Source organism: Eurosta solidaginis, chromosome 3 (assembly GCF_040869045.1).
Source record: "Eurosta solidaginis isolate ZX-2024a chromosome 3, ASM4086904v1, whole genome shotgun sequence".
Taxonomy (NCBI): Eukaryota; Metazoa; Arthropoda; class Insecta; order Diptera; family Tephritidae; genus Eurosta; species Eurosta solidaginis.
Window position 1 is genome coordinate 151,220,933 of NC_090321.1, and position 1,153,433 is coordinate 152,374,365.

The 1,153,433-nt window shown below is 38.4% G+C and overlaps 6 protein-coding genes, 2 long non-coding RNA genes and 4 pseudogenes across 19 annotated transcripts; 5 read left to right on the plus strand and 7 right to left on the minus strand.

Annotated features, from left to right (window-relative positions):
* The first annotated feature begins 302 nt into the window (after positions 1-302).
* On the plus strand, positions 303-146,593 carry Ance-4. The gene is made up of 7 exons (XM_067773285.1): positions 303-455; positions 13,747-14,314; positions 144,879-145,573; positions 145,658-145,875; positions 145,936-146,058; positions 146,134-146,312; positions 146,381-146,593. Exons 1-7 carry the CDS (start codon positions 402-404, stop codon positions 146,389-146,391), a joined length of 1,848 nt encoding a protein of 615 aa, XP_067629386.1. The 5' UTR covers positions 303-401; the 3' UTR covers positions 146,392-146,593.
* LOC137246685 (uncharacterized) lies at positions 64,350-68,275 on the minus strand. Its single transcript, XR_010951644.1, has 4 exons — positions 68,140-68,275; positions 67,779-68,049; positions 67,264-67,552; positions 64,350-67,207 (listed from the first exon to the last, which is right to left on the minus strand). It is a non-coding gene; the product is annotated as an uncharacterized lncRNA (long non-coding RNA).
* Positions 142,550-143,659, minus strand: LOC137243335 (uncharacterized; annotated as a pseudogene).
* A 108,012-nt stretch (positions 146,594-254,605) lies between the features above and the next one.
* On the plus strand, positions 254,606-255,351 carry LOC137246686 (protein transport protein Sec24C-like). The gene is made up of 4 exons (XM_067777703.1): positions 254,606-254,685; positions 254,767-255,007; positions 255,069-255,184; positions 255,251-255,351. Exons 2-4 carry the CDS (start codon positions 254,935-254,937, stop codon positions 255,284-255,286), a joined length of 225 nt encoding a protein of 74 aa, XP_067633804.1. The 5' UTR covers positions 254,606-254,685; positions 254,767-254,934; the 3' UTR covers positions 255,287-255,351.
* Positions 255,352-255,359: 8 nt separating this feature from the next.
* Positions 255,360-258,668, plus strand: LOC137246687 (protein transport protein Sec24C-like). Its single transcript, XM_067777704.1, has 5 exons — positions 255,360-255,491; positions 255,555-256,004; positions 256,067-256,405; positions 257,474-257,852; positions 257,919-258,668. Exons 1-2 carry the CDS (start codon positions 255,393-255,395, stop codon positions 255,900-255,902), a joined length of 447 nt encoding a protein of 148 aa, XP_067633805.1. The 5' UTR covers positions 255,360-255,392; the 3' UTR covers positions 255,903-256,004; positions 256,067-256,405; positions 257,474-257,852; positions 257,919-258,668.
* A 33,714-nt stretch (positions 258,669-292,382) lies between these two features.
* LOC137244369 (putative sodium-coupled neutral amino acid transporter 11) lies at positions 292,383-798,464 on the minus strand. Of its 5 annotated transcripts, XM_067773289.1 has the most exons (13): positions 798,388-798,464; positions 798,206-798,317; positions 789,110-789,270; positions 727,888-727,947; positions 608,906-609,154; positions 608,651-608,765; positions 527,286-527,538; positions 437,385-437,455; positions 346,863-347,024; positions 343,711-343,823; positions 292,940-293,131; positions 292,559-292,851; positions 292,383-292,500 (listed from the first exon to the last, which is right to left on the minus strand). In XM_067773289.1, the coding sequence occupies exons 3-12, from the start codon at positions 789,164-789,166 to the stop codon at positions 292,579-292,581; spliced, it is 1,545 nt and encodes a 514-aa protein (XP_067629390.1). In that variant the 5' UTR covers positions 789,167-789,270; positions 798,206-798,317; positions 798,388-798,464; the 3' UTR covers positions 292,383-292,500; positions 292,559-292,578. The 5 variants fall into 5 exon arrangements, with proteins under 5 accessions (XP_067629390.1, XP_067629389.1, XP_067629391.1 ...); XM_067773288.1 differs by having other exon boundaries at positions 789,110-789,288; positions 798,206-798,447; XM_067773290.1 differs by lacking the exon at positions 727,888-727,947 and having other exon boundaries at positions 789,110-789,288; positions 798,206-798,447.
* Positions 504,054-507,673, minus strand: LOC137243360 (DNA-directed RNA polymerase II subunit RPB1-like; annotated as a pseudogene).
* LOC137243377 (protein RCC2 homolog pseudogene) lies at positions 595,290-596,273 on the plus strand (annotated as a pseudogene).
* Positions 798,465-930,386: 131,922 nt separating the features above from the next.
* LOC137246688 (protein CARMIL) lies at positions 930,387-931,588 on the plus strand. The gene is made up of 2 exons (XM_067777705.1): positions 930,387-930,789; positions 930,846-931,588. The coding sequence occupies exons 1-2, from the start codon at positions 930,387-930,389 to the stop codon at positions 931,586-931,588; spliced, it is 1,146 nt and encodes a 381-aa protein (XP_067633806.1).
* Positions 931,589-966,401: 34,813 nt separating this feature from the next.
* Positions 966,402-973,871, minus strand: LOC137246029 (uncharacterized; annotated as a pseudogene).
* A 102,552-nt stretch (positions 973,872-1,076,423) lies between these two features.
* Positions 1,076,424-1,085,398, minus strand: LOC137244370 (protein transport protein Sec24C-like). 8 transcript variants are annotated; one of them, XM_067773291.1, is made up of 10 exons: positions 1,085,249-1,085,398; positions 1,084,618-1,084,683; positions 1,084,079-1,084,556; positions 1,083,788-1,084,014; positions 1,083,498-1,083,727; positions 1,083,101-1,083,440; positions 1,082,551-1,082,992; positions 1,082,343-1,082,493; positions 1,077,674-1,077,998; positions 1,076,424-1,077,614 (listed from the first exon to the last, which is right to left on the minus strand). In XM_067773291.1, the coding sequence occupies exons 4-5, from the start codon at positions 1,083,931-1,083,933 to the stop codon at positions 1,083,556-1,083,558; spliced, it is 318 nt and encodes a 105-aa protein (XP_067629392.1). In that variant the 5' UTR covers positions 1,083,934-1,084,014; positions 1,084,079-1,084,556; positions 1,084,618-1,084,683; positions 1,085,249-1,085,398; the 3' UTR covers positions 1,076,424-1,077,614; positions 1,077,674-1,077,998; positions 1,082,343-1,082,493; positions 1,082,551-1,082,992; positions 1,083,101-1,083,440; positions 1,083,498-1,083,555. The 8 variants fall into 8 exon arrangements, with proteins under 8 accessions (XP_067629392.1, XP_067629393.1, XP_067629399.1 ...); XM_067773292.1 differs by lacking the exon at positions 1,085,249-1,085,398 and adding an exon at positions 1,084,971-1,084,988; XM_067773298.1 differs by lacking the exon at positions 1,085,249-1,085,398 and having other exon boundaries at positions 1,082,343-1,082,476; positions 1,082,551-1,082,660; positions 1,082,759-1,082,992; positions 1,084,618-1,084,929.
* A 64,232-nt stretch (positions 1,085,399-1,149,630) lies between these two features.
* Positions 1,149,631-1,150,257, minus strand: LOC137246689 (uncharacterized). Its single transcript, XR_010951645.1, has 3 exons — positions 1,150,212-1,150,257; positions 1,149,770-1,150,069; positions 1,149,631-1,149,689 (listed from the first exon to the last, which is right to left on the minus strand). It is a non-coding gene; the product is annotated as an uncharacterized lncRNA (long non-coding RNA).
* Between the last annotated feature and the right edge of the window lie 3,176 nt (positions 1,150,258-1,153,433).

A 1,153,433-nucleotide genomic window follows, 5' to 3' on the forward strand; every position in this document is an offset into this window, starting at 1 on the left:
TGATGACAATTTGTGATCGGTCGCAACTATTATGTGGGGCGAAACATTGCTACAACAACAACAATAATCCTAGGGCTTATGTCCTTGTCAATCATAGCTTGTTCGATAGCTTGATGTGTTGTGTTATCTACTCACTCAATACTTGAATCGTTCTATCACTAGCTATGTGAGGGTGTGCAAATTTTTCGTCTTAAAAAATGCAGTGGATACATATACTGCGAAAACCTGAACACTTTCATAGATAAGGAATGATTTATTTTAATGTCATCTTAATTCGATTTAAATTTCAATGCGGCCGAACATATTTAATCGCTGTAAAGTAAAGAAATGCTTAGTTCAATTTTAAACGCCGTGATTAATAGTAGCGTACAAAATTTATACAGTCACAAAAAACAACAAAGATGCGCTTGCAATCTTATTATTGTTTACTAATATCTGGCGTTTTTCATATCACCGTAAGTTGATAGTATTTTACGACCTATGAATTCAAAAGATCACGGAGACAACATTGCACAAACACATAGCCTAGCGCGCGTAGTGTAAGTGCGTGTAATGTTGTACCCATTTTATTTTTATATTTACTGCATGAATTACGAATAAAGCAAGCAAGAGTCTTCCAGCTGAAACTCTTAAGAGATATTTAAAAAAACCCTAAAGTCATAAACGAGTTCTTGAAAAAACTGGGGTGTAATATTTATTTATTTATTTAATTTAGTCAATGAAACATAACTTTCTTACAGAATAATAGGTACAAAGTTTGCTAATAATTAATACAAATACATTACAAAATAGTGTAAAGAAGATTTAAAAAAGCTTGTTTTGTCATAGTAAAATCAATGACAGTAGTTTCTGACAAATTATTAAATTCTCTCAAAGAGCGCACCAAAGGTGCATTTCCAGCAAATGTCGTTTTTACTTTGGGTAGATAAAATGGGTAAATACACGAAGGTTACGTCTGGGGACATTGAAACTAATTTTATCCAAGAGATATGTGCAATCAACGATGCCTTGAATTATGTTATACGTAAATGTTAAGGACAAGAGAGATCTACGGCTTTCAAGAAATTGCAAGTTTATCAGTTGAAGACGAGCTGTATAGGCCGGAACCGGGTTTTCAAAGTTCAGAGACCGTAAGGCAAATTTAAGGAAAACCTTTTGTACACGCTCTATCCGCTCTATCTATATAAGATGTGAGCGCACAAAGCTGATAAATAATAGTTTCAAAGTATATGGGTCTGAGAAATGTGTGCTGATACTCGTACAAAGCCCAGAACTGAATATGCTTTCGCGATAATGAAATTAATGTGGCTGTTGAAAGATAGTTTTGTGTCAAATATAACTACTAAGTTTTTAACTTCCTTAACATTCAGCAGAATGTCATTTGAAATGCTGTAAGACTTATTGCGTACATTCAAAGTTTTCGCAAAGGTCATTTTGAAATGTGAGTTTCTACACCATATATAGAGAGCATCAACATTCTGCTGCAGCCTGGCTTCATCTTAGACTACAGCAAATAACTTAAGATCATCTGCATAAATCAAAAACTTAGCGAATGAAAAACAGATACCAATGTCATTAATAAATAGGAAAAACAGTAAAGGTCCAAGAACGCTTCCTTGCGGGACGCCTGAAATGGCAACGAAAGATTCGGAACACACGCCGTCAATAGTAACAACGAAGCGTCTATTCAATAAATGGGATTTAATCCACTCCAAGAAGTAAGAATGAAAACCTAAACAAGCAAGTTTTTTAACTAGAATTTTATGCGACATTTTACCGAAAGCTTCAGAAATAGACGAATAATCATAGTAATCAATGCTTACAACTAAGGAAACATGATGTTTGTCACATGCAGTTATAGGAGATATACAATTAGATATACTGTAATTTAAATTGTCGCGTACAAATAAGAGATCTAAGATTTTGTTCAAAGAGTTAACAAATTTGTTTAATTGTTTCAAATCTAGACTGAGAATAGAATCAATAAAGTAGGACTCGTGAGAAGTCGTGAGATTATATGGAGTAAAATCTAAATTAGAAAATGTCATTTAATGTGTGAATAATGTTGTGCAACAAATTGTATTAGTACTTCAACCAAATAATTATTAATATTAATATCCCCAAAGAAGAAGACGTAAGGTAAACGTTGAAACGCGTCGGGATCAACAAATATACTCTGTTATAATTTATGGCCACAAATGCTCATTTTAGCAAAACTAAATTACAAAAACTGGAAGTCCAACGGACACTACTTAAGTTAAAACCACCAAAATACAAAGATTACCATCCGGAATATTATTAACCCCAAGAGATACAATATTATCCGCATGCATTTTATACAATTCAAACTCACTACTAGGGGAATGTAGGATGCAACAAGATACAATGAGCCGCCTTTAAGGACGTACCTATACATACATACAATTGATCCAGTAAAGAATTATCGTTCATAAGGGTGACGACGTAGGAGCGAAATTTGCGGCGTGTAGCGATAAGAACTCCCCTCCTCTAAAAGCGCCTGTTTTAGAAGGATCCCTGTCCTTACGGAACACATCGAAAAGATAAGGGTCAAAGAATTCGCTGTCACGACAGCCTGAATGCAACCAAGTCTCCACGATGACATAGTCCACTTGTGCACAAAATTAACTAACAATGTCAGATTTTGTTCTTAAATTGTTCTTAATATGTTTTGAAAGTATATTTTTAGACTACAGAGCTTATCATGAGATCGTTGCAAATAGTTTAGATCAGTTGTAATGGTATTGAAATTTACGTTTTTGCGTTATGGTCCTCCGCCTGTGAAAAAAATTGAAAAGGATGATTTTTGCATCCCTCGGCGATACCGAAGCATCGAGAACTTTATCATTATATTTTGGTGGACCACAAAGTTTAAAATTTATGCGCTTACGATTGTTTATTCCGGTTGGGTATTTTTTCTTTAATAATTTGTTGCAAAATAGTTTCAACATTGATGCCAGCGTGTTTAGATACATACTTTAATATGCCATCCTCAGTGATGGAAGGCATCTAAGAAGAGAGGTGAAACCATGAGTTGCGAGCAGCAACGCTGAGACCAAAAACAAAAGCAGACTTCGTTAAAGCATTATTAGCAGTGTTGCCAGGTTAGCTTTTTCGAGGCTAGATTTAGCCTTTTTTTTGCCTCTAGCCTCGAAATTTTGGGTTTAGCTTCGTGACTTTTTTCTAGCCTTTTTTAATCCGAATGTATTTTTAAAAATTTCTAAAATAAAATAATTTCAGTAGTTCCTGTGAACACCTAATACCTAATAATATGAGTTCTCTACAAAAGATTAATTCTTTTTCTGCTGAAAATTCGTTGAAAATTTCAAAGCCGGATGTATTTTCTTACTTTGAAAAAGAGAAGTATAGTTATTCTTCAAGTCAAATAGCATTAACAGAGCTGCAGTGGCGAAAACTTATAACTATACAATGTAAAAATGTACACTCCACCATGGAATTTTGGTCGGAAGTCCGAGATTATAAAAATTGTAGCATAAGTATAATTTAGTAGTATAACTATTTAACTTTAGTAGTATAAATGCTCGTTCAGTACTATTAGTTGTCAACGACAACCCTATTAACATAAAAGCACTACAAATCATTCCACAACATATGTTAGTTATGATACACAAAAAAAAAAATGTTCCACAATATATGTTAGTTACCATACACATATACACAACATTTAAAATTAGAATACACAAGCTCTTAATAGCAATTTAAAAGCTCAGCACCTGTTGCTATAAAAGAAGCGCTCTCAAGCGGACATCTTTCACTTTGCGATTTTCGTCAACTTGAGAGGTAAGATAAAATACTAAAGCGTCAAATACACGACACGAACATTTCCGCGAACATTCCGCAATCTTGTTCACAGCTTTGGCCATACACCATACGAACATTTGGCCGAATATTAGTTCTCTTTCAGACAGCGATGAATGCGGACAACGATTGTGCTGCAGCAATATTGCTCGCTGTGGCAATTAAGCGTAAAAAAAGAGAGCAGATTCAATAAATTCACTCAGAAATTTTTTATTGTCCATTTTACTTTTCCGCGCACGTCTGTTCCGTTCAGAAATTACTACGATTATGAGCTATTTCGCCATACACGCACGAACAGTTCGCGCAAATGTTCGCCAAAAATTCAAATATTTTGATTTTTGGCGAACATTTGCGCGAACTGGCAAACACCACCATACACGACAGAAAAGGTCGCAGAAACATGACATAACGGGAATGTTCGCGGAAATGTTCGTGTCGTGTATTTGGCGCTTAACGTATTTGCAATATTAGTTGAACAGTGATAAACTGGTCGCTAACATTGTTCATCATAAATAATTAATATTAACGGTGCTTAGTTGAACAGTGATAAACTGGTCGCTAACATTGTTAAATATAAATAAATAATATTAACAATATCTAGTTGAACAGTGACAAACTGGTCGCTAGAATTGTTAACAATAAATTAATAATATTAACAATATCTAGCTAATAACATTTTTAACACATACTATAACCCTACTTTTGTAATCCTTTTTATTTAAAGTTTTTTTTGTGTACTATACCACACTGAACTTAAACTCCCACAGCCACATCTAAATAAAAATCATTGTGAACCCAGTTCCTCCACTTTTATTTGGTATAAAATAACTTTTATAAAATGCATTAAACGAACCTCCTTTTTTAGAACTTGTCGAATTCATATTAGTTTAATATTACCACTCAGTAACGCGGAGGGTGAAAGAATTTTAAGTGGCATGAAAATTCTGAAAATTAAATTATGGAACAAACTAAAAATTAAAATTTTACTATTTTTATTTAGACCAATTTGAAACTATATGGTTTGCTGGGTAGAGCTTTTATGGTCGTTTTAATAAGTGTACTTTGTTGTTTTTGTATTCTTTGACGCGTTTCGACGCTTACTGCGTCATCATCAGAAAGCTATTTTTATTTGAAAATATATCAAATATATAAACATTAACTACTTTATCCAACAATAAACATGAAAATTTTATCTTGACAATTGTTACTTACATTGATTGTTTAACTAATTGTAATATCACAGTTTAAAAACACACATACATATTTACATATTATCAAGTAGCACTGATTTGCGCTTGTTTCTTTGCTCTTTGTACAACTGCGGTATAGATGTTGCTTATATTGTTAGCGTCCTCTTTGAAATTCATAACCTGGTGTATTTTTTGTTGTATTCTTAAGCTCTCCAAAGTTAGACGTGTTTTTTCTCTTTTTTCTATGTCTAATATTTGTGCATGGTCAAAATCCGCTGTATGGTTACTCTTTGTAAAATTTGCGAGAGCCGTTGTCATCTTCTTATTTTTCGCATCTGTTCTGTGTTCATTTAGCCGTATACCCAGTTGTCGTTTTGTTGTACCTATATAGTATTGATCACATTTTTCACCCACTTTGCCATTACATTTTATTTGATATACTACATTGTTCTGTTGCTCTTTTTCCACCGGATCCTTTGTTTTTGTAAAAATATTTCTTAGAGTGAAGTTTGGCTTGTGTGCATAGTTCACATTTTTAATTTGCATTATTTTATGCAGATTTTGGTTGTCCGTTAAACCCGGGATAAATGTTACTCCGATGTATTTTTGGTGAATTTCATCGGATTTTTGTGTTTCCTTTTTATCTTCGCGAATTTTATTTGTTACATTTTCTATTAATTTGTCAATAAGCTTGTGTGGATAGCTGTTGTTGTACGAAATTTTTTTAATCTTTTGTTTGTTTTCTGGCATAAACTCGTGGTCAGTGAGTAATATTGATTTTCTAATTAGGTTCTTCGTTGTGTTTAACTTTTGTTTCCACGAATGGTTCGAATGGTAATTAATTATTCTCCCCGATGCAATGGTTTTCGTGTACCATTTCGTTGTACATTTTCTATTTTTATGGATTACTTTTAGGTCTAGGAAGGCTATTTCATTTTCTTGTTCTATTTCCATTGTGAATTTTATTTTAGTATGCTGTGCGTTCAATATTTTCAAGATGTCTTCCGCGTCCTTTTTCTTTATAATTGCGAATATATCATCTACATACTTTTTTATGTATCTGATATATATGTCATTGGTTTTAAGTTCAGCTATGCTGTCGTCAAGTATTTTGTCAAGAACTATGTCAGCTATGGTTGGCGATAGGGGATTGCCCATGGGCATGCCGTATATTTGCTGATAAAAATTCGAGTTGTACATAAAATAATTATTTTCTCTTAGACAAAACTCGAGTATAGTCTGGAAACGTTTCTTTGAAATTTTTGTGTGTTTTTCCAACTCTGGCCACTTTTTCATTATTGTTTGTATTGCTAAATGTATTGGGATGTTCGTAAATAATGAAACTACATCAAAAGATATTAGAATTTCGTCATCTTCTATATGGATATTTTTGAGATTTTCTTTTAATTGAAATGAATTCTTTATATTATATTCTTCAGATATTATATTCTTCAGTACAACTCCAATATGCTTAGATAAGTTATAGCATGGTACTTTTGTCGACGATACAATTGGCCTTAAGGGCATGTTTTTCTTATGTATTTTTGGAAGACCGTATATTCTAGGAGCGATGGCTGCAACACTAGATAATTGAAATTTCTGTTTTAGCTCGATTTCGTTTTGCTTAAACATTTCATTTATAATTAGGTTGTTCTTTCTCATAAGCTGTTGTGTGGGATCTTTCTGTATCTTACTGACATGAAAAAAACTCATCAAAAAAAGCTTCAAAGGCAAATATTTAGCAACATTCAAAAGTTTGGGATCCGATTCAATGAAGACTGGTTCATTAATACTACGAAAATCGAAATACCGCAAGAATATCGTTGGATACTTTCGCTAGGCTATAAATTCTCACTACCGGTTTCAAACAAAAATTTCTCACCATTGCAAGTTATCGCGGAACTGGAACAAGGAGTACAAAAAATCGAAGATGACAGAACTAAGGACAGTGTAAGAAGCCACATCGCAATAAAGATAAATAATTACCAGAGTAGGCGCAACAATAACGCAAAAGATAAACTTTTGCTAAAAACTTTTGAGAACACAAAAGAGTTCATATCTAAATACAAAGATGAGATAGTTTTCACTCAGGCTGACAAAGGAAACAAGACAGTCTTGATGTACAAAAATATTTATGAGGAAAAAATGAAAAAATTGTTAGATGACCGTAATGTATACAAAAAGATACAGAAAGATCCCACACAACAGCTTATGAGAAAGAACAACCCAATTATAAATGAAATGTTTAAGCAAAACGAAATCGAGCTAAAACAGAAATTTCAATTATCTAGTGTTGCAGCCATCGCTCCTAGAATATACGGTCTTCCAAAAATACATAAGAAAAACATGCCCTTAAGGCCAATTGTATCGTCGACAAAAGTACCATGCTATAACTTATCTAAGCATATTGGAGTTGTACTGAAGAATATAATATCTGAAGAATATAATATAAAGAATTCATTTCAATTAAAAGAAAATCTCAAAAATATCCATATAGAAGATGACGAAATTCTAATATCTTTTGATGTAGTTTCATTATTTACGAACATCCCAATACATTTAGCAATACAAACAATAATGAAAAGGTGGCCAGAGTTGGAAAAACACACAAACATTTCAAAGAAACGTTTCCAGACTATACTCGAGTTTTGTCTAAGAGAAAATAATTATTTTATGTACAACTCGAATTTTTATCAGCAAATATACGGCATGCCCATGGGCAATCCCCTATCGCCAACCATAGCTGACATAGTTCTTGACAAAATACTTGACGACAGCATAGCTGAACTTAAAACCAATGACATATATATCAGATACATAAAAAAGTATGTAGATGATATATTCGCAATTCTAAAGAAAAAGGACGCGGAAGACATCTTGAAAATATTGAACGCACAGCATACTAAAATAAAATTCACAATGGAAATAGAACAAGAAAATGAAATAGCCTTCCTAGGCCTAAAAGTAATCCATAAAAATAGAAAATGTACAACGAAATGGTACACGAAAACCATTGCATCGGGGAGAATAATTAATTACCATTCGAACCATCCGTGGAAACAAAAGATAAACACAGCGAAGAACCTAATTAGAAAATCAATATTACTCACTGACCACGAGTTTATGCCAGAAAACAAACAAAAGATTAAAAAAATTTTGTACAACAACAGCTATCCACACAAGCTTATTGACAAATTAATAGAAAATGTAACAAATAAAATTCGCGAAGATAAAAAGGAATCACAAAAATCCGATGAAATACACCAAAAATACATCGGAGTAACATTTATCCCGGGTTTAACGGACAACCAAAATTTGCATAAAATAATGCAAATTAAAAATGTGAACTATGCACACAAGCCAAACTTCACTCTAAGAAATATTTTTACAAAAACAAAGGATCCGGTGGAAAAAGAGCAACAGAACAATGTAGTATATCAAATAAAATGTAATGGCAAAGTGGGTGAAAAATGTGATCAATACTATATAGGCACAACAAAACGACAACTGGGTATACGGCTAAATGAACACAGCACAGATGCGAAAAATAAGAAGATGACAACGGCTCTCGCACAGCACCTTACAAAGAGTAACCATACCGCGGATTTTGACCATGCACAAATATTAGACATAGAAAAAAGAGAAAAAACACGTCTAACTTTGGAGAGCTTAAGAATACAACAAAAAATACACCAGGTTATGAATTTCAAAGAGGACGCTAACAATATAAGCAACATCTATACCGCAGTTGTACAAAGAGCAAAGAAACAAGCGCAAATCAGTGCTACTTGATAATATGTAAATATGTATGTGTGTTTTTAAACTGTGATATTACAATTAGTTAAAAAATCAATGTAAGTAACAATTGTCAAGATAAAATTTTCATGTTTATTGTTGGATAAAGTAGTTAATGTTTATATATTTGATATATTTTCAAATAAAAACAGCTTTCTGATGATGACGCAGTAAGCGTCGAAACGCGTCAAAGAATACAAAAACAACAAAGTACACTTATTAAAACGATCATAAAAGCTCTACCCAGCAAACCATAAAAATTAAAATGCTTAATGCGCTGCTTAATATTAGATGCTCGTTAAAACGCTTATCTAAATGTTGTAATGACTTTGAAATTACCGATGATCCCATATCTATGGTAAATAGCCAAACTTTATACCCAGACTTAAGCTCTTCTGATTCTTTAGAAGGGGAATATATATATAAATAATTAGTTTGTAATATTTTTTTATGTATATACACATATGCAATCATTTAAAGTAATTCCATGTGCTAGTGAAGGAAAATGTGGCTGATATGTTTTGAAACAGGAAGTTATGCTTAAGTTATGTTTATAAGTTTTTATTTAAAAATGTGTAAACTAAAATATAAAAAAAATTTTATGAATTAACCAAAACATTTCTGGCCTTTTTTAGCTTCTTTAGTTTCTAAATTTAGCCTTTTCTAACCTTTTTTTTTGCCGATCTAGCTTCTTTTTTTTTGCATCACCTGGCAACACTGATTAATAGTTCTGCTATGCTGAATAGATTGAGCAGGCAAGAAATCTTCGGCAGCGACAGTGGAATATGTGAGAGAAGATATATTTCCGTTGTTGTTTTCTCTGGCATTTGCAGCACGCTGAGAACTATGGTTATCGTCATCAGAGATAATTTTAAAGTAGAGATGTTGCATGGACGAAAACTAGTGTGAAGCAATCTTCACAAAACTCTAGTAGGTCACATTCACCACTCACCATAGCAGAATGTCTTAAACTACCACTGCCTGTATTTATTATATAACAATTATTTGTACACTTTTTATTCAGCTAATGTGCTCTCTTAAACTACAATCAGTGTATTTTGTGTGCTTAAATTATGTTAAAAATTGTGTTAAAGTTTGTGGTGTGGTGGAAATGACCTACTAGAATTTTGTGAAGCTCCGCTGTTTTCCACTGAACAACATCTTTATCTTCAAAAAATTTTGTCGTCATCTATGTTTTGATTTTCATTTATGCAAACAATTTCAGCATCAGCATCATCTGTGGGAGTAGATTTGTTTGAGCAGGGCTCTCTTCTAAATGTTTTTGAGTTTGATTTTGGATTTTTAGGCAACGGTCGATTTCCATTAGAGGAAGAATTATCATTGTTTTCGTTGGTAATTAATGGTGAGTGAGAGCTAAGACTACAGGAAGGTGCATCGAACTTAGCTTTGGATCGGGGTATTATGGCGTTAGGTTGAACAAAGTTGTTGCTTTTAGATCTATTGTTATTTGCATTGCTATTGCTTGTTGAGTTGTTGTTGCTACGGCATATCGGTTAAAGTGGTATAGGTATATTTGATAACAATGATTGCTGCTTGCAGAACTGACGCTTGCATTCATCCAGTTGTGACTGTGCGCCTACACAATTTATATCGTTGTCACAGTATATACGCTGCGGTATACCACGTCTTTCAATGAAACGCTTTAAAGAAAGAACCAAGTTATTAGTAGATTATTCAGATTTGACGAAAAACAGACATATACGGCTATATACTTATGTCTTGTAAGGTGCTTTTCCGTGATTGCGATATGATGTAAAAAATGGACCGCATAGGTACACACCTACTAGCAGAAAGGGAGCTGAGCAAATAAGCGATCAGCTGGAAGATATTCCATTATTTGTTTACACCAACTTCTGCTTTTAGTGGTAGAAATACATGCAAGAGTTGACAGCTTTTCGAACCAAATCGCATGCATTTACTACCCTAATTAGAGAACGCATAGGGCTCTACAAATTTGTACGTAAATTTATGTTATTTTGGCAATACAGCAGGAAAGTTTGCATTGTATTCAATCGGTGTTGAATGGCCTTAGTATGAATGTCATCACCCTCAATATGCACCGGTACCATGAATACCTTGCAATGACACGTTTGATGATGTTATGATTACTGAAACCTACGCTACAGTTAAGAGTAACATGTTTTCTCTGTTCTATTTCGAGGATATTGGAAGAGATATTAGTCGGCTCCTTGGCCCATGATTCTGAGAGTCGCAAGAGAGAAACGTTGGTCTGTTGAACCACATTGTATTCGCCATACAGCACCTCGGATTTTGTTTGCTTGCTAGCAGTTAAGAGTGGATGAATGCATCTTCATCCACTGCAAAACTATGGTTGAATCGATCCAAAAATGAATATCTTTAATATATTGAAATAGTTTCAATTTTATTTCGTTCCATGTTGAACACAATAAAATAGCTGCGAACAAATCTAAGCGGGGGAGTGAGACTGCCTTTAGTGGAGCCACCTTTGATTTTGATATCAACAACGATGTGGTAAATTGACCGTTTATATTTGTACGAAGATAGATACAACAGCCGTATGCATGCTAAGACGCATCTGCAAACCAATATGCATCACATTTATAGGTTAAGGCGGATTGCACATACATGGGTACCTATTTCAATGTAGTTCAAATGTTGCAAGTCTGCCTCGATTAGCTTCCATTGAGTGATAAGCTCATTGGGTAGTGTCTCATTCCATCCAATGCGACGTATCCAAAGCTCTTGAACGAAGATTTTAAAGGGAACTGTCACTGGACTTACCAAGCCTAATATGTCATACAAACGGGCAACTGTAGAAATTATAGACCTTGTCGTTGAATACTCTATGACTGGCAAGTTATATTTAAAACAGGAAACATCATCCTGCGGTTTCCTAGGTCACTTCCATCACACCAAAAACTTTAACACAATTTTTAACATAATTTAAGCACACAAAATACACTGATTGGAGTTTTAGAGAGTAAAAAATAAAATTCGGAACAGATTAGCTGAATAAAAAGTGTACAAATAATTGTTAAATAATAAATACAGACAGTGGTAGTATAACAAATTCTGCTGTGGTAAGTGGTGAATGTGACCTACTAGAATTTTGTGAAGCTTGCTTCACACTATTTTTCGTCCCTGCAACATCGCTATCTTAAAATTGTCTCTGGTAAAAGTATTACTTCGCCGCCTTCGGATTATTGCTTCCGAAATTAAAACGCGTCATCTGACACCTCTCCCGAAATTTTTGGACATATTTTAAGAATCGACGCCTGTGGTAAATAATTCCTTCCATTGAATACTTATTTCTATTATTAATGCCAAAATCAATATAGGATGCTACTTTTTCCTCAAAAGATACTAAAATATCAAAACTCACAAATAGCTATGAATGCGGCATAATCTAAATTAAAGATTTCGCATACGTGGAGCCAATCGCACATTTCAAAATTGTGTAATTTTCGTCACACATATAATAATACGCATTCTAGCGATAATAATTTAGTTCCTGGCGTAATTTGCTTGTCGGGGAAGCCTTTTTCACTTCCATTTAAGTTTATCGTGTTTAAATAGCAAATTGTTTAATTTTTCGTAACTTTTGACAGCAGACCGCCAACTTAAAATCTATTTTAAAAAATTAAAATCGCGCACATGTCATTTTAAATTTAAAATACTTTTTTAGAGATAAAATAGTGTTTAAGTGGATTATAACAGACTTGAAATAATACTTAAAACCAATGTTTAAACCAATAAAACTCTATTTTATTTCGACTATGACTACGGGCCATTAAGATACATATTAATTAACGATCCTATTTAATAACAATTTAAATTTAGTTTTTGATAGAGAGGCTGGGCTGGGATATGAAATGAAATGCATTCAAGCAAGACAGAGGAATCAATAGCTCCACGAACTATGTAATAAACAAAAGAAAGTGATAGAATTACCCTTCTGGAATATAAAAATTGTAAGTTAATTAGGTGGCATCTAGCAGTGTACGAAGGTAATATATCATACCAAAAACCTACTAGTCTTAGGTAGCAATAAATATGCCAGGCGCGATAACCTCCGAGGACGGGCCGAGCTTCTCTTCCAATTTTAATCGTGCTCTTTTTAATTTTTCCTACAAATTGGCGGGACGAGACCTATATGTTTTTCGGCGACTCCGAACGGCATCTGCGAGGCAGATGAGTTTTCACTAAGAAAATTTTCAAGGCAAAAAAACACTCGGAAGTGTTTGGCAAATCACCACTGAGGGTCGACCCCGCTTAGAAAAACTCTTTTCTAAATGAAAAAACTTGTTTCTTACCTTTTGGTGTGCCTTGAACCCAGGAAGTTTGGTGTGATAGGCGGGGCTCGCGGAGGCCGCCAGTAGTAATAGTAGCTGTACGAACTGTATGCGGACCGCATTCAGCTGGAAGAAAGAAACCTTTTAAAATCCCTGGAAGTTACCAATTGGCGCCAGTTAGGCCTGCAAAGGGGCGACTGGCGGCCGACGTTTTGGGGGCAGCGTGCTCCACCTACCACATCGAAGGTCCTGGGTTCAATTCCCGGGCAAAACTACATTAAAAACTAAAAAAGAAAAATTTTCAATTAAAACCAAAATGTTTTTCTAAGCGAAGTAAAAATGCATATGCCTCTCAGATTCCGTTCGGAATTGTAGGTAAAATTAATACGAGCACGATACCAATTGAGAGAGAAGCTTGGCCTAAAGTCCTCGGAGTAAATCGCGACCAATATTTTTTTTAGAATCTACTGGTGCGTCTTGTGGGTCGGTCAATAAAGTAAGTAGTATCTCTTTGCCAACAAAGCCAAGACCCTGCAGGATTCTTTACACGAGGACCAATCATGCCTTGTGACCCGATCTGACCTTACCGGATAAAACCCCTCTAAATATTTATTTATCCTCAATTGCAGGCTATATTTTCAGCTGCAATTGATGAAGCGGATGCAAGGAGATTTATCGCCGATGCCAGTGTACATTATTATAAGTTGTATAATCAAATAGCCGAAGAAACGTATGCTTCAACCAATGATGAGGACTTTGATACTATTTTCTCGAAACTTGCAACGGTGAAAAAAATAGCATCAGAGCTAGTACAGATATCTGAGGAGTCAGCTGAATTTAATTTGGAGAGTATTCATAACGAAGAAGTAAAAGCGGCTTTGCGGAATCTACGTAGAGTAGGGGAGCTTTTTGTTCTCGGAGAGGATTATTTTTCCTCTGTGCTGATAAATTTTTCCGCTCTTAAGGAGCTTTCAACAGACAAAGATATTGAACAGTATTTGGGTGGCGCTTACATGCCCAACCAAGACGACAGTCCGTTGGCCTACTATCCTGATATTCAGAAAATTTTTCAAAAAAGCAACGATTCAAATGAACTTAAATATTACTGGGAGTCGTGGCGCGACAAAAATCTAGTTTGGTCTTCTGTAAACTTTTATACCATTATTGAGGCTTTTCAGAAAGCCGCAAAAATCCTGGGTAAGTGTAATTATTCACATTTATGCCTGGTTTTCGGTGCAAGTTAAAGTTGACTAGAGGAGAGGTTAACCTTGCCACTTTGTTCGATAACATGAAATGTTGCTGCACATCTCAGCTGAGGTGGCCGAAGTGGCAGAGTTAAACTCTAATCATCTTTAACTGGAGTTTAAACTAGCACTGAAAACTGGACCTTAAGGCGTTTATTTGTATAATACATTTTTTTTTTGTTTAACATGTTTATATTTGCAATGTATTCTAAGAACAATAAGCAAATTATTTAACATTTTTGAAATTTGTCTTACGGCCCGATTCTGTGCACTTGACAAATTGTCAATAAGTTGACAAGTAATCAAGATTTTTATCAAGTTGACAAATATTTCTATTCTGTGCATAACTTGATAACTCTAAAAAGCTCTACGACCTGTGCTTTTCACTATACTGTGGTGACCTGAATAAAGTAAACCGAAATCAGCTGTTTCGTGCAACAATCGCGAAATGGAATAAACGTAAGAATTAAATATTGTTCATTATTTTTTGTAACAAATACTAGCTTTACCAGGCGCACGTCGTAACGCCCGAGATCGAATGGATGTTGCGTTATTTTTTTTGTTTTGTTTGTATAATGTAATTTATTGTTCTGTAAATTGAATTGAATTTTGTACGCATATTTGGTGAAATTTTCTGATAAAACATTTTATTCTTGTATCTTATTTTATATTATTGTATTGTTCTTACCGCTGATGATTGTTGCTTTGATTACATTCCGAAGAAGCATGACTGGTGAGCCAATTTTCAAAGTTGATATATGCGCAGGCATTCCTTTTGGTTCTAAGGAGTATAGAAATTCATTTGGATAATTCACAATTTTATCTTCATCTGTAACTGTGTCGATCAATTTATATTTCGCCACTTCACCAGGAGATTGATTTTGAAAGCGATCATTGATTTTGTTAACATGATCATTTTTGGGAGCTAAGATAGTTCTTTCGCATAGCCAAAAAACAAAAACATTTAAATTTAAAATTCTTAATTCTGAAATATGAAAAACTTTCGTCTTGATCGAAGGAACCTCGAGCCAAAATTTGGTGATGATCGAAGTATAGCAAACACGTTTTCATAGGGAACACAGACACAGAATTTGATTTTTATAGAAGATGTATATAGACTGAAGCTAAACAATTTTTTTAACAGCGGCAGATTACTAAACGTCCAAAAGGCATAACAGCTAAACTCAACAATGCAGTCAAACTTTAGGTGTTAAAATAACTTAAGTTTGTACGGCAGCCATAGTTTTTCCCCATTCCACATTTTACTGGAGGTTTTAGGACTTAACGTCACATAGCTCCTTATCAATTTTAATTATCCTACCATTACGACATCCAGATATATGCAGTATAATATATTCCATTTGTATGGGAGGTGCCACGCCCCCTTTTTCCCAATTCCATATTTTCTTGGTGGTGTTAAGGATTGACCTCAAATAACTCCTTACTGAATTTCAATGTTCTGGCATGTATACCTTCAAAGTTATGCATTACTAAAGATTCCATTTGTATGGGAGGTGCCACGCCCCCTTTCTCCAAACTCCGCATTTTCTTGGTGGTGTTAGGGATTGACCTCATATAACTCCTCATTGATTTTCAATGTTCTGGCATGTATACCTTCAAAGGTATGCAGTACCAAAGATTCCATTTGTATGGGAAGTGCCACGCCTATTTTATATATCGAAATTATTTTTAGCCTAAAACCTTCCCGTTGATCGAAGGAACCCATAACCAAAATTTTGTGATGATTGATGTGTGGGAAATACGTTTCCATAGCGAACACACACACACACAGAATTTGATTTTTGTATATATATGGCTAAACCGATTTGGGATTTCAAAATCAACTAACCATCATCTCTTCTTCCTGTATCTTTCCTAAAATTTTCATGGCAATCTGTCGAGCCGTTCTCGAGTTATGGAGTGACAATCAAAATGTACACTTCTTTTTATATATATAGATTTTAAAATCATGGTTTTTCCAAGGAAATCAAAAGTGGAACGTGCTAGGCATGACCAATTGGAGCGATATGTCTCATTTTATGCTGCTAACCCCGAAATGGGAATAGGAAAAAATAATCCGTTTTGGGGACTCCCTCGGGGTAATTTGGGGGAAATTCCGGGATGGTTTTGGGGACTCCCTCGGTATAATTTGGGGGACATTCTGGGATGGTTTTAGTGACTCCTTCTGGGTCATTTGGGGGTCATCCTGAGATGGTTTTGGGGACTCCATCGGGTTCTCCCGCTATAATTTTGGGTACATTCTGGGATGGTTTTGGGGATTCCATTGGGTCGCCCCGGCGTTATTTAGTGGGCGTTCCCAGATATTTTTGGAGACTCTCTCGGGGTCATTTGGGGGACATTCCGGGACGGTTTTGGGGACTCCCTCGGAGTAATTTGGGGGACATTCTGGGATAGTTTTGGGGACTCTGTCGGGGCCATTTGGGGTAATTCCGGGCTCTCCTTGGGGACTCTCTCGGGGTCATTTGAGGGGCATTCCGGAATGGTTTTTAGGATTCCCTCGGGGTCAGTTGGGGGTCATTCCGGGATTTTTGGGGACTCCATCGGGTCCTCCCGGGGTCATTTGGGGGACATTCTGGGATGGTGTTGGGAACTCCCTCGGGGTAATTTGGGGGAAATTCCGGGATGGTTTTGGGGACTCCCTTGGTATAATTTGGGGGACATTCTGGGATGGTTTTGGTGACTCCTTCTGGGTCATTTGGGGGTCATTCTGAGATGGTTTTGGGGACTCCATCGGGTGCTCCCGCGATAATTTTGGGTACATTCTGGGATGGTTTTGGGGATTCCATCGGGTCGCCCCGGCGTCATTTAGTGGGCGTTCCCAGATGTTTTTGGAGACTCCCCCGGGGTCATTTTGGGGACTCTCCGGGATGGTTTTTGGGACTACCTCGGGGTAATTTGGAGGACATTCCGGGATAGTTTTGGGGACTCCCTCGCGCTAATTTGGGGGATATTCCGGGATGGTTTTGGGGACTCCTCGGGGTAATTTGGGGGATACTCCTGGATGGCTTTGGGGACTCCATCGGGTCGTCCAGGCGTCATATAGTGGTTATCCCAATCATCCCCCAATGACCCCCAAAATGACACCGAGGGAGTCCCCAAAAAGATCCCGGAATGACCCCCAAATGACCCCGAGGGAATCCTCAAAACCATTCCGGAATGTCCCTCAAAAGACTCCGAGATATTCCCCAAAGAGAGCCCGGAATTACCCCAAATGGCCCCGAGAGAGTCCCCAAAACTATCCTAGAATGTCCCCCAAATGACCCCGAGGGAGTCCCCAAAACCGTCCGGAATGTCCCCTAAATGACCGAGAGGGAGTCCCCAAAAACATCCCAGAATGTACCCCAAATTATACCGGGGGAGTCCCCAAAACCATCCCGGAATTTCCCCCAAATTACCCCGAGGGAGTCCCCAAAACCATCCCAGAATGTCCCCCAAATGACCCCGGGAAGACTCGATGGAGTCCCCAAAACCATCCAGGAATGACCCACAAATGACCCCGAAGGAGTATCCAAAGCCATGCCGAAATGACCACGAAAAAATGCCGCGGATTATTTTTTCCTATTCCCTTTTCGGGGTCAGCAGCATAAAATGAGACATATCGCTCCAATTGGTCATGCCTAGCACGTTCCACTTTTGATTTCCTTAGAAAAACCATGATTTTAAAATCTATATATATTAAAAGAAGTGTACATTTTGATTGTCACTCCATAACTCGGGAACGGCTCGACAGATTGCCATGAAATTTTTAGGAAAGATACAGGAAAGAGAGATGATGGTTAGTTGATTTTGAAATCCCAAATCGGTTTAGCCATATATATATATATATAAATCAAATTCTGTGTGTGTGTGTGTTCGCTATGGAAACGTATTTCCCACACATCAATCATCACAAAATTTTGGTTATGGGTTCCTTCGATCAACGGGAAGGTTTTAGGCTAAAAATAATTTCGATATATAAAATAGGCGTGGCACTTCCCATACAAATGGAATCTTTGGTACTGCATACCTTTGAAGGTATACATGCCAGAACATTGAAATTCAATGAGGATATATAAAAGGGGTGTGGCACCTCCCATAAAAATGGAATCTTTGGTACTGCATACCTTTGAAGGTATACATGCCAGAACATTGAAATTCAATGAGGAGTTATATGAGGTCAATCCCTAACACCACCAAGAAAATGCGGAATTTGGAGAAAGGGGGCGTGGCACCTCCCATACAAATGGAATCTTTAGTAATGCATAACTTTGAAGGTATACATGCCAGAACATTGAAATTCAGTAAGGAGTTATATGAGGTCAATCCCTAACACCACCAAGAAAAGGCGGAATTGGGAAAAAGGGGGCGTTGAACCTCCCATTCAAATGGAATCTTTGGTACTGCATAACTTTGAGTATACATGCCAGAACATTGAAATTCAGTAAGGAGTTATATGAGGTCAATCCCTAACACCACCAAGAAAATGCGGAATTGGGAAAAAGGGGGCGTGGAACCTCCCATTCAAATGGAATCTTTGGTACTGCATAACTTTGAAGGTATACATGCCAGAACATTGAAATTCAGTAAGGAGTTATTTGAGGTCAATCCTTAACACCACCAAGAAAATATGGAATTGGAAAAAAGGGGGCGTGGCACCTCCCATACAAATGGAATATATTATACTGCATATATCTGGATGTCGTAATGGTAGGATAATTAAAATTGATAAGGAGCTATGTGACGTTAAGTCCTAAAACCTCCAGTAAAATGTGGAATGGGGAAAAACTATGGCTGCCGTACAAACTTATTTTAGCACCTAAAGTTTGACTGCATTGTTGAGTTTAGCTGTTATGCCTTTTGGACGTTTAGTAATCTGCCGCTGTTAAAAAGATTGTTTAGCTTCAGTCTATCTACATCTTCTATAAAAATCAAATTCTGTGTGTGTGTTCCCTATGAAAACGTGTTCGCTATACCTTGATCATCACCAAATTTTGGCTCGAGGTTCCTTCGATCAAGACGAAAGTTTTTCATATTTCAGAATTAAGAGTTTTAAATTTAAATGTTTTTGTTTTTTGGCTATGCGAAAGAACTATCTTAGCTCCCAAAAATGATCATGTTAACAAAATCAATAATCGCTTTCAAAATCAATTTCGTCGACACAGTTACAGATGAAGATAAAAGTGTGAATTATCCAAATGAATTTCTATACTCCTTAGAACCAAAAGGAATGCCTGCGCATATATCAACTTTGAAAATTGGCTCACCAGTCGTGCTTCTTCGGAATGTAATCAAAGCAACAATCATCAGTGGTAAAAGCAATACAATAATATAAAATAAGATACAATAAGATACAAGAATAAAATGTTTTAACAGAAAATTTCACCAAATATGCGTACAAAATTCAATTCAATTTACAGAACAATAAATTAAATTATCAACAAACAAAACAGAAAAAATAACGCAACATCCATTCGATCCCGGGCGTTACAACGTCATAGTGTACAAGTACAAGTGTGTTGACTTCTTTCTGACAGGCACTCGGGAAAATATGGGTTGCCATTGTTGTTTCTGTTGAAAACGGTCAATTAGGGTTCTGTGCAGAGATGTAAAAGATTGAAAAAGCGTTTATGTAGTCACAAAAGTGTTGCTCCTGTTCCACAGCATTTTAATTTTATATCATGGCGAAAAGTCTTCAGTTCAAAGTTATTGATTTTCATTAAAAGTTTAATTTATTACGGAGGGTTAATCCTTAAGGTGTAAAAAGCAGAGAAAACGAGAGTTTTTCAAATTATTGTGAAAAACTTCTTAATTTGAATTTCTGTACCCAAGTTCACTATATTTGTGTAACACAAGAATCTGGAGGTCAATTCCTTAACTATGAAAAACTGAAAAATGTACACTTATTGAAAACTCATTTGCACACACAATTTACACTTTGAATTTAGTTGTGTTTTTATGCACAAAATTTAGAAACTAACAAAATTTTCATTTGTCCGAAAAAATAAAGGAAAAACGGCCTAATGCCAAAAACCCTATCGAAATACAAACTGGCTTGTTTGTTTTTAATGAACTACGTTGTATTTTTCTTGTATTTCGTTAGTTTTTTTAAATATAGTTCACACTCTTACTCTTGCACTTACAGCACCATTTTCTTTGCAGGAGACTTTCACAGCTACAAAAATTAAGGCGGATTTACACAGACGCTGTGGTTGTGTTGCATTCATTAATTCATCTGTCGTTCGAAGTATCGAAAAATTTACATAAATGCTTTGGTTGCGTGCCTATGCTTTGACAAGGCCATACGAAAAACAAGTAAGGAAGGCTAAGTTAGGGTGTAACCCAACATTACATACTCAGTTGAGAGCTATGGAGACAAAATAAGGAAAATCACCATGTAGGAAAATGAACCTAGGGTAACCCTGGAATGCGGTTGTATGACATGTGTATCAAATGGAAGGTATTAAAGAGTATTTTAAGAGAGAGTAGGCCATAGCTCTATGGTTGGACGCCATTTAGGGATATCGCCATAAAGGTGGACCAGGGCTGACTCTAGAATTGTTTGTACGATATGGGTATCCAATGAAAGGTGTTACTGAGCATTTTAAGAGGGAGCGGGCCTTAGGTCTATCGGTGGACGCCTTTTCGAGATATCGCCATTAAGGTGGGCCAGGAGTGACTCTAGAATGTGTTTGTACGATATGGGTATCAAATTAAAGGTGGTAATGAGTATTTTAAAAGGGAATGGGCTTTAGTTCTATAGGTGAACGCCTTTTCGAGAAATCGCCATAAAGGTGGACCAGGGGTGACTCTAGAATATGTTTGTACGATATGGGTATCAAATGAAAGGTGTTAATGAGTATTTTCAAAGGGAGTGATCCTTAGTTCCATAGGTGGACGCCGTTTCGAGATATCGCCATAAAGGTGGGCCATTAAGGTGGGCCAGGAGTGACTCTAGAATGTGTTTGTACGATATGGGTATCAAATGAAAGGTGGTAATGAGTTTTTTAAAAGGGAATGGGCTTTAGTTCTATAGGTGAACGCCTTTTCGAGAAATCGCCATAAAGGTGGACCAGGGGTGACTCTAGAATATATTTGTACGATATGGGTATCAAATGAAAGGTGTTAATGAGTATTTTCAAAGGGAGTGATTCTTAGTTCCATAGGTGGACGCCGTTTCGAGATATCGCCATAAAGGTGGACCAGGGGTGACTCTAGAATGTGTTTGTACGATATGGGAATCAAATGAAAGGTGTTACTGAGCATTTTAAGAGGGAGTGGGCATTAGGTTTATAGGTGGACGCCTTTTCGAGATATCGCCATTAGCGTGGGCCAGGGGTGACTCTAGAATGTTTGTACGATATGGGTATCAAACGAAAGGTGTTACTGAGCATTTTAAGAGGGAGTTGGCATTAGGTCTATAGGTGGACGCCTTTTCGAGATATCGCCATTAGGGTGGGCCAGGGTGACTCTAGAATGTGTTTGTACGATATGGGTATCAAATGAAAGGTGTTAATGAGTATTTTCAAAGGGAGTGATTCTTAGTTCCATAGGTGGACGCCGTTTCGAGATATCGCCATAAAGGTGGACCAGGGGTGACTATAGAATGTGTTTGTACGATATGGGAATCAAATGAAAGGTGTTACTGAACATTTTAAGAGGGAGTGGGCATTAGGTCTATAGGTGGACGCCTTTTCGAGATATCGCCATTAGCGTGGGCCAGGGGTGACTCTAGAATATTTGTACGATATGGGTATCAAACGAAAGGTGTTACTGAGCATTTTAAGAGGGAGTGGGCATTAGGTCTATAGGTGGACGCCTTTTCGAGATATCGCCATTAGGGTGGGCAGGCGTGACTCTAGAATTTGTTTGTACGATATGGGTATCAAATGAAAGGTGGTAATGAGTATTTTAAAAGGGAGTAATCCTTAGTTCTATAGGTGGACGCCGTTTCGAGATATCGCCATAAAGGTGGACCAAGGGTGACTCTAGAATGTTTGTACGATATGGGTATCAAACGAAAGGTGTTACTGAGCATTTTAAGAGGGAGTGGGCATTAGGTCTATAGGTGGGCACCTTTTCGAGATATCGCCATTAGGGTGGGCCAGGGGTGACTCTAGAATGTTTGTACGATATGGGTAAATAACGAAAGGTGTTACTGAGCATTTTAAGAGTTAGTGGGCATTAGGTCTATAGGTGGACGCCTTTTTGAGATATCGCCATTAGGGTGGGCCAGGGGTTACTCTAGACTGTTTGTATGATATCGGTAAATAACGAAAGGTGTTACTGAGCATTTTAAGAGGAAGTGGGCATTAGGTCTATAGGTGGACGACTTTTCGATATATCACCATTAGGGTGGGCCAGGGGTGACTCTAGAATGTGTTTGTACGATATGGATATCAAATTAGAGGTATTAATGCGGGTTTTAAAAACGAGTGGCCCTTAGATGTATATGTGAAGGCGTTTTCGCGATATCGACCAAAATGTGGACCAGGTGATCCAGAAAATCATCTGTCGGGTACTGCTAATTTATTTATATATGCAATACCACTAACAGTATTCCTGCCAAGATTCCAAACCCTGTTGATTTCGCCTTGTAGAACTTTTTCATTTTCTTCTACTTAATATGGTAGGTGTCGCACCCATTTTACAAAGTTTTTTCCAAAGTTATATTTTGCGTCAATAAACCAATCCAATTACCATGTTTCATCCCTTTTTTCGTATTTGGTATAGAATTATGGCATTTTTTTCATTTTTCGTAATTTTCGATATCGATAAATTGGGCGTGGTTATGGTCGGATTTCGGCCATTTTTTATACCAATATAAAGTGAGTTCAGATAAGTACGTGAACTAAGTTTAGTAAAGATATATCGGTTTTTGTTCAAGTTATTGTGTTAACGGCCGAGCGGAAGGCCAGACGGTGGACTGTGTATAAAAACTGGGCGTGGCTTCCACCGATTTCGCCCATTTTCACAGAAAGCAGTTACCGTCATAGAATCTATGCCCCTACCAATTTTAAGAAGCATTGGTAAATTTTTGTTCGACTTATGGTATTAAAAGTATTCTAGACAAACTAAATGAAAATGGGCGGAGCGACGCCCATTTTGAAATTTTCTTTTACGTTTGTATTTTGTTGCATCATATCATTACTGGAGTTGAATTTTGACTTAATTTACTTATATACAGTAGAGATATTAAATTTTTTGTAAAAATTTGAATTAAAAAATTTTTTTTTTTAAAAAGTGGGCGTGTTCTTCATCCAATTTTACTAATTTTTATTTAGCACATATATAGTAATAGTAGTAACGTTCCTGCCAAATTTAATCATGATATCTTCAACGACTGCCAAATTACAGCTTGCAAAACTTTTAAATTACCTTCTTGTAAAAGTGGGCGGTGCCACGCCCATTGTCCAAAATCTTACTAATTTTCTATTCTGCGTCATAACGTCAACCCATCTATCAAGTTTCATCGCTTTATCCGCCTTTGGCAATGAATTATCGCATTTTTTCGGCTTTTCGAAATTTTCGATATCGAAAAAATGGGCGTGGTTAAAGTCCGATATCGTTCATTTTAAATAGCGATCTGAGATGAGTGCCCAGGAATCTACATACCAAATTTCATCAAGATACCTCAAAATTTACTCAAGTTTTCGTGTTAACGGACAGACGGGCGGACGGACGGACATGGCTCAATCAAATTTTTTTTCGATACTGATGATTTTGATATATGGAAGTCTATATCTATCTCGATTCTTTTATACCTGTACAACCAGCCGTTATCCAATCAAAGTTAATATACTCTGTGAGCTCTGCTCAACTGAGTATAACAATGAAACACCGTACGTTATTTTTGCTTTGAAGCGACCAAAGCGTTTATATAATTTTGCCCTTATACATTTGTGTAAACAGCCTTAGAAGTGAAATTTTTCCATGTTACACGTGTGAAGCTTTATATTTTGACTCTCATTTAAATAAATTTTGCTTTCCGTATGTTTCCGCATTGTTGCAGGCTACAAATCTTCTAGTATTCTTATTTCCGCGGAAATATATGCAACTATTTCATCTGTAAATACTACAAAGTTTTATTAAACTATCAAATGCAACTCAGCTTGAAGTACTCTTACGTACCAAAAATGCAACTCTAGTCCTGAGATTTGTATCAGGTGAGCGAGGCTGTTTGTAGTTTTGACGTTTATCGCTTAGTAGACACACTTGTATAGGTACACTATGTACAACGTGCGCCTGGTAAAGCTAGTATTTGTTACAAAAAATAATGAACAATATTTAATTCTTACGTTTATTCCATTTCGCTATTGTTCACGAAACAGCTGATTTCGGTTTACTTTATTCAGGTCACCACAGTATGGTGAAAAGCACAGGTCGTAGAGCTTTTTATAGTTATCAAGTTATGCACAGAATAGAAATATTTGTCAACTTGATAAAACTCTTGATTACTTGTCAACTTATTGACAATTTGTCAAGTGCTCAGAATCGGGCCGTTAGTATCGTACAAAAGCGTACAGAGTCTGATGATTTTATTCAGTGCACGGACTTTACCACTTTATTGATAGATCTACCAACTTTTTATACCATTTTTATTTTCTACCACTTCTACCTCCAAAGCCCAAAAATTTACCAACATTTGCCTTGTAAGGGAATTAAGAAACGATTCAATTTCGAAGACGAAAAGTTACACCTTTTGGAAAATTTTGATGAAAAAAATATTAATTCTGGTCAAATAACAATGATTGTTTCCCTACTTAAAGCTTTTCCATTTCACAAGACTTCTATGGAAATTCTTAACAACGAATGGCGACCATTAATGTTATATGATAAGGAAATAACAGAAAATATATTTTCCGACGATATTCTTGAAGGATGGATAAAATTGGGAACTGAAAACAGTCTTCTAAAAGAAAATTTGAGTGAATAAATATGCTCCTTAGCAATATTACCACACAGTAGTGCAGCCGCAGAAAGGTAGTTCTCTATAATGAACGACATAAAAACCGCCAAGCCTCAGCTTTAATAAAAGAGTATAGTATAGGACGGACTTTATTTCAGACTCCAATTAAATTAATAAGATTTTATAAAAAATTTTACTTTGTAGAATGTGATTTTGTCCCTTGTATTTAATAACACCCATATGGAACTAGATTTTTCTTTTGTTTTTTCTGACAATTTTGTTTCTTGTTGAAAATTCGGTTTTTATTTTAAAAAATTTGTGCACGAATTCAAACAAGAAATAAATTTGTTTATGAAAGAAATTTAGTAAATGAGTTCGCAAATATTTTCCTGCGATATTTTCATCAGTTTTTATAAATAATTTTGAACGAAAATAAAAAAGTTTTCAGTAAACGATAACATGCCAAAGTCGGTTATTTTGTGGCAGAAAAATACTGGTACATTGGAAAATTGTTGTTGTAATGAGACGTATCGGTAAAGTTTGCTCAGTATTTCAAGCTCAAAGTATAGGAAAAAAAGCAAGTATGATATAGGCATAAGCTATGTATATATATACAAATTTACATGCATTTTTTTGTTTTCTTTACACATTTTTTTAAGTGTTATTTCCGTGGAATGTGCTTTATTTGTTTTACAATAAAATATGAATTGTTTTGTACAAATATAAAATGATAAAATGTAGCTATTGTTTTCTTAAAAAAAAAAATCGACCAAGTTCTACCACTATTTTAATTTTTCGTCTACCAACATTCTCTTTTTAAAAGTCCGTGCACTGATTTTATTACTTTCATCTAGTAATGTGATTGCCATTGGGTTGCCATGATAGCTGATTATGCGTAAATACGCTGTACTCTATCTTTTAATTTCATTTTTTATAAAAGAATTATTCAGGTATGAATAGATTGATTTATTGGTAATGAACCAGGGGCCATTTTTAATTAGTCTTAAAGTTTTGTAAGATTTCTATATTTGAAGTAGAGGCTGTGCCCCAAAGCTGTATGCCATAAGTCCATACTGGCTTTAATAAAGCTTTATATAATAAAAGTTTGGTATCGAGGTATAGACTTGAATTACGTACAAGCAACCAATATAGTTTTTTAGTTTTATTTTTCAATTGTTGATTTTTGGCTTGAATATGACATTTCCATGTTAGTAGCTTATCTAAATACAATCCTAAATATCTTACGCTTTCACGTTTTGGAAACGTATTTCCATTCATCCGATAAGGGGACAGTCATTTCTCTTACTGTAAATAGGACATGTACAGAGTTGTTTGTTTTGCCCTTCATTTTTCAATGGTTTAACCAAACCTGAATCTCATCCAGTTCTTCCTGCACTAAGTTCGTAGCTTCGATTGGAGACTGATTTCAGGCGAATAACGCGGTATCATCAGCATACGTATGATCACACGGCCGATTAAACAGTTTAATTAATGAAAGAAAATGTATTTAAAGATAATGAGTTTACAAAGTTTAAGTAATGATTGAAAAATTGATATGGGGTTGTTTGTCGCTAGGTTTTCGTGTTTTTGCTTTAAAATTCCGGCATCAACTAACTCCTGGGGCCCTATTCGCTAACTGTGATTTTTAAAGTGTACACAAGAAATTGTGTAAACTTTGAAATTCTGATTCTGTAAAGCAAAACTGTGAACAAAAAAACTCACTGATAAAAACTTCGTGAGTTTTCTTGGCAGCCAGTGTACACTATTCTGACATTCAAAACTCATACGCACTGTTGCAGAATGACTTTTTTGTTTTCATGGCGTTTGATGAATATTTTCTCACTGACATAAGACTTTTACATTCAGTGCTCATTCAGCAAAACAATCTACACGATAATTTACAGAATCGCATGAAAATTTAAAGTGTAAATTGTGTATGCAAATGAGTTTTCAATGAGTGTACATTTTTCAGTTTTTCACAGTTACAGAATTGACCTCCTGGTTCGTGACTTCGTTCACATGGTTGCCAGATTGTGTGTTTTAAGTATGTCGCCAGATTGGATGCTTTTAAGTATGGTTTTACGTATGTTGCCAGACATTCCCACAATTCGGCCATTCTGCTAAGCATTCGACTCGAATGCTTCATTACTGGCGTCGTTTTCACCAGGCTATGGTTTCTTGTACTCTGCGCCTGTCGTTGTTTTTTTCAGCACCTTCGCCTTCACCAATGCGGATAACGTCGTATGTATCTTTTGTTTTGACTTTGGTAACGAGGTAGGGCGCCAAAAATTTTGGTTTCAGCTTAAGCCCTCCCCCGAGTTGTGTGCGTTTGATAGCCACCATATCGTCGATTTTGTAGGTTTTCGGCGGTTTACGTCGAAGGTTGTATGACTTTCGATTTTCATTTTGTATTTTAAGAATTTGATCTTTTGCCGCTTTTCTCATATCTTCACGTTCATCGTCAAAACTTGCAATGATTTCGTCCACAATTAGCTTTTTAATATTATTGTCGTTTTTTGTACGGATTTCGATACCCCCTATAAGCTCAAAAGGTGTTCTGCCTATGCCTCTCATGTAAGTAGAATTTACTACTTGCTGTACATTATCAACGAAACGATACCACTTTGTTGGATCTTCAATGTTGAGTTTTGCCAAACCGTTGCTTATTGTCGCATTTAACCTCTCCACCTGAACTTTGGCACGTGGTAGGCCGGTCGTAACTTTATAGTGCATGATGTTTTCAGTTTCACAATACTTATTGAATTCATCGGAAGAAAATGCTGAGCCGCGGTCGGAAATAATTCGATCAGGGTTTCCGAAATTAATACTTTGCATCTGCAGCTTCGCAATGACTTCCTTAGTCGATGTCGTTTTGGTGGGATAGAGCCAAGCGAATTTCGTAAATGAATCAACTACAGCCAAAATGTGCTTATATTGTTTACTTGTTGACACTTATGGCCAAAAAAGTCAATATGGTACGTTTGCAGTGGGTGTTCCCGTTTATCTAACGGATGAAGCTCGCCTTCTTGTTTACCACGCTTACGATTTCCAACTACACAAGGTATACAGTTTGCGATATGACTAAGTATTTTGTCTTAAAGTTGGGGTATAAAGTACTCTTTGTTGACAAGATCTTTGGTTTTTTTAACGCAAAGTGACCTCTTTCATGGGCGTTTTTAATAATTTCTCTTTGCATTGCTTTTGGAACTACTAAAAGCTCGTCGTCGCCTAACATGTCAACCTAATAAAACCGCCCTGCGTTTTTTAGCGCACGCAGACAACCGGCGTTTTTGCCCTAACCCACATAAGCATGCGTTGCGACAATGTAAGGCATGTGTGCAAACGTCAAATCCAAATGTCACGCAGAACAAAAATTGGAAATCGAGTTAGGTTTTCACGCAGCAAAATCAATTTGGGTTGCTCTCATACAAGTTGTATGTGCATGAGACATGTTTGACAGAAAATGACTTGCGTGCGTTTATATTAGGTTGGCATGTAAGCCTTTATATAAAATGTTGTTTTTCGTATAGTAACCATTATATGATGGTTTATCTTTCAGTAAATTTCGTATTGTCTGTAGTTCTACATCTTGCGATTGCGCTCGTTGAATTTTAGGTAACACGTTATTGTCATTTACGATCATAACTGGATGCCTACTTAATGCGTCTGCGTGTCGAATTTGTGAGCCAGACCTGTGCTCTACTATGAAGTTGTACTCTAAAAAAAGGATCCATCTAGCCACCTCTGTGCTTAGGTCTTTTTTATCTAAAGTCTTCGTAAATTCCTTACAATCAGTCACTAGTTTGAAACGTAGTCCGAGCAAGTAAACCCGGATTTTTTCATGGCTTCGATAACGGCGAGAACTTCCAATTCGTAGCTTGTAAGTTTGCGTTCAGTTTCCGTCGTTTTTTAACTCATATAGTAAACAGGGTAAAGTTGCTTGTCTTCCGGCGATTTTTGCAGTAGGACGGCTCCATAGCCATCGATTGATGGGTCTGTGTGAACTTCGGTTTCGTAGGATTGATTAAAAATTCTTAATACCGGTCTTGTACTTAAAGGTTCTTTTAGTAAGTGGTTTTGCGATTGCTGAAAAATTAGGTATGAATTTTCGAAAGTAGCAAAGTTAGTCCGATAAAACTTTCTAACTCTTTTAAATTTTTTGGCATATTATACTTTATAAGGGATTCAACTTTACGCGGAGATAGATACATTTTTTGATTTTATGTTATATGCCCCAAAAATTATATTTTATTTTTAACGAAATTACATTTTTTGACGTTAATTTAGAGGCCATAGTCTTTACATAGGTTAGGTTAGGTTGAACTGGCCGGTCCATGAGGACCTCACATAGACTGATTGAGTCCGTAGTGTTACCAGAAATTTTTTTTAACGACCAAACTGAAAAACCCTATCAAAAACCAGGACCTATGTTATAAAATAAGTCAGTCCTCTTGGCAAATAGTAGAAGTTTCCTAGGACTTAAACCACTTGCTGCTTCTAGATCTGACAGCTGTATCACTCCTAATAGCTGGAGTCTTAGCCTGCCAAGTGCAGGGCACGAGCACAGAATGTGCTCGATCGTTTCCTCCTCCAACCCGCACTTCCTACATATGCTATCACTGACCAAGCCTAATTTAAAGGCATGTGACGCCAGAAGGCAGTGTCCAGTCAGAATGCCCGTCTTGAGTCTAAAGTCCTCTCTTTTTAATGATAGAGCAACTTTATTAGTCTAAGGTTGTAAAACCTACACATAATCTTCGACACTTTACAGCCCCGCGCTTGAACCCACGCCTTTCCCGCTTGGTCGATCATGTGCACCTCTCGCCTTCGCTTAATCTCGTCCAGTCTAATTGGGACGTCTACGGAGCAAGCTTCAAGGGATGCGCCCTTTTTAGCTAGTTCGTCCGCTTTTTCATTCACATCTATTCCCATATGCCCTGGGACCCAATAGATGTATGCTTCTCCCTGTCCCGATTCTCTCCAGAGAATGCTTACACGCATTTAGATGCTGTGCTATGCGTGATTATTGCCTTAATTGCTGGTTGACTGTCAATATAAAAGTTAACACGGTTGCAGCTTAAGCTATTCTCTTCCAGGGTTTCTACTGCTTTGGTTACAGCTAATATTTCCGCTTGGAAAACGCTACAGTAATTTGGCAGCCTGTAGGATCTGCTTATTTCCGGATCAGCACAGTATACCGCAGACCCTACTCCTTCCACTACTTTGGAACCATCTGTGTACACATTTATCGCCTCGTCCACCATTTGCGCACCCTTGCGCCAACCGTCCACCTCTATTGTGGCTTTAAGATCTCCCTCGAAGCGCTGATAGGGAATCAGATAGTCTGCTCGTCTTGTGACTGATGACGCTATACTACTATGGCCATATGGCCGGCGCTCAAGCTGCCCCGAGTCACCGAGCCTGATTGCGGTTGTTAATGCTATGTTCTTTGCTACCAGGTCTACAGGTGGAATGTGCAGAATGGCATACAGTGCTGCCGTCGGGGTTGTTTTTAGGGCTCCCGTAATGCTAAGCTTCGATAGCCTGCATACCCCCTCTAATTTTTTGAGGTATGTTGTTTTTTGTGCGGCTTCCCACCAAACAAGAACTCCATAGTATAAAATAGGGCTTACAGTCGCTGTAAAAACCCAATGAGAAAAAGAGGGCGATAAATCCCACATACACCCCAGCATTCTTTTACATGCATAAAGTGCCGTTGAAGCCTTCTTCATCCTCTCCTCCACGTTGAGCCTCCATGACAGCTTACTGTTTAGGATGATTCCTAGATATATTGTACAAGGTTTCTCCTGTAAGGTCGCCCCTCCTAACTTAGGTCTGGACCAATTTGGGACCTTGTACCTCTTTGTAAACAAGACCATATCCGTCTTATCCGCGTTGACTTTCAACCCGACATTTGATGCCCAGGTATGAATATCCCGAAGCGCCCAATACATCAAAGAACTAATCGTTGGAAGGCACTTTCAACTTATGACAACTGCAACGTCACCTGCGTAAGCCGTAAGTTTTACGGGTCCCTCATCGAATCGCCTGAGCAGTTGGTTGATGACCAGCGTCCACAGCAGAGGTGATAGTGCCCCTCCCTGCGGCGTGCCCCTGTCCACTGATTTCGTGGCCTCGTACAATCGCCATTGTGATGCAATCTTTCTGCAATTTAACGTGTAGCCTATCCATCCGATTAAGGCAGGATGTACTTTAATGTAATTAAGACCATCCATAATCGCCCATTTAGAAACATTATTGAAAGTCCCGGCAATGTCCAAGAAGACGCCTAGAGCATATATTCCAGGGATTTTTCTATGATTATTACCACCCTATGCAATGCAGTGTCTACCGACTTGCCTTTGGTGTACGCATGCATTGTTGTGGAGAGCAGCTTTTCATACACGTTCGACTTTATGTACACATCTATCAGCCTCTCAAAGGTTTTGAGCAGACATGATGTTAAGCTAATTGGTCTATAGTCTTTGGGATACACGTGACCGATCTTCCCCGCCTTTGGTAGGAAAGCTACACAAGCAGTTCTCCAAGGGTACGATACATGATTCAGCCTTATGCATCCATCGAATATTATTTTAAACCATTCCACGACCGCAATACTTGAAACTTGTAGCATGGCGGGAATATACCGTCTGGGCCCGGCGATTTAAACTTAGAAAACGTTTTCACTGCCCATTCTATCTTGGTATCGGTCACCAAGCCCGGCACTACTAGCTCCGTGATCGAAGTGTGAGTGATGTCTGCTGGCTCTTCTAAACCGTCTCCCGATGGGAAATGTGTGTCGAGAAGCACCTCAAGGGATTCCTCACTATTACGTGACCATTCCCCGTTCTCTTTCTTTATTAGTCCCTGGACTATGTTTCCCCTTGCTATGACTTTTTTCAACCGTGCTATTTTGCTGGAGCACTCTATGTCGTTGTCCTAGGGTTTCTAAAGGTTACTCCCTTTTCTACCCTCTTTAGGGGGATGCTGAAGCTGATATACGCTTGGTCAGAGTAGGATGGTCTATCAAGAACCATCCAATCATTCCTTGATATATCAGGCTCGGAGCTTAATGTAATATCCAGAAAATTGCTGGATGTTGGACCAATGTATGTAGGGACACTTCCCCTGTTGGCTATCTGCAAATTGATTTGCAGGATGTAACAAAATAGAGATTCGCCTCTCTCGTTCGTATCTGCTCCTCCCCACGCATTGTGGTGCGCATTTGCATCTGCGCCTATGACCAGCCGCCATTTGCGCCCTTCCTCCTGTACTAGCCTTTTGCACTCCATCGGTGGAACTTCCGCAGCATGGGCCATTTAGCAGGATGCTAGGTTAAATGCCTGCTTATTCTTTTGCTCAAAGGCCACCGCTACGAGGTCCTCAGTGGTGTAATTAAGCAGCGTATATGAATGCAGCTGCTTCCTTACCATTACTACAGCTCGCACCCGTCCTTCCGTTTGCGCGTAGTAAACGCCAAACCCGCGCGCGCTAATTCCAGAAACCTTTCCTCCCGATGTGAGCCACGGCTCCTGGATCAGCGCCACGTGAAACGAACCGTCCTCAAGTGTTAGGAAGAGTTCGCTCGAAGCCATTTTACTGTGTTGGAAGTTTATCTGTAGGACTCGCAGCACAATTGGGCTGTTTTCCCCCTCCAGCACCTTCGTCTTGACGTCGTTGTCCTCCCCTTGCCCTTTTGGTTTAGAGTATTCGAGGCGCCCCTCAGCCTCTCGTAACTGTTGCGCCATGTGTTCCTCTGTGCGAGTCACAGCACCATTAGGCGGTTGGTCTTCTTCTTCTGGTGACATGTCTTTTTTCCCTAAGCCTTTTGAGGTCCTTTTCGACTTCGCCCACCTCTACCGTGTTAAGATTTTTATCCTCGGGACTTCTTTTCCTGAGTCGCATGTAAATTTTGCCAGTGCCAAAGGACACTTTGACAAGCTGTGTGTACAAAATATCCTCCGCCTGCTTGGGTAGGCCCAGATACAGTAAGTAACTTCCAATTCTGTGTCGATATGTTCGGATTCTGATTCGGCAGAAGTCGCAGTGTATCCTCCGACTTCATCACGCATGGTATCCATACCTTAACTTTTGGTACTGTGAGGATTTGCGCTTTATCCACCACCTCAAACCGTGCGTTCGTGCCTTGCCTTTGGAGGTTTGGAACCACTTCCTCCAGCCCCCACAAGCTCGCGATATTGTCGCACGCTATCATTTTCACACCATTATACCATCCCCCGATTCAAAGGTTTGAAGAGGCTTACTTGGTTCTTCCCGCATCATCTTAAGCATTAAGCTAATAAGCTTTCTTTCCACAGATCTCCACCTTTCAGTAGTCATTTGTCCGAAAGGACTGCTACGATCAACCAGCGCCACAGCAGTGACTGCTTTGCCACATCACTCATCTTCTCGGGTAAAGACGGAGTCTTAGTGTTATCTCCCTTTGGCACCTCCGAGAAAGCCGGAGTCTTAGCGTTAACTCCCTTTAGCACCTCCGAGAAAGCCAGAGTCTTAGCGTTATCTCCCTTTGGCTTATCTCCTACTTCCGCAGTTGGATCTTCCCTTTGACTCGCAGCTTTCGAGGTAATTGCTAGCTCTATTAGGGCCCATCTGTCTTACAGCTTTGGGCCTACTTGTCTTGTGTATGCGACTGCCCTCCCTCGTGGCTCTAGGACTGGGTCCTTTCTGCCTCTTGAAAGCAGGCTTGTCGCCGTCCGCCGAACGTTGCCTCTTCATTCTGCCATTCGACGCTTCTTTCTCCTCGTACCGGTTGCAGAACCGAGGGTTTCTCGCAGCAAGCCTTTTGAACTGCCTTCGACCTACTTCTACCGCCTCATGAGCCCATCCCAAGCGCTAGATCTCCACTTCTGTTGGGTCGACCACTGCTCCCAAGCGTTGTACAATTCTTAGTACTGCACGGTACTGCGAGAGAGCTGTTTTACTTCCTCTGCTCCGTACCCATCTCCACTCTTCTACTCCGTTTTCATTTGTGTGCTTCTCCACCACGGAGTTCATTGAATCAGCACAACTCTCGCTCCCCGAGTCCGACGCATCGCTTAATGTGTATTTGTTGTCCTTGGCTTGCGACTCAGTACTCCTCTTATCATCGTCCTTATTACAATCAGTGGTCGTACGACCACCTTTCCGACAAGGCGGGCTCAGCGGTCCAGTATTATACAGTTACGGGGAAAGAACCGTCCACCACAGCAGTGCCCCTTACTGTGGTAAGGCCACTTCACGAGGTGGCCCGGTATCGGGAATGCTCCGTTCGAATACAGCCGAATTTATCCCCTGGCTGCAAATCGTCCAATAGGCACGGTCCGCATAACACCCTGGATTAGGGGGTTGGCACTTTTTGGTCACCGACTTCCCGCCGCCATCCTATGAGGCGAAACGGGGTAGATGTCAGTCCTAAACAGCTCCGCCTCATAGTCGGGCGTTATGGAGTTCGGCTAAGCCCTCACACCAACGACAAGGTGCCTACCCTAGTGAGGGTAGTCTTTACATAAGTTTAGCACTTATTCTAAATAGTTCAATGCTTCATTTTCGTTACTAGCAGGAATAATTATATCATCTATATATGGTAAAGCTATACCTCGTCGCGTTAGATATCTAAAAATTGTATTTATCTGCCGTTGGAATACACTTGGCGCGTTTGAAAGACCAAAAGGTACTTTTAAGAACTAATATTGTCCACTGTGCGTTACAAATGAAGTATATTTTCGACTTTCCGGTGCAACTGATACGTGAAAGGACCCATTTTTTAAGTCTGTAGTACTAAATATTTTTGATTTTTGTAGCCTGTCAAGTTGATCTTCGATAATCGGAAGGGCGAAACGGTCTTTTATAGTATTTCTGTTCAGTTTGCGCTAGTCCACACATAGTCTTGGAGTACCGTCTCGTTTTCGCACAAGTACAACTGGGCTACTAAACTCTGAATTAGACTCCTCAATAATACCGTCTTTGAGACATTGTTCAACTTGATCATCTACTATCGACCTTTCACTTAATGGTAGTCTCCGAGGTGTACAAAAAATTGGGGTTTCTTCTTTCAGCACAATATTTAACTGCACATTTGTGGATTTACATTGATTTATTTTGAAATTTTTTACAAGGTCTGCTATCTACTTTTTGTTTCGCATAGTTACTAGCTGATTCTCCAACATTTACACAGTCATCATTTGAGTTAACTTCAATATTCAACACAGAAAAAATTTCGCTTTCATTTTCATGCATTTTGCTCAGTTTCTTTATAATAAAACCGGAGGGGTTAATAATAACTTCGCATACTCATACATCGTCATCATCTGACTCTTCTAAATCAATGCCTTAGATTTGGCGCTAAAGGAAATTAGTGCTCTTAAATTTGAAAACTCACGCTTGGCTGATATCGTCAACTCTTTGCGAAATGAATGCAAAATACTCATTGAGCAGACTGGCGTGCTTAAAGCCGCTGTTCGCTCATTAGAAAAACAGCTTTGTTTAGACAAATATTATCGAAAATAAAGATATTGCAGGGACGAAAAATCGTGTGAAGCAAGCTTCACAAAATTCTAGTAGGTCACATTCACCACTTACCACAGCAGAATTTGTTAAACTACCACTGTCTGTACTTGTTATTTAACAATTATTTGTACAGTTTTTATTCAGCTAATGTGTTCAGAATTTTAAATTTTACTCTCTAAAACTCCAATCAGTGTATTTCTGTGCTTAAATTATGTTAAAAATTGTGTTAAAGTTTTTGGTGTGGTGAAAGTGACCTACTAGAATTTTGTTACGCTCCGCTGCTTTCCACCGAAGTTTGCGCCTGCCCATCTTTATTTTCGATAATATTTGGTTTAGATGAGCTGCTTTCTGCTATTGCTTCACTAGCCACTGAAGTGAAGGAAATGCAAAATGATAACAAATACAAGAACAACTGTTTGGACAATAATCATGCTCTAATGGTGTCGGGTAACTATCAAACCAGATTGACAGGGAGTTCTGCGGATGTCACTGTTTTAGACACACTTACAACTGGAACTACGTTATTAAATGGCTCTCTGCCTTCTGCTGGAGTCGGCGTCACCTATAATGCTGCCGCTCTCTCTGCTGTCTCCGCTGCCGCTAGTTCTAATAATTATTGTTCTTTGCCTTTGACAACACTATCCCCAACAATGCCAAATGGCTCTCTGTCATATGCTATTGTAGCTGCTCCATACACCAGTTCTGCAATCTCCTCTTCTGCTGCTTCATCTTCTGTTAGCAATAATCAGCATTCGTCAAATATTATTAATAACAATAATAACAATGTGACTCAGCTTTGTGCCGATTTGCAAAAGCCTTTGTCGTTGGGTACTGCTAAAAACTTGCCTTCGTCTGGTCAGTGGACCAAAGTTCAGCGAAAAGGACGCAAAAATAAAAAGCAAGATATCAATAAACCTTTGCTTACTGGAGTTAACAATGAATCCAAAATCTCCCCTAAAGATTCTGTAAGGGTAAATCATCAAAGCAAGACTCGCTCCTCCAATTTGATAAGCGGCGTTAGTGATAACACGGAACTTGACGTTGTTAGCTCTAGGAAATGGTATCATCTATCCTCCTTCAAACCAAGTGTTACTGCGGATGGTTTTATCGCTTTTGTTTCCAAAAACACTAACATTAGTGCTCATCATCTCACATGTTTTCCTCTGGTCAAAAATGACGCGGATATCAAAGATCTGACACGATTAAATTTCAAGCTTGGTGTATCGCATGCACTAGTAGATAAAGTTTTAGATCCCAAGCTCTGGCCGGCAGATGTTAAAATTAAGCCTTTCAAAAACCGTCGTAAAGTTGTTCAAGGTGGCGGTGGTGATACTTAGCAATCAGTAGTGCCAGACAAACATTTTCCTAGGCAAGTAAGAATTTATTTTCAAAATGTCTCTGGCCTTAGGACTAAGGCCAACTTGCTTTTTGATATGAGCTCGCATTTGGAATATGATATATTCGTTATAATCGAAACATGGCTCAACTCTAATTTTTTTGATGGTGAATTCTTTGATCCGAACTTATATAATGTCTACCACAAAGATCGTGACTACGGCAAAACTGGACTTTCTAGAGGTGGTGGAGTCTTAATTGCCGTGCGCCGTCATTTTTGGTCATCACTCGTGGACCTGTCTGACATGAATTCGGTGATCGACCAGCTTTGCGTCTCTGTTCAAGGCAGCTCGAAATTGTTTGTATGCGCTTCATATATTTCTCCGTCTAGTGCGGATTCTGTATATAAATCGCATGTTGACAATATTGTTAGTTTAATACATACACAGGATGGTAATAACTTTTGTATCTTAGGCGACTTTAACTTACCAAATATCGAATGGTCTGATGTTGACAATAACTTCGCTCTACTTCCTAAAAATGTAAATAGTTGCGCTGAAATTCTCCTCACTGATAATCTTTTAAGTGTCAATCTCTTCCAGCTTCAGAAATCAGTTATCAAGAACACTTGATCTTATATTTATTAACGATAATATTAATTATTCCCTAACTGAATGTCTGGGTCCACTGTCGTGTTCCGGTATTCACCATATCCCGTTTGTTTCGGGTGTTGAGTTTTATAATTTTGAAAGCATGGTTCCAGGTAATGCTACTCCTAGTTTCTCATTTAGGCGTGCGAACTTTGCTAATATTTTCCAAGAAGTTTCTCTAATTGATTGGGAAGCTATTTTTTCTGGAAGTGATCTCTCACGCTGTTTCAATGCCTTCAAAGGCCTTATCAATGAGATTTGTAGTAACAATATTCCAAGCAAAATTAAAAAGTCTTACAAAATTCCTTGGTATACTACTGGGCTCAAGCGGCTAAAGAATTTGAGGAATAGATTTTTTAAAAAATTCAAGACTACAAAGTCTTGGGTGTTTAAAATCAAGTACATTCGCTACAACAGGAAATTTAAAGTGTTAAGTAAGAGGCTGGGTATTAACCCATTAGTGCTCACACATAAAACCATTTGAGATAGGTGATTGAAATTTTCAGCAAATATTTTTGTTGACATTAAACGGCTAACTTTAGTTTTTCAAAAAAATATCTCAAACAAGTAAGGAAGGCTAAGTTCGGGTGTAACCGAACATTACATACTCAGTTGAGAGCTGTGGAGACAAAGTAAGGAAAATCACCATGTTGTAAAAAGAACCTAGGGTAACCCTGGAATGTGTTTGTATGACATGTGTATCAAATGGAAGTGGGCCATAGTTCTATAGATGGACGCCATTTAGGGATATCGCATAAAGGTGGACCAGGCCTGACTCTAGAATTTGTTTGTACGATATGGGTATCAAATGAAATGTGTAAATGATAATTTTAAAAGGTAGTGGGCCTAAGTTCGAGATATCGCCATAAAGGTGGACCAGTGGTGACTCTAGAATTTGTTTGTACGATATTGGTATCAAATGAAAGGTGTTAATGAGTATTTTAAGAGGGCGTGGGCCTTAGTTCTATATGTGGACGCCTTTTCGAGATATCGCCATAAAGGTGGACCAGGGGTGACTCTAGAATTTGTTTGTACTATATGGGTATCAAATAAAAGGTGTTAATGAGTGTTTTAAAAGGGAGTGGGCCTTAGTTCTATAGGTGGACGCCTTTTCGGAATATCGTTATAAAAGTGGACCAGGGTTGACTCTAGAATGCTTTTGTACAATATGGGTATCAAACGAAAGGTGTTAATAAGTGTTTTAAAAGGGAGTGGGCCTTAGTTCTTTGGATGGACGCCTTTTCGGGATATCGCCATAAACGTGGACCAGGGGTGACTCTAGAATGCGTTTGTACAATATGGGTATCAAATGAAAGGTGTTAATGAGTATTTTAAAAGAGCGTGGGCCTTAGTTCTATAGGTGGACTCCTTTTCGAGATATCGCCATAAAGGTGGACCAGGGGTGACTCTAGAATTTGTTTGTACGATATGGGTATCAAATGAAAGGTGTTAATGAGTATTTTAAAAGGGCGTGGGCCTTAGTTCTATAGGTGGACGCCTTTTCAAGATATCGCCATAAAGGTGGACCAGGGGTGACTCTAGAATTTGTTTGTACGATATGGGTATCAAATGAAAGGTGTTAATTAGTACTTTAAAAGGGCGTGGGCCTTAGTTCTATAGGTGGACGCCTTTTCAAGATATCGCCATAGAGGTGGACCAGGGGTGACTCTAGAATTTGTTTGTACGATATGGGTATCAAATGAAAGGTGTTAATGAGTATTTTAAAAGGCGTGGGCCTTAGTTCTATAGGTGGACGCCTTTTCGAGATTTCGCGATAAACGTGGACCAGGGGTAACTCTAGAATTTTTTTGTACGATATGGGTATCAAACGAAAGGTGTTAATAAGTGTTTTAAAAGGGAGTGGGCCTTAGTTCTATGGGTGGACGCCTTTTCGGGATATCGCCATAAACGTGGACCAGGGGTGACTCTAGAATGCGTTTGTACAATTTGGGTATCAAATGAAAGGTGTTAATGAGTATTTTAAAAGAGCGTGGGCCTGAGTTCTATAGGTGGACGCCTTTTCGAGATATCGCCATAAAGGTGGACCACGGGTGACTCTAGAATTTGTTTGTACGATATGGGTCTCAAATGAAAGGTGTTAATGAGTATTTTAAAAGGCGTGGGCCTTAGTTCTATAGGTGTACGCCTTTTCAAGATATCGCCATAAAGGTGGACCAGGCGTGACTCTAGAATTTGTTTGTACGCTATGGGTTTCAAATGAAAGGTGTTAATGAGTATTTTAAAAGGGCGTGGGCCTTAGTTCTATAGGTGGACGCCTTTTCGAGATTTCGCCATAAACGTGGACCAGGGGTGACTCTAGAATGTGTTTGTACGATATGGGTATCAAATTAAAGGTATTAATGAGGGTTTTAAAAGGGAGTGGCCCTTAGTTGTATATGTGAAGGCCTTTTCGAGATATCGACCAAAATGTGGACCAGGGTGATCCAGAACACCAACTGTCGGGTACCGCTAATTTATTTATATATGTAATACCTCGAACAGTATTCCTTCCAAGATTCCAAGGGCTTTTGATTTCGCCCTGCAAAACTTTTTCATTTTCTTCTACTTAATATGGTAGGTGTCACATCCATTTTACAAAGTTTTTTTCTAAAGTTATATTTTGCGTCAATAGACCAATACAATTACCATGTTTCATCCCTTTTTTCGTATTTGGTATATAATTATGGCATTTTTTTCATTTTTCGTAATTTTCGATATCGAAAAAGTGGGCGTGGTTATAGTCGGATTTCGGCCATTTTTTACACCAATACAAAGTGAGTTCAGATAAGTACGTGAACTGAGTTTAGTAAAGATATATCGATTTTTGCTCAAGTTATCGTGTTAACGGCCGAGCGGAAGGACAGACGGTCGACTGTGTATAAAAACTGGGCGTGGCTTCAACCGATTTCGCCCTTTTTCACAGAAAATAGTTATCGTCCTAGAATCTAAGTCTCTACCAAATTTCACAAGGATTGGTAAATTTTTGTTCGACTTATGGCATTAAAAGTATCCTAGACAAATTAAATGAAAAAGGGCGGAGCTACGCCCATTTAAAAATTTTCTTTTATTTTTGTATTTTGTTGCAACATATCATTACTGGGGTTGAATGTTGACATAATTTACTTATATACTGTAAAGATATTAAATTTTCTTTTAAAATTTGAATTAAAAAAAATTGTTTTTTTAAAAAGTGGGCGTGGTCGTTCTCCGATTTTGCTAATTTTTATTAAGCAGACATATAGTAATAAGGGTAACGTTCCTGCCAAATTGCATCATGATATCTTCAACGACTGCCAAATTACAGCTTGCAAAACTTCTAAATTACCTTATTTTCAAAGTGGGCGGTGCCACGCCCGTTGTCCAAAATTTTACTAGTTTTCTATTCTGCGTCATATGTTCAACTCACCAACCCAGTTTCATCGCTTTATCCGTATTTGGTAATGAATTATCGCACTTTTTCGATTTTTCGAAATTTTCGATATCGAAAAAGGTGGCGTGGTTATTGTCCGATATCGTTCATTTTAAATAGCGATCTGAGATGAGTGCCCAGGAACCTACATACCAAATTTCATCAAGATACCTCAAAATTTACTCAAGTTATCGTGTTAACGGACATACGGACGGACGGACATGGCTCAATCGAATTTTTTTTCGATACTGATGATTTTGATATATGGAAGTCTATATCTATCTCGATTCCTTTATACCTGTACACCCAACCGTTATCCAATCAAAGTTAATATACTCTGTGAGCTCTGCTCAACTGAGTATAAAAATGTGGGTTTGGTGGAGCGTATGATATATCATACATAAACGTATACGGAGAGCAGATTCTATGAAAATAAAGTAAAATCATTTACATGGGTTTTGAACTCAAATCGACATTTTATTTATAATAATATTAAGTGTTGATACATTTTAGATTTCTTAGAATTTGCATAGTCAATTGACATGATATTTGTAAAAACAATTATCTGGGTGCAATCCAAAATTGGATTTCATGCATATAAATTTTGTACACTTGCCACAGTTTTTGCATCGACGCTGAGTTTTTGAGTAATTCACGTAGTGCTCGACTCCATCGTACCTAGTCTCGTTTTCTCGTTTCCTCTTTCGTGCTGAAACTGGATGAAGTTCTATTGGTTTTGAAAGTATGCCTCTTGTGAGACGTCTTATGAATGCGAGAAGAGTTACTTGTGGATATGCTTTACGAAATAACATCCATAAGTTTACAATTGCGCCATTTAGGCAAAATCTGAAAATGGCCCAATACCACTTCCTTGACCTAATTCGAGTTCGGTAAGCTGCCCTTTGCTGGTCGAAGAGATCTACGCCACCCATGATGATTAGTGGTTGCATTACGTCTTGTCTGCGTTTTTGCTGCCGGTCATGTCTTTTGCATAGTCCGGTTGTAGTCGTTATGTTGTCGTTTTTGCAGTTTGTTGCTATGGTGACGTTATTATTATCATACCACCTAACTAAGGTATTATTTTTTGACTTAAATGATTCGCAAGCACCACGGATTTCACCTTTCATATTGCTCAAAGGAGCATTTTCTATACGGCCCGAGCGGATTGTTCCTACTACTGTTATATTTTTAGAATCAAACTCTTCTAATAATTTTAAACTATTAAAACAGTTGTCTAGAAATACAGTGCTGTTTTCGGGAACTATTCCATAGCATAAACTCTGTTGGGCGTGGTACATTAAGCGAAATCATGTATTTAATACTAATGGTCAATAATTGTAACCACAATCATACTTTTGCATACTAGTTATACCTAAGTACACATCATACTTTGCATACTGGTTATACCTATGTACACATCATATTTTTGCATCCTAACTATACCTATGTACATTTACCTTTTCATACATCTCAAGTAAGAGAGTACAATTTTCATACAGTTAGAGAGCAATCTAGCAGTATCATGTCATGAAATGTTAAATTGTAAGAATCATAGTTGTACTTGAACAAGCAAATAAAGAAGTCACAAAATTTAATTATCGTCGTTTTTACTTCTGCTTGCTTCACACGCGTCATTGGCGACCGTGACAGGACTTTTATTAAGTGTCCAAAAAAGTCAAAAGTTATAGTTTTCGTGATTTAACATACGATGAACGTCATTAAATCGAATTTTTAAACAAATTGTAATTTGACCAAACATTTCACTGAAGCGGTAAAATCAACAAACGTACTTATGTACATGGGCGAGCAGCTAACAACAAGCAACATTTACACCGTTCATCAAGTCTGGTGTTAAGCAAATCAAAGGGCGAAAGATTAAGCACATATAAATTGTAAGATATTACCAATATACAAACATATGTATTAGTAATCATATTATTATTATTTATTTGCTTATTACTGTGCTTAAAGTAAAATAGACGGTATAGTTTAATTGTTAGCACCCACCCAACATACAATACTCTCGTAATAATTTTTTGCAAAACTTCGTTTGGTAACGTTTTCTGCATCAGCGTGGAAAGTGAATCGAAGGTCAATCGCAGCTACAGTGTTTTCGTACCCTTATTTAGCATTTCTGCCGCTTACAAGGTAAAAATCTGGCAGTGAATCTCAATCGCCGTTAGTTTCTTATACTGTAGTCGCACTTGTTGGTTTTTGCTGGTCAATTCAATTATTAAGCCTTTGCGCGTCCACTTTAACTTGTAATACGATGGCGGGAGAAGACGAAGAACAATTATCGTCGCTCAAACAGCAACGATCCACTATGAAACGGAATATTAGCAATATGAAGGCCAAAATAGACAAGTTAGGGGAAACAACGGACCCCACAATTTTAGAATGTCACCTTCAAATCCTTGAGTCCTATTTTAAGCAACAATGCCATATTCAGGGACAAATTGAAAAACTTAGTCCAACAGACAGGGCCAGGAGTGATATCGAGGAGAGTTATATTACCGCAAAGGCAAGGATTATGCAATTGCTAAATAGCATTCGTCGTGCGAGTGCAGAGAAACAAGTTTTTTAAATACATCGACTACACTCAGTACATTACATCATACCCGTCTCCCTGCTCAAAAATTGCCTAAATTTGACGGCAAATATGCCGAGTATAAAAGATTTTCGCTTACGTTTTCTAACCTCGTCGACAAAGACCCTACAATTCCAACAATTGACAAATTCAATTATTTGTTGGGTTGCCTCTCAGGTCAGGCATTGTCAGTTGTGGAGCAGTTTCAAATCACTGAAGACAACTACACTAAAGCCCTAAAACGTTTGAAGGATCGCTTTGATAATAACACCTTAATCTTTCGCGACTACATTTCAACTTTGTTTAATATTTCACCCATGCAGAATGCAGATTCTAACTCGTTACGTCTCATCATTGATAAGGTTTCAGCTATACGTGCATCACTATTATCGTTGGGTTCAGAAACTGAAATTCTGAGTTCTATTCTCATTCACATCGTTCTTTCAAAAGTAGACAAGGGTTCTCAAGCATCCTATGAGGAAAAACAAGACTATGACTCGCTTCCAACTTGGGAAGCATGTTATAAAATTTTAAATAGGAGATGCCAATTCTTAGAGAGTCATGCAAAACCCACGGAGTCTACTGAGCATAATCGTGACTCGAAACAAAGGTTGCATTCAAAAAAGGCTTCACATACATTTGTGAATTCTCATTCAACGTGTGCTTATTGTCAAACAGCAGAACACACATTGGGAAATTGTACCTCGTTTTTAGCTTAACACAGGAAGCTGTGTCAAGTAGATTTGAATTTGTGAAGCGTTCAGGTCTTTGCATAAATTGTTTGCGAAAAGGCCACTCTGTAGCAAAATGCCCTTCCAAACTTAAATTTCGAGTTTGTAAAGGCATGCATCATACACACTTACATATATTTTCACCGAGTTCCGATGCAAAGCCTAGCACTGCTCAGCAGTCTTCTGAGTCAAATCCACCAGTCGCTATGGTGATACGATCACAAAAGAGAGCTATTATCCCAACAGCCATAATTCTAATGAAAGACAGTTTTGGGATTTTCCAACCCGTTCGGGCTCTGTTAGACTCTTGTTCCGAAGTAAACTTTATTACTAAAGAAACCGCTAAACGCTTGCAGCTGAAGCGACAAACATCTAATCAGGAAATCTCCGGAATCGGCGACGTTCAAACAACGTTAAAGCATGCAGTATATGCTACATTTCGCTCTCGTTTTTCAACTTTTGAACGTTCTACACAGTTTGCGGTAGCTAAGAAAATATCGTCAATGCAGCCTAGCGAATATATTTTTTCAAAAAATTGGACTATTCCCGAAGTAATTAATCTTTGACGGTGCGCGTAAAAGATTTTTTGCACTTGAACGCCGCCTCTATCTCAATCCTAGGCTTCATCAGTCGTACTGCGAATTCATGGCAGAGTATCAAACTTTAGGTCACATGACAGCAGTTTCAGATACTCAGCTTGATAGTCTACATTACGTTATACCTCACCATTGCGTGCTACGCCCCGAAAGTACCACAACAAAGCTAAGGGTGGTATTCGACGCTTCAATGCGTACTTCGTCGAATAAAGCATTAAATGAAATTTTAATGGTTGGACCAACCATTCAGCAAGAACTGATTTTAACCTTATTAACATTTCGTCTGCATCGGTACGCACTCACAGCCGATATAGTAAAAATGTATTGACAGTTTCTTGTTGAAGAAAACGATCGAAACTTCCAACTAATCTTATGGAGAGAAACTGCAAGTGCTCCCTTGCAATTATTTCAACTAAACACCGTGACCTACGGTATGTCATCTGCACCATTTTTAGCCATACGCTGTTTAGCCCACCTTGCTGACATGGATGGGAATCGCTATCCAGTCGGAGCAAGAGTGTTGAGAGAGGATCTTTACGTTGACGACCTATTGACTGGAGCCAACAGTGTAAAGGAGTTGCTAGAGATACAAGACGAAATTACTACTTTACTGGCACATGCTGGTCTACAGCTTGCGAAATGGAATTCAAATTGCCCACAACTAATCGAAAAATCAGCAGAAGAAATTCAGATAAAAGTAAGTGATGACAATGTTACCAAAACGTTGGGTATGGTATGGAAACCTATGAGGGACGAAATCTGCTTTAGCTTTGAATCCAATGAATGCTCTATTGCAACCAAACGAACAATCTTGTCAACTGTAGCAAAAATTTACGATGTTTTGGGTTTGCTAAGTCCTATTACAATTCGTTGCAAGATTTTACTTCAGGAGCTATGGATACAACACATGGATTGGGATGAACCACTCACACAGGATCTGTACTAAATGTGGTTGCAAATAAAAAATGATTTAAATTACATAAATGGTATACGAGTTCCGCGTTATGTATTCACGTGTCTTCAGGACAGTGGTCAAATACATGGGTTCGCAGATGCCTCATCTCGCGCATATGGGTGCGTCATTTACATTCGCCAATCATTCGCCGGAACTTTTAAAACCACTCTTCTCATCGCCAAGTCAAAGGTGGCACCAATTAAGGCTATATCCATACCTCGATTGGAGTTATGTGCAGCTGCGCTCCTCAGTAGGACATGGACAAAAATAAAATGTAAGATTTTGAAATACGTAAAGCACATTTATTTTTGGACAGATTCCAAAATCGTTTTACAGTGGTTGAAAATGCATTCTTCCACTTTGACTTGCTTTGTAGCCAATCGTATTTCTGAGTTACAAGACAATACCGCAGGAGTTGAATGGAGACATGTCCCTACAAAAGACAACCCAGCAGACATTGTTTCTCGCGGCCACAGCGCGTCAGAACTTGCCGGTACTATATGGTTTACAGGTCCAAGTTTTTTGCAAAAGTAAGCGGAGAACTGGCCTCCAGTCGAAAATCAAACTGAAACACAAACAGATCTCGAGCGCAGGCGAAAAATCGCATTCACATGCAACACAAGTAGTAGTACTGTGGACATTATTCAAAACATAATTGAAAACACTTCTTCGTTCTTCAAAATTTTAAGAATTGTTTCCTTTGTATATCGCACCTTCAACAAATTTCCTCCAAATCGTCATATTAACCCGAAAACCGTGATACACATTCCAGCCACCGAATTGGATTATATCTTTTGGATAATAGTATCTGATATACAACGAATTCATTTTAGCACTGAGATAAATTGCCTTAAATCGGGCGGTATTCTCAAATCGGATCTCCAACGTCTTTCACCGTTTCTACAACCAATAAGCACAAACGGCAACGTCAGATTTATTCTAAGAGTCGGCGGACGACTGAAAAATGCTGAGGTTCCCTATGATTGTAAGCATACCGCACTTTTACCCAAATCACATAGATTTACTCCTCTTTATATTGAATATTTGCACCGTAGCAATCTTCATGCCGGACCGAAAGTATTGCTTTCGTTACTGCGTCAACGAATTTGGATCGTGAATGGACGCGAAATCGTTCGCAAGGTTGTGCGCAAGTGTACGCACTGCTTTCATTACAAGCCCAACGTTATCGGTCAAATAATGGGTGACCTTCCTGCAGATCGTGTTAAGGCTCAACGACCATTTTTTGTATCAGGAGTGGATTTTTGCGGCCCATTTCTCACATCTTATCGCTTACGAGGCAAGCCACCCTACAAAACTTACGCTGCCATAGTTGTGTTTTTTTCATCGAAAGCTGTTCACATCAAATTGGTTTCAGATTTGTCAACCAATTCCTTTTTGCTTTGTCTTAAGCGCTTCATTGGTCGACGCGGCATCCCTTCACGTTTGTTTTGTGACAATGCAACTAATTTCGTTGGCGCTAGCTCGCGACTTAAGGAGTTTACTGAAAAATACTTAAATGACACGGCGTTGAACGAAGTGATCAGCTACAGTAACGAAATTGGGGTTGACTTTCGATTCATACCCCCACGGGCACCCCACTTTGGAGGACTTTGGGAAGCCGCTGTGAAGTCAGCTAAAACATAGTTGCTTAAGAATTTCGTTCAAGCTAATCTTACGTACGAAGAACTTCAAACTCTTTTCATCGAAATCGAAGCTGTGCTGAATTCTCGCCCGCTTACTCCAGTCTCAAATGATCCAAACGATACTGAGGCAATTACGCCTGCTCATTTCCTGATTGGAACGTCACTGAAGGCCTTGCCTGATATGCAGTTTGATGTTGATAAAAATATTTCATACTTAACATATTTTCAACGAATTACTTATATAAAAAATCAATTTTGGAAGCAGTGGACCCGTGATTATTTGCATACACTACAACAAAAAGGGAAATGGACCAAAGCTGAGCCAAATATAAAGATCGGGCAATTGGTGCTCGTGCAGGAAGATAACCTTCCCCCACAGCAATGGCTATTAGCTCGAGTTATCAGCGTACTTCCAGGGAAAGACGGCAAGGTGCGGGTAGCTGACGTACGCACGACTAAAGGTACAATTCGACGCACTATCCATCGACTAGCCCCACTACCGGAAACCGAAGACGTTTGAAAGGGAGCCCTTTCAACGGAGGGAGTATGTTGGGCGTGGTACATTAAGCGAAATCATGTATTTAATACTAATGGTCAATAATTGTAACCACAATCATACTTTTGCATACTAGTTATACCTAAGTACACATCATACTTTGCATACTGGTTATACCTACATATGTACACATCATATTTTTGCATCCTAACTATACCTATGTACATTTACCTTTCATACATCTCAAGTAAGAGAGTACAATTTTCATACAGTTAGAGAGCAATCTAGCAGTATCATGTCATGAAATGTTAAATTGTAAGAATCATAGTTGTACTTGAACAAGCAAATAAAGAAGTCACAAAATTTAATTATCGTCGTTTTTACTTCTGCTTGCTTCACTCGCGTCAAACTCTTTGTTACAGATAAACCTAATGGCTCTTTAGATCGAGTAGCACCTTTTATTTCGTATGGCCTTTTTAGAACCCCACGACCCAAACTGCCCAGTGTACCTTCTTCGTCTTCATCTGCGTCATCGCAATCGGATAACTCGTGTTCTTCAAGTAGGAATAAAGTCACATCGATTGAATTGGAATTATTGATGTTTTCTATAATGTCTGCATCGTCATCTTCATCAATATCATCCAGCCATCCAATTATTTCCTCAGTTGTTGCTTGTCTACAAACATATATTATATATTAGTTTCCAGAAAGCTAAAACTGGGCTAACGTTTACGTATGATAAAACATACATAATAATCTACAAACAGTTAAAACACTTGCCAAGGCAAATTTGTCAACGCATTTTGGTCGTAGTCGGTAGCTGGTGGCTTAAACTTTGAATTTATGTACTTTTAAGTTATCTAATTTTGTTAAATTAGTTTTTATAAATATATAAAACTCACCTGCGTGCTATTATTCACTTTTCCGAAAAATACTGCATAAATTAGCGCGAAAAACGTAAACAAGAGAGCTTTAAATGACTAATTAAAAGCTGCTCTTCAAGAATATGTCTTTTATCTCACTCACACTGCAAATAAAAAAATCCTTTATGTGATACCGGATTTTTGACAAATTAAAAAAAAAAGCCCTTTTTGCGTATAATGTATAATACTTTGTCATTAATGGGTTAATTTCACCCGAAACTTCGAATCTTGTATCAAAGATAACCCTAAAGCTTTTTGGAATTATGTAAAATCCAAGAAAGCTACCTCGAGTATTCCCTCGTCAGTTTTTTATAGTGGGTTTCATACCTCTTCACCTATGGAGTCGGCTAACCTTTTTGCAGACTTTTTTCACTCCAATTTCGTTACTCAGCCAGTTAGTGTTCCTGAGTCCTCCTCAATGGTAGACTCTCCCATCAACTTCGGGGCTCTTACTCTTTCTCTAGATGACATGGTTGATGGAATCCGGAACCTCAAGTCGTCTTCCCAGACAGATATTGACGGCTTATCGTCTTATCTCTTTCAAAATTGTCTGATTTTAGCCACCCCGCTTCTTGTAATCTTCAACAAATCTCTCGAGTGTGGTGAGTTCATTGATGCTTAGAAGATAACCTTCATATCCCCCATTTTTAAAAGTGGTAATAAAAACAATGTTGCCAACTATAGACCAATTGCGAAATTATATACTATCTCTAAACTTTTTGAGTATGTTGTAAAACAAAAAATTTGTTTTGCTGTCAAGCACTTAATTAGTGATAGTCAACATGGCTTCATGCCTGGTAGATCTACGGTTACAAACTTAGCAATTTTTTCTGAATTTTGCCTTGCAGCCTTCAACAACCGTCTTCAAGTCGACACGGTTTATACGGATTTCTCCAAAGCGTTTGATAAAGTCAGTCATCAAATCTTGATTTCCAAACTAGCCAGATTGGGCTTTCACTCTATATTTTTGTCTTGGATTAAGTCCTATCTTCACTCACTCAAATGTGTAGTTGTTTTTAACAATACTCACGCCAAGCCTTTTATTGCATCCTCAGGAGTACCGCAAGGCAGCATTTTGGGGCCACTGCTTTTTGTAATTTTTATTAATGACATTTCAGCCTGCTTTCAGCATCCCCATTTTTTGCTGTACGCTGATGATGCCTCTAACGCTCCCATTTTTAGAGCACTGAGGGAGTTCAATACGATCTCAAATTCTTTGGCCATTGACTTATCTTTGCCAAAGACAACCTTCAAATCTTTGTTGAGTGTAATAATTTTTTGATTGTATTGCTAAGGTCTGTATTTTTAAGTACAAACTCAAGTAGTCTGTAAGAACTGTTGGCAGAGTAAAAGTAACGACGATGTAATTCAATGTGTGGTTTATTCAGAACTAAAGAAATGTTTAGTTAACAATAATGAGAGTGATCAATATGAAGTGTAACTGTGTGTATACACATGGTTCGGTCTCACCTGGCTTAAATCCCATTGTGCGAAGTACACCGTCGAGGCGTTTATTCCACTCACGACCGCTTTGCTTCAACCGTACAATGCTTTGTGTAACTTGAGCACATGGTGAGGAAACTCTTCATTAATAAAACCCTCTGGTTGCTGCATGTAAACGGTTTCACTCAGTTCGCCATTTAAACATGCTGAAGACACGTCCATCTGATCAAGGTACAGCTCGTATTCTGTTGCCAAAGCAATAATCAATCTGATATTGGCGTATCGAACCACCGGAGAAAATGTCTCGCTGAAGTTCACACCTTCCACCTGGTTACACCCCTTTGTCACTAACCGTGATTTAAACCTTTCAACGTCGCCATTTTTATTTTTCTTTATATTAAAAACCCAACGACATCCAATCGCCTTCTGCCCTTCTGGCAGCTCAACCAGAGACCAAGTTTGGCTTGCAACTAATGCTTTATACTCCTCATTCATAGATGCTTTCCATTGTTCAGCATCTCTGCCTTTTAATGCTTCACTCACCGTATCTGGTTTGCCGTCTTTTTGCATTAGAGCACTTACTGTATTATAACGCTTTCTTGGACGCCCTGGTTTACCTGTGCGTTCTAATCTAGGCCTTCCCGGAGCTCTGTCGTCACTTTTTACAAACACATCATCGCGCAAGTCAACTTTCCCATTTATGCAATTTTCTTCTGCCTTCACTGTACTTATTTCGTCTACAATTGTAGTTTGTTCTGGTTTTTGATCTTCATGCGGTTGTTTTTCCTCACATTCTTGTTGTGCTTTTTGCTGTTGTTCAAGTTCACAGCTTACCAAGTTATACGACGGTTTCATCATATGTTCGAGGAAAACTACGTCTCTGCTAACGATAACCTTCTTAGTGCTTCTTTCAACTAAACGATACGCTTTGGACTGTTCTGAGTAGCCAACAAAAATCATCTCTTTACCCTTTGGTCGAAATTTGTGCTTCTCAGTTTTATCTAGGGCTATAGCCGGTGAGCCGAAGATTCTGAAATGTGACACTGATGGCCTTCTATTGTACCATATCTCAAATGGTGTTTTATCTACTAAAGTTTTTGTCACTGACCTATTACGTATGTATACTGCCGTCGTGATGGCTTCCGCCCAAAATGCTTCGTCCAATCCCGAATACACCAGCATACTTCTTGCCATTTCCACCAAGGTTCTATTCGCACGCTCTGCTACGCCGTTTTGTTGCGGCGTGTATGGTACGGTGGTTTGGCGCTTTATGCCATTCTCAGTTAAATACTTATCAAAGGCTTGGTTCACATATTCTCGTCCATTATCAGACCTTAAAATTTTTATATTATTTTCAGTTTCAAGCTCTACAGCTACTTTGAATGATTTAAACGCTTCAAAAACATCCGCTTTATTCTTTAATAAACGTACATGTATGTATCGCGACTTGTCGTCTATAAAAGTAACAAAATATTGGTAGCCACCAAATGATTTTTTGCTCATGGGGCCACAAACATCGCTGTGAATAATTTTTAATAGCCTATCGGCTTTATTCTCACACAACGCAAATGGTTTTACACATATTTTACTTTCAGCACAAGTTTTACATGGATCACTGTTGTTGCATTCACTTAAATTAAGACCATGTACAATGTGTTTATTCGACATCTCTTTCAGAGCTGCTATGTGTAAATGACCAAACCGATTATGCCATTTCATCACGTCGTTTTCTTTGTTTTTTACGGAATTACATATATTCTTATTATCCGACATATAACTTTTGTTGTCATTATCCGTCTTACATTCAAAAATGAAAATGTCATTTATTCGATTTGCTTTGAGTAAAACACATCCAATTTCGTTTCTTATAACCGCACCAGAATTAGAGAATTGCACTTTGCTTTTGCCTGATGTAATGCGACTAACAGACAAAAAATTATGCTGGAGCTCCGGTACATAAAGTACGTTATCTGCTGTTATTGTTGTTGCGCCAACCTTTATACGTATATCACCGCGACCGCTCGCTTCAACTGTGTTGTTGTCGGCTAACCAAACCGTTTCGGAGGTGGCTGAAAAAGAAGTGAAAAACTGTCTCTCACAACACATGTGTGTTGTTGCTCCACTGTCTAAGCACCACGAACTTCGCTTCAAATTAAAACTTTTTGCTGTTGCTGCTCCAATTAAGATGGATAGCCTGAAATCTTTTGATTTATCTGAATCTCTGCTGTCTCTTTTCTTCTTTTTACATTCAAATGCATAGTGGCCACGCTGCCCGCAGTTATAACATTTTAAGGTTTTCTTATCTTTTTTCTTGATATTACTAGCTTCCTCATTTGACTTCTTTGACCTTCCCACATAATATGCCATATTACCGTTGCTGGGATTAACATCACTTTTTTCCAATCGTCGCTCACCTTCTTCAATTAATTTCACCTTCAATGTACTGAGCGCTGGAAAGGATTCGCGTGCCTCAATTGCAACGACGAAATTGTCGTATGACTCTGGCAAACTAGACAACAAAATAATGCACAAAATCTCGTCCGTCAAAGTGGTGTCAACCTGGGCAAGCATTTCGACTATGTTAGTAAATTCATTTATATGGACAGACATACTGCCACCTTCCTGCAGTTTTAACGCCATTAGTTTTTTGAACAAGGTGACCTTTCTAGCCGGTGCTCTGCGTTGGTATATATCTTGAAGGGTATTCCATGCCTCAGCCGATGAATTGCTATGCTTTACGTGGTTGAGTTGCGATGCATGTAGGCACAATATAATTGTTGCTAGTGCCTTCTCGTCTTTGGCTTCATATGCGGCTTTTGATTCCTCACTCGTTTCATCCTTTATTAGCTTTCCAGAAACTACCGCCCAAAGTTCATTATGAATTAATACACTTTTCATCTGGACGGACCAAGATGAATAATTATTTTCATTTAACTTTTCAATCGCGTAGAGACCCGACGCACTCATCTTATTATATATTTTTTTTTTTTTGTGATTAAACGCGACTAACGCTTTTTATTTAATTAAATTACAAATTTTCGTTTCGTTCTTTTCCAATTGTATAATTTAAGTAATTGAGCAACGAACTAAAAAAAACACGAACTCTGGGTCCATAACCATTTGTTGGCAGAGTAAAAGGAACGACGATGTAATTCAATGTGTGGTTTATTCAGAACTAAAGAAATGTTTAGTTAACAATAATGAGAGTGATCAATATGAAGTGTAACTGGAGTTACACTGAGAGAAATATGTTGTATTGGATTTTAACAAGAACATTAGACTATTTTTGAAATTAAATTAAATAAATAAATAAATAAAACCACATTTGTGTCGGTAAACCGAGGCTTATCCAAAGCGTTATATATACTTATGACATTATGTTAACTTTACTGCCTGTATCAAAAAGCGTGTTACAATTAACATGGTCGATCACTATATTTTTTTGCATAACTTCGTCATTGCTTTCACTCACAATGCTTACACTTTTTGCAGAGCTACTATTTTGTTATACTGGACAATTCTTTGAAATGTGACCAAACTGCTGACAATTGAAGCATTTGATTCCTTTGTCCTTATTTTTACATTCACTGGATTTGTGCCCTTTCATTCCACAGTTAAAATACATTGATTCGCCTTTGAAATTTTTCTCAACACTGTTTGTTTTTTTCTCACCGTCTTTCTTTGTACTATTTTTCGTTTGCATTTGTTTGTTTTTCTCGCGGATAATTTAATAACACTTTAATTTAGTTTTAAACTCTTTTATGTTTGCCGCGCCATACAGTATGGTTTTATTGTCATTCAAATCTTTGATTCAATCAATTACGTATTGCATCAATGCACAATCTTCAACGTTACCGCGTGATGCTAAATCTTTCATATAAAAAAAATATTCTTGCACACTTTCATCTTTATTTTACTTTCTTTCAGTAAGAAGTTTATGCAACTGCGCGCTATTTGTATTTGTTTTAAATTCACATAATAAGCTGTCCTTTAACTTTTGCCACGACGTTATTCCCCTTTCTGTTGTTATAAATAGTTTTGCTAAACCTTTGAGTGACTTTTTGGCAAATATAAACTTTTAGAAGTCGTCCCAATACATTAGGGAAGCTGTCTTCTCTAACTCTTCTACTCAAATTTCACCACACGGCTTTTCAGTACCGTCAAATGATTTTATTGTATCTTCAACATCACGAAGATTTATTGCAAAACGAGGCACAATGTTTGCCGTCGCATTTCTTCTAGCCATCACTGTATTTTCATTCGCTGTATGTACACAATAATCGTAATTTCTTTTTTTGTTCCACGTTCGCCACTATGCATGCTTATTCGCTTATTTCTGTCGGCTTTGTTATTGCTAACAGAGGCTTCTGTATTTGAAAAACTCATTGCGCCTGGCACGTCATCATTGTGAATACATACAAGTGAAAAATATTTCTATTCTTCCATTGCCATACCTACCTCTCAAATAATAGCTAACAGGGAAAACGGCTGTCGCGAATGGCCAGAGAATGGAAGATGGGTTTGTTTTTTGCTCGCGGTTATTAAATGAGCAGCCCTGAATTGCCCATTTGTGTCTCAAATCAGCTTTTCTTTTAAATGTGTATACCGAAAATCAGACTACATATTAATATTAATTTCAAAAATCTAGTTAATAGATTAAATGTGAGGAGCCAGTTGAGCAAGCATTCTAAAATATGTAAATAATGCAATATACCAGTCGCCTACAAAAATGTTTAAAAAACACTATTGAGCAAATGATGTAAGTAATCGAACAGGTGATCAAGGCTGTTTACTATTGTGAACGTTTTTGTCAAACATTCGCCACTTGTATGAATTCACAATGCACGTCATCATCACTATTTACTACTTCGTTAGCCTTGAAAGATAAAAAGCAATCGTTTTCATTTCTTTGCTTCGGCAAACTCATGGCGGAACGATACAAGGTGGCAGCATGTGACAGCTGCTTATAACCATTTTTTATTTGATTTGATACATAAACTTCCGGCGCAGTACGATTTTGACATATGTCCATCGAATTTACAAAACCAAAGTACATGGAATTTTTATTTATGTTTGTAGGTATGTCACCATGCTGCCACCTTGTATCGTTCTGCCATGGGCAAACTGTGTGCTTTTGCTCGTCGATTTTTGCTGTTGTCGTTGGTTTGGATTACGACGCCGCTTGCACCGTCTATTCACGTCGTCGCCGTCGCTTTTAACTTCGTCTTCGTTTGAGTTCATGTACAGCAAATTACTTACTTACTTACTTAATTGGCGCTTAACCGTCTAAACGGTTATGGTCGTCCAAAAAGGCGCACCAGTCGCTCTTTCCCTCCGCCAACCGGCGCCAATTGGTCACACCAAGGGAGTTTAAATGGTTTTCCACCTGGTCCTTCCAACGGAGTGGGGGCCGCCCTCTACCTCCGCTTCCATAGCGGGGTTCCCATATAAACACTTTCTTGGACGGAGCATCATCTTTCATTCGCATAACATGGCCTAGCCAGCGCAGCCGCTGCGTTTTAATTCGCTGGACTATGTTGATGTCTGCGTATAGCTCGTACAGCTCATCATTAAATCTTTTTCGGTACTCGCCATCGCCATCGCGTAGAGGTCCATTAATCTTTCGAAGAACTTTTCTCTCGAACACTCTCAAAGCCGCTTAATCTGCTGTTGCCATGGTCCATGCTTCTGCCAATATAGCAGGACGGGTACGATAAGTGACTTGTAGGTATGCTTTTCATTCGCCGAGAGAGGACTCTTCTTTTCAATTGCCTACTTAGTCCAAAGTAGCAAGTATTGGCAATATTGATTCTTCGCTGGATTTCAGTGCTGATGTTGTTGCTAGTGCTGATGCTGGTTCCCAAATAAACGAAGTCTTTTACTATTTCGAAATTATGGCTGCCAACAGTAGCGTGGTTGCCAAGGCGCGTATGCGCTGACTCTTTGCTCGATGACAGCAGGTACTTCATTTTGTCCTCATTCACCATCAAACCCATCTTTACCTCTTCTTTTTCCAGTTTGGAGTAAGCAGAACTAACAGCGCGGTGTTTAGGCCGATGATATCAATGCCATCAGCATATGCCATTAATTGCACGCTTTTATAGACTATTTTTCCAGTGCGGTTAAGTTCTGCAGCTAGTATAATTTACAGCAAATTGCCTCTTCGCAAATTATTGAAAATATGGAACCCTAAGTTTTCTTCTTTGCAGCTCAAATTTAGCACATTACATATTGCAGCAAGATCACTTGCGCTTAAATTAGCGGCAACGTATTTTATTTTCGAGTGTTGTTGTTGTTGTAGCGATAAGGTTGCTCCCCGAAGGCATTGGGGAGTGTTATCGATGTGATGGTCCTTTGCCGGATACAGATCCAGTACGCTCAGGTAACACAGCTCCATTAAGGAATGTGCTCGCCCGACCATCTTGGGAACGATTTATATGGCCACATTAAACCTTCAGGCCATCCCTCCCTCCCCACCCCCAAGTTCCATGAGGAGCTTGGGGTTGCCAGCGCCTCGTCTGTTAGTGAAACGGGATTCGCCGCTCGAAGGTGAGGTTCACAATTGGGTTTGGAGAAACTATATATGGCACTGGCAACCTGAAAAGGTTGCGCTACACAACCCCTTGAATCTAGTATTTTAGTCGCCTCTTACGGCAGGTATACCTAACGCGGGTATATTCTAACCCCCTAACCCGCTGGGGGTTTTATTTTCGCGTCGTATTCCTCTGTAGTTTCTTCGAATTCGAAGCATACTCGCGGAGTCGTTTGCGATTGTTTCGGTCGCCTTCGTATTCAAAAACATATTTGTGCAGCGCCGCTATGCACTCTTTCTTACAGCGTTTTAAATTTTCGCGAACTTTCGGAAGTGTACCTAGCGACGTATTTTTACACCAACAAACGCGAAACACTTCATTAGTATAATTTTATTTCTTTTGGTTGAGCCCCCAATATTATGATCACACGGCCGATTAAACAGCTTAATTAATGAAAGAAAATGTATTCAAAGATAATGAATTTACAAAGTTTAAGTAATGATTGAAAAATTGATATTGGTATTTGTTGTTAATTGTTTGTCGCTAGGTTTTCGTACTTTTGCTTTAAAATTCCGGCATCAACTAACTCCTGGGGGTCAATTCCGTAACTGTGAAAAACTGAGAAATGTATGCTCATTGAAAACTCATTTGCACACACAATTTACACTTTATATTTTCATGCGATTCTGTAAATTATTGTGTACATTGTTTTGCTGAATGAGCGCTGAATATAAAAGTCTTATGTCAGTGAGAAAATATTCATCAAACGCCATGAAAACAAAAAAGTCATTCTGCAGCAGTGCGTATGAGTTGAATGTCAGAATAGTGTACACTGGCTGCCAAGAAAACTCACGAAGTTTTTATCAGTGAGTTTTTTTGTTCACAGTTTTGCTTTACAGAATCAGAATTTCAAAGTTTACACAATCTCTTGTGTACATTTTAAAACTCAGTTAGCGAATAGGGCCCCTGGTTCGTAACTTCGTTCACATGGTTGCCAGATTGTATGTTTTAAGTATGTCGCCAGATTGGATGCTTTTAAGTATGGTTTTACGTATGTTGCCAGATATTCCCACATATGTAGCAATAAATACGTTTTCATTTTCAGGCATGTCTGATCTAAAAATGGTATAAAGAAGAGGCCGAGTACACTTTCTTGCGGTACACCAGATTTGATATTTGTTATTGTAGAGGTTTCATCATTTACTTTCACATAAAATGATCTGTTAGTGAGATACGACTTGAGGAGTAAATAGATTGATGAGAAGACTTTTTCAGTTTATATAGCAGACCATGATGCCAAACTTTATCAAACGCTTGTTGTATGTCCAGAAAAACTGCTGAACAATATTCTTTCCGTTCTAATGAGTCAACAATGAAATTTACAACTCGGTGGCATTGTTCAGGTGTACCATGATATCGCCGAAAGCCAAATTGGTGTTCAGGTATTACGTTATTTTCTTTTAGTATTGGCGAAATTCTTCGTAGAAATATTCTCTCAAATATTTTTGAGAATAGTGCCAGTAAACTGATGGACCTATACGAGGTTATATCGTTTTCTGGTTTATTTGGTTTGGAAACCATAACAATTTCCGGACATTTCTCCTGTGTAGGGAAATGGTTTAACCTTAATATAGAATTGTATATTAGTGTCAAAAACATAATACATTTTTTTGGTAAGCACTTAGCTACTTAATCATCGATTTTGTCATATTCTGGAGATTTGTTTTTGTCAAGCTTTTCGATTTCATTGCGGATTTCTTTAGGTGTAATATGTTTGATTGGCAATGATAATTGACGTACTTCAGAATCGTTGCTATTACCAATTGTAAAGGGTGTGAAAGTATTTTCCAAATATTTCGCATATGCATTAACCTTGCTCTTATCAGTTCTACACCATAAGCCATATAGATCTTTCAAAGGTACATTTCTCTTTTTTGGGCGTTTCAGATATTTTGTAGATTTCCATATTTTATTATCATCGTTGTTATTATCATTTAAATTTTCAATATACTCTGAAATTGATTTATTTTCAAAGTCCTTAAATTTTTCTTTAAGTTCACTTGTAGCCCTATTTAGTAAACTCTTATCCATGGGGTTTCTATTATTTTGCCACTTCCGTCGTAACCTTCTCTTGTATCGAATCAATGCTATGATGTCTGCAGATACATGCATAAAAGCACGAGATCTAGTTATGTCGTTAGTGCGATTATTTTGGCAAGATGTCAAAGCTGCTTCATATTGTACGGAATTTAGTGCAATTCCGCTTATTTCAAACCTTCTACTAACGTTCGAATCACTAAACCAAAGAGAGTAGATAATAACAGGCACCAGCTGTGAATGTCGGGAAGAACTTCAATTTACCAATGTACCTATTTCTTGGGCTCGGCCATTCCGTCTCTTCCTATTTTTCGTAAATAGTTGTCTCATATTTTTTGTTTCGCCTGACGAAAATTAAGTAGAGAAGAAGTCAAAATGAATGACATTGAGTTATTTTCTGCATTTGAGGTTTTAGAAGTTTTGTTTACTTTTGTACAAATGCAATTTCATGCAAAATAGCATGTTAATACTTTTGTACAAATGCTTACAATATTTATGCACAATTTATGCAATATTAAAAGGTTTTATGACTTTAATTAAATAAATTATAGAATAGTACAATTTAATAAATCAGGGGGAGGTGTTGCGTTTTCCCGACGGCAAATCATAATTGTAATTGGTAATTAATAATTGGTGTAATTGTTCCTCCCACAAAATATCCCAAGGAAATTACGCCAAAAAAAGGGTCGTAGGCAAAAATAAAAAGTAAATCTTAGCGAAAAGTAGTAATGTGACTGAAAAATTGTTTTCAGTTTTTTATCATCAAAAGTGTTGTTATTCCCTTTGTTAATTTTTATAAAATTTTAAAATTTAATAATCCAAGTTATTCAAAAATGATTTCAAGAAGTGATCGAAAAATTATTTTCAGTTCTTGATCATTATATATACAAATTATTGTATCATTTATTAAAGTAACTAAAAAAATTATTTTTTTGGGTCTCAAGACCTTTATTATTATTTATTCACTAATTTAATTATAGGTCGTAAGACCCTACTTTCTTACTCACTAATTAAAACTGAAAGCTTACAACTGACTGACTTAAAATGGTAAATTAGTTCTAAATATAACTTAATTCTACCTGTGCCAGCATTATTTCGTTCGGCGCGTGGCGGATGTTGTTCCCAATTCAATTCCGGATGTCGTTCACAATATTTGTGTTTTTGCTGATTAGGCGTCTGGGCCTTTTCCTGTTTGCTTCAAAATTATTATTAAGTATTTTGAGCCATCAACTTGCGTATTGCTGACTAACCTCCTTACATTAGCGTCAACTCGAATGTTGACTTAGTTGGTGCTAACTTACATACCTACCTATGTATGTAAATTGTGTTTACCAACAAGAAAAAAAAAAACGATTTTCCAATTCGTTCCGTTGTGCAACAATGTCTACATATGCACATAGTATGTAAGTATGTACAAACGTACATTCAACATTATCAAATAAATATGGATATGTAATATGCAGATATCATGATAACACGATTGATAAGAGCATCTGCACATTCATATACCTAATTGCATTCATACATACATATGTACATACCTACATATGTACACAATTAAATTACGAACACACACTACATACATACATACATGAGTGGCATTATGATAACGAGATTGATAAAAACATCTGCAAATTCATATAATTCTCTGATATGTATCTACGCATGCGTGGTTGATAAATCAAAACAAACGCATGCCCTACATATCTACATAATAGCTGTATTTCTTTGCTAACTATTACAATTAAAACACTAGCTAGCTTACCGAATTGCATGGAAAGCAACAATAAAAAGTAATCGAGTTGCAGATTAACAAAAATAACAAAATAACAGCGTGGCGGCAGGGTGACATACATACAAAAAACAAACACACGTATTTCATGTATTTTGTTTTTGTAATTTGCTCGTTGAGTGTCAAAAACATACTGCGCTAGAAGTAGAAATGTCACAGCAGCTAAAAGAAGTAGCAATTAGCTGATAAACTTCCACCATCTGTATGGTTTTGGCATAATGAAACTGTTTAGCTAGTTGAAGCGTTTTTTTCAAGCTTGCTTGAAAAAAAAAACACCTCATGAATGTATGTTCAAATATTCTAACCATCCAGTGTTGTCACTCTACCACTATTTAGGCTAAAATCCGGATCTACCACTCCTACTACTTTTTTTTTAAATCTACCACTTTTTTATTTGCCTGCATTTGACTATGTTCTTTAAGTTGCTCACAATGACCTAAAATTAAAGCTGGAGTCATTGGTGCCGTTTGTCGTATCGCTGTAGTCGTATTCCTAACGTAATCAGCTATTTATCGTTACGACGGTAAAACAAACCCAATTGGTTAGCTACGATACGGTTACGACCTTAGCGGCACCAATAATCGATTGCATTGATTCTCATAAGGTTGGTCGAATCAGCTGTTAAAAGGTTAGCGATACGGTTACCGATAAAGCACCAATGTCTCCAGCTTAAAGCTTTTAAGTATGTTGAAAATTAAACGTAAAGTACACTCTGTATGAGTTTTTCAAATTTTCACCAAAGAAATGTTTGATTTTTATAATACTTACGTACCTTCGAGAGAACTTATACAATTTTATGTAAAATTTAACTTTATTGATGGGAAATTCGTGCCAAAAACTTTGTAATAATCTGATATTTCGACTGCTGAGTGGAATATCGCCGTATCTCTGCAGCCGTTTCGAAAACGCCCTATCCCAGAAAATTTTGGAATAACGCCCAATTTCAGAACTTGTTTCAAAAACGCTCTATCTTGGCTTAAATTTAATAAATTTGTGATATAAGCTGGGACGTTTATGAAAAACATTTTGGGCGTTCTTCAATCGAGTTCTGAGGTAGGTCGTTTTCAAAAGAAAAACTGAAATATACACCATATTTGAAAAACATTCTCAGATAGGGCGTTCTCGAACTGGCAGCCGAGATACGAGCGATACTCCACTCAGCCGTCGATTGCAGTATCCGATGGATGCCTTCGATGTCACGGATGTAAATTGTAAGATTTAAAAAATAAATTGTTTTAATGCACAAGCCTATTTCATTAGATTCGGGCTATTGGTATTCGTTGGATACCATTGAAGTAATTTGTTATTTTAAGGTTTCTTAGAAGTATTATTATATGTTTGAACTATGTGTTATGAAAAATGGAATATTTGGAGACTGTAAATTAACTTTAGTCGTATCCACATATGGTTTGTTAAAGTTATTGGTCGGTAGTTCACATTTGATTATCAGTTTCAGCTGTTAAGGTTTTTGTAGTAAAAAAATTTTCAAACTTTTAAGACTAGTTCCTTGATACTTATTACTACTGAACCGATTTTGAATTTATTTTGCACACCGTGTGTAGTTTGATCTAACTTGAGAGATAGGATAGGTTATATCTCAGTTTATAGTCGCAATATTATTTTGTTGCAAATTTTTTTATTTGTTTATACGTAACAATAAAATGTTAATTATACGCAGTGGCACTCATATTTTCAGGTGGTGCGGATATACTTCCGTGTAATTGCTTGGTGTTCAATAAAAAACCTGCTTATCAATAAAAAATACTATAGCGAATGATATCAAGTATAGCACATCACCAGGCCCGCCGAGGGGGTGGTGGGGGGGTTTCTGAGGGGGCCCGCGATTTAGAGGTACTATGACATCTTTTTTAATTCAGGAGAGTCTTTAGTTGTGTAGAGGGTAATTTTCATACCCCTGGGTGACTAGGGTGTCGAGATATAGGCCAAAACGTGGGCCAGTGAATGCCTAGAGAGTGTTTATACAATATGGATATCACATGAAAGCTGTTGATGAGTGCTTTAGTACAGAGTAATATATAATCCGGAGACGGACTGGGACTGGGATTAGGACTGGGACTTAGACTCTGAGTGGGACTGGGACTGGAATAAAATACATACCACCCTCTGGGACAGGCAATAAGGGATGCAGAAGAATGAGAAGAAATTGCGAGAAGAGAGAAGGAGATTGAGAAAGAGATAGAATGAGACGAAGATGGTGATAGATGAGGCGAAAAAGGCGGAGGGAGGAGTGAATAAAAGGATTAGGAAAAAGTGAAGAGGGGGGAGGGCAGAGTCAGACTGAAAAAGTTTATTAAAATGTATGCAGATAGGCCAAATTTAGGGCAGGACAACGTCTGCCGGGTCTTCTAGTCTTATGTATAAAATTCTCGTGTCACAATGTTCGCTTCCGTACTCCTCCGAGACGACTTGACCGATTTTTTGAAATTTGATGAGCATATTGAGTAGATCTGAGAATCGGCCAACATCTATTTTTCATACCGCTGGGAGGCTAGGGTCTCGAGATATAGCCCAAAGTGTGGACCCGGGTACCCCTAGAATGTGTTTATACAATATGGATATCAAATGAAAGCTGTTGATGAGTGCTATAGTACAGGATAATTTTCATACAACTGGGAGGCTAGTTTAATTATATTTTTTTATTTGATAAGGTCTAAAGCCTATACAGTATACACATACTCTTCATACAGATGTTTATATATATGTTGTTAATGCACTTGAAGTTGTTATGTTCGTTTTAATGGTTGAATAATAATAATTTGAAAACAATTTGTTTTAATGTTTTTGAAAATTCTACCACTATTTTTAGGAGATCTACCACCCTTTTTTTTGAAAATTTACCACTAAATAGATTTTAGAAGTGACAACACTGTAACCATCTGATCTTCTATACAAATACATATATGTATGTACGTTCGTTTGTTATTACACACAAAACTTCATCCTCGACGCTTTGACTAAAAAATAACAAACACACATTACACACATGTGTCTTGACATAACCCTGCAAAAAATGCGATTATTCTAGGATGAGTCCGGGATGAGTCGGAATAGAGCATGCGACCAATGCCAGTTTTGATCTCTTTGTATGAGTTCAACTGTTCCCTTTTGTTTGAGCATGTCCTATGAAGAGACTAATTGTACCCATTTATACCCGAAAGGGATCGATGGGACCAATCCCCTTTGTACACATATGGGAACATATGAGAGTAGTCCCTTTTCGGTCCAATAAGGACTCAAATACGGGCCAGTCGCATTTTTACCCCAATGGTAGTAAAATGATACTCACCGATGTAATCGATTTAAAAATAAAACAAAAATAAAAAATTTTTTTGTTTCATTTCCGGTTTATATTGAAATAAGCAAGTTGAAAAATTTGATCTTTTATAATTTGTATATTACTCAGGTACTACGTTAATGCTACTCATTAAAACAGTTCAAAAGCATTTTGTTAATTCGATTTTGGTAATTCCTGCCACAATTTAGAAAGTATAAATGTGAAACTCGGTGAAATATATTCTAATATATCATAGAAGATATCCTGAAAAAATCACTTTGATCGGAGGTATATATAGTATATAAACCATGCAACCGATCGTTCAGATAGAAAGGTTTTTGGCAATTTCTCCCTTAATTCCCAATATAAAAACGTTAAACTTGGTGATATTTATTCTTATTTATCATAGAAGATTTCCTGAAAAAATGACTTTGATCGGAGCTATATGTATATAGTATATACCTATCCAATACAACCGATCGTTCAGATAGAAAGATTTTTGGCCATTTCTCCCTTAGTTTCGAATATAAAAACTTGAAACTTGGTGATATATTCTTATATGTTATAGATTTCCTGTAAAAATCATTTCGATCGGAGCTATATATAATATATATCCCATTCCGATCGTTCAGATAAGGGGGTTTTTTGCCATTTTTTATTTTATATTTATCTTAAAAATCGTTTAGGTATGTACATCTTTTCACTATATATTTCTTATTTTATACATCCGATTATTTGGAGATTACGAACGGGATAAGATTATTGTTCAGCCCCATTCATGAAAGGTATGAAGTCTTCGGCACAGCCGAAGGCAGTCCCTTCCTTACTTGTTTTAATTAAAAATATACTCTTATCAACGCTGAAACTTGGCCAAATCTCTTTTAGCGTGGCTTGACAAAACTTTTTGATTTAATTTGGCCATTTAGTGAACATTTTAGCGCGTTCTTATTGTGTGCTTATAATTTGATGTGAAAGAACAAAAAATAATATGTTTGTAAATAAACGATTGCAATGAATTATTAGGTAATTCACAAGGTCTTACCGCTCATATCTGCTTTGTTGTTGTTTATTATATAAAATTTGGATAAAATCTACAATTATGTATATCAGATGCACTAAGTTATTGCCAAATAATTTTTTCTTTTTTAGTTTTAAAATTTCAAAGAATTTTCATTAATAAGGATAAGCGGTGACATATATTTAGATTTTTACAGGCTTTTTATAGATGACCCTCCTTACGGATATACTTAAATACGATCTACAACAGAATGTGGTGCTCACGAGAGTCGTATTTAAAAAGATAGTAGACAATAGGAGACCTAGTGAATTGACCATATAAATTATTTGCGAGTAACATTCTTGTGCCAATGCAGTAAATGTCAAGTAACGCGTCAAAGTTTTATCAGCCTCAAACTATTGTCCCAAACTTAATTGACTACCATATATGTAATACTCATATATTGCTACTTCAGGCTAGGCGCTCTCATAAATATCAGAGTGCCAATATATTGCAGTTTAAATGTTATAGTTTTTGTATTCAATAATCGAATGCACCTTAATTAAAATTATTTCTTGTCACACATATGCTGCCGCAGTCACACAAATTTTGTAGGCTGTATTGTTTTGATTTAACTGATAACTCATTGCGAGCATTTTGTATTAGCAATATAGGAGTATTATATATATGACTACGAAACTGTTTTTTAGTGTTTCTGTTTAAAATTTAGTATTTTGTTCTTGTTTACTATCTTTAGAAGATATGCATTTAATTCAGAGGTAATTTATATAGACAAATATGGAAAATTTTTAAATTTAATTAACTCAACCTTAAAGTTATATAAAATGATATATGTTTATTATATCGACTTCACACAGAAACTTAATGGAACACAATTTGGTATTATGAAATTTGATTGCCATTTGTTACATTGACAATAAAATCCGACCAGTTAAACAAAACGTACCAGAGTTTTGACTGCACTAGGCATTCAATAAAGCAATAATGAGATCATTCGGAATTTGCAGTTTGTACGGAAGATTGAGTTCAATAAAGGCTTTGTAATAAAGATTAACCTCCTGTGTACAATTTGCATTATGTACTTTGTTCTAGTATTTAAGAGTGGGCAATTTTTTTGTATTGAACAAGAACTTAAATAATTCACATATTAATTAAGTATATACATTGAGTATATAATAAAATCTTAGAAATAAACGAAAAATAATAATTCATAACACGATTTTTTGTTGCCTTAAATGCCTGTTGCTTTGCACAACTTTTGGACAAACGAAAGGTCCTAATATTATTATACTTTTTGTAAAATTATTGTATATCCTAAAACTAACTTCAGAGTTTTGGTCTCGAAACGCTAATTTTTGTGTTTAAAAAAATATGGTAGCGGCTTCTATAGTTATTATTTGAAAATGTATAGTAAAATTTACTCCGATTGTAGTAGAATTCAAATGCAGTTATGTATGATAGACAACCCTCTAAAATATGTATAGCGAACTTGTCAGGATAAGGTGATGGCAAAGCGAATTCAACCCAATGCAGAAGAGTGTCAAGTCAAAAGAATATATGCATTGACTTCGATCAACTGACATATTGTTGTACTAAGGCATTGTTATGATTGTGACCCGTTTTTTTTGTCGATGAAGTTTCTAAAATGTTTTGACTTGGCAAATTGCAATCCTTTTCGGAGCATATCCTCGGGGGTTAATCCCTTAAAAGGAATTGTAGAAACAGCTCCTAAAAATTTAAAAGTTTAAATTCTAAAAACAATGTATTTATATAAGGATTTATAAATATCTGCCAATGCGCTATACAAGTTTGGGAACGATTTCAGCCCAATCTTGCCATGAGTCCAAATTCAAAGTAATTATCACGTCTGTTTTTATAATTAGTGGTAAATTTTTCGTATTGTTGCATAATATTGATGCAATCGTAGATTCCTGTAAAATAAACAAAAATTGTTTAAAAAGTATATAATAGTTCATATTTAACGTACATATACATCTCTGTTGGACGATGTTTTTTTTCGTCCAATTGCTGCATCTCATGTACGTCACAAAGTGGAAAACACTTTACGACAGGTGTACTTTTTACTTCCTGACGAACTAACTGCTCGGTAGCAACTTTCAGCCCAGCTATGGCATCCGTGATAGCGGTAATTTGGGTATCAACTATCATTTGCAGCTGATCCAATTTTTCTAATTTCTTTTCAATTGATTGTAGTTGCCTCTCAAATATTTAACAATGGCTGCAGCATACAACTTCAAAAACGCATTGGGTGGCTTCTATAATAAGTTGAAAAACTATCATTAATAGTGCGAATCAATAATCCTGTAAGAACTGAATTAATTTCGATTGGCGTTTTTTTTGCAAGCTAGTGGAAATAAAACGCTAAGTAAATTTGCGATTTGCCTAGAAAGAACAACATGAAGTAACCTAGTTTAGTTGGGTAAACGGATTGGTAAAGCAGCTAAAAAAAGAGCCAATTAGCCGAATAGTGATTGAGCGCACCCAAAGTGTATAATTGTTCTAGAGTTAAGTTTCGGCGATATTTGTAGCCAGCACAACTTTCCTAACATTGGGTGGTGGAGGTTCGAAAATGGTTGTTGCATATCACTTGGTAGATTTACATCTGGTATGATGAGAAGTTCACGTATCTTTGGAGCCCAAATGCTTAACACGATGTTTTAAAACTTCTTGGCATGTTTCAATTTCATCTTGTATACGAAATATAGGCGCATCATCAAAGATTTTTGAAAATTTATCAGCATCCAAAGTTACACTGGAAATTAAAAACTTTAATTCTGGTCGGAAGCGTGCTATAACTTTAAATTAAATGTTTGGAAAATTTAAATTTGAGAAAATTACCTACCCTTTTTCAATTCATACGGCATGTAATAGCTCGTTATCCTTAACAATTCACGGCCTTTTTAATGTTTTTTCGCTACTTGTACTGATTGCTTTTTGTGTTCCCAAAAATACACAAAACGTTTGGCAAACAGTGTTTACATATGTTAAAATTAGAGGTGACCGATAAGAACGATACATTTACCGATACATTTACGGTTGAAAGCATTTTAATTAAACAATTATTCATTAAAATAAAAGGAAATTTACACAACAACATGTCAGGGGTGGATGTTCCCCGCGTTGGGCGTACCTTGTCCCGCTCGAGGGATATTAGATGGTATAAAAGGGCATAAAGCCGGAGGCCGCTCTCAAGAGTGTCACCGAAATTCACCTGAAAAAGACAAAAGAAAAGTACCCTAAAGTAAAAAGTTCTTATAAGCAGCGTGTAATTTATGTATGTATACTTCCCGTAAACTCAACATTCCAGGGTCCCAACACCTCGCCTCCTAAGCATCCTAGTTCCGCACTGGAAAAAAGCAAAAAGAACAAGAAATTAATTTAAATTAGTTTGGGCATAAATAGCGAAATCACTTATATAAGTGCACATTTTTTTCTGTTGGGTAATCAAACACTCAAAAGTACAACAACCAAATGCAAATTGCCCACCTTCACTATAAATATTCTTAATTAAAATTTTCACATTTATTACCTCTTATCATCATTCCTAAGGCTTCCGGTAACTGTTGGACTCTATTAGCAGTCCACCAATGCTCCAAACATGTAGTTTTTTTTTATATTCCAAGCCCGGGCGCCTGGGGACCATAAGGAGTAATTGTTCTTTCCTCAGCCACTTCAGGCACCGCAACCTAAACTATTTATTTGGCAAAGAAGAGCCACGTTGGTCTTCTTTCATAAAAATAACACTCGCGCACTGAAATTATTTAATTTAAACGCGAAATTTATTTTTTTTGGTCGCGGTATTTAACATGCACTCACGATACAAAAAGGTAAACAAACGAGAAACGTCAAATTAAAGATAATAGCAAAATTCCCAATATGGTGAAATTTGTAAAAGCTTTTTGGTGAGGGTTGCCGGACCGCAGCGAAAGGGATGATGAAGGAAAATAGGATCAGTCCAGGAAAAGGATGGATATAGGGTAAAGAAAGTGCGATTAAGATTGGAAATGAGGACAATAGGAAACGGTATGTGGAACCGGCGTTGCGGTTTGTTTCTGCTGGTATATATATAGGGCATGACTGTGGCAGAAGAAAAAGAAAGATTTTAACTGTGGGCATATGCACGTTGTGAGTGCGCGGTGAATTTTTTTTGTGGTGATAGTCCGTGAACGGCAAATAAAACTGTTTTCCCTGTGCGCGCAAAGTCCAGTAAGGACCAAATCCGTAGTGTTCAAAATCTGTATGTGCTGTGGGGCAGGATGCCCATAAATCTACAATAATCGGTCGTACAAGTCGAAATTAAAATCATTAATACCATTTGGAAATTTAAGCTCAGGACAACGAGCAAATCGAGGGGAGACCATAAATCTAAAGTTAAATGGTGATAAGTCATCGGAGCGAAAGTGGTAAGTCGATCAAGATCCAAAACCCATTGTTTAGGCCCTTTGCAACTTTTTGTTTTTGGCTTCGCGCCTTTTTGGTGATTCACGCCAACCCAATTTTCAAATTTGTGTCAACAAATTTTGCTAAAAATCCTGACCCAGCGCATTGCGTGTACAGGTGCAGATTTCTATGCAAAGTAAATTTCGATTCTCTCCCTGTTTTTTTTATAAAATGTTTTCCTTATTTTTTTTTGTTTTATTATTTCTCGGTTTAAATTTCCATGTCGCATTCATACATATATTTGCTTTTATAGCAATGTAATCTACCTAATCGATGAGGCGTGAATGCCAACTTGGCGCTCAGGCACACCATTGTACCTTATGGTAAATTGTACCTTTTTTTTCCGCTAGCTGGGATACCTTCTCCCATAACGAAAGCTCTGGCGAGCACAGGGGAATTCTTCAAGCCGACACACTAGTATTCACCAAACCATGCTATAATTTTCACCCATAATTCGTTCAAGAAACATTGCCATAAAACTATTGCGTGCCGGAAACCCAGCGAACAAACTACATTTGGAACCTCATTTGATCATATGTACATTTATATGTTTTATGTATATTTCGTTTGGTTATAAGATTTGTATTTGATTATAGTGTCAAAATATTAAATTTTTGAATATTAATTCGTGGCGGGCGTCCACGCGTCAACTCAAACGTTTATTCAAATATACAGTTTTTTTTTGTAAATAGCGGCGAGAAAGCCCAGCCCCTAGGAATCCCTTGACCACCAAAGAGAGCTCTTTTAGGTAGGATAGGACCCTGGTAGGGAATATAAAATTTTGTGCTCATATTGAGCGGTTCTAATGTTTGGTTTTTGGTAGCGTTGGCGGGAAGTCCCGAAGTAATTTGCGGAATTAATAATAATTAATAAATTTAAAAAATGATTTCGTGTAAGCCGAATAAGGCAAAGTAAAAATTTCCCAGAAATTCCATATTTTACTGATATATGTATGTAAGAAAATTTTTTTTGAAATAATCATGTGTGGTTGAGTCCATCATAAAGTTAAATTTTTTTTTATCTTTCAAATCGCCTGTCGTAAGCCAATTTTTATTGCAATTTTGAGTAAGCAGTAGATGTATGTATTTAGCTATATTTTATCTAATTAAAAATGTTATATTGAAGTGAAAAAGAAATTTAAGATGGCGTTCTAAATTAATAAGGTGGGGAGGGGGAAGATGAACAAAGGGTAGGAGGTTTGGAACGGAATGGAGCAAAGGTAAGATAAGGGGACCTGCAGAGTGATGCGAAGCGAGCGGTCCAAGGAAGGGTGGGCTTCTTGTGGGGTGAGGTGAGAGAGAAAATGATTAATGTGATTGTGACATCCGCCCCGCATCAAGGTGGAAAAAGGGTTCAGAACCGCGACTCCATGTACTGAGCTAGCTGGGGCAATTCCACCTTGTTTGCGCAAAGGGGCGGATCCACAAATGTACGTGTACGTGACAATCATAATTAATAATGGCGCCCAATTAAAAACATATAGAGGGGCCGCCATATTCTATTAATATGGCGCCCGAACAAAAAGTTTTTCTTTTAGTGATGACATTAGCGCGGGTTGAAATTGCCGCCCACGCATGAGTTAAAATGTAAATCTGATTACCGAGATCTAGTCAGCGAAATAGTGTTCAAAGCTCATTTTTTTGTACAAATTATATTTCAACCCCAAGCTAATGTACAATAGTTGCAGTCATTAAACCAAACGGTTCTGTCTTTGTGTGACCATCATTCCTATTCGGTGCCTTGTCTATGGTGTTAGATCCAAAAAGTCAATTGCACCGATAGTGGAGGTTGGGATCATAAGGACAGATCCCATCAATAGCCCATAAGATGACATAGCTAAACAATTTATGGTAAGCTATAAGCATCTGAATAATTTTTAATTTTCAACTAACTTAATTTTTTTTTTATTTTTTTTTTAATACCAGTTACGGAGCTGTCCTTGTGTAACCATCTCCCCTATCCGGTGACTTGTCCATGGTGTTAGATCCAAAATCAATTGCACCGATGGTAGAGTTTGGAATCACAAGGACAGTCTCTATCAGTAATCTGAGGATGGCATAGCCAAACAAGTTATGCGAGGCTATAAGCATCATACATAAATGTTTATATTGTTTTTAAAACCTATTTCGTTTTTTTTTTCAACACAAAAGAAAATTTTTTTTTGATTTACAATGAATAGAAGTCCTTATAGTACATTCGTATAAGACGCTTCTTATTGAAAATATAGCACTTATGGCCACAAGAAAGCCTCTATGCAATGCGTGTGTAGCATAAGTTGTTAGACATAATTAGTCAGATTTTTTTTTTTTTTTTTATTTTTCATAGATATATTCTCACCTCACCACAGGTGGTGCCCCGGGTGAGGCGTACCTTGTCCCGCTCGAGGGATATTAGATGGTATAAAAGGGCATAAAGCCGGAGGCCGCTCTGAAGAGTGTCACCGAAATTCACCTGAAAAAGACAAAAGAAAAGTACCCTAAAGTAAAAAGTTCTTATAAGCAGCGTGTAATTTATGTATGTATACTTCCCGTAAACTCAACATTCCAGGGTCCCAACACCTCGCCTCCTAAGCATCCTAGTTCCGCACTGGAAAAAAGCAAAAAGAACAAGAAATTAATTTAAATTAGTTTGGGCATAAATAGCGAAATCACTTATATAAGTGCACATTTTTTTCTGTTGGGTAATCAAACACTCAAAAGTACAACAACCAAATGCAAATTGCCCACCTTCACTATAAATATTCTTAATTAAAATTTTCACATTTATTACCTCTTATCATCATTCCTGAGGCTTCCGGTAACTGTTGGACTCTATTAGCAGTCCACCAATGCTCCAAACATGTAGTTTTTTTTTATATTCCAAGCCCGGGCGCCTGGGGACCATAAGGAGTAATTGTTCTTTCCTCAGCCACTTCAGGCACCGCAACCTAAACTATTTATTTGGCAAAGAAGAGCCACGTTGGTCTTCTTTCATAAAAATAACACTCGCGCACTGAAATTATTTAATTTAAACGCGAAATTTATTTTTTTTGGTCGCGGAATTTAACATGCACTCACGATACAAAAAGGTAAACAAACGAGAAACGTCAAATTAAAGATAATAGCAAAATTCCCAATATGGTGAAATTTGTAAAAGCTTTTTGGTGAGGGTTGCCGGACCGCAGCGAAAGGGATGATGAAGGAAAATAGGATCAGTCCAGGAAAAGGATGGATATAGGGTAAAGAAAGTGCGATTAAGATTGGAAATGAGGACAATAGGAAACGGTATGTGGAACCGGCGTTGCGGTTTGTTTCTGCTGGTATATATATAGGGCATAACTGTGGCAGAAGAAAAAGAAAGATTTTAACTGTGGGCATATGCACGTTGTGAGTGCGCGGTGAATTTTTTTTGTGGTGATAGTCCGTGAACGGCAAATAAAACTGTTTTCCCCGTGCGCGCAAAGTCCAGTAAGGACCAAATCCGTAGTGTTCAAAATCTGTATGTGCTGTGGGGCAGGATGCCCATAAATCTACAATAATCGGTCGTACAAGTCGAAATTAAAATCATTAATACCATTTGGAAATTTAAGCTCAGGACAACGAGCAAATCGAGGGGAGACCATAAATCTAAAGTTAAATGGTGATAAGTCATCGGAGCGAAAGTGGTAAGTCGATCAAGATCCAAAACCCATTGTTTAGGCCCTTTGCAACTTTTTGTTTTTGGCTTCGCGCCTTTTTGGTGATTCACGCCAACCCAATTTTCAAATTTGTGTCAACAAATTTTGCTAAAAATCCTGACCCAGCGCATTGCGTGTACAGGTGCAGATTTCTATGCAAAGTAAATTTCGATTCTCTCCCTGTTTTTTTTATAAAATGTTTTCCTTATTTTTTTTTGTTTTATTATTTCTCGGTTTAAATTTCCATGTCGCATTCATACATATATTTGCTTTTATAGCAATGTAATCTACCTAATCGATGAGGCGTGAATGCCAACTTGGCGCTCAGGCACACCATTGTACCTTATGGTAAATTGTACCTTTTTGTTCCGCTAGCTGGGATACCTTCTCCCATAACGAAAGCTCTGGCGAGCACAGGGGAATTCTTCAAGCCGACACACTAGTATTCACCAAACCATGCTATAATTTTCACCCATAATTCGTTCAAGAAACATTGCCATAAAACTATTGCGTGCCGGAAACCCAGCGAACAAACTACATTTGGAACCTCATTTGATCATATGTACATTTATATGTTTTATGTATATTTCGTTTGGTTATAAGATTTGTATTTGATTATAGTGTCAAAATATTAAATTTTTGAATATTAATTCGTGGCGGGCGTCCACGCGTCAACCCAAACGTTTATTCAAATATACAGTTTTTTTTTGTAAATAGCGGCGAGAAAGCCCAGCCCCTAGGAATCCCTTGACCACCAAAGAGAGCTCTTTTAGGTAGGATAGGACCCTGGTAGGGAATATAAAATTTTGTGCTCATATTGAGCGGTTCTAATGTTTGGTTTTTGGTAGCGTTGGCGGGAAGTCCCGAAGTAATTTGCGGAATTAATAATAATTAATAAATTTAAAAAATGATTTCGTGTAAGCCGAATAAGGCAAAGTAAAAATTTCCCAGAAATTCCATATTTTACTGATATATGTATGTAAGAAAATTTTTTTTGAAATAATCATGTGTGGTTGAGTCCATCATAAAGTTAAATTTTTTTTTATCTTTCAAATCGCCTGTCGTAAGCCAATTTTTATTGCAATTTTGAGTAAGCAGTAGATGTATGTATTTAGCTATATTTTATCTAATTAAAAATGTTATATTGAAGTGAAAAAGAAATTTAAGATGGCGTTCTAAATTAATAAGGTGGGGAGGGGGAAGATGAACAAAGGGTAGGAGGTTTGGAACGGAATGGAGCAAAGGTAAGATAAGGGGACCTGCAGAGTGATGCGAAGCGAGCGGTCCAAGGAAGGGTGGGCTTCTTGTGGGGTGAGGTGAGAGAGAAAATGATTAATGTGATTGTGACATCCGCCCCGCATCAAGGTGGAAAAAGGGTTCAGAACCGCGACTCCATGTACTGAGCTAGCTGGGGCAATTCCACCTTGTTTGCGCAAAGGGGCGGATCCACAAATGTACGTGTACGTGACAAACATCTTGTATTTTGTATAAAAACTATAGACCAGCATATCAGCTGTTCGCTCAAGGGTCTACTGTGACGTAGCTTCGCAGAACGAAGCAATTTTGGACTCGTGAATGCGCAATCTGGGTAGGTGATTTGTGTTTGATAACAAATCACAAACAGAAGATAGCGCATTCACGGCTTCAAAGTTGCTTCGTTCTGCGCATCTACGTCACACTTGACTGCTTAATCGAATGAAAGAAAGAGAGAAAAAACAAGAGCTGAAGGAAAATGACGCAAAAAAATTTCCCATAAAAAACAGCTGATCTTTTGTTTACATGTGCAATGCGCAATCTTGTGTGTGTGATTTGTGGTGTTTAATACCACTCCCAACATTCGACAGAAAAAAATCGATTGTTTTCTTAAAATTAAACTATCGATAGTGCCATCGTTAGTTTTGCAGCTCTTGATAACAAAAAACAGCTGTTATATCTTTTCCGTGCATGAAAACATTGAACATTAGTGTACGTCGGTGTTGTTGACATCATTTTATTGCAATGTTTATTATTTATTCTCTTCGTTTACTTCACCAAGACATAACTTGAAACATTGGGCCCACTTTGCGAAGGTGGCACTACAGCCACTGGAACTGACACCGCTGAGTTCAATAAATCTGCAGGTACTCCACCAGAAGCAATTGTTGACTCCTTTCTAACAGTCAGTATTATGTTAATTGGAGTTAATGGCAACCGAGAACAAATCACTAAACCTATTTCACGTGCTTCTGAGCTGCAAAAATATTTAGATCAACATTTTTTAGAGGAAACCCAGCAAGTGCGGTCTAAAGAGGTAAACCTGAGTGTTATAGCTCCAGATTTACATGGAGTTTGATCAGTGCTGAATATTTTTGCAGTATACCGGGTGAATGTATTGAAAAGCTAAAATAACATCCAGAAGATAATACAAAATTTGCACAAGAAGCGGAATTAATCGAAGAAAATATGATCTTAGCTATGAAGAGGTATGGTGAAATAAAATATAATTTATTCGTATCACTTGGGGATATGAATAAACGACTTCAGGCGGTTGGAGAAAAAATTTAAGCAAGGAAACATGCAGAAAGCTAATTGGATATTGCAGCACCAAAGAATAAATAAATGCTTGTTATTCTTTTATATTTTTGTGGGTACAAATATTTCCTTGGATGATGTGTACTACTTGGGATGATTGAGGTGAAATGATTCCACAGTTATTAAAAAATGCCAAAATTCAAAATATGGTTTGTATAAAAATGAAGTAGGTTAAGTTGGCAGTAGTAGAGAGTGGTGTTTATTTTTTTTAGTTAAAGGATCTTTAATAAAATAAATATACTTGATTTTCCTCAAAGGAAAAATTAGTCCTACTCTACAATTATGTACAAATTTACAAGAACATGAAATATATATGATCCTGTATATACTTCCAAAATAATAATAATAGTGTTTTTTCTCGGTAAATATCCGGGGAGAGTAAGCCCCCTTATCTTCCAATATGTGATGTGCTGTTTTTAATTGTTCCCATTGATTGGTTATCTTAAATGTTTTTACCCGACTCCGAACGCATGTGCTTAGGCAGATGAATTTCTTGCTGAGAAACTTTTCAAAAAGAATTAAAAACATTATCCGAAAATTTAACCATAACTTCGGCGTAGTCGTTAAGTCCTAGTAATTTAGGTTCGGTATAAGGCTCTGCATTTTTCTTAAATAATTCGATTCCTGTCTTAAAAAGGGCTTAAATCTGACTAATCCCAACTGCACCCAAAAGGGACTAAAGGGGATCAATTATGCCCAACTGTAGACAAAAGAGATTAATTGGGGCTCAATCTCTTTAGGGATTAATCGCACGTTTTTTTGCAGGGAAATAATAAAATATATAAACTATTATTTTTTATGGTCATTCATGTACATATGTATGTAGATATATGTGAATGTATGCGCTCGATATTTGCTAGACAATACAAAAATCAAAATTCAATTTGCCGCGACGATGGTCAATAGATTAATATGCAGACAGTTGAAGGCCAAGATTTTAAGAGGCCCGTCATGGCTGCGTAGCACATGCACTGCAAATATGTAAATCTCAAACCAGGCAAATGACAGCGCAAATGAGATATAAAGAGGGATAACTGCGATGGATGGTGGGATGCAATTGACCATAGAGGCCGCGGCATGTAATTCTACAAGACCGAAAATTGTATTCACCTTATACCTGTCCCAAATTTGTATTCCAATATGTACTTTACTATCGACTTTGACACTATTTTGCAATTTTTCTATAAAAGGATAGTGATTTTCAATATTCTTAAAACAGGTGCAGTGGTGAATTGCAGTTCAACAATTTCACACCTTCCACCCAAATTAAACCTACCTACCCACACTCCTACTTTTCCATCTATTACTGATTACTTTAATAGCAAAGTATCAATACAAGCATAATATGCATTAATAAAGGGGCCCAATAAGCGCCTTACAAAAACACTGACAAATCCCATCTAAAAATGGCAAGTTGTAGAAGCTCATAAGGGTGTTCATGCATAAGCGCCAACTTGAAATTTTGCATTTTGATGAATGTAGTGTAAAACTGTTAATGGAAAATGTCAAAACATATTATGCTATATTGCACAATGATTTTGAAGTTTCAGTTCTTGACGTTGCTATCATATAAATATGTAGAGTTACTGAGCATTAAAAAATTTGGGTTTTTGAATTTTTTCTCAAAAGTATGATGAAAAAAATGTAATTACCTATAACATACCTTAGGGCGAAACCACTAGTCTTAATGACTGATAAATTCAACCATGTATACGGTAAGAAAAATTCCTGATAGTTCTTTAGATACAAAAAAGGTCATTGTATTTGTGAAATTCACCTAGAGGATGGGGATTCATATACAATTTTTCACATTTAGCCGATAAATTTTGACTATATGTCTTTATAAGGCAAAGTCAATTAATTGCAGAAAAATTAACAAAACAAAAAAATTTCCTTTCATAAAGCCCAAATGTGTAAGTTACACTTGCGCATAGCGTGAATACCCCTAACTTTGCTCCAGACCAAAAATTTTAAAAATATAAAATTGTGATTCCTTCCAAGAGCTGTGTGGACACATTTCAGCTCGGTGTCTCAGAAAATGAGCTATGTTGCCAATTTTCACTTCAACAAATTTGCTTGATTTTTCGGATTTTTGTTGAAAGTTGAGAAGAAAACTTTTCTGATGGCATTTGCGAAGGGAATTATAAATGGAAGACTGGCTGGCGCCAATGAATATACATATGTCCATTTGTATGTTATTGGTTTGTATTTTGAGATTATTGCTTTTGATAAGCGATTGGCTTTTTCTACGGTGCAGATAATGGGTTGTTTTTTTTATACTCAGTTGAGCAGAGCTCACAGAGTATATTAAGTTTGATTGGATAACGGTTGGTTGTACAGTTATAAAGGAATCGAGATAGATATAGACTTCCATATATCAAAATCATCAGGATCGAAAAAAAATTGGATTGAGCCATGTCCGTCCGTCCGTTAACACGATAACTTGAGTAAATTTTGAGGTATCTTGATGAAATTTGGTATGTAGGTTCCTGAGCACTCATCTCAGATCCCTATTTAAAATGAACGATATCCGACTATAACCACGCCCACTTTTTCGATATCGAAAATTTCGAAAAACCGAAAAAGTGCAATAATTCATTACAAAAGACAGATAAAGCGATGAAACTTGGTAGGTGAGTTGAACTAATGACAAAGAATAGAAAATTAGTAAAATTTTGGACAATGGGCGTGGCACCACCCACTTTTAAAAGAAGGTAATTTAAAAGTTTGGCAGTAGTTGAAGATATCTTGATGAAATTTGGCAGGAACGTTACTCATATTACTATATGTACGCTTAATATAAATTAGCTAGATCGGAGAAGGACCACGCCCACTTTAAAAAAAAATTTTTTTTAAGTAAAATTTTAACAAAAAATTTAATATCTTTACAGTATATAAGTAAATTATGTCAACATTCAACTCTAGTAATGATATGGTGCAACAGATTACAAAAAATAAAGAAAATTTCAAAATGGGTGTGGCTCCGCCTTTTTTCATTTAATTTGTCTAGGATACTTTTAATGCCGTAAGTCGAACAAAAATTCAAAACAATCCTTCTCAAATTTGGTAGGGGCAGAGATTCTATGACGTTAACTGTTTTCTGTGAAAATGGGCGAAATCGGTTGAAGCCACGCCCAGTTTTTATACACAGTCGTCCGTCTGTCCTTCCGCATGGCCGTTAACACGATAACTTGAGCAAAAATCGACATATCTTTACTGAACTTAGTTCACGTACTTATCTGAACTCACTTTATCTTGGTATAAAAAATGAACGAAATCCGACTATGACCACACCCACTTTTTCGATATCGAAAATTACGAAAAATTAAAAAAATGCCATAATTCTATACAAAATACGAAAAAAGGGATGAAACATGGTAATTGGATTGGTTTATTGACGCGAAATATAACTTTAGAAAAAAATTTTTAAAATGGTTGTGACATACCATATTAAGTAGAAGAAAATGAAAAAGTTCTGCAGGGCGAAATAAAACACCCTTGAAATCTTGGCAGGTATTACATATATAAATAAATTAGCGGTATCCAACAGATGATGTTCTGGGTCACCCTGGTCCACATTTTGGTCGATATCTGGAAAACGAGTTCACATATACAACTACCACCACTCCCTTTTAAAACTCTCATTAATACCTTTAATTTGATACCAATATCGTACAAACACATTCTAGAGTCACCCCTGGTCCACCTTTATGGCGATATCTCGAAAAGGCGTCCACCTATAGAAATAAGCCCCCCGCCCTTTTAAAATACTCATTAACACCTTTCCTTTGATACCCATATCGTACAAACATATTCTAGAGCCACCCCTGGTCCACCTTTATGGCGATATCTTGAAAAGGCGACCACCTATAGAGCGAAGGCCCACTCCCTTTTAAAAATACTCATTAACACCTTTCATTTGATATCCATATCGTACAAAGTCTAGAGTCACCCCTGGTCCACCTTTATGGCTATATCTCGAAAAGGCGACCACCTATACAACTACCACCACTCCCTTTTAAAACTCTCATTAATACCTTTAATTTGATACCCATATCGTACAAACGCATTCTAGAGTCACCCCTGGTCCACCTTTATGGCGATATTTCGAAACGGCGTCCACTAATAGAACTAAGGCCCACTCCCTTTTAAAATACTCATCAACACCTTTCATTTGATACCCATATTGTACAAACGCATTCTAGAGTCACCCCTGGTCCACCTTTATGGCGATATCTCGAAAAGGCGACCACCTATACAACTACCACCACTCCCTTTTAAAACCCTCATTAATACCTTTAATTTGATACCCATATCGTACAAACAAGTTCTAGGATCACCCCTTGTCCACCTTTATGGAGATATCTCGAAACGGCGTCCACCTATTGAACTAAGGATTACTCCCTTTTAAAATACTCATTAACACCTTTCATTTGATACCCATATTGTACAAACGCATTCTAGAGTCACCCCTGGTTCACCTTTATGGCGATATCTCGAAAAGGCGACCACCTATATAACTACCACCACTCCCTTTTAAAACCCTCATTAATACCTTTAATTTGATACCCATATCGTACAAACAAATTCTAGGGTCACCCCTGGTCCACCTTTATGGAGATATCTCGAAACGGCGTCCACCTATGGAACTAAGGATTACTCCCTTTTATAATACTCATTAACACCTTTCATTTGATACCCATATCGTATAAACAAAGTCTAGAGTCACCCCTGGTCCACCTTTATGGCGATATCTCGAAAAGGCGACCACCTATACAACTACCACTACTCCCTTTTAAAACCCTCATTAATACCTTTAATTTGATACCCATATCGTACAAACACATTCTAGAGTCACCCCTGGTCCACCAATAGAACTAAGGCCCACTCCCTTTTAAAATACTCATCAACACCTTTCGTTTGATACCCATATTGTACAAACGCATTCTAGAGTCACCCTTGGTCCACCTTTATGGCGATATCTCGAAAAGGCGTCCACCTATAGAACTAAGGCCCACGCCCTTTTAAAATACTAATTAACACCTTTCATTTGATACCCATATCGTACAAACAAATTCTAGAGTCACACCTGGTCCACCTTTATGGCGATATCTCGAAAAGGCGTCCACCTATAGAACTAAGGCCCACTCCCTTTTAAAATACTCATTAACACCTTTCATTTGATACCCATATCGTACAAACAAATTCTAGAGTCACCCCTGGTCCACCTTTATGGCGATATCTTGAAAAGGCGTCCACCTATAGAACTAAGGCCCACGCCCTTTTAAAATACTAATTAACACCTTTCATTTGATACCCATATCGTATAAACAAAGTCTAGAGTCACCCCTGGTCCACCTTTATGGCGATATCTCGAAAAGGCGACCACCTATACAACTACCACCACTCCCTTTTAAAACCCTCATTAATACCTTTAATTTGATACCCATATCGTACAAACACATTCTAGAGTCACCCCTGGTCCACCTTTATGGCGATATTTCGAAACGACGTCCACCAATAGAACTAAGGCCCACTCCCTTTTAAAATACTCATCAACACCTTCCATTTGATACCCATATTGTACAAACGGATTCTAGAGTCACCCCTTGTCCACCTTTATGGCGATATCTCGAAAAGGCGACCACCTATATAACTACCACCACTCCCTTTTAAAACCCTCATTAATACCTTTAATTTGAAACCCATATCGTACAAACAAATTCTAGGGTCACCCCTGGTCCATCTTTATGGAGATATCTCGAAACGGCGTCCACCTATGGAACTAAGGATTACTCCCTTTTAAAATACTCATTAACACCTTTCATTTGATACCCATATCGTATAAACAAAGTCTAGAGTCACCCCTGGTCCACCTTTATGGCGATATCTCGAAAAGGCGACCACCTATACAACTACCACCACTCCCTTTTAAAACCCTCATTAATACCTTTAATTTGAAACCCATATCGTACAAACAAATTCTAGGGTCACCCCTGGTCCATCTTTATGGAGATATCTCGAAACGGCGTCTACCTATGGAACTAAGGATTACTCCCTTTTAAAATACTTATTAATACCTTTCATTTGATACCCATATCGTACAACCAATTCTAGAGTCAACCCTGATCCACCTTTATGGCGATATCCCTAAATGGCGTCCACCTATAGAACTATGGCCCACTCCCTCATAAAATAATCTTTAATAACTTCCATTTGATACACATGTCATACAAACACATTCCATGGTTTCCCTCGGTTCATTTTCCTACATGGTTATTTTCCCTTATGTTGTCACCATAGCTCTCAACTGAGTATGTAATGTTCGGTTACACCCGAACATAACCTTCCTTACTTGTTTATATATACATATGTATGTATGTATATATGTATGTCTTAGGACGGTTTAGAATTTTGACAGCATAGCTATGAGAAGTAGGGGTGGGACTATCCGAATAAAAATTATCCGAATAATAAACTCTTTTATCCGCCAGGTATTCGTAATCCGAATAATATTTATTCGGATTTTTTATTCGTTATTGCGTTCATGTTACGCTCATCGCTTGTGCAGATGAGCATGCACATATATTTATACGTACATATATTTATGTATGTATAGATGCATATATGCAAATATTTTTGTTTGTTTGGGGTTGCTTTGTTAATATTCATTTATTTAGTTACATATATTTACGTAACCAAAGTTGTGCTTGAGGCTTAAGCTAGAAATAGTTATCGGGGTCGTTTACAACTGTACTGATCATAGAACTTTGTTTATTAGTAAACAAATGTGGAAATGGTAATATGGTAGGGATTTTTGTTTCCCATATACATACATATATACATATGTACGTATGTAAGTTGTATGGAAAATTTTTGTTTCGATATCTTTTGGTTTGTATAAACATCTAATTGGTCACCATTAAAAAAATAAGTTTACATGTCATTGTCAAAATTGTTTGCGAAGTCTGATGGATCAAAAGTTATTTAAGGTCAATGTTAACTTAATGAAAACTTTGGAAACAGATTTCCTAAAATAAAGTTTGAAGCAATCCATTTTAAACGTAACAAAATTCTAGTGGAATTAGTGACTAGTTTCAAAAACGGCTGTCTGTCTGTTTTTGCCGCTCCTTAAAATTTTGATTGTTAAACGCTGTAATATAAATACCCAAATGTGCATATAAGCATATTCTAACATATGTATGTACATGTTGTATTCTTCCAAATTCCTTTGAATCTAATTTAAATAACTTTTGATCCATCAGACTTCGCAAAAAATGTTGACAATGACATGTAAAATTATTTTTTTAATGGTGACCAATTAGATGTTTATACAAACCAAAAGATTACAAAACATAAATTTTCCATACAACTTACATACATACATATGTATATATGTATGTATATGGGAAACAAAAATCCCTACCATATTACCATTTCCACACCTGTTTACTAATAAACAAAGTTCTATGATCAGTACAGTTGTAAACGACCCCGATAACTATTTATAGCTTAAGCCTCAAGCACAACTTTGGTTACGTAAATATATGTAACTAAATAAATGAATATTAACAAAGCAACCCCAAACAAACAAAAATATTTGCATATATGCATCTATACACACATAAATATATGTACGTATAAATATATGCGCATGCTCATCTGCACAAGCGATGAGCGTAACATAAACGCAGTGTCTTTTATTTTACTATTCGAAGTATCCGGATAGTGCGCACTATCCGGATAGTACTATCCGAATAAACGAATAAAAAATCCGAATAAATATTATTCGGATTATTTGAAACGAATAAATTTATTTGTTTATTCGAATAACGTTTATTCGGATATAATTCGAAAATAATCCCACCACTAATGAGAAGCTGTTGTTGGACGAAGTTTTGTTTACGAGCGCGCGTATATATGCATGTATGTATGTTTATGTATAGAGATCAGCTGGTTTGAACTTTGAATATCAAACAGGCGTGCGTATGAATTGGTTTGTTTTGATTTCACCACCATGCTTATGCTTACATACATATGTACATACATATTTAAGGGTGGAATTGATGCTTGTCAAGTGCATATATCTTTGACTGGGCTGATCAAACCTATCTTTGGAAAAAATACTTACCCCCCTCCCCCCCTCCAACCCACCCACCCATAGTCCAGATAAAAACCCAATATTACTTTATTTATTGTGTGTTTTAAAATTTCAATATTTGCTTTTATTTCTTCTGGCTGACACATGTGCATGGATTTAAATGCAGCCTTGCAACCACCCACAATCCCAATGAAAAGGCTTATTTCGTCTTGTTTGCGAATAAAATAATTACCTACATTTTTATTTCTTACACATACATACATACATATATAATTTATGTAATGTACCTACATAAGTAAATTTAGGTACCAAAAATATGGTTTGCCGTCGGCAAACGCCAATCTTGTAGACCTCCCCCTGATTAGTGAAAATGAAAGTTGTATAATTTATTATATATTTATTGCCAAAATACTGTGCATACATGTGTTAACATGCTATTTTGCATAAAATTACATTTACAAAGCATGTAAATTTTGGTTGCCATTATTATGATTTGCCGTTGGCAAAACGCAACACTTCCCTCTGATTAATTAAATTGTACTATTCTATAATTTATTTATTTAAAGTGATAAAAACTTTCAATATTGCATAAATATTGTACATAACCCAGCCAGTATTTTTTGAAATTTTTGATCATAAAATATTCAAATATCATACCCCAAGATGATTAAAAACGTTTAAATTTAAAAGTATTTTCTGTTCGAAAATTAATGTATCGTCGGGAGAAAAATGTACCATATACATATGTGATTATTCTTGAATAATCGTTTTTGATTCATGTTTCGAAACGCTTTTTATTCGTATTTGATATCATTGTAAAATTGAGCTTTAATTGTTTTAGAGTAATATTGGACTGCTTTTCACAGTCATTTTCTGATCATATTCGTGAACATATTTTTATCGTTTTGGTTGAGATTTTTGAATCATTTTTGAATGCAATTATTATTCATATCTCATTCAAAATTAGATACTACATAGTAATCTTATTTCATCAGGGGAAGAAAGAATGCGGAAGTGAGCTATTTGAACCACAGGGCACTCGCAAACAAACTTGACCGATATACACCTGCGACTACAACATCCAACATCAGCTTTGATCATCAATATCTTAAAATACGATAGGGTACGGGATGTTGAAGACATATCCAATTTAAATTGTGCATAAATATTGTAAGCATTTGTACAAAAGTATTAACATGCTATTTTGCACGAAATTGCATTTTGTAAGCATTTGTACAAAAGTAAACAAAACTTCAAAAAGCTCAAATACAGAAAATAACTCAATGTCTCAATGTCACTCATTTTGACTTCTTCTGTACTTAATTTTCGTCAGGCGAAACTAAAAATATGAGACAACAATTTACGAAAAATAGGAAGAGACGGAATGGCCGAGCCCAAGAATTGGTACATTGGCAAATTTCATACAAAACGCAGTCGTTTTTTGAAATAGCGATATGACGCCTCTTATTATCTACTCTCTTTGACTAAACTGTTGAATAAATAACTCCACTATTCAATAATGCAAAACGGTCTTTATTAAAGTACTTCACAGTAACACTTATACTTCGCAACTGATAGCTTGCTTAAATCAAACTGATTTTCGTGCCTCAACTGTTGCTACTTTTATACTGTTTGGTTTCCTCGTTGACATATCTCTAGGCGCTTCTATTTCTAGAATTGACTAGTTAGTCACCAGCTATAACTACGTTTATAGCTTCTCAAATTGCGCTTGTATATGTGAGTGATACTTGCACAAATTATTGCCTACTTTTGGGAGTATCTCAGATATAGGCATGTGTTTGTGCGTTGCTCTCCGCTGCTTGTATCGGCATATATATAGACATAATGATTGATTTATTGATGTGCATACAGGTCACAGCTTAGTATTGGCTTAGAGATGATAGTATCCCTTAGTGTTGCTAATGTTCGTCACACTGCCCTCCACCTAACCACTTCATTTCCACTTTCATTTTGGTTCGTCGTTTACCAATGGTTTGTATGCGGTAAACTGCATCGTTCATCCGTTTTACAACTTTGTTTGGGCCTTCCCAGTTACACTGCAATTTCGGGGACAAACCTTTTTTTCATTGTGGGTTGTATAACAGCACCAAATCTCCTTCCTGAAAACCTTCCGAATTAATTGTTTTATCGTATTTGGCTTTCATCTTGTCACTCATAATCTTTGTTCGTTTCCTTATCAGCTCTTCTTCCAAAACACCAGTGGATTTCTTGACATTTCTCTCCACATCGGCATCTATCCCAAACTTCAAATCAGCTGGCAGTCGAAGGCCATTGCCAAAAACTACTTTTGCAGGGGTTTGGCCCGTTATCTCATGCACTGCTGATCGGTAAGCCATCAAGAATAATGGTATGCGGGTATCCCACTCTTTATAGAACTTGTCCACTACTTTCCTTAAGAACTCCCATGTTCTATTAAATCGTTCCAACATACCATCGGACTGAGGATGCAATGCAGTTGCCCGTGTTTTTCGAATGCCCAATGATTTACACATTTCCTGGAATACAGCTGATTCGAAATTCCTGCTTTGGTCAGAATGTAACTCTATTAGTACACCATACCTTGCAACCAATTTGTTTATCAACACTTCTGCTACTGTTTCCGCTTCTTGATTTGGGATTGGGTATATCTCTGGCCATTTGCTGAAGTAATCCACAACCACCAGTACATATTTGTTTCCGCAGTTGATAGTAGGAAATGGACCTGCGACATCCATAGGGAGCCTTTCAAATGGCACACCTGAGTTATATTGCTTCATCTGGCCATGACTTCGGGTTTTGGGCCCTTTCGCTCTACTGCAAACCTCGCAGTTCGCAATCCATTCAGTGACCGACTGACGGCAACCAACCCAAATACAATTTCTGTTTAATCTTTTCGAGCGTCTTCGTGATTCCTAGATGACCTCCACTTGGACCATTATGCACCTCGCTGAGCACGTCAGGAATCCTCTTTCTGGGAACAACTATCAGTTTCTTCTTGCATTGACCATCCTCACTCTCCCATACTCGATGCAAGCAACCGGATATCAATTATAAGCTGTTCCACTGTGACTTCGGAATGTGACTCTCTGCTGACATATCCTCTCTATTTGGTCTTTCGTTTCGTTCGAGCCCTTACATAACATGTGACAGATCTGTATCTTCTAGCTGAGACTTCCTTAGTTGTTCCTTGTCCGATTCATCTGTACACATTATAGTCATTAGCCGGACATCTATAATGTCTTCTTTAGCCTCGGCCTTTGAACAGTGCTTGCATTCCAAACTATATGGTCTTTGTCACATTGCATCAGCATTTCCATGGGTACTACCTTTTCCATGCTCAAAGGAAAAGTCATAGCTTTGTAGTGGCTCGATCCACCGTGCCAATTGTCGTTCCGGATTACGGAACTGCAGAAGCCATTTCAACGCTGCGTGATCTGTGCTGACGCGGAATCGCTGGCCGTAGAGGTATTTGTGAAAATGTTTAATGCACTCTACCAATGCCAACAGCTCTCTCCGTGTAACGCAATAATTCCTCTCTGCTTTTCCAATCGAACGGCTGTAATATGCGACTACCTTCTCCTGTCCATCGACCAGTTGTGATAAAACGCCTCCTATAGCATATCCACTCTGTATCTAGAATAAATGTTGCTCCTGGAATCGGATATTCCAAAATTGGGGAATTGCACAAACGCTCCTTCTATGTTTGAAAAGCCACTTCTTGCTCCTTCTTCCATTCAAAAGCTTTATTTTTTCTTGTAAGCTCATGGAGGCTATGGGCTACGATGGAAAAGTTTGGTACAAATCGGCGGTAGTATGTGCACAGCCCAAGGAAACTTCTTAATTCATGCAAGTTCTGTGGTCTTGGCGAATCCTTTACTGCCTCTATCTTTTCATTCGCGGCCTTCTGTCGTTACCTTGTGACGCAAATAATTTACTTCCTTTTTAAACAGCGAACCCTTTATGGAACTTAGTTTCAGACCTACGCCAGCTATTCTCTGAAAAACTTCCTCCGAGTTCTTAAGATGTTAATCAAAGTTCTTTCCCAATACGATCATGTCGTCCAGGTACATCAAGCATGTTTTCCAATGTAGTCCTTTCAATACCTGATCCATGAGTCTCTCAAGACTAGCTGGTACCTTACAAAGTCCAAAAGGCATCACTGTAAATTGCCAAAGACCATCACCGACACTGAAGGCTGTTTTCTCTTTATCTTCCTCCTTCACCTCAACTTGCCAGTAGCAGCTTTTCAAGTCCAGTGTGGAAAACCATTTCGTACCAGATAGCGAGTCCAGAGTATCGTCAATTCTTGGCAATGGGTAGCTATCCTTTTTCGTGACGTCGTTCAACTTGCGGTAGTCCACGCAAAACCTCATTTTCCCATCCTTCTTCTTCACAAGTACCACCGGTGAGCTCCATGGACTAGATGATGGTTCGATGACGCCGCTATCGCCCATTTATTGTACAATTTGATTCACAACTTCCCGCTTCGCCAGTGGAACACTACGAGAAGCTTGACGTATCGGCCTCGCGTCTCCAATTTGATGTTTCACAACATTGCTGCGGCCTGGTTTGGAACCATCCTGGTCAAATATGTTTGCGTAGTATAGGAGCAGTTGCTTTGCCTTCCTCTGATAATATTGATCTAGCCCCTCCGTCCATGCCGTGATGTCATTTGAAGATCAGTGTTGCTGGTTGAAACGTGTTCCTGGAACTAATCACAGTTAATAACTACATCAGCCTCTTGGCATCTTCCCAATATAGCTCCTTTGGTCGGTTTGATTGGTGACTTGAACTCATTGAGTACTCCACATCCATCTTGTTTTGTCATAGCCAGGGTTTTTGCTACAAGTATGTTCGGTGTTGATTTGTTTGCTGCTTCGGCAACCCACAATTTGTTTTCCCACAATCTTCATCAACCTTTTCCCAGATGACGGCTTCGGATTTTGGTGGTATTTGCTGACTCTCTTCCACCAGCACTCGTTTACTGCTGTAGCCTCTCTCGTAGCCGAAATTAAGTGGCACATCCATGTTCTTATATCGCATCGTCTTGCTTTGCATATCGATCTTGATGCCTTGGTCGATTAAGAAGTCCACTCCAAATATGATTTCATCAACAATCTCTGCCACTATAAAATTGTGTAGTACCATGACTTTCCCAATTGCTACTTCACATGCTGCTTCTCTAATTACCTGGGTGCCTCTCCCGTGGCTGTACGTAAACTTGCTCCATGCAATGGTCTTATTTTCATGTTCACTAACTCCGCTAGAATGATGGAATGAGATGCACCCGTATCTACAGCCAGTAAACGTTCCTTTCCATCCACGTGTTCTCCGACAGTAAGATTATTTGACCTTCTTCCAATTTGCGGATAGAGATTATGCGGCATTCAATTGAGGGAGCCAGCTGTCGCCCCTTGCGGCTGACTCACTTTAGTTTAACGACTGAGTGGACTTGGAGATATGCTCATCTCCTTCAGCTCTGCGTTTACGGCCACCCATATTATTGGAACTGTTAGGGCCGGTGCTGCAATGACGTGCAATGTGCCCTGGCTTTCCTTACTTAAAGCATTTGACGGCACCATCGTTTTTCTGCTGCGTTCCTTTTAATGCTTCCAAAATTGTGTCTACCCAGTCTGGCCTTTCCACTTCCACGTGATGAGCATTGTATGCGGGCTTACTCAAAAGTGATGCTGTTTCCTGAGTCAGTGCATGGAATACCGTTTCGGCAAATGTTAGTATTGGATTCGCATATGTAGCTCGTTTCGTTTCCACATCCCGTATGTCATTTATAAAACTCTGAATCTTTACCCCTTCTGTGTATTCCACAGGTGCGTCCGCATTTGCAAGATGAGCCAATCTTTCAATGTCTGAAGCAAACTCCTGCAAAGTCTCGTTAGATTTTTGGTAGCGGTTTTGCAATTCTATTTGGTAGATTTGTTTCCTGTGTTCGCTTCCGTAACACCGTTCTACAGCAGCCATCAATGCTTCATAGTTGCTCCGCTCTCCTTCGGGAATCGTCTGTAGGATTTCTGCTGCTAGCCCCTTCAATGCTACGAATAGAGCTGCAACTTTATCTTCAGTATTACAGTTGTTCACTGTTGCGGTCTTCTCAAACTGAAGCTTAAACACCTGGAAAGGAACAGAACCGTCAAAGGATAGTGTTTTTACATTTGGATTACTCGCTGAAACAACTGGGCGATTTAGTTGTAACTGCTCCATACGACCCTTCAAATCACCGACTTCTGCATGAAATTGAGCGATTTTTTCATCCTGCGCTTCCAGTTTTGATGACACCCTTGCTTCCTGTTCTGACAGTTGCGAGGATATGCGAGTTTCTTGTGCTTTCAACTGCTCAGCCATATATGTATGTTTTCTGTTCTTCTAACGGTGTTTCCATCTTAGATGTAATCTGTGTCGACATTTCTGCAATACGCGTTTCTTGTTCTTCCATCTTGGATGTTATACGTGTCTCCTGTGATTCCAGTTGGGATGCTATACTTGTCTTCTATTCTGCCAGTTGAGATGTTGTATTTGTCTTTTGTTCTTCTAGTTGAGATGACATTTCGGTTGATATATGTTTCAAAACTGCTAGTATCGCGTTAGTGTCAACACTTGCCAATGGATTCGGAGTCTCTATCTTCTCCTCCATTTTAGTCGCTGGCTCTTCCACATCAGGATAAAAGAGATACTCGTCCACATCAATTCCTTCCAACTCCATTACCTCTCGTAGCCGTGATTGGAGTTCGATCTTATTGCCGGTTGCATTCAATCCACGGCTCTTCAACTCCTTCTTCAGTTGCTGGATCCTCAATTAACTCAACTTTGCCATGTCCAAGTTGTATTCGAAATCTTCAGAATTTATTCAACAATTCCTCTTCTGACACCAATTGTAACGAATTTAGTGCAATTCCGCTTAGTGCAATTCCGCTTACGTTGTTTGATATTAACAACAGTACTATAGTTTATAATAATTGGCGAGTGGTCTGAGCTTAGTTCTTCAGAACAGGCAATGTCTAGTAGTGGTGTTTGGATACCATTATATACTGCAAAATCTAGTAGATCCGGAATTTTTTGTGGATCACTTGGCCAATAAGTAGGCTCACCAGTGGACAGAGTTTTAAAATTATTTTTTACAATGCACTTATAAAGTTCTCTTCCTTTCGGGTTGGGAATACGTGAACTCCACCAGGGATGTTTAGAATTATAATCACCGCCTACCAGAAATCTGTTGCCAAGTGAATTAAAGAAATGGTCGTATTCAGGAGTTGTAATGCCATGTCTTGGGGGCGAATACAAGGCATATATATGCATGTAAATAAATATTATTACATTTTATTTTAATCCAGGCAGCTTTTATTGCCGGCGTTTTAAATGGTTCAAGTATATCATACTCCACACTGAAAGAAATGGTGCTAGTAAAATCAACAAATCGGTTCTGTTGTTCTTGAATTGAAATTGATCGAATTATGGTTAATTCGACCGAGCTCTTTGTCAAGCGAACAAATTACTTTAGTCATTTCTGATTTTTCTGTTAACACAACTGTCCTCACTGGTAATTTCAACTGCGATCAACAGTCAATACATGAGCAAATTTCAAAGAGAATTTTAAGCTCACTGCGCTCTCTACTTTGTACTTATGACGATGGTACCACTTGTTAAAAAAAAAACACCAAAATAAGAAAATCACCAAATCGAAAAAAATACACAAAATGGGAAAAAAACTAGTTTTGTAGTTATAAATACAAAACCAGAAACCCTTTTTTGAATTTACTGTGCAAAAAATTATGAGATACCGGGACACCTATTTAAGTTAGTAACATTTTGTTCAAGTTTTTACGAATTTTCACTCACGCGAACGAATCTAATAACATAATAAAAAACATCATTTTTTAATGTGGATGTTTTAGACTTTTATGATGTTAACTAAATAAACCAGTAAAATGGAATGCATAGGATAAAGAATAAAATCAAAAATTTTATTAAAAATTAAATTTAGTTCATTTCTCACAGAAGCAGGAAAATAATATTAGAGAATTTCAACATGGGTTGGTGGACAAAGATAGCACACCGCATTATGATAGCTATAGCTGGTTACAAGGAAGGAAAAGGAAACTCTGAAACATCAGAGAATAGAATAGTAAAATATGAGCTACCAGACCAAGTGGACACAAAAACCACTCCAAACATCTCAGACGTTTGGCTAGGTGCTTTAATATGCACGACAGGGGTATTAATAAATAAATATGTAGATGATATATTCGCTATAATTAAAACTAAGGACGTGGAAGAAATACTTAAAACACTAAATAACCAACATACCAAAATAAAATTTTCAGTAGAGAAAGAGAAAAACAACAAGTTGCCCTTCCTATATATCGAAGTTATACAATCGTACCAAACCCTAAAAACTAATTGGTATGCTAAAGCCGTATCATCATCTAGAATAATAAACTACCATTCAAATCACCCATGGATGCAAAAAAGAACACGGTCATAAGCTTTATAAAGAAAATCTACAATTTAAGTGAATAGGAGTTCATGACCAAAAATTTTAAAAAAATTAAAAATATTTTATATAAGAATGGCTACCATAATACATTAATAGACGCATGGATAACAGCAACAATTAGTCAAACCAACTGCGCGCAAAGAATCACTGAACAAAAGAATGTAAAAGAAAAGCAAATATATGCAGGCGTCAATTCCATACCAGGATTAACGGAAAACAAAACATTTTATAGCATCACACGCAACAACAATATAAAATTTGCGCATAAACCAAATCGAACTTTGAACATAATCTTTACACAAACAAAAGACAAAATCGACAAAGACCAACAACATAATGTGGTATACGAAATAAAATGTAATGGGAGCGCAGCAGAAACTTGCAAATCAAATATACATTGGAACGACGAAGCGATCGCCAAGTGTACGAATAAACGAACATAGACTAGACGCCAAAAATAGAAAAACAACAACAGCACTATGCGAACATTTGACCAACAAAGGACACACAGCGGACTTCGAAAACGCGAAAATATTAGACGTTGAGGGAAAGAACGAACACGAATGACGCTGGAAGCTCTACGAATACAACAAAAAATCAATGCTGCAATGAATTTCAAAGAAGACGTCAACAATATAGACTGCGCTTATATGACGGCATTATCAGCCAATGGACGAAGCAGGAAACATGAATGGAGGCAGTAAATTAAATGTAAAGTTTTGTTTATTTATGTGTTAAGCGCCAAATACACGACACGAACATTTCCGCGAACATTCCCGTTATGTCATGTTTCTGCGACCTTTTCTGTCGTGTATGGTGGTGTTTGCCAGTTCGCGCAAATGTTCGCCAAAAATCAAAATATTTTTGGCGTGTATGGCGAAATAGCTCATAATCGTAGTAATTTCTAAACGGAACAGACGTGCGCGGAAAAGTATAATGGACAATGAAAAATTTCTGAGTGAATTTATTGAAATGTATAAATCTTTGCCATCATTGTGGCAAGTAAAAAGCAAAGATTATTGTAATAGAATTAAAAAGAATAATGATTATGCGACTTTAATCGCAGCACAATTGTTTTCCGTATTCATCGCTGTCTGGAAGAGAACTAATGTTCGGCCAAAAGTTCGTATGGTATATGGCCAAAGCTGCGAACAAGATTGCGGCATGTTCGCGGAAATGTTCGTGTCGTGTATTTGGCGCTTTAGATGTTGAAAGTTTCAATGTTATAAATTGAATGTAAGTATTATGTTAACAACAAAGTGATGTAAATTGTGTAATTCTAACTAATGTGTTAATGTTTGTTTTGTTTGATGTCATATTTTATGGCAAATATACAGTCTCCCTGACGAAGATGAAAAAATTTCATCGAAACGCGTAGGAGGAAAAGAGAAACCTTGTGCTTTGTCTTTATTTTATCGGCCGAAAAGCTCCAAATAATTACAGGGCTATTAATCATTGCAATAGCCGATATACTCAGAAACTATATGAAAATCAAATATATACAATTAAAAAACGTTCAACAGCGCGTCTAAAAATTTTGTTTCTTCCCAAATTTCCAAACTCATAGCTGAGGAAGAGCAATAAATAATTCAAGTAAATCCCAAATAGTAAACTACAAAGTGTCGCAATCGACAGTGAAGGCAGCACCACTAACCCTGCCCAAATTGAATAGCAAATCAAGAATTTGCATAATTCACATTAAATACCACAGGAAGTCCTCTGGAAGTTATCAAAATCACACCCCTAAAGGCTGTCAAGGAAGAAGAGTTATACCACAGCCCTGATAAAATTCGTGTCAGTGGATGTATGCAAAATACAAAAACTATAAAACCAGTACATAACAGCAAGAATGAGGAAAAGTCACGAAGAGAAACTATAAACATATATAAAGCGCTATATAAATTTGAAGCAAAAAGATGTGTCGCGCTCATTTTCGTCTTAGGATAGAAAATGGTAGCGTAGGAAATAAAAGCAACCTGATTGTTAATGATAAGATTGACTTAGGACAATTGCTTATCAGGCTGTGCCTGCAACCTAGGACTTGTAAAGAATAAAAAACACAGTTGTCCTGAGGGAAAAATTGGTGAAAAATAATATATCTAATAGTACTCGAGTAGGCAAATTTAAAATAATAACAAGTAAGGACGGGACTGTCTTCGGCTGTGCCGAATACTTCATACCTTTCGTGAATGGGGCTGAACAATAATCTTATCCCATTCGTAATCTCCAAATAATGCGTTGTATAAGATAAGAAATATATAGTGAACAGATGTACATACCTAAACGATTTTAAGATAAATATAAAAAAATGATAATAAACCCCCTTATCTGAACGATCGGTTGTATGGGATATATATTATATATAGCTCCGATCGAAATAATTTTTACAGGAAATCTTCTATGATATATTAGAATATATATCACCAAGTTTCACGTTTTATATTGGAAACTAAGGGAGAAATGGCCAAAAATCTTTATATCTGAACGATCGGTTGTATGGGATAGATATATACTATACACATATAGCTCCGATCAAAGTGATTTTTTCTGGAAATCTTCTATGATATATTAGAATAAATATCACCAAGTTTAACATTTTTATATTGGAAATTAAGGGAGAAATGGCTAAAAATCTTTCTATCTGAACGATCGGTTGTACGGGATATATATTATATATAGCTCCGATCAAAATGATTTTTTCATGAAATCTTCTATGATATATTAGAATAAATATCACCAAGTTTAACGTTTTTATAGTGGAAATTAAAGGAGAAATTGCCAAAAAATTTTTTATCTGAACGATCGATTGTATGGGATATATACTATATATACCGATCAAAGTGGTATTTTCAGAAAATCTTCTACGATATATTAAAATATATATCACTGAGTTTCACGTTTATACTTTATAAATTAATGGAGAAATGGCCAAAAATCTTTCTATCTGATCGATCGGTTGTATGGGATATAACTATATATAGCTCCGACCAAAGTGATTTTTTCAGGATATCTTCTATGATATATTGGAATATATGTCACCGAGTTTGACGTTTATACGTTCTAAATTGCGGCAGGAATGACCAAAATCGTCTTATGTGAACGATTGGTTGTATGGGAGATATATGTTATAGTGGTCCGATCCTAAATCAAAATTTGAGGGACTAGTTTGCGTTCAAACAGACAGACGGGCGGACGGATAGACGGCCATGGCTATATCAACTCAGTTCGTCTCCCTGATCAATTCGGTATACTTAATGGTGAGTCTATCTTCTATATTTCTCAACGTTACAAACATCGAACCAAAGTTAATATACCATTTCATGTGCATGCAAGGTATAAAAAGGTACCCAAGTTCTCTAAGATCAAACAATTGCACTAACCCTAGAGGTAGTGAAAGTGAAAAAGCCCGGAAAAAATTAAGTATTTCTTCATAAATATCATAACGATTTTATTTTGGTGGCCGCCGCACATGGAGGTATTTGAGCAATCTGGGCGGCCAAAATTTTTGTTTGGCTTTAAATAGTTTAATTATGTTACTCATGGTGATTTCAGTTATATTTAACTATTTATTTCATTTTATTATATATACAGTGGTCCAAAAAAGTCTACGGACAGCAAAGTTTCTTAAAAAATCGTTGTTTTTTGCTTTAAATTCTTTAATTATATTATTCATAGTTATTTCAGTTATATTTAACTTTTTATTTTATTTTATTATATATATACAGTGGTTCAAAAAAGTATACGGACATTCTAGTACAATAATTCGTTCTAGTATAATAATGTACAACTTACAAGCGGATCGCACGTTTCGATGATTTTTGGCATTTATTTTTATATGCCTGGCATCGAGAATTCTAACACAATTTATTAAGTAATTATCAAAAAATTTAAGCCTGCGGAAAAATAGTGAATTTATATACATGCGGTATTACCAGACTAGTGAATAATCAATAAAAAAAAAAAAAAAAATAAATGTAAGGCGCGATAACCTCCGAAGAGATCTAAGGCCGAGCTTCTCTTCCAATTTGCGTCGTGCTCCTCTTGATTTTTCCCTACAAATTGGCCGGACGGGACCTACATGTTTTATGCCGACTCCGAACGGCATCTGCAAGGCAGATGAGTTTTCACTGAGAGCTTTTCATGGCAGAAATACAATCGGAGCGCTTGCCAGACACTGCCGAGGGGCGACCCCGCTTAGAAAAATTGTCTTCTAATTGAAAAATCTTATTTCTAAAATTTTGATGTTGCTTTGCCCGGGAGTTGAACCCAGGGCATACGGTGTGATAGGCGGAGCACGCTACCATCACACCACGGTGGCCGCCAGTGAATAATCAATACTAAAGCTAAAACTCGTATCCCAATCCGATACACTGTTATTTGTAACAGAAGTCCAGTCGCATGGTTAGTTATCATTCTTTGGGGCTCATCATCAGAGGGTATGTCAGGCAGGTTATCATCTTGGAGTTCAAACGATGTATGTCTCTTTCGAGTTTCAATGGTATATTTTTTTGAATAAGGTCCGAAGCTTAGAAGGTATTTTTCTAAACTGTTTAATTTCTCGTTAATACTTTCCGCATCTGATTTTTCATGTGATTGAATAATTCGTTACGGGTGATTACTCGACCAGAGAAACCACAATTAAAAAAATCTTAATACAGCTATACACAGAACATACAAAAACATGTTAGTCATCGATTGCAGTTGTTGGGGGTACATTGGCCAAATAGATCTAGAATTCGGTATCAGCACATTGATTCACCAAACAAGATCGAATTCTACAATTGCGTTTCTAAATGTGAAATTAACGTCCAAACTTAGTTTCATAAAAATCAGACATCTTTTAATATAACCGCCCACAATAGTAGGAGGCGTGGCACGGTACCAATCATCACCATATTGCTTATATATTCTTTTTATGCTACAACAAGATCACGTGCCGAATTTCAACAAAATTGGAGTACGTTTGCTATTTTTTATTGCTCACCCTATGGAGATGGCACCACTGTGCAACGCTCAAAATTACCAATTTTTTTTTTCAAAAATCGGAAATAAGCGGGACCAATCTTTCCACTATTTAAATTAATAAAACAGAGGCTTTCTAAAAAAATTGGAATCAATTCGGGGCAAAGCGGGGCACTAAAACAAAAACCTTTTGAAAAAAAAATTGGGGAAAAAATGTTTCCCCAATACATCACTTTTTAAAAATTGTATTACGAAGGCGGTAAGGACTATATAAATCTTAAAATTCATAAATATTATACACACTTACCCATTTCATAAGAATCCATGGTTTCTTTTTTATAAACTTCACTGAAACCCGTAAAAATATCAGTTTAAAATGTATATACTCTAAGAACGTGAAAAACTGCCGCAAGATACGCACAAATGGTCCAACTTTGAGTGGATGTCCACACTAGGCATTTGAATTGTGAAAATAAATAATTATTGATTCTAATACGCTATAGTATTGGCCTACTAAAAATAATTTTTTTTTATTTGCTGCGTTTTGAAAAATTGATTTTTGGCCGCCCAGATTGCTCAAACACATCTATGTGTGCCGCAGAAATCGCATGACACATATAAGATCAAAGATATTGCTGGAAAATACGAAAAATCCAAAAAGTATAAAGATATGAAAAATGTTATGCATCCACTGTACCGTCCATTCTAGCTGACCTACTACTACTAAAAACTACCTCGCTCTTACGTCAACAACTACGACTCCTCAATTGTTTATACAATTAGTTACAGATTTAACTAAATAAAATGAAAAAAAATCAAATGAAAAAAAAAATTTTTTTGTTTAAGAGGAATAATATGCGGAATTAGTTTACGAAAATAAAATAAATACAAACGTTTATTGGCCCGGGTTCATCCAGGAAAACCTCGCTTTTAGAGAGGTTTTAAATTTAAGAAAAATATTTTTTTTTCACTTTAACCCCCAGTCGAATAGAAAATATTTTTTCTTTAACCCATCTACAAAATAAGGAAATAAATTTAAGTCTCAGTTAGGAGTTAGGAAGCCTCGCCTTTGGGCCCTAAGTTAGATAATATATATAAGGGACAGTATAAGGTAAAGAAATTTGATAAAAATAACAATTTCACATTAATACCACATTGAGTAGAAAATAGTGATCGGAACAACAAAGATAAGGAAATAATAGTCCATAAGAATGGCTTAAATCAATATAAAACATCTGCTAACAACTCACATAATTTAACGAAAAAAGAAAACAGTTCCAACATAAGCATTCCACTTTACTTGCCAAACAAAAATCAGCACAATAGATACATAAGTAAAGAAAATGTAAACAACAAAAAACAAAGAACACATATACGTACAAATTCATGAATAATTTGTAAACGCAAGCGGATTTTAAGTGGGTCGACACACTTAGAAGTAAATTGTGTAAAACGAATTTCAATAGGTTATACTAGGTTCAAACACACGACAAATTGGCAATTTATACCATTTGGGCATTTTATTACGCAATTTGTCATATAATAAATTGTAATAATAAATTGCCAATTTAAAAAAAAACTGCGTAATAAATTGTTTCAAACTGCAAATGCAACATTGTAAAGTGTGTTTATTGAGTATATTTAAACGTCAGTAAAGCATGGCTGAACTATATGGTTGGCTCATCTCATCAGCTGATATTATGTCTTTCATTTAACTTGAGTAGGGATTGTCAAAAGAAGATGGCAAACTCAAAATGAAACCAAAACATTGAACACATTTTCTTACAACACACAAAAATTTCAAAGTTTTATGTTTTCAGTCCATTCCATTCACCTAATACCAACACGCACATTTTGACAGTCTCAACAAAGATATGTTGTTACTGTAGAGATGAGCCAACCAGCTATCAAATTACTATCGTATAAGCTATATAGAGTTGTATGAATACCACTCAATTTAAATCGAAATTGCCTTAATTTATTTTTCTGTTTGAACATAGTATAACACGAAACATTACTCATAATAATAAATATACAAACCTTTGAGAGGCTGATAGATGTGTACATAAACTCCAACGTGGATGAAAACCTGCTCTCCACAACACAGCATGCGTAAACCAAAGGCAAGTCGGTAGATGGGCGATTATGGATGGTCTTAATTACATTAAAGTACATCCTGCCTTAATCAGATGGATAGGCTGCATGTTAAATTGCAGAAAGATTACATCACAATGGAGATTGTACGAGGCCACGAAATCAGTGGACAGGGGCACGCCGCAGGGAGGGGTGCTATCACCTCTGCTGTGGACGCTGGTCATCAACCAACTGCTCAGGCGATTCGATGAGGGACCCGTAAAACTTACGGCTTACGCAGATGACGTTGCAATTGTCATAAGTGGAATGTGCTTTCCAACGATTAGTTCTTTGATGGATCGGGCGCTTCGGGATATTCATACCTGGGCATCTAATGTCGGGTTGAAAGTCAATGCGGAGAAGACGGATATGGTCTTATTTACAAAGAGGTACAAGGTCCCAAATTGGACCAGGCCTAAGTTAGGCGGGGTGAGCTTACAGGAGAAACCTTGCACAAAATATCTAGGAATCATCCTAGACAGTAAGCTGTCATGGAAGCTCAACGTGGAGGAGAGGGTCAAGAAGGCCTCAACGGCACTCCATGCATGTAAAAGAATGCTGGGGTGTACGTGGGGCTTATCGCCCTCTCTTTCTCATTGGGTTTTACAGCGACTGTAAGCCCTATTCTATACTATGGAGTTCTTGTTTGGTGGAAAGCCACACAAAAAACAACATACCTCAAAAAATTAGAGGTGGTATTCAGACTATCGATGTTTAGCATTACGGGAGCCCTGAAAACAACCCCGACGGCTGCACTGTATGCCGTTCTGCAGATTCCACCTGTAGACCTGGTAACAACCGCAACCAGGCTCGGTGTCTCGGGCAGCTTGAGCGCCGACCATATGGCCATAGTAGAATAGCGTCGTCAATCATAAGACGAACAGACTACCTGATTCCCTTTCTGCGCTTCGAGGGAGATCTTAAGGCCACAATAGAGGTGGACAGTTGGCGCAAGGGTGCGCAAATGGCGGACGAGGCGATACATATGTACGCAGATGGTTCCAAAGTAGTGGAAGGAGTAGGGTCTGCGGTATACTGTGCTTATCCAGAAATAAGCAGATCCTACAGGCTGCCGGATTACTGTATCGTTTTCCAAGCGGAAATATTAGCCGTAACCAAAGCAGTAGAAACCCTGGAAGAGAATAGCTTAAGCTGCAACCGTGTTAACTTTTATATTGACAGTCAACCAGCAATTAAGGCAATAATCTCGCATAGCACATCACCTAAATGTGTGTTAGAGTGTAAGCAGTCTTTGGAGAAGCATACATCTATATTGGGTTCCAGGGCATATGGGAATAGATGGGAATGAAAAAGCGGACGAACTAGCTAAAAAAGGCGCGTCAAGTGTCGAAGATTAGGTGTAGGTCTTACAACCTTAGACTAACAAAGTTGCTTCTATCATTAAAAAGGGAGGACTGTAGACTCATGACGGACATGTGATACAGCTGTCAGATCTAGAAGCAGCAAGTGGCTTAAGTCCTAGGAAGCTTCTAGTATTTGCTAAAAGGACGGAGTTATTTTATAACATAGGTCCTGGTTTTTGATAGGGTTTTTCAATTTGGTCGTTAAAACAAACTTCTCTCTCATGGACCGGCCAGTTCAACCTAACCTAAATATACAAACATAAAAAAAACAAGTAAGGAAGGCTAAGTTCGGGTGTAACCGAACATTACATACTCAGTTGAGAGCTTTGGAGACAAAGTAAGGGAAATCACCATGTTGTAAAAGGAACCTAGGGTAACCCTGGAATGTGTTTGTATGACATGTGTATCAAATGGAAGGTATTAAAGAGTATTTTAAGAGGAAGTGGGCCATAGATCTATAGATGGACGCCATTTAGGGATATCGCCATAAAGGTGGAGCAGGCCTGACTCGAGAATTTGTTTGTACGATATGGGTATCAAATGAAATGTGTTAATGATAATTTTAAAAGGGAGTGGGCCTAAGTTCTATAGGTGGACGTCTTTTCGAGATATCGCCATAAAGGTGGACCAGAGGTGACTCTAGAATTTATTTTGTACTATATGGGTATCAAATAAAAGGTATTAATGAGTATTTTAAAAGAGCGTGGGCCTAAGTTCTATAGATGTACGCCTTTTCGAGATATCGCCATAAAGATGGACCAGGGGTGACTCTAGAATTTGTTTGTACGATATGAGTATCAAATGAAAGGTGTTAAAGAGTATTTTAAGAGGGCGTGGGCCTTAGTTCTATATGTGGACGCCTTTTCGAGATATCGCCATAAACGTGGACCAGGGGTGACTCTAGAATTTGTTTGTACTATATGGGTATCAAATGAAAGGTGTTAATGAGTATTTTAAAAGGGAGTGGGCCTAAGTTCTATAGGTGGACGCATTTCGGAATATCGTTATAAAAGTGGACCTGGGTTGACTCTAGAATGCGTTTGTACAATATGGGTGTCAAACGAAAAGTGTAATAAGTGTTTTAAAGGGAGTGGGCCTTTGTTCTATGGGTGGATGCCTTTTCGGGATATCGCCATAAACGTGGACCAGGGGTGACTCTAGAATGCGTTTGTACAATATGGGTATCAAATGAAAGGTGCTAATGAGTATTTTAAAAGGGTATGGGCCTTAGTTCTATAGGTTGACGCCTTTTCGAGATATCGCCATAAAGATGGACCAGGGGTTACTCTAGAATTTGTTTGTACGATATGGGTATCAAATAAAAGGTGTTAATGAGTATTTTAAAAGGGCGTGGGTCTTAGTTCTATAGGTGGACGCCTTTTCGAGATATCTCCATAAAGGTAGACCAGGGTGACTCTAGAATTTGTTTGTACGAAATGGGTATCAAATGAAAGGTGTTAATGAGTATTTTAAAAGGGAGTGGGCCTTAGATCTATAGGTGGATGCCCTTTCGAGATATCGCCATAAAGGTGGGCCAGGGGTGACTATAGAATTTTTGTGTACGATATGGGTATCAAATGAAAGGTGTTAATGAGTATTTTAAAAGGGTGTGGGCCTTAGTTCTATAGGTGGACGCCTTTTCGAGATATCGCCATAAAGGTGGATCAGGGGTGACTCTAGAATTTGTTTGTACGATATGGATATCAAATGAAAAGTTTAAATGAGTATTTTAAAAGGGCGTGGGCCTTAGTTCTATAGGTGGACGTCTTTTCGAGATATCGACATAAAGGTGGACCAGGGGTGACTCTAGAATTTGTTTATACGATATGGGTATCAAAGGAAAGGTGTTAATGAGTATTTTAAAAGGGAGTGGGCCTTAGTTCTATAGGTGGATGCCTTTTCGAGATATCGCCATAAAGGTGGGCCAGGGGTGACTCTAGAATGTTTTTGTACGATATGGGTATCAAATAAAAGGTGTTAATGAGTATTTTAAAAAGGCGTGGGCCTTAGTTCTATAGGTGGACGCCTTTTCGAGATATCGACATGAAGGTGGACCAGGGGTGACTCTAGAATTTGTTTGTACGATATGGGTATCAAATGAAAGGTGTTAATGAGTATTTTAAAAAGGCGCGGGCCTTAGTTCTATAGGTGGACGCCTTTTCGAGATATCGACATGAAGGTGGACCAGGGGTGACTCTAGAATTTGTTTGTACGATATGGGTATCAAATGAAAGGTGTTAATGAGTATTTTAAAAAGGAGTGGGCCTTATGTCACGAGAACATACATACCTACCAAATGATAGGGCATATTTATGCTACCTATGACGTAGGCATATTATATGTATATTCATTTACACATATATATAAGTTCCACATATGCATTTACATTTACTTCATTACTCAATAAAGTCAGTCTTTAACTTGCACTCAGCGTATATAGTTATACGGTCAGTACTCTATCGTCACATGGTGCCCAAACCCGTTTCGAGAAAAACAAATAACTCGCAACGCAATAAAGTGCCAAAGACTCCCGTTGGAGTAGCGAATAAATTATATTAAAACTTATAAAATAAAAAATATAAGCAATATATACATAATTAAAATTCGCATAATTATTAAAAATAAATAAAACAAAATGGTAAAGCCACCAAAACCACTCCTAATAAATAGCGACCTGGATATGGCACGTGAATGGAGCGAATGGTTGGAAACCTACGAATGCTATGCCCTTGCTGCGAAGGTCAACAATGAGGAAGTCCCTGTCCAATTGGCAAATTTCAAAACTGTGCTAGGGCGAGAAGGTATTCGACTAATCAATAATTTGGGCTTAACCGATGCCCAAAAATCTGATTTAACCGAGTTAAAAAAGAAATTAAAGCAGCATTTTGTACCAACGCGTAATAAGACGTACGAGCGGTATAATTTTCATCACATCAAACAGCAAGAAAACGAAGCTTTTGACGATTTTCTACAAAAAATTCGAGAGCAGGTACGAAAGTGCGATTTTAACGATGACGATGAATTCCTAACTGACCAAATCGTTCTTGGTATCCGCTCTGATGATACCAGACAAAAGCTTTGGATCGAAGAACAGCTGTCACTGGCAAGAGCTATTAATGTGTGCCGCGCGGCAGAAAGAGCAACAAAACAAATACACGACTTGAACGAACCTAGTTCTGCAGTGAAAATTAATAAAATTGATAAAGCTTTTAACTGCCGTAGGTGCCTTACAACTCACGGGCCAAAAAGTTGCCCAGCATACAAAAAAGAATGCTCGCGTTGCGGTAAAAAGGGTCATTTTAAGGTCGCGTGTAAATCAAAAGCGAATAAAGAAAAATATTCCAAACCAAATCAAAAGAAAAAAACTAAAAAGAATGTGAACGCTATAGAAACCAATGCCGATAGTGATAGCGATAGTTCCGAGTTTAGGTTCGTAGGCAATATAAGAAATTCCGTTAGGCAAGCCGAAAACGAAGAAAAATGGACAGAAAAGGTGCGAGTTGGCGATTACGAGCTAAAATTGAGGTTAGATACCGGAGCTTTTTGTAATGTGCTACCAATCAAAGTTGCCAGAAAGCTCGGCGTAGAAATAAACCCCAGCGAAATTAAGCGCCTAAAAGCCTACGATGGCGGTTTTATTAAAGTAATAGGCCAAACAGAATTGATGTGTCGCACCCAGCGCACATACAACAACGTCAGAAAAAATGTATGCTTCAAAGTAATCGAAGAAAACTTGCAGGCGATTTTAGGAGCTGATGACTGCGAAAACCTAGGATTCGTGAAGCGTGTAAGCCAATTAGGATGCTGTAACAATTTCGAGTATTACATAGATTTTGTAGACAACCCAAAATTTAAAGTCATCCCAGCGAGAAAAATACCGTACGCAATCGAGAAAAGCGTACAACAAGAAATACAAAAAATGGTTAAACTCGGAGTAATAAAAAGCGTTAGTGAGCCCATACCGGCCGTTAGCCCAATGCTAGTTGTAAACAAAAGAAATAAGCTACGTGTATGCATGGACCCTACCGAACTAAATAAATATATTAAACGTCCGATCTACCCAATAAAAACTGTCGAAGAGGTAGCAGCAAAAATTCATGGTAGCAAATTTTTTACTAAATTAGATTGCCAAAAAGGTTTCTGGCAAATCAAAGTAACGGAACGAACATCAAAATATTTTACATTCTCTACACCATGGGGACGCTTCAGTTACCTTCGTTTGCCGTTCGGTATCAGCGCCAGAAGTTTTCTGCGGAGTAATGAATCGAACATTGGAGGGCATAGACAGGTGCGAAGTTGCCATGGACGACATTTTCATACACGCACCGACTTTAAGTGATCTACGAAAGACAACACAAAATGTAATTAAGTGATTGAATGATGCTCAATTTACGTTAAATTCCGAAAAATGTGAGTACGAAAAGAAGTCACTAAAGTTTCTAGGTCATATTTTCACCGAAAACGGGTACAAAGCAGACGAAGAAATGATAAAGGCAATCTGTCTACTCAAAAGGCCCACCTGCGTTAAAGAGCTGCAGCGACTTTTGGGAATGGTAACATATCTCGGTAAGTTTATAAAAAACTTGTCGCAATTGACAGAGCCATTGCGCCCACTGTTACGTAAAGAAAACGTGTGGAGATGGGAACACGAGCACACAAACGCTTTCGAAGCTATAAAACGAACATTAGCAACAACTCCCGTACTAGCTTATTACGACGTAAAGATACCAGTGAAGCTGTCCGTCGACGCCAGTAGTCAATCCATGGGGGCATGCCTAATGCAAGGCGGCCATTGGGATATGCCACAAAAGCATTCACCCAATCGCAACAAAAACAACCACAAATCAGCAAGGAAGCCTGGGCTATCCGTTTTGGATGCCAAAAGTTTCACGATTACGTTTACGGAAAGCAGTTAGAAATAGAAACTGACCATAAGCCATTGCAAACGATTTTCAGCAATCCGATCCAGAATGCACCTATACGATTGCAGAATGTGCTGTACGATATTTTGCAATATTCGCAGAAAATAACATACACAAAGGGAACGATGTTACCTATTGCAGATACCCTGAGTCGCGACTGCGAAACTACAGAAGTTGATAAAGATGAGCCAGTTCATTTAATTCACGCAATTTCTGACAACATGCGTGAAATTTTGATTAGAGAAACTGCATCCGACGTCGACCTACAAGCACTCAAAAAAGCGATCATGAAGAAATGGCCAGAAAATGACGCAGAAATACCGCACATCATTAGAAAGTACTCGGCTTTTAAACACGAAATTACTTATGAAGATAAATTGCTGTTAAAGGGTAACAAAATTATTTTGCCACATAATTTAATACAATCTGTCATTGCAGAAGCACATAAGGGCCACAGCGGTATCTCAACGACCATACATCGCCTACGCCAATCATTTTTTGGAACGGGCTTACAGTTGATACAAAAAACTTCGTTGAAAGGTGTGCGGTATGCCAACGAACACAACGAGCGAACTGTAAGGAACCTTTAATACTACGTGACATACCAGAATACCCATTCCAATTAGTATCAACAGATATTTTCAAATTTAAAGGTGATGATTATCTACTTATCGCCGATCACTACTCTGGATTTAATGACTTCCGAAAACTTAAATCTGCTACATCAATGGAGGTAATATATTTTTTGCGTCAGTGGGTCTCCGTACATGGAATTCCCGAAATACTCGAATCCGATGGAGGTCCACAATACAGTAGCCAAGCATTTAAAGAGTTCACGACAAATTGGCAATTTAAGCACAGAATTTCGTCTCCACATTACCCTCAATCCAATGGATTCGCAGAGCGCAACGTTCAAACCGTGAAAGGTATTTTAAAGAAGTGTTGGCATGATGGAAGCGATCCGTACCTAGCGATGTTACTGCTGCGAAATACTCCACGCAACGAAATACTAAAATCATCAAGCCAACGATTATTCAGCCGTCAAACCCGTACCACTCTACCGACTGAAAAATCTAACTTAATACCAAAAGTCGTAATTGGCGTCGCAGAAGAATTGCATGAACTGCGAAACAATCAGAAACGCTACGTCGATCGGGTCGCAATACCTCGCGCAGCGCTTAAAACAGGCGACAACGTCAGAATGCAAACGGGTCACCGCGAGTGGAAACCAGCCAAAGTGGTCGGGTTGACTGCAAGTCCACGCTCAGTCATAGTGGAAACTCCTGAAGGCAGAAAATATAGTAGAAACAGCAAGTAAAACCACACAACAAAAGCAAATATACCTTCAGACAACGCGCCCACTTTAGAATGTGAATCCAATAATGCTCGCGAGCCTGTATCAAACGAGCACAAGAAAACGACGCCTACCGAACAAGCGCCTACCCAAAAAAGCGGTACTAAAAGTCAGTATAGTGGTGATGGTACAGACCAGCAGGTCTCACGCTACGGACGCAAAATCAAACCGGTTGTAAAATACGATCCTTCAAATTATTAATACTAATCAAGATTTTTTTCTGTTTAAATTGGGATTAATAACTCATGTACCTTTTATTTTCTTTATAAACATATATATATATATGTATATTTGCATTTATGTAGTTTATGTATGCTCAAATTGACATCCAATATTGAGATTAAATAACTCATTGAACTAAATTTGTTTTCCTCTGAAAAGAGAGGATGTCACGAGAACATACATACCTACCAAATGATAGGGCATATTTATGCTACCTATGACGTAGGCATATTATATGTATATTCATTTACACATATATATAAGTTCCACATATGCATTTACATTTACTTCATTACTCAATAAAGTCAGTCTTTAACTTGCACTCAGCGTATATAGTTATACGGTCAGTACTCTATCGTCACACCTTAGTTCTATATGTGGACGCCTTTTCGAGATATCGCCATAAACGTGGACCAGGGGTGACTCTAGAATGTGTTTTTACGATATGGGTATCAAATTAAAGGTATTAATGAGGGTTTTAAAAGGGAGTGGCCCTTAGTTGTATATGTGAAGGCGTTTTCGAGATATCTACCAAAATGTGGACCAGGGTGATCCAGAACATCATCTGTCGGGTACCGCTAATTTATTTATATATGTAATACCACGTACAGTATTCCTTCCAAGATCCCAAGGGCTTTTGATTTCGCCCTGCAAAACATTTTCATTTTCTTCTACTTAATATGGTACGTGTCACACCCATTTTACCAAGTTTTTTTCTAAAGTTATATTTTGCGTCAATACACCAATAAAATTACCATGTTTCATTCCTTTTTTTGTATTTGGTATATAATTATGGCATTTTTTTCATTTTTCGTAATTTTCGATATCGAAAAAGTGGGCGTGGTCATAGTCGGATTTCGGCCATTTTTTACACCAATACAAAGTGAGTTCAGATAAGTATGTGAACTGAGTTTAGTAAAGATATATCGCTTTTTGCTCAAGTTATCGTGTTAAGGGCCGAGCGGAAGGACAGACGATCGACTGTGTATAAAAACTGGGCGTGGCTTGAACCGATTTCGCCCTTTTTCACAGAAAACTGTTATCGTCCTAGGAGCTAAGGCTCTACCAAATTTCACAAGGATTGGTTAATTTTTGTTCGACTTATGACATTAAAAGCATCCTAGACAAATTAAATGAAAAAGGGCGGAGCCACGCCCATTTTGAAATTTTCTTTTATTTTTGTTTTTTTGCGCACCATATCATTACTGGAGTTGAATGTTGGCATAATTTACTTATATGCTGTAAAGATATTAACTTTTCTTTTAAAATTTTAATTTAAAAAAAAATTTGTTTAAAAAGTGGGCGTGGTTGTTCGTCGATTTTGCTAATTTTTATTAAGCAGACATAAAGTAATAAGAGTAACTTTCCTGCCAAATTTCATCATGATATGTTCAACGACTGCCAAATTACAGCTTGCAAAACTTCTAAATTACCTTCATTTAAAAGTGGGCGGTGCCACGCCCATTGTCCAAAAATTTACTAGTTTTCTATTCTGCGTCATAAGCGCAACTCACCTACCAAGTTTCATCGCTTAATGCATATTTGGTAATGAATTATCGCACTTTTTCAATTTTTCGAAATTTTCGCTATCGAAAAAGTGGGCGTGGTTATTGTCCGATATCGTTCATTTTAAATAGCGATCTGAGATGAGTGCCCAGGATACCCCAAGATACCTCAAAATTTACTCAAGTTATCGTGTTAACGGACAGACGGACGGACGGACGGACGGACATGGCCAAATCGAATTTTTTTTCGATACTGATGATTTTGATATATGGAAGTCTATATCTATCTCGATTCCTTTATACCTGTACAACCAACCGTTATGCAATCAAAGTTAATATACTCTGTGAGCTCTGCTCAACTGAGTATAACAAGTAAGGAAGGTTAAGTTCGGGTGTAACCGAACAGTACATACTCAGTTGAGAGCTATGGTGACAACATAGGGGAAAATAACCATGTAGGAAAATGAACCGAGGGAAACCCTGGAAAGTGTTTGTATAACATGTGTATCAAATGAAAGGCATTAAAGAGTATTTTATGAGGGAGTGGGCCACAGTTCTATAGGTGGACGCCATTTAGGGATATAGCCATAAAGGTGGATCAGGGTTGACTCTAGAATGCGTTTGTACGATATGGGTATCAAATTAAAGGTGTTAATGAGTATTTTAAAATGGAGTAATCCTTAGTTCCATAGGTGGACGCCGTTTCGAGATATCGCCACAAAGGTGGAACAGGGGTGACCCTAGAATTTGTTTGTACAATATGGGCATCAAACGAATGGTGTTAATGAGTATTTTAAAAGGGAGTGGGCATTAGTTCTATAGGTGGATGCCGTTTCGAAATATCGCCATAAAGGTGGACCAGGGTTGACTCTAGAATGTTTTTGTACGATATGGGTGTCAAATTAAAGGTATTAATGAGGTTTTTAAAAGGGAGTGGTTGTTGTTGTATAGGTGGTCGCCTTTTCGAGATATCGCCATAAAGGTGGACCAGGGGTGACTCTAGAATGCGTTTGTACGATATGGGTATCAAATGAAAGGTGTTAATGAGTATTTTAAAAGGGAGTAATCCTTAGTTCCATAGGTGGACACCGTTTCGAGATATCGCCATAAAGGTGGACCAGGGGTGACCCTAGAATTTGTTTGCACAATATGGGTATCAAAAGAAAGGTGTTAATAAGTATTTTAAAAGGGAGTAATCCTTAGTCCCATAGGTGGACGCCGTTTCGAGATATCGCCATAAAGGTGGACCAGGGGTGACCCTAGAATTTTGTTTGTACAATATGTGCATCAAACGAAAGGTGTTAATGAGTATTTTAAAAGGGAGTGCGCCTTAGTTCTATAGGTGTGCGCCGTTTCGAAATATCGCCATAAAGGTGGACCAGGGGTGACTCTAGAATGTGTTTGTACGATATGGGTAACAAAAGAAAGGTGTTAATGAGTATTTTAAAGGGAGTAATCCTTAGTTCCATAGGTGGTCGCCGTTTCGAGATATCGCCATAAAGGTGGACCAGGGGTGACCCCAGAATTTGTTTGTGCAATATGGGTATCAAACGAAAGGAATTAATGAGTATTTTAAAAGGGAGTGGGCCTTAGTTCTATAGGTGGACGCCTTTTCGAGTTATAGCAATAAAGGTGGACCAGGGGTGACTCTAGACTTTGTTAATACGATATGGGTATCAAATGAAAGGTGTTAATGAGTATTTTTAAAAGGGAGTGGGCCTTCGTTCTATATGTGTTCGCCTTTTCGAGATATCGCCATAAAGGTGGACCAGGGGTGACTTTAGAATATGTTTGTACGATATGGGTATCAAATGAAAGGTGTTAATGAGTATTTTAAAATGGCATGGTCCTTAGTTCTATAGGTGGGCGCCTTTTCGAGATATCGCCATAAAGGTGGACCAGGGGTGACTTTAGAATTTGCTAGTACGATATGGGTACCAAATGAAAGGTGTTAATGATTGTTTTAAAAGGGAGTGGACCTTAGTTCTATAGGTGGATGCCTTTTCGGGATATCGTTATAAAGGTGGACCAGGGTTGACTCTAGAATGCGTTTGTACAATATGGGTGTCAAACGAAAAGTGTAATAAGTGTTTTAAAGGGAGTGGGCCTTTGTTCTATGGGTGGATGCCTTTTCGGGATATCGCCATAAACGTGGACCAGGGGTGACTCTAGAATGCGTTTGTACAATATGGGTATCAAATGAAAGGTGCTAATGAGTATTTTAAAAGGGTATGGGCCTTAGTTCTATACGTTGACGCCTTTTCGAGATATCGCCATAAAGGTGGACCAGGGGTTACTCTAGAATTTGTTTGTACGATATGGGTATCAAATGAAAGGTGTTAATGAGTATTTTAAAAGGGCGTGGGTCTTAGTTCTATAGGTGGACGCCTTTTCGAGATATCTCCATAAAGGTAGACCAGGGTGACTCTAGAATTTGTTTGTACGATATGGGTATCAAATGAAAGGTGTTAATGAGTATTTTAAAAAGGAGTGGGCCTTAGATCTATAGTTGGATGCCCTTTCGAGATATCGCCATAAAGGTGGGCCAGGGGTGACTCTAGAATTTTTGTGTACGATATGGGTATCAAATGAAAGGTGTTAATGAGTATTTTAAAAGGGTGTGGGCCTTAGTTCTATAGGTGGACGCCTTTTCGAGATATCGCCATAACGGTGGACCAGGGGTGACTCTAGAATTTGTTTGTACGATATGGGTATCAAATGAAAAGTGTTAATGAGTATTTTAAAAGGGCGTGGGCCTTAGTTCTATAGGTGGACGCCTTTTCGAGATATCGACATAAAGGTGGACCAGGTGTGACTCTAGAATTTGTTTATACGATGGGTATCAAAGGAAAGGTGTTAATGAGTATTTTAAAAGGGAGTGGGCCTTAGTTCTATAGGTGGATGCCTTTTCGAGATATCGCCATAAAGGTGGGCAGGGGTGACTCTAGAATGTTCTTGTACGATATGGGTATCAAATGAAAGGTGTTAATGAGTATTTTAAAAAGGCGCGGGCCTTAGTTCTATAGGTGGACGCCTTTTCGAGATATCGACATGAAGGTGGACCAGGGGTGACTCTAGTATTTGTTTGTACGATATGGGTATCAAATGAAAGGTGTTAATGAGTATTTTAAAAAGGAGTGGGCCTTAGTTCTATATGTGGACGCCTTTTCGAGATATCGCCATAAACGTGGACCAGGGGTAACTCTAGAATGTGTTTGTACGATATGGGTATCAAATTAAAGGTATTAATGAGGGTTTTAAAAGGGAGTGGCCCTTAGTTGTATATGTGAAGGCGTTTTCGAGATATCTACCAAAATGTGGACCAGGGTGATCCAGAACATCATCTGTCGGGTACCGCTAATTTATTTATATATGTAATACCACGTACAGTATTCCTTCCAAGATTCCAAGGGCTTTTGATTTCGCCCTGCAAAACATTTTCATTTTCTTCTACTTAATATGGTAGGTGTCACACCCATTTTACCAAGTTTTTTTCTAAAGTTATATTTTGCGTCAATAGACCAATAAAATTACCATGTTTCATTCCTTTTTTTGTATTTGGTATATAATTATGGCATTTTTTTCATTTTTCGTAATTTTCGATATCGAAAAAGTGGGCGTGGTCATAGTCAGATTTCGGCCATTTTTTACACCAATACAAAGTGAGTTCAGATAAGTATGTGAACTGAGTTTAGTAAAGATATATCGATTTTTGCTCAAGTTATCGTGTTAAGGGCCGAGCGGAAGGACAGACGATCGACTGTGTATAAAAACTGGGCGTGGCTTGAACCGATTTCGCCCTTTTTCACAGAAAACTGTTATCGTCCTAGGAGCTAAGGCTCTACCAAATTTCACAAGGATTGGTTAATTTTTGTTCGACTTATGGCATTAAAAGCATCCTAGACAAATTAAATGAAAAAGGGCGGAGCCACGCCCATTTTGAAATTTTCTTTTATTTTTGTTTTTTTTGCGCACCATATCATTACTGGAGTTGAATGTTGGCATAATTTACTTATATGCTGTAAAGATATTAACTTTTCTTTTAAAATTTTAATTAAAAAAAAATTTGTTTAAAAAGTGGGGGTGGTCGTTCTTCGATTTTGCTAATTTTTATTAGGCAGACATAAAGTAATAAGAGTAACGTTCCTGCCAAATTTCATCATGATATCATTTATCCGTCTTTGGTAAAAAATATCTCACTTTTTCGATTTTCCGAAATTTTCGATATCGAAAAAGTGGGCGTGGTTATAGTCCGATATCGTACATTTTAAAAATCTGAGATGAGTGCCCAGGAACCTACATACCAAATTTCATCAAGATGCCTCAATATTTACTCAAGTTATCGTGTTAACGGGCGGTCGGGCGGACGGACGGACATGGCTTAATCAAATTTTTATACTCAGTTGAGCAGAGCTCACCGAGTATATTAAGTTTGATTGGATAACGGTTGGTTGTACATATATAAAGGAATCGAGATAGATATAGACTTCCATATATCAAAATAATCAGGATCGAAAAAAAATTTGATTGAGCCATGCCCGTCCGTCCGTCCGCCCGTTAACACGATAACTTGAGTAAATTTTGAGGTATCTTGATGAAATTTGGTACGTAGGTTCCTGAGCACTCATTTCAGATCGCTATTTAAAATGAACGATATCGGACTATAACCACGCCCACTTTTTCGATATCGAAAATTTCGAAAAACCGAAAAAGTGCGATAATTCATTACAAAACACAGATAAACCGACGAAACTTGGTACATGAGTTCAACTTATGACGCAGAATAGAAAATTAGTAAAATTTTGGACAATGGGCGTGGCACCGCCCACTTTTAAAATAAGGTAATTTAAAATTTTGCAAGCTGTAATTTGGCAGTCGTTGAAGATATCATAATGAAATTTGGCAGGAACGTTACTGCTATCACTATATGTACGCTTAATAAAAATTAGCTAAATCGGAGAAGGACCACGCCCACTTTAAAAAAAAAATTTTTTTTAAGTAAAATTTTAACAAAAAATTTAATATATTTACAGTATATAAGTAAATTATGTCAACATTCAACTCCAGTAATGATGTGGTGCAAAAAAATACAAAAATAAAAGAAAATTTCAAAACGGGCGTGGCTCCGCCCTTTTTCATTTAATTTGTCTAGGATACTTTTAACGCCATAAGTCGAACAAAAATTAACCAATCCTTTTGAATTTTGGTAGGGCATAGATTTTATGACGTTAACTGTTTTTTGTGAAAATGGGGGGAATAGGTTGATGCCACGCCCAGTTTTTATACACAGTCGTCCGTCTGTCCTTCCGCACGGCCGTTAACACGATAACTTGAGCAAAAATCGACATATCTTTAATGAACTTAGTTCACGTGCTTAATTGAACTCACTTTATCTTGGTATGAAAAATTAACGAAATCCGACTATGACCACGCCCACTTTTTCGATATCGAAAATTACGAAAAATTAAAAAAATGCCATAATTCTATACCAAATACGAAAAAAGGGATGAAACATGGTAAGGTAATTGGATTGTTTTATTGACGCGAAATATAACTTTAGAAAAAACTTTATAAAATGGTTGTGACACCTACCATATTATGTAGAAGAAAATGAAAATGTTCTGCAGGGCGAAATAAAAACCCCTTAAAATCTTGGCAGGTATTACATATATAAATAAATTAGCGGTATCCAACAGATAATGTTCTGGGTCACCCTGGTCCACATTTTGGTCGATATCTGGAAAACGCCTTCACATATACAACTACCACCACTCCCTTTTAAAACTCTCCTTAATGCCTTTAATTTGATACCCATATCGTACAAACTCATTCTAAAGTCACCCCTGGTCCACCTTTATGGCGATATCTCGAAAAGGCGTCCACCTATAGAACTAAGCCCCACGCCCTTTTAAAATACCCCTTAACACCTTTCATTTGAAACCCATATCGTACAAACATATTCTAAAGTCACCCCTGGTCCACCTTTTTGGCGATATCTCGGAAAGGCGAACCGCTATAGAACGAAGGCCCACTCCCTTTTAAAAATACTCATTAACACCTTTCATTTGATACCCATATCGCACAAACAAAGTCTAGAGTCACCCCTGGTCCACCTTTATTGCGATACCTCGAAAAGGCGTCCACCTATACAACTAAGGCCCACTCCCTTTTAAAATACTCATTAAGTCCTTTCGTTTGATACCCATATTGCACAAACGAATTCTAGAGTCACCCCTGGCCCACCTTTATGGCGATATCTCGAAACGGCGTCCACCTATGGAACTAAGGATTACTCCCTTTTAAAAAACTCATTAACACCTTTCTTTTGATACCCATATTGTACAAACAAATTCTAGGGTCACCCCTGCTACACCTTTATGGCGATATCTCGAAACGGCGTCCACATATGGAACTAAGGATTACTCCCTTTTAAAATACTCATTAACACCTTTCTTTTGATACCCATATTGTACAAACAAATTCTGGGGTCACCCCTGGTCCACCTTTATGGCGATATCTCGAAACGGCGTCCACCTATGGAACTAAGGATTACTCCCTTTTAAAATACTCATTAACATCTTTCATTTGATACACATATCGTACAAACATATTCTAGAGTCACCCCTGGTCCACATTTGTGGCGATATTTCGAAACGGCGTCCACCTATAGAACTAAGGCCCACTCCCTTTTAAAATACTCATTAACACCTTTCGTTTGATGCCCATATTGTACAAACAAATTCTAGGGTCACCCCTGGTCCACCGTTATGGCGATATCTCGAAACGGCGTCCACCTATGGAACTAAGGATTACTCCCTTTTAAAATACTCATTAACATCTTTCTTTTGATACCCATATTGTACAAACAAATTCTAGGGTCACCCCTGGTCCACCTTTATGGCGATATCTCGAAACGGCGTCCACCTATGGAACTAAGGATTACTCCCTTTTAAAATACTCATTAACACCTTTCTTTTGATACCCATATTGTACAAACAAATTCTAGAGTCACCCCTGGTCCACCTTTATGGCGATATCTCGAAAAGGCGACCACCTATACAACAACCACCACTCCCTTTTAAAACCCTCATTAATACCTTTAATTTGATACCCATATCGTACAAACACATTCTAGAGTCACCCCTGGTCCACTTTTATGGCGATATTTCGAAACGGCATCCACCTATAGAACTAAGGCCCACTGCCTTTTAAAATACTCATTAACACCATTCGTTTGATGCCCACATTTTACAAACAAATTCTAGGGTCACCCCTGGTCCACCTTTATGGCGATATCTCGAAACGGCGTCGACCTATGGAACTAAAGATTACTCCCTTTTAAAATACTCATTAACACCTTTCATTTGATACCCATATCGTACAAACGCATTCTAGAGTCAACCCTGATGCACCTTTATGGCTATATCCCTAAATGGCGTCCACCTATAGAACTATGGCCCACTCCCTCATAAAATACTCTTTAATGCCTTTAATTTGATACGCATGTAATACAAGCACATTCCAGGGTTTCCCTCGGTTCATTTTCCTACATGGTTTTTTCCCTTATGTTGTCACCATAGCTCTCAACTGAGTATGTAATGTTCGGTTACACCCGAACTTAACCTTCCTTACTTGTTTTCTATACTGATGATTTTGATATATGGAAGTCTATAACTATCTCGATTCCTTTATACCTGTACAACCAACCGTTATCCAATCAAAGTTAATATACTCTGTGAGCTCTGCTCAACTGAGTATAAAAACGATCAAAAAGTTAAGTTGGTCATTAAGTCTCTGGAATAGCCATATAAAATTGTCTCTCATTATATATGACTATTTTAAGGTGGATGGTGTAGCATTAAGCATTATGCACTCCTATGTCAATGCGTTTGTTGCATTATGCATTCTGCTCTTCTATGCCAATGCATTTTTATGCAGACCACACATATTCATATTGCATTCATATTACAATATCGACCTATATATATTATATTAACCCGAACATAGCGGGATTTCAACATCACATACAAATGCCGACAGCAAGACCCATATCCGGTTACATTTAACTGGCGCATTGACCAATTCGTTAATAGCGTGACCAAACGTCAATGACAGTTTGTCAACGTGCCTGCCAAAATATTTATAAAATGACAAATTCTAAAATTAGGTCAAACTAATATGCTGACACAGAATGTATGTATTGTTACGAATATTAGCAAAACTAAGGAGTGCTACCAGCTCTAAGCCGATGCTAAGCAGTGACGTGAATGCACATCAATATTTCCATCATTATGTATCTACATAAACGAAACAATAACTGCGTCTACATATATGTACCATGTACGTATACGAGCAGCGGAGAGTCAATGCACTAACACATGCATATATCTGAGATACTCCTAAAAGTATGCAATGAGAAAAACTATAAAATTGTGCAATTGAAGTTACAGCTGAGAAGTTTGAGAGCTCATGGACAATGCTAGTAGATTCTAGAAAATGCGAACGAGGAAACCAAAGAGTATAAAAGGCGACAGATGTAGAGGCGCTGTAATTCAGTTTGATTTGAGTTGTCAAGCAGTTACGACTAAGACGATATCTAGCGAGCAATAGCAATATTATTTTGAAAGTCAGTTTCATTTAAGCTATCAGTTTGGTTTTTAAGCTATTCGTTGCACAGTTTGAGTGTTATTGTGAAGTATTTTAATAAAGGCCATTTTTCCATTATTCAATATTGGAGTTATTTATTCAACAGTTTAGCGATACGAACTTAGCAAAAGGGCAAATAAGAGGATTTGCAGCAAATTCGTTACAATTGGTGTCAGAAGAGGAATTGTTGAATAAATTCTAGAGGACAACAATGACATGGCAAAGTTAAGTGAATTGAAGATCCCGCAACTGAAGAAGGAGTTGGAGAACCGTGGATTGAATACAACCGGCATTAAACTCGAAACTCCGGCACGACTACGAGAGGCAATGGAATTAGAAGGAATTGACGTGGAAGAGTCTGTCTTTCATCTTGATGGCGATGAGACAACAAAATTGGAGGAGAAAAATGAAACACCGCAGACAATGGCGAACACAGACTTGAACATGATATTGGCTACAATATCGGCACAAATGTCCGAAATGTCATCACAAATATCCACCAACATGTCATCTGAACTGGAATCGCAAAAGACAGATATAACATCTAAGATGGAAACACAAGTAGAACAACAGAAAACGTATATGTCATCTCAACTAGAAGAACAGAAAACGTATATGTCATCACAGATGGAATCCCAAGAGACACGTATAACATCAAAGATTGAAGCACAAGAAACGCGTATTTCGGAAATGTCAGCACAAATTTCAGCACAGATATCATCTCAGATCTCCACACAACTAGAAGAGCAGGAAGCCCGTATATCATCTAAACTGGAAGCGCATATGGAAGAAAAACTAACCCAGTTTCATGAAGGCTTCAGTGGTCGACAGATCAAATCGAGGCCGATGTGGATACTTTGAGAGGACGTATCGAGCAGTTACAACTAAATCGTCCAGCAGTTTCAGCGAGTAATCCAAAGGTAAAAACACCATCCTTTGACGGTTCTATTCCTTTCCAGGTCTTTAAGCTACTGTTTGAGAAGACCGCAGCAGTGAAAAACTGGAAAGTGGAAGATAAAGTTGCCGCATTCTTCGTAGCATTGAAAGGACCATCTGCCGAAATCTTACAGACTATTCCAGAGTACGAACGGAACAGTTATGACGCATTGATGGCTGCTGTAGAACGGCGATACGGAAGCGAACACAGGAAACAGATATTTCAAATAGAATTGCAAAACCGCTACCAAAAAGCTAACGAGACTTTGCAGGAGTTTGCTTCCGACATTGAAAGATTGGCTCATCTTGCAAATGCGGATGCACCCGTAGAATACACGGAAAGAGTGAAGATTCAGAGCTTTATAAATGGCATACGGGACGCCGAAACGAAGCGAGCCACATACGCGAACCCAAAGCAAACATTTTCTGAAACGGTATCCCATGCATTGACTCAGGAAACGGCGTCATTTTGAGTAAACCAGCATACAAAGCTCATCGTGTGGAAGTAGAAAGGCCAGAGTGGGTAGATACAATTTTGGAAGCTCTGAAGGGATCACAACAGAAAAATGCCGGAGTTATGAAATGTTTCAAGTGCGGTAACCCAGGTCACATTGCACGTCATTGCAGTAGCAATTCCAATAGTTCCAACAATGTGGGTGGCCGTAAACGCAGAGCTGAAGGAGACGAGCAAATCTCCAAATCCACTCAATCGTTAAGCTAAAGCGAGCCAGCCGCAAGGGGCGACAGCTGGCTCCCTCAATTGAATGCCCCATAATCTATATCTCGCAAATTGGAAGAAGGTCAAGCAATCTTACTGTCGGAGGACATGTGGATGGAAAGGAACGTTTACTGACTGTAGATACGGGTCATCCCATTCCATCATTCGATCAGATTTAGTCAACAAGAAGATAAGACCATTGCTTGGAGCAAGATTACGTACAGCCACGGGAGAGGATGCACAGGTAATTGGAGAAGTAGAATGTGAAGTAGCAATTGGGAACGTCACGGTACTTCACAATTTTATAGTGGCAGGTATTGTTGATCAAATCATAATTGGAGTGGACTTCTTAATCAACCAAGGCATCAAGATCGATATGCAAAGCAAGACGATGCGATATAAGAACATGGATGTGCCACTTAATTTCGGCTACGAGAGAGGCTACAGCAGTAAACGAGTACTGGTGGAAGAGAGTCAGCAAATACCACCAAAATCAGAAGCAGTCATCTGGGCAAAGGTTGATGGAGATTGTGGGACAAACAAATTGTGGGTTGTCGAAGCAGCAAATAAATCAGCACTGAACATACTTGTAGGAAAAACCCTGGCTATGACAAAACAAGATGGACGTATTCCGGTGAGAGTACTCAATGAGTTCAAGTCACTATTCAATTTGACCAAAGGAGCTATTTATGGAAGATGCCAAGAGGCCGAAGTAGTTATTAACTGTGAACAGCTCCAGGAACACGTTTCATCTAGTAATACTGATCTTTCAAATGATATCACGGCATGGACGCATGGGCTAGAGGAAGCCTATCAGAGTAAGGCAAAACAACTGCTCATAAAATACGCGAACATATTTGACCAGGATGGTTCCAAACCAGGCCGCACCAATGTTGTGAAACATCAAATTGACACTGGAGATGCGAGGCCGATCCGTCAAGCTCCACGTAGTGTTCCACTGGCGAAGCGGGAAGTTGTGAGTCAAATCATACAAGAAATGAGTGACAGCGGCGTCATCGAACCATCAGCTAGTCCATGAAGCTCACCGGTAGTACTTGTAAAGAAGAAGGATGGAAAAATGAGATTTTGCGTGGACTACCGAAAGTTGAATGACGTTACGAAAAAGGAAGTTACGAAGTCATATTGGGCACAGTGGAACAGTTTAGAATTGATATCCGGTTGCTTGCATCGAGTATGGGAGAGTGAGGATGGTCAATGCAAGAAGAAACTGATAGTTGTTCCCAGGAAGAGGATTCCTGACGTGCTCAGCGAGCTGCACAATGGTCGAAGTGGAGGTCATCTTGGAATCACGAAGACACTCGAGAAAATTAAGCAGAGATTCTATTGGGTTGGTTGCCGTCAGTCGGTCACCGAGTGGATTGCCAACTACGAGGTACGCAACAGAGTGAAAGGGCCCAAGACCCGAAGTCATGGTCAGATGAAGCAGTATATTTCAGGTGCACCATTTGAAAGGATCGCCATGGATGTCGCAGGTCCATTTCCTACTAGCAACCGCGGAAACAAATACGTACTGGTGGTTATGGATTATTTCAGTAAATGGCCAGAGGTATACCCAATCCCAAACCAAGAAGCAGAAACAGTAGCAAAAGTGGTTAAAAACGAATGGGTTGCAAGGTATGGTGTACCAATGGAGTTACATTCTGACCAAGGCAGGAATTTTGAATCAGCTGTGTTCCAAGAAATGTGCAAGAAGTTGGGCATTCGAAAAACACGGACAACTGCATTGCATCCTCAGTCCGATGGTATGGTGGAACGCTTCAATAGAACATTAGAGGAGCATTTAAGGAAAGTAGTAGACAAGTACCATAAGGACTGGGATACACACATATCATTATTCGTGATGGCCTACCGATCGGCAGTACATGACACAACGGGCCAAACTCCCGCAAAGGTAATTTTTGGCAATGACCTTCGACTGCCAGCTGATTTTAAGTATGGGATATATGCGGATGCGGAGAGGAATGTCAAGAAATCCACTGGTGTCTTGGAAGAAGAGCTGAGAGAGATACACGATCTGGTAAGGCAACGAGCAAAGTTTATGAGTGACAAGATGAAAGCGAGGTACGATAAAGCAATTAATTCGGAAGGGTTTCAGGAAGGAGATTTGGTGCTGCTATACAACCCACAACGAAAAAAAGGTTTGTCCCCGAAATTGCAGTGTAACTGGGAAGGCCCATACAAAGTTGTAAAGCGGATCAACGATGTAGTGTACCGCATACAAACCATTGGCAAACCACGAACCAAAATGAAAGTGGTTCATTTGGAGAGGATAGCAGCGGTTAAATCGAGAGATTTGTCTAATCGGGACGATCAGACTTAGGTGGAGGGCAGTGTTACGAATATTAGCAAAACTAAGGAGTGCTGCCAGCTCTAAGCCGATGCTAAGCAGTGACGTGAATGCACATCAATAATTCCATCATTATGTATCTACATAAACGAAACAATAACTGCGTCTACATATATGTACCATGTACGCATACGAGCAGCGGAGAGTCAATGCACTAACACATGCATATATCTGAGATACTCCTATAAGTATGCAATGAGAAAAACTATAAAATTGTGCAATTGTAGTTACAGCTGAGAAGTTTGAGAGCTCATGGACTAGTAGATTCTAGAAAATGCGAACGAGGAAAGCAAAGAGTATAAAAGGCGACAGATGTAGAGGCGCTGTAATTCAGTTTGATTTGAGTTGTCAAGAAGTTACGACTAAGACGATATCTAGCGAGCAATAGCAGTATTATTTTGAAAGTCAGTTTCATTTAAGCTATCAGTTTGGTTATTAAGCTATTCGTTGCACAGTTTGAGTGTTATCGTGAAGTATTTTAATAAAGGCCATTTTTCCATTATTCAATATTGGAGTTATTTATTCAACAGTTTAGCGATACGAACCTAGCAAAAGGGCAAATAATTGGATTTGCAGCAAATTCGTTACAGTATTATGAATGAGATACTTTTGGTTTGAAAATATTAAAGTAAGTATGTATATGAAGAATAAGAAATTTTGTATAAAAAAAATGCATTTCTTTAATAAAGTCAATCATATTCTAACGCTACTCATCAGCGGGTATTTTCTTTTACGTTTTAACCTTTTAATTATAACTAAAATCTTTCTTGGACATTAAAGTTGAAATATAGCTTATCATATCGTTTATATTTACTACTCCAGGTATGATTAACGTGGGAGGTTTTGGAATATTTGGCATTGTTGCTTCATCTGTTTCTGTATTATTGCTCTCACTAGATTCCGGCACATCATCGTCGTCGTCACTCAATAGATCGAATCGATTTGGCTGTATTAAATAAAAAATAAATAAATGTAAGGCGCGATAACCTCCGAAGAGATCTAAGGCCGAGCTTCTCTTCCAATTTGCGTCGCGATCCTATTGATTTTCCCTACAAATCGGCTGGACGGCACCTACCTGTTTTATGCCGACTCTGAACGGCATCTGCAAGGCAGATGAGTTTTCACTGAGTGCTTTTCATGGCAGAAATACACCCGGAGCGCTTGCCAAACACTGCCGAAGGGCGACCCCGCTTAGAAAAATTCTCTTCTAATTGAAATACCTTATTTCTAAAATTTTTGATGTTGCTTTGCACGGGGTGTGAACCCAGGGCATACGGTGTGGTAGGCGGAGCACGCTACCATCACACCACTGTGGCCGCCTGTATTAGTACTGATTTTTTGTGTGAAGACGAACCAGGGGGCTCTTTGTTGTTACGCTTTCCATTTTTGTTTATAACCTTTTACCATTTGAAGAGAGAAATCTCTCCTTCTGCATTCATTTCGCAACTTTAAATATGTTGGATAGTTATTAGTATATTGATCACACTACTGTCCATTCATGTTAATTTCCACTAAGCACGTTAGTTCGCTAGTACAGTCGAAAAGAGACTTGATAATACGTGGGTAGAAAAGTCTTTTGAGTCACACCTAGATGGCGCCACTATAGTTAAATCCATATTAGTTTTCGAAAATATTGTGACGAATATTAGCATCACTAAGTTGATACTAAGTAAATAAAGGCACAACAACAATAAGCAAGCTCTTGTGTACATCAAATCAATCATCATTTACCACATACAAGGCATCGAAGAGATAACTCACACACAGATGTAGTCATCAGCCGAAGTGTTACTCACCCATACACACGCATATGGGGAAACATTATAAATTAAAATTAGGTATACATATATGTAGCTCAATTACCAAGCAGGAGATTCAGTAGTTGCAGAAAGCGAAACGTCTAGACTTTAGTAGAAATATGCGAATGAAGCAAAGGAGACCTCAGCGCAAGCTGAGGTTGGCATGCATCAGTTTTGATTTAAGTACGCTATTGGTTGTGAAGTATAAGTGTTATTGTGAAGTACTCTCAAAGTAGTGTAATAAAGACAAATTTGCATTTTTGAATATTGGAGTTATTTATTCAACAGTTTAGCGATTCGAACGTTAGCAGAAGGTTTGGAATAAGCGGAATTCTCTAAAATCGTTACAATTGGTGTCAGAAGAGGAATTGTTGAATAAATTCCGAAGATTTCGAATAGAACTTGGACATGGGAAAGTTAAGAGAATTAAGTATCCAGCAACTGAAACAGGAGTTGGAGAACCGTTGATTGAATACAACCGCCAATAAGATCGAACTTCAACCACGGCTACGAGAGGTAATGGAGTCGCAAGGAATTAATGTGGACGAGTATGTCTTTCATCCTGATGGGGACGAGACATTAACAAAATTGGAAGAGAAGAACGGAAGTCCGAGTCCAGTCTCAAGCGGCGAGAATAATGCGATATCGGCAAAAATGGTAACCCAGGAAACACGCATAACAGAAATATCCACAAGTATGTCATCCCAGCTGGAATCGCAAGAGACACGTATAACATCTCAACTGGAAGAGCAGAAGACGTATATGGTATCCCAACTGGAACCACAGGAGACACGTATAAAATCTCAATTGGAATCGCAGGAGACTCGTATAACAACCAAGATGGAAACATAGTTAGAAGAACAGAAGACATATGTGACTACTACTAAGAAACTAAAGAAATGCATTGTTTATCTTTAACAGCTGTTTCTCGCAATTTCTTTTTTGATTCATAGGCCACCTTTTCATAGACCGGGTCACATATATGGCTGAGCAGTTGAACACACAAGAAACTCGCATATCCTCGCAACTGTTAGAACAGGAAACAAGGGTATCCTCAAAACTGGAAGCGCAGAATGCAAAAATCGCTCAATTTCATGCAGAAGTCGATGATTTAAAAGGTCGTATGGAGCAGTTACAACTAAATCGCCCAGCTGCTCCAGCGAGCAATATGAAGGCAAAAACTTCATTTTTTGACGGTTCTGTTCCTTTCCAGGTCTTTGAGCTACAGTTTGAGAAGACCGCAGCAGTGAACAACTCGAATGCTGAAGATAAAGTTGCAGCTCTATTCGTAGCATTGAAGGGGCCAGCAGCCGAAATCCTATAGACGATACCGGAAGGAGAGCGGAACAACTATGAAGCATTGATGGCTGCTATAGAACGATGGTACGGAACACAGGAAACAGATCTACCAAATAGAATTGCAAACCGCTACCCAACATTTAAAGAGACTTTGCAGGAGTTTGTTTCAGACATTGAAAGATTGGCTCATCTTGCAAATGCGGACGCACTCGTGGAATACACTGAAAGGGTCAAGATTCAGAGTTTTTTAAGTGGCATACGGGACGTCGGAACGAAGCGAGCTACATACGTAAACCCAAAGCAAACATTTGCTGAAACAGTGTCCCATGCACTGACTCAGGAAACTGCCTCACTTTTGAGTAAACCAGCATACAAAGCCCATCGTGTGGAAATGGAAAGACCAGAGTGGGTACACGCAATTTTGGAAGCATTGAAGGGAACGCAGCAGAAGAATATTGATGCAGAAGTGTGGCAAGCCAGGGTTCATTGGACGTTATTGCAGTACCAACTCTAATAGTTTCAATTATGTGGCTAGTCGTAAACGCAGAGCTGAAGGAGATGAGCAAATCTCCAATTCCCCTCAATCGTTAAACTAAAGCGAGTCAGCCGCAATGGGCAGACTCCCGCAATTGAATGCCCCATAATCTCTATCTCGCAAATTGGAAGAAGGTCGAGCAATCTTTCTGTCGGAGGACATGTGGATGGAAAGAAACATTTGCTGACTATAGATACGGGTGCATCTCATTCCATCATTCGATCGGATTTAGTCAACAAGAAGATAAGACCATTGCATGGAGCAAGATTGCCTACAGCTACTGTGGAAGACACCCCGGTTCTAAGAGAAGTAACATATGAAGTCGCAATTGGGAGCATCACGTTACCACACCAAGGCATTAAGATCAACATGCAAAGCATGTTACTTGGTGTAATGCAAATTTTATGCCTCTCAACATAGAAAAATGTAAATCCATGTGATTTCACTTGGGAACATACAGCCAGCTTCTTACACAATTAATGGCCAAACTCTGGAAAGCGTTGATGCTTTTGTCGACTTGGGAGTTACAATGAATTGCAAACTTAGTTTCAACCCTCATATTAATGCCACAGTCAATAAAGTGAGAGGAGTTTTAGCATTTGTGAAAAGATGGGCAAAAGAGTTTAGTTATCCTTACGTTACGAAAACCATTTTTACATCATTGGTGAGACCGAGATTAGAATATGGATCGATAACTTGGAATCCGCGTTATCAAGTTCATGTGGATAGACTAGAATCAATTCAAAAACAGTTTTTACTTTTCGCCTTGAGAAATCTTCAATGGGACTCTTCGTATAATTAAAACTAATAAATCTTCCTACCCTTGCAAGTCGTGGAGAAATGCTATGTGTACTATTTATGGCTAGACTTTTAAAGAGATCGATTTCAAGCCCATTTCTTTTGAACGAAGGAAACTTGAATGTTCCAAACTTGAATGTTAAACCTATAATTCTTAAACAAAGCAGAAGCAATTTCCAACTGCACGAACCCTTTCTATGTAATTGATGTTTTGGACTCGCTCTTTGCCATAAAAAAGACGGTTCTATCTTATCTTAATAATTAAAAAATTATGTTTATACTTTTAATCTATTGTAATTTGTGAATCTATGTTTCTCAACTAATGAGTTTCTCTGTAGCTGAGCGGTTTTAGATCTCGGCGCTTAAGAAGCCACCGCCTCAAAGACTCGGTAACAAAAAAATTATAAATAACACATAAATAAGAATTAGGGTACAAAAAAAAGAAAAAGTATCTATGAATTAAAAAAAAAAACATGATTAGCCTGGTCTCATCGGTCTACTTGAGGGCAGTTCGCTGCCACAACGTCCGAAAAAAAAAAATAATTTCGACTACGAAAACGGTTACAGCAGTGAACGAGTGGTGATGTAGGAGAATCAGCAAATACCACCAAAATCGGAGGCGGTCATCTGGGCAAAGATTGATGGAGATTGTGGGACAAAAAAATTGTGGGATGTAGAGGCAGCACATAAATCAACACCAAATATACTTTTTGGAGGAACCATGGCTATCACAAAACAAGATGGACGTATTGCGGTAAGAGTACTCAGTGAGTTCAAATCAGCACTCAAACTGACCAAAGGAGCTATATTGGGAAGATGCCAAGAGGCTGAAGTAGTTATTAACTGTGAACGTTTCAACGAGCAAGATTTATTTTCGAATGGCATCACGGCATGGCTGGAGGGGCTAAAGAAGAATATCAGAGTAAGGCAAAACAGTACGCAAACATATTTGACCAAAATGGCTCCAAACCAGGCCGCACCAATGTTGTGAAACATCAAATTGACACTAGAGATGCGAGGCCGAAGTTGTAAGTCGAAGCGGGATGTTGTGAGTCAAATCATACAAGAAATGAGCGCACGAGGCGTCATCGAACCATTACCTAGTTCATGGAGCTCACCGGTGGTACTTATGAAGAAGAATAATGGAAAAATTGGATTTTGCGTGGACTACCGCAAGTTGAACGACGTTACGAAAAAGAATAGCTACTGGCAAGTGGAGGTGAAGGAGGGAGACAAAGAGAAAACAGCCTTCGGTGTCGCAGATGGTCTTTGGCAATTAACAGTAATGCTTTTTGGACTTTGCAATGCACCAGCTAGTCTTGAGAGGCTCATGGATCAGGTATTGAACGGACTACATTGGAAAACATGATTGATGTACCTGGACGACATCATCGTATTGGGAAAGAACTTTGATTAACATCTTAAGAACTTGGAGAAAGTTTTTCAGAGAATAGCTAGCGCTGGTCTGAAACTAAGTCCCAAAAAGTGTTCGCTGTTTAAAAAATGAACTAAGTTATTTGGGTCACAAGGTAACGACAGAGGGCATCTGCACTGTAAATGAAAAGATAGAAGCTGTAAAGGATTGGCCAAGACCCCAGAACCTGCATGAATTGAGAAGTTTCCTTGAGCTATGCACATATTACCAGCGATTTGTACCAAACTTTGTCAGCGTAGCCCATAGCCTCCACGAACTTACAAGAAAAAATAAAGCTTTTGAATGGAAGAAGGAGCAAGAAGTGGCTTTGCAAACATTGTAAGAGCGTTGTTGGCATATCCGATCCCAGGAGCAACGTTTATTCTAGATACAGATGCGAGCGAATATGCAGGAGGAGGCTTTTATCACAACTGGTCGATGGACAGGAGAAGGTAGTTCCATATTAAAGCCGATAAATTGGAAAACCAGAGAGGAACTGTTGCGTTACACGGAGAGAGCTATTGGCATTGGTAGAATTCATTAAACATTTTCACAAGTACTACTACGGGCAGCGTTTCCGCGTCAGAAAAGATCACGCAGCGTTGAAATGGCTCCTGCAGTTTCGCAATCCAGAAGGTCAATTGACACGGTGGATCGAGCGACTACAAAACTATGACCATTGAGCATCGAAAAGGTAGTGCCCATGAAAATGTCACGAAGACGATGTAGTTTCGAATGCAAACACTTTTCAAAAGCTGAGGCTAAAGAAGACATTATAGATGTACTGCTTATGTTTATAACGTGTACGGATGAATGGGACGAAGAACAATTAAGGAAGTGTCAGCTAGAAGATACAGGTCTGTCACATGTTATGAAAGGGATCGAACGGAACGAAAGACCAAATAGAGAGAAGATGTCAGCGGAGAGTCCTATTGCGAAATCATATTGGGCACAGTGGATTAGTTTAGAATTGGTATCCGGTTGCTTGCGTCGAGTATGGGAGAGTGAGGATAGTGAATGTAAGAGGAAACTTATAGTTCTTCCCATTATTACTTCCCATTATACGTTATTATTATATGCATTTAAAAACAAAGTCCCCCCCCCCCCCCCTAGAACGTAAAAAAGCAAGAAAAATTAAAAATTAGTAAAAATCCGTTTTGTGATAAGAAACTCCTATGTAGATTAGTATTATATACTTCATTACAGTCAATACAAAAAAAAGTTCCCCCCCCCCCCCCCCCCCCAGGAACCGAGCATGAGTATAAGTGTTATTGTGAAGTACTCTCAAAGTAGTCTAACAAAGACAATTTTGCATTATTGAATATAGGAGTTATTTATTCAACAATTTAGCGATTCGAACGTTAGCAGAAGGTTTGGAATGAGCGGAATTCTCTAAAATCGTTACAGTATGAAATTTCATGGCATTTCATTAATTTTTTTACAAGTTACAGCGCTTTAAGTGACGCAAATTTTGTTATTTTTGAAAACATGGATTGAAAGCTGTTTCGTGTGTTATCATTACAGTTTAAGCCCAGTAATGGCTTGAGAAGTCTTATGGGGACTCTGCTGCACCAAAATCAAGCATTTTTTTTGTATTGGTATGCTGAGTTTTAACGAGGCCGTACATTCACCGATTATGCACCACGATCGTTCAAATGAGGCAATTCCTCCAGAAAAATCTGAAAAATGTTCTAAATGATCATAAAATGGAATTGAAATTGCTGACATGGTAAAGATATCTAAAAAACTTGTGCGCCATTTCTTATACGAATACTTGGGATTAGAAAGCTGTTTTCCAAATAGGTGCCACGTTTGCTCTTTCACCAAGACAATGCACCGTGCCGCAAATCGTTCGTAATAATTTAAAAAATGTGTGATTTGAAGTTCGCACTGCTGCCACATCCACCGTATTCTCCAGATCGCGCTCCCAGCGTGGGTGAGATGGAGAAGTGATTGCCGAAACTGATGCGTATTTTGAGGGCCTCGACAAATGTTAGTACAAACAAGTAAGAAAGTCTAAGTTGGGGTGAAACCGAACATTACAAACCCAGCTGTGCACTTGAAACAATGTTGTTGTTTGCTTTGTGTTGTTAAGTGTTATAAGGCTGCGCAATAATAATGGTTCTATTTTGAACTCATTTTCATTCAAAAGAAGCAAAGAGGATACAGCCTTTGAACTTCAGCGGGCAAAAGTGAAGTTTTTATTCGGATATATGGATTTACCTTCAAAACCCGTTAATTTTAAAACAGTGGTCGCCAACTAGTGGAATAATTACACTGGATCACAAATTCCAATTTTTTTTCTGTACCAGAGACGCCATTATGAAATTCCTATGTAAAATCACCCCATAATTCCGAAAATCAAGATTATTTTTAATTCTATGGTAACGTTTTTGAGATATTTACGAATTACCGTTTTTTCAAAAAAAAAAAAAATAATAATAATTGGGTCCACTTAATCACATATATCTGAAGGACGAATTGAGCAATTCCAAAACGGTTTCAAGCTTTTAAAAGGAAGTAAAATTTGCTATAAACTGTGCATACAACACTTTTTGCTAGGCCCTGAAGATTCAAAGATAAAAGATAATATCTGTTTTATTACAAAAAAATAAGCTTTCATTGAACAATATTGATGGACTAATACAAAAAATATAAGCATTCAAGTAAATACATATATCCATTTAATACTTAAGTACCCTACTGGTACATATGTGTTAGTATTCGTATATTAGTTAGTTAGCAGGTAGATTTTCGAAGGGTTATTAGATACAAAAAACTTTTAGTGTCGTTTTCTCAAACCCAGGTACATTTCAAGCAAGAGCATATTTTTAAGGCAGGTAGTGTTTTCTTTGTAGAACTAGGGAACCTTTTTGTCTAGGTAGGCTTTAATTTTTACTTGATCTAAGTATAAATAATAGTACATGCGCCTTGTTCCTTCATAATATCTGCAAGGCTCGCCGGATACTGTTGAGTTTATAATTGCAGTTTATAACCCGTCATTTACTTAAAAATATAATATGGGTACAAGGTGCGAGAGTTTGAGTGTACAAATGATCCAGATATGTTCTGTTTCATCTGCGGTCAATTTATCGTTAAAAGGATGCGACGTGTATTTTCAAATCCTTTGAAAGTTACATACTACAAGTATTTTGGAATTGAGCCTAAAAACAATGAAAAAACATGGACACCGAATACTGTGTGTACCACATGTTGAGTCGAATTGGTTTTTTCGGAAACCGGAACAAAAAGGTGCGTTCTAAAATTTAGGAATTTGCTCCCTTTTAATGCATAGCTGACTAATTTCTGAAACTATCTATTTAGGCGACATATGAAATTTATTACACCAATGAAGTGGAGGGAACCAACTTGCCATTCAACGGACTGCTATATTTGTACTACAAAAGTACTTGGGGTTGGAAAGTCAAGAAAAGTAACCTATGTGAGCGTATCTACAGTGTCATTAGCAGAACTAAATTCAACGTAAGCTTCATTGCCAGAGTCAAATTTAACTTTAGTTCCGGCTCCAGTTTCATTGTCAGCAGCAGTATCTCATTACGCGGCATTATGTTGTACTGGATTTTAAACGGAAAACGAAAAAAAGTCTTTGTCACAAGCACAACTCAATGATTGGATAAGGGATTTGGAATTGTCAAAGGAAAAGGCCGAACTACACGCCTCTCGTATGTAACAATTTAAATTTATTTCATCCGATGTTAAGGTAACATACAATTTTCCAAGTACTATACGAAGGAGGACAGTGTTTGTTACTGCAAAGGCATTGCTGGTCTATTCAAATAATTTGGTGAATTATGATTTAAAAGAGTGGCTATTGTTCATAGACGGAAATAAATTAAGTTTAAAGGTCGTATTATTGCATATTGGCAGCCAAAAGCCATCTATCCCGATCACGCATGCAGTCAATACGAAGGAAACGTATGAGATAATGCAAAAATTGCTCAAATTAATCAAATACGAAGAACATGATTAGAAAATATGTGCCGATCTTAAAGTCGTTGGAATGCTATGTTGTCTACAAAGTGGATACACAAAATAATGTTGCTTTCTATGCAAATGGGATAGCCGAGCTCCTCAAGACCACTACATCATAAAGGATTGGCCAGAACGAATCGAGGTTCAAGTTGGGGTGGATAACATAAAATACTCCCCACTTATAAAGAAGGAAAAAATAATTCTACCTCGGCTCCACATCAAGTTCATCCTTATAAAAACTTTTTCAAGGCTTTGGGCAAAGAAGGCGAAGCTTTTTATCATTTGAAGACAATCTTTCCAGAGATTTCAGAAGTAAAAATAAAGGAAGGGAATTTTGTGGGACCGCAAATAAGAATAATTATGACCAATAAACATTTCGAAGAACTATTGTCACCAGTGGAGGCAGAAGCGTGGGAAAAATATCGAGAGAAATGTCAAAGGACGCGTTGTTGACCTCGATAACAATAATTCGAGGGCGGAAATAAAAATTTTTGCTCTTTCAAAAGATATTGACAAAAAACCGAAAAATTACCCCGGTTTGCGTTGGCGGCCTTCAGCCGAGCTTATAAAAAATTACCCTGGCCAGTCCACCAATGAGGTGGGATCAAAATTAAAAGCGTGCAAAATCCCTTTGTACACAAAATCTCACTCTGAGTGTGGATTTCGTTGCGAACGGTTGTGCGTTGAAGTTGCGGACGGTTGTAATAAAAATCTTGTTAAGTCCCATAAGTGAGTTTTAGTAGCATACACAAAGGGGCGGAAAAAACCTTTGTTGTTGTGAAGTGTATAAAGTGTTAGACAGTTGGAGCCCCAATTTAGCGGTCAGTCGAAGATCAATCTCCGGCGGAGCCCTAATTTTGTGCGCGTGATTTTGGTTGCTACCAATTTTCGCCCTAACCTCAAAGTGCCTGCACGTGGAGGTATACTTGTGTGTGCGCGCATTCAATCGGCTGTGAGTGAGTACCCAGTTGAAAACTTGTGTGTGACTACACACTGTTCCGCTTGGGAGCAGTGTTGGACTACTTGCTCAGTGAGCAATTGTGGACTACCTGTGTGAGGGGGCATAAACCCATACTTGTATCAGTGGCAGTATCAGCTGTAGCGTTTATAGTCTGCCCGTTCAGCTCGGCGTAGCTTTCGTGCCGGTCGACTCGTCCCCGATACGGGGAACAGTGTTCCGTCCGTCGGGGCGGTGGTAGTGACCACGTCAGCACTTTGCTGACAAACATCGTACGAGCTACGTCACCGCGCTATTGCTATAGCTGACGGGTTGGGCTGCTACTGCTGCTGACCACTGGTTCTGAGTGGTTATAGCCCTCTAACTTAGGGCAGCCTACATTCGCCCAGTGGGCATCGGTTTTCTCCTGGTGTTTACTTCCACATCCGTGTCGTGTAAGTGTGATCAAGTTTGTCTCTGGCGACAGGCGCTTTGAGGAAATGAGGGGCGGTGCAAAGAAGAGCCGGGGGCCGCGTTCCGTCGGAGGTCATTCTTCTACGGCCGCTGATGGGTCGACCTCGGGAGAGGACAAGGGTGTTAGTGCGCGACAATTTTTGAAGGCGAACTCAGGTAAGCCTGACGCTGTGCAAACCTCAACTCGCAAGGCAGAAGCCAGGTCGAAAAATGCGGGTATACCACCGGGGATATCGGTGGCGTCGGGGAAGGCGACCACCTCAAAAATCGCTGAGCAGGGGGGTAAGGGCGGGCCGAGTAAGTCCGCGAAGTCGGAGGATGAGGAGAGTATTCTCCCGAAATCCGACGACGACGCGGACTTACCCAGTCTGCCGGAATCCGGGCTATGTCCCTTAAGCTGGGACAAATCCGATGTAGCGGGGGGTGCCGGTTTCGTTGCTGAGTCCGTGGTGACTACTGTCGCTGACCGGACAAGTTAATGCCCCCCCCCCCCCCCCCCCCTGGATGCGGGCCGTTGCTACGTTAAATGGTTTTCCTTCCCGGATCAGCCAGAGAACCAAACCTACAGCTGCTTCCGTTGCCTGAGTTTTGATAACCAGGTGAGGGACTGTGGGTTGAGGGCTGCCGTCTGTCGGAGGTGCGGGCAGGAAGGGCATATTGAGGCAAAGTGCCCTAATGGGGTGCATTGCCGAAATTGCGCATTTAGGGGCAGACCCGCCGCACATCTTATGATGTTGGCGGAATGCCCGATATATGCTGCCGTTGTTGCCCGTGCACTCGCCAGACATTAATGGGTTTAGTTCTTCAACTCAACTGTCAGGGAGCGTACTCGGTTGTGTGTGAATTGGGGGCGCGTATGGCTGATGAGAGTTGCAGTATTGCCCTGCTCCAGGAACCCTACACTACCAATGGTGTGGTGAGAGGGCTTCCTGGAGGGTTTAGGTCCTTTTGTGACCTTTGGGGAAATGCTGCAGTTGTGGTGAATGAGCCTAGTTATGAATGCTTGTTGTTGAATGCTTCTGATTGGGGAGTGTGTGTGAGCATTGAGGGCTCTTTCGGTAGAGCCATCTTTGCATGCATATACTGTAAGTTTGGGGAACCCATGGAACCATATATCCAATACCTCGATACGGTGCTACTACTTGTGAGTAGCACGCCAGTTATCATTGGTATGGATGCCAATGCCGTATCCCCTATATGGTATAGCAAAATATCCAGGACTTCTCCTGGATATGCTAGTCATGGACGGGGAGAGGCGTTGGGCGAGTGGGTACTCACTTCTCACGTTCATGTTGTGAACGAACCGAGTGAGTGGTACACATTCGATGGGCCCATGGGCAAGAGTGACATTGATGTTACTCTCATGAATGAGCCAGCAGCGAGAGCGTTCAGGTGCGGATGGAGAGCAAGGGGGGGGGGGGGGGGGGGGTGAGGGGATAAGCGACCATAATCTCATTGAGATTGTGGTTGCTCCCCGTACTACCCCCGATATGCTTGGTACGCCTTCCGTAATGGGGTGGCGTACTGCCGGGGCAGATTGGACTCTGTACGGGTTATACGTCGAGCAGGAGGTGACTGCTTCACCCCTCGATGTATTTGCAGAGCTTCCAGTAGATCAGCAGATTGCCCTCTTGAATGCCTGTATCTGGCGGGTCAATGACAGCATGTTTGAAAGGTGGAAGAAGCAGCGATTTCAACGTGTCAGGTGGTGGACGCGTGAGCTAACCCAGAAGAGGAGATCTGTCAGTTTCAACGCGCCCGGCATATGGTCTGTCCCAGCTCAGAAGTCAATTAAGTGTGGAAACGCGTGAATATAAGAGAATGATTGTAGAGGTGAAAGAAGAATAATGTCAGACCCCTGGGGACAGGTCTATAAGATCTGTAGGGGTTGCCGCCAGACCGAAGTTAATTCCCTCCGTGTAGGCGAAAGAACAATATCAACATGGAGGGAATGTTCAGAGCTGCTTATCGAAGGGTTCTTTCCTAGGGCGGATGTTCAGGTAGCTCCCCTTGCACAGGATGTACCTGTACCTCCACTAGAAGTTGAAGAGTTGGAATATGCATTTGGCCTGGTTAGGTCTAAACGGTCTCCGGGTTTGGATGGGATAAACGGAGAAATGTGCAAGTGTTTGTGGAAGTTTATTCCGGAATACTTGGAAGCCGTTTATGATAAATGCATATAGGAGGGTTACTTCCCACGTGAGTGGAAAGCTGCTAGGGTTGTCGTTCTCTTGAAGTCGCCTGACAAAATAAGATCTGATCCTCGGTCTTACCGAGGTTTCAGCCTTCTTCCAGTGCTTGGTATAGTGCTGGAGAGGGTTATGGTTGAGCGGCTTCAGGAGCTAGTTTGGGGTAACCAGTCGGATAGACAGTTTGGATTCAGGAAAGGACGCAGCATTGAAGACACCTGGATGCATGTCTAAGACTGTGTTGAGAGAAGCTCCAATAAATATATCTTAGGCATATTTATTGACTTCAAGGGGGCGTTTGACTACCTGCGCTGGGATAGGGTTATCGAGCGGTTAGTGGAGCTCGGCTGCCCAGAAATTGCTTTGTGGCAGAGCTATTTCTTGGACAGACGAGCTACTATCGTTGGTGCCTGTGAAAGTGTGGAAAGGGAGGTGGCTCGAGGTTGTCCGCAGGGATCCATCTGTGGTCCATATATATAAAACATGATGATGGACTCCCTGTTAAGGCAACTCGAGCATCTTTGCAAACTCTGCGCCTATGCGGATGACCTCCTCTTATTAGTGGAGGGGGATTCTCGCGCCAGCATTGAGCGTACCAGTGAGTCCCTATGTCAAATAGTGGCTGGCTGGGGCGTCCATGTTGGCGTAGATATTTCGGTGGACAAAACTGTGATGATGCTGCTGAAAGGCAGATTGTCACAGAATCGCCCACCGGTTGTCCGCATCAGATATGTGACGAAAGTCAAATACCTGGGGCTGACAATGGGTGAGCGAATGAACTTCCTACCACACTTGGATGCTGTCAGGGACAAGATGCAGAATGTTTCGGGGCAGTTACGACGTATCATTCGGAGTGACTGGGGCCTGAGTCGCCGTGCCGTTCGCACAATATATCGTGGCCTATTCGTAGCATGTGCTACTTTTGGTGCCGCCATATGGTACCGAACGGTCATGACTGCTCATGGTTAGAGACGCGTGCTGAGCATACAGAGGTGCATGATGCTCCCATGCTTGCCCTTGTGTCGTACCGTTTCCACGGATGCGATGCAGGTGCTTCTTGGTGCACCCCCTCTCGACCTGGTGGTTATACAGCTCGATGTTTCCTTCAGGCTGAGAAGGAGGGCAAGTTTGCCGCTGTTGGAGGATGAATGGGCCGCCGACGATAATATGGAGAGTGGATGGTTGGAAAATAGGCGTCGATTAGAAGGGGTGGTTAGAGGGAAGTGGCAGGAGCGCTGGGACAATAGTCCCAACGGCAGGGTAACGTACGGGTACATCCGGGACGTTTCATTTGTGGCGGAAAATCCAGACTTCAGATTTAATCTGCTTACTGGTCATGGTCCTCTTAATGCATTCTTGCATAAGTGGAGCTTGAGCGAAACGGAGGGGTGTGTATGTGGGGCTGCATGTGAGCATTGGGTGCATGTGTTGTGCGAGTGCCCGGAGTACTCGGACATAAGGGATTTGGGTAGTTGTGGGGTTAATGTTGAAGAAGGTAGGGTTGATGTTAGTGGAGCGCTCTCCAATAGTCGGACTATTGATTTGCTCAATAGGTATGCTTTGGAGGTGTTTAGACGGAGGAGACGTGGTGGTGATCGTGGTGGTTAATTTGTGTGTGTGTTCGTGGATGTGGGGGGTTCTAACCCCACCTCACCCCTAGGCGGCCGGTCCGGAGTAGGTGGATACTCAACCGGAAGTGGCTTCGGCTGCGAAAGTCATACCAAGACCTTAAAGTGGTACCACGGGGAACAGATAGCCCGCGGAGCTTGCTCCGTTTCTGTTCGGTTGCGGTTGGCCCCTTTGGGAGCATCGTGGTGGCTGTGGTTGATATCCGAATGTGGTAGGAGTTGGTCAGCTCGAATGTGGAGTTGCATTGCAACCGGGTGCCATGACCCATAGAATGGAAGAGGTGTTAGATAGGCCTCCAACCCCACCAAGGTGATGATGTGTCCACTCACATTATCGATTGGTACCAAGGTAAGCCAGCCTTGGGGGCTGGTCAGACCTGCTTTGACCTGTGTACTTGGTACATACGTGAGGTTAGGTCTTCGAAGACAGGTACTCACGTAAAACCTACACTCGCTGTACACAAAATATTTTTCAGTGCACAAAAACATTACAACAATCTCATGAAAATTACCAACTTCAATTGCAAATATCTCCGGACAGAGATACAATTTTTCTTTTCCACCTTCGGATTATTCTTATCGAGGTCACCTCTTTACTTTTTTACCTTGGTAGAACCATTTTTACATGTAAGTATGTTTTGTAATAACTCTAATAATTAACTTTTAAAAGTTAAATATAATATAAATATAATATAATAATATAAGCTAAATATAAGTGAGTCTGCATAAACATATGGCTTAAGTCGCACAACATTAGGAGACAGAATAACAAAAATTAGCAAAAAAAGAGCTGAAGCACTTGATGACTCGGGAAATTCCTCGAACGACGAACCATTCCTCTTTTCTTCAAAATACAGCGCAACGCAAGTGTTCACAAAAAAACCGGAAAACGAGAAAGCAGATTACTTCAAGGTGTGCTCTAATCTCCAACATGGATTCACGTAAAGCGCTGCGCGGAAGTTTGTTTTCAATTATGCCCATGTGAACGATATAAAAACTCCTGTAACTTGGACAACTACCAAAACAGCAGGAGTTAATTGGATGCAAGCCTTCGTGAAAGGAAACAAAGACTTAAGCTTAAGGAAGCCTGAAAATACTAGCCTATCTCGTTGTTCATCTTTCATAAAAGCAGCTGTAATGGCATTTTTGGACAATATATATATTTTGTATAGTAAATATAAGGTTAACGGGGGTTCGAATGGCTGCATTGGAATTGCCGCTAAAAGTGGATGGATGTCTACGGAAGGTTTTTGTGAAGTGTTGAAGCATATCCAAAAAATACCCGATGCTCCACAGAAAGTCCGATTTTGCTATTTTTGGACAACTATTTGGCGACCTCGTACAATGATGTTCTTTTATCTAATCCTGGCCGGGCTATAACTATATACGAATACCTGAGCTCTCCAAAATTTCTTTGCAAAAGGCATTTGTATCTGAGAATATTTGCAAGGGTTTTGCTGCAGCCGGGATATGTCCATTTGACAGGCAAGTATTGTGAACCAGACACGGCCTGCGAATTTCTGTCTATGCCACCACCTAAAAAACTCCAGAGCAAGTTCTCCCGTTACCTAAACTCAGAATAACTCATAACTCTTCAAATCCAAGAAAGGGTTCATCTAAATTTCTTATATCCACTCCATCGAAGAAAGAAAAAGAAAGTACTGCATTGAAGAAAATACCACCGCGCAAAAGGGCTAAAAGGAGCCTGAATTTTTAAAAGCGTAAACCTTCGGATGAATCATCAGAGGATTCAGAACCTATAAGTTTAGCGGATACGGATAAATCAATTTGCTCGTTCACTGACACCGATAATTTGGATATAAATAACAATGTTCTTGTGCGTTGTGAAGGTCAAACAGATAAATTTTATTTTGGTCGAATTGTAGGTGAGTGGGAAGATTTATACGAAATTGAATTTCTACGAAAAACCAATATTGGGTATTTTTTGAACCATCTATTAAAGATGTTTCATACATACCCAAAACAGATATTGTACTCAAGCTTCCCGAACATATTCATCCACCTGGAACTTCTCGAGCTGCTGCAACATTTATATTTGAGTCCGATTTATCACAATTTAATAAAAATATGAACAGTGTACTTATTTCTTTTAAAATAATTTCATAGGTGGTGGCGATTGTACCCCACCCCCTCGGCGTATGTGCCCCATGAATGGGGCAGTTCCGCCAAATTGTGTAAGTTCATATAACGTTAAAAAAATACGAAGGCATTAAAAAAAGGCGACATACAGATACTGAAACGAAAACTGAAATGTGTATGTTCCCTGGGAAGAAAACTTAAAGCAAAAACAATTAGTGGTTTGATCTCCACAGCAATTCAACAAAAAAGCGGCGAATGTGCCCCTCCTACCCTACATTTCGTTATGGCATCTCCATTATTTACTAATGACATTTTACGTGAATCGATTTAATAGTCGAGGTTTTGACGTTGAACGATGAATTTTGAATTGTTTTAGGTTTCGTATATTCATAGGTTTACGAAAGTTCACGATTTCTTGGTGTCCTCACTTTTCATAAAACTACCTATGTTCAATGTTCAGCCATACTAATGGATCGAGGCATAGTTAATAAATTCACTCCAAAATAATAAAAAAAACTTTCTAAGGAATTATGCAGATCAGTACTTATCCGGTATTTATAAACTGATTGCTTCCTATTTCTACTACTAATATTTTTCGAAAATTCGCAAAAAAACAATGGACCTCTTGTGATTGAATCATGCTTATCCACAATGTGGGCTTTCCGCCCTAAACATTTTTAGGTAACCGCTATTCTGTTAAATACATATATGGAAAAACACAATGATCGTTCAGTATTTTGAGTGAAAACTAATATTTCAGTTTTATATTATTATTATTATAGTATTGTTAGGTCGCTTAATAATTCGGAAATATTTAAAACAAACATTAATTCAAACACGTTTTTTTCAAAACGTTTATAAAAACTAGAAAAGTTAAAAAAATTGTAATAAATATATTTGATAATCAAATTAGTTCTTAATTCGAATATTAATTAGTTATATAACATAAACTAAATACCAATTTTTTAAATAGAGTGATTCGTGTTCTTCTTGTGTGTTCATAATTCAAACGCATTTTTTTCAACACGTTTATAAAACCCATATATATGTATGTGGTACTCCTATATTGCTACTACAGGCTAGGTACACTCACAATCATCGGAGTACCGATATATTGCTGTTTAAATATTTTTATACCTTTAATGAAAATGAAATTCGTCACAAATCTCAAAATTGTAAGTCCTTAAAGGAAAATAGTATACCGAAATGATCAGGATAAGGAGCTGAGTTGATTAAGCCATGTCTGTCTGTCCGTCTGTCTGTTTGTACGAAAACTAGTCCCTCAATTTTTGAGATATCTTGATAAAATTTGGCGAGCGGGTGTATTTAGGTGTCCCATTAGACATTTGTCGGAACCGGCCGGATCGGACCCTGATAGCATGTATCCTCCATACAACCGATTTTTCAGAAAAAGAGGATTTTTGTCATATCTTCCTCAATTTATCAGATTGGATCTTCAAATTTCACGAAATGTTTACGTATATAGAGATCGGTGGTATATATGGAATATATCTCATACAACCGATTATTTTGATAAGAAACTTTTCGAAATTTCTGCCCCATTTTAACAGCTAGAAGCTTCAAATTTCACCAAATGCTTACGTATATAGCATACATTGTTATCTGAAAAAATCATAGAGATCGGTGGTATATATATTATGTACCCCATATAAACTGTCATTTATTTTTTAGGGCTAGTAGCTTCAAATTTCATCAAATACCTACGTTTACGTCACATATTGTTGAAATACGTAATTCGTAGTCATAGCTTTACATGCAGACCACAAAAAACGTGAAACTTTGCATCCTCACACAAAGTACCTACCTATTTTTTTAATTTTATATTTATCTTAAAAATCGCTTAGGTATGTACATGTGTTCACTATATATTTCTTTTCTTATATAGCCGATTATTTGGAGATTACGAATGTTTAGCCCCATTCATGAAAGGTATGAAGTCTTCGGCACAGCCGAAGACAGTCCCATTCTTATTATATTAAACCTAAGAATACATTTTAAAGGAGAGATGAAGGTCCGTTAAATTTTGAGCAAACGAAATTTCACTTATAGGCTAGTTGAGAAAGCGGTTCTTAAGCTAATATCAACAGCTTCCATTTGATACCCATATTTTACAAAGACATCGAGACCCTAGTTATCCATCTGTATAAACTCTGTACTAAAACACACATCAACAGCTTCTATTTGATACTCATAATGTAGAAACACATCCTAGGGTTACCCTGATCCACGTTTTGGCCTATATCTCGAGACCCTAGTCACCAAGAGGTATGAAAACTACCCTGTACTAAAGCACTCATCAAGAGCTTTCATTTGATATCCATATTGTATAAACACTGTCTAGGGGTACACAGGCCCACGTTTAGGCCTATATATCGAGACCTTAGTCACCAGGGGTATGAAAATTACCCTCTACTAAAGCACCCATCAACAGCTTTCATTTGTTATCTATATTGTATAAACACATTCTAGGGATAGATACCCGGATCCACGTTTTGGCCTATATCTCTAGACCCTAGTCAGCAATAGGTATGAAAACTACCATTTACTAAAGCCCTCATCAACAGCTTTCATTTGATATCCATATTGTATAAACACTAGGGGTATGACTTTTTACAAAAAAAATTATTTTACATGGCATCACATGATGAGGAATAGTGATAAAATGATAACTGCGTTTTTATTTTTTCATTTTATTCCAAAAACTTCACGCAGAAAGAAAAATTAAATTTGAATGTTATCTGCAAGCAAGAAGAACACAAATTTTCATATAGAACAGCGGAATGTTCAGGTTGTTTATTCAATAATTGTTTATAAATTTGTAGTTATTTATTTTCATATTAAAAAAAAATAAATGTAAGGCGCGGTAACCTCCGAAGAGATCTAAGGCCGAGCTTCTCTTCCAATTTGCATAGTGCTCCTCTTGATTTTTCCTACAAATTTGCCGGACGGGACCTACATGTTTTAAGCCGACTCCGAACGGCATCTGCAAGGCAGATGGGGTTTCACTGAGAGCTTTTCCTGGCAGAAATACACCCGGAGCGCTTGCCAAACACTGCCGAGGGGCGACCACGCTTAGACAAATTTTCTTCTAATTTAAAAACCTTATTTCTAAAATTTTGATGTTGCTTTGCCCGGGGTGCGAACCCAGGGCATACGGTGTGGTATGCGGAGCACGCTACCATCACACCGCGGTGGCCGTCAATTATTTTCATATTAGATGAGTTAAATTTAAGATTTAAAGTAGAATCAGATTTACGATTAGGGTATATTTCTTGTATGACTTTAATGGTTCTTTCAGCGCAGATATTAGTTCGTTTTAAATTCGCAATGACAGAATCTTCCTTTACCCAGTGTTTAAGAAAACACTTATGGCAGTTTAAATTGCTAAATCATTTATTTGGAAACGGTGATCAGAGAACCATACGTTATACCATGCACTGCATATGAATTGGCAAATTGGGAAAAGTTTTATTCTGTGTTCAGGAATGAGAATGAACATTAAAATCGCAAGAATATCTTTTGAATTCCAGCGAGCGTTGCTAAGCGATGGAAGAATTTGAATTTTATGGAAATTTGTTGTTTATCTCATAGTGTTTAAAACCTTGTCCTAGTACATATAAAATCTGCATATCATCACGCCATTTTATGGATTTTATTTCTTATTTATCTCCGGGTTGTTTGTAGTTTTGTTTCAGATTGTCGTAGGTTATTATCAATTCGGAAAAAATATCATAAGAGATGTTTGGCGATGTTGACTTTCCAACAAGTAACTCATCCATTACATGAAATCTAGCACGTGATTCTGGCAATTAATATACTGCGGCGAGGACAAACAAAACAAGTCTGTAGTGACTTTACAACTTCATTATTTTTTCCGGTATTAACGCTTGTTGTATCACAAACTAGCATTTTGACGGAATTCCACAGTTGAAATTTATCCAGGACATTCTTAATTGCTTCAAAATTTATAGAAAATGAATTAAAGCTTTAAAAATATATTATTAAATAGGTACCTTCAAAAATTGTTAAACTTTTTCCGTTTTCAAGAACCATGACCGCTACCCTTACTTTTTTGTTTCATTTGTCAACACAAAACTGCCTGCACTTCTTTTTTCCCAAATTTCTTGCCATCAAAATGAACACACCAAATACCATCTCTTAAGACAGTTTTATAATTTTCCTGCAAACGTTGTATTGTTTTTATCGATGCTTTGTAAATACCAGATTGTGACGGTCTTGCCAAATCAATTCCTTCTATTGCCAACTTGTTTGATTCTTGAAGGAGTTTGATATTCAGCAGCAGATGGGCTTTATGATTGCTGGATAGTTTCGGTTGATGATGTAGAACTGTCGAGTTCATTTTAATTAATACAAAAGGTGCTTTTAACATTTTCTTGATTATCGTTTTGTTTAAAAAGAGCAGCTTTGGAAAGATGTACATCAAGAGCTCTAGCTTTCGTGTACCCAACTTCTCCATTCGTAGATATTTGAAGTTGATATAACGCTTTGTCCTCAGTACTTAGCCAAATACCTTTTAAATTAGTTATATCACATAACTTGTTGAACCTGACATTCCTTCCACCCGCATATTTTAGAAATGTTGAATCCGTTGTCCGTTCTATAGATGAACGACTTATGCTTTGAAAGTTTAGTTTAGACCACAAATCAATAATTTCATTTGTAATAATCTGGCATCTTTTCTTTTTTAATTTTTCCGTTCTCGCTAATTCATTATACCTTCCTATTATAACGGTCTGTTTTGGAATCATGCACAGTTCTTTTATTCTTGGATTTTTCAAAGATGGTTAAATTATTTTTCTATTGCTATGAATTTTTTAAAACTTTTCATCACAACTTTTTTTAAAACACATTATTAAACAAGACACCTCGAATGCTAAGAGACCAAAAGTAAACTATATGTAATTGGCAAGTTGATGACACGCGCTTTGATTATTTCATAAGCCATTTGCTGTAATAACCGTTATGTGTTGTGCAGAAATACAAATAAAATACGAAAGACGAGCAAAACAAAACGAACAAAAAAAAAAAAAGAAAAAAAAACGCAAATAAGTTGATTGCCTTTTAATTTGTCAAATGTATGGAATTTGCATTCAAAATTTTACTTTTTGTTTCTGCGTGAAGTTTTTGCAATAAAATGAAAAAATAAAAACGCAGTTATAATTTTTTCACTAGTTGTCATGACGTGGTGCCATGTAAAATAGGTGTTAGAAAAATCTCATACCCCTAATAAACACTGTCTAGGGGTACACTGGCCCTCGTTTTGGCCTATATATTGAGACCATAATCACCCAGGGATATGAAAATTACCCCATAACAAAGAACTCAGAAACAGCTTCCATTTGATACCCACATTGTACAAACGCATGCCAGGATTACCCAGGTCCACGTTTTGATCTCAAGACCCTAGCCACCTAGCGAAAAAAAGGTATACGTTGACCGATTCTCAGACCTACCCAATATGCTTACAAAATTTCATGAAAATTGGTTTAGCCGTTTCGAGGAGTTATGCCTCTAACACCGTGACACAAGAATTTTATATATTGGATGTTACTACCAAAACTGGCGCTAAAGGCAATGTAATTTTTCCCAACTTTCAGAATTAAATTTATTGGCTCTTGAATGCTGACGACATAACTATTTACGTAATATTTTAAGCAAACATTTTGTAACTTTAAACCAAATCTTCAACTTTTCCCGACCCCAAACAATTAAAATTTTTTAAATTTATTTTTTTAAATACAAAAAAATTTCAGTGCACATATGTACAATTTTTTACATGTATTGTGATTTCCACTTCCATATAAAAACTTTTGAGCAGCACTGATCTTGATGAATAAATTCGAATTTTTCAAAAAAACAAAAAAACAAAAAAAAAAACATGTCTTATTAGTCCAAAGATTTTTCTACCCATTACATACATATATGTATTTAAATATATTCTTTTGTATGTTTCATGTACATTTGTAGATATTCCGATTCTTGAATTTTGGTTTCGTTGTTACAATAATCAACACTTCCTGCAGGAGATGAATAACGTGATGAAGGAAATCAAACCATCATATAAGGAACTTCACTCATTCATCCGAAGTGAACTTCATAAGAAGTACGGTGGTGATATTGTCAATCCAAGGGGACCTATACCAGACCATCTATTCCAGCAAGTTCGCGAACAAGCATGGCAAGAAAACAGTGTCATTGATCCATATTTTCCGAAAAAAAATCTGCCTCCATATGACAGTTTTGTTGAAGATTTCGATCCAAAAGCAATGATAGAGGAAGCCGAAAACTTTTATAAATCACTTGGATTTAGCCAGTTGCCTCAACACTTCTATGAGAAACAATTAAAACAGCAAGACGAGAGTGCCGAGAGTGGTGATTGCAAGGCTGATATTTTTGATTTGACGCCTCATGTTTACATGAAGTATTGCAAAAAGGTTGAGTTTCGAAAGTTCTTACAGAATCATGGCTACTTGGCTCGAGTTCACTATTCTATAGAAAAGCAAAACCTCCCATCGTACTTCTTTAGTTCATATGATTTGGAATATCCAGTGGGCGAGGCAGTAATTTTATCTACATCAACTCCCAAATATTTGCAGGCTATTGGTCTGTCAAAAGATTTCGAATTTGCAGAATCCACTTTAATGAATCGTCTTTTTCGAATGGTATGCGTAGTTAACCTTAAGTCTGCAAATATTTTTAAGGCCGCTTTAAAATAAAATTTTGGGAATTTTTACTATTTGCAATAGGGTATCCATACAATCCTAAATATTCCATTGTATTTCGTACATACAAAAGTAATGAATGATCTTTTAAATGGAACAGTTGGAATTGAAAGAATAAATAAACATTACTGGGATTTGATGGAGAAGTATGCCGGTGTTGAGCCACCTTCAGATCGAGCAGAAAACGCAATCGATTTTCCCTATAGTTTTTATATGGATATGGAGCAAAACCACCAAACCAAGTTTGTAGCTATTGACATTCGTATATATGCTAAACATGATATATGAACATTTTCACGTAGAAAGTTTGTGTCCGAAGTACTTGGCTATCAATTTTATCGCGCTTTTTGTCAACAGAGCAACCACCAAGGACCCTTGCATAACTGTGATTTTTATGGCAACCAATGTATAGGCAGTTCTCTGAAGTAGGAGTACTTATTCACTCGATACTTCTAAATTAACTACATTTGTACAAATGCATTTTTCTCTCATACTTTCAGGCCAATGATGTCCTTGGGATCTTCTAAGCCATGGAATGAGACTCTGGCCAAGGTTTTAGGAACCAATACGAGCCTAAGCGGTAGCGCCTTACTTGACTATTACCAGCCATTGTTTGATTGGCTGAAAAGGAAAAATCGAGAAACGAAAAGCAAATTAGGCTGGAATGCTAGTCATAAAAGTAAATATTTCCCAATACATATTTAACTTACTAAAAGTTACATTTACATATATACTTGATATTTTTAGAAATTCTTTGAGCTGAGAGTGGAGAACAGATCAATATTCGTACTATGTACCTCTAGTGAAAGTTACAAGTCGGGTATTAAACTTAAGTTACATTTAGTTACTTTCTTGATTTGTACAATATTCGTATTTTGTGCTATAAGCTATAATATGTGATAAACATTTAATATACTGAACGCAAAACCTGCTTAATACTGTTTTCACACAGAAACTTAATGATCTCATTTCACCTTCTAATGAAATCGTCAATTTTGTGCTTTCACACAGAAGTAACTGCTCGATTAGTATGAAGGATGAAATGTTAAGCGAATAAAATGACAATACTATATGGCAGACAATCATGGCGGAACGATACAAGGTGGCAACATGGTGACATACCTACATACATAAATGAGAATTCCATGTACTTTGTTTTTCTAAATTCGATGGACAAATGTCAAAATCGTACTGGTTATAATCAGTAAAAGGTTATAATCAGCTGTTCGATGCGGCCACCTTGTATCGTTTCGCCATGCAGACAATGACATTTACTTTGACAAATGACATTTTTAAGCACTGAACACACCAAAAACTAAGAAACTGAACGCTTCCAACAGAGTTGCATTGTGCTTTTGACTTCATTAAGCATTCGATTAGCTACTAATGAAATAATTATAGATTCGAATTTTGTAGAGAAGATTGAGCTCATTAAGCGTCTTACGCCCCAATTCTAGTGTGGTAACAACATTCTTCACCACGGTAACGAAATCATGTGGCAACTTTTACACCCTTTTGGTATTCTACCCGCGAAAGTAGCCGGAAAATTTTTTACCCACAAAAGTAGTTGGTTACATCGAAATAACCACACAACAGCTGTTGTTTAGAAAAAGGCAAAACTGAAAAATAAAGAATTGTAAGCGCAAATAAGTAAAGATAATAGTAAAAAAGTGTTGCCTCTTGTTATACATATTTGTTTATATTATGTACTTTCACAGAATAAATTACAATATACCTATGTAGAAACTCATCATGCATAATATGCATATACACAACCGTTTATTCGTTAACCTCGTATCCACAAGTGAGACATTTTCGGTAAAGCGAACACGGTTGCCACACCATGTTTTCATTTGGAACCAAAATTCATCGAAAAAAGGACCAAAATTTTGTTTTATTTCATTAGTATAAAATACAAAATTTTAGGATGTTTCCATATAAAATTTTACTAAACATAGTCAAGCCTTTCCTGTAATTCAAGCTGAACAAACAAATATATGTGCATGCAACCAAAAATGGTACTATATTTTGACATAGTGATGTGACATGTGAACCTAGTTTTAGTCACAAAGCTCTTGGTTCTAGCATTATGTTGTTGAATGCAATGAAATAAAATGTATAGTGTAGTTAGGTTTTAGTAAGAAACCGTTCAAAATTTGCGTTCTGGTGTTGCCGAACTATGTATGTTGAAAACTCAGTAAATCATAAATGAAACTAGGCAATTTTGTTAGTGCTATTTTTATAGATGCCTACTTTTTCCCTTGACGTTTAAACTTCATATCAGAGCCTAGATTCAGTAAGTGTGAGTTACCTCAGGCCTCAGGGGTTCTGCTAGCACCTACGGGAATAATTTTATACAAAACATTTCTTCCGAAATCAAATCTCTTCCTTCTGTCTTCGAGTTAAAATATTTCTTGTGCCAAGATACTAAGTTTTCAATTACCTTGCGTGGCTTAACACCACAATAGTCCTGGAATTCCTTGAACTCATTGAGCTGGGTGAGAAAGATTTAAATATCAACGTGCCAAACGAGAAGTAATGCATAGAATTTCTTTGTATAAGTTTTGAAAGTGTTAGGCTCACGGCAGAGTGCTCGCTTTAAGATATGCTAGGAGAGAAGCAATTTTTATTTTCATATATTTTACATAGTGTTGTATAACCGATCGAAATGTCTAGCCGTTATTAATCTATATATATAAAAAGAAGTGTACATTTTGATTGTCACTCCATAACTCGAGAACGGCTCGAAAGATTGCCATGAAATTTTTAGGAAAGATACAGGAAGGAGGGATGATGGTTAGTTGATTTTGAAATCCCAAATCGGTTTAGCCATATATATAAAAAATCAAATTCTATGTGTGTGTGTTCGCTATGGAAACGTATTTCCCATACATCAATCATCACCAAATTTTGGTTATGGATTCCTTCGATCAACGGGAAGGTTTTAGGCTAAAAATAATTTCGATATATAAAAAGGGCGTGGCACCTCCCATACAAATGGAATCTTTGGTACTGCATACCTTTGAAGGTATACATGCCAGAACATTCAAATTCAGTAAGGAGTTATATGAGCTCAATCCCTAACACCACCAAGAAAAGGCGGAATTGGGAAAAAGGGGGCGTGGAACCTCCCATTCAAATGGAATCTTTGGTACTGCATAACTTTGAAGGTATACATGCCAGAACATTGAAATTCAGTAAGGAGTTATATGAGGTCAATCCCTAACACCACCAAGAAAATGCGGAATTGGGAAAAAGGGGGCGTGGAACCTCCCATTCAAATGGAATCTTTGGTACTGCATAACTTTGAAGGTATACATGCCAGAACATTGAAATTCAGTAAGGAGTTATTTGAGGTCAATCCTTAACACCACCAAGAAAATATGGAATTCGGAAAAAGGGGGCGTGGCACCTCCCATATAAATGGAATATATTATACTACATATATCTGGATGTCGTAATGGTAGGATAATTAAAATTGGTAAGGAGCTATGTGACGTTAAGTCCTAAAACCTCCAGTAAAATGTGGAATGGGGAAAAACTATGGCTGCCGTACAAACTTAAGTTATTTTAACACCTAAAGTTTGACTGCATTGTTGAGTTTAGCTGTTATGCCTTTTGGACGTTTAGTAATCTGCCGCTGTTAAAAAAATTGTTTAGCTTCAATCTAGCTACATCTTCTATAAAAATGAAATTCTGTGTGTCTGTTCCCTATGAAAACGTGTTTGCTATACTTCAAATTTGGCTCGAGGTTCCTTCGATCAAGACGAAAGTTTTTCATATTTCAGAATTAAGAATTTTAAATTTAAATGTTTTTGTTTTTTGGCTATGCGAAAGAACTATCTTAGCTCCCAAAAATGATCATGTTAACAAAATCAATGATCGCTTTCAAAATCAATTTCCTGGTGAAGTGACGAAATATAAATCGATCGAGTTACAGATGAAGATAAAATTGTGAATTATCCAAATGAATTTCTATACTCCTTAGAACCAAAAGGAATGCCTGCGCATATATCAACTTTTAAAATTGGCTCACTAGTCATGCTTCTTCGGAATGTAATCAAAGCAACAATCATCAGCGGTAAAAGCAATACAATAATATAAAATAAGATACAATAAGATACAAGAATAAAATGTTTTAACAGAAAATTTCAATTGCGTACAAAATTCAATTCAATTTACAGAACAATAAATTAAATTATCAACAAACAAAACAGAAAAAATAACGCAACATCCATTCAATCTCGGGTGTTAAAACGTGCGCCTGGTAAAGCTATTATTATTATAAAACAAGTAAGGACGGGACTGTCTTTGGCTGTGCCAAAGACTTCATACCTTTCATGAATGGGGCTGAACAATAATCTTATGCCGTTCGTAATCTCCGAATAATCGGATGTATAAGATAAGAAATATATAGTGAACAGATCTACATACCTTAACGATTTTTAAGATAAATATAAAATAAACAAGTAAGGACGGGACTGTCTTTGGCTGTGCCAAAGACTTCATACCTTTCATGAATGGGGCTGAACAATAATCTTATGCCGTTCGTAATCTCCGAATAATCGGATGTATAAGATAAGAAATATATAGTGAACAGATCTACATACCTTAACGATTTTTAAGATAAATATAAAATAAAAAACAGGTAGGTACTTTGTGTGAGGATGCAAAGTTTCAGATTTTTTGTGGTCTGCGTGTAAAAAATATGACTACGAATCACGTATTTCAACAATATATGACGTAAACGTAACTATTTGATGAAATTTGATGAATTTTGAAGCTTCTAGCCGTAAAAAGGGGGCAACAATTAGAGTTTATATGGGGTATATAATATATATACCACCGATCTCTATGATTTTTTCAGGCAACAATATATGCTATATACGTAAGCATATGGTGAAATTTGAAGCGTCTAGCTGTTAAAAAGGGACAGAATTTGCGCACAGTTTCTTATCTGAACAATCGGTTGTATGAGATATATACTATATATACCACCGATCTCAATGATTTTTTCAGACAACAATATATGCTATACACGTAAGCATTTGGTGAAATTTGAACATATCTAAACGATTTTTAAGATAAATATAAAATAAAAAATAGGTAGGTAATCTGTGTGAGGATGCAAAGCTTCACGTTTTTTGTGGTCTGCATGTAAAAACTATGACTACGAATCACGTCTTTCAAAAACATATGACGTAAACGTAAATATTTGATGAAATTTGATGAATTTTGAAGCTTCTAGCCGTAAAAAAGGGGCAAAAATGACAGTTTATATGAAGTATATCATATATATACCACCGATCTCTATGATTTTTTCAGACAACAATATATGCTATACACGTAAGCATTTGGCTTATAGCTGTTAAAATGAGGCCGAAATCGCAAAAAAATATATATATACTATATATATATACTATATATACCATCATATATATATTATATATATCACCGATCTCTATGATTTTTTGACTCAACAATTAATACTATATACGTAAGCAATCGGTGAAATTTGAAGCTTATAGCTGTTAAAATGGGGTAGAAATTGCGAAAAGTTTCTTATCTGAACAATCGGTTGTATGAGATATATACTATATATACAACCGGTCTCTATGATTTTCTCAGACAACAATATTTGCTATATACGTAAGCAATCGGTGAAAGTTGAAGCTTATAGCTGTTAAAATGGGGTAGAAATTTCGAAAAGTTTCTTATCTGAACAATCGGTTGTATGAGATATATACTATATATACAACCGATCTCTATGATTTTTTCAGACAACAATATATGCTATATACGTAAGCAATCGGTGAAATTTGAAGCTTATAGCTGTTAAAATGGGGTAGAAATTGCGAAAAGTTTCTTATCTGAACAATCGGTTGTATGAGATATATACTATATATACATCCGATCTCTATGATTTTTTCAGACAACAATATATGCTATATACATATACGTAAGTATTCTGTGAAATTTTAAGCTTCTAGCTGTTAAAATGGGGCTAAAATTTGCGAAAATATATATATATATATATACTATATATATATACTATATATACCACCATATATATACTATATATACCACCGATCTTTATGATTTTTTCAGACAACAATATATGCTATATACGTAAGCATTCGTTGAAATTTGAAGCCTCTAGCTCTTAAAATAGGGCAGTAATTACGAAAAGTTCCTTATCTGAACAATCGGTTGTGGGGGATATATACTATATATACGACCGATCTCATCAATTTTTTAAGGCAACAATACGTGCAATATACGAAAGTATATGGTGAAGTTTGAAGCTTCAATCTGTTAAATTGGGTAAGATTTTACAAAATCCTCTTTTTCTGAAAAATCGGTTGTATGGAGGATATATGCTATAGTGGTCCGATCCGGTCGGTTCCGACAAATGTCTAATCGGACACCCAAATACACCCGCTCACCAAATTTTATCAAGATATCTCAAAAATTGAGGAACTAGTTTGCATACAAACAGACAGACGGACAGACGGACATGGCTAAATCAACTCAGCTCTTCAACCTGATTATTTCGGTATACTTAATGGTGGGTCTATCTATTTTCCTTTAAGGACTTACAATTTTCGGTTTCGTGACGAAATTAATATACCATTTCATTTTCATGAAAGGTATAAAAATAGGTAGGTAATCTGTGTGAGGATGCAAAGCTTCACGTTTTTTGTGGTCTACATGTAAAAACTATGACTACGAATCACGTCTTTCAAAAACATATGACGTAAACGCAAATATTTGATGAAATTTGATGAATTTTGAAGCTTCTAGCCGTAAAAAAGGGGCAAAAATGACAGTTTATATGAAGTATATAATATATATACCACCGATCTCTATGATTTTTTCAGACAACAATATATGCTATACACGTAAGCATTTGGTGAAATTTGAAGCTTATAGCTGTTAAAATGAGGCCGAAATCGCAAAAAAAATATATATATACTATATATATACTATATATACCATCATATATATATTATATATATCACCGATCTCTATGATTTTTTGACTCAACAATACATACTATATACGTAAGCAATCGGTGAAATTTGAAGCTTATAGCTGTTAAAATGGGGTAGAAATTGCGAAAAGTTTCTTATTTGAACAATCGGTTGTATGAGATATATACTATATATACAACCGGTCTCTATGATTTTCTCAGACAACAATATTTGCTATATACGTAAGCAATCGGTGAAATTTGAAGCTTATAGCTGTTAAAATGGGGTAGAAATTGCGAAAAGTTTCTTATCTGAACAATCGGTTGTATGAGATATATACTATATATACAACCGATCTCTATGATTTTTTCAGACAACAATATATGCTATATACGTAAGCAATCGGTGAAATTTGAAGCTTATAGCTGTTAAAATGGGGTAGAAATTGCGAAAAGTTTCTTATCTGAACAATCGGTTGTATGAGATATATACTATATATACAACCGATCTCTATGATTTTTTCAGACAACAATATATGCTATATACGTAAGTATTCTGTGAAATTTGAAGCTTCTAGCTGTTAAAATGGGGCTAAAATTTGCCACCATATATATACTATATATACCACCGATCTTTATGATTTTTTCAGACAACAATATATGCTATATACGTAAGCATTCGTTGAAATTTGAAGCCTCTAGCTCTTAAAATAGGGCAGTAATTACGAAAAGTTCCTTATCTGAAGAATCGGTTGTGGGGGATATATACTATATATGCGACCGATCTCATCAATTTTTTAAGGCAACAATACGTGCAATATACGAAAGTATATGGTGAAGTTTGAAGCTTCAATCTGTTAAATTGGGTAAGATTTTACAAAAATCCTCTTTTTCTGAAAAATCGGTTGTATGGAGGATATACGCTATAGTGGTCCGATCCGGTCGGTTCCGACAAATGTCTAATCGGACACCCAAATACACCCGCTCACCAAATTTTATCACGATATCTCAAAAATTGAGGAACTAGTTTGCATACAAACAGACAGACGGACAGACGGACAGACGGACATGGCTAAATCAACTCAGCATTTCAACCTGATTATTTCGGTATACTTAATGGTGGGTCTATCTGTTTTCCTTTAAGGACTTACAATTTTCGGTTTCGTGACGAAATTAATATACCATTTCATTTTCATGAAAGGTATAAAAATAGGTAGGTAATCTGTGTGAGGATGCAAAGCTTCACGTTTTTTGTGGTCTGCATGTAAAAACTATGACTACGAATCACGTCTTTCAAAAACATATGACGTAAACCTAAATATTTGATGAAATTTGATGAATTTTGAAGCTTCTAGCCGTAAAAAAGGGGCAAAAATGACAGTTTATATGAAGTATATAATATATATACCACCGATCTCTATGATTTTTTCAGACAACAATATATGCTATACACGTAAGCATTTGGTGAAATTTGAAGCTTATAGCTGTTAAAATGAGGCCGAAATCGCAAAAAAAAAATATATATACTATATATATATACCATATATACCATCATATATATATTATATATATCACCGATCTCTATGATTTTTTGACTCAACAATACATACTATATACGTAAGCAATCGGTGAAATTTGAAGCTTATAGCTGTTAAAATGGGGTAGAAATTGCGAAAAGTTTCTTATCTGAACAATCGGTTGTATGAGATATATACTACATATACAACCGGTCTCTATGATTTTCTCAGACAACAATATTTGCTATATACGTAAGCAATCGGTGAAATTTGAAGCTTATAGCTGTTAAAATGGGGTAGAAATTGCGAAAAGTTTCTTATCTGAACAATCGGTTGTATGAGATATATACTATATATACAACCGATCTCTATGATTTTTTCAGACAACAATATATGCTATATACGTAAGCAATCGGTGAAATTTGAAGCTTATAGCTGTTAAAATGGGGTAGAAATTGCGAAAAGTTTCTTATCTGAACAATCGGTTGTATGAGATATATACTATATATACAACCGATCTCTATGATTTTTTCAGACAACAATATATGCTATATACGTAAGTATTCTGTGAAATTTGAAGCTTCTAGCTGTTAAAATGGGGCTAAAATTTGCGAAAATATATATATATATATATATATATATATATACTATTTATATATACTATATATACCACCATATATATACTATATATACCACCGATCTTTATGATTTTTTCAGACAACAATATATGCTATATACGTAAGCATTCGTTGAAATTTGAAGCCTCTAGCTCTTAAAATAGGGCAGTAATTACGAAAAGTTCCTTATCTGAACAATCGGTTGTGGGGGATATATACTATATATACGACCGATCTCATCAATTTTTTAAGGCAACAATACGTGCAATATACGAAAGTATATGGTGAAGTTTGAAGCTTCAATCTGTTAAATTGGGTAAGTTTTACAAAAATCCTCTTTTTCTGAAAAATCGGTTGTATGGAGGATATATGCTATAGTGGTCCGATCCGGTCGGTTCCGACAAATGTCTAATCGGACACCCAAATACACCCGCTCACCAAATTTTATCAAGATATCTCAAAAATTGAGGAACTAGTTTGCATACAAACAGACAGACGGACAGACGGACAGACGGACATGGCTAAATCAACTCAGCTCTTCAACCTGATTATTTCGGTATACTTAATGGTGGGTCTATCTATTTTCCTTTAAGGACTTACAATTTTCGGTTTCGTGACGAAATTAATATACCATTTCATTTTCATGAAAGGTATAAAAATAGGTAGGTAATCTGTGTGAGGATGCAAAGCTTCACGTTTTTTGTGGTCTGCATGTAAAAACTATGACTACGAATCACGTATTTCAAAAATATATGACGTAAACGTAACTATTTGATGAAATTTGATGAATTTTGAAGCTTCTAGCCGTAAAAAAGGGGTCAAAATTACTGTTTATATGAAGTATATAATATATATACCACCGATCTCTATGATTTTTTCAGACAACAATATATGCTATATACGTAAGCATTTTGTGAAATTTGAAGCTTCTAACTGTTAAAACGGGGCAGAAATTGCGCAAAGTTTCTTATCTGAACAATCGGTTGTATGAGATATATACTATGTATACCACCGATCTCAATGATTTTTTCAGACGTCAATATATGCTAAGCAGTTGGTGAAATTTGAAGCTTCTAGCTGTTAAAATGGGGCCGAAATCGTAAAAAAAAATATATATACTATATATACCATCATATATAATATATATATCACCGATCTATATAATTTTTTGACACAACAATTCATACTATATATGTAAGCAATCGGTGTAATTTGAAGCTTATAACTGTTAAAATGGGGTAGAAATTGCGAAAAGTTTCTTATCTGAACAATCGGTTGTATGAGATATATACTACATATACAACCGGTCTCTATGATTTTCTCAGACAACAATATTTGCTATATACGTAAGCAATCGGTGAAATTTGAAGCTTATAGCTGTTAAAATGGGGTAGAAATTGCGAAAAGTTTCTTATCTGAACAATCGGTTGTATGAGATATATACTATATATACAACCGATCTCTATGATTTTTTCAGACAACAATATATGCTATATACGTAAGCAATCGGTGAAATTTGAAGCTTATAGCTGTTAAAATGGGGTAGAAATTGCGAAAAGTTTCTTATCTGAACAATCGGTTGTATGAGATATATACTATATATACAACCGATCTCTATGATTTTTTCAGACAACAATATATGCTATATACGTAAGCAATCAGTGAAATTTGAAGCTTATATCTGTTAAAATGGGGTAAAAATTGCGAAAAGTTTTTTATCTGAACAATCGGTTGTATGAGATATATACTATATATACAACCGATCTCTATGATTTTTTCAGACAACAATATATGCTATATACGTAAGCAATCAGTGAAATTTGAAGCTTATATCTGTTAAAATGGGGTAAAAATTGCGAAAAGTTTTTTATCTGAACAATCGGTTGTATGAGATATATACTATATATACAACCGATCTCTATGATTTTTTCAGACAACAATATATGCTATATACGTAAGCAATCGGTGAAATTTGAAGCTTATAGCTGTTAAAATGGGGTAGAAAGTTTCTTATCTGAACAATCGGTTGTATGAGATATATTCTATATATACCACCGATTTTTTTATGATTTTTTCAGACAACAATATATGCTATATACGTAAGCATTCGTTGAAATTTGAAGCCTCTAGCTCTTAAAATAGGGCAGTAATTACGAAAAGTTCCTTATCTGAACAATCGGTTGTGGGGGATATATACTATATATACGACCGATCTCATAAATTTTTTCAGGCAACAATATGTGCAATACACGAAAGTATATGGTGAATTTTGAAGCTTCAATCTGTTAAATTGGGTAAGATATTACAAAAATCCTCTTTTTCTGAAAAATCGGTTGTATGGAGGATATATGCTATAGTGGTCCGATCCGGTCGGTTCCGACAAATGTCTAATCGGACACCCAAGTACACCCGCTCACCAAATTTTATCAAGATATCTCAAAAATTGAGGGACTAGGTTGCATACAAACAGACAGACGGACAGACGGACATGGCTAAATCAACTCAGCTCTTCAACCTGATTATTTCGGTATACTTGATGGTGGGTCTATCTATTTTCCTTTAAGGACTTACAATTTTCGGTTTCGTGACGAAATTAATATACCATTTCATTTTCATGAAAGGTATAAAAATGGTAATCTGTGTGAGGATGCAAAGCTTCACGTTTTTTGTGGTCTGCATGTAAAAACTATGCCTACGAATCACGTATTTCAAAAATATATGACGTAAACGTAACTATTTGATGAAATTTGATGAATTTTGAAGCTTCTAGCCGTAAAAAAGGGGTCAAAATGACTGTTTATATGAAGTATATAATATATATACCACCGATCTCTATGATTTTTTCAGACAACAATATATGCTATATACGTAAGCATTTTGTGAAATTTGAAGCTTATAACTGTTAAAACGGGGCAGAATTTGCGCAAAGTTTCTTATCTGAACAATCGGTTGTATGAGATATATACTATATATACCACCGATCTCAATAATTTTTTCAGACGTCAATATATGCTATACACGTAAGCAGTTGGTGAAATTTGAAGCTTCTAGCTGTTAAAATGGGGCCGAAATCGTAAAAAAAATATATATACTATATATATATACTATATATACCATCATATATATATTATATATATCACCGATCTATATGATTTTTTGACACAACAATACATACTATATACGTAAGCAATCGGTGTAATTTGAAGGTTATAGCTGTTAAAATGGGGTAGAAATTGCGAAAAGTTTCTTATCTGAACAATCGGTTGTATGAGATATATACTATATATACAACCGATCTCTATGATTTTTTCAGACAACAATATATGCCATATACGTAATCAATCAGTGAAATTTGAAGCTTATAGCTGTTAAAATGGGGTAAAAATTGCGAAAAGTTTTTTATCTCAACAATCGGTTGTATTAGATATATACTATATATACAACCGATCTCTATGATTTTTTCAGACAACAATATATGCTATAAATGGGGTAGAAATTGCGAAAAGTTTCTTATCTGAACAATCGGTTGTATGAGATATATACTATATATACAACCGATCTCTATGATTTTTTCAGACAACAATATATGCTATATACGTAAATATTCGGTGAAATTTGAAACTTCTAGCTGTTAAAATGGGGCTAAAATTTGCGAAAATATATATATATATATATTTATATATATACTATATATACCACCATATATATACTATATATACCACCGATCTTTATGATTTTTTCAGACAACAATATATGCTATATACGTAAGCATTCGTTGAAATTTGAAGCCTCTAGCTCTTAAAATAGGGCAGTAATTACGAAAAGTTCCTTATCTGAACAATCGGTTGTGGGGGATATATACTATATATACGACCGATCTCATAAATTTTTTCAGGCAACAATATGTGCAATATACGAAAGTATATGGTGAATTTTGAAGCTTCAATCTGTTAAATTGGGTAAGATATTACAAAAATCCTCTTTTTCTGAAAAATCGGTTGTATGGAGGATATATGCTATAGTGGTCCGATCCGGTCGGTTCCGACAAATGTCTAATCGGACACCCAAATACACTCGCTCACCAAATTTTATCAAGATATCTCAAAAATTGAGGGACTAGTTTGCATACAAACAGACAGATGGACAGACGGACAGACGGACAGACGGACATGGCTAAATCAACTCAGCTCTTCAACCTGATTATTTCGGTATACTTAATGGTGGGTCTATCTATTTTCCTTTAAGTACAATTTTCGGTTTCGTGACGAAATTAATATACCATTTCATTTTCATGAAAGGTATAAAAACAGGTAGGTACTTTGTGTGAGGATGCAAAGTTTCAGATTTTTTGTGGTCTGCGTGTAAAAAATATGACTACGAATCACGTATTTCAACAATATTTGACGTAAACGTAACTATTTGATGAAATTTGATGAATTTTGAAGCTTCTAGCCGTAAAAAGGGGGCAACAATTAGAGTTTATATGGGGTATATAATATATATACCACCGATCTCTATGATTTTTTCAGACAACAATATATGCTATATACGTAAGCATATGGTGAAATTTGAAGCGTCTAGCTGTTAAAAAGGGACAGAATTTGCGCACAGTTTCTTATCTGAACAATCGGTTGTATGAGATATATACTATATATACCACCGATCTCAATGATTTTTTCAGACAACAATATATGCTATACACGTAAGCATTTGGTGAAATTTGAACATATCTAAACGATTTTTAAGATAAATATAAAATAAACAAGTAAGGACGGGACTGTCTTTGGCTGTGCCAAAGACTTCATACCTTTCATGAATGGGGCTGAACAATAATCTTATGCCGTTCGTAATCTCCGAATAATCGGATGTATAAGATAAGAAATATATAGTGAACAGATCTACATACCTTAACGATTTTTAAGATAAATATAAAATAAAAAACAGGTAGGTACTTTGTGTGAGGATGCAAAGTTTCAGATTTTTTGTGGTCTGCGTGTAAAAAATATGACTACGAATCACGTATTTCAACAATATATGACGTAAACGTAACTATTTGATGAAATTTGATGAATTTTGAAGCTTCTAGCCGTAAAAAGGGGGCAACAATTAGAGTTTATATGGGGTATATAATATATATACCACCGATCTCTATGATTTTTTCAGACAACAATATATGCTATATACGTAAGCATATGGTGAAATTTGAAGCGTCTAGCTGTTAAAAAGGGACAGAATTTGCGCACAGTTTCTTATCTGAACAATCGGTTGTATGAGATATATACTATATATACCACCGATCTCAATGATTTTTTCAGACAACAATATATGCTATACACGTAAGCATTTGGTGAAATTTGAACATATCTAAACGATTTTTAAGATAAATATAAAATAAACAAGTAAGGACGGGACTGTCTTTGGCTGTGCCAAAGACTTCATACCTTTCATGAATGGGGCTGAACAATAATCTTATGCCGTTCGTAATCTCCGAATAATCGGATGTATAAGATAAGAAATATATAGTGAACAGATCTACATACCTTAACGATTTTTAAGATAAATATAAAATAAAAAACAGGTAGGTACTTTGTGTGAGGATGCAAAGTTTCAGATTTTTTGTGGTCTGCGTGTAAAAAATATGACTACGAATCACGTATTTCAACAATATATGACGTAAACGTAACTATTTGATGAAATTTGATGAATTTTGAAGCTTCTAGCCGTAAAAAGGGGGCAACAATTAGAGTTTATATGGGGTATATAATATATATACCACCGATCTCTATGATTTTTTCAGACAACAATATATGCTATATACGTAAGCATATGGTGAAATTTGAAGCGTCTAGCTGTTAAAAAGGGACAGAATTTGCGCACAGTTTCTTATCTGAACAATCGGTTGTATGAGATATATACTATATATACCACCGATCTCAATGATTTTTTCAGACAACAATATATGCTATACACGTAAGCATTTGGTGAAATTTGAACATATCTAAACGATTTTTAAGATAAATATAAAATAAACAAGTAAGGACGGGACTGTCTTTGGCTGTGCCAAAGACTTCATACCTTTCATGAATGGGGCTGAACAATAATCTTATGCCGTTCGTAATCTCCGAATAATCGGATGTATAAGATAAGAAATATATAGTGAACAGATCTACATACCTTAACGATTTTTAAGATAAATATAAAATAAAAAACAGGTAGGTACTTTGTGTGAGGATGCAAAGTTTCAGATTTTTTGTGGTCTGCGTGTAAAAAATATGACTACGAATCACGTATTTCAACAATATATGACGTAAACGTAACTATTTGATGAAATTTGATGAATTTTGAAGCTTCTAGCCGTAAAAAGGGGGCAACAATTAGAGTTTATATGGGGTATATAATATATATACCACCGATCTCTATGATTTTTTCAGACAACAATATATGCTATATACGTAAGCATATGGTGAAATTTGAAGCGTCTAGCTGTTAAAAAGGGACAGAATTTGCGCACAGTTTCTTATCTGAACAATCGGTTGTATGAGATATATACTATATATACCACCGATCTCAATGATTTTTTCAGACAACAATATATGCTATACACGTAAGCATTTGGTGAAATTTGAACATATCTAAACGATTTTTAAGATAAATATAAAATAAACAAGTAAGGACGGGACTGTCTTTGGCTGCGCCAAAGACTTCATACCTTTCATGAATGGGGCTGAACAATAATCTTATGCCGTTCGTAATCTCCGAATAATCGGATGTATAAGATAAGAAATATATAGTGAACAGATCTACATACCTTAACGATTTTTAAGATAAATATAAAATAAAAAACAGGTAGGTACTTTGTGTGAGGATGCAAAGTGTCAGATTTTTTGTGGTCTGCGTGTAAAAAATATGACTACGAATAACGTATTTCAACAATATATGACGTAAACGTAACTATTTGATGAAATTTGATGAATTTTGAAGCTTCTAGCCGTAAAAAGGGGGCAACAATTAGAGTTTATATGGGGTATATAATATATATACCACCGATCTCTATGATTTTTTCAGACAACAATATATGCTATATACGTAAGCATATGGTGAAATTTGAAGCGTCTAGCTGTTAAAAAGGGACAGAATTTGCGCACAGTTTCTTATCTGAACAATCGGTTGTATGAGATATATACTATATATACCACCGATCTCAATGATTTTTTCAGACAACAATATATGCTATACACGTAAGCATTTGGTGAAATTTGAACATATCTAAACGATTTTTAAGATAAATATAAAATAAACAAGTAAGGACGGGACTGTCTTTGGCTGTGCCAAAGAATTCATACCTTTCATGAATGGGGCTGAACAATAATCTTATGCCGTTCGTAATCTCCGAATAATCGGATGTATAAGATAAGAAATATATAGTGAACAGATCTACATACCTTAACGATTTTTAAGATAAATATAAAATAAAAAACAGGTAGGTACTTTGTGTGAGGATGCAAAGTTTCAGATTTTTTGTGGTCTGCGTGTAAAAAATATGACTACGAATCACGTATTTCAACAATATATGACGTAAACGTAACTATTTGATGAAATTTGATGAATTTTGAAGCTTCTAGCCGTAAAAAGGGGGCAACAATTAGAGTTTATATGGGGTATATAATATATGTATATACCACCGATCTCTATGATTTTTTCAGACAACAATATATGCTATATACGTAAGCATATGGTGAAATTTGAAGCGTCTAGCTGTTAAAAAGGGACAGAATTTGCGCACAGTTTCTTATCTGAACAATCGGTTGTATGAGATATATACTATATATACCACCGATCTCAATGATTTTTTCAGACAACAATATATGCTATACACGTAAGCATTTGGTGAAATTTGAACATATCTAAACGATTTTTAAGATAAATATAAAATAAAAAATAGGTAGGTAATCTGTGTGAGGATGCAAAGCTTCACGTTTTTTGTGGTCTGCATGTAAAAACTATGACTACGAATCACGTCTTTCAAAAACATATGACGTAAACGTAAATATTTGATGAAATTTGATGAATTTTGAAGCTTCTAGCCGTAAAAAAGGGGCAAAAATGACAGTTTATATGAAGTATATAATATATATACCACCGATCCGTATGATTTTTTCAGACAACAATATATGCTATACACGTAAGCATTTGGTGAAATTTGAAGCTTATAGCTGTTCAAATGAGGCCGAAATCGCAAAAAAAATATATATATACTATATATATATACTATATATACCATCATATATATATTATATATATCACCGATCTCTATGATTTTTTGACTCAACAATAAATACTATATACGTAAGCAATCGGTGAAATTTGAAGCTTATAGCTGTTAAAATGGGGTAGAAATTGCGAAAAGTTTCTTATCTGAACAATCGGTTGTATGAGATATATACTATATATACAACCGGTCTCTATGATTTTCCCAGACAACAATATTTGCTATATACGTAAGCAATCGGTGAAAGTTGAAGCTTATAGCTGTTAAAATGGGGTAGAAATTGCGAAAAGTTTCTTATCTGAACAATCGGTTGTATGAGATATATACTATATATACAACCGATCTCTATGATTTTTTCAGACAACAATATATGCTATATACGTAAGCAATCGGTGAAATTTGAAGCTTATAGCTGTTAAAATGGGGTAGAAATTGCGAAAAGTTTCTTATCTGAACAATCGGATGTATTAGATATATACTATATATACAACCGATCTCTATGATTTTTTCAGACAACAATATATGCTATATACATATACGTAAGTATTCTGTGAAATTTTAAGCTTCTAGCTGTTAAAATGGGGCTAAAATTTGCGAAAATATATATATATATATATACTATATATACCACCATATATATACTATATATACCACCGATCTTTATGATTTTTTCAGACAACAATATATGCTATATACGTAAGCATTCGTTGAAATTTGAAGCCTCTAGCTCTTAAAATAGGGCAGTAATTACGAAAAGTTCCTTATCTGAACAATCGGTTGTGGGGGATATATACTATATATACGACCGATCTCATCAATTTTTTAAGGCAACAATACGTGCAATATACGAAAGTATATGGTGAAGTTTGAAGCTTCAATCTGTTAAATTGGGTAAGATTTTACAAAATCCTCTTTTTCTGAAAAATCGGTTGTATGGAGGATATATGCTATAGTGGTCCGATCCGGTCGGTTCCGACAAATGTCTAATCGGACACCCAAATACACCCGCTCACCAAATTTTATCAAGATATCTCAAAAATTGAGGAACTAGTTTGCATACAAACAGACAGACGGACAGACGGACATGGCTAAATCAACTCAGCTCTTCAACCTGATTATTTCGGTATACTTAATGGTGGGTCTATCTATTTTCCTTTAAGGACTTAGAATTTTCGGTTTCGTGACGAAATTAATATACCATTTCATTTTCATGAAAGGTATAAAAATAGGTAGGTAATCTGTGTGAGGATGCAAAGCTTCACGTTTTTTGTGGTCTGCATGTAAAAACTATGACTACGAACCACGTCTTTCAAAAACATATGACGTAAACGTAAATATTTGATGAAATTTGATGAATTTTGAAGCTTCTAGCCGTAAAAAAGGGGCAAAAATGACAGTTTATATGAAGTATATAATATATATACCACCGATCTCTATGATTTTTTCAGACAACAATATATGCTATACACGTAAGCATTTGGTGAAATTTGAAGCTTATAGCTGTTAAAATGAGGCCGAAATCGCAAAAAAAAAATATATATACTATATATATATACTATATATACCATCATATATATATTATATATATCACCGATCTCTATGATTTTTTGACTCAACAATACATACTATATACGTAAGCAATCGGTGAAATTTGAAGCTTATAGCTGTTAAAATGGGGTAGAAATTGCGAAAAGTTTCTTATCTGAACAATCGGTTGTATGAGATATATACTATATATACAACCGGTCTCTATGATTTTCTCAGACAACAATATTTGCTATATACGTAAGCAATCGGTGAAATTTGAAGCTTATAGCTGTTAAAATGGGGTAGAAATTGCGAAAAGTTTCTTATCTGAACAATCGGTTGTATGAGATATATACTATATATACAACCGATCTCTATGATTTTTTCAGACAACAATATATGCTATATACGTAAGCAATCGGTGAAATTTGAAGCTTATAGCTGTTAAAATGGGGTAGAAATTTCGAAAAGTTTCTTATCTGAACAATCGGTTGTATGAGATATATACTATATATACAACCGATCTCTATGATTTTTTCAGACAACAATATATGCTATATACGTAAGTATTCTGTGAAATTTGAAGCTTCTAGCTGTTAAAATGGGGCTAAAATTTGCCACCATATATATACTATATATACCACCGATCTTTATGATTTTTTCAGACAACAATATATGCTATATACGTAAGCATTCGTTGAAATTTGAAGCCTCTAGCTCTTAAAATAGGGCAGTAATTACGAAAAGTTCCTTATCTGAACAATCGGTTGTGGGGGATATATACTATATATACGACCGATCTCATCAATTTTTTAAGGCAACAATACGTGCAATATACGAAAGTATATGGTGAAGTTTGAAGCTTCAATCTGTTAAATTGGGTAAGATTTTACTAAAATCCTCTTTTTCTGAAAAATCGGTTGTATGGAGGATATATGCTATAGTGGTCCGATCCGGTCGGTTCAGACAAATGTCTAATCGGACACCCAAATACACCCGCTCACCAAATTTTATCAAGATATCTCAAAAATTGAGGAACTAGTTTGCATACAAACAGACAGACGGACAGACGGACATGGCTAAATCAACTCAGCTCTTCAACCTGATTATTTCGGTATACTTAATGGTGGGTCTATCTATTTTCCTTTAAGGACTTACAATTTTCGGTTTCGTGACGAAATTAATATACCATTTCATTTTCATGAAAAGTATAAAAATAGGTAGGTAATCTGTGTGAGGATGCAAAGCTTCACGTTTTTTGTGGTCTGCATGTAAAAACTATGACTACGAATCACGTATTTCAAAAATATATGACGTAAACGTAACTATTTGATGAAATTTGATGAATTTTGAAGCTTCTAGCCGTAAAAAAGGGGTCAAAATGACTGTTTATATGAAGTATATAATATATATACCACCGATCTCTATGATTTTTTCAGACAACAATATATGCTATATACGTAAGCATTTTGTGAAATTTGAAGCTTCTAACTGTTAAAACGGGGCAGAAATTGCGCAAAGTTTCTTATCTGAACAATCGGTTGTATGAGATATATACTATGTATACCACCGATCTCAATGATTTTTTCAGACGTCAATATATGCTAAGCAGTTGGTGAAATTTGAAGCTTCTAGCTGTTAAAATGGGGCCGAAATCGTAAAAAAAAAATATATATACTATATATACCATCATATATAATATATATATCACCGATCTATATAATTTTTTGACACAACAATACATACTATATACGTAAGCAATCGGTGTAATTTGAAGCTTATAACTGTTAAAATGGGGTAGAAATTGCGAAAAGTTTCTTATCTGAACAATCGGTTGTATGAGATATATACTATATATACAACCGATCTCTATGATTTTTTCAGACAACAATATATGCTATATACGTAAGCATTCGTTGAAATTTGAAGCCTCTAGCTCTTAAAATAGGGCAGTAATTACGAAAAGTTCCTTATCTGAACAATCGGTTGTGGGGGATATATACTATATATACGACCGATCTCATAAATTTTTTCAGGCAACAATATGTGCAATACACGAAAGTATATGGTGAATTTTGAAGCTTCAATCTGTTAAATTGGGTAAGATATTACAAAAATCCTCTTTTTCTGAAAAATCGGTTGTATGGAGGATATATGCTATAGTGGTCCGATCCGGTCGGTTCCGACAAATGTCTAATCGGACACCCAAATACACCCGCTCACCAAATTTTATCAAGATATCTCAAAAATTGAGGGACTAGGTTGCATACAAACAGACAGACGGACAGACGGACATGGCTAAATCAACTCAGCTCTTCAACCTGATTATTTCGGTATACTTAATGGTGGGTCTATCTATTTTCCTTTAAGGACTTACAATTTTCGGTTTCGTGACGAAATTAATATACCATTTCATTTTCATGAAAGGTATAAAAATAGGTAGGTAATCTGTGTGAGGATGCAAAGCTTCACGTTTTTTGTGGTCTGCATGTAAAAACTATGCCTACGAATCACGTATTTCAAAAATATATGACGTAAACTTAACTATTTGATGAAATTTGATGAATTTTGAAGCTTCTAGCCGTAAAAAAGGGGTCAAAATGACTGTTTATATGAAGTATATAATATATATACCACCGATCTCTATGATTTTTTCAGACAACAATATATGCTATATACGTAAGCATTTTGTGAAATTTGAAGCTTATAACTGTTAAAACGGGGCAGAATTTGCGCAAAGTTTCTTATCTGAACAATCGGTTGTATGAGATATATACTATATATACCACCGATCTCAATAATTTTTTCAGACGTCAATATATGCTATACACGTAAGCAGTTGGTGAAATTTAAAGCTTCTAGCTGTTAAAATGGGGCCGAAATCGTAAAAAAAAATATATATACTATATATATATACTATAGATACCATCATATATATATTATATATATCACCGATCTATATGATTTTTTGACACAACAATACATACTATATACGTAAGCAATCGGTGTAATTTGAAGATTATAGCTGTTAAAATGGGGTAGAAATTGCGAAAAGTTTCTTATCTGAACAATCGGTTGTATGAGATATATACTATATATACAACCGATCTCTATGATTTTTTCAGACAACAATATATGCCATATACGTAAGCAATCAGTGAAATTTGAAGCTTATAGCTGTTAAAATGGGGTAAAAATTGCGAAAAGTTTTTTATCTGAACAATCGGTTGTATGTGATATATACTATATATACAACCGATCTCTATGATTTTTTCAGACAACAATATATGCTATATACGTAAGCAATCGGTGAAATTTGAAGCTTATAGCTGTTAAAATGGGGTAGAAATTGCGAAAAGTTTCTTATCTGAACAATCGGTTGTATGAGATATATACTATATATACAACCGATCTCTATGATTTTTTCAGACAACAATATATGCTATATACGTATATATTCGGTGAAATTTGAAACTTCTAGCTGTTAAAATGGGGCTAAAATTTGCGAAAATATATATATATATATATATTTATATATATACTATATATACCACCATATATATACTATATATACCACCGATCTTTATGATTTTTTCAGACAACAATATATGCTATATACGTAAGCATTCGTTGAAATTTGAAGCCTCTAGCTATTAAAATAGGGCAGTAATTACGAAAAGTTCCTTATCTGAACAATCGGTTGTGGGGGATATATACTATATATACGACCGATCTCATAAATTTTTTCAGGCAACAATATGTGCAATATACGAAAGTATATGGTGAATTTTGAAGCTTCAATCTGTTAAATTGGGTAAGATATTACAAAAATCCTCTTTTTCTGAAAAATCGGTTGTATGGAGGATATATGCTATAGTGGTCCGATCCGGTCGGTTCCGACAAATGTCTAATCGGACACCCAAATACACCCGCTCACCAAATTTTATCAAGATATCTCAAAAATTGAGGGACTAGTTTGCATACAAACAGACAGACGGACAGACGGACAGACATGGCTAAATCAACTCAGCTCTTCAACCTGATTATTTCGGTATACTTAATGGTGGGTCTATCTATTTTCCTTTAAGGACTTACAATTTTCGGTTTCGTGACGAAATTAATATACCATTTCATTTTCATGAAAGGTATAAAAACAGGTAGGTACTTTGTGTGAGGATGCAAAGTTTCAGATTTTTTGTGGTCTGCGTGTAAAAAATATGACTACGAATCACGTATTTCAACAATATATGACGTAAACGTAACTATTTGATGAAATTTGATGAATTTTGAAGCTTCTAGCCGTAAAAAGGGGGCAACAGTTAGAGTTTATATGGGGTATATAATATATATACCACCGATCTCTATGATTTTTTCAGACAACAATATATGCTATATACGTAAGCATATGGTGAAATTTGAAGCGTCTAGCTGTTAAAAAGGGACAGAATTTGCGCACAGTTTCTTATCTGAACAATCGGTTGTATGAGATATATACTATATATACCACCGATCTCAATGATTTTTTCAGACAACAATATATGCTATACACGTAAGCATTTGGTGAAATTTGAACATATCTAAACGATTTTTAAGATAAATATAAAATAAAAAATAGGTAGGTAATCTGTGTGAGGATGCAAAGCTTCACGTTTTTTGTGGTCTGCATGTAAAAACTATGACTACGAATCACGTCTTTCAAAAACATATGACGTAAACGTAAATATTTGATGAAATTTGATGAATTTTGAAGCTTCTAGCCGTAAAAAAGGGGCAAAAATGACAGTTTATATGAAGTATATAATATATATACCACCGATCTCTATGATTTTTTCAGACAACAATATATGCTATACACGTAAGCATTTGGTGAAATTTGAAGCTTATAGCTGTTAAAATGAGGCCGAAATCGCAAAAAATATATATATATACTATATATATATACTATATATACCATCATATATATATTACATATATCACCGATCTCTATGATTTTTTGACTCAACAATACATACTATATACGTAAGCAATCGGTGAAATTTGAAGCTTATAGCTGTTAAAATGGGGTAGAAATTGCGAAAAGTTTCTTATCTGAACAATCGGTTGTATGAGATATATACTATATATAAAACCGGTCTCTATGATTTTCTCAGACAACAATATTTGCTATATACGTAAGCAATCGGTGAAATTTGAAGCTTATAGCTGTTAAAATGGGGTAGAAATTGCGAAAAGTTTCTTATCTGAACAATCGGTTGTATGAGATATATACTATATATACAACCGATCTCTATGATTTTTTCAGACAACAATATATGCTATATACGTAAGCAATCGGTGAAATTTGAAGCTTATAGCTGTTAAAATGGGGTAGAAATTGCGAAAAGTTTCTTATCTGAACAATCGGTTGTATGAGATATATACTATATATACAACCGATCTCTATGATTTTTTCAGACAACAATATATGCTATATACGTAAGCATTCTGTGAAATTTGAAGCTTCTAGCTGTTAAAATGGGGCTATAATTTGCCACCATATATATACTATATATACCACCGATCTTTATGATTTTTTCAGACAACAATATATGCTATATACGTAAGCATTCGTTGAAATTTGAAGCCTCTAGCTCTTAAAATAGGGCAGTAATTACGAAAAGTTCCTTATCTGAACAATCGGTTGTGGGGGATATATACTATATATACGACCGATCTCATCAATTTTTTAAGGCAACAATACGTGCAATATACGAAAGTATATGGTGAAGTTTGAAGCTTCAATCTGTTAAATTGGGTAAGATTTTACAAAAATCCTCTTTTTCTGAAAAATCGGTTGTATGGAGGATATATGCTATAGTGGTCCGATCCGGTCGGTTCCGACAAATGTCTAATCGGACACCCAAATACACCCGCTCACCAAATTTTATCACGATATCTCAAAAATTGAGGAACTAGTTTGCATACAAACAGACAGACGGACAGACGGACATGGCTAAATCAACTCAGCTCTTCAACCTGATTATTTCGGTATACTTAATGGTGGGTCTATCTATTTTCCTTTAAGGACTTACAATTTTCGGTTTCGTGACGAAATTAATATACCATTTCATTTTCATGAAAGGTATAAAAATAGGTAGGTAATCTGTGTGAGGATGCAAAGCTTCACGTTTTTTGTGGTCTGCATGTAAAAACTATGACTACGAATCACGTCTTTCAAAAACATATGACGTAAACGTAAATATTTGATGAAATTTGATGAATTTTGAAGCTTCTAGCCGTAAAAAAGGGGCAAAAATGACAGTTTATATGAAGTATATAATATATATACCACCGATCTCTATGATTTTTTCAGACAACAATATATGCTATACACGTAAGCATTTGGTGAAATTTGAAGCTTATAGCTGTTAAAATGAGGCCGAAATCGCAAAAAAAATATATATATACTATATATATATACTATATATACCATCATATATATATTATATATATCACCGATCTCTATGATATATATACTATATATACCACCGATCTTTATGATTTTTTCAGACAACAATATATGCTATATACGTAAGCATTCGTTGAAATTTGAAGCCTCTAGCTCTTAAAATAGGGCAGTAATTACGAAAAGTTCCTTATCTGAACAATCGGTTGTGGGGGATATATACTATATATACGACCGATCTCATCAATTTTTTAAGGCAACAATACGTGCAATATACGAAAGTATATGGTGAAGTTTGAAGCTTCAATCTGTTAAATTGGGTAAGATTTTACAAAAATCCTCTTTTTCTGAAAAATCGGTTGTATGGAGGATATATGCTATAGTGGTCCGATCCGGTCGGTTCCGACAAATGTCTAATCGGACACCCAAATACACCCGCTCACCAAATTTTATCAAGATATCTCAAAAATTGAGGAACTAGTTTGCATACAAACAGACAGACGGACAGACGGACAGACGGACAGACGGACATGGCTAAATCAACTCAGCTCTTCAACCTGATTATTTCGGTATACTTAATGGTGGGTCTATCTATTTTCCTTTAAGGACTTACAATTTTCGGTTTCGTGACGAAATTAATATACCATTTCGTTTTCATGAAAGGTATAAAAATAGGTAGGTAATCTGTGTGAGGATGCAAAGCTTCACGTTTTTTGTGGTCTGCATGTAAAAACTATGACCACGAATCACGTCTTTCAAAAACATATGACGTAAACGTAAATATTTGATGAAATTTGATGAATTTTGAAGCTTCTAGCCGTAAAAAAGGGGCAAAAATGACAGTTTATATGAAGTATATAATATATATACCACCGATCTCTATGATTTTTTCAGACAACAATATATGCTATACACGTAAGCATTTGGTGAAATTTGAAGCTTATAGCTGTTAAAATGAGGCCGAAATCGCAAAAAAAATATATATATACTATATATATATACTATATATACCATCATATATATATTATATATATCACCGATCTCTATGATTTTTTGACTCAACAATACATACTATATACGTAAGCAATCGGTGAAATTTGAAGCTTATAGCTGTTAAAATGGGGTAGAAATTGCGAAAAGTTTCTTATCTGAACAATCGGTTGTATGAGATATATACTATATATACAACCGGTCTCTATGATTTTCTCAGACAACAATATTTGCTATATACGTAAGCAATCGGTGAAATTTGAAGCTTATAGCTGTTAAAATGGGGTAGAAATTGCGAAAAGTTTCTTATCTGAACAATCGGTTGTATGAGATATATACTATATATACAACCGATCTCTATGATTTTTTCAGACAACAATATATGCTATATACGTAAGCAATCGGTGAAATTTGAAGCTTATAGCTGTTAAAATGGGGTAGAAATTGCGAAAAGTTTCTTATCTGAACAATCGGTTGTATGAGATATATACTATATATACAACCGATCTCTATGATTTTTTCAGACAACAATATATGCTATATACGTAAGTATTCTGTGAAATTTGAAGCTTCTAGCTGTTAAAATGGGGCTAAAATTTGCCCACCATATATATACTATATATACCACCGATCTTTATGATTTTTTCAGACAACAATATATGCTATATACGTAAGCATTCGTTGAAATTTGAAGCCTCTAGCTCTTAAAATAAGGCAGTAATTACGAAAAGTTCCTTATCTGAACAATCGGTTGTGGGGGATATATACTATATATACGACCGATCTCATCAATTTTTTAAGGCAACAATACGTGCAATATACGAAAGTATATGGTGAAGTTTGAAGCTTCAATCTGTTAAATTGGGTAAGATTTTACAAAAATCCTCTTTTTCTGAAAAATCGGTTGTATGGAGGATATATGCTATAGTGGTCCGATCCGGTCGGTTCCGACAAATGTCTAATCGGACACCCAAATACACCCGCTCACCAAATTTTATCAAGATATCTCAAAAATTGAGGAACTAGTTTGCATGCAAACAGACAGACGGACAGACGGACAGACGGACATGGCTAAATCAACTCAGCTCTTCAACCTGATTATTTCGGTATACTTAATGGTGGGTCTATCTATTTTCCTTTAAGGACTTACAATTTTCGGTTACGTGACGAAATTAATATACCATTTCGTTTTCATGAAAGGTATAAAAATAGGTAGGTAATCTGTGTGAGGATGCAAAGCTTCACGTTTTTTGTGGTCTGCATGTAAAAACTATGACTACGAATCACGTCTTTCAAAAACATATGACGTAAACGTAAATATTTGATGAAATTTGATGAATTTTGAAGCTTCTAGCCGTAAAAAAGGGGCAAAAATGACAGTTTATATGAAGTATATAATATATATACCACCGATCTCTATGATTTTTTCAGACAACAATATATGCTATACACGTAAGCATTTGGTGAAATTTGAAGCTTATAGCTGTGAAAATGAGGCCGAAATCGCAAAAAAAATATATATATACTATATATATATACTATATATACCATCATATATATATTATATATATCACCGATCTCTATGATTTTTTGACTCAACAATACATACTATATACGTAAGCAATCGGTGAAATTTGAAGCTTATAGCTGTTAAAATGGGGTAGAAATTGCGAAAAGTTTCTTATCTGAACAATCGGTTGTATGAGATATATACTATATATACAACCGGTCTCTATGATTTTCTCAGACAACAATATTTGCTATATACGTAAGCAATCGGTGAAAGTTGAAGCTTATAGCTGTTAAAATGGGGTAGAAATTGCGAAAAGTTTCTTATCTGAACAATCGGTTGTTTGAGATATATACTATATATACAACCGATCTCTATGATTTTTTCAGACAACAATATATGCTATATACGTAAGCAATCGGTGAAATTTGAAGCTTATAGCTGTTAAAATGGGGTAGAAATTGCGAAAAGTTTCTTATCTGAACAATCGGTTGTATGAGATATATACTATATATACAACCGATCTCTATGATTTTTTCAGACAACAATATATGCTATATACATATACGTAAGTATTCTGTGAAATTTTAAGCTTCTAGCTGTTAAAATGGGGCTAAAATTTGCGAAAATATATATATATATATATACTATATATATATACTATATATACCACCATATATATACTATATATACCACCGATCTTTATGATTTTTTCAGACAACAATATATGCTATATACGTAAGCATTCGTTGAAATTTGAAGCCTCTAGCTCTAAAAATAGGGCAGTAATTACGAAAAGTTCCTTATCTGAACAATCGGTTGTGGGGGATATATACTATATATACGACCGATCTCATCAATTTTTTAAGGCAACAATACGTGCGATATACGAAAGTATATGGTGAAGTTTGAAGCTTCAATCTGTTAAATTGGGTAAGATTTTACAAAATCCTCTTTTTCTGAAAAATCGGTTGTATGGAGGATATATGCTATAGTGGTCCGATCCGGTCGGTTCCGACAAATGTCTAATCGGACACCCAAATACACCCGCTCACCAAATTTTATCAAGATATCTCAAAAATTGAGGAACTAGTTTGCATACAAACAGACAGACGGACAGACGGACAGACGGACAGACGGACATGGCTAAATCAACTCAGCTCTTCAACCTGATTATTTCGGTATACTTAATGGTGGGTCTATCTATTTTCCTTTAAGGACTTACAATTTTCGGTTTCGTGACGAAATTAATATACCATTTCATTTTCATGAAAGGTATAAAAATAGGTAGGTAATCTGTGTGAGGATGCAAAGCTTCACGTTTTTTGTGGTCTGCATGTAAAAACTATGACTACGAATCACGTCTTTCAAAAACATATGACGTAAACGTAAATATTTGATGAAATTTGATGAATTTTGAAGCTTCTAGCCGTAAAAAAGGGGCAAAAATGACAGTTTATATGAAGTATATAATATATATACCACCGATCTCTATGATTTTTTCAGACAACAATATATGCTATACACGTAAGCATTTGGTGAAATTTGAAGCTTATAGCTGTTAAAATGAGGCCGAAATCGCAAAAAAAATATATATATACTATATATATATACTATATATACCATCATATATATATTATATATATCACCGATCTCTATGATTTTTTGACTCAACAATACATACTATATACGTAAGCAATCGGTGAAATTTGAAGCTTATAGCTGTTAAAATGGGGTAGAAATTGCGAAAAGTTTCTTATCTGAACAATCGGTTGTATGAGATATATACTATATATACAACCGGTCTCTATGATTTTCTCAGACAACAATATTTGCTATATACGTAAGCAATCGGTGAAATTTGAAGCTTATAGCTGTTAAAATGGGGTAGAAATTGCGAAAAGTTTCTTATCTGAACAATCGGTTGTATGAGATATATACTATATATACAACCGATCTCTATGATTTTTTCAGACAACAATATATGCTATATACGTAAGCAATCGGTGAAATTTGAAGCTTATAGCTGTTAAAATGGGGTAGAAATTGCGAAAAGTTTCTTATCTGAACAATCGGTTGTATGAGATATATACTATATATACAACCGATCTCTATGATTTTTTCAGACAACAATATATGCTATATACGTAAGTATTCTGTGAAATTTGAAGCTTCTAGCTGTTAAAATGGGGCTAAAATTTGCGAAAAAAAATATATATATATATATATATATATATATATATATACTATATATATATACTATATATACCACCATATATATACTATATATACCACCGATCTTTATGATTTTTTCAGACAACAATATATGCTATATACGTAAGCATTCGTTGAAATTTGAAGCCTCTAGCTCTTAAAATAAGGCAGTAATTACGAAAAGTTCCTTATCTGAACAATCGGTTGTGGGGGATATATACTATATATACGACCGATCTCATCAATTTTTTAAGGCAACAATACGTGCAATATACGAAAGTATATGGTGAAGTTTGAAGCTTCAATCTGTTAAATTGGGTAAGATTTTACAAAAATCCTCTTTTTCTGAAAAATCGGTTGTATGGAGGATATATGCTATAGTGGTCCGATCCGGTCGGTTCCGACAAATGTCTAATCGGACACCCAAATACACCCGCTCACCAAATTTTATCAAGATATCTCAAAAATTGAGGAACTAGTTTGCATACAAACAGACAGACGGACAGACGGACAGACGGACATGGCTAAATCAACTCAGCTCTTCAACCTGATTATTTCGGTATACTTAATGGTGGGTCTATCTATTTTCCTTTAAGGACTTACAATTTTCGGTTACGTGACGAAATTAATATACCATTTCGTTTTCATGAAAGGTATAAAAATAGGTAGGTAATCTGTGTGAGGATGCAAAGCTTCACGTTTTTTGTGGTCTGCATGTAAAAACTATGACTACGAATCACGTCTTTCAAAAACATATGACGTAAACGTAAATATTTGATGAAATTTGATGAATTTTGAAGCTTCTAGCCGTAAAAAAGGGGCAAAAATGACAGTTTATATGAAGTATATAATATATATACCACCGATCTCTATGATTTTTTCAGACAACAATATATGCTATACACGTAAGCATTTGGTGAAATTTGAAGCTTATAGCTGTGAAAATGAGGCCGAAATCGCAAAAAAAATATATATATACTATATATATATACTATATATACCATCATATATATATTATATATATCACCGATCTCTATGATTTTTTGACTCAACAATACATACTATATACGTAAGCAATCGGTGAAATTTGAAGCTTATAGCTGTTAAAATGGGGTAGAAATTGCGAAAAGTTTCTTATCTGAACAATCGGTTGTATGAGATATATACTATATATACAACCGGTCTCTATGATTTTCTCAGACAACAATATTTGCTATATACGTAAGCAATCGGTGAAAGTTGAAGCTTATAGCTGTTAAAATGGGGTAGAAATTGCGAAAAGTTTCTTATCTGAACAATCGGTTGTTTGAGATATATACTATATATACAACCGATCTCTATGATTTTTTCAGACAACAATATATGCTATATACGTAAGCAATCGGTGAAATTTGAAGCTTATAGCTGTTAAAATGGGGTAGAAATTGCGAAAAGTTTCTTATCTGAACAATCGGTTGTATGAGATATATACTATATATACAACCGATCTCTATGATTTTTTCAGACAACAATATATGCTATATACATATACGTAAGTATTCTGTGAAATTTTAAGCTTCTAGCTGTTAAAATGGGGCTAAAATTTGCGAAAATATATATATATATATATACTATATATATATACTATATATACCACCATATATATACTATATATACCACCGATCTTTATGATTTTTTCAGACAACAATATATGCTATATACGTAAGCATTCGTTGAAATTTGAAGCCTCTAGCTCTTAAAATAGGGCAGTAATTACGAAAAGTTCCTTATCTGAACAATCGGTTGTGGGGGATATATACTATATATACGACCGATCTCATCAATTTTTTAAGGCAACAATACGTGCGATATACGAAAGTATATGGTGAAGTTTGAAGCTTCAATCTGTTAAATTGGGTAAGATTTTACAAAATCCTCTTTTTCTGAAAAATCGGTTGTATGGAGGATATATGCTATAGTGGTCCGATCCGGTCGGTTCCGACAAATGTCTAATCGGACACCCAAATACACCCGCTCACCAAATTTTATCAAGATATCTCAAAAATTGAGGAACTAGTTTGCATACAAACAGACAGACGGACAGACGGACAGACGGACAGACGGACATGGCTAAATCAACTCAGCTCTTCAACCTGATTATTTCGGTATACTTAATGGTGGGTCTATCTATTTTCCTTTAAGGACTTACAATTTTCGGTTTCGTGACGAAATTAATATACCATTTCATTTTCATGAAAGGTATAAAAATAGGTAGGTAATCTGTGTGAGGATGCAAAGCTTCACGTTTTTTGTGGTCTGCATGTAAAAACTATGACTACGAATCACGTCTTTCAAAAACATATGACGTAAACGTAAATATTTGATGAAATTTGATGAATTTTGAAGCTTCTAGCCGTAAAAAAGGGGCAAAAATGACAGTTTATATGAAGTATATAATATATATACCACCGATCTCTATGATTTTTTCAGACAACAATATATGCTATACACGTAAGCATTTGGTGAAATTTGAAGCTTATAGCTGTTAAAATGAGGCCGAAATCGCAAAAAAAATATATATATACTATATATATATACTATATATACCATCATATATATATTATATATATCACCGATCTCTATGATTTTTTGACTCAACAATACATACTATATACGTAAGCAATCGGTGAAATTTGAAGCTTATAGCTGTTAAAATGGGGTAGAAATTGCGAAAAGTTTCTTATCTGAACAATCGGTTGTATGAGATATATACTATATATACAACCGGTCTCTATGATTTTCTCAGACAACAATATTTGCTATATACGTAAGCAATCGGTGAAATTTGAAGCTTATAGCTGTTAAAATGGGGTAGAAATTGCGAAAAGTTTCTTATCTGAACAATCGGTTGTATGAGATATATACTATATATACAACCGATCTCTATGATTTTTTCAGACAACAATATATGCTATATACGTAAGCAATCGGTGAAATTTGAAGCTTATAGCTGTTAAAATGGGGTAGAAATTGCGAAAAGTTTCTTATCTGAACAATCGGTTGTATGAGATATATACTATATATACAACCGATCTCTATGATTTTTTCAGACAACAATATATGCTATATACGTAAGTATTCTGTGAAATTTTCTAGCTTCTAGCTGTTAAAATGGGGCTAAAATTTGCGAAAAAATATATATATATATATATATATATATATATATATATATATATATATACTATATATATATACTATATATACCACCATATATATACTATATATACCACCGATCTTTATGATTTTTTCAGACAACAATATATGCTATATACGTAAGCATTCGTTGAAATTTGAAGCCTCTAGCTCTTAAAATAAGGCAGTAATTACGAAAAGTTCCTTATCTGAACAATCGGTTGTGGGGGATATATACTATATATACGACCGATCTCATCAATTTTTTAAGGCAACAATACGTGCAATATACGAAAGTATATGGTGAAGTTTGAAGCTTCAATCTGTTAAATTGGGTAAGATTTTACAAAAATCCTCTTTTTCTGAAAAATCGGTTGTATGGAGGATATATGCTATAGTGGTCCGATCCGGTCGGTTCCGACAAATGTCTAATCGGACACCCAAATACACCCGCTCACCAAATTTTATCAAGATATCTCAAAAATTGAGGAACTAGTTTGCATACAAACAGACAGACGGACAGACGGACAGACGGACATGGCTAAATCAACTCAGCTCTTCAACCTGATTATTTCGGTATACTTAATGGTGGGTCTATCTATTTTCCTTTAAGGACTTACAATTTTCGGTTACGTGACGAAATTAATATACCATTTCGTTTTCATGAAAGGTATAAAAATAGGTAGGTAATCTGTGTGAGGATGCAAAGCTTCACGTTTTTTGTGGTCTGCATGTAAAAACTATGACTACGAATCACGTCTTTCAAAAACATATGACGTAAACGTAAATATTTGATGAAATTTGATGAATTTTGAAGCTTCTAGCCGTAAAAAAGGGGCAAAAATGACAGTTTATATGAAGTATATAATATATATACCACCGATCTCTATGATTTTTTCAGACAACAATATATGCTATACACGTAAGCATTTGGTGAAATTTGAAGCTTATAGCTGTGAAAATGAGACCGAAATCGCAAAAAAAATATATATATACTATATATATATACTATATATACCATCATATATATATTATATATATCACCGATCTCTATGATTTTTTGACTCAACAATACATACTATATACGTAAGCAATCGGTGAAATTTGAAGCTTATAGCTGTTAAAATGGGGTAGAAATTGCGAAAAGTTTCTTATCTGAACAATCGGTTGTATGAGATATATACTATATATACAACCGGTCTCTATGATTTTCTCAGACAACAATATTTGCTATATACGTAAGCAATCGGTGAAAGTTGAAGCTTATAGCTGTTAAAATGGGGTAGAAATTGCGAAAAGTTTCTTATCTGAACAATCGGTTGTTTGAGATATATACTATATATACAACCGATCTCTATGATTTTTTCAGACAACAATATATGCTATATACGTAAGCAATCGGTGAAATTTGAAGCTTATAGCTGTTAAAATGGGGTAGAAATTGCGAAAAGTTTCTTATCTGAACAATCGGTTGTATGAGATATATACTATATATACAACCGATCTCTATGATTTTTTCAGACAACAATATATGCTATATACATATACGTAAGTATTCTGTGAAATTTTAAGCTTCTAGCTGTTAAAATGGGGCTAAAATTTGCGAAAATATATATATATATATATACTATATATATATACTATATATACCACCATATATATACTATATATACCACCGATCTTTATGATTTTTTCAGACAACAATATATGCTATATACGTAAGCATTCGTTGAAATTTGAAGCCTCTAGCTCTTAAAATAGGGCAGTAATTACGAAAAGTTCCTTATCTGAACAATCGGTTGTGGGGGATATATACTATATATACGACCGATCTCATCAATTTTTTAAGGCAACAATACGTGCGATATACGAAAGTATATGGTGAAGTTTGAAGCTTCAATCTGTTAAATTGGGTAAGATTTTACAAAATCCTCTTTTTCTGAAAAATCGGTTGTATGGAGGATATATGCTATAGTGGTCCGATCCGGTCGGTTCCGACAAATGTCTAATCGGACACCCAAATACACCCGCTCACCAAATTTTATCAAGATATCTCAAAAATTGAGGAACTAGTTTGCATACAAACAGACAGACGGACAGACGGACAGACGGACATGGCTAAATCAACTCAGCTCTTCAACCTGATTATTTCGGTATACTTAATGGTGGGTCTATCTATTTTCCTTTAAGGACTTACAATTTTCGGTTTCGTGACGAAATTAATATACCATTTCATTTTCATGAAAGGTATAAAAATAGGTAGGTAATCTGTGTGAGGATGCAAAGCTTCACGTTTTTTGTGGTCTGCATGTAAAAACTATGACTACGAATCACGTCTTTCAAAAACATATGACGTAAACGTAAATATTTGATGAAATTTGATGAATTTTGAAGCTTCTAGCCGTAAAAAAGGGGCAAAAATGACAGTTTATATGAAGTATATAATATATATACCACCGATCTCTATGATTTTTTCAGACAACAATATATGCTATACACGTAAGCATTTGGTGAAATTTGAAGCTTATAGCTGTTAAAATGAGGCCGAAATCGCAAAAAAAAATATATATATACTATATATATATACTATATATACCATCATATATATATTATATATATCACCGATCTCTATGATATATATACTATATATACCACCGATCTTTATGATTTTTTCAGACAACAATATATGCTATATACGTAAGCATTCGTTGAAATTTGAAGCCTCTAGCTCTTAAAATAGGGCAGTAATTACGAAAAGTTCCTTATCTGAACAATCGGTTGTGGGGGATATATACTATATATACGACCGATCTCATCAATTTTTTAAGGCAACAATACGTGCAATATACGAAAGTATATGGTGAAGTTTGAAGCTTCAATCTGTTAAATTGGGTAAGATTTTACAAAAATCCTCTTTTTCTGAAAAATCGGTTGTATGGAGGATATATGCTATAGTGGTCCGATCCGGTCGGTTCCGACAAATGTCTAATCGGACACCCAAATACACCCGCTCACCAAATTTTATCAAGATATCTCAAAAATTGAGGAACTAGTTTGCATACAAACAGACAGACGGACAGACGGACAGACGGACAGACGGACATGGCTAAATCAACTCAGCTCTTCAACCTGATTATTTCGGTATACTTAATGGTGGGTCTATCTATTTTCCTTTAAGGACTTACAATTTTCGGTTTCGTGACGAAATTAATATACCATTTCGTTTTCATGAAAGGTATAAAAATAGGTAGGTAATCTGTGTGAGGATGCAAAGCTTCACGTTTTTTGTGGTCTGCATGTAAAAACTATGACTACGAATCACGTCTTTCAAAAACATATGACGTAAACGTAAATATTTGATGAAATTTGATGAATTTTGAAGCTTCTAGCCGTAAAAAAGGGGCAAAAATGACAGTTTATATGAAGTATATAATATATATACCACCGATCTCTATGATTTTTTCAGACAACAATATATGCTATACACGTAAGCATTTGGTGAAATTTGAAGCTTATAGCTGTTAAAATGAGGCCGAAATCGCAAAAAAAATATATATATACTATATATATATACTATATATACCATCATATATATATTATATATATCACCGATCTCTATGATTTTTTGACTCAACAATACATACTATATACGTAAGCAATCGGTGAAATTTGAAGCTTATAGCTGTTAAAATGGGGTAGAAATTGCGAAAAGTTTCTTATCTGAACAATCGGTTGTATGAGATATATACTATATATACAACCGGTCTCTATGATTTTCTCAGACAACAATATTTGCTATATACGTAAGCAATCGGTGAAAGTTGAAGCTTATAGCTGTTAAAATGGGGTAGAAATTGCGAAAAGTTTCTTATCTGAACAATCGGTTGTATGAGATATATACTATATATACAACCGATCTCTATGATTTTTTCAGACAACAATATATGCTATATACGTAAGCAATCGGTGAAATTTGAAGCTTATAGCTGTTAAAATGGGGTAGAAATTGCGAAAAGTTTCTTATCTGAACAATCGGTTGTATGAGATATATACTATATATACAACCGATCTCTATGATTTTTTCAGACAACAATATATGCTATATACATATACGTAAGTATTCTGTGAAATTTTAAGCTTCTAGCTGTTAAAATGGGGCTAAAATTTGCGAAAAAATATATATATATATATACTATATATATATACTATATATACCACCATATATATACTATATATACCACCGATCTTTATGATTTTTTCAGACAACAATATATGCTATATACGTAAGCATTCGTTGAAATTTGAAGCCTCTAGCTCTTAAAATAGGGCAGTAATTACGAAAAGTTCCTTATCTGAACAATCGGTTGTGGGGGATATATACTATATATACGACCGATCTCATCAATTTTTTAAGGCAACAATACGTGCGATATACGAAAGTATATGGTGAAGTTTGAAGCTTCAATCTGTTAAATTGGGTAAGATTTTACAAAATCCTCTTTTTCTGAAAAATCGGTTGTATGGAGGATATATGCTATAGTGGTCCGATCCGGTCGGTTCCGACAAATGTCTAATCGGACACCCAAATACACCCCCTCACCAAATTTTATCAAGATATCTCAAAAATTGAGGAACTAGTTTGCATACAAACAGACAGACGGACAGACGGACAGACGGACATGGCTAAATCAACTCAGCTCTTCAACCTGATTATTTCGGTATACTTAATGGTGGGTCTATCTATTTTCTATTCTATTTTTTGACTCAACAATACATACTATATACGTAAGCAATCGGTGAAATTTGAAGCTTATAGCTGTTAAAATGGGGTAGAAATTGCGAAAAGTTTCTTATCTGAACAATCGGTTGTATGAGATATATACTATATATACAACCGGTCTCTATGATTTTCTCAGACAACAATATTTGCTATGTACGTAAGCAATCGGTGAAATTTGAAGCTTATAGCTGTTAAAATGGGGTAGAAATTGCGAAAAGTTTCTTATCTGAACAATCGGTTGTATGAGATATATACTATATATACAACCCATCTCTATGATTTTTACAGACAACAATATATGCTATATACGTAAGCAATCGGTGAAATTTGAAGCTTATAGCTGTTAAAATGGGGTAGAAATTGCGAAAAGTTTCTTATCTGAACAATCGGTTGTATGAGATATATACTATATATACAACCGATCTCTATGATTTTTTCAGACAACAATATATGCTATATACGTAAGTATTCTGTGAAATTTGAAGCTTCTAGCTGTTAAAATGGGGCTAAAATTTGCCACCATATATATACTATATATACCACCGATCTTTATGATTTTTTCAGACAACAATATATGCTATATACGTAAGCATTCGTTGAAATTTGAAGCCTCTAGCTCTTAAAATAGGGCAGTAATTACGAAAAGTTCCTTATCTGAACAATCGGTTGTGGGGGATATATACTATATATACGACCGATCTTATCAATTTTTTAAGGCAACAATTCGTGCAATATACGAAAGTATATGGTGAAGTTTGAAGCTTCAATCTGTTAAATTGGGTAAGATTTTACAAAAATCCTCTTTTTCTGAAAAATCGGTTGTATGGAGGATATATGCTATAGTGGTCCGATCCGGTCGGTTCCGACAAATGTCTAATCGGACACCCAAATACTCCCGCTCACCAAATTTTATCACGATATCGCAAAAATTGAGGAACTAGTTTGCATACAAACAGACAGACGGACAGACGGACATGGCTAAATCAACTCAGCTCTTCAACCTGATTATTTCGGTATACTTAATGGTGGGTCTATCTATTTTCCTTTAAGGACTTACAATTTTCGGTTTCGTGACGAAATTAATATACCATTTCGTTTTCATGAAAGGTATAAAAATAGGTAGGTAATCTGTGTGAGGATGCAAAGCTTCACGTTTTTTGTGGTCTGCATGTAAAAACTATGACTACGAATCACGTCTTTCAAAAACATATGACGTAAACCTAAATATTTGATGAAATTTGATGAATTTTGAAGCTTCTAGCCGTAAAAAAGGGGCAAAAATGACAGTTTATATGAAGTATATAATATATATACCACCGATCTCTATGATTTTTTCAGACAACAATATATGCTATACACGTAAGCATTTGGTGAAATTTGAAGCTTATAGCTGTTAAAATGAGGCCGAAATCGCAAAAAAATATATATATACTATATATATATACTATATATACCATCATATATATATTATATATATCACCGATCTCTATGATTTTTTGACTCAACAATACATACTATATACGTAAGCAATCGGTGAAATTTGAAGCTTATAGCTGTTAAAATGGGGTAGAAATTGCGAAAAGTTTCTTATCTGAACAATCGGTTGTATGAGATATATACTATATATACAACCGGTCTCTATGATTTTCTCAGACAACAATATTTGCTATATACGTAAGCAATCGGTGAAATTTGAAGCTTATAGCTGTTAAAATGGGGTAGAAATTGCGAAAAGTTTCTTATCTGAACAATCGGTTATATGAGATATATACTATATATACAACCGATCTCTATGATTTTTTCAGACAACAATATATGCTATATACATAAGCAATCGGTGAAATTTGAAGCTTATAGCTGTTAAAATGGGGTAGAAATTGCGAAAAGTTTCTTATCTGAACAATCGGTTGTATGAGATATATACTATATATACAACCGATCTCTATGATTTTTTCAGACAACAATATATGCTATATACGTAAGTATTCTGTGAAATTTGAAGCTTCTAGCTGTTAAAATGGGGCTAAAATTTGCGAATATATATATATATATATATATATATATATACTATATATATATACTATATATACCACCATATATATACTATATATACCACCGATCTTTATGATTTTTTCAGACAACAATATATGCTATATACGTAAGCATTCGTTGAAATTTGAAGCCTCTAGCTCTTAAAATAGGGCAGTAATTACGAAAAGTTCCTTATCTGAACAATCGGTTGTGGGGGATATATACTATATATACGACCGATCTCATAAATTTTTTAAGGCAACAATACGTGTAATATACGAAAGTATATGGTGAAGTTTGAAGCTTCAATCTGTTAAATTGGGTAAGATTTTACAAAAATCCTCTTTTTCTGAAAAATCGGTTGTATGGAGGATATATGCTATAGTGGTCCGATCCGGTCGGTTCCGACAAATGTCTAATCGGACACCCAAATACACCCGCTCACCAAATTTTATCAAGATATCTCAAAAATTGAGGAACTAGTTTGAATACAAACAGACAGACGGACAGACGGACATGGCTAAATCAACTCAGCTCTTCAACCTGATTATTTCGGTATACTTAATGGTGGGTCTATCTATTTTCCTTTAAGGACTTACAATTTTCGGTTTCGTGACGAAATTAATATACCATTTCATTTTCATGAAAGGTATAAAAATAGGTAGGTAATCTGTGTGAGGATGCAAAGCTTCACGTTTTTTGTGGTCTGCATGTAAAAACTATGACTACGAATCACGTATTTCAAAAATATATGACGTAAACGTAACTATTTGATGAAATTTGATGAATTTTGAAGCTTCTAGCCGTAAAAAAGGGGTCAAAATGACTGTTTATATGAAGTATATAATATATATACCACCGATCTCTATGATTTTTTCAGACAACAATATATGCTATATACGTAAGCATTTTGTGAAATTTGAAGCTTCTAACTGTTAAAATGGGGTAGAAATTGCGAAAAGTTTCTTATCTGAACAATCGGTTGTATGAGATATATACTATATATACAACCGAGCTCTATGATTTTTTCAGACAACAATATATGCTATATACGTAAGCAATCAGTGAAATTTGAAGCTTATATCTGTTAAAATGGGGGAGCTATTGCGAAAAGTTTTTTATCTGAACAATCGGTTGTATGAGATATACTCTATATATACAACCGATCTCTATGATTTTTTCAGACAACAATATATGCTATATACGTAAGCAATCGGTGAAATTTGAAGCTTATAGCTGTTAAAATGGGGTAGAAAGTTTCTTATCTGAACAATCGGTTGTATGAGATATATTCTATATATACCACCGATCTTTATGATTTTTTCAGACAACAATATATGCTATATACGTAAGCATTCGTTGAAATTTGAAGCCTCTAGCTCTTAAAATAGGGCAGTAATTACGAAAAGTTCCGTATCTGAACAATCGGTTGTGGGGGATATATACTATATATACGACCGATCTCATAAATTTTTTCAGGCAACAATATGTGCAATACACGAAAGTATATGGTGAATTTTGAAGCTTCAATCTGTTAAATTGGGTAAGATATTACAAAAATCCTCTTTTTCTGAAAAATCGGTTGTATGGAGGATATATGCTATAGTGGTCCGATCCGGTCGGTTCCGACAAATGTCTAATCGGACACCCAAATACACCCGCTCACCAAATTTTATCAAGATATCTCAAAAATTGAGGGACTAGGTTGCATACAAACAGACAGACGGACAGACGGACAGACGGACATGGCTAAATCAACTCAGCTCTTCAACCTGATTATTTCGGTATACTTAATGGTGGGTCTATCTATTTTCCTTTAAGGACTTACAATTTTCGGTTTCGTGACGAAATTAATATACCATTTCATTTTCATGAAAGGTATAAAAATAGGTAGGTAATCTGTGTGAGGATGCAAAGCTTCACGTTTTTTGTGGTCTGCATGTAAAAACTATGCCTACGAATCACGTATTTCAAAAATATATGACGTAAACGTAACTATTTGATGAAATTTGATGAATTTTGAAGCTTCTAGCCGTAAAAAAGGGGTCAAAATGACTGTTTATATGCAGTATATAATATATATACCACCGATCTCTATGATTTTTTCAGACAACAATATATGCTATATACGTAAGCATTTTGTGAAATTTGAAGCTTATAACTGTTAAAACGGGGCAGAATTTGCGCAAAGTTTCTTATCTGAACAATCGGTTGTATGAGATATATACTATATATACCACCGATCTCAATAATTTTTTCAGACGTCAATATATGCTATACACGTAAGCAGTTGGTGAAATTTGAAGCTTCTAGCTGTTAAAATGGGGCCGAAATCGTAAAAAAAAAATATATATACTATATATATATACTATATATACCATCATATATATATTATATATATCACCGATCTATATGATTTTTTGACACAACAATACATACTATATACGTAAGCAATCGGTGTAATTTGAAGCTTATAGCTGTTAAAATGGGGTAGAAATTGCGAAAAGTTTCTTATCTGAACAATCGGTTGTATGAGATATATACTATATATACAACCGATCTCTATGATTTTTTCAGACAACAATATATGCCATATACGTAAGCAATCAGTGAAATTTGAAGCTTATAGCTGTTAAAATGGGGTAAAAATTGCGAAAAGTTTTTTATCTGAACAATCGGTTGTATGAGATATATACTATATATACAACCGATCTCTATGATTTTTTCAGACAACAATATATGCTATATACGTAAGCAATCGGTGAAATTTGAAGCTTATAGCTGTTAAAATGGGGTAGAAATTGCGAAAAGTTTCTTATCTGAACAATCGGTTGTATGAGATATATACTATATATACAACCGATCTCTATGATTTTTTCAGACAACAATATATTCTATATACGTAAATATTCGGTGAAATTTGAAACTTCTAGCTGTTAAAATGGGGCTTAAATTTGCGAAAATATATATATATATATTTATATATATACTATATATACCACCATATATATACTATATATACCACCGATCTTTATGATTTTTTCAGACAACAATATATGCTATATACGTAAGCATTCGTTGAAATTTGAAGCCTCTAGCTCTTAAAATAGGGCAGTAATTACGAAAAGTTCCTTATCTGAACAATCGGTTGTGGGGGATATATACTATATATACGACCGATCTCATAAATTTTTTCAGGCAACAATATGTGCAATATCGGAAAGTATATGGTGAATTTTGAAGCTTCAATCTGTTAAATTGGGTAAGATATTACAAAAATCCTCTTTTTCTGAAAAATCGGTTGTATGGAGGATATATGCTATAGTGGTCCGATCCGGTCGGTTCCGACAAATGTCTAATCGGACACCCAAATACACCCGCTCACCAAATTTTATCAAGATATCTCAAAAATTGAGGGACTAGTTTGCATACAAACAGACAGACGGACAGACGGACAGACGGACATGGCTAAATCAACTCAGCTCTTCAACCTGATTATTTCGGTATACTTAATGGTGGGCCTATCTATTTTCCTTTAAGGACTTACAATTTTCGGTTTCGTGACGAAATTAATATACCATTTCATTTTCATGAAAGGTATAAAAACAGGTAGGTACTTTGTGTGAGGATGCAAAGTTTCAGATTTTTTGTGGTCTGCGTGTAAAAAATATGACTACGAATCACGTATTTCAACAATATATGACGTAAACGTAACTATTTGATGAAATTTGATGAATTTTGAAGCTTCTAGCCGTAAAAAGTGGGCAACAATTAGAGTTTATATGGGGTATATAATATATATACCACCGATCTCTATGATTTTTTCAGACAACAATATATGCTATATACGTAAGCATATGGTGAAATTTGAAGCGTCTAGCTGTTAAAAAGGGACAGAATTTGCGCACAGTTTCTTATCTGAACAATCGGTTGTATGAGATATATACTATATATACCACCGATCTCAATGATTTTTTCAGACAACAATATATGCTATACACGTAAGCATTTGGTGAAATTTGAACATATCTAAACGATTTTTAAGATAAATATAAAATAAAAAATAGGTAGATAATCTGTGTGAGGATGCAAAGCTTCACGTTTTTTGTGGTCTGCATGTAAAAACTATGACTACGAATCACGTCTTTCAAAAACATATGACGTAAACGTAAATATTTGATGAAATTTGATGAATTTTGAAGCTTCTAGCCGTAAAAAAGGGGCAAAAATGACAGTTTATATGAAGTATATAATATATATACCACCGATCTCTATGATTTTTTCAGACAACAATATATGCTATACACGTAAGCATTTGGTGAAATTTGAAGCTTATAGCTGTTAAAATGAGGCCGAAATCGCAAAAAAAATATATATATACTATATATATATACTATATATACCATCATATATATATTATATATATCACCGATCTCTATGATTTTTTGACTCAACAATACATACTATATACGTAAGCAATCGGTGAAATTTGAAGCTTATAGCTGTTAAAATGGGGTAGAAATTGCGAAAAGTTTCTTATCTGAACAATCGGTTGTATGAGATATATACTATATATACAACCGGTCTCTATGATTTTCTCAGACAACAATATTTGCTATATACGTAAGCAATCGGTGAAATTTGAAGCTTATAGCTGTTAAAATGGGGTAGAAGTTGCGAAAAGTTTCTTATCTGAACAATCGGTTGTATGAGATATATACTATATATACAACCGTTCTCTATGATTTTTTCAGACAACAATATATGCTATATACGTAAGCAATCGGTGAAATTTGAAGCTTATAGCTGTTAAAATGGGGTAGAAATTGCGAAAAGTTTCTTATCTGAACAATCGGTTGTATGAGATATATACTATATATACAACCGATCTCTATGATTTTTTCAGACAACAATATATGCTATATACGTAAGTATTCTGTGAAATTTGAAGCTTCTAGCTGTTAAAATGGGGCTAAAATTTGCGAAAATATATATATATATATATACTATATATATATACTATATATACCACCATATATATACTATATATACCACCGATCTTTATGATTTTTTCAGACAACAATATATGCTATATACGTAAGCATTCGTTGAAATTTGAAGCCTCTAGCTCTTAAAATAGGGCAGTAATTACGAAAAGTTCCTTATCTGAACAATCGGTTGTGGGGGATATATACTATATATACGACCGATCTCATCAATTTTTTAAGGCAACAATACGTGCAATATACGAAAGTATATGGTGAAGTTTGAAGCTTCAATCTGTTAAATTGGGTAAGATTTTACAAAAATCCTCTTTTTCTGAAAAATCGGTTGTATGGAGGATATATGCTATAGTGGTCCGATCCGGTCGGTTCCGACAAATGTCTAATCGGACACCCAAATACACCCGCTCACCAAATTTTATCAAGATATCTCAAAAATTGAGGAACTAGTTTGCATACAAACAGACAGACGGACAGACGGACATGGCTAAATCAACTCAGCTCTTCAACCTGATTATTTCGGTATACTTAATGGTGGGTCTATCTATTTTCCTTTAAGGACTTACAATTTTCGGTTTCGTGACGAAATTAATATACCATTTCATTTTCATGAAAGGTATAAAAATAGGTAGGTAATCTGTGTGAGGATGCAAAGCTTCACGTTTTTTGTGGTCTGCATGTAAAAACTATGACTACGAATCACGTCTTTCAAAAACATATGACGTAAACGTAAATATTTGATGAAATTTGATGAATTTTGAAGCTTCTAGCCGTAAAAAAGGGGCAAAAATGACAGTTTATATGAAGTATATAATATATATACCACCGACCTCTATGATTTTTTCAGACAACAATATATGCTATACACGTAAGCATTTGGTGAAATTTGAAGCTTATAGCTGTTAAAATGAGGCCGAAATCGCAAAAAAAATATATATATACTATATATATATACTATATATACCATCATATATATATTATATATATCACCGATCTCTATGATTTTTTGACTCAACAATACATACTATATACGTAAGCAATCGGTGAAATTTGAAGCTTATAGCTGTTAAAATGGGGTAGAAATTGCGAAAAGTTTCTTATCTGAACAATCGGTTGTATGAGATATATACTATATATACAACCGGTCTCTATGATTTTCTCAGACAACAATATTTGCTATATACGTAAGCAATCGGTGAAAGTTGAAGCTTATAGCTGTTAAAATGGGGTAGAAATTGCGAAAAGTTTCTTATCTGAACAATCGGTTGTATGAGATATATACTATATATACAACCGATCTCTATGATTTTTTCAGACAACAATATATGCTATATACGTAAGCAATCGGTGAAATTTGAAGCTTATAGCTGTTAAAATGGGGTAGAAATTGCGAAAAGTTTCTTATCTGAACAATCGGTTGTATTAGATATATACTATATATACAACCGATCTCTATGATTTTTTCAGACAACAATATATGCTATATACATATACGTAAGTATTCTGTGAAATTTTAAGCATCTAGCTGTTCAAATGGGGCTAAAATTTGCGAAAATATATATATATACTATATGTATATACTATATATACCACCATATATATACTATATATACCACCGATCTTTATGATTTTTTCAGACAACAATATATGCTATATACGTAAGCATTCGTTGAAATTTGAAGCCTCTAGCTCTTAAAATAGGGCAGTAATTACGAAAAGTTCCTTATCTGAACAATCGGTTGTGGGGGATATATACTATATATACGACCGATCTCATCAATTTTTTAAGGCAACAATACGTGCAATATACGAAAGTATATGGTGAAGTTTGAAGCTTCAATCTGTTAAATTGGGTAAGATTTTACAAAAATCCTCTTTTTCTGAAAAATCGGTTGTATGGAGGATATATGCTATAGTGGTCCGATCCGGTCGGTTCCGACAAATGTCTAATCGGACACCCAAATACACCCGCTCACCAAATTTTATCACGATATCTCAAAAATTGAGGAACTAGTTTGCATACAAACAGACAGACGGACAGACGGACAGACGGACATGGCTAAATCAACTCAGCTCTTCAACCTGATTATTTCGGTATACTTAATGGTGGGTCTATCTATTTTCCTTTAAGGACTTACAATTTTCGGTTTCGTGACGAAATTAATATACCATTTCATTTTCATGAAAGGTATAAAAATAGGTAGGTAATCTGTGTGAGGATGCAAAGCTTCACGTTTTTTTTTGTCTGCATGTAAAAACTATGACTACGAATCACGTCTTTCAAAAACATATGACGTAAACCTAAATATTTGATGAAATTTGATGAATTTTGAAGCTTCTAGCCGTAAAAAAGGGGCAAAAATGAATCGGTGAAATTTGAAGCTTATAGCTGTTAAAATGGGGTAGAAATTGCGAAAAGTTTCTTATCTGAACAATCGGTTGTATGAGATATATACTATATATACAACCGATCTCTATGATTTTTTCAGACAACAATATATGCTATATACGTAAGTATTCTGTGAAATTTGAAGCTTCTAGCTGTTAAAATGGGGCTAAAATTTGCGAAAATATATATATATATATATATACTATATATACCACCATATATATACTATATATACCACCGATCTTTATGATTTTTTCAGACAACAATATATGCTATATACGTAAGCATTCGTTGAAATTTGAAGCCTCTAGCTCTTAAAATAGGGCAGTAATTACGAAAAGTTCCCTATCTGAACAATCGGTTGTGGGGGATATATACTATATATACGACCGATCTCATCAATTTTTTAAGGCAACAATACGTGCAATATACGAAACTATATGGTGAAGTTTGAAGCTTCAATCTGTTAAATTGGGTAAGATTTTACAAAAATCCTCTTTTTCTGAAAAATCGGTTGTATGGAGGATATATGCTATAGTGGTCCGATCCGGTCGGTTCCGACAAATGTCTAATCGGACACCCAAATACACCCGCTCACCAAATTTTATCAAGATATCTCAAAAATTGAGGAACTAGTTTGCATACAAACAGACAGACGGACAGACGGACAGACGGACATGGCTAAATCAACTCAGCTCTTCAACCTGATTATTTCGGTATACTTAATGGTGGGTCTATCTATTTTCCTTTAAGGACTTACAATTTTCGGTTTCGTGACGAAATTAATATACCATTTCATTTTCATGAAAGGTATAAAAATAGGTAGGTAATCTGTGTGAGGATGCAAAGCTTCACGTTTTTTTGTGGTCTGCATGTAAAAACTATGACTACGAATCACGTATTTCAAAAATATATGACGTAAACGTAACTATTTGATGAAATTTGATGAATTTTGAAGCTTCTAGCCGTAAAAAAGGGGTCAAAATGACTGTTTGTATGAAGTATATAATATATATACCACCGATCTCTATGATTTTTTCAGACAACAATATATGCTATATACGTAAGCATTTTGTAGCTTCTAACTGTTAAAACGGGGCAGAAATTGCGCAAAGTTTCTTATCTGAACAATCGGTTGTATGAGATATATACTATGTATACCACCGATCTCAATGATTTTTTCAGACGTCAATATATGCTAAGCAGTTGGTGAAATTTGAAGCTTCTAGCTGTTAAAATGGGGCCGAAATCGTAAAAAAAAAATATATATACTATATATACCATCATATATATTATATATATCACCGATCTATATGATTTTTTGACACAACAATACATACTATATACGTAAGCAATCGGTGTAATTTGAAGCTTATAACTGTTAAAATGGGGTAGAAATTGCGAAAAGTTTCTTATCTGAACAATCGGTTGTATGAGATATATACTATATATACAACCGATCTCTATGATTTTTTCAGACAACAATATATGCTATATACGTAAGCAATCAGTGAAATTTGAAGCTTATATCTGTTAAAATGGGGTAAAAATTGCGAAAAGTTTTTTATCTGAACAATCGGTTGTATGAGATATATACTATATATACAACCGATCTCTATGATTTTTTCAGACAACAATATATGCTATATACGTAAGCAATCGGTGAAATTTGAAGCTTATAGCTGTTAAAATGGGGTAGAAAGTTTCTTATCTGAACAATCGGTTGTATGAGATATATTCTATATATACCACCGATCTTTATGATTTTTTCAGACAACAATATATGCTATATACGTAAGCATTCGTTGAAATTTGAAGCCTCTAGCTCTTAAAATAGGGCAGTAATTACGAAAAGTTCCTTATCTGAACAATCGGTTGTGGGGGATATATACTATATATACGACCGATCTCATAAATTTTTTCAGGCAACAATATGTGCAATACACGAAAGTATATGGTGAATTTTGAAGCTTCAATCTGTTAAATTGGGTAAGATATTACAAAAATCCTCTTTTTCTGAAAAATCGGTTGTATGGAGGATATATGCTATAGTGGTCCGATCCGGTCGGTTCCGACAAATGTCTAATCGGACACCCAAATACACCCGCTCACCAAATTTTATCAAGATATCTCAAAAATTGAGGGACTAGGTTGCATACAAACAGACAGACGGACAGACGGACAGACGGACATGGCTAAATCAACTCAGCTCTTCAACCTGATTATTTCGGTATACTTAATGGTGGGTCTATCTATTTTCCTTTAAGGACTTACAATTTTCGGTTTCGTGACGAAATTAATATACCATTTCATTTTCATGAAAGGTATAAAAATAGGTAGGTAATCTGTGTGAGGATGCAAAGCTTCACGTTTTTTGTGGTCTGCATGTAAAAACTATGCCTACGAATCACGTATTTCAAAAATATATGACGTAAACGTAACTATTTGATGAAATTTGATGAATTTTGAAGCTTCTAGCCGTAAAAAAGGGGTCAAAATGACTGTTTATATGAAGTATATAATATATATACCACCGATCTCTATGATTTTTTCAGACAACAATATATGATATATACGTAAGCAGTTGGTGAAATTTGAAGCTTCTAGCTGTTAAAATGGGGCCGAAATCGTAAAAAAAAAATATATATACTATATATATATACTATATATACCATCATATATATATTATATATATCACCGATCTATATGATTTTTTAACACAACAATACATACTATATATGTAAGCAATCGGTGTAAGTTGAAGCTTATAGCTGTTAAAATGGGGTAGAAATTGCGAAAAGTTTCTTATCTGAACAATCGGTTGTATGAGATATATACTATATATACAACCGATCTCTATGATTTTTTCAGACAACAATATATGCTATATATGTAAGCAATCGGTGAAATTTGAAGCTTATAGCTGTTAAAATGGGGTAGAAATTGCGAAAAGTTTCTTATCTGAACAATCGGTTGTATGAGATATATACTATATATACAACCGATCTCTATGATTTTTTCAGACAACAATATATGCCATATACGTAAGCAATCAGTGAAATTTGAAGCTTATAGCTGTTAAAATGGGGTAAAAATTGCGAAAAGTTTTTATCTGAACAATCGGTTGTATGAGATATATACTATATATACAACCGATCTCTATGATTTTTTCAGACAACAATATATGCTATATATGTAAGCAATCGGTGAAATTTGAAGCTTATAGCTGTTAAAATGGGGTAGAAATTGCGAAAAGTTTCTTATCTGAACAATCGGTTGTATGAGATATATACTATATATACAACCGATCTCTATGATTTTTTCAGACAACAATATATGCCATATACGTAAGCAATCAGTGAAATTTGAAGCTTATAGCTGTTAAAATGGGGTATAAATTGCGAAAAGTTTTTTATCTGAACAATCGGTTGTATGAGATATATACTATATATACCACCGATCTTTATGATTTTTTCAGACAACAATATATGCTATATACGTAAGCATTCGTTGAAATGTGAAGCCTCTAGCTCTTAAAATAGGGCAGTAATTACGAAAAGTTCCTTATCTGAACAATCGGTTGTGGGGGATATATACTATATATACGACCGATCTCATCAATTTTTTAAGGCAACAATACGTGCAATATACGAAAGTATATGGTGAAGTTTGAAGCTTCAATCTGTTAAATTGGGTAAGATTTTACAAAAATCCTCTTTTCTGAAAAATCGGTTGTAGGGAGGATATATGCTATAGTGGTCCGATCCGGTCGGTTCCGACAAATGTCTAATCGGACACCCAAATACACCCGCTCACCAAATTTTATCAAGATATCTCAAAAATTTAGGAACTAGTTTGCATACAAACAGACAGACGGACGGACGGACAGACGGACAGACGGACATGGCTAAATCAACTCAGCTCTTCAACCTGATTATTTCGGTATACTTAATGGTGGGTCTATCTATTTTCCTTTAAGGACTTACAATTTTCGGTTTCGTGACGAAATTAATATACCATTTCATTTTCATGAAAGGTATAAAAATAGGTAGGTAATCTGTGTGAGGATGCAAAGCTTCACGTTTTTTGTGGTCTGCATGTAAAAACTATGACTACGAATCACGTCTTTCAAAAACATATGACGTAAACGTAAATATTTGATGAAATTTGATGAATTTTCAAGCTTCTAGCCGTAAAAAAGGGGCAAAAATGACAGTTTATATGAAGTATATAATATATATACCACCGATCTCTATGATTTTTTCAGACAACAATATATGCTATACACGTAAGCATTTGGTGAAATTTGAAGCTTATAGCTGTTAAAATGAGGCCGAAATCGCAAAAAAAATATATATATACTATATATATATACTATATATACCATCATATATATATCACCGATCTCTATGATTTTTTGACTCAACAATACATACTATATACGTAAGCAATCGGTGAAATTTGAAGCTTATAGCTGTTAAAATGGGGTAGAAATTGCGAAAAGTTTCTTATCTGAACAATCGGTTGTATGAGATATATACTTGTTGGTAGGAATTTGGAAGGGGATTTGTATACTTGCGTGAATGTCCGGTACAATAAAAGAAAAGCACTTGTTAGTTCAACGATTTAATGAGGACTAAAAGATAAAATTCATGTGTACATATAGTTAACTCATCAATATATGTAATATGTCTTATTCATTCTAATTATTAGAAATATGTTCTCAATAGGAAATATTGAACTTAAAACTCCAAGTTATTATTTCAACACTCTTTCTTAAGTTAAATATTTCTTCAGTTAATTTTTAAGACCAAGCATTTGAACAAATTTTACATGTTTCTGTTTTTGCAGATTTTTTGTAAAAATATCAGAAACATTTTCATTTGTGGAGACGTACTCTAATTCTATTACTTTTTGTTCGACAACTTCTCGGATATAATGATATTTCAAATCTATGTGCTTGGTTCGCTTGTGGAACACAGGGTTCTTTGAAATTTGAATTGCGCTCATGTTGTTGCCTTTTAACTTAACAGGACCGATGTCGTGAATAAAACCAACTTCTTTAAGTAAGCGCCGCAGATATACAGCCTCTTTTGCTGCCGTACTTAAAGCGATGTACTCAGCCTCTGTGCTGCTCAATGCGACTACATCTTGCTTCTTTGCTTGCCAGGAAAAAGCGCTACCTGCCAAAAAGAACGAATAACCGGTGTATGACTTCCTATCTAAATTGTTACTCGCCCAATCCGCATCCGCATAGCCTTCTACCGGTTTACCATTTTTGCAGTAGTGTAACTTTAAATTGATGGTTTTTGATAAGTATCGTAGGACATGTTTTGCACCAGCCTCATGTTCGGTGTGGGGTTCTTGGTTTCTTTGTGCTAATAAACTTACTGCGTGCATAATGTCTGGCCGCGTTGAAATGGCCAAGTACATTAAAGATCCAATTAACGATTGATAGCTTGTTGCGTCTATTTTAGTGCACTTGTCATTTCTGCAGCTTACTTGAAAACCAGGATCTAGAGGTGTGCTTACCGGACGACATGATGTCACACCATACATACTCAATAACTCGTTTATATAGTTCTTCTGACACACAGAAATCGCACCTGTCTTACCCTGACGTTCTATTTCGAAGCCAAGAAAAAATGTCATTGCCCCGCTATCGTGTAGTTGAAATTTAGACGATAATGATTTTTTAATGCTCGCAATCTCTTTCTCGCTTGGACATGCTAAGATAAGATCGTCGACATAAACGGCGATGTAACTATAACTGCCATTGTATTGTTTGACATACAAACACGGTTCGCTTTTGCATGGGCTGAAACCCATATCTTTCAATGCTACATCAAGAGTACTATTCCAGTGTCGCCCAGACTGCTTTAAGCCGTAAATGGCTTTATTTAGCTTTAGAACTTTATTAGGATTTTTATTGTCTACAAATTCTTCTGGTTGTTTAAGGTAAATTTCTTCCGTAAGCTTACTATTGAGATATGCATTGGAAATATCGATCTGATGTAAGTGAAGCTCTTTCTCAACGGCAATAGCAAGTAGCATACGAATTGTTTCATATCGTATTACAGGCGAAAAATTTTCCCAGTAATTTAAACCCAGCTGCTGACTGCAGCCTTTTGCTACTAGTCTCGACTTGAACTTTTGAATATTGCCATCTTAATCACGTTTTATTCGAAAAACCCACTTCGATCCAATCGCTTTTTGACCATCAGGCAGATCTACTGCTGACCAAGTGTTGTTAGCAAGAAGCGCCGAATATTCTTCTTCCATTGATTTCTTCCACTCAAAGGAGTATTCGCTTGACAATGCTTCTTTGACCGATCGAGGCGTGTCTACATCTTCACCATATTGTAGATAATTTAGCATCTGATACTCTTTTTTGGGACGCCCTACTTGACCAGTGTGAATAATTTTTGGCCTACCTCGACCGCGACGTGATTCGTTTCCATTTCTATGAGACTCACCAATTATTTGCATTTCATCCGAAACGATTCCATTCTCTGCAACATTGCCTACATTTGCCTCTTCTACCTCTGTTTCGTCTTCGGTGCAACTTTCAAACTCTTCATCTTCTTTCCGCTCTTCTTCAACATGTTTACGATCGTCGATTTTTACAAAAATTGTAGCAATGTCATTTTCATCTCTGTTTTTGGTGTCACCTTCGGGCACAGCTAAGTTGACTTCATCTTCTAAAAATTTTACGTCACGCCTTACACAAATTTGCCTCGTTTCCTTATCATACAAGCGATAAGCTTTTGCAACCTCAGAATATCCGACGAACAAATACTCTTTGCCCTTTGCGCTGAATTTACCACGCTGCGTTTTATTTAACGCGAATGCGCGCGAACCAAAAACCCTGAAATGTTTTACCGACGGCTTTTTGTTGTACCAAATCTCATAAGGAGTGCAATCTCTAAGTAGTTTTGTAGGTGCGCGATTACGTAAATATACAGCTGTGTGTATAGCTTCACCCCACAATTCTTGTTCTATATTTGCATGCACCAGCAAACTTCTAGCCATTTCTACAATTGTGCGGTTAACTCTCTCTGCCACTCCATTTTGCTGGGGAGTATATGGCACAGTTAACTGCCTTTTAATTCCGCACTCATTTAAAAAATCGGTAAATTTATTGTTTATGTACTCCGTACCATTGTCACTTCGGAGCTTTTTAATTTTCTTCTGAGTTTGACATTCGACCATATTTTTGAATAATTGAAACTTTTCAAATACTTCGCTCTTTTCTTTAATACAATAAACAAAAATCATTCTCGAGAAATCGTCAATAAATGTGAGAAAGTATCGTGCACCACCTACTGATTTTACGTTTATGGGTCCACATACATCTGTATGCACAAGCTCTAATATTTCTTTTGACTCAATTTCAAATTTTTTTGGAAAAGGCATTGCACTTAATTTTGCTTTGTTGCATGTGTCACAATTTGTTTTTGTTTTCACATCTTTTGTGTCCATACCTCGCACTAAACCTTTGTCGGCAATTTTCTTTAAACTTTCGAAGTTTATATGACCATATCGATTATGCCACTTTAAATTATTTAAATAAATTTTTGAACCTTGTACTTGTGCATTGAATATAAACAAATCATTTTGTAATCTAGCTCTAAGCAATGTTAACCCTATAGAATTTTTTACTTCCACAACATAGTTTTTGAATACCACTGTATGTTTATGCTGCAGAGCTTTGTTAACAGAATAAAAGTTCATTTTCAGTGAAGACACAAACAATACATCACGTAGCTCTATTTCACATTCATTTGTTTTTATTTTGACCGTACCTATACCTTGTGAGTAAGTGAAATTATCTGCTGCTAACATAACTTTTTCTCGTTTTTCGATGAATGACACGAACATATTCTTGTCGCAACACATATGTGTTGTTGCACCACTGTCGACACACCAATTGTGTTTACTTCGTTCATCCCCCACAGCAGCAGCATATACAGCGTAAGAAAGCTCGTTAATTTTAGAACTTTGTTTATCTTCACGATCATATTGTTGTTTGCCCTTTCTTTTGCATTGTGAAGCCGTATGGCCACGCATGCCACAACTAAAGCATTTACCCTTGAACTCATTTGACTTTACATGACTTTTTGCTTTTGTATTTATTTTATTACCATTATGCGCTGATTCTCTTACACTTGTATAAACAGCTTGCGCAGGAGCTTTTTGATCTGCTTGTTGTTTCCTTCTAGCACCCTCTTCTAACAGCTTTACTTTTAAAGTACTGAAACTCGGCAATTCATCACGAGTCTCGATAGCTACCACGAAGTTTTCGTACTCGGACGGCAAACTAGATAATAGTATTATGACTTTTAGCTCTTCGTTTAACTCGATGTTCACTTCGGCTAATTTATCTACGACTTCGACAAACGAATTTAGATAAGTTGACATGCTTTGACCAGCAGACATACTGCAACCAAGCAACTTTTTATAAAGCGAGACTTTTTGTAAAGGTCCCCTCGGCACATGAACATCTCGAAGCCTCTTCCATGCTTCCACTGAAGTTTTACAAGCCTTAATATTGCTGAGTTGCGTCGGTTTTACGCATAAAATAATATTAGCTAGCGCTTTTTGATCATCTTGATCCCACTTTTCTGCATTTTCATCACTGCGCTTACAATCTTCATTAACGATGCGCCATTGGTCCATATTAACCAATATGCTGCGCATTTGCATGCACCACACATCATAGTTATTATCGCTCAGTTTTTCGATTTGCAAACTCGAATTCATTTTTAAAATTTTATTTTGTAAAACCCGATTAATTATTAAATTTTAAATAACTTCACACGCGATCTGGGACCATAACCTTTGTTGGCAGGAATTTGGAAGGGGATTTGTATACTTGCGTGAATGTCCGGTACAATAAAAGAAAAGCACTTGTTAGTTCAACGATTTAATGAGGACTAAAAGATAAAATTCATGTGTACATATAGTTAACTCATCAATATATGTAATATGTCTTATTCATTCTAATTATTAGAAATATGTTCTTAATAGGAAATATTGAACTTAAAACTCCAAGTTATTATTTCAACAATACTATATATACAACCGGTCTCTATGATTTTCTCAGACAACAATATTTGCTATATGTTGGTAGGAATTTGGAAGGGGATTTGTATACTTGCGTGAATGTCCGGTACAATAAAAGAAAAGCACTTCTTAGTTCAACGATTTAATGAGGACTAAAAGATAAAATTCATGTGTACATATAGTTAACTCATCAATATATGTAATATGTCTTATTCATTCTAATTATTAGAAATATGTTCTCAATAGGAAATATTGAACTTAAAACTCCAAGTTATTATTTCAACACTCTTTCTTAAGTTAAATATTTCTTCAGTTAATTTTTAAGACCAAGCATTTGAACAAATTTTACATGTTTCTGTTTTTGCAGATTTTTTGTAAAAATATCAGAAACATTTTCATTTGTGGAGACGTACTCTAATTCTATTATTTTTTGTTCGACAACTTCTCGGATATAATGATATTTCAAATCTATGTGCTTGGTGCGCTTGTGGAACACAGGGTTCTTTGAAATTTGAATTGCGCTCATGTTGTCGCCTTTTAACTTAACAGGACCGATGTCGTGAATAAAACCAACTTCTTTAAGTAAGCGCCGCAGATATACAGCCTCTTTTGCTGCCGTACTTAAAGCGATGTACTCAGCCTCTGTGCTGCTCAATGCGACTACATCTTGCTTCTTTGCTTGCCAGGAAAAAGCGCTACCTGCCAACAAGAACGAATAACCGGTGTATGACTTCCTATCTAAATTGTTACTCGCCCAATCCGCATCCGCATAGCCTTCTACCGGTTTACCATTTTTGCAGTAGTGTAACTTTAAATTGATGGTTTTTGATAAGTATCGTAGGACATGTTTTGCACCAGCCTCATGTTCGGTGTGGGGTTCTTGGTTTCTTTGTGCTAATAAACTTACTGCGTGCATAATGTCTGGCCGCGTTGAAATGGCCAAGTACATTAAAGATCCAATTAACGATTGATAGCTTGTTGAGTCTATTTTAGTGCACTTGTCATTTCTGCAGCTTACTTGAAAACCAGGATCTAGAGGTGTGCTTACCGGACGACATGATGTCACACCATACATACTCAATAACTCGTTTATATAGTTCTTCTGACACACAGAAATCGCACCTGTCTTACCCTGACGTTCTATTTCGAAGCCAAGAAAAAATGTCATTGCCCCGCTATCGTGTAGTTGAAATTTAGACGATAATGATTTTTTAATGCTCGCAATCTCTTTCTCGCTTGGACATGCTAAGATAAGATCGTCGACATAAACGGCGATGTAACTATAACTGCCATTGTATTGTTTGACATACAAACACGGTTCGCTTTTGCATGGGCTGAAACCCATATCTTTCAATGCTACATCAAGAGTACTATTCCAGTGTCGCCCAGACTGCTTTAAGCCGTAAATGGCTTTGTTTAGCTTTAAAACTTTATTAGGATTTTTATTGTCTACAAATTCTTCTGGTTGTTTAAGGTAAATTTCTTCCGTAAGCTTACTATTGAGATATGCATTGGAAATATCGATCTGATGTAAGTGAAGCTCTTTCTCAACGGCAATAGCCAGTAGCATACGAATTGTTTCATATCGCATTACAGGCGAAAAAGTTTCCCAGTAATTTAAACCCAGCTGCTGACTGCAGCCTTTTGCTACTAGTCTCGACTTGAACTTTTGAATATTGCCATCTGAATCACGTTTTATTCGAAAAACCCACTTCGATCCAATCGCTTTTTGACCATCAGGCAGATCTACTGCTGACCAAGTGTTGTTAGCAAGAAGCGCCGAATATTCTTCTTCCATTGATTTCTTCCACTCAAAGGAGTATTCGCTTGACAATGCTTCTTTGACCGATCGAGGCGTATCGACATCTTCACCATATTGTAGATAATTTAGCATCTGATACTCTTTTTTGGGACGACCTACTTGACCAGTGTGAACAATTTTTGGCCTACCTCGACCGCGACGTGATTCGTTTCCATTTCTATGAGACTCACCTATTATTTGCATTTCATCCGAAACGATTCCATTCTCTGCAACATTGCCTACATTTGCCTCTTCTACCTCTGTTTCGTCTTCGGTGCAACTTTCAAACTCTTCATCTTCTTTCCGCTCTTCTTCAACATGTTTACGATCGTCGATTTTTACAAAAATTGTAGCAATGTCATTTTCATCTCTGTTTTTGGTGTCACCTTCGGGCACAGCTAAGTTGACTTTATCTTCTAAAAATTTTACGTCACGTCTTACACAAATTTGCCTCGTTTCCTTATCATACAAGCGATAAGCTTTTGCAACCTCAGAATATCCGACGAACAAATACTCTTTGCCCTTTGCGCTGAATTTACCACGCTGCGTTTTATTTAACGCGAATGCGCGCGAACCAAAAACCCTGAAATGTTTTACCGACGGCTTTTTGTTGTACCAAATCTCATAAGGAGTGCAATCTCTAAGTAATTTTGTAGGTGCGCGATTACGTAAATATACAGCTGTGTGTATAGCTTCACCCCACAATTCTTGTTCTATATTTGCATTAACCAGCAAACTTCTAGCCATTTCTACAATTGTGCGGTTAACTCTCTCTGCCACTCCATTTTGCTGGGGAGTATATGGCACAGTTAACTGCCTTTTAATTCCGCACTCATTTAAAAAATCGGTAAATTTATTGTTTATGTACTCCGTACCATTGTCACTTCGGAGCTTTTTAATTTTCTTCTGAGTTTGACATTCGACCATATTTTTGAATAATTGAAACTTTTCAAATACTTCGCTCTTTTCTTTAATACAATAAACAAAAATCATTCTCGAGAAATCGTCAATAAATGTGAGAAAGTATCGTGCACCACCTACTGATTTTACGTTTATGGGTCCACATACATCTGTATGCACAAGCTCTAATATTTCTTTTGACTCAATTTCAAATTTTTTGGAAAAGGCATTGCACTTAATTTTGCTTTGTTGCATGTGTCACAATTTGTTTTTGTTTTCACATCTTTTGTGTCCATACCTCGCACTAAACCTTTGTCGGCAATTTTCTTTAAACTTTCGAAGTTTATATGACCATATCGATTATGCCACTTTAAATTATTTAAATAAATTTTTGAACCTTGTACTTGTGCATTGAATATAAACAAATCATTTTGTAATCTAGCTCTAAGCAATGTTAACCCTATGGAATTTTTTACTTCCACAACATAGTTTTTGAATACCACTGTATGTTTATGCTGCAGAGCTTTGTTAATAGAATAAAAGTTCATTTTCAGTGAAGGCACAAACAATACATCACGTAGCTCTATTTCACATTCATTTGTTTTTATTTTGACCGTACCTATACCTTGTGAGTAAGTGAAATTATCTGCTGCTAACATAACTTTTTCTCGTTTTTCGATGAATGACACGAACATATTCTTGTCGCAACACATATGTGTCGTTGCACCACTGTCTACACACCAATTGTATTTACTTCGTTCATCCCCTACAGCAGCAGCATATACAGCGTAAGAAAGCTCGTTAATTTTAGAACTTTGTTTATCTTCACGATCATATTGTTGTTTGCCCTTTCTTTTGCATTGTGAAGCCGTATGGCCACGCATGCCACAACTAAAGCATTTACCCTTGAACTCATTTGACTTTACATGACTGTTTGCTTTTGTATTTATTTTATTACCATTATGCGCTGATTCTCTTACACTTGTATAAACAGCTTGCGCAGGAGCTTTTTGATCTGCTTGTTGTTCCCTTCTAGCACCCTCTTCTAACAGCTTTAGTTTTAAAGTACTGAAACTCGGCAATTCATCACGAGTCTCGATAGCTACCACGAAGTTTTCGTACTCGGACGGCAAACTAGATAATAGTATTATGACTTTTAGCTCTTCGTTTAACTCGATGTTCACTTCGGCTAATTTATCTACGACTTCGACAAACGAATTTAGATAAGTTGACATGCTTTGACCAGCAGACATACTGCAACCAAGCAACTTTTTATAAAGCGAAACTTTTTGTAAAGGTCCCCTCGGCACATGAACATCTCGAAGCCTCTTCCATGCTTCCACTGAAGTTTTACAAGCCTTAATATTGCTGAGTTGCGTCGGTTTTACGCATAAAATAATATTAGCTAGCGTTTTTTGATCATCTTGATCCCACTTTTCTGCATTTTCATCACTGCGCTTACAATCTTCATTAACGATGCGCCATTGGTCCATATTAACCAATATGCTGCGCATTTGCATGCACCACACATCATAGTTATTATCGCTCAGTTTTTCGATTTGCAAACTCGAATTCATTTTTAAAATTTTATTTTGTAAAACCTGATTAATTATTAAATTTTAAATAACTTCACACGCGATCTGGGACCATAACCTTTGTTGGTAGGAATTTGGAAGGGGATTTGTATACTTGCGTGAATGTCCGGTACAATAAAAGAAAAGCACTTCTTAGTTCAACGATTTAATGAGGACTAAAAGATAAAATTCATGTGTACATATAGTTAACTCATCAATATATGTAATATGTCTTATTCATTCTAATTATTAGAAATATGTTCTCAATAGGAAATATTGAACTTAAAATTCCAAGTTATTATTTCAACACTATATACGTAAGCAATCGGTGAAATTTGAAGCTTATAGCTGTTAAAATGGGGTAGAAATTGCGAAAAGTTTCTTATCTGAACAATCGGTTGTATGAGATATATACTATATATACAACCGATCTCTATGATTTTTTCAGACAACAATATATGCTATATACGTAAGTATTCTGTGAAATTTGAAGCTTCTAGCTGTTAAAATGGGGCTAAAATTTGCGAAAATATATATATATATATATATATATATATATATACTATATATATATACTATATATACCACCATATATATGCTATATATACCACCGATCTTTATGATTTTTTCAGACAACAATATATGCTATATACGTAAGCATTCGTTGAAATTTGAAGCCTCTAGCTCTTAAAATAGGGCAGTAATTACGAAAAGTTCCTTATCTGAACAATCGGTTGTGGGGGATATATACTATATATACGACCGATCTCATCAATTTTTTAAGGCAACAATACGTGCAATATACGAAAGTATATGGTGAAGTTTGAAGCTTCAATCTGTTAAATTGGGTAAGATTTTACAAAAATCCTCTTTTTCTGAAAAATCGGTTGTATGGAGGATATATGCTATAGTGGTCCGATCCGGTCGGTTCCGACAAATGTCTAATCGGACACCCAAATACACCCGCTCACCAAATTTTATCAAGATATCTCAAAAATTGAGGAACTAGTTTGCATACAAACAGACAGACGGACAGACGGACAGACGGACATGGCTAAATCAACTCAGCTCTTCAACCTGATTATTTCGGTATACTTAATGGTGGGTCTATCTATTTTCCTTTAAGGACTTACAATTTTCGGTTTCGTGACGAAATTAATATACCATTTCATTTTCATGAAAGGTATAAAAATAGGTAGGTAATCTGTGTGAGGATGCAAAGCTTCACGTTTTTTGTGGTCTGCATGTAAAAACTATGACTACGAATCACGTCTTTCAAAAACATATGACGTAAACGTAAATTTTTGATGAAATTTGATGAATTTTGAAGCTTCTAGCCGTAAAAAAGGGGCAAAAATGACAGTTTATATGAAGTATATAATATATATACCACCGATCTCTATGATTTTTTCAGACAACAATATATGCTATACACGTAAGCATTTGGTGAAATTTGAAGCTTATAGCTGTTAAAATGAGGCCGAAATCGCAAAAAAAATATATATATACTATATATATATACTATATATACCATCATATATATATTATATATATCACCGATCTCTATGATTTTTTGACTCAACAATACATACTATATACGTAAGCAATCGGTGAAATTTGAAGCTTATAGCTGTTAAAATGGGGTAGAAATTGCGAAAAGTTTCTTATCTGAACAATCGGTTGTATGAGATATATACTATATATACAACCGGTCTCTATGATTTTCTCAGACAACAATATTTGCTATATACGTAAGCAATCGGTGAAAGTTGAAGCTTATAGCTGTTAAAATGGGGTAGAAATTGCGAAAAGTTTCTTATCTGAATAATCGGTTGTATGAGATATATACTATATATACAACCGATCTCTATGATTTTCTCAGACAACAATATATGCTATATACGTAAGCAATCGGTGAAATTTGAAGCTTATAGCTGATAAAATGGGGTAGAAATTGCGAAAAGTTTCTTATCTGAACAATCGGTTGTATGAGATATATACTATATATACAACCGATCTCTATGATTTTTTCAGACAACAATATATGCTATATACATATACGTAAGTATTCTGTGAAATTTTAAGCTTCTAGCTGTTAAAATGGGGCTAAAATTTGCGAAAATATATATATATATATATATACTATATATATATACTATATATACCACCATATATATACTATATGTACCACCGATCTTTATGATTTTTTCAGACAACAATATATGCTATATACGTAAGCATTCGTTGAAATTTGAAGCCTCTAGCTCTTAAAATAGGGCAGTAATTACGAAAAGTTCCTTATCTGAACAATCGGTTGTGGGGGATATATACTATATATACGACCGATCTCATCAATTTTTTAAGGCAACAATACGTGCAATATACGAAAGTATATGGTGAAGTTTGAAGCTTCAATCTGTTAAATTGGGTAAGATTTTACAAAATCCTCTTTTTCTGAAAAATCGGTTGTATGGAGGATATATACTATAGTGGTCCGATCCGGTCGGTTCCGACAAATGTCTAATCGGACACCCAAATACACCCGCTCACCAAATTTTATCAAGATATCTCAAAAATTGAGGAACTAGTTTGCATACAAACAGACAGACGGACAGACGGACATGGCTAAATCAACTCAGCTCTTCAACCTGATTATTTCGGTATACTTAATGGTGGGTCTATCTATTTTCCTTTAAGGACTTACAATTTTCGGTTTCGTGACGAAATTAATATACCATTTCATTTTCATGAAAGGTATAAAAATAGGTAGGTAATCTGTGTGAGGATGCAAAGCTTCACGTTTTTTGTGGTCTGCATGTAAAAACTATGACTACGAATCACGTCTTTCAAAAACATATGACGTAAACGTAAATATTTGATGAAATTTAATGAATTTTGAAGCTTCTAGCCGTAAAAAAGGGGCAAAAATGACAGTTTATATGAAGTATATAATATATATACCACCGATCTCTATGATTTTTTCAGACAACAATATATGCTATACACGTAAGCATTTGGTGAAATTTGAAGCTTATAGCTGTTAAAATGAGGCCGAAATCGCAAAAAAAATATATATATACTATATATATATACTATATATACCATCATATATATATTATATATATCACCGATCTCTATGATTTTTTGACTCAACAATACATACTATATACGTAAGCAATCGGTGAAATTTGAAGCTTATAGCTGTTAAAATGGGGTAGAAATTGCGAAAAGTTTCTTATCTGAACAATCGGTTGTATGAGATATATACTATATATACAACCGGTCTCTATGATTTTCTCAGACAACAATATTTGCTATATACGTAAGCAATCGGTGAAATTTGAAGCTTATAGCTGTTAAAATGGGGTAGAAATTGCGAAAAGTTTCTTATCTGAACAATCGGTTGTATGAGATATATACTATATATACAACCGATCTCTATGATTTTTTCAGACAACAATATATGCTATATACGTAAGCAATCGGTGAAATTTGAAGCTTATAGCTGTTAAAATGGGGTAGAAATTGCGAAAAGTTTCTTATCTGAACAATCGGTTGTATGAGATATATACTATATATACAACCGATCTCTATGATTTTTTCAGACAACAATATATGCTATATACGTAAGCATTCTGTGAAATTTGAAGCTTTTAGCTGTTAAAATGGGGCTAAAATTTGCCACCATATATATACTATATATACCACCGATCTTTATGATTTTTTCAGACAACAATATATGCTATATACGTAAGCATTCGTTGAAATTTGAAGCCTCTAGCTCTTAAAATAGGGCAGTAATTACGAAAAGTTCCTTATCTGAACAATCGGTTGTGGGGGATATATACTATATATACGACCGATCTCATCAATGTTTTAAGGCAACAATACGTGCAATATACGAAAGTATATGGTGAAGTTTGAAGCTTCAATCTGTTAAATTGGGTAAGATTTTACAAAAATCCTCTTTTTCTGAAAAATCGGTTATATGGAGGATATATGCTATAGTGGTCCGATCCGGTTGGTTCCGACAAATGTCTAATCGGACACCCAAATACACCCGCTCACCAAATTTTATCACGATATCTCAAAAATTGAGGAACTAGTTTGCATACAAACAGACAGACGGACAGACGGACATGGCTAAATCAACTCAGCTCTTCAACCTGATTATTTCGGTATACTTAATGGTGGGTCTATCTATTTTCCTTTAAGGACTTACAATTTTCGGTTTCGTGACGAAATTAATATACCATTTCATTTTCATGAAAGGTATAAAAATAGGTAGGTAATCTGTGTGAGGATGCAAAGCTTCACGTTTTTTGTGGTCTGCATGTAAAAACTATGACTACGAATCACGTCTTTCAAAAACATATGACGTAAACCTAAATATTTGATGAAATTTGATGAATTTTGAAGCTTCTAGCCGTAAAAAAGGGGCAAAAATGACAGTTTATATGAAGTATATAATATATATACCACCGATCTCTATGATTTTTTCAGACAACAATATATGCTATACACGTAAGCATTTGGTGAAATTTGAAGCTTATAGCTGTTAAAATGAGGCCGAAATAGCACAAAAAATATATATATACTATATATATATACTATATATACCATCATATATATATTATATATACCACCGATCTCTATGATTTTTTGACTCAACAATACATACTATATACGTAAGCAATCGGTGAAATTTGAAGCTTATAGCTGTTAAAATGGGGTAGAAATTGCGAAAAGTTTCTTATCTGAACAATCGGTTGTATGAGATATATACTATATATACAACCGGTCTCTATGATTTTCTCAGACAACAATATTTGCTATATACGTAAGCAATCGGTGAAATTTGAAGTTTATAGCTGTTAAAATGGGGTAGAAATTGCGAAAAGTTTCTTATCTGAACAATCGGTTGTATGAGATATATACTATATATACAACCGATCTCTATGATTTTTTCACACAACAATATATGCTATATACGTAAGCAATCGGTGAAATTCGAAGCTTATAGCTGTTAAAATGGGGTAGAAATTGCGAAAAGTTTCTTATCTGAACAATCGGTTGTATGAGATATATACTATATATACAACCGATCTCTATGATTTTTTCAGACAACAATATATGCTATATACGTAAGTATTCTGTGAAATTTGAAGCTTCTAGCTGTTAAAATGGGGCTAAAATTTGCGAAAATATATATATATATATATATATATACTATATATATATACTATATATACCACCATATATATACTATATATACCACCGATCTTTATGATTTTTTCAGACAACAATATATGCTATATACGTAAGCATTCGTTGAAATTTGAAGCCTCTAGCTCTTAAAATAGGGCAGTAATTACGAAAAGTTCCTTATCTGAACAATCGGTTGTGGGGGATATATACTATATATACGACCGATCTCATCAATTTTTTAAGGCAACAATACGTGCAATATACGAAAGTATATGGTGAAGTTTGAAGCTTCAATCTGTTAAATTGGGTAAGATTTTACAAAAATCCTCTTTTTCTGAAAAATCGGTTGTATGGAGGATATATGCTATAGTGGTCCGATCCGGTCGGTTCCGACAAATGTCTAATCGGACACCCAAATACACCCGCTCACCAAATTTTATCAAGATATCTCAAAAATTGAGGAACTAGTTTGCATACAAACAGACAGACGGACAGACGGACAGACGGACATGGCTAAATCAACTCAGCTCTTCAACCTGATTATTTCGGTATACTTAATGGTGGGTCTATCTATTTTCCTTTAAGGACTTACAATTTTCGGTTTCGTGACGAAATTAATATACCATTTCATTTTCATGAAAGGTATAAAAATAGGTAGGTAATCTGTGTGAGGATGCAAAGCTTCACGTTTTTTGTGGTCTGCATGTAAAAACTATGACTACGAATCACGTATTTCAAAAATATATGACGTAAACGTAACTATTTGATGAAATTTGATGAATTTTGAAGCTTCTAGCCGTAAAAAAGGGGTCAAAATGACTGTTTATATGAAGTATATAATATATATACCACCGATCTCTATGATTTTTTCAGACAACAATATATGCTGTATACGTAAGCATTTTGTGAAATTTGAAGCTTCTAACTGTTAAAACGGGGCAGAAATTGCGCAAAGTTTCTTATCTTAACAATCGGTTGTATGAGATATATACTATGTATACCACCGATCTCAATGATTTTTTCAGACGTCAATATATGCTAAGCAGTTGGTGAAATTTGAAGCTTCTAGCTGTTAAAATGGGGCCGAAATCGTAAAAAAAAAATATATATACTATATATACCATCATATGTATTATATATATCACCGATCTATATGATTTTTTGACACAACAATACATACTATATACGTAAGCAATCGGTGTAATTTGAAGCTTATAACTGTTAAAATGGGGTAGAAATTGCGAAAAGTTTCTTATCTGAACAATCGGTTGTATGAGATATATACTATATATACAACCGATCTCTATGATTTTGTCAGACAACAATATATGCTATATACGTAGGCAATCAGTGAAATTTGAAGCTTATATCTGTTAAAATGGGGTAAAAATTGCGAAAAGTTTTTTATCTGAACAATCGGTTGTATGAGATATATACTATATATACAACCGATCTCTATGATTTTTTCAGACAACAATATATGCTATATACGTAAGCAATCGGTGAAATTTGAAGCTTATAGCTGTTAAAATGGGGTAGAAAGTTTCTTATCTGAACAATCGGTTGTATGAGATATATTCTATATATACCACCGATCTTTATGATTTTTTCAGACAACAATATATGCTATATACGTAAGCATTCGTTTAAATTTGAAGCCTCTAGCTCTTAAAATAGGGCAGTAATTACGAAAAGTTCCTTATCTGAACAATCGGTTGTGGGGGATATATACTATATATACGACCGATCTCATAAATTTTTTCAGGCAACAATATGTGCAATACACGAAAGTATATGGTGAATTTTGAAGCTTCAATCTGTTAAATTGGGTAAGATATTACAAAAATCCTCTTTTTCTGAAAAATCGGTTGTATGGAGGATATATGCTATAGTGGTCCGATCCGGTCGGTTCCGACAAATGTCTAATCGGACACCCAAATACACCCGCTCACCAAATTTTATCAAGATATCTCAAAAATTGAGGGACTAGGTTGCATACAAACAGACAGACGGACAGACGGACAGACGGACATGGCTAAATCAACTCAGCTCTTCAACCTGATTATTTCGGTATACTTAATGGTGGGTCTATCTATTTTCCTTTAAGGACTTACAATTTTCGGTTTCGTGACGAAATTAATATACCATTTCATTTTCATGAAAGGTATAAAAATAGGTAGGTAATCTGTGTGAGGATGCAAAGCTTCACGTTTTTTGTGGTCTGCATGTAAAAACTATGACTACGAATCACGTCTTTCAAAAACATATGACGTAAACCTAAATATTTGATGAAATTTGATGAATTTTGAAGCTTCTAGCCGTAAAAAAGGGGCAAAAATGACAGTTTATATGAAGTATATAATATATATACCACCGATCTCTATGATTTTTTCAGACAACAATATATGCTATACACGTAAGCATTTGGTGAAATTTGAAGCTTATAGCTGTTAAAATGAGGCCGAAATAGCACAAAAAATATATATATACTATATATATATACTATATATACCATCATATATATATTATATATATCACCGATCTCTATGATTTTTTGACTCAACAATACATACTATATACGTAAGCAATCGGTGAAATTTGAAGCTTATAGCTGTTAAAATGGGGTAGAAATTGCGAAAAGTTTCTTATCTGAACAATCGGTTGTATGAGATATATACTATATATACAACCGGTCTCTATGATTTTCTCAGACAACAATATTTGCTATATACGTAAGCAATCGGTGAAATTTGAAGTTTATAGCTGTTAAAATGGGGTAGAAATTGCGAAAAGTTTCTTATCTGAACAATCGGTTGTATGAGATATATACTATATATACAACCGATCTCTATGATTTTTTCACACAACAATATATGCTATATACGTAAGCAATCGGTGAAATTCGAAGCTTATAGCTGTTAAAATGGGGTAGAAATTGCGAAAAGTTTCTTATCTGAACAATCGGTTGTATGAGATATATACTATATATACAACCGATCTCTATGATTTTTTCAGACAACAATATATGCTATATACGTAAGTATTCTGTGAAATTTGAAGCTTCTAGCTGTTAAAATGGGGCTAAAATTTGCGAAAATATATATATATATATATATATATACTATATATATATACTATATATACCACCATATATATACTATATATACCACCGATCTTTATGATTTTTTCAGACAACAATATATGCTATATACGTAAGCATTCGTTGAAATTTGAAGCCTCTAGCTCTTAAAATAGGGCAGTAATTACGAAAAGTTCCTTATCTGAACAATCGGTTGTGGGGGATATATACTATATATACGACCGATCTCATCAATTTTTTAAGGCAACAATACGTGCAATATACGAAAGTATATGGTGAAGTTTGAAGCTTCAATCTGTTAAATTGGGTAAGATTTTACAAAAATCCTCTTTTTCTGAAAAATCGGTTGTATGGAGGATATATGCTATAGTGGTCCGATCCGGTCGGTTCCGACAAATGTCTAATCGGACACCCAAATACACCCGCTCACCAAATTTTATCAAGATATCTCAAAAATTGAGGAACTAGTTTGCATACAAACAGACAGACGGACAGACGGACAGACGGACATGGCTAAATCAACTCAGCCCTTCAACCTGATTATTTCGGTATACTTAATGGTGGGTCTATCTATTTTCCTTTAAGGACTTACAATTTTCGGTTTCGTGACGAAATTAATATACCATTTCATTTTCATGAAAGGTATAAAAATAGGTAGGTAATCTGTGTGAGGATGCAAAGCTTCACGTTTTTTGTGGTCTGCATGTAAAAACTATGACTACGAATCACGTATTTCAAAAATATATGACGTAAACGTAACTATTTGATGAAATTTGATGAATTTTGAAGCTTCTAGCCGTAAAAAAGGGGTCAAAATGACTGTTTATATGAAGTATATAATATATATACCACCGATCTCTATGATTTTTTCAGACAACAATATATGCTGTATACGTAAGCATTTTGTGAAATTTGAAGCTTCTAACTGTTAAAACGGGGCAGAAATTGCGCAAAGTTTCTTATCTTAACAATCGGTTGTATGAGATATATACTATGTATACCACCGATCTCAATGATTTTTTCAGACGTCAATATATGCTAAGCAGTTGGTGAAATTTGAAGCTTCTAGCTGTTAAAATGGGGCCGAAATCGTAAAAAAAAAATATATATACTATATATACCATCATATATATTATATATATCACCGATCTATATGATTTTTTGACACAACAATACATACTATATACGTAAGCAATCGGTGTAATTTGAAGCTTATAACTGTTAAAATGGGGTAGAAATTGCGAAAAGTTTCTTATCTGAACAATCGGTTGTATGAGATATATACTATATATACAACCGATCTCTATGATTTTGTCAGACAACAATATATGCTATATACGTAAGCAATCAGTGAAATTTGAAGCTTATATCTGTTAAAATGGGGTAAAAATTGCGAAAAGTTTTTTATCTGAACAATCGGTTGTATGAGATATATACTATATATACAACCGATCTCTATGATTTTTTCAGACAACAATATATGCTATATACGTAAGCAATCGGTGAAATTTGAAGCTTATAGCTGTTAAAATGGGGTAGAAAGTTTCTTATCTGAACAATCGGTTGTATGAGATATATTCTATATATACCACCGATCTTTATGATTTTTTCAGACAACAATATATGCTATATACGTAAGCATTCGTTTAAATTTGAAGCCTCTAGCTCTTAAAATAGGGCAGTAATTACGAAAAGTTCCTTATCTGAACAATCGGTTGTGGGGGATATATACTATATATACGACCGATCTCATAAATTTTTTCAGGCAACAATATGTGCAATACACGAAAGTATATGGTGAATTTTGAAGCTTCAATCTGTTAAATTGGGTAAGATATTACAAAAATCCTCTTTTTCTGAAAAATCGGTTGTATAGAGGATATATGCTATAGTGGTCCGATCCGGTCGGTTCCGACAAATGTCTAATCGGACACCCAAATACACCCGCTCACCAAATTTTATCAAGATATCTCAAAAATTGAGGGACTAGGTTGCATACAAACAGACAGACGGACAGACGGACAGACGGACATGGCTAAATCAACTCAGCTCTTCAACCTGATTATTTCGGTATACTTAATGGTGGGTCTATCTATTTTCCTTTAAGGACTTACAATTTTCGGTTTCGTGACGAAATTAATATACCATTTCATTTTCATGAAAGGTATAAAAATAGGTAGGTAATCTGTGTGAGGATGCAAAGCTTCACGTTTTTTGTGGTCTGCATGTAAAAACTATGCCTACGAATCACGTATTTCAAAAATATATGACGTAAACGTAACTATTTGATGAAATTTGATGAATTTTGAAGCTTCTAGCCGTAAAAAAGGGGTCAAAATGACTGTTTATATGAAGTATATAATATATATACCACCGATCTCTATGATTTTTTCAGACAACAATATATGCTGTATACGTAAGCATTTTGTGAAATTTGAAGCTTCTAACTGTTAAAACGGGGCAGAAATTGCGCAAAGTTTCTTATCTTAACAATCGGTTGTATGAGATATATACTATGTATACCACCGATCTCAATGATTTTTTCAGACGTCAATATATGCTAAGCAGTTGGTGAAATTTGAAGCTTCTAGCTGTTAAAATGGGGCCGAAATCGTAAAAAAAAAATATATATACTATATATACCATCATATATATTATATATATCACCGATCTATATGATTTTTTGACACAACAATACATACTATATACGTAAGCAATCGGTGTAATTTGAAGCTTATAGCTGTTAAAATGGGGTAGAAATTGCGAAAAGTTTCTTATCTGAACAATCGGTTGTATGAGATATATACTATATATACAACCGATCTCTATGATTTTTTCAGACAACAATATATGCCATATACGTAAGCAATCAGTGAAATTTGAAGCTTATAGCTGTTAAAATGGGGTAAAAATTGCGAAAAGTTTTTTATCTGAACAATCGGTTGTATGAGATATATACTATATATACAACCGATCTCTATGATTTTTTCAGACAACAATATATGCTATATACGTAAGCAATCGGTGAAATTTGAAGCTTATAGCTGTTAAAATGGGGTAGAAATTGCGAAAAGTTTCTTATCTGAACAATCGGTTGTATGAGATATATACTATATATACAACCGATCTCTATGATTTTTTCAGACAACAATATATGCTATATACGAAAATATTCGGTGAAATTTGAAACTTCTAGCTGTTAAAATGGGGCTAAAATTTGCGAAAATATATATATATATATATTTATATATATACTATATATACCACCATATATATACTATATATACCACCGATCTTTATGATTTTTTCAGACAACAATATATGCTATATACGTAAGCATTCGTTGAAATTTGAAGCCTCTAGCTCTTAAAATAGGGCAGTTATTACGAAAAGTTCCTTATCTGAACAATCGGTTGTGGGGGATATATACTATATATACGACCGATCTCATAAATTTTTTCAGGCAACAATATGTGCAATATACGAAAGTATATGGTGAATTTTGAAGCTTCAATCTGTTAAATTGGGTAAGATATTACAAAAATCCTCTTTTTCTGAAAAATCGGTTGTATGGAGGATATATGCTATAGTGGTCCGATCCGGTCGGTTCCGACAAATGTCTAATCGGACACCCAAATACACCCGCTCACCAAATTTTATCAAGATATCTCAAAAATTGAGGGACTAGTTTGCATACAAACAGACAGACGGACAGACGGACATGGCTAAATCAACTCAGCTCTTCAACCTGATTATTTCGGTATACTTAATGGTGGGTATATCTATTTTCCTTTAAGGACTTACAATTTTCGGTTTCGTGACGAAATTAATATACCATTTCATTTTCATGAAAGGTATAAAAACAGGTAGGTACTTTGTGTGAGGATGCAAAGTTTCAGATTTTTTGTGGTCTGCGTGTAAAAAATATGACTACGAATCACGTATTTCAACAATATATGACGTAAACGTAACTATTTGATGAAATTTGATGAATTTTGAAGCTTCTAGCCGTAAAAAGGGGGCAACAATTAGAGTTTATATGGGGTATATAATATATATACCACCGATCTCTATGATTTTTTCAGACAACAATATATGCTATATACGTAAGCATATGGTGAAATTTGAAGCGTCTAGCTGTTAAAAAGGGACAGAATTTGCGCACAGTTTCTTATCTGAACTATCGGTTGTATGAGATATATACTATATATACCACCGATCTCAATGATTTTTTCAGACAACAATATATGCTATACACGTAAGCATTTGGTGAAATTTGAACATATCTAAACGATTTTTAAGATAAATATAAAATAAAAAATAGGTAGGTAATCTGTGTGAGGATGCAAAGCTTCACGTTTTTTGTGGTCTGCATGTAAAAACTATGACTACGAATCACGTCTTTCAAAAACATATGACGTAAACGTAAATATTTGATGAAATTTGATGAATTTTGAAGCTTCTAGCCGTAAAAAAGGGGCAAAATGACAGTTTATATGAAGTATATAATATATATACCACCGATCTCTATGATTTTTTCAGACAACAATATATGCTATACACGTAAGCATTTGGTGAAATTTGAAGCTTATAGCTGTTAAAATGAGGCCGAAATCGCAAAAAAAATATATATATACTATATATATATACTATATATACCATCATATATATATTATATATATCACCGATCTCTATGATTTTTTGACTCAACAATACATACTATATACGTAAGCAATCGGTGAAATTTGAAGCTTCTAGCTGTTAAAATGGGGTAGAAATTGCGAAAAGTTTCTTATGTGAACAATCGGTTGTATGAGATATATACTATATATACAACCGGTCTCTATGATTTTCTCAGACAACAATATTTGCTATATACGTAAGCAATCGGTGAAATTTGAAGCTTATAGCTGTTAAAATGGGGTAGAAATTGCGAAAAGTTTCTTATCTGAACAAACGGTTGTATGAGATATATACTATATATACAACCGATCTCTATGATTTTTTCAGACAACAATATATGCTATATACGTAAGCAATCGGTGAAATTTGAAGCTTATAGCTGTTAAAATGGGGTAGAAATTGCGAAAAGTTTCTTATCTGAACAATCGGTTGTATGAGATATATACTATATATACAACCGATCTCTATGAGTTTTTCAGACAAAAATATATGCTATATACGTAAGTATTCTGTGAAATTTGAAGCTTCTAGCTGTTAAAATGGGGCTAAAATTTGCGAAAATATATATATATATATATACTATATATATATACTATATATACCACCATATATATACTATATATACCACCGATCTTTATGATTTTTTCAGACAACAATATATGCTATATACGTAAGCATTCGTTGAAATTTGAAGCCTCTAGCTCTTAAAATAGGGCAGTAATTACGAAAAGTTCCTTATCTGAACAATCGGTTGTGGGGGATATATACTATATATACGACCGATCTCATCAATTTTTTAAGGCAACAATACGTGCAATATACGAAAGTATATGGTGAAGTTTGAAGCTTCAATCTGTTAAATTGGGTAAGATTTTACAAAAATCCTCTTTTTCTGAAAAATCGGTTGTATGGAGGATATATGCTATAGTGGTCCGATCCGGTCGGTTCCGACAAATGTCTAATCGGACACCCAAATACACCCGCTCACCAAATTTTATCAAGATATCTCAAAAATTGAGGAACTAGTTTGCATACAAACAGACAGACGGACATGGCTAAATCAACTCAGCTCTTCAACCTGATTATTTCGGTATACTTAATGGTGGGTCTATCTATTTTCCTTTAAGGACTTACAATTTTCGGTTTCGTGACGAAATTAATATACCATTTCATTTTCATGAAAGGTATAAAAATAGGTAGGTAATATGTGTGAGGATGCAAAGCTTCACGTTTTTTGTGGTCTGCATGTAAAAACTATGACTACGAATCACGTCTTTCAAAAACATATGACGTAAACGTAAATATTTGATGAAATTTGATGAATTTTGAAGCTTCTAGCCGTAAAAAAGGGGCAAAAATGACAGTTTATATGAAGTATATAATATATATACCACCGATCTCTATGATTTTTTCAGACAACAATATATGCTATACACGTAAGCATTTGGTGAAATTTGAAGCTTATAGCTGTTAAAATGAGGCCGAAATCGCAAAAAAAATATATATATACTATATATATATACTATATATACCATCATATATATATTATATATATCACCGATCTCTATGATTTTTTGACTCAACAATACATACTATATACGTAAGCAATCGGTGAAATTTGAAGCTTATAGCTGTTAAAATGGGGTAGAAATTGCGAAAAGTTTCTTATCTGAACAATCGGTTGTATGAGATATATACTATATATACAACCGGTCTCTATGATTTTCTCAGACAACAATATTTGCTATATACGTAAGCAATCGGTGAAAGTTGAAGCTTATAGCTGTTAAAATGGGGTAGAAATTGCGAAAAGTTTCTTATCTGAACAATCGGTTGTATGAGATATATACTATATATACAACCGATCTCTATAATTTTTTCAGACAACAATATATGCTATATACGTAAGCAATCGGTGAAATTTGAAGCTTATAGCTGTTAAAATGGGGTAGAAATTGCGAAAAGTTTCTTATCTGAACAATCGGTTGTATGAGATATATACTATATATACAACCGATCTCTATGATTTTTTTAGACAACAATATATGCTATATACATATACGAAAGTATTCTGTGAAATTTTAAGCTTCTAGCTGTTAAAATGGGGCTAAAATTTGCGAAAATATATATATATATATATACTATATATATATACTATATATACCACCATATATATACTATATATACCACCGATCTTTATGATTTTTTCAGACAACAATATATGCTATATACGTAAGCATTCGTTGAAATTTGAAGCCTCTAGCTCTTAAAATAGGGCAGTAATTACGAAAAGTTCCTTATCTGAACAATCGGTTGTGGGGGATATATACTATATATACGACCGATCTCATCAATTTTTTAAGGCAACAATACGTGCAATATACGAAAGTACATGGTGAAGTTTGAAGCTTCAATCTGTTAAATTGGGTAAGATTTTACAAAATCCTCTTTTTCTGAAAAATCGGTTGTATGGAGGATATATGCTATAGTGGTCCGATCCGGTCGGTTCCGACAAATGTCTAATCGGACACCCAAATACACCCGCTCACCAAATTTTATCAAGATATCTCAAAAATTGAGGAACTAGTTTGCATACAAACAGACAGACGGACAGACGGACAGACGGACATGGCTAAATCAACTCAGCTCTTCAACCTGATTATTTCGGTATACTTAATGGTGGGTCTATCTATTTTCCTTTAAGGACTTACAATTTTCGGTTTCGTGACGAAATTAATATACCATTTCATTTTCATGAAAGGTATAAAAATAGGTAGGTAATCTGTGTGAGGATGCAAAGCTTCACGTTTTTTGTGGTCTGCATGTAAAAACTATGACTACGAATCACGTCTTTCAAAAACATATGACGTAAACGTAAATATTTGATGAAATTTGATGAATTTTGAAGCTTCTAGCCGTAAAAAAGGGGCAAAAATGACAGTTTATATGAAGTATATAATATATATACCACCGATCTCTATGATTTTTTCAGACAACAATATATGCTATACACGTAAGCATTTGGTGAAATTTGAAGCTTATAGCTGTTAAAATGAGGCCGAAATCGCAAAAAAAATATATATATACTATATATATATACTATATATACCATCATATATATATTATATATATCACCGATCTCTATGATTTTTTGACTCAACAATACATACTATATACGTAAGCAATCGGTGAAATTTGAAGCTTCTAGCTGTTAAAATGGGGTAGAAATTGCGAAAAGTTTCTTATGTGAACAATCGGTTGTATGAGATATATACTATATATACAACCGGTCTCTATGATTTTCTCAGACAACAATATTTGCTATATACGTAAGCAATCGGTGAAATTTGAAGCTTATAGCTGTTAAAATGGGGTAGAAATTGCGAAAAGTTTCTTATCTGAACAAACGGTTGTATGAGATATATACTATATATACAACCGATCTCTATGATTTTTTCAGACAACAATATATGCTATATACGTAAGCAATCGGTGAAATTTGAAGCTTATAGCTGTTAAAATGGGGTAGAAATTGCGAAAAGTTTCTTATCTGAACAATCGGTTGTATGAGATATATACTATATATACAACCGATCTCTATGAGTTTTTCAGACAAAAATATATGCTATATACGTAAGTATTCTGTGAAATTTGAAGCTTCTAGCTGTTAAAATGGGGCTAAAATTTGCGAAAATATATATATATATATATACTATATATATATACTATATATACCACCATATATATACTATATATACCACCGATCTTTATGATTTTTTCAGACAACAATATATGCTATATACGTAAGCATTCGTTGAAATTTGAAGCCTCTAGCTCTTAAAATAGGGCAGTAATTACGAAAAGTTCCTTATCTGAACAATCGGTTGTGGGGGATATATACTATATATACGACCGATCTCATCAATTTTTTAAGGCAACAATACGTGCAATATACGAAAGTATATGGTGAAGTTTGAAGCTTCAATCTGTTAAATTGGGTAAGATTTTACAAAAATCCTCTTTTTCTGAAAAATCGGTTGTATGGAGGATATATGCTATAGTGGTCCGATCCGGTCGGTTCCGACAAATGTCTAATCGGACACCCAAATACACCCGCTCACCAAATTTTATCAAGATATCTCAAAAATTGAGGAACTAGTTTGCATACAAACAGACAGACGGACATGGCTAAATCAACTCAGCTCTTCAACCTGATTATTTCGGTATACTTAATGGTGGGTCTATCTATTTTCCTTTAAGGACTTACAATTTTCGGTTTCGTGACGAAATTAATATACCATTTCATTTTCATGAAAGGTATAAAAATAGGTAGGTAATATGTGTGAGGATGCAAAGCTTCACGTTTTTTGTGGTCTGCATGTAAAAACTATGACTACGAATCACGTCTTTCAAAAACATATGACGTAAACGTAAATATTTGATGAAATTTGATGAATTTTGAAGCTTCTAGCCGTAAAAAAGGGGCAAAAATGACAGTTTATATGAAGTATATAATATATATACCACCGATCTCTATGATTTTTTCAGACAACAATATATGCTATACACGTAAGCATTTGGTGAAATTTGAAGCTTATAGCTGTTAAAATGAGGCCGAAATCGCAAAAAAAATATATATATACTATATATATATACTATATATACCATCATATATATATTATATATATCACCGATCTCTATGATTTTTTGACTCAACAATACATACTATATACGTAAGCAATCGGTGAAATTTGAAGCTTATAGCTGTTAAAATGGGGTAGAAATTGCGAAAAGTTTCTTATCTGAACAATCGGTTGTATGAGATATATACTATATATACAACCGGTCTCTATGATTTTCTCAGACAACAATATTTGCTATATACGTAAGCAATCGGTGAAAGTTGAAGCTTATAGCTGTTAAAATGGGGTAGAAATTGCGAAAAGTTTCTTATCTGAACAATCGGTTGTATGAGATATATACTATATATACAACCGATCTCTATAATTTTTTCAGACAACAATATATGCTATATACGTAAGCAATCGGTGAAATTTGAAGCTTATAGCTGTTAAAATGGGGTAGAAATTGCGAAAAGTTTCTTATCTGAACAATCGGTTGTATGAGATATATACTATATATACAACCGATCTCTATGATTTTTTTAGACAACAATATATGCTATATACATATACGAAAGTATTCTGTGAAATTTTAAGCTTCTAGCTGTTAAAATGGGGCTAAAATTTGCGAAAATATATATATATATATATACTATATATATATACTATATATACCACCATATATATACTATATATACCACCGATCTTTATGATTTTTTCAGACAACAATATATGCTATATACGTAAGCATTCGTTGAAATTTGAAGCCTCTAGCTCTTAAAATAGGGCAGTAATTACGAAAAGTTCCTTATCTGAACAATCGGTTGTGGGGGATATATACTATATATACGACCGATCTCATCAATTTTTTAAGGCAACAATACGTGCAATATACGAAAGTACATGGTGAAGTTTGAAGCTTCAATCTGTTAAATTGGGTAAGATTTTACAAAATCCTCTTTTTCTGAAAAATCGGTTGTATGGAGGATATATGCTATAGTGGTCCGATCCGGTCGGTTCCGACAAATGTCTAATCGGACACCCAAATACACCCGCTCACCAAATTTTATCAAGATATCTCAAAAATTGAGGAACTAGTTTGCATACAAACAGACAGACGGACAGACGGACAGACGGACATGGCTAAATCAACTCAGCTCTTCAACCTGATTATTTCGGTATACTTAATGGTGGGTCTATCTATTTTCCTTTAAGGACTTACAATTTTCGGTTTCGTGACGAAATTAATATACCATTTCATTTTCATGAAAGGTATAAAAATAGGTAGGTAATCTGTGTGAGGATGCAAAGCTTCACGTTTTTTGTGGTCTGCATGTAAAAACTATGACTACGAATCACGTCTTTCAAAAACATATGACGTAAACGTAAATATTTGATGAAATTTGATGAATTTTGAAGCTTCTAGCCGTAAAAAAGGGGCAAAAATGACAGTTTATATGAAGTATATAATATATATACCACCGATCTCTATGATTTTTTCAGACAACAATATATGCTATACACGTAAGCATTTGGTGAAATTTGAAGCTTATAGCTGTTAAAATGAGGCCGAAATCGCAAAAAAAATATATATATGTTGAAATAATAACTTGGAGTTTTAAGTTCAATATTTCCTATTGAGAACATATTTCTAATAATTAGAATGAATAAGACATATTACATATATTGATGAGTTAACTATATGTACACATGAATTTTATCTTTTAGTCCTCATTAAATCGTTGAACTAACAAGTGCTTTTCTTTTATTGTACCGGACATTCACGCAAGTATACAAATCCCCTTCCAAATTCCTACCAACAAAGGTTATGGTCCCAGATCGCGTGTGAAGTTATTTAAAATTTAATAATTAATCGGGTTTTACAAAATAAAATTTTAAAAATGAATTCGAGTTTGCAAATCGAAAAACTGAGCGATAATAACTATGATGTGTGGTGCATGCAAATGCGCAGCATATTGGTTAATATGGACCAATGGTGCATCGTTAATGAAGATTGTAAGCGCAGTGATGAAAATGCAGAAAAATGGGATTAAGATGATCAAAAAGCGCTAGCTAATATTATTTTATGCGTAAAACCGACGCAACTCAGCAATATTAAGGCTTGTAAAACTTCAGTGGAAGCATGGAAGAGGCTTCGAGATGTTCATGTGCCGAGGGGACCTTTACAAAAAGTTTCGCTTTAAAAAAAGTTGCATGGTTGCAGTATGTCTGCTGGTCAAAGCATGTCAACTTATCTAAATTCGTTTGTCGAAGTCGTAGATAAATTAGCCGAAGTGAACATCGAGTTAAACGAAGAGCTAAAAGTCATAATACTATTATCTAGTTTGCCGTCCGAGTACGAAAACTTCGTGGTAGCTATCGAGACTCGTGATGAATTGCCGAGTTTCAGTACTTTAAAAGTAAAGCTGTTAGAAGAGGGTGCTAGAAGGGAACAACAAGCAGATCAAAAAGCTCCTGCGCAAGCTGTTTATACAAGTGTAAGAGAATCAGCGCATAATGGTAATAAAATAAATACAAAAGCAAAAAGTCATGTAAAGTCAAATGAGTTCAAGGGTAAATGCTTTAGTTGTGGCATGCGTGGCCATACGGCTTCACAATGCAAAAGAAAGGGCAAACAACAATATGATCGTGAAGATAAACAAAGTTCTAAAATTAACGAGCTTTCTTACGCTGTATATGCTGCTGCTGTGGGGGATGAACGAAGTAAACACAATTGGTGTGTCGACAGTGGTGCAACAACACATATGTGTTGCGACAAGAATATGTTCGTGTCATTAATCGAAAAACGAGAAAATGTTATGTTAGCAGCAGATAATTTCACTTACTCACAAGGTATAGGTACGGTCAAAATAAAAACAAATGAATGTGAAATAGAGCTACGTGATGTATTGTTTGTGCCTTCACTGAAAATGAACTTTTATTCTGTTAACAAAGCTCTGCAGCATAAACATACAGTGGTATTCAAAAACTATGTTGTGGAAGTAAAAAATTCCATAGGGTTAACATTGCTTAGAGCTAGATTACAAAATGATTTGTTTATATTCCATGCACAAGTACAAGGTTCAAAAATTTATTTAAATAATTTAAAGTGGCATAATCGATATGGTCATATAAACTTCGAAAGTTTAAAGAAAATTGCCGACAAAGGTTTAGTGCGAGGTATGGACACAAAAGATGTGAAAACAAAAACAAATTGTGACACATGCAACAAAGCAAAATTAAGTGCAATGCCTTTTCCAAAAAAACTTGAAATTGAGTCAAAAGAAATATTAGAGCTTGTGCATACAGATGTATGTGGACCCATAAACGTAAAATCAGTAGGTGGTGCACGATACTTTCTCACATTTATTGACGATTTCTCGAGAATGATTTTTGTTTATTGTATTAAAGAAAAGAGCGAAGTATTTGAAAAGTTTCAATTATTCAAAAATATGGTCGAATGTCAAACTCAGAAGAAAATTAAAAAGCTCCGAAGTGACAATGGTACGGAGTACATAAACAATAAATTTACCGATTTTTTAAATGAGTGCGGAATTAAAACGCAGTTAACTGTGCCATATACTCCCCAGCAAAATGGAGTGGCAGAGAGAGTTAACCGCACAATTGTAGAAATGGTTAGAAGTTTGCTGGTGCATGCAAATATAGAACAAGAATTGTGGGGTGAAGCTATACACACAGCTGTATATTTACGTAATCGCGCACCTACAAAACTACTTAGAGATTGCACTCCTTATGAGATTTGGTACAACAAAAAGCCGTCGGTAAAACATTTCAGGGTTTTTGGTTCGCGCGCATTCGCGTTAAATAAAACGCAGCGTGGTAAATTCAGCGCAAAGGGCAAAGAGTATTTGTTCGTCGGATATTCTGAGGTTGCAAAAGCTTATCGCTTGTATGATAAGGAAACGAGGCAAATTTGTGTAAGACGTGACGTAAAATTTTTAGAAGATGAAGTCAACTTAGCTGTGCCCGAAGATGACACCAAAAACAGAGATGAAAATGACATTGCTACAATTTTTGTAAAAATCGACGATCGTAAACATGTTGAAGAAGAGCGGAAAGAAGATGAAGAGTTTGAAAGTTGCACCGAAGACGAAACAGAGGTAGAAGAGGCAAATGTAGGCAATGTTGCAGAGAATGGAATCGTTTCGGATGAAATGCAAATAATTGGTGAGTCTCATAGAAATGGAAACGAATCACGTCGCGGTCGAGGTAGGCCAAAAATTATTCACACTGGTCAAGTAGGGCGTCCCAAAAAAGAGTATCAGATGCTAAATTATCTACAATATGGTGAAGATGTAGACACGCCTCGATCGGTCAAAGAAGCATTGTCAAGCGAATACTCCTTTGAGTGGAAGAAATCAATGGAAGAAGAATATTCGGCGCTTCTTGCTAACAACACTTGGTCAGCAGTAGATCTGCCTGATGGTCAAAAAGCGATTGGATCGAAGTGGGTTTTTCGAATAAAACGTGATTCAGATGGCAATATTCAAAAGTTCAAGTCGAGACTAGTAGCAAAAGGCTGCAGTCAGCAGCTGGGTTTAAATTACTGGGAAACTTTTTCGCCTGTAATACGATATGAAACAATTCGTATGCTACTTGCTATTGCCGTTGAGAAAGAGCTTCACTTACATCAGATCGATATTTCCAATGCATATCTCAATAGTAATCTTACGGAAGAAATTTACCTTAAACAACCAGAAGAATTTGTAGACAATAAAAATACTAATAAAGTTTTAAAGCTAAATAAAGCCATTTACGGCTTAAAGCAGTCTGGGCGACACTGGAATAGTACTCTTGATGTAGCATTGAAAGATATGGGTTTCAGCCCATGCAAAAGCGAACCGTGTTTGTATGTCAAACAATACAATGGCAGTTATAGTTACATTGCCGTTTATGTCGACGATCTTATCTTAGCATGTCCAAGCGAGAAAGAGATTGCGAGCATTAAAAAATCATTATCGTCTAAATTTCAACTACACGATAGCGGGGCAATGACATTTTTTCTTGGCTTCGAAATAGAACGTCAGGGTAAGACAGGTGCGATTTCTGTGTGTCAGAAGAACTATATAAACGAGTTATTGAGTATGTATGGTGTGACATCATGTCGTCCGGTAAGCACACCTCTAGATCCTGGTTTTGAAGTAAGCTGCAGAAATGACAAGTGCACTAAAATAGACTCAACAAGCTATCAATCGTTAATTGGATCTTTAATGTACTTGGCCATTTCAACGCGGCCAGACATTATGCACGCAGTAAGTTTATTAGCACAAAGAAACCAAGAACCCCACACCGAACATGAGGCTGGTGCAAAACATGTCCTACGATACTTATCAAAAACCATCAATTTAAAGTTACACTACTGCAAAAATGGTAAACCGGTAGAAGGCTATGCGGATGCGGATTGGGCGAGTAACGATTTAGATAGGAAGTCATACACCGGTTATTCGTTCTTTTTGGCGGGTAGCGCTTTTTCCTGGCAAGCAAAGAAGCAAGATGTAGTCGCATTGAGCAGCACAGAGGCTGAGTACATCGCTTTAAGTACGGCAGCAAAAGAGGCTGTATATCTGCGGCGCTTACTTAAAGAAGTTGGTTTTATTCACGACATCGGTCCTGTTAAGTTAAAAGGCGACAACATGAGCGCAATTCAAATTTCAAAGAACCCTGTGTTCCACAAGCGAACCAAGCACATAGATTTGAAATATCATTATATCCGAGAAGTTGTCGAACAAAAAATAATAGAATTAGAGTACGTCTCCACAAATGAAAATGTTTCTGATATTTTTACAAAAAATCTGCAAAAACAGAAACATGTAAAATTTGTTCAAATGCTTGGTCTTAAAAATTAACTGAAGAAATATTTAACTTAAGAAAGAGTGTTGAAATAATAACTTGGAGTTTTAAGTTCAATATTTCCTATTGAGAACATATTTCTAATAATTAGAATGAATAAGACATATTACATATATTGATGAGTTAACTATATGTACACATGAATTTTATCTTTTAGTCCTCATTAAATCGTTGAACTAACAAGTGCTTTTCTTTTATTGTACCGGACATTCACGCAAGTATACAAATCCCCTTCCAAATTCCTACCAACAATATATACTATATATATATACTATATATACCATCATATATATATTATATATATCACCGATCTCTATGATTTTTTGACTCAACAATACATACTATATACGTAAGCAATCGGTGAAATTTGAAGCTTATAGCTGTTAAAATGGGGTAGAAATTGCGAAAAGTTTCTTATCTGAACAATCGGTTGTATGAGATATATACTATATATACAACCGATCTCTATGATTTTTTCAGACAACAATATATGCTATATACGTAAGCAATCGGTGAAATTTGAAGCTTATAGCTGTTAAAATGGGGTAGAAATTGCGAAAAGTTTCTTATCTGAACAATCGGTTGTATGAGATATATACTATATATACAACCGATCTCTATGATTTTTTCAGACAACAATATATGCTATATACGTAAGTATTTTGTGAAATTTGAAGCTTCTAGCTGTTAAAATGGGGCTAAAATTTGCCACCATATATATACTATATATACCACCGATCTTTATGATTTTTTCAGACAACAATATATGCTATATACGTAAGCATTCGTTGAAATTTGAAGCCTCTAGCTCTTAAAATAGGGCAGTAATTACGAAAAGTTCCTTATCTGAACAATCGGTTGTGGGGGATATATACTATATATACGACCGATCTCATCAATTTTTTAAGGCAACAATACGTGCAATATACGAAAGTATATGGTGAAGTTTGAAGCTTCAATCTGTTAAATTGGGTAAGATTTTACAAAAATCCTCTTTTTCTGAAAAATCGGTTGTATGGAGGATATATGCTATAGTGGTCCGATCCGGTCGGTTCCGACAAATGTCTAATCGGACACCCAAATACACCCGCTCACCAAATTTTATCACGATATCTCAAAAATTGAGGAACTAGTTTGCATACAAACAGACAGACGGACATGGCTAAATCAACTCAGCTCTTCAACCTGATTATTTCGGTATACTTAATGGTGGGTCTATCTATTTTCCTTTAAGGACTTACAATTTTCGGTTTCGTGACGAAATTAATATACCATTTCATTTTCATGAAAGGTATAAAAATAGGTAGGTAATCTGTGTGAGGATGCAAAGCTTCACGTTTTTTGTGGTCTGCATGTAAAAACTATGACTACGAATCACGTCTTTCAAAAACATATGACGTAAACCTAAATATTTGATGAAATTTGATGAATTTTGAAGCTTCTAGCCGTAAAAAAGGGGCAAAAATGACAGTTTATATGAAGTATATAATATATATACCACCGATCTCTATGATTTTTTCAGACAACAATATATGCTATACACGTAAGCATTTGGTGAAATTTGAAGCTTATAGCTGTTAAAATGAGGCCGAAATCGCAAAAAAAATATATATATACTATATATATATACTATATATACCATCATATATATACTATATATATCACCGATCTCTATGATTTTTTGACTCAACAATACATACTATATACGTAAGCAATCGGTGAAATTTGAAGCTTATAGCTGTTAAAATGGGGTAGAAATTGCGAAAAGTTTCTTATCTGAACAATCGGTTGAATGAGATATATACTATATATACAACCGGTCTCTATGATTTTCTCAGACAACAATATTTGCTATATACGTAAGCAATCGGTGAAATTTGAAGCTTATAGCTGTTAAAATGGGGTAGAAATTGCGAAAAGTTTCTTATCTGAACAATCGGTTGTATGAGATATATACTATATATACAACCGATCTCTATGATTTTTTCAGACAACAATATATGCTATATACGTAAGCAATCGGTGAAATTTGAAGCTTATAGCTGTTAAAATGGGGTAGAAATTGCGAAAAGTTTCTTATCTGAACAATCGGTTGTATGAGATATATACTATATATACAACCGATCTCTATGATTTTTTTCAGACAACAATATATGCTATATACGTAAGTGTTCTGGAGGATATATGCTATAGTGGTCCGATCCGGTCGGTTCCGACAAATGTCTAATCGGACACCCAAATACACCCGCTCACCAAATTTTATCAAGATATCTCAAAAATTGAGGAACTAGTTTGCATACAAACAGACAGACGGACAGACGGACAGACGGACATGGCTAAATCAACTCAGCTCTTCAACCTGATTATTTCGGTATACTTAATGGTGGGTCTATCTATTTTCCTTTAAGGACTTACAATTTTCGGTTTCGTGACGAAATTAATATACCATTTCATTTTCATGAAAGGTATAAAAATAGGTAGGTAATCTGTGTGAGGATGCAAAGCTTCACGTTTTTTGTGGTCTGCATGTAAAAACTATGACTACGAATCACGTATTTCAAAAATATATGACGTAACTATTTGATGAAATTTGATGAATTTTGAAGCTTCTAGCCGTAAAAAAGGGGCAAAAATGACAGTTTATATGAAGTATATAATATATATACCACCGATCTCTATGATTTTTTCAGACAACAATATATGCTATACACGTAAGCATTTGGTGAAATTTGAAGCTTATAGCTGTTAAAATGAGGCCGAAATCGCAAAAAAAATATATATATACTATATATATATACTATATATACCATCATATATATATTATATATATCACCGATCTCTATGATTTTTTGACTCAACAATACATACTATATACGTAAGCAATCGGTGAAATGTGAAGCTTATAGCTGTTAAAATGGGGTAGAAATTGCGAAAAGTTTCTTATCTGAACAATCGGTTGTATGAGATATATACTATATATACAACCGGTCTCTATGATTATTTCAGACAACAATATATGCTATATACGTAAGCAATCAGTGAAGTTTGAAGCTTATATCTGTTAAAATGGGGTAAAAATTGCGAAAAGTTTCTTATCTGAACAAAAGGTTGTATGAGATATATACTATATATACAACCGATCTCTATGATTTTTTCAGACAACAATATATGCTATATACGTAAGCAATCGGTGAAATTTGAAGCTTATAGCTGTTAAAATGGGGTAGAAATTGCGAAAAGTTTTTTATCTGAACAATCGGTTGTATGAGATATATACTATATATACAACCGATCTCTATGATTTTTTCAGACAACAATATATGCTATATACGTAAGTATTCTGTGAAATTTGAAGCTTCTAGCTGTTAAAATGGGGTAGAAATTGCGAAAAGTTTCTTATATGAACAATCGGTTGTATGAGATATATACTATATATACAACCGATCTCTATGATTTTTTCAGACAACAATATATGCTATATACGTAAATATTCGGTGAAATTTGAAGCTTCTAGCTGTTAAAATGGGGCTAAAATTTGCTAAAATATATATATATATATATTTATATATATACTATATATACCACCATATATATACTATATATACCACCGATCTTTATGATTTTTTCAGACAACAATATATGCTATATACGTAAGCATTCGTTGAAATTTGAAGCCTCTAGCTCTTAAAATAGGGCAGTAATTACGAAAAGTTCCTTATCTGAACAATCGGTTGTGGGGGATATATACTATATATACGACCGATCTCATAAATTTTTTCAGGCAACAATATGTGCAATATACGAAAGTATATGGTGAATTTTGAAGCTTCAATCTGTTAAATTGGGTAAGATATTACAAAAATCCTCTTTTTCTGAAAAATCGGTTGTATGGAGGATATATGCTATAGTGGTCCGATCCGGTCGGTTCCGACAAATGTCTAATCGGACACCCAAATACACCCGCTCACCAAATTTTATCAAGATATCTCAAAAATTGAGGGACTAGTTTGCATACAAACAGACAGACGGACAGACGGACAGACGGACAGACGGACATGGCTAAATCAACTCAGCTCTTCAACCTGATTATTTCGGTATACTTAATGGTGGGTCTATCTATTTTCCTTTAAGGACTTACAATTTTCGGTTTCGTGACGAAATTAATATACCATTTCATTTTCATGAAAGGTATAAAAACAGGTAGGTACTTTGTGTGAGGATGCAAAGTTTCAGATTTTTTGTGGTCTGCGTGTAAAAAATATGACTACGAATCACGTATTTCAACAATATATGACGTAAACGTAACTATTTGATGAAATTTGATGAATTTTGAAGCTTCTAGCCGTAAAAAGGGGGCAACAATTAGAGTTTATATGGGGTATATAATATATATACCACCGATCTCTATGATTTTTTCAGACAACAATATATGCTATATACGTAAGCATATGGTGAAATTTGAAGCGTCTAGCTGTTAAAAAGGGACAGAATTTGCGCACAGTTTCTTATCTGAACAATCGGTTGTATGAGATATATACTATATATACCACCGATCTCAATGATTTTTTCAGACAACAATATATGCTATACACGTAAGCATTTGGTGAAATTTGAACATATCTAAACGATTTTTAAGATAAATATAAAATAAAAAATAGGTAGGTAATCTGTGTGAGGATGCAAAGCTTCACGTTTTTTGTGGTATGCATGTAAAAACTATGACTACGAATCACGTCTTTCAAAAACATATGACGTAAACGTAAATATTTGATGAAATTTGATGAATTTTGAAGCTTCTAGCCGTAAAAAAGGGGCAAAAATGACAGTTTATATGAAGTATATAATATATATACCACCGATCTCTATGATTTTTTCAGACAACAATATATGCTATACACGTAAGCAGTTGGTGAAATTTGAAGCTTATAGCTGTTAAAATGAGGCCGAAATCGCAAAAAAAATATATATATACTATATATACCATCATATATATATTATATATATCACCGATCTCTATGATTTTTTGACTCAACAATACATACTATATACGTAAGCAATCGGTGAAATTTGAAGCTTATAGCTGTTAAAATGGGGTAGAAATTGCAAAAAGTTTCTTATCTGAACAATCGGTTGTATGAGATATATACTATATATACAACCGGTCTCTATGATTTTCTCAGACAACAATATTTGCTATATACGTAAGCAATCGGTGAAATTTGAAGCTTATAGCTGTTAAAATGGGGTAGAAATTGCGAAAAGTTTCTTATCTGAAAAATCGGTTGTATGAGATATATACTATATATACAACCGATCTCTATGATTTTTTCAGACAACAATATATGCTATATACGTAAGCAATCGGTGAAATTTGAAGCTTATAGCTGTTAAAATGGGGTAGAAATTGCGAAAAGTTTCTTATCTGAAGAACCGGTTGTATGAGATATATACTATATATACAACCGATCTCTATGATTTTTTCAGACAACAATATATGCTATATACGTAAGTATTCTGCGAAATTTGAAGCTTCTAGCTGTTAAAATGGGGCTAAAATTTGCGAAAATATATATATATATATATATATATATACTATATATATATACTATATATACCACCATATATATACTATATATACCACCGATCTTTATGATTTTTTCAGACAACAATATATGCTATATACGTAAGCATTCGTTGAAATTTGAAGCCTCTAGCTCTTAAAATAGGGCAGTAATTACGAAAAGTTCCTTATCTGAACAATCGGTTGTGGGGGATATATACTATATATACGACCGATCTCATCAATTTTTTAAGGCAACAATACGTGCAATATACGAAAGTATATGGTGAAGTTTGAAGCTTCAATCTGTTAAATTGGGTAAGATTTTACAAAAATCCCCTTTTTCTGAAAAATCGGTTGTATGGAGGATATATGCTATAGTGGTCCGATCCGGTCGGTTCCGACAAATGTCTAATCGGACACCCAAATACACCCGCTCACCAAATTTTATCAAGATATCTCAAAAATTGAGGAACTAGTTTGCATACAAACAGACAGACGGACAGACGGACAGACGGACATGGCTAAATCAACTCAGCTCTTCAACCTGATTATTTCGGTATACTTAATGGTGGGTCTATCTATTTTCCTTTAAGGACTTACAATTTTCGGTTTCGTGACGAAATTAATATACCATTTCATTTTCATGAAAGTTATAAAAATAGGTAGGTAATCTGTGTGAGGATGCAAAGCTTCACGTTTTTTGTGGTCTGCATGTAAAAACTATGACTACGAATCACGTCTTTCAAAAACATATGACGTAAACGTAAATATTTGATGAAATTTGATGAATTTTGAAGCTTCTAGCCGTAAAAAAGGGGCAAAAATGACAGTTTATATGAAGTATATAATATATATACCACCGATCTCTATGATTTTTTCAGACAACAATATATGCTATACACGTAAGCATTTGGTGAAATTTGAAGCTTATAGCTGTTAAAATGAGGCCGAAATCGCAAAAAAAATATATATATACTATATATATATACTATATATACCATCATATATATATTATATATATCACCGATCTCTATGATTTTTTGACTCAACAATACATACTATATACGTAAGCAATCGGTGAAATTTGAAGCTTATAGCTGTTAAAATGGGGTAGAAATTGCGAAAAGTTTCTTATCTGAACAATCGGTTGTATGAGATATATACTATATATACAACCGATCTCTATGATTTTTTCAGACAACAATATATGCTATATACGTAAGCAATCGGTGAAATTTGAAGCTTATAGCTGTTAAAATGGGGTAGAAATTGCGAAAAGTTTCTTATCTGAACAATCGGTTGTATGAGATATATACTATATATACAACCGATCTCTATGATTTTTTCAGACAACAATATATGCTATATACGTAAATATTCGGTGAAATTTGAAGCTTCTAGCTGTTAAAATGGGGCTAAAATTTGCGAAAATATATATATATATATATTTATATATATACTATATATACCACCATATATATACTATATATACCAACGATCTTTATGATTTTTTCAGACAACAATATATGCTATATACGTAAGCATTCGTTCAAATTTGAAGCCTCTAGCTCTTAAAATAGGGCAGTAATTACGAAAAGTTCCTTATCTGAACAATCGGTTGTGGGGGATATATACTATATATACGACCGATCGCATAAATTTTTTCAGGCAACAATATGTGCAATATACGAAAGTATATGGTGAATTTTGAAGCTTCAATCTGTTAAATTGGGTAAGATATTACAAAAATCCTCTTTTTCTGAAAAATCGGTTGTATGGAGGATATATGCTATAGTGGTCCGATCCGGTCGGTTCCGACAAATGTCTAATCGGACACCCAAATACACCCGCTCACCAAATTTTATCAAGATATCTCAAAAATTGAGGGACTAGTTTGCATACAAACAGACAGACGGACAGACGGACATGGCTAAATCAACTCAGCTCTTCAACCTGATTATTTCGGTATACTTAATGGTGGGTCTATCTATTTTCCTTTAAGGACTTACAATTTTCGGTTTCGTGACGAAATTAATATACCATTTCATTTTCATGAAAGGTATAAAAACAGGTAGGTACTTTGTGTGAGGATGCAAAGTTTCAGATTTTTTGTGGTCTGCGTGTAAAAAATATGACTACGAATCACGTATTTCAACAATATATGACGTAAACGTAACTATTTGATGAAATTTGATGAATTTTGAAGCTTCTAGCCGTAAAAAGGGGGCAACAATTAGAGTTTATATGGGGTATATAATATATATACCACCGATCTCTATGATTTTTTCAGACAACAATATATGCTATATACGTAAGCATATGGTGAAATTTGAAGCGTCTAGCTGTTAAAAAGGGACAGAATTTGCGCACAGTTTCTTATCTGAACAATCGGTTGTATGAGATATATACTATATATACCACCGATCTCAATGATTTTTTCAGACAACAATATATGCTATACACGTAAGCATTTGGTGAAATTTGAACATATCTAAACGATTTTTAAGATAAATATAAAATAAAAAATAGGTAGGTAATCTGTGTGAGGATGCAAAGCTTCACGTTTTTTGTGGTATGCATGTAAAAACTATGACTACGAATCACGTCTTTCAAAAACATATGACGTAAACGTAAATATTTGATGAAATTTGATGAATTTTGAAGCTTCTAGCCGTAAAAAAGGAGCAAAAATGACAGTTTATATGAAGTATATAATATATATACCACCGATCTCTATGATTTTTTCAGACAACAATATATGCTATACACGTAAGCATTTGGTGAAATTTGAAGCTTATAGCTGTTAAAATGAGGCCGAAATCGCAAAAAAAATATATATATACTATATATATATACTATATATACCATCATATATATATTATATATATCACCGATCTCTATGATTTTTTGACTCAACAATACATACTATATACGTAAGCAATCGGTGAAATTTGAAGCTTATAGCTGTTAAAATGGGGTAGAAATTGCGAAAAGTTTCTTATCTGAACAATCGGTTGTATGAGATATATACTATATATACAACCGGTCTCTATGATTTTCTCAGACAACAATATTTGCTATATACGTAAGCAATCGGTGAAATTTGAAGCTTATAGCTGTTAAAATGGGGTAGAAATTGCGAAAAGTTTCTTATCTGAACAATCGGTTGTATGAGATATATACTATATATACAACCGATCTCTATGATTTTTTCACACAACAATATATGCTATATACGTAAGCAATCGGTGAAATTTGAAGCTTATAGCTGTTAAAGTGGGGTAGAAATTGCGAAAAGTTTCTTATCTAAACAATCGGTTGTATGAGATATATACTATATATACAACCGATCTCTATGATTTTTTCAGACAACAATATATGCTATATACGTAAGTATTCTGTGAAATTTGAAGCTTCTAGCTGTTAAAATGGGGCTAAAATTTGCGAAAATATATATATATATATATACTATATATATATACTATATATACCACCATATATATACTATATATACCACCGATCTTTATGATTTTTTCAGACAACAATATATGCAATATACGTAAGCATTCGTTGAAATTTGAAGCCTCTAGCTCTTAAAATAGGGCAGTAATTACGAAAAGTTCCTTATCTGAACAATCGGTTGTGGGGGATATATACTATATATGCGACCGATCTCATCAATTTTTTAAGGCAACAATACGTGCAATATACGAAAGTATATGGTGAAGTTTGAAGCTTCAATCTGTTAAATTGGGTAAGATTTTACAAAAATCCTCTTTTTCTGAAAAATCGGTTGTATGGAGGATATATGCTATAGTGGTCCGATCCGGTCGGTTCCGACAAATGTCTAATCGGACACCCAAATACACCCGCTCACCAAATTTTATCAAGATATCTCAAAAATTGAGGAACTAGTTTGCATACAAACAGACAGACGGACAGACGGACAGACGGACATGGCTAAATCAACTCAGCTCTTCAACCTGATTATTTCGGTATACTTAATGGTGGGTCTATCTATTTTCCTTTAAGGACTTACAATTTTCGGTTTCGTGACGAAATTAATATACCATTTCATTTTCATGAAAGGTATAAAAATAGGTAGGTAATCTGTGTGAGGATGCAAAGCTTCACGTTTTTTGTGGTCTGCATGTAAAAACTATGACTACGAATCACGTCTTTCAAAAACATATGACGTAAACGTAAATATTTGATGAAATTTGATGAATTTTCAAGCTTCTAGCCGTAAAAAAGGGGCAAAAATGACAGTTTATATGAAGTATATAATATATATACCACCGATCTCTATGATTTTTTCAGACAACAATATATGCTATACACGTAAGCATTTGGTGAAATTTGAAGCTTATAGCTGTTAAAATGAGCCCGAAATCGCAAAAAAAATATATATATACTATATATACCATCATATATATATTATATATATCACCGATCTCTATGATTTTTTGACTCAACAATACATACTATATACGTAAGCAATCGGTGAAATTTGAAGCTTATAGCTGTTAAAATGGGGTAGAAATTGCGAAAAGTTTCTTATCTGAACAATCGGTTGTATGAGATATATACTATATATACAACCGGTCTCTATGATTTTCTCAGACAACAATATTTGCTATATACGTAAGTAATCGGTGAAATTTGAAGCTTATAGCTGTTAAAATGGGGTAGAAATTGCGAAAAGTTTCTTATCTGAACAATCGGTTGTATGAGATATATACTATATATACAACCGATCTCTATGATTTTTTCAGACAACAATATATGCTATATACGTAAGCAATCGGTGAAATTTGAAGCTTATAGCTGTTAAAATGGGGTAGAAATTGCGAAAAGTTTCTTATCTGAACAATCGGTTGTATGAGATATATACTATATATACAACCGATCTCTATGATTTTTTCAGACAACAATATATGCTATATACGTAAGTATTCTGCGAAATTTGAAGCTTCTAGCTGTTAAAATGGGGCTAAAATTTGCGAAAATATATATATATATATATATATATATATATATATACTATATATATATACTATATATATATACTATATATACCACCATATATATACTATATATACCACCGATCTTTATGATTTTTTCAGACAACAATATATGCTATATACGTAAGCATTCGTTGAAATTTGAAGCCTCTAGCTCTTAAAATAGGGCAGTAATTACGAAAAGTTCCTTATCTGAACAATCGGTTGTGGGGGATATATACTATATATACGACCGATCTCATCAATTTTTTAAGGCAACAATAAGTGCAATATACGAAAGTATATGGTGAAGTTTGAAGCTTCAATCTGTTAAATTGGGTAAGATTTTACAAAAATCCTCTTTTTCTGAAAAATCGGTTGTATGGAGGATATATGCTATAGTGGTCCGATCCGGTCGGTTCCGACAAATGTCTAATCGGACACCCAAATACACCCGCTCACCAAATTTTATCAAGATATCTCAAAAATTGAGGAACTAGTTTGCATACAAACAGACAGACGGACAGACGGACATGGCTAAATCAACTCAGCTCTTCAACCTGATTATTTCGGTATACTTAATGGTGGGTCTATCTATTTTCCTTTAAGGACTTACAATTTTCGGTTTCGTGACGAAATTAATATACCATTTCATTTTCATGAAAGTTATAAAAATAGGTAGGTAATCTGTGTGAGGATGCAAAGCTTCACGTTTTTTGTGGTCTGCATGTAAAAACTATGACTACGAATCACGTCTTTCAAAAACATATGACGTAAACGTAAATATTTGATGAAATTTGATGAATTTTGAAGCTTCTAGCCGTAAAAAAGGGGCAAAAATGACAGTTTATATGAAGTATATAATATATATACCACCGATCTCTATGATTTTTTCAGACAACAATATATGCTATACACGTAAGCATTTGGTGAAATTTGAAGCTTATAGCTGTTAAAATGAGGCCGAAATCGCAAAAAAAAAATATATATACTATATATATATACTATATATACCATCATATATATATTATATATATCACCGATCTCTATGATTTTTTGACTCAACAATACATACTATATACGTAAGCAATCGGTGAAATTTGAAGCTTATAGCTGTTAAAATGGGGTAGAAATTGCGAAAAGTTTCTTATCTGAACAATCGGTTGTATGAGATATATACTATATATACAACCGGTCTCTATGATTATCTCAGACAACAATATTTGCTATATACGTAAGCAATCGGTGAAATTTGAAGCTTATAGCTGTTAAAATGGGGTAGAAATTGCGAAAAGTTTCTTATCTGAACAATCGGTTGTATGAGATATATACTGTATATACAACCGATCTCTATGATTTTTTCAGACAACAATATATGCTATATACGTAAGCAATCGGTGAAATTTGAAGCTTATAGCTGTTAAAATGGGGTAGAAATTGCGAAAAGTTTCTTAACTGAACAATCGGCTGTATGAGATATATACTATATATACAACCGATCTCTATGATTTTTTCAGACAACAATATATGCTATATACGTAAGTATTCTGTGAAATGTGAAGCTTCTAGCTGTTAAAATGGGGCTAAAATTTGCGAAAATATATATATATATATATATACTATATATATATACTATATATACCACCATATATATACTATATATACCACCGATCTTTATGATTTTTTCAGACAACAATATATGCTATATACGTAAGCATTCGTTGAAATTTGAAGCCTCTAGCTCTTAAAATAGGGCAGTAATTACGAAAAGTTCCTTATCTGAACAATCGGTTGTGGGGGATATATACTATATATACGACCGATCTCATCAATTTTTTAAGGCAACAATACGTGCAATATACGAAAGTATATGGTGAAGTTTGAAGCTTCAATCTGTTAAATTGGGTAAGATTTTACAAAAATCCTCTTTTTCTGAAAAATCGGTTGTATGGAGGATATATGCTATAGTGGTCCGATCCGGTCGGTTCCGACAAATGTCTAATCGGACACCCAAATACACCCGCTCACCAAATTTTATCAAGATATCTCAAAAATTGAGGAACTAGTTTGCATACAAACAGACAGACGGACAGACGGACATGGCTAAATCAACTCAGCTCTTCAACCTGATTATTTCGGTATACTTAATGGTGGGTCTATCTATTTTCCTTTAAGGACTTACAATTTTCGGTTTCGTGACGAAATTAATATACCCTTTCATTTTCATGAAAGTTATAAAAATAGGTAGGTAATCTGTGTGAGGATGCAAAGCTTCACGTTTTTTGTGGTCTGCATGTAAAAACTATGACTACGAATCACGTCTTTCAAAAACATATGACGTAAACGTAAATATTTGATGAAATTTGATGAATTTTGAAGCTTCTAGCCGTAAAAAAGGGGCAAAAATGACAGTTTATATGAAGTATATAATATATATACCACCGATCTCTATGATTTTTTCAGACAACAATATATGCTATACACGTAAGCATTTGGTGAAATTTGAAGCTTATAGCTGTTAAAATGAGGCCGAAATCGCAAAAAAAATATATATATACTATATATACCATCATATATATATTATATATATCACCGATCTCTATGATTTTTTGACTCAACAATACATACTATATACGTAAGCAATCGGTGAAATTTGAAGCTTATAGCTGTTAAAATGGGGTAGAAATTGCGAAAAGTTTCTTATCTGAACAATCGGTTATATGAGATATATACTATATATACAACCGGTCTCTATGATTATCTCAGACAACAATATTTGCTATATACGTAAGCAATCGGTGAAATTTGAAGCTTATAGCTGTTAAAATGGGGTAGAAATTGCGAAAAGTTTCTTATCTGAACAATCGGTTGTATGAGATATATACTGTATATACAACCGATCTCTATGATTTTTTCAGACAACAATATATGCTATATACGTAAGCAATCGGTGAAATTTGAAGCTTATAGCTGTTAAAATGGGGTAGAAATTGCGAAAAGTTTCTTATCTGAACAATCGGTTGTATGAGATATATACTATATATACAACCGATCTCTATGATTTTTTCAGACAACAATATATGCTATATGCGTAAGTATTCTGTGAAATTTGAAGCTTCTAGCTGTTAAAATGGGGCTAAAATTTGCGAAAATATATATATATATATATACTATATATATATACTATATATACCACCATATATATACTATATATACCACCGATCTTTATGATTTTTTCAGACAACAATATATGCTATATACGTAAGCATTCGTTGAAATTTGAAGCCTCTAGCTCTTAAAATAGGGCAGTAATTACGAAAAGTTCCTTATCTGAACAATCGGTTGTGGGGGATATATACTATATATACGACCGATCTCATCAATTTTTTAAGGCAACAATACGTGCAATATACGAAAGTATATGGTGAAGTTTGAAGCTTCAATCTGTTAAATTGGGTAAGATTTTACAAAAATCCTCTTTTTCTGAAAAATCAGTTGTATGGAGGATATATGCTATAGTGGTCCGATCCGGTCGGTTCCGACAAATGTCTAATCGGACACCCAAATACACCCGCTCACCAAATTTTATCAAGATATCTCAAAAATTGAGGAACTAGTTTGCATACAAACTGACAGACGGACAGACGGACAGACGGACATGGCTAAATCAACTCAGCTCTTCAACCTGATTATTTCGGTATACTTAATGGTGGGTCTATCTATTTTCCTTTAAGGACTTACAATTTTCGGTTTCGTGACGAAATTAATATACCATTTCATTTTCATGAAAGGTATAAAAATAGGTAGGTAATCTGTGTGAGGATGCAAAGCTTCACGTTTTTTGTGGTCTGCATGTAAAAACTATGACTACGAATCACGTCTTTCAAAAACATATGACGTAAACGTAAATATTTGATGAAATTTGATGAATTTTGAAGCTTCTAGCCGTAAAAAAGGGGCAAAAATGACAGTTTATATGAAGTATATAATATATATACCACCGATCTCTATGATTTTTTCAGACAACAATATATGCTATACACGTAAGCATTTGGTGAAATTTGAAGCTTATAGCTGTTAAAATGAGGCCGAAATCGCAAAAAAAATATATATATACTATATATATATACTATATATACCATCATATATATATTATATATATCACCGATCTCTATGATTTTTTGACTCAACAATACATACTATATACGTAAGCAATCGGTGAAATTTGAAGCTTATAGCTGTTAAAATGGGGTAGAAATTGCGAAAAGTTTCTTATCTGAACAATCGGTTGTATGAGATATATACTATATATACAACCGGTCTCTATGATTTTCTCAGACAACAATATTTGCTATATACGTAAGCAATCGGTGAAATTTGAAGCTTATAGCTGTTAAAATGGGGTAGAAATTGCGAAAAGTTTCTTATCTGAACAATCGGCTGTATGAGATATATACTATATATACAACCGATCTCTATGATTTTTTCAGACAACAATATATGCTATATACGTAAGCAATCGGTGAATTTTGAAGCTTATAGCTGTTAAAATGGGGTAGAAATTGCGAAAAGTTTCTTATCTGAACAATCGGTTGTATGAGATATATACTATATATACAACCGATCTCTATGATTTTTTCAGACAACAATATATGCTATATACGTAAGTATTCTGTGAAATTTGAAGCTTCTAGCTGTTAAAATGGGGCTAAAATTTGCGAAAATATATATATAGATATATATATATATATATACTATATATATATACTATATATACCACCATATATATACTATATATACCACCGATCTTTATAATTTTTTCAGACAACAATATATGCTATATACGTAAGCATTCGTTGAAATTTGAAGCCTCTAGCTCTTAAAATAGGGCAGTAATTACGAAAAGTTCCTTATCTGAACAATCGGTTGTGGGGGATATATACTATATATACGACCGATCTCATCAATTTTTTAAGGCAACAATACGTGGAATATACGAAAGTATATGGTGAAGTTTGAAGCTTCAATCTGTTAAATTGGGTAAGATTTTACAAAAATCCTCTTTTTCTGAAAAATCGGTTGTATGGAGGATATATGCTATAGTGGTCCGATCCGGTCGGTTCCGACAAATGTCTAATCGGACACCCAAATACACCCGCTCACCAAATTCTATCAAGATATCTCAAAAATTGAGGAACTAGTTTGCATACAAACAGACAGACGGACAGACGGACAGACGGACATGGCTAAATCAACTCAGCTCTTCAACCTGATTATTTCGGTATACTTAATGGTGGGTCTATCTATTTTCCTTTAAGGACTTACAATTTTCGGTTTCGTGACGAAATTAATATACCATTTCATTTTCATGAAAGGTATAACAAGAGTTTTTTTTTGATTAGTCGGTTATCTCATCAACAATTAACGACAATGTGTTTGCCAACACTTTTCTTTTTAATGCCTGGCATAAATTACTATATCCTAGGTGAAATATTATTGTTCTGGTACATTTTATTGACTGAGCAATTTTTAATGGTGAGAGTTCCATTGAATTAAATTCAAAATTATATGGGGGCTAACGAAAGTGTGGTGAATTTTAGGACAATATTGTGAATTTTTACCTGAGTGAAAAGAAAGAAAAGTACCAATCGTGGCTACTGCCTAAAAAGGACCAAAATTAAAGAAAAGGGACCAGCGGACTAAATGGGGTTGAAAGGGACCTTTTTTGGTCTAAATGGACCAAAGTAACAACCGTGAAACCGAAGAAAACTACCTTTCAAATTTCTCCACAGACACTGGTGAGTTTTCAGTGATGACAGCGTTACCACTTTGGCCAGAATCACGGATAAAAGAAGTGGTAACGATATTCGGTTACATAATGTTCTGGGTACTATTTTGCCGGTAACGCTCAGAATCGGGGCGTTAATGTAGAAAACTGCATTTATTATTCAATAAACCGTCTGTGTGAAAACAGTATAAGATATATGTATGTATTTTACCAAAATGTTAGTGGCTTAAACACCAAATTAACTGAACTGTTCTTAAAATCATTTAACTAAAGTTACGATATTATTCCTTTTACTAAAACCTAGCTGAAACCCGTGTCTTTAATTCAGAGATCCTCTGTAATGACTACCAAATATTTAGAAATGACCGTCTGAACAGAATTGGAGGTGGATTTCTGCTTGCTGTACACTCTTCAATACCATCTGAAGAGATTAGCGTACTCGCCATCGATACAATTGAGTTCTTGTGTACACGCACTCAGCTAGTAAATAGCCACATTTATTTGGCTATCTGTTATATCCCGCCATCTTCTGAACTATCCGTTTATACACATCACATTTCTTTGCTAAATACTGTTACTTCGATGCTAAAGCCATTATTGTCTTGGGTGACTTCAATGTGCCGCACATATCATGGTGCATCTCTGACTTCAATATCGTACCGGTTTCGTAAAAGTCTTTATTATTTGTGCACATTCCGATACAAGCCAAGTATGGTTCACCAAAGAGCTGAAAATTGTAAAATATACAAAGTCTCGGTCTTTCAAGTTGTTTAAGAAGACGGGTTTACATAACCATAACTACGCCATAAGTGTTTTCAATTGAACAAAGTGTTACAAAGCTTATCTATGCAAAAATGAAAAGAAATATAACTTACAATCCGAAGGCATTTTACAGCTTCGGAAACTCTTAGAGCAGGGTGAAATGGTTTCCATAATCCATCAAAGTCAACGATCAAGAGATTGCCGGTTTCTTTGCCGAACTTTTCAAATCAAATTACTCGATTGAAACCAACGTGTCGCCTACTAAATACCCATACCCCATATCATCTTGATTCATGTTATTTTTATTTTTTTTTTTTGTTTTTTTTTTTTGTGTTTCGTGGAAGGAGGAAATGCTTTATGCACTGACCGGGATATTAAGCCTCACTGCGAGACTCTCCGAGTGTAGGACTCCCTTCTTCCATTAAGGCCTACCCACTAAAACCTAACCTCCCACGACCCGCGCAAATCACCGTACCTGGGACCGCGTTTAGCATTACTTGGGGTACGGGTGCGCGCTACATGAGCTCTATGGCTACTCTCACGCTAATGAGCTAGGCATACGTCTTCTCGTTTACTGATAAGTATATGCCTCACATATGTGCTGACCGTATCCCATCTGTCTCTTCGATAGGTCATGTTATTGATGACACTGCCCGGGGATAGGTCGCCAAGTACCTCTTTTGCCCTCCTTCGCAGATCGGAGAAGTACCTGCATTCGAAGAAGGTGTGGCGTACATCGTCTATTTTCCCACAGGACAAGCCGCTCGGGTTATCAACCTTACCCATTCTGTGTAGGTAAAAAAAAAATAAATGTAAGGCGCGATAACCTCCGAAGAGATCTAAGGCCGAGCTTCTCTTCCAATTTGCGTCGTGCTCCTCTTTATTTTCCCTACAAATTGGCCGGACGGGACCTACATGTTTTATGCCGACTCCGAACGGCATCTGCAAAGCAGATGAGTTTTCACTGAGAGCTTTTCATGGCAGAAATACACCCGGAGTGCTTGCCAAACACTGCCGAGGGGCGACCCCGCTTAGAAAAATTTTCTTCTAATTGAAAAATCTTATTTCTAAAATTTTGATGTTGCTTTGCCCGGGAGTTGAACCCAGGGCATACGGTGTGATAGGCGGAGCACGCTACCCATCACACCACGGTGGCCGTGTGTAGGTATTTGCGGAATTAACCGTGTCCCGTTAGAAACTGGGTGAGGTAAAAGTCTACCTCTCCGTGTGGTCGCTTCAACCATGGATTCAGTTCAGGGATTAGTTCCCTAGTCCACTTTCCTACGATGCTGTTGCTCCACTGATCTTGCCAGCGTCGGATCGATTCTTCTCGCGCCTGCATGGCAACAGCAGCTCTACTTGCTTGCGATCCGTTGTCGTATATTGCGTTCGCCCAGATTTCTGCACCATATAAGAGTATAGAATCTGAGGCTGATGCAAGCAACTTCCTTGTGCATGGTTTTTGGGCCATCTGTGTTTGCTATTAATATACTCAAATGCTCTTTTGTGCGCGCAGCTTTTTCGCAGGCCCCTCTTATGTGATCCGAGAAGTTGAGTTTGCTGTCTAACCTCACTCCCAGATATTTCGTTGAAGCGAGTGTTTCTATTGGCTGATCTCCAACCATCATGTTCCTGGTAGTGGGAATACGTCTCTTTGTGAGGATGACGATCTCCGTTTTTGCTGTTGCTAACTGGAGACCGTGCTCAGCCATCCACCTATTTACATTACACATGGTTTAATTTTAGCTGTGCCAGCTCGCAGCTTGGTGCTGTTATCACAGCTGCCACGTCGTCTGCAAAGGCAACGAGGAAGGTGCTTTCTGGCATGTCTAATCGAAGAAGACTGTCGTAGGTTATATTCCAGAGATCGGGACCTAGTACCGAACCCTGGGCTGCTCCACCTGTTATTTTTACCTTTTTTTGACCGTGAGTACTTTCATATATTAGATACCTCTCTCTTAGGTAGTCCCTTAAAATTTCTAATAAATATTGCGGTACTTTGAAAGTGCTTTCTAGTGCCTCAAGCATGTCCTCCCACCTAGCTGAGTTAAAAGCGTTTTTGACGTCCAGCGTGACCAGCAACACTATAGGTCTTGCTCTGTGGCACGCTGTCTTGGCTTTCTTGACTGCGTCTATAACTTCTGCTATGGCATCGATTGTGGAGTGCCCCCTCCGGAAACCATGCTGTCTGGGAGACAGTCCCCCCGTCCTGTAACGCTCTGGTAAGGCGTTGCTTCACGAGACTCCCCATCAATTTCCCTGCTGTGTCCAACATACAGAGGGGACGGTAGGATGATGGGGAGTTGGGATCTCGTTTCCCTTTTGGAATGAGAACCAGTCATGCTGTCTTCCATATGGTGGGAAAACATAAGTTCTGGGCAGTTATTTGCAGCTAGCCTAATTGCCTCCGCGGGTATTCCGTCAGACCCAGGTGCTTTCCTAGGTTTCATAGTTCCCACGGCAGTTTTAAGCTCTTCTTCTTGGAATGTTTCCACGTTGCGGTCTTCGGGGGTAACGTACCCGTCCTCCCTAGGCAGTTGGGTGGGAAACAGGACATCCACAATGTTCCTTATTTGGTTCTCATCCATCAGCTGGTTTGGCGAACGGAACTTCTTCATTACTATCTTATATCCCTGCCCCCAGGGTTCTCGATCCACTTTCTCGCAAAGCGCTTTCCAGCACGTAAGCTTGCTATGCTTAATGGCAGAACTACGAGCTTTCTTCGCCCCTTTGTACGCTTCCGACTTTTCTAGAGCCTCAGGCCTGTCGCGCGCGCGAGTTGCTAGCCTTCGTATCCTGTGGCATATTTTCCGCAGCTCCGCGATTTCACTGTTCCACCAGTATACCTGCTTTTTACCCCTCCACACTCCTCTCCGTGGCATAGAGAGATTGCAAGCGTGGCGAAGACAGCTCATTGTCTTCTCAACCGTCTCTTCCGTCGCACTGCAGTTGTTGATTATCTGTCGGGTACCCGCCAGTACTGATGCGGAGAACGTGGCAGAGTCGACCTTGGATGCGTCCCATGCTATTGTTCTGCGTGGCCCGTTCGGAATCTGCCCCTGACCGGGATCGTTTAGGTGGAAAGTGATGTAGTTGTGATCGCTGCCGGTCAGATCCCCTATGACTCTCCATCCAGCAGCGGTCGGCAGCAGGCTTTCTGACACTAGTGTTTCATCGGGGATCGAGTATCCAAAGCCTGGCCGTCGGTATGTAGGGATCGTACCAGTGTTAAGCACGTTCAAACCGAGCCTGGCAGCCATCTCAAGGACTAGCATTCCACGGGTGGTAGTCTGCGGCATTTCCCATTCGACGGCTCTTGCGTTAAAGTCTCCCGCCACAACCAGGTTACTAGTTAAGTCCCTCAGGTCGTCTTCAATAAGTTCAAGCTTTTCCCTGAACGTTTGAATGGGATCATTCGGGGACAAGTAGCAGCTTACTATTGTGGTATTATTCGTAGTTAGGCGGACGTAGCCTTGTCCGGCAACACGATTCACAATATTGGCGTTTGCATCTGCCATCCAGATTGCGGCGGTGCCGGTGTTGTCTATGTGCCAATCATTTCGGGCTCTATAAGGTTCGCTGATGATAACGCAGTTAGCTTTATGGTCTAAGACCAACTGTTGTAGTAGCTCATCAGCAAGCCTGGTCCGGTTTAGGTTGCCTTAGATAAAACTAATCACTATTGAATTGAGATTTTGGCCTTTGCAACAGCAAGTGCCGCTCTGAAAATGCTACATGCTCCAGATCCAGGGACATGATCGAGCTTCTGTGTATTACACAGGTAACATTTTGGAGCTGCGGTACAGGCCGAAGCTTTGTGGCCACTTTGCCCACACTTCCAGCAGGCGTTACTCCTGTCTGGACCCATGCATTCAGCCTTCCGGTGACCCTAGCCGAGACACCTAAAGCAGCGTTGCACTTCTGCTCGCTGTCTGATTCGGCACTGTATCCATCCGATAGGAATTTTACCTCTTTTGAGTAGGACATTGCCAATATTCTCGTCCATTTCGACGACCGCCATTTTCTGTTCTCTTTGGTTTGCTGCGAACACAGAGACACGGAGAGGTCTAGTAATTTCTTCTTCTCCGACCTCGCTTCTTATTGCGTCTTGGATTTCTGTTTCAGTTGTGAGACAGTCCATGCCAAGTACTTCCAACTGCATCTTCTTGGAAAGCTGTTTTGCTTCACCGACCTCTCCTACTGCACTACCAATAGCTGCTCTGAAGGCCGTCTGGTCACTGCAGCGCGCCGTTTCAATCAGTACGTTACCAGATTTGGTTTTTCGTACTGACCGTACCACCGTACCTGTGTCATTAGGGCGGAGCTGGCCGCGTATGGCCCCTAGTACAAGCAAATTCTAGAGTCACGCTGGTCCATCTTTATGGCGATATCTCGAAAAGTCGTCCACCTATAGAACTAAGGCCCACTCCTTTTTAAAATACTCATTAGCACCTTTCGTTTGATATCCACATTGTACAAACGCATTCTACAATCACCCCTGGTCCACCTTTATGGCGATATCTCGAAAAGGCGTCCACCTATAGAACTAAGGCACACTCCCTTTTAAAATACTCATTAACACTTTCCATTGGATACCCATATCGTACAAACCAATTCTAGAGTCGCCGCTGGTCCACCTTTATGGCGATATCTCGTAAAGGCGTCTACCTATAGAACTAAACCCACGCCCTTTTAAAATATTCATTAACAGCTTTCATTTGATACCCATATCGTACAAACAAATTCTAGAGTCACCGCTGGTCCACCTTTATGGCGATATATCGAAAAGGCGTCCACCTATAGAAATAAGGCCCACTCCCTTTTAAAATACTCATTAACACTTTCCATTGGATACCCATATCGTACAAACCAATTCTAGAATCGCCGCTGGTCCACCTTTATGGCGATATCTCGTAAAGGCGTCTACCTATAGAACTAAGCCCACGCCCTTTTAAAATATTCATTAACAGCTTTCATTTGATACCCATATCGTACAAACAAATTCTAGAGTCACCGCTGGTCCACCTTTATGGCGATATCTCGAAAAGGCGTCCACCTATAGAAATAAGGCCCACTCCCTTTTAAAATACTCATTAATACCTTTCATTTGATACCCATATCGTACAAACAAATTCTAGAGTCACCCCTGGTCCACCTTTATGGCGATATCTCGAAAAGGCGTTTACCTATAGAACTAAGCCCACGCCATTTTAAAATACTCATTAAAACCATTCATTAGATAACCATATCGTACAAACAAATTCTAGAGTCAGCCCTGGTCCACCTTTATGGCGTCCACTCCTAGAACTATGGCCTACTCCCTCTTAAAATACTCTTTAATACCTTCATTCAACATCATCATTTGATACATATGTCATACAAACTCATTCCAGGGTTACCCTAGGTTCATTTTCCTACATGATGATTTTCCCATATTTTGTCTCCATAGCTCTCAGCTGAGTATGTAATGTTCGGTTACACCCGAACTTAGCCTTCCTTACTTGTTTTTCTTATTATTGCATTGTCATCGGGTTCTGAACTACATTCCAAGTTTCAAGCTTGTAGCTTATCGGGAAGTTACTTAAATTTCAATTACAAAATTCGTGTCGGCCGTCCACCCTGTCAAGTCAAGCTAAATAAACCCGTTTAATAAAGCGTCTTAAAAGTTTCAACTGTGTAATAACTGAACGGGATTACATGTAATTAGGTACGAGAAACTACTTAACAGTGTTGGGATTGAAGTTTACTGGGGTTCAGAAAGGAGCTGCGGGAATAATTTTACACAAAACTCTTCCGAAATCTAATCTCTTTTGCATGCTCCAAAAGCTGGATATAAAAATAAATTTTTTAATCGCAATCCGTTCCGCATTTATGAAGCTATCACTTTCAATAATTATTTCTGCCTTACTTCAAGTTAAATACTTCTTGTGCCAATATACCAAGTTTTCAAGTATCTTGAGTGGCTTAACACCGCAATAGTCCTGGAATTCCTTGAACTCATTGAGCTACTTTGAGCAGGGTGAGAATAACTTAAATATCGAAGTTCCACACGAAATTTTCTTTACTCTACTAGTCAAAAAAAATGTTTGATAACCGAACCAAATATCTAACAACTAAAACAAGACTTTTTTTTTTTTTTGATAAGTCCGTTGTTTCATCAAAAATTAATGACAATGTGTTTGCCCAAAGATTCAACACTTCTCTTTTTAATGCTCCGCCTAAATTATCTCCCAGATGAAAATGTCATTGTTACATTTTATTGACTAAGCAATTTTCGTGGTAATAATTCCATTAAAGTAAATTGAAAATTATATGTGGGTAATAAATTTGTAGCAAATTTTATGACCAGTATTTTGAATTTTTCTTTCAGTGAAAAATAAAGAAAAGTCCCAAAATCGTGGCTACTGCCGAAAAAAAGGCGGAAATTTAAAAAAAGTGACCAGCGGACCAAATGGGATTGGAAGGGACCATTTTTGGTCCAAATGGACCAAAGTGGCAACCGTAGTTCCGATATAAATCAATACATAACTTAGCTTATCACATTCCGTTCTAATCGTTTCGTCTGAGTGGACTTGCAGTGTCATCCTCGGCTCAACTAAAATTTTTTTCGGGCTTTTTTAGTTGAGCTGAAAATTAAAATAGGCCTAAAGGTTGGCTTCTGTGCTTCCTTTTGGCGTTTTGTCGGAGTTGGGAGATGCAATGCTTCCCTGACCTGGAGTTAGGGAGGTTTTTTGCACTCCTAGTAGGAATAAGTGAGATTTGAAAGCTGGCGTGGTGCCATTTAAAAACCAATATATACAAAACATAACGGAACATAACGGGATAGTAAAAAAAATATGGCAACAAGGCACATATTGAAACAACACACATATACAACATATTTAAAAGAAAATTCTACATAATTGAAAGGAACACATCTTTGTGCTACGGGTTTTTACTTTGAGACATGTGTTAGCTGCTTCCCTGCAAAAATCCTGTGACCAAAAACGCACACAGCCACACGAATTTTTGACAGGGGTGACGATTTGGAATGAAAAATTGTGCAAATGAAATAGCACGCTGACAAATTTTGCTTTCCCACAATGTATCGTGCTCTCTCGCCCCTATTATATTTATAGGCATAGCAAAATACGTCATTGTTGCGTGCAAACAAATTTTCTGCGAATCCGCCATTTTTTATTGAGCATCGAGAGAACAGCGGTGGAAAATTTTTGTAATTTCAATTTCAATTCATTAATTGGATAAAAAAACAATAATTAACACCCTTTCGGTAAGTCTATTAAATGAATCTGCTAACCTATCAGGTGCTCCTCCATATAATGCTACTCGCCAAAATGCTCTACCATTATCCAATAGACCATGAAATTACATGCAAGCGCAACAAGCAACAACAACAAGCAAAAAATAATTTTATAGCTGGTCAACAGCTAAGCCTCAAGCCAATCCTCTACAACAACCAGGTGCACCACGTGGTTACATGGGTCAAATGATGCCACCAACACAACCTGGACAGACGCCAATGCTCAGTCAACCACCCAAGCCATGTCAACCCCCAATACCCGGACACGTCCGGACGTCCTGGCTATAATTTATGCTAATACAACTAATAATTTACAAATTTGCTGATAATTATTTTTGTGTTATTTTCATTAGCAACCACCTGCACCTGTTCCTGGTAAATATCAACAGCCGCAAGAGTATGATCAAGCCCAACGCAATTATGTTTGGCAATTACATTGATCTTTCTCGTTTGCAGGTCCTCTTTGTATTGCTTACCTGCAACAGCTGATTTATTAAAAACAACAGCTTTGCCCTTTACGCTTACCATATCACCAATGGCACGCACGGTTGAAGGTGAATTTGAGCCACCCATTGTAATTTTTGTGAATTGGGTCCAATTAGGTGTAATCGTTGCAAGGCTTATATGTCACCGAATATGCAATTTGTAGATGCTGGTCGTCGTTTCCAATGTCTTATGTGTAAAGTAACAACAGAAGGTAAAAAAAATCTTTCACTTTTACTTACTTGTGTTCATTGATTCATGTGTTTTCTCAACAGTGCCAAGTGAATATTTCCAACATTTGGATCACACAGGACAGCGTGTCGATAAATATGAACGTCCCGAACTTGTGTTGGGTACATATGAGTTTTTAGCTACAAAGGACTATTGTCGGGTAAGCAGAACTTATAAAATAAATCTCATATAAGTTATTTACAAATTCCTTATTTTGTTGACACAGAATAATACACCCCGGAGCATTTGTATTTGTAATTGATGTATCTTATAACACCACCAAATCGGGATTAGTGCATTTATTATGCTCACAAGTGAAAGAAATTCTAAAACATTTACCCTTCGATCAGGGTCATGAAAAATCTAAAATGCGCATAGGTTTCATTACCTACAATAGTACTGTACATTTTTATAATATTAAAAGTAGTTTGGCACAGCCGCAAATAATGCTTGTAGGCGATGTGCAGGTATGTAGATGCATTGTTTAATATTACTTCAAAAGTTTACATGCACTTATTCATCTTAAATAGGATATGTTTATCTCTCTACTCGATCACTTCCTTTGTCAACCCGAAAAATCTGAAGCTTTAATAGATGCATTAATGGAACAAATACCCAAAATGTTTGTCGATACAAGAGAAACTGAAACTGTACTCTATCCAGCTATACAAGCTGGCTTAGAAGCTTTGAAAGCATCAAATTGTGCTGGCAAATTATTGGTATTCAATTCAACTCTACCCATCGTTGAAGGACGTGGTAAATTGAAGAATCGTGAAGATCGTAAATTGCTTGGTACTGAAAAAGAAAAAACCGTGCTCACGCCACAATGTGTCTCATATAATCAACTGGGTCAAGAATGTGTACAAAATGGTGTATAAGTCGATTTATTTTGTTTCAATAATTCATATATTGATATAGCAACACTGGGACAGGTGTGTCGTTTGAGTGGCGGTGAAGTCTACAAATATACATACTTTCAGGTAATAATAATTTTACATAGTTATTATAAATCGATAAATAAATTTTTCTTATTTTATAACAGTCTGATTTGGATGGCAGTCGTTTAATTGAGAACATTATTAAAAATGTTTCACGGCCAATTGCTTTTGATGCAGTAATGCGAGTACGCACCTCAGCCGGCATTCGCCCAACTGACTTCTATGGACACTTCTTTATGACAAATACAACCGATGTGGAAATTGTCATCAGTATCCTCTAACGGGAGTCCAAGGAAACTCGCAGTTTCAACAGGGGTGGACCATAATGTGAGGGGTGTTAGAGGCGTGGGTTCCACATTACAATTGATGAGATGGTTGGTGTCATGTGGGGACACATTGCAAGCAGGGCATACATTTTGTATGTCGGAGTTGATTCTGGATAGGTAAGAATTTAACCAGTTACAGTATCCAGAACGAAGTTGAGCTAGAGTGACTCACTTTTTCCTGGGGAGTATACGGTCCTCTTCCGCAAGTTTTGGGTACTGTTCTTTGAGTACTGGATTCACCGGGCAATTCCTAGCATAAAGGTCCGACGCCTGTTTGTGGAGTTCACTGAGGACCTGCATGTGTTTTTTTGCTTCATACGGCTGAGTTCTCAGGTGCTGTATTTCCTCATAATGCTTACGGAGATGACTCTTTAAGCCCCTAAGCGGTGTTGGATCATCAATCAGATGTCTGTTGGGATGCCCAGGTTTCTGGGTATTCTACAGAAACTGTTTGGTTAGCATTTCATTTCTTTCCTTTATTGGGAGTTTTTCGGTTCATTGTGCAGGTGGTGTTCTGAGGACATAAGAAGGCAGCTCCTAGCGGTTTTGGGGGCAGCATTTTGGCAGGCCTGTATTTTCTTCCAGTGAGTGACCTTTAGGATTGGCGACCATATCGGAGACGCGTACCATGCAAACGTCTATTTAAATTTACCCCAAGTACTGCCGATTTATCGAATTATATTAAATATTTGTTACAGCTCTGGATTTTCCTTACAATTGCTAGTTCATGCTCTCCAAAATGTAGATCCTGATCGGAAGTCACACCCAAGATTTTAGGGTGTAAGACAGTCGGTAGGGTAATGTCATATGGTCGACATTTGGCGCGGCCATGTTTTAAATAAGGTCACCGATGATTTGGTTGGTGACAATATCAAGTTTCGCGAGGCGACAAGGCGTAGAAGCAATAGTGACTCCTGGTGGGAAAGGTAGAAGTTAAACAGAAGTTTGAATATGAGTTTTTTTTTAAGTTATTGCAAAAAAAGCGTTGAGGATTTTTAATATCTTACCAGGTACCTTCGTACATGTTTCTAAGAATGAAGAATAAAACCTAATCAAACTCAATTTTCACCAGGACAAAGCCGCTGAGACTTCGCTATACTTTAACATACAATACTTTACCCCATTTTAGCACAATTATCATTTTTTGATTTTATTAAATTTTATAAAATGTTTTTTCGTCTACAGTTCCATTTCCGTATTGTATGGTAAATATGGCTTTCGCATTTTCTCCATCAATAACTGTGATAAGGTGGAAGAAATCTATGCGCGTAAATCGCAACATATTATCTTGGTCGATTGTTTCTTCAATATCTCTCTAGAGGTGATGGTGACAGCAGAGAAGCCCAACTGTTTACAAATGTTACACTAAAAAAAGAATCAAAATATCTGCCATTGCGTCTACGGCTCAAATACCCACAGTATATGAATGAATCGAACGCACTTAATAATCTGCCTAACTGATAGTATACATATTCATCATATCGAAAATATTGCACCAAACGAACTGGGTCTGAATACTGAAATAGTACACATATTCAAAATCGATGAGAAGGGTGTGATGATGGTAAAGGGTGAATTGTTGAATACCATACGAAAATCACTTTAACCCATCTATATATTTGCATTACAGCTAAAGCTTTACAAACAGCAAAAATTGCTGGTGCCAAGCAATTGGAAAAGGCAGTGAAGCATTCATCACACTGTACGGATGGTGAAAAGTTAGAAACTGCTGTTGTAACTGCTGTCACCGACACAACGGTCATCTCTACATCGCCGAGTAGCGGCTCGTCCGACTATCTATCGAACTGCTAGGTCGATTAACGTTTAAGGACGACCTCAGCAAATGCATAACCCTAACCCACAACAGATGCAAACAGAGGCGGTATTTAAAAAATAAGAAATAATTATTAGCTGCAGACGTGCGGTAATTTTGGAGCATGAAATATCATCATATCATCATATCGTTTGCTAACACAGATGAGCGATGTGCTTGCGCAGGACCGTGCCTTCGCTACTTTATGACTAAATTTAATTCCCACCAATGGCTATTGCATGAACATCAACAATCAATGGCTATTTAATGACCAACAACATGACAGAACGTTTGACTGCCGCAGCGAGAGCTTAAACAATTTTTGTTTGAGCATAAAAAGGATTACGCATTCTTTTACTGGTTTAGTGTAAGTTGTTGCGGCGGCGTTTGAAGTGTGATATTTATTAAAATTTCATTTTGACAGTAAATTTAAAACAAAAAATGCTAAAGCTTTGTAAGCATTTAATTATTATAAATATAATATATTGTAATATAACAATATTTTGCTATGTACAGTGCTGGCCACTTAGACGACACTACAAGGCAGTCGGTTCTATGTACCGGAGCGACTCGGGATTTTTCCCGACCAAGGACTGTCATTTCAGTGTGACCCCATTTAATTTGTTTCGTCCCTCCCACAAATTGTCATCCTCCCAGCAGCTCCTTGCAGCAGGACTGCTACATATTCTCTTACTCCGGGAAGGTATCGAACCCAATCCGGGTCCGTCTCCTGACCCCGGTCCTGAGAAATGGTTTTGCTGCATTTGCCAGAAAAGAATCTTTTTAGGACGGTCATACTCTGTTCAGTGTGTCTCGTGCAAGGGATGGTTGCATCGGACAGGTTGTTCTGGGCTTGATCCCAAAACCCGACGTCCACGTAACTTTTATAAATCTTTTGTGGCTCCTTGCTGCTCACGCCCAAGGGCGTCCCGTAGTCTACGCCTATGTGCCCCTCCACTACCTTCCAGCAGCCTCGCTGCTCAGCAAGCCACAACAAGTACCCGCTGCTGCTCGCGCCCCACAGCGCCAACAACTCATACCACTCATAACTACTACCTTCGTAGTAGAGCTGGTAGCAATGCTGAGCATCAGCCCCTGCCTCCGTCTTCTTCTCCCCCCTCTTTTCTGGCAGCAATCGTGCAGGTCAGGGAAACAGACTCTTAGTCCCTCCCTCCGTTTGCACCGTCTGCCAGCACAGAATATATAGGTTTGCGACATCCGCTCAATGCAGCTCCTGCCTTGGGTGGTGCCACTTTCCTAGATGTTCTGGTCTCCGCGACGGCAACCCCTCGACGGGTTTCATCGCGCCATGTTGCCAGGTCGCAAACCCAAATCATCTGGGTACCCCAATGCTTGCCCAAGGGCGCCCAGTCCCAAGGCCACAACAGCAATTGCGTCCTGGCCTTCCACAACCTAGGCGTCGTCACCCGTCACTTACCCCTAGAGTGGCGGCGTCACCCCTCATGCACTTCAGAATTCTGCAGTTAAACTGTAATGGACTAACTGGGAAGATTACGGAGATAGTCGATTTCATGAAGCGGCACAACATCCGCATTGCTGCGATTCAAGAGACTAAACTCACAGCAAGATCTGCTTTGCAGGCCTGCTCTGGGTATAATGTCCACAGGAAGGACCGCGAGAGCGGAAATGGAGGCGGCCTCGCGTTTATTATACACCACTCTGTGCAATATCATATATTTGATCCTGGCATCGACCGCAGGGACAATGTCTTAGAACGTCAAGGCCTATCTGTCCGGTCAGGCGATGCAAATCTAGAAATCATCAACATCTACATCCCTCCTGTCACCTGTTGCCCCAGTGGATACCGCCCTAATATCGAGGCCTTACTCACTGGCAACAATCGCATTATCTTAGGCGATTTCAATGCCCATCACGACCTATGGCATTCAAACTTGTGGGCGGACAGTAGGGGTGAGATGTTGGCGGATCAAATAGACGAAACAACGTTCTGCACAATTAACGGAGACGCCCCCACACGTATGGTAGGAAGCTGTCATAGCTCGCCAGATATCTCAATCGTGAGCGCAGAACTCGTAAACTGCGTCAACTGGCAGCCGATGGTAACATTGGCATCCGACCACCTGCCCATACTTATTTCGTTCGAGCGTACCGCCGACTTCATCGTCACCGAAAAACCCACTTTCATAAACTTCAAAAAAGGAAAGTGGGAAGAATATAAATCTGCAACAGACAGCAGCTTTGCTGCCCTCCCTATCCCGACTGATGCCCGCCAAGGGGAGCGTGCCTTCCGTAAGGTCATTGAATCCGCCTCGGCACATTTCATTCCCGCTGGGAGAATTCCCGAAATCCGGCCCCACTTCCCGGCGGAGGCCGCGAGCTTAGCGAGGGAACGCGACCTTATAAGACAGCTTGATCCAGGCGACCCCCAAATAAGGGATATAAACCAACGCATCAGATTGCTTGTGGGCGAACACAAGCGGGCGAAATGGGAAGAGCACCTAAGAGGTTGTAACCTCTCTACCGGTGTAGGTAAACTTTGGTCCACCGTAAAGACCCTATCGAATCCGACTAAGCACAAAGACAAAGTCTACATCGCCTTTGGCGATAAGGTGCTGTCGGATGCGGAAGAATGCGCGAGCGCTTTCTGCCGACAATATATAATGCATCCTACGGTCGACAAAGATAGACGGAGAGCCAATAGACACGCACATAAACACAAATGCAGCGCGTCACCAATCACCATCACCGCTAGAGAGGTTGAGGACGCCATTGGTCGCGCTAAACCATCCAAAGCAGTGGGCCCAGACGGCATAGCCATGTCGATGCTTAAAAACCTAGGGAAAGAGGGTTTCAAATATTTAGCGCACGTCTTCAACCTGTCTCTCTCCACCTTTGCCATACCCGATAAATGGAAAATGGCCAAGGTGGTCCCGCTACTAAAGCCTGGGAAACCAGCTAACGTAGGTGAGTCATATCGTCCGATATCTCTCCTATCGCCAGTGGCAAAGACGCTTGAAGCCATTTTGCTCCCTTATTTCCAAGCACATTTGCAGCTAGCCCCTCATCAGCATGGCTTCAGAAAACTCTATAGCACTACCTCCGCGCTAAATGTCATTAGCACCCAGATAAATTGCGGTTTGAATCAATACCCCCACCATAGAACAGTACTCGTAGCGCTAGACCTATCAAAAGCCTTTGATACGGTCAACCATGGCTCCTTACTGCAAGACCTGGAAGGGTCTACCCTTCCCCCATGTCTTAAAAGGTGGACCGCAAATTATCTGGGTGGTCGGCAGGCATCGGTGCAATTCAGAAACGAAACATCAAAACCAAGGAGAATTAAACAAGGGGTGCCACAGGGTGGTGTCCTATCCCCACTTTTGTTTAATTTCTACATAACTAAGCTACCTTCACCACCGGAAGGAGTCACAATCGTTTCCTACGCCGATGACTGCACAATAATGGCCACAGGCCCAGGCCCAGAGATCGATGAGCTATGCAATAAAATAAACGGCTATCTCCCTGATCTCTCCAGTTTTTTCGCCTCGCGAAACCTGGCATTGTCACCGACTAAATCTTCCGCGACCTTATTTACAACATGGACGCCCCAAATGTCGACCATATTGAACATCCACGTCGATGGCACTACGCTACCGACTGTCCTACACCCCAAGATCTTGGGTGTGACGTTTGATCAGGATCTACATTTTGGTGCGCACGCAACCGCAGTTGTTCCGAGAATTCAGAGCCATAATAAAATCCTCAAATCCCTTGCTGGCAGTACCTGGGGAAAAGATAAAGAAACGCTCATGACCACATACAAAGCAATTAGCCAGCCGATTACGTGCTACGCGTCACCCATATGGTCGCCAAGCCTAAAAACTACCCACTGGAAGAAACTACAGGCCTGCCAAAATACTGCTCTCATAATCGCCACGGGCTGTCTTCTTATGTCCCCAGAACACCATCTGCATAATGAGGCGAGAATACTCCCCATCAGGGAGAGAAATGAGATGCTGACCAAACAGTTTCTGTTGAATACCCAGAAACCTGGGCATCCCAACAGACATCTGATTGACGAACCGGCACCGCCTAGGGGCCTAAGGAGTCATCTCCGTAAGCATTTTTAAGAAATACCGCACCTGAGAACCCAGCCGTATGAAGCGAAAAAACACAAGCAGGTCCTTGGTGAACTCCATAGACAGGCGTCGGACCTTTATGTCGGGAATTGCCCGGTGAATCTAGTACTTGAAGAAAAATATCCAGAACTCGCGGAAGAGGAACGCATACTCCCCAGGGAAACGCGTGTCACTCTTGCTCAACTTCGTTCTGGATACTGTAACAGGTTAAACTCTTACCTATCCAGAATCAACCCCGACATACAAAATGTATGCCCCGCTTGCAATGTGTCCCCACATGACACTTACCATCTCTTTAATTGTAATGTGGAACCAACGCCTCTAACACCCCTTTCCTTATGGTCCACCCCTGTTGAAACGGCAAGTTTCCTTGGACTCCCGTTAGAGGATATTGATGACAATTTGTGATCGGTCGCGGCTATTAGGTGGGGCGAGCATTGCTACAACAACAACAACAACAACGACGCTACAGTAATATAGCTCAAAGCAATTAATATATTTTGTATGTTATTATTAAAATACTTACTTTTCTTTATATCAACTGTATCAATTTAAGTTACAATTTCATGTACATATATAATAAGGTATGCCGTGATACGATTGCTGTTGGAATTAGATTTGAAACCAATCAATACTCCTACTAAGGGTTGCAGAATTATTGCTTGAATGATTGAATTTAGAACAATAATAAGTCTGACTCAATTACTAGTCCTACATTTTTAAATTCATATTTTACTTTACTTTATTACTTTAAAATGCAAATACGACAGCAATCGGATTCCACGACAGCTTTGAATATTCTTGATCTGAAAAAAAGAGTAAATCTAATCTGTTGTGATTAGATTTAGAACAATAATAAGTCTGACTCAATTACTAGTCCTACATTTTTAAATTCATATTTTACTTTACTTTTTTACTTTAAAATTCAATTACGACAGCAATCGGATTCCACGACACCTTTGAATATTCTTCATCTGAAAAAAAGAGTAAATCGAATCTGTTGTTGAGTAAATTGATTCAAATAATTGGAGTTTTTTCTAAAGCTTAAATTTATTTTCTGCTCGCTTAGAAAAGATTTCAATTGGAAAACAAAAACCAATTAAGCGGGTTTATTTATTATTAAAGTACTTACTTCTTTTTTATATAAACTGTATTAATATAAGTTCCAATTTCATGTACACTAAATGTTGCAAGTACATATATCTTATAACTTTAAACGAGCAATTCTTGTCTGTTTGTATAGCCGAACGATCTCGGGAACGGCTCAACCGATTTAAATGAAATTTGGCACAGATATAATGTGTCACCTTCTAAGACCTTCTACCTAGGTGTTGCCACTCAGAATGCTTCACAAGGTTGCCACCTATTCGAAATTAAAAGAAAATTGCATAAGATATACCGATATGGGTATCAAACGAAAGGTATTTCACTCCGCATTACAATAGGGACATTTTTGAGTAGGGTTGCTATTTAGGGTTGCCACCTATTCGAAATTAAAAAAAATTCATGAGATATGCCGATATGGGTATCAGACGAAAGGTATTTCACTCCGCATTACAATAGGGACATTTTTAAATAGGGTTTCCATTTAGGGTTGCCACATAATCGAAATTTAAAAAAATGCATGAGATATGCCGATATGGGTATCAGACGAAAGGTGTTTCACTCCGCATTACAATAGGGACATTTTTGAATAGGGTTGCCATTTAGGGTTGCCACCTAATCGAAATTTAAAAAAAATGCATGAGATATGCCGATATGGCTATCAACCGAAAGGTATTTCACTCCGCATTACAATAAGGACATTTTTGAGTAGGGTTGCCATTTAGGGTTGCCACCTATTCGAAATTAAAAACAAATTTCATGAGATATGCCGATGTGGGTATCAAACGAAAGGTATTTCACATTTTTGAGCAGGGTTGCCATTTAGGGTTGGGGTAGTTAGACGAAATAGTACTCTACTTACTCATATTCTATTAAAGCTTTAAAGGAGAACTTTAAAGTTAAATATCTTCGTAAAAAAATCGTCCACACGATTCGACTTAATTTTTTTAATTTCACCATGTCAAATTCTAGCAAAATATATTTAAATGCATATTTTTGGCAAATATAAAATGAATAATTGCAATTTCTCACAGATTGCTATTAGAAAGATTTCTCACCATAGCATGGTAATTTGCTACCGTTGAACACTAGAGGCATATGTTCAATTTGAAAACGACATCTAACCATTTAACTACATACCAACAGATGGCGCTTAGGGAAGTAAGTTGAAATTTAATTAAAATATATCATAACTGACGGACCATTATCTCGTTGCAGCCAAAATACGCACCCGCCCCAACGCGGCTAAAACCAAGGAACAAAAAACACAAGGAAAGCTCGACGTCGAAAAGCTTCAATCACAACAGACTGCCAATGATTTCGCAACTCGACTCTCACACCTGCTCTCTGAGAGCACAATTCATCCTGAAGGAATACAGGAGCAGTGGGAGCATATCTCCAAAGCACTTCGTACTGCCGCCGAGGAAAAAATTGGTTACCGGCGGCCACGAAAAAACAACTGGTACGATGAAGAATGCCGCGTTGCAACCGAAAGAAAAGACGCTGCCTACAGGGCTACGTTAAAAGCGAGCGCGACAAGAGGAGTGTGTGAACGCTATCGTGAGTTGAAAAGGGAAGCGAGACGCCTTTTCAGGAAGAAAAAAGCAGAAGTTGAAAGGCGTAAGTGCGAGGAGCTTGAGCTGCTAGCCACCAGGAATAACGCCCGAAAATTCTACCAAAAAATACGGCGACAGACGGAAAGTTTTAAGACCGGGGCAAACTCCTGTAGGAATGAAAACGGCGACCTTGTAACTGATGTCCAGAGAGTGATTAGATTATGGAGGGAATACTTCTCTGCTCTCCTAAAGTGAGGCAGCAATTCACCGCGCAGAGATGAAGAAGTACGGCGGCGAGGAGTTGGTAAGGCGCATGCAGCAGCTTCTTAGCAAAATATGGCCGAGTGCATGCCCGACGGTTGGAATCTAAGTGTTCTTTGCCCAGTCCACAAGAAGGGGGATACTGCAAAATGCACCAACTATCGTGGAATCAGCCTTCTTAATATCGCATATAAGGTCCTTTCAAGTGTATTGTGCGAAAGATTTAAGCCCACCGTGAACCGGCTGATTGGACCTTATCAGTGCGGCTTCAGACCTGGTAAATCTACCATCGACCAGATTTTTCACAATGCGCCAAATCTTGGAAAAAATCCGTGAAAAGAGAATCGACACACATCACCTCTTCGTCGACTTTAAAGCCGCCTTCGACAGCATGAAAAGGAGCTCCCTATATGCCGCTATGTCTGAATTTGGCTTCCCCGCAAAACTTATACGGCTGTGCAAAATGACGTTGAGCAACACCATCAGCTCAGTCAGAATTGGGAAGGACCTCTCCGAGCCGTTCGAAACTAAACGAGGTTTCAGACAGGGTGACCCCCTATCGTGCGATTTCTTTAATTTGATGCTGGAAAAAATTATACTAGCTGCAGAACTTAACCGCACTGGAACAATATACTAAAAAAGCTTGCAATTACTGACATATGCTGATGACATTGATATCATCGGCCTAAACACCCGCGCTGTTAGTTCTGCTTACTCCAAACTGGAAAAAGAAGCGGAAAAGATGGGTTTGACGGTGAATGAGGACAAAACGAAGTACCTGCTGTCCAGCAAAGAGTCAGCGCATACGCGCCTTGGCAACCACGCTACTGTTGGCAGCCACAATTTAGAAATAGTAAAAGACTTCGTTTATTTGGGAACCAGCATCAACACTAGCAACAATATCAGCACTGAAATCCAGCGAAGAGTCAATCTTGACAATAAATGCTACTTTGGACTAGGTAGGCAATTGAAAAGTAAAGTCCTCTCTCGGCGAACGAAAATCATACTCTACAAGTCACTTATCGTACCCGTCCTGCTATATGGGGCAGAAGCATGGACCATAACAACAGCAGATGAAGCGGCTTTGGGAGTGTTCGAGAGAAAAGTTCTTCGAAAGATTTATGGACCTCTACGCGTTGGCGTTGGTGTGTACCGAAGAAGATTTAATGATGAGCTGTACGAGCTATACGCAGACATCAAGATAGTCCAGCGAATTTAAATGCAGCGGCTGCGCTGGCTAGGCCATGTTATGCGAATGAAAGATGATGCTCCGGCCAAGAAAGTGATTCTATCGGAACCTGCCTATGGAAGTAGAGGTAGAGGGCGGCCCCCACTCCGTTGGAAGGACCAGGTGGAAAACGATTTAAACTCCTTTGGTGTGACCAATTGGCGACGGTTGGCGGAGCGAAGGGGCGACTGGCGCGCCTTGTTGGACGGCCTCAACCGTTTAGACGATTAAGCGCCAATTAAGTAAGTAAGAATATCATAACTGATAGTTGTCATTCGTGAAATTTACAAGTTTTTGGAATGTAATAAAATTGTGAGACTTTCATAATGTATAACTAAAAAAAATGTTTGAAATTAATAATTCGGCGCATGAAGATACTCGAACTAAATAACTTAATTCTCGATTTCACTAATTGTCATAACAATCCCTTATACTATAGGCTGGAATTACCCATTTCAAATTTTTCATTCCAGTTCATTTTGCGGTTAGTGTTTGATATGTTTTTGAAACCTATTTTTAAGGAAATCAAATATTGGTAAGTAAGAATATATAATATATGTACATATAAAAAAAGTAGAGTTTGATTAATGATGACATGTATAATAAGGTTTGTTATGCGGTATTTGCTACGCAATCTTCGAGTCGCACAGGTACTTACCCTTATACGTTTGTTAACCTGGCGCATCAACAAACAAATTAAAAGTCCTCTTGCCAATAATTGGAATTGGAAGATTCAATTCCCAAAATGGAAAAAAATAACTTAGCTTATTATGACAGAATTTGAATTATATTCATATAATATCTCTTGGTCCACAAAACATGCTTGTATTTTTTAAGTAGCAGCTATTATATATGTATGTAGATAAATATTAGTTCTACTTAAAATTATTTGTTTCCCTAATGTAACTTTTTATTGAAAATAATTACAAATATGTATAATATTTGTAGTATTTGCACATTTGTGTGTTTTTGTAGGTATGTGTGTGTGTTTGTGTACATACTTATGGGTAGGTAATTTAGATAAAACACACAAATTCAACAAGTGCATGCATCGTTTTTGATTTAAAACAATTCTTCTGTGACTATGTTGATACGTTTGCAATGACAAGTCTGTATTCAGGTATTTTTTCCAAGATTTTCAAAAAAAATTCGTTTCTCGTGCTTTGTCTTTTTATACCTTTCATGAAAATGAATATTTACTTATATAGCATATATTGTTGTCTGAAAAAATCATAGAGATCGGTTGTATATATAGTATATATCTCATACAACCGATTGTTCAGATAAGAAACTTTTCGCAATTTCTACCCCATTTTAACAGCTATAAGCTTCAAATTTCACCGATTGCTTACGTATATAGCATATATTGTTGTCTGAAAAAATCATAGAGATCGGTTGTATATATAGTATATATCTCATACAACCGATTGTTCAGATAAGAAACTTTTCGCAATTTCTACCCCATTTTAACAGCTATAAGCTTCAAATTTCACTGATTGCTTACGCATATAGCATATATTGTTGTCTGAAAAAATCATAGAGATCGGTTGCATATATAGTATATATCTCATACAACCGATTGTTCAGATAAGAAACTTTTCGCAATTTCTACCCCATTTTAACAGCTAGAAGCTTCAAATTTCACCAACTGCTTACGTGTATAGCATATATTGATGTCTGAAAAAATCATTGAGATCGGTGGTATACATAGTATATATCTCATACAACCGATTGTTCAGATAAGAAACTTTGCGCAATTTCTGCCCCGTTTTAACAGTTAGAAGCTTCAAATTTCACAAAATGCTTTCGTATATAGCATATATTGTTGTCTGAAAAAATCATAGAGATCGGTGGTATATATATTATATACCTCATATAAACTGTCATATTGACCCCTTTTTTACGGCTAGAAGCTTCAAGATTCATCAAATTTCATCAAATAGTTACGTTTACGTCGTATATTTTTGAAATACGTGATTCGTAGCCATAGTTTTTACATGCAGACCACAAAAAACGTGAAGCATTGCATCCTCACACAGATTACCTACCTATTTTTATACCTTTCATGAAAATGAAATGGTATATTAATTTCGTCACGAAACCGAAAATTGTAAGTCCTTAAAGGAAAATAGATAGACCCACCATTAAGTATACCGAAATAATCAGGTTGAAGAGCTGAGTTGTTTTAGCCATGTCCGTCTGTCCGTCTGTCCGTCTGTCTGTTTGTATGCAAACTAGTCCCTCAATTTTTGAGATATCTTGATAAAATTTGGTGAGCAGGTGTATTTGGGTGTCCGATTAGACATTTGTCGGAACCGACCGGATCGGACCACTATAGCATATATCCTCCATACAACCGATTTTTCAGAAAAAGAGGATTTTTGTAATATCTTACCCAATTTAACAGATTGAAGCTTCAAACTTCACCATATACTTTCGTATATTGAACATATTGTTGCCTGAAAAAATTTATGAGATCGGTCGTATATATAGTATATATCCCCCACAACCGATTGTTCAGATAAGGAACTTTTCGTAATTACTGCCCTATTTTAAGAGCTAGAGGCTTCAAATTTCAGCGAATGCTTACTTATATAGCATATATTGTTGTCTGAAAAAATCATAAAGATCGGTGGTATATATAGTATATATGGTGGTATATATAGTATATATATATAGTATATATATATATATTTTCGCAAATTTTAGCCCCATTTTAACAGCTAGAAGCTTCAAATTTCACCGAATATTTACTTATATAGCATATATTGTTGTCTGAAAAAATCATAGAGATCGGTTGTATATATAGTATATATCTCATACAACCGATTTTTCAGATAAGAAACTTTTCCCATATAAAAAAAAAAAAAAACTTTTCACAATTTCTACCCCATTTTAACAGCTATAAGCTTCAAATTTCACTGATTGCTTACGCATATAGCATATATTGTTGTCTGAAAAAATCATAGAGATCGGTTCTATATATAGTATATATCTCATACAACCGATTGTTCAGATAAGAAACTTTTCGCAATTTCTACCCCATTTTAACAGCTAGAAGCTTCAAATTTCACCAACTGCTTACGTGTATAGCATATATTGATGTCTGAAAAAATCATTGAGATCGGTGATATACATAGTATATATCTCATACAACCGATTGTTCAGATAAGAAACTTTGCGCAATTTCTGCCCCGTTTTAACAGTTAGAAGCTTCAAATTTCACAAAATGCTTTCGTATATAGCATATATTGTTGTCTGAAAAAATCATAGAGATCGGTGGTATATATATTATATACTTCATATAAACTGTCATATTGACCCCTTTTTTACGGCTAGAAGCTTCAAGATTCATCAAATTTCATCAAATAATTACGTTTACGTCATATATTTTTGAAATACGTGATTCGTAGCCATAGTTTTTACATGCAGACCACAAAAAACGTGAAGCTTTGCATCCTCACACAGATTACCTACCTATTTTTATACCTTTCATGAAAATGAAATGGTATATTAATTTCGTCACGAAACGGAAAATTGTAAGTCCTTAAAGGAAAATAGATAGACCCACCATTAAGTATACCGAAATAATCAGGTTGAAGAGCTGAGTTGTTTTAGCCATGTCCGTCTGTCCGTCTGTCCGTCTGTCTCTTTGTATGCAAACTAGTCCCTCAATTTTTAAGATATCTTGATAAAATTTGGTGAGCAGGTGTATTTGGGTGTCCGATTAGACATTTGTCGGAACCGACCGGATCGGACCACTATAGCATATATCCTCCATACAACCGATTTTTCAGAAAAAGAGGATTTTTGTAATATCTTACCCAATTTAACAGATTGAAGCTTCAAACTTCACCATATACTTTCGTATATTGAACATATTGTTGCCTGAAAAAATTTATGAGATCGGTCGTATATATAGTATATATCCCCCACAGCCGATTGTTCAGATAAGGAACTTTTCGTAATTACTGCCCTATTTTAAGAGCTAGAGGCTTCAAATTTCAGCGAATGCTTACTTATATAGCATATATTGTTGTCTGAAAAAATCATAAAGATCGGTGGTATATATAGTATATATATGGTGGTATATATAGTATATATATATAGTATATATATATATATTTTCGCAAATTTTAGCCCCACTTTAACAGCTAGAAGCTTCAAATTTCACCGAATATTTACTTATATAGCATATATTGTTGTCTGAAAAAATCATAGAGATCGGTTGTATATATAGAATATATCTCATACAACCGATTTTTCAGATAAGAAACTTTTCCCATATAAAAAAAAAAAAAAAAAAAACTTTTCACAATTTCTACCCCATTTTACCAGCTATAAGCTTCAAATTTCACTGATTGCTTACGTATATAGCATATATTGTTGTCTGAAAAAATCATAGAGATCGGTTCTATATATAGTATATATCTCATACAACCGATTGTTCAGATAAGAAACTTTTCGCAATTTCTACCCCATTTTAACAGCTAGAAGCTTCAAATTTCACCAACTGCTTACGTGTATAGCATATATTGATGTCTGAAAAAATCATTGAGATCGGTGATATACATAGTATATATCTCATACAACCGATTGTTCAGATAAGAAACTTTGCGCAATTTCTGCCCCGTTTTAACAGTTAGAAGCTTCAAATTTCACAAAATGCTTTCGTATATAGCATATATTGTTGTCTGAAAAAATCATAGAGATCGGTGGTATATATATTATATACTTCATATAAACTGTCATATTGACCCCTTTTTTACGGCTAGAAGCTTCAAGATTCATCAAATTTCATCAAATAATTACGTTTACGTCATATATTTTTGAAATACGTGATTCGTAGCCATAGTTTTTACATGCAGACCACAAAAAACGTGAAGCTTTGCATCCTCACACAGATTACCTACCTATTTTTTATTTTATATTTATCTTAAAAATCGTTTAGATATGTTCAAATTTCACCAAATGCTTACGTGTATAGCATATATTGTTGTCTGAGAAAATCATAGATACCGGTGGTATATATAGTATATATCCCATACAACCGATTGTTCAGATAAGAAACTTTGCGCAATTTCTTCCCCATTTTAACAGTTATAAGCTTAAAATTTCACCGATTGCTTACGTATATAGTATGTATTGTTGTGTCAAAAAATCATAGAGATCGGTGATATATATAATATATATATGATGGTATATATAGTATATATATATAGTATATATATATTTTTTTTACGATTTCGGCCCCATTTTAACAGCTAGAAGCTTCAAATTTCACAAAATGCTTACGTATATAGCATATATTGTTGTCTGAAAAAATCATAGAGATCGGTCGTATATATATTATATACTTCATATAAACTGTCATTTTCACCCCTTTTTTACGGCTAGAATCTTCAAAATTCATCAAAATTCATCAAATAGTTACGTTTTCGTCATATATTTTTGAAATACGTGATTCGTAGTCATAGTTTTTACACGCAGACCACAAAAAACCTGAAACTTTGCATCCTCACACAAAGTACCTACCCGTTTTTATACCTTTCATGAAAATGAAATGGTATATTAATTTCGTCACGAAACCGAAAATTGTAAGTCCTTAAAGGAAAATAGATAGACCCACCATTAAGTATACCGAAATAATCAGGTTGAAGAGCTGAGTTGTTTTAGCCATGTCCGTCTGTCCGTCTGTCCGTCTGTCTGTTTGTATGCAAACTAGTCCCTCAATTTTTGAGATATCTTGATAAAATTTGGTGAGCAGGTGTATTTGGGTGTCCGATTAGACATTTGTCGGAACCGACCGGATCGGACCACTATAGCATATATCCTCCATACAACCGATTTTTCAGAAAAAGAGGATTTTTGTAATATCTTACCCAATTTAACAGATTGAAGCTTCAAACTTCACCATATACTTTCGTATATTGAACATATTGTTGCCTGAAAAAATTTATGAGATCGGTCGTATATATAGTATATATCCCCCACAACCGATTGTTCAGATAAGGAACTTTTCGTAATTACTGCCCTATTTTAAGAGCTAGAGGCTTCAAATTTCAGCGAATACTTACTTATATAGCATATATTGTTGTCTGAAAAAATCATAAAGGTCGGTGGTATATATAGTATATATATGGTGGTATATATAGTATATATATATATATTTTCGCAAATTTTAGCCCCATTTTAACAGCTAGAAGCTTCAAATTTCACCGAATATTTACTTATATAGCATATATTGTTGTCTGAAAAAATCATAGAGATCAGTTGTATATATAGTATATATCTCATACAACCGATTTTTCAGATAAGAAACTTTTCCCATATAAAAAAAAAAAAAAACTTTTCACAATTTCTACCCCATTTTAACAGCTATAAGCTTCAAATTTCACTGATTGCTTACGCATATAGCATATATTGTTGTCTGAAAAAATCATAGAGATCGGTTCTATATATAGTATATATCTCATACAACCGATTGTTCAGATAAGAAACTTTTCGCAATTTCTACCCCATTTTAACAGCTAGAAGCTTCAAATTTCACCAACTGCTTACGTGTATAGCATATATTGATGTCTGAAAAAATCATTGAGATCGGTGATATACATAGTATATATCTCATACAACCGATTGTTCAGATAAGAAACTTTGCGCAATTTCTGCCCCGTTTTAACAGTTAGAAGCTTCAAATTTCACAAAATGCTTTCGTATATAGCATATATTGTTGTCTGAAAGAATCATAGAGATCGGTGGTATATATATTATATACTTCATATAAACTGTCATATTGACCCCTTTTTTACGGCTAGAAGCTTCAAGATTCATCAAATAATTACGTTTACGTCATATATTTTTGAAATACGTGATTCGTAGCCATAGTTTTTACATGCAGACCACAAAAAACGTGAAGCTTTGCATCCTCACACAGATTACCTACCTATTTTTATACCTTTCATGAAAATGAAATGGTATATTAATTTCGTCACGAAACCGAAAATTGTAAGTCCTTAAAGGAAAATAGATAGACCCACCATTAAGTATACCGAAATAATCAGGTTGAAGAGCTGAATTGTTTTAGCCATGTCCGTCTGTCCGTCTGTCCGGCTGTCCGTCTGTCTGTTTGTATGCAAACTAGTCCCTCAATTTTTGAGATATCTTGATAAAATTTGGTGAGCAGGTGTATTTGGGTGTCCGATTAGACATTTGTCGGAACCGACCGGATCGGACCACTATAGCATATATCCTCCATACAACCGATTTTTCAGAAAAAGAGGATTTTTGTAATATCTTACCCAATTTAACAGATTGAAGCTTCAAACTTCACCATATACTTTCGTATATTGAACATATTGTTGCCTGAAAAAATTTATGAGATCGGTCGTATATATAGTATATATCCCATACAACCGATTGTTCAGATAAGAAACTTTGCGCAATTTCTTCCCCATTTTAACAGTTATAAGCTTCAAATTTCACCAATTGCTTACGTATATAGTATGTATTGTTGTGTCAAAAAATCATAGAGATCGGTGATATATATAATATATATATGATGGTATATATAGTGTATATATATAGTATATATATATTTTGTTTACGATTTCGGCCCCATTTTAACAGCTAGAAGCTTCAAATTTCACAAAATGCTTACGTATATAGCATATATTGTTGTCTGAAAAAATCATAGAGATCGGTCGTATATATATTATATACTTCATATAAACTGTCATTTTCACCCCTTTTTTACGGCTAGAATCTTCAAAATTCATCAAATTTCATCAAATAGTTACGTTTTCGTCATATATTTTTGAAATACGTGATTCGTAGTCATAGTTTTTACACGCAGACCACAAAAAACCTGAAACTTTGCATCCTCACACAAAGTACCTACCCGTTTTTTATTTTATATTTATCTTAAAAATAGTTAAGGTATGTAGATCTGTTCACTATATATTTCTTATCTTATACATCCGATTATTCGGAGATTACGAACGGGATAAGATTATTGTTCAGCCCCATTCATGAAAGGTATGAAGTCTTCGGCACAGCCCGTTCTTATTTGTTATATACATACATATGTTATTACATGTTTTTTTTAACTTTTTAATTTCATATTATCAAAGAGTTTTTTTTTGCTAAGAGCCGTCACTCGCCGTTTTTAGTATTAGTATTTTTCATTACCCACATTTCCTCGTTTGCCATTTTATCATATCTCTTTTATTTATTTATTTATCTACAGGTAGTCCTCACAGAGAGGTAACTATTAACATAATAATAATAACAGTAAAAATGAAAAATAACAAAGATAACAAATCAATTACAATAAAATTATATAATTACAAGATCACAATACATAGAACTCAATATAACAGATGCAGCGCATTGTATATGTACATTTATATATTTATCGGTCAACGAATCAAACAATTGAACTATTATACTGACCAAAAAGCAAACACTTAACTAAAGGATATAGGCGCATAGTCAAAGTCAAAATGAAATAAGTTTAAAATTTAGTGGCAGCTTTTATATGTCAGGCCACAGTGCTTAATTAAACGCTAAATATTCTCAAATTCATAAAGTATACAGAAGTTGAAAAGAAATTTAATACAGAGTTATAGGGGGTCGGAGCCCATGCCATTTGACCTACGTAAGGTAGTAAGGAGATATTTTTTATTTCTGAATATCGAGTCGCAAGAGTCTAAGTTTTTACAGTGTTTATTGACATCCTGTAATAGGCTACGAAGCGGTTCATGCATTTCAAAGTTTGATTTACAAATAATTATGTGCAGCCGTTGAAAATGTCTAGATGGTAGTTGAAAATGTATCAAAGGATGGTTTGAGCACCCACCATGATAAAAATGCCTTGTTGTTGTTGTTATAGCGATAAGGAGACTCCCCGAACGTCTTGGGGAGTGTTATCGATGTTGATGGTCCTTCGCCGGATGCAGATCCGGTACTTTCCGTTACCGAGCCCGACCATCTCGGGAACGATTTGTTATGACTACATGCGACCTTCTAGGTCATCCCGCCCTGTTGTTGTTGTTGTTGTTGTAGCGATAAGGTTGCTTCTCGGAGGCTTTGGGGAGTGTTATCGATGTGATGATCCTTTGCCGGATACAGATCTGGCACGCTCCGGTAACACAGCACCATTAAGGTGCTAGCCCGACCATCTCGGGAACGATTTATGTGGCCACATTAAACCTTCAGGCCATCCCTCCCTCCCCATCCCCAAGTTCCGAGGAGTTCGGGGTCGGCAGATAAAATACCTCGAAGGTATAACCGTTTCTGGCATTAATGACGTTTTTTTCAATGAAAAAATTTCTAATTTCCCAATTGCACACATATATTTTATGTTTTTTCTCAAACAAAAATATATGCATGTATTTGAATATTTTACTTTGTTTATTTTTTGATTCCCTTTTGTTTGGAGATGATTTTTAAATAATATATTGCTCAAAAACCATGGCGGAACTTATACAAGGTGGCAGCACGGGACAGCTGAGTAAAAACTTTTTTTATTTGATTGATACATCAACTTCCGGCGCAGTACAATTTTGACATTTGTCCATCGAATTTACAAAAACAAAGTACATGGAACTTTTATTTATATTTGTAGGTATGTCACCATGCTGCCACCTTGTATTGTTCCGCCATGGCAAAAACATCAAGCAAAAAAGTCATGACCGCCAAGAAGAAAGAACGGCTATACCATAACGCAAAATAATAAAAGTGATGTCAAGAACATAAGGGTGTGCAAAAAAAACTAGGATTTTTTTCTCGCTCTCAACCGAAAAGACAGAGTCCAAACAAAAAGTGCGTCAAAGGCGGAGCTCTTAATATTAATTTTTATGGTACTTTTTGAGCCGGAAACATTGTTGTTTGTTGTGATTCGAAAAATTTGTAAATGGGTGTTTCCATAAAAGTGTTAATCAAGAGCAAAAAAACAAATTACTGGCTAGGATAATTTTATAGGTGTCAATCCTAAACTGCATAAGTCGTCCTTCAAAAGAACAAACATTGCCCCGTTTTGTTGGCTGATATGGAAGATATTAACGGTTAATCAAATATACAGAATTAGCTAAAAAAAATGGATGGGCTAAGCTTCCACATATCGCCTTTAATATTGCCATAAAGCCATAAAACAACCAAGATTATCGATATGTATGTACATATGTTTAGCAAACACTATGTACTGTCAAACTGACTAATAAAAACTTTAAACAATTGGCGGGTTGAAGGCTGAGGTGTTTTTAAATAACGCGATATTTCACAAGCGTTCGGACGCAAAATATATTTCATGTTTAGAAAAAAGTCTTAGCAGTTTTTTACTAGGTTTTAGGAGTCCAAATTTTTAACTCAGAGGACATCTTGGAGTACCTTTATGTTTTCATTATTTGTTTTTCGAAAAGCATTAGTAGTCAACATTGTTAGGATGCTAAAAGAAGGAAGGTCTACTTAAAAAGTCATCTCTTATTTCTTTATAAATTTTATTTGAAACAGAATTTCTCATATCTGAGTGGTGAAGCTGAAAAATAAATTCTTTTACCATTCCTACAACATTTTCATGCAGCCGAAACCATTTCGCTAAATTCTAAGAAAATATTCAGACCAATTCTAAATATTCTCGCGAAATTTTGTTCTCGCCGATTTTTTTATTCCCGCGCAAAAATTCCTCCAATTCTGTTCTCCTAGGGAGAACAATAATTGGGGAACAGGAATTTCGAATTTTCGAAGTCAGCTGTTTTGTCAATTGAAATTTCGTTGCACATTTCTTATTTTGTTTAAAAGATTGAAAAGTTTAATAATTGTTGCAAATTTGTTGGAAATTAAGAAATAAAATATAAATAATGCACAGTATTAATTGCATTTCATGTGGTATTCACTGAAATTAATAATGAATTGGCGCCACAGCAACATCAATAGCGGAACATAAGAAGAAGAGGGCGCATAACACAAATCTGCCGGAGTTGCCGGCTTTCGTTCAGCAAATCAATTTTCTGGCGGCCAAGTTGAGTTGAATTCCTACTTCTTCATATGCCAAAATCTATTTAAGCCTTATTAAAAAATCCTTGCACAATTTCTGGATGGCTGCATCAAATATGTATACCAAGAGGTCTACCGTTGCTTATGATATACTTTTCGACTTAAAATAAATATTGTGGTTGTTGTTGTTGTTTTTGTTGTATTAACAGTGAGAATATTGGGGTAGAATGTAAATACATATTTTAGCACAAGTTTGTACAAATATGTGTTCTTTCTTAAAAGAACCAATTTCCTTTAACTATTTTGATGCATTCCCTTTAATTTAACTAGTGAAAAAACTCCTATGAAATGGTAGAGAAATCTCCCTCTCCCTCACATTCATAATACCTACTTTTCTCTCATAACCGGTTTCCGCTTTTTCGAACATTGTTCAGAATAGGATAAAGGGAGAAGTGAAAAAACTCACAAGGAATTTTTATTTAGAATACGAGGAATGGGAGAAGGGAAAAATCTCGCACGGAATTTTCGTTTAGAATTGGGCTGATTATGTCATCTTCCACTCCGTTGGAAGGACCAGGTGAAAAACGATTTAAACTCCCTTGGTGTGACCAATTGGCGCCGGTTGGCGGAGCGAAGGAGCGACTGGCGCGCCTTGTTGGACGGCCATAACCGTTTAGACGGTTAAGCGCCAATTAAGTAAGTAAGTAAGTAAATACGAGGTACGTTTTCGGAACGTCCGAGCAGAAACTTTAGATCGTTGCAAAGTAGCTGTGTGTCGCTTTCGGAAAATATTTGTAATTGCGTTTTATAGAGGTCAACGAATCTCGTTTAAAACAAAATACAATTTTCTGATCCGATTCCTAATACAGTTTTTATATCCATAAAAACGTTCGAGCATGGAACGCCCGAAACGTTGGAAACACCCATATGTATGTGTTTTGTGTCAGGCGTCACGTAAATACAAGAAACATGAAATTTAAACAATTTCAAGTTTAAATACATACATAAGTATGTATATGCAATATCGATGATGAAAATTTGGCTCGATAAATTTTATTTTTTAGAATTTAGTTCTGAATATGATCCATAATCCATTCATTCTATCAATATCCTCATACTTTGCAGGACAAAATTATGTTAAAAACCCTAGTCCCCTAGTGCTCTTTGGCCTCACTATAATGGGGTTTTTCCTGATGGAAACCCCTGTTGGTGGGTGGCTAGGCGAAGATTTCCGTAAAATGAGGGAGCAAGACGGTTTCCAGTGTCTTCGCTACTGGCGCAAGGAGTTATATCGGTCGATATGACTCGCCTTCGTAAGCCGGTTTACCAGGCTTTAGTAATGGAATTATCCTTGCCATTTTCCATTGTTCGGGAATGACAAAGAACTTCAGCGACAGGCTGGAAACGTGCGATAGGTAGTTTATTCCCTCAGTGCCAAGGTTTTTAGCATTGGTATGGCTATTCCGTCTAGGCCTATTGATTTAGAGAGCTTGGCCTTGTGGACGGCTTCTTCAACCTCTGTGGGCGTGAAGGTAATGGGTGGCAAGTCGTATTTGTGTTTATGTGCCCTTCTTTTTGCACAACGTCTGGCCTTGTCTACAGAAGAATGCATTATAAATTGTCGGCAAAAGGCGATCGCGTATTTCTTCGAATCAGATAAAGTTTTATCGTCAAAGGCTATGGATACTTTGCTATTGTGTTTGGTTGTATTAGACAAGGATTTGACGGTTGACCAAAATTTATCGACACCCACAGAGAGGTTGCAGTTCTTTAGATGCTGCTGCTGCATAATATCCAAGTTGGGACTCCAATATGGAGGTCTCTAAGGTCGAGTTGTCTCTCCAGGTTACGTTCTCTTGCTAAGTTCGCAGCTTCAGCCGGGAAATGCGGTATGATTTCAAGTACTTTACGGGCCGGAATAAAGCGTACAGGAGCTGAAGCGACATAGGTGGGGATGGGGAGAGCAACAAATGATTGATTTGTGAAGGTTGTGTAGCCTTTCTAGTTAGGTTTTTGAAATTAATAAAAGTCCGATTTTCAGTGGTGATAAAATTGGCTGGTCGCTATATTGAAAGGAGTATGGGCAGGTGGTTGTTGTTGTTGTTGTTGTAGCAATGCTCGCCCCACCTAATAGCCGCGACCGATCACAAATTGTCATCAATATCCTCTAACGGGAGTCCAAGGAAACTTGCCGTTTCAACAGGGGTGGACCATAAGGAAAGGGGTGTTAGAGGCGTTGGTTCCACATTACAATTAAAGAGATGGTTGGTGTCATGTGGGGACACATTGCAAGCAGGGCATACATTTTGTATGTCGGGGTTGATTCTGGATAGGTAAGAGTTTAACCTGTTACAGTATCCAGAACGAAGTTGAGCAAGAGTGACACGCGTTTCCCTGGGGAGTATGCGTTCCTCTTCTGCGAGTTCTGGATATTTTTCTTCAAGTACTGGATTCACCGGGCAATTCCCGACATAAAGGTCCGACGCCTGTCTATGGAGTTCACCAAGGACCTGCTTGTGTTTTTCCGTTTCATACGGCTGGGTTCTCAGGTGCCGTATTTCCTCAAAATGCTTACGGAGATGACTCCTTAGGCCCCTAGGCGGTGCTGGTTCGTTAATCAGATGTCTGTTGGGATGCCCAGGTTTCTGGGTATTCAACAGAAACTGTTTGGTCAGCATCTCATTTCTCTCCCTGATGGGGAATATTCTCGCCTCATTATGCAGATGGTTTCTGGGGACATAAGAAGACAGCCCGTGGCGATTCTGAGAGCAGTATTTTGGCAGGCCTGTAGTTTCTTCCAGTGGGTGGTTTTTAGGCTTGGCGACCATATGGGTGACGCGGTCAAGAGCGTTTCTTTATCTTTTCCCCAGGTACTGCCAGCAAGGGATTTGAGGATTTTATTACGGCTCTGAATTCTTGGAACAATTGCGGTTGCGTGCGCATCAAAATGTATATCCTGATCAAACATCACACCCGAAGATTTTGGGGTGTAGGACAGTCGGTAGCGTAGTGCCATCGACGTGGATGTTCAATATGGTCGACATTTGGGGCGTCCATGTTGTAAATAAGGTCGCGGAAGATTTAGTCGGTGACAATGACAGGTTTCGCGAGCGAAAAAACTGGAGAGATCAGGGAGATAGCCGTTTATTTTATTGCATAGCTCATCGATCTTTGGGCCTGGGCCTGTGGCCATTATTGTGCAGTCATCGGCGTAGGAAACGATTGTGACTCCTTCCGGTGGTGAAGGTAGCTTAGATATGTAGAAATTAAACAAAAGCGGGGATAGGACACCACCCTGTGACACCCCTTGTTTAATTCTCCTTTGTTTTGATGTTTCGTTTCTGAATTGCTCCGGTGCCTGCCGACCACCCAGATAATTTGCGGTCCACCTTTTAAGACATGGGGGAAGGGTAGACCCTTCCAGGTCTTCCAGTAACGAGCCATGGTTGACCGTATCAAAAGCTTTTGATAGGTCTAACGCTACGAGTACTGTTCTATGGTGGGGATATTGATTCAAACCGCAATTTATCTGGGTGCTAATGACATTTAGCGCGGAGGTAGTGCTATGGAGTTTTCTGAAGCCATGCTGGTGAGGGGCTAGCTGCAAATGTGCTTGGAAATGAGGGAGCAAAATGGCTTCAGGCGTCTTTGCCACTGGCGATAGGAGAGATATCGGACGATATGACTCACCTACGTTAGCTGGTTTCCCAGGCTTTAGTAGCGGGACCACCTTGGCCATTTTCCATTTCTCGGGTATGACATAGGTGGAAAGAGACAGGTTGAAGACATGCGCTAAATATTTGAAACCCCCTTTCCCTAGGTTTTTAAGCATCGGCATGGCTATGCCGTCTGGGCCCACTGCTTTGGATGGTTTAGCGCGACCAATGGCGTCCTCAACCTCTCTAGCGGTGATGGTAATTGGTGACGCGCTGAGTTTGTGTTTATGTGCACGTCTATTGGCTCTCCGTCTATCTTTGTCGACCGTAGGATGCATTATATATTGTCGGCAGAAAGCGCTCGCGCATTTTTTCGCATCCGACAGCACCTTATCGCCAAAGGCGATGGAAACTTTGTCTTTGTGCTTAGTCGGATTCGATAGGGACTTTACGGTGGACCAAAGTTTACCTACACCGGTAGAGAGGTTACAACCTCTTAGGTGCTCTTCCCATTTCGCCCGCTTGTGTTCGTCCACAAGCAATCTGATGCGTTGGTTTATATCCCTTATTTGGGGGTCGCCTGGATCAAGCTGTCTTATAAGGTCGCGTTCTCTCGCTAAGCTCGCGGCCTCCGCCGGGAAGTGGGGCCGGATTTCGGGAATTCTCCCGGCGGGAATGAAATGTGCCGAGGCGGATTCAATGACCTTACGGAAGGCACGCTCCCCTTGGCGGGCATCAGTCGGGATAGGGAGGGCAGCAAAGCTGCTGTCTGTTGCAGATTTATATTCTTCCCACTTTCCTTTTTTGAAGTTTATGAAAGTGCGTTTTTCGGTGACGATGAAGTCGGCGGTACGCTCGAACGAAATAAGTATGGGCAGGTGGTCGGATGCCAATGTTACCATCGGCTGCCAGTTGACGCAGTTTACGAGTTCTGCGCTCACGATTGAGATATCTGGCGAGCTATGACAGCTTCCTACCATACGTGTGGGGGCGTCTCCGTTAATTGTGCAGAACGTCGTTTCGTCTATTTGATCCGCCAACATCTCACCCCTACTGTCCGCCCGCAAGTTTGAATGCCATAGGTCGTGATGGGCATTGAAATCGCCTAAGATAATGCGATTGTTGCCAGTGAGTAAGGCCTCGATATTAGGGCGGTATCCATTGGGGCAACAGGTGACAGGAGGGATGTAGATGTTGATGATTTCTAGATTTGCATCGCCTGACCGGACAGATAGGCCTTGACGTTCTAAGACATTGTCACTGCGGTCGATGCCAGGATCAAATATATGATATTGCACAGAGTGGTGTATAATAAACGCGAGGCCGCCTCCATTTCCGCTCTCGCGGTCTTTCCTGTGGACATTATAACCAGAGCAGGTCTGCAATGCAGATCTTGCTGTGAGTTTAGTCTCTTGAATCGCAGCAATGCGGATGTTGTGCCGCTTCATGAAATCGACTATCTCCGTAATCTTCCCATTTAGTCCATTACAGTTGAACTGCAGAATTCTGAAGTGCATGAGGGGTGACGCCGCCACTCTAGGGGTAAGTGAGGGGTGACTACGCCTAGGTTGTGGAAGGCCAGGACGCAATTGCTGTTGTGGCCTTGGGACTGGGCGCCCTTGGGCAAGCATTGGGGTACCCGGATGATTTGGGTTTGCGACCTGGCAACATGGCGCGATGAAACCCGTCGAGGGGTTGCCGTCGCGGAGACCAGAACATCTAGGAAAGTGGCACCGCCCAAGGCAGGAGCTGCATTGAGCGGATGTCGCAAACCTATATATTCTGTGCTGGCAGACGGTGCAAACGGAGGCAGGGACTAAGAGTCTGTTTCCCTGACCTGCACGATTGCTGCCAGAAAAGAGGGGAGGAGAAGAAGACGGGGGCAGGGGCTGATCCTCAGCATTGCTACCAGCTCTACTACGAAGGTAGTAGTTATGAGTGGTATCAGCTGTTTGAGTTGTTGGCGCCGTGGGGCGCGAGCAGCAGCGGGTACTTGTTGTGGCTTGCTGAGCAGCGAAGCTGCTGGAAGGTAGTGGGGATACGCTTAGGCGTAGACTACGGGACGCCCTTGGGCGTGAGCAGCAAGGAGCCACAAAAGATTTATAAAAGTTACGTGGACGTCGGGTTTTGGGATCAAGCCCAGAACAACCTGTCCGATGCAACCATCCCTTGCACGAGACACACTGAACAGAGTATGACCGTCCTAAAAAGATTCTTTTCTGGCAAATGCAGCAAAACCATTTCTCAGGACCGGGGTGAGGAGACGGACCCGGATTGGGTTCGATACCTTCCCGGAGTAAGAGAATATGTAGCAGTCCTGCTGCAAGGAGCTGCTGGGAGGATGACAATTTGTGGGAGGGACGAAACAAATTAAATGGGGTCACACTGAAATGACAGTCCTTGGTCGGGAAAAATCCCGAGTCGCTCCGGTACATAGAACCGACTGCCTTGGGAAGCTGCAGGTGGTCAGATGCTAAAGTAAGCATCGACTACCATTCGACGCAGTTTATTAACCTCGCCGTTTATCGTGCAGAAAGTCATATTGTCTACTTGCTCTGCTAGCATTCTGCCTCAGCTGTAGAATGGAAATCTGGAATTCCAGAGGTGGTGGTGAGCGTTGAAATCGCCAAAGATAGGGCGGTTTTCGCCACAAAGTAACGTACTGATATCAGGGCGATAGCTACTTGGACAGCGGGTGGCAGGAGAGATATATATGTTAATTATTTCTAGGTCAACATCGCCAAACCGGGTGGTTATGCCTTGACTTTCTAAGGTTTGATACCTGTGAATGATGTTGGGTTGAAATACACTATATTGAACGGTGTGATGGGTGATAAAGTCAAGGCCCCCACCATTACCCCTTCTGCGATCATTCCTATCAATGTTATAGCCATCGCAATTTCGGAGGCGCGATCTGGCAGTTAGCTTTGTTTCTTGAATTGCGGCTATACGGATATTATTTTTATTCATGCAACTATCTCTGGGATCTTTCCGGTTAACCCTTTAAAATTAAGTTGCAGAATTTTGAAGTTCAACGGGGGGCAGTTGTCACTCTTTGAGTCAGAGATGGGTGAATGCACCTTAAAGGTATAGGCTTCGCCGAGTGTGCTGTCTGATCGGAGCTGGAGTACCTGGTGTCGATAAGTTGGTACTTGTGTTTGCATCGTCCAAGGCATGAACTGCATTGGACCGATGTCGCGATCATAAATATTCTTAGCTGGCATACGGAGCACATGGTATGAGGGACTAGGATTGATGACTCCTTCTTACGCGTGTGCGTGTGTCGGTAAAGAAGGGGAGGGACGGGGGTAAATTCTGATGTTCAGCATTGCTACTGTTCATGCTACGTAGATTGTAGCGATGGGTTTTGGCGATCGCGCGGAGGTACGCTTGAGAGTGAACCGCGAGACGTTCTTGGACGCAAACTGTAGGGAGCCATAAAGGTTTTGAAAGCCATTGGTGGGGAAAAAAATTCCGAGTCGCTCCGCTGCATAGAACCGGCTGCCGTGAGAAGTCCCACCAATTTGTAAGAAAAATTAAAAGAAGCACTGCGTATTTTTTTTTATACAGTAGGTGGTGAATTGCGTAATCTGGTGATCTGTAAAGCTTCAAAATTTCAGCCCCTCAAACATTTTCGGAGCACTCATAATTATGAGTCAGATAGGAGTCCAATAGAGAAATATGGGTTCCAGAGATAATAAAAAAAAAATTCAATCATAAAAGAAACATGTCGTCGCTGCGCTAACGAAAACAGTTATGTGTTTTTTTTCAAATTTTTTTTTATTGCATATTTTATTATCACTATATAGAGCCCAAATTTCTGCATATACCGTTTTTTTATATCTCTTTTGGTTTGAAGTGATCGAAAACAGTTTTGTGCTCGCAGTACTAGAAGTACTCTCAAAAACGGTTATGTACTTACTTGCTTACAGTTTTTTTTTAATCGATAGCGAAAATGCTTTGATTTCAATGTAAAAATAATTACAATCCATCTTGCTTCCCAAGGCAGCCGGTTCTATAAACCGGAGCGACGCGGGATTTTCCCGACCAAGGGCTGTCATTTCAGTGTAACCCCATTTAAGTTGTGCGTCCCTCCCACAAATTTGTATCCTCCCAGCAGATCCTTGCAGCGGGATTGCGCCATATTCTCCTGCTCCTAGAGGGTATCGAACCCAATCGGGGACCTGTACCTTACCCCGGTTCAGAGAAATGGTTTTGCTGCGTTTTCCGGAATATAATCTTTTTAGGACGGTCAAACTCTTGTCAGTGTGTCACGTGCAAGGGATGGTTGCATCGGACAGGATGGGGCTAGACCCCAAAACCCGAAGTCCTCGTATCTTTTATAAATCTTTTGTGGCTCCCTGCTTTTCAAGCCCAAGGGCGTCCCGTAGTTTGATCCTTAGCGCCCACACTACCTTCTAGTAGCCCTACTGCTCAGCAAGCCACAACAAGTACCCACTATTGCTCCCGCCCCACGGAGCCACCAGCTCATACGGCCGCTCCTACTCATAACTACAATCTCCGTAGTAGAGTCGGTAACAATACCGAGCATCAGCCACCGCCCCGTTTTCTTCTCACTCTCTGCCCGAAACTAGGCTTCGAGTAGGTCAGGAAAACAGACCCTTGGCCCCTGCCACCATTTGCCAACACAGAATATATATGTTTGCGATATCTGGCCAATGCGGATCCAGCCCTGGACGGTGCCACTTTCCTAGATGTTCTGGTCTCAGCGACAGCAACCCCCGAAGGGTTTCATCGCGCCTAGCTGCCAGGCCGCAAATCCAGCTACACCGGGTACCCAAATGCTTACCCACGAACATCCAGTACCAGGGCTACAACAGCAATTGCGTCCTGGCCTCCCTCTACTCAGACGTAGTCACCTATCACTTACCCGCAGAGTGACGACGTCTCCCCCGTGGCACTTCAGAATTCTGCAGTTAAATTGTATTGGGTTAACTGGGAAGATCATGTAGATAGTTGATTTAATGAAGCGGCATAACATCCGCATTGCAGCGTTCCAAGAGACCAAACACACAGCAACATCTGTTCTGCAAAGCTGCTCTGGACATAACGTCCACGGAATAGATCGCGAGAGCAGAAATGCCGACTGCCTTACACCCTAAAATCTTGGCTGTGACGTTCAATCAGGATCTACATTTTGGAGAGTATGCAACCGCAATTTTACCGAAAATCCAGAGCCGTAATAAAATCGTCAAATCTCTTTCCGGCAGCACTTGGGCTACGCATCTCCGATATGGTCGCCAAGCCTAAAGGTTACCCACTGGAAGAAAATACAGGCCTGCTAAAATACTGCCCTCAGAACCGCTACGGGCGGTCTTCTTATGTCCCCAGAACACCACGTACACAATGAGGCGAGAGTACTCCCCGTTAGGGAGAGAAATGAAATGCTAAACAAACAGTTTCTGTTGAATACCCAAAAACCTGGGTATCCCAACAGACATCTGATTTATGAAGCTACACCTCCCGGGGCTTAAGGGGTAATCTCCGTAAGCATTATGAGAAATAACGGCAAAAAATTCAGGCATTTCCCTACCACCAAAAGCTCACACATCAATAACATAATTTCCATAATATATTTAAAAAATACGGCATTTGCAAAATTTTGCAAATGGACACCAGAAATAAGTTTTTTTGACTCCTGAAAAGTTACTGAAAAACACACAACTGTTTTTGTGAGCGCAGCGACGAATATATAACTCCGTAAACGATGAAAATTAGGAGCCATATGCCAAGAGTGTAAAACTAAAAAAAGCAGCTGAGGAGCAAAATTATATATTTTTTGTTGGAATTTTTTGTTATTTCAAATGAAAATTTAATTCTATAGCTTATGCAAGATGTCGTTATAAAATTCAAAAACGTATGGTAACGTTGTGAAATAACATTGTCCCCGCTTCGTGTCTTTATCGTATTGCTGCTGTATACACAAGTGCAAGTTTTTTGCTTTATTTTTTGCTAGATTGCGACCATATAACCGATGTCAGGAATTAGCGGGTATGTCACTTTCTGTAGCTTCGTGTTGATTATGGCAACTCTTATTTAAAGGATTCTACCCTTAATATCTTTGCATCCAAAATCCGCTCTGAACGGGCAAATCCTATTCTCCAATTTAGGGCACATAAATGACTCCGAACATTCACATAAGAGACAAACTAGGAGCATTTTATGAGCATATTAGGAGTCTTTTTAGGCTCCTATTAAGACTTATATAATGTACATATGTAATATGGGCGACCATTGCAAGAAGGGAAATACAATAATTTCAGACTCATAAATGAGCTCATAATGAGCGTAGATGATCCGAATTAGGACTCCTTTCTGACTCTTTTGCTCCAATTGTTTGCTGGGAGATTTTTTATTTAAGTCACTAACATCTTCTATGTAGGTGTTCAATGTGAATTATCCCAGCCAGCATTTTTGGAAAATTTGATGAAAAAATATTTAAATATTTGATTAAAAACATTCAAATTTAAAAGCATTCATTATCTGTTCGAAAATTAATGTATCGTCGGGAGAAAAATGCACCTTAAATGTGACTATTCTTGAATAATTATTTATGATTCCTATTTCGAAACTCTTTTTATTCATATTTGATATCATTGTAAAATTGAGCTTTAATTATTTTAGAGTAATATTTGACTGCTTTTCACAGTCATTTTCTGATCATATTCGTGAACATATTTCAATCGATTTGGTTGAGATCTTTGAATCATTTTTGAATGCGATTATGATGCATTTATTCTTCATATCTCATTCAAAATAAGATACTATATAATAATCTTATTTCATCAGGGGAAAAAAGCATGCGGAAGTGAGATATTTGAACCACAGGTCACTCGCAAACAAACTTGACCGATATACACCTGCGACTACAACATCCAGCATTAGCTATGATCATCAGTTTCTTAAAATACGATACGGTACGGGATATTGAAGACATATCCAGGTACATACCTATGTACATATGTCAAGAGAGTTTCACTTAACTGGGGTTCAAATAGCTCACAACCTTTGTATTGTCCAACTATTATGTATTTTCTGGGAAGCCGAAGTTGGAGAAATGGTTGAGGAAGTCTTCGGTCACGAGCAGCATTTGCATTATATTGTGTTGAAGAATATCTTAATAATAAAATTTGTATATACATACAAACTTCATGACTGAAAAAGTGATCGAAAAATACTTTTCAGTTGTTGATCATCAAAAGTATAATGTCACGGATATTAACATCACTAAGTTATATCATCACTAAGGCGATGCCAAGGCCACGATAAGCAGTATTTACGTCAATAATCAAATCATGTATACACATATATAAGGCAGCCGAAAGATTTCACACACAGATGCATTTACTTATACGCCTATGTGCGCGCGAGAGACTGTAAACTACAAACATTCACATCAATAATTCAATCTTTATGTATCTACATAAACGAATAAATAATTGCGTCTACACATATGTACCATGTACGAATACGAGCAGCGGAGAGTCAATGCGCAAACACATGCATATAGCTGAGAAGTTTGAGAGCTCATGGACAATGCTAGTAGATTCTGGAAAAATGCGAACGAGGAAACCAAAGGGTATAAAAGGCGACAGATGTAGAGGCTCTAAAATTCAGTTTGAGTTGAGCTATCAATCAGTTTGATTAAGCACGCGATCTGTCGGCCAATAGTAGAGTTTCATTTGAGTTATCAATCAGTTTGGTTATTAAGCCAGCGAGTAGCAAAGTATACGTGTGATTGTGAAGTACTTTAATAAAGGCCATTTTTCCATTCTTCAATATTGGAGTTATTTATTCAACAGTTTAGTGATTCGAACTTAGCAAAAGGGCAAATAAGAGGATTTGCAGCAAATTCGTTACAATTGGTGTCAGAAGAGGAATTGTTGAGTAAATTCCGAAGATTGGGAATACAACTTGGACATGGCAAAGTTCAGTGAATTGAAGATCCAGCAACTGAAGAAGGAGTTGGAGAGCCGTGGATTGAATACAAGCGGCGTTAAACTCGAACTTCAGGCACGGCTACGAGAGGCAATGGAAGTAGAAGGAATTGATGTGGACGAGTATGTCTTTTATCCTGATGGAGACGAGACAACAACAAAAATTGAAGAGAAAAACGAAACATCGCAGACAATTACCAGCACAGACTTGAACCTGATATTGGCTGCAATAACTGCTCAAACATCGACAGTAACATCCAAGATGGAAGCGCAAGAGGCACGTATAACACAAATGTTATCACAAATATCCACCAACATGTCATCACAACTAGAAGAACAGAAAACGTATATGTCATCTCAACTAGAAGAACAGAAAACGTATATGTCATCTCAACTGGAATCGCAGGACAACCGTATAACATCGAAGATTGAAGCACAAGAGGCACGAATATCCGAAATGTCGGCACAAATTTCAGCACAGATATCATCTCAGATCTCCACACAACTAGAAGAGCAGGAAGTCCGTATATCATCTAAACTGGAAGCGCATATGGAAGAAAAACTAATCCAGTTTCATGAAGGCTTCAGTGGTCGACAGGATAAAATCGAGGCCGAGGTGGATGCTTTGAGAGGACGTATCGAGCAGTTACAACAAAATCATCCAGCAGTTTCAGCGAGTAATCCAAAGGTAAAAACACCATCCTTTGACGGTTCTGTTCCTTTCCAGGTGTTCAAGCTACAGTTTGAGAAGACCGCAGCAGTGAACAACTGGAATGCGGAAGATAAAGTTGCTGCACTGTTCGTGGCATTGAAGGGGCCAGCAGCGGAAATCCTACAGACGATTCCCGAAGGAGAGCGGAACAATTATGAAGCATTGATGGCTGCTGTAGAACGACGTTATGGAAGCGAGCATAGAAAACAGATATTCCAAATTGAGTTGCAAAACCGCTACCAAAAAGCAAATGAGACATTGCAGGAGTTTGCTTCAGATATTGAAAGATTGGCTCATCTTGCAAATGCAGACGCACCCGTGGAATACACTGAAAGGGTAAAGATTCAGAGCTTTATAAATGGCATACGAGATGTGGAAACGAAGCGCGCTACATATGCGAATCCAAAACTAACATTTGCTGAAACGGTATCGCATGCTCTGATTCAGGAAACAGCGTCGCTTCTGTGTAAGCCAGTTTTCAAAGCACGCCGTGTGGAAGTAGAAAGGCCAGAGTGGGTAGAAACAATTTTGGAAGCACTGAAGGGATCTCAACAGAAGAATGCCGGAGTTATTAAATGTTTCAAGTGCGGCAACCCAGGTCACATTGCACGTCATTGCGATCTTGGTCCTAATAGTTCCAACAATGTGGGTGGCCATAAACGCAAAGCTGGAGGAGATGAGCAAGAGCGAGTAAGAGGTAGAGAGCTAGATCCAGCTATTGAATGCCCTGTGATATCTGTGTCGCAAATTGGTAGAAAATCGAGCAGTCTTACCGTCAGAGGGAATGTGGATGGCAAAGAACGAGTACTGACTGTAGATACGGGCGCATCTCATTCCTTGATCCGATCTGACTTGGTCAACAGGAGAATAAAACCGTTATCTGGACAAAGTTGCGTACGGTCACTGGCGAGTATAACCAAGTTCAGGGAGAAGTGATATGTGAAGTATTGATTGGGAAGGTCATGGTTCTACACAAATTTGTTGAGGCGAAGATTGTTGATGAAGTTATATTGGAAGTGGATTTCTTGGTTGACCATGGCATCAAGATCGATATGCAGAGAAGGGTGATGCGTTATGAGAACCAAGATGTGCCACTTAACTTTAGTTTGGAAAAAGGGTTCAGCAGTAATCGGGTACTGGTGGAGAAGACTCGACGAAGGTCACGAAATTCAAAGGTAAAGGTTGATGGAACAAATGGGCCAAACAAATCAAAACCGAAGGTACCTGTGAGAGAAACACTGGCATTGAAAAGCCCTAACGGACATACTAAAACGAAGAAAGAATGCAAGGGTGGTTTCAAGCCAAGGCACACTACTGTTGTGAAGCGTCGGAACGATACTGATTATGCAAAGCAAATCCGTCCAGCGCAAGCTCTGCGAAGTAGTTCTTCATTGGCCGAGCAACAGAGTGCGAGGGAACGATCGAGGATAATGAGTAGTAAGATGAAACACAGGTACGACAAGGAAAATAATTCGGAAGGTTTCCGGGAGGGAAATTTGGTACTGTTATACAACTCTCACCGGCGGAAAGGTGTTCCATCCAAATTTCGGTGCAGTTGGGAAGGCCCGTACAAGGTTGTGAAGAAGATCAGTGATATCATCTACCGCATACAAAGCATTGAGAAACCACGGAGTAGAAGAGTGGTACATATGGCGATGCTAGCAGCGTTTAGATCCAGAGATTTGTCTGATCGGGACGATCAGACTTAGATGGAGGGCAGTGTCACGGATATTAACATCACTAAGTTATATCATCACTAAGGCGATGCCAAGGCCACGATAAGCAGTATTTACGTCAATAATCAAATCATGTATACACATATATAAGGCAGCCGAAAGATGTCACACACAGATGCATTTACTTATACGCCTATGTGCGCGCGAGAGACTGTAAACTACAAACATTCACATCAATAATTCAATCTTTATGTATCTACATAAACGAATAAATAATTGCGTCTACACATATGTACCATGTACGAATACGAGCAGCGGAGAGTCAATGCGCAAACACATGCATATAGCTGAGAAGTTTGAGAGCTCATGGACAATGCTAGTAGATTCTGGAAAAATGCGAACGAGGAAACCAAAGGGTATAAAAGGCGACCGATGTAGAGGCGCTAAAATTCAGTTTGAGTTGAGCTATCAATCAGTTTGATTAAGCACGCGATCTGTCGGCCAATAGTAGAGTTTCATTTGAGTTATCAATCAGTTTGGTTATTAAGCCAGCGACTAGCAAAGTATACGTGTGATTGTGAAGTACTTTAATAAAGGCCATTTTTCCATTCTTCAATATTGGAGTTATTTATTCAACAGTTTAGTGATTCGAACTTAGCAAAAGGGCAAATAAGAGGATTTGCAGCAAATTCGTTACAATAATATTTTGACATATTTGATTATTTCTTTTGTTCAATTGTATGATAACTCATTATTTAGTCAGAATGAGTAGTCAAATTGTATTGATATGTAGGGAAATTCAAAATTTAATCGCCTAAATGCTTAGTGGGATGTTTTCTCATGCTCAAAATATATTGAATTTGATAGGGTGAGATAGGGTGATACCCCCCCCCCCCCCGCAATCGGGGTGATAAAAAATAATAAAATTTTCAGTTAGAAATTAAAGACCGAATTAGTAAATATTTGGATTTTCATTAAAATATAAGTTTATATGTAGATAACTATGCGTTTCTGTTGCTCTTTTAATATATCTTAACACGCTTACAAATCTATTGTATTTCGGCAATTTTTCTGACGGCTATCTTTTTCATATAAAAATTACGTTCATAACATTTTGTGGACCATAATACGTTTGCTGAAATTAAAAAAAAATACCTTAACGCATGCTTAAATTGCTTAGTGTATAAATGTACTTCTCGATAACTTTAATAGCTTAGTTTACTATATTTTTCGTTTCCAAAGTAGTTACATTGATGCGGGTAGCTTCCGTAAACTCCTGTTTACAATAATCCAAAACAACATCTGTACGACAATCACCCATTAGTCCTGGGAGGAGTACAAGAACTCCCAATATAGTAACAGTAGTACCAAAAACCACCAAACCCAATGCAGGTAACTTTTCTCGACTGAACAACGAATGAGGCTCCATTTGTATATAAGCCAAACCAGGAAGTATATAAGCTAGAGGAATGGCCGCCAGTAGACCCTATAATTCCAAAAAATCAATTATGTACATATATTATACAAATGGAAGTATATATTTAAACAGTTAATGCATTTTATTTTTATCGTACATTTAATTCCAATACAGATCCCAAGCAATCTGTTAATGGAGAAATGACAAATGCAGTAAAAACTACAGCCAAAGTTATAGTTTTTGAATATTCATCAATATCAGCACCCTTTTCCAGACTAGGGTCTTTATCCCGCGTTAGCTCGCTGATAGGCTCTTTTAACACAAATCTATGTACTAAGGCACGTACAATCTGAAAATATAATAAAATTTTATATTGTATGTAAGAAAAACATTTCGCGAACTTAGATTAAGAAAGCATTAAACTCGAAAGCACGTTCGAAATATCGTTAGCCCATATACCCTTCAAAATACCAATTTTAGCAAGTCTTTTATATAAAATTAATGCTTACGATAACATAAATATCTTTAATTGTTAACAAATAATAAATTACATGACTGGCAATAAGTAAATAGGTTAATGATTACTAATAATTAATTAGGTCACGCGGTGTGCCTACATTGCATATTGTAACAAATTTAGTGTAATTCTGCTTATTTGCAACCTTCTGCTAACGTTCGAATCACTAAAATCTTGAATAAATAACTTCAATATTCAATAATGCAAAATGGTCTTTATTAGACACTTCTACTTCTCGACAGATAGCGTGCTTAAATCAAACTGATTGCCATGCCTCAGCTGCGCTCTTTTATACTCTGCGATTTCCTCGTTCGCATACTTCTAGGGCTTACTAGAATTTAACTTAGTTACCAGCTATAAAATTACCAGTTATAACTACAGACGCACGTAATAGCTTCTCATATGCGCGTGTATATGCCTACTTTTGTGAGCATCTCAGATAAGATAAATGCATGTGTTTTTGCGCTTCTCTCCGCTGTGTGTACGTACAAATTTGTAGACATAATGATTGATACAAGTGACTGCTTGTTTTATTGTTGTTGTGGCTTTATTTACTTAGTATCAGATTAGTGATGTGAGTATCACTTAGTGGCAGTAATATTCCTCACACTGCCCTCCACCTAAGTCTGATCGTCTCGACAAATCTCACGATCTAACCGCTGCTAGCCTCTAAAAATGAACCACCCTTCTATTTCGTGGTTTTCCAATTGTTTGTATGCGGTAGATGGCATCACTGATCCTCTTCACAACTCTGCACGGGCTTTCCCAACTTCACCAAAATTCGGATGGAACACTTTTCCGCCGGTGAGGGTTGTATATCAGTACCAAATCTCCCTCCAAGAAACCTTCCGAATTATTGTTCTTGTCGTACCTGCGTTTCATCCTACTACTAATTATCCTGGGCCGTTCCCTCACACTCTGTTGTTTGGCCAATGAACTACTTGGTAGGGTTTGCGTTTGACGGATTGGCTTCGCATAATCAGTATCGTGTTGACGTTACACAACAGTAGTGCGCGCTGGCTTGAAACCACCCTTGCATTCTTTCTGGAAAATTCTTTCAGTCATTTTAGTGCGTCCATTAGGGTTTGTCAATCCCAGTAATTTTCTCGCAGATACCTTCGCTTCGATTTGTTTGGCCCATTCATTCCATCAACCTTTGCCCGATTTACTTTCTTTGACTTTTGTGGTCTCTGTTGAATCTCCTCCACCAGCACTCGTTTACTGCTGAACCCTTTCTCCGAACTGAAGTTAAGTGATTAAGTGGTATATTCTGGTTCTTATAGCGCATAACCCTTTTCTGCATATCGATCCTGATGTCATGGTCAACTGAGAAGTCCACTCCCAATATGACTTCATCAACAATCTCCGCCACACCGCATTTGTGTAGAACCATGAACTTCCCAACTAAAACTTCACAGATCACTTCTCCTTGAACTTGGTTATATTCGCCAGTAACCGTACGAAACCTTGCTCAAGGTAATGGTTTTACTTTCCTGTTGGCCAAGTCTGATCGGATTAAGGAATGAGATGCGCCCTTATCTACAGTCAGTACACGCTCCTTGCCATCCACATTTCCTCTGACGGTAAGACTGCTCGAGTTTCTTCCAATTTGCGAGATAGATATCACAGGACATTCAATAGTTGGGGTAAGTTTTCGATATTAACATCTGACTCGCTCTTGCTTATCTCCTCCAGCTTTACGTTTACGGCCAGCCAAGTTGGAACTACCAGGACCGGTACTGCAATGACGTGCAATGTGCCCTGGTTTTCCACACTCAAAACATTTGATTGCACCATTATTCTTCTGTTGCGTTCCTTTTAAAGCTTCCAAAATTGCGTCTACCCACTGTGGCCTTTCTTCTTCCGGCATGCTTTGAAAACTGGCTTACCCAGAAGCGACGCTGTTTCCTGAATCAGAGCATGTGATACCGTTTCTGCGAATGTAGGTTTGCGTATGTCGCTCGCTTCATTTCGACATCCGGTATTCCATTAATAAAGCTCTGAATTTTTACCTTTTCGGTGTATTCCACGGGTGCGTCCGCATTCGCTAAATGTGCCAGCCTTTCAACATCCGAACCAAACTCTTGCAAAGTCTCATTAGCTTTATGGTAACGGTTTTGCAATTCTATTTGATATATCTGTTTCCTGTGTTCGCTTTCGTAACGTCGCTCGACAGCGGCCATCAATGCTTCATAGTTGTTCTGCTCTCCTTCGGGAATCGTCTGTGGGATTTCGGCTGCTGGCCCCTTCAAAGTTACGAATAGAGCTGCAACTTTATCTTCAGTATTCCAGTTGTTCACTGCTGCGGTCTTCTCAAATTGCAGCCTAAAGACCTGGAAAGGAGCAGAACCGTCAAAGGATGGTGTCTTTACCTTTGGATTACTCGCTGAAACTGCTGGGCGTTTTATTGCAACTCCTGCATACGACCTCTCAAAGCTTCTATCTCGGCATCCATTTTGTCCTTGAGCTGTACAATTTTTGTATTCTATGCTTCTAACTGCGAAGACATTTGTGCCACCTGCAGGGCCGTAGAGAGAAAATCCGGGCCCGGAACTAAACAATTTACTGGCCCCCTATAAAAAAGATCCACTAATACATTTGATTAATTTGAATTAATTACGTCTCATCCATGAATCACTATTGATGGATTACATCAAAAAAAAAAATTTTTGCCACATCAACTAAATAAATTTTAATTATTTAATATAGACGGTTCGGATATCAAAGAGTGGCTTTTCTTGCTTTTTGCGCTGCAAATTTTTTATAATAATATCAAAATTTAACTGTCTTGCCAAAACGGATTCAACACAAAGCGTGGCAAGTGCTGAAACTCGCTCTTGAGATGAACACGCTCTATGAAAGTTTTTGATTCTTGAAAGAACGCTGAAGGAACGTTCTGCGCTAGCTACAGTGACAGGTATAGTGCAAAAATACGTAAATCAACAGAAAAGTTGGGGAAAATTGTATACAGGATGAACATAGATGGAATTAGAAATTCCAATGGTGACAGACCTTTATCAAAACTTGCTTCGTAAATGTGTTTCAAGTGAATTATTTCGCATTCTTAGCTTTGGGAAACGTCCGACTTGTATTTTTCGACACAATTTGCTGCAATCGCCCGAACCGTAGTTTCATCAATGTCTTCAAATTACCACAAAAAGGAAAACGTCTCGTTCAAATTTCTCATAGCTGCAAATCGTTCAGTAATGCCAGTGATTACCGAATCGACGATCATCAAGAATGTATTGTTTTTAAAATCAGACTCTGGATCGGCCGTAATCATCTCATTTCCAATATCTTCAAAACGTCTTTTGGGTTTTATTTCTCGAATGACCGGAAACTTTGGCGAGATGTTCAATTTAATAGCAACTGTTTTGCATTCGTTTAAACTTGTTTCCCATTGGTTCCTGATCAACTTCAAATCAACTAATAAGACATATAGATGCCGGGGTGCCCCCCATAAATTCAGAAAACAAAAATTCAGGAACACATATTTTCAGAAAACATTAGTCAGTACCCTTTTTTCAGAAAGACAAAATTCAGAGATCAAAACTCAGAAGTCCAATCTCAGAAGTCAAATTTCAGAATTGAAAATTCAGAACTCAAAATTCAGAAAGTAATCAGACAACAAAAAAAAACATAAAAATTTTCTCAAAATTCAGACACGTTCATTTATTTGGAAGGAATTATGTATAAAATAAAAGTAGTAAAATCTAAAATTTTAAATGAATTCACAATATTAAAAAACGAAGTGTTTTTATTTTATCTAGTGTTTCCGATATGCCTCGCCTCCAGATGAAAATTGTTGCAGTTTTGTTTCTGTTATTGCATCTTAGTTTTTTATTTTATTTATGAAATTAAATATGTTAGCGTGTGTCCCAAACGCACTTCAAATGACGTTGTGCAACCCTTTGATAGAATTATTTGTACGGACTGTGAAGTAAGCACAGTTGATATTGGCCACGTCTTCTTTGAAGTTCACACAGTCTTTTATTCTTTGTTGTATTCGCAAGCTGCCTGATTATTTTCTGAATTCTGACTTCTGAAATTTGACTTCTGAATATTGATTTCTGAATTTTTGTTTCTGAATTTTTACTTCTGAATTTTGGCTTTCTGAAAAAAGGGTACTAACTAATGTTTTCTAAAAAAATGTGTTTCAGAATTTTTGCTTTATGAATTTGTGGGGCGAACCAGATGTCGGACCTCAACCTCTATGGTGGCATCTCTAGCTTGGAGTACGACGTTTCTTTCATTAATGGTGGTCAGTATTTTGAACCAAATTGAAGACAGCAATATACATTCGAACTTGTTGATGTACTTGAGAATGCCGGTAATATCGCCGTATGCTCGTGCAGTCAAATTTAGCTTAAGTAATACGTTTAGTGCTTGTGTTACCCCTAGAACCGAGAGGACTGATTGCCTCAATTTTAGCCGACCACCTAGTGCCTGAAAGACTGTGAAGAAAGCTCGGTAAATTTTTTTGAGGATGTCTCAAATTTTAAGGAAAAGGACTTTTCTAATTATTTTTCACACTTCACTATAGTATTGAAACGAAATGCAGATTTCGTTTCTTTTGAAATTCGGCTTAAAATTGCACATGGAACCACTAAAGGCTCGTTAATTAAACAAGTCTAGTACCTCTAAATCTCGGGCCTCCTCAGAAACCCCGGGCCCGGGGGAACCCCCTCCCCCCTCTCGCCGGGTCTGGACACCTGCAATGATAAGCGCTCCTCTTGTGCTTCCATCTTGGATGTAATCTGTGTCGACATTTCTGAAATACGCGTTTCCTGTGTTTCAATCTTCGATGTTATTTGTGACGACATTTCAGAAAAACGTGCTTCTTGTCGTATCTCCTGTGATTCCAGTTGAGAGTCCATATATGTCTTTTGTTCTTCCAGCTGTGATGAAATTTGTGTTTCCTGTGCTTCAATCTTGGCCGTTATACGGTTCTCCTGCGATTACAGTTGGGGTGCCACTGTTGATGTTTGTGCAGATACTGCAGCCAATATCACGTTCAAGTCTGTGCTGGTAACTGCCTGTGATGTTTCATTTTTCTCTTCAATTTTTGTGGTTGTGTGGTCCCCATCAGGATTAAAGACATCATCGTCCACATTAATTCCTTCCGTCTCCATAGCGTCTCGTAACCGTGCCTGAAGTTCGAGTTTATTGCCGGTTGTTTTCAATCCACGGCTCTCCAACTCCTTCTTCAGTTGCTGGATCCTCAATTCACTCAACTTTGCCATGTCCACGTTGTATTCAAAATCTTCGGAATTTATTCAACAATTCCTCTTCTGACACGAATTTAGTGTAATTCTGCTTATTTGCAACCTTTTGCTAACGTTCGAATCACTAAACTATTGAATAAATAACTTCAATTTTTAATAATGCAAAATGGTGTTTATTAGACTACAATAACATCTCTACTTCTCGACAGATAGCGCGCTTAAATCAAACTGATTGTCATGCCTCAGCTGCGCTCTTTTATACTCTTCGATTTCCTCGTTCGCATACTTCTAGGCGTTTCTAGAATTTAACTTAGTTACCAGCTACAACTACAGATGCACGTTATAGCTTCTCATATGCGCGTGTATATCTGAGTGATACTTGCACAAATGATTGCCTACTTTTGTGGGCATCTCAGATAAGATATATGCATGTGATTGTGCGTTTCTCTCCGCTGCGTGTACGTACATATGTGTAGACATCATTGTTGTTTCGTTTATGTTGATACAAGTGACTGCTTGCTTTATTGTTGTTGTGGCTTTATTTACTTAGTATCAGATTAGTGATGTGAGTATCACTTAGTGTCACTAATATTCGTCACAATATTTTACTATTTTATGCATGTGATTGCGGAATTTAATTTTATTGGTTTTTACTTATTATTACTGGTAGTGTATTATGCTTACGCTTACATTTCTTACCCTTTTGGTGACCCCGACGTGATCCTGCAAACAAGAGTCAGGATCACACAAGAAGACGCACCACCGTCATCAAAGGCTTTCATGACCAAGTTGCTGCTTCACATTGGCACCAACATCAACGAATACAATTATCCTGTAACAAGACACAGGGTCGTATTAGGAAAGGAACCTATAGAACGGCACAAATTCGCGCTATAACCCCATCAATTTTCCATTCTGACCAACGTCATGACCACTTTCGAAGAGCTTGCCGCTGCCCAGCAGAATACGGCAGACGAGATCGAGACCGTTATTCGGAATTTCAAGAAAGACCTGAGTTCAAGAAAAACTCAAGGGTATTATGAAGAACGTCTTCAACGCCTTGAAAATGCGTTGTCGAAATTTGAGAGCACGGACAATCGAATAAGATGTCACAGATCAGTATCTACGCATTTCAGGTATGACGATAAAATACAGGGAACTATTTGAGTCCGAAATGCTGCGAACTTTGAAATCAACAGATATTCAACGGAAGGAAGGCCAAGAAGGTGCATATAAGGAAAGGGAGCGGGAACCACGTGATGACACGCTGAATAAGGTTATTCGAAATCAGAAGGACTTAATACGTACCTTAAGTCGAAAGTAAGGATAAGGCCAATTAAGATCATCCTGAGTCACACTACACTACAAAATTAGCGCTTATTACCAAATATCTGCATGATTTTTATATCAACACGATGTATTATGGCAATCGACCACTAGTGAAGATATCGACGGCTATACACAGGATGTCTACTATGAATTAGAAGACCGAGCGCACAACATCCTCTCTGAATTACAGCAGCACACCGGTAATAACATCACAAGTAGGTTACCCAACCACAACGCAAATGAACAACACCTATTACGGCTGCCAAAAATCTAGATCCCAAAATTCAACGGAAGCTATCTCAATTGGGTAGCTTTCAAGGACCTCTATGTTCAGATGATACACAATTCACCAATGAGCCAGGTCCAAAAAATGTTTTATCTGGCAACGTACTTGTCGGACGAGCCAAAAAATCTGATAAGACACTTGCCGATTTCCACTGAAAATTATGAAATCGCATGGAACCTGTTACTAAACAGATGCGACAACAATGGGCTCATTGTGACGACACTAATGAACAACTTACTATCTCATTCAAAGATAAAGCACGAAACAGCGAAAGCCCTCAAGTGCCTACATGACCTTGCCAAGGAATGCATTCATGGGTTAAAGGCACAGGGGATTCCAGTGGACCAATGGGATGCCATAATAGTGCACTTATTATTAATAAAATTGGGTCATTCCACTGAAACACTGTTTGAACAATCTCTTAATGATAACAAGAGGCTCATAAACGTAAGTGAGCTGCTAAGATTCATAGAACATCGCTTCCAAGCATTGGAAACTCGTGGAAGGACCGTCAAAACTGGCTCGGTAAAGGACAAGGTCAAAACAACGGCAATTGCCTCGACCACTGCTTGTAAGGTTTGTGCATCAGTAGGCCATCCCATATATTACTGTGACAAATTTTTGAAAATGTCACTGAATGAAAGATTACAATGGACCCAAAAGAAGCGGTTGTGTGTCAACTTTAGGACGGACAATCGGAGCAAGGAATGCACGAGATGCTCCTGCTCCAAGTGCATGAAGAAGCATAGTACATTGCTACGTTTGGAGACTTCAATATGTAAGCCACCAAGCATCTCAGAAGAAACACGACACCAGAAGGTACGAACAATTAGGAGTAATAAAGGCTCAACAAGTCCAATCGTAGCGTAAGAAAACCAGCCGCAATCCGACAATCATTACATACTACTAGCAACAGCAAGGATACAGGTGACGGGAAGCAATGGCCGCATCGGCATATTCGGAGCACTACTTGACTCTGGGTCGCAAGTTAATTTAATAACGGAGAGAGTCCTGAATAAACTGTCATTGAGCTAATCACAGTCAACGCTGTGCATTGAAGGAATAGGCCGCAAGATTCGCAATATATCCGGGCGAGTCAGTCAATCAGTTACAGGCAGCTAATCCACCCGAATTGAAGCGTTTGTTCTTCATAATATTGTATCGCCACAGCCCACATCGTCATTCGACACATCAAGTTGAGACATTCCGGAAACAATTCAGCTGGCTGATCCGTGCTTCAACTGAACTGGTAAAATCGACATATTGATTGGAGCTTAGTTTTACCACCAAATCATGTGCTCTCATCAGATAAAACTCAGCAATGAATTACCAATCTTACGGAAGACGCAACTCGGTTGGATCGTTACGGGAAAACTCCAAGAACGTAGTACCACCATGACTACTTGCGCAGTCCTAAGTCAGGGGGATCAAACAACAAACCAACTAATTGAAAAATTTAGGAAAATTAATGATACAATCGATACAGAACAAACAATGTCGCTGAATGGCAAAAGATGTGAGAGCCACTTTATTCAGAATGTAAGAAGGAATGACGAAGGACGATTTATCGTTCACCTACCATTTTCGGAGAATCCGTCAATCCTCGGGAGCTCAAAGGCAGTAGCGTTCAATCGATTTATAGCTCTAGAAAGACGTTTTGATAGTAACGCTCATCTTAGACAAGAGTATAACAAGTTTATGCAGGAGTATGAGTCCCTTGGCCATATGGAAGATATTCGAGAATAAGACACTCCAGAGTCCCACTACGTATTACCTCACCACTGTGTGTTGAAACCGGAAAGCTCTACCACGAAACCACGAGCAGTATTCGATGCATCGGCGAAGACATCTATCGGCTCGTCACTTAATGACATTCTTCACGCTGGGCCAACTGTTCAGAGTGACCTGTTTTCCATTCTGTTGCGTTTTCGAATGCATAAGTATGTCGTCTTTACAGCGGATATTGGAAAAATTTATCAACAAATCCAAGTCATGGATACAGATCAACTATTCCAACTCATCATTTGGAGATATCACAAGGACCAAGATATAAAATATTATCGGCGTAAAACCGGAACCTATGGAACCTCTTCAGCACCGTACCTGGCAAAAAAATGCCTTCAATACCACACAAAACTCTACAAAATATCCTCTAGGAGCTCCAATTTAAGTGATGATTTTTATGTGGACGATTGTCTAAGTGGCGCTAATATTCTAATTGTTGCGCTAGAATCACAACGACAAACAACCTCACTCCTGAAGGAATCTAGGTTTAAACTTCCAAAATGGCGCTAAAATCATCCTCAACTTCTAAGCAGAATACCGCAATAAGATCAAGAAATCAACCTGAATCTGGATGATTCATCAAACTGTTCGATCAAAACACTTGGTTTGATATGGATACCAAAGGCTGATCAGCTGTGCGGACGAGCACAGGAGACAGTCTGCTGGAGGGCGCATCACAAAAAGAGTAGTATGCTCAAACTTTCGAAAATTTTCTACCCATTAGGACTTTTTGGCCCAAAGGCTAAAATATTTTTACAAGAACTGTGGCAATTACCAATCACATGGGATGACGAATTACCCCAAAGTCTTCAAAAAAAATGGAACGACATAGAAGCATTAAATGATATCAAGGTAGATAAGTTTGTGGCGAATCATCACAAGGCAATTTCAACGGAAATTCATACATTTGTCGATGCATCCGAACGTGCCTATGGATTTGCAATCTACATTCGGTCAACATACACCGATAGTACCATAACAACTAGATTTATCTGCTCTAAGTAAAGGATAACACCAATAAAGAAGCAAAAACCCTACCACGATTAGAGCTATGCGCAGAGTAGAGTTTACTAACAAGGTAAAGCGGGATCTACGGCTCCGAGATACACAAAGCTTTTTTTGGACAGATTCCCAAATTGTCTTAGCCTGGATCAACTCATCGGCAACTTCATTTCATACCTTTTTGGCCAATCGAATATCCAAAATCCAACACCTAAGTTTGCTAAATCAATGGAATCACGTCAATTCTAAGGAAACCCCAGCAGACGCAATATCCTGGGGAATTGCACCAGAAAACTTTTCACACCATTCCATATGGTTTTATGGTGCTATATTTCTCTCGGGAAAAACAGGGTGGTCAAAGCCATGATCACAAAGCACGAACATCACATGCGACGAAGAACGTAAGATGAGAAAACGTGTCTTAAACATGACGTCAAAAAAATAAGAGCAAGAATAATCGACATAAAACTAGTGTCACGTCCTTATATACATCATATGCGGCATTCAATAACTTGACTACTATCGGGAAACCTGCTGATATCAAGAAAATATTGGAACCAAATCTTGATTTCGATACCACATTAGAACAATTCACCAATATTCAAAACCGATTTCAATAAACCGCGACTAAATATTAACCACGGACTAATCGAAAAAGTCAATACCATCAAATATTTGGGAATAAAAATAGACGAAAAACTCTATTTCAATGAGCGCGTTGATTTTACAGTGGGAAAAATAGATAAAAAAATATATTTTGCACAAGGAACCTGGAAGCACATTTTATTTACTGCCCGACTATATTTTTCATATTGCGAGATAGTCAGATATACAATCTATAAAAGCAACAGAACCGAGCTATGAGATTCATTCTCAAAAAACGCTTTGACATTCAGAGACATGCTCTCTGCTCTAAATTGGCTAAGCATTAGACAGCAACTTTTTTTTATTTTACTATGAAATTTATTACGAACATAATAGACGGTAATTTGCCTGCGTACTTAAAGAGTAACATGAAATATGTAAAAGATATGCATTCTGTAAATGCTCGTAGTGAAAATAACTTCAACCTACATGCTTATAAAACCGAAGCAGACAAATGTAACTTATATTATAAGGGATTAAAATGCTATAACGAGCTACCTAATGATATCAAATCATATAGTGCCAATATGTAGATTAAAATAAAAATTGTATATTCATTGTAAAACACTACTAATTTAGTACTGTTTAGGCAGGCTTCCATGGCATAAATATAAATGTATGCCTGCTAAGTATTCTGATATGAAACGTCTTCCAAGCACTTTCCCTTTCAAGCTCTCGTGCGCATAGTGCGCATACAATAAAATTCGCCGAAGAACATGCTGCAACGCATCACTCGATCATATCAGTGCATCGCCGTTCGGATATCGCCTTCGTGCTTATTCATAAATGGCCTTCATAACAAAGATAACTGGGATCAAAATAATGTGGGCATGATTCGGAAGTCTGCCACAGGTCAGCACTATACAGTAGTTCATAGATATAACAATAAAGGCAAATACCAAATCTAGCAGGAAGACAGTTAGAAAAGCGGAAAAGGATTTTTTAAAATATGAGTTGGAAAGCTTATACTCGAAGAAGGATGAGATAAATGCCGAGTTATTATCTATCCATTTAAGATTGGCAGGACAACTACCTACGACTGCATTAATGGAATGTTTCGACCGCATTAAGACAGAGGTCGATCAGGAACTACTAAAAAATAAAACCGAAAATTGGACAAGCTGGCAGGACGACGAGAGGGTAACCAAAACCAAAACACTCACCAGTTTCATGACAAGTTCGTTAACCTCACAACAGTGGCCATTACCAAGGAAGAGGCACAACTTCTCGAAAAGGGCCTGAAGCACAATATCATGGACCAGAATACAGTAAGAAAAACGGAGTAAGCGATTGTAGATGCGGAGATCGCAATATCATTGATACCACAGGAAGAACAGGAGCACGCAAGACACATGTGCAGGGAAATCATAAAAAAGGAGGTGAAAGCACAAGAAGGACAAAAACCGAATACAGAGGAGAAAACAATAAAGAATCTACGGCATAAACTAAGGAAAAACAATATTGTCACAACGAAAGCGGACAAAGGAAACACCACTGTGCTAATCGAAAAAGAGCAATATATATCCAAAACCGAGGATCTCATAGAGGAAATGAAATGTCGTAGAATGAGAGAGGATCCCACAGATGAATACCAAAAACAAATCAAAGTTGCTATAAAAAATGCAACAAATATAGTAGATTCTAACATGGCACATAGATTGGTCCAAATGAACCCTTCGGCTCCTCCACTGGTTGCGCTACCAAAAATCCACAAGCCGGACACGCCAATGAGGCCCATCATTAATTTAAAATCGGCACCATGTTACAAACTGTCCAAATATTTAAAAACGATATTGATAGATACTCTGGAGCTAAGGAACGAATATGCTATAGCTAACACAACAGAACTAATAGAGAGACTCGAGACCGTAGAGCTAACAAGAAACAGCAAATTGGTATCTTTTGACATAAAAGATTTATACCCATCTATACCACTATCGGAGACTTTGGACATAGTTAGCTCAACAATAGTTCATAACACAAAAAATAAAGTGAAAAGTATGCAAATCACAAATACGCTAAGAACCACTTTACGTCAAAACTATTTTAAATTTAACAATAAAATATATAGACAAACAAACGGTCTTGGAATGGGAAGCCCCACGTCAGCAATTCTTATGGAAGTGTTCATGCAAAATCTGGAAGAAAAGTACATACAGGAGCTGAAGTCCAAATTAGGCGTGTCATTTTATGCTAGATACGTGGATGACATAATATGCGTTTTAACTACTAATAACGAAGAGCTCGTACTGGAGTACCTCAACAAACAGCACGGCAATATAAAATCTACAATGGAAACCGAAAAAGACGGAGGAATCAACTATCTAGACCTCATGATAAATATTGATAAAGAAGCCAAAAGATTTAACTATGACATATATAGAAAGTCAACGGCCACCGACACAATAATACACAATACCTCAAATCACCCTCAACATCATAAAAATGCAGCATTAAGGCACTTGGTACATAGACTTGAAAGAACACCTCTTACACAAGAGGCATATAAGAAAGAACTTGAGGTCATATATAATATCGCTGCAAACAACGGATATAAAAAAGCACTAGTAGATAAGCTCAGAAGGACAAATGGAGAACCAAAAAGAAATAATGAAAAGGAAAATAATAGCTGGACGACTATGACATATACTGGAAAAGCAACATATAAATTGGCAAACTTCTTTAAAAAATACAACATTAACACAGCATTCAAAACATCGAACAATCTAGGGCGAAAACTAAGAACTAACATTAACTCAGAGGATCCGTTTAGCAGCCACGGCGTATACAAGCTTACCTGCGGATGCCAGCATGGTTACATAGGACATACAGGACGGCAAATAAGAATGAGGTTCAGAGAACATATTAGAGATTACAACAAAAAAATACGGAATCCAAACATTATACCCGAGTCTAACTTCGCGAATCACATGGTCGAGAATGAATGTACCCCAGCAAACATTAATAAAACAGTTAGGGTTCTTCACATACAAGAAAAGGGCCGACGTCTCAACGTACTCGAAAACATGGAAATCTACAAACAGAAAACATTCGACGGTAGAATAATAAACGAACAGATAAACACAATTTCTGACACAATATTCGAGCCTTTAAAAATTGTTTACAGGAAACGACTTAATAACACAGGTACAACAGACAAACATACAACAACAAATAAACACAAAACAATTAACACACCAAAACAAAAAACCGACAAAGAAGGTCAAACGAATAAAATCACAGATTTCTACCTACCCCAGTCAGCCACACAAATCGATTAGTAAACCACCCTCGGTTCTGAACGAACACACAGCACATACACATAACTAAATATACACAAGCATCAATTTGACAATACCTGCTCATATACCTACGAACTATAAATACAGGACAAATGACAACAACAGATCAGAACGAAAATCGACACTGATGATGGCACAACGCCGAAACCGGTTTGTCTCAAAACCAAATTTGACAAGGGATGACGGAAAATCGTTCCAATATACATCATTTATCCACCCTGTCGGAAAATCAACCAAACAAGATAAGTCAGATATAACTAGGTTAGAATTATATGTTAGTCTAGTTAAGATAGTTATATATATATATATATATATATATATATGTATGCATTGTAAATAGATATAAGCTACGCTGTAATAAATAAATAAATAAAATAAATAAATAAGTATTTTCTTGGTGACTAAACAGGTTTAAACAGATATTGTAACCGTGTTGAAAAACCCGCTTGTATGCATGCACGGTTAAAAGTTTGAACCTAAATCTAAAAAAATTTTGTACATGACCAAATCAAATTTTATGAATTAAGCGGGGGCTGCCCTGCCCTTATTACTTTTATATGTATGAAAACATTTTATTTTTAAGCAATTTTTAATTTATGTAATAATTTGGGAAAATTTTCAACAACGTGACATCAGGGCGGACAAGGCGACAGCTGTTTTGATGCCCTTATTGCTTTTATATGTATGAAAACATTTTATTTTTAAGCAATTTTTAATTTATTTAATAATTAATCAGAACGGACAAGGCGACAGCTGTTTCGATTATACCTTGTAAATCTCTTCGCGTTCAGCCAAAATTTGTTTAAAATTTATATTATACCAGTCTTCTCGCAAATGAGTTCGCACACCTGGGTTCCAGTTTTAAACAAGAATGTCTTCCTTCCAGTGCCAGAAAAAGAGAAAAATCTTGTGGGTGGTGGCCGGGTTCCGAAACGACGTGCTCGGGATTGCAGTAATGTGTTCTACATAACGAGGTATTGCATCTGTGTGGCAAAACACACCATAATACCTCACATGCACAACAAAATGTTTTAAAAAAGAATCTTTGACTTGCAATACTTTTCACAAATGAAATTTTTTATTTTTAAATTTTAAGCTCAGTCACCGACTGATACTCATCGTGAGCGGACGTTTTTGCTTTGACTGTGCTTTTCTCTCTCTTCTTTTACTGAAGTTTTTTTTTTTCACTTTCCCGCCAACGTAGAAAAACGTGTGTGATTTATATTCTTTTGATCTCACTTTCGTTGTTTTGTGTAATATATTGGTGGTAAATATAGTGATATAATGGCCCCCGGGCCACCAAACTTGGGGGACAATCGGTACGCCTTGCTTGCCGATAGTCCCAAACCCAAAAGGAAAAAACCGACTTATACACCTATAACCTATCCTAGCCTCCCCCAAAAAAAACAAGAAAACCAAAAATACATCACCATTGCAGCATCCGATCCATCAAAACCTCTTTCGAAATACTCATGCTTTGCCGTGCACAAAGCCATAGAAGGTATAAGCAAAGAAGTTATCTCAATTTCCGAACTACATGACGGTAATCTGCTACTATTAGCGAAAACGCCTGAAATCGCACAAAGATTCATATCTACTAAAAAACTAAGTGGAATATGTGAAGTGAAAGTCAATTTCCAAGATAATCTCAACTTCACTAAGGGAACTATTTTCGCACCGTGCCTCAATGACGTTCCTGACACGAAAATCATCGAAAACATGAAAGACCAAGGAGTTGTTGCTATTTATAAATTCAGGAAATTAGTAAACAATGTCCAAGTACCTACAGGTGTTGTGCTCCTAACTTTCGACCTTTATAGTCTGCCTGAAAAAGTGAATGTTTCTTGGCGCACTGCCCACGTAAGACCACATTTCCCGAACCCCATGAGGTGCAAGTCATGCCAACTTTTAGGGCACAAAATAAAACGATGCAACAACAAGCCTGCTTGTGTTACTTGTAACTTCCCCCCTCACGGAAAAGATGACTGCTCTCGAGTTCTTTGTGCTAATTGTGCTGGCGACCATCCGTCATCTTCAAACACATGCCCACGTTACCTCCAAACAAAAGCAATTCTCAAAATCAAAATAGAGAACAAGTGCACTATGCGCGATGCAATTAACATACATAAAGCTCAAGCACCTTCCCTTCCTAACATCTCCTTCTCACAAGTAGTAAAAGAAAATGATACAAACAAGAAAGCTAGCAACAACGATCAAAATACAAAAAGTACAGCAACATCTTCAAATAAGAATATTAAAAATACAAATTCTAACCAAACCTCAAGTTCAAATAAAGCACAAAGCAATTCCCCGCATATACATCACAATTCAAATCACACACCCAACAATACCACAAACAACGAATCCCTTAGCATCTCCAAAGAGCAATATAATGCCCTCTCTTCTTTCGATTCTTCTTTGAATCACATTCTCAAAAACATTAATACCAACGCTGCATTAGCGAACTCTTCCTATCAACTCATCAGCGACCTCCAATCTCAATCTATCCCCATTCCCTCTTCCTACGAATACCAACCCAACATCTCACTACTAACCCAACCAACAACAGTAATTAACAGCACATCTCTTACTGCAGCAAATGATACTGCAGTACCTCTCACTACAGATAATTCACAAGAAAACTGCATGACCGTCTCTGATGAAGAGTTTTAACTCTCCTCACTTGTCATACTTTTTTCTCTTAACTTTTAAAATGTTTAAAGTTTTACAGTGGAACCTTAACGGGCTCTACAACAATTACACCGAATTATAAATTCTCATTAAAGACCAAACACCAAGTTTTATTGCCTTGCAAGAAACACACATTGCCGCGAATAAAGACGCAGCCGTGCCGCAGAAATACACGGCTTATTTTTCTAACTTGACCCAAAATACCTCTAACAAACAGGGCATAGCTGCTTTAATCAAAAAGGGAATTCCACACAAAGTTGTGCCGATCCACTCAACTATCTCTGTTTTAGCAGTGGAAGTATGCGTTGGCTTTAATATAACAATTATTTGCATATATATCCCGCCTCATCAAAACTTTACATTAGCAGAGTTAAAACATATTTTAAATTCAGTATCCACTCCCATTCTTATAGTGGGGGACTTTAACTCGTGGTCTCCACTCTGGGGCTCAGCACTTACCAGTTCTAGAGGTGCTATCTTAGAGAATCTCATAACTTCAGAAAACTTAATAGTTTTAAATGACAAGTCACCCACACATTTTTCTACGCATAAAACCTTTACGCATGTAGACTTATCTATTTGTTCGGCAACTATTGCCCCAAAGCTTACCTGTCGAACGCTCGACAACTTGTGTGGCAGCGATCACTTCCCAATCGTTACGGAATTAACCACTCCCTGTTCACAAAGTCTTCCCAAAGCATAAGTTTTTAACTCACAAAGCGCACTGGCCCAAGTTCACGGATCTCATAACCACTTCCGTAGCTAATATACCAGCGTCAAGTAACGTTAACGAAGAGGCTGCAAACATTGCTAAAATTATACGTTCCGCGGCCCATCTCTCCATACCGCAAGCCACATATAGGCCGCGTAAAAAAGTGGTGCCCTACTGGTCTCAGGAGTTAGAAAATTTAAGGAACACAAAACAGCAAAACTGGAAAACGTATAAAAGAACGAGATCAGTAGAAAACCTCATATTATACAAACAATCAAACGCAGCTTTTCGCAAGAAATCGAAAGAAGCGAAACGGGATAGTTTCGAAAAGTTAACTTCAGCGATAACACCTAATTCAAGTACTAAGAAAATCTGGTCGGACATAAAAATGCTCACAGGAACTTGTTCCCACACCCCTATCAATTTTATCAGTAGCCAAAACGGTCCAATTTACGACTCTGCGCTAATGGCTGAGCACTTTGCATTCACCTGGTCCGACTACTCACTTGACTCAAATTTTAACGATATATTCGTCAATAAGAAATACGAGACCCTAGGGAACGTATACGATAAGCCTAACGCTCCTACAGCAATCATTGAGTCTGACGTATCTCTTCTAGAATTCGAAGTAACAATTTCCAAACTGAAAGGGAAATCTCCAGGTCTGGATAGAATTTCTTATGAAATGTTAAGAAATCTACCATCTGTGCTTAAACACAGGATAGTAAAGCTTTATAATAATATATTAACGACTGGAGTTTTCCCACAAGCCTGGAAGACAGCCTTAATAGTCCCGATTCCAAAATCAAGTAACCCTTCCACGGAAGTTTTGGACTTTCGACCAATATCTCTAATAAGCTGCATGAGCAAATTATTAGAAAAAATAGTATCGAAACGTATTATGTGGTATATAACGAATAACAGCCTCGTAAGTCCACATCAAGTTGCTTTCAAAGAAGGGCAAGGTACCCCTGATGCCCTATTATACTTTGAAGACTCTTGTGCTGCTGCCTTATCAAACCGTAATCATCTATCAGGATTAAGCCTTGATTTCGAAAAGGCTTTTGATCGCATCGGAGTGCATGTCGTGTTACGTCAATTGAGCAAATGGAACTTCGGTACGAAGCTTTACAACTTTGTAAAATCATTTTTATCGAATCGAAAATTCAAAACAAAAGTAAACAATTCCTATTCAAACGTGCACGATCTGTATAACGGAATACCCCAAGGGTCCCCCTTATCAGTTACTTTATTCACTATTGCTTTCGATGAAATAAGCCAAATTATTTCAGCACATCAGTCTGTCTCGCATATCATGTACGCCGATGACGTTTTGGTTTTTTCCAAGCTGAATAATTTAAATTCTGCACAAAATATTTTTAATGCAATCTTGTCAGATATCGCGAGCTGGTCGCATTGTGCAGGAGCAAACTTATCACTTAACAAGTGCAGAACCTTCCACATTTGCAGAAAACACAAATGTAATAGCCTAAACCTAGTTTATAATAATATCAACATTACAAATGAGTCTAGCATAAGATTCCTAGGTATAATCTTTGACAAGAACTTCACATTTAAGGAACATTGTGTATATTTAAAAAAAAGCTTAGCTGCCAGGTTAAATATAGTTAAGTATTTATCTTCTAAACGGTGTCTAATTCACACGGAAATTCTTATCAATATCACGCGAGCTCTGATCCTTTCTAAAATCGATTATGGATTGCCAGTATACGGAAATTGTTCACAAACTAACCTCAAAATGCTGTGCCCCACATACCACGCGGCCGTTCGTAGGAGCATTCGGGCTTTTCCAACATCACCTATCCGTTGTATCCTAGCAGAAGCTGGCCTTCCAAGCATTAATGAAAGAGTAAAATACGCGACAATGCGGCTGATACCTAAGTTATTTTCATGCAAAAATAGTCTTCTACATCAAGCTACAGTCATAACGGCATCCGCTAAGAAGACACCAAAGCGTAAAACGGCTATATTTAGGTGCACAGAGTACGCCAGAGAATTAGGAATAACAACCTTGCCACAAATTCAACCTGTTAGCAAAGCGCCCCCTTGGCATTTGAAGCACTCTTCATTCTTGTTATGGTTAAAAAAATTTCCCAAAATGAGCACAAGCTCCACTGAATACCAGCGCCTGTTTATAGAGTACACTGCCCCATTCCGAAAAGACTGGAAATTCATTTACACCGACGGCTCCAAATCCTCCGAGCACACTACATTTGCCGTTACTCACGCGGACGGGAGCACGATCTCGGCTGGAATACTTCCAACCTATTGCTCAGTTTTTACAGCTGAAGCGGCAGCCATCCACAATGCTTTAAAATCAGCTCTCGTAGCCAAAGAAAAAACAATTATCTGCTCAGATAGCATGTCCACAATATCCAGCGTTATGAACACTACAAACCAATCTGCCCTAATATCGGATATACGCAATTTGCTTATCGGCAACGACGCACAACTAAAAATAATGTGGGTCCCGGGCCACGCAGGCATTAAGGGAAATGAACTGGCTGATCAAAAAGCTAAAGACGCCCACAAACAACCTCTCTTGGGTTTTGATTACATGATAAGAAAGGATATTTTGAACCTTATAAATAAGTATCACAATTCCCAAAGAATCACTGACTGGAGCACTTTTCAACACCAATACGCCGAAATCAATCCCACAGCCACTAGGGCCATTTACCCATCAAATTGTCGTACAGGCGACATAACTGCCTTTGTTCGCCTCCGCATAGGACATACAACTGCCACACATTCTCACCTACTTAACGGAGGGAGGCCAATGCCCTGCCCATACTGTAAAACAGCACCTCTAACAGCGAAACATCTTCTAGACAACTGCGAATACTTCAAAGAAACTAGAGAATCGTTATTTAACAGCGGAAACCCGTCAGAGTTGCTAAAATCTGTCTGCAAGGACAACATCGAAAAAATTGCAGAGTTTTTGATCAGAGCTGACATAAGGAAAACTATTTAAATTAATTATAAGTTTAGAATTACACTATCACCCCAATGCCAAATAATCTCTTCCAGGGAATTTCCCCCATCTCCATTCCTTCTATGTGGGAATGAGTGGGTACCCCTGAAGGGTTTAGTTGGTATTGACCTGTCTAATTATCTTACTTCCTTTTTTCACACAATTAAATTATTCTCATTATTAATATCAATTATTAATATATGCTGCAATATTATTTAAAGCTATAAGATCTCTTTTAATTTAAATCTAGCTTATTAAACCATATTTTATTAGAGAGCGAGCCGAAAGCCCTGGCAGCTAGCGCTCCTTTTTGTATGTAGAATAGTAATTTTATTGCTATTGTTCATTTAATAAATAAATAAATAAATTTTAAGCTAGATACGTAGATGACATAATATGCGTTTTAACTACGTATAACTAAGAGCTTGTACTGGAGTACCTCAACAAGCAGCACCGAAATATAAAGTTTACAATGGAAACCGAAAAAGACGGGGGAATCAACTATCTAGACCTCACGATAAATATTGACAAAGGAGCCAAAAGATTTAACTATGACATATGTAGAAAGCCAACGGCCACCGACACAATAAGACATAATACCTCAAATCACCCCCAACAGCATAAAAATGCAGCATTAAGGCACTTGGTACATATACTTGAAAGAACACCTCTTACACAAGAGGCATATACGAGAGAACTTGCGGTCATATATAGTATCGCTCCAAACAACAGATATAAAAAAGCACTAGTAGATAAGCTCATAAGGACAATTGGAAAACCAAAAAGAAATAATGAAAAGGAGAATAATAGCTGGACGACTATGACATATACTGGAAAAGCAACATATAAATTGGCAAACTTCTTTAAAAAATACAACATTAACACGGCATTCAAAACATCGAACGCAAACATCAAGCAAAAAGCCGACGTCTCAACGTACTCGAAAATATGGAAATCTACAAACAGAAAACATTTGACGGTAGAATAATAAACGAACAGATAAACACAATTTCTGACACCATATTCGAGCCTTTAAAACTCGTTTACAAGAAACGAAGTAACACACAGGTACAACAGACAAACACACAACAACAAATAAACACAAAACAATGAACACACCAAAACAACAAACCCACAAAGAAGGTCAATCGACTAAAATTACGAATTTTTACCAGCCCCAGTCAGCTACACAAATCGATCAGTGAAAACCACCCTCGGTCCTCAATGAACACACAGCACATACACATAACTAAATGTACACAGGCATCAATTTTGACAATACCTGCTCATGTACCTACGAACTATAAATACAGGATAAACGACAACAACAGATCAGAACGAAAATCGACACTAAGGATGGTACAACGCCGAAATCGATTTGTCACAAAACCAAATTTGACAAGGGATGACGGAAAGTCGTTCCAATATACGCCAAATTAAACCTTCAGGCCATCCATCCTTGCACGGTTAAAAAATTTTCAAACTTTTTTGGACTAATACCAATTTCACACAGAAACGTAATCGAATCACAATTGAAGTAATTAAGTTTCCATTTTCACAGAGCGTCATAACGTACTTCTGAGAGACGTATGATCTTTTTATTTTTTCTTCTCCCTCTCAGCAAATTCATAATCGCATTTAACTCTGTCGTTATTCGTAGCATTTTAGTGGTGGCTGATTTTTAAGAATAAGTTTGTTATTTGATGAAATTTTGATATGACGCACGCCTGCGAGACGTATCGTTATAGTTTGTGTTACTTTTAACCAGGGATGCACCTTAACGTTAAGCTAATCGTTTATCAAAAAATTTCCACCGTTTCCGTTGAAACACTTCGAAATATTATCGATAAAGAAATTATCAAAATAAATTGTATCTCGTTTTTAACCGAAACGAAAAGCTTTCGTTAACGTTAAAAACGTTAACAAAAACGTGATACTTTATGTTTGAATTGTGCTGGCAATGCTACAGCCATGGTGAAGCCGTAAGGTGGCAACAACGAGCGCACATACACACACAAACTCTATGTAATTTGTTTGTGTAATTCGTTGGTGGTAATGTCAAAAATACTCTGAGAAATGTTCGTACTGTCAAAATTCAAGAGAAAAGTTGCAATCAGCTTGGCTAATGCTTTCACCTTTAATGACTCCGCCATCAATCAGCTTTGCCAGCATAGTTTGAAATTAGTAATCAACATAAACGATTTGATTTCGTTTTGATATGGCAGAAAACGAAACGAAATCATTTCGTTAATTTGACGATCTTAACGTTAATAAACGAAACGAAATGAGTTCGTTTCGTTTATTAACGTTGATTATCGTAACGAAATGATATCGTTTCGTTGGTTAAGCATGCCTGCTTTTAACTTTATATTTGCTTTCTTTTATTTTCAAACTAACGCAATTTTGTAAGTAAAGAATAAATATTATCTTTTACAAATGTCAAAAAATCATGGGTTGGATGATATGCAAATAGCTTCTTATCTGCAATGCTTTCCAGTGACTCCGGTTTGTCGGAAAATATCAGTGAAGTAGAAGATGAGCTATTAGAAGATGATGTACGGAGTGATAAGGAAGAAGAGAGTATTGATATACATGATAGTAAGGATATGCTGCCCGATACGGAGCAACTACAAGAAACTTTCAATAATGCTTCGTCCTTTGATAACCGAACAGTTACAGCATCTAAGCGCACAATTCGAAGTAAATTCCATTATTGACGGAGTACATCATAGAAAGAATAAAAGCTTTAAATTCCTTTTTAATAAGCACACAGGATCTAGGCCTACCTGCCTCCCCATGCACCAAGGTGTTGAATTTTCCCGTCCTTAATGCAGAAATTTTTCCGCCGTTACTACTCAGCCACGGCTCCTGGACAAGGACTATATCCACTCCGCCTTTCTCAAGACAGTGCAACAAGTTTGCGGAAGCCGCCTTAGAATGCTGAAGATTGATTTGACGGATGTCCATCAACACCACCCTTCTTCTTCTGCACCCCATCCTTGGCGGCTTCGCCCTCGGAGAATAGGAGATCCTCCTTCCCCCCAAACAGACGACTTACACTGATGACGGATCCCGCCATCGATGATTCGCCCTCGGAGGCTAGGAGCTCCTCCTCTGCGTCAACAGTGCTTTCGCTGTCCAAATTAGTGGGGTCAGCATCCACAACCATGGGTACTGGCTCCCCTGCGGACGCCTCCACCTCCCGCACAGTCTCTGGGGGAGAGGAACCATCTCCCTGGAATCGGCGTGGTAGATTTTGAGAACCACACGCTCGAGGCCATAGGAGATAGAGGACCGGTGGACTCTGCGTTTAGCAGAATCAGCACTTGCCGACGTGGCCCAACAGCCTCCTCTACTCTGAGGACCCTCCAGTTATGCGTCGGAAGGTTCGGGTTGCAGTAACGCATTAATTCAAGTATTTTCTCCGGCTGAGATGGCCCGGCAGGCAGCCACACCCGAGCCCTCGGTCGAAGGGGGAGATCCCTCCGTTCCACGGCCTCGAGTCTGGCTCCCCTCCAGACCTCCCCAACCAAAGAAATTATTTTCTTAAAGATACCGGCCGACCGCTCGTCAGCACAAGTAACCAGTCTAAATCCATGATACCACCCCGAGTATTCGAAGCATGGCCGCGTACCTGGGCTCTCCATAACAGCGGTCATATAGGCCGCTGATATGGCGCTGGCGACCCACGGCCACTCCTCTCGGGAGATGGCACCATCCTCCCTACTCCTATCCAGGACCCCGAGGGTGATGGAGTCCGCTCGTTTAGCGATTTCGCTAAACGAAATTGCGTCCCCACCTCCTCGGGCCCTTTTTGTCGTTGAGGCATTCCGCTCATCCGACCTTTGCCGCTTCATAGCCCCCAAACCCTGCTGCTCACCCGCATCGCTCAACACCGGTGTGTGGTCGTCGCAAGCTACGACGCTCCTGGCCCACTCCAGCGTCCGGGAATGCTTCTCAGAAATCTGAGCTGCATCCCTTCCGCCGTAGCGCTCCAGGATCTTCTCAGCTAGGCGCCGATCACCCAGAGCTTTCCTACGCGGCGTCGATCGCCTACCTTTCCCGGCAGGCTTCGACCCCAGGGCTCCCGTTGGGAAAGCTCCTCGCGACAGGGCTTCCTTACTAGTACTGGGCTGGTCCGTCGCATTCGCCGGACCTCTGCCTTTCCCTGTCACAGCCCCATATGGGCCTGCATTGGGTGTCGGTTTCGACACCCCTCCACTACCCGAACTACCCGTACCTACGGGGTTTAAAACCAAACCCCTGCGCTGATCCGTCTGATCAGCCCTTTTGACCCGCCGGGAGCTTTCCCGGCTGGCAGCGACCTGCTTTGGGGCACTCTCCGCACCTGTCGCGTCCCTCGCACCATGACGACCTTCGCCGTCACTCGTACCCTCCTTTTTGTTCGTTTTCGTGTCCATTCTAAGCAGTCCCCCCTCAAGGCCGCTATATATATATATATATATATATATATATATGTATGCATTGTAAATAGATATAAGCTACGCTGTAATAAATAAATAAATAAAATAAATAAATAAGTATTTTCTTGGTGACTAAACAGTGACTAAACAGGTTTAAAAAGATATTGTAACCGTGTTGAAAAACCCGCTTATGCATACACGGTTAAAAGTTTGAACCTAAATCTAAAAAAATTTTGTACATGACCAAATCAAATTTTATGAATTAAGCGGGGGCTGCCCTGCCCTTATTACTTTTATATGTATGAAAACATTTTATTTTTAAGCAATTTTTAATTTATGTAATAATTTGGGAAAATTTTCAACAACGTGACATCAGGGCGGACAAGGCGACAGCTGTTTTGATGCCCTTATTGCTTTTATATGAAAACATTTTATTTTTAAGCAATTTTTAATTTATTTAATAATTAATCAGAACGGACAAGGCGACAGCTGTTTCGATTATACCTTGTAAATCTCTTCGCATTCAGCCAAAATTTGTTTAAAATTTATATTATACCAGTCTTCTCGCAAATGAGTTCGCACACCTGGGTTCCAGTTTTAAACAAGAATGTCTTCCTTCCAGTGCCAGAAAAAGAGACAAATCTTGTGGGTGGTGGCCGGGTTCCGAAACGACGTGCTCGGGATTGCAGTAATGTGTTCTACATAACGAGGTATTGCATCTGTGTGGCAAAACACACCATAATACCTCACATGCACAACAAAATGTTTTAAAAAAGAATCTTTGACTTGCAATACTTTTCACAAATGAAATTTTTTTATTTTTAAATTTTAAGCTAGATACGTAGATGACATAATATGCGTTTTAACTACGTATAACTAAGAGCTTGTACTGGAGTACCTCAACAAGCAGCACCGAAATATAAAGTTTACAATGGAAACCGAAAAAGACGGGGGAATCAACTATCTAGACCTCACGATAAATATTGATAAAGGAGCCAAAAGATTTACAGCATCTAAGCGCACAATTCGAAGTAAATTCCATTATTGACGGAGTACATCAAGGGGAAGAAATGCTGGTTTTAACAATGAATATTGTTCGAACCTGATATTATTTAGTGCCATTTTCTACGAAGAACAAATCTTTGAATCGAAAGGACTATATGAAGATACCTTCTTAGTCATTGACAGCACTTGGATACGAAACAGATTGAGTATATCGATATTGTCCAGAGGCTAGCGCAGCAGTACGCAATCTGCTTTACCTGTCATATTCTACGAACGATAGTGGCAATGAAAAAAAACCTTAGTAAAACAGGTACTGCGCATTTTGACCTTCAAAAATTCGACGGAAAAACGGTATGAAATGTGAAAATTCCGTATGTAACGGGCATAGAAATATAGCGTGTGTCCCTTACTTACGATTTGACAATTAACGACGGAAACTAAACCATTATAAATAAATAAACGATAAGCGATTTAGTTTTAATAACACGGTAGATTTATTCAATTAATTTTAAATAAGCTTTTTAATTTTCGTATTCACGACGCGTACGACTTTGTCAGGATGCGATTTCAAACTCTCTCTCTTGTTGAATGCAGCGTTGTATTATGACGTATGAGTAGTTGCCAGATCGTGTGACAGCTCGGCCAATTCTGACGACAAATCGTCCCCGATTTCCGAGAACGTATCAGAATCGTCTAGCTCAGGGGCACTAGCGCACCAACGCTTCAATTTATCGGAAGTATAAACTGAACAGAACTTTTTATTTGTAATTTGCATACCAGGTACGTCGGCGATGAGATATCGATCATTACCCAAAACCTTGGATACGATATACAGACCTCGATATCGTGGTTCTAATTTTCGAGATTCACCAGTTGCATTAGGTTCGTTTTCAAGCACTACAAGATCATTTTCATTATATACTGTAGGTTCAGAGTGACGTCGATCGAATCTAGCTTTCCATTTGGCTCGTTCACTCTTTATGTTTATTACGGCTTGTTCACGTTTATGAGATATTGGCATCGTAGATTTATCGTCGGTTAAGTCGTCTTGAATGGTAGCGAGTAATTGACTTTGAATTACATTCCGTAGATTAAAGTCAAAGACTAATTTATTTGGGAAAACCCCGTAGTTGAATTGCGTTGAGAATTTATACTCCACTGGAGTTCTATTAAATTTAAGTCCAAGTCTTTCGGGTTGTCGGTTGTAGTACGGATAAAATTTAGGATTGATTGATTAGCGCGTTCAATTTTCCCGTTTGCGCAAGGTGTTCCGACGGCTGTTTTCATATGACGAATTCCGTTTAGGCTACAATATCTTTCGAATGCTTTCGCGGTAAATGCGGTTCCTTGATCGCTAACGATTTGGCTGGGCAAACCGAAATAACTCGACATTTCATTTAATGCGGTTAATACGGAAGCGGTTTTAGTATTTCGTACGGCCTTTACAATTATAAACTTCGAAAAAGCATCAGAGATTGCTAAGACGTAAGTATTACCACGTTTACTGGGCACGAACGGACCCATATGGTCAATATGTATTAATTTGAAAGGTATAGGTTCTACTGGGCCAAAATGCATACGGCCTTCGATTTTACTAGCGTGGTATTTTTGGTAACAACATTGTACACAAGCTGATATATAACTTTTCACATAACGTCTGAGATTTGGGAACCAATATGATTTTTGGGTACGTTCAATTGTCTTTTCGAGAGCGGGATGACCATGATCATCATGACACGATTTTACGACACGCCAACGTACGGATTTTGGTACAACAAACACTGATCCACTAGGTGTTTTACGGAATAACCTGAGATTCTTAAGTTCGAATTGGGTTTTTAGTTGGTTTAAGTGCGGAGATTTTATGTCACCTTTGATAATACGGATATTTTCACATAACGATTTGTCTTGTAATTGCATAGTTAATAGCCAATCTTGCTGATTTGCGGTTACGTTTACTGCAAATCCGGCAGGTTCTATATCGGGTGGATTTTCGACAGGATTTCGACTAAGAGTGTCTATGTGAGTTAGCAAGCTACCTTGACGATGGATACATTCGAAATTAAACTCTAGTAGCCTAAGCCACCAGCGCGCAATTTTAGGTTTTAATTCTTTATTGTCTTTCATTTTCGCGAGCGCGGAACAGTCGGTGATTAAACAGAAATGTTTTCCGAGAACATACATTCTAAATCGATTTAGAGTTTCTACTACGGCAAGCGCTTCTAGCTCGTAGCTATGGTAGCGGCTTTCGGCGTCGGTACAATGACGGCTATAATAAGCGACGGGTTTCCAGTTCTTACCATCATTTGATTGCAATAATATACCTGCGAGACCAACAAGTATGGGTTCATTAACAAGCTGTTCTTTTAAAGTTTCGAAAGCTTGTAGTTGCGCGTCGCCCCATACAAAATTATTTATTTCACTTTTATGTAAAAGTCTTGTTATCGGTTTTGCGATGAGCGAATAATTCGGTACGAATTTCCGGAAGAATTCGGTAAGTCCTAAAAATCTTCGAACTTCCGTAACGTTTTTCGGCGGAGTAAATTCATTAATCGTGGATAATTTCCGTTTTCCCGGCGTTATACCATTTTCATTACTTACATGAACCAAATACTCGATTTCTGTCGCAAGAAACTTGCATTTGTCCATGCAAAGAGTTAACCCGTTTTGTTTTAAAATTTTAAGGAATCTCTCGAGTCGTTCGAATCCTTCTTCGATTGTCTTACTAGGAATGATAACGTCATCCAAGTAAGCTAGTGCTTCATTTGGCGGCATTTGAGAAATGATTTTGTCCATAGTGGACTGAAAAAATGCGGGAGCGTTAACCAGTCCGAACGGCATTCGGTTATACTCATAATGACCGTCGGTAGTTACAAAAGCGGTAAACTGTTTAGATTTTTCATCAATTTCTATTTGATGATAACTACTACGTAAATCGAGGGTTGTATAAAATTTATTTCCGGATAGTTACGCGTATTGTTCTTCCATGATCGGCATGGGATACGGTTTTTTTATTGTCACCTTATTGAGAAACGGTAGTCTACGGATAGCGGCCTTGAGGGGGGACTTCTTAGAATGGACACGAAAACGAACAAAAAGGAGGGTAGGAGTGACGGCGAAGGTCGTCATGGTGCGAGGGACGCGACAGGTGCGGAGAGTGCCCCGAAGCAGGTCGCTGCCAGCCGGGAAAGCTCCCGGCGGGTCAAAAGGGCTGATCAGACGGATCAGCGCAGGGGTTTGGTTTTAAACCCCGTAGGTACGGGTAGTTCGGGTAGTGGAGGGGTGTCGAAACCGACACCCAATGCAGGCCCATATGGGGCTGTGACAGGGAAAGGCAGAGGTCGGGCGAATGCGACGGACCAGCCCAGTACTAGTAAGGAAGCCCTGTCGCGAGGAGCTTTCCCAACGGGAGCCCTGCGGTCGAAGCCTGCCGGGAAAGGTAGGCGATCGACGCCGCGTAGGAAAGCTCTGGGTGATCGGCGCCTAGCTGAGAAGATCCTGGAGCGCTACGGCGGAAGGGATGCAGCTCAGATTTCTGAGAAGCATTCCCGGACGCTGGAGTGGGCCAGGAGCGTCGTAGCTTGCGACGACCACACACCGGTGTTGAACGATGCGGGTGAGCAGCAGGGTTTGGGGGCTATGAAGCGGCAAAGGTCGGATGAGCGGAATGGCTCAACGACAAAAAGGGCCCGAGGAGGTGGGGACGCAATTTCGTTTAGCGAAATCGCTAAACGATCGGACTCCATCACCCTCGGGGTCCTGGATAGGAGTAGGGAGGATGGTGCCATCTCCCGAGAGGAGTGGCCGTGGGTCGCCAGCGCCATATCAGCGGCCTATATGACCGCTGTTATGGAGAGCCCAGGTACGCGGCCATGCTTCGAATACTCGGGGTGGTATCATGGATTTAGACTGGTTACTTGTGCTGACGAGCGGTCGGCCGGTATCTTTAAGAAAATAATTTCTTTGGTTGGGGAGGTCTGGAGGGGAGAGCCAGACTCGAGGCCGTGGAACGGAGTGATCTCCCCCTTCGACCGAGGGCTCGGGTGTGGCTGCCTGCCGGGCCATCTCAGCCGGAATTAATGCGTTACTGCAACCCGAACCTTCCGACGCATAACTGGAGGGTCCTCAGAGTAGAGGAGGCTGTTGGGCCACGTCGGAAGTGCTGATTCTGCTAAACGCAGAGTCCACCGGTCCTCTATCTGACACGAGGGGGGTTATCTCCTATGGCCTCGAGCGTGTGGTTCTCAAAATCTACCACGCCGATTCCAGGGAGATGGTTCCTCTCCCCCAGAGACTGTGCGGGAGGTGGAGGCGTCCGCAGGGGAGCCAGTACCCATGGTTGTGGATGCTGACCCCACTAATTTGGACAGCGAAAGCACTGTTGACGCAGAGGAGGAGCTCCTAGCCTCCGAGGGCGAATCATCGATGGCGGGATCCGTCATCAGTGTAAGTCGTATGTTTGGGGGGAAGGAGGATCTCCTATTCTCCGAGGGCGAAGCCGCCAAGGATGGGGTGCAGAAGAAGAAGGGTGGTGTTGATGGAAATCCGTCAAATCAATCTTCAGCATTCTAAGGCGGCTTCCGCAAACTTGTTGCACTGTCTTGAGAAAGGCGGAGTGGATATAGTCCTTGTCCAGGAGACGTGGCTGAGTAGTAACGGCGGAAAAATTTCTGCATTAAGGACGGGAAAATTCAACACCTTGGTGCATGGGGAGGCAGGTAGGCCTAGATCCTGTGTGCTTATTAAAAAGGAATTTAAAGCTTTTATTCTTTCTAATTTCAGCAATGCTGACGTAACCACGGTCTGCCTCGAGCGAGGCAGTAACGAATTGTGGGTGGTCTCAGCGTATATGACCCATGGGGACGTAACGGGACCACCGCCTGTGATACTAGGCGAAATCACCGCTGAAGCAAGGCGGAGAGGTGTTGGCGTAATCATAGGTGCCGATGCTAATGCACACCATAGCATATGGGGGAGCTCGGATACGAACACCAGAGGTGAGTCTTTATTTACTTTTATTGTAGATGAGGGACTTTGTATATGTAATAGGGGGAATGACCCGACTTTTATTACTGCGGTAAGGGAGGAGGTTCTGGACCTCACCCTGGTTAGCAGAGAACTGGAAGATCGGATATCTGGCTTGAGGGTTCTCAACGAGCACTCTTTCTCTGATCACCGATATATTCAGTTCTCGGTGAATGAAGAACGTCCCGGTAAAATATCTTTTAGGAACCCTAAAAGTACCAACTGGGACTTGTATTGTAGGAAGTTGGGAGAGCTATTGCCTGAGGCGCCTATCGTTGGTTCGGACCTGTCCGAATCTGAAATAGACGGTCTGGTGGAAAACTTCACCTTGGCAAGCAATAGCGCCTTTCAACAGTCCTGCCCACTGAAAACTTACAGGGGGAAGGGCAAGCCGCCCTGGTGGTCTGATTCCCTTGACGACCTAAGAGCGTCCAGTAGGCGGCTCTTTAACAGAGCCAGGAGGAGTAAACTACCCTCGGACTCGGAGCTCTATAAGGTGAGTATGGGGATTTATAAATATGAAATAAGGATAGCCAAGCGAGATTCATGGCGAAGCTTCTGCGAAAACGTAGAGGGCTGGAATGAATCCGCGAGGCTTAGAAAAAATACTCTCTAGGAATCCCGCCCCTCGGGGGTATCTGAGAGATGATGGTGGGGACTGGTCGATGAGTAGCGAGGAGTCCCTGAGACTTTTACTGGACAATCATTTTACCGATGTCCCAGTTGCGCAGGGATCTTCGCTTGCGTGGTCGGCGGTTGCTGGCCATGCAGAAATGCCTGCCATCCCACTACGGGAAAGTCAAATATCCTGGGCTATAAATTCGTTCAAGCCCTATAAGTCACCCGGCCCGGATGGCATAATTCCTGCGCAACTTCAAAGGTCTTTAGGGATTTCCTGCCGCTGGTTGGCCATCATCTACACTAACTGCCTCAGGCTTAACTATATCCCTAAGTCGTGGCACACGGTTAGGGTCATCTTCATTCCGAAGGCCGGCAGGAGCTCTCATGTGTTACCTAAGGATTTCAGGCCAATCAGTCTCTCGTCGTTTCTTCTTAAGACGTTTGAGCGGCTGATTGACCTGTACCTACGGGAAAGGATACCTGGGGGGTTACTGTCGGTTTCAAAGCATGCGTACTGCAAAGGCAGATCGACGGAAACGGCTCTCCATTCGATTGTAAGGCAAATAGAGGGGTCTCTAGAACATAAAGAGTATGCTCTGGGTGCCTTTCTAGACATCGAGGGGGCTTTTAACAATGTCTTACCGGGGGCAATCGGAAGAGCTCTGGTGGGTTTAGGAGTCGAAGCGGCTCTGGTTGAATTTATTAGCAAACTTCTATGAAGCAGAATTGTCGCAGCGGAGTGGGGAGGGGCCATAATTAGGAGGAAGGTGTGCAGGGGCACGCCACAGTGGGTATCCTATCTCCTCTGCTCTGGGTTGTGGTAGTCAACGAGCTTCTTGTGGAGCTGGAAGCCAATGGTTGTCGGGTGGTTGCCTATGCAGATGACCTCGCTATCCTAGTCAGGGGCAAATTTCTGGGCACCCTGCGCGATGTTATGCAGGGCTACCTGGATACTGTGGCTAGGTGGGCTAAATCATGTGGATTGGCCGTCAACCCGGGAAAAACAGAATTGGTTCTTTTTACGAGGAGATATAAGATACCCGACTTCAGAACTCCTCCGATTGGAGGGGTACCGTTGGTACTTACTGACAGGGTTAAATATTTGGGAATTGTTCTGGACAAGAAGCTGTCCTGGAGGCCCAATGTGGAAGATAGGGCCAGGAAGGCCGCGGTTGCCTTGTACTGCTGCAGGGGGGCTATCGGAAAGGGATGGGGGCTCTCGCCAGGAGTAGTATACTGGCTTTATGAGATGGTGGTCAAACCGATTCTGCTCTATGGGGTGCTGGTCTGGTGGAAAGCACTGGACACGGCGAGCACCTCCAAAATGTTAGTATCAGTGCAACGGACGGCGCTTATCGGTATCAGTGGCGCTATGAGAACAACACCTACCTTGGCACTGAATGTCATGCTGAATATACATCCAGTAGATATTGCGGGGAAGGCAGCCGCGGCCCGGTCGTTGGTCAGGCTTCGTGATATGCGTAATATGCTTTCTGATTTCGGACACTCTAGCCTTCTTACTAGTTTCGACTTTATCCCGGACAGGACGGACTATTGCATGCCGGTGGCCGCTCCCCATACAACGTTCACCCCAGTCATTCCCCCGAGGGAGGAGTGGAGAACAGGAATTATCTGGGGCATGGGACCGGTTAACTTGTTCACGGATGGGTCGAAGTTGGACGGAAAGGTTGGCGGGGGGGGGGGGGGGGGGGGGTCTTTTGTCAAGAGCTAAAAGGCTTTGCGCTCAACTACAGTGCGATCGAGGGTGGTCTGGGGGTGCCTGACCTCACTTGCGATTGCATCGAATTATTTTACAATTAAGATTATCTGGGTCCCGGGCCATAGTGATATTCCGGGTAACTGTCAAGCGGATCTCGTAGCCCGAATCGGTACAACTGAACCGGATGAAGATGGCTGTAGGGATTTCGGGATTCCGCTAGCCACCTGTGGATTGCTCTTCCATAGCTGGGCCTCGAGTCAGCTCAGCAAACGTTGGGCGAACACTATGTCTTGCAGGATATCAAGATCTTTCTGGCCGAAAGTGGATGGCAGGAGGTCTGCTGAAATAATTGGGTTCACTAAGGCGCACCTATCAATGGTCATTGGGGTTTTGACAGGGCACTGTCCCATGGGTATCCATGCGGTACGTCTCAATATATTGAAAACTCCATCCTGCTGCAGCTGTATGGAGGATGATGAGGTGGAATAACCAAATCACTTTATGCTTGACTGCCCAGCTTTTGCCAGAACTAGGCGAAAGTATTTTGGTCGTGACTCACTTGGATCTCCCGAGGAGCTATCCAAGGTTGAGATCGGGATCATTCGGAACTTTATCGTGGCTACCCAACGATTGTCTAAGTAGTTATATATACGTCACCGTTAGTTTAGTTTATTATATGTGGTATCACAACGGACCGTCATGTTGTCCAAGTGAGCTTCCCCTATCAGGGAAGCTACCACCCAACCTAACCTAACCTAGAAGTATATCTGTCGGGATTTTGTTATCATCAATTTCAATAACAGCGTTTAATTTTTCGGCACTCACGTATTGTCCACCAGCAAAGCCCTGTAAAATCGTTAGGTTCTTCACCGGTTGTCCAAGTTCACGCGCGAAAGTTATTCGGATCAACGTATGACTACTTCCAAGGTCAACAAAAGCAACAGTTTCAATTTCATTAACCTTGATCACTTTATTTATTTTATTATCGTGCGTAGAGTTTTCTATTTTATTCACGGGATTGCTTATTTTCACTGAGCATTCGGCGGTTTTGTGCGTGGTACGTTTACATTTTTCGCACCGAGGTTTACGTTGGGGTTCTTTACAATTAATTGAGTAATGCCCTAATTTAAAACAATTGTAGCACTTTACTTTTTCGAGTGATTCCGGTATTGATTACACATCGGTTGCATTTGACGGAAATTTTCGACTCGGTGGTTTGTCTTGCGACACTTTATTCTCGATTTTAGGCGGGACGAAATTCACTTCGTTATAAACACTATAGTTCGTAATGTCACGGAGTAAATCTTGAGAGCGTATATAATCGTTAGAGATTTTCTTGCGAAGATCGGAATCGTTTATTCCATTTATTATGTGGCGACATATGCTTGCATCGGATAAGCCACCTTTGGCTCCTAGCGCCAGCATACGATAATAATATTATTGAGCGGACTCGTTACAATTACGTTTTGTCTGTGCCATCTTAATATGCACATCGGCTTCGTTTACAAAACACGGAAAATCGAATAGAAATTTATTCACAAATTGCGGCCACGAAACAAACACTTCTTGCAGAGAATCGACCCAATACTTGGCAGATCCTCGCATCTTTTGTTGAACGGCAAACAAAAGTGTGTTTTCTTTCCAATTATATACGTTTTTAAGATTTTCGACGCGTTTAATAAATTGCTTCGCATTCAGCGATTTATCTGACGACGGATCAAAATACGATAAAAGTTCTACTATATCGCGTATCGGCATCGATGGAAAACCACTATGTCCTGGCATATACGGAGCATATGGATATCGCAGATTTGTATATTCGGCAGTTGTACTGGGTACATACGTTGACTGTTGCGAGTACGGAATCACGGTTGGTTGCGACCCAAATGTTACATGTCTCGATCGCGAAAAATCTAAATCACAAAAACTACTTTGATTTTGCGCGGTAGCCCACAAAGAATGTTGGCTATTGAACATGGTCGATGGTATTTGCGTATGTTCGCACGTATATGCTCAAGTCGCTGTATGATTATTTTGCGTTGTTGTTTCCACCACACTTATTGGTGACGATGACATTGGCGGCTTAAAATGTTGCGCGAGTCGCGTGTTTCTATTTTCCGATACAAATTCTGTAATTGTTTTTTCTAGCGATGCGATACGTTTTAACACTACAGTGCCATTATCACTATCAGAGAAACTATTTTCAGTTAAGCGTTCAATTAATTGTTTGTTATTACCGGTAGATGGTAAGCCTGCCTCACGACACTTCTGTTTCAAATCGCACACTTTCATATTTGTTAAAGGCGTTATCGTTTTTGTTTTGATCACCTCTTTCGTAAAGTTGACAAATATAATGTTTTATCGTAATTATTTGGAGCTTTTCGGCCGATAACATAAAGACAAAACACAAGGTTTCTCTTTTCCTCCTACGCGTTTCGATGAAATTTTTTTATCTTCATCAGGGAGACTGTATATTTATAATAAAATATGATATAAAACAAAACAAACATTAACACATTACTTAGTATTACACAATTTACATCACTCTGTTGTTAACATAATACTTACATTCAATCTATAACATTGAAACTTTTAACATCTAACACATAAATAAACAAAACTTTACATTTAATTTACTGCCACCATTCATGTTTCCTGCTTCATCCATTGGCTGATAATGCCGTCATATAAGCGCAGTTTATATTGTTGACGTCTTCTTTGAAATTCATTGCAGTATTGATTTTTTGTTGTATTCGTAGAGCTTCCAGCGTCATTCGTGTTCATTCTTTCCCCTCAACGTCTAATATTTTCGCGTTTTCGAAGTCCGCTGTGTGTCCTTTGTTGGTCAAATGTTCGCATAGTGCTGTTGTTGTTTTTCTATTTTTGGCGTCTAGTCTATGTTCGTTTATTCGTACACTTAGCGATCGCTTCGTCGTTCCAATGTATATTTGATTGCAAGTTTCTCCTGCGCTCCCATTACATTTTATTTTGTATACCACATTATGTTGTTGTTCTTTGTCGGTTTTTTTCTTTTGTTTGTGTAAAGATTGTGTTCAAAGTTCGATTTGGTTTATGCGCAAATTTTATATTGTTGTTGCGTGTGATGCTATACAATGTTTTGTTGTCCGTTAATCCTGGTAAGTAATTGACGCCTGCATATATTTGCGTTTCTTTTGCATTCTTTTGTTCAGTGATGCTTTGCGCGCAGTTGGTTTGACTAATTGTTGTTGCTATCCATGCGACTATTAATGTATTAGGGTATGCATTCTTATATAAAATATTTTAAATTTTTTTTAAATTTGTGGTCATGAACTCCTGTTCACTTAAATTGTAGATTTTCTTTATAAAGCTTATGACCGTGTTCTTTTTTTGTATCCATGGGTGATTTGAATGGTAGTTTATTATTCTAGATGATGATACGGCTTTAGCATACCAATTAGTTTTTAGGGTTTGGTTCGATTTTATAACTTCGATATCTAGGAAGGGCAACTTGTTGTTTTTCTCTTTCTCTACTGTAAATTTTATTTTGGTATGTTGGTTATTTAGTGTTTTAAGTATTTCTTCCTAGTCCTTAGTTTTAATTATAGCGAATATATCATCTACATATTTGTTTATGTATTTGATATATATGCCCTTTAATTTAAGCTCAGCAATGCTGTCGTCAATTATTTTGTCTAAGACTATATCAGCTACAGTGGGCGATAGAGGATTCCCCATGGGCATGCCATACACCTGTTGGTAGAACGTACCATCATAGGTGAAATAGTTGTTATCCCTCAAGCAGAATTCGAGACAGGCTTGAAATTGTTTATTCGATAATGTTGTGTGCATTTCTATTAAATGTAAAGTTTTGTTTATTTATGTGTTAGATGTTAAAAGTTTCAATGTTATAGATTGAATGTAAGTATTATGTTAATAACAGAGTGATGTAAATTGTGTAATACTAAGTAATGTGTTAATGTTTGTTTTGTTTTATATAATATTTTATTATAAATATACAGTCTCCCTGATGAAGATGAAAAAATTTCATCGAAACGCGTAGGAGGAAAAGAGAAACCTTGTGTTTTGTCTTTATTTTATCGGCCGAAAAGCTTCAAATAATTACAATTGTAACAAAAAATTGGCCCAAAATAAATATATAATGTTTTATCTTCGATTTTCGTTTCACACATATACTTTGGATTTGCGTTTCAATTGTTCGGAATTCAAATACATATGTATGTATTTATTTCGTTATATGTATATACTATACGGCGTTATATGCGCACGACGATTATAGACACTACACAACGCTGAGTTCGATTATATACACGTTTGATTGTTACTCGATTGTTCGGACCTCTTATTGGAATTTACATATATGCTCGTTTAGGATTTTATGTTCGGTTATCCAACATGGTTCAACTATATACAGGTTGGCTCATCTGTAAAGCAACAAAATATGTCTGTTCAAATTGTCAAAATCTGTGTATTGGTGTTGGAGCGAATGGTATGGAATGGAAACATAAAACTTAGCAGTTTTTGTATGTGTAAGTAAAATGTTGCCAATGTGTTGGTTTCATTTTGAGTTTGCCATCTGCTTTTGACAATCCCTTCGACCGAGCCAACCTGTACATAATTCAACCATGGTTATCCAACAAGAACGTTTTGCGTATGTGTTTGTGGCAACTATACGGCTGCTACCACTTATAACGGCACTTTTCAGCGGAGTCTCAAGCGTAAATTCACTAACCCCTTCTGAAATTGTCACTTACTTACGATTTGACAATTAACGACGGAAACTAACCATTATAAATAAATAAACGATAAACGATTTAGTTTTAATAACACGGTAGATTTATTCAATTAATTTTAAATAAGCTTTTTAATTTTCGTATTCACGACGCGTACGACTTTGTCAGGATGCGATTTCAAACTCTCTCTCTTGTTGAATGCAGCGTAGTATTATGACGTATTAGTAGTTGCCAGATCGTGTGACACGTGTAAATCTTATACATACATTAACTTTTAAAACTGCACCTTTAGCAACTAATATTACTTAAACCATATGTTACTAACTTTTCGAAATAAAAAATTATAGTTTTAAACTAAGAAGAAACATTAAGTTCCTTTCAGAGAACGCAGGGTTAATTAAGCGAAAATCTGTCAGCAGCCCCAACAAAATTTATTTCACAGCTAACTATGATTTTTTTGCTCTCTCATTTTTAAAGCGGGATCTGTTTATTGGTTCATGGCTCTGATCCACATCACTTCAAAACCTGCCGAAAATCACACAATTTTCTGTTGTTGTTGTTGTATTAACGATAAATACACTCCCCGAAGGCTTTGGGGAATGTTATCGATGTTGATTATGCTTTACCGGATATATATCCGGTACGTTCCGGTAACAAAACACCATTAAGGTACTAGTCCGACGATCTCGGGAACGATTTGTATGACCATATTAAACCTTCTGGCCATATAGTGTTAACTACTTTGTACTCTTTACTTTAATTTTTAAAATAATTTTAATTGAGTTTTCGTGTTAACTTAAAATTTTGAATAACTTCAAAAAAAGAAAATTCTAATTAGTTGGAAAATATTTAAACTCAAAAATAAAACAAAAATAAATTTTATATTACAAACCAAAATAAAAGTTTTTTAAAATATCAACTTCAATGTTGATATATTGGCGATCCTACCAACGGACTTATATGTTTATTTGATACAATTACTAAATGTGGCGCTTTACGTATCGCAGAGCTACTGACCAGTACAATACCGCAAATAGAAGTGCAACTAAGTGACGTACTACCAAAGAAAATTTGTTTTAGTTGTCTAAACCAATTACAAAACTATCCCTCCATATTTGTTATAATAAAAATAGCATTATGCAGTACGCGCTGAAGAATTAACTGAATAAAAAATTTAATAAATAGCACTATTGAAATTCTTGTGCATATAATTTAACTATGTTTGTGTTCCCTATACATTTGTGAACAGGAAGCAATACAACAACAATCTGTGCAAATTTCATATAAAAGTCGCTGTAAATTATATATACGAAACATTAAAACAAATAATAAGTGTTGACAATCAAATAAAAACATAAAGTACTTATAGCAGAAATTTACTAGTAGACATGCTATAAATTTTATGCAACATAAATAAAAATAAAATTTTTCTACGAATCGTTAAGTAATAAAGAACTCTAAAAAACAATATACTACGCTTAAAACAATGGTTAAGTTTTCCACTTCACTACAACAAGAGCTATTACAACAATTTTACGCAAAATTCACACAAGAACGGATTTAAAGTATAAGACATCACGATGAAAATGATGAGATTTATAAAGAAAACAACAAAGCCATTGCATAAACAGCAACAACAATGAATTTAATTGTTATCACGTCCAAAAAACGCCATTTATTCCCTCAAAATCTCTACAATCATCAATCAAATACTTATTAATTTGAATATTTTTTTACTAATTTAATTTTATGTAAGTATAATTTTTATTTTAATATCATATTAAAAATTTTCCAATTATAATTTAAATTAAAATTTTAAACCTTTTAAACTTTCAAATTTATTTTAAGATTATTTTTATATTTTAACAATTTTAATATAATTATTTAAATTTACTTATTTTTTATATAAAATTAAATATTTTATTTAAATTGTTAACTCCCTTTCCAAAAAAAATCTTAAATATTTTCTTATTTTCAAATTTTTCATTTAAATTTCTTTTCATATGGTTCTACGTTCACCAATACGAACTCGTAATTTTACAAATTCAGAAAATCAAAATATCAACCATACAAATAACATCATGACTCACAATACAACTCAAAATTCTAACATTAATACAACACAAAACAACATCTCTAAAACAACACAAAATACTTCAACACAAGATAACTTTACAAATTTTCCTTCTACTAAATCTATTAAATTACCACAATTTTGGCAAGATTGTCCTGATGCCTGGTTTTTGCTTGTTGAAGGACAATTTGAAATTAACAATATCAATGATGATAATTTAAAATTTCAAAATGTTCTAATTACTCTTCAACGAGATACTATATCTAAAATTTTAGATGTTATTAACCCTCCTCCTCTTTTTAATAAATATGATACAATCAAAAAAGTTCTATGTGAAAGATTTTCTCTTAGCGAAGAAAAACGATTAGAACAATTATTTGCAAAAACTGAACTTGGTGATCGTTCACCATCTGAATTATTCAGATTTATGAAATCACTTATAGGTTCTGCCTCCATAGTTAGCCAAGAATTACTCTTTAAATTGTGGATTCGTAAATTACCACAAGAAATACAAATTCATTTGACTTCCAATAATAATCAAAACAGAGATGAAATTATTATTTTAGCTGACAAACTTTTTGATTTAATCAATAAACCTCATTCTTCCAAATCTCCTGTAGTCTCAAGTATAAATAATAATATTTTAGAACAATGCGTTAAAAATTTAACTGAATTAACTACGGCTATTTATCAAAATTTAAATAAAATTTCGAATGATATTAATCAATTACAAATCCGTTCAAGATCTAAAGATAGAAATAGATCTAAATCTCGAAATTTTTCAGGATCAAGAAATTTTTCAAACAATCGTAATTTTAATTCACAAACAACTATTTGTTGGTATCACAAAAAATTTAAGAATGACGCTCTCAAATGTATACCCCCATGCAATTTTAATCAAAATCATAATTCAAATTACGAACAAAATTTAAACTGAAACGATCCATTATGACGGTGACGGATAATGGAACTATTATTAAACCTACTCGTCGCCTATTCATATTTGATAAATTCAATAAACTTAATTTTCTTATCGATACCGGTGCAGTTGTATCAGTTATTCCTTTTTCTAAATTTAAAATTTATAAAAGAAATTCGGATCTTACTTTGACTGCAGCAAACGGTTCTTCAATTGAAACTTTCGGTACAAAACTACTTAAAATTGATTTAGGTTTAAGAAGAGATTTTGAATTTCCATTCATTATTGCGAACATTGATACACCCATTTTAGGAGCAAACTTTTTAGAAAAATTCGGAATTATTGTCAATATTAAAAATAAAGAAATAATGGATTCTACCACAAAAATTAAAGTTGCTGGATCTTCTGGATTTTCTGATATTTTCTCACTCAAAATTCCTATTGTCGAAAATAAGTTTTCAAAATTACTTAATGAATTTCCATTTATTACCTGCGAACCAGATTATACTAAAAAAGTTAAACACCATACGGTTCACAGGATAGAAACAAAAGGTATTTTACCATTTTCGAAACCCAGACGTCTTGATCCAATCAAACTTAAAATTGCTAAAGCTGAATTTGAATTTTTAGTTAAAACGGGTATATGCAGACCCTCAAATTCTCCTATTGCATCTCCACTTCATCTCGTTCCTAAAAAAGAACCAAATGATTGGAGACCTTGCGGAGACTATCGAAGACTTAATTTTATTACTACACCAGATCGGTATCCTTTACCACATATTCACGATTTAACAATTGATTTAAAAAACAAACAATTCTTTTCCAAAATTGATCTTGTGCGTGCTTACCACCAAATTCCAATGGCAGAAGAAGACATTCATAAAACTGCAATAACTACCCCTTTTGGAATGTTTGAATTCGTAAGAATGCCTTTCGGTTTACGAAACAGTGCTCAAACTTTCCAACGCTTTATTAATGAAGTATTTTCTGATTTCGATTTTGTATTTACATACATTGATGACATTCTTATTGCCAGTGATAATGAAGATCAACATATAAATCATTTAAAATCAGTTTTCAAAAGATTTGAAGAATATAATTTAAATATCAAACCTTCAAAATGTACTCTCGGTGTAAATAAATTAAATTTTTTAAGTTACGAAATTTCAGGCGAAGGTATTAAACCATCTTTAGATAGAATTGAAATCATAACAAATTTTGAAAAACCAATTTCTATAAATAAATTACAAAAATTTTTAGGTATGATAAATTACTATCACAGATATATTAAAATGTTAGCAACAGAACTTAGTCCTCTGCATGAAATGTTAACACATGCAATTAAAAACAAACTCAAACAATTAAATTGGACAAATGAAACCACAACAGCTTTCGAAAATGTTAAAAAACTTTTTGCTAAAAATACTTTACTTACACATTTCGACAAAAATGGTACTTTATCATTAGCAGTAGATGCATCAAATGTTGCTATTGGAGCAGTTCTTCAACAAACTAGCAATAATATACTAGAACCTTTAGCTTATTTTTCAAGAAAATTAGCTACAACAGAAACTAAATATTCAACATTTGATCGTGAACTTTTGGCTATTTATAATTCAATTAAACATTTTAAACATTTTCTTGAAGGTAGAACATTTACTATTTATACTGATCATAAACCTTTAATTCATGTTCTAAATTCTAAAGTAGATAGATCTCCTCGTCAACTACGTCATCTTGAATATATTGCTCAATTTACAAATGATATTCAGTATATACGTGGAAAAGACAACATAGTTGCCGACACACTTTCCCGTATTCCAGAAATAAATGCAATTTCAATTCAAGATATAAATTTAGAAACTTTATATAAAGAACAACAAACTGATACATTTTTACAAAAAACCATTTCTGATCAAAATTCTAAAAATAATTTAAAGGAAATTCATATTCCAGTTATTAATTTAAATATATGGTGTGATGTTTCTCTACAACCTTTTCGACCTTATGTTCCACATTCTATGAGAAGAATTATATTTGACAAAATTCACTCATTATCTCATCCAAGTATAAGAACAACTAGAAAATTAATTCAAAATAAATATTATTGGCCTAACATGCGTAAAGAGATTAACGATTGGACTTCATCTTGCATCAATTGTCAAAAATCCAAAATTTCAAGACATACTAAATCTCCTATCCAAAAAATTCAAATACCATCAGGCCGTTTTGAACATATTCATATGGATATTGTTGGACCTCTTCCAGTTTCAAATGGAAATTATTATATTTTAACAATTATTGACAGATTTTCACGTTGGCCTGAAGCTTATCCGCTTAAAGATATTTCAACAAATACTATAGTAAAAACTTTTATTCAAAATTATATACCACGATTTGGTATACCATTAAATATTACAGTAGATCAAGGTTCACAATTCACCTCAAAATTTTTTACAGAATTAACTAAACTTTTAGGTTCTCATAAAATTCATACATCTCCTTACCATCCCCAAGCAAATGGCATGATAGAGAGATTTCATCGAACTTTAAAAGCAGCAATTATAGCATCAAACGACTCGGTTCATTGGTCTGACATTTTACCATTCATTCTACTTGGTTTACGAACTTCTATTAAAGAAGATTTAAAATGTTCATCTGCTGAACTTGTTTATGGCCAAACACTTAGAATACCTGGTGAATTAATTATTTCAAATAGTAATAAAGAACATGATTTTTCTAATGACGCTCTTCATAAAATAATAGAATATTTTTCACTTGTTCGTTCTAAAGTTTTTCATCATAACAAAGAAAATGTTTTCGTTCCTAAACAATTAGAAAATTGTGAGTATGTTTTTGTTAAAGTTCTTCGTAAATCTAATTTAGAATCACCTTATGAAGGACCTTTTAAAGTTATCTCTAAGAAACAAAAAGCATTTACAATTCAATACAATAATACTATTAAAAATATTTCAATTGATTTACTTAAACCAGCAAACATACTTATTAACACTAATTTAAATACAAATACATTAAACAACAAAAAACAAAAAAAGGTTACATTTAATATTAATTAATAATTTGTTTGTTTCAAATTTTCTTGGAGGGGGAGTAAATATAGTGTTAACTACTTTGTACTCTTTACTTTAATTTTTAAAATAATTTTAATTGAGTTTTCGTGTTAACTTAAAATTTTGAATAACTTCAAAAAAAGAAAATTCTAATTAGTTGGAAAATATTTAAACTCAAAAATAAAAAAAAATAAATTTTATATTACAAACCAAAATAAAAGTTTTTTAAAATATCAACTTCAATGTTGATATAGGCCATACCGCCCTCCCCACCCCCTAGTTCCATGAGGAATTTGGGGTCGCCAGGGCCTCGGCTGTTAGTGAAATAGGATTCGCCACGGGTAAGTGAGGTTGAGAATTGAGTTGGAGAAGCTATATATTGCGCCGGCAACGCTTAGAGAGGGTTGGCCTACCCTTGAATCAATTTGGTATTTTAGTCGCCTTTTACTAAAGGCATACATACCGCAGTTATATTCCAATCCCCCTAACCCGGTGGGGGCACACAATTTTCTCTTTTTTATATATAAAAGCGGACTTTCCTGGTTTGAAAGCTCTGCGCACTTATCTCCACTAAGACCGGTATCATGAGTCAATTACTAGAGGTTTGCTCTCCAATGATGACAGAGATTTGACACTCTGGACGGGTTGGTTTTGCGAAGTAAGGAAAACGAGGAATAGTTCAATCCCCTTCAGCCAAAATTGTAGTAGAAAAGTACCTTTAATAGTATATTAGTAGTAATATTAAAATTTTAAATGCGCACAGGTTTTGGGGAAATAATTCATTTTCTACTAAATATTTCGTGAATTGATAAAGAGTTATTTTTATGATTTTTCCGGTCAATTTATTTTTGTAGATTTTTGTTGGTAATAGGCTTTTTTGACCAATCGTTTCTTAATTGCAAATAAAGATATTTATTTCAATTTTTCCACCTAACGTTTCGCTAGACTTCCTAGCATCATCAGAGGTGATTTAATTTATTAACAACAATAAAGATAAAAATATTTACATTAATTTATGGTATACAGATTGCATTAATTTATATATATAAATTTACTTTATATATGTAACGAGAACAACACTAACATTGATTTACATACGTACAAACATAGACAACACTTACGTAATATATTTATTGTTTAAATATTAAAACTAAAAGCATTAGTACCATTTAACATTGGTATCATTGTCATACTGATTCTTAACTATAAACATAAAAGGTAAACAGCTGCTATATTTTGTGTGTCCTCTTTCTTGTTTATCGTATTTGCCCGTTTTTCCAATATTCTCAGACTTTCCAATGTATATCTGGCTCTCCCGTGTTTGTTCCTATCTATTATTTTTGTATTAGCCAGATCAGCTGAGTGTCCACTTGTTGTGATATGCTGCGCTAAGGCGGTGGTGGTTTTTTTGTTTTGTATATCAGCTTCGTGCTCTTTCAGTCGGATTCCCAGTGCACGTTTGGTAGTCCCTATATATACCCTGCTGCAGTTTTCATTTTCTTTACCTTTACACGTTATTTCATATACCACATTATTTTGTTCTAATTTTTCGGTTGGGCTTTTTGTGTTAGTAAATATACTTGCTAGTGTATAGTTTGACTTATATGATAAAGATATGTTTTGTTTGTCGTAGAATATAGTTTTGCTGAGGTTTTGGGTAAGTTTAGGTACATAGATTACACTGAAGTATTGTTTTGACTTATTTTCCTTATGTGCAGTTGTGTTGTTTTGTGCGTTATTTATTTCTCCTATTATTTGTTCTATTAGATTTTTAATTAGGGTGTGTGGGTAGTTATTGCTTTTAAGCATTTTATCAATTTTTTGCAAGTTTGTGTTCCAGTAATTGCTTGTCACTTATAGTTAGTACTTTCTTTATCAAATTTTTCGCCGTGTTTATTTTGTATTTCATTGGCTGGGACGAATGAAAATTTATCAATCTGCCGGAGGCTAAAGGCTTTGCGTACCACTCAAATGAGAGGCTTCCATTATTTATATTTTTATATATTCTTACGTCCAGGTATGGTATGCTGTCATCTCTCTCCATTTCAATCGTAAACTGAATTTTGTTGTGATATTTGTTAAGTGTTTCTAATATTAAATCCACGTCCTTACGTTTTACAATCGCCAGAATGTCGTCCACATATTTTACTAAAAATTTTATGTCGATGTCATGTTTTTGTTTCAGCTCATTTAGAGTTTTATCAATAAGGTCATCTAGAATTATATCCGCTATTGTAGGTGAGAGCGGATTGCCCATTGGCATACCAAAAGTTTGGGCGTATATGTCGTTGTCATAAATAAAATAATTATTATCGAGCAAACAGAATCTTAAAATTTCTTGGAATTTGCATTTGGGTATATTTGTTAAAGAGTTGATTTTATCAAATTTTTCCATTATTATCCGTATGGCGAGATTGGTGGGAATGTTCGTGAATAGTGACAAAACGTCGAAAGATACAAGAGCTTCTTCTTTGTCGATTATCATATTTTGCAGTCTCTACTTCAGCCTAAACATATTTTTAATGTTGTACTCTTCTGAGATTATATTCTTTATTATGTCTCCTATATGTTTCGATAGCTGGTAGCATGGTACATTCACGGATGATGCAATTGGGCGTAAGGATGTATTGGGCTTGTGTATTTTTGGTAACCCGTAAAGTTTTGGTGCAATCGCTGCCGAGCAAGTTAACTTGTGTTTTTCTTTAATGTTTATGTATTTTTGTTTGTATAGATCGTTGACTATTCTGTTGTTTTTCTTTTGTAGTGTATTTGTTGGGTCTGTTCTCAGTTTTCTGTAAGTGTTTTTGTGTTCTAGTAGCTCTTCCATTTTCTCTTTGTAGTCTCTTTTGTATATAACCACAGTTTTGTTTCCCTTGTCTGCGTCTGTTATAACTATGTTGTTTTTGTGTAGGTTTAGAAATGCCTTGCTTTTGTTGTATGTTTCTAATATAAATTTTTCCAATGAATTGTTTTTTATGTTTCGTTTAAATTGGAGAATTCTGTTGCTCACTTTGTTTCTCGCCATTTCTTTCGTGTTTTCATCGCCCAATGCTTGGATTGCTTGCTCAATTTCTGATATTGTATGTATTGCGGAGAAGTTTTTTCTTGTCGTCGGAAGAGTAAATTTTTTCCCTAACGATAGGAGCCATTTAACTTCTTCAGGAAAGTTTATATCGGTTTTGTTCACAAACCAGTCATTGTTTGTACATATCCCCATGTTTCGTAGTTGTTGGGCTTTCAGATTGTTAATTTTTGTTGTATGTACTTCATTTACTTCTTTCGCCACTCTCTGGCCATACAAATTTTGTTTATTTTTGAAAGTTTTTAACTCACCTTCGTTGGGATTGCGTTCTAGTTGCTTTTCTGCGTGGTAAATGTAATCCTTGGTAATTTTTATGTCTAAATTTGTTTGGGTTATTTCCATGTCCATTACTTTACGCAAAAAGTGGAATTTAGTTTTATAAAGTTTTTGTTGTAATTTTTGGGATGTTGTGGTTATTTTAACTTTTTCAACTGCGTTCATTAAATGATTCGGGATAATGTCATACCTTTTGCACTCTAATAAGAATTTTAGACGTTCCGTTTGCTTGGATAATTTATGCGTTAGCTTACTAAAGTGTTTTAGTGTTATGCACGTATGTTCGTCGTATTTGTACCGCATGTGTTTGTAAAAATCCTTCATTTTCCTTTATTGTTGTTGTTGAGTGATATTTCGGCAGGCCTTCCGAGATGATTAATTTTATGATTTTTCCGGTCAAAGCATTTCTAAACCTACACAAAAACAACATAGTTATAACAGACGCAGACAAGGGAAACAAAACTGTGGTTATATACAAAAGAGACTACAAAGAGAAAATGGAAGAGCTACTAGAACACAAAAACACTTACAGAAAACTGAGAACAGACCCAACAAATACACTACAAAAGAAAAACAACAGAATAGTCAACGATCTATACAAACAAAAATACATAAACATTAAAGAAAAACACAAGTTAACTTGCTCGGCAGCGATTGCACCAAAACTTTACGGGTTACCAAAAATACACAAGCCCAATACACCCTTACGCCCAATTGCATCATCCGTGAATGTACCATGCTACCAGCTATCGAAACATATAGGAGACATAATAAAGAATATAATCTCAGAAGAGTACAACATTAAAAATATGTTTAGGCTGAAAGAGAGACTGCAAAATATGATAATCGACAAAGAAGAAGCTCTTGTATCTTTCGACGTCGTGTCACTATTCACGAACATTCCCACCAATCTCGCCATACGGATAATAATGGAAAAATTTGATAAAATCAACTCTTTAACAAATATACCCAAATGCAAATTCCAAGAAATTTTAAGATTTTGTTTGCTCGATAATAATTATTTTATTTATGACAACGACATATACGCCCAAACTTTCGGTATGCCAATAGGCAATCCGCTCTCACCTACAATAGCGGATATAATTCTAGATGACCTTATTGATAAAACTCTAAATGAGCTGAAACAAAAACATGACATCGACATAAAATTTTTAGTAAAATATGTGGACGACATTCTGGCGATTGTAAAACGTAAGGACGTGGATTTAATATTAGAAACACTTAACAAATATCACAACAAAATTCAGTTTACGATTGAAATGGAGAGAGATGACAGCATACCATACCTGGACGTAAGAATATATAAAAATATAAATAATGGAAGCCTCTCATTTGAGTGGTACGCAAAGCCTTTAGCCTCCGGCAGATTGATAAATTTTCATTCGTCCCAGCCAATGAAATACAAAATAAACACGGCGAAAAATTTGATAAAGAAAGTACTAACTATAAGTGACAAGCAATACTGGAACACAAACTTGCAAAAAATTGATAAAATGCTTAAAAGCAATAACTACCCACACACCCTAATTAAAAATCTAATAGAACAAATAATAGGAGAAATAAATAACGCACAAAACAACACAACTGCACATAAGGAAAATAAGTCAAAACAATACTTCAGTGTAACCTATGTACCTAAACTTACCCAAAACCTCAGCAAAACTATATTCCACAACAAACAAAACATACCTTTATCATATAAGTCAAACTATACACTAGCAAGTATATTTACTAACACAAAAAGCCCAACCGAAAAATTAGAACAAAATAATGTGGTATATGAAATAACGTGTAAAGGTAAAGAAAATGAAAACTGCAGCAGGGTATATATAGGGACTACCAAACGTGCACTGGGAATCCGACTGAAAGAGCACGAAGCTGATATACAAAACAAAAAAACCACCACCGCCTTAGCGCAGCATATCACAACAAGTGGACACTCAGCTGATCTGGCTAATACAAAAATAATAGATAGGAACAAACACGGGAGAGCCAGATATACATTGGAAAGTCTGAGAATATTGGAAAAACGGGCAAATACGATAAACAAGAAAGAGGACACACAAAATATAGCAGCTGTTTACCTTTTATGTTTATAGTTAAGAATCAGTATGACAATGATACCAATGTTAAATGGTACTAATGCTTTTAGTTTTAATATTTAAACAATAAATATATTACGTAAGTGTTGTCTATGTTTGTACGTATGTAAATCAATGTTAGTGTTGTTCTCGTTACATATATAAAGTAAATTTATATATATAAATTAATGCAATCTGTATACCATAAATTAATGTAAATATTTTTAGCTTTATTGTTGTTAATAAATTAGATCACCTCTGATGATGCTAGGAAGTCTAGCGAAACGTTAGGTGGAAAAATTGAAATAAATATCTTTATTTGCAATTAAGAAACGATTGGTCAAAAAAGCCTATTACCGATAAAGAGTTATGTTGGTTTGGTAATTCTTTCTGAATTTGTTTGAAGAATGTCGTACTTCAGATTTTTATTGAAAAATATGATATTTTTGAAAAATATTTTGAGATAGGACGATTTCGAACTGGCAGTCGACATGGGGTGAAACTCTGAACTGACAAAAAAATAAAACAAAATGGCTTATTTTCTTAGAACTTTATATTCCGGCCTTGACTTTGACAGAAGAGTTAAGCTTTTGTGCGGTCCTGCTACACACAGAGTATTTACCTTTTTATTCTAAAATTTCGGAAAGCTCTGTTCCGTTTAGAATATTCGGGACACGTTCATTTGATACTACCTCACGAGGTTCAAATATTCCAAATAAGTATAAACACAATACTCCAAATATAAAACGACTCCACAAATTCTTAAATGGCGATGAATGTTAAACGGAATGAATAAGTTAACATGCTCAATGAGTACATTTCATTATGACGTCTCCATTATTTACTAATGATATTTTTACGTGAATCAATTCACTAATCGAGTTTTTGACGTTGAACGATGAATTTTAAATTGGTTTGGGTTTCGTATGTTTATTGTTTTATGAAAGTGTACGATTCCTTGGTGTCCGTACTTTTCTTAAAATTACCTATGTTCAGCCACACTAATAGATCATGGCATAGTTAATAAATTCATCATAAAATTAAAAAAATTGTTCTAAGGAATTATGCAGTTCAGTACTTATCGGGTATTTGTAAACTGATTGCTTCCTATTTCTACTACCAATATTTTTCGAAAAATTGCAAAAAAACAAACAAGGTTAACGGAATTGTCACAAAAATTTCAGCCGAACAAACCCCTTCAGATTGAATCATGGACCCGTATAATATGCACTTGGAACTATATTTGCCTTGGCATATGTTGTATAAACAGTTTAATATTTATCAAACCTTTAACAGTGTTAGAAATCAATGACGGATTCTTTCATATCTAGGTGTGCGATATGTACATATAAAGGGTTTAAAGAGGTATTAATATTAATTTACAAACCTCTCTTGAAACAAAACATTCAATAGGAAACGTTAACAAAATGGAAACTGAGAAAAGAATTCGCGAAAAATTCATCAAATCATCGTTCCAACAGTAGTTTTCCAATAGATCGCCTGAAAAATGTATATAATATATTATTAACTATTAGTTAAAATGGTTTTTTTTTTTTTTTGCAGAAACCTAATAAAACTTTGTTTTCTAAATTAAATGCCAACAATATCAAAGTGCCCCTAGTATTGGCGACTATAAAATAATCATCTACATATGTATATATTTCAAATGGGCAATTCACAAGGGTGTCATAGTCATGTAAGATTTCAATTCTTTCCATTGTTTCCAATATAAAATTTGATTAAAGTATAGCACATACGGCAAAGAGGAGAGCTTTTGAATTGCCTAAAAGATATTTAACAAGTAAAGGTGTCTAAGTTCGGGTGTAACCGAACATTATATACTCAGCGTGAGCTTCAATTGTTCATTTCATTTCACATAAACTACTTTTCTACATAACACGTGGCACCGCCTGTTTAAAAAAATGTCTCCCCATTTCCTCTTACAATAAAACTTGATAAGTGAAATATCATTGATTTAAAACTATTTTTTGCTAAGTTATACATAGCTTATTATTTTCGTCTACGACCCTTTTAAACTTGTTTTATATCTAAGATGCCGTAGTCTTTAACCGATCCCGTCCATTTTTAGTAGAAATATTATTATGTGTACACAATTTCATTACGATGTGTTAATTTTTCTTCGAGTTATGGCTCCCGAAACATAGAAAATTGCTTAGTCATAAAAGGGGCGGTGCCACGGCAATTTTTTTAAATTTGAAGTTTTTCCTATTTATTGTTATAAATTTACTTACTTACTTACTTAATTGGCGCTTAACCGTCTAAACGGTTATGGCCGTCCAACAAGGCGCGCCAGTCGCTCTTTCGCTCCGCCAACCGGCCCAATTGGTCACACCAAGGGAGTTTAAATCGTTTTCCACCTGGTCCTTCCAACGGAGTGGGGGCCGCCCTCTACCTCTGCTTCCATAGGCGGGTTCCGATAGAAACACTTTCTTGGCCGGAGCATCATCTTTCATTCGCATAACATGGCCTAGCCAGCGCAGCCGCTGCGTTTTAATTCGCTGGACTATGTTGATGTCTGCGTATATCTCGTACAGCTCATCATTAAATCTTCTTCGGTACTCGCCATCGCCAACGGGTAGAGGTCCATAAATCTTTCGAAGAACTTTTCTCTCGAACACTCCCAAAGCCGCTTCATCTGCTGTTGTCATTTACTTAGGAAATGAAATACCATTGATTTAAAGCCTATTTTTTGCAAAGATATAGCTTATTTTATTCGTCCACGACCCTTTTAAAAATCTTTTATATAAAAGTGGGGGGTGGTCCTTAACCAATTTCGTTCAATTTTCTGCAAAGCATTCCTTATAGTAGAGGCAACCTCTCTGCCGAATTTTGTTACAATAGGTTTAACGATTTTTGCTTTATGATTAATAATATTTGTAAAATTGATTTTATCACAAGTGGCCGGTGCCACGCCCATTTAAACATTTTTTTTCAAATTTTTATCAAGAGTCTCAGTATCAGTCCACACGTCAAATTTCAACATTCTAGGTGTATTATTTACTAAATAATCAGGTCTTTTGTGTTTTCCAAAATGTTATATATATTAAAAGAGGGCGTGGTTATCATCCAATTTCGCTCATTTTCAATACCAATCTATTCTGGGTCCAGATAAGCTCGTGTACCTAATTTGGTTAAGATATCTCAATATGTACATAACGAGTCAACGGACAGGCGGACGGACGGACATGGCTCAATAAAATTCTTTTTCGATACTAATATATGCAAGTCTATACCTATCTCGATTCCTTTATATCTGTACAACCAACCGTTATCCAATCAAAGTTAATATACTCTGTGTGCAAAGCACGCTGAGTATAAAAATAAACTATTCTCAAGTTTTGACGGGATTATTGAAAATATATTTTTTTTTTATAGCAATAAATTGGTTTCTACTTAAGGGTCTGCTTTTATGATGAATAATGTGGTGGATGAAACGTGAAGCTAGATTTTTTAGTTTTAGTTTTGACCGACTTATATGGCGATATTTTGTCAACATTTGCCGACTTTAAAGGGAGTAACTGGTGGCATTGCTCCTGCCCACCCTTCGTGGTAGACGAAGACGCTTTGTGACCTCAGCGGTGTTGAGTCATTGAGTTGACACCGGGGGTGCAGATATCGTGGCGCAATATTGCGCCAACACTTCAACTCACATCACTTGCGATTGCTAAAATTTTAACGAAGTGAGCGATATCTGTTACAGCTTTATTTGGTTCACAAGCTTAATAGACAGTACTGCCGTCGTCAACTCAGTGTCATAAGTAGCGCAAATAACAGCAGACTCGTGTTTGTACAAATACAATATTAAGAATAGAGATGTTGCGGGAAAGAAAAATCATGTGAAGAAAGCTTCACAAAATTCTAGTAGATCACATTCACTACTTACCACAGCAGAATTTGTTAAACTACCACTGTCTGTATTTATTATTTAACAATTATTTGTACACTTTTAATTCAGCTATGTGTTCCGAATTTACATTTTTACACTCTAAAACTACAATCAGTGTATTTTGTGTGCTTAAATTATGTTAAGACTTATGTTAAAGTTTGTGGTGTGGTGGAAGTGACCTACTAGAATTTTGTGAAGCTCCGCTGCTTCCCACTGAAGTTCGCGCATGCAACAGCTTTATTCTTCAATCACCTTTGGTTTGTAACACAAGTACTAGTGGAGTCAAGAGCACAATAGACGCTGGGAAACGTGCGGCGGTTCTGATAATGTTTGGCAATTTGATCAATAGGGCCAACAGTTAAAAATCTTGACACTGTGATGATCAGAAATGAGGTATGTAGATATGAACTCAATAGCGCTAGTAACGCGACCAACTCACTACTGAGCAGTGTCAAAAATTCGTTTGGTGTTTTGCGGTAACCCACTGAGTTGACATTGGTCTTGGTGTCATGCCGTCAACAGCACAAAAAAAAGCCGCAATACCTAACAAATTGTATGGATTACTAAAAGTAAACAAAAACTAAAATAAATTAAAAAGAACTTATTTAAAATACATTGATGTTCACAGTTACCTTGAGATAACGCGCGAAATGTAGAGTACCCAGCGATACCGAATAGAGCTGCGACTGCTAGAGCAAATCCGATTGAAATGTGTGTGACTTTTTCCCATCGTTGTAATGTTGCATTTCTCATAGATTGATACACAAGAAATGTGTTGTGGTGGCACATAAACGCTAGAATATCGTTAAATCCAATGAAAAAATAAAATAAATGAAAATCATATGGTCACGGATATTAGCATCACTAAGCTATACCATCACTAAGGCGATGCTAAGGCCATGCTAAGCGGTATTTACGTCAATAATCAAATCATGTATACACATATTTAAGGCAGCCGAGAGATGTCACACACAGATGCATTTACTTATACGCCTATGTGTATGCGAGAGACTGTAAACTACAAACTCACATACATCTGAGAGACGCTGAATTGTAAACAAGTAGAAACTATATGAGAACTATAAACACACGAAATAGTTGGTAAGTTCTGGAAATAGAAGAGTCTAGATGTATGCAGCGTAAACTATAAAAGCGGCGCAAGCGAGTAAGAAGTAATTCAGTTTGATTTGAGTTGTCAAGCAGTTTCGATTAAGACGCTATCTAGCGAGCAAGAGCAGTATTATTTTGAATAGTAGAGTTTCATTTGAGCTATCAATCAGTGTGGTTATTAAGCAAGATATTTGTTGCACAGTTTGAGTGTTACTGTGAAGTACTTTAATAAAGGCCATTTTGAATTATTACAAATTGGAGTTATTTATTCAACAGTTTAGTGATTCGAACTTCGCAGAGGATTGCACATAAGAGGATTTGCAAGTAAAATCGTTACAATTGGTGTCAGAAAAGGAATTGTTGAATAAATTCCAGAGGACAACAAGGAAATGGCGAAGTTCAGTGAATTGAAGATCCAGCAACTAAAGAAGGAGTTGCAGAGCCGTGGATTGAATACGAGCGGCGTTAAACTTGAACTTCAGGCACGGCTACGAGAGGCAATGGAAGCAGAAGGAATTGATGTGGAAGAGTATGTCTTTCCTCTTGACGGCGAGGAGACAACAAAAATTGAAGAGAAAAACGAAATATCGCAGACAATTACCAGCACAGACTTGAACATGATATTGGCTGAAATAACTGCTCAAACATCGACAGTAACATCCAAGATGGAAGCGCAAGAGGCACGTATAACAGAAATGTCATCACAAATATCCACAAATATGGCATCCCAACTGGAATCGCAAAAGACAGAAATAACATCTCAACTGTCATCAAAGATTGAAGCACAAGAAACACGTATATCCGAAATGTCGTCGCAAATGTCATCTCAGCTGGAATCGTAGGAGAACCGTATAACAGCGAAGATTGAAGCACAAGAGGCACGGATATCCGAAATGTCGGCGCAAATTTCAGCACAGATATCATCGCAGATCTCTGCTCAACTGGAAGAGCAAGAAGAACGTATTTCCTCGAAGTTGGAGGCGCAAGAAACAAAAATTTTACAGTTTGAAGAAAAAATCGAGGCCGAGTTGGATGTTTTGAGAGGACGTATCGAGCAGTTGCAACTAAATCGCCCAGCAGTTTCAACGAGTAATCCAAAGGTAAAAACACCATCCTTTGACGGTTCTGTTCCTTCTTTAAGCTACAATTTGAGAAGACCGCAACAGTGAACAACGGGAATGGTGAAGATAAAGTTGCTGCATTGTTCGTAGCTTTAAAAGGACCAGCTGCGGAAATCTTACAGACCATCCCAGAGTACGAGCGGAACAACTACGAAACATTGATGAGTGCTTTAGAGAGACGTTACGGAAGCGAGGATAGGAAACAGATATGCCAAATTGAGTTGCAAAACCGTCACCAAAGAGCGAATGAGACTTTGCAGGAGTTTGCCTCGGATATTGAAAGATTGGCCCATCTTGCAAATGCGGACGCACCCGTGGAATACACTGAAAGGGTAAAAATCCAGAGTTTTATAAATGGCATACGGGACGTGGAAACGAAGCGAGCTACATACGCAAACCCAAAGCTCACATTTGCTGAAACGGTATCACATGCATTGACTCAGGAAACGGCCTCACTATTGAGTAAACCAGTTTTTAAAGCACGCCGTGTGGAAGTAGAAAGTCCAGAGTGCGTAGATACAATTTTGGAAGCACTGAAGGGATCTCAACAGAAGAATGCCGGAGTTATTAAATGTTTCAAGTGCGGCAACCCAGGTCACATTGCACGTCATTGCGATCTTGGTCCTAATAGTTCCAACAATGTGGGTGGCCGTAAACGCAAAGCTGGCGGAAATGAGCAAGAGCGTGTCGGATGTAAAGAACGAAAACTTGCCCCGGCTATTGAATGTCCTGTGATATCTGTGTCGCAGATTGGAAGGAAAGCAAGCAGTCTTACCATCAGAGGGAATGTGGATGGTAAAGAGCGTGTACTGACTGTAGATACGGGGGCATCTCATTCCTTGATTCGATCTGATTTGGTCTACAGGAGAGTAAAGTCATTACCTGGAGCAAGGTTGCGTACGGTCACAGGCAAGTATAATCAAGTCCAAGGCGAAGTGGTATGTGTGGTATTAATTGGAAAAGTCATGGTTCTACACAAATTCGTTGTGGCGGAGATCGTTGATGAAGTCATATTGGGAGTGGACTTTTTGGTTGACCGTGACGTCAAGATCGATATGCGGAGAAAAATTATGCGCTATAAGAACCAGGACATACCACTTAACTTTAGTTTGGAAAAAGGGTTCAGCAGTAGTCCGGTACTGGTGGAAAAGACTCGACAAAGACCGCGAAAGTCAAAGGCAAAGGTTGATAGATCGAATGGGCCAAATAAATTAAAATCAAAAGTACCTGCTAGAGAAACACTGGCATTGACAAAACCTAAAAGACGCAGGAAAACGAAGCAACGAATTTCCGAGAAAGAATGCGAGGGTAGTTTCAAGCCGGAGCGCACTACTGTTGTGAAACGTGGGAACGATACTGATTATGCAAAGCAAATCCGTCCAGCGCAAGCTCCTAGAAGTAGTTCATCGGCCAAAGAACAGAGTGCGAGGGAACGATCCAGGATAATGAGTAGTAAGATGAAATACAGGTACGACAACAAGAATAATTCGGAGGGTTTCTTGGAGGGAGATTTGGTACTGTTGTACAACCCTCGCCGGCGGAAATGTGTTCCTTCCAAATTTTGGTGCAGTTGGGAAGGCCCGTACAAAGTTGTAAAAAGGATCAGTTATGCCATCTACCGCATACAAACAATTGGGAAACCACGAAATAGAAGGGTGGTTCATTTGGAGAGGCTAGTAGCGGTTAGATCGAGAGATTCGATCAGACTTAGGTGGAGGGCAGTGTCACGGATATTAGCGAGAGACTGTAAACTACAAACTCACATACATCTGAGAGAAGCTGAATTGTAAACAAGTAGAAACTATATGAGAACTATAAACACACGAAATAGTTGGTATGTTCTGGAAATAGAAGAGCTTAGATGTATGCAGCGTAAACTATAAAAGCGGCGCAAGCGAGTAAGAAGTAATTCAGTTTGATTTGAGTTGTCAAGCAGTTTCGATTAAGACGATATCTAGCGGGCAATAGCAGTATTATTTTGAATAGTAGAGTTTCATTGAGCTATCAATCAGTGTGCTATCAATCGTTGCACAGTTTGAGTGTTATTGTGAAGTACTTTAATAAAGGCCATTTTGCATTATTACAAATTGGGGTTATTTATTCAACAATTTAGTGATTCGAACTTAGCAGAGGATTGCAAATAAGAGGATTTGCAAGTAAAATCGTTACAATATGCAGTTAAAAGATTGCTCACATATGTATATACATATGTACATTATGGTGGTCCTTAAAAAGTAAATGCACGGTTTTTCCAGTTTCACTCTTAACGGTAAAAGATATTTCATACAAGTTTTGACCTTGATAAGAGGTTTATAGTTAAGGCGTGTCTTCACAGCCACGCCTTAACCGTCTTGGTGACCAATTTTTGGTTTTTTTTTAGCATCCTATATATTTTGCCAACTGTATACATAGAATACATCTAAGAATTTTGTGGGGTTTTAAAAGTAATTCATAATAAATAAAACTTAATAAACTTAGTGGGCATGGATGGATTGCTCTCAGTAATGCATCCATTTTTTTTTTAAGAATTCATCAGTGTTGAAGACCTGTGATTGACTTCCTTTTCAGGGGCGTGAAATTAGTTGGTATTGCTGACAAGGCTAGAATTAATGGGTTGGAGTGAGTTATAAACCTCGCGTTGTATGAAATATTATACTTTTTGATTTCTTCAGCTATAGTTGGAACCTTTAGATCCCGGTGTAGCTGGTTGTTAGTCACATAGTATGGTGCGTTCATTCTAAGGGGTTTCGATTGGAATCTTTGGAGAATTTCAATGTTTGAGTTTGCTGCAGTTCCCCACAGTGTATTCCATATGTCCAAATGGGTTTTATGATGGCTGAGTAAAGCAGGACTTTGTTGTCAACTGATAATTGTGAATTTCGGTTCATAAGCCAATACAGATTACTTGGTTTGATACCAAGGGCTTTTCTTTTGTTGAATATGTGGATCCTCCAAATTAATTTTCTGTCGAAGTGCATACCAAGGTACTTTGTTCCTTCCCTTTATGTTATATTAATAACGTTGAGTTTAACGGGTGGGCAAGTGTTGTCTGGTAGTAAACGTCACTTGAACTGAACGGATTTTGAGTCATCGGATTTAATCCCCCATTCTTTCAGCCAATGGCTAATTTTATTTAAACTTCCTTGGAGCTTGAATGAAGCCACGCTAGGGTTAGGGTCCACGGCCAGCACCGCTGTATCATCAGCAGACGTTCCTATAGTGACTTCTGCTATTTGGAGGTCATATGTGTAAAGTAGATAAAGTATTGGGCCCACTACACTGCCTTGCGGACGCCTGCTAAGCACTCATAAAGGATAGTCAGTCTGCTCTACACCTTGTTTAACGAAGAAATAACTGTAGGGTTAAATTTATATTATTTATATGTATATGTATATGTATCAAAATAGATTAAACATTTTTGTTTTGTAGACGCTCCTTTCCGGACATTTTTTTATTTCTTCCTAAAATATAATTTTTGTAATTATTTTTATTAACAATGTTTCATTCACAATGTTTAATACACGTACATCTACACCACGAAATCAAGTAAACGATTCGCTTATTGATTTGGATAATGAAAATTATCAAAATGATTTACCAAATCCATATGCGAATCAAAATAACGAAATTTTTGCTACATCGGTAAAACTTCCCCAATTTTGGACTAATTGGCCTGAAGCATAGTTCATCCATGCTGAAATGCAATTTAGTCGAAAGAACATTACTCAGGAAGGGACAAAATATGAATATATCATAACTGCACTTCCGCAGGAGGTAATTATGACAATTCTTGATTTTATTCAAAATCCTCCTGAAGATGACAAATTTTCTGCATTAAAGAAAATTTTAATTGAAGGGTATTCATTAAGTGAAAATGCCAAGTTAGATCGAGTGTTATCCGATTCAGAAATGGGAGATCGTAAACCTTCTGAATTTTATCGGTCTCTAGTGCTACTCTCTGGAATCAATTTTAGCAAGGAAATTTTAAAAAAGCTTTGAATAAGGAAGTTGCTAAAAAATTTAAGAATTATCCTTGCTAGTTCGAATTCGACTGAAATAAGTGAATTAGTTAAATTAGCCGATAATATTTGGGAAGCTTATAATAAAAATGAAATAGCTTCAGTTAGTAAATTTCCAAATTCTGAAAGCGAAAATACAATTATTTCAAATTTAGTTCAAACAAATAACATTATTTGCGAAAATTTTGAAAAATTATCATTAGAGATCAGTGAAATTAAAAATCAGATGAGTCAAAATTATTCAAGGTCCCGATCTTTTAGTAGGAATCGCTTTAGAATTCCCTCTAGATATAGATCAAAGTCTCGTGACAACCCAAATTGGCTCTGTAGGTATCAGTATAAGTTTGGTAATCAGGCTTTGAAGTGCGAACAACTATGCGCTTTTAAAAATAACAATAGTTCGTCAAAGTAAAGTCATCCGTTGTTGCGGCGACAAACAACGGAGATTTAGACACCTTTACACGTCGCTTATTTATTTTTGATAAAACAAACAAATTGAATTTTTTAATAGATAGTGGAGCAGAAATTTCAGTGCTTCCGGTTTCAAAATTTTCATGTTCGAAAAAGTCATCAGATATTATTCTAACGGCAGCTAACGGTTCAACGATTTCGACATACGGTAAACAACTTTTAACTATAAATTTGAGACTGCGTCGCGAATTTCCGTTCATGTTTTTAATAGCAGATATAGCTAAACCAATTATCGGTGCTGATTTTCTGTGTAAATATGGTCTCTTGATTGATGTTAAACGAAAATGCTTAGTAGATCCGGTAACAAGTCTTTCAGTTAACACAATTTCATGTGTTTGTAATGTTTCGCTACCAAAAGTTTTCGCTGTTGATAACAAATTTACAAAGTTATTGAAAGAATTTCCTTCTTTATTTTCTGAACCAGATTATTCACAACCAGTTAGACATACAACAGTTCACAGACTAGTCACTGAAGGAAATTTACCATTTTCTAAACCAAGGCGTTTAGACCCTATTAAATACAAAGTAGCTAAAACTGAATTCGATTTTTTAGTAAAGACAGGGATATGTAGGCCTTCTAATTCAGCGGTAGCATCTCCTTTGCATCTTGTACCCAAGAAGGAGATAAATGACTGGCGTCCTTGTGGAGATTTTAGAAGATTAAACGTTGTAACAGTCCCTAATCGTTATCCTTTGCCCCATGTTCATGACTTCAACATGAATCTCAGAAATAAGAAAGTATTTTCGAAGCTAGATTTGGTAAGAGCTTACCACCAAATTCCAATGGCAGAAGAGGGTATCTATAAAACTGCAATTACTACGCCTTTTGGAATGTTTGAATTTGTACGAATGCCTTTCGGGCTTAGAAACTCCGCACAAACTTTTCAATGGTTTATTAATGAAGTAGTTAATGATTTAGACTTTGTTTTTACATATATTGATGATCTCTTAGTGGCAAGCGAAAATGAGGAACAACATTTCAAAGATCTTCGCGTACTATTTCAGCGCCTCACGGAGTACGGTTTAAATATAAAACCAAGTAAATGTACTTTTGGCGTAACAAAAGTTTACTTTTTAGGACATAATATTTCTGAAACGGGAATTAGGCCCTCGGAAGAAAAAGTTTTAGCCATTCGAAATTTTGATCGTCCAAAATCTATTAAGCAGGCACAAAAATTTATTGGTATGGTTAATTATTACCATCGATATATACCAAAATTAGCAGAGTTTACGACAGTTATCTATGATTTAATTAATAGAACAAATAAGAAACGAGACAAAATTTTAATTTGGGACGATACATCTAATAAAGGTTTCGAATGCATTAAAGAAAAGTTTGCATCTACGATATTGTTAAATCATTTTAACAAAGATGCAAAACTTTCTTTAAATATAGATGCATCCAATACGGCAATAGGTGGTGTCATACATCAAACCTTTATAATAAATCAGAGCCACTTGCATTCTTTTCAAAGAAATTGTCTTCATCCGAAATTAAATATAGTGAATTTGATAGGGAACTGTTAGCTATTTATTTGAACATTAAACATTTTCGTTACCTTCTAGAAGGACGTCAATTTACAGTTTTCACAGATCACAAGCCTCTAGTATTTGCTTTAAATTCAAAAACAGAACGCAGTCCAAGACAAACTAGACATATTGAATTCATTGCACAGTTTGCGAATGACATTAGGTATATTAAAGGACAGGAAAATGTTGTAGCTGATACATTATCTCGTGCGTTTGAAGTAGAAGTGATTAGTTTAAAAATTTTACAAAGTGAACAACAACAACATAGTGAATTAGGCAAACTTACCTCAGAGCAAACATTTTTAAATTTGAAACTAATAAAAATTCCTGTTCTTAACTTTAATATATGGTGCGAAGTGTCAGGAGAAAATCCTACACCATTCATTCCAAACAATTTAAGAAAAATAATATTTGATATGTTACATGGGATTTCACATCCTGGTAGTAGAGCTACACGTCGTTTGATAGTTAAGAAATATTTTTGGCCAAAAATGAATAAAGACATCAATACTTGGTCCAAAGAATGTATAAGTTGTCAAAAATCGAAAGTACATCGTCATACAAAATGTCCAGTTGTGAAAATTCCAATTCCAAAAGCTAGATTTGAACACGTTCACTTAGATATTGTCGGACCCTTGCCTGTTTCAAAGGGATATCGTTACATATTAACTATAATTGATAGATTTACACGTTGGCCAGAGGCATTCGCGCTAAGAGATATTTCTACAGTTACGGTTGTAAATAAATTTTTTAAGGAATATATTTCACGTTTTGGGGTTCCATTGGAAATAACAACGGATCAGGGATCTCAGTTTACTTCAAACTTGTTTTCAGAATTAACGAAACTTCTTGGAAGTCATCAAATAACGGCTTCTTCCTATCATCCCCAAGCTAATGGAATGATAGAACGTTTCCATAGACAGCTTAAATCTTCAATAATGGCTAGGAATGGGTCCAGGGATTGGTATGAAGAGTTACCAATAGTGCTTATGAGTTTGCGATCGATTTTTAAGGAAGATATTTCGGCAACACCAGCTGAAATGGTTTATGGCCAAAATTTAAGATTACCTGGTGTATATTGGAACGATTTTCCGTCATCCCTCGTAAATTTTCGTTTTCGAAATCGACACTGATGATGGCACAACGCCGAAACCGGTTTGTCTCAAAACCAAATTTGACAAGGGATGAGAAAATCGTTCCAATATACATCATTTATCCACCCTGTTGGAAAATCAACCAAACAAGATAAGCCATTACCTGGTGAATTATTTGTTTCAACTACAGAGAATGTAACTTCAGCGGATGTTTTAAGTAGTTTGCGTGAACATTTTAAAAATTTTAAATCAAATTTGGAACATCATCAAAATTCTAGCGGTATTTTTGTTCCAAAAGATTTAAAAGATTGTCATTTTGTTTTTGTACGTGTAATAAACAAACATTCTTTGCAGCATCCGCATGAGGGTCCTTATAGAGTTATTGAAAAAGATATTAAAAACTTTAAAATTGAGATAAATAATGAAATTAAATCTATTCCTATTGATCGTTTAAAACCAGCAATGATTGATAAAATACAGATACCTAACAAAAAAGAAAGTTACTTTTAATTTATTTAACGTTAAATCTCCGGAAGGGGGAGTATTGTAGGGTTATATTTATATTCAACTTTAAATGTACCTACTTTTTGGTTCTTGTTAATTTTTTATATTTCAATTTTGAAATGATTGTTTCAAAAATTTGCATTCTGTTATAAAATTTTAAAAATGAATTATTAGAATACATTTAGGAGTAATTATAATAAAGATATTTTATAAAATAAAATAGTGCGTATATAATAAATAGTGGTATAGTTAACGACTACCTAGTGCGTGTACAATAAATAGTGGTATAATTAACGACTACCACAATAACGATATTTTAGATATGATTGTGCAAATAAGAAGTAGTTTAAAAGAAGTAGTTTTGTTGCTTTTGTGTTCGTGAGCGGTTGGGATTGGCTCGGTTGGGTCAGCGGTAGCTTTTGCTGCTGTTGGCTGATTTGATGAGTTGGGGTTTGCTGAGATAGCAGGGTCCCCTCCCTTAGGAGGAGTGCGGTTAAGTGGAATTTTGCTCGGTATTCACTTATTTTATATTGGCTTATTAGTGTATGAAAATGCCGTTTCTAGACCAAATGGAGAAAGGAAAAATGAGAAAGGAAAAGTATATATACACCGACACGCATATGCATACAACAAAACAATTCCGCTAGGTGGCGCATCCGTTCTTCCGGTTTGTGTTCTGGCTGATCTTCCGCCAGGTGGCGCATCCGTTCTTCCAGTTTGTTTTCTGGCTGATCTTCCGGTTTGTGTTCTGGCTGATGTATAAGAAAAAGCTTAGAGCTTTTTACCTTTAGCAGAGCTTAGCCGTAAACATGACAGCATATAACTTATATATTAAATTATATATATATATATAAGTTAACACGCTGGCGGCTCCCCAACATGTTGGATTCCCACAAGCTGAAGCTTGCACGTGCAGCTGTGTCAGCATAATCATTCTTCCCACAATCCCATAGCCACCTGCCGCTGTGTCAGCATAATCATTCTTCCCACAGTCCCATGGGCTAACTTCAGCTGTGTCAGCATAATTATTCTTCCCACGTTTGCTGGGCCACCTGCAGCTGCGCTAGCATAACTATTGTAAGCAGCATAATTGCAACCCAACACCCGCTTCAAGGGCAAGTGCATTTCACCATATCGCGCAATGACAATATTGCGCAACGTTATCAAATCTATGGGAACCAAGTCAGTACCTATGCACATTGCAGCGGAGTCAGCATATTTCTATTTCACAATGTTGTGAGACTTTTGCATTGCACATGCCAGCCAAGTAAGACACCAGCGGGAAGTCAAGGGCACACTCACATCCAGACGTCGCATATATCTAGCTACAAAATGTAGCTGCACAAAATGTTATAAAAGGAAGCAGCAGTCCACGCAGAGGGCAGTTGCGTCGGGGCTTTCATACTAACCGCTATCATACTTAGTTTTAGAATACTGAATAAAGTGTTAAATCTTAAATCTAATAAAGTTTCTTTTCTTATTTAATGTCCAGGCCAAGTTGGCCCTTTAATTTTTTTTAGTGTAAGGATCCCAGATCCTTTAAGTGGCGCCGGAGCAGGGACCGTGAAGCTTGTGTATAAAGTAACAAGTAAGGAAGGTTAAGTTCGGGTGTAACCAAACATTACATACTCAGTTGAGAGCTATGGTGACAACATAAGGGAAAATAACCATGTAGGAAAATGAACCGAGGGAAACCCTGGAATGTGTTTGTATGACATGCGTATCAAATGAAAGGCATTAAAGAGTATTTTATGAGAGAGTGGGCCATAGTTCTATAGGTGGACGCCATTTAGGGATATAGCCATAAAGGTGGATCAGGGTTGACTCTAGAATGCGTTTGTACGATATGGGTATCAAATGAAAGGTGTTAATGAGTATTTTAAAAGGGAGTAATCCTTAGTTCCATAGGTGGACGCCGTTTCGAGATTTCGCCATAAAGGTGGAGCAGGGGTGACCCTAGAATTTGTTTGTACAATATGGGCATCAAACGAATGGTGTTAATGATTATTTTAAAAGGGAGTGGGCCTTAGTTCTATAGGTGGATGCCGTTTCGAAATATCGCCATAAAAGTGGACCAGGGGTGACTCTAGAATCCGTTTGTACGATATGGGTATCAAATGAAAGGTGTTAATGAATATTTTAAAAGGGAGTAATCCTTAGTTCCATAGGTGGACGCCGTTTCGAGATATCGCCATAAAGGTGGACCAGGGGTGACCTTAGAATTTGTTTGTACAATATGGGTATCAAAAGGAAGGCGTTAATGAGTATTTTAAAAGGGAGTAATCCTTAGTTCCATAGGTGGACGCCGTTTCGAGATATCGCCATAAAGTAGGACCAGGGGTGACCCTAGAATATGTTTGTACAATATGGGCATCAAACGAAAGGTGTTAATGAGTATTCTAAAAGGGAGTGGGCCTTAGTTCTATAGTTGGACGCCGTTTCGAAATATCGCCACAACGGTGGACCAGGGGTGACTCTAGAATGTGTTTGTACGATATGGGTATCAAATTAAAGGTATTAATGAGGGTTTTAAAAGGGAGTGGTGGTTGTTGTATAGGTGGTCGCATTTTCGAGATATCGCCATAAAGGTGGACCATGGGTGACCCTAGAATTTGTTTGTACAATATGGGTATCAAAAGAAAGGTGTTAATGAGTATTTTAAAAGGGAGTAATCTTTAGTTCCATAGGTGGACGCCGTTTTGAGATATCGCCATAAAGGTGGAGCAGGGGTGACCCTAGAATTTGTTTGTACAATATGGGTATCAAAAGAAAGGTGTTAATGAGTTTTTTAAAAGGGAGTAATCCTTAGTTCCATAGGTGGACGCCGTTTCGAGATATCGCCATAAAGGTGGGCCAGGGGAGACTCTAGAATTCGTTTGTGCAATATGGGTATCAAACGAAAGGAGTTAATGAGTATATTAAAAGGGAGTGGGCCTTAGTTCTATAGGTGGACGCCTTTCGGAGGTATCGCAATAAAGGTGGACCAGGGGTGACTCTAGACTTTGTTTGTGCGATATGGGTATGAAATGAAAGGTGTTAATGAGTATTTTTAAAAGGGAGTGGGCCTTCGTTCTATAGGTGTTCGCCTTTTCGAGATATCGCCATAAAGGTGGACCAGGGGTGACTTTAGAATATGTTTGTACGATATGGGTATCAAATGAAAGGTGTTAATGAGTGTTTTAAAAGGGCGTGGGGCTTATTTCTATAGGTGGACGCCTTTTCGAGATATCGCCATAAAGGTAGACCAGGGGTGACTCTAGAATGAGTTTGTACGATATGGGTATCAAATTAAAGGCATTAATGAGAGTTTTAAAAGGGAGTGGTGGTAGTTGTATATGTGAAGGCGTTTTCCAGATATCGACCAAAATGTGGACCAGGGTGACCCAGAACATTATCTGTTGGATACCGCTAATTTATTTATATATGTAATACCTGCCAAGATTTTAAGGGTTTTTTTATTTCGCCCTGCGGAACTTTTTCATTTTCTTCTACATAATATGGTAGGTATCACAACCATTTTATAAAGTTTTTTCTAAAGTTATATTTCGTGTCAATAAAACAATCCAATTACCTTACCATGTTTCATCCCTTTTTTCGTATTTGGTATAGAATTATGGCATTTTTTTCATTTTTCGTAATTTTCGATATCGAAAAAGTGGGCGTGGTCGGATTTCGTTCATTTTTCATACCAAGATAAAGTGAGTTCAAGTAAGCACGTGAACTAAGTTCATTAAAGATATGTCGATTTTTGCTCAAGTTATCGTGTTAACGGCCATGCGGAAGGACAGACGGACGACTGTGTATAAAAACTGGGCGTGGCATCAACCGATTCCGCCCATTTTTACAGAAAACAATTAACGTCATAAAATCTATGCCCATACCAAATTTCAAAAGGATTGGTTAATTTTTGTTCGACTTATGGCGTTAAAAGTATCCTAGACAAATTAAATGAAAAAGGGCGGAGCCACGCCCATTTTGAAATTTTCTTTTATTTTTGTATTTTGTTGCACCACATCATTACTGGAGTTGAATGTTGACATAATTTACTTATATACTGTAAAGATATTAAATTTTTTGTTAAAATTTTACTTAAACAAAATTTTTTTTTAAAAGTGGGCGTGGTCCTTCTCCGATTTTGCTAATTTTTTTTAAGCGTACATATAGTAATAGGAGTAACGTTCCTGCCAAATTTCATCATGATATCTTCAACGACTGCCAAATTACAGCTTGCAAAATTTTTAAATTACCTTCTTTTAAAAGTGGGCGGTGCCACGCCCATTGTCCAAAATTTTACTAATTTTCTATTCTGCGTCATAAGTTCAACTCATCAACCAAGGTTCGTCGCTTTATCTGTCTTTTGTAATGAATTATCGCACTTTTTCCGTTTTTCGAAATTTTCGATATCGAAAAAGTGGGCGTGGTTATAGTCCGATATCGTTCATTTTAAATAGCGATCTGAGATGAGTGCTCGGGAACCTACATACCAAATTTCATCAAGATACCTTAAAATTTACTCAAGTTATCGTGTTAAAGGACAGACGGACGGACATGGCTCAATCAAATTTTTTTTCGATCCTGATTATTTTGATATATGGAAGTCTATATCTATCTCGATTCCTTTATATATGTACAACCAACCGTTATCCAATCAAACTTAATATACTCTGTGAGCTCTGCTCAACTGAGTATAAAAAGGATAGCCCAAAAAATTATAAAAGAAATAAACAGTGCGTTATAAGAAGTTAAAAGAGGCTGATAGCCCACGAAATTGCAAAGAGGAGAAAAACCCTGGACAATAAAGTGAAAAGAGGCTGATAGCCCAAAAAATTGTAAAAACAAAAAACAGTGTGCTAATGCTAAACCTATACGTGATAGGGGCGTAAGTAGAATATATAAAAATAAATCTTAATATTTTCTTGCAGAATAATGGAAGCGCTGCAGACCACCGTTACAAATTTGACAGGTGCGGTTAACGCACTCTTGGAAAAGATGAACAGCGTAGATAGGCGGGTATCTGCCTTGGATAATCTGCGATCCCGGCTCGACGTTTTAGAAGGAACAAGCCAATCATCCGTACCGGAAGCAGAACCGCGAGCTCCTGCAACGGAGGCGGATCTTAGGGATATCTCCAGGTTACCCGACTGTGTGAAAGAATTGCAAACCTTTGACGGCAATCCCATCCAATACATTTCATGGGTGCACTCTGTTGAGAGCATCCTGTCTGCCTTCAAGGTGGTAAGAAATAAACCGATATACCGTGATATTTTACAGCACATTCGCCAAAAGGTACGGGGATCAGCTGACACTGCCCTAATATCGTACAATATATTCGACACCAACTGGAGTGCCATTAAGGAGTGCCTATCACTCCATTATGCGGATAAACGCGACATCCGCACTTTGGAGTATCAACTCCATCAATTGTCCCAAAAAAATTCACGGCTTGATGAATTCTACGCTGCCGTGAATCACCAATTCTCCTTAATTATAAACAAGATCAAAACAGAGACGTACTCTGAGGAGACGACAAAAGTCCTCATAGACACTTATAGGAATCGCGCCTTGGATGTTTTCATCCGCGGCCTGAACGGGGAGCTTGCTAAAATGCTCCTCATACAACGTCCCAAAACCCTACCTGAGGCATATTCCGCATGCCTCGAAATTCAAAACACTAATTTCCGAAACTACACGATTCACAGCGCACGCCACGACAATCGAGTTGTTGCGCCAATGAACGCGATACTAGATCACATGCATGGTTTAGGTGCCACCAAGGCACCACCAATACCTCCAAGGACAACGTGGCGTCCCCACGGGCGCATATTACTTTTCGAAAAGCGAAATTCAAATCAACAGGAATCCCCAAAGCTAGGCCAACCAACTTCTTCGCAACCACCCGTTGAAAAGATGGACGTGGACCAGTCCATTCAGAGTAGGCGCGTAATCTACATAAACCGGCCAAACCCCTTCATGGTTGGAAAACACAAAGCAACAGCGACTTTATCATGTGACCACAGAAGACGCGGAGAAAGAACCTGAACCAGTCCAGGAAGAGGATTTTCTACCGAACGGCCATCTAGCGTACCATATATAGAATAAAAACTTTCCGACGGCCGTACGCTAGACTTTCTGGTCGATACGGGTGCGAATAAAAATTTTATTAGACCAACTGTGGCCAAACAGAAATTATTTAGCGCTCTATCAGCGGGGGCTGCGCAGATATAACCGAAAAAAATAACTTTTTTTTACAGACTTGGGCATTAATTCCGAGATAGCTTTCTTTATCCTTCCCGGTCTTAAAACATTCGATGGGATTATTGGCGACGATACCCTTAAGGAAATCGGAGCAGTGGTAGATAGGAAGAACAATGTTTTAAAAATTAAGAAATATAAAATACCCCTTAAGGCACGAATATCCAGTGAAGTAAATTATACAATGTCTAGGGACCTTCCCTTAGAAGCGAGAAGAAGGATGAGCGAAAAAATTGAAAAATATGGCGAATTATTTCAACCGATTAATGGAAACGAATTGGTAGGCACTAGGCTATCCTTGTGAGATTCTGTAAATAGACATCTTCGAGATTGAAAAACAAAAATACCTTAGCGCAATAGATAAATTTTCAAATTTCGCTAAGCTATTTGCGATAAAGAACAAGTCTTCAATACGAAAAAATTGAAAAATATGGCGAATTATTTCAACCGATTAATGGAAACGAATTGGTAGGCACTAGGCTATCCTTGTGAGATTCTGCAAATAGACATCTTCGAGATTGAAAAACAAAAATACCTTAGCGCAATAGATATATTTTCAAATTTCGCTAAGCTATTTGCGATAAAGACCAAGTCTTCAATACACATTCGAAAAAAGCTTACTGATCTCCTGCACTACTTCTCAGCACCAAAAATATTGTTAATGGACAACGAAAGAGGTTTTCTAACTCCTCTTGTCATAAACTATGTCCGCTCACTAGGTATAGAAGCCTACCAAACCCCGCACAACGAAGTGAAAGCATCGGTCAGGTTGAGCGCTTGCACTTCTCTTGAATTTAATAGATTAACTCCGAAGGAACGTGTCTAGATAACAGTGGACCGGTACAACAATACCGTTCATTCTGTTATTAACCGAAAGCCAGCAGACGTATTCCCTAACAGGACTTCTAGAGTCAATTACCAGGGATTGGTGGACTTCAGAGAAAAAACGTATGAAGACGTTAAAGCATTATTGGAAGGGGAGCAGGAGGTCAGGAACGCTAGGTTGAACAATAAACGTTCTACCCCACGCACCTTCAGTGCGGAAGACAAATTATTTATTGCAAATAAACAGATAAAGGCTAAACAAAAGCCACTGTACAAAGAAGAAATTGTTGCTGAAAACAGAAACGTAACTATTGTTACTGAAAGTGGAAAAAAATTCCACAAGACCGACGTAAAAAACGTCTGAGATAACATTGGTCACAAGGCAAATCTCATGATCCTTTAGTCCCAGGGCTTTGGGTGCAAATTATTTTGTAGCCGATCCAGTCAGAGGTTGGTTCAATTCCAAATAACTCGTTGGTTCGAATGATGACGATCGGTGTGGTTCAACTCCACCATAAGGTCTTTGCTTTAATTGACGTGAAGCTACTCGTGCCCCGAGTAGGCCATTTGCAATCATCAACGCTTATGGTTAAAAAGGATCACCACGACCCTTTCGTCAGCTGAGAAATCGCCTATATTCCGATGCAAAATAATTTTTTTTTTATACAATGCACGCACTGCTCAAAATAAAAACAAAAAAAAAATAATAATAAAAACAATCTTACAGTCATTGGGCTGGTAAATAAACCCGCATAAAGCGGCAATACGTAAAACGCATAAAAGCGTTCATAAAAAAAAAAAAACAAAAAAAAGGGGGAATGGCATCCTCACTAAAGGAAAAAGAAAAAAAAGGAAAAAAAGAAAAAAGAAAAGAGAAACAACTAACCTACCACTAGACAACTAACATACTAATAACTAACACCAAACAAAGAGCGAAGTCATTTCGCTACACTGCTTCACTGCTCCCAAACAAAAAAACCCTTAAAAAAACCTTAAAAATAAAAACAAAATCTAATTGTTCTTTCGAATTACTAATACGTACTTTCCTTTCCAACCCACGCAACTCAACTAGTATAAAAATCCTAGAATAATGATAGTTATAATTATACATAGCTTTAATCGATTCACTGTATGAATGAATGAATGTGTAAAATCCTAGATTAGAAAATTAATATTTGAATTAAAATATATGTATGGGGTAAAAGTATGGGAAACTAACTCAATAAAATTAGATTAATGTTGTAACGACAGCCTGCCTCCATACTGGCTTAAATTAGTGGCATAGTGTATGTGCGTATATGTGTTTATGTGTTTTGTGTTCAGGTCCGTGCCTTAGCCGCAATGTTGCCATTAAAATAATACTAACATAATAACATTAACATTGACAACATTGTACCTATAGTGAACACAATGTGGCAACGGAAATAAGATGTTGCGCTTGGCATCATGTTGTTATAATAAGTAAAATTTCACCATGTTGCTAACAACCTAGCAGCCTTGACGAATGATAAGTAACTATGTGTTTGTTCTGTTCGGTATTATGTATGTGGATGTGTTCTTTGTGTAAGGCTATACGCATCAGTGTGAGCGGTCAAGGCGCGAACCAAATGTATCTGTGTAGGTGTTCGTTTTGTGGAGCGGTAAGCGTGTGAAGGTATGAGTGAAATATACGTATGGATGAAAAATACGGGAAAGCCGAGAAGAAAGTTTGGCATGTATAGGTTGGAATTTTCCGTTTCTGAGTAACGTTCCCTGCCACGGCGGTAGCTATAAAAAGGCGCAACGTTAGGCAACTGAGAAAGTATTACTTTATCAAGTGCCCAGTGCGAGTGAGTAAATATTTAAAAGTTTGTGCCCCGAAAAAAATATTTTAAAAAGTTTGAAGTGCGCGGCTTAAAGCGAAAAAAAAAAAGGTTGTAGTGCGTGAATAAAAGCGAAACTTTAAGTTGTGCGCGCCGAAGGTTTCGCGAAACGTGAAAAAAAAAAAAAGACGCACAAAGAAGTAAAGGCTAGGGATATCCTGCCCACCACCAAGCAGTTCCCAACTCAGGACAGCAGCAGAAGTTCCTGGACACTCCCTTTTGGAAAGAACGCACTGGGCAGAGCATTGCAAATTACGGTTTGCGGCCTAAAGGCTGAATTAGCGACATACCGCTCCAACAATAGCAACCACGAGTTTTGGTATTGGCGGCGCAACGCCAACAGTAATCGTCACAACACTTTATTATTTAGCCGACAGCAAAGCAATTTTAGCAACATGTCTTATTCGAGGGGTTAGAACGCGGCAACAACAGCAACTCCATTGGTACCGGCAAACAACATCCACTACAGCATTTTTTTGTTGGCAACGCACCGCCCAACAACCAGTACAACAACGTTCGTATATCGGCGACGTATCGCCCAACCACTATTACTACACATCCAAAAGCACTACACTATAATTTTATTTGGTGGCGCACATCACTGCAACCACAGTGAAAACACAAGAACTTGGCAATATCGAAGAGGAGCATTTTCCACCAGCGGCATTGGGCCGCAACAACAATACCCACAAGCGCCACACTAAGTCGTTATGTATTGGCGCGCAATACAACAACAACGGCAACGACACCACAGGTAACTAAAATCCTTGGGAGCTAACACAACAAATAAAGAAAAACGGCAGCAACCATCACAATAAAGTTGGCAGCAACATTTCCATATTTTGGCCCTTTAAACTACAACAAGCACAGGCGGAGAGAGGAACGGCCCCGGCGTTGGATTTGGTCACCACATTATTTTTGTATATTGTATTTTTTTATTATTACGTTTATTTATATCTCTTTTATATTGTCGGAAGGAGCATACTTCTAGTAGGAAACAGGAAACAGGGGTCATTTAGTTTCAGGGGTCACACATATATGGTGTTAAAGTGAATCCCAAACTTTAACACCATACTTCCTAATGGTGGCACTCTCGCTCCCATTTAAATTTCCTCATTCGTTTATTCCTCTCATTCCCTTTTTTTTTGGTTCTTCGGTCTGACATTCCATTGTCTTTTTTTTTTGTTTCCCTCCCTTTTTTTTTCTTTGATCTTTCCTTACCAGATACATATTTTTCTTACGTGTTCCTTTCTTTTGGCTATGCATGGTAGCCGTAACACAGGATTGTTAAACTTTGAGTTTTTAAAATTTTTTTTTTGCTTTTTTTTGATTTTTTTGAAAAAAAAAAAAAATTACATTTTTTTTTATTTTTATTCCGGCCAATATACCGCGTTATTAGGCTCACACCCTGAAATTGTAATGATGCCTTCAGCATAATAGGCATTCTTTGTTTTGCTGGTGCGAATATACCTTTTTTAAACACGTTTCACCATCACGTTGATAGAATTAATACTACCAAAGCACTCATTACGAAAGATCACTAGCGAGTGATCTTGGCTGAGTGATTGCGGGTGGCCAACGTGGGCGTGGCCTGGAGAATTGTATGCATGCTAGGAGTATTTCTTTTCAGCATTTTCAGCAAAGCTACTCAACTGCAGCGGCGCCGTTGGATAAGGAGAGGAACTTGGTGAGTGTTTTGAGTGAAATATAAAAATTTATCAATATACACCTGTTTAGTTGTATGTACATGTGATAGTACAGATTCCTGCTCTTGCAAAAATAGAACAGGAATTAGCAAAGCAGAAAAATAAAAACAGATTGCAACGAACATATGTGCATGCATGAAAAACGTCACAAACGTATATTTGCACTTACATACATACCATTTGTTTCCATATACACATAAATTCTTTTCCTTGTTGACCTACTTTTGCTGTGTACATAATTGATCTTATGTTTATTTGAGCGGTTGCGGTAGGTCAGGGATTAGGGTACTTGAATTTTTTTTCTATTCGCCCTCTTATTTTATTTTATTTGAATTTGTATCTTTAGAATTAGAATTAGCTCCTATTAATAATACCGCATTAGGGTGGCCCTAAAAGTCTAATTTTTTTGTTTGAGACCAGACACTTTGTCTATTAGCCGTAGGTATTTTTTTTTTATAGAATTGAATTTGGAATGTATCCACTGGTTCTTGCACTCTTATGAATTTTTAATGTTCGCCAGTAATAAAAGTTAGCATTAAGTTTGAGCAATTTTTTTATTGTTACTTTGAGTAAACTTTTGAAGCCCTTGGAAAATTATTTCGTAGTAAACTTTGAGTTTAAAGTTTTATTGAAATTATTGAATTGGTAGTAGGGTATTAGTCGGTAATTTGTAAACCAAAAATTTTGTAAATAAATTATAAGAATTATGTTTGGATGAAATTTTAAGACATTCATAATGCAGGGCTAAGTCGAATTTTGGTGTTGGTGCTGTGCTTGAGCGCGGTAAGGTAAGGTCAAGGTGAGTAATAGGGAAATGACTTATTGACGGATGGACAGACTCAGGTCAGGTTTGGGGGCACTGTAAGTAGATAGGAGTCAGCACAGTGCCCACGGTGCAGTACAAGTTGCACTGCAGAGGGAGGGTAGACTCCACCTGACAGGACAGGCCTCCAGCTTTTTCTGTCCCTTATGCTTTCCCCTTCTAACTTTGCCCCTCACGTTTATTTCTATCTTTTTCAGCTTTTTCTCTCCTTTCTTTACACATGCAGGTATGAACCCTCTTTTTGTTCATGTGGCTGCGGGTGAGGTCGGTGGTGCAATACCCCGCCCAAGACGACGAGCTAGCCTGGGCCCGCAAGCATACCTGCTTGCCGCCGCTCCTCACCACCCCAACAAGCCAGTCACGTAACAATGGCGCCCAACGTGGGGCCCGAACCCACGACCCTGAGATTAAGAGTCTCATGCTCTACCGACTGAGCTTCCGGCGGTGCCTTGAAGTGGTATTGGCAGGTGCTCGAAGACCATTCCGATGATCCCGATTTTGGGTATTTTGGTCTGAAAGCAGAACTGCTAAGTCACTTCAAGTCCGCCGAGTCCGACTATGAAATAATCCGTGAAATAATGGAACGGAAACAGCAGCCCGCAGAAGCTTTCGACGACTTCTATAGCGAAGTCCACAACCTGACGTTCCGTTTGCGGAAGAGGATCCCTGAGAGGGAATTGGTTGGCATAATTAGGGGAAATCTTAACCCGTACCTAGCCAACCTGACCTTCGCCATTAAAATGGACTCGTTGGCGGAGCTCAAAGCTGAGTGTAAGAGAGCGGAAAAACTCATTAGGGAAAATAAGAACCGGTCCAGACCAGTTAGTGAGATAGGGTTCGAACAGCCCGACATACTGGGAGAGAGAAAGTTAGAAGCTTTTGATAGGAAGCCTCAGCGCCCACCCCAACACCAATCCCAATCCTTACCCCAACACCAAACCACAGCCAATCCCAATAGTGTTCGTCCTTCTGTTAGTCCTTCCGTGTCCAACTGTACCGTCAATTCCTTTTGTGCATCACCCTTCCACTTGATGTTGTGTTTTTCGTGCGGTATGCCGGTGGATCACTTTGTGAAAAACCCGGCAGCAGCACAAAAACCAAATAAATGTTCGTCCTCGTTCCACAATATGGTCTGTTTTGCGTGTGGAAGTGATTCGTCCTTTTGCATGTTTAAGCCCAAACAGGGAAACCCGAGGCTGGCGGAGTTGACCGGGGACTCCTGCCAGGAGTCAGGCAACCCGGCAGACCTGAAATTTCGTTCTGGTCATCGTCCAACTGAAACAAAACCCCTCCCACTCCGTCCGTTGATGCATCACATTGAATATAGAAACGACGCTTAAAGTCAGGATGTGTGAGCACCGGTGCAGAAACCAAACTCTGCTTTAAAATTTCAAATGATTTTATTGCTTCTTCCGTCATTACAAACTTTTTGATTTTGTCTTTCTTGAGGCAGTCGTGCAGCGGGGCTGCAATAGTCGCATAGTCCTGTATAAAACGTCGGTACCAGCCCGACATACCCAGGAACCGGCGTAGTTGCTTCGGGGTTTTCGGAACTGGAAAGTCCCTCACAGCTACCACTTTGTTGGCGTCCGTCCTGATACATCCATCCCCGACTACGTACCCTAGATATCGAACTTCTTTGAAACAAAACTTGCTCTTTTCGACATTAATTGTTAACTTAGCCTCGCGAAGACACCGAGCGACCTTTTCCAGTAAACACATATGGGACTCGAAATCTACAGAACAAACTAACAAATCGTCAAGATAAACAAAAACACATTCACGTAAAGCGGCCGGGATGACCTTGTCCATGAGACGACACATTCGTTGTGCTGCATTGCACAACCCGAAAGGCATGACGGTAAATTGGTAAAGGGGTCGGCCAGGGACAGTAAAAGCAGTCTTTTCTCTTGACTTCTTCTCCAGAGGAATCTGCCAGAAGGCATCCTTCAAATCTATTGCGGAAATAAAACGTGTATTTTGTAGTCGGCTCAAAATTCCATCAATATGTGGTAAGGGGTATGCGTCCTTTATAGTTCTTTCATTCACTTTGCGAGCATCTAGGCACAGCCGGTTCTTCGTTCCTTTAATGACCAGTGATACGGGGGAATTCCAACTACTGTAGGACTCCTCGATGACTCCCATGTCCAACATTCGATCTAACTCTGCGTATATGAGTTTTTGTATGGCCGGCGAAATTGGATAATGGCGTTGCTTGACCGGCAGATTCTCGTCCACCACCTCGATGACGTGTTCCTCTTTGTCTGTCCGGCCTAACCCCAGTACCGCGAAGGACGGGAATTGGGTCTTCACGCGCTCCAACATATCATCTTGCTCCGGCGATAAAACGTGCTGCACAGCGTCAAAAGACAAGTCACCCTCGGCAGGCACGAGCTCCGCCACACTGGCACCATTCACACTACCACTCACACCCTTACTCACAACACTCATACCAAAGGCCTGCCAAAAATCTATCCCAAAATATACTTCCTGTTGCAGATCAGGAACTATCAAAAATTCTAATTCCCTGGTCGTATTATCCCACACGACTGGTAACTTTATGACCCCTACCACGGCGGTTTCCTCCCCGTTCGCGGTCCGGATATGTTGGCCCCTGATTGGCACAATCAAGGCCTCTTTACCGCACAGGAGTGCCGCTGAGCCTTTCCCTAAACAGCTGACACTCGCCCCTGAGTCCAAGAGAGCTAAAACTTCCCTACCTCCTATCGCGGTTTTTGCAAAAAATCTATTGTCACCTTTTACAGTGACAATTGTCGCGACAATTTTGCTGCGCAACTTCTTAAAATATCTCCTTCTCTCCCTCATTTTATGAATCTTCTCAAAATTTCTCTTTTTCCTATTAGTACTTATGGTTTCACAAAATATCCTTCTTCTGGCTTCTTCATACTCTATCTTTCTTTGGTGTAAACTCTTTACCTCGCGTTTTTCCACCGTCCCTTGTGGTTTTCTAACCTCCTCTCTCTGTTCTATTTCTTCTTTCTTCAAAATTTTTATTTCAGGTCTGCCGGGTTGCCTGACTCCTGGCTGGAGTCCCCGGTCAACTCCGCCAGCCTCGGGTTTCCCTGTTTGGGCTTAAACACGCAAAAGGACGAATCACTTCCACACGCAAAACAGACCATATTGTGGAACGAGGACGAACATTTATTTGGTTTTTGTGCTGCTGCCGGGTTTTTCACAAAGTGATCCACCGGCATACCGCACGAAAAACACAACATCAAGTGGAAGGGTGATGCACAAAAGGAATTGACGGTACAGTTGGACACGGAAGGACTAACAGAAGGACGAACACTATTGGGATTGGCTGTGGTTTGGTGTTGGGGTAAGGATTGGGATTGGTGTTGGGGTGGGCGCTGAGGCTTCCTATCAAAAGCTTCTAACTTTCTCTCTCCCAGTATGTCGGGCTGTTCGAACCCTATCTCACTAACTGGTCTGGACCGGTTCTTATTTTCCCTAATGAGTTTTTCCGCTCTCTTACACTCAGCTTTGAGCTCCGCCAACGAGTCCATTTTAATGGCCAAGGTCAGGTTGGCTAGGTACGGGTTAAGATTTCCCCTAATTATGCCAACCAATTCCCTCTCAGGGATCCTCTTCCGCAAACGGAACGTCAGGTTGTGGACTTCGCTATAGAAGTCGTCGAAAGCTTCTGCGGGCTGCTGTTTCCGTTCCATTATTTCACGGATTATTTCATAGTCGGACTCGGCGGACTTGAAGTGACTTAGCAGTTCTGCTTTCAGACCAAAATACCCAAAATCGGGATCATCGGAATGGTCTTCGAGCACCTGCCAATACCACTTCAAGGCACCGCCGGAAACCAGACAATGAAAGTCCGTGGATAACTGGTAGTAGGAGATGTTGTGTTGTTCCCGCATTCTCTCCACCCGGAATACGAAGCTTTCGACGCTCATTCCCTTGTTTGTCCCATCGAATTTGATGTGCCACTTGTCCAAATCTAATTTTTTCCACCTTGGAGGGTTACCACCGTCCCGCTCGGCAGTCCGATTGGTATTCGGCGTACCGTCACGAGCAGTAGTTTCCCCCCTCTGGTTTTGAGGTTGTGGCGTTGATGCCACGGCGGACCGATGTCCCGAAGGTTGCGCGGAAGCCTCCATATCCGCTACGCGACCACCAAGGATATCAACATTGGTCTTAATGCTCCTGACCTCCCCTGCCATTTGCACAACCAAGTCTTGTTGTTGCGCCATCATAGCCATCATTCGGCTCAGCTGTTCGACATTGGTGTCTTGGCGGGTGGTTCGTCCTCGTTCCACAATATGGTCTGTTTTGCGTGTGGAAGTGATTCGTCCTTTTGCGTGTTTAAGCCCAAACAGGGAAACCCGAGGCTGGCGGAGTTGACCGGGGACTCCAGCCAGGAGTCAGGCAACCCGGCAGACCTGAAATAAAAATTTTGAAGAAAGAAGAAATAGAACAGAGAGAGGAGGTTAGGAAACCACAAGGGACGGTGGAAAAACGCGAGGTAAAGAGTTTACACCAAAGAAAGATAGAGTATGAAGAAGCCAGAAGAAGGATATTTTGTGAAACCATAAGTACTAATAGGAAAAAGAGAAATTTTGAGAAGATTCATAAAATGAGGGAGAGAAGGAGATATTTTAAGAAGTTGCGCAGCAAAATTGTCGCGACAATTGTCACTGTAAAAGGTGACAATAGATTTTTTGCAAAAACCGCGATAGGAGGTAGGGAAGTTTTAGCTCTCTTGGACTCAGGGGCGAGTGTCAGCTGTTTAGGGAAAGGCTCAGCGGCACTCCTGTGCGGTAAAGAGGCCCTGATTGTGCCAATCAGGGGCCAACATATCCGGACCGCGAACGGGGAGGAAACCGCCGTGGTAGGGGTCATAAAGTTACCAGTCGTGTGGGATAATACGACCAGGGAATTAGAATTTTTGATAGTTCCTGATCTGCAACAGGAAGTATATTTTGGGATAGATTTTTGGCAGGCCTTTGGTATGAGTGTTGTGAGTAAGGGTGTGAGTGGTAGTGTGAATGGTGCCAGTGTGGCGGAGCTCGTGCCTGCCGAGGGTGACTTGTCTTTTGACGCTGTGCAGCACGTTTTATCGCCGGAGCAAGATGATATGTTGGAGCGCGTGAAGACCCAATTCCCGTCCTTCGCGGTACTGGGGTTAGGCCGGACAGACAAAGAGGAACACGTCATCGAGGTGGTGGACGAGAATCTGCCGGTCAAGCAACGCCATTATCCAATTTCGCCGGCCATACAAAAACTCATATACGCAGAGTTAGATCGAATGTTGGACATGGGAGTCATCGAGGAGTCCTACAGTAGTTGGAATTCCCCCGTATCACTGGTCATTAAAGGAACGAAGAACCGGCTGTGCCTAGATGCTCGCAAAGTGAATGAAAGAACTATAAAGGACGCATACCCCTTACCACATATTGATGGAATTTTGAGCCGACTACAAAATACACGTTTTATTTCCGCAATAGATTTGAAGGATGCCTTCTGGCAGATTCCTCTGGAGAAGAAGTCAAGAGAAAAGACTGCTTTTACTGTCCCTGGCCGACCCCTTTACCAATTTACCGTCATGCCTTTCGGGTTGTGCAATGCAGCACAACGAATGTGTCGTCTCATGGACAAGGTCATCCCGGCCGCTTTACGTGAATGTGTTTTTGTTTATCTTGACGATTTGTTAGTTTGTTCTGTAGATTTCGAGTCCCATATGTGTTTACTGGAAAAGGTCGCTCGGTGTCTTCGCGAGGCTAAGTTAGCAATTAATGTCGAAAAGAGCAAGTTTTGTTTCAAAGAAGTTCGATATCTAGGGTACGTAGTCGGGGATGGATGTATCAGGACGGACGCCAACAAAGTGGTAGCTGTGAGGGACTTTCCAGTTCCGAAAACCCCGAAGCAACTACGCCGGTTCCTGGGTATGTCGGGCTGGTACCGACGTTTTATACAGGACTATGCGACTATTGCAGCCCCGCTGCACGACTGCCTCAAGAAAGACAAAATCAAAAAGTTTGTAATGACGGAAGAAGCAATAAAATCATTTGAAATTTTAAAGCAGAGTTTGGTTTCTGCACCGGTGCTCACACATCCTGACTTTAAGCGTCGTTTCTATATTCAATGTGATGCATCAACGGACGGAGTGGGAGGGGTTTTGTTTCAGTTGGACGATGACCAGAACGAAACTACCGATTGCCTACGTATCGGCAAAACTAAATAAGGCGCAGAAAAACTATAGCATCACCGAACTGGAATGCTACGCCGCGATCGTGAGTGTGAAGAGATTCCGACCTTACGTGGAGGGAACCCCGTTCACCATCATCACTGATCATGCCAGCCTCAAATGGCTCATGAATCAGAAAGATCTTTCTGGGAGGTTGGCAAGGTGGAGTTTGAAACTCCAGGGTTATGATTTCGATATCCAACATCGAAAAGGTACGCAAAACGTGGTTCCCGACACACTCTCACGAATGCACATGGACGAAATACTAACGAACGATAGAGCCATAGACGTGTGTCTCGAGTCACCGTGCTTCGAGTCGGAGGAGTATACGGAGCTGAAAAAGACGGTAACCGAGAACAAGGACAAGTTACCAGACTTATGCATATCGGACGGTTACGTTTATAAACGGACGCAATTCGACAGGGGGGACGAACTTCTAGCGGACCAGACCTGGAAACTCTGGGTACCGTCGGAATTGCGACCGGGGCTGGTAGAGTTGTCTCATAGTTCACCGTCCGCTGGTCATGGTGGCATCCACAAGGCACTGTCCCGACTACGTCAAAAGTATTACTGGCCAGGTATGGCTACAGACGTATACGCATATATCAAAGATTGCGAAATTTGTAAAGTAAATAAGACTCAAAACGTTTTTAAACAACCGATGATGGGTAAACAGAAGCTAACAGAACGACCTTTCCAACGTTTATTCATTGATTTTATGGGTCCTTATCCCCGTTCTAGTGATGGTAACGTGTATGTCTTTGTTTGTCTAGATCACTTTACTAAGTTTGTGTTCTTAAAACCTATGAGAAGGGCCACTTCAGCTGAGGTTATAAAATTTTTAGAGAAAGAAGTCTTTCACGTGTTTGGAGTGCCTGAATATGTCCACTCGGACAACGGCAAACAATTCGTCTCGGAAATGTTCAAAGAGTTTTTGGAGAAGTACGGCACGACACACGTGAAAACTGCATTTTATTCACCTCAGGGTAACGCTGCGGAAAGAGTCAACCGATCTGTGCTGCAGATAATTAGGTCCTTCATAAAGGGCAACCAAAAGAACTGGGACAAATGCGTCAGCGATGCCGCATTTGCACTACGCAGCGTTACTCACTCAGCCATCAACATGTCTCCATACTATGCCACTTTCGGTATGCCTATGATACAGCATGCTGCATCATATGAGCTATATCGAAAGTTGGCGGCGTTGAAGGATGGTGACGTGGAGATAGACACGGCTGGTGATAAAATGCAGCTCATAAGAAAGAGAATTATGAAGGAGCTGAAGCTGGCCCATGATAGAAGTCAAAAGGTCTACGACACCAGGAGTAAGGATATAAAGTTTCAGATTGGACAAGTGGTATATCGCCGCAACTTCAAACAAAGCTCCCAAGTTGATAATTACAACGCTAAGTTAGCACCAAAACAAGTCAAATGCATTGTTTTAAACGTTATAGGGAATTCTATGTATGAACTTGGCGATAGTAGTGGGAAAAAGGTCGGCGTATACCATGTTAAAGACATTTTTGCAAAATAGTTTAATGTTTTTCGTAGTGCTAGTACTTTTGTTCTGTGTTATTTATTTATTTATCTACGTATTTTAGTTATTTATTTATTTATTGACGTATTGTATTCATTAATTTATTGACATATGTGATTATATTATTAAAATTATTTATCTTTTTTTTTTTGACTTTTTATTTATTTGATTATTTTTGCATTTATTTATTTTTTTATTTTATTTATTTATTTATTTTACCTACTTGACTATTTGATCTGTGATATTTTTTTTTGATACATTCTTTTTTTTTGCTATCTGTGATATTTTATTTTATAAAAATTTTTTATAATTGTACTGCTAACGGTGATATTTTATTTTATTTTTTATTTTTTTTATTTATTTTTTTTATCTGTGATATTTTATTTACTATTAGATATGTAGAGTAGTAGCTGTAATATAGGTTTAAGTAGTAGCATTAGCCCAGTGATTTTGTTTGTAAGTAAACAGAACAAAAGTTTAAAGGCGTGAAAAAAAAAAAAAATAGGCCCGGCATTGAGTCGTGGGTCGGGGCCACACGTTAGACGCGGGAAATAATACTTAGCAGGCTGCGTTTGAATTCTTTACGCCCACGCTCCATAGTGCAGGCACCACCGGCGGTTGCGAGCCTGTAACGACAGCCTGCCTCCATACTGGCTTAAATGAGTGGCAGAGTGTATGTGCGTATATGTGTTTATGTGTTTTGTGTTCAGGTCCGTGCCTTAGCCGCAATGTTGCCATTAAAATAATACTAACATAATAACATTAACATTGACAACATTGTACCTATAGTGAACACAATGTGGCAACGGAAATAAGATGTTGCGCTTGGCATCATGTTGTAATAATAAGTAAAATTTCACCATGTTGCTAACAACCTAGCAGCCTTGACGAATGATAAGTAACTATGTGTTTGTTCTGTTCGGTATTATGTATGTGGATGTGTTTTTTGTGCAAGGCTATACGCATCAGTGTGAGCGGTCAAGGCGCGAACCAAATGTATCTGTGTAGGTGTTCGTTTTGTGGAGCGGTAAGCGTGTGAAGGTATGAGTGAAATATACGTATGGATGAAAAATACGGGAAAGCCGAGAAGAAAGTTTGGCATGTATAGGTTGGAATTTTCGGTTTCTGAGTAACGTTCCCTGCCACGGCGGTAGCTATAAAAGGGCGCAACGTTAGGCAACGGAGAAAGTATTACTTTATCAAGTGCCCAGTGCGAGTGAGTAAATATTTAAAAGTTTGTGCCCCGAAAAAAATATTTTAAAAAGTATGAAGTGCGCGGCTTAAAGCGAAAAAAAAAAAAAAAAGGTTGTAGTGCGTGAATAAAAGCGAAACTTTAAGTTGTGCGCGCCGAAGGTTTCGCGAAACGTGAAAAAAAAAAAAGACGCACAAAGAAGTAAAGGCTAGGGATATCCTGCCCACCACCAAGCAGTTCCCAACTCAGGACAGCAGCAGAAGTTCCTGGACACTCCCTTTTGGAAAGAACGCACTGGGCAGAGCATTGCAAATTACGGTTTGCGGCCTAAAGGCTGAATTAGCGACATACCGCTCCAACAATAGCAACCACGAGTTTTGGTATTGGCGGCGCAACGCCAACAGTAATCGTCACAACACTTTATTATTTAGCCGACAGCAAAGCAATTTTAGCAACATGTCTTATTGGAGGGGTTAGAACGCGGCAACAACAGCAACTCCATTGGTACCGGCAAACAACATCCACTACAGCATTTTTTTGTTGGCAACGCACCGCCCAACAACCAGTACAACAACGTTCGTATATCGGCGACGTATCGCCCAACCACTATTACTACACATCCAAAAGGTGGCGCACACCACTGCAACCACAGTGAAAACACAAGAACTTGGCAATATCGAGGAGGAGCATTTTCCACCAGCGGCATTGGGCCGCAACAATAATACCCACAAGCGCCACACTAAGTCGTTATGTATTGGCGCGCAATACAACAACAACGGCAACGACACCACAGGTAACTAAAATCCTTGGGAGCTAACACAACAAATAAAGAAAAACGGCAGCAACCATCACAATAAAGTTGGCAGCAACATTTCCATATTTTGGCCCTTTAAACTACAACAAGCACAGGCGGAGAGAGGAACGGCCCCGGCGTTGGATTTGGTCACCACATTATTTTTGTATATTGTATTTTTTTATTATTACGTTTATTTATATCTCTTTTATATTGTCGGAAGGAGCATACTTCTACTCCCTTTTTTTTTCTTTGATCTTTCCTTAACAGATACATATTTTTCTTACGTGTTCCTTTCTTTTGGCTATGCATGGTAGCCGTAACTCAGGATTGTTAAACTTTGAGTTTTTAAAATTTTTTTTTTGCTTTTTTTTGATTTTTTTGAAAAAAAAAAAAAAAAATTACATATTTTTTATTTTTATTCCGGCCAATATACCGCGTTATTAGGCTCACACCCTGAAATTGTAATGATGCCTTCAGCATAATAGGCATTCTTTGTTTTGCTGGTGCGAATATACCTTTTTTAAACACGTTTCACCATCACGTTGATAGAATTAATACTACCAAAGCACTCATTACTAAAGATCACTAGCGAGTGATCTTGGCTGAGTGATTGCGGGTGGCCAACGTGGGCGTGGCCTGGAGAATTGTATGCATGCTAGGAGTATTTCTTTTCAGCATTTTCAGCAAAGCTACTCAACTGCAGCGGCGCCGTTGGATAAGGAGAGTAACTTGGTGAGTGTTTTGAGTGAAATATAAAAATTTATCAATATACACCTGTTTAGTTGTATGTACATGTGTTAGTACAGATTCCTGCTCTTGCAAAAATAGAACAGGAATTAGCAAAGCAGAAAAATAAAAACAGATTGCAACGAACATATGTGCATGCATGAAAAACGTCACAAACGTATATTTGCACTTACATACATACCATTTGTTTCCATATACACATAAATTCTTTTCCTTGTTGACCTACTTTTGCTGTGTACATAATTGATCTTATGTTTATTTGAGCGGTTGCGGTAGGTCAGGGATTAGGGTACTTGAATTTTTTTTCTATTCGCCCTCTTATTTTATTTTATTTGAATTTGTATCTTTAGAATTAGAATTAGCTCCTATTAATAATACCGCATTAGGGTGGCCCTAAAAGTCTAATTTTTTTGTTTGAGACCAGACACTTTGTCTATTAGCCGTAGGTATTTTTTTTTTTATAGAATTGAATTTTGAATGTATCCACTGGTTCTTGCACTCTTATGAATTTTTAATGTTCGCCAGTAATAAAAGTTAGCATTAAGTTTGAGCAATTTTTTTATTGTTACTTTGAGTAAACTTTTGAAGCCCTTGGAAAATTATTTCGTAGTAAACTTTGAGTTTAAAGTTTTATTGAAATTATTGAACTGGTAGTAGGGTATTAGTCGGTAATTTGTAAACCAAAAATTTTGTAAATAAATTATAAGAATTATGTTTGGATGAAATTTTAAGACATTCATAATGCAGGGCTAAGTCGAATTTTGGTGTTGGTGCTGTGCTTGCGCGCGGTAAGGTAAGGTGAAGGTGAGTAATAGGGAAATGACTTATTGACGGATGGACAGACTCAGGTCAGGTTTGGGGGCACTGTAAGTAGATAGGAGTCAGCACAGTGCCCACGGTGCAGTACAAGTTGCACTGCAGAGGGAGGGTAGACTCCACCTGACAGGACAGGCCTCCAGCTTTTTCTGTCCCTTATGCTTTCCCCTTCTAACTTTGCCCCTCACGTTTATTTCTATCTTTTTCAGCTTTTTCTCTCCTTTCTTTACACATGCAGGTATGAACCCTCTTTTTGTTCATGTGGCTGCGGGTGAGGTCGGTGGTGCAATACCCCGCCCAAGACGACGAGCTAGCCTGGGCCCGCAAGCATACCTGCTTGCCGCCGCTCCTCACCACCCCAACAAGCCAGTCACGTAACAATGTCTTTATTTTATTAATAGCATCTGCCTCTGCGCAACTATACACTCGTACGATATATTCCAGATAGACTCACCACTAGCTACCATACGAGATGGATACGCATGGATCATTGATGGGCACTTCAAACTTATTCATACCATTGACCTGCAGCGATATGACTTGGCAACAACGAGACTACAGCAAACATTAGAAACGCTTAATGAAACAACATCATCGACAGAGGTACTATCATTCCAATTAAACAGAATCCGCACACACCTGAGCGAACTAAGAGGACATAAATCCGAAAAAGCAAGACGATCAATTAACTGGATTGGGTCTGCCTGGAAGTGGATCGCTGGCTCAGCTGATGCCACCGACTGGGACGAAGTCCTCCGTAACGAAAATGTCCTCAAAGAAAATACTGAACAGCAATACAAGGTAAACAATGCCATTTTCAAAAAGACTAATGAATTATTGCAGAAGCTAAATGGAATAGTGACCATCACGAACAAAGTGCGTGATCGAAGGCACCTGGAAAAATTAGAGCAAGAAATCCAGCACGGAATAACCATTTTAAAGGAGGACGTTAACGAGCTAATCCGCGCCTGCCAGATGGCTAAAGCTGACATTATTAACAGCAACCTTTTGAGCAAAGAAGAAGTTAACCAACTTGTTAGTGAAATCGACGTCCTCCCATACAGCAACGCTATCGAAGCCATTGAGTATGGCAAGCCATCGATTTACACCAATAGCACGCTCCTTCTGCATGTGCTGTCCTTGCCTAAGGTCACTGATGCCAGATTTAATCACTTAATCACAAGGGCAAACATCCAAGGTGGTCACCATATACATTTGCGATACAGGTCAATCCTGGCCAACAAATTCGAGACTTATGGGATAAGAGAAAATTGCTTGCAATTATCTTCTGCTATGGTCTGCGACCGGAAATCTCTTGACTTATTACCAGAAACTGGTTGTCTGGCACGCCTTCTCAAAGGCGGACACACAAGTTGTACCTACTCTACATACAACGAATCCACGGCAGAAGTTATCAAAGAGGCCACGATATTTCTTGATAACTTTATAGGCACAGTAGGAACAGGTAAAAGTTTAATTTATCTAAACGGTTCTTATATTCTTCAGATGGACAACGAGACCATTGTCATTAACAACGAAACATACTCAAGCACTAGTAGTTCTGGAGCACAGGTTCTTCCACCAGTTTTGATCAGCATTACAAACCACAGCATGGCACTAAACCTCAACCTGGTACCCGGAATAACAATGGAAAACATCAAACTTCTGAAATACCTAAGGGACAAGACCAATTGGTTCGCACTTTCTGAAGGATCAGGGTTATTGCTACTTATGCTATTCATTTGGTGCATTTGGAGGAAGATCACAGCCAGGATAATCTTACCTGAAATAAACATTGCAAATCGGCTAAGTCGAAGAGGCGAAAATCCTTCTTCGCCAACTAATCCGCGGGACGCAGATCTTTAAAGCGGGAGGAGTTAACACGCTGGCGTCTCCCCAACATGTTGGATTCCCACAAGCTGAAGCTTACACGTGCAGCTCTGTCAGCATAATCATTCTTCCCACAATCCCAGAGCCACTTGCCGCTGTGTCAGCATAATCATTCTTCCCACAGTCCCATGGGCTAACTTCAGCTGTGTCAGCATAATTATTCTTCCCACGTTTGAAGGGCCACCTGCAGCTGCGCTAGCATAACTATTGCAAGCAGCATAATTGCAACCCAACACCCGCTTCAAGGGCAAGTGCATTTCATCATATCGCGCAATGACAATATTGCGCAACGTTATCAAATCTATGGGAACCAAGTCAGTACCTATGCACATTGCAGCGGAGTCAGCATATTTCTATTTCACAATGTTATGAGACTTTTGCATTGCACATGCCAGCCAAGTAAGACACCTGCGGGAAGTCAAGGCCACACTCACACCCAGACGTCGCATATATCTAGCTACAGAATGTAGCTGCACAAAATGTTATAAAAGGAAGCAGCAGTCCACGCATAGGACAGTTGCGCCGGAGCTTTCATACTAACCGCTATCATACTTAGTTTTAGAATACTGAATAAAGTGTTAAATCTTAAATCTAATAAAGTTTCTTTTCTTATTTAATGTCCAGGGCAAGTTGGCCCTTTAATTTTTTTTAGTGTAAGGATCCCAGATCCTTTAAGTTATATATATAATATCAATATATATATCAACAAACCGCAAAATACATACCCACACAGATACATCCATCCGTATACATACATTCAAAAAGATAAGGGCTACTTGTCTCAATGTATATAAATTGGACATCTTTTCGGTAAAAAAAAAATGTAGTAAATTGTTTAAAGCCACTCAGCACTCATCTATGTTTCACGGATAAACATTTTATAAGGATTTTCAGCCGTGTTTAACCAGGATCACTTCTAGTAAACAGTTGCTTATTGTAGGTATATTCCACATTATGAATCAAGCTCTTAAGGATTTAAAAGCAATTTCAAAGGAAAAAAGCTCGAAAAAGCCAATTAATAAAAAAAATAAAAATGTATCCGTGTAGTTCTTGTGAAAAGATATATACTCGAAAAAGGAATTTAGATAGACATATTGAAATGAAACATCAAGTTACAAAAAAGCTCCCATTTTTTGCGAGCAATGTAAAACTCAAGTGAAACAAAATCTATGGGCAGCACACTTGAGAACAAATATGCATAAAAAGAATTGTATGTATAATGTAAATAGTAATGTTAAATGTATTAACGCTATGTCTAATAATCGTATTGAGACATACGTTTTGGAAAACGATCAACCCAATGATTTAATTGTTGAACATTTTTTTGAAAAACAACTTAATGAATTATCTGCACTTTTACAGAAATCTATAGAAAAGCATGAAAGCATCAAATTTAACTTTGAGTTATTTTGTAAATATATTCAAATAAAGGATAATATTGAACAATTTGCTATAATGTCACACCAAACAGTAATGACTGAAGCATTTATGGAGAAAAATAATGTTGGTGAAATAATTAAGGAAAAGTTTAGTAAATTGATTGAATTTTAAGAGCGAGATAGTGGTTGGAGTCTAATTGATATTATCCATCTAGAAGTAAACATAAATAAATACCAACCAATTAGAGGCTCATTATATATACCACTACCAAAAGTAATAGCAGATAAAAAAGCTTGTATTAATATTTCTAACAATGATATATATTGCTTTAAGTGGACCATAATTTCATCTCTTTACCAACGCTCAACACATGGACAAAGGTGTTCTTCATATCACAGTAGAAATATCCAAGATTCCATTATAACTTTAATTAATAATAAAGTATGTAGTGAATTTTGAAAATTTAAGTTTCCCATTACAAATAAAAGATATTGAAATATTTGAATCAAATAATACAGATATTAGTGTAAATGTGTTTGGTATAGAAGACAATTTAGTAGTAGGACCCTATTATTTAACAAAAGAAGAAAAATCACATCACGTTAATCTTATTTCTTTATACAGTGATGATTTCAATGAAAGCCATTATGTTTGGATAAAAAATTTTAGTAGATTAATGGGACATCAAGTTACAAGCCATGAGCATAAATTTTATTTTTGCAATACATGTCTAATACATTTTAATAAGGAGGAAGAATTACTAACCCATAAAAAGCATTGTAGAAAAACTGTAACACGCATGCCTACACCTGAGAAAAGAATGCTAAAATTTGAAAATTCCAAAAAACAATTAGATGTACCATTTACCATATAAGCAGATTTCTAAAACCAATAGTTATTCAAAATTCTAGTAGGACTCAATGTGTACAAGAACATATTCCTTATGCCTATTGTTGTTTTATTAAGTGCTCATATAATAACCAACTGAATCGTTTTAAAACATATAGCGGCGCTGATGCTCCAAAACATTTTTTTTAAAGTATTTTCGATGCTGTTTTAGATATTTATCACCTATATTTGAGTAAAATAGTTAGAATGCATCCATTAACTACCAACCATCTTATGCGCCAAACGGGGATATATTTTGTCATATTTGTAGAATGGAACTTTTATTAAATGATAGGGTAGCAGACCATTGTCATTTAACTGGTGAATATAGAGGTCCAGCACATAATAAATGTAATTTAGAATATCAGATATCAAATTGTATTCCAATGTTTTTTCATAATTTATCTAAATATGATTGTCATTTATTTATTAAAGAGTAGTCATCTGTAGAGGGGGATATACATATTATTCCCTTAAACAAAGAGTTGTAAATTTCAATATCAAAGAGAATATATGTTAATACATTGAACTTAGGTTTTTAGATTCATTTCGATTCATGCCTTCCAGCTTAGACAATTTAGCTAAGAATTTACGTAATGCTGATTTAGAAATAACAAAGGCTTATTTCCCCAACGACCATCACTTTGATTTAATGAAACGTAAAGGTATTTTTCCATATGCCTACTTAGATTCAGAAGAACGTCTCAACGAAACACAATTACCTGATCGTTTACATTTCTTTAATAAATTAACAAATGAATCGTGTAGTATCGATGATTATCAGCATGCACAAAATGTTTGGACAACATTTAATTATTCCAATTTATTGGATTAATTATTATTATTTCTAAAAGTAGATGTGCTACTCCTCAGTGAAATTTTTGAAAATTTTAGAAAATTATGTAAAGGAATTTATCGACTAGACTCTGGTCAATATTACACATCTCCAGGATTATCTTGGGACGCAATGCTCAAAATAACTAGAATAGAATTAGAATTGTTTACTGATGTCGGGAATTAGGGGCGGGATTGTTCAATGTTGCAAACGGCGTTCAGTTGCTAACAATAAATATTTAAGTGATTACGATGAGACTAAGGCTTCAAATTATATAATTTATTTATATGTTAATCAATTATATGGTTATGCTATGTCACAATATCTCCCTCATAATAATTTTGAATGGATTGAAAACGTAGAGGAGTTTGACGTTTTTAGCATACCAGAAGATTCTTTAGTCGGATACATATTAGAAGTAGATTTAGATTATCCCATAACCACTCACAATATTCATAATGATTTACCATTTTGTTTTGAAAATAAAAAAGTTGGCTCAATGAAAAACACAAAGTTGATTGGTGATTTGAGAAACAAAATAAAATATATTATTCATTATAGAAATTTACAACAATGTATTACACATGGACTTGTATTAAAGAAAGTTCATTGAATTCTCCAATTTAATCAATCAGATTGGCTAAAAAAATATATTGATTTAAATAATTATCATAGAACATTAGCAACAAATAAGTTTGGGGAAAATTTCTTTAAATTATTGAATAATGCTGTGTATGGGAAAACTATGGAAAATGTAGATAAAAGAGTAGATGTTAAATTAGTACAAGATTGGAAAAAGACTAGTTTTGGGGGAAGAGGTAGGAAAAAATTAGGTGCTAGTGCCTTAATAGCAAAACCAAATTTCCATAGTCTAAGCAAATTTTCTAATAATTTAATAGCGATTAAATTGAAACAAGTGTCAACTCTGTACAATAAACCGATACATATTTGTTTTACCTATTAGAACTTTCTAAATTTAAAATGTATAGTTTTCATTATGATTATATCAAAGAAAAATATAAAAATAATATTGCTTTGAATTATATGGATACAAATTCATTCATATATGATAATACAACTGATGACTTTTATAATGCTATTCGTGATGATATTTCAAAATTTTTGATACATCCTTATATCCAAAGGAAAATATTTTTAATTTTCCTCAGTTGAATAAGAAGGTTCTAGGTATGATGAAGGATGAATGTAATGGGAAGTTAATAAAAGAGTTTATAGGTTTAAGAACAAAAATGTATTCATTTAAAATTGATAACGATATAAATGAAACTAAAAAAATTAAGGGAATAAAAAAGTGTGTAACTTCTGCATTGAGTTTAAGTGATTTTAGAAAATGTCTGTTGGAAAATAAATTGTATAATGCATCAATGTATACATTTAGATCTAAATTACATACGGTTTATATACAAAATATTTATAAAATAGCTCTAAGCAATATGGATGATAAGCGAATTGTACGAGAAAATCATATTGATACTTATGCTTGTGGTCATTTCGAAACCTTATAGTAGTACGATCGCGAGTTTGAATCGATCTCAAGGCTTAACAATAAATATTTTATCATTATTATTGTTATAATATATTTTTTCTTGATTGAAAAAATTTTAAATTAGAATAGAAGAAAAAAAAAAATTTTAGACAACTGCCAAAGCTCGTTGTATAGATCCATTTCGGGAACTGCTAAATTCCTTCATCGGTAACGTTTAGGCGCCGCTGCTATAACCATTCAGCCATCACAGTGGTTTTTTGTTTGTCTTAATTATTCCTACTTCAATTCTGGTTCTTGCCAATTGACATTCACAGCACTGCGACATCTGTTACAGAATAGTTGTGAAAATTGGACTTTTGTTTTATGGCGATGATGCCATAGTGTCATATTTCATTGACACTTTTTTCCGTGCTCTGGGATATATTAACAATTTTTGTTGTTATATCGGCCTACTGATTTATAAGATCGCGAGTTTGAATCGAGCTCAAGGCCTAACAATAATTATTTTATCATTATTATTGTTATAATATTTTTTTTCTTAATTGATATATTTTAAATTAGAATAGAAGAAAGAAAAAATGTTAGACAACTGCCAAAGCTCGTTGTATAGATCCATTTCGGGAACTGCTAAATTCCTTCATCGCCAACGTTCAGGCGCCGCTGCTATAACCATTCAGCCATCACAGCGGTTTTTTGTTTGCCTTCATTATTCCTACTTCAATTCTGGTTCTTGCCAATTGATATTCACAGCACTGCGACATCTGTAAAATCTGAAAATATATTATACTGATTGGCCAGAACACAAACCGAAAGAACGGATGCGCCTAAATGTAGGCAACGAAATGGTTTTGCTGTATATATGTGTGTCGGTGTGTATATACTTAAACAACTTGTGGATTAATATACACATAAAAACCTACCATCTGCAAAAACAAAATCGATTCATAATTAGAAGAGATCTTCACAACAAATATGTACAAGGAAATTACCGGCAACATTATTAAAGGTTACAGTGACCTTGTTATCAAACCCCGAGTCAAGTTTAATATATAACAGTTCAAAATAAGTAAAATTGATATCAGACCAGATTCTTATCAGATACACAACTGATAGGTAACAGATTTAGCAGATCTTTTCAAAAAACTGTTATTTTTTTCAAAAAACTGTTATCGCCAACGTTTTAGCGAACATTTTTGGGTCGGACAGGGTATAAATATCTAAATTTTTTTAGTAGGTCATGAAAAAAAACCTCAAAAATCAAAGCCGAAAAAAAATCAAAAAACTGAAATTTCGCAGGCTCGAAAATTATTTTTTGGGTATGCGTAGTGGAACTTTTTTTCTTGAGCCCAAATCCTATCGAAAAATCGATGGCGCGATATCGTTTAACTTTCGTCCATACAAATCGACCCACCCTAATGTCTATATTGTGGATCTGGAGTAATGCCTTTACTTCAAGTAAACGCTTAGAAAGGCCATTGGCATTCCAGATAGTAAGGGAACAAGAAGTGTCATCATGGTTTTGATTTGCTGCATAACTTGTTTTAATAGAGCGATAATTTTTCACAGTTCACTACTATTTCGGGTTGGGGTAGATGCGTCTATGTTATTTTGCATTGCTAGACTTTGAGCTCGGTTTGCTGGTTGGGTTGACTTGGCTTGAGGATGTGCGTTGTTAATTGAATCTCTCTTTTCCATGTAAGACAACAGTTTTTTCCTCAAGGATGGGTATTTTTGTATCGTTTCATCAAAGAAAGCATTCTCTATTTTTAAATATTCATATCGTTTGTGGCCTTATATATATAGACAACATCACTATTACTACGTAGCTTAAACACACGCCATATTGGCAATTTATACCATTAGGACAATTTATTACGCAATTTATCATATAATAAATTGTAATAACAAATTGCCAATTTAAAAATAATTGCGTAATAAATTGTTTCAAACTGTAAATACAACCTTGTAAAGTGTGTTTATTGAGTAGATTTAAACGTCAGTTGCGCATAGCTCAACTATATAGTTGGCTCATCTCATCAGCTGATATTATTTTTTTCAATTCACTGGAGTAGGAATTGTCAAACTCAAAATGAAACCAAAACATTGAACACATTATCTTACAACACACAAAAATTTCAAAGTTTTATGTTTTCATTCCATTCCATTCACCTAATTCCAACACGCATATTTGGCATTCTGAACACAGGTATGTTGTTGCTGTAGAGATGAGCCAACCGGCCATCAACTTACTATTGTGTAAGCTAAATTGAGTTGTATGAACACCACTCAATTTGAATTGATATTGCCTCAATTTATTTTTCTGTTTGAACATAGTATTAGAGTGTCTCAAAATAAAGATAATTTCTCGTGTATTTGATTTGATTCATAATTAAAACACTTACAAGGTATAACCGCTCTCTGTTCTGGTCCGCCATGATTTCTTTTTTTTAACAAAAGCAAGTCAAAAACTAAACAAAGTAAAATATTCTAATTTGTTTTAGTTTGAGACAAAAATGTGTGCAGTTGAGAAATTTCAAATTTTTTTCATTGTAGAAAAAAGTCAATAATGTCAAAAAGGGTTATGCCTGGGGGTCAATTTGCTAACTGTGAAAAACTGTAAAATGTACACTCATTGAAAACTCATTTGCACACACAATTTACATTTTAAATTTTCATGCGATTCTGTAAATTATTGTGCACATTGTTTTGCTGAATGAGCGATGAATGTTAAAGTCTTATGTCAGTTAGAAAATATTCATCAAACGCCACGAAAACAAAAAAGTCAGTCTGCAACAGTGCGTATGAGTTTTGAATGTCACAATAGTGTACAGTGGCTGTCAAGAAAACTCACAAAGTTTTTATCAGTGAGTTTTTTTGTTCACAGTTTTGCTTTACAGAATCAGAATTTCAAAGTTTACATAATTTCTTGTGTACATTTTAAACCTCATAGTTAGCGAATAGGGCCCCTTGGTAGGTGTTTTTATTTATTTATATTTATTACAGCGTAATACTATGTTCAAACAGAAAAATAAATTGAGGCAATTTCGATTTAAACTGAGTGGTGTTCGTACAACTCAATTTAGCTTACACAATAGTAATTTGATAGCTGGTTGGCTCATCTTTACAGCAACAACATACCTTTCTTCAGACTGTCAGAATGTGCGTGTTGGTATTAGGCGAATGGAATGGAATGAAAATATAAAACTTGGAAATGTTTGGGTGTTGTAAGGAAATGTGTTCAATGTTTTGGTTTCATTTTGAGTTTGTCATCTTCTTTTGACAATCCCTACTCCAGTGAAATGAAAAAAAAAAAAAAATAAAATCAGCTGATGAGATGAGCCAACCATATAGTTGAGCCATGCGTAACTGACGTTTAAATCTGATCAATAAACACACTTTACAAGGTTGCATTTGCAGATTGAAATAATTTATTACGAAATTTTTTTAATTGTCAATTTTTATTACAACTAATTATATGATAAATTGCGTAATAAATTGCCCAAATGGTATAAATTGCCGATTTGGTGTGTATTTGTACATAGTATATACCTAGTTAGAACAATAATTAATAAAAGACGTTGTAGAACTTATCTTATAGCTAAGGTTTTACAGTGTTTATATAGCCTGCTTTTAAATATATCAATTTCTTCAAAATGTTTTATTTCATTAGGCAATTCATTAAAGTATTTAAAACATTTATGGAGAAGGTTTTGTTTGTCTACTTCTGTTCTATAGAGTGTCAGTTTAAAATCGTTTTTTCTACGAGTATTAAAATTATTTGTTCCGTAAATATTTACAAAATTATATGTTAAATATTCAGGTACATTTCCTCTTCGTATTTTCAATATCATTTCCATACTATCATAAACAATAAAAGACATTTTAGTTTTATTAGCATGACGCCTAACGACGCTCCTATAAGCTCCGGCAATTTTTCATATAGATGAGTTTAACACAAGCCTATGCATTATGACTAGATTGCACGTATTTTTATGGAGAACGGTAGAATGACTGACACTGGCGCCATCTGATATTGAAAAGTAGCCAACTCCCAAATTTTGTTCCAAGCTAATCATAAGAGAAGAATTTGACATTTGCTTTGGCTAAGGGTGTTGGCACACTTGGCAAGTGAAATTATTTTTCCCACTGGTTGGTAAAATTTCTAACATTTTTCGCAATTGAAAACTGCAATATAACAATCGAATACGACACAAAATATATTAACAACTATTTTTGTTGTATAGGGAGAATGTTTACAACAGTGCTTCGCGAAATTATGTTGTGAATGGGCAAGGCGTAATAAACTTCAATTGCCAAGTCTGAAGTTCCTTCATATTTACAAACGCAACATCTTGATTGATTATGGCGATGCTACTGAAATGCATAAGCTTGTGCTAAACGCATCTATATGAAAAATGTCGTTGTACCGCGGCCTTAACTTTTCACGTAACACAAATCTCGTACACCTATTTAGTAATATCTGAAGTCTGTCTATTTTTGCATGTGGTTTAATGAATAAAACTGATGGGCAATATTTAAAGTGAGATTTAATCAATGCTTTGTATACAATTACCTTGAACTCACTATTTATAAATTTACAGGTTCTTGGCATGAAGCCGACAAATTTAGCTATCTTTCCTACAGTGTATATAATATGTTCATCAAATTTTTATAATCCCAAGATATTTTATTGATTTTATTTGCTCTAATATTTAACCTTAAGCTCAATTCTCGCAACTTCGATTTCGATTTTTTAAGCTAATAACCAACCACATATTTTGTTTTACATACATTAAGTTTAAGTCTGTTTCCACATAGTCATTTATATACACTAGACTGGGTCGAAAAAAAAGTTGCCAATGTCCGCCCCTAAATTTGAAGATTATGTTGAGAGGGTTTCGGAAAATTTTTTTTAAAATTTTTTTTGATCCTTCGAATTACAGCCGAAACGGTTTTTTCGTTGTAACTTGGTTATTTGACGTTCGATTTTTAAAATTGATATGTCATTATTTTGGACTTGAAAAGCTTCACATTTCCGTTTAATATCATTTTAAGCTACGAAGTCGTATTCACATGATTAGGTCAGCTAACAAAATTTGACCCCCCTAATGTATGTTTTTTTCCTTACCAAAGGAAAGTACTTAAAAATTCAAGAAAATGTTGCTTTGAAACCCTATTACTAAAATAATAAACAAAGAAGTTATAGCACTTTCAATATTTATTGCAACTGTTATTTTACCCGATTCTTATTATACTTAGACCTGAAACTCATAATATTTTTGGAGGAAAAATTGCAGGGTTTGCATTGAAAAGTTAATAAAGATATGCCAAATATCATGAATAGGGGAATTCAAAGTAAATAAGTGAGTCAAACCTGTTGTTTCGTATTCATAATAATAACGCTATGCGACAAAATCAACTCTTTTTCTGGGTATTGGACAAAAACCACTTTTTTGTAGAGATTGAGGCTTAAGTAAACAAAGTACTATCTCCGTTTTTCGAACTTAGCCTCCAAAAAATAGATATCGGCTTAATAGCATTTTTTGCTTTATAAAAAATGCCTTCTTTTGCTGAATACGTTGTGATTCTCGAGTTGAGCCACTGTTTCGAAACAACTCTTGAGATTTTAGAATTATGCCTAGTTATCACCATGAAATCTAATGGTCTTAAGCCCAAATGCTTGTTGGGTATATTCGACGCCATTTTGAACGAGTACAAATAACTGAAAGATTAACTAGAGTTTAACCCTGCTAGATCGGCCGCTCAATCTCGGCCTAAACTTCAGTTAAAGTAGACTGAAAAACTGCAGAATAAGTTTAAGCGTAGTTTAACTGACAAAATGAGTTGAACTTTTACTGAAAAACCGGTCCTTATTATAAGGAGAGCATTATCCGAAAACTGTTTTATGTTACAATATCTTACAGCTCGAAAAATATTGTAACGGATTTGCTGGAATTCCTCTTATTTGCAACTTTCTACTAACGTTCGAATCACTAAACTGTTGAATAAATAACTCCACTATTCAATAATGCAAAATGGCCTTTATTAAAGTACTTCACAAGAACACTTATACTTCGCAACTGATAGCTTGCTTAAATCAAACTGATTTTCGTGCCTCAACTGTTGCTGCTTTTTATACTGTTTGGTTTCCTCGTTGCCATATTTCTAGGCTCTTCTATTTCTAGAATTTACTAGTTAGTTTTCAGCTATAGATTTTTCAGCTATAACTACAGATGCATTCATTCATATAGATCAAAAATTATTTAGCAGCTAATACAGAACCTTGCCGTAATCCTAATGGAACCGGAATGTTATTCGATAATTCATCCTTGATTATGGTATTTTTTTTCTGCCAGTCAAGTAATTTTGGAACCACTTTAACTTTTTACCCTAAATTCCAAGGACTTTCGTTTTCTGTAGCAAAATGTTCGGTTCCACTGTTTCTAATGTCTTTTACAGATCCAGGAAAACGCACACAATGTCTTTTTTGTTATTTAGATCTTCCTTCCAGTTACAGATCATAATATTCAGTGCTGTTTCACATGATTGTTTTTCTAAATCCCAGTTGTTCGCTTATTATTAAATTGTTTTCTTCCAAATATTTTTTTAACTTGTTTTTTATAACCGTTTCCATAATTTTTTATCACATGGTAGTGTATTTATATGTCGCATTTCTTCAGGTTTATACTTTTTTTTGGATGGGTATAACGGTCGACTTTTTCCATCTTTGTGGTATAATGCCACCTTCCATGCTTTCATTTATAATTTTTGCATAAAAAAAGCTGTGTATTCGATTGAATCCAGGCCCGTCGAGAGGGAGGAGGGGGAGATGAGGGGGTCATTTACCCCGGGCCCGGGCTTTGGAAGGGCCCGGGAATCTCAAAATGCTATCCAAGCTTTTTGCTTACAGAAAATAAACAAACCACACTTTTAATCACCTTTCGTAGATAGCAGTCATTTTAAATTTCATCGAGTCTTATAAATCTCTTAACGTGTCTTCACCCCGCATAAGGTGCTATTGGTTTTTGGCGCCGGCTTTGTAGCATAAAGTTGAATTCGTTTTCTGTTGCAGCAGAAATATTCGGTATGATGCAAATTCTTATACAGCGATATACATGTATGTATGTATGGAAACGGCGATAAGCCGAAAACAAACGAAGCTTGCGAAGCTAAAAGTTTGCTTTCCTGACATTCGAAAAAGGAATCGCAAAAGACATTTTTATGAATGTGAAGAGAACGAGACGATCAACGACGATCACGAGACTGATTACAAAAACAACACCTTACCGAACGATTTGCTGTCATGAAAAATTTGAAGAACACATTTTCTTTTTTGTGGCAATTTGGACATGGATTCAATTCGTCCGCAAATACAATTCAGACGTTTCCGAGAGTTTAGGAGATGAAATGATCTACTTGAAGCACATTTACTCATCAAATTTTAACGAAAATCTGTCCCCATTTGAATTGTTGAATGCTATCTGTGCTCTAAATCTAGCTAAAATTTTTCCTGACATTTGTAGTGCTCTACGTATTTTTTGCAACATGCCTGTTACAGTAGCTAGTGCTGAACGTTCCTTCAGTGTTCTTGCAAGGATAAAGAACTTCCGTCGATCGTGTTCAACTCAAGAACGCCTTACAGGACTGGACGTTCTCTGTATTGAAGCACCAACAGCGAGACCGTTGGATTTTGACGCTATCATAGATAATTTCGCAGATTTTAAGGTCAGGAAAGCCCACTTGTGTCAATTAAACTCTTTTCATATACCAAATTACTACCAAAAAATTTTTGTATTGCAATTTAAAGAAATTTATTTCATACAATTAATGAAATATTTAAATAAAACTTAAATAAAAATAAGTAATAAACTGTACTAATTTTTTCATTAGTTTTCACACCTCTATTCACAGATTTTTAAAGTGTAATATTTCTCTCAATCAATATTATAATTTATTTTCTACAAATACATATATTAATACTTTATGAAGAACATTTATATTTCTATGTAAACATATTTAATATAATATGTTGATCTGTATGAATGTGTAGATAAATTAAAGTTCGTAACTATATATTCATTGAATATAATATACATGTATGCACGTATACGCATAAATATACATGTAAACAAATGCATATAAATATGTAAAAGATGGTAATTTTGATTTTAAGAATTTATTCATTTTAGTATGTGGGCCCGTATTTTTTTGGCCCCCGGGCCCGGTTTTTCTCTCGGCGGAATCTTTAGGAATCTTATTTGTAATTCCTCAAAACTTTATTATAGTATAATTATGTTTAACAATGCCGACGTTCGTACGCTAGAATAAAGAAGGAATTGCTTTCTATTCCGAAAAGTAAGTAAAAAACCACAGAGTTGTCTTTTTATTTCTCGAAGCTTCTTGCGCAGCGTTGCCATGCCAAATGAACAAACATGTAGTAGAATATTTAATCCTACAAATCTATTAAAACTCCTTCTGATAAAAGATTTTTGCCACCAATTTGGTGTTTGAATAATTATTTAAAAAAGCAATCATTTTGCTCCCAAATCGAATTGACATCCGTTAACTGTGTTGTTTCTTTGCGGTTTTTCGAAAAATATTAGTATTAGAAATAGGAAGTACAGCTTACGATTTCGCGAACTTGTTCGAGAAGAGATTTCTCGCGAGTCTCGCCTTCTCCCGAGATTCTCGAATCTCGAGTTACTCGTAAGGCTCGCGAGCTTCTCGACATTCAGTTTCATCGATTCATTGGCTGTTTTTTATAGAGCTTACGGTTTCTTCTGGAGCCCAAGCGAAAATGTTTACAAAACCAGAAGTAAAAAACACCGAAATCTATAGAATACTGCCAATGCAGAGACTGAAGTGAAAGTTGAGAAGCTCGCGAGATTTACGAGTACTTCGAGACCCGAGAATCTCGCAAGAAGCCGTGTTCTCGATTTCTCGGGCCTCGAAAATATCGCTTGTGTTCGAGAAGAAATCGTAAGCTCTAATAAGAAGCAATCAGTTTACAAATACCCGATAAGTACTGAACAGCATAATTCCTCAGTAACTACAATTTTTTTAATTTTATGAGGAATTTATTAACTATGCCATGATCTATTAGTTTGGCTGAACATAGGTAAATTTATGCAAAGTACGGACACCAAGGAATCGTGCACTTTGGTAAACCTATGAATATACGAAACCTATACCAATTCAAAATTCATCGTTCAACGTCAAAAACACGACTAGTAAATCGATTCACGTAAAAATGTCATTAGTAAATAATGGAGATGTCTTAACGAAATGTACTCATTGAGCATGTTAATTTATTCATTCCGTATGTTCGAAACATTCGTCTCCATTTAGGAATTTGTGGAATCGGTTTATTTTTGGAATATTATGTATATTAACCTGGGTCGGTTTGTATGGACGAAAGTTAACCGATATCGCGCCAGCGATTTTTCGATAGGATTTGGGCTCTGGAAAAAAAAGTTCCACTATGCATACCCAAAAAAATAATTTTCGAGCCTGCAAAAAAAAAATGGCGAAAGGGTAAATTTTTCGACCAAAACACTCCCCAAAATATAAAAAATATTTTTTTTTTTTTGCAAAAAACTGTTGTAAAAACGTTGGCGATAACAATATTTGTTGGTCGAAAAATTTACCCCTTCGCCATTTTTTTCGCAGGCTCGAAAGTTTTTTTTTAGGTATGCGTATTGGAACTTTTTTTCCGAGCCCTAATCCTATCGAAAAATCGATGGCGCGATATCGCTTAATAAATCGACCAGTCTAATGTATATAATTATTTGATATATTCGGACCTCGTGAGGTAGTGTCGAACGACCGTGTTCCGAATATTCTAAATTAACGGTTTATTCGGAACACTTCCATGAATACTTAACCGAAAAAAACTTCCCGTAATTTCTGCATAAAAAGGTGAATACAAAAGCTTAACTCTTCTGTCAAAGTCAAGCCCGGAATATAAAGTTTTAAGACAATAAGCCATTTTCCTTTATACATTTTTTTGTCAGTGCATTGCGGCTGCTGAGTAGAGTATCACCCCATGTCGGCTGCCTGTTCAAAATCGTCCTACCTCAAAATATTTTTCAAAGTTTCCTAATTCAGGATTTGTCACAAAAACGCCCTATATTAGAATTAAATTGAAGAACGCCTCCTTTCAGAATGCTTTTCGTTACTTCCTTTTACGTCAAAATGCATCAACTTTTGCTCAGATAGGGAGTTTTTGAAAAAAATTTTGAGATAATGTATTTTCGAATAAAATTGTAACGTATGGCATTCTTCAAATAAATTCTGAAGAACTCATCATAACTCTTTATCAATTCACGAAATATATAATAGAAAATGAATTATTTCCCCCAAAACCTGTTGGCATTTAAAAATTTATTATCACTACTAATTTACTACTAATGGTACTTTTCTACTACAATTTTTGTTGAAGGGGATTTATTTATTCCCCTTTTTCCTTACTTCGTAAATCAACCCGTCCAGATTTTTAAATTTGGGAGTCTCAAAGATCTGTCATTATTGGAGAACAAACCTCTAGTAATTGAATCATGATCATGATGACAGAGCTTTGACACTCCCAAATTTAAAAATCTGGACGGTGTAAATGAAACTATATTGATTGGTTTAAAATAAGACCACCAATTGTCTTTATTTGGAAATTACTTACAAACTAAGTTTACAGCATTTCTGGTATGCGATGTCAGCATATTGGAACGGCCTATTTTAGGCACGTTATTACATATGTATGTAAATGGTTCGATGTCAATATGACTGACAGACAATTATGTCGGTCATCGTGACTGATCGATAAGTATGTTGGTCAATGTGACGAATTGACAAATGTAAACAAATATGCATGTGCAAGCATTAATAACCCATTGGTGAACTCACGCTGAGAATGCATAAATATTTGGGTCGATACATTTAGATTTTTGTATGGTCTATAAGTACGAGTGTATTTTGTATTGTTGGATGCATCCCGAACGAAGGGCATTTCCAAGTAATGCTACACCACCGGATATTCAAATTGTATCTTCAAATTTTGGGTGTGTTTTGTATCATTTTACATTTGTTACCCATTTAAAATTCGTTTGACACAATCGACTTTCAAGTGTGTCGACCCACTTAAAATCCGCTTATGTTTACAAATTATTCTTTAAAATTCAATCGTTGTGTGGTTATAATATATGAAGTAACGGTAACTTGATGCAAAAATGAATTTGTATGTTTATGCAGTTTTTTTGTATTTATTTGTTTACATTTGCTTTACGTGTGTACTTATTATTTATTTTGTCATGTTTATAATATGTTGACCTTGTTTTTTGTTTCTTCTTTTTTTCATTTCGTCGCTGCGCTAACGAAAACAGTTATATGTTTTTCTTCAAAATTTTTTTATTGCATATTTTATTATCACTATATAGAGCCCACATTTCTGCATATGCAGTTTTTTTATATCTCTTTTAGTTTAGAAGTGATCGAAAACAGCTATGTGCTCACAGTACTAGAAGTACTGTGAAAAACGGTTATGTACTTACTAGCTTATAATTTTTTTTTAATCGCTGACGAAAGTGCTGTGATTTCAATGTAAAAAATAATTACAAACCATCTCGTTTCCCAAGGCAGCCGGTTCTATGAACCGGAGCGACTCGGAATTTTTCCCGACCAAGGGCTGTCATTTCAGTGGAACCCCATTTAATTTGTTGCTTCCCTCCCACAAATTGTCATCCTCCCAGCAGATCCTCGCAGCGTGACTGCGCAATATTCTCCTGCTCAGGGAGGGTATCGAACCCAATCCAAGACCTTTACCTAGCCACGGCCCAGAGAATTGGTGTTTCTGCGTTTGCCGGAAAAGAATCTTTATAGGACGGCAACACTCTTGTCACTGTGGCACGTGCAAGAGATGGTTGCATCGGACAGGATGTTCTGGGCTAGAGCCCAAAACCCGAAGTCCTCGTAAATTTTATAAATTTTTTGTGGCTCCTTGCTGTTTACGCCAATGGGCGTCCCATAGTCTTTAATTTTTTTGACTTTTTTTCGACTTTGACCTACTAAAAACATGTTCATATGTATACCCTATCCGACCCAAAAATGTCCGCTAAAAACGTCGTCGATAACAGTTTTTTTGAAAAAATAAAAGTTTTTGAAAATTTTTGAAATTTTTTAAATCAAATGAAATATCTAATATATAAAATTCACGGTGTTAGAGGCTTAATTCCTCCGAAACGGCTGAACCGATTCTCATGAAATTTGGTGAGAATCGTCCAACGTCTACCTTTTCTTTCGCTACGTGCCTAGGGTCTTGAGATCAAAACGTGGACCCGGGTACCCCTAGAATGTGTTTATACAATATGGATATCAAATGTAAGCTGTTGATGAGTGCTATAGTACAGGATAATTTTAATCTATTTAATCTATTTATTTATTTAATCTTGAAATTGTTACATTTCTTACAGACTAATTACAAATGTATGCAAATACCAACTAACTTAACCGGTCATTAAGTAGCATTTTAAACCTATTTTCACAAAAGGAGAAATCCAAAACTGAAGATTTCGGAAGCAAATTAAACTCTTTAAGAGCTCTGACAACAGGAGCATTGGCAGCATAATTAGTCCTCGCCAGCCCCACATAAAATGTGGCATGATTCCTTAAACAAATATTAGGAATAACAAAGAAAATACGTTCAAGTAAAAAGGGGCAGTCCAGCACCCCAGATATCAAATTAAAAATGAAAGTTAGAGATAAGAAGGTTCTCCTACAATTTAGTGTCTTAAGACCGATAAGCAAACATCTAGACTCATAAGCGGGAACCGGAAGTTCAAAATGAAGGGGTCGCAGAGCATACTTAATAAAGATTTTCTGAACTCTCTCCAATCGACTAATATGACAGGAATAATACGGACGCCAAATAAAAGCAGCATATTCTAGTTTCGAGCGTACCAGTGAAGTAAAGAGTGTCTTTAAAGTATACGGATCGGAGAAATCTGAACTGAAACGTCTGACAAAAGCCAGCATAGAGTATGACTTAGCTATGGTATAGTTAAGATGGCTATGAAAAGTAAACTTGGAATCAAAGACCACCCCAAGATCAGTGATTTTAGAAACAATGTCTAGTTGTGAGCCACCAATAAAATATGAAGTAGGGATAAGAGTACGGGACTTGGAATAGGAGACATGGGAGCATTTTTTAATATTTAAGGGAAGCATATTTTTCTGACACCAAGCTACAACATTGTCAAGATCACTCTGAAGTTTCGTCGAGTCAGAGGAACACATTATTTTGCTAAAAATCTTCATGTCATCAGCATACAAGAGAAATTTTGAATATTTAAAATAAGTAGTAATATCATTGATGAACATCACAAAAAGAATCGGACCCAATATACTTCCCTGAGGAACCCCAGAGGAGGCAATAAAAGAATACGAGGACACCCCATCAACTACAACTTCACATGATCTATTAGAAAGATATGATTTAATCCAATTTAAAAAATTTGAATGAAAACCAAAACTTTGTAACTTTGATAACAAAATATGGTTAACTTTATCAAACGATTTCGAAAAATCCGTATACACTGTGTCAACTTGGGCGCGGTTACTAAAGGCTTCAATGCAGTATTCGGAGAAAACTGCTAAATTAGAAGTGGTTGATCTCCCAGACATGAATCCATGCTGATCAACAGAGATGAGACGATGAATGGAGGAAAGAATTTTATTTTTAACTATGCATTCAAAAAGTTTTGAGACAGTGGAAATTTTAGAAATAGGGCGATAATTGGAAATATCGTTTTTATTGCCAGATTTAAAAACTGGCGTGATAAAGGAGATTTTCCATGCATCAATGAAGACGCCTTGCTCAAGGGATTTATTGAAAAGCAGCCAGATCGGGTAGGGGAGAGCTGCGCAGTTTTTAAAAAGGTGAGACGACAACCCATTGAGATCAGTCTGTGACGACATCTTGATTTGACGAATCCCAAGTTCAATATCATCTAACGAGAGTTCAAGAGCCCCAAAGTTTAGTGAAAAACCACTAGCATCCAAGGCACTAAAAAAACCACTACTCAAGACAGGGTCAGCCTCGAAATTCGTGCTGAAAAAATCTGCAAAAAGATTTGCAGCATCTAAAGCCGAATCCGCTTGTGTATCTTTGTAAAATACAGCAGAGGGAATACTAGAACACGATCTCTTTGACTTCACATAACGCCAAAAAGCCTTCGGATTCACTTTAATATCGTCTTCAAATTTACTTATATAATTCCGCTTCAAAACTTTGCTCAATGACTTAAATTCTTTCAAATATTTTAAATACAATTCCTTGGAAGTAGGAGACCTAGATTTTTTAAATTTTTTGAAAAACTTGTTTCGCAAATTCTTCAGTTTTTTCAACTCTTTTGTGAACCAAGGAATTTTGTAAACCTTTTTTCTTACACTCGGAATATGTTCACAACAAATGCAATTTAAATTATTCTTAAAAATATTAAAACAACTGGTAACTTCAACCTCAGCAAATAGCGAATCCCAATATAGACTCAATTGCCGCATTAACAGCATCAACATCGTAATTTTTAAAACAAAACTTGGAAAGTGAATCTTCTACGTAAGAATTAAACTCATAAAATTCCAAATGAAGAACAAGCGGTACATGATGGGGACCAGGAGTGGACAAAGGGTCTAGACATTCCTGGAGGCAAAAATTCATATTATCACTTAAAAATATGAGATCTAATATTCTATTAAGACTGTTATTAAAACTGTTAATCTGACTAAGGTCACATCTTGAGAAGCCGTCAATCAAATAGGTTTCAGCAAACGCATTTGAAGACATAGGAAGAAGCCCCGACTATTATCAAAAGTAGACCATTCTAGATTACTGAGGTTGAAGTCGCCAAAAACGCAAACATTTTCATGACTAGATGCTAAGGCTAAAATATTATCAACATGCTCTTTATAAAGTAAATCGCTACTAGTAGGCGGTACATAAGAAACACAAATTAAAAGTTTAGAAACTCCATGTACAGAAACGCAAAGCATATCTAAAAGAGAATCAGCATTCGGCAATGGCACCAGAGTCGCTCGATATTTTCGCCGAATCGCAATTAAAACGCCTCCTCCTCTAGACAGACCAGTTTTTAATGCATCGCGATATTTTCGAAAAACGCAGAATAAATTTTCATCGAAAAATTCACCATCCATAAAAGTGTCATTTAGCCAGGTCTCGACAATAACAAAGATGTCAAAATCCAAGTTTGAACTCATCGTATATAGTGAGTCAGACTTGGTTCTTAGGCCAGATACGTTTTGAAAATAAATTTTAAGATCCTTGTAAGAATGAATATTAGCTACATCCCGCGTCGAGGTTTGTATAGAAATGTTTAAACGGTTCCTTGTACCATCTGACCCAACCGATTGCCATTGGACATCGGTTGGACCTCGTCGTTTTTTGAATGAAAATTAAAAGGACGCACGGCAATGTTTGAAGGCCATAAGTCAGGCACCAATAGCTTAGGTAGTACACTTTCCTCAACACCCAATTTAAAATTAATATAACGCAGAGAATTGGGATCCACGCCAATCTTCACCAACGGAAAACAAACAATGGAGTTAACATCAATGCCAGTATGTTGAGAAATATGAAGTTTTATTTTATCGGATGTGACCGAGGCAAAGAAAGGCGAAATATGCAACCACTTCCTTTTAGAAACAGCACTTAAGTCACTATTAATGCCCGACCCAACAACTAAAGGTGGCGCTAGCAAGCGCGAATTAATTTTATTACCATAATTGGGGGAGGGTCTAATGTTATCATTAGCATCGGCAGCATTATTGTTGCTTACAGCATTATTCGGAATTGAACTAGTACCTGTGGTACCTGCATTAGCATTATCATTGTTAGAAGCACTTTCTTTGTTATGTTTTCATACAATTGGAAGTTTAGGGTCTCGAGATATAGCCCAAAACGTGGACCCGGGCACCCCTATAATGTGTTTATACAATATGGATATCAAATGAAAGCTGTTGATGAATGCTATAGTACAGGATAATTTTCATACAACTTGGAGGATAGGGTCTCGAGATATAGCCCAAAACGTGGACCGAGTACCCCTAGAATGTGTTTATACAGTACGGATATCAAATGAAAGCTGTTGATGAGTGCTATAGTACAGGATAATTTTCATACAATTGGAAGGCTAGGGTCTCGAGCTATAGCCGAAAACGTGGACCCGGATACCCCTAGAATGTGTTTATACAATATGGATATCAAATGAAAGCTGTTAATGAGTGCTATAGTACAGGATAATTTTCATACAACTGGGAGGCTAGGGTCTCGAGATATAGCCCAAAACGTGGACCCGGGTACCCCTATAATGTGTTTATACAATATGGATATCAAATGAAAGCTGTTGATGAATGCTATAGTACAGGATAGTTTTCATACAACTTGGAGGCTAGGGTCTCGAGATATAGGCCAACACATGGACCCGAGTACCCCTAGAATGTGTTTATACAGTACGGATATCAAATGAAAGCTGTTGATGAGGGCTATAGTACAGGACAATTTTCATACAATTGGAAGGCTAGGGTCTCGAGATATAGCCCAAAACGTAGACCCGGATACCCCTAGAATGAGTTGTACAATATGGATATCAAATGAAAGCTGTTAGTGATATAGTACAGGATAATTTTCATACCCCTGGGTGAATAGGGTCTCGAGATATAGGCCAAAACCTTGACCCGGGTACCCCTAGAATGTGTTTATACAATATGGATATCAAATGAAAGCTGTTGATGAGTGCTATAGTACAGGATAATTTTCATACAATTGGAAGGCTAGGGTCTCGAGATATAGCCCAAACCGTGGACCCGGGTACCCCTAGAATGTGTTTATACAATATGGATATCAAATGAAAGCTGTTAATGAGTGCTATAGTACAGGATAATTTTCATACAACTGGGAGCTAGGGTCTCGAGATATAGCCCAAAACGTGGACCCGGATACCCCTAGAATGTGTTTGTACAATACGAATATCAAATGAAAGCTGTTGATTAGTGCTATAGTACAGGATAATTTTCATACCCCTGGGTGAATAGGGTCTCGAGATATAGGCCAAAACGCTGGGGTACCCCTAGAATGTGTTTATACAATATGGATAACAAATGAAAGCTATTGATGAGTGATTTAGTAGAGTATAATTTACATACCCCTGGGTGACTAGCGTCTGGAAATATAGGCCAAACGTGGGCCCGTGAATACCTAGACAATGTTTTTACATTGTGGGTATCAAATTGAAGCTGTTGATGAGTGCTTTAGTACAGGGTAGTTTTCATACCTATTGGTGACTAGGATCTCGAGATATAGGCCAAAACGTGGATCAGGGTAACACTATGATGTGTTTTTACATTATGGGTATCAAATTGAAGCTGTTAATGTGTGCTTTAGTACAGAGTAAGGTTAATGCCGCTGGGTACCTAGGGTCTCGAGATATGGGCCAAAACATGGACCCGGATACATCTAGAATGTGTTTTTATATTATGGGTATCAAATTGAAGCTATTGATGTGTGCAGAGTAAGTTTTACACCACTGAGTTAGTATGGTCTCGAGATATAGGCCAATACATGGACCCGAATACCCCTAGAATGTGTGTGTATTATGGATATCAAATGAAAGCTGTTGCTGAGAGCTCTAAAGTTCATTGTGATATTCGATTTAGTCGCATCAACCTAGCAAAACTGATAAATATGCATGCGAAGCCGAAATAAAGACAAGAATTAATAATACCCACATACCTATTTACATACGTCCTATTCGATTTGCCTGAAATTTCGTATATAAATTTGCCTATATTAGTATTTACGATGCTTTTTTCCGGGAAGTATACCAGAGACGGACTGGGACTGGGATTAGGACTAGGACTGGGACTGAGACTGAGACTCGGAGTGGGACTGGGACTGAGACTCGGAATGGGACTGGAACAAAATACATACCACTCTCTGGGACTGGCAATAAGAGATGAAGAAGAATGAGAAAAAATTGAGAGAAGAGAAAAGAGAGAAGGAGACTGAGAAAGAGATAGAATGAGACGAAGATGGAGATAGAGGAAGCGAAAAAGACGGAGGGAGGAGTGAATAAAAAGATTAGGAAAAAGTGTAGAAAGGTAGGGAAGATTTAGATGGAAAAGCTTATTAAAATGGTTGCTGATAGACCAAATTGAAGGCAGAACAACGTCTGCCGGGTCTGCTAGTATATTATGTATATATATATATGTGTGTATATGTTTGCAGCATCTGCCCAATGGAGCTCCTGCCTTGTACGATGCCACTTTCCTAGATGTTCTGGTCTCAGCGTCGGCAACCCCCCGACGGGTTTCATCGCACCATAGGGCCAAACTGCAAACGCAACTACACCGGGTACCCAGGGACGTCTAGTACCAGGGCCACAACAGCAATTGCGTCCTGGCCTCCCTCCCCTGCACTTCAGAATTCTGCAGTTAAACTGTTATAGGTTAACTGGAAAGATCACGGAGATAGTTGATTTCATGAAAAGGCATAACATCCGAATTGCAGCGATCCAAGAGACCAAACAAACAGCAAGATATGCTCTGCAGACCTGCTCTGGACATAAGGTCCACAGAAAAGATCGCGAGAGCGGAAATGCATGCGGTCTCGCGTTTATCACCAACCACACAGTGCAATATAATCTATTTGATCCCGACATCGGCATTACGCTACCGACTCTCTTACATCCTAAAATCTTGGGTGTGACGTTCGATCAGGATCTACATTTTGGATTGTACCGAAAATCCAGAGCCGAAATAAAATCCTCCAATCTCTTTCCAGCAGCAATTGGGGTAAAGACAAAGAATCGCTCATTACTACTTACAAAGCAATAGGCCGGCCGGTTGCATGCTACGCGTCCCCGATATGGTCGCCAATCCTAAAGGTTACTCAGTGGAAGGAAATACAGGCCTGCCAAAATACTGCCCTCAGAACCGCTACTGGCGGGCTGTTTTCTTACGTCCCCAGAACACCACGTAAACAATGAGGTGAGAGTACCCCCATTAGGGAGAGAAATAAAATGCTAAACAAACAGTTATCTGTTGAATACCCAGAAACCTGGCCATCCCAACAGACATCTGATTGATGAAGCTACACCTCTCAGGGGCTTAAGGGGTAATCTCCGTAAGCATTATGAGGAATAACGGCAAGCATTTCATGCATTTCCCCACCGCCAAAAGCAAATTTGGATCATGATTGAAAGCAGTTATTTGCTATAAAGCGGCGCAAATATTTATCACGTCGTAATGGGTTAAAAAACACGATTTTTTCCTTCACACATCAGTAACGTACTTTCCATAAAATATTTCAAAAATAAGACATTTGCAAAATTTTGCAAATGGACACCAGAAATAAGTTTTTTTGATCTCCTGAAAAACACATAACTGTTTTTGTGAGCGCAGCGACGATATTTTGTTGTATTCTGACTTTCGAGTACTTAATACGAATTATGAGTAAATTTTGTTATTTTTTCTTTATATTTGAACATGCTATGCTGATTCTTGTCTCCTTTTTGTTTCATTTAAGTATAATGTGTTGGCATTTGATTTTTTCTTTGTGCTGGAAGAGTAAAGTGGAATGCTTATGCTATTTTTTAACTTATTTTGATTACTACCAGATGTTTTATATTGGTGTAAGCCTATTCTTATGTATTATTATTTCCTTATCTGTACTTGTTCTATCGCTATCTCCTATTCTATGTGGTATTAATGTGACATTGTTGTTTTTATCAATGTTTGAGCGACTGTCGTAGCCGCCAACAACCGACCATTTTATTTGTTCAAATTAGCCTTAAGGATATTGGATTTCTCAAGAAAATTGAATTTATGAATTAATTTACATATGTACCTTTTACGTATAAGTACACATCCTGAATAATTTATACGTACAAATACCTAATATCTTACGTACATGTTGTATATTAAATTTAAGTATTTGAATTGTTTTTATGAGCTGTACTCATGTATGAGTCACGTACTCATAGAATTGTACTCAAGCGTATTTCACCTCTTTGGCAACCCCAACAATGGGTTGACAGATGTGACTATGTACATACATACATACATTATTATTGTTGTTGACATTTCTATTATTCTTTATTCGAATTTTTTAGCCATACCGTGTGTGAAGCCAAATTTGTAAAATCTCCTTTTAAAGATATATATATCTACAATATATTAAAGAAATTGCGAATTTAAAGTTAAAACAGTTTCTTGTAAAATTGCCAAGTGCCCCCTTTTGCTTTCGTGCGGAATACTCGTGTGGGAAACACTCTCCACCTCTAGTGTACTTGCAGCACCATAAACTTGGGAGGAGCCACTATTGCAACCGCACCATCACCACATCAACCACACCGCCACCAGATCGCCATCACAGCCGTGCCATCACCGCAGCAGCCGTATCCGCCGCCATACAGCCACTACAAAAAAAGAAGGTAACACTTTCCGCCGCCCCCTATAAATCTGATGCTCCTTATTCTTAAATGGAGGACATACCAGTTTGTTTTCAACGGAGACGTAAAAAAAATGTATGGTTAAATCATAATGCACGAAGAAGACAGAGACTATCAGAGGATCGTCTTTCGCTCGTCTCCGAGCGACCCATAAAAGACTATCGTCTGAAAACAGTCACATTTGGTGCGAACTATGCCCCCTACCCCGCCATACGTACTCTTCACCAACTGGCCAAAAATGTAGAAGAAACTTTCCCCAAAGCCGTCCCTGCCTTGACCAAAGAAACGTATGTAGATGACATTCTCTCTGGTAGCCAAGATATTTTCTCGGCTGAACAGTATCTCTCTCGAGTCATCCAAGCGCTCGGTTCAGCAGGATTTCCATTACGAAAAATAACGGCCAACAAAGAGAACTTGCTCGACACAAATTTCTTCGGGTTCGAGAAAACGAGTAACGCCAAAACTCCCGGTATTCAATGGAACGCCCTCACGGACACCTTCTCGTATACAGTCGACTCTATACCCCTGTTGTCTGCTAGGACTAAGCGTCAGATCCTCTCCTCTGTCGCTGAACTTTTTGACGCCGCAGGGTGGCTTACGCCGATAATGATTCAGGAAAAGATTCTCCTCCAAAAGTTGTGAATAGACGGAACCGACTGGGACGAAAAAGTTAAACCCCTCCATCTCATAAAGTGGTCTCAATTCACGAAAAATGAGTACGGTATCTCAAACATTAAGATAGCCCGATGGGTCAACTATAACCCCAACCAGCAAGTAGAACTGCATGGATTCTGTGACGCATCGGAAAAGGCATACTGCGCCAATATATATGTTCGGATCACTCACGATGCCAGTACCTCCTCTCATCTCTTGGTTTCCAGGGGTAAAGTTGCACCCCTTCGCACTTCCAGCCTGCCAAGGCTAGAACTATGCGCGGCTCTTCTTTTGGCACGTCTCGTCGCTGCCGTCCAGTCAAACCTCAACCTCTCGATTACAAAAGTAATACTGTGGTCTGCCTCGGAAATATTTCTAGCATGGCTGGAAACCCCCCCCCCCCCCCCACTCACACTTGGAAGACTTTTTTATCTAACCGCACCGCTGAAATAATGGATCTCGTCGGAAAAACGTCATAGAAACATGTCGGCACTCGCGACAACCCAGCGGACATGGGCATTAGAGGATGTAAATCCATCGAGTGGCTGACTTTACCTCCGGAAGCCTGGCCAAAACGCATTATACGAAACACCAACCCACCGGAGGTACGCCGAGTCGAAGCTCTATTCGCCACGGAAGATAAACCGGATTTTCTCGACCGATTCTCCTCTTTTTCCCGAGCCCTTAGGGTAATGGCAGAGGCACATGTTCCGCGCCCTCCACTCTCTCTTACGATGATCTCCATAAAGCAAAATGTAAGATTAAAGCCTTAACGCAAACCCGCTTCTCTCCCCGTGAAAAGGCGTGTTTACAGAACTCCAAGGTGATAGACAAACGAAGCCCCCTATTGGCACTTAGTCCATACCCTGACAAAGATGGCCTGCTTCGGGTGAATGGGAGATTAGCCCATTCGACCATGACGTTTAATGAACGACACCCTATCACCATCCCTGAAAAATCGCAATTCGCGACTCTCTATGTCAAGTTCCGGCATGAGCTATTTCTCCACGCCGAGGCACGTCTCTTGAAACAATGCCTAAGGGAGGAGTCTATATCCCTCTGCTCAAACCCCTTATAAAGAAAGGCATACTCTAATGTAAGAACTGTACCCTCCATAAGCAGCAGATGCGCTCGCAAATCATGGCAGCGTTGCCCCCGGAACGGTGCACTTATGCACCGCACTATCACCGGTGTTGAATTTGCGGGGCCTTTTCACGTAAAAGCCTCTATGCTAAGGTCACACCCTACTAAAAGGTTACGTGGCCGTTCTTGTCTGTTTCTCTATAAAAGCTGTCCACCTTGACTTGTGCTCCGATCTCACAACTAACGCATTTCTCGCAGCATCCGCTCGCTTCGTCGGACATCGCGGATACCCAGCTAAAATGAAGAGTGATAATGGCAAAACGTTTATAGGAACCAAAAGGGCAACAGAAAAGGAATTTGTCGACTTTCTGAAAACTGCCTCCCAAGAAGTCATCCAGGAATACTCCCCTCAAGGTATTAATTGGCAGTTTATTCCCCCTGGTGCTCCCCATATGGGTGGTCTGTGCAAGGCCGCAGTAAAAAGTTTCAAATTCCATTTTAAAAGGACTGCAGGAACTCATACCTTCACCTTTGAGGAATTCATTATTCTCTTAGTGAGGATAGAACGGTCTTAAACTCTCGCCCGATTTCACCTCTATCTCAATACCGACTTCACTGCTCTCACCCCCGGCCACTTCCTCAGAGGCTGCTCTCTCCTGGCCATCCCGGAAGTGGATCATGCAGATTTGTCTTTTATGAAACATTAGGAAAGGGTAAAAAGCATCCATCACCAATTCAGCAAAAGATGGAAAGAAGATTACATAAAAGATCTGGGAGAAGTGGAAAAATCCACAATCTGAGCCCAAAGTCGGTGACTGCGTTTGTATTCACGACGACTCACTCCCTCCGACAGAGTGGCGTCTAGGACGCATTGAAAAATTATACCCAGGGCCAGACGATCATATACGCGTTGTTGACGTTCGCACCCAAACCGGCACCCTCAAACGCCCACTTGTAAAGTTATGTTTCCTCCCTTAAAGCGAAACCTAGATAGGGCATGCACGGAAAGCCCACCATGTTACCACTGAACCCCCTCTTCCACTCCTACCGCATTCCCGACGCAACAGTACCACACTTCGTAGATTCAAGCTAACTGAAACTCCCTGCATTACCATTTCTCTCACCTAAAATGCATTTACAACTGTAATTCCAGATCGCTATGGATCGCGCTCAACCAGCATCTCGAAGGCCAGTGCGATCGGAGATCGTCGATCCGAACCACGCCAGCGATTCCCAAACCTCGACACGGTTAACGGAGTATAGGCGGTGCCGGATCTGCACACGTCAGCACGCCCTCCGAAATTGTGCTCTTTAAAAAAAAAAATTTAGCCACCCCATATGTGGATGCTCCTCGCACGAGCTCACAAGTTCTGCATGAATTGCCTGGCATTGTCACATAACACCAGCGAGTGCGGCTCGCACGATCGATGCCGGATTTGCGGAGCATGGCATCATACGATACTCCATCGGCGGGACGCAACCCCCAGCGCCCCACGCGTCGCCCAGGCACCCCGGCCTGGAAGATCCGCCGGACCAATTCCGGCCCCCACGCGCCACCCAGGCATCCCGGCCTGGTCGATCAGTCCTACCGGCACCCCCTGCCGCCACCGGGCAACCTCGTTCTCGCCCTGGCAACAGTACCTAGCATTACTCGACGCACCAATTGATGCACACCGCCAACGGGAGAGGAAAGGTGTCCCAAATCCCCGTGCGAGATGCATTACTGTACTCAGCTGTACTCATGTACGAGCCACGTACTCATAGGATTGTACTCAAGCGTATTTCACCTCTCTGGCAACCCCAACAATGGGTTGACAGATGTGACTATGTACATACATACATACATTATTATTGTTGTTGACATTTCTATTATTCTTTATTCGAATCATTGTGAATGATGACAAAGTGTGATCTCTTATCTGTCAACTGCCTGACAGGCTGTTCAATATGGCTACTTTTCAGCGTTTTGACAGGCTGTTCAATATGGCGGCGCCTATCTTCAGCGGGTGATAGAAAGAGATACAGAATGAGACAGCGATAGTCAAATACGAATCAGGTGATCCAATCACTTTGGAATTTTGACGTTTATGCAGTAGAGATCACACTTTGTCATCATTCACAATGATTCGAATTTTTTAGCCATACCGTGTGTGAAGCCAAATTTGTTAAATCTCCTTTTAAAGATATATATATCTACAATATATTAAAGAAATTGCGAATTTAAAGTTAAAACAGTTTCTTGTAAAATTGCCAAGTGCCCCCTTTTGCTTTCATGCGGAATACTCGTGTGGGAAACATTCTCCACCTCTAGTGTACTTGCAGCACCATAAACTTGGAACGAGCCACTATTGCAGCCGCACCATCACCACATCAACCACACCGCCAACAGATCGCCATCACAGCCGTGTCATCACCGCAGCAGCCGTATCCGCAGCCATATAGCCACTACAAAAAAAGAAGGTAACACTTTCCGCCACACCCTATAAACAACCAATATTTTTAAACGGTTTCATTTAGCTCGACTTGACGGCATGCACGGCCGTTGTGATAGACATTTGTCGGATCCGGTAGGATCGGACCACTATAACATATATCTCCCATACAACCGATCGTTCAGATAAGACGATTTTGGTCATTCCTGCCGCAATTTAGAAAGTACAAACGTGAAACTCAGTGATATATATTCTAATATATCGTAGAAAATATCGATTTGGTTCATATTTGGAACACGTAATACTTACCAGAATATAAAGCGACCTATGAAAAAAATCGCCGCTAGGTGGCGCAAGGATCGAGATATTCACAAAAATCGTATTTGTTCTCCGATTTGGCTCATATTTGAAACACATAATACATACAAGAATAGAAAGCGGCCTATGAAAAAACTCGCCGCTAGGTGGCGCAAGGATCGAGATATTTATTTATTTGGAGCACATAATACACATAAGAATCAAAAGCGACCTATGAAAAAAAGCGCCGCTAGGTGGCGCAAGGATCGAGATATTCACAAAAATCGTATTTGCGGTCGATATCGAACATTTCGAAAAACCCAAAAAGTGCGATAATTCATTACCAAAGACGGATAGGGCGATGAAACTTAGTAAGTGGGTTGACCTTATGACGTAGAATAGAAAACTAGTAAAGTTTTGGATGATGGGTGTGGCACTGCCCACTTTTGAAAGAAGGTAATTTGAAAGTTTTGCAGCCGTAATATGGCAGTCGTTGAAGACAACATGATTTGGCAGGAATGTTACCACTATTACTATATACGTACTAAATAAAAATTAGCAAAATCAAATGAAGAACACGTCAAATTTTAACAAAAAATTTATTATCTTTATAGTATATAAGTAAATTATGTCAAAATACAAAAATAAAAGAAAATTTCAAAATGGGCGTGGTTCCGCCCTTTCTCATTTAATTTGTCTAGAATACGTTTAATGCCATAAGTCGAGCAAAAATTAACCTATCCTTGTGAAATTTGGTAGGAGAATAGATTCTATAACGGTAATTGTTTCCTGTGAAAATGGGCGAAATCGGTTGAGTCGACCGTCTGTCGTTCCTCTTCTCGGCCTTTAACACGATAACTTGAGCAAAAATCGATATATCTTTACTAAACTTAGTTCACGTACTTATCTGAACTCACTTTGTCTTGGCATAAAAAATGGCCTAAATCCGACTATGACCACGCCCACTTTTTCGATATCGAAAATTACGAAAAATGAAAAAATGACATAATTCTATACCAAATATGAAAAAAGGGATGAAACATTATAATTCGATTGGTTTATTGACGCAAAATATAACTTTAGAAAAAACTTTGTAAAATGGGTGTGACACCTCCCATATTAAGTAGAATAAAATGAAAAAGTTCTGCAGGGCGAAATCAAAAGCCCTTGGAATCTTGGCAGGAATACTGTTCGTGGTATTACATATATAAATAAATTAGCGGTACCCGAAAGATGATGTTCTGGTTCACCCTGGTCCACATTTTGTTCGATATCTCGAAAACGCCTTCACATGTACAACTAAGGGTCACTCCCTTTTAAAACGCTCATTAATACCTTACATTTGATACCCATATCGTACAAACACATTCTAGAGTCACCCCTGGTCCACCTTTATGGCGATATCTCGAAAAGGCGTCGACCTATAGAACTAAGGCCCACTCCCATTTAAAATACTCATTAACACCTTTCGTTTGATACCCATATCATACAAACACATTATAGAGTCACCCCTGGTCCACCTTTATGGCGGTATCTCGAAAACGCGTCCACCTATAGAACTAAGGCCCACTCCCTTTAAAAATACTCATTAACACCTTTCATTTGATACCCATATCGTATAAACAAATTCTAGAGTCACCCCTGGTCCATATTTATGGCGATATCTCGAAAAGGCGTCCACCTATAGAACTAAGGCCCACCAATTTTTAAAATACTCATTAACGCCTTTCATTTGATTCCCATAACGTAAAAGCACATTATAGAGTCACCCCTGTTCCACCTTTATGGCGATATCACGAAATGGCGTCCACCTATAGAACTATAACCCACTCTCTTTTAAAATACTCTTTAATACCTTCCATTTGATACCAATGTCATACAAACACATTCCAGGGTTACCCTAGGTTCATTTTCCTACATGGTGATTTTCCCTTATTTTGTCTCCAAAGCTCTCAGCTGAGTATGTAATGTTCGGTTACACCTGACCTTAGCCTTCCTTACTTGTTATTTATAAATTTCAAGTCCTGGATTTGCCAGCATTTTCAGCCAGTTCGAATATTGTTCTAAGTCAATAACTTCCTCAACAATCAGGTTGCTTAAATTTTCTACGCTACCATTTTTCTATCCTAAGATGAAAACGAACGCGACAGATCTTATTGCTGCAAATTTATATAGCGCTTCACATATATATTAAAGTTCTCTTTGTGACTTTTCTTCTTTTTCTTGGATACGAGCTTGAAAGGGTTTTAATTGCCTATATTAATGCTTCATTTAGTTTTTGAGCATCATAGCTATTGTGATGATCAATAGCATGAATGCACAAATTAGGAGCGCTAACCAAACATCTGGAATGTTTGAAACTTTTTCGTATCTACTTCTACTGGTGGCTCGTATTTGACCACTCTGTTCTCTAATGTTTCAGAGTTTCCTTTTCCTACTTCATACACTGAAAGAAAAAGACTGGTAAAATCAACCAAAATACGGGTCAAATCAACCGAAATTTCTGTCAATTTTTATCCATCGGAAAAAGATGTTGGATCAACTGTGCACAAATCGTTGTTTCGTAATTGAACGTTTTAGTAGTCAAATGAACAAAAAAAGTTGCTGCGACAGCTTTGTATGGAAGTACCTATGTTGCCATATAAATAAATAAATGTAAGGCGCGATAACCTCCGAAGAGATTTTAGGCCGCACTTGTCTTCCAATTTGCGTCGTTCTCCTCCTTTTTAATTATACTCAGTTGAGCAGAGCTCACAGAGTATATTAAGTTTGATTGGATAACGGTTGGTTGTACAGGTATATCAAAATCATCAGGATCGAAAAAAAATTTGATTGAGCCAAGTCCGTCCGTCCGTCCGTTAACACGATAACTTGAGTAAATTTTGAGGTATCTTGATGAAATTTGGTATGTAGGTTCCTGAGCACTCATCTCAGATCGCTATTTAAAATGAACGATATCGGACTATAACCACGCCCACTTTTTCGATATCGAAAATTTCGAAAACCCGAAAAAGTGCAATAATTCATTACCAAAGACAGATAAAGCGATGAAACTTGGTAGGTGAGTTGAACTTATGATGTAGAATAGAAAATTAGTAAAAGTTTGGACAATGGGCGTGGCACCGCCCACTTTTTAAAGAGGGTAATTTAAAACTTTTGCAAGCTGTAATTTGGCAGTCGTTGAAGATATCATGATGAAATTTGGCAGGAACGTTACTCCTATTACTATATGTACGCTTAATAAAAATTAGCAAAATCGGAGAAGGACAAAAAATTTAATATCTTTACAGTACATAAGTAAATTATGTCAACATTCAACTCTAGTAATGATATGGTGCAACAAAATACAAAAAATAAAGAAAATTTCAAAATGGGCGTGGCTCCGCCCTTTTTCATTTAGTTTGTCTAGGATACTTTTAATGCCATAAGCCGAACAAAAATTTCCCAATCCTTTTGAAATTTGAAAGGGCATAGATTTTATGACGTTAACTGTTTTCTTTGAAAATGGGCGAAATCGGTTGAAGCCACGCCCAGTTTTTATACACAGTCATCCGTCTGTCCTTCCGCATGGTCGTTAACACGATAACTTGAGCAAAAATCGACATATCTTTACTGAACTTAGTTCACGTACTTATCTGAACTCACTTTATCTTGGTATAAAAAATGAACGAAATCCGACTACGACCACGCCCACTTTTTCGATATCGAAAATTACGAAAAATGAAAAAAAATGCCATAATTCTATACCAAATAGGAAAAAAGTGATGAAACGTGGTAATTGGATTGGTTTATTGACGCGAAATATAACTTTAGAAAAAACTTTGTGAAATGGTTGTGACACCTACCATATTAAGTAGAAGAAAATGAAAAAGTTCTGCAGGCCGAAATAAAACACCCTTGAAATCTTGGCAGGTATTACATATATAAATAAATTAGCGGTATCCAACAGATGATGTTCTGGGTCACCCTGGTCCACATTTTGGTCGATATCTGGAAAACGACTTCACACATAAAACTACCACCGCTCCCTCTTAAAACTCTCATTAATACCTTGACTTTGAAACCCATATCGTACAAACACATTCTAGAGTCACCCCTGGTCCACCTTTATGGCGATATTTCGAAACAGCGTCCACCTATAGAACTAAGGCCCACTCTCTTTTAAAATACTCATTAGCACCTTTCATTTGATACCCATATCGTTCAAACAAACTCTAGATTCACCCCTGGTCCACCTTTATGGCGATATCCCGAAAAGGTGTCCACCTATATAACTAAGGCCCACTCCCTTTTAAAATACTCATTAACACCTTTCATTTGATACTCATATCGTACAAACAAATTCTAGAGTCACCCCTGGTCCACCTTTATGGCGATATCTCGAAAAGGCTTCTACCTATAGAACTAAGGCCCACGCCCTTTTAAAATACTCATTAACACCTTTCATTTGATACCCATATCGTACAAACAAATTCTAGAGTCGCCGCTGTTCCACCTTTATGGCGATATCTCGAAAAGGCGTCCACCTATAGAACTAAGGCCCACGCCCTTTTAAAATATTCATTAACACCTTTCATTTGATACCCATATCGTACAAACAAATTCTAGAGTCAGCCCTGGTCCACCTTTATGGCGATATCCCTAAATGGCGTCCACCCATAGAACTATGGCCTACTCCCTCTTAAAATATTCTTTAATACCTTCATTCGTCATCATCATTTGATATATATGTCATACAAACACATTCCAGGGTTACCCTAGGTTCATTTTCCTACATGATGATTTTCCCTTATTTTGTCTCCATAGCTCTCAGCTGAGTATGTAATGTTCGGTTACACCCGAACTTAGCTTTCCTTACTTGTTTATTATGGTTTTGTTTTAATAACAAAAACAAAAAAGCAGCAAGATATTTTTTATTACAAACAAATTTTATGCAGTGCAGAATTTTCAGTCGTTAGAGAATAGTTTTTTGGTGGGCAAGGAATCGCAATGGCCAGGAGCATTCCAGACTTTTCAGCTCACGTATTATATTCTGGCTTCCTGCATCATGCCACGAGACTCTTCTGAGGAATGTTCTTCAACACATTGTTCAGAAATTTATATCTCCGAAGAGATCAAGGCCAAGCTTTCGTTCCAATTTGGAGGATTCGTTTTTCTACGGCTCGCCGGACCTAAATACATTTGTTATACCCAAAATTTATCTGCTAAGGCGGACGAACTTTTAGTGTTAAGGCAATGCGGACGCACAATCGATCCCATTTTTGAGAGATTGGCCGGCACACTACCTCTACACCACAGCGACGGGATTTGGCCGTACAGCTGGTGACGTCAGCCTCCATTCTAACATACTCCAACTGGAAGATGATGTTCAGCTTAACTGCAAGGAGCTACAGCGTCTTTGCTGACGTAGGCGAGTTATGTTAGATCATCACTGAGTTGAGGGAGACAAGTGGAGGAAGACTTGATCTTCTTGTTGCTCCCAATGTGCGTCAGTTATCGCTAAACACAAAAATCGATTTAAAAACAATTTGTTTGGTACAATTTTCCACTAATATACATTTTTATTTATTTGGCATTTAAAAAAGTGAAAAATGACAAACCAACACATTTTTTGATTGTGTTCTATTTGGTTTGGCATTTCCACAAAGTTGAAGAGAGTGATTTTAAACTTTTTTTTAAATCAAAAAATCGTTAGAGCCGCCGAGAAGAGAGAATGATTTTACCTTCTTATAGTTTTATCATGGAATTTACTTAAATTTAAATTTTTTCTTGTCCCACTTACAATCACAAAATGTTTGTAGGCTGTCTTGTTTTGATTTCGAATTCAAATTCATTGCGAGCATTTGCTATTAGCAATATAGGAGGATTACATACATGATGTAATAATAAAGGTGATGTCAACAATATAACCTCCCTTTTCGGCAGCTCTATTTGCCAGTATTTGTACTACAAAAGAAATAAATTTTGATTGCGTCATTAGGTCCAAGGTTCCTAAAAAAAAATAAGTTTCCTCCTAAATTTTACCTTTAGTCTTTTGGGGAATACAAAGTTACGTTAATCCTTATGTCTAAAAAATTCTGGTAGCGGCTTATATAGTTATTACATCTCTAAACGTATAGTAAAATCTACTCCAACCGTAGTAGAATTCAAAGGCAGATATGTATGATGGACAGCCCTTTAAATTATGCATGCCGAACTTGTCAGAATAAGGGAAAACGTCAACGGGATGAGAGCACCTGAATATTCATTTCATCATGGATTAGATATACATATGTGAATAAAATTTTCCTATTAATATTATGATGAAGTGTATAAAATAATTATGAAGTCCTTTTGCTTAAAATTTTAGGATAGTTATTTTATTTGATAGTTGGCTCAACTCGCCGTTCATGGTGGAATAACCAGGTGAAGTAAGCCGCCAATTGTTTAATCTGTCATACGGCTATCTTAGCATTTTTCACCAATGTAGTCCCCGAAAAAGTGTTGTTTTTTTGCATTTTTCAGGAGTAAAATATGGTAGTTTTAGTACTTTTTTCACATTAACCAGTAGGTGAATATCGATGGACCTTTACTGGATTTAATTACAGAGATTCATCATTTGGCTATCTTTGGTGTTGGCTTCCATAAGTAAGGCCGTGCTAAACTATTCCGTTTATATTGTTTATGTTTTCATTATATACATATGTATGTTAAACTTGTTCGAAAAAAAATTTAAACAGGTCTTTGTTAACACAAACTATTTGTATTCACGTCATATCCAAGAAGCATCTTTGCTGTGCAGCGCTACTGAAGACTTGCAAGAAATGTTTTTGCCATTCATGCATCAAGAACACTAAAGTGTCGTATTACACCTTATTTATGTAAAAACTTCGCTAAAACAATGGATTTCTAAATATAGTTTCAAAAAATTGTAACTCACTGTTTTTGTTTTGCTCTAAAAATCAGATCACTGAGAGAGATCACAAGAGGAATGTTACAGTTATATATTGTAATTTAGAATATATGAATCCGGCACACTCGGATCAGCATATTTTGGTTCTAGGCCGGCTGCCGCGAGCATAGTACAGGTTTACAAGTATGATATGTATGAGAAGGAAACAATTCCTTTCTCTTTCTAACACACTGCCGTTTGACACTTCGGTCAGTGTCAAACTAGTGTGGAACTCAGTGGAACCTGCGTGGAACATGCGTTTGACACTGACCGAAGTGTCAAAATTACCGGGGTTGCTGTCGTGGAAAGCGCAGCAGGGAAACAAAAAAAGGAGCGGAATATCAGATATGGGTTGCCGTGATGGTAAATTTTTTTTTTACGAGTTTAGTTTGAAAATGTATTGCACCAATATGCGTCCACAGAAAATTATACAGAAGTCTTGAATTGGGGTATCTGAGGACGCGTAGTTATAGCAGCATTAAGAATAGAAACGCGCGTGCTAAGTTTTTCTACCCGTTCTAAAGTTCTCCGCGAAAAACATTTTGAAACCGAGGTCGACTGCAATAACCCGTCCAAAAGTGTGGAAAGAGAAATAAAAATACGCGTTTTGTCCTGTTATCTATAGTTCAAAGGCGAAAAAGTATTCGAATTATTGGAAGCGAGGCAAAAACGCGTCTATTAATACCCCCTCGACGGTTTTAGTCGTGTCTTAGCAATCGTGCCCGGTAATAAAGTATCACAATTTGTTATTAAAATTGTTCAAAACATATGGATTTTAAAGAGAGATGTAATTAAGTGCTCATTCGAAAGTAAATAAGGATATTTCTTTGTAATTTTGCAATAAAAATTTTACACAGTTTTCTTTAGCAGCTACTAAACTTTTCTTGGACCTAAGAAGTACAACAGTGTCAAATAGTATCCACACAAAAAACGAACAAGAACAAGCATTTTATCAGGTGAGCGTGGCTGTGTATGTGCGCGATGCTACATATCCTACTTGTAGACCTGTACTATGGCCGCGAGGCTATTATATCCCCTATTTATTTATTTATTTATAGTTGGTAAGCATTAGTACAGTAAAATGTGAATCTTTTATGTTACAACATACAAAATATAAAATATCGTCTATACTAAGCTTATAAATGTAATGTAAACAATTTATTAACTCATTAATGCCCGCAACTTTTTTTCGAATTTCATAACCACAATTTGTACAAATAGTCTCCAACGGTGTAGAAACCAACTTCGCTCTAGCACTTTGAAAAAAAAAATGGCGAAGGGGGTGTTTTTGGGTGGCAACTTTGGTTCCCAATGAGCACCGACGTTTACAAATGACGTAGGCAAAAAAAATGTTTGTTTGACAGATTTAATGTGTTTTTTATACCTTTCATGAACATGAAATGGTATATTAACTTTGGTCCGATATTTGTAACGTTGAGAAATATAGAAGATAGACTCACCAGTAAGTATACCGAATTGAACAGGGCGACGAACTGAGTTGATATAGCCATGTCCGTCTGTCCGTCCGTCCGTCTGTCCGTCGGTCTGTTTGAACGCAAACTAGTCCCTGAAATTTTGAGATATCTCAAAGAAATTTGTCACAAGGATGTATTTTTGTATTATACTAGACATTTGTCGGATGCGTAGGATCGGACCACTATAACATATATCTCCCATACAACCGATCGTTCAGATAAGACGATTTTGGTCATTCCTGCCGGAATTTAGAAAGTATAAACGTGAAACTCGGTGATATATATTCCAATATATCATAGAAGATATCCTGAAAAAATCACTTTGATCGGAGCTATATATAGTATACATATATCCCATACAACCGATCGTTCAGATAGAAAGATTTTTGACAATTTCTCCCTTAATTTCCAATATAAAAACGTTAAACTTGGTGATATTTATTCTAATATATCATAATAGGTTTCATGAAAAAATCATTTCGATCGGAGCTATAAATAATATATATCCCATACAACCGATCGTTCAGACAAGGGGATTTTTTGCCATTCTTTATTTTATATTTATCTTAAAAATCGTTTAGGTATGCACATCTGTTCACTATATATTTCTTATCTTATACATACGATTATTTGGAGATTACGAACGGGATAAGATTATTGTTCAGCCCCATTCATGAAAGGTATGAAGTCTTCGGCACAGTCCCGTCCTTACTCGTTTTTATTTAATAATGCGTAAGTAATATAAATATGTTTACAGAAATTCTTAAGAGCTATGAAATTGTTCAAACAGTTTACTGGATGAAGAAAGACATTACATTTTTTGCCCAGAAATGCTGTTCTTCCCCCACATTTTTTGCAGCGGTGGTATTTTGACTCGCCCTTGACTACTATGTGATCCTTTTTGTGAACTCTTAAATTATATATCAAATATTTTTGACTAGCTGATGACGGATCTGGTCTCAATCGGGGTTTTCCATATGATCTTAGCAAAAACATGGAACATTGTCGTCTAAACTCGAGAAGGGGTATATTGTTACCCAGCTTTCTATAGACCAACCATCCTTGGATGCAGCTTACATCCAAAGCCCATGAAAAGAATGGTCACCACCATTTTTTGATCTGATAGACGTGCGATAGGTTGACAAGAATTGGTCACACAAGTCTACGCCAGACATATATTTATTGTATTGCTTTATCGGAAAGGGAATATTGACGTCGATCCGGCTTTTATCCTGGCGAGGGTGACGGCCAATTTTCCCAATTGGTTCCAGTGGTACGCAATTGGTAAGAACAGTTACTACTGTGTTGTCCATCCATCTAACGCCAAGCAAAGTTTCGGAAGAAGTAGTTTCATATGTTCCTCTCTCTTTTTTGACAAACTCCACTTATTAGTGAAATTCATATGCTTAGAAACCCTATTTTCTTGTAGAGTTCCTGTTCCACCAATTTTCCTCTTCAGAAATTCTTCTAGCAAATCGACACTTGTGAATAGATTATCGAAGAAAAGCTGAGTTCCGATGGGTAGATTGCATTTCGAATCCAAATCTAGGACAACATCTCAACCTTTTCCCGATCCAAGGGAAGATATTTTCGTACTTGATCCACAATAAGGCTCTGCATGGAGTAAAAATCCATTATGATCACCGATGCACCACAGTTTAAAACCAAATCGGATTGGTTTACCGCGAATGAATTGTTTAGCGCTGTGCTTTCCATAATACGGGATCATGCTTTCATCGACACTAAGAAGTCCGCTGTGCGACACTTTTTTGAAATTGTCGTTGAGAATTTCAAAAATCGGACGTATTTTGTACATTCTATCGTTCATATCAATTACAGAATTATGCGCAAAATGTATGTATTTAATTATATTCTCAAAAGTATTTCGAACCATTGAGTTTGTCACAATGGGGCAAATACAATCGTCGTATCCTTTCCAGTATATGTAATAAATGGACATTTACAAATAATATTTTGAGTAACTGCAAGCAAATACAATAAAGCGTATAAAATAGAAAACATGTTTGCAATGTATATGTAAGTGCTCATTGGCAACTAAAGATGCCGGTGTTATAAAACTACACTTGGCTACAAACAGGCAACAATTTTTTTATAAATTTACTTAGAATGAATAAATGGACTACTTTTCTAAACAAAACATCAATTTTTCACTTCATATGCATTATAAGTTTAAAAAAACTTACATTTTGTTCGAGAACTTTCACACAAACACGTGTCTGAAATATACACGAAATTCCACGTATGTTCTCAGGAACTAAAAAAGCACAAACTAAATCAAATTGAGTAGAAATAGAACAAAACGGTACATTTCTCAGCTATTGTACTCTTTTTTAAATCACTCTTCCCATTCACCTCACTCTTAAAATGCAAATAAGAGCGATACCTCCGATGGCAAGTAATGCGGCAGTTACTCACGAACGTACGTACCAAAAACGTGTCAGCTGACACGATCTATCTTATGAGTGTGCAATGTAAACGAAAACTCACCGACGTGCAACGCCCTTACGTACGTAGCCCGGAACGTAGAAATCAAAACAATTTTGATTTTTTCCGTAAGAACGTGTCAGCTGATCGCTCTCTCACTAGACAGAGTTGCCTAGTAAACTTTTGCGCGCTAATTTTTGACCGTTTGCAATTTTATGCAAAAACACCTAATTAAAGTTTGAAAAATTGTGAAAATAATTCGAAATAATTATGTAAAAGTGCTGATTATAATTATGTAATCTATTTATACTTATTTAATATGTATTCCGGCCTTTTACAATATCAAAAATTAAATTGGAAAAAGTTGATGTTTCCATAAGCATACATGCAAAATGGTCAATGGCAACAGTGCTTATCTGTAAACAATACACACACAAATATGTTATGTACATGTACACAGACGCACACATTGATTCCTACGGGCTTGAGAGTTCGGTCAAACGTGCTTCGTACGACAAACGTCCTTACGTACGGCACACGTCGGTGGGTAACTGCCGCATCAAGATGCCAATGAGCGTTAATGAGTTAAATAAAATATTGATCTGTGAAAGATATAAATATAAATATTCTGAACAATCATACTAGGTGGCTCAAATTCTAAGGAAAGTATTTATATAAGACATTCTTGAGGTTACTTTTGTTCAATTTGCTCGTTATAGTAGCAGGAATTGAATTCCAAATTCGTATAGCATTGATGAAAAACATTCTCGTAGAGTTTTTAAAGTTAAATTGTGGTAGAATAAGTTCATAAGAACGTTCTGATCTTGGAAAGATAAGCCTTTCATAAAGATACTTTGGGGTCTTAGTACTCATTAATCGGAAGAGAAAAATACAGTTTCTTGTTCTTAGATAATCAATGATATCACATCCCAATAGCGATTTTCGCCAGGTAGATATGTCATCAAACTTACGTATTCCATAAACATAACGAGTAATTTGGTTGAACACCATATAAATTTTGTGAGCAGACCAGGAGTCGGGCTTGCAATATACCAACTCAGAGTAGGTAAGGGTAGGCAAAATTAGTTGGCGGGCAAGCTTCCACCTAACATGTATCGGAGTAAATTGCGCTGATTGCCTTAAGCTGTAGACATTTGTGATTTATCGGTAACCTTATAACAGTTGATTCGCCCAAACCTATGGGAATCAATGCAATCGATTATTGGTGCCGCTACGGTGGTAACCGTATCGTAGCCAACCAATTGGTTTTTGGTTTACCGTCATAACGATAAACAGCTGATTACGTTAGGGATACGACTACAGCGATACGACATACGGCACCAATGACTCCCGCTTTAGGTTACGTAAGGTAACGTATTCTTTACCCACAGCTGAGTTGATATGATCTACGCAGCTCAGAGTTGAATTGTAACAAATTTACTGCAAATCCTCTTATTCGCCACCTTCTGCTAAGTTCGAATCATCAAACTGTTGAATAAATAACTCCACTCTTCAGTAATGCAAAATGGCCTTTATTAAAGTACTTCACAATAACACTTATACTTCGCTTACTGATAGCTTGCTTAACTCAAACTGATTCGTGATGCCTCAGCCTGTTCCGCTTTTATACTCGTCGGTTACCTCGTACACCCATTTCTCCTAAAGTCTAGTAATTTCGTGAACCTGATGCTTGTTTACCAGGTATCCATATGCGTGTGTATATGTGAGCGGCTGATGATGACATGCGGTTGTGAGTATCTCTCTCTGTTGCCCCGCACGTATGTATGTGTGCAGACATAATGATTAATTTGTTTACGTACATGCAAGTGTAGCAGCTTGCTTTATTGTTGTTGTGGCTTTATTTTCTTAGTATCAGATTAGTGATGGGAGTATCACTTAATGTCACGAATATTCGTCACACTGCCCTCCACCTAGGTCTGATCGTCCCGATCAGACAAATCTCTCGATCTAATCGCTGCTAGCCTCTCCAAATGAACCACCCTTCTATTTCGTGGTTTCCCAATTGTTGGTATGCGGCAGATGACATCACTGATCCTCTTCACAACTCTGTACGGGCCTTCCCAACAGCACCAAAATTAGGATGGAACACCTTTCCGCCGGTGAGAGTTGTGTAGCAGTACCAAATCTCCCTCCCGGAAACCTTCCGAACTGTGTTTCATCTTACTACTCATTACCCTGGGCCGTTCCCTCGCACTCTGTTGTTAGGCCAATGAACTACTTCGTAGAGCTTGGGCTTGATGGATTGGCTTGAATTCGTTTTATTTGGCCCATTCGATCCATCAACCTTTGCCTTTGTCTCCCGTGGTCTTTGTCGAGTCTTCTCCACCAGTAGTCGATTACTACTGAACCCGTTTACCAAACTGAAGCTAAGTGGCACATCCTGGTTCTTATAGCGCATAATCTTTCTCCGCATATCGATCCTGATGCCATGGTCAACTAAGAAGTCCACTCCCAATATGACTTCATCAACAATCTCCGCCACAACGAATTTTTATAGAACTGTGACCTTTCCAATTAAGAGTTCACATATCACTTCTCCCTGGACTTGGTTATACCCGCCAGTGACCGTACGCAATCTTGCTCCAGGTAACGGTTTTACTCTCCTGTTGACCAAGTCAGATCGGATTAAGGAATGAGATGCGCCCGTATCTACAGTCAGTACATGTTCTTTGCCATCCACATTGCCTCTGACGGTAAGACTGCTCGATTTTCTACCTATTTGCGACAAAGATATCACAGGACAATAGCTGGAGCTAGCTCTCGATCTCTACATCTTACTCGCTCTTGCTCATCCCTTCCAGCTTTGTTATTAAGACTACCCATGCTGTTGAAACCACTAGGATCAAGATCGCAATGACGTGCAATGTGACCGGGCTTCCCGCATTTGAAGCATTTGATAACTCTTACACTCCGCTTTTGCGATCCTTTCAGCGCCTATAATATTGCGTCTACCCACTCTGGCCTTTCTACTTCCACACGGCGTGCTTTGAAAACTGGCTTACACAGAAGCGACACTGTTTCCTGAATCAGAGCATGTGATACCGTTTCTGCGAATTTTGGCTTTAGGTTTGCGTATGTAGCTCGCTTTTTTTCTACGTCCGGTATGTCATTTATAAAACTCTGAATCTTTACCCTTTCAGTGTATTCCACGGGTGCGTCCGCATTCGCTAAATGTGCCAACCTTTCAACATCCGACGCAAACTATTGCAATTTCTCACCAGGCTTCTGGAAGCGGTTCAGTAACTCCATTTGGTATATCTGTCTCCTATTCTCACTTCCGTATCGTCTCTCTAGAGCGCCCATCAATGCTTCATAACAGTTCCGTTCGCCCTCTGGAATGGTTTGTAAAATCTCAGCTGCAGGCCCTTTCAACGCCATGAACAGTGCAGCAACTTTATCTTCAACATTCCAGTTGTTCACTGCTGCGGTCTTCTCAAACTGTAGCTTAAATACCTGGAAAGGAACAGAACCGTCAAAGGATGGTGTTTTTACCTTTGGATTACTCGTTGAAGCTGCTGTACGATTTAGTTGCAACTGTTCGATACGTCCTCTCAAAGCATCCACCTCGACCTCGATTTTCTCCCCAAACTGTATAATTTTTGTATTCTGGGCCTCCAGCTTCGATGTTACCCCTATCTCCTGTTCCTCCAGCTGGGAGGATATGCGGGCATCCTGTGCTTTTAACTGCTCAGCCAACTGAGATGTCATATATGTCTGTTGCTCTTCCAGTTGGGATGCCATATATGATTTCTGTTCTTCCAGTTGAGTTTCCATCTTGGATGTAATCTGTGTCGACATTTCTGACATACGCGTTTCTTGTGCTTCAATCTTCGATATTATTTCTGACGACATTTCTGACATTTGCGACGACATTGATGTTACTGTCGATGGTAGTGCAGATATTGCAGCCAAAATCATGTTCAAGTCTGTGCTCGTAACTGTCTGCGATGTTTCGTTTTTCTCTTAAATTTTTGTTGTTGTCTTGTCCCCATCAGGATAAAAGACATACTCGTCCATATCAATTCCTTGCGACTCCATTACCTCTCGTAGCCGTGCTTGAAGTTCGATCTTAAAGCCGGTTGTATTCAATCCACAGTTCTCCAACTCGGTTTTCAGTTGCTGGATCCTCAATTCACTCAACTTTGCCATGTCCAAGTTGTATTCCCGATCTTCGGAATTTATTCAAAAATTCCTCTTCTGACACCAATTGTAACGAATTTACTGCAAATCCTCTTATTCGCCACCTTCTGCTAAGTTCGAATCACTAAACTGTTGAATAAATAACTCCACCCTTCAATAATGCAAAATGGGCTTTATTAAAGTACTTCACAATAACACTTATACTTCGCTTACTGATAGCTTGCTTAACTGAAACTGATTCGTGATGCCTCAGCCTGAGCCGTTTTTATACTCTTCGGTTACCTCGTTCACCCATTTCTCCTAAGGTCTAGTAATTTCGTGAACCTGATGCACGTATATTTGCAATTTGTATCCATATGCGTTTGTATATGCGAGCGGCTGATGATGACGTGCGCTTGTGAGTATCTCCCTCTGTTGCCCTGCACGTATGTGTGCAGACATAATGATTAATTTGTTTACGTACATACAAGTGTATCAGCTTGCTTTATTGTTGTTGTGACTTTATTTACTTAGTATCAGATTAGTGATGGGAGTATCATTTAATGTCACTAATATTCGCCACAGTATTAATTACAAAACCAAGGTTGGTTATTTTTTCGACGATCTGAAGAGAGTTGTTGTTTAGATTAATATTAGGTATGCTAGTGAGACTAATTTTCTTTTTATAAACTGGTAAAACATGGGACTTGTTGGAGTTAAGACGAAGGCCGTTTAGTGTAGCCCATTGGGAAATAGATAGTAAGTCCTCGTTCAACTTATCCGTTACTTCGGAGATACTGTACCAGTCTTGACACGCTGATATTTGTACGTTAAGTAACTATCCATAAGAGATAAAGCAGCCTTACCAAACCCGAAATAATATGCGAGCTTAGAGCAGAGTAGTGTGTGATCAACCGAATCGAATGCCTTAGAGAAGTCAAGTAAACAAAGTAGGGATATTTTACCTTTGTCATAAGCTATTCGCAAATCGTCAAATATTTTAACCATGGCGGTTGAACATCCATGTCCCACTCTAAAACGAGATTAGTAAGGAGAAATAAGTATTTTGCAGGATATGTCAGCTGAGATTTGTTCAGCCATTAAAGACTCAAACGCTTTTGACATAACGGGAAGAACACTGATTGGGCGAAAATCGCCAGGCACGCTTATTTTTCGCAATAGGACACACAGAGGCTATTCTATTAATAAACTGGTAAATGATACGACTTGTTGGAGTTAAGACAAGGCCGTTTAGTGTAGCCCATCGGGAAATAGATAGAAGTCCTCGTTCAACTTATCCGTTACTTCGGAGATACTGCCAAGATACCGGATAAATAAAGCTGAATATCGTCAGCATACGCATGCATGTTAACATGCCGACAGGCTAACAATATATCATTTATGAATAAGGTAAATAAAAGTGGGCCTAAAATAGATCCTTGAGGGATCCACATGTTATAGTTTTTATATTCAGTTGAGCAGAGCTCACAGAGTATATTAAGTTTGATTGGATAACGGTTGGATGTACATATATAAAGGAATCGAGATAGATATAGACTTCCATATATCAAAATAATCAGGATCGAAAAAAAATTTGATTGAGCCATGTCCGTCCGCCCGTCCGTCCGTCCGTCCGTTAACACGATAACTTGAGTAAATTTTGAGGTATCTTGATGAAATTTGGTATGTAGGTTCCTGAGCGCTCATCTCAGATCGCTATTTAAAATGAACGATATCGGACTATAACCACGCCCACTTTTTCGATATCGAAAATATCGAAAAACCGAAAAAGTGCGATAATTCATTACAAAAGACCGATAAAGCGACGAAACTTGGTAGATGAGTTGAACTTATGACGCAAAATAGAAAATTAGTAAAATTTTGGACAATGGGCGTGGCACCGCCCACTTTTAAAAGAAGGTAATTTAAAACTTTTGCAAGTTGTAATTTGGCAGTCTTTGAAGATATCATGATGAAATTTGGCAGGAACGTTACTCTTATTACTATATGTACGCTTAATAAAAATTAGCAAAATCGGAGAAGGACCACGCCCACTTTTAAAAAAAATGTTTTTTAAAAGTAAAATTTTAACAAAAAATTTAATATCTTTACAGTATATAAGGAAATTATGTCAAGATTCAACTCCAGTAATGATATGGTGCAACAAAATACAAAAATAAAAGAAAATTTAAAAATGGGCGTGGCTCCGCCCTTTTTCATTTAATTTGTCTAGGATACTTTTAACGCCATAAGTCGAACAAAAATTAACCAATCCTTTTGAAATTTGGTAGGGGCATAGATTTTATGGCGTTAACTGTTTTCTGTGAAAATGGGCGAAATCGGTTGATGCCACGCCCAGTTTTTATACACAGTCATCCGTCTGTCCTTCCGCATGGCCGTTAACACGATAACTTGAGCAAAAATCGATATATCTTTACTAAACTCAGTTCACGTACTTATCTGAACTCACTTTATCTTGGTATGAAAAATGAACGAAATCCGATATGACCACGCCCACTTTTTCCATATCGAAAATTACGAAAAATGAAAAAAATGCCATAATTCTATACCAAATACGAAAAAAGGGATGAAATATGGTAAGGTAATTGGATTGTTTTATTGACGCGAAATATAACTTTAGAAAAAACTTTATAAAATTATTGTGACACCTACCATATTAAGTAGAAGAAAATGAAAAAGTTCTGCAGGGCGAAATAAAAAACCCTTAAAATCTTGGCAGGTATTACATATATAAATAAATTAGCGGTATCCCACAGATGATGTTCTGGGTCACCCTGGTCCACATTTTGGTCGATATCTGGAAAACGCCTTCACATATACAACTACCACCACTCCCTTTTAAAACTCCCATTAATACCTTTAATTTGATACCCATATCGTACAAACTCATTCTAGAGTCACCCCTGGTCCACCTTTATGGCGATATTTCGAAAAGGCGAACACCTATAGAACAAGGGCTCACTCCCTTTTAAAAATACTCATTAACACCTTTCATTTGATACCCATATCGTACAAACAAAGTCTAGAGTCACCCCTGGTCCAGAAAGGCCCACTCCCTCTTAAAATACTCATTAACTCCTTTCGTTTGATACCCATATTGCACAAACGAATTCTAAGGTCACCCCTGGTCCACCTTTATGGCGATATCTCGAAACGGCGTTCACCTATGGAACTAAGGATTACTCCCTTTTAAAATACTCATTAACACCTTTCATTTGATACCCATATCGTACAAACGCATTCTAGAGTCACACCTGGTCCATCTTTATGGCGATATCTCGAAAAGGCGTCCACCTATAGAACTAAGGCCCACTCCCTCTTAAAATACTCATTAACTCCTTTCGTTTGATACCCATATTGCACAAACGAATTCTAGAGTCACCCCTGGTCCACCTTTATGGCGATATCTCGAAAAGGGGTCCACCTATAGAACTAAGCCCCACGCCCTTTTAAAATAATCATTAACACCTTTCATTTGATACCCATATCATACAAACAAATTCTAAAGTCACCCCTGGTCCACCTTTATGGCGATATCTCGAAAAGGCGAACACCTATAAAACGAAGGCCCACTCTCTTTTAAAAATACTCATTAACACCTTTCATTTGATACCCATATCGTACAAACAAAGTCTAGAGTCACCCCTGGTCCACCTTTATTGCGATACCTCGAAAATGCGTCCACCTATAGAACTAAGGCCCACTCCCTCTTAAAATACTCATTAACTCCTTTCGTTTGATACCCATATTGCACAAACAAATTCTAGAGTCACCCCTGGCCCACCTTTAAAGCGATATCTCGAAACGGCGTCCACCTATAGAACTAAGGCCCACTCCCTTTTAAAATACTCATTAACACCTTTCGTTTGATGCCCATATTGTGCAAACAAATTCTAGGGTCACCCCTGCTCCACCTTTATGGCGTTATCTCGAAACGGCGTCCACCTATGGAACTAAGGATTACTCCCTTTTAAAATGCTCATTAACTCCTTTCATTTGATACCCATATCGTACAAACGCATTCTAGAGTCACCCCTGGTCCATCTTTACGGCGATATCTCGAAAAGGCGTCCATCTATAGTACTTAGGTCCACGCCCTTTTAAAATACTCATTAATACCTTTCATTTGATACCCATATCGTACAAACGCATTCTAGAGTCTACCCTGATCCACCTTTATGGCTATATCCCTAAATGGCGTCCACCTATAGAACTATGGCCAACTCCCTCATAAAATACTCTTTAATGCCTTTCATTTGATACACATGTCATACAAACACATTCCAGGGTCTCCCTCGGTTCATTTTCCTACATGGTTATTTTCTCTTATGTTGTCACCATAGCTCTCAACTGAGTATGTAATGTTCGGTTACACCCGAACTTAACCTTCCTTACTTGTTAACCTTGAAACTACTGTACCAGTCTTGACACGCTGACATCTGTCTGTTAAGTAACTGTCCATAAGAGATAGAACAGCCTTACCAAACCCGAAATAATATGCGAGTTTGGAGAAGAGTAGTGTGTGATCAACCGAATCGAATGCCTTACAGAAGTCAAGTAAACAAAGTAGGGATATCTTACCTTTGTCATAAGCTATTCGCAAACCGTCAAATATTTTAACCATGGCAGTTGAACATCCATGTCCCACTCTATAACCAGATTAGTAAGGAGAAATAAGTATTTTGCAAAATATATGAGCTGAGATTTGCTCAGCCATTAAAGACTCAAACACTTTCGACATAATGGGAAGAACACTGATTGGGCGAAAATCGCCAGGCACGCTTATTTTTCGCAATAGGGCACACAGAGGCTGTTTTCCACGAATTAGGGAAACAAGAAGTCGTAACACTGTGATTAATAATGTGTGCAAGAGGGCTAATGATATAAGGCAAAGACAATTTTATAAAGCGAATGGGTAAGTCCCCATCACCAACGGCGTTCGATCTTATGTTACTAATGCATATAATAACATCGTGTTCTGATACCATAGATAATTCAAAAGGAATATTTAAATGAAGGATATGGAGTAAACTTTAAGGAACTATTAGACGTACCACTACATAGGAAAGCATCGTTCAAACTATCAGCATTTAACATGCATTCGGTTTTATCCTTGCAACTTATTCGTAAGCTTCGAATATTGCGCCACAGCGCACCTGAGGGAAGTGAAGGATTTAGTCTGCTCTCAAAATACCGTTGCTTTTCCTTTCTAATGGTCAAAATCGACCTGTTTCTGGCAGCTCGGAATAGGTTCCAATTAAATTCTGAGCGGTCTCTTTTCCAGTGCTTATAAGCCTTCGTTCGAACCCCTAATTACTTCCTTGACATTCGAGTTGAACCACGGACATACACTAGTTTTCCTGCTGCGTATTGGGACGTGAGTATTATAAGCTGCCAAAAGCACATTATTTAAGAGTACAAGCTTTTCATTATTACTTTGGTAATATCAACAACGCTGCCAGTCAATACAGTCCATTTCTGAATACAGAGCATTTAGATCAATCCATCGATAGTCTCGATACATAAAAGATTTTTCAACTTTTGAGTGGTTGAAATGAATATCTAATGTGCATAAAATTAAATCGTGGTTCGAAATAAACGAAATTTGGTCGAAAGTCCATACAGATGAGGTGTCCGAAACAACAAAATAGTCAAGAAGACTAGGACTACAATTATTACAATACATGGTTGGTACCAGGGTATTAACAACAGAAAGACCAGAGCTTGCAACTTGATCATGGAAAAAAGTACATACAGGGTCAGGCACGAGAAGATTTATATTAAAGTCTCCACAAATGATAATATTTTTACAATCAACAAGCAACGGAGATAACTTTTCGAAGAATGGACTTGAACAAATAGACCTATTCGGATTATACACACACGCAACAAGAACTTTGTTAAACGATCTGATACCTAGTTTAACAGTTAGAAAATCCACACCTTCATTAGATGACTCACAAATGAGTCATATATTAATGGTGCTCTTACAATACAACGCAACTCTTCCACCTCTTCTACCAATACGGTCGTTACGGATAAGATCAAAATTGCTTATGTTAGAGTGAAAATCGCTAACACTGTGAAGAAACCAAGTTTCCGACACTCAAATAATATCAACAGCGGAGGACTCAAAAACATACCTAACATATCCATCTTTACACCATTTAAACTTCTCGCGTTAAAGTGTACTATATTGAGACAACTATGTTGTTTACATAAAATGTTACCCAAAGCTCTACTGTTATCACCAATGCTATCAGCAATTGATTCCTCAACTAACATGTCGCAAATAAACAAAAGCACCTTCGACAGTAAAAATCAATAGATATGCATTTAAAACCAGGCATGCTTAACCAACGAAACGATATCATTTCGTTACGATAATCAACGTTAATAAACGAAACGAAGTCATTTCGTTTCGTTTATTAACGTTAAGATCGTCAAATTAACGTTAATTTTACGTTCTTAACGCTAATAAACGAAACGAAGTCATTTCGTTTCGTTGGTTAAGCATGCCTGTTTAAAACAAAAGAAAAGAACCACCTTTACAAGAGACAAATTGACACAAGACATACTTAAAACTATTAGTGAAAAATTAGTACAAAAACAAAAAAGGAAAAAAAAAAGTAATAAGAAATAAGAAATTATTATGTTTTCTGTTCTTCCAGTTGAGTTTCCATCTTGGATGTAATCTGTGTCGACATTTCTGACATACGCGTTTTTTTGTGCTTCAATCTTCGATATTATTTCTGACGACATTGATGTTACTGTCGATGTTAGTGCAGCTGTTGCAGCCAAAATCATGTTCAAGTCTGTGCTCGTAACTGTCTGCGATGTTTCGTTTTTCTCTTAAATTTTTGTTGTTGTCTCGTCCCCATCAGGATAAAAGACATACTCGTCCACATCAATTCCTTGCGACTCCATTACCTCTCGTAGCCTTGCTTGAAGTTCGATCTTAAAGCCGGTTGTATTCAATCCACTGTTCTCCAACTCCTTTTTCAGTTGCTGGATCCTCAATTCACTCAACTTTGACATGTCCAAGTTGTATTCCCGATATTTGGAATTTATTCAAAAATTCCTCTTCTGACACCAATTGTAACGAATTTACTGCAAATCCTCTTATTCGCCACCTTCTGCTAAGTTCGAATCACTAAACTGTTGAATAAATAACTCCACCCTTCAATAATGGAAAATGGGCTTTACTAAAGTACTTCACAATAACACTTATACTTCGCTTACTGATAGCATGCTTAACTGAAACTGATTCGTGATGCCTCAGCCTGAGCCGTTTTTATACTCTTCGGTTACCTCGTTCACCCATTTCTCCTAAGGTCTAGTAATTTCGTGAACCTGATGCTTGTTTACCGGGTATATACACGTATATTTGCAATTTGTATCCATATGCGTTTGTATATGTGAGCGGCTGATGATGACGTGCGCTTGTGAGTATCTCCCTCTGTTGCCCTGCACGTGTGTGTGCAGACATAATGATTAATTTGTTTACGTACATACAAGTGTATCAGCTTGCTTTATTGTTATTGTGACTTTATTTACTTAGTATCAGATTAGTGATGGGAGTATCACTTAATGTCACTAATATTCGCCACAGTATTAATTACAAAACCAAGGTTGGTTATTTTTTCGACGATCTGAAGATAGTTGTTGTTTAGATTAATATTAGGTATGCTAGTGAGACTAATTTTCTTTTTATAAACTGGTAAAACATAGGACTTGTTGGAGTTAAGACGAAGGCCGTTTAGTGTAGCCCATTGGGAAATAGATAGTAAGTCTTCGTTCAACTTATCCGTTTCTTCGGAGATACTGTACCAGTCTTGACACGCTGACTTTTGTACGTTAAGTAACTGTCCATAAGAGATAAAGCAGCCTTACCAAACACGAAATAATATGCGAGCTTAGAGCAGAGTAGTGTGTGATCAACCGAATCGAATGCCTAAGAGAAGTCAAGTAAACAAAGTAGGGATAGTTTACCTTTGTCATAAGCTATTCGCAAATCGTCAAATATTTTAACCATGGCGGTTGAACATCCATGTCCCACTCTAAAACCAGATTAGTAAGGAGAAATAAGTATTTTGCAAGATATATGAGCTGAGATTTGCTCAGCCATTAAAGACTCAAACACTTTCGACATAATGGGAAGAACACTGATTGGGCGAAAATCGCCAGGCACGCTTATTTTTCGCAATAGGGCACACAGAGGCTGTTTTCCACGAATTAGGGAAACAAGAAGTCGTAACACTGTGATTAATAATGTGTGCAAGAGGGCTAATGATATAAGGCAAAGACAATTTTATAAAGCGAATGGGTAAGTCCCCATCAGCAATGGCGTGCGATCTTATGTTACTAATGCATATAATAACATCGTGTTCTGATACCATAGATAATTCAAAAGGAATATTTAAATGAAGGATATGGAGTAAACTTTAAGGAACTATTAGACGTACCACTACATAGGAAAGCATCGTTCAAACTATCAGCATTTAACATGCATTCGGTTTTATCCTTGCAACTTATTCGTAAGCTTCGAATATTGCGCCACAGCGCACCTGAGGGAAGTGAAGGATTTAGTTTGCTCTCAAAATACCGTTGCTTTTCCTTTCTAATGGTCAAAATCGACCTGTTTCTGGCGGCTCGGAATAGGTTCCAATGAAATTCTGAGCGGTCTCTTTTCCAGTGCTTATAAGCCTTCGTTCGAACCCCTAATTACTTCCTTGACATTAGAGTTGAACCCCACGGACATACACTAGTTTTCCTGCTGCGTATTGGGATGTGAGTATTATAAGCTGCCAAAAGCACATTATTTAAGAGTACAAGCTTTTCATTATTACTTTGGTAATATCAACAACGCTGCAAGTCAATACAGTCCATTTCTGAATACAGAGCATTTAGATCAATCCATCGATAGTCTTGATACATAAAAGATTTTTCAACTTTTGAGTGGTTGAAATGAATATCTAATGTGCAGAAAATTAAATCGTGGTTCGAAATAAACGAAATTTGGTCGAAAGTCCATACAGATGAGGTGTCCGAAACAACAAAATAGTCAAGAAGACTAGGACTACAATTATTACAATACATGGTTGGTACCAGGGTATTAACAACAGAAAGACCAGAGCTTGCAACTTGATCATGGAAAAAAGTACATACAGGGTCAGGCACGAGAAGATTTATATTAAAGTCCCCACAAATGATAATATTTTTACAATCAACAAGCAACGGAGATAACTTTTCGAAGAATGGACTCGAACAAATAGACCTATTCGGATTATACACACACGCAACAAGAACTTTGTTAAACGATCTGATACCTAGTTCAACAATTAGAAACTCCACACCTTCATTAGATGACCCACAAATGAGTCATATATTAATGGTGCTCTTACAATACGCAACTCTTCCACCTCTTCTACCAATACGGTCGTTACGGATAAGATCAAAATTGCTTATGTTAGAGTGAAAATCGCTAACACTGTGAAGAAACCAAAGCTATCAGCCATTCATTCCTCAACTAACATGTCGCAAATAAACAAAAGCACCTTCGACAGTAAAAATCAATAGATATGCATTTAAAACCAGGCATGCTTAACCAACGAAACGATATCATTTCGTTACGATAATCAACGTTAATAAACGAAATGATATGACTTCGTTTCGTTTACTAACGTTGATTATCGTAACGAAATGATATCGTTTATTTGGTTAAGCATGCCTGTTTAAAACAAAAGAAAAGAACCACCTTTACAAGAGACAAATTGACACAAGACATACTTAAAACTATTAGTGAAAAATTAGTACAAAAACAAAAAAGGAAAAAAAAAGTAATAAGAAATAAGAAATTAAACAAGACAAATAACAACAAATTTTGAAGGTTTCGCAACTCGTCAACTCGTACAGCATTCGCACCTTTTCCGCTCTAACATATACCACCCCTCTCAAAGTAAAAACGGCAACAGTTTCCCTACTCTTCAAAACTTGATGGCCCCCTGTAAAATTTTTCGGTTATCCGTAGTCAAACTCTCAAAAATGGACAGCTTCCCTTCAAGTCCAACAGATTCAAGAGAAATTATGGACTTTGTTCGCTTTCTAAAGTCACTGAAGGCTTTCAGCGTTCGATTACGATCTAGTGGGCAGTAAAATTTAACAATTACCGCGCTACTAGGGTTGTTGTTGGTAGCTTTCGTGCGGAAAATTTCTCTTACTTTTGGCGCATAAGAATCTATAGATAGGCACAAGAGATTTATAATACTCGATAAATTTTCTCCTTCATTACACGGTATGCCAAATAGCACTGCATCAGCATCAAATGCATTTGTATATTTTTGCTTTTCTTCTTTTGCCTTTTCTATTTGCACACGCAACTGTTGTAATTCAATATCACACTTTTGTTGATTGGGTTCCAAAGCTGCAATCCGCTCAGCAGACTCACTCACTTTTTTAGATAGTAGAGCCACTTCACTGTCTATAATATAGACTCTATATTCTTACTTAGTGTGTTTTCAACGTCAGTTATTTTTGTAGAGAGATTATCAAAAAGCGATTGTAATTTATCAGATTGGCTTTGAATTGTCTCTTCGAGCTCCCGCAGTGCTGCTAGTATTGTTGGCAGAGCAGCACCCTCATCAAGTTTTACCGCTTTAGGTGTGGAAGAGCCTCTACTACAGCGCCTCTTGGGTGCAATAGCCTGCACATGTGACATACCTTGTTAAAAAATTTGAAAAACAGGTAGATTTTAAACCAAACGTGAACACTGTAGCTAGAAATTATTAAGCCACTTATTGGATACAAAGCACCAACCAAAAACGTTTAAAAAACAACACAAAAGACTAGAAGAACACTGCACGAAAAGCACGGAGCGAATGCAATACACGTCTTACTCGTTCAAGCAACTCACTCAAACTCAACACCTATCATATTTTAGTAAATAATAAATTGTTAACATTAGTAACATATCATGAATTTAATTGTCAAGATCTTTTGGGGGATCTTCTGATCAAGTTTGTATGATATATTAGTAGGGCTTTTGTTTTACTTCCGACTCTCAACGACAAATCAACAGAGCAGATGGAAATAACAATGGATTTTTAGGGATGGAAACACATTTAAAAGTATTACGATCACTTTCAAGTGTGACTGTAAAACTTTTCATCATACCCGAAACCCATTCAAGTGCGCAAAGTTACTACAGTTCAACTAAATAATGGATACCATTAGGTCAGTTTACTTTAGACGCGTTATTGAATTTTACTTCTCATCACATTTAAATTTTTTTAATTTTTATTTGATGGCAAAAGTAATATTAGCTCGCACTGGCCCTGTGTATCCCCTTTTGAATTGGCGGCAGGTGGCACTGACATGCTGAAAAAAACAGTTTCTGTAATAACTTACGTGGCAAGGTATTTATTTTTCAAAGCGGGTAAAAATTGTACCCTCTTCTGACCGTTGAAAATACATCCTTGCAGTTTCAGATAGCGTACATCTTCTGTCCTTATTTATTTACTTCACCTGGGGATTCCACCATGCTCGCCGTTCATAAAACAAAATTCCCATCACTTAATTGACGGATACCTGTATGCAACGTATCAACAAAAATAGTGTTCTCTGCAGAGACGTAAATTTATAGATAATCTCCAACGACGGACAGCAATAGAAATTGTCAAACTGGCGGTAGGTAATTCACCACATTCCCTAAGATTAGCAAAAAACGCGGTGTTTTAGTTAAAATTTCACCAAAAGTTATTGAAAACGTAAGAAAAATAGTTTAATTGTGATTATTATATTAAAATAAAGGTTTTCTAGAGTTGGAATTGACGAATTTCATGCCACATTTCTCCAATGGTGAATTACCTACCCGCGATTTGATGGTTTACTGTTTCACACTATTCGCTCTGTTGGAGGTTCTCTATAGTTATACGTTCTCTGGTTCTCTAAAGCGGCCATTGTTTCATGTTTAGTTTATCCCCCATACTTCAAAGTGTTTTATGGACGGGTAATTTATAGTAGTGCGAAAGCAATAAATTTACCAAAAACCATAATACCCATGGCCGGTATTAAATCAACGTTCGCAAATCTCCAAGAATCCGGTGTATCCGTGCTGAAAAAGAAAACAAACATTAGCGGCCTTATTTTGAACGTTACCGGCAAATTTGTAATCGCATTATTACTTTACAGTAACCGAAATGAAAATGTGAACGAAATTTTGTGTAAACGAGTGCTAATACTAGGGTCATGGTGTACTTTATAAATGCTCGGTTTTTCAGTACAAGTTAAAACTTCATTTGAAGTTGACCTAGAGTTTAACCTTGCCATTGTGGTCGATAGCATAAATTTTAGTGGTCATCTCGGCTTAAGTGGCCTAAGTGGCAAGGTTAAACTCTAGTAAACTTTAACTGTAGTTTAAACTCTCAATGAAAAACCGGGCCTAAGTATGCCAACTAAACGGTAAACGTCAAAATTACAAACAGCCTCGCTCACCTGATGCAAACCTCACGTCTAGAGTTGCATTGTTGGTACGTAAGACTACTTTAAGCTAGTTGCATTTTATAGTGAAATAAGTCTTAGTTGTATTTACAAATGAAATAGTTTAATATATTTCCGCGGGAATATGACCCCCTGTTTAGACCCCCAAGCTAAATTCAGTTCTTTGTTTCTTGGCGGCCATATAATTTCTGCACGCCTACCTATAAGGCAATGTCCAGTTATAGCCTCTACAAGTGTGGAAATTGTATCCCTGCTTGGGTTTTACACGTAACGGGATCATATTGGCCAGGTTTCCTTCGATGTCCGACACCCCGGTGTTTGTAGCCATCTTTCGTCGGCTTGATGGCAAAGGGCATATCTAAGCGTTCTTCGCCAGGAACCAGGATCTGCCTGGTTGTATCCTGCCTAGCGAGTTCATCTGCAATGCAATATGTCACGGGGCCAATGTGAGGAGTACACGGTTCTGTTCGGCCATCTCTTGAAGAGATCGGCGACAGTCTAGTGCTAGTTCAGAATTGAACAATTGATGGCAGCTTGTCTGTCGCTGAAAACAAATATTTATTTGCCGATATTGTGTGTCCCTATCTTAACTGCGGCTTCCATGATGGCTGAAATGTCTGCCTGGAAGACGCTGCAGTGATCGGGTAGTCTGATGGAGAGTTGGAGGTCTAGGTCCCTTGAGTAGACTCCACCTCCAACTCTACCATTTAGCTTAGAGCCGTCCATGTATATGGAAATGCTGCCGTCAACATAAAGGCACCTATCCGACTCCTTCCAATCATCCTATTGGGAATGTTTATCATAAAGTTGGTTTCCGCAACTGTTGTGGTCGCACAGTGATCATTGATAGTAGGAAGAAAACTGTATTTGTTTAGTATATTAGAGTGTCCTGTGGTCTTGTTTTTCGCTATATAAATCCATCTGCATATGTTCGGGTGACTCCCCATTTTTTGCCAATGTCTCTTCTACACGTTTATAATGCCATGTACGATTTTCTTTTCTGCTGAATGACGTTGTCGTTCCAGTTTAGCTTTTTGTCCAGAACGATAAATTTGGCCTTATCTGACAGGTTTAGCTCTGGTAAGTTTAACGGGAGTAATTTGTATCGTTTGGTATATACGACAAGCTCAACTTAATCAGAATTGACTCTGATTCCAGAACGGGAGGCCCATAGGGAAACCTCTCGCAATGCTTCCTGGATCAAGTACCATAAAGTTTGAGGGAACTTGCCTCTGTAAGCAATCGCCTGGTCATCAACACATGTCGCAACCTTCCCGGCCCTTCAACTAGTATCTCTTAATGTGAGTTTACCGTTATGTATTATAATATAAAGTTCTGCAAAGAATAGGCTATTTTGCAACAAATTGTTTAATAAACAAATTAGTTTGAAGGATCAAGCGATGCAAGTCTCTTCAGAATTCAATTACGAAAATTTCTGTGTAAACATTGTTGCAATCGGTTGATTTTTCGAACCTGTAAGTGGTTTTGAATGAAATTAGTGCTTAATCCCCAATGTGCGTCTGTCCACCACAAGGTGCGGCTGCAAGCGATCGTCCGTCTTGGATCAGGTGGCTTGTGCAAGTAACATTTCCATCCCCTCTGACCCGCCACGTCAAAGAACACTCCAATGAAAAACAAAAACTGGCTTCGGATAAAAAGACAACCCTTAACTGATGACGACCCCCGCAATCGTTTGAAGGACAGATTTCAGGGCATGCACCTAGAATGTCCGTTCCCTAAATGGGATTGGTGCAGATGCCCGCCTGATTGATGTTCTCGTCAAAGCAAAGCAGACATCACCGCCATCCAAAAATGCGATGGACGAAAGAATATTAAAGATTGTCACATCTACTGGAGTGGACATGCAAATAAGCGCAGTCTCGGTGTCAGATTAGTGGTGGACAGAGACTTTGTCGCAAAGTACTGACGTTCAAACCTGTGGACGAACGTCTAGCCGCTATCGAACCACACGATCACACAATAAACACGGTATGCCTACAGTAAGTCAAACACACGAATACAACACGCAATAGACTAGGCCATACCAACTTCAACCGCAACATCAAACAACAATATACCCAAACCATGCGACGACAACAACTACAGCTTGTACCGATACACCACCGGTCGTAACAACACGGTCAAAACACGTCGGCGAGCAAACCAAAATCATCAACACATTTATTACGAGTATGCAATTTTATAATAGCAACGACCACAGCAAGAAAGAGTTAAACGGGAGTAATTGGTGCCGTATGTGGTATCGCTGTAGTCGCGTTGGCTACGATACAGTTACGACCTTAGCGGCACCAATAATCGATTGAATTGATTCCCATAAGGTTGGTCGAATCAGCTGATATAAGGTTACCGATACGCTTACCGATAAAGCACCAATGTCTGCAGCTTTAGTCAGCACGGAGCCGTGGTAGCGACCAGTTCTACGCTGAAGAGTGATAGCTCGTAGTTAGGGGTGTTCACCAGTGCGAGACATGAGTACTCAGGTTAGACGCGAACTGAGCCCAGCCAAGCTTTAAGTTGCACCACAACACCATCCCAGTCAACAAACGGTATAGCCCGACGCCATTATTACTGGTCGGATCTACGGACGGAAGGTGATAGCTCGTAGTTAGGGGTGTTCACCAGTGAGAGACATCACCACCCGACGTAGATGCAGACTGAGGCGTACGTGAGTATTCGGGTTTTCTCCACTCAATGAACGCTTAAGGCTGCGCTCCGCCGACTCATCACAGTCGACAGTGAGGCGACCTGTAAGGCGCTGCAGAACGGCAACGTCAGCATCAACGCGTCGTCAACAAGTGCCTCAGCGACCGCACGTTTATCAACGAGTGTCCTCAGTGACTGCATATCCTCTCATATCATCATTATCTTAAATACTAACCGCGACGCCAGTATCAACGCGTCGACAACAGGTGCCCCAGTGGCCGCGTACTCATTATCATCGCGTATCCTCAGCGACGAAATATTAATCGCGACAGCCAGTGTAACGCCAGCGCCAACAGCAACAGAGCGCCATCAACGAGCGTCCTCCGTGACTGCACCCCTTTTGTTCGAGTGTCTTCAGTGACTAAATACCAACTGCGACGCCAGCGTCTACGCGTCGCCAACGAGCGTCTTCAGTGACGGCATACTCATTATCATCATTATCATACTCACTAATCGCGATAGCCAGCGCAACGCCAACGGCAGCAGAACGTCCTCAGTGACCGCGTACTTAGCACGACAGCTGGCGCAGCGACGAACGCCAGCGTCCCATAACCTCGCGCTAATGGGACCGGGTGGACCGTCAGTCGGTACAAAAGCATACTAAGAACAACGTAAGCAAACACGCCAGCAGGCACGCCCACGGGAGTTGGGTGGACCGTTGCCCACCAGGCCACGCCGACACCGAATACCAATAACATTGAATACAAATTGAATTTAAGTGAAGTTTTAGATATAATTTAGCTGTAAATAAATGAAGTTAAATAAAGTACGACATGGAAAAGGGCCCCACAGTATAAATTTATTGTAAGGAACCCTGGACACGGCGAGTATACCCCAGCAATTTACTAAGAAGCATCGGGGCACAAGGAAAGCTTCGTTACAATTGGCGCCCGAGAAGGGACCTTCCAAGTCGTATAACTAACTATTGAAAGGGAAAAATCCCCCAAAAATTTTTTTCACAAGATGAGTGATCTACGCGCTACAACGTGGCTGGATAATGTCGCCAAAGAGCAGCTGGTGACCCTAGCCCAAGAGCTAGACATCGAGTAAACAGACACCACGCGGGAGATCCGAAAACGGATAGTTCTAGCAATTTCCAAGGCACCGACCGACTCCGAAATATACACAAAATTTATATCCATGGAGGCTACACGCAGGACCGCGGAAACCAATTTGGAAACGAGAATGGGCCAAAGGCACCAATCCCACCGACTCCAAGTTGAGCAGGGGCTAGAGGTCCCACAAAGACACCGGAACCGACTCAATTTACATTCCCCATACAGAACCTACAGCCAGCACCCCAGTATCAAGCAGTAGCAAACGCCGTAAAACCCAAGGATGTGATACCCCAGGTAAATCAGGCATCGGCCCTTGTAATTGCACCCGTAATCGACAAAGTAAGGAAGTGGTCAGTGAAATACGATGTTGGACGAGATCTCCTAGCCTTCATAGAACGGTTGGAAGAATTGGCAGAGGTATACAAGGTAAGTGTAGACCTCCTCCCGAAAACGATGCCGGAGTTACTTTGCAACACCGCCCTCCAGTGGTACCGTAACAACAACGAACACTGGACCAACTGGGCAACCTTCAAGCGTGATCTCCTACGATTTTTCTTGCCGGCCAGATATTTCGAGCATCTAGAGGACGACATACGAAAGACAACACGTACGGGAGAAATACAAGGATTACATGCTGGCGATACAAAATTTGATGCGACGCGCCGGTTACAATAAAGAGCAGCGGCTAGGAATGATATTTAGAAAGAGCCATCCGGATTACCTACTATATATCCGCCGACGAGACTTCAACAGTTTAGCGGAAATTATTTTTCCTATTATACAGCTCATAATATAATTATTTTTCTTAGTCTACAAGGTTATTAATAGAATTATTTTCCTAGATGAAACAGGTCAAACTTATATTTATATTTTTTTTAAAATGATGAAGATTAATGATTTAGTATATCCTATCGACTAAATATAGGAGATTTAGTTTTCCTTACCTTGACTATTTCTATTAAACAAAGCTTTTGCATTGTTATTAAAATTAAAGCGTATAGAATAGGATGATGGTTACAGTCATCATTTGCTGAAAATTGACATTTTTCTAAAAAGCGGGATCTTCGAGCGTATGATATACAGTAGATTGGGTAGATTCAGTTGCTGCTAGAGCAAGAAGTAGTTATATAGTGACAAGTGGTTAAACCCAAGGGTACAGTGGATGCAAACATTTTTATATCTTTACTTATACCATTTTTCATATTTTCCAGCAATATTTTTATTAGATCTTATGTGTCATGCGATTTTCTGGGTGGCCTTCCCAGATGGGATCGTCATGATATTTATGAAGAATTTCTTTAATTTCTGTCGACATTTGTCACATGCATAACTTCTGGGGTCAATGCAAATATTAGATCTTTGAGAACTTGGGTACCTATTTTTTATTTTTAAATATGCTTACTCGAGTATTCATTATTCTTGACCAATTTGTCTCCTAAGGGACAACTGTCTTTTTCTCTTACAAGTCCTAGATTGCCGGCATTTTTAAGCCTGGTTGAGTATTGTCCTTAGTCAATAACTTCCTCAACAATCTGGTTGCTTGTATTACGCTACAATTTTTCTATCCTTTTGGATGAAAGCGAGCGTGACATGTCTAATTGCAAATTTATTTATTAAGCGCTTTATTTATAATAAGGTTCTCTTTGTGACTTCTTATTTTCTTCATTCTGGCTGGTTTTGAAATTTCCGATCTTGTGGTAACTTTAGGTGCATATTTCCACTTACGTAAGGTTTTTAGTCAAACATTATGTTGCGAAAGGTTTGTGGTATAAATTTTCTACTTTGACAGCTACTACTGTGAATTAGCAAATTCATGAACTTAGACAGTGCTAATGAAAGCTGTCTTAATAAATTCTTCTATTGAGTGAGGCATTTTGCAGTGATTCATTTGTAATATTTACTGTTCTTATCGAAATTGGGTTGAATTTAGAGGATTTAGGGTGCTAAATTTGAATATTATATCAATAGCACGATTCCGCAGGTTGAAACTGCTAGCCAAATATCTGAAATGTTTGGGTTAATTTTTGGCTCTTGTTCAGCTGGTGGTTTATATTTTAATATTCTATTCTCTGATGTTTCAGAGTTTCTTTTTCCTACCTTGTAACCAGTTATGGGGTTAATTTTTGCCCACAAAGACATTTTAAAGAGATGATATGATTGAAAGAGAAAATTAAAGAGAAATTAGAAATTTATTCCTGATTCCTTGGGGGTGGGGGAAAATGCTAATTTATGCTTATTTCTTTGTTTTTTATGTTTACTATATTAAGCATTCCATTTTAGTTTTATTATTTTTTCCTTATTTAGTTATCATTATATAAGTTATTATTTAAAAGGTTTATTTCTAAAAATGTTTGTTCTTAAGGAACAATTTGTTTATTTTAACATTTTTGGCATTTCTAATTTTTCTTACAAAAAAAAAAATTCAAATGATGAATAGTTAAATTATTAAAAATTAATTCCTATGCTATTCTCTTTTTTATACTCAGTTGAGCAGAGCTCACAGAGTATATTAACTTTGATTGGATAACGGTTGGATGTACAGGTATAAAGGAATCGAGATAGATATAGACTTCCATATATCAAAATCATCAGTATCGAAAAAAAATTTGATTGAGCCATGTCCGTCCGTCCGTCCGTTAACACGATAACTTGAGTAAATTTTAAGGTATCTTGACGAAATTTGGTATGTAGGTTCCCGGGCACTCATCTCAGATCGCTATTTAAAATTAACGATATCGGATTATAATCACGCCCACTTTTTCGATATCGAAAATTTCGAAAAATTGAAAAAGTGCGATAATTCATTACCAAAGACGGATAAAGCAATGAAATGGTTTGAATTTATGACGCAGAATAGAAAATAAGTAAAATTTTGGACAATGGGCGTGGCACCGCCCACTTTTAAAAGAAGATAATTTAGAAGTTTTGCAAGCTGTAATTTGGCAGTCGTTGAAGATATCATGATGAAATTTGGCAGGAACGTTACTTGTATTACTACATGTATGCTTAATATAAATTAGCAAAATCGGAGAACGATTACGCCCACTTTAAAGAAAAACATTTTTTTAAAGTGAAATTTTTACAAAAAATTTAATATCTTTACAGTATATAAGTAAATTATGTCAACATTCAACTCCAGTAATGATTTGGTGCAACAAAATACAAAAACAAAAGAAAATTTCAAAATGGGCGTGGCTCCGCCCTTTTTCATTTGATTTGTCTAGGATACATTTAATGCCATAAATCGAACAAATATTTACCAATCCTTGTGAAATTTGGCAGGCGCTTAGATTCTAGGACTTTAACTGTTTTCTGTGAAAAAGGGCGAAATCGGTTGAAGCCACGCCCAGTTTTTATACACAGTAGATCGTCTGTCCTTCCGCTCGGCCTTTAACACGATAACTTTAGCAAAAATCGATATATCATTACTAAACTCAGTTCACATAATTATCTGAACACACTTTGTATTGGTATAAAAAATGGCCGAAATCCGACTATGAACACGCCCACTTTTTCGACTTCGAAAATTACGAAAAATGAAAAAAATGCCATAATTCTATACCAAATACGAAAAAGGGATGAAACATGGTAATTGCATTGGTTTATTGACGCAAAATATAACTTTAGAAAAAAACTTTGTAAAATGGGTGTGAAACCTACCATATTAAGTAGAAGAAAATGAAAAAGTTCTGCAGGGCGAAATCGAAAGCCCTTGGAATCATGGCAGGAATACTGTTCGTGGTATTACATATATAAATAGCGGTACCCGACAGATGATGTTCTGGGTCACTCTGGTCCACATTTTGGTCGAAATCTCGAAAACGTCTTCACATACACAACTACCACAACTCCCTTTTAAAATTCTTATTAATACCTTTAATTTGACACCCATATTGTACAAACACATTATAGAGTCACCCCTGGTCCACCTTTATGGCGATATATCGAAAAGGCGTCCACCTATATAACTAAGGCCCACTCCCTTTTAAAATACTCATTATCACCTTTCGTTTGATACCCATATCGTACAAACAAATTCTAGAGTCACCCCTGGTCCACCTTTATATCGATATTTCGAAAAGGCGTCCACCCATAGAACTAAGGCCCACTCCCTTTTAAAATACTCACTAACACCTTTCTTTGATACCCATATTGTATAAACGCATTCTAGAGTCATCCCTGGTCCACCTTTATGGCGATATCTCGAAAAGGCGTCCACCTATAAAACTAAGGTCCAGTCCCTTTTAAAATACTCATTAACACCTTTCATTTGATACCCATATCGTACGAACAAATTCCAGAGTCACCCCTGGTCCACCTTTATGGCGATATCTCGAAAAGGCGTGCACCCATAGAACTAAGGCCCACTCCCTTTTAAAATACTCATTAACACCTTTCATTTGATACCCATATCGTACAAACAAATTCTAGAGCCACCCCTGGTCCACCTTTATGGCAATATCTCGAAACGGCGTCCACCCACGGAACTAAGGCCCGCTCGCTTTTAAAACACTCATTAACACCTTTACAGTATATAAGTAAATTAAATTGTAAAATAATTTCCGTTCCCTTTAATTGAGTATTAAAGTGACTATGTTTTATTTCGAAACACATATATATAAAGAAAACCTGACGAAGAAGAACGCAGAGATTTTTAAGTAAGAATTGTTTTGTCAATCGAATGTCCATATATATATATGTAAATTTAATTCTATAGAACTGCGAAACTAAATTGAGTTATTTTAATTTCTTTAAATTTGTAACTAGGCCCTGAAGAAGACCACAATAAACGGTCGAAACGTCGGCAATAAAATAATAAAGGCGTTTTTCTGATTATTTTGACTGGAAACCCGATTAAAGAAAATTATACATAAAAACAAAACAGTCGGTAGTATCAACATAAACAAATTCTAGAGTCACCCCTGGTCTACCTTTATGGCGATATCTCGAAAAGGCGTCCACCTATAGAACTGAGGCCAACGCCCTTTTAAAAAGCTAATTAACACCTTTCTTTTGATACCCATATCGTACAAACAAATTCTAGAGGCACATCTGGTCCACCTTTATGGCAATATCTCGAAACGGCGTCCACCCACGGAACTAAGGCCCGCTCGCTTTTAAAACACTCATTAACACCTTTACAGTATATAAGTAAATTAAATTGTAAAATAATTTCCGTTCCCTTTAATTGAGTATTAAAGTGACTATGTTTTATTTCGAAACACATATATATAAAGAAAACCTGACGAAGAAGAACGCAGAGATTTTTAAGTAAGAATTGTTTTGTCAATCGAATGTCCATATATATATATGTAAATTTAATTCTATAGAACTGCGAAACTAAATTGAGTTATTTTAATTTCTTTAAATTTGTAACTAGGCCCTGAAGAAGACCACAATAAACGGTCAAAACGTCGGCAATAAAATAATAAAGGCGTTTTTCTGATTATTTTGACTGGAAACCCGATTAAAGAAAATTATACATAAAAACAAAACAGTCGGTAGTATCAACATAAACAAATTCTAGAGTCACCCCTGGTCTACCTTTATGGCGATATCTCGAAAAGGCGTTCATCTATAGAACTAAGGCCCACGCCCTTTTAAAATATTCATAAACACCTTTCATTTGATACCCATATCGTACAAACAACACATTCCAGGGTTACCCTAGGTTCATATTCCTACATGGTGATTTTCCCTTATTTTGTCTCCATAGCTCTCAACTGAGTATGTAATGTTCGGTTACACCCGAACTTAGCCTTCCTTACTTGTTTTTTCTAATTTTGTTTTCTATGCCATTTTGGGCTTAAAAAATTTTTTTTCTATTTTGGTAAAACATTCCAAAAAAATTTTTTTATTTTTATTTTTTTTTTCAACACCCTAATGTTTACATTGCTGGAAATTTAAATTTAGTTTAACTAATTTGTCGAAAATTTGGTAAAATTGGCTTTGATTTTGTATGTCCTCTTCTGGGAACATAGCTCAAAAATTAGTAAAAATAAGTTTTTACAGCAGAAATTTAAATTTTTGCTTGTCAATAGGCAACCGTCAGGTTGCCCGAATATTGTTATTGTTAGAAATAAATATTAATGTTAATTATTATAATACATATCGGAAAAATGTTTGGTAATTTGGAGCACCGCCTTTTTCTTCAGGGTATCCGTTAATTTCTTCTCAATCCTCTAGCAAATGTTATCTTCCACTTCGCTTGCCGCATCAGGTGCACTCGGAAAAAGGTTTGGTAATTTGGAACACCGCTTAGTAATGTCGGTTTTTTGTATGATTTGTGTAGTATGTGTATATATATGTAGCGCTTACGCTGAATAATCAGCCAGTATTATCCTTGCCAGAAATGAACTTAGGCTGAAAAATCAGCCAGTAGAATCATAGGCAGGGTCGCCATATAAAAGGCGTATCCTTGCCAGCTATGAAATTAGGCTGAAAAATCAGCCACCAAAATCATAGGCAGGATCGCCATATAAAATGTGGAAAAATGAATAGTGTTTTGTGAGGTGTAAAGCATGAATGCTTCTTTATTCAAATAGTTCAGCTTATTTATATTAAATTATTCTAAACATATTCTTACATTCATATTTACATTCAAGCATACATACCATGGCGGAACGATACAAGGTGGCAGCATGGAACAGCTGATTATAAACATTTTTTATTTGATTTGATACATCAACTTCCGGCGCAGTACGATTTTGACATTTGTCCATCGAATTTACAAAAACAAAGTACATGGGATTTTTATTTATGTTTGTAGGTGTGTCACCATGCTGCCACCTTGTATCGTTCCGCTATGATACATACTTACATGCATATCTACCTTAAGCATACATACTTACATATCTACATATTACTCGACACAAAGTATATACCTACACATCAGTGTTGAGCTGTGACTTCTATGGGAAATGCAATGTTTGCAAATTTATTAGAATTCAAACTTGTTTGGTTGTGCGTTGTACATACACCTGTATTAATGGCTATGTCAGCATTAGTTATCAAATGTATATTTATGTGTTGATGAACACTTAGACTATTTTTGTGGCTGGGTAGCTTATTAGACTGATTTAAATATTTGGGATTAAATTGTTGGCTGTTTACACTACACAACCTTCGCAGCAGAGCGCATGATAAACTCAGGAGGCGGGAAAGGATAGCCGCAGCCCTCCAAATAACCATGGCCGACGGTACTAACAGCCAAATCTTCGAGGCCATACGGGCGGAGGTATGCCTCGAAGAATCGTCGCACCACACCGTGTTACACGTTATGCCAATGATGACATAATCGGCCTAGATACGCTAGGGGGCATGGGAGCTACAGTATCCTGCGGAGGAAGCCACATCGTTTTGGCTGAGCTGTTTAGGCAAAACGCATCCACACCATGTGTTATCGCACCACAAGTGACGAACGATAGAAAGGACATGTTAACACGAATGGTGTCCCAAGCAAGGAGAACATAGGAAGACACTCAAGGCGAATTAAAACGAGAGCGAATTAAACGGACAGTGTTTAGGTCAGGACCTAAATATTTTTATACTGCAAACACGGCCACTCTAATACATAATTTATTTAGTGCAAATACATTCATACATACTTTCATGTACTGCACACCCACATGCACACACATTCATGTATGTTCATATATATGCAACACTGACACGGGTAACTGAGTTTTCCATCGGATAACAAATATTCCTTGGAAAACCCCCGCACGATCTCCGGTTCGACAACACGGAGATCACTTTCCATTTTGCTGTTCAATTTCAACCACGAAGAAGTCAACTGCTGCGGTCCCGCCACATCACAAACAAGGTAAAATACTGTACTAACTTAACAAATAATAAATCAATTATTATATCAAATTATTTGTGTTTTTCCTTTTCTTTCAATTACATATGTTGGACCTCCTCACAGAAAAGGCAAATCAATATTATAATTTTTGGCACAAAAATAAAGACCTTCGAGATTTTTAACAAATTTCAACAAAAACCACCACCACACCAAAGAAAGCGGCAAAAACAACGCAACGACAAACAAGGTACTTAGTTATAATTTACAGCGCACAATTTTTTTTAAGGTGAACATTTTTTTTAAGTAAATTAAGTGTTAAAAAAGCCTTTTGTCTATCAGCATTATCCCCCCATCCGCGGTAAGGTTCTGCTGACACAGCTTAAGGTAACATAAGGTGTTTTTTCCCCCAGCGAGCTTGAAGAAAACGCTTCAACTAGCTAAACAGTTTCATTATGCCAAAACCATACAGATGGTAGAAGTTTATCAGCTAATTGTTACTTTTTTTAGCTGCTATGACATTTCTAGTTCTAGCGCAGTATGTTTTTGACACTCAAAACCAGAGAATTACAAAAACAAAATACATGAAATGCGTGTGTTTGTTTGTATGTATGTCATCCTGCCGCCACGCTATTATTTTTGTATGTTCTTTTCATTCACTCGTTCACAATAGTGCCCTATTTTTGAATACGCAACACTATACAACACTATCAATCAGGTCGACAATTACCTAAGCGGTTTCAACTGAAAGAGCTTAGCCGACCCAACTCGATTACTTTTTATTGTTGCTGTAATAAATTGAATTATTTGAAATGTAAACTAGCTGGCAACCTTAAGTTACCAAATGCATACTTCACCACAAATGCATCTCTGTTTAGTTGTCCTTTGCTCACCCCATCTCTTTCTTCTTTATTTCGTCATTCGCATATTCCGTTACTTTGAGTGGTATAAATTGATCTACAAAATTCCGTCATTGGAAAATTACCACGCGTAGCGAACGGACGGAGAAAGATACTGGGGTAAGTAATGTGTCTAATATATTGTCAAATTGAATGTTACATAACCTTTTTTTTATACAGATATAAACTTGAATAAGCTGGAATAAGCTTGAATATACGAGCTTTAACATTGTTTGAATCTTCTGGCAATTCATGTTCATCCCAAATCCGAATTATTTGCTACGCGACATCTTTATTTCCCAATCTATTTGATAACACATACATTGCCTGTGTATGTGTGTGCAAAGGTCACCCGTACGCCGAAGTCCGCGCCAAAAGGCAACAAAATGAAGAGTGCCGCCACTACTAAAGTTGAGACTGTATCGTCTAAGTCAAATGCCATGTCTAAATTAAATGCACCGACTGCACAATCAAATGTGACACAATCTAGTATCAATCAAAGTATATCGCCAAACGCGCCCTGCATATCGCTCCACTAGATGTGCCAAGTAATATGTCGTCGTAGCCGCCGGAATTTAGGTTGTCGTGCCCAGTGTACCCTTAACTATCTCGTTATGTAATGCGTCATCACATGTGTCGTGTACTTCACCTATCAGTACACCGTTTGTAGTGCCGTCATGTGTACAGTCAAATATGTCAAGTGTTTCCAACAGAATGCCATCCAGTACACCGCCATCTACTGCCATAGTATCAATGTCGCCACCTAGTGATCCCACAAGCGCACCGCCATATAACGCTCAGCCAACCAGTATGTTTGCCGCCATGCCAAAAACAACAAGTACATCACATATGAATGTTAATACTTTTGAACCAAGTCCTAGCCCGATTTACCAGGTAAGGGAATTTTCAACTTATTATAATAATGCCCATGTCAGAGTTGGTCCAGGTATCACCACCCCGGTCATAGTCGACGTACATAAGATCGTCTCCTTGTCTGACGCTACCACGTCTGCCAACGTCAACGCCACCGCCTCTGCTGACGAAAACGCTGCAACTTCTGTTAACGCTAACATTGCTTCATTTGTCAACTTCAATGCCGCCGCCGGATCCGTAGAATCCTCTGCCAACGTCTCTGCGCCGTGGCACGCCAGCAGTACCGCTACAGCAGTATGCACAAATACGTATAATGCATCGCAAATTAATATTCTTTTAGCAATGCAACAACAAATTTCTAGATTGGAGCTGCAACTTAGGCAAGCAGAAGTTAAAATCGCAGAAACCGAACGCCAACGTACGTAGCAGCATTATCACATTTAATGCCACCAGCCACGTCTCCTGTTAGGTTAAATACATATACGCATCAACAATGTGTCGTGACGCTGGCTGCGCAGGCAGCCACTCTAACGCACAATAAATTCATGGCGTCGATCGGTAGTATAGTATCGGGCAGTGGTACCATGGGGTCGCATAGGCCTCACGTCGGGCAACCAGTATCGACGAGTGCATCGCCAGCAAATGAGCAACCATGTATAGTGAATTCAACAGCTTCGTTGAATGAGCAGACAGCCAAATATGCAACAATTATTCAGCCCAGCTACATTGCTACTCCTAATGGTAGCCTGACTCAATTAGTAGGCGAGTCATATAGCGCCTCACATGAAGCCCCGCATACCGTTTCGTTGAGCTCCACGTCGTGCTATGGTCGGTCATCCTGGTCACCTACCATGGCTCAACATTATGGTGTATCCACTACCTGCGCACCGGTCGTCACCTTCGCTCATAACTTAAGAGCGAACTTGTCAAGCCACACCCTGCCAATAAATTACATGCCACCACCCAGGAAATTGTTAGATTTACCATTGTTTTCAGGTCAATCAGAGTACTGGCCAATATTTTATGCAGCATTCACAGGGTCGACGGCGGTCTATAATTATTCCAGTTTTGAAAATAACCAGCGTCTTAAAAAATTCCTTAAAGGGGAAGCTAGGGAGGTAGTTAAGTTCCTATTAATACACCCAAGCAATGTGAATTTTATTAGTGAACAACTACGCTTTATGTTCGGTCGTCCTGAGCAGCTTATTCGGAGCCAAATCAAAGTTATACGAGAGGTACCACCTATCTCAGAATCTAATATTGGCAAATTAGTCTCGTTCGCAACCACAACTAAGAACCTTACAGTTTTCCTTCAGCCTATAGGTGAAGATAAACATTTGGCCAATCCAACCTTATTGGACGAACTAGTAGCGAAGCTTCCTCTTAATAAACGTTTGGATTGGGCTCGTCATTTTTCTTCTATTCGGCCATTTCCAACCATAGTAAATTTTAGTGAATGGTTAACTGAGGTTGCCAGCTTCGTACAGATGGTCCAGACTAGTGATGCAAAAGAATCTATACGACGAGCAGTATTGCATACAGCCGGCGAACAATGTATTACCAAATGCATCGTTTGTCAAGGTGATCATAAATCTACTGAGTGTAGACGTCTGCTCGAAGCCAATGTACCGGAGCGCTGGAAACTGGTAAAACGATTACGTATTTGTTTTAGCTGTCTTTGGCCTGGTCACTCTACTCGCGACTGCCGCCGCCGCAAACCTTGTTCAGTGAAAGGTTGCCGTAAGTTCCACAATCGTTTGTTGCATGAGTGTCAGGGTGATCAGCCAGCCAAATCTCAAGCGCCTGAATCACCAAGCCCTAACAATCCGGTCCTCAACTGCTCCGCACGTGCTAATGCAAATCTGCTATTTAGAGTGATTCCTGTTACGCTCTACGGACCAAATAAGCGACTCGATACGTATGCACTACTCGATGAAGGATCATCGATTACGATGATGGACGACTCTTTAGTAAAGGAACTTGGACTTCGCGCCGAAAAACGTCACGTAGAAATTCAATGGTTTGGAGGTAACGCTGTAAATCAGCCCGTCACCTTGGTTGATTTGTTTGTCAGTGGTTTGGGAATGCAGAAACGTCATATGCTACGGAACGTCCATGGTGTAGCCAATTTAAACTTGCCAATGCAAAGCCTCAGTCAGAGTGATATCCGTAATGCCGAAAAGTATCAAGGTAAAATGCCAGTACAGCCGTATCAAAACGTAACGCCTAAAGTTTTAATTGGACTAGACCACTGCCATCTCGGTCTGCCTACCCAAGCCACGACGACGAATCATGAGGGACCATACGCAGCGTTCACAGATCTCGGTTGTGTCATATTTGGACCGTCGACCACTTCGCCGCCAAGGAAGCTGTCTCGCCTTCGCGTCAACGCATCAGGCTGACAGATGCATTATATGATAAAAGACTATTTCAGCGTCGACTCATTTGGAGTAAGAGCTGCACCGCCGATTGAAAGCGCAGATGATATGCGGGGAAAACGTATTCTTGAAGAAACTACAGTGAAGTTGAATGGTAGATTTCAAACCGGGTTGTTGTGGAAGCACGACAGGATCGAACTACCAGAAAGTTACAGCATGGCATTGAGACGCCTTGTGGGCATCGGACGACGTATGGCTAAGGATAACGAGTTTGGCAAGGCCTAACAAAATATCATCGAAACGTATGTCGTCAAAAATTATGCGCGTAAGCTGCTGCCACGTGAAGCCGGGGAAACAACCGCAAGGACTTGGTATCTTCCGCACTTTGGGGTGGTAAACCCCCAAAAGCCAGGTAAACTGCGATTGGTGTTCGCTGCAGCAGCGACATCAAATGGAGTTTCGCTGAATTCCCAATTGCTTATGGGTCCTCAGCAGTATCGCTCTCTGGTGTCAATTCTATTTCATTTAAGAGAAGGTGCTGTTGCAGTATGCGCAGACATTCAGGAAATGTTTCACCAAGTCGTAATGCGCCCGGAAGATCATTGCTCACAGAGGTTTTTGTGGCGCGATGGTGATGGTCAGAAGGCTCCCGATGTTTACGAAATGATAGCCATGACGTTCGGTGCGGCATGCTCCCCGTGTTCGGCCAAATATTTTAAGGTGAGGAATGCTTTAGAACATACAAATCATGATCGACATGCAGTTAAAGCTATAATCGAACGTCACTACGTTGATGACTATATTGATAGTTTCGATACCGTCTCCGAAGCCATACATATCTCGGAACAGGTTCGTCAAATACATAAAGGTGCAAGTTTTCAGTTGAGGAAATTTAGGTCTAACGCCCGTGAAGTTGTTGCTGCATTGGACGGTGAAACCACAGCATTGTCAATTAAGTCAAAGGAATCCCATACATCGGAGAAGGTTCTGGGGATGGCGTGGCTACCTAAAAGCGATACATTTACGTACTGGCCGGAATTTCATGGATATTGTGCATCTGTAATCAGTGGTGATATTACGCCAACGAAACGATTGCTGTTGAGTGTAATAATGTCCATTTTCGATCCATTGGGACTCTTGAGCCACAGCTAAGCTTATGATGCGTGAGATCTGGAAGCGAGATCTAGGGTGGGATGAGCCAGTTACACCGGAAGTTAGCGCCATTTGGTTCCAATTTCGTAGACAAATGTTGAATGTATCAGATTGCCAAATTCCACGTCACTACTTCTACAAAGGAAAGCCAGAGTCCTTGCAGCTACATGTATTTGTTGACGCTAGTGAGGATGCCTTTGCGGCTGTAGCATATTGGAGGTCGGAGATCTCATCGGGTGATGTAGCCTTTTCAATCGTATTTGCCCAAACTAGAAGTGCACCTCTGAAGCCGCTCTCATCCCCAGACTCGAGTTGCAGGCGGCATTACTGGGATCGCGCATGATGTCGACGATAGTGGAGGAGCATACAGCGCGAGTAAAAAAAAATGGGGCTTTGGAGCGACTCGAGGACGACCCTCAAGTGGATAGCCAGTGAGCATTGCCGCTATAAACCTTTCGTAGCCCATCGAATCGCCGAAATTCTGAGTGTGTCAAAGCCGTCGGATTGGAGATGGGTACCCACAAAGGAAAATGTTGCCGACGAGGCCACTCGAGTTCACAACGACGTAAATGTAGGTCCGTCCTCTCGATGGTATACGGGTCCAGCGTTTTTGCATCGGCGTGAGAGTCAGTGGCCAACAGATACTTCCAATGATACAGCTACAGAGGATCATGAAATACTGCGCCCTAAATTTAAACTTTTAGCTATTAAACAAATTTGTATTGACTTTGAAAGGTTTTCAGCGTATATAAAACTGAAAAGAGCCGTCGCCTGGGTCCTACGCTTCATTAATAATTGCAAATCAACCGCCCGACAAGCCAGCAGTACATTGCAATATGGGTTGACTGCTTCAGAACTTGAATGAGCAGAGCATTTATTGTGCCGCCAAGTGCAGAACGAAGCCTTTGCCGACGAGATAAGTCGGCTGAAGAATGGCGTCGCCGTGCCAGCTAACAGTTCACTGTACGCTCTTTCGCCGTCCATAGATGTTCATGGACTCCTGCGGGTCAGTGGTCGCTTGAATGAAGCCAGCTGATTGACATACGATGCCAAACATCCGATAATCCTACCGCCGAAACATCCCGTTACAAAGCTTATCGTCTCCCATGAGCATAGCCGTATGAAGAACTTGAATACCGAGGCGACAATTTGTATGATACGACAAAGGTTTTGGAACCTGAATCTAAGAAAGGTCCTTCGTGGAGTCATAGCAGGGTGTAATAGATGCAAAATTAAGAGGGCGAAGCTGCAGACACCGCAGATGGGACAACTTCCGGAGAATCGATTATCTCCATATGTGAAACCATTCACGTACACCGGCTTGCACTACTTTGGGCGCGTAAGCGTCACAGTTGGGAGGCGCACAGAGAAGAGATGGGTGGCCTTGTTCACATGCCTGACGATGAGGGCTATCCAACTTGAGGTTGCACATGACCTTTCAACGGACGCATGTATCCTAGCTTTACGCAACTTTATGAATAGAAGAAGGGTTCCAAAACGGATACGATCGGATAATGGGAAACATTTCGTCGGTTTGGACGGCGAGTTAAAGCGCTTCAAAGATGTGTTTGATTGCTATGAATTACAGAGCGAGTGTCAAGTAAGAGCGTTGAGAGGGTATTTAACTGTCCTGAAAATCCATCGGCAGGGGTTGCTTGGGAACGCATGGTACAATGCGTGAAGAAGGTACTACGTCATACAATGAAAGAGATACATCCAAAGGAGCACGCGTTTCACAGTTTGTTGATTGAAGCTGAGAATATAGTGAACTCTCGGCCACTAACGCATTTACCCGTTGACCCACAACAAGAAGAGCCTTTAACCCCCCAACCATTTTTTGTTGGGTAGCGCCAACACCGCGCAAACTCCAAGCTGCATGGAGCCGCCGGAGAAGTACTGTTCCCTACGTAAGCAGTCGCATATCGTCAGGCAGATGCGAGATCGATTCTGGAAGAGATGGGTAGAGGAATACTTGCCAACACTGGCCAGGCGGTCAAAGTGGTGTTCTCCTACAGACCCGCTGCGAGAAGGGGACAAATTTTAAGGTATCTTGACGAAATTTGGTATGTAGGTTCCCGGGCACTCATCTCAGATCGCTATTTAAAATTAACGATATCGGATTATAATCACGCCCACTTTTTCGATATCGAAAATTTCGAAAAATTGAAAAAGTGCGATAATTCATTACCAAAGACGGATAAAGCAATGAAATGGTTTGAATTTATGACGCAGAATAGAAAATAAGTAAAATTTTGGACAATGGGCGTGGCACCGCCCACTTTTAAAAGAAGATAATTTAGAAGTTTTGCAAGCTGTAATTTGGCAGTCGTTGAAGATATCATGATGAAATTTGGCAGGAACGTTACTTGTATTACTACATGTATGCTTAATATAAATTAGCAAAATCGGAGAACGATTACGCCCACTTTAAAGAAAAAAATTTTTTTAAAGTGAAATTTTTACAAAAAATTTAATATCTTTACAGTATATAAGTAAATTATGTCAACATTCAACTCCAGTAATGATATGGTGCAACAAAATACAAAAACAAAAGAAAATTTCAAAATGGGCGTGGCTCCGCCCTTTTTCATTTGATTTGTCTAGGATACATTTAATGCCATAAATCGAACAAATATTTACCAATCCTTGTGAAATTTGGCAGGCGCTTAGATTCTACGACTTTAACTATTTTCTGTGAAAAAGGGCGAAATCGGTTGAAGCCACGCCCAGTTTTTATACACAGTAGATCGTCTGTCCTTCCGCTCGGCCTTTAACACGATAACTTTAGCAAAAATCGATATATCATTACTAAACTCAGTTCACATAATTATCTGAACACACTTTGTATTGGTATAAAAAATGGCCGAAATCCGACTATGAACACGCCCACTTTTTCGACTTCGAAAATTACGAAAAATGAAAAAAATGCCATAATTCTATACCAAATACGAAAAAAGGGATGAAACATGGTAATTGCATTGGTTTATTGACGCAAAATATAACTTTAGAAAAAAACTTTGTAAAATGGGTGTGAAACCTACCATATTAAGTAGAAGAAAATGAAAAAGTTCTGCAGGGCGAAATCGAAAGCCCTTGGAATCATGGCAGGAATACTGTTCGTGGTATTACATATATAAATAGCGGTACCCGACAGATGATGTTCTGGGTCACTCTGGTCCACATTTTGGTCGAAATCTCGAAAACGCCTTCACATACACAACTACCACAACTCCCTTTTAAAATTCTTATTAATACCTTTAATTTGACACCCATATTGTACAAACACATTATAGAGTCACTCCTGGTCCACCTTTATGGCGATATATCGAAAAGGCGTCCACCTATATAACTAAGGCCCACTCCCTTTTAAAATACTCATTATCACCTTTCGTTTGATACCCATATCGTACAAACAAATTCTAGAGTCACTCCTGGTCCACCTTTATATCGATATTTCGAAAAGGCGTCCACCCATAGAACTAAGGCCCACTCCCTTTTAAAATACTCATTAACACCTTTCTTTGATACCCATATTGTATAAACGCATTCTAGAGTCATCCCTGGTCCACCTTTATGGCGATATCTCGAAAAGGCGTCCACCTATAAAACTAAGGCCCAGTCCCTTTTAAAATACTCATTAACACCTTTCATTTGATACCCATATCGTACGAACAAATTCCAGAGTCACCCCTGGTCCACCTTTATGGCGATATCTCGAAAAGGCGTGCACCCATAGAACTAAGGCCCACTCCCTTTTAAAATACTCATTAACACCTTTCATTTGATACCCATATCGTACAAACAAATTCTAGAGCCACCCCTGGTCCACCTTTATGGCAATATCTCGAAACGGCGTCCACCCACGGAACTAAGGCCCGCTCGCTTTTAAAACACTCATTAACACCTTTACAGTATATAAGTAAATTAAATTGTAAAATAATTTCCGTTCCCTTTAATTGAGTATTAAAGTGACTATGTTTTATTTCGAAACACATATATATAAAGAAAACCTGACGAAGAAGAACGCAGAGATTTTTAAGTAAGAATTGTTTTGTCAATCGAATGTCCATATATATATATGTAAATTTAATTCTATAGAACTGCGAAACTAAATTGAGTTATTTTAATTTCTTTAAATTTGTAACTAGGCCCTGAAGAAGACCACAATAAACGGTCGAAACGTCGGCAATAAAATAATAAAGGCGTTTTTCTGATTATTTTGACTGGAAACCTGATTAAAGAAAATTATACATAAAAACAAAACAGTCGGTAGTATCAACATAAACAAATTCTAGAGTCACCCCTGGTCTACCTTTATGGCGATATCTCGAAAAGGCGTCCACCTATAGAACTGAGGCCAACGCCCTTTTAAAAAGCTAATTAACACCTTTCTTTTGATACCCATATCGTACAAACAAATTCTAGAGGCACATCTGGTCCACCTTTATGGCAATATCTCGAAACGGCGTCCACCCACGGAACTAAGGCCCGCTCGCTTTTAAAACACTCATTAACACCTTTACAGTATATAAGTAAATTAAATTGTAAAATAATTTCCGTTCCCTTTAATTGAGTATTAAAGTGACTATGTTTTATTTCGAAACACATATATATAAAGAAAACCTGACGAAGAAGAACGCAGAGATTTTTAAGTAAGAATTGTTTTGTCAATCGAATGTCCATATATATATATGTAAATTTAATTCTATAGAACTGCGAAACTAAATTGAGTTATTTTAATTTCTTTAAATTTGTAACTAGGCCCTGAAGAAGACCACAATAAACGGTCGAAACGTTGGCAATAAAATAATAAAGGCGTTTTTCTGATTATTTTGACTGGAAACCCGATTAAAGAAAATTATACATAAAAACAAAACAGTCGGTAGTATCAACATAAACAAATTCTAGAGTCACCCCTGGTCTACCTTTATGGCGATATCTCGAAAAGGCGTCCACCTATAGAACTGAGGCCAACGCCCTTTTAAAAAGCTAATTAACACCTTTCTTTTGATACCCATATCGTACAAACAAATTCTAGAGGCACATCTGGTCCACCTTTATGGCAATATCTCGAAACGGCGTCCACCCACGGAACTAAGGCCCGCTCGCTTTTAAAACACTCATTAACACCTTTACAGTATATAAGTAAATTAAATTGTAAAATAATTTCCGTTCCCTTTAATTGAGTATTAAAGTGACTATGTTTTATTTCGAAACACATATATATAAAGAAAACCTGACGAAGAAGAACGCAGAGATTTTTAAGTAAGAATTGTTTTGTCAATCGAATGTCCATATATATATATGTAAATTTAATTCTATAGAACTGCGAAACTAAATTGAGTTATTTTAATTTCTTTAAATTTGTAACTAGGCCCTGAAGAAGACCACAATAAACGGTCGAAACGTCGGCAATAAAATAATAAAGGCGTTTTTCTGATTATTTTGACTGGAAACCCGATTAAAGAAAATTATACATAAAAACAAAACAGTCGGTAGTATCAACATAAACAAATTCTAGAGTCACCCCTGGTCTACCTTTATGGCGATATCTCGAAAAGGCGTTCATCTATAGAACTAAGGCCCACGCCCTTTTAAAATATTCATAAACACCTTTCATTTGATACCCATATCGTACAAACAACACATTCCAAGGTTACCCTAGGTTCATATTCCTACATGGTGATTTTCCCTTATTTTGTCTCCATAGCTCTCAACTGAGTATGTAATGTTCGGTTACACCCGAACTTAGCCTTCCTTACTTGTTTTTTCTAATTTTGTTTTCTATGCCATTTTGGGCTTAAAAAATTTTTTTTCTATTTTGGTAAAACATTCCAAAAAAATTTTTTTATTTTTATTTTTTTTTTCAACACCCTAATGTTTATATTGCTGGAAATTTAAATTTAGTTTAACTAATTTGTCGAAAATTTGGTAAAATTGGCTTTGATTTTGTATGTCCTCTTCTGGGAACATAGCTCAAAAATTAGTAAAAATAAGTTTTTACAGCAGAAATTTAAATTTTTGCTTGTCAATAGGCAACCGTCAGGTTGCCCGAATATTGTTATTGTTAGAAATAAATATTAATGTTAATTATTATAATACATATCGGAAAAATGTTTGGTAATTTGGAGCACCGCCTTTTTCTTCAGGGTATCCGTTAATTTCTTCTCAATCCTCTAGCAAATGTTATCTTCCACTTCGCTTGCCGCATCAGGTGCACTCGGAAAAAGGTTTGGTAATTTGGAACACCGCTTAGTAATGTCGGTTTTTTGTATGATTTGTGTAGTATGTGTATATATATGTAGCGCTTACGCTGAATAATCAGCCAGTATTATCCTTGCCAGAAATGAACTTAGGCTGAAAAATCAGCCAGTAGAATCATAGGCAGGGTCGCCATATAAAAGGCGTATCCTTGCCAGCTATGAAATTAGGCTGAAAAATCAGCCACCAAAATCATAGGCAGGATCGCCATATAAAATGTGGAAAAATGAATAGTGTTTTGTGAGGTGTAATGCATGAATGCTTCTTTATTCAAATAGTTCAGCTTATTTATATTAAATTATTCTAAACATATTCTTACATTCATATTTACATTCAAGCATACATACCATGGCGGAACGATACAAGGTGGCAGCATGGAACAGCTGATTATAAACTTTTTTTATTTGATTTGATACATCAACTTCCGGCGCAGTACGATTTTGACATTTGTCCATCGAATTTACAAAAACAAAGTACATGGGATTTTTATTTATGTTTGTAGGTATGTCACCATGCTGCCACCTTGTATCGTTCCGCTATGATACATACTTACATGCATATCTACCTTAAGCATACATACTTACATATCTACATATTACTCGACACAAAATATATACCTACACATCAGTGTTGAGCTGTGACTTCTATGGGAAATGCAATGTTTGCAAATTTATTAGAATTCAAACTTGTTTGGTTGTGCGTTGTACATACACCTGTATTAATGGCTATGTCAGCATTAGTTATCAAATGTATATTTATGTGTTGATGAACATTTAGACTATTTTTGTGGCTGGGTAGCTTATTAGACTGATTTAAATATTTGGGATTAAATTGTTGGCTGTTTACACTACACAACCTTCGCAGCAGAGCGCATGATAAACTCAGGAGGCGGGAAAGGATAGCCGCAGCCCTCCAAATAACCATGGCCGACGGTACTAACAGCCAAATCTTCGAGGCCATACGGGCGGAGGTATGCCTCGAAGAATCGTCGCACCACACCGTGTTACACGTTATGCCAATGATGACATAATCGGCCTAGATACGCTAGGGGGCATGGGAGCTACAGTATCCTGCGGAGGAAGCCACATCGTTTTGGCTGAGCTGTTTAGGCAAAACGCATCCACACCATGTGTTATCGCACCACAAGTGACGAACGATAGAAAGGACATGTTAACACGAATGGTGTCCCAAGCAAGGAGAACAAAGGAAGACACTCAAGGCGAATTAAAACGAGAGCGAATTAAACGGACAGTGTTTAGGTCAGGACCTAAATATTTTTATACTGCAAACACGGCCACTCTAATACATAATTTATTTAGTGCAAATACATTCATACATACTTTCATGTACTGCACACCCACATGCACACACATTCATGTATGTTCATATATATGCAACACTGAACTCAGTTACGTTTTCCATCGGATAACAAATATTCCTTGGAAAACCCCCGCACGATCTCCGGTTCGACAACACGGAGATCACTTTCCATTTTGCTGTTCAATTTCAACCACGAAGAAGTCAACTGCTGCGGTCCCGCCACATCACAAACAAGGTAAAATACTGTACTAACTTAACAAATAATAAATCAATTATTATATCAAATTATTTGTGTTTTTCCTTTTCTTTCAATTACATATGTTGGACCTTCTCACAGAAAAGGCAAATCAATATTATAATTTTTGGCACAAAAATATAGACCTTCGAGATTTTTAACAAATTTCAACAAAAACCACCACCACACCAAAGAAAGCGGCAAAAACAACGCAACGACAAACAAGGTACTTAGTTATAATTTACAGCGCACAATTTTTTTTAGGTGAACATTTTTTTAAGTAAATTAAGTGTTAAAAAAGCCTTTTGTCTATCAGCATTATCCCCCATCCGCGGTAAGGTTCTGCTGACACAGCTTAAGGTAACATAAGGTGTTTTTTTCCCCAGCGAGCTTGAAGAAAACGCTTCAACTAGCTAAACAGTTTCATTATGCCAAAACCATACAGATGGTAGAAGTTTATCAGCTAATTGTTACTTTTTTTAGCTGCTATGACATTTCTAGTTCTAGCGCAGTATGTTTTTGACACTCAAAACCAGAGAATTACAAAAACAAAATACATGAAATGCGTGTGTTTGTTTGTATGTATGTCATCCTGCCGCCACGCTGTTATTTTTGTATGTTCTTTTCATTCACTCGTTCACAATAGTGCCCTATTTTTGAATATGCAACACTATACAACACTATCAATCAGGTCGACAATTACCTAAGCGGTTTCAACTGAAAGAGCTTAGCCGACCCAACTCGATTACTTTTTATTGTTGCTGTAATAAATTGAATTATTTGAAATGTAAACTAGCTGGCAACCTTATGTTACCAAATGCATACTTCACCACAAATGCATCTCTGTTTAGTTGTCCTTTGCTCACCCCATCTCTTTCTTCTTTATTTCGTCATTCGCATATTCCGTTACTTTGAGTGGTATAAATTGATCTACAAAATTCCGTCATTGGAAAATTACCACGCGTAGCGAACGGACGGAGAAAGATACTGGGGTAAGTAATGTGTCTAATATATTGTCAAATTGAATGTTACATAACCTTTTTTTTATACAGATATAAACTTGAATAAGCTGGAATAAGCTTGAATATACGAGCTTTAACATTGTTTGAATCTTCTGGCAATTCATGTTCATCCCAAATCCGAATTATTTGCTACGCGACATCTTTATTTCCCAATCTATTTGATAACACATACATTGCCTGTGTATGTGTGTGCAAAGGTCACCCGTACGCAGAAGTCCGCGCCAAAAGGCAACAAAATGAAGAGTGCCGCCACTACTAAAGTTGAGACTGTATCGTCTAAGTCAAATGCCATGTCTAAATTAAATGCACCGACTGCACAATCAAATGTGACACAATCTAGTATCAATCAAAGTATATCGCCAAACGCGCCCTGCATATCGCTCCACTAGATGTGCCAAGTAATATGTCGTCGTAGCCGCCGGAATTTAGGTTGTCGTGCCCAGTGTACCCTTAACTATCTCGTTATGTAATGCGTCATCACATGTGTCGTGTACTTCACCTATCAGTACACCGTTTGTAGTGCCGTCATGTGTACAGTCAAATATGTCAAGTGTTTCCAACAGAATGCCATCCAGTACACCGCCATCTACTGCCATAGTATCAATGTCGCCACCTAGTGATCCCACAAGCGCACCGCCATATAACGCTCAGCCAACCAGTATGTTTGCCGCCATGCCAAAAACAACAAGTACATCACATATGAATGTTAATACTTTTGAACCAAGTCCTAGCCCGATTTACCAGGTAAGGGAATTTTCAACTTATTATAATAATGCCCATGTCAGAGTTGGTCCAGGTATCACCACCCCGGTCATAGTCGACGTACATAAGATCGTCTCCTTGTCTGACGCTACCACGTCTGCCAACGTCAACGCCACCGCCTCTGCTGATGGAAACGCTGCAACTTCTGTTAACGCTAACATTGCTTCATTTGTCAACTTCAATGCCGCCGCCGGATCCGTAGAATCCTCTGCCAACGTCTCTGCGCCGTGGCACGCCAGCAGTACCGCTACAGCAGTATGCACAAATATGTATAATGCATCGCAAATTAATATTCTTTTAGCAATGCAACAACAAATTTCTAGATTGGAGCTGCAACTTAGGCAAGCAGAAGTTAAAATCGCAGAAACCGAACGCCAACGTACGTAGCAGCATTATCACATTTAATGCCACCAGCCACGTCTCCTGTTAGGTTAAATACATATACGCATCAACAATGTGTCGTGACGCTGGCTGCGCAGGCAGCCACTCCAACGCACAATAAATTCATGGCGTCGATCGGTAGTATAGTATCGGGCAGTGGTACCATGGGGTCGCATAGGCCTCACGTCGGGCAACCAGTATCGACGAGTGCATCGCCAGCAAATGAGCAACCATGTATAGTGAATTCAACAGCTTCGTTGAATGAGCAGACAGCCAACTATGCAACAATTATTCAGCCCAGCTACATTGCTACTCCTAATGGTAGCCTGACTCAATTAGTAGGCGAGTCATATAGCGCCTCACATGAAGCCCCGCATACCGTTTCGTTGAGCTCCACGTCGTGCTATGGTCGGTCATCCTGGTCACCTACCATGGCTCAACATTATGGTGTATCCACTACCTGCGCACCGGTCGTCACCTCCGCTCATAACTTAAGAGCGAACTTGTCAAGCCACACCCCGCCAATAAATTACATGCCACCACCCAGGAAATTGTTAGATTTACCATTGTTTTCAGGTCAATCAGAGTACTGGCCAATATTTTATGCAGCATTCACAGAGTCGACGGCGGTCTATAATTATTCCAGTTTTGAAAATAACCAGCGTCTTAAAAAATTCCTTAAAGGGGAAGCTAGGGAGGTAGTTAAGTTCCTATTAATACACCCAAGCAATGTGAATTTTATTAGTGAACAACTACGCTTTATGTTCGGTTGTCCTGAGCAGCTTATTCGGAGCCAAATCAAAGTTATACGAGAGGTACCACCTATCTCAGAAGCTAATATTGGCAAATTAGTCTCGTTCGCAACCACAATTAAGAACCTTTCAGTTTTCCTTCAGCCTATAGGTGAAGATAAACATTTGGCCAATCCAACCTTATTGGACGAACTAGTAGCGAAGCTTCCTCTTAATAAACGTTTGGATTGGGCTCGTCATTTTTCTTCTATTCGGCCATTTCCAACCATAGTAAATTTTAGTGAATGGTTAACTGAGGTTGCCAGCTTCGTACAGATGGTCCAGACTAGTGATGCAAAAGAATCTATACGACGAGCAGTATTGCATACAGCCGGCGAACAATGTATTATCAAATGCATCGTTTGTCAAGGTGATCATAAATCTACTGAGTGTAGACGTCTGCTCGAAGCCAATGTACCGGAGCGCTGGAAACTGGTAAAACGATTACGTATTTGTTTTAGCTGTCTTTGGCCTGGTCACTCTACTCGCGACTGCCGCCGCCGCAAACCTTGTTCAGTGAAAGGTGGCCGTAAGTTCCACAATCGTTTGTTGCATGAGTGTCAGGGTGATCAGCCAGCCAAATCTCAAGCGCCTGAATCACCAAGCCCTAACAATCCGGTCCTCAACTGCTCCGCACGTGCTAATGCAAATCTGCTATTTAGAGTGATTCCTGTTACGCTCTACGGACCAAATAAGCGACTCGATACGTATGCACTACTCGATGAAGGATCATCGATTACGATGATGGACGACTCTTTAGTAATGGAACTTGGACTTCGCGCCGAAAAACGTCACGTAGAAATTCAATGGTTTGGAGGTAACGCTGTAAATCAGCCCGTCACCTTGGTTGATTTGTTTGTCAGTGGTTTGGGAATGCAGAAACGTCATATGCTACGGAACGTCCATGGTGTAGCCAATTTAAACTTGCCAATGCAAAGCCTCAGTCAGAGTGATATCCGTAATGCCGAAAAGTATCAAGGTAAAATGCCAGTACAGCCGTATCAAAACGTAACGCCTAAATTTTTAATTGGACTAGACCACTGCCATCTCGGTCTGCCTACCCAAGCCACGACGACGAACCATGAGGGACCATACGCAGCGTTCACAGATCTCGGTTGTGTCATATTTGGACCGTCGACCACTTCGCCGCCAAGGAAGCTGTCTCGCCTTCGCGTCAACGCATCAGGCTGCCAGATGCATTATATGATAAAAGACTATTTCAGCGTCGACTCATTTGGAGTAAGAGCTGCACCGCCGATTGAAAGCGCAGATGATATGCGGGGAAAACGTATTCTTGAAGAAACTACAGTGAAGTTGAATGGTAGATTTCAAACCGGGTTGTTGTGGAAGCACGACAGGATCGAGCTACCAGAAAGTTACAGCATGGCATTGAGACGCCTTGTGGGCATCGGACGACGTATTGCTAAGGATAACGAGTTTGGCAAGGCCTAACAAAATATCATCGAAACGTATGTCGTCAAAAATTATGCGCGTAAGCTGCTGCCACGTGAAGCCTGGGAAACAACCGCAAGGACTTGGTATCTTCCGCACTTTGGGGTGGTAAACCCCCAAAAGCCAGGTAAACTGCGATTGGTGTTCGCTGCAGCAGCGACATCAAATGGAGTTTCGCTGAATTCCCAATTGCTTATGGGTCCTCAGCAGTATCGCTCTCTGGTGTCAATTCTATTTCATTTAAGAGAAGGTGCTGTTGCAGTATGCGCAGACATTCAGGAAATGTTTCACCAAGTCGTAATGCGCCCGGAAGATCATTGCTCACAGAGGTTTTTGTGGCGCGATGGTGATGGTCAGAAGGCTCCCGATGTTTACGAAATGATAGCCATGACGTTCGGTGCGGCATGCTCCCCGTGTTCGGCCAAATATTTTAAGGTGAGGAATGCTTTAGAACATACAAATCATGATCGACATGCAGTTAAAGCTATAATCGAACGTCACTACGTTGATGACTATATTGATAGTTTCGATACCGTCTCCGAAGCCATACATATCTCGGAACAGGTTCGTCAAATACATAAAGGTGCAAGTTTTCAGTTGAGGAAATTTAGGTCTAACGCCCGTGAAGTTGTTGCTGCATTGGACGGTGAAACCACAGCATTGTCAATTAAGTCAAAGGAATCCCATACATCGGAGAAGGTTCTGGGGATGGCGTGGCTACCTAAAAGCGATACATTTACGTACTGGCCGGAATTTCATGGATATTGTGCATCTGTAATCAGTGGTGATATTACGCCAACGAAACGATTGCTGTTGAGTGTAATAATGTCCATTTTCGATCCATTGGGACTCTTGAGCCACAGCTAAGCTTATGATGCGTGAGATCTGGAAGCGAGATCTAGGGTGGGATGAGCCAGTTACACCGGAAGTTAGCGCCATTTGGTTCCAATTTCGTAGACAAATGTTGAATGTATCAGATTGCCAAATTCCACGTCACTACTTCTACAAAGGAAAGCCAGAGTCCTTGCAGCTACATGTATTTGTTGACGCTAGTGAGGATGCCTTTGCGGCTGTAGCATATTGGAGGTCGGAGATCTCATCGGGTGATGTAGCCTTTTCAATCGTATTTGCCCAAACTAGAAGTGCACCTCTGAAGCCGCTCTCCATCCCCAGACTCGAGTTGCAGGCGGCATTACTGGGATCGCGCATGATGTCGACGATAGTGGAGGAGCATACAGCGCGAGTAAAAAAAAATGGGGCTTTGGAGCGACTCGAGGACGACCCTCAAGTGGATAGCCAGTGAGCATTGCCGCTATAAACCTTTCGTAGCCCATCGAATCGCCGAAATTCTGAGTGTGTCAAAGCCGTCGGATTGGAGATGGGTACCCACAAAGGAAAATGTTGCCGACGAGGCCACTCGAGTTCACAACGACGTAAATGTGGGTCCGTCTTCTCGATGGTATACGGGTCCAGCGTTTTTGCATCGGCGTGAGAGTCAGTGGCCAACAGATACTTCCAATGATACAGCTACAGAGGATCATGAAATACTGCGCCCTAAATTTAAACTCTTAGCTATTAAACAAATTTGTATTGACTTTGAAAGGTTTTCAGCGTATATAAAACTGAAAAGAGCCGTCGCCTGGGTCCTACGCTTCATTAATAATTGCAAATCAACCGCCCGACAAGCCAGCAGTACATTGCAATATGGGTTGACTGCTTCAGAACTTGAATGAGCAGAGCATTTATTGTGCCGCCAAGTGCAGAACGAAGCCTTTGCCGACGAGATAAGTCGGCTGAAGAATGGCGTCGCCGTGCCAGCTAACAGTTCACTGTACGCTCTTTCGCCGTCCATAGATGTTCATGGACTCCTGCGGGTCAGTGGTCGCTTGAATGAAGCCAGCTGATTGACATACGATGCCAAACATCCGATAATCCTACCGCCGAAACATCCCGTTACAAAGCTTATCGTCTCCCATGAGCATAGCCGTATGAAGAACTTGAATACCGAGGCTACAATTTGTATGATACGACAAAGGTTTTGGAACCTGAATCTAAGAAAGGTCCTTCGTGGAGTCATAGCAGGGTGTAATACATGCAAAATTAAGAGGGCGAAGCTGCAGACACCGCAGATGGGACAACTTCCGGAGGATCGATTATCTCCATATGTGAAACCATTCACGTACACCGGCTTGCACTACTTTGGGCGCGTAAGCGTCACAGTTGGGAGGCGCACAGAGAAGAGATGGGTGGCCTTGTTCACATGCCTGACGATGAGGGCTATCCAACTTGAGGTTGCACATGACCTTTCAACGGACGCATGTATCCTAGCTTTACGCAACTTTATGAATAGAAGAAGGGTTCCAAAACGGATACGATCGGATAATGGGAAACATTTCGTCGGTTTGGACGGCGAGTTAAAGCGCTTCAAAGATGTGTTTGATTGCTATGAATTACAGAGCGAGTGTCAAGTAAGAGCGTTGAGAGGGTATTTAACTGTCCTGAAAATCCATCGGCAGGAGTTGCTTGGGAACGCATGGTACAATGCGTGAAGAAGGTACTACGTCATACAATGAAAGAGATACATCCAAAGGAGCACGCGTTTCACAGTTTGTTGATTGAAGCTGAGAATATAGTGAACTCTCGGCCACTAACGCATTTACCCGTTGACCCACAACAAGAAGAGCCTTTAACCCCCCAACCATTTTTTGTTGGGTAGCGCCAACACCGCGCAAACTCCAAGCTGCATGGAGCCGCCGGAGAAGTACTGTTCCCTACGTAAGCAGTCGCATATCGTCAGGCAGATGCGAGATCGATTCTGGAAGAGATGGGTAGAGGAATACTTGCCAACACTGGTCAGGCGGTCAAAGTGGTGTTCTCCTACAGACCCGCTGCGAGAAGGGGACTTGGTACTAATTTGTGACCCCAATGAGCCAAGGAAAGAGTGGCGTCGTTACAGGATCCAAAGGACATACCCTGGCAAGGATGGTCAAGTTCGGAGGGCAGACGTGCTGACACCTACTGGTTCGGCTCAGCGTCCTGCATCAAAGCTGGCCAAGCTCGACATGGTGGTGAATCCAGCGTGATTCACGGGGGCGGGGATGTAATATATTGAATTATTTGAAATGTAAACTAGCTGGCAACCTTAAGTTACCAAATGCATACTTCACCACAAATGCATCTCTGTTTAGTTTTCCTTTGCTCACCCCATCTCTTTCTTCTTTATTCCGTCATTCGCATATTCCGTTACTTTGAGCGGTATAAATTGATCTACAAAATTCCGTCATTGGAAAATTACCACGCGTAGCGAACGGACGGAGAAAGATACTGGGGTAAGTAATGTGTCTAATTTATTGTCAAATTGAATGTTACATAACCTTTTTTTTACACACAAATAAACTTGAATAAGCTGGAATAAGCTTGAATATACGAGCTTGAACATAGTTTGAATCTTCTGGCAATTCATGTTCATCCCAAATCCGAATTATTTGCTACGCGACAGTTGCTTTCCATGCAATTCGGTAAGCTAGCTAATGTTTTAATTGTAATAGTTAGCAAAGAAATACAGCTATAGTGCAGAATTTTTAGTAGACATTTTAACTTAAACTGCACTATTTTCGGTTTCACATACATTCTTTTAGTTTCGTTGTTTGTTAATTTTCAACAACAACAACAGCACTTCACTTTGGTTCAGGTCCCCAACAAAAAATTCATTAGTAATTTTAACTGCTTATCTGTTGCTTATTTTTTTTTACACTTTGCCTTATTTTTTGCGGCGTTTTTTTTTAAGAGATAGATAGTGAAAATTTAAAAAGTGCATTGCATTTTATTCTGCTTTTGCTTTTGTTGCCCTCCTTTCTCTAGCTCTCTTTTCAGTAGCTTAGCTACTTATACGAGTGGGCGGAATTTTAACACCTATTATTACGCAATTGAGGGTTTTCACCTTAATTGCGTTAACACTTTGCTAGGTATACGATTATGTGGGTTCTACCACCTATCAAAACGCAACTGATGGTTTCTACCTTACTTGCGGTAGCACTTAGCTAGGTATACGAGTCGGTGGGTTTCTACCACCGATCAAAACGCAACTGAGGGTTTCTACCTTACTTGTGGTAGCACTTAGCTAGGTATACGAGTCGGTGGGTTTCTACCACCGATCAAAACGCAACTGAGGGTTTCTACCTTACTTGCGGTACTTAATTACATAACACTAGCAGAGCAGAGAGGGCAACAAAAGGTTTTTACCTCAAAAGTATACATTAAATCTTCCGGATTTCTATCTGTATACATATCCTAAGTCAAAATGGATGCATACATACTTTTTGCTGAGGCAATTGTAGAATTCGAATCAAATATCGGTAACGTGACTCATCTTGATAAACACACTGTTTCCTTTCAACAAGAAGAGTTAAAAAATATGTGCTATTTTATATGTATGTCTGCTATGTTGGCTCAGAAAGAGACCCTTAATAAAGCAGAAACAGAGAAAATTGACCAGCTTGCCCAAAAACAGACTGATCGCAAACACCATCTTCGTCTCGCTCCATGTGATACCGCAGTCTTCAAGGGTGACTCTTTGTCTTGGCCAACATTCCCATATATGTTTACGGCCATTTACATTTCAAACGACGATATTTACCCGATTGAGAAACTATATTACCTCAGTCAGAAAACAAAGGGGGAGGCCAAAGAAATTGTTAGCAATGCACCTGTCACAAATGAACGGTTTGAAATAGCGCTGAGGAACCTCACTGAAAGGTATGAAAACAAGCGTAGTTTAGTTAAGGCTCAGCTTGACACTGTCTTCGGAATAAAATCTATTGAAACGGATTGCGGTAAATCTATTAAAGATTTATAACTAAAATTAAATAATTGCATGAATGCATTAAAAGGGCATAAGATAGATTTATGGGATGCACTTTTTGTATACCTGTGCGCAGAAAAATTGTCCGAAAACAGCCTTTAACTTTGGGAATAGTCTTTAGGGAACAAAACAGATAAAGCAAAATGGGAGGACATGAATATATTCCTATCCGATAGATTTCTTGCGTTAGAAAACGTGTCTGGTCACAGAGGTAATAAAACTTCGAAAGATTTTAAGCCCCAAAATACAAAAAACCCTGAACCTCATAATAAAAAGGTTGGCAGCTTCCAAACAAGCATAAGGAATTTTAATTGCAAAATGTGTCACACAAATGGCCACAAACTACGAACCTGCGCTAAATACCTCAAACTTACACCTGCTCGTAGAATTGAATTTATTAAAAACAATAATAGCTGCCTGAATTGTTTGTCTTCTGGACATACTGTGTCGAAATGTACTAGTTCTTTTAACTGTAGTACATGCCATTCTGGACACAACACGCTCCTGCATATACAAAAAATTCAGCAAAAAGCAGCAGTTCATGTCAGTAGGGAAGATGATACCCCTTTGACATCGCGAAAAGCACGAGAGAGGCAAAATTCAAAGTCCAACGACAAGCAAACCTCCAACGTGCAATCGTGCCATGTGCATAATAAAGCTGGTGTACTGTTAGGCACATACAGTATAATAATACCAATTTTTCAGCCGGAGACCTAATTGATTCTGGTTCTGAATGTTCATTTATTACCAAACGTCTCAAACGTTGAATTAACCAGCCATCCAAGAAAATTCGCGCTCAAGTTTCCGGTATAACTAACTCATTCAAAGAGTCTTGTTCAATAGAGTTGCGGTCACTAATTGATCCATTATTTTCTTTGAACACAAAAGTTCTTGTCCTGCCAAAGCTTACAGGGGATCTTCCAACATGCCAGATCAGTGCGATTACCAGACACTCATTCCCTGTTTTCGAGTTGGCGGATAAAAGATTCTTTGTCAACGAACTAGTGGATCTAGTTCTTGCAGGGGACATTTATCCTCAAATCATCTTGAACGGGTTGCAGAAGAATGTCCTTGGTACGCTGTATGCACAAGAAACTGTTTTCGGCTGGATACTTACAGGCCGTACAAATGTTCAAGAGCAACCAAAAGAAATCGTCTCCTATTACAGTGACGTATCATTGGATAAGCAATTATCCGCGTTTTGGGAACTCGAAGAAATCCCTAAAAACAAACGCTTTGATGCGGACGAACAATACTGCGAGGAGTTATACAGAAGTACCACCACTAGGGATAATAATACCGGGAAATACACAGTCTCATTACCTTTTAAACGAGAATTTCCTTCCAATATATCCCTAGGGCCTTCTCTGAAAATAGCATGCTCTCAGTTTTTCCGGAACGAGACACGCCTCGCGAAAAATCCTACTTTACAAACGGAGTACAATCGAGTTGTGACCGAATACGAGGAATTAGGACATATGTGAAGGATCAAAAGCTGTGTGCCACCAGACTCATCTGACCATTATTTTCTACCTCATCACGCCGTCATCAAGGAAGAAAGTACCTCCACGAAAGTTCGCGTTGTTTTTATCGCATCTAGTCCGACCGCAAACAGAGTAAGTCTGAACGACGTTTTGTATACAGGTCCTACGCTCCAAGCTGACCTAACTATTCTTATACTTCGCTGGAGACTTCACAAATATGTCTTCAACAGCGATATCGAGAAAATGTACCGACAAATTATGGTACAACCTAACCAAATCAAATACCAGCGCATATTATTCCGTACTAGCCCTGAAAGCCCTGTCAGCCTTTACGAACTAAAGATTGTGACATTCGGAGTTAACTGTGCTCCTTATATAGCAACAAGGACAATTTTACAATTGGCAAATGACGTCGAAGACACGTTTCCAATTGCATCCACAATACTAAGAGAATACATGTATGTGGATGATATTCTTGCTGGTGAACACTGCATCCAATCAGCAATTAATGCCAGACATCAAATATCTCAAGCATTGCAATCAGCCGGCTTTCCACTAAGAAAATGGACAGTCAATTCCGACCAAATACTAAAGGATATCCCTAAACAACATCTCCTTAACAAAGATTTCCCGGAATTCGAAGACGCAAGTTCAGTGAAGGAACTAGGAATCAGGTGGAATGCACATAAGGATGAATTTTACTTCATCGCAAAGCCCATGGAAAATTGTGAGATTTTGACCAAAAGAACGATTTGATCAGCAATTCCAAAACTTGTCGACCCGTTCGGATGGCCATTGTAGCCAAAATCATTATGCAAAACATTTGGCTTGAAGGCACAAAGTGGGATGAAGAAGTATCACCAACTACTACCGAACGTTGGAAAATTTTTAGGGAAAATTATCCCGAAATTGATAACATTCGGACACCGCGCTGGACACACTTTTCTCCAACCAACAATATGGAAATACACGGTTTCTGCGACGCATCGGAGAAAGCGTATGCTGCGGCAATATACCTCCGCGTCGAATCAAACGACCAAGTTCAAATCAATTTGCTATTGGCGAAAATTAAAGTAGCTCCTGTAAAAACTATCTCCCTTCCTCGATTGGAAATATGTGCAGCAGTGCTACTCGCCGAAATGATGGAAACATTAGCAGCAAATCTCAATTTAGAGAACCCAAAACCTATTTATGGACCGATTCCACGATTGTACTGGCTTGGATACGAAAGCCCCCTTGTTCGTGGTCAACCTTCGTAGCACACCGTATCACTAAAATCGTCGAAAATACCGGGAAGGATAATTGGCGTCATGTAGATTCGGGATCAAATCCAGCCGATATGGCTAGCAGAGGACTCCCAGCACATGAGCTCGTCAACAATTCCTTGTGGTGGCAAGAACCTTCTTGGTTACAAGAAGACTTCTCAAAATGGCCTATACAAGATATAACTTACAACACAACCATCGAGGAGAAACGAGTGCAAGCACATGCAGTAACGACCGAAACGGATTTTGATATTCTGGATAGATTTTCGAACCTACCCAGAGCCTTAAGGGTGATATCTTATGTCTTGAAATTCCTCGAAAGAACTCATCCAAAGACAAATGATTATTTTAATAAAACGTCGTATCTGGTTTCATCAGCTGAACTCGAAATCGCTACGCAACGCTTAGTTAAGATGTCGCAACAACAGTTTTATCCCACAGAATACAAAAATCTGAAGTCAAGAAAGGTAGTAGATTGTACAAGCGAAGTGCTTCCTCTTGACCCTTTCTTAGACAAGTATGGCATTATAAGGACTGGTGGTCGCATCCGCGCGGCTCTAGACCTACCATACAATGAACGTCATCCAATGATCCTACCTTACACATGTAAATTTTCTCGCCTTTTGGTTCAGTTTATCCATGAAATCTCTTTACATGGAGAAAATCAACTAATGTTTAGGCTTATTAGGACCCAATACTAGATTTCTAGGGTTAAAAATATGATAAAATCCATTATTCACAATTGTAAGGTCTGCAAAACGTCTAAGGTCTATAAAAAACGTGTACAAACCCAACTTATGGGTAACCTTCCCAGGGAACGTACCACATTTTCCCGACCATTTACTAATTCAGGGGTAGATTTTGCAGGACAATTCGACATAAAAAGTTATAGAGGTAGAGGGTGTCGAATTTCGAAAGGTTATGTCTGTCTGTTTGTCTGCTTTATTACGAAAGCCATACATTTGGAAGCCGCAACCAACCTTAACATCCAATCCTTTCTCGCGGCATTTTCCAGATTTATCGCCAGGCCAGGTTGTCCGAAAAATATATATTCCGACAATTGGACTAACGTTGTCGGAGCCTCACGATCGCTTAGATCTGAGTTTAGGGCATTTATAGCTGATTCGCATTAAAAAGCATTGTCTAAATATGCTCACCAACTTCTGTAATAGCATTTCATAACTACTGCCTCTCCTCATATGGGGGGTCTGTGGGAAGCAGGAGTAAAAAGTTTCAAAAGCCACTTTCGAAAAGTAGGGATAAATATACCTTCGAGGAATTCACAACTCTACTCTGCCGAATAGAGGCTTGCCTCAACTCGCGACCATTAAGTTCAGCGTCGAACGAATCGACCGACTTAGAACCCTTAACCCCTGGTAGGCGGACATCTTCTCGCTCCTCCAGAAATATATTCCAATGAGAATCCTGCCTCCATAGTCAATAAGTGGCATAAATTAAAAGCTTTGCATCAAACCTTTTGCAAAAGACGGAAAAGAGAATATCTCTTAGAAATTCAAAAGCGGGTTAAATGGAAACACCCGAAAGCAAACATCAAAATATGGGATTTCGTCGTCGTAAAAGACGACAATGTAGCTCCAAACGAATGGAGACTTGGAAGAGTGATCAAACTCCACCCAGGACCAGACAACCTTGTACGAGTTGTCGACATCACGACTGAAAAAGGTCAACTTACAAGGCCCTTGGCCAAACTGGTTCTACTTCCACCAGCCAATGAAACAAGTGGAGAGGTATCCACCGATGACCAAACCGATCCTTAAATTAGGACATTCCACTTCTTTAAAATATGTAATGCCACTTAGAATTATCGGCATAAGATCAAAATTAATCGAAACGAAACCCTCGCAGATAGCCAAGCTTATCCGCCACAGAAATGAAAAAAAAATAATAATAATAATTAAAAACACTAACTAACTACAAGCCAAACTACAAAACAATCTACAAACAGTTTACCACGTTTACGTCCATAAGCTGCAGGAAAATAAATTCAATTCACCATTTTTATTTCAAAAAGCTACCATCTTTATTTTCTTCATCAGAGAGTACCTAAATACAAAACGGTTTAATAATGTTTCAATTACAAGGTACAACTACAACAAATTGACAAAATTTCACGTCAAGTTGGCGTATTTAGACAACTACAATACATAAGCATTTTTTTCTTATTAAATTCCATTATTTTTCATTAAAAACCAAATTCGCAAGTAGGTATAAACCTCACATGCAATCGGGTATAAACCCACCACTCGTTCAGAGTATTAATAATGCGTAGCATTGAAATTGCAAAAAAATTTACATATTTATTTTAAACAGGAATTGAATATAATATTTTTAGTTTAATTGCTGTTTCTTATTTCTCATAATAACTTACAACATTTTTGTAGGGTATTGCGAGGCACAGCAAATGAACCAAAATCCATGGTTCAATTATATGGTTGGCTCATCTCATCTGCTGATTTTATTTATTTCATTGCATGGTCGATGGGATTGTCAAAAGGAGATGGCAAACTCAAAATGAAACCAACACATTGGCAACATTTTCTTACACATACAGAAACTGCCAAGTTTTATGTTTCCATTCTATACCATTCGCACCAACACCAATACACAGATTATGAAAATTTGAAAAGACATAATTTGTTGCTTTACAGATGAGCCAACCATATAGTTGAACCATGACCAAAAACAATACAAATAACGTGCTTACTTTTCACTCAAAATAACACAATTGTGCACAAAGCATTTAATTCCGGATTTCCTAATCAATTAAAATATGCAAACCTGATGGACGCAATCCATTAATTAGTCCTTAAAGGTTTTTCTTGCCTACTCTTTGTTGTTGCTGCCTGTGCAGCGACCGGTAACACTGCAACATAAATCCCTTCTTGGGTTTTTTCAGCCATGCCTGTTAAATAATGATTAAAAATTTTAATGATTATTAATTATAATGAGTTTTCTTCAGCCAATTGTTTAATGATTAGGTGCCAGTAGGTATGCCCATTTAATGATTATTAATTAATTATTTTCATTAAAAAATTATAATTAATTAATTAATTATTTTTAATTGCAAAATTAAAAAAAAAATGTTAATTTTTTAATTTATTTTTTCGTTTGTTTTATGGAATGATAAACATAATTATTTGATTGCTTTAATTAATTTTGATTATTTTTAATTAAATAATTAATATAATTATTTGATTAATGTCAATTAATTTTTATTATTTAAATTACATAATTAATACAATTAAAAGATTATTTTTGATTAATCTTAATTATTTCTGTGTTTTTCCAGCATTATAATATGTTCAACAAAGTAAAGAAAGTATTTCAAGGATATTTATCTCCGAAAGGGCAGTATAGTAACGTAAAAGAAATACATAGATTGATACATAAGAATAACAAGCAAGGGAAAAAGTACATTGTTTTATTAAATACCAACTAATTACACGATATTACACGACATACGGGTACTATTTTTTTATTATTAGGTACAAGGAAGGGGATTACATATACACAATCAGGTAAAGCTTATATAAGCGTGTTAAAAAAGATTAAGTGCTGTTTGCATTTGCTTTAAATAAAACGAGTTTTTCAAATGAGAAATCCATCAAAGATTGACGCCTTGGAGAATTTATAATGCCTGCATAATCGAAAAGCCTCTCAACTGGGGCAGACGATGTCAGTAGAGTGTTAAATAACATTGGCGCTTCTTTCAGTATTTGGTGGTTTTTCCAAATTTCCGCATCTATGGAACAATCGCGTAGGTAGCTGTAAAGTTGACTTTGAACAAGGATCCTCAAAGTTTCTTTAGAAGATGAAACTTGTGCAGCACTTGGGTCATTTTCATTATCTACAATTAACTTTCATTATTTTTTGGATAATTTATGAATGTGAACAAAGTTATTTACCAACATCCTCGAAATGGAAGTATTTCGATCGCGCTGACGTTTGGTTAGTGTTCGTACCGTCGACTTCAAATGAAAGTTTGCCTTGTTGATGATACAAGCTTATAGCTGGAGACATTGGTGCTTTATCGGTAACCGTATCGGTAACCTTATAACAGCTGATTCGACCAACCTTATGAGAATCAATGCAATCGATTATTGGTGCCGCTAAGGTCGTAACCGTATCGTAGCCAACCAATTGGGTTTTGGTTTACCGTCGTAACGATAAACAGCTGATTACGTTAGCGATACGGATACAGCCATACGACATACGGCACCAATGACTTCAGCCTATAGTTGATACGACTCTTTCGTATATAACATGCATATAACATCTTCCAGCAAATCACTGTTTGTCTTCTGCAACACCTTTAGTACATTTTTTAATTATTTTTGATTATTTTTTTAATGGCCAATATTCATGATTATTTTTAATTATTTTTTTAATTAATTAATTATTAATTGCTAGGTGCTGTGCAAAAAATTAAATAATCATTAAAATTAAAAAGGGAAAAGAAATTAATGATTATTAATGTTAATGGAAATTTAACAGGTCTGCTTTCAGCATAGTGTATATACATATGTACACACAGGCACATCATTTAATTGGCATAATCTGAAAAAAAAGTAGACACAAGTTAGTCAAATCATACAATTAATAAATTACAAAATTCCTCTATATTTACTAACCGGCATGTTTACTATGTAATTACATTTCGCTTTTGTCATTTACATGACATTTCATCTACGCGGTATGGTATTGCCATAGCGAACATTTTTTTTCACACCAATATGGGTGTTTTAGTGGAACATGATCCGTTCCAATTTTTTTTCAATGTTTGTAATTACTGATTTCACGAATACTTTCTTGAAAAATATTGCAAAATAAGTACGAATACCCCTCGAAACGCCAGCTCGGCTCGCGAAGACGCCACGCACGCAGCGCAACGGCATGTGCAGTTGACCCACACCGACCGTACTATACGTAAGAGCGCTGCCACGCACAACGTCAGCGCATCTGCCAGGCGCATAACCTCAGCATATGCCACCGTTGGCGACGCTGCCGCCACGCACGCAGCTACCGCGCCGAACACTGCGGCAAACACTACCGCAGGGGTACATACCAAGGCAGCACAGGAACGCATCACACAAGCAAACGCTCGGCGCACAGCCACGGCCTACGCAGTAGCCGCACGCATGGCCACCGTACAAACGGCCGCCACCGAAGCAAAAATAAGGCGCACAGTCACTCCGCTCGCCGCGGCGGCACGCTCAGCAGCCTGGACAGAGTCCATACGCTCCAGTAAGTCCCCAAAGCCATATCCAACCTGCTCCGTAGGAAGGATAATGGCGTAGGGGACTAGCGCACACGAAGATACCATAAAAGAGGAAAAAAACCAACAAGACCACCTGTCGACCACCAGTTTCAAGCAGCAGACCGGCTGACACCAGTGTAAGTAACAGCGCTGCCGTCTCCAGCGACGAGGCAGAAGGTGGCAAGGGGGCCGACGGTGACGACAACGTGGTAATACGCAGCGAAACCACCGCCGACGTTGGTGGAGCATCAGATGCCAACATCGACGACGCCTACGCGACAAACCTTATCATAACCGAGATTCCCGTGGTGCAAGGGCCACCGATCATCGAACTCTCCTCGGACGAAAGTACAACCCAGGACAAACAAATGGGCCAGAACTAGTCAACCCACCGGGACGGCTTGGAATGGCCCTATACTAAGTGGACCTGCGGTCGCTCGAGGTAGTGGCTGACCAGCACTATAATAGACGCGTGGGCCAAGGGCATACAGGCAAAGTATGGTGAGCAGACCATCGTCCTCAGACCGTTCGTCGTGTGGCAATTAGCCCAACCAGGGAGGTGCGAGGAGAGGTATCGGCGTATACACCGCTGGCTCCGGAATACCGACATATTCGAGAAGCGCGTGATACTCGCACCACATAACGTAGCCAACCACTGGTTTCTAATAGCACTGGCAACCCAAGAAGTCACCCATCACGTTACCGACATGGAGTGCTGGCAACAACGATACATATGGGTCGCGGACTCAAAGGAAAGCGGTAGAGTGCCATACGCAGCCAAGGCATGACACTACTTCTTGCGATGGGAATACCAGCTGAGGTACGGCCGCGGCGACTTCGCAGCCCTGAGCTGCAACTAACGGTACCACAACAGGAGAACGACAATGGCTGCGGCATCTATGTGTTGGAGGCCATGGAGAGAGTGATGCGCTACACACGACGCAAGGAAGGCACGCAAGGCTAATAAAGCAACCCCTCACGGCAGAAATGGCTTCTCTAAAACGGATACAAATGCTCACAACGCTCCGCAATACCGCATATGACCCACGAACAAGTACAGGTACAACACCATCAACAGATACCGCCGACAAGCAATCACCGCTACCGCCACCCACAACGAATGCGCAACCCCAGTCACCGAACCGTCCATACGAAGAACCGCGACCAGAGGTGATGAATATTTCGGCCGAAGACGCCAGGGGTCCGACATTGGACAAATTTCCAAAATTAGCAGGCAAAATTCGGGAGTACTTCGAAGAAGTGGCTAAGTGGCTAAGGCTAACTTCAACGGCAACATCAAACAACAATATACCCAAACAATGCGACGACAACAATTATAGCTTCTACCGACACACGACCGATCGTAACAACACGGTCGCAACACGTCGGCGAGCAAACCAAAACCATCAACACATTTATTACGAGTATGCATTTCTAAAATAGCAACGACCACAGCAAGAAAGAGTTAGTCAGCACTAATGTTGGCCGATCCCGTGATTTTTGAAGAACAACGTAATATCTGATTGTGACCTCGCAGTCACAGCGATTTTTACTCGTGACTGTGACTGAAACAAAACAAAAACAACAACGGAAAATTAATTTATATTATTCCCTACCGGATTGTAGCAGATGTCGCAGAAAAACACTAAGGAACAGCCTCTACTTACTCACTCATAGTAGCATATATATCCATACATAACATTACTATTACTGCGACCATCGATTTAACAGTGGATATATTCTGTTACCGAGGGTCTTCTATATCCGCCTCTGTATCATTTTCTGGGAAATATACTGTCATTCAGTCACAGCTTAAATAATACGCTCATTTTATTGGTTCATAGCATAGAAGCGATTTGTTCCTGTGATCATAGCTTTATTTTAGTCTATGATTGAGTTTATTGGTAAGCGTGATTGGTAACGGGAAATAAATGCTGTCACGGTTATTCCTTCTAAGCTGCCGCTGAAATGTACTGTGATATTTCAGTAGCTGTGACAAAATCACACGTACAGGGATATTTGCCAACTCTAGCCAGCACGGAGTCGTGGTAGCGACCAGTTCTAAGCTGAAGAGCGATACCTCGTTGTTAGGGGTGCTCACCAGTGCGAGACATCACCAGCCGACTGAGCCGTGCGTGAGTGTGTGGGCTTTCCCCCTCTCACTTAACGCTTAAGGCTGTGCTCCGCCGACTCATCACAGTCGACCGCGAGGTGACCCGTTAGGCGCCACAACGCGATCCCCGTCAACAAACGGTATAGCCCGGTGCCATGATTACTGTTCGGATCTACGGACGGAAGGTGATAGCTCATAGTTAGGGGTGTTCACCAGTGCGAGGCATCGCCACCCGACGTAGACGCAGAACGGCGACGCCAGCATCAACGTGTCGTCAACAAGCGCCCCAGTGGCCGCATATTTATCAACGAGCGTCCTCAGTGACTGCATAACCTCTCATATCATCATTACCTTAAATATTAATCCGCTACGCCAGCATCAACACTTCGTCAACAAGCGCCCCATTGGCCATGTTTTTCAACAAGCGTCCTCACTGACTATCTACTAAATCGTGACAGCCAGTGTAACGCCACCGCTAACAGCAACAGAGCGCCATCAACGAGCGTCATCCGTGACTGCATCCCTTTTGTTTCGAGTGTCCCCAGTGACTAAATACCAACCGCGACGCCAACGAGCGTCCTCAGTGACGGCATACTCATTATCATCATTATCATACTCACTAATCGCGACAGCCAGCGCAACGCCACCGGCAGCAGAGCATCCTCAGTGACCACATACTTAGCGCGACAGCCGACGCAGCGAGGAACGCCAGCGTCCCATAACAACGCGCTAACAGGACCGGGTGGACCATTAGCCGGCACAAAAGCATACTAATAACAAAGTAAGCAAGCACGCCAGCAGGCAAGCCAGCTGGACTTGGGTGGACCGTTGCCCACCAGACCACGCCGACACCGAGTACCAATAACATTGAATAAAAATTGAATTTAAGTGAAGTTTTAGATTAAATTTAGCTGTAAATAAATGAAGTTAAATAAAGTACGACTTGGAAAAGGGCCCCACGGTATAAATTTATTGTAAGGAACCCTGGACACAGCGAGTATACCCCAGCAATTTATTAAGAAGCATCGGGGCACAAGGAAAGCTTCGTTACAAGTAGCACTTCGGCGCAGAGCCAGGAATAAAGCCCGCGGTAGAAATTTTTTTGGGGATTTCTCGTGTAAATTCCTAGTACTTCCTCTGCCAGTGGTAAGAGGTACAAGATTTTACGCAAAAAACTTTCCAGTTTCAGCCAAATACCGGCAAAACTTTTCGTCGGTTTGCTAGTTCCCCGCACCAGCGGTAAGGAATATCAGATCCTGCGCAAGAAACTTCATTATCGTCTCTGCCCAGTTTGCGACAAGCTTGGTGCAATTCTAGTACTTTACCCAACCAGTGATAAAGCGTGTTTCGAGGAGGTGCTGTTTTGCACCACCTGTTTCGAAATAAAAATAAAACAAGTACAATGTAGAACACTTTACTGTTTCGTGATCACAGCAGAAGTGACGTCCAAAGTTTTACAATATTTTGTCTTAGCTATGAATTTGATCTCATAGCAGGAATGAAAATGAATAGATGTTACAACAAATATCTAATGCATTGTGTTAAGAGTAACAGTTATACATATGAGAAAAGGTTTAAAATATATTATGTGTTGTCCTGAGGGAATAACAGTTAGGTATGCATATTATCATCCCATTTAGTGATGTAAACGAAATAAGAAATTAGTGCTGCTTCGAATATCGGAACTGCTCTGAACATCCTCCCCCTGTTGGAAGGTTTAGGCTTTCAACTGCTTCACTCTCAATCGGAAGCACAGCAACTTTTCTTACTCCTCGCTTAACTAGTCCATTGGAAGTTTTGATGGTTAACCACACCATCAGCACCGCGAATCAAATTTTCCACACGCCCTAGTCGCCATTTCATGGATGGAAGGTTTTCGTCTTTTAAAATTACCATATTTCCAGCCTGAATGCCTTCGTTTGACCTTTGCCACTTGACCCTCTCCTGCAACAGTGACAGGTATGAGGTACTCCATTTTTTCCAAAATACCTGTTGCATATGACATATGCGCTGCCATCGGCTTAAACGACTGATTTCAATACCGGTTGCGTCTGGTTCAATTATGCTTGTAAATGGAGCGCCTATGAGGAAATGAGCTGGCGTGAGCACGTTCAAATCCTCTGGATTTTCTGAAATGGGACAAAGTAGACGAGAATTAATCATCGCTCCGATTTCACACACAAGGGTTCGGAGCTCTTCAAGTGTTAAAATTGATAAACCAACGGTACGTAGAAAGTGGAATTTCGTTGACTTAACCGCAGCGTCCAATAATCCGCCGAAATGCGGAGATCGAGGTGGAATAAATTTCCAAGCGATGCCTTCTGAGATGCATTGATTCATTATTTCTGTCTTATGTGAGTTGCTTGAAAACAGTTGTCTTAATTCTTGCAGCTCGTTTTTGGCACCAACAAAGTTCGTTGCATTATCTGACCAAATGGTGTGTGGTTTCCCTCTTGTGCAAATGAAGCGTTTGAGGGCTGCCAGAAATGATGACGTGGTAAGATCTTGAACAAGCTCTAAGTGGCAAGCCTTCGTGCTAAAATAAATGAAAATGCATATGTAGCATTTTATCGGTGCACTTGTGCGAACTTCCGATTTGTAGTAGAATTGCCCACAATAGTCGACGCCAGTTGTGAAGAATGTTCGGTTTGCTTGCACTCGGTCGGATGGTAGGTTGCCCATAATATGCTCATAGATCTTGAGTTTCAAACGGAAACAACGAATGCATTTTTTTATGACGCTGGACACAGCCTTTCGACCGCCAATTGGCCAATACTGCTGTCGAATCTAGTACGCTTTGAGGGCCTGCATGTAGATTTTTTTAGTGAAAATATTCGATCATTGCATTGTTTGTTACTGGGTGATTCTTTGGCATCAAAATTGGGTGTTTTGCTTCAAAATTTAATGATGAGTTTTGCAAAAGCCCACCAACACGAAGAAGCCCAAATGTATCAACGAATGGATTTAATGACTTAAGCTTGCGTGATGAATTGAGTTCCTCATTAGATCGTAGCGCCTTGAACTCAGCTGCAAAATTAATTTGTTGAATGTTACGAATGAGCCTGTGCGTACCCATTTTGATATTCTGCGGAGTTAGTGGTTGGTTATCAATGGGAATACTCCGCGATCGTGCAAAGTAGTAGTAAACGTATGCAAATATACGCTGCAATTTATCAAAGGAGTTGTGGTACTTGCAGTCGAGTGCCACGGTTAGAAAAACCATGTTGTTTGGCCAAAACGAACTCTCTCTTGTAGGAAAGGTTGGACCACTGCTCCGCAGTTTAGATGCCATTAGTTTATTGGGGGTGCATCCCCTTGAAGGTATTTCTGCCGGATTTAAAGAAGTAGGCACGTGATGCCAAGTCATACCTTCTGTTAAAGCTTGTATCTGGCTTACTCTATTCGATACAAAAACGTTAAAATTTGACGGTTGCTCTCGCAGCCAGGGAGTAACCATTGAGTCTGACCAGCAATTAACCCTATGAGGATGTGGAAAATCTTGCGATATGGGTGAAGAGTTCCGCAAGCAATAAGGCTGCACACAATTCTAACTTAGGAACAGTTATATTCTTTAGGGGTGAGACTCTCGACTTTGCACAAAGAAAGTAAGATTTCAAAACACCATCACATTTTGAACGAATATAAACGTAGACACCAAATGCTGCTAAGCTCGCGTCACAGAATGCGTGAATCTCCCAAGTTGAATAAGGAGTTAGTACATAACGAGGAAATTTAATGCTGCTGACTAGGGCGAATTTTGCTTGCAAATCAGTCCAAGAAGTTTGCAATGATTGGGGCAAGGCTTCGTCCCAATGTAACTTTGCTTTCCAAAGGGTTTGCATAAAAATGTTTGCCTTTGTAATGACTGGGGAAACTAAAAAAATCGGATCATAAAATTTAAAGTATTGCGCGTTTCATAGTGCGTGAGCTGCATATTATAGGCGAAAAGGAGAATAAGAAATAGTCTGCCTTTGGATCCCATACAAGGCAAAGGGTTTTTGCAATATAAGTTCCATCATGGAACTTGAGTAGGCTTTCACGCTCTGAGTCATTTACATCATGCAGTGTACCAGCTTCGTTTGAGCACCATTTACGAATATTGAATCCTCCGCGTTGAAGTAAACCCTTTACTTGATGACTAACTTCAATTACTTCTTGTATGGTATTTCCACCTGATAAAAGATCATCAACATAAAAATCCCTTCTAAGTATTTTCGCACCTAACAGTTATACTCTTTAGGGGTGAGACTCTCGACTTTGCACAAAGAAAGTAAGATTTCAAAACACCATCACATTTTGAACGAATATAAACGTAGACACCAAATGCTGCTAAGCTCGCGTCACAGAATGCGTGAATCTCCCAAGTTGAATAAGGAGTTAGTACATAACGAGGAAATTTAATGCTGCTGACTAGGGCGAATTTTGCTTGCAAATCAGTCAAAGAAGTTTGCAATGATTGGGGCAAGGCTTCGTCCCAATGTAACTTTGCTTTCCAAAGGGTTTGCATAAAAATGTTTGCCTTTGTAATGACTGGGGAAACTAAAAAAATCGGATCATAAAATTTAAAGTATTGCGCGTTTCATAGTGCGTGAGCTGCATATTATAGGCGAAAAGGAGAATAAGAAATAGTCTGTCTTTGGATCCCATACAAGGCAAAGGGTTTTTGCAATATAAGTTCCATCATAGAACTTGAGTAGGCTTTCACGCTCTGAGTCATTTACATCATGCAGTGTACCAGCTTCGTTTGAGCACCATTTACGAATATTGAATCCTCCGCGTTGAAGTAAACCCTTTACTTGATGCCTAATCTCAATTACTTCTTTTATGGTATTTCCACCTGATAAAAGATCATCAACATAAAAATCCCTTCTAAGTATTTTCGCACCTCATGGATATGACTTTTCTTCATCATAGGAAAGTTGATGCATAGCGCGTATTGCTAAAAAGGCAGCAGATTTTGTACCATAAATGACAGTGTCTAACTTATATATCTGCAGTTCATCGAGTGGATGCTCGCGCCATAAAATACATTGAAGATATTCGTCTGGAGGTGTCACTCGTACACATCGGTACAGTTTACAAATATCTCCACACAAAGCGAATTTACGAAAACGAAATTGTAAAAGGGTTTTGAAAAGTGTCGGCTGAATAGTTGGACCAGCTAACAATAAATCATTAAGAGAATAGCCTGTGGTTGTTTTTGCAGAACCATCGAATACGACGCGAAGTTTTGTCGTAATGCTGCTTAGCTTCTGCACGCAATGATGTGGAAGAAAAAATGTTTTTGTTGTTATTGTACGCGACTTTGCTAGCGACATATGGTTTAACGATGCATACTCATTCATAAAGGAAATATACTGAAATCTCAAGTCATGCTTTTTTCCAATTTTTTTTCTAAGTTTTTGAATCTGTAGAGAGCATGATTGTAGGAATCGCCAAAAGCATTAAGGATTGTTTTTGCTGGCAAACGTACTGAATACTCTCCAGATTCTAAACGACAAAAGTTGTCCTTGAAATAGCGCTCATACCACTCATCATCTTCAGCTGGTGGGGCAGCGGAATCGAATCGATTCTCTATTTCCCAGAATCGTCTTACAATGTCGTTCAAAGAATTGTTGGGTTGTTGTTCTTCAGCTACATTTTTGCTGCAAGCAGCTAGAGTTGCTGATTTTTTGTTGACATATGAAACGCCACCAGATACAACCCAACCCAATTGAGTTTTTTGGAGTATGGGCAAATTCGTAGCTAGGCGAATTTGGCCAACGCACATCAGATCAAAAAATAAACCCGCTCCAATAAGCAAATATATTCGCTGTGGTCTAAAGAACAAAGGGTCAGCCAGTTTAATATTCGATGGTATTGTTACGAATGTTGGCGGCGCTAAGGGGTACTACCATCTCTAGGCCGATGCTAAGCAGTGACGTGAAATCACATCAATAATTCAATCATTATGTCTACCCATACGCGTGCACGCGGCGGAGAAGCAACGCACAAGCACATGCAAATATCTTATATGAAATGCTCCTAAAGGTATGCAATTGTGATTGTACACACATACAAGCGCATGGGGTATGAGAGAAGCTATAAAAATTATACATCTGTAGTTGTAGCTGAGAAATTTATAATTAACTAGTAAGTTCTGGAATTAGAAAAGCCTAGAAATATGCAACGAGGAGGTCGGACAATATAAAAGGGCGACAACAGTGGAGGCGAGAGATCAGTTTCATTTAAGCTATCAGCCAGTTTGGTTATTAAGCAAGCTAGTTGCGAAGTATAAGTGTTATTGTGAAGTACTTTAATAAAGGCCATTTTTCCATTATACAATATTGGAATTATTTATTCAACAGTTTAGTGATTTGAACTTAGCAAAAGGCTGCAAATAAGAGGATTTGCAGTAAATTCGTTACAATTGGTGTCAGAAGAGGAATTATTGAATAAATTCCGAAGACTTCAAATACAACGTGGACATGCCAAAGTTAAGTGAATTGAAGATCCAGCAACTGAAGGAGTTGGAGAGCCGTAGATTGAATACAACCGGCATTAAACTAGAACTTCAGGAACGACTACGACAGGCAATGGAATTAGAAGGAATTGACGTGGAAGAGTATGACTTTCATCTTGATTGCGAGGAAACAACAAAAATGGAAGAAACACCGCAGACAGTTACGGGCACAGACTTGAACATGATATTGGCTGCAATATCTGCACAAACATCGACAGTAACATAAATGTCGTCGCAAATATCATCCCAACTGGATGCACAGGAGGCACGCATTTCAGAAATGTCGTCATAAATGTCATCTCAACTGGAATCACAGGAGACACGCATTACATCCAAGATGGAATCTCAACTGGAAGAACAGAAAACATATATGGCATCCCAACTGGAAAAACAAAAGACATATATGACACCTCAGTTGGCTGAGCAGTTGAAAACACAGGAGGCCCGCATATGCTCGCAGCTGGAAGCACAGGAGATAAGGGTAACATCGAAGCTGGAGGCCCAGGATACAAAAATTTTACAGTTTGAGAACAAAATCGATGCCGAGATTGAAATATTGCGAGGTCATATACAGGAGTTGCAACTAAATCGGCCAGCTGTTCCAGCAAGCAATACGAAGGTAAAATCTCCATATTTTGACGGCTCTGTTCCTTTCCAGGTGTTTAAGATTCAGTTTGAGAAGACCGCAGCAGTGAACAGCTGAAGTGCTGAAGATAAAGCTGCTGCACTATTCGTGGCATTGAAAGGATCTGCTGCTGAAATCTTACAGACTATTCCCGAGGGAGAGCGGAACAACTATGAAGCATTGATGGCCGCTGTCGAGAGACGTTATGGATGCGAGCATAGAAAACAGATATTCCAAATTGAGTTGCAAAATCGCTACCAAAAAGCAAATGAGACATTGCAGGAGTTTGCTTCAGATATTGCAAGATTGGCTCATCGTGCAAATGCGGACGCACCCGTGGAATACACTGAAAGGGTAAAAATCCAGAGCTTCATAAATGGCATACGATATGTGGAAACGAAGCGGGCTACATAAGCGAATCCAAAACTAACATTTTCTGTAGCGGTATCGCATGCACTGACTCAGGAAACAGCCTCACTTTTGAGTAAGCCAGCGTACAAAGCTCATCGCGTGGATGTGGAAAGGCCAGACTGGGTAGACGCTTTTGGAAGCATTGAAGGGTACGCAGCAGAGGAACAATGATGCAGTCAAATGCTTTAAGTGTAGAAAGCCAGGGCATATTGCGCGTTATTGCAACACCAACCCTAACATTTCCAACAATGTGGGTGGTCGTAAACGCAGAGCAGAAGGAGATGAGCAAATCTCCAAGACCACTCAATCGATAAACTAAATCGAGTCAGCCGCAGGGGGCGACAGCTGGCTCCCGCAATTAAATTCCCCATAATCTCTATCTCGCAAATTGGAAGAAGATCGAGCAATCTTACTGTTGTAGGACATGTGGATGGAAAGGAACGTTTACTGACTGTAGACACAGGTGCATCTCATTCCATCATTCTAGCGGATTTAGTCAACAAAAAGATAAGACCATTGCTTGGAGCGAGATTACGTGCAGCCACGGGAGAGGACACCCAGGTAATTGGAGAAGTAGAATGTGAAGTAGCAATTGGGAACGTCACTGTACTACACAATTTTATAGTGGCAGATATTGTTGATGAAATCATAATTGGAGTAGACTTCTTAATCTACCAAGGCATCAAGATCGATATGCAAAGCAAGACGATGCGATATAAGAACATGGATGTGCCACTTAATTTCGGCTACGAGAGAGGCTACAGAAGTAAACGAGTGCTGGTGGAAGAGAGTCAGCAAATACCACCAAAATCCGAAGCAGTCATCTGGGCAAAGGTTGATGGAGATTGTGGGACAAACAAATTGTGGGTTGTCGAAGCAGCAAACAAATCCGCACTGAACATACTTGTAGGAAAAACCCTGGCTATGACAAAACAAGATGGACGTATTCCGGTAAGAGTACTCAATGAGTTCAAGTCACCATACAATTTGACCAAAGGAGCTATTTTGGGAAGATGCTAAGAGGCTGACGTAGTTATTAACTCTGAACAGCTCCAGGATCACGTTTCATCTAGTATTACTGATCTTTCAAATGACATCACGGAATGGACGCAGGGGCTACAGGAAGCCTATCAGAGTAAGGCAAAACAACTGCTCCTAAAGTACGCGAACATATTTGACCAGGATGGTTACAAACCAGGCCGCACCAATGTTGTGAAACATAAAATTGACACTGGAGACGCGAGGCCGATACGTCAAGCTCCTCGTAGTGTTCCACTGGCGAAACGGGAAGTTGTGAGTCAAATCGTACAAGAGATGAGCGATAGCGGCGTCATCGAACCATCAGCTAGTCCATGGATCTCACCGGTAGTAATTGTAAAGAAGAAGGATGGAAATATGAGGTTTTGCGTGGACTACCGGGAACTGAATGACGTTACGAAAAAGGATAGCAACCTATTGCCAAGAATTCACGACACCCTGGACTCGCTATCTGGTACGAAATGGTTTTCCACACTGGACTTGAAAAGCGGCTACTGGCAAGTAGAGGTGAAGGAGGAAGATAAAGAGAAAACAGCCTTCAGTGTCGGTGGTGGTCTTTGGCAATTTAGAGGGATGCCTGTTGGACTTTGTAATGTACCAGCTACTTTTGAGAGACAAGTGGACCAGGTACTGAAAGGTCTACATTGGAAAACATGCTTGGTGTATCTGGACGACATCATCGTATTGGGCAAGAACTTTGATGAACATCTTAAGAACTTGGAGGAAGTTTTCCAGAAAATAGCTGGCGCTGGTCTGAAGTTAAGTCCCAAGAAGTGTGCGCTGTTTAAAAAGGAAGTGAATTATTTGGGTCACAAGGTAACGACAGAGGGCATATGCACTGCAAACGAAAAGATAGAGGCTGTAAAGGATTGGCCAAGACCACAGAACCTACATGAATTGAGAAGTTTCCTTGGGCTGTGCACATATTACCGCCGATTTGTACCAAATTTTTCCAGCGTAGCCCATAGCCTCCATGAACCTGCAAGACAAAATAAAGCTTTTGAATGGAAGAAGGAGCAAGAAGTGGCTTTCCAAACATTGAAGTAGCGGATGTGCACTGCCCCAATGTTAGCATATCCGATTCCAGAAGCAACATTTATTCTAGACACAGATGCGTGTGGATATGCTATAGGAGGCGTTTTATCACAACTGGTCGATGGACAGGAGAAGGCAATTGCATATTACAGCCGTTCGATTGGAAAACCAGAGAGGAACTACGCGGAGAGAGCTGTTGGCATTGGTAGAGTGCATTAAACATTTTCACAAATACCTCTACGGCCAGCGATTCCGTGTGAGGACAGATCACGCAGCGTTAAAACGGCTTTTGCAGTTCCGTAATCTGAAAGGACAATTGGCACGGTGGATCGAGCGACTACCAAGCTATGACTTTTCCATTGAGCATCGAAAAGGTAGTACCCATGGAAATGCCGATGCAATGTCACGAAGACCATGTAGTTTGGAATGCAAGCACTGTTCAAAGGCCGAGGCTAAAGAAGACATTATATATATCCGGCTGAATGGGACAAGGAACAACTAAGAAAGTGTCAGCTAGAAGATACAGATCTGTCACATGATATGCAAGGGCTCGAACGAAACGAAAGACCAAGCAGAGAAGAGATGTCAGCAGAGAGTCCCACTGCGAAGTCATATTGGGCACAGTGAAACAGTTTAAAATTGATATCCGGTTGCTTGCATCGAGTATGGGAGAGTGAGGATGGACAAAGAAAAAAGAAACTGATAGTTGTTCCCAGAAAGAGGATTCCTGACGTGCTCAGCGAGCTGCATAATGGTCCAGGCGGAGGTTATCTTGGAATCACGAAGACGCTCGTGAAGATTAAACAGGGATTCTATTGGGTTGGTTGCCGTCAGTCGGTCACTGAGTGGATTGCGAACTGCGAGGTTTACAGCAGAGCGAAAGGGCCCAAAACCCGAAGTCATGGCCAGATGAAGCAATATAACTCAGGTGCGCCATTTGAAAAGATCGCTATGGATGTCGCCGGTCCATTTCCTACTAGCAACGACGGGAACAAATACGTACTGGTAGTTATGGATTATTTCAGCAAACGGCCAGAGGTATACCCAATCCCAAATCAAGAAGCGGAAAAAGTAGCAGAAGTGTTTATAAACAATTGGGTTGCAAGGTATGGTGTACCAACGGAGTTACATTCTGACCAAGGCAGGAATTTCGAATCAGCTGTGTTCCAGGAAATGTGTAAATCATTGGGCATTCGAAAAACACAGACAACTGCATTGCATCCTCAATCCGATGGTATGGTAGAACGATTCAATAGAACATTGGAGGCGCACTTAAGGAAAGTAGTAGAAAAGTACCATAAAGAGTGGGATACCCGCATACGATTATTCTTGATGGCTTACCGATCAGCAGTGCATGAGACAACGGGCCAAACCCCTGCAAAAGTAACTTTTTGCAATGACCTTAGACTGTCAGCTGATTTTAAGTTTGGGATAGAAAAAGGGTTGTCCCCGAAATTTCAGTGTAATTGGGAAGGTCCATACAAAGTTGAAAAACGGATCAAGGGTGTAGTGTACCGCATACGAACCATCGGTAAACCACGAACCAAAATGAAAGTGGTCCATTTGGAAAGGCTGACAACGTTTAGATCGAGAGATTTGTCTGATCGCGACGATCAGCCTTAGGTGGAGGGCAGTGTTACGAATGTTGGCAGCACTAAGTTGTACTGCCATCTCTAGGCCAATGCTAAGCAGTGACGTGAAATCACATCAATAATTCAATCATTATGTCTACACATACGCGTGCACGCGGCGGAGAAGCAACATGCAGATATCTTATATGAAATGCTCCTAAAGGTATGCAATTGTAATTGTGGAAGTGTCGCTCACACATACAAGCGCATGGGGTATGAGAGAAGCTATAAAAATTATACATCTGTAGTTGTAGCTGAGAAATTTATAACTAACTAGTAAGTTCTGGAATTAGAAAAGCCTAGAAATATGCAACGAGGAGGTCGGACAGTATAAAAGGGCGACAAGAGTGGAGGCGAGAGATCAGTTTCATTTAAGCTATCAGTCAGTTTGGTGATTAAGCAAGCTAGTTGCAAAGTATAATTGTTATTGTGAAGTACTTTAATAAAGGCCATTTTTCCATTATTCTATATTGGAGCTATTTATTCAACAGTTTAGTGATTCGAACTTAGCAGAAGGTTGCAAATAAGAGGATTTGCAGTAAATTCGTTACAGTATTTTCCATTCGGAAGTAGGTTGGTAATCTGTTATGCTGGGAGTTACCCCAGCAGTGAACGAAGTATTGTAGGTTTTATTTTGCGACTGTGCGAAAATGTCAATCTCCTTTTCGGCGACAAAACTGTATTCGCCAATCCCGGAGATTAAAAATGATGATTTTTCGAATGGAAGTTGCAGCTGATTTGATTTGAGAGGCCGAATCGAGAATGGCTCGACATGGTACAAATAGCCCAGAACGATTTTTTACTGACAGTATAGCCGTAGCTAATACCACATTACCTTTGACGCACGATTCCGAGGCCTTGGGCGTTAGATTTGTCGATAACGATGAAATTAGTGTTCGCTGTGACAAGGTTGTGCCTTCTTATACTGACGTATTTGAGGGCGTTGGCAACGAAGTAGAATTCAAGTGAATAAGCGAATTATGCTTGGATGAGCAATGACGGCAATTACCGGACTTACACCATTGTAAGCTATGGCCCTTGCGTAGACAGTTTAAGCAAAGTTGTAGTTTGGCTTCTTTACAGCGTAAATTTGGAGACAGGTTCAAAAATTTTAGGCAATTATTTATGTAATGGTCTTTGGAATCACGTATTCTGTGATATAGAGCTACTTGAAGATGCAAATAAAACATTTTTGGTGCCTTTATTGGCATTCGAATTTTTGCTCACCTGGTTACTAGTAGATTGTGTTACCTTAGCACTTTGCAAATTTTCCATCATGCGGCATCGCTTCTCCAAAAACGATGTAAATGAAGCCACGTTTGGCAATGTTTGTGTAGGCAAGTCTTCTTCCCACTTTTCCTGCATCTTTTGATCAAACTTTTTAGCGACAAGATGTATGAGTAATCCATCCGAAATTTCTTGCGGTGTTGCCAAGGTGTTGAGAGCGCGAAGATGTGAATTGAATTTGTCGCTCAATTCATGCAAATCAGTAGCAGAGCTTTTAGCAACCATCTTGAATCCAAACATCGCCTTTATATGCGCCTGAAAAATAAGTAATTTCTTATCAAACCTGTTTTTTAGAAGCGACAGGGCCTTGTCATAATTTTCTTCCACTGGTTCGAGTGAGGATATTCTTTCTAAAGCAGCTCCTTGCAAGCTAGCGCGTAGATGTGGAAGTTTTTCCACTTTGCTCAATTCAAGATCTTTGTCGATAACGCTGGTAAACATGGCGAAGTAGTTAGGCCAATCGATACATGCCCCACTAAAATTTGGTATTTTCAAATCCGGAAGTCGAGATTTTCGTAACGATGAGAATAAAGTAGTTGGCGAATCTTCCGTTGGGAAATGTCTCGCTGTAGATGAATGTCTTGCGCTTGTTTTTTTGTGCAAATTGAGTTCGCGTGACAGCTTGACCTTGACTTCTAGGTACACGTTAAAAAATTCTGCTCGGCTTGTTGCTTCGTGTTCGCACGGATCAGCTTCTACCGTATATGCTCTCCACGTACTCCATGTGGACAGAAAGTTCAATCTCATCCAGCTCATTAAGACGATCCGCCGATAAAGTTTTGTTTAACTCAATTAGTTGATGTGTTATTGACGTAGCCTTTCTTTTATTGACGTGATTACTTCAAAGTTGTTCATCGTTGCATTCGCTGGCGTTGTGTCAGCACTTTTCTTCAACTTGCTACCCTTGGTCATGGTAGCTGATTGCACGGCAATAATTCCAGCCTTGTACCAAATTTAATTAAATTAAAACGTGAACGAATTTTTACTTGTTCGCAAAGTAACCCAATCACGTCGGGTTCACCAAATGTTTCGAGGAGGTGCTGTTTTGCACCACCTGTTTCGAAATAAAAATAAAACAAGTACAATGTAGAGCACTTTATTGTTTCGTGGCCACAGCAGAAGTAACGTCTAAAGTTTTACAATATTTTGTCTTAGCTATGAATTTGATCTCATAGCAGGAATGAAAATGAATAGATGTTACAACAAATATTTAATGCATTGTGTTAAGAGTAACAGTTATACATATGAGAAAAGGTTTAAAATATATTATATGTTTTGCTGAGGCAATAACAGTTAGGTATGCATATTATCATCCCATTTAGTGATGTAAACGAAAAAAGAAATTAGTGCTGCTTCGAATATCGGGACTGCTCTGAACAAGGCGTATTAGCTATTGTTCAAGTCAGGAAACAATGTTTGAAACTATTTAAGGTGGAATAAAGAAGACGACGATTTGTATTTTGCTTTAAAATAAATATTTATTAATTATGAAATACTTTCCATTTATTATTTAGATATATGTGCGCTTTTTATACTCAGCTGAGCAGCGCTCACAGAGTATATTAATTTTATTCGCATAACGGTACCCCGTAACGGCATAAACTTATCGAGATAAATATAGACGTGTACATATCAAAATGATATGGGCGAAGAAATAAATTCATTTAGGTATGTCCGTCCGTCTGTCCGTGAACACGACAACTTGAGTAAATTTTGAGGTATCTTAATGAAATTTGGTATGTAAGTTCCCGGGCACTCATCTCAGATCGCTGTTTAAAATGAATGAAATCGGCCTATAACTACGCCCACTTTTTCGATATCGAAAAACCGAAAAGCGCGATAATTCATTACCAAAGACGGATAAAGCGATGGGTGGGTTGACCTTATGACGCACAATAGAAAATATTTAAAATTTTGGGCAATGGGGTGGCACCGCCCACTTTTAAAAGAAGTTTATTTAAAAGATTTGCAAGCTGTAATTTGGCAGTCGTTAAAGATACCATGATGAAATTCGGCAGGAACGTTACTCCTGATACTATATGTGTTCTAAATAAAAATTTGCAAAATCGGACGAAAAAAATTTTAAAAGTAAAATTTTAACAAAAAAGTGAATATCTTTACAGTATATAAGTAAATTATGTTAACATTCAACTCCAGTAATGATATGGTGCAACAAAATAAAAAATAAAATAAATTTTCAAAATGTGCGTGGCTCCGCCCTTTTACATTTAAATTCTCTAGAATATTTTTAATTCCATAAGTCGAATAAAAATTTACAAATCCTTGTGAAATTTGGTAAGGGCATAACCTCTATGACGGTAACTGTTTTCTGTGAAAATGGGCGAAATCGGTTGAAGCCACGCCCAGTTTTTATACACAGTCGACCGTCTGTCCTTCCGCTCGGCCGTTAACACGATAACTTGAGCAAAAATCGATATATCTTCACTAAACTTAGTTCACGTACTTATCTGAACTCAATTTACTTTGGCAATAAAAATGGGTGAAATCCGACTATGACCACGCCCACTTTTTCGATAACTAAAATTTCGAAAAATGAATAAATGCGATAATTCTATACCAAATACGAAAAAAGGGATGAAACATGGTGATTGGATTGGTTTTTTACGCAAAATATAACTGTAGAAAAAACTTTGTAAAATGGGTGTGACACGTACCATATTAAGTAGAAGAAAATGAAAAATTTCTGCACGGCGAAATCAAAAGCCCTTGGCATCATGGCAGGAATACTGTTTGTGGTATTACATATATAAATAAATTAGCGGTACCCGACAGATGATGTTCTGAGTCACCCTGGTCCACATTTTAATCGATATCTCGAAAACGCTTTCACATATACAGCTAAGGGCCACTCCCTTTTAAAACCCTCATTAATACCTTTAATTATATACACCTTTCAGTTGATACTCATATCATACAAACACATTCTAGAGTCACCCCTGGTCCACCTTTATGGCGATATTTCGAAAAGGCGTCCACCTAGAGAAATATGGCCCATTCCCTTTTAAAATACTCTTTAATTTGATACCCATGTCATACAAACACATTCCAGGGTTGCCCCAGGGTCATTTTCTTTTATGGTGGTTTTCCGTTATATGAAAAAGGATGATGGAAATCGTTCCACGTCACCCTTGGTCTACAATTTCGGAGTCTTATCGGACTCATAATTGAGAGCGCTTCGAAAATATTTCAGGGGTGATTTAAAAAAAAGTGAAATGCGTTCAAATTTAACGAAATTTTTATACCTAAAAAAATATATTCAAATAAAACGAATTGATAGCTGAAGAAAGATAGCAAAGGTAAGTTGCTCCACTTTTTATTATGAACATTTGTATGTATCCCTGAAAAAGACAGTTTTGTCTCCAAAGCTCTCAGCTGAGTATGTAATGTTCAGTTACACCCGAACTTAGCCTTCCTTACTTGTTGTAGTTGAAATTTAAATGATTTTATTCCTTTTGACGTTTTCAAGAATTAGTGTTCGCTTGCGCTTGCTAGAAATCGAATGACCAGAATATTCACGAAGAAAAATTATATATTGCAATTTTCGAAAAAGTATGCCTAAATATGTAGATACAGACAAAGTCATTTAAAAGTATATAGAATTTGCAACTGATCAAATTACAACTCTATGCAGGAATATTATGTATAACAAACACATGTATGCGACTGAGCGCTTTGATGGTTTTCGAAATTAAAAGTAACATAAATTGTAGAGGAAAACTTTTACAAAGATTGGATACGCAATTAGTCAAACAATATAATGAAGAAATATCTTATTGGCGTAAATGTATTACTACGTGTAATAGAAACAATTAAGTTTTTAGCTTCTCGTGGGCTTCCATTTCACGGTCAAAATGAAATTATTGGATCTGAACTAAACGAAAATTTTCTTGGATGTATTGAGCTTATATCTAAATTTGATCCTTTCACGGCTGAACATTTGGTGAGATTTGGACAAAAAGGCAGAGGTTCTCCATCGTACTTGTCACCCTCTATAACCGATGACTTTATCTTACTTCTCGCTGACGAAGTTTTACTTTCAATTAAAGGGGAAATAAAAAAAGCAAAATATTATTCGATTAGCATTGATTCTGCTCCAGATATTTCACACACCGATCAGTTGACATTTATAATTCGTTACATTTTACCTAACGGAGAACCTGTTGAACGCTTTATTATCTACATTTTTAGCCAATTGCGGTCATAAAGGTGAAGACATGGAGAAGGCTGTTCTTGCAACAATTGATAACACTTTGGAATTGGGTATAAGAGACTATCGTGGCCAAAGTTATGATAATGTTAACAATATGTCTGGTCAATACAAAGGTCTTAAGTCAAGAATTAAAGCTGTAAATCCTCTGGCTACTTTTGTTCCTCGTGCAGCGCATTCTCTCCATCTCGTTGTATCGGCTGTCGCGGAAAGTAGTGATGAGTTAACTGCTTTTTTGCACTGGAACAAAAACTATAAAATTTTATTTCTGAATCTACAAACAGATGGCAAATTTTGTTATCCAAATTTGATGAAGAATCGACGGTACTAAAAAATCTACCAAAAAATCGGTGGAGTGCGCGAGCAGATGCAAGTAAAGCCTTATACAGTTCATACAAACAAGTTCTGGAAGCATTTAACACTATTTGCGAAGATGTAAATCAAAGTAAAGAGACCAAAATAGAAGCAAAAGCAATATTAGAAAAAATGAAAATTCTAAATTTACAATAATGTTGTGCTTATGGAACTCTGTGCTCGTAAAATTTCAGATCGTTATTGTACAGCTACAAGCAAGTTTTGTTGATTTGTCTAATGTTGTTACTCTTTATGAGACATTACATGCTTATCTTGATACGTTGCGTGACGAAAAAGAGTTCGAAAATTTTGAATCAGAGGCAATCAAGAGATGCGAAGCGACCACATACAAAAAAGATGTAAGAAGAAGGAAACCAAAATTTCATTTTGATGAATTGAAGAGTGAGCACATTGAGTTAGAAGGGAGACGATCTTTCATCATTGATAATTATTATGCAGCGATTGATTGTCTTAAAGTGCACTTACAAAACCGGCAAATTATTTATAATACAGTAAACATAAAGTTTGGTTTCTTATGGAAATTGCATGAACTAGATGACAGTGAATTTATTAGAAGCCAAGAAAGTGAGTTAAAACAACTATATGTCACTGATTTAGAAGAAACTTTTGCAGAAGAATGCGTCCATTTGGCGCAGTTTTTAAAATCTGACATCGAGGCCGAGCATTCTATTTCTGAGAGAACACCTACCTAAGGGTTTGTTGCAGTTAATAAGAAGTTTTAAGATTTGATCGGGGATTGTCCGTATTGCTTTTTTTAAATGTATGAAAACATTTATTTGAAGCAATTTTTAATTTTATAATTTATTTAATAATTTGGGAAAAATTTAAACAACATGACATCAGGACGGACAAGGCGACAGCAAGTTTTAATATTTCATGCATGTTCCCGAATGTGGAGATAATATTAAGAATTTCTTTGACAATGAGTTTTACCAACTACAGCGGCGAAATGTCATTTTCAGCACTTAAAAGAGTAAAAAATTACTTGCGCTCCACGCTCCGTTAGCAAAAACTTACAGCGCTCTCGCTAATAGAAATTGATTTTTTACAAACTATTAAATTTGAAAAAATTGTAGAAAGATTTGCAAACGCTAAAGCACGGGAAAAAAGTTTTGTATAAGCTTATAATAATTACTATAATTTTCAAATAAATCACCAATCAGTTGCAAAAGCGTTTCACTTTTATGATGCCTGCCTCCCGTCTTTTTTTACATGATGTGGGCGTGTCCTGATTATTAGACTAGGGCGATCAGAACCCTTGATCAGGCGCTGAATATGGCCAACAGAGGTGGGTGTCTCCGCTATTCGGTACAACCCGTTCTGTAGCTAGTTATTTAACCACTGCCGCCAGATTGGTATCCTTAACATTATCTAAGTGATGATACGCGTTTTTTACGCGCTTACAAATGCAGATGTATATACATGTAAAAAAAACACAGCTATTATTTTAAAGCGTGTTTTTTAGCCTTTTAAACTATGTTTATTTATGGCAATGCTTCATTACTTTACACCTAGTTTAATAGCTGATTTTTTTTAATTAACTCAGATAACCAGTGTTGCCAGGAAAAAAATTTCTTTGGGGCTAGAATCTAGAAAAAAGGGCTAGAAAGAACTAAATTTCTTCAAGAAAATCCGAAACCCGTTGCAAAAAGAGCTAAAAGTATATATATATATTTTCAATGTAAGTTTTCACATTTATTTCAAATCAAACTTAAACAAAGTTATAAAAAAGGTACAGTAAAGACAAAAAAAAAAAAAAATTTTGTAAAATAGAGGTACATAAATAATACTTTTTATAGTTCAATTATATTTTTTAACAAAAAACTACGTTTTGGTTATTGATATTAGAGAAAAATTGTAAGTTTACAAACGGCGATGGTTACTAGGACATGTTTCTGAATTTCACTTCTTCATGAGCTAGCTTTTCAGGAGCTCAGCGTTGAACTCGAATCTCCAACATTCATATCAGTGCAAAGGCAGATGCCTTTAGCCGCTAAGCCATATGAATGTCCCGTTGTTCGCTGTACAATTGGTCTCTAAGAGTTGCCTTTTTGTTTCTATTCTTTTGATCACCATGTAGGCACATATACTCTGTATGTAGTTTATTCCTAATAGTGTGGATATGATTTTTAGGCGCGCTTTTGAAAGCTTAGTAACATTTCTTCAGATTTTTACAGTATTTGTTTTTAATACTTCCGCTGTTACTATTATATCAATATGATCATCTGTATTTAATTAGCGAGCTTTGCTCATATTGCTTTATACAATGGTTTTTGTTATTGATATTAGAGAATTGATTGGATAACGGTTGGTTGTACAGGTATAAAGGAATCGAGATAGATATAGACTTCCATATACACCTATCCCCCGATTTACACGTTACTTGTTTTACACGATTTCGCTTTTATACGGTTCATAAATCAGCAAAATTTGAAAAAGTCCGAAGATTCACAAATCATTAAAAAGTTTTTTGAGTCCCCTTGGCAACACTGATAGCAATATTGAGGGATTCCCCTTATTGTGAATATGTATGCACATAACCAAACGCAGAGTACATATGTAGTTCATGTGGAAGGAAATCGTTTGATGAAAATTTGAACAAAAAGCCATAATTTTTACTATTATTGCGAGTTTTTTTGATTTGAACTGGTAAGTTATCGATTTAATTATCTTTTTGGGAACCTTCATTAAGATGTTTTAGTTTTGTCTTATTTATATAAATGACTGAATTGGGTAGTTTTTTCGTTTTACACGGTTTTATATAGGAAAACGAAGATTTCACTTTACACGGTTTTGTCTGGAACCGATGTTCCGTGTAAATCGGGGGATAGGTGTATCAAAATCATCAGTATCGAAAAAAAATTTTATTGAGTCATGTCCGTCCGTGCGTCCGTCTGCCCGTCTGTCCGTTAACACGATAGCTTAAGTAAATATTAATATATCTTCACCAAATTTGGTACACGAGCTTAACCAGAATAGAATGGTGTTAAAAATGAGCGAAATCGGATAATAACCACGCCCACTTTTTATATATATAACATTTTGGAAAACACAAAAAAATGTAATTATTTAGTAAATAACACACCTAGAATGTTGAAATTTGACGTGTGGACTGATATTGAGACTTTTGGTAAATATGTCAAAACATTTTTTAAAATGGGCGTGGCACCGCCCACTTGTGATAAAATCTATTTTGCAAATATTATTAATCATAAATCAAAAATCGTTTAACCTATCGTAACAAAATTCGGCAGAGAGGTTGCCTTTACTATAAGGAATGCTTTAAAGAAAAATTAACAAAATCGGCGGGCGTAGTCCGCTTTTATATAAAATTTAAAAAGGTCGTGGGTGAATAAAATAAGCTATATCTTTGCAAAAAAGAGCTTTATATCAATGGTATTTCATTTCCCAAGTGGATTTAGAGCAACAAATATGAAAAACTTCAAATTTAAAAAAATGGGCGTGGCACCGCCCCTTTTATGACTATTTCAATTTTCTATGGGCCGATTTCACCAACTCGACTAAGGCTAAAACTTAGTTGCAACTTAAGTTAGCCCAGATTTGCGGCTTAGTTTTTTTTCGGTTTCACCAACTTAGTTACTAAAACCATTTGACATATAACAACCCTATCAGGTGTTTTATACATAGCAGTATTTTTGGCTACGTTTTAATTACACGCCACCCACTGAATTTGAAGTATTGTCAGTTACGGTGTCAGTTGGTTTTGGTAATTTTTTAATTTCTTTAAAAATAAAATTGCAATAAGTCGCGGAAATGCACTTTTAATGCATCTGAAACCAACAAATTATTGGAAATGTGTGGTAAATATGCGGGAATAATCGAAGGAAAAAAACCGATTGCATCAGCGCGAAAGATAAAGACGATGCTTGGGAGAAAATTGTGCAGGAGTTCAACGCAAGTAACGAAATTTATCGTGAAAGCAAAGAACTAAAAAAAAATATAAAAATATTAAATTTGCTGCAAAAAACAAGGCAGCTTGAGAGCGTAGGGCGGTTTATGGAACTGGCGGCGGTCCTGCTACACCGCAGACTTTGTCAGGTGTGGAGGAGAGGATGTTGTCCATGTTAAATGGCAAAGAGATGGATGGTATTCCGAATACTGCCGATTCAGATGCCCTTAATGAAGATATTTATGGTAAATTGCCTAAAATTTTTATGTAGTTGTTTGAGTACTGATTTAGACTTTTCCAGCGAATAAAAACGAGGAACTTCCACAGCCGAATGTAGAAACGCCTGAACCCGGTCCTGCCACACTGCGGAAGAAGACGAGCACACCACTGTGGACACCTCAAAAACAGTGTGACAAAAATGCTAAAGTCACGTCCTGGGAGCATTTGGCTTCAATTAAAAGTAAATGGACAGAAGCCAAATTGCGGGAAGAGGTTTCTTTGGCGAAGAAGGAAGAAGAGAGGGTGGAGCTTCAAATGAAGTTTATGCGTGAGAGGCATGAGCTCGATATTCTCCAATGCAGGGAGCGGCAAGCGGTTAAAATGGAGATATTAAATTTTAAATTACAAAAAGTTAAATTAGAACTTAAAAAATTAAATAACGCGTGAAAGTTGCGCCATCACGTTAATTATACTTGCTTTTTTATTTTAAATTGGTGAATTGAGTTTAGTTAGGTTGCAGATGCTCAATGTAGGAAAAGCTCACTTGGAAATCATGAAAGGTTCGTTGTGATATCATTAAAGACCACAGTTAAAACTTAAAGTTCGAAACTTTAAAGCATAAAATGAGATAGAAGTAGTTTAACTATTTTACCTTTATATTAAAATTCCAACGACATGGACAACTATTGGAGACGACCCGTCATAACTTGACAAAATAATTAACTTCAAATATCAAATCAATTTAAAAAATCAAAAAAGCCTTTTAGATAATTTAATGATGTAAAAACAAAAATCAATTAGCAATAACATAAAGAGATCTCATAGATGTAATTTAAGAAACTAAGTATACAAGACTGTAAATAAATAAATAAATAATACGTATGCGAAGTACTGATTTATCTGCATTATCGTCATTGGAAATACAAAATACAATTCAAATCAGTCAACAAAAACAGCATTAATCCTTTCAGCAATTTGTTCCTTGGTTAATTTCTTATCTGCTATATGTACGTTTACGATCCAATTCAATACGTAATAGCCATGGTGAAATGCGTGTTGGGTCAAAATCGGGCATTTCATAGTAAACATTCACGAATTCTTGATCCTCTGAAGTCGCAGTTCGCTGTGGATCGGGATCATAGTAACTGGCCGTGTTAGCTGTTACTTTACGCAATGTGGTGTGTTCTAAACGGCACAGCACATTCTTTGCTTTCTCAGCATATCGTGCAGCACCGCCTCTGAAGAAAACAGTTAGTGAGGAAGCCTTTAGTTTATTTTGAAATGTTACGTTCATCGATGATACACCAGCAAAATGGAAAGTGTTGAGTGCCACCTACAATACAAATAAAAAATAAGTAAGACAAATATTTATCAACACACCATAATTACGCACTTGTGTAGCAGGTTCACCCAAATTATGTGCAGCTAAAGCGCCCACCATTTCACCAGGATTCGCTTGTGCTTGCTGAAAACGTGTTTCAATCTCTCCAATCAACCATTCAAACGCTTCAGTCGATAAACGAAACTCTTCTGCTACATATTTCGTGCAGAGCGTCGAACGTACCAAACATTGAAACAGTAGCGTAGTATTCTCATTAGCCTGTTTTGCCAAACGATCATTACCGACCACAATAACACAACGTTGTAATAAATCATGCACGCCATTAATAACGCACAAAGGCGACAGATCGGTTGGCATGCGTTTGTTAATATGCAAGATTTTCGGTACATTCCAAATCATGCGTTGCAAATTACACGGTAATACGACCTACTCAATTAAAATAAGTTATAACATAAGCTTTTGCTTAATTAAAAAGTAAACAATGTGTTTTACCTTCGAATCACTATTGGGGAAAATTTCACGCAGCGCTTCACAATCGCGACACAATTGATCCCATTCAATTTCCAATTCGGGCAATGCATTACCGCTTTCGCTCAACTCTTTTACAACATCATCTGTAAAAACTTTACGCATATAACGTTCATTTGACCAATCAAATTTGAATCTTTTTTCTAATGCTATATTCGATAGCTTAACGGTAGGTAGATTTTGAAATTCTATTGTTTCACCAGCCAAACCATCTTCGCCATAACGCAACTGAATCAGTTAACCTACAGAGTTACGTACTGTGCCATCATAGTTAACCATAACAGACTCCATAGCCTTAATTAAATGACGTTTAACCAGTTTCAGCAGTTTTTACAGCAGTATCGATAAGACCTTCACGACCACCCATAGCGTGAAAATAGAATTCTGATGGCGTCAAACCGGCAAGGTAATGAATTTTCTACGAAACCATGTGACTCAGGACCGTAATCGTAATGGAATGTGGCAAAGTACGTTTGCGAAAACCATATTGTATACGTTTACCCTCAACGTTCTATTGACCCACACAAGCAATAACCTATGAGATATTAATATTGGAACCTTTAGAATCCGACACCACCATAGCCTTTAAATTTATTATACCCGGTAGGCGATTTCTTAGGAGAACCACCAGTTTTGTCACGAGCATATTTTGGTATACGATTGACTTGATTTTCGAAAGTTTGACGCAAAATATTACCTGTAAGTGAAAAATAAGTTTAAGAGATAAAAAGAAAATGTATTGCACGTGAGATAACGCACCAGGTGTTGGTCCAACTCCATGTTGTGAGCTTTTTGAATACCGTTAATGACATCATCTTTGGCTTTCTTAATTGCCATCTGCACTATAAGTTTGAGGATCACCAATTATATCACCAATGTCGATACTGTGACCTTCCAATAACAACCAGTTGTTAATAACAGCCTGAATATTACCGTAGAAACGGTCAGCAATTTTAATTTATATGTATATTCATCACCATCAAAATCAGCATTATATGGTGATGTGCATGACAAATTCATACGGAATGTTGACCAAGGCAGCACTTTGACACGATGTCCCATCATACTCATTTTATATAGTTTAGGTTGACGATTGAAAATAACTAAATCATCATCGCGTAAATGTCTTTCGACTTTATAGCCACATTGTAAATGCAAATCTGAAGGTTAAGAATAGAAACGCAAATCTATACGCTTACCATAATCACGTAAAATATATTTAGCGAAAGGATATTTACTAACTCTTGCATGCGATCGATATTGAATGGTGTAACCAATTCTGAAAATGTAAAATTTTGTGCAATTGAACGTGGCACACCGACTTTATCGATACGCAAATTTGGATCTGGTGTTATGACAGTACGTGCTGAGAAATCGTTTACCCATCAAATTACCACGTATACGCCCTTCCTTACCCTTCAAACGTGCTTTAATCGCTTTTAGTAGACATATCTGCCATGAAAGAACTGAGTTCACGTGGTAGCGTTGGTGTTTTCCAGTTAGCTTTAATAGAATGGATCTGTGAAGAAATAATACAATTTATTTTAAAAAGAAAATACAGAAATGTATTTCTACTTACGTTCTCCTTTAGGAATATCAAAGGCTTTTGTTGACTTTAAGGGTGTTTTCATTATCGAGTTGCTGCTGTTTGTGATTGGCCGCAATGCCATCGAATATAGTGTTGTTATCAATCTGTTGCTGGAAGTTTTTTAGTTTTTGAAATGTTGCCGCGTAGTACTAAATTTGGTTCGGTAACCATTATGCTGGAAAATATCGATATCACCCTGACGGGTTACATTTGGATGCAGAATTTTCTCTTCCACTAAATATGTTCGCTCATGGCCATGGGTGACTACCATTGAAAATATTTATTAAAAATTTTGTTTCGCATTAAAGGATATATGAATATGCTAGGCAAGCAAAATATACTTTAATATTGCCTTATTATTGTGAAGTTATAGCCGAGCAAAATATGTATCAATTATTGTTCTTCTGGTATGGTAATTTCGAGATCGCCCTTCATTTGAGCGATTTGGCGGGACTGTTAAAACATTAATTACAGCATCGTTAACTTCAGGTGGAAGTTGTGGTGCGGATTTATCATTAAAGCGAATGCAAACATTATGCAATACTGCTGTTCCTACAATGATGTAAGGAACTCTAGTGACTTTCATTCGAATGCCCATTGATAGCACAGGAAATCTACGTTTCCACACACCATATGAGCGCTCGACGCAATTACGTGTTCTGATATGCGACTCATTATACAAATTTTCTGCTCTATTTGTACAATTTGAAAGAGGTGTCAACACGACGCTCGAGTTTTCATAGCCACTATCAGCAACAATTGGGCCATTCTGTAACTCCCTATTTTCAAGCCGATAGGAAATGCGCGAATTCCGAAAAATTCTTGAATCATGCACAGATCCTGGCCATCGAGCTACAATATCCAATGTATTCGTTTTGCTGTCGAATATTGTCTGCACATTGAAAGAAAAAAAACCCTTTTCTATTTCGAAAGACTTCAGCATCATCACCACCTGTATATAAATTAATGTTGTTGTTGTTGTTGTAGCAGTGCTTCGCCCCATCCAATAGGTGCGACCGATCACAAATTGTCATCAATGTCCTCTAACGGGGATCTAAGGAAACTTGCTGTTTCAACAGGGGTGGACCCTAATGAGAGGGTTGTTAAAGGCGTTGGTTCCAAGATGGGAGCAGAAGACGGGGGCGGGTGCTGATGCTCGGCATTGCATGAGTGGAAGCGGCCGTATGAGCTGGTGGCGCCGTGGGGCGTGGCTTGTTGAGCAGCTGAGCTCCTGGAAGGTAGTGAGGGGCGCTGAGGCGTAGACTACGGGGCGCCCTTAGGATTCGATACCTTCCCGGAACAGGGGAGTATGGCGCAGTCCCGATGCAGGTAACAATCTATATGAGGGGTCGACTGCTAATACGCGTCCAAAAATATCGAAAGAGGTGTCAAACGACGCGTCTTGACATCAGCATTAATAATTCGAAGGCGGAAAATAAAAATTTTAACTCGGTCAAAAAATATTAACGAAAAACCGAAAAATGACCCGCTGTTCCCTCCCAAACCGGGGGTGAGATCCATCGTATTTTTGCGCAGCACACCTATGCTTATAAAAAATTACCCTGGGTGGGTCCAACACCGGTTTGGAGACCAAAACTATATCCGCGCAAAACACTTATGTTCACAATTTTTTTTGTGGGTACAACAACATTACAACAACCACATGAAAATCCGAGTGTATTTCTGCCATGAAAAGCTCTCAGTGAAAACTCATCTGCCTCGCAGATGCCGTTCGGGGTCGGCATAAAACAAGTAGGTCCCGTCCCGCCAATTTGTAGGAAAAACTAAAAAGGAGCGCGATGCAAAAGATGACCTCTCTGCAACTAAAAATGTGAGTCTTCTATAGGATACAGTTTCACTTTTTGTTGTGAAAAACAGAAAAAAATCATTTCAGTTGAAATAATTATTAATTATTAACTTTTCTCTTAAGCTATTATTTATGATAACTTCACACAAAAAAATTTAGTGCAGTGTTAACACTTTTCAGAGCAAAATCAAAACTAAAAAACAAGTAGGAAGGTCTAAGTTCGGGTGAAACCAAACATTACATACCCAGCTGTGCAATTGAAACGCTGAAGTAGGAGTGGCTTTCAGGCACTTTTGTTCATTTGCAAAGCAAATATAATATCTTTAACGGCTTTTGATTTACGGCTTTTTAAACTTCCAAATTATCTTCTTCTAAATGTGGGTTTTGCCATGCCCATATACCAATCTGTTTGGGAATTTATGTTTTGCGTCATAAAACAAATCCACCTAGCGAATTTCACTACCTTGTTATTGAATTATCTCATTTTTCCATTTTTATAAATTTTCAATTTTGAACAAGTGGGCCTTTTCTTTAAAAGCAGCCTATGTTTCCAAGCGCTCCTGTTCCGTTTGAGGAAATTTCACAAAATCTGGTCGCAAGGATGCTAGATGGTAGGAAACTAGCGTAATTGCACGTGAGGCACTGCTTTTGAAACTCCGGAAAGGTCTGCCACAATTTGCTGAAAAGATCCTGAAGCAAAGAACCGGAGTGCGATGAAAAACATTTGTTGTTGCTGTAAACGAAGAAGTAATTTAGGGCAACATTTATAAAATACGATGTAAACTTACCGTGCTCCAAGATAAATTTTGTCTTTTATTAAAGAAAAAACAAACCAAGCAGCATCTTTGCACATACGAAATCGTTCGCGAAAGTCAACATCGTCATAATGAAGAAAAAAGTCAGGACGCTCTTTAATTTTTCTTTTTCGTCGCAGCACGATTACCTGCAGAGCTTCAAAGTCGCAATCACTTTCGCCAGAATCTCGAAGATCCATTAAATTTTTTTATAAATTTTCCACCGAGAATACAATTAAAATAAGCCACTTCAAAGAAATTGCAGATGTCAACAACAGCGGGGTTGCTATATTTGCATAATGAAATAAGTATAAATAGTGCCATTTAATTCGACTCAAAATTTGTACTACAGCAACACTGTTGAAAGTCGAGTATAAGCCAGCTGACAGGTAGGCTAATTTGCGACTTAGTTAAGCATTGGTGGTGAAACAGAAAAATTAAAAAATATGACTTAACTAAGATAAGTCGAGTTGGTGAAACCGGGCCTATTTTTCGGAAGCCATAATTCGAAGAAAAATTTGTTCAGAATATAACCATATGTATATGTATTATTGCGCAGCCTTGTAATACTATTAAACAAACAAAACAAACAACTACAGCATTTCAAGTGTACAGCTGGGTATGTAATGTTCGGTTTCACCCGAAGTTAGACTTCCTTACTTGGTTTTATTACATTTTTCTCGGGATTCAAGGGGTTGATAAGCGCAATACAAAGTTTTATATTTCAGAGCTTCCGGGGCCCAAACCGACACCTCACCTCCGCGAGGGGAATCCTTTTACAACTTTGAATGCATCATACACATATTTATCGCCGGCTCTGGCGACCCCAAGATCCTCAAGGCGCTAAAGGGGTGGGGGACGGCCTAGAAGGTTTAATGTGGTTATATTAATCGTTCCCGAGATGGTCGGGCTAGTACCTTAATGGTGCTTTGCTTCCGGAACGTACCGGATCTATATATGACAAAGGACCATCAACATCGATAACACTCCCCAAAACCTTCTGTGGTGTCTTTATCGTGAACACAACTACGACATTATATTTCCCAAATTTTCTATGAACACACTGAATGTAAATATTGCGTTTAGTTTGAAGCTCCTCATATAAACATAAGTCTGAAAGTAGCAAAAAAATAGTTGAATGCTTAACACTATCATGTTTTTGGCGATAGTGTTGCCGCATTTCGAAAACTTAAAATAATTTGTTTTCTTGTAACGACGCCTTAAACTCAATCACACCACATCAAACATACATCAGCTGATCAGATGCTAATTGACCGAACTCGCTCGCACGGGCGAATGCAACCCGGCGCGAGCGTGGCTTGGCCATTATAAACTGACAGCTGAAAGAAGTAAGAACATTTTGCGAATGGAGAAATTATAATTTATATTTAATAAAATTTTGGAAAATAAACCAAATAATAAAAGTAAAGAAAAGTTGGATCAAGTTGCGCTTGACTAACTTGAAATTCAAGAAAAGGCTATTTCATTATTTGTGCCTATCGGAGGCCAGAAGTTTTCACGGCAATCTGTGAGTGAGTATGGTACATGGCGACCGTGACAGGACGGGCCACACCGCGTTAGTGCACAAAATGGCGGATTTGCCTTTACGTACATACATTTTGAAATGCGATTAATTTGGCGAAAAATAAACCAAATTCGCAACAATTTTTTTTCAACGTCATGTCTTCGCACATTTATACATTTGAAATGCGGTTAATTTGGCGAAAAATAAACCAAGTTTGCAAACATCATGTCTTCGCACATTTATATGTATTCGTTTCACCTGAAAAAATTTTCTCATATGGATACGGCTACAACGCAGATTGCATTCACATCAACCAACGAGTTTCAACATCTTCGTAATCTATACACTGAATCTTCATCTGTAACGCTGGTACAGCAACGTGTATGTATTTATATGTATAATAGAAGAACCGGCAGACGTTGTCCTGTCCTAAATTTGGCCTATCTGCATACATTTTAATAAGCTTTTTCCGTCTGACTCTGCCCTCCCCCCTCTTCACTTTTTCCTAATCCTTTTATTCACTCCTCCCTCCGTCTTTTTCGCTTCATCTATCTCCATCTTCGTCTCATTCTATCTCTTTCTCAATCTCCTTCTCTTCTCTCAATTTTTTCTCATTCTTCTGCACCCCTTATTGCCTGTCCCAGAAGGTGGTATGTATTTTATTCCAGTCTCAGTCCCAGTCCCATTCCGAGTCTCAGTCCCATTCCTAGTCCTAATCCCAGTCCCAGTCCGTCTCTGGATAATATATTACTCTGTACTATAGCACTCATCAACAGCTTTCATTTGATACCCATATCGTATACACTGTCTAGGCATTTACTGGCCCATGTTTTGCCCTATATCTCAAGACCCTAGTCACCCAGGAGTATGAAAATTACCCTCTAATAAAGCACTCATCAACAGCTTTCATTTGATATCAATGTTCTATAAACACATTCTAGGGGTACCCGGGTCCACGTTTTGGCATATATCTCGAGACCCTAGTCACCCAGGGGAATGAAAATTACCCTCTACTAAAGCACTCATCAACAGCTTTCATTTGATATCAATGTTCTATAAACACATTCTAGGGGTACCCGGGTCCACTTTTTGGCCTATAGCTAGAGACCCTAGTCACCCAGGGATATGAAAATTACCCTCTTCTACTAAAGCACTCATCAACAGCTTTCATTTGGTATCCATATTCTATACACACATTCTAGGGGTACCCAGGTCCACGTTTTGGCCTATATCTCGAGACCCGAGTCAGCCAGGGGTATGAAAATTACCATCTACTAAAGCACTCATCAACAGCTTTCATTTGATATCCATATTCTATAAACACACCCTAGGGGTACCCGGGTCCACGTTTTGGCCTATATCTCGAGACCCTAGTCACCCAGGGATATGAAAATTACCCTCTACTAAAGCACTCATCAACAGCTTTCATTTTATATCCATATTCTATAAACACACTCCAGGGGTACCCGGGCCCACGTTTTGGCCTATATCTCGAGACCCTAGTCACCCATCCTATATTTCAAGTTAGATCAAACTACACCCGGGGTGCAAAACAAATTCAAAATCGGTTCAGTAGTTTAGGAGTCCATTGGCCTCAATTGGGTGACACGTGTTTTTTATATATTAAGATAAGAAATTATTATTTACATATGTACGTGCATTTCTAAATTCAAATATTTTCATGAATTTAAAAAAAAAAATTATATATGGCATATTTGTCATACATATATTATAAATTTCAACGCATTCATTGTGTTTTACATAACATGTGGACAGCCTCTTTTGCGAAAAATTCTTGAATCATGCACAGATCCTGGCCATCGAGCTACAATATCCAATATATTCGTTTTGCTGTCGAATATTGTCCTCACATTGAAAGAAAAAAACCCTTTTCTATTTCGAAAGACTTCACCATCATCACCACCTGTATATAAATTAATGTTGTTGTTGTTGTAGCAGTGCTTCGCACCATCCAATAGGTGCGACCGATCACAAATTGTCATCAATGTCCTCTAACGGGAATCCAAGGAAACTTACTGTTTCAACAGGGGTGGACCCTAATGAGAGGGTTGTTAAAGGCGTTGGTTCCAAGAGGGGAGCAGAAGACGGGGGCGGGTGCTGATGCTCGCCATTGCATGAGTGGAAGCGGCCGTATGAGCTGGTGGCGCCATGGGGCGTGGCTTGTTGAGCAGCTGAGCTGCTGGAAGGTAGTGAGGGGCGCTGAGGCGTAGACTACGGGGCGCCCTTAGGATTCAATACCTTCCCGGAGCAGGAGAGTATGGCGCAGTCCCGATGCAGGTAACAATCTATATGAGGGGTCGACTGCTAATACGCGTCCAAAAATATCGAAAGAGGTGTCAAACGACGCGTCTTGACATCAGCATTAATAATTCGAAGGCGGAAAATAAAAATTTTAACTCGGTCAAAAAATATTAACGAAAAACCGAAAAATGACCCGCTGTTACCTCCGAAACCGGGGGTGAGATCCATCGTATTTTTGCGCAGACCACCTTTGCTTATAAAAAATTACCCTGGGTGGGTCCAACACCGGTTTGGAGACCAAAACTATATCCGCGCAAAACACTTATGTTCACAATTTTTTTTGTGGGTACGACAACATTACAACAACCACATGAAAATCCGAGTGTATTTCTGCCATGAAAAGCTCTCAGTGAAAACTCATCTGCCTCGCAGATGCCGTTCGGGGTCGGCATAAAACAAGTAGGTCCCGTCCCGCCAATTTGTAGGAAAAACTAAAAAGGAGCACGATGCAAAAGATGACCTCTCTGCAACTAAAAATGTGAGTCTTCTATAGGATACAGTTTCACTTTTTGTTGTGAAAAACAGAAAAAAAATCATTTCAGTTGAAATAATTATTAATTATTAACTTTTCTCTTAAGCTATTATTTATGATAACTTCACACAAAAAAATTTTGTGCAGTGTTAACACTTTTCAGAGCAAAATCAAAACTAAAAAACAAGTAAGAAGGTCTAAGTTCGGGTGAAACCAAACATTACATACCCAGCTGTGCAATTGAAACGCTGAAGTAGGAGTGGCTTTCAGGCACTTTTGTTCATTTGCAAAGCAAATATAATATCTTTAACGGCTTTTGATGTACGGCTTTTTAATCTTCCAAATTTTCTTCTTCTAAATGTGGGTTTTGCCATGCCCATATACCAATCTTTTTGGGAATTTATGTTTTGCGTCATAAAACAAATCCACCTAGCAAATTTCTCTACCTTGTTATTGAATTATCTCATTTTTCCATTTTTATAAATTTTCAATTTTGAACAAGTGGGCATTTTCTTTAAAAGCAGCCTATGTTTCCAAGCGCTCCTGTTCCGTTTGAAGAAATTTCACAAAATCTGGTCGCAAGGATGCTAGATGGTAGGAAACTAGCGTAATTGCACGTGAGGCACTTGCTTTTTAAACTCCGGAAAGGTCTGCCACAATTTGCTGAAAGGATCCTGAAGCAAAGAACCGGAGTGCGATGAAAAACATTTGATGTGGCTGCATTGCGTTTTTGCTGTAAACGAAGAAGTAATTTAGGGCAACATTTATAAAATACGATGTAAACTTACCGTGCTCCAAGATAAATTTTGTCTTTTTTTAAAGAAAAAACAAACCAAGCAGCATCTTTGCAAATACGAAATCGTTCGCGAAAGTCAACATCGTCATAATGAAGAAAAAAGTCAGGACGCTCTTTAATTTTTCTTTTTCGTCGCAGCACGATTACCTGCAGAGCTTCAAAGTCGCAATCACTTTCGCCAGAATCTCGAAGATCCATTAAATTTTTATAAATTTTCCACCGAGAATACAAATAAAATAAGCCACTTCAAAGAAATTGCAGATGTCAACAACAGCGGGGTTGCTATATTTGCATAATGAAATAAGTATAAATAGTGCCATTTAATTCGACTCAAAATTTGTACTACAGCAACACTGTTGAAAGTCGAGTATAAGCCAGCTGACAGGTAGGCTAATTTGCGACTTAGTTAAGCATTGGTGGTGAAACAGAAAAATTAAAAAAATATGACTTAACTAAGTTAAGTCGAGTTGGTGAAACCGGGCCTATGTTTCGGAAGCCATAACTCGAAGAAAAATTTGTTCAGAATATAACCATATGTATATGTATTATTGCGCAGCCTTGTAATACTATTAAACACACAAAACAAACAACTACAGCATTTCAAGTGTACAGCTGGGTATGTAATGTTCGGTTTCACCCGAACTTAGACTTCCTTACTTGGTTTTATTACATTTTTCTCGGGATTCAAGGGGTTGATAAGCGCAATAAAAGTTTTATATTTCAGAGCTTCCGGGGCCCAAACGGGCACCTCACCTCCGCGAGGGGAATCCTTTTACAACTTTGAATGCATCATACACATATTTATCGCCGGCTCTGGCGACCCCAAGATCCTCAAGGCGCTAAGGGGGTGGGGGACGGCCTAGAAGGTTTAATGTGGTTATATTAATCGTTCCCGAGATGGTCGGGCTAGTACCTTAATGGTGCTTTGCTTCCGGAACGTACCGGATCTATATATGACAAAGGACCATCAACATCGATAACACTCCCCAAAACCTTCTGTGGTGTCTTTATCGTGAACACAACTACGACATTATATTTCCCAAATTTTCTATGAACACACTGAATGTAAATATTGCGTTTAGTTTGAAGCTCCTCATATAAACATAAGTCTGAAAGTAGCAAAAAAATAGTTGAATGCTTAACACTATCATGTTTTTGGCGATAGTGTTGCCGCATTTCGAAAACTTAAAATAATTTGTTTTCTTGTAACGACGCCTTAAACTCAATCACACCACATCAAACATACATCAGCTGATCAGATGCTAATTGACCGAACTCGCTCGCACGGGCGAATGCAACCCGGCGCGAGCGTGGCTTGGCCATTATAAACTGACAGCTGAAAGAAGTAAGAACATTTTGCGAATGGAGAAATTATAATTTATATTTAATAAAATTTTGGAAAATAAACCAAATAATAAAAGTAAAGAAAAGTTGGATCAAGTTGCGCTTGACTAACTTGAAATTCAAGAAAAGGCTATTTCATTATTTGTGCCTATCGGAGGCCAGAAGTTTTCACGGCAATCTGTGAGTGAGTATGGTACATGGCGACCGTGACAGGACGGGCCACACCGCGTTAGTGCACAAAATGGCGGATTTGCCTTTACGTACATACATTTTGAAATGCGATTAATTTGGCGAAAAATAAACCAAATTCGCAACAATTTTTTTTCAACGTCATGTCTTCGCACATTTATACATTTGAAATGCGGTTAATTTGGCGAAAAATAAACCAAGTTTGCAAACATCATGTCTTCGCACATTTATATGTATTCGTTTCACCTGAAAAAATTTTCTCATATGGATACGGCTACAACGCAGATTGCATTCACATCAACCAACGAGTTTCAACATCTTCGTAATCTATACACTGAATCTTCATCTGTAACGCTGGTACAGCAACGTGTATGTATTTATATGTATAATAGAAGAACCGGCAGACGTTGTCCTGTCCTAAATTTGGCCTATCTGCATACATTTTAATAAGCTTTTTCCGTCTGACTCTGCCCTCCCCCCTCTTCACTTTTTCCTAATCCTTTTATTCACTCCTCCCTCCGTCTTTTTCGCTTCATCTATCTCCATCTTCGTCTCATTCTATCTCTTTCTCAATCTCCTTCTCTTCTCTCAATTTTTTCTCATTCTTCTGCATCCCTTATTGCCTGTCCCAGAAGGTGGTATGTATTTTATTCCAGTCTCAGTCCCAGTCCCATTCCGAGTCTCAGTCCCATTCCTAGTCCTAATCCCAGTCCCAGTCCGTCTCTGGATAATATATTACTCTGTACTATAGCACTCATCAACAGCTTTCATTTGATACCCATATCGTATACACTGTCTAGGCATTTACTGGCCCATGTTTTGCCCTATATCTCAAGACCCTAGTCACCCAGGAGTATGAAAATTACCCTCTAATAAAGCACTCATCAACAGCTTTCATTTGATATCAATGTTCTATAAACACATTCTAGGGGTACCCGGGTCCACTTTTTGGCCTATAGCTAGAGACCCTAGTCACCCAGGGATATGAAAATTACCCTCTTCTACTAAAGCACTCATCAACAGCTTTCATTTGGTATCCATATTCTATACACACATTCTAGGGGTACCCAGGTCCACGTTTTGGCCTATAGCTAGAGACCCTAGTCACCCAGGGATATGAAAATTACCCTCTTCTACTAAAGCACTCATCAACAGCTTTCATTTTATATCCATATTCTATAAACACACTCCAGGGGTACCCGGGCCCACGTTTTGGCCTATATCTCGAGACCCTAGTCACCCATCCTATATTTCAAGTTAGATCAAACTACACCCGGGGTGCAAAACAAATTCAAAATCGGTTCAGTAGTTTAGGAGTCCATTGGCCTCAATTGGGTGACACGTGTTTTTTATATATTAAGATAAGAAATTATTATTTACATATGTACGTGCATTTCTAAATTCAAATATTTTCATGAATTTAAAAAAAAAAATTATATATGGCATATTTGTCATACATATATTATAAATTTCAACGCATTCATTGTGTTTTACATAACATGTGGACAGCCTCTTTTGCGAAAAATTCTTGAATCATGCACAGATCCTGGCCATCGAGCTACAATATCCAATATATTCGTTTTGCTGTCGAATATTGTCCTCACATTGAAAGAAAAAAACCCTTTTCTATTTCGAAAGACTTCACCATCATCACCACCTGTATATAAATTAATGTTGTTGTTGTAGCAGTGCTTCGCACCATCCAATAGGTGCGACCGATCACAAATTGTCATCAATGTCCTCTAACGGGAATCCAAGGAAACTTACTGTTTCAACAGGGGTGGACCCTAATGAGAGGGTTGTTAAAGGCGTTGGTTCCAAGAGGGGAGCAGAAGACGGGGGCGGGTGCTGATGCTCGCCATTGCATGAGTGGAAGCGGCCGTATGAGCTGGTGGCGCCGTGGGGCGTGGCTTGTTGAGCAGCTGAGCTGCTGGAAGGTAGTGAGGGGCGCTGAGGCGTAGACTACGGGGCGCCCTTAGGATTCAATACCTTCCCGGAGCAGGAGAGTATGGCGCAGTCCCGATGCAGGTAACAATCTATATGAGGGGTCGACTGCTAATACGCGTCCAAAAATATCGAAAGAGGTGTCAAACGACGCGTCTTGACATCAGCATTAATAATTCGAAGGCGGAAAATAAAAATTTTAACTCGGTCAAAAAATATTAACGAAAACCCGAAAAATGACCCGCTGTTACCTCCGAAACCGGGGGTGAGATCCATCGTATTTTTGCGCAGACCACCTTTGCTTATAAAAAATTACCCTGGGTGGGTCCAACACCGGTTTGGAGACCAAAACTATATCCGCGCAAAACACTTATGTTCACAATTTTTTTTGTGGGTACGACAACATTACAACAACCACATGAAAATCCGAGTGTATTTCTGCCATGAAAAGCTCTCAGTGAAAACTCATCTGCCTCGCAGATGCCGTTCGGGGTCGGCATAAAACAAGTAGGTCCCGTCCCGCCAATTTGTAGGAAAAACTAAAAAGGAGCACGATGCAAAAGATGACCTCTCTGCAACTAAAAATGTGAGTCTTCTATAGGATACAGTTTCACTTTTTGTTGTGAAAAACAGAAAAAAAATCATTTCAGTTGAAATAATTATTAATTATTAACTTTTCTCTTAAGCTATTATTTATGATAACTTCACACAAAAAAATTTTGTGCAGTGTTAACACTTTTCAGAGCAAAATCAAAACTAAAAAACAAGTAAGAAGGTCTAAGTTCGGGTGAAACCAAACATTACATACCCAGCTGTGCAATTGAAACGCTGAAGTAGGAGTGGCTTTCAGGCACTTTTGTTCATTTGCAAAGCAAATATAATATCTTTAACGGCTTTTGATGTACGGCTTTTTAATCTTCCAAATTTTCTTCTTCTAAATGTGGGTTTTGCCATGCCCATATACCAATCTTTTTGGGAATTTATGTTTTGCGTCATAAAACAAATCCACCTAGCAAATTTCTCTACCTTGTTATTGAATTATCTCATTTTTCCATTTTTATAAATTTTCAATTTTGAACAAGTGGGCATTTTCTTTAAAAGCAGCCTATGTTTCCAAGCGCTCCTGTTCCGTTTGAAGAAATTTCACAAAATCTGGTCGCAAGGATGCTAGATGGTAGGAAACTAGCGTAATTGCACGTGAGGCACTTGCTTTTTAAACTCCGGAAAGGTCTGCCACAATTTGCTGAAAGGATCCTGAAGCAAAGAACCGGAGTGCGATGAAAAACATTTGATGTGGCTGCATTGCGTTTTTGCTGTAAACGAAGAAGTAATTTAGGGCAACATTTATAAAATACGATGTAAACTTACCGTGCTCCAAGATAAATTTTGTCTTTTATTAAAGAAAAAACAAACCAAGCAGCATCTTTGCAAATACGAAATCGTTCGCGAAAGTCAACATCGTCATAATGAAGAAAAAAGTCAGGACGCTCTTTAATTTTTCTTTTTCGTCGCAGCACGATTACCTGCAGAGCTTCAAAGTCGCAATCACTTTCGCCAGAATCTCGAAGATCCATTAAATTTTTATAAATTTTCCACCGAGAATACAAATAAAATAAGCCACTTCAAAGAAATTGCAGATGTCAACAACAGCGGGGTTGCTATATTTGCATAATGAAATAAGTATAAATAGTGCCATTTAATTCGACTCAAAATTTGTACTACAGCAACACTGTTGAAAGTCGAGTATAAGCCAGCTGACAGGTAGGCTAATTTGCGACTTAGTTAAGCATTGGTGGTGAAACAGAAAAATTAAAAAAATATGACTTAACTAAGTTAAGTCGAGTTGGTGAAACCGGGCCTATGTTTCGGAAGCCATAACTCGAAGAAAAATTTGTTCAGAATATAACCATATGTATATGTATTATTGCGCAGCCTTGTAATACTATTAAACACACAAAACAAACAACTACAGCATTTCAAGTGTACAGCTGGGTATGTAATGTTCGGTTTCACCCGAACTTAGACTTCCTTACTTGGTTTTATTACATTTTTCTCGGGATTCAAGGGGTTGATAAGCGCAATAAAAGTTTTATATTTCAGAGCTTCCGGGGCCCAAACGGGCACCTCACCTCCGCGAGGGGAATCCTTTTACAACTTTGAATGCATCATACACATATTTATCGCCGGCTCTGGCGACCCCAAGATCCTCAAGGCGCTAAGGGGGTGGGGGACGGCCTAGAAGGTTTAATGTGGTTATATTAATCGTTCCCGAGATGGTCGGGCTAGTACCTTAATGGTGCTTTGCTTCCGAAACGTACCGGATCTATATATGACAAAGGACCATCAACATCGATAACACTCCCCAAAACCTGTGGTGTCTTTATCGTGAACACAACTACGACATTATATTTCCCAAATTTTCTATGAACACACTGAATGTAAATATTGCGTTTAGTTTGAAGCTCCTCATATAAACATAAGCCTGAAAGTAGCAAAAAAATAGTTGAATGCTTAACAGTATCATGTTTTTGGCGATAGTGTTGCCGCATTTCGAAAACTTAAAATAATTTGTTTTCTTGTAACGACGCCTTAAACTCAATCACACCACATCAAACATACATCAGCTGATCAGATGCTAATTGACCGAACTCGCTCGCACGGGCGAATGCAACCCGGCGCGAGCGTGGCTTGGCCATTATAAACTGACAGCTGAAAGAAGTAAGAACATTTTGCGAATGGAGAAATTATAAATTATATTTAATAAAAGTTCGGAAAATAAACCAAATAATAAAAGTAAAGAAAAGTTGGATCAAGTTGCGCTTGACTAACTTGAAATTCAAGAAAAGGCTATTTCATTATTTGTGCCTATCGGAGGCCAGAAGTTTTCACGGCAATCTGTGAGTGAGTATGGTACATGGCGACCGTGACAGGACGGGCCACACCGCGTTAGTGCACAAAATGGCGGATTTGCCTTTACGTACATATATTTTGAAATGCGATTAATTTGGCGAAAAGTAAACCAAATTTGCAACAATTTTTTTTCAACATCATGTCTTCGCACATTTATATGTATTCGTTTCACCTGAACAAATTTTCTCATATGGATACGGCTACAACGCAGATTGCATTCACATCAACCAACGAGTTTCAACATCTTCGTAATCTATACACTGAATCTTCATCTGTAACGCTGGTACAGCAACGTGTATGTATTTACGTGTATAATAGAAGAACCGGCAGACGTTGTCCTGTCCTAAATTTGGCCTATCTGCATACATTTTAATAAGCTTTTTCCGTCTGACGCTGCCCTCCGCCCTCTTCACTTTTTCCAAATCCTTTTATTCACTCCTCCCTCCGTCTTTTTCGCTTCATCTATCTCCATCTTCGTCTCATTCTATCTCTTTCTCAATCTCCTTCTCTTCTCTCAATTTTTTCTCATTCTTCTGCATCCCTTATTGCCTGTCCCAGAAGGTGGTATGTATTTTATTCCAGTCCCAGTCCCAGTCCCATTCCGAGTCTCAGTCCCAGTCCTAGTCCTAATCCCAGTCCCAGTCCGTCTCTGGATAATATATTACTCTGTACTATAGCACTCATCAACAGCTTTCATTTGATACCCATATCGTATACACTGTCTAGGCATTTACTGGCCCACGTTTTGCCCTATATCTCGAGACCCTAGTCACCCAGGAGTATGAAAATTACCCTCTAATAAAGCACTCATCAACAGCTTTCATTTGATATCAATGTTCTATAAACACATTCTAGGGGTACCCGGGTCTACGTTTTGGCCTATATCTCGAGACCCTAGTCACCCAGGGGAATGAAAATTACCTTCTACTAAAGCACTCATCAACAGCTTTCATTTGATATCAATGTTCTATAAACACATTCTACGGGTACCCGGGTCCACTTTTTGGCCTATAGCTCGAGACCCTAGTCACCCAGGGATATGAAAATTACCCTCTTCTACTAAAGCACTCATCAACAGCTTTCATTTGGTATCCATATTCTATACACACATTCTAGGGGTACCCAGGTCCACGTTTTGGCCTATATCTCGAGACCCGAGTCACCCAGGGGTATGAAAATTACCATCTACTAAAGCACTCATCAACAGCTTTCATTTGATATCCATATTCTATAAACACACTCTAGGGGTACCCGGGTCCACGTTTTGGCCTATATCTCGAGACCCTAGTCACCCAGGGGAATGAAAATTACCCTCTACTAAAGCACTCATCAACAGCTTTCATTTGATATCAATGTTCTATAAACACATTCTAGGGGTACCCGGGTCCACTTCTTGGCCTATAGCTCGAGACCCTAGTCACCCAGGGATATGAAAATTACCCTCTACTTAAGCACTCATCAACAGCTTTCATTTGGTATCCATATTCTATACACACATTCTAGGGGTACCCAGGTCCACGTTTTGGCCTATATCTCGAGACTCGAGTCACCCAGGGGTATGAAAATTACCATCCACTAAAGCACTCATCAACAGCTTTCATTTGATATCCATATTCTATAAACACACTCTAGGGGTCCCCGGGTCCACGTTTTGGCCTATATCTCGAGACCCTAGCCACCCAGGGGTATGAAAATTACCCTCTGCTAAAGCACTCATCAACAGCTTTAATTTGATATCCATATTCTATAAACACACTCTAGGGGTACCCGGGTCCACGTTTTGGCCTATATCTCGAGACTTTAGTCACCCAGGGGTATGAAAATTACCCTCTACTAAAGCACTCATCAACAGCTTTCATTTTATATCCATATTCTATAAACACACTCCAGGGGTACCCGGGTCCACGTTTTGGCCTATATCTCGAGACCCTAGTCACCCAGGGGAATGAAAGTTACCCTCTACTAAAGCACTCATCAACAGCTTTCATTTGATATCAATTTTCTATAAACACATTCTAGGGGTACCCGGGTCCACTTTTTGGCCTATAGCTCGAGACCCTAGTCACCCAGGGATATGAAAATTACCCTCTTCTACTAAAGCACTCATCAACAGCTTTCATTTGGTATCCATATTCTATACACACATTCTAGGGGTACCCAGGTCCACGTTTTGGCCTATATCTCGAGACCCGAGTCACCCAGGGGTATGAAAATTACCATCTACTAAAGCACTCATCAACAGCTTTCATTTGATATCCATATTCTATAAACACACTCTAGGGGTACCCGGGTACACATTTTGGCCTATATCTCGAGACCCTAGTCACCCAGGGGAATGAAAAATTAGATTTTTTGAATAAAGCGGTGCGTCCGTGATTACCACATTTTGAGACTTACCAATTCATAATGACATACTTTTCATACAAATATACTGCAGTTTCAATTAATTCTTTTAATAAATTGTTAAATATTTTTTTAGCGACCTGTAAATCAGTTCCCTTTTATACAATTTCTTTTTTTCTCTTTCTTTTCCTCAACATTTCAGCTTCAAATATAAATTCAGACATTGAAATAAGTATTTCATAAATTTCATAGTAGTTAAACTAAATTCTTTCGCTATTCTGTTAACTACATACATATGTACAACCTTAGAGATAGGAAGAGAGTTCACAAAACTGCAAATTCAGAATCCGATTTCGATAAATCAGCCTCAAGCTACGAAAGTTTAACTTCATCTTCGACCGAAAAAGTCACCAAACAGGAAAATAAATTATCTTTCTCAACAGATTTTCCAGGCTTCGAAGATTCTTCCAGTACAAATTTAACTTCTAATTTAGATTCAAATCCTAACGATTCAAATAGTGCAAAATTAACTTCAACTTCTTCTATTTTAAAATCAGATCTTAACGATCCAATTAGTACAAACGTTGCCTCACCTTCTTCTAATTCAGCTTCCGACCTTAAGGATCAAATCATGGCAACAATTGAGGAAAAGAAAACTTTCATTAACACATGTGCTAATTCTATTAGAGAAAACTACAGCGGTGATCCTATAGCACTTGAGACTTTTATAGACAAAATTGAATTACTTGAAGAGTTCGCTACTGAAGATTTAACCAGAGAATTTAAACACAACATTTAAATTCTCTGATTTAACTAATACATTTATAGCATTCTTAAAATCAAAACTTTAGGGGAAAGCCCGTGAAACAATAATACAAGTAACTTCAGTTAATGAAATTAAAGTAGCTCTACGTAGTAGAATCAAACCAGACAACTCGAAAGTTGTAGCAGGGAAAATTCCAGCGTTGCACGTTAACAACAACAATTATACAAATTTTGCAAAAAAAGTTGAAGATTTAGCTGACTCACTTGAGCGGTCTCTTATTATTGAAGGGATCACTCAAGCAAAAGCTAATGAAATGGCAGTCGAACAAACGGTTAACGTGTGCCGTTTAAATGCAAAATCCAATTTAGTCAAAACTAGTTTAGCCTCAACGGCATTTACAGATCCGAAAGAAGTGGTAGCAAAACTAATTGTAGAACAAAACAACGAAGTAACAGAGCGTCAGGTTCTAGCTTTTAGATCACGTGGTAACAATACATTCAGAAATTCACGTGGTAGTTATCGTGGTTTTTACCGAAATCACACCTACACTGGTTATAGAAATAATAGTTAATTTTCATACAATAGCGACCGTAACGGTAACAATAGTCAGCGATATCGATATGACAATAGAAATAGATACCAAAATAGTAACAATAGCAATACACGTTCAAACTCAAATTCAAATCCAAATAATAGTAACAATAGAAACAATAATTCATGATCGTCAAACGGTAGAGGTAGAAACGCAAACGAACGCGCTTTAAACCCGAGTGCCCATCAGGAGCGAACACTGAGGGAGGACGAACTAAGCGAGTAAGCGAATTTCCTTCACCAGTAGGCATATACTGTTTAAATTTAAATTATTAAGATTTCATAGAATTACAACTTAACCGGTCACAATTTTGTTCTTTCTTAGTAGACACTCATGCAGATATTTCTTTAATAAAAATATCATGTCTAGACAGTAATATTTCATTAAATACAAACGATATTATCAACATTACCGGTGTCACTTCAAATTCAGTTTCGACTTTAAATTTAAAAATAAAATTACCGCAAATTTTAATTGTTCAAAATTTTCTCTTAATGCTATGTTCAAACAGAAAAATAAATTGAGGCAATATCAATTCAAATTGAGTGGTGTTCATACAACTCAATTTAGCTTACACAATAGTAATTTGATGGCCGGTTGGCTCATCTCTACAGCAACAACATACCTGTGTTCAGAATGTCAAAATGTGCGTGTTGGAATTAGGTGAAAGGAATGGAATGAAAACATAAAACTTTAAAATTTTTGTGTGTTGTAAGATAATGTGTTCAATGTTTTGGTTTCATTTTGAGTTTGCCATCCTCTTTTGACAATTCCTACTCCAGTGAAATGAAAAAAATAATATCAGCTGATGAGATGAGCCAACCATATAGTTGAGCCATGCGCAGCTGACGTTTAAATCTACTCAATAAACACACTTTACAAGGTTTTATTTACAGTTTGAAACAATTTATTACGCAATTTTTTTTAAATTGGCAATTTGTTATTACAATTTATTATATGATAAATTGCGTAATAAATTGCCCAAATGGTATAAATTGCCAATATGGCGTGTGTTTGTACCTAGTATAAACAATCTTTACATGTAGTAAATGAAGAATTTAATATTCCGTCCGATGGCATATTGGGTAAAGATTTTCTGAAAATTAAAAAATGCATTATTAATTATGAAAGGAACAGAATTTCCTTTTGGGTAGCTAATGAAAAAGTGGCGGTACCAATCCTACATGGAACAGAATGCGAAAGTTGTATTATTCCTCCCAGATGTGAAATATTCAGATTTTTTGATTTAGGAGATTCACCTGAGCCACTTTTCGTGGACTCTCAGAAAATTGAAAAGGGTGTTTTCACAGCTAGGTGCATTGTTAATTCCGGTAACCCAATAATTCAAGTCATTAACACCACGGATGATGTCAAGTATGTGAAAAGAAACAGTATTCGGACAGAAAAACTTTCAAACTACAATGCATATACAATTAACAAAACAGAAACAGAAGACAAACGTACGAAAAAACTGACTTCAATTTTAAAAAATCAAATACCTGAACATGCTCATAGTAAATTAATTGACCTTTGCATAGAAGCAACACTTCTGGAAACGCTGGTATCGGGAATATCTTAGTCGTCTACAAGCTCGTCCTAAGTGGTTTCATCGCCTAACCGATATACAAATTGACGACCTAGTTCTTGTAGCCGATGATCGTTGTGCCCCTGGGCAGTGGTGCCTTGGCCGTATTCATGAAGTGCATCCTGGAAAGGATGGAAGAGTGCTGTCGTGTCAATATATACAAACCAAAAACTCATCAAAAGGCCTATTTCGAAAATTTGTCTTCTACCATTGGATGAACTTGAAGGTGGCAGCCCTGAACGACCTAATCTTGATGTGAGTAGAATTAGGTGCGAAGAGATGGAGCCTGCTGATGCAGGCGCTGTGAGTCGGAGCATAGCGGAGTAAACAATACTCGACTAAAACACTCCCAACGATAGGCCGCCCTTCCTCTTATATCTACTTGGATTAAGAACAGTCGTTCTTGGAGGGAAGAATGTTCCGGTATTATTAATCAAACAACTTACAAACAAAGCATGTTTTAGATTTGATCTTGTTAAATCATAATTAATCATTACTATGTAACCTTGTTATAATAGAACGTTTCATTATACATAAGAGAGGCATATGCATAAACCAGTAAAACATCGCAAATAGCTCACGATAATATGTACATAAATATGTACGCTCATTATTCTCTTTGTTTGAACACCGCTTGCTTTGATTAGCGGCTGCAGCTGTTTTATGCATTTGCATCATCAAAAATTTTTGTCTCGTCCATTTGGATTTCAACGGCAAACGACTTTGTAAGGCAAACTAAAATCGTTTATTCAAGCGGTAAGAAATTCTGATGCTATATGTCGGCCACCGTGGTGTGATGGTAGCGTGCTCCGCCTATCACACCGTATGCCCTGGGTTCAACTCCCGGGCAGAGCAACATCAAAATTTTAGAAATAAGATTTTTCAATTAGAAGAAAATTTTTCTAAGCGGGGTCGCCCCTCGGCAGTGTTTGGCAAGCACTCCGGGTGTATTCCTGCCATGAAAAGCTCTCAGTGAAAACTCATCTGCTTTGCAGATGCCGTTCGGAGTCGGCATAAAACATGTAGGTCCCGTCCGGCCAATTTGTAGGGAAAATCAAGAGGAGCACGACGCAAATTGGAAGAGAAGCTCGGCCTTAGATCTCTTCGGAGGTTATCGCGCCTTACATTTATTTTTTATTTGTAAAAGCGGGTAAGCTTATGCTAAAAGTAGTGTTCAAATTATCTATTCATACAAAGTTCAACAATAACTATGTACTTATACTTACACAGTGTAATCACCCGATAAAAGCTTCACGATGACAGTGAACAAAATGAAAACGACACATGCCAAACTTATAAAACTTGCTCGGGCTAATCGGGAAACATTTTTGTACAAGCATAATGGAACAACAACTCCAACGGTAACAAAGAATACTACGCCAAGCCGAACAGCACCCATGGATGTGCCCCATGATGGAAAAAAGCGAACCAATACTTTGGACAAAGTATCCCCAACAACCACATTATACGATATCATAGCTGAAAGTATAGAATAAATCAGTAAGCATGACATGTGAATGTCGTTCTTGAAAAATTAAATTTGTTTAAAGTACTCGCACTTCGTAAAAACCAAGCATAAGCCATTAAACGACACACAGTACGTTAAGTTATTACTGTTCTCATCAATATTATAATATAGTAACTGGTTTGTAGCGAAAAAAGTAGTATTTTTTGGACAATGAGGAAGCACTATTTTTTAAACCCTAGAATCCAGAGCCTGGATCGTTTATTTATTATTGGCAATATCTCCCATTTTTATAGATTTGAATATATTTTCGATAACCTTTTTTTCAAAATAAAACCTTGCAATAAAACTGTTCTAGAAAAGCAGAACATCGGTACAGACAAAGAAAATATACTATTAAACGAGAATCCAGTAGTCAGACTATAAAAAAGGTTGAAATCTGCAGTCAACACCTCCTTTCCATCCAAGAGTCTCATAACACTTTTCAAACAAGTAAGGACGGGACCGCCTTCAGCTGACCAGAAGACCTCATACCTTTCATGATAGAAGTTTCAAAAATGTATTAAATCTGAACTGAGGATTTTATGGGGAGTTTCAAGCTTTTAGCTGTAAAAATGAGGAATAAATGGCGAAAACCCTGTTATGGGAACAATCGGTTGTATCGAATGTATAAAAAGCTCGCCTTGAGTTGCCGCAGTTTATGTTGTTGTTGTATCAGTGCTTCGCCCCATCCAATAAGTGCGATCACTCAAAGAGACATGGGTGTTAGAGACGTTGGTTCCACATTACAATTGAAAATATGGTTGGTGTCATGTGGAGACACATTACGGGCAGAACATACATTGCGTACCTTGGGGCTGATTCTGGATAAGAAAGAGAGTAACCTATTACATCCAGATCGAAGTTGTGCCAGAGTGACGCCCCTATCTCTTGGAACTCTACTTTATTCAACTGCGAGTTCCGGTTATTTGGAATTGAGAACAGGGCTCGCAGAGCATTTGTCGGCATCGGACTATGTTGACTCTATGTGGATAACTTTGATTGATAATACTCAATTGATTCAAACGGCTAAATTCTTGTGTGCCGGATTTCTTCAAAGGGCTTATGGCGATGACCTCTTATATCCCTGGGAGGAATGACCTCTTCAATAAAATATCTGTTAGGGCGACAAGGTTTCTGAGTATTAAACAGAAACTGTTTGTTTAGCATTTCTCTCTTTAATAGGGAGTAGTTCCGCCCCACTGTGTACATGATGTTCCGGCAACGTAAGAAGACATTCCATGGCAGTTATAAGCGCGGTGTTTTAACACGCCAGCGTGCTCCTTTTAAGCTCGGCGACCATATCGGAGGCACGTAGCATACAACCAGTTCACCAATTGCTAGCGTGCTCGCCAAGATGCAGATCCTGATATTATATCACGCCCAATATTTTGGGGTGCTGAACAGTCGGTAGCGTAATGTCATGGCCTACAGCAGAATCTGCTGCCATCATCGGCGCAGAGTATAATGGTAACCCATTCTGGTGCGGAGGAGAGTTTTGATATGTAAAAGTTAAACAAAAGTGGAGATAGGTCACAACACAGCATCACCCTTTGTTTAATTCTTCTTAGTTTTGAAGTTACGTTACTGAAATGTCTGCAGACCACACATGTAATTTGCGATCTACCTTTTGAACAAGGAGAAAGGTTGGACACCTCCATGCCTTGAAGTAGCGTGCTGTATTGACCATGTCAAATACTTTCGACAAGTCTAGTGTTACGAGTACTGTTCTATGGCAAGGTTTTTGGTTCAATACGTAATTTCATTGCAGCCGATAGCACTTCATCGCCCAAGGCGATATATATTTGTGCTTAGTCCGATTTATTCGCCAAGTCCAGTGTTACTAGTACTGTTCTGTGGTGAGGTTTTTGATTCAATCCGCAATTTGTTTGTGTGTTGATGGCGGGCACATACGAGCGCTACCGCCGTCGTGATATAAAAGTCGTGCTTGGCGACTTTAAGGCCAGGGTGGGCAAAGAAGGTGTTTTTGGCCCTACAGTCGGAAAGTTCAGCCTACACAATGAAACTTCTCCTAACGGACTGAGGCTGATTGACTTTGGCGGTGCTCGAAACATGGTCATATCCAACACGAGGATGCATAGAAAGATACATCAAGCTACATGGCTGTCTCCTAATCGAAATACTCGCAATCAGTTGGATCACGTTGTGATAGACAGACGGCATGCCTCCAGTGTTTTAGATGTGCGCACGATCCGAGGACCTAACATCGACTCGGACCATTATCTCGTTGCAGCCAAAATACGCACCCGCCTCAACGCTGCTTAAACCAAGGAAGAGAAAATACAAGGAAAGCTAGACGAAAAGCTTCAATCACAACAGACTGCGAATGATTTCGCAACTCGACTTTCACACCTGCTCTCTGAGAGCAGAACTCATCCTGAAGGAATACAGGAGCAGTGGGAGCATATCTCCAAAGCACTTCCTACTGCCGCCGAGGAAAAAGTTGGTTACCGGCGGCCACGAAAAAACAACTGGTACGATGAAGAATGCCGCGTTGCAGCCGAAAGAAAAGACACTATTCTTTTCCCAGTCCACAAGAAGGGGGATACTGCAAAATGCACCAACTTTCGTCGAAACAGCCTTCTTAATATCGCATATAAGGTCCTTTCAAGTGTATTGTGCGAAATATTGAAGGTCACCGTAAACCAGCTGATTGGACCTTATCAGTGCGGCTTCTGACCTGGTAAATCTACCATCGACCAGATTTTCACAATGCGCCAAATCTTGGAAAAAACCCGTGAAAAGAGAATCGACACACATCACCTCTTCGTCGACTTTAAAGCCGCCTTCGACAGCACGAAAAGGAGCTGCCTATATGCCGCTATGTCTGAATTTGGTTTCCCCGCAAAACTTATACGGCTGTGCAAAATGACGTTGAGCAACACCATCAGCTCAGTCAGAATTGGGAAGGACCTCTCCGAGCCGTTCGAAACTAAACGAGGTTTCAGACAGGGTGAACCCTTATCGTGCGATCTCTTTAATTTGATGCTGGAGAAAATTATACTAGCTGCAGAGCTTAACCGCCCTGGAACAATATACTATACAAGCGTGCAATTACTGGCCTATGCTGATGACATTGATATCATCGGCCTAAACACCCGCGCTGTTAGTTCTGCTTACTCCAAACTGGAAAAAAGAAGCGGTAAAGATGGGTTTGATGGCGAATGAGGATAAAACGAAGTACCTTCTGTCATCGAGCAAAGAGTCAGCGCATACCCGCCTTGGCAACTACGCTACTGTTGGCAGCCATAATTTCGAAATAGTAAAAGACTTCGGTTATTTGGGAACCAGCATCAACACTAGCAACAACATCGGCACTGAAATCCAGCGAAGAATCAATCTTGCCAATAAATGCTACTTTGGACTAGGTAGGCAATTGAAAAGTAAAGTCCTCTCTCGGCGAACGAAAATCATACTCTACAAGTCACTTATCGTACCCGTCCTGCTCTATGGGGCAGAAGCATGGACCATGACAACAGCAGATGAAGCGGCTTTGGGAGTGTTCGAGAGAAAAGTTCTTCGAAAGATTTATGGACCTCTAAGCGTTGGCTATGGCGAGTACCGAAGAAAATTTAATGATGGGCTGTACGAGCTATACGCAGACATCAACATAGTCCAGCGAGTTAAAACGCAGCGGCTGCGCTGGCTAGGCCATGTTATGCGAATGAAAGATGATGCTCCGGCCAAGAAAGTGTTTCTATCGGAACCCGCCTATGGAAGCAGAGGTAGAGGGCGGCCCCCACTCCGTTGGAAGGACCAGGTGGAAAACGATTTAAACTCCCTTGGTGTGACCAATTGGAGCCGGTTGGCGGAGCGACTGGCGCGCCTTGTTGGACGGCCATAATCGTTTAGACGGTTAAGCGCCAATTATGTAAGTAAGTAAGTTGATGGCGGGCGGTGGCGGTGCTATGTAATATTCGTAAATTATGCCTGGTGATTTTTAAGACGCAAGTCTGTGGTGAAATGACGGAGAAGGTGGTCTCCAAGGTTCTTGACCACTCACTCATTTTGTTGTGGATTTCTTTGTGAGCTGACGTGCTTTCTAGTCGCGGACAGTGGTGTTAATAGTTTGTTAAAGTGCATTAAGAGAGTTTTCTTTGCATACACAAAGGGGCGGAAAAGTCCTTTGTTGATGTAACGTGTGTAGTGATTTAGACATTTGGAGCCCCAGTTTAGCGGTCATTCGAAGGTCAATCTCCGGCGGAGCCCTAATTTTATGCGCGTGATTTTGGTTGTTTCCAAATTCGCCCATAACCTCAAAGTGCCTGCACGTGGAGCTAAACTTGTGTGTGCGCGCATCTATCAGCTGTGAGTGAGTACCCAGTCGAAAACTTGTGTGTGACTATACACTGTTCCTTTTGGGATTAGTGTTGGATTACTTGCTCAGTGAGCACATGTGGACTGTCTGCATGAGGGGGCAGAAACCTGTGCTCGAATTAGTAGCAGTATCGGCTGTACCGTTTTTAGTCTGCTCGTTCAGCTTGGCGTAGCTTTCGTGCCGGTCGACACGAACACAGTGTTCCGTCCATCGGGGTCGCGGTAGTGACTACGTCAGCGTTTTTGCTGACAGAAAGCGCACGAGTTATGTCACTGCGTTTTTGCTATGGCTGACGGGTTGGGCAGCTACTGCTGCTGACCAATTTTTCCGAGTGGTTATAGCCCTCTATCTTAGTGCAGACCACATTTGCCCGGTGGGCGTTAGCTTTCCTTTGGTATATATGCCACAGTCGTTGTTGTTGTTTTAGCAATGTTTCGCCCCACCTAATAGCTGCGAGCGATCACAAATTGTCATCAATATCCTCTAACGGGAGTCCAAGGAAACTTGCTGTTTCGACAGGGTTGGACCATAATGAAAGGGGTGTTTGAGGCGTTGGTTCCACATTACAATTAAAGAGATGGTTGGTGTCATGTGGGGACACATTGCAAGAGGGGCATACATTTTGTATGTCGGGGTTGATTCTGGATATGTAAGAGTTTAACCTGTTACAGTATCCAGAACGAAGTTGAGCCAGAGTGACGCGCGTTTCCTAGGGGAGTATGCGTTCTTCTTCCGCAAGTTTTGGGTACTGTTCCCTGAGTACTGGGTTCACCGGGCAATTCCCAGCATAAAGGTCAGACGCCTGTTTGTGGAGTTCACCAAGGACCTGCTTGTGTTTTTTTGCTTCATACGGCTGAGTTCTCAGGTGCCGTATTTCCTCAAAATGCTTACGGAGATGACTCCTTACGTCAGTAGACGGTGTTGGCTCATCAATCAGATGTCTGTTGGGATGCCCAGGTTTCTGGGTATTCAAAGGGAACTGTTTGGTTAGCATCTCATTTCTCTCCCTGATGGGGAGTATTCTCGATTCATTATGTAGATGGTGTTCTGGGGATATAAGAAAACAGCCCGTGGCGGTTCTGAGCGCAGTATTTTGGCAGGCCTGTAGCTTCTTCCAGTGGGTAGTTTTTAGGCTTGGCGACCATATAGGGGACGCGTAGCACGCAAACGGCTGGCCAATTGCTTGTATGTGGTAATGAGCCAGCAAGGGATTTGAGGATTTTATTACGGCTCTAGATTTTCGGAACAATTGCGGCTGCGTGTTCACCAAAATGTAGATCCTTATCAAACGTCACACCCAAGATTTTGGGGTGTAGGACAGTCGGTAGCGTAGTGCCATCGACGTGGATGTTCAAAATGGTCGACATTTGGGACGTCCAAGTGGTAAATAAGGTCGCGGATGATTTAGTCGGTGATAATGCCAGGTTTCGCGAGGCGAAAAAACTGGAGGGATCAGGGAGGTAGCCGTTTATTCTGTTGCAAAGCTCATCGATCTATGGGCCCGGGCCTGTGGCCATTATTGTGCAGTCATCGGCGTAAGAAACGATAGTAACTCCTTCCGGTGGCGAAGGTAGTTTTCATATGTAAAAATTAAACAAAAGTGGGGATAGGACACCACCCTGTGGCACACCTTGTTTAAGTATTCTTTGCTTTGATGTTTCGTTTCTGAATTGCACCGATGCCTGCCGACCACCCAGATAATTTGCGGTCCACCTTTTAAGAAGGGTAAACCCTTCCAAGTCTTGCAGTAACGTGCCATGGTTGACCGTATCAAAAGCTTTTGATAGGTCTAGCGCTACGAGTACTGTTCTATGGTGGGGCTTCTGATTTAAATCACAATTTATCTGGGTGCTAATGGCATTTAGCGCGGTGGTGGTGCTATGGAGTTTTCTAAAGCCATGCTGATGACAGGCTAGCTGCAAATTTGCTTTGAATTAGGGGAGCAAAATGGTTTCAAGCGTCTTGGCTACTGGCGATAGGAGAGATATCGGGCGATATGACTCTCCTTTGTTAGCTGGTTTCCCAAGCTTCAGTAGCGGGACCACCTTGGCCATTTTCCATTTCTCGGGTATGACAAAGATTGAAAGAGACAGGTTGAAGACATGCGCTAAATATTTGAAACCCTCTTTCCCTAGGCTTTTAAGCATCGGCATGGCTATGCCGTCTGGGCCCGCTGCTTTGGATAGTTTAGCATGACCGATGGCATCCTCAACCTCTTTGGCGGTGATGGTAATTGCTGACGCGCTGAACTTATGTTTATGTGCGTGTCTGTTGGCCCTCCGTCTATTTTTGTCGACCATAGAATGCATTATATATTGTCGGCAGGAAGCGCTCGCGCATTTTTTCGCATCCGAGAGCACTTTGTCGCCAAAGGCGAAGGAAACTTTGTCATTGTGCCTAGACGGATTCGATAGGGACTTTACAGTGGACCAAAGTTTACCTACACCGGCAGAGAGATTACAACCGCTTAGGTGCTCCTCCCATTTCGCCCGCTTGTGTTCATCCACAAGAAATCTGATGCGTTGGTTTATATCCCTTATTTGGGGGTCGCCGGGATCGAGCTGTTTTATAAGGTCACGTTCTCTCGCTAAACTTGCGGCCTTTCCCGGGAAGTGGGGCCGAATTTCGGGAATTCATTCCGGCGGGAATGAAACGAGCCGAGGCGGATTCAAAGACCTTGCGGAAAGCACGCTCCCCTTGGCGGGCATCAGTTGCGATAGGGAGGGCAGCAAAGCGGTTGTCTGTAAAGGATTTGTATTCGTCCCACTTTCCTATTTTATAGTTAATGAAAGTGTGTTTTTCTGCGACGATGAAATCGGCGGAACGCTCGAGCGAAATAACTATAGGCAGGTGGTCGGATGCCAATGTTACCATCGGCTGCCAGTTGACGCAGTTTACGAGTTCTGCGCTCACGATTGAAATATCCGGCGAACTGTGACAGCTTCCTACAATACGTGTGGGGGCGTCTCCGTTTATTATGCAGTACGTCGTTTCTTCTGTTTGATCAGCTAACATCTCACCCCTACTGTCCACCCGCAAGTTTGAATGCCATAGATCGTGATGGGCATTGAAATCGCCTAAGATAATGCGATTGTTTCCAGTAAGTACGCCGCTCATATCAGGGCGGTATCCACTGGGGCAACAGCTGATAGGAGGGATGTAGATGTTGATGATTTCTAGGTTTGCATCGCTCGACCGGGCAGATAATCCTTGACGTTCTAAGACACTGTCCCTGCGGTCGATGTCGGGATCAAATATATGATATTGCACAGCGTGTTGTATGATAAATGCGAGGCCGCCTCCATTTCCACTCTCTCGATCTTTTTTGTGGGCATTATACCCAGAACAGGTCTGCAATGCCGATCTTGCTGTACGTTTAGTCTCTTGAATCGCAGCAATGCGGATGTTGTGTCGCTTCATGAAGTCGACTATCTCCGTGATCTTCCCAGTTAATCCATTACAGTTTAACTGCAGAATTCTGAAGTGCATGGGGGGAGATGTCGTCACTCTGGGAGTAAGTGACGGGAGACTACGCCTGGGTTGTGGAAGGCCAGAACGCGATTGCTGTTGTGGCCCTGGGACTAGACGTCCTTGGGTAAGCATTGGGGTACCCGGTGTATTTGGGTATGCGGTCTGGCAACATGGCGCAATGAAACCCGTCGGGGGGTTGCTGTCGCGGAGACCAGAACATCTAGGAAAGTGGCACCGTTCATGGCAGGAGCTGCATTGGGCGGATGTCGCAAACGTATATATTCTGTGCTGGAAAACGGTGCAAAGGGAGGTAGGGACTAAGAGTCTGTTTCCCTGACCTACACAATTGCTGCCAGAAAATAGGGGGGGGGGGGGGTGGAAGAAGACGGGGGCTGGGGCTGATGCTCGACATTGCTCCCGACTCTACTACGGAGATTGTAGGTATGTGTGGGAGCAGCCGTGTGAGTTGGTGGCGCCGTGGGGCGCAGACTACGGGACGTTCTAAGGCGTGAACAGCCACAGTCGTGTCATATAAGTGTGACCGGGTTTGCCTCTGAGGACAGGTATATTGGCGGAAATGGTGGGCCACGGAAGGAAGCGCCCGGGCCACGTCCCGCTGGATATCGTTCGTTGACGATCGCTGAACGGTCAACCTCGGGAGAGGAGAAAGGCGTGAGTGCCAGCCAATTACTGAAAGTGAACACAGGGCTGCCTAGCGCGGTTGCAAAATGAGGTAGGAAAGCGGTGGTGGTAAGATCCGGAAAATCGGGTAAGTCGGGGATACCGGTGGCGTCTGGTACGGCGACCACCTCGAAAATGGCGGACCAGGGGGTAAGCGGCGGAGCGAGTAAATCCGCGAAGTCGGAGGATGAGGAAATATTCTCCCGAAGTTTGAAGATGACGCGGAGTTATCCAGTCTGCCGGCGTCCGAGGCATGCTCCCTGACCTGGGATAAAGCGGATATAGCGGGGGTTGCTGGTTTCGCTGCTGAGCCCGAGGCGACTACCGTCGCTGGGCCCTCAACCTACGGTAAGGCAGCCGATGGCGTGCCTAAGACTGCTGCTGGCGATGGGGACGCAACCGATGGTAGAATAGCTTCGGGAAAGAATGCAAACGAGACGGAGAAGAAATCCGAGGGGAAGAAAACTGGGGAGCAATCCGGGGAGGCACCTGTGGAGAATTTGGGGGAAAAAAGTGCTTGCTCTGCCGCCAGGTATGGTCCCGCTGCTGGCACCGAGCCTTCCTGTGGTCAGTCCGTTGGAGGTAAGACTGCTAGTGGAGGATCCCCAGGATCTCGCGTCAACGCTAGTGCTTCTACGGATACCTATGGAGGGGATAACTCCTGGATTGTCGCCCTTAAGAAGATCACCGCCAGCTTTAGTAAGGTGGCTTTGGAGATAGTGGTGTAGACCTGAAGTCCGCTGAGAGACTGATGGGGGTTTTCTCAGAATATGAGGCCTTCCGTCTACAGCTGAGAATGCCCGTCTTCGTGGACAAATTGAGGCGATATCCCAACGGGGCGTCATGCTGGGGGTACATCCGGTTCCGGTTGCCACTGCACCTACTGTTCCAAAGCCGCTGCACACCGGTCGTTAAGTGCGGCAGTCATGGGGTGTACGTGTGCACCAAGTTAAAGCGGTTCGAGCTGGGTGTAGTTATTCATTTGCCCTCCAAGGAGCAAAGGGAAAAAGTTCTGGCGGATAAGAAGTTCTCGGAAGTGGGTTTAGAAGTATGCGAGAACAGGAAGCAAGGAGCCAGGGTGGTCATTCGGGGGTCTTACGCCCAAATCTCCCCTGACGAGTTCATGGAGGAGGTCTTCCGCCTAAACCTCACGAAGTTCGACCCTGGGTGCCAGAAGGCAGAAGTTAGGCTAATCTGTCGACCCTGGAAGACGGACGCTGATGGGTCAGCGGTCAACGTCATTCTGGAGGGACCAGACAAGTTAATGTCCCCCTGTTGGATGCGGGCCGCTGCTACATCAAGTGGTTCTCCGTCCCGATTCGGCCAGAGAACCTTACCTATAACTGCTTCCGATATCTGAGTTTTGACCACCAGGTGTGGGACGAAAACTCTTCGGAATAAACTAACAAATCATCAAGGTACACAAACACACATTCACGTAACGAAGCGGGTATAACCTTGTCCATTAATTGACACATTCTTTGCGCCGCGTTGCACAGTCCGAAGGGCGTTACTGTAAATTGATAGAGGGGTATCCCTGGCACTGTGAACGCTGTCTTCTCCCTCGACCTTTTTTCCAACGGAATCTGAAAGAAGGCGTCCTTCAGGTCTATGGCGCATATATACCTAGTATTTTGCAGCCGATATAGTAGTCGATATGAGGGAGGGGATAGGCGTCTACGCCCATTTACCTTACGCGCAGCAAGGCAAAGTCGATTCTTATTTCCCTTAATTACTAGTGAAACTGGTGAGTTCCAACTACTGTTGGATTCTTCGATTACCCCCATACTAAGCATTCGATCTAATTCGGCGTAAACTAAGTTTTGTATCGCTGGTGAAATGGGGTAGTGGCGTTGTTCAACAGGTAAATTCTCATCGCGTACCTCTATCACATGTTCTTCTAATCCGGTATGGCCTAATCCTAAGACAGCGAACGATGGGAATTGTGCCTTTGTGGGTTGAAGGCTTAGGTCTGTCGGAGGTGCGTGCATGAGGGGCATAGAGAGGCAAGGTGCCCTAATGGGGTACACTGCCGCAATTGCGCGTTTAAGGTCATGATGTCCGCAGAATGTCCGACCTATGCCGCCGTTGTTGCCCATGCGCTCGCCAGACATTGATGGGTTTAGTCCTTCAACTCAATTGTCAGAGACCATACTCCGTCGTGTGTCAATTGGGGGCGCGTGTGGATGTGGAGAGTTGTAGTATTGCCCTGCTCTAGGAACCTTACACCCCAAACGGTGTGGTGAGAAGCCTTCCTGGAGGGTTCAGGTCCTTCTGTGACCTTAAGGGTAATGCTGCAATTGTGGTGAATGAGCCGAGATATGTTGTTATTGAATGCATCTGGCTGGGGAGTATGCGTGAGCATTGAGGGCACTTTTGGAAAGTCATCTTTGCAAGCGTAAATTGTAAGTTTGGTGAACCCATGGAACCCTATATCCAATATCTCTATACGGTGCTACTACTTGCGAGTAGCACGCCAGTTATCATAGGTATGGATGTCAATGCTGTATCCCCTATATGGCATATCAAAATATCCAGGGCCTTCCTTGGACTCGCTAGTCATGGACGGGGAGAAGCTTTGGGAGAGTGGATACACACTACTCGCGTTCACGTGGTGAACGAACCGAGTGAGTGGTACACATTCGATGGGCTCATGGGTAAGAGGTGTCACTCATATGAATGAGCCAGCAGTGAGAGTATTCAATTGCGGATAGAGAGTAAGGGGGTGAAGCGACCATAATTTGATTCAAATTATGATCGCTCCCCGAACCACCCCGGACATGCTTGGTACGCCTTCTGTAATGGGGTGGCGTACTGCCGGGGCAAACTGGACTCTGTACGGTCTATACGTAGGACAGGAGGCATCGCTCGACGTATCTGCAGAGCTTCCAGTAGATGAGCAGATTGCCCTACTAAACGGTTGTATCTGGCAGGTCAATAACAGCATGTTTGAAAGGTGGAAGAGCCAACGATTTCATCGTGTCAGATGGTGGACGCATGAGCTAACCCAAAAGAGGAGATCTGTCAGGCGCCTCAGACGTCAGTTGCAACGCGCCCGGCAGATTGATTCCGGTGGCGTGTCTCAGCTTAGGAGTCAACTATGTACGGAAATGTATGAGTACAAAAGGATGATTGTGGAAATTAAAGAAGAAGAATGGCCCAACTTCGTGTCTGAAAACTCGAACGACTCCTGGGGTCAGGTCTACAGGATCTGCAGGGGTCGCTGCCAGACAGAAGTTAATTCCTCCCGTGTTGCCGAGAGGACGCTATAAACATGGAGGGAATGTTCGGAGCTACTAATTGAAGGGTTCATTCCCAGGGCTGAGGTCCAGGTACTCCCTCTGGCACAGGAGGTGCCCATACCTCCACTAGAAGTCGAAGATTTGGAATATGAATTTGGCCTGGTTAGGTATAAAGGGTATCCGGGTTTGGATGGGATAAACGGAGAGACGTGCAAGTGTTTGTGGAAGTTGGGAGGGATACTTGCCACGTGAGTGGAAAGCAGCTAGGGTTGTCGTTCTTCTGAAGTCGCCTGACAAAGTAATGTCTGATCCTAGATCCTATAGATTTATCGGCATGCTTCCAGTGCTTGGAAAAGTACTGGAGAGGGTTATGGTTGAGCAACCTCAGGAGCTAATTTTTAATCAGTCGGATAGGCAGTTTGGGTTTCGGAAAGGACATTGCATAGAAGACGCCTTGATGCATGCTCAAGAGAGTGTTGAGAGAAGTGCCAATAAATATGTCCTACGCATATTTATTGACTTCAACGGGGCGTTTGATTTCCTGCGCTGGGACAGGTTTATCGAACCGTTAGTGGAGCTCGGCTTCTAGAAATAGCTCTTTGGATGAGTTATATCTCGGATAGACGGGTTTCTATCGTTGGTACCTGTGAAAGTGTGGAAAAGGAGGTGGCTCGAGGCTGTCCGCAGGGATCCATCTGTGGTTCACATATATGGAAGGTGATGATGGACTCCCTGCTAAGGCAACTAGAGCATCTTTGCAAATTTTGCGAATATGTGGCAGACCTCCTCTTATTAGTAGAGGGGGATTCTCGCGCCAGAGTTGAGCGCACTAGCGAGTCCCTTTGTGAAATAGTGGCTGGCTGGGGCGCTCACATGGGAGTAGACATCAGGGATATGAGCAGTTGGGGAATTACTTTTGAAGGGGAAAGGGTGGATGTAAGTTGGGCGCTCTCCACTAGTCGGACTATTGACTTGCTCAATAGGTATGCTTTGGAGGTGTTTAGACGGAGGAGACGTTGGATCACCATTGGTGATCGTGGGGGGTAATCATGCGCGTGTCCGTGAATGTGTGGGGGTTCTAACCCCACTTCACCCCTAGGAGACCGGTCCGGAGTATGTGGATACTCAACCGGAATTTGCTTCGGCTGCGAAAGTCACACCAAGACTCTAAAGTGGTATCACGGGGAGCAGATAGCCCGCGGAGCTTGCTCCTTTTCTGCTCATTTGAAGTAGGCCCTTTTGGGAGCATCGTGGTGGCTGTGGTTGATATCCGAATGCGGTAAGAGTTGGTTAGCTCAAATGTGGAGTTGCATTGCAACCGGGTGCCTTGACCCATAGAATGGAAGAGGTATTAGATAGGCCTCCAACCCCACCAAGGTGATGGTGTGTCCACTCACATTATCGATTGGTACCAAGGTAAGCGAGCCTTGGGGGCTGGTCAAACCTGCTTAACTCGTGTACTTGGTGCATCCGTGAGGTTGGGCCGACGCCGGCAGGTACTCACGTAAAACCTACACTCGCTGTCTTGGCTACTGGCGATATAATGACGAAAGTGGATAGTGTCTGGATTTGTTAATCCAGGAATGCATTAAGTATTTACGGCAGAGAGCGCTCCCAAATTTCTTCGCAGCCGGTAGCACTTTATCGCAAAAGGCGGATTTGAGAATTTCGCCAGCTTGTGTTTAACTACAAGCTGGCGGAGGTTCTCAAGGATTTTGCTGTCTCACAAGGTCACGTTCTCTCGCCAAGATTGCGGCCTCCGTTGGAAAATTTTGCGGGAATAAAGCGATTCAAGTGGATTTAAAAACTTTGTTGAATAAATGGCTTTTAAAAAACATTTACACATTTTTAAGGGATCTCTTGCACTATAAAGACTTTGTTAATGAATTTGTTGAATAGCTTTTAAAACACATTTACACATTTTTAAGGATCTCTTGAACTTATGAGGTGGGTTTGGTCAACGGCTGAGGTATGCTCAAGTCAATCCAGAGTCGGATGGAAGTCCCACTTCCCCCACCTAAATAAATACACAGTAAATTAGTGCTTTGATTTCGAACATACACACATACACGCGGCTCTCTGGCTAAAATATCCACAACCTTGAATCCAGGAGAGAGAGAGAGAGAGATGTTCCCTAGGTAGTGTCGCTGAGAATATATTATAATCCAAGGACGGCGGCTCTCCACAGAGAGAGATATAGTGCTAGCTAGCGGTAGCTCAGATGGTGAAGACGACGGTGAATGACGGTGGCTCTCGCCAAGAGGTGATAACGGCGGTAGTGATGATCACGCCCGCCTGGCGTTGGGACGGGTTTCTTCCTATCCGAGATGGCTGCGCGTGCATTACCTTTCCAGTGAGTAATAAGGGGTGTAAATCCCGCCTTACTCACTGGAAATGTGGGTAAACCGACAGGGCGTCCGATAGGTAGGGGCGTACCATCGGTGGAACGCACTTCACTTACCTACGGCGAAGTGTGCCTGGTGTATTCTGGCAAATCATTTATTCATATGTAACTATGAACACATTGGGAATTATGCTCGCATTGTGGCGCGCAGCGCGCCACGAATGAAAATTCCCAAGCATTGTGCGTTCGCCAACGCAGGCTTGCCTTGTGCTTGCGCGATGGTTATTGGGCCAGTATGTATGTATATGTATGTCGGTACATACACTACTAGGGGTGGGCATTCATGGAAAATATAATGTTAGGGGTGGACGCTAAATGGGAAACAGGTATTGTGGCGTAGCATTTGCTACGTTACAAACTATAAAGAGGTGCTGAGTGGAATTTCCCTCATTTCAGCAGTCCGACTATAAAATTATAAAAAAAAGCCATGACTAAGGAAGTCATAAAAAACGCGGTTAATGCGAAGTAGAGATATACGCCGCCGATAAAACCCGCCGCCGCCGGTTTTTGTCGTTTTTTGCACGCCGCCGCCGAATGTCAAAATTATCGGCGCTGCGGCGGCGAATAGTGACATTTTTGCTTGGTTTAGATGCGAAAATAGAAAAATTTTCAAGTCATACTTTTTTTAATTTGAATGCAGATTGTTTTTAAAATGTCCACAGTATTTCTTATAATTATTGTACTTCATTGAATAATCTGCAGTCAAACTGTGAGTTGTTGATGACGCACTAAGTAATGCAAGGTAAGGCATACAAACATATACACTTGGTGTGAATGAAAATATTCATTTTTCAGTGAGTTATTAATTTTTCGCGTCTAAGCCATGCAAAAATGCCGCTGTGCGGCGGCGTCCGGCACGTTACTATACTTTCTACTCGTTTAAGACTATTTAGGCCATTTATTGTTCATGTCGAAAATTTGCCGGATATGGTCGAAAGTGGTATCAACGGATGCGCATCACTGCCAATTAGAAGAAACTAATTGCGAAATTTAACTCTTTCTAACTGCTCAAAAGTTATTTAAAACAAGTAAGGAAGCTTAAGTTCGGGTGTAACCGAACATTACATACTCAGGTGAGAGCTATGGAGATAAAATAAGGGAAACTCACCATATAGGAAAATGAACCTAGGGTAACCCTGGAATGTGTTTGTATGAAATGTGTACCAAATGGAAGGTATTAAAGAGTATTTTAAGAGGGAGTGGGCCATAGTTCTATAGGTGGACGCCATTTAGGAATATCGCCATAAAGGTGGACCAGGGCTGACTCTGGAATTCGTTTGTACGATATGGGTATCAAATGAAAGGTGTTAATGAGTATTTTAAAAGGGCGTGGGGTTAGTTCTGTGGTGGACGCCTTTTCGAGATATCGCCATTAAGGTGGACCACCGGTGACTCTAGAATTTTTTTGTGTGATATGGGTATCAAATGAAAGGCGTTAATGAGTATTTTAAAAGGGAGTAGGCCTTAGTTCGCCTTTTCGAGATGAACAAATGGTGGGCCTTTCTTCGCTACACTCTTCACTTTCGCACAAAGAAAAAGATGTTTCAGTTTTTCTTAAACGTTATAAATTTTTAATTTTTAATTTCTCCTTTAATTGTCCATGATTTTACAAAATTCACTTTTTAAACTTTAAAAACAACTTTGGCTGATCATATAAAAAATATATATTATAATTCTATATATATATATGCTTATGGCACGTTAAAATAGGAGCGCGTCCGCGATTGCCGATTGATAGTGCTAGACTGTTTTGACCCAATATCGTTGACGACGATGGCAGTGGTCGCTCGTTGGTGTCTTCCACTTCGCCGCGCACGGCTGCGCATACGTATATTTGACGCCGTCTAAATATTTGTGACGGCGGCTTAGACATCCTGCCCGCCCTGCAGGGAGGTGCTTGTAAGCACCTTCTGCAGCTCCTGCAAGGCGCGGATGGTGGTATCCAAAGCGCGACTGGTATTGCGCCGTTGGCCTTGCGCCGTTTGCAGGCCGTCTGGGGTGCGCGCGATCGTGCGCTTGACCGTCCGTTTTGGTTTTGGGGTTGCTGCGGGTTTGGTCGCAGGGTGCGCCTTTTGTGCCCTACAGGCGCAGGTGGACTTTCTCTCTTCATTCTTCTTTTTCGGCCTGGGTTTCGGCTTCCGGGATGCTTGCTGTGTTGGGACCTTTCCTTGACCACGTTGACTTTTCGGTCCATTGTGCAGGAGGGTGTGATGCGCCAGACCGCACATTTTGCACGACCCTCGGGAGTCGCATTCACCCGTTGTATGCGTGAGGGCTAAGCAATTATAGCAATAGCCCTGTGCCCTGGCCACGGTAGCACGCTGCGGTGGCCGCATCGCCTTAAAAGCCGGGCAGGTCCGCAGAGCGTGGTAGCGGTGGCAGAGCCGACACTGGAGGCAGTTATCGGTCTCTGCTGTGGGAGCCAGTGGACATGCTGGTCGAGATGTCATGATGGTGTCGTCCTGAAAGCATAAGAGCAGAGAGAGAAACGAGAAGTAGTTGGATACAGCGGATGGTACGGAAATTTAATTATACAGGGGAAACGTATATGAGTTAGAGCGCTGTGCTCGAAGAGTGCTCCATTGGAAGAAAGCACAGTTTAACTAAGGGGCGCATGACAAGCCCATTTTGGGTGCGAACCTCTACAACCCGAACATGGTTGTCAGGTCCGTGGCGAACGTTCTCGATTCGTCCCAGACGCCACTCGGTGGGTGGGAGTGAATCTTCTTTAATTACGACGAGGTCGCCTGGTTGAGGATTTCGCTGTGGCGTTTGCCATTTATAGCGTTTCTGAAGGTCCTTCAAATAATCCTCTTTCCAGCGTCGACTGAATTGGTGATGAAGCGATTTGAGCTTTTTCCATCGATTTATCCAGGAGAGGTCTTCCGCGTTTGGCTCAGGAATGGCTAATAGCGGTGCACCTCGAAGGAAGTGACCCGGAGTGAGCGCTGTGAAGTCAGCTGGGTCCTGGGATAGTGAGGTGAGACGCCTCGAATTGAGAACTGCTTCAATACGCACCAACAGCGTCGTGAATTCTTCGAAAGTAAACTTGTGGGATGCAGCGGTTTTTTTGAGGTGGGTTTTAAAACTTTTTACTGCGGATTCCCACAAGCCGCCCATATGAGGGGCGCTGGGTGGAATATACTGCCAGTTTATTCCCTGAGGGGCATATTTCTGTACAATGTCCGCAGAGCATTCGTTAAGAAATTTAACGAAGTCGCGTTCGAGTGCGCGCTGAGCGCCAATGAACGTTTTACCATTGTCGCTCATCATTTTTGAGGGATAACCTCGTCTGCCAACGAATCGGGCGAATGCTGCTCGAAAGGCTTCAGTAGTAAGGTCCGAGCATAGCTCGAGGTGTACTGCCTTTGTGGAAAAACAGACGAATACAGCCACGTACCCTTTTATGATAGTGGTCGACCTCAGAACCGATGCTTTTATTTGGAATGGACCTGCAAAGTCTACTCCTGTTGTGGAAAAGGGGAGTGAGAAATTGCAGCGCTCAGGTGGTAGAGCTGCCATTATTTGCGTGCGCGTTTTCTGTTTGAAAAGCGTGCAAGATTTGCACTGAAAAATGCATTTCTTTATAAGAGGCTTTAGTTTTGGTACGTAGTACTCTTGCCTCACCATTTGGAGCATTAACCGCATTTCTGCATGAAGAAGCAGGCGGTGTAAGAACTCCAGATACAACTGGCAGAGCCTCGAATCCGGAGGAAGGATTACTGGATGCTTCTCGTTGTATTGCATTGTAGAATGTTCCAATCTTCCACCGATACGTAGGAGCCCGTATCCATCCAGAAATGGGTCAAGAGCCAGAAGGGAACTCTTTTTGCTTATTGGCATATTGTTTTGTAAGGCGCTCTTTTCCGCCCCGAAATGGCGAGATTGTGCCATTGCCACAAGCCGCGTTTTCACATGTTGCAACTCTTTGTACGTCAGATGGGGATTATGTGTTGCCACCGATTTGGATTTGCTGCAGGCATTGTTCGCAAAGCGGAACACGTATGCAATCACACGGAGAGCTCGAGAGTATGAGGAGAAGCGTTGGAGAATATCGTCCTCTTCCTCGAGTGCGTGATATGCTTCGACCTTGCGTTTCTCGGGTGGAGAAGCACTACCTGCTTTCGGCTTTGGCCATGCCGAAACGTGGCAAGAAAGCCATTGTGGTCCGTGCCACCAAAGTGAAGAGCCTATCAAATCATGCGGATTGCAACCACGTGTGCCAAGATCAGCAGGGTTGTCTTGGCTAGATACATGGCGCCAGGTGCCGCTGGGAAGATATTCTCGAATTTGAGAGGTACGGTTGGCCACATAAGTCTTCCAGGTCGATGGAGATTTCTCTAGCCAGGCTAGTACAATCTCAGAATCTGACCATAAGAATATGTTGCATGCTTGTAAGTCGAGCTGTTTTCGAACAGTTGAAGCCAGTTTTGCGAGTAGGACTGCACCACATAGCTCTAAGCGGGGTAAGCTTACAGTTTTTATGGGGGCAACTTTGCCTTTCGCAACCAAAAGAGAAGATTTTATTTGGTTGCCCACATGTGTGCGGATGTAAATCGCTGCGCAATATGCTTTTTCCGAGGCATCACAGAACCCGTGGATTTGGGTGTCTTGCCCTGGAACGACATTAACCCATCGAGGGATTTCGATGTGGCAAATGGCTGGCAGATTTTCTGCGAAATGTTGCCATTTTGATAATGTTGCGGGTTTGGCGCTTTCATCCCAATCGCTGCCATCCAGCCAGATTTCTTGGAGAAGCATCTTGGCCTGGATCATAACTGGCGACAGCCATCCTGCCGGGTCAAAAAGTTTTGCAACAGAAGATAAAATTTGTCGCTTTGTGACCGCATTTTGGGTGTGTTCCGGCAGAATGGTATATGAAAATTTGTCCGTGAGCGCGTTCCATCGAATGCCAATAGTTTTGGTATTGGAAGTGCTCTCAAATTTTAAGAAGTTGGAGTCTAGAAGATCCTCCTTCGGAAACTGTTCTAATATGGCCGGGTGATTAGCCGTTAGTTTCTTTAGTATGAAACCAGCTGATTTTAGGGCGTTTATCACTTGAACGAGTGATTCAGTGGCGTTATCGATGGTATGACTTCCGGATAGGATGTCGTCGACATAAGTTTGCGTCTTGAGAATTGTTGCAGCCAACGGGAATGTCGCTTTCGTGTCATCGGATAGTTGATGCAAGGTACGAATAGCGAGATATGGTGCACAATTGACGCCGAATGTAACCGTTTTTAGATTGAAATCGCTAACATTGGAGTTGGCCGATTTGCGAAATAGGATTCGCTGAAAATCTTTGTCGTCCTCGTGTATAAGGATCTGACGGTACATTTTTTCAATATCTCCATTGAACACATACTTATGCATGCGCCACTGTAGAATTAGTAGCATGAGATCTGGTTGGAGAGTTGGACCAGTGTATAGCACGTCATTCAGGGATTTTCCTGACCCAGATTTTTTAGAGGCGTTGAAAACCACACGAACTTTGGTGGTGACCTTATCTGGTTTGACTACCGCATGATGTGGCAAGTAAAATGAGAAGACCTTGCCATTCGAAGTTATTTCGCATGGGTCGGCAGATTCCATGTGATCAAGGTCGAGATATTCTTGCAACACATTGTTGTACATTGTACCTAACTCCCCCTTTTTCTGAAGCGATCGCTCCATGCTGAAAAACTGCTGCAGAGCAGCCGGGCGGGATTTGCCGAGGGAGAGTTTTTCAGGAAACTCTTCCTTGAATGGAAGTCGCACAATGTATCGACCGTTTGGTGCACGTGTCGTGGTTGTTGCATATATCTGCTCACACGCTTGATCCTCGGGGGATATCTGTGGAGGTTGTGGAATTTCCTCCTCTTCCCAAAATTTTCTCAGTTGAGAACTGAGTATCTCGTTTGACGCTTGGACTTGCGTCGAGAATGACACAACATTTTCAGTTATTGGACCACTGAGAATCCAACCAAAAATGGTTTGTTGCGCAAGTATGCTACCGCACATCTTTTTTATACCTTCCAGCAGAATTTGTGGAAGTATGTCGCTGCCAATGACCATGTCAGTCTGACCTGGTATGTGGCAACTGGGATCAGCGAGCTCAAGGAGTTTGAACTGCTGCCAGATTTTGCGACTAATGGTGGATGTTGGTAGATTTGTTGTTAGTTGCGGCAACACAATGGCATGAGCCTTTATCCTTTTCATGGCCTTGGATGCAACCAGTGTCAAAGGACAAAGCTTGGAGGACTTTTGTACGACTTGTCCACCCATGCCAGAGATTTCGAACTTTGAATGTTCGAATGGAAGTTTCAACCGTTTTTGCACTTTCGAGGAAATGAAAGTTCTTTCCGAGCCTTGATCAATAAGGGCTCTCAGTTGAAATAATTCCCCTTCGTGTTCGACTGCGACCATAGCAGTAGGAAGGAGAATTTGGTTATCATTGGCTGCATGCAATGATTGAACCGGTGCGTGTTTTGAACAACACGGTAGCTCGCCAGAATCGGAGCTATTCTGCGTTTGTCGAACGGGAGATGTTGACTCAGCAGTTGTGTGCTGCACGTTTGGTGCATTCGTTCGCGGGGTGGAACGTTGAGCTTGTGGGCTCGCATGCAACAGCGTGTGATGCCGTTGATGACATGTCGAACATGACCACTTGCTCGTGCACTCATTGATGATATGAGTGCTGCTAAGGCAGTTTGTACACAGCTTAGCTTGTTTTATGAATTGTGTCCGGTTTTGCACAGACATTCGTTTGAATCGTGGACAGAATCTAATAAGGTGCGGGGAGTTGCAACATTGGCAAGTTTCCTTTTTAGATTCTGCCCAAGGGTTTGCGTCCTGTTGAAGGACCTGTTTTGCGTAGAATTTTGATGAGCGACTGGTTTTTGTTTGCTTGGTTGAAGCCTATTGACCCTTTCAACGACTTCATATCTCGAGGTGAGAAAGTCGTTCATTTGTGACCATGAGGGTAGATCTCTTCGAGAAGAGAGAGACTGTTCCCAAAGTGACAGGGTTGTTTCTGGGAGCTTTGATGAACAAACGTACACCAGAATCGGATCCCAACTGTCTGTCGTAACTCCTTGGGAGTGAAGGACGGATAGGCAGTTGTTTATTGTATTTTGCAATTTCTGAAGTTGCTCGCTATTTTCGGATGGAATAGTGGCAAGAGTCAGTAAGGATTTTATCTGGTTGTCAACCAAGATACGCTTGTTTTCGTATCGTGACCGTAAAGCTTCCCAGGCAAGGTCAAAGTTATCATCGCTCAACGCATATTGTTTGACGATGGAGCCGGCTTTGCCTTGCGTTTTGTACCGGAGATGGTACAATTTCTGAGCACGGGAGAGCCTTGGGTGGTTAATGTACACCGCTGTGAACATGTCACGAAAAGCGGGCCATTCTTCATAGCCACCATAAAAGGTCTCCGTGTCGCAGGCTGGGACCTTGAGGTAAATATTTGCCTCAGCCGGGGGTTGTTCCACGCGGGGTGTTGGACTCGGCGTTGCCATCATTTTGATCAATGAAAGTTGATCGGCAATTTTTGCTTTAGTCACTTCATACGTATCAAGGCAGGCGCATTGTTTGCCTTGCACTGAACTCTTGAAGTCTTCAGGGAAACTTTCGTCTGGTTTCGAAAAAACCAGATCGTAAACCGATTGAAGTCGTGCCCAATAATCATCTAGTGATTTGTCCTTTATCATGAGATACGATTCAGTATGATCCTGAATCGGTGCTTCGTTGAATTTTGCACAGTATCTCATCAGATTGTCACTTTCCGCGATGAACTTTTGCGCGGATGGGTCAACTGATTTGGATTTCCGGGGGGATGTTGACCTCTCCTTGGCCGTTTCTTCCTTTGGGCCACCTTTTGGTTTTGTCCCGGTTTCGGACGTTTTTGGGGGACTGCGAGGCATTTTATGCAAGCTTTTGGGTTTTCACCAAAAAAACCGAATAAAGTATGTGTCCGCTCAGAGAACGTTCGCAAAATTTGAAGATGAAAACTCTTCGTGCCACAGAAATTTAAAAAGGGGAATTTTTAATTGGTGGCGGTGTTTGTGTTTTTTTTTTTTTGAACAATAGAGTCAAGCACGGACAACGGGACGTTCCTTAAATGATTTAAATCCGCGAAATTCGGAATTTAATAGGATTTATATTGTTTTGTAAAAACAAAAGGTATAAAATTAAAAAAAAAAATCACAAACACTTTTCACTTATATATACGTGTAAATATACGTGTGGAAATAAACGTGTATTTGTAAATTACTGGTATATATAGGTATGTATATATTAGAAAATAATAATATGTACTTGAAGTTTGTATGGATATTTTTTGAAAGTTCCTATAGGGACGAAAATATCTCAAACAGTTTTCTACGCCAGAATAAGTACAAATGTACACGCGCAATATACAAACGTATGTATATATATTTGTTTGTGCGAACGTATGCACGTGAATCAGATGAGCTTCTCTGTTTATGTTTACAAACAGAAGAGTTTGTTTTGATTCGCTTCTTCGTCGCTTTAATGTCGCGTTTCTTTGTGAAGCTGAGTGCGCTTGATTGCACTGTTGGGAGAGTGCAGCAAAGAAAGATGAAAAAATTGCAAATATGAGAGAGGTTGAGAAATTTGATCAGCAGTACACAGCTCTCGTTTCTAATGTAGCTCTATGTGCTGGGAAAATGTCGCTGGAAGAGCGACTTGAACGTGTGAGTAAACACGTATGATGTTCTCTGAGTGGAGAAGTATGATTGCTGGAAAAGCAACTTGAAATTATTTGTACATGTATGTAAGTATGTACGTATGAATATTACGATTTTTGTATATGCTGGCAAGCAAGAAAAAATCACTTGGAAGAAGTTGAACTGTATCGACAAGTTCAACGCTCTGTGTGAACAACGGGGTAAACTCAGCTGTAGAAGAAGATTTTGCCGATGTTGTTCTTGCACAGTGGATTTGAGTAGGCAAGTAAACTGCAATTTTTTGTTGGTTAAATACCACTAGAAATATGTATACATATATATATGTATATATATAATTGGCGGATTTTGCCTATCGGTATAGCGGAATATTTTCTACCAATTTTTGGTTGCAAAAAAGTTGCAGTAAAACCAACGGTAAGAAAATTTCCGCAATATTCAAGTATATATGTGGATATATATATATGTTTTTGCAGTTTACACAAAATAATATAACTTTTGTGGAAAAAAGGTTTTATTATTTTTAATACATTTTTTATGAAAAATAAAAAACTGCCTACTCACCGATTCCTGTATTCTTATGCTGCTTATATTGTTGTTGTTGGTCTGCTTGTTGATGATGCTGCTGCTCAGCTCCTGGGTAAAGATGATTTCTTTCTTTTGTTTAAACAAATTAAAAAAATTTTTTTTTTTGGCAATTTTTTGTGAATATATGTAAGTGCTTGTGCGAAAACTATTTTCAAAAATATTGTTTTTAAATTTTTAATGCTCTCGCAATTTTTTTGTTTTTGAATATGAGTGTATGTGTATATATATATTTAAGCACTGTGAAACCCCTCAGAGACTGTACGACTTTTCGATTATAATGTTTTGTCAATATTTTTTTTTTTTTTTTTGCAATTTATGTTTTGAACACACACTGTCACTTTTTTTTTGCTTTTTGTGTGGTTTTTAGTATGCACTCAATTTATATATATAAGTATATTTTTTTTTTGAATGTTTTTGTCGAACGAAAAATTCGATTTTAATAATTAAAATTAAGTTTTTAGGGCGGGCCAAAGATGGCTGCGAAGGACCATGAACAAATGGTGGGCCTTTCTTCGCTACACTCTTCACTTTCGCACAAAGAAAAAGATGTGTCAGTTTTTCTTAAACGTTATAAATTTTTAATTTTTAATTTCTCCTTTAATTGTCCATGATTTTACAAAATTCACTTTTTAAACTTTAAAAACAACTTTGGCTGATCATATAAAAAATATATATTATAATTCTATATATATATATGCTTATGGCACGTTAAAATAGGAGCGCGTCCGCGATTGCCGATTGATAGTGCTAGACTGTTTTGACCCAATATCGTTGACGACGATGGCAGTGGTCGCTCGTTGGTGTCTTCCACTTCGCCGCGCACGGCTGCGCATACGTATATTTGACGCCGTCTAAATATTTGTGACGGCGGCTTAGACACGAGATATCGTTATAAAGGTGGACCAGGGTTGACTCTAGAAGGCGTTTGTACAATATGGGTATCAAACGAAAGGTGATAATAACTATTTTAAAAGGGAGTGAGCCTTAGTTCTATAGGTGGACGCCTTTTCGAGATATCGCCATTAAGGTGGACCAGGGGTGACTATAATCTGTTTGTACGATATGGGTATCAAATTAAAAGTATTAATGAGGGTTTTAAAAGGGAGTGGTGGTAGTTGTATATGTGAAGGCGTTTTCGAGATATCGACCAAAATGTGGACCAGGGTGACCCAGAACGTCATCTGTCGGGTACCGCTAATTTATTTATATATGTAATACAACAAACAGTATTCCTGCCAAAATTCAAAGGGCTTTTGAATTCGCCCTGCAGAACTTTTTCATTTTCTTCTACTTAATATGGTAGGTGTCACACCCATTTTACGAAGTGTTTTCCAAAGTTATATTTTGCTTCAACAAACCAATCCAATTGCCATGTTTCATCTCTTTTTCGTATTTGGTGTAGAATTATGGCCTTTTTTCATTTTTCGTAATTTTCGATATCGAAAATGTGGGCGTGGTCATGGGCGGATTTCGGCCATTTTTTATACCAATACAAAGTGAGTTCAGATAAGTACGTGAACTGAGTTTAGTAAAGATATATCGATTTTTGCTCAAGTTATCGTGTTAACGGCCGAACGGAAGAACAGACGGTCGACTCTGTATAAAAACTGGGCGTGGCTTCAACCGTTATCGTCCTAGAATCTAAATCCCTACCAAATTTCACAAGGATTGGTACATTTTTGTTCGAATTATGGCATTGAAAGTATCCTAGACAAATTATTTTTATTTATTTTTGTATTTCTTTGCAACAAATCATTACTGGAGTTGAATGTTGACATAATTTACTTATACACTGTAAAGATATTAAATTCTTTGTTAAAATTTGACTTAAATTTTTTTTTTAAGTGGGCGTGGTCGTACTCCGATTTTGCTAATTTTTATTAAGCATAAATATAGTAATAGGAGTAACGTTCCTGCCAAATTTCATCATGATATCTTCAACGACTGCCAAATTACAGCTTCCAAAACTTTTAAATTACTTTTTATTCTGCGTAAGTTCAACTCACCTACCAAGTTTCATCGCTTTGTAATGAAGTATCGTACTTTTTCTGGTTTTCGAAATTTTCGATATCGAAAAAGTGGGCGCGGTTATAGCCCGCTATCGTTCATTTTAAATAGCGATCTGAGATGAGTGCCCAGAAACCTACATACCAAATTTCATCAAGATACCTCAAAATTTACTCAAGTTATCGTGTTAACGGAGAGACGGGCGGACGGACATCAAATTTTTTCTCGATACTGATGATTTTGATATATGGAAGTCTATATATATCTCGATTTCTTTATACCTGTACAACCAAGCGTTATCCAATCAAAGTTATTATACTCTGTCAGCTCTGCTCAACTGAGTATAAAAACAGGCGCTTTCGATGTCAGCTTAACACGGACTATGGCATCACCCAATTCACCAAGTTATTAAAACAAAACACTAAAAGAAAAGTTATATAATAAATGCATGGGCTCACTTTGGATATTTTTTTCAAAAAATTAATAATTAACAATGAACTCAAATAAAATGACCCAAGGCGAACATGTTTTCAAATTGTCCTTAAGTTGTTAAAAAAAGCAAATTACCCAAAAAAAGATGCCGATTTTAAATAAAATGTTATATTGCGATTGGCTGAAAGAATAAGCGAAATCAGTGATGCAAAATCCTTTAGTAGGTTCTAGGGGCATAAACACTCCTTTGAAATGATTATTAACTCATACTTAAGTTGAGGATATATGTACGTATGAGAAGGATTTGAAAAATCACTTGGACTTACATTCAAACATCTGTTGTTTATTTGCGAAACTATACAATAGCGTCTGAAATGTAAATTTTGATTTTCACACTTCATCCTTCAACACCCAAGCCTCCCGGTTTGACATTCCCTAAAGTTGGCGGTCCTATCCAAAACTAGTCCCTTGGATTGAATCACATTGATTATAGACTATCAACCTAGTTTAAATATCACATACAGGTTACGGCTCCTTTTTCAGATGTGAATAGGTAGGCACATATATTTACCAGGTGTTTCGCAAGAACACTCATAGTGGTAAAGCAAAAGCTTTCCCAAGACAGTCGAACTAATGACCGTGTGCTACTACCCAGCGTAATGGACAGCCGAACTAGTCTGAAAACTGAAGCTACGCGGTCATCCATAATGAGCTCTTATATCATAAGGCCGGAAAACAGCAGTTAACAGCTTTCAACTTAAAATCGGTCGACTTTCATTCTAAAATATCGTTTTGATTTAACGAAGACTATTGAAATCAATGTTGTGTACACAAACGTCTGCAAACTTTGATCAACATTTTAAAAATTTTATCCAGGGTTCTTGTAAAATTTTAATTATGTAGATGCGTTGAGGAGTATACGATTTTCACCCATGAGTTACACAATGACATCCACTCACTCTGCTTATGATTTCGAGGGCGGCATCTTTGGCCGAATAGCCACTCCCTAACGTTTCAAGGTGTTTCTCTGGTGTAGCTCGATAGCATAGCGCGATAAGAACATCCGTTTGAAAGTCTTCGGAGTTACACCCAGAGCTTCTAGGAAAGTGACGTCAACGAAGCTATGAGTTCGAAGTCGCAGTCCTATAGCTCCTGTGCTGGCATATGGTGTGAGGTTCAGGACGTAGTAGCGACTGATGGTCGGGATTGCTACTGTTCGCATATAGGGAATTGTAGCTCTTAAAAACAGCCGAAAAAACTGGAGGCGCCCTATGCCCCGAGAGTCATGAGTATTAATAGACCACTAATAGCAACCGTAAGTCGCCTTTGTGTGTGATCGTGATTGTTCGCGACGATTATTAGGAGGTAACCCCAGGTGAAACTACGCTTTGCACGGGATATACAGACAAAAGTGTGACCATTTTATGTATCTCTATTTCTTTTCAGCAGACGCAGCAGTACCAATTCCAAAGAAAGGGGTTAGGTTCGAAGCCTCTCTGGAGTAAGTGAACGAGGGACAATCCCTCCGCAAGGAGCTACTACAGAAATTTTTTTAACGATCTGCAAGATTTTGAGGCAAACACCCCAGATCTTTCCGAAATAGCCAAAACGTTGATTTCCTTAAATACATACAAACAAACCCTTCCCAAATATTATTTTTTAAATAGAAAAATCAAGCTTTTTAAAGTGATCGGCGTAAACCTCTAATGCGAAGCTTCGAAGTTTGCAGGCAACCGACTTTTCAAACAACGCACTATGATGCCGCTCATATATAGGCCTGGATGCTCAAAATTCTGAAATAGTCACTAGCGTCTTAACCCATCAACGGCCATTGACATTTGTATTCTTGTGAATTGGTTATGCTAAGACTAAGTTAACAGGATATGAAGCAGACAAAGTTATTTAAATTAGAGTTCGCCCAGTGATTAAAATTCAACCACTACAGATGGCAGGAAAAGGAAAGGAAAGCAAACGTTTAGTGCATTCCTGTCATTTCTCAGCTGTTTATATCCTTTAATTTGTCTCCTTTCTTTCGTTTTCTTTTCTTTCCTTTTCGTTATTTTCCTCTCCTCTCCTTTCCTTTATTTTATTTTATTTTATTTTATTTTATTTTATTTTATTTTATTTTATTTTATTTTATTAACAAAGTAATGCACAAAACTGTCCTAACAAACAAAACGAATGACAAATTGAATATTCTCGTTTATTTTCGTAAACGCTTCAAATATCACCCTGCAGTCAAAAGCCAAAGTAGTCAGCAAAAATTCTAGTTAATTGACTAGAATTTTGTGGTTTTCGTCATACTAGTCAGTTTTAGAATAACTCATTGACTATAACTTTGTGGTGTTATTCATACTAGTTAGTATTTGAATAATTCATTCGACTAGAATTTCCTCTGTCGGACTGGAGGAAATGCGCGAGTGCTTTCTGTAGCCAATTTGCAATGCATACTTCACTTCAGTTGACAATGCTAGATATCGTCCAAATCAACGGGCACATAAACACAAGCATGACGAGTCGCACCTCACCGTTACCTCAATAGAGGTCAAAGAAGCCATTGAAAAGGCCCAGCCTCCCATATCAGTAGTCCCAGACGGAAAGCCTATGCCGATGCCGAAACATATTGGCCATGAGGGTATCAGCAGCGTAGCACATGTTTTCTACTTGTCGTTGAAAGCCTTTGCCATTCAAGAATAACGGAGAATGGCAAGGATAAACCCACTACCAAAGTCCGGAAACCCAGCCAGTATCTACCGATATTATCCCTTTAGTCAGTAACTAAAACGTTTAAAGCCGTTATGATTCCCTCATTTAAACGAAATTCTTCGGTTATTCCGCTATCAGCTTGACTTCCGTAAGCTTGGCCTTTCTTGATACAGTCAACCACGACTGGTTCGGTCCTTCTCCGTTAGATAGATAGATAATTTATTGAGGATTGCACTGCGACCACTGGTCTATTGTGCCCTCACCTCCTTCACAGCACCTCATCCAAGCCGCCTTCCTTGATGAACCCTGGTAGTTCTCTTGGCTTGAGGGATTTAATGTGGGAATGTTCTGGCCATCTTGAGCCCATAAACTTAGACCTGCGTCTTGAGATTCCGTCACATTCCAGGAGGATATGGTCCGCCATCTCCGCTGATCGATCACAAAATCGGCATGTGTTATTTCTTTAATTTTTAGTTTTTATATATACTTATTACGTATTTTTATTAAAATTTATTCCAAAGTATAATGTATTGAAGTGATAATTTTAAAGTGATATCTATCTAATCTAATATCTAATATCTAATATATATTATAAATGGGAAAGTTTGGATGTTTGGATATTTGGATGTTTGGACGTTTAGATGTTTGGATGTTTGGATGTTTGTCCAGACGTTTGTCTTTGTGACTCAATCACGCAAGAACGGCTGGACCGATTTGGATGAAATTTTGCACACATTTAGCCAATAGTCTAGAAGGATCTACTAGCTATATATTTTTCAAAGGGGCGTGGTCGCCGCCCCCTAGGAACAGTTATAATTTAATTATTATAGTTTTTCGTCTTTGTGACTGAATCACGCCAGAACGGCTACACGGATTTTGATGAAATTTGGGACACAGACAGTAGTATACTAGCGAAATTTTTTTCGAACAGGGAAATAGGGGTGGGGGTCCCACGACCCCTTCGAGCAATTACTTTTTAATAATTTTTACACATTATAACTTTACGTATACTGGCCTTCACCAATATCACAGACTCAAGGGGTCAAATAAGTCGAGGGCTTACAAAGTAAGCAGTGACAGTGACAGGACAGGACAGATGGTTTTCGGGATCCGCCCGGGATCTCGTCGGGGTAATTTCGGGACTTTTTCGGGACTATTTCGGGATCATTTTGGGACCCTTCCGGGATCATTTCTTTATAGTTTTCGGGATCCGTCCGGGATCCCGTCGGGGTTATTTTGGGGCATTTTCGGGACTATTTCGCGATCATTTGGCGACCCTTCCGGCATCATTTCTGGTTGGTTTTCGGGATCCGTCCGGGATCCCGTCGGGGTACTTTCGGGATCATTTGCGTACCTTCGAGAGATAAATTCTTGATAGTTTCCGGGATCATTACCGGACTTTTTCGGGGTTATTTTGGGACCCTTTAGGCATCATTTCTGGATGGTCTTCGGGATTCGTCCGGCATCCCGTCGGGGCATTTCGGAACTTTTAAGCGGCTAATACGGGATCATTTGGGAACCCTTTCGGCATCATTTCTGGATGGTTTTCGGGATCCGTCCGGGATCCCATCAGGGTAATTTCGGGACAATTAGGGAACCTTTCCGGCATCATTTCTGGATAATTTTCGGGATCCGTCCGGGATGCCGACGAGGTCATTTCGGGACTATTTTGGGATTATTTGGGATACCTACCGGCATCATTTCTGGATGGTTTTTGGGATTCGTCCGGGATCCCTTCGGGGTCATTTCGGGACTTTTTCTCGACTAATACGGGATCATTTGCGGACCCTTTCGGCATCATTTCTGGATAGTTTTCGGGATCCGTCCGGGATCCCGTCGGGGTCATTTCGGGACTTTTTCTCGACTAATACGGGATCATTTGCGGGCCCTTTCGGCATCATTTCTAGATAGTTGTCGGGATCCGTTCAGGATCCCGTCAGGGTCTTTTCGGAACTATTAGGAGATCATTTGAGGACCTTTCCGGCATCATTTCTGGATAGTTTTCGGGATCCTTTCGGGGTTCCGTCAGGGTCATTCCCGGACTTTTTCGGGATCATTTAAGGATGGCTTTCAGGATTCGTCCGGGAACCCGTCAGGGTAATTTCTTGACTTTTCTGAGACTATTTCGAGATCATTTTGGAACCTACCCATGATCATTTCTGGATGGATTTCGGGATCAGTCCGGGATGCAGTCAGGGTCATTTTGGTATTAGGTGATCATTTGAGGACCTTTCCGGCATCACTTCTGGATGATTTTCGGGATCCCGTCGGGGTAATTTCGAGACTTTTTCTCAACTGATACGGGATCATTTGGCGACCTTTCCGGAATCATTACTGGATAGTTTTCGGGAGTCGTCCGGGATCCCGTAGTGGTAATTTCAGGATTTTTTTGGGATCATTTGGGGTACATTCCGGCATCTGTTCTGGATGGTTTTCGGGATTCTTCCGGGATCCCGTCGGGGACATTTCAGGACTTTTTCGGGATCATTTAGGGTACCTTCCGGCATCATTTCTGGATGGTTTTCGGGATCCGTCCGGGATCATGTCGGGTTTATTTCGGAGTTTTTCTCGACAAATACGGGATCATTTGGGGACCCTTTCAGTATCATTTCTGGATGGTTTTCGGGATCCGTCCGGGCTTCCATCACAGTCATTCCGGAATTATTAGGGGATCATTTGGGGAACTTTCCGGCATCATTTCTGGATAGATTTAGGGATCCGTCCGGGGTCATTTCGGGACTATTTCGTGATCATTTGGGGAACATTCCGGCATCATTTCTAGATGGATTTCGGGATCCGTCCGGGATTCCGTCTGGATGGTTTTCGGGATCGGTCCGGGATCCCATCAGGGTCATTTCAGGACTATTAGGGGATAATTTGGGGACCTTTCCGGCATCATTTCTGGACAGTTTTCGGGATCCGTCTGGGATCCCATCGGGGTTATTTCGGGACTATTTCGGGATAATTTGGGGTACCTACCGTGATCATTTCTGTATGGCTTTCGGGATCCCGTCGGGGTCATTTCGTGACTTTTTCGGGATCATTTGGGGTCCATTCCGGCATAATTTCTGGATGGATTTCGGGATCTGTCCGGGATCCCGTCAATGGTCATTTAAGGATCCATTCGAGGTTCCGTCAGGGTAATTTCGGGACTCCTTCGGGACTATTTCGGGATCATTTGGCGACCCTTTAGAGGTAATTTCATGACTTTTTCTGTGTTATTTCGGGATCATTTGGGGAACCTTCCGGCATCACTTCTTGATGGTTTGCCGGATCCATCAGGGTCATTTCGGGGCCATTTTGGGATCATTTGGTGACCTTTCCGAGATCATTTCTGGATCCGTCCGGGATACCGTAGGAGTTATTTCGGTATTTTGTTGTTACTTTATCGGGATAGTTTTGGGACACTTCCGCGATCATTTCTGGATGCCTGCGGGATCTCATCGGATCATTTTGGGACCCTTCCTGGATATTTTCTGGATGGTTTTTGAGATCCGTCCAGGAGCCCGTCAGGGTCATTTCGGAACTTTTTGTGGACTGTTTCGGGATCATTTTGATACACTTCAGGGATCATTTCTGTGTGGTTCTCTGGATAAGTCTAGAATCGTGTCGTTGTCATGTCTGGTTTTTAGGACTATTCCCGGAACTTTTGGAGACCCTTCCGGGGCATTTCTGGTTAGTTTTCGGAATCCGTACGCGATAGCATCGGGGTCATTTTGTGGCTTTTTCTGGATAATTTCGGGATCATTTGGGGATCCTATCAGATTATCAGCTGATTTACTTCTTTTTTTACTCAGTTACAAAAATAAAATGCATTAGACAGAAAAAAATTTTTAAACAGATAACTTGATAAACAGGCTAACGTGAATAGCCCATATATTTAATTGTTTCCTTGCGGACAGGGCCGCGGGTAAAGGCTAGTATATTATAAATGGGAAAGTTTGGATGTTTAGATGTTTGGATGTTTGGATGTTTGTCCAGACGTTTGTTTTTGTGACTCAATCACGCAAGAACGGCTGGACCGATTTGGATGAAATGTTGCACACATATAGCCAATAGTCTAGAAGGGTCTACTAGCAATATATTTTTCAAACGGGGCGTGGTCGCCGCCCCCTAGGAACAGTTATAATTTAATTATTATAGTTTTTCGTCTTTGTGACTGAATCACGCCAGAACGGCTACACGGATTTTGATGAAATTTGGGACACAGACAGTAGTCTACTAGCGAAATTTTTTTCGAATATGGAAAGAGGGGTGGGGGTCCCACGACCCCTTCGAGCAATTACTTTTTAATAATTTTTACACATTATAACTTTACGCATACTGGCCTTCACCAATATCAGACTTAAGGGGTCAAATAAGTCGAGGGCTTACAAAGTAAGCAGTGACACCCTCCGCCCCACCCCCTTTATCTGCGCCTCTGGTGTAAAATCTATAAATTGTTATAACTCAATATACATTTTCTCATAAATCAATAGTTTTTGGTATCTGGCACATACAGTTTATAATTAGCTTCACCTTATTTGTAATCCCGTAAGGGTCATATCGGGACCCTTCCGGGATCATTTCTGGATGGTTTTCTGGATCGGTCCGGGATCCCGCCGGGGTAATTTCGGGACTTTTTCGGCACTATTTCGGGATCATTTTTGGAACCCTTCCGGGATCATTTCTGTATAGTTTTCGGGATCCGTCCGGGATCCCGTCGGGGTTATTTTGGGACATTTTCGGGAATATTCCGGAATCAATTCGAGGTATTTCGCGATCATTTGGGGACCCTTCCGGCATCATCTGGATGGTTTTCGGGATCCGTCCGGGAACCCGTCGGGGTACTTTCGGGATCATTTGCGTACCTTCGAGAGATAAATTCTTGATGGTTTCCGGGATCATTACGGGACTTTTTCGGGGTTGTTTTGCTACCGTTTAGGCATCATTTCTGGATGGTCTTCGGGATTCGTCCGGCATCCCGTCGGGGTCATTTCGGGACTTTTTCGCGACTAATACGGGCTCATTTGGGGACCCTTTCGGCATAATTTCTGGATGGTTTTCGGGATCCGCCCGGGATCTCGTCGGGGTAATTTCGGGACTTTTTCGGGACTATTTCGGGATCATTTTGGGACCCTTCCGGGATCATTTCTGTATAGTTTTGGGATCCGTCCGGGATCCCATCGGGGTTATTTTAGGACATTTTCGGGACTATTCCGGAATCATTTCGGGACTATTTCGCGATCATTTGGGGACCCTACCGGCATCATTTCTGGATGGTTTTCGGGATCCGTCCGGGATCCCGTCGGGATACTTTCGGGATCATTTGCGTACCTTCGGGAGATAAATTCTTGATAGTTTCCGGGATCATTACGGGACTTTTTCAGGGTTATTTTGGGACCCTTTAGGCATCATTTCTGGATGGTCTTCGGGATTCGTCCGGCATCCCGTCGGGGTCATTTCGGGACTTTTTCGCGACTAATACGGGGTCATTTGGGAACCCTTTCGGCATCATTTCTGGATGGTTTTCGGGATCCGTCCGGGATCTCGTCGGGGTCATTTGGGGACTTTTTCGGGACTACTTCGGGATCTTTTGGGACCCTTCCGGGATCATTTCTGTATAGTTTTCGGGATCCGTCCGGGATCCCGTCGGGGTTATTCTGGGACATTTTCGCAACTATTTCGGGACTATTTCGCGCTCATTTGGGGACCCTTCCGGCATCATTTCTGGATGGGTTTCGGGATTCGTCCTGCATCCGGTCGGGGTACTTTCGGGATCATTTGCGTACCTTTGAGAGATAAATTCTTGATGGCTTCCGGGATCATTACGGGAATTTTTCGGGGTCATTTTGGGTCTCTTCCGGCATTATTTCTGGATGGTTTTCGCTATCCATTTCGGGGTTATTTTGGGATCATTTGGGTGTCTTCCGGCAGTCGGGGTAATTTCGGAACTTTTTCTCGGCTAATACGGAATCATTTGGGGACCCTTTCGGCATCATTTCTGGATGGTTTTCGGGATCCGTCCGGGATCCCGTCAGGGCTATTTCGGCACTATTAGGGGATCATTTGAGGACCTTTCATCCATAATTTCTGGATAGCTTTCGGCATCCCGATGGGGTCATTACGGGACTATTTCGCGATCATTTGGGGTACCTACCGGCATCATTTCTGAATGGTTTGCGGGATCCGTCCGGGATCACGTCGGGGTCGTTTCGAGACTTTTTCGGGATCATTTCAGGTCCCTTCCGGCATCATTTCTGGATGGTTTTAGGGATCCGTCAGGGATCCCGTCGGGATCATTTCGGGACTTTTTCGGGATCATTTGGGGGCCCTTCCAGCATCATTCCTGGATAGTTTGCGGGAACCCTCTCGTCATCATTTCTGGATGGTTTTCGGGATCCCGGGAGCCCGTCAGGGTCATTCCGGGACTATTTGGGGATCATTTTGGAACCTTTCCGGCATCATTTCTAGATAGTTTCCGGGATCCGTCGGGCTCCCGTCAGGGTCATTTTGGGACTATTAGGGGATCGTTTGAGGACCTTTCCGGCATCATTTCTGCAAAATTTTCGGTATCGGTCCGGGATCCCGTAGGGGTAATTTCGGGACTATTTCGTTATAATTTGGGGTATTTTATTTCTAGATGGTTTTCGGGATCCCGTCGGGGTCATTTCGAGACTTTTTTCTCAACTGATACGGGATCATTTGGCGACCTTTCCGGAATCATTTCTTGATAGTTTTCGGGAGTCGTCCGGGATCCCGTAGTGGTAATTTCAGGACTTTTTCGGGATCATTTGGGGTACATTCCGGCATTTGTTCTGGATGGTTTTGGGGATTCTTCCGGGATCCCGTCGGGGACATTTCAGGACTTTTTGGCATCATTTGGGGTACCTTCCGGCATCATTTCTAGATGGTTTTCGGGATCCGTCCGGGATCCTGTCGGGTTTATTTCGGGATCTTTTCTCGACTAATACGGGATCATTTGGGGACCCTTTCAGTATCATTTCTGGATGGTTTTCGGGATCCGTCCGGGCATCCATCATAGTCATTCCGTGATTATTAGGGGATCATTTGGGGAACTTTCCGGCATCATTTCTGGATAGATTTAGGGATCCGTCCGGGGTCATTTCGGAACTATTTCGTGATCATTTGGGGTACATTCCGGCATCATTTCTAGATGGATTTCGGGATACGTCCGGGATTCCGTCGGGGTCATTTCGGGACTTTTTCTCGACTGATATGGGATCACTTGGGAACCCTTTCGGCATAATTTCTGGATGTTTTTCGGAATCCGTCCGGGATCCCCTCAGGGTCATTTCACGACTTTTTCGGGAATGTTTGGGGTACCTTCCGGCATCATTTCTAGATGGTTTTCGGAATCCGTCCGCTATCCCGTCGGGGCCATTTCGGGGCAATTTCGGGATCATTTGGGGTATCTTCCGGCATCATTTCTGGATGGTTTTAGGGATCCGTCCGGAATCCCGTCGGGGTCATTTCGGGACTTTTTCTCCACTGATATGGGATCACTTGGGAACCCTTTCGGCATCATTTCTGGATGGTTTTCGTGATCCATCCGCGATCCCGTCGGGTCATTTCGGGACTTTTTCGCGACTAATACGGGATCATTTGGGGACCCTTTCGTCTTCATTTCTTGATCTTTTTCGGGATCCGTCAGGGATCCCGTCAGCGTCATTTCGGGACTATTAGGGAATCATTTGGGGACCTTGCCGACATCATTTCTGGATAGTTTTCGGGATCCGTCCGGGATCACCACGTTGTCATTTCGGGATCATTTGGGGTACCTACCGGCATCATTTCTGGATGGTTTTCGGGATCCGTCCGGAATCCCGTCGGGGTCATTTCGGGACTTTTTCTCGACTGATTCGGGATCACTTGGGAACCCTTTCGGCATCATTTCTGGATGGTTTTCGGGATCTCGTCAGGGTCATTTCAGGACTTTTTTGGGATCATTTGGGGTACCTTCCGGCATCATTTCTAGATGGTTTTCGGATCCGTGCGGGATCACGACGGGGTCATTTCGGGACAATTTCGGGATCATTTGTGGTACCTACCGGCATAATTTCTGGATGGTTTTCGGGATCCATCCGGGAGCCCGTCGGAGTAATTTCGGGAATTTTTCGGGACTATTTCGGGATCATTTGGGGAGCCTTTCGGCATCATTTTTGAATAGTTTTCGGAATCCGTCCGGGGTCATTTCGGCATCATTTGGGGACCCTTTTGGCATCATTTCTGGATGGTTTTCGGGATCCGTCCGGGATCCCATCAGGGTCATTTCAGGACTATTAGGGGATCATTTGGGGACCTTTCCGGCATCATTTCTGGACAGTTTTCGGGATCCGTCTGGGCTCCCATCGGGGTCATTTCGGGACTATTTCGGGATAATTTGGGGTACTTACCGTGATCATTTCTGTATGGCTTTCGGGATCCCGTCGGGGTTATTTCGTGACTTTTTCGGGATCATTTGGGGTCCATTCCGGCATAATTTCTGGATGGATTTCGGGATCTGTCCGGGATCCCGTCAATGGTCATTTAAGGATCCGTTCGAGGTCCCGTCTGGGTCATTTCGGGACTCCTTCGGGACTATTTCGGAATCATTTGGCGACCCTTTAGGGGTAATTTCATGACTTTTTCTGTGTTATTTCGGGATCATTTGGGAAACCTTCCGGCATCACTTCTTGATGGTTTGCCGGATCCATCAGGGTCATTTCGGGGCCATTTTGGGATCATTTGGGGACCCTTCCGAGATCATTTCTGGATCCGTCCGGGATACCGTAGGAGTTATTTCGGTATTTTATTGTTACTTTTTCTGGATAGTTTTGGGACACTTCCGCGATCATTTCTGGATCCCTGCGAGATCCCATCGGGATCATTTTGGGACCCTTCCTGGATATTTTCTGGATGGTTTTTGAGATCCGTCCAGGAGCCCGTCAGGGTCATTTCGGAACTTTTTGTGGACTGTTTCGGGATCATTTTGATACACTTCAGGGATCATTTCTGTGTGGTTCTCTGGATAAGTCTAGAATCGTGTCGTTGTCATGTCTGGTTTTTAGGACTATTCCCGGAACTTTTGGAGACCCTTCCGGGGCATTTCTGGATAGTTTTCGGAATCCGTACGCGATAGCATTGGGGTAATTTTGTGGCTTTTTCTGGATAATTTCGGGATCATTTGGGGATCCTATCAGATTATCAGCTGATTTACTTCTTTTTTTTCTCAGTTACAAAAATCAAATGCATTAGACAGAAAAAAATTTTTAAACAGATAACTTGATAAACAGGCTAACGTGAATAGCCCATATATTTAATTTTTTCCTTGCGGACGGGGCCGCGGGTAAAGGCTAGTATGTATATATGGCCGCCGTGGTGTGATGGTAGCGTGCTCCGCCTACCACACCGGTGAACCTAGGTTCACGCCCCGGGCAAAGCTACATCAAAAATTTTACAAACAAGTTTTTTCAATTAGGAGAAAATTTTTCTAAGCGGGGTCGCCCCTCGGCAGTGTTTGGCGAGCACTCCGAGTGTATTTCTGCCATGAAAAGGTCTCAGTGAAAACTCATCTGCCTTGCAGATGTCGTTCGGAGTCGGCATAAAACACGTAGGTCACATCCAGTCAATTTGTCAACTTGTAGGTAAAAATAAGAGGAGCACGACGCAAATTGGAAGAGAAGCTCGGCCTTAAATCTCTTCGGAGTTTATCGCGCCTTAATTCTTTTTATACCTTTCATGAAAATGAAATGGTATATTAATTTCGTCGCGACACCCGAAATTGTAAGTCCTTAAAGGAAAATAGATAGACCCACCATTAAGCATACCGCAATAATCAGGATGAAGAGCTGAATTGATTTAGCCATGTCCGTCTGTCCGTCTGTCGGTTTGTATGCAAACTAGTCCCTCAATTTTTGAGATATCTTGATAAAATTTGGTGAGCGGGTGTATTTGGGTGTCCGATTAGATATTTGTGGAACCGGCCCGATCGGACCACTATAGCATATATACTCCATGCAACCGATTTTTCAGAAAAAGAGGATTTTTGCCATATCTTACTCAATTTAACAGATTGAAGCTTCAAACTTCACCATATAATTTCATATATTGCACATATTGTTGCCTGAAGAAATTGATGAGATCGGTCGTATATATAATATATATCCCCCACAACCGATTGTTCAGATAAGAAACTTTTCGTAATTACTGCCCTATTTTAAGAGCTAGAGGCTTCAAATTTCAACGAATGCTTACGCATATAGCATATATTGTTGTCTAAAAAAATCATAAAGATCGGTGTTATATATAGTATATATATGGTGGTATATATAGTATATATATATAGTATATATATGGTGGTATATATAGTATATATATATATGTGGGACATGATATACACGCACCACATATTTCAGTTAATAATAATGTTTATTGATTAATATTAGAAGTAATAATTACATTGAATTATAAGGAATGTTAATTAAGTACATGTATTAATTCATTGGTATTTTATACACTTGTTGGCACTAACTAAGTATTTTGTGCTTAGGCAAGCGCACATGACAACAACCGACCGACAACTCTCTATGATCACGACTAACTCGCTAACATGTTGCTTCTCGTATTCCTTCGCTATACCTTGCACGGGTTGCCATTCTTGCCGTTCGTGGGTGAATTGGTGGATTTGTTGGTGATGCCACCTTTCCAGATCCCACAATCGGCTGTCCTGACGTATTATTCGCCCCGAATAATGTGCTCCATGGTTTCATGTTCTCTACTACTGATGTTGTCGCAATAGGACCTTCTTGCTCCCCTACTTTTTGCACCTTATACCTTCCGTGGTTTAACTTCTCCGTAATTTTATACGGTCCTAGATATTTCGGTCTTAATTTCATACCCGACCCGAACTGGGTTCTTTTTATTGCTACCATATCGTCTATCTTATATTTATACTCTGCTTTGCGGCGTTTATTAAATGATTCTCGATTTTCTTTTTGGATTTTAGCAATATTTTCGCGAGCCTTGTCGCGCACTATTTCTCTTTCCCTATTTAACTCCTCAAGTCCCATGTCGTTAAAAATTTCTCTTAGATCAGGATTTTCCTCTACGCGCATATCTAAACCTGTCAAAATCTTGAAAGGCGTTACTCCCGTACTTCGCGGAGCAGTGTTATTAATTATCTGCTGTACCTTGTCTACATGTGCGTACCAATGGGTGGGGTTTTCGTGACTCATTTTTGCGATCATTGGAATAACTACCTTGTGGATTCTCTCCACCTGCCCGTTCCCTCGTGGTACCCCCGTAGCAATTGTTAAATGTTGAATGTTTTGTTTCTTACAAAACTCCTCAAAAATTCCAGACGTGAAAGCAGATCCCTTATCTGATATTATTCGTCTTGGATTCCCAAATACCGCCGTGAGTTTCTGTAATTTATCGATTACTTCCTCAGTCCCCGTTGACTTGGTCGGATAAAGCCACACGAATTTAGAGAATCCATCCACGACAACTAAAATATGGTTATACTTTTTACGAGTATCGGTTAAAGGTCCTACGTGATCTACGTGCAAAGTTCCCAATGGCTCACTGGCTTTGTCAATTGACGTTAACAAGCCCTCTTTTTTGCCCTGTTTTGCTTCCATGACAATACATTGAACGCAGCTCTTTACCACCTTGTTAACTTTCTCGCTCAAATTCGGTATAAAATATGATTTTTCAACTATCTGTGTAGTTTTTCTTGCAGCAAAGTGACCTTGTACATGCGCTAATCTGATTACTTCTGCCTCTACTGATGATGGCACTACCAACAGTTCCTTGACGGGATCCTTGAATAATAACTCATTCTTTATATAAAAATCTTCATACTCTTGGCTTTCTACTATTTTCCTTACCGCCCTAATCCAATCGTCTTCCCCCTGTGCTTCTTTAAACCTTACTTTCATCGAATCCGTGATAACAAGACAATATACCCGACTTAAGGCGTCCACATGTTTCATGCTTGAGCCTTTACGGTGCTCTACTTTAAAATCGTATTCTTGCAGTTGCATGGTCCATCTCACAACCCTATCCGGAATATCCTGCTTGTTTAAAGTTTGCGTAAATGCATTGCAATCCGTAATTATTTTGAAATGCATGTCCTTCAAATAAATGCGCCATTTCTGTAAAGCTTTGATTATTGCTAATACTTCGAGTTCGTATGATGAATATTTTTCTTCTGTGGGCGAAGTTTTCCTGCTCATATATTCTACTGGGTGTAAAAGCTGATCCTCTGAATCTTTCTGCAGTAAAACTGCGCCGTACCCATACTTCGATGCATCTGTGTGCACTTCTGTCTCAGCCCTTGGTCTATATAGCTTTAAAGCTGGAGCGCTCATGAGCGCCTCTTTCAAAGATTGTATCGCGACTAAGTGTGTTTCTTCGATTCGAAACTGTTCGTCATCCCTTAGCAAGTCTGTTAGTGGCTTTGCTACTAAAGCATAGCTTTTTACGAAACGTCTAAAAAATGATGTCAGTCCTACGAAACGCTGCATTTCTTTCTTACTCGTGGGAATAGGAAAGTTTTTGACCGCCATTGTCTTTTCTTCCGAAGGAAGAATTTGCCCTCTCTCTATTTCATATCCTAAAAACGTTATTTTCTTCATCAAGAATTGACACTTTTGCCATTTTATACGTAGTCCATACTCGCTTGCTCTCTCTAACACGATTCTAAGTTTTTTCAGACTCTCCTCATCATCCTTTGCTGGAATAACTATGTCGTCCATATATATCAAAACCGTACCATCTCTTAGCAAATCTTGAAAAACTGAATTAATATAGCGACAAAATACTGCCGGTGAATTGGAAATTCCAAATGGCACGAAACGAAACTCATACTGCCCGCTATGTGTCACAAAAGCAGTATATTTTCTAGAATTTTCCTCAATAGGAACATGGTAAAACCCGTTTTCTAGATCTAGTGTGGTGAACACACTCGCTTCACTAAGGCTATCTAGCACCTCATCTATTACGGCCATAGGAAAATTATCCCTAATAATTTTCGCATTGATCTTTCTATAGTCGCAGCATAACCTTTTACTGCCGTTCTTCTTTTTTGTAAGGACTATCGGCGATGCGAATTCAGACGAACTGTTTTGGATTATCCCCTCACTTAACATTTTAACAATTTGCTCATCCACCCAACATTTGTCTACATATGACATTCGACGCAGTCGTTGATAAATCGGAGTTTCATCATATAATAAAAGCTTCATTTGTACTGGTGCGACTTTTTCTTTCCTCGGCCTATATTCCCTAACTATCTGTTCGACCTTTTCCGCGGTTACCCCTTTCAAGTGTTCCAACTTGACATCCACTTCTTTATCATCAAGTCTCTCCTCGATGTTAATGCACAACGCTCTGAACTCCTTCAAGCACATATTCTCGTCCCTCTTGTTTACTACCTGCACGGACCTTGCCTCTGGCACCAACTTGGACAACGTGTGTCTGTCCCCCTGGCTTGCCACCTGCACTAACCCTGCCTCTGGTGCAACCCTGGACCACATGTCTCCGTCCCTCTTGTTTGATACCTGCACTAATCCTGCATCTGGCACAATCCTCGACCTAGCTTCTTCAGTCTGAGTTCTCTGATTTAAGATCTTCCTATCTTTCAATCTCTCGATGGCTGTCTTCATTGCCGCGTTTGCTTCAGATTCGAAATCTTTCCCTTTTGTAACCGGAAGTTCAACCCCTTTGATATTTTTGCTAGCACCCTGCTCCAAATCTTCCTGTACTACCGCTACCGTTTCACCTTTTACAATTTCCTCTTTCGAAACGTCTACCGTTTTGGCGTCAAACTCCTCCTTTTTCCCCAACTTTTGAAATTCCACAACATCACCTCTTATGATCACCTTTGCTTCCTTCAGTATATCGGATCCTAAAATAGCTGCATAGGGAAAATCTTTTTCCTTTACCACGTAGAAAGTGATGTTAAGAACTACGTCGTCTATCTCTATTTCAGCATCGAAACATCCCATTGTCGTGAGAGTTCCTTTGCCAACGCCCAATAACTCTAGCTTTTCTTTCTTCAGCTCAATGTCACCCAACATCATGAGCGTATCGTATCGTAAAATGCTAACCTGAGACCCCGTGTCTACCAATGCACTAAACGTATGTGAATTCATTGTTACGTCTATAAAAATTAAACCTGTTTTCGGTGCTTTTGTTTTCATTCTCGAAATCATATTTGCACGTTCACTTTTCACTTCTGGTTTCGTAGACTTTTTGTCCTTATTTTTCTCTTTGCACTGAGATGAATAATGACCTTTCCCATTACAACTAAAACACGTTACCTCACTACTCTTCTCACTGCGACAATCTTTGGCCCGATGCCCTTCCTTGCCACATGAGAAACATTTAATTTTTGAATCTTTATTAACTTTCTCTGCAGTATGCGTACTTGGAGAATTTTGAAATGCACTCAACCTATTTTGCGAAAGTTGAGGCCCTTTTACTCTTTCGTACACGCGAATTTGTTCTTTAAGTTCACGTAAAGATTTGGCCTGGTAAAGCATAGTTTTGTTGGCCCTGCTATCGGGTATACCCTCGACAAAATATTCACAAATACTGCGGTCGTCCAATGCTATTGGCTTACTCATCTCGATAAGAACATACAAGTATTCTTGAAAACTTTCTTTTGCTAATTTGCGCCTATTACGAAGCGCACGATGTACTTCTGAAGCACAAAGTTGTATGCCGAATTCTTCTACCAGAGCGGATTTCAATGAATCCCAGTCCCTTACACCCGTTAAACCTCTAGCAAATAACTTAGCTGCGCCCTTCAACAATTGCTTAGCGTACACAAATTTTTGCAAGTTATTCCAGTGCACTGTATCCGCAATATCTTCGAACTCCATCACCCACTGGTTCACATCTTGCGAACTACCATAAAATGAACTAACACTGTCTTCAATATCGCGCAACGTAAAAGCAACGCCCCTAAATCTTGGTGCAAGTATTTCATCGGCACTTGCTTCAGCATAAACAGAATTTTCAGAATTTCTACGACTTAATTCCCTACCTGAATTTTCTTCCCTATTATTCAATCCGAAATGTTGTAAGAGCCTTTCTTGCAACTCTCTTTTCAACCCTACTGCACTCAAATCTAATTCTCTTAGTTTTTCCTTTAACGCTTCCACTGTAAGCGAACGAATCTGATCGGCATCCATTATTATTGTTAGCAAGTGTCGGTTAACAAATCAAATTAAATAAATTGTATAAATCTTTACTTACTCTACTTCACCGCGCATTAGTTGATGCCACTGAGTGTGATACTGCTTAGACTACATACACGAATTAAGTGATCAAAACAAACAATACAAAACAAATACAATTCAAAAGAAATTCAATCAATTGTTCTTCTTCGATGACGTTTGACGACGTTTCGCTTCCATTCGTTTGCTCCCTTCTCGTGCCGATCTCGCTTATCATTTAATTTCAACACTGCCTTGCTCGATATTCAATAATTTCAACCACCATTTCTTCTATACTTGTTGTTGTTGTATGTGGTCACATTCAAATTGTAACATACCTTTGTTGTTTACTACTTCGTTGTCTTTGCTGACAGTTCTGCTTGTGTTTATTTTATTAACACATTCTCATTTTGCTGATTGTTCTTTTTGTTTTTTTTTTTTTCAATTCTGTTCTCGAAGCATTCTCGCTCCACTGTGTCGCTTTCGTTGATTTAAACAGTCTCTCTGCTTTACTGGATTTGTCGCTGAATACTTTGTCGGTTATGTCGCTTGGTTTGAATTGTTTTTGCACGCCACGAACATGTAAAATTGCGTTTTTGTGGCTATCTAACTACAACGGCCAAATTCAAATTTGATGGCGTCTGTTTATATGTATGTACATATAAATGCATCTATACGTATATTTGCTCACTTTTTGCATTGAACTGTTCACACATACAATTATACATTTCATGCGTCTTGTACATGAATTTTCTTGTTGAATAAGATGATTCTTTACAATACTGTACTCGTTTTCTTACGAGGATTTTGTCAAAGCATTATTTTATTTAAATGCGCACTTTCCACAATTGTTACTTCACTTTCCTGAGCCCATTTACTTAAGCTCCTTTGGTTGAGCCCCCAATTTGTGGGACATGATATACACGCACCACATATTTCAGTTAATAATAATGTTTATTGATTAATATTAGAAGTAATAATTACATTGAATTATAAGGAATGTTAATTAAGTACATGTATTAATTCATTGGTATTTTATACACTTGTTGGCACTAACTAAGTATTTTGTGCTTAGGCAAGCGCACATGACAACAACCGACCGACAACTCTCTATGATCACGACTAACTCGCTAACATGTTGCTTCTCGTATTCCTTCGCTATACCTTGGACGGGTTGCCATTCTTGCCGTTCGTGGGTGAATTGGTGGATTTGTTGGTGATGCCACCTTTCCAGATCCCACATATATAGTATATATATATATATATTTTCGCAATTTTAGCCCCATTTTAACAGCTAGAAGCTTTAAATTTCACCGAATGCTTACGTATATAGCATACATTGTTGTCTGAAAAAAGCATAGCGATCGGTTGTATATATAGTATATATCTCATACAACCGATTGTTCATATAAGAAACTTTTCGCAATTTCTATCCCATTCTAACAGCTATAAGCTTCAAATTTCACCGACTGCTTAAATATATCTTCAAATTTCACCGACTGCTTAAATATATAGTATATATAGTTGTGTCAAAAAATCATAGAGATCGGTGATATATATAATATATATGCTGGTATATATAGTATATATATATTTTTTTTTGCGATTTCGGCCCCATTTTTTTTTTTTTTTTTTTTTTTTTTTAATGGACGTTGTGGCAGCGCGCTGCCCTCAAGTGGCCCAATGAAACCAGGCTAATCCTGTTCACGCGATCGATTTATATATATATACATAATAACTTTTTTTTATTTTTTTTATTTTGCCGAGTCTTTGATGGGCAGCGGTTTGTCAAGCGTCACGATCTGAGACTGCTCAGCTACAGAAGAAATTTCATCAGCCAAGCGTAATACTTAAAGAGAACAGAAGCAAACGTATTATACATTAATTTAGAGAGGTGAGAACAATATTTTTTATAGAAAAAAGGGAGTCCGAGCTATCAAATGTGTTTGAGTGAGAGTTATAATCTTGGCATAAACGCCGAAAAGGTTCATTTTGTTCGAAATTCGTTCTACATTGTTTCAGCAGAAGAGGTTTGAAGTGTCTCGATGTCCGAGAGGGAACGCGAAAGTTCACTTCATTCAGAAGGAATGGGCTCGAAATTGATCCATTTAAAAGTTTTGTCATAAATATTACACCAAGCATTTCCCTTCGACTAGCAAGAGTTGGAAGATTGATAAGCTTTAATCGATTAGTATAAGCTGGAAGATTAGTTAAAGAGTCCCATTGGAAATTTCTTAAGGCAAATAGTAAAAATTGTTTTTGTATTGATTCGAGACTGTCTGCATGGACTTGATAACGCGGATTCCAAATTATCGAGCCGTATTCTAATATTGGCCGAATTAATGTTGTAAAAAGTGCTTTAGTTATGTAAGGGTCGTTAAATTCTTTTGACCACCGTTTAACAAATGCAAAAACACCTTTGCCTTTATTCACTGTAGCATTAATATGAAGATTGAAACTAAGTTTGGAATCCATCATGACTCCCAAGTCAATAAAATTATTTACAGTTTCTAGACTATAGTTGTTAATTGTATATGAAGCTGGTGGCAAAACTCTCCGAGAAAAACACATGAATTTACATTTTTTGAGATTGAGCGGCATATAATTTACATTGCACCAGGTAACCAAGTGATTTAAATCCATTTGAAGCAAGGAATGTTCCTCAACCGAGGCACATGATTTGAAAAGTTTTACATCGTCTGCGTACATCAAGATTTTTGAGTATTTAATTGTACCAGATATATCGTTTATGAACAACAAGAACAGAATCGGACCAAGATGGCTGCCCTGAGGAACACCAGAAGAAACATTGATGACCCCAGAAAGTGTATTTTTAAAGATTACTTTTTGCGTACGATAACCAAGATACGAAGAAATCCAACATATAAGACGGGGTTGAAAACCGAGTTGACTGAGCTTATGAATAAGTAATGGGTGTGATACTTTGTCGAAAGCTTTACTGAAATCGGTGTAAATTACATCAGTGTGAAGGCCTTTTCTAAATCCATTAGAAACGTGGGTGGTAAATTCTAGTAAATTGGTGATAGGTGATTTGCCCTTACAGAACCCATGCTGCGAGCTTGCAATTATGGGGGAAATAGAGAATGTTAGGTGGTGGGTAACAATAGTCTCAAATAACTTTGGGATAGCGGACAACTTTACTATGCCCCTGTAGTTTTCTATTGAAGACCTGCTTCCATTTTTATGAAGCGGAATAAGAAAAGATTCCTTCCATATTGTAGGGAAAACGCCATAAATTAAAGATAAATTAAATAAATCTGTTAGCGGCTGATAGATGTTTGCGGCACATTTTTTAAGAAAGTGTGTCGGGATCCTGTCGGGGCCGTATGAATATGATACTTTTAAAGTTTTTAAATAAGATAATACATCTTCTGAAGATATAAATGGAGCTCTGATTGAATAACATGAATCAATATGGTATGTGTATCCATTAGGTGAAACGTTGGTCTCAATAGAGTAATTTGATTTGAAAAATTCCGCAAAGAAGTCGGCGATCTCTTGATCATCGCTGGAAATATTATCTGCGTTTAGAGTTTACAAATCCGTAAAATGCCTTCGGTTGTAACAGCTATAAGCTTCAAATTTCACCAAATGCTTACGTGTATACCATATATTGATGTCTGAAAAAATCATTGAGATCGGTGGTATACATAGTATATATCTCATACAACCGATTGTTCAGATAAGAAACTTTGCGCAATTTCTGCCCCGTTTTAACTGCTAGAAGCTTCAACTTTCACCGAATGCTTACGTATTTAGCATATATTGTTGTCTAAAAAAATCATAGCGATCGCTTGTGTATATAGTATATATCTCATACAACCGATTGTTCAGATAAGAAACTTTTCGCAATTTCTACCCCATTCTAACAGCTATAAGCTTCAAGTTTCACCGATTGCTTACGTATATAGTATATATTGTTGTGTAAAAAAATCATAGAGATCGGTGATATATATAATATATATATGATAGTATATATATTTTTTTTTTTGCGATATCGGCCCCATTTTAAGAGCTAGAAGCTTCAAGTTTCACCAAATGCTTACGTGTATAGCATGTATTGATGTCTGAAAAAATCATTGAGATCGGTGGTATACATTGCATATATCTCATACAACCGATTGTTCAGATAAGAAACTTTGCACAATTTCTGCCCCGTTCTAACAGCTAGAAGCTTCAAATTTCACCAAATGCTTACGTATATAGCATATATTGTTGTCTTAAAAAATCATAGAGATTCATCAAATAGTTACGTTTACGTCATATATTGTTGAAATACGTGATTCATAGTCATATTTTTTACACGCAGACCACAAAAAACCTGAAACTTTGCATCCTCACACAAAGTACCTACCTGTTTTTTATTTTATATTTATCTTAAAAACCGTTTAGGTATGTAGATCTGTTCACTATATATTTCTTATCTTATACATCCAATTATTCGGAGATTACGCACGGGATAAGATTATTGTTCAGCCCCATTCATGAAAGGCATGAAGTCTTCGGCACAGCCGAAGACAGTCCCGTTCTTACTTGTTTTATTTATATGTCGTCGCCCGCTTGCCAGAAGCATGAATGTGCCAAAATGAATATATTGGGAAATCGAGTTTCAAAGTTTATTGCTCCCTCAAAATTAGAAGAATTAGTTTCTAATGAAAAAATGTATCCAAATATTATATTTACACTATGCTCTTTCAACTGAGATAATTGCTTTGCTCGCATCCCTTCTATTTTCCGAGATTTAGCACATACATTTTTCTGGCACAACAAACATTTTAAAAACTGATCTAATTTTTTGTTAACCCAGCTATACAAAAAAACTAAAAGTAGTGGGATCAGGTAATGCGACTCGTTTTTTCTATACATTTTGATGGACTGAATCCAAATACGCTATAGGAATTGGCCCAAGTGGTCATGGTAAGGCCTTAACCTCAAAACACGTAAACAAATCACTGCAGATTGATTTTTAAATAATGTTAGGGCCAAGCCAAGACCTGCTAGGCCAATTCTGTTGGCGGATTGGGATAACGGTTACTCACTTCCTCTGCGAGTGCCCAGCCCTCGCGAAATTTCGGCCCGAACTCTAGGCAATTATGTGTTGCCGGACTTAAGGGCGGTGTCAAACTGCCGCAGCAAGGACATCAGTTGGTATATTGTTTTAACAAAGTGGTTTGAATAAAACAATATGCATGTGGGTTCATCAGTCTAAAAATATAATTGGTTCCAGGAGAAAGTGCATTAAAATGGTGCATAGAGCCCTACTTGGGCCCGGCTCCATAGCCGGGTAGCACAGCAACCAACCAACTTGGGAAAACATCCGCGTCTGTGACTTATCGAAAGGATGTTTGTAAATGAAAAAAAAAATAAGCACATTCAATTCAATTTCAATTATTGCAAACTTAGAACTAGTTCTTATTTCGGAATCAGAATCTTCTGAAATGTTGGGTTCGGGTAAAGCGTTGCCCTCTGGATATTTATAATAAGAACAATATTCTTGCTATAACCAGTTTTTCATACTTTTTGTCTTTTAGTTTTGATTCGGTCAGAGGCAACGGCTTCGAATAAATAAAAATCTTCATCGGTATACCTTTTTTTTATACAGCTCATCTTTTGTGTATCTCAACCAGCATATATATCGCATGGTTAGTTTTATAGCTCCCTGGGTAAAATAGTTATAAATAAAAAATTCGTCATACAATTGTATGTGAACTTCGAAAAGTTTTGGTGAGGTACGAGCTCCTCTAATAATTTGTGCCCAATCTTCAGGCACGTATACCGAATGTGTGCTGTTCTGACTTTTTTTCAAAACTTTGGAGCCATATGAAAGAATGTGTCATTCAAACAGGAAAATCATTACCTTGTTGCCAGCCAGAAACATGAATCTGCTACAAGAATATGCTACATTCATTTTTCTGGCTCAACTTTGTGTGATTGAATTGTACATTCGTGAAAATGGCACTGCAAATTATTGGGGTTTCCATATGCGTAGGAAGCTCTAGATTTAAGTAGAACCTAGAGAATCTAAGGGGTAATATAAAGAGGCCTATAACACAAAATCGAAAAAATTGCACATTCATGCTTCTGGTTAGTGAGCGACGATGTACGACGATGACATACTTTATATATAACTTACAGTTCTCGAAAGGGGAACTGTTAAAAAATTAAAGTTGCGGTGAACTCACTGTTCACCGACCAAAGGAAATACACAAATTTAGTTAAGTTGATACTGAACTTGATTTATTGTGCACTCGTTGCACTCACTAATACGACTGATCTAAAACATATTCTTTTGTTACCAACTAACTTTTAAGTCTAACTTACTTATGCCTACGTTGCAGATCCCACCACCAGCCGACATTTCATAATCGATGAGTTGAGTGTATAGGCTAATGCTGTTTATGCTGCACTTCTCACGCCTTATTGGTTGTATTGTGTTACCGATCGCTTGCGCGTGTACTGAGTCAGCGAAAGTGCTATTTGGGGCAATGAAGAAGTCACATGCACGGCAACGTGAGTAAAGGGTGCGCCATTAGTTAGTATTGGGATTACAGGTGTGATAACTCCTCCCCCTTTAAAGATCTGCGGCTCGCAGATCAAATGAAAAACGTGAGGGGGTTATGGTATGTACCGAATGGCTATTACTTTCTGCTGGTAGGCTAGATTCTGGGTAATCAATTTTATATGTGGATATGCCCTTCGTGATCTTATTGGTGTTCGTGCCACAGCTCCAATGTTCAGAGATTTCTGGGAGGTCTGGTTTTCTAATGTACCATCTCCATAGGATAGCAGCGACCACGATTATTGCGCATATTGTTAGGGCTTCTGTAACGATAGAAAAATTGATCTTCTCATTAACGTATCCTAGATACTTAACATTCTCCATCGTGATGTCGTGCACATATTCTAGGTTGACCTTCATTGTGTGATTCCTGACATTCGAAAAGACGGCTGGCAACGCCTGCGCTGTCATTACCTCGTTGCTGGAAAATACTTGGTCACCTATCTTAACTGTTTCGTTGCTTAGTTGGATGATGTAGGTGCCATTAATAGTGCTTGAGGCATTGCTGCTGCTGATCATGCCTTGGTAGTTTGAGAGGAATATTGTGTTGTCGTTTACCAATTCTATAATTGATCCGTTTCGTCTGGTGAACTGGCAGCTAGCGTCTCCACCTTTTAGTAGTCGTGGAATGCAGCTGTCCTCTTCCAATTTCGACAAGGATTCTGACTTACATATTGTAGATGAACTGATTACCATGCAATTTCCCGTCACTCCGTATGTTTCCTCTTGGTTTACGAGCATCCTGTCAAACGATAGATCAAGTTGCTTATGTTCGTAGATGCCAGCGCGAGTGATCAGAAAATTATATTTGTTAGCTGTTACTTTTGGCATCGAGAGCACGTAGAGGAGAAATGTCCCATTCGTGTATACTGATGGTTGACCGTATTCAATAGCCTCGATTACGTTCTGGTATGGAAGGGTCTCTACATCTGACAGTACCTGGTTGACCTCATCTGTGTCAAGTAGATTCGTGTTGACAATGCCCCGTTTTGCCAGTTGACATGCCCGCACAATTTCGTTTACCTCTTCGCGAATGAGCAGGATGTTGTGTAGTGCATTTCGATCAAATTCCGTCGCCTCATTTTCTTTCGATATGTAGTTAGTGCGATTCACCACCTCGTCGATTTTCTTTAGGACTTCCTGGGTGGCGGCGAAGAGTTTTTCATTGATCTTATATTGGTGGTTATTGCTTTGAATGACTTCATTTTGGCTGTGGAGAATGTAGTTCCAGTCGGTTGAATCTGGTGATCCTGCTAACCATTTCCATGCTGAGCCTATCCAGTCTATAGAGCGACTGACCCCTTGCTTTACCTGTGCTACCCGTAAGTTCTTCAAGTCGTTCCAATGTTTGGTTGATGTAGAGATGCGCTAAAATCTGGTCGTCAGCGGTTTTCATTAAACGGTTTGCCAAACTTTCCATTTGCGTCATAATTGTAGCATATTGCTGTAGATTAATAACGTGAACCAGCTTGAAGGATCCACCAATGATCCATCCATTCCCGTTTTGGATAGTTATGATTGGGGTTTTATAGTGAAATATATGGAGGGCGCTGATGGCTGATGCCAGCAGTGGGAATCTGGAAGGATGTTATTAGTGTTAGTGTGTTAGTAATTGTTAGCTTAATCACAAATATTTGTTTTACAAGATTGTTTGTATTTTTTCTTTTTTCTTCTAAGTTTAAAATTGAAGTTAATTTCAAAGGAATATGTTTGTTTCGGAATTTTAGTGTTATGACATTGTAAGAGAGGAACAATTTTATGTTTATTTATTTTTGATTATACTTTACATTTTATGATTGTTAATTGCTTTAGTTTCGGTTAGTGTGTTAGTGTTAATTTAAATAAAAAGAAGGAAAAAAAATTTTAGTTAGATGCAAATAACTAAATAAAAGGTGAAAAATTAATTAAAATAAAGTGAAATGAAAATAAGTAAATCAAAAGCAAGAAAAAACAATTTTTTTTTTTTTCTGCGGATTAGGCGCAAGGAGTATCAATATGTGTTTTGCGGATTATATTTATCTTTTTGCTTAGCGGATTAGGCGCATAAGCTTAATATTTTCTTTCTTTCACTCAACGGATTAGGCGAAGAGGATAATTTTTTCTTTCACTCAACGGATTAGGCGAAGAGTATAAAATTTATTTCTTTCTTTTTTTTAGGCGCAAGCTTGCAAGTACAATTATTCTTTCATTGCTTTCTTTTTTATCAGTATTTTTTATAAAATTTTCTTTTTTCATCGCAAGGACCAATATATGTTATGCGGATTAGGCGCAAAACTATTTTTCTCTTTTTTCTTGCGGATTAGGCGCAAGTTTGCAATAAAATTTATTCATATTTTGTATTCTTTTTTCTTCTTTGTCTTTTTTTCTTTTTTTTTTTTCTTTTTTCATCCTCCGGATTAAGTATCAATATATTTTATGCGGATTAGGCGCAAAGCTATTTTCTCTTTTTTCGTGCGGATTAGGCGCAACTTTGTATAAATTCGGTTTAAATTCTTTTGTAGGATAGAGGTCCATACTGTTCTCAAACTAGCTATGGGGGATCGTGTGATCCGTTTTGAAGGCAGCGTAGCCATTTGTCAAATTCGATGGCGCCACCCGCTACTAAGGCACGATTTGTCCCACTAATAAGCCGGGCTCTTGTAGTAATGAACATGTCCTTTGTTTCAATAAAAAAAGGTTTTTCTGAGAATTAATTTATCTCTGTATCTTTGGTTTTTTTAATGTTTTTTTTTTTTGTTTTTTTTTTTTTTTTGTTTTTTTTTTTTTTATTCAAACAAATAAATATCATTTTCAGTTTCAAGTGCTAGGATGTGTATTCCTGCGTTTGACATTTCTAATGTGGGTTTTGTGGATTTTTTTCCCACTAACTGTGGTTACGGACACCTTGTTGTCTTTTGCGACAATTTCTTTTTTGTATATGGGTTTTTGTTTTCCCTTGATCTGTTTGTCCTTCACGTATATGATATCATTTTCATCATAACGCTCCGGTAGAGATCTTCTTTTATTGTGCCGTTCAATATACTCTAGTTGTTTCTGAGTCAGTAAGGTTTTTAAATATTCATTTGTTTTCTTGCTTTTTTCGAGGAGTTCCTGGTAATTAGCCGCTCTTGCGCGATTGAAAAATACCTCAGTGGGTTTCCGGTTTACAACGGAATGAATGGAGTTATTATAGCGATCTACTGCTATATTTACTAGCTCTTTGATTTTTAACCTAGGGCTATCTTCAGGCATCTGATAATTTCGATTTAGGTGGAAAGAAGCCTTTCGACTTGACCGTTCACCTCGCTTCTCTGAGAAGGTGTAGCTATGGGGGATCGTGTGATCCGTTTTGAAGGCAGCGTAGCCATTTGTCAAATTCGATGGCGCCACCCGCTACTAAGGCACGATTTGTCCCACTAATAAGCCGGGCTCTTGTAGTAATGAACATGTCCTTTGTTTCAATAAAAAAAGGTTTTTCTGAGAATTAATTTATCTCTGTATCTTTGGTTTTTTTAATGTTTTTTTTTTGTTTTTTTTTTTTTTTTTGTTTTTTTTTTTTTTTTATTCAAACAAATAAATATCATTTTCAGTTTCAAGTGCTAGGATGTGTATTCCTGCGTTTGACATTTCTAATGTGGGTTTTGTGGATTTTTTTCCCACTAACTGTGGTTACGGACACCTTGTTGTCTTTTGCGACAATTTCTTTTTTGTATATGGGTTTTTGTTTTCCCTTGATCTGTTTGTCCTTCACGTATATGATATCATTTTCATCATAACGCTCCGGTAGAGATCTTCTTTTATTGTGCCGTTCAATATACTCTAGTTGTTTCTGAGTCAGTAAGGTTTTTAAATATTCATTTGTTTTCTTGCTTTTTTCGAGGAGTGCCTGGTAATTAGCCGCTTTTGCGCGATTGAAAAATACCTCAGTGGGTTTCCGGTTTATAACGGAATGAATGGAGTTATTATAGCGATCTACTGCTATATTTACTAGCTCTTTGATTTTTAACCTAGGGCTATCTTCAGGCATCTGATAATTTCGATTAAGGTGGAATGAAGCCTTTCGACTTGACCGTCCACCTCACTTCTCTGAGAAGGTGTACGATACAACATAACTCCCAATGACTCTAAAAGATTTTTTATTATTGGGCTAATAAGACCGCGCTCGTTGTCGGTCACGAGGATATCTGGGGTCGTAAAGTAGTGCAAGAGTTTGACTATTTTGTCCTTGAGGTGCAAAGTGGACTTATTTCTTAGGTGAAAGAGTTTTGCAAACTTAGAAAATTTGTCAATGCAGCTCAGAAATTTTTCTCCTTGTATTTCGAATATATCGACGTGAATTATTTCGCAAGGACGCGATGGGATAGGTGTGTTTTGTAACTCCGGTTTATTGGGACCTCTGTCGTATTTACTGATTTTACAAGTTTCGCAAGACGAGACATAGCCCCTGATTATGCTGCTCATTCTTGGAAAGTAGTACCTCTCTAAAATTTGTTTTTTATTCTCATTGGCGTTGCGATGAGCTCTTTTGTGCTCCACCCATACTACTTCACAGATTCTTTCGGGATCTCTTAGATCCTCTACAATGCACTGAGCTTCTCGGATCTTATATTGCATGAAATTTTCCAGGTATACTTTCTAAAGAAGTGCTGATTTATTCTCTGGCATTTTAATTCCGTTAATAACGTTTGGCCTAAGTTTTTCCTTCAGAACATTAATGAGCTCATCTTCGCCGACTCCATCTATCTTTAAATAATGTCGCGAGTAACCTGGATGGGGTTCTTCAAATATTTCTAGCCTACCCCCAAATAAAATCTGGTTTCTAAATACGTTTATGGGAACTTCAACGAAGGGTATAAGGTCGGAGTTGTCCTGTTCTGCACTATGTACGGTATCACCGGCCTCGCTTCCAGAATCCGCTGTTGACCCTGTGGTTGCATTTTGACTAGCGGCATCGTATGTGGACGTTGTAGGGGGGTTTGCATGAGTTTTGAGTCGGGACAGTGCGTCAGCCACGACGTTAGATTTGCCAGGTTTATAAATTATTTCGTAATTATATTCTTCGATCCTGGCCTACCAACGTTTTAGCTTGGCGTTGTAGTTTCGGTTACTTAAAGAGAAGGTTAGGGGTTGGTGATCTGTAAATATTCGTATTTTTTTTGCTCCATACAGGTAGTTCCGAAGGTTATCCAAAGCCCACACGATAGCAAGCATTTCTTTTTCGTTTGTTGCGTACGCCTCTTCTGTAGTGGTTAGGCTTCTTGATATGAATGCTATGGGCTTGTCTTTGCCATCATAGTCCTGTGATAGCACCGCTCCAATAGCGAAATCTGGGTCATCGGTCGTAAGGTTAAAAGATTTGTCGAAGTTAGGGAAAGTCAGGACCTCGGAGGTCGTCAGTATCTCTTTGAGATTCGCCAATGCTTCCTGTGCTTCCTTGTTCAAGTTAATGGGTACCTTTTTCGATTGTGTTGCCCTTACCTGTGCGTGTTCTCCTCGTGTGAGGTTGGTAAGAGGTTTTGCAGTTTTTGCGTAATCTCGAATGAATTTACGATAATACGATGTTAGTCCTAGGAAGCTCTTAAGCTCCTTTAAGTTAGACGGAGGCAGCATGTTTTTAATGGAATTTACTTTCTTTGGGTCAGGAAGTATTCCCTCAGAGGTCAAAATATAGCCAAGAAATTCTACGCTTGTTTTTCAGAAGTGCGTCTTCTCAAGGTTAACCTTGAGACCCGCGGCTAGGAGCCTGGCAAGGATAGTCTCAATGTCCTTTGGATGAGTGGTTTCATCCTTACTAAAGATTATAATGTCGTCGATGTATACAAAGGAAATACGACCTATAAATTCTTTTAACACGTCGTCTATCATGCGCTGGAGGATAGAGGGTGCATTTTTGATACCGAAAGGAAGCCGCAAAAATTCGTATTTTCCATTCATGGTAGAAAATGCCGTTTTTGGTATGTCACTTTCTTTCATTGGGATCTGGTGAAATCCCGAAGTTAGGTCAAGTGTCGTAAAATACTTTGCACTACCAAGACTCGCAATGGTGCCATTAATGTCAGGTATGGGATAGGTGTCAGGGATGGTTACGGCATTTAGCCGTTTGAAGTCTATCACCATTCTATACTTTTTTTCCCCATCTGCCTATGATTTCTTTGGGAAAATCCATATGGGTGAGTTGTACGGACTTTTTGAAGGACGAATTATGCCTTCTGCTCTGAGTCTCTGATTTGCTTTTCCACCTCCTCGCGCATATTAACGGGGTAGGGGTAGCTTTTAGTGTAAATGGGGTTTTCGGTTGTGGTTCTGATTTCTGCCTGGACATTGGTTTGGATTTCCATGCCTCGGTCAACTGGGTCGAATAAATTTTCATATCGATGTAGGATCTCGTAGAGTTTATTTTTTGTAAGGTTCGTGATATCATTACCGAAAGAAATGTTTAAGGTAATGCTGTTGACCTGCAGCGCCTCCTTCCGCTTAAGGGGCAGCACAATATCTGGTTTTAAAATGAGAGTGTTGAGCTCACTGTCTAGGACTGCTTTAATTTCCGACAGCGTGTCATCCCCTATTATCCCATCAAATGATCTAAGCCCTGGAAGAACAAAAAATGTGGTGGGAATATCTATGCCTACGAATTTAAAAAAATGTCCGCATATTTTCCTGTCTACATTTATAGTTCCTCCTGCGGAAGTTACCTTAAACGGTTTTTCTACTGGCGTAGTATTTTGAGCTACGCGTTCGCTTATATAATTTTTATTCGCCCTTGTATCCACTAGAAATTCTAAAATACCTAAATCTTGCGTTGCGTACTCTAGATAAGGTACGCCGGATACGAGGCTCCCATGGTAAAATTTACTTGGTCCCCCGTGGTTTGTTCTTTGTTGGTTTCGATTTGTTCTTCATCAACCGGTACTAGATGGAAAAGTTTCTGCTGCTTGCTAGGGTTTCTGTCTGAATATCCTGGGGAACTTGTACCCCTCTTGTCATATCTTGAGAATCGAGTGCCACCTGTCTGGCGGGTTTGAGTTGATGGTTCTGCTTCTGCTCTTACCACCGCCAATGGGGTCCTGTTGCTTCTCCAATTTTGGTTAGACTGATTGCTTATTCGGTTTTGCGCTGATCCTGAGTAGGAAGGTCTAGGCCTTTGTTGGTTGCCATTCTGCCACACGCGGTTGCCATTTGGTTGAACTGAATTTCTTTGAGCGGGATAACCCTGGTCGTGTTTGGAATAATTCCTTTTAAAAAATTTTGGGGCTGAAGGTTGGTAGTTGTCATTAAAATTTTTATTATTGTGTAAGGGTGGGCGGTAAATAGAGTTCCTGCGGCCTACATTTAAAATTTTCAGACATGCCGAATATGCTTCGGGTAGTGTTTTCAAGTTCTGAACTAGGAGAAGGGCAGGCATATCCCCGTTTAGGCCCCTAATGAAGACATCTAATGCTCTTCGACGATGTGCCTCTGCCAATGCCTCTACTGTTTCCCCGTGTGCATACTTTTCGGCCTTTATGGTATTAATCATTAGGGACAGTTGTTTTTGAACCTGCGCATAAAAGTCGGACATCTTTGGACGCCCTTGTGACATTAACGTCAATTGCTGCTCCAACGTTTCTATATCCCTTATATCAGCGTAATGCAGGGAAAGAATTTCCTTTACCCTGCCCCAGTCGGAATCTAGTATATTGTGCGCAAGTAATGCAGAGTCTGCTGCGCCCCTAATCTTCCCCCTAATGTGCCTCAAGATGGCTGCGTAAATCGGCTTATGCCACACTATTTCGTAATCCTTTATTACCTGTTCTACACTCCCGTGATCCATCGAATACCTGCAACTCTTTTACGCAGTCCGGCAGCTTAGCCACCTCCGCTAGCTCGACCTCCGTCCGAGGACTAACTAGCGGTTCTACAGCCGGTTCTGGCCTGCTATCCGATGACTGCCTGCGCACTTCCTCTACTTGGGCTTCTAGCCTCTCCAGATTACTACTGAGCCCTGACAAAGACTCATCGTTATTTTTCGACTCGACGCTTTTGAGCCTTTGGTCCATTTTCTTCAGTTGGGAGAGAATGGCATTGATAGCCCCATTCGTCTGCGTTAGTGACTTCCTGATTTCTTCAGAGTCCATGATTTTATTACTGTAAAAATGGGAGAAGAAAAGGGAAATATAATGTGATTAGATTATACTCACAAAAGCCAGTTTCTCATTGGATTAAAACTATTTGCTTTTTTATATTTCTCTTCTTGAAGGGCTTTTGTCCCTTTTTTCTAAAATAGTTCACTTAATTACTGGGCTTTTAATTTCTTTGCCCTTTTTTTTCTCCACTTAAACGCTTTTTTGAAAAATTTTTTTTTGAATAGTTCACTTAGTTTTTTGGGGATTTAATTTTTTGTCTATTCTCAACTAAACACTTAAACACTTTTTGTCCACTTTGCACCCGCTGTCTCGGGCGCCACTTACAGTTCTCGAAAGGGGAACTGTTAAAAAATTAAAGTTGCGGTGAACTCACTGTTCACCGACCAAAGGAAATACACAAATTTAGTTAAGTTGATACTGAGCTTGATTTATTGTGCACTCGTTGCACTCACTAATACGACTGATCTAAAACATATTCTTTTGTTACCAACTAACTTTTAAGTCTAACTTACTTATGCCTACGTTGCAGATCCCACCACCAGCTGACATTTCATAATCGATGAGTTGAGTGTATAGGCCAATGCTGCTTATGCTGCACTTCTCACGCCTTATTGGTTGTATTGTGTTACCGATCGCTTGCGCGTGTACTGAGTCAGCGAAAGTGCTATTTGGGGCAATGAAGAAGTCACATGCACGGCAACGTGAGTAAAGGGTGCGCCATTAGTTAGTATTGGGATTACAGGTGTGATAACTTATATATGAAACATTATGAATAAAAAGAATTTGATCTAATTTATAATTTTTCGAGTAATTTTTCAACCCGAATAGGACTAGTATTTTAACTAATAAATATCAACCAGGCATGCTTAACCAACGAAACGATATCATTTCGTTACGATAATCAACGTTAATAAACGAAACGAACTCATTTCGTTTCGTTTATTAACGTTAAGATCGTCAAATTAACGAAATGATTTCGTTTCGTTTTCTGCCATATCAAAACGAAATCAAATCGTTTATGTTGATTATTAATTTCAAACTATGCTGGCAAAGCTGATTGATGGCGGAGTCATTAAAGGTGAAAGCATTAGCCAAGCTGATTGCAACTTTTCTCTTGAATTTTGACAGTACGAACATTTCTCAGAGTATTTTTGACATTACCACCAACGAATTACACAAACAAATTAAAACAAAGTTTGTGTGTGTATGTGCGCTCGTTGTTGCCACCTTACGGCTTCACCATGGCTGTAGCATTGCCAGCACAATTCAAACATAAAGTATCACGTTTTTGTTAACGTTTTTAACGTTAACGAAAGCTTTTCGTTTCGGTTAAAAACGAGATACAATTTATTTTGATAATTTCTTTATCGATAATATTTCGAAGTGTTTCAACAGAAACGGTGGAAATTTTTTGATAAACGATTAGCTTAACGTTAATGTGCATCCCTGATATCAACTAGTATGTCAACTGGTATTACAATGATGCATAAACTGGTATGTTGATGTTGAATACACTAACTAGTATGGCAATTGGTATGATATTGATGTATATAATAACTAGTATGCCATCTGGTATAATGCTGGCGCAAAGACTGACTAGTATGTTAATTGGTATGACCATGAGGAGTATGCTGACTAGTATGCCATCTGGTACGATGTTGGTGTATATAATTATTAGTTTGTCAATTGGTAAGATGCTGATGTAGAGACCGACAATTGATATTTTGTAGGGCATCGCCATGTTAAAAATACCAGTTGCTATTATGGAAAAATTACAGTACTCATACTAGTTGGGATTTTTGACAAACTAGTATTCTTGTAGTATACAACTAGTTGGTGTGACTGCAGGGAATAATTAGAACTTATATATTAATGCAAATATTGGAACGATTTTCCGTCATCTCTTGTCAAATTTGGTTTCGAGACAAACCGGTTTCGGCGTTGTACCATCATCATTAAACTGCAGCCACTTTTATATTTACAGCCAAGCAGCAGTTAAGGCAATAATCTCACATAGGAAGAAATGATAGACCACGTTTTGTGCTCATGCCATCCGCTTGCCAGCGAAGACTGTGGCTATTAGGAGTGATACAGCTGTCAGATCTAGAGGCAGCAGGGTTCTAGAAAGCTTCTCGTATTTGCCGTGGTGTGATGGTAGCATGCTCCGCCTACCACACCGAAGATTCTGTGCCTACGCCCCGGGCAAAGCAACATCAAAATTTCAGAAACAAGTTCCTTTAATTAGAAGAAAACTTTTCTCAATAACAAGCCAAACTAATAAAACCGCACTGCGTTTTTTTTAGCGCACGAAAACAACCGGCGTTTTTTTTGCGCAAACCCAAATAAGCATGCGTTGCGACAATGTAAAGCATGTGTGCAAACGTCAAATCTAAATGTCACGCAGAACAAAAATTGGAAATCAAGTTAGGTTTTCACGCAGCAAATTCAATTTGGGTTGCTCTCATACAAGTTGTATGTGCATGAGACAGTTTTTACAGAAAATGACTTGCGTGCGTTTATATTAGGTTGGCTTGTAAGTCGCTGAATTGCGTTATAAGAGCGAATCACGAGAACGGTTGGGCCGATTTCGCTAATTCTTTTTTTAGAATATACCTTGAGATACGAGGATTGTTCTCACGGAGAGAAAAATTCTAAAAATTGCCTAAAAAGTCTTAAAACTCCAATTTTGTAGTAAAAATTCCTAAAATGTTTGTTTACGCAGCTATAAATTCAAATTCGATTGGAAAATTTCTTCTTTGCAATAAGACTTCGAAATATTTACCTTCGTTCTGCATAAAAAAATACTTCATTCCTTTCTTATATCAGCAAAATTATTTAAAAGCAAAAGTAACATTTTTACCAAGAAATACAGTGCGTGTTGTTGTTCGCTGTCACCCGTGGGCGCTAATTGCTTTTGAGTGAGGCATGATGCGACACATACGTACATACATAGCATTCGCTTCGTTATTTAACTTCGGGCGTAGGTTTATAGGTATATATGGATGTATGTATTTTCATATTATGTATGCACATATTGATGCGTGTTGCCAAGTTAATGCAACACAAATGGTTAAGATTCATACATACATATATTGAAAAATACTCTTTCGTTACAAATTATAATCAAAAGTTATATTTTTTGGTATATTTGTATATATATGCTAATGTCTGTGTACTAAGGAGATTTAATTCTCCAATACATTTTTTATGCTAATTTGTATGCTCATCTAAAAACGAAATGACTGAGTATTAATTTTTCATGGCAGCCCTAAATGTGTTTTTTCACGAATTTTCTTATTGAAATTTGTTCGTAATTTGTGCAAGCTGTGCTCATAGCGAGCAAGAATATGCAGATAGATCAATGTTAGGGTAAAACCAAGTCTGCCGGGTCTGTTAGTCCATAATATAAAAATGAGTCGCAAAACTCGAGAACGGTTGGACTCATTTAGCTATTTCTTTTTTTTAGAATATTACATGAAGTACGAGGATGACTCTTACGGAGAGAAAAATCATTTCCAAGAAGTGGACCAGAGACTGATCCATTCGAACGATTTCTATTCACGATTCGATTTGCCTGAAATTTAGTATATAGGTAGACATTTGCTTAGATTAGTATTTACGAAACTTTTTTCCGGAAAGTGGAGCGGGGATTCGTTCGGTTTGCCTGAAATTTCATATATAGGTAGCCATTTGTCTAGAATCGTATTCACGACACTTCGGGCTAGGGACCGATATATTCGTACAAGTTCTGTTTATAGTTCGATTTGGTTGAAATTTGGAATATAGGTAGCCCTTTGCCTAGATTAGGAATTACGATTCTTTTTCTCGGGCAGTGGACCAGGGACCGATCTATTCAAACCAATTCTACTAATCTTTTTGAAATTTGGTATATTGGTAAACCTTTCCCTAGATTAATATTTACGAAACTTTTTTTTCCAGGAAATGGACCAGGGACCGACTGGGAGTGGGATTGGGACTGGAATTAGAACTGTAACTAGGACCGGAACTGTTATTGTGACTGGGACTGTGACTAGAACTGGGTGGGGGTGAGGTAAGAGTTAAAAACTTCTTAAGAGATATGCAGATATACCAAGGTTAGGGAAGAACAACGCCTGCGGGGTCTGCTAGTTTTATTATAAATATTCCTCTTTAAAAAGCAACGCTGGTGTGGGCGAAGAACGTGTTTTTGGCCCCACGGTAGGAAGATTCAGCCTCCACAACGAAGACACCCCTGATGGGTTGAGGCTGATCGCCTTCGCCGGTGCTGGAAACACATCAAGCTACATGGCAGTCCCCATATCGAAAAATAACTGGTACGATGGAGAATCCGGTATTGCAACCGAAAGAAAAGACGTTACCTACCTGTTTGTTAAGCATTTCATTTCTCTCCCTTATGGGGGGTTATCTTGAAAGATTTGAGGACTTTGTTACGGCTATGGATTTTAGGTACAATTACGAATGCATTCCCGCCAAAATGTAGATCCTGATCGAACGTCATTCCCGGTATTTTTGGATGTAATTATGGAGCCGACAATCGAGTTCGAGTCGTCGAGCTTGATACCGCGAGAGGGCACACGACGAGACCAATCACAAAGTTGGTCTTGCTTCCTCCTTGCGAGGAGAGGGTCGGAGATCTTTAATACCCCACTTCTAATTCTCCCTAATTCCAATTCTTTTCTAGTCAGGGTGCGACACCGAATTAGGGATCTAAAGCTTGTCTACAATTTTTTATTATCCTATTACAAATTATCCAAGACCAACAACCCTTCATGCAACACTCCTTAGGAACCAATTTCAAACCAACGATGCGGTTGGCGAATTGCATTGCTCTTTAAAATAGATCTAGGTTTAAAAGCTTTTCCTATCAGCCATGAAATTATTATACAACAGGAGAATTTCCTGTCTGCAAACCTATATTTTATCTAAACAGTAGTACACCTTTGCAGATGGCATTGGGTTAAGATTGCCTAATGTTTAGATAAAGGTGAATACGAGCTCAAATGGGAACGCGTGGGTTAGGCCATATCTATATATACAACTTAACTAATTCACCTCGGCGCAAGACTTGTTTTCATGCGCCCATGGCCTTGCTTTGGGCATGAGTGAAATGTACGCTCCTAGGTATAGCGGAGCCATTCACACATCTCCTATTTGGCGGAGTCACATTCATACAACTGCCTATGTTTGGCATGAGTGCACTAACCGCTCCTATGTTTAGCGGAGCCATTCACACACCTCCTATTTGGCGGAGTCACATTCATACAAACAAATAAAATGGGGGCCAAACTAACACGTTCCCAAAATTTTACTCATGATAATGACATATCTTCAACATGCTCCTCTAAGACTTTCATGGCTGACAAAAAAAGTTTTTCCCCAGAATTTAAAAGCTGATAACTTAGTTCACAAAAGTTCTTTCGCACGTGCGTGGAGCACAAAAAGTTTCGAATCATTTTTTTTTTTTTATTTTAACCTTATTTCAAAAGGACAAAATTCCCCAGGGGCAAAAGGAAACCTGTACGGTTGGTATAACCAATGATCAATGGAAACTATTGCAAGTGAAGATCCAATCACTAGCAAGTTTTAGGAGAAATTATTAGCATTTCAATCCAGACGTTACGTAGACCTTTCGCCGTCACTGTCTATTTATTTTTCTACGCCACCCTGAATATGTTTAATAAATGCTGGATAAGCTTTAAATAAATACGTTTTTGCAACTGCATTACTCAGTGCAAACCACAAGGCGAGCAAGCTGAGAACAAACAACCAGTCCGAATTGACATCTAAGATAATACATGTAGCGATATATTGGGTGTACAGAATATGAAATAAAGTAGGATTCGTACGTTGTTCTCTATCGCCTTGTGGTGATGGCTCCCATTTCTCGATAAATACTGTGGATGAGAGAAAAATGGTTAATACATAAATACGTGGTTCCATTTAGTTCAATGCACCTTATTAGATTAAAATGTGGATGTGGAGCTATCTGTAGATATGTTGTAGATATAAAAATATTCTGCGATTGGCTTACTGTTGGTAGGCCCCCGAGATGACCAGGCCAAATATGGTGGCCTGAGCTAGTAGCCCGTTAGTCGTGGACGGTGGCGTGCCGCTGATCATAAGACTGGCATAAACATCAGCGCCGAGTGTAAGTCGCACTGGTGCGGCGCGGTAAAAATCGGGGTCTGCCAACCGCATAAACTGGAAAGGCGTTGCGATTGTGGAGTCTACGCTAGCGATCGGGTTGAGACGGTTATGGCGTGTTATTACTATAGCTTGGGTGATTACCCTCCCTGCTACCCCATACTTCCCGCGCAATATGAGTGTACATCTCGTTGGTGACGTGGAATTCATGCGCTCCGGATGGAGTTCGTTCGCCAGATTGGCATCAATCACTGTGTTTGGGGAGCAGGGATCGATGAGTGCGCGTACCAGATGCAGGCGTCCTCCGGACTCGATGCGAACAACTGCCGTGGGTGCGATCGCGATAAACGATCTTATTATCGATGGTGTGGCTGGGGTTGCTATAACTCGGCCGGTCCTAAAGCGTTTGGGCACTTCTTTTCGTCGGACAAGTGCTCGCCCACGGTCTTCTTCTCGGGATTCATACGGGACCGTTCTACCCGATGTGCGCCGCGATGAGCGGAAAGGACGCGTTTCCGCGTCACCACGTCTCACATGAGTAGAACGGGGGGGGGGGGGGGGGGGGGGGGTGGTCGGAAAGGACGTGTTTCAGAGCCACCGACGTGTGATTTCTGCTTGCTCCCAGTTGGTCGTACAGCTTCGGTTTCTAATTGCCGTTGTTGTTCGTGCCGTAATAGCGGTCGGAAAGGACGTGTTTCAGAGCCGCTCTGTTGTCTACGAAGGGTAGCTAATGCCGCCAATCTTGCTTCTTCTTCTTCTTCGGCATCCCAATCATCCATTTGTTGCGCCCAAGACTTGGTTCTTTCGGTGAGGGCCAGGGATAAGGCCCCGTCTGAGCTTTCTCCGTCATCGAGAAGGTCGCTTGTGGTTTGCCTCCATTCCTTGGTTTCGTCCCGGTGAAGGGTAGTATGATGATGCTCGTTGCATCGATAGCACTTGTCCTTACTTGTGCATACCTCGTGACTGTGGAAAGGGGACAAACAGTTGATGCAATAGTTATGTTCGCGGACCGCCTGCCACCTCTCTTCAGCGGACATCCTGCGGTATTGTGCGCAGAATCGTACGCCGTGATTTGCGGCGCAAAGGCGGCATGGTACGGAGAAACTTCTGGAACGCTCCTCTGTCTTGACGCGAGTTGCCGTGAAACGAGTCATTCTAAAAACATAATCGAGCGTTATTACATTGATTTCGTCTACATGGATGGCTAGTGCGGTTATGTATGAGGACGTTTTTTTTTTTTTTTATTAATATTTGCTATTATTATAATTAAGAAGGGGAAAGGGGAAAACCGCTAAACTGATTTTAGCACCCATCATCCCATGTAGATGGTGCTCTGGTATTTTACCTTACATATTTCAGCCTTTGGTCGGTCGATGTCGCTGAGCTGGCGCGACATAATTTGTGGTGTGTTTTAATTTTACTACAAGTGGCGTGCCACCACACACTACAGATTCCGAACTTGACTGTTGTACGTGTATGAAAAATGCTTGCGCAGTTGCGATTTCATCATTCAACCTTATTGTTTCGATGTGTATTGTCGATAAAGCTAAGGCCACACTGAGCTGCACTACACTGCGCTGCAAAATATTCTTCGCATGTATTCTTATGGAACAATTCACACCTAGCGGTAGCAGCACTGCGCGGCGCGGCCATGAGCGGCACTGTTGATCAAATAGAAAAAGTGAAGCGCCGCTGCCGCTACATGTCGCACCGCTTAGTGTGCACGCACTTTAATTGCCGTCTTCCAGGGAGTTTTACAGCTCCACCTCACGCTCAACTCTCACGGGAATGCTCTGGATCATTGATAGACTTGAGAAGAGATGGCGTCAAATTTGCACACACGCGAGATGTGACAGTCAGATGCCGCCGCTGTTTTTCATTTAACTCATACGGCGAAAGGCCGTGAGAAGAAAGAGGAAAAAAAACACAAGAGCTGAAAGAGAATGACGTAAAAATTGCCCTTAAAAATATCGGAACTCCTGTTTACATGCGCAGTGCGCCACCTCCTGTAATTCCATCATGGTCAAGCATTGCAAAACAGACGCTAACCTCAGGCAAAAATCACTTCGAAAACCCCCTGTCGCGCTGCCACACTACATGTCGCGTATAAAATATCTCTACCAATCATTCGCTGAAGCAGTCAAGTGTGACGTAGACGCGCAGAAAAAAGCAATATTGAGCTCGTGAATGCACAATCTTCTGTGTGTGATTTGTGATGCTTGACTGCTTGATTGTCAGAAGTGAAGTGTAGAAATTTTGACATTTACTACACTTTTCCACTTCCTGAACGAGAAAATTCCGATTAGCCCAAGTGAGACCTACTACACGTGTGTGCGCGCAAGTTTTTGATTTTCACAAGTTTCTGAAGAACAATTTTTCTTGTTTTAAAGGACCAATTTCTGCATTTATAAAATTCCGAAGTAATATCAACAAAATGGCACAAGCTATTAAGAAAATCATGCCTATGCTGGATCGCATTCCCATCAAACGCGTGGAAGCAGTTAGTACCACCTTTTTTTCATAGTGCAATCGCTTTGAAAATCGTTTTTAGAATAATTCTCTATTTCAGCACCCCTTTGTGCCGTGCCAATCAGTGCTTCATACTTTGCATTTTTATAAAAACCATTGCAAAATAGTACACAAATAAAAAGCTTATTAAATGGTAAGTAAAGTACAACAATCCTTTTGTAGCGAATCTTAAGGCAGGCGACAGATTATTAACAAGTGGTACACCGCTTAATAGAAGCGTCTTTAGTGATAAATATGTTGTAGGTGGTATGTTGAATGAAATCTTTACAAACTTGCTGCTCATTATTTGAAAGTAAATCGCTACCCAAAGGTTTTTGTAGATGCTTCAATTCATCTATTTGAGCACGTAAACTACTGCTCATTGGTATTGTTGCTGTAGGTGATATTTGCGATTTCATATCAATAATATTATTGTTTTCCGGAAACAATAGTTGATGAAGTTGTGGTTTTTCGTTTACGACGACGTCGTTTATTTGGAGTTTTTATTATGACTGCGTTGGCTTTTGAGACGCTCTGTGTATATACTTTATGCCTTTGATAACTTTAGAATGTGAGCGCTTTTTATCTCAAGCTTTTGACAATCGTGTTTTCCTTTGATTTAAATTTCGATGGCTACTTTTTTCCTTTGTTTGGAACGCGTCAACGTTGTCCAAGTTGCATGTGGTCGGCACCATTCTCTCCTTTTGACGGAGACAGGTACTGTTTATGCCTGCGGAGAGAATAAGTCAGGCCAATGTGGTATAGGTAACACCCAGCCGGTGGTAAGTATCCCAACCCCAATAAACTACCGTGGTCCGCCAATTATTCGTATATGTTGAGGAGCCGAGTTTGACATTAGAGGTAATTTGCATACATTTGGGTTACCCGAATACGGTCAATTGGGACATAACACAGATGCAAAGTATTTCGTCCATGCGAACAAATTATCTTGTCACTTTGAAACGTCTCCAAAATAAAGGAAAAATCGTACTTTATATTGCGAAAGGCAAGAGGGACATGTAATACCTATAGAGAATGTTCAAATTGTCGACTTCGCCTGCGGTAATAATCATACGGTCGCCACTGATTCTAAGAATCGTGTGTATAGTTGGGGATGTGGCAGCTTTGGGCGCCTTGGTCAAGCAGAGCCTACGGACGAGATGGTACCTCGTTTAATAAAATTTCTCGACATGCAAGGACGTGATGAACGTAATGTATATTGTGGCGCAACCTTTAGTCTTGTCCTCAACGAGCTTGGCGTACTCTTTCTATTTGGGCAAAATAAGAAGACGGGAGAAGCAAATATGTACCCAAAACCTGTTCAGGACTTATCTGGGTGGAACATTACTGATGTCGGATGCGGAAACACTTCTATTATCCTATCAGCTGATGATACCTTACTAGCCTGGGGCGCTTCTCCTACCTATGGGGAATTGGGTATTGGCGAGTTCCCAAGGTCGTCCACTGTTCCTAAGGAAGTCCTCAAAATGGATAATATGAAAATACCTCAGGTCGCTATGGGTTATTCTCATGCTATATTACTAGTAGATACTGCTCACGAGTCAACTAAACACAAATATGATAAGTTACTAGAATATACTATCGGTGACTGAGTAATGCAGTTGCAAAAACGTATTTATTTAAAGCTTATCCAGCATTTATTAAACATATTCAGGGTGGCGTAGAAAAATAAATAGACAGTGACGGCGAAAGGTCTACGTAACGTCTGGATTGAAAGGCTAATAATTTCTCCTAAAACTTGCTAGTGATTGGATCTTCACTTGCAATAGTTTCCATTGATCATTGGTTATACCAACCGTACAGGTTTCCTTTTGCCCCTGGGGAATTTTGTCCTTTTGAAATAAGGTTAAAATAAAAAAAAAAAATGATTCGAAACTTTTTGTGCTCCACGCACGTGCGAAAGAACTTTTGTGAACTAAGTTATCAGCTTTTAAATTCTGGGGAAAAACTTTTTTTGTCAGCCATGAAAGACTTAGAGGAGCATGTTGAAGATATGTCATTATCATGAGTAAAATTTTGGGAACGTGTTAGTTTGGCCCCCATTTTATTTGTTTGTATGAATGTGACTCCGCCAAATAGGAGGTGTGTGAATGGCTCCGCTAAACATAGGAGCGGATAGTGCACTCATGCCAAACATAGGCAGTTGTATGAATGTGACTCCGCCAAATAGGAGATGTGTGAATGGCTCCGCTATACCTAGGAGCGTACATTTCACTCATGCCCAAAGCAAGGCCATGGGCGCATGAAAACAAGTCTTGCGCCGAGGTGAATTAGTTAAGTTGTATATATAGATATGGCCTAACCCACGCGTTCCCATTTGAGCTCGTATTCACCTTTATCTAAACATTAGGCAATCTTAACCCAATGCCATCTGCAAAGGTGTACTACTGTTTAGATAAAATATAGGTTTGCAGACAGGAAATTCTCCTGTTGTATAATAATTTCATGGCTGATAGGAAAAGCTTTTAAACCTAGATCTATTTTAAAGAGCAATGCAATTCGCCAACCGCATCGTTGGTTTGAAATTGGTTCCTAAGGAGTGTTGCATGAAGGGTTGTTGGTCTTGGATAATTTGTAATAGGATAATAAAAAATTGTAGACAAGCTTTAGATCCCTAATTCGGTGTCACACCCTGACTAGAAAAGAATTGGAATTAGGGAGAATTAGAAGTGGGGTATTAAAGATCTCCGACCCTCTCCTCGCAAGGAGGAAGCAAGACCAACTTTGTGATTGGTCTCGTCGTGTGCCCTCTCGCGGTATCAAGCTCGACGACTCGAACTCGATTGTCGGCTCCATAATGGAGTTTGGTTATTCGTCCTAATCTCCATTCGTTCGGAGGTAAATTTTCCTCTTTTATGACTACCAGGTCCCCTTGTTTCAGATTGGCTTGTGGGTGTTTCCACTTGGTGCGTTTTTGCAATTCGGTGAGATATTCGGACTTCCACCGTTTGCAAAACGTTTGATGTAATGCCTTCAGCTTCTCCCAGCGGTTGACAAGTGAGGCACGATTTTCACTGACGTCAATCTCTGGTGGGGCTAGTAGATGACCGCCAATGAGGAAGTGTCCCGGAGTGAGTGGTTCCAAGCTGGACGGGTCGTTGGAGGAGGGGCTCAGAGGTCTCGAGTTGAGACAAGACTCAACTCTGCAAAGAAGGGTACTGAACTCCTCCATAGTAAATTTGTAGTCCAACGCTATCTTTTTGAAGTGGTTTTTAAAACTTTTGACTCCAGCTTCCCACAGTCCGCCCATATGAGGGGCGGCTGCAGGTATGAAGTGCCATTGAAGGGTTTGGTGATAATACTTCGATAGGGTTTGGTTACGCGCATCGGCGAGGAAAGCTTTGAGTTCGGATCGAAGTGCTCGAGAGGCACCGACGAAGTTTGTTCCTTTGTCGGAGTATATGTTCTTCGGACATCCTAGCCTGGCGACAAACCGATCGAAAGCTGCTAAAAAGGCGGCGGTACTGAGGTCACTCGCGACTTCTAAATGAATCGCCTTGGTGGCAAAGCAGACAAAGAGGCAGACGTAACCCTTTGATATGCGGCATCCTCTTCCGCTATAAGATTTAATGTCAAACGGTCCGGCAAAATCTACCCCCGTATTGGTGAAAGCCCGGGAAAAGGTGGTTCGCTCTGGAGGTAGATCTCCCATCAGTTGGGTTTGGGTCCGTTTGCGGAATATGGTGCAGGTTTTGCAATTATGTATGACCGATCGGATCATATTTTTTACCCTAGGTATCCAATATTCTGTGCGTAGGCGACGAAACATCAGTTGGTTCTCACCATGCAGGGTATCTTTGTGGATGAACTGGACAAGAAGTCGTGTGAGCCGGCAGTCATACGGCAGAATGATCGGGTGCCGTTCACTGTAGGGAAGATCCTTGGCCCCTGAAAGACGACCGCCCACCCTCAATATGCCCTTTTCATCGACAAGCGGGGTAAGAGGCAGGATTTCACTCTTTGAACCGATGAGTTTCCCGGATTTCAAACTCGAAAGTTCCTCCGAATAATGCTTCCGTTGGTAGAGAGCTATTAAAGGACTTGTCGTGGCCTGAATTTCATTGGGTGAAATGAAGTACGATTCCGCTTTAAAGGAAGATTTTGTTTTAGTATTGGTTCTTTGCGAAAACCTTATAATATATGATATGACCCGCAAGGCTCTAGAAAGTTCTGAAAACCTTTCTAGGATATCCTCATTTCCACTTATTTTTGATGTGGGAAAGGCTTTTACGCGCTTTTGCTCAATATTTGTCTGATACTCCTTTTCTTGATTTGGCCACTTTGAATTGTCTTCTTGTAACCAAGAAGGTCCCTGCCACCACAAGGAGCTTGCGACTAGGTCTTTTGCTGACATCCCTCTGCTAGCCAAATCTGCTGGGTTTGATGCAGACTCTACGTGGTGCCAGGCACTGTTCTCTACCTTTTCTACGATTTTGGTTACTCGATGAGCAACAAACGTTGACCAATAGCAGGGAGGTTTTTTAATCCACGCTAAAACAATCGTTGAGTCAGTCCATAGATGTGTATGGAATTTTCCCAAGTTCAGGTTTTCGCGCACGGATTCTAAAATTTCGGCTAACAAGACTGCTCCACACAGTTCTAATCTAGGTAGCGAAATTGTTTTTACGGGAGCTACTCTTGTTTTCGCAATTAGTAGGCTGACGTGGACCTCCTCATTAACCCTTGCCCTAAGAAATATTGTAGCTGCATAGGCTTTTTCGGATGCGCCGCAGAATCCATGTAATTCAACGTCCGCATTTAGTGTAAAATTTACCCATCTTGGTATCTGAATATTGTTAATATCCGGGTAGTCTTCCATAAAGGTCTGCCATTTATCTAGGGTACGCGTGGACACTGCCTCGTCCCAGTCCGTTCCTTCCAGCCAGATGTTTTGCATGATGATCTTGGCTACTATGATGACTGGCGCGAGCCATCCCAAAGGATCGAAGAGTTTGGCGATCGCTGAAAGTATTGCCCTTTTTGTCAGGGCCTCACGATTTTCGATAGGTTTTGCGGTAAAATAGAAATAATCCGAATGCGCGTTCCATCTGATGCCTAATGTTTTGACTGTACTCGCATCCTCGAATTCCAGAAAATCTTCGTTTAGCAAGTGGGATTTTGGGATTCCTTTCAGTATTCGGCTGCAGTTCGAAGTCCACTTTCGCAAAGAAAAACCTGCTGACCGTAGTACGTGGGTGACTTCCTCCCGAGCTTTAATTGTAGACTCGATGCTGTGGCCTCCTGCTAGCACGTCATCGACGTACATGCTTGTACGCAGAATGCTGGCTGCTATGGGTGATGAAGTCTCTACATCATCTGCTAGTTGGTGCAGTGTCCTTATTGCCAAATACGGAGCACAGTTAACTCCAAACGTTACTGTCTTTAATTCATAGACGTTGATAGGATCCCCTGGATTATTGCGAAATACTATTCTTTGGAACTGGGTTTGGTTGGGCATTACCCATATTTGGCGATACATCTTCTCTATGTCGCTGTTAAAGACATATTTGAAGAATCGCCAACGAAGGAGCAGAATTGTTAGGTCGGCCTGCAGTACGGGGCCGGTGTATAACACGTCATTCAAACTAGTGCCATTGGCAGTGGGACACGATGCGTTAAAAACTACTCTTACTTTTGTAGTCGTGCTCTCCTCTTTTATTACCGCATGATGAGGCAAAAAATAGCAATTTGTTGCATGGGGAGGGATAATTGTGGGAACTTTTGTCATATGCTTTAGTGTTTCGTATTCCGCTAATACTCTGTTGTATTCAGTTTGCAGGGCTGGCGTTTTCGATAGACGCGTCTCGTTTCGGTAAAACTGAGAGCAAGCGCTTTTCAGAGAGGGCCCTAATGTGATGCTGTTTGGAAACCCCTGCTTGAATGGTAGGGCTACGATGTATTTCCCATCAGTATTCCTTTTTGTTGTCGCTTTGTAAAGTGCCTCGCAATAGACATTATCCTCAGTGAGGGACCTTTTCTTAGGGATATCTTCTAGTTCCCAAAAGGCAGTCAATTGTTTCTCGATGCTGATTTCATTAAAAAAAGATACTCGGTTATTAATTGGCTGAGTTGCTTCTGTGCGACCGGTTAATATCCAACCGAAGACGGTTTCTTGGGCGAGAAGCGTATTTAAGACGTTCTTCCGTATGCCGTCTAGAATTACTTGAGGATAAATGTCGCCTCCTAGGATTAGGTCCACTGGTTCGTTAACGAAGAACCTTTTATCCGCCAGAACAAGATCAGGGAACTCTTGTCGAGTCATTGCGTCAACTTGACATGTTGGAAGATCCCCTGTCAACTGAGGTAGGACCAGAACCACTGTATCAATGCATACTAAGGGGTTTATAAGGGAACCCAGTCTTATGGAGCAGGACTCTTTCACTTGCGCAGATGGTGTGTTATTAATGCCTGAAACTTGGACGTGCAATCGTTTCGATGGCAGATGTATTCTGTTTTTGAGTCTTTCTGTTATAAACGAACATTCAGACCCAGAGTCTATAAGTGCTCTCGCGGTGAAATCCACTCCATTATAGTTTATTTTCACTCGTGCTGTGCCTAGTAATACCCCCTTTGTTGTATGTGCATGACAGGAAGAGACGCTATTAATATTTTCTTTTCTCTTTTCAGAGTCCATCCTTGCCCTTGCCTGTTGTGAAGTGGAGGGTATGTTATCATTGTTATGTTGGTTGCCCCTTTGGGGAGTTGTTGATGTTGTTTTTGGATGAGCTGTCGGAAGATGGAGCAAGGTGTTGTGCCTTGAGTGACATGAGTTGCAGTTGAATGGACTCGTGCATCTTGTCACTGTGTGCCCAGCCGACAAGCAGTTCAGACAACAGTTGTTGCTTTTCACATAAGCTATTTTGTCTGCCGTGGACAGCTTACGGAATTTTTGGCAGTTTCGTAATTTGTGCTCCTTACTGTTGCACATCTTACATGCCGTTTTTGGAACGCTGGCTTGGTAAACTCCAAGTTTTGTAGGCATTTCCTTTGAACTATTCGTATGAGTTTTGGGCGGCTTGGATGGTTTGCTACCCTTTATGTCAGACACAGTTTCTAGAGTCTGAAAACGGCTGGACAGGAATTTGTCCATATCCTCCCATTTTTCTTCTCTACGTTTTGTTCCCATAGCGCCAAGGTGGATTCCGGGAGCTTTGTGGAACATAAGTATGTTATAATTGCATCCCAGTTTGTAATGTGGATTTGGTGACATTGAAGAGCCGATATGCAATTATTTATTTCGCGTTGTAATTTTTTTATTGCTGTTCCGCATTCGTATTCGACTGCCGTAAGATTAAACAAAAGTTTCAATTGCGTGTTCACTAGGACACGCTTATTCTCATACCTGTCTTTTAAGTTTTTCCAGGCTGTTTGAAACCCTTCATTCGTCAGGGAGCACCTTTCTACTATTTCTTTTGCTTCCCCTTGAGTTTTCTGCCTTAGGTAGTAAATTTTTTCAACATCTTGCAGATCCTTGTTGAGAATATATAAGGCCGTGAACATATCTCTAAAAGCCGGCCAAGAAAGGTAATCACCTTTAAACACATCGGTATCGCAAGGGGGCAGCCGGATTTTATGTCCATGATTCGGATTGGTTTCCACTTTTGTGGCAGGGGCATTTGCAGGTGGTGCTAATTTTTCCACTTCAGCAGCGATCGTAGCCATGCATTTCATATAGCATGCGAAACAGCTTTTATTTTTCTGCTTAATGGATTGCAGGTCCTCTTTCGTAATATCTGTAGAGTTGAGGAGACCTTCATAAAGTGACTTTGTCTTCTTCCATAGTGCTTTCAGCTCCTCTTGCTGTATTGCAAGGGTGTGTTTGTTTTGTTCAGCGATTGGCATCGCATTGAACTCCTGCTCAAACTCCACTATGGAGTCTGTCATTCTTATGTAGGTCTCCATTTTTTTTATTATTTTAAATATCTTGTCTCTTTTAAGGAACGAGAGCGGAAGTAATGACTCTTAGTATTGTGCTTGCAACGAAAGCGAAACTATAAGAATTGACACAGATAGAAATCTGTTTCAAGATTTAATGTGTATTTGTGTATTATTGTTGAAATTTCTAAGAGTGACACAGATAGAAATTTGGATGCAAATTTAATGTGTCAAAATTGTTATTTGATGAAAAGGTGAAGTGGGCTAATTGTGCCAAACCAATTTAGTATTCCAAGAAAAAGGTATTGAATGCAATTCTGTACTTCTTCGACGATGAAAAACGTAATGAACTTATTTATTTTGATTTATTTTCCTGTTTGATACACAATTTTGAAAATAACTTTATTATGGACTGTAAGTAAATAGTGTCTCCTACCAGCCACTAGCCATCCAATGGTGTATATAAGTCGTCGTGGCTTGGATATTGTGTACAAGTGTATAAACTGAAGTGAATCTGTGACAAGTTTACAAAAAACATCAACCAGGTGGAAATAAAGGTGTTGTGTACTTCTTATCGAAATTTCGAATGAAAAGAGACTATCCCTAAGCCTTATGTTGCACAGTGCAGTGGAGGTGAGGAGAGAAAAAAAAAATTTTTTTTTTTTTCACTGCCTGTCTGCCTTGAGCTGTGTCGGAGGACTCTTACCACTGGTGGGGGAGTCAACCGATAGTCAAAAGGCGATTGGTGTGTTTAAAAAACACGAAATTTCCACCTACTTCGGATTATAAACCTATCACGAGTTCACTTCTATACGTTCACGTATTGCAAAAAAAAAATGGTGGTGCATGAACTAATAGAACCAACGTACCTTGTGTCACTTAAGTGATGATGTGTTTTATGATATGTGTAGATGTGCAGACTGTATGAAGTGTTGACTGTATGATGCGATGACTATATGATGTGCGGAATGTATGAAGTGTTGACTGTATGTATGCGATGACTATATGATGTGCGGACTGTATGATGTGATGACTGTATGATGCGATGATAATGTGATGTGTGGACTTTATGATGTGATGACTGTGTATATACAATGCTCGCTATTACCACTCGTCGCTAATTAATGGCTGATCGCTGGTATTTCTTTTAAGTCTCACTTATTTTATTGCAAATTTTCACCGTCGATTATAATATTTTGTTGAAAAATTTTCACTTTAAATTTTAATGCGCTGGCTGAATATTGTGTTCACTTCGATTTTCCTGGCGCGATAGGACCAATGATTACGTGTAATTCGGGGACGATGGGGATTCGCTCGCACGTAAAACCAAAAAGAAATGTAAAAGAAAAGGGACTAGTTAGTGACTTATTAAAAACCAACACTTTCACTAATCTAATTAACAACAAACTTTCTTTATTCAATAATTCAAAGTAAATGGAAAAATTAAATTACGAAGTATTTCGGAAATTACTTTAATTTAATGGTTTGGAATTCGCACTTGAAACAATGAATGCTTACCTTCGGTGTGGTTGCTGGAGCTCACTTGCTGATGTTCAAAAGAAAAGTGAAAGTGAAAAAAAAGGAAAGAGTCCATGGCACCCGCCGATTGCTAACTTTCGTCGAGTTTTCCCCTACTCAATTAGTTCTCGGCTGTGCAAGGACAGTTACCGGTAATGGTTAAGTATACGGGCCGTATTAGGGTGAACTAAAAGTTATTTTAAAAATATTTAGGCTGGTGGCCTAAACAAACAGTCTTTCTAAATACACGTCAGCCAGAGAAACGATATAAGGTGTTAAAGTTTACTGAAACTGGTCAAGCAGCTGGTTATTGCGCCAATATATTTGAACGATATGAAAAGCGGCCAACCGAGCACCCCGACTATAATTTCAACGGCATGTGCATTATAGAGTTTGCGATGTTGTTTAAGCCACCCTACACGAAACCACCAACAATTAATGAAAAGAGCATCGATACAGATGCGTATGTACCACGCGCGCCAACAGTAAGAAAAGGTCTTATTATACTAACAAACAATACAAAAATGACTATAAGAAATACCCCAGCTGTAGTACGGGTTCCTAACTTCGTAGCAGCTTCTTATCCCGAATCATATTATTATAGTTTACTAATCCAGTATAGGCCCTATCGCAATGAGACAGAACTGATGGAAGAATATAATAGTGCCAGAGACGCAGTTCTTGCAAGAAAGGTTAAAGGAAACTAATGCTTATTTGAGTATCTATCGCGAGCATGACAGGCAACTTGAAAACGCGTTCAATCAAGTACACGCATTTCTGATTTTGGAACCGGAAGAGCCCATTGAATTGGACTGTGAAGAAGAAGTTCCACATCTGCCAACGAATGATATACAGTTCATACTGGCTAAGCAGTCGATGAATGCTGGACAAAAAGAAATTTTCAAAATATCTCAGTCCATACAATCTCAAATTTTGGGTGCAAAAGAGCGCTTAAAGATATTCTTCACGGGTGGCGCTAGTGTCGACATTTTTACCAAATTTACTAAGAGACAAAATTATCAGGTGCTATGCAAAGGATGCAGTAAAAGTATGCGCCGTCACGTGAGTCGCAGCATGATTGATAAATGGAGCTATCATACACAGCACCTTAAAGTTGCCAGTACAGAAAGATGGCCGAATAACGGGTATATCACCCCTGACTGGAAACTATTTGCGAATAATAAGGCAGCAATGGAAGCAGACGGAGTTTCTGATCATCGATGAAATTTCTATGGTATTGCCCGATTAAGGCAAATTAAGAATTGTGAAGGTGATTTCTTTGGAGGAGTGAACGTGTTACTTTTTATTGATCTTTTGTAATTGACTCCCATCAAACGCTCCGGGGCACTTATATTCAAACAGCTCGAATACCTGCAACCAGCCACGCATCTGTGGCGGTTGTTTACGCTTTGTGAGCTAACTTAGAATATGCGTCAGCAAGGTGACCAAAATTTTATTGAAGTACTAAATGCTTTGAGAATCGGTGAGCTAACCGCCAATCATTTTAGTATTTTGATGCAAAGAGTTATTCAAGACCCAAGTGATGAATTCGCAATAGACAAGGCGCTAAGGGTATACCCCACTAATCAGCAAGTAAACGATCACAATGCTACTGTTTTGAATTTGTTCCGAAACAAGGGTGCTAGAATTTATAAAATAAAAGCTCAGGACCAGCTAATTGACGCCACGGAAATACAGATAATTTAAATTTAGCTAATATAATACCAACAGATATAAACAAGACTGCAGGCTTACCAGCTGAACTGGAAATATTTGTAGGGGCAAGAGTTATGTTGCGGTCCAATATTGATGTATCGGAAGGATTGGTGAACGGCGCAATCGGATGCATTACTGAAATTGTTTGGCCTCCGTTTCGTCGAACTCAAAAGTATCAAACCTATGTACCGTCAGCTCAGATCGACTTTGGAAGAGACGGCGTACACATTATTCACCCTAAGGATGTTAGCACAGTTAACTACGCAGTTGTGTATTTAGGCCCAAATTGTTCGATGAGGGACAAGCATACGTGCCGCTGAGTAAAGTCTTTGGAAGGATTATGAATTGAGGAGTTAGATTGTAAAAAAATGTCAGGAAGCAGTCTTTGTAATAATGAGGCACTAAATGAACTAAATAGAATGAGAGATAACAGGCAATTAAAAAAAACTAAAAACTTGAAAATAAAATATATAAAACAAGTAAGGAAGGCTAAGTTCGGGTGTAACCGAACATTACATACTCAGCTTAGAGCTATGGAGACAAAATAAGGGAAAATCACCATGTAGGAAAATGAACATAGGGTAACCCTGGAATGTGTTTGTATGACATGTGTATCAAATGGAAGGTATAAGAGGGAGTGGGGCCATAGTTCTATAGGTGGACGCCATTTAGGGATATCGCCAAAAAGGTGGACCAGGGCTCACTCTAGAGTTTGTTTGTACCAATACAAAGTGAGTTCAGATAAGTACGTGAACTAAGTTTAGTAAAGATATATCGTGTTAACGGCCGAGCGCAAGGACAGACGGTCGACTGTGTATAAAAAATGGGGGTGGCTTCAACCGATTCCGCCCTTTTGTACAGAAAACAGTTATCGTTCTAGAATCTAAGCCCCTACCAAATTTTACAAGGATTGTTAATTTTTTGTTCGAATATGGTATTAAAATTATCCTAGACAAATTAAATGAAAAAGGGCGGAGCCACGCCCATTTTGAAAATTTCTTTTATTTTTGTATTTTGTTGCACCTTAGCATTACTGGAGTTGAATGTTGACATAATTTACTTATATACTGTAAAGATATTAAATGTTTTGTTAAATATTGACTTAAAAAAAATTTTTTTTTAAGTGGGCGTTGTCGTTCTCCAATTTTGCTAGTTTTTATTAAGCCTACATATAGTAGTAGGAGTAACGTTCCTGTCAAATTTCATAAAGATATCTTCAACGACTGTCAAATTACAGCTTGCAAAACTTTTAAATTACCTTCTTTTAAAAGTGGGCGGTGCTACGCCAACTGTTCAAAATTTTACTAATTTTCTATTCTGCGTCATAAGTTCAACTCACCTACCAAGTTTCATCGCTTTATCCGTCTTTGGTAATGAATTATCGCACTTTTGGTGTTTTTCGAAAGTTTCGATATCGAAAAAGTGGGCGTGGTTATAGTCCGATTTCGTTCATTTTAAATAGCGATCTGAGATGTGTCCCCAGGAACCTACATACCAAATTTCATCAAGATACCTCAAAATTTACTCAAGTTATCGTGTTAACGGACAAACGGACGGACGGACGGACGGACATGGCTCAATCAAATTTTTTTGCGATACTGATGATTTTGATATATGGAAGCCTATATATATCTCCATTCCTTTATACCTGTACAACCAACCGTTATCCAATTAAAGTTATTATACTCTGTGAGCTCTGCTCAACTGAGTATAAAAATGTTTAAGTTACACGGTTTTATTGAAAGTAATACTAGGTTCAAACACACACCAAATTGGGAATTTATACTATTTGGCAATTTATTACGCAATTTGTCATATAATAAATTGTAATAATAAATTGCCAATTTAAAAAAAATTTCGTAATAAATTATTTCAAACTGCAAATGCAACATTGTAAAGTGTGTTTATTGAGTATATTTAAAAGTCAGTTACGCATGGCTGAACTATATGGTTGGCTCATCTCATCAGCTGATTTTATGTCCTTCATTTCACTGTAGTAGGGATTGTCAAAAGAAGATGGAAAAATCAAAATGAAACCAAAACATTGAACACATTTTCTTACAACGCAAACAAATTTCAAAGTCTTATGTTTTCATTCCATTCCATTCACCTAATACCAACACGCACATTTTGACAGTCTCAACAAAGATATGTTCTTACTGTAGAGATGAGCCAACCAGCTATCAAATTACTATTGTGCAAGCTAAATAGAGTTGTATGAACACCACTCAATTTAAATCGAAATAGCCTCAATTTATTTTTCTGTTTGAACGTAGTATAATACTAATAATAACACTAAAAACTTGAAAATAAAATAATAAAAAAATTGTTTCAAGTTAAACGGTTTTATTGAAAAACCCACTTACATGAAGTAATAATAATACTAAAAGCTAGAAAATAATTAGGTTGGTCATAGGTACTAGTCATCACACTCCTCATCAATCTAGGCCCTAGATTCTAGGCGTTGATCAGGCAATTAAATAAAAGCGTTGGGCGCGTGAGATTTCTAAAAATGTGAGGCGTAGCATGACTTGAATAAGGTTCAGTTGGTCTTACTTATGACTATCAATATAAAATTTACGCGGCCAACGCTTTTATTTAATTGTCTGATCAACGCCCTAGATTGATGAGAAATGTGATGACTAGTACCTAGGACCTACCTAAACATTTTCTAGCTTTTAGTATTATTATTACTTCATTTAAGTGCTGTTTTCAATAAAACCTTTTAACTTAAACAATTTTTTTTTATTATTTTATTTGCAGGTAATAATCGAAATCTTTAGGTATATCGAAAATGCGAAAAAAAACTGCTTGTTTAAAAAACTTGTAGAGCACAAAGTAACTGGACTGGAGAACTTACCCAGAAATGGATACATGAATTGCAACATCGATAAAAGATAGTATCCATATTTCCCATACGCTGCTTCCATAATTCCAGGGTAGCTAAATCTTCCACATATGTGACCACATCTTACCTAAAAGTACAGATTGTATTATTTTAAATTTAACTAGAAGAAATTCATATTAGTATTAAAAATAACGCAAGTCATAATTTAATTTCATCAAAACTATCGACTTTGCTGCTATCGCTAAATAAAGAGAACATTAAACTTACCATTAAAATGAGTGAGTAATCCGTAATATAAGCAACTAGTGTCAGTAAAAGTAGTCCTAAGCCAAACCCAGCTCTATGAAGTGCATATGGAACGCCAATAACACCGCTACCGACAATGGAATTTATGTAATTGAAAGACGCTTGGGGAAGGGAGGACAGTGTGTCGCCTTCTAATGTTGGTGATGAGTCATTATATTTTTCTGCTCCTTCTGTTTGTGAACGTGGTTGAAGCTGCGTCGAATTCTTCGTCTGGTCATGAGTGAAATGATTTTTAATATAATAAAATTTTTGTATGTATATTACATATTTTATATTTATGAGTACAAGGCTGTGTGCATGAATGTTTACACAAAAATACACAGCTATCGTTACAATCAGGGACAGTAAAAAATATCGGGTTTATTACAAAAATCACTGATCAACATTTATTTTTCGATGTACATTTCTTTGTATACTCCTTTTATAACCACATTTTGAAATAAGTTGTCCTCTGATAACAGTAATAACAATAACTGTCACTTGGTGACATTTACTTTGAAACCTCCAGTACCTACAGTCGAAGTTATATATATATGAACGGCAAGCAGTAGAAAGGGTATTTAAATTAAGAGTGAATACAAATGAAACTTATAAATAGATCAGTAAAAATGGGGTACACAAAAAAGTGCGATTAAAATGGTACACGCTGTTTCATATGAAAGTTTATGGGGTGTCCGCTGTCCAGTTTTAGGTAATTAAAAATTTTATTCCGAGGTACAATTATGCTGGTACTTGGTAGCGATTACTCCGATTTCAATTCCCGATGAATTATTTTCAATTCTTTGCTAATTTATTGTGAACGAAACGAAGCAACGAATTTAGGTTAACGGAATTCTGAAGCTTTTGAAATGCCGAAAACAGAAAAAAAAATACTTTTGTTTGTTAAAATAATTACCATTGATATTAGAGAAAAATTACAAAGTTTTCAAATGGCGATGGTTACTAGCACTGTTTCTGAATTCCACTTCATCAGCTAGCTTCTCGGGAGCTGAGTATTGTACTCGAAAATCTCCAATATTCATACTTTATACTAGTGTAAAGGCATATCCACTCAGAATATGAAAGCCCCGCTGCTCGTTTCGCAATTGGTGTCTAAGTATTGCCTTTTTGTTGCTATCTCTTAATACACCTTTAGGTACATACTAATTCTATATGTTTTTATACTCAGCTGAGCAGAGCTCACAGAGTATATTAATTTTGTTCGCATAACGGTACCCCGTAACGGCATAAACTAATTGAGATAGATATAGACTTCTATATATCAAAATGATCTGGGCGAAAAAAGAAATTCATTTAGCCATGTCCGTCCGTCTGTCCGTAAATACGATATCTTGAGTAAATTTTGAGGTATCTTAATGAAATTTGGTATGTAAATTCCATGCGCACTCATCTCAGATTCTATTTAAAATAAACGAAATGGGACTATAACCACCCCCACTTTTCGATATTGAGAATTTCAAATAACCGAAAAAGTGCGATTCATTACCAAAGACGGATAAGCGATGAAACTTGGTAGGTGAGTTGACCTTATGACGCAGAATAGAAAATGAGTAATATTTTGGACAATGGGCGTGGCACCGCCCACTTTTAAAAGAAGGTAATTTAAAAGTTTTGCAAGCAGTAATTTGGCAGCTGAGTATGTAATGTTCCTTCCTTACTTGTTAATTCTGTGGATTACTTATGTAATAATAACAATAACAAAACCAATTGGGTAAAGCAATATGAGCAATGTTTCGCTTATTAAGTACACATAAAATAATTACCATCATCCCCAAAATGATTTTCAAAGTGTTATGAAGGTACTCGTTTCTAATAAATATAGTTTAAAAAAATTAAAAAACACGCTTTTAAAAAATAACGAACTAAAAAGTTAAAAATAATTTTCAAAACAAGTTTAAAACAATAATGAACCAAAAATACTAGGGTTATTGTAAAAAAAAAGCATCGGGCGCTCGATATACGAAAAATATGGCACAAAGCGCCCACCCCTTTTTCACACTAATACTAGTATTTTTCGTTCATTATTGTTTTAAATTTATTTTGAAAATTTTTTTTTAACTTTTTAGTTGGATATTATTTAAAATCGTGTTTTTTAGTTTTTTTACTAGGGGGACTCATTAAAACATATACATTTATAAGGTGTAAAATTATATCCATTTACACACGCTGTTATATGAAGCCACCTAGTAATATTCTTTAAAAACTTAATTGTCGATCAGCTGTATTATTACTAAAAAAATTGTGATTATTATACAAATTAAAAAATGCCAGGACTAGGTAAAAAATTAAATTAAAAATTAAAACGTCTTCACTAAGATATTCTTGTAAATGACTAGCTGAAGTACGAAATTTGTGATGAAAATGACGGCTGTTATGATTGCAAGGTTGCATTCCTTTGAGTTTACCGCATTTACACCATGAAATGTGCACGTAAATTTATACAAATTGTGTAAATGATTTTTATACTCAGCGTGCTTTGCACACAGAGTATATTAATTTTGATTGGATAACGGTTGGTTGTACAGGTGTAAAGAACCGAGATAGCTATAGACTTCCATATATCAAAATCAACAGTATCGAAAAAAAATTTGATTGAGCCATTCCGTTCGTCCTTCGGTCCGTCGGTCCGTCTGTCCGTTAACACGAAAAATTGAGTAAATATTGAGATATCTTCACCAAATTTGGTACACGAGCTTATCTGGACTCGACCAGAATAGATTGGTATTGAAAATTAGCGAAATCGGATGTTAACCACGCCCTCTTTTTATATATATAACATTTTGGAAAACACAAAAAACCTGATTATTTAGTAAATAATACACCTAGAATGTTGAAATTTGACGTGTGGACTGATATTGAGACTCTTGAAAAAATGAAAAAAAACTTGAAAAAAAAAATTTTTAAATGGCCGTGGCACCGCCCACTTTGATAAAATCAATTTTACAAATATTATTAATCATAAATCAAATATCGTTGAACCTATCGTAACAAAATTCGGTAGAGAGGTTGCCTTTGCTATAGGGAATGCTTTGAAATTAACGAAAGGGTCGTGGAAGAAATTTTTTAAAGGGTCGTGGTCATTTCCCAAGTGGATTTATTACAATAAATAGGAAAAACTTCAAATTTTAAAAAATGGGCGTGGCACCGCCCCTTTTATGAATAAGCAATTTTCTATGTTTCGGGAGCCATAAAATTTACATATCGTGACAAAATTGGGTACGCATATTTTCCTTATAGGAGGAAATATTTCTAGAAGAAATGGACGAGATCGGTTAAAGACCACGCCCACTTTTATATAAAAGATTTTTAAAAGGGTCGTAGACGAAAATAATAAACTATATCTTAGCAAAAAAAAGCTTTGTATCAATAGCATTTTACTTTCTAAATTGAATTATAACATTAAATTGGAAACACTAAAATTTTTGAAAATGGGTGTGGCACCGCCCCTTTTATGACTACAAAATTTTCTATGTTTCGGGAGCCGTAACTCGAAGAAAATTAACATGTAATGAAATTGTGTACACATATTTTCCTTATAGCAGAAAATATTTCTAGAAAAATGGACGGAATCGGTAAAAAACGACGGCAACTTGGGTATAAAACAAGTTTAAAAGGGTCGTAGACTAGAAAAATAAGCTATAACTTAGCAAAAAATAGTTTTGAATCAATGCTATTTCACTTATCAAGTTTTACTGTAAGAGGAAATTGGGAGAAATTTTACTTTTAAACGGGCGGTTATGTAGAAAAGTAATTTATCTGAAATGAAATGTACAATTGAAGCTTCCGCTTAGTATATAATGTTCGGTTAGACCCGAACTTAGACACCTTTACTTGTTCATACGAAATTTTACAGTTTTTTTAAGCACTAAATAAATTTATACGTTTACACATTTATAAGGCATTTATAAGGTTAAATGAGTCCCCTTACTATAAAAGCATGTTTGTAACTCTCCTTTGCGCGCCTAGTGGAGTGTTACAAACAAACATACATGCAAAGTGAAGCTAATATAAGCGTGTTAAAAATACAATTTTTTAATGATTTGAAAAGCAAATATTACCGTTTTATAGGTGCACATAACTAGGTACAAGCCTATAAAACTGGCCGCCATAGTGTAGTGTGTTAGCCTATCGCACCTAGGATTCTGGGTTCAAGTCCAGGAAAGCCTAACGAAAATAGTTTTCAAAAAGATTTCTAGCCCTGGTGGCCCATCGTCAGTGATTAGACAAACACTCAGTGCATTTCTGCGCGGGCATTGATAATTTGTAGGTAAAATTAAAAAAGTGGCACGACGTAAATTGAAAGAAAAGCTCGTCCTAAACCTTCCGAGAGGTATATCGTAAGCAGACCTATGATCCGTGATCGAGACTCATTTTTTAAATGAAAAAAGCTCTGAAATGGTAGATTGGATTAATGGGCTATGCGAACTAGCGGCAAATAGTACACGTTAGATTCATAATTATAATTTTTAGTAATAATAGTTATCGCTTGATTGAAAATGGTTTTCAGTCACTGATCGTAACAACAAATTCGAGCTCTGAATGTATACTTGTACTAAGTACTTCAAATAATTGGTACAAAGTACAAGTATTCTCGAAAGTTCGATTTTTTCGGTAGCCACTACCGACTTGATCGGTGGTAGCACCTACCGATTTTTTTTCGATATCCTACTTAAGTCTCACAACTTTTCATCCATGAATATGGAAGCTTACATCAGGTTGGCTGATCGAATAACCAAGTTCGAGGCCGACTTTAATGATATAAGTGCGGCTCTGCACACAGTACACAATCTAGCAATACAGCAAAAGGAGTTGCAAGCTAAGTGGACAAAAGCAGAGACCGCCTTCGATGAGTTACTCGACTCTGACACGCTTGACGCAGAAAGATTTCAGCGGTAAAAATAAAACCTAAAGCGGCATATGCCGTATTCCTGCTATGCATGTCCAACATGGCTGAACTTTAAAGCTAAATTGAAGCAGGAAAAAGATGGTGACGTTCGACCCGAAGGAGAGCGCGCGCGTGAACATAGTATCCGCCTGCCAGCTTGCGATACGGAGGTATTCAAGGGTGACTACCTATCTTGGCCAACATTTCGTGACCTGTTCACGGCCATCTACAGAAACAACAATCAATTAAGCCCACTGGAAAAGTGAGGCAAAGGACATCGTCAAGAAATGTCCCCTGACAAATGAAGGCTAGGAGACAGCCTGGAAAAACTTATGCTAGAGATATGAGAATAAACGGATTCTCGCAAATTCACAGCTTCAAATTTTTTTATACTCAGTTGAGCAGAGCTCGCAGAGTATATTAAGTTTGATTGGATAACGGTTGGTTGTACATATATAAAGGAATCGAGATAGATATAGACTTCCATATATCAAAATAATCAGGATCGAAAAAAAATTTGATTGAGCCATGTCCGTCCGTCCGTCCGTTAACACGATAACTTGAGTAAATTTTGAGGTATCTTGATGAAATTTGGTATGTTGATTCCTGAGCACTCATCTCAGATCGCTATTTAAAATGAACGATATCGGACTATAACCACGCCCACTTTTTCGATATCGAAAATTTCGAAAAACCGAAAAAGTGCGATAATTCATTACAAAAGACAGATAAAGCGACGAAACTTGGTTGATGAGTTGAACTTATGACGCAGAATAGAAAATTAGTAAAATTTTGGACAATGGGCGTGGCACCGCCCACTTTTAAAAGAAGGTAATTTAGAAGTTTTGCAAGCTGTAATTTGGCAGTCGTTGAAATATCATGATGAACTTTGGCAGGAACGTTACTGCTATTACTATATGTACGCTCAATAAAAATTAGCAAAATCGGAGAAGGACCACGCCTACTTTTAAAAAAAAATTTTTTTTAAAGTAAAATTTTAACAAAAAATATAATATCTTTACAGTATATAAGTAAATTATGTCAACATTCAACCCCAGTAATGATATGGTGCAACAAAATACAAAAATAAAAGAAAATTTCAAAATGGGCGTTGCTCCGCCCTTTTTCATTTAATTTTTCTAGGATACTTTTAACGCCATAAACAAAAACTAACCAATCCTTTTGAAATTTGGTAGGGACATAGATTTTATAACGTTAACTGTTTTCTATGAAAATGGGCGAAATCGGTTGATGCCACGCCCAGTTTTTATACACAGTTGTCCGTCTGTCCTTCCGCATGGCCGTTAATACGATAACTTGAGCAAAAATCGGCATATCTTTAATGAACTTAGTTCACGTGCTTACTTGAACTCACTTTATCTTGGTATGAAAAATGAACGAAATCCGGCTATGACCACGCCCACTTTTTCGATATCGAAAATTACGAAAAATGAAAAAAATGCCATAATTCCATACCAAATACGAAAAAAGGGATGAAACATGGTAAGGTAATTGGATTGTTTTATTGACGCGAACTATAACTTTAGAAAAAACTTTATAAAATGGTTGTGACACCTACCATATTAAGTAGAAGAAAATTAAAAAAGTTCTGCAGGGCGAAATAAAAAACCCTTAAAATCTTGGCAGGTACTACATATATAAATAAATTAGCGGTATCCAACAGATGATGTTCTGGGTCACCCTGGTCCACATTTTGGTCGATATCTGGAAAATGCCTTCACATATACAACTACCACCACTCACATTTAAAACTCTCATTAATACCTTTAATTTGATACCCATATCGTACAAACTTATTCTAGAGTCACCCCTGGTCCACCTTTATGGCGATATCTCGAAAAGGCGTCCACCTATAGAACTAAGTCCCACGCCCTTTTAAAATACTCATTAAAACTTTTCATTTGATACCCATATCGTACAAACATATTCTAAAGTCACCCCTGGTCCACCTTTATGGCGATATCTCGAAAAGGCGAACACCTATAGAACGAAGGCCCACTCCCTTTTAAAAATACTCATTAACACCTTTCATTTGATACCCATATCGTACAAACAAAGTCTAGAGTCACCCCTGGTCCACCTTTATTGCGATACCTCGAAAAGGCGTACACGTATAGAACTAAGGCCCACTCCCTTTTAAAATACTCATTAACACCTTTCTTTTGATACCCATATTGTACAAACAAATTCTAGGGTCACCCCTGGTCCACCTTTATGGCGATATCTCGAAACGGCGTCCACCTATGGAACTAAGGATTAATCCCTTTTAAAATACTCATTAATACCTTTCATTTGATACCCATATCGTACAAACGCATTCTAGAGTCACCCCTGGTCCACCTTTATGGCGATATCTCGAAAAGGCGACCACCTATACGACAACCACCACTCCCTTTTAAAACCCTCATTAATACCTTTAATTTGATACCCATATCGTACAAACACATTCTAGAGTCACCCCTGGTCCACCTTTATGGCGATATTTCGAAACGGCATCCACCTATAGAACTAAGGCCCACTCCCTTTTAAAATACTCATTAACACCATCCGTTTGATGCCCATATTGAACAAACAAATTCTAGGGTCACCCCTGGTCCACCTTTATGGCGATATCTCGAAACGGCGTCCACCTATGGAACTAAGGATTACTCCCTTTTAAAATACTCATTAACACCTTTCATTTGATACCCATATCGTACAAACGCATTCTAGAGTCACCCCTGGTCCACCTTTATGGCGATATCTCGAAAAGGCGACCACCTATACAACAACCACCACTCCCTTTTAAAAACCTCATTAATACCTATAATTTGATACCCATATCTTACAAACACATTCTAGAGTCACCCCTGGTCCACCTTTGTGGCGATATCTCGAAACGGCGTCCACCTATGGAACTAAGGATTACTCCCTTTTAAAATACTCATTAACACCTTTAATTTGATACCCATATCGTACAAACGCATTCTAGAGTCAACCCTGATCCACCTTTATGGCTATACCCTAAATGGCCCACTCCCTCATAAAATACTCTTTAATGCCTTTCATTTGATACACATGTCATACAAACATATTCCAGGTTTTCCCTCGGTTCATTTTCCTACATGGTTATTTTCCCTTATGTTGTCACCATAGCTCTCAACTGAGTATGTAATGTTCGGTTACACCCGAACTTAACCTTCCTTACTTGTTTTTATTTAAAAAAGGTAGAAAGCGAGTGCGGCAGCTCCATTAAAACGTTACAGCCCGACATAAACAATTGTTTAGCATCCCTAAAAAGCCATCAAATAGATGTTTCAAATTGGGATGCCATTACAACCTATTTATGCTCGACAAAATTACCTGAGAGTACGTTGGCTCTATGGGAGCAGAGCATTGACCATAAAACCGACATATCCAAGTGGGAGGATATGGACAAATTCTTATATAACCGGTTTCAGACACTTGAAACGAGTATGGCTTTACAGGGCATGCCACTTCAAAATTGCAAAAAACAAATTTTACCCGGCAGATAGCAGAAATCTCCTCAAAAAGACTGGGTGCCTTTCAAACAGAGGTATCCAGACCGACACCAAAGTTATTCTGTAAAAATGTGCAAATCCTGAGAGCACAGATTACGAAATTGTAAACGTTTTGTCGAATTAACGCCAGTGGATAGAATCAAATTCATTAAATCCACAAATGGCTGCTTCAACTGTTTATCCCCAGGACGCACAGTGACGAGGTGCACCAGCTCTTACAACTGTTCGAAGTGCCACTCTCGTCACCACACGCTCCTGTATGCTGATATACTTCAGCAAACTGTGGTGCGCAATCCGTTTAAAGATGCGGATAATATCCCCTCAACTTCTGCACAGGCACGGAAAGGACGGAGATCGGGGCAACCACATTCCTCTGCGAACCAGAAGGACAAATCCTGCCATGCCAATTCCAGCACAGGTGTGCTATTAGAAACTGCTCGCGTTCACATCCACCATAATGGTACCGACTTCTCCGCGCGGGCATTAATTGATTTTGGGTCTGAATGTTCCTTTATAACTAAAATACTGAAACGTAGAATCAATTTGCCAGCGAGAAAAATGCATGCCCAGGTTTCAGGTATCACAACTGCGGTGTCAGCTCAGGTGAAAGTACCATCCAACATTGAATTACGTTCACCAGTGGATCCCTGCTACAGCCTGACTATACCCGGTTTTGTTCTAGCTAAACTCACTGGGAATCTTCCATCCTGCCATATCAACGCAATGATTATGCAGACATTCCCAGACTTGGTTTTGGCAGACAAGAGGTTTTACGTCAACGAAGACGTAGACCATATTCTTGGCGGAGACATATATTCCCAAATTATAATGAGCGGTCTGAAAAAGAACATACTAAACACACTTTTGGCCCAAGAGACAGTGTTCGGTTGGATACTAACCGGTCGCACCGAAGTACCTAGTCCAACGAAGAGCCTCATGTCATTTTACAACAAGGTTGCGTTAGACAACCAATTAAAAGCTTTCTGGGAGGTAGAAAATGTGCCAAAAAATAAAATATTAAATGAAGAGGAAAGGTATTGCGAAAAATTATTTAAAGAGACCACGAAACGAAATGAGAATGGAAGGTACACTATGTCATTACCACTCAGGCAGGATTACCCTAACAATATTAATTTAGGACAGTCCCTGAAGCGCGCATGCTGTCAATTCTTCCGAAATGAGGGGCGGCTAACAAAAAACCAGCCTTAGGTAAGGAGTATGTTCGAGTGTTGTCAGAATATGAAACCCTCGGACATATGAGAAAAATAAAAAACAATATTCCATCCGACGATTCGGACAATTATTTCCTGCCCCATCACGCCGTTGTTAAAGCAGAAATTACCACTACAAAGGTACGCGTCGTATTCAATGCCTCAAGCCCTACGGCGAATGGCATTAGCTTAAACGATATTCTCCTCCCAGGCGCAGTTCTACAAGCCGCTCAGCTATAACACTCCTTCATAACCGCGATAAAAGGTAGCGTACCACTTCGTGGCTCTCCCACGTACCCTCACGACAATGGGCATCCGCCTAGTACGGAGCACAAAACATGGCACCGAGCCCCTTCGCCGCTTCATAGCGGATAGCTGCGACCACCTCAATGGGCTCCGCAGACTCAAGTGTAGTGCAAATATACTGCATCTCTTGAAAAATCTGAAACAAAGAGAAAGCCAAAAACAAGTACTCATTAGAAAAAGAATTAGGAGCATTTAGTGTTTTAGGTTATACTTACGTTTTACTCGATTGATAACCGCTTCAATTAGGACGATACGGTGGTGATTAGTTAGTTACCACAATCCTACATTACCATATCCTGGAAAATTCCTGTTACCAGAAAACAACCGGATGGCAACCGGCCGCACGACAACGGCAGTCTTATTAGTGCTGCCAAAAAAGTAAAAACACAAAATCGGTACGGGACGCGTTGTGAATGTTACTGAAGCCTCGTGTAATCCCAACCCAATAGACTCACACGCAAATAAGAATTACAAAAAAACAAAAAAAAAGAAACCTCTCTCTAAAAAAAAAATTCATACAGTTTTTTTTTGAAAGAAGTTTTGTTTATTCTGCTTGGCCTCTGTCCTTTTCATGTTCTTTCTTTGTTGGCTGGGGGCAGGACTTGTTGTTCTTTAACAACAAACATCACAAACATTAATTCATCAAGCTTCCTAGTCCCAAAAGGAATAAGTCCCGAAATTAGAAAAAGTCAACTTTTTCTACTGGCCTAGTGTGCTACTGCCTTAGTGACCTAGTTTTCAATAGGGGGACTCATGATAGCATATAAACTTATAAGGTGTAAAATTATATCCATTTACACACGCGGTTATATGAACGCACCTAGTAATACTCTTGATAAACTTGATTGTTTTTCAGCTGTATTATTTCCAAAAAAATTTTTTTTATTGTTATACAAATTAAAAAATACCAAGATTAAGTGAAAAATCAAAACTAAAACGCCTTTTCTTGCTGATGTTGGAGATTTTTGATGAAAATGCCGTCTGTAATGTCTGCAAGGTTGCATTCCTTTGAGTTTACCGCGTTTACACAATGAAATGTGCGCGTAAATTTATACAAATTGTGTAAATGATTTTTCATACAAAATTTGACAGCTCGTGCGTAAACTAGATAAATTTATACGTTTACACACTTTATAAGGCATTTATACGGTTACATGAGTCCCCCTAATGACAAGCAAATATATGTTATATATCCGACAGCACTAACTAATAACACTGCTCTACAAAATTAAACTTTTTGCATTATCCTGGATCACCACTATTTTTTTTTTATTTGCTATATTCCTCTTATTATAAAAATGGTCAAAATTTAAAATTCTATGGATACGTTTTTTTTTTTTTTTTTTTTTTTTTGTTTTCTAAAATTTGCCTTTTTTGAAAAGGGAGATCCATTTATTTTGTCATATCTCTGGAACGGGTTGTCCGATTTTGTTGGAGAAAACAGCATATAATAGCAAATAAAATTACCTTAAAATTGTTTAAATACCATTTTTTTAAATACTTATTGGTTTCAGAGTTATTTGCATCACATTATAAAGAATCGATTTTTTGTATTAAAAATTTCCATTTTTATTCTTTAATTCGTAAAAAATCGAAAGAGACAAAAACTTACAACTTTTATTAGATGCTCGTAAAACTGTGAACATTCCAAATCAGGCAAGCTTTATTTCATGCAAATCCATGGATAAACGGTAATATTATTAACAATTAAGTGAATGAAGGGAAAATACGTATTTTTAATATTTTTATTTATTTAGCTATTTAAGATACCTTTATTAAAGAAATTCTACAAAATTTAGTAATTGAAATATTTAAAAATAATTTCTGCTTTTTGCTGGTCTACTGTAATTTTCTGAATTTGATTCTCGTATAAGAAACGAATTATAATCCCCCATCATATTTTCGTTCCAGAATCATTGATAACGCTCCTCCATTGACTTAAGCTGTTGGTGAAATCGTTCTCCATGCTCGTCACTGACATCACCAAGATTTGAAAGGAAAAAATCCAAATGGGAGTGTAAGAAATGCATTTTTAGAGACATGCTTGCACCTGAAATTATATGTATATGTAATTTAGAGGTTACAATTGTGATGAATATACAAAAATCATATCATATTCCTACTTACCGATTTTCGAATAGTTGGTTAGTAAATCAGAAATGATTTCCTTATAATTTGGACCCCGATTATTTCCTAAAAAATTTGAAACAATCAGCCTAAACGAGTTCCAAGCAGCCTTTTCATCGGGTGATAGTAACGTCTCGAATGTTGAGCTCTGTAGTAGTTTTCGGATTTTTGGACCATCAAAAACACCTTCAGAAATTTTTGAAGCGGATAATTTTGGAAATATGGTTTGAATGTAACTCATTTTTGTTTAGCGCCTTAACAAAATTCTTGACTAATCCAAGCTTGATGTGTAATGGCGGAAACATCACATTCTCCTTTTTTATTAGAGCAGCATATTTTATATTGTGTGTGCCTACTTCGTGATTGGTTCTTGCTGGCCAGTCCTTCCTTACATAATGTGCCCTTCGGTCTCGGCTATCCCAAAGGTAAAGAAAACAACAATATTTTGTGTAACCACCTTGTAGTCCAGTTAGTAAAGCTACATATTTTCCACTCGTGTTTTTCATAATGAATATATCTTACAAGTTTGGACATGGTTTCATAAGTTTCCTTCATATTTACGGCGTGTGCGATGGGTATTAATGGCTTCTGATTGCCATTGTGTAATAAAACTACTTTAAGGCTTTCTTTGTTACTACCAATAAATAATCTCCATTCACTTGCGTCATATGTTTGGCCAAGCTTTCCAAAAAGTGCGTCATTCCCGGCACTTTGGAAACAGTCTTTTATTATACCCCTGCATAAAAAAGGTAGTAGGTCAAAAGTTGAAAACTACAGGGGTATTGCTAAACTTTCAGTCATTCCTAAAGTCTTTGAACAGATTGTCACCAGTCAACTGCAATATCAGTGTTCTAGTCTTTTATCTGCATGCCAACACGGTTTTATTCGTCAAAGGTCAACCACTACAAATTTGCTTGTATTCACCTCTATAGTTATGGAAGGATTTTTAGCGAACAAGCAAACGGATGTCATCTACACGGACTTCAGCAAAGCATTTGATACCGTCAACCATGAGTTGCTTATTCATAAGCTTGATTTACTGGGCTTTCCGTTTCACCTATTAATGTGGCTGAAAAGCTATCTTTCTAACCGGACCCAAAAAGTCCTGTTCAAGTGCAATCTGTCGGAATCGTTCGGAGTTTCCTCCGGCGTACCCCAGGGAAGTCATCTAGGCCCTTTGCTCTTTGCCCTCTTCATTAATGACTTGCCACAGACAATATTATATTCCCATACTATTATGTATGCGGATGATATAAAACTTTGCTACACTTACTGTCCTACCGATTTGAGTTCCTTGGATCTTCTTCAGGCCGACTTGGACTCGTTCCAATGTTGGTGCACAACAAATTTACTAGCTTTAAATTGCTCTAAATGTAAGCATATGACATTTCACCGAGTGAAGCCAGCATTGAAATCTTATGTAATAGATGGTACGCCTTTGGAGCGTATATCTATTGCAAATGATCTAGGTGTCCTTTTTGATCCGAAATTGAATTTTAACATGCATATTTCATCTATAGCCAACAAAGCTTTGGGTTTACTTGGATTTGTTAAAAGATGGGCTAAAGAGTTCGATGATCCGTACCTCACTAAGGTTCTTTACACATCGCTGGTTCGTCCAATACTCGAGTATTGCTCATGCGTTTGGTCCCCTGTTTCTCAAAAGCATATATTGAGTCAGTTCAAAAGCAATTTTTGATATTTGCATTGCGCGGCCTTAATTGGGACTCAAGTCTCCGGCTTCCTCCATACAGAAGTAGACTTCTTCTTATTAACTTACCCACTCTGGAAAATCGGAGAATAAGCTCATTATTGGAGAAATTGATGCCGCGGACATCCTCAGCCGCTTGTTTTTTGCGGTTCCCCCTAGAGTATCCAGACACTACGTTCCTTTCTATTTACCCCTTTGTCGACGAAACTTTGCTAAAAATAATCCTCTTCTTATCTGGTGCGCGCACTACAATGACTTGTATAGCTGCATCAGTCTTGAATGTACTTTCGCCACTATACGTAATGCAATACTTGCCTATCTAATTTAAGAGATACAAGCTAATTTAATTTGCCGGCATTTTATTCCTTCGATATTCCTTGCATAAAAAAGGTAGTAGGTCAAAAGTTGAAAACTACAGGGGTATTGCTAAACTTTCAGTCATTCCTAAAGTCTTTGAACAGATTGTCACCAGTCAACTGCAATATCAGTGTTCTAGTCTTTTATCTGCATGCCAACACGGTTTTATTCGTCAAAGGTCAACCACTACAAATTTGCTTGTATTCACCTCTATAGTTATGGAAGGATTTTTAGCGAACAAGCAAACGGATGTCATCTACACGGACTTCAGCAAAGCATTTGATACCGTCAACCATGAGTTGCTTATTCATAAGCTTGATTTACTGGGCTTTCCGTTTCACCTATTAATGTGGCTGAAAAGCTATCTTTCTAACCGGACCCAAAAAGTCCTGTTCAAGTGCAATCTGTCGGAATCGTTCGGAGTTTCCTCCGGCGTACCCCAGGGAAGTCATCTAGGCCCTTTGCTCTTTGCCCTCTTCATTAATGACTTGCCACAGACAATATTATATTCCCATACTATTATGTATGCGGATGATATAAAACTTTGCTACACTTACTGTCCTACCGATTTGAGTTCCTTGGATCTTCTTCAGGCCGACTTGGACTCGTTCCAATGTTGGTGCACAACAAATTTACTAGCTTTAAATTGCTCTAAATGTAAGCATATGACATTTCACCGAGTGAAGCCAGCATTGAAATCTTATGTAATAGATGGTACGCCTTTGGAGCGTATATCTATTGCAAATGATCTAGGTGTCCTTTTTGATCCGAAATTGAATTTTAACATGCATATTTCATCTATAGCCAACAAAGCTTTGGGTTTACTTGGATTTGTTAAAAGATGGGCTAAAGAGTTCGATGATCCGTACCTCACTAAGGTTCTTTACACATCGCTGGTTCGTCCAATACTCGAGTATTGCTCATGCGTTTGGTCCCCTGTTTCTCAAAAGCATATATTGAGTCAGTTCAAAAGCAATTTTTGATATTTGCATTGCGCGGCCTTAATTGGGACTCAAGTCTCCGGCTTCCTCCATACAGAAGTAGACTTCTTCTTATTAACTTACCCACTCTGGAAAATCGGAGAATAAGCTCATTATTGGAGAAATTGATTCCGCGGACATCCTCAGCCGCTTGTTTTTTGCGGTTCCCCCTAGAGTATCCAGACACTACGTTCCTTTCTATTTACCCCTTTGTCGACGAAACTTTGCTAAAAATAATCCTCTTCTTATCTGGTGCGCGCACTACAATGACTTGTATAGCTGCATCAGTCTTGAATGTACTTTCGCCACTATACGTAATGCAATACTTGCCTATCTAATTTAAGAGATACAAGCTAATTTAATTTGCCGGCATTTTATTCCTTCGATAAAAAACGGGAACTATTTCGCTTAAGGATGGAGGAACATTTATCAACATGTATCATTAAGACAGTACTGTGTTGATTGGAATCTGGTGCAGTCCAACAACGTAAAAAACATGCTTTTTCATGAGTCACTGACCGGAATCGTATGCATTCCGGCAGTATAATCTTATGGGTCAGGCATCGAGCTGATTGGAATCCGGTGCATTCCAACAACACAGGTCATGTTTTTATGCCTTGTGATGGCGTATCCTCGTTACACTACTCTTAGCACTGCCGGATTCCCATGACATGCTGATTGGAATCTTGATGCATTCCAACAGGGAGATTGGAATCCACTGCATTCCGATATCATGCTGAGCGGAATCTGATGCATTCCGCCAGTATTAGATTTCGATATAAGATCTTATTTCTACTCATATTTCTTATTATTATTATATTTTGAAATTAAATAGTAATGTTCATTAATATTTCTTTGTTTGTAATATAACATTGTTGAAATCTCGATATATCTTAAATTTTATCTTTTGAGTTGTATATTTATATATCTTTTATATTATGCAGTCGACCATAGTTTGTCGTCGACTTTAAATAATAAATAAATAAATAAATAAAAAATATCATAGCAAAAACATATATTGTTTTTATTTCTATATGTCGCTCACGATAGGTAGTTATCGTAACCTGTTTTTCTAATAAATGTCTGTCTTTTAGACGGGATGCAAGTAGCTCTGACTTATCTTTTGGAAGTTCTAGGTCTCTTATAAGATCGTTTAACAAGGACTGTGTCAGAAGGCTTTGGGCAAAATCCATTTGTTATGCTGGAGATTTTTGAAGACGAAGAAATAAGCGATGGAGGAACTTCAGAATACGTATCATGTTGATTTTCAGGACGTGGAACTCCATCTGAATCTAGAACGGGAAGAGTAAAACCACCAGCTGAAATCGTGAGATAAGACCAAATCACATGTTTTCCAAATCCTTTTTTTTTACCTAAACAAAAGTAACAGTTAGCATCATGATCACATGTTTCTCTCCACATCATAGGTTTTTCAATTTACATGTTTTCTCTGTGAAAACAGAGTTTCATAAATATTTTAATTAATAAATGTAATTGTTACTTACTGAGGGTAGGATTTCCATTTCTTTAAAATATATATACAGCTATCACAAATTGAATTTGGCGTCCAATATTGGCTCAAATTCTCAACATCTATTTTAAAATAATTCTTATATGAATTGTGTAGTGAAATAGTGAAATTTCTCCGCCCTTTTGCTGTAGTCTAAAGACCACATACATAACAAAATATATTCGGGTCATTTTTGCAGACAAATTTTCTACTGTTATTATTCATTATACTCAGTTGAGCAGAGCTCACAGAGTATATTAAGTTTGATTGGATAACGGTTGGTTGTACATATATAAAGGAATCGAGATAGATATAGACTTCCATATATCAAAATAATCAGGATCAAAAAAAAATTTGATTGAGCCATGTCCGTCCGTCCGTCCGTCCGTCCGTTAACACGATAACTTGAGTAAATTTTGAGGTATCTTGATGAAATTTGGTATGTAGGTTCCTGAGCACTCATCTCAGATCGCTATTTAAAATGAACGATATCGGACTATAACCACGCCCACTTTTTCGATATCGAAAATTTCGAAAAATCGAAAAAGTGCGATAATTCATTAGAAAAGACAGATAAAGCGACGAAACTTGGTAGATGAGTTGAACTTATGACGCAAAATATAAAATTAGTAAAATTTTGGACAATGGGCGTGGCACCGCCCACTTTTTAAAGAAGGTAATTTAAAACTTTTGCAAGCTGTAATTTGGCAGTCGTTGAAGATATCATGATGTAATTTGGCAGGAGCGTTACCCTTATTACTGTATGTACGCTTAATAAAAATTAGCAAAATCGGAGAAGGACCACGCCCACTTTTAAAAAAAAAAAATTTTTAAAGTAAAATTTTAACAAAAAATTTAATATCTTTACAGTATATAAGTAAATTATGTCAAGATTCAACTCCAGTAATGATATGGTGCAACAAAATACAAAAATAAAAGAAAATTTAAAAATGGGCGTGGCTCCGCCCTTTTTCATTTAATTTGTCTAGGATACTTTTAATGCCATAAATCGAACAAAAATTAACCAATCCTTTTGAAATTTGGTAGGGGCATAGATTTTATGGCTTTAACTGTTTTCTGTGAAAATGGGCGAAATCGGTTGATGCCACGCCCAGTTTTTATACACAGTCGTCCGTCTGTCCTTCCGCATGGCCGTTAACACGATAACTTGAGCAAAAATCGATATATCTTTACTAAACTCAGTTAACGTACTTATCTGAACCCACTTTACCTTGGTATGAAAAATGAAAGATATCGGACTATGACCACGCCCACTTTTTCGATATCGATAATTGCGAAAAATGAAAAAAATGCCATAATTCTATACCAAATACGAAAAAAGGGATGAAACATGGTAAGGTAATTGGATTGTTTTATTGACGCGAAATATAACTTTAGAAAAAACTTTATAAAATGGTTGTGACACCTACCATATTAAGTAGAAGAAAATGAAAAAGTTCTGCAGGGCGAAATAAAACACCCTTAAAATCTTGCCAGGTATTACATATATAAATAAATTAGCGGTATCCAACCGATAATGTTCTGGGTCACCCTAGTCCACATTTTGGTCGATATCTGGAAAACGCCTTCACATATACAACTACCACCACTCCCTTTTAAAACTCTCATTAATACCTTTATTTGATACCCATATCGTACAAACTCATTCTAGAGTCACCCCTGATCCACCTTTATGGCGATATCTCGAAAAGGCGTACACCTATAGAACTATGCCCTACACCCTTTTAAAATACTCATTAACACCTTTCTTTTGATACCTATATTGTACAAACAAATTCTAGGGTCACCCCTGCTCCACCTTTATGGCGATATCTCGAAACGGCGTCCACCTATGGAACTAAGGAATACTCCCTTTTAAAATACTCATTATCACCTTTCTGTTGATGCCCATATTGTACAAACAAATTCTAGGGTCACCCCTGGTCCACCTTTATGGCGATATCTCGAAAATGCGACCACCTATACAACAACCACCACTCCCTTTAAAAACCCTCATTAATACCTTTAATTTGATACCCATATCGTACAAACACATTCTAGAGTCACCCCTGGTCCACCTTTGTGGCGATATTCCGAAAAGGTGTCCACCTATAGAACTAAGCCCCACACCCTTTTAAAATACTCATTAACACCTTTCTTTTGATACCCATATTGTACAAACAAATTCTAGGGTCACCCCTGGTCCACCTTTATGGCGATATCTCGAAACGGCGTCCACCTATGGAACTAAGGATTACTCCCTTTTAAAATACTCATTAACACCTTTCTTTTGATACCCATATTGTACAAACAAATTCTAGGGTCACCCCTGGTCCACCTTTATGGCGATATCTCGAAACGGCGTCCACCTATGGAACTAAGGATTACTCCCTTTTAAAATACTCATTAATACCTTTAATTTGATATCCATATCGTACAAACGCATTCTAGAGTCACCCCTGGTCCACCTTTATGGCGATATTTCGAAAAGGCGACCACCTATACAACAACCACCACTCCCTTTTAAAATCCTCATTAATACCTTTAATTTGATATCCATATCGTACAAACACATTCTAGAGTCACCCCTGGTCCACTTTTATGGCGATATTTCGAAACGGCATCCACCTATAGAACTAAGGCCCACTCCCTTTTAAAATACTCATTAACACCTTTCTTTTGATACCCATATTGTACAAACAAATTCTAGGGTCACCCCTGGTCCACCTTTATGGCGATATCTCGAAACGGCGTCCACCTATGGAACTAAGGATTACTCCCTTTTAAAATACTCATTAACACCTTTCATTTGATACCCATATCATACAAACGCATTCTAGGGTCACCCCTGGTCCACCTTTATGACGATATCTCGAAACGGCGTCCACCTATAGAACTACGGCCCACTCCCTTTTAAAATACTCATTAACACCTTTCGTTTGATGCCCATATTGTGCAAACGCATTCTAGAGTCACCCCTGGTCCATCTTTACGGCGATATCTCGAAAAGGCGTCCATCTATAGAACTTAGGTCCACGCCATTTTAAAATACTCATTAATACCTTTCATTTGATACCCATATCGTACAAACGCATTCTAGAGTCAACCCTGATCCACCTTTATGGCTATATCTCTAAATGGCGTCCACCTATAGAACTATGGCGCACTCCCTCATAAAATACTCTTTAATGCCTTTCATTTGATACACATGTCATACAAACACATTCCAGGGTTTCCCTCGGTTCATTTTCCTACATGGTTATTTTCCCTTATGTTGTCACCATAGCTCTCAACAGAGTATGTAATGTTCGGTTACACCCGAACTTAACCTTCCTTACTTGTTTTTTTTAAAATTCACTAACCAATTAATAGTTTTTTAGTTTTAGTTGTTGACAACTTGACTTTTCGCGATCAGGAATGCTAGTTAAATAACATTGAATGAACTAAATGAATTACTTTAAATAGTCGCAGGTCACTTCGATTTTCAAAAGTATGTATCTTTTTATATTTAGTTGAGCAGAGCTCACAGAGTATATTAACTTTGATTGGATAACGGTTGGTTGTACAGGTATAAAGGAATCGAGATAGATATATACTTCCATATATCAAAATCATCAGTATCGAAACAAAATTTTATTGAGCCATGTCCGTCCGCCCGTCCGTCCGCCCGTCCGTCCGTCCGTCCGTCTGTCCGTTAACACGATAACTTGAGTAAATTTTGAGGTATCTTGATGAAATTTGGTATGTAGATTCCTGGGCACTCATCTCAGATCGCTTTTTAAAATGAACGATATCGGACTATAACCACGCCCACTTTTTCGATATCGAAAATTTCGAAAAACCGAAAAAATGCGATAATTCGTTTCCAAAGATGGATAGACCGATGAAACTTAGTAGATGGGTTGACCTTATGACGCGGAATAGAAAGTTAGTAAGATTTTGGACAATGGGCGTGGCACCGCCCACTTTTAAAAGAAGGTAATTTAAAAGTTTTGCAAGCTTTAATTTGGCAGTCGTTGAAGATATCATGATGAAATTTTGCAGGAAGGTTACTCTTATTACTATATGTATGCCTAATAAAACTTAGCAAAATCGGATGAAGAACACGCCCACTTTTTAAAAAAAAAATTTTAAAAGTCAAATTTTAACAAAAAATTTAATATCTTTACTGTATATAAGTAAATTAAGTCAACATTCATCTCCAGTAATGATATGATGCAACAAAATACAAAAATAAAAGAAAATTTCAAAACGGGCATGGCTCCGCCCATTTTCATTTAGTTTGTCTAGAATACTTTTAATGCCATAAGTCGAACAAAAATTTACCAATCCTTCTTAAATTTGGAAGGGGCATAGATTCTATGACGGTAACTGTTTTCCGTGAAAATGGGCGAAATCGGTTGAATCCACGCCCAGTTTTTATACACAGTCCCCCGTCTGTCCTTCCGCTCGGCCGTTAACACGATAACTTGAGCAAAAATACATATATCTTTACTAAACTTAGTTCACGTACTTACCTGAACTCACTTTATCTTGGTATAAAAAATGGCCGAAATCCGACTATAACCACGCCCACTTTTTCGATATCGAAAATTACGAAAAATGAAAAAATGCCATAATTCTATACCAAATACGAAAAAAGGGATGAAACATGGTAATTTGATTGGTTTATTGACGCAAAATATAACTTTAGAAAAAACTTTGTAAAATGGGTGTGACACCTACCATATTAAGTAGAAGAAAATGAAAAAGTTCTACAGGGCGAAATCAACAGCCCTTGGAATCTTGGCAGGAATACTGTTCGTGGTATTGCATATATAAATAAATTAGCAGTACCCGACAGATGATTTTCTGGATCACCCTGGTCCACATTTTGGTCGATATCGCGAAAACGCCTTTACATATACATCTAAGGGCCACTCGCTTTCAAAACCCTCATTAATACCTTTAATTTGATACCCATATCGTACAAACACATTCTAGAGTCACCCCTGGCCCACCCTTATGGCGATATCTCGAAAAGGCGTCCACCTATAGACCTAATGCCCACTCCCTCTTAAAATGCTCAGTAACACCACCTATACAACAACCACCACTCCCTTTAAAAACCCTCATTAATACCTTTAATTTGATACCCATATCGTACAAACACATTCTAGAGTCACCCCTGGTCCACCTTTGTGGCGATATTCCGAAAAGGTGTCCACCTATAGAACTAAGCCCCACACCCTTTTAAAATACTCATTAACACCTTTCTTTTGATACCCATATTGTACAAACAAATTCTAGGGTCACCCCTGGTCCACCTTTATGGCGATATCTCGAAACGGCGTCCACCTATGGAACTAAGGATTACTCCCTTTTAAAATACTCATTAACACCTTTCTTTTGATACCCATATTGTACAAACAAATTCTAGGGTCACCCCTGGTCCACCTTTATGGCGATATCTCGAAACGGCGTCCACCTATGGAACTAAGGATTACTCCCTTTTAAAATACTCATTAATACCTTTAATTTGATATCCATATCGTACAAACGCATTCTAGAGTCACCCCTGGTCCACCTTTATGGCGATATTTCGAAAAGGCGACCACCTATACAACAACCACCACTCCCTTTTAAAATCCTCATTAATACCTTTAATTTGATATCCATATCGTACAAACACATTCTAGAGTCACCCCTGGTCCACTTTTATGGCGATATTTCGAAACGGCATCCACCTATAGAACTAAGGCCCACTCCCTTTTAAAATACTCATTAACACCTTTCTTTTGATACCCATATTGTACAAACAAATTCTAGGGTCACCCCTGGTCCACCTTTATGGCGATATCTCGAAACGGCGTCCACCTATGGAACTAAGGATTACTCCCTTTTAAAATACTCATTAACACCTTTCATTTGATACCCATATCATACAAACGCATTCTAGAGTCACCCCTGGTCCACCTTTATGACGATATCTCGAAACGGCGTCCACCTATAGAACTACGGCCCACTCCCTTTTAAAATACTCATTAACACCTTTCGTTTGATGCCCATATTGTGCAAACGCATTCTAGAGTCACCCCTGGTCCATCTTTACGGCGATATCTCGAAAAGGCGTCCATCTATAGAACTTAGGTCCACGCCATTTTAAAATACTCATTAATACCTTTCATTTGATACCCATATCGTACAAACGCATTCTAGAGTCAACCCTGATCCACCTTTATGGCTATATCTCTAAATGGCGTCCACCTATAGAACTATGGCGCACTCCCTCATAAAATACTCTTTAATGCCTTTCATTTGATACACATGTCATACAAACACATTCCAGGGTTTCCCTCGGTTCATTTTCCTACATGGTTATTTTCCCTTATGTTGTCACCATAGCTCTCAACTGAGTATGTAATGTTCGGTTACACCCGAACTTAACCTTCCTTACTTGTTTTTTTTAAAATTCACTAACCAATTAATAGTTTTTTAGTTTTAGTTGTTGACAACTTGACTTTTCGCGATCAGGAATGCTAGTTAAATAACATTGAATGAACTAAATGAATTACTTTAAATAGTCGCAGGTCACTTCGATTTTCAAAAGTATGTATCTTTTTATATTTAGTTGAGCAGAGCTCACAGAGTATATTAACTTTGATTGGATAACGGTTGGTTGTACAGGTATAAAGGAATCGAGATAGATATATACTTCCATATATCAAAATCATCAGTATCGAAACAAAATTTTATTGAGCCATGTCCGTCCGCCCGTCCGTCCGCCCGTCCGTCCGTCCGTCCGTCTGTCCGTTAACACGATAACTTGAGTAACTTTTGAGGTATCTTGATGAAATTTGGTATGTAGATTCCTGGGCACTCATCTCAGATCGCTATTTAAAATGAACGATATCGGACTATAACCACGCCCACTTTTTCGATATCGAAAATTTCGAAAAACCGAAAAAATGCGATAATTCGTTTCCAAAGATGGATAGACCGATCAAACTTAGTAGATGGGTTGACCTTATGACGCGGAATAGAAAGTTAGTAAGATTTTGGACAATGGGCGTGGCACCGCCCACTTTTAAAAGAAGGTAATTTAAAAGTTTTGCAAGCTTTAATTTGGCAGTCGTTGAAGATATCATGATGAAATTTTGCAGGAAGGTTACTCTTATTACTATATGTATGCCTAATAAAACTTAGCAAAATCGGATGAAGAACACGCCCACTTTTTAAAAAAAAAATTTTAAAAGTCAAATTTTAACAAAAAATTTAATATCTTTACTGTATATAAGTAAATTAAGTCAACATTCATCTCCAGTAATGATATGATGCAACAAAATACAAAAATAAAAGAAAATTTCAAAATGGGCATGGCTCCGCCCATTTTCATTTAGTTTGTCTAGAATACTTTTAATGCCATAAGTCGAACAAAAATTTACCAATCCTTCTTAAATTTGGAAGGGGCATAGATTCTATGACGGTAACTGTTTTCCGTGAAAATGGGCGAAATCGGTTGAATCCACGCCCAGTTTTTATACACAGTCCCCCGTCTGTCCTTCCGCTCGGCCGTTAACACGATAACTTGAGCAAAAATACATATATCTTTACTAAACTTAGTTCACGTACTTACCTGAACTCACTTTATCTTGGTATAAAAAATGGCCGAAATCCGACTATAACCACGCCCACTTTTTCGATATCGAAAATTACGAAAAATGAAAAAATGCCATAATTCTATACCAAATACGAAAAAAGGGATGAAACATGGTAATTTGATTGGTTTATTGACGCAAAATATAACTTTAGAAAAAACTTAGTAAAATGGGTGTGACACCTACCATATTAAGTAGAAGAAAATGAAAAAGTTCTACAGGGCGAAATCAACAGCCCTTGGAATCTTGGCAGGAATACTGTTCGTGGTATTGCATATATAAATAAATTAGCAGTACCCGACAGATGATTTTCTGGATCACCCTGGTCCACATTTTGGTCGATATCGCGAAAACGCCTTTACATATACATCTAAGGGCCACTCGCTTTCAAAACCCTCATTAATACCTTTAATTTGATACCCATATCGTACAAACACATTCTAGAGTCACCCTTGGCCCACCTTTATGGCGATATCTCGAAAAGGCGTCCACCTATAGAACTAAGGATTACTCCCTTTTAAAATACACATTACCACCTTTCATTTGATACCCATATCGTACAAACATATTCTAGAGTCACCCCTGGCCCACCCTTATGGCGATATCTCGAAAAGGCGTCCACCTATAGACCTAATGCCCACTCCCTCTTAAAATGCTCAGTAACACCTTTCGTTTGATACCCATATCGTACAAACATTCTAGAGTCACCCTTGGTCCACCTTTATGGCGATATCTCGAAAAGGCGTCCACCTGTAGAACTAAGGATTACTCCCTTTTAAAATACTCATTACCACCTTTAATTTGATACCCATATCGTACAAACACATTCTAGAGTCACCCCTGGCCCACCCTAATGGCGATATCTCGAAAAGGCGTCCACCTATAGACCTAATGCCCACTCCCTCTTAAAATGCTCAGTAACACCTTTAGTTTGATACCCATATCGTACAAACATATTCTGGAGTCACCCCTCCACCTTTATGGCGATATCTCGAAAAGGCGTTCACCTATAGAACTAAAGCACATTCCCTTTTAAAATGACCATTAACTCCTTTCATTTGATACCGATATCGTACAAGCACATTCTAGAGTCACCCCTGGCCCACCTTTATGGCGAAATCTCGAAAAGGCGTCAACCTATAGAACTAGGGATCACTCCCTTTTAAAATAATCATTACCACCTTTCATTTGATACCCATATCGTACAAACATTCTAGAGTCACCCTGGCCCACCCTAATGGCGATATCTCGAAAAGGCGTCCACCTATAGACCTAATGCCCACTCCCTCTTAAAATGCTCAGTAACACCTTTCATTTGATTCCCATATCGTACAAACACATTCTAAAGTCACCCCTGGTCCACCTTTATGGCGATATCTCGAAACGGCGTCCACCTATGGAACTAAGGATCACTCCCTTTTAAAATACTCATTAACACCTTTCATTTGATACCCATACCGTACAAACAAATTCTAGAGTCAGCCCTGGTCCACCTTTATGGCGATATCCCTAAATGGCGTCCATCCATAGAACTATGGCCTACTCTCTCTTAAAATACTCTTTAATACCTTCCATTTGATACACATGTCATACAACCACATTCCAGGGTTACCCTAGGTTCATTTTCCTACATGGTGATTTTCCTTATTTTGGCTCCATAGCTCTCAACTGAGTATGTAATGTTCGGTTACACCCGAACTTAGCCTTCCTTACTTGTTCTTCGTTAAGTTTGTCACAATCTACTACAATATACCATACAGGGCAGGCATCTGACGAGTCTGTAAATTTTTTAACCACTACCTGCGAAAGGGTTTGAAAAAAAGGGGTTTTTAAAAAAACCTCATATGTTATGGGAAATGGCCTGTGCAGGCTGGGATGTTCAGTAGGTAGGTATAACAGTTTCTATGACGTAGTGATAATTTGATTTTTTTTGTTTTTATGATTTAAGCATTCTAAGAACATCGCAGGAAATGTCTCAAGGAAAAAGTTGTATTTATTTGATAACAAATATATATGACCATACTTCTTTCTTACGAAAACCCGCGTTGGCAACTTAAATTTTCCATACAGTATGAGGCGTTTTTTCTTATGATCTGCGTTTTGCCTTAAGAAAAATTGACGGGGAAAAATTTTTTTGAGTGTCATTATGGAGTTTTCTCATTTCTGGCGATGCCCGTAGTAAGTTTTAAAAAGACAAAGTTGCGCAAAATGTCATACCTAAATAATTGGTTTGTAAAAAACTATAATAGCCTTGATATGCAAAATTTTCGCTAAATTGGGTATTTTCACTTTATTGTCTATAAAACCAACATTTATTCATGTATTTTTACGAAATAAGGTTTTAATTATTTATAATGTTTACAGTTTTAAGACCGTGAAATAAAATTGGTAAGTTTTTAGAACCTTCAATTTTTTATGAATTTTTGAAAAATAATTTTGCAAACAAAATTTTTTTTTTAACATTCTTATGTGAATAACTCCACAGCCGTCGATCACATAAAAAAAATGTTCTTATCAAGACTTGAAGAAAATGTTGCAGTGAATCCACTGGTGTCCCTCCCAACGAATTTAGATAAGTAATTTCCAAGATATGATAAAATAAATGGAAAGACCTCTGTGAAAATTCGTGATTTGAGAAAAAGAAAAAAGAATCGTATACGTAGAATTTTAAATTTTGTGTGTTTTTGTACTTGGGGGCCATAATACATTGAAATTAAATAGTTAGACTTCAAAGTAATTTCTTTTGTTGACTAGTGTAATATAATACATCTATATATATAAAAGCGAATGCCATTTTTCCTTGTGATTTTATAACTCAAGAACGGGCTCACCTATCCAAACCAAATTTTTGAGCTTTGTTCTGACTATTCAGTAGATGGTTTATGTTTTAAAATTTTAAGAATCGGATACCAGGGTCTCGAGATATAGACCAAAACGTGGACCCGGATAAATTTAGGATGTGTTTGTACAATATGGGTAGCAAATGGGAGCTGTTGATGACTGCTATAGTATAGATTATTTTTCATGCCCCTCCGCGACTAGGGTCTCGAGATATAGACCAAAACGTGGACCCGGATAACTTTAGGATGTGTTTGTACAATATGGGTAGCAAATGTGAGCTGTTGATGATTGCTATAGTATAGATTATTTTTCATGCCCCTCCGTGACTAGGGTCTCGAGATATAGACCAAAACGTGGACCCGGATAACCCTAGGATGTGTTTGAACCACATGAGTATCCATTGTAAGTTGTTGACAAATGCTAATGAAAAGAGGGCTTTTCTTTTCGCTGGGTAACTAAGGACTCGAGATATAGACCAATTGGGAACTCGCCTTCAGGTTAAGAGATTGCATTCTTATGTGCTACAACCAGTTAAAATGGTATATTCAATCACATAACAATATAATCTTTTTACATGAAGGCGCTGAAAAGCGTTCAATGTATGGTGAAATTATTTTGAAAAACACACTAAAAAACCCATTTATTTGGTCAAATCCATCCCACTTAGCCAGCGTATTATACGTTTTCATATTAACATACATACATCAATAATGGTTTAATCATTTACTAAACGATTTGTTACCTACTTAGCTACGCTCTTTCGCGCTCACTTATTATTCCCACCTACAAACTTACTTGCATTATATTTATATCAACATGTTTGTATGTAGCAGGCAAATCGACAAACAAAGTAGGCTTTGAAAAGACATCCAAACAAAGTTGAGTGTTTTTATTTGAGATTGTTATAAGTTAACGTGAATGACCCAAAATCATTTCAAGAATTGACAGTCAACGGTCATTTTTGTCAAACATACCGTGAAGCATGCCAACTTTTGCATTTGTTGGAGGATGATCCACATTGGGATTCAACACTTCATGATGCATCTATTTCCGCTCATCCTCAACAAATACGAATGCTATTTGCCATTATATTATCAACATGTATGCCACCAAATCCACTTGAATTATGGAACAAATATAAACATTATATTGCAGAAGACATTTTAATTCGTATGCGTCGTCATGCAAGAAATACTGATTTGTTGATAACTTTGGAAATGTACAACGCAGCTTTGATAATAATTGAAGATATGTGTCTAACGATTGCAAATAAAACATTAGTACAATTGGGTATGATCGCACCAAATCGTGAGATGCATGATCTGTTTGATCGTGAATTGCAACGTGAGCAGGAATTCAATTCTAATGATTTGCATTTATTTGTACAATCGAATATAACCAAAATGAATATTCAGCAAAAACACAATCATGCAAGCCATTTCCAATAATGCAGGTGGATTATATTTCTTGGATGCACCTGGTGGTACAGGCAAAACGTTCGTTATATCACTGATTTTAGCGACTGTTCGATCGGAACAGAAAATTGCATTGGCACTTGCATCTTCGGGAATTGCTGCTACATTATTAGAAGGTGGTCGGACAGCACACTCTGCATTAAAATTGCCATTGAATGTCCAACTTGCAATATTTCAAGAAATTCTGCTATGGCAAAAGTTCTGCGATTAACGTCAATTATTTTATGGGATGAGTGTACAATGGCGAATAAAAATTACTAGAATAATTTAATCGAACAATGCAAGATTTACGTGGTAATCAACAGCTTTTTGGTGGTGCTTTGATAATCCTGTTAGGGGATTTTCGACAAACATTGCCTGTCATTCCTCGATCAACTCCTTCTGATGAAATAAATGCCTGTTTGAAGTCATCAGTTCTTTGGAGATATGTAAAAAAATTGACACTGAACATTAATATGCGTATTTACCTACAAAATGATCCAGCTGCCCATGAGTTTTCAAAACAATTGTTGGAAATTGGTGATGGCAAATTACAAATCGACAGAACCAACGGAGTGATCAGTGTACCGAACAATTCTTGTACAATTACGAAATCGATAGATGAATTGATTGAATGTGTCTTTCCAAATATTCTTCAGAATTACAGAAATCATGATTGGTTGAGAGAACGCGCCATTTTAGCACCGAAGAACATTCATATCAATGCCATTAATTTTCAAATTCAAGCAACACTCCCAGGTGTAGTCACGACATATAAGTCAATTGGCAGTGCTATGAATCAAGATGAGGCAATGAATTATCCAATTGAATTTTTAAATTCATTAGAACCGGCTGGTATGCCACCGCATTGTTTGAATCTGAAAGTGGGTTTTTTGATTATATTATTGCAAAATATTAATCAACCAAAACTGTGTAATGCCACCTGATTGGCAGTGAAAAGTTTATTGCCAAATTTGATTGAAGCTACGATCTTAACTCGTAAATCAAAAGGAGAAGTTTGTTTAATTGCGCGTATCCCTATGATTCCATCCTGTGCGTTTATCATTTGCGATGTCCATCAAAAAAGCCCAAGGGCAAACACTTAACGTTCGTGGTGTGAATTTAGAGGAATCATGTTTTTCACATGGCCAACTTTATGTTGCCTGTTCCAGAGTCGGTACCTCCAGCTGTTTGTTTATTCATGCTCAAAATGGAAAAACAAAAAATATTGTTTATCCAAATGTTTTGGATTAAGTTTTAAAATAGCTAGCAAATAATAAAATATCTTTTTTTTTATAATAAATGAGTTTGATTTAATATTTCACTTTATACGTAGCGAAGCACGTACCGGCCCACTAGTAATTTATAAAATATATGCACTGTAGCGAAAACGCGCCGCACCAAACTACCCACACGGCCACTCGCCCCGGCAGATCGATAAGATGCCACCCTTTGTCGAACAAAGAAAGGGAAGTCGCCCTGAGAGCGATACGATACGACAGATGCTGGAACGGAGACCTCGGCCTCTTCCTCCAGCCCAGGAAAACCTCCAAAAGCTGCGAGGCTGGAACGGAGACCTCGACCTCTTCGTCCAACCAACAACATTAATTTTAATGCAAATTTTTTTTCGCTCCTTTTCAGTGGTCGGAGATCGTTGGTGGAAAACAATGTTGCGTATCGCAAGGGAGCGGCATGTTTAAGCAGGATGCCTAACTTTTCCGCATCTGATTGCAACCCCCCTTAATGCAACTCTGCAACTCGATACTCGATTGTAACTTATACCCACCCACACCATCACCGCCACATGCATTAGCATGGAAATACATGCACGTGTATGTGTGCTTATTGTCAGCACTCATGCACATGCATGTCGGCGTTTATGTGTGGGTGACTTTCCCCTCCAAACGGAAGAATTTTCGGGCCAAAGGTTGTCGCCTGCGACACAGCCGGCCTCTTGGATTTCAACAGCCGTTCTGTACACATCTGCCGCCAGCGATCTCTGCCCTTATTCTGCGATTTATTCAAGTAATATTGTAACCTAAATAATTTATATATTTACCCAATAAAGCATATCCAATTATAACGAGAAATCTCGTCTTATCTTATTTTATTTCCAAATACACTTATTCCCATTGAGATCAACCCGGTGCGCCTACCTCTAGCAAGGATCAGACGTACCCCGGCCGAACAACTTTCATTAAAAGAATGTATTGTAATGAACTTTAACACAGTACTTCTTCTGACCGCGACTAATAATCCTGTACAAAATAAATATTATTTCATGATAAAACATAAATAAAAACAAGTAAGGACGGGACTTCATACCTTCTATGATCTCCATCATACCGTTCGATTTTTAAGATACATACATAAACGATTTTTAAGATAAATATAAAATAAAAAATGGCAAAAAACCCCCTTATCTGAATGATCGGTTGTATGGGATATATATTATATGTATATAGCTCCGATCGAAATGATTTTTACAGGAAATCTTCTATGATATATTAGAATATATATCACCAAGTTTCACATTTTTATATTGGAAACTAAGGGAGAAATGTCCAAAAATCTTTCTATCTGAACGATCGGTTGTATGGGATAGGTATATACTATATACATATAGCTCAGATCAAAGTGACTTTTTCAAGATATCTTCTATGATATATTAGAATAAATGTAACCAAGTTTAACGTTTTTATATTGGAAATTAAGGGAGAATTTGCCAAAAATCTTTCTATCTGAACGATCGGTTGTATGGGATATATTTCATATTTTTCATATTTATTTATTCAGTCTATGATTTACAATAATTTTACAGACTAGATTAACAAAAATTTCTTATATATAAGTAGAACGTGTTAAAAAATTAACATAATATAGAGAATAACACATTTTTAAAACAAAAGTGTGATACGGAAAAATCAATACAATGATCATTGTTTAATGAGTTGATGGCAATTAGAGCGCGTGTGATCGGCCGCCCATTTAGAGCATAATTAGACTTAAACTGATCAATAGAAAACATGTTATGTTGCCGCAAATTCCGCGATGGAACGTAAAAGTTCAAAGACTCCAAAAGCAAGGGACAATCGATATTGCCATTAATAATGTCGTAGATAAATATTTTCGATGAGATAACCCTTCTACCCTCTAACGTATGCAGATTTATTAGCCTACACCTTGAGATATATGAGGGGAGGGGCAAATCAAATCTTATATCAGATAAACAGTATTTCATAAATATTTTTTGTACACGTTCAATCCTTTTCTTATGTACCTCATAATAGGGACTCCATATTATGGAACCATATTCAAGTCTATATTGTACAAAGGCATTGTACAATAGCTTTTTAGTATATGGGTACTTAAACTCAGAACCATTTCTTTTAATAAAGGCCAATAGGGAATGTGCTTTGGGGATTATAAAATTTAGATGCTCAGTAAATGTAAACGATGAGTCGAATACAATACCCAGATCTCGGATTTTGTTCACCCTAACTAAAGGCTTATCACTGACGTAATAAGTTGAAATCAACTTATTATATAATTTTGAGTACGTTACGCAGTAACACTTATTGGCATTAAGTGCAAGCATATTTTTACAGCACCAGCCATTAAAATTATTTAACTCTGATTGAAGAGTGAGAGCATCGGACTCATTCTTAATTTTGAAAAAGATTTTTAAGTCATCAGCGTAGAGGAGATAACTGCATTGCTTGAAACAAACACTCACGCCATTTATAAAAAGAATAAAAAGAAGAGGACCTAGGATACTTCCCTGAGGCACACCTGAGGTTGCTACGTATGGTGATGATCTTACATTATCAATGACAACAAAATTTACTCTGTTAGATAAATAGGAATATATCCACTCCAAAAATGCGGAATGGAAACCCAATTTTTGTAATTTTGCCAATAGAGCTCTGTGAGATACTCTATCAAAAGATACTCTATCAAAAGTCAACTTGACAGCCATCTGTGAAAGCCGAGATACAATAATTTGAAAAAAATAGCACGATTGGTAACTGTCGAGCGTCCTGGAATGAAACCATGCTGATATGGGCAGATATAATGCTTAACCAATGATAATAATTTACTCATCACCGTTTTCTCAAAAAGTTTAGAAATAGCCGGAATCTTCGATATTGGACGATAGTTGATAACATCATTTTTACTACCACTCTTATGAATAGGTTGGATAAAAGTAGTTTTCCATTCATCTAAGAAAATTCCCGACCTTAACGATAAGTTGAATAAATGCAACAACGGCTCAGCAATGGAACCAACACATTGCTTTAGGAAGAACGATGAGAATTGTTGAAAATCACATTCCTTTGAATTTTTGATATTCTGAATACTTAGCGTAATGTCGTCAATATTAAGAACTAACGAAGAGAAGTTAAAGGAAGAGATTATCCCATTCAACATGGCTCCATCATCAGTCCACGAATTATCAGTGGCAAAGTTTGCTTTAAAAAATTCCGCAAGTAAATTAGCAGATTCACTAGGTGATGGCGAATTCTTATCTTGATAGGTCACAGACAATGGAATTACTGAAACGGACTGCTTGGAACGAATAAAGTTCCAAAACGATTTAGAATTCTCAAAGTTAGGAATGTATCGATTATATAGAAATTTATCAAGGCAATTAAATTCTTTCACATACTTCAAGTATTCTTGCTTGAACTGAAGGGATCCCGAATTTTTAAAAAGTTTATAATATTTATTGCGGAGATTTTTTAGTCCCTTTTGATTTTTATTATACCATGGCAATTTGTAAACCCTAGCTGGAAAACGAGGGATATTGTTGATAACTATTCCCAAATTAACACTTTTAAATAAATCAAAGCAGCTAGCGAGATCACAGTCTCGGAAAAGAGACTACCAATCTATATTTGAGATTAAGTTATTAATCAAAACAAAATCACAGCGACTATAATTGAAACCAACATCATTACTGTATTCCATACGTCCAAACTCATAAAATTTAAGTTCCAAGATCAATGGTACATGATGTTTATCAGTATTAGATAACGGGCAACAAGCACGAATCAAATTATAATTAAGATCATTACTAACAAATATGAGATCTAGGATTCTATCAAGTGAATTCAAAAAATTATTGATTTGTACTAATTGTAAGCTATATAAACCATCAACTACATACATTTCATTAGCTTCATTTATATTCGTAGGTATGAGAGTATTCTCACCCGGAAGATAACTCCAGATAATTTTATTTAGATTATAGTCTCCCAAAATACAGAGTTTGGACTCCAAGTTTGTCCTAGAAACATGCAATATATTATCGACATGAGCTTCGTATACCCTATCTGGACTATTAGGTGGAATATAAGATGCACTATCAATTAAACTCTATTTGCCTCTTACACAGACTATTATGACCCGATCAAGAGATATTTCAGCAATATCAAGAGCAACCACGGAGGATTGTAGCTCTTTTCTCACAGCAATCAGTACTCCGCCTCCTCGGGAGAGTCCCGTACTTACACTACCACGGTCTTTGCGAAAAACATTGTATACATTTTTATCAAAAAATTCATTATCAAAGAAATCTTTGGTTAATCACGTCTCTACAAGAACTATCAGGTCATAGTCCTCACTAGAGGTAGCAGAATATACAGCAGAGGCTTTAGTTCTCATGCCTGATATATTTTGAAAATATATTTTCAACGACTCCTTGGAAGGACGAGCAGTTTCAATTGAAACAGTTATGGACTCGCTTTCTGCGTCAGTCCTCTTTGAAAAAAACGAAAAAGCCTAATTTTTACGTCCGATGGCCAAATTGACGCATCAAGCAGTTTGTTATAGTTGGAAGGGGATACACCAAGTTTAAAATTAACATTAATTAAAGACTTAACATCTACGTCCTTTTTTACCAATCTTTGGCATCGAATCAATGAAGGCGATATGTTCGCAGCTTTTAAGACATAGTCAACAATTGCTTCCTCACTTACAGTTGACTTAAATGACGATAAATGCAGCCATTTGTACCGTACACAAACATCCAAATTAGCATTGGGGTTACTACCAACAACTAAAGGTCGCGCTTTTTGGTTGTTCTTGATCACATTTTTAGAATTTTTCTTCTTTTGTTTACTGGGGTGCGCAATAACTGAAGATGCAGAAGTATGAGAAGCGGCCGGCTCAGCAACGTCAGAAGCAGCGGCAGCGATACTAGCATAACTAGAACACCCATCCACAGCAGTAACTGAAGAAGCAGAAGTAAGAGCAGAGGCCGGATCAGCAACGCCAGAAGCAGCGGCAGCGATACTAGCATAAGGACAAAGGTTGATCGAAGAGTAAAGATGTTGCAGGCGCAAACTTCGGTAGAAAACAGCGGAGCGTAACAAAATTCTAGTAGGTCACTTCCACCACACCAAAAACTTCAACACAATTTTTAACAAAATTTAAGCACAGAAATACACTGATTGGAGTTTTAGAGAGTAAAAGTTAAAATTCTGAACACATTAGCTGAATAAGAAGTGTACAAATAATTATTATACTCAGGTGAGCAGAGCTCACAGAGTATATTAACTTTGATTGGATAACGGTTGGTTGTACAGGTATAAAATAATCGAGATAGCTATAGACTTCCATATATCAAAATCATCAGTATCGAAAAAAAATTCGATTGAGCCATGTCCGTCCGTCCGTTAACACGATAACTTGAGTAAATTTTGAGGTATCTTGATGAAATTTGGTATGTAGGTTCCTGGGCACTCATCTCAGATCGCTGTTTAAAATGAACGATATCGTTCTATATCCACGCCCACTTTTTCGATATCGAAAATTTCGAAAAATCGAAAAAGTGCGATAATTCATTACCAAATACGGATAAAGCGATGAAACTTGGTAGGTGAGTTGAACTTATGACGCAGAATTGAAAACTAGTAAAATTTTGGACAATGGGCGTGTCACCGCTCACTTTTAAAAGAAGGTAATTTAGAAGTTTTGGAAGCTGTAATTTGGCAGTCGTTGAAAACATCATGATGAAATTTGGCAGGAACGTTACCCTTGTTACTATATGTATGCTTAATAAAAATTAGCAAAATCGGAGAACGACCACGCCCACTTTTAAAAAAAAAATTTTTTTAAATCTAATTTTAAAAGAAAAGTTAATATCTTTACAGTATATAAGTAAATTATGTCAACATTCAACTCCAGTAATAATATGGTGCAACAAAATACAAAAATAAAAGAAATTTTCAAAATGGGTGTGGCTCCGCCCTTTTTCATTTAATTTGTCTAGGATACTTTTAATGCCATATGTCGAACTAAACATTACCAATCCTTGTGAAATTTGGTAGACGGTTAGATTCTAGGACGATAACTGTTTTGTGAAAAAGGGCGAAATCGGTTGAAGCCACGCCCAGGTTTTATACAAAGTCGACCGTCTGTCCTTCCGCTCGGCCGTTAACAAGATAACTTGAGCAAAAATCGATATATCTTCACTAAACTCAGTTCACGTACTTATCTGAACTCACTTTATATTGGTGTAAAAAATGGCCGAAATCCGACTATGACCACGCCCACTTTTTCGATATCGAAAATTACTAAAAATGAAAAAAATGCCATAATAATATACCAAATACGAAAAAGGGATAAAACATAGTAATTGGATTGGTCTATTGACCGAAAATATAACTTTAGAAAGAAACTTTGTAAAAACCATATTAAGTAGAAGAAAATGAAAAAGTTCTGCAGGGCGAAATTAAAAGCCATTGGAATCATGGCAGGAATACTGTTCGTGGTATTACATATATAAATAAATTAGCGGTACCCGAAAGATGATGTTCTGGGTCACCCTTGTGCACATTTTGGTCGATATCTCGAAAACGCCTTCACATATACAACTACCACCACTACCTTTTAAAACCCTCATTAATACCTTTAATTTGATACCCATATCGTACAAACACATTCTAGAGTCACCCCTGGTCCACGTTTATGGCGATATCTCGAAAAGACGTCCACTTATAGATTTAAGGCCCACTCCCTTTTAAAATACTCATTAACACCTTTTATTTGATACCCACATCGTACAAAAAAATTCTAGAGTCACCCCTGGTCCACCGTTATGGCGATATCTCGAAAAGGCGTCCACCTATAGAACTAAGGCCCACTCCCTTTTAAAATACTCATTAACACTTTTCATTTGATATCCATAATGTACAAACGCATTCTAGAGTCACCCCTGGTCCACGCGTATGTTGATATCCCGAAAAGACGTACACGAATAGAACTAAGGCCCATTCCCTTTTAAAATACTTATTAACACCTTTCGTTTGATACCCATATTGTACAAAAGCATGCTAGAGTCACCCCTGGTCCGCCTTTATGGCAATATCTCGAAAAGGCGTCCACCTATAGAACTAAGGCCCACGCCCTTTTAAAATACTCATTAACACCTTTCATTTGATACTCATATTGTACAAACGCATTCTAGAGTCACCCCTGGTCCACGTTTATGGCGATATCCCGAAAAGGCGTCCACCCATAGTACTAAGGCCCATTCCCTTTTAAAATACTTATTAACACCTTTCGTTTGATACCCATATTGTACAAAAGCATTCTAGATTCAACCCTGGTCCACCTTTATAACGATATTCCGAAAAGGCGTCCACCTATAGAACTAAGGCCCACTTCCTTTTAAAATACTCATTAACACTTCTCATTTGATACCCATATCGTACAAACAAATTCTAGAGTCACCCCTGGTCCAGCTTTATGGCGATATCTCGAAAAGGCGTCCACCTATAGAACTAAAGCCCACGCCTTTTTAAAATACTCATTAACACCTTTCATTTGATACCCATATCGTACAAACAAATTCTAGAGCCACCCCAGGCCCACCTTTATGGCGATATCTCGAAAAGGCGTCCACCTATAGAACTAAGACCCACTCACTTTTAAAATACTCATTAACACCTTTCATTTGATACCCATATTGTAAAAACAAATTCTAGAGTCACCCCTGGTCTACCTTTATGTCTATATACCGAAAAGGCGTCCACCCATAGAACTAAGGCCCACACCCTTTTTTCGTTTGATACCCATATTGTACAAACGCATTCTAGAGTCACCCCTGGTCCACGTTTATGGCGATATCTCGAAAAGGCGTCCACCCATAGAACTAAGGCCCACTCCCTTTTAAAATACTCATTAACACCTTTCATTTGATACCCATATCGTACAAACAAATTCTAGAGTCACCCCTGGTCCACCTTTATGGCGATATCTCGAAAAGGCGTCCCCCTATAGAACTTAGGCCCACTCCCTTTTAAAATACTCAATAACACCTTTCATTTGATACCCATATCGTACAAACAAATTCTAGAGTCACCCCCGGTCCACCTTTATGGCGATATCTCGAAAAGGCGTCCTCCTGTAGAACTTAGGCCCACTCCCTTTTAAAATACTCATTAACACTTTCATTTGATACCCATGTCGTACAAACAAATTCTAGAGTCAGCCCTGGTCCACCGTTATGGCGATATCCCTAAATGGCGTCCATCTATAGAACTATGGCCCACTCCCTCTTAAAATACTCTTTAATACCTTCCATGTGATACACATGTCATACAAACACATTCCAGGGTTACCCTATGTTCATTTTACCAGGTGATTTTCCCTTATTTTGTCTCCATAGCTCTCAACTGAGTATGTAATGTTCGGTTACACCCGAACTTAGCCTTCCTTACTTGTTAAATAACAAATACAGACAGTGGTAGTTAACAAATTCTGCTGTGTTAAGTGGTGAATGTGACCTACTAGAGGTTTTGTGAAGCTTGCTTCACACTATTTTTCGTCCCTGCAACATCTTTACTCTTCGATCAATATTTGGTATCATTAGATTTACTTTGCTGAATCTCACAATTCAAAGTTTTTATAAAGCTACTGAGAGCACTAAGGCTTTTTTGAGTCTCCGCAATTTTCGACTGCATAATTGACGGCAGACTAACAACACAATTGTCACATCTGTAAAACAGATTATTGTGTTTTTTTGGTTAATTGTTTATTATGTTTTCACTAATATTCGCACATTTAATATGCATTTTAGCATTACAAATGCCACAAATTAGGTGATCAACATCACCAGACGAACCTGTGCATTTAACACAGTTTTTCATTGCATTAAATTAGTGAAATACACAGAGCGAAGTTTAAGCACGTCTACTCCTGACGACTTAACGTTTAGTACGTAGATTACGAATTTATTTTAACAGCTGTCATATTTTGAATAATTTTAAAATCATGTTGTTTCATTTGCACTCATTGTAGAACAGACATCGGCATATAATGGCACAATTGTGCAGAACATGGCGCAGCGATACAATGTGACAGCATGGGACAGCTGATTATGAACTTTTTTATTCCGACGCAGTAGGATTTTGACATTTGTCCATCGAATTTACAAAAACAAAGTACATCAAACTTTTATTCATGTTTGTAGGTATGTCGCCATGCTGCCACCTTGTATCGTTCCGCCATGGTGCAGACTCAATTCACACGTATTCTTATTCCTTTTAGCTTAGTTGTCGCTGAGCATTTGGCGCAGTAACATAGGTCATGTTCGTCGCTCGCTATGTTGATGAATGTTATTAGCAAGCAACAAGTAAAGATCGTTTGTTAGTTTTTCAATGATCACAAGCGAAAAATATTTAATGTTGACCAACCCTTTGCGAAAATACAATGTATTTAATTCTATAAACCTTTTTTCTTGCCATTGTGCGCATTAAAAATATAATAACAAACAATCTTGTCTTATTGCTTGCTAATAAAAGCCCCGACACATAAGCACTTTTTCATATAGATGAGTTTAACACAAGGTTATGCATTATGAGTAGATTGCACGCATTTTTATGGAGAACGGTAGAATGAGCGACACTGGCGCCATCTGATATTGAAAAGTAGCCATCTCCCAAATTTTGTTACAAGCAAATCACAAGAAGAAGAATGTGACAATTGTTTTGGTTAAGGGTGTTGACACACTTTGCAAGTGAAATTATTTTTCCCACTGGTTGGTAAATTTTCTAACATTTTTCGCAAATAGAAACTGCAATATAACAAATGAATACGACACAAAATATGTTAGCAAGTATTTTTGTTGTATAGGGAGAATGTTTTTAACAGTGCTTTGCAAAATTTTGTATATGAATGGGCAAGGCGTAATAAACTTCAATTGCCAAGTCTGAAGTTCTTTCATATTTACAAACGCAACATCTTGGTTGATTGTGGCGATGTTATTGGAATGCATAAGCTTGTGTTAAACGCATCTATATGAAAAATGTCATTTAGTCACTGCCATAAGCCAATGAACTACGCAAACCGATGCATCAAGTGATGTGCGCGATTATCGCGCTCTCACTAACACATCTATTGTAGAAAGAAGAGTAACATAGTTTTCCCAGCAAAAACTGCCTAACGCATTCACTTATACAAATGCAAAATCTTCAGCTGTCATCTCCTCTACAACAAAAACAAGTTTGTTCTGGCTATGGTGGAACTATACCAGGTGGTACCACGGTGACCACTGATTTGTCTTTTTTTAATGTGATTTGCTACATCACTTCCGGCGCATTACGATTTTGACATTGGTCCATCGATTTACAAAAACAAAGTACGTGAAACTTTTATGTATGTTTGTAGCTATGTCACCATGCTACCACCTTGTATGGTTCCGACATGGTTCTGGCTGAATGTCAGAGAGGGAAGGGGATATATTATTTTTGCATTATTGTCTATTGTGTGCATTCCCACTCATTTGTTTTGCTTTCTTGACAGATTGCACGCGTCAAAAAATATTAATAGTATGTAAATTTAATTAATTTAATGCTGAAACTTCAATTGAATTAAAAAAGAATAGATGCCACCGCTTCTAATACTAGAAAATCCCTTTCTGGAGTTATACTAAATAAAATTAATGCTGACTCTACCAAGGGATCGTCTAGTAAAGTGCAGATGCAATTGGCAGTGCTGGGTCTGTAGCAGCAACTGGAGCCCACAAACGCCACGAATTCCCAGAATCTTCTGATCAAGAAAACCAACAATAACCGAATAAAAAGCGTAAGTTGCTGTTGAACGGAGGTACTTCAAAAAGAACTTTGCGAATTATTAATACTGTCACGGATATTAGCATCACTAAATTATCCCATCACTAAGGCGATGCTAAGGCCATGCCAAGCAGTATTTACGTTAATAATTAAATCAAGTATACACATATATAAGGCAGCCCAGAGAGATGTCACACACAGATGCATTTACTTATATGCCTATGTGCGCGCGAGAGACTGTAAACTACAAACATTCACATCAATAATTCAATCTTTATGTATCTACATAAACGAATAAATAATTGCGTCTACACATATGTACGTATACGAGCAGCAATGCACAAACACATGCATATATCTTATCTGAGTTGTCACAAGAGAGAGCAATAATTTGTGCACGTAGTTGTGGCTGGCGATTTTGTAGCCGAAACAACTAGTAAGTTCTGGAAATCGAAGAGCCTAGAAGTATGCAGCGTAAACTATAAAAGCTGGGCAAGCGAGTAAGAAGTAATTCAGTTTGATTTGAGTTGTCAAGCAGTTGCGATTAAGACGATATCTAGCGAGCAATAGCAGTATTATTTTGAATAGTAGAGTTTCATTGAGCTATCAATCAGTGTGGTTATTAAGCAAGCTATTCGTTGCACAGTTGAGTGTATTGTGAAGTACTATAATAAAGGCCATTTTTCCATTATCCAATATTGGAGTTATTTATTCAACAGTTTAGTGATTCGAACTTAGCAGAGGATTGCAAATAAGAGGATTTGCAAGTAAAATTCGTTACAATTGGTGTCAGAAGAGTAATTGTTGAATAAATTCCAGAGGACAACAAGGACATGGCAAAGTTCAGTGAATTGAAGATCCAGCAACTAAAGAAGGAGTTGGAAGCCCGTGGATTGAATACAAGCGGCGTTAAACTCGAACTTCAGGCACGGCTACGAGAGGCAATGGAAGCAGAAGGAATTGATGTGGACGAGTATGTTTTTTATCCTGATGAGGACGAGACAACAACAAAAATTGAAGAGAAAAATTAAACACCGCAGACAATGGCGAACACAGACCTGAACATGATATTGGTTGCAATATCGGCACAAATGTCCGAAATGTCATCACAAATATCTACCAACATGTCATCACAATTGGAGGAACAGAAAACGTATATGTCATCACAGATGGAATCCCAAGAGACACGAATAACATCGAAGATTGAAGCACAAGAAACGCGAATGTCAGAAATGTCGACACAGATTACATCCAAGATGGAAACGCAATTGGAAGAACAGAAGACATATATGGCATCCCAACTGGAATCGCAGGAGACACGCATAACATCAAAGATGGAAGAACAAGAGGAGCACTTATCATTGCAGGTGGCACAAATGTCTTCACAGTTAGAAGCACAGGAAGCAAGGGTAACATCAAAGCTGGAAGCGCAGGATGCAAAAATCGCTCAATTTCAGGCAGAAGTCGATGATTTGAAGGGTCGTATGGAGCAGTTACAATTAAATCGTCCAGCAGTTTCAGCGAGTAATCCAAAGGTAAAAACACCATCCTTTGACGGTTCTGTTCCTTTCCAGGTCATTAAGCTACAGTTTGAGAAGACCGCAGCAGTGAACAACTGGAATGTGGAAGATAAAGTTGCCGCACTCTTCGTAGCATTGAAAGGACCAGCTGCCGAAATCTTACAGACTATTCCAGAGTACGAACGGAACAGTTATGAAACATTGATGGCTGCTGTAGAACGACGTTATGGAAGCGAGCATAGGAAACAGATATTCCAAATTGAGTTGCAAAACCGCTACCAAAAAGCAAATGAGACATTGCAGGAGTTTGCTTCAGATATTGAAAGATTGGCTCATCTTGCAAATGCGGACGCACCCGTGGAATACACGGAAAGAGTGAAGATTCAAAGCTTTATAAATGGCATACGGGACGTCGAAACGAAGCGAGCCACATACGCGAACCCAAAGCAAACATTTTCTGAAATGGTATCCCATGCATTGACTCAGGAAACGGCGTCATTATTGAGTAAACCAGCATACAAAGCTCATCGTGTGGAAGTAGAAAGGCCAGAGTGGGTAGATACAATTTTGGAAGCTCTGGAGGGATCACAACAGAAAAATGCCGGAGTTATGAAATGTTTCAAGTGCGGTAACCCAGGTCACATTGCACGTCATTGCAGTAGCAATTCCAATAGTTCCAACAATGTGGGTGGCCGTAAACGCAGAGCTGAAGGAGACGAGCAAATCTCCAAATCCACTCAATCGTTAAACTAAAGCGAGTCAGCAGCAAGGGGCGACAGCTGACTCCCTCAATTGAATGCCCCATAATCTCTATCTCACAAATTGGAAGAAGGTCGAGCAATCTTACTGTCGGAGGACATGTGGATGGAAAAGAACGTTTACTGACTGTAGATACGGGTGCATCTCATTCCATCATTCGAGCGGATTTAGTCAACAAGCAGATCAGACCATTGCATGGAGCAATATTGCGTACAGCCACTGGAGAAGACACCCAGGTAATTGGAGAAGTAGAATGTGAAGTAGCAATTGGAAACGTCACGGTACTACACAATTTTATAGTGGCAGGTATTGTTGATGAAATCATAATTGGAGTGGACTTCTTAATCAACCAAGGCATCAAAATCGATATGCAAAGCAAGACGATGCGATATAAGAACATGGATGTGCCACTTAATTTCGGCTACGAGAGAGGCTACAGCAGTAAACGAGTACTGGTGGAAGAGAGTCAGCAAATACCACCAAAATCAGAAGCAGTCATCTGGGCAAAGGTTGATGGAGATTGTGGGACAAACAAATTGTGGGTTGTCGAAGCAGCAAATAAATCAGCACTGAACATACTTGTAGGAAAAACCCTGGCTATGACAAAACAAGATGGACGCATTCCGGTAAGAGTACTCAACGAGTTCAAGTCACCATTCAATTTGACCAAAGGAGCTATTTTGGGAAGATGCCAAGAGGCCGAAGTAGTTATTAACTGTGAACAGCTCCAGGAACACGTTTCATCTAGTAATACTGATCTTTCAAATGATATCACGGCATGGACGCATGGGCTAGAGGAAGCCTATCAGAGTAAGGCAAAACAACTGCTCATAAAATACGCGAACATATTTGACCAGGATGGTTCTAAACCAGGCCGCACCAACGTTGTGAAACATCAAATTGACACTGGAGATGCGAGGCCGATCCGTCAAGCTCCACGTAGTGTTCCACTGGCGAAGCGGGAAGTTGTGAGTCAAATTATACAAGAAATGAGCGACAGCGGCGTCATCGAACCATCAGCTAGTCCCTGGAGCTCACCGGTAGTACTTGTAAAGAAGAAGGATGGAAAAATGAGGTTTTGCGTGGACTACCGGAAGTTGAATGACGTTACGAAAAAGGATAGCTACCCATTGCCAAGAATTGACGACACTCTGGACTCGCTCTCTGGTACGAAATGGTTTTCCACACTGGACTTGAAAAGCGGCTACTGGCAAGTGGAGGTAAAGGAGGAATACAAAGAGAAAACAGCCTTCAGCGTCGGAGATGGTCTTTGGCAATTTACAGTAATGCCCTTTGGACTATGTAATGCCCCAGCTACTTTCGAGAGACTCATGGATCAGGTATTGAAAGGACTACAGTGGAAAACATGCTTGGTGTACCTGGACGACATCATCGTATTGGGCAAGAATTTCGATGAACATCTTAAGAACTTGGAGGAAGTTTTCCAAAGAATAGCTGGCGCTTGTCTGAAGTTAAGTCCCAAAAAGTGTGCGCTGTTTAAAAAGGAAGTAAATTATTTGGGTCACAAGGTAACGACAGAGGGCATCTGCACTGCGAACGAAAAGATAGAGGCTGTAAAGGATTGGCCAAGACCACAGAACCTACATGAATTAAGAAGTTTCCTTGGGCTGTGCACATATTACCGCCGATTTGTACAAAATTTTTCCAGCGTAGCCCATAGCCTCCATGAGCTTACAAGAAAAAATAAAGCTTTTGAATGGAAGAAGGAGCAAGAAGTGGCTTTCCAAACATTAAAGGAGCGTTTGTGCACTGCCCCAATGTTAGCATATCCGATTCCAGGAGCAACATTTATTCTAGATACAGATGCGAGTGGGTATGCTATAGGAGGCGTTTTATCACAACTGGTCGATGGACAGGAGAAGGTAGTTGCATATTACAGCCGTTCGATTGGAAAACCAGAGAGGAACTACTGCGTTACGCGGAGAGAGCTGTTGGCATTGGTAGAGTGCGTTAAACATTTTCACAAATACCTCTACGGCCAGCGATTCCGTGTCAGGACAGATCACGCAGCTTTAAAATGGCTACTGCAGTTCCGTAATCCGGAAGGACAATTGGCACGGTGGATCGAGCGACCACAAAGCTATGACTTTTCCATTGAGCATCGAAAAGGTAGTACCCATGGAAATGCCGATGCAATGTCACGAAGGCCATGTAGTTTGGAATGCAAGCACTGTTCAAAAGCCGAGGCTAAAGAAGACATTATAGATGTCCGGCTAATAACTATAACATGTACAGATGAATGGGACAAGGAACAGCTAAGAAAGTGCCAGCTAGAAGATGCAGATCTGTCACGTGTTATGCAAGGGCTCGAACGAAATGAAAGACCAAACAGAGAAGAGATGTGAGCAGAGAGTCCCATTGCGAAGTCATATTGGGCACAGTGGAACAGTTTAGAATTGATATCCGGTTGCCTTCATCGAGTATGGGAGAGTGAGGATGGTAAATACAAGAATAAACTGATAGTTGTTCCCAGAAAGAGCTGCATAATGGTCCAAGCGGAGGTCATTTTGGAATCACGAAGACGCTCGAGAAGATTAAACAGAGATTCTATTGGGTTGGTTGCCGTCAGTCGGTCACTGAGTGGATTGCGAACTGCGAGGTTTGCAGCAGAGCGAAAGGGCCCAGAACACGAAGTCATGAAGTTGCAAGGTATGGTGTACCAATGGAGTTACATTCTGACCAAGGCAGGAATTTCGAATCAGCTGTATTCCAGGAAATGTGTAAGTCATTGGGCATTCGAAAAACACGGACAACTGCATTGCATCCTCAATCCGATGGTATGGTAGAACGATTCAATAGAACATTGGAGGAGCACTTAAGGAAAGTAGTGGACAAGTACCATAAAGAATGGGATACCCGCATACCATTATTCTTGATGGCTTACCGATCAGCAGTGCATGAGACAACGGGCCAAACCCCTGCAAATTAAATTTTTGGCAATGACCTTAGACTGCCAGCTGATTTGAAGTTTGGGATAGATGCCAATGCGGAGAGAAATGTCAGGAAATCCACTAGTGATTTGGAAGAAGAGCTAAGAGAAATACATGATCTGATAAGGCAACGAACAAAGATTATGAGTGACAAGATGAAAGCCAGATATGATAAAGCAATTAATTCAGAAGGTTTTCAGGAAGGAGATTTGGTGCTGTTATACAACCCACAACGTAAAAAAGTTTGTCCCCGAAATTGCAGTGTAATTGGGAAGGCCCATACAAAGTTGTAAAACGGATCAACGATGTAGTGTACCGCATACAAACCATCGGTAAACCACGAACCAAAATGAAGGTGGTCCATTTGGAAAGGCTAGCAACGTTTAGATCGAGAGATTTGTCTGATCGGGACGATCAGACTTAGGTGGAGGGCAGTGTCACGGATATTAGCATCACTAAATTATCCCATCACTAAGGCGATGCTAAGGTCATGCCAAGCAGTATTTACGTTAATAATTAAATCAAGTATACACATATATAAGGCAGCCCAGAGAGATGTCACACACAGATGCATTTACTTATATGCCTATGTGCGAGCGAGAGACTGTAAACTACAAACATTCACATCAATAATTCAATCTTTATGTATCTACATAAACGAATAAATAATTGCGTCTATACATATGTACGTATACGAGCAGCAATGCACAAACACATGCATATATCTTATCTGAGTTGTCACAAGAGAGAGCAATAATTTGTGCACGTAGTTGTGGCTGGCGATTTTGTAGCCGAAACAACTAGTAAATTCTGGAAATCGAAGAGCCTAGAAGTATGCAGCGTAAACTATAAAAGCTGGGCAAGCGAGTAAGAAGTAATTCAGTTTGATTTGAGTTGTCAAGCAGTTGCGATTAAGACGATATCTAGCGAGCAATAGCAGTATTATTTTGAATAGTAGAGTTTCATTGAGCTATCAATCAGTGTGGTTATTAAGCAAGCTATTCGTTGCACAGTTGAGTGTATTGTGAAGTACTATAATAAAGGCCATTTTTCCATTATCCAATATTGGAGTTATTTATTCAACAGTTTAGTGCATGGGTTGCTTTGGGTTTAATGCCACCTCGTGGTTTATTATTGCACGGACCGCCTGGATCTGGAAAAACATTACTTGCGCATGCAATTGCTGGGGTATATATACATGCAATTTATAAACGTAAACCTTTATTTTATATATACTATAAATTTTTCTTTATAGCAATTAAATTTGCCATTAATAGATGTTGCTGCTACAGAATTAATAGCTGGCGTCGGATGAATCTGAAGAACGTATACGCGATGTATTCGAGCAAGCGCCAATTTATGCGCCTAGCGTTTTACTTAATGATGAAATTGATGCTATATCATCGAATCGTTCGCTTGTACAAAAATATATGGAACGTATAGTTGTGTCACAATTGTATTCCAATAATGTATTCCAAATTTTTAAATATTCATTTTAATAAAAATTTTATAAAAAAAAATTAAGTGTTATTTTTTTCGTTATAAATGCGTTAGGACTATGGGATAAGTATAACAGCTAGATAATTTGTTATTTACTTCATTATATATGCATTAGGAATATCAGATAAATACAACAGCTAGATAATATGTTATTTATGCCATAACGCTAACGTATAGCTTTATGATATTCGTTGCTGTATAAATCATGTTATATATGGCATATGAATAGCATATTGAAAAGAGAAAAATATATGAAAGCTTAATACCAGAATATAGTGAACGTAAAAGAGAAGGCTGCTCATATGTATAGAAAAATATATGTGAGGATTTGTCACTCTGTCTTAACAAACTGATGTAAACTTTTTGAATTTCTCACGCATAGTTTTTGTAGCACTACGGATAATTTAATGCATTATATAACAAGTAGCGTTCTAACTGGGTTGCTTTGGAAATAACAAAAAAAGTTTTCATAATGTGCGTTGGTGTTGGTATTCGTGGCGAAAATGAAAAAAGTGGGTAGCTATGGTTGGCAGGGTATATTACGCATGTACATTTGTTCTTATTCTAGCGTACAAAACTAAGTTTGAGATATGCATTTTCGTCCCTATAGGAACTTTCCAAAAAAATATTCATACAAACTTCAAAGTACATATTATTATTTTCTAATATATACACACATGTATATACCAGTAATTTACAAATACACGTATATTTACACGTATGTAGGAGGAAGAAGCGTCGAATGGAGACAAGTAGGCCCAAAGCTGTAAGACAGTTGGGCACCAATAGCGAGGCAGCAACTACTTCGAAAGCTGCGAGTCAGAGGGAAGTTCCAACTACGGAAGTAGTTGATAAGCCAAAGGGAGGTGCTAAAGGGAGTTAACGCTAAGACTCCGGCTTTCTCGGAGGTGCCACAGGGAGATAACAGTAAGACTCCGGCTTTTCCCGAGAAGATGATTAGCATTATACGTCATACCCACTGTAATGTAGCATTATGCTTCATACCCACTGTAACACACTTGCAATAATACGCATCATGAACTCCAAATATATTTTAGTAATAATCATATTACAATATTTTCCAACATAAATTATTGAACTAACCCAGACGGTTAACCAACTTCAATGGAATGCCGAATATGAAACCCTTATCCGTTCACAGCCAATAAATTGCTTAGTACATACAAACCATTGTGGGAACCAGGCATGCTTAACCAACGAAACGATATCATTTCGTTACGATAATCAACGTTAATAAACGAAACGAAGTCATTTCGTTTCGTTTATTAACGTTAAGATCGTCAAATTAACGAAATGATTTCGTTTCGTTTTCTGCCATATCAAAACGAAATCAAATCGTTTATGTTGATTATTAATTTCAAACTATGCTGGCAAAGCTGATTGATGGCGGAGTCATTAAAGGTGAAAGCATTATCCAAGCTGATTGCAACTTGTCTCATGAATTTTGACAGTACGAACATTTCTCAGAGTATTTTTGACATTACCACCAACGAATTACACAAACAAATTACATAGAGTTTGTGTGTGTATGTGCACTCGTTGTTGCCACCTTACGGCTTCACCATGGCTATAGCATTGCCAGCACAATTCAAACATAAAGTATCACGTTTTCGTTAACGTTTTTAACGTTAACGAAAGCTTTTCGTTTCGGTTAAAAACGAGATACAATTTATCTTGATAATTTCTTTATCGATAATATTTCGAAGTGTTTCAACGGAAACGGTGGAAATTTTTTGATAAACGATTAGCTTAACGTTAAGGTGCATCCCTGGTGGGAACCAAATAAAAAGTACTCGCATCGATATGCCAACAGGCGCACAAACTTACATACTTACGTTAATGCATAGCCTTAACCAAAGTACTCACATTGATCTGCCGACGTTACTAAATAACATATACAAAACTACATGTATAGAGTCAAGCATACTAAACTACATGTATACAAATACTGTATACAAACATACATGTACTCATACCCCATTTTCAATGTACATATTTTTAGTTATTAGTATTAATATATTTATGAATGTATAGGTTAAGTAAATTACTATATAAGACAAAGAATTTATTGAATAAAGAGAGATTTAATATTTGCACATCGAAGTCGCAACTTCTTTTAATTTCCAAACTTTTCATGGCGATCCTGCCAGTCTAGGTCAATAACTAGCACAACTGCTAAAAGATCTAGCTGGCCAGAAGAGCCTGTTTGTTTTCAAGTTTAAAGTCGCGATAATAAATAAATAAAGCAGGATTCGCCTGTAAAATCCTGCCAGTTCAACATTAAGGCAAAAGTTGCTGCCCAGGAAATCCAAAAGTATTTCATTAAAATAAATCCCAACAGTATGAAGCAGAATATACTACCACAAAATTTGAGTCACCACCAGAGTGATATGTAAGACCAAGGCTCCACATCAAGCAACCGATTTGGATTTTAAAAAACGAACAAAGGCAAAATAAGATTATAATCCAGAACAAAAAGGCATACTTCATGGCAAACAGCAAACCCCAATTACCACGCATAAAACAGGGTGGAATAAACATAATATCTAACTGACGACCAGAGATCAAATATAGCAAACCAGCAGGACCAGATGAGCAGAAATAAATTGGGCGGCCTTTATGGACGCTAAACAATGAGCAAGAAGGAAAGTTTTTGCTTAGGATTTTTTTTGCACTCTTTAAGTAGGATATGAAAGAAAATTAGGTTTTTAGAAAAACAATTGTATTAAACTTAGAACAAATTTTTTCAAAAAAAAAAATAATAAATTTTTTCCACTAAAATTTAAAGTAAAATTTCTTTATGGAAAAGAAGTAGCAGAAAAATTAAAATTTCTTAATTTCAAAAAATTATCTTAAATTTTTATAAATAATATATTAAAGTAAGTTGGAATATTTATAATAATCAATCAACTTCAAACATTTCACCTAGCCTCTGGAGAAATCCCATAAAATATTTTAATAAAATTTAAAAATTTAAATTATTCAGTCCACTACTATTAAAATGCAAAGAAATTCTTCAGACTTTCCTCTCTATTGGTGGGACGAAAATACCCGACATACTAGGGACCTACCCAAAGAGTTAGAGAGTTTAAAGAAATTTTGGAAGACAATAGGTATGGAAAGGGAACCCACAATTGAGGACATTATAAACCCCACTACCAAGGTGGAATAAATAATGCGTATGATGAGGAAAGTGTTCCCCAACAATTCCAAATGTTAGGTAGCACCTGAAAAAAAAAAATATATACTAAAAGTTAGTTTAATACAAATGGATAAGAATATTTCCAAATATATTTTTCTGGAATATTAAAATTTATATATATAAAATATTTTTAATCAACAATATCGACAAAAAAAAAAAAAAAATTTTATAAAACAAAATATCTAACTTCTTATTAACATTAGAAAACTTTCAAGATGTCTTGGTGGACAAAAATAGCCCAAGGCATAATGAATTCGGTAAAGACGGTTAACCAACTTCAATGGAATGCCGAATATGAAACCCTTATCCGTTCACAGCCAATAAATTGCTTAGTACATACAAACCATTATGGGAACCAACTAAAAAGTACTCGCTACGATATGCCAAGAGGCGTACAAACTTACATACTTACGTGTATGCATAGCCTTAACCAAAGTACTCACATTGATCTACCGACGTTGCTAAATAACATATACAAAACCACATGTATAGAGTCAAGCATACTAAACTACATTTATACAAAGACTGTATACAAACATACATGTACTCATACCCCATTTTCAATGTACATATTTTTAGTTATTAATATTAAGATATTTATGAATGTATAAGTTAAGTAAATTACTATATAAGACAAAGAATTTATTGAATAAAGAGAGATTTAATGTTTGCACATCGAAGTCGCAACTTCTTTTAATTTCCAAACTTTTCACAAAGCAGTCACTGACTGTGGCGCTGGTTGATCGTAGGAGTCCTTTTGGACAAATGAGTACTTAAAGGTGGAGATCTGTGCAAAGGGAGATTATTAGCTTAATGTTTAAGATGATGCGGGAAAAACCAAGTAAGCCCCTTCCAACCTTTGATTCGGGGGGATGGTATAATGGTGTGAAGATGATAGCGTGCGACAACATTGCGAGCTTGCGGTGGCTGGAGGGAGTGGTTCCAAACCTCCAAAGGCAAAGCACGAACGCGCGGTTTGAGGTGGTGGATAAAGCGCAAATTCCCACAGTACCAAAAGTTAAGGTATGGATACCATGCGTGATGAAGTCGGAGGATACACTGCGACTTCTGCAGAATCAGAATCCGAACATACTGACACAGGATTGGAATGTACTTACTGTATCTCGGCCTACCGAGGATGGTCAGTTCTATATCTTCCAAATAAACAAGCAGGTGGAGGATATTTTGTACACGCATCTTAGCAAAATATCCTTTGGCATTGGCAAATTTTACATGCGAATCAGGAAGAGAAGAATCTCGAGGATAAAAATCCTAACACGCTAGAGGTGGGCGAAGTCGAAAAGGACCTCAAAAGCTTAAGGGAAAAAAGACAGCTGGAGGTCCCCCACGTCACCACGAATGTGTTAGAAGAGGACCAACCGCCAAATGGTGCTGTGACTCGCACAGAGGAATACCTGGCACAACAGTCACGACAGGCTGAAGGGGGCCTCGAATACTGTAAACGAAAAGGGCAAGGGGAGGACGACGACGTCAAGACGAAGGTGCTGGAGGGGGAAAACAGCCCAATTGTGCTGCGAGTCCTACAGATAAACTTCCAACACAGTAAAATGGCGTCGAGCGAACTCCTCCTAACCCTTGAGCAGGGTTCGTTTGACGTGGCGCGGATCCAGGAGCCGTGGCTCTCATCGAGAGGAAAGGTTTCTGGACTTAGCGCGCGGGTTTGGCGTTTAATACGCACAAACAGAAGGATGGGTGCGAGCTGTAGTAATGGTAAGGAAACAGCTGCATTCATATATGCTGCCTAATTACACCACTGAGGACCTCGTAGCGGTGGCCATTGAGCAAAAGAATAAGCAGGCATTTATCCTGGCAACCTGCTACATGGCCCATGCTGCGGAGGTTCCACCGATTGAGTGTAAAAGGCTAGTACAGGAGGAAGGGCGCAAAGGGCGGTTGGTCATAGGAGCAGATGCAAATGCGCACCACAATGCGTGGGGAGGAGCAGATACGAACGAGAGAGGCGAATCTCTATTTTGTTACATCCTGCAAACCAATTTGCAGATAGCCAACAAGGGAAATGTCCCTACAAACACTGGCCCAACATCCAGCAATGTTCTGGATATTACATTGAGATCCGAGCGTGATATATCAAGGTATGATTGGAATGTTCTTGATAGACCATCCTTCTCCGACCATGCGTATATCAGCTTCAGCATCCCCCTAAAGATAGTAGAGAAGGGAGGAACCTTTAGAAACTCTAGGCCAACGAACTGGACTAAATTCCAGAAACAAGTAGAAACAAAACTGGGACAACCCAAAGAGGTTGCCAATGTGGACGAACTGGAGGAGTCGAATGAATTCCTAACAAGGGCGCTTATGACTGCGAGGAAAAGCAAAGCCGCCATGGTGGAGCAATGAGCTGAGTCTTCTAAGAAGACAGGTAAAAGAAATGTTTAAGCTCACAAAGACGGCGGAAAGCGAAGCGCGTCGGGACGAGTAAAGGGATTTACTGAGGATCTACAAGCGTAAAATTACCAGGGCGAAGAGAAACTCATGCAAAAGTTTCTGTACGGACATAGAGTGCTCCAGCGAAACAGCACATTTGAAAAAGTCCTAGCAAAGGGAAACATAGTCCAGGAACTAATAAAGAAAGAGAACGGGGAATGGTCACGTAATAGTGAGGAATCCCTTGAGGTGCTTCTCGACACACATTTCCCATCTGGAGACGGTTTATAAGAGCCAGCAGACATCACTCACACTTCGATCACGGAGCTAGTAGTGCCCGGGCTTGGTGTCCGATACCCAGATAGAATGGGCAGTGAAAACGGTTTCTAAGTTTAAATCGCCGGGCCCAGACGGGATATTCCCGGCCATGCTACAAGTTTCAAGTATGGCGGTCGTGGAGTGGCTTAAAATAATATTCGATGGGATCTTGGGGAACTGCGCGGAAGATCGGTCACGTGTATCCCAAAGACTATAGACCCATTAGCTTAACATCATTTCTGTTCAAAACTTTAGAGAGGCTGATAGATGTGTACATAAAGTCCAACGTGTATGAAAAGCTGCTCTCCAAAACACAGCATGCGTACACCAAAGGCAAGTCGGTAGACACCGCATTGAATAGGGTGGTAATAAGCATAGAGAAATCCGTGGAATATAAGGAGTATGCTCTAGGAATCTTCTTGGACATTGCCGGGGCTTTCAATAATGTTGAAAATGGGCGATTGCATGTGGATCGGCTGCATTTTAAATTACAGAAAGATTACATTACAATGGTGATTGTACGAGGCCACGGAATCAATGGACAGGGGCACGCCGCAGCGAGGGGTGCTATCACCTCTGCTGTGGACGCTGGTCATCAACCAACTGCTCGGGCGATTCGAGGAGGGACCCATAAAACTTACAGCTTACGCAGATGACGTTGCAATTGTCATAAGTGGAAAGAGCCTTCCAAGGATTAGTTCTTTGATGGATCGGACGCTTCGGGATATTCATACCTGGGCATCTAATGTCGGGCTGAAAGTCAAGCGGAGAAGACGGATATGGTCTTGTTTACAAACAGGTACAAGGTTCCAAATTGGACCAGGCTTAAGTTAGGAGGGGGACCTTATAGGAGAAACCTTGCACAAAATATCTAGGAATCATCCTAGACAGTAAGCTGTCATGGAAGCTCAACGTGGAGGAAAGGGCCCAGAAGACCTCAACGGCACTCTATGCATGTAAAATAATGCTGGGGTGTACGTGGGGCTTATCGCCCTCTCTTTCTCATTGGGTTTTTACAGCGATTGTAAGCCCTATTCTACACTATGGAGTTCTTGTTTGGTGGAAAGCCACACAAAAAACAACATACCTCAAAAAATTTGAGAGGATAAGCAGACTATCGATGCTTAGCATTACGGGAGCCCTGAGAACAACCCCGAAGGCTGCACTGTATGCCATTCTGCACATTCCACCTGTAGACCTGGTAGCAAAGAACAAAGCATTAACAACCGCAACCAGGCTCGGTGCCTCGGGGCAGCTTGAGCGCCGACCATATGGCCATAGTAGTATAGCGTCATCAATCACAAGACGAACAGACTACCTGATTCCCAATCTGCGCTTCGAGGGAGATCTTAAGGCTACAATAGAGGTGGACGGTAGGCGCAAGGGCGCGCAAATGGCGGATGAGGCGATACATGTGTACAGAGATGGTTCCAAAGTAGTGGAAGGAGTAAGGTCTGCGGTATACTGTGCTGATCCGGAAATAAGTAGATCCTACAGGCTGCCGGATTACTGTAGCGTTTTCCAAGCGGAAATATTAGCCGTAACCAAAGCAGTAGAAACCCTGGAAGAGAATAGCCCAAGCTGCAATCGTGCTAGCTTTTATATTGACAGTCAAGCAGCAATAATCTCGCATACCACAGCAGCTAAATACGTGTTAGAGTGTAAGCATTCCCTCGAGAGAATCGGGACAGGGAGAAGCATACATCTATATTGGGTCCCAGGGCATATGGGAATAGATGGGAATGAAAAAACGGACGAACTAGCTATAAAGGGCGCATCCCTTGAAGCTTGCCCCGTAGACGTTCCAATTAGACTGGGCGATATTAAGCGAAGGCAATAGGTGCACATGATCGACCAAGCGGGAAAGGCGTGGGTTCAAGCGCGGGGCTGTAAAGTGTCGAAAATTATGTGGAGGACTTACAACCTTAGACTAACAAAGTTGCTTTTTATTAAAGTCAACTAAAGACAAATGCGACAAATTGGATAAACCTGGGGTTCATTCAATAACTTGTTCATACGAAAATGATGACGGGAAAAAATGCGGTGCAAAGTATATAGGCCAATCGACACGCACTGTGAGTACCAGGTTAAATGAACACCTTAAATACATGAAAGATATTGGACCAAAAAGTGGAATCGCTGAACATGCCTTATCGAAGCAGCACTCGATATGCGAAGAAGACTGCAAACTAATTAAGACTGAATGTAATTTAAGTAGATTAAATATTTTAAAATCTTTTCATATACATATAAATAAAAATGTATCAGTAAATCGTGATATTGGCCCACTGTATTCGAGTCTCTTCTCAGCAGTAAAGTAAATTTGTTTGTTCCGTTTGTTGTTACCATGGCGGAAGGATACAAGGTGGCAGCATTGTTACATACCTACAAACATATATAAAAATTCTATGTACTTTGTTTTTGTAAATGCGATGGACAAATCGTACTACGCCGGAAGTTGATGTATCAAATCAAATAAAAAAAGTTTATAATCAGCTGTCCCATGCTGCCACCTTGTATCGTTCCGCCAAGGCCGTAGCCAGGGCGGGGCGGTTACGGGGTTTGAACCAACCCCCACAATTGACCACACTTAAAATAAAAATTAAAAGTTAATGTTGGGTACGCAGAACAAAAGGAAACGCTCAAGAAATTGTTTTATTTTTGCTCTGCCAGCCAAATTTGACGCTACTTTTATTTGAAAGTTTGTATGAGGCTTCTTTTTGGCACCTTCAAAAAATGCTATAGAAAACCTTCCTTTTTCATGCCAGATGCAGCTGGAAGGAAATTATAAAAAGAAAACCAGTAAAGAAAGCAACATACGTACCTAAAAAGAAAAATAATGACAAATTTTTGCTTGCACTGCAAAAATAAGATAATTTCTTGAGAGCCTTGACAAAAATAGAAACCCTTGAATTGCATGAAATTTAGAAGCAAACTTTGTCCCACGGCATTTCGTGACGGTAGATTTAATGCTATCGTCGCCGCCGGGCAAAACACACAAAATGTGTCCGCATTTTATTTTTCGTTAAAATATTGCGATAAAGTTTTTTGTTCTTTAAAATTCATATACAAATATTTTTCCAAGCCTTGGTTTAAAATCAAGTAGTTACTAAAGTCGTTTATTAGTTTATCTGTGTAATTTTTTCATTTTCTTATTCTCTTTGCTTCTTTTCTTTCAAATGGCCACTCTAAATGTAAAGCACGACGAAAATTTCGCTTCCGCTCTGAATGTGTTTGATTTAGGCGAAATAGTTGGACGTAGTTTGAGCAATGACAATACCCAACGAAAGTCATTGTGTTTATACCTTTAATTGAACGTAAATACTTTTCATTGCAACCATGCATGATAGCAGCGAGTGAATCCTGATGGTCAGCTGATTTTTGTTTACATTTGCATTACAAAAAAATAATAAAGTGAATTGAATTCTGAGTCTAAAATGAGTGTAAAACGAAAATCGCTGCTCGATTATGGTTTTAAAAGCAAAAAAGTTGAAAACGAAAGTACTCCTGGACAGCAGGAAGTCCTCAAGACATCAAGTCAAGTAGCTAGTAGTTCAGAAACTGTATGGCATTCAGATATGAACATCATGGACATTGGTGGCTATTTAGGAATAGCAGTAGAAGATAGCAAAAAATATGACCTTCTTACTTCGCCGTGGATACCTGAAGAATCTTGTACATTTTCGGGAGTGGGAAAAAGGAATCTAAAATTTCAACATCATTGGTTGAGAAGGTATTATCTGCAATTAATACTATTTTATGTTTATATAGTTGTGACAATTCTATAGATATGAATGGCTTGTTTATACGCAAGCCAAAGGAGCAGGTGCATTGTGCAAATATTGTGCTCTTTTCCCCCATGAATATGCCGGAAAAGGGAAACACCAACAGTTGAACTCATTTGTGACTAAACCATTCCAAAAATGGAAAGATGCCATTGAAACCTTTGAAGCGCACTCAAAGTGCCAATATCACGCTTCTAGCATTATTTATGCTAATAATTTTATAAAATTTTGAACAAGGGCGGTACCTGATATACGATCGCATATTGATATAACACGTATGGAGCAAATAAAATCGAACAGAAGTAAGCTTGTTCCAATTATTGAGGTGATCAAATTATGTGGTCGGCAAGAACTAGCTTTAAGGGGAACGGATGACTGAAATACTTGCTAAAGAGCAGAAGCACAATGATGGTAATTTACGTGCAATTTTGCGTATGAGAATAGCTTGTGGCGATGAAATTGCGAAATATCATTTTAAAAAAGATGCTAAAAATGCGAACAATTTAAGCCCGACCATTCAGAATGAAATAATCGCAACTTGTGGACAAATAATTCAGCGTAAAATAGTAGAAAGGATAAATATGGCAAAATCTTTCTCGATTTTAGTAGATGAGACAACAGATATTGGACAAATTGAACAAATGTCTCTCTGTGTTCGTAATATTGACGTTGGCGATTCTGAAAAATACATTATGCGTGAGGACTTTTTACAATTTGTAGCTTTACAAAATACTACGGGCCATCATATTGCAGAAGTTATCTTAAAAACCATAAGAGCAGTAGGTATAGACGAAAAATATATGATAGGGCAGAGATATGACGGCGCAGCAGCAATGAAGGGGAGTTTCAATGGAGTACAAGCAATTATAAGAAAACGTTTTCCTGCAGCATTATATGTACATTGTTGCTCTCACTCCTTAAACCTGGCATTGGGACATGCTTGTGGGGTGCATTACATTAGACATTGCTTAGGTATTGTCAAGACAATTACGTCCTTTTTCAAAAAGTCTGCTAAAAGATCACTAAATTTAACTGAAAAAATCAAAACAATAGTTCCGCAAGCTAAATCTAATAAGCTAATTTCGTTCTGCGCAACTCGTTGGGTGGAAAATCATGATAGCTTACTCAGGTTTAAAGAAATGCTTCCTGCAATAGTTATAGCTCTTGAAGAGTTACTTCTTGACCCAGATACTGATGCTTCATCTAAGGCCAGTTCGTTTTTGAAATCTGTAACAAGCTGCGAATTTGTTGTGAGCTTATTTATGGCATCAACGGTATTCTCGTTGACTCTGCCATTATGTAAGACTTTGCAATCAGTTTCATTGGATTTACCAAAAGCAATTGAGCATATCGAAGTCGTGTTGCAAGTCATTAATGATTTTCGCTGCAATATAGATAAAAGGTTTAGCGAAGTATTCGGAGAAGTACGCCAGCTTTTAACGTCCATTAATGAGGAGGTAAAGCTTCCACGTGTCGCCTATATCCAACTAGAGCGAACGGGAATTAGTACAAGAGTTCCTGAAGCATATTTTAGGGTGACTATTGCTATTCCTTTTTTAGACGATATTTCTGTACAATTGAATGACAAATTTGTTCAACATAAATCAATTATTCAGAAATTTTCTTTCTTTGTTCCATCGATTTGCTGTTTAAAAGAAGTTAACTTCAGCGAGTCTGACGCAGAAGAACTTGAAATATATAAAGATATAATTGAAACCGCAGCAATTGCGCCTGAGTTCACTTTATGGAAAGCAAAATGGAGTCAAGAAGAAAGTTGTACACGTCCATCATCTGCTATTGAAGTTTTAGACGAGTGCAATAAAAAATTTTTTCCAGCAATATATTCTTTGCTGAAAGTATTTGCTACAATTCCCGTCACTACATGCACATAGGAAAGATATTTTTCAACACTGAAGAGGTTGAAAACTTTTTTGAGAAATTCCACTGGAGAGGTAAGACTAAATGGCTTAGCCATAATGAGTACACATCGTCGGTTTCAAATTGAAACAGACGAGGTGATAAATGACTTCGCCGCTAAAAAGTCAAGACGTCTTAATTTAATATTAAATTAAAATAAAATTTTTTCTAGATAAGTATGAATATACAAGTTATCTCCCGTCTCGTGGGAGATGTAAAAAAATTAAAGGTGCGGAGGAACTCACTGTCCTCCGATACTTGTGAAAAGAAAGAAAGAACGATTTCAGATTAACGTCACAACTTATTTATTCGTGCCACTTGCACGCTAATTAACTACTGCGCTAAACATACGTTGTAACTTACTTAAATAACTTCTTAGATTAACTAAAATGTTTACATTGCAGTTCCCATGCTTTACCCAGAACTGCTCGCTTGTGTAAACAGGAAATGCTTAGCGTGCGATTCCCATAACTAATGTAAGGTGACCTGATCGATGGTTGCGCGTGTGCCGCGTCAGCGACTTTATTCTGTTGAACTAAATAAGTCACATGCTTAGCAACGTGATCGTAGGGTGTGCCGTATTATGGTACCTATGCGTGTAACTCCTCCCCCTTTAAAGATCTGCGTCTCGTAGATCAAATGTCGAAAAGCGTGAGGGGGAGAAATTTTGTAAGGAGTGATTGCGGTCTTCTGGTGATGATTTAGTACTGACGCTTGTGACTGGCAGGCTAGGATCTGAGCGATAAAATTCAGGTGCAGATTTGCCTTTGGGGGTCCTATTTATGCTAATGTTTCCCGTCCAATGCGTTGGAATTTGAACCGGTGGAAGGTCTAGTTTCTTTGTGTAACATCTCCACAGTGTTCCGGCAATAAGGGCTATTGCGCAAATCGAGATAGCTTCTGTAACGATAGAAAAATTGATTTTTTCATTGACATAGCCTAGATACTTAACATTCTCCATTGTGATGTCGTGGATGTACTCCAAGTTGACTTTCATGGTATGGTTTTTTATGTTAGAAAGTACGGCTGGGAGGGCGTGTGCGGTAACAGCTTCATTGCTGGAAAATTCCTGATCGCCAATCTTGATTGACTCGTTGTTGAATTGAATTACGTATGTGCCATTAATAGTAATTGTGGCATTGTTGCTCCTTATTATGCCCTGGTAGTTTGAAATGAAAATGGTGTTTTCGTTTACCAGCTCTATACGGGATCCGTTTCGTCTAATAAATTGACAACTAGCAGCCCCACCTTTTAAGAGTCGTGGCAGGCAGCTGTTTTCTTCCAGCGCAATCAAGGACTCGGAGCTGCATACTGTGGATGAGCCGATAACCATGCAATCCTTCGTCAACCCGTATGTCTCCTCTTGATTGACCAGCATTCTGTCGAACGGTAAGTCCACTTGTTTACCAGCGTAGATTCCAGCGCGGGTAATCAGAAGATTGTATTTACTGGCCGTCACTTTCGGCATCGATAGGACGTAAAGTAGAAGTGTCCCGTTTGTGAGGACCGATGGTTGGCCATATTCGATTGCCTCAATTACATTCTGGTATGGGAGGGTTTCTGTTTCGGATAGGATTTGGTTCACTTCGTCTATGTCTAGCAAGTTGGTATTAACAATTCCTCGCTTTGCCAATTGACATGCTCGCACAAATTCATTGACCTCTTCACGAATGAGGACAATGTTGCGAAGTGCGCTTTGCTCGAATTCGATTCCTTCTGTTTCTTTTACTACGTAGTTGGTGCGGTTCACCACTTCTTCAATTCGTTTCAATACTTCTTCGGTGGTTGTGAATAGCTTTCTATTGACCTTATATTGATGGTTGTTGTTCGCTATTATCTGGTTTTGGCTGTGGAGGATGTTATTCCAATCTGTTGCGTCAGGCGATCCTGCCAGCCATTTCCATGCTGACCCAATCCAGTCAATGGATCGGGTGACTCTAGTCTTGCTTGTGCTTCCCATCAACTCTTCGAGTCGTTCGAGTGTTTGGTTGATGTAGTGCTGGGCTAAGAGTTGCTCGTCGGTTCGTTTGATTAGATTACTTGCTAATTTATCCATTTGAGTCACCATCGTGGTGTACTTTTGTAGGTCGATGACGTGTATGAGTTTGAATGAGCCCCCTATGATCCACCCATCCCCGCTCTGGATGGTTATTATTGGGGCCTTGTAGTTGAATATGTGTAGTGCGCTGATGGCTGATGCCAGCAGTGGGAATCTGCAACGCAAGATGTTAATTCTAATTTAATGTAGTTAGTAGTTGTTATGTTCTAAGTACTAAGTTACGGTTATCTATTTAATAAAAAAGAAAAAAATTTTATTGATAGTAGGAAAGTATTATTAGTAAGCGGAATTCTTAAGATTAGATTGATTATCATTAAACTAGCGTTACTGTTTTAGTTTAGGATTTTCGCCTTTCTAGCGATGTTAATTTGTTAATGTATCGGTGGGTTACAAATTATGATTAGTGGGGAAGATTAAAATAAAATTTAAAGTTTTACTTTATACTGTTATTACAAAGGGTTGCAAAAATAAAAAGGGAACAAAAAATTAGGAAAATTAAAAGGTGAAAAATTTTGGTTGTCTTTTTTTTGTATCCTTTTTCATTGGATTAATATTTTAATTTTATTTTTATTTGGTTTTGTTAAAAAAAAAAATTTTTTTTTATTTCTGCTTAGCGGATTAGGCGCATAAGCTTAGGTTTTTTTTTTGTTTTTTTTTTTCTTTTTTCCTTCCCCCTTTCTTTTTTTTTTTTTTTTTTTTTTTTTAATTAAATATTCATTTGCTTAGCGGATTAGGCGCATAAGCTCAAATTTTTCTTTTTCATCTACGGATTAGGCGCAGAGAATTAAATAAATATTTGCTTAGCGGATTAGGCGCATAAGCTCAAATTTTTTCCTGTTTCATCTACGGATTAGGCGCAGAGAATTAAATAAATATTTGCTTAGCGGATTAGGCGCATAAGCTCAAATTTCTTCTGTTTCATCTACGGATTAGGCGCAGAGAATTAAATAAATATTTGCTTAGCGGATTAGGCGCATAAGCTCAAATTTTTCTTTTTTTCTCCTGGACCAGAGGTGTTAACATTTCTCGAACCAGCTATGGGGAGATCGCCAGAATCCCGTTTGGAAGTAGTGTAGCCATTTGTCAAATTCGATGGCACTACGAGCCTACTAAGGCACGATTTGTCCCACTTACAAGCCCGCTCTTGTTAGATAAACTCCCTCTTGGTGCCAGATCTTTTATGATTTCTTTTCATGTTTTTTGTATGTTTGTTTGTTTTATTGTGTGGGGGCAGTTTGTCCCCTTCTTTTTATATTTTTAATGTGGAGTTTATGAATTTTTTTCCCACTAAGTGTGGTGACTGAAACTTTATTGTCTTTTGAAACGATTTCTTTCTTGTATAGAGGTTTTTGCTTCCCCTTTATTTGCTTATCCTTCACGTATATGACGTCATTTTCGTCATAACGCTCCGGTAGCATCCTTTTTTTATTGTGTCTTTTTATCTGAGCCATTTGCTTTTCCCTCAATAGTGCTTTAATTTGGCTATTCATTTTTCTGCTCTGGTCAAGGAGTTCTTGGAAGTTGGAGGCTTGTGAGCGATTAAAAAATATGTCTGTTGGTCTTTTGTTCGTTACCGAGTGGACTGAATTATTATAGCGATCTACAGCTATGATAACAAGTTCCTTGGTCCTGAGGGCTTCAGTCTCCGCCTTTAGGCATCTAAAAATTTCAAGTAACGTAGAGTGAAATCTCTCGATTTGGCCGTTCACCTCGCTCCTCTGAGTTGGGGTGCGGTAAAGCTGAATTCCTAGAGATTCTAACAAGCTTTGTATAACAGGGCTAATCAATCCGCGTTCGTTATCAGTGACTAAAATTCTAGGGGTGGTGAAATAGTGCAGAAGTTTCACTATTTTTTGCCTAAGGTGCAGGGTTCCTTTGTTTCTGATGGGAAAAAGCTTTGCGAATTTAGAAAATTTATCGATGCAACTTAAAAATTTTTCCCCTTGAATTTCGAATATATCTAAGTGAAGGATCTCGCATGGTCGTGATGGGATTGGTGTAGCCTGTAATTCTGGCCTATGGGGGTGCCTGTCGTACTTACTGAGTCTACACGTCTCACAAGCCAGTACATATTTCCTAATTTGACTGCTCATCTTGGGAAAATAGCAACGCTCAAGAAGTTGTTTCCTATTCTCCGTGGCATTACGGTGAGCCCTCTTGTGCTCCTTTGCTATTGCTTCACACACACTATCTGGATTTCTTAAGTCCTCCACAAGGGTTTGCGCTATTCGTACCTTGTAGTTGGTAAAATGGTCTAAATAAACTCTCTGTAATAGACCTAACTGATCTTCCGGTATTTTGATACCATTGATGACATTTGGGCTCAGTTTTCTTTCAAGATGCTAATTAGTTCGTTTTCACTAATGTTTTCTATCCCTACGTAGTGGCGTGAGTGTCCAGGGTGCGGTTCTTCGTAGATTTGAAGTCTGCCCCCGAACACAATTTGGTTTCTGAAAACATTTAGTGGTACTTCCACGAAGGGGATCAGGTCTGTGTTGTCCTGTTCTGCGCTATGGACTGTATCGGAATCTGATCCCATGGTTGCATTCTGACTACCGACCTCGAATGTGGGCGGCATTGAATCCGTCAATTGGTTTACTTGGGTTTTTAGACGAGAAAGGGCATCAGCCACGACGTTAGATTTTCCGGGTTTGTAGATAAGTTCATAATTGTACTCTTCGATCCGGGCTTTCCATCGCTTTAGCTTAGCATTGTAGTTGCGATTGCTGAGGGAGAAAGTTAGTGGTTGGTGGTCGGTGAATATACGTATTTTCCTGGCACCATACAAGTAATTTCGCAGATTGTCTAACGCCCAAACGATGGCGAGCATCTCTTTTTCATTTGTAGCGTACCCTTCCTCTGCGGTTGTTAAGCTTCTCGATATAAACGCAATTGGCTTGTCTCTACCATCATAGTCCTGCGACAATACCGCGCCAATAGCGTAGTCTGAGGCGTCTGTTGTTAAGTTAAAGGTTTTTTCGAAGTTGGGAAGTGTTAGGACTTCTGAGGTTGTCAACATTTCCTTAAGGTCATCGAATGCCCTAAGGGCGTCCCTGTCTAGTGATATTGGCACTTTTTTGGACTGCGTAGCCTTAACTTGTGCGTGTTCACCCCTTGTGAGGTTAGTGAGCGGTTTCGCGATTTTGGCGTAGTCCCGAATAAATTTCCTATAGTAAGAAGTTAAACCTAAAAAACTTTTGAGCTCTTTTAGATTTGAGGGTGGCAACAGATTTCTTATCGAATTTATTTTCTTAGGATCTGGCAGGATTCCTTCGGAGGTTATTATATAACCCAGAAATTCAACGCTTCTTTTTAAAAACTGTGTTTTTTTGAGGTTAACTTTGAGTCCCGCGTCTAGTAGTCTAAAAAGAATGGTTTCGATGTCCTCCAAATGGGTGGCCTCGTCCTTGCTGAAGATAATTATATCGTCGATATATACAAAACAAATTCGACCTATAAATTCTTTGAGGACATCGTCTATCATTCTTTGGAAGATAGAGGGCGCATTCTTTAGCCCGAAAGGAAGTCGCAAAAATTCATATTTTCCATTCATGGTGGAAAATGCCGTTTTAGGGATGTCACACTTTTTCATTGGGATTTGATGGAATCCTGACGTTAAATCCAGTGTGGTAAAATATTTGGCTTCGCCAAGGCTGGCAATAGTCCCGTTGATGTCCGGGATGGGATATGTATCGGGAATCGTTACGGCGTTTAACCTTTTAAAATCAATGACCATCCGGTATTTCTTTTCTTCATCCGAGCCGGATTTCTTTGGGACAATCCATAGGGGGGAGTTATAGGGACTCTTTGACGGACGGATGATGCCTTGTGAAAGCAGTTCTTGAATTTGCCTTTCGACCTCTCCACGCATATTGACGGGGTAGGGATAGCTTTTGGTGTAGATGGGGTTTTCGGTTACTGTTTTTATCTCAGCCTGGAGGTTGGTTTGAATTTCCGTGGATTGGTCGACTGGACCGAATAAAGTTTCGTACTTTTCTAGTATTCCATACAGCTTGCTTTTCGTATGTTCGGTGACATAGTTGTCAAGGGGGATGACTATGTTAATGGAGTTAACTTGTTGCGCAGTCTTTCGCTTAAGAGGCAGAAGGATGTCTGGTTTAAGGATGAGGGTATTGAGTTCCCTATCTAACACCGCTTTAATTTCTGAGAGAGTATCATCCCCTATTATCCCGTCAAATGATTCTAGACCGGGAAGGACAAAGAATGTAGTCGGCAGATCCCTACCAACAAACTGAAAAAAGTTTCCGCAAACCTTCTTGTCGATTTTGATTCTACCCCCCGCCGAGATTACATGGAATGGTTTTTCCACTGGGGTAGTGTTTAAGGCTACGCGCTCGCTAATGTAGTTTTTATTTGCGCCGGTGTCAACTAAGAACTCTAATATACCTTGACCCTGAGTGACGTACTCTAAATATGGTACGCCGGACACGAGGCTCCCATTGTAAAATTTAGTTGGTCAATTGTCGAATCTTTTTGTTCATTGGAGGCATCTTCTCCCTCCTTTTCGTCTACGGCCACCAGATGAAACAATTTTTGTTTCTTGTTTGTTTCGTTGTTTGAAAATTTTGTTGGAAACTGACTTTTCCTTGGCCCGTCGTACCTAGAGAACCTGGAATTTCCTGTCTGGCGGGTTTGAGAGGATGCACCGGCATCCGCTCTTAAAGCCGTGGAGGGGTCACTGTTATTGCGCCAGCTTTGCGCAGATTGGTGGCTATTCCTGGTTTGCCCTGACCTGGCGTATGGGGAGTTGAATCCCCTCTGATTTTGATGTCGGTCTATAAGGCTCCCATTGGAGTGGGTTGCATTATTGTACCTTGAATGGTTCGGGGCTGGATTCTGCGGTGTGCCAGAGTAGTCTGTGCTGCCGCGAGGAAAATAACGCTGTGATGGAATTTGGTACGAATCGCCGAACATTCGGCCACTTCTGTTTAATACCTGTGGGGGGCGGTAAATAGCGTTTCGCCGATCCACGTTCATGAACGTGAGGCATGACGAATATGCCTCAGGTAAGGATTTTGGCTTCTGCATAAGAAGCAAGGTCGGCAAGTCGCCGTTTAGCCCCCTGATGAAGACATCCAAGGCTCTTCGTCTATGTGCCTCGGCCAATGCCTTAACCGTTTCTGTGTGCACATATTTATCAGTGCTTATTGTATTTATCATGAGTGACAATTGTTTGTTTATTTGGGCATAGAATTCGGACAACTTTTGCCGCCCCTGGGTCATGAGGGTAAGTTGCTGATCAAGGGTTTCGATATCCCTAACGTCCGCATAATGCAAGGAGAGAATCTCCTTGATTTTCTTCCAATCCGAATCTAAAATATTGTGAGACACCAAGGCGGCATCTGCCGCTCCCCTAATCTTGCATCTTATGTGCCTTAAAATTGCCCTATATATTGGCTTTTGCCGAACGGGCTTATAATCACTTAACACCTGCTCTACACTATAGATCCAGGAGGTATAATGCTCCCGAGATCCATCAAACACTTGAAGTTCTTTCACACAATCTGGTAACCTTGCTATTTCTTTGAGGTCCTCCTCCGTCTGAGGAGTCACAAGAGGCTCTTCTACTGGTGTTGCCTCACTATCGACAGATTGCCGATGAACCTCTTCTACCCTACTTTCTAGTCTCTCTAGGGTTTGGCTAAGTCCTTGTATGGACTCGTCAGCGTTCGTCGATTCTACGCTTTTGAGGCGTTCCTCGAATCTCCTCAGCTGGGAGAGGATGGCGTTCACGGCGCCATTCATTTCAGTCAGCGACTTCTTCATTTCGTCGGCGTTCATGATTAGGTATGCTGAAAAGATAAGAACTGTAAGAAAATATACGTGTGACCTACACAATCCAATGTCTCATTTGAGGATTCTTGTCGCGTTTAGATTGGAGAATTTTCAATTTTCTCTCTTCCTCTTCCACTTTTCCCTGTTAGATTGGGGAATTTTCAATTTTCTCTATTTTTCTTGTGCTTTTCACTGTTAGATTGGAGAATTTTCAATTTTCTCTCTTTCTCTTTCACTTTTCCCTGTTAGATTGGGGAATTTCCAATTTTTTCTTGCACTTTTCACTGTTAGATTGGAGAATTTTCAAATTTTTTTTTTTTTTTTTTTTTTTTTTTTTTTTTTTTTTTTTTATCTTTCACTTTTCCCTGTTAGATTGGGGAATTTTCAATTTTCTCTATTTTTCTTGCACTTTTCACTTAACACACGCGACGCGAACCCTGTATTCCGAAGCTCGGGCGCCAGTTATCTCCCGTCTCGTGGGAGATGTAAAAAAATTAAAGGTGCGGAGGAACTCACTGTCCTCCGATACTTGTGAAAAGAAAGAAAGAACGATTTCAGATTAACGTCACAACTTATTTATTCGTGCCACTTGCACGCTAATTAACTACTGCGCTAAACATACGTTGTAACTTACTTAAATAACTTCTTAGATTAACTAAAATGTTTACATTGCAGTTCCCATGCTTTACCCAGAACTGCTCGCTTGTGTAAACAGGAAATGCTTAGCGTGCGATTCCCATAACTAATGTAAGGTGACCTGATCGATGGTTGCGCGTGTGCCGCGTCAGCGACTTTATTCTGTTGAACTAAATAAGTCACATGCTTAGCAACGTGATCGTAGGGTGTGCCGTATTATGGTACCTATGCGTGTAACTTACATAATGGGCCATGTGAATAAAAAAATTAGCAAACGATTTTACATAAGTTATCGGAAATCCGACATAATTTTTGTATGGAAAAAGCTTTAAAATTTAAGTAAAAGCTAGGGAAAACAATTTGATTGTTTTATTTATTCACTTGGTTCAATATCGCCAAATATTTAAAACTTTCTTACTGGGGCGTTATTTTCAAGTTTTATTTTTATTATAAATGCATGCCTACATGTATACCTATGAATTTTTGTTACCTTAATTGTAATAAATACTAACGAAAAACTAAGCAAAGCAGCGTGTTATTTTAATATTGTGTAACAATTTTTGCAGGAATAGAAATTGTGAGATAGGCAGCATTCAACAAAAATCTCAGGTAACCGTTTTTAAACAAAAATTCTGAGATCCGACGTTTTTGAAAAGATAACCCAGATATAGTTACCTTCCACTCAGCCGGCGCAATAGTAACTTGAGCAAAGTTGTTCAATATGTAGTTTGAGGACATACCCCTCTTTTTGAAACAGAGCAACAAAAAGTACTATTTTGTATAAAAAAAATTTATGACCCCCCCGAAATAAAATCCTGGCTACGCCCTTGCGTTCCGCCATGGTTGTTACATATCCATATGTATATTCTTTGCTTAAACTTTTGTTTTCTCATTTCGTTGTTTTTGTAATGCATATATTTTAATGTTTTGGAAAAATTGACTGAAAGCTTTATTTTGTTTATACCTCTGACAATGGTTTAGTTGAAAGATAGCAACTGATGGTGACACCACGCGAGTGTCGAAACAATTGTTTGCAATTAAAAATAACTTTAAACGGCAAAAAGGTGTTTGTTTTTATTTACGTAGATTAGGAATTTATTTTTAACAGCTGTTTTGTTTATCATATTTTAAATAATTTTAAAATCGTCTTGTTTTATTTGCACTCATTGCAGAAAGAAGAGTAACATAGTTTTGCTTTGGAAATAACAAAAAAAAAGTTTTCATAATGTGAGTTGGTGTTGGTATTCGTGGTGAAAATGGCAAAAAGTGGGCAGCCATGGTTGGCAGGGTATATTACGCATGTATGTATATTTGTTCTTATTCTACGGTGCAAATCTAAGTTTGAGATATTTTCGTCCCTATAGGAACTTTTCAAAAAATATTCATACAAACTTCAAAGTAGATATTATTATTTTCTAATATAGACATACAAATATATACCAGTAATTTACAAATACATGTATATTTGCATTTCGCGGATTTAAGTTATTTAAGGAACGTCCCGTTGTCCGTGCTTGACTCTATTTTTCAAACAAAAAAAAAAAACAAAAACACTGCCACCAATTTAAATTACCGTTTTTAAATGTCTGTGGCATGAAGAGTATTTCCATCTTCGAAATTTTCGAACGTTCCTTGAATAATTTATTCGGCTTTTTTGGTGCTTTAAATACCTCTCAGTCCCCCAAAAACGTCCGAAACTGGGAAAGGGCAACATCCCCCCGCCCAAAATCCAAATCAGTTGACCCATTCGCGCGAAATTTCATCGCGGAAAGTGAAAGTTTCATGAGATACTGTGCCAAATTTAACGAGGCACCGATTCAAAGTCACACTGAATCTTATCTTATGATAAAGGACAAATCGCTAGATGATTTATGACGAAAATATCCCTGAAGGCTTCAAGAGTTCAGTACAAGGCAAACAATGCATTTGCCTTGACACGTATGAAGTGACAAAGGCAAAGATTGCCGATCAACTTTCGTTGATCAAAATGATGGCAACGCCGAATCCACCACTCCGCGTGGAACAACCCTCGGCTGAGGCAAATATTTACCTCAAAGTCCCAGCATGCGACACGAGACCTTTTATGGTGGCTATGAAGAATGGCCCGCTTTTCGTGATATATTCACTGCTGTGTACATTAACCACCCAAGGCTCTCCCGTGCTCAGAAATTGTACCATATCCGGTAAAAAACGCAAGGCAAAGCCGGCTCCATCGGCAAGCAATACCCGTTGCGTATCCCGGTTGACAACCAGATCAAATCCTTACTGACTCTTGCCACTATTCCATGCGAAAACAGTGAGCAATTTCAGAGATTGCAAAATACAAGCAACAACCCTGCCACTTTGGCAACAATCTCTCTCTTTGCGAAGAGATTTACCCTCATGGTCACAAATGAATGACTTTCTCACCTCGAGATATGAAGGCGTTAAAAGGGTCAATAGGCTTCAACCAAGCCAAAGCAAAATAAAAGTAGTCGCTCATCAGAATTCTGCGCAAAACAGTACCTTCAACAAGACGCAAACCCATGTGGCAGAATCTAAAAAAGAAATTTGCCAATGTTGCTATTCCCCTCACCTTATTAGGTTCTGTCCACAATTCAAGCAAATGTCTGTGCAAAACCGGACACAATTCGTAAAACTAGCTAAGCTGTGTACAAACTGCCTTAGCGGCACTCATATCATCAATGAGTGCACGAGCAAGTGGTCATGTTCGACATGTCATCAACGGCATCACACGTTGTTGCATGCGAATCTACAAGCTCCACGTTCCACCCCGCGAACTAGTACATCAAACGTGCAGCACAAAACTGCTGAGTCGACATATCGCGTTCGACAAACGCAGAATAGCTCCGATTCTAGCGAGCTGTCGTGTTGTTCAAAACACGCACCGGTTCAATCATTGCATGCAGCCAATGATAACCAAATCCTCCTTCGTACTGCCATGGTCGCAGTTGAACACGAAGGTGAATTAATTCAACTGAGGGCCCTTATCGATCAGGGCTCGGAAGGAACTTTCATTTCCTCGTAAGTTCAAAAACGGTTGAAACTTCCATTCGAACAATCAAAGTTTGAAATCTCCGGCATGGGTGGACAAGTCGTAAAAAAGTCCTCCAAGCTTTGTCCTTTGACACTGGTTGCATCCAAGGCCATGAAAAGGATAAAGGCTCATGTCATTGTGTTGCCGCAACTTACAAAGAATCTGCCAACATCCACCATTAGTCGCAAAATCTGGGACAGTTCAAACTCCTTGAGCTCGCTGATCCCAGTTGCCACATACCAGGTCAGACTGACATGGCCATTGGCAGCGACATACTTCCACAAATTCTTCTGGAAAATATAAAAAAGGTGTGCTGTAGCATACTTGCGCAACAAACAATTTTTGGTTGGGTTCTCAGTGGCCCAATAACTGAAAATGTTGTGTCATTTTCGACACAAGTCCAAGTGTCAAACGAGGCACTCAGTTCTCAGCTGAGAGAATTTTGGGAAGAGGAGGAAATTCCAAAACCTCCACAGATATCCCCCGAGGATCAAACGGTCGATACATTGTGCGACTTCCATTCAAGGAAGAGTTTCCTCAAAAAATCTCTCTCGGCAAATCCCGCCCGGCTGCCCTACAGCATTTTTTCAGTATGGAGCGAACGCTTCAGAAAAAGGGGCAGTTAGGTACAATGTACAACAATGTCTTGCAAGAATATCTCGACCTTGATCACATGAAATCTACCGACCCATGCGAAATAACTTCGAATGGCAAGGTCTTCTCATTTGACTTGCCACATCATGTGGTAGTGAAACCAGATAAGGTCACCACCAAAGTTCGTGTGGTTTTCAGCTCCTCAAAAAAATCTGGGTCAGGCAAATCCCTGAATGGCGTTTTATACACTGGTCCAACTCCCCAACCAGATCTCATGCTACTAATTTTACTGTGGCGCATGCGTAAGTATGTTTTAAATGGAGACATTGAAAAAATGTACCATCAGATCCTCATACACGAGGAAGACAAAGATTTTCAGCGAATCCTATTTCGCAAATCGGCCAACGCCATTGTTAGCGATTTCAATCGAAAAACGGTTACATTCGGCGTCAATTGTGCACCATATCTCCCTATTCGTACGTTGCATCAACTATCCGATGAATTCTCAATTCTCAAGATGCAGACGTATGTCGACGATATCCTATCAGGAAGTCACACCACCGACAACGCCACTGAATCACATTCAAGTGACAAAAGCCCTTAAATCAGCTGGTTTCATATTAAAGAAATTAACGGCTGATCACCCGGCCATATTAGAACAGTTTCCGGAAGAGGATCTGCTAGACTCCAACTTCTTGAAATTTGAAAGCACTTCCAATACCAAAACTCTTGACATTCGATGGAACGCGCTCACGGACAAATTTTCATACACCATTCTGCCGGAACACACCCAAAATGCGAAAATTTGCTGGATGGCAGCGATTGGGATGAAAGCGCCAAGCCCGCAACATTACTAAAATGGCAACACTTCGCAGAAAATCTGCCAGCCATCTGCCACATCGAAATCTCTCGATGGTTTAATGTCGTTCCAGGGCAAGATACCCAAATCCACGGGTTCTGTGATGCTTCGGAAAAAGGATATTGCGCAGCGATTTACATCCGCACACATGTGGGCAACCAAATAAAATCTTCTCTTTTGGTTGCGAAAGGCAAAGTTGCCCCCATAAAAAGGGTAAGCTTACCCCGTTTAGAGCTATGTGGTGCAATCCTACTCCCCAAACTGGCTTCAACTGCTCGAAAACAGCTGGACTTACATGCATGCAACACATTATTATGGTCAGTACCTGAGCTTGCATTAGCCTGGCTAGAAAAACCTCCATAGACCTGGAACACTTATGTGGCTAACGGTACCTATCAAATTGGAGAATATCTTCCTAGCGGCACCTGTCGCCATGTATCTAGCCAAGACAACCCTGCTGACCTTGGCACACGTGGTTGAAAGCCGCATGATTTGATAGGCTCCCCCTTTGGTGGCACGGACCACAATGACTTTCTTGCCACATTTCGGCATGGCCAAAGCCGAAAGCATGTAGCTCTTCTCCACCCGAGAAACGCAAGGTCGACGCATATCACGCACTCGAGGAGGAGGACGATATTCTTCAACGTTTCTCTTCAAATTCTCGAGCTCTCCGTGTGATTGCATACGCTTTGTGAAAAATATCTGCGACAAATCCAAATCGGTGGCAACAACACATAGTCCCCAGCTGACGTACAAAGAGTTGCACCAGTGAAAACGCGGCTTGTGGCAATGGCACAATCTCGCCATTTCGGGGCGGAGAAGATCGCCCTACAAAACAAAATTCCAATTAGCAAAAAGAGTTCCCTTCTGGCTCTTAACCCCCTTCTCGATGGAGACGGCCTCCCACGTATCGGTGGCAGATTGGAACATTCTACATTACCATACAACGAGAAGCATCCAGTAATCCTTCCTCCGGATTCAAGGCTATGCCAGTTGTATCTAGAGTTTTTACACCACCTGCTTCTTCATGCAGAAATACGGTTAATGCTCCAAATGGTGAGACAAGAGTACTACGTACCAAAACTAAAGCCTCTTATTAAGAAATGCATTTTCCAATGCATTGTTGGTGGTGAAGATGCTGCTGAAGCTGCTGCTAGCGGTGCTGAGATTAGGAATGTGAATGCTGGTAGTTATTCTGCTGTAGATGGCGCTGTTTCTGACATTGCAGGGTCTGTCGCTTCATTTCGTTCTGATTCTTCTAATACCGGACATCCCAATAAACAATTGAAAAATAGTTCCCAAAGTGATGAAATGAATAACCAAAAGGCGCGTCCAATAGATGTTGGTAGTAACTCTAATGTTAGTTTTGAAGTTAGTGTACGTTTCAATTGGCTTCATCGCCTCAAATACCGCGTAAGTGATAAGTACGTTCGAGAATAAACTTGTCTGTGTTTGTTGGGTTTCATCGCATATTATTGGGTCAATTGCACCCTCGAAGACGACGCGAGGTGCATGAACGCCAAATGGGCGTAAAAGCATCAACCTTTTTGTAACCAGTATAAAATATAGTTTTTCTCTGTTACGCCCAGATTCTGGGCGTTACCGGTAAAATAGTACCCAGAACATTATGTAACCGAATATCGTTACCAGTTCTTTTATCCGCGATTTTGGCCCAAGTGGTAAAGCTGTCATCACCAAAAGACTCACCAGTGTCTGTGGGGAAATTTGAAAGGTAGTTTTTTTCGCTTTCACGGTGCCACTTTGGTCTATTTGGACCAAAAATGGTCCTTCCAACCCCATTTGGTCCGCTGGTCCCTTTCCTCCAATGTTGGTCCTTTTTAGGCAGTAGCCACGATTGATACTTTTCTTTCTTTTTCACTCAGGTAAAAATTCACAATATTGCCAAAAAATTCGCCACACTTTCGTTAGCCCCCATATAATTTTGAATTTACTTCAATGGAACTCCCACCATAAAAAATTGCTAAGTCAATAAAATGTACCAAAACAATAACATTTCACCTAGGATATAATTTATGCCAGGCATTAAAAAGTGTTGGCAAACACATTGTCTTTAGTTGTTGATGGAATAACCGACTAATAAAAAACAAACTCTATTTTTATAGTAATATTAATAGCGGCTAGATATTTCGATCGGTTATACAACACTATGTAAAATATATGCAAATAAAAATTGCTTCTCGCCTTGCATAGCTTACAGTGAGCACTCTGCCGTGAGCCTAACACTTTCAAAACTTATACAAAGAAATTCTATGCATTACTTCTCTTTTGGTACGTTGATATTTAAATCTTTCTCACCCAGCTCAATGAGTTCAAGGAATTCCAGGACTATTGTGGTGTTAAGCCACGCAAGGTAATTGAAAACGAAGTATCTTGGCACAAGAAATATTTTAACTCGAAGACAGAAGGAAGCAAATTCAAAAGAGATTTGATTTCGGAAGAAATGTTTTGTATAACATTATTCCCGTAGGTGCTAGCAGAACCCCTGAGGCCTGGGATCAAAACTCACACTTACTTAATCTAGGCTCTGATATGAAGTTTAAAAGTTAAGGGAAAAAGTAAGCATCTCTAAAATAGCACTAACAGAATTGCTTAGTTTCATTTATGATTTACTGAGTTTTCCACATACATAGTTCGGCAACACCAGAACGCAAATTTTGAACTAGAACCAAGAGCTTTGTGACCAAAACTAGCTTCACAACGCTTGGTTGGTGAAACACATAGACTTATCCTATGTCAAAATATAGTAACATTTTTGGTTGCACGCACATAAATTTGTTTTTCAGCTTGAATTAAAGGAAAGTCTTCACTATGTTTAGTAACATTTTATATGGAAATATCCTAAAATTTTGTATTTTATACTAATAAAATAAAACAAAAATTTGGTCCTTTTTCGATGAATTTTGGTCCCAAATGAAAACATGGTGTGGCAACCGTGTTCGTTTTACCGAAAATGTCTCACTTGTAGATACGAGGTTAACGAATAAACGGGACGATGTGTATGTATATGCATATTATGCATGATAAGTTTCTACATAGGTATATTGTAATTTATTCTGTGAAAGTACATAATGTAAACAAATATGTATAGCAAGCGGCAACACTTTTTACTATTATCTTTACTTATTTGCGCTTACAACTCTTTATTTTTCAGTTTTGCCTTTTTCTAAACAACAGCTGTTGTGTGGGTTATTTCGATGTAACCACCTACTTTTGTGGGGAAAAATTATGCGGCTATTTTCGCTGGTAGAATACCAAAAGGGTGTAAAATTTGCCACATGATTTCATTACCGCGGTGAAGAATGTTGTTACCACACTAGAATCGGGGCGTTAGTGGAACACCCCGTCAATAAACAAAAGCTTTTGGTCTGCGCCAGGAAATTTTTTCGGAAATCTACCACAATCGCTTTTCACCAGCATACAGGGGGATTCAAGGGGTTGTGTAGCGCAATATATAGCTTCTCCAACCCAATTGTCAACCTCACCTTCGAGCGGCGAATCCCGTTTCACTAACAGACGAGGCTCTGGCGACCCCAAGCTCCTCAGGGAACTTGGGGGTGGGGAGGGAGGGATGGCCTGAAGGTTTAATGTGGCCATATAAATCGTTCCCGAGATGGTCGGGCCAGCACCTTAATGGAGCTGTTACCGGAGCATATCGGATCTGTATCCGACAAAGGACCATCACATCGATAACACTCCCCAAAGCCTTCGGGGAGTAACCTAATCGCTACAACAACAACAACAACCAGCATACAGGCGTAAAACAGTGCCTCTAAAACCACGTGAGGTGAAAACAGCAAAATTCTTGTAAAAAAGCTTTTGGAATATGTAACCCAACAAGCAAATGAAGGCAGTTTCTTTTAAGATATAAAGATATATATGTATACGTATTAAGATATAAGATACATATATATGTATACGTATTGTATTAATTGATTTTGTAATTTTTGGTATTTGATGTTGAATTGGTGTTAGTCGGGCACACGAAATCACCAAACCGGGCCCCAAGATCGCAATAGTTTGCTGATTGCTGAAATATCCAACTACCCCAAATATCCATTTTCCACCGAAGAGAGCTCTTTTAGGTAGGCTGTAGGATTTGGGTGTTTCATTAAAAGTAATGCTCATCTTGAGCCAGGCGAAGGGTTTGGTTTTTTTTTGTGCTGACGCAGAAGAAAAGAGAAGATTATAATATTTTATATACGTTTTTATACTCAGTTGAGCAGAGCTCACAGAGTATATTAAGTTTGATTGGATAACGGTTGGTTGTACATATATAAAGGAATCGAGATAGATATAGACTTCCATATATCAAAATAATCAGGATCGAAAAAAAATTTGATTGAGCCATGTCCGTCCGTCCGTCCGTCCGTCCGTTAACACGATAACTTGAGTAAATTTTGAGGTATCTTGATGAAATTTGGTACGTAGGTTCCTGAGCACTCATCTCAGATCGCTATTTAAAATGAACGATATCGGACTATAACCACGCCCACTTTTTCGATATCGAAAATTACGAAAAATGAAAAAATGCCATAATTCTATACCAAATACGAAAAAAGGGATGAAATATGGTAAGGTAATTGGATTGTTTTATTGACGCGAAATATAACTTTAGAAAAAACTTTATAAAATGGTTGTGACACCTACCATATTAAGTAGAAGAAAATGAAAAAGTTCTGCAGGGCGAAATAAAAAACCCTTAAAATCTTGGCAGGTATTACATATATAAATAAATTAGGGGTATCCAACAGATGATGTTCTGGGTCACCCTGGTCCACATTTTGGTCGATATCTGGAAAACGCCTTCACATATACAACTACCACCACTCCCTTTTAAAACTCTCATTAATACCTTTAATTTGATACCCATATCGTACAAACTCATTCTAGAGTCACCCCTGGTCCACCTTTATAGCGATATTTCGAAAAGGCGAACACCTATAGAACGAAGGCCCACTCCCTTTTAAAAATACTCATTAACAACTTTCATTTGATACCCATATCGTACAAACAAAGTCTAGAGTCACCCCTGGTCCAGAAAGGCCACTCTCTCTTAAAATACTCATTAACTCCTTTCGTTTGATACCCATATTGCACAAACGAATTCTAGAGTCACCCCTGGCCCACCTTTATGGCGATATCTCGAAACGGCGTCCACCTATGGAACTAAGGATTACTCCCTTTTAAAATACTCATTAACACCTTTCATTTGATACCCATATCGTACAAACGCATTCTAGAGTCACACCTGGTCCATCTTTATGGCGATATCTCGAAAAGGCGTCCACCTATAGAACTAAGGTCCACTCCCTCTTAAAATACTCATTAACTCCTTTCGTTTGATACCCATATTGCACAAACGAATTCTAGAGTCACCCCTGGCCCACCTTTATGGCGATATCTCGAAAAGGGGTCCACCTATAGAACTAAGCCCCACGCCCTTTTAAAATGATCATTAACACCTTTCATTTGATACCCATATCATACAAACAAATTCTAAAGTCACCCCTGGTCCACCTTTATGGCGATATCTCGAAAAGGCGAACACCTATAAAACGAAGGCCCACTCCCTTTTAAAAATACTCATTAACACCTTTCATTTGATACCCATATCGTACAAACAAAGTCTAGAGTCACCCCTGGTCCACCTTTATTGCGATACCTCGAAAATGCGTCCACCTATAGAACTAAGGCCCAATCCCTCTTAAAATACTCATTAACTCCTTTCGTTTGATGCCCATATTGCACAAACGAATTCTAGAGTCACCCCTGGCCCACCTTTATGGCGATATCTCGAAACGGCGTCCACCTATAGAACTAAGGCCCACTCCCTTTTAAAATACTCAGTAACACCTTTCGTTTGATGCCCATATTGTGCAAACAAATTCTAGGGTCACCCCTGGTCCATCTTTAAGGCGATATCTCGAAACGCCGTCCACCTATGGAACTAAGGATTACTCCCTTTTAAAATGCTCATTAACACCTTTCATTTGATACCCATATCGTACAAACGCATTCTAGAGTCACCCCTGGTCCATCTTTACGGCGATATCTCGAAAAGGCGTCCATCTATAGAACTTAGGTCCACGCCCTTTTAAAATACTCATTAATACCTTTCATTTGATACCCATATCGTACAAACGCATTCTAGAGTCAACCCTGATCCACCTTTATGGCTATATCCCTAAATGGCGTCCACCTATAGAACTATGGCCCACTCCCTCATAAAATACTCTTTAATGCCTTTCATTTGATACACATGTCATACAAACACATTCCAGGGTTTCCCTCGGTTCATTTTCCTACATGGTTATTTTCCCTTATGTTGTCACCATAGCTCTCAACTGAGTATGTAATGTTCGGTTACACCCGAACTTAACCTTCCTTACTTGTTTTTTTGTAGGACCATGGGTGTAATTTTTTTAGCTTTGACAGAACCCATGATGAATAACACACATAAAGAGAGTCCGTTGATGGAATTTTAAAATAATATATATATATATATATACATATATATATATATGTTGTAAGATTTTCAAATCCACTTATATATATATGTTATGCGTTGGCATTCGATATTAAATATAAGTGTCTGTTTAATTTAGAATTGTTAAGAGACAAATTTGTTAAGCATGTTTCTTTTTGTATTAAAATACCTGTTTGAAATTTGAAAAGAAATTGGAATATGGTTTGCTGATTTAATCGGTTGGGGATGGGGATGATGGCAAAAGGGTAGGTAGTGTGGAAACGCGGGGAGCAAAGGTAAGAAAGGGGACCTGCTGAAATCCAAAAAAAAAAAAAAAACGAGCGGTCCAAGGTGGGGCGGGCTTCTGGTGGGATGTATGGAAGCGTATAAGGATGATGATTGTAACATCCGCCTTCGCATCAATATGGACAAAGGGTTGAGGATCCCGCCTTAAAACTGAGCTAGCTGGGGACATTTCCACATTGATCGCGCAAAGGTGCGGGTGTACTTTCAAGGTGTACGTTAAAATTATTTATTATGGCGCCCAATTTAAAAGTAAAATGGTGTCATATAGTATATGACACACAACCGCAAGTAGGAAATTTAGTATATACGTATATTTATATAACACCTAAACTAAAACATATCCAATCCGGCAAAAAGGATCAAAGCTCACTTCAATATAAATATTTCAAGCTAATGGTAAAGATACACAATCATCCAACTAAACGGATCTGCCTCTGTGTGCCCATCAGTCCAAATTGTTGACTTGGAAGTGGTGTTAGTTCCAGGAACCCAATCGCACCGATACGGAAAGATGGAATCACATGGGTAGATCCTATCAATAGCCCAGAGATGACATAGCCAAACCAAGAGTGTCAGGCCATTAGCATCTAAGTAAATTTTTCAATTGATTTATTTTGCCTTTTTTTAAATAAAACACAATCTACATAAATTTTTTGTGTTAAAATCAGGAGGATTGGAAGTCCTTTTTTTAAGTTATGAAATAAGTAGCTGCGAATTCAGCTTTTAAAATGTTATGGCCACAAGCATTTAGGCATGTAAAGCTTGTGCTGCATAACGAGCCCCCTAATTACGATCTTTTCATTTTGATATTTTTTTTGGTTGCATATACAATTCTATACATACTCACAGGAACGTAACTGTTGCTCCTAGGATTCCTCACAGAAACCGAGTTTTTTTGGGTTGTCCTCGAGTAACCTGAACCTCCCCATACATATATAGTGAAATTAAGAAAGTAAAGAAAGTAAATTCGAAACTATTTAGTGTTGAGTCATAGATGGTGAAAAGCGGTATAGGAAAAAATTGCGTAATCTAATGAATCGTAGACCAGCCCCCTATAATTTCCGGTATACCAACAGAAACACAATCATGTTACAGCCTAACGAGCAGAACCCCAACCAGCCTAGTAGAAACGACCCTGCTTTTATCGATCTCTCGGATCGCATAGGAGGGGGCAACAATGCATGAGCCATGGGCGGGGATACAAGACAGGCAAGCTCAAACAGCACACAGATAGAAACCAATAAAAATACAGGCAAAGTGCCAAAGCCACCGAAAGAGTCCCAGCCAGCACGGCCAATAGTGGCCCCACTGCTCAACTTGTCCTTTCCCCCACCTATCGTGTCCAACAATGGCGAACCCAATCGCTCATCTACAAACGGTTCCGTGATATTCGGGAAGATATGTCACCAATTTTTAGGGAGATGATGGCGGAGCAAAAACTGCTATTGTTAATGAAATGAGCGATATCATACCGGATTTGGTTAGAACGGCTCGAGACACAAATGCAGGAATAGGGAGTAATGGGTCGCGTAATAAAAATAAAAGAAGAAGACATAACTCCAGTATGGAATCCTATGATTCCAGGCGTTCTAGAAATGAGTTTGCGATACAGGAGAACCCAACCAACGCTCAAACAATCAGAATCAATTATAGGCCCACATCGTATACGGCAACACATGCCTTCACTCGCCACGACCCACGACCAATTCGCCAACAACCAATTGTGGATGCAGGTGCACCCGCGGCTATCTCTACAGAACATCGTGCACGTAAAAACAGGGAGTTCGTCAGATCAGACCTTAACATTGAGAAGTGGGGCATTAGCTTCCAAGGGAATCGTGACACTAAGAAGATTTTATTTTTCGGTTAGAGTATCTAAAAGAACAATATGGGTGTTCATGGGGCGAGGTCATACGCGACTTTCACAAACTATTGGGTGGCGAGGCGCGTGAGTGGTACTGGCTCTATATCCGGCCCCATGGTATAAACGATTGGCCAACCCTACAACATGCACTTCGGCGTCAGTTTGCGTCGCAACTAATTGATTTCGACGTTCTAAGGGAATTGACGGAGAGGAAGCAGAGACCGAATGAAACGATCGACGAGTATTTTCACGTCGTTGGTACGTTGCGCTCGCGACTCCGGAATCCCATCCCGGAATATGAAATAGTACGGTTGGTAAAAGGGAACTTGCGCGAGTCCCGGGCTAAAATGGTTTACCCGATTTCCGCTTACTCACTGGACCAGTTAAGGATGGAGTGTAAAGAGGTTGAACGGGTTTTTCCGCGTCGAGAGCGTATTCCAGCGAATGTATTTACGCCACGTACACAGCGCGTCGATGAAGTTAGTCAGGTACACGAACAAGAGTATTTCACTCACTGTGATGAGGATCAAGTTGCTGTGGAGGAAATACATCATTCGTCAAGCAAGCAGGGTGTGGTTCAGAGAAAAGTATCGCGCTGGAACTGTGGTGCGGGTGGTCACTTTTTCACAGAGTGTAGGTCTCTACAGCGTAGGGTTTTTTGTTACAAATGCGGGAAGCTAGACGTGATTACCCCCAAGTGTCCGTCGTGTAATCCTTCGGTAAACGTGTCAAGGAACGCGATTGCGACAATGAGTGTGTATTAACAAACGAAAAAGAAATTTCTATTTTTAAAAACACTACGACAGATAGGCAACCAAAGGCGCCTAAGGAAAGTACGTCATCCTACGAGGAACGGTGCAGAAAATATATTGAAACTCGGGAAAGAATATTTGAAGAAATTTTAGTGATGGGACTTCGGGCAGTGTCACGAAGAGTTCAGAAGGCAAGGCAGCGATTTCGTCAACGAAAAATACTCCGGCAAAAAGTAATAGCTTCGGTCAAGAAGATTAGTAGCGTTGACCCGCGGGTGTTCGCTGAGATTGAAATCTTGGGGGTACTGTGAGGACTCCAAAACCGAGGGTTTTGTACCCTCACAACATATACCTATTTTTCCATTTTTCTTACATACATGTTATACAAGAATTGAATCTAACTCTGAATTTAACATTTATACATTTATATTACATGAATTATAGCTTTATGAATTACACGTCAAAACACATACATGCGGTTGCATATTGAATTATTATTTACTAAATTGAAGGACAAACCAGACTTGCGCACTTTTGCACGCAAGCAAAATATTTACATTTTTCACCCACATCAATTTCAAATATAGGTCACCCTAACATACACTCAAACATTTGGAAGGAAAGTGGAAATGCACAACACATAAAATTGTGCCGGTCAACCAACCCTTTACACATCCAATGCACTCAGCCACAAATACAACATACATAATAATTTGGACAAACAAAGATCAGCAGTAAAAGTCGCCAAACTAAGCGCCGCTACTAATTGGGACTTTTCTCTACATACTTACGTACAAGCATACGACACACCAACGCACGCCCTAAGCAGAAGCCGAAAGCATCCAAACGAGGTCAACGCACCATCAAAACCAAGTGACAGCGAACACACGCATAAACACAAATGATCGAATTCGATAGGTAAAGCAAACACTGGAAAACACGGCAGGCATACAACAAGCGTACGTACGAGATTTGGCACATTGTTCGCTATGTATATTAGGGCTCCCTAAAATTGGGATATGAAATGCCGGGATAGCGGATTGTCATACATGATCGAAAATATGCATATATGTATATATATAGATGTACAACCATATGTATGATAATCGAAAGAGGGAAAACGCATGTTAGCATGTAAGCGTATGTATGCACCAATAGAATACAGCGAAAGTAGCGTTAAACTAGAATTCAATTTTTGCATTTCCAACTTTTATAATTGTTATTGTAAAATTACTGACTGTCTGCGTGCATAATTTTTTAATTTTATAACTGAGGAATTATTACAATGAATTGTTTTTAGGAAATAACTGTCCACCGGCGTACAAAATCATATATAAGGGCGGCAAATTAGCTTGTAAGATCAGAAGCTAGGAGATAGGCATACGAGTCAGTGGGCTTCTACCACTGACCAACACGACCTGAAGGTTTCTACTTCATTTCGTGAATTATTTTATATTCAGTAGGAGGTTTCTACTCCAACTGACGGAGAGCTAGCAGAGGGGTTCTACCTCAGCTACTCTTATTTAGACAGGGACAAAGAATAGGAGTAGCTCTTAAGGGCATTGCATTTTTTAAATAAACTTTATAACGTTTTTCAGAACTCCTTTGTCTATTTATTTTCATCGGAATAGGTTCTCCCACCAAATATAGGAACCCTGGACGGACTGGGCATACCTCAGCAGGAATAAGTCCATTACATATGGCGACCGAGCAGGCTTAAATAAAATCAAGGAAATCATCAAGGCTTTACATAAAGGAAGGTAACAAGGATATACGGAAAGCAAAACAACGAAGGCTAAGCACACAAACTAACAAGGAAAGGATACGCAAATAAGAAAATGGCAAAGGTATCATGGGTATATTATCTGACCCAAGAGGAGCTGGTAAGTTACCACTCGGAGTTCGAGCTGGATGATACGGAAACGGTAGACGAACTAAGGAAGCGATTGGCGGCGTTCGTACAGGCAGAAAAGGACAACGAGAAATGGCGTGATCGGCTTACAGAACTAGCTCTACAACATGCAAGGACGACATCTAATCTAAACAAACCACAGGCAAGTAGTCGGTCGACATATCTAAGCGCTACGAGAACGGATGACGAGAATACAACCGGCGCACCCATCCAACACGAGGTCCCACAACCACCACTATATGCGATGCAACAGCCAGGCACATACGCAACCACTATGGACCGGGTAAGCAAATGGGGTTTGAAATACGACGGGGGCAAGGATCCTCTAGGGTTCATAGAACGCGTGGAAGAACTGGCAGAAGGATACGAAATAAACGTCAACTCGATACCAAGAGCATTGCCGGAGCTACTCAAAGACAAAGCGTTGGTTTGGTACCGAAATAACAACCGGAGTTGGAAAGAGTGGGACTCATTCAAGAAAGACTTCCTAAAATTTTTCCTGAGCTCCAGATATTTTGAACAGTTGGACGACGAGATACGGGCACGCATGCAAAGACCAGGAGGGAAGTTCAAGGATTATGTGCTAGCACTACAAGGGCTGATGCGACATGCCGCCTACACCGAAGACATAAAGCTAAACCGCATATACAGGAACTCCCGCAGAGAAATACAGCTGTATGTTAAAAGAGGCGAGATCAGCAGCCTGGAAGAATTGGTAAGTTTGGTAGAAGATTATGAAAATATTACCCCTGACAGAGATCCGATGCGACCAACGGCAAGACCATTTGTACCAAGGCGCCCAGAAGAACGTTACCAATATATACAGGCGGAGGAGCGGGAACAGCAGACAGAGAAACAACCATCCCAGAAATCAGACCCGCCACCAAGATACATCGATACAAACACGGCGTGCAGACGATGCGGAGGAGGCGGCCATGTCGCATACGGTTGCCGTAGCGCTCGCATCGAATTCTGCTGGACATGCGGAAAAGTAGGCACATTCACACGAAATTGTTGTAGATGAACGCAGGGAAACGGCCAGAGACCTCATTGGCACCGAGGAGTGGGGTCTCCCCAAACGCAACCTCGGGAAAACTAAACACGTTAAGACATACAAAGGGCCGGATCTTGGCGCGAAGCTTTGTAAGTGGAACAATGGCAAGAAGGCTGAAGACAGGTATATTCAAGGCGATAGAAACGCGAGTGATACTGGGAGATGGCAAACCTAAGACGATCATAGAAGCGGTAGATGTAGAAGAGAGAATGAGTAACCAAGTGCTGCGAAATGAAATACTAATCCTACCAGGACTAGTCGACGAAGTGGTGCTTGGAACAGATTACCTAGCGAAGGTGAACATGGAGATAAGATGCGGAGAACAAACGCTAACCTTGAACACAAACAATCAGGAGGAGGATGCGGTCGCTTGTACAACAATGGTCGAAAGTAGAAATGAAAGTAGTCACAAAGATAACAGCCTAAAAGTTGCGAACACAGACGAGTCGGTGAGTAAATTTCTCAACAAAGAATCCAACGTGGCCACGCACAAGATAGTGATGAGAGACGACCGCCCCATAAAACAAAGATATTATCCGAAGAATCCCAAGATGCAAGAGATTATTAATAAGGAAATCGACGAGCTTATCGAGAAAGGTTGCATCGAACCTTCTAGAGGTCCGTACAGCGCACCAATAGTTTTGGCAAGGAAGAAAAATGGTAAGTGGAGACTGCGTAGATTACCGCCAACTAAACGCAAGGTCAGTACCAGACGCATACCCATTACCCCGTATCCAACACATCCTGGATAGATTGAGAAGTGCTCGGTTTATCAGCAGCCTCGATTTAAAAAACGGATATTGGCAAATCCCCATGGAAGAAAACAGCAAACAATACACCGCATTCACTGTACCCGGACATGGGCTATATCAATGGAAAGTAATGCCGTTCGGTATGCACTCAGCCCCAGCAACTTTCCAGAGAGCACTCGGTCACGTTATAGGACCAGAGTTGGAACCTTACGCATTCGCATATCTAGATGATATCATCATTACGAGCAAAACATTGGAAGAACACATAAGACACCTGGCGGAAGTATTTCAACGGCTGCGAAGAGCAAACCTTAAGATAAACCCGGAAAAATGTGAGTTTTTTAAGAAAAGTTTAAAGTATCTAGCACATGTCGTTAGTGAGGAAGGCATTCACGCGGACCCGGACAAGATAGCAGCCATCAAAGAGTTGACACCGCCAAACAATTTACGCGAACTACGAAGATTCCTAGGAGTGGTATCGTGGTACAGGAGATTCGTCTCAGACTTTTCACAAGTTTCACACCCGTTGACGTCAATGCTAAAGAAAGGAAGGAAGTGGTCGGAAGAGCAGCAGTCGGCATTCGAAGCATTAAAAGCCGCACTCACCCAAGCACCTGTACTAGCTTGTCCAGATTTTTCGAAGAAGCTTTGCCTACAGACGGATGCAAGCGATTTTGGCCTCGGAGCAGTGCTCACCCAAGGATCAGACAGCGAAGAACGAGTGATTGCTTATGCGAGTCGCCGACTTAACAAGGCAGAAACAAATTACTCCCCGACAGAGAAAGAATGTTTGGCAATAGTTTGCGCGATAAGGAAGATGAGACCCTACCTAGAGGGATACACGTTCACGGTAATCACAGACCACCTAGCTCTAAAATGGTTAAACGCAATAGACAGTCCGACGGGACGGATTGCTAGATGGGCACTAGAGCTACTCATTCGACGTACATTACCGGAAAGGAAAGCTAAACGTGGTGGCCGATGCACTTTCGAGACAGCCGATGGACGAGCAACTAACTACGTTGACAGTAGAGCAAGGCAAAGACGAGTGCAAGTGGTTAAAAGCGAAGATTACAGAGGTAAGAAAGGCTCCGGAGAAATTCCCAGACTATGTGATCGAGGACGGAGAGCTCTACAGGAGAATAGAGAGTCAAGTTGGTGGTGAAGACGCAGTACCGTGGAAGCTATGTGTACCGACCCCAAAGAGACGCAGAGTGCTGGCGGAAATTCATGACACACCAAGCGCAGGACACATGGGCGTTCGAAAATCTATTGCACGAGCGACGACACGATATTACTGGCCCGGAATGTTCAGAGACGTAAGAAAGTACGTACAACAATGTCATGGATGTCAGGTATACAAACCTAGTCAACAACAGGCCGCGGGTAAGATGTTAACTAAAATTCCAGAAGAACCGTGGGCAACAGTGTGTGCAGACTTTGTTGGTTCAATGCTACGCTCAAAACATGGTAATACAATGGCATTAGTTTTCGTTGACAGATTTTCAAAATGGGTGGAGATAATGGCAATTAGAAAGGCAACAACAGAAAGCGTAGTACGAGGATTTAGAGAGAGAATTTTGGCACGATTTGGCATTCCAAAGGTATTAATCACAGACAACGGAGCGCAGTTCGTGAGCAAACGTTTTAAGAAGTATTTGGAGGAGCTTGGCGTAAAACACCAGCTGACAGCACCATACACACAGCAGGAGAATCCGACAGAAAGAGCGAACCGCAAATTTCAAGAGGATGATAGCACAGTTTTCAGGGAATGAGCAGAGAACATGGGACGAGCTGATACCAGAGATAACACTCGCATTAAACACAAGCGTATGCTAATCGGCAGGGTACAGTCCAGCATATGTAGTACAAGGCAGAGAACCAAGGATCCCCATAGCCTTTACGACGAGCACACATTCGGTTCAGGTGAGAGAGTAGCTAATCCAGCGGAGAAATCGATGAAGATGAGGGAGATATTCGAGATGGTACGACGGAAGCAAGAGCGAGCATCAGCAGAGCAAGCAAAGCATTATAATTTAAGAAGAAGGCAATGGCGACCGGCTATAGACGACCTAGTGCTGGTAAAGGAGCATCAGCTGTCAAAAGCGGTGGATAACTTTGCAGCCAAACTAGCGCCCAGGTAAAGTGGACCCTATCGGGTAACGAACTTTGTATCACCAGTGATCGTAGAGCTAGACAAAGTTTTCAGAGGAAGGAGGAGGACAGCCCACTTAAGTGAGCTGAAAGCATACCACGCAACAGACGCCGCCGACAACAATGAATCCAGAAAGCAAAGGCATGAACAGAAGAGCGCTAGTGAAGATCAAATCCCGTCAACATCGTCCAATCGAACAACAAACAATATCCCCGAGGTACAACAACAGAGAGAGAACAGCGAGGTAGCCATCTGTGGTACGATCACACGAGTCAGCGAAGAGACCGGGAGGCAACGAGGAGAGAACCAAAGTACAAACCAACAACTGATAGTATACAGAGACGCTCAAGTGCAAAACAATACGGAGAATCAGGTACGAACATTTCCAGAAAATCAAGTACAGGTCGCTCGAGGAACCCAAGTACAGAACGCCAGAGGACCGATACCTGGAGCAAGATTACACCTAGGAAGACAGTTTGCTATAGCAGCCCTAAATGAACACACACTCAGAGACAACTCCGGAATAACGGACTATTACGTGAGATTCTACTGCAACTCGAATCAAATCGGTAGTAACGTACACGCTCAACCGCAACAGTATCAAATCATACACGAAGAAATTTCATTTCAAGAAGTACCCGGACTTCGAATCAACCACTAAAGCCCGGTAAACTCTAACCACAATTACGTAATCACATAATTGTACTCCTTAACTAGACTCAAGATATACCACGTTTTTTTACAAAAAAAAAAATTCCACCCTAAGGAAAATCCACCAGTTTTTCATTTACAGTATAGACTGGAATCACACACCGCCGATGGGAAGGGAAGCAAAACGCTAACAATGAGCGACGACAGCGAAATATTAAGCCGTATGGACAGCGAGGTCAACGGCAGCCTCAACGACAACAACAGCGAAATATTGAGCCTGATGGCCAGCGACGGCAGTGACGACGAAGGCAGCATGGGCGACCTATTCGGCGTACGGATCACGCGCACTTGCATGGTGAACGTAAGCTTCGCTGCGGTAGGTTAGGGGGGAGTGTGAGGACCCCAAAACCGAGGGTTTTGTACCCTCACAACATATACCTATTTTTCCATTTTTCTTACATACATGTTATACAAGAATTGAATCTAACTCTGAATTTAACATTTATACATTTTTATCACATGAATTATATCTTTATGAATTACACGTGAAAACACATGCATGCGGTTGCATATTGAATTATTATTTACTAAATTGAAGGACAAACCAGACTTGCGCACTTTTGCACGCAAGCAAAATATTTACATTTTTCACCCACATAAATTTCAAATATAGGTCACCCTAACATACACTCAAACATTTGGAAGGAAAGTGGAACGGCACAACACATAAAATTGTGCCGGTCAACCAACCCTTTGCGCATCCAATGCACTCAGCCACAAATACAACATACATAATAATTTGGATAAACAAAGATCAGCAGTAAAAGTCGCCAAACTAAGCGCCGCTACTAATTGGGATTTTTCTCTACATACTTACGTACAAGCATACGTCACACCAACGCACGCCCTAAGCAGAAGCCGAAAGCATCCAAACAAGGCCAACGCACCATCAAAACCAAGTGACAGCGAACACACGCATAAACACAAATGATCGAATTAGATAGGTAAAGCAAACACTGGAAAACACGGCAGGCATACAACAGACGTACGTACGAGATTTGGCACATTGTTCGCTATGTATATTAGGGCTCCCTAAAATTGGGATATGAAATGCCGGGATAGCGGATTGTCATACATGATCGAAAATATGCATATATGTATATATACAGATGTACAACCATATGTATGATAATGGAAAGAGGGAAAACGCATGTTAGCATGTAAGCGTATGTATGCACCAATAGAATACAGCGAAAGTAGCGTTAAACTAGAATTCGATTTTTGCATTTCCAACTTTTATAAGTCCTACATAATTTTATAACTGAGGAATTATTTCAATGAATTGTTTTTAGGAAATAACTGTCCACCGGCGTACAAAATTGTATATAAGGGCGGCAAATTAGCTTGTAAGATCAGAAGCTAGGAGATAGGCATACGAGTAAGTGGGCTTCTACCACTGACCAACACGACCTGAAGGTTTCTACTTCATTTCGTGAATTATTTTATATTCAGTAGGAGGTTTCTGCTCCAACTGATGGAGAACTAGCAGAGGGGTTCTACCTCAGCTACTCTTATTTAGACAGGGACAAAGAATAGGAGTAGCTCGTAAGGGCATTGAATTTTTTAAATAAACTTTATAACGTTTTTCAGAACTCCTTTGTCTATTTATTTTCATCGGAATAGGTTCTCCCACCAAATATAGGAACCCTGGACGGACTGGGCATACCTCAGCAGGAATAAGTCCGTCACAGTACAAACACGCGGCTTATTAGATACCTGCGCGTCCGTAAGCATTTTAGGCCGTGGGTGTAGGGATTTCGTTGACGAAATAGCTGTGCCGATCGAGCGGTATGTGTCCTCCGTCAAAACGGCAGGTGGTCGCAGGCACAATGTTCTTGGCAAGATCACGATACCCGTAAGATTCAATAGTTTAGTACACAAAATCACATTTTTTATGCCCAGTTGGCCCCTGAAGTAATAGCTGCCGATGAAATCGATCTCACCAAGATAGAAGAGGAAATGGTGTTTGAAGAAAATCGAAATTAGAGACGCGTGTTACACAGCCTTACAGCTGAGCAAAAACAACGCTTAGACGAAGTTGATAGTGGTTTCAGGACGTATGAGAAGCATGGGTTAGGGCGTACTAACATAGAAAAACATACCATCAAGCTGGTCGACGACGCGGTACCAATCAAGGAGTGGCACTATTCTCTATCCCCAGCAATGCAGAAAATCGTATATGAAGAATTGGACAAGATTCTGGAGCTGGGTGTGATAGAGGAAAGTGAAAGCCCTTGGAGTAACCGCACGACAATAGTACGCAAACCCGGGAAAAATCGGTTTTACTTAGATGCACGCAAATTAAATGGAGTCATGGTGAAGGATGCGTATACGCTACAAAACATCGAGGGCATTCTAAGTCGCCTCGATGGCACACACTTCATAAGTAGTGTCGATTTAAAGTTAGCCTTTTGGCAAATTGAACTTGATGACAGTAGTAAGGCATACACAGCCTTCACCGTGCCCGGACGCCCTCTTTATCAATTTGTTACAATGCCGTTTGGGTTGTGTAACGCAGCCCAAAGGTTATGCCTTTTAATGGATCGTGTAATTCCACAGAAGCTCAAATCTAACGTTTTTATATACCTAGATGACTTTTTAAGCATCGCACCCGATTTTGAATCACATCTGCGAATCCTATAAGAGGTCGTCATATGTCTAAGAGACGCGAATTTAATGATAGCGTTAGGAAAATCCAAATTTTGTATGATTTAATCGGGGATTGCCCGTATTGCTTTTTTTTTTTAATGTATGAAAACATTTATTTAAAGCAATTTTTTAATTTTACAATTTATTTAATAATTTGGGAAAATTTAAACAACGTGACATCAGGACGGACAAGGCGACAGCTGTTTCGATTATACCTTGTAAATCTCTTCAAAGCCTTTCTCCCGGGAGTGGGAGTCGAACCCGCACTCCTACGATAGTTGAAATGGTTACAAACGCATTCAGCTACGTCATGCCTTAGTTGTTGTAAAGTTATTCCCAATTGCCTTCTTTTTGCATATTTTAATCTTTTACACATTGCATACTTCGTATGCAATTATGTGTTAAAGCTATGCTTGGTACGGCGGTTTTCAAAGAAACTTTGGTATTTGTTGCTGTTTTTGTTCTATTTATTGAACTACAACGAATTAACCAATTTTGTCTGTTTGTATGATGTAATCGGGGATTGCCCGTATTGCTTTTTTTTTTTTGTTTTTTTTTTTTAAATATATGAAAACATTTATTTGAAGCAATTTTTTAATTTTATAATTTATTCATTAATTTGGGAAAAATTTAAACAACGTGACATCAGGACGGACAAGGCGACAGCTGCTTCGATTATATCTTGTAAATCTCTTCAAAGCCTTTCTCCCGGGAGTGGGAGTCGAACCCGCACTCCTACGATAGTTGAAATGGTTACAATTTTGTTTTAAGGAGTTGCCATATTTAGGTTATATAGTAGGAAGTGGGATGTTAAAGACAGACATTGCTATTCCCAAGTCAGTCAAGGAAGTCCGTAGCTTTCTTGGCACCTCCGGTTGGTATAGGCGATTCATAAAAGATTTCGCCACTATGGCAGCGCCTCTAACCGACTATTTAAAAAATGGAAGAAAAATTTTAATTTTCTACCGAATCCCTGGAAGCAATCAATGATTTAAAGAGAGCTCTAACGAGTGCTCCGGTCCTTAGGCATCCGGATTTTTCTAAGGGTTGCAGTACGAGGCATCTGACTATGGTCTGGGTGCTGTACTATACGAGAAGTAAAACGATGGCGCAGAAAAGACAATCGCGTACTTTTCGCAAAAGTTTGACGAGTGCCAAAGGAAGTACAGCACAACAGAGAAGGAATGCCTCGCGGCTGTGATGGCGGTAAAGAAATTTCGTCCCTATATTGACCTGATGCCTTTTACGGTAGTGACGGACCACGCTAGTTTGAAGTGGTTAATGTCTTTGAAAGACTTAAATGGGAGATTACATAGGTGGTCACTGCAACTACAAGCGTTTAACTTTGAAATCGAACATCGGAAAGGCTCAGACAATGTAGTTGCACCCTGTCGCGTTGCATCGAGAAAGTCTACACTTCACCCATCGCAAATATGGAAACAGCGGAGTTCGAATCGAAGGAGTACAAAGATTTAATAAAGACTGTAGAAAATAATAAGGAACGGCTTCCTGACCTAAAGGTAGAAGACGGGATGGTATTTAAAAAATTTGTATTTAAAAGCATGGAATTGGAGGAAAATGAATGGAAATTACGGGTCCCTGAAGATTTGACTTCCACTATTCTCGAAAAGGCACATTGTCCAGGGATAGCTGCGGATGGTGGCATGGCCAAAACATTACACCGCCTACAGAGTTTGTATTATTGGACGAATATGGTGGTACAGGTGCGAAACTTTGTGGGGGAGCGCCAGACCTGCAAGGAAACAAAACCATCGAATGCAGTTTTAAAACCGGGAATAGCTAATGAGGTAGTTACGATCCGCCCATTTCAAAAAATATACATCGATTTTCTGGGGAAATACCCTATATCTAAACGTGGAAACTGTTTCATATTCATTGTGGTCGATCATTTTTCTAAATTTATATTTCTAAAAGCCATGCGCGAAGCTACCGCCGGAAATGTGGTTAAGTTCATCACAGATGAAAATTTCCATAAGTTTGGGGTACCGGAAATTATCCATTCCGACAATGGAAAACAGTTTACTTCGAGTCAATTCTCTGAACTGTTAGGGGCCTATGGGGTTAAGCATCTAAAGACAGCTTTCTATGCTCCGCAATCCAATGCAGCCGAACGTGCTAACCAATCGGTACTAGCAGCCATCAGATCGTCCCTTAAAAACGATCATCGTGACTGGGATTTATATCTCACAGAAATAGAATGTTCCCTTCGCAGCGCGGTGCACTCTGCAACAGGAGTGTCACCTTATTTTGCATTGTTCGGATTTAACATATTTACGAACGGATCAGATTATGCACTAGCACGGAAATTAGATAGTCTATAGGACAACGAGATGTTCACCCTCGATCATAGTGATACACTGAGGATAATGCGTGAGAAAATAAGAGAAAATCTACATGAAGCATATGAGACGAACGCGTCTCGCTACAACAAAAGAATACGCGAAACACGCTTCAAACCCGGACAAGAAGTATATAAACGCAACTTCGTGGTTAGCGACTTCAAGCAAAACATCAATTCAAAGTTTTGCAGAAAATTTACTAAATGTCGCGTTTCAAAGGTGTTGGGGAACAATATGTATCTTCTTGAGGCTTTGGCAGGGAAAAGCCTAGGTGCTTATCATGCCAAAGATATCAAACAATAACTTAACCGTTACCTGAGATGTTTCTTTCCGCCGATGAGGGTCAAGTCGGCGGGTAGACAGCATCCATGGAGTATCAGTACCGTGGTTCAGCTACAAAGAACACCTAAAGTAAAAATTCGTATATGCAAATAAATTATGGCAAAAACTTCCCGTAAGTAGTCGTAAACAAATCGAGTCAACACATGGCCGGCTGAGCTCTCGTGGCAGGAGACAATGTCAGGATGGGTGTTCCCCACGTTTGGGCGTTTGCAAGATATGCGCTACCATGGACCGCTCATGATGCATTGGGTAGGGTGGCCTTCATGAAAACATATCCGATAGCGATACACAGGGCCCATATATATGCGGCGGTCGGTAATGTAGTCACACGGTGTATTGCGAAAGTATAGATTAGCGAAGCACATGGCAAATAAACATATTAACTTACTGTTGCCAGGAAAGGATTGGATGACTCTCATCTGGGGCATCGAAATTTCCTTGCAAGATTACCTGCAAGTCAGAAAATGCACTAGGCTGCAGAATTGGTGGCACCATGTATGGTTCTGGCAGCAGTGGCATTCACGCGCACTATGGTATTTACCTTCACTGGTGGCAAACAATCCGCCACATTTTTTTTAGTACTCCCTAATCGCGAAACCATATTTTTATTTCATAAAACAATAAAAACACAAATTCCTAGATTTGTTTATGTTTTGTTTTGAGCCACCAAGAGAAATGTCAAAACAAATGACAGCAACAACTTTCTCACCACAGGGAAGTTAAAAGCCCTATGTCAGATGGTTGCCATATGACGAATTGTAGGTACGGTGGGCTAATGCTTAGTAAACGGATGGATATAGGGAGACATGGTCGTTGTTGGCTGGAATGTAAAACAATAGAAATGGCAACTAGAAGCGGTGTTGCTGTTTAGCTAGTGCCTATAAAAGGGGTTAGTTACCATTAAAGGAATAGAATAGCTGTGTCATTAAGTTGCCTATGTCGACTGTGCGCAAGACCGCGTAAATGTTTTTGTATTAATTTATATATACATATATCCCTGGCGTGAGGTCCAGGAAGGACCAAAATCGGGAAAAAATGCCCATAAAGAAACCCGCGTTCGTCCGAAAAAAAAAATCAATTTTAAGGCCAAAGGCCTAGGATCCAAGGCGCCCCGAAAACTACATAGTTTTTTTTATTAGTTGGCTAACGCGCATAATGGATGTGGAATAGCAGTTGTACGCAGGGACAGCAGTTAAACCTTGGTAAGTCGGTGGAGTTAATTATTTTTTGAGACAGATTTTCCCTTTTTTTGCGCCTCTTTGGGGGTTCATGTACTTTAAATTTTTGTTGGTGTGACTTGTCACAAAATTTCTAATGTCTTTCTGTAAGCCCCAGGTAAACGTTTCATAGTTTCCTTCCGATGATTTTTTTTTTTTTTTTTGGTAAATTGTTTTTTTTTTTTGGATAATTTTATTGGTTGCCGGGGTTATTAAATTCCCAACAAACAATTTAGTTTAATATCAACTCGATATGCCCTTGAGATCAAATCCCTTCCTCAAATCCTTAACGTTGATTCTCAACATCACCTCAAAGGCCATTCTCTAATTGGGATCAAAGGCCATTATTTTTCTTTGCTGTAATTCACTTTTGTATTTGGTGTATACTTAGTTATTATATGCAGTTGTTCGAATAACAATTGTACATATTTTTTTTTTGCAATAAAATTTAACGAAATATAATTATATATGTGTATTACATATATGGGGAAGTGCGGTCAGAAAGTTGTTAAAAATTTCTCAACTTCACCTCAAATACAGCGTAAGTGATAAGTACGTTCGAGAATAAACTTTTCGGTGTGGGTTTCTTCGCATATTATTGTGTCAAATGCACCCTCGAAGACGACGCGAGGTGCATGAACGCCAAATGGGCGTAAAAGCATCACCCTTTTTATAACCATTATAAAATATAGTTTTTCTCTGTTAGTGGAACACCCCGTCAATAAACAAAAGCTTTTGGTCTGCGCCAGGGAATTTTTTCGGAAATCTACCACAATCGCTTTTCACCAGCATACAGGCGTACAACAGTGCCCCTAAAACCACGTGAGGTGAAGACAGCAAAATTCTTGTAAAAAAGCTTTTGGTATATGTAACCCAACAATCAAATGAAGGCAGTTTCTTTTAAGATATACAAAAAATATATATATATTTTTACGTATTGTATTAATTAATTTTGTAATTTTTGGTATTTGATGTTGAATTGGTGATAGTCGGGCACACGAAATTACCAAACCGGGGCCCCAAGATCGCAATAGTTTCCTGATTCCTGAAATATCCAGCTACCCCAAATATCCATTTTCCACCGAAGAGAGCTCTTTTAGGTAGGCTGTAGGATTTGGGTGTTTCATTAAAAGTAATGCTCATCTTGAGCCAGGCGAAGGGTTTGGTTTTTTTTGTGCTGACGCAGAAGAAAAGAGAAGATTATAATATTTTATATAAGTTTTTTTTTTGTAGGTCCATGGGTGTAATTTTTTTAGCTTTGACAGAACCTATGATGAATAACTTACATAAAGAGAGTCCGTTGATGGAATTTTAAAATAATAATATATATATATATATATAATATATATATTTATATGTTGTAAGATTTTCAAATCCACTTATACAGATGTGTTATGCGTAGGCATTCGATATTAAATATAATTGTCTGTTTAATTTAGAATTGTTAAGAGACAAATTTGTTAAGCATGTTTCTTTTTGTATTAAAATACCTGTTTGAAGTTTGAAAAGAAATTGGAATATGGTTTGCTGATTTAATCGGTTGGGGATGGGGATGATGGCAAAAGGGTAGGTAGTGTGGAATCGCGGGGAGCAAAGGTAAGAAAGGGAACCTGCTGAACTCAAAAAAAAAAAAAAAACCAGCGGTCCAAGGTGGGCCGGCTTCTGGTGGGATGTATGGAAGCGTATAAGGATGATGATTGTAACATCCACCTTCGCATCAATGTGGACAAAGGGTTGAGGATCCCGCCTTTAAACTGAGCCAGCTGGGGGCAATTTCACATTTATCGCGCAAAGGGGCGGATATGCACTTTCAAAGTGTACGTTACATATTTTCTGCTACCTCTAGTGAAGACTACTATTTGATAGTTGTTGTTGAGACGTGGCTTATTGCGGACTTTTTAGTAATGAGTTTTTTGATAAAAATTTGTATAATATATATCGCAAAGATCGTGATAGTGTAAGGACTTTATCGAGGTGGAGGAGTGCTAATTGCTGTAAGAAACAGCCTACAAACTTCGGAGGTTCCTCTTAATATCGCTGATACTTCTATTGATCAGCTTATAATCAGTATAAAAGGCAAAACAGAATGTCTACATGACAGTGTTTCTTATATACCACCAAATAGTGCAGATAGTGTTTATGAAAATCACGTTAATAATATACTGCATGTTTCGAGCACTAACTTGATTTCTAAATTTTATATTATAGGGGATTTTAACTTAAATAAAATCGTATGGAATTATCTTCCAGGTGAGAAAACTCTCATACCTACTAATATCAATCAAGCTACCGAAATGTACTTAGTTGATAATTTTTATAGCTTACAGTTAGTTCAAATCAATGATTTTGAAAATACGTTAGGTAAAATCCTCGATCTTATATTTCTTAGTAATGATCTTAATTATAATTTAATTCGTTCTCTCTGCCCGTTATCTAGTACTGATAAACATCATGTACCATTGATATTGGAAATTAAGTTTTATGAATTTGAAAATATAAAACTCAATAATGAAGTTGGTTTCAATTATAGCCGATGTGATTTTGCCTTGATCAATAATTTGATTTCAAATATTGAAAGAGTTTAATTGTCTTGATAAGTTTCTGTACAATCGATATATTCTCAATTTCTAAAATAATATCAAATCGTATCCTAAATCGTTTTGGAATTTCATTCGCTCCAAACAATCGGTTTCAACAATACCGTTGTCTGTATCTGACAAGGGCAAGAACTCATCATAGTCTAGTGATTCAGCCAATTTGTTTGCAGAATTTTTTAAGGCAAACTTTGCTACTGATGATCTGTGGAATAACGACGGGGATATGTTGAACGAGATAACGTCTTGTTTCGACTTCTCATTAATTCTAGATATTGATGATATTATCTTAAGTATTCAGACGATCAAGAGCTCCAAGCAATGTGATTTTCAAGAATTTTCATCTTTTTTTCTGAAGCAATGTGTAGCTTCCGTTGCAGAGCCCTCGTTGCATATATTTAATTTATCATTAAAGTCTGGTATCTTTTTGGATGAATGGAAAACTACTTTTATTCAACCTATTCATAAAAGTGGTAGTAAAACTGACGTTTCAAACTATCGGCAAATATCGAAGATCCCTGTAATTTCAAAACTTTTTGAGAAAACGGCGATGTTTAAATTATCGTCCATAGTTAAGCGTTATATTTGCCCATGTCAGCATAGCTTCGTTCCGGGGCGTTCAACAGTAACTAATCTGGTCGTTTTTTTTCGAATTACTGCATCTCGTATTTTACTCATGGTTGTCAAGTTGACTGCATATGTACGGACATACCCAAAGCTTTTGACAGAGTTTCGCAGAAAGCTCTTTTGGCTAAATTGGGAAAAATTGGTTTCCATTCAACATTTTTACAACGGATTTATTCATACTTATCCAATAGGATACATTTTGTTGTTATTGATAACGTAAAGTCATCACCTTACGTAGCAACCCCAGGTGTGCCTCAAGGTAGTATCCTTGGCCCGCTTTTCTTTATTCTCTTTATCAATTATGTAAGTGCTTGTTTCAAGCAATGCAATTATCTCCTTTATGCTGATGATTTGAAATTTTTTTCAGAATCAAAAATGAATCTGATACTCTCATACTACAATCTGAGTTAAATAATTTTAATGAGTGGTGCTGTAAAAATAAGCTTACGCTGAATGCCAACAAATGTTATTACATGTAATAAATTGATTCGTCTTACTATGTCTTTAATAAGCCGTTACTTAGGGTGAATAAAATTCGGGATTTAGGTGTTGTATTTGATTCGTCTTTTACATTCACCGAGCACTTACATTTTATTATCCCCAAAGCATATTCCTTACTGGCCTTTATTAAAAGAAATGGATCCGAGTTTAAGGACCCATATACCAAAAAACTATTTTACAATGCCTTTGTACGGCCAAGACTTGAGTATGGTTCCATAATATGAAGTCTTTAATATGAGGTACACAATAAGAGAATCGAACGTGTGCAAAAAATATTCATGAAGTACTATTTACACGATATAAACTTTGATCTGCCTCTTCCTCCATATATCTCTAGGTGTAAGCTAATTAATCTTCACACATTAGAAAGTAGATGAGCAATTACATCTTTAATGTTTATTTATGATATTTCCAATGGCAATATTGATTGCCCAATACTTTTAGAGTCTTTGAACTTTTATGTTCCATCACGGACTTTGCGCCAATATATTATGTTTGCAATTGACCAGTTTAGGTCTAATTATGCACTTAATGGCCCGATCACTCGCGCTCTAATTGCTATTAACTCAATCAATAATAATTATTGTATTGATTTTTCGATATTTCATCAAAGTTTTAAAAATATGCTATTTTCCATTTTAAATTAACTTTTCTGTAAATAAACCTTATGTTTAATATAGTCTGTAAGATTCTTGTAAATCATAGGCTGGATACAGAAATATGACATATCGTGAAATGCAAATCGTGCACGCTTTTCAAACAGAAAACGCGCACGCAAATAATGCAGCGCTACTTCCTGAGCGCTGCAATTCCTCACTCCCCTTTTCCACAACAGGAGTAGATTTTGCAGATCCATTCCAAATAAAAACATCGGTTCTGAGGTCCACCACGATAAAAGGATACGTGTCTGTATTCGTCTGTTTTTCCACAAAGGCAGTACACCTCGAGCTACGCTCGGACCTCACCACCGAAGCCTTTCGAGCAGCATTCGCCCGATTCATTGGCAGACGAGGTTATCCCTCAAAAATGATGAGCGACAATGGTAAAACGTTCATTGGCGCTCAGCGCGCACTTGAACGCGACTTCGTTAAATTTCTTAACGAATGCTCCGCGGACATTGTCCAAAAATATGCCCCAAGGGAATAAACTGGCAGTATATTCCACCCAGTGTCCCTCATATGGGCGGCCTGTGGGAATTCCCAGTAAAAAGTTTAAAACCCACTTCAAAAAAACCGCTGCATCCCACAAGTTTACATTCGAAAAATTCACGACGCTGTTGGTGCGTACTGAAGCAGTTCTTAATTCGAGGCCTCTAACTTCACTATCCCAGGACCCAGCTGACTTCACAGCGCTTACCCCGGTCACTTTCTTCGAGGTCCTGAGCCAAACGCGGAAGACCTCTCCTGGATAAATCGATGGAAAAAACTCAAACCGCTTCATGACCAATTCAGTCGACATTGGAAAGAGGATTGTCTTAAGAACCTTCAGAAGCGCTATAAATGGCAAACGCCACAGCGAAATCCTCAACCAGGTGACCTCGTCATAATCAAAGAGGATTCGCTCCCACCCACCGAGTGGCGTCTGGGACGAATCGAGAACGTTCTCCTCGACCATGACAACCATATTCGGTATGTAGAGGTTCGCAACCCAAATGGGCTTGTCATGCGCCCCTTAGTTAAACTGTGTGTTTCTTCCAATGGAGCACTCTTCGCACCCTGCGCTATAACTAATATACAGTGGCTCACAGCTTATTTCGTGCAGCTACAGAAAAAAATTTTAGAGCTATATAAAATGGAAACTAGTGACGGTGTCAAAAAATTCAAATGCACAATTTTAATAAAAATATGCCTTTATTTGAACAAATACTTTATTCTCATATGTTTACATGTTTGTGCTAATTATTTAATAAAAACTAAAATTATCTCAAACACTAAGGTCACAGCTTATTTCGTGCACTGCGCCCTGCCTTAGAAAAAACTACTTTTTATTTAGTTTAGTACCTCGTATTTCAATTTTTTATTTTTGGGTTCTGAAATTGCTCTTTGAGTTCTATATTTGCTTTACACCTCACTTTAATCATGCCATATAAGCCAAATATATAAAAATTAGCAGCCCATGTGCGACATTGTTCACAGGTTCAGTTTTTACATTTTTTAAAGATGCTTTACTCTTAAATACATAATGTTTTGAAATAAGCAGAACATATTGGTTTCGATATCCATTTATATGTGAATATTAATTTCTTTTATATTTACATACGATTATTAGAAAGGCACATAACACTAAATTTCAAAGTACTTCAGAATATTTTAGTTTTATTATCTGAAGACAGTAGTATAGCTTGATTCTGAGGGTTCCCAGTTCTGGACATTGCAACATACAATTGCCCACGTGTAAAACACTCTACCCGTAAGTCAATATCAACATAGTTAAACGTTTGTCCGTGCGATTTGTTTATTGTCACTGCGAAGGAAAATTTCACTGGAAATTGCAATCGTTTATGTTGGAAAGACATATCGGTCGGAATCATGGGTATGCGAGGTGTGTATGATGTTTCTTCTGCAGCTGGACCCGTAAGGATTGTTACCTCTAGGATATTGTTATGCATTCGTTTTATTTGTAATCTCGTCCCATTGCATAACGTGGGTGGCTTCAAGTTGCGCAGTAAAATAACTGGAATGTTACTTTTCAACTTTAATTTATGAGGGGGTAAGTTATTCGTAAGAAACAAATACACTATTAACTTTCAAACAAAAAGCAAATCACACTCTATTTTAAAAACAGCTAATAGCGTGGCATGGCCATCTTTATAAAATTAAAACCTGAGATTCAAAAAAATTGCAACAGTGATCGACGCTGTAGGCAATCTATTAATTATTACATGTATGCAAATACTTTTCTGTTATCTTAGCAGCTCGATAGATGCCGCACCGTTAAATTTGATTACATACTTAATAGAAAAGTCAAGTAACATGCCCCACATTTTGGGAATATTGCGAAAACAGGGTTTCACACGGGACTAAGAACTACACCATGCTAAAGCACTCATCAACACCTTTCATTTGACACCCATATTGTAGGAAAACCGTCTAGGGCCACACCTGGTCCATATTTTGGTCAATACCTCAAAAACGGGGTCTTATATGGGACTAATAACTACACCATGTTAAAGCATTCGTCAACACCTTTCATTAGATACCCATATTGTATGAACGCGTTATAAGGTTACTCTGGTCCACATTTTGTGGGATATCTCCAAAACCTTCCCGGATTTTTAAACTTTTTTTGTCCTATAACCATGCCGGGCTCAAGCAAAAACTATGTGCAAAATTCGGTCCAGCCGTTTTGGAGCTTTGCGGTCCAGAAAAAATGGCTTTCAAAATATATATTAGTATAGATATTGATTCAGGGATGATACGTGCGGTGTTAAGCAGTTTCAGAGCTCAAAAATAAAAAATTTAAATTCGAGGTACCACATTAAATAAAAAGTAATTTTTTCTAAGGCAGGGCGCAGTGCACGAAATAAGCTGTGACCTTAGTTTTTGAGATAATTTTAGTTTTTATTAAATAATTAGCACAAATGTTTAAACACATGAAAATAAAGTATTTGTTCAAATAAAAGCATATTTTTATTAAAACTGTGCATTTGAATTTTTTTGACACCGTCCTTTTTATATAGCTCTACAATTTTTTTCTGCAGCTGCACGAAATAAGCTGTGAGCCACTGTACGTTTTCTTCGTATAACTAACTTTGAGTATTAACTTTCCGTTTATCATCCGCTGTATCCAACTACTTCTCGTTTCTCTGTCTCTTCTTATACTTTCAGGACGACACCGATCTGGCTCCCACGGCAGAGATCGACAACTGCCTTCAGTGTCGGCTCTGCCACATCTACCACGCGCTGCGGACCGAACAAGAAGAAACCCACCTGCGCCTGTAGAGTCCAAAAGGCACACACTCCGAGGAAAGCAGCGGCATTCCCCAAAGTTTCAAGGACGGCCAAGCACGCGATCGCCCGCAGCGCACAAGGCCTGCAAACGGTGCAATGCCAACGGCGCAATACCACCAGTCGCGCACAAGATACTGCCATCCGCGCCTTGCAGGAACTGCAGAAGATCCTTACAAGCACCTTCCTGCAGAGTGGGCAGGATGTTTAAGCCGCCTCCATCACCATTTAGACGGCGGCGTGCGAAATGCATATGCATAGCAATGCATATCAGCCGTGCGCGGCGAGTGGAAAGGCGCCAACGCAGAGGCGCATCAACATTTTTTCAATAATCAGTCAAGTACTAATAGCCGGCAACCGCGGACGCGCTCCTATTGTAACGTGCCATAGTCATATACATATATGTACACATAATATATATATTTTATATCTTATAAAAAATCTTAAAGTTTGAGCAACATTAAAATAGTTAAAGTTGAAGTTAATTGTGTAACATCATAAATAGTTAAATAAGAAATTAAAAATTTAAACATTATAACCTTTTAAGAAAAAACTAAATAAACATCTTTTTTATTGGTGCGTTTGAGTGTAGCGACGAAGGACCAAAGTTATTAAAATGGGTACAATTAGTCTACATAGGACATGCTCAAACAAAAGGGAACAGTTCCACTCATACAAAGACATCAAAACTGGCATTGGTCGCATACTCCCCCGGATTCATCCTAGACTAATCGCATTTTTTGCAGGGTAGGTTCAAGATGGCTTCTTCTTAGCGTTTTGGCAAAGAGGATAAATATAATAAGAGCCGTCACTCGTTATTTTTTAGGCATTTACTCGATGTAAACTGTGAGGTAGTCGCTACTTTTATTTTGGGCGAGATGTTTATAAATGTCTTCTATACATTTTCATGGGGTATTTGTGTTTATTTTTCCGACTGTATTTAATTAATTATTTAATTCTCTTTCCAAAAAACACGTTTGCATAAAGTGAAAACACCGCATGGATAAATGGAAGGCAATTCAAAAATGTCCTTCATAAAACCAAAGAGGATAAATATAATAAGAGCCGTCACTCGTTATTTTTTAGGCATTTACTCGATGTAAACTGTGAGGTAGTCGCTACTTTTGTTTTATGAGGGACATTTTTGAATTGCCTTCCATTTATCCATGCGGTGTTTTCACTTTATGCAAACGTGTTTTTTGGAAAGAGAATTAAATAATTAATTAAATACAGTTGGAAAAATAAACACAAATACCCCATGAAAATGTATAGAAGACATTTATAAACATCTCCCCCAAAATAAAAGTAGCGACTACCTCACAGTTTACATCGAGTAAATGCCTAAAAAATAACGAGTGACGGCTCTTATTATATTTATCCTCTTTGATAAAACAAACCAAAACCAAAGAGGATAAATATAATAAGAGCCGTCACTCGTTATTTTTTAAGCATTTACTCGATGTAAACTGTGAGGTAGTCGCTACTTTTATTTTGGGGGAGATGTTTATAATTGTCTTCTATACATTTTCATGGGGTATTTGTGTTTATTTTTCCAACTGTATTTAATTAATTATTTAATTCTCTTTCCAAAAAACACGTTTGCATAAAGTGAAAACACCGCATGGATAAATGGAAGGCAATTCATAAATGTCCCTCATAGAACAAACCAAAACCAAAGAGGATAAATATAATAAGAGCCGTCACTCGTTATTTTTTAGGCATTTACTCGATGTAAACTGTGAGGTAGTCGCTACTTTTATTTTGGGGGAGATGTTTATAAATGTCTTCTATACATTTTCATGGGGTATTTGTGTTTATTTTTCCAACTGTATTTAATTAATTATTTAATTCTCTTTCCAAAAAACACGTTTGCATAAAGTGAAAACACCGCATGGATAAATGGAAGGCAATTCAAAAATGTCCCTCATAAAACAAAAGTAGCGACTACCTCACAGTTTACATCGAGTAAATGCCTAAAAAATAACGAGTGACGGCTCTTATTATATTTATCCTCTTTGGTTTTGGTAGCGTTTTGACATGACATTTTCAGCGGGTGATAGAAAGAGATACAGAATGAGATCACGATAGTCAAATAAAAATCAGGTGATCAGTTCTATTTGTATTTTTGACGTCTATGCAGAAGTTACCACACTTGTTTTATCCACAATGGTGTAAACAGCGACTAAATGAAAAAACTTTTATTGAAAACGCTTTTTTTTAACAAAAAGTGTTGTTGCTTATTATTGGCAACTTCTCTTTTGGAGTGGCACATCATATTTACGCACGTCGACACTTCGTAACAACAATTTGACATTTTATTTCATATTTTCTAAAAACTTGTGTAATTTATTGAAAATTTGAAAAACCATTGTGAAATATTAGAAACATCAATTAAAATTATAAAAATTTGTGTTCAAAATCCAAAAAAAAAAAAACTTATACTCAGTTGAGCAGAGCTCACAGAGTATATTAACTTTGATTGGATAACGGTTGGTTGTACAGGTATAAAGGAATCGAGATAGATATAGACTTCCATATATCAAAATCATCAGTATCGAAAAAAAATTTGATTGAGCCATGTCCGTCCGTCCGTCTGTCCGTTAACACGATAACTTGAGTAAATTTTGAGGTAACTTGATGAAATTTGGTATGTAGGTTCCTGGGCACTCATCTCAGATAGCTATTTAAAATGAACGATATCGGACAATAACCACGCCCATTTCTTCGATATCGAAAATTTCGAAAAATCGAAATAGTGCGATAATTCATTACCAAATACGGATTAAGCGTTGAAACTTGGTAAGTTAGTTGAAATTATGACGCAGAATAGAAAAATAGTAAAATTTTGGACAACGGGCGTGGCACCGCCCACTTTTAAAAGAAGGTAATTTAGAAGTTTTGCAAGCTGTTATTTGGCAGTCGTTAAAGATATCATGATGAAATTTGGCAGGAACGTTACTATTATTACTATATGCCTGCTTACTAAAAATTAGCAAAATCAGAGAACGACCATGCCCACTTTTTAAAAAAAAATTTTTTAAATTCAAATTTTAAAAGAAAAGTTAATATCTTTACAGTATATAAGTAAATTATGCCAACATTCAACTCCAGTAATGACATGGTGCAACAAAATACAAAAATATAGGAAAATTTCAAAATGGGCGTGGCTCCGCCCTTTTTCATTTAATTTGTCTAGGATACTTTTAATGCCATAAGTCGAACAAAAATTTACCAATCCTTGTGAAATTTGGTAGAGGCTTAGATTCTAGGACGATAACTGTTTTCTGTGAAAAAGGGCGAAATCGTTTGAAGCCGCGCCCAGTTTTTATACACAGTCGACCGTCTGTCCTTCCGCTCGACCTTTAAAACGATAACTTGAGCAAAAATCGATATATCTTTACTAAACTCAGTTCACGTACTTATCTGAACTCACTTTGTATTGGTGTAAAAAATGGCCGAAATCCGCCTATGAATACGCCCACTTTTTCGATATCGAAAATTACGAAAAATGAAAAAAATGCCATAATTATATACCAAATACGAAAAAAGGGATGAAACATGGTAATTGTATTGGTCTATTGACGCAAAATATAACTTTAGAAAAAAACTTGGTAAAATGGGTGTGACACCTACCATATTAAGTAGAAGAAAATGAAAAAGTTTTGCAGGGCGAAATCAAAAGACCTTCGAATCTTGGAAGGAATACGGTTCGTGGTATTACATATATAAATAAATTAGCGGTGCCCGACAGATGAAGTTCTGGATCACCCTGGTCCACATTTTGGTCGATATCTCGAGAACGCCTTCACATATACAACTAAGGGGCACTCCCTTTTAAAACCCTCATTAATAGATACCTTTAATTTGATACCCATATCGTACAAACACATTCTAGAGTCACACCTGGTCCACGTTTATGGCGATATCTCGAAAAGGCGTCCACATATAGAACTAAGGCCCACTCCTTTTTAAAATACTCATTAACACCTTTCATTTGATACCCATATCGTACAAAAAAAAATCTAGAGTCACCCCTGGCCCACCTTTATGGCGATATGTCGAAAAGGCATCCACCTATGGAACTAAAGCCCACTCCCTTTTACAATACTTATTAACACCTTTCATTTGATACCCGTATCGTACAAACAAATTCTAGAGTCACCCCTGGTCCACCTTTATGGCGATATCTCGAAAAGGCGTCCACCTATAGAACTAAGGCCCACGCCCTTTTAAAATACTCAGTAACACCTTTCATTTGATACCCATATGGTACAAACAAATTCTAGAGTCAGCCCTGGTCCACCTTTATGGCGATATCTCGAAAAGGCGTCCACCTATAGAACTAAGGCCCACGCTCTTTTAAAATACTCATTAACACCTTTCATTTGATACCCATATTGAACAAACGAATTCTAGAGTCACCCCTGGTCCACGTTTATGGCGATATCCCGAAAAGGCGTCCACCCATAGAACTAAGGCCCACTCCCTTTTAAAACACTTATTAACACCTTTCGTTTGATACCCATGTTGTACAAACGCATTCTAGAGTCAACCCTGGTCCACTTTTATAACGATATTCCGAAAAGGTGTCCACCTATAGAACTAAGGCCCACTCCCTTTTAAAGTACTCATTAACACCTTTCGTTTGACACCCATATTGTACAAACGCATTCTAGAGTCACCCCTGACATCGATATCACGAAACGGCGTCCACCTATGGAAATAAGGATCACTCCCTTTTAAAATAATAATTAACACCTTTCATTTGATACCCATATCGTACAAACAAATTCTAGAGTCAACCCTGATCCACCTTTGTGGCGATATCCCTAAAGGGCGTCCACCTATAGAACTATGGCCCACTCCCTCTTAAAATACTCTTTAATACCTTTCATTTGATACACATGTCATACAAACACATTCCAGGGTTACCCTCGGTTCATTTTCCTACATGGTTATTTTCCCTTATGTTGCCACCATAGCTCTCAACTGAGTATGTAATGATCGGTTACACCCGAACTTGAACTTCCTTACTTGTTTAAAAAAAAATTATTAAACCAAAATTTGACAACAGAGGAAAGATAGCACAAATCATGTAGCCGAGCACAAGAAACTCGGTGCCCGTCCGCTTTCCTCTTCACCGCCTCTTCTTCAAGTAACGAACTCCAGCAACAAAAATATTTGTGTGTTGAACAGCGACTGAAGTTATACATATATGTTTAGGCCACAGGCCTAAATATATCTGGCCTCCCTCGTAGCAATGTACTTATTTAACCCATACATTCATAAAGGTGTGTTCACAAATACACACACATTCATATCTATAAGCTGCAATTGTTTATACACATTACTTTAAAACTTTTGTACTTTACTGCTATGGACCGACTATACGGCAACTTTCGGCGGGGAAACTCAACGAAAGTGGCCGTATAGTGGGCTCATAGCTTTTCTCTACCGAGCGCTCGGCCTCTTTTGATCCAGCCGTCGAAGTGAAAGCATCCTGCCAACACACGTCACGTAAGTGCTAACATTCCTCAAAGACTTAATACCATATTCCACAACATTTGTTAAACCTTTTTCTTAACACTCGTTGTTCATTTTTCACTATATTCAGTAAAAAAAAAATCATTGTCATTCCATATTAATACGAAACCCTAGGGCATATGAAACCAGTCAGTAATATTTCGCCAGACTCAACCGACTGTTACTTCCTACCTCACCATGCTGTTATAAAGGAGGGAAGTACAACAACAAAAGTTAGAGTATTATTTAATGCATCTTGTCCTACCACAAACGGAAAAAGTGTAAATGATGCCCTATACCCAGGTCCTATACTCCAATCCGACCTAACAATCCTTATACTACGCTGGCGGCTGTTTAATACGTATTTAACAACGACATAGAAAAAATGTACCGTCAAATATGGGTTAATGAAAATCAAACAAAATTCCAGCGAACCGTATTTCGCAACTGCCCCAAGGATCCAATCAACCTTTATGAATTAAAAACAGTTACATTTGGAGTTAATTGTGCTCCATACCTTGCGATTCGGACGCTGCACCAACTCGCTGATGACGTGGAGACCTCGCATCCAATGGCAGCAGATATCTTGCGAAATTGTGTGTACGTTGATGACGTACTCGCAGGTGGACACAGCATCGAAACTGCGATAAGGGCAAGGGATCAAATATCATCGGCATTGCAATGGGCAGGGTTCCCATTGCAAAGATGGACGTCCAACTGCAAGAAAATTCTACAGGGTATGCCAAAGCAACACTTATTAAACGAAGATTTTCTTGAGTTTGAAGACACCAGCACGGTAGAAGCACTCCGTATCAGGTGGAACGCCCTTTTCGACTATTTCTACTTCACTGCGAAACCCTTTGACAATAACCATGCTGTAACCAAAAGATCAATACTTTCTGCGATCGCAAAACTTTTCGACCCTCTTGGTTGGTTGGCACCAGTCATAATATTAGCCAAGATCATAATGCAAAATGTTTGGTTAGAAGGGACAGGCTGGGATGAAAACGTGTCTGAAACCACTTTACATCGGTGGCAATCGTTCATGGCAGACTACGAGAAAATCAACGATATACGCATACCGCGATGGATTCATTATACAATGAAGGACAACATCGAAACATATGGCTTCAGTGACGCCTCAGAAAAGGCATACGCCGCCACGGTCTTTCTAAGGGTACAAACAACCTGCTGATGGCAAACACGAGAGTAGCCCCGGTCAAAACTATATCCTTGCCTCGACTCGAACTCTGCGGTGCAGTTCTACTAGCAGAAATAATGGAATCTGTGATTGAAAATATGAAACTTTCAAACATTCAAGTAACCCTCTGGACAGATTCAACTATAGTGCTGGCATGGATCCGAAAACCACCATGTTCGTGGTCGACGTTCGTGGCACACCGAATAACAAAAATAATGGATAAAGTGGGAAGTAAAGTATGGTGACACGTAGACTCCGCGTCAAATCCGGCAGATTTGGCGAGCAGAGGTTTCCGCGCTTCGGATCTAATCGACAATTCTTTGTGGTGGCAAGGACCTTTTTGGCTACAAGAAGACAAAGAAAATTGGCCAACACAAGAAGAAGGTTACAACACGAATATTGAGGAAAAGAGGGTAAAGGTTCACGGAACATCTGTTAATAATGGTTCTAACATCCTTGATAGGTTTTCCAACTTTTCCAGGGATTTGCGGGTTATATCATATATTTTTTGATTTTTCCAGAGAACACACCCGAAAACTAAAGCTTCTTTCAAAAGGCGGTCTCGTTTAATAGCACCTGATGAAATGAAAACAATAACAGAACGATTGATGGCAATATGTCATAGGCAACACTATCAAGAAGAGTACGCAAATTTGAAGTCAGAGAAATTAATTCATGGGAAGAGTGAGATTTTACCCTTAAACCCATTTATTGATACTGAAGGTATAACCAGAACTGGAGGGCGGGTCGACGCATCCCAAGACATGTGCTACAATGAGTGTCACCCCATTATCCTTCCATGCAATTGTAGGTTAACCAGACTCCTAGTCGAATTCATACATATGATCTCCCTCCATGGAGAAAACCAGCTGATGCTGCGCCTTATTATCACTCAGTACTGGATTCCGCGTGCGAAAAACGTGATTAAGTCTGTCATCCACAACTGTAAAGTTTGCACTATTTACAAGAAGCGGGCGCAAACTCAACTCATGGGAATTCTTCTAAAAGAGCGTACCACCTACAGTAGGGCGTTCACCAACACAGGGGTAGATTTCGCCGGACCATTCGACATAAAGTCTTACCGAGGGAGAGGGTGTCGAACCTACAAGGGATATGTTTGTCTGTTCGTCTGCTTTTCGACGAAAGCTATTCATCTCGAAGCGACAAACGACCTTAGTACCGGGTCTTTCCTTGCTGCCTTCGCCAGATTTGTATTCAGACGAGGATGCCCAAAAAATGGCTACTCCGACTATGGTACTAACTTTGTCGGAGCTTCGCAATCTTTACGATCCGAGTTCAAGGCATTTCTGCGTGAAGCAAAGGACGACACAATGAATAAATACAGCCATCACACTCTAGAATTGCATTTTATACCGCCAAGCACTCTTCACATGGGAGGTTTGTGGGAAGCGGGGGTAAAAAGCTTTAAGACCCATTTCAAAAAGATCGCGTCTGATCATAAATACACATTTGAAGAGTTTAAGACTCTTCTATGCCGAATTGAGACATGCCTCAACTCCAGACCACTCCGACCTGGAGCAGCTTACTCCAGGCCACTTTCTCGTGGGGGGGGGGCATCTGTTACCTCCACCTGAACTCCATTGTAGTGAAAATCCTGTCTCAATCGTAAACCGATGGCAAAAGATGAAAGCCCTTCATCAAACATTTTGCAAGAGATGGAAATCGGAATATCTCACCGAAATCCAGAAACGATATAAGTGGAAACATCCATAGTCCAACTTAAAACCCGGGGACCTAGTAGTCATAAAGGTGGATAACCTTCAACCAAACGAGTGGAGAATGGGAAGAATCGTCAACAAACGTCCAGGTTCCGATAACCGTGGACGTGTTGTTGACGTCAATACAATTAAGGGACAAATTACCAGACCAATCGCAAAACTGGTACTACTTCCGCCCAACGACGAGAAAGATTAGCTTTAAAGGTCCACATTCCTCTATTCCAAATAACCCAGCTCTCGTTCACCCCGCACGAGGCCAACAGAACCCTAACGCAGATCCATTATCTGCCACAGAATACTTCTTTCAACAATTACGTGGGTGCGCCGTTGCCACGACGCAATCGTTCAGAAAATATTTAAATAATTAATCCTAAAGGCCATGTGGCCATTTGGGGGTCAACAAATATAGATGGGGTGCGTATGCAGTAATGCTTTGTGTAGGTATATTTAAATGTGTTTTGAATAAATAAGTTAATATATATATGTATAATTAACGTCAAAGAGTTACAAATTTCGGAAGGTACAGGGAGTGAAAGAGTACACACACAAATTGTAAACATAAACGTTTCAAGTTTAATAAATGTAATAATTACTTTCTTACAAGAGATGTTTTTCATAAATAGTCCACACATATCTTTTTGCAGCAGGGCCACACATATCTTTAGAGTAAGTGGCGTCATCGACATTCGTGCTCATCGAGAATTTCTAGGTATGTATGGATGAACGTACAATGTTCGCGAACGAGAAGAAAGAAGGAATAATATTAGATAAATCGAACTAAGAGAACAGATAGAACCGAAATCGAAGATCTGGTTCACTCGCTCAGTTGAGAGCCCGGTTAATTGAACAGGTTTAGAGCGAAAAGGCCCTACTTTATCAAATATTTCCCGTCTGATTTAGTCAATATTTGTACGACACAACCATTTTATCATCTTTCGCATTTTGAAACGTTGCCCGGGAAGATTGCTGAAGGTACAATTCTTACTGAGCTATCAGAAACTCAATGGATTATAGGAGCTTCTATTGGTACTGAACGATTTGGCGAGATTTATTGCGCATGCCGGGCTGGTGAAAAGAATAACAATTATGTTGTTAAGTGTGAGCCACATGGAAATGCTCCACTGTTTGTTGAAATTAATTTTATATGCATAATGCTAAACTGGAAGATATTAAATGTTTTCAACGGCAGCATGGTTTTAGGATACCTTGGAATGCCATATATGATCGGTAATGGTTCAGTTGAACTTAAAGGCATAAAACATCGCTTTATTGTTATGTCACGTTATCGAAACGATATTTCCAAATATATTTTAGCAAATGAAAAACGCTTGCCAGAGGGTACAATAGAGTATCCCTGGGTGTACCAACGATGCGGGCAGAGTTCGAAATAGTATGATACAATATAATTGAGTGGTCGGGTGGCCAGTTACTATGGGTAAAATATAATCTTTTGACGGTACCTACTAAATTACAAAAAGCGAAGAGAGACTTCATGGCAGATATTAACAATTCTTTGAAACTTGCATACGCTAAGAGTGTGTCAGATGCCGTAGCCGAATATATGGAATATGCTGCCAAACTGGAGTATAATGAAAAGCCAGACTACGACCGCTGTCGCAAAATGTTCAATAATACTTTGCGAACAATGAAAATAGCCAATTCAGGAGAATTACAGTTTACTACGGAAAACAATAACAATTCGGCCCGTCGCCAAGCAAATTACGCTCCAAAATATTAGGAAAGCGCCACACAACAACATTAGATACATCAGTGGAATTACGTGCAAGTGACGACGATGAAGATGATGTCATATTTGAAGAAAAGAAACCAGTTAAAAAAGTCACCGCAAAAAATATTGAAAACCATTCCAAAGAGTGCAGTAAGTCCAGTAAAAATTAAGCCTATGACTTCACCACATAGGTTAACCCCAAAAAACGCAAAGCCACTCCTATAGAACGCAAGATCGATACTCCAACCGTACACAACAGTTACACATTAAAGCCCTAAATTATATTTATTTGGATAAAAAGTGATGTGCGGTTGCATTTACATACATGCATTACTCATAAAAAATTCCCTTTGTAAAAATAAACAAACGATATGACCCAGCCACTGAGTCATAAAATCCCGTAGGACATATTCATTAGTTTGGTGCAATTGTGAACTAACACTTTCTGACACGAATAGATGAAAATAAATTTGGAAAATAAAAGATTACTAGCTCCGATGTACATACATACATAGAATACTCTAAATTATTTGCTAATAAGTTTTGGAGCAAGTTAGGAGGTGAGGAAACTGCAGCGGTAGTTTCCAGAAAACTGCGCATGTGCGGGTAGGTTAAAGATTTACATATAGCAACGGTTTTAAGTTGAGTCAGAGTGACTTCAGCTTCTTAGAACAGCCTGCGTTTATATCTTACCATAGGGAGCGAATAAGCTACGCTTAAGGTACTAGCCGGTCGTCAGGAGGTTAAATAATTTGCCGACTACTTGTGAATGCCACTATATTGTGGGATAACAAACCTGCCTTATATTTTGTCCAATATCATCGTACGAAAACAATAACTTTTTACCTTGGGATGGATGGACAGCTTGAAAGTGTTCGTCAGATAGCTAACTTCCGCCAAGTCCAAGTTGGGTTTTTGCTTTTGCCTATTTGACTGACTTTAATGCCGTCGTCATTCTGCTCACAAAAAAAAAAAATCTGTTAGGGCTAAGTACAAGGTATCTTCTTTTTGTAGCTATAAATACACTTCCCGCAGGAGCTCTGACCTGCTGGACGGCAATAGGCCGTTCGACGTTGATGAACAATAGGTGTTCATCTACACTGAACACCTAAACTGGCACTATGTGCAATACTGAATCTTTGCCGGTTTGATATTGTAGACAAAATGAAACTTTGAGAAGCTGGATATAGCTTGTGAATAATCTGCACCAGTCTGGTGACATTACTTGTGGATAGATCGATGATAGAAGCAGGATTGGAGAAAAATATTTTACCAAGAGCGCCGAGGCTACCCGAAATTTAGGGTTCCGGTTAATTGCAGCCGGTTCCAAGCGAAGGTTATCGCTATGAGCTGCAGGGGATGCAGAATGGATGAAGAAATTCCATATTTATCAGATAATCAACTCGCTCACATCAGCTAATAAAGTGGATTTATGGGAATCTACTAGTCTCCTTTATGTGTGCATTAAAGTTATTGGTTTAGGATACAACTACATTGAACTAGCGCACCTGATCAATCAATAATCTTGCGTGACTCCTCATGTTCTCTGTGTCGGCCACCACATGGACTGATGAAAACAGCGAATGAGCTCTCAGAAAATAATTCATTTTATTCTTATGATCGTTTACCTACTTAAGTAGGTTATATACTTTGAATTGAGAAATGACCCGATGAACGAGCACAGGTATCAGCCTACACAGTAGACTAATCTCACGCTGACGATAGAGATAAAATGTTTAAAATTTCTAATACACCTCAGACGCTGTGCTCACATGACATATTTTTGGTTGGTGGTTTCAAATTAACTACCAAAGGATTGGAAAACTTGTAGGAACTCGCAGTCACAAAGACCAGGGTGCGTAATGCGCAGGCAGCTGGGTTTGACGCATTTGTTGTACACAATAATGATGGCGACGAGTTAGAACAAATGTCAGCCGAAAATTCGAGTGGCATCTACATACCAGCCGGTTTTTGTTGGCCGCACGACAGGGTCAGGTTTGGTGTCATTCTTCAATAATAATGTCAAATTACATTAGTGATCAACGATGAGCTGCCATTCAACATTAATACACAATTAATTCTGCCGTTTTTCGATTCGGATTGGCCCTTGCTATCTTATTATGATCTTCTACATGATTTACATGTGCATACGTGAAGAGCGTCGATACGACGCCATCGCTTACCGAAAAATATGCTGAAGAAATTGCCGATCTTGAAATATACGAAACATTGTGATCTCCCACAAGATACCTGCGTCATCTGTTTGGGTGAGCTTGCTAAGGGGGAGAAATTGCGCATTTCACCGTGGAAGCATCCTTATCACAATCATTGCATCGATCCATGGCTAACAGAAAATCGTCGCGTTTGTCCTATTTGTAAACGGAAGGTTTTTATTATATATTAGTGGCAAATTTGAAGCATTCTTTACGGTTTTGGGCAAGTCATATATACGGCTTCTCGTAGCGTTGTAAAGAATGTTTGATGGTTCACGGTCTGGCGGTGGCACTTCTGTAGTGTTAAAGACATTGTGCAAGTATGCCGCACCAATAATAGCCGCTAGAAATTGTCTCAAGTTTTTCTTTGCGTGCATATTATGGTATGCCATTGATATCTTGCATTTAATTTCTAAAATTGTTTCAGATTAAGTGCACCCGCTTGAAAGGAACAAGAAAAACTCAGTAAAAGTATAATCTAATCTGCAACAAGTCGTACTCACCACCCCGTGTTTAAATGAATGACTTTTTTTCCATTCGGTAAATGGAAAAGCGTAGCAGATGTCAAAATCTCTACACTTAATTTCTGACTGTCAATGCAGTGCGTTACCGACATTAGGCCTTATGCGCTACTACACGCTACGTGTCGCGGGATACTCTATTCAGCAGCCGCAATGAACTGGCCAAAAAATGGCTTATTGTCTTAGAACTATTAATTCCGGCCTTGACTTTGACAGAAGAGTTAAGCTTTTGTGCGGTCCTGCTACACAGGGAGTATTCACCTTTTTATTTTTAAGCTATTGCATAGATTTTATCACGGGCTTGGCGACTAAATCAAAAAAACCGTAACGGATATTTGTCAAGAAAGATCCGAAAAGGCTCGAAAAGGTTCGTAAAGGTTCGGTGTTAGCAACAGGCCAAATACATAAAATTGGATATCTATCATAAACAGCGGTGGGCACCACTACATTTACACGGTTACCAAATTGAGAATGTGTTAGTAAACACGAACGCGTAGCGAGCACGAAAGCAAAATCAATTATTTATTTAGTTTGATTTCAATGCTTGAACGGTGAACACGTGTCACACGCACTCCTTGGTACTCTGTTTTAAGCGCGCGTGCGACACTTCCTCACCGTACGACCATCGAAATCAAACTAAAAAAGCTGTCGTTGATTTTCACGAAGTAGCCATTGTGCTATCGCTTATCGTATACATATATGGTCGCTTACAAGTCAACCTGCACTGCGTTTTTTTAGCGCACGCAAACAACCGGCGTTTTTGCCATAACCCAAATAAGCATGCGTTGCGACAATGTAAAGCATGTGTGCAAACGTCAAATCTAAATGTCACGCAGAACAAAAATTGGAAATCGAGTTAGGTTTTCACGCAGCAAATTCAATTTGATTTGCTCTCATACAAGTAGTATGTGCATGAGACATTTTTGACAGAACATGACTTGCATGCGTTTATATTAGATTGGCTTGTTAGCAGGTGCTAATCTCACGCGCACCCCGGATCATAAAGTTAAAGTTAAAGTGAATGTTAAAGTTAAAGCGAAAGTTATAGTTAAAAATAAAGGTAAAGTTAAAGTGAAAGTTAAAGTTAAAGTTAAAGTTAAAGTTAAAGTTGAAGTTAAAGTTAAAGTTAAAGTTAAAATTAAAGTTAAAGTTAAAGTTAAAGTTAAAGTTAAAGATAAAGTTAATGTTAAAGTTAAAGTGAATGTTAAAGTTAAAGCGAAAGTTAAAGTTAAAGTTAAAAATAAAGTTAAAGTGAAAGTTAAAGTTAAGGTTAAAGTTAAAGTTAAAGTTAAGGTTAAAGTTAAAGTTAAAGTTAAAGTTAAAGTTAAAGTTAAAGTTAAAGTTAAAGCTAAAGTTAAAGTTAAAGTTAAAGGTAAAGTTAAAGTTAAAGTTAAATTTAAATATTTAAAAAATTTACTTATCGGTCACCACGCTTAAAAAGTGTAACTGGAATTAATATCAAAGACAAAACTTGAATTAATATCAAAGAAAACAAAATGTTGCATAAATATTATAATTGCATAAGTTGATAATATGCAATAGCTTTACCGCGGCAGTCCCCGAGTGCCACACGTCCTTTTATTGTATTCATGGAACACGTTCTTTTGATACTACCTCACGAGATCCCAATATATCAAATAAGTATTTACATAATATTCCAAATATAAACCGATTCCCCAAATTCTCAAATGGAACATACGAAATGACATAATAACATTCTCAATGAGTACATTTCGTTATGGCATCTCCATTTTTTACTAATGACATTTTTACGTAAATCGGTTTACTAAGTAGAGATTTTGACGTTGAACGTTGAATTTTGAATTGGTTTAGGTTTCGTATGTTCATAGGTTTACGATTCCTTATTGTCCGCACTTTTCATAAAACCTATGTTCAGCGACACTAACGGATCATGGCATAGTTACACTGGGCCACAGATCGGTGAGCTCTGCAACAGAATAAACGGCTACCTCCCTGATATATCCAGTTTTTTCGCCTGGTAAAACCTGGCATTATCATCGACTAAATCCTCCGCGACCTTATTTACAACATGGACGTCCTAAATGTCGACCATATTGAACATCCACGTCGATGGAACTACGCTGCCGATTGTCTTACTTACAAAATCTTGGGTGTGACGTTTGATCAGGATCTAAGTTTTGGTGAGCATGCAGCCGCAGTTGTACCGAAAATCTAGAGCCGCAATAAAATCTCCACATCTCTTGCTGGCAGTACATGTGGAAAAGACAAAGAAACGCTCATTACCACTTACAAAACAATTGGCCAGCCGATTCCATGCTACGCGTCCCCTATATGGTCGCCAAGCCTAAAAACTACTCACGGGAAGAAGCTACAGGCCTGCCAAAATACTGCCCTCAGAACTGTCACGGGCTGTCTTCTTATGTCCCCAGAACATCATCTACATAATGAGGCGAGAATCCTCCCCATCAGGGAGAGAAATGAGATGCTAACCAAACAGTTCCTGTTGAATACCCAGAAATCTGGGCATCCCAACAGACATCTGATTGATGAGCCAACACCGCCCAGGGGCTTAAGGAGTCATCTCCGTAAGCATTATGAGGAAACACGGCAACTGAGAACTCAGCCGTATGAAGCAAAAAATCACAAGCAGGTCCTCAGTGAACTCCACAAACAGGCGTCGGAACTTTATGCCATGAATTGCCCGGTGAATCTAGTACTTAAAGAACAGAACCCAAAACTTGCGGAAGAGGAACGCACACTCCCCAGGGAAACGCGAGTCACTCTAGCTCAACTTCGATATGGATACTGTAACAGGTTAAACTCTTACCTATCCAGAATCAAGACTGACATACATAATGTATGCCCAGCTTGAAATGTGTCCCCACATGACACCAACCATCTCTTTAATTGTAATGTGGAACCAATTCCTCTAGCCTCCCTCACATTATGGTCCACCCCTGTTGAAACAGCAAGTTTGCTTAGGCTCCCGTTAGAGGATATTGATGACAATTTGTGGTCGGTCACTTATTGCATGGGGCGAAGCACTGCTATAACAACAACAGCAACAACATCATGGCATAGTTAATAAATTCATCGTAAAATTAAAAAAAATATTCTAAGGAATTATGCAGTTCAGTACATATTTGTAAACTGATTGCTTCCTATTTATACCACTAATATTTTTCGAAAAATCGCAAAGAAACAACACAGTTAACGGATGTCAATTTGATTTGGGAGGAAAATGGCTGCAAGTGTCAAAAAATTTGTCTGCCGAGCAAACCTCTTGTGATTGGATGATGCTCCATACCGAATTTCAATATATCTTCAATGGCTTTTGATTGACTGCTTGAAAAACTTTCGTTTCTTTCTCTAAGTGTGGGCGGCGCCACATCCACTTTCCAAATAATTATTCCTCGTCATAAAGTAAAGTCAAATATGAAGTTTCATCGCATCACCCGTCTTTGGTGGGCGTGATATCGTTCAATTTTTCAATACTGATCTATTCTGGGTCAAGATAAGCCAGTACAGCAAATTTCTGAAATATATCTCAATCTTCCACAAGTTCTCTTGTTAACGGGCGGACGGACGGATACACGTGGCTTAGTCGAAGTCTTTATCGATGCTGATAATTTTGATATTAGGAAGTTTTTATATATCTCGATTCCTTTATACCATTTTATACAACCGTTGTCCTATCAAATTTAAAATATCCTTGTGTGCAAGTACACGCTGGGTAAAAAATCGCAGGATAAGGAAATAATACAAGAATTATCTTGCTAAATAATTGACCTTATGTCCACTTACCTCCATAAGATTATTGAAGTCATCGAAGGCATGGTTTTCACTTGGCGAGACATCACTGCCCTAGAAGATCATTACATATGTATATGTATTCGCAGATTTAATTAACATATAGTATTGGAATAAATAAAAGGAGGAAAATCTGAACATGTGACTTTCTAATACTTGGTACCTGCTATACCTATAAGGACAAAGTTTTAAAAGTGGGCCACCTAAAACAGCTTTTCCTTGGATTACTCTCTCAAGGGTCGAATATAACCATTTACCCTGTACTTTCTTTTTAAAAATCTTCATACTTTGCAAAAAGTTCCGAAATTAAAGTGGAACTCTCATTTCTAGGGCTCTTAAAACTATTCCATTAATTCGATAAATCGATTATTCGAATATTCGTTTTTTGATATCTGTACGTTTATTAATCGAATTTCACTATTTGAATAATTGGTTTGCTTAGATTAATCGAATAAATTACCAAAATCAAATACTTGATTTTATCAAGCGTTATTTCTAAAAAAAAAAAATAAATAAATTTTGTTTTTATTTGGAAAATGAGCGCAACAAAAAAAAGTTGGGCTTGGAGCTTTTTACAAAATGCAATGAAGACAAGGAAGTTGCCTGCACCGTTTGTCGTGCTATTTAAAGTTTTCGCAACTCTACGTCCTCGCTTATTAACCACTTACGATCTATTGAAGAGATAGTTGGTGTCATGTGGGGACACATTGCAAGCGGGCATACATTTTGTATGTCGGGGTTGATTCTGCATAGGTAAGAGTCTAGCCTGTTACAGTATCCAGAACGAAGTTGAGCTAGAGTGACTCGCGTTGTCCTGGGGGTATGCGTTCCTCTTCCGCAAGTTGTGGGTACTGTTTTTTGAGTACTGGATTCACCGGGCAATTCCTGGCATAAATGTCCGACTTCTGTTTGTGGAGTTTACTGAGGACCTGATTGTGTTTTTTTGCTTTATACGGCTGAGTCTTCAAGTGCCGTATTTCCTCATAATGCTTACGGAGATGACTCCTTAAGCCCCTAGGCGGTGTTGGCTAATCAATCAGATATCTGTTGGGATGCCCAGGTTTCTGGGTATTCAACAGGAACTGTTTGGTTAGCATCTCATTTCTCTCCCTGATAGGGAGCATTATGTAGATGGTGTTCTGGGGACATAAGAAGACATCCCGTGGCGGTTCTGAGAGCAGTATTTTGGCAGGCCTGCAGCTTCTTCCAGTGAGTAGCTTTTAGGCTTGGCGACCATATAGGGGACGCGTAGCATGCAATCGGCTGGCCAATTGCTTTGTATGTGGTAATGGGCGTTTCTTTGTATTTTCCCCAAGTACTGCCAGCAAGGGATTTGAGGATTTTATTACGGCTCTGGATTTTCGGTACAATTGCGGCTGCATGCTCACCAAAATGTAGATCTTCATCAAACGTCACACCCAAGTTTTTGGGGTGTAGGACAGTCGGTAGAGTAGTGCCATCGACGTGGATGTTCAAAATGGTCGACATTTGGAGCGTCCGTGTTGTAAATAAGGACGCGGAGGATTTAGTTGGTGATAATGCAGCCGTTTATTCTGTTGCAAAGCTCATCGATCTGTGGGCCTTGGCCTATGGTCATTATTGTGCAGTCATCGGCGCAGTAAACGATAGTAACTCCTTCTGGTGGCGAAGGTAGCTTAGATATGTAGAAATTAAACAAAAGTGGGGATACGACACCACGCTGAGGCACCCCTTGTTTAATTCTCCTTGGTTTTGATGTTTCGTTTCTAAATTGCACCGATGACTGCCGACCACCCAGATAATTTGCGGTCCACCTTTTTAGACATGGGGAAGGGTAAACCCTTCCAGGCCTTGCGGTATCGTGACATGGTTGACTGTATCAAAAGCTATTGATAGGTCTAGCGCAACGAGTACTGTTCTATGGTGGGGGTTTTGATTTAAACCGCAATTTATCTGGATGCTAATGGTATTTAATGGTGCTATGGAGTTTTCTGAAGCCATGCTGATGACAGGCAAGCTGCAAATTTGCTTTGAAATAGGGGATCAAAGTGGCTTCAAGGAAACTTAAAGCTTTAGTGGATTTCCTATATACATATGTAGGAGGCGCGTGCTGCAGGAAGAAAATTCTGAGCATGTTCTCTGTTTGTATTCTGCTTGTTTTTTTCTTTTTCTAAAAAAACTTTGGAATTACTAATTGTTATTTGTTATCCCTTCAAGAATTACAAAGTTACTAACGCCGAAATAGTAATTACTACATAGCATGACCCAGCGGGTTAGGGGGCTTAGAATATACCTGCGGTAGGTATGGCTGTCGAAAGAGGAGACTAAAACATCAAATTGATTCAAGGGGTTGCCAACGCAATATATAGCTTCTCCAACTCAATTGTCAACCTCACATGCCCGTGGCGAATCCTATTTCGTTAACAGCCGAGGCTCTGGCGGCCCCGAACTCCTGATGGATCTAGGGGGTGGGAGGGCTTTATGGCCTATAAGATTTTATGTGGTCACACCAAATCGTTCCCGATATGGTCGGGCTAGTACCTTTATGGTGCTTGTTACCGGAACGTACCGGATCTGCATCCGAGAAAGGACCATCAACGTCGATAACACTCCCCAAGGCCTTATCGCTACAGCAACAACAACAACCGCATGAATACATAGAAACACTAAAACTCCCCCTTAGAAAACTTTCGACATGCGTTTTTTGTTTTCTAGCGAGTTACACGCCTTTTGTAGCAAACTGGTGGCTCTTATTTTAATCTATTCTCTTTAACAGAAGTTTTAATTACCAATATACATTTTGTCAGCCCAAACAATCAAATACACCACTGTGCAAGGGACCAATGTAAACAGCGAATCTTTGAATATGTACTAAGTCCAGCATTTGTTTACTTTTTATTTGCCGCATAACGAATAGGTAATATTACACACATATGTACATATAATATATTTATTTAGTGTCATTGGCAATCTAGATTACAGCGTCTTAAATTATCACCCAATAATTTAATCTGTAAATCAGAATAATAAAACTCAAAAGCTTGTTTCTAGGAAAGACTCAACTCTCGCTCAGTTAATATGTGAACACCAAAAATTTAAGTTGATCTTGCAAAATATTTAGCTAGGTCAGATTTATTATATCCGTATACTTGTCTGCATAAATAAAGTTTTGTTAGTTATTTTTTTATAAGCATATTCCTATGTATTATAAATATTTATATATAAAGTTTGCTTATTGTTTACAAAAAAAATAATCAAAATAATAAATGCAGAACAATGCAGTTCCAAACAGTGACAATAATAATCGGATTTATGCTTGGTATCAGACAAATTTTTCCGGTACGATCGTTAATTCTTTGAATACTTGTATTTAGTCCACACTATAAAAATTGTGTTTGTAAAGTTTCGTGTTGGATTTGGGAATGAACACAACAGAATAAACTTTCATCTTTTAAAATATACAAAAATAACACATGCGTGGCCGTTTACTACACGGAGGGTCCTGGGTCCAACTCCCGGCCAAAGTAACATCAAAAATTTCGAAACCAGATTTTTCAATTTAAAACTTGTGTTTCTAGTCGAGGTCGCCCCTCGGAAGTGATTTGGCAAACGCTCCGAGTGTATTTCTACCATGAAAAGCTTCTCAGTGAAAATTCATCTGCCTTGCAGATGCCGTTCGGAGTCGACATAGGGACGGACCTAATTGTAGGGAAAATAAAAACGGAGCACGACACAAATTGGAAGAGAAGCTCGGCCTAAATCTCTTCGGAGGTAAATCGCGCCAAGTATTTATATATATATTTGTTTAAAACATACGTAGAAATAGTATATACAAACTGTTTTGTAAATGTCGTCGGCATATCTACATATATATATGAATTTGTGTGCGTTATGCTATTTTAATGATTTTTTCTCTGTTATTTTCGATCTGATTCAGGGATCATTTACGGCAAACATTTTTTTTTTAAATCGCAATTGAAAAATAGTTTAGCTGATACACAAAAACAGTTTAATCGATTTCAATAATTTTTTGTTTCCTTCATTTAATCGGACTAATTGTTCGTTTATAGCAAAAAAACAATTTTTAAATCATTTTCTTCGTACCAAAAAACGGGCCAAAACGCTTTTCAGAAAACCAGAATAGTTATTTCTCAGTTGTAATCTTAATATATATAAATTTCGTGTCACGTTGTTTGTCCGGGATGGACGCATCAGCTACTCAACCGATTTCAATCAAATTTGTACACCGTGTGCAGTTTGATCCAACTTGAAAGATAGGATAGCGTTCCTGTGCAGTTTCTTTCCGATAAGTGGATCAGGACCAATCTATTCGAACAAATTCTATTCATGGTTCAATTTGCCTGAAATTTAGTATATAGGTATCCCTTTGCCTAGATTAGTATTTACGATACCTCTCTTCCGGGAAGAGGCCCAAGGACCGATCTTTTCGAACAAATTCTGCTATTTTTTCTATTTACCTGAAATTGGCATACAGGTAGCCCTTTGCCTAGATTAGTATTTATGACAATTTTTTCGGGAAATAGAGCAGGGGCCGACTGGGACTGGTACTAGGGCTGGGACTCCGACTAGAAGTGCCACTGAGACTGGGAATGCGACTAGAAGTGACACTGAGACTGGGACTGGTACTGGTACTGGGACTTGGACTTGGAGTGGAACTGGGACTGGGAAAAAGGGATGGAGAAGAACTAGAGAGAAGAGAGGAGGGAAGAAGAAAGAAATAGAGTTAGAAGTAGTTAGATGGATGGATGGAGGGGAAAAAGTGGGGAAACAGACGGAGAGGGAGAAAGAGATGCAGGAAAAGAGAAAGGCAGAGGGAAGATTGAATAAAAATATAAGGAAAAGGCGGAGAGTAGAGAAATGGGAGTAAGAGGTAAAAACTGCTTGAAAGTTGTGTATGACTGCTTGAAAGCATGTATGACTAATGCCAGGACAACATCTGCCATGTCTGCTGGTATTCTATAAAAATTATCAACAATTATACGGAAACTAAATGTGGATGGTAAGATGGGTTTTGGCTTGTCCTTCACCATGAGAATTTTTGTCAAACAAAAAACTTATGTAAGTTTGGGAACGTTGAGTTGTGGGGAATTTCCTTTAATAATAACCTATTAAACATTTGAAGTCCTTTGAAGTAATTTTTTGTATTCACCCTGTCGACAACACATGTTCTTAAATTAAATCTGCCAACAATACAAGTAAGGTTTTTTGGCAGCAGTTTGTTACCTATACCAAATTTCCAGGCCGTTTTCAGCACGTATTAGGGTTTTTGTGCGCTGATACCAAAGAGGATAAATATAATAAGAGACGTCACTCGTTACTTGTAGCCATTTGCTAAATGTTTTCTTCGAGGTAGTCGCTGGTTTTTTGTTTTTTTTTGGGCTAGATGTGCATAAAATATATTCTGTACATTTTCATGGAGTATTTGTGTTTATTTTTCCGAATGTAATTAATTAATTAATTCTCTCTCCAAAAATCACAGTTGCACAAGGTGCCTACACGGCATGGATAAATGCGAGACAATTAAAAATATCCCTCTTGGAAAACATTAGACATACATTTTTTTAATATCCAGCGAGTTACTCGCCACTCGTAGCAGACTTGTGGCTCTTATTATATATATAACTCTTTGCCGATACTATCAAATCACCCCATGACCAGTAGCCATGAAGCTGCGATAAAAGTTTTATGCAATACTTCATTATCCCATTTCAATCAGTAACATCTCAAATTTCCTTTGCGTTAAAGATGTAGGAGTTGAGTTCCAAAGAATACTGATCCAGATCCCAAGTAAAATCTAAAATACAAATGCAAATGCAACAACAACTTTGTGATCCTAATAGTTATCTTGAACGATTTCGGATCAACAGAGTGGCTCTGCTTATTTCATTACTTGTGGTTTTTACTTGGTAGCGCTTACAGACAAATGCATTACGGTGTACGATATTTACCAACTTTTTTCCACTGAACACCGGATAAATTTGAACTATAAAAGGCCATAGCACAGTTAAATTTTTTTTTTTTTTTTTGCGGGGAGGCTGAAAAATGCCTAATGCACCATAATTGCTGCCGTCGCAGCAACCGTGTGTCCGTAGATTAAAAAACAGCCCCGTTCTGGAACCGTCCCCCCACCCCGGCACCACTTTCGCATTACTTCAGGGTGGCGTTTCCATATTTCTCATTTTTTAAGAGCCTACTGTTGTCCCTGCTTCCAGGTTCCCGCTATTTGCTCTGAGTGTCCATTTAATCGCCACTGCTTCGCATGCGCATTTCTCTGCGCTCCCTCTCAGCATCCAACAGGCGTGTCATTACTATAAATGCCATTTTGCTCACTGCAGTCCAGCACTCTTTCCTGTTGCACATATGTGATTCTAAATTTCTCGTGGTAGGTTCCTCCCCAAAGACTCCATGCAAGGTGAGTCTTTCTTCGTGGAAACGGGGGCAGTGGAACATGACGTGTTCTGCGTTTTCTAACTCCGTGGTACACATTGGGCAATGGGGATCTTCCTCTATCCTACGCTTCCATAAATACTCTTTGAAACCGCCATGTCCACTCATTTTCTGCGTGAGATGGTAGTTCAGTTCGCCGTGCTTCCGCTCATTCCATTGAGCTACGTTCCAAACTAGTGTGAAAGTCCAACGCCCTTTACTCGAGGCCTCCCACCGTTCTTGCCACTTAGCTATTGTTTGTGTCCTTGCTCTTTTCTTGTCTTCTTCAGATGGTCGCTCGATATTAGTGTTATAGAGATCGGCCATTTCGCTTGCCAGTAAGTCCACTGGGATTTTCCGGGTTAGAACCAAGATCGCGTCGTCGGATACCGTCCGATAAGCACTTGCTATTCTTAAAGAAGCAAGTCGGTACGCTGCTAATATATATTTTGGATGGGTCTGTTTAGATCCATATCACACTGGTGCTGCGTATAGTATTATTGAGCTGGTTACTGTGGACAATAGCTGACGTGTAGCTTCGCTCGGACCACCAATGTTAGGCATTATTCACATAAGTGATCCATTAACTTTGGTAATTCTCTCCCCCACCGCTCTGAAGTGCTCTTTGAAAGTTAACTTAGAGTCAATGTGCACTCCTAAATATTTTAAGGAATCCTTTGGGGTGATTTGATGATCCCCTACAGTTAAGACTAACTCGTTCGCCGACCGTTTGGAGCTTACTAATACCACTTCCGTCTTTTGGCTAGCCAACTCCAGTCCCGTATTGGTCAGCCATTCCTTTAATCTTGCTACGGCGTCATTACATAATGCTTGAAGCAGGTCCAGTTTCTTGGCCACTACTACCACTGCAATATCATCAGCATATCCCACAATTTGCGTGTTTTCTGGTAGATCAATCTTTAGCACCCCGTCATACATTACATTCCAAAGCGTTGGACCAAGAACAGATCCCTGTGGGACGCCTCCTGTAATTTTGTACTCTGTTGCTCCTTGATCCGTGTCAAAAAGAAGTACTCTGTCTTTAAGATAGCTACCTATAATTCTGCGTAAGTAAGCTGGAGTGCCGAAGCTTTGCAGCGCTGCCATTATCTGCATCCAGTTCGCAGTGTTAAAAGCATTCTTGATGTCCAACATAATCAGTGCACAGAACTTCCTTTTATTTTGGCCTCCAGAGATAGCTTCTCTAGCTATATTGACGACTGTTTGTATAGCATCTACGGTGGATCTTGATTTGCGAAATCCATATTTACTATTCGATAAGCCACCTGGTCTTTCTAGAGTCAGCTGTAGGCGCTCACTAATTATACGCTCGAAAATCTTCCCTAGGGAATCCAGCATACAAAGTGGCCTATATGAGGATGGTTGGTCCAGCTGTTTACAACGTTTCAGCAATAGGACAAGTCTTTGTCGTTTCCACGGGCGAGGGAACACGCCTTCTTGCATACAGGCATTAAAAAGATCAGTAAATAATGTAGCCCTAGTTGTGATCGCGGCTTTAAGGGCTATGTTTGGAACTTCGTCGGGTCCTGGGGATTTGTTATCAGCAACTCTTTTTGCAGCGTCCAGCACCTCTTGCTCTGTAATTTGCGGAATTTCCGTACTTTCTAGATCCTCGCTTGGATAAGTCCAGCGATCTTGCGCCGGGAAAAGTGTTTCAACAATAATATTCATCAGTATCGGGCACGTAGGTTGCTGTGATATCGGTCCTTTAACTTTGACCATCACAGTTCTGTAGGCTGATCCCCAAGGATCTAGGTCGACATTATCCAGCAGTTCCCTAAAGCATAACTTCTTGCTCTTTTTTATGGCATTTTAAGTGCCTTTCTTTGTGCGACATAGGTGCTTTGTAGCTCCGCATATCGTGGTGATGAGCGTGCCCTCTGCGCTATTCTTCGTGCTTTGTGACATTTTCTACGCTCTTCCGCAATTTCCTCATTCCACCAATATACCGGAGTGCGCTGTGCTTTTCCGCGACTTCTGGGCATGGCAGCATCACATGCCATACATAGCAACTTAGTGATTTGAACCGACTGGTCTTCCGCATGCGATTCTCGTACTATGGCGTCCTTCCAGATAATATCAAATATTTGTAGGTGCTGTTTCCATTTCCTACTTTGTCGATGTCTTCCTGCTACCGTTCGTGGAGTTTCGAGCAGCTCTACGCTAATAGCTTTATGGTCGCTGTGTGTGTAGACGTTGCTTATGGACCATTTTGCTCGTCTTACTATTTCGCTGCTAGCGAAGGTGAGATCTATAATGGATCGTCTGGTACCTGTATCGAAGGTATATATCCCTGGTTCATTTAGGAGTTCTAGCCTCAAAGAAGTAAGGCTTTCGAGGAGAACTCTCCCTCTTTCGTTGGTTCGTCTACTTCCCCACACAGATGACCATGCATTGAAGTCTCCACACACTAAAAGCGGGTGTTTACCTCGTGCTTCAATGGTGATCCCGTATACATATATTCGAACTCGGCGATGGTCATGCTCGGAGGGGCATAGCAACTGAAGACGTATATACCATTGATTTTTGCCCACGTGAATCCTGCTACCGTTGGCGTCATAATTTCCTGTGGGAGAAATTTCCCTGGTGCCCAAATTGAGGCTTTCCCTACTGAATCTGAGAGCCAACCCTGCTCCTGGCAATTTTTGTATTGTTCAGAGAGTACCACTATGTCATATCCTCCTTCATAGACTGTTTGGGATAATAGCTCTTGGGCTGCCTCGCAATGGTTTAAATTGAGCTGCAATACCCTCATGAGACAGTCGTCATTTTGCTGCCCTCTCGTTGTGGGCATTTAAAACTGCCTGCTGAATGTTGTCCCCCAAATAGCGCGCATTTCGGCGCGTTTTCGCAACTTGCTTATGACCTTCCTGGCCGCATTTCCTGCATAGGCAAGACCTATCTAAAGTCTCCTTACATTTCTGAGCTATATGCCCGTAGCCCCAGCACCTATAACAGCGTTTCTCTTGCTTGAGCTCTCTAATTTGGCAGGAAACCCATCCTACCCGGATTCTTTGCGTATTAAGAACCGCCTTGGCATCATCCGCTGTAAGGATTATAAGTGCCGATTTCGTGCCACTGTACCCTGTGTGTATGCTTTTTATGGCAGCCACATCTGGAAGTTTGATGTTGCATTGCTGGTGGAGGGCGTTGCAAATCTCCTCGGGCGTAGTAATATCATCGAGATCTCTGCACTGTAGCGTGACCATTTGCGACTTTGTTATAACTTTAGCCGAGTCCTTTAGTACCGCTTCAATTTCTGCTTGGAAAGCGCTTGTTTTCCCATCTTGCGATTTTTTCAGCTCTAGTAACAGGTCTCCTTTCGCCGTTCTTCTAATCGTTTTGACGTCATCACCCAGGGATTTTAATTCGTCGCATCTTCTCACTTTACGCAATATGTCGGCGTACGTCGCATCCCCCGCCTTGGAAATGATGATTGCATCCGGCCTAGCCTTAAGTGCTTTTTTCTTGCTCTTATTTTTAGCTAACTGCCACTCTCCCGTCTTTTGGGCTGCAGTTTCCTCTTTCCGCTCCGTCTTCTCTTGCATTTCTTGCCGTCGTTTGTGACCACCCACGTGCCCTGGCAAGACGTCTTTTAGTGTAGTAGTGGGTTTTACCACGTTGTTCTCCTTGGTTGAGTACGAATTATTCCTCGGTCGCTTTCCTAGGGGTGATGCACTTCTATCCTTGGCACATTCGCTTGCACGCAATTTATGTTCTAAATTCTTTACCTCTAGGGCCGACTCGATGTACAGCACTTTTATTACGGAGGCCAAGCGCTTGATTTCCGCGTGTATATTATTACGCCCTATGAAGAACTGCATCAAGTCCTCAATCGCCTTGCCCAGCTTGGTCATCTTTTTTTCTCCAGGGGGGTTTTGCTGATTTAACGGAGCTGACGCCTGCTTAATTAGCTCACTTAATAATGGTGTGCCCGTTTGAGCCTTGCTGTCGGAGTTCTTTTTGCAAAGCTTCGGTGTAGCACCCGGCGACAACGCTCCTTGCTTGCTTTGGGCCTCCGCTCCTTTGGGTTTCGTTACCACTTGCGACTAATTGTTAAGGCCCCCAGCCGATGGGCCACGCCCTTCTGGAGAGCGAGCTAGCTTCCTTCCTACAAATGGATTGAACGCCATTTCATTCTCCTGTGTTTGGTTTTTTATTTTAGTATTGTTGTTGCTCATCATTTATTTAATTGGGTCCCCACTTGAGGCCGCTATCTTGGTCCGAGTGTGCAGTTAGCTATATAGATCCCGTGGTTGTCTATGCGAAGGCAGGGAGGCCACGTGAAGGTTGACGCAGTCCCCATGAAGACTGCGTTCAGCGCCAGATCAGTATTAATCGGGAGGATCTCAACCGAACCTGCACCACCAACTTAATGATTACGGACTTTGAACGTACCCCAAGGCCTGCCAACGTTTTAACGGGACGGCGACGAATGGGACATTAAGCGGAAAGTCATTTCGACGGTGTGTCAAGCCGTGTACTGAGATATCCGAATGCCACATTCGCCAGCCCTTAACAAACATATCCGAGTCGTTGATTCCAGTATACCTTAATTAAGGCCTTACTGGGCTCAGTCTTAATGTGACAATCACCCTAAATTTTCAAATAATTTACCTCTTTACCTTCCTGAGTGTATCCCACGTCGTATAGTTGCCTCCCTATCTTGGGTAGGTATTCCCTCGAAGCAACCCCGTACTAGGCTGTGGATGCTTAATTCAGGGCGGCATCTACTCGCCCTGCCACTGGATGTTCTCAGGGTGCTTTAAACCTTTTAAGCCAAACCCTCCTCACCAGCCGCTCTTGGTCGAGGGCTGCTTATTTGATATTCGCAGCTAACCTAATTAATAGGCCGTTCACTGTCCGCCAGCAGTGACCCCCTTGGCCTGAGCTCAGCCTACATTACATTATATTCATTTTATTAAACCATGCTATAACAACTATTCTTTTTTCATCTGCGTAGCTACATGGTTAAAAGTTTGAGCCTTAACTTAAAACTTGTTTGAACTACATATATGACCAAACCGAATTCGGTTTGGAGTTGAAACTCCAAAATTTCTTGTGAAAATGATAATTTAGGCTTCGCGGATCCAGATATTCCATTTTTGAATTCTAAAACTTAAATATGCAACTTTTTGTCGCGAAGCGTTTGGCACTTCCAAGCAAAGCATCCATCGGATAACGTAACAGGAACGATTATAAAAACCAACATACAAAAATGTCATGCAAAATAAGCACCTACGTGTAATGTTTTACAATTGAGGCATTGATTTACAATCAAGTTTACGTTTGCATGCTACCCAATCAAATTAAAAATTGTGGGAGTAGAGGTTTACGCCGATCACTTTATTAGCGGCGGTGGCGTAGGCTCTATTATATACCGGCGGCGGGGCCGGCGCGCCGACAAAGTGATCAGCGTAAACCTCTGAGCTGAATGGCTGGACTTCAGATTATCACATTGTGCACAGCTAATGAATATGGAAACATACATCTGACATCAATGGTATGTTTGAGGATCTGGAACAATATCAACAAGTAAGGAAGGTTAAGTTCGGGTGTAACCGAACATTACATACTCAGTTGAGAGCTATGGTGACAACATAAGGGAAAATAACCATGTAGGAAAATGAACCGAGGGAAACCCTGGAATGTGTTTGTATGACATGTGTATCAAATGAAAGGCATTAAAGAGTATTTTATGAGGGAGTGGGCCATAGTTCTATAGGTGGACGCCATTTAGGGATATAGCCATAAAGGTGGATCAGGGTTGACTCTAGAATGCGTTTGTACGATATGGGTATCAAATGAAAGATATTAATGAGTATTTTAAAAGGGCGTGGACCTAAGTTCTATAGATGGACGCCTTTTCGAGATATCGCCGTAAAGATGGACCAGGGGTGACTCTAGAATGTGTTTGTACGATATGGGTATCAAATGAAAGGTGTTAATGAGCATTTTAAAAGGGAGTAATCCTTAGTTCCATAGGTGGACGCCGTTTCGAGATATCTCCATAAAGGTGGACCAGGGGTGACCCTAGAATTTGTTTGTACGATATGGGTATCAAACGAAAGGAGTTAATGAGTATTTTAAGAGGGAGTGGGCCTTTCTGGACCAGGGGTGACTCTAGACTTTGTTTGTACGATATGGGTATCAAATGAAAGGTGTTAATGAGTATTTTTAAAAGGGAGTGGGCCTTCGTTCTATAGGTGGACGCCTTTTCGAGATATCGCCATTAGGGTGGGCCAGGGGTGACTCTAGAAAGTTTGTAGGATATGGGTATCAAACGAAAGGTGTTACTGAGCATTTTAAGTGGGAGTAGGCATTAGGTCTATAGGTGGACACCTTTTCGAGATATCGCCATTAGGGTGGACCAGGGGTGACTCTAGAATGTGTTTGTACGATATGGATATCAAATTAAAGGTATTAATGAGGGTTTTAAAAGCGAGTGGCCCTTAGATGTATATGTGAAGGCGTTTTCGCGATATCGACCAAAATGTGGACCAGGTGATCCAGAAAATCATATGTCCGGTACTGCTAATTTATTTATATATGCAATACCACTAACAGTATTCCTGCCAAGATTCCAAACGCTGTTGATTTCGCCTTGTAGAACTTTTTCATTTTCTTCTACTTAATATGGTAGGTGTCACACCCAAATTACAAAGTTTTTTCCAAAGTTATATTTTGCGTCAATAAACCAATCCAATTACCATGTTTCATCCCTTTTTTCGTATTTGGTATAGAATTATGGCATTTTTTTAATTTTTCGTAATTTTCGATATCGATAAAGTGGGCGTGGTTATAGTCCGATATCGTTCATTTTAAATAGCGATCTAAGATGAGTGCCCAGGAATTTACATACCAAATGTCATCAAGATACCTCAAAATTTACTCAAGTTATCGTGTTAATGGACAGACGGACGGACGGACGGACATGGCTCAATCAAATTTTTTTTCGATACTGATGATTTTGATATATGGAAGTCTATATCTATCTCGATTCCTTTATACCTGTAAAACCAACCGTTATCCAATCAAAGTTAATATACTCTGTGAGCTCTGCTCAACTGAGTATAATAAACAATACCCACACTAACCGTAAAAGTAGGTGCGATTCTTATTTCATATCACCATTTGCGCATTTTCTTGATACATATACATACACATAGAGATACCCACATGCACTTGTATATGAATCTAATTTCAAAGGAATCTGCAAGAATACAACATGTACATATGTTAGAATATGCTTATATGCACATTTGGGTATTTATACAAGGACCGTGGATAAAAGTTTTAAAATGTAGACCAAAAACTTGCAGACGTTTGTATTCGAAACATTGACTTCAATAGTCTTCGTTTCCGGCCTTATGATATACGAGCTTATTATGGATGATCGCCTTCAGTTTTCAGACTAGTTCGACTATCCCCTACGTTAGGGTAGTAGAATACCCGGTCATTTGTTCGACTGTCTTGGGAAAGCTTTGAGCCATTCGGGATATAGAATTTATGAAAAAATCGGCACTTTTTTCGGGTAACCTGCTTTTTTAACAACTTGAGGACAAATTTGAAAACATGTTCGACTTGGGTCATTTTATTTAAATTCATTGTTCTTTATTAATTTTTTGAAAAAATTATGCGAAGTGAGCATTTAAATTTATTATATTACTTTTCTTTTAGTGTTTGGTTTTAATGAAGCAAAATCCGTGTTAAGCTGGCATTGAAACTGCCTGTTTCCTCAAATAGATTTTGAACGGTTAGAAAGTGTTAAATTTCGCAATTGGATTTTATAAATGGCAGTGATGCATTTTTAAAATTAAGCTTCCATGTGGTATGGCTATTGAAATGTATTATAAAAGTCTAGAAGTTGGGTCGACTGCTAATACGCGTCCAAAAATATCGGGAGAGGTGTCAAAAGATGCGTATTGACTTCGAAAACATTAATCCGAAGACGGAAAAGAAAAATGTTATCCCTATCCTCTATCCGGAGATATTATCATGTTGTTGTGCACTAAAAAAATTGTTGTGTACAAAGGGTGGACCGGCCAGGGTAATTTTTTATGAGCGCAGCCGAAGATAGGTGTTCTGCGCAAAAATAATATCGATCCCACCCCGGTTTCGGAGGGACCCGAGGTCATTTTTCGGTTAATATCTTTAACGAGTTACAATTTTTAAGCTATTGCATAGATTTTATCGCGGGCTTGGCGACTAAATCAAAACAAAAAACCGTAACGGATATTTGTCAAAAAAGGTTCGAAAAGGTTCGAAAGAGGTTCGGTGTTAGCAACATGCCAAATACATAAAATTGGATCTCTATCATAAAGTTAAAGTTAAAGCTAAAGTTAAAGTTAAAGTTAAAGTCAAAGTTAAAGTTAAAGTTAAAGATAAAGTTAAAGTTAAACTTAAAGTTAAAGTTAAAGTTAAAGTTAAAGTTAAAGTTAAAGTTAAAATTAAAGTTGAAGTTAAAGTTAAAGTTAAAGATAAAGTTAAAGTTAAAGTTAAAGATAAAGTTAAAGTTAAACTTAAAGTTAAAATTAAAGCTAAAGTTAAAGTTAAAGTTAAAGTTAAAGTCAAAGTTAAAGTGGAAGCTAAAGGTAAAGTTAAAGTGAATCTTAAATTTAAAGTTAAAGTTAAAGTTAAAGTGGAAGCTAAAGTTAAAGTTAAAGTGGAAGCTAAAGTTAAAGTTAAAGTGAATCTTAAAGTTAAAATTAAATTAAAGATAAAGTTAAAGTTAAACTTAAAGTTAAGGTTAAAGTTAAAGTTAAAGATAAAGATAAAGTTAAAGTTAAAATTAAAGTTAAATTTAAAGTTAAATTTAAGTTAAAGTTAAAGTTATAGTTAAAGATAAAGTGGAAGCTAAAGTTAAAGTTAAAGTGAATCTTAAAGTTAAAGTTAAGTTAACAATAATGTTAAAGTTAAAGTGAAAGTTAGAGTTAAATTTAAACTTAAAGTTAAAGTTAAATTTAAAGTTAAAGTTAAAGTGAAAGTGAAATTAAAAGTTAAAGTTAAGGTTAAAGTTAAAGTCAAAGTTAAAGTGGAAGTTAAAGTTAAAGTGGAAGTTATAGTTAAAGTTAAAGTAAAAGTTAAATTTAAAGTGAATGTTAAAGTTAAAGTGAAAGTTAAAGTTAAAGTTAAAAATAAAGTTAAAGTTAAAGTGTTAAAGTTAAAGTTAAAGTTAAAGTTAAAGCTAAAGTTAAAGTTAAATTTAAAGTGAATGTTAAAGTTAAAGTGAAAGTTAAAGCTAAACTTAAAAATAAAGTTAAAGTTAAAGTTGAAGTTAAAGTTAAAGTTAAAGTTAAGGTTAAAGTTAAAGTCAAAGTTAAAGTTAAAGTTAAAGTGGAAGTTAAAGTTAAAGTTGAAGTGGAAGTTAAAGTTATAGTTAAAGTTAAATTTAAAGTGAATGTTAAAGTTAAAGTGAAAGCTAAAGTTATAGCTAAAGTTAAAAATAAAGTTAAAGTTAAAGTTAAAGTTAAAATTAAAGTTAGAGTTAAAGTTAAAGTTAAAGTTACAGTTAAAGTTAAAGTTAAAGTTAAAGTTCAAGATAAAGTTAAAGTTAAACTTAAAGTTAAAGATAAAGTTAAAGTTAAAGTTAAAGTTAAACTTAAAGTTAAAGTTAAAGTTAAAGTTAAATTTAAAGTGAATGTTAAAGTTAAAATGAAAGTTAAAGTTAAAGTTAAAAATAAAGTTAAAGTTAAAGTTAAGGTTAAAGTTAAAGTCAAAGTTAAAGTTAAAGTGGAAGTTAAAGTTAAAGTTAAAGTGGAAGTTAAAGTTATAGTTAAAGTTAAATTTAAAGTGAATGTTAAAGTTAAAGTGAAAGCTAAAGTTATAGCTAAAGTTAAAAATAAAGTTAAAGTTAAAGTTAAAGTTAAAATTAAAGTTAGAGTTAAAGTTAAAGTTAAAGTTACAGTTAAAGTTAAAGTTAAAGTTACAGTTAAAGTTAAAGTTAAAGATAAGGTTGAACTGGCCGGTCCATGAGGACCTCACATAGACTGATTGAGTCCGTAGTGTTAAGTTAAAGATAAAGTTAAAGCTAAACTTAAAGTTAAAGTTAAACATAAAATTACAGTTAAAGTTAAATTTAAAGTTAAAGTTAAAGTTAAAGCTAAAGTTAAAGTTAAAGTTAAAGCTAAATTTAAAGTGAATGTTAAAGTTAAAGTTAAAAATAAAGTTAAAGTTAAAGTTAAAGTGAAAGTTAAAGTTAAGGTTAAAGTTAAAGTCAAAGTTAAAGTTAAAGTTAAAGTGGAAGTTAAAGTTAAAGTTAAAGTGGAAGTTAAAGTTATAGTTAAAGTTAAATTTAAAGTGAATGTTAAAGTTAAAGTGAAAGCTAAAGTTATAGCTAAAGTTAAAAATAAAGTTAAAGTTAAAGTTAAAATTAAAGTTATAGTTAAAGTTAAAGTTAAAGTTAAAGTTACAGTTAAAGTTAAAGTTAAAGTTAAAGTTAAAGTTAAAGTTAAAGTTAAAGTTACAGTTAAAGTTAAAGTTAAAGTTAAAGTTAAAGATAAAGTTAAAGTTAAAGTTAAAGTTAAAGTTAAAGATAAAGTTAAAGTTAAAGTTAAAGTTAAAGTTAAAGTTAAAGTTAAAGTTAAAGATAAAGTAAAAGTTAAATTTAAAGTTAAAGTTAAAGTGAATGTTAAAGTTAAAGTGAATGTTAAAGTTAAAGTTAAAGTTAAAGTTAAAGTTAAATCTAAAGTTAAAGTTAAAGTTAAAGTTAAAGTTAAAGTTAAAGTTAAAGATAAAGTTTTTTTATTTTTTTTTTTTTATTTTTTTTTTTTTTTTTTTGTGTTTCGTGGAAGGAGGAAATGCTTTATGCACTGACCGGGATATTTAAGCCTCACTGCGAGACTCTCCGAGTGTAGGACTCCCTTCTGCCATGAAGGCCTACCCACTAAAACCTAACCTCCCACGGCCCGCGCAAATCCCCGTACCTGGGACCGCGTTTAGCATTACTTCGGGTACGGGTGCGCGCTACGTGAGCTCTATGGCTACTCTCACGCTAATGGGCTAGGCATCCGTCTTCTCGTTTACTGGTAACTATATGCCTCACATATGTGCTGACCGTATCCCATCTGTCTCTTCGACAGGTCATGTTATTAATGACACTGCCCGGGGATAGGTCGCCAAGTACCTCTTCTACCCTCCTTCGCTGATGGGAGAAGTGCCTGCATTCGAAGAAGGTGTGGCGTACATCGTCTATTTCCCCACAGTACAGACAGCTCGGGCTATCAACCTTACCCATTCTGTGTAGGTATTTGCGGAAGTAACCATGTCCCGTTAGAAACTGGGTCAGGTAAAAGTCTACCTCTCCGTGCGGTCGCTTCAACCATGGATCAAGTTCAGGGATTAGTTCCCTAGTCCACTTTCCTACGATGCTGTTGCTCCACTGATCTTGCCAACGTTGGATCGATTCTTCTCGCGCCTGCATGGCAACAGCAGCTCTACTTGCTTGCGATCCGTTGTCATATATTGTTTTTCTTTCCTCAACGAGAAGATATATCGGTATGGTTCCCGCAACGACCAGGACAGCTTCAGCTGATACCGTGCGGTAAGCCGAAGATATTCGCAGCGCCCCTCTGCATTGGACCGAGGTGAGGGCGACTCGGTTCTTCCGGTATTTCATTGCGTCCGCCCAGATTTCTGCACCATATAAGAGTATAGAATCCGAGGCTGATGCAAGCAACTTCCTTGTGCATGGCTTTGGGCCACCTGTGTTTGCCATTAATCTACTCAACTGCGCTATTATGCGCGCAGCTCTTTCGCAGGTCCCTCGTATGTGATCCGAGAAGTTGAGTTTGCTGTCTAACCTCACTCCCAGATATTTCGCTGAAGCGAGTGTTTCTATTGGCTGGTCCCCAACCATCATGTTCCTGGTAGTGGGAATACGTCTCTTTGTGAGGATGACGATCTCCGTTTTGGCTGTTGCTAACTGGAGACCGTGCTCAGCCATCCACCTATTTACATTACGCATGACCTGGTTTAATTTTAGCTGTGCCAGCTCGCAGCTTGGTGCTGTTATCACAGCTGCCACGTCGTCTGCAAATGCAACGAGGAAGGTGCTTTCTGGCATGTCTAATCGAAGAAGACTGTCGTAAGTTATATTCCAGAGATCGGGACCTAGTACCGAACCTTGGGCTGCTCCACCTGTTATTTTTACCTTTTTTTGACCGTGAGTACTTTCATATATTAGATACCTCTCTCTTAGGTAGTCCCTTAAAATTTCTAACAAATATTGCGGTACTTTGAAAGTGCTTTCTAGTGCCTCAAGCATGTCCTCCCACCTAGCTGAGTTAAAAGAGTTTTTGACGTCCAGCGTGACCAGCAACACTATAGGTCTTGCTCTGTGGCACGCTGTCTCGGCTTTCTTGACTGCGTCTATAACTTCTGCTATGGCATCCATTGTAGAGTGCCCCCTCCGAAAACCATGCTGTCTGGGCGACAGTCCTCCGGCGTCCTGTAACGCTCTGGTGAGGCGTTGCTTCAGGAGACTCTCCATCAATTTCCCTGCTGTGTCCAACATACATAGGGGACGGTAGGATGATGGAGAGTTGGGATCTCCTTTCCCTTTTGGAATGAGAACCAGTCGTGCTGTCTTCCATATGGTGGGGAAAATTCTTTCTTCGAGACATTTCTTGTACATGTGCAACATAAGTTCTGGGCAGTCGTTTGCAGTTAGTCTAATTGCCTCCGCGGTTATTCCGTCGGGCCCAGATGCTTTCCTAGGTTTCATAGTTCGCACGGCAGTTTTAAGCTCTTCTTCTTGGAATGGTTCCACGTTGCGATCTTCATGGGTAACGTACCCGCCCTCCCTAGGCAGTTGGGTGGGAACAGGCCATCCACAAGATAAAGTTAAAGTTAAAGTTAAAGATAAAGTTAAAGTTAAACTTAAAGTTAAAATTAAAGCTAAAGTTAAAGTTAAAGTTAAAGTCAAAGTTAAAGTGGAAGCTAAAGGTAAAGTTAAAGTGAGTCTTAAATTTAAAGTTAAAGTTAAAGTTAAAGTGGAAGCTAAAGTTAAAGTTAAAATGGAAGCTAAAGTTAAAGTTAAAGTGAATCTTAAAGTTAAAATTAAATTAAAGATAAAGTTAAACTTAAAGTTAAGGTTAAAGTTAAAGTTAAAGATAAAGATAAAGTTAAAGTTAAAATTAAAGTTAAATTTAAAGTTAAAGTTAAATTTAAGTTAAAGTTAAAGTTAAAGTTATAGTTAAAGTTAAAGTTAAAGTGGAAGCTAAAGTTAAAGTTAAAGTGAATCTTAAAGTTAAAGTTAAAGTTAACAATAATGTTAAAGTTAAAGTGAAAGTTAGAGTTAAATTTAAACTTAAAGTTAAAGTTAAAGTTAAATTTAAAGTTAAAGTTAAAGTGAAAGTGAAATTTAAAGTTAAAGTTAAGGTTAAAGTTAAAGTCAAAGTTAAAGTTAAAGTGGAAGTTAAAGTTAAAGCTAAAGTGGAAGTTATAGTTAAAGTTAAAGTAAAAGTTAAATTTAAAGTGAATGTTAAAGTTAAAGTGAAAGTTAAAGTTAAAGTTAAAAATAAAGTTAAAGTTAAAGTGTTAAAGTTAAAGTTAAAGTTAAAGTTAAAGCTAAAGTTAAAGTTAAAGTTAAATTTAAAGTGAATGTTAAAGTTAAAGTGAAAGTTAAAGTTAAACTTAAAAATAAAGTTAAAGTTAAAGTTAAAGTTGAAGTTAAAGTTAAAGTTAAGGTTAAAGCTAAAGTTAAGGTTAAAGTTAAAGTCAAAGTTAAAGTTAAAGTTAAAGTGGAAGTTAAAGTTAAAGTTGAAGTGGAAGTTAAAGTTATAGTTAAAGTTAAATTTAAAGTGAATGTTAAAGTTAAAGTGAAAGCTAAAGTTATAGCTAAAGTTAAAAATAAAGTTAAAGTTAAAGTTAAAGTTAAAATTAAAGTTAGAGTTAAAGTTAAAGTTAAAGTTAAAGTTAAAGTTACAGTTAAAGTTAAAGTTAAAGTTAAAGTTAAAGTTAAAGTTACAGTTAAAGTTAAAGTTAAAGTTAAAGATAAAGTTAAAATTAAACTTAAAGTTAAAGTTAAAGATAAAGTTAAAGTTTAATGCACTGACCGGGATATTTAAGCCTCGTTGCGAGACTCTCCGAGTGTAGGACTCCCTTCTTCCATGAAGGCCTACCCACTAAAACCTAACCTCCCACGGCCCGCTCTAATCCCCGTACCTGGGACCGCGTTAACATTACTTCGGGTACGGGTGCGCGCTACGTGAGCTCTATGGCTACTCTCACGCTAATGGGCTAGGCATCCGTCTTCTCGTTTACTGGTAAGTATATGCCTCACATATGTGCTGACCGTATACCATCTGTCTCTTCGACAGGTCATGTTATTAATGACACTGCCCGGGGATATGTCGCCAAGTACATCTTCTACCCTTCTTCGCTGATGGGAGAAGTGCCTGCATTCGACGAAGGTGTGGCGTACATCGTCTATTTCCCCACAGTACAGGCAGCTCGGGCTATCAACCTTACCCATTCTGTGTAGGTATTTGCGGAAGTAACCATGTCCCGTTAGAAACTGGGTCAGGTAAAAGTCTACCTCTCCGTGCGTTCGCTTCAACCATGGATTCAGTTCAGGGATTAGTTCCATAGTCCACTTTCCTACGATGCTGTTGCTCCACTGATCTTGCCAACGTCGGATCGATTCTTCTCGCGCCTGCATGGCAACAGCAGCTCTACTTGCTTGCGATCCGTTGTCATATATTGTTTTTCTTTCCTCAACGAGAAGATATATCGGTATGGTTCCCGCAACGACCAGGACAGCTTAAGCTGATACCGCGCGGTAAGCCGAAGATATTCGCAGCGCCCCTCTGCGTTGGACCGAGGTGAGGGCGACTCGGTTCTTCCGGTATTTCATTGCGTTCGCCCAGATTTCTGCACCATATAAGAGTATAGAATCCGAGGCTGATGCAAGCAACTTCCTTGTGCATGGCTTTGGGCCACCTGTGTTTGCCATTAATCTACTCAACTGCGCTATTATGCGCGCAGCTCTTTCGCAGGCCCCTCGTATGTGATCCGAGAAGTTGAGTTTGCTGTCTAACCTCACTCACAGATATTTCGTTGAAGCGAGTGTTTCTATTGGCTGGTCCCCAACCATCATGTTCCTGGTAGTGGGAATACGTCTCTTTGTGAGGATGACGATCTCCGTTTTGGCTGTTGCTAACTGGAGACCGTGCTCAGCCATCCACCTATTTACACTACGCATGACCTGGTTTAATTTTAGCTGTGCCAGCTCGCAGCTTGGTGCTGTTATCACAGCTGCCACGTCGTCTGCAAAGGCAACGAGGAAGGTGCTTTCTGGCATGTCTAATCGAAGAAGACTGTCGTAGGTTATATTCCAGAGATCGGGACCTAGTACCGAACCCTGGGCTGCTCCACCTGTTATTTTTACCTTTTTTTGACCGTGAGTACTTTCATATATTAGATACCTCTCTCTTAGGTAGTCCCTTAAAATTTCTAATAAATATTGCGGTACTTTGAAAGTGCTTTCTAGTGCCTCAAGCATGTCCTCCCACCTAGCTGAGTTAAAAGCGTTTTTGACGTCCAGCGTGGCCAGCAACACTATAGGTCTTGCTCTGTGGCACGCTGTCTCGGCTTTCTTGACTGCGTCTATAACTTCTGCTATGGCATCGATTGTGGAGTGCCCCTCCGAAAACCATGCTGTCTGGGCGACAGTCCTCCGGCGTCCTGTAACGCTCTGATGAGGCGTTGCTTCAGGAGACTCTCCATCAATTTCCCTGCTGTGTCCAACATACATAGGGGACGGTAGGATGATGGAGAGTTGAGATAACCTTTCCCTTTTGGAATGAGAACCAGTCGTGCTGTCTTCCGTATGGTGGGGAAAGTTCTTTCTTCGAGACATTTGTTGTACATGTGCAACATAAGTTCTGGGCAGTCGTTTGCACCTCCGCGGGTATTCCGTCGGGCCCAGATGCTTTCTTAGGTTTCATAGTTCGCACGGCAGTTTTAAGCTCTTCTTCTTGGAATGGTTCCACGTTGCGATCTTCATGGGTAACGTACCCGCCCTCCCTAGGCAGTTGGGTGGGAAACAGGCCATCCACAATGTTCCTTATTTGGTTCTCGTCCATCAGCTTGTTTGGCGGACGGAACTTCTTCATTACTATCTTATATCCCTGCCCCCATGGGTCTCGATCCACTTCCTCGCAAAGCGCTTTCCAGCACTTAAGCTTGCTTTGCTTAATGGCAGCACTAAGAGCTTTCTTCGCTCCTTTGTACGCTTCCGACTTTTCTAGAGCCTCAGGCCTGCCGCGCGCGCCAGTTGCTAGCCTTCGCATCCTGTGGCATATTTTCCGCAGCTCCGCGATTTCGCTATTCCACCAGTATACCTGCTTTTTACCCCTCCACACTCGCCTCCGTGGCATAGAGAGGTTGCAAGCGTGGCGAAGACAGCTCATTGTCTTTTCAACCGTCTCTTCCGTCGGACTGGAGTTGTTGATTATCCGTCGGGCATCCCCCAGTACTGATGCGGAGAACGTGGCAGGGTCGACCTTGGATGCGTCCCATGCTTTCGTTCTGCGTGGCCCGTTCGGAATCTGCCTCTGACCGGGATCGTTTAGGTGGAAAGTGATGTAGTTGTGATCGCTGCCAATAAGATCCTCTATGACTCTCCATCCAGCAGCGGTCAGCAGCAGGATTTCTGACACTAGTGTTACATCGGGGATCGAGTATCCAAAGCCTGGCCGTCGGTATGTAGGGGTCGTACCAGTGTTAAGCACGTTCAAACCGAGCCTGGCTGCCATCTCAAGGACTAACCTTCCACGGGTGTTAGTCTGCGGCATTCCCCATTCGACGGCTCTTGCGTTAAAGTCTCCCGCCACAACCAGGTTACTAGTTAAGTCCCTCAATTCGTCTTCAATAAGTTCAAGCTTGTCCCTGAACGTTTTAATGGGATCATTCGGGGACAAGTAGCAGCTTACTATTGTGGTATTATTCGTAGTTAGGCGGACGTAGCCTTGTCCGGCAACACGGTTCACAATATTGGCGTTTGCATCTGTCATCCAGATTGCGGCGGTGCCGGTGTTGTCTATATGCCAATCATTTCGGGCTCTATAGGGTTCGCTGATGATAACGCTGTTAGCTTTATGATCTAAGACCAACTGTTGTAGTAGCTCATCAGCAAGTCTGCTCCGGTTTAGGTTGCCTTGGATAAAACTAATCACTATTGGATTGAGACTTTGGCCTTTGCAACAGCGAGTGCCGCTCTGAAGATGCTGCATGCTCCAGATCCAGGGACATGATCGAGCTTCTGTGTATTACACAGGTAACATTTTGGAGCTGCGGTACAGACCGAAGCTTTGTGGCCGTTTTGCCCACACTTCCAGCAGGCGTTACTCCTGTCTAGCCCCTTGCATTCTGCCTTCCGGTGTCCGTAGCCGAGACACCTAAAGCAGCGTTGTCCTTCTGCTCGCTGTCTGATTCGGCACTGTATCCATCCGATAGGAATTTTACCTTTTTTGAGTAGGGCGTTGCCAATATTCTCGTCCACTTCGACGACCGCTATTTTCTGTTCCCTTTGGTTTGCTGCGAACACAGAGACACGGAGAGGTCTAGTGATTTCTTCTTTTCCGACCTCCTTCCTTATTGCGTCTTGGATTTCTGTTTCAGTTGTGAGACAGTCCATGCCAAGTACTTCCAACTTCATCCGCTTGGAGAGCTGTTGTGCTTCACCGACCTCTCCTACTGCACTACCTATAGCTGCTCTGAAGGCCGTCTGGTCACTGCAGTTAAAGTTAAAGTTAAAGTTAAACTTAAAGTTAAAGTTAAAGTTAAAGTTAAATTTAAAGTGAATGTTAAAGTTAAAGTGAAAGTTAAAGTTAAAGTTAAAAATAAAGTTAAAGTTAAAGTGAAAGTGAAAGTTAAAGTTAAGGTTAAAGTTAAAGTCAAAGTTAAAGTTAAAGTTAAAGTGGAAGTTAAATTTAAAGTTAAAGTGGAAGTTAAAGTTATAGTTAAAGTTAAATTTAAAGTGAATGTTAAAGTTAAAGTGAAAGCTAAAGTTATAGCTAAAGTTAAAAATAAAGTTAAAGTTAAAGTTAAAATTAAAGTTAGAGTTAAAGTTAAAGTTAAAGTTACAGTTAAAGTTAAAGTTAAAGTTAAAGTTAAAGTTACAGTTAAAGTTAAAGTTAAAGATAAAGTTAAAGCTAAACCTTAAGTTAAAGTTAAACATAAAGTTAAAGTTAAATTTAAAGTTAAAGTTAAAGTTAAAGCTAAAGCTAAAGTTAAAGTTAAAGTTAAAGTTAAAGTTAAAGTTAAAGTTAAAGTTAAAGTTAAAGTTAAAGTTAAATTTAAAGTGAATGTTAAAGTTAAAGTTAAAGTTAAAAATAAAGTTAAAGTTAAAGTTAAAGTGAAAGTTAAAGTTAAAGTTAAGGTTAAAGTTAAAGTCAAAGTTAAAGTTAAAGTGGAAGTTAAAGTTAAAGTTAAAGTGGAAGTTAAAGTTATAGTTAAAGTTAAATTTAAAGTGAATGTTAAAGTTAAAGTGAAAGCTAAAGTTATAGCTAAAGTTAAAAATAAAGTTAAAGTTAAAATTAAAGTTAGAGTTTTTTTTTTTTTTTTTTGTGTTTCGTGGAAGGAGGAAATGCTTTATGCACTGACCGGGATATTTAAGCCTCACTGCGAGACTCTCCGAGTGTAGGACTCCCTTCTGCCATGAAGGCCTACCCACTAAAACCTAACCTCCCACGGCCCGCGCAAATCCCCGTACCTGGGACCGCGTTTAGCATTACTTCGGGTACGGGTGCGCGCTACGTGAGCTCTATGGCTACTCTCACGCTAATGGGCTAGGCATCCGTCTTCTCGTTTACTGGTAAGTATATGCCTCACATATGTGCTGACCGTATCCCATCTGTCTCTTCGACAGGTCATGTTATTAATGACACTGCCCGGGGATAGGTCGCCAAGTACCTCTTCTACCCTCCTTCGCTGATGGGAGAAGTGCCTGCATTCGAAGAAGGTGTGGCGTACATCGTCTATTTCCCCACAGTACAGACAGCTCGGGCTATCAACCTTACCCATTCTGTGTAGGTATTTGCGGAAGTAACCATGTCCCGTTAGAAACTGGGTCAGGTAAAAGTCTACCTCTCCGTGCGGTCGCTTCAACCATGGATCAAGTTCAGGGATTAGTTCCCTAGTCCACTTTCCTACGATGCTGTTGCTCCACTGATCTTGCCAACGTCGGATCGATTCTTCTCGCGCCTGCATGGCAACAGCAGCTCTACTTGCTTGCGATCCGTTGTCATATATTGTTTTTCTTTCCTCAACGAGAAGATATATCGGTATGGTTCCCGCAACGACCAGGACAGCTTCAGCTGAGACCGTGCGGTAAGCCGAAGATATTCGCAGCGCCCCTCTGCGTTGGACCGAGGTGAGGGCGACTCGGTTCTTCCGGTATTTCATTGCGTCCGCCCAGATTTCTGCACCATATAAGAGTATAGAATCCGAGGCTGATGCAAGCAACTTCCTTGTGCATGGTTTTGGGCCACCTGTGTTTGCCATTAATCTACTCAACTGCGCTATTATGCGCGCAGCTCTTTCGCAGGTCCCTCGTATGTGATCCGAGAAGTTGAGTTTGCTGTCTAACCTCACTCCCAGATATTTCGCTGAAGCGAGTGTTTCTATTGGCTGGTCCCCAACCATCATGTTCCTGGTAGTGGGAATACGTCTCTTTGTGAGGATGACGATCTCCGTTTTGGCTGTTGCTAACTGGAGACCGTGCTCAGCCATCCACCTATTTACATTACGCATGACCTGGTTTAATTTTAGCTGTGCCAGCTCGCAGCTTGGTGCTGTTATCACAGCTGCCACGTCGTCTGCAAATGCAACGAGGAAGGTGCTTTCTGGCATGTCTAACCGAAGAAGACTGTCGTAAGTTATATTCCAGAGATCGGGACCTAGTACCGAACCCTGGGCTGCTCCACCTGTTATTTTTACCTTTTTTTGACCGTGAGTACTTTCATATATTAGATACCTCTCTCTCTCTGGACTTAAAGTTAAAATTAAAGTTAGAGTTAAAGTTAAAGTTAAAGTTAAAGTTACAGTTAAAGTTAAAGTTAAAGTTAGAGTTAAAGTTAAAGTTAAAGTTAAAGTTACAGTTAAAGTTATAGTTAAAGTTAAAGTTAAAGTTAAAGATAAAGTTAAAGTTAAAGTTAACGATAAAGTTAAAGTTAAAGTTAAAGATAAAGTAAAAGTTAAAGTTAAAGTAAATGTTAAAGTTAAAGTTAAAGTTAAAGTTAAATCTAAAGTTAAAGTTAAAGTTAAAGTTAAAATTAAAGTTAAAGTTAAAGTTAAAGTCAAAGGTAAAATTAAAGTTAAAATTAAAGTTAAAGTTAAAGTGGAAGTTATAGCTAAAGTTAAATTTAAAGTTATCTAAGAAATTATGTCTGATGTAGTGGCTAATATTGTTACCAATAAAATATACAGCACACCTGCACCTGTATATCTAATGAAGCGCAAACAGCACAAGCCACTCCTGGATGCAAATGAATGTCCTTGGTAGAACTCTGAAATAAACCAAAAGCACCACGAAGTCATCCTAAAATGACCACGGAGAGCCACGAAATAGCTCCTATGTGATCCCGAAATAGCCTAGAACGATCCCGAAATACCCCGAAATAGTCTGCAAAACCCTCCCGATATTTCCCGGAGTTTTCCCAACATGACGTCTGGAGAACCCCGAAATAGTCATCTAAGCTCTTGAGAAAATTACCACAAACTGAGCTCGAAATTATCCTGGAAGAACAACAAAATAGTTCCAAATGATCCTGAAAGAGCTCCAAAATATTCCCAAAATAGTCCCGAGGACCACCGTCATGTGAACACGAACTGACCCCGAAACTTCTGTGAGTGACCGAAATGACCACGGAACGCAGCTCGTGACCTGCCTTACCGCTTCGATACAAACAGCATATCGTTCGTAGTTTTTCCTATTTGTTGGGCTCTAAAACAGACGTCGGCAAAATGAAAATGCAAATGGGTTAGTGATAGCGCGATGATCGCGCACATCACTTGATGCATCGTTTTGTGTAGTTCATTCGTTTATTAGGCAACAAGACAAGATCGTTTGTTATTATTTTTTAATCCACACAATGGCAAGCAAAATGTTTATACAATAAAATGCATTCCATTTGCGCAAAAGGGTTGGTCAAAATAAGATATTTTTCCTTGTGCGCATTGAAAGAAACTAACACACGATCTTTGCTTGTTGCTTGCTAATTCGTCAACATTGAGAGCGACGCACACTATCGATTAACCGTATATGTGTTGAAGGGGAGTGAAGTGAACGTGAAAATTTAGCTCGGCAAAAAAGCCCAAATAAAAGTAGTAAACTCGCGAGGAAAAACATTCCATCGGTGCATCGTAAGTTGGTATATGCTGTATCTTCGTATACAGCCCGGTAAAAGACCAAACCTGCGCTGGTAAGCGAATCTATTTACATTTTAAAATTTTACATTTTTCCTATATAACACAAAGAAAAGAGCGCGAAACTGTGACCCACATAATCAGCTGTGTGTGGTGGGTTTAGCGAGCCTTTCTTTGTATCCAAACCTTCGCTCCACAAGCGAGACAAAGCGAGACGAAGCTATATGCGTAAAAGCTTGCATCAAAATCGAAGTAAGCTTTTGACTTCGCGAAGCTTCTCGCCACAAGTGAGCTTTTCAAATAAGCTCTTTTAAGTTAAACAAAGTCTCTAGCTATAAGGTAAAAGAGGCATATATAGCAACATAATACGATAAACACCTATTATTACCTAAAAATTAAACTAAATTGATAAAATAAAATAAAATTAACTAAAACTAGGTAAAATAAAGCGAAAATAAAACAAAATATGCCATAAAATAATACTTACCGAAAACTAATAAAAAAAATAATAACAATAACAAAAAATTAATAAATAAATAAAAAAAATTTAATTAAAGAAATAAAAAGCATAAATACAATGAAAAATATAAGTACAAATATAACATAATAATAATATAATTGAAAAGAATAAGAAGAAGGGCAATATGAGATTTGGTCAAGGCTATTGCGATCCCCTACGAGCAAGCCACGGATGCACTCAAGAAGACGAATAAGTCTTGCTGGGAAGTGAAGCACTCACAGACTACCCCATCTCTGGCACAAAGCGTGCAACAGAAATGTACAAAACGTGGCCGTGAGTGCGCCTCCGGGGGTACGCCATCGCCGCAGGTGCGGCCAAAGAAGAAGAAGAATGCGCAAAAGACCTCAGAAGTCGTGTACGCACCAACGAAGGAAGTAGCAGAAGTAGTAAAAAAAGGAGCTTTGGCGACGGTTAAAAAGCAAAAGCGCCCGAATCAGAGACCAGCCCGCCCCGAAGCAATCCTGATCAAAAGCTCCGGTGATTTCTCATACGCGGATATCCTTAAAGTTGTTAAAAATGAAGAGTCATTGATAGAAATGAACACAGTGGTTCGTAAGATCCGCAAGACTGCTAAGGGAGGACTTCTCTTCAAACTTACACTGCAAAACTAGAAGCAGCTGTAGGACAAGCTCTCTCAGGGAAAGCCGATGTCAAGTCCCTCAAGGAGGAGTCTCTGTGTGAAATACGCGATATAGACGAAGTAGCGATGGTTTAAGAGGTCTGCCAGGCGCTGAACACACAGCTTGCAAGCTTCAATTCTAAGCCGTCTAGTGTGCGATTCTTGCGTAAAGCATATGGCGGTACGCAGACTGCGACTATTTCTGTACCCACTGAGTTAGTTCGGGATCTTACGAGAAGTGGTAAATTCCGAATCGGATGGGTTATAAGCCGAGTCCGAGCAAAAGTTCAGCCGAAACGATGCTTTAACTGTCTCGAGTTCGGACACATAGCAAGAAACTGCGGCACCGAATCCAATCTCAAAGGCGTTTGCTTTATGTGCGGGGTCCAAGGGCACGCGGCGAAATCGTGCGCAAACGCGCTTAAGTGCTTATTGTGCGCTAGAAGAGGGTTCAGCGGCACAGACCATCACACTGGTGGCTATAAGTGCCCAGTATATAAAGAAGCGGTCCAGAAACAAAGACCTTTATGAGATTAATAAAATAAAATAAATGTAAGGCGCGATAACCTCCGAAGAGATCTAAGGCCGAGCTTCTCTTCCAATTTGCGTCGTGCTCCTCTCGATTTTTCCCTACAAATTGGCCGGACGGGACCTACATGTTTTATGCGGACTCCGAACGGCATCTGCAAGGCAGATGAGTTTTCACTGAGAGCTTTTCATGGCAGAAATACAATCGGAGCGCTTGCCAGACACTGCCGAGGGGCGACCCCGCTTAGAAAAATTTTCTTCTAATTGAAAAATCTTATTTCTAAAATTTTGATGTTGCTTTGCCCGGGAGTTGAACCCAGGGCATACGGCGTGATAGGCGGAGCACGCTACCATCACACCACGGTGGCCGCCTTTATGAGATTATTGCAACTTAATCTTAACCATTGTGAAGCAGCCCAGGACCTTCTGGCACAAAAAGTTTTGGAGTTGAAGATTGACTTAGCACTTCTTAGTGAGGCCTACAGAGCGAATTGGATACAAGACGAATTGAGCATGGCTGCTATTTGGTCCTGCAGATATACTCCCTTATATGCGGAATTAATACTTAAGGATAAGTAAGATAAATGGCATTTACGTTTACAGTTGCTATATACCACCTAGTACGCCGCTGGACGCGTTCGAAGAAATCGTCGGGAAAATAGCCATGGATGCGACGTTGCGGGAGCGTTTTGTCATCGCAGGAGACTTGTTACCATGACTGGCAGTGCGGTCCAGGTTCCCTTATGATGGAAGAATAAGGTCTGATGATCCGCTGGGTACGCTCGCATAGGCTCAGCTCGCCGGATGGGGTGGGGTTCGCAAATCATCCACGATGTTGCCCCAAACCGCAGAAACAATGAGAAAAAAAATTCGTACCCGTGCGCTGTTGTTCTCGCTTCCCCTCTTGTATGTCCTCCTCCACAGCATGCCACCGCCGTCGTCGCAGTTCGCCTCCATAGACTCAAGGCCGGCCCTTCTGCTTCCTTGCCCACCCTACCAATGTCAACCATGGCCCAAATCGGTTGACCCAACACTTACCTTTGTGCCTGTGTCCGTCTGTCCATCCCTGTACGATCACCCCGTTACCCCCATTCATCACACTGTTGTTATCTTTAGCAATTCATTTAATATGACATTTCATCTTAAATCCTATTATAATATTAATAAGTGCTCGCGCACTTGTTTGTATTTATTACACTCGTTTACATTAGGTCATGCAATCCACTACTAGCTAACCTATATTCTAAATTTCAGTTCAACTCGAACGGCGAGCGTCCCACCCTAATGTTTACGCGCGAGTGTGCCCGCAAAAATATCAATATGAATATATATCTAGGTAAAGTATCTAACTATAACATGATCATTCAACCATCATTCAATTACCATAGATTCAATGGCAGGTCGTATTCCTATGATAGTAACGACGACGTTAATCTTACCGAGGTTATCGAAAGCATTTAGCTCAATACAAATCTATATACTACGAATCCATACACATCTACGTTTGATATAACAAAAAAACTCCGCATTACTTTATACATAAAAATATTCACATGCTCATATGCATGTCGCTGCAAATGTTTACTTCCTAAACCATTTCTCATGACTGCATTTTTAAACACATGTCCCCATATATCGCATCAATGAACATGAGCAAATGTCTACAATTGACAATAATATTATGATGGTATAAAATTGCATTCCTGATTTAACTCAGAGCATTTCAAGACAGAATCGCATTACCGCGGCCAATCTTAAACCAATTCGAATCCAATAACCATGTATAACTACCCGCCATGCGATGGCTCTGTCTTGCAAGCTTTGAGCTACATCACGATACATAACAAGAGGGTCGTTTTGGCAATGAGCAACTCAACTCTTTAAGTGTACCGGTGTGTATGTGCACCGAACCCGCTTATAACAAACAAATTTCATTAACTTTGAGTTACGCTCTTGGCACGCGACGGAATGGTGACAATTATTTGTGGCTACTCAATTTTCACCATCCTCAACTAAACTGACCACTATATCAGCTCCCTACCCAAGGCGCCCCGGATAAAAACCTGAATTCGTGCACAGCATCAATGGTACTAACCAATTATCTCTACTACATATGATTCACCATGTTGCCGTTGCCTCACGCTGACAAACGATTATACCTGAAAGCATAAATATCACTACTACAGTCCTACGCTTAACAACTATGCCTACATATACGCTTAATGGTGATGTTCAGCGCTTCTCTCTGTCGCTCTCTGATGGCAACGTGGTCGCTCAAGCGTACAGGCACTTCATGCCAACCGAATTGCCGTGTGTTCCCTTTCCATGCCAGTAACGTCTTTGTGCACACCCCCAAGCACAATTATTGTTATATTATTCTATTTTATGCATACGTACTTATATTTCACAACAATAGGATGTGGAAGTTTCTGCTCACTCCGTTTCTGTTGCAAACCTGTCTCGCTATTTTGCAGGCAATGCCGCCAGTAACCTGAGTGTGTTTCGCTGCTCCTCTGCCGCACGGACTCGTTGCTCGCGTCTTTACTTTTGTAGGAGTAGGCTTCAATTACCCAACCGTAAACTCCGTACAATTGAGAGCATTTGTGGCGCTCAAACCTCTGTGGCCTGCCTCCCGCGCTGTGCCAATGGTTCTGGAGTGCCGCGCTGTTATACCACCACAATATGCACACGTACTGGCCGGTCTTTTAACGGCCTCTAGCCGCTAACGTTGGTGTGCTCTCGTGGACGCTGCGCTTGAAGAGATTTGCTCGTTATTGCCGTGTTCTGGTTGCTTTTGGAGTGAACGCTTATTACTGAGCACTTATTTGATGTTCGCATGGGGATTGGCGCGTGCTCTTTGAAGTTGCTCAAGTTGCTTTCAACTTTGATGTTGCTCGACGAAATTACTATCTCTGGATGTTTTCCGATAAGGTTTCCTTTTTCCCAACTTTATGCTTGATCCCCTGTGATGAAAAGGCCGGATGCAGGAAAACGCGAAATTGGCTGCGTTGGCCACTTACCCTAGTTTGACGTTAAGCGAGGTTGCCTGATTTGTCAACCGTGCACGGTTGCATTCACTCTTATAAATTTCGTTGGCTCGCTTTGCTAAACCCCAGGCCACATCTTCCGTAACAGGGCGAGTTAATCGAGGAGATGATGGGGAGTCGATGCGCTCGAAAGACGGGAAGATGCGTTTCACTCCGCTTGCGAGTGTGGGGCGCGTACCCACGTCCCTACTTCAGATCTTGATGTCCTTCGCATGGAAGACTCCAATGGGATTGCCTCTTTAGATTTCCTAGCTGGTACAGGCATTGACCGACTTTCCTTAGAACCACCGCCCTTGTGAACTTTGGCGCCAGCTTCGCATTGAATCCTCGTGCCGCGTCGCTCTGGCGGAAACTTCGCCGGTATACTACCTGCCCTTCCCCCTGCGTCCGCGCACCATATATTCTCGCCTCGCGTCTTGCCTCCGAATATTCTTTGCCTCGCTTCTTGGTATCGCTTTTCCCTCTCTTGCAAGGTTTCGCGAGGCGTTGTCCTTGTTTGGTGTTCCGATATCGGTTTAGGTGAGTCGGCTGCGAGCATGGCCTTGACTATTAGTGGGTTTCCGGGATCTTCTTCTCCTGGCCTGACGTCCCGGTGCCTCCGCCAGGAAGATGGTTTCCCTGCCCACACTTTTCGCACATGGCCAGTCTGGCTCCCGCCTTGTCACATTTGTAACATCTTAAATCATGGAATTGAGAATCGCATCCTTGTTCGTTGTGCCTCGGTCTCGTAAAATCCGAAGAGTTCCTGGGGCTGTCGTTCCTGCTGCCCACGCGCCCTCTTCTCGAACGCTTCTACGGCAACAGCGCCGTCGGTGTCCTCGTGGATTTCCCCTTGTCGCAGCCCTAACTCATTAACTTCCCTTCGCTTGGCAAACTTGGACTCGTACTCCTCGAAGTGCTTTTCCGCCCGTCTGCACTCTGTCTTCAACTCCGCGAGTGTTGCAATTTGACAGCCAAATACAAGGTTCTTCACCTTCGGCTTCAGATTCCGATGCAAAAGATGACCCCTCTGCAACTAAAAACGTGAGTCTTCTATTAGATACAGTTTCACTTTTTGTTGTGAAAAACAGAAAAAAATCATTTCAGTTGAAATAATTATTAATTATTAACTTTTCTCTTAAGCTATTATTTATGATAACTTCACACAAAAAAATTTAGTGCAGTGTTAACACTTTTCAGAGCAAAATCAAGACTAAACAAGTAAGAACGGGACTGTCTTCGGCTGTGCCGAAGACTTCATACCTTTCATGAATGGGGCTGAACAATAATCTTATCCCGTTCGTAATCTCCGAATATTCGGATGTATAAGATAAGAAATATATAGTGAACAGATCTGCATACTTTAACAATTTTTAAGATAAATATAAAATAAAAAACAGGTAGGTACTTTGTGTGAGGATGCAAAGTTTCTGTTTTTTTGTGGTCTGCGTGTAAAAACTATGACTGCGAATCACGTATTTCAACAATATATGACGTAAACGTAACTATTTGATGAAATTTGATGAATTTTGAAGCTTCTAGCCGTAAAAAGGGGGCAAAAATTAGAGTTTATATGGGGTATATAATATATATACCACCGATCTCTATGCTTTTTTCAGACAACAATATATGCTATATACGTAAGCATTTGGTGAAATTTGAAGCGTCTAGCTGTTAAAAAGGGGCAGAAATTGCGCAAAGTTTCTTAACTGAACAATCGGTTGTATGAGATATATACTATATATACCACCGATCTCAATGATTTTTTCAGACAACAATATATGCTATACACGTAAGCATTTGGTGAAATTTGAAGCTTCTAGCTGTTAAAATGGGGAAGAAATTGCGCAAAGTTTCTTATCTGAACAATCGGTTGTATGGGATATATACTATATATACCACCGGTATCTATGATTTTCTCAGACAAAAATATATGCTATACACGTAAGCATTTAGTGAAATTTGAACATATCTAAACGATTTTTAAGATAAATATAAAATAAAAAATAGGTAGGTAATCTGTGTGAGGATGCAAAGCTTCACGTTTTTTGTGATCTGCATGTAAAAACTATGACTACGAATCACGTATTTCAAAAATATATGACGTAAACGTAACTATTTGATGAAATTTGATGAATTTTGAAGCTTCTAGCCGTAAAAAAGGGGCAAAAATGACAGTTTATATGAAGTATATAATATATATACCACCGATCTCTATGATTTTTTCAGACAACAATATATGCTATATGGGGTAGAAATTGCAAAAAGTTTCTTATCTGAACAATCGGTTGTATGAGATATATACTATATATACAACCGATCTCTATGATTTTTTCAGACAACAATATATGCTATATACGAAAGCAATCGGTGAAATTTGAAGCTTATAGCTGTTAAAATGGGGTAGATATTGCGAAAAGTTTCTTATCTGAACAATCGGTTGTATGAGATATATACTATATATACAACCGATCTCTATGATTTTTTCAGACAACAATATATGCTATATACCTAAGCATTCGTTGAAATTTGAAGCCTCTAGCTCTTAAAATGGGGCAGTAATTACGAAAAGTTCCTTATCTGAACAATCGGTTGTGGGGGATATATACTATATATACGACCGATCTCATCAATTTTTTCAGGCAACAATATGTGCAATATACGAAAGTATATGGTGAAGTTTGAAGCTTCAATCTGTTAAATTGGGTAAGATATTACAAAAATCCTCTTTTTCTGAAAAATCGGTTGTATGGAGGATATATGCTATAGTGCTCCGATCCGGTCGGTTCCGACAAATGTCTAATCGGACACCCAAATACATCCGCTCACCAAATTTTATCAAGATATCTCAAAAATTGAGGGACTAGTTTGCATACAAACAGACAGACGGACAGACGGACAGACGGACATGGCTAAATCAACTCAGCTCTTCAACCTGATTGTTTCGGTATACTTAATGGTGGGTCTATCTATTTTCCTTTAAGGACTTACAATTTTCGGTTTCGTGACGAAATTAATATACCATTTCATTTTCATGAAAGGTATAAAAATAGGTAGGTAATCTGTGTGAGGATGCAAAGCTTCACGTTTTTTGTGGTCTGCATGTAAAAACTATGACTATGAATCACGTATTTCAAAAATATATGACGTAAACGTAACTATTTGATGAAATTTGATGAATTTTTAAGCTTCTAGCCGTAAAAAAGGGGCAAAAATGACAGTTTATATGAAGTATATAATATATATACCACCGATCTCTATGATTTTTTCAGAGAACAATATATGCTATATACGTAAGCATTTTGTGAAATTTGAAGCTTCTAGCTGTTAAAACGGGGCAGAAATTGCGCAAAGTTTCTTATCTGAACAATCGGTTGTATGAGATATATACTATGTATACCACCGATCTCAATGATTTTTTCAGACATCAATATATGCTATACACCTAAGAATTTCGTGAAATTTGAAGCTTCTAGCTGTTAAAATGGGGCCGAAATCGTAAAAAAAATATATATATACTATATATACCATCATATATATATTATATATATCACCGATCTCTATGATTTTTTGACACAACAATACATACTATATACGTAAGCAATCTGTGAAATTTGAAGCTTATAGCTGTTAAAATTGGGTAGAAATTGCGAAAAGTTTCTTATCTGAACAATCGGTTGTATGAGATATATACTATATATACCACCGGTATCTATGATTTTCTCAGACAAAAATATATGCTATACACGTAAGCATTTAGTGAAATTTGAACATATCTAAACGGTTTTTAAGATAAATATAAAATAAAAAATAGGTAGGTAATCTGTGTGAGGATGCAAAGCTTCATGTTTTTTGTGGTCTGCATGTAAAAACTATGACTACGGATCACGTATTTCAAAAATATATGACGTAAACGTAACTTTTTGATGAAATTTGATGAATTTTGAAGCTTCTAGCCGTAAAAAAGGGGCAAAAATGACAGTTTATATGAAGTATATAATATATATACCACCGATCTCTATGATTTTTTCAGACAACAATATATGCTATATACGTAAGCATATGGTGAAATTTGAAGCGTCTAGCTGTTAAAAAGGGGCAGAAATTGCGCAAAGTTTCTTAACTGAACAATCGGTTGTATGAGATATATACTATATATACCATCGATCTCAATGATTTTTTCAGACAACAATATATGCTATACACGTAAGCATTTGGTGAAAGTTGAAGCTTCTAGCTGTTAAAATGGGGAAGAAATCGCGCAAAGTTTCTTATCTGAACAATCGGTTGTATGCGATATATACTATATATACCACCGGTATCCATGATTTTCTCAGACAACAATATATGCTATACACGTAAGCATTTAGTGAAATTTGAACATATCTAAACGATTTTTAAGATAAATATAAAATAAAAAATAGGTAGGTAATCTGTGTGAGGATGCAAAGCTTCACGTTTTTTGTGTCTGCATGTAAAAACTATGACTACTAATCACGTATTTCAAAAATATATGACGTAAACGTAACTATTTGATGAAATTTTATGAATTTTGAAGCTTCTAGCCGTAAAAAAGGGGCAAAAATGACAGTTTATATGAAGTATATAATATATATACCACCGATCCCTATGATTTTTTCAGACAACAATATATGCTATATACGTAAGCATTTTGTGAAATTTGAAGCTTCTAGCTGTTAAAACGGGGCAGAAATTGCGCAAAGTTTCTTATCTGAACAATCGGTTGTATGAGATATATACTATATATACAACCGATCTCTATGATTTTTTCAGACAACAATATATGCTATATACGAAAGCAATCGGTGAAATTTGAAGCTTATAGCTGTTAAAATGGGGTAGATATTGCGAAAAGTTTCTTATCTGAACAATCGGTTGTATGCGATATATACTATATATACAATCGATCTCTATGATTTTTTCAGACAACAATATATGCTATATACGTAAGCAATCGGTGAAATTTGAAGCTTATAGCTGTTAAAATGGGGTAGAAATTGCGAAAAGTTTCTTATCTGAACAATCGGTTGTATGAGATATATACTATATATACAACCGATCTCTATGATTTTTTCAGACAACAATATATGCTATATACGAAAGCAATCGGTGAAATTTGAAGCTTATAGCTGTTAAAATGGGGTAGATATTGCGAAAAGTTTCTTATCTGAACAATCGGTTGTATGAGATATATATTATATATACAACCGATCTCTATGATTTTTTCAGACATCAATATATGCTATATAAGTAAGTATTCGGTGAAATTTGAAGCTTCTAGCTGTTAAAATGCGGCTAAAATTTGCGAAAATATATATATATATATATATATACTATATATACATACTATATATACCACCATATATATACTATATATACCACCGATCTTTATGATTTTTTCAGAAAACAATATGTGCTATATACCTAAGCATTCGTTGAAATTTGAAGCCTCTATCTCTTAAAATGGGGCAGTAATTACGAAAAGTTCCTTATCTGAACAATCGGTTGTGGGGGATATATACTATATATACGACCGATCTCATCAATTTTTTCAGGCAACAATATGTGCAATATACGAAAGTATATGGTGAAGTTTGAAGCTTCAATCTGTTAAATTGGGTAAGATATTACAAAAATCCTCTTTTTCTGAAAAATCGGTTGTATGGAGGATATATGCTATAGTGGTCCGATCCGGTCGGTTCCGACAAATGTCTAATCGGACACCCAAATACACGCGCTCACCAAATTTTATCAATATATCTCAAAAATTGAGGGACTAGTTTGCATACAAACAGACAGACGGACAGACGGACAGACGGACATGGCTAAATCAACTCAGCTCTTCAACCTGATTATTTCGGTATACTTAATGGTGGGTCTATCTATTTTCCTTTAAGGACTTACAATTTTCGGTTTCGTGACGAAATTAATATACCATTTCATTTTCATGAAAGGTATAAAAACAAGTAAGAAGGTCTCAGTTCGGGTGAAACCAAACATTACATACCCAGCTGTGCAATTGAAAAGCTGAAGTAGGAGTGGCTTTCAGGCACTTTTGTTCATTTGCAAAGCAAATATAATATCTTTAACGGCTTTTGATTTACGGCTTTTTAAACTTCCAAATTTTCTTCTTCTAAATGTGGGTTTTGCCATGCCCATATACCAATCTTTTTTAGAATTTATGTTTTGCGTCATAAAACAAATCCACCTAGTAAATTTCACTACCTTGTTATTGAATTATCTCATTTTTTCCATTTTTATAAATTTTCAATTTTGAACAAGTGGGCGTGGTTATTGTCCGAGGTTATCGTCCGCGCAAAACACTTATGTTCACAATTTTTTTTGTGGGTACGACAGCATTACAACAACCACATGAAAATCGCCAACTTCAACTGCAAATATCTGCGAACTGAGATAACATTTTTATTTTCCGCCTTCGGATTATTATTTTCGAGATTAATACGCATCTTTTGATACCTCTCTCGATATTTTTGGTAGCGTATTAGCAGTCGACCCCTCAACTAGATTTTTACTCCGCTGCAAGGATCTGCTGGGAGGATGACAATTTGTGGGAGGGACGCAACAGATTAAATGGGATTACACTGAAATGACAGCCGGACAGAACCGGCTGCCTTGGGAAGCGTTTATAAATTAATACAGAGATATTGACGCATATTCACCTGGGGAATTGATTTTAACATGGGTGCAGTCCATTGCCCCAATTACACGCGGAAAATTTGCCTTTTCTTTAAAAGCAGCCTGTGTTTCCAAGCGCCCCTGTTCCGTTTGAGGAAATTTTACAAAATCTGGTCGCAAGGATGCTAGATGGTAGGAAACTAGCGTAATTGCACGTGAGGCACTTGCTTTTGAAACTCCCGAAAGGTCTGCCACAATTTGCTGAAAAGATGAAGCATAGAACCGGAGTGCGATGAAAAACATTTGATGTGGCTGCATTGCGTTGTTGCTGTAAACGAAGAAGTAATTTAGGGCAACATTTATAAAATATGATGTAAACTTACCGTGCTCCAAGATAAATTTTGTCTTTTATTACAGAAAAAACAAACCAAGCAGCATCTTTGCACATACGAAATCGTTCGCGAAAGTCAACATCGTCATAATGTAGAAAAAAGTCAGGACGCTCTTTTATTTTTCTTTTTCGTCGCAGCACGATTACCTGCAGAGGTTCAAAGTCGCAATCGCTTTCGCCAGAATCTCGAAGATCCATTAAATTTTTTATAAATTTTCCACCGATAATAAAATAAAATAAGCCACTTCAAAGAAATTGCAGATGTCAACAATAGCGGGGTTGCTATATTTGCATAATGAAATAAGTATAAATAGTGCCATTTAATTCGACTCAAAATTTGTACTACAGCAACACTGTTGAAAGTCGAGAATAAGCCAGCTGACAGGTAGGCTAATTTGCGACTTAGTTAAGCATTGGTGGTGAAACAGAAAAATTAAAAAATATGACTTAACTAAGTTAAGTCGAGTTGGTGAAACCGGGCCATAGTGCATTGGAAGAAATTTACATTACAGAAAACCAATAAATGTATTTAAAATCCAAATTATCATTTCAGATACTAAAATAAAAGGAAAGGACATTCATGAAACAGTGGTATTCGAAAACAGAAGTATTTTTATCCATGAGGATTTAATAGATGAAAACTTTGGCGAAATATTAAAGGATTTGAATTTAAAAAATTTTACAATTTATTGTCAGATTAATGAAAAATTTAAACAATTTCAAGATTTTATATAAAGTTATTCGGAAATTCAAAAATAAAGGCACTGAAAAGTAACATCTTTTTGAATGATGTTGAAAGTGAAGAAAAGCTTTCGAAGTCATTGAAAGAGAGCACAACAGATTGAATCATCGTGGTATTGATGAAAATTTAAAAGAATTAAAGGATAAAATTTATATACCAAAATTAAAAGAATTAATTACGAGATACGTTAATAACTGTACTGTTTGTTAAGAAGCGAAACATGATAGACACGAAAATAAAATTAAATTTTCAAAAACAGAAATTCCAAGTAAAACAAATGGAACAATCCATGGGGATTTATATATTGCAGAAAGGCAAATATTTTTTACATTTATAGACAAATTTAGTAAACATTGGTTAATCGTACCAATAACAGATAGAAATAGTCAGACATTTATTGAAACTTTCAACTATAGACATACAATTTTTGGAAAACCAGATAAATATGTTTTCGATAATGAATTCAATAATTCATTCATGAGAGAATATTTCAATAATGAAGAAATAGATGTTCATTTTACATCACCATTAGTAAAGACCGGAAATGGTGATATTGAAAGAGTTCATGGAACAATATATGAACATCTACGTCTATTGAAAGTACAAAAGAATAAAGATGTAATAAGTAAAAGAGTTATAAAAGCAGTAGAATTTTATAATAATAGTATGCATTCTACAACAAATAAAAAACCAGTAGATTTCATTAGTAATAAAAAAAAATGAAGATTTTGAATTAATTAAGGAATTAATTCAAAAGAAGCAAAATATGTCTATAGAAAATAAAAATAAAGATAGGAAAGAAGAAGAATAGATAAAAAAGATGCAATTTTTGTAAAAATGGAGGGAGTTAGGAAAAGTGATCCAAAATACAAACCCATAAAAATCAAATTAAGAAATGGGAAAGTTTTAGATAAGAGAGATAGGCACATTCATCCACATAGAATCAAAAGAATACATAAATTTGCAAAATAAAATGTTTAACAAATTAAATTCTTTTATATTTTAATAATGATACTGATGTTCACACCAATGGTTATAGAAGCACAGGATATTAGAATTACATCATTGAACTATGATACATAAAATAAATAAATGTAAGGCGCGATAACCTCCGAAGAGATATAAGGCCGAGCTTCTCTTCCAATTTACGTCGTGCTCCTATTGATTTTCCCTACAAATCGGCCGGACGGGACCTACATACATGTTTTATGCCGACTCCGAACGGCATATGCAAGGCAGATGAGTTTTCACTGAGAGCTTTTCATGGCAGAAATAAACCCGGAGCGCTTGCCAAACACTGCCGAGGGGCGACCCCGCTTAGAAAAATTTTCTTCTAATTGAAAAACCTTATTTCTAAAATTTTGATGTTGCTTTTCCCGGGGTGTGAACCCAGGGCATACGGTGTGGTAGGCGGAGCACGCTACCATCACACCACGGTGGCCGCCAACTATGAACTATGATAAAGGATACACAATTTTAAAGAAAGAAGAATTAGATGTAATAAAAAGTTACAATAAAGTTTATCACATTATGAATTTAAATAATTATGAAGAAGTTATATCAAAAATAAACCAAGCAATGATAACTTTTAGTAAAATGTTCGAAAATGAAAGACCAACAGAAAATTTACAATTTGCTTTAGAAAAAGTAAAAAGTAAATTAATAACTATAAAACCTATAAGAATTAGAAACAGAATATCACTTTTTAACATAAACATGTACTATTTGGAACAATGGATAGTGATGACAGGGAAGAATTAAATGAACATTTGAAATTAATAGACGAAAATAATCATAATTTAATCAACGAACACAATAAACAAATAAATGTAAATATAGAACTACAACAAAATATTATCCTGTTAGCAGATAAGATCGAAAAAGGCTTAAATAATTCAAATATTGTATTACAAAACACAACGTTAGCACAAAAGAAAAATATAGAAACAATGGAATTAATTCAATTACAATTTGATATAAGTTATTTACTTAATGAAGTATAAAAAATACAAGATTTAATTGCATTTTCAAGAATTGGCATATTAGGAAGAAATATACCTTCAAATAAAGAAATAAATAAATTTAACATTAATAGTAAAAATGTGAAATATATAAAGACAAATATAGTCGAGATTAGAAAAAATATAATTGTAATAATAATGATACCAGAATTTTGCAAAGAAGAATATTTCAAGATTGAAATTATGCCAATTCCAAATAAAGAACAAAAAGAAATAAATATTGTAAATCAAATCTGTTACAGATTCAGAAAAAGTCTTTGATTATGATAATAATGTTTTGACTAAATAAGGTTTGAAATTGAGCAATAAATGTATTCAGAATTTATTTAAGAACAAATATGAAAATTGTACAAGTAGAACAGACAGAAATAAAGAAATAAAAGAAATTGAAAAGGGAATAATTTTTACAAAAAATTTAGACAAAGTAAAATTGAAACAGAATTGTAACAAGTTGAATTATGAAATTAAAGGAAATAATTTTATTGAATTTAAAAACTGTGCAATAAATATAGAAGGAAATATTTATGAAAATCTAGACAATATAATTTACAATACAGTAATATTACCGTTTTATGAAAATATATATTATATAAATAATTTAGAAGAAATTTATTTACAAAATATAGAAAATACAGAAGAAATTAAGGAACTAAATATAGTAATGAAAATAATGTAATATTACCGTTTTATGAAAACATGAATATCAGTGTAAATATAAATTATTTAGAAGAAATTCATTTACAAAATATACAAAATACAGAAGAAATTAAAGAACTAAAATATAGTCATGAAAATAATGTAAAATATTCAATTTCATTAACAGTAATATTAGCAATAATTATGATAAGTTTACTAACATTTTATTGTATAAAAAATAAAAAAAATCATTTAATTCAATATAATAAACCGGCCAACGAAAGGGGGGAGGAGTTACACATATGCATAATAACCAGCCCTCAACAACAGCAATAACATTATCAGTACACCGAACATAATCAATCCACGCTTTGAAAATGGTTAGCCACCATCGATAACGAAATGAACTTCAAACGTACGTACATACGTTTGATAATGAAATTTGAACCATCAGCATACTTATGAAATTAGAACCATCAACATACATACGTTTGATAATGAAATTAGAACCATCAGCATACTTATGAAATTAGAACCATCAGCATAGTTACGTTTGATAATGAAATTGGAAGATTATAAAAATACAAAAAAAGATGAAATATGAATCCTCAAGTTTACGTTAGAAATTTTTATAATGAGACCAAATTCTGATTAGTCATCAAGCCATAATCAGAATTTGCTATAAATTCTTAACTTAGGATTCAAATGGGGTCAGTCTTGTATTTTTACTTTTCAAGTGCAATTCAGTTTATTCAAAGTTTAAGTTTGGAAGAAGTAAAAGCGACAGAAGCAGAGAAAGGAAGGATGTCGGTATAATCTTATACTGTTTTCACACAGACGGCTTATTGAATAATAAAGGCAGTTTTCTACATTAAGACGCTTATTGAGCTCAATCTTCCCTACAAACTTCGAATCTATAATTATTTCATTACTAGCTAATCGAATGCCTAATGAAGTCAAAAGCACAATGCAACTCTGTTGGTAGCGTTCAATTTCTTAGTTTTTGGTGTGTTCAGCAATTTGTCAAAGTAAATGTCATTGTCTGCATGGCGGAACGATACAAGGTGGCCGCATCGAACAGCTGATTATAACCTTTTTTTATTTGATTTGATACATCAACTTCCGGCGCAGTACGATTTTGACATTTGTCCATCGAATTTACAAAAACAAAGTACATGGAATTCTTATTTATGTATGTAGGTATGTCAACATGCTGCCACCTTGTATCGTTCCGCCATGATTGTCTGTCATATAGCATTGTCATTTTATTCGCTTGACATTTCATCCTTCATACTAATCGAGCAGTTACTTCTGTGTGAAAGCAAAAAATTTACGATTTCATTAGAAGGTGAATTTACATCATTAAGTTTCTGTGTGAACACAGTATTAATAAATTCATGCTTTCAAATTTCAGGATATAATATTTACTAACCACGATTGTTAAATAAAAAGGATAATAAATTTAATTTATTGAATTTTTATTTAAATACAAAGTCTGGTAATCTACCAAATAACAAAACATTAGATTTTTGGCTTAGAAATAAGTCACCAATCTAAAACTGTATGCGTGGGTATGCGTTGCCTTATCCATAAGTGTGGTTGCTGGCTTTAATGTGTACATGTACATAAGTGTGGCTGCTTGCTGTTTATATTGCTGTGGTTATTTACTAACAGCATAGTGATGTTACTATTCGCCACATTGCCCTCCAAAAATTTTCCTTTCCAAATGAACCACTTCCACTTTTTTTCGTGGTTTGCCATTGGTTTGTATTCGGTAAACATACCGTTTTACAACTTTGTACGGGCCTTCTCAGTTACAATGAAACTTCGGGGACAAACCTTTTTTCGTTGTGGGTTGTATAGCAGCACCAAATCTCCTTCCCGAAAACCGTACGAATTAATTGCTTTATCGTATCTGGCTTTCATCTTGTCACTCATTAATCTTTGATCGTTGCCTTACAAGATCGTGTATTTCCCTCATTCATATATGTATGTGGAGACAAAAACCTCGCAGTTGGCAATCCACTCAGTGACCGACTGACGGTAACCACCCAATATAATATCTGCTTAATTTTCTCGAGCGTCTTCGTGATTCCAAGATGACCTCTACTTGGACCATTATGTAGCTCGCTGAGAACGTCAGGAATCCTTTTCCTGGGAACAACTATCAGTTTCTTCTTGCATTGACCATCCTCACTTTCCCATATTCGATGCAAGCAACCAGATATCAATTGTAAACTGTTCCACTGAGCCCAATACGACTTCGCAAAAGGACTCTCTGCTGCCTCTTTATTTGGTATTTCGTTTCGTTCAAACCCTTGCAAAACATGTGACAGATCTGTATCTCTTAGCTGACACTTCCTTAGTTGTTCCATGTCCCATTCTTCGAACACGTTATAGACATAAGCCAGACATCTATGATGTCTTCCTTAGCTTCAGCTTTCGAGGAGTGTTTGCATTCGAAATTACATAGTCTTCGTGACACTGCATCGGCATTCCCATGGGTACTACCTTTTCTATGCTCATATCTTTGTAGTCCCTCGATCCACAGTGCAAATTGACCTTCTGTTTTACGGAACTGCAGGAGCCATTTCAACTATGCGTGATCGGTCCTGACGCGGAATCGCTACCCGGAGAGGTACTTGTGAAAATTTTTAATGCACTCTACCAATGCCAACAGCTCTCTCCGTGTAACGCAATAGTTCCCCTCTGGTTTTCCAATTGATCGGGTGTAATATGCAACTACCTTCTCCGGTCCATCGCCAGTTGTGAGAAAACGCCTCCTGTAGCATATCCACTCGCATCTGTATCCAGAATAAACGTTGCTCCTGGAATCGGATATGCCAACATTGGGGCAGTGCACAAACGCTTTTTCAATGTTTAAAAAGCCACTTCTTGTTCCTTCTATCATTAAAAAGCTTTATTTTTTCTTGTAAGGTAGTGGAGGCTATGGGCTACGCTGGCAAATTTTGGTGCAAATGGACGGTAATATGTGCACAGCCCACGGAAGCTTCTTAATTTATGCAGATTCTGTGGTCTTGGCCAATCCTTTACAGCTTCTATCTTTTCATTCGCAGTGCAGATGCCCCATGTCGTTACATTGTGACCCAAATAATTTACTTCATTTTTAAACAGTGAACACTTCTTGGGACTTAGTTTCAGACCAGAGCCAGCTATTCTCCGGAAAACTTCCTCCAAGCTCTTAAGATGTTCATCAAAGTTCTTTCCCAATACGATGATGTCGTCCAGGTACACCAAGCATGTTTTACAATGTAGTCCTTTCAAAACCTGATCCATGAGTCTCTCAAAAGTAGATGGTGCATTACAAAGTCCAAAAGGCATCACTGTAAATTGCCAAAGACCATCTCCGACATTGAAGGCAGTTTTCTCTCTGTCTTTCTCCTTCACCTCCACTTTCCAGTAGCCGCTTTTATAGTCTAGTGTGGAAGACCATTTCGTACCAGATAGCGAGTCCAGAGCGTCAATTCTTGGAAATGGGTAGCTATCTTTTTTCATGACGTCGTTCAACTTGCGGTAGTCCACGCAAAACCTCATTTTTCCATCCTTTTTCTTCAAAACTACCACCGGTAGCCGCTTTTTGTAACTCCTGAATAAAGCATCAATCTCGGCCTCCATTTTGTCTTGCCGACCACTGAATCCTTCCTGCAACCGCGTTAGTTTCTCTTCCATACGCGCTTCCAGTTGTGCAGAAATCTGCGATGATACCTGTGCTGAAATTCGGATGTACCTCTTGTGTATAAATTTTAGATGTTATTTCTGACGAAATTTCTGAATTGCGTGCCTCCAGTGCTTCCATCATAGATGTTGTGCATGTCTCCTTGGATTCCAGTTGCGATGATATGTTTGTGGATATTTGTGATGTCATTTCGGACATTTCGATTTCGATATTGCAGCCAATATCATATTCACCGTGGTGATGATGGTAGCGTGCTCCGCCTACCACACCGGATGCCCTGGGTTCAAACCCCGGGCAAAGCAACATCAAAAATTTTAGAAATAAGGTTTTTCAATTAGAAGAAAATTTTTCTAAGCGGGGTCGCCCCTCGGCAGTGTTTGGCAAGCGCTCCGGGTGTATTTCTGCCATGAAAACTCTCAGTGAAAACTCATCTGCCTTGCAGATGCCGTTCGGAGTCGGCATAAAATCATGTAGGTCCCGTCCGGCCAATTTGTAGGGAAAATCAAGAGGAGCACGACGCAAATTGGAAGAGAAGCTCGGCCTTAGATCTCTTCGGAGGTTATCGCGCCTTATATTTATTTTTTATTAACAATTTTTGTTGTTATATCTTTTTTATTTATTTATCATATTCAAGTCTGTGTTCGCCATTGTCTGCGCTGTTTCATTTTACTACTCCAATTTGGTTGTCTCATCGCCATCAAGATGAAAGACATACTCTTTCACGTTAATTCCTTCTGATTCCGAAGCCTCTCGTAGTCGTGTTTGTAGTTCGGATTTATTGCCGGTTGTATTCAACCCACGGTTCTCCAACTCCTTTTCGAGCTGCTGGATCTTCAAATAACTTAACTTGGCCATGTCCTTGTTGTCCTCTTTATTCATCAATTCCTCTTCTGACACCAATTGTAACGAATTTTGGGAAACTCCGCTTATTTTAAACTTTCTGCTAAAGTTCGAATCGCTGAAGTGTCGAATAGATAACTTCAATATTCAGTATTGCAAAATGGTCTTTATTTATAGTACTTTTGGGAGCAGTACTTCAAAACTAATAGCGTGGTTAAATCAAAACTGATTACTGAATCCTCAGCCTGCGCTGCTTTTATACTCCCGGTTACCTCGTTCGCCCATTTCTCCATATGTCTAGATGTTTCACGCACATGCCTTCTAGAACAGTTGTATCCAATGCTTGGTTATTTAGCTATGTATATTATGCTGGGACAATTTATTAACCTATATCGCGCCATCGATTTTTCGATAGGTTTTGGGCTCAGGAAAAAAAGTTCCACTAAGCATACACAAAAAAATAATTTCCGAGCCTGCAAAATTTGAGTTTTTTGACTTCTTTTTCTTTGATTGTTAAGGTTTTTTTCATGACCTCAATTTTTGAGATATCTTGATAAAATTTGGTAAGCAGGCATATTTTGATGGGGGATTTGACATTTGTCGGAATCGACCGGATCGGACCACTATAGCATATACCTCCCATACAATAGATTGTTCAATAAGAGGGTGTTCGCCATTTCTGCCTCATTTTACATCTAGCAACATCAAATTTTACCACAAGCTTACGTACTGGGCATAGATGGTTGTCTGAAAAAATCGTCAAGATCGGACATATTTATAATAAAAATCGATTTCGAAAAAAATGATGAAAATCCTCTTACCTGAACAGCCGGTTGTAATCGAGTTTCATTATAAATATGTCCAATCTTGAGGATGTTTTCAGACAACCATCTATGACGGACGACCGGACGGACGGACAGACGGACATGGCCAAGTCAACTTAGTTCGTCCCCTGATCATTTTGGTATACTTATTGGTGGGTCTAACGGAAACATATACATAAAAAATGATTTGGAGCCTTGAAAATGAAAAAAATCGATTTCGACCAAAACAAGTCCCAAAAAGAAAAAAAAAAAAATTTTTTTTAAACTGTTAATACCAACGTTTTTATCGCATCATTTTAAGTGGGATAGGATGTATGTGAAAAATTCGTTTTCATCGGCAACACTTTTGCACGTTTCTGAAGAAACCCTTAAAAAAATGACGAAAAAAAATTTTTTTTCACCAAAACACTCCTCAAAGCCCAAAAAATATTTTTTTTTTCAAAAAACTGTTATCGCCAAAGTTTTTAGCGGACAATTTTGAGTCGGACAGGGTATACATGAAAATTTTAAAATCAAACGAAAATTTTTCGAGTAGGGCATGAAAAAACCTTAAAAATAAAAGAAAAAAAGACAAAAACCTCAAATTTTGCATTTCGACAATTAATTTTTTGGGTATGCTTAGTGGAACTTTTTTCCCTGAGCCCAAAACCTATCGAAAAATCGATGGCGCGATATGTGTTAACTTTCGTCCATGCAAACCAACCCAGCTTAAGTGCTTTTCTTCTAGCCATATGCATGTGTATGTGTGAGAAGCAACTTCTGCTCTTAGCTGCCGGTTACATATTGTAACGAATTTACTTGCACATCCTCTTATTTGCTCTTCTGGTTAGTTCGAATCACTAAACTGTTGAATAAATAACTCCAATATTGAATAATGGAAAAATGGCCTTTATTAAAGTACTTCACAATAACACTTATACTTTGCAACTAGCTTGCTTAACAACAAAACTGATTGATAGCTCAAATGAAACTCACTCTTTGCCTGTACTGTCGCGCCTTTTATAATTTTTGATTTCTCATTGCATACTTCCAGGCTTTTCCATTCCAGAACTTTCTAGTTAGTTTCAGCTACAAATTCGCCAGCCACAACTACGTTTATAACTTCTCATTTGAGTAATACTTGCACAAATTGTTGCCCTCTCTTGTGAGCAATTCAGATAAGATATAAGCATGTGTTTGTGCATTGCTTCTCCGCTGCTCGTATACGTACATGGTACATATGTGTAGACGCAATTATTGTTTCGTTTATGTAGATACATAATGATTGATCTATGGATGTGCATGATATCACTGTTTAGCATCGACTTAGAGATGGCAGCCCCCTTAATTTTGCTAATATTTGTAACACTGCCCTCCACCTAAGTCTGATCTTCCCGATCAGACAAATCTCCCGATCTAAATGCCGCTAGCATCTCCAAATGTACCACTCTTCTACTCCGTGGTTTTCCAGTGGTTTGTATGCGATAGATGGTATCACTGATCTTCTTCACAACTTTGTACGGGCCTTCCCAACTGCACCGAATCTTGGATGGAACACCTTTCCGCCGGTGAGGGCTGTATAACAGGACCAAATCTCCCTCCAAGAAACCTTCCGAATTATTTTTCTCATCGTACCTGCGTTTCATCTTACTACTCATTATCCTTGATCGTTCCCTCGCACTCTGTTGTTTGGCCAATGAACTACTTTGTAGAGCTTGCTTTTGACGGATTGACTTTGCATCATCAGTATCGTCTTCACAACAGTAGTGCGCGCTGGCTTGAAACCACCCTTGCATTCTTTCTGAAAAATTCTTTCAGTCTTCTTAGTGCGTCCATTAGGGTTTGTCAATGCCGGTCTTTTTCTCGTAGGTACTTTTAATTTCGATTTATTTGGCCCATTCGATCCATCAATCTTTCCTTTTGACTTTCGTGGTCTTTGTCGAGTCTTCTCCACAATTACTCGATTACTACTGAACCCTTTCTCCAACTTGAAGTTAAATGGTATATCCTGGTTCTCATAACGCATCACCCTTCTCTGCATATCGATCTTGATGTCATGGTCAATCAAGAAGTCCACTCCCAATATGACTTCTTCAACGATCTTCGCCACAACGAATTTCTGTAGAACCATGACCTTCCCCATTAGGACTTCACATATCACTTCTCCCTGTACTTGGTTATACTCGCCTGTGACCGTACGCAACCTTGCTCCAGGTAACGGTTTTACTCTCCTGTTGACTAAATCAGATCGAATCAAGGAATGAGATGCCCCCGTATCTACAATTAGTACACGCTCCTTGTCATCCACATTCCCTCTGACGGTAAGACTGCTTGATTTCCTTCCAATTTGCGACACAGATATCGCCGCACATTCAATAGCTGGGGCAAGTTTTCGTTCTTTACATCTGACACGCTCTTGCTCACCTCCTCCAGCTTTTCGTTTACGGTCACCCACATTCTTAAAACTACTAGGATAAAGATCGCAATGACGGGCAATGTGACCTGGCTTCCCGCATTTGAAGCATTTGATAACTTTTTCACTCCGCTTTTGCGATCCTTTCAGCGCCTCCAATATTGCGTCTACCCACTCTGGCCTTTCTACTTCCACACGGCGTGCTTTGAAAACTGGCTTACACAGAAGCGACGCTGTTTCCTGAATCAGAGCTTGTAACACCGTTTCTGCGAATGTTGGTGCCGCGGTTTTCTCAAACTGTAGCTTAAAGACCTGAAAAGGAACAGAACCTTTGGATTACTCGTTGAAACAGCTGGGCGATTTAGTTGTAACTGCCCCATACGACCCTTCAAATCATCACCCTTGCTTCCTGTGCTTCTAACTGCGAAGACATTTGTGCCACCTGCAATGATAAGCGCTCCTCTTGTTCTTCTATCTTGGATGTTATACGTGTCTTTTGCGATTCCAGTTGGGATGCTACACTTGTCTTCTGTTCTGCCAGTTGCGATGACATTTGTGGCGACATTTCTGAAATACGCGTTTCTTGTGCTTCAATCTTCGCTGTTATTTCAGGCGACATTTCGGCAATACGTGTCTCCTGTGATTCCATCTCGGATACCATATATGTCTTCTGTTCTTCCATCTTGGACGTTATGCGTGTCTCCTGAGATTCCAGTTGAGATGCCACTGTCGATGTTTGAGCAGTTATTGCAGCCAATATCATGTTCAAGTTTGTGCTCGTAACTGTCTGCGATGTTTCGTTTTTCTCTTCAATTTTTGTTGTTGTCTCGCCGACATCAAGATGAAAGACATACTCTTCTACGTTAATTCCTTCTGCTTCCATTGCCTCTCGTAGTCGTGCCTGAAGTTCGAGTTTAATGGCGGTTGTATTCAATCAACGGCTCTCCAACTCCATCTTCAGTTGCTGGATCTTCAATTCACGGAACTTTGTCATGTCCTTGTTGTATTCCCAATCTTCGGAATTTATTCAACAATTCCTCTTCTGACACCAATTGTAACGAATTTACTTGCAAATCCTCTTATTTGCCCTTCTGCTAAGTTCGAATCACTAAACTGTTGAATAAATAACCCCAATATTTAATAATGGAATATGGCCTTTATTAAAGTACTTCACAATAACACTTATACTTTGCAACTAGCTTGCTTACCAACCAAACTGATTGATAGCTGAAATCAAACTCACTCTTCGCCTCTATTGTCGCGCCTTTTATACTTTTTGATTTCTCATTGCATACTTCCAGGCTTTTCCATTCCAGAACTTACTAGTTAGTTTCAGCTACAAAATCGCCGGCCACAACTACGTTTATAACTTCTCATTTGAGTAATACTTGCACAAATTGTTGCCCTCTCTTGTGAGCAATTCAGATAAGATATATGCATGTGTTTGTGCATTGCTTCTCCGCTACTCCTATACGTACATGGTACATATGTGTAGACGCAATTATTGTTTCGTTTATGTAGATACATAATGATTGATCTATGGATGTACATGATATCACTGTTTAGCATCGGCTTAGAGATGGCAGCCCCCTCAGTTTTGTTAATATTCGTAACAATATGTATATGTATGTGAAATAATCTCTCTGCTTCAAGCTGCTGGTTATGTGAATGGAATATTCTTCGTTGCCTTGCACATAAGTGTGGTTGCTAGCTATGATGTGTACATGTGCATAAGTGTGGCTGCTCGCTGCCTTTGTTGTTGTGATTATTTACTAACCGCATAGTGATGGTGATATTCTCCACAATACGTAATATTTATATGGATAACGCCTCTCACTATTATGTTGTTTTTGTAGCGATAAAGACACTCCCTGAAGGTTTTGGGCAATTTAGATCTGGAACGTTACGGTAACAAGCACCATTAAGGTACAAGCCCGACCATCTCGGGAACGATTTTATAATCTCTACTAGCTTTACCCGGCTTACGTTGTAACGCCCGACATCGAATTAATGTTGCGTTATTTTTTATGTTTTTTATACTCAGCGTGCTTTGCACACAGAGTATATTAACTTTGATTGGATAACGGTTGGTTGTACAGGTATAAAGGAATCGAGATAGATATAGACTTCCATATATCAAAATTACCAATATCGAAAAAAATTTGCTTGAGCCATGTCCGTCCGTCCGTTAGCAGGATAACTTTAGTAAATATTGAGATATCTTCACCAAATTTGGTACACTTGGCTTGGGCCGAGATGATAACCACGCCCACTTTTTATATATATAAAATTTTGGAAAACATAAAAAACCTGATAATTTAGTAAATAATACACCTAGGAATTTGATGTTTGGACTGATAAAAATCTGGAAACATTTTTTAAAATGGGCGTGTCACCGCCCACTTGTAATAAAATCAATTTTACAAATATTATTAATCATAAATCAAAAATCGTTAAATCTATCGTAACAAAATTCGGCAGAGGAGTTGCTTTTACGATAAGGAATGCTTAGAAGAAAAATTTACGAAATCGGTTAAGTACCCCGCCCACTTTTATAAAAAAGATTTTTAAAAGGGTCGTGGACAAATAAAATAAGCTAGATCTTTGCAAAAAAGAGCTTTATATCAATGGTATTTCATTTCCCAAGTGGATTTGTAACAATAAATAGGAAAAATTTCAAATTTAAAAAATGGGCGTGGCACCGCCCCTTTTATGACTAAGCAATTTTCTATGTTTCGGGAGCCATAACTTGAAGAAAAATTAACGGATCGTAATAAAATTGGGTACACAAATTTTCCTTATAGCAGGAAATATTTCTAGAAAAAATGGACGAAATCGGTTAAAGATCACGCCCACTTTTATATAAAAGATTTTTAAAAGGGTCGTAGACGAAAATAATAAGCTACATCTTAGCGAAAAGGAGCTTTTTATCAATAGAATTTTACTTTCTAAATTTAATTATATCATTAAATTGGAAAACACAAAAATTTTTGAAAATGGGTGTGGCACCGCCCCTTTAACGACTAAGCAATTTTCTATGTTTCGGGAGCCATAACTCGAAGAAGAATTAACATGTCGTAATGAAATTGTGTACACTTATTTTCCTTATGGCAGAAAATATTTCTAGTAAAAATGGACGGGATCGGTTAAAGACCACGGCAACTTAGATATAAAACAAGTTTAAAAGGGTCGTAGGCTAGAATAATAAGCTATAACTTAGCAAAAAATAGTTTTCAATCAATCATACTTCGCTTATCAAGTTTTATTTTAAGAGGAAATGTTAAGACATTTTTTTATGTAGAAAAGTAATTTATCTGAAATGATATGTACAATTGAAGCTTACGCTGAGTGTATAATGTTCGGTTACATCCGAACTTTGACACCATTACTTGTTTGTTGATAATTTAGTTTATTGTTCTGTAAATTGAATGGAATTTTGTACGCATATTTGGTGAAATTCTCGTTTAAAACATTTGTGCAACAGCCGGCTGGGTATTGGACCCAACCCCCTTTTTTGTACAGATTGAGACTTACGTAGACAAAGTACTATCTCCGTTTTTCGAAGTTAGCCTCCAAAAAATAGATATCGGCTTTCGAAGTTCGAAATTCTACATTTAGAAATTTTATTTTTTTTGTTAACGCGTTCAGCAAATTAAGAAAATGTGGTCGTGGTCCGCTCTTTTCCCTTATTTGAAGGGCTGAATTCTTTTTTTGAGAAATTTCGTATAACAGCTGTTATACGAGGTCGAAAGTCAGATAGTCCCATGATAGTGGCTACTACTTTCATGTCTGCACATACTCTCCACTGGAATTGCTCGTACTGTAGTTTTTCAAACAAAGAATTCAGCCATTCAAACGCGTTAACAAAATAAATAAAATTTCGAAATGTAGAATTTCGAACTTCGAAAGCCATTATCTATTTTTTGGAGGCTAACTTCGAAAAACGGAGATAGTACTTTGTCTACTTAAGCCTCAATCTCTACAAAAAGTGGGTTTGGTCCAATACCCAGAAAAAAAGTTGATTTGTCGCATAGTGTTATTGTATCGTATTGTAATGCACGTGGGTACACAATATTTTTGGTTTTTTCGTTCGGTGCAAAGATAAACAAATTTTTTGGCTTTCCAATTCCAGAGCAAGCAACATATAGCTGGCCCTGGGAAAATCACGGACTCTCTAAATTTAAACCTGCAACAGTAAGCGATTGGCCTTGTGCTTTGTTGATTGTAATTGCAAAAGCAAGGCGTACAGGAAACTGTAAGCGCTTAAAATTTAATGGCAAATCTGTAGGAATCATTGGGATCCGTGGTATGGGCACATTTTCACCTTTGCTTTTACCGCTGATGATTGTTACATCGATTACATTCGACATTAATTTCTTAACCCAAAATCTAGTTCCATTGCACAATTTTGGTGGGTCTAAATTCCGAAGAAGCATGATTGGTGAGCCAATTTTCAAAATTAATATATGCGCATTCCAGGTGGTTCTAAAAAGTTTAGAAATTCGATTGGATAATTCACAATTTGATCTACATCTGTAACTGTGTTAAACGATTTGTATTCGTCACTTCACCAGGAATTTGGTTTTAAATGCGATCATTGATTTTATTAACATGATGATTTTTGGGAGCTAAGATTGCTCATTCGCATAGCCACAAAAAAAAATTTTTATTTAAAATCTTAACTCTGAAAAACGAAAAACCCTCGTCTTGATCGATGGAACCTATAGCCAATTTGGTGATAATTGAAGAGTGGGAAATACTTTTCCATAGGGAACCCACGCACAGAATTTGCTTTTTATAGAAGATGTAAATATACTGAAGCTAACAAATTTTTTTAACGGCGGCAGATTACTAAACTTCCAAAAGGAATAACAGCCAAACTCAACAATGCGTTCAAACTTTAGGTGTTAAAATAACCCAAGTTTGTACGGCAGCAATAGTTCTGCAAAATGCCATTTGTAGGGAAGATGCCACGCCCCTTTTTCCCAATTCCACATTTTACTTAAGGTGTTAGGACTTAACGTCATATAGCTTCTTACCAGTTTTCATTATCCTACCATTCCGTTTCCGTAGCGAACACACACACACACACAGAATTTGATTTTAATATATTGTGACGAATATTACCATCTCTAAGCTGTTACAAAGTAAATGCACAACAAGAAAAAACATTAAAGCAAGCTACATAAAAACATTAGTCATAATTTACCCACATACATACAAGACAACGAAGAGGTAACTCACATACAGATGTAGTCATCAGTCGAAGTAGTATATAAGTAATATATACAAAGGCATATGGCTATGCGAGAGGCTATAAACTACAAATACACACGCATATAGGTGGTAACCAAGAAGAAAATTCTAGAAGAAGAAACGTCTAGTAGCACAAGTTGAGTAGTCAGTAAACAGTTTGATTTAAACACGCAATTGGTTGTGACGTATAAGTGTTTTTGTGAAGTACTTTCAAATTAGTCTAATAAAGACCAATTAACGTGGAAGAGTATGTCTTTTATCTAGATGGCGATGAGACAACAAAATTGGAGGAGAAAAATGAAAAATATCTGCACAAACGTCGACAGTAACATCCAAGATGGAAACTCAACTGCTAGAACCGAAGAAATATATGGCATCAAAACTAGAATCGCAGGAGACACGCATAACATCGAAGATTGAAGCACAAGAAACGCCTATTTCAGAAATGTCGTCGCAAATGTCATCTCAACTGGAAGAACAGAAGACATATATGGCATCTCAACTGGAAGAACAGAAGACATATATGACATCTCAGTTAGCTGAGCAGTTGAAAGCGCAGGAGAGCCTCTTAACCTCGCAGCTGGGGCACAGGAGATACGGTTATCATCGTAGCTGGAGGCCCAGGAAACACAAATTTTAGAGTTTGAGGAAAAGATCGAGGCCGAGGTGGATGCTTTGAGAGGACTATCGAGCAGTTACAACTAAATCGCCCAGCAGTTTCAGAGAGTAATCCAAAGGTAAAAACACCATCCTTTGACGGTTCTGTTCCTTTACAGGTGTTTAAAATTCAGTTTGAGAAGACCACAGCAGTGAACAACTGGAGTGCTGAAGAAAAAGTTGCTGCACTATTCGTGGCATTGAAAGGATCTGCTGCTGAAATCCTACTGACGATTCCCGAGGGAGAGCGGAACAACTGCGAAACTTTGATGGGCCCTCTAGAGAGGCGATACGGAAGCGAACACAGGAAGCAGATATACCAAATAGAGTTGCAAAACCGCTACCAAAAAGCTAATAAGATTTTGCACGAGTTTGCGTCAGATGTCGAAAGGCTTGCACATTTGGCGAATGCAGACGCACCCGTGGAATACACCGAGAGGGTAAAAATCCAGAGCTTTATTAATGGAATACGGGACGTTGAAACGAAGCGAGCGACAGACGCAAATCCAAAGCCAACATTTGCTGAAACAGTATCCCATGCGGTGTCTCAGGAAATAGCACCGCTTCTGTGTAAGCCAGTTTTCAAAGCACGTCTTGTGGAAGTAGAAAGGCCAGACTGGGTGAACACAATATTGGAGGCGCTGAAGGATCGCAAAAACGGAGTAATAGAGTAATCAAATGCTTCAAATTGGGGAAGCCTGGTCACAATTCACGTGATTGCAGCACCGGTCCTGGTAGTTCCAACTTGGCTGGTCGTAAACGCAAAGCTGGAGGAGATAAGTAAGAGCAAGTCAGATGTAAAGATCGAGAACTTACCCCAGCTATTGAATCACCTGTGATATCTATCTCGCAAATTGGAAGAAAATAGAGCAGTCTTAATGTTAAAGGAAATGTGGATTGCAAAGAACGGGTACTGACTGTAGATACGGGCGCATTTCATTCCTTAATCCGATCTGATTTGGTCAACAGGAGAGTATAGCCATTACCTGGAGCAAGGTTGTGTACGGTCACTGGCGAGTATAACCAAGTCCAAGGAGAAGTGGTATGTGAGGTCTTAATTGGAAAGTTCACGATTCTACACAAATTCGTTGTGGCGGAGATTGTTGATGAAGTCATATTGGGAGTGGAGTTCTTAGTTGACCATGACATCAGGATCGTCAAGTAAAGAAGGAATATATGCTATAACAACCAGGATATACCACTTAACTTCAGTTTGGAGAAAGGGTTCAGCAATAAGCGAGTGCTGGTGGAGCAGATTCAACAGAGACCACAAAAGTCAAAGAAAGTAAACCGAAGGTACCCGCGAGAAAAACACTGGCATAGACAAACCCTAATGACGCGCTAAAACGAACGAAAGAATTTCCCAGAAAGAATGCAAGGGTGGTTTCAAGCCAGGGCGCACTACTCTTGTGTCAAGCGCAAGCTCTACGAAGTAGATCATTGGCCAAACAACAGAGTGTAAGGGAACGGTCCAGGATAATGGGTAGTAGGATGAAATACAGGTACGACAAGAGCAATTAATCCGAAAGGTTTTCGGGAAGGAGATTTGGTGCTGCTATACAACCCACAACGAAAAAAGGTTTGTCACCGAAATTGCAGTGTAATTGGAAGGCCCATACTAAGTTATAAAACTAATCAACGATATAGTTTACCGCATACAAACCATTGGCAAACTACGAAACAAAATAAAAGTGGGTCATTTGGAAAGGCTGGCAGCGTGTAGACCGGAAAACTTATCTAATCGGGACGACTTAGGTGGAGGGCAGTGTGACGAATATTACCATCTCTAAGCTGTTACTAAGTAAATGCACAACAACAAAAAAACATTAAAGCAAGCTACATAAACGCATTAATCATCATTTACCCACATACATACAAGGCAATTAAGAGGTAACTCACATACAGATGTATTCATCAGTCGAAGTAGTACTCACATATACAAACGCATATGGCTATGCTAGATATAGCATATAGCTGGTAACCAAGTAGAAAATTCTAGAAGAAGAAACGTCTAGACATTTGGGCAGATAGTATGAAAGCAGCAAAAGCTGAGTAGTCAGTATTCAGTTTGATTGAAATACGCAATTGGTTGTGAAATATAAGTGTTATTGTGAAGTACTTTCAAAGTAGCCTAATAAAGACCATTTTGCATTATTGAATATTGGAGTTATTTATTCAACAGTTTAGCGATTTGAACGTTAGCAGAAGGATTCAAATAGGCGGAATTTCACTAAATTCGTTAGAATATGTGACCTGGCCTTTGAAAAGGTGGCTTATGACTCAAAAAAGAAATTGCGAGAAACAGCTGCTAAAGATATACAATGCATTTCTTCAGTTTCTTAATAGCAGTAATTTTTTTGCTATATATAGATTATGTCCGGTTTATCAGTTAATGTTTCAACTGCAGTTGAAGTTGACGCATCCACTGCTCATCAAAGTTAAGGTATAGAACTTGAATTTTTTATTTATATTCAATGCTAACTGTTGGGACAGGCAAATAAATTCAATATTCCATCGTGTCACATTAAGATTTAATATTGGGTCTTTGGTCATATTCAGCTTTGATGCTGGGTTGCATATACTAGGGCCATACATATGGGGTATTCCATCCCATTTCGACCAATTTTGAAACCGACCCCTTTAGAATTGGCTGAACGTTTTTCTTCTTTTTCTAGCTTACGAAAGACGTTTTTCAGAATTTTTTCAAATTTTTTCATCCAACTCAAAAAAAGTTATGAATTTAAAAAAAAACACCGTTTTTGTTTTCAAAATGCTATAACTTTTTCAAAAATTGACCGTTTCGGATCTTCTTTTTTTTAATTTGTTTTTAAATGTACTTTTCGGAAAAAATACAAAAAAATTTTAAAATTTTTTTTTTTAATTTTTCAGTTTTTCGAGATTTTTCGAATTTTGCCATTTTTTTTCTCATAAAAAACTTCAATCAATACTTCAATCATCCCCACTAATCCCGGAGTGGGCCGATTTTTTTATTTAATTGAAAAAAAATTTTCAAAAATAAAAGTTTTTTTTATCAATTTTATTTATATAACAAAAAAATGTAAGAAAATCATTTTTAAGTATTCTTTTCTTTATATATTATGATAATCTACGATTAAAATGACATGTTTGCTGTAATATATAAAGAAAAGAATACTTAAAAATCATTTTCTTACATTTTTTTGTTATATAAATAAAATTGATAAAAAAAATTTTTAATTTTTGAAAATTTTTTTTTCAATTCAATAAAAAAAATATAAAAAAAATCGGCCCACTCCGGGATTAGTGGGGATGATTGCAGAATTGATTGAAATTTTTTATGAGAAAAAAAAGGCGAAATTCGAAAAAGTTAAAAATTAAAAATAAAACTTTAAAATTGTTTTGTATTTTTTCCGAAAAGTACATTTAAAAAAAAAATTTAAAAAAAAGACCGAAACGGTCAATTTTTGAAAAAGTTATAGCATTTTGAAAACAAAAACGGTGTTTTCTTTATAAAATTCATAACTAACTTTTTTTGAGTTGGATGAAAAAATTTCAAAAAATTCTGAAAAACGTCTTTCGTAAGCTAGAAAAAGAAGAACAACGTTCAGCCAATTCTAAAGGGGTCGGGTTCAAAATTGGTCGAAATGGGATGGAATACCCCATATGTATATATATACACATATATATATATATATATACTCAACTTTATTTACTCATATTTGAAATATCATAATTTTGGAGTTCTTTAAATTGTAAGCATTAAGTGATTGCTCAGAGATCACGGTGGTGTTTTAATTTCGAGGTTTTCACCCCCACAATATTTGTGGATCAGCAAAATATTTCGGATCATACACTAACAGTAATGTAAACTCGCACTGGTCCTTAGTATCCCCCTTTGTATTGGCGTTAGAAAGCACTGTTATGCAGAAAAAAACAGAGTCTGTCATGGTTTCCTTTCTGTTTTTGCGGCGGCCGCCGTGGTGTAGCGTGCTCCGCCTACCACACCGAAGATCCTGAGTTCACGCCCCGGGCAAAGCAACAACAAAAGTTTGGAAACAAGGTTTTACAATTAAAAGTAAATTTTTCTAAGCGAGGTCGCCCCTCGGCAGTGTTTAGCAAGCATTCCGAGTGTATTTCTGCCATGAAAAGCTCTCAGTGAAAACTCATCTACCTAGCAGATGGCATTCGGAGTCGGTATAAAACAAGTAGGTCCCGTCCGGCCAATTTGTGGGAAAAATTAAAAGGAGCACGTCGCGTGTATTTCTGCCATGAAAAGCTCTCAGTGAAAACTCATCTGCCTAGCAGATGCCATTCGGAGTCGGTATAAAACAAGTAGGTCCCGTCCAGCCAATTTGTGGGAAAAATTAAAAGGAGCACGTCGCAAATTGGAAGAGAAGCTCGGCCTAAAATCTTTTCGGAGATAATCGCGTCTTAATTTTTTTTTAATTTTTCCAAAGCTGTTTAAAAATTTTACCTCCTCCTGAAATTCAAAAATACCCCCGTACTGTTTCAGATAGCTTACATCTTCTGTCTCTTTCTATTTACTTCACAAGGTCATTCCACCATCAATTTTAGTACTCAAAAGAAATCAAACTTCTATTTAAAGTCTTACCTGCCTTTGTAGGATGTAACTAAATTCGGTTGCGGTATTTCGGCGGCTGTCGCTCATTCTTTCTAGTATTTGTTTGAAGACTAATGAATACTGAATACGTTAGAAATTTGCGTTGATAATGAACTTAAATGAATTTTTAACCATGGATTTGTTAAACTCGGCTAATTGAGTTAAGTTGACTATATTAATGAATATTTTAGTACACTTGCATATATACATACATACATATGCACATATATATATATCGTCGCCCGAATAAATAAATTTATATGAAATTTCAAACACTTCGGCGAGGTGTTCGTAAGGCATGCATCAATTTTTTCAAGAATATGGTCGGACGGGTGGTCGCCTTAAAATTGGAATCTAAATGTCCTTTGCCAAGACCACAAGAGAGAAGATCCTGAAAGCTGTGCCAATTATTGCGGAATCCGCCTTTTTAGTACTACATAGAAGGTCCTAACAAGAAAATAATTAAGGTTTACCGACTGATTAAACCCTATCAGTGCGGCTTAAGACCTGGAAAATCAACCTTCGAATAGATTTTCGCTGAGTACTAAATCCTCACGAAAAAAGAATTGACTCACATTACACATTAAAACTGCTTATATGCGGCTTGTCTGAATTTGGTTTCCCCGCAAAACTTATATATGGCTGTGCAAAAAGACGTTGAGCCACAGCACTACCTGAGTTGGAATAGAATTGGAAAGGATCCCTTCAAAACAAATCAAAGTTTCAGTCAGAGAGACCTCCCATGTGCAATTTTTTTAAAATTTGAGTCTGGCTGTTAGAAATCGACGTAGTATGGTCACAATGGAATTCTCTGTAGGCTTCCCCGTATGACTCCCTAATTTGATTATCGCACGCCATCGCTAAGTTTCGATAGGAGTCATAAGATAAAGTCCCCTTTACGAACGGACTGGAAAGGGATGGGGTATACAGAAAGGACGAAATCTAGATTTAAGATAACGCTGTTAGTCTGTCTTCCTGACTCGGATGATATTTTCCAGCGGAAGTTCGTGATATATAGAGAATTGGTTTCAGGAAAAAGCGCATCAAAACATCCCATGCGCTACGTGGGCCGCATAGTAAGCAACCAAACATAGCAGCAATATTGCCGAAAATCACCTCAAATTGGCTCGGTTCAAATATTTTAATCCCAAGAGATTTACATTTTCTTTATTTCCATGTGTATTTTCTTCAGTACATTTAAGTATTTACATAAGAGTTGTTTATTTATAAGCAAAAAATGAGATTACATGAGATTCCTTCGCTGATCGAAATTTTTGTATTATTGTACCACTTACACTCTTATGGTGAGCGGGTAACAACATTGTTTTTACCGGTTACGAAAATGACAAACAACTTTTCGTATCCTGATTGCGGATAACAACGTTACCAGCAAAATAATTGGTAACGTGATGCTACCACGCAAAATTGCACGTAATTGCTAAACATTTGTTTGAACGAAATAAACAAAAAAGTGTATCCAGGTTAATGTAACACGAATTTCTAAATAATATTATTACTTTTTAACACGAAATTTTGTTCACATTTTCATTTTATTCTCTATTGCGCATCTTTGCTTTTTGACGGTATAACCGTACAGGCCAGAATCGCGGTTACATGAACTGGTAATGATTTTCGGTTGCATAATACTCCGGTAACAAATTTACCGGTAACGCTCAAAATCGGGGCGTTAGTATAATAGGATTGTACAAGTGAACCTGTAAACGTTTTTTTCTAAGCTGTTAATCTCACTGAACCGAACCACTTCAATTTTTGAAGCGTTTGAAGCCCTGGTATAATCAACAGCTACAGAGGACAACATTGTAAAATTTTAATTGACATGCCTTTCATGTTTTTGATATGTACACGCAGTGGAATTCTGTTTACGACTAACTCTTTATTGAGTTCAAAGTGCTTACAACTACATTATACATATTAGTATACCTACATACATTCATTGTAACAGAGGCGGAGTGGGAGAATGCCTCTGTTAAGAATTTGATATGTTACATACATAACAATCCCACGCAAACTTAGATGTTAATTGTACATAGTATACATACACAAGGATGTGCTTTAAGTAAAATAAAATAATTTTTGCATTCAAGCGTTACATGTTTTCTGTTCTTGTTTGATGCATTAATTCTCGCAGTTAATTTTGCTACTTCGCTTTCTTAATTTTTCTTTCCCGTATTCTTTCTGAACGCCTTAATTCTAATTCTTCTTATTGTTCTTGTTCGCTTTTAATATTTTCTTTCTTTATCTGCTCTTTGTAATCTGTTTCGGGATTGAATTCAAATACTTCTTTCTTGGAATATTTGCTTATATTGGAATCGAATTTAACAATTTTTCCATAGAATTTTTTCAATTGGTTTACATGTGCAATTCTTTGCTTGCCATTTATACAAATGCAATATCTTACATTACTAAGTTTTCGTAAAACTTTTGCGTTTATCCATTTACAATAATTTCCGAAAATGTTTCTATATAATACAACTTCATTAGGTTTAAACCCTATTAGCTTGGCCTTACTTTTTATAATGGATTTTTGTACGCAATTTTCCTTCTCGTTTACTGGTGTATTACTTTCCTTCCCTTTTTCAAGAGAGGTCTGCATTCCCTTTGGGTTTATACAATCCAACAACGTTTTTGGTTTATAATTAAAAATCAAACTCGCAGGTGTTCTTTTTGTTGTTGTGGTAGGGGTGTTTCTATACTTCATTAAAAAATTATTTATTTTTAGGTCCCAAGGCTTGCATTTAACCCGAGGATCCAAAAGGTACTTCTTTAGCGTGGACTTTATTGTTTGCACTCCCCGTTCAGCGCTACCATTCGACCTCGGATGGTAAGGAGGCGATTTAAGACATTCAATGGAATTACTTTTGCAAAATTCGACAAATTCCTTCGATCCAAATGGAGGTCCGTTATCGCTAACGATTTGCTTCGGTAGCCCAAATGTTGCAAATAACGTGCGCAATGTTGCTATTACCGCAGACGCGGTAGTGGTCTTCAAAATTTTTGCCTCAATCCATTTTGAATACGTGTCACACAGAACCAAAATATCATTTTTCTCAAATTTACAAAAATCTAAATGAACGCGTTGAAATGGATACTTTGACTCAGGCCAAGTTGTCACAATTGGCTTTGTAGTGTTCTGGGCTTTCAAGCAACTTTCGCAGCTTTTAGCATAGTTTTCTATATCAGAATCTATACCAGGCCACCAAACATACGTCCTAGCAAGGGATTTCATACGCACGATACCTGTATGCTCACTGTGCAGCAATTCTAGAATTTTGTTAACTAATTTATTAGGTATAACTAACCTATCTCCATAAAATAGACAGACTTCGATCTGGCCAACCAAATTTTACATAACTCATAATCGTTTTTAACATTTCGTCGCTTTCTAATGCCGATCTTACATCCTCCAAGTCAAGCGGTATTTCTTGCACCAAAGTAAAAATATTTGTGCTATCTGGGTCATCCTCAGTCTCTCCAGCCAAAGGCAACCGTGATAGCGCATCTGCATGACCCATCTTTGAGCCTTTCTTATACTTTATCGTATAGTTATACATCGACAAAAAAATTGCCCATCGTTGTAACCGGTTGGACGCTACAACTGGGAGATCTTTCCGATCGGAGAAAATTTCCTTTAGGGGTTGGTGATCACTTTCAATGACGAACGGCAACCCATATACGTATTTATGGAACTTCCGCACTGAAAAAACTATTGCGAGCGCTTCCCGATGCAGTTGGGAATAATTCCGCTCAGCGGGTTTCAATGTACTGGAAACGAACATGACAGGTTTCTCCTCACCATCAACTATATGGGAGAGAACACCTCCTACTCCATAAGGGCTAGCGTCGCATGAAATTATAATAGGTTTCGTTGGGTCATAATGCGTTAAGTTACTCATTCCTGTTACTAGTTCCTTACTTCTGTCAAATACCTCTTGGTGCTTCGCCGACCATTGCCAAACGACGTTAGTTTTTATTAAATCGTACAACAAATGAAGCTCACTAGATAAATTTCTAATACAGTGGCTGTAATAATTAATCATCGCTAAATATGATTTGAGTTGCTGTTTATTTTCTGGCGCTGGTGCTTTCGCCACGGCCTCTACCTTTTTCTTCGCCGGACTTATGCCTTCGCCATTAATATTGTATCCTAAGTACTGTATTTCTGTTTCAAAAAATCTGCATTTATCAAAATTTATTTTTACGTTGTACTCTAACAACTTATCAAAAACCGCTTTCAAATTTTTCTCACAATCATCTAGATCGCTACCACCAATAAGGATATCATCAAAATAAATCTGTACTTTTTCTAGACCTTTTAGAATTTCATCTAATATTTTCGAAAAAATTTGCGGTGCGGTTTTTAGCCCATACACCAGACGCGTGAATTGAAACAACCCAATGTGCGTGTTAATTGTTAATAATTCCCTAGATCTGTCTGATACATTAACCTATAAATAAGCTCCCGTCAGGTCTAATTTGCAAAAATATTTCCATCCACTTAAATTCGCCAAAATATCGTCGATACGTGGAATAACGTAATATTCCATCTCCACAAACCTGTTAACTGTCCTTCTACAGTTGACACATAGCCTTATTGAGCCGTCTCCCTTATTCACAATCACAATAGGACTAGCCCACCTGCTTCTACTAACTGGAACTATAACACCCTCTTCACACAGGCGAGCAATTTCGTCCTCAACCTTTTTTCTCAATCCAAAAGGTACTGAATAAGCTTTAGCGAATATTGGATAGTGGTCATTCTTCAGATCTATTTCAGCTACGTAGCTTTTAATAGTTGAATTATTATTTGTCGAAAACAATTGATTATATTTCTGAAAATCAAGGTTACTTAATTTTGGACTATTACTGAGATGGCTTATCTCGCCATTGCCAACCATGTTACGCCACTGCGGAACAGAAACGTCTAGCCAATTTCTACCAAGAAGCGGGTCAAACCTGGATTTCGAATCCAAAACAACTAGCTCTAAATTGCAAGACTTTCCCATGAATTCTACGTCTACCAGAACGCTACCCACTACCACAACATTTTCGCCGGTAATAACTTTCAAATTTTTACTTATCGAACTCATTTTTATGTGGTTAAATGTTTTGCTATAATCCGCAATATGATATACAGACACACATGCACCAGTATCAATTTCCATTTTAAAAACTGTGCCTTCCAATTTTACAAAAACTTTCAACGATTTAGAAGAATTGCTTGCAATATTATTTAAATAATTGAACGAACAATCATCGTCCGAATACTCAATATTATTAACATTAGAGCTACTTTTATATTTACCACGCGCCTTATTTTTATCCACCGATTTCTGGCCCTTTTGTTTCTCCCAGCAATTACGTTCAATGTGCCCCAATTTCTGGCAATAGAAGCACTTTACCTCCCTCCGTTTTCGGCTTCTGCTCCTCCGTCGTTGAACGTCTTCTTGTTTTGTGTCAGCTGCTTTGGACTTTTTCGCATTACTTCGCAAATGGTGTACCGTATTATTTCTCATCAGTTCCATGTTGTTGGAAGTCATATCCAATGACAATGCAATTGTACAAGCTTTCTCAAACGTTTTCAGGTCGCTTTCGTTCAGCAGTCGGTTTTGTATGTGTTGGTTATTCAAGCCACATACAAATTTAATTAAAAGAGCACGGTCTAAAAAATTACCGAAGTCACACTCCTGCGCCACTATATAATCAGCAATTTTTTCCGAAGTTAGCTGATCGCGCTTAAAGAATTTGAAACATTCCACGATTATATTTTTCTTCGGTTTGAAATGTGAAGTCAATTTTTCCACAATATAATCGTAATCATGGTCTTTTTCTGTTTTGGGCGCCAGCAACGAAATTAGCGTTTTATATAAATCTGCTCCACCCAGACTAATTAAAAATGATATTTTATCGCCATCTTTCACTATTTTGTTGAGTGATAGAAGATGTTCTAATCGGTTTTTATACAGCTCAAAATCGTCGCCTATATTAAAAACCTCTATTGAACCGATGAACGCAACTGATGTCTCCGTCATCTCGATATTTAATTTTAATGTTATTAATTTTTAATAATAAAAATATCACGCCTCTTCGGCAACTGCACTTATGCAAAAACAATTTTGCTTATTTTATTTTGCGCTTGAGCTGACCTTCGCGCAAGTCCGTACACCGCCTCGTCGCCACAATGATATGTACACGCAGTGAAATTCTGTTTACGACTAACTCTTTATTGAGTTCAAAGTGCTTACAACTACATTATACATATTAGTATACCTACATACATTCATTGTAACAGAGGCGGAGTGGGAGAATGCCTCTGTTAAGAATTTGATATGTTACATACATAACAGTTTTCTCCTTCCTTGACCGGAACTCCACAAGCAGCAGGGGTCGGTCAATTTCGTAACTCTTAACCTCCTTAACCTTTCAATTTCTTGTCCAACTTTTCCTTCTGCAATGAAACGACCTAAGGTGAGGCAGTTCGAGCAATAATTTCTGGAGAGAATGTTTCACTTGCCGCCAAATGTGAAACTTCGCAGGCGCCTCAGTATACTGTATTGAATCCAGACCTCTTAAATGAATTAGCATGAGTAATCAATTAGTTAGATGCCTATTTTAATGGCCAATGATTATTTCAATTGTTTTCCGAAAAAAGTAATTACTAATTGTTTACCATTAGACAAAAATAGAAATAAAATCATTATTTTTTCCGATTATTGAAAAAAATCAAAAATAATCAAAATACTTTTGATTGTTTTTGATTTTCTCGATTATTTTTAATTTGTTTTTATTATTTTTCCGCTTTGTTGAAAGAAAAATTCTCGTTTGTTGCATGCACGGGATAATGTCCACGTACAAGTACATTTTAGGATGCAATAGTAAATTGTAAGCACTTATCGAGGCGAAATATTCGAATGGTATATGAGCGTTGATCTAAACATATTCTCCCGTATGTATATACACAAGTGCATATTTTACTACACACATTTTATAAAATAATGCGGGATCGAAAACGGCAATTTGTCTAATTGTCGAGACAATATGTAAAAAAAAATTGGATTCCTAGGTTGGCGTCCAAAAGCTTTCATTTAGCAACGATTCTTTATGGTTTTATCCTTAAGTCTAGCCAATTTTGTTATATCCATAATAAATATATGCACTATTTTGGATTACGTTATGGCTACGCACTGATTGTTTTGTACATACAAATACATTGGTGGATTTGACGCTATATCGTGAGCGCATATCTAGGCATATGGGTACATACATACCCAAGCAGCAGGGGCATGTGTCTATAAATGTATCCGAAGAATAACTTACGGGGGAGTGCGTATTGTTTTACGACAAAACAATATGCTCAAACTATATGTATGAGTAATACTACTTAGGTTGATAGCTTCATTTCCAACTGGAGAGATCCTCTAAGTTTTCATTCATCATAATGATCAGTTGTCTCACCAAAGGTTGTTATATCCCAGATAAATTGATTAACATACGAGTATGTCCATGCACATTAGGTTGAAACTTGTCTTTAATTCCTTATGATAACGTCTAGGATATTTCCTATAAAATTTTATGTTTTGCAAAGTGACCTATATTTTTAGAACTAACAATGGAAATTCCAAACACATTTGTTTGCCTATCATACAATATTCTTTCGACATGGTGGGTATATTTCCCAAGAATATATATATATATATATATACATTGTAAAAGTCTACAATAGCGGTCAATTGCTAATACGTGTCCTAAAATACTTGGCTTGACCTTAGTATTAATAATCCGAAGGCGGAACACAAAAATTTTGAGTCGTTCCAAAGAAATTAATGAAAAGCCAAAATACTTATTTATGCTAAAGCTCTCTAAAAGTGTGGGACGAATAACACTTCCACAGTCCTAACCCTAACCACATGATAAACTTTGATTAGAAAACGATCAGTGCGTAGCCATAACTTAATCCAAAATAGCGGATATAATTAATTTTGGATATAACAAAATTGGCTAGACTTAAGGATGAAACCATATGGGATCGTTATTATTTTATTATTATTATGTACATGTGTATATACTTACCTGAGAATATGTTTGAATCAACACTCATATACCATTCGCCCTATATGTATATATTTGCCTCGATAAGTGCATACAATTAACTATTGCATCCTAAAATGTACTTGTATGTAGAAATTATCCCGTGCATGCAACAAACGAGAATTTTTTTTTAACAAAGCGGAAAAATAATAAAAAAAATTTTAAAAAATAAAAAATTATCGAATTAGTAATCATTATTTAAAAGGTCTGTCTGAATCTAAACATAACTTCCGAAACTAAAACTTAACAAATTCTGAACAATCTAGACTTTGTTATGCTACTGCTATAAGCTATTAAGATGGTTTCATTCGCGATGTAGATAATTGAACTGTAGGCCCAAAAACACGTTGTAAATGACATTTTCTGCACAACCGGTATTTTTGCAGATTACCGTTAATAATATCAATTATTGTCAGTTATTCCAATGCCATATTTTTTACTAAAACTCATAAAATTTTTTGTCACTAAGAAGGTTTACATTCTTATCCGATGAAATTCTGGTGGTCCTTACGAGAATAATGTAGAAACTTTTGCAGGCAAGATGCAATATTTTCGTTACTGACAGCCTATAATAGAGGCTAACAAACAGTCTTCATATACCATAGTTTTATCTTATAACCTTCCTATACTGTTGAATACGCGACATTGCATTAATGAAGGTGTGGCTGTACCTAAAAGTGCAAGTGTTTGATGTTTATGAAATTGGTGGGGGAAGTGGGCTAAAATGAAACGCGTAAATGCGAATCGCAAATAGCGAGTTTCAAGTGCATCTGTGATATATTTCTCTTGTACTCTGTGATAGCTACTACTACTGGTTGTCCATTGCGTTAAATCCTTTAAGAATATACAAGTACACATGTATGTATGTATGTATATTTCAAATTTCATTGTCTACATGAATTATTTGACGGTCCTTCATATAAAATCTAAGTGAAATATGAGATTATCTTCTTTTTTTTTTGCTGAGAACTCGTTCCTCACTTCGTTTGGTGATTGTTTTCGGTGGTTATAAGTTTGGAATTGATTGATTTTTATTAGTATTCACTTTTCATGATTATTATGACATTTTTCAATTAAATCATTTCATTTGTATCTAAAGGTGAAGTGAAGCAATTGTAATACAATTTTTTATTTCAATTTCATTCATTGTATTAATTATTCACTGTAAAACAAAAGTTCTTTTAAGGAATATTTAGGGTGTAACGCGTCTGCTGCAAGATAATTTATTTGGCAACTTCGCCGTTCTACGGCCGAACCGTAACTGCCTTATTATTGCCCTTAACTACAATGACGAACTTCATAAGAGAGGATAAAATCGTCAGCAGTTTCGCCACTCCAGCTCTCTGTTGTACATGGCGTATACGCAACTAAATGCCACGCTACTCTCTGTTTATTAGTAAATACATACTCTCTCTGTTGTACATGGCGTATACGCAACTAAATGCCACGCTACTCTCTGTTTATTAGTAAATACATACTCTCTCTGTTGTACATGGCGTATACGCAACTAAATGCCACGCTACTCTCTGTTTATTAGTAAATACATACGTAGCACAACTCTTCAAACAAACGAAAAAGAAGGCATTTAAATGACTGTACACTTCGGTGTTTATACCAACTAAAAAACTGTTCCAATGATGCTAGAACTAGGGCTGCAAACCACCTCAAAAATCTAAGTGTTGCGGTTCAGTGGTTTTCCTTTTTCTCCCTTTTTGTTCCCTAAAAAAATTTTAGTGAAATTATAAATATAAAGTGTAGGTCCACACTAAAATTAAATATTTACAGAAATCACAAGTAGTTTCAAGAAACTTGCCAAAGTAAGTACGTTTGCCTTAATAACTATAAAAGGAAGGAGTTACTTGCATTTTAAAATAATATGTCCCTTTGGCCATTATAAGCTATTAAAAAATGTAAATGTGTTGTTTTGATGTGAACATCTACACAAATAGGGAAAAATCAAATTGTTCCAAAAATTATATAACCTCCAGATTTGCAACATTAGTAAAAAAGTTGTTTAAATCTATACTTCAAGTGTAAACTAGTGAAAAATAGTCGTATATGATAGTTTCAACTCAACGTAATGAAGACTTGGTTGGATTGTTTAAATTTTTTAAAAATATGCAAATGTGGAATTTTAGTGTGGAGCTCCACAAATATGTTTAACTTCTTTAGGGCCCTGACTACAAGCAATCACAAAAAACTCAAGGGTATTGGTACTTAACGAACAAATTGGAAAGGGCCGTGGTGTGGTGGTATCTTGCTCCACCTAAGATACCGAAGATTCTGGGTCAAGTCCCAGGCAAAACAATATCAACAATTTTGAAAAAAAGTTCTTTCAATAAGAAACATTTTTTCGTAACATACAGGTCCCAATTTGTAGGAAAAATTAAAACGGTTCACAACGCAATCTGGAAGAGAAGCTCGGCATAACTCTTTCGGAGGTAAAATGCTCCAAGTATTTTTTTATGCTATAAAATATGCAACTGCGTCGTCTTGGAAAATGTTAGAAGGTTTTTCAGAATGCCACTTACTGGTTCTAGATCTGATTGCTGGGGTCTTAGCCTGGCTAGTGAAGGTCACGAGCACAGTACGTGTTCGAGTGCTTCCTCCAGCAACTTGGAACTCCTACTTCTGCTCTCTAACTATGCCTAACTTAAAAAAATTTGACGGCTGAAGGCAGTACCCAGTCAGAATAATTATCATGAGCCTCCTAATAAAGAATGTGGGTATATACATTTTTTCGAATATTATTTATTTACAAAGGTGAAATTGCAAATATACATAAGGTTATAGTTATTTGCAGTATATACACATATTTTCCACAAATATTAATGAAAAATGCTAGTTTCTTCAAACGAAAGTGTAATTACAGCACGTTTCCTAATCAAAAACATTGTAGCTGCACACATACCGTTTTTTTTAAGTATTCTCATCTTTTTTACGAGTACTTTCTTGTGAAAGAAAATCTACAAAAATCTACATACAGAGTTGTAGATACTTCTTCTGAGCGTGTTTTGTAATAAATTTTGCGTTAAACGAGAGCAGTGTCTACCGTTTCGCGTAGAAGGAATAAAGTTTTGACTTTGTTTTTGCACATCAAATGTTGTCTATATTTTAAATTTTTAATTTAGAAACGCATCATACGTTGTACATATCTATGAGAAGCAGAGTTTCAAAGCGAACATTTTTATTTTATTTTTTGTTCAATATATGTAAGTAAAACACTGTCTACTTAAAAAAAAAAAAAAATAAATGTTAGGCGCGAGAACCTCCGAAGAGATCTAAGGCCGAGCTTCTCTTCCAATTTGCGTCGTGCTCCTCTTTATTTTCCCTAAAAATTGGCCGGACGGGACCTACTTGTTATATGCCGACTCCGAACGGCATCTGCAAGGCAGATCAGTTTTGACTGAGAGCTTTTCATGGCAGAAATACACTCGGAGCGCTTGCCAAACACTGCCGAGGTGCAAGCCCTCTTAGAAAAAATTTCTTCTAATTGAAAACCCCTATTTCTAAAATTTTGATGTTGCTTTGCCCGGGGTGTGAACCCAGGGCATACGGTGTGGTAGGCGGAGCACGCTACCATCACACCACGGTGGCCGCCAACTGTCTACTTTCGGGTATATTTTTATACTCAGCGTGCTTTGCACACAGAGTATATTAACTTTGATTGGATAACGGTTGGTTGTACAGGTATAAAGGAATGAAGATAGATATCGACTTCCATATATCAAAATCATCAGTATCGAAAAAAAAATTGATTGAGACATGTCCGCCCGTCCGTCTCTCCGTTGACACGATAACTTGAGTAAATTTTGAAGTGTCTTGATGAAATTTGGTATGTAGGTTCCTCGGCACTCATTTCAGATCACCATTTAAAATGAACGAAATCGGATTACAACCACGCCCACTTTTTCGATATCGAAAATTTCGAAAAACCGAAAAAGTGCAATAATTCATTACCAAAGACGGGTAAAGCGATGAAACATGGTAGGTGGGTTCACCTTATGCCGCAAAATCAAAAATAAGTAAAATTTTGAACAGTGGGCGCGGCACGCCCACTTTTAAAAGAAGGTAATTAAAACGTTTTGCAAGCTGTAATTTGGCAGCATTACTCCTATTAATATATGTGTGCTAAATAAAAACTGGCAAAATAGGATGACGAATACGCCCACTTTTAAAAAAAAAAAATTTTAAAGTTAAATTTTAACAAAAATTTGTATATCTTTACAGTATATAAGTAAGTCTTTACTAAACTTAGTTCACGTACTTATCTGGATTAACTTTATCTTGGTATAAAAATGACCGAAATCCGAATGTGACCACGCCCACTTTTTCGATATCGAAAATTACGAAAAATGAAAAAAATGGCATAACTCTATACCAAGTATGAAAAAAGGGATGAAATATGGCAATTGGATTGCTTTATTGACGCAAAATATAACTTTAGGAAAAACTTTGTAAAATGGGTGTAACACCTACCATATTAAGTATAAGAAAATGAAAAAGTTTTGCAGGGCTCAAAAGCCCTTGAAATCATGGCAGGAATACTGTTCGTGGTATTACATATATAAATAAATTAGCGGTACCCTACAGATTATGTTCTGGGTCACCCTGGTCCACATTTTGGCCGATATCTCGAAAACGCCTTCACATATACAACTATCCCTTTTAAACCCCCCATTAATACCTTTAATTTGATACCCATATCGTACAAACGCATTTGAGAGTCACCCCTGGTCCACCTTTATGGCGATATCCCGAAATGGCGTCCACCTATAAAATTATGGCCCAATTCTTTTTAAAATAATCTTTAATACCTTCCATGTGATACCTAGTTCATACAAACCCATTCCAGGGTTACCCTAGGTTAATTTATTTTCCCTTATTTTGTCTCCAAAGCTCTCAGCATGTAATGTTCGGTTACACCCGAACTTAGCCTTCCTTATTTGTTATATATATAATATTTTGGAAAACACAAAAACCTAATTATTTAGTAAATAATACACCTAGAATGGTGAAATTTGACGTGTGGACTGATATTGATACTCTTGATAAAAATTTGAATAAATTTTTTAAAATGGGCGTGGCACCGCCCACTTGTGATAAAATAAATTTTACAAATATTATTAATCATAAATCAAAAATCGTTAAACCTATCGTAACAAAATTCGGCAGAGAGGTTGCCTTTATTTTAAGGAGTGCTTTGAAGAAAAATTTACCAAATCGGTTAGGGACCACGCCCACTTTTATATAAACGATTTTTAAAAGGGTCGTGGACGAATAAAATAAGCTATATCTTTGCAAAAAAGAGCTTTATATCAATGGTATTTCGTTTCCCAAATACATTTATAACAATAAATAGGAAAAACTTCAAATTTTAACAAATGGGCGTGGCACCCCCCCTTTTTATGACTAAGAAATTTTCTATGTTTCGGGAGCCATAACTCGAAGAAAAATTACGGATCGTAATAAAATTTGGTACACAAATTCTCCCTATAGCAGGAAATATTTCTAGAAAAAATGGACGAGATCGGTTAAAGACCACGCCCACCTTTATAGAAAAGATTTTTAAAAGGGTCGTAGACGAAAATAATGAGCTATATCTTAGCGAAAAAGGGCTTTGTATCAATAGAATTTTACCTTCTAAATTGAATTATAGCATTAAATTGCAAAATAATAAAATTTTTGAAAATGGGTGAGGCACCGCCCCTTTTATGACTAAGCAGTTTTTTAGGTTTCGGGAGCCATAACTCGAAGAAAAATTAACATATCGTAATGAAATTGTGTACACATATTTCCCATGCCAACTTAGATATAAAACAAGTTTAAAAGGGTCGTAGACTAGAATAATAAGCTGTAACTTAGCAAAAAATTGTTTTGAATCAATCATACTTCACTTATCAAGTTTTATTGTAAGAGAAAATGTGAAGATATTTTTTTTAAACGGGCGGTGCCACGTGTTATGTAGAAAAGTAATTTATCTGGAATGAAATGTACAATTGAAGCTTACGCTGTGTATATAATATTCGGTTACACCCGAACTTAGACACCTTTACTTGTTTTGTTTTTTTTTTTTAAATGTTTTTGATTCACATGCATAGTGCTTGTGGGGATCCAAGTCGCGAGTGAATTTTTCTTTAGAAAACTTTTAAGTTTTAGTATAATTAATATTGAAAACTCGAGAGGCGATCTTTTTCATCCAAATTAAAAAAAAAGAAAAAGATATTCGTTTGATCCACGGGTATAAAATAAAGTACCGTTCTGATTTAAATTAGCAACGATATAGATAATAGTTAGTATAGTAATATGAATGTACATATAAAAATATAATAATAATAAGAAATTTACTAATAAAATAAAAAAATAATTCTTTGAAAAAGATCTCCTTTTGATCGCAAGCGTGAACAAATTTTTTTTATTCTATTAAACATTCGAACTCATATAATTTGAAGAAAAATATAAACAGTTTGAGAATTTCTACCAGATCCAAAAAAAAAAAGTCGAATGTTTATCAAAAAAAGCCTTTTGTAATTTAGGTCTTCATATGCAAACACACTCTGTTCAATACCTCCGTTTCAGTTTAAATGCAGATAACCACGTTCTTTATTAGGACGGTTGTACAGACCTCTATATTTAGTGATAAGAATAACTTTCGGACACTTTCCAGTCTCGCGCTTGATTCCATGCTTTTCTTGCTTGATCGCTCGTTTGCAACTCTCCTATTTTGTTTTGGGAACCCTTTTTATTGTTCCACAACTTTGCGTTAAAGTTCGAATCGCTGAACTGTCGAACAAATAACTCAAATATTTAATACAGTAAAATGTTCCTTATTGACAACACTACTATAGTAATACTACTTTACAATCATATTGCTTGCGCACTTGACTTATAGCGTGTTGAATTCAAACTGACTTATTAGGGGGACTCATGTAACCGTATAAATGCCTTATAAAGTGTGTAAACGTATAAATTTATCTAGTGCGTAAACGAGCTGTCAAATTTTCTATGAAAAATCATTTACACAATTTTTATAAATTTACGCGCACATTTCATTGTGTAAACGCGGTAAACTCAAAGGAATGCAACCTTGCAGACATTGCAGCAGGCATTTTCATCAGAAATCTTCAACATCAGCAAGTAAGGGCGTTTTAGTTTTGCTTTTTCACTTAATCTTGGCATTTTTTAATTTGTATAACAATCAAACAAATTTTGTTTGGCAATAATACAGCTGATAAACAATCAAGTTTATCAAGAGTATTACTAGGTGGGTTCATATAACCGCGTGTGTAAATGGATATAATTTTACACCTTATAAGTTTATATGCTTTCATGAGTCCCCCTATTATGCCTCAGCTTTCGCTGTTTTTATACTCCTAAATGCCTCGTTAACATATACCTCATAGGGTCTAGACTTTTCCCAAACAAGCTTCTCGATCACTTGAATATTTATTTCTGTTTTGCTTACTTACTTACTTGGCGCTTAACAATTTAAGCGGTTATGGGCGTCCAAGAAGGCGCGCCAGTAGTTTCTTCGCTCTGCCAACTGGCGCCAATCGTTTTCCACCTGGTCATTCCGGGGGGCCCCGTAAAGCTCGTACAGCTCATCATTAAATTATTTTCGGTACTCTTTCGAAGAAATTTTCTCTCGAACACTCCCAGAGCCGCTTCATCTGATGTTGTCATGGTCCATGTTCCTGCATCATATAGAAGGACGGGTACGATAAGCGACTTGTAGAGTATGATTTTCGTTCGCCGAGAGAGGACTTTACTTTTCAATTGCCTACTTAGTCCAAAGTAACATTTATTGCCTGGATTTCAGTGCTGATGTTGTTGTTAGTGTTAATTATGGTTCCCAAATAAACGAAGTCTTTTACTGTTTCGAAGTTATGGCTACCAACAGTAGCATGGTAGCCAAGGCACATGTGCGCTGATTCTTTGCTCGATAACATCAGGTACTGCATTTTGTCCCCATTCACCACAAAATCCATCCTTACCATTTCTTTTTCCAGTTTCGGGTAAGAAGAACTAACGGCGCGGGTGGTCAGGTCGATGATATCAATGTCAAGAGAATATGCAATAATTGCACGCTTTTATAGTATATTGTTCCAGAGCGGTTAAGTTCTGCAGCTAGTATAATTTTCTCCAGCATCAAATTAAAGAAATCGCACGATAGGGGGCTACCCTGTCTGAAACCTCGTTTAGATTCGAGCGGCTCGGAGAGGTGCTTCCCAATTATGACTGAGATGATGGTGTTGCTCAACGTCTTTTTGCATAGCCAGTCAGTTTTGCGGGGAAAACAAATACAGACGTTGCGACATATAGGCATCTCCTTTTCATGCTGTCGAAGAGGTGATGTGTGTCGATCCTTTTTTCGATGGAAGATTTACCAGGTCTGAAGCCGCACTGATAAGGTCCAATCAGCGGATGAGCTTCAATCTTTCGCATAATATACTTCACAGGACCTTATATGTGATATTAAGAAGGCTGATTCCGTGATAATTGGCGCAGTTTGCAATATCCCGTTTCTTGTGGACTGTGCAAGCAACTCTTAGATTCCAATCGTCGGGCATGTACTCGTCCGACCATATTTTGCAAATGAGCTGATGCATGCGCCTTACCAAATCCTAGCCGCGGTGCTTGAAAAGCTCCGCAGGCAATCCACCAGCGCCCCCAGCCTTGCTGTTTTTTAATTGGTTATTGCTATTCTGACTGGGGGGGGGGGGCATTTATTACATCATCATCAATCCCTATCCCTGTGCGGCAAATCTCTGTCTCCATTTAGGAGAGCAGAGAAGCGTTCCCTCCATAACCTAAGTACTGTCTGGACATCGGTTACAAGGTCTCCGTTATCGTTCTTACAAGAGTTCCCCAGGACTTAAAACCTTCCGCCTGTCGCCGAATTTTTTGGTAAAATTTTCGGGCGTTATTCCTGGTGCTTAACAGTTTAAGCTCCTCGCAGTCACGCCTTTCTTCCTCTGCTTTTTCTTCCTGAATAAGAGTTCCCTTTTCAACTCACAATAGCGTTCATACACTCCCCTTCTTGCACTCGCTTTTAACGTAGCCCTGTAGGCATCGTCTTTTTTTCGGTTGCAACGCTGCACTTTTCATCGTACCAGTTGTTTTCCCGTTGTCGCCGGTAGGCAATTTTTTCCTCGGCTGGTTTTAGCCGCGCAGAGGCGGGCGCGTATTTTGACTGCGACAAGATAGTGGTCCGAGTCGATGTTAGGTCTTCGGATCGTGTGCACAACTAAAACACTGGAGGCATGCTGTCCGTCTATCACAACGTGGTCGAAGTGATTGCGAGTATTTCGATCGGGGGACAGCCATGTAGCGTGATGTATCTTTTTATGCATGGACCTCGTGCTGGATATGACCATGTTTCGCGTACCCGCAAAGTCAATCAGCCTCTGTCCATTAGAAAAAGTTTCCTTGTGTAGGCTGAACTATCCGACTGTGGGGCCAAAAACACCTTCTTTGCCCATCCTGGCGTTAAAGTCGCCAAGCACGACTTTTATAACACAAATGATATATTAAAAAATTTTAATTTTATTCGGATATGGGTGAGACGTTCGTCCACGCGAACGTCAATACTTGGCGACACAGTCTCTTTCCAGCCACGAATCCGACGTCGAAACTGCGCTTTTTTGTATGGTCACTCCAATAGATGTCACAATTTCAAATCTTCTTACTTCCTTGCTTCGTCCAACGCATTTCATGGATGGTGCTAGTGTCAAATTTTGCTTTCACGAGGACGAGTGGACGTTCCAGGTGCATGCCTTCAAATAATTTTCCTTCAAACGTTTGCCATGGTTGTTGTTGTTGTTGTTGTAGCGATAAGGTTGCTCCACGAAGGCTTTGGGGTGTGCTATCGATGTGAAGGTCCTTTGCCGTATACAGATCCGGTACGCTCCGGTAATACAGCACCATTTAGGTTCTAGCGATTTATATGCAACATTAAACCTTCAGGCCATCCCTCCCTCCACACCTCCAAGTTCCATGAGGAGCTTGGGACGCCAGAGCCTCATCCGTTAGTGAAACAGGATTCGCCGCGGAGAGGTGAAGCTGTATATTGCGCTGCCAACCTGAATGGTTGCGCTACACACCCCCTTGAATCTAGTATTTTAGTCGCCCCTTACGACAGGCATACCTACCGCCGGTATATTCTGACCCCTTACCCGCTGGGGGAGATTGCCATGGTCGTCATCAGTTAATGGCTGTCCTTTTATCCAAGGCTTATTTTTTCCTTTCATTGGAGTGTGGTTTTACGTGGCGGTTCCCAAGCTCAGTGGAAATGAAAATATTATTTACAAGTTTATATAGCGAGCCGCTTGATCCAAAACAGACGCCAGCTTGCAGCCGCACCTCGTGGTGGACAGATGCTGAAAGATCCCCCAGCTAGCCCTTAAACCGAGTAAGTCAGAGTGGCCTAGCCAGGTTGTCGCCTTCTCACATTAGCTCACCACTAAAAATATGTTAAGTGGCTCCCAGAGGATACTTGGCCGCAAGTGACCGGAAGTAATGCACTGCTTGAACTGCATGCAAAAGAATCACTTTGCCTATTCCCAGATGAATGGCGGTCAGAAGCTTTCCCCATTTTCGTGGACTTCTACACACGGCTCCACCCTCAATTTCTGTATGCGTGAGTAATATCATCTTCGCTTTTAGCTGCTGATTACACCATGATAAAAATATGAGAAGATAAAACCATTCTCTCTCTACGGCGGCAATAATGGTTTTTTGATTTTTAAAAAGATTTTAAAATCCTTCTCCAAATCTTTGCAGACCAAAGAAGACAAACAGAACTTCGATATATTTTTCGTTTTCAAATGTATGCATATTTCTTAATAAAAACATTATAAAATATCAATCGAAAATTTATTATAAATTTTTTACGTTTCGGTGTTATGGCTTTTTTGCCAAAACCAGCAGAGATATTCAGGCAGCTTGCCGATTGACATAGTCGAGCTAGGGGATGCTTGTTTGTCGAGGCTGCATTTTTTGACACCCTTTTTCCCAACTTGGCTTTATGTGGGGCTCCCGATTTTGTTTTTTTGTTGTCATGTAGAAAGCAGCGCACGAATATATTGTTTATCATAAAAGCCATCGATATCACTTGATGCATCGATTCATTCGCCTATTAGCAAACATTTAGGCAAGATCGTTCGCTAGAATTTTGTTTATTTATGCGCAATGTCAACCGTAAATTATTTTATGTTGCCCAATGCTTTTGAGTAAGTAAAATGCGTTCTATGTTACAAATCTTTTGCAAGTACCTACCTATATATCCCCTTTTAGGAAGCATTTTGAATTTTTCCATAAAAGCGTACACAAACTAAGCCAGAATACAAAAGATACCTTATTTAGGGAAAACAAATTTTTATTTAAAAAAAAAAACTCCAAGGCTGGTTAGAACAGACGGCTAAGGAAAATAAATGCAAACCAAGTTAAAAGCGGAACTCTCGTCGTTAGTTGCTCTTGATACGGTGAGGCAGGGTAGGCCATTTACTGATGGCAAGTTCATTAAAAGTATTATCGTGAAGCTTTTTCGTAAGCTAAATTATAATACTGACTTTATTCAAAATGTACCTTTATCTGCGTGTAATCTGGTGCGCCGTATCGGTCATTTGGGCATGTGCATTAAATCTAAAATGAAAGCACGTATACTAACGATGTTTGCCAACTAGCTATTGGCATTCGAAGTGTTGCGATTCTTAGCAACCACCGTGCCTAAATTTTCTACAACATGCACTTTATTATGCGGCGTTTAAAATATCTATTTATTTAAACAACAATAAGTACAAGGAATTCATTATAAATATAACAATGGTTCTTACTTTGGTATTCTCGGTGATTTCCTAGGATTAAAATTCAAGAACACGTTGTCTCGATGGCAGCCAATATAAGAAGGAAGTTTTAGTTAAATATGTCAACAAACGAAGTAGAAAGAAAGACGTGAAAATGACAGCTGCGTGTACGTGTTTGTGAGTGTAGGCTATAGTGCTCCCGTATCTTTCGTAACACTCAACTTTCGTCAAAGGTTGTTCTTGTTGTTGTTGTAGCGATAAGGTTACTCCCCGAAGGCTTTGGCGAGTGTTATCGATATGATGGTCCTTTGCCGGATACAGATCCGGTACGCTCCGGTAACACAGCACCATTAAGGTGCTAGCCCGACCATCTCGGGAATGATTTATACGGCCATATTAAACCTTCAAGCCATCCCTCCCTCCCCACCTCGAAGTTCCATGAGGAGCTGGGGATCGCCAAAAGCCTCGTCTGTTAGTGAAACAGGATTCGCCACGGATAGGTGAGGTTGATAATTGGGTTTGGAGAATCTTTATATTGCGCTGGCAACCTGAAAGGTTTGCGCTACACAGCCCCTTGAATCTGGTATTTTAGTCGCCTATTACGACAGGCATAACTATCGCGGGTATATTTCATTTCATTTCATTTCATTTCTTTATTAAGTCAAATGGTAACAACCTTACTGACTAGATTACAGGTTAACTTAGTACTAGTTTAACAATTTTAAAGTAAGATTTACTGAGATAAGTAATAGGACTCAATGCGTTCCTTAAACAGAGACCTTAGCATGGCAAAGTCCAGGTCAAGGCTTCTGGATAGGCGATTAAATTCTACAAGACCTCTTAGAAGAGGTGCGAAACTGAAGTAATTCGAACGCAGCACTTCAACGCAGAATGTACTGTGAAAGCGGAGAGCTCTGTTAGGGACATTGAAAGTCAACTACCCAAGTAGTTCTGTGCAGTCAATGGCACCGGATATTATGTCAAAAATAAACATTACGTTTTGAACAAGACGTCTAACTTCAACTGGCAAGACATTGATAAGCATTCATCTTGCATTGTAGGGTGGCAGGGGATTAAACAAATTTTAAGTCGTCAGCATAAAGCAAATAATTCGAATAGTTTATGCATGAGCCAATATCATTAATAAACATTAAGAACAAAATAGGACCAAGAATGCTACCTTGTGGTACACCCGAAGTTGCTGAGAATTCATAAGACTTAGTTCTCTCGATTTCAACAAAAGATATTCTATTTTCCAAATAGGACTTCAGCCACGACAGAAAGCTTGAGTGAAAGCCCATGTTTTCAAGTTTCCACAGAAGTAATTTGTGCGAAACTGTGTCAAAAGCCTTGCAAAAATCCGTATATATGGTGTCAACTTGACATCCATCCTTAAACGCAGAGACACAAAACTGAGAGAAAACAGCCAGATTTGTAGCAGTCGAGCGTCCCGCAATGAAACCATGCTGACATGGATCGACTATTTTATTTATAGCGAATGATACTTTGTTTTTAACTACCTTTTCAAAAAGTTTTGAACATGTTGACAGTTTGGATATTGGCGTGTAATTCTTTACTTCATTTTTATTGCCTGATTTGAAGATAGGAGTGATAGACACCAGCTTCCAGCGATCAACAAAAACTCCAGTCGATAGCGAAATATTGAAAATGTGGCACAGTGGCACACAAAGAGAAATACTACACTTCTTAAATAAAAAAGAGGACAATCCATCAATATCATTTTTGATTGAGGTCTGTAAGGAGGATATATCCAAGATAATATCGGTTTCATACAAGGACAGAGACCCAAAGTCTAAAGGTTTGGGGCTATCAGTAAGATACCTGTTATCAAAGTTATCGGCCTCAACAACAAACGTAGATTTGAAAAAATCAGAAAAAGATTTGCCGAATCGACCAAACTGTTGGCGCAAATGTCATTAAATTTGACACAGGTAGGTATATTAGAACAACCTTTCTTTGAACGAACATAGTTCCAAAAAGATTTAGGATTAATTTTCAACTCATCTTCAACTCTAGAAACGTATTTATTGTACAAAAACTTATCAAGAACATTGAACTGCGTCATATAAGAAGTATACTGATCTTTAAAAATAGTATCGCTGGTATCCTTGTATAATTTAAAGTACTTATTTCTTTGATTTTTCAACTTTTTCAACCTAGTATTGTACCAGGGTAGTTTGTGAACTTTAACTGGTAGGAGAGAGAGATTCCTACTGAATATGTCAGTCATCTTTAGCAGAAAAATGTCGAAACATTCAGTTGCATTTTTAGCAAAGAAAATATATGTCCAGTCTATATCAGATATGAGAGAGTTTAAAGATTCATAATTTGCATCCTTAAAGTTATAGGAGCGCTCATTATTATTTATATTGTTTTTCGGCACTAGGTCGAAGATTTCAATAGATAAATATAGTGCTACATGATGCATATCTGATTTATATATAGGAAACACACATTCAGTCAAGTGAGTTATGAGGTTCTCATCGACAAAAATTAGCTCCAAAATATTGTTTAACTGGTTCACGAAACTGTTAATCTGAATTATATTGGCACTAAAAAGGGTGTCTAAGAAATTAATCTCATGGGGATGATGAACATTAGTAGGTGTTAAGATATCATCTTCTAGTAATTTCGACCAAACAACCCTGCTGAGATTAAAATCTCCCAGGACGCAAAAGTTACTATCAACATTATATTCATATAGGTCAAATATATTATTAACATTAGCAAAGTACAGCAAATCTGTGCTACAAGGCGGAATGTAAGAAACGCAGATAAATAAATTGCCAGAAGGCCCAGTAATACAGACACAAAGCTGGTCCAAGAGAGAGTCATCGTTAGAAAGCGGCACAAAAGAAGAGAGAAGAGAACGCCTTACAGCAATTAACACCCCACCGCCTCTGAGACGCCCTGTTTTGATAGGGTCTCTATCCTTTCGATAAGTTTGAAACAGACTTTGATCAAAAAATTCTGAGTCAGAGAAGTCATTATTAAGCCAAGTCTTAACAATGACGTAGACATCATAGTCGCACCGTGAAGTGGCTAAAAATATATCTTTAGATTTCGTTCTCAACTCAGATATATTCTGATAATAGATATTTATACTTTTTTTAATATTACCGCATATAGCTAAGGCTTTGCAGTTGAGCCCTGTGCTTCTTGAAAAAAACGGAATGGTTTAATTTGACGTCCGATGGCCATAGCGAAGACTCAAGAAGCTTATTATATATTGAGGGCGAGACTCCAAGTTTAAAATTACATCTTGATAACAAACTCGAGTCTGCATCTTTCTTTATTGATTTAAAATAATGAATTAATGAAGGCGAGATGTTTGCATTATGTGAGACATAGTCGACAATATCGCTAGCGTTTACCGTCGGCTTAAAAGATACCATTTCAATCGAACAGCTAAGCTAAGATTTGCGTTTGAATTACTACCTACGACAATGGTGGGTGCTTTTATGAACTTATTTCATTTCATTTTTCATTTCATTTATTTATTACGACTCGAAGAGCCTAGCTTATACAATTGAAAAAAAAAAAAAAAAATTATTGCATTGATTAACAATAGGTACATCAGTTTAAATAGATATATGTATATATATATATATAAACGAGGAAATTTGTAATTTTATAATTAGATATATAAATTAGGAATACGTATCACAAACCAGCTCAGATCTTAGTATTTATTTTATCCTCATAGATTTGACGTAAGTGTATAACCTTTTTTTAAACAAGTTATTATCACTATTTTTTATGTATTCAGGTAGTTCATAGAAGCATTTTAACCCATTGTAAAAAAGACTATTCTGTTCAGATTCTGTTTTATAATTAGGTAATTTGTAATCATTTCTTTGTCTTGTATTTCTTCCATGGACATCATAATTAACTCTAATATTTGTTCTTAAGTATTCAGGTAAATTTCCGGTTTTTATATTGTATATAAACTTCATCGTAAAGAAAAATATTTGTTGCTTCACGCTCATCCAATTTAAACTAAGTAGCATATCTTTTATTGGGGTATCATAACGTTTGTTTCAGATGAATCGCATAGCTTTATTCTGCATTTTTGCAATTTATCGATTTGCGAATCTTTCATAACAAATAAAATTGTAGAGCAATATAAAAAGTAAGGTTCAACAACGGATCGATATACTTTAGTTTTATAGTAATTACTTAGGTTTTTGCAGGTTCTTTGCATAAACCATATTTTAGTTGCTATTTTATTTGTTATATAAGCGACATGGGCGTTGAATTTTAATTTACAATCTATTACGATACCAAGGTATTTAATAGAAGCTACGTTTTCAATTTCTGAATTATTTATTTTGAGAGTACCAATATCGGAAACATTCTTTCTAGTTATTAACATGTATTTAGTTTTTTCGATATTAATTTTAAGTTTGTTATCGCACAACCAAATAAAAAGGGCATTTAAGTCACTTTGTAATTTATTTCTTAAATCATTTTCATTTCTACCACTTATCCAAATTAGTGCACCTTCAGCAAACAATATTATTGAACTATATTTCAAAATTGAATTAATATCATTAATGGAAATGTTGAATAAAATTGGAGCGAGGACAGAGCCTTGTGGAAGCCCAACCCTAACATCCAATTCATCTGACAACGATGAGCCAATGATTGTTCTTTGTTTACGGTTGCTTAAAAAACTTTTAAACCAGTCTAGTTCTAAACCTTGAATGTCTATTGATTTTTAAGGTTTTTTTCATGACCTACTAAAAAAATGTTCATATGTATACCCTGTCCGAACCAAAAATGTCCGCTAAAAACGTTTATCGCTAACGTTTTTAGCGGAAATTTTTGGGTCGGACAGGATATACATGAAAATTTTACAATCAAATGAAAATTTTTTAGTAGATCATCAAAGAAACCTTAAAAATCAAAGACGAAAAAAAGTCAAAAAAATTAAATTTCGCAGGCTCGAAAATTATTTTTTGGGTATGCGTAGTGGAACTTTTTTTCCTGAGCCCAAAATCCTATCGAAAAATCGATGGCGCGATATCGGTTAACTTTCGTCCATACAAATCGACCCACTCTAGTGTATGTACCGCCCGGCGGGTTAGTGGGCGTAGAATATATTGCATAGGTCTCTACCAATAATTTGGCTTTAACAGGTTAAACAAATATCAATTAGTCGACGAGTAATAGCACAAACAATATACAGAAAATCGGTATTTGACTGCAAATTTCGCAGGTCGATTAAAAATAAAATTCGAACTAACATAAACAAACGCCGCGATACGGGTCTTCTAATTTAGCCTCTGTTTTCACCCCTCACTCTCAGAATCGACATAACTTTTGCTAACCTGAATTTGTTCCACAGTGTAATAATAATATTAATAATAATGGCTAGATATTTCGATCGGTTATCAGACACTTAGTGAAAGAGTTTTGTCACTAGTATTTGAAAGGGCTTGTCACTGATGAAGCCATTACCATGGCCATCAAGTTTAATGAATTAAAAACAAAGTAATAGAAGGAAACTAATTTGTTTTATATTAGGTGTACTTGTCACTCGTCACTCATTCAACCATACCGAAAGATATTGAGAGTTTGTGAAGGAATAACTATATCAATGTGCCAAAGTAAGGATAACAACAGAGAGGAAGCGATGAGCATTGCTATAATATGAAGATCGAAAGCTATGAAAATGAATTCTTATGGAAAATTGTAAAAATTGTCACAGTGCTAGAAACATTTCAAGCTTGTAAAATGTATTAAAACAATTTATTTTTATATTCAGCTTTTGAAGCAAACGGAAAAGAGATTTGATTTCGGAAGAAATGTTTTGTGTAAGATTATTCCCGTAGGTGCTCGCAGAACTCCATTAACCCCTGAGGCCTGATCAAAACTCACACTCTTGTGAATTGTATAAGTTTGCCGAATAAAATAAAACATTTTGGTCACGGTTGCTACTTTGGTCCATTTGGACCAAAAATGGTCCTTTCCAAACCCATTTGGTCCGCTGGTCCCTTTTTTTAAATTTTGGTCCTTCTTAGGCTGTAATAAAAATTGTGGTAGTTTTATTTTTTTTCACCGAGGAAAAAACTTTCAACACTGCCTACAAAATTTCCCACACCTTCATTAATCTTATTATAATTTACCCCAATGGATTTTTTACAAAAAAATTGCTGTCATTAAAATGTAGCAGAACAATGGCACTTCACCTGGCAGTTTGTTTAGAAAAGTGCTGGATCTTGAAGTAAACCAATTTTCGTTATTTGTTGATGAAACAAGCGGCCAATCAGAAAATCTTGTTTTGGTGGCTGAATATTTCGATCGGTTATCAACCACATTTCGTGATAGATTTTTGTCACTGTTTGAGCTTAAAAAAATGTTTGCAAATGCACGTGCTCAAAGAAATTTGAAATTTTTGGCGGCCACCGTGGTGTGATGGTAGCGTGCTCCGCCTACCACACCGAATGCCCTGGGTCCACACCCCGGGCAAAGCAACATCAAAATTTTAGAATTAAGTTTTTCAATTAGAAGAAAATTTTTCTAAGCGGAGTCACACCTCGGCAGTGTTTGGCAAGCACTCCGAGTGTATTTCTGCCATGAAAAGCTCTCAGTGAAAACTCATCTGCCTCGCAAACGCCGTTCGGAGTCGGCATAAAACAAGTAGGTCCCGTCCCGCCTATTTGTAGGAAAAATTAAAAAGAAGCACGACGCAAGTTGGAAGAGAAGCTCGCTCTTAAATCTCGCGGTTATCGCGCCTTACATTTATTTTTTTTTTATGTCCATTAATCAAGACATTTTTGAATTGAAAACTAAGACAAAGCATGAAACTAATTTGTTTCATACTAAATGCATTTACCACAATTTTATGTTTAAGTTATGCATGCAAGCATATCGATAGGTAATGAGAGTTTCTGAAACAATAACTTTGTTCGCGAATTTTTCCAACAGAAACTTACAAACAACCAAAATCCTCTCAACTACCAGCGGTTTCCTCTCATAGAGAAAAATATATAAAAAAGTACGCGAACAGAAATCCATCAAAAACTCTCACAATTTGCGAACAGCTGATGAATTATTTGCCGGCAATTTTGGCAATGTTGTGTCATAGCTAGTGGATGTCCGTAAAATTTGGCCATCTTGTTCCGCGAGAGTCACCAATTCATCCAGATGTTCGCCCTGATTATTTTCATTAACATATACCTTTTCCATGGTTTATTTTCCTGCTGCAATACTTGATTTAAATTTCGCAATTTGCGTAAATTACAACCAGCACTTTTTCGATCAGCTGTTTTTCTGTTCGTAAATTGCTGTTGGCAAAAATTTTACCAAAATAAAATTGCAGCTCTCAGCGAAATGAAATGTAACTTTACTCTGTCTTTTTCTTCATTTTTTGTTGGAGAGCCGGGTACGCGAACAAAAAAACCTGCAAAATTTGCAAAATCAACAGAAAACTGGAGTACCCGAACGAAGCTAATAAATATATCGAGCTGCCAAAAAAAAGTGACCCCTAAAAAATTTTTACAAAGAAATTCTATTTAAAAATTTTGAAAGTGTTACTTTTCATTTGGGATGTCAATTTTTAAATTTTTTGCACACAGCGCAAACCAAATTTATGAGTTATAGGAATAATAATAATAATAATCTTCTTCACACTGCGATGCGGATATATATGTTATATTTTTGTTTCTGGAAGTTAATGGCGTTTCAGCTATACAACTGTCAAATTCAATATCAGTTACAAAATTTAAAGTTTCTATATATTTCCGGCCTGCATTAAAGCGCTGAATTAGAAAAAGTTAGTCTGCTGTTATTAAAAAATCAATATGATGTAATTTTGGGAGCTGTGAGGACCCCAAAGCCGAGGGCTTTGTACCCTCACAACATATAAATACATACATATACATTTTCGAATATACATTTTGTAATATAATATCTGAATTTCATAACTTATACATTTCCTATGAAGTACCCGAAATGTACATTTATCCTTATGAATTATGCGCCAAAATATGTCTATTATTTATTTATTATTTATTTTATTATTCTCATAAGTATATGTATATATATCGATAGTTTAATTTTACTTCTCTAGAATATCATTACTTATAGGGAGTAGTTAGTGACATCTTTATTTTATATAACAAAAATAGTGTTCTGTGTCACATCATGTTTTAACAAATTCAATTATATAAATAGTAGTAGTGGGGTGAACAAAAAAAAAAAGATATATATAAAAATATCTTATATATAAATAAACAAGATGAAAAATTGTGGAACCGTTTTCTGCTAAACTATAATTTTAAGGTATACAAATTATATATGTATTGATAGGAAATTTTGAGCTGCACTGTTATCCATAAATAAAAAAAATTTGAAAAATCATTTTAATATACAAAATTTAACATAAAAGTCACACCACTACACATGCACTTATTCATACTATAAACACGCTGTGTGTGTGTATTTGCTTTTTGTGTACTATGCTGAATCGTGAACACGGCCGAGGAGTTGCTTTGTACACAATAAAAATTAAACAAAAATACATAGCTGATCATGTATCGTCTATTTCTTTTCTTTCCTTTGCTTTCCTTTCTTTTCCATTGAATTCTTTTATTTTCCTTTCCTTTGTTTTCTTTTCTTTGCCTTCCTTTCCTTTCCTTTCTTTTCCTTTCTTTTTTTTCATTTCCTTTCCTTTCCTTTCCTTTCCTTTCCTTTCCTTTCCTTTACTTTCCTTTCGTTTCCTTTCCTTTCGTTTCGTTTCCTTTCCTTTCCTTAACTATTCTTTATTTTCCTTTCATTTCCTTTCCTTTCCCTACCTTTTCTTTATTTTACTTTCCTTTCCTTTCATTTCTTTTCCATTCGTATTCCTTCCTTTCCTTTCCTTTCCTTTTCTTTCCTTTCCTTTCCTTTCCTTTCTTTTCCTTTCCTTTCCTTACCTTTTCTTTATTTTTCTTTCCTTTCATTTCTTTTCCATTCGTATTCTCTCATTTCCTTTCCTTCCTTTTCTTTCCTTTCCTTTCCTTTTCTTTCCTTTCCTTTCCATTCCTCTACTTTTCTTTCATTTCTTTTCCATTCGTGCTAATTCCTTTCCTCTCCTTGTCTTTTCTTTCCCTTCCTTTCCATTCCTCTACTTTTCTTTCCTTTCATTTCTTTTATTTTCATTTCGCATCCATTGATTTTCCCTCCTTTCCTTTCCTTTCTTTTCTTTTCCTCACCCTTCCTTTTCCTACCTTATGTTTACGAGAAGCAGATTGATTAAATCATACCCTTCCTGCCAGAGCAATATAAAATTTGCCTATTTTGAGCTTACTTATTCATTATATTACCCATCGAGTGTTTCTATTATCTTATATATAAATAGACAAGATGAAAAAATGTGGAACCGTTTTCTGCTAAACTATAATTTTAAAGTATACAAATTATATATGTATTGATAGGAAATTTTGGGCTGTACTGTTATCCATAAATAAAAAAAATTTGGAATATCATTTTAATATAAAAAATTTAACACAAAAGTCACACCACTACACATGCACTTATTCATACTATAGACACGCTGTGTGTGCGTACCTGCTTTTGTGTACTATGCTGAATTGTGAGCATGGCCGAGGAGTTGCTTTGTACACAATAAAAATGAAACAGAAATACATAGCTGATCATGCAACAAGTCTATTTCTTTTCTTTCCTTTGCTTTCCTTTCTTTTACATTCTTTTCTTTTATTTTCCTTTCCTTTGTTTTCTTTTCTTTGCTTTCCTTTCCCTTCCTTTCCTTTTCTTTCCTTTCCATTCCTTTCCTTTCCTGTCCTTTCCTTTCTTTTCTTTATTTTCCTTTCCTTTCTTTTCTTTTAATTTTCTTTTTATTTCCTTTCTTTTACTTTCATTTCTCTTCCATTCATAGCCCTTCCTTTCCCTCCTTTCTTTTCCTTTCCTTTCCTTCCCTTTCCTTTCCTTTCCTTTCCTTTCCTTTCCTTTCCTTTCCTTTCCTTTCCTTTCCTTTCTTTTCATTTCCATTCCTCTACATTTCTTTTCTTTCATTTCTTTTATTTTAATTTCCCTTCCATAGATTTTCCTTCCTTTCCTTTCCCTTCCTTTCCTTTCCTTTCTTTTACTTTCCTTTCATTTCCTTTTCCTACCTTTTGTTTACGAGAAACAGATTGATTAAATCATACCCTTCCGGCCAGAGCAATATAACATTTCAATATTTTGAGCTTACTTATTCATTATACTACCCATCGAATGTTCCTATTATTACCCCATACCTTTTGTTTACGAGAAGCATATTGATTAAATCATACCCTTCCTTCCTTCCATAAAATTTCCCTATTTTGAGCTTACATATTCATTATATTACCCATCGAATGTTCTTATTATCTTATATATAAATAGACAAGGTGAAAAAATGTGGAACCGTTTTCTGCTAAACTATAATTCTAAGGTATACAGATTATATATGTATTGATAGGAAATTTTGAGCTGCACTGTTATTCATAAATAAAAAATCATTTTAATATAAAAAATTTAACATAAAGGTCACACCACTACACATGCACTTATTCATACTGTCACGGATATTAGCATCACTAAGTTATCCCATCACTAAGGCGATGCTAAGGCCATGCCAAGCAGTATTTACGTTAATAATCAAATCAAGTATACACATATATAAGGCAGCCCAGAGAGATGTCACACACAGATGCATTTACTTATACGCCTATGTGCGCGCGAGAGACTGTAAACTACAAACATTCACATCAATAATTCAATCTTTATGTATCTACATAAACGAATAAATAATTGCGTCTACACATATGTACCATGTACGAATACGAGCAGCGGAGAGTCAATGCGCAAACACATGCATATATCTGAGAAGTTTGGGAGCTACTGGACTAGTAGATTCTGGAAGCGCCTAAAAGGTGTATAAAATTGTGCAATTTCAGATATAGCTGAGAAGTTTGAGAGCTCATGGACAATGCTAGTACATTCTGGAAAAATGCGAACGAGGAAACCAAAGGGTATAAAAGGCAACAGATGAAGAAGCGCTGTAATTCAGTTTGAGTTGAGCAATCAATCAGTTATTGAATAAGCACGCGATCTGGCGGCCAATAGTAGAGTTCAATTTGAGTTATCAATCAGTTTGGTTATTAAGCCAGCCAGTAGCAAAGTATAAGTGTCATTGTGAAGTACTTTAATAAAGACAATTTTTACATTATTCAATATTGGAGTTATTTATTCAACAGTTTAGTGATTCGAACTTAGCAGAGGATTGCAAATAAGAGGATTTGCAGCAAATTCGTTACAATACTATAGACTCGCTGTGTGTGTGTACTTGCTTTTTGTGTACTATGCTGAATCGTGAGCATGGCCGAGGAGTTGCTTTGTAAAAACGAAACAAAAATACATTGCAGATCATGCATCAAGTCTATTTCTTTTCTTTCCTTTGCTTTCCTTTCATATCCATTCTATTCTTTCATTTTCCTTTCCTTTGTTTTCTTTTCTTTGCTTTCCTTTCCCTTCCTTTCCTTTTCTTTCCTTTCTTTTCTTTCCCTTTCCAGTCCTTTCATTTCCTTTTCTTTCCTTTCCATTCCTTTCTTTCCTGTCCTTTCCTTTCCTTTTTTTATTTTCCTTTGTTTCTTTTAATTCTCTTTTTATTTCCTTTCTTTTACTTTCATTTCTCTTCCATTTATATCCCTTCTTTCCTTTCCTTTCCATTCCTCTACTTTTCTTTTCTTTCATTTCTTTTATTTTAATTTCCCTTCCATTGCAAATTTTGCCAGTCATCCCACATGGTACACTAACCACACTTATTTAAAATTGTATCACAAGTTGGAATGAGTTTAACTCATTTCATCATTGCACCCTTAAACAAAATATGAGAGCAAGACCAGGTGAAATAGAATTCGTTGAATTTCTTAACAAGCTGGGCAATGGTGAGCTAGGAATTTCTTTGCAGCTTGATGCAGATACTATTGAATTACCACCCCAAATAATTGGTGTTTTTCAAAATTTGATTTCAAACACATATGGCAATATTTCTGATAATATTTTATCAGAAGAACTTCTAAATTCTGTAATTTTGGCTCCTACGAATGAAGATTGTTATCTTATAAATGCTGATATACTTAGCCGTATATCAGGAGAAGAAAAAATGTATTGCAGTTTTGACAAAATATTAGATGAAATAGAAGTAAATGAATATCCTATTGATTTTCTGAATTCACTGAGTCTAAGCGGAATGCCGCCAAACAAATTGACATTAAAAATCAAAGCGATAGTGATACTTATCCGAAATTTAAATACAACACAAGCATTAGTAAATGGGACTCGAATGAGAGTTAAATGCCTACATCGGAACACCCTTGATTGCGAAGTCTTAACAGGAGTAGCACGTGGTAAAAGAATCTTACTTCCACGAATAAATCTAACTGTTTCAGGGTCGATTTTTCCATTTAAATTTCAAAGAACACAGTTTCCCATAATACCAGCATTTGCTATGACCATTAACAAGTCCCAGGGTCAGACTTTTGAGAAAATTGGCGTTCTTTTGAGAAGACCGGTTTTTGCCCATGGACAACTATATGCAGCAGCAAGTAGAGTTCGCTCTATTGATAGCATAAAATTTTATATTTCAAATGAAAATGGACAAGGGAACTTACTTAATGACAACAGAATTTACATAAAATATTGTATAAAAAAAGTTCTACGTAGTCATTAAGCATTTTATTAGTAACAACAAACTTGGAATATGTTTTTTTTTTACCAGAGTAGCCGTTGTATTATTGAGAATTTTGATTTGCAATATTACTTTTTTATAAGAACAAATAGCTTCTTAGGTATCAATAGCTGTAGTTTCTTATATTTTTAAACATTACGTCCAAAAAGTACTTTAAAGACATCTTAGAATAAATAAATAAATATAAATTCAAATTTTAGTTAGTTTTGAACTATGTAATAGTTTTTTAAGTTTTGTTCAGTATTGAAGTTGCTCAATTTAGCAATATATTGTAACGAATTTTCTGCAAATCCTCTTATTTGCAATCCTCTGCTAAGTTCGAATCACTAAACTGTTGAAAAAATAACTCCAATATTGAATAATGGAAAAATGGCCTTTATTAAAGTACTTCACAATAACACTTATACTTTGCTACTCGCTGGCTTAATAACCAAACTGATTGATAACTCAAATTAAACTCTACTATTGGCCGCCAGATCGCGTTCTTAATCAATAACTCATTGATTGCTCAACTCAAACTGAATTCTTCTTACTCGCTTGCGCCACTTTTATAGTTTACGCTGCATTCATCTAGGCTCTTCTATTTCCAGAAGTTACTAGTTAGCAGAGGTGGGCACCACTACATTTACACGGTTACCAAATTGAGAATATGTTAGTAAACACGAATGCGTAGCGAGCACGAAAGCAAAATCAATTATTTATTTAGTTTGATTTCAATGCTTGAATGGTGAACACGTGTCATACGCACTTTTTGGTACTCTGTTTTAAGCGCGCGTGCGACACTTCCTTAATGTACGACCATCGAAATCAAACTAAAAGAGCTGTCGTTGATTTTGACGAAGTAGCCATTGTGCTCTCGCTTATCGTACACATATATGGTCGCTTAGCAGGTGCTAAGCTCACGCCCACCCCGGCTAGTTAGTTTCGGCTACAAAATCGCCAGCCACAAATACGTGCACAAATTATTGCCCTCTCTTGTGACAACTCAGATAAGATATATGCACATATATATGTACATATGTGTAGACGCAATTATTTATTCGTTTATGTAGATACATAATGATTTAATTATTGATGTGAATACTGCTTGGCATGGCCTTAGCATCGCCTTAGTGATGGGATAACTTAGTGATGCTAATATCCGTGACACTGCCCTCCACCTAAGTCTGATCGTCCCGATCAGACAAATCTCCCGATCTAACTGCCGCTGGTATCTCCAAATGTACCACTCTTCTAATCCGTGGTTTCCCAGTGGTTTGTATGCGGTAGATGGTATCACTGATCTTCTTCACAACTTTGTACGGGCCTTCCCAACTGCACCGAAATTTGGCTGGAACACCTTTCCGACGGTGAGGGTTGTTTAACAGTACCAAATCTCCCGCCAAGAAACCTTCCGAATTAAAGTTCTTGTCATGCCAGTGTTTCATCTTACTACTCATTACCCTGGGCCGTTCCTTCACACTCTGTTGTTTGGTCAATGAACCACTTCGTAGAGCTTGCGCTGGACGGATTTGCTTTGCATAGTCGGTATCGTTCCCACATTTCACAACAGTTGTGCGCTCCGGCTTGAAACTACACTCGCATTCTTTCTCGGAAATTGGTTGCTTCGTTTTCCTGCGTCTTTTAGGTTTTGTCAATGCCAGTGTTTCTCTCGCAGGTACTTTTGATTTTGATTTATTTGGCCCATTCGATCTATCAACCTTTGCCTTTGACTTTCGTGGCCTTTGTCGAGGCTTTTCCACCAGTACCCGATTACTGCTGAACCCTTTTTCCAAACTAAAGTTAAGTGGTATGTCCTGGTTCTTATAGCGCATAATTTTTCTCCGCATATCGATCCTGACTTCATGGTCAACCAAGAAGTCCACTCCCAATATGACTTCATCAACGATCTCCGCCACAACGAATTTGTGTAGAACCATGACTTTTCCAATTAATACCCCACATACCACTTCGCCTTGGACTTGATTATATTCGCCTGTGACCGTACGCAACCTTGCTCCAGGTAATGACTTTACTCTCCTGTAGACCAAATAAGATTGAATCAAGGAATGAGATGCCCCCGTATCTACAGTCAGTACACGCTCTTTACCATCCACATTCCCTCTGACGGTAAGACTACTTGATTTCCTTCCAATTTGCGACACAGATATCACAGGACATTCAACAGCCAGGGCAAGTTTTCGTTCTTTACATTCGACACGCTCTTGCTCATTTCCGCCAGCTTTGCGTTTACGGCCACCCACATTGTTGGAACTATTAGGACCAAGATCGCAATGACGTGCAATGTGACCTGGGTTGCCGCACTTGAAACATTTAATAACTCCGGCATTCTTCTGTTGAGATCCCTTTAGTGCTTCCAAAATTGTGTCTACCCACTCTGGCCTTTCTACTTCCACACGGCGTGCTTTGAAAACTGGCTTACACAGAAGCGACGCTGTTTCCTGAATCAGAGCTTGTGACACCGTTTCTGCAAATGTTGGCTTTGGGTTTGCGTATGTAGCTCGCTTTGTTTCGGCGTCCCGTATGCCATTTATAAAGCTCTGAATTTTTACCCTTTCAGTGTATTCCACGGGTGCGTCCCCATTTGCAGGATGAGCCAATCTTTCAATATCTGAAGCAAACTCCTGCAATGTCTCATTTGCTTCTTGGTAGCGGTTTTGCAACTCAATTTGGAATATCTGTTTCCTATGCTCGCTTCCGTAACGTCTCTCTTAAGCGCTCATCAATGTTTTGTAGTGGTTCCGCTCGTACTCTGGGATGGTCTGTAAGATTTCCGCGGCAGGCCCTTTCAGTGCCACGAACAGAGCTGCAACTTTATCTTCAACATTCCATTGGTTCACTGCTGCGGTCTTCTCAAACTGTAGCTTAAAGACCTGGAAAGGAACAGAACCGTCAAAGGATGGTGTTTTTACCTTTGGATTACTAGTTGAAACTACTGGGCGATTTAGTTGCAACTGCTCGATACGTCCTCTCAAAGCATCCACCTCGGCCTCGATTTTTTCTTCAAACTGTAAAATTTTGTATCTTGCGTCTCCAACTTCGAGGAAATACGTTCTTCTTGCTCTTCCAGTTGAGCAGAGATCTGCGATGATATCTGTGCTGAAATTTGCGCCGACATTTCGGATATTCGTGCCTCTTGTGCTTCAATCTTCGCTGTTATTTCAGATGACATTTCTGCAATACGTGTCTCCTGTGATTCCATCTTTGATGCCATATATGTCTTCTGTTCTTCCAGTTGAGATGACACTGTCGATGTTTGAGCAGATATTGCAGCTAAAATCATGTTCAAGTCTGTACTGGTAACCGTCTGCGATGTTTCGTTCTTCTCTTCAATTTTTGTTGTCTCCTCGCCATCAAGATGAAATACATGCTCTTCCACATCAATTCCTTCTGCTTCCATTGCCTCTCGTAGCAGTGCCTGAAGTTCGAGTTTAACGCCGCTTGTATTTAATCCACGGATCTCCAACTCCTTCTTCAGTTGCGGGATCTTCAATTCACTTAACTTTGCCATGTCCTTGTTGTCCTCTAGAATTTATTCAACAGTTCCTCTTCTGACACCAATTGTAACGAATTTTCTGCAAATCCTCTTATTTGCAATCCTCTGCTAAGTTCGAATCACTAAACTGTTGAATAAATAACTCCAATATTGAATAGTGGAAAAATGGCCTTTATTAAAGTACTTCACAATAACACTTATACTTTGCTACTCGCTGGATTAATAACCAAACTGATTGATAACTCAAATTAAACTCTACTATTGGCCGCCAGATCGCGTGCTTAATCAATAACTCATTGATTGCTCAACTCAAACTGAATTCTTCTTACTCGCTTGCGCCACTTTTATAGTTTACGCTGCATACATCTGGGCTCTTCTATTTCCAGAAGTTACTAGTTAGTTTCGGCTACAAAATCGCCAGCCACAACTACGTGCACAAATTATTGCCCTCTTTTGTGACAACTCAGATAATGCATGTGTTTGTGCATTGCCGCTCCGATGCTCGTATACGTACATATGTGTAGACGCAATTATTTATTCGTTTATGTAGATACATAATGATTGAATTACTGCTTGGCATGGCCTTAGCATCGCCTTAGTGATGGGATAACTTAGTGATGCTAATATCCGTGACAAAATTAATATTAAAAATTTCAATGTTTTTAAATAACTATTTTTTATACTAAGGTAGATATCGTTAAGTATGAACAATAAAAATTGTATATATTATTTTAACTGCTTATGTGGTTGAATTTCAACCCCTGGGCGAACTCTAGTATATAAAAAGTGGGCGTGGTTATCGTCCGATTTCATTTTCAATACCAATCTATTCTGGGTCCAGATAAGCTTGTGTACCAAGATATCTCAATTTTGCTCAAGCTATCGTGTTAACGGACAGACGGACGGGGCGACGGACGGACATGGCTCAATCAAATTTTTTCCGATACTGATGATTTTGATATATGGAAGTCTATATCTATATCGATTCCTTTATACCTGTACAACCAACCGTAATCCAATCAAAGTTAATATACTCTGTGCGCGAAGCACGCTGAGTATAAAAATGTAAAGTTTCTATACAAAAATCCACTCATACGAAGATTTCCTATTAAATCCTAAACTTGTAAGGAATAACTATGAATAATGTTATAGCCACATATATACATATTTATACATACATATATGTATAGTTAACTATTTAATTGTGTAATAGTATACCTACGGCGGCCACCGTGGTGTGATGGTAGCGTGCTCCGCCTACCACACCGTATGCCCTGGGTTCGCACCCCGGGCAAAGCAACATCAAAATTTTAGAAATAGGTTTTTCAATTAGAGGAAAATTTTTCTAAGCGGGGTCGCCCCTCGGCAGTGTTTGGCAAGCGCTCCGGGTGTATTTCTGCCATGAAAAGCTCTCAGTGAAAACTCATCTGCCTTGCAGATGCCGTTCGGAGTCGGCATAAAACACGCAGGTCCCGTCCGGCCAATGTGTAGGTAAAATCAAGAAGAGCACGACGCAAATTGGAAGAGAAGCTCGGCCTTAGATCTCTTTGGAGGTTATCGCGCCTTACATTTATTATACCTTTCATGAAAATGAAATGGTATATTAATTTCGTTACGAAACCGAAAATTGTAAGTCCTTAAAGGAAAATAGATAGACCCACCATTAAGTATACCGAAATAATCAGGTTGAAGAGCTGAGTTGATTTAGCCATGTCCGTCTGTCCGTCTGTCTGTTTGTATGCAAACTAGTCCCTCAATTTTTGAGATATCTTGATAAAATTTGGTGAGCGGGTGTATTTGGGTGTCCGATTAGACATTTGTCGGAACCGACCGGATCGGACCACTATAGCATATATCCTCCATACAACCGATTTTTCAGAAAAAGAGGATTTTTGTAATATCTTACCCAATTTAACAGGTTGGAGCTTAAAACTTCACCATATACTTTCGTATATTGCACATATTGTTGCCTGAAAAAATTTTTGAGATCGGTCGTATATATAGTATATATCCCCCACAACAGATTGTTCAGATAAGGAACTTTTCGTAATTACTGCCCTATTTTAAGAGCTAGAGGCTTCAAATTTCAACGCATGCCTACGTATATAGCATATATTGTTGTCTGAAAAAATCATAAAGATCGGTGGTATACATAGTATATATATGGTGGTATATATAGTATATATATATAGTATATAAATATATATTTTCGCAAATTTTAGCCCCATTTTAACAGCTAGAAGCTTCAAATTTCACCGAATATTTACGTATATAGCATATACTGTTGTCTGAAAAAATCATAGAGATCGGTTGTATATATAGTATATATCTCATACAACCGATTGTTCAGATAAGAAACTTTTCGCAATTTCTACCCCATTTTAACAGCTATAAGCTTCAAATTTCACCTATTGCTTACGTATATAGCATATATTGTTGTCTGAAAAAAATCATAGAGATCGGTTGTATATATAGTATATATCTCATACAACCGATTGTTCAGATAAGAAACTTTTCGCAATTTCTACCCCATTTTAACAGTTATCAGCTTCAAATTTCACCGATAGCTTACGTATATAGTATGTATTGTTGTGTCAAAAAATCATAGAGATCGGTGATATATACAATATATACATGATGGTATATATAGTATATATATATATTATATATATATTTTTTTTACGATTTCGGCCCCATTTTAACAGCTAGAAGCTTCAAATTTCACCAAATGCTTACGTGTATAGCATATATTGATGTCTGAAAAAATCATTGAGTTCGGTGGTATACATAGTATATATCTCATACAACCGATTGTTCAGATAAGAAACTTTGCGCAATTTCTGCCCCATTTTAACAGCTAGAAGCTTCAAATTTCACAAAATGCTTACGTATATAGCATATATTGTTGTCTGAAAAAATCATAGAGATCGGTGGTATATATATTATATACTTCATATAAACTGTCATTTTGACCCCTTTTTTACGGCTAGAAGCTTCAAAATTCATCAAATTTCATCAAATAGTTACGTTTACGTCATATATTTTTGAAATACGTGATTCGTAGTCATAGTTTTTACATGCAGACCACAAAAAACGTGAAGCTTTGCACCCTCACACACATTACCTACCTATTTGTATACCTTTCATGAAAATGAAATGGTTTATTAATTTCGTCACGAATCCGAAAATTGTAAGTCCTTAAAGGAAAATAGATAGACCCACCATTAAGTATACCGAAATAATCAGGTTGAAGAGCTGAGTTGATTTAGCCATGTCCGTCTGTCCGTCTGTCTGTTTGTATGCAAGCTAGTCCCTCAATTTTTGAGATATCTTGATAAAATTTGGTGAGCGGGTGTATTTGGGTGTCCGATTAGACATTTGTCGGAACCGACCGGATCGGACCACTATAGCATATATCCTCCATACAACCGATTTTTCAGAAAATGAGGATTTTTGTAATATCTTACCCAATTTAACAGATTGAAGCTTCAAACTTCACCATATACTTTCGTATATTGCACATATTGTTGTCTGAAAAAATTTATGAGATCGGTCGTATATATAGTATATATCCCCCACAACCGATTGTTCAGATAAGGAACTTTTCGTAATTACTGCCCTATTTTAAGAGTTAGAGACTTCAAATTTCAACGAAGGCGTACGTATATAGCATATATTGTTGTCTGAAAAACTCATTAAAGATCGGTGGTATATATAGTATATATATGGTGGTATATATAGTATATATATATAGTATATATATATATATATTTTCGCAAATTTTAGCCCCATTTTAAGAGCTAGATGCTTCAAATTTCACCGAATATTTACGTATATAGCATATATTGTTGTTTGAAAAAATCATAGAGATCGGTTGTATATATAGTATATATCTCATACAACCAATTGTTCAGATAAGAAACTTTTCGCAATTTCTACCCCATTTTAACAGCCATAAGCTTCAAATTTCACCGATTGCTTACGTAGCATATATTGTTGTCTTAAAAAAGTCATAGAGATCGGTTGTATATATAGTATATATCTCATACAACCGATTGTTCAGATAAGAAACTTTCGCAATTTCTACCCCATTTTAACAGCTATAAGCTTCAAATTTCACAAATCATAGAGATCGGTTGTATATATAGTATATATCTTATACAACCGATTGTTCAGATAAGAAACTTTTCGCAATTTCTACCCCATTTTAACAGTTATAAGCTTCAAATTTCACCGATTGCTTACGTATATAGTATGATATGATGGTATATATAGTATATATATATTTTTTTTACGATTTCGGCCCCATTTTAACAGCTAGAAGCTTCAAATTTCACCAAATGCTTACGTGTATAGCATATATTGATGTCTGAAAAAATCATTGAGATCGGTGGTATACATAGTATATATCTCATACAACCGATTGTTCAGATAAGAAACTTTGCGCAATTTCTGCCCCGTTTTAACAGCTAGAAGCTTCAAATTTCACAAAATGCTTACGTATATAGCATATATTGTTGTCTGAAAAAATCATAGAGATCGGTGGTATATATATTATATACTTCATATAAACTGTCATTTTGACCCCTTTTTTACGGCTAGAAGCTTCAAAATTCATCAAATTTCATCAAATAGTTACGTTTACGTCATATATTTTTGAAATACGTGATTCGTAGTCATAGTTTTTACATGCAGACCACAAAAAACGTGAAGCTTTGCATCCTCACACAGATTACCTACCTATTTTTATACCTTTCATGAAAATGAAATGGTATATTAATTTCGTCACGAAACCGAAAATTGTAAGTCCTTAAAGGAAAATAGATAGACCCACCATTAAGTATACCGAAATTATCAGGTTGAAGAGCTGAGTTGATTTAGCCATATCCGTCTGTCCGTCTGTCTGTTTGTATGCACACTAGTCCCACAATTTTTGAGATATCTTGATAAAATTTGGTGAGCGGGTGTATTTGGGTGTCCGATTAGACATTTGTCGGAACCGACCGGATCGGACCACTATAGCATATATCCTCCATACAACCGATTTTTCAGAAAAAGAGGATTTTTGTAATATCTTACCCAATTTAACAGATTCAAGCTTCAAACTTCACCATATACTTTCTTATAATGCACATATTGGTGCCTGAAAAAATTTATGAGATCGGTCGTATATGTAGTATATATCCCCCACAACCGATTGTTCAGATAAGGAACTTTTCGTAATTAGTGCCCTAACAGCTAGAAGCTTCAAATTTCACCGAATATTTACATATATAGCATATATTGTTGTCTGAAAAAATCATAGAGATCGGTTGTATATATAGTATATATCTCATACAACCGATTGTTCAGATAAGAAACTTTTCGCAATTTCTACCCCATTTTAACAGCTATAAGCTTCAAATTTCACCGATTGCTTACGTATATAGCATATATTGTTGTCTGAAAAAATCATAGAGATCGGTTGTATATATAGTATATATCTCATACAACCGATTGTTCAGATAAGAAACTTTTCGCAATTTCTACCCCATTTTAACAGCTATACGCTTAAAATTCCACTGATTGCTTACGTATATAGCATATATTGTTGTCTGAAAAAATCATAGAGATCGGTTGTATATATAGTATATATCTCATACAACCGATTGTTGAGATAAGAAACTTTTCGCAATTTCTACCCCATTTTAACAGTTATAAGCTTCAAATTTCACCGATTGCTTACGTATATAGTATGTATTGTTGTGTCAAAAAATCATAGAGATCGGTGATATATATAATATATATATGATGGTATATATAGTATATATATTTTTTTTTTTACGATTTCGGCCCCATTTTAACAGCTAGAAGCTTCAAATTTCACCAAATGCTTACGTGTATAGCATATATTGATGTCTGAAAAAATCATTGAGATCGGTGGTATACATAGTACATATCTCATACAACTGATTGTTCAGATAAGAAACTTTGCGCAATTTCTGCCCCGTTTTAACAGCTAGAAGCTTCAAATTTCACAAAATGCTTACGTATATAGCATATATTGTTGCCTGAAAAAATCATAGAGATCGGTGGTATATATGTATATTATATACTTCATATAAACTGTCATTTTGACCCCTTTTTTACGGCTAGAAGCTTCAAAATTCATCAAATTTCATCAAATAGTTACTTTTACGTCATATATTTTTGAAAAACGTGATTCGTAGTCATAGTTTTTACATGCAGACCACAAAAAACGTGAAGCTTTGCATCCTCACACAGATTACCTACCTACTTTTATACCTTTCATGAAAATGAAATGGTATATTAATTTCGTCACGAATCCGAAAATTGTAAGTCCTTAAAGGAAAATAGATAGACCCACCATTAAGTATACCGAAATAATCAGGTTGAAGAGCTGAGTTGATTTAGCCATGTCCGTCTGTCCGTCTGTCGGTTTGTATGCAAACTTGTCCCTCAATTTTTGAGATATCTTGACATAATTTGGTGAGCGGGTGTATTTGGGTGTCCGATTAGACATTTGTCGGAACCGACCGGATCGGACCACTATAGCATATATCCTCCATACAACCGATTTTTCAGAAAAAGAGGATTTTTGTAATATCTTACCCAATTTAACAGATTGAAGCTTCAAACTTCACCATATACTTTCGTATATTGCACATATTGTTGTCTGAAAAAATTTATGAGATCGGTCGTATATATAGTATATATCCCCCACAACCGATTGTTCAGATAAGGAACTTTTCGTAATTACTGCCCTATTTTAAGAGGTAGAGGCTTCAAATTTCAACGAATGCTTACGTATATAGCATATATTGTTGTCTGAAAAAATCATAAAAATCGGTGGTATATATAGTATATATATGGTGGTATATATAGTATATATATATAGTATATATATATATATTTTCGCAAATTTTAGCCCCATTTTAACAGCTAGATGCTTCAAATTTCACCGAATATTTACGTATATAGCATATATTGTTGTCTGAAAAAATCATAGAGATCGGTTGTATATATAGTATATATCTCATACAACCGATTGTTCAGATAAGAAACTTTTCGCAATTTCTACCCCATTTTAACAGCTATAAGCTTAAAATTTCACCGATTGCTTACGTATATAGCATATATTGTTGTCTGAAAAAATCATACAGATCGGTTGCATATATAGTATATATCTCATACAACCGATTGTTCAGATAAGAAACTTTCGCAATTTCTACCCCATTTTAATAGCTATAAGCTTCAAATTTCACTGATTGCTTACGTATATAGCATATACGTAGATATCGGTTGTATATATAGTATATATCTCATACAACCGATTGTTCAGATAAGAAACTTTTCGCAATTTCTACCCCATTTTAACAGTTATAAGCTTCAAATTTCACCGATTGCTTACGTATATAGTATGTATTGTTGTGTCAAAAAATCATAGAGAACGGTGATATATATAATATATATATGATGGTATATATAGTATATATATATAGTATATATATATTTTTTTACGATTTCGGCCCCATTTTAACAGCTAGAAGCTTCAAATTTCACCAAATGCTTACGTGTATAGCATATATTGATGTCTGAAAAAATCATTGAGATCGGTGGTATACATAGTATATATCTCATACAACCGATTGTTCAGATAAGAAACTTTGCGCAATTTCTGCCTCGTTTTAACAGCTAGAAGCTTCAAATTTCACAAAATGCTTACGTATATAGCATATATTGTTGTCTGAAAAAATCATAGAGATCGGTGGTATATATATTATATACTTCATATAAACTGTCATTTTGACCCCTTTTTTACGGCTAGAAGCTTCAAAATTCATCAAATAGTTACGTTTACGTCATATATTTTTGAAATACGTGATTCGTAGTCATAGTTTTTACATGCAGACCACAAAAAACGTGAAGCTTTGCATCCTCACACAGATTACCTACCTATTTTTATACCTTTCATGAAAATGAAATGGTATATTAATTTCGTCACGAAACCGAAAATTGTAAGTCCTTAAAGGAAAATAGATATACCCACCATTAAGTATACCGAAATAATCAGGTTGAAGAGCTGAGTTGATTTAGCCATGTCCGTCTGTCCGTCTGTCCGTCTGTCTGTTTGTATGCAAACTAGTCCCACAATTTTTGAGATATCTTGATAAAATTTGGTGAGCGGGTGTATTTGGGTGTCCGATTAGACATTTGTCGGAACCGACCGGATCGGACCACTATAGCATATATCCTCCATACAACCCATTTTTCAGAAAAAGAGAATTTTTGTAATATCTTACCCAATTTAAGAGATTGAAGCTTCAAACTTCACCATATACTTTCGTATATTGCACATATTGTTGCCTGAAAAAATTTATGAGATCGGTCGTATATATAGTATATATCCCCCACAACCGATTGTTCAGATAAGGAACTTTTCGTAATTACTGCCCTATTTTAAGAGCTAGAGGCTTCAAATTTCAACGAATGCTTACGTATATAGCATGTGTTGTTGTCTGAAAAAATCATAAAGATCGGTGGTATATATAGTATATATATGGTGGTATATATAGTATATATATATAGTATATATATATATATTTTCGCAAATTTTAGCCCCATTTTAACAGCTAGATGCTTCAAATTTCACCGAATATTTACGTATATAGCATATATTGTTGTCTGAAAAAATCATAGAGATCGGTTGTATATATAGTATATATCTCATACAACCGATTGTTCAGATAAGAAACTTTGCGCAATTTCTGCCCCGTTTTAACAGCTAGAAGCTTCAAATTTCACAAAATGCTTACGTATATAGCATATATTGTTGTCTGAAAAAATCATAGAGATCGGTGGTATATATATTATATACTTCATATAAACTGTCATTTTGACCCCTTTTTTACGGCTAGAAGCTTCAAAAATCAAATTTCATCAAATAGTTACGTTTACGTCATATATTTTTGAAATACGTGATTCGTAGTCATAGTTTTTACATGCAGACCACAAAAAACGTGAAGCTTTGCGCCCTCACACAGATTACCTACCTATTTGTATACCTTTCATGAAAATGAAATGGTTTATTAATTTCGTCACGAATCCGAAAATTGTAAGTCCTTAAAGGAAAATAGATAGACCCACCATTAAGTATACCGAAATAATCAGGTTGAAGAGCTGAGTTGATTTAGCCATGTCCGTCTGTCCGTCTGTCTGTTTGTATGCAAACTAGTCCCTCAATTTTTGAGATATCTTGATAAAATTTGGTGAGCGGGTGTATTTGGGTGTCCGATTAGACATTTGTCGGAACCGACCGGATCGGACCACTATAGCATATATCCTCCATACAACCGATTTTTCAGAAAATGAGGATTTTTGTAATATCTTACCCAATTTAACAGATTGAAGCTTCAAACTTCACCATATACTTTCGTATATTGCACATATTGTTGTCTGAAAAAATTTATGAGATCGGTCGTATATATAGTATATATCCCCCACAACCGATTGTTCAGATAAGGAACTTTTCGTAATTACTGCCCTATTTTAAGAGTTAGAGACTTCAAATTTCAACGAAGGCGTACGTATATAGCATATATTGTTGTCTGAAAACTCATTAAAGATCGGTGGTATATATAGTATATATATGGTGGTATATATAGGTATATATATAGTTATATAATATATATATATTTTCGCAAATTTTAGCCCCATTTTAAGAGCTAGATGCTTCAAATTTCACCGAATATTTACGTATATAGCATATATTGTTGTTTGAAAAAATCATAGAGATCGGTTGTATATATAGTATATATCTCATACAACCAATTGTTCAGATAAGAAACTTTTCGCAATTTCTACCCCATTTTAACAGCCATAAGCTTCAAATTTCACCGATTGCTTACGTAGCATATATTGTTGTCTTAAAAAAGTCATAGAGATCGGTTGTATATATAGTATATATCTCATACAACCGATTGTTCAGATAAGAAACTTTCGCAATTTCTACCCCATTTTAACAGCTATAAGCTTCAAATTTCACTGATTGCTTACGTATATAGCATATATTGTTGTCTGAAAAAATCATAGAGATCGGTTGTATATATAGTATATATCTTATACAACCGATTGTTCAGATAAGAAACTTTCGCAATTTCTATCCCATTTAACAGTTATAAGCTTCAAATTTCACCGATTGCTTACGTATATAGTATGATATGATGGTATATATAGTATATATATATAGTATATATATATTTTTTTACGATTTCGGCCCCATTTTAACAGCTAGAAGCTTCAAATTTCACAAAATGCTTACGTATATAGCATATATTGTTGTCTGAAAAAATCATAGAGATCGGTGGTATATATATTATATACTTCATATAAACTGTCATTTTGACCCCTTTTTTACGGCTAGAAGCTTCAAAATTCATCAAATTTCATCAAATAGTTACGTTTACGTCATATATTTTTCTATTTTTATACCTTTCATGAAAATGAAATGGTATATTAATTTCGTCACGAAACCGAAAATTGTAAGTCGTTAAAGGAAAATAGATATACCCACCATTAAGTATACCGAAATAATCAGGTTGAAGAGCTGAGTTGATTTAGCCATGTCCGTCTGTCCGTCTGTCTGTTTGTATGCAAACTAGTCCCACAATTTTTGAGATATCTTGATAAAATTTGGTGAGCGGGTGTATTTGGGTGTCCGATTAGACATTTGTCGGAACCGACCGGATCGGACCACTATAGCATATATCCTCCATAAAACCCATTTTTCAGAAAAAGAGAATTTTTGTAATATCTTACCCAATTTAAGAGATTGAAGCTTCAAACTTCACCATATACTTTCGTATATTGCACATATTGTTGCCTGAAAAAATTTATGAGATCGGTCGCATATATAGTATATATCCCCCACAACCGATTGTTCAGATAAGGAACTTTTCGTAATTACTGCCCTATTTTAAGAGCTAGATGCTTCAAATTTCAACGAATGCTTACGTATATAGCATGTGTTGTTGTCTGAAAAAATCATAAAGATCGGTGGTATATATAGTATATATATGGTGGTATATATAGTATATATATATAGTATATATATATATTTTTTCGCAAATTTTAGCCCCATTTTAACAGCTAGAAGCTTCAAATTTCACGGAATATTTACGTATATAGCATATATTGTTGTCTGAAAAAATCATAGAGATCGGTTGTATATATAGTATATATCTCATACAACCGATTGTTCAGATAATAAACTTTTCGCAATTTCTACCCCATTTTAACAGCTATAAGCTTAAAATTTCACCGATTGCTTACGTATACAGCATATATTTTTGTCTGAAAAAATCATAGAGATCGGTTGTGTATATAGTATATATGTTGGTAGGAATTTGGAAGGGGATTTGTATACTTGCGTGAATGTCCGGTACAATAAAAGAAAAGCACTTCTTAGTTCAACGATTTAATGAGGACTAAAAGATAAAATTCATGTGTACATATAGTTAACTCATCAATATATGTAATATGTCTTATTCATTCTAATTATTAGAAATATGTTCCCAATAGGAAATATTGAACTTAAAACTCCAAGTTATTATTTCAACACTCTTTCTTAAGTTAAATATTTCTTCAGTTAATTTTTAAGACCAAGCATTTGAACAAATTTTACATGTTTCTGTTTTTGCAGATTTTTTGTAAAAATATCAGAAACATTTTCATTTGTGGAGACGTACTCTAATTCTATTACTTTTTGTTCGACAACTTCTCGGATATAATGATATTTCAAATCTATGTGCTTGGTTCGCTTGTGGAACACAGGGTTCTTTGAAATTTGAATTGCGCTCATGTTGTCGCCTTTTAACTTAACAGGACCGATGTCGTGAATAAAACCAACTTCTTTAAGTAAGCGCCGCAGATATACAGCCTCTTTTGCTGCCGTACTTAAAGCGATGTACTCAGCCTCTGTGCTGCTCAATGCGACTACATCTTGCTTCTTTGCTTGCCAGGAAAAAGCGCTACCTGCCAAAAAGAACGAATAACCGGTGTATGACTTCCTATCTAAATCGTTACTCGCCCAATCCGCATCCGCATAGCCTTCTACCGGTTTACCATTTTTGCAGTAGTGTAACTTTAAATTGATGGTTTTTGATAAGTATCGTAGGACATGTTTTGCACCAGCCTCATGTTCGGTGTGGGGTTCTTGGTTTCTTTGTGCTAATAAACTTACTGCGTGTATAATGTCTGGCCGCGTTGAAATGGCCAAGTACAGTAAAGATCCAATTAACGATTGATAGCTTGTTGCGTCTATTTTAGTGCACTTGTCATTTCTGCAGCTTACTTGAAAACCAGGATCTAGAGGTGTGCTTACCGGACGACATGATGTCACACCATACATACTCAATAACTCGTTTATATAGTTCTTCTGACACACAGAAATCGCACCTGTCTTACCCTGACGTTCTATTTCGAAGCCAAGAAAAAATGTCATTGCCCCGCTATCGTGTAGTTGAAATTTAGACGATAATGATTTTTTAATGCTCGCAATCTCTTTCTCGCTTCGACATGCTAAGATAAGATCGTCGACATAAACGGCAATGTAACTATAACTGCCATTGTATTGTTTGACATACAAACACGGTTCGCTTTTGCATGGGCTGAAACCCATATCTTTCAATGCTACATCAAGAGTACTATTCCAGTGTCGCCCAGACTGCTTTAAGCCGTAAATGGCTTTATTTAGCTTTAAAACTTTATTAGGATTTTTATTTTCTACAAATTCTTCTGGTTGTTTAAGGTAAATTTCTTCCGTAAGCTTACTATTGAGATATGCATTGGAAATATCGATCTGATGTAAGTGAAGCTCTTTCTCAACGGCAATAGCAAGTAGCATACGAATTGTTTCATATCGTATTACAGGCGAAAAAGTTTCCCAGTAATTTAAACCCAGCTGCTGACTGCAGCCTTTTGCTACTAGTCTCGACTTGAACTTTTGAATATTGCCATCTGAATCACGTTTTATTCGAAAAACCCACTTCGATCCAATCGCTTTTTGACCATCAGGCAGATCTACTGCTGACCAAGTGTTGTTAGCAAGAAGCGCCGAATATTCTTCTTCCATTGATTTCTTCCACTCAAAGGAGTATTCGCTTGACAGTGCTTCTTTGACCGATCGAGGCGTGTCTACATCTTCACCATATTGTAGATAATTTAGCATCTGATACTCTTTTTTGGGACGCCCTACTTGACCAGTGTGAATAATTTTTGGCCTACCTCGACCGCGACGTGATTCGTTTCCATTTCTATGAGACTCACCAATTATTTGCATTTCATCCGAAACGATTCCATTCTCTGCAACATTGCCTACATTTGCCTCTTCTACCTCTGTTTCGTCTTCGGTGCAACTTTCCAACTCTTCATCTTCTTTCCGCTCTTCTTCCACATGTTTACGATCGTCGATTTTCACAAAAATTGTAGCAATGTCATTTTCATCTCTGTTTTTGGTGTCACCTTCGGGCACAGCTAAGTTGACTTCATCTTCTAAAAATTTTACGTCACGTCTTACACAAATTTGCCTCGTTTCCTTATCATACAAGCGATAAGCTTTTGCAACCTCAGAATATCCGACGAACAAATACTCTTTGCCCTTTGCGCTGAATTTACCACGCTGCGTTTTATTTAACGCGAATGCGCGCGAACCAAAAACCCTGAAATGTTTTACCGACGGCTTTTTGTTGTACCAAATCTCATAAGGAGTGCAATCTCTAAGTAATTTTGTAGGTGCGCGATTACGTAAATATACAGCTGTGTGTATAGCTTCACCCCACAATTCTTGTTCTATATTTGCATGCACCAGCAAACTTCTAGCCATTTCTACAATTGTGCGGTTAACTCTCTCTGCCACTCCATTTTGCTGGGGAGTATATGGCACAGTTAACTGCCTTTTAATTCCGCACTCATTTAAAAAATCGGTAAATTTATTGTTTATGTACTCCGTACCATTGTCACTTCGGAGCATTTTAATTTTCTTCTGAGTTTGACATTCGACCATATTTTTGAATAATTGAAACTTTTCAAATACTTCGCTCTTTTCTTTAATACAATAAACTAAAATCATTCTCGAGAAATCGTCAATAAATGTGAGAAAGTATCGTGCACCACCTACTGATTTTACGTTTATGGGTCCACATACATCTGTATGCACAAGCTCTAATATTTCTTTTGACTCAATTTCAAATTTTTTTGGAAAAGGCATTGCACTTAATTTTGCTTTGTTGCATGTGTCACAATTTGTTTTTGTTTTCACATCTTTTGTGTCCATACCTCGCACTAAACCTTTGTCGGCAATTTTCTTTAAACTTTCGAAGTTTATATGACCATATCGATTATGCCACTTTAAATTATTTAAATAAATTTTTGAACCTTGTACTTGTGCATTGAATATAAACAAATCATTTTGTAATCTAGCTCTAAGCAATGTTAACCCTATAGAATTTTTTACTTCCACAACATAGTTTTTGAATACCACTGTATGTTTATGCTGCAGAGCTTTGTTAACAGAATAAAAGTTCATTTTCAGTGAAGGCACAAACAATACATCACGTAGCTCTATTTCACATTCATTTGTTTTTATTTTGACCGTACCTATACCTTGTGAGTAAGTGAAATTATCTGCTGCTAACATAACTTTTTCTCGTTTTTCGATGAATGACACGAACATATTCTTGTCGCAACACATATGTGTCGTTGCACCACTGTCGACACACCAATTGTGTTTACTTCGTTCATCCCCCACAGCAGCAGCATATACAGCGTAAGAAAGCTCGTTAATTTTAGAACTTTGTTTATCTTCACGATCATATTGTTGTTTGCCCTTTCTTTTGCATTGTGAAGCCGTATGGCCACGCATGCCACAACTAAAGCATTTACCCTTGAACTCATTTGACTTTACATGACTTTTTGCTTTTGTATTTATTTTATTACCATTATGCGCTGATTCTCTTACACTTGTATAAACAGCTTGCGCAGGAGCTTTTTGATCTGCTTGTTGTTCCCTTCTAGCACCCTCTTCTAACAGCTTTACTTTTAAAGTACTGAAACTCGGCAATTCATCACGAGTCTCGATAGCTACCACGAAGTTTTCGTACTCGGACGGCAAACTAGATAATAGTATTATGACTTTTAGCTCTTCGTTTAACTCGATGTTCACTTCGGCTAATTTATCTACGACTTCGACAAACGAATTTAGATAAGTTGACATGTTTTGACCAGCAGACATACTGCAACCAAGCAACTTTTTATAAAGCGAAACTTTTTGTAAAGGTCCCCTCGGCACATGAACATCACGAAGCCTCTTCCATGCTTCCACTGAAGTTTTACAAGCCTTAATATTGCTGAGTTGCGTCGGTTTTACGCATAAAATAATATTAGCTAGCGCTTTTTGATCATCTTGATCCCACTTTTCTGCATTTTCATCACTGCGCTTACAATCTTCATTAACGATGCGCCATTGGTCCATATTAACCAATATGCTGCGCATTTGCATGCACCACACATCATAGTTATTATCGCTCAGTTTTTCGATTTGCAAACTCGAATTCATTTTTAAAATTTTATTTTGTAAAACCCGATTAATTATTAAATTTTAAATAACTTCACACGCGATCTGGGCCCATAACCTTTGTTGGTAGGAATTTGGAAGGGGATTTGTATACTTGCGTGAATGTCCGGTACAATAAAAGAAAAGCACTTCTTAGTTCAACGATTTAATGAGGACTAAAAGATAAAATTCATGTGTACATATAGTTAACTCATCAATATATGTAATATGTCTTATTCATTCTAATTATTAGAAATATGTTCCCAATAGGAAATATTGAACTTAAAACTCCAAGTTATTATTTCAACAATATATCTCATACAACCGATTGTTCAGATAAGAAACTTTTCGCAATTTCTACCCCATTTTAACAGCTATAAGCTTCAAATTTCACTGATTGCTTACATATATAGCATATATTGTTGCCTGAAAAAATCATAGAGATCGGTTGTATATATAGTATATATCTCATACAACCGGTTATTCAGATAAGAAACTTTTCGCAATTTCTACCCCATTTTAACAGTTATAAGCTTCAAATTTCACCGATTGCTTACGTATATAGTATGTATTGTTGTGTCAAAAAATCATAGAGATCGGTGATATATATAATATATATATGATGGTATATATAGTATATATATATAGTATATATATATTTTTTTTTTACGATTTCGGCCCCATTTTAACAGCTAGAAGCTTCAAATTTGACCAAATGCTTACGTGTATAGCATATATTGATGTCTGAAAAAATCATTGAGATCGGTGGTATACATAGTATATATCTCATACAACCGATTGTTCAGATAAGAAACTTTGCGCAATTTCTGCCCCGTTTTAACAGCTAGAAGCTTCAAATTTCACAAAATGCTTACGTATATAGCATATATTGTTGTCTGAAAAAATCATAGAGATCGGTGGTATATATATTATATACTTCATATAATCTGTCATTTTGACCCCTTTTTTACGGCTAGAAGCTTCAAAATTCATCAAATTTCATCAAATAGTTACGTTTACGTCATATATTTTTGAAATACGTGATTCGTAGTCATATTTTTTACATGCAGACCACAAAAAACGTGAAGCTTTGCATCCTCACACAGATTACCTACCTATTTTTATACCTTTCATGAAAATGAAATGGTATATTAATTTCGTCACGAAACCGAAAATTGTAAGTCCTTAAAGGAAAATAGATAGACCCACCATTAAGTATACCGAAATAATCAGGTTGAAGAGCTGAGTTGATTTACCCATGTCCGTCTGTCCGTCTGTCCGTCTGTCTGTTTGTATGCAAACTAGTCCCTCAATTTTTGAGATATCTTGATAAAATTTGGTGAGCGGGTGTATTTGGGTGTCCGATTAGACATTTGTCGGAACCGACCGGATCGGACCACTATAGCATATATCCTCCATACAACCGATTTTTCAGAAAAAGAGGATTTTTGTAATATCTTACCCAATTTAACAGATTGAAGCTTCAAACTTCACCATATACTTTCGTATATTGCACATATTGTATAATTTTTGCCCCCTTTTTACGGCTAGAAGCTTCAAAATTCATCAAATTTCATCAAATAGTTACGTTTACGTCATATATTGTTGAAATACGTGATTCATAGTCATAGTTTTTACACGCAGACCACAAAAAACCTGAAACTTAGCATCCTCACACAAAGTACCTACCTGTTTTTATACCTTTCATGAAAATGAAATGGTATATTAATTTCGTCACGAAACCGAAAATTGTAAGTCCTTAAAGGAAAATAGATATACCCACCATTAAGTATACCGAAATAATCAGGTTGAAGAGCTGAGTTGATTTAGCCATGTCCGTCTGTCCGTCTGTCCGTCTGTCCGTGTGTCCGTCTGTCTGTTTGTATGCAAACTAGTCCCACAATTTTTGAGATATCTTGATAAAATTTGGTGAGCGGGTGTATTTGGGTGTCCGATTAGACATTTGTCGGAACCGACCGGATCGGACCACTATAGCATATATCCTCCATACAACCCATTTTTCAGAAAAAGAGAATTTTTGTAATATCTTACCCAATTTAAGAGATTGAAGCTTCAAACTTCACCATATACTTTCGCATATTGCACTTATTGTTGCCTGAAAAAATTTATGAGATCGGTCGTATATATAGTATATATCCCCCACAACCGATTGTTCAGATAAGGAACTTTTCGTAATTACTGCCCTATTTTAAGAGCTAGAGGCTTCAAATTTCAACGAATGCTTACGTATATAGCATGTGTTGTTGTCTGAAAAAATCATAAAGATCGGTGGTATATATAGTATATATATGGTGGTATATAGTGTATATATATATAGTATATATATATATATTTTCGCAAATTTTAGCCCCATTTTAACAGCTAGATGCTTCAAATTTCACCGAATATTTACGTATATAGCATATATTGTTGTCTGAAAAAATCATAGAGATCGGTTGTATATATAGTATATATCTCATACAACCGATTGTTCAGATAAGAAACTTTTCGCAATTTCTACCCAATTTTAACAGCTATAAGCTTAAAATTTCACCGATTGCTTACGTATATAGCATATATTGTTGTCTGAAAAAATCATAGAGATCGGTTGCATATATAGTATATATCTCATACAACCGATTGTTCAGATAAGAAACTTTCGCAATTTCTACCCCATTTTAATAGCTATAAGCTTCAAATTTCACTGATTGTTACGTATATAGCATATACGTAGAGATCGGTTGTATATATAGTATATATCTCATACAACCGATTGTTCAGATAAGAAACTTTTCGCAATTTCTACCCCATTTTAACAGTTATAAGCTTCAAATTTCACCGATTGCTTACGTATATAGTATGTATTGTTGTGTCAAAAAATCATAGAGAACGGTGATATATATAATATATATATGATGGTATATATAGTATATATATATAGTATATATATATTTTTTTTACGATTTCGGCCCCATTTTAACAGCTAGAAGCTTCAAATTTCACCAAATGTTTACGTGTATAGCATATATTGATGTCTGAAAAAATCATTGAGATCGGTGGTATACATAGTATATATCTCATACAACCGATTGTTCAGATAAGAAACTTTGCGCAATTTCTGCCCCGTTTTAACAGCTAGAAGCTTCAAATTTCACAAAATGCTTACGTATATAGCATATATTGTTGTCTGAAAAAATCATAGAGATCGGTGGTATATATATTATATACTTCATATAAACTCTCATTTTGACCCCTTTTTTACGGCTAGAAGCTTCAAAATTCATCAAATAGTTACGTTTACGTCATATATTTTTGAAATACGTGATTCGTAGTCATAGTTTTTACATGCAGACCACAAAAAACGTGAAGCTTTGCATCCTCACACAGATTACCTACCTATTTTTATACCTTTCATGAAAATGAAATGGTATATTAATTTCGTCACGAAACCGAAAATTGTAAGTCCTTAAAGGAAAATAGATATACCCACCATTAAGTATACCGAAATAATCAGGTTGAAGAGCTGAGTTGATTTAGCCATGTCCGTCTGTCCGTCTGTCTGTTTGTATGCAAACTAGTCCCACAATTTTTGAGATATCTTGATAAAATTTGGTGAGCGGGTGTATTTGGGTGTCCGATTAGACATTTGTCGGAACCGACCGGATCGGACCACTATAGCATATATCCTCCATAAAACCCATTTTTCAGAAAAAGAGAATTTTTGTAATATCTTACCCAATTTAAGAGATTGAAGCTTCAAACTTCACCATATACTTTCGTATATTGCACATATTGTTGCCTGAAAAAATTTATGAGATCGGTCGCATATATAGTATATATCCCCCACAACCGATTGTTCAGATAAGGAACTTTTCGTAATTACTGCCCTATTTTAAGAGCTAGATGCTTCAAATTTCAACGAATGCTTACGTATATAGCATGTGTTGTTGTCTGAAAAAATCATAAAGATCGGTGGTATATATAGTATATATATGGTGGTATATAGTATATATATATATAGTATATATATATATTTTTTCGCAAATTTTAGCCCCATTTTAACAGCTAGAAGCTTCAAATTTCACGGAATATTTACGTATATAGCATATATTGTTGTCTGAAAAAATCATAGAGATCGGTTGTATATATAGTATATATCTCATACAACCGATTGTTCAGATAAGAAACTTTTCGCAATTTCTACCCCATTTTAACAGCTATAAGCTTAAAATTTCACCGATTGCTTACGTATACAGCATATATTTTTGTCTGAAAAAATCATAGAGATCGGTTGTGTATATAGTATATATGTTGGTAGGAATTTGGAAGGGGATTTGTATACTTGCGTGAATGTCCGGTACAATAAAAGAAAAGCACTTCTTAGTTCAACGATTTAATGAGGACTAAAAGATAAAATTCATGTGTACATATAGTTAACTCATCAATATATGTAATATGTCTTATTCATTCTAATTATTAGAAATATGTTCCCAATAGGAAATATTGAACTTAAAACTCCAAGTTATTATTTCAACACTCTTTCTTAAGTTAAATATTTCTTCAGTTAATTTTTAAGACCAAGCATTTGAACAAATTTTACATGTTTCTGTTTTTGCAGATTTTTTGTAAAAATATCAGAAACATTTTCATTTGTGGAGACGTACTCTAATTCTATTACTTTTTGTTCGACAACTTCTCGGATATAATGATATTTCAAATCTATGTGCTTGGTTCGCTTGTGGAACACAGGGTTGTTTGAAATTTGAATTGCGCTCATGTTGTCGCCTTTTAACTTAACAGGACCGATGTCGTGAATAAAACCAACTTCTTTAAGTAAGCGCCGCAGATATACAGCCTCTTTTGCTGCCGTACTTAAAGCGATGTACTCAGCCTCTGTGCTGCTCAATGCGACTACATCTTGCTTCTTTGCTTGCCAGGAAAAAGCGCTACCTGCCAAAAAGAACGAATAACCGGTGTATGACTTCCTATCTAAATCGTTACTCGCCCAATCCGCATCCGCATAGCCTTCTACCGGTTTACCATTTTTGCAGTAGTGTAACTTTAAATTGATGGTTTTTGATAAGTATCGTAGGACATGTTTTGCACCAGCCTCATGTTCGGTGTGGGGTTCTTGGTTTCTTTGTGCTAATAAACTTACTGCGTGTATAATGTCTGGCCGCGTTGAAATGGCCAAGTACATTAAAGATCCAATTAACGATTGATAGCTTGTTGCGTCTATTTTAGTGCACTTGTCATTTCTGCAGCTTACTTGAAAACCAGGATCTAGAGGTGTGCTTACCGGACGACATGATGTCACACCATACATACTCAATAACTCGTTTATATAGTTCTTCTGACACACAGAAATCGCACCTGTCTTACCCTGACGTTCTATTTCGAAGCCAAGAAAAAATGTCATTGCCCCGCTATCGTGTAGTTGAAATTTAGACGATAATGATTTTTTAATGCTCGCAATCTCTTTCTCGCTTCGACATGCTAAGATAAGATCGTCGACATAAACGGCAATGTAACTATAACTGCCATTGTATTGTTTGACATACAAACACGGTTCGCTTTTGCATGGGCTGAAACCCATATCTTTCAATGCTACATCAAGAGTACTATTCCAGTGTCGCCCAGACTGCTTTAAGCCGTAAATGGCTTTATTTAGCTTTAAAACTTTATTAGGATTTTTATTGTCTACAAATTCTTCTGGTTGTTTAAGGTAAATTTCTTCCGTAAGCTTACTATTGAGATATGCATTGGAAATATCGATCTGATGTAAGTGAAGCTCTTTCTCAACGGCAATAGCAAGTAGCATACGAATTGTTTCATATCGTATTACAGGCGAAAAAGTTTCCCAGTAATTTAAACCCAGCTGCTGACTGCAGCCTTTTGCTACTAGTCTCGACTTGAACTTTTGAATATTGCCATCTGAATCACGTTTTATTCGAAAAACCCACTTCGATCCAATCGCTTTTTGACCATCAGGCAGATCTACTGCTGACCAAGTGTTGTTAGCAAGAAGCGCCGAATATTCTTCTTCCATTGATTTCTTCCACTCAAAGGAGTATTCGCTTGACAATGCTTCTTTGACCGATCGAGGCGTGTCTACATCTTCACCATATTGTAGATAATTTGGCATCTGATACTCTTTTTTGGGACGCCCTACTTGACCAGTGTGAATAATTTTTGGCCTACCTCGACCGCGACGTGATTCGTTTCCATTTCTATGAGACTCACCAATTATTTGCATTTCATCCGAAACGATTCCATTCTCTGCAACATTGCCTACATTTGCCTCTTCTACCTCTGTTTCGTCTTCGGTGCAACTTTCAAACTCTTCATCTTCTTTCCGCTCTTCTTCAACATGTTTACGATCGTCGATTTTTACAAAAATTGTAGCAATGTCATTTTCATCTCTGTTTTTGGTGTCACCTTCGGGCACAGCTAAGTTGACTTCATCTTCTAAAAATTTTACGTCACGTCTTACACAAATTTGCCTCGTTTCCTTATCATACAAGCGATAAGCTTTTGCAACCTCAGAATATCCGACGAACAAATACTCTTTGCTCTTTGCGCTGAATTTACCACGCTGCGTTTTATTTAACGCGAATGCGCGCGAACCAAAAACCCTGAAATGTTTTACCGACGGCTTTTTGTTGTACCAAATCTCATAAGGAGTGCAATCTCTAAGTAATTTTGTAGGTGCGCGATTACGTAAATATACAGCTGTGTGTATAGCTTCACCCCACAATTCTTGTTCTATATTTGCATGCACCAGCAAACTTCTAGCCATTTCTACAATTGTGCGGTTAACTCTCTCTGCCACTCCATTTTGCTGGGGAGTATATGGCACAGTTAACTGCCTTTTAATTCCGCACTCATTTAAAAAATCGGTAAATTTATTGTTTATGTACTCCGTACCATTGTCACTTCGGAGCATTTTAATTTTCTTCTGAGTTTGACATTCGACCATATTTTTGAATAATTGAAACTTTTCAAATACTTCGCTCTTTTCTTTAATACAATAAACTAAAATCATTCTCGAGAAATCGTCAATAAATGTGAGAAAGTATCGTGCACCACCTACTGATTTTACGTTTATGGGTCCACATACATCTGTATGCACAAGCTCTAATATTTCTTTTGACTCAATTTCAAATTTTTTTGGAAAAGGCATTGCACTTAATTTTGCTTTGTTGCATGTGTCACAATTTGTTTTTGTTTTCACATCTTTTGTGTCCATACCTCGCACTAAACCTTTGTCGGCAATTTTCTTTAAACTTTCGAAGTTTATATGACCATATCGATTATGCCACTTTAAATTATTTAAATAAATTTTTGAACCTTGTACTTGTGCATTGAATATAAACAAATCATTTTGTAATCTAGCTCTAAGCAATGTTAACCCTATAGAATTTTTTACTTCCACAACATAGTTTTTGAATACCACTGTATGTTTATGCTGCAGAGCTTTGTTAACAGAATAAAAGTTCATTTTCAGTGAAGGCACAAACAATACATCACGTAGCTCTATTTCACATTCATTTGTTTTTATTTTGACCGTACCTATACCTTGTGAGTAAGTGAAATTATCTGCTGCTAACATAACTTTTTCTCGTTTTTCGATGAATGACACGAACATATTCTTGTCGCAACACATATGTGTCGTTGCACCACTGTCGACACACCAATTGTGTTTACTTCGTTCATCCCCCACAGCAGCAGCATATACAGCGTAAGAAAGCTCGTTAATTTTAGAACTTTGTTTATCTTCACGATCATATTGTTGTTTGCCCTTTCTTTTGCATTGTGAAGCCGTATGGCCACGCATGCCACAACTAAAGCATTTACCCTTGAACTCATTTGACTTTACATGACTTTTTGCTTTTGTATTTATTTTATTACCATTATGCGCTGATTCTCTTACACTTGTATAAACAGCTTGCGCAGGAGCTTTTTGATCTGCTTGTTGTTCCCTTCTAGCACCCTCTTCTAACAGCTTTACTTTTAAAGTACTGAAACTCGGCAATTCATCACGAGTCTCGATAGCTACCACGAAGTTTTCGTACTCGGACGGCAAACTAGATAATAGTATTATGACTTTTAGCTCTTCGTTTAACTCGATGTTCACTTCGGCTAATTTATCTACGACTTCGACAAACGAATTTAGATAAGTTGACATGTTTTGACCAGCAGACATACTGCAACCAAGCAACTTTTTATAAAGCGAAACTTTTTGTAAAGGTCCCCTCGGCACATGAACATCACGAAGCCTCTTCCATGCTTCCACTGAAGTTTTACAAGCCTTAATATTGCTGAGTTGCGTCGGTTTTACGCATAAAATAATATTAGCTAGCGCTTTTTGATCATCTTGATCCCACTTTTCTGCATTTTCATCACTGCGCTTACAATCTTCATTAACGATGCGCCATTGGTCCATATTAACCAATATGCTGCGCATTTGCATGCACCACACATCATAGTTATTATCGCTCAGTTTTTCGATTTGCAAACTCGAATTCATTTTTAAAATTTTATTTTGTAAAACCCGATTAATTATTAAATTTTAAATAACTTCACACGCGATCTGGGCCCATAACCTTTGTTGGTAGGAATTTGGAAGGGGATTTGTATACTTGCGTGAATGTCCGGTACAATAAAAGAAAAGCACTTCTTAGTTCAACGATTTAATGAGGACTAAAAGATAAAATTCATGTGTACATATAGTTAACTCATCAATATATGTAATATGTCTTATTCATTCTAATTATTAGAAATATGTTCCCAATAGGAAATATTGAACTTAAAACTCCAAGTTATTATTTCAACAATATATCTCATACAACCGATTGTTCAGATAAGAAACTTTTCGCAATTTCTACCCCATTTTAACAGCTATAAGCTTCAAATTTCACTGATTGCTTACATATATAGCATATATTGTTGCCTGAAAAAATCATAGAGATCGGTTGTATATATAGTATATATCTCATACAACCGGTTATTCAGATAAGAAACTTTTCGCAATTTCTACCCCATTTTAACAGTTATAAGCTTCAAATTTCACCGATTGCTTACGTATATAGTATGTATTGTTGTGTCAAAAAATCATAGAGATCGGTTATATATATAATATATATATGATGGTATATATAGTATATATATATAGTATATATATATATTTTTTTTACGATTTCGGCCCCATTTTAACAGCTAGAAGCTTCAAATTTGACCAAATGCTTACGTGTATAGCATATATTGATGTCTGAAAAAATCATTGAGATCGGTGGTATACATAGTATATATCTCATACAACCGATTGTTCAGATAAGAAACTTTGCGCAATTTCTGCCCCGTTTTAACAGCTAGAAGCTTCAAATTTCACAAAATGCTTACGTATATAGCATATATTGTTGTCTGAAAAAATCATAGAGATCGGTGGTATATATATTATATACTTCATATAATCTGTCATTTTGACCCCTTTTTTACGGCTAGAAGCTTCAAAATTCATCAAATTTCATCAAATAGTTACGTTTACGTCATATATTTTTGAAATACGTGATTCGTAGTCATATTTTTTACATGCAGACCACAAAAAACGTGAAGCTTTGCATCCTCACACAGATTACCTACCTATTTTTATACCTTTCATGAAAATGAAATGGTATATTAATTTCGTCACGAAACCGAAAATTGTAAGTCCTTAAAGGAAAATAGATAGACCCACCATTAAGTATACCGAAATAATCAGGTTGAAGAGCTGAGTTGATTTACCCATGTCCGTCTGTCCGTCTGTCCGTCTGTCTGTTTGTATGCAAACTAGTCCCTCAATTTTTGAGATATCTTGATAAAATTTGGTGAGCGGGTGTATTTGGGTGTCCGATTAGACATTTGTCGGAACCGACCGGATCGGACCACTATAGCATATATCCTCCATACAACCGATTTTTCAGAAAAAGAGGATTTTTGTAATATCTTACCCAATTTAACAGATTGAAGCTTCAAACTTCACCATATACTTTCGTATATTGCACATATTGTATAATTTTTGCCCCCTTTTTACGGCTAGAAGCTTCAAAATTCATCAAATTTCATCAAATAGTTACGTTTACGTCATATATTGTTGAAATACGTGATTCATAGTCATAGTTTTTACACGCAGACCACAAAAAACCTGAAACTTAGCATCCTCACACAAAGTACCTACCTGTTTTTTATTTTATATTTATCTTAAAAATCGTTAAGGTATGTAGATCTGTTCACTATATATTTCTTATCTTATACATCCGATTATTCGGAGATTAAACGGGATAAGATTATTGTTCAGCCCCATTCATGAAAGGTATGAAGTCTTCGGCACAGCCGAAGACAGTCCCGTTCTTACTTGTTTATTTTATATTTATCTTAAAAATCGTTAAGGTATGTAGATCTGTTCACTATATATTTCTTATCTTATACATCCGATTATTCGGAGATTAAACGGGATAAGATTATTGTTCAGCCCCATTCATGAAAGGTATGAAGTCTTCGGCACAGCCGAAGACAGTCCCGTTCTTACTTGTTTTTTTTTAGTATACCTACGAAATACCCTATAACTTTAATTAATTTTTGTTGGCAACTTAAAATTTCTTAAACAAGAAAAAAAAACATAAACTAAATTCTAAATTTTTAAAAATGTAAATATTGAGACTTGTAAATTAAAATTTTACTCTATTTAGAGTATAGAAAATGTATTATATGTCGAAAGGTAACCATTTGCTTTTTTCCTAATTTGTTTTTAAAGCCGCTGCTGCGTACAATTGTAGCGGTAAAAATTTTAAAGAACAGGAACTAACCTTGAAATTGAAATTTTTTTCTGAAAGTACGGCGGGTGAATATACGTATTGTGACGAATATTAGCAACACTAAGGGATACTATCATCTCTAAGCCAATACTAAGCAGTGACTTGTATGCACATCAACAAATCAACCATTATGTCTACCCATATGTCCATACAAGCAGGGGAGAGAAGCGCACAAACACATTCATATATCTGAGATACTCCCAAAAGTAGGAAATCATCGGTGGAACAATCATTATGCCTACACACATGTACGTACACGCAGCGGAGAGAAGCGCACAAACACATGCATATATCTTATCTGAGATGCTCACAAAAGTTGGCAATCATTTGTGCAAGTATCACTCACATATACACGCGCATATGAGAAACGAGCATCTGTAGCTATAGCTGGTAATTTTATAGCTGGTAAACAAATAGTAAATTCTAGAAGCGCCTAGAAATATGCAAACAAGGAAATCGAAGAGTATAGAACAGCGCCAGCTGAGGCATGGCAATCAGTTTGATTTAAGCACGCTATCTGTAAAGAAGTAGAAGTGTTATTTTGAAGTACTTTAATAAAGGCAATATTGCATTATTGAATAGTGGAGTTATTTATTCAACAGTTTAGTGATTCGAACGTTAGTAGAAGGTTGCAAGTAAGCGGAATTACACTAAGTTAATTACAATTGTGTCAGAAGAGGAATTGTTGAAGAAATTCCAGATTTGCAGAGCACAACAAGGACAAGGATCCAGCAACTGAAAAAGGAGTTGGAAGCCCGTGCATTGAATACAACGGGCAATAAAATCGACCTTCAAGCACGGCTACGAGACGCTATGGAGTCGGAATGAATTAATATGGACGATGATGTCTTTCATCTTGATGGGGACGAGACAACAACAAACATTTAAGAGAAAAACGAAACATCGCAGGCAGTTACCAGCACAGACTTGAACGTGATATTGGCTGCAATATCTGCACAAACGTCGACAGTAATATCGAAGATTGAAGCACAAGAAACACGTATTTCAGAAATGTCGACACAGATAACATCCAAGATGCACGTCATTGGAATCACAGGAGACACGTATAACATCCAAGATGGAAACTCAACTTGAAGAACAGAAGACATATATAACATCCCAGCTGGAATCACAGGAGGCACGTATTTCAGAAATGACGTCGCAAGTGCTATCTCAACTGGAAGACCAAAAGACATATATAGTATCTCAATTGGAAGCGGAAGAGGCACGTATATCTGAAATGTCGGCAGAAATTTTGGAACAGGTATCATGAAAAGTGGAAGCGCAGGATGCAAAAATGGCCCAATTTCAGGCAGAAGTAGATGATTTAAAATGTTGTATGGAGCAGTTACACTTAAATCGCCCAGCTGTTTCAGCAATCAATCCGAAGGTAAGAACAACATCTTTTGACGACTCTGTTCCTTTCCAGGTCTTTAAGCTACAGTTTGAGAAGAGCGCAGCAGTGAACAACTGGAATGCTGAAGATAAAGTTGCAGCTTTATTCGTAGCATTGAAGGGGCAAGCAACCGAAACCCTACAGACGATTCCCGAAGGAGGGCGGACCAACTATGAAGCATTGATGGCCGCTGTAGAACGACGTTACGGAAGCGAACACAGGAAACAAATCTACCATATAGAATTGCAAAACCGCTGCCAAGAATCTAACGAGACTTTGCAAGAATTTGCTTCGGACATTGAAAGATTGGCTCATCTTGCAAATGCGGATGCACCCGTGGAATGCACTGAAAGGGTAAAGATTCAGAGCTTTATAAACGGCATACGAGACGTCGAAACGAAGCGAGCCACATACGCGAACCCAAAGCACCAAGCTTACAAAGCTCGTCGTGTGGAAGTAGAAAGGCCAGAGTGGGTAGACACAATTTTGGAAGCACTGAAGGGATCACAACAGAAACATGTGGGAGTTATGAAATGTTTCAAGTGCGGCAACTCAAATCACATTGCACGTCATTGCAACACCGGTCCTAATACTGCCAACAATGTGGGTGGCCGTAAACGCAGAGCTGAAGGAGATGAGCAAATCTCCAAATCAACTCAATCGATAAACTAAAGCGAGTCAGCCGCAAGGGGCAACAGCTGGCTCCTGCAATCGAATGCCCCATAATCTCTATCTCTCAAATTGGAAGAACGTTAAACAATTTTACTGTCGGAGGACATGTGGATGGAAAGGAAATTTTACTGAATGTAGATATGGGTGCATCTCATTCCATCATTCGAGCGGATTTAGTCAACAAGAAGATAAGACCATTTCATGGATCAATATTGCGTACAGCCACTGGAGAAGACACCACGGTTCTAGGAGAAGTATCATGGGAAGTCGCAATTGGAAACGCCGTGGTAGTACACAATTGTATAGTGGCAGAGATTGTTGATGAAATCATAATTGGAGTGGACTTGCTAATCGACGAAGGCATCAAGATCGGCATGCAAAGAAAGACGATGCGATATAAGAACATGGATGTGCCACTCAATTTCGGCTACGAGAGAGACTACAGCAGTAAACGAGTGGTGGAAGAGAATCAGCAAATACCACCAAAATCAGAAGCAGTCATCTCGGCAAAGGTTGATGGAGATTGCGGGACAAACAAATTGTGGGTTGTCGAAGGAGCAAACAAATCAACATTGAACGTACTTGTAGGAAAACCCTGGCTTCACTAAACAAGATGGACGTATCCCGGTAAGAGTACTCAATGAGTTCAAGTCACCACTAAAACTGACCAGAGGAGCTATTTTGGGAAGATGCCAAAAGGCTGAAGTAGTAATCAGTTATGAACGCTTCCCAAGGCCGTCGGTTCTATGTACCGGAGCGACTCGGGATTTTTACCGACCCAGGACTGCCATTTCAGTTTAACCCTATATAATTTGTTGTGTCCCTCCCACAAATTGTCATCTTCCCAGCAGCTTCTTGCAGCGTGAGTGCTCCAAATTCTCTTGCTCCGGCAAGGTATCGAACTAAATCCGCGTCCGTCTCCTGACCCCGGTCCCGAGAAATGGTTTTGCTGCATCTGCCGGAAATGAATCTTTTTAGGACGGTCATACTCTTGTCAGTGTGTCTCGTGTAAGGGATGGTTGCATCGGACAGGCTGTTCTGGGATAGACCCCAAAACCAAACGTCCACGTAACTTCTATAAATCTTTTGTGGTTCCTTGCTGTTCACGTCCTAGGACATCCCGTAGTCTGTGCCTTAGCGCCCCCCGCTACCTTCCAGCAGCTCCGCTGCTCAGCAAGCCACAACAAGTACCCGCTGTTGCTCGCGCCCCACGGCGCCACCAACTCACACGGCTGCTCCCACTCATACCTAAAATCTCCGTAGTAGAGTCGGGAGCAATGCCGAGCATCAGCCCCTGCCCCCGTCTTCTTCCCCCTTCTTTTCCGGCAGCAATTGTATAGGTCAGGGAAACAGACTCTTAGTCCTTACCTCCCTTTGCACCGTTTGCCAGCACAGAATATATACGTTTGCGACATCCGCCCAATGCAGCTCCTGCCATGGACGGTGCCACTTTCCTAGATGTTCTGGTCTTCGCGACGGCAACCCCCGACGGGTTTCATTGCACCATGTTGCCAGGCCGCATACCTAAATACACCGGGTACCCCAATGCCTACCCACGGACGTCTAGTCCCAGGGTCACAACAGCAATCGCGTTCTGGCCTTCCACAACCCAGGCGTAGTCACCCGTCACTTACTCCCAGAGTGACGACGTCTCCCCCTATGCACTTCAGAATTTTGCAGTTAAACTGTGATGGATTAACAGGGAAGATCACGGAGATAGTCGACTTCATGAAGCGGCACAACATCCGCATTGCTGCGATTCAAGAGACTAAACTCACAGCAAGATCTGCATTGCAGACCTGTTCTGGGTGTAATGTCCACAGAAAACATCGCGAGAGCGGAAATGGAGGCGGCCTCGCGTTTATCATACACCACACTGTGCAATATCATATATTTGATCCCGACATCGACCGCAGGGACAGTGTCTTAGAAAGTCAAGGTTTATCTGTCCGGTCGGGCGATGCAATTCTAGAAATCATCAACATCTTCATCCCTCCTGTCACCTGTTGCCCCAGTGGATACCGCCCTGATATCTTAGGCGATTTCAATGCCCATCACGATCTATGGCATTCAAACTTGAGGGTGGACAGTGGGGGTGAGATGTTAGCGGATCAAATAGAAGAAACGACGTTCTGCACTATAAACGGAGACGCCCCACACGTATGGTAGGAAGCTGTCACAGTTCGCCGGATATTTCAATCGTGAGCGCAGAACTCGTAAACTGCGTCAACTGGCAGCCGATGGTAACACTGGCATCCGACCACCTGCCTATAATTATTTCGTTCGAGCGTACCGCCGACTTCATCGTCGCAGAAACACGCATATTCATTAACTTTAAAAAAGAAAGTGGGACGAATACAAATCCTTTACAGACAACCGCTTTACTGCCCTCCCTACCCCAACTGATGCCCTCCAAGGGGAGCGTGCTTTCCGCAAGGTCACTGAATCCGCCTCGGCTTGTTTCATTCCCGCCGGTAAAATTCCCGAAATTCTGCGGCAGAGGCCGCAAGTTTAGCGAGAGAACGTGACCTTATAAGACAGTTCGATCCCGGCGACCCCCAAATAAGAGATATAAACCAACGCATCAGATTGCTTGTGGATGAACACAAGCGGGCAAAATGGGAGGAGCACCTAAGCGGTTGTAACCTCTCTGCCGGTGCAGGTAAACTATGGTCCACTCTAAAGTCCCTATCGAATCCGTCTAGACACAATGACAAAGTTTCCTTCGCCTTTGGCGACAAAGTGCTGTCGGATGCGAAAAAATGCGCGAGCGCTTTCTGCCGACAATACATAATGCATTCTACGGTCGACAAAAATAAACGGAGGGCCAACAGACACGCACGCAAACATAAGTTCAGCTCGTCACCAATTACCATCACCGCCAAAGAGGTTGAGGATGCCATCGGTCATGCTAAACCAACCAAAGCAGTGGGCCCAGACGGCATAGCCATGCCGATGTTTAAAAGCCTAGGGAAAGAGGATTTCAAATATTTAGCACATGTCTTCAACCTGTCTCTTTCCACCTTTGTCATACCCGAAAAATGGAAAATGGCCAAGGTGGTCCCGCTACTAAAGCCTGGGAAATCAGCTAACATAGGAGCGTCATATCGCCCGATATCTCTCCTATCTCCAGTAGCTAAGACGCTTGAAGCCATTTTGCTCCCCCACTTCAAAGCTAATTTGTAGCTAGCCTGTCATCAGCATGGCTTTAGAAATCTCCATAGCACCACCACCGCGCTAAATGTCATTAGCACCCAGATAAATTGTGGTTTAAATCAGAAGCCCCACCATAGAACAGTACTCGTAGCGCTATACCTATTAAAAGCTTTTGATACGGTCAACCATGGCACGTTATTGCAAGACTTGGAAGGGTCTACCCTTCCCCATGTCTTAAAAGGTGGACCGCAAATTATCTGGGTGGTCGGCAGGCATCGGTGCAATTGAGAAACGAAATATCAAAGCCAAGAAGAATTAAACAAGGGGTGCCTCAGGGTGGTGTCCTATCCCCACTTTTGTTTGATTTTTACATATCAAAACTACCTTCGCCACCGGAAGGAGTTACAATCGTTTCTTACGCCGATGACTGCACAATAAGGGCCACAGGCCCGGGCCCAAAGATCGATGAGCTTTGCAACAGAATAAACGGTTACCTCTCTGATCTCTTAAGTTTTTTCGCCTCGCGAAACCTGGCATTATGACCGACTAAATCATCCGCGACCCTATTTACAATTTGGACGTCCCAAATGTCGACCATTTTGAACATCCACATCGATGGCACTACGCTACTGACTGTCCTACACCCCAAAATCTTGAGTGTGACGTTTGATCAGGATCTACATTTTGGTAAGCACGCAGCCGCAATTCTTCCGAAAATCCCTTGCTGGCAGTACTTGTGGAAAAGACAAAGAAACGCTCATTACCATATACAAAGCAATTGGCCAGCCGTTTGCGTGCTACGCGTCCCCTATATGGTCGCCAAGCCTAAAAACTACCCACTGGAAGAAGCTACAGGCCTGCCAAAATACTGCGCTCAGAACCACCACGGCTTTCTTCTTATGTCCCCAGAACACCATCTACATAATAAGGCGAGAACACTCCCCATCAGCGAGAGAAATGAGATGCTAACCAAACAGTTCCTGTTGAATACCCAGAAACCTGAGCATCCCAACAGACATCCGATTGATGAGCCAGCACCGCCTAGGGACTTAAGGAGTCATCTCCGTAAGCATCTTGAGGAAATACGGCACCTAATAACTCAGCCGTATAAAGCAAAAAAACACAAGCAGGTCCTTGGTGAACTCCACAAACAGGCGTCGGACCTTTATGAAGGGAATTGCCCGGTGAATCCAGTACTCGAGGAACAGTACCCAAAACTTCCGGAAGAGGAACGCATACTCCCCAGGGAATCGCGAGTCACTCTATCCCAACTTCGTTCTGGATACTGTAACAGGTTCAACCCCGACATTCAAAATGTATGCCCAGCTTGCAATGTGTCCCCACATGACACCAACCATCTCTTTAATTGTAATGTGGAACCAACGCCTCTAACACCCCTTTCATTATGGTCCACCCCTGTCGAAACAGCAAGTTTCCTTGGACTCCGTTTGAGGATATTGATGGCAATTTGGGATCGGTCGCAGCTATTAGGTGGGGCGAAACATTGCTACAACAACAACAACAACAGCTCCAGGAGGAGCTTTCAACTAGCAATATTGATCTTTCAGATGACAACATGGCATGGACGGAGGGACTAAAGGAAGACTATCAGAGTAAGGCAAAACAACTGCTCCTAAAATACGCGAACATATTTGACCAAGATGGCTCCAAACCAGGCCGCACCAACGTTGTGAAACATCAAATTAACACAGGAGGTGCGAGGCCGATCCGTCAAGCTCGACGTAATGTTCCACTGGCGAAGCGGGAAGTTGTGAGTCAAATCATACAAGAAATGAGCAATAGCGGCGTCATTGAACTATCAGCTAGTCCATGGAGCTCACCAGTAGCATTTGTAAAGAAGAAGTTGTATGACGTTACGAAAAAGGATAGCTACCCATTGCCAAGAATTGACGACACTCTGGACTCGATCTCTGGTACGAAATGGTTTTCCACACTGGACTTGAGAAGCGGCTACTCGCAAGTGGAAGGGAAGGAGGAAGAAGAGAAAAACAGCCTTCAGTGTCGGTGATGGTCTTTGGCAATTTACAGTGATGCCTTTTGGACTATGTAATGCACCAGCTAATTTTGAAAGACCCATGGAGACTACGTGGGAAAACATGCTTAGTGTACCTAGACGACATCATCGTATTGGGAAAGAACTTCGAAGAACATCTGAAGAACTTTGAGGAGGTTTTCCAAAGAATAGCTGGTGCTGGTCTGAAACTAAGTCCCAAAAAGTGTTCGCTATTTAAAAAGGAAGTAAATTATTAGGGTCACATGGTAACGACAGAAGGCATCTGTACTGCGAATGAAAATATAGAGGCAGTAAGGGATTGGCCAAGACCACTGAACCTGCATGAATTGAGAAGTTTCCTTGGGCTGTGCACATATTACCGCCGATTTGTACCAAACGTTTCCAGTGTAGCCCATATCCTCCATGAGCTTACAAGAAAAAATAAAGCTTTTGAATGGAAAAGGAGCAAGAGGTGGCTTTCCAAACATTGAAGGAGCGTTTGTGCACTGCCCCAAAGTTGGCATATCCGATTCCAGGAGCAACATTTATTCTAGAAACAGATGCGAATGGATATGCTATAGGAGGCGTTTTGTCACAACTGGTTGATGGAAAAGAGAAGGTAGTTTCAAATTACAGCCGTTAAATTGGAAAACCAGAGAGGAACTACTGCGTTACACGGAGAGAGCTGTTGGCATTGGTAGATTGCATTAAACATTTTCACAAATACGTCTACGGCCAGCGATTCCGCGTCAGGGCAGATCACGCAACGTTGAAATGGCTTCTGCAATTCCGTAATCCGGAAGGACAATTGGCACGGTGGAAGGAGCGACTTCTAAGCTATGACTTTTCTATTGAGCATCGAAAAGGTAGTAACAATGGAAATGTTGATGCAATGTCGTGAAGACCATGTAGTTTGGAATACCAGCACAGTTCAAAGGCCGAGGCTAAAGAGACATTATAGATGTCCGGCTAATGACTATAAAATGTACGGATGAATGGGATAAGGAACAACTAAAGAAGTGTCAGCTAGAAGATACTGATCTGTCACATGTAATGCAAGGGCTCGAACGAAAGGAAAGGCCAAATAGAGAGATGTCAGCAGAGAGTCCCATTGCGAAATCATATTGGGCACAGTGGAACAGTTTAGAATTGATATCCGGTTGCTTGCATTGAGTATGGGAGAGTGAGGATGGTCAATGCAAGAAGAAACTGATAGTTGTTCGAAGAGAAAGGATTCCTGACGTGCTCAACGAGCTGCATAATGGTCCAAGAGGAGGTCATCTTGGAATCAAAGATGCTCGAGAAGATTAAACAGAGATTCTATTTGGTTGGTTGCGGTCAATCGGTCACTGAGTGGATTGCGAACTGCAAAGTTTGCAGCAGAGCGAAAGGGCCTAAATCCCGAAGTCATGACCGGATGAAGCGATATAACTCAGGTGCGCCATTTGAAAGGATCGCTATGGATGTCGCAGGTCTATTTCCTACTAGCTACTGCGGAAACAAATATGTACTGGTGGTTATTGATTATTTCAGCAAATGGCCAGAGGTATACCCAATCCCAAATCAAGAAGCTGAAACAGTAGTAGAAGTGTTTATAAACAATTGGGTTGCAAGGTGTGGTGTACCAATGCAGTTACATTCTGACCAAGGCAGGAATTTCGAATCAGCTGTGTTCCGGGAAATTTGTAAATCATTGGGCATTCGAAAAACACGGACAACTGCATTGCATCCTCAGTCCGATGGTATGGTGGAACGTTTCAATAGAACCTTGGAAGAGCATTTAAGGAAAGTAGTAGACAAGTACCATAAGGACTGGGATACACACATATCTTTATTCTTGATGGCTTACCGATCGGCAGTGCATGAGACAACGGGCCAAACTCCCGCAAAGGTAATTTTTGGCAATGACCTTCGACTGCCAGCTGATTTGAAGTTTGGGATAGATGCCGATGCCGAGAGAAATGTCAAAAAATCCACTGGTGTCTTGGAAGAAGAGTTGAGAGAGATACACGATCTTGTAAGGCAACGAGCAAACATTATGAGTGACAAGATGAAAGCCAGATACGATAAAGCAATTATTTCGGAAGGTTTTCAGGAAGGAGATTTGGTGCTGTTATACAACCCACAACGAAAAAAAGGTTTGCCCCGACATTGCAGTGTAATTGGGAAGGCCCATACAAAGTTTTAAAATGAATCAAAGATGTAGTGTACCGCATACAAGCCATTGGCAAACCACGAACCAAAATGAAAGTGGTTCATTTTGAAAGGCTGGCAGCGTTTAGATGGAGAGATTTCTCTTATCGGGACGATCAGACTTAGGCGGAGGCCAGTGTTACGAATATTAGCAAAACTGCTTACGCAATATGATATCAGATCAATTACCTGCGTTGGCTTCGCTCGTGTTTGCGAAAGTGTGGTGTCAGCACATTCTTACAAGTAAGTGTATCTGCCCCCTTGTTAATTACCCCCCCCCCCCCCCCCCTTCCCCCGTCCCAGCATAGTTTGGCTGGTCTTGGTTTATTCTAGGAAATTTGATTTTAGTATTGAGTTTTCTCCAGATAATGTAGCATAAGGCTGCCAGGATGGCTAAGACAAGAGCGTCAAATATTAGCGAAAGGTGAAAACTATTCACAAATTGTTTAAGTTGATTAAGGTTCAATTTTAATCCTCCGCTCGTGATGTTTCCCAAGAACGGTGGCAGGGCCTGTGCTGTGCGTACTGATCTGCTGGTGAATGTTTGGTTTCCCACCGTGACTGTTTCGTTGTTCAAAATAATGACGCACGTTCCATTTAGGGATGTGGACTAGTTCCTCACTTGTAATAGACCTTCAAAGTTTGTGACAAATATTGTTGAGTCAGCGATCATCTCGATGGTTTTAGTGTTGTATGGTTCAAAGTGGCATTTGGCATCGACATCTTTAACTAGCCTAGCTAGTCACCCGTCTTCTTGAGGTTTGGTCAGGGATTTGGGAGAGCAAATTATTGTATTGCCGATCGAAGGACAATCCTCTTTCAGTCCGAACGTTTCAACTACGTTTATTAGCATTTTTTTAAAGCTAAGGTCAACGTGTTGTCCTCTTATAACAGCCCGTGTTATTAGGAGTCGGTAGCCATCTGGTTTTACCTTTAGCTTTGAGAGTACTATAAAAGGGTGCTACCGTTTGAAATCACGGAAGCCGACCCATACTCTATGGATTCGATGGTGTTTTGATATGAATCTCGTCTCGATCAAGAAGATTTGTGTTAATTACGCCAGATTACGCCATTTGGAACGCTTGTACGACTTCTGACACCTGCTCCTTCAAGATAAAGACTTCGCTTAGTTCCAGAAGCTCCATATTCTCCTCGCTAATGTTTTTGCTTATACCGTTAATGTGAAGCATCGCTTCGTTTGCTTTCTCGATTGCCTCGCATGTACCGTTGAACAGTTTTTCGTTAACTTTCTTTACTGGTGGTTGTTGTTTATTACGATGTCATTCATGCTTCGAAGAATATAGTCCAAATCCGCTGCATCTGGAGACGCAGCTATCCACTTCCATGCAGAACAAATCCAGTTAATGGAAACTCCCTTTCGTGATTTGCTTATTTGCAGCTCGACGAGACGCAGCTTAGTTTGATTTAGGTGGAATTGTCACACAGTCTGCATTGCCTTGCTTGTAATGTCATGTTTTGTTGACGCCTTTTGAGCCGACAGTAGTTTAGGCCGTGCTGAAGTAATTTAGGTCGATCACATGGACTAAACTGAAGTGTCCGTTCAGGATCTAATAGTTACCAGCGGTGAGCCATAGTTGTAGATGTTGAGGCCGTACACGCCAGATATTAAAAATAAACTGTCTTCCAACCATTATGGAGAGAAAAAAATTCTTTAGAGTTGGTAAGATTAGTATTGGCTTTTTTTTTTTTTTTTTTTTTTTGGCACTTTTTTCTTATTTATTCCAGGGACGGTCAAATTAATAATAAATAGATACATGATTTTAATCTTGTTTTTTTTCTTATTATTGTTATTTAAAGCAGAAATAGTATTTAAAAAAAAATTTTAGTGTGCTTTTCTGAATTGAACTGCAATTAATTCATGCGTTTTTGCTGCGCTTAAATCTATTCCCATATCCTACCACCGTCCCCGGTCACCCATCGTAGTACTTGGAAGGTCCACAAGATCCGAGAGCATGGATATGAAAAGAAGTATTTTGGAATTCTTCAATATAGTTTAAAAGGTAGCGTTAAAAGTTATTACCCTTGGGTTCTGTTGCCTTACAAAAACTTGTGGTGAAGAAGTTGAGGAATGAAAATAATATTTATAAGAATCACTGAGATATTTTTTCTTTACCCCCTTCTTTTAGTTTCTTTGTTTTTATTTTTTATTTTTTTATTTTTTTTGTTTTATCTTATTATCTTATTTGCCCTTTTTAGTAAGCACATAATTAGTTTGTTTTGGGAAGATTTAATCTAAAAAAAATTAAATTTTTTTATTTTGCCTTTTTTATTAAGCACATACTTAATTTGTTGTGGGCCGATATTGTTTCATTTAATCTTTCAAATGAAAAATCGTTTCCTTTTTTTTTTGTTTTTTGTTTCAATATTTTATTTTGCCCATTTAAGCGCTTAAGTGATTTGTTATGGAAAAAATCTTCGATCTTGAAATTTGGCAGACGCCTTGTTTTGTGTGGTTTGTGCTATAAGGTTTCAAATCTTTGTGGTCCGACATTGGGACATCTTTTTACTGTTGACTAACTACCCGTGCTGATCTTTAAACAAATTTTTCTTATATTTTTTTTTGTATGATAATTTTTTCTTTGTTTTTAATTTTTTTTATCTTATATTGGAGTATTTTTTATCTGCGCTTTATGAATCCTTCTGCCAGTGTCTGTCAATGTCACTCTATTATTTTTACCAACCATTTCCTCTTTGTAAAGTGCCTTTTGTTTTGATTCTATCTGTTTATCCCTGACGTTAACTTCATCTCCTGGCCTAAACTCCTTAACTCTTTTCCTTTTTTTATTCAATCGGAGATTTCTTAACTCCGGGTTTCTCGTGATTTGATCCCTGATCTCTTAGTGGACCCTGCTTTTGAAGTTGGTTAGGCCTTGGTTGTTAATTCTCTCGGTTCTATAGAAAAATATGTCGGTAGGCTTCTTCTTCGTCACAGTGTGTATTTTTGTGTTGTAACGACCGACAGCAAAATACACCAATTCCTTTGGTCTAGGTTATTACCTCACTTCTTTGAACTGGAGTTTGATAGATTTTAATCCCCAAACCTCTTATGTAGTTACATACCCTTCTCTTTGTCGGTAACTTTCATTTTAGGAGTTGTGAAATAGTGCATTACTTTTGCTAGCTTTCGCGATCACCTGACCGGGTAGTCCTTATAGCGCAGACGATTTGTTTGCTTTTTGTTTGTTTTCTTTTAAAGTTGTCCTTACATTTTGACAGTTTCCTGCAAAGAATAAAAATGGACTTTGGTTACGTTTGTGAAACTCTTACCGTGCTCTTATGGGAACGGCGACTTGTACTAAGTTGGCGTTTCACAGTACATTAGTCTTTAAGTCGTTTTTAGTCGTTGACAATCAGATGGAAGGCAACCTACTAAGGCACAGTTGCTCCACTACGCTCTGGACATATTGGAAATCTTTAGCGTGTTCTTATGGGTACGCTGAAGATATAGCAAGTAACGAGTGGACGTTTCCAGTGTGTTCTTATGTGTACCCTGGAAACTCCACAAAAAGATAACCCGGTCCAACTGTGTTTCTATGTGTATGCTTGGGTTAATTCTTAAAGCCGGCCCAAGTGTGTTCTTATGTGTACCCTTGGGATAACTTTTTTCAAAAGGAAAATTTGCCGCATCTCGAATGGAGCGGCAAGGTGCATACAGCATGCAAAATATTTTGTGTACGTGACAGGGTCGCAGAAATCGTTAACCATTGTTCGGCCTCGGTATGGTGAGGTCCGTCCTAGCAGTATAGGTAGACGGACTCTCCCAGCCAATGTGATTATGCGTGCACTCGGAATAGCAATAGTGGGGCTGTAGGATAATTCTTTATCAAACGTTTCACTTTTCCTGTTAAATTTTATTCGCGCACCAGAGGATTTTTGGGGTCACAGGCTTGCTTCTTTTAACATTATTCCTGTGGCTTCTATGATAGGACGTAGTAACTTATTTCTTGTAGCATAACTTTTCACTCACCTTTTTTTAAATTTGTTTTACCTCTCCTGGGGAGAGGAGCTTTTATACCCTGGAGGGTCCCGAAGGGAATCGCAGAGTTAAGCTATTGTTATAAACCGTAGGGTCCCCTCGAAGGTGAATCGAGGTTTCAATATTTTCGTTATTGGGTGTACAAGCCTTGAATTATCTTAGTTGAGGTCTTGCCTCTCTTTTTGTTTATTCCTTATCGGCTTAATTAAAAAAAATCCTTTTTCCTCAACACTCCAATAACACTATCACTTCTTGAGACTAATCACTACGGACCGCAAATTTAAGGAGGCACTTTTTGAAGGGCCCACATGCCAGTGGGACCCTGCTCGGGTGCCAGTTAAGGAGGCCAAGGACACGGCCTCCAAAAAATTTAAGTTGGGGGCCGTCCCGCGGCCCTATTTTAAGCTGAAAAGGAGGAATAAAACTAATTGGTTAGGTATTTAGTGTATTTACCATTTACTTTCACGTCCAAAAACAGAATGAATCTTATTATATGCTAAAAGCTAACTCTAAGCTTCTATACTGATTTCTTAGTTGTTGACACTGCACTTCCCACGATTGGCCAAAATAAAATATTATCGCTTGAGTTGCAAATCACACGGTTTGCATTTTGACTGCATAATTGATATCATATCGCTTACGCTGCAGGTCACACGAATTGCATTTTGTCTGCTTACGCAATATGATATCAGGTCAATTACCTGCATTGGCTTCGCTCGTGTTTGCGAAAGTTTGGTGTCAGCACATTCTTACAAGTAAGTGTGTCTGCCCCCATTTTAAGTGATATATATTTCTAACTAACAAGTACAAACTACAACAATTTCATTTCACTATATTTTTTGTCAGTTGATTTTTTTTCTTGCAATGGAATTATTATTATGGTTTCGTACCGTTTTATAACCGGCAAGATAATATCATTTTAAAATTTATATGCATACATATATAAATATTGGGGGATTTATAATTTAGGCGAAGAGGAAAATCGTTTGTGTAAGATGATGCAGATTCCGTTTGAACTGAATTATATATGTATACTGAAATAATAAATAAAATAATTAAAAATATTTTTTAAGTTAAGTCATCAGTAAAACTAACTGAACCTTAATCAGTCACATTTTTAGAAATTTCACGCGCCCAACGCTTTTATTTAATTGTCTGATCAACGCCATAGATTGATAAGGAGTGTGATGACTAGTACCTAGGACCTACCTAATTATTTTCTAGCTTTTCGTATTATTATTACTTCATGTAAGTATTGTTTTCAATAAAACCGTTTAACTTAAACAATTTTTTTAAATTATTTTATTTTCAAGTTTTTAGTCTTTATTTAATTGCCTATTATTTCTCATTCTATTTAGTTCATTTAGTGACTCATTATTACAAGGACTCTTTCCTGAAAATTTGTTACAACCTAAGTCCTAAATACATAATCCTTCCAAAGACTTTACTCGACTCTGCGCCACGTATGATTGTCCCTCCTCCAACTCCAAAATATTTTGATGTCACTTCTACCGGACTGTATGCAATATTTGTTCCAAATATGAACCAAATCGGGAATCATAGGTCGCTTTCTATTAATGTATCTATGTATTATGTGTTCCAAATATGGGCAAAATCGGACCACAAATATGATTTTTGTGAATATCTCGATCCTTCAGCCACCTAGCGGCGATTTTTTTTTTGATAGGTCGCTTTCAATTATTGTATGTATTAAGTGTTCCAAATATGAGCCAAATCGGTCCACAAATACGATTTTTGCGAATATCTCGATCCATGCGCCACCTAGCGCCGATGTTTTTTCATAGGTCGCTTTCTATTCTTGCATGTATTATGTGTTCCAAATGTGAGCCAAATCGGGCCACAAATAAGATTTTTGTAAATATCTCGATCCATGCGCCACCTAGCGGCGGTTTTTTTCACAGGTCGATTTCTATTCTTGTATGTATTAAGTGTTCCAAATATGAGCCAAATCGGTCCACAAATACGATTTTTGCGAATATCTCGATCCATGCGCCACCTAGCGGCGATTTTTTTCTTATTATTGCATTGTCATCGGGTTCTGAACTATATTCCAAGTTTCATGCTTGTAGCTTATCGGGAAGTTACATAAATTTCAATTACAAGATTCGTTCACAACGGCCGTGCAGCCGTGCATGCGGCCATGCGGCCTGTCAACTCAAGCTAAATAAAACCGTTTAAAAAAAAGTAAAGCTTGGTTACTCGTTTGATGTCTCAATTATCATTGCCTTTATTGACGAAATTACCTCAATATTTATACAAACTCATTCTAATTAATGCTAATGAGCTACTTACATACATATTTACATTAATACATACTTACATACTAAATGTACAAAATATGCACTGCGTAGATACATATATGCAGCTCGGTGGGAATCGCAAGCTCAGCGCAAATAACATTAGTTGTGGGAAACGCTCATAAGCAAATAACTTTTAGTTGTGGGAAATATTTAGTAAACAAAAACAGAATAGCGTAAGTTAAGTGTCACCGCGTCGTGGGAATAAAATGTGCGCAGGCAAAGGCTGGTTGTGAGCAAGCAGCTTTAACTTGTAACAGAATACGTCTCGAGTTACGAGACAGTAGACTGTCGTGGCGCGTGTCGGAATATATATATGTACAATTGACTGAATATGTATGTAAGAGTCAATGCATCTCAAGACATACCAAAACAAGTCAAAATATATGTTTGTACAAATGAATGAATGACAGAATAAATGAATGCTACACCATCCGCTTTGAAAGAGTAGTCATACATAATTTGTGGACCAATCATGGCGTAGCCACTCAAGTGGCATAATTAATTTTTGAATCGGTTTGTGCTTACTTTGTTATTTTGTTTATTTATGACGTAAATTTATCTGTTTATGTACTCTTTATCTTCCTTTTTGATTTGTTAACAATTTTTGTTTTTGTTTTTTTTTTAATATATTATGTTATGAGTACTTAATAGATAGTATGAGTAAAGTGGAATGCTTCTATTCACTTAAGTCTGTGCTATTATAATTAATTTTTCTCTTTAAGTTATTTTGTTATAGTTGTTTAAGCCTATTTTTATGAATTATTATTTTCTTATTTTCATTTACATTTTCTACATTATAGGGGATTAAAGTGTAATTATTTTTACTATCTATATTTTCTACTTTATATGTTCCTTTATATTTACTATCTAGTTTATGACTTGTTTCGTCTTTAACTAATACTATGCTTCCTATATTTATTTGTAAACCATGGCCACTTCAAACGTAATTTATTTTTGTGTTTTTTAGCTTCCTGAACTAGCTTTCTAGCTCTTTGTTGTGCTACTTGTAGCTTATATACGCTCATTCCTAGCAACGTAAACAGTGAGAGTGAAATATATTTTATTGATGGTTTATTTAGTCTACAACTTATGCAAATAAATCATTTCGCGAATGACCTTAATAGAATTTTGGACTTAATCTTTATTAGTCCTAATTTGAAATTTAATATACATAAGTCTCTGGATCCCATATCTCCCACTGATAAGCACCATATTCCACTTGTTATGGAACTAGAATTTTACAAATATCCTAACCATCGCGGATCCTAAATTTAATTATTCGCGTTGTGATTTCAATTTAATTAATAATCTTATCCTATCTGAGGAATGGTTAATCGTATTCGCTGATCGTAGTCCCACTGAATATTTTGATAAAGTAAAATTGCTAAAATATCTATTGCTAAAGTAAAATTGCTAAAATATCTATCGAAAATATTACCCATTTTTCACGAGGTGTTTATAAAATTCCATGGCATAATAAACAATTAAAAAAGCTTAAGAATCTACGAAATAAACACCACAAGCTTTATAAAAATTTGTTAATTTGCAACATAAAATAATGCATGAGAAACATATGGTGAATAGTAACTGTCTAAACAAATTTCTTTATAAAAACTATTTATTAGGATTCGAAAGTAATATTAAATCCAATCCCAAGGAATTTTGGAGTTTTATTAACTCTAAACGTTTGTATTCGATTATTCCGGCTTCAATATCTTTCAATGATAAAAAAGCAAATACTATTTTTGAAAGTGCAAATCTGTTTGCCGAATTTTTTAGATCAAATTTTGTTGATGACGGCATATTGGATCTTGTCTCGAGTGTTCAGTTTATTCCATCTTCGCTTGACCTTGGGTCTTTAGTGTTAACGGAGGAGGACATCATCGACGCCATAAAAAATTTAAAGTGTTCTAAGCAAGTAGATGTGCATCAATTATCTGCATTCTTTCTCAAGCAATACATTTCATCTTTGGTGGAACCAATACTATTTTTGGATGAGTGGAAAGTTACATCGGTAATTCCAGTTTTTAAATCTGGAATTAAAAATGAATTAACATAACTAATACTGCCAAATTGTTCGAAAAGATCATTAGCTCAAAGCTATCATTTGCTATGAAACCATATATATCGCTGTCCCAACATGGTTTTATACCAGGTCGATCCACAGTTACTAATCTAGCTGTTTTTCAATTACTGCATCTCAGCGTTTGCAGATGGTCTGCAAGTCGATTCCATCTATACGGATCTGTCTAAAGCATTTGATAGAGCATCTCATACCTTATTAATTCACAAACTACAGTTATTTGGATTTCACTCATCATTTTTAGCCTTGGTGAAATCATACCTTACAAACAGAGTTAACTTTGTGGTTGTTGATGGTGTAAAATCATTTTCATATAGAGCAACCTCTGGGGTTCCTTAAGGAAGTATTCTTGGTCCTCTATTATTTGTCATTTTCATCAATGATTGTTCAAAGTGCTTTACAGAGTGTGAACATCTGCTTTATGCCGATGACTTAAAGATATTCAAAAGGATAAAAACTCTCTCTGATTTTAAAACATTAGAGATTGAAGTAAAAAAATTTCAAGAATGGTGTCTTCGTAATAAACTATCCATTAATATTGATAAATGTGGTTCGGTTACCTTCTGTAAAATTAGGTCACCGCTTCAGACTTCGTATTCTATTTCTGATACTGTCCTTAGATCCAGTAATAAAATCAAAGACCTTGGTGTTTTATTTGACACAAATTTTACATTTACTGAACATTTGAATTATGTCATACCTAAGGCGTATTCCTCGTTAGGGTTTATTCGCCGCAATAGCTCTGAATTTAAGGATCCATACACTAAAAAATTACTTTATAATACATTTGTAAGATCTAAATTGGAATATGTTTCTATAATCTGGAATCCGTTTTATGAAGTACATACGAATAGAATTGAAAGGGTTCAAAAAAGTTTTTAAAATTCGTCCGGTATTAGGTTTGATTTACCTATTCCATCTTATGTGTCTCGTTGCAAATTGATTATTTTGCATACTCTTGCCAATAGAAGATTGATTTCCGGTTTAGTAGTTCTTCATGATGTCTTAAATGGAGCTATAGACTGTCCATATTTATTACATTGCATAGGGCTTAATGTTCCAACACGATGTTATTTGCAGTTGACCTTTGCAAAACAAAGTATGCTCAGAATGAACCTATTATCAGAATATTAACTGAGTTTATTTAACTTGCTATGTAGAGAAATAAATTTAGATATATTTGCTAATCGTAATGAATTCAAACAAATACTATTCTTGTACTATTCATAAACTTTTTAGTTATTAATTCTTAGTCTGTAAGGTTTGTAAACCATTGACTTAAATAAATAAATAAAAATAAATCAAAAATATTCAATTTCTTTGTCGTAAGCCTCGTGGTTATAGATTGGGCTTATTGTATTTGCTTTTAGGAATTCGTAAGTTTGGGGGTTTTTTTCCGAATACGAGCTCGAAAGAACAATATTTATGTACAGTAGATGGTGTTTTATTGTAACAATATGTGAAATACCTGAGGTACGCATGCCAATCGTCTTTGTCACAAGATACGTAAGAACGTGCATATTCATTAAACGTTCTGTGACTGCGTTCAACAGTTCCTAAAGTTTTATGGTGGTAAGGTGTTGAAGTTTTTTGCTCAATCTTGAGAAGTTTACACAATTCCTCAAATAAGTTATTTTTGTATTCTGTTTACATGTCCGTCATGATTGTTTTCATATAACCATAAATCTGAATGAAATGCTCGAATACCACTTAGCAACCGTCACAGCGTGTTTACTTTGGACTAGAATTCCGACCACGTATTTAGTTAAATCACAAACGATAGTAACTGCTTATTCGTACTATGTCAAATGTTTTCGGAGGTGTCTCGGTTATAGCCCTTGGCTCTTTTACATGTTTGTTAACTTTGTTTTTCTTACAGTGGATGTAATTAACACGCTTTTATTAGCTTGGCCTGTATGTAACGGAATTTTTTAGCTTAATTTTCACCGGTTTCTAGAAGTCTGATTAATTTGAAACTTTGCACACGTATCAAGGACCGATGACAATACATTAATGTGATGGTGCGGTGACATAAGGTCAATTGGCCTTATTACCAGTTTGAATGGCCATAAGTATGATTGAAAATTTGCACACGTGTAAAGGCTCGATGACAATGCATTAATATGATGGTGTGGTGACATAAGGTCAACGGCCATACGGTCAATTGGCCTTATTACCACTTTGAATGGCCATAAGTTTGATTGAAACTTTGCACACGTATCAAGGCTCGATGACAATACAATAATGTGAGGGTGGGTGACATACGGTTAACGGATATAAGGTCAATTGAACTTATGACCACCCCAAATGGCCATAGATTTGAAACCTTGCACATAATGCGAAAAACGCATTCCTTTATTAACACGCTTTTATTAGCTTGGCCTGTATGTAACGGAATCTTTGAGCTTAATCTTCACCAGTTTCTAGAAGTCTGATTAATTTGAAACTTTGCACACGTATGAAGGACCGCTGACAATGCATTAATGTGATGGTGTGGTGACATAAGGTCAACGGCCATAAGGTCAGTTGGCCTTATTACAACTTTGAATGGCCATAAGTTTGATTGAAGCTTTGCACACGTGTCAAAGCTCGATGACAATGCATTAATATGATGGTGTGGTTACATAAGGTCAAAGGCCGTACGGCCAATTGGCCTTATTACCACTTTGAATGGCCATAAGTTTGATTGAAACTTTGCACACGTATCAAGGGTCGATGACAATGCATTAATGTGATAGTGTGGTGACACAAGGTCAACGGCCGTAAGGTCAATTGGCCTTATTACCACTTTGAATGGCCATAAGTTTGATTGAAACTTTGCACACATGTCAAGGCTCGATGACAATGCAATAATGTGATGGTGGGGTGACATAAGGTTAACGGACATGAGGTCAATTGAACTTATGACCACCCCAAATGGCCATAGATTTGAAACCTTGCACATAATGCGAAAAACGCATTCCTTTATTAACACGGTTTCTAGAAGTCTGATTAATTTGAAACTTTGCGTACGTATCAAGGACCGATGACAATGCATTATTGTGATGGTACGATGACATAAGGTCAACGGTCATAAGGTCAATTGGCGTTATTACCAGTTTGAATGGCCATAAGTTTGATTGAAAATTTGCACACATATCAAGGCTCGATGACAATGCATTAATGTGATGGTGGGGTGACATAAGGTTAACGGACATAAGGTCAATTGAACTTATGACCACCCCAAATGGCCATAGATTTGAAACCTTGCACATAATGCGAAAAGCGCATTCCTTTATTAACACGCTTTATTAGCTTGGCCTGTATGTAACGGAATCTTTGAGCTTAATTTTCACCAGTTTCTAGAAGTCTGATTAATTTGAAACTTTGCATACGTATCAATGACCGCTGACAATGCATTAATGTGATGGTGTGGTGACATAAGGTCAACGGCCATAAGATCAATTGGCCTTATTACCACTTTGAATGGCCATAAGTTTGATTGAAGCTTTGCACACGTATCAAGGCTCGATGACAATACATTAATATGATGGTGTGGTGACACAAGGTCAACGGCCGTAAGGTCAATTGGCCTTATTACCACTTTGAATGGCCATAAGTTTGATTAAAACTTTGCACACGTATCAAGGCTCGATGACAATGCAATAATGTGATGGTGGGGTGACATAAGGTTAACGGACATAGGGTCAATTGAACTTATGACCACCCCAAATGGCCATAGATTTGAAACCTTGCACATAATGCGAAAAACGCATTCCTTTATTAACACGGTTTCTAGAAGTCTGATTAATTTGAAACTTTGCGTACGTATCAAGGACCGATGACAATGCATTATTGTGATGGTACGATGACATAAGGTCAACGGTCATAAGGTCAATTGGCGTTATTACCAGTTTGAATGGCCAAAAGTTTGATTGAAAATTTGCACACATATCAAGGCTCGATGACAATGTATTAATGTGATGGTGGGGTGACATAAGGTTAACGCACATAAGGTCAATTGAACTTATGACCACCCCAAATGGCCATAGATTTGAAACCTTGCACATAATGCGAAAAGCGCATTCCTTTATTAACACGCTTTATTAGCTTGGCCTGTATGTAACGGAATCTTTGAGCTTAATTTTTACCAGTTTCTAGAAGTCTGATTAATTTGAAACTTTGCATACGTATCAATGACCGCTGACAATGCATTAATGTGATGGTGTGGTGACATAAGGTCAACGGCCATAAGATCAATTGGCCTTATTACCACTTTGAATGGCCATAAGTTTGATTGAAGCTTAGCACACGTATCAAGGCTCGATGACAATGCATTAATATGATGGTGTGGTGACATAAGGTCAACGGCCGTACGGTCATTTGGCCTTATTACCACTTTGAATGGCCATAAGTTTGATTGAAACTTTGCACATGTATCAAGGGTCGATGACAATGCGTTAATGTGATGGTGTGGTGACACAAGGTCAACGGCCGTAAGGTCAATTGGCCTTATTACCACTTTGAATGGCCATAAGTTTGATTGAAACTTTGCACACGTATCAAGGCTCGATGACAATGCAATAATGTGATGGTGGGGTGACATAAGGTTAACGGACATAAGGTCAATTGAACTTATGACCACCCCAAATGGCTATAGATTTGAAACCTTGCACATAGTGCGAAAAACGCATTCCTTTATTAACACACTTTTATTAGCTTGGCCTGTATGTAACGGAATCTTTGAGCTTAATTTTCACCAGTTTCTAGAAGTCTGATTAATTTGAAACTTTGCGCACGTATCAAGGACCGCTGACAATGCATTAATGTGATGGTGCTGTGTCATAAGGTCAACGGCTATAAGGTCAATTAGCATTATTACCACTTTGAATGGCCATAAGTTTGATTGAAACTTTGCACATGTATCAAGGGACGATGACAATGCGTTAATGTGATGGTGTGGTGACACAAGGTCAACGGCCATAAGGTCAATTGCCCTTATTACCACTTTGAATGGCCATACGTTTGATTGAAACTTCGCACACGTATCAAGGCTCGATGACAATGCAATAATGTGATGGTGGGGTGACATAAAGTTAAGGGACATAAGGTCAATTGTACTTATGACCACTCCAAATGGCCATAGATTTGAAACCTTGCACATAATGCGAAAAACGCATTCCTTTATTAATGATAGAAGTGGATGCATGGCACATCTACGAAAGAGCATACTAGAGCCCTTTTTAACACGCTTTTATTAGCTTGGCCTGTATCTATGTAACGGAATCTTTGAGATTAATTTTCACCGGTTTATAGAAGTCTGAGTAATTTGCAACTTTGCATACGTATCAAGGACCGATGACAATGCATTAAAGTGATGGTGTGGTGACATAAGGTCGACTGGCATAAGGTCAATTGGCCTTATTACCACTTTGAATGGCCATAAGTTTGATAGAAACTTTGCAGCCGTCTCACCGCTCGATGAAAATGCATGATTGTGATGGTGTGGTGACATAAGGTCAACGGCCATAAGGTCAATTGGCCTTATTACCACTTTGAATAGCCATAAGTTTGATTGAAACTTTGCACACGTATCAAGGCTCGATGATAATGCATTAATGTGATGGTGTGGTGACATAAGGTCAACGCCCATAAGGTCAATTGGCCTTATTACCACTTTGAATGGTCATAAGTTTGATTAAAACTTTGCAAACGTATCAAGGCTCAATGAACATGCATTAATGTGATGGTGTGGTGACATAAGGTCAACGGCCATAAGGTCAATTGGCCTTTTTACCACTTTGAATGGCCATAAGTTTTGATAGAAATTTTGCACACGTATCAAGGCTCGATGGAAATGCAATAATGTGATGGTGGGGTTACATAAGGTCAACGGACATAAGGTCAATTGAACTTGACCATCCCAAATGGCCATAAATTTGAAACCTTGCACATAATGCGAAAAACGCATTCCTTTATTAATGATAGAAGTGGATGCATGGCACCATAGTACATGTCTACAAGTAGGATATGTAGCACAACGCACATACACAGCCACGCTCACCTGATAAAATGCTTGTTCTCGTTCGTTTTTTTTTGTGGAAGCTATTTGGCATTGTTGTACTTCTTAGGCCCAAGAAAAGTAGTAGCAGCTAACGAAAACTGCGTAAAATTTTTATTGTCAAATTACAAAGAAATATCCTTATTTACTTCCAAACGAGCACTTAATTACATCTCTCTTTAAAATCCATATGTTTTGGACAATTTTAATTAACAAATTGTGATACTTTATTACCGGGGACGATTACTAAAATATGACCAAAACCGTTGGGGGAAGTATTAATAGACGCGTTTTTGCCTCGCTTCCAATAATTCGTATACTTTTTCGCCTTTGGACTCTTGATAACAGGACAAAGCGGGTCTTTTCATTTCCATTTCTACATTTTTGGACGGGTTATTGCAGTCGACCTCGGTTTCAAACTGTTTTTCGCGTAGAACTTTTGAACGGGCAGAAAAACTTAGCACCCGTGTTTGTATTCTTAATACTGGAATAACTACGCGTCCTCAGATACTCCAATTCAAGACTTTTGTATAATTTTCTGTAGGACCCATATAGGTGCACTAGATTTTCATACTAAATTCGTTCAAAAAATTTACCATCACAGTAACCCATATCTGATATTCCGCACCCTTTTTTGTTTCTCTGCGTCGCTTTCCACGACAGCAACCCTGGTAATTTTGACACTTCGTTCAGTGTCAAACGCTTGTTCCACGCAGGTTCCACTAAGTTCCACAATAGTTTGACAGTGACCGAAGTGTCAAATGGCAGTATGTTAGAAAGAGAAAGAATTGTTTCCCTCTCACACATATCATACTAGTAAACCTGTACTATGGCATGGCACATCTACGAAAGAGCACACTGGAGCCCTTTTTAACATGCTTTTATTAGCTTGGCCTGTATCTATCTATGTATCTATGTATCCATGTATGTATGTAACGGAATCTGGAGTGGAGCCGAGAGCCCCGGTAGTGCAGAGCTCCGAACTCCGTTGCACCTTTTGAAGCATTTTAAGATAGGTACTTTTAGCTAGTGCAGGCCACCAGACCAAGGCACCATAAAGAAGAATCGGGCGCACAATTGCTGTGTAAATACAGTAGGTCACCTTAGGGGAGAATCCCCAGGAGGTGCCAATTACCCTCTTGCAGGTGAACAGCTCTGCTGCTGCCTTCTTGGATTGCTCCACTATATGGTCACTCCATAATAGCTTCCTATCCAGAATGATTCCCAAATATTTGACCGCTAAACACTAAGAACGTACCCCCAATTCTTGGCGATGTAAGGTTTGGTACTTTGTACCTTCTCGTGAAGAGAACAAGCTTGGTTTTATCCGGGTTGATTTCCAAACCTGTTGCGGGTTGTACTCCTGGAGAAGCTCCAGAATGTCAGCTGGGTCCGTTGGCGTTAATGGAACCCAGGCTCTAGCCCTTGGTCGTGAGGGTAATCACGCGCCTCCACTACCTTGAGGCGCGCACCCGGATATACCACCCCTCTCAGCATGGCGGCAGCCCTATAGGGGTTGACCGACCTGGCGTCGTCACAGGCAATTAGCTTGACATTGCCCTGGAACCACCCTGCATCGGTGTAAGATGGCGGTGGACCAGGGTTGTCTTTTTAACCTTAACGTCCACCGTAGCGAGCGCGGCCCCGATCCACTTCCACTGTTGTTTCGGTATCCTGCCGTCTTCGCTGCTCTCGTCTATAATGCCAATGATCTGCCGACCCTTGGCAATTTCGGCGAAAGACCGCGTCCAGCCTCCCTGCGTATTGGCCCTTTTCGGTGCAGTGGGGTTGGATTCATCCATGAACCGCTGGCGTTTCGAGGTTTCATCACTCTCGACTAAAACTTTTAAAAATACTTGAACTAAAAAATTAAAAATAAATAATAGTTTAAAAAAACTAAAAAAACACGCTTTTATAGCTAACCGAACTAAAAAATAGAAAAAAGTTTTCAATTAAAAAGAGTTTATATAACAGTAGTAGAAGGTCAAACAATCGTTTATAGTTAATCACCTCAAAATAAAATTATAATAAAATTTATGTTATTAACAGAATAATTTAATTCACAGTAAAAAGCGTGGGGTGCTTGATATTGAATGTTACAATCATTCTATTGGCAACTATCTGAGAGGAAAGATATGAAATGTAGTCAAATGCACCCCACGCTTTTTACTCTGAATTAAATTATTCTGTTAATAACTTAAATTTTATTAGAATTTTATTTTGAGGTGATTAACTATAAACGATTGTTTGACCTTCTACTACTGTTATATAAACCCTTTTTAATTGAAAATTATTTTCTATTTTTTAGTTCGGTTTGCTATAAAGGCGTGTTTTTTTTAGTTTTTTAGTCAGTTGAGCAGAGCTCACAGAGTATATTAACTTTGATTGGATAACGGTTGGTTTTACAGGTATAAAGGAATCGAGATAGGTATAGACTTCCATATATCAAAATCATCAGTATCGAAAAAAAATTCGATTGAGCCATGTCCGTCCGTCCGTCCGTCTGTCCGTTAACATGATAACTTCAGTAAATTTTGAAGTATCTTGATTAAATTTGGTATGTAGGTTCCTGGGCACTCATCTCAGATCGCTATTTAAATTGAGCGATATCGGACAATAACCACGCCCACTTTTTCGATATCGAAAATTTCGAAAAATCGAAAAAGTGCGATAATTCATTGCCAAATACGGATTAAGCGATGAAACTAGTAAAATTTTGGACAATGGGCGTGGCACCGCCCACTTTTAAAAGAAGGTAATTTAGAAGTTTTGCAAGCTGTAATTTGGCAGTCGTTGAAGATATCATGATGAAATTTGGCAGGAACGTTACTGTTATTACTATATGTCTGCTTAATAAAAATTAGCAAAACCGGAGAACGACCACGCCCACTTTTTAAAAAAATTTTTATTAAATTCAAATTTTAAAAGAAAAGTTAATTAATATCTTTACAGTATATAAGTAACTTATGTCAACATTCAACTCCAGTAATGATAAGTTGCAACAAAACACAAAAATAAAAGAAAATTTCAAAACGGGCGTGGCTCGTCCCCTTTTCCATTTAATTTGTCTAGGATACTTTTATTGCCATAAGTCGAACAAAAATTTACCAATCCTTGTGAAATTTGGTAGAGGCTTAGATTCTACGACGATAACTGTTTTCTGTGAAAAGGCGTCCACCTATAGAACTAAGGCCCACGCCCTTTTAAAATACTCATTAACACCTTTCATTTGATACCCATATTGTACAAACGCATTCTAGAGTCACCTCTGGTCCACGTTTATGGCGATATCCGGAAAAGGCGTCCACCCATAGAACTAAGGCCCACTCCCTTTTAAAACACTTATTAACACCTTTCGTTTGATACCCATATTGTACAAACGCATTCTAGAGTCAACCCTGGCCCACTTTTATAACGATATTCCGAAAAGGCATCCACCTATAGAACTAAGGCCCACTCCCTTTTAAAATACTCATTAACACCTTTCATTTGATACCCATATACTACAAACAAATTCTAGAGTCACCCCTGGTTCACCTTTATGGCGATATCTCGAAAAGGCGTTCACATATAGAACTAAGGCCCACGCCCTCTTAAAATACTCATTAACACCTTTCATTTGATACTCATATCGTACAAACAAATTCTAGAGTCACCCCTGGTACATCTTTATGGCGATATCTCGAAAAGGCGTCCATCTATAGAACTTAGGCCCACGCCCTTTTAATATACTCATTAATACCTTTCATTTGATACCCATATCGTACAAAATAAATTCTAGAGTCACCCCTGGTCCACCTTTATGGCGATATCCCGAAATGGCGTCCACCTATAGAACTTAGGCCCACTCCCTTTTAAAATTATCATTAACACATTTCATTTGATACTCATATCGTACAAACAAATTCTAGAGTCACCCCTGGTCCACCTTTATGGCGATATCTCGAAAAGGCGTCCACATATAGAACTAAGGCCCGCGCCCTCTTAAAATACTCATTAACACCTTTCATTTGATACTCATATCGTACAAACAAATTCTGGAGTCACCCCTGGTCCACCTTTATGGCGATATCTCGAAAAGGCGTCCACATATAGAACTAAGGCCCACGTCCTCTTAAAATACTCATTAACACCTTTCATTTGATACACTTATCGTACAAAATAAATTCTAGAGTCACCCCTGGTCCACCTTTATGGCGATATCTCGAAATGGCGTCCACCTATAGAACTAAGGCCCACTCCCTTTTAATATACTCATTAACACCTTTCATTTGATACCCATATCGTACAAACAAATTCTAGAGTCAGGCCTGGTCCACCTTTATGGCGATATCCCTAAATGGCGTCCATCTATAGAACTATGGCCCATTTCCTCTCAAAATACTCTTTAATACCTTCCATTTGATACACATGTCATACAAACACATTCCAGGGTTACCCTAGGTTCTTTTTACAACATGGTGTTTTCCCTTACTTTGTCTCCACAGCTCTCAACTGAGTATGTAATGCTCGGTTACAATCGAACTTAGCCTTCCTTACTTGTTTTAAACTATTATTTATTTTGTTTATATTTTCTTATGTCACTTTTCATACTTTTCCAGCTATATTTATACTCAGTTGAGCAGAGCTCACAGAGTATATTAACTCTGATTGGATAACGGTTGGTTGTACAGGTATAAAGGAATCGAGATAGGTATAGACTTCCATATATCAAAATCATCAGTATCGAAAAAAAATTCGATTGAGCCATGTCCGTCCGTCCGTCCGTCCGTCTGTCCGTTAACACGATAACTTCAGTAAATTTTGAAGTATCTTGATTAAATTTGGTATGTAGGTTCCTGGGCACTCATCTCAGATCGCTATTTAAAATGAACGATATCGGACAATAACCACGCCCACTTTTTCGATATCGAAAATTTCGAAAAATCGAAAAAGTGCGATAATTCATTGCCAAATACGGATTAAGCGATGAAACTTGGTAGGTGGTTTGAACTTATGACGCAGAATAGAAAACTAGTAAAAAAAAAATAAATGTAAGGCGCGATAACCTCCGAAGAGATCTAAGGCCGAGCTTCTCTTCCAATTTGCGTCGTGCTCCTCTTGATTTTTCCCTACAAATTGGCCGGACGGGACCTACATGTTTTATGCCGACTCCGAACGGCATCTGCAATGCAGATGAGTTTTCACTGAGAGCTTTTCATGGCAGAAATACAATCGGAGCGCTTGCCAGACACTGCCGAGGGGCGACCCCGCTTAGAAAAATTTTCTTCTAATTGAAAAATCTTATTTCTAAAATTTTGATGTTGCTTTGCCCGGGAGTTGAACCCAGGGCATACGGTGTGATAGGCGGAGCACGCTACCATCACACCACGGTGGCCGCCATAGAAAACTAGTAAAAGAAGGTAATTTAGAAGTTTTGCAAGCTGTAATTTGGCAGTCGTTGAAGATATCATGATGAAATTTGGCAGGAACGTTACTCTTATTACTATATGTCTGCTTAATAAAAATTAGCAAAATTTTTTTTTTTAAATTCAAATTTTAAAAGAAAAGTTAATATCTTAACAGTATATAAGTAAATTATGTCAACATTCAGCTCCAGTAATGATATGTTGCAACAAAATACCAAAATAAATGAAAATTTCAAAACGGGTGTGGCTCCGCCCTTTTCCATTTAATTTGTCTAGGATACTTTTAATGCCATAAGTCGAACAAAAATTTACCAATCCTTGTGAAATTTGGTAGAGGCTTAGATTCTAGGACGATAACTGTTTTCTGTGAAAAAGGGAGAAATCGGTTGAAGCCACGCCCAGTTTTTATACACAGTCGACCGTCTGTCCTTCCGCTCAGCCGTTAACACGATAACTTGAGCAAAAATCGATATATCTTTACTAAACTCAGTTCACGTACTTATCTGAACTCACTTTGTATTGGTGTAAAAAATGGCCGAAATCCGACTATGACCACGCCCACTTTTTCGATATCGAAAATTACGAAAAATGAAAAAAAAGCCATAATTATATACCAAATACGAAAAAAGGGATGAAACAAGGTAATAGTATTGGTCTATTGACGCAAAATATAACTTTGGAAAAAACTTTGTAAAATGGGTGTGACACCTACCATATTAAGTAGAAGAAAATGAAAAAGTTTTGCAGGGCGAAATCAAAAGCCCTTGGAATCTTGGAAGGAATACTGTTCGTGGTATTACATATATAAATAAATTAACGGTACCCGACAGATGATGTTCTGGATCACCCTGGTCCACATTTTGGTCGATATCCTGAAAACGCCTTCACTCCCTTTTAAAACCCTCATTAATACCTTTAATTTGATACCCATATCGTACAAACACATTCTAGAGTCACCCCTGGTCCATGTTTATGGCGATATCTCGAAAAGGCGTCCACATATAGAACTAAGGCCCATTCCTTTTTAAAATACTCATTAAAACCTTTCATTTGATACCCGTATCGTAAAAAAAAATTCTAGAGTCACCCCTGGCCCACCGTTATGGCGATATCTCGAAAAGACATCCACCTATAGAACTAAGGCCCACTCCCTTTTAAAATACTCATTAACACCTTTCATTTGATACCCATATCGTACAAACAAATTCTAGAGTCACCCCTGGTCCACCTTTATGGCGATATCTTGAAAAGGCGTCCACCTATAGAACTAAGGCCCACGCCCTTTTAAAATACTCATTAACACCTTTCTTTTGATACCCATATCGTACAAACAAATTCTAGAGTCACCCCTGGTCCACCTTTATGGCGATATCTCGAAAAGGCGTCCACCTATAGAACTAAGGCCCACACCCTTTTAAAATACTCATTAACACCTTTCATTTGATACCCATATTGTACAAACGCATTCTAGAGTCACCCCTGGTCCACGTTTATGGCGATATCCCGAAAAGGCGTCCACCCATAGAACTAAGGCCCACTCCCTTTTAAAACACTTATTACCACCTTTCGTTTGATACCCATATTGTACAAACGCATTCTAGATTCAACCCTGTTCCACTTTTATAACGATATTCCGAAAAGGCATCCACCTATAGAACTAAGGCCCACTCCCTTTTAAAATACTCATTAACACCTTTCATTTGATACCCATATAGTACAAACAAATTCTAGAGTCACCCCTGGTCCACCTTTATGGCGATATCTCGAAAAGGCGTCCACATATAGAACTAAGGCCCACGCCCTCTTAAAATACTCATTAACACCTTTCATTTGATACTCATATCGTACAAACAAATTCTAGAGTCACCCCTGGTCCATCTTTATGGCGATATCTCGAAAAGGCGTCCATCTATAGAACTTAGGCCCACGCCCTTTTAAAATACTCATTAAGACCTTTCATTTGATACCCATATCGTACAAAATAAATTCTAGAGTCACCCTTGGTCCACATTTATGGCGATATCTCGAAAAGGCGTCCACCTATAGAACTTAGGGCCACTCCCTTTTAAAATTATCATTAACACATTTCATTTGATACTCATATCGTACAAACAAATTCTAGAGTCACCCCTGGTCCACCTTTACGGCGATATCTCGAAAGGGCGTCCACATATAGAACTAAGACCCACGCCCTCTAAAATACTCATTAACACCTTTCATTTGATACTCATATCCTACAAACAAATTCTAGAGTTACCCCTGGTCCACCTTTATGGCGATACCTCGAAAAGGCGTCCACCTATAGAACTTAGGCCCACTCCCTTTTAAAATTATCATTAACACATTTCATTTGATACTCATATCGTACAAACAAATTCTAGAGTCACCCCTGGTCCACCTTTTTGGCGATATCTTGAAAAGGCGTCCACATATATAACTAAGGCCCACGCCCTCTTAAAATACTCATTAACACCTTTCATTTGATACCCATATCGTGCAAACAAATTCTAGAGTCACCCCTGGTCCACCTTTATGGCGATATCTCGAAAAGGCGTCCACATATAGAACTAAGGCCCACGCCCTCTTAAAATACTCATTAACACCTTTCATTTGATACTCTTATCGTACAAACAAATTCTAGAGTCACCCCTGCTCCATCTTTATGGCGATATCTCGAAAAGGCGTCCATCTATAGAACTTAGGCCCACGCTCTTTTAAAATACTCATTAATACCTTTCATTTGATACCCATATCGTACAAAATAAATTCTATAGTCACCTCTGGTCCACCTTTATGGCGATATCTCGAAATGGCGTCCACCTATAGAACTAAGGCACACTCCCTTTTAAAATACTCATTAACACCTTTCATTTGATACCCATATCGTACAAACAAATTCTAGAGTCAAGCCTGGTCCACCTTTATGGCGATATCCCTAAATGGCGTCCATCTATAGAACTATGGCCCACTTCCTCTTAAAATATTCTTTAATACCTTCCATTTGATACACATGTCATACAAACATATTCCAGGGTTACCCTAGGTTCAAGAGCCTAGAGAGAATAGTTAGCGATTTTCTTACTACAAGCATTGATAGAAATCTCATTTCGGACTATCAACACGCGTACACCAAAGGTAAATCTACGGAGACTGCGCTACGCAGCCTAGTCTCTACTATAGAAACATCCTTGTTCGAAAAGGATTATTGTCTTGTGGCCTTCCTAGACATTGAAGGAGCATTCAACAACATAAGTCCAGACGCCGTTAACATTGCTTTAACTGATCTGGACGTAAATAGACCCCTAGTGAGACTAATTGATCAACTGCTCAGGGGAAGGAAAGTGCTTTCCTCACTGGGGAAGGTTGGGATAACACGATTTGTCGCAAGGGGCACGCCCCAGGGTGGTGTCATTTCCCCCTTACTATGGAACCTAACGGTAAACTTGTTATTAAGAGATACTAGTTGGGGAGCGGGAAGGTCGTGGCATATGCTGATGACCTAGCGATTATCTACAGAGGCAAGTTCCCTCAAACTTTGTGCGACTTGATGCAGGTAGCATTGCGAGAGGTTTCCTTGTGGGCTTCCCGATGTGGACTCAGCGTCAACTCCGATGAAGTAGAGCTTGTCTTATATACCAAACGATACAAAATACCATCGTTGAACCTACCAGAACTGAATGGGCTGCGCCTAAGCCTGGCAGATAAAGCCAAATTTTTAGGCGTAGTTTTAGACAAAAAGCTGAACTGGAAGGACAACGTTATCCAGCGACAAAAGAAAGCGTACATTGCATTATATACGTGTAAAAGAGCCATTGGCAAAAAATGGGAACTCACCCCCAACATATGCAGATGGTTTATACCGCGGTTATCAGACCCATACTGCTGTATGGGGTAGTCGTATGGTGGCCAGCCTTGAACAAGGCGTCAAACCTAAACTTGTTGGGTTAAGTCCACAGATCCAGCATGATAAGCATAAGCGGGGCTCTAAGAACAACGCCTAGCGAAGCTCTTCAGGTCATTCTTGACATCTTTCCACTGGATCTGGCTGGTCATCGAGCAGCGGCAACGTCAGCCCTGCGTCTAAGGGAGTTGTCGTGCTGGAACAACAGGACCACAGGACACTCAAGTATACTAAACAAATACAGTTTTCTCCCTCCTAGCACGGATCGCTGTGCGACCACAACAGTTGCGGAAACCAACTTTAAGATAAACATACCCAGCAGGGATGACTGGACGGAGTCGGACAAGTGCCTTGCTATGGGCAACAGCATTTCCATATACACGGACGGCTCCAAGCTAAACGGGAGAGTTGGAGGTGGAGTATACTCAAGGGACCTTGACATCCAGCTCTCATTCAGACTACCCGACCACTGCAGTGTATTCCAGGCAGAAGTTGCAGCCATAATGAAAGCCGCAGCTAGGATAGGGACATACATTGTCGGCAAAGAAATTTTTATCTTCAGCGACAGCCAAGCTCCCATAAAATATCTGGGCTCCCACCCGTTCAATTCTGAACTAGCACTAAACTGTCGCCGATCTCTTCAAGAGATGGCTCAACAGAACCGTGTACACCTCACATGGGTCCCTGGACATAGGGATATCGAGGGAAACTGCATTGCAGATGAACTCGCTAGGCAGGGTACAACCAAGCAGGTTCTTCCTGGACAAGAACGCTTAGGTATGCCCCTGTCCACATGCAAGCTAATGCTAAAAGAGCACATCTACCGTCAAGCCGACGAAAGATGGCTACAAACACCGGGATGTCGAACGTCGAAAGAAACCTGGCCTAAATGGGATCCTAAAAGGTCCCGTTACGTTTATAACCTAAGAAGGGATACAATTTCCACACTTGTAGGGGCACTAACGGGTCATTGCCTCATGGGTAGGCATGCAGAAAGGCTAGGAGCGCCTTATCGTCGTTGCTGTAGGAGTTGTAAAGAAGATGAGGAAGAGGAAACGGTGGTTCACCTCATTTGCAACTGCCCAGCGCTAAGCGGAGCACGGCAGCGCTTTCTGGGAGCTCCATTTCTTGATACTATGAGTCAGGTTGTGGAGCATGACGTCAAGGACCTGGTAGCTTTCATCAGGTCCTCAAAATGGTTCGAAGAGGAGAGGTAACGGTGTTTTTTCGTGGTATCACAACGGGCCTAGTACTACTGGCCTAAGTGTGCCCTCGGGCAGCCACCCCAACCTAACCCAACCTACCCTAGGTTCTTTTTACAACATGGTGATTTTCCCTTACTTTGTCTCCACAGCTCTCAACTGAGTATGTAATGTTCGGTTACACCCGAACTTAGCCTTCCTTATTTGTTTTGTTTGATTTTATTTGCCATGCGATTTATTCCTGGGTGGCCACCACATATAGGATCGTCATGATATTTATGAAGAATTTCTTTAATTTTATCGACATTTGTCACATGCATAACTTCTGGGGTTAATGCGATAGTTAGATTTTTGAGAACTTTAGTACCTATTTCATTAAATTTGCTTACCCTTGTATAATTATCTTTAAACAATTTGTCCCCTAAGGACAACTGTATCTTTACAATACCTAAATTGCCGACTTCTTTTGTAAGCCTGGTGAAGAATTGTCCTAAGTTAATCTTATCGTCAACAATTAGGTTGCTTGTATCTGTTATGCTACAAATTTTCTTCCCTTTTTTGAAATATAATTTCGGAGAATCGAAAACGAGCTCGATATGTATTTTTACTTCAAATTTATTTAGCGCTTCATATATTACAAGGTTCTGTATGTGACTTTTATTTTCTTCATTTATATTATTGCTGGCTGTTTTTTTGGTCTCGGATTTTGTAGTGACTTTTAGTATTTTACATGCTTCCACTGACATGTCTTTAAGATTCCTAATACTTATTCTGGATAATGCGTCAGCTACGTAATATTCTTTTCCAGCTATGTACTCCACCTCAAAGTCATATTCCTCCAAATCCAATCTTACTCTAGTTAATTTTGATGAAGGATTTTTCATTGAAAACAGGTATGTTAAAGGTCGATGGTCAGTTTTAATCTGAAATTTTCTACCATATACGTATGGTCTAAATTAAGTGATAGCCCAGTGAATGGCTGCTAATTCTTTTTCAATTGTCGCTTTTTTTATTTCATCTTTGTAAAAGATCTTGATGCATAGGCAATTGGTAAATTGTTCGGAGCCACAAGGGACACCACTGCAAGATGGGAGAAATAACTTTGAGTAGCACTGTAATAAATGTATTTATCATATTGTAACCTGGTCACCTTAATATTGTTATGTAATCTGGTCACCTTAGTATAACAGCTGAACTCATATCATACAAAACTTTAACTAACTGTTGCCACACTCATCATTCCGCTCTTGAACATAAGTATGCACACAATATGCACATAAATATAAACATATGTACGTAAGAATATGTATTCATTTGTCTAATGTATAAAGTATGTATTGCTGGACATTTGCCCTCTCATAAGCATATGTACCTATTTGCCAAAAAAACGGTGATATATTGGAAGGCTGCAGTTAGTTAAAGAAATTAGCATATGTACAGCGGTGGGCACCACTACATTTACACGGTTACCAAATTGAGAATGTGGTAGTAAACACAAACGCGTTGCGAGCAAGAAAGCAAAATCAATTATTTATTTAGTTTGATTTCAACGCTTGAACGGTGAACACGTGTCACACGCACTCTTTGGTACTCTGTTTTAAGCGCGCGCGCAACACTTCCTCACCGTACGACCATCGAAATCAAACTAAAAGAGCTATCGTTGATTTTCACGAAGTAGCCATTGTGCTCTCGCTTATTGTATACATATAGGGTCGCTTAGCAAGTGCTAAGCTCACGCCCACCCCGGCATATGTACATATGTGTCTCAGTTTGCTTCGCTGATACAATTTTAGGCAGCAGCATTGCAATACAAATTGATTTCTATTATTCCTTTTTTGATCGTTCTGAAGCGCACGGCCACGTAGCATCGTATATGCTTATGAATTATATTTAAAAATAAAAATTGTTTAAAGTTGAAATTTATTGCGGTTTGTGTTTTTTATTAAAATAATTAGTTACCAAAAAAGCTTGGTAGCTCAACTGTAAATGTTTTCCCTCATATTCTTGGACTAAGCAGTGCTTTCTTCAAGTAATCAAAAATCTTTCACATTCCTTCGTCTAATCGAAGAAACGTTCTTTCTGCAGAGTCGTGTTAAAACTCTAAAGTATTCTGCGAAATTTGGAACGAATCTTCTGTAGTAGTTGCAAAAAGCAATGAATGGTTTGACTCCATCAGCCGTTTTGGGTGTTGGGTAGTTCTGAACAATTTCAAGTTTATTTGGGTCGGGTAGGGTTCCTTTGCTAGTGCATTTATGTCCTAAGTAGTAACCCCTTGACTAAAGAATACGCACTTATCGGCGTGTAATTTTAAATTATATTTTCTGCAAGTTGAAAATACACCCCTTAAATTTGTTAACATATGCTTTTCGGAGCATCCAACACTACCAGGTCATCCATATATAAGAATGCTTGTGAGGGTTTCAGCCCTGCGAAAGCTAAAGTCATCATTCTTTGGAATGAGTTTAGTGCAACTTTCAAGCCATAGGGGAGTCGGTAAGTGCCATTATCTACTGTAAATGAAGTAAAATCTCTATAATTTTAATCTAGTTCTATTTGATGAAAGCCCGACATTAGATCCAAACACGAAAAGTATTTTGCTCGTCCCAATTGATACAAAAAGTCATCAATTCTCGGGAGTGGGAACTTATCTGCAGTTAGTTTTTTGTTTAATTGTCTGTAGTCAATGAAAAATCTCCATCTTTTATCATTGTTACCGGATAAAGATTTCTTTGGTACTAATAGGATTGGGCTATTGTATTCGGACATTGAAGGTTCTATAATGTTATCTTTAAATAATTTGTTTACTTGATTATTTATTTCATTTTTGTGTGCTTGCGGCAATTTGTAATTTTTAATGTAGACGGTGTTGTCAACTTTTATATGCAATTTTTGCTTATAAAAATTGTTGGCTGTTATGGGTTCTGTTTCTACTGCGAACATATCTATGTATTCTGAGCATAGTGAATTTAATTGCTCGCTAGAAAATTGGGGGAAGTTTTTATTAAGTCTTTCTAATTTTTCTTTGATATTAGAGTTATTTTCTATGCTGCTTTTAATTAGTATGTAATCATTAAGATTTTCTGTTTTTACATCGCAGTTTTGAATTACTGCGATTTTGTCAGTAGCGTTTATGATTCTAAGGAAAGTTTGACATTTGTTTGCTATTGTATTGGCAATGAAGACTCCTTCATTTAATTGTTGATGTGGTATGAAAAGTTCCGAGTTGTCGGATTTTATATTATTTTGTCGAATTACTTCTGATCTCGGGGGTATTGAGATTGTATTGATAGTGAGTGTATTTGTCATTTGAATTATTATATTTTGTATTATATTTTTCCGATAATCTGAAATGCAATTATATTTTTTAATAAAGTCCAGCCCTAGGATTCCATCGCATGGAATTGGAAAATTATTATCTACTATGTGGAATTTGTGTGCTATTAAAAGGTCATCTCCTATTAAGTCGGCTTCAACTGTACCTAGTGTGTTCGTTACTCCCTGTCCAATGCCCTTTAGATCTGTTATTTGTGAATTATTTATTGCGGCAATATTATCTATTTAACCCTTTTTTATAATTGATACATCTGCTCCTGTATCTACTAGGAGAGTTGAAAGTGAATTATTTAGACTATTTCTGGAGGATATGTAGCTGTTTAAGTGTAGATTAAGTATACACACTTTGTTGTTATCTACTGTTGAGATGTAGTGTTCTGGTTTTCCTGCTGGGTGCAATTACGTACATTGCCAGTATTATTTCGTGTTTGGTTGAAATTTCTATTTCTGTTTGTAGAATATCTGTTTGCTAAATCTGGGTTTAATCCATCAGATATGTAAGCTCCTTCCAGTGCCTTTGTTATTTTTTCTATTTCCTCGGTATACTGGTTTACAGTTTTGCTGCGTTGTTGAATGTTCTGGAGTTTTGTTGTCAAAACTTCTACTGATTAACCCTTAACAGCAGATTTCAATTTTGACTTTATTTCCTGAATTGTATTTTCATTGCTAATAAGGTTTCGTGCCGAGCCTTTTAGTTTAGTTTTAATCAATTTTATAGCCAGGGGTTCATGATTATATTTTATCTGTTCAAGAATATCAAGAGCATCTAGGAAACTGTTGAAAGTCTCTGACCTACCAAACTCATGTAGGACTGATGAGGCTGTTTTGATGAAATCTACTACTGTTTGTGCCACTTTGGTGGTCGTATTTGGAACTTCTGTTGTTTTAGTATCTTCAGTTAATGGATTTTGACTTGAGGAGGACTCTGAACAGAGGGTATTGAAATGGCTTTGAAGGTTTTCTTCAACTGTAGTTGGTACCTACTGTTATTTCTATGTTGTATCGTGCGAGTGAAGATACTAATTTGTCTCTTAAACTCGAAAAAATTTGGTGTGCCTCTGTCTGATGCTTTTTTGTGAGTGTGGGATCTAATTTACGTATTGATTCTCCCAAATTATTTAGCGATTCTAAAATAATTGTTAAGTGTTTAGCTATTATTATTTTAGCCTTTATTGAGGTATTTTTTATATATTTATGTGGGGACGCTTACCTTTTGCACCCCTGTTTCTCCGTGTTCCAATTAAAATTTAACACTTTTGATTTAACAAATGTAGGTAAGTTTAATAGATTTCAGTTTTTATTTTAGTTTAAATTACATATGGCAATAATGTTAAATTTAGATTATTCACAGTAAGCAATCACATTAGTTATTAAAAAAAAGCACAAAGACACAGAAAACCGGCGCGGTAGTGGAGCGTTTTACTTTTTGATGTTACTCGTAGCGGATCTTGTAAAAAACTAGCTTTTCAAATTTTCTATTGGCTTTGCGGCGACGCGAAAGGGTTGCGCAAGTGGTCAACGTATGCAAATGTTGCCAGATATTGATAGGTAAGCGCGACACAAAGATGCCGCCAATATTATCCTACAATCTCGGCTATCCTGACTATCCTCGGACGATGGCTCCCATCTCTTCATCTGCTCAGCCACAGTTGAAGTAGACCTCGGACCCTCATGTTCGCCTACCGTGGTCACTTCATACCTACCGTGACGTAAAACTCTGGTCACCTTATAAGGATCTAAAAACTTTGGTCTCAATTTAAGTCCTGTTCCGAACTGTGTTCGTTTAATAGCTACTAGGTCATCAATACGGTACTTTGTATCTGCGCGCCTCTTTGAATTAAATGTTTTCCGATTTTCAGCCTGAATCTTTTCAATTTTCTTTTTGGCTTTCTTTCGTATACCTTCCCTTTCATCCTCAAATTGCTTAGTGGCGTCTTCCTTCAACATCTCCTGCAAATCTGTAATACCCTGAATCCGCATATAAACCCCTGTCAATAGCTTAACGGGAGAAACCTTCGTACTCCTGGGCGCTGTATTATTTACTGCTTTCAGCAGAGCTCGGCCTATCACCACAACTTTTGGCTAACATTAGTTCTACCACTTTATGCAGCCGTTCTACTTGACCGTTTCCTCTTGGAACCCCAGTCGCTATGAGAAGATGCTATATATTTTCTTCTTCACAGTACCTTTTAAATTCATTAGACGTGAACGCTGCTCCCCTGTCAGAAATAATACGCCTAGGGTTACCAAATACTGCTGCCTGTTTTTTCAACTTATCAAGGACCTCGTCGGTTCCCGTTGTTCTTGTTGGGTAAAGCCACACAAACTTCGGGAAACCATCTACAATTACGAGTATGTAACTACAACGCTTGTTTGTTGCCTTCATCGTCCCGACATGATCTATATGGTAAGTTTCCAACGGAATGTCTTCTTTCTATATTGGTGAAAGAAATCCTTCTTTCTTACCTTTTTTGCTCTCTGATTCTATACATTCTATGCAACTCTTTACAACTTTTACAACTTTAAGAGCTAGATTTTGAATATAAAAATTCTTCTCTACTGTCTCTTGGGTACGCTTGGCTGCAAAATTACCCTGCTTATGCGCTAGTCTGATTATTTCATCTTCCATAGAGCTCGGTACAACAACAAGTTCCTTGATTGGATCCTTAAATAATACCCCCTGTTTTACATAAAAATCGTCGTACTCCTCTCTTCCTGCGACCTTATGCACTGTCATCACTTAACTGTGGCTGCCTTAGCCGATGTTGCAATGAGTTTTCCAGTTGCAGTCTGTGATAATTTTGAATTTCATACCCAACAGGTACACTCGCCATTTTTTCAAAGCCTGTGCAATAGCTAGAACCTCAAGCTCCTAAGAATGATAATGCTCTTCTGCTGGCTTTGTTTTTTGGCTCATGTACTGTATGGGATGAAATTCTTGATCTTCACTGCACTTTTGCAATAGCACCGCACTGTAGCCATATTTGGATGTATCTGCGTGAACTTCAGTCTGAGATTTTGGATTGTAAAGGTTAAGAACTGGTGCGTTAACTAATGCCATCTTTAGTTGCAGGAATGCTGCAACCTCTAGTTCCCCCAAACAAATTTTTTTATCCTGCATAAGGAGATCTGATAATGGCTTAGCTATTTTTGCATAACCCGCAATAAACTGTCGAAAATAAGAAGTTACTCCCAAAAATCGTTGAACGGACCTACGATCGTGAGGTAATTGGAAGTTATCTACGCACGTGTTTTCTCTACCGAAGCTTTGATAGTGCCGTTCTCTATAACATAACCCGAAAATTCCACCTTTTCCTGTAGAAACTGACACTTCTTCCACTTTATTTGTAAGTTATATTCCTCAGTTCTTTTTAATACCCTTACCAATTTCTCTATACTCTCGTCTATATTTTTTGAAGGAATGATTATATCATCCATATATGTAATTAATGTACCATCTTGAACCAAATCCCTCAGAACTGCAAAGATGTACCGCGAAAATACTGCTGCCGAGTTCGAAATACCGAAAGGTACGTATCGAAACTCGTACTGACAACAATGAGTCACAAATGATGTGTATTTGCGCGAATTAACTTCAACAGGTACATGAAAGAAACCATTTGCTAAATCAAGTGTTGTGAAAACTAACGAACCGTTTAATTTATCGACTACATCGTCTATGAGAGGCATAGGAAAATTATCTCTCACAATCTTTTTTTTCAGACGCCTATAATCACAAATGTCGTTTACTCCCGTCTTTATTTTTCCCTAAGACAATTGAGGACGCATATTCTGACGTGCTTTGCTGAATTATACCCTTTTCGAGCCATTCCTGTACTTGGTTATCTACCTCACATTTCTCACTATAAGCAATTCTTCTTGGTCCTTGATAAACTGGTATATCATCTACTAACCTAATTTTCATCTCTACCGGTGATTCGTGTTGCATTTTCGGAGAATAATTATTTATCAAATTTTCTACTTTCGCTGATGTCTTTTTATCGAGATGTTCTAGATTAGGGTTTGCCAGCTTACAGTCGCTAATATCTTTAGCTATGCACAGATTTTCAAACTCTTGGAGAACTTCAAGCCTCTGCTCATTTTTAGCTGTATTGCAGACTCCCATGTCAACTACCTCAGTACTTTGTTTTTTCCAAAAAACTACCTCACCTTCTGTTACTAACAAGTCTACTAATTTTAATACATTGTTCCCTATAACGGCTGCATAAACGATATCTTTTTGCTTGACGACATGGAAGTCAATATTCAGTCTCAAGCCATCGACTACTACATCCATTATAAAACTTCCAATTGTTGCGATTGTTCCTTCTCCAACACCCATCAACATTCTTCTTGGTTCTTATTTAACGTCTTTGCTTTTTGATGTACATGCTGAAGCAAAGTGTCCAGCCTTGCCACATTTAAAACAATTATTCGATGATTTCTGGCAATCTTTAGCGAGATGTCCCACTTTGATGCATTTAAAACGTTTCCTATCTTTTCTGGCGGCATTAGAAGTTGACTTAGTAATGCCAGTTTGTTGGAATTCACTTGCCTTAAAACCCTGTTTACCCACCTGAATTTTTTCATAAATTTGTATTTGATCTTTAAGTTCCTGCAGGGTGGGTGCTTAGTATAAGTTACTTTTTCCCATTTTTGAATCAAGAATATCTTCGATAAAATATTCGATTAAGCTTTTCTCGTCTAATCTAATTGGCGCACCTATTTCCATTAAGCTGTTCAAATATTCCCTATAATCTTCGTTTGCTCGCTTACGGCGATTCCTTAATGCCCGATGAACATCTATAGAGGAAACACCCCAAATTCCTGACGCAGTGCTTCTTTAGCATGCTCCAATTCAAGACGTTACGTTGAGTCCTAATAAACATCTTGGCTGCTCCCTTTAACAGCTGTTTAGAATAAATGTATTTCTGCGGCTCATCCCAACCAACAGCCGTACCATTGCTTTCAAACTCTAAAACCCACTCCTCGATTGATTGGTTACTATTGCCACTGAATGCGCTGAAGCATCATCGCCCGAGTCCGAGCCATCATCATTTAATAAGCCGTAATATTCGCAAAGCCTATCTTGTAGAGTTGCCTTTTGGCCGGTAGTCGAGCATCCTAATTCTTCTAATTTTTTCTTAAGCCCGTCTACCGTTAATCTAAAAATTTCTTTACGCTCCATTACGACCAGTTAAATTAAAAAAAATTTCAATATTTAAAAATTCAATTAAATTTTAATGGTAAATCAGTTAAATTACTAGTAAACTAGCTAAATACAAAATATTATTGTAGGGTTATTATACCTTTCATGAAAATGAAATGGTATATTAGTTTCGTCACGAAACCCAAAATTGTAAGTCCTTAAAGGAAAATAGATAGACCCACTATTAAGTATACCGAAATAATCAGGATGAAGAGCTGAGTTGATTTAGCCATGTCTGTCTGTCCGTCTGTCTGTTTGTATGCAAACTAGTCCCTCAATTTTTGAGATATCTTGATAAAATTTGGTGAGCGGGTGTATTTGGGTGTCCGATTAGAAATTTGTCGGAACCGGCCGGATCGGACCACTGTAGCATATATCCTCCATACAACCGATTTTTCAGAAAAAGAGGATTTTTGTCATATCTTACTCAATTTAACAGATTGAAGCTTCAAACTTCACCATATAATTTCGTATATTGCACACATTGTTGCCCGAAAAAATTGATGAGATCGGTCGAATATATAGTATATATCCCTCACAACCGATTGTTCAGATAAGTAACTTTTCGCAATTACTGCCCTATTTTAAGAGCTACAGGCTTCAAATTTCAACGAATGCTTACGCATATAGCATATATTGTTGTCTGAAAAAATCATAAAGATCGGTATATACCACCGTATATATGGTGGTATATATTTTATATATATATAGTATATATATATATATTTTCGCAATTTTAGCCCCATTTTAACAGCTAGAAGCTTCAAATTTCACCGAATGCTTACGTATATAGCATATATTGTTGTCTGAAAAAATCATAGAGATCGCTGGTATATATATTATATACTTCATATAAACTGTAATTTTTGCCCCTTTTTTACGGCTAGAAGCTTCAAAACTCATCAAATTTCATCAAATAGTTACCTTTTCGTCATATATTTTTGAAATACGTGATTCGTAGTCATAGTTTTAACATGCAGACCACAAAAAAAGTGAAGTTTACCATCCTCACACAAAGTACCTACCTATTTTTTATTTTATATTTATTTTAAAAATCGTTTAGATATGTTCAAATTTCACCAAATGGTTACGTGTATAGCATACTAGCCTTTACCCGCGGCCCCGTCCGAAAAAATAAAATATATATGGAGAAATTAAAATATATGTGCTATTCACGGTAGCCTGCTTATCAAGTTATCTGTTTAAAAATTATTTTTGTCTAATGTATTTTATTTTTGTAACTTAGTAAAACAAAGAACTAAATGAGAAGATAAGCTGAATGGCACGCTTTCATGAATAGGATAATACAGTTTTTTCGAATTAAAAAAATACATTTTGTTTTTAAATTAAATTAACTGATATGAAAGGGGTGAGAGAATTACTACTCATAGAACAAAGGTGTGAAACTACAATTAGCTAAAACTAAAGAGAATTTTTTAGAGAATTCTTTTTCGGGTTTTAGTTGATTAAAATATTACAAAAAGTGTAATTATAGTTATAACAGTTCCTTACACTATTATAGATCGAAAACGCTGTGTTAGATTGAAGATAAAACATACCGAATTTTAATTACGAATAATTAGCAGCAAATCCATGGCCATAAAAGCTCATAATTTAAAAAACCATGTGTGCTGAACTACCGGTTGCGAAGAGACCTAAAATGATCCCGGAAGGATCCCATGATGATTCTAAAATTCCAGGGCAGATCCCGAAAATCATCCAGAAATTAACCAGGAGGGGTCCCAAAATGATTCAGAAATAGTCCCGAAAAAGTCCCGAAATTACCCTTATGGGTTCCCGTACAGATCCCGAAAACTATCCAGAAATGATACCCCAAATAATCCCATATTAGTCCCGAAAAAGTACAGGAATGGCCCCGATGGGATTCCTGACGGATCCCGAAAACCATCCAGAAATTATGCCGGAAGGCACACCAAATGATCCCGAAAAAGTCAAGAAATGGCCCCGACGGGATCCCGGATGGATCCCAAAAACCATACTGAAATGATGTCGGAAAATACCCCAAATGATCCCGAAATAGCCCCGAAAAAGTCCCGAAATGATCCCGACGGCATCCCGGACGGATCCCGAAAACTATCCAGAAATGATGCCGGAAAGGTCCTCAAATGATCCCCTAATAGCCCCGAAATTACCCTGACGGGATCCCGGACGAATACCGCAGACTATCCAGAAATGATGGCGAAAGGGTCCCCATTTGAGCCCGTATCAGTCGAGAAAAAGTCCCGAAGCGACGGGATCCCGAAAACTATCTAGAGATGATGCCGGAAGGTACCCCAAAATGATCCCGAAATAGTCCCGAAATGACCCCTACGGGACCCCGAACGGATCGCGAAAACTATTCAGAAATGATGCCGGAAAGGTCCTCAAATGATCCCCTAATAGTCCCGAAATGACCCTGACGGGATCCCTGACGGATTCCGCAAATCATCCAGAAATGATGCCGAAATGGTTCCTAAATTATCCCGTATTATTCGAGAAAAAGTCCCGAAATTACCCCGACGGGACAACGGACTGATCCCGAAAACCATGTATAAATGATGCCGGAAGGTGCACCAAATGATCCCGAAATAGTCCCGAAATTACCCCAACGGGATCCCGGAGGGATCCCTAAAACCATCCAGAAATGATGCCGGGCGGGACCCCAAATGATCTCGAAGAAGTCCTGAAATTACGCCGACGGTATCCCCAAAACCACCCAGAAATGATGCCGGAAGGGACCCCAAAAAATCCCGAAAAAGTCCCGAAATGACCCCGACGGGATCCCGGACGGATACCGAAAACCATTCAGAAATAATACCGGTAGGTACCCCAAAATGATCCCGAAATAGTCCCGAAATGACCCCTACGGGACCCCGAACGGATCGCGAAAACTATCTAGAAATGATGCCGAAAACCTAACGGATCCCGAAACCCATCCAGAAATGATGCCGAAAGGGTCCCCAAATTATCCCGTATTAGTCGAGAAAAAGTCCCAAAATGACCCCGACGGAATCCCGGACGAATCCCTAAAACAATCCAGAAATGATGCCGAGAGGGTCCCCAAATGATCCCGTATTAGTCGAGAAAAGGTCCCGAAATGACCCCGACGGGATCCCAGACGAATCCCGAAAACCATCCAGAAATGATGCCGGAAGGGACCCCAAATGATCCCGAAAAATTCCCAAAATGACCCCGAAGGGATCCCGGACGGATCTCGAAAACCATCCATAAATGATGCCGGTAGGTACCCCAAATTATCCCGAAAAAGTCCCAAAATGACCCCGATGGGATCCCGGACGAATCCCGAAAACCATCCAGAAATGATACCGGAGAGGAACCCAAATGATCCCGAATAAGTCCCAAAATGAACCCGACGGGATCCCGGACGGATCCCGAAAACCGTCCAGAAATGATGCCGGAAGGGACCCCAAATGATCCCGAAAAAGTCCCGAAATGATCGCGACGGGATCCCGGACGGATACCACACCATCCAGATGTGATCCCGGTAGGTACCCCAAATGATGCGGAAATAGTCCCGAAATTACCCCGTCGAGAGCCCGACGGATCCAGGAAACTATGCAGAAATGATGCCGGAGAGGTCCTCAAATGATCCCCTAAGAGTCCCGAAATGATACCGCGCGGATCCCGGACGGATCTCGAAAACCATCCATTAACGGGATCCCCGACGGATACCGAAATCCATCCAGAAATGATGCTGGAAGGGACCCCAAATGATCCCGTATTAGTCGAGAAAAAGTCCCGAAATGACCCCGACGGTATCTCGGACGAACCCCGGAAACTATGCTGAAATTATCCCGAAATAGTCCCGAAATGACCCCATCGAGATCCCCGACGGATCCCGGAAACTATGCAGAAATGATGCCGGAAAGGTCTTCAAATGGTCCCTTAATTGTCCCGAAATTACCCTGACGGGATCCCGGACGGATACCGAAATCCATCCAGAAATGATGCCGAAAGGTTCCCCAAATGATCCCGTATTAGTCGAGAAAAAAAGTCCCGAAATGACCCCGACGGTATCTCGGACGAACCCCGAAAACTATGCAGAAATGATCCCGAAATAGTCCCGAAATGACCCCGTCGAGATCCCCGACGGATCCCGGAAACTATGCAGAAATGATGCCGGAAAGGTCTTCAAATGATTCCCTAATTGTCCCGAAATTACCCTGACGGGATCCCCGACGGATAAGGAAATCCATCCAGAAATGATGCCGAAAGGTTCCCCAAATGATCCCGTATTAGTCGAGAAAAAAAGTGCCGAAATGACCCCGACGGTATCTCAGACGAACCCCGGAAACTATGCAGAAATGATCCCGAAATAGTCCCGAAATGATCCTCGACGAATCCCGGAAGCTATGCAGAAATGATGCCAGAAAGGTCTTCATATGATCCCCTAATAGTCCCGAAATGATCCCGAACGGACCCCGAAAACCATCCAGAAATGATGCCGGAAGGGACCCCAAATGATCCCGAAAAAGTCCCGAAACGATCCCGACGGGATCCCGGTAAGTACCCCAAATGATCCGGAAAAAGTCCCGAAATTACCACGTCGAGAGCCCCGACGGATCCAGGAAACTATGCAGAAATGATGCCGGAGAGGTCCTCAAATGATCCCGCGCGGATCCCGGACGGATCCCGAAAACCATTCAGTAACGATGCCGAAAGGGTCCCCAAATAATCCCGTATTAGTTGAGAAAAGTCCCGAAATGACCAAAACGGGATGCCCGACGGATACCGAAATCCATCCAGAAATGATGCTGGAAGGGACCCCAAATTATCCCGTATTAGTCGAGAAAAAGTCCCGAAATGACCCCGACGGTATCTCGGACGAACCCCGGAAACTATGCAGAAATGACACCGAAATAGTCCCGAAATGACCCCGTCGAGATCCCCGACGGATCCCGGAAACTATGCAGAAATGATGCCGGAAAGGTCTTCAAATCATCCCCTAATTGTCCCGAAATTACCCTGACGGGATCCCGGACGGATACGGAAATCCATCCAGAAATTATGCCGAAAGGTTCCCCAAATGATCCCGTATTAGTCGAGAAAAAAAGTGCCGAAATGACCCCGACGGTATCTCAGACGAACCCCGGAAACTATGCAGAAACGATCCCGAAATAGTCCCGAAATGACCCCGTCCAGATCCCCGACGGATCCCGGAAACTATGCAGAAATGATGCCGGAAAGGTCTTCAAATGATCTCCTAATAGTCCCGAAATGATCCCCGACGAATCCCGGAAGCTACGCAGAAATGATGCCGGAAAGGTCTTCAAATGATCCCCTAATAGTCCCGAAATGATCCCGAACGGATCCCGAAAACCATCCAGAAATGATGCCGGAAGGGACCCCAAATGATCCCGAAAAAGTCGAGAAATGACCCCGACGGGATCTCGGGCGGATCCCGAAAACCATCCAGAAATGATGGTAGAAGGGACCCAAAATGACCCCGAAAAAGTCCCGTAATGATCCCGGAAACCATCAAGAATTTATCTCTCAAAGGTACGCAAATGATCCCGAAAATACCCCGACTGGATGCCGAACGGATCCCGAAACCCATCCCGTTGCTGGAAAGGTTCCTAAATGTTCGTGAAAAAATCCCGAAATGATCCCGGAATAGTCCCGAAAATATCCCAAAATAACCCCGACGGGATCCCGGACGGATCCCGAAAGCTATACAGAAATGATCCCGCAAGGGTCCCAAAATTATCCCGAAATAGTACCGAAAAAGTCCCGAAATGACCCCGGCGGGATCCCGGACGGATCCCGAAAACCATCCAAAAATGATCCCGGAAGGGTCTCGATATGACCCCAACGGGATTACAAATAAGGCGAAGCTAATTGTAGAAAAATTTTAATAAGGCAGCAGTCGCGTTGGAGCGAATGAAGAGTTACAAAGAAACATACAGGTAAAGCTAATAAAAGCGTGCTAATAAAAACAATTGATGGAGGGCGGATGGCGGGAGGAGAAGTACCGCTGCTCGTTTTTCCAAAATTGTTTAGATCTCGATCTGTATGTGCCAGATACCAAAAACAATTGATTTAGGAGAAAATTTATATTGAGTTATAACAATTGTAACGACAGCCTGTGGTAGTGGATGCAACATAAATTTATCAGAGCCCTAGGAAACACGTCAAACCAAGTCTGCCCATCCTCGAACATATAAAGCAACATCGAACAGTCAAACCAGTTGCCAATGCCTAGTGCACAACCATGTCAAACCCTACTTCGTGTGTGTGAATGTATGTATGCATGGAAAGTATTTTCCCTTGTGAAAGCGTGAATGTCTATATAGATAGCTTGTAGGTGTCGGTTTTAGTGGCTGTGTAGGCATGTATGTATCTGTGAATAACGTTTAGCGGCAAGAATGTATAGGTTATTCCTTCGGGTGATGAGTGAAAAACGGGCGAGGGAAACCTGCCTTTCTACTTTGGCGATGGCTGCGCTTAATAGCCGAAATAAAATATAAATTAATGATCGAAGTGTCCAAGACCGAAAAGGACGTCTTACATATAACTAGTGCGTGAAAATATAAAAAAAAAAAAAAAAAAAGTTTTTTTTATAAAGTGGAAGAATAGCCGAATTTTTTTTGTACTGCAAGTGACCGCAAGTTTACGGAACCGGCCACCGGTACACTCAAAACGGACCTGCAACAAGCTTTAAGGTCCCCACCCGGCGGGGTTATCCCTGGACCGCATCCACCCAAGAAGTTTGGTGTTAAGTTAATTGCGTCAAAGCCGACGGCAAATCCGCATAGAGGAAACATCGTAGAAATAAAAACCTAGCGCAATGTTATTTTGAGCAGTCAGATGGAAAATCAACCACCAATAAGCCGGAGAAGGAAAGACAAAGGCAGCGAAAACCACAACACCCACAGAGAGGACGGAGAGACTGGCAGCGCTTTGTTTTTTTATATAACTGCTGTATATTTTATGTATATGTGTATAATTTTTTGCTATATGCGCCAGCGAATTTACTGTATTTTTGCAAGGAGAAGTTAGTCTGGGGGCAATTCCACGGTTGGGGTCTGATTTTATCTTTGCACTAACTAAACTTTCGGTTGATTTTTTTTTTTTTTCATACATTTTTTTTACACAAATCGTTTGTGAACGCAACCCGATAAATTTGATTTTTGAGATAGCCTTCTCTTACTTTTGGCGAGTTTTGAATCTATATTTCTACTTGTTAGTTGCACCAACGGCGAGGCCTTGTAGCTTAGCACAGCTCAAAGCAAGAAAAAAAAAAAAACAAAAAAATATATAGGCGTTAAGGAGCAAACCAACAAATCAATTAAAAGTAGCTTTTAAATCGCAGTTTATATAAATATACATGTATACATAGCTATACATATATATATATGTATATATATGAATTTTGTAAAACACTTCTTTAAGCCAGAAAGCTCATTCCACTGGGCAAATATTTATAATTTGTTATCACGATCTACTTCACTACTATTTACTTAGTTAATCACCTACAATTTATTATTTACATGGTTCCGGAACCAAGTTAAATACTTGTTTTTTTTTGACCCCGTAATTGGGCTACGGCGTTTCAGCCCATGACCGCGTGACTAAAAGCGGAAACTCATCCAAAGTAGCTCCTCTCTATAAATCATCTCGTTAGGCATTGGAAGGCAGATCTCTTTAATATCTGTCCTTATCCATCGTTAGGTAAATACATAAGTGTTTTATTGTAACTTTTCAGCACGGCTCTCCGAGATGCGGCGCCTCATCGAGGGATAAAGCGGTAAGTGCAAGACAACAATATACCACGTTTACCTATTTAGTACACGCGTCTTTGCTGCGTGCGTATGTATATTCTTTGCTTTGGTTTTCTATTTTTTTTTGAAACTGCTTGAGGAAAGGGAGAGGAATTAGGTTGGATTGGGAGAAGCCTACAGCAGCGGCCGTGGCTATAGAACCAAGTAAATGAACAGGCAATAAGAATCGCAAATATAATTCTTTTTACACACTTTTTTTGCGGGTATCTTTACATTTCTATCTTGAAATTTAATGTTAAAGTAGCCGTTTTTCTTAGAAGTAAGGCACATATTACAGATAGATTTTGGTAACAATTGGAGAAAAGTTAGAAAATACCTTTCAGCTAGTTTAAGCCTAAACATGAAATTTGAGTTGAATTCTTCGTTATATAATTCTTAGAGGTTTAGGCACATAGGCTTAAGAACCATTAAATTGTTTTTTTTTTGGATTTGGTTATTATCTGAAATATACATTAAGAAATGCGTTTATAACGTTCAAAAAAAAAAAAAAAAATCGATTTGGATTATTTCTAATTCTTCGGTATCTTCTTTGGGTTAATGGGTTGAAGTACCGCCATGAGTAGATAGGATTCCCCTTTCGTTTGGTGTAGGCGTTGCGCAGGTGCGGAAGAGGGGGCGTGGGTATGTCGACTGACAAGGACGAATGTGAGGGTAATTAGGGACTTTTTAGACTTTTGACGGACGGACTAGTGTCAGGCTAAGGGGGCTCCGCTCGGGATAAGGAGTCATAGCGAAGCCCAAGGCTACATTCCATATGTAGAAGAGGGAGGGTAGACTCCACCTGACCTGGACGGGCCTTCACTCTCCTATCACCTTGTCTATTTCTCACCCTATCTCTATATGTACACACAGGCATGAATCCCTCTATATTTGTTTACGGGTACTGAAGGTGAGGGCGGTGGAAAAGACCCCCCCTAACCGACGAGCTAGCCAGGGCTCGCAAGCATGCCTGCTTGCCACCGTCCCTTACCACAAAAACAGACAGTAACGTAACAATGGCGCCCAACGTTATAGCCCAAATCTTTTCATTTCTTTTAGCATGATTTTCTGTTTCTCGTTCTTTTTACTTATCGTCTCCTTGAATAGCTTCTTTCATCTCTACCTCTAAGTCTATTTCATTTGCTATCTATCTAATACTTCCCTTCCTATCTTTTGTTTTTTTTTTTTGACTTGTTAAGGTTATGGTAGCAACGCAGTTTGGATCAGTCAAAACTGTTAGTGCTGCTATAACGAAAAAGGGGGGGTATATCTGTCTGGCATTGGGAGTACCTTGCCAAAGCTTCAACGTTTTTGCAAGTGGAATCCTGATGCCTTACTGGTACTAAAAGGGGGATTATATTGAGAGTTTTGTTTTTGCTTAGTCGGCCACCGCTCAAGCTACCGTGGACGCAGTCCAGCATTGCGTGCACGTGAGGTTTGCAGGGAGTCGGCACAATGGGGGTAAGGGGTGTAATGGGTAATGGGAGAATGTGGCTACCAGATTCGGACTCAGGAATCGAACACTGTTGTGCCGCATTCGACACTGGGGGAAACTTAGCTGACTGGGACTTGGGACGGATGACAACAAACCATACGGACTCAGCATACCCACTACGACCTTGCTAAGGTGCAACGCCGTAAATACACCAAATGAGTTTTTTATGCACATTTCGTTTCAATTTTTTTTGTATAAGAAGAGGACCAAGTTGAACTTCTTTTAAACATACACGCTACGTACGTAGAACCACACGTATATAAATTTTAGAAATACGTATATTATTGATTGGAAAATACCCCCATGCACATTTATATTATTAAATTTATATAAATACATATGGATATCTTTTTTTGAAATAAATATATGAATAATTTTTCGGCACATGCTAAACACACAGGTATTTAATTAGTTCACATTATTGATCTGGATTTTTTTTTTTTGATTGTTGATTAGTTTTATTTTCTTTGCAATAAAAACGGAACTAACTACGTGTTGATTTTCTTTATACGAAATTTCACAAAAAAAAAAAAAAAAAAAAAAAAAAGGAATTTATTATCTTTTTAAGTTTTTTTGAATTTGAAGAAAACTCTGCCGTTCACAGGCACATTTAAACACATCTAGCCATTGAAACTAATTTCGGTATTTGCATAGTTTAATATTCGGAAATGAATCAAGTTATTTTTGTCACTTCCGCACTTTTTAAAGTTTGGCAAAGTTTCCAAAGTAGATCATAATTAGGCTATACTTAGTTTTAATGGTATTTTTATTTTTTTATTTTTTTATTGAAATCTGTATAAAATTAAGTTTAACTGGAATTAGTACACATATATACATTATTTATAAGTAAATCTTGGAATATTCCTTTTTTCTTCTCTTTTCATTGTATTTATTTTATATATATTTTTTTTTGTTCGCAAACGTTTGGAATTTTTGAATTTTTGAATTTTTAGATTTATACCTAGTTGTTATATTTTTTCTTTTGTTGTTTTTTTTAATCTTATTGAATTATTTTGTCTTCAAATTCGATTGGAATTTTTTTTTGCACGATTTGCCTTCGAATGTAACGTACTGAATTTATTTTAGATACCTTTCAAAGATCTGATTTAGTTGCGAAGTTTGCAAACTAGTAATTTGTTTTCATCACTGTATTTGATACATAGTCGAACATCTTTTCTAAGGTTTCGATTCACCTTTGGTAGCGATCGGTGCAACGTTGTTTTATTTCGTTTTGCACCAAACCAACCAATTTCGGTGTTGATAAGTTCGGCTTGTGAACCCAGGTGTACCAATTTCCCTCGCTCGTGTGTTTGTGTGAGTGAATGGAGGAGGGAGACCACCCAGATAGAGTTACTGGTGGGTTGGGATTGTTTAGTACTGATAGGCGTATCACCAGGAGTGTGACTAGGCAGCTAGCGAATCAGGTGGCAGGATCCCTGTTTAATCAAATAGATACGGGAATACCATTCCCAGTTGACTTTGTACCTACCGACCTTTTTAATCGGTGTGCAGCCAGAATTTTCGGAACGAGTGAGAGCGATACAAATAGACGTTCTACAGTGTCGATCATCAACCAAGTGGCCATCAACGAATCTAATAACAGCCTAAGTTTTTCTACAAAGATAGAGCGACTATTAAATATGCCAGAAACCGGAACACCAGGAGTTACCGGAGGAGCGGATGCCGGGCAAGATGGACAGCCAGTGAATTCGGGAGCTGGTAGTTCGAAGGCCTCAGGAAACGGACCAAGTGCAACTGCGGCCGGCACCGAACAGCTAGAGCAGATGATGGAGATGATGGCTACACAAAACCAAGTTATGGCGCAGTACATGAACGCGGTTCGTGACCTGAGGACCGACGTTTCGCACCTTAGCAATCGTATGGGGGACTTAGAAGTTTCGGCTCAAGCGCTGAACCAGCAAGCCGCTAACGCATCCACTCCGCAAGGGGGGTGAGATAGGGGCCAAAACAGAAATAATGCCGACGCTGCTACGGGTCAGGGCAGAAATGGGGAGCCCTCGCACCCACATTGGAGGAAGGTCGACCTAGACAAGTGGCACGTCAAGTTCGATGGGTCTGCTAAGGGGATCACCGTGGAAAGCTTTTTATTTAGAATAGAGAAGTTAAGGGCTCAGTATGACATCTCCTACAATCGTCTCTTCACTGATTTCCATTATCTCGTGACAGGCTCCGCGCTTAAGTGGTACTGGCAGGTTCTTGAGGATCATGCCGACGACCCTGCTTTTGGCTACTTCGAGCTCAAGGCAGAGCTGTTGGCCCACTTTAAAACCGCTGAGTCTGATTACGAGATAATCAGGGAAATCATGGAGAGGAAGCAGTCAGGTCAAGAGAGTTTTGATGATTTTTATGGCGAGGTCCACGACTTGACGTTCAGGCTAAAGCAGAAAATCCCGGAAAAGGAGCTGGTGGGCATCATTAAGGGGAATTTAAAGCCTTATTTGGCAAATTTAACGTTCGCAGCAAAAATGGATACCTTGGCCGATCTAAAGACGGAGTGTCGGCGTGCAGAACGTCTAATCAAGGAGAATAGGAGTAGGTCGGCAAGGGCAGTGAACGAGATGGTATTTCCCGCAGCACAAGTTGAAGCTGAAGTAGATGGGGGGAAGCCCGTCGAGGCACTCGAACAGCCAGGCAAACCGAGACTAGGGTTTAATCAGCCACTTAACAGTAATAATCCTGGGCTTTTTTCCACTGCTGGTGGTGTGTCTGTTGGAACTAACTCTACGACCGGTCCCAAACCCACTGTTAACTCCTTCTGTACGTCTCCATTCCACTTAATGTTATGTGTTACGTGTGGTATGCCTGTGAATTACTTTGTCATGAATCCGTCGGAGGCGTTGAAAGAAAATAGGTGTAAGTCTCGTTTTCACAGTATGGTTTGTTTTGCTTGTGGCAGTGCCACGTCTTTTTGTGTTTTTGAGCCCGGGAAGGGAAACTCCACACTGGCGGAGATTTCCGGGACCTCCAGCCAGGAACAGGCACAACCGGAAACCAACCGGAATACAGGGTTTTGAAAAGGGATAGAACTGTTGGTGGTACAGAGGAAGTAGGATCTGGAGTGAAAACCGATTTAAAAAGTTTGCATCAAAGGAAAATTGATTATGAAGCAGCACGTAGGAGAATTTTTTGTGAGGAAATAATACTAGAGAAAAAGAAACGAAACTTTGAGAAAATAAGAAAGATGAGAGAAAAGGCAAAAAGAATTAAGAGGATTTGTAATAAAATTATCTCAACGATAGTAACGGTTAAGGGAGACAATAGGATCTTTGCCCAAACAACCATTGGTGGCCGTGACGCGGTAGCTCTTTTGGATTCGGGTGCGGGGGCTAGCTGTCTAGGAAAAAATTGTCAAAGACTATTAGAGGGCAAAGAAAACTTAATACTCCCGATAAGTGGGCAAAACATTCGTACCGCGAACGGTGGAGAAACGCCAGTTGTCGGAGTAATCACCCTTCCCGTGCATTGGGATGGAATGTGTAAGGAATTGGAGTTTCTGATTGTCCCGGGGTTGCAACAGGAAGTGTATCTTGGTATCGACTTTTGGCAGGTGTTTGACTTGAACGTGGTGAGTAGGAGGGCTATGTTGCGTTCGGGACAGGTTGGCGTTGCAGAACTCATGCCCGCCGAAGGGGACTTGTCCTTTGATGCCGTGCAGCACACGTTGACGCTGGATGAGAGTAAAGCGTTGGAAAAGGTGAAAGCGAAGTTTCCATCTTTTGCGATGTTAGGTTTAGGGCGTACAGATTTAGAGGAACACATCATTGAGGTCGTTAATGAAAACTTACCCGTTAAGCAGAGACATTACCCGATCTCGCCGGCGATACAGAAGCTTGTGTACCAGGAATTAGACAGAATGATAGATATGGGAGTGATAGAAGAGAGTAATAGTAGTTGGAGTTCTCCCGTATCGTTAGTAATTAAAGGAACAAAAAATAGGCTCTGTCTAGATGCGAGAAAAGTTAATGAACGCACGGTGAAGGATGCATACCCTCTTCCCCACATCGACGGGATTCTTAGCCGTTTGCAAAACACACGTTTTATTTCCGCGATAGATCTTAAAGATGCATTTTGGCAAATACCACTGGAGCAAAAGTCCAGGGAAAAGACCGCTTTTACTGTGCCAGGAAGACCCCTTTACCATTTTACTGTGATGCCCTTCGGTCTTTGTAATGCTGCACAAAGAATGTGCAGATTAATGGACAAAGTTATACCCGCTTCTTTACGTGAATGTGTTTTTGTGTATTTAGACGATTTGTTAGTGTGTTCGGAGGATTTCTTGTCTCATTTGTCTTTGTTAGAAAAGGTCGCTCGGTGTTTGCGAGAAGCAAAACTAACAATTAATGTCGAGAAAAGCAAGTTTTGCTATAAGGAGGTCCGATACCTAGGATATGTAGTGGGAGACGGATGCATTCGTACTGATGCCAACAAAGTAGCAGCGGTGAGGGACTTTCCGGAACCCAAAACGCCGAAGCAATTACGACGGTTCCTCGGGATGTCCGGCTGGTACCGAAGATTTATCCAGGACTACGCGACAATCGCAGCGCCGCTGCACGACTGCCTCCAAAAGGACAAGATTAAGCGATTTACAATGACCGAAGACGCACGAAAGTCCTTTACCCGACTAAAACAAAGCCTGATTACTGCCCCTGTACTGACCCATCCGGACTTTTGTAAACATTTTTACATCCAATGTGACGCGTCGACGAACGGAGTGGGTGGGGTTTTGTTTCAATTAGACGAGGACGGCAACGAACGACCCATAGCATACGTTTCCGCTAAGCTCAATAAAGCTCAAAAGAATTATAGCATCACCGAACTTGAGTGTTATGCTGCTATCGTTAGTGTAAAACGATTCAGACCCTACGTAGAAGGGCTTCCGTTCACCATAATTACTGACCATGCCAGCCTTAAGTGGCTGATGAACCAAAAGGACTTATCAGGCAGACTGGCACGATGGAGCCTAAAACTTCAAGGGTATGACTTCGACATCCAACACCGGAAAGGTTCGCAAAATGTAGTGCCCGACACCTTGTCGAGGATAAATATGGACGAACTAGGCTTGAGTGAAAGGAATGTCGAAGTCTGCCTGAACTCACCTTGCTTTAAATCGGACGAATACTTGGAACTCCTAAAGATTGTTGACGGAAACAAAGACAGACTACCTGACCTGTGTACCTCGGACGGTTACGTTTATCGACGAACGCAATTTGACCGGGGAGACGGACTCCAATCGGACCAGACGTGGAAACTCTGGGTTCCGTCGGGATTGAGAGCGGGGTTAGTGGAACGCGCCCACAGTTCGCCATCTGTTGGCCACGGAGGTATCCACAAAACCCTAGCACGAATCCGCGAGAAATACTACTGGCCAGGGATGGTGACTGATGTACACAAATTTGTTAAAGAATGTGATATTTGTAAGGGGAATAAAAATCGTAATAATTTTCATAAGCCAATGATGGGAAAACAGCACATCACCGAACGGCCGTTTCAACGTGTGTTTATAGATTTCATGGGTCCATACCCACGTACTTGTGATGGCAATGTTTATGTGTTTGTATGTCTTGATCACTTTTCAAAATTTGTGTTTCTGAAACCAATGAAAAATGCGACTTCCGCGGAGGTAATAAAGTTTTTAGAGCGCGACGTCTTTCATGTCTTTGGTGTCCCTGAGTACCTCCACTCGGATAATGGGAAGCAATTTGTTTCTGAGTTATTTTCAAAGTTCTTGGAAAAATATGGAACAAAGCATATAAGGACAGCATTTTATTCACCACAGGGCAACGCCGCCGAAAGAGTTAATAGATCAGTTCTTCAGATAATTAGGTCCTTCGTAAATGAGAATCAGCGTAATTGGGACAAATGCATCAGCGATGCAGCATTTGCTCTCCGTAGTGCGGTGCATGCATCCATCAACTGTTCTCCTTACTATGCAATTTTCGGCCTGCCGATGATGCAACACGCGGCGTCTTACGAAATTTGTCGAAAACTTCATTCCGTGAAAAATGTAGATTTCCAAGTGGAGGCAGGGACAGACCGATTGCAACATATTCGCGAAAAGATCATGAAAGAATTAAAACTAGCGCATGAAAGAAGTCAGAAAGTTTATAATACAAGGAGTAAGGACATAAGGTTTCAGATAGGACAAGTGGTATACCGCCGAAATTTCAAGCAAAGCTCTCAAATTGACTATTACAACGCGAAACTTGCCCCAAAACAAGTCAAGTGCGTAGTGTTACGGGCGGTAGGGAACTCCATGTACGAGCTTGGTGATTCCAATGGCAAGAAAATCGGCGTATACCACGCTAAAGATATGTTTGCTGTTTAGGTAAATGTTTAGTGCATGTTGCGATGTTCGTTACTATGTATGTAGGTTCATTGTGATTAATGTTATCTGTACCTTTTTGGACGAACTACACCAGTAGGAATGAATTGTATCTAACCACAATGTAATTATTGAGTCGATTTTTTTTATTGAGGTAGATGTAGATACATATTCACTTGACAATCCCTTAAATCACTTTTTTTGCTTGATTTATTTTCAGTTGTTTATTTATTCCTATTTTTTGATTTTTTTTATTAACTTTGACCGACTTTCTTACTGCATTATTCTCTTTAGTTTAGTTATAGTCAGAAACCTGTGATATAGATTTGGGCTTTTATCTGTGATATACATATTTACTGACCTAGTATGTGATATAGCACGTAGTGAATCGAAATAATTTAAGTGCATGGTGTACACGTAGCTACTTTCGAAATTTTGTGAGCAATGCTAAGGCAACCAGATTAGGTAAAATTATGAAGCCCGGCTTTGGGGCATGGGTCGAAGCCACACGTTTGGTTAGGAAAATAGGCTACAGGCTGTGTTTATAATTTTTTTACGCACACGTTCCAAGTTGCGGGCAACCTCGACGACTGCGAGCCTGTAACGACAGCCTGTGGTAGTGGATGCAACATAAATTTATCAGAGCCCTAGGAAACACGTCAAACCAAGTCTGCCCATCCTCGAACATATAAAGCAACATCGAACAGTCAAACCAGTTGCCAATGCCTAGTGCACAACCATGTCAAACCCTACTTCGTGTGTGTGAATGTATGTATGCATGGAAAGTATTTTCCCTTGTGAAAGCGTGAATGTCTATATAGATAGCTTGTAGGTGTCGGTTTTAGTGGCTGTGTAGGCATGTATGTATCTGTGAATAACGTTTAGCGGCAAGAATGTATAGGTTATTCCTTCGGGTGATGAGTGAAAAACGGGCGAGGGAAACCTGCCTTTCTACTTTGGCGATGGCTGCGCTTAATAGCCGAAATAAAATATAAATTAATGATCGAAGTGTCCAAGACCGAAAAGGACGTCTTACATATAACTAGTGCGTGAAAATATAAAAAAAAAAAAAAAAAAAGTTTTTTTTATAAAGTGGAAGAATAGCCGAATTTTTTTTGTACTGCAAGTGACCGCAAGTTTACGGAACCGGCCACCGGTACACTCAAAACGGACCTGCAACAAGCTTTAAGGTCCCCACCCGGCGGGGTTATCCCTGGACCGCATCCACCCAAGAAGTTTGGTGTTAAGTTAATTGCGTCAAAGCCGACGGCAAATCCGCATAGAGGAAACATCGTAGAAATAAAAACCTAGCGCAATGTTATTTTGAGCAGTCAGATGGAAAATCAACCACCAATAAGCCGGAGAAGGAAAGACAAAGGCAGCGAAAACCACAACACCCACAGAGAGGACGGAGAGACTGGCAGCGCTTTGTTTGTTTATATAACTGCTGTATATTTTATGTATATGTGTATAATTTTTTGCTATATGCGCCAGCGAATTTACTGTATTTTTGCAAGGAGAAGTTAGTCTGGGGGCAATTCCACGGTTGGGGTCTGATTTTATCTTTGCACTAACTAAACTTTCGGTTGATTTTTTTTTTTTTTCATACATTTTTTTTACACAAATCGTTTGTGAACGCAACCCGATAAATTTGATTTTTGAGATAGCCTTCTCTTACTTTTGGCGAGTTTTGAATCTATATTTCTACTTGTTAGTTGCACCAACGGCGAGGCCTTGTAGCTTAGCACAGCTCAAAGCAAGAAAAAAAAAAAAACAAAAAAATATATAGGCGTTAAGGAGCAAACCAACAAATCAATTAAAAGTAGCTTTTAAATCGCAGTTTATATAAATATACATGTATACATAGCTATACATATATATATATGTATATATATGAATTTTGTAAAACACTTCTTTAAGCCAGAAAGCTCATTCCACTGGGCAAATATTTATAATTTGTTATCACGATCTACTTCACTACTATTTACTTAGTTAATCACCTACAATTTATTATTTACATGGTTCCGGAACCAAGTTAAATACTTGTTTTTTTTGACCCCGTAATTGGGCTACGGCGTTTCAGCCCATGACCGCGTGACTAAAAGCGGAAACTCATCCAAAGTAGCTCCTCTCTATAAATCATCTCGTTAGGCATTGGAAGGCAGATCTCTTTAATATCTGTCCTTATCCATCGTTAGGTAAATACATAAGTGTTTTATTGTAACTTTTCAGCACGGCTCTCCGAGATGCGGCGCCTCATCGAGGGATAAAGCGGTAAGTGCAAGACAACAATATACCACGTTTACCTATTTAGTACACGCGTCTTTGCTGCGTGCGTATGTATATTCTTTGCTTTGGTTTTCTATTTTTTTTTGAAACTGCTTGAGGAAAGGGAGAGGAATTAGGTTGGATTGGGAGAAGCCTACAGCAGCGGCCGTGGCTATAGAACCAAGTAAATGAACAGGCAATAAGAATCGCAAATATAATTCTTTTTACACACTTTTTTTGCGGGTATCTTTACATTTCTATCTTGAAATTTAATGTTAAAGTAGCCGTTTTTCTTTGAAGTAAGGCACATATTACAGATAGATTTTGGTAACAATTGGAGAAAAGTTAGAAAATACCTTTCAGCTAGTTTAAGCCTAAACATGAAATTTGAGTTGAATTCTTCGTTATATAATTCTTAGAGGTTTAGGCACATAGGCTTAAGAACCATTAAATTGTTTTTTTTTTGGATTTGGTTATTATCTGAAATATACATTAAGAAATGCGTTTATAACGTTCAAAAAAAAAAAAAAATCGATTTGGATTATTTCTAATTCTTCGGTATCTTCTTTGGGTTAATGGGTTGAAGTACCGCCATGAGTAGATAGGATTCCCCTTTCGTTTGGTGTAGGCGTTGCGCAGGTGCGGAAGAGGGGGCGTGGGTATGTCGACTGACAAGGACGAATGTGAGGGTAATTAGGGACTTTTTAGACTTTTGACGGACGGACTAGTGTCAGGCTAAGGGGGCTCCGCTCGGGATAAGGAGTCATAGCGAAGCCCAAGGCTACATTCCATATGTAGAAGAGGGAGGGTAGACTCCACCTGACCTGGACGGGCCTTCACTCTCCTATCACCTTGTCTATTTCTCACCCTATCTCTATATGTACACACAGGCATGAATCCCTCTATATTTGTTTACGGGTACTGAAGGTGAGGGCGGTGGAAAAGACCCCCCCTAACCGACGAGCTAGCCAGGGCTCGCAAGCATGCCTGCTTGCCACCGTCCCTTACCACAAAAACAGACAGTAACGTAACACAATTTATAGATTTTCCACCAGAGGGGAGAAAGGGGGGGGGGGGGGAGGGGAGGAGAGGGGAAGGTGTCACTGCTCACTTTGTAAGCCCTCGACTTATTTGACCCATTGAGTCTGTGATATTGGTGAAGGCCAGTATACGTAAAGTTATAATGTGTAAAAATAATTAAAAAGTAATTGCTCGAAGGGGTCGTGGGACCCCCACCCCTCTTTCCATGTTCGAAAAATATTTCGCTAGTAGACTACTGTCTGTGTCCCAAATTTCATCAAAATCCGTGTAGCCGTTCTGGCGTGATTCAGTCGCAGACTAAAAAATATAATAATTAAATTATAAGTGTTCGTAGGGGGCGGGCCCTCCCCTCTTTTGAAAAATATATAGCTAGTAGATCCTTCTAGACTATTGGCTATATGTGTGCCAAATTTCATCCAAATCCGTCCAGCCGTTCTTGCGTGATTGAGTCACAAAGACAAACGTCTGGACAAACATCCAAACATCCAAACTTTGCCATTTATAATATATATTAGATATTAGATATTGTTGTCTGAAAAAATCATAGAGACCGGTGGTATATATAGTATATATCTCATACAACCGATTTTTCAGATAAGAAACTTTGCGCAATTTCTGCCCCATTTTAACAGCTAGAAGCTTCGAATTTCCCCAAATGCGTACGTATATAGCATATATATGTTGTCTGAAAAAATCATAGAGATCGGTGGTATATATATTATATACCCCATATAAGCTGTAATTTTAGCCCCTTTTTTACGGCTAGAAGCTTCAAAATTCATCAAATTTTATCAAATAGTTACGTGTACGTCATATGTTGTTGAAATACGTGATTCGTAGTCATAGTTTTTACACGCAGACCACAAAAAACCTGAAACTTTGCATCCTCACACAAAGTAACTACCTGTTTTTATTTTATATTTATCTTAAAAATCGCTTAGGTATGTAGATCTGTTCACTATATATTTCTTATCTTATACATCCGATTATTGGGAGATTACGAACGGGATGAGATTTTTGTTCAGCCCCATTCATGAAAGGTATGAAGTCTTCGGCACAGCCGAAGACAGTCCCGTTCTTACATGTTTTAAGTTAATCTAATTATATCTTTTATTTATTAGTACTTGTTATTCAGAGAGTACTGTAGAATACACAACAGTAGAACTGTGCTAAGCGACACTAGGTAAATGATTTCACTCGTGAATGCTTCTTTATAAATTTTCTTTTTCTTTTAAATCTTTGCAAAATGTTTTATATTCTCTTTTCCTCCTTATTAATTTCTTGTAAATTTATTCTTTCTTTTACATTACCTCTAGATATTTTCGTTTTAATGTAATTTATCAAATTTTATTTAATCAACTTTAATTAGCTTTATGTATTTGTTAAAAATAAATTAAAAGGTAAGTACTATATACATAGAATTAATTTTCTGTACTACAAAACATGCATTATTTACTCATACGTATCTTATATATTTTGCCACCAACTGTATCCGCTGCTACTGTTGCATCTGCTGATACTCTACCTTTGCTTAACCTCTGCTCGCTGCTTACTTCATTTATGATTTCATATGTTTATGCTTATATGATAAACAACGCCACAGTTTGACGCTCTTTTACCGTTTTGTGGGCTCGAAGCCTACTTTTCCCTTTCGTGACCTGATGCCACTTTTTTTTTAACTGTACTCTCGAAAGTATAGAATTTTCGCAATATGACCGCTTTTGTCTTTTTTCACGTACAAGCACTGTACCTACTATCGAACTTGCTTACAATTACAGCACTTTTCCCTCTAACAGGACATTTCAAAATTATTCACCGCACTATGCATTTACATACATGTGCTTACACGTCTACTAAGGACTATTTCAAAATTATTCACCGCACTATGCATTTACATATATGTGCTTACACGTCTACTAAGGACTATTCTTACGAAAATTTATTTGTCACATACTCGAAGAATGCCGCCACCCAATTATAATATGTTCTTTTACATATATTTACCGCGCACAATCTTACTTTTTGCACGCCACTGTCTCTTAATACACTGCAATTTGCGCATCAAATCTGCAGCTGTACATTTATATATGTATTTTCTCTCGCACGCTCAAATGCATGCCCATCCTACAACAATTGCAAAATGGTGGTTGTCGCCAACCAAATTTTCCACTTCTTGAAAAATTACTTTTTTCCTAAAACTTTTCAGCACTTCCACTTATCGCTCACCGCACAAATTGAGAAATTTTTTCAAAATGTTTCTTCTATTTCTTCACATTCAGTATTTTTAATTTTTAATGTAATTTTCGTTTTCTATTAACTTGAAAAATTTGTGTATCTATTTTTGTGTACAGTACTGTATTGCTTCTTAGAATCTTTGGTTATTTTCTAAAATTACTTTTTACTTTTTTAAAATGCTTTCAAGTTATTTTCTATTACATAAAAATCATCGATAGGCTCTTTTTAGACAATTTTTCTTTCTTTTTAAACTTTTTTTTCAATTTTGACACCACTGTGGGGACGCTTATCTATTGCACCCCTGTTTCTCCGTGTTCCAATTAAAGTTTAACCATTTTGATTTAACAAATATAGGTAAGTTTAATAGATTTCAGTTTTTAGCCACAGAAAACCGGCGCGGTAGTGGGGCGTTTTACTTTTTGATGTTACTCGTAGTGGATCTTGTAAAAAAATATTTTTTTTTTTTTAGAGATTTTATTGCATGGAGGAGGACCTTCTTATCGTTGAAAGTCCCAAGTTCCAGGTTATTGTCCAATGCATAAGATGATTAATTTCTGGATTAACTTTCCAAAGTATGTATGTAATTTTGGCTCCACGAGTACACAATGGTAATACCACCTGGCCAGAACCATGTGTAGCAGCTTGCGATCTGGTATTTATTCGGTGTTTTCTTGGCACCACGCCATGTTATATTCAATTTGTCTTATTTATTTCAATTTGACTTTAGATATCAATTATCCATTCAATTGTTGTTTTTTGTCCAATTAGGTTAATTATTTATTATTTATTATTACACTCCGTTAAATTGTCCCGTTTATTTTCAAGAATTTTATTTTCATAGGTATGTATGTATATGAACGTTTTTTCAGTGGCCTGTTGACAAGTGTCTTTCGTGACCCGTTACGATCAATTACGTATGTATTTCAAGCGAATTGGCTTTCATGGCGCCACGCCAGTTATTAAATATGCAAAAGTTTTGATTCCTGTTAGAAGCTCCAGAAACCACCCCAACTCCAGGTCAGGGAGGCAACGCATCTCCTAACTCCGCCAAAACGCCCGAGGGAAGCGCAGAAGCCAACCTTGTGGCCTATTTTAATTTTTCACTCAACGCAAAAAGCCCGAAAATTGACGTTGAGTAGAGGATGACCCGAACGACCGCTCGCGCGAAAAGACAAGACCGGAATCTTGTAAAAAACTAGCTATTCAAATTTTCTGTTGGCTGAAATTATTGGCACGTATGTAAATGTTGCCAGATATTGATAGCAAAGCGCGACACAAAGATGTCGCCTACATTTGACCATACAGTAGAGATATATTTGGGTCGTTTTTCGCACGCCGCCGCCGAATGTCAAAAATATCGGCGCGGCGGCGGCGTCCGGCGCGTTACTATATTTTCTACTCGTTTAAGACTGTTTAGGCCATTTATTGTTCATGTCGAAAATTTGTCGGATATCCTCGAAAGTGGTATCAAGGGATGCGCATCACTGCCTGTTATAAGATACTAATTGCGAAATTTAACTCTTTCTAACTGCTCAAAAGTTATTTAAAAAAAGCAGGCGCTTTCGATGTCAGCTTAACACCGCCTTTGCATCACCCAATTCACCAAGTTATTAAAACAAAACACCAGAAGAAAAGTTATATAATAAATTTATATGCTCAGTTTGCACATTTTTTTTCAAAAAATTAATAATGAATAATGAATTCAAATAAAATGACGTAAGGCGAACATGTGTTCAAATTGTTCTCAGGTTGTTAAAGAAAAGCTAATTACCCAAAAAAGGTGCCGATTTTTTAAAGAATTTTATATTGCGATTGGCTGAAAGAATAATCTAAATCAGTGAGGCAAAATCCCTATCCAAAACTAGTCCCTTGGAGTGAATCACATTGATTATCAACCAAGTTTAAATATGACCTACACGTTACGCCTCCTTTTACAAATGTGAATACGTAGGCACATACATATATTTACCAGGTGAGACTTTGTTCTTCGCAAGAACACTCAAAGGGGTGAAACAAAAGCTTTCCCAAGACAGTCGAACTAATGATCGTGTGTGCTACTACCCTAACGTAGTGGACAGTCGAACTAGTCATCCATAATTAGCTTTTATATCATAAGGCCGGAAAACGGCAGTTAACATCTTTCAACTTAAAATCGGTCGACTTTCATTCTTAAATATCGTTTTGATTTAACGAAAACTATCGAAATTAATGTTGTGAACACAAACGTCTGTAAACTTTGGTCTATATTTTAGGAATTTTATTCAGGGTCCTTGTAAAATTTTAATTATATAGATGCGCCGAGGATTATACGATTTCCATCCATGAGTTACGCAATGACATCCACTTAGACTGCTTATGATTTCCAGGGCGGCATCCATGGCCGAATAGTCACTCCCTAACGTTTCAAGGTGTTTCTCTGTTTTAGCTAAGCAGCATAGCGGGATAAAAACATCCGTTATAAAGTCTTCGGAGCTAAACCTAGAGCTTCTAGGAAAGTGACGTCGACGAAGGTATGAGTCGCAGTCCTATAGCTTCTGTGCTGGCATATGGTGTGAGGGCAGGAGGCGTGGTAGCGACTGGTGGTCGGGATTGCTACTGTTCGCACATCGGGAATTGTAGCTCTTAAACACAGCCGAAAAAACTGGAGGCGCCATGTGCCACGAGAGTCCTGAGTATTAGACCATTAATAGCAACCGTAAGTCGCCTTTGTGCGTGACCGCCAAGGATCCACAAATGATTTAAAGAAATTCAGACCTGTTCTGAATTCCGACTCGATATGAAAAGTAAAACGAGGATGATTCCGAGTCGATTTCTTTTTGGTGTTCTCAATTCCGATTGAAACAAATCGATTCGAAGTCTATTTCGAATCGTTTTCATTTCGAGTCGATAATCAAGCGAAACAGCTGTTTTTATTTACATATTTTGGTTTTAGTTAAATTAAAATTGTGCACAAATTTAAACAAAATTCCAGCACCAATGGTTTTCGGAAATGCAGAGGCAAGAAGACGTGAAATTGTGCATAAAAATAGCAAAAATCGATCGATCGAAATTGAGAACACGTCGGTTTCTTTCTACCAGAATCGCTTTGTTTAGCTTGGAAAATTTGTGACAGGAGTTTTCAGATTAAGATTTGTTATACTAAAGAAACAAATAGTCCAGCAAAAAGTTATTATAAATCTTTCAAATAAAATGAATAACTTAATAAAATTTATTTGTGGGGAAAGTAATGTAATTGTTACGAATATTAGCAAAACTAAGGAGTGCTGCCGTCTCTAAGCCGATGCTAAGCAGTGACGTGAATGCACATCAATAATTCAATCATTATGTATCTACATAAACGAAACAATAACTGCGTCTACATATATGTACCATGTACGTATACGAGCAGCGGAGAATCAATGCACTAACACATGCATATATCTGAGGTACTCCTATAAGTATGCAATGAGAAAAACTATAAAAATGTGCAATTGTAGTTACAGCTGAGAAGTTTGAGAGCTACTGGACTAGTAGATTCTCGAAGCGACTAGAAGATGCGAATGTTAAAATCAAAGAGTATAAAAGGCGACAGATGTAGAGGCGCTGTAATTCAGCTTGATTTGAGTTGTCAAACAGCTACGACTAAGACGATATCCAGCGAGCAATAGCAGTATTATTTTGAATAGTAGAGCTTCATTGAGCTATCAATCAGTGTGGTTATTAAGCAAGCTATTCGTTGCACAGTTTGAGTGTTATTGTGAAGTATTTTAATAAAGGCCATTTTTCCATTATTCAATATTGGAGTTATTTATTCAACAGTTTAGCGATACGAACCTAGCAAAAGGTCAAATAAGAGGATTTGCAGAAAATTCGTTACAATTGGTGTCAGAAGAGGAATTGTTGAATAAATTCCAGAAGACAACAAGGACATGGCAAAGTTCAGTGAATTAAAGATCCAGCAACTGAAGAAAGAGTTGTAGAGCCGTGGATTGAATACAAGCGGCGTTAAACTCGAACTTCAGGCACGGCTACGAGAGGCAATGGAAGCAGAAGGAATTGATGTGGAAGAGTATGTCTTTCACCTTGATGGCAAGGAGACAACAAAAATTGAAGAGAAAAACGAAACATCGCAGACGATTACCAGCACAGACTTCAACATGATATTGGCTGCAATATCGCACAAACATCGACAGTAGCATCAATATCGTCGCAATTGGCATCCCAACTGGAAGCGCAAGAGGCACGTATAACAGAAATGTCATCGCAAATATCCACCAACATGTCATCTCAACTAGAAGAACAGAAAACGTATATGTCATCTCAACTAGAAGGACAAAAAACGTATATGTCATCACAGATGGAATCCCAAGAGACACGAATAACATCGAAGATGGAAAAACAGAAAACACACATGGCGTCACAAATTGCAGAACAATTAAAAGAACAAGAGGCACGCATAACATTACAGCTCGAAGCAGAAGAAGAGCGTATCTCAACAAAGCTGGAGGCACAGAAAACAAAATTCTCATCGCAGCTGGAGGCTGTTAGTGAACGACAAAATAAAGTGGAGGCCGAGATGGATGCTTTGAAAGATCGGATTCAAGAGTTGCAATTAAACCGCCCAGCTGTTTCAGCAAGCAATCCAAAGGTAAAAACACCATCCTTTGACGGTTCTGTTCCTTTCCAGGTTTTTAAGCTACAGTTTGAGAAGGCCGCAGCAGTGAACAACTGGAATGCGGAAGATAAAGTTGCTGCACTGTTCGTGGCATTGAAGGGGCCAGCAGCGGAAATCCTACAGACGATTTCCGAAGGTGAGCGGAACAATTATGAAGCATTGATGGCTGCTGTAGAACGACGTTATGGAAGCGAGCATAGAAAACAGATATTCCAAATTGAGTTGCAAAACCGCTACCAAAAAGCAAATGAGACATTGCAGGAGTTTGCTTCAGATATTGAAAGATTGGCTCATCTTGCAAATGCGGACGCACCCGTGGAATACACTGAAAGGGTAAAAATCCAGAGTTTTATAAATGGCATACGGGACGTGGAAACGAAGCGAGCTACATACGCAAACCCAAAGCTGACATTTGCTGAAACGGTATCACATGCACTGACTCAGGAAACGGCCTCACTATTGAGTAAACCAGCATACAAAGCTCATCGTGTGGAAGTGGAAAGACCAGATTGGGTAGACACAATTTTGGAAGCACTGAAGGGATCACAACATAAAAATGCCGGAGTTATTAAATGTTTCAAGTGCGGCAAACCAGGTCATATTGCACGACATTGCAGCAGCGGTCCTAATAGTTCCAACAATGTGGGTGACCGTAAATGCAAAGCTGGCGGAAATGAGCAAGAGCATGTCGGATGTAAAGAACGAAAACTTGCCCCGGCTATTGAATGTCCTGTGATATCTGTGTCGCAGATTGGAAGGAAATCAAGCAGTCTTACCATCAGAGGGAATGTGGATGGTAAAGAGCGTGTACTGATTGTAGATACGGGGCATCTCATTCCTTGATTCGATCTGATTTGGTCTACAGGAGAGTAAAGTCATTACCTGGAGCAAGGTTGCGTACGGTGACAGGCGAATATAATCAAGTCCAAGGCGAAGTGGTATGTGGGGTATTAATTGGAAAAGTCATGGTTCTACACAAATTCGTTGTGGCGGAGATCGTTGATGAAGTCATATTAGGAGTGGACTTCTTGGTTGACCATGAAGTCAGGATCGATATGCGGAGAAAAATTATGCGCTATAAGAACCAGGACATACCACTTAACTTTAGTTTGGAAAAAGGGTTCAGCAGTAATCGGGTACTGGTGGAAAAGACTCGACAAAGACCACGAAAGTCAAAGGCAAAGGTTGATAGATCGAATGGGCCAAATAAATCAAAATCAAAAGTACCTGTGGGAGAAACACTGGCATTGACAAAACCTAAAAGACGCATGAAAACGAAGTAACGAATTTCCGAGAAAGAATGCGAGGGTAGTTTCAAGCCAGAGCGCACTACTGTGGGGAAACGTGGAAACGATACTGATTATGCAAAGCAAATCCGTCCAGCGCAAGCTCCACGAAGTAGTTCATCGGCCAAACAACAGAGTGTGAAGGAACTAACCAGGGTATTGAGTAGTACGATGAAACACAGGTGTCATGAGAACAATAATTCGAAAGGTTTCTTCGCGGGAGATTTGGAACGGTTATACAACCCTCACCGGCGGAAAGGTGTTCCATCCAAATTTCGGTGCAGTTGGGAAGGCCCGTACAAGGTTGTGAAGAAGATCAGTGATACCATCTACCGCATACAAAGCAGTGAGAAGCCACGGAGTAGAAGAGTGGTACATTTGGCGATGCTAGCAGCGTTTAGATCGAGAGATTTGTCTGATCGGGACGATCAGACTTAGGTGGAGGGCAGTGTTACGAATATTAGCAAAACTAAGGAGTGCTGCCGTCTCTAAGCCGATGCCAAGCAGTGACGTGAATGCACATCAATAATTCAATCATTATGTATCTACATAAACGAAACAATAACTGCGTCTACATATATGTACCATGTACGTATACGAGCAGCGGAGAGTCAATGCACTAACACATGCATATATCTGAGATACTCCTATAAGTATGCAATGAGAAAAACTATAAAATTGTGCAATTGTAGTTACAGCTGAGAAGTTTGAGAGCTACTGGACTAGTAGATTCTCGAAGCGACTAGAAGATGCGAATGTTAAAATCAAAGAGTATAAAAGGCGACAGATGTTTGATTTGTGTTGTCAAGCAGTTACGACTAAGACGATATCTAGCGAGAAATAGCAGTATTATTTTGAATAGTAGAGTTTCATTGAGCTATCAATCAGTGTGGTTATTAAGCAAGCTATTCGTTGCACAGTTTGAGTGTTATTGTGAAGTATTTTAATAAAGGGAATTTTTCCATTATTCAATATTGGAGTTATTTATTCAACAGTTTAGCGATACGAACCTAGCAAAAGGGCAAATAAGAGGATTTGCAGAAAATTCGTTACATAATTATCTGTGCTTAATAGGCTAATTACATTCGATTCCGACTGCTCAGAGGCAAAACTTTTCAAATCGACGAAGTCTGATCGGAATCGGTATTCAGAACACCAATCCATTTCGATTCCGAATAAATTGATCGGAATCGAAATCCAGAACAGGCCCGATTGTGTTTGCGACGATTATTAGGAGTTAACCCCAGGTGAAACTACGCTTTGCACCAGATATACAGACAAAAGTGTGACCATTTTATGTATCTCCATTTCTCTTCAGCAGACGGAGCAGTACCAATTCCAAAGACCGGGGTTAGTTTCGAAGCCTCTCTGGAGTAAGTAAACGAGGGACAATCCCTCCGCGAAGAGCTACTTCTGAAAATTTTTGAACGATCTGCGAGATTTTGGGGCAAAAACCTAGGATCTTTCCGAAATGGCCAAAACGTTAATTTCCTTAAATACATACAAACAAAACCTTCCCTAAGTGTTTTTTTTTAAATAGAAAAATCAAGAAATGTAAGAACACCGGCGTACGTCGGCGCGCCGCTCACGCCGCTCACGCCGCCGCCGCCGGTATATAATAGAGCGTACGCCGCCGTCGATAAAGTGATCGGCGTAAACCTCTACCGTACAGTCGCCGCCGCTAATATTATCATACATTTATATGATTTTTCTGCCTTTATTTTTTCTTCCGTTAATTCACTATAAATTTTCTCCCATTTGTTCATTTCTGTTTGATGGCAAGTAAGTAGAAATATTATAGTAATATGGTATTGTATACCATTTTAAAAAATTAAGTTATATGTTTTCTTTTTCAAATGTTTGTTGGGCATTCCAATTTACTCTGGTGATTTACAAAATTCGAAAATATTTTTGGCTCATTCCATTTCAAGACACCCTGTCAGCGCAGGACATAATTTTTGATTTCGATGAAATTTTAATTAATTTCTTGTATTCCGGCCTTTAAGTTAATATATTCAAAGTATGTTTGAGCTCTAGGCCAATATATACATATGTTTATTGAAATACAGCAAATATGTTTAAACAATGTATATTTATTTGTCGAATGGTTTGTATTGCCAATATTTCGACTTCAATCTGATGTCATCTTCATTTTTTTTTTAATAGAAAAATCAAGAAATGTAAGAACACCGGCGTACGTCGGCGCGCCGCTCACGCCGCCTCCGCCGGTATATAATAGAGCGTATGCCGCCGCCGCCGATAAAGTGATCGGCGTAAGCCTCTACCATACAGTCGCCGCCGCTAATATTATCATACATTTATATGATTTTTCTGCCTTTATTTTTTCTTCCGTTAATTCACTATAAATTTTCTCCCATTTGTTCATTTCTGTTTGATGGCAAGTAAGTAGAAATATTATAGTAATATGGTATTGTATACCATTTTAAAAAATTGTTATATGTTTTCTTTTTCAAATGTTTGTTGGGCATTCCAATTTACTCTGGTGATTTACAAAATTCAAAAATATTTTTGGCTCATTCCATTTCAAGACACCCTGTCAGCGCAGGACATAATTTTTGATTTCGATGAAATTTTAATTAATTTCTTGTATTACGGCCTTTAAGTTAATATAATGAAAAACGTGTATTTTTTTGCCTCAAAAAAATTTTTTTCCGATTTTTCGGCAATTGAATTCCATAAATGCAGTCGGTATTTTATTCACCTATTTTTTCAACTGTCAATAACTTTGTCAAAATTAACCGATTCTCATGATTTTTTCTTTGAAATGTTCGTTATTATATTTGCTTTTAAATAACTTTATAAACAATAGTATATAGTTTAAAAAAATTTTTGTTTAGTATTTCAACTTGGCTAAATGCCTATTAGCCGAAACTTTTTGTTTTCGAGATATGAATTTTTGAATATTAAACATTCCCCCTCCCCCCCTTTATTGATGTAATGCAATACAGCATACAATAACTTTGTCAAAAATTAACCGATTCTCATGATTTTTTCTTTGAAATGTTCGCTATTACTTTTAATTTTATATAAATTTATAAACAATTGCATATAGTTACAAAAAAATATTTTTTTGGTATTTAGTAAAAATGTATGACTTTTTTTCAAAAATTTATATTTCAAAAAAACGGTTATTGCGTTTTTTTTAAACTTTCTCAATATCGAGTGAGCAGTATATATTTCAACTTGTGTAAACAACCATTGGCAAACGCTCGTTGTTTTCGAAGTATGAATTTTTGAATATTAATCTTTTTTTTCATATATTAATGCATTGCATATCAGCATACAAGGCGATCAATGCCAAATGCTTAAAATTAATTAACATATCACATTTATTATTAAAAACATTCATTTGTTGTTATTTTTCAGAATATGGCAAAAAATTTCACTAAACCTCCAATACCGTCACAAGAGTCTTTGCTATGTCCTGTTACAAAATCACTGTAATTCTGAAAAATAATAACAAATGAATGTTTTCAATAATAAATGTGGTATTTGAATTAATTTTAAGCATTTGGCATTGATCGCCTTGTATGCTGATATGTATTGCATTAGTATGTGAAAAAAAAAAGATTAATATTCAAAAATTCATATTTCGAAAACAACTAGCGTTGGCCCAAGTTGAAATATAAACTGCTCACTCGATATAGAAAAAGTTTAAACAAAAAACAATAACCGTTATTTGAAATATTAATTTTTGAAAAAAAGTCATAAATTTTTACTAAATACTAAAAAAATAATTTTTTGTAACTACATATATGCAATTGCTTATAAATTTATATAAAATTAAAAGTTATAACAAACATTTCAAAGAAAAATCATGAGAATCGGTTAATTTTCGATAAAGTTGTTGTATGCTGTAATGCATTGCATCAATAAATGGGGGGAAAAATGTTTAATATTCAAAAATTTATATCTCGAAAACAAAAAGTTTCGGCTAATAGGCATTTAGCCAAGTTGAAATATGAACTGTTCACTCAATACAGAAAAGGTGTAAACAAAAAAAAAATGTAACGTTTTTTGAGAAATTAATTTTTGAAAAAAGTCATAAATTTTTACTAAATACTAAACAATTTTTTTTTTTAAACTATATGCTATTGTTTATAAAGTCATATAAAAGTAAATATAATAACCATGGCGGAACGATACAAGGTGGCAGCATGGTGACATACCTACAAACACATATACAAATTCGATGTATTTTGTTTTTGTAAATTCGATGGACAAATACAAAATCGTTCTGCACCGGAAGTTGTTGTATCAAATCATATAAAAAAAGTTTATAATCAGCTGTCCCATGCTGCCACCTTGTATCGTTCCGCCATGATAATAACGAACATTTCAAAGAAAAAATCATGAGAATCGGCTAATTTTTGACAAAGTTATTGACAGTTGAAAAAATAGGTGAATAAAATACCGACTGCATTTTATGGAATTCAATTGCCGATAAATCCAAACCTCTTCACAACTCTGTACGGGCCTTTTCAACTGCACCAAAATTCGGATGGAACACCGTTCCGCCGGTGGGGGTTGTATAGCAGTGCCAAATCTACCTCCCAGAAACCTTCCGAATTATTTTTCTTTTCGTACCTGTGTTTGATCTTACTTCTCATTACCCTGGGCCGTTCCCTCACACTCTGTTCTTTGGTCAATGAAGAACTACTTCGCAGAGCTTGATCTTGACGGATTGACTCTGCATCATCAGTATCGTCTTGACGTTTCACAACAGTAGTGCGCGCTGGCTTGAAACCACCCTTGCATTCTTTCTGGAAAATTCTTTCAGTCATCTTAGTGCGTCCATTAGGGTTTGTCAATGCCAGTGTTTTTCTCGCAGGTACCTTTGGTTTTGATTTATTTGGCCCATTCGACCCATCAACCTTTACCTTGGATTTTCGTGGTCTTTGTCGAGTCTTCTCAAACAGTACTCGATTACTGCTGAACCCTTTCTCCAAACTAAAGCTAAGTGGTACATCCTGGTTCTCATAACGCATAACCCTTCTCTGCATATCGATCTTGATGTCATGGTCAACTAAGAAGTCCACTCCCAATATGACTTCATCAACAATCTCCGCCACAATGAATTTGTGTAGAACCATGACCTTCGCTATTAGGACTTCACATATCACTTCTCCCTGGACTTGGTTACACTCGCCTGTGACCGTACGCAACCTTCCTCCAGGTAACGGTTTTATTCTCCTGTTGACCAGGTCAGATTGGATTAAGGAATGAGATGCGCCCGTATCTACAGTCAGTACACGCTCCTTGCCATCGACATTCCCTCTGACGGTAAGACTGCTTGATGTCCTTCCAATTTGCGACACAGATATCACAGGACATTCATTAGCTGGAGATAGCTGCAGATCTCTACATCTTACTCGCTCTTGCTCATCCTCTCCAGCTTTGTTATTAAAACCACTCATGCTGTTGCAACCACTAGGATCAAGATCGCAATGACGTGCAATGTGAAGCATTCGATAACTCTCTCACTCCTCTTTTGCGATCCTTTCAGTGCCTCCAATATTGCGTCTACCCACTCTGGCCTTTCTGCTTCCACACGGCGTGCTTTGAAAACTGGCTTACACAGAAGCGACGCTGTTTCCTGAATCAGAGCTTGTGAAACAGTTCTGCGAATGTTGGATTTGGGTTTGCGTATGTAGCTCGCTTTGTTTCGACGTCTCGTATGCCATTTATAAAGCTCTGAATCTTTACCCTTTCAGTGTATTCCACGGGTGCGTCCGCATTCGCTAAATGTGCCAGCCTTTCAACATCCGACGCAAACGCTTGCAATGTTTCACCAGGCCTCTGGAAGCAGTTCCGTCTCCGTCTCTCTAGAGCGGCCATCAATGCTTCATAACAGTTCAGTTCGCCCTCTGGAATGGTTTGTAAAATCTCAGCTGCAGGCCCTTTCAATGCCATGAACAGTGCAGCAACTTTAGCATCCGCATTCCAGTTGTTCACTGCTGCGATCTTCTCAAACTGTAGCTTAAAGACCTGGAAAGGAACAGAACCGTCAAAGGATGGTGTTTTTACCTTTGGATTGCTTGCTGAAACAGCTGGGCGATTTAAGTGCAACTCTTGTATACGATTTCTCAAAGCATTCACCTCGGCTTCGATTTGACTCAGCGATTTATTAATTGTGTAATTTGATATACATTTTTTACATTTTCTTCTCTCTAACGAAATTATCAAATTTTTAAAGTCAAGGCACCAATAATCTAGGCCAATCGATATGGTTAAGTAAAAAATTGGGTATGACAAAGGCTTGGTGAGGATAATAATAATTTACAACCGGGGTCGACTGTTCATACATATCCAAAAGTATAGGCAGAGGTATCAAAACACAATATTTAACCCTGGCAACAATAATCCGAAAGCGAGAAAGACACATTTTAGGGATATATTTGCACTTGAAGTTCAAAGTTTTCAGGTGGTTGTTTTAATATTGTTGTACACAGGAAAAAATGGTGTACAAAGGAATGCTGCCAGCCAGGATGTTCTGCGTAAAAATACTGTGGATCCCACCGCCGGTTTCGGAGAGGTCCGTGGTCATTTATGTATAATGATTTGATTTTTCTGTTGTTCTCAATGGTATTGCCAGATAAGGGTTTTGGGGTCATCAATCTTTTCCAAGATCTGACACGGCAGACATGCGATCCTGCGACCACATTTTGTAAACGCGTCAATGCACGGTTTTAACCAACTGCTCATCAGGATGAGAAATTAGGTGAGCATTTTTCATCTATCCACCCGTTCATCCGTCAGATTATCTGCCCTAAGAGTCATCCTCACATGTAGTTTTGTAACAAATTTCATATACATATTTATCGAGAATTTCTAAGGCTATAAGCGATGAAATTTGGGATGATATAACACTTCGAGGTATAACCGTTATCTCTTCTGGTCGGCCAAGATTTTTTTGTGAAGTTTTTTCGTGATATAGTATTTTAAAGTCAATCTCAAAACAGAAGGAAAACAAGAAATAAAGTAAAATATTCAAATTTGTTTTTGTTTGATAAAAAAATAAACATGTTGCAGCTGAGAAATTTAAAATATTTTTCATTGCTGAAAAACGTCAATTATGTCAGAAACGGTTATACTTTGTAGGTGCAGTTATCAGGAAATTTGGTATGCATCTCCACTACATACATACATACATACCAGCTAAAAAATAGATGATTTTATATGCGATTAATGCGCGTTTTTATAATTTTCATAAGTTTTATTTCAGAGCGGGGGTAGGGCATCCGACACTCCACTGTTGGCAGCTATAAACAGCATTAACAAAAACAACAATATCAGCCTTGAAATCCCGCGAAGAATCACTCTTGCCAATAAATGGTACTTTAGACTAAATAAAAATGTGAAAAGTAAAGTCCCCTCTCGACAATTGAGAATTTTTATCTACAAGTAACTTATCGTACCCGTCATGCAATATAGTGCAGAAGCATGTACCATGACACAAGATGAGACGGATCTGGGAGTGTTCGAGAGAAAAAATCTTCGAAAGATTTATGGACCGCTACGCGTTGGTGACGACGAGTTCCGAGAAGATTTGGTGTTGCCAATTTGCTGCAGTTTGCCCAAAGAAGATGCGACTAGCGCAACTTTTTGGACGGCCAAAACCGTTTAAATGCCAATTAAGTAAATAATGGCAATAGAACTGCTGAAAATGTGAGATTATGTAAATAACATCACCTTTATTATTGCACTAAGTATAATGTTGTTCACGATGAGTAGCTTGTATTTGACTAAGGATAAATTTCCAATACAAAATACACAAAGATACGAATTCTCTTTTATCAAGGCGATTTCAGTACAAGACAGTGTTATCCCATCATTTGATTGCTTCTCCTTATTAATTCCAAGGGTAAAAGTCTAGTTGAGGGGTCGACTGCTAATACGCTACCAAAAATATCGAGAGAGGTGCCAAAAGACGCGTATTGACCTTGACAACAACAATCCGAAAGCGGAAAAGAAAAATTTTATCCCTGTGCGGAGATATTTGCAGTTGAATTTGGCGATTTTCATGTGGTTGTTGTAATGTTGGTGTACCCACAAAAAAAAATTGTGGACATGAGTGTTTTGCGCGGATATAGTTTTGGTCCCCAAACCGATGTTGGACCTAACCAGGGTAATTTTTTATAAGCGCGGCCGAATGGCCGCCAACGCAGAAAGGTGTTCTGCGCCAAAATAATATGGATCCCATCACCGGTTTCGGAGGACCCGCCGGTAATTTTTCGGTTTTTCTTTAATATCTTTTGAACGAGTTAAATTTTTTATTTGCCGCCTTCGGATTATTAATACTGATTTTAAGACGCGTCGTTTGACACTTCTCTCGATATTTAGCGTATTAGCAGTCGACCCCTCAACTAGACTTTTACCATTCCAAGCATGGTCTTGGCACAAAATGTCGATTAATCGAAACCAATGCAAATTTTCTTGTTCCTTGACATTCTTCTGCATGGCGAATTGGGTTGAATTCGTTTTGCCATCACCTTGTATGGATTCACCTTGGAAAATTGTTAGTCAAACTTGCCGTCAAAACAGATATTTCTAAATTTTAATTTACTTCATATTCCACACTTTGTTTTGAAAAAATTTGTACTTTTGTGTTATGTGCGAAAACTATAAGCCATGTGCATCTTCCTTCTATAAAAAACCAAGAAGGTTGCTCACGACTCTGCTTTTGGATTGCTGGCAACGAGAATATGATAAACGACCGTATCGCAATTTTCGGTTCAGTCTCATTGACTTTGAGGGGCGCATGCAACGAAAATTTCATTCAGTTTATGATTTTGCAATAATTGTTGCATTTTTACAGAAACGAGTCATGTGTACGGTACGTATCACTGGTATTGATTTATCACCTGATGAGCACGAAATACTGTATAGCTTCGTCGATAGCCTCTTAAAAGTTCGACGCATTGAGCTACGTCTGATGAACTTACCATCTAGATTTTTCGACTTGTTAGGCGACAGAGTGGAAATCATGAAAGTAAAAGAACTAATATTAGAAGGTTAGCTAATGAACTGCAAATAATCATCTAAGAATATGTAAGAATGTCCATTTTAGGGACTATCCTGACTGCACTGGATATCGAAGCTTTGTATTTTCTTATTATGAAATCTGAAATTCTACGACATTTAAATGTCTCAAACTGTAATGTCTCTCAGTATGACTTTCCATTACTAGCAGATGGCGTATTAAAGTCCGTATCTATGAGAAGCTTCATTTGCAATCGGATTGTGGGGAAGGGCATCACCCTGGATACTACTAAAGTTGCTCATATAGTGTCCTCACTCATTTGCCAAAATAAACTGGAAGAATTAGAAATGGAAAAATGTGAGTTTCAAGGGCGCGATATGGAAATCATTTCTGAGTACATGGCGCCTGCAGCAAGAACAATACATAAGCTTAATTTTAGTTTTAATTGCATTGGACCTGATGGTGCTGAACATATATTTCGTGCAATAGTTTCCAGTAATACTGTAACCCATTTAAATATTGGTGGTAATCACTTGGGCAGCATTGGTGGTCGAATCGTAGCAAACTATTTGAGTTCTTGCCATTTGCTGGTATATCTCAATATTACATGGAATAATATTTGTCCCGATGTAATGAATTTGATATTAACGTCAATTAAAAAGCCAGTGAAACTTTATCGGATGGAAATTTTTGGTAACCGGTTCGATACAAAATCAGCCAACATTTTACGACGACTTATTGATGCAGAAGTTTTACTACAAAAGGGTGTCGACGTTATATCAGTTTATGACGAAAGTTTAGGTGATTTTCGTGTAACGAGATATGATTAACATGTAATAGTATTTGAATATGAATATATTTTTGTAATAACTATCTACGAATGATAAAAATATACTACAAACGAATTTCAAAGAGCATTGCTTTTGTTTACTCTTTTACTTCATTTATATTAGCGGAACACTTTCGAGTTTTAAGGAACTTCCTGATAACCCTGAAACCTGAAACTTGGAACATAGCTTATAACTTTATTACGTTGTAATATTAAGGAGCTAGATTCTTGAAACTAAGAAAATAATTCAGAAACCCATGACAATGCAATATCAGTAAAACATGTTTTCGCTAGGTGGTCAAGGTATCGTGAAAATAAAAAAACCGTCGGAAATTTAAAATTTCGCTATCAATTTTGGAGAAACTTTTCGATAATCCACAGAGCTGAAAATTTGAATTTTCGGGATTAAATAGATTGTAGTATTTAGGATTAAAGAGATGGGAAAGAGATTGAGATATTTCGAGGTATTAAAAAAGTAATTTAGAATTGTGGAATCTTGAGATGGGGTTTTAAGTAACTACTAATTGAGCTGGAAGTTGCTCAAAACGTATTGCAAGACTCTTAAATTTTGTATTAAAATGGCCTTTAAAAAAACGAAATTTTGTCGCTTAACTGTACTTCCTAGCCCTAATATAAAAGTGTATACTAAGGCCCAGTGCGAGCAAAATTTTTGTTATAAAAAGTAAAAACAAAATACAAGGCGCGATACACCTCCGAAAAGTTTTAGGCTGAGCTTCCTCCGTCGTGCTCCTAATTTCCGTCGTGCTGCTTTTAATTTTTCTTGCAGGATAGGCAAAGAATCCTTGATACCGACTTTCAATCATTTTCATTTGCTGGTGAAACCTTTCGTCATGCTCGTCACATTCGTCGTCAAGATTTTGCGGGAAAAAATTTAAATGGGAGTGTATAAAATTAATTTTTAGACATAATTACTCTTGAGAAGGCGACAACCTGGCTAGGCCACTCTGGCATAATCGGTTTAAGGGCTAGTCGGGGAGATCTCATCGGCAGCGTCTGTACACTTCTAGGTGCGGCTGCAAGCGGGCGTCTGTCTTGGAGCAAGCGGCTCACTATATAAACATGCAAGTCATATTTTCACCCCCGCTGAGCGGGTTGTGCGCTCGGTTTGGAACTCGCCACGTAAAACCATACTCCAACGAAATATACTAACAAGCCTCAGATAAATACACCCTCTATTGATGACGACCATGGCAAACGTTTGAAGGACAATGGATTGAGGGCATGCACCTGGAACGTCCGCTCTCTGAATGGGATTTGTGCAGATGCCCGGCTGGTTGATGTCCTCGTTAAAGCAAAATCTGACATCACCGCCATCCAAAAGATGCGCTGGAAGAAGCAAGGAAGAAAGAAGATTAAAAATTGTGACGTCTATTGGAGTGGTCATACAAATAAGCGCAGGTTCGGCGTCGGATTCGTGGTGGGGGACAGACTTTGTCGCCAAGTGTTAACGTTTACGCCTGTGGACGAGCGTCTCGCCGCTATCTGAATAAAAGCAAAATTTTTTAATATATCATTCATCTGCGCCCATACGCCGACAGTGGATAAAGACGATGAGGTGAAAGACGCTTTTTATGAACTTGATATAAAAGTCGTGCTTGGTGACTTTAACGCCAGGGTGGGCAAAGAAGGTGTTTTTGGCCCCACACTCGGAAAGTTCAGCCTAAACAATGAAACTTCTCCTAATGGACTCAGGATCATTGACTTTGCGGGTGCTAGAAACATGGTCATACCCCGCACGAGGTTTATGACCAAAAAGATACATCAAGCTACAAGGCTGTCCCCCGATCGAAATACACTCAATCAGATCGACAACGTTGTGATAGACGGACGGTATGCCTCCAGTATTTTAGATGTGCGCGCACGATCCGAGTACCTAACATCGACTACGCGGATAAATCAAGGAACAAAAAACACAAAGAAAGATAGACGTCGAAAGGCTGCAATCGTAACAGACTGCCAATAGTTTCGCAACTCGTCTCTCACACTTGCTCTCTGAGAGCACAGCTCAACCCGACTTCGTACAGTCGCAGATGAAAAAAATGGTCACCGGCGACAACTGGAAAAACAACTGGTACGATGATGAATGCCGCGTTGCAACCGAAAGAAAAGACGCTGCCTACAGGGCTACGTTAACAGCGTAAAAGTTAAAAGCGAACGCAACAAGAAGAGTGTGTGAACTCTACCGCGAGTTGAAATGGGAAGCGAGACGCCTTTTCTGGAAGAAAAAACAGAGTCAGAAAGGCGTGGGTGCCAGGAGCTTTAGCTGCTCGCCACCAGGAATAACGCTAGAAGATTTTACCACAAAATTCGGCAGTTCGACAGACGGAAGGTTTTAATTCTTGTAAGAAAGAAAACGACGACCTAGTAACCGATGTTCAGAGTACTTATGTTATTGAGTGAACACTTCTCTGCTCTCCTAACTGGAGAAATCGATTTACGGCACAAGAATGACGAACCCGATCCCGCAATTGATGATGATGGAATAACTGTCCCCGCACCCCATTACGATGAAGTCAATAGCAATTACCGGATTAAAAATCAACAAGGCCGCGGGCGCTGATGGATTGCCTGCGGAGCTATTCAAATACGGCGGCGAAGAGTTGGTGAGGCGCATGCAACGGCTTCTTTGCAAAATATGGTCGGACGAGTGCATGTCCGACGATTGGAATCTACGTGTTCTTTGCACAGTCCACAAGAAAGGGGATACTGCATACTGAGCCAACTTTAACGCAATCAGCCTCCTTAAATTCGCATATAAGGTCCTGTCAAGTTTATTATGCGAAATATTGAAGCCCACAGTGAATCGGCAGATTGGACTTTATCAGTGCGGCTTCAGACCTGGTAAATCTACCATAGACCAGATTTTCACAATGCGCCAAATCTTGGAAAACCCCGCGAAAAAAGAATCGAATCTTCGATTTTAAAACCGCCACCGACAGCACGAAAAGAAGCTGCCTATATGTCTGAATTTGGTTTCATCGCAAAACTTATACGGCTGTGCAAAATGATGTTGAGCAACGCCATCAGCCCAGTCAGAAATGGGAAGGACTCTCCGCGCCGTTCAAAACTAACAGAGGTTTCAGAAATTAACCGTTCCAGAACAATATTGTTACTTATCCCAAATCTTCTGCTAACGTTCGAATCACTAAGCTGTTGAATAAATAACACCAATATTGAATAACGCAAAAATGGTCTTTATTAGACTACTTGGAAATAACACTTATACGTCGCAACTGATAGCTTGCTTAAATCAAACTGATTGGTCGTGCTTCAACTGTTGCTGCTTTTATACTGTTTGGTTTCCTCGTTTGCATATTTCTAGGCTTTTCTATTTCTAGAATTTACTAGTTAGTTACCAGCTATAACTACGTTTATAGCTTCTCATATGCGCGTGTATATGTGAGTGATACCTGCACAAATTATTGCCTACTTTTGGGAGTATCTCAGATATATGCATGTGTTTGTGCGTTGCTCTCCGCTGCTTGTATGGACATATGTATAGACATAATGATTGATTTATTGATGTGCATACAAGTCACTTCTTAGTATTGGCTTAGAGATGATAGTAACCCTTAGTGTTGCTAATATTCGCCACACTGCCCTCCAACTAAGTCTGATCGTCCCGACCAGACAAATCTCTCGATCTAAGCGCTGCCATCCTTTCCAAATGAACCTCTTTCATTTGGTTCGTGGTTTGCCAATGGTTTGTATGCGGTACACTACATCTTTGATCCATTTTACAACTTTGTATGGGCATTCCCAATTACACTACAATTTCGGGGACAAACCTTTTTTTCGTTGTGGGTTGTATAACAGCACCAAATCTCCTTCCTGAAAACCTTCCGAATTAATCGCTTTATCGTATCTGACTTTCATATTGTCACACATAATCTTCGCTCGTTGCTCAGCTCTTCTTCCAAGACACCAGTGGATACCTTGACATTTCTCTCCATATCGGCATCTATCCCAAACTTCAAATCAGCTGGCAGTCGAAGGTCATTGCCAAAAATTACCTTGGCAGGAGTTTGGACCGTTGTCTCATGTACTGTTGATCGGTAAGCCATCAAGAATAATGGTATGCGGGTATCCTACTCTTTATGGAATTTGTCCACTACTTTCCTTAAGTGCTCCTCCAATGTTCTATTGAACCGTTCCACTATACCATCGGACTAAGGATGCAATGCAGTTGTCCGTGTTTTTCGAATGCCCAATGATTTACACATTTCCTGGAACACAGCTGATTCGAAATTCCTGCCTTGGTCAGAATGTAACTCTATTGGTGCACCATACCTTGCAACCCAATTGTTTATAAACACTTCTGCTACTGTTCCCGCTTCTTGATTTGGGATTGGGTATACCTCTGGCTGAAATAACCCATAACCACCAGTACATATTTGTTCCCGCAGTTGCTAGTAGGAAATTGACCTGCGACATTGTTGTAAATTGATTATTGCACGCAGTTTAGTAAAAGACACGACACATTCGGTAGTAATACAAACCGGAAGGAAATACATATTTATTCAGTAGAAAAAGTGGATACATATTCAGGGTTGCATTTAATGGTCTTAAGTGTCGTTCGATTTTACACTTCAATACTTTTCCTGAACGACATCTTTTTATTCTTAAGATTAATTAATACATTTTTCGTTAATTACATTGGTTGCGTGCTAATTCAAGATCATTAATTTAAACAGTATAATTAATTGTAATTAATATTTTCATTTCATTTGTAAACGAAGCATTTTATTATTATTTTTTTTAATTTTGTTGGAGTCTAAGTGATTTACAAATATTGATATGATTTAACTTGACTATGCTTTTGGTTAGGATGTCTGCTAGCATGTCGTTGGTTGGTATGTATATCAACTTAATTTTGCCTTTATCCAAGTGTTGACGAATAAATTTACCTTTAATGTCAACGTGTTTTGTGCGAGGTGAGTACGAATTGTTCAAAGCCACTTGAATGGCACTTTTATTATCGCAATAAAGAGTCATGCCACTGGAAGTGATTAGCATCAACTCTTCTTGTAATCGTATTAACCACGCTGATTCTTGAATCGCTTATGTCATGGCCATGAATTCTGCTTCAGTTGAGGATAGAGCAACAGTTCGCTGTTATCTAGTACACCAAGATATCGGACCTCCCTTGAACATAAATATATAGCCCGTAGTTGATCGCCTTTCATCGAGGTCACCAGCCCAATCTGCGTCGCAATATCCAGTAAGGTTGCTGGCTTCTCTGCTAAACACAATGCTGTAATTCATGGTGCCCTTTATGTAACGCATTACGCGCTTCACTGCAATCCAGTGTGCTTTTCTTGGTTTTTTTGAAAAACGACTGAGAAGGTTTACAGCAAAACTGATGTCAGGCCGCGTTATATGTACGGCAAACAATAAGCACCCAACGGCTTGCATATACGGGATTTTCGACATATCACGCTGTTCAGACTCTTTAGTAGGACACATTGTGGCACTCAAATGCTCAATTGGTGTTGCCACCGGGTTGCTATCAAGCATTCCAAAACGATTCAAAATATCTGTTATTTATTGAGACTGGTCAACTTCGATAGTGCCTTTCTTAATGTCTCTAGTAATACGCATACCTAATACTGATGATACTTCACCAAGCTTTTTATACTCAGTTGAGCAGAGCTCACAGAGTATATTAACTTTGATTGGATAACGGTTGGTTGTACAGGTATAAAGGAATCGAGATAGATATAGACTTCCATATATCAAAATCATCAGTATCGAAAAAAAATTCGATTGAGCCATGTCCGTCCGTCCGTCCGTCCGTCTGTCCGTTAACACGATAACTTGAGTAAATTTTGAGGTATCTTGATGCAAAAAAAAAGTTCAATAACTCATTACCAAATACGGATTAAGCGATGAAACTTGGTAGGTGAGTTGAATTTATGACGCACAATAGAAAACTAGTAAAATTTTGGACAATGGGCGTGGCACCGCCCACTTTTAAAAGAAGGTAATTTAGAAGTTTTGCAAGCTGTAATTTGGCAGTCGTTGAAGATATCATGATGAAATTTGGCACGAAGGTTACTTTTATTACTAAATGTCTGCTTAATAAAAATTAGAAAAATCGGAGAACGACCACACCCACTTTTTAAAAAAAAATTTTTTTTAATTCAAATTTTAAAAGAAAAGTTAATATCTTTACAGTATATAAGTAAATTACGTCAACATTTAACTCCAGTAATGATATGTTGCAACCAAATACAAAAATAAAAGAAAATTTCAAAATGGGCGTGGCTCCGCCCTTTTTCATTTAATTTGTCTAGGATACTTTTAATGCCATAAGTCGAACAAAAACTTACCAATCCTTGTGAAATTTGGTAGAGGCTTAGATTCTAGGACGATAACTGTTTTCTGTGAAAAATTGGCGAAATCGGTTGAAGCCACGCCCAGTTTTATACACAGTCGACCGTCTGTCCTTCCGCTCGGCCGTTAACACGATAACTTGAGCAAAAATCGATATATCTTAACTAAACTCAGTTCACGAACTTATCTGAACTCACTTTGTATTGGTGTAAAAAATGGCTGAAATCCGACTATGACCACGCCCACTTTTTCGATATCGAAAATTACGAAAAATGAAAAAAATGCCATAATTATATACCAAATACGAAAAAAGGGATGAAACATGGTAATGGGATTGGTCTATTGACGTAAAATATAACTATAGAAAAAAACTTTGTAAAATGGGTAAGACACCTACCATATTAAGTAGAAGAAAATGAAAAAGTTTTGCAGGGCGAAATCAAAAGCCCTTGGAATCTTGGAAGGAATACTGTTCGTGGTATTACATGTATAAATAAATTAGTGGTGCCCGACAGATGATGTTCTGGATCACCCTGGTCCACATTTTGGTCGATATCTCGAAAACGCCTTCACATATACAACTAAGGGCCATTCCCTTTTAAAAGCCTCATTAATACCTTTAATTTGATATCCATATCGTACAAACACATTCTAGACTCACCCCTGGTCCACGTTTATGGCGGTATCTCGAAAAGGCGTCCACATATAGAACTAAGGGCCATTCCCTTTTAAAAGCCTCATTAATACCTCTCATTTGATACCCATATCGTACAAACAAATTCTAGAGTCACCCCTGGTCCACCTTTATGGCAATATCTCGAAAAGGCGTCCACCTATAGAACTAAGGCCCACGCCATTTTAAAATACTCATTAAAACCTTTCATTTGATACCCATATTATACAAACGCATTCTAGAGTCACCCCTGGTCCACGTTTATGGCGATATCCCGAAAAGGCGTCCACCCATAGAACTAAGGCCCACTCCCTTTTAAAACACTTATTAACACCTTTCGTTTGATACTCATATCGTACAAACAAATTCTAGAGTCACGCCTGGTCCACCTTTATGGCGATATCCCGAAAAGGCGTCCACCTATAGAACTAAGGCCCACTCCCTTTTAAAACACTCATTAACACCTTTCATTTGATACCCATATCGTACAAACAAATTCTAGAGTCACCCCTGGTCCACCTTTATGGCGATATCTCGAAAAGGCGTCCACATATAGAACTAAGGCCCACGCCCTCTTAAAATACTCATTAACACCTTTCATTTGATACTCATATCGTACAAACAAATTCTAGAGACACCCCTGGTCCATCTTTATGGCGATATCTCGAAAAGCCGTCCATCTATAGAACTTGGGCCCACGCCCTTTTAAAATACTCATTAATACCTTTCATTTGATACCCATATCGTACAAAATAAATTCTAGAGTCACCCCTGGCCCACCTTTATTGCAATATCTCGAAAAGGCGTCCACCTATAGAACTTAGGCCCACTCCCTTTTAAAATTATCATTAACACATTTCATTTGATACCCATATCGTACAAACAAATTCTAGAGTCAGGCCTGGTCCACCTTTATGGCGATATCCCTAAATGGCGTCCATCTAGAGAACTATGGCTCACTTCCTCTTAAAATACTCTTTAATACCTTCCATTTGATACACATGTCATACAAACACATTCCAGGGTTACCCTAGGTTCTTTTTACAACATGGTGATTTTCCCTTACTTTGTCTCCACAGCTCTCAACTGAGTATGTAATGTTCGGTTACACTCGAACTTAGTCTTCGCTACTTGTTCATCTTAAATTCTGATGAAAGTTGCTTTTTCAGCGTAATCATGTTAGATTCGTCATTTGAAAACAAAAGTACGTCGTCGACATATACGGCAACGAATAGCATTACGTTGTTGTGTACTTTGTAATATACACATTGGTCTACGGTACTTCGGGTAAGACCTATCTTTAGCAAAACATGATTGAATTTCTCATTCCACAATCGACTTGATTGCTTCAGTCCGTATAAAGATTTTAAAAGCTTACAAACAAAATCAAATCCGCTGGGTTGTACCATATAAATCTCGTCGTTAATTTCAGCATTGAGAAATGTTGTGACTGCATCCATCTGATGGATAAGTAGGTCATGTTTTGCAGCTAACACCAGGAGAAATCGCAGCGAGGTGTATCTAACTACAGGAGCAAACGTATCCTCATAGTCAATACCCTTTCCTTGACTACACCCTTTGATCACTAATCTGGCTTTCCGTCGTATTACCGCACCATTTGCGTCTGTTTTGATTTTAAACACCCACCTGGATTTCAGTGCTTTCTTACCAGGTGGCAGTTCACTCAGAGAGAGTGGTGAGGGTTCATTTCACTATTTACAGCGGCTTTCCACTCGTTTGCATGTTCGCCGGCCATTGCCTCTTCTAGATTTTGAGGTTCATTCGATACTAAATCGGTTACACAAAAATTGTAACCATCTCTTTTTGCTGCGATTCTTTTTATAATATGACCATCCGAGATTCGTCTTATAATATGACCATCCGAGACTTCGACTTCATCGGAGTCATTTGCACTTCCAAAACTAGAACAGTCAGATTCTGATTTATTGTCACTATCGCGCTCTGTATTGTTGCTTACAGTGGCGGAATCGCTATCTGATCTATTCTCAACTATGATCGACTCACTTTCACAATCGGCATCATGTTCTATTTCAATTTTCTTAACAGTTTGTGATTCTTTACTATCTGCCTCTTCTGAATTGCCACTCGCGTCTGATAGGTCAACTTTATGGTTCATTTCACCCGTGCTTTTCTCTTTCTTTTCAAAGAAAACCACATGCCTACTTATTATGATTTGTGCGTTTTAGGATTGAACAATCTATATGATTTGGACCTGTTGCAATAACCCAACATGATGCACTCAGTAGACTTGGCGTCTAGCTTTGTTCGTTTTTCCCGAGGCACATGCACCATGGCTTTACAGCCAAATACTTTTAAAAATTTTAGGTTTGGTTTCTTGTTTGTCCATATTTCGTACGGGCTCTTTGTGTTTGCCGCAAATGGAATACGATTCAAAATGTACGCAGCTGTGTTTGCAGCCTCAGCCCAAAATTTTTTATTTAACTCGGAGTCGATAAACATGCACCGCACTCTTTCAATTATTGTTCGGTTAAACCGCTCAGCCACTCCGTTTTGCTCAGGTGTATATGGTGAGGTGGTTTGATGCACAATACCTTCCGACAAACAGAAGTTCTTAAATTTTACGTTAATATACTCGGTGCCATTGTCTGAACGAATCATTTTTATTTTGCGCGAACACTGATTCTCAACCAGATTTTTGAATTTGACGAACTCATCAAAAATTTCAGATTTGTGTTTAATAGGCACTACGAACAATTTATGAGAAAAATCATCAACGAATGTCAATAAATAACTAGCGCCAGAGAAAGACTTTTCTGCAAATGGACCCATTACGACCGTGTATACTAAATCGAGCAAATTTTTTGCCCGACTGCCACTGCTTTTAAAGGAAGCCCGCGTTTGCTTTCCTTGCACACAAACCACACAATTATCTGTACTTTCTTTTTCAAAGACAATATCAACAGATGCACATTTAACTTTTTTTAAATGCTCTGGGCAAATGTGCCCATTCTTCTATGCCATAGCTGATAATTATCGCGAGATAAAATGCATTGTTGCTTTTCAAGTCGTGACTATATTCTGTATCACAATTTAGACGATATAAGCCATTCACCACATTTGCGGTTGCTATCAACTTTTTGTTGCACTAATTACCTTCGAACATAATTTTATTTCCATTCATAGCCATTTGTCGTACCGATAGCAGATTTGCACACAGGTCTGGTACGTATTCCACATTTTTCACTACAGCATCTGTTTGTTTTTTGTTCGCGTATAAACGCATATTTACGTCACCTTTTGATTTGACTTAAATTTTTTTTTATTTTTTGCAACTAGAATGTTTTTATTTACAACTGGCACTTCATCAACGATCACATTACAATTACTAGTCATATGTGAAGTTGCGCCAGAATCAACAAACCATTCGTCTTTATTACGAATGTAATGAGAAAGAAGTGATGCGAAAAGAACACTTTTGCTCTTTTTGAAGTTACCATCGCGCTTACTTTTGTTAGGACAATTTCTACCAATATGACCAAGATGCTTGCAACAATGGCATCGAAATTGATTTGATTGATTTGACTTTCCCTTAAAGTTGGACTTTGTGGTTGAATAAAGTGCTCTCACCACAAGTATTCGCGTTATCAAATTTAACATCTTGCAACAAGAGTGTTTTTATGCTATCGATCGTAAGTTTTTCTTTGGTGTTTTCGACGGCTGACACAAGTGAACGAAATTCGTCTAGCGATGCGGTAAGCTCTTCGTCGATGTTGAGGCCGGCATTTTGCACTTTAAGTGACGTCATCACGACCGAATTTACGCATTCCTCTACTGATACGTAATTAGAAAGATTACACTGCACTAGTTGCTTTAATAACTCAACTTGAATATGTATCCACTTTTTCTACTGAATAAATATATATTTCCTTCCGGTTTGTATTACTACCGAATGTGTCGTGTCTTTTACTAAACTGCGTGGAATAATAAATTTACAACAAGTTATGGGCCCAGAATACGCGAAATATTATTGATAAAGTTTAATAAAGTATATTTTATAAACGGTTGAACATTTATTAAACGCGGATTGATTGTTTTTAACAGAATAATCAGTGACTTTTTTTCTCAACATGGCGACAAACGCAGTAACATTTCCATTCGAAAAATTAAAAGTTCGCGAAAATTTCGACGTTTGGAAGCGCCACGCCAAATCCTATCTTGTAATAAAGAACTGCTGGAGGTAGTTGAAACCGAACTACCCGCAGAACCTTCAGACAAGGAAAAAGACAGCGATGAACTTGCACTAGCTGAAATAACCCTGATGATAGAGCCAAATAACTTTTCACATATCGCTATGGCTACAACGGCTCATCAAGCATGGAAAGCAATTTTTTCCGCATATAAAGACACTGGTATTACGCGAAAAGTGGATACATATTCAGGGTTGCATTTAATGGTTTTAAGTGTCGTTTGTCTTACACTTCAATAGACATCCATAGCTATCCTTTCAAATGGCGTACCTGAGTTATATTGCTTCATCTGGCCATGACTTCGTGTTTTGGGCCCTTTCGCTCTGCTGCAAACCTCGTAGTTCGCAATCCACTCAGTGACCGACTAACAACAACCAACCCAATAGAATCTCTGTTTAATCTTCTTGAGCGTCTTCGTGATTCCAAGATGACCTCAACTTGGACCATTATGCAGCTCGCAGAGCACGTCAGGAATCCTCTTTCTGGGAACAACTATCAGTTTCTTCTTGCATTGACAATCCACACTCTCCCATACTCGATGCAAGCAACCGGATATCAATTCTAAACTGTTCTACTGTGCCCAATATGACTTCGCAGTGGGACTCTCTACTGACATCGCCTCTCTATTTGGTATTTCGTTTCGTTCGAGCCGTTGCATAAAATGTGACAGATCAGTATATTCTAGCTGACACTTCCTTAGTTGTTCCTTGTCTCATTCATCCGCACATATTATATTCATTAGCCGGACATCTATAATGTCTTCTTTACCCTCGGCCCTTGAACAGTACTTGCATTCCAAACTACATAGTCTTCGTGACATTGCATCAGCACTTCCATGGGTACTACCTTTTCGATGCTCAATGGAAAAGTCATAGCTTTGTATTCGCTCGATCCACCGTGCCAATTGTCCTTCTGGATTACGGAACTGCAGAAGCCATTTCAACGCTGCGTGATTTGTCCTGACGCAGAATCGCTGGCCGTAGAGGTATTTGTGAAAATGTTTAATGCACTCTACCAATGCCAACAGCTCTCTCCGTGTAACGCAATAGTTCCTCCCTGGTTTTCCAACCGAACGGCTGTAATACGCAACTACCTTCTCTAGTCCATCGACCAGTTGTGATAAAATGCCTCCTATAGCATATCCACTTGCATCTGTATCTAGAATAAATGTTGCTCCTGGAATCGGATATGCCAACGTTGGGGCAGTGCTTAAACGCTCCTTCAATGTTTGGAAAGCCACTTCTTGCTCCTTCTTCCATTCAAAAGCTTTATTTTTTCTTGTAAGCTCATGGAGGCTATGGGCTACGCTGGAAAAGTTTGGTACAAATCGCCTGTAATATGTGCACAGCCCAAGGAGACTTCTCAATTCATGCAGGTTCAGTGGTCTTGGCCAATCATTTACTGCCTCTATCTTTTCATTCGCAGTACAGATGCCTTTTGTATTTACATTGAGACCCAAATAATTTACTTCCTTTTTAAACAGAGAACACTTTTCGGGACTTAGGTTCAGACCAGCGCCAGCTATTCTCTGGAAAACCACCTCCAAGTTCTTCAGATGTTCATCAAAGTTCTTGCTCAATACGATAATGCCATCTAGGTATACTAAGCATGTTTTCCAATGTAGTCCTTTCAGTACCTGGTCCACGAGTCTCTCAAAAGTAGCTGGTGCATTACAAAGTCCAAAAGGCATCACTGTAAATCGCCAAAGACCATCACCGACACTGAAGGTGGTTTTCTCTTTGTCTTCCTCTTTCACATCCACTTGCCAGTAGCCGCTTTTTAAGTCCAGTGTGGAAAACCAATTCGCACTAGATAGCGAGTCCATTGTGTCGTCAATTCTTGGCAATGGGTAGCTATAATTTTTCGTAACGTCGTTCAACTTTCGATAGTCCACGCAAAACCTCATTTTTCCATCCTTCTTCTTTACAAGTACTACCGATGAGCTCCATGTGCTAGCTGATGGTTCGGTGACACCGCTGTCGCTCGCTGTCACAATGTTGGTGCGGCCTGATATCAAAAAGCTGTAAATAAGTTAAGCACTGCTTCGAAGCAGGAAGTGGTTGGCATTATGTATTTAGATGTAACCCACAAAGGCGAAACACGAGCTATCGAATTTTATATAATTCCTTCTTTGACTCAGGATATTTATTTAGGTGTCAACTTTTGGAAAGCTTTTGGAATTGCTCCTAATATTTTATTTTATTTATTTGGATTAAAGACACAGACACAATGCGGTCGACTACTAAGATAATGTAACGAATTTAGTGAAATTCCGCTTATTTGAAAGCTTCTACTGACGTTCAAATCGCTAAACTCTTGAATAAATAACTCCACTATTCAATAATGCAAAATGGTCTTTATTAGACTACTTTGAAAATACTTCACAATAACTTTTATACTTCACAACTAATAGCGTGCTTAAATCAAAACTGATTACTGACTACTCAGCTTGCTTTGCTTTTATACTCTCTTTTGCCTTGTCCGCATATTTCTCCAAATGTCTAGACGTTTCTCCTTCTAGAATCTTCTACTTATTTACCAGCTATATGTGTGTGTATTTGTAGTTTATAGCCTCTCGCATAGCCATATGCGTGTGTATATATGAATATTAATTCGGCTGATGATTACATGTGTTTATGAGTATCACTGCGTTGCCTTGTAATGTATGTGTGTAGATGATGATTTATTTGTTTACGTACATACGAGTGGCTACTTAGTATCGGCTTAGTGATGGCAGTATCGCTTAATGATGTGAATATTCGTCACAATATATAAAAAATAAAAAATAAAAAATAAATGTAAGGCGCGATAACCTCCGAAGAGATCTAAGGCCGAGCTTCTCTTCCAATTTGCGTCGTGCTCCTCTTGATTTTCCCTACAAATTGGCGGGACGGGACCTACATGATTTTATGCCGACTCCGAACGGCATCTGCAAGCCAGATGAGTTTACACTGAGAGCTTTTCATGGCAAAAATACACCCGGAGCGCTTGCCAAACACTGCCGAGGGGCGACCCCGCTTAGAAAAATTTTCTTTTAATTGAAAAACCTTATTTCTAAAATTTTTGATGTTGCTTTGCCCGGGGTTTGAACCCAGGGCATCCGGTGTGGTAGGCGGAGCACGCTACCATCACACCACGATGTTACAATTAAAAATAATTTTTTTAAATATAAACGAGCTCTAGGCCAAATATTTTTATATTCTTAATAAAACACAATACGTGGATTTTTGATATACAATTATATTATGTAATTTGTCAATATTTCGACTTCAGTCTGAAGTCATCACCAGGACTAGGTACGAAAACAACAAACATACATATTAAAATCATAAAAATACACATTTTCACAAGTACAGAACTTACATTGTTGTATGAAATATGTCGACTAGTGTAACAAAAATATAAGTTTATGAACAGTGCAAAGCAAATAAAAATAAAATGTAAATAATACAAAGTCGTTATCATAAACAAAAAATAAACATAAGCAGAAAGCTAGCTAATGAGTAGTGAGCGCCGCTAAAGTGATATCAGCTGAAGCCTGCAGGTGAACTCTTTGGTAAACAGTGGGACATGCTCATATATATTATTGTTGTTGTTGTTGATCAGCTGCCTAAAGGCAGAGGCAATACCAATTGTATCTGAATTGAAGTTTATGCGTTTGTCGCTGGGTGTATTTATGATGTGTAGCATCTCTAATATGTAGCGTTTGTTTTAATTCCTCTCTTGCTGTAGAATTTCTACATTTTCTAAATCGGGAGAGTGTCCAGTTTCTCTGCAATGCTGTGTTAGCGCCGTTTTGCCATCATTAGGGTTGTTGCGATTTTTAATATTCGTTTTATGCCCGGAAATTCTCGTTTTTATTTTCGTTTTCGAAAATAATTAAATACAAATGTATAAATTAAATTCAAATATATATATGAAAGAAAGTGCAAAATATCAGGTCAGACGTGAGAGTATTGAATTAAGCAACGCGGAAAACGAATATTCAAAGCTGATGCAGTTATACAAGTTCTTGTAGTGCCAGTTACGCAGTGGATTATTTTGGCAACATTTTGCCGCCAAAGTGGTAAATGAAAAAGAATAAAGTGCAAAGACGTTCTACCAGGAACAGTAAAATTTAGTCGACGAACAAGATGAGAGGAGTCAATCTCGCCCATAATGAGCTTATGAATGAACATTACCCCGAGTAAAGTTCTTCGATTTTCTAAAGTTGACAGATTAATAAGGATAAGCCTATTTCTATATAGTAGCAAATGCACACTTGAATCCCACTTAAGACCACGGAGTGCAAATATAATGAATTGCTTCTGAACCGACTCAATGCGCTTTATAAAGTTTTGATACCCTGGGCACCAGACACACGAACAATACTCTAAGATTGGTCGTACCAACGATGTATAGAGGGTCTTAGTCAGATACCGATCATTAAACTCCTTAGCCCATCGCTTCACGAAACCGTGTATACCCGTTGCTTTGACCATTGATGAAATAAGCGTATTAAAAGTCAGTTTGGGATCAAAAAGAACGCCTAGATCACTCACAACAGTTATACGCTCCAAAGGCGTGCTGTTTACGTATACGATGTCACTAATGTCATTACTTGCACTTCGAGCAGTTCACAACTAGTAAATTTGCAATACCCCAGCATTGAAATGATTCCAAATCTGGCTGAAGAAACTCCACGCGGGAAGACTCCGAAGGCAAGTATGAGTAGCAAAGTTTAACATCATCCGCATACATAAGAGTTGGGGAATGTATGAGAGTTTGTGGTAAGTCTTTTATAAAGAAGGTAAAAAGTAACGGACCCAATTGACTACCCTGAGGCGCACCAGACTTTACATCAAACAACCTTGAAAGACTGTTTTTAAACAAAACTTGTTGAATCCGATTCATGAGATAGCTTTCGAGCCATACAAGTAAATGCTTCGGAAACCCAAGTAAATCAAGTTTGTAAACAAAAATCTCATGATTGCCAAAGTCTACCGCTTTACTGAATTTGGTATAGATCACATTCGTTGGCCTATTGTTTAAAAATCCATCCATTACAAAAGAAGTAAACTCTAGCAAGTTGGTAGTGGTTGATCTACGCAGTACAAAACTATGCTGACTGGGCGATAATATGGAGCTACACATGTGTTAAAGTTGACATGTAATTAATTCCTCAAATGCTTTGGGAAAAACTGAAAGCTTAGCTATACCTCTATAGTTCTTAATACTAGACCTACTACCTTTTTTGTGCAAAGATGTAATAAATGATTTCTTCCAAATTAATGGAAAAGTGGCAGATTCCATAGATAATTGGAATAATGTATGTATCGGCTCAGATAAATTAACTGCAAGGTATTTGAGCACACAACTAGGAACACCATCTGGACACGGAGAAAAAATCGGTTTCAAACCTAGAAGGCTCTGAAGAACAGTATTGTTATCAATTACTGGATTAGGAATGCAACTTTCCAAGTTGTACGATTATTGACCGGGTTGAAATGAGAAGGGTTTGGATGAGAAGGTCGACTTGAAGAATTCTGCAAATAATTCCGCAATATCATTATCAGAAATGGCATTCTTGCAACAAAATGAAAAGGCAGCTGGGAAACCAGATATTTTCTTCTTGTTTTGGTTTCATCGGTCTATTGATAAAGAACTTAAGATTCGATTCGAGCTCAACGCCAGAAACATAATTTTTTTTTAATTAGAATGGTTGTTTTTTTTTTTTAATTTTAATCTAATTAAAAAATTGTATTCTGTTTGTGGAATAGTAAGTAGAAAATTTTTCAGACAACCTGCCAAAGCTGCGCAGGCAGAGACATTTCGAAGGGTGCTAAGCCTCCATCATCAATATGCTTTAGGCATGCTGCGCTAAACATTTAGCTATACAGCGGTAGTTTGTTTCACAGATAAACTGCTACTTCTATTTCTCTTTACCAACTATATTTAATCAGCGTTGCGACATCTGATGCAAATCACTGATAATGCTGGATTTGTTTATTTTCAATTACTTTGTTTGACATTCCCAAGTGCTCTAGGTTTATTAACAATTGTTTTTGTTTTATCGACCTATTGATAAAGAATTCCAGGTTCGATTCGATTATTTTATTTTATTTATTTATAAATTCCAAACACAACAACCATAAGTAGTATTTACAGTGTTTGGTGTTAAAGTATCATAATATTAAATGTGTTTATGTAAAAATTGTAGAGAGAAAGATATAAGATTTGAAAGGAGAAGAGAAAAGCAAAAAGAGTGAAGGATTTTCAAAAGTATTTCAACATCTTAAGCAAGATGACTCCATAATTTCCTTTTGAAGTGCATTATGTTAGAAATGCTTCTAATCTCCAAAGGCAAAACATGCCAGAGACGTACTGTTATAACAAAAAATTTACGCTCAGAAATTCGTGAGCCATATCTTGTATGCAGTAGTTGAGATGATCGCACGGACCGTGCTAGCTGAAGTCTTTCGTATAGATAGGCAGGCTGCTTAAACAACACTATTCTATGAAAGAGTGAAATGCATCTAAATTTAAGCAGATTGTCGAATGTTATATTTTATATCTTATGAGCATATTCGGAAATAAGTTCATGAGGACGTATACCATAAATATGGCGGGCTACTTATGTTATTGTAAATTACATTAAGTTTTTTACTACACTCACTGTCAAAATAGGCAAAAACTTCGCAGCCATACAGCAATGATGGTAACAAGTAAGACTTTGCCAGAAGCAATCTAATTTTAACCGTGTCGACAAAGTTTATCGGAGCATTGTTCAGTGCTATTTTGGGGCACTGATCAATGTTAATGGTTTTTTTTATAAATAGCGATGCATTTAGACTTACTTGGGTTTAAGACTAGCCCGTTATCACTAGCCCATTTATTTATGAGACATAGATCTGAATTTAAATTTCGTACGCAGTTATTAATGGAGGCTGAGGGCCTTGAACATCATCTGCATAAACGGGCACTTTACTATATTGTCACGGATATTAACAGCACTAAGTTATACCATCACTAAGGCGATGCCAAGGCCACGATAAGCAGTATTTACGTCAATAATCAAATCATGTATACACATATATAAGGCAGCCGAAAGATGTCACACACAGATGCATTTACTTATACGCCTATGTATGCGCGAGAGACTGTAAACTACAAACATTCACATAAATAATTCAATCATTATGTATCTACATAAACGAATAAATAATTGCGTCTACACATATGTACGTATACAAGCAGCGGAGCGGCAATGCACAAACACATGCATATATCTTATCTGAGTTGTCACAAGAGAGAGCAATAATTTGTGCACGTAGTTGTGGCTGGCAATTTTGTAGCCGAACTAACTAGTAACTTCTGGAAATCGAAGAGCCTAGAAGTATGCAGCGTAAACTATAAAAGCGGAGCAGGCGAGTAAGAAGTAATTCAGTTTGATTTGAGTTGTCAAGCAGTTTGATTAAGACGATATCTAGCGAGCAATAGCAGTATTATTTTGAATAGTAGAGTTTCATTGAGCTATCAATCAGTGTGGTTATTAAGCAAGCTATTCGTTGCACAGTTTGTTATTGTGAAGTACTTTAATAAAGGCCATTTTGCATTATTACAAATTGGAGTTATTTATTCAACAGTTTAGTGATTCGAACTTAGCAGAGGATTGCAAATAAGAGGATTTGCAGCAAATTCGTTACAATTGGTGTCAGAAGTGGGATTGTTGAATAAATTCCAGAGGACAACAAGGACATGGCAAAGTTCAGTGAATTGAAGATCCAGCAACTAAAGAAGGAGTTGGAGAGCCGTGGATTGAATACAAGCGGCGTTAAACTCGAACTTCAGGCACGGCTACGAGAGGCAATGGAAGCAGAAGGAATTGATGTGGACGAGTATGTCTTTTATCCTGATGAGGACGAGACAACAGCAAAAATTGAAGAGAAAAATGAAACACCGCAGACAATGGCGAACACAGACCTAAACATGATGTTGGCTGCAATATCGGCACAAATGTCCGAAATGTCATCACAAATATCTACCAACATGTCGTCACAATTGGCATCCCAACTGGAATCGCAAAAGGCAGAAATAACATCTCAACTGTCATCACAGATGGAATCCCAAGAGACACGTATAACATCAAAGATGTCATCTCAGCTGGAATCGCAGGAGAACCGTATAACAGCGAAGATTAAAGCACAAGAGGCACGGATATCCGAAATGTCGGCGCAAATTTCAGCACAGGTATCATCGCAGATCTCTGCTCAACTGGAAGAGCAAGAAGAACATATTTCCTCGAAGTTGGAGGCGCAAGATACAAACATTTTACAGTTTGAAGAAAAAATCGAGGCCGAGGTGGATGCTTTGAGAGGACGTATCGAGCAGTTGCAACTAAATCGCCCAGCAGTTTCAACGAGTAATCCAAAGGTGAAAACACCATCCTTTGACGGTTCTGTTCCTTTCCAGGCCTTTAAGCTACAGTTTGAGAAGACCGCAGCAGTGAACAACTGGAATGTGGAAGATAAAGTTGCCGCACTCTTCGTAGCATTGAAAGGACCAGCTGCCGAAATCTTACAGACTATTCTAGAGTACGAACGGAACAGTTATGACGCATTGATGGCTGCTGTAGAACGGCGATACGGAAGCGAACACCGGAAACAGATATTTCAAATAGAATTGCAAAACCGCTACCAAAAAGCTAGCGAGACTTTGCAGGAGTTTACTTCGGACATTGAAAAATTGGCTCATCTTGCAAATGCAGATGCACCCGTGGAATACACGGAAAGAGTGAAGATTCAGAGCTTTATAAATGGCATACGGGACGTCGAAACGAAGCGAGCCACATACGCGAACCCAAAGCAAACATTTTGTGAAACGGTATCCCATGCATTGACTCAGGAAACGGCGTCATTATTGAGTAAACCAGCATACAAAGCTCATCGTGTGGAAGTAGAAAGGCCGGAGTGGGTAGATACAATTTTGGAAGCTCTGAAGGGATCACAACAGAAAAATGCCGGAGTTATGAAATGTTTCAAGTGCGGTAACCCAGGTCACATTGCACGTCATTGCAGTAGCAATTCCAATAGTTCCAACAATGTGGGTGGCCGTAAACGCAGAGCTGAAGGAGAGGAGCAAATCTCCAAATCCACTCAATCGTTAAACTAAAGCGAGTCAGCCGCAAGGGGCGACAGCTGGCTCCCTCAATTGAATGCCCCATAATCTCTATCTCGCAAATTGGAAGAAGGTCAAGCAATCTTACTGTCGGAGGACATGTGGATGGAAAGGAACGTTTACTGACTGTAGATACGGGTGCATCCCAATCCATCATTCGATCAGATTTAGTCAACAAGAAGATAAGACCATTGCTTGGAGCAAGATTACGTACAGCCACGGGAGAGGACACCCAGGTTATTGGAGAAGTAGAATGTGAAGTAGAAATTGGGAACGTCACGGTACTTCACAATTTTATAGTGGCAGGTATTGTTGATGAAATCATAATTGGAGTGGACTTCTTAATCAACCAAGGCATCAAGATCGATATGCAAAGCAAGACGATGCGATATAAGAACATGGATGTGCCACTTAATTTCTACTACGAGAGAGGCTACAGCAGTAAACGAGTGCTGGTGGAAGAGAGTCAGCAAATACCACCAAAATCAGAAGCAGTCATCTGGGCAAAGGTTGATGGAGATTGTGGGACAAACAAATTGTGGGTTGTCGAAGCAGCAAATAAATCAACACTGAACATACTTGTAGGAAAAACCCTGGCTATGACAAAACAAGATGGACGTATTCCGGTAAGAGTACTCAATGAGTTCAAGTCACCATTCAATTTGACCAAAGGAGCTATTTTGGGAAGATGCCAAGAGGCCGAAGTAGTTATTAACTGTGAACAGCTCCAGGAATACGTTTCATCTAGTAATACTGATCTTTCAAATGATATCACGGCATGGACGCATGGGCTAGAGGAAGCCTATTAGAGTAAGGCAAAACAACTGCTCATAAAATACGCGAACATATTTGACCAGGATGGTTCCAAACCAGGCCGCACCAATGTTGTGAAACATCAAATTGACACTGGAGATGCGAGGCCGATCCGTCAAGCTCCACGTAGTGTTCCACTGGCGAAGCGGCAAGCTGTGAGTCAAATCATACAAGAAATGAGTGACAGCGGCGTCATCGAACCATCAGCTAGTCCATGGAGCTCACCGGTAGTACTTGTAAAGAAGAAGGATGGAAAAATGAGGTTTTGCGTGGACTACCGAAAGTTGAATGACGTTACGAAAAAGGATAGCTACCCGTTGCCAAGAATTGACGACACTCTGGACTCGCTATCTGGTACGAAATGGTTTTCCACACTGGACTTGAAAAACGGTTACTGGCAAGTTGAGGTGAAGGAGGAAGATAAAGAGAAAACAGCCTTCAGTGTCGGTGATGGTCTTTGGCAATTTACAGTGATGCTTTTGGACTTTGTAATGCACCAGCTACTTTTGAAAGACTCATGGACCAGGTACTGAAAGAACTACATTGGAAAACATGCTTGGTGTACCTTTACGACATCATCGTATTGGGCAAGAGTTTTGATGAACATCTTAAAAACTTGGAGGAAGTTTTCCAGAGAATAGCTGGCGCTGGTCTGAAGTTAAGTCCCAAAAAGTGTACGCTGTTTAAAAAGGAAGTAAATTATTTGGGCCACATGGTAACGACAGAAGGTGTCTGTACAGCGAATGAAAAGATAGAGGCAGTAAAGGATTGGCCAAGACCACAGAATCTGCATGAATTGAGAAGTTTCCTTGGGCTGTGCACATATTACCGCCGATTTGTACCAAATTTTGCCAGCGTAGCCCATAGTCTCCACGAGCTAACAAGGAAAAATACAGCTTTTGAATGGAAGAAGGACCAAGAAGTAGCTTTCCAAACATTGAAAGAGCGGCTGTGCACTGCCCCAATGTTGGCATACCCGATTCCAGGAGCAACGTTTATTCTAGATACAGATGCGAGCGGATATGCTATAGGAGGCGTTTTATCACAACTGTTCGACGGACAAGAGAAGGTAGTTGCATATTACAGCCGTTCAATTGGAAAACCAGAGAGGAACTATTGCGTTACACGGAGAGAGCTGTTGGGATTGGTAGAGTGCATTAAACATTTTCACAAATACCTCTACGGCCAGCGATTCCGTGCCAGGACAGATCACGCAGCATTGAAATGGCTTCTGCAGTTCCGTAATCCAGAAGGACAATTGGCACGGTGGATCGAGCGACTACAAAGCTATGACTTTTCCATTGAGCATCGAAAAGGTAGTACCCATGGAAATGCTGATGCAATGTCACGAAGACCATGTAGTCTGGAATGCAAACACTGCTCAAAGGCCGAGGCTAAAGAAGACATTATAGATGTACGGCTAATTACTATAACGTGTACGGATGAATGGGACAAGGAACAACTAAGAAAGTGTCAGCTAGAAGATACAGATCTGTCACATGTTATGCAAGGGCTCGAACGAAACGAAAGACCAAGCAGAGAGGAGATGTCAGCAGAGAGTCCCATTGCGAAGTCATATTGGGCACAGTGGAACAGTTTAGAATTGATATCCGGTTGCTTGCATCGAGTATGGGAGAGTGAGGATGGTCAATGCAAGAAGAAACTGATAGTTGTTCCCAGGAAGAGGATTCCTGACGTGCTCAGCGAGCTGCACAATGGTCCAAGTGGAGGTCATCTTGGAATCACGAAGACACTCGTGAAAATTAAGCAGAGATTCTATTGGGTTGGTTGCCGTCAGTCGGTCACCGAGTGGATTGCCAACTGCGAGGTATGCAACAGAGCGAAAGGGCCCAAAACCCGAAGTCATGGCCAGATGAAGCAGTATATTTCAGGTGCACCATTTGAAAGGATCGCCATGGATGTCGCAGGCCCATTTCCTACGAGCAACCGCGGAAACAAATACGTACTGGTGGTTATGGATTATTTCAGTAAATGGCCAGAGGTATACCCAATCCCAAACCAAGAAGAAGAAACAGTAGCAGAAGTGGTTAAAAACGAATGGGTTGCAAGGTATGGTGTACCAATGGAGTTACATTCTGACCAAGGCAGACATTTTGAATCAGCTGTGTTCCAAGAAATGTGCAAGAAGTTGGGAATTCAAAAAACACGGACAACTGATTTGCATCCTCAGTCCGATGGTATGGTGGAACGCTTCAATAGAACATTGGAGGAGCATTTAAGGAAAGTAGTAGACAAGTACCATAAGGACTGGGATACACACATATCATTATTCTTGATGGCCTACCGATCGGCAGTACATGACACAACGGGCCAAACTCCCGCAAAGGTAATTTTTGGCAATGACCTTCGACTGCCAGCTGATTTGAAGTATGGGATAGATGCCGATGCGGAGAGGAATGTCAAGAAATCCACTGGTGTCTTGGAAGAAGAGCTGAGAGAGATACACGATCTGGTAAGGCAACGAGCTAAGATTATGAGTGACAAGATGAAAGCAAGGTACGATAAAGCAATTAATTCGGAAGGGTTTCAGGAAGGAGATTTGGTGCTGCTATACAACCCACAACGAAAAAAAGTCTGTCCCCGAAATTGCAGTGTAACTGGGAAGGCCCATACAAAGTTGTAAAACGGATCAACGATGTAGTGTACCGCATACAAACCACTACCAAACCACGAACCAAAATGAAAGTGGTTCATTTGGAGAGATTAGCAGCGTTTAGATCGAGAGATTTGTCTAACCGGGACGTTCGGACTTAGGTGGAGGGCAGTGTCACGGATATTAACAGCACTAAGTTATACCATCACTAAGGCGATGCCAAGGCACGATAACCAGTATTTACGTCAATAATCAAATCATGTATACACATATATAAGGCAGCCGAAAGATGTCACACACAGATGCATTTACTTATACGCCTATGTATGCGCGAGAGACTGTAAACTACAAACATTCACATAAATAATTCAATAATTATGTATCTACATAAACGAATAAATAATTGCGTCTACACATATGTACGTATACGAGCAGCGGAGCGGCAATGCACAAACACATGCATATATCTTATCTGAGTTGTCACAAGAGAGAGCAATAATTTGTGCACGTAGTTGTGGCTGGCAATTTTGTAGCCGAACTAACTAGTAACTTCTGGAAATCGAAGAGCCTAGAAGTATGCAGCGTAAACTATAAAAGCGGCAAGCAGTTTGATTAAGACGATATCTAGCGAGCAATAGCAGTATTATTTTGAATAATAGAGTTTCATTGAGCTATCAATCAGTGTGGTTATTAAGCAAGCTATTCGTTGCACAGTTTGTTATTGTGAAGTACTTTAATAAAGGCCATTTTGCATTATTACAAATTGGAGTTATTTATTCAACAGTTTAGTGATTCGAACTTAGCAGAGGATTGCAAATAAGAGGATTTGCAGCAAATTCGTTACAAAATTTAAGAATTTCTGTCAGCTCATTTATATATAGAACGAATAATAATGGTCCAAGTATAAATCCTTGCGGGACTCCCTTGGCTATACTTAGAAAGTTTTACATGGAGCTACCGACGCTTACTGCTTGATATCTCTCAAAAAGAAGACGTATTTACTAGCTCCAAGGCTGGAGCTGAGAAATTGAAAAGCGTTTTAAGTTTTAAGCGTAGTAAAGTATGGTCAACTGAGTCAAATGCCTTCGAGTGGTCCAAGAGTGTGAGGAACGTTACATGGTCCTTATCCATATTTCTTCTAATATCATATGAAACGCTTAATAGCGCTGTGCTACAGCTCCTGCTTGTTCTGAATCCCGTCTGATGCGGGCTTATCAGGGAGTTGTTATGGACAAAACTATTTATCTGTCGATGCATCACGCGTTCGAAAACCTTAGAAAGAAAAGGCAGAATAGCAATAGGTCGAAAGTCACCATTTGGTCTCTGAACAGGAATAATTTTAGCTTTTTTCCAGCATTTAGGACAAACTGATGAAGTTAAAATGGAGTTACAATATATGGAAGAATTTTTGACAGGATGCATCTTACGAGCTTAGGATGAACACCATCAAGGCCAACGGCGCTTCACTTGATTGAGAGAATGGACTCGACCACATCGCATTCATCGACGCATTGAAAGGCAAAAACGGGTAAGGTAACACTTGGACCAGAACTATAACGATTATAGTTAATATTGTAACGAATTTACTGCAAATCCTCTTATTTGCCCTTCTGTTAAGTTCGAATCACTAAACTGTTGAATAAATAACTCCAATATGTAATAATGCAAAATGGCCTTTATTAAAGTACTTCACAATAACACTCAAACTATGCAACGAATAGCTTGCTTAATAACCACACTGACTGATAGCTCAATGAAACTCTACTATTCAAAATAATACTGCTATTGCTCGCTAGATATCGTCTTAATCGAAACTGCTTGACAACTCAAATCAAACTGAATTCCAGCACCTCTACACTTGTTGCCTTATATACTGTTTGATTTCAACGTTGCATCTTCTAGGCGCTTCCAGAATCTACTAGTTGCCATTAGCTCTCAAACTTCTCAGCTGTAACTACAATTGCACAATTTTATAGTTTTTCTCATTGCATACTTATAGGAGTGTCTCAGATATATGCATGTGTTTGTGCATTGACTCTCCGCTGCTCGTATACGTACATGGTACATATATGTAGACGCAGTTATTGTTTCGTTTATGTAGATACATAATGATTAAATTATTGATGTGCATTCACGTCACTGCTTAGCATCGGCTTAGAGACGATAGCATCGCTCAGTGCTGCTAACATTCGTTACACTGCCCTCCACCTAAGTCTGATCGTCCCGATCAGACAAATCTCCCTATCTATACGTCGCTTGCATCTCCAAATGTACCACTTTTCTACTCCGTGGTTTCTCAATGCTTTGTATGCGGTAGATGGTATCACTGATCTTCTTCACAACCTTGTACGGGCCTTCCCAACTGCACCGAAATTTGGATGGAACACCTTTCCGCCGGTGAGGGTTGTATAACAGCACCAAATCTCCCGCCAAGAAACCTTTCGAATTATTGTTCTCATGGTACCTGTGTTTCATCGTACTACTCAATACCCTGGTTCGTTCCTTCACACTCTGTTCTTTGGCCGATGAACTACTTCGTAGAGCTTGCGCTGGACGGATTTGCTTTGCATAATCAGAATCGTTCCCACGTTTCCCCACAGTAGTGCGCTCTGGCTTGAAACTACCCTCGCATTCTTTCTCGGAAATTCGTTGCTTCGTTTTCCTGCGTCTTTTAGGTTTTGTCAATGCCAGTGTTTCTCTCGCAGGTACTTTTGACTTTGATTTATTTGGCCCATTCGATCTATCAACCTTTGCCTTTGATTTTCGTGGTCTTTGTCGAGTCTTTTCCACCAGTACCCGATTACTGCTGAACCCTTTTTCCAAACTAAAGTTAAGTGGTATGTCCTGGTTCTTAAAGCGCATAATTTTTCCCCGCATATCGATCCTGATATCATGGTCAACCAAGAAGTCCACTCCCAAATTGACTTCATCAACGATCTCAGCCACAAGGAATTTGTATAGAACCATGACTTTTCCAATTAACACCTCACATACCACTTCGCCTTGGACTTGATTATACTCGCCTGTGACCGTACGCAACCTTGCTCCAGGTAATGGCTTTACTCTCCTGTAGACCAAATCAGATCGAATCAAGGTATGAGATGCCCCCGTATATACAGTCAGTACACGCTCTTTACCATCCATATTTCCTCTGATGGTAAGACTGCTTGATTTCCTTCCAATCTGCGACACAGATATCACAGGACATTCAATAGCCGGGGCAAGTTTTCGTTCTTTACATCCGACACGCTCTTGCTCATTTCCGCCAGCTTTGCATTTACGGTCACCCACATTGTTGGAACTATTAGGACCGCTGCTGCAATGTCGTGCAATATGACCTGGGTTGCCGCACTTGAAACATTTAATAACTCCAGCATTCTTCTGTTGAGATCCCTTCAGTGCTTCCACAATTGTGTCTACCCACTCTGGCCTTTCAACTTCCACACGGCGTGCTTTGAAAACTGGCTTACACAGAAGCGACGCTGTTTCCTGAATCAGAGCATGCGATATCGTTTCAGCAAATGTTAGTTTTGGATTCGCATATGTAGCCCGCTTCGTTTCCACATCTCATATGCCATTTATAAGGTCTGAATCTTTACCCTTTCAGTGTATTCCACGGGTGCATCCGCATTCGCTAAATGTGCTAGCCTTTCAATATCCGACGCAAACTCTTGCAATGTTTCACCAGGCCTCTGGAAGCGGTTCAGCAACTCCATTTGGTATATCTGTCTCCTATGCTCAGTTCCGTATCGTCTCTCTAGAGCGCCCATCAATGCTTCATAACAGTTCCGTTCGCCCTCTGGAATGGGTTGTAAAATCTCAGCTGCAGGCCCTTTCAATGCCATGAACAGTGCAGCAACTTTATCTTCCACATTCCAGTTGGTAACTGTTGCAGTCTTCTCAAACTGTAGTTTAAAGACCTGGAAAGGAACAGACCCGTCAAAGGATGGTGTTTTTACCTTTGGATTACTCGCTGAAACAGCTGGGCGATTTAGTTGTAACTACTCCATACGACCCTTCAAATCATCGACTTCTGCCTGAAATTGAGCGATTTTTGCATCCTGCGCTTCCAGCTTTGATGTTACCCTTGCTTCCTGTGCTTCTAACTGTGAAGACATTTGTGCCACCTGCAATGATAAGCACTCCTCTTGTTCTTCCATCTTGGATGTTATGCGTGCCTCCTGCGATTCCAATTGTGATGACATGTTGGACATTTGTGCCGATATTGCAGCCAATATCATGTTCAGGTCTGTGTTCGCCATTGTCTGCGGTGTTTCTTCTATTTTTGTTATTTCCTCGCCATCAAGATGAAAGTCATACTCTTCCACATCAATTCCTTCTGCTTCAATTGCCTCTCGTAGCCGTGCCTGAAGTTCAAGTTTAACGCCTCTTGTATTCAATCCACGGCTCTCCAACTCCTTCTTTAGTTGCTGGATCTTCAATTCACTAAACTTTGCCATGTCCTTGTTGTCCTCTGGAATTTATTCAACAATTCCTCTTCTGACACCAATTGTAACGAATTTTCTGCAAATCCTCTTATTTGCAATCCTCTGCTAAGTTCGAATCACTAAACTGTTGAATAAATAACTCCAATTTGTAATAATGCAAAATAGCCTTTATTAAAGTACTTCACAATAACAAACTGTGCAACGAATAGCATGCTTAATAACCACACTGACTGATAGCTCAATGAAACTGTACTATTCAAAATAATACTGCTATTTCTCGCTAGATATCGTCTTAATCGAAACTGCTTGACAACTCAAATCAAACTGAATTCCAGCGCCTCTACACTTGTTGCCTTATATACTGTCTGATTTCAACGTTGCATCTTCTAGGCGCTTCCAGAATCTACTAGTTGCCATTAGCTCTCAAACTTCTCAGCTGTAACTACAATTGCACATGTTGATTGGACCAAATTCTTTATGAAAATGTTTGCTGGGTTGGAGCTGTTTTGGTCGATATGTATAAAGAAAAAAACCAAGAGTTTTTACTTTTCTCTTCTATGCATTTCGACGCATCCGCGTCATCATCAGGAAGTCTATTTATTTTCAAACAAACAACATGAAAATACAAAAGTAATCATTATTTTCAATAAACATTACAAATTCAACATTAAAACAATAACTCACAATAATTTAATTAGTTGTACAAACACAATAATATCACAGGACAATCGACACATTAATTTTTCTTATTTTCTATTTTTGTTTTTATCATTTTTTATTATTGCTGTATAAGCGCTCTTTGTATTGTCAATGTCTTCTTTAAAATTCATGACATTCGTCATATGTTGTTGGATGCGGGGACTTTCCAGTGTCATCCTCCTTTTGCATTTTCTCTCAACATCTAAAATTTTTGCGTTCCCAAAATCAGCTGTATGGTCATTGTCAGTCAGGTGTTAAGAAAGCGCGGTATTTGTTTTTCTGTTTTTTGCGTCCATTTCATGTTCGTGTATTCTCGTTCTCAATGCTCTTTTCGTTGTGCCAATGTAACATTTATTGCAGGCATTGTTGTTGTTACCGTTGCATTGAATTTTATACACTACATTGCATTGTTGTCCCTTGTCTATTTTGTCTTTTGTTTTTGTAAAGAAACGATTAAGTGTATTGTGTGGTTTGTGATCAATAATTTCACAATGCAAGACGACGAAATTCTCATTTCATTCGACGTCGTATCTCTTTTTACGAATATACCCATACATTTAGCAATACGCACTATTATGCGAAAATGGGAAAAATTGGAGACACATACACAAATAGACAAAAAACAGTTCCAGACGATACTAGATTTCTGCTTACGTGACAACAATTATTTTTCATATAACAACACCATATACCAACAAATCTACGGAATGCCAATGGGCAACCCGCTATCTCCAACCATTGCAAATATCGTTCTGGACAAAATATTGGACGACAGCCTCGCTGAATTAAAAAGCAAAGACATATATGTCAAATACATAACCAAATATGTAGATGACATATTCGCAATTGTTAAAGCTAAAGACGTGGAAGACATACTAACAGTATTTAATGCACAGCATACCAGGATACAATTTACTAAAGAATTAGAGCAGAACAACAAAATTGCCTTCCTAGACGTAGAAATACACCGAAAAAACCAAAACTTAACGTTCAACTGGTATGCAAAGTCGATGGCATCAGGAAGAATTATCAATTATCACTCCAATCATCCATGGAAGCAGAAAATTAACACAGCAACAAGTCTAATAAGGAAAATACATCTTCTAAGTGACGGTGATTTCATAGAAGAAAACAAGAAGAAAATAAAAAATATTCTCTTCAAAAATAGCTACCCGAATACTCTAATAGAAAAGCTTATAATTAATACGACACAAAAAATGGACCACCCTAATTCATCAAATGGACAAACAGAAGCAAACACAAACAAAACTTATATTGGAGTTACCTATATACCCGGACTAACAAGTAATCAATCGCTCAGGAGAATTATGAAAAAAGACAACATAACATTTGCTCACAAACCACACAATACACTTAATCGTTTCTTTACAAAAACAAAAGACAAAATAGACAAGGGACAACAATGCAATGTAGTGTATAAAATTCAATGCAACGGTAACAACAACAATGCCTGCAATAAATGTTACATTGGCACAACGAAAAGAGCATTGAGAACGAGAATACACGAACATGAAATGGACGCAAAAAACAGAAAAACAAATACCGCGCTTTCTCAACACCTGACTGACAATGACCATACAGCTGATTTTGGGAACGCAAAATTTTTAGATGTTGAGAGAAGATGCAAAAGGAGGATGACACTGGAAAGTCTCCGCATCCAACAACATATGACGAATGTCATGAATTTTAAAGAAGACATTGACAATACAAATAGCGCTTATACAGCAATAATAAAAAATGATAAAAACAAAAATATAAAATAAGAAAAATGAATGTGTCGATTGTCCTGTGATATTATTGTGTTTGTACAACTAATTAAATTATTGTGAGTTATTGTTTTAATGTTGAATTTGTAATGTTTATTGAAAATAATGATTACTTTTGTATTTTCATGTTGTTTGTTTGAAAATAAATAGACTTCCTGATGATGACGCGGATGCGTCGAAATGCATAGAAGAGAAAAGTAAAAACTCTTGGTTTTTTTCTTTATACATATCGACCAAAACAGCTCCAACCCAGCAAACAATACAATTGCACAATTTTATACATCTTCTAGGCGCTTCCAGAATCTACTAGTCCAATGGCTCTCAAACTTCTCAGCTGTAACTACAATTGCACAATTTTATAGTTTTTCTCATATGTCTCAGATATATGCATATGTTTGTGCATTGACTCTCCGCTGCTCGTATACGTACATGGTACATATATGTAGACGCAGTTATTGTTTCGTTTATGTAGATGCATAATGATTGAATTATTGATGTACATTCACGTCACTGCTTAGCATCGGCTTAGAGACGATAGCATCGCTCAGTGCTGCTAACATTCGTTACAATATTATGCAGAGAAGGTGGGGAATTTGCAAAGGTTGCGTTTAACTCATCTTCATTAACCGATTCGGAAATATGTGTAGTTCTTCCTATTAGCTACTTTATAAAATTGTTAAACCATGGATGCCTTTTGAACCCAGTTGACCTTGTTACAAGCGGAACAAATTGGTCAAAGACGATACTTATATTCTTTTGAATAAAACTTATCTGCTCATCGGCAGAAGTCATACTATGTATTGAGCTCCAATTTACAGCATTAACACCTGCATAGAGTTGACCGTAGTCTATACGATTGAAATCGCGATATGAAAAACTTGAGGTGTCAGAAGCGAAATTAAAATCATACGTTATAAATATTAAATCGTGTTGGGAGAAGTTGGGAGAAATAAGTTGGTCATACAATAGTACTTTCGATCTATCGCTTACCAGAAAGATATATAATAGGGTGCTCGAAGTACGTGTAAAGTGCGTTGGTGCGGTATAATTTATAAGGGAAGGGCCTATATTTCAAGAAGTCAACGTTAATAATTATATTGCTATGAGCTATCATTAAATTTTCAAGGAAATCAATAAATTCCATGTATTCGATTTGTTTGTGCGGCCTGTAAACGCAGCCAATGAGTAGCCTGTCAAACCTGGTAAATATCTCTAGAAAAATGTACGTACTCAATCCAACTTGATGGCGATGACACACAGTTGAGCTTGCATGAATGTCCACTCCTAACATAAATTGCCACACCCCCACCATACCCCATTCTATCCAAACGAAAAGTTTATACCCACTTGCGTTGAATAATTCATCATTGCTTTGAGCATAGAACTAAGTCTCCGATAAACATATTATGTCTACGTTAGAGTCTTCGAAAAGATATCTGAATTCGTCGATTTTATTACGCAGGCTTTGCGCATTGATATGGCAAACTTTAAGCCCTTGTCTTTGTTTGCTTAAAATACGAATCATGTTATATGAGTTATCTTTGGAACAAAAAGCATTCTTTCGATTTAAACGATTTAAATGCATTATTAAAAAACATCAAAAACATCAAAAATACCCTTACAAAGTACCACTTCATGGAAACTAACTTGAGTTTATAATATATATCTACCGAATGTGGACATGCTAATGGTGTCGAGTGTATGATAGAATTGATAATGTAGAAAGGAAAATAAGAGGATGAGAGAAAATGAAACTTTACAGATTTGATTACAGCCTAAGTTTTCATACATTGTGAAACGAAGTTTAAATAAATACGATCGATTTAAATGTAAATGTGTAAATTTGTATGTAACAAAATTCATATGCTGGGAAATAGTAAATGTATATGTGTAAATATATAGGTAAGAAAAGTCGCTACTTGTTCTACACCTTTTCACTGTTGTTGACTGCTGCTATTTTTTGGGCATCACTTATGCTGGATACTTCGATCCCATGATGTAATAAAACCAGGTGTTCTATGTAGTGACAGCTCATTCTGAAGACTCCCACATAATACGAATTATGAGAGAAAGGGGAAGAACAGAAGAGGCCGTTTTCTAAAATAGTATTAAATTTAATACTTTTTTGAATAAAGGTCTTAAATCCTTGATGGTAACGAAACTGAATTTTTTTTAGTTTTTAGATTAAAATATAACTTACATTAATCTTAAAACTTAAAATTGTTTCTTTTTGTGTATTTATATATTCAGTACTACTCTGAATCGCTTCAACCAATTTGGATGAAATTCGGTTTATGAATAGTGTACTATTTGTATATGTAATACTCCTATATTTCTAGTAAAATATGCTCACGATGAGTTTGAAGGAGACTGATAGTTAAATGCTTCATATCCGTAACAAGATTTGAAATATAAAATGGGATATGTTCGAACGGTTTTCTACATGTATACCATATCTTCCTATTCACTTTCAAAATCGACATAAGTAACTTGTACGACAATTTTGAATTTTAAAATTAAGACTATGTTCAACTGTGAAGGAGTCATTCCATTCACACTGCACAACAATAACTAGCGCTTTCAAATTTTTTTCATTGAACTCCTTTGTAAAAATAATATGGAAAATGCTGAATTTGGTATGCCACGTCGATTTACAGAAAAAATAGAAAAATATCTCTTAGCAGGGACGGAAAATAATAATTATTTTTTTTTCGGAGTCGAAAAAATCCGAGTCAAAAAATTGTCCTAGGTGAAAATGTTTGAGTTCTCAGGTATCCCTATAGCAATATTATGTCGAATCATTCATCCTTTTTACTTTTCGAACTTTTTCCATAAAAGTCCACATATAAAATTAAAATCTGTATTTTTACTTTCTGAGTCCGATGGAACTAGTTAAGCTCAGACTTTTAAAAATAAAAGTCCGGAAATAAAAGTTAAATCCGGACTTTTATTTTTTAAGGCCAAAATAAAAGTCCGGCTTGATAACAAAGAAACGCTTATCGGAATTCAAATTTTTTTGTTTCGGTTAAGCCGTTTCTTCGTTATCATGGCGGACTTTTATTTTGGCCTTAAAAAATAAAATTCCGGATTTAACTTTTATTTCCGGACTTTTATTTTGAAAAGTCCGAGTTTAACTAGTTCTATCGGACTCAGGTAATAAAAATCCGAAAATAATTTTTATCTTGATCCGAGTATATTAAAAATCCAAAAATTAATAGTTTTGCAAGGACTTATATTATAAAAGGAATAACAGTTTCCGCCCCTGGTTATTAGAGTTTAAACTCTGACGTCCGGTTTTTCAGTGCGACTTGGACTTAAATAGAGTTTAATATTGTCACTTTGGCCCTTTAACTGAAAGGAACAGCAAAATTCTAATGCCTAGGGCCAAAACAGTAAAGTTAGATTGAAAGTAGTTCTCTGCCGAAGCTGACCAGCCCTGCTCTAAAGTGAGATCGGCTGTTTTAATGGGAGTTTGTGTGTTATGTACAAAATATTGTAAGAAGTTCAGTGACTTTTAATTTTTCAACTATTTTAGTTAAAAATTTTCGATTTATATATTTAAGTTGTCCTTTAAAATAATATCTACAATAATAATAAAAACAGATACACAAATACACATTAAGTGATTACATTTCGGTATATGATTTTGTTAGGGTAACATATTACAACAGACACAGTAAAAGATCCATACGAAGTCATTAGTTGGTCATATACTAAAATTGATTATTTTCCTTTCCTCACCACTATAATTGTGCATTCAACGGTACATACGGTAATTGTTTACTTTAGGGTACAACTGCTAAAACTCGTCCAAAAATATCGGGAGAAATTCTTAATTTCCGATTCCGGATTCGTGGTCCTGGGATCAAGACGCGTCTTTTGACACCTCTCCCGATATTTTTGGACGAGTTTTAGCAGTTGTACCCTAAAGTAATCAATTACCCAATTTACGTACGACTAAGCTTCGTCATTAGCTTCGCCGTTACTTTCTGCTGTGATAGTTTCTGGTACCCATATGTACTTCATATTCAGATCTGTTCACCTCAGTGGCATTGGCATATATATTACTCTATACGAAGGATGTACTTTGCCTAGAAAAATTTTGTCTTTATATGTAGCACGTGAAACGTATGTTTCACCTAATTCCGAATAACCACCAACCACAGCTCCTTCCGGTACATGTCCATTTAAATCGGCCACCCATTTATGTTTGAAATTATTTAGTAACTCGACGTTTTGACTAAAACATTACTGATTGTGAAGCGTGTGTGCATAGGCGGCAGGTAATAGATCTTGAAAATAGACGCGTGCTGCATATGTTGGATTACCATCTGAATCTGTTCCAGTTTGTATAGCATCAGATGGTTCAGGTGGGGCCATTGGTACATTTCTAGATCCATTTAATTCTAACTCGAAAAGTGGTGTCCACATCGGCATATTGGTATACATATCAGCTGCATTGGAATCATATAATTTCTTATCCAACTCTGACCGTTCTCGGTAGGGTGCACTCGGTTGCCTGTGCATGGTCGTCTAAATTCTGGACAATATTTTCGATGATTTAATGCCGCGAACAAGCAACGATTGAGAAACAAATGACCACGGGTTATTGAATATATTCGATCGGTTTTCTCATAGAACTAAAAAATGGCAAATTTAAATGTTTTTGTTGAAAAAATAATGATTTTTTTGAGAAGTGTCACTAGTTTGACCTATAAAAAAGTCAACACAAAATAGAATTGGAGAAAAAAAGTGATGCGGTTGCATACTTTTGCAGGAAAAGTGATTTGTATGGGTTTCCTCTGAATGAAAAAGCAGTTTCGCAAAGAGGCAAATTGAGTTTGAGAGTGGGAGTTCAAGATGGCGGATTAGAAAGAGAAGCTGCCAACGTCAGTCACCTTGTAATTACATCATGCTTCGATCCCAAGGCCAGAACAATATTTTTTTTTTTTAATTAGTGTTTTTATTTTTAATTTTTCTATAATTGAAAAATTGTATTCTATTTGTGGAATAGTATAAGTAGCCAATTTTTCAGACAATCTGCCATAGCTGCGCAGATATATCCATTTCGAAGGGTGCTAAGCCTTCATCATCAGTACGCTTTAGGTACGCTACGCTAACCATTAAGTTATACAGCGGTGGTTTGTTTGACTGACAAATTGCTACTTCTATTCCTTCTTACCAACTATATTTAATCAGCGTTGCAAATCACTGATAATGCTGGATTTTTATTGTCAATTACATTGTTTGACATTCCCAAGTGCTCTTGGTTTATTAACAATTGTTTTTGTTTTATCGGCCTATTCATAAAGAATTCAAGTTTCGATTCGAGCTCAAGGCCAGAACAATAGTTTTTTTTTTTATTATAATTATTGTTTTTTTTTTAATTTTTATCTAATTGAAAAATTGTATTCTGTTTGTGGAATAGTAAGTAGGCAATTTTTCAGACAACCTGCCAAAGCTGCGCAGATGGATCCATTTCGAAGGGTGCTAAGCCTTCATCATCAGTACGCTTTAGGCACGCTACGCTAACCATTCAGCTATACAGCGGTAGTTTTGTTTGTTTATTATATTTCCATACGAAATTGAACGAAATAGGAGCAAACATCTAAAAATTAATTGGTAGGCACTACTTTATTTATGTCATTGGTTTGATTTGAATTTCTCTTAAAAAAAAAAATTATTCGTTGACAAAACCCAATGGAAAAATTGCCGAAATATAAGGTAACTTTGGGAAAAAATAAGTTTTCTAAGAAGATATAACCATTTTTTCCTAAAACAGGCTCTCTACATTTGATATTGGAATGGTATCGCGTATATGATATTGAAGCGGATGTGGATGGTGCTATTAGTGAAATCAAAGAAGAAAGTGTGTGTAAAGCAAGAGAAGGAAATACTTATTTGATAAATTTCTTTCAACAATTTATAATGAAATTCACCAATGTCGATGAACTTCATCAACCAGTAGGATTTATTTCTGAGTCTTATATTCTTTTCTTATTTTGTGCCAAATTCCTTGCCTCATTAATGCACTCCTTCTGAATCTAATCTATGACGAGAATCTTTGTTTTTGCAATGATAATCAAAAAAATTTAAAAATATCTGCGGCTGCATGATTAAATACTAATTGAAAATCATAAACGCGCGATTAACGCGCTAATCCAATCGCACATTCTCCGGAAGTCGGTCTTCTCATCGTTTGTTAGATGAGCGAAAAAACTTGCTCGGCATTCTCTGCTGATAGTTTAAAAAATCGGTACGTGTCACTTGGGCGCTTTGCAATTATATCCTTTAATAATAATTGTTCTTGAATCACTTTTGCTCATAGCTTTCCATCCGTCTATGACCGGGGACCAGCAACTAGCACTGCCAGCCCTTGGCGGTTTTGATAAGTTTTTATTCTCAGTTTATCCATGTTGTGGGATAACTCGACCTGAGGTGTACTAGCAGTAGATCGTTTGACTGATCTACTGCTAGGTGTACTTGGGGCCAGGTGGAGGATTGCCTCGAACTCAGGTGTTGGGCATTTTGGTCTGCTGTTACGACTGGGGCGTTTGGTCGGCTTTAAGGGGTTTACCTTCAAATTCACACCGATACATCATCCATTTTTTAGGATCAATGCTCTTTTAACGATGTCATCGGCAAAGCCCTGGCATGGGTTTTATCGTTTGATACGGTTTTAAGAACTGTCCACCTCGAGGTTACCCCTGGGTGGTTTTTACAGTACCCTATACAGGTTTCATCGGTTCATTAGTAGTACTGACTCGTCTCTTCCTCTAGATAGGCGTTTGAAATCCACTCTACAGTAGTGATTAACTTCTGCTGGACTGCCACCTGTTATCGAATGCCCCTTCAATATCTAGAAGCACACAGGTCACAGTTTGAACGCATTTGAAAGCCCTCTGGGTCTAGCTATCCCGTCAAAGGAGTCCTAGAAAACTTGCAGTTTGAATAGTTTGGACCAAAGAGACATGGGTTTTAGAGGTGTTGGTTCCGCATTGCAATAGAAAAGATGGCTGATGTCATGTGTGGCACATCACATTCATGATTCTGGACAAGTTAAAACCTATTTCAGTATCCAGAGCAAAGTTGTGCCAGAGAGACGCGCGTTTCCTCGGGAAGTCTGCTTTACAAGCGGGGTCGATTTGATTTGTCAAGCACTCCGAATGTATTTCTGATATGAAAAGCTTCTCATTGAAAACTCATTTCCCTTGCAGATGCCGTTCGGATTCCGTGTGAAATATGTAGGTCCCGCCAATTTGTGGGAAAAATTAAAAAGAGCACGACGCGAATTGGAGGAGAAGCTCGGCCTAAAATCTCTTCGACGGTTATCGCGCCTTCTATTTATTTTTACTATCGCAGGTATGGGATCCAGTGGTCTTTTCGTCTATGTACTATGAGCGTATGGTCTCAGGCTGCCAAACTGTCCCGAGGCATCGAGTCTCATTGCATTTGTTCACACCAGGTTTTCCCCACCAGGCCTACAGGTTGTTGTTGTTGTATTAACGACAAAGATTGCCGGATATACATCCGGTACGTTCCAGTAACAAAGCACCATTAAGGTACTAGCCCGACCATCTCTGAAACAATTAATATGACCACATTAAACCTTGTAGGCCATCCCATCGAACTGAATTCGACAGCTTTGATTTTTTAGGTGGCTTGCTTTTATTGGACAGATAAACCTTACAGTTTACTTGAGAAAACTGGTCTAGTATGTTAATCCTTATTTCAAAGTTTCTTATACGTCATGCCCCAATATATGGTTATATGAGGGTTTTTCTGCAACCTGTATTAACACAAATAATAAAAAATGCCATTAAAAATATAATTAATCAACATTTCTTATAATGTACAAATATATTTCTCGATATAGTCAATGCCTCAAACATCCTGTGCGTGAGCTGGCATATCTAGAGACGATATTTACAAAACTAAATGATGACAACATTTTTGGTGGAAATCATTTTATGGAAGCTAATAGCGTTTTCTTTTCTGAAATAAATTGTTGCCTAAGTAAATGGTAAAGCCTTAATAGAGTTGCTCTGAAAATGGTCAACATTTATAGTGCATACAAAGAACATTTCAACTCACCATATTCACTCATATTAACAGATTATATGTGGAACTGACGAGCGAATTGAGAGTTGCACTGCCACACCGCCATTTTATACAGGGTAAAAGTGTAACGTTTTTGCGCTGCGAGCAGGCAAGAATTTTCACAAAAGAACGAAATACCCCGTAAAGGCGTTGCCTGTTTTTTAGAATAGAACAACAACCCTTGCGCGGCGTACAAAAAGCGTAACACTTTAGCCAGAAAAGAAAACGCTATAAGCTAAACGCATCATGGAATTCGCGACTTGATGAAAAAATAAACAACTTTATCTTAAAAATCGAATGCATTTTCGAATTAAGTTTATAAACAAGTCTCTGAAAAATAAATAAGTTTATTTTAATAACATTAGTGCCTTGTATTTTCCTTATATCCTTTCAGAGTGAGTTACACGCTTTTCTATAACTTAAGGCAGTAATGCTTAAAAATTGTGGAAACCATTTTTTTCTGCCGTTTTAGGATTTCACGTCTTATGCCAGTCAGCTGGCTTAAGTTAGCCCAAGCCGTCTGATAGTTGAAGATAATTTTTTTAGGATGATTTACACATTTCCTGGAACACAGCTGATTCGAAATTCCTGCCTTGGTCAGAATGTAACTCTATTGCTACACCATACCTTGCAACCCAATTGTATATAAACACTTCTGCTACTGTTTCCGCTTCTTGATTTGGGATTGGATATATCTCGGACCATTTGCTGAAATAATCCATAACCACCAGTACATATTTGGTCCCGTAGTTGCTAGTAGGAAATGGACCTCTATAGCGATCCTTTCAAATGGCGCACCTGAGTTATATTGCTTCATCTGGCCATGATTTCGGGTTTTGGGTCCTTTCGCTCTGATGCAAACCTCGCAGTTCGCAATCCACTCAGTGACCGATTGACGGCAACCAACCCAATAGAATCTCTATTTAATCTTTTCGAGCGTCTTCTTGATTCCAAGATGACCTCCGCTTGGACTATTATGCAGCTCGCTGAGCACGTCAGGAATCCTCTTTCTGAGAACAACTATCAATTTCTTCTTGCATTGACCATCCTCACTCTCTCATACTCGATGCAAGCAACCGGATATCAATTCTGAACTGTTCCACTGTGCCCAATATGACTTCGCAATGGGACTCTCTGCTGACATCTCTCTATTTGGTATTCCGTTTCGTTCGAGCCCTTGTATAACATGTGACAGATCAGTATCTTCTAGCTGACACTTCCTTAGTTGTTCCTCGCCCATTTATCCGTACATATTATAGTCATAGCTCGGCCTTTGGACAGTGCTTGCATTCCAAACTACATGGTCTTCCTGACCATTCGTGGGTATACCTTTTCGATGCTCAATGGAAAAGTAATAGCTTTGTAGTCGCTCGATCCACCGTGCCAATTGTCCTTCCGGATTACGGAACTGCAGAAGCCATTTCAACGCTGGGTGATCTGTCCTGACGCGGAATCGCTGGCCGTAGAAGTATTTGTGAAAATGTTTAATGCACTCTACCAATGCCAACAGCTCTCTCTATGTGACGCAATAGTTCCTCTCTGGTTTTCCAATCGAACGGATGTAATACGCAACTACCTTCTCTTGTCCATCGTCCAGTTGTGATAAAACGCCTCCTATAGCATATCCACTTGCATCTGTGTCTAGAATAAATGTTGCTCCTGGAATCGGATATGCCAACTTTGGGGCAGTGCACAAACGCTCCTTCAATGTTTGGAAAGCCACTTCTTGCTCCTTCTTCCATTCAGAAGCTTTATTTTTTCTTTTAAGCTCATGGAAGCTATGGGCTACGCTGGAAAATTAGGTACAAATCGGCGGTAATTATGCACATATTACTTGGCATCTTCCCAATATAATGAACTCATTGAGTACTCTTACCGGAATACGTCCATCTTGTTTTGTCATAGCCATGGTTTTTCCTACAAGTACGTTCGGTGTTGATTTGTTTGCTGCTTCGACAACCCATAATTTTTTTATCCCACAATCTCCAAAAACCTTTGCTCAGATGACTGCTTCTGATTTTGGTGGTATTTACTGACTCTCTTATACCAGCACTCGTTTACTGCTGTAGCCTCCCTTGTAGCCGAAATCAAGTGGCACATCCATAGTCTTATATCGCATCGTCTTGTTTTGCATATCGATCTTGATGCCCTGGTCGATTAAGAAGTCCACTCCAATTATGATTTCATCAACAATCTCTGCCACTATAAAATTGTGTTGTATCGTGACGTTCCCAATTGCTACTTCATATGCTACTTCTCCAATTACCTGGGTGTCGTTTCCCGTGGCTGTAAGTAATGTTGCTCCAAGCAATGGTCTTATCTTCTTGTTGACTAAATCTGATCGAATGATGGAATGAGATGCACCTGTATCTACAGTCAGTAAACGTTCTTTTCCATCCACATGTCATCCGACAGTAAGATTGCTTGACCTTCCAATTTGCAAGATAGAGATTATGGGGAATTTAATTGAGGGAGCCAGCTGTCGCCCCTTGCGGCTGACTCCCTTTAGTTTACCGATTGAGTGGATTTGGAGAATTGCTCAGGTCCTTCAGCTCTGCGTTTACGGCCACCCACATTGTTGAAAATATTGGGATTGGTACAGCAATAACGTGCAATGTGCACTAGCTTTCCACACTTAAAGTTTTTGGCGGCACCACCGTTTATCTGCTGCATTCCTTTTATTGCTTCCCAAATTGTGTCTACCCAGTCTGGCCTTTCCACTTCCACGCGATGATCTTTGTATGCGGGCTTACTCAAAAATGAGGCAGTTTCCTGAGTTAGTGCATGGGATACTGTTTCAGCAAATGTTTGCTTTGGGCTTGCGTATGTAGCTCGCTTTACTTCGACGTCCCGTATGCCATTTATAAAACTCTGAATCTTTACCCTTTCAGTGTATTCCACAGGTCCGTCCGCGTTTGCAAGATGAGCCAATCTTTCAATGTATCAAGCAAACTACTGCAAAGTCTCGTTAGATTTTTGGTAGCTGTTTTGCAATTCTATTTGGTAGATTTGTTTCCTGTGTTCGCTTCCGTAACGTCGTTCTACAGCAGCCATCAATGCTTCACAGTTGTTCCGCTCTCCTTCGGCTACAGGCCTCTTCAGTGCTACCAATAGAGCTGAAATTTTATCTTCAGCATTCCAGTTGTTCACTGTTGCGGTCTTCTCAAACTGAAGCTTAATCACCTGGAAAGGAACAGAACCGTCAAAGGATGGTGTTTTTACATTACTCGCTGAAACAGCTGGGCAATTTAGTTGTAACTGCTCTATACGACCCTTCAAATCATCGACTTTTGCCTGAAATTTAGCGATTTCTACATCCTGCGCTTCTAGTTTTGATGATACCCTTGCTTCCTGTTCTGACAGTGGCGAAGATATGCGAGTTTCTTGTGCTTTCAACTGCTCAGCCATATACGTCTTCTGTTCTTCTAATTATGTTTCCATCTTAGAGGTAATCTGTGTCGACATTTCTGAAATACGCGTTTCTTGTGCTTCAATCTTCGATGTTATATGGTTCTCCTGCGAGTCTAGTTGTGTTTCCATCTTGGATGTTATACGCATCTCTTGCGCTTCCAGATGGGATACCATATACGTCTTCGGTTCTTCCAGTTGAGATAACATTTCGGTTGATATTTGTGACGACATTTGCTTCCATACTGCTAGTATCGTGTTAGTTTCAACACTTGCCAAGGGATTCGGAGTCTCTATCTTCTCCTCCATTTTAGTCGCTGGCTCTTCCACATAAGGATAAAACACATATTCGTCCAGATTAATTCCTTCCAACTCCAATACCCCTCGTAGCCGTCCTTGAAGTTCTTTGTTATTGCCGGTTGTATTCAATCCGCGGTTCTCCAACTCCTTTTTCAGTTGCTGGATCCTTAACTCACTTAACTTTGCATGTCTAAGTTGTATTCGAAATCTCCAGAATTTATTCAACAATTCCTTTTCTGACATCAATTGTAACGAATTTGCTGAAATTCTGCTTATTCCAAATCTTCTGCTAACGTTCGCATCACTAAACTGTTGAATAAATAACACCAATATTGAATAATGCAAAAATGGTCTTTATTAGACTACTTGAAAATAACACTTATACGTCGCAACTGATAGCTTGCTTAAATCAAACTGATTGGTCGTGCCTCAACTGTTGCTGCTTTTATACTGTTTGGTTTCCTCGTTTGCATATTTCTAGGATTTTCTATTTCTAGAATTTACTAGTTAGTTACCAGCTATAAAATTACCAGCTATAACTACGTTTATAGCTTCTCATATGCGCGTGTATATGTGAGTGATACTTGCACAAATTATTGCCTACTTTTGGGAGTATCTCAGATATATGCACGTGTTTGTGCGTTGCTCTCCGCTACTTATATGGACATATGTATAGACATAATGATTGATTTATTGATGTGCATAAAAGTGACTGCTTAGTATTGGCTTAGAGATGATAGTATCCCTTAGTGTTGCTAATATTCGTCACAATATTTTATAAAAGCCTGTAATCTCTGGCATATACCGATAACATTGATATCATTGGCCTGAACACCCGCGCCGTAAATTCTGCTTACTCCAAACTGGAAAAAGAAGCGGTAGAAGTGGGTTTGATGGTGAATGAGGACAAGTACCTGCTGTCATCGAGCAGATGGTATATTCCCATCCATGCTACCAGTCTCAAGTAGGGCGGTCGTGGAATGGCTTAAAATAATATTCGATAGGTGCATAGACTGAATCATGTACCGCACTCTTGGAGAACTACTCGTGTAGCTTTCCTACCAAAGGCGGGGCAAGATCGGTCACGTGTATGCCAAAGATTATAGACCCATTAGCTTAACACCACTTCTGCTCAAAACCTTTGAGAGGCTGATAGATGTGTACATAAAGTCCAACCTGGATGAAAAGCTGCCCTCCAACATGCACAACATGCGTACACCAAAGGCAATTCGGTAGACACCGCATTACATAGGGTGATAATATGCGTAGAGAAAGACCTGGAGTATAAGGAATATGCTCTAGGAGTCTTCTTAGACATTGCCGAGGATTTAAATAATGTCTCTAAATGGGCGAATATGGATGGCCTTAATTAAATTAAAGTACATCCACCCTTAACCAGATGGATCGGCTGCATGTTAAATTGCAGGAAGATTACATCACAATGGGGATTGTTTGAGGCCATGAAATCAGTGGACAGGGGAACGCCGCAGGGAGAGGTGCTATCACCTCTGCTGTGGACGCTGGTCATCAACCAAATGCTCAGGCGATTTGATGAGGGACCCGTAAAACTTACGGCTTACGAGGATGACGTTGCAATTGTCATAGGTGGAAAATGCCTTCCAACGATTAGCTCTTTGATGGATCGGGCGCTTCGGGATATTCGTGCCTGGGCATCAAGTGTCGGGTTGAAAATCAACGCGGATTTATAAAGAGGCACAAGGTCCCAAATTGGATCAGGCCTAAGTTAGGAGGGGTGAAGCTACAGGAGAAACCTTGCACAAAGTATCTAGGAATCATCCTAGACAGTAAGCTATCATGGAAGCTCTACGTGGAGGAGAGGGTGAAGAAGGCTTCAACGGCACTTTATGCATGTTAAAGAATGCTGGGGTATACGTGTGGCTTATCGCCCTCTCTTTCTCATTGGGTTTTTACAGCGACTGTAAAGGGCTTACACTACTATGGAGTTCTTGTTTGGTGGAAAGCCACACAAAAAGCAACCTACCTCAAAAAATTAGAGGGGTATGCAGACTATCAATGCTTAGCATTACGGGAGCCCTGAAAACAACCTAGACAGCTGCACTGTATGCCATTCTGCACATTCCACCTGTAGACTTGGTAACAAAGAACATAGCGTTCACAACTGCAACCAGGCTCGGTGCCTCGGGGCAGCTTGAGCGCCGACCATACGGTCATAGTAGTATAGCGTCATCAAACACAAGACAAACATACTACCTGATTCCTTATCTGCGCTTCGAGGGCGACCTTAAGGCCACAATAGAGGTGGACGGTTGGCGCAAGTTTGCTCAAATGGCGGACGAGGCGATACATGTGTACACAGATGGTTCCAAAGTAGTGGAAGGAGTAGGGTCTGCGGTATACTGTGCTGATCCGGAAATAAACAGATCATACAGGCTGCCAGATTACTGTCGCGTTTCCTAAGCGGAAATAGTAGCCGTAACCAAAGCAGAAGAAACCCTGGAAGAAAATAGCCCAAGCTGCAATCGTGTTAACTTTTATATTGACAATCAAGCAGCAATAATCTCGCATACCACAGCAGCTAAATGCGTGTTAGAGTGTAAGCATTCCCTGGAGAGAATCGGGACAGGGATAAGCACACATCATATGGGAATAGATGGGAATGAAAAAGCGGATGAGCTAAACAGGGCGCATCCCTTGAAACTTGCTCCGTAGACGTCCTAATTAGACTGGGCGAAATTAAGCGAAGGTGAGGGGTGCACATGATCGACCAAGAAGGAAAGGCGTGTTTTCAAGCGCGGGGCTGTAAAGTGTCGAAGATTATGTGCAGGTCTTACAACCTTAGACTAACAAAGTTGCTTCTATCTTTAAAAAGAAGGGATTGTAGACTCATGACGGGTATTCTGACTGGACACTGCCTTCTGGCGTCACATGCCTTTAAATTAGGCTTGGTCAGTGATAGCAGATGTAGGAAGTGCGGGCTGGAGGAGGAAACCATCGAGCACGTTCTGTGCTCTTGCCCTGCGCTTGCCAGGCTAATACTCTAGCTATTAAGAGCGATACAGCTGTCAGATGTAGAAGCAGCAAGTGGCTTAAATCCTAGGAAGCTTCTAGTATTTGCCAAGAGGACGGAGTTATTTTATAACATAGGTCCTGGTTTTTGATAGGGTTTTTCAGTTTGGTCGTTAAAACAAATTTCTGGTAACACTACGGACTTATTCGGTCTATGTGAGGTCCTCATGGACCGGCCAGTTCAACCTAACCTAACCTAATGTAAGTATTGTTTTCAATAAAACCGTTTAGCTTAAACATTTTTTTAAATTTATTTACTTACTAGCAGACCCGGCAGACGTTGTTCTGCCCTAAATTTGGCCTATCTACATATATTTTAATAAGCTTTTTCCGTCTAACTCTGCCCTACCCTCTACACTTTTTCCTAATCTTTTTATTCACTCCTCCCTCCATCTTTTCTTTTTCGCTTCATCCCCATCTTCGTCTCATTCTATCAGTCTCCTTCTCTCTTTTATCTTCTCTCAAGTTTTTCTCCTTCTTCTTCATCTCTTATTGCCAGTCCCAGAGGGTGGTATGTATTTTGTTCCAGTCCCCTTCCGAGTCTCAGTCCCAGTCCCACTCCGAGTCTCACATGCATATTTATCAGTTTTTCCAGGTTGATGCGACTATATCCAATATCACAATGAACTTTAGAGCTCTCAGCAACAGCTTTCATTTGATATCCATATAAACACACATTCTAGGGGTGTCTGTACTAAAGCGTACATCAACAGCTTCAATTTGATACCCATAATGTAAAAACAGATTCTAGGTGTCCATGAAGTTTGGGCCTATATCTCGAGACCCTTGTCACCAATAGGTATGAAAACTACCCTGTACTAAAGCACTCATCAACAGCTTCAATATGATACCCACAATGTAAAAACGTTGTCTAGGCGTTCACGGGCCCACGTTTGGCCTATATCTCCAGACCCTAGTAACCCAGGGGTATGAAAATTATCCTCTACTAAATCAATCATCAACAGCTTTAATGTGTTATCCATATTGTATAAACACATTCTAGGGGTACCCGGGTCCACGTTTTGGCTATATCTCGAGACCCTAGTCACCCAGTTGTATGAAAATGATCCTGTACTACAGCACTCATCAACAGCTTGTTATGGAAACGCATTTACAAGGGAAGCAGTAAGGAAGGCGGTCGGCATGATGTGTTGGTGCACAGTGGCTAGTCATTGTCGGCTGGGGCGGGTCCTTGCCATCCTTACTGTTCCTGCGCCATAAACAGAGAAAATGGTCATATCATGCCTATTCAAAACTAACAGCTGTCAAATTCAAAAAAACCTGACAGAAGCGCAGAGACAACTCAAAACGCTTATAAATTCAAGCTAAAACGACATCCGGTCGAACCGGATGCCACGGACAGACCGTTAGACATTCCAAAAATTCAAAAATCTAAAATTCAAAAAAACTGGCGAAAAAAAAAATTTACCGAACCGGACACGACCGGTTACCAAACTCTGAAAATGAAACTCAACCGCTGAAAAATAAAAATATAAATAAAAGGGAAATAAATAAAAAGGGCCGAATATACATGGGGGCGCCGCGGGTGGTGTTGCGACGCCCGGTGCTTAGCCCACCCTCAAAATCCATGGCCACCGACGCACCTATTTTTCGGTGGCCCCTTACCTGTATGCCCTAAGTGCCTTCTAAACAAATAAGGAAGTCAGCATTCCCATTTTAATTACAATTTTATTGATAATTCATTTCGAATGAAAATAATACATAACTCATTTTACTCTATCGTAACATCATTTACACTACTAGCCGAAGAGCGAACGTTGGTAACCGCCAAAATTTTAAAAATAGATTTTAATTATACGCTCACGGGTACGTATAGCTTACGTTCTAGTTATAATTCAATGTATGGTATATTTTAATTTTATTTGTATTGGATTTGATCTAATTTTAGTTTATTTCACTTGTAGTTTTGTTATTCATATTTATAATCATTATTTTATAGAATTTTATTTTATTATAAGTTTCTTTATTTTGGTATATTTATTAAAAGTTCTATGGTGTTTTATTTCATTTTATCGTTTTTTACTATTAACTTTTATAATATTTATTTATTTTATTAAAATTTATTTTGTGGTATTTTACTTTATTGTAGCTTATTTTATTTTTGATAAATTTTTTTGTTTTTTATTTTATCATATTTTATCGAGGTATCTATATATTTATATGGATACAAATAATTCCAACGAAAACTTAACTGTTGTCTTTCCTTTTTTTTTCTTGGTTACAAATTCACTTTAGGTGCGCCTTATTTTCAAATTTTGTTTCAACCTTACTTTTCTAAGTTTTATTAAGTATCATTTGCCTTATTCTAAGCTTTGAACTTTTAGTTTCTACCTCTACTTTCCCTTTTTGGATTGTGTTTATTTAAATTTAGTTATCTTCTTATTCTAAATCATATATTTCTATGTCTAAATCTTTCCTTCCTTGCTGTGTTTGTTTTTTTTTTTTTGTTTAAATTATTTTCTCATTTAAAATCCATTTTAAATCTTAGTTTTCGAATTCTAGAATTTTTTTTTTTTTTGCCTAGAATTTATTCTTTACATGCCACATATGTAACTCTATGTAAGGGTATATACGTTTTAAATATATTTAGATAGTAGGAACGTACCTTTGGAAGGGTGAACTATTGCCTGTGACGACCAATAAGCAGTGAATTTTTGCACTATCAACATCTACAATGAACCCAATAAACCAAAAAAAAAATATTTCGAATTATTAAATTTAAAATTCTAAAATCAATCAGCTTGTATAGATAGAGACAGGAAAAGAATATTTAAGGTTAGAAACCGGAATTCAAATAGATTTGAGGTAGGAACATAATTAAACTTTATTGAAATACGCACAAAAGAAAAATCTAGAATTCGAAAACTAAGATTTAAAATGTATTTTAAATGAGAAAATAATTTAAACAAAAAAAAAAAAACACAGCAAGGAAGGAAAGATTTAGACATAGAAATATATGATTTAGAATAAGAAGATAACTAAATTTAAATAAACACAACCCAAAAAGGGAAAGTAGAGGTAGAAACTAAAAGTTCAAAGCTTAGAATAAGGCAAATGATACTTAATAAAACTTAGAAAAGTAAGGTTGAAACAAAATTTGAAAATAAGGCGCACCTAAAGTGAATTTGTAACCAAGAAAAAAAAGGAAAGACAACAGTTAAGTTTTCTTTGGAATTATTTGTATCCATATAAATATATAGATACCTCGATAAAATATGATAAAATAAAAAACAAAAAAATTTATCAAAAATAAAATAAGCTACAATAAAGTAAAATACCACAAAATAAATTTTAATAAAGTAAATAAATATTATAAAAGTTAATAGTAAAAAAACGATAAAATGAAATAAAACACCATAGAACTTTTAATAAATATACCAAAATAAAGAAACTTATAATAAAATAAAATTCTATAAAATAATGATTATAAATATTAATAACAAAACTACAAGTGAAATAAACTAAAATTAGATCAAATCCAATACAAATAAAATTAAAATATACCATACATTGAATTATAACTAGAACGTAAGCTATACGTACCCGTGAGCGTATAATTAAAATCTATTTTTAAAATTTTGGCGGTTGCCAACGTTCGCTCTTCGGCTAGTAGTGTAAATGATGTTACGATAGAGTAAAATGAGTTATGTATTATTTTCATTCGAAATGAATTATCAATAAAATTGTAATTAAAATGGGAATGCTGACTTCCTTATTTGTTTAGAAGGCACTTAGGGCATACAGGTAAGGGGCCACCGAAAAATAGGTGCGTCGGTGGCCATGGATTTTGAGGGTGGGCTAAGCACCGGGCGTCGCAACACCACCCGCGGCGCCCCCATGTATATTCGGCCCTTTTTATTTATTTCCCTTTTATTTATATTTTTATTTTTCAGCCGTTGAGTTTCATTTTCAGAGTTTGGTAACCGGTCGTGTCCGGTTCGGTAAATTTTTTTTTCGCCAGTTTTTTTGAATTTTAGATTTTTGAATTTTTGGAATGTCTAACGGTCTGTCCGCGGCATCCGGTGACGACCGGATGTCGTTTTAGCTTGAATTTATAAACGTTTTGAGTTGTCTCTGCGCTTCTGTCAGGTTTTTTTGAATTTGACAGCTGCTAGTTTTGAATAGGCATGATATGACCATTTTCTCTGTTTATGGCGCAGGAACAGTAAGGTTGGCAAGGACCCGCCCCAGCCGACAATGACTAGCCACTGTGCACCAATACATCATGCCGACCGCCTTCCTTACTGCTTCCCTTGTAAATGCGTTTCCATAACAGATGGCGCCCAACGTGATTTGGTGCCCGAGGCGCTGTCGCGCTGGTCATTCCGGGTCAACTTGTGAAGGTGACCATCCCACCAGTCCGAGGTGAGCAGCCGCAGGAGCAGCCACCTGCGTTGCGGTGGGATGGTTAGATGGATCAGGTTGTCCGGAGTGATCATCGTTGACAGTTGCTGAGGGCGCCATAACAGATGGCGCCCAACGTGGTTCTTGAGGCGCTGGTCGCGGGGGTCAGTCGGGTCAACTTGTGAAGTTGACCATCCCACCAGTCCGAGTGAGCAGCCACAGGAGCTGCCACCTACGTTGCGGTGGGATGGTTGGACGGAGCAGGTTGTCTGGGCTGGTCTTCGGGGGCAGTAGCTGAGAGATCCACGAGACTTAACGTCGTGTCATCCGGACTTTTGTATTCACCCGGTGAGGCAGTGCTGCACGCACTTTATTTTTTTTGTAAGGGGGTTTTTATTTTCCCGGAATGTGGTCCGTTAGTCGGCTTTGGTACATATATGTCCGCCAATTGGGTTTTGAATTTTTTTTGCTTTAAGTTAATACTTTTTTTAAATTATTTTTTTTTTTGCCGAATTTGTGTTGTTAGAGTGAGTGTGTGTGTGGGTTATAGGACCCCAGCTCATCCCACGTCTCAGGTGGCAACCCATAGTGCCACCTGGACTGTGATGGGTTGAGCTGGGATTCAGAGTGGCACTCCTTCCTGTCCCACCAGACTGGGGGAGCGGTTCCGAAACCGCTCCTCCCATTGCGGCGGAGGCAGGAGGGGTGTCCAGCGAGAATGGACGGGAGGCCTCAACACTCCCAACCAGTCCCAGTGGCAAGCCCCTGGAGACTGCCCCTGCGTTGCGGCTGGGCGTGTTTAGACCAACCCGTGTGTGCCTGGAGTGACCCTAGTGGCCCCAACCAGTCTCGGAGGGGGGCCTTAAGACCCCCTCGCATTGCGGTTGGGAGCACTAGGGACAAGTATGAATGAATTTATGTGATTTTTTTTTCTTCTCCTGTACCTCGTGCCTTCTTGAGGAAGGGAATCATCAGCATTCCCATTTATCTTACAATATATATATATATATAACTGAGGATTTTTTTTGTAGCTTTTGACCTCTTCTACCTGATACAACTATCGACCAGAGGTTTCAGCAATTAATTTTGCTCAATTTTCTTTATAAATTTTTTTTCTTAACTGCCTTACGTGGCAAAAGTTTTTTTTTGACCTATAACTGACAATTTTTTTTTATATGTCGCGCGACCAGTCGTTCGGGCAACCGGGCCGGAATACCCCGTTTGGGAGTGCAGGGAATTACTGGGGAAACCAGAACCGGGGCAGTAAAAATAGAAGGGCCTTCTCTCAGGCCAGGCGTCCCTTGGTGGTGCACACCCCAGTAGGCGGACAATATGGAGACCCCGCGTTAATAAACATGGGCTCAGACCTGAATGACCCTCGCGAGAAACTGGACGGACCTGTAAGCACCAGTCACGTGAACGCGCACGATATCTCGGGGCTAATGCCCAATGTGCAGATCTACGCACCCGAAGGAGCTGGTGCTTTACCACCAAATCAGGAGATTGGAAATTTCGGAGACGCTACAAGTGATCGGGCGAATACCTTAGGAATGCAGGACGAAGCCACTCGTGGAGGCTCGTGGGTGGACGTGCTACACCAACTGTTCCAGGCTTCGCAGGAGGAAATGCGGAGAGAGATGGGCTCAATTAGAGCCAATATGGCCCAGCTCAACGCCGCTCTCGAATCCACGCAGCAAGCAAATCAGCAAAATAGGAACGCAAGTAGGATGGACCGTAACCCATTTCCAACGGTAGTACCGCCAATGTACCCGACTCCAAGCAGCATAGCAGTAAAACCGCAGGAGTGGAAAATCTCATTTGACGGCACTGGGAGCGTAGCCGATTTCCTTTTCAAACTGAACACCTTGTGTGAGCGTACACAATGCCCTAACGAACAAGTAATGGCCAGTTTCCACCTGTTTCTTTCCGGGCGGGCCGAAGAATGGTACTGGCTTTTCACTAAACAAAACCCAAACACGACCTATGCCTTTTTGTGCTACTCATTGAAAAGAGAGTTTTGCACTTTGAAAACTCACCACGAGATCATGATGGAGATCTCCATGCGGAAGCAAAAAGCAAGTGAGTGTTATGACGTGTTTCACGCGGACATAATCTCCTTGAACGCGCGCTTAAGAGAGCCAATGTCGGAGCTTTTACTGATTGACATAATAAAAAGAAACGTCAACAGTAGCCTTAAGCTAATGCTTTTTAATGCGGACGTAACGACCCTCCATGATCTACGCGATGTAGCACGCAGAGGTGAACAAGTGCTGAAAGAAAGCAAGCTGCTGGGAGCCACTTACCCAGGACGGCATGTAAGCGAAGCACGCGTGACAACCCCGGACATGAGGACGGAAAACGAGGACGGCGAGATGGATCCGCAGATAGAGGCGCTGGAATATCGACGCAGCAGAAGACCGGACTACTCGGGAATCCAATGCTGGAATTGCCAGGGAATGGGGCACTCCTATATATATTGTGAGGAACCCATAAAAAATCCTTTTTGTTTTAAATGTGGGTACAAGGTTGTATTCACTCCTAAATGCCCTAAGGACCATCGCAGGCAGGGAAACCAGTACCCGAGCGAGAAGGGGGGGGGGGGGGGGAACCTCGTTCGGCTTCATAGCTCCCACATCAGCCAGTGCCCGAGGCGTCGTCCCGTGCGCTGAACCAGAGGGTGAATCTCTGCATGGAGGTGGTGAGCTTCCGAGGTGCAGTAGTACCCTGGCAGAAGAGCCCTCATACGTGATAATAACCTTCCCTGACAGTACTGACAATTCGAATAGTTCTGAATCCGAGAGTCAAACGTCCTCATCCGCGATGAGCGAGCCGATTAGAATTCTGCGACGCCAGCATAGGGATGTCGCTTGCCAGACGCAACTTTCACCAAACCTGGAAGAAAGGGAACATAGGTATAAACAAATAAGACATACCATTTTTGAACAATATCCGGTATCGGACAATATTTTGAAGTGTAGGAAGAGATACTACAGGAGAGTACAGGAGCGTAGACTGCTGCAAGCCGCCACGTTAACGCTTACCGAGGACGAAAGGCCTTTAGTAAAGGCTAGAATTAAGGATAGTTTTCTTGTAGGGCTGTTGGACTCGGGAGCCAACGTCTCCATCTTAGGAAAAAACGGAGTAGAATTCCTAGAAGATAACGGCTTTGAATATCAGCCCTTACATGCGTTCGTATATACCGCTCATATATAGGCTCAGTATCTCTACCGGTCACCTTTAAAAATATCAAAAAGGTTATCCGTTTTTACCTTGTCCCCTCACTTCTCCAAGAAGCCTATTTCGGGGTAGATTTTTGGAGAGCATTTGCGTTAGCTCACGAAATATTCCCAAGCGTAGAGTGTTTAGAGGTTAGACTTGAGAAGGAAGAAGAACTTAACCTGCACGAATTGTCACCAACGCAAAAATTAGAATTGCAAAAGGTCATCGAGACGTTTCCTTCATACGAGAAATTAGGCCTAGGGCAAACGAAATTAGTGGAGCATCACATCGACACCGGTGATGCTGTACCTATAAAAAGCAAACATTTCCCTCTTTCGCCGCCGAGGCAAGCCGAAGCTTTTAGAGAACTAGACAGGTTACTCGAATTAGGAGTTATAGAAGAATCCAACTCCCCGTGGTGTAGTCCTGTAGTACTGGTCCGGAAACCAGGTAAAGTTAGACTGTGCATAGATTCGAGGAAGGTCAACGCGGTGACTAAGAAGGATTTGTACCCCCTGCCTCATATCAACGGCTTATTGAGCAGACTCAAGGACACGCATTTTATTAGTGGCATTGATCTGAAAGACGCGTTCTTCCAGATCAAATTGACAGAGTCCTCTAAGGAAAAAACAGCATTCGCAGTTCCGGGGAGGCCTCTGTACCACTTCAAGGTGATGCCATTTGGTCTGTGCAATGGACCGCAGACTATGAGTAGGCTGATGGACAAGGCAATCCCTTCGCATCTGCGAGAGAACGTCTTTGTCTACCTTGACGATCTGATGGTATGTAGCACTAATTTTGAGGATCACCTAAAATTGCTAGCGGAAGTGGCTAACTGTTTGAGAGACGCAGGTCTGACAATAAATGTGGAAAAAAGTTAATTTTGTCAAAAGGAAATACGCTACTTAGGGTACTTGATAGGCAGCGGGTGTTTGAAAGTGGATCCGGGAAAAATAGAAGCAATGCAAAACTTCCCGATCCCTAAATCCCCTCGGCAAGTGCGTAGGTTTCTGGGCATGGCGAATTGGTACCGAGCGTTTATTACCAATTTTGCTGACTTGGCAGGTCCCTTGACCGACTGTCTCCGTAAGTCAGCAGGCCCGTTCAAGCTTACCTCTGAAGCTATAGAGGCCTTCGAAAAGCTAAAAGTAGCTTTGAGTTCCGCCCCTGTTTTGGCCCAACCAGAATTTTCAAGGGAATTCGTAATACAATGCGACGCTTCCAAAGTAGGTGTTGGCGGAGTGTTGTTCCAGGTCGATGATGAGGGCGCTGAGCATCCAATCGCATTCGTGTCGAAAAAGCTGAATAATGCTCAACGCAATTATACAGTAACCGAGCTGGAATGCCTTGCAGCCATAATCAGAGTGAAGCGTTTCCGACCCTATGTCGAAGGATTACCTTTTCGGATTATTACGGACCACTCCAGTCTCAAGTGGTTGATGACACAAAAGGACATGAGCGGGAGGTTGGCGAGATGGTCACTCTTACTGCAAAGATACGACTTTAGAATGGAACATCGTAAGGGCACCCTGAATGTAGTACCAGACGCGCTGTCGCATTTTGATGCCGATGAGTTGTCTTTCACTACCACACCCGGAGAATAAGATTTAGTCTCTCCTGAATTTAGCAGCAACGAATATTTAGACTTAATTCGGACCGTCACCGAAAACGAGGAATCACTTCCGGATTTACGAGTGGTGGACGGGGTAATTTTCAAAAGGGTTAAATTTCGTAAGGGGATGGAAGGGGAAGAAGACTCGCTGTGGCGTTTATGGTTGCCAAAAGGGTTGAATGAGGAAGCAGTGAGATTAGCACATGACGCTAACCGGAGTTACCATGGCGGATGGCAGAAAACCTTGGAGCGTGTTAGGCAGAAGTACTTCTGGCCGCAGCAGGCTAAGGATGTCAGGGACTACGTCCAGTGTTGTGACACCTGCAAAGCGGTAAAACCCACCAATCAGCAGTCGAGACCACCTATAGGAAGTACCTTTGAATACGAAAGGCCATTTCAGCGGTTATATTGCGACTTTCTAGGGCCGTATCCGAGATCTAAGCGGCGAAATCAATTTCTTTTAATAGTACTAGACCATTTTTCAAAATACGTTTGGCTAAAGCCCATGCAGAGAGGCACCACTGTTAACGTTATAAATTGCTTCGCTTCAGAAATTTTTCCGGCTGTAGGGGTCCCTGAGTTTGTTCACAGCGACAATGGTAAACAGTTTATCTCGAAGGAAATGAACCAATTTTTTGCAAACTACGGGGTGACGCACGTGAGGACGGGGTTATATTCTCCCCAAGCAAACGCATCCGAGCGCGTTAATAGAGAGATTGTTTCGAAGATTAGGATTTTCCTGAAAGATAAACCTGACCATACCGATTGGGATAAGCATATACCCGAAATCTTATCAGTTTTGAGGAGTGATTTTCATACGGCGATTCAGTGTTCTCCATACTTTGCATTATATGGCCAAAACATGGTCCAACATGCCTCAACGTACAACATTTTAGGGAAACTCGGCAGCCTTCGGGAAGACCAAGTTACGATAGTAAGCCGAACTGACAAGTTGACTAATATTCGTGAGCAAATCCGTAAAAATTTAGATCAGGCCAAGGATAGGGGAGTAACCACCTATAACAAGCGCTCTAGGCAAGTCAACTACAAGGAAGTTTTCCGAAGAAACTTTGCCTTAAGCAACTTTAAACAGGGCATTAACGCCAAATTCCTGCCGAAATACCTTAAGTGCCGTGTGCTCCGAAAAATAGGCAACGCATTGTATGATCTCGAGGACCTAAACGGGAAATTGATAGGTCGCTTTCACGCGTCGGACAATCGCCCGCAATGAACTAGAAAACGTTTCCTTGCCAAATTACAATTTGACTTTTTTTTATATACCCACCAATTGGACCCTTTTTGTGTCTGGGCGTTTTGGCGGTCGGGGACATCTCGCCCAGTATTCTCCCCGAGCAATGACTTCATAGGTTGTCCACACGCGTACTCACCGAGGACCGTGAACACCCTGGCAGTCCACGTTTAGGTCGGACTAGCCTTTCGGAGTTTGGACGAGCTCTCCAGATCAAAATGTCTACACCTTTTTCTGCTTTGCCTTCCTGTGGGAGCGATACCCACTAGGAACCATCTTTCGGAGTTTTGACGAGTTCTCCATAACAAATGTCTAATCGCCGCAAAGCCTTATAACTAGGAAACAGAAATTATTCCCAACTTGACTCAATTTTTTTTTGATAGACCTATGTTGCCCGGCTAGCTTCGTAGAAGGACTCTGAGACTCTTATCTCAGGGGTGAGTCGTGCCCCACGTTGCTTGTCGTCGGAGATCCTTGGCAATAGCTTCCCACAGATGATCCGGTTTCCTGTTCGCTTCATCGTCAGGTCTTCAAAGCGAAGCAGGTTTGTTACGGTCTGCTGCTGCGGCCTACGGCTACGGTCCACTTGGGAGCGTGTTCACGCGAACACACCTAGCGATGTGACGAAAGTGGCGATAAAAAAAAAAAAAATATCGAAGACAAGAAAAAAGACAGACCGGCGATCACTACGGAAAAAAATCTTTCTTCAAGATTGAGTTTCCGGCCGATACACACCAGCAAGAAATAAAAAAAAAAAAGATTCTCGGCTTTTCTTTTAGCACGAGGTTCCGGCCATGAAAAGAGGGCTAGTTTTTTTCCGTAAAGTTTTTTTAAGGAACGTTATAATACTGGTAATTAAAACTAAAGCAAATATACCCAATAATATCAATAAATAATACGGAAGATAAGGAAATAGCTTGGTCCCCGTGCGACGATATTGTGAAGCCAATAGCCCTCTTACCTATGCGGAGTTACAGATTCATCTCTCGCATGCATTGAAAATAATAAAAAAAAAAAGCATCGAGTTTCGGGCCGTATACACCCGAAGAAAACGACTAAATTTTTTCAAGGAAAAGAAGAAAAAGCGAGGTTGTGAAGCGTTGCGGTGTCAGGGCTCCAAAAAAATTTAAAAAGTTGGAAATCTTTTCGCGAGTGGTGGTGAAACAGTAATTAGGGGCTAACTGCAAATGATCTGGCAAGCGACTGCACAATTTCGGTGAGTGCAAAGCTAGGGCCGCTTGCCATATACACGAGTGATCTCCCTGTTCCAAAGGCATGTAAAACTACACACGTGCCCAATTACGCCTAATTAACTACTTTAGGAGAGGGAGCAGCGGCAGCTCGGAAGACACCACCGGCAAGAGTAAATTTGTCAACACCAAGTGATAGTACTACCCGGCGCGACCACAACCAGTTCGAATCACCACCCTCGAGCGCAAGCGCCGGCCACCATAATCGCAACCCCGTCGGCGCATCCAAGCAAGCGCGCCAGCACAACATAATAACCGGCACAACCTAATAGCCGGCACAACACAATAACCGGCAACAACATAACCAGCAACAACATAATAGCCAGCACGACATAATAACCGGCAACAACATAACAACCGGCAACAACATAACAACCGGCAACAACATAATAACCGGCAACAACATAACAACCGGCAACAACATAACAACCGGCAACATCATAATAACCGGCAACAATAGCTACCAGTGACTACGCGGCGGAGTTCCACGATACGGCCTTTTGCCGGCTGTGTAAGTATCAGCCTACAGGGTGAGTCATGGCCAAGTAGCAATTACTATAACCAATACCTGTAGGACACATTTTAATATAATTTTTTGTTTGAATTTTTGAATTTTTAAATTTTGGAATGTCTAACGGTCTGTCCGTGGCATCCGGTTCGACCGGATGTCGTTTTGGCTTGAATTTATAAGCGTTTTGAGTTGTCTCTGCGCTTCTGTCAGGTTTTTTTGAATTTGACAGCTGTTAGTTTTGAATAGGCATGATATGACTATTTTCTCTGTTTATGGCGCAGGAACAGTAAGGATGGCAAGGACCCGCCCCAGCCGACAATGACTAGCCACTGTGCACCAACACATCATGCCGACCGCCTTCCTTACTGCTTCCCTTGTAAATGCGTTTCCATAACAAGCTTTCATTCGATATCCATATTGTATAAACACATTCTAGGCGTACCCGGGTCCACGTTTTGGGCTATATCTCGAGACCCTAGTCACCCAGGGGTATGAAAATTAGCCTGTACTATAGCACTCATCAACAGCTTTCATTTCATATCCATATTGTATAAACACATTCTAAGGGTACCCGGGTCCACGTTTTGATCTCAAGACCCTAGGTACGTAGCGACCTACCCAATATGCTCACAAAGTTTCATGAGAATCGGTTCAGCCGTTTCGGAGGAGTTAAGCCTCTAAAACCGTGACAGAAGAATTTTATATATTAGATATTGAAGTGAAGTGCAAATCAGGATAAAAAAAAATTTACTTTGAAAAATTTTATTGCACCGAGCATGAACGTTTCAGAATTGAAAATCAGATGATTTCCTTGAATTCTTCTATTTTTGGGCAAAACTTTGAATGTATTTATACGTATATAACCCTTTATCAAAACAAGTAAGGAAGGCTAAGTTCGTATGTAACTGACATTACATACTCAGTTCCAAATTACAGCTTGCAAAACTTTTAAATTACCTTCTTTTAAAAGAGGGCGGTGCCACGCCCATTATCCAAAATTTTACAAATTTTCTATTCTGCGTCATAAGGTTAACCCACCTACCAAGTTTCATCGCTTTATCCGTCTTTGGTAATGAATTATCGCACTTTTTCAGTTTTTCGAAATTTTCGTTATCGAAAAGAAGTGGGCGTGGTAATAGTCCGATTTCGTACGGACGGCCAGACAAGACTAAATGAATTTCTTTCTTCGCCCAGATCATTTCTATATATAGAAGTCTATATCTATATCGATTAGTTTATGCCGTTACGTGGCACCGTTATGCGAACAAAATGAATATACTCTGTGAGCTCTGCTCAAAAACAACCTGACAAAGTACATATTTAAGGCTTAACATACAAAAAAACTATTAAGCTCTCGCTCAATTTATGTTAAAATATTATCCCTCAAATGGGTAAGGCGGTCTCAAGTCAAGAGTCTTCTTTTTTTGCCTTCAGAGTCCAGAATACGCATTTTTGTCGCCTAAAGTAACGGTAAATAAGTGCAAATTACTTTTAATGGTATTATGATGCATTATTGAATGTATTGTAACGATTTTACTGCAATTCCCCTTATTTGCAATCTTCTGCCAACGTTCGTATCGCTAAACTGTTGATATTTATTCAACAATATTGAATAATGGAAAAATGGCCTTTATTAAAGTACTTCACAATAACACTTATACTTTGCAACTAGCTTGCTTAACAACCAAACTGATTGATAGTTCAAATGAAACTCTACTATTGCCCGCCAGATTGCGTGCTTAATCAATAACTGCTTGATAGCTCAACTCAAATTGAATTCCAGCGCCTCTACATTTGCTGCCTTTTATACTCTCTGATTTCAACCTTGCATCTTCTAAGCGCTTCCATTTCCAAAATCTTCTAGTCCATCAGCACTCAAACTTGTCAGCTGTAACTACAATTGCACGATTTTATAGCTTCTCTCATTGCATACTTTCAGGAGTATCTCAGATATATGCAAGTGCTTGTGCATTGACTCTCCGCTGCTCGTATACGTACATGTTAAAAATGTGTAGACGCAATTATTGTTTCGTTCATGTAGATACATAATGATTGAATTATTGATGTGAATTCACCTCACTGCTTAGCATCGGCTTAGAGATAGCAGCACCCCTTAGTTTTGCTAATATTCGTAACACTGCCCCCACCTAAGTCTGATCGTCCCGATCAGACAAATCTCTCTACCTAAACGCTGCTAGCCTCTCCACTTTCATTTTGGTTCGTGGTTTGGTAATGGTTTGTATGCGGTACACTACATCGTTGATCCGTTTTACAACTTTGTATGTGCCTTCCATTTTCACTGCAATTTCGGGGACAAACTTTTTTTCGTTGTGGGTTGTATAGCAGCACCAAATCTCCTTCCTGAAGCCCTTCCGAATTAATTGCTTTATCGTACCTCGCTTTCATCTTGTCACTCATAATCTTTGGTCGTTGCCTTACCAGATCGTGTATCTCACTCAGCTCTTCTTCCAAGACACCAGTGGATTTCTTGACATTCCTCTCCGCATCGGCATCTATCCCATACTTCAAATCAGCTGGCAGTCGAAGGTCATTGCCAAGAATTACCTTTGCGGGAGTTTGGCCCGTTGTGTCATGTACTGCCGATCAGTAGGTCATCAAGAATAATGATATGTGTGTATCCCAGTCCTTATGGTACTTGTCTACTACTTTCCTTAAATGCTGCTCCAATGTTCTATTGAAACGTTCCACCATACCATCGGACTGAGGATGCAATGCAGTTGTCCGTGTTTTTCAAATGCCCAACTTCTTCCACATTTCTTGGAACACAGCTGATTCAAAATTCTTGCCTTGGTCAGAATTTAACTCCATTGGTACACCATACCTTGCAACCCATTCGTTTTTAACCACTTCTGCTACTGTTTCTGCTTCTTGGTTTGGAATTGGGTATACCTCTGACCATTTACTGAAATAATCCATAACCACCAGTACGTATTTGTTTCCGCCGTTGCTAGTAGGAAATGGACCTGCGACATCCATGGCGATCCTTTCAAATGGTACACCTTAAATATACTGCTTCATCTGGCCATGACTTCGGGTTTTGGGCCCTTTCGCTCTGTTGCATACCTCGCAGTTGGCAATCCACTCGGTGACCGACTGACGGCAACCAACCCAATAGAATCTCTGCTTAATTTTCTTGAGTGTCTTCGTGATTCCAAGATGACCTCCACTTGGACCATTGTGCAGCTCGCTGAGCACGTCAGGAATCCTCTTTCTGGGAACAAATATCAGTTTCTTCTTGCACTGACCATCCTCACTCTCCCATACTCGATGCAAGCAACCGGATACCAATTCTAAACTGTTCCACTGTGCCCAATATGACTTCGCAATGGGACTCTCTGCTGACATCTCCTCTCTGCTTGGTCTTTTGTCTCGTTCGAGCCCTTGCATAACATGTGACAGATCTGTATCTTCTAGCTGACACTTTCTTAGTTGTTCCTTGTCCAATTCATCCGTACACGTTATAGTCATTAGCCGGACATCTATAATGTCTTCTTTAGCCTCGGCTTTTGAACAGTGCTTGCATTCCAAACTACATGGTCTTCGTGACATTGCATCGGCATTTCCATGGGTACTACCTTTTCGATGCGCAATGGAAAAGTCATAGCTTTGTAGTCGCTCGATCCACCGTGCCAATAGTCCTTCCGGATTACGGAACTTCAGAAGCCATTTCAACGCTGCGGGATCTGTCCTGACACGGAATCCCTGGCCGTAGAGGTATTTGTGGAAATGTTTAATGCACTCTACCAATGCCAACAGCTCTCTCCGCGTAACACTGTAGTTCCTCTCTGGTTTTCAAATCGAACGGCTGTAATATGCAACTACCTTCTCCTGTCCATCGACCAGTTGTGATAAAACGCCTCCTATAGCATATCCACTCGCATCTGTATCTAGAATAAATGTTGCTCCTGGAATCGGAGCCACTTCTTGCTCTTTCTTCCATTCACAAATCGGCGGTAATATGTGCACAGCCCAAGGAAACTTCTCAACTCATGTAGGTTCTGTGGTCTTGGCCAATCCTTTACTATATATTATATATATTACCAATAGAGGCTATTTTTTCGTTCGCAGTGCAGATGGCCTCTGTCGTTACCTTGTGACCCAAATAATTGACTTCCTTATTAAACAGCGCACACTTTTTGGGACTTAACTTCAGACCAGCGCCAGCTATTCTCTGGGAAACTTCCTCCAAGTTCTTAAGATGTTCATCGAAGTTCTTGCCCAACACGATAATGTTGTCTAGGTACACTAAGCATGTTTTCCAATGTAGTCCTCTCAGTACCTGGTACATGAGTCTCTCAAAGGTAGCTGGTGCATTACAAAGTCCAAAAGGCATCACTGTAAATTACCGAAGACCATCACCGACACTGAAGGCTGTTTTCTCTTTGTCTTACTCTGTAACGACAGCCTGTCTCCATACTGGCCTAAATGATTGGCGGAGTGTATATGCGTCTATGTGTTTATGTGTTTTGTGTCCATGTCCGTGCCTTAGCCGCAATGTTACCATTAACATCATATTAACATAATAACATTGACAACATTGTACCGATAGTGAACACAATGTTGCAGCGGAAATTGGATGTTGCGCTTGGCATCATGCTGTTATAGCAAATAAAATGTCACCATACTGCTAACAACTTAGCAGCATTGATGAATGCCATGCACCTATGTGTTTGTTTTGTTCTGTATTATGTATGTTGATGTGTATTGGTACAAGGCTATGAACGTGTGAATGCATCAGTGTGAGTGGTCAAGGCACGAACCAAATGTATCTGTGTAGGTGTTCGTTTTGGTGGAGTGGTAAGCGTGTGAATGTATGAGTAAAATATACGTATGGATGAAAAATACGGGAAAGCCGAGAAGAAAGTTGGGCATGTATAGGTAGGAATTTTCCGTTTCTGAGTAACGTTCCCTGCCACGGCGGTAGCTATAAAAGGGCACAATGTTAGCCAACGGATAAAGTTTTATTCTATCTGTGCCTAGTGAAAGTGCCAAAGTGCAAGTAAAGTGCGCGACTTAAACCGGAAAAAAAAGTGCCAAAGTGCAAGTAAAGTGCGCGACTTAAACCGAAAAAAAAAGAAGTGCCAAAGTGCAAGTAAAGTGCGCGGATTTAAATAAAAAAAAAAAAGGTATTTGCGTTGGTTTTTTTGTTGTGCGCACCGCAAGTTAACGCGCGTACCCTGACAAGTGTCAGACGAGGACCAGAAAACCTGCCCGGAAAACCAAGGATCGAGGTAAGTCAAAGGCATCTGCTACTTGGCGTGCATACAGTCAATTTGCTCCCATCTAGCGAATTGCTCATGCAAGCCAGATAAAAACTGCATTCATGCAGATGCATATATACGCAGAGGCATGTATATGCATCTACAGCCATGCACACACAAAAGCCCCATGTGCATATTCCCTAAGCGTTTTGATCTAAAATGTGTACTTTTAACTAATGCCCACCATTGGTATTCCAGGCAACCTCGACAGCGCAAGGAGCCACTGGGCACAGCGTTTCGACGGCACACAGCATCCACAACAACACAACACACTTTTCTTTTCAACGGCACACCAGTTGCTTTCACCAGACGAATCGTTATTTCCTTATTTGGTCATCAGTGGCGCAACGCCAACAACAAGTACGTCACCTTTTCTACTGGCAGTAACAACCCCACCTGCGGCCACATATTTTGGTATCGGTAATATATTGTCACCACAACAACAACTACAACAACACCACCCTTTTGGTCACCTAGACGGCGCAAACACACGCAACAACCACATATATTCTTTTCATTTTCCATTCGTTCAACACCAACCACCACCTGTATACACTTTTGTTATATTGGCGGCGCAACACCAACCACAACCGGTATTTATTTTTTATATTGGCGATATACGGCCGCAAAAACCACAACAGCATTTTTTCATATTGGCGGCGTAACGCCCAACAACAACTACATCACATTGGCGACATACCGCTCAACGCCCCCATTACATTGGCGACGCAACGCCAACAACAACAACATCACACTGGTGACATTCCGGCCAAAAACAATTGCCACGCATCCACAAACACTACGTTCTATTTAATTCGTTGCATGCGCGCACCAACAACAACAACAAATACTTCGTACAAATTCTTCAAAAACACAATAAAAATTGTCAACATCGATATCAATTTGCACCAGCCACCACACATCATTCTTTTATTTTGGCATCGGCGACGCAACACCAACAACAGCCACATATTGTATCAGCTGATATCGCCACAAAAACAACAATACCAGCCACACATCCACCGGCCAGGTCCACAGAAGTCATTGTTACCAGCTCGTCAAGCCACTAGAGGCCAGCAACCAAATCACCAAGAATAGGGCAAGGTTATTAAAATATGCACATATTATACACAAGTGAGGAGTTAGCGAAAACAACACTGCCAACAGGAAGAGCAGCCTAAAAGCGGGATTGGCAGAGATCACCAACAACAACAACACACCACAACGGCAGCAGCAGAAATAATCGTTAAACCTTAATGTCAGTAATTTTTCTATCGTTTCGAAACAAATCGGCCTTTTTTGTATTTTTTTTTTGGCATTATATCTTTTTTTTATAAGTAGGTTTACGCACATAGGTATTCCCTTTTTTTTGATGTAGAATTTCTGGTAGGAGAAAGGGTTGGGCAAAAACAAAGGCTTGTGGTTATTAGCCCAAAAATTTTGCTAAATAATTTGTGCTACGGTGTAATATTACTAATATTTTACTAATATTTCACTTTGTTTTATTTTTTTCATTTCACTCTTTTTGAAGTTTCTTTGATTAATTTTTCATTTGCATATTTTTCTCTATTTTTGACATTCATTTGGATTCTTTTAGTTTTGATTTTTGCATTCCTTTTGTGGATAGTTACTATATTCAAAGTACACCGATCTTTATCGTTGTGCTCTGCCTATAGTTCCACTTCCGTACATGCTTTCTGTTCCTTTTCGGTTAGACCGCGACTAACTCGAAATTATGGAACTTTGAATATTCCTTTTCTTTTTATTGCATCGGCACATATTACACTTACATATATTTGCCAGAACGCTCCCGGCAAACTTACCCTTATCCTTCCCGCATTTAACACTACGGGCTTGCATACAAGCACCCACATTAAATCCTTTTTTTTTATCTTGATAATTTTTTTTTTGACTTTTACACACGTTTGGTATTTTTTTGACATTGTCATCACGCTACAAATTTATTACTACCTCATATACACTCATTATCCAAGATCGTAAGCGATCGATCTGGATCCGTGTTCGAACGTGGTCATATGTACATATGTATGTTTGAGTTTTTTTGTTTCAGCTACTCAACTGCAGCGGCGCCGTTGGATGAGAAGAGTAACTTGGTGAGTGTTTTGAGTGAAACATTAAAATTTATCAAAATACACCTGTTTAGTTGTATGTACATGTGTTAGCACAGATTCCTGCTCTTGCAAAAATAGAACAGGAATTAGCAAATCAGAAAAATAAAAACAGATTGCAACGAACATATGTGCATGCATGAAAAACGTCACAAACGTACATTTGCAATTACATACATACCATTTGTTTTCATATACACATAAATCCCTTTCCTTTGATGACCTACTTTTGCTGTATACATAATCGATCTTATGTTTACTTGAGCGGTTGCGGTAGATCAGGGATTAGGGTACTTGAATGTTTTTTTTTTATTCGCCCTCTTATTTTATTTTATTTGAATTTGTATCTTTAGGATTTAGAATTAGCTCCTAGTAATAATATGGCATTAGGGTGGCCCTAAAAGTTTAATTTTTTTTTATTTGAGTTCAGACACTTTGTCTATTAGCCATGAGTATCTTGTATTGTATGGAATTTGAAATGTATCTACTTCTTCCTGCATTCCCATGAATTTGTAATGTTAGCTAGTAATAAGGTTCAGTATTATATTTGAGCATTTTTTTTTACTTTGAGTAAATAGAAGCTTTAGAAATAGATACTAGATAAGCCTTTTGGAATTCTTGGCAAATTATTTTGCAGTAAATTTTGATTTTAAAGTTTTGTTGAAATTATTGAACTGGTAGTAGGGTATTAGTTGGTAATTTGGAAACCAAAAATTTTGTAAATAAATCATAGGAATTATGTTTGGATGAAATTTTAATATTTTCAATAATGCAGGGCTAAGTCGAATTTTGGTGTTGGTGCTGCTCTTGTGCGTGGCAAGGTAAGGCGAAGGTGAGTGGTAGAGAAAAATGACCAATTGACAGACGGACAGACTAGTGTCAGGTTTGGGGGCACTGTAAGTAGATAGGAGTCAGCACAGTGCCCACGGTGCAGTGCAAGTTGCACTGCAGAGGGAGGGTAGACTCCACCTGACAGGACAGGCCTTCATCTTTTTCTACCCCTTACGTTTTCCCCTCTACAACATTGCCCCCCACGCCTATTTCTATCTGTTTCAGCTTTCCTTTCTAAACACACGCAGGTATGAACCCTTTTTTTGTTCATGTGGCTGTGGGTGAGGACGGTGGTGAAATACCCCGCCCAAGACGACGAGCTAGCCTGGGCCCGCAAGCATACCTGCTTGCCGCCGCTCCTCGCCATCCAAACAGTCAGCACCGTAACAACTCCTTCATCTCCACTTGCCAGTAGCCGCTCTTTAAGTCCAGTGCGGAAAACCAATTCGTACCAGATAGCGAGTCCATTGTGTCGTCAATTCTTGGCAATGGGTAGCTATACTTTTTCGTAACGTCGTTCAACTTTCGATAGTCCACGCAAAATCTCATTTTTCAATCCTTCTTCTTTATGAGTACTACCGGTGAGCTCCATGTACTAGCAGATGGTTCGATGATGCCGCTGCCGCTCATTTCTTGTATGATTTGACTCACAACTTCCCGCTTCACCAGTGGAACACTACGTGGAGCTTGACTGATCGGCCTCGCATCTCCAGTGTCAATTTGATGTTTCACAACGTTGGTGCGGCCTGGTTTGGGGCCATCTTGGTCAAATATGTTCGCGTGCTTTAGATGCAGTTGTTTTGCCTTACTCTGATATTCTTCCTCTAACCCCTCCGCCTATGCCGTGATGTCATTTGAAAGATCAGTATTACTAGTTGAAACATGTTCCTGGAGCTGTTCACAGTTAATAACTATTTCACCTCTTGGCATCTTTCCAATATAGCTCATTTGGTCAGTTTGAGTAGTGACCTGAACTCATTGAGTACTCTTACCGGAATACGTCCATCTTGTTTTGTCATATCCAGGGTTTTTCTGGGTTTGCTGCTTCGACAACCCATAATTTGTTAATCCCACAATCTCCAAAAACCTTTGCTCAGATGACTGCTTCTGATTTTGGTGGTATTTACTGACTCTCTTCCACCAGCACTCGTTTACTGCTGTAGCCTCCCTCGTAGCCGAAATTAAGTGGCACATTCATGTTCTTATATCGCATCGTATTGCTTTGCATATCGATCTTGATGCCTTGGTTGATTAAGAAGTCTACTCCAATTATGATTTCATCAACAATACCCGCCACTATAAAATTGTGTAGTACCGTGACGTTCCCAATTGCTACTTCACATTCTACTTCTCCAATTACCTGGGTGTCCTCTCCCGTGGCTTTACGTAATCTTGCTCCAAGCAATGGTCTTATCTTCTTGTTGACTAAATCTGATCGAATGATGGAATAGGATACAACCGTATCTACAGTCAGTAAACGTTCCTTTCCATCCACATGTCCTCCGACAGTAAGATTGCTTGACCTTCTTCCAATTTGCGAGATAGAGATTATGGGGCATTCAATTGAGGGAGCCAGCTGTCGCCCCTTACGGCTGACTCGCTTTAGTTTAACGATTGAGTGGATTTGGAGATTTGCTCGTCTCCTTCAGTTCTGCGTTTACGGCCACCCACATTGCTGGAATTGTTAGGATTGGTACAGCAATAACGTGCAATGTGCCCTGGCTTCCCACACTTAAAGCATTTGACGGCACCATCGTTTTGCTGCTGCGTTCCTTTTAACCCTAGAACACACACCCAGAAAATACCACGTAAACACACACCCGGGATACGTTTGTACCCGGGACCTTATTTTGCGGTTTTTTTAATGCTTATTCAACCGATTTCTCTAATATTTTTTTTTGAAGTGCATATTCTAATATATAACAAGTACTTTGTCTTTTGTTTCATTCGAATATTCCTACTGGTTCAAGAGATATGGGCAAATAAAGTCAGGACATGCAACAGTGGATTTTTGTTTTTGTTGTTGTCCTGATAAATGCAAAACAAAATAATATAATTTATAATAATATACTTGTGGAGTAACAACGAATACACATTTTGGTTTTTATTTCATTGAAATATTCTACCTGGTTCAAAAGATATGTGCAAAAAGGTCGCGCAAGGTATGGGTACGTAGGTAGCAAATACACTGGTATAACTGGTTTTTGTATTTTATATGCAGCTGCAAGGGTTGTTTTCACACGAGGTGTTGTTATAAATGCTGCCTGTTGATATATTCATTATTGTTTTGGTGCTCAAAAGTGTAAGAAGTGAAAATATAAGTGAACATAAATATAACTGAAGCTATAAATAACTGGATACGAAATGACTTTAAGAAGAAACGAATATTTATCTAAAGCAGCATATAGAAGGTAAAAAATGTAAAATAAGCAACAATGTAAACATATACTAATTTTTTTTATTATGCAGACTAACTGAGGAACAGCGAGAATCATATATACAATCTTTATTTGATGAAATTTGTGACGATGACGCTCCCTATGACTTTGACTCAGTAGATGAAGAAGAAATTCAATTCAATGACATTGAAATTGCTGATGACGATGCTGAAGTTTCGCAAAGTGCCACAGAAGTATTACCTGATTATGCGGACTATGAGGATGATGAAGAAGACGATGAAGAAGTAGAAGAAAATAATGAATTATCTGCTAGTGGCGAAAAATTTGTTGCACGTGATGGTACTGAGTGGATGAAAGAACTAAATGTAAGTCGTCAGGTACTTGGACAAAATATTATAAGAGAACGTTCTGGACCAGCTAGATGCACTGAAATGTTGTCAATAGAGCAAACATTCAAATGTTTCATGAACGTTGAAATGGCTGATATAATTATGCGCCACACAAATAAGTTAGCAAAAGAAACTTATAATGCTTACAAAAATGCGCATCCAAACACAACTCCTAAGTCATGGACGCCTGTGTCAATAACAGAGCTGTATGCATTTTTTGGCATACTTATTATGACTGGTGCGAATCATAGCAATGGAGAACATGTTCGAGATTTATGGAGCGTCAAAAACTATCCTTTATATCGCGCCACAATGGGAGTCAACCGTTTCTGTTCGATATTGCGGTTCCTAAGATTTGACGATAAAAACACTCGTGCAAGACGCTTACTAACTGATAAAGCAGCACCGATCAGTGAGTTGTGGACGATGATGAACAATAATCTTGCTGCACATTACAAGCCCAGCTCATGCTTGACGATTGATGAACAATTATTTCCTTACCGTGGACGCACACGGTGTACGCAGTACATACCGTCAAAACCTGCTAAATATGGTGTCAAGGTTTGGTGGATATGCGATGCCACAAATGCATATCCACTGCATGGACAAATATATACTGGCCAAGCAGAAACTGGTAGGGAAACGAACCAAGGCGAACGAGTGATGAAGGATTTGTCTACCAAATACCAAGGAAGTGTCCGAAACATTACAATGGACAATTTTTTTATGACCTTGCCAGTTGCAGAACTGCTTCTCACCTGGAAACTGACGATCGTTGGAACTTTGCGCAAAAACAAATCATATATTCCTCAAGAAATGAAGCAGAACAAAAACAGGACAATTGATTCAACGACATTTGGCTTCAAAAATAATGTGACAATGTGCTCTTATGTTCCCAAAAAAAATAAAGCAGTAATTTTGCTTTCGACCATGCATAATGATGCTGAAATAGCTGACAGTGGGAAACCTGAAATAATTGAATATTATAATCGTACCAAAGGTGGTGTTGATCGAATGGACCAAATGTTTGCGGAATATCCAACACAAAGACAAACAAAACGATGGCCACTAGCGATGTTCTTCAACATGTTGGACATTACAGCTCTTGCAGCCTACATTGTCTACGATTTGAATAACCCTATGTTTACTTTGAAAATTTACTTTGAAAAATTTTATTGCACCGAGCATGAACGTTTCAGAATTGAAAATAAGATGATTTCCTTGAATTCTTCTATTTTTGGGCAAAACTTTGAATGTCTTTATACGTATATAACCCTTTATCAAAACAAGTAAGGAAGGCTACGTTCGTATATAACTGACATTACATACTCAGTTCCAAATTACAGCTTGCAAAACTTTTAAATTACCTTCTTTTAAAAGAGGGCGGTGCCACGCCCATTATCCAAAATTTTACAAATTTTCTATTCTGCGTCATAAGGTTAACCCACCTACCAAGTTTCATCGCTTTATCCGTCTTTGGTAATGAATTATCGCACTTTTCAGTTTTTCGAAATTTTCGTTTCGAAAAGAAGTGGGCGTGGTAATAGTCCGATTTCGTACGGACGGCCAGACAAGGCTAAATGAATTTCTTTCTTCGCCCAGATCATTTCTATATATAGAAGTCTATATCTATCTCGATTAGTTTATGCCGTTACGTGGCACCGTTATGCGAACAAAATGAATATACTCTGTGAGCTCTGCTCAAAAACAACCTGACAAAGTACATATTTAAGGCTTAACATACAAAAAAACTATTAAGCTCTCGCTCAATTTATGTTAAAATATTATCCCTCAAATGGGTAAGGCGGTCTCAAGTCAAGAGTCTTCTTTTTTTGCCTTCAGAGTCCAGAATACGCATTTTTGTCGCCTAAAGTAACGGTAAATAAGTTCAAATTACTTTTAATGCTATTATGATGCATTATTGAATGTATTGTAACGATTTTACTGCAATTCCCCTTATTTGCAATCTTCTGCCAACGTTCGTATCGCTAAACTGTTGATATTTATTCAACAATATTGAATAATGGAAAAATGGCCTTTATTAAAGTACTTCACAATAACACTTATACTTTGCAACTAGCTTGCTTAACAACCAAACTGATTGATAGTTCAAATGAAACTCTACTATTGCCCGCCAGATTGCGTGCTTAATCAATAACTGCTTGATAGCTCAACTCAAATTGGATTCCAGCGCCTCTACATTTGCTGCCTTTTATACTCTCTGATTTCAACCTTGCATCTTCTAAGCGCTTCCATTTCCAAAATCTTCTAGTCCATCAGCACTCAAACTTGTCAGCTGTAACTACAATTGCACGATTTTATAGCTTCTCTCATTGCATACTTTCTGGAGTATCTCAGATATATGCAAGTGCTTGTGCATTGACCCTCCGCTGCTCGTATACGTACATGTTAAAAATGTGTAGACGCAATTATTGTTTCGTTCATGTAGATACATAATGATTGAATTATTGATGTGAATTCCCGTCACTGCTTAGCATCGGCTTAGAGATAGCAGCACCCCTTAGTTTTGCTTATATTCGTAACACTGCCCCCCACCTAAGTCTGATCGTCCCGATCAGACAAATCTCTCTACCTCAACGCTGCTAGCCTCTCCACTTTCATTTTGGTTCGTGGTTTGGTAATGGTTTGTATGCGGTACACTACATCGTTGATCCGTTTTACAACTTTGTATGTGCCTTCCATTTTCACTGCAATTTCGGGGACAAACTTTTTTTCGTTGTGGGTTGTATAGCAGCACCAAATCTCCTTCCTGAAGCCCTTCCGAATTAATTGCTTTATCGTACCTCGCTTTCATCTTGTCACTCATAATCTTTGGTCGTTGCCTTACCAGATCGTGTATCTCACTCAGCTCTTCTTCCAAGACACCAGTGGATTTCTTGACATTCCTCTCCGCATCGGCATCTATCCCATACTTCAAATCAGCTGGCAGTCGAAGGTCATTGCCAAGAATTGCCTTTGCGGGAGTTTTGCCCGTTGTGTCATGTACTGCCGATCAGTAGGTCATCAAGAATAATGATATGTGTGTATCCCAGTCCTTATGGTACTTGTCTACTACTTTCCTTAAATGCTGCTCCAATGTTCTATTGAAACGTTCCACCATACCATCGGACTGAGGATGCAATGAAGTTGTCCGTGTTTTTCAAATGCCCAACTTCTTGCACATTTCTTGGAACACAGCTGATTCAAAATTCTTGCCTTGGTCAGAATTTAACTCCATTGGTACACCATACCTTGCAACCCATTCGTTTTTAACCACTTCTGCTACTGTTTCTGCTTCTTGGTTTGGAATTGGGTATACCTCTGACCATTTACTGAAATAATCCACAACCACCAGTACGTATTTGTTTCCGCCGTTGCTAGTAGGAAATGGACCTGCGACATCCATGGCGATCCTTTCAAATGGTACACCTTAAATATACTGCTTCATCTGGCCATGACTTCGGGTTTTGGGCCCTTTCGCTCTGTTGCATACCTCGCAGTTGGCAATCCACTCGGTGACAGACTGACGGCAACCAACCCAATAGAATCTCTGCCTAATTTTCTTGAGTGTCTTCGTGATTCCAAGATGACCTCCACTTGGACCATTGTGCAGCTCGCTGAGCACGTCAGGAATCCTCTTTCTGGGAACAACTATCAGTTTCTTCTTGCACTGACCATCCTCACTCTCCCATACTCGATGCAAGCAACCGGATATCAATTCTAAACTGTTCCACTGTGCCCAATATGACTTCGCAATGGGACTCTCTGCTGACATCTCCTCTCTGCTTGGTCTTTTGTTTCGTTCGAGCCCTTGCATAACATGTGACAGATCTGTATCTTCTAGCTGACACTTTCTTAGTTGTTCCTTGTCCAATTCATCCGTACACGTTATAGTCATTAGCCGGACATCTATAATGTCTTCTTTAGCCTCGGCCTTTGAACAGTGCTTGCATTCCAAACTACATGGTCTTCGTGACATTGCATCGGCATTTCCATGGGCACTACCTTTTCGATGCGCAATGGAAAAGTCATAGCTTTGTAGTCGCTCGATCCACGGTGCCAATTGTCCTTCCGGATTACGGAACTGCAGAAGCCATTAGAACGCTGCGGGATGTGTCCTGACACGGAATCGCTGGCCGTAGAGGTATTTGTGGAAATGTTTAATGCACTCTACCAATGCCAACAGCTCTCTCCGCGTAACACTGTAGTTCCTCTCTGGTTTTCAAATCGAACGGCTGTAATATGCAACTACCTTCTCCTGTCCATCGACCAGTTGTGATAAAACGCCTCCTATAGCATATCCACTCGCATCTGTATCTAGAATAAATGTTGCTCCTGGAATCGGAGCCACTTCTTGCTCTTTCTTCCATTCACAAATCGGCGGTAATATGTGCACAGCCCAAGGAAACTTCTCAACTCATGTAGGTTCTGTGGTCTTGGCCAATCCTTTACTATATATTATATATATTACCAATAGAGGCTATTTTTTCGTTCGCAGTGCAGATGCCCTCTGTCGTTACCTTGTGACCCAAATAATTGACTTCCTTTTGACTTCCTTTTTAAACAGCGCACACTTTTTGGGACTTAACTTCAGACCAGCGCCAGCTATTCTCTGGGAAACTTCCTCCAAGTTCTTAAGATGTTCATCGAAGTTCTTGCCCAACACGATAATGTTGTCTAGGTACACTAAGCATGTTTTCCAATGTAGTCCTCTCAGTACCTGGTACATGAGTCTCTCAAAGGTAGCTGGTGCATTACAAAGTCCAAAAGGCATCACTGTAAATTACCGAAGACCATCACCGACACTGAAGGCTGTTTTCTCTTTGTCTTACTCCTTCATCTCCACTTGCCAGTAGCCGCTCTTTAAGTCCAGTGTGGAAAACCAATTCGTACCAGATAGCGAGTCCATTGTGTCGTCAATTCTTGGCAATGGGTAGCTATACTTTCTCGTAACGTCGTTCAACTTTCGATAGTCCACGCAAAATCTCATTTTTCAATCCTTCTTCTTTATGAGTACTACCGGTGAGCTCCATGTACTAGCTGATGGTTCGATGATGCCGCTGCCGCTCATTTCTTGTATGATTTGACTCACAACTTCCCGCTTCGCCAGTGGAACACTACGTGGAGCTTGACTGATCGGCCTCGCATCTCCAGTGTCAATTTGATGTTTCACAACGTTGGTGCGGCCTGGTTTGGGGCCATCTTGGTCAAATATGTTCGCGTGCAGTTGTTTTGCCTTATTCTGATATTCTTCCTCTAACCCCTCCGCCTATGCCGTGATGTCATTTGAAAGATCAGTATTACTAGTTGAAACATGTTCCTGGAGCTGTTCACAGTTAATAACTATTTCGCCTCTTGGCATCTTTCCAATATAGCTCATTTGGTCAGTTTGAGTAGTGACCTGAACTCATTGAGTACTCTTACCGGAATACGTCCATCTTGTTTTGTCATATCCAGGGTTTTTCTGGGTTTGCTGCTTCGACAACCCATAATTTGTTAATCCCACAATCTCCAAAAACCTTTGCTCAGATGACTGCTTCTGATTTTGGTGGTATTTACTGACTCTCTTCCACCAGCACTCGTTTACTGCTGTAGCCTCCCTCGTAGCCGAAATTAAGTGGCACATTCATGTTCTTATATCGCATCGTATTGCTTTGCATATCGATCTTGATGCCTTGGTTGATTAAGAAGTCTACTCCAATTATGATTTCATCAACAATACCCGCCACTATAAAATTGTGTAGTACCGTGACGTTCCCAATTGCTACTTCACATTCTACTTCTCCAATTACCTGGGTGTCCTCTCCCGTGGCTTTACGTAATCTTGCTCCAAGCAATGGTCTTATCTTCTTGTTGACTAAATCTGATCGAATGATGGAATAGGATACAACCGTATCTACAGTCAGTAAACGTTCCTTTCCATCCACATGTCCTCCGACAGTAAGATTGCTTGACCTTCTTCCAATTTGCGAGATAGAGATTATGGGGCATTCAATTGAGGGAGCCAGCTGTCGCCTCTTACGGCTGCGCCCCTCAGTTCTGCGTTTACGGCCACCCACATTGCTGGAATTGTTAGGATTGGTACAGCAATAACGTGCAATGTGCCCTGGCTTCCCACACTTAAAGCATTTGACGGCACCATCGTTTTTCTGCTGCGTTCCTTTTAACCCTAGAACACACACCCAGAAAATACCACGTAAACACACACCCGGGACCTTATTTTGCGGTTTTTTTAATGCTTATTCAACCGATTTCTCTAATTTTTTTTTTTTGAAGTGTATATTCTAATATATAACAAGTATTTTGTCTTTTGTTTCATTCGAATATTCCTACTGTTTCAAGAGATATGGGCAAATAAAGTCAGGACATGCAACAGTGGATTTTTGTTTTTGTTGTTGTCCTGATAAATGCAAAACAAAATAATATAATTTATAATAATATACTTGTGGAGTAACAACGAATACACATTTTGGTTTTTATTTAATTGAAATATTCTACCTGGTTCAAAATATATGTGCAAAAAGGTCGCGCAAGGTATGGGTACGTAGGTAGCAAATACACTGGTATAACTGGTTTTTGTATTTTATATGCAGCTGCAAGGGTTGTTTTCACACGAGGTGTTGTTATAAATGCTGCCTGTTGATATATTCATTATTGTTTTGGTGCTCAAAAGTGTAAGAAGTGAAAATATAAGTGAAAATAAATATAACTGAAACTATAAATAACTGGATACGAAATGACTTTAAGAAGAAACGAATATTTATCAAAAGCAGCATATAGAAGGTAAAAAATGTAAAATAAGCAACAATGTAAACATATACTAATTTTTTTTATTATGCAGACTAACTGAGGAACAGCGAGAATCATATATACAATCTTTATTTGATGAAATTTGTGACAATGACGCTCCCTATGACTTTGACTCAGTAGATGAAGAAGAAATTCAATTCAATGACATTGAAATTGCTGATGACGATGCTGAAGTTTCGCAAAGTGCCACAGAAGTATTACCTGATTATGCGGACTATGAGGATGATGAAGAAGACGATGAAGAACTAGAAGAAAATAATGAATTATCTGCTAGTGGCGAAAAATTTGTTGCACGTGATGGTACTGAGTGGATGAAAGAACTAAATGTAAGTTGTCAGGTACTCGGACAAAATATTATAAGAGAACGTTCTGGACCAGCTAGATGCACTGAAATGTTGTCAATAGAGCAAACATTCAAATGTTTCATGAACGTTGAAATGGCTGATATAATTATGCGCCACACAAATAAGTTAGCAAAAGAAACTTATAATGCTTACAAAAATGCGCATCCAAACACAACTCCTAAGTCATGGACGCCTGTGTCAATAACAGAGCTGTATGCATTTTTTGGCATACTTATAATGACTGGTGCGAACCATAGCAATGGAGAACATGTTCGAGATTTATGGAGCGTCAAAAACTATTCTTTATATCGCGCCACAATGGGAGTCAACCGTTTCTGTTCGATATTGCGGTTCCTAAGATTTGACGATAAAAACACTCGTGCAAGACGCTTACTAACTGATAAAGCAGCACCGATCAGTGAGTTGTGGACGATGATGAACAATAATCTTGCTGCACATTACAAGCCCAGCTCATGCTTGACGATTGATGAACAATTATTTCCTTACCGTGGACGCACACGGTTTACGCAGTACATACCGTCAAAACCTGCTAAATATGGTGTCAAGGTTTGGTGGATATGCGATGCCACAAATGCATATCCACTGCATGGAGAAATATATACTGGCCAAGCAGAAACTGGTAGGGAAACGAACCAAGGCGAACGAGTGATGAAGGATTTGTCTACCAAATACCAAGGAAGTGTCCGAAACATTACAATGGACAATTTTTTTATGACCTTGCCAGTTGCAGAACTGCTTCTCACCTGGAAACTCACGATCGTTGGAACTTTGCGCAAAAACAAATCATATATTCCTCAAGAAATGAAGCAGAACAAAAACAGGACAATTGGTTCAACGACATTTGGCTTCAAAAATAATGTGACAATGTGCTCTTATGTTCCCAAAAAAAATAAAGCAGTAATTTTGCTTTCGACCATGCATAATGATGCTGAAATAGCTGACAGTGGGAAACCTGAAATAATTGAATATTATAATCGTACCAAAGGTGGTGTTGATCGAATGGACCAAATGTTTGCGGAATATCCAACACAAAGACAAACAAAACGATGGCCACTAGCGATGTTCTTCAACATGTTGCAGCCTACATTGTCTACGATTTGAATAACCCTATGTTGCCTTGGAGAACAAACAACAAGCGTAAGCAGATCCTGCGCAGCTTGGCTGAAGCATTGTGTATGCCCATTATTGAAGCCAGAGCCATAAATCGTCAAGTGACGCGAAATTTTTCGACTAAAATTGCTATTGAAGCATATTTCAACCGACCGCTGGAATAAATGTTGTCAACAGCAGCATCAACATCTGCCGCAGCGCGCACGCCAAAACCTGTGTCCGGATCTTGCTATTTATGTCACGCACAAGAGGAAAAACGCCGTAGAAAAACCAGAAAGCTGTGCGCCAAATGTAAGAAGCCAATGTGTCTTGTACATTCGATCACATCAACAAATTGCTCTATTTGCCATGATTTTCCTTAGATATAAGATGCATTTTTATAATTTTTATAATAAAAGTCAATAATATAATGTGTGAAATGAATATTTTTAATTCTTCAAATAAAAAAATAATATAAAAAATGTTTTTTTTTGATTATTATGAGGATTTTTACTATTGGGGTACAAACGTATCCCGGGTGTGTGTTTACGTATATAATGTGTTTGGAAGGCTGTAGCTCCTAAACCCATGGTCCGATCTGGTTAAAATTTTGAATTTGAACTCAAAACTAAATAATCTTCCTAGATCCGAAGTTACAATACTATATATATATATATAGCTGTTCAAAAGTTACAACACTTCAAAATTGATACTGGAAACATTTGTACCCGGGTGTGTGTTCTAGGGTTAATGCTGGCCTTTACACTTCCACGCGATGAGCTTTGTATGCGGGCTTACTCAGAAGTGACGCTGTTTCCTGAGTCAGTGCGCAAATGATAGTTTTGGATTCGCATATGTAGCCCGCTTCGTTTCTACACCTCGTATGTCATTAATGAAGCTCTGAATTATTACCCTTTCAGTTTTGCTAATATTCGTAACAGTATTGTGACAACGCATTTCAAAGTTATTCCCAGTGAAGTGCGAGCAACGAGTGAGGTAGCGTTGAAAACATTGGTTTACCAAATGCACAAGAGACGCCATTATAAAATTCCTATGTAAAATCACCCTTTGATTCCGAAAATCAAGGTTATTTTTAATTCTATGGTAACGTTTTTGAAATACTTACGAATAACCGCTTTTTCAAAAACATTTAATACTTAAATACCCTACTGGTACATATGTTTTAGTATTCGTATATAAGTTAGTTAGCAGGTAGATTTTCGAAGGGTTATTAGATACAAAAAACTGTTAGTGTCGTTTTCTCAAACCCAGGAACATTCAAGCAAAAGCATATTTTTAAGGCAGGTAGTATTTTCTTTGTAGAACTGAACCTTTTTGTCTAGGTAGGCTTAAATTTTTACTTGATCTAAGTATAAATAATAGTACATGCGCCTTGTTCCTTCATAATATCTGCAAGGCCCGCCGGATACTGTTCAGTTTATAATTGCAGTTTATAACCCGCCATTTACTTAAAAATATAATATGAATAAAAGGGCGCGAGAGTTTCGCTTCCCAAGCCAGTTGGTTCTATGTACCGGAGCGACTCGGGATTTTTCCCGACCAAGGACTGTCATTTCAGTGCCCATTCAATTCGTTATGTCCTTCCCACAAATTGTCATCCTTCCAGCAGCCCCTCGCAGCGGTTCTGCTCCATACTCTCCTGCTCCGGGAAGGTATCAAACCCAATCCGGGTCCGTCTCCTGACCCCGGACCTGAGAAATGGGTTTGCTGCGTTTGCCGGAAAAGAATCTTTTTAGGACGGTCATACTCTTGTCAGAGTGTCTCGTGCAAGGGATGGTTGCATCGGACAGGTTGTTCAGGGCTAGACCCTAAAACCAGACGTCCCCGTAATTTCTATAAATCTTTTGTGGCTCCCTGCTGTTCACGTCCAAGGGCGCCTCATAGTCTGAGCCTTAGCGCCGCTTCATTGCAGCGCTTCATTGCACCGTATTGCCAGGCCGCAAACCAAAATACACCGGGCACCCCAATGCTTACCCAGGGACGACCAGTCCCAGGGCCACAACAGCAATTACATCCTAGCCTCTCTCAACCCAGGCGTAGTCACCCGTCACTTACTCCTAGAGTAACGACGTCTTCCCCGTTGCACTTCAGAATTCTGCAGTTAAACTGTAATGGATTAATTGGGAAGATCACGGAGATAGTCGATCACATGAAGCGGCACAACATCCGCATTGCTGCGATTCAAGAGACTAAACTCACAACAAGATCTGCTCTGCAGACCTGTTCTGGGTATAATGTCCACAGAAAAGATCGCGAGAGCGGAAATGGAGGCGGCCTCGCGTTTATCATGCACCACTCAGTGCAATATCACATATTTGATCCCGACATCGGCCGTAGGGACGATGTCCTAGAACCTCACGGCTTATCTGTCCGGTCAGACGATCCAAACCTAGAAATCATCAACATTTACTACATCCCTCTTGCCACCTGCTGCCTCAGTGGATACCGCCCTAACATTAGCGCCTTACTTACTGGCGATAATCCCATTATCTTAGGCAATTGCAATGCCCATAACGACCTATGGCATTCAAACTTGCAGGCGAACACAGGGGTGAGATGTTGGCGGATCAAATAGAAGAAACGACGTTCTGCACAACAAACGGAGACGCCCCCTCATATAATAGGAAGCTGTCATAGTTCGCCAGATCGTTCGTTCAATCGCGAGCGCAGGACTCGAAAACAGCATCAACTGGCAGACTGTTAACATTGGCATCCGACCAGCTGCCAATACTTATTTCGCTCGAGCGTACCGCCGACTCCATTATCGCTGAAAAACGCACTTTCATAAACTTAAAAAAAGGAAAGTGGGATGAATACAAATCCTTTACAAACAACCGCTTTGCTGCCCTCCCTATCCAACTGATGCTCGCCAAGAGCAGTGTGCTTTCCGCAAGGTCATTGAATCCGCCTCGCCTCGCTTTATTCCCGCCGGAAGAATTCCCGAAATACGGTCTCATTTTCCGGCGGAAGCCGCAAATTTAGCGAGAGAACGTGACCTTATAAGACAGCTCGATCCAGGCGACCCCAAATTAGGGATATAAACCAACGCATCACATTGCTTGTGGATGAACACAAGCGGGCGAAATGGGAAGAGCGTCTAGGTCGTTGTAACCTCTCTGCCGGTGTGGGTAAGCTTTGGTCCACCGTAATGTCCCTATCGAATCCTTCCAAGCACAACTACAAAATTTCCATCGCCTTTGGAGATAAAGTGCTGTCGGATGCAAAAAGTGCGCGAGCCCTTTTTGCCGACAATATATAATGCATTCTACGGTTGACAAAGTTAGACGGAGGGCCAACAGACACGCACATAAACATAAATTCAGCGCGTCCCCAATTACCATCACCGCCAAAAAGGTTGAGGATATCATCGGTCATGCTAAACCATCTAAAGCAGTAGCCCCAGACGGCATAGCCATGCCGATGCTTAAAAACCTAGGAATAGAGGGTTTTAAATATTTAGCACATGTCTTCAACCTGTCTCTTACCACCTTTGTCATTCCCGAAAAATGGAAAATGGCCAAGGTGGTCCCGCTACTAAAGCCTGGGAAACCAGCTAACATAGGAGATTCATATCGGCCGATATCTCTCCTATCGCCAGTAGCTAAGACGCTTGAAGCCATTTTACTGCCCCATTTCAAGGCAAATTTGCCACTATCCTCTCACCAGCATAGCTTTAGAAAACTACACAGCACCACCACCGCGCTAAATGCCATTAGCACCCAGATAAATTGCGGTTTAAATTAAAACCCCCATCATAGAATAGTACTCGTTGCGCTAGACCTATCAAAAGCTTTTGATACGGTCAACCATGGCACGTTACTGCAAGACCTGGAAGGGTCTACCCTTCCCCCAAGTCTTAAAAGGTGGACCGCGCATTATCTGGGTGGACGGCAGGCATCGGTGCAATTTCGAAACGAAACATCTAAACCAAGGAGAGTTAAAAAAGGGGTGCCACAGGGTGGTATCCTATCCCTACTTGTGTTTAACTTCTACATATCAAAGCTACCTTCACCACCAGAAGGAGTTACTATCGTTTCCTACGTCGATGACTGCACAATAATGGCCACAGGCCCAGGCCCACAGATCCATGAGCTATGTAACAAAATAAACGGCTACCTCATTGATCTCTTCAGTTTCTTCACCTCGCGACCACTTTGAACGTCCACGTCAATGGCACTACGCTACTGACTGTCCTACACCCCAAAATCTCAGTCAAATCATCAGTTTGATCAGGATCTACATTTTGGTGAGCATGCAGCCGCAATTGTACCGAAAATCCAGAGCCGTAATAAAATCCTCAAATCTCTTCCTGGCAGTACTTGGGGAAAAGATAAAGAAACGCTCATTACCACTTACAAAGCTATTGGCCAGCCGACTGCATGCTACTCGTCCCTGGTATGGTCGCCAAGCCTAAAGATTACACACTGGAAAAAGCTACAGAACCGCCACGAGCTGTCTCCAGAACACCATCTATATAATGAGACGAGAATACTTCCAATAAGGGAAAGAATTGAAATGCTAACCAAACAGTTTCTGTTGAATACCCAGAAATCTGGGCATCCCAACAGACATCTGGTTGATGAGCCAACACCGCCCTGGAACTTAAGGAGTCACATCCGTAAGCACTATGAGGAAATACGACACCTGAGAACACAGCCATATGAAGCCAAAAAATATAAGCAGGTCCTTGGTGAGCTCCATAAACAGGCGTCGGACCTCTATGTCAGGAATTTCCCGGTGAATCCAGTACTCAAAGAGCATTACCCTAAACTTGCGGAAGAGGAACGCCCACTCCCTAGGGAAACACGAGTCACTCTGGCTCAACTTCCTTCTGGATGCTGTAACAGGTTAAACTCTTACATATCCAGAATCAACCCCGACATACAAAATTTATGCCCCGCTTGCAATGTGTCCCCACATGCCACCAACCATCTCTTCAATTGTAATGTGGAACCAACGCCTCTAACACCTCTCTCATTATTGTACACCCCTGTTGAAACAGGAAGCTTCCTCGGACTTCCGTTAGAGGACATTGATGACAATTTGTGATTGGTCGGACCTATTGGATGGGGCAAAGCACTGCTACAACAACAACAACAACAGAGTTCGAGTGTACAAATGATCCAGATATGTTCTGTTTCATCTGCGGTCAATTTATCGTTAAAAGGATGCGAGGTGTGTTTTCAAATCCTTGGAAAGTTACATACTATAAGTATTTTGGAATTGAGCCTAAAAACAATGAAAAACGATGGACACCGAATACTGTGTGCACCACATGTCGAGTCGAATTTATTTTTTCGGAAACCGGAACAAAAAGGTGCGTTGTAAAAATTAGGAATTTGCTCCCTTTTAATGCATAGCTGACTAATTTCTGAAACTATTATTTAGCCGACATATGAAATTTATTACACCAATGAAGTGGAGGGAACCAACTTGCCATTCAACGGACTGCTATATTTGTGCTACAAAAGTACTTGGAGTTGGAAAGTCAAGAAAAGTAACATATGTGAGCGTATCTACAGTGTCATTACCAGAACTAAATTCAACGGAAGCTACATTGCCAGAATCAAATTTAACTTTAGTTCCGGCTCCAGTTTCATTGTCAACAGCAGTGTCTGATTACGCGGCATCATGTTGTACTGGATTTCAAACGGAAAACGAAAGAAACTCTTTGTCACAAGCACAACTCAATGATTGGAAAAGGGATTTGGAATTGTCAAAGGAAAAGGCCGAACTACACGCCTCTCGTATGTAACAATTTAAATTTGTTTCATCCGATGTTAAGGTAACATATTATAGAACTCGTCACGAACAATTTTCTAAGTACTATACGAAAGAGGACAGTGTTTGATACTGCAAAGACATTGCTGGTCTATTCAAACAGTTTGGTGTACCATATGATTCAAAAGAGTGACAATTGTTAATAGACGGCAATAAATTAAGTTTAAAGGCCGTATTATTGCATATTGGTAACCAAAATCCATCTATCCCGATCGCGCATGCAGTAAGTACGAAGGAAACTATGAGATAATGCAAACATTGCTCAAATTAATCAAGTACGAAAAACATGATTGGAAAATATGTGCCGATCTTAAAGTCGTTGGATGCTATGTGGTCTACAAAGTGGATACACAAAATACTGTTGCTTTCTATGCAAATGGGGTAGCCGAGCTCGTCAAGACCACTACATCATAAAGGATTGGCCAGAACGAATCGAGTTTTAAGTTGGGGTGGATATACCATAAATATTCCCCACTTATAAAGAAGGAAAAAATTATTCTACCTCCGGTCCACATCAAGCTCGGCCTTATCAAAAACTTTGTCAAGGCTTTGGACAAAGAAGGCGAAGCTTTTCATCATTTGAAGACAATCTTTCCATAGATTTCAGAAGCAAAAATAGAGGAAGGGATTTTTATGGGACCGCAAATAAGGAAAATTATGACCAATAACCATTTCAAAGAACTATTGTCACCAGTGGAGGCAGCAGCGTGGGATTTTTTTGAAAAGGTCGTTACTTTTTTTTTAGGCAAACACAAAAGTCCTAACTACGAGATGATAGTCAACGACTTAATCAAAAACTATGCGGAAATGTGTAAATAAAACAATAAAGGAAAGCTAAGTTCGGGTGTTACCGAACATTACATACTCAGCTGAGCTTTGGAGACAAAATAAGGGAAAATCACCATTTAGCAAAATGAACCTAGGGTAACCCTGGAATATGTTTGTATGACATGTGTATCAAATGAAAGGTGTTAATGATTATTTAAAACGTAGTGGGCCTTAGTTCTATAGGTGGACGACTTTTCGAGATATCGCAATAAGGGTGGACCAGGGGTGACACTAGAATGTGTTTGTACGATATGGGTATCAAATTAAAAGTATTAATGAGGGTTTTAAATGGGAGTAGCCCTTAGTTGTATATGTGAAGGCGTTTTCGAGATATCGACCAAAACGTGGACCAGGGTGACAAAGAACATCTTCTGTCGGGTACCGCTAATCTAATCTAATCTAATATATATTATAAATGGGAAAGTTTGGATGTTTGGATGTTTAGATGTTTGGATGTTTGGATGTTTGTCCAGACGTTTGTCTTTGTGACTCAATCACGCAAGAACGGCTGGGCCGATTTGGATGAAATTTTGCATTTTTGCTATATTTTTTTTAAAAAGGGGGGAGATCCCCTCCCCCTAGGAACAGTTATAATTTAATTATTTTATTTTTTCGTCTTTGTGACTGAATCACGCCAAAACGGATACACGGATTTTGATGAAATTTGGGACACAGTCTACTAGCGAAATTTTTTTCGAGCATGGAAAGGGGGCTGGGGATCCCACGACTCCTTCGAACAATTACTTTTTAATAATTTTTACACATTATATTTACCTTTACTGACCTTGACCAATATTACAACTCAGTAGGTCAAATAAGTCGAGGGCTTACAAAATGAGCAGTGACACCGTCCGTCCCCCTCCCCCCTTCTCTCCACCTCTGGTGTTAAATCTATAAATTGTTATAACTCAATATAAATTTTCTCCAAAATCAATAGTTTTTGGTATCTGGCACATACAGATCGAGATCTAAACAATTTTGGAAAAATGATCAGTCGTCCTCTCCTTCAATTGTGTTTATTAGCACGCTTTTATTAGCTTTACCTGTATGTTTCTATGTAACTCTTCATTCGCTCCAACGCGCCTGCTGCCTTATTAACATGGTTTTATAATTAGCTTCACCTTATTTGTAATCCCGTTAGGGTCTTATCGAAATCCTTCCGGGATTATTTCTGGATGGTTTTCGGGATCCGTCCGGGATCCTGCTGGGTCATTTCGGGACTATTTCGGGATCATTTTGGGAACCTACCAGGACCATATAGTTTTCGGGATCCTTCAGGGATCCCGTCGGGGTTAATTTGGGACATTTTGGGGACTATTACGGGATCATTTCGGGACTATTTCGCGATCATTTGGGGACCCTTAAGGCATCATTTCTGGATGGGTTTCGGGATCCGTCCGGCATCATTTCTGGATAGTTTTCGGGATCCGTCCGGAATCCCGACGGGGTCATTTCGGGACTATTTCGGGTTAATTAGGGGTACCTACCGGCATCATTTCTGGATGGTTTTCGGGATCCGTCCGGGATCCCGTCAGGGTAATTTCGGGACTATTAGGGGATCATTTGAGGACCTTTCAACCATTATTTCTGGATAGTTTCCGGGATCCGTCCGGGATCCCGACGTAGTCATTTCGGGACTATTTCGGGATCATTTGGGGTACCTACTGCCATCATTCCTGGATGATTTTCGGGATCCCGGGATCCCGTCAGGGTCATTTCGGGACTATTTGGGGATCATCTGGGAACCTTTCCGGCATCATTTCTGGATAGTTTCCGAGATCCGCCGAGGATACCGTTAGAGTCATTTCGGAACTATTAGGAGATCATTTGAGGACCTTTCCGGCATCATCTCTCGATAGTTTTCGGGATCCGTCCTGGATCCCGTCGGAGTCATTTTCGACCTTTTCGGGAACATTTGATATCCCTTCCAGCATCATTTCTGGATGGTTTTCTGGATCCGTCCGGGATCCCGTCAGGGTCATTTCGGGACTATTAGGGGATCATTTGAGGACCTTTCTGGCATCATTTCTCGATAGTTTTAGGGATCCGTCCGGGATCCTGACGGAGTCATTTCGTGATCATTTGGGGTCCCTACTGCCATCATTTCTGGATGGTTTTCGGTATCCGCTCGGGGTCCCGTCTGGGTCATTTCGGGTCCCTTCCGGCATAATTTCTGGATGGTTTCCCGGATTCGTCCGGGATCCCGTCGGGGTCATTTCAGGACTTTTTCGGGATTATTTGGGGTACCTTCAGGCATAATTTCTAAATGGTTTTCGGGTTCCGTCCGGGATCCCGTCGAGGTCATTTCGGGACTTTTTCGCGACTAATACGGGATCATTTGGGGACTCTTTCGCCATCATTTCTGGATGATTTTCGGGATCCCGGGATCCCGTCAGGGTCATTTCTGGACTATTTGGGGATCATTTGGTAACCTTTCCGGCATAATTTCTGAATAGTTCCCGGGATCCGTCGAGGATCCCGTTAGGGTCATTTCGGAACTATTAGGGGATCATTTGAGGACCTTTCCGGCATCATCTCTCGATAGTTTTCGGGATCCGTCCTGGATCCCGTCGAAGTCATTTTCGACCTTTTCGGGAACACTTGATATACCTTCCAGCATCATTTCTGGACGGTTTTCGGCATCCGTCCCGTCTGGGTCATTTCGGGACTTTTTCGGTATCATTTCGGGTCCCTTCCGGCATAATTTCTGGATGGTTTTCCGGATTCGTCCGGGATCCCGTCGGGGTCATTTCAGGACTTTTTCGGGATTATTTGAGTTACCTTCAGGCATCATTTTTAAATGGTTTTCGGGATCCGTCCAGGATCCCGTCGAGGTTATTTCCTGACTTTTTCGCGACTAATACGGGATCATTTGGGGACCCTTTCGCCATCATTTCTGGATGATTTTCGGGATCCCGGAATCCCGTCAGGGTCATTTCGGAACTATTTGGGGATCATTTGGGAACCTTTCCGGCATCATTTCTGCATAGTTTTCGGGATCCGTCCTGGATCCCGTCGGGGCCATTTCGGGAGTTTTTTGGGATCACTTCCGGCCTCATTTCCGGATGGTTTTCGGATTCCGTCCGGAATCCCTTCGGAGTCATTTTGGACCTTTTCTGGAACATTTGATATCCCTTCCAGCATCTTTTCTGGATGGTTTTCCCGATTCGACCGGGATCCCGTCGGGGTAATCTCGGGACTTTTTCTCGACTAATACGGGATATTAGGGGACCCTTTCGGTATCATTTCTGGATGGATTTCGAGATTCGTCCGGGATCCCGTCGGGTTAATTTCAGGACTTTTTCGGGATAATTTGGGGTACCTTCCGGCATCATTTCCAGATGGTTTTGGGTATCCCTCCGGGATTCCGTCGGGGTAATTTCGAGACTTTTTCTAAACTAATACCGGATCATTTGGGGACCCTTTTGGCAACATTTCTGAATCGTTTTCGGGATCCGTCCGGGATTCCGTCGGGATCATTTCGAGATTTTTCGGGATAATTTGGGGTCCCTTCCGGCAAAATTTCTGGTTGGTTTTCGCGATCCGTCCGAAATCCCTCCGGGTCATTTCGGCACTATTTCGGGATCATTTGGGAACCTTTCCGACATCATTTATGGATGGTTTTTGGGATCCGTCCGGGATCCCGTCGGGGTGATTTTGGGACATTTTCGGGACTATTCCGGGATCATTACGGGACTTTTTCGGGGACATTTTGGGTCCCTTCCGTTATCATTTCTGGATGGTTTTCGGGATCCCGTCGGGGCCATTTCGGGGCTATTTCGGGATCATTTGGGGTATCTTCCGACATCATTTGTGGATGGTTTTCGGGATCCGTCCGGAATCTCGTCGGGGTAATTTCGGGACTTTTTCTCGTCTAATACGGGATCATTTGGGGACCCTTCCGCCATAATTTCTGCATGATTTTAGGGATCCCGGGATCCCATCAGGGTCATTTCGGGACTATTAAGGGATCATTTGTAGACCTTTCCGGCATCATATCTGGATGGTTTTCGGTATCCGTCCGCTATCCCATCGGGATCATTTCTGAACTTTTTCGGGATCATTTGGGGACCATTTCGGCATCATTTCTGGATGGTTTTCGGGATCCCGTCAGGGTCATTTCGGGATTATTAGGGGGATCATTTGAGGACCTTTCCGGCATCATATCTTGAAGGTTACCGGATCCATCAGGGTCATTTCGGGACCGTTTTGGGATCATTTGGGGACCTTTCCGAGGTAATTTCTGGATCCATCCGTGATGCCGTAGGAGTCATTTCGAGATTTATTTGTTACTTTTTCGGGATAGTTTTGGGACCCTTCCGGTATCATTTCTGGATCCGTGCGGCATCCCATCGGGGTAATTTCCTGACTATTTCGGGATTAATTTGGGACCCTTCCGGAATCATTTCTGTATGGTTTTCGCGATCCGTCGTGGATCCCCTCGGGGTCATTTCGGAACTTTTTCTGGACTATGTCGGGATAATTTAGGAACCCGTCCTGGATATTTTCTGGATGGTTTTTGAGATGCGTCCGGAATCTCGTCAGGGTCATTTCGGAACTTTTTCGCGATCATTTTGGTACCCTTCAGGGATCATATTTGTGTGGTTCTCTGGAAAAGTCCAGAATCTTGTCATTTTCAGTTCGGGTTTTATGGACTATTCCGGGAACTTTTGGAGACCGTTCCGGTGCATTTCTGGATTGTTTTCAGGATCCGTCCGCGATATCTTCGGGGTCATTTCGTGGCTTTTTCTGGATAGTTTCGGGATCATTTGGGGATCCTATCAGGTTATCAGCTCATTTAGATCTTTTTTTTCCCAATTACAAAAATGAAATGCATTAGACAGAAAAAAATGTTTAAAGATATAACTTGATAAGCAGGCTAACGTGAATAGCCCATATATTTCATTTTCTCCTTGCGGACGGGGCCGCGGGTAAAGGCTAGTATCTAATATATATTATAAATGGGAAAGTTTGGATGTTTGGATGTTTAGATGTGTGGATGTTTGTATGTTTGTCCAGACGTTTGTCTTTGTGACTCAATCACGCAAGAACGGCTGGACCGATTTGGATGAAATTGTGCACACATATAGCCAATAGTCTAGAAGGATATACTAGCTATATATTTTCCAAAAGGGGCGTGGTCCCCCCCCCCCCCCCCCCCTAGGAACAGTTATAATTTAATTATTATATTTTGTCGTCTTTGCGACTGAATCACGCCAGAATGGCTACACGGATTTTGACTACTACTGGCGAAATTTTTTTCGAACATGGAAAGAGGGGGGGGGGAGGTCCCACGACCCCTTCGAGCAATTACTTTTTAATAATTTTTACACATTATAACTTTACGTATACTGGCCTTCACCAATATCACAGTCTCAAGGGGTCAAATAAGTCGAGGGCTTACAAAGTGAGCAGTGACACCCTCCGCCCTCCCCCCCTTTTATCACCCTTATGGTGTAAAATCTATAAATTGTTATAACTCAATATAAATTTTCTCCTAAATCAATAGTTTTTGGTATCTGGCACATACAGATCGAGATCTAGATCTTCTACTCCTGATATCCGCCCTCCACCAATTGCTTTTATTAGCACGCTTTTATTAGCTTTACCTGTATGTTTCTATGTAACTCTTCATTCGCTCCAACGCGCCTGCTGCCTTATTAACACGGTTTTATAATAAGCTTCACCTTATTTGTAATCCCGTTAGGGTCATATCGAGACCCTTCCGGGGTAATTTCTGGATGGTTTTCGGGAGCCGTCCGGGATCCCGCCGGGGTAATTTCGGGACTTTTTCGGGACTATTTCGGGATCATTTTGGGACCCTTCCGGGATAATTTCTGTATAGTTTTCTGGATCCGTCCGGGATCCCGTCGGGGTTATTTTGGCACATTTTCGGGACTATTCCGGGATAATTTCGGAACTATTTCGCGATCATTTGGGGACCTTTCCGGCATCATTTCTGGATGGGTTTCGGGATCCGTCGCATCCCGTCGGGGTATTTTCGGGATAATTTGCGTACCTTTGAGAGATAAATTCTTTACGGTTTCCGGGATCACTACGGGACTTTTTCGTGGTCATTTTGGGTCCCTTCCGTAATCATACTGGATGGTTTTAGGGATCCGTCCGGGATCCCGTCGGGGTTATTTTGGGACATTTTCGGGACTATTCCGGGATAACTTCGGAACTATTTCGCGATCATTTGGGGACCTTTCCGGCATCATACCTGGATGGTTTTAGGGATCCGTCCGGGATCCCGTCGGGGCCATTTCTGGGCTATTTCGGGATCATTAGGGGTATCTTACGGCATCATTTCTGGATGGTTTTCGAAATCCGTCCGGGATCCCGTCGGTGTCATTTTGGGACAATTTCTCGACGAATACGGATCATTTGCGAACCCATTCGGCATTATTTCTGTATAGTTTTTGGGATCCGTCCGCGATCCCCTCAGGGACTATTTCGGGATAATTTGGGGTACCTACCGGCATCATTTCTGGATGGTTTTCGGTATCCGTCCGGGATCCCGTCGGAGTCATTTCAGGACCATTTGTGGTCCATTCCGGCATCAATTCTGGATGGTTTTTGGGATCCGTCTGGGATCCTGTCGGGGTCATTTCGGGACTTTTTCGGGATCATTTGGGGTCCCTTTTGCCATCATTTCTGGATGGTTTTCGGGATTTGTCCGGGATCCCGTCGGTGTCATTTCAGGACTTTTTCGATATCATTTGGGGAACTTCCAGCATCATTTCCAGATGGTTTTCGGAATCCGTCCGGGATTCCGTCGGGGTCATTTCGAGACCTTTTCGCGCCTAATACGGGACCATTTGAGGACCCTTTCGCCATCATTTCTGTATGGTTTTCGGCATCCGTCCGGGATCCCTTCATGGTCATTTCGGGACTATTTCGGAATCATTTTGGGGTATCCATCGGCATCATTTCTGGATGTTTTTCGGAATTCGTCTGGGATCGCGTCGGGGTCATTTCAGGACTTTTTCGGGATCATTTGGGGTACCTTTCGGCATCATTTCTAGATGGTTTTGGGTATCCGTCCGGGATGCCGTCGGGTCATTTCGGGACTTTCTGGGATCAGTCCGTGATCCCGACGAGTTCATTTCGGGATTATTTCGGGGTCATTTGGGGTTCCGTTCCGGCATCATTTCTGGAAGGTTTTCGGGATCCGTCCGCCACCTCGTCGGGGTCATTTCAGGACTTTTCCGGGATCATTTGGGGTACCTTCCGGCATCATTTCTAGATGGTTTTGGGTATAAGTCCGGGATCCCGTCGGGATCATTTCGGGACTTTTTCGCGACTAATACGAGATCATTTTGGGTCTCTTCCGGCGTCATTTCTTGGTGGTTTTCGGAATCCGTCCGGGATCCCGTCGGGGTCTTTTCAGGACTATTTCGGATTCATTTTGGGACCCTTCCGGAATCATTTCTGTATGGTTTTCGCGATACGTCGTGGATCCCCTCTGGGTCATTTCGGAACTTTTTCTGGAATATATCGGGATAATTTAGGAACCCTTCCTGGATATTTTCTGGATGGTTTTTGAGATCCTTCGGGGAGCCCGTCAGGGTCATTTCGGAACTTTTTCGGCACTATTACGAGATCATTTTGGTACCATTCAGGGATCATTTATGTGTGGTTCTCTGGATAACTCTAGAATCGTGTCCTTGCCATTTCGGGTTTTTGGGTCTATTCCGGGCACTTTTGAAGACCCTTCGGGGGCATTTCTGGATGGTTTTAGGAATCCGTACGCGATATCTTTGGGGTCATTTCGTGGCTTTTTATGGGATCTTTTGGGGATCTTATCTTGTCTTAGCCCATATATTTCATTTTCTCCTTGCGGACGGGGCCGCGGGTAAAGGCTAGTATATTATAAATGGGAAAGTTTGGATGTTTGGATGTTTAGATTTTTGGATGTTTGTCCAGACGTTTGTCTTTCTGACTCAATCACGCAAGAACGGCTAGACCGATTTGGATGAAATTTGGCACACATATAGCCAATAGTCTAGAAGCATCTACTAGCTATATTTTTTTTTAAAAGGGTGGAGATCCCCTCCCCCTAGGAACAGTTATAATTTAATTATTGTATTTTTTCGTCTTTGGGACTGAATCACGCCAGAACGGCTACACGGATTTTTATGAAATTTGGGACACAGACAATAGTCTACTAGCGAAATTTTTTTCGAACATGGAAAGGGGGTGGGGGTCCCACGACCCCTTCGCACAATTACTTTTTAATAATTTTTACACATTATAACTTTACTTATATTGGCCTTCATCAATATTACAACCTCAATGGGTCAAAAAGGTCGAGGGTTTACAAAGTAAGCAGTGACACGCTCCGGCCCCCTCCTCTCCCCTTCTCTTCCCCTCTGGTGTAAAATCTATAAATTGTTTTAATTTTCTCCAAAATCAATAGTTTTAGGTATCTGGCACATACAGATCGAGATCTAAAAATTTTGGAAAAACGATCAGTGGTCCCCTTCTTCTCTTCCCGCCATCCGCCCTTCTTCTATTGTTTTTATTAGCACGCTTTTATTAGCCTTACCTGTATGTTTCTATGTAACTCTTCATTCGCTCCAACGCGCCTGCTGCCTTATTAACATAGTTTTACAATTAGCTTCACCTTATTTGTAATTAGGGTAATATCGAAACCCTTCCGGGATCATTTCTGGATGGTTTTCGGGATCCGTCCGGGATCCCGCCGGAGTAATTTCGTGATTTTTTCGGGACAATTCCGGGATCATTTCGGACTATTTCGCGAACAATTGGGACCCTTCCGGCATCATTTCTGGATGGGTTTCGGGTTCCTGTCGGGGCCATTTCGGGACTATTATTCCGGGAACTTTTGGATACCCTTCCGGGGTATTTCTGGATTGTTTTCAGGATCCGTCCGCGATATCTTTGGGGTCATTTCGTGGCTTTTTCTGGATAGTTTCGGGATCATTTGGGGATCCTATCACGTTATCATCTCATTTAGATCTTTTTTTTCCCAATTACAAAAATGAAATGCATTAGACAGAAAAAAATGTTTAAAGATATAATTTGATAAGCAGGCTAACGTGAATAGCCCATATATTTCATTTTCTCCTTGCGGACGGGGCCGCGGGTAAAGGCTAGTATATTATAAATGGGAAAGTTTAGATGTTTAGATGTTTGGATGTTTGTCCAGACGTTTGTCTTTGTGACTCAATCACGCAAGAACGGCTAGACCGATTTGGATGAAATTTGGCACACATATAGCCAATAGTCTAGAAGGATCTACTAGCTATATTTTTTTTAAAAGGGGGAGATCCCCTCCCCCTAGGAACAGTTATAATTTAATTATTGTATTTTTTCGTCTTTGTGACTAAATCACGCCAGAACGGCTACACGGATTTTGATGAAATTTGGGACACAGACAATAGTCTACTAGCGAAATTTTTTTCGAACATGGAAAGGGGGTGGGGTCCCACGACCCCTTCGCACAATTACTTTTTTATAATTTTACACATTATCACTTTACTTATATTGGCCTTCATCAATATTACAGCCTCAATGGGTCAAATAGTTACATCAAGCAATACAATGACTCTTCCTCTTCACCGCGCAAAATTCTTTGTTTGCGATTCTCTTCGCTTGAGTTAAGAAAAAGTAATGAGTGCAAAAAAAGTGGCGAAAAAGAAACTAACAACCGAGATTTTTACGGGCGCCAGCAGTAAGCACAAGATATATATTAATAACAGCCTCACACCCTCTAACAGAGCTCTGTATAATGCTGTTAATAAAATTAAAAAGGAAAAAAATATAAATATGCGTGGTTTAGTAATACTAAGCTTATGCTGAGAAAAGCTGATAATGATGCAGTTGTTGTTGTACGATCGTTTGATGATCTGTCTGGTATTCCAGACTAACTTTATATTTTTATCGTTTTTATTATTTTGTTTTGAGTTCTTTAACTTATAATGAATTTCAATGATCTCTACATCGACAACCCTATCAATAACAGCCCTTTAAATAATGTTAACCAGCTTTCTTATATTGAAAATTGTATTTATATATTGCATCAAAACATACGTAGTCTGCGGCAAAACTTCGATTCTCTAATGTGTAATGCAGAATCGTTTCCAGTCTACCCAGACATAATAGTTGTGTCGGAGATATGGATATATTCTCATGAGAATAGCTTTTATGATATTCCTAATTATAACTTTTTTGCAACTAATAATGACGATTATTCTGCTGGAGGTGTGGGAGCTTTTGTGCGAAACACGTTTGATTGTACTATTGCTAAATACAACGTGCAAAGTGCTGATATTTTGAAAGTTTTGCTGAAAAATGGTGAAAAAACTTTAGCCTTAATATGTGTATATAGGTTACACTCTGAAACTAGTCAGGCCTTTCTGGAAGAGTTCTCAGATTTTTTAAATGGTTTAAAAGAGAGGGATGTAGTTATATTAGGTGATTTGAACGTAGATATAATGCAGTTGAATGCGGTATCTGAAAGCTACCTTGCACTATTGGTCAGTCACGGTTTTACATCGTACTTAAATGAGCAGACAAGGAACTGTTCTGGCACTTGTCTGGATCATATTTTTTGCCGTCTTAGCAGCTTGTGTGCGTGCACTGGTATTAATTTGGAACTAGGTATTACAGATCACAGTATGACTGGTGTCAAACTTGAGTTCCATATGAAAAAGAAAGATTTAACGAGCAATACAAAAACGAATATGATAAACTCTTCCATGCTTAATGAAAAGCTGCTTTATGAGGATTGGGTTGTTGTCTACGCTGAGAAAGATATTTCAAAAGCATACTCTCTGTTTATAAATATATTGCATGGTCACATAGAATTCTCTAGTTTCACTTGTGCTCGACGTAAATCCAAAACCAAGCTTAAACCCTGGATGCATTCTGCCCTTTTAAAAAGTAATAAATTGAAAAATAAGTTAGGTGTTAAGTGTAGAAAGCATCCAAGAAATCTTGCGCTTCGATCTCGTTACAAAAAGTTGTGCAAAAAATTAAATAAAGACATAAAATCACACCGAGATACTTATTTCCGGAGTAGACTATTGAGCTGCCATGGGAACACTAAAAAAGAATGGGAAGTTGTAAATAGCATTATCAACCGAAATAGCTCTGGTAGTGAACGGGTTATTGCTCTGAATAATTGTGGCAATATGATTGACGACCCCTCTGTTGTTGCTGATATTTTTAATGATTTTTTTGTGTCTGTTGGTCAATGCAATACTTCTTCCTGCAACTGCATCATGTTCAGTGGTGACGCATCTATTTCTAGGTGCAGTTTTATGTTTGAACCCTTCACAAGCACTGAGCTCCTTGCAATAATAAAAAGTCTAAGCAACTCTGGCTCTAGTGGATACGACGGTATTTCAAATAAACTTCTTAAAAACATAGCCCTTAATATGCTGGACGTACTAAAGCATCTATTTAATACTAGTGGTTTTACAGGAATTTTCCCCGATGCCTTGAAATGTGCAATTATTATACCCGTGTTTAAAAAGGGTAACAGGGAAGATAAAAATAACTATAGGCCTATTTCACTTCTATCCTCTATATGTAAGGTCTTTGAAAAAGCTCTTAAAAATCGAATTATGCAGTTTCTAGAAAGCAGAAGCTTTTTTAGTCCAAGGCAGTTTGGTTTTAGAGCAAACCGCTCTACTGAAGATGCTCTACTAGAATTCTGCTCTTTTATTTATCAAGAGTTGGACAATAAAAAAAATTGCGCTGGTCTTTTCGTAGACATAACCAAAGCTTTTGACACGGTAGATCATGCTATTTTAATAAATAAATTGTATGATGCCGGTTTTCGAGGATTTGTACATAAGTGGTTTCAATCATACCTTTCTGAAAGGGTACAATGCGTCAGAGTTTGCGGAAAGCTGGGGAAGACTAATCCAATCACGAGAGGGGTTCCGCAAGGCTCCGTGCTCGGTCCCATCTTATTTTTAATTTATGTTAATTCAATTTTTGATATGCCCTTCTTGGGGGAAGTCACTGCATTCGCAGATGATCTTGCGATGGCCTATAGTTCTCCTAACACCTTTGATTTGATAAGTAGTATAAACCATGATGTACATCTACTGAGAACTTGGTTTGCAAAACATAAGCTCGTCGCTAGCAATAAGACCAAACTCATGAGTTTTAGTCTAAATATAAAAAAACCACCGGATGTAAGTATTGTTTTTCATTCTGCGATTTGCGAGCGATTTGCTTTACATGACAATATGTGCCAAGTTTTTCAGTCCGGTACCTTCGCCTCGCTTGTGGCCTGTAGTAAGTACTGCTTCACGATAGACTATGTTGATGAATTTCAGTATCTCGGTGTAACGGTTGATACGAATATGAGCTGGGGTAACCATATATCCCGTCTAAAAAAATATCTTCAATTCTCTTTGCGTTGTCTTTATCATCTCAGAACTTCCGGTTCCAACAATCTTCTCAAAATAGTTTATTATGCGGTCTTTCATTCTAAATAAAAATACGGAATCAGCTGCTGGGGTGGCGCCACCCTTAACAAAACCCAGCCGTTACTAGTATTGCAAAAGTATGCTGTTCGAAAAATATCTAATGTTAACCGGCTGCATCCATCGAGAGAACTTTTTAGAAGTCTAGGGATTCTCCCAGTCAAGGACCTGTATTATTTCAAAGTTTTAAAATTTTTTTTTATTAGATGTGGCTATCTGCAAAGTATGAGGTCGGAAACATATAACCTGAGGACAAACTCACAAACTAGAGTCGTTGTACCTTCCACCAGAACCACACATTCAAGCAGGTTTTTCACAATTGTTTCACGAAAACTCTTCAATATACTTCCCACCGAAATACGTACTTTACGGAATCTTCGGCAATTTACAGAAAGTGTTAAGTCCTTCCTCTTAGGCCTCGCACACAATGAAATCGAAGTTTTGCTTCAGCCAGCTACATAAACCGTTTATAATAACAAATACTTCATAATTTTAATTGCTTTTCCTTTCATTTACCCATGGGTTTGTTGGAATTTTAGCTGAATCTTTTTATATACTATAATTAAATTAAACAACCATTTATAATTTAATCACTTTATTTAACAGTTCACCCCACTGTATTTTTTATATTTGCTATAATTGACATTTGTCATTATGCTGAATTGGCATAAAAATGTCTTAACTTTTCCTATATCTACTTGTACATATATCCCATATATATAAGATTAAATTGTTTGCTTTTACGATGTTATTTTAATATGTACATACATAGATATAAGGAAAATGCCTAATAAATGAAATGAAATGAAATGAAATGAAATAAGTCGAGGGTTTACAAAGTGAGCATTGACACGCTCCGGCCCCCTCCTCTACCCTTCTCTTCACTTCTGGTGTAAAATCTATAAATTGTTATAATTTTCTCCAAAATCAATAGTTTTAGGTATCTGGCACATACAGATCGAGATCTAAAAAATTTTGGAAAAACGATCAGTGGTTCCCTCCTTCTCTTCCCGCCATCCGCCCTTCTTCAATTGTTTTTATTAGCACGCTTTTATTAGCCTCACCTGTATGTTTCTATGTAACTCTTCATTTGCTCCAATGCGCCTGCTGCCTTATTAACATGGTTTTACAATTAGCTTCACCTTATTTGTAATTAGGATAATATCGAAACCCTTCCGGGGTCATTTCTGGATGGTTTTCGGGATCCGTCCGGGATCCCGCGGGAATCATTACGGGATTTTTCGGGACTGTTTCGGGATCATTTCTGTATAGTTTTCGGGATCCGTCCGGGATCCCGTCGGGGTGATTTTGGGACAATTTCTGGACTATTCCGGGATCATTTCGGGACTATTTCGCGAACATTTGGGGACCCTTCCGGCATCATTTCTGGATGGGTTTCCGGTTCCCGTCGGGAACATTTCGGGACTGTTTCGGGTTCATTTGGGGTACCTTCCGACATCATTTCTGCATGGTTTTCGGGATCCGTCTGGGATCCCGCCGGAGTCATTTCGGGACTTTTTCGGGACTGTTTCCGGATCATTTCTGTATAGTTTTCGGGATCCGTCCGGGATCCCGTCGGGGTGATTTTGGGACATTGTCGGGACTATTCCGGGATCATTTGGGTACCCTTCCGGCATCATTTCTGGATGGGTTTCGGGATCCCGTCGGGGACATTTCGGGACTTTTCGGGTTCATTTGGGGTACCTTCCGACATCATTTCTGGATGGTTTTCGGGATCCGTCCTGGATCCCGCCGGAGTCATTTCGGGCTTTTTCGGGACTGTTTCGGGATCATTTATATACAGTTTTCGGGATCCGTCCGGGATCCCGTCGGGGTGATTTTGGGACATTTTCGGGACTATTCCGGGATCACTACGGGACTTTTTCGGGGACATTTTGGGTCCCTTCCGTTATCATTTCTGGATGGTTTTCGGGATCCCGTCGGGGCCATTTCGGGGCTATTTCGGGATCATTTGGGGTATCTTCCGACATCATTTGTTAATGGTTTTCGGGATCCGTCCGCAATCTCGTCGGGGTCATTTCGGAACTTTTTCTCGTCTAATACGGGATCATTTGGGGACTCTTTCGGCATCATTTCTGGATGGTTTTCGGGATCCGTCCGGAATCCCGACGGGGTCATTTCGGTACTATTTCGGGATCGTTTGGGGTACCTTCCGGCATCATTTCTGGATGGTTTTCGGTATCCGTCTGGGATCCTGTAGGGGTCATTTCGGGAATTTTTCGGGATCATTTGGGTTCCCTTCCGCCATCATTTCTGGATGGTTTTCGGGATCCCGTAGGGTACATTTCGGGGCTATTTCGGGTTCACTTGGGGTACCTTCCGGTATCATTTCTAAATGGTTTTCGGGATTCGTCCGGGATCCCGTCGGGGTCATTTCGGGACTTTTTCTCGACTAATACGGGATCATTTCGGGACCCTTTCGGCATCATTTCTGGATGGTTTTCGGGATCCGTCCGGGATCCCGTCAGGGTCATTTCGGGCCTATTAGGTGATCATTTGAGGACTTTCCGGCATCATTTCTGGATGGTTTTCGGTATCCGTTCGGCATCCCGTCGGGGTCATTTCGGGACTTTTTCGGGATCATTTGGGGTCCCTTCCGGCATCATATCGGGATGTTTTTCGGTATTCGTCCGGGATCCCGTCAGGGTCATTTCGGGACTTTTTTGGGATAATTTAGGGTCCCTTCCGGCATCATTTCTGGATGGTTTTCGGGATCCATCCGGGATATCGTCGGGGTCCTGTAGGGGTCATTTCAGGACTTTTTCGGAATCATTTGGGCTACTTTCCTTCATCATTTCTATATGGTTTTGGGGATCCGTCCGGGATCCCATCGGGGTAATTTCGGGACGTTTCACGACTAACACGGGATCATTTGGGGACCCTTTCGGCATCATTTCTGGATGGTTTTCAGGATCCGTCCGGGATCCCGTCAGCGTCATTTCGGAACTATTAGGGGATCATTTGGGCACATTTCCGGAATTATTTCTGGACAGCTTTCGGGATCCGTCCGGGATACCTTCTTTGTCATTTCGGGACTATTTCGGGATCATTTGGGGTACTTTCCGGCATCCTTTCTAGATGGTTTTCGGGATCCGTTAGGGATCCCGTCGGGGTCATTTCGGGACTTTTTTGGGACTAATACGGGATCATTTGGGGAGTCTTTCGGCACCATTTCTGGATGGTTTACGGGATCCGATCGTGATCCCGTCAAGGTCATCTCGGGACTATTTCGGGATCATTACTGAATGGTTTTCGGGATCCGTCCGGGATCCCGTCGGGACTATTTCGGGACTTTTTCCGGGCTAATACGGGATCATTTGGGGACCCTCACTTCTGGATGGATTTCTGGATCTGTACGGGAACCAATCAGAGTAATTTGGGGACTTTTTCGGGACTATTTCGGGATCATTTGGGGACCCTTTAGCGGTCATTTCATGACTTTTTCTGTATTATTTCGGGATCATTTGAGGATCCTTCCGGCATCAATTATTGATGGTTTGCCGGATCCATCAGGGTCATTTCGGGACCATGTTGGGATCATTTGGGGATCCTTCCGAAATAATTTCTGGATCCGTCCAGGATGCCGTAGGAGTCATTTCGAGATCTTTTTCGGGATAGTTTTGGGACCCTTCCGGGATCATTTCTGGATCCGTGCGGGATCCCATCGGGGTCATTTCGGGACTTTGGGACCCTTCCGGAATCATTTCTGTATGGTTTTCGCGATCCTTCGTGGATCCCCTCGGGGTCATTTCGGAAAATTTTCTGCACTATGTCGGGATAATTTAAGAACCCTTTCTGGATGGTTTTTGAGATCCCTCCGAGAGCCCGTCAGGGTCATTTCGATACTTTTTCGGGATCATTTTTGTACCCTTCAGGGTTCATTTCTGTGTGGTTCTCTGGATAAGTCTAGAATCGTGTCGTTGTAATTTCGGGGACTATTCCGGGAACTTTTGGAGACCCTTCCGGGGCATTTCTGGATGGTTTTCGGGATACGTCTGCGATAGCGTCGGTGACATTTCGTGGCTTCTTCTGTATAATTTCGGAATCATTTGGGGATCCTATTAGATTATCAGCTCATTTAGTTCTTTTTTTACTCAAATACAAAAATAAAATGCATTAGACAGAAAAAATTTTTTAAACAGATAACTTGATAAGCAGGCTAACGTGAATAGCCCATATATTTCATTTTCTCCTTGCGGACGGGGCCGCGGGTAAAGGCTAGTTTATTTATATATGTCATACCACGAACAGTATTCCTGCCAAGATTCCAAGGGCTTTTGATTTCGCCCTGCAGAACTTCTTCATTTTCTTCTACTTAATATGGCAGGTGTCACACCCATTTTACAAAGTTTTTTCTAAAGTTATATTTTGCGTCAAAAACCAATTTTTCATCTCTTTTTCATATTTGGTACAGAATTATGGCATTTTTTCATTTTTCGTAATTTTCGATATCGGAAATTGGGCGTGGTCATAGTCGGATTTCAGCCATATTTTATACCAAGATAACGTGACTTCAGATAAGTACGCGAACTAAGTTTAGTTAAGATATCTCGTTTTTTCCGCAAATTTTCATGTTAACGGCCGAGCGGAAGGACAGACGGTCGACTGTGTATAAAAACTGGGCGTGGCTTCAACCGATTTCGCCCATTTTCACAGAAAACAGTTATCGTCATAGAATCTATGTCCCTACCAAATTTCACAAGGATTGGTAAATTTTTGTTCGACTTATGGCATTAAAAGTATTCTTGACGAATTAAATGAAAAAGGGTAGAGTTACGCCCATTTTGAAATTTTCTTTTATCTTTGTATTTTGTTGCACCATATCATTACTGGAGTTGAATGTTGACATAATTTACTTTTATACTGTAAAGATATTCAATTTTTTGATAAAATTTGACTTTAACAAAAAAATTTTTTTAATAGTGGGCGCGTTCGTCATCCGATTTCGCTAATTTTTATTAAGGACACATACAGTAACAGGAGCAAAGCGCCTACCAAACGTCGGGGTCATTTCGGGACTTTTTCTCGACTAATACGGGATCATTTGGGGACCCTTTCGGCATCATTTCTGGATGGTTTCCGGGATCCGTCCGGGATCCCGTCAGGGTCATTTCGGGCCTATTAGGTGATCATTTGAGGACTTTCCGGCATCATTTCTGGATGGTTTTCGGTATCCGTTCGGCATCCCGTCGGGGTCATTTCGGGACTTTTTCGGGATCATTTGGGGTCCCTTCCGGCATGATATCTGGATGTTTTTCGGTATCCGTCCGGGATCCCGTCAGGGTCATTTCGGGACTTTTTTGGGATCATTTAGGGTCCCTTCCGGCATCCTTTCTGGATGGTTTTCGGGATCCGTCCGGAATCTCGTCGGGGTCCCGTCGGGGTCATTTTAGGACTTTTTCGGAATCATTTGGGCTACTTTCCTTCATCATTTCTATATGGTTTTGGGGATCCGTCCGGGATCCCGTCGGGGTAATTTCGGGACATTTCACGACTAACACGGGATCATTTGGGGACCCTTTCGGCATCATTTCTGGATGGTTTTCAGGATCCGTCCGGGATCCCGTCAGCGTCATTTCGGAACTATTAGGGGATCATTTGGGGAAATTTCCGGCATCATTTCTGGACAGCTTTCGGGATCCGTCCGGGATACCTTCGTTGTCATTTCGGGACTATTTCGGCATCATTTGGGGTACCCTCCGGCATCATTTCTAGATGGTTTTCGGGATCCGTTAGGGATCCCGTCGGGGTCATTTCGGGACTTTTTTGTGACTAATACAGGATCATTTGGGGAGGCTTTCGGCATCATTTCTGAATGGTTTACGGGATCCGTTCGTGATCCCGTCAGGGTCATCTTGGGACTATTTCGGGATCATTACTGAATGGTTTTCGGGATCCGTCCGGGATCCCGTCGGGACTATTTCGGGACTTTTTCGGGGCTAATACGGGATCATTTGGGGACCCTCACTTCTGGATGGATTTCTGGATCTGTACGGGAACCAATCAGAGTAATTTGGGGACTTTTTCGGAACTATTGTACCATTGTCCAAAATTTTACTTATTTTCAATTCTTCGTCATAAGTTCAACCCACCTACCAAGTTTCATCGCTTTATACGTCTTTGATAATGAATTATCGCACTTTTTCGATTTTTCGAAATTTTCGATTTCGAAAAAGTGGGCGTGGTTATAGTCCGATATCGTTCATTTTAAATAGCGATCTGAGATGAGTGCCCAGGAACCTACATACCTAATTTCGTCAGGATAACTCAAAATTTACTCAAGTTATCGTGTTAACGGACGGACGGACGGACGGCCATGGCTCAATAACATTTTTTTTCGATACTGATGATTTTGATATATGGAAATCTATATCTATCTCAATTTTTTTATACCTGTACAACCAACCGTTATCCAATCAAAGTTAATATACTCTGTGAGCTCTGCTTAACTGAGTATAAAAAGGGATGAAACATTGTAATTGGATTGGTTTATTGACGCAAAATATAACTTTAGAAAAAACTTTGTAAAATGGGTGTGACACCTTCCATATTAAGTAGAATAAAATGAGAAAGTTCTGCAGGGCGAACTCAAAAGCCCTTGGGATCTTGGAAGGAATACTGTTGGTTGTATTACATATATAAATAAATTAGCGGTACCCGACAGATGATGTTCTGGGTCACCCTGGTCCACATTTTGGTCGATATATCGAAAACGCCTTCACCTATACAACTAAGGGCCACTCCCTTTTAAACCCCTCATTAATACCTTTCATTTGATACCCATATCGTACAAGCACATTCTAGAGTCACCCCTGGTCCACCTTTATGGCGATATCTCGAAAGGGCGTCGACCTATAGAACTAAGGCCCACTACCATTTAAAATACTTATTAAAGCTTTTCATTGATTACCATATCGTACAAGCACATTCTAGAGTCACCCCTGGCCCACCTTTATGGCGATATCCCGATAAGGCGTCGACCTATAAAACTAAGGCCCACTAGCATTTAAAATACTCATTAACGCCTTTCGTTTGATTCCCATATCGTACAAGCACATTCTAGAGTCACCCCTGGTCCACCTTTATGGCGATATCCCGAAATGGCGTCCACCTATAGAACTATGGCCCACTCCCTTTTAAAATACTCTTTAATACTTTCCATTTGATACCCATGTCATACAAACACATTCCAGGGTTACACAAGGTTCATTTTCCTACATGGTGTTTTTTCCTTATTTTGTCTCCAAAGCTATCAGCTGAGTATTTAATGTTCGGTTACACCCGGACTCGGGGTTTCTGAGGGGTCCACGATTTAGAAGTACTAAGACATTTTTTTTAATTCAGGAGAGCCCTTAGTTGTTCCATGTGCAATTTTTAAGCCGAATTTCAAAAGCAACGAATATCTGCAATTCGTTTTAATATTATAGTGAAGTGTGAAAAATAAAAATTTATATATATTGTTACGAATATTAGCAAAACTAAGGAGTGCTGCCGTCTCTACGCCGATGCTAAGCAGTGACGTGAATGCACATCAATAATTCAATCATTATGTATCTACATAAACGAAACAATAACTGCGTCTACATATATGTACCATGTACGTATACAAGCAGCGGTGAGTCAATGCACTAACACATGCATATATCTGAGATACTCCTATAAGTATGCAATGCGAAAAACTATACAATTTTGCAATTGTAGTTACAGCTGAGAAGTTTGAGAGCTACTGGACTAGTAGATTCTGGAAGCGCCTAGATGATTATAATAAAGGCAATTTTTCCATTATTCAATATTGGAGTTATTTATTCAACAGTTTAGCGATACGAACCTAGCAAAAGGGCAAATAAGAGGATTTGCAAGTAAAATTCATTACAATTGGTGTCAGAAGAGGAATTGTTGAATAAATTCCAGAGGACAACAAGGACATGGCAAAGTTCAGTGAATTTAAGATCCAGCAACTAAAGAAGGAGTTGGAGAGCCGTGGATTGAATACAAGCGGCGTTAAACTCGAACTTCAGGCACGGCTACGAGAGGCAATGGAAGCAGAAGGAATTGATGTGGACGAGTATGTCTTTTATCCTGATGAGGACGAGGCAACAGCAAAAATTGAAGAAAAAAATGAAACACCGCAGACAATGGCGAACACAGACCTGAACATGATGTTGGCTGCAATATCGGCACAAATGTCCGAAATGTCGTCACAATTGGCATCCCAACTGGAATCGCAAAAGACAGAAATAACATCTCAACTGTCATCACAGATGGAATCCCAAGAGACACGTATAACATCAAAGATTGAAGCACAAGAAACACGGATATCCGAAATGTCGGCGCAAATTTCAGCACAGATATCATCGCAGATCTCTGCTCAACTGGAAGAGCAAGAAGAACGTATTTCCTCGAAGTTGGAGGCGCAAGATACAAAAATTTTACAGTTTGAAGAAAAAATCGAGGCCGAGGTGAATGCTTTGAGAGGACGTATCGAGCAGTTGCAACTAAATCGCCCAGCAGTTTCAACGAGTAATCCAAAAGTAAAAACACCATCCTTTGACGGTTCTGTCCCTTTCCAGGTCTTTAAGCTACAATTTGAGAAGACCGCAACAATGAACAACTGGAATGCTGAAGATAAAGTTGCTGCATTGTTCGTAGCTTTAAAAGGACCAGCTGCGGAAATCTTACAAAACCATCCCAGAGTACGAGCGGAACCACTACGAAACATTGATGAGCGCTTTAGAGAGATGTTACGGAAGCGAGCATAGGAAACAGATATTCCAAATTGAGTTACAAAACCGCTACCAAAAAGCATATGAGACATTGCAGGAGTTTGCTTCAGATATTGAAAGATTGGCTCATCTTGCAAATGCGGACGCACCCGTGGAATACACTGAAAGGGTAAAAATCCTGAGCTTCATAAATGGCATACGAGATGTGGAAACGAAGCGGGCTACATATGCAAATCCAAAACTAACGTTTGCTGAAACGGTATCGCATGCACTGACTCAGGAAACAGCCTCACTTTTGAGTAAGCCAGCGTACAAAGCTCGTCGTATGGAAGTAGAAAGGCCAGAGTGGGTAGACACAATTTTAGAAGCACTGAAGGGATCTCAAAAGAAGAATGCCGGAGTTATTAAATGTTTCAAGTGCGGCAACCCAGGTCACATTGCACGTCATTGCGATCTTGGTCCTAATAGTTCCAACAATGTGGGTGGCCGTAAACGCAAAGCTGGAGGAGATGAGCAAGAGCATGTCAGAGGTAAAGAACGGAAACTTGCCCCAGCTATTGAATGTCCTGTGATATCTGTGTCGCAAATTGGTAGAAAATCGAGTAGTCTTAACGTCAGAGGGAATGTGGATGGCAAAGAACGTGTACTAACTGTAGATACGGGCGCATCTCATTCCTTGATTCGATCTGATTTGGTCTACAGGAGAGTAAAGTCATTACCTGGAGCAAGGTTGCGTACGGTCACAGGCGAGTATAATCAAGTTCAAGGCGAAGTGGTATGTGAGGTATTAATTGGAAAAGTCATGGTTCTACAGAAATTCGTTGTGGCGGAGATCGTTGATGAAGTAATATTGAGAGTGGACTTCTTGGTTGACCATGACATCAGGATCGATATGCGGAGAAAAATTATGCGCTATAAGAACCAGGACATACCACTTAGGTTTAGTTTGAAAAAAGGGTTCAGCAGTAATCGGGTACTGGTGGAAAAGACTCGACAAAGACCTCGAAAGTCAAAGGCAAAGGTTGATAGATCGAATGGGCCAAATAAATCGAAATCAAAAGTACCTGTGAGAGAAACACTGGCATTGACAAAACCTAAAAGACGCAGGAAAACGAAGCAACGAATTTCCGAGAAAGAATGCGAGGGTAGTTTCAAGCCAGAGCGCACTACTGTGGGGAAACGTGGGAACGATACTGATTATGCAAAGCAAATCCGTCCAGCGCAAGCTCTACGAAGTAGTTCATCGGCCAAACAACAGAGTGTGAAGGAACGAACCAGGGTATTGAGTCGTACGATGAAACACAGGTACCATGAGAACAATAATTCGAAAGGTTTCTTGGCGGGAGATTTGGTACGGTTATACAACCCTCACCGGCGGAAAGGTGTTCCATCCAAATTTCGGTGCAGTTGGGAAGGCCCGTACAAGTTTGTGAAGAAGATCAGTGATACCATCTACCGCATACAAAGCATTGAGAAACCACGGAGTAGAAGAGTAGTACATTTGGCGATGCTAGCAGCGTTTAGATCAAGAGATTTGTCTGATCGGGACGATCAGACTTAGGTGGAGGGCAGTATTACGAATATTAGCAAAACTAAGGAGTGCTGCCATCTCTAAGCCGATGCTAAGCAGTGACGTGAATGCACATCTTGCACAATTCAATCATTATGTATCTACATAAACGAAACAATAACTGCGTCTACATATATGTACCATGTACGTATACGAGCAGCGGAGAGTAAATGCACTAACACATGCATATATCTGAGATACTCCTATAAGTATGCAATGAGAAAAACTATAAAATTGCGCAATTGTAGTTACAGCTGAGAAGTTTGAGAGTTACTGGACTAGAATCTACTAGTCCTAGCGCCTAGAAGATGAATAAAATTGTGCAATTTTATTTATAGCTGAGAAGTTTGAGAGCTCATGGACAATGCTAGTAGATTCTAGAAAATGCGAACGAGGAAACCAAAGAGTTTAAAAGGCGACAGATGTAGAGGCCCTGTAATTCAGTTTGATTTGAGTTGTCAAGAAGTTACGACTAAGACGATATCTAGCGAGCAATAGCAGTATTATTATGAAAGTCAGTTTTCATTTAAGCTATCAGTTTGGTTGTTAAGCTATTCCTTGCACAGTTTGAGTGTTATTGTGAAGCATTTTAACCCTGGACGGTCATCCTTATTTTTTGTACATTAACGTCATCCTTCGTCATTAGGACGACGACCTATTTTAAATCCATTTTCAGAAGGGCGTTAGTAGAAATAATGAACGCGTTTTATTTTATTTTTTTAATTTTTTTCATTTTTGGTAAATACAAGGTAAAAATAAAAAGAAAAACTTATATTCTTTTAACTAAAATTAATAATTCACAGTCGTCTATCAATTGGCTAAAACTTCAAGGGATTGACTTTTAAAAAATAAAAAATAAAAATTTGTGGCAGGAATTCGCATACAAGTCTTTAAGATTCTTAAAACTAAATAATTAAACTTAAATAGGAAAAGCAACATTTAAAGTTCTAACCTCATATAAGACAGGAGGCACAAACATGAACTTTATACTCTCCACATAGGTGTTTATGGCACTTTGGTTATACCACCTTCGGTATTCTTCGTTTGGAAGGACGCATGGCACAAATATTCCGTTTTTTAGTTTCTGTTGCCGGTATCATATTTTTAGATCGATTTGTGCAGGATGAGGACGTAAATTTAGTAAGTCATTTCTTATCGTAGTTGTAATTGTTGGCATATTAAGTCCGTCATCTAAATGACTATTTATAAGGCGAGTAAAAAGCGTTTTTATAAAATCTACACGTAAAACGTGGCAGAAAGGCTTTTGTCCGACTTTAAACATATTGTGTGTGTAAATAACAAACAAAAAACAAAATTTATAAAAGAAATGTTCAACATACCGAAAAATTGGCATAATGTCCACCTGTTCCTATTACTTTAGAGCATGATATAATATTAGAATTTGATTTTAAAATATTAAGGGGAACTTCGTCTTCATCCATCTCAGTTTGTTCATCTGAAGAGCTTGAATTATGAGCATAATCGCATAGATCCACACTAGTTTCTCCACCTGACGAGCTTCTATTTTAGGTGCATTCGTCGTGATCTACTTCTGTGTCAAAACTTAATTCACTAGCTTCGTTTTCCAACTCATCGTCATCGATCGAGGAGAGAAACTTCTCTATTTCCTCATCATTTAACAGTTGCTTAGTAGTCGTGGCAAATGAAATAAATCACTAGTCGATCATGAAAAATATACCACAAAAACCTGAAAGTTACATAAACGTCATCCCTCGTCAATTTGACTACGCCATAAAACAAAACCGAAAAAAAATCTATTTACGATTTGCGTGCTCCTCTGTATGCGTGCATTCGAAGAGAGTAAACAACCGACTATCGCTGTACGAAATCGGAGATCAACACGGACAATAAAAACATATTTACAGTGAAAATAAGATCGTGCGTAGTCGTATTGACGAAGGATGGCCGTCTAGGGTTAATAAAGGCCATTTTTCCATTATTCAATATTGGAGTTATTTATTCAACAGTTTAGCGATACGAACCTAGCAAAAGGGCAAATAAGAGGATTTGCAATAAAATCGTTACAATATAAAAGGAAAGGCTAAAATGTGTGTTAGTTGGTCGCCGGTGTTTGAAGAGATGCGTCGGTAGATTTTGTTCAAACGTACGGGTACCCCTAGAATGTGTTTATACAATATGGATATCAAATGAAAGCTGTTGATGAGCGCTTTAGTACTGAGTAATATATTATACCGCTTGGTCACTAGGGTCTCAAAATATAGGCCAAAACGTGGACCCGGATACCCCTAGAATGTGTGGGTAATATGGATATGAAATTAAAGCTGTTGCTGAGAGCTCTAAAGTAATTTTCATTGTGATATTCGATTTGGTCGCATCAACCTGGCAAAACTGATTAATATGCATGCGAAGCCGAAATAAAGACATGAATTAATAATACCCACATACCTATTTAAATACGTCCTATTCGACTTGCCTGAAATTTGGTATATAAATTTGCCTATATTAGTATTTACGATCCTTTTTTCCGGGAAGTGGGCCAGAGACGGACTGGGACTGAGACTCGGAGTGGGACTGGGACTGGAACAATATACATACTACCCTCTGGGATAGGCAATAAGGGATGACGAAGAATGAGTAGAACGTGAGAGAAGATACAAGAGAGAAGAAGAAGGAGACTGAGAAAGAAATAGAATGAGACGAATATGGAGATAGATGAAGCGAAAAAGACGGAGGGAGGAGTGAATAAAAGGATCAGGAAAAAGTGAAGAGGGGTTGGGGGGAGGGCAGAGTTAGACGGAGAAAGCTTATTAAAATGTATGCAGATAGGCCAAATTTAGGGCAGAACAATGTCTGTGGGGTCTGCTAGTATATTATATATTTTTACTTACCAATATTTGATTTCCTTAAAAATAGATTTTAAAAACATCAAAAACACTAACCGCAAAATGAACTGGAATGAAAAATTTGAAATGGGTAATTCCAGCCTATAGTATAAGGGATTGTTATGACAATTAGTGAAATCGAGAACTAAGTTATTTAGGTCGAGTATATTCATGCGCCGAATTATTAATTTCAAAAATTTGTTTAGTTATACACTATGAAAGTCTCACAATTAATATTACATTCCAAAAACTTGTGAATTTCACGAATGACAACTATCAGTTAGTTCAATAAAATGTCAACTTACTTCCCTAAGCGCCATCTGTTGGTAAGTAGTTAAATGGTTAGATGTCGTTTTCGAATTGAACATATGCCTCTAGTGTTCAACGGTAGCAAATTACCATGGTGAGATATATTTTTGCTATGGTGTGAAATCGTTCTAATAGTAATCTGTGAGAAATTGCAATTATTGCATTTCAATTTTATTAGCGTGTGTGAAATCAAAAAAATTAAGTCGAATCATCTGTAAGATTTTTTTACTAAGATTTTTAACTTTAATGTTTTCCTTTAAAGCTTTAATAGAATATGAGTAAGTAGAGAACTATTTCGTCTAACTACCCCAACCCTAAATGGCAACCCTACTTAAAAATGTCGCTATTGTAATGCGGAGTGAAATACCTTTCGTTTGATACCCATATCGGCCTATATCATGCAATTTTTTTAAATTTCGATTGGGTGGCGACCCTAATCAAAAATTTCCCTATTGTAATGCGGAGTGAAATACCTTTCGTTTAATACCCATATCGGCATATCTCATACAATTTTTTTTAATCTCGAATAGGTGGCACCCCTAAATGGCAACCCTACTCAAAAATGTCCCTATTGTAATGCGGAGTGAATTACCTTTCCTTTGATACCCATATCGGCATATCTGATGCAATTTTTTTTAATTTGGAATAGGTGGCAACCTTGTGAAACATTCTGAGTGGCAACACCTAGGTAGAAAGTCTTAGAAGGTGATACATAATCTCTGTGCCAAATTTCATTTAAATCGCTTGAGCCGTTCTAGAGATCTTTCGGGTATACAAACAAACAAGAATTGCTCGTTTAAAGTTATAAGATATTCAAGACTGTTTTCTCAGTTAAGCTTAAACCCATATATGGAATACTCCTATATTGCTGCAAAAGGCTAGGTACATTCCCAAACATCTGAGTGCCGATATATTGCTGTTTAAACGATTTTGTTTTTGTATTCAATAATCGAATGTACCTAAATTTAAATTTTTTTTCTCACACCTATGCTGCTACACTCACAAAAATTGTATAGGTCTAAAACCTATCTGCCCGATAAACAAAAAATTTGCATTAAAATTTTTAAATTTACATGAGAATATATAGCTCTAAATCTGAATTCATCGTCCAGTTCCAAACAAACAAGAACGACAAAAATGTAAACAAAAAATTTGTTCTGAATTGAAAGATAAATCCAGACTAAGAAAATTATATACTAATGTGTCAATTATGTATTTATCTAATATGCTTTTCTATTTTCTCTCAAGAGTAAATTATTTACTTACTTAATTGGCGCTTAACCGTCTAAACGGTTATGGCCGTCCAACAAGGCGCGCCAGTCGCTCCTTCGCTCCGCCAACCGGCGCCAATTGGTCACACCAAGGGAGTTTAAATCGTTTTCCACCTGGTCCTTCCAACGGAGTGGGGGCCGCCCTCTACCTCTGCTTCCATAGGCGGGTTCCGATAGAAACACTTTCTTGGCCGGAGCATCATCTTTCATGCGCATAACATGGCCTAGCCAGCGCAGCCGCTGCGTTTTAATTCGCTGGACTATGTTAATGTCTGCGTATAACTCGTACAGCTCATCATTAAATCTTCTTCGGTAGTCGCCATCGCCAACGCGTAGAGGTCCATAAATCTTTCGAAGAACTTTTCTCTCGAACACTCCCAAAGCCACTTCATTTGCTGTTGTCATGGTCCATGCTTCTGCCCCATATAGCTGGATGTGTACGATAAGTGACTTGTAGAGTATGATTTTCGTTCGCTGAGAGAGGACTTTACTTTTCAATTGCCTACCTAGTCCAAAGTAGCATTTATTGGCAAGATTGATTCTTCGCTGCATTTCAGTGCTGATGTTGTTGATAGTGTTGATGCTGGTTCCCAAATAAATGAAGTCTTTTACTATTTCGAAATTATTGCTGTTAACAGTTGCGTGGTTGCCAAGGCGCGTATGCGCTGACTCTTTGCTCGAGACAGCAGGTACTTTGTTTTGTCCTCATTCACCATCAAACCCATTTTTACAGTGCGGGTGTTTAGGCCGATGATATCAATGTCATCAACATATGCCAGTAATTGCACGCTTTTTTAGAATATTTTCCCAGTGCGGTTAAGTTCTGCAGCTAGTATAATTTTCTCCAGCATCAAATTAAAGAAATCGCACGATAGGGGGTCGCCCTGTCTGAAATCTCGTTTAGTTTCGAACGGCTCGGAGAGCTCCTTCCCAATTGTGATTGAGCTGATGGTGTTGCTCAACGCCATTTTGCACAGCCGTATAAGTTTTGCAGGGACACCAAATCATAGCGGCTACTTTTCGAGTTGTAGAAGGCGGCTTAAAGTCGACGAAGAGGTGGCGTTCACGGGTTTTTTCCAAGATTTGGCGCATTGTGAAAATCTGGTCTATGGTAGATTTACCAGGTCTGAAGCCGCGCTTGTAAGGTAGAATCAGATATTAAGAAGGCTGATTCCACGATAGTTGGTGCATTTGGAGTATCCCTCTTCTTGTGGACTGGGCAAAGAACACTTAGATTCCAATCGTCGTGCATGCACTCGTCCGCCAATATTTTGCTAAGAAGCTACTGCATGCGCCTTACCAACTCCTCGCCACCGTACTTGAATAGCTCCGCAGGCAATCCATCAGCGCCCACGGCCTTGTTATTTTTCAATCTGGTTTTTGCTATTCTAAGGTCGTCATAATCCGGCGGGAGGACATATATTCCATCATCATCGATTGCAGGATCGGGTCCGCCATCTCTGTGAGGTGAATCGCTTCCTCCATTTAGGAGAGCAGAGAAGTGTTCCATCCATAATCTAAGCGCTCTCTGGACATCAGTTACAAGGTCGCCGTATTCGTTCCTACGAGAATTTGCCCCGGTCTTAAAACCTTCCATCTTCCAAACTTTTCGGGCGTTATTCGTGGTGGCTAGCAGCTCAATCTCCTCGCACTCACACCCTTCTGCTTCTGCTTTTTTCTTCCTGAAAAGGCGCCTCGCTTCCCTTTTCAACTCACGATAGCGTTCACACACTCCTCTTGTTGCGCTCGCTTTTAACGTAGCCCTGTAGGCAGCGTCTTTTCTTTCGGTTGCAACGCAGCATTCTTCATCTACCAGCTGTTTTTTCGTGGCCGCCGGTAACCAATTTTTTCCTTGGCGGCAGCACGAAGTGCTTTGGAGATATGCTCCCACTGCTCCCGTATTCCTTCAGGATGAGTTGTCCTCTCAGAGAGCAGGTGTGCGAGTCGAGTTGCGAAATCATTGGCAGTCTGTTGTGATTGAAGCTTTTCAACGTCTAGCTTTCCTTGTGTTTTTTGTTCCTTGGTTTTAGCCGCGCTGAGGCGGGTGCGTATTTTGGCTGCAACGAGATAATGGTCCGAGTCGATGTTAGGTCCTCGGATCGTGCGCACATCTAAAACACTGGAGGCATGCCGTCCGTCTATCATAACGTGATCGATCTGACTGCGAGTATTTCGATTAGGAGACAGCCATGTAGCTTGATGTATCTTTTTATGCATGACGGGGGCAGCGCTCGTATGTGCGTTCTAATTGTTCATAAAAAGTGTCTTTCATCTCATCGTCTTTCTGCTCCGTCGGCGCATGGGCGCAGATGAATGATATATTAAAAAATTTTGCTTTTATTCGCATAGCGGCGAGACGTTCGGCCACAGGCGTGAACGCCAGAACTTGGCGACAAGTCTCTCTCCCATCACGAATCCGACGCCGAAACTGCGCTTATTCGTATGGCCACTCCAGAATTTTTGATCTTCTTTCTTCCTTGCTTCGTCCAACGCATTTCTTGGATGGCGGTGATGTCAGATTTTGTTTGACGAGGACATCAACTAACCGGGCATCTGCACCAATCACATTCAGGGAACGGACGTTCCAGGTGCATGCCCTCAATTCATTGTCCTTCAAACGTTTGCCATGGTCGTCATCAATAGAGAGTGTATTTATCCGAGGCTTGTTAGTATATTTCATTGGAGTATGGTTTTACGTGGCGGATCCCAAGCCGAGCGCACAACCCGCTCAATGGGGGTGAAAATATGACTTGCACGTTTATATAGCGAGCCGCTTGCTCCAAGACAGACGCCCGCTTGCAGCCGCACCTAGAAGTGTACAGACGCTGCCGATGAGATCTCCCCGGCTAGCCCTTAAACCGATTATGTCAGAGTGGCCTAGCCAGGTTGTCGCCTTCTCAAGAGTAAATATGTCCAAAAATTAATTTTCTAAACTCCCATTTAAATTTTTCCCCGCAAAATCTTGACGACGAATGTGACGAGCATGGCGAAAGGTTTCACCAGCAAATGAACATGATCGAAAGTCAGTATCAAGGATTCTGGGATGTCGCTATGATGGGTGACTACTGTTGGTTTCTCATAACAGAAACCGATCCTAATCTAAATAAGCGTCAAAACCAGACACATAACTTTTTCAATTATAAAATAAGATCATAGAGTTAAGACAGAATCATATGTATATATGCTATTATTTGTAGGGTACTTAAGTTTTACTATATGGATATATTTACTTGAATGCTTATAACTTTTGTATCAGTTCATCGATTTTGTTGAATGAAAGCTTATTTTTTTTTTTGTAATAAAACAGAACTTAGAGAGAAAAAAAATCTGTAAAAAAAAATAAAATATTTTCGAGATCCTTCCTCGCAAAGTACAAATTTTTTTATATTTTTACAAAAAAAAATTGAAAAAATCCGTAATGATTGTTCTTTATCTTTGAATCTGCAGGGCCTAGCAAAAAGTGTTGTATGCACCTTTTAAAAGCTTCAAACCGTTTTGGAATTGCTCAATCGTTCTGGAGATATATATGATTCAGTGGACCAAATTTTTTTTTTTTTTTTGTTTTTTTTTTTTTGAAAATCGGCTATTCATAAATATCTCAAAACCGTTACCATAGAATTAAAAATAACATTGATTTTCGGAATCAGGGGGTGATTTTACATAGGAATTTCATAATGGCGCCTCTGGTGCAGAAAAAATTGGAATTTGTGATCCAGTGAAATTATTTATACAATTCTGCGTTTTTAATTTTAAAAAAATATACATTTAGAATAAAATAATTAAGTTCATAATTTTACAGTAAGTACCTTACATATTATTTTTGAGTTTAAAAAAAGGTTTGAAGTGAAAAAGTAATTGAATGTGGGTTTTGGATTCGAAAAAAGCAACGCCGTCTCAAGACAGTCTTAGCGGTTTATGGGTAAAAAATTATTCAATACTTGAATAAAGATGTACTTTCATTGCAGGGGAATATATAGTTTTGTGCTAAACATGGATCGCTCTGGGCGTTTTTATAAAGGAAAATAAATTTGGACGCATTATCCGATGAAGAATTGATAGAATTCATTAGTTCCGTGGAAGTCGAAGACGAAACTTTCAGCAGTGATGACGGTATCGATGACCCTGACTATGTCGTTGATAACGTTGAGGGTAATGACTCAGCGGAACAAATAATTGCAGAATGCATAAATAAAATGGATTAGGCTGAGAATACGGATGCATTTATTTTGGAAGCTGTAAATTCATCGCTAAATATAAGTTCAATCGAACAGCCAGTAGCTGGTTCAACACTGATTTTCGACGATTCGATTGGTTCACAACCCTATGTACAAGATCATCCAAAAGACCTCGATCTACATTACCAATAGTTGAAGGTACTGGACCGCCAGTTCAACCTAGTTCTGGCGGCTTTACAATATATGCCAAATAACCCTAAGGAGGGTGGGCAAGGGGAGTTATATAATAGCCGTACTTATTATATATACTTTAAATTTTGTTACTGTACTTTTATATTGTTAATCTTATATAGTAACAATAAGAAATTTTGTAAAATGAAAATGGAAAATTTACAAAGTTTTTCAGTTGAAAGAAAAATTGTATTCTAATAAGTTTGCTTTTGTTCAATAAATTTTAACAACTGAACTATAAAAAATATTTGTGGCGACGAGGAAAGATCATATCTTGAGATCTGAACTAAAAAACGCATAAATAAAATTTAAATTGAGGATAGCCGATAAACAAGGACAATAGCACAAAACAAGATAATATCAAGAAAATTTTATTGAAATTGGAATTCAGAAAAAAGCTAAATTGATAATGACGAAGAACAATTTAATAAATTCATATCATCATTAGAAGGACAAATATAGAATGTTGATGGGAAGCAAGAAGTTTGCCAGTGTTTAATGACACAAGCGAATACTCACTCAGCAGTTATTTAAGAGACGTGAGTTTATTTCTCCAGTTAGCTCCTGTTGAATATCATCAAACCGGCTTCAAGGAAAAGCTTTGAATGTAGTTGAAACTGTAATTAACCCAACTTGGGAAGATATAATAAATAAAATTAAGGACGAATTTGGTATAAGATCGTTTTTTTAATTTACGTACTGATGCTACAAATGTGGATACGAGAAATGTAGAAGAACTTAATTATAAGTTGAAAAAAATTCTTTGTGATATTCATAATGAGCAAATTGTCTTTGGCATATACGTAAATTTTTTGCCAGTTCCTATGTATGAAACCTTTGCTAATCCAAAACAATATTAACACTTTGAGTAAATCTCATTAATTTTTATTAGAAAATAATTTATTAGCTGATATGAAATTAGTGAACAATAAAAATTCATACGGTATTCAATATAACATAAATAAAGATAAAAATGATTTAAATAATGAAAATTTTTCAAACAAATTTTCAAAAAGAAATTAGTTTTTAAATGGTAACAACTCCTCTAATAATTATGGCTCTCAGCGACTGCAAAATTTAAGTGGAAAAAAGCGTTTTAGTAGTTATGCTGTGCCGAATATATGTAATCAAAATAATAAAATTAACATGGGAAATTTTGATAATAGTAGGGGAAATAACTTGGATAGTAACAGAAATAATAATTATCAAAAATATGGTAGTTATCGAAATAATTAAAATCATAATTCAGGAAATGTTCAAAGTTTTAATCACAATCAATGAAATTTTGATTATCAAGAGGCAATGGAAATAGGCCTTGTAAATTTTACTGAAAATTTTCATTCGCAGCCTCAGGAAGGATTAAAGTTACCAATAGTATTAGTAACAATCAGTAATATTGTAACGAATTTACTGCAATTCCGCTTATTTCAAATCTTCTACTAAGGTTCGAATGTCAATAATGTAAAATGGCCTTTATTAAAGTACAATAACACTACTATTGCCCGACAGATAGCGTACTTAATTCAAAACTGATTATCGCGCCCTTACTGTTGCTGCTTTCATACTGTGTGATTTCCTCGTTGCATAATCTAGGCGCTTCTGTTCTAAAATCTACTAGTTGGTTATCTATATATATAAAAATGAAATGATGTTCGTTCCTGTCCACGTTTTGCTGCCGATACGAGGCCAATTTTATTCGTTCTTTTTTCATATTATAGGGATCAAATAGGGGAAGGTTTTTAGCAAAAAAAAATGTGTATTTAAATTTCTAGGGTCTTGAGATATAGGTCGAAACATGGACCCGGATAACCCTACGATGTGTTTGTATAATATGGCTATCAAATGGAAGCTTCTGATGAGTACTTTAATATGGGGTACTTTTCGTACCCTTAGGTGACTAGGCTCTCGAGATATAGGCCAAAGTGTGGACCCGGGTACCACAAGAATGTGTTTATACAATATGGATATCAAATGAAAGCTGTTGATGAGTGCTTTAGTACATGATAATTTTTCGTACCCCTGGGTGAGTAAGGTCTCGAGATATAGGCCAAAATGTGGACCCAGATACCCCTAGAATTTGTTTATACAATATGGATATCAAATGAAAGTTGTTGATGAGTTCTTTAGCAGAGGGTAATTTTCATACATCTGGGTGACTAGGGTCTCGAGATATTGCCCAAAACGTGGATCAGAATAACCTTAGGATGTGTTTTTAAATTATGGGTACTATATCAAATTCAACCAGAGTAAGTTGCGGTCCGAGGAATACATTCACTTACGGGATGCAGTGAATAACGACGGAATTGTGAATGACATCGGTAGAATGATCATATTACCAGCAACATATACGAGTAGCCCGCGACCCATGCATGAATATGCACAGGATGCCATGGCGTATGTTCGGGCTTATGGACGGCCGGATCTGTTTATTACTTTTAAATGCAATTCGCAATGGAGTGAAATCAAAGACCATTTGTTTCCTGGCCAATCCCCAATTGATCGACACGACATAGCTGCACGTATTTTCAAACTAAAACTAAAATCACTTATGGACTTTATTGTCGGACATAGTTCGACCATCGTTGGATTGTTCCATATTGTTTATTGTTGTCCAAAACATTCGAAGCGCATATTAACGTGGAATACTGTAATTCCGTTAAATCAATTAAATACATTTGCAAACATGTAAAAAAAGGAAGCGATATGGCTGTATTCGGTGCAGTTTAAAATGACAACGACGAGATTAAAAAATATCAAATGGGGCAGTAACTATTCACATTGGACTTGGTTATACTCGCCAGTGACCGTACGACACCTTGCTCCAGGTAACGCTTTACTCTCCTGTTGACCAAGTCAGATTGAATTAAGGAATGAGATGCGCCCGTATGTTCAGTCAGTACACGTTCTTTGCCATCCACATTCCCTCTGACGATAAGACTGCTCGATTTTCTACCAATTTGCAACACAGATATCACAGGACATTCAATAGCTGGAGCTAGCTCTCTATCTCTACATCTTACTTGCTCTTGCTCATCCATTCCATCTTTGTTATTAAGACCACCCATGCTGTTGAAACCACTAGGATCAAGATCGCATTGATGCGCAATGTGACCGGGCTTCCCGCATTTACAGCATTTGATAACTCTTTCACTCCGCCTTTGCGATCCTTTCAGCGCCTCCAATATTGCGTCTACCCACTCTGGCCTTTCTACTTCCACACGGCGTGCTTTGAAAACTGTCTTACACAGAAGCGACGCTGTTTCCTGTATCAGAGCATGTGATACCGTTTCTGCGAATGTTGGTTTTGTGTTTGCGTATGTAGCTCGCTTTGTTTCGACGTCCCGTATGCCATTTATAAAGTTTTGAATCTTTATACTTTCAGTGTATTCCACGGGTGCGTCCGCATACGCTAAATGTGCCAGCCTTTCAACATCCGACGCAAACTCTTGCAATGTCTCACTTTTGCAATGTCTCACCAGCACCCATCAATGCTTCATAACAGTTCCGTTCGCCCTCTGGAATGGTGTGTAAAATCTCAGCTGCAGGCCCTTTCAACGCCATGAACAGTGCAGCAACTTTATCTTTAGCATTCCAGTTGTTCACTGTTGTGGTCTTCTCATATTGTAGCATAAAGACCTGGAAAGGAACAGAACCGTCTTTACCTTTGGATTGCTTGCGAAACAGCCGGGCGATTTAGTTGTAATTGCGCAATACGACCTTTTAAATCACCGACTTCTGCCTGAAATTGTGTGATTTTTGCATCCTGCGATTCAAGTTTTCATGATACCCTTGCTTCCTGTGCCTCCAGCTACGAGGATATGCGAGTTTCTTGTGCTTTCAACTGCTCAGCCTCATATTTCTTCTGTTCTTCTAACTGTGTTTCCATCTTGGTTGTTATCTGTGTCGAAATTTCTGAAATACCCTTTTCTTGTGCTTCAATCTTTGATTTGTTGCGTGTCTCCTGCGATTCCAGTTGAGATGCCATATATGTCTTCTGTGCTTCCAGTTGAGAGGAAATTTGCGACGACATTGATGTTACTGCCGATGTTTGTGCAGATATTGCAGCCAATATAATGTGCAAGTCTGTGCTCGTAACTGTCTGCGATGTTTCATTTTTCTCTTCAATTTTTGTTGTCTCCTCGCCATCAACAGGAAAGACATACTCTTCCACGTTAATTCCTTCTGCTTTTATTGCCTCTCGCAGTCGTGCCTGAAGTTCGAGTTTAATGCCGCTTGTATTCAATCCACGGCTCTCCAACTCCTTCTTCAGTTGCTGGATCTTCAATTCACTCCACCTTGCCATGTCCAAGTTGTATTCGAAGTCTTCGGAATTTATTCAACAATTCCTCTTCTGACACCAATTGTAACGAATTTACTGCAATTCCCCTTATTTGCAACCTTCTGCTAACGTTCGAATCACTAAACTGTTGAATAAATAACTCCATTTTTCAATAATGCAAAATGGCCTTTATTAAAGTACAATAACACTACTATTGCCCGACAGATAGCGTATTTAATTCAAAACTGATTATCGCGCCTCTACTGTTGCTGCTTTTATACTGTGTGATTTCCTCGTTGCATCTTCTAGGCGCTTCTGTTCTAGAATCTACTAGTTGGTAATCTGTTATAATAATAACTACAGATGTACGTGTATAGCTCTCATATGCGCGTGTGTTTGTGAGCGACACTCCACAATTATAATTGCATATCTCAGATAAGATATCTGCATGTGTTTGTGCGTTGCTTCTCCGCTGCGTGTACGTACATTTGTGTAGACCTAATGATTGATTCGTTTATGTAGATACATAATGATTGATTTATGAATGTGCATACAAGTCACTCTTAGCATCGGCTTAGAGATGACAGTACCCCTTAGTGTTGCTAATATTCGTAACAATATTGTAACGAATTTACTGCAATCCCCCTTATTTGCAACCTTCTGCTAACGTTCGAATCACTAAACTGTTGAATAAATAACTCCACTATTCAATAACGCAAAATGGCCTTTATTAAAGTACTTCAGAATAGCACTACTATTGCTCGCCAGATAGCGTCTTAAATCAAACTGATTGTCGTGCCTCTACTGTTGCCGCCTTTTATACTCTGTGATTTCCCGCTCGCATACTTCTAGGCGCTTCCATTTCTAGAATTTACTAGTTAGTTATCTACTACAAAATTATAACTACAGATGCACGTGTATAGCTTCTCATATGCGCGGGTATGTGTGAGCGATACTTGCACAAACCATTGCCTACTTTTGGGAGCATCTCATATATATGCATGTGTTTGTGCGATTTCTCTCCGCTACTTGTATGGACATATGGGTAGACATAATGATTCATTTGTTGATGTGCATACAAGTCACTGCTTAGTATCGGCTTAGAGATGACAGTACCCTTAGTGTTGCTAATATTCGTCACTCTGCCCACCACCTAAGTCTGATCGTCCCGATCAGACAAATTTCCTGATCTAAACGCCGCTAGCATCTCCAAATGTACCACTCTTCTATTTCGTGGATTCCCAATTGTTTGTGTGCGGTAGATGACATCACTGATCCTCTCCATAACTCTGTACGGGCCTTCCCAACTGCACCAAAATTCGGATGGAACACCTTTCCGTCGGTGAGGGTTGTATAGCAGTACCAAATCTCCCTCCCGGAAACCTTCCGAATTATTTTTCTTGTCTTACCTGTGTTTCAACTTACTACTCATTACCCTGGGCCGTTCTCTAACACACTTTTGTTTGGCCAATGAACTACTTCGCAGAGCTTGCGCTTGACGGATTGGCTTCGCATAATAAGTATCGTTCCCACGTTTCACAACAGTAGTGCGCCCCGGCTTGAAACTACCCTCACATTCTTTCTGCGAAATTCGTTCCTACGTTTTTGTGCGTCCATTTGGTTTTGTCAATGCCAGTGTTTCTCTCGCAGGTACTTTTGTTGTCGCTTTATTTGACCCATTCCATCCATCAACCTTTGCCTTTGTGGTTTTGTCGAGTCTTCTCCACCAGTACTCTATTACTACTGACCCCTTTCTCCAAACTGAAGTTAACTGGTATATCTTGGTTCTTATAATGCCTAATCCTTCTCTGCATGTCGATCCTGATGTCATGGTCAACTAAGATGTCCACTCCCAATATGACTTCATCAATAATCTCCGCTACAACGAATTTGTGTAGAACCATGACCTTCCCAATTAAGACTTCACAGCTCACTTCTCCCAGGACTCGGTTATACTCGCCAGTAACCGTACGCAACCTTGCTCCAGGTAATGGCTTTACTCTCCTGTAGACCAAATCAGATCGAATCAAGGAATGAGATGCGTCCGTATCTACAGTCAGTACAGATTGCTTGATTTTCTTCCAAATAGCTGGGGGAAGTTTGCGATCTTTACATCTGACTCGCTCTTGCTAATCTCCTCCAGCTTCGCGTTTACGGCCACCTAAGTTTGAACTACCAGGACCGGTGCTGCAATGACGAGCAATGTGACCTGGGTTACCGCACTATAGACATTTGATTGCACCATTATTCTTCTTCAAAGCTTCTAAAATTTCTCCTACCCACTCTGGCCTTTCTGCTTCCACACGGCGTGCTTTGAAAACTGGCTTACACAGAAGCGACGCTGTTTCCTGAATCAGAGCATGTGATACCGTTTCTGCGAATGTTGGCTTTGGGTTTGCGTATGTAGCTCGCTTTGTTTTGACGTCCCGTATGCCATTTATAAAGCTCAGAATCTTTACCCTTTCAGTGTATTCCACGGGTGTGTCTGCATTCGCTAAATGTGCCAACCTTTCAACATCCGACGCAACTCCATTTGGTATATCTGTCTCCTGTGCTCAGTTCCGCATCGTCTCTCTAGAGCGCCCATCAATGCTTCATAACAGTTCCGTTCGCCCTCTGGAATGGTTTGTAAAATCTCAGCTGCAGGCCCTTTCAACGCCATGAACAGTGCAGCAACTTTATTTTCAGCATTCCAGTTGTTCACTGCTGCGGTTTTCTCGAACTGTAGCTTAAAGACCTGAAAAGGAACAGAGCCGTTAAAAGATGGAGTTTTTACCTTCGGATTGCTTGCTGAAACTGCTGGCCGATTTAGTTGCAACTCCTGGATACGTCCTCTCAAAGCATCCACCTCGGCCTCGATTTTGTTCTCAAACTGCATTATTTTTTCGTCCATACGGGCTTCCAGTTTTGCAGGGATCTGCGATGATACCTGTGCTGAAAGTTGTGCCGACATTTCTGATATACGTGCCTCTTGTGCTTCAATTTTAGATGTTATTTCTGACGACATCCCTGAGATACGTTTCTCCTGTGATTCCAGTTGGGATGATATTTGTGATGAAATTTCTAAAATACGCGTTTATTGTGCTTCAATTATGGATATTATACGTGTCTCCTGGGATTCCAGATGGGATACCATATACGTCTTCTGTTATTCCAGTTGAGATGACATATATGTTTTCTGTTCTGCCAGTTGAGGTGACACTGTCGATGTTTGAGCAGATATTGCAGCCAAAATCGTGTTCAAGTCTGTGCTCGTAACTGTCTGCGATGTTTCATTTTTCTCTTCAATTTTTGTTGTCTCCTCGCCATCAAGAGGAAAGACATACTCTTCCACGTTAATTCCCTCTAATTCCATTGCCTTTCGTAGTCGTGCCTGAAGTTCGGGTTTATTGCCGGTTGTATTCAATCCACGGCTCTCCAACTCCTTCTTCAGTTGCTGGATCTTCAATTCACTCCACTTTGCTGCCATGTCCAATTTGTATTCGAAGTCTTCGGAATTTATTCAACAATTCCTCTTCTGACACCAATTGTAACGAATTTACTACAATTCCCCTTATTTGCAACCTTCTGCTTACGTTCGAATCACTAAACTGTTGAAAAAATAACTCCACTATTCAATAATGCAAAATGGCCTTTATTAAAGTACTTCAGAATAACACTACTATAGCTCGCCAGATAGCGTCTTAAATCAAACTGATTGTCGTGCCTCTACTGTTGCCGCCTTTTATACTCTGTGATTTCTCGTTCGCATACTTCTAGGAGCTTCCATTTCTGGAATTTACTAGTTAGTTATCTACTATAAAACTATAACTACAGATTAATTGTTTAATCGATAGTGGAGCTGCTACTACGTTGGGTAGTAATAATTTTTTTTTTAATATGGATGTTAAAAAAATCTTTTAAAGCCAATATTATTAAATGCTTTAGTTGGTGATAAATTAATAACAGAGGAAGTTATAGTAAATGTCCCTCCGAATTCAATGCTGGAAGAAAGACTATGTCTGTAAAATTAGCAAATTTTATTAATAAGAATTTTGATTGTATTATAGGGGTAAATGTTTTAGGTCCAATTTGGTGCTATTTTAGACTTTAAAAACAATAAATTAACTGTAAATAATAGGAGAATAAAATTATTTTGTGATAGTTTTGGTATTAAATATGAAGAAATTAATTATTTATAAAAACCAGAAATAAATGCAATCAAAGATTTGGTACCTAAGGATTTGAATAGAGAAGACGGTAAATTACACTGGTTTACAGCCAAAATGCACCAGAGACGCCATTATGAAATTCATATGTAGAATCACCCCCTGATTTCGAAAATCAAGGTTATTTTTAATTCTATGGTAATGTTTTTGAGATATTTACAAATAACGGTTTTTACAAAAAAAAAAAAAAAAAAATTGGGTCCACTTAATCATATATATCTCAAGAAATCATTGAGCAATTCTAAAGGGGTTTGCAGTTTTTAAAAGGTAATAAAATTTTCTATAAACTGTGCATACAACACTTTTTGCTATGCCCTGCAGATTCAAAGATAACGAACAATCATTACGGATTTTTTCCGTTTTTTTGTAAAAATATAAAAAAATTTGTAATTTGCGAGGAATTCCCATTTAATACTTATGTAAGTTACCCTACTGGTATATATGTGTTTGTATTCGTATATATTTTTTTTTTTTTTGGAAAAAACCGTTATACGTAAATATCTCAAAAACGTTACCTTAGAATTAAAAATAACCTTCATTTTCGAAATGAGGGGGTGATTTTACATAGGAATTTCATAATGGCGTCTCTGGTGCAGAAAAAAAATTGGAGTTTGTGATCCATTGTTATTAGAAACTTTTTTGCACAAAAATAAAGGATGTTTTTATATTGAGGGTCAAAATTTGACAACTACAAAGTGTGTTAAACACAAGACTATAACAACATCTTCTAAACCAATTTAATGTAGACTTTACGATTTCTTCTCGAACACAAGCGAGATTTTCGAGACCCGTGAAATCGGGAACACGACTTCTCGCGAGATTCTCGTGTCTCGAAGTACTCGTAAATCCCGCGAGCTTCTCGACATAAATTTAATTGCTGTAGGGACAGTATTTATACACTTATGTTTTTTTTTTTTTTTTTTTACTTGTGAATTGTTTTTATTATATTGCTTTCAAATGACATTTAACTCAAAACATATTTATTATATATATAATTTTGTTCACAATATTTTATTTTTTTAACGAGACATCGAGAACACGGCTTCTCGCAAGATTTTCGAATTTCGAAATACTCGTAATAGTCGCGAGCCTCTCGACTTTCAATTTTCTCGAATCTCAAAATGCTCGCGAGCTTCTCCACTTTCAATTCAGTCGCTGCATTGGCAGTATTCTATACATTTCGGTGGGTTTTAGTTGCGGTTTTGTGGAAATTTTCGCTTGCGCTCCAGAAAAAATCCTAAGCTCTATATAAAACAGCCAATGAATTGATTAAATTGAATGTCGAGAAGCTCGCGAGCCTTACGAGTATTTCGAGATTCGAGAATCTAGAGAGAATTGAAAGTCGAGAAGCTCGCGAGTATTACGAGTAATTCGAGAATCTCGCGAGAAGGCAGGTCTCGCGAGAAATCTCTTCTCGAACAAGTTCGAGAAATCGTAATCTCTAATTTAATGCAAAAATTATAGACACCCTCAAATTTTAGAAAAAGAAATTGAATTCCAAATTGGAGATACATATGCTTAAATAAAATATTATAAGAAATAGCAAATCACCATATAATTCTCCTTTATGGATAGTCAAAAAGAAGACTGAAAGCTCAAAGAAGCAAAAGTGGCGATTAGTAATTGATTTTAGGAAATTAAATGACATTACAGTGGATCACAAATTACCGCTTCCAAATATTTAATCATTATTCGACAAATTCGGTATTTTTCTTCACTAGACCTTGCCAAAGGCTTCCATCAGATTTTGATGGAAGAAAGTGATATCGAAAAAACAGCATTTTCGACTTCAAGAGGACATTTTGAGTTTATTCGAATGCCTTTTGGTCCGGAAAACGCACCTGCAATCTTTCAACGTATGTTAAATTACGTTCTATCTGATTTTATTACTAAAATTTGTGTCATTTATATGGATGATATACCTACTCGTTTTTCGACTTCATTGGCCGAACATATTGAAAGTTTACAAACAATTTTTTCAAAACTTAGTGAGTTCAATTTTAAGGTTCAAATTTAAAAGTGTAAATTTTTATCAAAAGAAACTACTCTTCTTGGACATATAGTAACAAAAGATGGCATTAAGCCAAACCCAGAAAAAGTTTACATAATACAAAATTTACAGTTACCAACAACCTTGAAAGAAATAAAATCATTTCTTGGGTTAACTGGATTCTATAGGAAATTAATAAAAAATTATTCTCTTATAGCAAGTTCAATAATAAAATATTTAAAAAAGAATACTAAAATAAATATTAATGACTAGCAGACCCGGCAGACGTTGTTCTGCCCTAAATTTGGTATATCTGCATATATTTTAATAAGCTTTTTCCGTCTAAATCTGCCCTCGCCCCTATAAACTTTTTCCTAATCTTTGTATTCACTCCTCCCTCCGTATTTTTCGCTTCGTCTATCTCCATCTTCGTCTCATTCTATCTCTTTCTCAGTTTCCTTCTCCTCTCTTTCCTCTTCTCTCAAGTTTTTCTCATTCTTCTTCATATCTTATTGCCAGTCCCAGAGGGTGGTATGCATTTTGTTCCAGTCCCATTCCGAGTCTCAGTCCCAGTCCCACTCCGAGTCTCAGTCTCAGTCCCAGTCCTAATCCCAGTCCCAGATCGTCTCTGGTTTACTTCACGGAAATAATCATCGTAAATATTAATATAGGCAAATTTATATACCAAATTTCAGGCAAATCGAATAGGACGTATGTAAATAGGTATGTGGGTATTATTAATTCATGTCTTTATTTCGGCTTCGCATGCATATTTATCAGTTTTGCCATGTTGATGCGATCAAATCGAATATCACAATGAAAATTACTTAAAAGCTCTCAGCAACAGCTTTCATTTGATATCCAAAATACACACACATTCTAGGGGTATCCGGGTCCACGTTTTGGCCTATATTTTGAGACCCTAGTCACCAATAGGTATGAAAACTAACCTGTAACAAAGCACTCATCAACAGCTTTCATCTAATATCCATATTGTATAAACACATTCCAGGGGTGCCCGGGTCCACGTTTTGGCCTATATCTCGAGACCCTAGCCACCGATAGGTATGAAAACTACCCTGTACTAAAGCACTCATCAACAGCTTTCATTTGATATCCATATTGTATAAACACATTCTAGGGGTGCCCGGGTCCACGTTTTGGCCTATATCTCGAGACCCTAGTCACCAATAGGTATGAAAACTACCCTGTACTAAAGCACTCATCAACAGCTTTCATTTGATATCCATATTGTATAAACACATTCTAGGGATGCCCAGGTCCACTTTTTGTCCTATATCTCGAAACCCTAGTCACCAATATGTATCCTGGTCCACTTCCCGGAAGAAAAATTATCCGACATTTTATTTTAGATATAACGCTACCTACATACCAATTTTCAGGCAAATCGAGCCATAAATACGATTGTTTAGAATAAATCGGTCCCTGGTCCACTTCCCAAAAAAAAACTTTTCACAAAAACTCTCCGGGTTCCTAATAAGTTTTCCTGAAAATTTGAATAAAATCGGCGTGGTAGTTTCGGAGTGCATAAGCCTCATACAAACATACAAACATACATACATACATCCTATTTTATATATATAGATGAGTCATATTTTGGGGTTTTTGAAAAATTAAAGAAAATATTAATTAATCCGCCCTTATTGTGTTACCCCAATTTTAATAAAAAAAAAATTGTTTTGACTACCGATGCGAATTTGGCTGTCGAAGCTGTTTTAAGCCAAGAAGGCAAACCAGTTATTTACGCAAGTAGAACATTAAATGGACATGAAAAGAATTACTCGACTTATAAAAGTAGCTGTTAGCTATAATTTGGGCAATAAAATGTTATCGTTGTTATCTTTATGGTAGGAAATTTTTGGTACAAACCGATCAGCAACCTTTAAAACAAAATTTTCATTAAAGGATCCAAATTCTCGTATTATTAGATGGAAGATTTTATGGGACGAATTTCAGTTTGATATAGAATATCTTAAAGGAAAAGAGAACACTGTATCAGATTTTTTAAGCAGAGTTCAATTAAATTAAAATTCAGTAGGTAGTATACATAGTGCTCAATAATAAATATCGAACTCAAATTAGATTTTATAAAACTAAGAGTAGAGAAATCGATTTACTTTTCAATAAATATAAAATAATATATATTGTAGAAACGGATTTAACCAATGAACGTTATTTAAATAATTTATTTCGAAAAGAATTTAGGAAAGGGAAGGCTCGAATATATTCAGAACTTGAAAATAGTAGGGTAGAGGGGGAGGCTTCGACAGGTTAAGAGGAAATGATTTTTTTAGAGAAACTAGAATAAGAAATAGATAACTCCTTTCATAACTACTGATGCCATGTATGTTTATGACACTTCGGATTTGTTGTAAATATTCCACTTGTTTTTTTTTTTAAGTTATAATCAAATAACCAAAAACAAAAAATATAACGAAACCCCCCTTTTTCAAAAAGGCTTCGTCAGTCATTTGGGTGGCTTCGACATTGGGTGGGAGGTTTCGACATTTATCAACTATTGCAATTTAATCAGCAAAATAAAAAAAGGATGTTGGAAAAAACTTGAATACGATTTTTAATTAATTTAATGTTATTTATTTCAATACAGTAACAATTTTTTCGAACAAAAACATAAAAAATGTAAGCATAAAATAAAGCATAACTCTACTTTTAACGGACATCTAAATTTGAAAAATCAAAGTTAAAAATAAACTTGCTTTGCGCGCGTGAAGTTCCTGGTGGATGTTCAGGTGTGGGCAATATACGTACTATATCCTACTTTGTCTCCTACAATCGGTTCATAGAAATATTGGGTTTTACTTTGACGGCTGAGAAATTTCGCGACGCACGTCGAATTTTCAACTTCCACGACTACACCAATGTAAAAGAAATCTGTTTTGTCAGTGAACCTAACTAACACAAATTCATTCTTTTCAATACGTATTTCATGGGTAGTTTCCAAAGCTGTTTGCTCGATCTTGTTCTCTTCGTTCCCAACATGAATTCCGTCATTAATCTCCAAAGCTGATTGCTCATTGTTCTACTCCCCATTATCACCAAAGTCAAATGATTTATCAGAATCAGTCAGGCTACAGGAACCGTTATCACTCGCTGCTTTTTAGTTTTAAGGTTTCTTGGGTGTTTTTTTAATTGATTTTTTTCGGCAGCTTAATTTTTTTATGCTTTCGTCTTTCAAGCCCTGCAAACGTGCTTTTTCTGGAGAATGCGTGTAAATTCTTGACTTGCCTTGATTTTTAGTAACTCTTTTTCTTTTTGCTTACTATTACTATTACTTGCTAAGTAAAAAAGCCAGAAGGGAGGCTTCGACAAATTGTCAAAAAACCTATTGTAGAACCCTCCCCCGTGCACTTACTTCAGATTTTTCGCTTCAAAAAATACACCTTAGTGTTATTGAAAAAGCCTTTTAAAGCAATAAATCTTAAAATCTTTATTGCAATATTAATGGGCAGAAAACTCATGTTACATATTCTATGTTGTACACTTTACACGCGAATACTTACCATCAATTTTTACATCAACACTCTTCAAAAATAAAAATCTCGTCTCCACAATATTGTCGTTGAACAAGCACTGAATAGCTTTCATGACAGCGTCACACTCAATTTGGTTACTATTTATTCGTGGAATAGGAACAATGGCAGTAATAACGGCGGCCAAATTTGAAAAGTGGAAGCCTCCCTCATGTCGAAGCCTCCCCCTTCTTCCCTATGTGTAATATATTACAACAAAAATTAATCCAACTTTTTTCTAATGATAGTAATTTGAAATTTATAAAGTGCTCGAAATTAGCTGAGGATATTGAATCGGAGGATTTGTTATTGAATGTTATTAATTTAAAAGGATCTCATAGAGGTATATTAGAGAATTTCGACGAGATAAAAGGTATATATTTTAATCTTAAATTATTTAAATATGTAAATAGGTATTGTAACAGTTGCAGAGTTTGTATAGAATACAAATATGATCGACCGTTATACATTTAGATATTTTCCACATTCAAAAATCTTTTTTTAACAACGATCGATAAATTCACCAAATTAGGTACTGCTCATAAATAAGTGTTAAAGATATGGTAATAGTTAAAATAAAACTTGAGGAACGAATTACATTAATAATGCACTAATTTAATTTTTTTGTAAGGAAAACAATATAGAACCTTATTATACTACACCAAATTCTCATACTGGGAATTGAGATATAGAAGGAATGCATTCGAAACTTCTTGAGCATATAAGAATTTTGAAAAATAATGATGCTGGGGAATTGTAGAACCTTTTCTACAATTGTTTGGCAACAAAAAATAAATGGGCGAACAATTTTGCTCCAATGATAATTTTACTTTAGCGATTACAAATTGACTGAATCTTAAAAAACTAAGACAAGGTTCAAATGAGTATGCTGTAAAAATGATTCATAGGAATTTTCCATGGAAAAGTCCTGTTATTTCAAATTGACAAAATACAAAAATTATACATCGGATGATTTCATGAGATGGCTAATTATAATATTGTAACGAATTTACTTGCAAATCCTCTTATTTGCAATCCTCTGCTAAGTTCGAGTCACTAAACTGTTGAATAAATAACTCCAATACGTAATAATGCAAAATGGCCTTTATTAAAGTACTTTACAATAACACTCAAACTGTACAACGAATAGCTTGCTTAATAACCAAACTGATTGATAGCTCAAATGAAACTCTACTATTCAAAATAATACTGCTCTTGCTCGCTAGATAGCGTCTTAGTCGAAACTCAACAACAACTCAAATCAAACTGAATTTCCAGCGCCTCTACACTTGTTGCGGTTTATACTCTTTGCTTTCAACGTTCGCATCTTCTAGGCGCTTTCAGAATCTACTAGTCCAGTGGCTCTCAAACTTCTCAGCTGTAACTACAATTGCACAATTTTATAGTTTTTTTCATTGCATACTTTCAGGAGTATCTCAGATATATGCATGTGTTTGTGCATTGACTCTCCTCTGCTCGTATACGTACATGGTACATATGTGTAGACGCAATTATTGTTTCGTTTATGTAGATACATAATGATTGATCTATGGATGTGAATTCACGTCACTGCTTAGCATCGGCTTACAGACGATAGCATCGCTCAGTGCTGCTAACATTCGTTACAATATGATAGGTGCGAAAACTATCATATGAAATTCTGCTTGTAAATATGTATGACCGTATGTAGGCACATATGTTTGTATCCATTTCAACATGTATGTATGTATGCTTGTGATGTATGCTGCAGCGACTAAGCCATGGCGCAACGATACAAGGTGGCAGCATGGAACAGCTGATTATAAACTTTTTTATTTGATTTGATACATCAACTTACGGCGCAGTACGGTTTTGACATTTGTCAATCGAATTTACAAAAACAAAGTACATGGAATTTTTATTTATGTTTGTAGGAATGTCACCATGCTGCCACCTTGAATCATTCCGCTATGGACTAAGCCGATGACGAATGTGGGTGGCTAGCACTAATGCTCTCCAACGAAGAAATTAGTAAAGACTAGCAACAACAACAAATGCGACGATAATGTGGTAATATTTGCAAAGTGAGTTAATAAATGCAGTTTCAATAATAGCGACGACTGAGTGGAAAGGCAGGTGCGGCGACGATAATTTAGTAGGGAGGGGCTTTCAATATAATTCATGTGTGCTTGAATGTTCGATTGGTAGTTTACAAACTCTTGCTATGGCTCGTTTGTATACGCCATCAGCCGTTGTTACTTCTACCACTCTAACTTTACCATCTTCACCTGGCATAGTGGCTGAATTGCGACCCATAGCACATTTGAGTGGTGGTGAAGAGTCGTCCTTCAGAAGCTCTAGATCAAAGCCGGCCAAAAGTTGCACATTGTGCAATTTGAGTTCGTATTTTCACACCGACACTAACGATGTGTGATCACGATCGTTTGCTTTCGCTTGTCACTCACTAAAATCAACAGTGAATGCAAAAAGAAAAGTCCATGCTACTTTTTGGGCACATAATAAAAACAATATGCTGCAATGCTAAAGTGACTTTTAATACGTTTTAGCTAGTATTATTAAATTTCTTTGAAAATACATATTAATATTGACAATTTAAATATTAATTATTAATAATTAATAATAAATATTAATATTTTATAATAAATATTGATAATTTAATATAAATATATTTTTATACCTTCTACTTAGTTTTATTAAATTTCATAAATTTTTTTTTTAGTCAATAACTTTATGTTTTGAAAATATATTTTTCTATCTTTACATTTACTTTGTTTTATAGTACTTTCTTAATGAAAAAGTGAATTTTTTTAAGTAAATATTGCATTGACCATACCTTCTTTTATAAAAAAGTTTTATCTGACTAGCTCGACCTCCGCGTTCTTAGTTATACGAATATACATAAGTAAATATAGTCAGGATTAGCTTGAAATCAAATAAGCAAAGTCCTTTTTAGTTTCAAACTTCACAGTCCACATTTTCTTTTAACACACTGTGGGGAGTTGTCACTCAATTTTTACACACACTTATGCAATTGTTTTATTATATGTGTGGCCGGCTCTGCTCTAGATCATTTATCTTAAGGTTGGGCCATGCAGTGTTCCACTTTGAACGTTTTTGTAGCTCTTCCAGGTAGTCTTGATGCCAGCGATGGCAAAAATGTCGCTGAATATATTGGACACCTTGGTAGCGATCTAGCGTAGTTGCATTGATAGTTGTTGTTGGTTCAGGGATGGTGAGAAGCGATCAACCGATGAGGAAATGGCCGGGTGTGAGTGCGCGAAAATCATTAGGGTCACTGGATATTGGGGTTAATTGCCGGCTGTGGACTATGGCCTCAATTTGGCAAACTATGGTGTGGAGCTCGTCATGTGATAGTACGTTGTTTCCGATGGGAGCGATTTCAAAATGAACGGCCTTTGTGGTGAAGCAGATGAAAACTGCGATATATACTTTAATTGGCGAACGCCCCTAATTTTTTGAGTAATTGATAGAGGGCCACAGTAGTCTACGCCTACCGTTTCAAACGGGAATAATGATGTGACTCGGCTTGCTGGCAAAGCTCCCATAATTTGCTTTGTAACGACTGGGCGAAACCTATAGCACAAGATACAATTATGAATGACTTGCTGATAACTTTTCATGCGCTAATAACCCAGAACTTGTCTCGAGGAATGTTTAATAGTGTTTGTGCCTCAGCATGTAGATTTCTGCGATGTAAGTGCGAAATGAGTGTATGTACGAACGGATGTGAATGTGGAAGCACGATTGGATGTTGTGCGTCGAAACTCAAGGCAGAGTTTTGTACTCTTCCTCCCACGCGTATAAGCTGATTATTAATGAACGGTAGTAGTGAAGCAAGTTTGTAGTTTTTATCAACTGGCTTGTTGTTTAAGAGTTTTGAGTATTCGTCGAAAAAGTTGATTTGCTAAATTTTTCTGCATACTAGGTGAAGTGTGTCGGTTATTTCATCAGGTGTGATCGACGATTCCTGTACTTTCATGATGAAACGTCGTACATATGTGAAGATACGAAGAAACTTGTTGTAGTTGTTAGTGTTTTTGTTTTCAGCCATGATATCGACTGCATGTTCGGTGAACAGTACTACTCGTTGCCTACGCCGTTCGGGGATGTCGACTACTGTGCCAAATGATGATTTGGGCCACCTTCTTGATTATACTTTAATAGAGGACCTTGAAACCATAGTTGATTATCCCGAATACCATCCACCGTTGTGCCACGAGAAACTAGATCAGCCGGGTTAAGTTCCGAGGGTAAGTGATGCCAATTGTAATTGGATGTCATTTGTTGAATTTTTGAAACGCGATTGGCCACAAACACTGTACACCGATTAGGCTCGCCTCTAATCCAACATAGCGCAATAGTCGAGGCAGTCCAGCAGTGGATGTTGTTCAAATTAGGGGAAAAGAATATACCACTGTTTGCAGGAGCTCGGCAATTAACATTGTTGCACACAACTCAAGCCGTAAGCTGACCTGCTTCGTTTGGGGCTACACGAGATTTGGCGCACAATAATGCTGACGATATCTCCTTCTCCGTACGAGTCACAAGGTAAATGCAAGCGCCATAAGCTTTTGTACTAGCATCTGCAAAGGCATGGATTTCAGTTGTGATGTTCATTGGAACGTACCTTGGTATTTGGATATTGTCAATTTGACCCAGATGATCCTGAAAAGAGCACCATTGAGTGTAGATATCTTGAGGCACGCTTTCATCCCAATCAAGCTTTAGGTCCCAAAGTTGTTGCATGAGAATTTGACTGCGACGATGAGCGGATTCAACAACCCAGTGGATCAAACAAGGCTGCTATTTGCGACAAAATGGAGCGCTTAGTTGGTTTGCGTACTATTGCTGGTCCACTGCAGTAGAAGAAAAAGGCATCTTGAGATGGTGACCACGTTAGGCTGAGGATTTTGATATAGTCTGAGCCGCCGAGTTTGATGGTTTCTTCTCTGTCATGCAGTCGAACATCGTCGATAATTTCCATGTTGTTTGCAGCAAATTTTCGGAAAGGAAAACCTGCTCGTTCGAGTAACGCCGTAACTTGTCCTTTGATTTCTACAACCATGTCCACAGTATCAGCACCCGTCATTATGTTATCAACGTAGAAATCCTTGATAATTACAACTGAACTGAGAGAAAAGTATTCAGACTCCGCCTTAGATACTTCGAGGAGGCATTTTGTAGCAAGATAAACGAATGATTTTTTCTTCGCTCCCTGAATCGCTGGCGTTAGATGGAGCCACGGAGGTGCCATTATCCATTGGGATGGACTGTATTTCCATTTTGGTGATTTAATTAAAATTTTTTTTTTTACTTTGTTCAAAAATCGAATTAAGGTTTAGTCCTCGATATCCTGCTCGATGGACCTCTGGAGAGTTGTAGAGCTTTTCCTACAATTGTTTGGCGACAAAAAATAAATGGGCGAACAATTTTGCTTCAATGATAATTTTATTTTAGCTTCTTCACTTGATGGTCATTACATATTGACTGAATCTTAAAAAACTAAGACAAGGTTCAAATGAGTAAGCTGAAAAATTATTCATAGGAATTTTCCATGGAAAAGTCCTGTTATTTCAAACTGACAAAATACAAAAATTATACATCCGATGATTTCATGAGATGGCTAATTATAATAACGTGACGAATATTAGTGACATTAAGTGATACTCCCATCACTAATCTGATACTAAGTAAATAAAGCCACAGCAACAATAAAACAAGCTACTACACTTGTATGTACGTAAACGAATAAATCATTATGTCTACACATATGTACGTACACGCAGCAGAGAAGAGATGCACAAACCCATGCAGATGTCTTATCTGAGATGCTCCCAAAAGTATGCAATTGTAATTGTGGAAGTGTCGCTCACAAATACACGCATATGAGAAGCTATATACGTGCATCTGTAGTTTTAATTATATGGCGGTAACTAAGTAAATTCTGGAAGCGCCTAGAAGATGCCACGAGGAAATCACAGAGTATAAAAGCACCAGCGGTAGAGGCGCTAGAAGCAGTTTCAGTTAAGCACGCTATCTGTCGGGCAATAGATAATTTTCATTTCAGCTATCAGTCAGTTTGGTTATTAAGCAAGCTAGTTGCAAAGTATAAGTGTTATTTTGAAGTACTTTAATAAAGGTCATTTTTCCATTATTCAATATTGGAGTTATTTATTCAACAGTTTAGTAATTCGAACTTAGCTAAAGGGCAAATAAGAGGATTTGCAGTAAATTCGTTACAATTGGTGTCAGAAGAGGAATTGTTGAATAAATTCCCAAGATTGGGAATACAACTTGGACATGGCAAAGTTGAGTGAATTGAGGATCCAGCAACTGAAAAAGGAGTTGGAGAACCGTGGAGTGAATACAACCGGCAATAAGATCGAACTTCAAGCACGGCTACGAGAGGTAATGGAGTCGCAAGGAATTGATGTGGACAAGTTTGTCTTTTATCCTGATGGGGACGAGACAACAACAAAAATTGAAGAGAAAAACGAAACATCGCAGACAGTTACGAGCACAGACTTGAACATGATTTTGGCTGCAATATCTGCACAAACATCGACAGTAACATCAATGTCGCGGCAAATGTCAGAAATGTCGTCAGAAATAACATCGAAGATTGAAGCACAAGAAACGCGTATGTCAGAAATGTCGACACAGATTACATCCAAGATGGAAGCTCAACTGGAAGAGCAAAAGACATATATGACATCTCAGTTGGCTGAGCAGTTGAAAGCACAGGAGGCCCGTATATCATCGCAGCTGGAGGCACAGGAGATAAGGGTAACATCAAAGCTGGAAGCACAGGACACAAAAATTGTACAGCTCGAGGACAAAATTGATGCCGGGATAGAAGCTTTGAGAGGTCGTATACAGGAGTTGCAAATGAATCGCCCAGCTGTTTCAGCGAGTAATCCAAAGGTAAAAACACCATCCTTTGACGGTTCTGTTCCTTTCTAGGTGTTTAAGATTCAGTTTGAGAAGACCGCAGCAGTGAACAACTGGAGCGCTGAAGATAAAGTTGCTGCATTGTTCATGGCGTTGAAAGGGCCTGCAGCTGAGATTTTACAAACCATTCCAGACGGCGGTCGGAACTGTTATGAAGCATTGATGGGCGCTCTAGAGAGACGATACGGAACTGAGCATAGGAGACAGATATACCAAATGGAGTTGCTGAACCGCTTCCAGAGGCCTGGTGAAACATTGCAAGAGTTTGCGTCGGATATTGAAAGGTTAGCACATTTAGCGAATGCGGTAGCACCCGTGGAATACACTGAAAGGGTAAAGATTCAAAGCTTTATAAATGGCATACGGGACGTCGAAACAAAGCGAGCTACATACGCAAACCCAAAGCCAACATTCGCAGAAACGGTATCACATGCTCTGATTCTGGGAACAGCGTCGCTTCTGTATAAGCCAGTTTTCAAAGCACGCCGTGTGGAAGTAGAAAGGCAGAGTGGGTAGATGCAATATTGGAGGCGCTGAAAGGATCGCAAAAGCGGATTGAAAGAGTTATCAAATGCTTCAAATGCGGGAAGCCCGGTCACATTGCACGTCATTGCGATCTTGATCCTAGTGGTTTCAACAGCATGGGTGGTCTTAATAACAAAGCTGGAGGGGATGAGCCAAGAGCGAGTAAGATATTGAGATCGAGAACTAGCTCTAACTATTGAGTGTCCTGTGATATCTGTGTCGCGAATTGGTAGAAAATCGAGCAGTCTTACCGTCAGAGGGAATGTGTATGACAAAGAACGTGTTCTGACTGTAGATACGGGCGCATCTCATTCCTTAATCTGATATGACTTGGTCAACAGGAGAGTAAAACCGTTACCTGGAGCAAGGTTGCGTACGGTCACTGGCGAGTATAACCAAGTCCAGGGAGAAGTGGCATGTGAAGTCTTGATTGGAAAGGTCACAGTTCTACACAAATTCGTTGTGGCGGAGATCGTTGATGAAGTCATATTGGGAGTGGACTTCTTGGTTGACCATGACATCAAGATCGATATGCAGAAAAGGGTGATGCGTTATAAGAACCAGGATACACCACTTAACTTCAGTTTGCAGAAAGGGTTCAGTAGTAATCGAGTACTGGTGGAGAAGACTCGACAAAGACCACGAAAGTCAAAGGCAAAAGTTGATAGATCGAATGGGCCAAATAAAGCAAAATCAAAAGTACCTGCGAGAGAAACACTGGCATTGACAAAACCTAATGGACGTACAAAAACGAATCAACGAATTTCCAAGAAAAAATGCGAGGGTAGAAGGAGTGCAGTACTATTGTGAAACGTGGGAACGATACTGATTATGCGAAGCCAATCCGTCAAGCGCAAGCTCTACGAAGTAGTTCATTGGCCACAAAATAGAGTGTGAGGGAACGGCCCAGGGTAATGTGTAGTAAGATCAAACACTGGCATGACAAGAACTTTAATTCGGAAGGTTTCTTGGAGGGAGATCTGGTACTGCTATACAACCCTCACCGGCGGAAAGGTGTTCCATCCAAATTTCGGCGCAGTTGGGAAGGCCCGTACAAAGTTGTCAAGAAGATCAGTGACACCATCTACCGCATACAAACCATTGGGAAACCGCGAAGTAGAAGAGTAGTACATTCGGAGATGCTAGCAGCGTTTAAATCGGGAGATTTGTCTGATCGGGACGATCAGACTTAGGTGGAGGGAAGTCTGACGAATATTAGTGACACTAAGTGATACTCCCATCACTAATCTGCTACTAAGTAAATAAAGCCACAACAACAATGAAGTAAGCTGCTACACTTGTATGTACGTAAACGAATAAATCATTATGTCTACACATATGTACGTACACGCAGCAGAGAAGAGATGCACAAAACACATGGCAGATATCTTATCTGAGATGCTCCCAAAAGTATGCAATTGTAATTGTGGAAGTGCCGCTCACAAATACACGCATATGAGGAGCTATATATGCGTGCATCTGTAGTTATAATTATATGGCGGTAACTAAGTAAATTCTGGAAGCGCTTAGAGATGCCACGAGGAAATCACAGAGTATAAAAGCACCAGCGGTAGAAGGCGCTAGAAGCAGTTTCAGTTAAGCACGCATTTGTCGGGCAATAGATCAGTTTCATTTAAGCTATCAGTCAGTTTGGTTATTAAGCAAGCTAGTTGCAAAGTATAAGTGTTATTGTGAAGTACTTTAATAAAGGCCATTTTCCATTATTCGATATTGGAGTTATTTATTCAACAGTTTAGTGATTCGAACTTAGCAAAAGGGCAAATAAGAGGATTTGCAGTAAATTCGTTACAATATGATAGGAGCGAAAAGTATGATATAAAATTATGCTTGTAAGTATGTATGGACCGTATGTAGGCACATATGTTTGTATCCATAGCAACATGTAATGGTATGTATGTTAGGGTTCTTATTATTTTTATTTAACTTTGTATTTTAGTTACTTTGAACTTTGTAATTTTAAATGTATTATCAATATTTTAAGTTTCAATATTGATTTTCAATTTTCAAAAATTTTCATTGTTGTGAAAAATAAAGACAGAATTTGACGCATACTTTTAGGCGTTTTTAAAAAATATAATTTAAAGTTTTACTATAAAATAAAAACGTGGTTTCAATAACTACATTGGCGATCCTGCCAGACTTTTAAATAGCTCACGAACGTTAATAGCGCGTAATCGCATAAAATTTTACAATCGTTTTTCATCAAATGAAGTTGCAGAATTTGAGCTAGTTCTCGTCATACTTGTTAGTGTTTTAACCTAAAAGTGAAGTACAATTGAAATATTTAACATTGAGTTGCGAAAATTTAAAAGAACATTAACGAACCTATCTGAGGACTGGAAGCAAAGAAATAATAAGCGCATAAAAAACCTAACTTTTGGTGTATTTTAGCCGTAGTTCTGAAGTTTGATATGTTCTTTCTTCTAAAATTTATGAAACACATGCGAACAACATTAAATCAAGCTAACTGCAACAGTAATTGTATATCAAAAATTAATATATAACTCCACTAGTGCTACAAATAAAAGTCGCTTCGTCGAACGTAATAGGTGCCGCACGCAGTATTCGTAAACGCCATTACGATCAAATTCACCCCCGGTCCAATAATATTAACACCGATATTGATCAAGATCCAGACGACTAATTAAATATAAGCGCTAGCAACGAGCAACAAGTTGAAACACAAAAATCATCATCAGCTGCTTAATCTTCTTACGCTCCTCCACAGAAGAATCAAATGCCAATGCGTTATTCAATAGTACAGGACAACCAAAAGCCATTGCATAAGTATCAGTTACGGCAACAAACTAAATATTCGCAAGTATTTGAATAAAAATATCACCTTTTATGTATGTATACTAAAATATAGATATATTTTTATTATTATTATTGTAAACTCTCTTTTCATAGAATTACTAGCAGAATTTACAAACAAAATGTATGATCTAATTAACAAAGTAAGTAAGAAACGTGACAAAACTTTGGTATGGGACGAGAATTCGAATGAAGCTTTTGAATGCATTAAAGATAAATTTGCATCTACGATATTGTTAAATCATTTTAACAAAGATGCTAAATTATCTTTAACAATAGATGCATCTAACACAGCGATTGGGGGCGTTATACAACAAAATTACAATAATAAAATTGAGCCCATTGCATTCTTTTCTAAAAAACTTTCTCCAACTGAAATTAAGTATAGTGCTTTTGATGGGGAATTATTGGCGATTTATTTAAATATAAAACATTTTAGATATCTTTTGGAAGGACGACAATTTACAGTTTATACGGACCATAAACTTTTGACTACTGCTTTAAATTCAAAAACAGAACGAAGTCCTAGACAAACGAGACACTTGGAATTTATAGCACAATTTACTGATGACATACAATACATTAAAGGAGAATCCAATGTTGTAGCAGATACGTTATCTACAGCTTTTGAGGTTAATGCAATATATAATACAGAACTGAATTTTAAAATTTTACAAACTGAACAACAAAAAGATGATGACCTAAATCAACTTGTATCTGATTCTCAATATCTAAATTTAAAGTTAATTAATATTCTCATTTTAAATTTTAATATTTGGTGTGAAATTTCAGAGGAAACTCCTAGACCATTTGTACCGAGTAATTTGCGAAAGACAGTATTTGATATTTTACATGGAATAGCACATCCGGGTACAAGACCTACACGACGGCTCATAGTTAAAAAATATTATTGGCCTAATATGAATAAGGATATTAATATTTGGTCAAAAGAATGTCTTAATTGTCAAAAGTCTAAAGTTTATCGTCATACAAAATCCCCTGTTGTTAAAATTCAAATTCTCAAAAATAGATTTGAACACATCCATTTAGATATAGTTGGACCATTACCTATTTCAAAAGGACATCGCTATATTTTAACGATTATTGAAAGATTTACCCGTTGGCCTGAGGCATATGCATTAAAAGATATTTCAGCAACTACAATTGCAAACAAGTTTTTTAGAGAATATATTTCTCGGTTTGGAGTTCCGTTAAAGAAAAAATATTTTAAACTTGAAATAGATAATAATATTAAAACTATTCCTATTGATAGATTAAAAGCTGCAATAATTGAGACAACAGACACAAACAACACCAAGAATTTACATAAAAAGAGAGTTACATTCAATTTGTTTAATGATACATTTTCTTGAAGGGGGAGTAATGTAGGGTTCTTATTATTTTTATTTAACTTTGTATTTTAGTTACTTTGAACTTTGTAATTTTTAAATGTATTATCAATATTTTAAGTTTCAATATTGATTTTCAATTTTCAAAAATTTTCATTGTTGTGAAAAATAAAGAACGAATTTGACCCATACTTTTAGGTGTTTTTAAAAAATATAATTTAAAGTTTTACTATAAAATAAAAATGTGGTTTCAATAACTACAGTATGCTTGTGATGTATGCTGCTACGACTAAGCCGATGACGAATGTGGGTGTTTAGCACTAATGCTCTCCAACGAGAAATTAGTAATGACTAGCGACAAGAACAAATGCGACGATAATGTGGTAGTATATGCAAAGTTTGTTAATAAATGCAGTTTTAACAATAGCGACGACTGAGTGGAAAGGCAGGTGCGGCGACGATAACTTAGTAGGGAGGGGCGCAAACAGATGCCATTAATAATTCAGAAGAGTTGGTACTTAAAGAATAAATTTTTATAATAACACTATACATAGTTCAACTAAATTAGAACAAATAGATTTTATAAATAATTCGAATTAAATTGTGATGAAATAAAAATAAGAATTGAAAATAATAAAATTAAAGTCATAAACAGAGTAAACAAAAAAAGAGAAAACATAAATTTGAATTTACTTACTTACTTACCTAATTGGCGCTTAACCGTCTAAACGGTTATGGCCGTCCAACAACGCGCGCCAGTCACTCCGCCAACCGGCGCCAATTGGTCACACCAACGGAATTTAAATCGTTTTCAACCTGGGCCTTCCAATGGAGTGGGGCCGCCCTCTACCTCTGCTTCCATAGGCGGGTTCCGAAAGAAACACTTTCTTGACCGGAGCATCATCTATCATTCGCATAACATGGTCTAGCAAGCGCAGCCGCTGCGTTTTAATTCGCTGGACTATGCTGATGTCTGCGTATAGCTCGTACAGCTCATCATTAAATCTTCTTCGGTACTCGAAACCAAACTTGATACTAAAAATCCTATTACTAACAGACAAAAAATCGAAGAAGTTTAATAAACATCATTACAGTAATCCAAATAAAATGGATGTAGCTCAATTTCGAAGGCCTTTAAAATTAATAAATATATAAAAAAAAAAATACTTAAATAAACGTTTACAAAATTAGTAAAGAAAATATGATATATTCGAAGGGACTCGAATCTTCAGGAGGGGCGAGTTACATAATAGCCGTACTTATGATATATACTTTAAATTTTGTTACTCTACTTTTATATTGTTAATATTATATAGTAACAATAAGAAATTTTGTAAAATGAAAATGGAAAATTGTCAGATTTTTTCAGTTGAAAGAAAAATTGCATTCTAATAAGTTTGCTTTTGTTCAATAAATTTTAAGAACTGAACTATAAGCAAGTAAAGGTGTCTTAGTTCGGGTGTAACCGAACATTATGTACTGAGCGTGAGCTTTAAATTGTAAATTTCATTTCAGATAAATTACTTTTCTACATAACACGTGGCACCGCTCGTTTAAAAAAAATGTCTCCCCATTTCCTATTAAAATAAAACTTGATAAGTGAAACATCATTGATTCAAAACTATTTTTTGCTAAGTTATAGCTTATTATTCTAGTCTACGACCCTTTTAAACTTGTTTTGTATCTAAGTTGCCGTGGTCTTTAACCGATCCCGTGCATTTTTACTAGAAATATTTTCTGCTATAAAGAAAATATGTGTACCAAATTTCATTGCGATATATTAATTTTTCTTCGAGTTATGGCTCCCGAAACCTATAAAATTGCTTAGTCATGAAAGGGCGGTGCCACACCCATTTTCAAAAATTTTAGTGTTTTCCAATTTAATGTCATAATTCAATTTAGAAAGTGAAATTCTATTGATACAAAGCTTTTTCCCTAAGGCATAGCTTATTATTTTCGTTCACGACCCTTTTAAAAATATTTCATATAAAAGTGGGCGTGGTCCTTCATTTTTCCTAGAAATATTTCCTGATATAGGGAAAATTTGTGTACCCAATTTTATTACGATCCGTAAATTTTTCTTCCAGTTATGGCTCCCGAACCATTGAAAATTGCTTAGTCTAGAAAGGGGCGGTGCCACGCCCTTTTTGTAAAATTTTAAGTTTTTCCTATTACTGTTATAAATCCACTTGGGAAATTAAATACCATGATGTAAAGTATTTTTTGCAAAGATATAGCTTATTTTATTCGTCAACGACCCTTTTAAAAATCTTTTATAAAAAAGTGGGCGTGGTCTTTAACCGATTTCGCTAATTTTTCTTCAAAGCATTCCGTATAGTAAAAGCAATCTCTCTGCCGAATTTTGTTACGATAGGTTTAACGATTTTTCATTTATGATTAATATTTGTAAAATTGATTTTATCACAAGTGGGGGGTGCCACTCCCATTTAAAATTTTTATCAAGAGTCTCAATATCAGTCCACGTGTGAAATTTCAACATTCTAGGTGTAATATTTAATAATAATAATTTTTTCTGTGTTTTCCAAAATGTTTTATATATAAAAAGTGGGCGTGGTTATCATCCGATTTCATTCATTTTCAATGCCAATCTATTCTGAGTCCAGATAAGCTCGTGTACTAAATTTGGTGAAGATATCTCAATATTTACTCAAGTTATTGTGTTAACGGTCGGACGGACGGACGGACGGCATGGCATAATCAAATTTTTTTTCGATACTGATGATTTTGATATATGGAAGTCTATATCTATCTCGATTCCTTTATACCTGTACAACCAACCGGTATGCAATCAAAGTTAATATACTCTGTGTGCAAAGCACGCTGAGTATAAAAAGATTTGTGGGGGGAATCTTGCCCCGGGCGCTACTCACGGGGGCGCCAAATAGTCCGCAAAGCTGAACTTGCTGTATAATTTGTATTTTTATTATAACTGATTTCTGGAAAATATTGATTTATGGCAAAATTATCTATACTAAAAAATGCATGCATATATCCGCAACACTTGCGACAGGTTGTGGAAGTCTGCAATATACATACTAGGGAAATAGCCGAAACAATAATACTAGGTTCAAACACACACCAAATTGGCAATTTATACTATTTGGGCAATTTATTACGCAATTTGTCATATAACAAATTGTAATAATAAATTGCCAATTTAAAAAAAATTGCGTAATATATTGTTTCAAACTACAAATGCAACATTGTAAAGTGTGTTTATTGAGTATATTTAAACGTCACTTACGCATGGCTGAACTATATGGTTGGCTCATATCATCAGCTGATTTTATGTCTTTCATTTCACTGGAGTAGGGATGGTCAAAAGAAGATGGCCCTGCAAAAACGCTCCACGTCATTTTACTAGTCATTTTACGGTCATTGTGACTTTCTGCAGCGGTTATATTCATAGTCACGTTTGCATGGGCGTGATGAACTTTTGTGACCAAATTTTCCGTTTCGTTCCCATTAATGTGATCGTGCATTCCGCTCCCACTTATAGGATGTGAGCATAGCACTGTGCTGCTCACACACGTCATAATGCTCGTCAAATGGCGGTCATTTTTCCGTCATTTCACTCTACATTTTCGAGTCATTTGACAATCAATTTTACTGCGGTTTTACCATTTATATAACCGCCATATAACGTGAATTTTACCTGCAGATTTACTTTACCTGGAGCAGCCATATGAATAAAATATGAACCAAAAAAATTGAATTTTCAATATTTATTATTTTCAATATTATTATATATGTACATGAACTTGGAACTTATATTAATCCAGTTCATATAAAACAGAAGAACTTTAATAATAAATAAACTCGCTTAATTGGTTTTTGTTTTCCAATTGAAATCTCTTCTAAGCGAGCAAAAAATAATTTTAAGCTTCAGAAAAAACTCCAATTATTTGAATAATCTACAACTTAAAGCTTAGTAGAAATTCAGATCAAGAATATTCAAAGGTGTCGTGGATCCGATTGCTGTCGTAATTGAAGAACTTAAAAATGTACGACTATTAATTGAGTCAGACTTATTATTGTTCTAAATCTAATCATTCAAGCAATAATTCTGCAACCCAAAGCAGGAGTATTGATTGGTTTCAAATCTAATTCCGACAGCAATCGTATCACATCCCTTATTATATAAGTACGTGATATTGCAACTTAAATTAATACAATTGATATAAAGAAAAGTAAGTACTTTAATAATAACATAAACTCTCTTAATTGGTTTTTGTTTTCCAATTGAAATCTTTTCTAAGCGAGCAGAAAATAATTTTAAGCTTCAGAAAAAACTTCAACTATTTGAATAATCTACAACTTAAAGCTTAGTAGAAATTCAGATTACGTTTACTCTTTTTTCAAATCAAGAATATTCAAAGGTGTCGTGGAATCCGATTGCTGTCGTAATTGATGAACTTAAAAATGTACGACTTGTAATAAAGTCAGATTTATTATTGTTCTAAATCTAATTATTCAAGCAATAATTCTACAACCCTTAGCAGGAGTATTGATTGGTTTCAAATCTAATTCCGACAGCAATCGTATCACATCCCTTATTATATATGTACGTGATATTGCAACTTAAATTAATACTGTTGATATAAAGAAAAGAAAATACTTTAACAATAAATAAACTCTCTTAATTGGTTTTGGTTTTCCAATTGAAATCTTTTCCTGTGCAAGCACATCGCTAACCTGTGTTGGCAAAAGATATAATTATACTGTCTTCGATAGATAGTCGGACGAGCCGCTACTCGGCGAAGTAGAGATGACCGTTGTGTCGGTGGCAGCTGTTACAACAGCAGTTTCTAACTTTACACCATCCGTACAGTGTTAGGAATGCTTCACTGCCTTTTCCAATTGCTTGGCGCCAGCAATTTTTGCTGTTTGTAAAGCTTTAGCTGTAATGCAAATATATAGATGGGTTAAAGTGGTTTTCGTATGTTATTCAACAACTCACCCTATACCATCATCACAGCCTCCTCATCGATTTTGAATATGTGTACTGTTTCAGTATTCAGACCCAGTTCGTGCAACCGATTCATTCATATACTGTGGGTATTTGAGCCGTAGACGCAATGGAAGATATTTTGATTCTTTTTGAAGTGTAACATTTGTAAACAGTTGGGTTTCTCTGCTGTCACCATCACCACTAGAGAGCTATTGAAGAAACGCTGGACCAAGATAATATGTGAGATTTACACGCATAGATTTCTTCCACCTTTTCACAGTTATTGATGGAGAAAATGCGAAAGCCATATTTACCATCCAATACCGAAATAGAACTGTAGAGGAAGAAACATTTTATAAAATTTAATAAAATCAAAAAATGATAGTTGTGCTAAAATGGGGTAACGTATTGTATGTTAAAGTATAGCGAAGTCTCAGCGGCTTTGTCCTGGTGAAAATTGAGTTTGAATAGGTTTTATTCTTCATTATTAGAAACACGTACGAAGGTACCTGGTAAGATATTAAAAATCCTCAACGCTTTTTTTGCTATAACTTAAAAAAACTCATATTCAAACTTCTGCTTAACTTCTACATATCAATAGCTACCTTTACCACCAGGAGTCACTATTGCTTCTACGCCTATGCTATTGTTTCCTACATCGATGAACTTTGTAATAAAATAAACAGCTATCTCCCCAATCTCTCCAGTTTTGTCGCCTCGCGAAACCTGATATTTTCATCAACCAAATCATCGGTGACCTTATTTAAAACATGCCAAATGTCGACCATATGGCATTACCCTACCGATTGTCTTACACCCTAAAATTTTGGGTGTGACTTTCGATCAGGATCTACATCTTGGAGAGCATGCACTAGCAATTGTAACGAAAATCGTCGTTGGTGTGAGGGCTTAGCCGATCTCCATAGCGCCCGACTATGAGGAGGAGCTGTTTAGGACTGGCATCTACGCCGTTTCGCCTCATAGGAGGGCGGCGGGATGTCGGTGACCAAGAACTGCCAACCCCCTAATCCAGGGTGTTATGCGGACCGTACCTATTGGACGATTTGTAGCCAGGGGATAAATTCGACTGTATTCGAACGGAGCCTTCCCGATACCGGACCACCTCGGGAAGTATTGATGGCCTTAACACAGTAAGGGGCGCTGCTGTGGCTGACGGTTCTTTCCCCGTATATAATACTGGACCGCTGAGCCCGCCTTGCCGGGCTGGTGGTCGTACGACCAAGGTGAACGACTCATTACCTAATTTTCATAAGGACGATGATAAGAAGAGGACTGAGCCGCAAGCCAAGGACGACAAATACGCATTAAGCATTAAGCGATGCGTCGGACTCGGGGAGCGAAAGTAGTGCTAATTCAATGAACTCCGTGTTGGAGAAGCACACAAATAAAAAGGAGTAGAAGAGTGGAGAAGGGTACGGAGCAAAGAGCTCTCTCGAAGTACCGTGCAGTACTAAGAATTGTACAACGCTTGGGAGCAGTGGTGGACCCAACAGAAGAGGAGATCGAGCGCTTGGCATGGGCTCATGAGGCGGTAGAAGTAGGTCGAAGGCAGTTCAAAAGGTTTGCTGCGAGAAACCCTCGGTTCTGCAACCGGTATGAGGAGGAAGAAGCGTCGAGTGGCAGAAAGGGCCCAGTCCCAGAGCCGAGACGCAGGGCAGTCCCATAGACAAGACAAGTAGGCCCAAAGCTGCAAGCCAGATGGGCCCCAATAGCGAGGTAGCAACTACCTCGAAGGCTGAGAGTCAGAGGGAAGTTCCAACTATGGAAGTAGGAGATAAGCCAAAGGGAGATAACGCTAAGACTCCGACTTTCTCGGAGGTGCTAGAGGGAGCTAAGACTTCGGCTTTCTCGGAGGTGCCAAAGGGAAATAACACTAAAACGCCGGCTTTTCCCGAGAAAATGAGTGATGTGGCAAAGCAGTCACTGACTGTGGCGCTGGTTGATCGTAGCAGTCCTTTCGAACAGATGAATAGTGAAAGGTGGAGATCTGTAGAAAAGGAGCTTAAGATGATGCGGGAATAACCAAGTAAGCTCCTTCCAACCTTTGATTCGGGGGATGATATAATGGTATGATGATAGCGTGCGACAACATCGCGAGCTTGCGGTGGATGGAGGAAGTGGTTCCAAACCCCTAAAGGCAGGGCACGAACGCGCGTTTTGAGATGGTGGATAAAGCGCAAATCCCCAAGGTACCAAAAGTTAAGGTATGGATACCATGCGTGATGAAGTCGGAGGATACAATGCGACTTTTTCAGAATCAGAATTCGAACATACCGACACAGGATTGGAAGGTACTTACTGTATCTCGGCCTACGGAGGAAGGTCAGTTATACATCTTCCAAATAAACAAGCAGGCGGAGGATATATTGTACGCGCAGCTTGGAAAAATGTCCTTAGGTACAGGCAAAATTTATATGCGACTCAGGAAAAGAAGTCGCGGGTATTAAAGTCCTAACACGCTGGACGTGGGCGAAGTCGAAAAGGACCTCAAAAGCATAAGGGAAAAAATACAGGTGGAGGTAGCCCACGTCACTCCGAATGTGTTAGAAGGGGACCAACAGCCAGATGGTGCTGTGAGTCGCACAGAGGAACACCCGGCACAACAGGTACAAGAGTCTGAAGGGGGCTTCGAACACTCTAAACCAAAAGGGCTAGGGGAGGACGACGACGTCCCGATGAAGGTGCTGGAGGGGGACAAGCAGCCCATTGGTGCTGCGAGTCCTACAGATAAACCTCCAACACAGTAAAGTGGCGTCGAGCGAACTCCTCCTCCTAACGCGCTGATCCAGGAGCCGTGGCTTCCATCGGGAGGAAAGGTTTCTGGAATTAGCGCGCGCGGATTTGGCGTTTACTATGCGCAAACGGAAGGACGGGTGCGAGCTGTAGTAATGGTAAGGAAACAGCTGCATTCATATATGCTGCCTAATTACACTACTGAGGACCTCGTAGTGGTGGTGAAATCGCCGGGCTCAGATGGTACATGTCCGGCCATGCTACAAGTTTCAAGTACGGCGGTCGTGGGATGGCTTAAAATAATATTCGATGGGTGCATAAACTGAATCATGTACCGCACTCTTGGAGAACTGCTCGTGTAGCTTTCCTACCAAAGGCGGGGAAGATCGGTCACGTGTATCCCAAAGATTAAAGACCCAATAGCTTACCATCATTTCTGCTCAAAACCTTTGAGAGGCTGCTAGATGTGTACATAAAGTCCAACGTGGATGAAAAGCTGCTCTCCACAACACAAGAGGCGTACACCAAAGGCAAATCAGTAGACACCGCATTGCATAGGGTGGTAATAGGCATAGAAAAAACCCTGGAATATAAGGAATATGCTCTAGAAGTCTTCTTAAGCATTGCCGGGGCTTTCTAAATGAGCGATTATTGATGGTCTTAATTACGTTAAAGTACATCCAGCCTTACGCAGATGGATCGACTGCATGTTAAACTGCAGTAAGATTACATCGCAATGGGGATTGTACGCGGCCACGAAATTAGTGGACAGGGGCACTCCGCAGGGAGGGGTGCTATCAGCTCTGCTGTGGACGCTGGTCATTAACCAACTGCTTAGGGGATTCTACGAGGGACCAGAAAAACTTACGGTTTACGCAGATGACGTTGCATATGGTCTTGTTTACAAAGAGGTACAAGGTCCCTAATTGGACCAGGCCTAAGTTAGGAGGGGCGACCCTACGGGAGAAACCTTGCACAAATTATCTAGGAATGATCCCAGACAGTAAGCTGTCTTGGAAGCTCAACGTGGAGGAGAGGGTGAGGAAGGCTTCAACGGCACTTTATGCATGTAAAAGAATGCAAAAGAACCGGCATATATGATCAGAAGGAACTCGATGACGATGCCTCAAAACTAACAACCAAAAGCAATAATTATCATTTCACTGACACAAATTTTATAGTTTTTTTTTCGGGATTTGGACACAATGTTGTTGTTGTTTTTGTAGCGATGAGGTTGCTCCCCGAAGGCTTTGGGGAGTGTTATCGATGTGATGGTCCTTTAGCCGGATACAGATCCGGTACGCTCCAGTAACACAGCACCATTAAAGTGCTAGCCCGACTATCTCGGGAACGATTTATGTGGCCACATTAAACCTTCAGGCCATCCCTCCCTATCCACCCCCCCCCCCCCCCCCCCCAGATCATTGTCTGTTAGTGAAACAGGATTCGCCGCGGATAGGTGAGGTTGAGAATTGGGTTTGGAGAAGCTATATATTGCGCTGGCAACCTGAAGGGTTGCGCTACACAGCCCCTTGAATCTGGTATTTTAGTCGCCTCTTACGACAGGCATACCTACCGCAGATAAATTCTGGCCCCTAACCCGCTGGGGGTATTTGGACACAATCTTTTCATTATATTACTTAACAATTTAAAGGCTTCATTCTGTATTGCGAACGATAGCTCAGACGAACGATTCGCCTCCAAACGATATCGTCTAGCAATGGTATTCTCTATCATTTTCGTTCGGTCTTTACCTTTCTAACTAACAGGAAGGCAAAAGTAATTGTCAAGTGATAAGTTGCCATTGTTTAACATAGTGCAAATACACTAGCGATTCGTCTATGATCCGCATCGAAAATTCGTTTCGTAATAGAGAATGAGGCCCTAAGATTAGACATTTTTTTCAATTTGTATTTTGACTTACCAGCAACAACAGAATCATGTTTAATTGTACGCCGCACAAGCAATTTAGCATCATGTAACGAAGCTCAGTTTCTTCCAAAAATTGCTCAACACTGCCACGTAAAATCAATGTACTTGTTCTAGCATTAACGCAACCTTTAAATAATTATAAACTATAAAAATGAAATTAATGTCAAACCTTGGAAAATGTTGAAACGTTCACCACCAACCTGACGTTCTTCAAAGTAATCACATTGACCCAAAACACTTGAATTAATATCATTAGCTGTAGTCATAACAGCACCACCACAAGCTTTCATTCTACGTTTCCAATCTTCTTCTGGTACATGAACAGCACAGAACATATCACGATCTGCAAAATACTGTGTATCAACATCACCAATTGGCAATTTAGAAAACACAACATTGGCGCCTTACTTAGCTAGTTTATTCTACAGAATACGCCATTCAGCATCAACAATTTTCTGATACTCTTGGACATTAGAGGACATTGCTGTGGCAGATCATTTTTCCAATAACACTTTGTTGCTCCTTTGATTGGCGCTTCGACATGTACAGCCATGTCATATTTTAGCATGCATAATTGTAATGCTTTACGTATAGCTTTAATGATGATACGTGCATGCACGCCTTCCTCAACATCTGGCTTAACTTGTTTTAAGATTTCACATGCTGAAAATACTACTGAAGTGGTGCCATCGCCGACCTGATAAGAGAAACATTTTTATTCTACACATTCTAATATAACAAAAAACTTACCTCAGCATTTTGAGATTTGGCGATGTCTACTAGAGTTTTACGGCTGGATTCACAATATCCAATGGTTTCATAATGATTTCCCCATCATTTGAAATTGTGGCCTTACCACTGGAATCAACAATATGCTTGTCAATACTACGTGAACCCAATGTAGTGCGTACAGTGCCACAATTGAATGCGAGGCATTAATGTTGGATATGAGTTGAGGTTTACCATGAGAGCTATCGGTACCCAAGCATTTTTTACACAAATACTCATGTACCCAATACAAGTTCAAGACATTCATATTTATCGACACGCTGTCCGGTATGGCCCAAATGTTGGAAATATGCAGTTGGCACTGTTGAGAAAAAATATGGATCAATGAACACAAGTAAAAGTGAAAGATTTTTTTTACCATCTCTTGTTACTTTACACATTAGACATTGGAAACGACGACCAGCATCTACAAGTTGCTATTGAGCCTTGCAACGATTGCATCTAATTGCACCCAATTCACCAAAATTTACAATGGGTGGCTCATATTCACCCTCAACCGTGCGTGCCATTGGTGAGACGGTAAGTGTAATGGACAAAGCTGTTGTTTTTAATAAATCAGCTGTTGCAGGTATGCAATACAAAGACGACCTGCAAAGAAGAAAGATCAAGGTAATTGCCAAGCAAAACATTAATTTCGATTATCGATACCTAACGTAACGTGGCGAGGAGTTACCCTGATCTTCTACCACATATTTTGTGGTCACAAATGGTGGTAATAAATCCTGTTCATTAGTAATAAAAGCACCACCAGCGCTATTTTGATTTTCAATGATAACGCTTATCGGATTTGGCATCTGATCGGGATCTAAACGGCGTTGGGCTTGATCATACTGTTGCGGCTGTTGATATTTACCAGTAACAGGTGCAGGTGGTTGCTAAAGAAAATAACACAAAAATAATCATCAGCAAATTTGTAAATTATTAGTTGTATTAACATACATTATAACCAGGACGTCCGGACGTGACCGGTTATTGGAGGTTGACCCGGCTTGGGTGGTTGACTGAGCATTGGCGTCTGTCCAGGTTGTGTTGGTGGCATCATAAAAGCCATCAATAACAAGTCCCAAGAATATATCCGCGGCATACCTGCCGACCAAAATGATTCAAGGGGTTGTGATTGCCAACCTCACCTACCTGTGGCGAATCCTGTACCTAACAATTTGGTGTGAACAATTGGTGCCAGTTAACCCTCTGAAATAATCGGCGCAATTGTACGCCATTGTGTTGGAATTAATTTGGCAAAATGCAAAAGCTTTTCATCCTTCTCCCATGACCATTCTGTCTTCTTTATGCTAGGATCAAGCCATTCGTACCAGCGTGCCTTACATTGCTTGGCAGATTTGCGGTGCAGCAGTTATGCAATCCGTGACCACTGGTTTTTACCATATTTCATTACAGCTGCTTTGAGGATTTCATCCTGAAAGTTATCAATTTAGTTAATAAACGGCCAAGAGTAACCAGTCGCGTCAAATGCTTACCTCAGTGTTTCTCCACACACCATCTTTTATCATAATTCGCGGCATGGTGCTACATAATTGTGATGTCTTTCGATGAGCACAAAAATCAAATAAAAAATTGTTGTCGAAATAAACAGCAAAAATCATTGTATATTAAAGACTTTGGGAAAATTTTAGAATAGCACCCCCCGAGTTAGGGGTAAAACTTGGTATCAAATGAAAGAGGGTGTTCTCCCGATCACAAATATATATATTTTAAAGTGTGCAAACTTATAATTTAAAAGCTATTTGTTGTTAAAGTTTGCAAATTTAGCAAATTTCTATAGCACTTTAAATTACAATTTACACATCTTTCAAAACCTTAATCAACATACATATCTATATAAATTGGCAACGATAAACTTAAATTGCATTTTTGTATATTTCACATTTCATTTTTGCATTGTTTTCACTTATTATAAATGTTTTTATTAAATCAATCGCGCTTTTGTAGCAACATGCACATACATATATACATATATATATACATATATTTTATTGATGACATTACAAAGCTGTGCTGCCACATATATATACGTATTCACATATAAAATTTGTATAGAAATTTGCAAACTTTAACACCAAATAACTTTTAAATTATAAGTTTGCGCACTTTAAAATATATATATATGTGATCTGGAGAACTCCCTCTTAATTTTAAATCTTTCCGGAGATATTCCATTTAAAACTCTCAAAATTGAAAAAATTTTCGACCACCAAATGTTTTGCTGTCTCTGCTGAATTAGAAATGGCGGATTTTTTTGCACGCAAAAATTACGTATTTTGCTATCCCTATAAAAATAATAGGTGCGAGAGAGCACGATACATTGTGGGAAAGCTAAATTTGTCAACATGCTATTTCATTTGGAGAATTTTTCATTCCAAATCGTCACCCCTGTCAAAATTTCGTGTGTCTGTGTGCGTTTTTGGTCACACGATTTTTGCAGGGGGCAAACTCAAAATGAAACAAAAACATTGAACACATTTTCTTACAACACACAAAAATTTCAAAGTTTTATGTTTTCATTCCATTTCATTCGCCTAATACCAACACGCACATTTTGACAATCTGAACAAAGGTATGCTCTTGCTGTAGAGATGAGCCAACCAGCTATCAAATTACTATTGTGTAAGCTGAATCGAGTTGTATGAACAGCACTCAATTCAAATCGAAATTTCCTCAATTTATTTTTCTGTTTGAACACAGTATAACATTTGAGTTAATTTTTCCAGTTTAACATCCTCATCATCGCGCTCTGCTTATATTAAATTAGTCATGTTTTACATATTAAAATAGGTGTGTTATAAATTTAATGTAAGCAAAATTTTTTTGTATATTTGACTGAGTTATTATCTTTCCAATACAAGGCATTTGTTCGCAGCAGCAAACAGTTTAATTACGAAATTGATTCATATCAACATTTATAGTAACACTCATTTCTCCTACTGGGACTCCACTTTAAAATGTAACAGTATAATCATACCATTTTTGTTTACATGTACATACCAGCATATCAATTGTTAATACTTTAAAAATATGTATTTTCTTTGATGTGCCTTCTGCGCCTTGCATTTCTTGTTATTTAATTTATCTAACCTAACTGTCGAAGTAGGTTTTCTGTCTGCTTTTTGACAACAAGTGGATACTGGCAAACAATTTTTAATCATTTCTACTTTGGCATTTGAAAATAAAAGAATTATATTGAACACACATCGGTATGTTCTTTTTCGCTTTCCTATAATTTTGCACCAGGATTAAGAAACTACTTAATCCTTCGGAAACATTTGCTGACCCCGACGTGATCAAAAAAAAAAAATTCTCGTGTTTCGTTCTGGCAGGTCAAGTAGAAGAAGTTTCATTATTGGGTTTTATATATCTTTTTCGCGGCCTTGTTCATCACAATCTTTGCGCAGTACACCATAGACCACACAATCATTCTTGCATATTTGCATTCGGTACATGCAAATATAAAAAAGGGCATTTTGTACGCAGTGATACAAAAGGCTTACTATCATTAACAAATAATTATTCTGACCTCGAAAAATGCCAAAAAAAGGCAAAGCCGCCGACGACCGCGTCAGCTTATAAAGTGAGATCTCATTTTATACAAAAGGAAAGTTTATCATTTCAACGTCAGCTGGATGCACTCAACAACTTTCTAACAGTAGAGGAGCTAAAACAGATGAAGCAGAATTGTCCGCACGGCTAAAATATGCAGAACGAGTACTGGCAAATTTTGAGAAAGCGCGTTCGGCACTCAAGCGTAGGGACGGGAGAGAATTTGACTCCGATGACGACGAAAACTTTTCAAAAACTTACCTTGAGGTTGAAGCAAAATTGAGTCGCAGTTTGAACTCAAGACGCAAGGCAAGTAGTGCTCACTCATCGACTATGAGACAACCTCCCTGGGATGAGCCTGCAACGCAACATGTACAACGCCGATCCTGATTACCTGAGCTTAAAATTTTAGTTTTTAGTGGCTCATATCTTGATTGGCCATCGTTCTTCGGCACCTTTTCTTCAGCTATCGACTATTACATGGACATTTCTAAATAGGAAAAAATACAGTACTTGATCACAAGTCTCGAAGGAGAAGCCTTATAGACACCATTCGCTCGCTGGAGCCAAGCGAAGAAAATTATGATAAATCGTTATGTTTGTTGAAATCTCGATTCGATAACAAATTGCTTCCTTTTCAGGCACACATTAAGGCTATTTTCGGGCTAGAAGGTGTAGAAATAGGCAAACCAAGTGGACTGCGAAAGTTAAGCGATCAAGTAAACTCACACTTTCGAGTGCTACAAACACTGGCAAATAACGAGGAAATCTATAATGGCCTGCTTATTCATATCATTACCAGCAAGTTACCGTCAAATACGCAAGAAAAATGGGAGGAAAATTTATCCGCACAGAAGCTTCCGACTTGGGCCGAGATGTCTATGTTTCTGGAAAAACGATGTCGCATGGCGGAGAATTTGGAAAATGCTGCGGTCATTCAAGGGTCTAGTAAACAGGTGGGAAAAAGTGTTATTCGATCCAAATCACTTTGTAATTTTTGCGAATCGAAAAACCATTTTATAACTGGCTGTATTCGATTCTTAAATCTTTCCCCGAAGTTGCGATACAAGGAAGTCAAGAAAATTAACCTGTGCTTGAATTATCTTCGTAAAAGGCACGTGGTAAAGCAATGTAGATCTGGCAACTGTAGACATTGCCAAGGAAAGCATAACTATTTATTACATTTAAACAGCATTGAGCCAGCGGCAGTTTCTGTTGCACCAGACACAACCAGTCATCCAACATCGTCACAGTCAGCAGCAGTAACTTCACTAGCTGCTAGCCTCTCACCTTATTCCACGAAAAGTATGCTTAGCAATTCTGTGCTATTAGCAACGGCCATCGTTTTAGTAAAAAAATCGTGCTGGTACTCTAGTTCCTTGTCGAGCAGTTTTAGACTCTACGTTGCAGCTAAATTTCGTCACAACACGGCTGGCAAATCAACTTCAACTTCGTTCTCGCTATTCACCTGGTGCAGTCTCCGGCATAGGAGAAACCAGTATCTTTGCCAACAAATGCGTTGATATCCTTGCCCAAGCACAACATGGCCAGTTTTCAGCCTCTTTTGCAGCAATAGTTACCGCTAGTATAACCAACTATCAACCGAACTTTGATATCAATATAGAGGGTTGGAATATACCCAAAAACATTACTTTAGCTGACCCGATGTTCTTCAAGGCAAGTCGTATGGACCTTATGATTGGTGTGAATTGTTCTATGACCTAATTTGCGTCGGCCAAGTTAGGATTAGTGTTGGGAACTATCGAATGAAAGCAACTATCGATAGTTAGTTACTGAATGCTTTTATCTATCGAATGAATCTTTTCATTCATTCATTCATTCATTTGATCTGCTCTTTAGCTAGCCAGAGGCTAAAAGAACAATTTCTGGATTGTTTTAGTTACCCCCCCTCCGGGTAGCTAAAGAACAAACCTATAAAAGACAAAAAAAAAAACGTCGTGTTCCAATGAAACGTGATCCAGATACGGCTATAGATATATGGATCAAATTATTGTTGCATTTGCATGTTAAATTTCTATCCGTATCTGGATCACGCTTTATTGGAACGTAACAAAAATGTTAAATATGGCTAAAATGGTGTAAATTTTGCTTCAAGTAAATAATGAAAATATTTAATTTAAATGCTTTGTTACATGTTCTGCAAAGTACATGCATGATATGCAAAGGACCTTGGTTCGCAACCCACTGAGTTTTTTTGGTCTCACCACTTCATATGGCTAATATGTCAGTACTCCCCCAAACATGTAGGGAGATTTTATGCCGCTACAACAACAACAACAACAGGAAAGAAAATTACTTAAAATGGATTTTTATCTGTATTATTCAAATCTGTTTCAGAGGCATTATTGATTGCCTTTACTTATACATAAGCTACTATGTATTTTTTTTTTTTTTTCAAAATTCAGGTCACGTTTAATTAATATAAAAATTGCGCATTAAATTTCCCTTATAAAAGAAACATAAAACAAATATTTCAAGCACTTAAATACTAAAAGTCGCTATAGTTGTTCTAGCCAAAATCGGATAGTGCGTGAGGGTCTATATTAAATTTTCGCCGCAGAGATGGCAACTGATTGTGTTATTAAACCCCTAAAAAAATTGATTGTAAAGTAACTAATACAAGTATGTACATCGAGTTGACATGAAAAATACCTTCAATGTGAAAATTTGTATTTTCCCTAGCGATTGCGCTAGATTTATTTCCGCAAGTTAAAAACACCAGTTTCGGATTTTTCTCTTCAACCGGAGGTGCTCTTCCTCTTCTTCTTTTATTTCTTCTTTATTTTTAGAATTGCATTATCTTTTACAGGGTTGTTACAATATAAAATGACCTGTTTTGTAATACAGGGTTGTTACACAGTGGTTAACTTACATTCTATTTTGCGATCTTACAAATGTTTAAATTGCTGTTCAAAAATACTATCATATCTAGTTTATCTCCTTTAAGTCGGTTTCTCCTGTCGTTAATTATTTGCCCTGCTTTCGAGAAAACTCGTTCTGACGGAACCGATGTTGCGGGTATACATAAATATTTTTTCGAAAGCATATGTGACCCGGCCTATGAAAAGGTGGCTTAGGACTCAAAAAAGAAATTGCGAGAAACAGCTGTTAAAGATAAAAAACTATCGAAACCAACTCTTTCATCGAGAAGATCCCAGAGAGATACTTCGACCGATACTTCTCTGGGGGTGTTGGTAGAAACACTTGTGTTTTGTTGCCCTATTATTTGTATTTGTTGTATTATTTGCATTAATTTCATTATCAAAAGCAATTTTTTTAAACCCAGGATCTAGGAATGTCGATTTGGCGCACATTTTGTCAGACTCCAACTGCCCTAATCGTCTCCAAACTACCTCTAACAATCTGCTCTTCCAACTTTCTCCCTCTACAGTTTTCATTTTGCGATTTCGTACTGCGTATTGAAGACCTCTGCTTAGGGGCACTACCAGTGATATCGTAGGATAATTTTCTCCTGACAATTCGGTTGCCATGGCCTCTACGGGCTTGGAAAGATTAGTGTAGTCCAACAATGTTTTCCAGTCTGATCAATTGAGGAAATCAGGAGCATTTGGTAAAGAAGTTATTACGGCAGAGAGTGGTTCTTTTACCAAGCATATGCGCTTCATCATTATAAGGGTGGAATTCCACCAGGTAGGGACATCTTGTTTTAACGTCAGTTCAGTAACGCCCATTTGCTTTTGCATACTTTTTAATTTTTTCATCGCTTGAGAACTATGGTTAAAATAAGTGACTATGGGGCGACAGTTGGTTATGAACACAGTAACTTGTGGAACAGCTTTGTTGGCATCAATTACACATACATTTAATGTGTGCGCTACACATGGGTGGTGGTGCTTCTGTAGCATTTCAATTATAGCCTTTTTAATATTAGCCCCGTTATCACTTACTATAGTAACTATTTTGTCAAAAACGGAAGACTCATCAAATATTAACTTCAATTCTGTAGTTATATTTTGGGAGGTATGATTTCCTAAGATTTCCTTTGTTGATAAAACTGCAGAAATCGTTTTGTTATCCCGAACGAAATGACTAGCAACTGACAAAAAAGATTTTTGACTATCAGAAGTCCACATTTCAGTTGTAACTGAAATATGTGTTACAATGTTGAGCAAGTCATGTAGTTTCTTTCTTACTTCATTGTATTTGATAAAATGTTTCTGTTTGGCAAGGAATATAATGGCTGAAGCTTTTTTGTATATTCTATAAATCCTATATTTTCATCGATGGAAAGCGGCTGCAAGTCTTTTGTAATCATCTTTAAAAGAAATTCATCAATGTTATTTTTTTCTTGCGTGAGCTTTAAATTCTAAGTTTCATTTCAGATAAATTACTTTTCTACATAACACGTGGCACCGCTCGTTTAAAAAAAATGTCTCCCCATTTCCTATTAAAATAAAACTTGATAAGTGAAACATCATTGATTCAAAACTATTTTTTGCTAAGTTATAGCTTATTATTCTAGTCTACGACCCTTTTAAACTTGTTTTGTATCTAAGTTGCCGTGGTCTTTAACCGATCCCGTGCATTTTTACTAGAAATATTTTCTGCTATAAAGAAAATATGTGTACCAAATTTCATTGCGATATGTTAATTTTTCTTCGAGTTATGGCTCCCGAAACCTAGAAAATTGCTTAGTCATGAAAGGGCGGTGCCACACCCATTTTCAAAAATTTTAGTGTTTTCCAATTTAATGTCATAATTCAATTTAGAAAGTGAAATTCTATTGATACAAAGCTTTTTTCCCTAAGGCATAGCTTATTATTTTCGTTCACGACCCTTTTAAAAATATTTCATATACAAGTGGGCGTGGTCCTTCATTTTTCCTAGAAATATTTCCTGATATAGGGAAAATTTGTGTACCCAATTTTATTACGATCCGTAAATTTTTCTTCCAGTTATGGCTCACGAACCATTGAAAATTGCTTAGTCTAGAAAGGGGCGGTGCCACGCCCTTTTTGTAAAATTTTAAGTTTTACCTATTACTGTTATAAATCCACTTGGGAAATTAAATACCATGATGTAAAGTATTTTTTGCAAAGATATAGCTTATTTTATTCGTCAACGACCCTTTTAAAAATCTTTTATAAAAAAGTGGGCGTGGTCTTTAACCGATTTCGCTAATTTTTCTTCAAAGCATTCCGTATAGTAAAAGCAATCTCTCTGCCGAATTTTGTTACGATAGGTTTAACGATTTTTCATTTATGATTAATATTTGTAAAATTGATTTTATCACAAGTGGGGGGTGCCACTCCCATTTAAAATTTTTATCAGGAGTCTCAATATCAGTCCACGTGTGAAATTTCAACATTCTAGGTGTAATATTTAATAATAATAATTTTTTCTGTGTTTTCCAAAATGTTTTATATATAAAAAGTGGGCGTGGTTATCATCCGATTTCATTCATTTTCAATGCCAATCTATTCTGAGTCCAGATAAGCTCGTGTACTAAATTTGGTGAAGATATCTCAATATTTACTCAAGTTATTGTGTTAACGGTCGGACGGACGGACGGACGGGCATGGCACAATCAAATTTTTTTTCTATACTGATGATTTTGATATGTGGAAGTCTATATCTATCTCGATTCCTTTATACCTGTACAACCAACCGGTATGCAATCAAAGTTAATATACTCTGTGTGCAAAGCACGCTGAGTATAAAAAGATTTGTGGGGGGAATCTTGCCCCGGGCGCTAATCACGGGGGCGCCAAATAGTCCGCAAAGCTGAACTTGCTGTATAATTTGTATTTTTATTATAACTGATTTCTGGAAAATATTGATTTATGGCAAAATTATCTATACTAAAAAATGCATGCATATATCCGCAACACTTGCGACAGGTTGTGGAAGTCTGCAATATACATACTAGGGAAATAGCCGAAACAATAACATTTGAGTTAATTTTTCCAGTTTAACATCCTCATCATCGCGCTCTGCTTATATTAAATTAGACATGTTTTACATATTAAAATAGGTGTGTTATAAATTTAATGTAAACAAAATTTGTGTGTATATTTGACTGAGTTATTATCTTTCCAATACAAGGCATTTGTTCACAGCAGCACACAGTTTAATTACGAAATTGATTCATATCAACATTTATAGTAACACTCATTTCTCCTACTGGGACTCCACTTTAAAATGTAACAGTAGAATCATACCATTTTTGTTTACTTGTACATACCAGCATATCAATTGTTAATACTTTACAAATATGTATTTTCTTTGATGTGCCTTCTGCGCCTTGCATTTCTTGTTATTTAATTTATCTAACCTAACTGTCGAAGTAGGTTTTCTGTCTGCTTTTTGACAACAAGTGGATACTGGCAAACAATTTTTAATCATTTCTACTTTGGCATTTGATAATAAAACAATTATACTGAACACACATCGGTATGTTCTTTTTCGCTTTCCTATAATTTCGCACCAGGATTAAGAAACTACTTAATCCTTCGGAAACATTTGCTGATTCCGACGTGATCAAAAAAAAAAAAAATTCTCGTGTTTCGTTCTGGCAGGCCAAGTAGAAGAAGTTTCATTACTGGGTTTTATATATCTTTTTCGCGGCCTTGTTCATCACAATCTTTGCGCAGTACACCATAGACCACACAATCATTCTTGCATATTTGCATTCGGTACATGCAAATATAAAAAAGGGCATTTTGTACGCAGTGATACAAAAGGCTTACTATCATTAACAAATAATTATTCTGACCTCGAAAAATGCCAAAAAAAGGCAAAGCCGCCGACGACCGCGTCAGCTTATAAAGTGAGATCTCATTTTATACAAAAGGAAAGTTTATCATTTCAACGTCAGCTGGATGCACTCAACAACTTTCTAACAGTATAGGAGCTGAAACAAATGAAGCAGAATTGTCCGCACGGCTAAAATATGCAGAACGAGTACTGGCAAATTTTGAGAAAGCGCGTTCGGCACTCAAGCGTAGGGACGGGAGAGAATTTGACTCCGATGACGACGAAAACTTTTCAAAAACTTACCTTGAGGTTGAAGCAAAATTGAGTCGCAGTTTGAACTCAAGACGCAAGGCAAGTAGTGCTCACTCATCAACTATGAGACAACCTCCCTGGGATGAGCCTGCAACGCAACATGTACAACGCCGATCCTGATTACCTGAGCTTAAAATTCTAGTTTTTAGTGGCGCATATCTTGATTGGCCATCGTTCTTCGGCACCTTTTCTTCAGCTGTCGACTATTACATGGACATTTCTAAATAGGAAAAAATACAGTACTTGATCACAAGTCTCGAAGGAGAAGCCTTATAGACACCATTCGCTCGCTGGAGCCAAGCGAAGAAAATTATGATAAATCGTTATGTTTGTTGAAATCTCGATTCGATAACAAATTGCTTCCTTTTCAGGCACACATTAAGGCTATTTTCGGGCTAGAAGGTGTAGAAATAGGCAAACCAAGTGGACTGCGAAAGTTAAGCGATCAAGTAAACTCACACTTTCGAGTGCTACAAACACTGGCAAATAACGAGGAAATCTATAATGGCCTGCTTATTCATATCATTACCAGCAAGTTACCGTCAAATACGCAAGAAAAATGGAAGGAAAATTTATCCGCACAGAAGCTTCCGACTTGGGCCGAGATGTCTATGTTTCTGGAAAAACCATGTCGCATGGCGGAGAATTTGGAAAATGCTGCGGTCATTCAAGGGTCTAGTAAACAGGTGGGAAAAAGTGTTATTCGATCCAAATCACTTTGTAATTTTTGCGAATCGAAAAACCATTTTATAACTGGCTGTATTCGATTCTTAAATCTTTCCCCGAAGTTGCGATACAAGGAAGTCAAGAAAATTAACCTGTGCTTGAATTATCTTCGTAAAAGGCACGTGGTAAAGCAATGTAGATCTGGCAACTGTAGACATTGCCAAGGAAAGCATAACTAATTATTACATTTAAACAGCATTGAGCCAGCGGCAGTTTCTGTTGCACCAGACACAACCAGTCATCCAACATCGTCACAGTCAGCAGCAGTAACTTCACTAGCTGCTAGCCTCTCACCTTATTCCACGAAAAGTATGCTTAGCAATTCTGTGCTATTAGCAACGGCCATCGTTTTAGTAAAAAAATTGTGCTGGTACTCTAGTTCCTTGTCGAGCAGTTTTAGACTCTACGTCGCAGCTAAATTTCGTCACAACACGGCTGGTAAATCAACTTCAACTTCGTTCTCGCTATTCACCTGGTGCAGTCTCCGGCATAGGAAAAACCAGTATCTTTGCCAACAAATGCGTTGATATCCTTGCCCAAGCACAACATGGCCAGTTTTCAGCCTCTTTTGCAGCAATAGTTACCGCTAGTATAACCAACTATCAACCGAACTTTGATATCAATATAGAGGGTTGGAATATACCCAAAAACATTACTTTAGCTGACCCGATGTTCTTCAAGGCAAGTCGTATGGACCTTATGATTGGTGTGAATTGTTCTATGACCAAATTTGCGTCAGCCAAGTTATGATTAGTGTTGGGAACTATCGAATGAAGTCAACTATCGATAGTTAGTTACTGAATGCTTTTATCTATCGAATGAATCTTTTCATTCATTCATTCATTCATTTGATCTGCTCTTTAGCTAGCCAGAGGCTAAAAGAACAATTTCTGGATTGTTTTAGTTACCCCCCCCCCCCCCGGGGTAGCTAAAAAACAAACCTATAAAAGACAAAAAAAACGTCGTGTTCCAATGAAACGTGATCCAGATACGGCTATAGATATATGGATCAAATTATTGTTGCATTTGCATGTTAAATTTCTATCCGTATCTGGATCACGCTTTATTGGAACGTAACAAAAATGTTAAATATGGCTAAAATGGTGTAAATTTTGCTTCAAGTAAATAATGAAAATATTTAATTTAAATGCTTTGTTACATGTTCTGCAAAGTACATGCATGATATGCAAAGGACCTTGGTTCGCAACCCACTGAGTTTTTTTGGTCTCACCACTTCATATGGCTAATACGTCAGTACTCCCCCAAACATGTGGGGAGATTTTATGCCGCTACAACAACAACAACAACAGGAAAGAAAATTACTTAAAATGGATTTTTATCTGTATTATTCAAATCTGTTTCAGAGGCATTATTGATTGCCTTTACTTATACATAAGCTACTATGTATTTTTTTTTTTTTTTTCAAAATTCAGGTCACGTTTAATTAATATAAAAATTGCGCATTAAATTTCCCTTATAAAAGAAACATAAAACAAATATTTCAAGCACTTAAATACTAAAAGTCGCTATAGTTGTTCTAGCCAAAATCGGATAGTGCGTGAGGGTCTATATTAAATTTTCGCCGCAGAGATGGCAACTGATTGTGTTATTAAACCCCTAAAAAAATTGATTGTAAAGTAACTAATACAAGTATGTACATCGAGTTGACATGAAAAATACCTTCAATGTGAAAATTTGTATTTTCCCTAGCGATTGCGCTAGATTTATTTCCGCAAGTTAAAAACACCAGTTTCGGATTTTTCTCTTCAACCGGAGGTGCTCTTCCTCTTCTTCTTTTATTTCTTCTTTATTTTTAGAGTTGCATTATCTTTACAGGGTTGTTACAATATAAAATGACCTGTTTTGTAATACAGGGTTGTTACACAGTGGTTAACTTACATTCTATTTTGCGATCTTACAAATGTTTAAATTGCTGTTCAAAAATACTATCATATCTAGTTTATCTCCTTTAAGTCGGTTTCTCCTGTCGTTAATTATTTGCCCTGCTTTCGAGAAAACTCGTTCTGACGGAACCGATGTTGCGGGTATACATAAATATTTTTTCGAAAGCATATGTGACCCGGCCTATGAAAAGGTGGCTTAGGACTCAAAAAAGAAATTGCGAGAAACAGCTGTTAAAGATAAAAAACTATCGAAACCAAAAAAAAAAGTGAACAATTTTTTGTTGAGTCATAAGCCACCTTTTTTTAGGCCGGGTCACATGTATAGTGTTGACTGGCTACTATTCAAATATTCTAGGGGATTATTTGATAGATCAACAAAATTTTGCCTTAGATATTGCTCCAACTGAATATTTGCATTGACATTGGGGGCATTTTGACAAACTGTTTTTGCTTCAGCAACTCTTTCATCGAGAAGGTCCCAGAGAGATACTTCGACCGATACTTCTCTGGGGTTGTTGGTAGAAAAACTTGTGTTTTGTTGCCCTATTATTTGTATTTGTTGTATTATTTGCATTAATTTCATTATCAAAAGCAATTTTTTTAAACCCAGGATCTAGGAATGTCGATTTGGCGCACATTTTGTCAGACTCCAACTGCCCTAATCGTCTCCAAACTACCTCTAACAATCTGCTCTTCCAACTTTCTCCCTCTACAGTTTTCATTTTGCGATTTCGTACTGCGTATTGAAGACCTCTGATTAGGGGCACTACCAGTGATATCGTAGGAAAATTTTCTCCTGACAATTCGGTTGTCATGTCCTCTACGGGCTTGGAAAGATTAGTGTAGTCCAACAATGTTTTCCATTCTGATCAATTGAAGAAATCAGGAGCATTTGGTAAAGAAGTTATTACGGCAGAGAGTGGTTCTTTTACCAAGCATATGCGCTTCATCATTATAAGGGTGGAATTCCACCAGGTAGGGACATCTTGTTTTAACGTCAGTTCAGTAACGCCCATTTGCTTTTGCATACTTTTTAATTTTTTCATCGCTTGAGAACTACGGTTAAAATAAGTGACTATGGGGCGACAGTTGGTTATGAACACAGTAACTTGTGGAACAGCTTTGTTGGCATCAATTACACATACATTTAATGTGTGCGCTACACATGGGTGGTGGTGCTTCTGTAGCATTTCAATTATAGCCTTTTTAATATTAGCCCCGTTATCACTTACTATAGTAACTATTTTGTCAAAAACGGACCACTCATCAAATATTAACTTCAATTCTGTAGTTATATTTTGGGAGGTATGATTTCCTAAGATTTCCTTTGTTGATAAAACTGCAGAAATCGTTTTGTTATCCCGAACGAAATGACTAGCAACTGACAAAAAAGATTTTTGACTATCCGAAGTCCACATTTCAGTTGTAACTGAAATATGTGTTACAATGTTGAGCAAGTCATGTAGTTCCTTTCTTACTTCATTGTATTTGATAAAATGTTTCTGTTTGGCAAGGAATATAATGGCTGAAGCTTTTTTGTATATTCTATAAATCCTACATTGTCATCGATGGAAAGCGGCTGCAAGTCTTTTGTAATCATCTTTAAAAGAAATCCATCAATGTTATTTTTTTCTTGCTTTGAGAGCTCAGAACGTGTGCTGGTAACAAATAATTTTGTTTGAACAGTCTTCTTCTCAAACATCCACTATTGGAAATGTCTTCGGCAGGTATTGGTAAGGACAAAAAGAGAAGTGGAACCACGTTCCTCTGCTGAAATTACTGGTACTATTTCTCCTGAAGTTACATTCCTTTGTTCTGAGGAAGACGGATGCTTACGGCGTAGATGGTCATTTAAATTTGATGTGTTGCCAGAAAATTTTAAAATTTTTTTTGCATATATGGCATTTAACTTCATTGCCATTTTTGGTAAAAAAACTCTCAAACGGAAGATCTCTTCAATCCAGGCCGCATTATAAATATCTACACAAATTAAATAGTTCCCTCAGTTAAAACTTTTTAATAATTACCACGCTTAAAACGTTTGTCGATTACTTAAATTTAAATAGAACGAACGATTCGAAGAAATAGTAATGAGCGAATCATTCATACCAAAAACTAGTAACTCGAAAAAATAGTAGTGAACGAATCATTCATACCTAAAACTAGTAATTCGAAAAATAGTAATGAACGAATTTCAAATGACTATCGAATGAATGAAAATTAGTGAACTATCGAATAACTCTATAGTTTTCATTCGATAGTTCCCAACACTAGTTAGGATTGCTGAACATTTGCCAACGTTACAAAAAACTAAGTTAGGCTGGGTTGTTTCTGGAGGCATATCGCACTCTAACAATCGATCAACAACACTTGCGGCTTTCCAAAATTCAATACCCCAGGAATACAATAACAACGAACTTGCAAACATTGTCCAAGGCTTTTGGGAAGTCGAATGTTGTTTCGACCCCACTCCAGTTCCAGCTAATGATAACGATTTTTTTGAGCAACATTTCGTCGAAAATTTTGTTCGCCTGCCATCAGGAGCTTACTCAGTTAAGTTGCCACAAAATCAAGTTTCGGTGCTCTTGGAGAGTCATATGACTTAGCTCTACGTAGATTTAAGGCATTGGAGAGAAGGCTTGAAAAGGATGATCCTACAAAGTGCTTATATTCGGCTTTTATGAAAGAATATAAGGATCTTGGGCACATGTCATTGGCAATATTAGAAGCAGAAAAACCAACATATTTCTTATCACACCATTGCGTCCGTAAATATGATAGTACCACAACTAAACTTCGTGTAGTCTTCGATGGTTCCGCTAAAACAACCTTAGGGAACTATTTGAACGACTTGTTGTTGCCAGGGCCAATTATTCAACCGACACTTTTTAATACGCTTCTTTGTTTCAGGTTCTTCAAAGTTGCATTATGTGGCGATATATTCAAGATGTACCGTTGTATCACGGTGGGCAGCCCTGACAACCAGTTGCAATGTATTATTTGGCGAGACGACCCAAAAGATATCGAAATTTATAAGTTCGATACTGTGACATACGGAACAAGACCAGCTGCGTTTTTGGCTGTTCGAGCCATGCACCAACTCACTTATGACGAAGAGCAATCGTATCCTATCGACGCAAAAATTGTGCGACGAGATTTTTTACGTGGACGATTGACTATCGGGCGGCAAAACAATTGAAGAGGTCATACAAATGAAGCAAGAAGTAAAACAACTGATCCGGCGAGGAAACTTTCCAATTTGTAAGTGGTGTTCGAATGAAGCTTGTGTTCTACAAGATGAAGACAAACGTGACTGCGAGCAACTTTTAAAGTTTCATTATGGTACTGACGTAACAAAGGCACTTGGTCTCGTGTGGGACCCCACCTCAGACAATTTTCTTTTTAACTTCACTCCAACCTTCAGCTCCGGTAAAACTACAAAGCGTTCTGTTCTTTCGGTCATAGCCCGATTTACGACCCACTTGGCTTAATTTCACCAGTTATCACAAAGTTGAAGATTTTTATGCAAACATTGTGGAAAGAAAAGTTGGCATGGACGAAAGCTTGCCGCAGTTGTTGCATACAACTTGGATGACATTGTGTGGTCAAATATCGGTCATTAGTAGCCTGCAATTTCCACGTTACGTGCTCGCTCCAAACGCCCACATACAAATTCATGCATTTTGTGATGCTAGTTTAGCCGCTTACGGTGCTTGCATCTATACTCGCGTTGAATATCAAGGCTACATTAAAACACAGCTATTATGGTCTAAGTCCAGAATAGCACCCTTGAAACTCGAATTGTCAGCCGCGTTGCTGTTAGCAGAACTGGCTGCAAGTATTTTGGAAAACGGGCAACTAACATGCCATTGTCATTGTTGGCCAGACTCAATGATCGTTTTGTCCTAGATTCAGTCAACAGCTGGTAACTTTAATGTTTTTGCAGCAAATATAGTGGCACAAATACAATTACTAACATCTGGCATGACGTGGCATAATGTTCCTACCGACAACAATCCGGAAGATATACGTTCTCGTGGTTGTGCTCCACAGGAACTGATACTCAACGACCTTTGGACAAACGGGCCTCCATTCCTTCAACTTGATCCTACGCTGTGGCCCGGAAGTAAGGAGTTTTTGTCTAACATTCCGGAGAGAAGACGCTGCACCTTAGTTTCGGCCAGTCAAGTTGATGAAACATTCGGTTGCAAGTTCCAAAATTCATTCGGCAAGTTAAAGCGAGTATTTGCATATATACATAAATTCTGTCTTTTCAGAAGAAATCGTACTTCAACGCCAAGTGGTTTGCTTACTGTCCAAGACATAAAAGCTTGTACATGGTTACTGATAAGGCATATTCAGCAAGTGCACTTTGCTTCAGAATATAAAGCCCTGAAAGGATATAAGCAGTTGACTTCGTCTAATAATCTACTGTCACTTAACCCATTCATTGATGATTTGGTTCACTTCGCGTTGGAGGACAACTTCGCAACTCAAATTTGGATTTCGAGGCCAAGCATCCGCTTGTGCTACCCAAGCAGCACCCAGAAGATTTTCATCGCAAGCTGCTTCACGCTGGACCCCAGAGCTTATTAGCAGCACTCCGTCAACAATTCTGGGCTATTGGCGGGCGCAAAACAGTCGCTAAGTCGTCAACAAATGCTTAAAGAGCTACCGTATTAAACCTATTGTACAACAACAAGTCACGGGTAACCTTCCGGAATCGATTATATTGGACCATTCCATTACAAAAATTTTGTGCGATATCGTCAGCCTGTCAAATGCTGCATATGTCTCTTCGTTTGTTTTGCGATCAACGCCACACACCTTGAAGTGGTACAAGATCTTTCAACGCCATCGTTCATCGCTGTATCGTTTCATCAGTATCAGAGGCAAGCCGAGGACGATTTGGTCTGGCAACGCTGCACATTTTTTTGACGCAAAAAACGGTCCGGAAGAGCTACGAAGATTGTTTCTAAATCAAGCCCACATCAATACCGTGGCAGAAAATCAAATAGATTGGAAATTCGTACTACCACGCGGCTTGTGGGAGTCTGCCATCAAGTCAGCAAAACTACATTTCTACCGCACCATTAACACTTACACTTTGACCTTCGATGAGCTTCACACATTGGTATGTGAAATTTCCTCTATATTAAACTCCCGTCCTCTTTGTCCAATTACAGAAAGCTCCGACGATCTGGATGTTCTCACACCAGCGCACTTTCTAATCGGTGGTTCATTTATAGCTATCAACGAGCCTTTGGTTACGCATTTGGACATAAGTCGATTGAGACGATGGCAGCGAATCTGTCAAATGCAGCAAATCTTTTGGCAAAAATGGAACACCTCTTATTTATCGTTACTACAATAAAGGTTCAAGTGGCAGACATCCACTCCTAATTTACAACAAGGCGCTATGGTAATTTTAAAGGACGACAAATTACCGCCCTTAAAATGGAAATTGGGCCGAGTCGAACGAACATTCAGCGGCAATGACGGACATGTTAGAGCGGCAATAATTCGAACAGCAAGTGGACTGGTAAAAAGAGCAATAACAAAGATTGCTGTGGTACTGGTTGAGATCGACCTGGTTGAAAGCCTACGTCTCCCAACGGGGGGAGTATGTTCACAGCAGCACACAGTTTAATTACGAAAGTGAAGCATATCAACATATATAGTAAAACTCATTTCAATTACTGGGACTCCACTTTAAAATGTAACAGTAGAATCATACCATTTTTGTTTACTTGTACATACCAGCATATCAATTGTTAATACTTTACAAATATGTATTTTTTTGATGTGCCTTCTGTGCCTTGCATTTGTTGTTATTTAATTTATCTAACCAAACTGTCAAAGTAGGTTTTTCTGTCTGCTTTTTGACTACAAGTGGATACTGGCAAACAATTTTTAATTACTTCTACTTTGGCATTTGAAAATAAAACAATTATACTGAACACTCATCCAAGACCGATGAAAAATTTACCGCTATGAAGATATGTTTATTTGCAAAGATCGGATGAAAATTTTGATGTGGCTGTTGTATTTTTCCAGGCTTTGTTGTTCATACATATACACATTCAGAAAGGTGTTCTGCCCAGAAATATTGCAGATTGCGTAGCCCGTTTTGGCCGACTTAGGGTTACACTTTGGAAGAGCGGCCAAAGGCTGACAGTGCAGAACAGTGTTGTACGCCAAAATACTATGGTTCAAGCCCCCATTTCGGAGCAGACTTTTTTTTTGTGAATAACTCTTGAAAGGAATTACCTATTTCTTATGCAGAAGTGGCAAATTTGTATTTAATTTCATATGTTTACATACACACATATATACTAAACCCAGTTTTCTACAATATGTAAAGAAAAACGTAATGTGTAAAATGAGATACATATTAGCTTTGTATATTATCAAAAAAATTTTAATAGAAGTTACAAATTCTTACTAACTTTTTGAAGTTTTCTCCTAAGTGGTAATTTTAAAACCCAGTTTTTGTTATCAAATTCTTTTTATTTTATCATAGTCAGCTTTTAGTTCAATAAACATTTAAATACAGGTACCAAAAGTATTTTATGAAATAAAACAACTAAAATTTTATATATTCGTACATGCAGAAAAAAATAAAATATAAATACATATTCAATCAATATTATAAATAACAAGTAAGGAAGGTTAAGTTCGGGTGTAACCGAACATTACATACTCAGTTGAGAGCTAAGGTGACAACATAAGGGAAAATAACCATGTAGGAAAATGAACCGAGGGAAACCCTGGAATGTGTTTGTATGACATGTGTATCAAATGAAAGGCATTAAAGAGTATTTTATGAGGGAGTGGGCTATAGTTCTATAGGTGGACGCCATTTAGGGATATAGCCATAAAGGTGGATCAGGGTTGACTCAAGAATGCGTTTGTACGATATGGGTATCAAATGAAAGGTATTAATGAGTATTTTAAAAGGCCGTGGACCTAAGTTCTATAGATGGACGCCTTTTCGAGATATCGCCATAAAGATGGACCAGGGGTGACTCTAGAATGCGTTTGTACGATATGGGTATCAAATGAAAGGTGTTAATGAGCATTTTAAAAGGGAGTAATCCTTAGTTCCATAGGTGGACGCGGTTTCGAGATATCGCTATAAAGGTGGCCCAGGGGTGGCCCTAGAATTTGTTTGCACAATATGGGCCTCAAATGAAAGGTGTTAATGAGTATTTTAAAAGGGAGTGGGCCTTTGTTCTATAGGTGGACGCCGTTTCGAGATATCGCCATAAAGGTGGGCCAGGGGTGACTCTAGAATTCGTTTGTGCAATATGGGTATCAAACGAAAGGAGTTAATGAGTATTTTAAGTGGGAGTGGGCCTTAGTTCTATAGTTGGACACATTTTCGAGGTATCGCAATAAAGGTGGACCAGGGGTGACTCTAGACTTTGTTTGTACGATATGGGTATCAAATGAAAGGTGATAATGAGTATTTTTAAAAGGGAGTGGGCCTTCGTTTTATAGGTGTTCGCTTTTCGAGATATCGCCATAAAAGTGGACCAGGGGTGACTTTAGAATTTGTTTGTAGGATATGGATATCAAATGAAAGGTGTTAATGATTATTTTAAAAGGGCGTGGGGCTTAGTTCTATAGGTGGACCCCTTTTCGAGATATCGCCATAAAGGTGGACCAGGGGTGACTCTAGAATTCGTTTGTGCAATATGGGTATCAAAAGAAAGGAGTTAATGAGTATTTTAAGAGGGAGTGGGCCTTAGTTCTATAGGTGGACGCCTTTTCGAGATATCGCCATAAAGATGGACCAGGTGTGACTCTAGAATGCGTTTGTACGATATGGGTATCAAATGAAAGGTGTTAATGAGTATTTTAAAAGGGAGTAATCCTTAGTTCCATAGGTGGACGCCGTTTCGAGATATCGCTATAAAGGTGGGCCAGGGGTGACTCTAGAATTCGTTTGTGCAATATTAGTATCAAATGAAAGGAGTTAATGAGTATTTTAAGAGGGAGTGGGCCTTTCTGGACCAGGGGTGACTCTAGACTTTGTTTGTACGATATGGGTATCAAATGAAAGGTGTTAATGAGAGTTTTAAAAGGGAGTGGTGGTAGTTGTATATGTGAAGGCGTTTTCCAGATATCGACCAAAATGTGGACCAGGGTGACCCAGAACATCATCTGTTGGATACCGCTAATTTATTTATATATGTAATACCTGCCAAGATTTTAAGGGTTTTTTATTTCGCCCTGCAGAACTTTTTCATTTTCTTCTACTTAATATGGTAGGTGTCACAACCATTTTATAAAGTTTTTTCTAAAGTTATATTTCGCGTCAATAAAACAATCCTTACCTTACCATGTTTCATCCCTTTTTTCGTATTTGGTATAGAATTATGGCATTTTTTTCATTTTTCGCAATTTTCGATATCGAAAAAGTGGGCGTGGTTATAGTCGGATTTCGTTCATTTTTCATACCAAGATAAAGTCGGTTCAGATAAGTACGTGAACTGAGTTTAGTAAAGATATATCGATTTTTGCTCAAGTTATCGTGTTAACGGCCATGCGGAAGGACAGACGGACGACTGTGTATAAAAACTGGGCGTGGCATCAACCGATTTCGCCCATTTTCACAGAAAACAGTTAGCGCCATAAAATCTATGCCCCTACCAAATTTCAAAAGGATTGGTTAATTTTTGTTCGACTTATGGCGTTAAAAGTATCCTAGACAAATTAAATGAAAAAGGGCGGAGCCACGCCCATTTTTAAATTTTCTTTTATTTTTGTATTTTTTTGCACCATATCATTACTGGAGTTGAATCTTGACATAATTTACTTATATACTGTAAAGATATTAAATTTTTTGTTAAGATTTTACTTTAAAAAAAAATTTTTTTTAAAAGTGGGCGTGGTCCTTCTCCGATTTTGCTAATTTTTATTAAGCGTACATATAGTAATAAGAGTAACATTCCTGCTAAATTTCATCATGATATCTTCAACGACTGCCAAATTACAGCTTGCAAAATTTTAAATTACCTTCTTTTAAAAGTGGGCGGTGCCACGCCCATTTTCCAAAATTTTACTAATTTTCTATTTTGCGTCATAAGTTCAACTCATCTACCAAGTTTCGTCGCTTTATCGGTCTTTTGTAATGAATTATCGCACTTTTTCGGTTTTTCGAAATTTTCGATATCGAAAAAGTGGGCGTGGTTATAGTCCGATATCGTTCATTTTAAATAGCGATCTGAGATGAGTGCTCAGGAACTTACATACCAAATTTCATCAAGATACCTCAAAATTTACTCAAGTTATCGTGTTAACGGACGGACGGACGGACGGACGGACGGACGGACATGGCTCAATCAAATTTTTTTTCGATCCTGATTATTTTGATATATGGAAGTCTATATCTATCTCGATTCCTTTATATATGTACAACCAACCGTTATCCAATCAAACTTAATATACTCTGTGAGCTCTGCTCAACTGAGTATAAAAATAGCATATATGTACATATGTATGTTTAAGGCATACAAAACTCCCAACGGATTTTGATAAAATCAGTACAATGGCTTCTGTAGTCAAGAATTGGGAAAATTACTTGGATGAAGAAAAGGGCAGGGAAATTTGAAAGGGTTGGAAAGGGGATGGGATATAAGGTGGGCTACTACTACTACTACTACATCTTTTTAATTTGTTCTTTAGAAAGAGTCAATTGTTTTTTGGAATAGCCAATTGGATTTTAGAAAACTTGGATTTTATTTGCACTTTCGGCAATTCAATTGACCTTTTTTAAAATTCATATATGCATTTTAAAGCCAATTGGAAGTGACGAAGACCACTCACAGGCGTCGGACCTTTATGCCAGGAATTGCCCGGTGAATCCAGTACTCAAAGAACAGTACCCAAAACTTGCGAAAGAGGAACGCATACTCCCCAGGGAAACGCTAGTCAATCTAGCCCAACTTCGTTCTGGATACTGTAACAGGTTAAACTCTTACCTATCCGGAATTAACCCCGACACACAAAATGTATACCCCGCTTGCAATGTGTCCCCACATGACACCAACCATCTCTTTAACTGTAATATGGAACCAACGCCTCTAGCACCCCTTTCATTATGGTCCACCCCTGTTGACACAGCAAGTTTCCTTGGACTCCCGTTAGAGGATATTGATGACAATTTGTGATCGGTCGCCGCTGTTAGGTGGGGCGAAGCACTGCTACAACCACAACAACAACTCAATTTAAAGCTTTCTATGATCCAATCAATGTTTTCTAAAACATTTCGACGATTTAAAAATCCAATCAACGTTTTCCCAAATCCTGTTGCCTATGCTAAAATCCTATTGACTTCTAGTTGTATCCAGATGAACCTTTTTAAAATACCACTGGAAATGGTAAAGTAAAATATTTTTTTAGGATGCGTTTAATATGAAAATGTTATACAAAAGTTTGATTACTGTTTAAGAACATAAGCATTTCACTCAGTCGTGAGCGACGGTCACTAACTATTTGGCCTGCTTTCGAAAAAACTCTTTCAAATGGAACAGAAGATGCTAGTGCACATGAATATTTTCTTGCAAATCTGCTAGATTAGGGTATTTACATTTATTTTCGCGCCACCACTGAGGTTCAATTTCGATAGGTTGAGGTTTATCCTGCAAAGGGAAATACATGCATACACAGGCACATTAACAAAGCTTGAAAGTCGTTAAAATTTATCGCAAGCTCTTCCAGTTGTACGGTCGAATGCCTCTGAATCATATGTCTCTTCAAATTACTTGTCGAGGTTTTATAAGATATTTTGCATTTGCAAATATTGCATGTGGCAAAAGAATGGTCCACCTTTTCAAAAAACTGCTATAGGAAACTGGTTTTAGATCTTTTAACGACATCTTTCACAAATAATTAATTTTTATAAAAATTTATGCTTAAAGTGCTACACTCCAAATCGCCCCAGTCAATACGAGAATATTCAAATTGAAACGATTTTCAGAACGTAAGTAACAGACGTATTCCCATCAATAGAAACCGTTTTCAAAACGAAATGCAAGAAAAATATCCACTCCAAATACTTATACCTGCATGATTTTACATGGCGACTGCGCCATCTGCTGCTAATTAGTCGCAGCAAGAATCACAGATTCATTGACTCATATGAGAGCTATGTATGTGATTGAGATTATTTGTAAACGTGATTGTGAACGAAATGCAGATGCTATCACAGTCAGTCAATCACGGCGTTTTCTCAGAAGCAGTCGCTGCGTTCAGGTGTGATCATTCAGCAGCTGTGACAAAATCACAGTTACACAGATATTTTCAAACTCTACCAGGCACACTTCGCCTTAGGTGAGTGGAGTGCGTGCCGACGGGCATTGGCAGAGAGCCGCGTGTGTGTTCGAAATCAAAACACTAATTTACTGTGCATTTATTTAGGTGGGGGAAGTGGGACCTCCATCCGACTCTGGATTGACTGAGCATACCTCAGCCTTTGACCAAACCCACCCATTTATGATATGGCGCCCGAGCAGTGTCCCGTCTCCTCAGGCGACTGTGCCAAAACAAGCGAGAGCACCAACACTGCAGGAACGGGTTCACCGAACACACAACCAACAAATGACACCAAGATAAGCGAAACCACCACCACCACGCTCAACGTCGACTCTCTAGGCTGTATTCGCCTTCTGAAGAAGGAGAGGCTAATCGATGAATGCAAACGCTACCCAATCTACACCGGCGCTACAATCAGTGCATACGTCCGAGTCAAACGCAAGCGTAAGTCAACAGAAAACATTTTGGGAGAGGTAGAGATGGAGATAACCGCCGAAGAGGCCCGGCCAGCCACATCTACGCACGACACTATGCAGGCCGTTACAATCAAAGGGACGTCCCCTCAGCTCGAGAAGAGCGGCATAAGCAACACGGAGGTCATGAACACAGTCCGCCGCTGGGATGTGCACTACGCTAGAGGCGAGACGTTATACGACTTCCTGTAAAGGATTGAGGAACTGGCAGAATTCTATCTGATTCAGCCAGATCAACTCCTCCCAACCCTTCCAGAGATACTGCGTGGCAAAGCCCTTCAATGGTTCCGCATGCGTAAACAACAACTACACACATGGGCTGAATTCCGATCCAAAGCCGGAAAACTCTTTTTGCTGAAGCGCCACATTAGCCAGCTAGAGGACGCTACCCGCCAACGAAAAGAGACGAGCAGAGAAAAGGCCAAGGCCTATATCCTCGCCCCCGAGACGACGATTCGCCAACACCCGACCATGTGCAAGGAAGATCATCTAGAACGGATATACGACGGCCTACGGGTGGAATATCGAATTTTTGTGAAGCGGGCGAGTTCAAAACGATAGAGCAGCTTTTGGAGCTCACCGACGAGTACGATCTGCTTCGGAGCGAAGAAGCCAAAAAGAGCCGACTGTTAGCAGATAGCTTAAGCACAGTAGTAATCGAGGAACAGAATGATCAAATAACGCACTTCCTGTCCACACTCACTAATCGTTACGATGCAAGAAACATCTGCTGGCGATGCAAGAAACGCGGCCACCGCCCTTTCCAATGCCCCGATAAAAGACGACTTTTTTGTTCTAGATGCGACCGAGACTGAACGCTCTCCAGGGATTGTGCGTACACGGAATAAACCGAAATAATCCGATAACACCCGCATTATCAGAATCCGTAGCAAAAGGGAAAGGGAACGATGGACGTTTTTAGATACAGGTGTCCATCGAAGGATTGATGTGCCGCCCCCTGATCGACACTGGGCCACCCTGACATACATCAAGGAATCCGTAAGAAGGCAGCTGGAACGACGAAAGCTTCCACCGTTATCCAAACGTCGCAACGTGCAACTCGCCGACCAATCATGGATTGCGAGTACACACTCCTACCCGTTGAAGGTCAAAGAAAATGGTCAAACCGCCAGCAAACGTTACCGTCTCACTGGATGGAAAACCCCTTACCCCAGCCGGTCCAACGAAGGCAGAAGTACCCGCTACCCTGCATTACATAAGGGAAGCGGAAGACCTCAACGAAGATCTAAAGAGAGAACACCTAGAGCTCATAGAAACACAACAAAAAGCATCCACACACCTAAAGGGTCCAAACACTGCCCCAGAACACAGACACAGCACACCATTGAAACAACGTTATTACCCGCCCATCCTCCTCAGCGATAATGGTGAGCAACTCGTCACTAACGCCCCGGCAACGATCCTGAGGGATCATAACATCACCCAGCGATTTACCGTAGCGCATGCCTGGGGCCCGCCATTAATAGCCGGCCATCTAAACGCCATCGTATGCGACAAACCAACCACTGGTGACACTATACCGTATGCACCAACCCGAGAACCACACGATTCTACTAATGGAAACCACTCCCCAGACTTCTTCGCCGGACTATGGCTAAAACGAAAAGGGTGGATCACGGCGCGTAGGGTGGACAAACATCACGCCATAATCAAGCTGAAGGGACACTCCAAGATGGTACGATGGTACGCTGGCTGAGGAGAAGCAAGATCCGACCTAGTTTGATAAGTTTTCTATACATGAAATGTACATACCTTAATCTTGAAATGTAAATTTAAATGGAATTTTGTACTTGCAATGTCAATTTAAACACAAATGCAATGTACACATTATTGTTGTAGAAAAACATTATAATAACAAGTAAGGACGGGACTGTCTTCGGCTGTGTCGAGACTTCATACCTTTCATGAATGGCGTTGAATAATAATCTTATCCCGTTCGTAATCCCCAAATAATCGGATGTATAAGATAAGAAATATATAGTGAAAAGATCTACATACCTAAACAATTTTTAAGATAAATATAAAATAAAAAATGGCAAAAAACCCCCTTATCTGAACGATCAGTTGTATGGGATATATATTATATATAGCTCCGATCGAAATGATTTTTTCATGAAATCTTCTATGATATATTACAATAAATATTCACAAGTTTATAAACGATAATGGAAATTAAGGGAGAAGTTGCCAAAAATCTTTCTATCTGACCGATCGGTTGTATGGGATATATACTATATATAGCTCCGATCAAAGTGATTTTTTCAGAAAATCTTCTATGATATATTAAAATATATATCACCGAGTTTCACGTTTATACTTTCTAAATTAAGGGAGAAATGGCCAAAAATCTGAACGATGTTGTAGTTGTTGTTGTAGCAATGCTTCGCCCCACCGAACAGCCGCGGCCGATCACAAATTGTCATCAATATCCTCTATCGGGAGTCCAAGGAAACTTGCCGTTTCAACAGGGGTGGACCATAAGGAAAGGGGTGTTAGAGGCGTTGGTTCCACTTTACAATTAAAGAGATGGTTGGTGTCATGTGGGGACACATTGCAAGCGGGGCATACATTTTGTATGTCGGGGTTGATTCTGGATAGGTAAGAGTTTAACCTGTCACAGTATCCAGAACGAAGTTGAGCAAGAGTGACACGCGTTTCCTTGGGGAGTATGCGTTCCTCTTCCGCGAGTTTTGGATACTTTTCTTTAAGTACTGGATTCACCGAGCAATTCCCGGCATAAAGGTCCGACGCCTGTTTATGGAGTTCACCAAGGACCTGCTTGTGTTTTTTCGCTTCATACGGCTGGGTTCTCAAGTGCCGTATTTCTTCAAAATGCTTACGGAGATGACTCCTTAAGCCCCTAGGCGGTGCTGGTTCATCAATCAGATGTCTGTTCGGATGCTCAGGTTTCTGGGTATTCAACAGGAACTGTTTGGTCAGCATCTCATTTTTCTCCCTGATGGGGAGTATACTCGCCTCATTATGCAGATGGTGTTCTGGGGACATAAGAAGACAGCCCTTGGCAATTCTGAGAGCAGTATATTGGCAGGCCTGTGGCTTCTTCCAGTGGGTAATTTTTAGGCTTGGCGACCATATGGGTGACGCGTAGCACGTAATCGGCTGGCTAATTGCTTTGTAGGTAGTCATGAGCGTTTCTTTATCTTTTCCCCAGATACTGCCACCGAAGGATTTAAGGATTTTGTTACGGCTCTGAATTCTCGGAACAATTGCGGCTGCGTGCTCACCAAAATGTAGATCCTGATCAAACGTCACACTCAAGATTTTGGGGTGCAGGACAGTCGGTAGCGTAGTACCATCGACGTGGATGTTCAAAATGGTCGACATTTGGGACGTCCATGTTGTAAATAAGGTCGCGGAAGATTTAGTAGGTGGTAATGCCAGGTTTCGCGAGGCGAAAAAACTGGAGAGATCAGGGAGGTAGCCGTTTATTTTGTTGCATAGCTCATCGATCTTTGGGCCTGGGCCTGTGGCCATTATTGTGCAGTCATCGGCGTAGGAAACGATTGTGACTCCTTCCGGTGGTGAAGGTAGCTTAGATATGTAGAAATTAAACAAAAGTGGGGATAGGACACCACCCTGTTGCACCCCTTGTTTAACTCTCCTTGGCTTTGATGTTTCGTTTCTAAATTTCACCGATGCCTGCCGACCACCCAGATAATTTGCGGTCCACCTTTTAAGACATGTGAGAAGGGTAGACCCTTCCAGGTCTTGCAGTAGCGAGCCATAGTTGACCGTATCAAAAGCTTTTGATAGGTCTATCGCTACGAGTACTGTTCTATGGTGGGGGTATTGATTTAAACCGCAATTTATCTGGGCGCTAATGGCATTTAGCGCGGAGATAGTGCTATGGAGTTTTCTGAAGCCATGCTGATGAGAGGCTAGCTGCAAATTTGCTTTGGAAATAAGGGATCAAAATGGATTCAAGCGTCTTTGCTACTGGCGATAGGAGAGATATCGGACGATACGACTCTCCTATGGTAGCTGGTTTCCCAGGCTTCAGTAGCGGGACCACCTTGGCCATTTTCCATTTCTCGGGTATGACAAAGGTTGAAAGAGACAGGTTGAAGACATGCGCTAAATATTTGAAACCCTCTTTCCCTAGGCTTTTAAGCATCGGCATGGCTATGCCGTCTGGGCCCACTGCTTTGGATGGTTTAGCGCGATCAATGGCGTCCTCAACCTCTTTAGCGGTGATGGTGATTGGTGACGCCCTGAATTTGTGTTTATGTGCGTGTCTATTGGCTCTCCGTCTATCTTTGTCGACCGTAGGATGCATTATATATGGTCGGCAGAAAACGCTCGCGCATTTTTTCGCACCGACACCACTTTGTCGCCAAAGGCGATGGAAACTTTGTGTTTGTGCTTAGTCGGATTCGATAGGGACTTTACGGTGGACCATAGTTTGCCCACACCGGTAGAGAAGTTACAACCTCTTAGGTGTTCCTCCCATCTCGCCCGCATGTGTTCATCTATAAGCAATCTGATGCGTTGATGTATATCCCTTATTTGGGAGTCGCCTGGATCAAGCTGTCTTATAAGGTCACGTTCTCTCGTGCCGAGGCGGATTCAATGACCTTACGGAAGGCACGCTCCCCTTGGCGGGCATCAGTCGGGATAGAGAGGGCAGCAAAGCGGTTGTCTGTAAAAGATTTATATTCTTCCCACTTTCCTTTTTTGAAGTTTATGAAAGTGCGTTTTTCCGTGACGATGAAGTCGGCGGTACGCTCGAGCGGAATAAGTATAGGCAGAAGTAGTATCTGCAGAATTCTGAAGTGCTTAAGGGGAGACGCCGCCACTCTGGGGGTAAGTGACGGGTGAATACGCCTGGGAAGGCCAGGACGCAATTGCTGTTGTGGCCCTGGGACTGGGCGTCCTTGTGCAAGCATTGGGGTACCCGGATGATTTGGGTTTGCGACCTGGCAACATGGCGCGATGAAACCCGTCGGGGGTTGCCGTCGCGGAGACCAGAACATCTAGGAAAGTGGCACTACCCAAGGCAGGAGCTGGATTGGGCGGATGTCGCAAACATATATATTCTGTGCTGGCAAACGGTGCAAACGGAGGTAGGGACTAAGAGTCTGTTTCCCTGCCCTACACGATTGCTGCCGGAAAAGAGGGGGGAGAAGACGGGGGCAAGGGCTGATGCTCGGCATAGCTACTGACTCTACTACGAAGGTAGTAGTTATGAGTGGTAGCAGCTATTTGAGTTGATGGCGCCGTGGGGCGCGAGCAGCAGCGGGTACTTGTTGTGGCTTGCTGAGCAGCGGGGCGGAGACTACGGGACGCCCTTGGGCGTGAACAGCAAGGAGCCACAAAAGATTTGTAAAAGTTACGTGGACGTCGGGTTTTGGGATCAAGCCCAGAACAACCTGTCCGATGCAACCATCCCTTACACGAGACACACTGAACAGAGTATGACCGTCCTAAAAAGATTCTTTTCCGGCAGATGCAGGAAAACCATTTCTCAGGACCGGGGTCAGGGAGCAGTCCTGCTGCAACGAGCTGCTGGGAGGATGAAAATTTGTGGGAGGGACGCAACAAATTAAATGGGGCCACACTGAAATGACAGTCCTTGGTCGGGAAAAATCCCGATTCGCTCCGGTACATAGAACCGACTGCCTTGGGAAGCGCTATCTGAACGATCGGTTGTAGTACCTATCTGAACGATAGGTTGTAGTAGTAGTAGTAGTAGTTGGATATAACTAAATATAGCTCCGATCAAAGTGATTATTTCAGGATATGTTCTATGATATATCATAATATATATCACCGAGTTTCACGTTTATACTTTCTAAATTACGGGATGAATGACCAAAATCGTCTTATCTGAACGATCGGTGGTATGGGAGATATATGTTATAGTAGTCCCATCCTACCGTATCCGACAAATGTCTAATATAATAAAAAAAGACATTCTTGTGCCAAACTTCATTGAGATATCTCAAAATTTGAGGGACTAGTTTGCGTCCAAACAGACAGACGGACGGATGGACAGACGGACATGGCTATATCAACTCAGTTCGTCGTCCTGATCAATTCGGTATACTTAATGGTGAGTCTATTTCATGTTCATGAAAGGTATAATAAAAGCATCAAAGAACACATATACACACATGTCGGCCAAGCCATCGGATCAACCTGGAGGGTGGAGCCGTGTGTAGAAGTCCACGAGATCTAAATTGTACAGGATATAAAATAATTCGTTTAGAAATTATACTTTCTCAAATAATAAATAAAAATAATTTAGCGGTGAGCTAATGTGAGAAGGCGAGAACCTGGCTAGGCCACTCTGAAATAATTGGTTTAAGGGTTAGCCGGGAAGATCTCATCGGCAGCATCTGTACACCTCTAGGTGCAGCTGCAAGCGGACGTCTGTCTTGGAGCAAGCGGCTCGCTATATAAACGTGCAAGTAATATTTTTAATCCCGCTGATCGTGTTGTGCGCTGGCCTTGGGACCCGCCACGTAAAACCATACTCCAATGAAATATACCAACAAGCCTGGGATAAATACACTCTCTGTTGATGACGACCATAGCAAACGTTGTAAGGACAATGAATTGGGGGCATGCACCTGGAACGTCTGCTCCCTGAATGGGATTGGTGCAGAAGCCCGGCTGGTTGATGTCCTCGTCAAAGCAAAATCTGATATCACCGCCATCCAAGAAATGCGTTAGACGAAGCAAAGAAGAAAGACGGTCAAAAATTGTAACATCTATTGGAGTGGCCATACGAATAAGCGCAGTTTCGGCGTCGGATTCGTGGTGGGAGAGAGACTTTGTCGCCAAGTTCTGGCGTTCACGCCTGTGGACGAGCGTCTTGCCGCTATCCGAATAAAAGCAAAATTGTTTAATATATCATTCATTCATTCCAGCACGAGGTTCATGCATAAAAAGATACATCAGGCTGTCTCCTGATCGAAATAATCGCAATCAGATCGATCACGTTGTGATAGACGGACGGCATGCCTCCAGTGTTTTAGATGTGCGCACGATCCGAGGACCTAACATCGAATCGGACCATTATCTTGTTGCAGCCAAAATACGCACCCGCCTCGGCGCGGCTAAAACCAAGGAACAAAAAACACAAGGAAAGCTAGACGTCGAAAAGCTTCAATCACAACTGACTGCCAATGATTTCGCAGCTCGACTCTCACACCTGCTCTCTGAGAGCACAACACATCCTGAAGGAATACAGGAGAAGTGGGAGCATATCTCCAAAGCACTTCGTACTCCCGCCGAGGAAAAAGTTGGTTACCGGGGACCGCGAAAATACAACTGGTACAATGAAGAATGCCGCGTTGCAACCGAAAGAAAAGACGCTGCCTACAGGGCTACGTTAAAAGCGACCGCAACAAAAGGAGTGTGTGAACGCTATCGTGAGTTGAAAAGGGAAGCGAGACGCCTTTTCAAGAAGAAAAAAGCAGAAGCAGAAAGGCGTTAGTGCGAGGAGCTTGAGCTGCTAGCTACCAGGAATAACGACCGAAAATTTTACCAAAAAATACGGCGACAGAAAGTGCTTAGATTATGGACGGAATACATCTCTGCTCTCCTAAATGTAGCCAGCGATTCACCGCACAGAGATGACGAACCCAATCCCGCAATCGATGATGATGGAATATATGCCCCCCCCCCCCCCGCCCGATTATGACGACGTTAGAATAGCAATAACCAGATTAAATAACAACAAGGCCGTGTGCGCTGATGCATTGCCTGAGGAGCTATTCAAGTACGGCGGCGAGGAGGTGGTAAGGCGCATGCAGCAGCTTCTTAGCAAAATATGGGCGGACGAGTGCATGCCTGACGATTGGAATCTAAGTGTTCTTTGCCCAATCCACAAGAAGGGGGATACTGCAAAATGCACCAACTATCGTGGAATCAGCCTTCTTAATATCGCATATAAGGTCCTTTCAAGTGTATTGTGCGAAAGATTGAAGCCCACCGTGAACCGGCTGATTGGACCTTATCAGTGCGGCTTCAGACCTAGTTAATCTACCATCGACCAGATTTTTCACAATGCGCTAAATCTTGGAAAAAACCCGTGAAAAGAGAATCGGCACACATCACCTCTTCGTCGACTTTAAAGCCGCCTTCGACAGCACGAAAAGGAGCTGCCTATATGCCGCTATGTTTGAATTTGGTTTCCCCGCAAAACTTATACGGCTGTGCAAAATGTCGTTGAGCGACACCATCAGCTCAGTCGGAATTGGGAAGGACCTCTCCGAGCCGTTCGAAACTGAAGGAGGTTTCAGACAAGGCGACCCCCTGTCGTGCGATTTCTTTAATTTGATGTTGGAGAAAATTATACTACCTGCAGAACTTAACCGCACTGAAAAAATATTCTATAAAAGCGTGCAATTACTGGCATGTGCTGATGACATTGATATCATCGGCCTAAACACCCGCGCTGTTAGTGTTGCTTACTCCAACTGGAAAAAGAAGCGGTAAAGCAAGCGGTCATCGAGCAAAGAGTCAGCGCATACGCACCTTGGCAACCACGCTACTGTTGGCAGCCATAATTTCGAAATAGTAAAAGACTTCGTTTATTTGGGAACCAGCATCAACACTAGCAACAACATCAGCACTGAAATCCAGCGAAGAATCAATCTTGCCAATAAATACTACTTTGGACTAGGTAGGTAATTGAAAAGTAAAGTCCTCTCTCGGCGACCGAAAATCATACTATACAAGTCACTTATCGTACCCGCCCTGCTGTATAGGGCAGAAGCATGGACCATGACAACAGCAAATGAAGCGGCTTTGGGAGTGTTCGAGAGAAAAGTTCTTCGAAAGATTTATGGACGCGATGGCGAGTACCGAAAAAGACTTAATGATGAGCTGTACGAGCTATACGCACACATCAACATAGTCCAGCGAATTAAAATGCAGCGGCTGCGCTGGCTAAACGATTTAAATTCCGTTGGTGTGACCAATTGGCGCCGGTTGGCGCAGCGAGGGAGCGACTGACGCGCCTTGTTGGACGGCCATAACCGTTTAGACGGTTAAACGCCAATTAAGTAAGTAAGTAAAATATACCTGGGCTCTGCCCATGGTAGTGCAGGCCTCTGTGCCAAAACCCTAGAATACCACAACCTTTCATCCGCCGAGGTAGGAGGGGGACTGTAACGTAGCAAATACTACGCCACAATATCTATTCCCCATTTAACACCCACCCTAATATTATATGCATATTACTGGTCTACCGCGCAAATACAATGCGTGCTGATAACCATGCACACATACCGACATACATATACATACATACCGGCCCAGCAACCATCGCCCAAGCACAAGGGAAGCCAGCGATGGTGAACGCACAATGCTTGAGAATTTTCATTCGTGTCACACTGAGGAAGCAATGCGAGTATAATTCCCAATGTGTTCATAGACACTTATGAATAAGATGATTTTTCAAATCACACCAGGCACACTTCGCCTTAGGTGAGTGGAGTGCGTGCCCACCATTGGCAGTCGACAAGGGGTACCCTTTGGGTCAGGGGGAGCGTTACAAGGTCGATTCCACCGATGGTACGCCCCCCTGCCTATCGGATGCCCTGCCGGCTTACCTCCATTTCCTGTGAGTAAGACGGGACACCCCTTATTTCTCAGAGGACCATTGATACGAATAAGAATAGATACAAAAATAGAGATAAGGGTAGAAAAAGCATAGGAATAGGAAGAGGAAGTAGGCTTAGGAGAAGAAAAAGGGAAGTGAAACGAAAATTAAAAAGTATAGGGAAAAGGAAATGGGAAAGAGTAAGAAATCGGGAGGTCGAACGAGAGAGAGGGAGAAAGTGAGGGGGTGGAGAGTAAAGGGGGAAGAAAAAGCGGAAGGAAAGGAAAACGAAAAGGAAAATGGGGAAGGAAAAAGGAAACGAAAAGAAGAGGAAGGAAAGGAGAAGAAAAACGGAACGGAAAAGGAGAATTGTAAGTGGGGGGAAAATGGAAAGGAAATGAAGGCGAAGAAAAATGAAAGGAGAAGAAAAATGGAACGGAAAAGGAAAAGGGGAAGGAAGAGGGAAAAGAAAGGGAGAGGAGAAGAAAGGAGGAGGGAGAGGGGGAGACCTAGGGAGGGAGATAAAAAGATGGAGAAAAGGAAGAGATATAAGAATGAGGCTAAAGAGATGCTAAATGCCCAAAAAGAAACCAGTAACAAATTAGAAGCACTAATTGCCAAAATTATTATTTACTAGAAGATCCACTGATATTGGCTATGGGTTTTCTGACTTCGGACACTCTAGCCTTCGACTTTATCCCTGACAGGACGGGATATTGTATGCCGATAACTGCTCTCTGAGCAACCTTCACCCAGTCATTCCTCGGGAGAGGAATGGGGAAGAGGACTCATCCGGGGAAGGGGACCGGTTCATTTGTTCACGGATGGGTCGAATATGGACGGAAAGGTTGGAGGGGGTCTGCTGTAAAGAGCTAAATGTAAGCCGCAAATATAAGATCAAGACAACGAAGGGATGTCGATAAGGGGGCGTCCTGTCACCCCTGCTGTAGAGCCTAGAAGTAGATGAACTTCTACAGAGGCTCTTAGAAAACGGAGTCCGATGTCAGGGTTACGCGGATGATATTGTTATAATTGTAAGAGACAGATTTGAGAGCACCCCTTGCGACATAATGCAAAGGGCATTGAGGTTAACGAAAGAATTGTGTACTGAGGTAGGGCAAAGTATCAACCCTAACAAGACAGCCATTTTGCTCTTCACCAGGAGAAGACAACTGGAAGGGATGAGGCACATCGCAATGGATGGAGTACAGTTGGAGCGCACGACCGAGGTGAAATACCTGGGAGTCACGTTCGACTCTAAGCTCTTATGGAGGCAGCACGTCGCCACAAGAGCAATAATGGTGTGCAGACCTATTGCAGGAAGATCCTAGGGATACAGCCCAAAGATCCTAAAATAGATGTACACTCCTATAGTTAGACCTATCATAGTGTATGGAGCAGTTACTTGGGCATCAAGGAGAACCATGGTGACCGCAAAAAAGTTACTCGCGAAGCTTCAACGCTTGGAATGTGTCTGCATTATGGGAGCCATGCGAACATGCCCGACGGTGGCAATAGTGGTGCTACTTAAGTTAACGCCTCTACACATAATAATTGAGCAGGCAGCCAGTAGTACTTTAGTAAACATACCTAAAGAGGGATGTGGAAGAGGCAAAGTGATACAGTCACGGAACATGGAGAAGCTGAAGGAGCAGATTCTACTCATCCAACTTCCAAGTGATGACACGAGGACGCTAATTAAGTTTGGGAAGCGCTGCAAAATAGAGCTGGGGAACAAGTGTACGTGGCACACCTCCAGAATTGAAGCGCTTCACCAGGCGCACACTATAATATAGTACACCGATGGCTCGAAAACACCGAAGAGCATAGGAGCGGGGATCTTCGGCCCCCAAACCAAAACGTCCTTACCAATCTGAAAATATCCGAGCATCTTCCAAGCCGAAGTTTTCGCCATTAGTCGGTGTGCAGAGATAAATTTACAGCGGGGATATACAAACGAGAGAATCGCTATACTCAGCGACAGTCCGGTTGCGCTCAAGGCACTATCTTCATTTGAGATTAAATCATCAACAATCCTTGAGTGCGTAGAGAGGTTAAGCAGTCTAGGGGCCAATAACACCATCCGTTTAGCCTGGGTACCTGGACACAGAGGAGTGGATCGAAACGAGCTTGCCAGGTTAGCGGCAGCGGAAAAGCCAATAGGACCCAAGCCCATCATAGTTTCACACACAAACAGGGAAGGATTCAGGCAAGATGAGACTGAATTACAGAATTCAGCCGTAAGTCAAGTTAAGTTTTGAGTAATCAGTAACATGCAATGTTCATTTAACAGAGCTGTAAGTGACAGTTCGCAAGCCAAGTCAAGTCTATGCTAACTGCTGAATTCTGTAATTCGGTCTCATCTCAAGTCTCTAAATTTGAGATTTTCCTCTAGAGACAATTTTTGTGACTTGAGATTATTTCGGTATTCAGTAAACGAAAGTCACAAAAACAATTCACCATATCAACGAAATTTACCAAAATGACAATTTACTCATACATTGAACAAATAATATAGCATGGCATTTTGTCAACATAAAATTGGGTGGTATTATGGCTGAGCTTGCTGAGACGCCGTTCACAATTTTTATAGAAAATTCCAAAGTGTGTAGGTTCGAATCTCAGCGGCGCCACATAGAGTTCGATGTTTTTTTAAGTATTTTCTTTTTTTTATAATTTTTTCTATGCTTATTTTAATTTGAGGAATAAAGAAAATATATTTAAAGCGTTTTTCGCAAATAATTTTCAGACTTTTTCTGAAATTTTCACTTTTGTGACCTGCCCCGGCCCAGCTCACAAATTAGTGATTGCGTTTATGAGGCTGGAGACGCGAGACAGCTTACAGAATGGCAAATTGTCTCAAAAGTGATTTTCACCCCAAATAGTCTCTAATAGTGACTAGAGACGGCTTACTGAATTCAGCTGTTAGTATCAGTAATGGAGCCTTATCGCTTGCCCGGCCACCACACAAGCAGAAAGCATCAAGCGCCATTTGTATTGAAATTTCATAGCGTGCAGACGTAAACATGTCATCGGAAAAACGATTTTTTATTGCTTGTAAGTTTTGCGAATTTTCATAAAAATTTTTCAACTTTCTTCTTAGAATTTTTTCGAGTATGCAGTTTTGTAGCTTATTCGATTTTAATATAATAAGATGCTAATCTTAAGCCACTAAGAAAATTACCTGATATTTGGCAATTTTTCTTTCCATCCGACCTTTGCATTCGTAGGTTTCAATAAACCGCAACGTAAAATCTTTTTCTTCCGCGATTTTGCTCATTGAACGTTCTCACAAAACTAACACATTAATGCTTGTCAACCACGTCGGCCACGATCAAATAGACCAGCCAGCTGTCGAGCGAAAAACTCTAAAAATTTTGGTTTTCATCAACGCGAAGCCGACAACAAATACGTGTGAGCACGACCAGGGCCGTAGAGAGAAAATCCGTGGCCGGGACTAAACAATTTACGGGCCCCCTATAAAAAATACACTAATACATTTGATTAACTTGAATTAACGAAGTCTCATTCATGAATCATTATTGATGCATTACATCAAAAAAAATTTTTGGACTAAGAGCTGGCAATAAAATTAACACAGAATATTTATTACTATGTATAAAAAATAATCCGTTCTAGTTATTTGGTAACATTTTAATACATTTCTGATAAATTTAAGGATGATTATATATTTTAATTATTCAATATAGAAAGTTCGGATATCAAAGAGTGACTTTACTTGCTTTTTTCGCTCCAAATTTTTATAATAACATCAAAATTTAACTGTCTTGCCAACACAGATTCAACACAAAGCGTGGCAAGTTCTGAAACTCACTCTTGAGATGAACACGATCTATGAAAGTTTTTGATTCTTGAAAGGACGCAGAAGGAACGCTCTGCACTAGCAGCAGTGACAGGTATAGTGCAAAAGATACGTAAAGCAACACAAATGTTGGGGAAAATCGTTTGCAGATTTTGAACATATCTAGATGGCATTTAGCAATTCCAATGGTGACAGACCTTTATCAAAATTTGCTTCGTAAATGTGTTTCAAGTGAATTATTTTGCATTCAAAGCTTTGAGAAATGTCCGATTTTGACAAATCTTGCTGCGCTCGCCCGAACCGTAGTTTCATCCATGTCGTCAAATTGGCACAAAGAGGAAAACGTCTCGTTTAAATTTCTCATAGCTGTAAATCGTTCAGTAATGCCAGTGATTACCGAATCGACGATCACCAAGAATGTATTGTTTTTAAAATCAGACTCTGGATCATCATCCGTAATCATCTCATTTCCATTATCTTCAAAACGTTTTTTGGGGTTTGTCTTTCGAATGTCCGGAATCTTTGGCGAGATGTTCAATTGAATAGCAACTGTTTTGCATTCGTTTAAAATTGTTTCCCATTGGTTCCTGATCAACTTCAAATCAGCTAGTAAGGCACCTAGATGTCGGACCTCAACATCTATGGTGGCGTCTCTAGCTTGGATTGCCACGTTTCTTTCATTAATGGTAGTCAGTATTTTGAATCAAATTGAGGACAGCAAGATACATTCTAACTTGTTGATGTACTTGAGAATACCGGTAACATCGCCGTATGCTTGCGCAGTCATATTTGGCTTTTGGCTGAAAGACTATGAAGAGAGCTCGGTACATTTTTTTTGAGGATGTCCCATCTGCTGAAAGTAGTAAAACATAAATTCAGACTGTGGGTTGCACAAGGCGAGTAATCAGCATTCGAGTTTTTGTCGAGAATGTGACGTAGTGCTCCGTTGTAAGCTCCTTTCATATTGGCGCCGTTATCGTACCCTTGTGCACGACAATCTTTTAATGGAATTTCATGTTTACCTAGAGTATGGCAAATTAGATAAGCGATTTTCTGACCAGTTTTCTGGTTACAATTCACGAAAGCCAAAAACCATTCTTGAATTGTAAAATTTGTTGCTTTCGAATTGAAATGGAGTTAGCGAAAAATGAACGTAGTCAACGTGACTAGCATCAGGCATAGCATCAACGATAATAGCAAAATAATTGCCTTTCTTGCCTTGATCTAATATATTTTCCCTCAAGTGCTTTGCACAAATTTCTATAAACTCGTTCTGAATGTCTGGGGAAAGATAGTGACCTTGTAAACGTTTTTACTGCTCTTGTGAAATCCTAACTTTCTCGAAATGATCTCTAAGAATCGGTTCATAATGGCTTATGAGATTTTAGATTCCCAAAACATGTCCATCGTTTCGTTCACCAAGATATATACCTTTGCCTTGAAACTAGACATCTTTCACCCAAAAATAAAATAGTGTACAAAATTCTATATAAAATTTCTTTCCACTGTTGAGCTTCAGTGATTAGCTGTTCATTGATAAGTGTATCAATTGTAGCCTTGTTTTGAATTAGATTTTGTAAGGAGCGCCATTGAATATAACATTTAATGTGATCTTGAGTATTTTCGTGTGATAGCAGTTTATCGTGTAGCTTCTTCCATTCCTGGAATATCGAATATCAGCACAAAAAATTGTAGGTCGATTTAAAGTATTGGTGCTTAACAGACGTCATGGTAGGCAATAAAAAGCATTGCTCTGGCACTCCACACTAACCAGTCACGCTTCACTTTCTCTCCATTTGGCAAGAGTCTGTTTAACAACGAGGTAGGAAATGCCTCGTCATGACAATCACGTGGAAAAATAACAGGGCATTTTTGATGACCTCGTCGAATTATTTCGTGGACTTCTTCAGATCGCAAAAACTCATTATTCATGGTACCGATATCGAAGTCGTTTAAATAATCTGGATTTTGATACAGAGTTGGTGGTATTGTTGGAAGACTTTTTGAAGATGAGCCTTCATCAGTGTCACCACGAAAACTTTACGATTTCGGATCCATGTAAACATACATTTTTGTCTGATGTTTTTACTGTACCCTCAGGCCCAGGCAAAAAATCATTATCAATATTCGTTGCTTTTGAAATTCGGCTTAAAATTTGCACATGCAACAACTAAAGACTCTCCTGAATTAAAAAAAAATGTCTTAGTACCTCTAAATCGCGGGCCCCCTGAGAAACACATTTTTGTTTGATGTTTTTATTGTCTCCTTAGGTATAGGCAAAAAATCATTATCAATATTCGTTGCTTTTGAAATTCGGCTTAAAATTTGCACATGGAACAACTAAAAACTCTCCTGAATTAAAAAAAAAAATGTCCTAGTACCTCTAAATCGCGAGCCCCCTGAGAAACACATTTTCGTTTGATGTTTTTATTGTCTTCCCAGACCCAGGCAAAAATTCATTATCAATATTCGTTGCTTTTGAAATTCGGCTTAACATTTGCATATGGAACAACTAAAGACTCTCCTGAATTAAAAACAAAAATGTCTTAGTACCTCTAAATCGCGGGCCCCCTGAGAAACCCCGGACCCGGGGGGAATCCCCCATTCCACCCAATTAACCCAAGCTAATTTTCTGCGTTGCCCGGCAGCTTTAGGCAGCAACTAACAGCAGAATTTATTACTCACACATACACACGCATATAACTAGATGACAAAACGTGAATATCAGGTACATTCATACAGAACAAATAAATAAGCAGCTATTCGTTTTTTTATACTGAATATTTGAGTTACTTATTCGACAGTTCAGAGATTCGAACGTTAATAGAAGCTGCAAAATAAATATCAAGAGTTTCCCAAAACACGTTACAATTGGTGTCAGAAGGGGAATTGTTGAATAAATTCCAGAAGACAACAAGGGCATGGCCAAGTTAAGTGATTTGAAGATCCAGCAGCTTAAAAAGGAGTTGGAGAACCGTGGATTGAAAACAAACGGCAATAAGTCCGAACTTCAAGCACGGCTACAATACGTTACGGATTCGGAAGGAATTAATTTTGAAGACGAAAGACAACAACAAATTTTGAGGAACACGAAACACCGCAGACAATGGCTGCAATATCTGCACAAACGTTCACAGTGTCTTTGCAGCTGGAAGAACAGAAGACAACTGGAATCGCAGGAAACACCTATCTCAGAAATGTCGACAGAAATAACATCTAAAATTGAAGCACAAGAGGCACGTATATCCGAAATATCGGTTAGTACAGGTACCATCGCAGATCTATGCACAGCTGGAAGGGCGTATGGAAGAGAAGTGGGTAGACACAATTTTGGAAGCATTGAAAGGAAAGCAGCAGAAGAATAATGATGCAATCAAATGCTTTAAATGTGGAAAGCTAGGGCACATTGCACGTTATTGCAGCACCAATCCTAATAGCTCCAACAATGCGCATAGCTGAAGAATATGAGTAAATTTCCAAGTCCACTCAATCGTTAAACTAAAGCGAGTCAACCGCAAGGGGCAACAGCTGGCCCCCGCAACTGAATAATCTCTATCTCGCAAATTGGCAGAAGTTCGAGCATCGGGTAAATTTTCGAGATTCACCTCCAAACTCTGCGAAATGACTTCTGAGACCTATTCGAAGGTTTTTCGCATTCAGCATCAAATATAAAGATACATATGATGAAAAATCGGGTCAGTCCAATGTATATGCCTCACTCATGAACGAGCATATCAAGAGTTTTAAAGGTAGTGATATTTTTATTGATTTTTAATTTACATATTTACCGCTCGGAGTTATCAAATGATGCGAAGGTGAAAAATTCAAATCAGGACAGATTAAACAGGGGCTGCCATAGGGTGCCCACTGAAGTGTGAGTTTGATTTCTACGGATCCACACGCCCTCTTTCACTAGAAGGAGGCTATGGTGCTCCTGCATAAAAAAAATCAAAAGACATATATGTATACATATATTTATGTATATAATCACGTCAAATTTTTACATATCAAATATTTCCTATAAATAAAAATTTTCGATATTTCCAGGGGCTGAAACTGTTATTCCTTTTATAATATAAGTCCTTGCAAAACTGTTAATTTCGGACTTTAAATATATTTGGATAAATATAAAAATTATTTTCGGATTTTTATTTTTTTAGTCCGATAGAACTAGTTAAACTCGGACTTTTAAAAATAAAAGTCCCGAAATAAAAGTTAAATCAAGACTATTATTTTTTAAGGCCGAAATAAAAGTCCCGCTTGATAACAAAGAAACGGCTTATCCGAATTAAAAAAATTTGGTACCAATAGATTCTCCTGGATTCCTAAAATTTAAAACCTTATGGACTTTTGAAAATTTATGTTAATAATACTAGAATTTTATCATAAACAAACTAGATCGAAAATCTCGTAGTATAAATGGTGAACTTGCAGTGGATTTTTGCAATAAATTTCGCTTCAATACAACTATTAGAGTGAAAATTTTTAAAGCGCATTCTGCTATAATGGGAAAGCTTTCTAAAAAAAAAAATGGGCGTAATCGGTCAGTAGCCACACCCCTTTCTCTATATAGAAATTTCCGCCCAAAACATGCGATATTTGAGTATCTAAAGAAACCACGTTATTTAAATTGCATGTAGTTGGTCCACATAATTTTGTTGGACAATGAGCGTGGCACCGCCTACTTTCCAAATAAGATAACTCGTTCATCCTTTGAGCTATGTTTTTGCAAGTTGGTAAGCGAACTTCAGATTTGTATTTGTGCATGCCGACAGAAAAATTTTAAAATCGAATTAAAGTCACACCCACTTGTATATAAAAATATCGAAAATACACATTTTTGATACATACATAGCTGGTAGTATCACTGCAGCTATTAAGAAAAGGAATCTCAAATTGAGCAATAAATATTAACTCTCGATACCCCCAAGAAAAATATACAAAAATTAGGATAACGGTGTGTCATTACTGCAATTTAATTCTAATTCTTGTTTTATTAAAGTTGTTAACAACATATTGGTACAAATATATTACTTACTCTTTACATGGCTGGTAGATACACAATTCAATGAATGTGCATTATATAAATGTGTAATACGAATCATATTCCTACTCATACCTAATACTATTATTTTACTTATATAACATTGATATACTTTTAATTATATATATATTTGTACATATTTTATTATCGCTTACTGTAAATGTATCATTTATATGAACATATTTTAGTATGGCTGCGTATATTTACATATTTTTAAATATATTGCTGTTAATTAAGCTTTAATAAGCAGATCGTTTGCAAATTTTGCACGGTCAAGTTGTAACGCAAATCTGTTAAAACAAGTTTTAACGCTGACAAAGCTCGTTCGACGCTAACTTGCGTAGCTGGTACCGAATGAATGGCGAAAGCAAGTTTTGGAAGCCACGGGAAGCTATATTTTTTGCTGTTCCAGTACTCTATAATATTTATATCTACATCCACTCGTTTTTCATTTGATAGAATGCCTTCCTTATTTTATCACGGATGCCCGTGGAATCCTCATCTGATGATGAATCCGCTAATTCGAGCTCTCTTCTACAGCTTCTCAACAGTGAAGACGGTCTTTGCGTAAATGTTTCATCAATCAAAAATGGCATATCATCGCTATGTCTAAGATTTTGAGAAGGAGGTTTTGGATTCTAAAAATGATAAATAAATTAGAAAAAGAGCTAGCATGAGTTAAAATAATGAATAGAAAAGTAACCTCTTTCAAACAAACAAGATCTTTAAGGTGCATTTTCGCAGAATCCCACTTTTCTCTAGAAAGGAGACGCCGAAACCGAGGATCACAGAACAAAGCATCGTTTATAGTACTTGTTTCAAGAAGCGAACTCTCCCTTTTTTCGACGCAGCTTAAAAATTGTTTGCTTATGGTGCAAAGTCGGTTTATCATATAACAAGAGCTCCAACGAGTTGGAACATCTAATTGCGGTTTCAAAAGACCTAAGTATTTTATCTTCGCCCTGTCTAATATGATGATAATCAATCAAAAAACCATACAACTAAAATATAATGATATATACGCGTATACTTGTAGTTACGTACCGCAAAAGTGGAGCCCTTAGAAGTTTCACAACTATGCGGGCGCTGTTTAATACTTCCAAACCACAGCTTTCTAGAAAATCTTTCACAGCTAGTTGAAGCGTGTGTGCTGCACATTTGATGGATATAATTTGCTCACCGACAATCTTAAATCATCGCTAATACATTGTTCCAATATCGCATTTTCACTTTCATCATCATCGTTATCGCTGACCGTCTCTGACAGAAGCTCCACCGCTTTAACTAAGTTGCGTCCGTTATCACTAGTTATGGAATAAACTTGTTCTTTTTTTTATTTCGTATCTAACCATTACTTTTTGAACTATTTGTTTTATGTTTTCAGCGGTATGTCGGCCCCGTATTTCTTCCATAGCAAGTGTAACTATTTCAATTTTTCCGTTTAGGAAGATTTGAGTATTAATACAAAGGACCGCGCGATCACTTCGAGTTGCAGTATCAATCTTGAGGCATATCACCTTTCCACTTAAAATTTCTTTAATAAAAGATTTTAATTTAGCAACTTTTTCATCTACCAACTGCATTATGTTCTTTGATGTTATTTTGTTCATATTAAAAAAAAAAATAATAATAAATGTAAGGCGCGATAACCTCCGATGAGATCTAAGGCCGAGCTTCTCTTCCAATTTGCGTCGTGCTCCTCTTGATTTTCCCTACAAATTGGCCGGGCGGGACCTACATGTTTTATGCCGACTCCGAACGGCATCTACAAGGCAGATGAGTTTTCACTGAGAGCTTTTCATGGCAGAAATACACCCGGAGCGCTTGCCAAACACTGCCGAGGGGCGACCCCGCTTAGAAAAATTTTCTTCTAATTGAAAAACCTTATTTCTAAAATTTTGATGTTGCTTTGCTCTGGGTGCGAACCCAGGGCATACGGTGTGATAGGCGGAGCACGCTACCATCACACCACGGTGGCCGCCAAGAAAGAGTTTTAAAAGATTCCGAGTCGAAAAACGAATGAGGCAATGATTCTTTGGTGATAAAGCAAATGCACGCATTAATGACCTCATTTTGGGTAATTTCACAATAAAATTTAATTTTTTTATCTTTTGAATCTGTTGCAGTGCTTGATAGCTTTGATCGTTCGGTGGTATATTCTTGATATAAATTGGCGTGTTTGCTTTGTAAATGGCTTCGCAGATTTGTAGTGAAATTGTGTTGAATCTTTTGCCCACAAACCTTGCATTTCCCATATCTATCATCGAATTCAAAATAATCACGTATATAAATGTCTCGTTTGCGACCCATGGTTACACTTCTAAATTAAAAATAATATAAAATACATATAACAAGTGCAATACTATGACTAGCGCTCCTACCTGGGACTAACGGGCGCTTAACTCTAAGCTTAAACAAAGAGATGATGGGTAAAATGATACACCTTAAATGAATACTGGAGAATTGTACAATTGTTTAACCGAAAAACTAAATGGGCGAACACCTTGGCTTTAATATAGATATTTTAATTTGAGCAAATTCACTTGATCACGATTACAAATTGAATGATTCTTACGCTGTAAAAAATTAGTCATAGGAATTTTCCATGGAAAAGTCCTGTTATTTCAAATTGACAAAATACAAAAATTATACATCGGATGATTTCATGAGAAGGCTAATTATAATATGATAGGTGAGAAAAGTATGATATGAAATTCTGCTTGTAATTATGTATGACCGTATTTAGACACATATGTTTGTATCCATAGCAACATGTATGTATGTATGCTTGTGATGTATGCTGCAGCGACTAGTGGGTGGCTAGCAATAATGCTCTCCAACGTAGAAATTAGTAAAGACTAGTGACAACAGTGCATTGATATTACGATCTATGTATGTATGTATCCAAAATGTGTATTTTCGATATTTTTATATACAAGTGGGTGTGACTTTAATTCGATTTTAAAATTTTTCTGTCGGCATGCACAAATACAAATCTGAAGTTCGCTTACCAACTTGCAAAAACATAGCTCAAAGGATGTACGAGTTATCTTATTTGGAAAGTAGGCGGTGCCACGCTCATTGTCCAACAAAATTATGTGGACCAACTACATGCAATTTAAATAACGTGGTTTCTTTAGATACTCAAATATCACATGTTTTGGGCGGAAATTTCTATATAGAGAAAGGGGTGTGGCTACTGACCGATTACGCCCATTTTTTTTTTAGAAAGCTTTCCCATTATAGCAGAATGCGCTTTAAAAATTTTCACTCTAATAGTTGTATTGAAGCGAAATTTATTGCAAAAATCCACTGCAAGTTCACCATTTATACTACGAGATTTTCGATCCAGTTTGTTTATGATAAAATTCTAGTATTATTAACATAAATTTCAAAAGTCCATAAGGTTTTAAATTTTAGGAATCCAGGAGAATCTATTGGTACCAAATTTTTTTAATTCGGATAAGCCGTTTCTTTGTTATCAAGCGGGGCTTTTATTTCGGCCTTAAAAAATAAAAGTCTTGATTTAGCTTTTATTTCGGGACTTTTATTTTTATAAGTCCGAGTTTAACTAGTTCTATCGGACTAAAAAAATAAAAATACAGATTTAACTTTTATATGTGGACTTTTTTAGAAAAAGGTCCAAAAATAAAAAGGATGCATGATTCGACATGATATTGCTATAGGGATACCTGGGAACTCAAACATTTTCACCTAGGACAATTTTTTGACCAGGACTTTTTCGACTCCGAAAAAAATATAATAATTATTTTCCGTCCCTGGATATTTCAATACCTAAAACTTGGAACGAAGGAAGGAGGCGTTCTCTTTCCACTTTTTCACAAGGCTTAGACCTCGATCTATATGACCTAGATACCAGATAATATTGGTCTAGCTTATATAGATTCGAATTAAGGCGTTACAATTTACGGAAAGACGTTATTTAATTAAAAATATTCCATTTGGTCTGAGTTATCAATATGGTTGTTTATACATATCGCGGCACCCTCGCTGTTTTATGGTACATGCTTAAACGTGGACGTAAACCGCGTCCTATAATCATTGATGTTGAGTGAAAGTTATGGCAATAAAATTCGATGAGGTTAAGATCACGGTTGCCACAACATGTTTTCACTTGGGACAAAAATGAAATGCTTCGAGTATAGAAAAAAAGGTGGGCATTAGACTGGGTTGATTTATTAATCGACATCGCGCCATCGATTTTTCGATAGGATTTGGGCTCAGGAAAAAAAGTTCCACTACGCATACCCAAAAAAATAATTTTCGAGCCTGCGAAAAAAAAAATGACGAAAGGGTCAATTTTTCGACCAAAATACAAAAAATATATATATATATATATTTTTTTAACAAAACTGTTATCGCCAACGTTTTTAGAACAGTTTTTTGAAAAAAAAAAAATATTTTTTGGTTTTTGGGGAGTGTTTTGGTCGAAAAAATTGACCCTTTCGTCATTTTTTTTCGCAGGATCGAAAATTATTTTTTTGGGTATGCGTAGTTTAACTTTTTTTCCTGAACACAAATCCTATCGAAAAATCGATATCTAAAAGTTCTACCGATAATCTTAAGATCCTTCTCGGTTGAACATTTGAACATCAGCCTAATCCAAGAGACCTGGGTCCACAATCAGGAAAACATGGGGCTAAAAACGGATGTAAGTAAGCCAAGAGCAGGCATTTTAATCAAAAAAGGTATAAATGCTTTCTTGTGTTCAAATTACAACACAGCAGACGTAACAGTGGTAAAGCTAGAGAGCGTGTCCAACCAGGCCATCTACGTGGTCTCGGCCTACATGGCCCATGACAGGATAGCCCCACCTCCAGAGCTGGCAAACTTTATAAATAATAGCGGTGGGTGCAGCATAATTATCGGCTGCGAGGCAAATGCAAGAAACACGAAATGGGGCAGCTTCTCAACCAACGAGAAAGGTGAGTCCCTTCTACACTTTATTCTTAATTCTAACCTCAGTATTTGCAACAGCGGCAACAAGCCCATTTTATATTCCTTAGTGCAGACAGGTTTCAGGGCTGGGAGGAAGTCCTAGATCTAACTTTGACAACCGATGATGACCCGGCGCTAGTGGAAAACTAGAGAGTGTCAGACAAAGACTCTCTCTCGGACCACCGCTGGATCTTCTTCGACATCAAATTTGGATATGTACAGACTCACCTCTAAAGAAAGCCAAGAAGAGCAAAGTAGAATAAATTTGTAAGGTTAACACCAGCATAAGAAATAAACGAACCTAACATAAACTGCCCGCAAAAGCTCGATGAGCTAGGCGGCAAGGTAGAGCTCGCGATAACTACCTCTTACAATAAGTGCACCCCATTAAGTACTCTTAAAAAGAAGTCCCCACCCTGGTGGAGAGGGGACCTTAGGAAACTTTGAACTACAGTATGGAAGGTATTTAATGAGTGCCTCATAACCAAGGAGTGGCAGCCATATAGGTAGGCGCTCAAAGTATACAAAAACGCCATAAGGGTAGCGAAGGCTGTGTCCTGGCAATCCTTCTCCTCCTCCATAGAAAACACTCGTGAGTCCTCCATACTGAGTCAAATTCTGTCCAAAGAACACCGCAACAATCACTTCGTAAGAAGTGAGGTAGGCATATGGACAAACTCAGCAGAGGACTCCCTGCGCACACTCATCAATACTCACTTCCCAGGATGAGATCTAGCACCAGTAAAAGAATCTCTCTGCAGGGACTCTCAGCCCTCAGAGGGCTTACTGGACAGGATAATAGACAGCGAAAAGATCAGGTTTGCTATCAATGGCTTCTCTCCATTTAAATCGCCCGGACTGGATGGCGCTATTCCGGTAATTCTACAAAAGCTAAGTGAACCAATGATCCTCTGGCTGGAAACGGTATACAGAGCGAGTATCGCCCTGACCTACATTCCACTAAGCTGGAGGAAAACAAAAGTAATCTTTCTGTCAAAAGCGGGCAGACGCACACACAAAAATGGCAAAGACTTCGGGCCATTAAGCCTCACATCCTTCATGCTCAAGGTCCTTGAGAGATTTCTGGATATCTACATAAGATCAATAATAATAGGACCTGGTAAAGGCACAGCACGCCTACGTGAAGGGAAGATCAACGGAGACCGCCATCCATGAGCTAACGGGCTTTGTGGAAAGATCACTAAAGTACAAACAATTCACGCTAGCAGCTTTCCTAGATATAGAAGGTGCCTTCAACAACATCGAAACCGGAAGCACTGCAAAGGGCCGGATTTGACAACCACATTTGTGGATGAACTCAGTTAATGCTGGAAAACAAAACTATACAAGCGGATATGAGCTCAGTGACAATGACCCGCAAAGTGGGTAGAGGTACACCCCAGGACGGAACTTTCGCTCTCAACTAGAGTTAAGTACCTAGGCGTCGTAATAGTGGAAAACCAATATCGAAAAAAGAGTAGAGAAGGCGTATATCGCATACTACTCGTGCAAGAGAATAGTCAGCAGAAACTGGGGACTAAAGCCAAAACTTATGATGTGGCTCTACACGGCGGTCATAAGGCCCATCCTGGCGTACGGAGCCATAGCGTGGCGGCCTGCCCTGGACAAGCAATACAACACTAAAATACTAGACAAAATACAAAGGGCAGCATGCACTGACGCACTGAATACTTAACCTACTGACACTGGCCCTCCACGTCAGATATACAGCGATCAGCACAGCCATCAGGCTAAGGGAGTCTAGATGCTGGAATGAAAAACGATATGGCCACAGTGATATCCTAACAAGGCTCGCCGATGTGGATTCGACAACAGACTACCTCTCAAAAACACTGATCTTCGACAGGAATTACAAGGTGCAGTTACCCTCTAGAACGGATTGGTCGGCCGACAGAGTTGGCAGGGATCACCTCACTCTACACTGACGGATCAAAAATGAACTGCGGTATCGGAGCAGGCGTCTTCTCCAACCAACCAAAAGTCACAGTCCCCATCCGCCTTCCAAACACAGCTAGTATATTCCAAGCAGAGCTGCAAGGATTAGAGAGGGCCTGCATCTTCCTGTTGCAGAACCAGATAGACGGCGAGGTAGTCATATACTCCGACAGTCAAGCAGCGCTCAAATCGCTAGAATCACCGTACACATTCTCTAAAGCCATCGGTAACAGTAAGCGGGGGCTACGTGAGGCAGCTAACCAGGCAGCTATCATACTCAGCTGGGTACCCGGCCACAGGAACATTGAAGGAAATAAAAAAGCGGATGAAATAGCAAAGGCAGGAGCATCATTAGACACCACGGAAGCAGTCACGGTGCATCGACCACTCACATCAATTAAAAGAGACATTCTCACCTATCTTAGGAAAATAGCAATACGTGATTGGTACTCTACGGACACCTGTAGAATCACCAAACTAATCTGGCCAGAGTACAGCCAGAAAAGAACTAAATAGGTCTAGGAAGGAAATATACAGAATCACGGCCACTATTACAGGGCACTGGCCGTTTGGCCCACGCGCGAGTAGAATGTGTATCCCCTAAAATGAGAGGTATAGGAGCTGTAGACAGGAGGGTTCCGAGGAAACGGTTACTCACTTCCTCTGCGAGTACCTAGCCCTCGCGAATTTTCGGTCCCGAAATCTAGGCAGCTACGTACGTGTTGCCGGACTTAAGGGCGGTGTCAAGCTGCCGCATCAAGAACATCAGAAGGTATATTGTTTTAACCAAGTGGTTTGAGTAAAACAATACGCAGGGTACATCAGCCAAAAAATATAATTGGTTCCAGGAGAAAGTGCATCAAAATGGCACCTAGAGTGCTACTTGGGCCCGGCTCCATAGCCGGGCAGCACAGCAACCAACCAAATTCCGATATCCCGAAAATCCCGTAATATACATATTTAAGTTTATATTCCAAAAATTCATGGACTTTGTTAACGAAGTGAATAATACAGCATTTAAAGTTGATGTAAAGTACGAAATGAACAAATTAAATTTTATCAATAACAATAATAATATTAGTATTTTGTATCTAAATATACAGAGTATTAGAAATAAATATCATGACCTTTGATATGCTAATTCAACAACACGCAATCGAGGGCAAAACTATTCAAGTAATTGCTGTGAGTGAAATTTGGATATACGAAAATGAAAATAAGTATTTCAATTTGAGAGATTATAATGCTTATTTTGCAAATCGTATATCAAATAGATTTTTGTACATAGAACGATTCCATCTTCTCTAGTAGTATATGAAGGAAGTAGCTTTTTGACCATAAAGTTAAAGCCAATATGCACATCTCGTGTGTCTATACATTCTGCGCGTGCGATATTAGTTCTTTCGTGGAAAAATTCGAAAGTTATATTTTGAGATTCAAGAAATCTATCGTAGTTGGAGATTTTAATACAAATTTAATATCGTCAAATAGTTAATTAAGTAATTATGTGAATGTGGTATTAAATAAAGGGTTTGTCTTTTTAAATAGTCTGAATAAAGAGATGTATTCGAGAAAAGGCAACGGTTCTAAGACCCATAATTGATCAAGCTCTAACTGATTTAGTTGATTACACATATAGTTTGTCGTTAGATGATAATGTGATATCTGATCATAGACTCCTAGCTTTGACTGTAAATAACAATATAAAAAACATTGAAAATCACGAAACCGAAATAAAAGTTTTTGATTACTACCTCTTTGAACAAAATAAACATATAAATAATATAATAAGGCCTGTTCTGAATTCCGACTCGTTTTGAAAAGTAAAACGAGGCTGATTCCGAGTCGATTTCTTTCTGGTGTTCTCAATTCCGATTGACTCAAATCGATTAGAAGTCGATTTTGAATCGTTTTCATTTCGAGTCGATAATCAAGCGAAACAGCTGTTTTTATTTATTTTGGTTTTGGTTAAATTAAAATTGTGCAAAGATTTTAACAAAATGGCAGCACCAATGGTTTTCGGAAATGCAGAGGCAAGAAGACGTGCAATTGTGCATAAAAATCGCAAAAATCGATCGATCGAAATTGAGAACACGTCGTCTTCCTTTCGACCAGAATCGCTTTGTTTAGCTTGGAAAATTTTTGATAGGAATTTTCAAATTAAGATATGTTATACTAAATAAACAAATAGTCCAGCAAAAAGTTCTTATAAATCTTCCAAATAAAATGAATAATTTAGTAAAGCTTATTTGTGGGAAAAATAATGTAATTATCTGTGCTTAATAGGCTAATTACTTTCTATTCCGACTGCTCAGAGGCAAAACTTTTCAAATCGACCAAGTCTGGTCGGAATCGATATTCAGAACACCAATCCATTTCGATTCCGAATAAATTGGTCGGAATCGAAATCCAGAACAGGCCCGAATAACCTTTTCGGAATTTCATAAACAGCTATGTAGTAGTATTGAAAAAAGCACAAAAAATATTAAAAAACAAATAAAGTAGTTAAGAAGCCGTGGATGAATAACGAAATATTATCTCTAATCAAAGAGAGACACAAATTTTACAAATTAAAGAGGAAATACATCAATAACTTGTATTTCGAAAACCAATTTAGGACCTTCAAGACTCAAATGCGCAACAAAATGAACAATGCATGAAAAGAGTTCTATGGAAGGCAGTTAGAAGAAAATATTGCATCTAGCACTAAAACGTGGAAGATCTTAAATCAGCTTGTTTATGGACACAATAATACCTCGTCCTCAAATATCACGCAGATAGAATATAATGAAAATAATATTACAGACCTTTCAGGGATAGCTGATGCTTTTAATAATTACTTTATAAACATTATAAATACGCCAGACAGTTTTGAGTACTGCCCTGAACCGGTAAATGGAATAATACATCCTTTTATATTATCTCAGTGTCATACTGAAGAAGTACGTTTAGCAATTGGTAGTCTTAATCCAAAGTCGGCCAAGGGACCTGACGGAATCTCTGCGCGACTGGTACAGAAATACAAAGACGAACTATCGGGTCCATTAGCAAAATTTATTAATGAATGTTTTATAAGTGGTCAGTATCCAGAAGAGTTAAAAATTGGCTCAGTAGTTCCAATTCACAAAAGTGGAGGCAAGGAAGTTTGTTCAAATTATAGACCAATAATGAAATTAAGTACAATTGACAAAGTATTTGAAAGTATTTTATTAAACAGATTGAAATCATTCAGTAAAATTAATGGCATAATTAGTAATAATCAGTTTGGATTTACAGAAAACTCAAGTACTTTGTCCGCATGCATCAATTGTACAGAATTTCTATATGAAAATTTAAATAGAAAAAATACATTGCTATGCTGGCGATTGACCTTAGCCAAGCGTTTGACTCATCTTTACATCATGATGCAAAAGCTTAGACAGTTGGGAGTTAATGGTACTGCTATTAAACTCTTCGAAAGTTTTTTAATTAATAGGAAGCAATTTGTCCAAATAAAAGGTACAAAAAGTCTAACTAAAACTATTAAAACTGGTGTTCCACAAGAATCAAAATTAGCCGCAACTCTATTTTTAATATACACCAACAATATATTTAAACTCGAGTTAAATGGAATACCGCAATTGTATGCCGATGACGGGACCTTCTTGTATGCTACGGATATTCTAGATGAACTATTAGTCAATATCCAAACGGATATAAAGAAACTTTCGAAATGGTTTGAATGTAATTTGCTGAAAATGAATATCTCGAAAACAACATTTATAATATTTAACAACTATAAAAATATTCCCGGTATGAACGATCTGAAAGGAATGCATCTAGATGGTAGTTTTATTACGAACGTCGAGAGTCTAAAATTTGGTTTGATGCAAATGTAAACTGTCGTGGAACACATAAACAAGCTGAAAATGAAATTAATATCACTAAATTTCTCGATATATAGAAATCGGAAATTAATTCCAAAAAGACAACTATGGCTTCTATACAACTCTTTGTTCATGTCATATATTAACTGTTTGAATCCAATATGGAATGCTTGCTCAGAGCAACTTATAAATGAATTACAAAGAACACAAAATAAAATAATTAAAAACATTTTAAATTTACCGCGGAGGACATGAAGTGAGCTGTTATATTGTACTAGGCTAGATATTCGCAAATATTGCATCTCTCAGCGTTCTACAAAATAAAAAATAATTTCATTAAACATAATTTGAACATACAAGAAAAACAAACCCCTGAATATGCCCTTAGAACTCGAACAAATATCAAACCACGTCTTTTTCGAACAGAAAGATGTGCAAAATCAATAAAACACTATAGTGTAAAATTATTCAACAAACTTCCAGATGAAGTTAAAAATGCAAGAAATCTGCAAAGCTTTAAAATTGAAATCAAACGCCTACTTCTTGCAAACTCTAATTTTAATATTCAGCTCTAAAATTCTTTTACTTTTACTGATATACGGAAGTGGTATTTAAATCATATATTACTTATAATACGTTATTTCACAGCTAAAATAATTTATTTTCTTTTTAATTTATATTTATGTTATTTTTCTTACTGCTGCATTCTTTATGTCTTACATAAGAGATAAGCTATCTTCTCGTGCAAAAACATTGTTTTTTTTTTTTTTTTTTTTTGAGAAAATTGTTGTAAATCAAATCAAATTTTGTTGTCAATAAAGATAAAAAAACTATTCATCGAAAAAAACGACCAAGTTTCAAGAACTGAGAACCAAATTTTTGTTTTATTTCGTTGGTATACAAATAATTCGGCAATTCCCAAAGTACCGTTTTCGTTTTAAAATATACAACTTTTGAATATTTCTTAATTACATTTAATTAGGTATGAGAAATTAGTTAACCGTGTTATTAATGACGTTTATGCGGTTCTGCTACCACCTACAGGAATAATTCAAAAAAAAAACTGTATTTTCTTCAAAAGCTGAATGAAAAATAAATTTATTTTAATTGCACTTCGTTGTATATTTGTAAAGTTGTCGCTATCTAGAAATATTTTTGCCTTATTTCCAATCAAAATATTTCTTGTGCTAAGCTACTTTGTACTCAACTATCTTGTCCGACCACAATAGTCCTGAAATTCAATGAGATGTTTTGATCTGTTTGAGAAAATTTTAAATATCGACGTGTCAAATGTAAAGAAACCCTTTAAAAATATTTACATAGGACTTCTATGTAAAACATTTTTAAAAATGTTACTTTTAGTTTGACACGTCGATATATTCCTTCACAAACTCTGAATATCTATCGCCTTGACGAATGCAGCTCCATCTTTACAGCTGATACTCAATCACTACTAGATTCCGTTAAAACATGTAAAATAATTCGAGGAAAACATCTCATTTGTTCTGACTCATTATCTGCTATGAAAGCACTGCTTAATATACTAATATACATATACTTATATAAGATAAAAATAATGTGGATTCCTAGCTATGTGGGTATCCGCGGGAAAGAACTAGCAGCGCAGCGGCTAAATTTGCGACTACTGCACCTATCATCACGCAAAAAGCCACTAACAAAAATGACATACTAAGGTTTGTAAAAAGCCACTATGCTGCAATTAAAAGAGATCAATGGAACAATTACATTCACGGGTACAAGAATGTAAATGAAGAGGGAGTTGCCACATCCAAACAACTTTTCCAGAAAAGATCTGATATAAAATACTAAATAAAAAAATTGTAATGAGTTAACGAGGGATTGCCCGTATCGCTTTAAATGTATGAAAACATTTATTTCAAGCAATTTTTAATTTTATAATTTATTTAATAATTTGGGAAAAATTTAAACAACGTGACATCAGGACGGACAAGGCGACAGTCCCGATGTCACGTTGTTTAAATTTTTCCCAAATTATTAAATAAATTATAAAATTAAAAATTGCTTGAAATAAATGTTTTCAGCTGTCGCCTTGTCCGTCCTGATGTCACGTTGTTTAAAATTTTCCCAAATTATTAAATAAATAATAAAACAAATTTTAAGTTAAACGGTTTATTGAAAAGTATACCCCCATTAAGTAGTAATAATACTAAAATTATTAAATAAATTATAAAATTAAAAATTGCTTGAAATAAATGTTTTCAGCTGTCGCCTTGTCCGTCCTGATGTCACGATGTTTAAAATTTTCCCAAATTATTAAATAAATAATAAAAAAATTTTAATCCTTCCACGCCACCTATCGGTGTTTTTTTTTTTTTGATTATTGCATTGTCATCGGGTTCTGAACTATATTCCAAGTTTCAGGCTTGTAGCTTATCGGGAAGTTTCTTAAATTTCAATTACAAAATTCTGTTAGCTACACAGAGTCAAGCTAAATAAAACCGTTTAAAAATATACACGTCTAAGACTTGGTCATACACGACTAACGCACAAACATATCATGGAGGAGGTACCACCGCCATTATGTCACCTTTGCCAAAACAGCACACTAACAGTTGAACACTTAGCTAATAACTGTAGCTATGTTAAGAACATGCAGTTGTATCTCTTTAACGAAATATGCGAAATAACAAAAAACAAATAAGTTTTATTCTTTAATTTAGTTTCCAATTCATTTTAATTTTCAGTGGCAAACCCTGCCAAAATTTGTTGAAACAAATTATTTGAAATTTACTAGTGACAAAACAAGATTTTTATACCTTTCATAAAAATGAAACGGTATAATAACTTCGTCACGAATCTCAAAATTGTAAGTCCTTAAATGAAAATAGATAGACCCACCAATAAGTATACCGAAATAATAAGGACGGAGAGCTGAGTTGATTTAGCCATGTCCGTCTCTCTGTTTGAATGGAAACTGATCCCTCAATTTCTGAGATATCTTCATACAATTTGGTGAGCGGGTATATTGAGGTGTCCGATTAGATATCCGGAACCGGTCGAATTGGCCCACTATAGCATATATCCCCCATACAAAAGATTCTTCAGAAAAGAAGATGTTTGTCATATCATCCTATCAGTTTGAAGCTTCAAACTTCAGCATATGCTTTTGTATATTGCACATATTGTTGTTTGAAAGAATGGATGAGATCGGTCCTATGTACAGCATATGTCCCCTACAACCGATTGTTCAGATAAGAAACTTTTCGCAATTTCTACACCATTTGAACAGTTAGAAGCTTCAAATTTTAGAAAATACTTACGTGTATAGCACATATCATTGTCTGAAAAAATCATAGAGATAGGTGGTATATATATTATATACCCAATATAAACTGTCATTTTTGCCCCTTTTTAATGGCTAGAAGCTTCAAATTTTATCAAATACTTACGTATACGTTATATATTGTCAAGATAAGTAATTAATTTTCATACCTATTTTATGCAGACCACAAAAACTACCTACCTATTTTTATACCTTTCATGAAAATGAAATGGTATATAAACTTTGGCACGAATCTCAAAATTGTAAGTCCTTAAAGGAAATTGATAGATCCACCATTAAGTATACCGAATTAATCAGGATGAAGAGCTGAGTTGATCTAGCCATGTCCGTCTGTCCGTCTGACTGTTTATATGCAAACTATTCCCTCAATTTTTGAGATATCTTGATAAAATTTGGTGAGCGGGTGTATTAAACATTTGTCGGAACCGGGTGGATCGGACCACTATAGCATATTGTAATGAATTAGGAGAAATTCCGCTTACTTTACACCTTCTACTAACGTTCGTATCGCTAAATTTTTGAATAAATAACTGCAATATTCAATAATGAAAAGTGGTCTTTAATAGACTGCTTTAAAAATACTTCACAATAACACTTATACTTCGCAACCAATAGCGTGCTTAAATCAAACTGAATGCTGTTTACTCAGCTTTCGCTCCTTTTGTAGTCTCTGCTGTCTCCTCCGCATACTTCTACGCATTTCTTCTTCTAGAATTTACTACTTGTTTGCCAGCTATAAACTACAGATGCACGTTTATAGCCTCTCGCATAGCCATATGCGCGTGTATATGTGATGTAACGAAGCTTTTTCGTGGCTACGTTGCTTCTTTAATAATTGCTGGGGTATACTCGCCGTGTCCGGGGTTCGTTTACAATAAATTTGTATTTAAGGGGCACCTTGCAAATCGATTTTAATAGAATACTTCACTTTATTTATTGACTGCTTAAATAATATCATATAAAAGAAAACATGTTTGTATACTTCATTTGCAAATTCTCTCATTTGCCTACACGGGTGTGAACGAAGTCTCAAGCGGTGTTGTGACGGACCTTCCCTTATGCCGGGGTAGAACTCTGTCCGTCCAGGGTTCCCTAGAGTAGAGTTAGGTACCTAGTAAAAGAAACCCTGTAATTATGTATAAAACGTATGTATGTATTTATTTTTTCCAAATTATTATTTTATCTTATTTCTAAGCCTGGCTTATTAAAGGGTAGCGGAGGTGAAAACCACCCACTAATCCTTCCGGTTGATGGGGGTGAGAACCGCCCAACAAATATATTGACTAAGTACTCGTGAGGTGAAAGCCCCCAGGTGCACTGTTCGCTGACCCGTTTAACCAGCCAACTACTTTACCTAGCTAGTGCTATCTAACTACTCAATTTACTTAAGGATTTGTCGCCCTTTTATACTAATTTGCGCACAGGCAAACGGTGATATTAGAATAACAATGCTTAACCACTAAAATTATATCTATTTAACATTTCTATTATGATACATTCTCCTTTTGTCTTAATCTTCAAATAACTTCACTTAACATACATATGTACACACGCCTGTATGCTTACATTAGATTAACCAGTATGCCTGCTGTGCTTTCTTTTGTGTTTTCTTTTTAACATTTGTAAATTCTACGCATCGCGCCTAACTTCCATTGTACATGGGGGTTCGATTTAAGTTCTACTTCTATGTAAATATGCCTTTGGCAAAAAAATCAGGTATTTCATATGTTTATGTAAAATAATATGTATATAAATTTGGCATTTTAATAATTTGCAAAAATATATAAATATGTATATGTAAATTTATGTGTACATAGGTAAATAATTCGGTGATTTCATTTTATGTACAAAGTACATATTTACATTTTAATTATACTCAGTTGAGCAGAGCTCACAGAGTATATTAACTTTGATTGGATAACGGTTGGTTGTACAGGAACCTACATACCAAATTTCATCAAGATACCTCAAAATTTACTCAAGTTATCGTGTTAACGGACGGACGGACGGACGAACGAAAATTTCGAAAAACCAAAGTCATTACCAAAGACGAATAAAGCGATGAAACTTGGTAGGTGAGTTGAACTTATGACGCAGAATAGAAAATTAGTAAAACTTTGGACAATGGGCGTGGCACCGCCCACTTTTAAAAGAAGGTAATTTAAAATGTTTGCAAGCTGTAATTTGGCAGTCGTTGAAGATATCATGATGAAATTTGGCAGGAACGCTACACCTATTACTATATGTATTAGCGAAATCGGAGAACGACCACGCCCACTTAAAAAAAAAATTTTTTTAAGTCAAATTTTAACAAAAAATTTAATATCTTTACAGTATATAAGTAAATTATGTCAACATTCAACTCCAGTAATGATATAAAAAATAATAAATGTAAGGCGCGATAACCTCCGAAGAGATCTAAGGCCGAGCTTCTCTTCCAATTTGCGTCGTGCTCCTCTTGATTTTCCCTACAAATACAAATTGGCCGGACGGGACCTACATGTTTTATGCCGACTCCGAACGGCATCTGCAAGGCAGATGAATTTTCACTGAGAGCTTTTCATGGCAGAAATACACTCGGAGCGCTTGCCAGACACTGCCGAGGGGCGACCCCGCTTAGAAAAATTGTTTTCCAATTGAAAAACCTTATTTCTAAAAATTTTGATGTTGCTTTTCCCGCGGTTTGAGCCCAGGGCATACGGTGTGGTAGGCGGAGCACGCTACCATCACACCACGGTGGCCAGTAATGATATGGAGCAACAAAATGCAAAAATAAAAGGAAATTTGTCAAAGATAATTTTAATGCCATAAATCGAACAAAAATTTATCAATCCTTGTGAAATTTGGTAGAGGCTAAGATTCTGAGACGATAACTTATTTCTGTGAAAAAGGGCGAAATCGGTTGAAGCCACGCCCAGTTTTTATACACAGTCGACCGTCTGTCCTTCCGCTCGGCCGTTAACACGATAACTTGAGCAAAAATCGATATATCTTTACTAAACTCAGTTCACGTACTTATCTGAACTCACTTTATATTGGTGTAAAAAATTGCCGAAATCCGACTATGACCACGCCCACTTTTTGGATATCGAAAATTACTAAAAATGAAAAAAATTCCATAATAATATACCAAATACTAAAAAAGGGATAAAACATGGTAATTGGATTAGTCTGTTGACGCAAAATATAACTTTCGAAAAAAACTTTGTAAAATGGGTGTGATACCTACCATATTAAGTAGAAGAAAATAAAAAAGTATTGCTGGGCGAAATCAAAAGCCCTTGGAATCTTGGAAGGATAACTGTTCGTGGTATTACATATATAAATAAATTAGCGGTACCCGACAGATGATGTTCTGGGTCACCCTGGTCCACATTTTGGTCGATATCTCGAAAACGCCTTCACATATGCAACTACCACCACTCCCTTTTAAAACCCTCATTAATACCTTTAATTTGATACCCATATCATACAAACACATCTGGTCCACCTTTATAGCGATATTCCGAAAAGCGTCCACCTATAGAACTAAGGCCCACTCCCTTTTAAAATACTCATTATCACCTTTCGTTTGCTACCCATATAATTAACGCATTCTAGAGTCACCCCTGGTCCACGTTTATGACGATATCTCGAAAAGGCGTCCACCTATAGAACTAAGGCCCACTCCCTTTTAAAATACTCATTAACACCTTTCATTTGATACCTATATCGTACAAACAAATTCTAGAGTCACCCCTGGTCCACCTTTACGGCGGTGTCTCGAAAAGGCGTCCACCCATAGAACTAAGGCCCACTCCGTTTTAAAATACTCATTAACACTTTTCGTTTGATACCCATATTGTACAAACGCATTCTAGAGTCAGCCCTGGTCCACCTTTATAGCGATATCCCTAAATGGCGTCCATCTATAGAACTATGGCCCACTCCCTCTTAAAATACTCTTTAATACCTTCCATTTGATACACATGTCATAACAACATATTCCAGGGTTACCCTAGGTTCATTTTACTACATGGTGATTTTCCCTTATTTTGTCCCCATAGCTCTCAACTGAGTATGTAATGTTCGGTTACACCCGAACTTAGCCTTCCTTACTTGTTTTTAATACAATATATATGTTTACAGTGTTGTGGGGAACTTCAAAGCCTTCGGATTTGGGGTCCGCACACCCTCCCCTCACCTGCTAGAATCGGGCCTATCCTTACGACGCCGGTCCTCGTGATCCGCACTCTGTAGCTATTGCCGTCGATATCGCGCCGGAGCGTTCGCTTCCCTCTCTTCTGCTGCGTCTGCTTAAGGCGTGCCTCAATTTCTCTGACGAGAGCTTCTGGGAGAGGGTCAACGCCCGAGCTATTCTCCCACGTGTCGGGTATTGTGGATTCCTGGAGCCATCGTTCGATCTCGCCGATCAGGTCTTGCGAGTTGCTGACTTCTCCAATGTTGTTACCGCTGGCCGATTCTACCAACGCCACGTCGTAGCTTGCTGTGAGACTCAGCACATCATTTCGGTCGACAGGGGCGCAGTCTTCTTCAGCACCGTCGCAAATTTGTAGTTTGCCGGTGGTTGGCCTGTCTCTTCCCCAGTGAGGTCGCGATAGTAGAATCGCATCCTCAAATTTATGCGCCGATTATAGTCTAAGAACCCTCGGCCGTGCTCTTCCGTGTCCTCTTGGCGTATGGAGAGCTCTCCTTGTATTCGTGGGGCCTCTTCATTGCTGACCTCGCTTTCCGACGAAATCGAGATAGGTGACGGCGCCCTTACCACTGCCTCGTCGTCTTCTTCGTATTCAGATACCGTTTCGTAAGCCGGGCTGTATATCGGGCCTTCGTCTTCGGTGATGATCTGCCCGAACTGTTCCGTACACTGTTAAAAATTTTGGACTAAAATTTAAACTTTCTTGGTATGTATATATGACTCGACCGAAAAAATACTAAAGTTTAAACTTTGAAAAGTTCAAACAATTTTTAGCCTTTCTGGGTTTGAATTTTAATCAGGATTCGTTCCATTTTTTAGACCTCGAGTGGTTTTATTTTAAGGCCTGTTTTTGGTTAAATATAGTAAATAATAATTCTAAATATTATAACTGAAAATACTGTATTCTAGACCTTACATGTATAAAAACAAAACCGATGAAGTTTAACGCTGATCCTGAGATTGGTTTAAAAACAGTATTTTACTTCGCTAAAATTAACACCAGCGAGGTTTACCATTCAGTCTAAACTTACCTCAAAATTAGACTTCGAATGGCTAAAATTTAAGCCAAAGAAGTTTAGGTTTTAGTCCAAAGTTGATAAAAAAAACAGAAACTTGATTTTCATTCAAATTCATTTTTATTCAATTATTTATTAAAATTATTGCAATTATTCAGGTAACAGTAGAGGTATCATTACATATAACTTATCATTATGTTCATAAGCTTCATAGGGCCGATTAAATTTTAATGAATTAAATTTGAGCATACATGAATTTCCGCTAGAAAATATTTCATACGCACTTAAAAGGGGATTGAAAAGAGTACACAAATAAGTCAATAAATGGAAATGTATTTCAGCATTGACTACATATATATTTTTTATAAGGCCAAATTTTTTTACATTGGTATTTTCTTTTCCCATATATACATAAAAGTTACATCTGTAGGAAAACCCATATTTAATCTCTACACGATTTGTTGTATAAATTTTGATATTGATATATTGATTTTCAATAAAGTAGTTTTTAATTTCCGGTTCTAAAATTGAAGTTGCTTTTATTTTTAATTTTCCAAACGAAGCTGTTTTTTCTGTCGTCATCTGCTCAAGAAAATAACTAAAGTTTTTTTGGTACCTAGAAGCTAACGTTTTACAAACATTTATATAATTGCTCGTTGCAGACGCTTGCTTGATAAAATCTCGATATTTAGCTTCGTACCTCATTGTCCAAGATTGTACAACAGGACTTAGCTTTCTAATCACCGAGGGATAATGGGTTAGCATATGGTGTTTTGGCAAAAGGCTTAAGTTATATTGTTCTACAATGCAAGATAAATGAGATTTAATTGTTTCACTTAAAATCTCTATATCTTTTTCTTCAATAACTGGCGACATTGTAATTCTGATCATTTGGAGTAAGGAAGTAATACCCTCCCACAAATGTGGCGGTTTTTCTTGAATGTGAAAAAATATTAATGGGAAGTGTAATATAAGACATAAGTTTTGAGATGCCGTGAGACCGAGTGATGCACCTAATTTGACAACAGATATTTGTGAGCAAATATTTTTTTTTTTTTTTGAAGAAATCCATAATTGTAGAATCTTATTTTACTGTTTATCTCTGCAGCGCTAATATATTTCAAATGTATTGCTGTTTTAAAAAAATGTTTTAGAACAAAAAGAACAGCTCCCTCAAGAACGTCATTCATCAAATCTACGTTATTACTGTCTATTATATGAAAATAGTTTAACTCATTTAATGTACAATAGTGTTTGATTCCTTTTGATTCTTTGAGGTCATTAAAAACTTCATTTGTATTTAAACTAAACAGGTCGTTGTACTGGGACTGCAATCTTAATAGACTTAAATGTTCTATCACAGATTTTTGTATAGTATCGCGGTTCATCGTGCAAATTCTACAATAAAAAGTTGCTCTAAATGACGACGCGAAGCCAGATAAAATATTTGCTCCCAAATTGTCGTGCGCCACACTAGGGGGACTCATGTAACCTTATAAATGCCTTATAAAGTGTGTAAACGTATAAACTCATCTAGTGCGTAAACGAGCTGTCAAATTTTGTATGAAAAATCATTTACACAATTTTTATAAATTTACGCGCACATTTCATTGTGTAAACGCGGTAAACTCAAAGGAATGCAACCTTGCAGACATTACAGCAGGCATTTTCATCAGAAATCTCCAACATCAGCAAGCAAAGACGTTTTAGTTTTGATTTTTCACTTAATATTGGCATTTTTTAATTTGTATAACAATCAAAAAAAAAATTTGTTTGGCAATAATACAGCTGATAAACAATCAAGTTTATCAAGAATATTACTAGGTGCTTTCATATAACAGTGTGTGTAAATGGATATAATTTTACACCTTATAAGTTTATATGCTTTCATGAGTCCCCCTACTAACTAATGTGCCTTTTATGTTGTAGCCATCCAAGCTAATTCCTTCTTCTTCAAGATATTTAAGATCTTTTACAATAGGCTGCAATATAATATTGAAATCTGTACATTCGTTTTTTTAAATCAGTACAAAAGAAAATAGCGACTAAATATATGTTTCTTAACTGTGAAAAGTATTCGTATGTTAAATTTCTAATTGAAAAATAAATTGCACCGATTTTATGGATCCCAGTCTTACTCCCCAAAGGATTTACTACTTCGAACTCATCGTAAAAAAGTTGGATTTGTAACGCATTTGCATTGCTTTGAAGTAGCATAGACTGCTTATAATTTTACGAGCAACAATAATTAACATAAACGCTATCTTTGCAAGCATGGCTTTTTTATGATACAAGTTTTTAAAGGACTCATTTTTAAAAAGGGCTTTTATAGTTTCTAAGATTGGTACATATTGGAAGGTGCATTCCACGTATTCTTTGTAAGATTCGTTGTTATTTCTATTTATCTTGATGTCCCATCTACCACCCAGAGGCTTTGAAACTGGTTGTACATAGAACTCATCTTTTTTGTACATTTCGCTTCTTTTGTAGTTACTTGAAAAGTTCTTTATACGGTTTGTAACACATGAACCAAAGCTATGAAATGTTTCTTTTAAAATAGTAGAGTTAACTTCACTATGTCTATTTTTAAGAAAATCCTCGAATGTGTGGAAAAGAGTACCTACAATTTCCTCAAGCGAACTAAAAATTTCATTTACGTTACTTTCTGCCATTCCAGATGCCATTAAGTATTTCGCAAAATTCGAAAACGATGCTTGTATTGGAACTTCAAAATTGAAATCGTTACACAATTTCTTTGAGCGATGCGTTACATCGCTTGACACAAAATGAGTTTCTTTTGGTAATTCTTCATCTAATATATTTAATGCTGGTATGAGATCTGAAGTCACATTTAATACATCGCTTGCATTAACACCGACAGAGCAATGTTCAGCATGTCTTTTAAGCCCGCTAAATGTGCAAAAAGTTTTCTTACAGCTCTTTGATTTTATACAGTTTAATATAATTCCTTTTGATTCCGATAAAAAATGAATATGTTTCAAATGAAATATGACAAAAGCAGTAGTGTCAAATACTTTGTTTCAAAAAGAGCAGAAATACATTTTGGCAATACTTATAAAGTACTTTTGTATCTTTTAAGGTTGTCAAATTTTTTAATAAATTTACAGTTTACTTCAATTTGTCTCGTACTAGATTTAAAACTTTTTTCTATTTCGTAAATGTATTTAGCAAAAAAATTTAGAAAGCTTGTTAGAGTCGGATCAAACTTAATACTAAATATGTAAAATGTTTTGAAATATACATCAAATGCTTCAACAAAACTGAACGACGTAGGTAGACTTAGCTTCTTACCATCAACGACTACAAAATACCGAGTTATTGCTAATTTGATAGGCCCAACAGCAAGTAAAGTAGGGTGACGTGAGGCAGCGGCTACTTCTTCTATAGGCGAGTTGTGGTTTGCAAATGAAATAAAATTGCTTTCAGAGACTTTATATGAAACCCTCTTCGCCAAGTTACACTTCGCTGCAGTTGAGGGCAGGAGTTTTAGCAAATACAGAAAGGGTTGTATTTCGGAATTCCAACCTTAAAATATACAAAAACGTTACGCCTGGTATTGAATAATATCAAAGATATATGAATTTTACCATTATTTATAGGATTTTGAACTCCAGAGGACTCGTGATATATTTCCTTAGCGAAATCTGAGTAATTTTACCACTTCTGCAGTAAATATTTGCTATTTTTTCCGTATTGCAACTCAAAATCAAAAGAAATCTGTAATAATGATATAATAACAAGAAATAACAATTACATTCATGAATAAATACAAAAGTGAATATATTGTCATTAATTACCAATGTTGCATCAAACAGAAAAAATCTAAACGTTGAAAAAATGTCTGTACTCGCTGCACAAAATTTCTGACGACCTTTTATTGTCTTGGCCAGTCTTTCTTTTATAGTATCTCTCTGTTCGCTCACAATGCAATTTTTGAAAAATTCGATGTCTTCATTGGAAAGATTTTCATCGTTGCTCGCGCAAACTGCTTCTGCAATATCTTCTGACTTTCCCTCAGTTTTACGCCTTTTCGAATTAAAATTTTTTAGTTTCGAGGACAAATACCCAGTGTTATCGATAGGATTGTAGAAAAGCTCCTGAAAGTTTAAATTTAAAGAATTAGGTATGACGTATGACGAAAATGAAAGCAGACAACTATGGTGCTGCTTCGTGAATGCAAAAAACTGATGCTTTCATATTTTACTGCGTCATTTCCCGAATTCACGAACAAATACTTACGATTCCACCATATGCGCTTCCTTCAATTTTGTAGTTTGGAAAAAGGGCACTAATAGCCTCTGCAGTTGCTATTTTCTGCGTTTTTTTAGGGTAATTTCCAAAATGATGTCTCATAAAAGATACCGCCTCTCGAACCAGTAGCCTTCTTGAAGAGTCTGTATGAGTTCCACTATCACTGTATTCTCTCAAAATGTGTGAATAATCTCCGCTTCGCAGATGTGCCTCTAATGCAGCGCTGTGGATTTGAAATACCGGCGTTTTACCAAAGATTTGGATATACTTTCTTCATCTAAAAACATAAAAATCAAAGTAGCCATAAATGTACATACCTGCATATATTATTAACAATGCAATATCATGAATTAAAGAACAAATTCACAATTATTGCATAAAAAATGTCTTACCGCCAGTGAAAACTTCAAGTAAAAAACAACTGCATTTGCCGTATTGCTGCACAATTTGGTGGAGGTGGTCGTTTTCGATATTTGCTCCATCTCGATCGCGAAATTTAAGCACCGCGTTCTCGTGAAAATCAAACGCCAATCCAACTGCAAGAAATGGTTCACGAAAAGAGAAAAGTACATACATACAGTGAGCCATTTAGTTTAGGTACCTACAAAGGCATTCCCCCCAATGAAGCTCTACTATTGAATGTTTCAATTACAAGTCAAAAATGTTTACTTTTTACTAATTTAATGAAGAAAATAACGCTTAATTCGGGGAAATGCCGTTGTACGTAAACTTAATTGACTCACTCTATGTATTTTTTTACTTTGTTGTACTATTTTAACTTACCCGAATATATTATATCATCAGTTGTAATTTCCTCCGTATTATCATCGATAACTTTTCTAATTTCTATAAATTTGATTATATTACCACTTTTTACTTTGACAAATAAAGCCATTTTATGATCTTCTGTACATATGTATGTATGTTGCGCGAGAGCTTCAGAAATATAACATTTTCAATTACGAAGAAAAGAAAACAAAGCAGCTGACGGCTGTCGACATCAGAGACCAGCATACGTACGTAATTTCGTGCACGCCGAAAAACGAGAGAACGCAATAAGGTGTGTGTGTAATCATTCCAGTAGCGATGCCACTTTTATTAATTGCGTAACAAACTGGTACTTTGAAAATGTCTCGGTACATTGCTTTAGATTTTGGTATTTTTCTCTCAATTTTGGTATAATTTTACAAAAAAAAGTTGAATAATTTAAATGAGAGCGTCCAACGTAAAGGAAACGAAAGTACAAATTTCTTAATTAAGTTCCATAAAAATTTGTAAGCGCGAAGGTAGTTCGAATAACGGAGTTTTTTAAATATACTATTTTTTGCTTATCCTTTCGTCACGTTAGTGACAAAAAAACTATATAAATAGTGACTATGACTAAGAAAGCGTTGAAATAAAAAAAAATATTCCACTTGACAAAGCAAGGTTGTACACATTTTTCAAAACTATAATAAATCGTAGCCGAAAGCTTCGCTTTAATATTAGTCTTTGTTCTAAATTAGCCGCGTCCGCAATATAAGTTCTATTTTAAACGAGAGATAAATTACGTTATCGAAAATATCTTGCATAAAAGGACTCGAAATGAAAATTTTTTCCTCGGAGTTGTATAGTAGAATTTTTGTAGCAGACCTTAAACCTCTAAACTACTTAATATTTGTGTGTATATTAGTCCTTAACTTAGTACTTAAGCGTATCAAACAAAATGATCATATTGACCGCCGTCGCTAACCCGTGGCCAGTTGTGACCAAATCATACACCTACTCGCAAAGCGGGTTTTGTTCAATGCTAGAATGTACCCTAAATAAAGTACGAACTGTAGATCTCTGATTGGCACGATGAAAGACGCCAGCGTAGCAAAATATCAGAGCCTACTGCCTACGGCACAAACAAAGTAATTCAAATCCAACTGTCAGCAGCGGCTAATTGAAAGAGCAGAATATCACTTTTAGACCAATAAAGTCTAAGAACTAATACTTGAAAGAGTCAAATCTTATTTTTAATCCAAAATTAGTTTAATTTTAAAACTTTAAAATGTTATACTTGCGAGTTAGATTGAAGTAGGTATAAAAAGTACACCTGTGAAGAATAAATTTCGATTTAGTACAAGGAAGGTTTAAAATTTGTACTGTAAAAATATACTTTTTGCAGTGAACTTTATGAAATTTAAAATTAAAACCTTAAATGTTTAAAATTTGCTTTAAACCGAAGCAGGGTTGAAAATATATTCCAATATTTTTAACTGCGTACATACGCTGTCTATTTCGCTGACCTCTTCCTTATTATTGTCTTCGTAGACCGGGCTACGAACCGAGCTGGCTTCGCTGACTTCTTCGCCAGTATACTACTCCTCTGTTGGCACTGGGCCCGTCGTATGTAACACTCGTCTTATAGTGGTCTTAAGGGAGTCGTCTGTGGCTCTTACCACCGCGTATTTATTCATGTTCGAACTTGATTTCTCCATGTTGACTCACTTTTTGGTTGTCCTTCAGGTTGCGGCCCGTATTTATACAAATCCTTCTTGCGTATTAAACTGTGATTTTCCAGGCGTCGTTTTATCCCGAAACATATTTTTGCGTTGTTGGTAGTGCTTTGCAGGAAAGTTCCACTTGTTGAGAGTGTTTTTTTTTTATACTCAGTTGAGCAGAGCTCACAGAGTATCTTAACTTTGATTGGATAACGGTTGGTTGTACAGGTATAAAGGAATCGAGATAGATATAGACTTCCATATATCAAAATCATCAGTATGGAAAAGAAAATTTGATTGGGCCATGTCCGTCCGTCCGTCCGTTAACACGATAACTTGAGTAAATTTTGAGGTATCTTGATGAAAATTGGTACGTAGGTTCCTGGGCACTCATCTCAGAGCGGTATTCAAAATGAACGATATCGGACTATAAACACGCCCACTTTTTCGATATCGAAAATTTCGAAAAATCGAAAAAGTGCGATAATTCATTACCAAAGACGGATAATGCGATGAAACTTGGTAGGTGAGTTGAACTTATGACGCAGAATAGAAAATTTGTAAAATTTTGGACAATGGGTGTGGCACCGCCCACTTTTAAAAGAAGGTAATTTAGAAGTTTTGCAAGCTGTAATTTGCAATTCGTTGAAAATATGAAATTTGGCAGGAACGTTACTGCTATTTCATTTCATTCATTCGGAGAAAATACATTAGTACAGTAAGATAAATTGTCTTTTGTAGT

Bases quoted from the DNA above. Each gene is read 5' to 3' on its own strand.
- LOC137246686 (XM_067777703.1), top strand. From the start codon at position 254,935: ATGTCACCGAATATGCAATTTGTAGATGCTGGTCGTCGTTTCCAATGT. The intron at 255,008-255,068 runs GTAAAAAAAATC...TTTTCTCAACAG, and splicing joins GTGTAAAGTAACAACAGAAG to TGCCAAGTGAATATTTCCAA. The intron at 255,185-255,250 runs GTAAGCAGAACT...TTGTTGACACAG, and splicing joins CTACAAAGGACTATTGTCGG to AATAATACACCCCGGAGCAT.
- Ance-4 (XM_067773285.1), top strand. From the start codon at position 402: ATGCGCTTGCAATCTTATTATTGTTTACTAATATCTGGCGTTTTTCAT. The intron at 456-13,746 runs GTAAGTTGATAG...CCTCAATTGCAG, and splicing joins CTGGCGTTTTTCATATCACC to GCTATATTTTCAGCTGCAAT. The intron at 145,876-145,935 runs GTTTGTAGCTAT...ATTTTCACGTAG, and splicing joins GAGCAAAACCACCAAACCAA to AAAGTTTGTGTCCGAAGTAC.
- LOC137244369 (XM_067773286.1), bottom strand. From the start codon at position 795,168: ATGACGGAGACATCAGTTGCGTTCATCGGTTCAATAGAGGTTTTTAAT.
- LOC137246688 (XM_067777705.1), top strand. From the start codon at position 930,387: ATGTGCGAAAACTATAAGCCATGTGCATCTTCCTTCTATAAAAAACCA. The intron at 930,790-930,845 runs GTTAGCTAATGA...TGTCCATTTTAG, and splicing joins AAAAGAACTAATATTAGAAG to GGACTATCCTGACTGCACTG.
- LOC137244370 (XM_067773291.1), bottom strand. From the start codon at position 1,083,933: ATGCCAAATCCGATAAGCGTTATCATTGAAAATCAAAATAGCGCTGGT. The intron at 1,083,728-1,083,787 runs GTATCGATAATC...TCTTCTTTGCAG, and splicing joins TCCTCGCCACGTTACGTTAG to GTCGTCTTTGTATTGCATAC.
- LOC137246687 (XM_067777704.1), top strand. From the start codon at position 255,393: ATGCGCATAGGTTTCATTACCTACAATAGTACTGTACATTTTTATAAT. The intron at 255,492-255,554 runs GTATGTAGATGC...CATCTTAAATAG, and splicing joins TGCTTGTAGGCGATGTGCAG to GATATGTTTATCTCTCTACT.